Genomic DNA, 1127059 nt, shown 5'->3' on the forward strand with positions numbered 1-1127059 from the left:
GGTGTGTCTGTCAATTCTCCAGCGGGGTTTTATAGGCGTCTCTGTCGATTCCCCAGGGTGGGGAGTTTATAGGTGAGTCTGTCAGTTCCCAAGGGGGGAGTATACAGGTGGGTCTGTCAGTTCCCCAAGGGGAATTTATAGGTAGGTCTGTCAGTTCTCCAGGGGGGGGGTTTATAGGTGGGTCTGTCAGTTCCCCAGGGGGAGTTTATAGGCGGGTCTGTCAGTTCTCCAGGGGGGGGAGTTTATAGGTGGGTCTGTCATTTCCCCAGGGGGGAGTTTAAGGCGGGTCTGTCAGTTCCCCAGGGGGAGTTTATAGTTGGGTCTGTCAGTTCCCCAGGGGGGGGAGTTTATAGGTGGGTCTGTCAGTTCCCCCGGGGGGAGTTTACAGGTGGTTCTGTCAGCTCCCCATGGGGCAGTTTACAGGTGGGTCTTCAGTTCCCCAGGGGGAGTTTACAGGAGGGTCTGTCAGTTCTCCGGGGGGGGGGGGGGGGGTTTACAGTTGGGTCTGTCAGATCTCCAGGCGGAGTTTACAGGTGGGTCTGTCTGCTCCCCAGTGGGGGATATTACAGGTGTGTCTGTCAGTGCTCCAGGTGGGAGTTATAGGAGGGTCTGTCATTTCCCCAGGGTGGGGTTTATAGGCGGGTCTGTCCATTCCCTAGGGGGGGAGTTTACAGGTGGGTCTGTCACATCCCCAGAGGCGGAGTTTACAGGTGGGTCTGTCTGTTCTCCCGGGGGGGGGGGAGTTTATAGGAGGGTCTGTCAGTTTCCAAGGGGGGAGTTTATAGGTGTCTGTCAGTTCTCCAGGGGGGAGTTTACAGGTGGGTCTGTCAATTCCCCAGGGGTGGCAGTTTATAGGTGCATCTTTCAGTTCTCCAGGGGGGAGTTTACGGGTGGGTCAGTCAGTTCCCCAGGAGGTAGTTTACAGGTGTTTCTGTCAGCTCCCCATGAAGCAGTTTTCAGGTGGGTCTGTGTATGCCCAAGGTGGAGATTATAGGTGGGTCTGTCTGTTCCCCAGGTGGAGTTTACAGGTGGGTCTGTCAGTTCCCCAGGGGGGAGTTTATAGGTGGGTCAGTCAGTTCCTCAGGGGGAGTATATAGGAGGGTCTGTCGGTTCCCCGGGGGGAGTTATAGATGGGTCTCTCAGTTCCCAAGGGGGGAGTTTACAGGTGGGTCTGTCAGATCCCCAGGGGGAGTTTATAGGTGGGTCTGTGAGTTCTCCACGGGGAGTTTACAGGTGGGTCTGTCAGTTCCCACGGGGGAGTATACAGGTGGGACTGTCAGTTCTCCATGGGGGAGTTTATAGGTTGGTCTGTCATTTCTGCAGCTGAGGGTTTCTAAGCGGGTCTGTCAGTTCCACAGGGTGGAGTTTATTGGTGGGTCTGTCGGTTCCCAAGGGGTGATTTTTTAGGAGGCTCTGTCAGCTCCCCAAGTGGGAGTTTATAGGTGGGTCTGTCAGTTCTCCAGGGGGGTTTATAGGCGGGTCTGTCAGTTCCCCAGGGGGGGGAGTTTACAGGTGGGTCTGTCAGTTCTCCATGGGGGGTTTATAGGTGGTTCTGTCAATTCTCCAGCGGGGTTTTATAGGCGGCTCTGTTGATTCCCCAGGGTGGGGAGTTTATAGGTGAGTCTGTCAGTTCCCAAGGGGGGAGTATACAGGTGGGTCTGTCAGTTCCCCAGGGGGAGTTTATAGGTAGGTCTGTCAGTTCTCCAGGGGGAAGTTTATAGGTGGGTCTGTCAGTTCCCCAGGGGGAGTTTATCGGTGGGTCCGTGGGTTCCCCAGGGGGGAGTTTATAGGTGGGTCTGTCAGCTCTCCAGGGGGGGTTTATAGGTGGGTCTGTCAGTTCCCCAGGGGGAGTTTATAGGCGGGTCTGTCAGTTCTCCAGGGGGGGGAGTTTATAGGTGGGTCTTTCATTTTCCCAGGGGGGAGTTTAAGACGGGTCTGTCAGTTCCCCGGGGGGGGGGGAGTTTACAGGTGGGTCTGTCAGTTCTCCACGGGGAGTTTACAGGTGGGTCTGTCAGTTCTCCAGGGGGGGTTTATAGGCGGGTCTGTCAGTTCCCCAGGGGGGGCAGTTTACTGGTGGGTCTGTCAGTTCACCACGGGGAGTTTACAGGTGGGTCTGTCAGTTCCCACGGGGGAGTATACAGGTGGGACTGTCAATTCCCCAGGGGGAGTTTATAGGTGGGTCTGTAAGTGCTACAGTGGCGGAGTTTATAGGTGGGTCTGTCAGTTCCCCAGGGGGGGTTTATAGGTGCATCTGTCAGTTCCCCAGGGGTGAGTTAATAGGTGGGTCTGTAAGTGCTACAGTGGCGGAGTTTATAGGAGGGTCTGTCAGTTCTCCAGGGGGTAGTTTACAGGTGGATCTGTCAGTTTCCCAGGGGTAGATTATAGGTGGCTATGTCAGTTCTATATAGGGAGTTTACAGGTGGTTCTGTCAGCTCCCCTTGGGGCAGTTTACAGGTGGGTCTGTCTGTTCCCCAGGTGGAGTTTATAGGTGGGTCTGTCTGTTCCCCAGGTGGAGTTTACAGGTGCGTCTGTCAGTTCCCCAGGGGGGGTTTATAGGTGGGTCTGTCAGTTCTCCAGGGGGGGTTTATAGGTGGGTCTGTCAGTTCTCCAGGGTGGGGAGTTCATAGGTGGGTCTGTCAGTTCTCCAGGGGGGGGAGTTTATAGGTGGGTTTGTCAGATCTCCAGGCGGAGTTTACAGGTGGGTCTGTCAGCTCCCTTGTGGGGGAGTTTACAGGTGAGTCTGTCAGTGCTCCAGGTGGGAGTTATAGGTGGGTCTGACATTTCCCCAGGGCGGGGTTTATAGGCTGGTCTGTGGATTCCCCAGGGGGGAGTTTATAGGTAGGTCTGTCAGTTCTCCAGGGGGGAGTTTATAGGAGGGTTTGTCAGTTCCCCAGGGGGGGTTATAGGTGGGTCTGTCAGTTCCCCAGGGGGGGTTTATAGATGGGTCTGTAGGTTCCCCAGGGGGGGAGTCTATTGGAGGGTCTGTCAGTTCCCCAGGGGGAAGTTTATAGGTGGGTTTGTCAGTTCCCCAGGGGGAGTTTATAGGTGGATCTGTCAGTTCCCCAGGGGGGATTTTATAGGTGGTTATGTCAGTTCTACTTTGGGAGGTTACAGGTGGGTCTGTCAGCTCCCCAGGGGGGTAGTTTACAGGTGGGTCTGTCAGTTCCCCAGGTGGGGGAGTTTATAGGTAGGTCTGTCAGTTCTCCATGGGGGAGTTTACAGGTGGGTCTGTCAGTTCCCCAGGGGGGAGTTTATATGTGGGTCTGCAGATTCCCCAGGGGGGAGTTTATAGGTGGGTCTGTCATTTCCCCAGGGGGGAGTTTATATGTGGCTATGTCAGTTCTCTATGGGGAGTTTACACGTGGGTCTGTCAGTTCCCCAGGGGTAGTTTATAGTTGGGTCTGTCAGTTCCCCAGGGGTAGTTTATAGTTGGGTATGTCAGTTCTCCAGTGGGAGTTTATAGGTGGTTCTGTCAGTTCCCCAGGGGGGAGTTTACAGGTGGGTCTGTCAGTTCTCCAGGGTGGGGAGTTCATAGGTGGGTCTGTCAGTTCTCCAGGGGGGGGAGTTTATAGGTGGGTTTGTCAGATCTCCAGGCGGAGTTTACAGGTGGGTCTGTCAGCTCCCTTGTGGGGGAGTTTACAGGTGAGTCTGTCAGTGCTCCAGGTGGGAGTTATAGGTGGGTCTGACATTTCCCCAGGGCGGGGTTTATAGGCTGGTCTGTGGATTCCCCAGGGGGGAGTTTATAGGTAGGTCTGTCAGTTCTCCAGGGGGGAGTTTATAGGAGGGTTTGTCAGTTCCCCAGGGGGGGTTATAGGTGGGTCTGTCAGTTCCCCAGGGGGGGTTTATAGATGGGTCTGTAGGTTCCCCAGGGGGGGAGTCTATTGGAGGGTCTGTCAGTTCCCCAGGGGGAAGTTTATAGGTGGGTTTGTCAGTTCCCCAGGGGAGTTTATAGGTGGATCTGTCAGTTCCCCAGGGGGGATTTTATAGGTGGTTATGTCAGTTCTACTTTGGGAGGTTACAGGTGGGTCTGTCATCTCCTCAGGGGGGGAGTTTATAGGTGGGTCCGTCAGTTCCCCAGGGGGGGGAGTTTACAGGTGGGTCTGTCAGTTCTCTACGGGGAGTTTACAGGTGGGTCTGTCAGTCCTCCAGGGGGGGTTTATAGGCGGGTCTGTCAGTTCTCCAGGGGGCGGAGTTTACTGGTGGGTCTGTCAGTTCTCCACGGGGAGTTTACAGGTGGGTCTGTCAGTTCCCACGGGGGAGTATACAGGTGGGACTGTCAATTCCCCAGGGGAAGTTTATAGGCGGGTCTGTCAGTTCCCCAGGGGGGGAGTTTATAGGTGGGTCTGTCAGTTCCCCAGGGGGGGTTTATAGGTGCGTCTGTCAGTTCCCCAGGGGTGAGTTAATAGGTGGGTCTGTAAGTGCTACAGTGGCGGAGTTTTTAGGAGGGTCTGTCAGTTCTCCAGGGGGTAGTTTACAGGTGGATCTGTCAGTTTCCCAGGGGTAGATTATAGGTGGCTATGTCAGTTCTATATAGGGAGTTTACAGGTGGTTCTGTCAGCTCCCCTTGGGGCAGTTTACAGGTGGGTCTGTCTGTTCCCCAGGTGGAGTTTATAGGTGGGTCTGTCTGTTCCCCAGGTGGAGTTTACAGGTGCGTCTGTCAGTTCCCCAGGGGGAGTTTATAGGTGGGTCTGTCAGTTCTCCAGGGGGGGTTTATAGGTGGGTCTGTCAGTTCTCCAGGGTGGGGAGTTCATAGGTGGGTCTGTCAGTTCTCCAGGGGGGGGAGTTTATAGGTGGGTTTGTCAGATCTCCAGGCGGAGTTTACAGGTGGGTCTGTCAGCTCCCTTGTGGGGGAGTTTACAGGTGAGTCTGTCAGTGCTCCAGGTGGGAGTTATAGGTGGGTCTGACATTTCCCCAGGGCGGGGTTTATAGGCTGGTCTGTGGATTCCCCAGGGGGGAGTTTATAGGTAGGTCTGTCAGTTCTCCAGGGGGGAGTTTATAGGAGGGTTTGTCAGTTCCCCAGGGGGGGTTATAGGTGGGTCTGTCAGTTCCCCAGGGGGGGTTTATAGATGGGTCTGTAGGTTCCCCAGGGGGGGAGTCTATTGGAGGGTCTGTCAGTTCCCCAGGGGGAAGTTTATAGGTGGGTTTGTCAGTTCCCCAGGGGAGTTTATAGGTGGATCTGTCAGTTCCCCAGGGGGGATTTTATAGGTGGTTATGTCAGTTCTACTTTGGGAGGTTACAGGTGGGTCTGTCAGCTCCTCAGGGGGGGAGTTTACAGGTGGGTCTGTCAGTTCCCCAGGGGGGGGAGTTTATAGGTAGGTCTGTCAGTTCTCCATGGGGGAGTTTACAGGTGGGTCTGTCAGTTCCCCAGGGGGGAGTTTATATGTGGGTCTGCAGATTCCCCAGGGGGAGTTTATAGGTGGGTCTGTCATTTCCCCAGGGCGGAGTTTATAGGTGGCTATGTCAGTTCTCTATGGGGAGTTTACACGTGGGTCTGTCAGTTCCCCAGGGGTAGTTTATAGTTGGGTATGTCAGTTCTCCAGGGGGAGTTTATAGGTGGGTCTGTCAGTTCTCCAGGGGGGAGTTTATAGGTGGGTCTGTCAGTTCCTCAGGGGGGGGAGTTAATACGTGCGTCTGTCAGTTCCCCAGGGGGGAGTTTACAGGTGGGTCTGTCAGTTCCCCAGGGGGGCAGTTTATATGTGGGTCTGTCAGTTCCCCAGGGGGGAGTTTACAGGTGATTCTGTCAGTTCTCCATGGGGGAGTTTATAGGTAGGTCTGTCAGTTCTCCAGGGGGGAGTTTATAGGAGGGTTTGTCAGTTCCCCAGGGGGGGTTATAGGTGGGTCTGTCAGTTCCCCTGGGGGGGTTTATAGATGGGTCTGTAGGTTCCCCAGGGGGGGAGTCTATTGGAGGGTCTGTCAGTTCCCCAGGGGGAAGTTTATAGGTGTGTTTGTCAGTTCCCCAGGGGAGTTTATAGGTGGATCTGTCAGTTCCCCAGGGGGGATTTTATAGGTGGTTATGTCAGTTCTACTTTGGGAGGTTACAGGTGGGTCTGTCAGCTCCTCAGGGGGGGAGTTTACAGGTGGGTCTGTCAGTTCCCCAGGTGGGGGAGTTTATAGGTAGGTCTGTCAGTTCTCCATGGGGGAGTTTACAGGTGGGTCTGTCAGTTCCCCAGGGGGGAGTTTATATGTGGGTCTGCAGATTCCCCAGGGGGAGTTTATAGGTGGGTCTGTCATTTCCCCAGGGGGGAGTTTATAGGTGGCTATGTCAGTTCTCTATGGGGAGTTTACACGTGGGTCTGTCAGTTCCCCAGGGGTAGTTTATAGTTGGGTATGTCAGTTCTCCAGGGGGAGTTTATAGGTGGGTCTGTCAGTTCTCCAGGGGGGAGTTTATAGGTGGGCCTGTCAGTTCCTCAGGGGGGGAGTTAATACGTGCGTCTGTCAGTTCCCCAGGGGGGAGTTTACAGGTGGGTCTGTCAGTTCCCCAGGGGGGCAGTTTATAGGTGGGTCTGTCAGTTCCCCAGGGGGGAGTTTACAGGTGATTCTGTCAGTTCTCCATGGGGGAGTTTATAGGTTGGTCTGTCATTTCTGCAGCTGGGGGTTTCTAAGCGGGTCTGTCAGTTCCACAGGGTGGAGTTTATTGGTGGGTCTGTCAGTTCCCCAGGGGGGAGTTTACAGGTGGGTCTGTCAGTTCTCCAGGGGGGGGTTTATAGGTGGGTCTGTCAGTTCCCCAGGGAGATTTTACAGGTGGGTCTGTCAGTTCTCCAGGGGGAGTTTATAGGTGGGTCTGTCAGTTCCCCAGGGGGGAGTTGATTGTTGGGTCTGTCAGTTCCTCAGGGGCAAGTTTACAGGTGGGTCTGTCTGTTCTCCAGGGGGGTGTTTACAGGTGGGTCTGTCGGTTCTCCAGGGGGGGTTTATATGTTGGTCTGTCAGTTCCCCGGGGTGGGGGGTTATAGGTGGGTGTGTCAGTTCCCCAGGGGGGAGTTTATAGGTGGGTCTGTCGGTTCTCCAGGGGGAGTTTATAGGTGGGTCTGTCGGTTCCCCAGGGGGAGTTTATAGGTGGGTCAGTTCTCCAGCCTTCCCTGGACACACATCCGATATCCACTACTGCTGGGGCTGTGCTCCAGAACTGATTGGTACCGGGGAGGGCTTGCTGACCTTTAGGGGAGGCGTGTGTACAGATCCAACAAGAAACATTGGGATTGAAGATGAGAGGAGGCATTGATGAGATATGTGTGAGGTGGATGAGTGGGAATCTAATTAACAGGTAGCCAGGTGGAAGCCAGGAGCGTCTTCCAGGTCTCCCATGTGGGTGCATGGGCTGGAGCACTTGGTCCATCCTCTACTGCTTTCCCAGGTGCATTAGCAGGGAGCTGGATCAGAAGTGGAGCAGCCAGGACTCAAACTGGCACCCACATGGGATGCCTGTGCTGCAGGTCACAGCTTAGCCACTGTGTCACAGCACTGGCCCCAGGGTCAGCGGCTGAGTGACTCTGATTATGGCTGGCATTACCAAGTACTTTCCAGTTTTAACCTTTTCATTTCATTTCACTGCCGCATGTATGTCCCTATTTCTCCACAGCCTCAATACTCCACACAGTGTGTCAAAGTACTGGGGTTTTCAGTGAACGGTAAGAAACGATGTGTTTTGTGTTTCAGTATTACTCTTCTGAACAAGAGGACTGTCCTTCCATTTCTTTGTCCATGAACTTCTGTTCCCTGGTACAGTCTTCTCACAGTGCATTGTTTTTGGTTATGGTGGCGGTTTTCTTACCACATAAACACTTATTGTATGTAGTTAAAACTGATCACCATTTAATACTACTCCCGAACTTAAGTCACAGTATAGCCACCTCCCCCCTTAAGTTATAATGGAGATCCATCCCTTTCTGTCCCTGTGTGCTTTTACATCGAGATCTTTACGTATCCATATGGCTATTTATAGGTATCAATGTCATTAAAAACCCTTCTTTCCTCAAGTGTTTTGAAACGCTGCCAAAGCTTCTGTATCCTAAGTGCCCACTGTTTTCCACTGGTCTGGTTTTCCTGTGCCAACGTCAATAAGCCATTTCTGCATATTTACTCTAAATCCCACCACTTCTACAGCTCCTATTCATGTTAGATTTTTCCTCTTTGTGTCTAATTGCATCTTCAACACTACACTGGCTAATACATCCAGGACAATACAGTAATGCAGATCACAGGCACTTGGCCCTGGCTCCTTACTTTTGGGGTAAATAAAACAATCCTCCCCTAAAACTCTGGCTTCTCTGACATACTCCCAGACAAACAGATAGTAAAACTATTCTGTTACATAAAAATCTACCTTTATTGAACACAGGAATAGATGGAATTTTGCTAGAACTATACAGAGATGCTTGTGTTTTCTTGTTTATGAACAAATCTATATTCATACACAAATATATCTGAACCCAGATGGGAACATTTGTGACAGGTCTGTTAGTACATGGCAGTAATGTACAACAAATGCACTGAAGATGGAGGCAGGGATCAGCCACTGGACAGCAACTCTGAAGCACAGCAAGCGGCTTCTATGCAGAAATTCAGGTTTTACTCTTGGGCATTTTCTTACACTGATGGGAGCTGATGTCAGTAAAGACAAGCAAATCTGTGCTCTACCTCATGACAACAACACAATGTAGCATTCTCCTTAGGCTTTTTATAACCCTTCCTGAACCCGAAAGACCACAGAACGGAATGAAACCATCTTCAGAGGAAGCGTTTAATAAGCACGTTTTATTTAAATAAATCCTCCAGCAGGAAACGGAGAATTCATTGCCTTTCCTTAAAGGGTATGTGAGTATTATCTGTCAAGTGACATATGCAGCTCAGCAACACTCCCTCGTTGGAAAGGTCAGCACGTGCGCAGCACAGTTCCAACAGCGCTCCGGTCTCAAAACTCCGTGTCTCCTTTGGCCTGCTTCTCTCTCGACTCCACCCAGGCTTTATTGATAGTTCGCTTCATGTCGTCGTCTCCATCTTCATAAATCTTCTTCAGCACGTTCATCAGGCCTTCACTAGGGTCTGCTTCTGTGTCGTAGGAGGGCTTTCTATTAGGAGAGAAGAGGAACGGAGACATCAGAGCGCGAGAAGGCACAGCGAGGTTGTGAGAATCGGTAGGAAGTAGGGGAGGAGAGGGTAAGCTATCCAAATTAACAGACCCACCAGAGAGGCTCACACTTAATTCGTGAAGCAGCAGTCATCAAAATAAGGTCTTGAGACGTGGGATTTCAGGTGATAAAATAAGCATTTACCTGTTTTAATTTTTAAAAGCTAGTTCCTCACAATTTGGGAAAAACACAAACATACTAGACAGAGGTGCATAATGAAGTTCACACTTTCCAATTGGAGAAGCTGTCTTTCAGGGCTGGGTATCAGGCCTAATGGTTAACATGCTGCTTGGACAGCTGCAGCCCACATCAGACTGCCTGGGCTGACGTGCCAAGTCTGCCCCAATGGTGCTGGGCCCAGGGACCTAGAGTAAGGTCCCAGCTTTGGCCTGGCCATTGTAGGCACTGGTGGAATGAACCAGTGGATAGGAGCCTTCGTAAGCCTGAATCCATGGTTTTGGGCATGGTGACCAGAATGGTCTTAATGTATGTAGTAGTACTTTTAAATGTTCAAACTAGGCCAATTAACCTTTTATTACATTAAAAATTTATTAGAAAGCCCATCTACTGGTTCATGAGCTGGGAACTGAATCTGAGGCTCCCACATGAATTCATCTTATTAGTGCCAGAGTCTGCACTGGGCACCGCAGACAGTAGGACAACAGCTAGCCACAGTAGGATTCCAGCTAGCCACATCCCAAATGCATGCTGGCTTACATAAGCAGGACTGACTCCAGGAATTATAGGGTACTCAAGAGGTACAACTGGGCTAGGATGTTTGGAAGTCAGAGTGACAAATCTTCCATATACTGGTTTACTCTCCAGGTGACTACAATGACCAGGCGCTTCTTCCAGGTCTCCAATGTGGGTGGCAGGGGTCCAACCACTTAAGCCATCTTCTTTTCTCAGGCCTTTGAGTGGAACAACTGGGACATGAACCAGGGCCCATATGGGATGCCAGCATTGCAGGTGGCAATTTTACCTATGTCACACTGTTGTAAAGCTGTCTTTAGCCTAGTGAGCTGCGGTGCCGGCCTAATCCTCCTCCTGTGGTGCTGGCACCCTGGGTTCTAGTCTCGGTCGGGGCGCCAGTTTCCGTCCCAGTTGCCCCTCTTTCAGTCCAGCTCTGTGCTGTGGCCCGGGAAGGTAGGATGGCCCAGTGCTTGGGCCCTGCACCCGTGTGGGATTCCAGGAGGAAGCTCCTGGCTCCTGGCTTTGGATTGGTACAGTGCGCCAGCCGTAGTGGCCACTGGGGGGGTGAACCAACGGAAAGGAAGACCTTTCTCTCTGTCTACTCCGCCTGTCAAAAAAAAAAAAAAAAAAAAAAAGCTGTCTTTATTAGGAAAGGTAATATTCCTGCCACCCACTTGGGAGAGCCCCACGAAGCTCCTGGCTTTAGCTGCTGTGGCCATTCTGGGAGTGAACCAGTGGATGGAAGCGCTCCAACTGTACCTTTCAAATAATAAAGAAACATGCTGCCTACTTGACACATGCGCTCTTTAAGGACAGAGTGTAGGTCGTGGCCTTATCACTGACTACCTAGCTCTCCTCTGTAAGAACGCTGTCCATGTGAACTCACTCTTTTTCTTTGCATTCTTTTTCAACCTGAGTCAGGTAGTCCCATCGGGTGTTCTCTGCTTTTTTTCTACATAAGATAAGAACTGTGTCCGTCTTGACCTGGAAGAAAAGCAGGTACAGCTCAGAACACGTGCAGACAGGCATGAACATCAGCAGACAGTCACTCAATCTCCCTGGGTTTGCACGAGTGCTAGCAGTGCCTTTTCAGTTAGTGAAGTAAAACCTGAGTTCCTCCCAACAATAACAAGTGCTAGGAAGACAGAGGAATCCAAGATCCGTGGGAAGGGCGTTCTGGGCGGGTGGAGCAGCCTAGCAGAACGGCTCGTTGAAGGGAAGAGCACGATAGGAAAAGGGGTGAGGCACAGGCAGGTAACAGGTGACGGGAGGAGGTGAGAAAGAGAAGAGAGCAACAAATCTTTCCACAATCATCAATTTAAGTCCTAGGAGCCGTCTGAGTACCCCTTCAAACGTGGAGTTAGCGGACGGAGAAGGCTGCAGGGAGACACACACACGACTTTTAACCTGCTGCATAACGATGCAGAGAATGCCGTGTCTCACCACCCACAGTAAGCCTCATTTATTCAAGTCAGAAGAGAGGTACGGTCTGAATGAGTGCAAAGCATGCACAGTCCTTAGAAAGGCAGCTTCGTTATTTTAACAGATTCTAGCAGCTCCAATTAGGCTAAGCACTTAGTACTGCCTTTTATATAAAAATCTTATCCACAGTGTGCCTATTAATAGCTACTGTTAACGTAAGCACTTTCATGTCAGTGTGTGTCATTCGACCTTTGTGAAATTGTTACCAATGTGCAAAAGGGAAAACTGAGGCACAGAGAAAGTAAACTGCCAACGCTTGAACAACGTGTAAATAATAAAGTGGTATAAAACTCAAGTCTCATCCTTAAGCACTTCCTGGCTGCAATATTCTTACAATCAGTTGACAAACAATTTTCTGTAATATTTAAGGTTTCATAGGCTACAACTACTCAGTACAACTCATAACCAAGTAAGCAGGGCTATGTCATTGCTGGTCCCTGTTAAAGCAAAGTTAACCCTAGTTCATTTCAATTGTAAAGCATCCAGATTACATAATACTATGACCAAAAAAGGAGAGAAGAAACTCACTTTTTTTGAACTGCCTTCCACAGAGATAGGTTTCAACAGATTGTTCACAATCATGGAGTAATTCTTGCCATTTAAGTTCTTTACCAAAAGATCAAATGACCTGTAACACAATCACGAATACATCATCTTTCTGGTTTCTTGTGAAAACACCTACCAGCTTTAATTTCAGGGTCCACAATTCTAAGTCCCTCCTGATGACCCCCATCTTCCCACCACAATGACTCACCGCTCTGTGAAATGCACCTGCACGTTCTCCGTGGGAACGTGATGAACTCCAGTTAGAGTAATGTAGATTTTCACAAACTTATCTGACTGATCCCATCCTAAGGAAAGAAGGGACACAGTCAGACCTCCTCTATTATAACAGCAGATGCACACCACTCATCAGAAAACTCAGGGTTTTTTTTGTTTTGTTTTTTTTTTTTTTTTTTTTTTTTTTTTGACAGAGTGGACAGAGAGACAGACACAGAGAAAGGTCTTCCTTTTTGCCATTGGTTCACCCTCCAATGGCCGCTGCGGCCGGTGCATCTCGCTGATCTGAAGCCAGGAGCCAGGTGCTTCTCCTGGTCTCCCATGCGGGTGCAGGGCCCAAGGACCTGGGCCATAGCAGAGAGCTGGCCTGGAAGAGGGGCAACCGGGATAGAATCCGGCGCTCCAACCGGGACCTGAACCCAGTGTGCCGGTGCCGCAGGCAGAGGATTAGCCTGTTAAGCCACGGCGCTGGCCAAAACTCAGTTTTTATGTTTGTTACTGGCTTCTCATTTTTATTTCACTAAGAAAATTTTCTAGCTATAGAAACTGAACTCAAAGCAGTGAAGTACTCTCCCCAAAGTTAGGTATCTACTAAGTGGTAAAACTTAGCCTTCGTGTTCATTAACCTGAATTTGAATCTATGTTCTTTTTATTCTTTGGAATACACGGTCTTTAAGATGAGCTTATTTACCTTTTTTATGGAGCTACTTTTGTCCTACACCTATATATTAATTCTTCACTAAGCTAGGAGGCTGCTGCTGCTGACCAATCAATTCTACTTCCCAGCACAAGGTAGAATATAAATTTAACAACACTTCTGTTCTGCAGTCAGGCTTCTTAATTTGACTAACACAGTAAATGCCATTGCAGTAGACGCTATCAAACTCTAAGTCTCTGTCACAATAAATATTTACCAACTTCATTTAAGAAGCATACTCCATGAAGAATACATACGTACAAGTATCTCCATATCCCTGTTGCCCAGTCCTCCAGGATAATCAGAAAAGATGCCTGATAGAGTTCTGCACAACTCCATCTAACTTCTCACCACTGATTCAGTCCAACGTCTACACTGACAACAGTTTCTCCCATACATGCCATAATCCTAGGGGTTGGCGTCGGGGCTACGTGGGCAAAGCCGCTGCCTGTGATGCTGGCATCCCATGTGGTGCCAGTTTGTGTCCCAAATGCTCCACTTCCAATCCAAAGCAGCAGCAAATGACCCAAGTGTCTGGGCCCCTGCCATCCATGTGGGAGATCTGGATGAAGCGCCTGAACCAGCTGTTGCAGTCTCTGGGGAATAAACCAGCGATGGAAGGCTTCTCTACAACTGTTTCAAATAAATAAAACCCCGATCCTCCTAGCTCCTCCAGACAGGTCCCTAGAGCCATGAGTGTGCTGTGTGTCTCACAGCACCATGCTGCGCCTCCTGAGCGTGACACACACACTGCCTTCGCTGTGCCTTTCAAGTTGCTGCTCACGTCTCTGCTCACACTGTTCCCCTCCTTGGCCACTTGCTAAAACAGCCTGAAACGTCAATGTCTCCTCCAATTCTATTTATCTCCAGAATTATTTCTTCAGCTACATTCCCATAATATATTAAAATCTCTACTGAAGGGCTGGTGTTGGTGGCGCAACAATTAAAGCTGCCACCTGCAGTGCTGGCAACCCATATGGGCACTGGTTCGAGTCCCAGCTGCTCCACTTCTGATCCAGCTCCCTGCTGTGGCCTGAGAGACCAGTGAAGGACAGCCCAAGTCCTTGGGCCCCTGCGCCTGTGTGGGAGACCTGGAAGAAGCTCCTGGCTCCGGACTGGCTCAGCTCTGGCTTTTGCAGCCATCCGAGGAGTGAACTGGCAGATGGAAGACCTCTCTCTCTGCTTCTATATCTCAAATAACAAAATCTTTAAAAAAATCTCTACTGAACTTGGTTAAGCAAATACCATGAAGCAGCTACTATGTGATGGGTCTATGGCTGCCCCTTACAAGAAAGTTCATGGCTCAGATGCAAGCTGCACAACTTCCAAACACAAAATTCACATTCCATCAAGAAAAAAGTGTGCCTACGTTATTACAGTGTTAGTTGTACACTTACGTCCTAATCACACACTAAGCAGGAACTGGCTTTTAGTCACTATTGTGTATCCATATATTTAAGCACAATAATGGCTCAAAAATATTTCTTTTCCTTTTCTCAGTTAATTTGATGAAATGTACAAAATGACTTAAAATAGCCGTGTTCCACACATAGTGTATTTCAGAATAGTCTGTTGTTCTTGCTAGTCATCATCGTTGTGTTAAATCACCTTATTCTCTTTAGTAATCTAGAGTGTATCCTTTCCTTTTTATCTAATAAAAATACAAAGCACCTTATTCAAGAGAAACTGATGAGTGTTCTAAGATACCAAAACATTCAAAATATTTTAAAAAATAAGTTTGTCGGGGCCGGCGCTGTGGCACAGCAGATTAACGCCTTGGCCTGAAGCACCGGCATCCCATATGGGTGCCGGTTCTAGTCCTGGCTGCCCCTCTTCCGATCCAGCTCTCTGCTGTGGCCTGGGATAGCATTAAAGATGGCCCAGGTCCTTGGGCCCCTGCACCCGCGTGGGAGACCTGGAAGAAGCTCCTGGCTTCAGATCGGCGCAGCTCTGGCCGTTGCGGCCATTTGGGGAGTGAACCAGTGGATGGAAGACTTCTCTCTCTCTCTGTGCAACTCTGACTTTCATAATAAATAAATAAAAATAAATAGAAATAAATAAATAAAATAAAAAAATAAAAATCTTTAAAGAAATCAGTTTGTCAATGGATCACTACTGAGGCATAAATTGCTTACAGACAGAAATCACCAAAGGCACGGGACAAGTCATACCGTAATTGCTGATCTTCACTGTATAGCCCGTTGTGATGGGAGCAACCACAGCAGCCGGCTTCTCACTGTCGAGCTCTGCTTTGCTCTGTGACTTCTGCTGCACCTTGTTCCTCATCTCTGTCTCAATCTTGGACTTCTCTGCTGTAAGGGCATCACGGACTCTTTTCCTGGTAGCCTTTTCTAGCAACGCCTTTACCTCTTCTAGATCCTTCTGTAGCTGTATTAAAATAAAAGGTGAGCCAGTGATGATAAATAAGGCATATCATTTCAAATTACTAGAATAATAGCTAAAAATTCAGAGATTCACCTAAATTTTCTGGGATTGAGCTACAACTTTACCTGCTCTACTGTAAGTAACTCAAGCTGCTGTTTTTTAAACATTTAGTGTCCTTTCAAGATGGTTTTATTCATTAATTTGTCTTTAAGGCAGAGTGACAGAGAGATTCTTCCACCTGCTGGTTCACTCCCCAAAAGGTGGCAACATCTTTCATCCATCCACTGTCCTAGCCCCGGTGACTGCAACAGCCATGGCTGGACCAGGCCCAGGAAGCTGGAATGGAAGCAGAGGAGCTGGGACTCAAACCAGGCATTTTCATATGGCATTCAGGTCCCCAAGTTAGGCTGCTGCACAACACCCACTCTGGAGATTTTAATAAAAGTAATTCAGAGGCTGGTGCTGGGCATAGCGAGTAAAAGCTGCTGCCGCCTGCAGTGCCGGCATCCTACATGGATGCCAGTTTGAGTCCAAGCTGAACCACTTCCGATCCAGCTCTCCGCTATGGCCTGGGAAAGCAGTAGAAGATGGCCCAAGTCCTTGGGCCCCTGCACCAGCATGGGAGACCCAAAGAAGCTCCTGGCTCCGAGCTTCAGATATCAGCTCAGCTCTGGCTGTCGCAGCCATTCTGGGAGTGAACCAGCAAGATGGAAGACCGACCTCTCTCTCTGCCTCTCTGTAACTCCTTTACAAATAAATCAATCTTCAAAAAAAAATGTAATTCAGGAGCTGGTGCTATGGTATAGCAGTTAAAGCTGCTACATGCAATGCCAGCATCCCATATGGGCGCCAGTTCCAGTCCTGGCTGCTCCTCTTCTGATCTAGCTCCCTGCTATGGCCTGGGAAAGCAGTGAAAGATGGCCCAAGTCCCTGGGCCCCTGCACCCACGTGGGAGACCTGGAGGAAGCTCCTGGCTTTGGGGGAGTGAACCAGCAGATAGAAGACACCCCCACCCCATCCCCCACCCCCACCTCTGTGTAACTCTTTCAAGTATATAAATAAAATCTTTTTTTAAAAAAAGTAATTCAGGGGCGCTGTGGTGTAGCAGGTAAAGCTGCTGCCTGCAGTGCCCGCATCCCATATGGGCGCAGGCTGCTCCACTTCCACTTCTCTGCCGTGGCCTGGGAAAGCAGTAGAAGATGGCACAAGTCCTTGGGCCCCTGCACACACGTGGGAGACCTAGAGGAAGTTCCTGGCTTCAGATCCACACAGCTCAGGCTGGGAACTGAACCAGCGGAACAACACCCCCCCCCCCCCCCCCCGCCGCCTCTAACTCTGCCTTCAAATAAATCTTAAAGAAACAACAACAACAACAACAATGTAATTCAGACATTTCCCTATAACATCAGTTTTAGAGTCATCAGATGTTAGAATTTCTTAAGAGATGATAGAATCCACACTGACATAACCCCACCATGGTCAATGATCAGTCTTCACTGATCCTCCTACCCCAAATAAAAAGCTGGTATTTTAAAGACAAAAATAATTAAAAACAAACAACAAAAAACCCTCTGGGCAGGCACCATTGTTACAGGGAGTTACGCTGCTGCTTTTGAGGACGGCATTGCCTATCAGAGTTCAAGTCCTGGCCGCTCTGCTTCCAATCCAGCTTCCTGCTAATGCATCCTGGGAGGTAGCAGGTGACGGCCCAGTACCTCTGTGGGAGAGCTGGCTAGAGCTCCAGGCTCCTGGCTTGGGTCTAGCCCAGCCATGGCTGCTCCAGCCATTTGAGTAGTGAAACAGTAGGGGGAAGATCCCTCCTTCTGCTTTCAAGTAAATAAAAATAAATACTTAAAGTCAACACATCACCTACTGAAATAACTGTACTCTCTATAGAGATTCTGCAAAGATTTTATGAAGTTGCTTAGTTGAAGACACTGTTAGAAAATTAATGAACTGGGGCCAGTTCAAGTCCTGGCTGCTCCACTTCCAATCCAGCTCCCTGCTAATGTGCCTGGGAAAGCAGTGGAGGATGGTCCTGGTGCCTGGGCCCCTGGGCCATCTGGGGAATGAACCAACGGATGGAAGATCCTACCCTCCACCCCTGTCTCTCCCCATCTCTCTGTAATTCTGGCATAAATAAATAAACCTTTAATGAACCTGAGGGCGAGTGTTTGGCCTACAGGATAAGATGCCCCCACGATTCTTCAGAGTGACTGGGTTGGATGCATGGCTCCAGGTTTTGACTCTGGCTTCCTGATAGTACAGAACCTGGGAGCCAGCAGTGATGACGTGACTGGGGTCCTGTCATTCATGCAGAAGATCTGGGCTACTGCAGTTCCAGAGAGGAAACTCTTGTGGTTATTTGGAGAATGAACCAGCATATGGGAGATCTCTTTACCTCTCAAATATGTGAAAGGCAGAATTACAAAGAGAAGGAGAGAGAAGGAGAGGCAGAGAGAGAGAGAGAGAGAAATCCCATCCGCTGGCTCACCCCAGAGTTGGCTGCAACGGCCAGAGCTGTGCTGATCCAAGAGCCTGGAGCTTCTTCCCGGTCTCCCATGTAGGTACAGTGGCCCAAGGACTTGGGCCATTTTCCTCTACTTTCCCAGGCCACAGCAGAGAGCTGGATCTGAAGAGGAGCTGCTGGGTCTCGAACTGGCGCCCTTATGGGATGCCGGTGCTTCAGGTCAGGGCTTTAACCCGCTGCGCCACAGCGCTGGCCCTTAAACCACTCCTCTTAAAATGACTTTATATTCTGGCTTAATACCTGCAACCTAACCAGGGAAATCTTAATTTTTTTGTTTGAAATTATACAAAAAGCTGAATATAATTCAGCATACAGTCCTACAGACTTACTTTTAAGGGTACAGGTTAAAAACTTCTCATGGGACTCCAATGCCATTAAAATTGGTGGTAAAAATGCCATCTTAATTGTTAAAGTGGCCCTATTAAGTGTTAACGTGAACATCTGGATAGGATTAAGTGTTAAAGAGATCATATAAATAACATCAAGTACCTGGTAATAATAATAGAATTAAAAAGGAGGAAATGTCCAACATGGGAAGCAGTCCACACAGCAGACTGTAACACTCTGACCTGAGAATCAACCCTTAAGGCTTCCTGGTCTGGCTGAACGGCCTATGAAAGTGTTTCAGACGTGGAAAGCCAAGACACCGTGGCACAAAATATCCTACATAAAGGATCTCTGTGAGTGAGACCCCAGTGGAAAGAAGGGGCTATCAAAGAAAGATGTACTTTTCTCTAAAGGGAGGAGAACTTCCACTTTGATTTTGGCCTTGTCTAAATACTGACAGAGTTTGTGGTCACAAAAGGCTTCCATAGCCTTGGCAGCTCATGGCAAGAGCCTCGAATGATCACTGATGGCATAAATAAGAGTGTCAGTTGTTAAATGAACAACAGACATCACTGTGCACCTGCTCCCCATGTAAGACCTCTGTCCTTAATGAGTTGTACTATGAGAATCAACTGCAAAACTTATCCTCAAACTGTACTTTATATGTTGTACATGTGTGGATGCAAACTGTTGAAATCAGTGCTTAACATAGAGTTGGTCCTCTTTATATAAACTAAAAATGAACCATAATGAAGAATGGGATGGGAGAAGGAATAGGAGATGGGATGGGAGTGGGAGTGGGAGGGTGGGTATGGGGTAAAGAACCACTATATTCCTAAAGTTGTACCTATGAAATATGCATTCATTAAATAAAAGCTTTAAAAAAGTCTTATATTGTCAGATAACTCAGCATATTATCCAAAGTACAACAGAACTTGCAAGCCTTTGTTTCTTAAGTCTTATAAAGTGCAGTAACCTAACTAGTCCTTCTACCCCAAGTCTTTTATCACCTCATTAACTCAGAATGAGTTAATGTTTTGCCTAATCTGTTCAACAGGTGTGCATACCCTGCCCGCCCGCCCCAAAAAACCTCATATACTAAAACTAAAATAAATTACATCTTTTGAATGGAGATTGAAGACGTTTTAGTTCAAAACAGTTTGTTCATATAATGGTTTCAAAAATTCACATTGATTCTAGTATCAACATAATGAAATATGCTGAAGTGTAAAATGAGCAATTTTTCCAAGTAGGAATTTAGTTATCAAAAATAGAGGAAACAGATCAAATCTAAACAGCAAATTGTTCTGAAAGGGGTAGGAATCCTTTTCATAGTAGACTCAGAAAGGAACTCAGAATTAATGCAGCAAGTACTTCCCAGCTTCTGTCTTCTCAGGCCCCATTTTTTGCCAGTTTTGGCTCTAAAATTCATTTGCAAAAAATAAGCACCACAGCAACTTGCAGCAGGCCTGTTCCGGGGTGTTTTCTCAGTGCTGTTGCTCTCAGCCTGACAACTAGCGACAGTGGTTTCCTGGGTGCTTTTTCTGCACACACTTTAGATGTCCTGATTTACCTTATGTTTCCTGGCTCTACTGGCATGCTTGTTTTCTCACTGCAGAAACTGTACTTCATCTTTATCCTGTACCATAAACACACTTCAGCTTTATTTCCCAATTGATTTCCTACACCTTCACTAGCATACATTAAAACCAAACTACCTAAAAAATGGGCAAAGGACTTAAGTAGACATCTCTCCAAAGAACACAAGCGGCCACCAAGCACTTGAAAAGATGGTGAACACCTTTAGTCATCAGGGAAATGTCTATTGAACTTATGCCGTATCACTTCATTCTCACTGGGGTGGTATCATAAAAACAAACAAAACCCCAGAAACTAACAAATGGTGATGAGGACATGGGAGAAACTAGAACCTTCTTCCTTTTCTGTGGAAATATAAGAAGGTGCAGCCAGTTCAGAAACAGACCTCAGAGTTAGGATCTGACCTCGTGATTCCACTCCTGGGTATGTAACATCTGAAAACGTGTGCACACAAAAACCTGCACACAAGTATTCCATGACCGCATGATTCCTAAGTCGATGCTGAGGTCTGGATACAGCTGGAATCCATCTGCCAAGGTTTCATGTGTTACATACATACTTAGTCCCCAATGTGGTATTATCAAGATGGAACTTTTAAAAGATAGAGCTTAGAGGGACAGCATTGTGGTACAGCAGGTTAAGCAGCCATCTGCAGCGCCACCATCCCATACGGGTGCCAGTTTGAGTCCCGGCTGCTCCACTTCTAATCCAGCTCCCTGCTAATGCGCCTGGAAGCAGAAGACGGCCCAAGTGCTTGGGGCCCTGCACCCCGAGTGGGAGACCCACAAGAAGCTCCAGGCTTCAGCCTCGAACAACCCCAGCCGCTGCAGCCATTTGGGGAGTGAACCAACAGATGGAAGCTCACTCTCTCTACAACTCCCACCCTCCCTCTGTAACTCTGCCCTTCAAATAAATAAAAACCTTAAAAGCTTAGTGAGAGGTGTTAAGTAATGGGGGGTGGGGTGCTGCCTTGAGAAGAGAGTATGGTAGTTCCGTGGCACCCCGGTGGGCTCCTGTGACAATGCATTGTTAGCAAAGCGTGAGCCTGCCCCTCTCCTGCCACGTGAGCGCTCACTCAGGCATATCCACCACGTGGTGGTGCAGCCAGGAGGGGCCTCCCCAGCCTTCACAACTGGGATCTAAGCAGACCTGTTATTTATTAAGTACCAGCCGCGGGTACGTTGTTCCTGCGGGGGGGAAAAAAGGACTGAGACACTCAACACATGGGAACAATTTCAACGTCCAACAGCTGGTGACCGAATGAACAGAACGCGCAGTATCTACACAATGGAGTAGTATTCAACCATAAAAAGGAATGGCTGACTGACACACGGCACCCCATGGACGAACCTGAGCACACGAAGGGAGCCAAAAACCAAAGGGCACATGTAATACCCTACTTCTACAATGCGCAGTACAGGCAAACCCACGGAGACGGAAAGTGGACGCGTGAGGCGGCCAGGGAGCGGCGAGGGGCTGGGGGGCCATGTTGCGAGGGGCGAGGGAACCGTCTGCAGCCAGGCAGCGGCCGGCGATGGCTGCACGACCCGTGACAAGTCGCCGAAGGTGCACTTGAACACGGTTTAAAAGCTGTGCTCCACCTCCACAATGAAGCGCTCGTTGTTTACACGTGCGTTTCTCGGTGTCCGACACGGGGACAGCCCCCAACTCGGAGGGGTCAACGCGAGCTCGCACAGGCGGGACCGCAGCTCCCCCGCGACGCGGACCGCCCTCAGGGCACAGGACACTCAGCTCAATGTGGACACCCGCGGCAGGGCGGCCGGGCTAACACGGCGCTCGGCCCAGGACCTCCCACAGCATCTGTCTACACAGCGCTAGGCCCAGGAGACTTCTCTCTCACAGCATGTCTACACAGCGCTCGGCCCAGGATCCCCCACATCTGTCTACACGGCACTCGGCCCAGGATCTCCCACAGCATCTGTCTACACAGCGCTCGGCCCAGGATCTCCCACAGCATCTGTCTACACGGCGCTCGGCCCAGGAGACTTCTCTCTCACAGCATGTCTACACAGCGCTCGGCCCAGGAGACTTCTCTCTCACAGCATGTCTACACGGCGCTCGGCCCAGGATCCCCCACATCTGTCTACACGGCGCCCGGCCCAGGATCCCCCACATCTGTCTACACGGCACTTGGCCCAGGATCTCCCACAGCATCTGTCTACACGGCGCTCGGCCCAGGATCTCCCACAGCATCTGTCTACACGGCGCTCGGCCCAGGAGACTTCTCTCTCACAGCATGTCTACACAGCGCTCGGCCCAGGATCCCCCACATCTGTCTACACGGCGCTCGGCCCAGGATCCCCCACATCTGTCTACATGGCACTCGGCCCAGGATCTCCCACAGCATCTGTCTACACAGCGCTAGGCCCAGGAGACTTCTCTCTCACAGCATGTCTACACAGCGCTCGGCCCAGGATCCCCCACATCTGTCTACACAGCACACATATCACGATTTCCCACAGCATCTGTCTACACAGCGCTCGGCCCAGGATCCCCCACATCTGTCTACATGGCGCTCGGCCCAGGACCTCCCACAGCATCTGTCTACACAGCACACATATCACGATTTCTCACAGCATGTCTACACGGCGCTCGGCCCAGGATCTCCCACATCTGTCTACACAGCGCTCGGCCCAGATCCCCCACATCTGTCTACACAGAACACATATCATGATTTCCCACATCGGTCTACACAGCGCTCGGCCCAGGATCCCCACACCGGTCTACACGGCGCTCGGCCCAGGATCCCCCACATCTGTCTACACAGCACACATATCACGATTTCTCACAGCATGTCTACACGGCGCTCGGCCCAGGATCTCCCACAGCATCCGTCTACACAGCACACATATCACGATTTCCCACATCTGTCTACACGGCACTCGGCCCAGGATACCCCACATCTGTCTACACAGCGCTCGGCCCAGGACCTCCCACAGCATCTGTCTACACAGCACACACATCACGATTTCCCACATCCGTCTACACGACGCTCCGCCCAGGATCCCCACACCGGTCTACACGGCGCTCGGCCCAGGATCCCCCGCATCTGTCTACACGGCACTCGGCCCAGGATCCCCCACATCTGTCTACACAGCGCTCGGCCCAGAACCTCCCACAACATCTGTCTACACAGCACACATATCACGATTTCCCACAGCATGTCTACACGGCGCTCGGCCCAGGATCCCCCACATCCGTCTACACAGCACACATATCACGATTTCCCACATCGGTCTACACGGCGCTCGGCCCAGGACCCCCCACATCGGTCTACACGGCGCTCGGCCCAGATCCCCCACATCGGTCTACACAGCACACATATCACGATTTCCCACATCGGTCTACACGGCGCTCGGCCCAGCTCCCCCTCAGCAGCTTCCTGACGCAGACGCGGGGAGGGTGGGGAGCCCGAAAGGCGGGAGCGGCGTTGTCTCCACAGCCACACCGACACGGCCGACAGCCGGGACCAGGGGAAGGCCCGGCCGAGCCACCCGGGCCTGGGGCCGCGGGGCGCCAGCATCCGCACCTGCCGGGCCTCGCCGCGCACGCCCGCCGCAGGGCGTCGGGGCCTCGGAACTCGGGCCGCCGCCTGTCCAGTCAGCGCCCAGCGCCGCCCACGGCCCACGGGGCCCGCCCGCCGCCGCCGCCGCGCGCCGCCCGGCCCCGACCCACGCGGACCCCGGGGCGCCCGGCAGGCGGAGGCCGACGAGGCCGGCTCCCTCACCTCTTCCAAAGCCGACGCCATGGTCTGAGCTGCAGCAGCGCGAGCGACGGGAACAGGAAACGCCGCCCCGAGCGCGCTCCGCTCGCGCACCGGCCCGCGACCCGCGCGTGCACCCGACCGTGCGCGGCCCGCCTCCCGCACGCGGAGCCTCTGGAACCTTCGCGAGCCCGCCCGCCGCGGAACGCTCAGATCTCGCGAGCGAACCTGTCAGCCGAGGAGAGCCACGCCCCTTCCCCCCGCCCGGGGAACTGATGCTGTAACCGCGTTGGCCACGGCTGCGCAGTCGCAGATCGGACCAGCTGCCTTAACGCAGCCCCGGAAATAACGCAGAGAGCTTCCGGCACGGAGCGGAAGTCGGCTAGAGAGTCGACTGCGTGCGTCCGCTCTAGGACGCCGGGCTAGTGAGGCGGCCATATTAGCTTAGGCTTGGTTGAGCCTCCGGGAGGAGAGAGAGGCGAAGGCGCAGAAGAAACGTGATAATCATGGAGCATGACCGAAGGGAGGGGTTTGATGTTCAGCGGGTTTGGCGCCGGGAGACGTCACGGCGATCTGGCGTCTAGGCGCTGTGACGTCATCGCGGGGTCCAGGCTGGAGGCGGAGCCGTGTGGACCCCGCGGTGGGCGCGGACCGGCGGGGTTCAGGGATGCTGACAGAGTGCTGTGCTGTGGGCGTCAGGGCCGATGAGGTCGAGCTCCAGAGGAGCCCAGGTTCTGATGTTTATTTATTTATTTATTTATTTTTGACAGGCAGAGTGGATAGTGAGAGAGAGAGAGAGAGAAAGGTCTTCCTTTGCCGTTGGTTCATCCCCCAGTGGCCGCTGCGGCCGGCGCACCGCGCTGATCTGATGGCAGGAGCCAGGTGCTTCTCCTGGTCTCCCATGGGGTGCAGGGCCCAAGCACTTGGGCCATCCTCCACTGCACTCCCGGGCCACAGCAGAGAGCTGGACTGGAAGAGGAGCAACCGGGATAGAATCCAGAGCCCCAACCGGGACTAGAACCTGGTGTGCCGGCGCCGCAAGGCAGAGGATTAGCCTAGTGAGCCGCGGCGCCTGCACGTTTTGATGTTCATGACGTCTGCGGCTCCGCTGAGGACCACCCAACCCCCTGCGAGGTCCGCTAGCCCGCGCCGAGCTCTGGGGGTCCGGGGTCTCGGTGAGGACTCGGACGTGCAGTGCCGTGGGAACACACGCGAGTGCGACACACACTGACACCTGCAGGGAGATGACCTGGAAGGAGGCAGCCTGCGGGGTTGGCGTCGCTGGGCTCCGTGGGGATGACGCCCGGGCCTGCTTAGTCTGTGACAGAGGGGCCGCCGGGGCCTCTTCCGGCAGAGCGGTATTCGGTTTCTGGCTTTGCATGTGGCTGGAGATGTTTGCACTTTGTGGAAACCCCACACACTGTCAACTGTGTAGGTGACGCTGCTTTGCAGGCTGTCCTTCGGGCCAGGCTAGTTTTCCAAGGCGGTAGATGTCGGAGTTCACGGGGCGGGCCAGGAGCCCTACGTTAGATTAGCTGCACCTGTTTTTACAGTGTCTGATAGCCTAGCATTCTCAAGTGCTTAACAAGAGGGAACAAACAGCCGTCACGGTGAATCGTGAGCTAGTGTCGTGGCCACCTCGTTCTAACTGCCCAGACCGTGGCGTCAGGCCTACGTCTTCAGTCTCAGGCCTGCAGCCGGTCTGGTGCTGAGTCTTCAAACTACGTAGACACTCAGACCACTTCCCACGCCTTCACTGCTGCCAGCGGGTGGGGCCGACATCCCAAAATATGGCAGTTGGGCCAACTGAGAGAGTTTGCAGGGCTGTCTCTGACTTTCCCCCTCACTCCCCCCGGAAGCGGTCTAAAACCCTCCCTGGAGAGGTGCCCTTACCACGCCTGGAGGAGAGGAACACCCTTATCTCCAAACCGCAGGGACACAGCAACGGGAACAAACCTTGCTAAGTCCCCCCCGGGTTACTACCCTTAGAGCACACTGTGTTTTCTACAACTCCCCATTCTTCATCAAACCTACTATTAAAAGAAATAGCGCTGGGTCCAGTGGCACACCTGGTTAAGCCATGACCTGCAGCGCCGGGTTCCTGTCCAGTTGCTCCACTTCCAATCCAGCTCCCTGCTATGGCCTGAGAAGCACCAGAGGGTGGCCCAAGTGCTTGGGCCCCTGTACCCACATAGGAGTCCTGGCTCCTGTCATGGGACTAGCCCCAGGCTGATGGGGCTATTTGGGGAATGAACCAGCAGATGGAAAATTGATCTGCGTCTCCCCCTCTCTGTAACTCTGCCTTTCAAATAAAAATCTAAACAATAACCACCATCACCAAGTTTTAACTATTTCTTCAGGTCTTTGTTTCCTTATGAAGGATCTTGTGTAAAACTTACACAAATTTATATGTTTTTCTTGCGTTAATCTGTCTTGTTAGAGGTGCCCCAGACAATGGACCTGAGATGGGCAGACAGAAAAATACATTTTCCTGTCCTACATACTTAAGACCAATCTGTCACTCATGATTTTGTCTGGATTTTTACCTTTTATTGTTTTTTCTCCCTCCCCATTAAGCCTTTACAGTTCATTTTTCCCAGAGTGGAATCATCCTTTGGAACCATCCTATCCCTTTGCTCAGAAGGCCCTGACAACTCTTCTGTTAGGCTTAGAGGAGAGCTTGCCACAGAACACACTTGAAGCTCCTGGCCTCGCTCTAGGATGCTCGGCACGGGCTTCCCTTGTGAGCCTCCTGTCTTCTTTCACAGAACCCCTTGCTCATCGCTCTCTTCTCCTCTCCCAGCTTTCAACACTGCCATTTTTTAGGTTCCTCGAACAGACTGGATTTGCTCTCTGTAACGCTGTTCCCACTGCCTGAAATACTCTCCCCAGATCAACACAGAGCTCATTTCTCAAGTAACACCAGGGAGGCTCCTCCAGACTGCTCCAGTCAGAGCAGCAGTCAGTGGGAGATAGGTGCGATCATCAGCCATCCCCCGTCCACACGCAGAGAGGTTCTGCTTTGGTCAGCTGAGAGTCTGCATGTTTGTTCTTAACGGAGAGGCAGTGCCCATCTGCTGGTTCACTCCCCAAATGCCTGAATCAGCCCTAGGTTGGGCGAGGGCCAGAGCTGGGAGGCAGGAACTCAACCCAGATCGCCTATGTGAGTGGCTGGAACCCAAGTACTTGCACCACCACCCCAGTAGGAAGCTGGAATCAGGAAGTGCAGGTGACCGTTGGACACAGGCCCTCCATTATGGGACACGGGCATATTCAACACCGTCAACTGCTAGGCCAAAGACCCTCTGTCAACTTACGTAGGTGGCGCTGCTTTTGTAGGCTGTCCTTCGGGCCCAGGATAGTTTTCCAAGGCGATAGATGTCAGAGTTCACGGGGCAGGCCAGGAGCCCCGTGAATCCAGTCTGAGAGAGTCCATTACTTGTAACCAAGGAGTCTCCATAGAAAGGGAAGAGGGCAGTGTTGCTGCACAGGGCACCACGCTGCAGGTGTAGTCTGTGTGTTTCCTTTCTCAGTTGCCTGGAATTTAGTGCCAGGTGAGAAGTGTTACAGAAACACTGGGTTCAAGTGATTCAGAGTGAAGTCAACCAGAAAAAAAATCAGGAGGACATGTATGGACTTCGGAACAAATGTTTATTACTATTTCTTGGGGCCCACAGGGCGACACAAGGCCTCGAGAACACCACTGACTCACAAACACAGTCACCTTGTTACTTTCTGGGTTGCATTTGTTTATTTCACAAGGCTTCATTCACACATGAAAATAAGGTACTAATCCAATTCAAGTTCATTACAATTATAAAAGTAAACATTTGTTGGGACAATGTTCAATAAATTGCACTTTTCTTGACAAGCATTACATTTGCATTTACAGAGTGTACTCTACATATACATGGCGTTATGGAAACATCTAACTGGTCAGTGTTCACTGAGGAAGAGGCTGTTCACTGTCTGCTTCTCTTGTGGTCAGCACGGTTCGGACTAGTCAACTCTTTCATCCTCTAGAACTTTCCATTAGAGATGTCGGCAAAATCATAGAGTTCATAAAAACCGGCAGGATAGAATTTCTTCTACCTCCTCAGCAAGGGAAAAGTAGGAGTTGGAGAGGAAGTAAACGGGAGCTGAGAAACGTTCCCTCGTCTGAGCTAGTCCCCACGCATCACACAAAGTGCCCACGGCAGAGGAACTAACCCAAGGCTGTTGGGACACCTCAGATGCCGGGACAGTCTCCAGCTTTGTTCTTGTGCTTTGAGGACACCAGGGCCTTGATGCATTTATGGTCTCACAAACCAGTCTCCTATACTTTATATTTGATAGTTACTAAATGTTACACTTTACTGGAAAAGATTTTACCTGTTAACTAATTGCCAACAAAAAAGCAGAGTGACTTAGAATGTTCATTTTTGACTCAATGAGTCTTTTTTTCTTACTTTTCAGGACGATAAGGCCAGGGTGCAGGCAGGGAGAACGGGACACACTCATGAAGTGTACCAGGAGCATAGTAGGTGTTGGCAGCAGGTAGCAAATTCATGTGGCGCTCGTAAGGCTGACATGTGTGCCTTCCTTTAGATGGGAACTGAGGAGGGAGCACCAGCCAGCTGACCACGAACGCCCAGGAACATCCACTTTACTCACTGCAACCAAGATCAGCATGTCCCGCTGAGGTGCGGTCCCCACTGAAGCCCTCACTGGGGGAGCTTTTACAAGACAGTTGCTAAGGTAGAGTCTTACCTGCACCAGAGGGAGCTGCTAGGAGAGAGGAAACAGGTTTAGTGAGAACATCAGTATGGCGACTAGGCAGAGTGTGTGTCTGGTAGTGGGAAGCACAGGCCATTCAGCTGTTGTCTGGTCTTCCAGCTTTTGATCACTGTGACTGAAATCTCAGTGTACACTTGGGTGCAGGGGTACCTTTAAAATTCCTCGCTCGCTCACTCATTCACTCACACACACACACACACACACACACACCTCGCCCCTCAACGTTGGTCAAACAAAACAGACTTTGCTCATTCTTTCATTTACCTATACTAGAAGCAAGAGAATGAGAGGTATTTTAGAGTTTTTAAGGGTAGATTACAAAATAAGATCATCTTGCTAAATAATTAAGAAAAGATAAAGCAAACAAGATATATTATTTAGAAGTTCATTTTTTGCCCTAATGGGGTCCTAAAACCAGACCACCGCCTTTGGTTTGATGCACAGAATTGATGGGACAGTTAGTAGATCAATTTCAGCTAAAGAAAAGCTCAGTCCCACATGATGGTTACATATGTGACTCTCACGCTAGGTGACTGACTCCCACATCATGGTTACATATGTGACTCACACTAGGTGACTGACTCCCACATCATGGTTACATATGTGACTCTCACGCTAGGTGACTGACTCCCACATCATGGTTACATATGTGACTCACGCTAGGTGACTGACTCCCACATCATGGTTACATATGTGACTCTCATGCTAGGTGACTGACTCCCACATCATGGTTACATATGTGACTCACGCTAGGTGACTCCCACATCATGGTTACATATGTGACTCTCACGCTAGGTGACTGACTCCCACATGATGGTTACATATGTGACTCTCACGCTAGGTGACTGACTCCCACATCATGGTTACATATGTGACTCACACTAGGTGACTGACTCCCACATGATGGTTACATATGTGACTCTCACGCTAGGTGACTGACTCCCACATCATGGTTACATATGTGACTCACACTAGGTGACTGACTCCCACATGATGGTTACATATGTGACTCACGCTAGGTGACTGACTCCCACATCATGGTTACATATGTGACTCTCACGCTAGGTGACTGACTCCCATATGATGGTTACATATGTGACTCTCACGCTAGGTGACTGACTCCCACATGATGGTTACATATGTGACTCTCACGCTAGGTGACTGACTCCCACATCATGGTTACATATGTGACTCTCACGCTAGGTGACTGACTCCCACATCATGGTTACATATGTGACTCTCATGCTAGGTGACTGACTCCCACATCATGGTTACATATGTGACTCACGCTAGGTGACTCCCACATCATGGTTACATATGTGACTCTCACGCTAGGTGACTGACTCCCACATCATGGTTACATATGTGACTCTCACGCTAGGTGACTGACTCCCACATCATGGTTACATATGTGACTCTCACGCTAGGTGACTGACTCCCACATCATGGTTACATATGTGACTCTCATGCTAGGTGACTGACTCCCACATGATGGTTACATATGTGACTCTCATGCTAGGTGACTGACTCCTGCAAGATTCTAGTTCTGTTATCTCCTGTGCTTTCATTTCTGAATTTTCTTAGTTTTCTCACTTAAGTTGGAAAATGTTTGAAGAAAGTGGAGCAGGGGGTAAAGTAAAATCAATATACAGAGAAATATTGTTTAATGAAGCAAGATGAATACTATTAAATATCCCAACCTAGGTATAAAAGTTGCTTTTCTACTTTCCCAGGGAAATTTCAGCCAATAAAGAAGAAATTATTTAATAGCTGGAAGAGGTGAAGAGAGATACTGGTTATATGGAAAGGTAGGTTTTAGGCCTATATGGCATTCCTATTAGTGTTTCTGATTAGCACTCATAATACAGGACAGAAGGTAAGTGGGAATTTCTTTGCATTAAATTACATGTAACTAAATATAACCAAATTGTGACACAGCCCAGGATGTGGGAAGCTAGCAAACATATGCACTGCAAAACTCAGCTTGGTTTCTTTCAGCTTCAAAGAATGTGTTAAACAAGATTCTCAAGATATAAAAACTACTGAACTGGATTATTGACTTGAATTTCATTCACCTAGTTTATTCTATAGAATTTAATGAAAAGAGAAATGGTAATTCTTAGATGTTGCAAATACTGTATTTTGGGAAGATTGTTTTACATACTGTGTACATACTAGGAAAAGATGGAAAAACACCAAGATGTTTGAAAATTCCCAGAATATGTGGCTGGTCAATTTCTTTATAAAAGAAATTTACGAGAACAGTTGCAATTCTCACCAATATCCCAAAATAAGTGAAATTAAAACTAGTAGTTACCTCACGCTGAGAGGCTTGAGTTTTCAAACAACAGAGAATGAAGGCCCTGTGGTCTGGAACATTACTATCACAGCACTGTGTGCAGGACCACATCACATCCCAGATTCTCCACTTTCTTCCCAGCCTTACTTTGGCTACTAACTAAAAGATACTGCAGTAAGGGACATGTAGACTATGGTATCTCTAAACATACTCAAGTATAGAAAGCGGCTGGAGAAAGGGGAAAAATCCGTATATTTCATAATCACTTCAAAGAGTAAAAGAGAACTCAGCAGACAGACCTCATTCTTTTGGAATGGATGAACCTACTGATTTTGCTTAAAGGAAAAAAGTACAGGGACTCTGCAGCTGCACCTCGGGACTGGACCTAGAGCCACTCTGTCTTCTTCCTCGTAGGGAGAATCATGCACCGGAGGCCTGCTGTGGAGTGTGCTGCGCTCGGTGTGGACTGTGAAGGTCACAGCACAAGGGGACGTTTTACATTTAGCTGGCTATCGGATAAGGCGACTTGCACAGGGCTTCTTGGAATCAAAGCACACAGCACCACTAAAGCTAACAGACCATACTAAGTGATTTACAAAAACAACTGAACAGACCATACTAAGTGATTTACAAAAACAACTGCCAAGATATAACTTTCTAGCCATTTTATTTTACAAGAAAAAATATATTAGCTTATCTAAATCGCCAAGTAGGGAATGTAGAGTCCATGGAGACACTTGGAATGCTGGGTCACTTTCTGGGTTGGCAAAAAGAAATGAGTTTTCTGATGCAAGATGAGAGAAGAAGAAGGAAAGGAGAGATTTCTGTAAGAACAGAGCTATCTGATGGACGGTGAAGCAGCTAACAGATAACCCGGCCACTTTTACGAGCTGTGCATGGTATGGGCCAGATGAAGGGGATTTCACTTTGGAAACAGCACATGAGAGGAGAGGGTCTGGCCTGAGCAGGCTGCAGGACCTCCCCCGGGGTTGAGAGGGCCCCTATCGGGTGCATTCCTTACAACGGCAACATATGGCACACGGGAGAAGCACTCTGGCACTAGGTTGGTAAGATCTTTTGCAAACAATTACGTTCAACAGTGAAGCCAAGAATGAGCATCAATACGTGTTACTGTACACAGCTGACAGTTGTCTGATTGGTGTGAAAGGACCAGAGGCCTCCAAAGCAGCTCAGAAAAATGGGAACTTCAGTTTTGTCCTTACCAAAGACCTTCCTGCAAGCAGGAGTCGTACAGGATGTTAAATATAACTGAAAAAAAATATTTCTAACCATTTTTAAGCAACAGCTTCATCTTTCCATGAGGTAAGTATTTCTATAAACATCTTCAATCAAAAATGTCACAAATGCATTTGAATCTTCATCTCCATGGACCTGGAGCACGTTTTTAGGGAGCCACAGAAGTCAGGAAGAGTTGCCTAACGTTACAGTAGGATGACGCGAAGCTGACCTCACCTTCCCATCTTAAAACTACGTCCTTGAACAAAGTCCCAGTACGTGAGTGCCCTTAGCTCAAGTGCAGCCAGCACTCTGTCGCTCTGTCAGTGGCCCCCTAAGCACAGCTGGAGCTCACCCTCTGGTCTCCCCCTAAGCACAGCTGGAGCCCACCCTCTGGTCCCCCCCCCGAGCACAGCTGGAGCTCGGCCTCTGGTCCCCCTGAGCACAGCTGGAGCTCACCCTCTGGTCCCCCTGAGCACAGCTGGAGCTCACCCTCTGGTCCCCCTAAGCACAGCTGGAGCTCACCCTCTGGTCCCCCTGAGCACAGCTCACCCTCTGATCCCCCTGAGCACAGCTGGAGCTCAGCCTCTGGTCCCCCTGAGCACAGCTGGAGCTCACCCTCTGGTCTCCCCCTGAGCACAGCTGGAGCTCACCCTCTGGTCCCCCTGAGCACAGCTGGAGCTCACCCTCTGGTCCCCCTGAGCACAGCTGGAGCTCACCCTCTGGTCTCCCCCTGAGCACAGCTGGAGCTCACCCTCTGGTCCCCCCCTGAGCACAGCTGGAGCTCACCCTCTGGTCTCCCCCTGAGCACAGCTGGAGCTCACCCTCTGTCCCCCTGAGCACAGCTGGAGCTCACCCTCTGGTCCCCCCTGAGCACAGCTGGAGCTCACCCTCTGGTCTCCCCCGAGCACAGCTGGAGCTCACCCTCTGGTCCCCCCCTGAGCACAGCTGGAGCTCACCCTCTGGTCCCCCCTGAGCACAGCGGGAGCTCACCCTCTGGTCCCCCTGAGCACAGCTGGAGCTCACCCTCTGGTCCCCCCGAGCACAGCTGGAGCTCACCCTCTGGTCCCCCCTGAGCACAGCGGGAGCTCACCCTCTGGTCCCCCCCTAAGCACAGCTGGAGCTCACCTTCTGGTCCCCCCCTGAGCACAGCTGGAGCTCACCCTCTGGTCCCCCCTAAGCACAGCGGGAGCTCACCCTCTGGTCCCCCTGAGCACAGCTGGAGCTCACCCTCTGGTCCCCCTGAGCACAGCTGGAGCTCACCCTCTGGTCCCCCTGAGCACAGCTGGAGCTCACCCTCTGGTCCCCCTGAGCACAGCTGGAGCTCACCCTCTGGTCTCCCCCTGAGCACAGCTGGAGCTCACCCTCTGGTCCCCCTGAGCACAGCTGGAGCTCACCCTCTGGTCCCCCTGAGCACAGCTGGAGCTCACCCTCTGGTCCCCCCTGAGCACAGCTGGAGCTCACCCTCTGGTCCCCCCCTGAGCACAGCTGGAGCTCACCCTCTGGTCCCCCTGAGCACAGCTGGAGCTCACCCTCTGGTCCCCCTGAGCACAGCTGGAGCTCACCCTCTGGTCCCCCCCTGAGCACAGCTGGAGCTCACCCTCTGGTCCCCCCCTGAGCACAGCTGGAGCTCACCCTCTGGTCCCCCTGAGCACAGCTGGAGCTCACCCTCTGGTCCCCCTGAGCACAGCTGGAGCTCACCCTCTGGTCCCCCCCTGAGCACAGCTGGAGCTCACCCTCTGGTCCCCCTGAGCACAGCTGGAGCTCACCCTCTGGTCCCCCTGAGCACAGCTGGAGCTCACCCTCTGGTCCCCCTGAGCACAGCTGGAGCTCACCCTCTGGTTCCCCCCCCCCCTGAGCACAGCGGGAGCTCACCCTCTGGTCCCCCTAAGCACAGCTGGAGCTCACCCTCTGGTCCCCCTGAGCACAGCTGGAGCTCACCCTATGGTCCCCCCCTGAGCACAGCGGGAGCTCACCCTCTGGTCCCCCCCTGAGCACAGCTGGAGCTCACCCTCTGGTCCCCCCCTGAGCACAGCGGGAGCTCACCCTCTGGTCCCCCTGAGCACAGCTGGAGCCCACCCTCTGGTCCCCCTGAGCACAGCGGGAGCTCACCCTCTGGTCCCCCCTGAGCACAGCGGGAGCCCACCCTCTGGTCCCCCTGAGCACAGCGGGAGCTCACCCTCTGGTCCCCCCTGAGCACAGCTCACCCTCTGGTCCCCCTGAGCACAGCTGGAGCTCACCCTCTGGTCCCCCCCTGAGCACAGCTGGAGCTCACCCTCTGGTCCCCCCCTGAGCACAGCTGGAGCTCACCCTCTGGTTCCCCTGAGCACAGCTGGAGCTCGGCCTCTGGTCCCCCTAAGCACACTGGAGCTCACCCTCTGGTCTCCCCCTGAGCACAGCGGGAGCTCGGCCTCTGGTCCCCCTAAGCACAGCTGGAGCCCACCCTCTGGTCTCCCCCTGAGCACAGCGGGAGCTCGCCCTCTGCAGGCCTCTCTGGGGAAAGCCCTGTAAGTCTGCAACTCAGCAATGGCCACCTTGGCCTTCACATTGGCTGCAGACACAGCTGTTCAGTACTCAGGAAGCTGCAAGCCCAGGTGGGTTCTTCAAAGGAGCCGTTGGAACACCAGAGCCAAGAACATCCACCATCACCAGAACCTCAGCCCCTTTCCCTGCTCGTGTGTTCCAACAGCCGGCGTGCTACAATAGCCGGTCCCTTCCACAGTTCTTGGCACTTCACTCCCAGATGTACCCACAGAAAGCAAAGATAACCCCAGTATCTCTGGGGACGCTTCAATCTCCGGTCTGTTCTTTCCTTTGGACAGATCACCATCACCCTGGGAATCACTCTCGGGAGGAAACCTGAGGTCACGGCTGGCCCCACAGTGTGCTTTAGCTGACTGATTCTGAAAGGGTAAGAGCTGCAGGTTTCAACTTTTGCGGGTTTGTTTGTTTTGTTTTTTTGCTGTGGCAAAGATCTTCCTACCACTTCAACCTTGGAATAACAGATGTCTCCATTCTTAAGATAAAAATAATTATGAATAATTAGTTGTAAATACAAAGCATTTAGTTCTGAATTACTTATTTCCCACTAAACGTCAGGCATACAAAATAACGTGGAATACTATGACCCATCTGAACACAGCCTTCCACTAAGAAGCTGGAAAACAGGTATTCAGCATTCTGAAGCGGGCTGGTTCTAGCATCCCTTTGAAAAGTGTCGTGTAAGAAAGAGCGAGCGCTACTCGGAGATTCTGGCTTGCTTTCCGGCCTCCTTGACTCCCCTTCCGAGGGACCAGGCAGAGCCCTCCTGGGTGTCCGCTGCTTTGATCCTTGTGCTCTTGGGCTGGGGGGAGGTGGGAACTATGTGCTCTCCTTGGCTGGCTGGCTGGCCTGTGGCGGCTGCAGAGGCTGCGTGCCTGTGGCCGTTTTGATGGAGTTCAGGGTTTTGCTAAACCAAGAGTTTTTTGCAGCTTGGATTTCATTCATAAGGGCTCCTCTCTGATGTTCAAGTTCCTAATTAAAGAAAGAAAATCATTTAAGTTACATAAATGTTTTCTCTACCAGCAGGGGGTAAAAATAAAAGAGGAGCACAGTGTTGTGGACTCCCCAGGTCTACGCAGCCGCAGGTTTCCTCCCACAAAACCCAGGAGAGATTTAATTGGCTTCGTAATGCAAGGAAAAAGCTGGCGCTGAAGGAGTTACCACTAACACCTGAGCCCGAGCTTTCTCGGAACAGTAAAATAAAACCTCATTTTATTCCTTTTTTTCCCCCCTCTGCAATGTAGGCTGCAAGTTGAGATATTATGTTTAAAGCCACAAAAATAAAGTTACGGCCAGATCGAATTGTTACTGTTGGAGAAAGCATGAATGGTTCCAGCTCCACAGGCGAACGCCTTCGCCCTTTAGAACATACGAGGTCTGCAGCCACACATGGCTGGGCCCGCCAGCTCAGCGAAGCCTGGTACCGGCTGCTCGAGGCGGTGGGTCAGAACCTCTGGTATGCAGGAAATGGGCACAGTACATAAGAAGCCGGGCGGTTTTTCTAGTTATGGTATCCTCCAATGTGAGGAGAGAGACTGAAGCAAAGGATCTGGCAAAACCTGCGAAGATTAAAAAAAAAAATCTCGGGGCAAACTAAAAAAGCACATGCTTAAGGTCTCGCGAGGTGTAACTGTCATTACTAGAACTGCATTTAAACTGATGCGTTTGTTTCTATACGAGTGCTCGCCGTAAGGTGCACACGAGTGGACAGCCACGTGTACTCATTTATCCCAGCAGCTCTGGTTCTGACCCACACAGATGTATTCCAAGGTTCTACAGCTCCGGGCCAGTACCGTTCCCTCTCCGTCTTCCGAGCCACCGACCTGGATCTTACACTTGGCCTCCACCAGCTGCAGCTTGGTTTGCGCCAGCTCCAGCTCCATCTCCCTCAGCTGCTTCTTGAGCGCGTCCTTCTCCTCGTCGGGCTCCGCCCCCTGGGCCTCTCTGCTCGGGGCTGCTACTCGCAAGGCGTCCTCCTTGCTGAAAACCTCACTGCAGTGCTGGCACGCCATCATTCTGCCCTGAGAGCCGAGAGAGACAACATCAACGACGCTGTGGGCTAGCTCCCCGCTCACACGGGATGATCTGATCTTTCAGACATTGTTATTGTCCTCAAAGGCAGGTGGCTGTGTGTGTGTGCGTGTGTGTGTGTGTGTGAGAGAGAGAGAGAGAGAGACAGAGAGTACAGTCAACACAAGGCCCAACTATGCAATACAGGGGCTCTTTTTTCTTGAAGTACTTCTACAAAGTCCTTAGCGGTAGAAAATATGCTTTATGGGGCCAGTGCTGTGGCACAGTGAGCTAAATCCCTGGCCTGCAGTGCCGGCACCCCATATGGGCGCTGGTTCGAGTCCCAGCTGCTTCACTTCCGCTCCAGCTCTCTGCTGTGGCCTGGGAAAGCAGTAGAGGACAGCCCAAGTCCTTGGGCCCGTGCACGTGTGTGGGAGACCTGGAGGAGGCTCCTGGTTCCTGGCTTCGGATCAGCGCAGCTCTGGCCACTGCAGCCATCTGGGGAGTGAACCAGCAGATGGAAGACTTCTCTCTCTCTTTCTCTGGCTCTACCTCTCTCTGTAACTCTTTCAAATAAATAAAAAATAAATCTTAAAAAAAAAGAAAATACACTTTATTTATCTGAAACCTGTCCTAGAAATTTTGTGCTACCCCCTGCTCTCACTAGATGCCAAGTCCCACCCCATATGCTCTACCTGTAGTATTTCACTTCATCCTAAAGCAACCATAAAGAGCGGGCACTGTTATCCCCATTTTATGATGTAGAAACTCGAGCATTTAAGTAACCGACTGTAATACATGAAGGAAGGTCATCCTGACTCACTTCAACCGCAGCTTGCGAGAAGGCACAGGTTCTGCTGTCTACGGGAGTAACAGAACTGCCTCCGCCTGGGCTGCCAATCAGACACATGGCAATGGGCTCTCCTTCAGGGGGCAGTGCTATGGTTTTCCCACGGTATCTTTAAATAGAATTTAGAGACAAAGTCCACACTCTCTATATTCTGTGACCTCCTGTTACAACAAGTTACATGCGTGCATTCCCATACCCACGCTCCTTGCACATGTGGCAAAACTCCATCCACTTCTACACCACCGGGCACATGTGACATCACCAGGCAGCCCTGAGGACTCCACCATCATCAACATCTTCCTCTGATGTGTCCAAGCCCTGTGCGCCTCAGGCCTCGATCCCTGTCACTATCCCAGTCTCCACTGCCTTCTCTTCCCACCCATAATGCCGTGTTCATTCCCCTACCTGGTTAATAGTCAACAGACTCATTAAAAAACACTTATCACTCTCTTAAAAACATTCCAGAATATTAACCCAGTACTGGCACAAAAGAGCTATCTGAAAACATGTTGACTACATAACGTTGTGTCTTTTTATTAAATGTTCACCAAGCCTGGTACACAATCTTATTAGGCTGAGCCGTATGTAGCAATGCACCAATCTCGCCAGAGGTGTGATGACCTTTAAGCCAACAGAAACCCATGCGCAGAGACAGCACTTCAGAGGGCGTCAAGGAATTGGAAATGGCTCCAGTAGACAGGGAGCGACACCAGAGTGAGAGAGAAGTGGGCCCAGCGCTCTCCGAGGCCAGGCTGCGAGGCTCATTAAATACCGTGCCACCAGATCCTGACCCTGTCTTAGAGACGATGTGCTCATTCACTTCACCAAGCCCTAAGCTCCATGGAGGCGCAGGGGGCAGCTGTGCTTCGTGTGGGGGTGCTGCCGATCCCCACCCAGCATCCCACTGCGCCTTCTGCCTCAGTAGCAGGCCCCTGGCTCTATGGGAGCTGGCGACGTGCCCAGACCAAGGGTGACATTTTGCAGATTCCCTTGAAGCAGAGTGTGGTCATAAAACTGAGTTCTGAGATAGAAACAGAGTGTGAGGAGGGACTTCTAAGAAGGTTGCTAAGCACAAACTCACTGAGCTGGAACGAAGCCCTTGTATCTTTGCATCTCTTCGTGGCCTGGCATTCTGCTGTGGAGTGTGGGTGGGATGCTGGAAGCCTAGCTGACGGGTCTGGCTGTGAGCTGACCTTGAGGATGGAAGCCCGCTGACGGGTCTGACTGTGAGCTGACCTTGAGGATGGAAGCCCGCTGACGGGTCTGGCTGTAAGCTGACCTTGAGGATGGAAGCCCGCTGACGGGTCTGACTGTGAGCTGACCTTGAGGATGGAAGCCCGCTGACGGGTCTGACTGTGAGCTGACCTTGAGGATGGAAGCCCACTGACAGGTCTGACTGTGAGCTGACCTTGAGGATGGAAGCCCGCTGACGGGTCTGACTGTGAGCTGACCTTGAGGATGGAAGCCCGCTGACGGGTCTGGCTGTGAGCTGACCTTGAGGATGGAAGCCCGCTGATGGGTCTGGCTGTGAGCTGACCTTGAGGATGGAAGCCAACTGACGGGTCTGACTGTGAGGTGACCTTGAGGATGGAAGCCCACTGATGGGTCTGACTGTGAGCTGACCTTGAGGATGGAAGCCCACTGCTGGGTCTGGCTGTGAGGTGACCTTGAGGATGGAAGCCTAGCTGACGGGTCTGGCTGTGAGGTGACCTTGAGGATGGAAGCCCGCTGATGGGTCTGACTGTGAGCTGACCTTGAGGATGGAGGCCCACTGACAGGTCTGGCTGTGAGGTGACCTTGAGGATGGAAGCCTAGCTGACGGGTCTGGCTGTGAGGTGACCTTGAGGATGGAAGCCCGCTGATGGGTCTGACTGTGAGCTGACCTTGAGGATGGAGGCCCACTGACAGGTCTGGCTGTGAGGTGACCTTGACAATGGAAGCCCACTGATGGGTCTGACTGTGAGCTGACCTTGAGGATGGAAGCCCGCTGACGGGTCTGACTGTGAGCTGACCTTGAGGCTGGAAGCCTGCTGATGGGTCTGACTGTGAGGTGACCTTGAGGATCGAAGCCCACTGATGGGTCTGACTGTGAGCTGACCTTGAGGATGGAAGCCCACTGATGGGACTGTGAGGTGACCTTGAGGATGGAAGCCCACTGACGGGTCTGACTGTGAGGTGACCTTGAGGATCGAAGCCCACTGACGGGTCTGACTGTGAGCTGACCTTGAGGATGGAAGTCCACTGATGGGACTGTGAGCTGACCTTGAGGATAGAAGCCCGTGCTGAAGATGTGTGGTCTCAACTGGGAAGTGGGGGCCACTGGTGATGCCGGAGTTGTACCTTTCAGTCCTAGATTGCTTCTCCATGGGATAATTTACACCTCTGAGGTTTCAGCCAGTGCTATCTGGGGCTTCGCATATGTGGCTGTTCTAATCTAAACTGATACGTGGAGGTACACAGTCCAATTCAGACTGGCGGAGGCTGGCAGCAGCGAAGGTGCCATTTGGGATGCCCGTACCAGAGTGCCTCGGCTCCTCTGTTTCCAGTCTAGCTTCCTGCTGACGCACACCCCGGAAGGCAGCAGGTCATGGCTCAAGTGCTTGGGTCCCTGCTGCCCATGTGGGAGACCTGGATGGAGCTCCACGCTCCTGGCTTCTGCCTGGCCCAGCCCTGGCTGCTATGGGCATCTGGGGGAGTGAACCAGTGGATGGAAGGTCTCTGTCTCTCTCTTGCTGTCTCTTTGCCTTGCAAATAAAATTAAAATGAATTTTTAAAAAAGTATTATTTGAGGATGTTCATTCTGATCGTGGTAAAGAGGATGAATGGAGGTGAGTTGATGAAGAACTGGGAAAGCCCGAAGCTTCCACAGCTAACGCGAGGAGGAGAGCACAGCACTGGAGAAAGGGGACGTAGGGAAATCACTACAGCTATGGACTTTAGAGTCTGACTCCCTGGGTTCAAATCCTGGGTCTACCAACTACCAGCAGCGTGGCCTCAGCTAAAGGAATCGCCTGTTTGGGGTCTTATGATCAATACAAGACGACAGAATGATGTCCATGTGCTACGGCAGTTACAAGGTTAAATAGGTAACACATGCAACGTGTTAAAACCGTACACGGGGAGTGTTTAGTAAGCGTTAGCTGCTCTTTATTCTAGCAAAAACAAATCCACGCCCTTTCTCGGATGGCCGGCCCTTCATCACACAGTCTGACCTATCACCCAGTATTCCCTCTAGTTCCTCAGCACGTATTCCGGCCACACCAGTCTCCTTCACCAGACTCTGAAATGCCTCTTTCTTTCTTTCTTCCTTTCTCCCTTTCTTCCTTTCTTTCTTTCTTTCAGATTTATTTAAAATGTAGAGAGAGAGAGAGAGAGAGAGAGAGAGAGAGAATCTTCCATCTGCTGGTTCACTCCCCACCCGCAATAGTGGGAGTTGCACTGATCCGAAGCCAGGAGCTTCCTCTGGGTCTCCTGCCCGGGTGCAGGGGCCCAAGGACTTGGACCATCTTCTAGTGCTTTCCCAGGCCACAGCAGAGAGCTGGATTGGAAGTGGAGCAGCCGGGACTCAAACCAGCGCCCATATGGGATGCTGGCACTGCAGACGGGGGCTTTACCCGCTGCGCCGCAGCGCAGGCCCCTGAAACGCCCATTCTACGTCTGTGTCTTCATCAGCACCACCTCCTCCCCCATGGCCTTTCTAGCCTTTCCGTCCGAGTGGACGCTCCTCGCCCTGCTTCAGGCCAGCCCTCCGCAGCCTTCCTCACTCTGCGGTTCTCCTGACACACCCACTCTACAAGGGCTCGTCCATGCTCTGCACTGGGGAACTCATTCCTAAACGCGTCCAGGACATTTGTAACTTCTGTCACAGGAAAATTCGGAGCCTGTGGTTTTTGTTACAGAACGGCAGCCTCACAGCTGAGCCTCAACAGAGCAGGGTCGGTGTAAATCCCATTTCATTCTTATTTCCATCAACATTTCAGTTCTGGATAGCTAATCCTCTCATGACGAGAAAGTTCACCAGTGGCCCCACTACGTACAAACGCGCTCGACGCTAAGGAGGAAGAAGTGCACATGTTGACCAGAAAGAGAAGAACGATGTCGAAACTGCAGCCGGTTCAGAGCGGGAGATACCAGCTCCACGCTCACCAAAGATCTCGGACTGCGGTCCTGGAACACGAATCAAGAAAGATCCCCCACATTTTGAACAGAGGGTCAGAGCAAAGTTCACGTGTTCAGGTTATAACACAGAAGTGTGTATCTGTTGGAAGTCTAAGCCCTTTCGTACACCATCTTGTTTAGCCTACAAACAGGTTCTGAGCCGGGCAACGTCTTCTCTGTTCCAGAAGGCAAAGCAAAGCTGAGAACGGCTCCGACAACTTCTCCAAGTTGTTGAATTCACCCAGGTAGCTCAACTGCCCAGAACACATTTATTTACTAGTATGAAGCCGGGACACATGCAAACAGGACGACGGCAGGCTTCTGTGACACTGCTCCCAAGAGCTGTGCCAACAGGTGCTCCTGAAGAATACCAGCCTATTTGGCTTGGGGTTGTTTCTACAGCGTTAAGCAATCTTTTCCTCAACTAGCAAATCTGACTCAAAGCGGCAACATAGTGAGTTCCACCACCAGGGGGCAGCATATAAACAAATGCTGTAGGGTTTTTTTCTTTTCCCCCCACAAACCAACCTCTAAAAAAATGTGGTGGAAGAATCGGTCAGCTACCCAACTTGGATTTTTCCAGGCAAGTTCTACATTGCCTACGGAGTTGACTCTCCAGGAGCGTGACAGGACAGTCCTGCCCAGTCACATCAATGCAGGCACAGACGTGGGCAGCTGAGGAGCTGCACGCTGGCCCTCACGGGAGGGATGCACAACCTCTGAGCTGGTAGGGAAGGTGGCCATACCCCCTGCAGGAGACAGGTAAGCCATTCGCTGTAACTTCTAAGTCCTTTCATTCAAAATGGGGCAGGAGGGTCCTTTCAGGTACGTATAAAACTGTACGTCACAGGGCTGGCTCAGTCCTTACCTTTACCACTTCCAGCTCCTCCTTGCTGGCTGCTTGCTGTTTCTCGAGCCTGGTGCTTAACTGGGAACAGATCTAAGGAAAAGAAAAGAGGTGATTTATCACAAAGAGGAATGACCTGGTACATGTGCACCGAACTGTTGATCAAGTCACATATTACTCCAGCATTTGGATCCTAGAAGAGGTTTTCAAATGATAGCCCTGCAAATGCCAGTCATTTTTTTTTTTTTAAAAAAGATTTAGTTATTTATTGAAAGGCAGAGTTACAGAGAGGCAGTGGCAGAGAGAGAGAAGGAATGGAGGGAGGAAGGGAGGGAGAGGGAGAGGGAGCAGAGCAGTCCTCCATCCACTGGTTCACTCCCCAAATACCTGCAGTGGCCAGAGCTGGGCTGATCCAAAGCTGGGAACCAGGATATTCTCCCAGGTCTCCCACATGGGTGCAGGGGCCCAAGCACTTGGGCCTGGGCCCTCTTCCACTGCTTTCCCAGGCCATCGCAGTCAGATGGATTGGAAGAGGAGCAGCTAGGACATGAACTGGTACCCATATGGGATGCTGGCACTGCAGGGGGAGGCTTAGCCTACTACATCACAGCACAGGCACCAATAAATAATCTTAAAGATAAAAGTAGCCGAATGAATAAAACAAAATAACCAGAAAGCAATATGCACTAAAACTGTCATCCAGGGGTTTGTCGACACAGTGTAGAAATTAAAAGGTTGGGAGTGGCACTGTGGTGTAGTGGGTTAAGCCGTAATCTGCTAGGGGCACTGGTTCGAGTACTGGCTGTTCTATTTCTGACCCAGCTCTCTGCTAATGAGCCTGGGAAAGCAGCAAAAAATGACCCAAGTGCTTGGGCCTCTGCGCCCAAATGGTAGACCCGGATGAAGCTCCTGGCTTTGGCTTGGCTCAGCCCTGGCCATTTGGGAAGTGAACCATCAGTTGGAAGATCTCTTTCTCTGTAATTCTTTCAAAGAAATAAATCTTTAAAAAAACGAAAAGAAAATTAAAAACTTGGGTGCTGGAGTCAAATGTGAGTTTTAATGTGGCTCCAGCCCTACTACTTTATAGCTCTGTGACTTGGGGCAAATTCACTAATCTTTCTGTTTCTGCATGACTGAAAAGTGCTGTACAGTGATAACCAAGTGGAAAAATAAATGTAAAGAGTTTAGACAGCACTGGCCAAGTGCTCAATAAATATGATCTATTAGCAGTAGTAGACTTGACCCTGAGATATGGTAAAAAGAAGCACTAGGATCTAGTGGAAATAAGTGTCTTCAAAGGACAAAAACTCTGTTTAAAAATACTGGATATTCAAACCCACTGGAATAAAACAAAAATCTTTTATTTTAGAAAAAGCGATGAAAGCCAGGTGATGTCAAGTTTAAGCACGGTTTGGGCTGGAAACACATACGGTCTCTGCTGTTATCAAAACAGACATGAAAATAGCTTGAGGCCAGAGCTTGCTTGTTGAGATCAGTTTCCAATTTCTCCTGATCCAAACCTGAGGAACAATCAGTAGGAGTATATGGACTGATACCAAAAACAAAGGATTGGGGCTGGCGCTGTGGTGCACCAGGTTAAGGACCTGACCTGAAATGCCAGCATTCCATATGGGCACCAGTCCCGGCTGCTTCACTTCTGATCCAGCTCTCTGCTGTGGCCTGGGAAAGCAGTAGAAGATGGCCCAAGTCCTTGGGCCCCTGCACCCATGTGGGAGACCTGGAAGAGGCTCCTGGCTCTTGGCTTCGGATCGGCACAGCTCCAGTCCAGCCATTGTGGCCAACTGGGGAGTGAACCAGTGGACCAGTGGATGGAAGACCTCTCTCTCTCTCTGTCTCTCTCTCTCTCTCTGTGTAACTCTGACTTTCAAACAAATAAATAAATCGTTAAAAGAAAATTAAAAAAAGACAAAGGATCACCCTGATAATTTCTGAAAGTCAGGTAACCTTTAAAATAAACCAGAACGTTCTGAAATAGAGCCAATGACAGCCACTTCCAACGCAGCAACTACAGAATGCATCTAGGTTACGTTTTCTATCCCAAGTGTCTTCAACCAGATGGCTCTGTTGCCTTTCCATACTGTTTGCCAGGTAATAGTCAAGAATAGCCCTAAGGATTGCTATGTGAAGAGTTATATGCACATGGTGGCCACACATGGCATGACACGGCAATGAAGAACATGTACCTGCAGGGGTGGCTAGTGTTGTAGCACTAGCCTTTTCTTCCTTTTTAAACTTTTCACATTTTTTAAAAATTTACTTGACAGGTAGAGTTATAGACAGTGAGAGAGAAAGACAGAAAGGTCTTCCTTCCGTTGGTTCATTCCCCAAATGGCCACCATGGCCGGCACTGCGCCGATCCAAAGCCAGTAGCCAGGTGCCTCCTCCTGGTCTCCCATGCGGGTGCAGGGGCCCAAGCACTTGGGCCATCCTCCACTGCCTTCCTGGGCCACAGCAGAGAGATGGACTGGAAGAGGAGCAACCGGGACAGAATTCGGTGCCCTGACCAGGACTAGAACCCCGGTGTGCCGGTGCCGCAGGTGGAGGATTAGCCTATTGAACCGTGGCGCCGGCCCCCTCAAATTTTTTAAAAATTTATTTGAAAGGTAGAGGGACAGATAACAGAGAGAGAGAGAGAGAGAGAGAGAGAGAGAGAGAGAGACATGTAAAAGGGAGATCTGCCATCTACTAGTTCACTCCCCAAAGGCACACAACAGCTGGGCTGGGTTGCTGCAAAGTCAGGAAGCTGGAACTGTACCCAGATCTCCCATGTGGGTGGCAGAGACCCAAGTACTTGCCCCATCACCTGCTGCCCCCAGGGCGCACAGTCCTGGGAAGCTGGAATTGGATGTGGCTTGAAGCCACCCACCCTAATAGGGGATGCAGGCATCCCAAGAGGCGAGTGAGCTGCTGTGCCAAAGGCCCCGCCCAGCACATGGTCTTCAATGTTCCTTGTATTAGTTAATGTCCAACCATCCCTGCTCCTAGTCGCCCACATTTAAAGTCTCTAGATCACCGGCAGTGTGCTCCTTTGTCTACCAAAAGCGTACTGCCTCTTGTGTGTCTGTGTTCTCCCTTTCATAGTTTTCTCACTTGGACTCCGGTATTATTTCCTCGCTGCTCTGTGTTCTTGATCTCTTCAGTTGGTTCCACTTTCCTCACGGGGACAGATCAGCACCAACATTTTGTCCCTGCCCAAAATTCCTACTGTGAACAAAATAAAATCCAAGCAACTCAGTTTAGACGCCAAGACTCTCCTTGACCTGGGCCCCAAAGTTCCTTTGCGTCTTCTCTGAGCTTAAACCTCTTCCACATGCAGTTTCTGCTCGACCTCCATGTCTGTGCGTGCTGCTCCCGCCTCTCTCCAGTCCTCTGCTCTCCCTCTCCGTGTCTCCACGCAGCCAAGTCTCACCCAGCCCCAGGAGTGCATCTTAGATGAGCCCATCTCCGCGAAGGGCTTCCTCAGCTCCCACATGTAGCAGTTCCCTTTTTGCTTATTAATGCATACGTGTTATCTCCCTACTAAAGAGGAGCTTTCAGAGGACAGAAATTGAATTAATTCATCTTTCTCTCCCCTGAAGAATTAATCCTCCTGTGTAGTAGGCATATGTTGATTATCATAAAAGGGAGTACGATAGCTTGGAAATCTTATTTTAAGAAATTTTCCATGAATATGAGAAATCCTTATGAAGAGATGTTCATAATGTATGAAGTGAACTAGAGCTAGTTCTAAAAATAATAGGAAGAATGGTATAATGCTTCCTATTTCTATAATTATAAATTTATTTATGCAACACTTACTTACACAGCAACAATGCCTATTCCGTGTATTTCAGAGATTATCCTTAGCTGGCAAGATTAAGGGAGATCTCTCATCTTTGTGCCTTCCCCACATTTTCCTAATTTTCCATAGGTTATAAATTTTATTTATAAGCAGCAAAACACAATGGAGAGAAAACAAACAAAAGAACAGTCAGCACCGGTCTTCAGAGGAGTGACTGGGTCAGAAAGTGAATGAATGAAGGAATGAATGAATGACGGAAACCAGGAAGCTGAGCAGTCCACTCAGGGCCTCTTGGCAAGGAAGGGGTCCTTGCCCTGTCCAGCCTTGCACAGGTCAGCAAACCTCCTCCAAGACACAACACCGGAGGACAGCGCCCTGCCGACATTGGCGTCAGGGTGGGGCCACCTCGCCACGTAGGAAGAGTGCCCATCTTCCGTACTGACAGCGAAGGACACCCTGAGCCCGTGGCCGCTGTCCACCAGAGCTATCAGCAAATTTCCCAGAGGCCAGCATTCCCAGCCAGATCTCCTGGGAATCAGCTTCTGAGTTAGGCAGAGACTGGGTCCGAGAGGTAATAAATAATACGCGTCCCATCTCTCTGAATCTCCCAAGCCCTGTGAACAAGATTGCTTTAGGTCAGTTAGTTAGACCCCGGAGGTACCCGCAGCGGGGAGAGTGAGTCACTGAATTCAATAAACCTGAAACCTGTTCTGGAAACTCCAGAAACAGGTCTTTCTTCCCCAAGGAAAAACAAACCAACACAAATCACTTTTATGGCAACAGAAGCCACGATGGCCATTACCTGTTTATACTCAGCAATGATGGCCGTGGTCTTCTTGATTTCATACTCTGCCTTCTCTAGCTGTTTCCTGAAGACTTCTTTCAGCTAAAAAGGAATGCAAATGAGAAACATTGGGGTCCAGCCACAATCTCAATACCTTTCCACAAACACCGTAGTTAGTCCCGTGTGCCGGATTCACTGTCAATGACAAAGGTAACGACTCCAGCAACAGGAATTTGCCTCACTGAAGTTGCATTTAAAAACATTTTGTTACAATTTATTTATCTGAGAGATGGAGACAGAGAGCTGTGTCCACTGGTTGGCTCCCCAAACGCCTACAGCGGCTGGGGATGGGCTGAGGCTGAAGCCAAGGTGGACTCAACCCAGGTCTCCCATTTGAGTGGCAGGGGCCCAGTGACCTGAGCTATTGCCTACTGGGAAACCAGCATGAGGAACTGGGGCCAGGAATCAAACCCCGGTGCCCCGAAGTGGGACCCAGGCCCCCTAACGCATGTCTTACCCGCGAGGCTGACACCCAGCCTGCATCTCGGCACTGGCAAGCCCTATCCTACCCAGAGATGTGGAATTCCTACAAAGCGTAACGAGCAGCCCTATTCTAAAACTGCCTGTGCTCACTGCTTCATAAAAACACTGCTACATAAGTGACGCTCAGAAGCTCTCTTGCCCGTATGAGTCTAAGAAACAACCAGGCCACAGTGCAGGCTAAATCCGTTACTCTCAATAACATAAATTATTGAAAATATATTTTAGGACTTCCTATTCCTAGTGCCCGTCAGCCACTCCTGTTACCTCTGAAAGCAGGAACAAGAGGCTTGAAATCTGAGAAAGGTGGATGAACCTAAGAGTTCTTGAGAAAGACAGGTGATGGAGGGACTGAAACGGTGACTCCACAGGACCAGAGTGCCCCACATGCAGGTGCTTTGAGCAAGCGGCACTGAGTTCCACCAGCCAGTCTCCTCATCTAACAATGAGGACAAGACAGCCCCTATCTCGTAGGTGGACCATAGTGCATACAATGGGTTACAAACATGCACATGGGTTCAGTTCCCCTGGTCTAGGATTCACCCGTGGAAGCAGGGGCAGGCGGCCATGGGTTCAGTTCCCCCTCTCTAGGTCACACCCGTGGAAGCAGGGGCAGGCGGCCATGGGTTCAGTTCCCCCTCTAGGACACACCCGTGGAAGCAGGGGCAGGCGGCCATGGGTTCAGTTCCCCCTGGTCTAGGATTCACCCGTGGAAGCAGGGGCAGGCGGCCATGGGTTCAGTTCCCCTGGTCTAGGATTCACCCGTGGAAGCAGGACAGGCGGCCATGGGTTCAGTTCCCCTGGTCTAGGACACACCCGTGGAAGCAGGGACAGGCGGCCATGGGTTCAGTTCCCCCTCTCTAGGACACACCCGTGGAAGCAGGGGCAGGCGGCCATGGGTTCAGTTCCCCTGGTCTAGGATTCACCCGTGGAAGCAGGACAGGCGGCCATGGGTTCAGTTCCCCCTCTCTAGGACACACCCGTGGAAGCAGGGGCAGGCGGCCATGGGTTCAGTTTCCCTGGTCTAGGATTCACCCGTGGAAGCAGGGGCAGGCGGCCATGGGTTCAGTTTCCCTGGTCTAGGATTCACCTGTGGAAGCAGGGGCAGGCGGCCATGGGTTCAGTTCCCTGGTCTAGGATTCACCTGTGGAAGCAGGGGCAGGCGGCCATGGGTTCAGTTCCCCCTGGTCTAGGATTCACCTGTGGAAGCAGGGGCAGGCGGCCATGGGTTCAGTTTCCCTGGTCTAGGACACACCCGTGGAAGCAGGGGCAGGCGGCCATGGGTTCAGTTCCCCTGGTCTAGGACACACCCGTGGAAGCAGGGGCAGGCGGCCATGGGTTCAGTTCCCCCTGGTCTAGGATTCACCCGTGGAAGCAGGGGCAGGCGGCCATGGGTTCAGTTCCCCTGGTCTAGGATTCACCTGTGGAAGCAGGGGCAGGCGGCCATGGGTTCAGTTTCCCTGGTCTAGGATTCACCTGTGGAAGCAGGGGCAGGCGGCCATGGGTTCAGTTCCCCTGGTCTAGGATTCACCCGTGGAAGCAGGGGCAGGCGGCCATGGGTTCAGTTCCCCTGGTCTAGGATTCACCTGTGGAAGCAGGGGCAGGCGGCCATGGGTTCAGTTCCCTGGTCTAGGACACACCCGTGGAAGCAGGGGCAGGCGGCCATGGGTTCAGTTTCCCTGGTCTAGGACACACCCGTGGAAGCAGGGGCAGGCGGCCATGGGTTCAGTTCCCCTGGTCTAGGATTCACCCGTGGAAGCAGGGGCAGGCGGCCATGGGTTCAGTTCCCCCTCTCTAGGACACACCCGTGGAAGCAGGGGCAGGCGGCCATGGGTTCAGTTCCCCTGGTCTAGGATTCACCTGTGGAAGCAGGGGCAGGTGGCCATGGGTTCAGTTCCCTGGCCAACAGTTCACTCTTGACTGTAAGCGCTGAAGCTGTCCGAACAGGGGCAGAGGTAAAGCGAAGCACAACCTCCACGAGAGGTCTGGATCACTCCAGCAGTGCCCGGGCTGGAGTCTACGTAGTCAACCCAGGAAAAATTTCGGATGGGTTAAAAAAAATCTTGGACCATGGTACGTGCCCAACACTCATTTTTATCATAGTCTAATGGCAGAAAAAACCTCACAGAACACTTTCTCTAAGGTGCCAAGTGGGTAACCTCACGGGCACCTTTTCCATGGCTCAGAGGAGGTCTTTGCAACGCTTTATGTTCTGCTTTGTACTTAGTGCGACTGACGTCCCAGAGTGAAACACCCAAACAAGCCGCTCACCATCTAAGACATCGCCTCGCTTCCTAAGCCATTCTGTCGGTCAAGTTCAGACAAGGTCCGGGCAGTGGTCAACCTGGCCTGCACGCCAGTCTGTGAGCAGCCTGTGCTTCCCACGGGAGGCACAGGACACACGGCCCCGCCATCCCTTTCCTGTCCCGGCTGCAGGGGCGCCGTCTTCACAGACCCGCGTGAAGAGTACGGGGCGCGCTCCAAGGCTAATTCCCACAGGGGCTCCTTATGTGCCCCGGGGAACAGGTCTGCGCGCTCTGCCAGGGACACCGAGCTCCCTCCTCCGGGGCCTGACTCAGGCATGCTGGAGGCGGGGCTGCGGCAGGCTTCCACGCAGCCGTGCTCACAAACTGCCGTAGAGAAGGCAGTGATCATGGAGCTACCACACGCAATCTGCAGAGCTCTCGGATCCCAATTCCGAGTTACTAAACTGAGAAAAGTCAACACCCTTGCTAGACGTCTCCGCAAAGGCAAATGCCTCAAGCTGTTCAAGGGCAGAAATGCTGCTTCCTCCTCCTCCTCCTTCGAGAGAAATGTCACGGCTCGGCTCCTTCCACGGACTGCTCCGGCATCGCCTTGCCTTGGAATAGCGGCTCATTGCCCTCTTCCGCGCGGAACCAAGCCTCTCCCTGCCAGGCCCGTGCAGGGCGAAGGCCCGGCTGCCTCTTACCTGGGCGGTCTCTTCCTCTTGCTTCCTCTTCTCCTCTTCGGTCTCCACCAGCCTCTGTTTGGTCAGCAGGAGCTCCTTATTCAACACGTCGGCCTTGTCCTCTGCCTGCGGATCAGGGCACGCCACAGTCACGACAAAGGGGAAGAGAGCACGCGCTTCCCTTCTCCAGGCCCAACCTGCAGGGCCTGTGCCAAAATGCTGCAGGCCCTTCTTCCCGGCCCCTGGCTCACCCAGGGGTGGCTCTGCTCACGGCACGCCAACTGTGTGCCGGGCACTTGGCACCCGTTATTTCTAACCCTCACAATAACAACACTTCTTACGAGTAATGGTAACGTGGTTTGGAGACGTAACTATCTGGAATCACACATCCATCAGAGTTGTGAGCTGAGTTTAGATTTGAATGACATCAAAGTTCGTGTTCTTTCTAAATGCTTCGTACCCATTGTCAGATGTCACACACTCTGCATGGAGGAGTCTGATAAAGCGACAGTCTTACACAGAAGCTTCCAGCTGGCCGTGCAATGGGCTGGAATCAGACAGGATGTGTGGACGGGCCGATCTGCGAACAAGTTAGGCCCACTCAAAGGCCAGCAGATGTAAATTGGCCCACACAGGCACCCGGGCAGGTGAACAAGTACAGTAAGGAGACCAGAAATTCCTAACAGGGAGCCCTGGGGAAAACTGAGGGTTGGGCCAAGGATCCGGGCAGCACGGACTGTATTTCCAGAATGGCCAGGAAAAGCTGGAGACAGTGCTCTAGTTCTTCCTTGGACACCGGGCCAAAATGAGCCTCGAAAGCACCGTGTATGTTACTTGGCTGACAGTACCCGTTTCCTATTCCAGGGCCGTGTGCTCATCTTTCAGGTCTCCGCTTCGAGCTCACAGCGCAGTGAGGCGTGACCCGAGTTCTGCCTCACTAGTCCCATCGAAATCAGCTCCCCTGTGTTCACTCTCACGCCTTCCTGATGCCATCCTAATGACGGATGACAGGTGTGGTCTGTCTTGCCCACGGCACTGTGGGTCCCGGGAGGCAAAAACCTTACCTCTTCCGCTCATCACTGTATCCCTAGCACCAAGCCTGTGTCATGCCCAGAGTAGGCACTCCCTAAGCACCTGGTGGGTGGATGCACGTGGCTCTCTGAACTGCTGTGGGAGCAGGCTGTATGGACCAGAGCGGCAGAGGGCCGCGGGATGAGTGCCCAGCATTGAAAACGCGGATCCAGAGGAGAGGCAGCTATGTGAAGACATCCCTGTTCACAGCATCCAGCCTCATCCACGTGATCCTGCAAACTGGCCGGCGGGCTCTGTGTTTCACCATGCCTCCCACACGGTCAGGTGGCCCGGCCAGCACAGGCTGCTGGACACTGGCAGAGAACTGCAGTCCGCGTCTCTGTTCTCGCTGTGTTTTATCCCCTGATGCCCCCGAGCTCAGCGGCCGGACCTCTGCTTTCAGGTCATTTGGGACTGCGAGGTAGTTAAGTGGGAAAAGTCCCTCAAAACTCACGAAAACTCTAAACCTGCTCCAATGCCTTAGATTGAAGGGGGGGAGATCTACATGGCAAACGAACAGACTAACAAGGAGAGGCGGATTTCAAAAAATGCAGTAAGAATGTCGCAAGTGTTGATAAGTGTAAGATAGCTGGTGCAGACTGTAGAAGCTCAAATACTGGAGCCCCGGTCCCCACCCCGGCTCTTGACAGGTGGACGTGGAGCGAGGGCCCTATCGTGGCAGCCGTGCTGCGGGTCACTTGGATGTTCTTAACGATCTAACCAAACCTGTCTCCCCGTGACTCAGCCTGCTGGATCAGGTTCTACCTGGAATGTCAGAGCTTCCCGAGTGAAGACGGCCACGACAGACCCCCTCCCGTAGAGAATTCTTTTATGGCCTACATCCTGGCACTCTGAGATGAGGCTTTTCTAGGTGTGGTCTCCTGCAGAGGATTCCTCAAAACTGTGCATTGTGTGAGCCCTGAGCAGCCAATGCCGTATGGATAGCATTAGTCGCACAGCTTATCCTACCAGTTCAGTTTTGGAAACCTCTGGGGTTTATTTATTTCTTTATTTTTTTGGTAAAGAACAGCTCCCCGAGGAATTAAAAAAAAATCACTATGTTGAGTAGGTTGAGAGGTTCTAATTCTTTCTTTTTTTTAAAGATTTATTTACTTTATTTGAAAGGCAGAGTTACAGAGAGAGAAAGACAGCTAGGGGGTCTTCCCTCTGCTGGTTCACTCCCCAGATGGCCTCAATGGCCAGGGCTGGGCCAGGCTAAAGCCAGGAGCTTCTTCCAGGTCTCCCAGGTGGACTTGGGCCACCTCTGCTGCTTTCCCAAGTGCATTAGCAGGTAGCTGGATTGGGAGTGGAGCAGCTGAGACAACCTGGCACCCATAAGGGATGCTGGAGCCACAGGCCCGTTGTGCCACGGCGCCGGCCCCTGCAGGACTGTCATTTACCCATTTTCTGTTGAACGGTCTTCCTTAGGGCAGGATATTCTGGGTCAGATACTGGTTCAGGCGCTCCCTAAAGGTCCCTGTGGAAGTGGCCTGGTTGGTGCTCAGGGGGTGCCATTTGGAGGTGGGGCCTAACGGCAGTGCCCTTAAAAAGAATTCCTTTAAGAGGGCCCGGCCTCTCCCTCTGCTCCCTGGTGACCGCTGCCTCCCAGAGGCCAAACCACTGGGGAGCCCTGATCCTGGACTTGAACCTCCACAGCCGAGTGTCAATCGGCTCCTTTACTCCATCACGTTGCCTGCCTCGGGCATTTCATTACAGCGAGGAGGCTGCCTGACGCACTGGACGCGTGAACATCTGTAGCCGCGGCCCTGGCTCCAACGTGGGAGGGGTCTCAGGGTCTCAGGTCTCTACAACGAATGGTGAAGCGAGAACAAGCCCTGACCTCATCCCAAGAGGCCTGGTCAGCAACACCTTCTCTGTGCAGCCCACAGCGATGCCTCACGCAAGGAAAAAACATCTTTGGCGTTCACAAACACAATATTAAAGAGATGGATACTCCAATTCTATCTTTGGATGCAAACTGCACCAGGATTTGACGTGAGGGCTGAGTAGACACTGTTAAGTCTCCTAACAGTTTCCCGTCTTACAATGTCTGATTGAAAGGTCTCAGCACGATCTACGGCTTCGGTGACAACTGAGGGGACTTCGCAAAGCCAGGGGAAAATGGAGTTAAAAGGTAAGTTTATTTTGGTACACATTTGAAAAAATAATTATGTATTTGTTTTTGTCTGCTTTTCGAGAGGAAATCTCGAGAGAGAGAAAAATGTCTACCATTCTGGTACACTACCCAAATGCCCACAACAGCCAGGGCTGGCCAGGTCAAACCCAGGAGCCTGAACTCCACCCAGGTCTCGCACATGCGTGGCAGGAGCCACGGGCCGTCACCCACTGCCTTTCAGTGTTAGTAGGAAGTTAGATTGGAAGCTGAGCATCCAGGACTCAAATCAGCACTGATACAGGATACAGCATCACACGCAGCAGCCTTAGCCTTTCACAGCTGCTCCGGAATAACCACCACCGCCCCCGATTGTTTACTTTTAGGGTTTTAGAAGATGTATTTACTTATTTGAAAGGCAGAGTGACAGAGAGACAGAAAGGAAGATTTTCCACTTGTTGGTTCACTCCCCGATGGCTACGACAGCCAGAGCAGGGCCAGGCTGAAGCCGAAGCCAGGAACTCCAGTGGGGTCTCCCGTGCTGGTGGCAGGGACCCCAGTCCTTCAGTCATCATCCGCTGCTTCCCAGGACACTGGCAGGAAGCAGAGCAGCTGGGCCTCAAAGTATCACCCAGTACAGGATGTGGGCATCCAAGCGGCAGCATAACCTACTGTACCACAATGCAGGCCTCCAACCCCCACTCCCCATCCCCAATTCTTGAAATCCATGAATAGCTTTTGACAGTATACATTTCCTGTGAACTTTCTGAAAATCCCTCATGTGCATGGATTTCAAGGCTTTTTTACACTCAAACTTATCTTTCAGTTTCATTTTCCCACAGACTTTTTGAGGTTCCCGCATGCATGCGTGAGCAAGAAGCAGGCACCGTAACAAGTGCCTTACTCCCTACAACGGTAACCTGGTCCAAAGGCTTCGCGCTTTCCAGAGATGGAAAGCCAGGCGCTCTAACTTGGAACAAAACAACAGGTTCTGCCGTCTGTGACACACAGCTCCCGGTCTAACGCATCACTTGGGGCTGCAGTGAGAGGTGCCGAGGTGCCGTGTGTCCAGTGGCCAAGAACTCGCTGTGATCCCCGAGAACAGAGAAGGCCAGATGCACCTGAAAGCAGGCAGCCACCGGAACCCAAGTGGAGAGGGGCTCCCCAGTTCACCGCCAGGCCCCAGACGTGCTCACTCAAGGCTGAGAGCGCAAGTCCGCACAGGAGCAGGCTTCCAGAGAGCAGCTCTCGAGAGCCCCGCAGGCCCTGGGAGCCAGCGCCACCACAAGGGTAAGGAATGACTTATTCTTGAAAAGGTCCTCACTACCGTCTACTTTACAGCATCGTCTCCAGGATGCTCTCACCTTTGCCCACGTTTTCCGAAGTTCTGCTATTTTAATCAAGAGAGATTATTTGATAAGTGGGAATGGAAAATTACTGGGAAAGCTGGGCGAAGGCCACAGAGCAGGTGCTGTCAGTCTCAGGATCATGCCCTTCCTTGAAGACCCAAAGGGCGGCACACCAAGCCGAGGGACAGCCGGCTCGTGACAGGCAGGCAAACCCCACTGCCGAGCAAGTCAGGAGAAAGGCTTCCTTCTGTCACCGTAGACAATAAGCCCAGAAGGCAGGTCCGTGTCTTATTTACTTCTTTGTAAGAGAGGAAAAGTTACGCAGGAAGGAAGGGAGAGAAGAAATGAAGGAATGGTGGGTTCCTTTCTTTATTTTTTTTAAAAGATTTTATTTATTTATTTGAAAGTCAGAGTCACAGAGAGAGGAGAGGCAGAGAGAGAGAGAGAGAGGTCTTCCCTCCACTGGTTCACTCCCCAGAAGGCTGCACTGGTTGGAGCTGCGCCGATCTGAAGCCAGGAACCAGGAGCTTCCTCTGGGTCTCCCATGTGGGTGCAGGGCCCAAGGACTTGGGCCATCTTCTACTGCCCTCCCAGGCCATAGCAGAGAGCTGGATCGGAAGTGGAGCAGCCAGGACTCGAACCGGTGCCCATATGGGATGCCGGCACTGCATGCAGCAGCTTTACCTGCTACGCCACAGCGCCGGCCCCAGATTCTTTAAGAATCTACCTGAAGCTGGCGCCGCAGCTCACTAGGCTAATCCTCCACCTGCGGCGCCGGCACCCTGGGTTCTAGTCCCGGTTGGGGCGCCAGATTCTGTCCCAGTTGCTCTTCTTCCAGTCCAGCTCTCTGCTGTGGCCCAGGAGTGCAGTGGAGGATGGCCAGTCCTTGGGTCCTGCACCCGCATGGGAGACCAGGAGAAGCACCTGGCTCCTGGCTTTGGATCGGTGCAGCGTCGACCGTAGTGGCCGCTTGGGGGGTGAACCAACAGAAAAAGGAAGACCTTTCTCTCTGTCTCTAACTCAGCTTGTCCAAAAAAAAAAAGAGAGAGAGAGAATCCATGTGGTACATGGTACATGCATGAGGTACTTAGGTACTTAATAACCAATTATTCTACACAGAACCACAAAAAGGATTCTTTTTTGGTGGTGAAACAATTTTTAAAATAATATTTTTTTCTGATTATAAAACTTATGCAGGGCCAGTTATTGTGTTGTAGCACATAAAGTCACCGTCAGTGATGCTGGCATCCCAAGTGGGTGCTGGTTCACGTCCCGGACACTCCACTTCTGATCCAGCTCTCATAGCCTGGGAAAAGCAGTGGAAGATGGCCCAAATACTTGGGCCCCTGCACCAGGTGGAGACTTGCAGGAAGCTCCTGGCTTCAGCCGGGCTCAGCCTTGGCCGTTGCAGCCACTTGGGGAGTAAACCAGCAAATGAAGACCTGTTTCTCTCTCTTTCTCTAATTCTGCTTTTCAACTAGACAAATGTTTTAAAAACCTAAAAAATAAAAATAAAGGTATGTGTATTATTATATTCTCATATAAAACATATGCATGCAATAATGTACACTAAAGATATAATGTTCATCATTTAGTAACCAAGGGTGGTGAAATAATTTAAGGTTCTTCTAGGACTTATAAGTTGAAAATAAAAGTAAAAGGTGAATTAAAAAAATCAGACTTGATCTTCTCCTCCTGGTAGTAACATTCTGCTGTATTTTCTTGGGGCTCTTTTCCTACCTAGGTATATTCTGGCTCCTTTCTCTATAGTATGATCCAAAACCAGCTAACAGTCTTTGTAATTCAGATGCAAATATTACAAATGTTTACTGTCTTGCCAGCAAATGCAGTGCTGATAAAAGTACTTTGATATCATTATCTTCCCTGGCCGGCGCCGCGGCTCACTAGGCTAATCCTCTGGCCTTGTGGCGCCGGCACACCGGGTTCTAGTCCCGGTCGGGGCGCCGGATTCTATCCCGGTTGCTCTTCTTCCGGTCCAGCTCTCTGCTGTGGCCCGGGAGTGCAGTGGAGGATGGCCCAGGTCCTTGGGCCCTGCACCTGCATGGGAGACCAGGAGAAGCACCTGGCTCCTGGCTTCGGATCAGCGCGGTGCGCCGGCCGCAACGGCCATTGGAGGGTGAACCAATGGCAAAAGGAAGACCTTTCTCTCTGTCTCTCTCTCTCACTGTCCACTCTGCCTGTCAAAAAAAAAATTATCTTCCCTGATGTCTTAGAGAATTATTACTAAAAGACATTTCATAAATAAACTATCATTCTCTGCTATTGTGGTTCATATACATTCTTTCTTTTATTCTTGTAAGTAATACTGCAGTAAACAACCCAGAGTATATTTTTTTTGACCATTTCGATCTCTCCTTTTTCAAGGTGGCTTTTCAAGTCTCTCTCTGTGTATGTAAAGATATTTGCTTTCTAGTGGAAGATGGGCCCCTGCACCAGCGAGGGAGACCCAGAAGAAGCTCCTGGCTTTGGATCGGCACAGCTCCATCGTGGCCATTTAGGGAGTGAACCAGCGGATGGAAGATCTTTCTCTCTCTGTAACTCTACCTCTCAAATGAATGAATAAAATCTTTAAAAAAATATTTATTTTCTCATTGTAAAATGAGGGGTTTAAATAATACCTGCTTCATGGAGTCATTAAAAAGATTAATGAGATAATACTTATAAATTGCTATATACAGAACTTGGGACACAGTAGGTACTCAGCAAAAATGTTACTTGCTAAAATCTTCCAATGACTTACTATATACTTCCAATACATTTCCTAAACAACTTCCAACCTCTAACTCATTTCAGCTGTATCCTGAGTAATTTTTATAATTTTTTAATTAGTTATTCATCTTAAGAAAAAAATTAATGGATGAAATTTTTACATGGCCAAATCAATTGAGTCAAGACCATTTGGAAAGCCAATCTGAAACAGGGTTTGTGATTAAAAGGTCTGATTTTTTTTTTTTTTTTTGTAAGATTGATTTGTTTGAAGGGCAGAGGTTCAGAGAGAAGGACAGAGAGAGGTCTTCCATCTGCTGGTTCACTCCCCAAATGACAGCAACGGCCAGAGCTGGGCCGATCTGAAGCCAGGAGCCAGGAGCTTCTGGGTCTCCCATGGAGGTGCAGGCACTCGAGCACTGGGCCATCCTCCGCTGTTTTCCCAGGCACAGTAGCAGGGAGCTAGATCAGAAGTGGAACAGCTGAGACTTGACCGGTGTCCATATGGGATACCAGCATGGCAGATGGTGGCTTAGTCCATTACGCCACACCGCTGGCCCTGGGGGCCAAGTGTTTTTGTAAGAATCATTTTCTGGACTGCTCTCTCTGCCTTCCGCATGCCGTGTTTCTGTTCCAAACTCAGTTAGCGCCAATGCCCTCGGCTTCCTCTCCCCCAGTTCGCACTGTTTTCCTTAGTGGTGCTCTTTCTGCCATTCTACCGTACTTCTCGGCTACAAGATCAGCTGTCCGTAAGGGAAAAAGAAGCTGTGGCAGGGGAATTTTTAGCTGTCTTTCGATTTTACACGTTTAAGCCAATTTATGCTGTTAATGGATCTGCAGTTAGTTAAGCACAAGTAACGACTCTTCGTTACAGACTCACGCAGTCTCGGTCTCCATTTTTCTGACCCTGTTCCTGCACCATCTGTTGGGAGTATTTACATTTTAGAAGTCAGGAAATAGAGTGATAATTTTAAGTCTGCACAAGACTGTTTCCATATTGCCAATCCTTTCTGGAAGCACCAGCAACAGAACACAGGAGTCCTAAGGCTGTCCGCACTGTCGGAAGTTACACAGTTTCAGGTCTGCCTAGCACCAGCGGACACTGACTGAACACATTCTATTGATGTGCTTTACCTATTCCATTTTTTAAAAAAAGATTTATTCATTTATTTAAAAGGCAGAGTTGCAGAGAGAGAAGCGCGTGCACACACACACGAGAGAGAGAGAGAGTGTGTGTGTGTGTATGTGTGTGTGTGAGTCTTCTACCCACTGATTCACTCCCCAAATGGCCACAACAGCTGGGGCTGGGCCAGGGAAAGTCAGGAGCTTCATCTGAGTCTCCACGTGGGTGCAGGGGCCCAAGCATTTGGGTCATCTTCCACTGCCTTCCCAGGCACATTGGCGGGGAGCTGGATAGAAAGTGGAGCAGTTGGGACTTGAGCCATGCCCAAATGGGATGCAGGTGTCGCAGGCAGTGGGTTTGCCCTCAGCCACGACAGCATGAGGCTGGCTCCACCTATCTCCTTCTTCTCTCACCTCTATGAAGCAGATACTTCTATACCGACAGACAGGTTAAGAACTGCCCTGGGGAACATGGTTGCCAGGAATCACATCTGGGCAAAGACATTTGACAATCCAACTTGTGTTTTTGTTTTGAGATTTATTTATTAATTTGAAAGGGCAGAGTTACAGAGAGAGAGAGAGAGAGAAAGAAAGATCTTTCATCTGCTGGTTTATTCCCCAAATGGCCACAATGACCAAGGCAGGACCAGACTGAAACCAAGAGCCAGGAGCTTCTTAGCGGCTCCCATGTGGGCACCAGGGGCCCGTGCACTTGGGCCATCTTCCATCGCTTTTCCCAGGCTATCAGCAGGGAGCTGGATTGAAAGTGGAGCAGCTGGGAGATGACCCAGCACCCACATGGGATGCCGGCACTGCAGGAGGCAGCTTTGCCTGCTATGACACAACGGTGGCCCTGGCGATTCCACTCTTAATGTGCATGTTTCACATAAAACGTCACACTTCTTACAGGTGAGGCTTCTTACTGGAACAGAAAGCAAGCTGCCTGCCAGTGTCACAGGGGCATTAGTACGCACTCGGTGCCTAGCGTGCTCAGCCTGTTTTATTTAAACATGTGCGAGGGAAGAAGGCAGAGAGAGGGGGAGAGAGCAAGAAAGCACTCCTATCTCTGGCTCACCCCCGAATGCCCGCAATGGCTGGGGCCGAGGCCAACAGCAGAAGCCGGGAATGGACTCCAGGCCTCCCACGTGGGTGCCAGGAATGCAGTCACTTGTGTCACCACCACAACTCCCAGGGAGGAAGCTGGACATGAAACCCAGGTGCACCGTCAACCGCTAGCTAGGCTCGACACTTGCCTCTGCGGTCCGTTCTGATGCTCAGTGCATTCTAGCTCTAACATGCACGTTCCGTGGGCAGCCCCTGTCAGCTTATAACAAACAGAAAAGACCCCAGGGACGTGCAGGGGTATAACAAGTCAGTCACGGGCTGTTTGGAAATGACTCAACCCTTTCTCTAGGGCTTGCACCGCCAGCTCCTGCCCCCGCCCACCCACTCACCAGTCCCACGGCTCACGGGCCCTTCGGTGACAGCCACGTGGAGGTAGTCGGCACGGCTCACCTCTACCTAGCCAACAAGCTTACCTGATCCAGGTCGTTCCGCAGGGCGATCTTGCTGGTGACTAGCTCGTGGGCGAGGTCGTCATTCTCCTGTTCCAGCCTCATGCTGGCTTCTTGCAATCGCCGGTTCTCCCTCTGCAGAAAAGGGCGACAGCGGGAAGCAGGCGTTAGAGCCGGGCATGCGGGCAGACACACGTGCACGTGGCCAGGAAGAACAAGCAACAGCGACAACGGGAACTTTTTGCAGGTGTAAGAAGAAGGCGCAAGTGGTACAGGAAGGCAGTGCTGCTGTCCGGGGAACAGCAGTGAGGAGCCAGCGTGGTGGAGGCAGCTGTCTGCCGGTGACACAACTGTCCCTGAAGCCCTCCCGGGGGAGCTGCGTGATGCACAACACGCCACACACAGCAACATCTCCACACACAGTGCCAGCTCCTGTGAGGTTCTCATCTATACCTGGAACGCAGACACAAGCGGTTCTTTGAAGCACGCACAGCAGAGCCACCCTTGACCCCACGGTAGGGACGGAAGGCGGGAACACCACTAGATGCTTTGTCAAGAGCACGGTCGCAAATCACTGAGTATGGGCAGGCGCTCCAGAGGCAAGAATGAGTACCCATGGGCCCGGGACTTGCTGCCACCTGACATTCCTTGAGTTAAAATAGAAACCTTCCTGATCACCTGTTTTTGTGTTAGTGAGAGAAATGTTTGCTTTTTTAAAAAACATTTCAGATTGAAATTTTCTGGATAAAGTAAATTACTGAACTTTTTTCTCCCTCCCACCACCCCCTACTCCCCTGCCCCACACCCGCCCCTCCAACTCCCAGGGAAAATCAGAAGCAGAGTTATATGATGAAAGAATCAGGCCATGAATCTGTATGGAGCCATTACGGACTTGTATATTCACAACTGTTTCCAGAATAGCAATTGAAGTGTTTCCCATCCCACAGTACGGAAAATGCTGTCTCTGCTAATGCTAGCAGTTACTATGAGATTCAAAGGCGAGCTGACAGGAAAGACTTCAATGTGCTGCGACCTTCCTGTTTTTCAGATCACACTCCTCACTGCGTTCTGCAAGGGTGGCAAAAACTCAGACACAGCAGAAGACAAATGCGTGTTTTGGAAGACAGCGCATCACCACACACGGGGTGGGGTGGAGTTCCTTTATCTTCTGTGGAACAACCCGCCATTTGTTATACAGAAAGAAGAAAACCTAATCTCTTTGTTGTTTGTTTGTTTATATATTTATTTAAAAAGAGCTAAAAAATAGATGGTCAGGGCAAAGCCTGAGACTTCCGGGGAGGCAGAGAGAGGGTCCATGAACAGGGAAGGCCAGCTGAGAAATTTAAGGATGCCCCGCACTTCGGCCGTAAGCAGCTATTGTGCCCGTCTGAAATAGCAGACTGAGACAGACGGGGGGAAGGTCCAAACAGCCTTCCAAAGACGATGCACTACAAAATGTGAAAACCAGCCCAAATCACTTACATTTTCCGTTTTTCATTTGACAGGCCGACAGATGGAGATAGAGCTCCCACCTGTTGGGTCACTCCCCAAATGCCCGCAACAGCCAGGCTGAAGCCGGGAGCTAGGAACTCAATCCAGGTCTCCCAGATGCGTGGCAGTGACCCAAACCCTCTGAGCCACCAGCTGCAGCCCCGAGGGTCTGGAATCAGCAGCTGGGGTCAGAATTGAGCCCTGGCACTTGCAACATGGGACATGAATGTCTTAACTGCTAGGTCAACATTTATGCTCACTTAAATACATTTTGAAATAAATACTTGAAATCAACTCATGACAGAGCTTCAGACAGCATTAAGATATCGGAGTAAAATAATAATAGAGGAAATGCTTATTTTACCTTCTAGAAAAAAAGATGAAAAACTGAAAAATCCCATTTTTATAACAATATAAGCAACAGATATTATCTAGGGGTAGCAGATTCTTTTTATTGCTGTCTTTGTGCTTTGAACAGGTTCCCAAGTTTTGTGCAACTGAACACAGAATAAATTTGTAACAGTGTTGCTTAAATAGTCTGCACATTTATCATGCTTGTAGAGATGGCGGGAACAGGCAGAGTTTGCTGAGTACAAGTTGTGACTACAAATAGCTCCACTTTCTTCTCAGGAATACCTGGGCAAGGGGTCCTGGAAGACAGCAGTGTTGAGGGGTTACACTGTCCTGTATCCTGGATTCAGTATGGTGTTGAGTGGAATATGAACTTCTAACAGAAGTGAACTTATAATCCTTTTTCTCATTTTGGCATTATATCACTTCCAGTGGAAATGAAATTCTTTTAGCAAACTTGGTAACAAAACTATTACATTTAGTCATTTACAAAACTTGGAAATATTTTTAAAAGACAACAATAAATAGATAGCAACACTGTGTATCATCTATCTATGTGTCTCTCTATCATCTCTCTATCTGCCAGGGCTTCTGCAGCTGAACCTTTCCATCTTTGCCAAAGGAACCCAATCTCTATAGGAGCTAGAAAGTTAGTCTATTCCCGACAGATCTATTACTTCTTTCTTGTAGAAACAACTTATATACTTGTAGAAAACTTAGATTTAAAAGCAAAAATGGTTTCAAAAACTTCTTCAGCGAGTTTCCTCCTTCTCAGGAAAGAGCAGCCCCTCCCAGCAGTTTTAACACAACATGTTTCACAACGCAGACTGCTCGGGACAAGAGATTTTTCTCATTTCTCGACAGATCTCAAGATAAGACGGCTTCAACATCCATTCCCGAGCTAAGTGTCCAATGCCAGCTGAAAGCCCCCCTGTAGAACTCCGAGGGACAAGGGCTCCTTCAGCCATCATTTATATCACATTCATTGGGCACAAGCGAGAACGTTGCAGCTCCCGGTTTTTCAGGTTACAGGCAGCACGGGCTGAGAACCGTGTCGAAACAACTTGCAGGTAAAGTCACACGCCTCTCACGGAAAAGTACTTTCGTTAAGTATTTGTATAAGTTCCAGGTAGCTACTTCACTGCTTCTCAGAGCCAAACAGCTGGTGGATTACAACATAATACAAGAAAGAAATGGAAGCCCAGCTGAGATTCTGAACGCTAACCTCTCATCACAGCGACCGCTGCAATCCACCCCTCCTTAAGACACAGGGCTAAAGGGGTAGAGACAAGATGGGGGAAAGACTGGATGGGCAATCTTGTGTCTAAGGGGCCTTACAAAGCAGCATCGCCTGGCGGGGAGGGGGGTTGGGGTTGGGGGCGGGGGCACCTGCTGGCTCTCCCTCGAGCAAGAAGCTAAAGTTCAGTGTCTGCAAAGCAAGCAGCACAGTGGAGCGACTCCTGCTCTGCACTCACAGACGGGGAGCAAGCCATCGGCCAGAAATGCAGTATCCTCCGCAGCCCGAGTTGAGGGGCAGGAGGCAGCCCCTGGGAGGCCTCCGGCGCCAGGGAGCGCTGCCGGGAGACACTGCTGCTGAGATGGTCCTGCCCACACTCAGCAAGGGTGACACAGTCGAAGCCACGTGGCTGTTCTCTCTGACCCTTCCCAAGGAGCCAGACCTGTTCTCAGAACTGACCAGTGCAAGAAGTTTGCTTTTCTACTAAAACGGAGAAGCAAAGCTGGTTGTGGTGGGCTTGGGAAAGGTGCTCTATCCTTGCCTGGGTCATCTGGAGACGCTGGCAGAGTCAGCCCCGCTGGCCTGAGACACTCGCATGTGGTGAAGTTTGCACGGGCAGATGTGCTGAGTGCTCAGAGCCTGTAAAAGAAACAGGCAAACTGCTTCCCAGGCCTTCAGAAAGAAGACACGAGACGCTGCCCCCCACCCTCCTGAAGCTCCCATCGCGGGGCCTGCAAGGGACTCCACCTCACACCTGGACAGCGTCTGAACAAAAAGCAGACAGCCACTTTCTCTGTCAGCTCCCTCTCTCCTCTGGCATGGCCGGTGCACAGCTGAGAAAGTTTGGTTAGTAACTTTTGGGAGGAGGATACTGCATTTTTCAAAGAGACAGACACTGACGTTACAGACATACACAGATTTAAAAAAAAAAAAAAACAACTTACCTCCTCAAAAGTCAAAGACCAACTACCGTTTTCAATCATAGGTACAAAGACAATTGAAAAAAAAAAAAAGGAATATCCAATGAAATTGCACACCTACTGATGTACTGAGGAGATGGCAATGACAAACACAGGTATCTGTGAATGCTATTTGGTTTTCCTTAGAGTGTCCTATACTCTAAGTTCCCTCTGGGACTGCGAACTTTGAGCGGAACAAAGTGTACTTGAGCAGCCAGTGGGCAAGTCTCAACTCAGGAAGACTCGCGACACTCAAACTCCGCCCCCCACACCGCTATTCGCAGCGTGCATGACGTTGAAATACTGCACGCAGGACTGGAAGCAACTCCAGTGTGAGTTGTTGACACGGTGGTTATTAAAGGTGGGTGGAAGGCACTTCCTCATATGACAAGTTCGAAACTTGCCAAACAGTTCGTCTTCAGGCAAAGGAATGAAATCGCTGGGCAGAGAAATGCAAAAGAAAAACTGATCCCTGGTCTCACTGGATTCTGGGAGTTGAAGCCGGGGTGAAGCAGTCCAAGGGTTGGTGGGTGGATGTCATTAATTCCAAGACGAGAAACCAGAGAAATGTGAACTGGCAGTGGAGAGAAAATACATGCAGCTCTAAAGGAAAAAGTGACGGGATAGGAGGTGGCTTTATAAACCCTGGCTCAGTGTTTTGGGTGTGTTTTCTGCTGCTAGGATGAATTCTTGGCACATGTTTTTAAAGACGTTTAAGAGTCAGGAAAAAATATTTTTCCTAAAAGAGACAGTGCAATTTTGCTAGCAACAACACACTCAACGCTCCCTTATTTTCTTTGAGATACCTCTTTTAAAAGAGTTAATAATCATCGTTTTTAAATTTTCAGCAGTTTTTTTTTTTTTGACATACAAAGACAAATGCCTACTGGTGAAATGTTCAAATGTGTATTTCCTCTTTAAATGAAGATTTGAGAAACAAACCTGGGTATCTGAAACTATCTTATGCTCTACTCCTTCACCCATTATATCCAATTTTATCTTTCTGGTAGAAACTTTAAACTTTTTAAATGTCAAACTAGAAACAAAATCTTGCAAGTAATAACTGACAGCTGGCAAACCAGACCGCATTCCTTTTAGCATTTAAGAAAACAACCTGAGATCACGCTCTAAGCACAGGGCCAGCAAACCTGAAATGCAAACAGGCTGACAGTGAACATTTTACGCTTTGCAGGTCACACAGCTCATGAAGAAATGACTCCACTGGGCCGCCACCGTGCAGAAGCAGCCACAGACACTTCGTACACAGAGAGGTGCAGCTGCGGTTCACGACAATCTCCTTTACAGAACCCGGCAGTGCCCCACCACTGCAGACTCTGGCTCTACTTTCACACACAAATACAATGTGCAGCCAGCAAAATGGTGATCGATGCTCTAGAAACCTGTTTGGATCGTGTATCATTTTCTCAGTAATACTTTAACAGGAAATGAAGCTTTGCAAACACGTTAACTGTTCTTGAGAATTCTGAAGATCATGAAATAAACGCACCTAGTGATGCACACTGTGCTCTACACTGACAGCTTCAAATTTCTTCACTTGTCAGGTTAAAAATTAATTATTGTATTGATTATTGTTCTAAATCATTTCAGTAGGTATATACGGTTGGCACAATACAAGTACAATGAAGCTTCACTTCTGATATTGTTTGTATTATTTACCAAACATAATTAAGTAGCTTCATTTTAAACTTTATATAAGAACAACCGCTCTAATAAAATTTCTATGCACAAGAAAAAGTGTATACTTAGAGAAATCATTTTTTTCTATTTACATTCCATTCTTCTAAAAAAAAAAATCACAGTCACCAATCTCACAAAAGAAGTTAAACATCCTAAACGTAATTATACTGAACATGGATAAGTTACTTCAATCAGGACTTATGTATTTATAATACCATCTATGTTCCAAATCCGAGAGTTTAAGTATTTCCAAGTCTTCCTAGGATTCTCCGTCCAGACAGGTAACCTTACGCTTTGGGAGATTCACTGCATTTAATTATAATTAGTTGGCTGTGTTTTTTTAAGGCTTAACCTACATTTTGAAATCAGTTCTTTAATTAAGAGAAAGGTGTGCTACTCTCCAAAGGTAGGTGAAGGCTGCCGTTCTCTAAAAAAGTCCCATCGAGGGCTGCATCACTAGAGAACCTGCCCACGATGAGAGCAATCCACCTCCTTGGGATGGAAAACAACGCTACCGGCTCACCAGGGACTTGCTTCCCACTTTTTAAACTGTACTAACACGGCTCCACGTACCCGGTACAGTGGAACCTCTAGGGACTTGCACGAAGATGTACTTCATGTAATTCTGCAGTCAAATCTTCACCCGCCCAGTTCAGCTCATCTGGAATCCGTGAATAAATTAACAAACCAAATATCAGAGTTGACAAAGGGTATTAAACAAATCTGGCTAGGTCCAAGTTAAGAAAGATGGTCGAAGAGATTTAGAAGAAATGTTCCACCTTCTTCTTACAATAAAGTTTGCTTTCTGGTTCTTCGGATGTAATCAGGAAGATAAAGGAGCACCCCAGAGGCTACCGGAGGTAGGTGGGGAACCTTTTCCCAGTCAAAGGCCCTCTGCAGGCCACACAGATTATCCACTTCAAAATTAGCCTGCTACAGGCGCACTGAACTTCAAGTTCTGTCTGCTGCTGCCGTGGCAGGGCCACACCAGATGATTTCGTGGCCCTTTGTACAGGCTGGACATTCCTCATCCTTCAGCAGTCATTATGGGGTTCGCCGAGTTTCAAACGCAAACAAATGCCAATACCAGTAACATGGGCAGTGTGCATCGATGTATTACCTAGTTACATCCATACATGGGTGTGCATGCGTGTGAGTGTGTGCATCATGCGTATGTCCAACATGTATTCTATCTGGACATCAAGAGGCATCACTAAGACTGAGCATACTAGGGCTGGCCTTTGGGTACGGACAGGATCAGCTGTCAATCATTAGCTCCATGGGGCAGGCGGTCCCTGTCCTTCAAGCACGGCTTCCACACAGGTATCTCTGGTTTGGCTGGGAGTTCACGAAAGGGAGATGATTAGCCAGATGCCAGTCCTCCTGGGACATTCCGCTTGTGTTTGTTTTTATTTCATTTTGTTTCTGTGGGGTGGGGGAGGGGGTACGATGGATATACTATGGAAATCCACGCTTCTGAAATGCACACGTCAGTGGTTTTGGTATATATACAACGCTGTGCAGCGATCACTACCACTTGACTCCAGGAACACTGTCAGCATGCTTAGGGTTTAAACATATACATGCATACCAACAGCACTGCATCTCTTTCTTGAAATTCGTTGAAATTTAAGAATTGGGAGAAAGTAAGGACAGTGCTAGGAGTGCATCCGGAGAACACAGATACATGCCATAAAGGCAGACACACACAGGTTCAGGTGGGTACACAAGAAGCCTGAGTGCTGAGAGCCAGCTGGGTCTTCAGTGTCACCTCTGGTTTTCGAATGCCACTATGCTCAAAGAGAGAGAATCACGCTGAAAGCTCTCCTAGAGCCTCTTACTGTATGGTGTTTCTGGGCTTTTGCTTTGTTAATTCTCACAACCTTTTTAAGTGTCTTGCCATTTGGACAGCTACAATGTAGACTTGACATTTTAAGATTTTTTTACTTGAGGCCGGCACCGTGGCTCAACAGGCTAATCCTCCACCTAGCGGCGCTGGCACACCGGGTTCTAGTCCCGGTTGGAGCGCCGGATTCTGTTCCGGTTGCCCCTCTTCCAGTCCAGCTCTCTGCTATGGCCCGGGAGTGCAGTGGAGGATGGCCCAAGTGCTTGGGCCCTGCACCCATGGGAGACCAGGAGAAGCACCTGGCTCCTGGCTTCGGATCAGCACGGTGCACCGGCCACGGCGGCCATTGGAGGGTGAACCAACGGCAAAAAGGAAGACCTTTCTCTGTCTCTCTCTCTCACTGTCCACTCTGCCTGTCAAAAATAAAAAATAAAAAATAAAAGATTTTTTTACTTGAAAGGCAGAGTTACAGAGGGGGAGGGGGAGGGGAGAGGGAGGAGACAAGCAAGGTAGAAGGGGAGAGGAAGAGGGAGAGAGAGAATCCTCCATCCATTGGTTCATTCCCCAAATGGCCAAGCTGAAGCCAGGAGCTTCATTCGGGTCTCCCACATGGGTGCAGGAGCCCAGGCACCTGGGTCATCCTCCACTGCTTCCCCAGGCACAGCAGCAGGGAGCTGGGTCAGAAGTGGAGCAGCTGGGACATGAACCAAACTGGCACCCATATGGTTGCTGGCGTTGCAGGCGATGGCTTCACCCACTGTGCCGCAGTGCCGGCCCCTAGAATCGGCATTTTAAACAGTGTGGATTCTAAAGGCTGAGGAGGGGTTTTTACTGAAATGGTGCAAGTTTTCATGGAATGCCCTCAGATATCTTCCTGAGTGACTCACAAGAGTCTATGTGAACTGGGCTCCCAAGTCAAGATCTATGAATTGTAACATGCTCACTCCCAGCAGACATCTTATTCTTGACAGGATTAAAGTTAGAAACTGTTACAAGGTATTTTCTGAGGCACTTTGCTACATTAATTAAGCTAACTACAGTTAGCCTCTTAAACTAGATATTGATCTCATCTGAAAGATCAAATGTGTGGATGGCTGGAAACTATGTTGTCAATAGCCACTTTGAAAATGTAATTCTAATTAGAGGACAATCATTTTGCCAAGACTATCACCGGGACAAATGCCTAGACAGTATTTCCAGAGAATATAAACACTAGTTAGACATTGTAGGAACAAGCTATGATAATCATCCCAAAGAAACAGAAATAAAGGGCGTCTGGTTTGTACGTGCAGGAGGGAACAGCCTCAAAAGTAGCATCTGTTTTCAAAGGAAAGCCCAAAATAGCTTTATTTCTACTTTGCTCCCTCAGTAAAATTATGCACACTAATAACCGTACATGTTGGAAGTGCGCTGAGAATCACACACACATTACCATTTATATATTACCATCTACACTTACCTGCTTTGACAAGGGGTCTGAGCACAGCAGCGAGCGCAGCGGCACCTGACTTTAACCGCACAAGTTTGACCTCTCAGTTCCCTCTTTCTAACGGGAAGCCATTCTTCACAGATTTTACTCACGGCGGCGGCGGCAGCAGGAAAAAAATCAGAACGATAAAGCGGGAGGAGGGCCTCACCTTGGCTCCGTGATAACCTTTATGACGGCTGCCCCTCATGTCTGCAGCAGCGCACTACATGACTTACATTACAACTGGTCCCACTGAGGCACAGTGCTGGTGGGAGTGAGCCTCACCCGTATCAGTGAGCACACTTTCTGTTGCAGGTGTGATTACCCACCACAGTAGTGCGGGAATTCTGGCGCCGGCTCTTCAGCCAGTTCTCTGCATCCGGGGACAAACATAATGATGGTGGATTACTGAGCTGCCGTACCCGGGAGACGTAGGAGGAGGACCAGTGCAGGCCGCAGGGGCAGAGCCACAGACACTGAAACGAGTCCGGCCATTCTTGGGGAATTCTTAATGGTGTGCGCATGAGACCAGTCACACCTGTGTAATGAACACCAGCTATGGGCCGAGTCTTCGCATCCAACAACCCTCACCCTCGCGGGACCCCATCAAGGAACTGCGCATACCACGTGCTGTGAAGAGGAGTAAGCGGCTCCATAACTAGACCGAGACGCTGACAGTGGCAAAGGTGTTCCGAATCCCGGGCTCTTTCCTATAGAGAGCCCACATTTGAACTCAGGTGTGTCTGATGGCAAAAACCCATACACTCCTCCCACCATGCTCCTCTGTATGCAACCCAGGCCATTCGATCCAGCAGCAAGGATGTACAGCGTGACTGTGCCACCCACATCCGGCTTTCTGACCTCGTAAAGATGGCTGCAGTTACAGGAGTGCAGTCAGCCCCCGAGGGGGACTTCATGAACAACGCCACCACTGCACTTTCTCAGTCAGCACTCTGGCCCTGGTTCCTAGTGCTGAAACACAGTGTCCTCTTGTCTTAGGGTGCTGGCTGCAGACAGGGAACCGCCGCGCACCTGCTGAGTCTGAGGAGTTAAAACAGGCTGCAGAGAGCATAACATCACACTTGGGAAAAAGAAGTTGGGAATCAGTGTTTCCTGGCACCGAATCCTGGGCACGGTGCTGCTCCTTAGCACTCCAGAGATCTATCTCCATGAATGGCCCCATCAAAAAAAAAATGCCACAATTAAATAAGACATTACACTGAAATCACACTGATTCTGAAACCACATCCTATAGCCAAATGCTGCTGTCATTCATGAATTTGTGGAAATACGAGCTGCAATAAACACCATTACTGTGCTTGATATACCTTGGTGATTTTTATTTTTACTTCCAAGTACGTAAGCTTGTATTAACAGTTGCAACAGACATAGGTAAGTGTGAAACATCCTTGTGCCAGTCTTGCAATAGTTCACCTTCTAAAAGTCTCTGTGGATGGGATCATGCACAGCTAAAACAGTACTTTGCCATTTTTCTCTTTTTCTTATTTTTGAAAGTAGAAAGCCACTTTCTTTGCTTTTCCCTCTCCTTCTCTCAGCTTCTTATGAAGATTCTCAGTACAAATGCAACAGCTGGAGTTACCTACAAATATACAAACTGAAAGAAAAGAAATATTACGGTTGGCTACTTGGGAGGATCCTAAGATGAAAGCACACCTGGACAGTTAGCGTAACCTGAGCCAATCAGGAGCAGAGGCAACGGGGCTCGCCAGAGCCGCTGCTTCAGGGTGCAAACAAAGGAGCGCTCGGGCCGGTGCGCGGCGTCTCCCATACCTTGTATCTGTCCATCGGGTCTTCCTGCTGCAGCTGGCTCTCTCGCATGGTCTGATACTCCTTCTCATATTTCTTCAGCTTCTTGGTTGGGACCTGCAGAGACAAGAGGGAAAGCGTATGAGATAAGAACATCATGTAGGCAGACACTTTCTAGTGTATTTCCCAGTGAAGTTTCTGGCATTCTAGGAGAGATGAGCCCCCTAATCTAGAACAGGGGCGGGCAACTTCCTGTACAGGTGTGGACGGTCTACACCTGGGTTTTGTGGGTGACACAGTCTAGGAAGCAACCTTTCAGTCCTGTTATTCGGCACAGAAGTCGTCGCGGTGCTAAGCACGTCGGTGCAGCTGCGCTCCAACAAGGACTTATCCATAAGCGCAGGCTACAGTTTGTCCATCTCTGTTCTGTGATGCGGCTGATACTGTAACTTTTTTCAGGTTAACAATTTAACGCTGCTAGCAATTTTAACTACCTGTGCTTCACAATAAATCATAGTTTTCCACATTGAAAATGAAAGTTATTATTTTATAGAAATAAAACCGTGCAACAAGAAAATTTTAAAAATGCAATTAAGGTACCAAAAATAAAAACCTAAAATTTGACACCAAAAAAAAATACAAGTTCATTCTGCAACATGGGATAATAAAAGAAAAAAAATCACCTGAACAACTCATCTATTCTTGCTAAAACTATCATCCTCAAAAGACAATAGTTAACCTTTTTTGAAAGTAGACTAGCATATTGGAAATTCAGAGATTTCTGAACGTAACTGAGGGCAGCATGGCGTAATGGGCAGAGAACTTGGCACTAGGCAGACCGCGGTCTGAACACCCAGCACTTGTTTTTTAATCATGTAATCCCTCAGCGAACAGGGACTCTTCTTAGTGTCGGTTTCTTTCTTTGTAAAATAGCAGGTAAATAAATGTTTACCTCATAATGGCTGTCAGTAGAATTACAGGTTTAACGTGGGCGAAGGATCTAATTCCCTCAGGGCTGGCCGTGTGGTGTACTGGTGTAACTGCCTACCCTACAGTCATCTCGTGTTGGAACACCAGTTTGAATCCCAGCTGCTCTGCTTCTGATCCAGCTCCCTGCTAATAAGCAGCAGGGGATGGTCCAAGCGCTTGGGCCCCTGTCGCCCACATGGGAGACCTGGATGGAGTTCCTGGCTCCTGGCTGCAGCCTGGCCCAGCCCTGACCTTTGTGGCCATCTGGAGAGTGAACCAGCAGATGGAAGGTCTCTCTCCCTCTGTCTCTCTCCCTCTCTGTCATTCTGCCTTTCAAATAAATAAATAATTAAAAAAAAATACAATGCCTGATTCTTGGAAGTTTTTTTAAATTGTATTTTTAAGTATTCAACTGAAATTGATTTTTTTTTTTTTTTTTTTTTTGGACAGGCAGAGTTAGTGAGAGAGAGACAGAGAGAAAGGTCTTCCTCCCGTTGGTTCACCCCCCAAATGGCTGCTACGGCAGGCACTGTGCCGATCTGAAGCCAGGAGCCAGGTGCTTCTCCTGGTCTCCAACGCGGGTGCAGGGCCCAAGCACTTGGGCCATCCTCCACTGCCTTCCCAGGACATAGCAGAGAGCTGGACTGGAGGAGAAGCAACCGGGACTAGAACCAGCACCCATATGGGATGCCGGCACCGCAGGTGGAAGATTAGCCTCCTGCGCCACGGCACCGGCCGGTTTGAATATTTTTTTATAGACTGATTTTATTTCTTCGAAAGGCATAGTGACAGAGAGGGAAACACAGAGAGAGAAAGAGTTTTCCATGCACTGGTTCCCTCCCTGAATGGCTGCAACAGGCAGGACAAAGGCAAGAACCTGAAACTCCTTCCAGGTCTCCCCCATGGATGGCAGGGGCTCAAAACCAGGGTCGTCCTCAGCTGTTTACGGAGGTGCATTAGCAGGGAGCCAGATCAGAAGCGGAGCAACGGGAACTTAAACCAAGGCCCCGATATGGGTTGTCAGTGCCGTAGGCAGAGGCTTAACTGGCTGCGTGACAATGCCAGCCCCAGACTGTTTCTTCTTGAGCTAAAAATATGGTATTTAGAAAAGATGTATATGTGTGTTAGAGACAGCAAGACAGACGGATAGCACCCAGTGTGAATATAAAATTGTCGTACAGTGTTCTGCAATTAGAATAATTTCAAATCTCTAACCAGTTTGTTAAATGAAAAAAAATAAATAAATAAAGACACCAGGTGTCATTCTCTAGTTTATTCTCATTACTCTGCTGTTACCATCCAAGATCACTCTGAAGTACTGTAATTATCTACTTCTAACCACAAATGGGAAGCTTCATGAATTCAGTATACAAACCACTGGACGAGCACATTAGGAGAATATTCATTTGGCTGAAGGGGAAATGTCTCCCCAGTTAAACAAACAGTGAGGACATTTTCCAGGGTGGAACTGAATTGCAAAATACTGCTGAATATTGCCATGAGAGATGCTACTCCTCACCACCGGATCCCCAGAGACCTTCCAGAGTACACAGAGAAAGGGAAGCACCACCCACCTACAGAGAGAAAGGGAAGCACCACCCACCTACAGATCAGCAAATGAGGGAAGCGCACATGATCACGTGGTAACAAAACAACAATGTAATTTTTCTTGATTGTGATAGCACCCTTAACTTCCTACAGCTTTCTTTTCTCTATATGCAGTAATCATATACCCAGAAAAGCAAAAATAGATTCTCAAGATGAATGGTGAATCACTAGCACTGAAATAGCCCTGGATGTAGCAGGGTTTTAAGCCGTGATGAGGTGTTTCAAATGTCTCCTTAGGAGCAGGACGGGGCAGCTAAAGGTACTGTGAATCCAGAGTCTACTCTAGTGCCTTTAGCGCAGATTGTTGAGTTTTTACATATTTTTTTTTCAACTGGAATACCACACCACTAGGTACCAGGCTGAAAACAGCCCAGTGTTGAAGTATTTTCAACATGGTTCTAAAACGGATCGGGTCATCAATGATGGAATTACATATTGCAAGCTTGAGAGAGAGAGAGAATTCTTCTAAAACCATATTTTTAAATTCAAACTATGTTACTAAGACTTTTTTTTTTGCATGTAAAAGAATGCCCCTTTAAAAGTCAATGTTGCTACTTAAGAAGTTCATTTCAAAGTGAGATTCTTATAAAAAAAAAAAAAAACGAATTCAACACTCTCAATAAGCTAATCCTTTCCCATCTGGCTGGGATTCCAGGATGTTCGGCTTCATCTTGTTGAGGCAAACAGAGCAGGTTCCCAGAACAATACGTTGCTAGGAAACCTTCCAAGCTTATTTATCTTGTGCTTGTGCTGTGGGGTGATCCTGAGCATCCACCTGTGATTGGCACAACGAGAACGCAGGGGGAAGAGGGTGGAGGAGGAACAGACAGGAGAGTTGAAACGAAACTCTTACAAAATAAAGGAAACGGACTTTCAGCTTTTAACATTATTTCAGGACAGAATTCATTTTATTTTATTTTAGGACTGGAATACTGAAACTTAAAATTTTCTTATTGGAGAAAGGAATAAAAATATCTCTTGACCATGTAGTTTTAATTAAAAGAATGAAAGTCACTAAGAATTATTAGAATTGAAATAATCTATACCTCTGGAGACATGTAGGAATTTCTCCCTTTAAGTCAAATTGATTTAATTTAAGGGTAGATGTGAAGATGTGTTAAGAATCACCGATACCTGTAAATGTCTAGGTAATTTTGGGGTCCTGTTCTACCAACTGCCCGCCTTCCACCTTCCCAGCACTTCCTAATTTCTTAAGTTCAGGAAATGTCCTTAAAGAATCCAAAATTGTTTGATAAGTGCAGCTGATGAGCCCTCACTTTGAAATGCCGATTATCACAATCAAACAAACAGAAAGCAGGACAGCCAGCCCTGGCAGGACACCCCCTCATGAGAATGACAGCAATCCTCGACATTCCGGAGCATTCTAAGACAGAACCAGTGCTGCCACCTTTTGAACCATTCCCTGTGTTCAGAGTTCTTTCAGGTCCTGCCTGGTCCTAACACTTGCCTTCATAATGTGAACATCCATTTGCACAGAACTAGCAAACCAGAGGGACCTCGGGAGGCTTTCTTCAGGATGAGGGAACGGAACCAGCATGGCAGCGCCTTGGCTGGCGCCCGCGGGCTGAGGGCTGCAGCAGAGCAACCTGGAGTCTGCAGTACGCCGCCACCAGGACAGGGCCGCCTCTCGGGGGCCGTGCTCTCCAAACTGAACTCATCTGAAGGCTGTTTCCATGATTTTGCCACATCCCTACTCTGTATAGTTAGGATTTTTCCTTGAAATAAACTATGTTTTATCAGAAAACAATCAATTTGGAAACAGCAGTTAAACCAGACACCTGCAGGCGTGACAGCAGCCTTCCAGCGCCGTCGGCGTTCTGTGAATATTTTACCTAACATGGCAGAGTGCATTTGGCAGGTGTAACTGAGGATAAGGATCTTAAAATGGGAAGATCATTTTCGATGACCTGAGTGGGCCCAGAAGAACGACCTGACTCACTTGGAGAAAACGGGGGTGGGTGTTGTGGACACCACACTAAGCATCAGGGTACCAGAGGAAGTCCTAGCTACCCTGTGTCTGATGCAGCTTCTTGCTAACGCACATGAAGGCCCAAATCCTTGGATCCTGGCTACACATGTGGGAAACCCAGACGGAGCTCCAGCTTCCTGGCGCCAGCCTGGCCCAGCCCCTGCTGTTGCAGGCATGTGGGGAGTGAACCAACACGTATCTCTCTGTCACTCTGTGTTTCAAATAAACAAAGCAATAAACAAACAAATAAATAAATAAACCTTTAAAAAGAAAAAATAGAGAGGAGAGCCTTTGTGTGGATTCAGAGGGAGATGTGACTAATGCAGAAACATCGAAGAAATTCAGTGTTGGTGGCTTGGACGCTGGGGACGAGGCCCCTGAGAGGAGGTGGGCAGCCTCTAGAAACTGGGGAAGGCCAGGAAATGGATTCTCTCCAGGGACCTGCAGGAGGGCACACAGCCCTGCCACACCACCGTCCCGGCCCACCTGCAGGAGGGAACCCAGCCCTGCCACACCACCGTCCAGCCCACCTGCAGGAGGGCACACAGCCCTGCCACACCACCGTCCAGCCCACCTGCAGGAGGGTACACAGCCCTGCCACACCACCGTCCAGCCCACCTGCAGGAGGGCACACAGCCCTGCCACACCACCGTCCAGCCCACCTGCAGGAGGGACACAGCCCTGCCACACCACCGTCCAGCCCACCTGCAGGAGGGCACACAGCCCTGCCACACCACCGTCCAGCCCACCTGCAGGAGGGTACACAGCCCTGCCACACCACCGTCCCGGCCCACCTGCAGGAGGGCACACAGCCCTGCCACACCACCATCCAGCCCACCTGCAGGAGGGCACACAGCCCTGCCACACCACCGTCCCGGCCCACCTGCAGGAGGGCACACAGCCCTGCCACACCACCATCCAGCCCACCTGCAGGAGGGCACACAGCCCTGCCACACCACCGTCCCGGCCCACCTGCAGGAGGGAACCCAGCCCTGCCACACCACCGTCCAGCCCACCTGCAGGAGGGAACCCAGCCCTGCCACACCACCGTCCAGCCCACCTGCAGGAGGGCACACAGCCCTGCCACACCACCGTCCAGCCCACCTGCAGGAGGGACACAGCCCTGCCACACCACCGTCCAGCCCACCTGCAGGAGGGCACACAGCCCTGCCACACCACCGTCCCGGCCCACCTGCAGGAGGGACACAGCCCTGCCACACCACCGTCCAGTCCACCTGCAGGAGGGCACACGGCCCTGCCACACCACCGTCCTGGGCCCACCTGCAGGAGGGCACACAGCCCTGCCACACCACCGTCCAGCCCACCTGCAGGAGGGCACACAGCCCTGCCACACCACCGTCCAGCCCACCTGCAGGAGGGACACAGCCCTGCCACACCACCGTCCCGGCCCACCTGCAGGAGGGCACACAGCCCTGTCACACCACCGTCCCGGCCCACCTGCAGGAGGGCACACAGCCCTGCCACACCACCGTCCAGTCCACCTGCAGGAGGGCACACAGCCCTGCCACACCACCGTCCAGTCCACCTGCAGGAGGGCACACGGCCCTGCCACACCACCGTCCTGGGCCCACCTGCAGGAGGGCACACAGCCCTGCCACACCACCGTCCAGCCCACCTGCAGGAGGGCACACAGCCCTGCCACACCACCGTCCAGCCCACCTGCAGGAGGGACACAGCCCTGCCACACCACCGTCCCGGCCCACCTGCAGGAGGGCACACAGCCCTGTCACACCACCGTCCCGGCCCACCTGCAGGAGGGCACACAGCCCTGCCACACCACCGTCCAGCCCACCTGCAGGAGGGCACACAGCCCTGCCACACCACCGTCCAGTCCACCTGCAGGAGGGACACAGCCCTGCCACACCACCGTCCAGTCCACCTGCAGGAGGGCACACGGCCCTGCCACACCACCGTCCAGCCCACCTGCAGGAGGGCACACAGCCCTGCCACACCACCGTCCAGTCCACCTGCAGGAGGGACACAGCCCTGCCACACCACCGTCCAGTCCACCTGCAGGAGGGCACACGGCCCTGCCACACCACCGTCCAGCCCACCTGCAGGAGGGCACACAGCCCTGCCACACCACCGTCCCGGCCCACCTGCAGGAGGGCACACAGCCCTGCCACACCACCGTCCAGCCCACCTGCAGGAGGGCACACAGCCCTGCCACACCACCGTCCAGCCCACCTGCAGGAGGGCACGCGGCCCTGCCACACCACCGTCCCGGGCCCACCTGCAGGAGGGCACACAGCCCTGCCACACCACCTTCCCAGCCCAGTCTAACCTCCACAACTGTAAAATCATATAAGTGCGCTAAGCCACTGCGCTACCTGCCATGGTAACTACAGGAAACTAAAAAATAGAAATTATCACTACGGCTGAATACCGAATGTTTACAAATGAAACAATCAGAAGTCATAAACTTCTGCTGAAAGCAAGATAAAAACTCCCTGGCCCTTCAGTTTATAACCAACTGTTAATTACGTCAAGACAAAACGTACTGTAAATCGTTAACCCTTATGTTATTAATAGCAGAATATCAAGCGAGACAGCACCAAGCCAACACTACAAACGGCCATGGCCAATGTGCAGATCCACTTGGTCCCTTCCTGCTTTTTCTCACGGCACTAACGGCAACTGGTTGTAGTGTATGTTAAGCTGGACTCTGATATTTTCATGGTATTTTACTGTATTCCATTTTTTTTTAATTTTTATTTATTTATTTATTTATTTTTTAATTAAACTTTTATTTAATGAATATAAATTTCCAAAGTACAGCTTATGGGTTACAATGGCTTCCCCCTCCCAAAACTTTCCTCCCACCCACAACCCTCCCCCCTCCTGCTCCCTCTCCCCTTCCTATCACATCATGATTCATTTTCAATTCTCTTTGTATACAAAAGATCAGTTTAGTATATATTAGGTAACGATTTCAACAGTTTGCCCCCATATAGCAACACAAAGTGAAAAGAAAAGAAAAAAAAATACTGTTGGAGTACTAGTTATAGCATTAAATAAGGGTGTACAGCACATTAAAGACAGAGATCCTACATAATATATTTTTTTTAAATTAATTAATTTTCTATGCCATTTCCAATTTAACACCAGGTTTTTTTTTTTTTCATTTCCAATTATCTTTATATACAGAAGATCGATTCAGTATGTAATTAGTAAAGATCTCATCAGTTTGTACCCATGCAGAAACACAAAGTGTAAAAATACTGTTTCAGTTCTAGTTATAGCATCACTGCACATTAGACAACACATTAAGGACAGATCCCACATGTGTCCTAAACAACACTCCGGCCTCAGAATCAGCCCTTAAGGCATTTGGATCTGGCTGAAGAGCCCATGAGAGTATTGTAGGCATGGAAAGCCAAGATACCATGGAAAAGAAAAAAAGAAGAAGACCTAAATGAAAGATCTCTGTGAGTGAGATCCCAGTGGAAAGAACGGGGCCATCAAAGAAGGAGGTACCTTTCTCTGAAGGGAGGAGAGAACTTCCACTTTGACTGTGACCCTATCGGAACAAGATCAAAGTCAGCGAACTCTAAAGGCTTCCATAGCCCTGGCAACTCATGACTAGAGCCTAGGGAGATTACTGATGCCATGAACAGGAGTGTCAAATTGTTAAGTCAGCAACAGGAGTCACTGTGTATTCCATTTTTAAAATGCCTCGTCGCCACCTATAGAAGGATTTCATGGCCAGCGGTTTGAAGGGCGCTGCACTACATCCGATGGGCTTTGGCGGGTTCCCCTGATGATGCTACTTGTTGGCTACAATGCTCGATCACTGGGGAGGCTTTGTTAACCCCACTCCTGGTCACCAACACCTCCGCTTGCCATGTACCCACCAGAGTGGGTCCTCTTCTGTTAGCAGGAAACACAAAGAAGAAGAGCTGAGCAAGTGGAAGGCAGAGCCGTGGTGGAGGCAGGGAGAGGGAGTGTTAACCAGTGACCTGCAGTGACAGGCAAGGAGAGACGGTAATCACTCATTTGGCTTTCTCTCCCTCACTCAGAGGGATGGAGGCGGAGACTGCAAAGAAACACACAAACACCCCAACATTCTTCACTGCCCACGTTCTCTCTTCACATTTCCAGTCTGTGCTTCTGCTTTTTATATAGATCCAGTCCAGGAGACTGGATAGACGTTAATGCTGTCATATATCAACTAATTTCAGATGAACCTGCCTCAAGAATCTTTATCCCACTAATCATATCTACCAGGGTTACTGCCCCATTTTGTATTTCTATTTTCAGTATTTTTTTAAAGAATTATTTATGTATTTGAGAGGAAGAGTTACAGAGAGGCAGAGGCCGAGAGAGAGAGGTCTTCCATCCGCTGGTTCACTCCCCATATGGCCACAACGGTAGAAGCTGGGCCAATCCTAAGCCAGGAGCCTGGAGCTTCTTTCAGGTCTACCACATGGGTGCAGGGGCCAAAGGGCTTTGGCCATCTTCCGGTGCTTTCCCAGGCCATAGCAGAGAGCTGGTTCAGAAGTGGAGCAGCTGGGACTTGAACTGGTGCCCATATGGGATACCGGCACTGTAGGCGGCAGTTTTACCCACTCTGCCACAACGCTGGCCCCTATTTTGAGTACTTTTAGTATTTACTATTTGAATTTCACATGTATTAACTGTTTCCTTTGTTGGGAAATTTTCATTTTTTTAAATTTCCATAACTTATTTGAAAGGTAGACAGAGATCTCCCATCTGCTGGGATACTCTCCAAAGGCCTGCAGTATTGGGGTTGGCCAGGCCAGAGGAGTCCTGGTCTCCTACATGGGTGGCAGAGACTGAATGACTTGAGCCATCACCTGCTGCCCCCTCGAGTCTGTATTAGCAAGGAGCTAGAATAAGGGACACAGCTGGGTCTTCAAGGCAGGCACTCTGATATGGGATGTGGGTACCCAAGAGGTGTCTTAACCACTGCCCCAAACACCTGCCCCGAATTCATTACTTCTAATAAAAAATTTAAAATCCAAGCAGAGTTCTTTTAAAATGTGCATTTTTCATGGAAGAGAGAAATGACATATTTCATTTCTCTCTAATGTAGCAGAATACACATGGGGGATTTTTCAAACTGGTATATGCTCCGCAAAGATCAAATGATCTTTGACATCAACTTATTTTTTAAAAACTTTGTATTTTATCTTAGGAGTTGGTGTTCTGGTGCAGTGGTTTAAGCCCCAACCAGTGATGCCAGCATTCTATAAGAGTGCCGATTCAAGTCCCAGCTGCTCCACTTCCAATCCAGCTCCTTGATAATGCACCTGGGCAAGCAGTGAAAGACGGCCCAAAGACGTGGGCCACTGCCACCCATGTGGGAGACCCAGATGGAGGTCCAGGCTCCTGGCTTAGCTTAGCCCAGCGCCAGCCATTGTGGCCGTATGGGGAGTGAACCAGTGGATGGAAGCTCTCTCTCTGTCACCTTTTCTCTCTCTTTGTCTCTGTCTCCCTCTGTGTGTGTAACTCTTTCAAATAAATAACAAAAAAAAACCAAAAAACAAAAAAAAGATCAAAACAATCTGGGGAGGGGGTAGGAGAGGAGGAGTACCTCGCTATACCGATCTGTTTCACCCTTCCTGCCCAGCTAAAGAGTGCAGCGTTTCCCCTGTGCTCAGTTTGAACACTGAGTTAAGAGCCGCCTGTAAGAGCTCTCACTCGGGGCTTGGTGAATCTTTTCTGTTTAACAAATAAAAGATACAAGAAAACTGATGAATGCAAGTGCTAGGGAAGCCAATTACTATCCAACCAGGATGACAACGAAAGGTTGACATGACCCAGGTTAATATTTTCCAAAGTAAGATTCTTGATGGTAACAGTTCACATGCAAAAAAAAAAAAAAAAAAAAGGTACAATAGGCCAAAGGTACTAGCCACTGAACTGTTCTTGGCCACTTCAGGTAATTTCTTGGGATGAATATAAATTATTCCATCAAATATATTAGTCCTTGGGGAGAGAAAAATAAGATAAGAGGTACAGCATTACATTCCCTGGCAACCTGAGCGTTCCCAAGTCAGAGTTACTATCAGTTCTGCAAGGACTTAACAACGTCCAGACAGGGAGCAGATTACTGGGAACCAAAGGTCCAGCCATCAGTTTGCAACCTGGGAAGCAGCAGAAGGGACGGATTCCAGAGACGACATGAAAGGAGAACGCCCGTGTTCTATGCACTCCAGTTATTCCTCCTCAGAGAGGCCTGCAAAGAAATCACTTTGACTCTTCTGAGCTTTTACCACTGAAGGGGGGGGGGGGGGATACAATGCAGTGATATTTTATTCCATGGGGCTAGGAAAAACATTTCCAAGGACATATGAGCCAACACACGATAGTATTTAAGAACGCTGTGGTTTGGGCGTGGTGGGGACAAGGAAAGCCCTCCTCGCGTGTTGCAGTTCTACCCTAACTCCCAAGGCTCACGGACATCACAGTCCCAGCGCTCCCCTGGTTTCATGTGCACACAACCTATGGCGCTCCACCTGCTGTCATTTCATCTGCTCCGTGCAGTGCGCCCAGTCACTCAGGCCATCTGTACACAGGCCAGGGACAGGCTCCCAGCTTCATTCATGAATAACGTTATGAGGGGACCCACTCCTCAAAATGTCCATGAACTCTTCTAAATAATTGATTTCAACTTTCTAAAGACCATGTTCTAATACAGACGGTCCAGTCCCAATATTGTAACACTGTTAGGAGACTCTTGCATTTTGCAGAATCTGCTTATTTTTTCATTTCTAATTCTTCACCCAAGTCCTGCAAACTTACTCCTATGTACCATTTTTGTAGAACTCCTTGGCACGTCTTCTCTGAAATTTGCCTATCAATAGTAATATCTGAAGTAGAGGGAATTCTGTACTATGTGTTGACAACTCCCAAATTTATAGATCCCAGGACATAACTTCCACTGAGCTTAACCTATATATACAACTGCTAACTTTATATTATATTATAATTTGGATGATTCACATTTGAGACATTTTAAACTGGACTCGGGGCCAGCACTATGATGTAGTAGGTTGCGCCTCCATCTGCGGCGTCAGCATCCCATATGGGCACCAGCTGGAGTCCTGCCTGCTCTACTTCCAACCCAGCTCCCTGCTGATGGCCTGGGAAAGCAGTAGATGGCCCAAGCACCTGGGCCCCTGCACTAGTGTGTGAGACCAGGAGGAAGCTCCTGGTTCCAGATTGGGCCAGCTCTGGCCATGGCGGCCATTCAGGGAGTGAATCAGCAGATGAAAGACTTTTCTCTCTCTTTCTCAAACTCTGCATCTCAAGTAAATAAATAAATCTTTAGAAAAAATTAAACTGGACTCAAGCCCCACCCCTGACTGTTCTTTCATAGTTCATCTTCCATCCAGAAGCTCAAGCCATTCACTCAGAAGTCACCTCCAATCTTTCCCTCTACCAATGCTTACACAGCTGATCACTCAACTCTATAGAACATGCTTCCAAAAGACCTATTCTGTCACTTCTTTCGAGCCTTTCTAACAATGCGTGGTTCAAGCCATCATCACCTCTCATCAGGACTACTGAAATAACCTTCAAATAGGTCTATGTTCAGGCTTGCTCTATTCCAAATCTGTTCACCACAAGGCAGTTATAATGTTCTTTTCCAGGGTGTGAGTCTGCTATCATTCCCCTTCCTGAAGTTTTTAGTTGTTTCCACTGCACTTAGAACAAAAAGAGAAGCACCTGCTGTGGCTCTGCTGGTGACAGAGCACCTGGTCTCATCCATCTCACCCCCTCGCCCCGACACGTCCACGGATCTTACCGAAAGCAAAAAGTGAGAACTTCATGTTCTATTTATTTTTACCTCATCTCTTAAAGATATCTATGTTTGTGCCTGCATTATTTTAGCACAGGTACATAATTTATTACAAAAATGAATACACACAAACAATGGAACTTCAAAATATTTTTGATGGAAATTGAAAGATAAAAATTAAAAAACGGTGACTCAACATAAGCCCTATCAGTTTATGGCACTTTTATCAGTGAGCACATTAGCCATTTAGCCCGCCTCTTGAGAAATGAGGACCCTGGGAACTCAACTACATCAACAGAATCTTGTATTATTAATGACCAAAGAAAAAGGAGAGCACTTCAAAGATTCTTTTTGCGCTTAGGAAACAAAAAAGTCAGAAGGGTGCCGGTTCTCATCTTGGCTGCTCCACTTCCAATGCAGTTCCCTGCTAATGGATGGGGAAAAGCAGCCGAAGATGGCCCAAGTGGTTGGGCCCCTGCCGCCCATGTAGGAGACCTGAAAGAAGCTCCTGGATCCTGGCTTCAGCTTGGCCCAACGCTGGTTGTTGTGGCCATCTGGGGAGTGACCAGTGGATGGAAATCTCCTCCCCCACTTCCTACCCCCATCCTTCTGTCACTGTGACTTTCAAATAAATAAATAAATAAATAAATAAATGTTCTGTTGAGGGGCTGCTTGGTGCAGGGGTTAAAACTGCAATGCTGGCATCCCATACTGGAGCACAGGTTTGAGTCCTGACCGCTCTGCTTCCGATACAGCTCCCTGCTAATGTGCCAGGGAACCAACAGAAAATGGCCACTGCCACGCATATGGGAGACCCAGATGAAATTCTGGGCTCCTAGCTTTGGCCTGGCCCAACCCCAGTCATTGCAGCCATTCTGGAAGAACACCAGCAGACTGAAGACCTCTCTTGGTCTCTATATATCCGCCCCTTCTCTCTGTTATATCTTTCAAAAAAATTCTGTTGAGAAGTGACTGTTAGGTGCAGCACTGGGATCACTGCTTAGGATGCTCATGTCCTGTGTTGGTGTGCCTGGTTCTGGTCTGAGTTGGCGGTCAGCTCCTCTGCTTCTGATACAGCTTCCTGCGGGTGAGTACCCTGGGAGGCAGCAGATGACGACTCGAGTGCTTGTGTGCCTGCCACCCACTTGTAGACTCAGGCTGGGCTCCAGGCTCCTGGCTTCAGCCTGGCCCAACCCTGGCTGTGGTGGGCCTTCAGAGAGTGATCCGATGAATCGAAGATCTCTAAGCCAACACAGGGTGCAAATAAATCAATCAAAATCAAAAACAAAAACGTCCATTGGAAGCTCTGCTCTTGTCTTTAGGTAATCTAGGTACAACAGTTTTGAACACTGACCCTAGCGCATATTTCACGTAATTTTTCAGTGAGAACTGTGTAAGCTGAGCTGAGATGTCTACGTTGTTGGTTATTGTTTCTGCTGTTACATATTACTCCCCCTCAATCAGGGTTCTAAACAAGATGGATTTTTTTGCTGCTGTGGGCTTCATCTTCAATTTTGTTCTCCCTTATGCATTTGTAACTCGCTGACTTCTTGGGGCATAAGCTCTTCATAAAGCCCTGGTGGCTCCACTGTTCTGTGCAGCTTCACCAACTCTCTGATGTTGGTTCTTGCTTCCATGTTGCTCTGACAGAGGTTCTTTACAAACGGATGCCTTGTCCTTCTCAGTGCCTCAATCTGGATCGCAGTCAGACATGTTATAACAAGTTCGTCCGAGTCTATTTTGGTGCAAAAAATTTTTGAAATCCATTCATAGTCTTTTCTTCACAAAATGCATTTTGAATGAAACTTTAATTATTATTATTTGAAAGAGTTACAGAAAGAGATGGAGAGACAGAGTGCTCTGGCATCTGCTGGTTCACTCTTGAAACGGATGCAATTGCCTGACTGAGCCAGGCTAAAATCAGCAGCCAGGAGCTTCATCCGGGTCTTCACGAGGGTGGCAGGGGTCCAAACACTTGCACCATTTTCTGCTGCTTTTCCTAGGCTATTAGCAGGGAGCTGGATCAAAAGCAGAGCTGCCCGGACATGAAGCTATGGGATGCCAGCATCGGAGGGTGATGCCTTTACTCATAATGCCACAGCGCCGGCCCCTGCATGAACTTCTTGAAGATCCCTCGTGTCAGAGCTATGGGATCAGATGACTTTGACTAACAGGGATACACAGTCCAGACAGCTTAGAGACAACCGGTCTCCTCTTCAGCCACACTGGGCTGCCTCGCCCCAGGATTCTGCCAGGACGGACCCAGCACATTCAGCCTTGGGTTGAAAAGCTCTAAGGTGTGGTCGGGCACCTGTACTGAGCTTCTCAGGAAATTCTGCTAAACTGTGAATTTGGAAATCATGGCGTTAAGACATTAAGTGCTAGAAAAGGAGGAGTAAGATACAGACTTGAGAGGCTTGTATGAATTGGCTTGAGAATACACAACCACTAGTTTCTCAGGGGCTATCCATTTTGAGTTTCAAACAAACCAATTTCTCAATATACTTTAGGAAAGGGTAAATCTGTAAGATCAGGAAGGACTATTTTTTTTAAAGATCTATTTATTTATTTGAAAGTCAGAGCTACACAGAGAGAGGAGAGGCAGAGAGAGAGAGAGAGAGAGAGAGAGAGAGAGAGAGAGGTCTTCCATCCACTGGTTCACTCCCCAGTTGGCAGCAACGGCCGGAGCTGCACTGATCCAAAGCCAGGAGCCTCTTCCGGGTCTCCCATGTGGGTGCAGGGGCCCAAGGACTTGGCCATCTTCCACTGCTTTCCCAGGCCACAACAGGGAGCTGGTTAGGAAGTGGAGCAGCCAGGTCTTGAATCGGTGCCATATGGGATGCCAGCGCTTCACGCCAGGGTGTTAACCCGCTGTGCCACAGTGCTGGCCCCAGGAAGGACTATTTTTAATGTCCTAAAATATATCTAGAGTTCTGTTATCTAGGTAGCTAGTATTTAAGGACAAAATCAAGTTATTTTTTTAAATTGGTGAAAATTACTTCCTTTTAAAAAATGCTTATTTATTTTAATCTACTTGAAAGGCAGAGAGACAGAGAGGGAGAGGAAGAAAGAAGCTCAGAACTCATCTGGGCCTCCCCTATTGGTAGCAGGGGCCTAGGCACTCAGTCACCACCCACTGCCTCCCAGGATGCTGGAGCAAGAAGCTGGCTCAGAAGTGCAGTAGCTGGGACCTGAACTGGTGCTCCACTGTGGGATGCAGGTATCCCAGGCATCAGCGTAACTCACTGTGCCACAATGTCTGTCCCACAGAATCAAGTTTCAGAGAATGGACTAAGAACAATTATTTGGACTAAGAACAATCCTCTGAGCAACACTGGCTCTTTCTCCCATGCTCTATGAAGGGTGGTTTAGGAGTTAAACAAGCTTGCATTTGAAATCTTGTTCCACTAAACATTAGCTGTAGAATTTATAAGCAATTCATTTATACTTCTTACTCAGAATCTTAATTTTTTTATATATATATTGTAATGAGGTAGCATAAACAACACCTACTATAACCGTCTCCTCCTATTGAGCATATACTGTATGCTACAGCACTGAGCCACAAGTCACAGCATGGAAGCCTCACAAGGCTGAGCTAGGTGTTACTATCCTCGTTTTATAAACTAATAAACTGAGAAAGACTAAATAACGTGAACAGGTACCAATCATAACAATGCCAGACTTAGCAAGCCTGTTTGACAACCCAGGCTGAAGCCTGGACTGCGGCGTGTTACGTGACAACCACCTTTATCACCTGCCATCTAGCTAGCACCACGCCTCAACCCAGGAGCTTCCATAAGCCTGCGGCAACCAACGGAGCGCATCAGTTCCAGGGCAGAGACACTGCAATTTTGACATCTAACTGGAAGATAACGGATCTAACACATCTGTCTGGCTTACAGGCGGACCTTCACCCTGATCTTCCTAAGCAAGCTGGAAAGCAAGGGAAGGTCAGACAGCCCTCGGGGGAGTGGATCAGGACTTAACTCTCAGAGAGGCCTGTGGGATTGCAAAGTCTTCAGGGGGACAGATCACAAGGATACATTTTGTTGTTCTAGTCGATGTGGCCTTCTGAGGAAAAAAAAAAAGGCATGGAGGTGTAACTACCCAGGAGATTTATAGCCTAAAGCAAATCACCTTAGGTACTGGAATCGGCACTCAGGTGGGACATTTTTTGAGACCTCTCTCTTCATACCCATCTTCTCTATTACTCCTCCATGCCTTTATTTCTTGCTGATTTGTTTGATTCTTTGTACTCAAAGAAGAGGAGAAAAATTCAGTCTGTTTTTCTTCTAAGCAGTAATAATTCTTTTCTCATTATATTGGTTATTCTCAATTTGGTGCTAAATTAGGGAAACGCTGAACCTTTTGTTCTTTGCAAAAATTAAGAAGCAACAGATCTTATGTTAGAGCACCTCCCTGGACATTTATCTTCCCCCTGGGGGCAGCGAGGCATGCTAAAAGCTACTGTAATATCTCAATTCTATTTCCTAATGAGATGTGGATTAGAAATGTATCACCTCAAATTTTTAGGATAATATGTGGAGAGTAGTAGAACGGTTATCAAGGGCTAAAATTCAAGAGTGTAATATGTAAGCAATACATTCCATCTGGCTACACATTGAAGATACTGCTCTGTTTCCAGGGAGCAGATTAGCTAGATGTAGTTCCAAAACTGGGCCACAGAAAGCTGGCCCAGCTGCACATTCACAGTGAGCTAATTAAGCTTCTTTATAACCAGACAGTGAGACAAGAGAATGACTGGGGAGCCAAGTTGGACAGGGATCTCCATTGCCATCAAATGCCACGTTCATCACAATGGTGCTTTTCTCCCACTGAACACGAGCAATCGGAAGCAGCCTTCTGTCAGTTGTCACTGGCAATTGATCTAAGGTAAATAGGTGTCTCTTGCTAAAATACAGTGGGCTGAAGGCTGTAGGTATGCATACTAGAAGAAGTTTAATTCAAGACGCATGTACAAGACAACCTGAATCAATTAGAGAGATTCAACTTTACTATGCCAAACTGTGAGAAACAACAGGAAGAAAGAAACGAGGAGACTTCTATGTGCTCATCTGCCATTAAAAGTCACCAGTAGTAGGACTAAAGTGCATGATGACTGTCTTGCCATTTTAATGCATTTTTTAAGATTTATTTTATTATTTGAAAGGTAGAGTTAAAGAGAGGGAGGGAGGGAGGGAGAGAGAGAGAGAGAGAGAGAGAGAGAGAGAGAGATCTTCCATCCCTTCACTTCCCAAATGGCCACAATGGCCAGAGCTGGGCTGATCTGAAGCCAGGAGCCAGGAGCTTCTTCTGGGTCTCCCATGTGGGTGCAGGAGCCCAAGGACTTGGGCCATCTTCTACTGCTTTCCCAGGCCATAGCACAGAGCTGGATCAGAACTGGAGGAGCTGAGGCTTGAACTGGTGCTCTATGGGATACTGGCACTGCAGGCAGTGTAGTGGGCTAAGCCTCCACCTGCAGCATCGTCGTCATCCTATTTGGGTGCTCGTGGTTCGAGTCCCGGCTGCTCCTCTTCCGATCCAGCTCTCTGCTATGGCCTGGGAAAGCAGTGGAAGATGGCCCAAGTGCTTGGGCCCCTGTACCTTTGTAGGAGACCAAGAAGCAGCTCTGGCCATTGTGGTCATTTTGGGGAGTGAACCAGCAGATGGAAAGACCATTCTCTCTGTCTCTGTAACTCTGTCTCTCAAACAAATGAATAAATAAAGTCTTAAAAAAAGAAAATAATAGTCTATTTCCTCACTCATTCAACAAGTATTTATTGCCTATTTATTGTGTAGCAGACATAGCCATCTAGGAACAAATACAGTGTGTACCCTCAAGAAATCTGCCATTTGGTGGGGAGAAAGTCTGTTAAAGTTAAATAGACACTGGACTTACAACGTAAGGTAAGCGCGTTAAAGGAGAAGCAAAGCTGGAGGTACAACAGCACATGACTCTAAGACTGATTGATTGCTTCTCTGAGGAGTGACGAAAACAAGCCCTGAAAACGATCAGAATAGGAGAAAAGGGGGAGAAAGTGCGCCAGGCACAGGGCCCAGGGAGCACAGGGGAAGGAGAAGGGAGACAGGCTATCCAACTTGCAGGCTCAGTGCAGAGTGAGCATCGAGGTCCTTGTTCAAAATGTAAGGACGTCACGATGGTGATAGAGCATTAACCAAGCGTGGGGACTTAAGCAACCGCACAAGTTACACAGCCACAGCGCGGCTCCGGGCGAGACGCTGTGTTTGAGGGTGGGGGGCAGGTGCTGGAGCGTACTGAGGGGAGGACTTGCTCGCTGAGGAGGAAGAGGGAAGAGAGGGAACACAGCGCCAGCCCGGGGTGCGGGCCTCCAGGACCAGCCTCACAGCGCCTCCTACTTCCAGTCTCCTTCACCGCCCTCCACGCGTCAGCAAGGAGCCACTGTGCACGCAAGGCTGCTGTGTGATGACTCCACCGAGCGTGGAGAGCAAGACAAAGACGAAAACCTCTGCTCCCGAGGAGCGCGCAAGGAATTCTGCTCTTCAGGGTGGGAAGGGTGGAATGTGCAAGTTCGACAAGGGAGGGAGAAACACCAGTGCCCAGGGATTCATGGCACAAAGGTACCTCGCCTCTGGCTGAAAACTGCCCAATACAGACAGAGCTGCCAGCGACTGAAGCGAGCGTCTCTGACGGGAGCCCTGCCGGGACAGCAAGCTCATCCAACACCTCTGTGGGCCAGACGGAGAGTCCGCCTCTCCTGGGCTCCCTCCTGGAGCCCCCCTGTGAGTGCACGCCATCACCCTCCATTACAGACGAGGAAACAGTGGGGAAGACCGAACAATCTACCCAGAGTCACACAGCAAGCAAGGTGGTGACTCATTCCAGCCAGGCCTCGCTCTGGACTACTAGGCTGGCTCTACCACTGTTTCACTAACATCAGTGCCCTTCTTCCCTCCTTCCCTCCCTCCCTCCCTATCTCTCTCTCTGATAAATCTGCATGCTACAATTGTGCCTCTTTTTTCTCCTGGCCGTCTCTTATCGCTTAAACCTTTTCTCATCTACTCAGTTATATGACCGTCCTAAAGACTCATCCGACTTCATTGTCTAGAGCCTCAGTTGCAGGAAAAGCAGTCTGGAGTGCTTAGGCACGTACTTCTGGAAGAAGACAGCATCGACAGTGCCGCTGATGACGGCTCCCACGTATGCTGAGCTACCAGAGGGCCTGCATCACGGGCAGTTATCACCGACTCCCAGAGATCTGCAAACACGGAATTAACACAGTTCTGGGAACTCACACAGTGGCTGCCAATTTCTCTACTACCCGATACTGGATTGGTTCCTTAAAGCACAAGGAAGCATATGTATGAGCTCGTTAATTCCGCAAGTATCTGTAGTGTGCAAGGATACAAGGATGGCTATGATACAATTGCTGCATCGAGAAATTTACCATAAACTTCGAAACTTTTACTAATGCTGTGACATAAATATAAGCATTGGGCTATTGGAGCTTTTGGGAGAATGATTTTACAAATCCATTAGGAAATTCAGGTCAGATTTTAAGGGAAGAACTAGCATATACGCATTATCCTAGAGGAGGTCTTGCTATTAACCATTCAGAAGTATCAGCGGGGGTTTGTTCAACTCAGTAGCATCCAGGGACTGCCATCCTGCAGGTGTTAGGCTGCCTGGCTTGCCAGAATTTTGCAAGCAATTCATTAAGGGCCAGAGGAGCTCATATAGTATTTCTAGCCAATCAGTTTAAAATTTTCTGACATCCTTTATTTATACTAATTAGGAAATCCTTTGGTGTAGGTATAAATATGTTGGTTACACTTACAGTAGTTATGTCTTGATTAGCGTCTTTTCAGTCCCAGCCGACTCTCCCTATACTGTGTAAGCCCCTCTCACTATGCCTCATATGTTAATAATGTCCAAGGTATAGAATGGCCAACCAACCACACGGGCCATGTAGAAGCATTTTAATATAATTTAAAGATGGCATTATAGTAGAGCAGTGAGAAGGGTGAGACAGTCCATATGAAGAGATCAACCCATTATTGCTTAATTCTTTGTCCATTCGATAAAGCAAACAGGAGAAAATTTCTGAGGGCAAAGGCAAGGAGCTAAACAATACGAGCCTAGTAACCAGGTGAGGAGTTAGTCAGATGTATGGGCGAGGAGCTGGGTGCCTGGGTGAGGAGTTAGATGTCTGGGCAAGGAGTCAGGTGGTCTGGGCGAGGTGTTAGGTGTCTGGGCGAGGAGTTAGGTGTCTGGGCGAGGAGTTAAGTGTCTGGGAGAGGAGTCAGGTGGTCTGGGCGAGGAGTCAGGTGGTCTGGGCAAGGAGTTGGGTGGTCTGGGCGAGGAGTTAGGTGTCTGGGTGAGGAGCTGGGTGTCTGGGTGAGGAGTCAGGTGGTCTGGGTGAGGAGTCAGGTGGTCTGGGCGAGGAGTCAGGTGGTCTGGGCGAGGAGTTGGGTATCTGGGTGAGGAGTTGGGTGGTCTGGCAGGAGCCTGCAGAGAACAATGGACTGAACACACTGGACCAGAGCACAGACATGGTGCCGGACAGCAACAGTCTAGGTTGCTGCCAACTGATGAAGGCCTGACCCCAGTATGGGAGCTGCTAGCTCGGTGACCATACTTTCTGAAATAGCGATCAGACTTTGGTCTTACCAGATGCTTACGCCCACCGCGGACATAAGCAGCACTTTGTGAGATCAAAGAACCTGCTATCGGGGTGCCCTTTACCGGGTCTCCGTCGACACCCAAATGTAAACCCTTGTTGTGTTTCCCCGTTCTTTCCTTGCAGGTTCCCAGTTTCATGCCCTAATGATGGGTCTGATCACATGTTCTTTCCTTGCAGGTTCCCAGTTTCATGCCCTAATGATGGGTCTGATCACGTCTTTCCGTCCCTGCAGAGACCCAGGCAGAGACCTGCCTGTCACACAGCCTGGCCACGCTGGCCCGACTCTCAGCCTCTCCAGTCGACACTGCCTCGCCAGGCATCCCTGCACACCAGCCTTCCCCACCCCAGTTGGGACAGCACCATGTGAGACATTTATTCTGCTTCATACTTGCAAGGGATAATAACAAAGCCATTTTTCTCAAAAGACTGGCTTCACAGAGCATGACTGGGCGACAGGCAGGGAACCTATAACAATTATGAAATATTAATTTGCTTTGGTAGCTTGTAGGGCTTTTGAGGTACAATATTTACTATCCAAAACTCTTTTAAAACATAATCTTTGGGCCAGTGTTGTGGCGCAGCAGGTTAAAGCACCACCTATGATGCTGGCATCCCATATTGAAGTACCAGTTCAAGTATCAGCCACTCTGCTTCTGATCCAGCTCCCTGCTAATATGCATGGGAAAGCAGTGGAAGATGGCCCAGGTGCGTGGGCCCCTGCACCCACATGGGATACAAGGATGGAATTCCTGGCTTCCTGGTTGCTAGGCTGCTAGACATTTAGAGAGTGAACCAGTGGATGGAAGATCTTTCTCTGTGTGTGTGTCTATCTGTCTCTCTCTCAGTCTGCTCCCCAAATAAACAAGCAAATCTTAAGAAAAAAAGACAATATTGTTACATCACTGAGGTTTTAAATGGGGCATGTTAATGTGGGGTCACTGGTGCTGTGGCACAGTGGGTTAAGCTGTCATCTGCAATGCTGACATCCCATATGAGCACCAGTTTGAGTCCCGGCTGCTCTGCTTCCGATCCAGCTCCCTGCTGATACACCTGGGAAAGCAGGGGAGGATGGTTCTCCAAGTCCGTGGGCCCCTGCACTGAGACGGGAGGCCTGGAAGAAGCTCCTGACTTCGGCCCAGCCCAGCCTTAGCCATTGCAGCCACTTGGGGAGTGAACCAGTAGATGGAAGATCTTTTCTCTCCTCTCCCTCTGTAACTCTGACTTTCAAAAAAAAAAATTAAAAAAAAAAATTGTTGGGGCCGGCATTGTGACTCACTTGGTTAATCCTCTGCCTGCAGCGCCGACATCCCATATGGGCACCGGTTCTAGTCCCGGCTGATCTTCTTCCAGTCCAGCTCTCTGCTGTAGCCTGGGAATGCAGTGGAGAATGGCCCAATGGCTTGGGCTCCTGCACCCACATGGGAGACCAGGAGGAAGCACCTGGATCCTGGCTTCGGTGTAGCTCTGGCAGTAGTGGCCATTTGGGGGGTGAACCAACGGAAGAAAGACCTTTCTCTCTGTCTCTCTCTCTCTCTCACTGTCTAACTCTATCGTCAAATAAAAAAAAAAAAAATGTAATCTGTGGGCTGGTGCTGTAAGCCAACACCTGTGTTGCCAGAAACCCATATGGAGGCCAACTGAGTTCCAGCTGCTCTACTTCCAACCCAGCTCCCTGCAGACGCACCTGGCAAAGCAGCAAAAGACGGCCCAAGCCCTTGAGCCCTTGCACCCATGTGGAATTTCTGGAAGAAGCTCCTGGGTCCTGGCTTTGGATCAATCCAGTTTTGGCCATTACAGCCTTTTTGGGAGTGAACCAGCACATGGAAGATTTCTCTGTTTTTCTGTGTGTGTGTGTGTTTACATGCACACACACATGCAACTCTGCCTTTCAAATAATAAATAAATAAATCTTAAGAAAGAAATGTTAATCTGAGGGTAGGCATTTGGCCTATCCATTAAGATGCTGGGTTGGGCCCACATCCCATACATAAATGCCTGGGTTCAAGTCATGGCCCTGCTCCTAATCCCAGCTTTCTGCTCATGTCCATTTAGGGAGGCAGCAAGTGATAGCTCAAGTAATTTGGGTCTCTGTCACCCGCGTGGGAGACATGGACTGGGTTCTAGGCTCCCATGTTTAGTCTAGCCTGGCCCAGGCAGCTGTGGGAATTTGGAGAGTGAACCAGAGGATGGGAGAGTTCTCTCACTACCACTCGAAAAAAGACTGAAATGAACAATTGCTCTCTAGCTAGACTTGAAGTCATTTTTGTAAAAAGAATGTTAGGAGCCAGCGTTGTGGTGCAGTGCTGTGACGTCGGAATCCCATATCAGAGTGCCGGTTAAGAGTATGGCTAATCCGGGTCCCATCCAGTTTCCAGCTACTGCACCTGGGAAGGCAGCAGATGACGACCTAAGCACTTGGATCCCTGCACCCACGTGGGAGACCCAGATGGAGTTCCTGGTTCCTGGCTTTGGCCTGGCCCAGTCTTTGCTGTTGTGACCATTAGAGAAGTGAACCAACAGGTAGAAGATCTCTCTCTCTCTCTCTCTCTCTGTTGCTCTGCCTTTCAAATAAATAAACAAACAAACATTTTTAAAAAGAAAAGGAAAAAAGTAACAACAAAAAGAACATTGAGGACATCATGAAAATAGATCAGGAAAAAGGGTCTTTGTTAAGAAAGTGACAGTAGAAGGGCAAGGAAACCAGTAAGACAGAGGTCTTTCAAGCAAGTCTTCCCAGGTCATTTCAGTTAGGCCAAGTGTCCCTCTCCTTCTTGAAATAATTTATAATTAGTTGATACCATTCATTTAATAATCACATATGGCTATGATGAGTTTTTCCTGGGATAGGAAGTTTTCTAACTGCATTAAGATGCCTTTTTTAATATAGATTTTTATTTATTTGAAAGGCAGAGTTGAGAGAGAGAGAGAGAGAGAGAGAGAGAGAGAGAGAGAATATCCATCTTCCATTTGCTAGTTCGCTCCCTAGATGGCTACAATGGCCAGGACTTGACAAGCCCAAAGCCAGGAGCAGGAATTCCATCCAAGTCTCCCATGTGGGTTGCAAGAGCCCAGAGATTTGTGCCATCTTCCGCTGCTTTCCCAGGTGCATCAGCAGGGAGCTGGACTGGAAGTAGAACAGTTGGGACTGGAACAGACGCCCATATGGGATGCCAGCACTGCAGGTGGTGGCTTAACCTGCTGCCGCCCCCTAAGACGCTTTAAAGTAAAAAAAATTATCCTGCTTAAACATGGTATCTACTTCAACCTAACACAACGCTGATTACTTAGGAGAAGCCTAAAGCAGATTTATTCAGTAAGTATACTGTCAGCGTCTCAGGGTGCAAATGGAATGTGTGATCCGGAGTACTGGGGTAGAGACCGAGGAAGACTGTGCCTGTGTATTCTCCTGGAGCATGGGTACTCAGGAGCTCTGTGATGACAGACAGCTGATAAGTGCAACGACATAGACATCTTTTTGCCATAAGATATTTTTGTTACCTAATTGAGAAAATTGCGATAACCAATTAAAATGGCAGTTTTCCTGATATGTTTGACAGAGCCAACAATTACATGTGTTCTAGGGGTAATTTCTAAAATACTGTGTAAGGATGAAACTATTTGAGGAGCCTTCAGGCTATACAATTGGCGCAGTCCCTATCTTCAATCTCGGAAGGAGCAAACATGAAGAAGAAAGTACGATCTCCATGCTTCTTACACATAAGGACAGACATGCACCTAACACCAACAGCAGTACGCTGAAGAGAATTCTCATTCTGGAAAAAAGGTACTACCCAGTTTTTTCTTGAGAGCAATATGGAATCACTATTAGGTAACTAGGTCAAATGAAAATATATCTGCGCACAGGCAAAGCCAAGGCCACAGGCTGGTTTGGTCTATGTGTCTCTCTCAGGTCCAGAGACTGCAGCTTACATACGCATGATAACTCTCCAAAGTGGGGGTGGGGTGGCATTTATGTTCTCATTTCTATGGAGACTGTGGGAGGCACGAGAAATAGGTGCCTTCACCCCTCACTTCCCTCCATCCACCCAGCCCTCGCATTTCCATGGGAACAGGGCCGATGGACCTCCCTGGAGCTCAAAGTAAAAGCTCACTCACACACTGCAGCTGTTGAATGTCAGCTGAGAGCTGCAAATGACAGTTTATAGCAGCTGCTAAAATGTTTCAATGATGTTTTCCCTAATAAATCCCCCACTGTAATAACTTACAAGCGGGACACTGACTATATAACGAGTGCGAGGAAGAACATCCAGAAGGGATCTTCTGAGGCCTGGGCTGTTGCTGTCTTCCATAATCTCATTATCATCTATCATTTGAAGAAGAAGGACTGCAACAGAAAATGCAGTCAATGAACACACTCATCCAATCACTCTGACGTCACGAACTTCCTGTGAATGGTGGATGTGGAACACTAATTCAACTGAGGGTAGATGGAGAGAGAGAGGGAAGGTGGAGGGACCTTATTTAATATTTAAATACTATTTAATTACATTTATTTTAAGAAGCTGGGTGAAAACGTGGACCACGGAGCACCCAGGACTTTCTGAAGGATCTGGAGTTCAGCTTTTGGAGTGAATTCCATCAACACACACATGCTGCTATTCGCCTGGGTTCCTCTCCTGAGTTTGAGTAGTGCGGTGTGCATAGACTGCCTTAGCTGCTGTAACTGAAGAGAACAGGCCAGAGCTTCCTAAGGATCACCCATGTAGGTGTTCTGAAAGATGCATGCGAAATGATTTGGGGTGGAGAGCTGTCTTACAAGGTTCCAGCTCAAGGGGAGATATCGTCACGGATGACCTGAAATGAATGGCATCCTAGGAAACATGTGAAGGCTGAAACAGAAAAGCAAAAGCCTTCTTTGTGTCACAGGCCACAGCGGGACGGTCTCTGAGGTACCTTTCTGGAGAGGCTGCTGTACCAGATTGCTCACTTCCACTTGGCTTTTGCTCACACGTGCCTCAGGCAAATACCAAACTGGAGCATTTTTTTTTTTTTTTTTTTTTGACAGGCAGAGTGGACAGTGAGAGAGAGAGACAGAGAGAAAGGTCTTCCTTTTTTGCCGTTGGTTCACCCTCCAATGGCTGCCGCGGCCGGCACATCGCGCTGATCCGATGGCAGGAGCCAGGTGCTTCTCCTGGTCTCCCATGGGGTGCAGGGCCCAAGCACTTGAGCCATCCTCCACTGCACTCCCTGGCCACAGCAGAGAGCTGGCCTGGAAGAGGGGCAACCGGGATAGAATCCGGCACCCAACCGGAGCATCTTTTATTACGATTCAAAAGAACAGCGTCTAGAGCGCCAGCCACAAGGACGCAGAGGAAGTATTCTAACAGAACTCTGGGGCCTAAACGGGCTCCTCACTGGAGCCACTCAAGGTGATATTTCCAGGACAAGAATTCAACTTAATCAAGAGTTCAATTTAATCCAAAGTGCTCTCTTCTTTCTAAAAACCAGTCTTTCTTTGGACTTCCTATTTTCATCAATTCTACCAACGTGACTCATGATTGGCTTTCTTTTTGACGGCATTTGCCACCAGAAACAACATTAAATTTAAATGTCGATGCTGCAAAGATAACTGGTCTCATCTGGACTCACGTCTTACTCAGCCTCAGAGTATTATACAGATAGCAGGAACTTCCACAATATTACAAAATGTGACAGTTCCATGGCTCTTAAGGAAATCCCACAAAAACTTTGAAAACAACAAATGACAAACTCATCATTAAACAAATAACGAGGTGAGGACAGTTGGGGCAGAGGGCTGAGCCGCCACATGGGACGCCAGCCTCTGGTAACAGAAGTGCCCATCTGAGTCCCTGCTAATGAGCCTGGGAGGCAGCCGGTGATGGCACGAGTGCTTGGGTTCCTGCCACCCAAGCGGAAGGAGACTCAGATGAAGTTCCTGGTTCCTGACCTCAGCTTGGCCCAGCCTTGACTATTGTGGGCATTTGGGGCGTGAACCAGTGGATGAAAGCTCTCTTTTTCTGTCACTCTGCCTTTCAAATAAATCTTTTTTAAAAAATGATAGTACAAGACACAACACTGGATAAGACAGAAAACCAGGGTCTATGTAGATATAAATGAAATAACTGCTTTTGACTAGGAATGGAATACAAGTAGTTAGTTGTATAATTTCAAAGATCTCCTTGACAAAATTCATCTTAATCATAAAGGGGAAGAGAGCAACTTTATCTGCAGAACGCAGCAGGAACCAAGGACTCGAACGATCAGCGGGAGCATCACCAGTGAAGGAGGAGCCACAATTATGCTCCATCTGATTGCATAGATGCAGGGAGGAAAACACAGCACAGCCTCTATGATATTCTAGCTCAACACCGATACCCTAAATCAACCAGGAGGAACCATCAGACAAGCTCAACCTGCGTGACATTCTACTACTTAAGTAGCTGTGATCTTCAAAAGTACCAACACTAAAGGGAGGGCATTGTGGCTCAACAGATGGAGCCAGCACTGGGACCCCCTCCTCCACACTGGAGTGCCTAGGATTCAGTCCTGCATCGACTTCCGACCCAGTTCCTGCTAATAGGCCTAGAAGGCAGCAGGAGATGGCCATCACTTGGGTTCCTGCCATTAACGTGGGAGACCGGGATGGAGTTCTTGGCTTTGGGTTCCAGCCTGACCCAGCCCTAGTTGTTGTAAAGTGAGCCAGCAGATGAAGATCAATCTCTCCAATTAATAAGTAAATAAATAAAACTTTAAAAAAAAAACAATGAGAGAGACCAGCATTGCAGTGCACTGGGTTAAAGCCCTGGCTTGCGGTACCAGCATCCCATATGGGCACTGGTTCAAATCCCAGCTGCTCTACTTCTGATCCAGCTCCCTGCTAATATGCCTGGGAAAGCAATGGAGGATTTCCCGAGTGCCTGGGCCCCTGCACTAAGGTACTGAGAAGAAGCTCGGCTTCTGGCTTTGGTCTGGCCTAGTCTCAGCTGTTGCAGCCATCTGGGGAGTGAACCAGCAGATGGAAGACCTTTCTCTCTCTCTCTCTCTCTGTTAACTGTCTTTTAAATAAATAAAATCAATTTAAAAAAAAAAAAAAAAGAATGAGAAACTTCCAAACTGAGGGTGGCTAAAAAGAGAACTGAGCACAACACCAGGCTCGGAAAAGTTCTTTTACAAATTCTATTACATACGTGAATGAATACCGCCCTTTGAAAACTTGAAAGACAAGGCCTGGCTTTCTGAGTGGTGTTGGTATAATCAAAGAAAGAAAAGTACCAGCTGATTTCTCTAGGTCCTCCCTAGTTTACCAATTCTACTCAGCTCACTACAGCTGTAACTTCTTCTCTATGAGCTACAGCTACATGGATAGCTCAGAACTTCACTGGACAATCAATCACAATGCCAAAACAACAAGATCAGCCTAAGGAAATCCATTTTATCATATAAATGTTATTTTAATGGTAAGAAGGTTAGTCTCAAAAAAAAAATCTATGGCGAGACATAAAATAGGAGGCAGACAATGTTTTCAACCAGTGAGACCACAATAATCCTTCACGTGGTATTTCTGCATATTGATTGTAGGCTCCACCAGGAAGTAATAAAAAGGCATATATTTAAATGCTTTCTGAAGTTCAATATTGACAAAGGCTTCTGGAATAACTATAGCAGAGGTCTCCATTTTCCCTTCTCACAGCCTAGGAGACTAGCAGCAAATGGTAAACGCACCTCTAAAACACCATCCGTGTATCATATAACTGAACTTGCGATGGTCACAGTTCACCAATTAATCAATTAAAACCTTCAGCCCAATCGCAGAATAAAGCTATCCCTGCCTTCCTTACTCCATAAATACTCCAACTGGCTAAGGTGACTAATCCTGAGTTAGTACAACCTAATAAAACACATGATAATAACTGTCACTTCCCTAATCTCTTTTGTAAGAAGCCTAGAAGTATTGCCAGAGACAAGTAAGCGTTGATTTGGCTCAAGGGTACTGGCTTCTATTATGCTTCACAAAGAAAACGCCTGAAAGAGATCTGTGAACAAAAAACACTGTTAGAAGTTACAAGGATTGACCTCCCTTAGGCAAGCACGCAAAGCTAGGCTTAGAAGCACAGTGTAAGAATATAATCTCACCACTAGCAGCAGGAATTCTGAATCTTAGAATACCATACAAAAGACATTCATTAGCTTTCTCTTTTAAAAGAAATGTGAGGTTTCCATCATGTGCGAGAGACCAAGTTCCGCTGGACACACACCTGTATATCCATTCCCGCTGCCTACAGCCTGGCCTGGGGGACGTACTGAATGTTGTGAGGTACCCTGAGAATAAATCAATCTGTTAAGAGCATCCAGAGTGCCTACTTTGCTAATCTATTTTAAAAGAGGGGACAATGATGATTTTTAAATATTTCTGGTTAAAATCAGAACAGCAACCAAGAAAACTCCACTAAACTTGGAGGTTAAAAAAACAAAACAAAACACAAAAACAAAAACAAGCCAGGATGGGCATTGGTCTGGTGTTAAAAGGCCTGCCTTTCATATCAAAGTGCCCGGGTTTGATACCTGGCTCCAGCATTTCTGCTAATGCAAACCCTGACAGGCATCAGCGACGGCTCAAGGGACTGGGTTCCTGCCACCCACACGGGAGACCTCGATTAAGATCCTGGCTCCCAACCCAACCATTGTAGGCATCTGGAAAGTGAATCAGTGGATGACAACTCTTGTCTGTCTCTCTTTCTGCTTCACCAATAAATAAATTTAATTCAAAAAACCACTATCCCCCACTTGATAAATTGGAACCTAATAAATTCCTTTACTTGGATCATGGTTGCTTCATATTAATTTGAATTTCAAAAATGCACTCAGTTTTAGATTATTAATTGTAGCAGGTATTACATTGATATTATGGTTATAACTTCAAGGTCCTTATCTGTTTATAGACACACACACACACTGAAGTATTTATGAGTAAAATGAGTCTGGAATTTTTACATGTTACTCCTGTAAAAAACGTGCAGGAGAGACGAAACAAGAAAAGCAAGGAACTGAAGGTCACTGAAGCTGGACAACAGGCCCAGGAACATGCGTGCCCCTGTTCTCTCTACTTTCGTGCGTATTTGAAAAAAAAAAAAAATTTTTTAAACACTTCCTTATTTTTCCAAAAGGCAGAGCTACAGAGAGGCAGAGGCAGATAGAGAGAGAGACCTCTACCCACTGGTTCACTCCTCAAATGGCTACAATGGCCAGATCTGGGCTGATCAGGAGCCAGGAGCTTCCCCTGGGTCTCCCACGTGGGTGCAGGGGCCCAAGGACTCGGGCCATCCGCTACTGCTTTCCCAGACCATAGCAGAGAGCTGGATGGGAAGTGGGACACCAACACCCCAGGCAGAGACTCCACTTACCATGCCACAGTGCTGGCACAAGTTGGTGTGGATTTAAATTCTTCCCCTTTAAAACACTAATTTAGAAATGTAACTACTGTTGATGTTCTCAACCACCTAATACTATAATTAGAGGTTCATAATAGTTCCTGTCAGGCCTCAGATATAACATAACTGACTTTCATTCATTCACAGTTAGATATACTGTGGATCAAATTACAGTTGGCAAAAGTTAGACATAAAGTGTATATAGTAAATTGGCCCTAAATCCCAAGTCCATGTTGAGTACAATTCTGTTATAAATTAATTCCATCATATTTCACTTCATGGATCACAGTACATTTTTTCTTATCTGCTTCTGAACATAGAGCTGAAGAAAACAAGTGACAACTAAATCGTGACTCAACAATGACAAAAGCAAATTAACTGAATTTTGCTTTAAAATCCCCAGGGATTGGCATACTTCCTAAATTTCTAATTATTTCAGTGATTTTCGTTTTTGGCAGCAAACAGGCTGGCGAAGTTCAGTGAAGAGAAATAATGAAGAGTGGACCCCTGACAGACCAGGCTGCATCTCAGCAAAGCACCAAGAGCCCGTGGTGGTCACCAGTCTGAGGACAGCACCCTGCTTCACGGAGGGGTGAGGAACGGAGGGCAGTGACACACGAGAGTGGCCCCCCCAACTCCTTCTTCCCAGCAGCTGCCGTCAATTCTAGCTATGCTCCTGTTCAACAAGCACAACTACTACAACTCCAGGAAACCGCAGTCTGCCGGGGGCAGGGCTGGAGAGCGTTCACAGCGGAAGAAGACAAGAGAATCAGGATACAACAAAGCACCGTTGGGGCGAGCATTAATGTTCATGTTCCACATCAACTCCCGGCTCCAGCTCTTAACTTCAGCTTCTTGCTAACGCAGATCATGGGAGACAGCAGTGAAGGCTCAGATAACTGGGTTCTGCCACCCATGTGGGAGACGTGGATTGTGTTCCCAGATCCCAAATTTGGTTCTGGCCCAGCCCCATAGCTGTGGGCATCTGGGGAGTAACTAACCAATGACAGCTGTGTGCGCTGTTTCCGAGAACATGTCTCTTGGCAGTCAGATATCCTCCAGGGAAGGCACAGGCTCCAGTTCCTGGCACTAGCCTTGACCCCATCACAGAGTAGGGAACTCAGCAAATATTCACTGACTGAACGTATGCACGAGTTGAAAACAACTAAAACCCCCCAAAGAAAGGGGGAAAATACGAAAATCTTCAGTATAGTGAGAAAGAAAAAAAAATCACAAATTCACAAAATAGTGCAGGTCAGAGGATCTACTTCAATCAATTACTAAAAACATGTCTGAAGTCCCCAAGGCTGCATCTGGGGCTCAAGGCAGATACTGAAATTAACAGCCACAGGCAGATCTTTATAGCCATTTTGCTTATATTATTATTTTCCTTCTAGAATAACCCCCTTTTATCTCAATCATTGCCTGTCTACTTACTCGTTTGTTTATCCATTTATTCCTTATTTACACACTAAATACTTTCACTGGACTAGGATACAATGATTAATAAAATAGTTACCCCATTTAAAAAAAAAGATTTATTTGTTTATTTGAAAGGCAGGGTTAGAGAGAGCCAGAGGCAGAGAGAGAGAGAGAGGTCTTCCATCTGCTGGTTCACTCCCCAAATGTCCACAATGGCCCTGAGCTGGGCTGATCTGAAGTCAGGAGCCTGGAGCTTCTTCCAGGTACAGGGGACTAAGGGCTTGGGCCATCTTCCACTGCTTTCCCAGGCACATTAGCAGGGAAATGGATCGGAAGTGGGGCAGCTGGGACTTGAACCAGCACTCACATGGGATGCTGGCATTGCAGGCAGTGGCTTTACCTGCGACGCCACAGCACCCACTCCTACTCATTTCTTTGAAGATACTTAGTCTAGTGGAGAAGCTGAATACATAAATCAAGGAAGATTAAAGACTGTCAAAAGATGAACCCAGGTCTGTAGAGAATCTCTGTAGAATGGGTTACAAGAAGTCAAGGGCTGCACTACCTGGGAGTCAGGACATGTACGAGGGCACAACAAGTTCACGTGAAAGTACAATTATGGGCTGGCGCTGTGGCACAGCAGGTAAAGCTGCCACCTGCGATGCAAGCATCCCATCTGGGTGCTGATTCTTGTCCTGGCTGCTCTATTTCTGATCCAGCTCCCTGCTAATGGCCTGGGAAAAGCAGAAGATGGCCTATATGGTTGGACCCCTGCACCCAGGTGGGAGACCTGAGTGAAGCTCCTGGCTTCAGCCTGGCTCAGCTCTGGCCATTGAGGCCACCTGGGGAGTGAACCAGCAAGATGGAAGATCTCTCTTTTCTCTATGTCTCCCTTTTTCTTTGTAACTCTGACTTTTAAATAAATAAATAAATAATATTAAACAAAGTGAAATTAAAAGATAAGTTTATTTTGGTGCAAAACATTGAAATCCATGCCTAATTTTTCACAGTATGCATTTTCCATGAACTTTCTGAAGATCTCTTATATTAGAGGGGAGAATGATAAGAGAACCAGGGAAGAACACAGAGGCGAGGACAAATGGTGATGATGACAGCACTGGGTCTGTAGTCAAAGCCCCTGATGGTCCAATCTCAGAAGCTAAGCAGAACTGGTCCTGGTTAGTAGCCGGATGGAAACAGGACAGCACCTCTTTGCTAAGTAGATGCGGGCCTACACTGCCTAGATCAGCTGCTCACCTCTTGTCAGAGTGGCACCACTCTTTGAAATAGAGAAGGGAGGAGAAAGAGTAAGTTTGGAGGATAAGTTCATTTTTAAAATTTTGGAGTCTGAACCACATACTTCTATTTATTTATTTATCTATTTTTAAAGATTTTATTTATTTATTTGAAAGGTGGAGTCACAGACAATGAGAGGGAAAGACAGAAAGAAAGGTCTTCCTTCTGTTGGTTCACTCTCCACCAGAGCTGAGTCAGGTGCTTCCTCCTGGTCTCCTATGCGGGTGCAGGGCCCAAGCACTTGGGCCATCCTCCACTGCCCTCCCGGGCCACAGCAGAGAGCTAGACAGGAAGAGAAGCAGCTGAGACTAGAACTGGTGCCCATATGGGATGTCGGTGCTGCAGGCGGAGGATTAAGCTACTGAGCCACAGCGCCGGCCACCACATACTTTTATTAATTACATAAAATATCATTTAAGCCCTTTGCGTCAAGATGGCATCAAAGGCAAAGAAAGGGGGCCGGTGCTGTGATGCAGAGAATTAAGCCACCACTTGCAACACCGGGATCCCATATCCGGGTTCAAGTCTTGGCTGCTTTGCTTCCCTTTAGTTCTCTGCTAATATACGTGGAAAGGCAGGGGAAGACTCTTCGGCCCCAGTACCTGGGACCCTGCCACCCATGTGGGAGACCCAGACGGAGTTCCAGGCTCCTGGAGTCAGCCTGGCCCAGACCTGGCTGTTGCAGCCATTTGGGGAGTGAACCAGCAGATAGGAGATTCTCTCTCTCTTTCTGTCACTTTGTTTTCAAGTAAATCAATCGTTAAAAAATTCTTTTCATTCCACTGAAAATTTTTAATTATCTCATAAGATAAAAACTCCCCCATGGAGAGTTTCATCTCTTGGAGCCCTGATGTGGGGAACTCAGGTACCCCGCTTTGAGGAAGTCCAAGTTAAATGAAAAAGTCAGAGCAGGTATTCAAGTCCCCAGTCTCCAGCGAGACACTCACTCTAGTGCCTGACCCAACAGTCGCCAGATGATTCGGGGCCCTCATCTTTCAAGCCACCTCCAGCTGTTCGCGTCTTCTGAACTAAGCCCTCAGACACGACAGAGAAGAACCATGGCATGTCTGATACGCCCTGTCTGAATTCTTGAGTCACAGGATCTCCGAGCATAACTACCATCATTCCACAGCTCTGTTTTGGGTAGTCTTCAGTACAGACTGTAGGATTCCAGATAATAGACAAAGATAAAGAATCACTGGAATGTATGGTTACCAATAATATATAGCATTAAATACATAACACATATAATACAACTGCTCCTTAACATAGGATGGAGTTATGTCCTAATAAACCCATCATAAGTTTGAAAACAGCACAAATCAAAACGTATTTAATATACTTAGGCCGGCGCCGCGGCTCACTAGGCTAATCCTCCGCCTAGCGGCGCCGGCACACCGGGTTCTAGTCCCGGTCAGGGCACCGATCCTGTCCCGGTTGTCCCTCTTCCAGGCCAGCTCTCTGCTGTGGCCAGGGAGTGCAGTGGAGGATGGCCCAAGTCCTTGGGCCATGCACCCCATGGGAGACCAGGAGAAGCACCTGGCTCCTGCCATCGGATCAGCGCGGTGCGCCGGCCGCAGCGTGCCTACTGCGGCGGCCATTGGAGGGTGAACCAACGGCAAAAGGAAGACCTTTCTCTCTGTCTCTCTCACTGTCCACTCTGCCTGTCAAAAATAAAAAATATATATATATATATATATATAATCTCTCAAGCATCACAATTCAAGCCTTCCTTACTTTAAATATGCTCAGAACATTTACATTAGCCTATGCTGGACAGAATCATCCAACACAAATCCCACTTCTTTACAAATAATCAAATAACTCATGAAATTCATTAATAGAATAAAAATTCAGGCCGGCGCTGTGGCTCAACAGGCTAATCCTCCGCCTAGCGGAGCTGGCACACCGGGTTCTAGTCCTGGTTGGGGTGCCGGATTCTATCCCGGTTGCCCCTCTTCCAGGCCAGCTCTCTGCTGTGGCCCGGGAGTGCAGTGGAGGATGGCCCAAGTCCTTGGGCCCTGCACCCCATGGGAGACCAGGAAAAGCACCTGGCTCCTGCCTTCGGATCAGCGCGGTGCGCCGGCCGCGGCGGCCATTGGAGGGTGAACCAACGGCAAAGGAAGATCTTTCTCTCTGTCTCTCTCACTGTCCACTCTGCCTGTCAAAAAAAAAAAAAAAGAATAAAAATTCAGAATTTAAAGTATGATTTCTTCTAAAACCATACCATAACGTTGAAAACTCATTATATCAAACCATGGTAAGTTGGGGAAGACCTGTATATATACATTATGGATAACTACAGCTATAGAGTCACAGAAACAAATGAGACTACGGAAAGCATACAGTCAACCTTACTTAAAAAAATGTGTTTATTTATTTGAAAGTCAGAGTTACATAAAGAGGGGAGGCGCAGAGCAAGAGGTCTTCCATCTGCTGATTCATTCCCCAATTGGCTGCAATGGGTGGAGCTGCGCCGATCCAAAGCCAGGAGCCAGGAGCTTCCTACAGGTCTCCCATGTGGGTGCAGGGGCCCAAGAACTTGGGCCATCTTCCATTGCTTTCCCAGGCCATAGCAGAGTTGGATGGCAAGTGGAGCAGCTGGGACTCAAACCGGTGCCCATAGAGGACAATGGTACTGTAGGCGGTGGTTTTACCCGCTACACTGCAGCGCCAGCCCCAGTCAACCTCATTTTAAAGTCAAAACTGGACCAGCATTGTGGTGTAGGATGTTAAGCTGCTGCCTACAACACCAGCATCCCATATGGAAACCAGTTTGAATCCCAGTTTTCCACCTTTATTGCCGAAAAATATTTTTTAAGAAAGATTTATTTAATGAATACAAATTTCATAGGCAAAGCTTTAGGAATATAGCGGTTCTTCTCCCATACACACCCTCCCACCCCACCTCCTATTCCCTCTCCCATCCCATTCTTCATTAAGATTCCTTTTTAATTAACTTTATATACTGAAGACCAACTCTATGCTAAGTAAAGATTTCCATAATTTGCATCCATACCAACACACAAAGTATAAAGAACTGTTTGAAGACTAGTTTTACTGTTAATTTTCATATACAACTCATTAAGGACAAAGGTCCTACATGGGAAATAAGTGTACAGTGACTCTTGTTGTTGATTTAACAATTGACATTTTTATTTACAACATCAGTGATCACCCAAGGCTCTTGACATGAACTGCCAAGGCTTTTGAGTCCACAAATTCCACCAGTATTTAGAAAGGGCCATTAGCAAACTGGAAGTTCTCTCCTCCTTCAGTGAAAAATACATTCTTCTTTGAGGGCCCCTTCTTTCCACTGGGGTCTCAGAGAGATCCTTCATGTTGGTCATTTTTTTGGCTACAGTGTCTTGGCTTTCCATGCCTGCAATGCTCTCAGGGGCTTTTCAGCCAGACAAGAATGCCTTAAGGGCTGAACATGAGGCCAGAGTGCAGTTTAGGGCAATGTCATTCTATGAGTCTGCAGCATGGACAGCTTCCCATGTTGGAGCATTCTCTCCTTTTTAATTCTATTATTATTACCAGACACTTGGTCTTATTTTTGTGATCCTTTGGACACTTAATCCTATCTATATGATCAATTACATACTTAATATGATCACTTTTGAACACGTAAGATGGCATTAGTACCACCCAGCTTAACGGGATTTGGAGCCCCATGGCAAGTTTTCAGCTTTACCCTTAGGGGTAAGTCAGTCCATGGGAATGTGTGCTGAACTGTACTGCTCCTCCCTCTCTTATTCTCACTCTTATTTTTTACTAGTTGGAGGCACTGCTGAAGAACCCCCAAACTGGGTCTACTTGCCAGACGCACAGAAAGCCAATCCCTGGTACTGAGGTGGTGGGAGAAAGTAGGTATTTTTTGTAAAGTGAGTTAGGAGTTAGGGTTGAAGGTTCCTTCAGATTGGAATTCGGGCTGAGAGGTGCGTGATTGGCTTGTGTCCTAGTTCCTGGTTGGCTGTGGAGCTCATGACCTTCCTTTGATTGCTCAATGATGCTGTGATCTTTAGGGAACTTACATGGCCAGGTGGGCTCCACTTGGTCTGGGGTTACACGAAGGTGGCAGCTACATTCTGTCCAGACCTGGAATTTCCCAAAACAAACCAGCCCAGGACAATACTGGCCATCAAGTTTCCTACCTACTGCAGAAGCAAAGGACACCTGGAGTTTGGTGATTAGAACCTCACAAGGCCAGCTACATCACTTCCTTAAGTCGGTTAATTCCTTTTCTTAAAGGGCAGGAAAAGACACCTTAGGCTAAGGGAGACAGAAGAGAGGCTGGTCCTGCTTTTATATTATGGGGGTTCGGTTTCACTTCCAATCCAGCTCCCTGCTAATATGCCCAGGAAAGCAAAGGAGGATGGCCCAAGTGCCTGGGCCCCTGCAACCCATGTGGGAGACCTGGATGGAGTTCCAGGTTCCTGGCTTCAGCATGGCCCAGCCCTGGCTACTGCAGGCATGTGGAGAGTGAACCAGCAGATGGACTCCCTCTCCCTCTCCCTCTCCGTCACTCTGCCTTTCAAATCAATAAATAAATATTTTAAAAAAGGCCAAAACTGAGGCCAGCCCACTCTTTTCTGGTGAGTGATAGTCTCTTTTGCTTCCAATTTTGGGATCTTTCCAAAACACAATTATCTCATAATACAGTTCTAAATTATAAAGGTCTCTATTATTATTCAAACTGCAATATTTCAGAATAAGACTCTGATTCCTATTCAAAAGCAAACATAATTGTATTTCTGGATACAAGTTACTAGTATTTCTGGCACATGACAGGAACTCAATAAACACTTTTTGAAATGAAGAATTACCAAATCAAGGCAGCTCAAAAAAAATGTAAATGGTGTAGCTTGGATCTGTAGTGATTGCATTTGAAAAAACGGAAACAGAATTTTCAGTTTTGGAATAAAAACTGTAAGTAGTTACACTATTTCTATCACCAATTATCAGGCTCTTGAACTCTCGCAGAGAGGAATATTTGCAATCCCCACAACAGTGCCTTAAACGTAAAGCTCCAGTGCTTTCCTTCTGATGTATATGTAAATATATATTTATCCATGCAGATTTATAAATACAGTCATGTGTTGCTTAATTACAGTTGTGAGAGATGCCTCATTAAGTGATTTTGTCATTATGCAAACCAAAAGTGTACTCATCCAACCAACAAGGCTACAGTCTTACTCATGGTATCTTCCAGGACCATTTCCATATATAAGGCCCATTACTGACTGAAATGTCCCACGGCTATGTAACTGGACATGGTATGATTGGAGGGGTCATCCGCTAATTGCCTCGAAACACGAATTCTTCCTGATACGTCCTGGATGAACGGTCTCCCCTCAACCTGAGGTGCTGAAGGCCTAACCATCACCATGGCGGTATTCAGAGGTGGGCTCACGTCCTTATCAACAAAGAGGAAAACAGGTCAGAACTCTTCCTCTCCTCACGTGAGAACACAGTGGGAAGGCAGTCATTGCAAGCCAGGCCGAGGACCCTCACCAGGAACCCAACCTGCTGGAACCATGATCCTGCACTTCCCAACGTCCACAACGGTGGGGAGAAAAAGTCCATTGCTTAAGCCATCCCAGACTACGTTGTTTTGTTACGGCAGCCTGACTTGAACTTGTTCCTTACCATGCTGAGTGCTAGTTGGGCACATGACCTTCAGCTAAAGATTGTGTATCCAAAGGCTCTTTGTATCTAGAGCGGCCAGTGACAACTTTTCATCAATGGAATGATTGCAACTGACACGAGAAACTCTCTCCAAAGGAACAGGCATGCCCTTTCTTCTCCATTTCTCCCACAATCTGCAAGTGGAATATGGACTTGAAAAAGAGTGGTGGGGGACATAATCTGACCATGAACTTGAGGGCAATACCCTGTAAGAGGAGTCTGAGTTTTTTACCTCAAGGTAGCCACCATGCTACCTTGTTACATTCAAATTGTTACTTGCTACACTCAAATTGTTACTCAATTATGGATGGATCCAAGTGACTGTCCAAATGTCTTGATAAACAGTATTCTAATACAATAATTCTTCATTTTTGTGATATATTTTCCCCCAGTTTTGGCCTTTTTGCTCTCTAGACTGGCATGTTTCCTGTCTTCTATTTATTTATCTGACCTGTTAATATAAAACTTTATTCAGCTCCCACATCATTCTCTTCAGGGATGTTTAACCGGTCTCAGGTCACTTCAGGTCCCAGCACTGACAGGACTATATGAGAAAACATGATGGTTCAGATCTATTACTGTGATAGTCTTGGAAATCTAACCCGGTGAGGACACACATCTAGATGAACGGAGTAGAACTCAGTTCAGAATTAAACCCTTACATTTATGGTCAACTGATTTTTGACAAAGATTCCAAGGAAATCCAATGGTAAAAAAATAGTCTTTTCGACAAATGATACTGGGACAACTGGATATTCCTATGTGCACGCGGGCACACACACACACACACAAAGTAGGTAAACTTTCATGTTATACTTACCAAGACAGAGTGAAGCAAAATGCATCATATACTTAAATGTTAAAAGCAACTATAAAACTTTTAGAGAAAACTTTGAATTAGGCAAAGATTTTCAGATATGATAGCAAAAGGATAGTACACAAAAGAAAAAAAATCATTTTGCTCTTAAAAAGACACCATTAATAACAAGCACAGCTAGAGATGGGGAAAAATTTAGAAAGTCACATATCTGATAAAGTGCTCGATCCAGAACACTGTAAATAAGTAACTCATGTGACTTCATAGCAATACAAATACCTAATTTAAAAATGGGCAAAAGCTTTCAACAGAAATTTTACCAAAGAGACTACTAGCAAGTACATAAACAGATATTTAACATCATTAAAAATATAAGGGAGGCTAGTGATGTCGTGTAGCGGGTAAAATTGCCGCCTGCAGTGCTGGCATCCCATGTGGGTGCTGGTTCGAGTCCCAGCTGCTCCACTTCTGATCCAGCTCTCTGTCATGGCCTGGGAAAGTGGCAGATGGTCCAAGTCCTTGGAACCCTGCACCTGCATGGGAGACTCAGAAGAAGTTCTTGGCTCCTGGCTTGGGGTCAGCCCAGCTCTAGCCATTGCAGGCACTGGGGAGGGAACCAGTGGATGGAAGATTCTCTCTGTCTTTCTCTCTGCCTCTCTGTGGCTCTGCCTTTCAAATAAATAAATATATCTTTAAAAAATATATATATAGGTAAAAACTTTCTATGGGATACTACTATATACCCACTAGAATGACCACAATGAAAAAGACTGAAATCATTAAGTGTTGTTGAGGATATGGAGGAATAAGAATCCTTACAGACTATGATAGGAATAGAAAATGTTATAGAACTTTGGAAAATAGTTTGGCAACTATACAAAGGTACCATACAACTCAGCAATTTTACTCCTTTTACCCAAGAGAAATGAAAACATGTTCACGCAGAAATTTGTGTGGGAAAAGTTTATGCGACCCAAACATCAGAACTAAGTAAGAAGTCTAACAACTGGTAAATGAATAAATAAACTGTGGGATACCCATATGGTAGAATACTATTATCCAATTAAAAGGAACAAACTACTGATAAAACATATGAGGGATGAACCTCAAATTTATCATCTATGTGAAAGAAGCGAAGCGGCACGGCACAGTAAGACACTGCTTATGTGGACGGCGTTCCATATTGGGATTCAGGTGGGATCCCTGCTGCTCCACTTCCCATGCAGCTCCCTGCTGAAGAGCCTGGGAAAGCAGCAGAGGATGGTCCACGTGCGTGGCCATTTGGGAAGTGAACCAGCAGATGAAGATTTCTCTCTCCCCATCTGCTATGCTGCCTTTCAAATAAATTTTTTTTTAAAAAAAGGGTAACTTGAATGATAATACCCCCTAAAAAATAAAATCCAGGTACAAAGACTATGCATTGTATAATTCCATTTATATGAAATTTCCAGAGAAGGCAACTGCATAGATACAGAAAGTAGAGGTGAGTGGGTGGGATGAAGAGGGACTGCCAATGAGCATGAGGGAATTTTTGGGAGAGAGAGAAATGTTCCAAGACTGAATGATGGATGCCCAAATAAACTTACTGAGCATCACTGAAGAGTCCATGCAGGTGAATTTCATGCTATATAAACTGAAAGTTGCTTTAAGAAGTCAGAAAGGAAATCTCGGCAGACCCTTCCCGCAAGCAGCAAGAAGGGAAAGGATGCTACAATACACTCACAGGAGTCCCACCAGTCCTTCCCAGTCCCAGTTAGAATCTGGGCCCACAGATTCATCTCTGAGTGGTCGGGCTGTTACCATGGCGGAGACTACTAAAGCCGTCACCCAGCATCCACTCTCTACTCAGTTAGTAGGACTCCTTCCTGAGTTTCAACTGGGCTCTTGCTTGTACATCTGAAGATGAGCTTTCCCAGCCACCTCCCTAGTGTGGCATGGCCACTGATGCCATACGGCTGTAACAAAGGAGACATGAGCCAGCTGAGACATGGGTCACTAAAAGGGCGGCTGCTGGCAGGGAGATGGCATGAGCTCCAACAGCTCTGTGACCGCTCCAGGAGCAGCTGGGAAGGATAGCACGGTGCCTTCCCAGCCTTGGGCCTCTCCATCTTGGAATATACACGAGAAAAATGATTAGATTCTAGGCTAACACAACTACACTTGAGAAAATGAAGAACAGAGTTCATCTTTTAACATCTGTCAACCTAGACAGCAGGTATCTTTATGAATGTTTGCACACCAACAATAAGAATGGTAACTAATCACAGAAAAAAATACACGACAACTTCTGTTAGTTCTCAATATTTAAGATCTATTGTAGGTAAATGTGCTGGGAAAAATATCCTGGACACTAGCATGTATCCAAAGTGCATGTACTTGAAGAACATTCCAGAAAGCCACCGAAGCTTTACAATTTGGGTGCCAAAAGCTATTTTATAAAACAACAAATTGCCATTCTCTTTCATTTCAAACACTGGCATTAAAACATCACTCTGTAAAAGCTTGTTCCTTTTCTTTTTCCCATGGCTAACTCCAGTGAAACTTTTAAGGTAGTCTCACACATGAAAAAAAAAGTTGGCAGGTAGCTCATTTATCAAATAATCCAAATACTTACGTGCCACCAGACCTAAAGTACAACCAATGGCAATCAATCAAGAAAAGAGCTTAGAAGTCCGAAGGCAGTCAGTCCCCTTTTCCCCACTAAAGAAGAAATAGGGTTAAGCCTCGTCAAGTTCCCACAGTGAGGCTTGCTCTACATATTTACCTTATCAGGAAGATGCTTATCTCAAGACAAAAAAATCTGTAGTTCTGCAGGCAGGACAAGACCAACTGCCTGTCCAGACTCACAGCCGACAGGACAAACTTTCCTCTGAAACCTTTAGGAACACTACGTTTTAGTGCTGCTGCCTTATTCACATACAAGTTAAAACCTCTAGGGGAAACAATCAAGTTCGTTACGGTTGCAATATTCTCTTACATAGCCATTATAAATAAGCGTGTGGAGTGGACTCTAGTAGACACTACTACTTAGACCCAAGGGTACAGTATGTGTCAGATATAATAAAGAGTGATAAGCTTTCACACAGAGCAAGGCAATGATTAAACTCTGAATACTGACGCTGCTTAATGAGGGGCATATCAAATCATCAAGGAAATGAAAGCACTCAGTAGCTGGTGCCATTAAAATGTCATGTATCTATCTCAATTACCTTCAAGATAAAAGAAGAAAGACAAAAGCAAGAACTAGGGGCCAGCAATGTGGCACGGCAGGGTAAGCTGTGCACTAGTTCAGGTCCTGGCTGCTAGACTTCCAATCCAACTTCCTGCTCATGTGCCTGGCAAGGCAGAAGAAGACGGTCCACGAGCTTGGGTCCCTGCCACCCACCTGGGAAACCCAGATGCAGTTCCAGGCTTCGGCCTCACCCAGCCCTGACCATTGAGACCATTTGGGGAGTAAACCAGGACATGGAAGACCCCTCCCTCCTCTCCGTCCCCTCCCTGGTAACTCTGCCTTTCAAATAAATATATTTTTAAAAACACTTTTTTTGTCTTTAAATCACTGTCTCTACAGTCATCTTTACTCTGTACCCTCAAGGTAAGCACAGCCTGAGCTCTCGAAACTACAAGCAGCCCTCACTGCCGAATCCTAGCTCAGCAGCTTAGAAGAATCACTGGGTCAGCAAAGGGAGCTCTGCTTTTTATAAGAATAAATGATGGGGGGAGGTGGGAACAGAGCCGTGGCATAGCGGGTAAAGACACTGCCTGCAATACTGGCATCCGGTATGGGTGCTGGTTCGAGTCCTGGCTGCTCCAATTCCGATCCACCTCTCTGCTATGGCCTGCCAGAAGACGGCCCAAATCCTTGGGCCCCTGCACAATGTTGGGGGCTGGGAGGAAGCTCTTGGCTCCTGGCTTCAGAATGGCCCAGCTCCAGCCACTGTGGCCACCTGGGGAGTGAACCAGTAGATTGAAGATCTCTCTCTGCCTCTGCTTCTCTGTAACTCTGCCTTTCAGACAAATAAATAAATCTTTAAAAAAAAATAAATGATTCAGTTACATAACATGCATTCATATTTGAAAATAAATCCTAGAAAAGTAGAGATTTGTGAAAATTAAAAAGCTTTGTGCTAAAACATTACCAAAAAAGTAAAAAGATATCCTACAGAATAGGAGAAAACAGTGATAAATTTTCCAGCTGGTAAGGATTTGCTATCCAGAATGTACACTATGGGCTGGGTGTTCAGCCTAGCAGTTAAAGATGCTGGTTAAAACATCTGTGTCCCGTGTCACAGAACCTGGGCTCAGGTCCCATCTCCAGCTCCTGACTCTAATGCAGACCCTAGGAGGCAGCAGTGATGCCTCAGGTAATTGGGCTCCTGCCACCACGTGGGAGACACAGGTTGAGTGGCCAGCACCCAACTCCTAACCTCAGGCTCATCCTGTCCCTAACAATTGCAGGCTGGAGAGTGAACTCTCTGCCAAGTAAATAAATAAATAAGTAGTTTTAAAACCTATGACCGAAAGAATAGATAAATAACTCTCACACGCAACAAAAAGACAAATGGCTCAATTAAGAAAGGGCAAAAGATACGAACAATTTCTTTAAGAAAAGATAAATTACTAAGAAGTACATGAAAATATATTCGACATAATTAGTCATTAAGGAAACGCAAATCAGCATCACAATGAGCTACAACTTCACATCCACTTAGGATGGTCAGAATAAAAAACGGAAAGTAACAAGTACTGGTAAAAGAGTAGACAGATTAGAACCTTCATACATTGCTGGTGGGGATGTAAAATGATTCAGTCGCTGTGGAAACAGGGTAGTGTTTCATCAGAAAGCTAAATATAGAATTACTATCTGAGCAAGCAATTCTATGCCTAGGTACATACCCCAAGGAATTGAAAACAGGGACTTAAATAGTTCTTGTTCGCTCACGTTCATTATTCACAACAGCCGAATGCAGAAAATCACCCACGTGACCAACAACAGATGACTGGCTACACAAAACTTGGTCAATGCCTGAAACAGAACGGTGTTCAAGATCACCAAAGAATGAAGTACGGACACATGCTCTGGCACTGATGAACTGTGAAAACATATGAAGCAAAATAAGCCCAACATGCAAGGAAAAAGATCTTCAAACACTTCTATGAAATACCTAGAACAGGCAAATGGACAGAAACAAATTAGATTAGAGGTTTCCAGGGGTTAGGGCACAGCCCGAAAATGCTTGTGGATATAGTGTTTCTGTCTTGAGGGGTATGCACAAAACGGAAACAGTGACATTAGCATAACACCATGAGTATAATTAATGTCACAGAATTGCATACTTAAGGATGGTGTAAAAGGAAAATTTGATTCTCTATATATTTTATCACAGAATAAAAAGCTTTTAAAAAAAAACCCAGAGGCATCACTTGACACTGACAAGGAGGGTGCAAACTGGAACCCTCCTACGCTGCTGGTGGGAACGTAAAATGGCTCAGCCTCTGTGAAAGTGGCGTAGCGTCTAAACGTTTGTGTCCCTCCAGAACGAGCGAGTTGAGATCTAATCCCAAGGTGATGGCAGTAGGAGGCGGGGCCTCTGGGGGGTAGTCGGCTCATGAGGGATTGGTGCCCCTGTGAGAGAGACAGAGAAGGCTGCCCTCCTCTTCCCCCAGATGCAACACAGCAAGAGGCGTGGCCATCTCTGCAGCAGAGTGAGCCTTCACCCGGCAGCAAATCTGCCGGCACAGACCCTGGATCCCCAGCCTCCAGGACACAAGCTACAATCTCTGTTCTTCAGAGGGTACTCGACCTGTGGTGTTATTTGATAGCAGTTTGAATGGGCTAACACAGTGGTTCCTCAAAAAGCTAAACACGGGACTGCCAAATGACCCCGCAAGTCCACTCCTAGGTATACACCTCAAAGAACAGATGAACACTGACAGGCAACTCTCCACGTGTATGTACAGGCACGCCCACAACAACACTATTCACCACAGCCAAAACAGAAGCAGCTCAAGTACCTAGCAACAGAAGAGTGGGAAACCAAAATTTGCTTTATAAATACAATGGAATAGTATTTAGCAATAAAAAGGAATGATGCACTGACTCATGCTACAACATCAAAAACATCAAACACATTCTGCTATGTCAAATAAGCAGAACAGAAGTGGTCACATCCACTACGACTGCGTCTATGTGAAATCCCCAGAAGACAGAAATCCACAGAGGCTGTAGACAGACGGCTGCTGGAACCTAAGGAAGGGGGGATGGGAAGAAACCTCCTGATGGGTGAGGGATTTTGCCTGGGAGTGACAGCAACGTTTTGGAACCAAAACGGAGGCCACAGTGGTACCATACTGTGAATGTGCTAGATATGACTGGATTTTTCATTTTAAAGCTGTGTATTTTATGTTATGTGAATTTCACTTCAACCAAGTATTAGGAAAAGAACATCTCTCAAGGATCTAGTAACTGAACAAACCGGAAACTATACAGAGAACTTAAAAAGAAGGATCAGTAAGCAGAATCCACTGGTATGATGCTCACAATTCCAATTATGTAGAGTTCTGGATTAAAAAAATAATGGCTCGGACAGGTGTTTAGCCCACCAGTAAAGATGGCTTGGGGCCAGCGCCGTGGCTCACTAGGCTAATCCTCCGCCTGCGGTGCCAACACACCGGGTTCTAGTCCCGGTCGGGGTGCCAGATTCTGTCCCGGTTGCCCCTCTTCCAGGCCAGCTCTCTGCTGTGGCCCGGGAGGGCAGTGGAGATGGCATGGGAGACCAGGAGGGACACCTGGCTCCTGGCTTCGGATCAGTGCAGTGCGCTGGCTGCAGCAGCCATTGGAGGGTGAACCAACGGTAAAGGAAGACCTTTCTCTCTGTCTCTCTCTCTCACTGTGCACTCTGCCTGTCAAAAAAAAAAAAAAAAAAAAAAAAAAAAAGATGGCTTGGACAGGTGTTCAGCCCACCAGTTAAGATGGCTTGGACAGGTGTTCAGCCCACCAGTTAAGATGCCCACATCCCTTACTGGGCCACCTGAGCTCAAGGCTCGGTTCTGCGTTGTGACTCCAGCTTCCTGAAATGTGCACCCAGGAGGCAGCAGTGATGGCTCCAGTAATGGGTTCCGGCCACCAACACAGGAGGCCTGGGTTGAATTCCCAGACTGTCTTTGGTCCCCACTTAGCCTTAGTCACCACTATTGCAAGCATCTGGGGAGTGAACCAGCAAATAGGGACATTCTTTCCATCATGCACTCTTCCTTTCAAAGAAATTAATGAAAAATAAAATGCAGGGGCTGGTGTTGTGGCACAGCAGGTTAAGCCACCGCCTGCAGCACCAGCGTCCCATATTGGAGTGCCAGTTCAAGCCCTGGCCACTCTGCTGATCCTGCTTCCTGCTAATAACCTGGGTAGGCAAAGGAAGATGATTCAAGTACTTAGGCCCCTGTCCCTGGTGTGAAACCAGGATGGATCCCTGGCTCCTGGCTTTGGTCTGGCTGTTGCAGACATTTGGGAAGTGAACTAGTGGAAGGAAGATCTCTCTCTCTCTCTCTCTCTCTCTGCCATGATGCCTTTCAAATAAATAAATCTACTTAAAAACAGAGCTGGGAGTCAAACCAGGCACTTCGATATGCGATGTGGGCATCCCAAGTGGGGACTCAACCACTGCTCCAAATGCCTGTCTACTTTTTACACCTTAAAATTTTTCAGTTACCTCTGTGTTTTATTCCTCGTCTTATGGCCCTAAAATTTCCTTTTACTTTGTTGCACAAGTGATAAGATCTGGTGGCTTGTCTACCTAGTTCTTACATACACATCCTGTCATCTGATACGTTTAATTTTTTAATTATTTGAGAAGCGGGGGGGTGGGGGGAGAAGAGGGGTGGGATGGAGGAGAGGGAGAGGCCGAGGGGGAGGGAGAGAGGGGGAGGGGGAGGGGAGGGGAGGGGAGAAGGAGAAGGAGAGGGATAAAACACACCCATCTGCTGGTTTACTCTTCCAAAGTCAACAATTGCCAGGACTGGGCTAGGCCAAAACCAGAAGCCAAGAACTCAATCCAGGTTTCCCACGTGTGTGGCAGGAACCCAACGACTTGAGCCATCGCGTGCTGTCTCCCCGAATGTGCATTAGCAGGAAGACAGAATCAGGAAGCAGAGCATGGGATCTGAACCCAGGCACTCCAATACCGGATGTGGACATCTGAACCACCAGGCAAACACCTGCCCCATGTATGCTTTTAATGCTATCACTTACGTCTGATAATTCCACTTGCTGGAAGTACTCCCTCTCTTCACAAATCACATACTCTTTCGTTGCTGAGGTATTTGTTAATACCTGCCTTGCCTGCTAGGTTGCAAACCCTGTAAAGGCAACAACTATATTCACTTTGCTTTTTCTTTAGTCTTAACACTAACACATTCCTGGGCACAAAGTAAATAATAAACATTGCATGTTTTAAAATCTTAAACTTGTTTACAATTATTAAAAATATCTATTAAAATAGTATTAACATGCTATACTATACAGTCACTCTATGTATGCTTGCTTTATATAAAACAAGGCTCCTTTTCCGTGTACCAAGCCAAACGCAGCATTTTTGGAATTTAGACAAGCATGGTTACTTTACTATCCAAATACCTCAAAGAAAGCATGCAAAAATCTGGTAACACTGCCAATCATTGTTAAAGGCATCATTCACCTTTAAGATTTATGCTTCCAACATTAAGAAAACTCTAATCACAGTTTTGATGTCTAACTTATCACCTTCCTGAGAAACTGTTCAAGCAGCGAGCCTTGGCTGCTCGACTTCTGATCCAGCTCCTTGCTAATGCATACAGGAAAGAAGCAGAGGGGAGAGGCACCAAGATGGCAAAACAGGGAGGGAGCTTAATGCTCCAGTCCAAGGGAAGATAGTTAAAAAAAAAAAAAAAAAGTGGAGAGAGTGTAATCTCAGGGAAGAGTTAGGGAGAAAATGGGAGAAGAAACTCCAGGCAAACAAGCAGGACCCTGTGGATCTATGTGGAGGGTGTGGGTGCACACAACTCAGGACCCCAGCAGCTGAGAGCCTCGGGACCAGCTTTGGAGAGTGACGTGAGATCAGACGGCAGCAGCCCAGGCACTGGCAGGAAGAGCCTGGCATGACTCTGGCTTGGTGCCCTGTTGGGGAGAGAATACCTGACAACCTAGAAGGAAAAAGGGGGCACGTTTCTCCCTCCCCAACCATCCAGCACCAGTGTCCTGTAACTAGCCAAGAATGGGCGGGCGCCGTTTTGGACATTTATAACAGCTGCACTCAGCAACCAGTGGAGAGGAGACATCTGACTCTGGCTAGGAGAACTGGCAGGGGGCTGGGAGCTCGTGACTGTGGGAGCCGTGTATGCTGGGACTGTGTAAACACTGTGCCTGCATGTGAGGGCGCAGGGTGTGGCTGGGTCTTCTAGCAGTCACTGTGGGTGGCTCCACATGCTTAGGGCTACCTGATTCCCAGGTAAGGGTTTTTGCTGTGGGATTTGTGCTCACACTGAGGACTACACAGATCCTTAGTGTGGTTCTTGTGGCAGTGTTGATGAATATTGTACCCACAGGGGCTAGTGCCCAGGCATTGGTCTCCTTGGAGGTGAGGGTGAGACTATGCCAACAGAGCTGAACAAACCTCCCCTCTGATTTAAAAAAAAATAAAAAAAGATTTACCACGCCCAATCTGGGTGTCACCCTGGACACTCCCCTTGGAGCACTGAACAAGCTCCCAGGACACATCCAGCACACCCCTCTGGGTATTCACTGAAAGAGCAGACACTCCACTAAGCCACAGAGGAAAAGATAAAGGCTATCACAGGGAAGAAAAAAAAAAATAAACCAACAAATATCTCCACAAATGCCTAAAAATAAATGCAAGTCAAGAAACGAGAATAAGGAAAATATCATGATGTCCTCAAAGGAATACAACAATACTTCAATATTAGAATGCAAAAATGAAGATTCAAGAAATGCAGAAATTGAACTCAAAAAAATAATTGTAGGATTACTTAGAAGTAATCAGAAGCAAATCCACAAACTAAAGAAGTCCATCCATGACACGAAAGAAAATTTTTTCTCATAAAATTCAGACTTTAAAGAGAAAAAAAAATGAAACATTGGAAATGAAGAATTCAATAGATCAAATAAAAAATGTGGTGGAAAGCCTTAACAACAGAATCAGTTAGGTAGAAGAAAGAAATAATCAAGTTACAGTCAGACCAAAAAAAAGAAGAAGAAATTAGAAAACTAAACAACGGTGTTGGAGATCTATGGGATATTGTCAAACAACCCAACATAGGGGTCTTAGGAATTCCTGAAAGGTGTGGAAAGAGCAAATGGATTAGAAGAACTTTTTAGTGAAATAATTAATTCTCATACCGTGCTTAGGAAGTAGAAATTTCTAATCAGATTTTACTGCAGTTTTTCCATTAGAGGATGTCACTTTCTGTTGACAAAACTGTAGATGTATATACATATAAATTATGTTTATATTTTCTGCTGTTGAGAAACAGTTTATGTATTTGCTATAGCTAACCTAATCATAATGATCACACAAAAGGTCCATGATTATATGTATATGGTAGATTACTGTTCAGCAAATATGCACTGCCCCCCTAGTTCCAATCTCTGTGGTGGGCATACATTTCAGCCCCACTATGTTGAAACTGGCCTTTAATTTGCTTGGTAAACAGGACACAGACAAAAATCAAAGGGTGCTACATCCAGGCCTAGGCATTTAAGAGGCATCAGATGTTTCCAGTGATCCCTCTGGGAACTTCCGAACGCTGCCAGGAGAAGAATCTGCCCCAGGTAGCCCACGGATCATGGAAGAATGCGCACACCTACCAGAATCCATGGCCTGCAGTGAAACTCAACTCAGCTATGCTCAGTAAGCCCAGTCCAGACCGGCCAACCTCTAGTGACTCAAAGGTTCACAAGGGAAAGATAAATGCTTCCTGTTAGACACCACTGAGATTCGTGGTTGTTTGCTGTGCACCAATGTGTAACAAAAAATACGCTACACGTAATCTTTTAAAAATCTTGCTTGATTATGTAATGATTTCCTCCGTTGCCTCCACAGAAATAGGATTCCCTGGGCATGCTTAAACTCCTGTGGCTGCTGGTCTGTTCCCACAACCGAGCTTAAGTTTTCAAAGAGTTGACTGCATTTGTTCTCAAACCTGTTGATGTTCAACATAAAATAATGGAAAGACGGCTGAATTGCTGTTTCTATAAACACTAAACTGAGTGGTTTGGAATGACTGAACAGAGGTGAGGGATTAAATGCAAAACTAGGAGTCACCTTAAATGGTGGTAATGCTACTACTGAAAGTGTAAAAATGAAAAAAGAAAAATCCCAGTAAATTTTGCCTGTAGAGTGCTTTACAAGTTTATTAATTTATTCCCCCTTCTTTATAAAACAGAAAACGCAAAGCACATGGATTTCAGAATTCCTATGCAAAAAAAGGACATAAAGGCCCAGAAAGAAAATTGACAATGAATAATAAAAGTTAAAATAAAAGTTTTTAATTGCTTCTTGGCCTTTTGGCTAAGCTCAAGTATAAAATAAAAGTTTAAGACAGTATACATGATTTTTTATGCTTTTTCTCTTGAACTCTTTTTTTTTTTTTTTTTAATCAACCAACTACAGTTCTGACTATGAGACAAAAGGGCTTCTATGACTTCAGCCTACTAGAAATCCTAGTGGAAGTATTATAATCATAAAGGCTGCAATGTTTGTTGTAGTTGAGAATCCTATTTATAAAAGACCTTAGAGTCCTTGCATTGAGTTTGAATGCTACAGTTTTAGGGCATGGTGAGTTTCAGTGCTGCTCTGAGTATTTGCCGTCAGACTGGCCGAATAATTTAAGCACCATTTTAAACTATTAACCTCACCTCCAGACTAATTCATTAGACTCTTACAGTATAACGGCTTCATCTAAGCAGTACATCGATAACAACTTGGCTTGACCTACAGAGCTCTGCATCGTAACCTGGTCTCCAACTTCGTCCCCAAACTCTCCTGCCAGGCTCCCCTGTCTCGAGGCGCTCAGACTGCACTGACGGCTGTTTTGGGAGGGTCTCGAGCTGCTGGCCACTTCAGAGTCTCTTCTCCAGAGCTTTCCTCGGCCTGAAAGTTCTCTTTCTCCTCAACAGATACCATTTTATGCAATGGATTTGTAAAATCATATTTCTTATCAACTGTTTCTGTAACATCGTTTGTAAAAAGGCATTTGAAATGACTGGTAACTCAATCCTAGCCCTAGCAGAAAAATCATTTCTCAACATCTGAAATAAGCTTAAGTGCAAAAAAAGTTATAATTATTCTAACAGAAGCTGGTTTAATGATTTCATACCTGATAGTACAATGAGCCAAGTCGTTTTTGGATGGTGAGTTAGTTTATACCATCGTGCTCAAAGTTCACCTCCTTTTACATCAAGGTTTTGAAAAGAAAAAAAAATCAGCTGGGAATAATACTAAACATATGCTTATTATGTGCTAGGTGTTTTTGAAATACTTTTTTTTTATATAGTAACTAACTTAATTCTCAAAAAAATCCTATACAGCAGGTGCTTACTAATGTGATTCCAATTTTATAGAGGAGAAAAATGAAGCATGGAGTGGGGGTTAAGTAACCCCTGAAGTCAGCCCTAAGCAGGGGTGCGGTGGGGTGTGGCGGCAGGGTGTGCTCAGGGCTCTGGCTCTATACGATCTCATCTCACCCAATGCTGTTCAGCTAAGGAATCCTGAGTTGTGACTCAGGATGGCAACCTAACTCCACATATGGCAGAACTGGAAATCTGTATGCTGCATGGCAGCAAGATTCCACCATGGAAATAAAGAAGCCAAGAACGTGGGGACAGAGAGATAAATAAAGGAGACGCAAGACAGAAGTTAATTAGATGGCAAGAGAAAGGGAGAACGCCTGCCAGCAGGAGTCCAGCACCAGCTCGGTGCCCAGCTGAACACTGCCCTTGCACTTAAAGGAACACACCCTTAATTATGGTGTCCACATGACAAATTCTTTCATTTGAGATTGCACAGCATTTTATTACCTCCAGCTGTAGGAACCATAACTAATCAGAACTGATAATCCACATGAGGGAAGGTTTGGCTCCTTGGATTAAATTGAAATTGATAAAATAGTGCAAAAATATGCACATGCAAACAGCAATGAGGATTTTTTAAAATGTTCAGGTCGGTTTTTTAATTATGGAAAAATCTTAATTGGTTTATAATGCTTTATTCTGATCAATATGTGAAATGTATATCCAGCAATGATTTATAAATAACTATTGATTTATTGTTTTACCCATTTCTGGCATATGAAATTCTTCTGAATTTTTTGTTTGGCTGGCTTGATGAAATCTATGTGCCAACCCGATAAGGAGGAAGTAATTACAGAATGCTTACCCTCATCTCCCATTTATAGAACAGAAAAACTGTAGCTCCCAGAAAGAGTTCCCTCCCTTCGCGGGCATACTGCTATTTTGGTACTTGTCGGTTAAGAACGCCTACCAATCGCCAATACAGAACAGCGCTGTGTGAGTTCAGCTAGGCAGCTTCGCTGAGAGCCAGGGTTCCACCTTCTGAACAATCAATTCTTCTACAGGGATATATTATGGCATGGGATTTCCAGATGAGGAACAGGATAAAGGCAAAAATGGGTCATCCTTCCTCCCCTGTATTCCCGACACCTAACTGTCCCATTCAAGTGGACACAACCATGTTCCCAGTTTTATAAGGCAGGAAGCTTCGGGAATGTTCAACTTAATCATTTACTTGTGTAGACCAGCTGCTGCTTATTAAGTAACATCACCGTCTCTATCCACACTGCAAGGGCCAACCAGTATGTGTAGAGTAACGTCTTTGTCCACGCTGCCACTGCCAAGTGTCTAAGCACAGACGCTTGGCAACCCGTTCTGCCTGCATTGTCCTAATGCCTTTACATTCTTTCCTCTGTGCAGTGTGGCCCGTGCTGGCCTCTCGCTGCCAGTTTCTGCAATTAGCAGTTCCCTCTGCTTAGCAGCTACTCTGGCCTATACACAATCCCTCCAGCCGGTTGGTTCTACATTGCAGTTTCACCTTCCTGAGCTCACACTGAAGATCTTCTGCACCATCTTCAGGGCAGAACGTTTCAAGTTTCCTGTAGGGCTGATTAGGATTCTCTAATCAAGCAAAGTAACTTGCCAGGGTAGCCCAACTAGTCCATTTTCTCCACTGCTCCTTCCTCTTTCTTTGAGTATAATCCCATGGCGCCTTATCTACGCCTCGCACTCCTTCCTCAGACCTTCCGCAAGGGTTGGCACAGCTCTTCCCTTCTCACAAGGGTGAGAACCTGCACCATGCTGAGCACAAGTGTTCTCATTAACCATGGTAATCCATGGAGGCGGGCCTTGCACGTCCTCCATTTTTCAGATGACGAAACTGAGGCTTAAAGAAATTAAGGAATTTAATGGCAGACAGCGGATCTAAAAATTGAACTCAGGACTGTGTATCTTAATTGTTTTTTTTTTTTTTGGCATGTTTATTTACCAACTGTTATTTGAAAGCAGGGAAAAAGAGAGAGATCGATTTTCCATCTGTTGGTTTACTCCCCAAATGCCCACGATAGCCAGGGCTAGGCCAGAATGAAGTCAGGGTTCTGTAACTTAATGGGTGTGGGTGGCAGGGACTCACGTACCTGAGCTCTCTGCTGCCTCCCAGGCACATTACCTGGAAGCTGAATCGGACTGCATGGACAACCAATCCTAGGCACTGCGACATGGAAGGCAGGCATCTCAAGTGCATCTTAACGCCTCTACCAAATGTCACCACCCACCCCCACCCCCGTCCTTTTTTCTTATCTGGGATTTACATAAAGGAATTTGTGATTTTCTTGAATAATTTTTAACATTTTTTTATTTACTTGAGACACGGAGATACAGAAAGACACACACACACACACACACACGAGAGATCTCCAATCTGCTGCATCATTCATTTTTAAGGGATTAATAGTATATAGCTATATATTTTTTAAAGTTTTATTTATTCATTTGAAAGGCAGAGAGAGAGAGAGAGAGAGCAAGCGAGGGAGCTTCCATCTACTGGTTTACTCTCCAAATGCTGCAACAGTTGGGGTTGGGCTAGGTAGAGTTAGAAGTCAGGAACTCCATCCTAGACTCCCACTTGGGTGACAAGAACCCAAGTACTTGGGCCATCACCTGCGGCCTCCAGGCAGTTAGCAGGAAGCTGGACTGGAAGCGATGGCAGGGTTCAATCCCAGGCACTCTGATAAAGGAGAAAGGTATAGCAAGCAGCAGCTTAAACCCACAGCACCATAATGCTTGCCCCAGCCATATTTTTTAAAATGTAGATCAAGAGATTTCTGAAATCAATTTAACGTCTCCTAACTAGCCTTTAAAGAGTTAAGCAGAACACAAATTTCATATACCCATATAGCAACAGTAGTTTTGGGTTAGTCAAATTTTCTTTGTGTATGCAAAGGTTTGCCATGTATTTTTTTTTCCCAAGGGTTTCTATCGGAAACAATAGAAAGCCTCAGGGCTATGTATGAAAAAGACACGATCCTGTTTCTACCCCTGAGAACCACTGTACTTAATAAGATTCTTATTGCTGAAGGAATCTACAATATCTTCCATTATGAAACAAAGTATAATTACAGAAAGATACTTAATTAATTCTGTATAAGAAGACTTCTAGATGCCCTAATAGTCAACCGAAACCCAAAGAGGATTTTATAAGATAGCAACAGTATAATTTGCTTTGCAGTGCAGTAATAAATCAGATTGAGAAGAAATTTATTTTATACTACAGAAAATCTGAGTACGTTTCTCATATGATTTAAAGGGCTCATTTCAGAGCAAACATTCAACATGGAATTCAGTATGGAATCTAAAGCAAGTGATATTATTTAGAACTATTTTAACTTTTCCAGATGAATCAAAAGCAAATATTACTTCCAAAAGACTATTTTAAATTTCAAATCTGATAACCAAAACTGTCTTTTAAAAACTGTGTGACTTAACACCCAACATTTAATTATTTAAAAGTGTAAAACAGAACAATAGTTTGTGTCTCTTTTATAACTCCAAGGTTCTCCCTATTAGTGACCAAATCCAGTACCAAATAAGCTTCAGGTGGAGCTGGGGTTGCATCAAGCCATGTAGGCGTGTGCACACGTGTGTGTGTGCGCACGTGTTTCCTGGGAAGCACAGTAATATTCATTCATTCATTCTTCTCTCTCTCCCCAGTCTCCTACATGTGTGCATGTGCACATACATACCCCCAGGGACACAAAATGTCCTCTATGTATTGAGTGGATGTTGACCACTTCAACCCCCTCTATATCCAGCCACTTCACAGATCTCTGTTTTGTTTCTTCTCTACACTGGTCTGGAAAAAGTTCAGATCCTATAAGGGGACCTTGACAGGGCCACCAAATAGAAATGACACAGAATTTGAAACTCTTTGGGTAAGTTTTCACGATGGAATGTTGTCATGGCGGAATATGGTCAAGCTGAAACTGACACGGTGTCCATAATGTTCACACTTGGTGCATGCACTGTGGGGAACTAGGTGTGGGCTGGCAATAATTCTCACATTATGTTATCAAAAAAACAAAAATTGTGTTGGTGCTGGAGTTGTGGAGAGGGGGTAAAGCTGCCGCCTGCGATGCTGGCATCCCATATGGCTGCTGGTTCGTGTTCCAGCTGCTCCACTTTCCATCCAGCACCCTTCTAATGTGCCTGGAAAAAGCAGTGCAAGATGGCCCAAAAGGCTGGGGCCCTGTGGGAGACCTGGAGAAGTGAAGCTCCTGGCTCCTGGCCTTGGCTTGGCCCAGCACCAGCCATTGCAGCCATCTGGGGAGTGAACTGGAGAATGGAAGATCGCTCTCTCTCTGTCACTTGGACTTTCAAACAAATAAATAAATACATTTTTAAAAAACAGAAACTGTATATATTAAATAAGCAAACAACAGATCCAATGTTTCTGCACTAGGCAACACTCCAGAAGCATATGGTGGCTTTGTATTTATTTCGGTTTGGTTTTGTTTCTCCAGGTGATTCGTTTAAACCGCATCTAGAAAACATCTACAAATGTGGACACGGTATATTGAATTCCTCTGTGCCTACTGCCGCGTTTCAACAATTACCAACACATGTTCGCCTGGTGCCACCCACATCGTCCATCAAATACTGGGTCATTTTGATCTTTGGCAAACACTTCATCTGTAACTACGCAATATGGACCCCTAAACCAACATTTCAAAAAACAATCATGATATCACTGCTGGACAAGAATAATAAGTAATTCTCTGAACATCATTAAATATCTAATCAGTTCTCAAGTTTCCTCCAATTACCTTACAGATTTTTAACATGTTTTAACAGTTTAGCAAATTTGCATCTGGTTGATATAGCCCTCAGGTGTTTTAAAATCAATTTATAGGTGTCCCTTTTTTGTTATTGTTCTAATTTATAATTAAAAAAATTGCCACATTGTGGTTTTAAGTTAGGGTTTCACACTTTCATTCTGTGCCTTCTGACGAGTGCCGTCCAAGTGCAGGTGGGAAAGTTTGCTTACACGGCTTGTCCCCTCACCTCCACAGCTGGTTTAATGATATCCACAGAGCAGGAACAACCCTTGTAAGAAATTCCTTCTTCCATTATGCCAGGGCATATATGCTAACACTTTTAGAAAATGGTAAAAAAATACAAATAAGGTATCTATAATAAAAGCTCTTCTCGGTCATAATTTAAGGCCCTGAAAGTTATTTGATTTTTTAGACAGTTCGATTCTTAATCTCTGCCCACTGAGAGAAATGTTCCACTTCAGACGGAATTGTATGTACACAAATGTTAACAGGGCTCACTCAATAATCATATATATATGTACAGACAAGAAACACACAGTACTAAGAGATATTTGGCCCTATATACTGAACCTCACTACATGTGACAGTAGTAACTCAATATTTAAATGTCCTAGTGATGTGTGACTGTGTTTCAAAATGTAAATAATCACGGAAATTTTGGGAGCCTGTCGCAGCATGTGACCCAAAGCCAACAGCACACTTCACTTTAATTCCCAGGAAGCCATGCCTTAATTGCTACAGGAGTACAGCCACCATGAAAAGAAACGCAAAACAGCTCCGGGGCGGCGTGCGAGGCAGACCTACCATAGACCTGGGCTTGCTGATGGCCACCAGACCAGTGAGGAAGTCTTCATCATGCAGCTGGCTGAAAACATGCGCGTCGTACGCGACCATAATGGACACCTCTTCCATCATCTTGCCAGCTGGCCTGTCCACAGCAGCAGCTGCTGCCCGGGCTCCAGACCAGACTATCCGAGGAAAAAGCCGGCTGCCGTTCGGTGCCAATGCACACACCCACCTGAGTTGGAGGGGGCTGAATGTCAAAAATCCAGAAAGAAAAGACAGACAACGGGAGGGAAAGAAAAAAAGGAGGCAGCTACTATCCCAGGCTTGTCTAGCAACTCACCCCCAGTGGCAAACTAAATGAGGTCTCTTATCTATGCAGGAAGTATACACTATAAACACCTTCTGCATTCTTAACCCAGCAGATGGAAAATTCAGTTTTCATATAGCTTCTTTAAACTTCAAAAAAAAAAAAAACCAGATAAAAGTTTCTTAACTAGAAATTTCCTATTTCAAAACACAAAAACAAATATTGGCTTATGTTCTTGGTTTAAAAAATTAATAGTTCATCTTCTTCAGTTTTATTTACATGAAGATTCTTCTTGGAGAAGTAATTTTCTTAATGCTCTTAGAGTTTATGTTTTCGTGTTCTTAAAAAATAAACAGATGACAACCATTTTAATTTCGCAAAATTTAGAGAATTCTTGGTAGTTAAAAATTGTTTCCTGAAGTTAATAAGGATTCTTTTTCCCCTCTGAGATTTCTGTTAAAAAAAGAAGTACCAAAAGATAAAAATGAAATAATTTTCAAAATCAATAATAATTTCCCCTTTACCCACTAAAAAATAAGTATTTTAAACAGAATTTTGTTTTCTATTATCCAAAAAACACTACAAGGGTCTCAGTTATAAACTGTTTTTCTCCCATAGATGAATATTCTCTTCACCTTTTATTTTTAAGGTTACCAAATCAGCAGATAGCCATGAACTGATGGCATCTTAGCCATCAAAAGTATTTTTTGAAATCCAGCTGGATTTTTTGAAATCCAACCTCCATGTCTCAGGATGAAAAATTTGAAAGCTACCCACGGTGGTCATTGCAAGGCTGCCCCAGGTACCAGGAAACATAAAGTATGCTAACTCCCTGAAAAAACGATTACAAAGAATTAAATAAAACAGGGGGCGAGGGGGCCGGATAACGCTCCTCTAAAAGCTGTTTTCCAATGTTCCTAATTCAACGAGCCATGTCTGCCTTCCAGAGGTGACACTGCCACGGTATGAGGAGCGGTATTTGCTTGAACTAGAAATCAATTTGGCCACGTTCGTCTAAAATCAAAGGAAATACAGCCCCTGGATGGAGTTCTTTCATCTCCATTGCCATAGCAGGATCATGCTGCCTACATTTATTTGCTTTTCAGAAAACAAACACAACTCACAATGACATCTATAGTGTCTATTTCCACATGTTTTCCTAAAGAATCTTCATGTAGATTAACATGATTACTTAATTAGTATCCTGTTCCATCTAAACGTGATTAGGAGTTCTGTAACTGCTATAGCATTCTAAATTAAAAGCTGACGCACGTGGAAGGAGAAAAAACACCTTATTGCTAGGAAACAAGCAAGTCTAATAGGCTTATTCAGGCAAAAATGCAATATTTAAATAAATCCTCAAGATGAAAACCGCTTCAAACTGTTTGACCCTTGTTGGAGCCAGTAAAGCACTTTTACTCATTATTTGTTTTCCACAAGGCAGCTTTGTCTTCTAAGCGTTATTTTCGTTAACTATTTTTTTCCAGCACATTTATCTTAATGCTGACTAGCTGGGCAAAAATTAAAGGGTAATCAGGAGACAAGGCATTATAAAGTGTCCAGGCAGTTCGTACCTTGTAAATTCCTGTTTCCTCTGTATCTTTTCCGAAGGATTTTAAAACCCACTGTGAAAGTCTGCATGCATTCACTGGCACCGGCAGATTTCAGATTTAGCTCGCAGCACCGTTTTCTAGTTGTGAACGCAGCCCCTCTTGCTTTCATATTTTTCTTTGCTACAGTGACTCAGGGCTTCCACGCACTGATATCTGAATAAGGTGCGCGGACAAAGACACCTGTTGTGGAAAGTAAAGAGACGACTTCCCATAATGCCTTACTCCCTGCTGGCAACCGCCCAGGGGCAAACAGGAATTATAACCACATGTGAGAGGCTTCGTATGCACCCTAGGAGAGCACATTCAGTGTTAACAACAGGTGATCATCTTGGTTATGATGTACACTCATAATCCAAGAAAAAGGGAGGAAGCAAACAGTACCAAACAGCCTCGGGAGAGGCAGTGTAGTAAAATGAGAAAACTTTTAAGGCATCGGGCTGCAACAGGGCCAACACATTTTTATAAACATCGGAGGCTGTAAAGTTTTAGTTTTACTTACACGGGAGCTAACAACTTCAAATAACTCGGGCCTTTTAGAATTCTACAGAGGTTCTTACGTAAGCCAATATTTTTTAAAAGTCCTTATTGTCTTCAAAAGATTGCTCTAATTAGCCACTGTGACTAGAATTACCATAACATTTCGTAACAAAATTCAAGAGGTGCATAGATTTTCTTGAGCAGTGACTCTTCTAAGTTTGGTTTACAACCTTCCTTTTTTTTGTCTCCCTAAAATATGCTTTACTTTCAGAGTCCGAAAAGAAAAAAAAATCCAACTGTTGTTTTTTTTTTTTCTGTTTGTTTGTTTCCACAATTAAATGCACAGTTGTGGTTCCAACAAAATTTAAGCTCTTTGAATATTGATCATCTATTAGAAAATTGGCTGAACTGACTTTGCCCCTTTTCCTAAGACATTCTCTTTGGTCTTAGGACTACAGCCACATCAACACCGATCCCCCCACCCTCTCCAAACTTCAGCAGCTCGTGTACACAGTCATGTTTACCTAGGGTCCTTGGCTCCCTTGCAAGACATTCTTGCGCCCCCCCACCCACGCTCTGCCATGGAGACCCAGGGTCTCCCAGGACTGTTTATACCTGAGCTTCGGCAGTAAATTTCCCTCACACCAGACAATTGCATTAAGGGGGAAAAAAGGCAGAGGGGTGGAGAATCACCCGAGATCAAGGGACGCGCTACAGACAACACCATTTGTTGCTAAAGGTTACCTGGAGAGGACTGTGTGTCAAACAGGCAGCAGAAACCAAGGCATTCAAAGGGAACCAGACGGTCCCCGTTCAAACAGGAACCAGCCAGCTGTCCTCGGAGGGCAAGTCAGTTAACTTCCCCTAGGTTTCCATTTCCTCATGGTCATGTAAATGCAGAGGGATGGACTAGATCAGTGGCTTTCACGTGTGTGCAAACGCACGAAACAGGGTTAGCGGGGATTTGAAGGTGGGAATGCCTTTTTAATCTCTCTCAGATAAAATCAAAGGGTAACACTAAACCGAGATACTGGGACAGGGTCCCCAGGGTTGCCACAATAGATCTCAGCAAATGTGTTCTACTGGGTACTAGTTTGGATTTTCTAATGGCAATTCTTTTGCCTAAAAACAAGGATTTAATGATAGTAGCTATACTTTTAGTTAGTTACAATATTTTTTTCTTCTTTCTATTCAGAAGCCAAGCAGGCTATAAAATAACTTTCCAAAGCTTTTCCGGATCTTATTAAGAAAAACCTAACAACTATCTTCACTGACTTCTACATGCTGTTTTAAGTTTGTACACTGAAGGAGCAGCCCACTTCGGTGCCCCGTTTTGTCTCAACGGTCGTCCTACTAGGACTGGACTTTTCAGCAAAAAATATACCTGGATTGTACTGAATGAATGTGAGTCGAATAACCCCTATCCTGGTCTTCAGAGAATGCTCATTCTCAGGTGTCAAATTCAGGGATGCCCAAAGCAAAAATCAAGAACAGCCTCAAGCAGCAAGACAAACAAGCTTCATTCTGGATTTAGTATTTTGTTACCCACCAGTCCAAGCAGCAACTATATTAAAAAACGATCACTCCTCATACAAATCATCTCACCTCACCGCAGTGTATATCAGGATCCTTTCCCCAAGTCTCTGCTTCTCCTTGTTGAACATTCGCATCACAACAGCCATAAAACCAAGATCAGATGGAAAGGAAGACAGAACCACCATGACAGAAGTATGGCTCAGAGGGCCAGGTCGCCTGAGCCTCCTGCTTATGTAACCTGAGCCCTGGAGGAAGCCCACTCCTCCCGCCCAGCGGCCCCTAGTCTGAGCACTCAGGAACCAAAGATGTTCCAAAATACCTCAATATACACATTCATGAAGCACACACAGCTCGAGGTTAACAGATCTCGAAAATCACACAATGTTCCTAGTGCTGACACAGAGATAGGGAAGCCTAAGAAAAACAAAATTCTGCGAGTCCTTTATTACAGAAAACCAATATTCCAAGCAAGTTTCTATCTACCCTGAATAGAGTGTGCACACTATAAAAACCCAAGTGCTCTAAATGGGAGAGCAAAAGATAGAACAAGCTGTGAATGAGAAACCATAGAAGCAGCCATAGAGGAGAGCTTTTCAGAATATTTTGGACTTTGGAATGGTCTGGTAACACCTACTGAATTTTTACAACGGTAAAAGAACAACAAGCAAAAAGATAAGCGAACTCTCAGCTCTCTAAATTATGCAAAGGTAAATAAAGAAAACCATTATTCTTAGGTCGAGTTCTAGCCATTCAGCTCATTATCTTTCCTATCTTTCCTAGCAACTAGTAGGCAAATTCAAAACCGGAGAAAACGCAGATTCTTTAAAAAAAAAAAATCCCCAGAGTTAAACTAAGAAAAAAACCCAAATCAGTGGGGCACAAATACTTGCTTACCAGGTATCCTGGGTATCTGGCTGCCTCATTTGCATCTCTCTACAAAGAATGAGAGTGAGGTAGATTCCAGACTATGAAAGAGTAGCTGCAACTCTAACAATTCAGCTTTTCACCTCATTTCCAACTCCAAAATCCACAATTAGCACATGAACATTAAACCTTGCCTAACCAGAAATAAGTGTTTCAAGTGGCCCCTAAGCCCAGAGTGAAGGTAGTTTTAGGGCTAAAAACCATGGCTAACACTTCACCTTGTCTCACTATGAGCAGAGTATTCAACTGAATTCTAACGACAAATAATTTTCATATCTAAAATACTTAATAATTACGTTTACCAGCTTTACTAACATCCAAATCAAACCATTCCCCTGATGTCTTGTATTCATTTTTTCATAACACCAGAAGCTAGGATTAGGCAGTACAATAGGGTTTCATTTAAGGGCTCCCTGTGTCTCAAATTCTTCCTTCAGCTTGGCTAGCTCCTTTTCCAGGGGAGCCTCAGCTCTCTGCATTAGGTTACACATCGGCAGCTTCTAACAGAGGGCTCTGCTAGAATTCTGCAGTGAAAATTTCATAGATTTCATGACATGTGAACTACGAGTGTATCTTAAAGCATGAGAGGGATTGCGGAATTTGTAATATATAACACATACAAATCTAGTTATAATAATGAATATTTACAACAATTTTATAATGGTAATTAGCAGCTGACATGTAATAAATACGCATCAGGTCTTAGACACAGACTCTTCTTTAGTCTTCACAACAAGTCAATGAGCTAGGAACTACAATTATGCCTGTTTTTAAGATGAGAGAGTAAAAGGATGGAAAACTTGAGTGATTAGACTCACAGCTAGCAGCAGAGTTGACAGGATTGAAAACGAGGTGTGTCTCTTTCCAATACACATGCCCCTCGCCACTAAAGAGGACTGGGTAAGTAAAGCCAACGCAGCAGAATGCTTCCTTCCCACAGACACACAGGCTACCCAGAGCTGACCGTGCCCAGCAGATGACAACACAAGTGATGTAGGTCTGTGAGAGGAGAGGTTGCGGTGCAGGCTGGGAAGCTTGGTCAGGGGCGGGGGTGGGGGTGGGGATAGAAGTGGGCCTGAGTAGAGTGGTGAACTCCTGTTGCACACAGCAGGAGGGAAAGTTTCAAAGGCAAAGGTGAATTGGCCATGGTAGGTTTCAACTGAAAAGCCCCAAAATGTGGCCTATATTTGGCATGCAGAGCAAGGGCAGTCACTGAAGACTACCCAACACCTTCCTAGTCTCCATGTCTGCCCACAGGAGAGTAACACGTGGGCTCCAGGGTGGAGAAGTGCCTGGTGGGACACCTGGCCCTGCTACTCACTGGCTGTGTGACTGCTCTGAATACCAGACTGTGTGACTCACAAGCAACAGAAACGAATCGCTCAGAGTTCTGGAGTCTGGGAAATCCAGCGCGGAAGTTCCGGCAGACTCTGTCTGGTGGGGGCCTCCCTTCCAGTTCAGGCAGCTGGCTTGCCGCGGCCTCAGAGCTGCGAGGGGAGGAGCTCGGGCCTCCTTCCTAAGGGCACTAATCCGCCAGCCTAAGCGTCTTCCCAAAGCAGCTCCATCTTCCTGGTTGCTGTACTGGAGAGCAGCCCGGTAATTTACATGGGTCCTCTGTCAACAATGACTGAGAAGAGAGAGAGGAGGCGAAAGCTTGATTGGGGCTGGGGGTGGGGTGGGGGGTGAGCAATCTCTAATTATTTGCTGCCAGGCTTCGGTTTCCTGACTACAATGCTGACCGAATTGAATCAATTACCTCTTATCAAATTGAGCAACTGTGACAAGAACAAGGAACAAAGAGAGCACTTGCTGCACAATGATATTCATCTGTTGTGACCTGATGAACCAAACATCCTTACTAGGGGCTACCATGTGGAAATAAATAACCCTTTTTTCTAATTGTATTATAACAAGGTTTTCCACTGCTCATTTGTAGCTGAGGGCAGGAGGAATATCCTGTGCAATAGCTTACAGGAGTGATTTATCCTGAAGCTTAGAACTGACCAGAAAACACGGTGACCCACTCCATTGCAAAGGAGCACCTGAGTTTGAATTAGGACTGAAGGAGGAAACAGAACAAAAGAAATCCATATTTGACACCTACCATCCTGGGGTGAGCTTTTTTTTTTTTTTTTTTAGATTTATTTATTTTACTTGAAAGTCAGAGTTACACAGAGAGAGAAGGAGAGGCACACAGAGAGAGTGGTCTTCTATCCACTGACTGACTCCCCCAGTTGGCCGCAATGGCCGGAGCTGCCCCGATCCGAAGCCAGGAGCCAGGAGCTTCTTCTGGGTCCCCCGTGTGGTGCAGGGGCCCAAGGACTTGGGCCATCTTCTACTGCTTTCCCAGGCCAGAGCAGAGAGCTGGATCAGAAGTGGAGCAGCCAGGACTCGAACCGGTACCCATATGGGATGCCAGCACTGCAGGTGATGCCTTTACCCGCTATGAGACAGCACAAGGCCCTGGGGTGAGCTTTAACTGCATTAGCTATCTTATCTCTATTAGATCTTACACAGGCTAAGTGGCCGCTTTTATTACCCTTATTTTACAGAAAAGGATACCTGTCATAAGAGTTTAAGTCGCATCACTGGTAAATCCCAGCTACACCTACGGGGCCAAAGTCGTGGCACAGAGGCAGTAACCTGTGACACGGGCATCCTATACGAGCACTGGGTCGTGTTCCAGCTGCTTCATTTCTGATCCAGCTCCCAGCAACTGCGCCTGGGAAAGCAGCGGAAAGTGAACTGAGTGCTTGGGCCCCTGCCACCCATGTGGGAGACCCCACTGAAGTTCCAGGCTTCTGGCCCAGCCATTGTGGCCATTTGGGGAGTAAACCAGCAGGTGGAAGATTCTCTCTCCCTCCTCCCTCCAGCTGGTGCAGCTATTTGGGGAGTGAATGAGAGGATGGAGGTTCTCTCCTCTCTGTAACTCTGCCATTCAAGTAAATAAATAAATTAAAAACAAAAACAAAAACAAAAAGAGCTATGATTAAATCTGAAATACCTGATTACAAGGCTCAGGGTTTTTCTCCTCATGAGTGCAAGAGGAAAGAAAGGAAATTCAATTTACTTATGAATAGTCCATGTCCTGAAATCACAGTTTTTACATTTCCAAAGCTGGACTCTATTTTTCTGACTTAGTATTTTGTCCTTAATGTTAATCATTGTATACTGAAAACCAAATTGAAAATTTACAGTGTATCTACTATTTAAATTTAAATCATCTGCAAATGCAATAGAACTTCGAAAAGATCACGGAAAACGGGCCGGTGTTGTGGTGTGAGGAGTCAGACGAGTTAACAGGCAGCCAGGTGGTCCCCAGTGGAAATCAAGGGTGCAGAATGCTTGCCTTCCCCGAACGTCATCTTCAGCAAGATCAAAGTGCTGAATCCCATTGCACGTTTCTCCCCAAAATCTGCCTGTAGCAGAACAAAAGTGCCTGCCCACTCCTCAGGAGCTTCCAGTTTTGTCATGAGCATAGCAAGGGAGTGGCGTCCTAACTTCTGAGCTCTCCGTTTACTGCAAAAACAAGAACCTCTCCCCTCCTTTGTTCTATCATGAGCAGGCCAGACAGAGCCAGTACGATTGCAAACCAGGTTTCCTGATGGGTTTTGTCTTTGCCTTGTAACTGATCACTAGGTTTTTGTCCAAAATTGTGCCCCTTTGGGTTTTGCCTCTCTTGGAGGCCCCCTCCAAGCCACTTGCTTTTCTCTCTCTGCCTTGTCTTCATGGAAATTCTTCTTCCACGTGAGACAAAGGACCGAAGTAATCTTTTCTCTGCCACCTTGTAGCCCATGGCACGGTGGGATTAGCTGCCAGTTGGGACGCCAACATCCCAATAAGGCACCAGCTGGAGTCCTGGCTACCTCACTTCTGATGTAGCACTGCTGATGTACCTGGGAGAGCAGAGGAACATGGCCACGTACTCGGGCCCCTGCACCCATGTGGGAGGCCTGGATGGAGTTCCAGGCTGCTGGGTTAGGCCAGTTGTTGCAGCCATTTGGAGAGTGAACTGGCAGATGGATGATCTCTGTTTCCCCCTCTCATTCTGTAACACTGCCCTTCAAATAAATAAATAAATCTTAAAAATAAAAAGGTCGCCGGCACCGTGGCTCAATAGGCTAATCCTCTGCCTTGCGGCGCTGGCACACCGGGTTCTAGTCCCGGCTGCCCCTCTTCCAGGCCAGCTCTCTGCTGTGGCCCGGGAGTGCAATGGAGGATGGCCCAAGTGCTTGGGCCCTGCACCCGCATGGGAGACCAGGAGAAGCACCTGGCTCCTGCCTTCGGATCAGCGCGGTGCGCCGGCTGCAGTGCGCTGGCCGCAGCGGTCATTGGAGGGTGAACCAACGGCAAAAGGAAGACCTTTCTCTCTGTCTCTCTCTCTCTGTCCATTCTGCCTGTCAAAAAAATAAAATAAAATAAAAAATAAAAAGGTCACGGAAGAATGGAATTGAAAGATAAGGTTAGGCGCAGTGTTGAATCCCCCTCTTGGGACACACACACCCCATACTAGAGTGCTGGGATTTGAGGACCAACTCCACTCCTGATTCAACCTTCTCGCTGATGCACATCCTGGCAGGGAGCAGGTGATGATGCAACCAGCGGAGTTCCTGTCACCCACGTGGGAGTCCTGCACTCAGTCCTCTTCTGGGCATTTTGGGGATGTACCAGCAGATGATGACACTGAACCCCTACACAAATATCCCTAAAGTAGACAAGATATCACGAGGATCCAGCCTCTGGTCTATTTCCCTTAGGCCAAGGTGTCCTGGCCTGTCTTTCAGAAAGAATTCTCTGGATTGTTGGAGTGGTATAGCTGGCCCTACAAGATGCTAATCATTTGATTTGAGGAATCACTTGCTTCTCCAATAGATAATACCCTGGTGGCCAGTCCTGGTTTGTTTAGGGAGGTTACAGGTCCAGGGTGGAATCTAACTCCCCAGACCAAATGAAGCACCCACCTGGCCATCACTACCACTGCCTGAAGAACACAACACGGCTGACCACGCAAAGGCAAGGCCGTGAGCATCAGTCACCAATGAGGAACTTGGACGTGAGCTGAAGATACACCTCTCGGTCCCAGCTTCAAACCATAAGAACCATCACCCCAACACCTTGGGGAGCCGGGAAATCAAGTGACAGCTGCCCAGCTCCTCGCTCTGTGCTTTGCAAAGAAATGCAATATTTACTTTCTTCCACCAGTGGTTAGATTTCTGCACATTCACTGAGCCAGCCAAGTGATGGGGGGTCTCCAGCAGCTCCTCCAACTAGTTTAGGGGGGGTTGTTCTACAACAACAGGAGATGCCTGTCTGCTCTGTCTTGCTCACTCTCTGCCTTTCAAATAAATTGACTAGTATTTTTATACGAAGAATTTTTGAAATACATGCAGTTTTTTATGACATGCATTTTCCATAGACTTTTTGGAAATACATCATGTAAAGAAAAAGAAGACTGACGGCAGCTCTCACTTTTTCTCAAGTTACTGATAAGTTCTTTGCCCCTAATAACAGTCTGCTACAACAGAAAACACCATCCGGACTGAGGCAGCTGGTGCTGGCTTGCATGTTCAAAATGGGCTTCCAGTTGGCTGCAAAAGTGTCAGTGAACTGCTGACTGGCTAATGATAAAATAGTCAAAAGCCCTTTATTTCTAAACACTGGTCATAGCAGCAGTAGTGGCAATGCTTAGAACATTCCCATCTCATTCATTTGAATGGCAGTTTATTTTCTGAATTTATTTTCTACAGATAGAGTTGAGGGAAGGCTAAAGAGAAGGCAAAAAAGACACTTTTATGGTTGAGGTTTAAACTTCTTGAACATTAAGATGCCGGCCTCTCTATCGTCTTTCCCCTCCCTAACAGGTATGTCTCTTAAAAGGTTGTTTTTGTTGTAAACTATGTTGTGACACACTGCACTTGTATAGCTGACTGGGTATTCATCTTCACACCTGACCTCACTTACACAAGGGCTGACAACATAAATGAAGTGAGAAGACAGTGTACAGTCATCCAGTCTTGCAGATCTTAGCTCATAAATGAGCCCTGCATTAGCCAGCTGTGGATGAACTGTTTTATTATTTATAGTGACCACGGCTGCCAGTAACTCATATTGCTTAAATAAAAAAACAACACTGTATTTTATGTTAGGGTAATATCATTCTGAAGATCTTCCATTTAAAAAAAAAAAAACAAACTATCTCTGATATGCATGGGGGTGCTTATTCATTACGCAAAGTCACATCTTAGGAGTTCTTGCCTATGAGAGAAAACTCATTTGTGCAAAGCCTTCCTGCAAGACACCATTCTAAAGTGGCTGCTGTGCAAGGAGCTCCATTCTAAGAAAAAAGTTCTCTTTGAAAACACACAGAGTTTCTCTCTTAAAAAATTAAAAAGAATTTATTTATTTGAAAGGCAGAGGGAGAGGGAGACAGGGTGAGAGAGAAAGAGAAAAGAGAGGGAGAGCTTCCATCTGCTGGTTTATTCCCCAAATGGCTGCAAAGGCCAGGGCTGGGCCATGTGGACGCTGGCAGACACGAACTCCACCCGGGTCTCCCATGTGGGTGGCAGGAACCCAAGCACTTGGGCCACCTCCTGCCGCTTTCCCAGGTACGGTAGCACCAGCTGGGACTCAAACAGGACATCTGACACGGGATGCTGCTGCCCCAGGGATTTTCTTCACTCAGACTTCCTTAGCACTAGTCACGTAAGTGCACGTACACTTTCTACTGCTTATAGTTTTGCATAAATGGTCTTTAATTTTTCAACACCACAACACACAAAGGGAGTGATCAGCTAAAGAGTAACAGAGTGAAGAAAACTGGTCCGAAATTTGGAAAGTAAGAAAGCATTGTATGCTATAGTAGGAAGAAGCCCAAGGCCAAGTGGGTTCTGATGAGGCACTGCAATGGCGTAGCACCACTCCCCATCCCGAGCTTTGGAATACCCTTCATTAAGTGGTGTTCTCAGACACTTCTGGATCAAATAACCAAAGCTAAACCACTGAGGGTAGTATCAACCTCTTCAACTTAATCTCTAAGCAAGTCCCTCTCCTAAAATCTTAATATATTTCTTCTGAAAATTTCAGGTTGGCCACAATATTGTACAGTCCTGTATTCAACCCATTAACAATGATTCTTTACTCAGCACATTGTCATTGTTGGATATTTTGTTAGAAAAAATGAAGAAAATGATGAACACGGCAATGCTACTAGGAATCGAAGAGAGAAGATGCTCATGTGATATACTGTGTGTTTTTGTTGTTGCTACAAAGAACTCATACATAAAGTAACCATAAAAATGTAGAAACTGAAATGAAAAATGATGGAACTGAAAGGGAAACAACTTCTTCTTAGTTTTGATGGTCAACACACAAATATATAAACATAAAATAAAAAAGTCCTTCAAGCCTTTACTAGGTATAGGTTTGCTAGTCATTTAGGCGGTTGCTAAGCAACACTCTCCTGTAAGGCTAAAGTGCATGAAATTAGCAGGTTTTCAGGAAAAGATAAATTGAATGAAAAATTAGGGAAGAGCAGAGAGGAGAAAGCATTAACTTGCTAATTAGGCTGAAAGAGAGGTTTAGAGACTTTAGCAACAGTGCTTAAGCGTTTTCTTTCCTACCAGTACCAAATGAGACTTCAACACACCAATATTTTCATTTTATTGAAACAGTAGTCATTACACTCACCTGTACATTCAGAGCCTAATTATTCTGAACAGCTCAAATCAGGTCGGGTACTCCAATTACTGCCACTACCAGTGATCACCAGGGATCTTTGCCATTTATGTTTCTCAAATCCTCAGTTTCAGGGCATGTCACAATCTTAGTTTATGTTTTAAAACTTATATTTTTGGGGCTGGTATTGTGGTGTAGTGGGTAAAGCCACCGCCTGCAGCACCGGCATCCCATATGGGTACTGGTTCAAGTCCTGGCTGTTCTACTTCTGATCCAGCTCCCTGCTAATGGCTTGAGAAAGCAGCACAAGGTAGCTCAAGTGCTTGTGCCCCTGCACCCATGTGGGACACCCTAATAAAGCTCCTTGCTCCTGGCTTCAGATGGGCCTAGCTCCAGCCATTGCGGAGTGAGCCAGGGGATGAGAGATGTCTGTCTGTCTGTCTCTCTCTCTGTCAACTCTGCGCTTCAAATCAATCAATCTTTTAAAAAAATTTGTTTTTGTTTTTGTTTTTTTGACAGGCAGAGTGGACAGTGAGAGAGAGAGAGAGAGAGAGAGAGAGAAAGGTCTTCCTTTTTGCCGTTGGTTCACCCTCCAATGGCCACTGTGGCCAGTGCATCTCGCTGATCCGAAGCCAGGAGCCAGGTGCTTCTCCTGGTCTCCCATGGGGTGCAGGGCCCAAACACTTGGGCCATCCTCCACTGCACTCCCTGGCCACAGCAGAGAGCTGGTCTGGAAGAGGGGCAACTGGGATAGAATCTGGCGCCCCGACCGGGACTAGAACCCGGTGTGCCGGCGCCGCAAGGCGGAGGATTAGCCTGTTAAGCCACGGTGCCGGCCTAAAATTTGTTTGTGAAAAATGAAACTGGTAAAGCTACAGCTTCATGATGCTGCCTTGCAACCACTAGATGGCCAGACGTCTCTAATGAGGGCCCCAAAAATACACAGGGGAAAGGACAGTTGCTCCAATAAATGGTGCTATGAAAACTGGACTTCCACACAGCGAAGAACAGAATCGGACTCTTGTTATATCACAATAAAAATTAAACGTAAGGCCAGAATTCACAAAACTCCTAGAAAAATACACGAAAGGAAAGTTTGTTACACTGGTTTTTTGTTTTGATATGACATCACAAGCACAGGCAATAAAGGCAACAATGAACAAGTAGAATGACATCAAGCTTTTAAGCTTCTGCACAGCAAAGAAAATAATTGACAAAATGAAAAGGCAACCCATGGAATGGGAGAAATATTTGCAAACCATATATAGAATGAGAGGCTAGTATAAAAATATATAAGAAATTCACATAACTCAATAGCAAAAACAAACAAATCCATCAAATAACCTGATTTAGAAATGTATAAAGGGCATAAATAGATATTTTTCCAAAGACAATGTACAAATGGCCAACAGATATATGAAAAGATATTCAAAATTATTAATCACTGTGGAAATGCAAATCAAAATCATACCTCATACCTGTTAGGATAGCTATAATCGAAAGTCCAAGAGAGAGGCTGGTGCTGTGGCATAGTGGATAAAGCCATCGCCTACAGTGCCACATCCCATATGGGTGCCAGTTCAAGTCCCAGCTGTTCCACTTCCGATCCACCCCTCTGCTAAGGCCTGAGAAAGCAGAAGATGGCTCAAGTCCTTGGGCCCCTGCACCCACATGGGAAACCAAGAAGAAGCTCCTGGCTCCTGGATTTGGATCGGCCCAGACCCAGCCATTGTGGCCATTTGGGGAGTGAACCAGCAGACGGAAGACCTCTCTCTCTCTCTCTTTCTCTTTCTCCTCTGTCTCTCTACAACTCTCTCTTTCAAATAAACAAATACATCTTTTAAAAAAAAAAGTCCAAGAGATAATAAGAGTTGGCAAGGATGTGGATAAAAGGAAACATTTGGACATGGTTGGTGGGAATGTCAATCGGCCTAGCCACTATGAAAAACAATATGGTGGTTCCTCAAACAATTAAAATTTGAAATTCTACATGATCCAGCAATTCCACTTCTGGATATATACCCAAAGGAGATGAAATCAGCATCTTGAGGAAATACTGGGATTCCCATTTGCATCACAGTATTATTCAAAATAGCCAAGACACAGAAACAACCTAAGTGTGTGTTAATGGATGAACAGATACAGAAAATGTGATACATGGGCCAGAGCTATGTATGGCACAATGGGTTAAGATGCTTCCTGCAGCACCAGCATCCCACATGGATTGAATCCTGCCTGTTCCACTTCTGATCTAGCTCCCTGCTAATGCACCTGGGAAAGCAACAGAGGATGGCCCAAATGCTTGGGCCCCTGTCACCCACATGGGAGACCTGGTTAAAGCTCCTGGCTCCTAGCTTCATCCTGGCCCAGCCCTGGCTGTTATGGCCACCTGGGGAGTGAACCAGCAGATGGAAGAAATCTCTCTCTCTCTCTCCATGACTTCCAAAACAATATATAAATAAATCTTTAACAAATTTGGTTCTTCAATATCAGCATAGAATAACTTTTTACAGATCTCACTACACTAAGAGTTTTTTGAAGTACTCATGGAAAACGCATATTGTGAAAAAAAGTATGCATGGATTTCAAAATTTTTGCACCAAAACAAACTTACTTCTTAATTCCATCTTTCCACAATTATTTAAAGTATCTTTTTACCAACTCAATGAACAAAGAAGAATGTTGTTTAATCTACTGAGTATAACAATGTAAACTCATTAAAAAGGAAATAGGCAAATAACTGAAGGGAAAATTACTGTAGAATTACAACTACGGTAAGAAGAAGGGATAGGAAGTGGAATATCATTTTGAGAATTGAATGGAAAATTTCCCACCTTCTCCCTCTACCGCGCTTTCTCAGTTTTTAGTATTATGCTGCAAGTAGGATAAAAGGTATTATGGTGCAATTGCCAATCTCTTTATTCATTAAACCACTTCCCTCCCACATTATGTATTTATTTACTTACTTGAAAGGCAGGGGGAGAGAGAGAGAGAGAGAGAGAAAGAGAGAAAGAGAGAGAGAGAGAGAGAGAGAGAGAGAGAGAAATATTTCCCATCCCTGGTTCACTCTCCAAATGCCTATTTAACATCTGTGTCTGGGCTAGTTCATAGCCAGAAGCCAAGAACTCAATCCAAGTCCCAGTGGGGTGGCAGGGACCCAAGTATTTGAGCCATCACCTGCTGACTCCTGGAATGCACATGAGCAGGAGGCTGGAATTGGGAGTGGAACAGGAATTTAAGCCCAGGAACTCTGGTATGGGATGTGGGCACCCCAAGTAGCCTCTTAACCGCTATGACAGATGTCTGCCACTCAGCATTTTCTAAATGCCATTTTAAGCAAACCTTGATGCAAAAGCTACTGAGACTATCCTTATCAAATGTGCCCGTGAAAAGAATCTATATTTGTGATGCCTAGTTTCATGGGGAAGAAAATACCTTGTGTTTGGGTTGTAATTATGCCTTGTATTAGTTCTGCAACCAAAATATCATGTATGTTTAGATAGGCAGCTTACTTTATTTTTTTTTAAAGATTTTATTTATTTATTTGAGAGGTAAAGTTACAGACAGAGAGAGGGAGAGACAGAAAAATCTTCCATCCAATGGTTCACTCTCTAAATGGCTGCAATGGCTGGAGCTGAGCCGATCCAAAGCCAGGATCCAAAGCCAGAACCCAAAAGCTTCTTCCAGGTCTCCCACGCAGGTGCAGGGCCCCAAGGACTTGGGCCATCTTCCACTGCTTTCCCAGGCCATAGCAGAGAGCTGGATCAGAAGAGGAGCAGCCAGGACTCAAAATGGCACCCATTAGGGATGCCAGCACTGCAGACAGAGACTTTACCTGGTACGCCACAGTGCCGGCCCCCTAGCTTATTTTATTTTAATTGGACTGGATGGCTGGTCAAGTCTACTGTAACAGTTTATGACTGCATTTTGAAGCATCTTGCTATATAAGAATTATTAGTTGTGAAAGAATTGCTTGAGCTTTAAACCTGATCCAATGGTATAATTACACTGTCCCATAGAGTAGGATCTTTTGAGTACTCTATTTTTGTTTTCCGGAGTAACAACAATGTCTCAGACCAAATTCAAGAATCCATGGTAAAGGGCTAACTGTCCAGGTAAGAGTCAAATGCTAAGAGACAGCAAGCAGTACCTAATGATAAGCATAACTGAGCTATGAAGTTTTTATGACCTTTCATTTTATTTTTATAACCTACCAGAGTATCAATAGGCTGCAGGAATAAGATGACATTTCTACACAGAATAGAAATGAATGTGTTAACTGAACATTGCCCACAAAACCCCAAATACCTTTAAATCTCAGTTCATTTGAAAATGTCTTTGATTTCAGCCTTTCTTTTTAAAAAACATCATGGCTTTTAACAGTCTCTCTTTCTGAAGAGTTTTTAGTCTTTGCTTAACAGGTACAAAAAAGAGAGTACTACAGACAGAAGTGAAATGCTTACTTCAAGATTCTAGAAAACCATAGGTGAAATTTAGATTCATGAGATGTAAGAGTTAAGGGCTTGCACCGTGGCACAGTAGGTTAATCCTCTGCCTGCGGCATCAGCATCCCATATGGCCACCAGTTCCAGTCCCAGCTGCCTCTCTTCCCATCCAGCTCTCTGCTGTGGCCTGGGAAAAGCAGTCGAAGATGGCTCAAGAAAAATAGGTTTGGGAAATAATTGGACAATTTCTGCTTCAGTGTCTTTCTCAGAATTCACCCAGATCTTGTATCCTAGGATTGAGAATTTAAACACATGGTGGAGGGGCCGGCGCCATGGCTCACTTGATCCTCCGCCTGCGGTACTGGCATCTCAGACAGGTGCTGGGTTCTAGTTCCGGTTGCTCCTCTTCCAGTCCAGCTCTCTGCTGTGGCCCGGAAGGGCAGTGGGGGATGGGCCAAGTGCTTGGGCGCCTGCACCCTCATGGGAGACCCGGAGGAAGCTCCTGGCTCCTGGCTTTGGACTGGCTCAGCTCTGGCTGTTGAGGCCATTTGGGGAGTGAACCAATGGAAGGAAGACCTTTCTCTCTGTCTCTCCTTCTTACTGTCTATAAAACTCTACCTCTCAAATAAATAAATAAAATATTTTTAAAAAGAGTTAAACAGCCCCCTACCCCTCTATCCTACCCTCTGGGGACCCTCTAAGTCAACCACTTATGTCAGAGGTTCCAAGACACAGAGAGGTTTAGTGGCAAAATCAAGATGAGAACCTGCACTCCCAACTCTCAAGCAAGGACCCTAACGGAAGCTAAAAGCATGCTTTATCTTAGGATACAGTTATTCCTGGTTTTCCAAAGAGCACAAACTCTTAGTGCTATATAAGGTGTCCTTATCTTTTTTTATTTAATTACTTTGAAAGTCAGAGTGGTGGGGGCTCGGGGAAGATCCTCCAGCCGCTGGTTCATTCCCCAAATGCACACAACAGACAGGCCTAGGCCAGGTCTCAGCCAGGAGCCACGAGCTCCCCCCGGGTCTTCCACATGAATGGCAGAAACCCAAGCACTACAGCCATTATCCACTGCCTGCCAGGCGCAGTAGCAGGAAGCAGGGTCAGGAGTGCAGAGTAGCCAGGACTTGGACCAAGTACTCCAACACAATCCTTGGGATGCAGGCATTCCAAGCGACAGCCTGGCTTGCTGCGCCACAACGCCTACCCTTTCAGTACCTTTTAGACTGAAGAAGCTGTGGGCCTGAGAGGGGCCCACGTGACTGCCCTGGTTCAGATTTGCTCCAGATTCCAGAAGGAGGCCAGAAACAGGTGATTTCTGCTACCTGATCGTACCAGTAGGCTTGAAGTTGAGCCCTCACACAGTGCCTCTGTCTCTGCTGTTGGATACCGTCAGCTAATGAACCTCTCACTAAATTCAGGGAGTAGCACAGATGGCGCCGCAGAGTTCCTGATCCGAGACTCAGGAAGTCACTTAGCTCCCCTACGGACAATATCTCGATGTTTGGTCTTGTCTTGAAGTGTTCTACAGCAACCCCGGGCCCTGAGCAAGAAGCAACTTCCACTGGACTCACTGGAGCCCGCCTTGCGATCATCAGAAATCCCAAACGCACACATTGTCACTTGGATCAACCGAAGGAGGGCCGTGAGCACTGGGGACGAAAGGGACACTTGGACACTAGCTGAACATCCACACCCCTTAACTCAGCTGCAGTCTGAACGAATCTGTACCCCTAACCCTTCAGAGAGCCCGGCAACTAGGCAACAGCAGCTGGGCTCCTTGCCTGCACTGGGCAAGAAATCCCCACTTTCTTCTACCAACTGATGTCAGCGATTGGCAGACTCAGGTTTTAGGGCTTCCACAATAGACTCACGTAACACGAAGCGAAGCATCCCTTCAAGATACAATTTTGGGCAATTTATTCTCTTTATTGAGAATACCATAGAGAAAACATAAAAAGGTGTTGGGACAGAAAAAAGAAGAGGGACTATTTAAAAAAAAACATTAAAGAAAAAAATGAGGCATTTACATGAGTCTATTGCAGTCATAATTTTTAAAAGGCAAGAAGTTTTATTTCAAATTCACTGGTGGAATCTATAAATATATCACTCGTTTCCTGGTTGCTTAGGCCATTAAGGGTCTAATCTATTTCCTGAGCTGAAACTAGCTAATGGAAAAATATTTAGAACAGTAATCATCCAGTGAGATGAACATTTGGCATCTACTCACCCAAAACATATCCCTGTTCAAAATTCTCTTCCGTAATTTATATGGAAGAATCTCGCTTTTCACAATGAAAAGACTTTGCTTTTAAAAAAAAACATGGTAAGGCTCCCTTCCCCGCAGTGTTTGATGAGCAAGGCTAGTCCTCTGTGACATTCTTTAGTCTCAACCCATGTGTAGTAAGAGACCTGGAAGTGTAGTATTTGTTTTCCTGCAAAGCAAGTGACCCATGAAATCAACGAAGAGGAGATAAAAACAAAATATGAGGCCAATGTTATTATGACAATAAAAATAAAATTCCTATATAGAATGGAGATCTGTTAAAGGAGTTTACTGTTCCACTGATTTGCAGTACAAACACCAAATCGCAGAAGGCCACAATCGGAGCAAGCAGACTTTGGTGGACTAACGGATGCTGCATTTGCCATGTGAAGCCCATGAAATAACAGGCACCACTCTTCTCAAGTCCCATTCCCACAAGTTTTTTCTCTTTTGTGGACTGCACATCTCACTGTTGGATCCACTCAGACAACCAGCTAACACTGTGAGAAGCATTACCCGGAAGATAAACATGCCAGAGCAAAGCTTCATTCGGAAGAGAGAGGCAAGCACGGCTTTGGGGTGATGTGTATCACTCATTCTTCTTCCGTAGTCTGCCAGAGCCATGTCTGGCCCTCAGAGGGACTACACATGACAGCTCCCAAGGCACTTCCTCCACACAGCTCATTCAGGATTATGCATAACTCTGAAATCTCAGCCCACCAGTATCTGTAAAAGATGGCTTATACAGACGCTGAAGCTCAGTGTAAGGTGTACTTTGACTAAATAAAAGGTTATCAGACTTCAAAAAAAAAGTCTTGCTTTCTTTCAAACAGCATTCTGATCATATTTTACAAGTTATTCCCTTTTTATGATTGAGACACCAATCAATGATAAGCCATTTTATATTTTTTGGCACAATGCATTCATCTAATTCTTGCCACTCCAAATGCTTCAATCCACAATAGAATTGCAACACTTATAAACAGCTCATGAAAAAGAAAACAAAGGTAAACACTTAATTTCATGGTCAAAAGAAAAATAACAAAATTCTGCTAAATCTGTTCAGTATTTTCTTTATAGAAACTTGATTATCCAAATAGAATAGGTACCATTTCGATCTGCTAGTCACATTCCTACACAGCCATTAAAATCGGTTGTCTAAGTTTTTTATTTATGGGTTTCACATTTATCATGGATAAATGTTTTTATAATACACTACATGATGGTATTATACACAAGTTAGAAGCACTCCCTGGAAAGAATTAACAGGCTTGTGATAACTAGGAAAGGAAAACTGGACCATGGACCTTACTAGCAAAAAGGACAGATTTCAACACTCAGTCTCAGAGACTCACTCAGACAGCAATGACACAGCTGTGACAATGCTACAAAGCTGGGTGAGTGACACTGTCAGACAGCAATGACGCACCTGTGACAATGCTACAAAGCTGGGTGAGTGACGCTGTCAGACAGCAATGACGCACCTGTGACAATGCTACAAAGCTGGGTGAGTGACACTGACAGACAGCAATGACGCACCTGTGACAATGCTACAAAGCTGGGTGAGTGACGCTGTCAGATAGCAATGACGCACCTGTGACAATGCTACAAACTGGGTGAGTGACACTGTCAGACAGCAATGACGCACCTGTGACAATGCTACAAAGCTGGGTGAGTGACGCTGTCAGACAGCAATGACGCACCTGTGACAATGCTACAAACTGGGTGAGTGACACTGTCAGACAGCAATGACACAGCTGTGACAATGCTACAAAGCTGGGTGAGTGACACTGTCAGACAGCAATGACGCACCTGTGACAATGCTACAAAGCTGGGTGAGTGACACTGTCAGACAGCAATGACACAGCTGTGACAATGCTACAAAGCTGGGTGACACTGTCAGACAGCAATGACACAGCTGTGACAATGCTACAAAGCTGGGTGACACTGTCGGATAGCAATGACACACCTGTGACAATGCTACAAAGCTGGGTGAGTGACGCTGTCAGATAGCAATGACGCACCTGTGACAATACTACAAAGCTGGGTGAGTGACGCTGTCAGACAGCAATGACGCACCTGTGACAATGCTACAAAGCTGGGTGAGTGACGCTGTCAGACAGCAATGACGCGGCTGTGACAATGCTACAAAGCCGGGTGAGTGACACTGTCAGACAGCAATGACACGGCTGTGACAATGCTACAAAGCTGGGTGAGTGACACTGTCAGACAGCAATGACACAGCTGTGACAATGCTACAAAGCTGGGTGAGTGATGCTGTCAGACAGCAATGACACAGCTGTGACAATGCTACAAAGCCTGGTGAATGACACTGTCAGACAGCAATGACGCACCTGTGACAATGCTACAAAGCTGGGTGAGTGACGCTGTCAGACAGCAATGATGCACCTGTGACAATGCTACAAAGCCTGGTGAATGACACTGTCAGACAGCAATGACGCACCTGTGACAATGCTACAAAGCCGGGTGAGTGATGCTGTCAGACAGCAATGACACAGCTGTGACAATGCTACAAAGCTGGGTGAGTGACGCTGTCAGACAGCAATGACGCACCTGTGACAATGCTACAAAGCTGGGTGAGTGACGCTGTCAGACAGCAATGACGCACCTGTGACAATGCTACAAAGCCTGGTGAATGACACTGTCAGACAGCAATGACGCACCTGTGACAATGCTACAAAGCCGGGTGAGTGACGCTGTCAGACAGCAATGACGCACCTGTGACAATGCTACAAAGCCGGGTGAGTGACACTGTCAGACAGCAATGACACAGCTGTGACAATGCTACAAAGCTGGGTGAGTGACACTGTCAGATAGCAATGATGCACCTACAACAATGCTACAAAGCTGGGAGGGTGACAATGTCAGATTCACCTGTGACAATGCTACAAAGCTGGGTGAGTGACACTGTCAGGAATGACACACCTATGACAATACTACAAAGCTGGGTGACACTGTCAGAGAGCAATGACACACCTATGACAATTCTACAAAGCTGGGTGACACTGTCGGATAGCAATGACACACCTGTGACAATACTACAAAGCTGGGTGACACTGTCAGAGAGCAATGACACACCTGTGACAGTGCTACAAAGCTGGGTGACACTGTCGGATAGCAATGACACACCTGTGACAATGCTACAAAGCTGGGTGACACTGTCGGATAGCAATGACACACCTGTGACAAAGCTACAAAGCTGGGTGACACTGTCGGATAGCAATGACACACCTGTGACAATGCTACAAAGCTGGGTGAGTGTCCCTGTCAGGAATGACGCACCTATGACAATGCTCAAAGCCGGGTGATGACATTGACTTGCCATGCTGCTTTTTGCTGCTTTTTACGCAGAATTCAGACTGAAGGTAACTACAAAATAATTCCCTACATTCTTGAATTCTACACTTCTCCAAGACCTGACAGGTTTTCCTTCTCTGTGGTTCTCAGAGTTAATATTTTCAGGTGAAAGTTTGCAGAAATACAATCAATTGATAAAAAGGAAATACATGTAGGCCAACGCTGTGATGTGGAGGGTAAAGTTGTTGCCTTTGGTGCCGGCATCCCATATGGGCGCCGGTTCCAGTCCCGGCAGCTCCACTTCCCATCCAGCTCTCTGCTGTGGCCTGGGAAAGCAGTAGAAGATGGCCCAAGTCCTTGGGCCCCTGCACCTGTGTGGAAGACCCAGGAGAAGCTCCTGGCTCCTGGCTTCAGATCGGAGTGGCTCCAGCTATTGAGGCCATTTGGGGAGAGAGCCAGCAGATGGAAGACCTCCCTCCCTCCATCCCTCTCTCTCTCTCTCTCTGTGCCTCTGCCTCTCTGGACCTCTGCCTTTCAAATAAATGAATAAAGTGTAAAAAAAAAAGTAAATGTTTTCCACCCCATTTAACCAAAATACATAATTAACTGAAAGATAAGTTCCAGTGTATGATAATTTGAAATGCTGAACTGTCTTTATTCACTCTTAGGTAAGACTGCTACTGTAACAAAACTGGATTAGCTCAAAATTTCAGAAAGGCAGAGAGAGAGAGAGAGAGAGAGAGGGAGAGGGAGAGGGAGAGGGAGAGGGAGAGGGAGAGGGAGAGGGAGAGGGAGAGAGAGAGAGAGAGAGGGAGAGGGAGAGAGAGAGAGAGAAGTCCTCCATCTGTAGTTCACTTCCCAAACAGCTGCAATGGCCAGGGCTGGAACAGGACGAAGCCAAGAGCCAGGAGCTTCACCCAGGTATCCCACATGGGTGCAGGGGCTCAGCTCAAGTGTTTGGGCCTTTTTCCAACGCTTTAGCAGGGAGCTGGATCGGAAGTGGAGCAGCTGGTATTTGAACCGGTGCCTACAAGGGATGCCGACAGTGCTGACATCCTTTTATCTAATTCATTAACTTTCATCTTTATTCTTACTTGCTTTTTTAGGCTATTTTACTGTTAATTTTTTCAACTTTTAAAAAAAATTTCATAATACACATTTTCCATGAAATTATTTTAACTTTGTAAGTTAAATATTTAATTCAGTTATTCTTTTCTTTTTCTTCATCAAGATAGGTGTTTTCTGAGCTCTTTTTCAGCTATATCCCATTGGCTGCTACACACAGGGTTTTCATTAAGCCTTTTTCCTTGCTTTTTTTTTTTTTTTGACAGGCAGAGTGGATAGTGAGAGAAAGAGACAGAGAGAAAGGTCTTCCTTTTTGCCGTTGGTTCACTCTCCAATGGCCGCTGCGGCCGGCGCGTCGCGCTGATCCGAAGGCAGGAGCCAGGTGTTTCTCCTGGTCTCCCATGCGGGTGCAGGGCCCAAAGACGTGGGCCATCCTCCACTGCACTCCCGGGCCACAGCAGAGAGCTGGACTGGAAGAGGGGCAACCGGGATAGAATCCAGCACCCCGACCGGGACTAGAACCCGGTGTGCCGGCGCTGCAAGGCGGAGGATCAGCCTGTTAAGCCACGGCGCCGGCCATTTCCTTGCTTTTTGATAATCTGTTTTGTTTCCTCTGTGATCTGGGAATTGTTCAAGACGACATGTTTAAATGTCCAGGTGACGTGATTTTTTTGGTTCTAACTATTCCTAAATCCTAGTTTTACTGCCATGAGCTCAGAGAATGCTGTATGCATTCCTTTTGCCTGCAGGAGTTCACGGACATCTTCCTTCTGGTCTATTTTTGAGAATGCTTTGTTTGACACTTAAGAAGGTCTATTCTTAATTTTCAAAAGTTGACAAATAGCAAATAATCCCCTTATTCATTATCTTTTATTTGGGTTTTGTGTTCTTTCTTGTCCCCTGGGATTTTTCTTTTTTGTCCACTTGGTCTCTTCTGAACTAAAGGAAGTGGATTAATGTTTCCTGTCAGTATTAAGCCACGAGTTTTCTCACCTTTCATGGAGTTCCTTGCTTTGTGGATGACAATGCTACCCTGCAGCCTTGGATTATCTCTTTGTCTTAAAGCTTTTTCCTCTAAATTCAATTCTGTCTGATATTAAAGATACGGTTTCTCTACTTTTTTTGTTCATGTTCTTTTTTTTTTTTTTTTTAATCTTACCTGTTTGATTCTTAACTCAGCCCATTACTTGGGCCATCTTCTGCTGCTTTCCCAGGCCACAGCAGAGAGCTGGATTGGAAGAGGAGCAGCCGGGACTAGAACCAGCACCCATATGTTCTGCCAGCGCTTCAGGCCAGGGCTTTAACCCACTGCTGCTTTATGCCTGTTCAGGGCCAAGGAGGCACTCCGACTGTCCGGCTCCAAATCTCCTCCCAAATTCTCCACAGGGATTGCTGGGACTCCCCGCCAGGGCTTCCTGCAAGCTTTGGCCTTCCTTCAGCTGCAGCTCTCATTCTCATGGAACGCAAATCCACTGAGTTCTCTGAAGACAGGCTTAGTTTCTCTTCTTATTCTTACTTTTTTGGTTCTTCCAGTGCAATTGGATGATTTGTAAGGGAGAAGGAGAATAATGTGGTGATTTCTGCTTTGCCATTTTAAAATTAGAATCTAGAATTTTGTCTCATTCGTTACGTCATGCGCTCCAGCCAAAGGCTAGGCTATCCCCGGCGCTCTGCCGATGTTCTTGATAAGTTGTTCTGTTTCTCAGCCCCTAAATGAGGAAGGCAGTTTCTTATCTGCTTCCTGAAAATCCCTTTCATGGTTTCTGGGCTGTTCCACACTTTCCATCTTAATTCTCCCAGAACTTTCTGGAAACTCTATTCTTATTTTTGACTTGTGTGCCTCTCTGTAGTTTGGTATAGTCTGCCTGAAAAAATATTTTTAACAGCCCATTAAAAGATGAACTTTAAAACTTAAGCTAATAGAGGGGCCAGTGCTGTGGCATAGTGGGTTAAAGCTGTGGCCTGAAGCACTGGCATCCCATATGGGCGCCGGTTCTAGTATCGGCTGGCCCTCTTCCGATCCAGCTCTCTGCTATGGCCTGGGAAAGCAGTAGAAGACGGTCCAAGTGCTTGGGCCCCCGCACCTGCGTGGGAGACCCAGAAGAAGCTCTTGGCTCCTGGCTGGGGATCAGCACAGCTCCGGCAGTTGCGGCCATCTAGGGAGTGAACCAGTGGATGGAAGCCCTCTCTCTCCATCTCTACCTCTCTCTGTAACTCTTTCAAATAAATAAAATAATAAAATCTAAAAACAATAACCTTAAGCTAATATAAAGATTAAAGCTGAACTTTAAAATGTAAGCTACCTTCAAGACTGACGTTTAAGCTAAAACAACAGCTAAGCTACCTGTGTGCTCAGTAACGTTTCACCTACTAAGCGCTACGTCCCTTCCTGGGCATTGGTGGGGCACAGCAAGGCGAATGTTCAGGAACTTGTAAGGGAAATGAAGAAACACTGTTCTCAAGCTTTTGGCTACGCCTGCATATTTCCATGCAGTCTCCTCAGTGAAAAGCTGTGTTAGTAATCACCCATCTTCCTCTCTTACCACATAACTTCTCTTAAACTATGACATATTTACTGTGTGTGCGTGTGTGTCCAAAGTCTCTTTTTCATGAGCACAAAAACTGCAATTGTTCATCAGTCCTTGACTTTCAGAGCTAAAACAATTAAAGTTGAGCTCTTACAGCAGCTGGGGAAATTAGGATCCTTTGTCTACAAAGAAGACACTTTCACTCCAGATAGCTTAAGTACCTGGTCTTGTGTGAGTGTGTGTGTGCGTGTGTGCATGTGTGTGTGTTTGTGCGTGCATGTGTGAGTGTGTACGTGTGCGCGCGCGTGTGCGTGTGTGTGTGTGCGTGATGGTAACAGCAGGTGCAATCACTGTGAGGTTTATCATAAAAATGGGAAAGGTATGGCACGCACGTGGACAGGGCCGCGGGGGCAGTGGAAAGCAGCTTAACCAGGCCGCGTGAGAAGTGCAACACAGATGGAGAAATTCAAGTTGCAACTTCAAACTGGCCAGGATCAGACAGATAAGCAACGACATGGCTACCTCCCTATCTCTTCAGCAGCAATCATTTGTTGATCATCCTCCTCCCCTACGGAGGCAGCTGAAATCTTAGTATCACCCTCTCCGCCAACACACGGAACTTTAACAGTTCCATGGCTTAGTCCTGCTTGCTCATGCATTCTACTGAAACATGTCATTTTTTAAAATATGTCATCATTCATTCATTCATTCATTCAAGAGATACATAGAGAGGAAGAGCGCTCGTCCGTTGGTTCATTCCCCCCAAATGCCCACAATGGCTGGGACAGGGCTGGCTGAAGCTGGGAGCTGAGGATTTAATCCAGGTCTCCCATGCGGGTGGCAGGGATCCAAATATCTGAGCTGTCACTGCTGCCTCCCAGGCTGTGCAGCAGCAGGAAGCTGGAGTCAGAAGCTGAAAGCAGGCCCCACACTCAGGTACTCTGGTACGGAATGTGCGCCCCTTAATCTCCAGGCAAATGTTTGCACCTCATGTCATCTTTCTTTACCTTTTTCCCCTGGTTAAAATCTTGCTTTCAAATAATTCTCTCTACCTCCAATTTAAAATTTCCTAAGACAGAACATCCGATCCATCAACCACAACACCATCACAGTTAGATGAAGCACTTCTACCAGTTTATCCAATGGGTCAGCCTCCAAGCAGCCTTAATACTGCAGGTCAAATGTTCTCCTGGGAAATGGTCAGGATGGAAAGGGCAAGCAAAATAGAAAACGGTCACTTAAATGCATTTGCTGGAGCTGACGTCCAGTGAGGAACTACGGTAGGACCACTGACAAGAGGAGTGTGCAAACACCTAACACAGCAGTTACGGTATCCTTGGCTCTGACGTCCAACACCGTGCATTTACCCTGTGGGCTCCGAGGTGACCGGGCAGCATTAGCTGTATGGAACAGATCTGCACACTGTTTGACTGTTAGTGTTTCTCCTCTACTCAGATATAACCACTGTCAAATAAACATTATCTAGTTTACCATCAAAGTCCTAGAAATTTAGCCAGGCCTGCTAGAATGTCTTGAAAAGAGTTCTATCAAATAGCTCCTACTGCTGGTTTTCCACGAGGTTCAAGTAATTACTAGATCTGCTGCTGGAGTAGTTTAGCCCGGCTGTGAGAACACCAGGTAAGAGGCTTGCATCCCACGTCACAGCCCTTGGGCTGATTCCAGCTTTGCCTCCAGTTTCCTGTAATGTAGACCCCGGGAGACAGTGGTGATGATTCTTGTTGTAAGAGTTTTTGGCGGGGTTGGTGCTGTGGAGTACTGGGTTAGGCCTCCACCTGCAGTGCAGAGTCCTGGCTGCTCCACTGCCGATCCAGCTCCCTGCTGGTGGCCTGGGAAAGCAGGACAAGATGGCCTGAGTGCTTGGGCCCCTGCACCCACGTGGGAGACATGGAGAATGCTCCTGGCTCCTGGCTTCAGACTGGCCCAGCTCCAGTCTGGGCCATTTCGGGAGCGAACCAGTGGATGGAAGACCCCTCTCTCTGTTTCTCACTCTCTGTAAATATGCCTCTCAAATAAATAAATAAATCTTAAAAAAAAAAGAGTTCCTGGCACCCCTGTGGGAGACCCTGGATTGAGTGTCTGGCACCCAGCTTGGGCCTGGCATATCCCCCTCTGCTGTGGGCATTTGGTAAATGAAACAGCAGACAGGAGATTTCTCATGGGACTCTTTGCCTCTCAGCAATTTGTCTTCCATTTTGTTTTTCTTTAAAAAGAGGGTGGGCCTTTGCTCTAGTGGGTGACACCTTTTGGGATGCCCGCCTCCCGTATCAGAGGTCGAGCTCTGGCTCCACTTCCAATTCCAGCTGCCTGCTAGTGCACACACTGGCAGACAACAGCTGACAGCCCAAGTAGTTCAAGCTCAGCTACTTGATAGCTCAGTAGTTCCGTTCCTGCCACCCAAGTGGAAGCCTGGAAGGTGTGTCTGGCTCCTGGCTCTGCCTGCTCCAGCCTGCTGTGGACATCAGGGGAACGCACCTGTAGATAGGAGTTCTCTGTTTCCCAAATAAAAATTATTTTTAAAATAAAAACCTCTCTCAAGGCCGGTGTTGTGGTGTCTGGCTTTGGCCTGGCCTGGCCTAGCCTCAGCCATTGCAGCCATTTGGGCAGTAAATCAGCGAATGGAAGATCTCTCTCTCTCTCTCTCTCACTCACTCTCTCTCTGAGTCTCCCTTTCTCACTGCTTTTCAAATAAAATAAATCTTTTAAAATAATAAATAAAGCCTCTCAAATTAAAAAAGAAAAAAAAAAAACCTGTGTGTGTGTGTGTGTGTGTGTACAGAGACCACTCATTCACTGGGGTCAGATACAGTGGTGCCTACAAGAAACCAGGACTGACTTATAATTTTATTTCTGCCACCTAAAGCCACACAGAGAAAAACTGCTTTAGTTCAGCTCAGAGCTGAATTTAGGTTTGCTCATGACAATCCCTATGGGAACAGGCTTTACTATTAACTTCATAGACTTGCAGAGGGAAAATCACCTCAGAAGCCAACGGTGCCGTCATTCTAGACGCGTGGTACGCTGATTCGGAGAGTAAACTCCGACTGCTTTAGCTGGAACCTTCGGCCTGGACTAGGACCTGAACTGAGACAAAAAAGCCTTATTTGGTGCAACATCCGTTTGCCTCAACCTAGCCATATGCCACTGGAATTCAAGAGGAGGCAAATCCCCCAGGACCAGAACTGTTTCTTTAAAACTACTGAAGGGACATACATGCACCTGTCCCTCTGTGTAAGATGTGTTTAATTATTGTAAACGCATAAACTCTGCCGACCGGAAAAAAATCTGACGGTCTTTTTCACACTACACATTCAAGACACATTCATCAAACAAAAGGGATATAAATTTAGGTGAGATCCTTACATAATAAACATTACCATAGTTAAAAATTTCCATAAAATACATCTTTAAATTTTAATTTATTTACTTGGGAGGGAAGGAGAAGGAGAGGCAGAGGGAAAGAGAACACACACATCTGCTGGTTCCATCCCCAAATGCTTGAAATTCCAAATGCCTGGGACTGGGCAGGGTGAAAGCTGTTAGCCAGGAACTCAATTTAGTTCTCCCATGTGGGTGCATCTTAACCGCTAGACCAAGTGGGATTTTTTTTTTAATTGCAGCCATTTGGGGAGTGAACCAGTGGATGGAAGATCGATCTCTCTCTCTCTCTCTCTCTCTCTCTCTCTCTCTCCCCCTCTCTCTCAGTAACTCTTTTAATTAAATAAATAAATCTTAAAAAAAAAAAAAAAGAAAGAAAAATAGGCTTGGGAAACAATTGGACAACTTCTGCTTCAGTGTCTTTCTTAGAATTCACCCAGATCTTGTATCCTAGGATTGAGAATTTAAACACATGGTGGATTCATTGTAATGCAAGTCTATCACTTAACAAATTTTCCCCTCAATGAGATCTACTATAAATTGAATTGCCTGTAAAATGGAAATCTTCATTATTACTACACAATTGGCTTAATCAATTATCAGTTCAACTACACAAAATATTTTTCAAAACATTTTTGTATTTGAATATTTGAAAGGCAGAGTGACAGAGAGTAAGAGAGACAGAGACAGAGAGACAGACCCACCTTCTGTCCACTGGTTCCCTTTCCAAATGGCCACAGCAGCCAGGGCCAGACCAGGCCAAAGTCAGGAGTCTGGAACCCCATCTGGCCTCCCCAGGGGTGCAGGGGTCCAAGTGCATGGGCCATTACCTGCTGCCTCTCCGCACATTAGCAGGGATATGGATAAGAAGCAAATAGTTGGGATCTAAAGCGATTCAGCACGTGAGCATCACAAGCGCTGGTTTAACCCAGTGTGCTACAACACCAACCCCCATAAAAATATTTTAAAAGTTTTTAGTCTTACTGTATCAAATAATGAGACTCTCTCCATTTGCGTTTCCTACTCATTAAACTTAATATTTATAAAACGCAACATTTCAAAAACTGCACTGTTAATCCTCTCTATAGCTCCTCCTGACCCCTGGAGCTCAGGAGACCGCTGGACGACTGGTTATTCAAGTCCTAAGCCTAGGAATAACGCTCTGTGTGCTCACTCTGAAGCTTGCCAGTCTCAAGCAGGTTCGATATGAGAGTACTTCACAAAGTTCATGAAAATGCAACTAAGAGATGAAAAGCTTATTTTGGTTTAAAAAATTTCAAATCCATATCTTTTTCACAATATGCACTTTTCATGGATATCTGTTGGATCCCTCAAATGTTTTACTTTCAAAGTGTATGTTGGGAGCAGTCACTTAGCCTAGAGTTCCAGATGCCCACATCCCACATCAGAGTGCACGGGTCCCAGGCCCAGCTCCGGCCTCCAGCTTCCTGCCAGTGCACAGCATGGGAGGCAGCAGAGACGGCTCAACCAGCTGGGTTCCTCCACTGACATGTAACCTGCACCGAGTTCCTGGCTCCCAGCTTCCGCCCCGGCCACTGCAGGTCTTTGTCTCTGTCTCTCTTTTATAAGAAAAAAAGAGGTTTTGAAGTTAAAAAAAAAATAAAGATTCATTTATTTATTCTAAGGGAGGAGAGAAGGTGTGTGTGTGTGTGTGTGTGTGGAAGAGAGGAGGAGGGAAAATCTTCTATTTGCTGATTCACTCCCCAAATGGCCAGGACAGGTCCAAGTTGAAGACAGGAACCTGGAGTTCCTTCTGGGTGTCCCACATGGGTAGCAGAGGCCTAAGTACTTAGGACACTGGCAGCTGCTTTCCCAAGTGCCTTAGCTGGGAGTTAGACCAGAGGCAGAGCAACCAGGATTGCTGGCCCTGTAGGAGGCAGCTTAGTTTGCTCTGCTTCAACGCCAGTCTCCCCCCAAATTAAAAAAAAATCTTGAATTTATTTATTTCAATTTCCCCTAATCCAAGACAAATCTACCCCTCATCTGGGTTACTCTACACTTGCCTCTGTACTTTTACGTTCACAGTGGCTTATACTATTTGCACATTCTCTCAACCTGCTCTTTCTCACGAAAGTCAGACAATTTTTAAAATCCTTCAAAAGAGTTGCATTGTGCTTAGGATAAAAATCCAAGATCCTAACCACAGCCTCTGAGGCCCTGCAAGAATCTGGGCCCAGGCTTCATCTCCAACCTTACTCTCTGGCCCTTTGTTCCTTCCTTAACGACCTTTGAATTCCTTGAAAAAGGCCACATTTCTGATGGGGGGGGGGGGGCTTTGCTACAGAGTATTTCCTGTGTTGAATGGCTTAATACCGTCCTACCATGAAATATATTTTCATATAAAAATCTAATGGATATATAAGACTCCCAACCACTCAGGCACTAAGGGAAGATGGGCGATTATTCCGCTTGTATCCCTCTGGGAACAAGAGGGAGATGGAAGGAAGGGAGAGACTTGACTTCACCAGTTAACAGGGATGTCGTGTAGGGGCCTGGCTTTGTCTTTGTTTCCTGCATGAATCTACTGACATACGAGGTCACTGCCAGGGACTGTGACACACGCTCAGAGGATAAAACACTTCCATCTCAGGATTTGGGTTTTCTCAAATCGTCTGGCTAACTAACTCAGCTAAACATTTTTAAAACACTTTAAAAAATTATTTTTTGCAGAACTTAGAGTGGCTATCCAGGTCAGTATTTTGCCAAACAAAGTTCCTCTAAGCACACCTAAGCACTCCTCTTCATCTTGTAGGCCTCAGCTTCCCATGCTGCTGCCCCCCAAAAGTTTTCCTTGGTTCTCATTCTCCAATTTCAATCAGCGTCAAGCTGCTTTCTCTCTCGTGGTAACGTTCTCTTTCCGTATGTAACTGCTACTGCAGCTTGTAATCACACATTATTTTTGTTATCTGTCCCATCGACTATCCTGCATGCTTCGGGACGACGGGCATTTTCTTCTGTGTGATTATTCCTGAATAGAACGCCAACGACAGCACTAAGACGTGGCCGCTGCAGGGCAAATGCTAAGTGCTTATTAGGTTGAATGAATGAATGCAACTTAATATGATCACACTGCATTAGAAAATAATCCTGTAGATGCTGGCAATATTAAACAACTTTACATTCTGACTGCCTCCAGAAACCCTACAGTACAGAGTAAGACTAATACAACTACTAACAGTGAGTCCAAGAGAGGCAGTACACCAGAGGCTCTGAACCACACCGCTTTGGATTCAAATTTAGTTCAGTCACTTCGCACTCCGCGTGTTTTCTCATCTATAAAATGGGGCCAATGACAGTATTTATTGCATAGTGTTATTGTGACGATGGAATGATAATCGTGCTGGACTTCCAAGGACGTGGGATATAACGGCTATGACACTTGTCACCATTACAAAGCCAATGGTAACCACTGCGGTACCTTCACACAAAAAGGGCAAGTTGTACAGCATCATCGGGGAAAACCGGCAGACATGGCAAGCTGTAGAGGGGTAACTGGGGTGGCAAGAGGCAGGAACATGGAGAGACCGTGAGGAGGGGGAGGGGCACCCAGGGCCAGCACGTGGGTGTGATGGACAGAGAAAGGCCGCTGAGGAGCTGTGATCTCCTTTTGCGAACACGCTCACAGCGCTTAGTTCATCTGGTCCATCAGCAGCTCTCTGGGGAAAGGCTGCCTCTGGGTCTGTTCTGAGGCTCAGTGCTATCCGGTATGGCCCAGAGCCTGCCAAGAGGCAAGATGAAGCTGTGCACCTTTGACAGCAACAAGAGTCACCGTGCACGAAAGCAAAGTTTGAATGCAGCAGTTTTCCTGACGAATGCAATGCTCACTGTCCTCATGGATCTTATCTTCCCAAAGGCAGAACACGAGGTCTTCCCCATTTTTCATTTGCCTTCTTTTTTCAACTGCGTTTTTCTCCAAATATTGAAAACATATAATCTCTGCTTGTGCATCTATACCACTCCACTCTTGGGTCTTTAATCCAACTAAAATAAAGTCACTAGAGCTTGGGTTATGTGACATTTCACTAATCATGAGCCTGATTATTTTATAAGGAGCCAAGGGTTAGCCTTTTATTCACACAGGAAGCTAGTGCTTTTTTGGTCACCGAAGACCATCTACCCGTGGCCCTTTGTGAAAAATTTACATTAAGATGAGTTTAAATACGGCCCCCATGGAAGAGTCTGAAGTTACACCTGTTGAGATAAAAATGATGGAAGCTGGGCCCTGAGATGAGCTGTAACAAGTACAGATTAACTAGAGCCCATGACAGAGCCTACCTCCGGCAAAAAACTGAGCAGCTAGGTTGATACCATGGGGGAAGCTTTCGTTTAGTTCTACCATATTCTAAATCAATTAGTATCAGAGAAAGAATATCAGGTTGTCCTTTCTTTAAAGCCAACTGACAAAAACAAAAATAACCAATTGAGTTAAGAGATGGGCAAAGGACTTCAACAGACAGTTCTCAAAAGAAGTACAAATAGACAACAAATATACAAAAAGATGCTCAATTTCATTAGCCATCAGGCAAATGCAAACTAAAACCACAATAAGAGAGGCCAGCACTGTGGTGTGGTGGGAAAAGCCACCACCTGCAATGCCAGCATCCCATATGGGTGCCAGTCCATGCCCCGGCTGCACCACTTCCAATCCGGCACCTTGCTAATGGCCTGGGAAAAGCAGCAGAAGATGGCCCATGTGTTTGGGCCCCTGCCACCCACGCAGGAGACCTGGAGGAAGCTCTTGGCTCCTGGCTTCAGCCTGGCCCAGTGCTGACTGTTGCAGCCATCTGGGAAGTGAACCAGTGGATAGAAGATTTCCCTGTCTCTGTCTCTTCTTCTCTCTAACTCTGACTTTCAAATAAATAAAGAAATCTTAAAAAAACTGCTGCATTCAAACTTTGCTTTCGTGCACGGTGACTCTTGTTGCTGTCAAAGGTGCACAGCTTCATCTTGCCTCTTGGCAGGCTCTGGGCCGTACCGGATAGCACTGAGCCTCAGAACAGACCCAGAGGCAGCCTTTCCCCAGAGAGCTGCTGATGGACCAGATGAACTAAGCGCTGTGAGCGTGTTCGCAAAAGGAGATCACAGCTCCTCAGCGGCCTTTCTCTGTCCATCACACCCACGTGCTGGCCCTGGGTGCCCCTCCCCCTCCTCACGGTCTCTCCATGTTCCTGCCTCTTGCCACCCCAGTTACCCCTCTACAGCTTGCCAGACACACACACACACACACACAGAGTAAGATATCACTCCCATCAGAATGGCTGTTATCCAAAAGACAGTAACAAATGCTGGGGAGGATGTGGAGAAAGGGGAACACTTACACACTGTTGGTGGGAATGTAAATCAGTGCAGCCCCTGTGGGAAACAGTATGGAGATTTAAAAAACTAGAAACAGACTTGCCATATGGCCAGCGATCCCACTACTGGGCATACACCCAAATGACATGAACGCATTGTATCCAAGAGACACCTGTGCCTCCATGTTCTTAGCAGCACTGCTCACAATAGCCAAACACAGACTCAGCTCAGATGTCCATCATCAGATGAATGGATAAAGAAGACGTGGCGTATCTGCACGACGGAATATCATTCAGCTATGCACAAGAATAAAATTCTCCCCTTTGCAGCAGAATGGATGCCACAGGAGGACATGATGCTGGGTGAAACGAGCTGGACACAGAAAGACAAATCCCACATGTTCTCCCTTAGAAGTGGGAGCTAAAATTAAACAGAAAAAAATAATAAAGAATAAAAAGCAAAAACAAAATGCCTGTATAAGTACTGCTCCAAATACATTTTTGTCAAACTTTGCTTCAAAATTCATTAAAAAGAGGAAACAATGTGATTTCACCCTTATCCTCAGAAAAAATTGGGGACACCTTTCTTGTTTTGAAGAAATTAATTAATTTAACAAACAGAATGACATGAACTCATCCTTTTCCTCAGAAAAAATTTGGGACCCTTCTCTGAAATGTCTTGTGATATTCAACCTTAAATTCCTATTGGAATCAGAACATGTAAATTTCAAGGTCAGCTGCAACTCTGTCTTAATTAAGCAAGTAGCTGTCTGGGGGCCGGTGCCATGGAATAGTAGGCTGAGCCTTGGCCTGTGGCACTGGCATCCCATATGGGTGCCGATTCGCATCCCGGCTGCTCCTCTCCCAGTCCAGCACTCAGCTGTGGCCTGGGAAAGCAGTGGAAGATGTTCCAAGTGCTTAGGCCCCTGCACTCATGTGGGAGACCTGGGGGAAGCTCCTAGCTCCTGGCTTCAGATCGGATCAGCTTCAGCCATTGTGGCCATTTGGGGAGTGAACCAGCAGATAGAAGACCTTTCTGTCTGTCTGCCTGTCTATCTCTCCGTAACTCTGCCTCTCAAATAAATAAAATCTTAAAAAAAGAAAGTAGATGTTTGAGGAGGTCCAGCTTAGTCTCTAAATCTCATTGCCACGTTCTCATGTGCTACTGACTGAGCCTCATTGTGACAAATGTATTCTTCGCTTCCCCAACTGACTTTGCTGTCTAAACTGTTCTTTCAGAGTGAGCATTGCTCAACAGATTGTCCACCACACAACTGAAAGATACCAAAATCCTGTGAGACTAAAATCAAGTTACATAAATACTTAATTTGGATTTTTCCTCAAAGCCTCTATAAATTCACATAACTGCAAGGTTGAAGACTTTAAAATTTTTGATCCTCCTCTGAACTCTGGAAACCCAAGTTTCTGAGGCATGAAAAATTCAGTATCATAGGTAAGACATTCCTTGTGATCAGAGGATCTCCACTCTAGTCTTATCAACAATTCTGCTATCAGGGAACCTAAATGGATACTGGGTTCACTCTGATATATTTAGAGAAGGGTTTTATTTTATTTTTTAATTTAACAGTAATAGCACAGTGAAAAAAACATTCAAATTGCACAAAAAGATATTAAAAAGTATAAGTACATGGATGAGTGTTGTGGCACAGCAGGTTCAGCCACCACGTGGCATGCCTAAAGCCAGTGCATCAGTTCAAGTCCTGGCTACTCTTCTTCTGATCTGGCTCTCTGCCAATGCACCTTGGAGGCAGCAGGTGAGGGCTCACTTGAGTTCCTGCACCCACGTGGGAGACCAGGATGGAGTTCCTGGCTCCTGCCTTCAGCCTCGCCAAGCCCCAGCTACTGCAGTCACTTGGGGAGTAAAACAGAAAATGGAACATTTCTCTCTCTCTATCTCTCTCTATCTGTCTCTCTCTCTCTCTGCCTTTCAAATAAGTATATTTTTTAAAAGTATTAGAAAATAAAAGCAAATTGTATTAAATGACAAGGAAATTTGCCTTCCACATCAGACTACTCCTCAGAAGCTAAGTCAGTGATTTTTTGATGCACTGAAACATAAATTTGCTATACACGTACGTGGTAGATTATTGTAGGAAATGCCTTTCAATCAAGCCCGCTGCACTCATTTTCTTTGTATGCTGTGTTCTTACATTGACTCATAGCCATGTGATTTGCTCTGGACAATGGGACACTGACAATGTGATGAATATTTGCGCACTGGGTCTTGCCGGCTGAAAACCTGAAACCATCACACTGTGAAGAAGCTGACCATGAAAAAGCAAATGGAGAGAGAGGCCCTGCTCTGCGCCATCCCATTGCTGTATCTGCCACATGAGGGAGTCAAGGAGATGCGAGCAGAAGAGCTAATGGTGATGTCCCAAATAGCTGGGTTCTTGCCATCCACCTGGGAGATCTGAGTTGAATTCCCCACCCCACCCCCAGCTTTAGCCTGTTGTAGGCATTTGCAGAGTGACCACACATGAGAGATTTTTATTATCTGTCTCTCTTTCAAATAAAATAAAATAAATAAATAAATAGAGGGGCCGGTGTTGTAAGCACAGTAGATTAAGCCACCACCTGTGACGCTGGTATAAACATATGGGCGCCAGTTGGGGTCCTGGCTGCTCCCCTTCTGATCCAACTCCCTGCTAATGGCCTGGGAAGAGCAGCAGTAGATGACCCAAGTGCTTGGGTCCCTGCATCCACATGGGAGATCTGAATGAAGCTCCTGGCTCCTGGTTTTGGCCTGGCCCAGCCCCAGTTACTGTGGCTAGCTGGGGAGTGAACCATGGATAGAAGACCCCCCCCCCCCGCCCTGCCCTGCTTCCTCTCTAACTCTTCCAAACAAACACCTTTCTTTGAAGGGAGAGAGGGAGAAAGAAAACAAGCTCATTCATTTCTCAAATGGCTGTAACTTCTGAGACTGGAGTAGGCCAAAGCCGGGACCCCAGAACTCGATCCGGGTCTCCCATGGAGGAGGTAGGAACTTAACACACTTGAGCCGTCACTCGCTGCTTCTCAGGCACATTAGTAGAGCGCTTGATTGGAAGTGGAGTAGCCAGGACTCGAAACAGCACTCACAGGGCTGTAAGCATAGTAGATAAAGCACAGTCCCAAGGAGCAGCCTAACCCACTGCACAAGGTCAGCCCCTAGACACCACTCCAGGAGTAGAATTCAAACCGATTTCGCTCTTCATTAGGAAACAACCCGGAATACCATTCAGTCTGACAAAGAAGGATTTTTCCACTTACTTCTGAAAGTATTTGGAGGCAGAACTTAAAGCCCAATGTTTATTTTTTATGGGTGGGATTTGTTAACTGAATACATGCAGAGTAGATGGACTTATTGTTGACTCTGTGCACCTTGGTGCGTGGACGCCATCTAGAGAAGACCTGGGTGGAGTCACTCCCCTTGGAAACTGACAGCAAGAGAACCCGACTCTGCGGCAGGGCTCTGGTTCCCTTCCCATCCAGCTCTCTGCTGCGGCCTGGAAAAGCAGTGGAAGACGGCTCAGGTGCTTGGATCCCTGCCTCCACGTGGGAGACCAGGAAGAAGTCCTGGCTCCTGGCTTCGGATCAGCTCAGCTCTGGCCACTGCAGCCATCTGGGGCGTGAACCAGCAGATGGAAGACCTCTTCTGTCTCTCTCTCTGTCTCTCACTCTGTAACTCTGTCTCTTGAGTAAATAAACATAACTCTGTCTCTCGAGTAAATAAATATTTTTAAAAAATGACTACAGAGGCAATGCTAACATTTGTTTTACACGAAGTATTTCACTGTGCTGAGTTCCTCACCCATATTTCACTATTCAGTCCTCACAGCAAGTCTACATCACGGATGGCATTATCTCCTTTCTACAGAAGAGTTGAAGGAAGCCAAGACAGTGTAAGTAAGTAACTCGCCAGAGGCCACACAGCTATTACGTGCAGCAGCCAAACGCTGAGTCCCAACACGACTTCAGAACGCCGCGTTCTTAAACCCTGGCCGTGCTGCTCTGGGGGAGGAACTGCCAGGCCAGACAAACAGCAGCAAAGGTCCACAGAGGGGCTGATGCGGGCCTGAGCCTAGGGGTGCATACGAGTTTGCTTGGGCACAGAGCCACAACTAGGGGTTGATCAATAATTCAGTGCTTCCCACGGGAGGATGTGTGTAGTTTAATTCATCCTTACAACACATACCCTGAGCACTCCGTGTCAGCCTTGTCTCATGACAAGGAGGCCCATGCTCAGAGAGATGAGGTACCGCCCTCAGAAGAGCTGGTCAGTAGGGGCCACAGGCAGAATTCAAGCGCAGACGTGTCTGCCCCCAGAGCCCTTGCCCTCGCCCTTGCCAGGCCACACGGAGGGAAGCAATCCCAGCAGAAGAGCCAGGCTGCGACAAGCACACAGCACCTTGGTGTGAAATACAGGAAGCGTGCCATGCTGAGGGGGGTGGGGTGACCCTGCAGGTGCAGGGAGCCCCAGCCTTCTCTCAGCCGAGGTGTGAGAGGGTAAGGTTGCTTTGTGCGAGCAGGAGCTTAAAGAGGACAGACAGTGGGGCTGGGGTTGTGGCACAGCAGGTTAAACTGCCACAGGTTAAGCCACTGCTTGCGATGCTACCCACAGGGGAGACCAGGATGGAGTTCCTGGCTCCTGGTTTTGGCCTGGTCCAGATCTGGCTGCTGCAGTCATTTGAGGAGTGAACCAGCAGATGGAAGATCTCTCTCTGTCTCTTCCTCTGCCTTTCAAATAAAGAAAGAAATCTGAAAAGGGGGAGGGGGCAGAAAACAGAAGCAGAGAGAGCATCTATGATGTAGCTACAGCAGTTCAGACAAGCAACAAGGGCCCGAAGCCATGAATTCGGGAGGTCAGAGAAGATCCCACTAAGTCAGACTTCAACATAACCTTCTCCTTCCCGGGGACAATGTCTGCCTCCGCTTCCCAGACAAGCACCGCCCTTCAATGCGGTGAGATACTTTAGGGTGAAAGGTTTGATGTAAATAATGCTAGATAACGAGTCCCTGTGTCTGACGCAGTGTTCCAACGGTGTTGTTCGAAATCCCCAGACTATATTACTACAGTATAGACTTGTTTCACCGCTAGACGCTGTGCTAGGACACGACTCACTCGCACAAACTCACTCTTTCAGGACAGGAGGGGAAGGCAGGAGGTTGCAGTGTGTGTAAGATTCGCCAGAAGCCAGAAGTAGGACCACCGAGAAGTTAGCGCGGCAGGCACACGCAGAACAGGGCATATGAGGTAAATTAGAACTTTTAACAGACTACCATGCGCGCCGAGGGAAATTCCTTGCCAACAGAGTGGGCTGAGGGAAGTGGAGGATGGAGCTGTGAAAAAAACAAAATCTTTTGGATAATCTGAGAGTTTAGGAGAAAACGGGAAAGTTCGGGTATGCTGACAAAAATAGGAGACGGCCATGTGTTATCAGATGTTGGAGGTTCAGCTCAGAGCTGCCAAGCAAGAGTCGTGTGCAGGAGAGAATGTTTTCAGGGAAATTGAGGAGAAAACTGCATGTGGTTGATTATAAGAAGAACGCCGCAATGGGCTGAATGGTGCCCCTCGCCCCACACCCAGAGTCACATGTTGAAATCCTGCACCCTAGTAACTCGGACGTGACCGTATTGGAGATGGGGTCATCAGAGAAGCAATTAAGTTAAAATGGGGTGGTCAGGTTGGACTCAAGCCAACACGGCTGGTACTCCTTTGGAAAGAAACTGGGACACAGCACAGTCGGAGGAGCAGCTGTGTGGGGTCACGGTGAGATGACTGACGATAAGCCAAGGCGAGAGGGCATCAGAAGAAACCAACCCTGCAACACCTTGACCTTGGCCTCCCCCTCTCCAGAAACACGAGGACGTTAATTTCTGTTGGTTAAGTCTCCCAGTCTGGGGCATTTTGCTGTGGCAGCCCTGGCAAAAACTACAGACACAGAACTGGGAGCAGACAGATGTGAGAAGAATCTCACAGCGTCTACTCTTCAGAAACCAACTTAGTGAGAAACGCCAGTCTAACACAGGAAATGGGGCAGCGCTGCAGGGCGGGGAGCCACCGAGAATAACCAGTGTCTCCAAAGAGGATGAAGCCCATGAGCGCATGACAAACGTGGCAGCTGCGCCAAAGCAGTGCCGAAGCGTCCCCCTGGGATGCGCCCCTTACCACCTCTTCCAATGTTCCCTCGCGTGGCAACAATCTTAAACAAACAAACAACAACAACAACAACAAAAACAAGCACTGGAAAGAACTCAGGTAGGAAGCGCTTCAGGCAAAGAGAAGAGGCAAAGGCAAAGGCTAGGCATGATAGACGAGAAAGGTATCTCCCTCCTTCCGTGGGTGGCAGCAATGGAAAGTTCCCAGCCTGAGGACTTGGCAATGAGAAAAAAAATTCCCTATTTGATCACAAGTGTTAACTACAGCAAGGAATAAAACTTTCCCCTCGCTGGTCTGTTGCCTCTGAGTGGAGCTTCAGAGGGCCTGACATCAAGAGTTAGGGATGTGTTAACACTATCTTCTTGGGTTGTTCTGGTCATTTATATGTTGTAACATTTTCACATGGGGGTATGGAAGGCAGGAGGAGAGAAAACTCACAATAGTAAAATAACCATCTTCGCCAGAGTATTGAGTATTGCATTCCGTCATTGCCAGCCAAATGCTAAATGGATCCAAGAGTTGGAAAAATGCGAATATGAATAATGCCTCAGTAAATATCAATTAAAGAGATCAACACATTTTGGCTGATTAAGAACAGCCACAAAAACTGGGTTTTGGTGCCAGAATCTTGACACAGCAGGTTACCAGTGTCCCATATGGGTGCTGGTTCAAGTCCTGGCTGCTCCACTTCTGATCCGCTCTCTGCTGTGGCCTGGGAAGGCAGTGGAGGATGGCCCAGGTCCTTGGGTCCCTGCACCCGTGTGGGAGACCCGGAGAAGCTCCTGGCTTTGGCCTGGCCCAGTCCTGGCTGCTGGTATCATTTCCGGAGTGAACCAGCAGATGGAAGAGCTCTCTCGCTTGCGTGCTCGCTCGCTCTCTCTCTGCCTCTCCCCCTCTCCCTCTTGCTCTCCCTCTTGCTCTGTAACTCTGCCTTCCAAATCAATTAATCTTAAAATAAAAAGGGCTGAATTTTGAGACCTTAAAGCAAGTATCCCGCTAGTGGTGGTCACTGTAAGGAAGACCACAGGAGAGGAAGCTGCGGTGTGGCTCCACCCATCACAAGCCCTCGCAGGGGTGTGTACAATGAGCATATGCTTTCATTTTCTTTCTTTCTTTATCTGAAAGGCAGACAGAGACATACATACACACACGCAGACAGACAGTAATCTTCCATGTGCTAACTCACTCCCCAAAGGCCAGGTGGAAGCCAGAAACTCCATGTGGGTGTCCCACGTAGCCGGCAGGAACCCCAGTACCTGAGCCATCACCTGCTGCCTCCCAGGTGTGCATTAGCAGGAAGCTGGATCGGAAGTGCACAGTAGCCAGGACTTAATCCTAGTGCTGATATGGGATGCAGGTGATCCAGTGGCGATGTAACTGCTGGGCCACTCATTTTAGACCCTGGATGCAGCAAAAGCTTCTGTGTGGACTTATTGCTAATTCAGAGGCCTCCAGGAAAGCGCAGTCTCGTCACGGCAACAACAGCCAGCAGTAAACAGCAAACACGAAGGCATGAGAGGTGAACTGCCTTCATTTATTTATTTTTTAAGATTTGAGGCCAGCACTGTCATGTAGCAGGTAAAGCCACCACCTGCAGTGTCAGCATCCCGTACGGGTGCTGGTTCAAGTCCTGGCTGCTCCACTTCCCATCCAGCTCCCTAATTCACCTGCACCCATGGGGGAGACCCAGATAAAGCTCCTGGCTCCTGGCTCTGGCCTGGCCCAGCCCTGGCCATTGCAGCCATCTGGGGAGTGAACCAGTGGATCTAAGACCTCTCTCTCTCTCTCTCTCTGCTTCACCCTTTCTGTAACTCTTTCAAATAAATAAATAAAAAAATTTTAAAAGATTTATTTTAATTTATTTGAAAGTCAGAATTACAGAGAAAGGGGGGAGACGGGGAGGGGAGAGGGAGGGGGGGAGGGGGAGGGGGAGGAAGATCTTCCATCTGCTGGTTCTCTTCCCAGATGAGTGGAATGGCCGTTAACAGAAAGTGGGTTGGAAGTGGAGCAACTGCATACAGCAGCTTAACCCACTACGCCATAGCTCCGGCCCAGAGATAAACTACTTTTAACATAAATGTTCTTTAAAGTTTTACATTAGTGTGAAAGTGATTTTCAAATTGAAATCCACAACTATAGAGGTGTGGAAAAATATTAAACACTAAGAATTTATCACTCTTCCAGTAAAAACACGATGTGTGAGGTGGAAACTGCCCAGCACAATAATAGGTAACTGAGTAGAATCAGCACTGAAGAATCTGCTGAGGCAAAGCCGCCGCTCACTGGCAGCCCCCTCTCACTGGTAGCCCCCTCTCACTGTAGCCCCCTCTCACTGGTAGCCGCCGCTCACTGGCAGCCCCCTCTCACTGGTAGCCACCGCTCACTGGTATCCCCCGCTCATGGTAGCCCCCGCTCACTGGTGGCTGCCGCTCACTGGTAGCCCCCTCTCACTGTAGCCCCCTCTCACTGGTAGCCCCCGCTCACTGGTAGACCCCACTCACTGGTAGCCCCCGCTCACTGGTAGCCCCCTCTCACTGGTAGCCCCCTCTCACTGGTAGCTGCCGCTCACTGGTAGCCGCCGCTCACTGGTAGCCCCCTCTCACTGGTAGCCCCCGCTCACTGGTAGCCCCCTCTCACTGGTAGCCACCGCTCACTGGTAGCCCCCTCTCACTGGTCGCTCACTCTCACTGGTAGCCCCCTCTCATTGGTAGCCGCCTCTCACTGGTAGCCCCCTCTCACTGGTGGCCGCCGCTCACTGGCAGCCACCACTCACTGGCAGCCCCCTCTCACTGGTAGCTCCCTCTCACTGGTAGCCCCCTCTCATTGGTAGTCCCCTCTCACTGGTAGCTCCCTCTCACTGGTAGCCACCACTCACTGGCAGCCCCCTCTCACTGGCAGCCCCCGCTCACTGGTAGCCCCCGCTCACTGGTAGCCACCACTCACTGGTAGCCCCCTCTCACTGGTAGCCCCCTCTCGCTGGTAGCCCCCTCTCAGTCGTAGCCACCGCTAACATGGTGTGTGGGAGAAAAATGCCGAATCAGAATTCCACCTTGAGCCTCCAGGGCGCCTCTCACGCCCCAGCTCTCACTGCCTCTGCCACCTTTGTTTGTTCCTCCCACAGTGCATTTCGAGCTTTTGACCATGGGATCCGAGTAAAATGGTAGTGGTGGTGGCACTGTTACCAGGACAAAGAGAAGCAAACCACAGAGGCCAAAAGAGCAGTTTATATGACTCTGCTGCTGCTGCTAACTGAAAGCTGTGAGCACAGGTCAGCATTACCTTCTAACGTTAGAAAGCTGCATTTAAAAAATAACAAATCAAGGGGCATCCCATATGCGCGCAGGTTTGCATCCTGGCTGCTCCACTTCCGATCCAGCTCTGCTATGGCCTGGGAAAGCAGGAGAAGATGGCCCAATCCTTGGGCCCCTGCATCTACATCCACTTCCACGTGGAAGACTCAAAGCAGCGCCTGGCTCCTGGCTTCGGATCGGCGCAGCTCCAGCTGGTGCAGCAATCTGGGGAGTGAGCCAGCGGATGGGCAACCTCTCTTTCTCCATCTGCCTCTGCCTCTCCGTTTCAGATAAATAAAACTGCCTTTCAGATAAATAAATATTTTTTTGACAGGCAGAGTTAGACAGTGAGAGAGAGAGAGAGACAGAAAGAAAGGTCTTCCTTCTGCTGGTTCACTCCCCAAATGGCCACTACAGCTGGCACTGTGTCCATCCGAAGCCAGGAGCTAGGCGCTTCCTCCTGGTCTCCCACGCAGGTGCAGGGCCCAAGCACTTGGGCCATCTTCCACTGCCATCCTGGGCCACAGCAGAGAGCTGGACTGGAAGAGGGGCAACCGGGACAGAATCCAGAATCTTTTAAAAAAATAAATAGTGAATACACATTTGGTGTACTGGTTGGAACACTCACTGGGACACCTACATCCCACGTCAGTTCTGTTCTTGACTCCAGCTGGGACACCTGGGAAGGCAGCAGGGGATACTTGGATCCCTGCCACGCACAGGGATTCCTGGATTGAGTTCCTGGCTACTGGCTTTGGCCTGGTCCAGCCATGACTGGAATGGGCATTTGAGGTGTGAACAAGCAGATGGAAACTCCATCCTTCTCTCTTTCTCTCTCTCAAAGAAATGATGTGTGTGTGCGTATTTTAAAGAAAAGAGTTTTGAAGAAAAGATGTTTTTTCCTTGGGTAACAACCAATAATTTCTTTAATCTTCTCTTCCACAATTATTCTTGCTGATGGAGTTCAACAACTTTGTTCCCCTCTCTCAACTCCTTTTATTTCAGTCTCTCAGTCCCCGTTTTCCCTTTCTTTCTTAGCAGTTAGACTCTGTTATCCATCATGTCAGCCACTCTCCTGCTAGAGACCCATCTCCCTGACTCAGTGGTACATGGGAGCTGGCAATTACCTGCCTGGGAGAAGTGACTGTGGGGCTGGCACTGTGGCGTAGCGGGTAAAGCTGATGCCTGCAGTGCTGGCATCCCACATGGGTGCTGCTTCAAGCCCTGGTTGCTCCACTTCTGATCCAGCTCTCTGCTATGGTCTGGGAATTTGGCAGAATTTGGCCCAAGTCTTTGGGCTCCTGCACCCTCATGGGAAACCTGGAGGAAGCTCCTGGCTCCTGGCTTTGGTTCAGCACAGCTCCGGCAGTTGTGGCCATTAGGGGAGTGAACCTCTCTTTCTTTCTCTGCCTCTGCCACTCTGCCTTTAAAATAAATAAACACATCTTTTGAAAGAAAGAGAAAGAGGAAGAAAGAGGAAGGGAAGGAGGGAGGGAGGGAGGGAGGGAGGGAGGGAGGGAGGGAGGGAGGGAGGAAGGAAGGAAGGAAGGAAGGAAGGAAGGAAGGAAGGAAGGAAGGAAGGAAGGAAGGAAAGAAACTGCAAGGCAATAGCTTGAAACAGCTTGACACTGGCCCAGGCGAGAGTACCTATGTTATAGAAATCAGCCCAAACTACCAATCAGAGAGAGGTGTCTCTTTCCTTTCCTCCCTCTGTGCCCTCCCCCCAGGATAGCGCTGCTCCACACAACACCACCCTCCCTACTGTCCTTTTTTTCATTCACAGTGACAAACCTCAGGGAGGGTTAAAATAAGGTAACTGCCTGCTTTCTTCATTCATTCATTCATTCATACACATGGTACCTACATATGTGTACAGAACATGCTTGTATATACATAAACATCTATGTGTGTATCTAGGCTGCTGAATGCTTTTAATGAAATTCGCAAGGGGCCGGCACCGTGGCTCACTTGGTTGATCCTTCCCCTACGGTGCCGGCATCCCATATGAGTGCCGGGTTCTAGTCTCAGTTGCTCCTCTTCCAGGCCAGCTCTCTGCTGTGGCCAGGGAGTGCAGTGGAGGATGGCCCAAGTGCTTGGGCCCTGCACTCGCATGGGAGACCAGGAGAAGCTCCTGGCTCCTGGCTTCGGATTGGTGCAGCGCCGGCCGTAGCAGCCATTTGGGGGGTGAACCAACGGCAAAGGAAGACCTTTCTTTCTGTCTCTCTCTCTCTCTCTCACTGTCTAACTCTGCCTGTCAAATAATTTTTTTTTTTTTAGGATTTTTAACATTTTTATTTATTTTTTTGACAGGCAGAGTGGACAGTGAGAGAGAGAGAGAGAGAGAGAGAAAGGTCTTCCTTTTTCTGTTGGTTCACCCTCCAATGGCCACTGTGGCCGGCGCACTGTGCTGATCCGAAGCCAGGAGCCAGGTGCTTCTCCTGGTCTCCCATGGGGTGCAGGGCCCAAGCACTTGGGCCATCCTCCACTGCACTCCCGGGCCACAGCAGAGAGCTGGCCTGGAAGAGGGGCAACCGGGACAGAATCCGGCGCCCCAACCGGGACTAGAACCTGGTGTGTTCTAGGTTTTTTTTTAGGATTTTTATTTTTATTTATTTTTTTGACAGGCAGAGTGGACGGAGAGAGAGACAGAGAGAACTAGCCACTAGAACTAGGCTAATCCTCCGCCTGCGGCGCCAGCCTGTCAAATAAATTTTTAAAAATTAAAAAAAAAAAAAATTCACAAAACACTGCCGGTTTTTGCCACTAGGAATTCACTGACTTCAACAAGAACAGCTCAGCACTTCTTTTGTGTTTTTCTACTAAATTCTTTCCTTCAAAAGCTTCACGTGTTTTTCAAACTTGTCACTCTACTACCCTGCCCTTCTTTTAGATCCCGGTGAACAGAAATAACAGAAAATTCGACTGGAATATCCTCAACTTGCATCTCACCACACGGCACGCCACCCTCATTCGCGTCCACCCTCGTTCTTCTGCCTGCTGCCTGGAGGCAGAGCCGCTCTGTACGCCGAATCCCTTAGCGCTGGCGGCGCCTGTTCAAACAGCCCCTTTCTCCAGCGAGTGTTTAATTTTCCTCTTATTGTGAGCCTTTCCTTCTGGTCGGCAGCTGGCATGGGCCGGCTCCCGGATATCAGTCCTGGCCACTCCCTCAACTTGAGTCACTCTGTGTTGTCCCAGTTCTAAAACTCCCCACTTTCCCGTCTTCACACGCTGCACAGCCTCCTTCTTCAGTCGGAAATGCTCTATAACCCCAGCTCCAGAGAGCGCTCCCTAGACCACGGAGTCCAAGGCTGTTCCTCTGCTCCTGGCTCTTGCATTCCCTCTGGGCACCCATCTCACTGTGTAAGTACGGGTTTATGAAGGTGGTTACCAAACTAGCCTTCTCCTCACAGAACTGAGAATTCCACGAGATCAGAGAGCGTGTCGGCGTTTGCTCAACCCTGTGTTACTTGTATCTAGCACAGTTTCCAGCATACAGTAGACAGTCAATAATGAAATTAAGATTAATGAATATTTTTGCTAGTATTAAGGGCTCATCTTTCCTACCTTCCAGAAGTCCCACTGCAGCCTCATGTCCCCTTAACCTCTCTCTCCTACTTCTCCCCTGCCTGCTGCGCTCTCTTGCATTTCCCATCCTCTCCCCCTTGTCATTTTTCACCTCATCTTCACTTCTCCACGTACTCATTTCCTTTTTATTCCTTGAATGACTGGCTTGCACAGCTCATCACTCCACTGAACCCTCGCACTAATGTCGTCAAGAATCACTTGATCATTAATAGTGCACAAAGACCACTCTGCACTCCTCGGTACCTAACGTGGCCCCTTGAAAGCAAACTCCTGTTCCCTTAGTGTTCACATTTCACCCTCTTCTGGGTTTCGTCCTGCCTGCTCAGTCTCACCAGCTGCTGTTACTCATCGCATTTTTCTATGTTATTGAACCTATCATTAGCCCTTCTCTCTACTCATTTGCTTTACTCCTCTAAGAAACTCATCAACTCCCATGGGTTTCAAGGCTGACGACTTCCAAATGTCTACTTTTCACCCAGATGGCGCCTCAGTATCTACCTGCCTTGGGCCAGCACCATGGCGTAGTGGGTAAAGCCGCCACCTGCAGTGCCAGCATCCCATGTGGGCATGTCCCAGCTGTTCCACTTGTGATCCAGCTCCCTGGTGATGAGACTGGGGAAGCAGTGGAAGATGGCCCAAGTCCCTGGGCCCCCTGGGCACTTGGCACTGGGGGACCTGGAAGAAATTCCTGGCTCCAGGCTTCAGACTGGTCCAGCTCCAGCCGTCACGGCCACTTGGGGAGTGAATTGGCGGATGGAAGTCCTCTCCGTCTCTCCTTCTCTGTAAATTGGCCTTTCAAGTAAAATAAATAAATCTTTTCAAAAAAATTACATACCTGCCTATTGGATACTTCTCCTTACTCGAGTATGAATTCGTGGCTATGCACCACAAACTTGAAATACCAAAACTTAACTCATTTTCTTCCATCCTTACCTGTTCTCCTGTGTTTTCTTTCTCACTGTGATTTACAGCAAGTTGCCTAGGTGAGAATGCTGAGTGTTATCACTGGCTCTCTTCCTGTGCTCCAATGCTCATATTAAAGCCCTAAGATCTGGTAATTCCATCTCCTGCATGTCTCTGGAATCCATCCGTATCTCTCCAGCCCACATCAATTACTCTGGTTACTCATCTAGACTACGGTGAAAGCCCCTTCAATCACCTGCCATCAGTATCTAATCTTTTATCTTTCTCTCCACATCAAAGCCACAATGAGTTTCCTAAAGCATAAATTTGGCCATTTCTGTCTCTTATTTGAAAGCCCCAAGTGCCTACCACTGCCCTCAGGATCAAATGCAAACTGCTTACCACTGCTTGTATGGCTCTCCACAAGCTGTCTGGCTCCTGCTCATGTCCCCGGTTCCCACTGTTTCTACTGGCCTCACTCCCTCTCCCTCTGTACACCCTACAATTAGGTCCGCCATAATTTCTTTTTTTTTTTTAAGATTTTATTTATTTATTTAGAGGTAGAGTTACAAGCAGCGAGAGGAAGAGACAGAGAGAAAGGTCTTCCTTCCGTTGGTTCACTCCCCAACTTGCTGCTGGAGCTGTGCCAATCTGAAGCTAGGAGCCAGGAGCCAGGAGCTTCTTCTTGGTCTCCCATGTGGGTGCAGGGGTCCAAGCACTTGGGCCATCTTCTTCTGCTATCCAAGAACATAGCAGGGAGCTGGACTGGAAGAAGAACAGCCAAGACTAGAACTGGTGCCCATACGGGAAGCTGGCGCTGCAGGTGGAGGATTAAACCTACTGCACCATGGCGCTGGCCCCCATAATTTCTTGTCTATCGGCCTTTGCATATTCTCTGCCTGGAACATCCTTTCTCCTTAATGCTTGGTAATTATTCAGGTTTCATTTTGGTTCTTACTTCCTCTGGTGGGTCTTCTTGTATATACTAGTATATACCAGTCATTCAATAAATGATCTCACTTTTCTAAATCCCTTCTTTTAGGTTACTGGTAGACTTTGCTCAAATTATTTTACTAATAAAACACAAATGAAATAAGTTATTTATATCTAAAAATACTTGATTATGAAGATACACCAACAGAATATTTGGGATTATGTGCTTATGAACTTTGCTACTAATTAAGTCTATCATAAATGTGACACTTGTAACATTATTCCAAATAAAAATCAACTTCAAAAAATAGACTTGGGGGCTGCTGCTGGGGCATAGTAGGCTAAGCTTCAGCCTGTGGTGCCAGCATCCCATATGGATGCCAGTTTGTGTCCCGGCTGCTCCACTTCCCATCCAGCTCCCTGCTAATGGCCTGAGAAAGCAGCAGAAGTCGGCCCAAGTGCTTGGCCTCCTGCACCCACGTGGGAGAACCAGAAGAAGCTCCTGGCTTTGGATCGGCCCAGTTCTGGCCGTTGCAGCAATTTGGGGAATGAACCAGAGGATGGAAGACCTCTCTCTCTGTCTCTCCCTCTCTCTGTAACTCTACCTATCAAATAAATAAGTAAAATCCTATAAAAATAGACTTGTTCTCTAGTCTTTGGAGTGTAATTCTTAGGAAATTGCATGGCCTCAGAACAAGGTAAATAGATAATAATCAATAAAATAGATGCTTCATTCTTTCAGTTCACTTTTCTTATTTTTATCAGAGCAATGTCAGCTAAACGAATTCTATCTGTCTGAAACTTTGAATGTTTGAAATTCATCATCTACATATTACCTACTTAAGTGATAAAGAAGCATAAAATATGAATTAAATCATATACAACATCTAACGCCTGAAAGTTGTTGATCAACCAGAGTGGTAATTTCATCAGTGTAGCCTAACACAATGTGAATGATATCAAATAAAACCGTATAGAAAAACAGATAATTAGAACAAGTTATAAAGTTTGTATGCATAGGCATTTGAATATGAGGTATCCCATTTTTAACTTCTAATGTTCTATAGAAATATCAATTTGTTTAACAAATTTAAGACTGTCCCATAGTCTGAGGCTAACTTTTTTGAGTCACTGAATGGATGGGTGGGCATTCAGCCAAGTGGTTAGGACACTGGTTAAAATGTCTGCATTCAACCACAGAGTATCTGTGTTTGCTACGCAGTTCCAGCTCTTGACTCCAGCCTCCTGCTAATGTTGATCCTGGGAGGCAGTGGTAATGACTTAACTAACTGGATTCTTCATGCCTGTGTCTGGCTTCAGCCCTGACACAGCCTTGACTGTCATGAGCATTTGAGGGATGAACCAACAGATGGGAGCATGTGCTCTCTCTCTCTCACTTTGTCTCTCTCAAAAAAAAAAAAAAAAAAAAAACCAGAAATCCAATGGAAGCTACGTACTGTCTTAATAGGAAAAAAAAATGATCACTGCAAATACAAACACATTCAAGTTTCTGGTGACTCAGGGTCTCTGTAGTCAAACTCCAAATTTAAAAAGTTCTGTAATAGCAAAATTCTTAACTGTAAGGTAAAAACCAGATAGTGACACTCTATAAAAGCTGACTCCCTGGATAAGTACAGGATAGTTAAAACATGTACTTTAAGTTTCTTTTATTTAAGTATTAATTTCAATGTTAAATAATCAGATGACTACTCAAAGTCAAGTCTAATGGATCAGCTTATTTTCTGATTTTAGCCTGGTTTTAAACCATAGGAGCATGGCGCCGGTGCTGTGGCATAGCAGGTAAAGCTGCTGCCTGCAGTGCCAGCATCCCATATGGGTACCGGTTCAACTCCCGGCTGCTCCAATTCCGAGCGAGCTCTCTGCTATGGTCTGGGAAATCAGGAGATGGCCCAAGTTGTTGGGCCCCTGCACCCACGTGGGAGACCCAGAAGAAGTCCCTGGCTCCTGGCTTTGGATCGACATTGCTCTGGCTGTTGTGGCCAATTGGGGAGTGAACCAGCGGGTGGAAGACCTCTCTCTCTGCCTTTTCTTCTCCGTGTAACTCTGATTTTCAAATAAATCAATCAATCATAAAAAAGAAACTATATATATATATATATATATATATATATATATGCATGCCATGGCAAGAAAAATCAGAACCCTGAAATTCAAAAATACACAAAAATAAACCATAGGAGCAGAAAGATATAAAAATAACGTAAAATCACATGAACTAAATGAGCAGTATAGGGCCACCCAACGATATGTCACACAGGTTTGAGAAGAATAAAACTATCTGATCTAATGGGCTTTATTCCTAAATCTCATTGGTACACTCACAGAAATAGACCACACACGGAGCTAACAAGTTGTTGTTCACCTGCAGCTGCTGCATCTGTTTTGAAACCAGTCAGTGCTCTGGAATCACACGTCACTCAGTTCCTTAAAGTTACAGGAAAACGATTCACGTGTTGGGTGATTAAATGTGAACACATCTATTCAGAGAAGATATAACTATAGACAACACCAACTGTGGCAGATAATTAAACATCTTTCAAATGTTCGTTAAAATGTTTAAATGTTTATTCGAGCCTTAAGCTTAAACAAGCTATAGATGAAGAAATTCTGAGTTCAATTTTTCTGCCTCCTGCAGGCCTGCAGTCCACCTCTGTCCACCACACAGCCTCGGTCTGTAGGTCCACCGCCTCCTCCACTGTCCACGTGCGGCCCAGCCCACTGTGACCACGGGAGACGACTCACACTCCACGCACAGTCAGTATTCCCTGCCACACCTCGTTCTCCACAGCCGCTCCCTGGCTGCCCTGGGTCTCAGTGAGGAAGGGGAGCTGGCAGGACAATGGAACAGGATGCAGTGTTTTACCAAAATCGCAAGCCACTGTGAAATTGGGCTAGCGGGTTGTAATCAGCTTTTTGCTTTTTTTTTTTTTTTTTTTTTTTTTTTTTAATTTTCTTGGGGAGAGGAGTTTAAAATAAAACAGAATGCAACGGAGGAGAAGAGAAAACAGAGTGCCTCATACATCACAGGGTTATGTCTTCTGACACATACGTATGTAGCTCCGGCCTAAGGTCTTGACACAAAAGCAACGCCAACGCGGAGGTCTCAGGGTGAGCCTCCAGCACAGCAGGTAAGAATGGCTTAGGACACCTGCCTCCCCCATGGGAGTGTCCAGGTGCCTGCTAAGGACATCACGGGGAACGGCAGGTGATGGTTCAAGTACTTGGGTTCCTGCCACCTACATGGGAGGCCTGGAGGAAGTCCCCGACTCCTGGCTTCAGCTTGCCCCAGCCCCAACTGTTGCAGGTGTTTGGGGAGTAAGCCCACTGCATGGAAGATCTCTTTCCATCTGTCTGTCTCTATTTTTCAAATAAATACACAAAATTTTTTAAAAATATAGGTCCCTATTTAAAAACAATGTTAAACTTTTGGGATGGAGTCCCACATTCTAGCCTCAGCACATTCCCTGAATACTCTACATACTGTTTGTCTTCCTTCTTCTTAAACCAGTCATGTGTTTTAAGTCAAAATGGTATCCCTTGGGCACTGTTTTAAATATCTAAGAAGAAGGCTCTTGTGGTCTGGTGCTGTGGGTAGAGCTGACGACGCCTGTAGTGCCAGCATCCCATATGGGTGCTGGTTCAAGTCCCAGCTGCTTCACTTCTAATCCAACTAGCTCCCTGCTAATGGCCTAGGAAACGCAGCAGAGGACGGCTCAAGTGCTTGGGCCTGCCACCACGCAGAAAACTCAGAAGAAGCTCCTGGCTCCTGGCTTCATGCTGGCCCAGCCTTGACCATTATGGCCATCTGGGAAGTCAACCAGCAGATGGAAGATCTCTCTCTCTCTCTCTCTCTCTAACTCTTTCAGATAAATAAATATTTTTTAAAAAATAAAGAGAAAGGCCGGCGCCGCAGCTCACTAGGCTAATCCTCCACCTTGCGGCGCCCGCACACCGGGTTCTAGTCCCGGTCGGAGCGCCGGATTCTGTCCTGGTTGCCCCTCTTCCAGGCCAGCTCTCTGCTGTGGCCAGGGAGTGCAGTGGAGGATGGCCCAAGTCCTTGGGCCCTGCACCCCATGGGAGACCAGGAGAAGCACCTGGCTCCTGCCATCGGATCAGCGCGGTGCGCCGGCCACAGCGGCCATTGGAGGGTGAACCAACGGCAAAGAAAGACTTTTCTCTCTGTCTCTCTCTCTCTCACTGTCCACTCTGCCTGACAAAAAAATAAAAAAATAAAAAAAAAAAAAAAGAGAAAGGCAGTCTTTTTTTTTTTTTAAGAAAATATTTATTTATTTATTTGAAAGGCAGAGTTACACACATACACACACACAGAGAGAGAGAGAGAGAGAGAGAGTCTTTCATCCACTGGTTCACTCCCCAGATGGCTGCAATGGCCGGAGCTGTGCTGATCCCCACCAGGAGCCAGGAGCTTCTTCCTGGTCTCCCATGTGGGTGCAGGGGCCCAAGGACTTGGGCCATCTTCCACTGCTTTCCCAGGCCATAGCAGAGAGCTGGATAGGAAGTGGAGCTGCTGGGACTCAAACCAGCGCCCATATGGGATGCCGGCGTTGCAGGCAGCAGCTTTACCCACTACACCACAAGGCACTCTTCTTAGATAATGCAAAAATCCCCTCAAAAAGCTGTTACTATTAAAATTATTGAAAATTTTAAATGATTGGAACTTTACTAAAACTTTAAAAAATGTTCAAAGCTACCTGTTTAAGTCCAAATAAGTCACTGTGGATACACATAACACTTCCTTTACATGAACAGTCTATTTGATCACATGTGGCCTGTTTTGCACCATCAATGTTTCTGTATCCCTCAGAGCCCATATTACTCGGTTGACAATTATTAGCTCCTTCATCCTCTGAGGCAAATTACATTCGCAAATTACCTTTCTCTAAAAGTTCCATATTTTTGGATTGTTTTTCCAAGTAATTTGTTTAGTGTTTTGCCAATGATATCCAATACCCTTGAAAACACTGACTGTGAAACTTACCTGTATCTCTTGAGTTTTTACCCTTTTATTTTTAGAAATGATGTTTTATTCTACACATTCCTGGAGCATTTCCTTGGTTTCTGTACTTCTCTCTGCGTTTCAGAACAAATCAGCCGGCTGAAGCCTCCTTTCAAACCCACCTTCCACAAAAGTCGATCAAAGATACCACGCTTGCTGGAGTACACTTTGAAAGGCCACCAAAACGTGGCTCAGGCTTAGTCGTTTTGCCCAGCCAAATAAGACAGCCAGTCTTGAAGGCCTTAACGAGTGTGCATTTTTGATGAAGACATCAAAAGTCTATCTTTCTCGGTAACCGTGGAAAATGATCTCTCTGAGTACAGAGTTCAGTTGAAACACAGTATTTCTTTTTCTGCTCAGTTACTTGCTTTCAGTGTTGAGTTACACCTTTCAACATTTGTAATTTACTTAAAAGAGGACACAATTCAAGACAAATGCATTGCACCAAGAGTGGTACAAAGGGGAAGGGACTGTCAGAAGTCTGTGGATTACTCCCTGAGCCACCACTTGACAGTAAGTGTGCGGCAACTCTGATCATCTAGCTGTTCCATTAACAATTGTAGAACCACCCTGGCTCTTTTTTTTTTCCCCCCACTCACATTCAACACATCATGGAATCTTATTGGTTCTCTTTTAAAATACACCCAGGTTCTAAGCATTTCCGCCTCTACACCATCTCTATCTCCACTGATACCGCCCTGTGTTCAGCCCACCACTGTCTCACAATGGGTGCACCACAAAGCCTCCCGTCTGCTCTCTCTGATACCACCCTGTGCTAAGTCCACCACTGCCTCACAATGGGTGCACCACAAAGCCCGTCTGCTCTCTCTGTTTCTCCTATCTTCTTAGGTATCACTTCCTCACAACCCTGCAAGGGCTCCCCACCTCACCCGAGGTGAAGCCTCAGCGCTTACCGCTTACCGGGGCCTGCCTTCTCTGCCTCTGTGTGCCGTTCTAACTTCCCCTCCTACTGCTCCATTTTGCACTTCACTCCAGCACACCGGCCTTCTCGCTGTTCCTCAAAACCTCTAGTGTGAGCCGGTCTGAAGTCTTTGAACTGGCTGCCGCCTGTGTCTGCAATGTGCTTCCTCCAGACATCTCCGCGGCTAACCCTCTGTCCCCTGCATCCTCCTAGTGAGGTCCACCCCAGCTACTTAAGAGCAATCACAACATTTCTTCCTCCACCAATCTAATGTCCCTGACTTCCCCTACTACTGATCACCTTCTGACTTATGGAAGGAATTCCTCATTTACGTTGCTAGGTTATTGTCTGATTCAGGTAAGTACACAAGCCCTGTTTATCTGTTTATTTAGGAGACAAATGTAACCTTCTATCATGGTTAGGTGAGAAGATTCTCTAGTATGTAGAAGAATTGAAATCAGTAAATAGGTTCTAAATCTTCTAAAAGAGTTCTCCTGCACCACAATGCCACAAGTTTCTAGACTGAATTTTCAATCTTGAATTTAAAAAATTCATATAATTTAATCAGATATATGACATGGACCAAAGTATTCAGAAATATTTGGAGGGAATGGGTGGCAAATCAAGACTCAACAAGTTCCTTAGAGAAATCAAACTGCTGTCTAAGCAGGTTTTTCCTGCTTTGTTCTAAATAATCGTAAAACAGATGACCAAAGTTAAATACTAAATTTGCTGTCATGGTGACCACTATCACAGCAGCCCACGCCCCACCCAGAAGACAAAATGTCCACCTATGGTTACAATCTAAACCTGACAACTTTCTCTCTACGTTCTACTAGAAACTATGGAGATTATACGCACAGTATATTGACAAAAAAGTCTGCCAGAATGGGACAGACCAGTTCAGATACAATATTACCTTAAACATAGTCAAAACCTGCAACATACGGAAAAAGAACTTCACATAGCTTGCCAACTTACTCTGCATTCAAATTCCACCTCTATATTATATAAATCGTGTGTCTTACTTTAATATTGCAAGCTTGTTCCATCAATCTTCTCGCATTTTCCTCTGCCCTGTATCTCTTTGGAAGCTGAACTCTGAAGAACTTCAAAGCACCTTCAAAATCAGCCTGCAAGAGGTCTTCCTTTGAGGTCTGCAAAACAATCACCAAGAACCATCGTTACATTTTCGCCTGCACTCAGAACAAACATATTAGAAAAAGAATTTCCATTTTCCTAAAAATATTTCCAAAGTAAGATCTAAGTTAGTTCCAGAAAGTTCTAGATGATATTAGTGACATTTTATACGTAGAAATAAATTACCATAAAATAGAAGCAGTTTAAGAATTAATTAGCAAACCAACATGTTTAATTAATTTTACCTGAAGATTGGAATAGTACCAAGAATAGCTACAGTTCTGAGAAAAGAATGACACCAAAAAAAGGAGAAAAAAAATTAAGTTCTGGGACTAGACTAATCTGTGACTTTCATTTGAGTCTTTCAAGATGGATTTTGAACTAGCAACAGATCAAGTGAAGAAAATAGGAAACTGATCTGACACCTTAAAATGCTGTGAAAAGTGAAGAGCTAACTACTGAATTCTTATGAAAAGTATCGCTTGCAAAATTTACTTCTTTAAAAAATGAACCAGTAGATGGAAGAGCTCTTATTCTGTGTCTCTCCCTCTCTCTGTAACTCCGCCTTGGGTATAAATAAATAAATCTATTAAAAAAATAATAACCACTTGGAAACAAATATATGCACAGAAAAAAGCCTAAAAGGAAACAAAATGTTTATCTGGATAATGGGACACGGTTTTTTTTCTTTATAGTTTGTTATATTTTCTTCAGTAACATCTTTCTTTTTAAAAGATGTATTCATTGATTTATTTGAAAGGCAGAGTTACAGAGAAGTGCATGTGTGTGGGAAAAGAGAGAGGAACAAGCAAGTATCTCAGTACACTGGTTTACTCCCCAAATGGCTGCAATGGCTGGGGACAGGTGAGGGCAAATCCAAGAACCAGGAACTCCATCTGGGTCTCCCACGTGGGTGCAGGGGTCCCAGTACTTGAGCCATCTCCCACTGCCTTCCCAGGCCATTAGCAGGGAGCTGGGTCAGTACCCAGACTAGCACCCCATGGGATGCCAGCCTCACAGACAGCAGCTTTCCCTGCCGAGCCCCTCAGGAATGCCTTTGTAATAAGACAAAAATATTTTAATAAACAAGCTTCGGTAAGCACCAGCATAAGTATCTAGATTTAGGTAGAACCAGTAAGCAGAAGTAAGCAAAAAAGAAATAGAGTTCTGGAGTCATTATTCATTATTCAATTATCAAAAAGTTCAGTCATTTAAAAAAATGGCTCATAAAACTATACCCATGGGGCTGGCGCTGTGGCACAGCAGGTTAATGCCCTGGCCTGAAGCGCTGGCATCCCATAAAGATGCCGGTTCGAGACCTGGCTGCTCTACTTCAGATCCAGCTCTCTGGTCTGGCCTGGGAAAGCAGTAGAAGATGGCCCAAGTCCTTGGGCCCCTGCACCTGCAAGGGAGACCCAGAGGAGGCCCCTGGCTCCTGGCTTTGGATCAGCGCAGCTCCGGCTGTTGCAGCCAGTTGGGGAGTGAACCACTGGATGGAAGACCTCTCTCTCTGCCTCTCCTCTCTCTGTGTAACTCTGACTTTCAAATAAATACATAAATATTTTTAAAAAGTATACCCTAGTTCAAGATATTACTTCAGGGCGGGCATCTGGCACATGGCTAAGATGCAGCTTGGAACGCCAGCACCCGCTTCTGGTTCTGTCTTCTTGCTAATGTTAATGCATACTCTGGAAGGCAGCAGGTGATGTTCAAGTGTGTGTCCCTGCTACCCACATGGGAGACCTGTATTGAGTTCCCAACTCCGGGCCTAGCCCTGGCTGCTGTGTGCATCTGAAGAGTGAACCAGCAGATGGTAGACCTGTCTGTCCCTCTGCCTTTCAAGTAAGTACAAAACGAATAAATAAAAATCAAATTAAAAAACCCCAAATGTTACTTCAGTTTAATTCAGATGTGACGCTGGTTAACACTAAAGACTGTGGGGGTTGATGTGGTCAAGCTGCTGCCTGCAACGCTGGCATCCCATACCGGAGAGCTGGCTGCTCTGCTTCCGACCCAGCTCCCTGCCAACGTGCCGAGAGTGGACCAAGTCCTTGGGCCCCTGCCCCCCACATGGGAAACTCCAATGGAGTTCCAGGCTCCTGGCTCCAGCTTAGCTTAGCCCCTGCTGTTGGGGCCATCTGGGGACCAAACCTGTGGAAGGAAGATCTCTTCCTCTGTCTCTCCCTTCATCATTGCTGCCTCTGAAGTCAATAAATAAACCTTTACACAGAAACACACAGATACACACACACACACACAGGCTGTATTGAGAAACCACATAGGAAGTCAGAGAAATCCCTGCTCACGACAGGGCCTGACTCCCTGTCATCACCCTGCGGCTGAGCCACTGCAGCAACCTCCTAATTGGTCTCCCTTTTTCCATCCTTGCTCCCCACAACCTGCTGTCCTTAAAGCCAGATGATATTCTTTTTTTTTTAAGGCCTCCAAGCATTCTCACTATGACCAGAATAAAACCCCAAATCCTTCCCAGTGCCCACGAGGCCTTCCGGATCTGAAGTCCCTGCCTCCCGTGACCTCGCCTTTACCACCGTTCCGAAGGTTCCAGGCACACAGGCTCCTTCACGGCTTTTGTGCACATCAAGCGCAATCCTAACAGGAAAGCTTTTGCCCTTACTGTTTCCTTGGCCTAGAATGTTCTTCCCCTGAATCTTCATAAGGCTATCAACTTTTTGTCACCTATACTTTAGCTCAAATTGAAGATCTGAGTGCTTAAACGCTTCCCCCCGAAGCCCATGTCCCATGTCCCACCACATCACTCTCCAGTTTTCTACCCATTCCTCTGCTCCTCCTGTTAGGGGAACTTCCCATTCCCTTCCTTGCCTGCCTTATCCACTGTTGTGTGCACCACAAGAACAACGTCCCGAAGATCAGGAGGTACTCGCTTAGACCTGCTACAGAGTGAATGAATGAAATCTACTTTTATCCCCGTTTTGCCATATGTATGATTTTCTCTGCTCTTTAAACAGAAAACTGTACAATAAAAGAATACATTAATTAACGTAACAGGCAGCTTCTCAACGGTCTAGGCTGGCCCAGCTTTAGGTCTGCAAACTAATAAGCAGAACATAAAGGTAGGCTAACACTGGCAATGAAAAAAAAATCACAAAAAAATGTCAGTACATCTTAGAATTATTTCCCCCTCTTTAAATACTGAGATGTGGTGGCAGTAGGCGGCGGAGAGAGTGTTTAGTTTGCTATCAATCCACCTTAGCTGGAGAAGGCAGTTACGAGAAATAACTTCAGACCAAAAGAGACCCTCTTCAACTAACCTATCACCTGCTGAACTGCTGGGAAAGCAGCCAGCCGCCGCTAGACCAGACACACCATGTCCTAGTCTTCCTTTTCACACGTGCAGTTGGAGGATCAGCTCTCGGGTAATGGTTTAGAAAACCCAAGACAGGCTTTTACCGGAGTTTGTAAGAGAAGAGAATTAGTCCCTTCTTCACCACTGAAAGGTCGCTGGCGGTACCTCTTCTATTTTCAGTGCAACGAACTCTTGTTGCCTGGAAACAGAGGCTCACGTCTGGTGGGGGACAATCCCTGGTCTGCAGGCAGCAGCCTGGCCCCCTGCTTTTCTCATACTGCTCCAGGCCTGATTTCAAGCCTAGTGTGTGAGCTCACACAGAAGTAGAAAGACTGAGACCAAGAATGAGAAACCCGACATCCTCACACACTCTGGTCAGGGAGGCGTGGCTGGACGGGCAGAGGTGCCCTCTGAGGATGCTACAGTCCCGGAGGTGCAGCAAGGGGCCCCTCCATCAGGGTGTGGCGTAAGCCAATCAGGTTGAGTTCCCGCACACAGAGGTCAGAGTACCTTGTGGCCACCCTTTGGAGATCACATGGTGTGTCCAACTCAGTCAAGTGCAAGAAGAAGGGAGCTCTGATAACAATGGGACAGTGAGGCTCAGATACATAAGATTTGGGAATGACACACGGCCTCGACCTCAGGGCAGAACCTGGCACATTCAAGGTATTCAGACAAGGTTGCAAAAAATTGGAGCCAACTCATTCTCATTCCAGCTCTAGCTAACGCATGGTGCTGCATGGTCCTCTCCATTTTAAACGGGAATGTCTTCAATCGGAAGTGTCTGAAAACGAAGTAAGTTAAGGCATACGGGTACATTTCACAAACTCCAAAACAAATAAATATAAGGGTCGACAGTTTGGTAAGTTGTCTCTGTATTACTCAACTATGCTCAGACGCTGATATTTCAGTGAATAAAAATAGCGCCTTGTTCTCACTGACATTTTTAGTTCTCTAAAGCAGTCTAAGATGTAAGAATGTATACTCTTCCCACGGATTGGAATATAGCTAACGTCATGGTGAATGAAAAAAATGCTAGTCAGTAAACAGCACGTAAACAAAAGCCCTGTTGGCCAGGATTCCAGAAGGCGACCTGCAGCCCTGCTTTGATTCTCCCGGGATGTTCTCTCCAATTTCCCATCTCTACGAGACCTCCACAGTCATTATCACCTCAAATGCCTTCCTAATGCCATAAGCAGATTATGAGCTTATGAGGCTAACTCTCCATTTTCTGACAAACGTATCTAAGAGGTTTTCCCCCTCTACAATCAAGGTACAGACACTTCTTGTCCATGGAGATTTGAGTATCTCACTAAGAGCTTCTCAGAATGGCATTCAGCTTTTTTAAAATAATATTTTATTTTTCAATCACAATTTGTATATGCATGTGTTTGTGTATCTATATTGCAAGGTCACAGTCCCAAAACAGGAAAATACATATATTGTCTAAAGATTCATTTATTTTGGGGCAGGTACTGTAGTGGGGCAGGTAAAGCCATTGCCTTTGGCACCAGCATCCCTTTTGGGTGCCAGTTCAAAGTCCCAGTTGTTCCACTTCTGTTCCAGCTCCCTGCTAATGCACCTGGGAAAGCAGCAGAGGATGGCCCAAATGCTTGGCCCTTGCCTCTATGTGGGAGACCCAGAGGAAGCCCTTGGCTCCTGGCTTTGGACTGGCTCAGCTCCTGCTGTTGTGGCCACTTGCAGAGTGGACCAGTGGATTGAAAATCCATCTCTCTCTCTCTCTCTCTCTCTCTCTCTCTCTCTCTCAAAGTCTGCCTTTCAGATAAATAAATAGTTTTTAAAGATTTATTTTATTTTCAATTGAAAGTCAGAGTTACATATAGAGAGAAGGAGAGGCAGAGAGAGAGAGAGGGAGGCCTTCCATCCACTGGTTCACTCCTCAATTGCCTGCGACAGCCGGAGCTGGGCTGATCTGAAGCCAGGAGCTTCTTCCGGGTCTCCCATGCGGGTGCAGGGGCTCAAAGACTTGGGCCATCTTCTATTGCTTTCTCAGGCCATAGCAGAGAGCTGGATCGGAAGTGGAGCAGCCAGGACTTGAACCAGTGCCCATATGGGATGCCAGCACTGCAGGTGGCGGCTTTACCCACTACACCACAGTGCGGGCCCCAAATCTTTTTTTTTTTTTAAAAGATTTATTTATTTATTTGTAAAGCAGAGTGACACAGAGAGAGATCTTCTATCTGCTGGTTCACTCATCAAATGCACACAGCAGCCAGGGTTGGGCCAGGCCAAAGCCAGGAGCCTGGAACTCCATCTGGGTCTCCCATATCAGTGGCAGCAACCCAGGTACTTGGGTCATCATCTGCAAAGCCTTCCAAGGGCACAAGAAGGAAGTTGAACTGGAAGTGCATAGTAGCCAGGATATGGGCATCCCAAGTGGTACCTTAACACACTGTGCCAAGACACCTGCTCCATGGAAAGTATTTTTTTAAAAAGCCTAAAATACGAGCCGGCTCTGTGGTATAAGTGGGCTAAGCCTCCACCTGCAGCGCCGGCTCCCTAGGGGCACTGGTTCTAGTCCTGGCTGCTCCTCCTCCAATCCAGCTCTCTGCTATAGCCTGGGAAAGCAGTGGCTTGGGCCCCTGCACTGGCCTAGGAAACCCCTAGGAAACTCCTGGCTCCTGGCTTCAGATGGGCCCAGCTCCGGCAGTTGCAGCCATTTGGGGAGAGAACCAGAGGACAGAACAACTCTCTCTCTGTCCCTCCCTCCCTCTGTCTGTAACTCTGCCTCTCAAACAAATAAGTAGAATCTTTAAAATAAAACAAAAAGCCTACTATATAAGGTCTTGATATCCAAATATAAACATGATTAATATTTTGTAACATTGTCTATTTTCCTGATCCTTCCACATACATCTTATATACATCTAACAAAATGTGAAGCATCCTAGGCCTATTTTGTTAATTATGAATGCTTCACAAATGCCAAGTATTAATAAATATATTTATTAAAATTTAAGTGCTGCTTTCTATGAAAATAAAAACATGACTTCAATCAAGAAGTCCAGAAATCAAGAAAACAGTTCTCACAAGTACTAATTATTATGGCGATAACTTAATTAATGGTTATAATTTAGCTTATGATTGTGTGAATACTAATCCTCTACCTAGACAATGAAGAGAAGCTTAACCCACGACCTTGTAATGGTAAGACTCAAGCTTTAAAAATGTACCCGAGGGAAGAAGGTGCTTAGCCTTAGCAGTTAAAACGCTGGTCTCCCACGTCAGAGAACCAGGGTTCAAGTCCCTGCTCCGGCTCGTGGCTCCTGTTTCCATCTAATGCATACCCCAGGAGGCAGCAGCTGATTCCTGGCTCAGTGCAGGCATTTGAGGGAGTGTACCAGTCGGTACCTTCCTCTGTGTGTGTGTGTGTCTGTTCTTCTTCTTCCCAAATTAAAAATAAAAATAAAATATACCCCTAAAAGGCAGACTAACTTTTCAAGAACCAAACCAAATACTCACAGAGGTTATGCTGGCTTCTGGGTTATTATTACACACCTGTGCTCACTGCACAGGATCCCGTCACACCCAGGGAACTGATTTAAATCGGGGAACTCTTAGGTTTTTGTTTTTTTTAAACATTGCCTTTAGAACAAAAGCAAAGGAAGACAAAAGTAATGAAAATACAGCTACTTTCCACACATTATTTAAATAATGGTATCCAAAAGGTAACATAGATAAGAATTATGGACATCTGAATAAGCAAAGATATCTTTTCTTCCCTTATTCAAATAAAGGAAAGAATTCTGCCAGTTTTTAAATAATAAATAAAGGATAACTTTTGAAAATCAGTGGCTCTACTTACATCTACCTTTGGCTCCCCAAACATTGTGACAAATCATTTTATTAAAACAAATTTTTAATAGACTTCATTTATTTTATTTTTTTTGCAAGCTATCACAAATTTCTTCTGTAAACAAAAATGCAAATTGGTTTTATATCCTACAACTCAATTTATCAAACTTTTTCAGAATAATTTTCATTTAATTATATATACACACCAGGACATAAAAGTTTTCCACAAACACTCTCAAGGCTTACAATTATCAAGAAAATGACTCAAGTAAAGACAGGGGGGAATATTAAACAGATAGCATGGATGACAATTTCTATTTCTGTTCTCAGAAAGTTAAAAAAAAAAAAAAGGTCACCGTATAATTAAGTACAAAAACCTGCACCGCATGACAACTGCTGGTAGATTTACTTGATCAGAAATGAAGAAAAAAATACAACAGAGCCCTGTGATACGTGTGAGGAGCACTCCCCCGTGTGTGCACGCACGTGCTGGTAACACTTCTGGAGTATTAGCTTGCAGCAATACAGGAGGCCTTGGTTATCTGCGTTACAGGGAACACTGTCTAACGAAATGCACCCACAATTCAGTTTCACTTACAAATTGCAAAGTAAAATTATTTCTTCAGAAGAATCTCTGTTTGGCATCTTCTGGCCCTGCTCCATCGAGCTACATGGGCATGTTAATTTGCTCCCATTAAACACCTCATTCACTCCATTTGTCTGTTTCATTCTTCATCAGCAAGCAACAGATGCCATTCCACCCATGAAACTGGTCTGTGGTCATATTATATCAAGAGATTCCCTGGATTCAATGTTAAACGGTAGGTTTCACTCATTTTTTAAATTTATTTTTATTTATTCATAAGACAGAGAGAGAGAGTGCTCCCATCTGTTGGTTCACTCCCCAAATACCCCTAAGGGCTGAGAATGGGCTGAACCACAGCTAGGATCCAGGAACTCAATCCAGGATTCCCACAGGGGTGGCAGGAACCCAGTTACCTGATCATCACCTCTCATTTCCCAAGTCTGTATTGACAGGAAGCTGGAGTCAGGAGCTGGAGCCAGGCATCAGACCCAGGAACTCTGATGTGAGATCCAGGCATTCCACCCAGCCAGATGTCCAACCTGACCAGTCCTTTCCAATGATGATGTGAAACATGCTAACCAAGTACATCTTTAACGGTCTTTCTTCATTTCAGCAGAACCGCTGTATATAAAAAGACTACCTGCACAATTAAAGACATTTAAACAAGTCCTACTTGTATTTCCTTCGGAGTAGGTAGGAAGGAAGATCAGGGAAAAGGTAAGTAGGCTGTTAATGTCAGCATGCATTGCACTCACCCCAGTAAAATGAAGTAAGCAAACCGGGTTGGCATCCCAAGAGATGTCCACGTAAATTCACAAGAATTCACAAGAATTCATAAAGGTTTGACTTCAAACATATCTCATATGTAAAAAGTCAAAAACATTTTTAAAGATGCCTTTCTTTCTTTTTTTTGAAAGGCAGGGCTATAGAGATAGGAAGACAGATCCCTGGTTCACTCCCTAAATGGCAATAGCTGGGGCTGGGACAGGCTGAAACCAGGACCCGAGGATGCTACCTGGGTCTCCCACATGGGTAGCTGGGCCCCAGGGACTTGGGCCATCTTCTGCTACCTTCGCAGGCACATTAGCAGGGAGCTGGACTGGAAGTAGAACAGCTAGAACTCAACTGGCCCTCGGATATGGGTTGCTGGTGTCGCAAGTGGTGGCTGAACCTGCTGTGCCACAATCCTGGTCCCTCCAAAGAATAAAAATTTATACAGTGGAAATTATGGAGTAGATTTAGGACTTATTTTGACATAAAAACCGATTTTCAGATTTTGAGGGGCATCAGAAATATACGTACAACTTCTCAATTTTGAGTCTTAACTTCTTTTAGAGGTTGTAATCTCTTCAATAACCAATCTCTGCAGCTACTAGCAATAGTGATAGCCATGGGAGACATACTCTCTCCTCTCTTCTTTCAACACTGCTAAAATTAGTGTTTTAAGAAAGACCACACAGGGGCCTATGCTATGGTGTAACAGGTGAAGCCGCCACCTGCAGAGTCAGCATCCTATATGGGTGCCGGTTAGAGTCCTGGCTGCTCCACTTCCGATCCAGCTCTCTGCTATGGCCTAGGAAAGCAGTAGAAGACGGCCCAAGTCCTTGGGCCCCTGCACCCACGTGGAAGACCCGGAAAAAGCTCCTGGCTGCTGGCTTCGGATCAGCACGGCTCCGAATGTTGTGGCCAACTGGGATGTGAACCAGTGGATGGAAGACCTCTCTCTGCCTCTCCTTCTCGCTCTGTGTAACTCTAACTTTCAAATAAATATATAAATCTTCAAAAATAAACAAAGACCACAAATTAGCAACACAAACCAAACTAAACCAAGCTGGGATGCAATCTGACAGTGTAAGAAATCTCATTACAATGAAAACCTAAAATGGCTATCAAAGTGATAGCTAGAGTATTTCCCTGGATAACCTCCGGGGCTGGGGGTCCACAGTGAAAGTGCCAGCATATCAGCACTGAACTGTGGCCAACGGTAATTTTAATACAGTAATGACACGATAATAACTTCTTATTCATATGGTAGCAAAAGGAAAAAAAATCCAGAGCGGAAAAGGGAGATTTTGAACATGAGCAGAATAAAAGTTTTTCCACTTTATCCACATTTTGTACAGAGCATGGACTGTGGCCATGTGCTCCTGCTGATACCATTTTGAATGTGTTTTTCCCACTGAAAAATTCAGTGCAAGAGTGTCACATTTTAAAGTGATGTTTTTCTTAAGGATGCAGGGTGGGTGGAAATAGCTCTAACATCTCAGTGTTAGCTCCAGATGCTTCTATTCCAAACTCCTCACTATTCTTAGATGATAAATCATTTTTAAGGGTCTCTAATAAGCAGAAAATTCTAGGGCTTATTCTTTTGGGAGGTAATTTGGGGGAAAAAATCTAAGACTGGTCCTTTCTTCCACTTTTATTATTTTGTTTTTTTTTTCTCCTTTTCCAACATGATTTCTGTTCAGACAAAAAATAGTTTAGAAAGCTTGAGAATCATTTGGAAGCTCAAGCTTTCAGAGAGGAGCTGTTATTTAGCTGGTGCTTAGGATATTCCTATCCCCTCCTTGGGGTAGTGTCTCAAATGAAGTACTTGTACCTGATGTATTAGAGGAAAATTGTTCTTTACCCAGTGTACTTTTAAAGGGTGATAAGCAAAAATTCCAAATGTGCTTCCTCTATTCAGTCAATGGCCTCTTTCCACCCAAGAGTTATAGGAGCCTCGTGTTTGAGTAGTTTGATGGCCCTTCTGTGAATCAGGGAACAATCAATAAGGCCCAGGATCCAAATCTGTATGTTGTCTTGGTATATCTCCAATTACTTTTGTTTCTTTAAAATAACTTGTCTTCTAGTGGTGAACATTTCGATCTTTACATAAGAGAGCTGTACATGTTTACATCACATGCAATCATGTTTAAAATGTGACTAAAAAGGCATAGGCACATCTTAAACTTCAGTGCTCGCCCTCTGGACTGGAAATGGAAAGATTATAACACAACATGTGGCGGGATTCCTCTTGGACGGCCCTGTGCAGGTAGCCATCGATCCCACATCATTAGCCAGTCCAATAACACGAGGCTGGAACAACCATTCTCCCTACTGGCACTCACACAACATGTTGAGCAGTGACTCCTCGGACAGCAGATCCCTAGTCATATTCACATTTACATTGCTAATAATTAACAGGTATGTCACTGCCTAAAATGTGGCTCATCCTGGTTCTACCAACAATCTTACAAGTGTCACGGTGGGTAACAGGCAGAGATTTTAAATGGCCCCACAGACAGCTCAGCATATGCTTTTCACAGGTGATTCAGGTGGCACTGTCACCTACGTTCTGAATACTAAGAGCCCATGCGACCTGAGAGATGCTCTGTCCTCAGATACACAACTTGGTAAACAAACTGTATGCAAATGCAATATACAGATGAATATAATGGCCTTCCAAAGGCCTCAGGCTTGAGAACTCAACCCCTCGTGAATCTTACTGGTGTTTTTTTTTTTTTTTAAAGTAGTTTCAATTCATCTCTAAAGCAGATTTCAGTATGAGAGATATTTTCAGTTATCAGCTTATGTTTTCCTTCAATACACTGAAACCATAACTGCCAGAGAGAGGCAGCACCAGGTGACTGGCCAGTTACCTGGAGTCACAAAGGTGTGTGGTCTTTTAAGATATGGACTATATCAGACCAAGTTTGATCCCTCAGAGAGGCAGAAAATTCACTGAAATGCATTTCCTTGTCTCACTTTTTAACAAACAAAACTCCTCTCTAATGGAATCTCCTTGATTAAAAAGGGGATTCGGGAAAACCAGAACCTCATCTGGGCATGGAAACAATTCTACTGGGCTCTTCTGCTTTCTTCCTTTACTGGGAAAGGACCCCGGGTCTCTAAACACCGCCCCCACCCCCCGGGGGACTGCACTGCACCTAACTTCCTCTTGCAATGAAAAACAGACTTTCTTCAGGGTGGGAGATTCCTCATGTACACGGCCACCTAACGTGTCTGTTATTACACAGAAGAGATTGCATCTGCTTGTGAATTTGCACACAAAGAGGAGATTAATAACTGTAAATATAAATAAAGATGAAACACATTGGAGTGAGACATGTGAGGGAACACAGTTAAATTCAGCCAAATAAATATTGTACTCTAAAGATTAGAGAACTGTAACAGGCAAACAGTCTGGAATGATTAAATTGCATTCTGCAGAAGACACCCAGCTTAATTCTTCTTCTTTTATTACCAAATAATGGTATAGGATTCCTGCAGACCAATTATATCACAGAGCAGTTGCTAGGTACAGTCCTCAAACCACTAAAAAGAACCCCTGCAACAGTGATTGTGGGTATTTAATGTTAACCCTTGGTAGGCAATGAAGAAGGATGATTTTTTTTTTCTCGTTCAGGAAATCAAATAACAAGCAAGCCAGGCTTTCCAGCCTCATGACACAGAACCGGCAGCTTTAAGCTTTAAGCTGTTTCAGTTCAATCATGCTGGGAGAAAAACCCAAATTTCCTACCCCGAAGATTTTTAGGTGGCCAAATTCCCTAGCAAAAAAGAAAAAAAAAATCAAATTGGCAATCAAATGGGGGAGGTTAGAAAGCAAACCACACATGTCTAGATAAGTAGCTATGTCTGTTGTAAAATTTAACCCTTCGGAGATAAAATAACAGAATTCCTAAACCAAGAACTTAGGTATTCCGCTTTGCTGCTGAGCCTGGCCAGCCAGAAAACCATGTTTTTCCTGCCACAGAGATAACGCCACAAACGGAACCCTGGACTCCAGGAAAAGAGCCATGATCTTCTCTAGCCAATTAAGGAGTGGCGTGGACCAGGCTCCGAACGAGCTGCGCAGTGCTGGCTGCTCGGCCCTTCCTTCTCAGCAGAACCGGGAGAAGGAGAAGCCAACGGGAGACCACAGCCTCCTCCAGGGATCCAGGGATTCTCACAGAGGGTAGCAGCCTCCCACAAATGAAGTTCAATGAAAAACAGTCTCACCGCGAGAAGTCGAGGCACGAACAGACGATGCCCCATCCCCAGAAGTTCCAGCACCCGACATGCATACTCATTCACCAGCTTGCTTCTCTCGTCGCGCATGTCCTGGGACTTTCTGACAGGAGGTGTGAGCTTAGCAGCTGGGGCTGGGCAGGGCACCCCTTCTTCCATGAGCAGTAAGGAGGTATCCAGAATGAGAAAGCTGGATCTCTCATCCACACTGTTAGGGACTGCGGTGGGAGAGGAGCCAGGCTGAGGTCTCCCCAGGAGGACGCACAAGCCAGTCTGTACAGGGGACTGTCAGCTAACGTCTCCTCCAGAAAAACATTCTGGCTACATTCTCCACTGTTCCAAGAGCCCCAAAGTAGCCTGCAGGATGAAGAGGAGATCAAAAGCTGATGGCAAATAAAAAGCAGCAAAAGCAGTCACATGCAAGAAAATGGCCCAGAGTGATGCAGGAGAGTTCTCAGACATGTGTGGGCACGGACGAGCTGCTCAGGAGGGTCTAGCATGTGAGAGTGTGTGCGTGTGCATGTGTGTGAGAGAGAATGTGTGCGTGTAGCTGTGGCTGAGCAGGTGGCGGCGGCGGCGGCGGCAGCCAGGAAGCCGGGGCAGTTGCGATTCTGCAAGGAGAAAAGGATGAGCTCATTGCAATCCTTGATTCGTGACGAGCAGCGCTGTTGCTGCTGCTGCTACTGCTACTGCCGCCGCCGCCGCCTCTCGCTGTGAATCAGTAATGAAGGGGTAAGAAAGGAAGGGGAGGGAAGAGAGGGAGCTCGGTGAATGAGCAGGCCGAGTGCGTCTCGGGGGAGAATGCCGTAATAAGAAGCCAATGGCGAGCCGGAGGACAGCTGCGCTGCCTCCTCCCAGTCCACCTTCAATCAGTGTTAGTCTGACAGCTTCTGCTGTCGAATCCTAAACCCACAGACAGATGAACTAGCTTCTCCTAACATCTGATGCTCGCAGAAAAACCAGCCAGCCAGCCAGCCAGCCATCTAACAGGCTGACCTGCATTCACTCCAGCTTTCTAATAACGAGAACCCTGAAAGGTCTGATCTTATCCTGGGAGATGCACACCAATCCTTTCAGATCCCAGAAGGAAGGTGCTGGCGTAAAATGCTGACAGTATGGACCAAAGAGCAAGGGCTGAGCACTGGAAAACGACACGCCCTCCAGCTGAAGTGTTTATGCAGTAATGACTTCCCAACGTCAGGATGTGCGGGAGCATTTCAGTACCTGGGGAGAGCCGGCTACAATTAAGTGGGTTTTTAGAAACACGTAATATGACAAAACAATTACCTACAGTGTAATGTTGAGAATATACATTGAGATTCTCAAAGTCAAACTAACTTTCTTATGCCATAGGCCTTCATAAACACTCTAATAGCTCCAAGCACCGATTTGACAATTTCTAGTCAAATAAAATCCTCCCTATTAAAGATATAACCAAGAATCAGTACAGCTGAGAACGGTGCGGCCTCTGTGCTCCAGAGCTACGTTCACTTCTTGGATGTGAATAATTTAGTTGAAGGCAAAAGGAGAAAGTCATCTTTAGCAACAGCCTCTTCCTGTCAGCCCGACAACCTGCAGTTCTGTAGCCGGTCTCAGAGACACCTCAGGTTCTCCAGATTGACCTGTAACATGGCACAGTAGGGCCGGGAGGGGAGCACGGTTTTTTTTTTTCTATTTTTTTTTTTTTAGAAAGGGAATTTTTTTTTTAAGATTTATTTATTTATTCGAAAGGCAGAGTTACAGAGAGGCAGAGGCAGAGAGAAAGAAAGAGAGAGAGAGAGAGAGAGGTCTTGCATCTGCTGGTTCACTTCCCAAATAGCTCCAACGGCCAGAGCTGAGCCTATCTGAAGCCAGGAGCCAGGAGCTTCTTCCAGGTTTCCCATGCGGATGCAGGGGCCTAAGCATGTAGGCCATCCTCTACTGCTTTCCCAGGCCACAGAAGAGAGCTGGAACAGAAGAGGAGCATCCGGGACACAAATCGGTGCCCATATGTAATGCCAGCACTGTAGGTGGCAGCTTTACGCCCTATGCCACAGCACTGGCCCCAAGTATTTTTTTCTAAACCTTAGTTTCCTACATAACAAATAAGAGGCAATTTATTAACATGTCTTTGTAATCTTGGTTAAAGAAAACTTACAGAACTGAGGTTACTGTGAAATAAATAAAAAGATATTGTTTTCTTTAACAAAATATTGTTTGGTTTCTTTTTCTAAATCTCAGGAGGAATGTTTTTAAATTAAATCTTTAACAAAATGTCTTAGATATGACATTTACATATTGTTGTCAAGCCTTTTATTTCTTGCAAAAAAAGATTTCTTTGAAAACTATTCAAAAGTAAATATTTTAAACAAAATACTCAAATGCATTATAATATTACATATACAGAAAAAGAAATTTCAGGTCTCCAAGGTTTTATAGGAAATGTTTGATGGGCTGCCTAGGGTGAGGGCAGGTTCACCTGGAAAGATGAAATCATAAGGAAGACAGAAGGGGCCCTGGGCCTTTCATATTTTACCCCTAAACACGCACAGAGAATCACGCCATTTTTCCCTTGCTTACAAACTGGTGTTCTGCGTGAAATTTTGCTTGTGCTACTGCTACACAGGTAAAAAGCATTGCTATGGACACTTCATATGTAAGGACAAGGGAGCATTTTGACTTATAAAAGGATTTCATTTTTTTTATACTTATTTGACAGGTAGAGTTATAGACAGTGAGAGAGAGACAGAGAGAAAGGTCTTCCTTTCGTTGGTTCACTCCCCAAGTGGCCACTATGGCCGGCGCTGCGCTGATCCAAAGTCAGGAGCCAGGTGCTTCCTCCTGGTCTCCCATGCGGGTGCAGGTGCCCAAGCACTTGGGCCATCCTCCACTGCCTTCCCAGGCCACAGTAGAAAGCTGGACTGGAAGAGGAGCAACCGGGACTAGAACCCGGCCCCTCTATGGGATGCCAGCGCCACAGGCGGAGGATTAACCAAGTGAGCCACGGCGCCGGCCCCAGGATTTAATTTTTTAAAAGCTTTATTTACTTATTTTGAAAGGCAGAATTGGGGGCGGGGGAGAAGAGAGAGAGAGAGAGAGAGGGAGAGAGAGAGAGAGAGAGAGAGAAGGAATCTTCCATCCTCTGGTTAGCTCCCCAGAGGGGCATAACTGTCCAACTGGCTAGACTGGTTCAGGAGCCAGGAGCTTCATCCAGGCCTCCCATGTGGGTGCAGGGGTCCAAGCACGTGGGGCCATCTTCTGCCCATTAGCAGAGAGCTAGATCAGAAGTGGAGCAGCTGGGACTCTAACCGGTGCCCATATGGGATGCCGCCGTCACAGCAGTGACTTTACCTGCTATGCCACAGTGCTGGCCCCAAGATTTATTTTTATTGATTGATTTTTCACTTCTTCCTTTCATTTTATTTGAAAGGCACAGAGTGAGGGAGTGCTATCATCCATCCATCTACTGGTTCACTCCTGAAATGCCTCAAATAGCCAAGACTAGTTCCGGAAGACTGAACTCCGGCGGGTCTCCCACAGGGATCCCCAGAACACAAGTCCCTGAGCCATCGCCGGCTGCCTCCCTGGTGTGTGCCAGCAGGAAGCTGGCTTGCAAGCCGAGGAGCTGGAACTCAAATCAGGCACTTGGATATGGAAAACGGGTATCTCAAGTGGTGATGTAACTACTGTGCCAAATGCCTGCACGAGCAAAGAATTCACCTAAAAAGATTGCAATAAAAAGATGTAAAATTTAACTAAATGATTTTGCAACTGTATGGCTTGGCTATAACGATCATAATAATGTACTGGGGTGGGCACTTGATCAAGGAAGTAAGACACTGCTTAAAATGCCTGTTTCCCATATTCGAGTCCCTGGATTCAAAATCCAGCTCTAGTTCCTTATTCCAGCTTCCCCGAGTTCCTACCACCCACATGGGAGACCTGGATTGAGTTCCTGGTTTCTCTCTGGCCCAGCCTGGGCAGTTCCTCAAAATGCCTATTTGAGGAATGAGCCAGCAGGTGGGGAAGAGTTTGTGTGTGTGTATCCCTCACTCTGTCTCTCAAATAAAAACAAATTTAAATATACTATATTCAATGTAATAATTAAAATACAATATCTTAACTTGAAAACCAAGTCATACTTAAAATATTTAAGTGCATTTAACAAAATGGTACATAAAAGGAGCTGTAACAAGTGGTCATGCATTTTAGTTTCCCCAATGTCTCTATTGTGATTTCCTTAAAAATCCTTCATGTTTCCTTACAACATTTTTATAATTCTTCAGTCCCGGTTTTATTTTCAGATTGTCCTTTCTCATTATTAGGTAAAATATAACTAGACTATCATTCATTGAAATGGAAGAATAGGTTCTAGTATCTCCATAAGTATCTTTTCCTCTTCCTCCCCAACCCCCAAATTTTTTTATTGCTAATGGGATTCGGTAGCAAATACAGTGCAGTTTTTCGAAAAAAATTTTGAGGGGCCGGCACTGTGGCGCAGCGGGCTAACGCCCTGGCCTGAAGTGCCGGCAACCCGTATGGGCACCGGTTGGAGACCCGGATGCTCCACTTTCGATCCAGCTCTCTGCTGTGGCCTGGGAAAACAGAAGATAGCCCAAGTCCTTGGGTCCCTGCACCCACATGGGAGACCTGGAAGAAGCTCCTGGCTCCTGGCTCCAGATGGGCGCAGCTCTGGCCACTGCAGCCAACTGGTGAGTGAACCAGCGGATGGAAGATCTCGATCTCGATCTCTCTCTCTTTCTCTCTCTCTCTCTCTCTCTCTCTCCGCCTCTCCTCTCTCTGTGTAGCTCTGACTTTCAAATAAATAAATAAATCTTTGCTCTGCTCTCCTCTCCTCTCCCCTTCTCATCTCTCTTCTCTCTGCTCTTTCTTCTCTCCTTGCTAGCTCCTCTCCTCTCTGTATCTCTCTCTCTCTCTTATACTCTCCTTTTCTCTCTTTTTCCTTCTTCAACCCTTCCCTCCGGTCTGTTGGGTTTTCTCCAATAAACACTTTCCCTTAAAAAAAATCTTTAAAAAATTTTTTTGAGTTATAAAGTAGTGCAAAAAAATGAATTAACCAGCTAGTAACATGTGATTTCTCAAACTTCCTATACTATCACAAAAGAGATTTTTTTAAAAAAAATTCTGAAAAGTAAGTTCCGCAGCAAGTTAAAGGGAGTGTGGGGAATCTGGATAAGGTCCATACAGGAGAGGGAAAACTTTTCCTCTCTGTCTTCCTAGGTCCTCTGCCTTGGGTGCTGCAAATAAGCCTGATCAAAGGCAGATCAGCAAGAGAAAAGCAAACAGGGGCTTAACACAGGCATTGTGCATACACATGGGAGTAACTCAGGAATGAATAACTCAAAGGAGCGTCTAGAACGTGGGGCTTACATAGCATTCAAACAAAGAACAATAACTTTGTACAGAAGTACCAAGACAAAGGAAAAGGACTTTGAGCTGCTATATGTGGAAGGCAAATATGACGACAGGGAAAACTCATGGTGGCTAAGGGAAAGTTGTAAGGTTTGTTTATTATTACTCTATGTATAGGTTCCTTCCTGATACCATCTCATGTCTGGAGATAAGGCTGTGGCCCCCTTCCTGGTATAGAAATGATAGGAGAGGAGAATGTATTTTCCACTTTCAGGCTTCTGAGAGATAGCTTTTTCTCAATCACCTTTAGCTCAATTAAACTTTATGCCAGAGTGATATACTGGAATGTATTACATTCTATATTAACAATATGGCCAGGTGGCATGCTCTGAACCCCTTTGTGTCCAGGGAGAGAGTAAGGGAGTCAGATAGACAGGCAGTACTCCCAAAGCCTTGGTCTGATGACCACAACGTCGCCCCTGGAGTGCTGGCAGCAGCAGGTGCAGGCGGAGCAGTCTCGGTTAGAGCCTGGCACTACAGTGCTCTTCTTGAGCCCCTCCAGGTATCACGCTTGCCAGACACGTTCAGGACATAAATAGATTTCCACTGAAAAACGCAAAGCATATTTGTCTTAATTCATGGACCTCTAATTAAGAATGATGAGTACAAAAATGCAATTCTGTGTGGTTCGGTAGCTACCAAGAGAAAAATGGAAACACTTGCCAACATAGGGGAGCTTCAGATCAGGGCGGTATCCAAACACCAAGGTAAAGCATGGTGTAACCGATGCTAGGAGGGAGGAATGCACGCTGTGTGTTATAATGGAAGCATGACTCTGTTGTCCACAGTAGACACACACAGAATTGGGCTTACATGAGGGAGACTGGTCTGGATACAAATTCAGCAGTAATGACAACTAACATTTCTTTAAGAACAAAACAGGGGGCTGGGCTGTGGCTCAGCAGGTTAAAGCCCTGGCCTGCAGCGCCAGCATCCCTTACGGCACCAGTTTGATTCCTGGATGCTCCACTTCCAATCCAGCTCCCTGCTAACGTGCCTGAGAAACAAACAGAAGATGGCACAAGTCCTTGGGTCCTTGCACTGACATGGGAGACCTGTAAGAAGCTCCTGGCTCCTGGCTTTGGATTGGCTTAGCCTTGGTTGCTACAGTCATTTGGGGAGTGAACCAGCAGATTGAAGACCTCTTTACCTCTCTCTGTAACTCTTTCAAATAAATAAAATAAATCTTTAAAAAAAAAAAGAGTGAAACAGGGCATTGTTTATTACATCACCTTATAATCACATTTACTAGCTGCATGATATGGCTAAGTTACTGACACTAAGTGACAATATCTCTTACCTGGTCAAACTGCTCTGAAAATTTAACAAGTTAACAAAGAATTCTCTCATAGGGTCTAGCACATGGTGGGTACAGATAGCTAACAGTTTTCTTCATTCTTTCCAAGAAGTCATGTAGAAGAGGGCATTTATAAAAGCCATTGTGAGTGCTGGTGCTGCCCGCAGCACCAGCATCCCATATGGGAGCCAGTTTGAGCCTGGCTGCCCAGTTCTAATCCAGCTCCCTGATAACACACCTGGGAAAGCAGCAGAAGATGGCCCAAGTGTTTGGGCCCCTGCACTTGTGTGGGAGACCCAGAAGAAGCTCCTGGCTCCTGGCTTCAGATCAGCCCAGCTCTGGCCCTTGCAATCATTTGAGGAGTGAGCCAGAGGATGGAAGATTTCTCTCCCTCCCTCTCTCTCTCTCTCTGCCTCTCTCACTTGCACACACACATTCTCTCTCTAACTTACCTTTCAAATAAACAAATCTTTAAAATAGAACTTTTCCCCGGTTGCCCCTCTTCCAGGCCAGCTCTCTGCTGTGGCCAGGGAGTGCAGTGGAGGATGGCCCAAGTGCTTGGGCCCTGCACCCCATGGGAGACCAGGATAAACACCTGGCTCCTGCCATCGGATCAGCGCGGTGCGCCGGCCGCAGCACGCCTACCGCGGCAGCCATTGGAGGGTGAACCAACGGCAAAAGGAAGACCTTTCTCTCTGTCTCTTTCTCACTGTCCACTCTGCCTGTCAAAAAAAAAAAAAAAAAAGAAAAGAAAAAGAAAAAGAACTTTTCCCTACCAAAATAAATTCACAAATATTCCAGGTAGTCTTGGCGACATAACTAGTAGCGTAGCACCTATCCTGTGACCAGATCTGTAATGCTTTGAATAACGCAACAACTTCTTCCATAGCATCTCCGGGACTGTTCACTGTGTCTCCGCTTCCACATCTTCACTGACAGGTACCTCAAGGGGCTGCCTATTTCCTCACTGGACATTTCTATTTGTTAGAAAAGGATTTCATGACAGCAAGCCAGAAATCTGCGATTTCAACTCACTGGACTCAGTCACATATAAATATTTTAACTGCTTCACTGAGGTATAATTGACATAACAACAGCTGTAGATATTTAATGTATATCACATGACGTATATGTGGGTATAATTATATGCCCATGAAACTATTATTACTGCAAATGCCAGGAACTCACCCATCATCTCGAAAAATGTCTTTCTGTTTCCTTTGTATTTTGGGCTTGTGTGTGTGTGTAGTTAGAGCACTGTAGGTAAGAGCCAGCTCAATTAAAAAGGCTACTTTTTTTTTCTGTGGCATTAATTAAAATATTTAAGATGGTCTTAATTTTCTTTTCTCCATTTTTTTTTTTTAAACAGGCAGAGTGGACAGTGAGAGAGACAGAGAGAAAGGTCTTCCTTTTCCATTGGTTCATCCCCCAATGACCACTGTGGCTGGCGCACCACGCTGATCCGAAGCCAGGAGCCAGGTGCTTCCTCCTGGTCTCCCACGCAGGTGCAGGGACCAAGGACCTGGGCCATCCTCCACTGCACTCCCGGGCCACAGCAGAGAGCTGGCCTGGAAGAGGGGCAACCGGGACAGAATCTGGCGCCCCAACCGGGACTAGAACCCGGGGTGCCGGCGCCGCAGGTGGAGGATTAGCCTAGTGAGCTGCGGTGCCGGTCCTTTTCTCCATCTTAATCATTCGTGTTGCTGTGTCTTCTACGAGCTGATTTTTTACCAGTTTAGACTGTTTATAATCCTGCCAGCCTCTTTGAATGGTCTCTCTCAATATCTGTTTCCCACCCTGAAAAACACGGTCTGGAGATAACAGAATCGTAAGATAATGGGGTCTTGTTAGCGCCTAGAGAATACCAAGTCGATCACATTTCTACTCTTAATGAAAACATGGAGGCAGCAGGCAAGTGACCGCCCGCAGTCTTAACCTTGTCAGAGGCAGCTCCAGGCAGATCCCAGAGTGCAGAGGTGCGGCAGGTACCCGGCACAGCCTGCACTGTCGCTGGCCAACTTTCAATCAACACAGCCCATGAAGACCTCTTACTAGAAGACGACACTTCACCCTTGTGTTCCACAGGGAACTGGCCCAGGTCCTGTGCCTGCCATCTGCCGTGAAAGAATCTAAGGTGTTAAAATTTGAGTTGCAAGGGGGCTGTCCACAATTCGGTCCAGAGAACAGTCACTTCTAAACACAGACTTGTGGGGCTAAAGCGTACCTGTCTTCTCAATTTTTAATGGGAATCACACTCTCAGTGAGTTCAAGGAACTCAGGCACAGTGTCTACGGTGGCGGTGGAGTTAAAAAGTTCATGGGAACGTACATCATCTTTTAACTCCAGCGTTAGGGATATTTTGAGTTAGAACGGCTTCCTAAAGCCATGTTAGCGACACAGGCTGGCAAACAGAAGGTGTCTCAGCCCTTCACTCCTGCCCCTGCGCAGGGCTGTACGGCGCTCACACTGATTTCCAGGCTGAAGCAGACAGCCTAAGTATTAGCAGATGCCTGTTTGTAATTTGAAACTGATCAATGTAGAATTCTGACTAGTCCCTAAAGCCAGACCTGCTTCCATTTTTTTCTTTATGTCTCTGTGTGTATTTTGTCGTTGCTGTTAATAAAATTAATGAGGTGTTATACCCATCTTGGTAAGCTGTGAACTGTCTTTACCTTCTTCCTACCATAGCCTCCAATTCACTGTCAAATTTGTATCTCTAGCATTTATATATAACAGCATTCTAGGCACTGTTTAACAGCTGTCACTGTGAAAAAAATCGTATTTTCATTTTTATATGGGTCAACCCATCATTAGCAAGTGAATTTGTTTCTGAAAAATGAGTATGGCAAGACAGGAACATTTATTTATTTAATGGACATCTGTGTTCTGAAATAAAGGTGATAACTGACTGCAAATCCCCCTCCCGTGCCTCACCCCCACCCCCACACACACAGCCGTGGCTTCAATTGGATTCAGCTGAAGTTCAGAGGTGGCTAAATCTTAAGTCATGATGGTTTTTCTTCTTCTTTTACTGGAGGTAATCTGCTTCCCCTCCATTTCTCTTATGAGCTCAACACTTGTCCACAAGCAGTTCTGCCATAGGCTGTCTTACATGATGACACTGAGCAAGACAAGTGTATATGGGTTGTGATGCTTGATGGGTTCCTTTATTTATCTCATGTGTAACAAGGTAACTTGCATATCACAGATTCTTGATAAACACAAAGTTACTAAAAGTATGGATAATAGGCCAGCGCTGCAGCTCACTAGGCTAATCCTCCGCCTGCAGTGCCGGTACCCTGGGTTCTAGTCCTGGTCAAGGCACCGGATTCTGTCCCAGTTGCTCCTCTTCCAGTCCAGCATTCTGCTGTGGCCCAGGAAGGCAGTGGAGGATGGCCCAAGTGCTTGGGCCCTGCACCCGCATGGGAGATCAGGAGGAAGCACCTGGCTTTGGATCAGCGCAGCGTCAGCTGTAGCGGCCATTTAGGGAGTGAACCAGCGGAAGAAAGACCTTTCTCTCTGTCTCTCTCTCTCTCTCTCTCTCACTGTCTAACTCTGCCTGTCAAAAAAAAAAGTATGGATAATAGCTACCTTTTTTTCAGAGTTCATAAGGCCCATGAACTATATTAAGCCCTTACTATATGTTATTGCATTTGATTAGAACAACCAACTATATCCATTTTACATAGGAGACACCTGAGCTTGGAGAAGTTCAGTGCCTGCCTAAGGTCATATAGTTGGTGATAGAGTTCAAGACATAATACCCCAAAATATGGTATTTTAGCATATTGATTTGTTTTTTATAAACTACAGGAATTTGAGGAACACTGGGAAGGACCTTTCTCCACCCTACTGCCCTGAAGCAGGTCATAAGACCCTCATGTAGCAGGTGTCTTCCCCATACCTGAAGAAGACCAAGGGATCACAAGGAGAAACTGAATGAATACATTTTTTTTTTTTTTGACAGGCAGAGTGGATAGTGAGAGAGAGACAGAGAGAAAGATCTTCCTTTTGCCGTTGGTTCACCCTCCAATGGCCGCTGCGGCTGGCTCATCCCGCTGATCCGAAGCCACGAGCCAGGTGCTTCTCCTGGTCTCCCATGCGGGTGTAGGGCCCAAGGACTTGGGCCATCCTCCACTGCCTTCCCGGGCTACAGCAGAGAGCTGGCCTGGAAGAGGGGCAACTGGGATAGAATCCGGTGCCCCAACTGGGACTAGAACCCGGTGTGCCAGCGCTGCAAGGCAGAGGATTAGCCTGTTAAGCCACGGCGCTACATCTTGATAAATATCTGCCCAATTTACTATTTTTAGACCATAGTTCTTGCCTGATTACATTTTCAAAGTCTAGTATTAAAATACTAAGATTTAACCATTTCTTAGATATTCATTTTCTTTTGAAGTTTTTTGCATTACATAAACTTATATCAATAAATCTGTATATTTCTCTTATTAATCTATAAATCTGTCTTTTGTTACAGGGGACTCAAGCAAAAACTTGGAAAGGTGGAAGGAAACATACTTTTCTTTTTCTACACTAGAAAGTGGTAACTGCAACTATACTTTTTGGATAACCATACTTTTTTTTTTAAATAAAAGATTTATTTATTTATTTATTTGAAAGGCAGAGTGACACAGAGTTAGGAGGTATCTTTGATCTGTTGGTTACTCCCAAATGCCTGCAACAGCCAAGGCTCTGGCCCAGGCTGAAGCCAGGATCCAGGAACTCCATCTTGATCTCCCACGTGGGTAGTGAGAACCGAAGTACTTGGGGGAATCATTGGATGTCTCTCAGGCACATTAGCAGGAAGCTGGATCAGAAGTGCTTATTGGGGCTGGTGCTGTGGCGCAGAGGGTTAAAGCCCTGGCCTGAAGTGCTGGCATCCCATATGGGCGCTGGTTCTAGTCCCGCTGCTCTCTTCCAATCCAGCTCTCTGCTATGGCCTGGGAAAGCAGCAGAAGATGGCCCAAGTGCTTGGGCCCCTCCACCTGCATGGGAGACCCAGAAGAAGCTCCTGGCTCCTGGCTTCAGATCGGTGCAGCTCCGGCCGTTGCAGCCAATTGGAGAGTGAACCAGCGGATGGAAGACCTCTCTCTCTGTCTCTACCTCTCTCTGTAACTGTAACTCTGTTTTTCAAATAAATAAATCTTAAAAAAAAAAAGTGTTTATTGGCTCAGACTCAAACCAGGCACTCTGATATGGGATACAGGCATTCCAAGTATCTGCTTAATATGCTATACTACAATGTCCACCCTAGACACATCTTTTTTTTTTCTTTTGAAAGACAGGCATAGACGATGTCTTCTATCCACTGGTTCACACTCCAAAAGCCTACAACAGCCTGGGTCTTCTACATGGATGGTAGGGACCCACCTACTTGATCTATCACCTACTGCCTCCCAGTGTGCAAAGGCACAGGCCAAAAAAAAAAAAAAAAGACAAAATAGACAAAAAGAATTATATCCAACTAAGAAGTTTTTGCACAGAAAAGGAAACTATCAACAAAGTGAAGACACAATCAACAGAATAGAAGAAAACATTTGGAAATCATTAACCTGACAAAGTATAAATATCTAGAATATACAAGGAACTAAAAAATGCAACAACAAAATAACAATTCAGTTAAGAAATGGGTAAGGGATTGGAACAGACATTTCCCAAAAGAGAAATACAAGTGGCCAACAAACACACGCAAAAATGCTCAATATCGCTGACAGGAGGGAACTGCAAATCAGAGCCACGATTAGGTATCATCTCACTTGAGTAAGAATATCTAATAACAAATGCTTGTGACACTGTGGAAAAAGGGACCCTTTCACACTGTTGGTAGGAATGCAAATTAGTATAGCCATTGCGGAGAAGAGTACGGAGGTTCCTCAAAAAAACTAAAAGTAGTCTAGCATTGTCACCCAGCTAACCCTCTTCTGTATATATATCATAAGGAAATAAGATGAACATACGAAAGGGCCACTTATACTCCCACATTGATTGTAGCACTATTTACTCACAAGCCCAACAACATGGAATCAAGCTCCATGTCCATCAACGGATGCAGGGCAAAGGAAATGTGGTACATCTACACAATGGAACATTATTCAGCCATAAAACCCTAATGTTTACAGCAAAATGGATAGAATTGAAGATCATTATGTTAAGACAAATAGAAAGACAAATACCATGTGTTTATTCTTATAAGCAGAAGTTAAAATAATAATATTGGTGATAATAATTATATGTATATATGTTAAGTATATATATTTGATCTGAGTTTAAAAATAAAATAGTGATAAGCAGTCTAGGAAAGGTGGAGGAGGCAATGAGGGAGGCTGGATAATGGGTACCAACACACAACAGCAGTAGGATGAATGTAATGGGTTCCAATATTTTGCAGCCCAGTGGGGCAACTACAGCTCATAATGATGTATGATATTCTATAAAAAGAACTAGAACAGAGGAGCAGGTAGACTCTAAACGAAAAGAGAACACGAGGAACTGGAAAGGCTGGTTGCCTGGTATGGGCATTCTATGCTGTGTGTTTTGACACGTTGCACCGTAACCTTGAAATATGGGCAAGTGTTATGTATTAATACAAAATGGAAAATAAAATCCGTGTCCTTTTGAAATGTGTGTTTTAATCAGAGAAGAAAGAAAGTAAGCATAAAAAACATTTAGAGAAGAGAAAATATAGGCACAATAGAGCATTTAGAATACAAAAGAAAAAAATGTGCTTGCTTTTCTTTTGCTAATTCATCTTGGGCTACAAATGGTCTCAGCTAAGAACTCAAGCTTTCTAGAGCAAACATTATTGTCTCCTCCTCCACAGTAGGCCATTGCGTTCACCTCACTCACCAGGATGTTCCCAGCGCCCAGCTCAGTGACTGTGTATAAGGAATTCAGGAAACAGTTACTGAGTTGATGAGTTCCTGTATCTGATGTAACAGTCACCAGTGGGCTTTCTACTCATCTGCTTTAAATTTAGTGACCTAAGTAAGTAGTAAAGAGAGGACATACAATCACTTCTAAAAATAAACATTTATTTTATTATTTTAAAAACTATGTATCTCCGTTTTATTTAAAGGAGAGACAGAGAGAGAGAGACAGAGATCCTCTAACTGCTGGTTCACTTTCCAAATGCCTGCAGCAGCAGGGCTGGGTCAGGCTGCAGTCAGGAACCGGAGCTCCACCAGCTCTCCCACGTAGGCAGCCTGGATCCAACTACTTGAGTGGCCATTTGCTGCCCCGCAGGGGACAGGCTAGCAGGAAGCTGGGAACAGCAGTGGAGCCCAGACTTGAACCCAGGCCCTCTTGAATGAGATGTGGGTGTCTCCGACGGTGTCTTAACACTTTCCAAACGTCTTCCCAGAACACAAATTTCTAATGAAAATGTATGAAGCGGGCAGTATGAATCAAAGGATCTCAGAAGTGCCTGCTGTGGGTCAGGCCCTGTGCCAATAACTCCCATGCATGATCTCGTTTCTTATAACGTATAAAAATCATGGCTTAAGCAAGCAAGCAAGTTGCTCATCATTTGCAAAATCAGTTTGCCCTGTTCCCCCCCCCCCCCTTTTTTTTTTAAGATTTACTTACTGGCCGGTGCCACGGCTCACTAGGTTAATCCTCTGCCTGCGGCGCTGGTAGTCCGGGTTCTAGTCCCGGTTGGGGCGCCGGTTCTGTCCTGGTTGCCCCTCTTCCAGTCCAGCTCTCTGCTGTGGCCTGGGAGGGCAGTGGAAGATGACCCACATGGGCAATCAGGAGGAGACACCTGGCTCCTGGCTTCCACGCCAGCCATAGCAGCCATTTGGGGGGTGAACCAACGGAAGGAAGACCTTTCTGTTTCTCTCTCTCAAAAAAAAAAAAAAAAAGATTTACTTATTTATTTGAAAGTCAGAGTTACACAGAGAGAGAAGAGGCAGAGAGAGGTCTTCCATCCAATAGTTCACTCCTCAATTGGCTGCAACGGCCGGAGCTGTGCTGATCCGAAGTCAGGAGCTTCTTCTGGGTCTCCCATGCAGGTGCAGGGGCCCAAAGACTTGGGCCATCTACTACTGCTTTCCCAGGCCATAGCAGAGAGCTTGCTCGGAAGAGGAGCAGCCAGGACTGGAACCACCACCCACATGGGATGCCGGCACTTCAGCACAGGGCTTTAACCTGCTGCGCCACAGCGCCGGCCCCTGCCCCGTTTCTATAACACCCATGATTTCTCACTTTTCCTCAACCCTCCAATCCAAATTCTGGATGAATCCTTCTGAATTTATTTATGAATCCTCTCACTGCTGTCTTCAAAATCCATAGTAAATGTGTCCTCCTTTTCAAAGTCTACTGGTACTACTTTGGCAATGCTACCATCATTTCCTACTTGGTCAACTGATACAGCTTCCATGTTTCCATTGCCGCTCCTTTTCAATTCTACATACCAGAATTCCTGAACCAAAATGATGCTGTAAGTCGATAAATCAGTTAAAATTTCCCTTGCTTAAAACTTATCACGAGGGCTGATGCTGTGGCGTAGTAGGTTAAGCATCCGCCTGTGGCACCAGCATCCCATAAGGGTGCCGGTTTGAGTCCTGGCTGCTCCACTTCCGATCCAGCTCTCTGCTACAACCTCAGCAAGCAGCAGAAGATGGCCCAAGTGCTTGGGCCCCTGCACCCGTGTGGGAGACCAGCAAGAAGCTCTTGGCTTCAGCCTGGCTCAGCCCTGGCCATTGTGGCCATTTGGGCAGGGAACCAGTGGATGGAGACCCTCTCTCTCTCTCTCCCTCTGTCTGTAACTCTGCCTCTCAAGTAAATAAATTACTCTTTAAAAAAATAAAACTTAACATGGTAACCATTATGCATTGTAGTGGAAAACTTACGCATTGTTCCCAAATGCAAAAACTACACTGCTGCTTTTATGTCTACTGATCTGGCCCCCGCCCAGCTCTCAGACCACATTTTCTGTATTTCACCCACTCACGCATTCACCATGCTTCAGTCACCCTGGCATTCTTTCAGTTTTGAACACATAAAGCTTAGCCTGCCTCATGGCCTTTGTACTTGCCATTTCATATGCTTGGCTTTCTGCATCGTTCAACTCTACAGTCATTTTGCTCACAGGGGCCGCCTTCTCCCACTGTTTCTGACAGAAGGCAGTGATACAGTGGATTCTCTTGTTTGCTTTCTGTCATGACATTGATCGCTACTTGATATTGTTTACTTTCTTATGATTTATTACCTCTCTGTCCAACTAGAAAATATCAGGGAAAATTCATTACGAAAAAGAGAAAGAGCTCTGAAAAATCTTTACTGACAAGGGTGTTAAAGAAAAAGAAACACAAACCAAGATTCTTAGCTCAGCTTGTTCCATTCATTCATTCATTTTTACGTTGAAAAAGACATGGCCTTTGAACCTCTCTTTCCTTTAGCAACAAACAGGCAACTAAAGTGTCCCCTTGACATTTATAGATTTAATATTTATTGCTTCTGTTCTCGCCGGGAGAGCCCACAGGGCCACAACACAGCAACTTGTGGGTTGGCTGAGGTATGAATTGAGTTAGTGCCATGTAGCAAACAGTGAGTAAGCCTCACTCTTCTCAGCTATTATACGTCCTTATGACGAAGCAGTTATTTCTCTGAATTTAAAAAATGAAGGCTCTGGGGCCACCACTGTAACACAGCAGGTTAAGCTTCTGCTAGCTACACCAGCATCCCATATTGGAGTGCTGGCTTGAGTCCCAGCTGCTCTGCCTCCAATCCAGTTTCCTGCTAATGTGCCCCAGGGAAAGCGGGGGGAAGATGGCCCCTGCCATCCATGTGGGAGACTTGGATGAAGTTCCTGGCTATGGCCTGACTCAGACCCAGCCATTGTAGCCATTTGCGGAGTGAACCAGTAGATGAAGATCTATGTGTATGTGTGTTTGTGTCTTCTTCTCTCACTTTCTGCTTGAGAGAGCGAAAAAGAGAGAGACGGAGAGAATGCAGAGGGAGGAGGGAAGTTGGTTGGTTGGTTTAAAAAATGAAGCAGCTTAGGGGCTGGTACTGTGGCACAATGGATTAAAGCCCCAGCCTGCAGCACTGGCATCCCATATGGGTGCCTCTTTCAAATAAATAAAATAAATCTTTAAATGAAGAAGCTGAGCAAAAAAAAAATTGGTATTTAAAATTAGGAAATGTAAGAGTATCTTAGAATAAATCCTTCATGAATGTTGTTTTACTTCCCTTGAACCCATGCTTATACACTAAAGAAAGAGGACCACAGTCCAACTTCTTATTTTCTCCTTTTTTATTTTCACAGGCACTAAATTGGGCTACCAGGTTAGCCGAAGTGATTCCTTAAGAATGTCATGATTAACACCAAATGTTGTAATTCCAAAAAGGCTAATATTGATCCACAGCCATCATAAAAACTGGCCACAGAAAAATGCAGAAACCACTGTAGACATGTTAAGTAGCTGAGTCACTGTGGTTTTGGTTAAAGAGGAAAGGTTTTTATATTTAAAAATAAAGATATCCTCTTATCAGTGTTTAAAGCGTCCTGTGAGCTTTGGATAATACATGCTGTGTCACTGTCAGCTCCTTTAGGAAGGAGAAGGAAGTTAAGAAACCAAAACAACTGGAAACCCAGTACAGACAGAAGGGAATAGATGAATCCACGGACAAGGAGTAGAAGGAGAAATCTTCCATACTTCACATCCATACCATGAGCTGGAACTGTGCTCAGTGCTAGGTAGGATACAAAGCCAGCACACGATGTGTTCTCTGCCTGCAATGGCACTGTGGGACACAACAGAGGATACAGAGTGGGACAACTGGGACACTTTCAGGTGCTAATGTGCCCAGGAAGTAGATCTGAAGCCAGGCTACAAAGGTACATCCAAGGCTAGATTATGATGAAAATGGAATGCCAGAACGATGGCCCTTACCGTGTAACGCTATGGAGATAATTTAGAGGGGCATTAACCCGGTATCAGAGAGCACGATAACTCAAGAGAAGAGGAGACACTGACAAGCCGGAAAGCTCCTGCAGTAATCCAAATGTGAGAAAATAAGAACCTGCCTAGTGCGGTGGCCACAGAGTGAGAGGCACGCCTGAATCTGAGAAGCACCATAGAGGGAAACAGCTCCTCAGTGTTTCTGTGTGACTGTCCAACGTGCACATGGCTTAGTACACCTTTGTATATAGCTCATCGATACAACACAGCCAGAAAGATGCACTCTTTACCCAGCCAAGGGGCTGGATTGTCACAGAGGAAGGGAGCCCCCTGCTGAGTGAACACGAGGGTCTCTCAAAGTTCCTGACTTGAGGCACACAGTTGGTTTTAAAAATCACTTGATTCGGTCATTTCCCTGTAAGTCTAATTATTAGTAGAGATCAAGCCATACCACACCAAATCAGAGCAAGCAGAAGCTGATCTTGGATCACTATTCAATTACCTAGGGATACTCTGGTTATCAGTCCATGAGCCGTAAGTGAGAATAGCTAAGGTCTGGTAAGCTGCCTTCTCTACAAAGAACACTTTACAGCAACTTTCTTCCTTACAACTGAAGAAAGAACATGCATGGAGGGAGAGGAGACAGGAGGGGAAGGGAGGGGAGAGAAGGGAAGGAGGGAGGGAGGACAGGAGGGAGGGAGGGAGGAGTGAGGGAGGGAGGGAGGAGACAGAAAGACAGGCCCAGTCCACACATCCAACTGTTCCCCAGTACACAGCAGTACACAGGAAACACTGCTCAGTTTATCCTCCTCCATCCCTACTGTGCAGCCTTAATTAAAGAAGCCATCATCACAAGGCAGTTATAATCAAAACAGCCCAATACTGGTACAAAAACAGATGCTTAGACCAATGGAACAGAACAGAAATGCCAGAAATCAATCCAAGCATCTACAACCAACTTATCTTTGACAAAGGAGCTAAAACCAATCCCTGGAGCAAGGACAGTCTCTTCAACAAATGGTGCTGGGAAAACTGTATCTCCACATGCAGGAGTATGAAACAGGACCCCTCCTTACACCTTACATGAAAATCCACTCAAAATGGATTAAAGACCTAAACCTATGACCTGATACCATCAAATTACTAGAAAACACTGGGGAAACCCTGCAAGACATTGGCACAGGAAAAGTTCTTGGAAAAGACCCCAGAGGCACAGGCAATCAAAGCCGAAATCAACAAATGGGATTACATCAAATTGAGAAGCTTCTGTACTGCAAAAGAAACACTTAGGAAAGTGAAAAGGCAACTGACAGAATGGGAGAAATTATTTGCAAACAATGCAATTGATAAAGGATTAATATCTAGAATGTGTAGGCCGGTGCCGTGGCTTAACAGGCTAATCCTCCGCCTTGCGACGCCGGCACACCGGGTTCTAGTCCTGGTTGGGGTGCCGGATTCTATCCCGGTTGCCCCTCTTCCAGGCCAGCTCTCTGCTATGGCCCGGGAAGGCAGTGGAGGATGGCCCAAGTACTTGGGCCCTGCACCCACATGGGAGACCAGGAGAAGCACCTGGCTCCTGGCTTCGGATCAGCGAGATGAGCTGGCCACAGCGGCCATTGGAGGGTGAACCAACGGCAAAAAGGAAGACCTTTCTCTCTGTCTCTCTCTCTCACTATCCACTCTGCCTGTCAAAAAAAATTAATTAAAAAAAAGAAAGAAAAAATATCTAGAATGTGTAAAGAGGTTAAAAAACAACAACAACAACAACAACAACAACAAAACAAAAAAAACCTCCGCAACATCAAAACAACCAACCCAGTGACGAAAGTAGCCAAGGACATTTTTCAAAAGAGGAAAATCCAAAAACCTACCAATACATGAAAAAATGCTCAGGATCACTAGTCATCAGGGAAATGCAAATCAAAACTACAATGAGGTTTCACCTCATCCCAGTTAGAATGACTCTGTTACAGAAATCTATAAACAAATGCTACCCTAATCCACTGTTGGTGAGAATGTAAACTGGTAAAACCACTATGCAAGTCAGCTTGGGGATACCCCAGAAATCTGAATATAGACCTACCATATGACCCAGGCATCCCACTCCTGGGAATTTACCCAAGGGAAGTAAAATCAGCAAATAAAAGAATTATCTGCAGCTCCATATTTATTGCAGCTCAATTCACAATAATCAAGATGTGGAATCAACCTAAATGCCCATCAACTGAAGACTAGATAATGAAATTATGGGATATGTACTCTATGGAATACTACACAGTGGTAAAAAAAAGAAAAGAAATCCAGTCATTTGCAACAAAATGGATGAATCTGGAAAACATCATATACTTAGTGAAATAAGCCAGTCCCAAAGGGACAAATACCATATGTTCCCCTGCTGTGATAACTAAGAGAGCACCTAAAAGGTAATCTATAGAAGTGAAACTGACACTTTGAGAAGCAATGACTTGAACAGCCCTTTTCTTGACTGTTGAGGAATATTTTTTTCTTTTCTTTTTAATTAATGGAGAATGGGACTGGGAATGGGAGAGGGAGGAGGTTGTGAGGTGGGAGTGGGGGTGGAGGTGAGAGGGCAGGTATGATGGGAAGAATCACTATATTCCTAAAGTTGTACTTCTGAAATTTGTACTCATTAAATCAGTGGTTTCTTTGGGGGAAAAAAACAAAGAAACCATCATCATTTCTCCCTGGACTATTCTAATAAGCTAACTGGTCTTCCTACTGATTACCAGACTCTCTTAATTTCATTCTCACAGTCTCTAGAGCTATATCCCTGAGATACAATATCCGATCATGTAATTGAAGGCATCCACTGGGCCACACCCTAGAGAGCTCAAATGGTCCTGTTGCTGCTTTTAAATTTCATGTTGATTTACTTGAAAGTCAGAGAGAGAGAGAGAGAGAGAGAACTGAGCTTTCATACACTGATTCATTCCCCAAATGCCCACAGTAGCCAGGGCTGGGCCAGGTCAAAGCCAGGAAGCTGGGAACTCAATCTGAGTGTCCCACATGGGTGGCAGGGACCCAGCTTCCAGCCATCACGTTTTGGCTTCTAGGGTATGCATTAGCAAGAGGCTGACACCAGAAGCAGAGCTGGGACTGGACCCCAGATACTGTAATGTGGGTTCTCAAGTGATAGGGTCTTAACTGCTGCACCCGGTAACCGCCAAGTGTTTCTAAGGGAGCCTTCACTGCTTTAGCTCTCCAAGTACCAGGGTTAGCTCTGTCATTTTGCTCAGAAGTGAAAACACATTATTTTGTTTAAAGAATTCTTCAGCAGCAAGTGTGCTCAGCAAGAACTCTTGATTTCTTCTCCCTCTCCTAAAATTGCCTAAACATAGCATAAAACACCAAAACAACTATGATTACAATTATATATATACACACACACGGGTGTATGTGTGTGTGTGTGTGTGCGCACGAGAAAGATTTCTTTGTTTATCTGAAAGAATGAGTAGGAGTGTGAGAAGGAGAGAACGGAGATCTTCTATCTTATGGATCATCCCCGAATGCTCACACAGGTTAAATCTAGGAGCCAGGAGTTCCATCCAGGTCTTCCATGCAGGACCCAAGCACTTGGGCCCTCTTCTGATGCCTCCAGAGTGCATTAGCAGGAAGCTGGATCAGAAGCAGAGGAGCCAGGGTGCCATCTCAGGCACTCCCATATAAGATGCAATCAACCCAAGCATTAGCTTAACCTTTATACCACAACACTTGCCCCTACTACTATATTTATAGTTCCATTACTACTTATTTTACTAAAGGAATAGCTTTATGATATACTAACCTTAATATAAGAGCAAGACCTAATTCTCTATTTGAAAATCATTTAATGAAAATCCTGTATTTTGAAATACGGTAGTATATTCTTACCAAAAGAGGCACAGAAAGAAAAGAAATGCTACCAAGGACACAATGTCCTATCTGAAATATACTACCTTCCATTACTTTATAATTAAGGGCTCACTTAGACTTCAACGATTAAGAAGAAAAAGAACCGTGGCCTCCCTCCCAGGGTGGATGTGGAGATGCCCCAAGCAGGAGAGCACGCAGAACGTGTGAAGGCCCAGGAAGGAAGCAGCAGCTCCCACCCCCCGCCCCCCCCCGCCCCAGCCTCATCTCCAGTCTGCCCTCCCTTATGCCACTACGATTTGCTTTCCTGGCAGTCCAGTCTATCCTTGGCTCTGTACTCAGGCTCCTGATAGGCACCTTAGGCCAGCCTTGCTCAATGGTCCATGCTTGTTGTGGTTGCCTCCTTCAGTTCTGCTTCACTTTCAACCTTTCAACTACCTCGGGTAGATGTTCCCGTTAGCAGACCAGGACCTGCTGGGTCAGGCTTTCCTATTCCTCCCACAACAGGGGAGGGATTCAGACTGCTACGACATAAAGGAAAGGAATCTGAGAGATGATAACTATAATAAATTGACAACAGAATTCTGGAGAAGGGAAAAAGAGATGAAAGTAGTCAACTTCACAGTTATTCACATAAGAGGGGAAAATAGCAAAGATTATAAAAAAGACATTCAGTCATATCTCATTTATCAACAAAGAACTAATTTCAAGCTAAGGATTAACAGAGACTTGAATATGCTGTTGTAATTCTACTTTAGTATCTCATATATTAGGAATGAATTTAAATAATGAAGTCATTCGGTGAGGAACTGCCTCAGGAAGACCTAGGAATATATTTATAGTCCTTCTCTGGTACTCCCTCAAACCCACATCCCAGTCCACTGTACCCACAAGAAGGCTAATGTCTCCCATGATGCCAAATGCTACCCACACAGAAACGAAAAGCTGCCCCCAGACGAGAGAAATAAATGAAGAAGCTACTGCCACGGGGTTTCCTCCAAATTCCTTGAACAGCACTAAAGTAAAGCAGGCATTTAAAGGCCCTTACTTGAGAGGTGGGGGGCGAAGATGCTCCTTGGGACACCTGCATCCCACTTGGGAGTGTCTGGGTTTCAGTCCCAGTTCTGCTCCCAACTCTAGCTTCCTACCAATGTGCACCAGCAGGTGTTAGTTCAAGTAACTGAGTCCCTGCCATTCACATGAGAGACCTGGATTGAGTTCCTGGCTCCTGGCTCCAACCTCGTCCAGCCTGGGGCCCAGCTCTGGCCCAGCCCTGGCTTTTGCCAGCATTTGGTGCGTGAACCAGTGAACAGTACTCCCTGACAGCTAGCACTGTTTAGGATAACAATGTAACGCAATAACGTACACCAGAGAAAGGTAAGTGATGATAGAGGTGAGATGTGAGCTAACTTTGGAAAACTTCTCTAAAGGCGGTGTGCATGCAATGTCAACTGGAAGTGGAGCTCAAGGCCCACAGACTGACCTACTGGTGAAAGCTAAGGAAAGAACTCCTCCAAAGGGACCTAAAGAAGACAGGACTGTAGACGAGCAGAATCCTTCACCCCGTGGGTCATTAGGACTGCAGGTTATAAGTAGGCGGGAGCAGATCATGAAAGCTTCTTCTGTCCATCTCACCTCATTCTGCTTTCCTCAGCTACTGGAGTTTAGGACTCACGGGACTATGTTGCCATTGCCTCTAGCTACTAAAATGTTCAGGTCTCAAAATAAATGTATTGTAAAAACAATATTTTAATTTACATAGGGATAATTGGGTAAACTCTTTAAAAATTTTATTATTTATTTATTTGAAAGAGTTACACAGAGAAGAGAGGTAGAGAGAGAGAGAGAGAGAAAGGTCTTCCATCCAATGGTTCACTCCCCAATCAGCCGCAACGGCTGGAGCTGGGCTGATCTGAAGCCAGGAGCCAGGTACTTCTTCCTGGTCTCCCATGTAGGTGCAGGGGCCCAAGCACTTGGGCCATCTTCTACTGCTTTCCCAGGCCACAGAAGAGAGCTGGACTGGAAGAGGAGCAGCCAGGACTAGAACTGGTGCACATATGGGATGCTGGTGCTGCAGGGGGAGGATTAACCTACTGAGCATGGTGCCACCCCCTTGTATAGTATTAGTACCTTCCATGGAATCTTTCCATTTTTTTTCTCATGGCTTTTATTTTGTTATTTTCACACATCGCAGTATATATAAGGTGGCTTTAAAAATTCATGAAAAGGGGGCCAGCGTTGTGGCATAGCAGGTAAAGCCTCCACCTGCCGTGCCAGCATCCCAAATGGACACCGGTTCAAGTCCCAACTGCTCCATTTCTGATCCAGCTATCTGCTATGGCCTGAGAAAGCAGTAGAAGATGGCCCAAGTCCTTGGGTCCCTACACCTGCATGGAAGACCCAGAAGAAACTCCTGGCTCCCTGGCTTCAGATCAGCTCAGCTCTGGCCGCTGCAGCCATCTGAGGAGTGGAGAGGATAGAAGACCTCTCTCTCTCTCTCTCTGCCTCTCTCTCTCTGCCTCTCTTCTCTGTGTAACTCTTTCAAATAAATAAATAAATATTTAAAAAATTCATTAAAAATGTGTATTATGAAAAATACTATACATGGACTTCAAAAACGTTTTGCACCAAAAATAAACATCTTTTAATTTCATTTTACACCAATATTTTGTTATAAATCCCAAAACACATTGCTTTTTTTAAATAGAAAATTATATATTTAAATATTTAAATAATGAAAAATTAAAATCTTTTTAAAAAAAGAATTGTAGAGTTATAGGGAGAGAGGCAGAGACAGGGAAATTTTACATCCTGTGATTCACTGCCCAAATGGCTGCAATGGCCAGGAACAGCCAGGCCAAAGCCAGGAGCCTGGGACTCCATCCAGGTCTCCAAGGTGGGCTTCAGGGGCCCAAGCACTTGTGCCATCATCTGCTGCCTTCCCAGGTGCATTAGCAGGAACCTGGATTAGAAGTGGAGCAGCCAGGACTTGAACCAGGGGATGCCGATGTCACAAGCAGTGGCTTAACACCACAACATTGGCCCCAAATAAATAATTTTTTTTTAAAAGCCAAGATGACTTAATAATTATGCCTACAAGATATCTCTGGATCTCTGTTCTCAGAAGGAATTGATTGGAAGCAAAAAGACCCAAAGCCAACAAAATATTTTCCAAAATAAATCAAAGGCTAGCCTGGAAAATAAAAGCTTTCTTTAATCACCAAACAACCCTCAGGCTTCTAAATCTCCCTAGGTAGCAAGTACTGAAAACTGCAGCTTCCAATGACGTGTCTATCTAACATCAACCCTAGATATGACCACAGAGGACAAAGGACAATGTTGTAACTTCCAGCGACTAGAGCCAGTGGGCACCCAGATGGGCCAAGCAGGAAACCGCTGCTGTTACAGTAGGGAATCCGGAAACCCCCAGGATCGACTGACTGGGATTTCTTTCCCTCAGTTCCCTTTTCCGAAGGATGGCTTTGGTCGCTGTTCTACCTTTGTCCCACTTTTCTGCAGAGAACATGTCATCCAAGCCCTGAAAACAGGAAAGGGCATCATGCAAAATCCCTTGGCTGTGAGCAGAAGCAACTGAGCAGAGCCTTGCAGGGTTTCCCTTAGTGGGGAGTATCTGTGCGTGTGAATAAAAGCGATCCCAGCTGCTGCACGGCAGTAGGGCAACCACGACAGACCACGGCCTGTTCTCGTAAAAGACCTGCTGCTCCTTTCAGAGGTGTGAGACTTAGTACCAGAACCCAAGGCTCCTGAGCTATTTGCAACGGCTATATCCTGTATTTTCTTGTTCCCTTGCAGCTAAGTATGACCACAGACAAAATTTTTGTCAATGGAATGTGAATTAAAGTGATAATATGCAGCATTTTTGCGAAGGTGATTTCTTGTCTTCCACATTTGCTTGAGATTTTCCTGTTCCTGTAATGTAACTCAGATGAGGAACTCATCTAGTGGTAGCCATGTACATGAGAACAATATCTAGGGATGGTGGGACACACACATATATATAGAATTTGAGTCTCTGAGTGATCTCACGCAGCTGAGCTACGTGCCTTTCTGGGCCAATCCTTTTTTCTTTTTCTTTTCTTTCTTTCTTTCTTTATTTGACAGGTAGAGTTACAGACAGTAAGAAAGAGAGAGAGAGAAAGGTCTTCCTTCAGTTGGTTCACCCCCCAAGTGGCCACTACAGCTGATCTGAAGCCAGGAGCCAGGTGCTTCTCCTGGTCTCCCATGCGGGTGCAGGGGCCCAAGCACTTGGGCCATCCTCCACTGCTCTCCTGGGCCACAGCAGAGAGCTGGACTGGAAGAGGAGCAGCTGGGACTAGAACCCGGCGCCCATATGGGATGCCGGCACTGCAGGCGGAGGATTAACCAAGTGAGCCACGGCGCCAGCCCCCAGCCAATCCTCTTTTCCAAAGCCCGAGATCTGTAAAAATAAACTTTCTTCTTTAGACCACTGTGCTTTTTCACAGGTGCTCCTTTCTTGGTCCTTCTAAATTGAAATTTTAAAAAAATGTATTAATCAAGGTTACAAATGTCACAAGTAAATGATTTTGTTCTAAATTCATTTAGCTTTATCAAAACCAAATTCCCCTAGTCAATGGAAAGAATAAAGGAGAAAAAAGAGCAAGTCTATTAAAGTTTTGGGTTGTACTTCTAGAAAAAGTATATTTCAGCCTTTTCTCACTCTGCATAGACAAAACATCAAATAAATTTCTCTACGTTTCAGCTGAATTTCCCCTTACTGGTTATACTATTGTGATAATATCAATCCCATAGTGAGTCAAACTACCAACACTTAATTTAATGAACAAAATTAGTCTATTTCATGCTAAAAGCAATATTAGCAGCTCTTACAGCAGGAATCATAAAAGCTTATTGAGCGTTGACATTCGCTGACAAAAAGTCTCTTGATAATATCTTCATATGATCAGCACACACAAAGTGACTGGTCAAAGTAAACCGACGTTTGACTAAAGCATTGAACACCGTTCAGGGGTGATGCCAAGCAGACAGCCAGAACACAGAAATCAAACAATATTCCAGCCAGTCGAGAGCAGACAGTGAGTTCATTTTCATTAGCCTAAATTCAATCATTCGTTGACATTACAATGGCTTCGCTGCTCAGATCTGCTTCTGTCCTATTCAACTGGTGACATTTTTAATTGCGGAAACTGTCTTTGAACATGCCGCCTTCAGGCAACCTGAACAAAAGCCTTTCTTTTCTTCAGAGTACAATGTTGATGTAGATTTATGAAATGGAGGCTGACTTCACCACAAGTTAAGGATCTCCTGTTGTACAGTGTGAAAAAGCACAGGATTCTGAGTGACAGCAACGAGGTTTGAGTATCACAAGGGATAATAGTCTCTTCATTACAGAGTAACTGTAAGGTTTAGAACACACACACACACGCACAACTTACAGGTTAAGAACACTGGCTATGCAGTAAGACTGGCCATGATGATTTTGGTGTGTGATTTGCGTAACTGAATGACTTTAGTCAACTTTTCAAATTTCTCTAAGCCTTTGTCTCCTAATCTGTAAAATGGAGACATTGACCCATACCACCATATTAATACACTACTAACATAATACAATTATTATTAAAATTAGAGGTCACACATTATGCTACGTGAAATAAGCTAGCCACAAAAGGACAAATACTATATGAGTCTACTTACATGTGATAACTAGAGTGGTGAAATTCATAGAGATAGCAAGCAGCATGGTAGCTAAAAGGGGTTGGAAGGAGAAGGAGAATGGGACATAATGGCTTAATGGTACACTTTTAGTTTGGGAAGATGAAAAAGTTATGGAGACAGGTGCTAGTTGTAGTTGTACAACAATGTCAATGGATTAACATCAGTACACTATATACTTAAAATGGTTAAAATTAAATTTTACATATACTTTATTACAATAAAAATTAAAAAATTAAAGATCATGAATATTACGTTAAAAGTGCTTGGCACAGTGCCAGTTGCATTTTTTTAAAAAAATTTTCCAAACTATATATGCAGCAAGACTGACACAGGTATTTCTTACCTTTTTTAAAAATTTTTTTCCCTTAATTTTAGTTCCCACATACAGGGAGAATATGTAGTATTTGTCTTTCTTTGTATGGCTTATTTCACTCAACACAATGCTCTCCAATTGCATCCATTTTTTAATGCAAATGGTAGAATTTCGTTCTTTTTATAGCTGAATAATATTCATTATGTATACATAACACATTTTCTTTATCCATTTATCTGATGATAAACACCTTGATTAATTATAAGATTTGGCTACTGTGAACAGTGCTGCTATAAACATGGCAGTGCAGACACCAGGTACATTTGAAGTGCTAACTTATGATACATATTGTTCATTTGATTAAAGACTTAACATGAATTTGAGACTGCTATACAATTACCTATTATTGTCATGTTTTTACATAGATCCAACATATTACTTGCGTATCTAGAAACACCTGATGGAATGATCACTCTGCAGAGGTGTGAGCGCGGGGTACACATCCTCATGAAGGCCCCGAACACCAAGGATGACGTCAGAACTCGCACACGATCACATATAGCCAACTCAGAGCTGATGAGGAGTTCACAGCCAGGCTCTGTTCTAACGCGGCCTTTCAATCAGACTGGAAACAACTTCCTGCTATTCTTTTTTTCAATTATTGATTTACTTACTTGAGAGAGAGAGGCAGAGAGGAAACATTCTATCTTCTAGTTAACTCCCCAAGTGGCCCACGGCCAGGGCTCGGCCAGGTTTCTCAGAGGGGCTCGACCACTGGAGCCGTCACTGCAGCCTCTCAGGGTCTGCATTAGTAGGAAGCTGGAGTCCGGCCCCAGCGCCCAGGATCAAACCCAGGCACTCCGATACAGGACATGGGCATCGCCACCAACATTTTAACCCCCAGATAGTCCCACTTGTTCTTACTTTTAAATGACAGAATGTACTTTTGCTCCTAATTTTACTATATTACTCTGGAAACTCACAGAGATGATTCAGCAAAGTACTTAAGCAATGTGCTGGGGCTGGCACTGTGACGCAACGTGTTAAGCTGCGGCTTACAACTGGTATCCCGTGTCAAACACCAGTTCCAGTCTCAGCTGCTCTGCTTCAAATCCAGCTCAGTGCTATGTGCCTAGAAAGCAGGGGAGGCTGGCACAAGTACTTGGGGAGACTCCCACGGAGTTCTAGGCTTGTGGCTTCAGCCTGGCCCAGCTCCAGCCACTGCAGCCACGTGGCGAGTGAACCAGCAGATGGAAGACTTCTCTCACTCTTTCTTTCCCTCTGTGGCTTTGCCTTTTAAAGAAACAAATAAATCCCTTTATAAAACAAAAGCACAAATATGTTATCGTGAGACTTATCCAGTGCATAAAGCCCACAGGAGTTGTTTAAGACGTAAACACAAGAGAACCTCAAAAAGCTCATGGACAAATGGAATTAAAAGATGATGCAGGGACCACATTGTGGCACAGCAGGTTAAGCTGCTGCTTGGGACACCTGCATTCCAGGCTGAAGGTCCTGGGTTCAAGTCCCACCTCCCTTTCTGATCCAGCTTCCTGCTAATGCACACGCTGGAAGGCAGCAGATGATGGCACAAGTGCTGGGTCCCTGTCACCTAACTGGGAGACCCAGACAGAGTTCCTGGCTCCTGCTTTTGGCCTGGCCCAGCCTGACTGTTGTAGACATTTGGGGAGTGAACCACCACTAGCTGACATTCTCTCTCTCTCTCTCTTTCTCTCTTTCAAACAATAAAAAATAAAGATAACACAAGCAGGCATTAGACTCGTGGCTGAAACACCTGGGTTTGACTCCTGGCTCCAGCTCCTGATTCTAGCTGCCCACCAGTGCAGATCTGGGAGGCACCAGGTGATGGCTCAAGAAGCTGGGTTCCTGCTACCCACCTGGAAGAACTGGAATGAGTTCCCCTGGATCCTGGCTCTGGCTCTGGGTCCAGCCTGGCTATTGTGGGCATTTGGGGAAAGAACCAGAGAATAGGAACTCTGTGTTTTCTCTCTGCCTCTTGAATACATTTTTTTTACATTGAATACATTTTTTATATTGAATACATTTTAAAAAAGATAATTCAACAGTCTCATGAACTTCTTGAAGCCCCCTCATGTACACATATTTTCTCACAATACATACATGTACATATAGCAGAGATGAACTCAGTCCACATGACAAAAACTGAGAGATTTGGGGGCCGATGTTGTGGTATAGCAGGTAAAGTTGCCGCCTTCAATGCTGGTATCCCACATGGGCACTGGTTCTTCTGCGGGCTGCTCAACTACCTATCCCATTCTCTGCTGATGGCCTGAAAGAAGCTCCTGGCTCCTGGCTTTGTCCTGGCTCAGCCCTGGCCATTACTGCCACGTGGGGAGTGAATCAGCAGATGGAAGGCATCTCTCTCGCTCTTTCTCCTCTCTGACTTTCAAATAAATAAGTAAATTTTTCTAAGAAATTATTTTCTTTTTCTTAAGATTATTTATTTATTTGAAAGTCAGAGTTACACAGAGATAGAGAGAGAGGAAGAGAAAGAGAAAGAGGTCTTCCATCCGCTGGTTGACTCCCCAGTTGGCCCCAATGGCTGGAGCTGTTCCGATCCAAAGCCAGGAGCCGGGAGCTTCTTCCGGGTCTCCCACGTGGAGTGCAGGAGCCCAAACACTTGGGCCATCCTCTACTGCTTTCCTAGGGCATAGCAGAGAGCTGGATGGCAAGTGGAGCAGCCAGGACTAGAGCCAGTGCCCACATGGGATGCCGCCACTGCAAATGGCAGTTTTATCCTCCAAGCCACAGCTCCAGCCCCCAAGAAATTATTTTATTATCTCATTATTTTGTAAATGAGCAAATTAAATGTTAGGATGTTTAGGTGATTTGATTAAAATTTCACAATAGAGGTAGGCATTGTGGCAAAGAGGGTTAAGCTGCCTCCTGCAACACTGCCGTCCCATGTGGGCACTGGTTCAGGTCTTGGCTGCTTCTCTTCTAATCCAGCTCCCTGATAGTGCACCTGAGAAAGCAGTGGAAGACGGCCCAGGTCTTTGGCCCCTACACCCATGTGGGAGACCAGATGAGGCTTCTGGCTTTGGCCTGGCCCAGCCCCAACTGTTGCAGCCATTTGGAGAGTGAACCACAGGATGGAAGATTCTCTCTCTCTCTCTCTCTTTCTCTGTGGGTTTTCTTCTTTCTACACGTATCTCTGCCTTTCAGAAAAATAAGTCTTTTAAAACATTTTCACAGAAACTTAATGCCAGAAGTGTACTTAAAGCCCTTCAGACCCTCATCCTTTGCATCCTCCTTTGATGCACAACAGCAAAGACCTTGTCTCGCCCATTCTTCCTGTGCCTCTTTCCATGCTGCTCACCCTGTTAAAGTGCCCATTCTCTATTTAGCTGTCACCTTTGCAGAATCTCCCCTGGCCCCGTCCTGTCAGAGTAAGTGAGGCACCCTCCCTCTGACTCCCTAAGCTCCCCCGTCTACACATGCGCCTCTGCCCCTTAGCCTCAAGACAACTTGATGATGCATAATGGTATCTCTATATCCCCCCAACACACGCCCCCAGTCTGTCACATGAGTGACCTAACCAACCACCACAGGCTTCTCCAAAGAAAGATGGAGCAAAGACTTGGGGGGGGGAGGGGAGTTAGCCTTGGACATAAATACAGAATATACCTTCATTAAAGACAAGAGCAAAACAAAGGCTAAGATGGAGAGGTTTTCACAGAGAAACACTAAGTGTCAGAATTTGCCCATGACCATAGCTTTCTAGCTCACCCTGATGATATTCAAAGAAATCTTCAAAAATTGGTGATTGACTGACGTCGTAAAGGCTGCCTCCATGGTCTGCTTTATTAGAGACCAGGAGAAAGGAGGAGCAAGCTAGGCAAAAGGAACAACGTAAGGACAGGCAGAAGGCCAGTTAACGGCTGCTTTACATAGTGATGTCCATCAAGGAGACCCAACAAGGCCAGCCCACCCCAAATGGCACCTGTTTTCCATGTGAGGAGTCAGGACACTGGGCAAGCAGCTGTCATGACAGAACCAGCCTCTGTCAGCTCTGCCAAGAGCAAGGCCACTGGAAATGGAAGTGCCCTGGGGTTCGAAGGGCCCCTGGGTCGGAACTGCAGGCCCTGTTGGTCCAAAGCTAAACAACCCTTAGCTCTGCCCAGCTTCCAACTCTAATCATTGCTATGGAAGGGATGGCCTAGGGTCAGTGAACACCATAAATTTCCATGTAGAGACACTGCCTGTTCTGTACTAGCCTCCTGTTTAGACCAGTTCTCCTCCTAGTCCAGCCACGTAATGAGAGTCAACAGGGTGCCTTCCTTAAGGGGATTCACACCTCTCTTGTAACCTCTCTTCCAATACTCCACGGATAGGTCTGGGCCTCACACATACCTGGCCAGGCCCAAAAGCCTATCCAAATACTATTTAGTCTAAAAAGGCCCTCCTGTCAGTTCCTAAAGAGGAACAGCTAACTTAGATAGTCCTGCACCTATCTGGACAGGCCCTCACAGAGGACTTAAAGGACCTATCTCCTGAGGGAGGTGCAAAACAATCCAGAATGTAGATGACCCATTAGTCCATTTCTTTCCCCAACCTGAGATTCTGGTCTTGTGCATTAGCTAACACCCTTAATGTCCCAGCGGAATGCAGCTACCAGGCACCCAGGGGAAATCGTAGCTAATCTGCCAGAAAGTTAATTATTTAACCCTTACCCTCACCCATGGGGAGAGAAGACCAGCCCCAGAGAGGATACAGGCCTTGCAGCAAATTCCTATTTCTGCAACCTTAAGACAGTCCCGGCATTTCCCTAACAGGTTACAAATTCCTAGATACAAGGAAATAGCAAACTCCCTAAATCAGACTCTCAACAGTGAGCCAAAACAAGTTCCCTCCTGTGGAAAAACGAACAAGCAAACAAAGCACATCCCTTGAAAGACTGCTATGACTAGGGCGCCCATGACATAACTGCTAAAGCCAGTCCTTCAATACAGGCAGGCCCTAGACCTGCTACCTGCTGCCCAAGAATGTGCCCCACACTAGGGTCAAACTAGAAGGGTATGCATCATGTTCATGCTTTCCTGGACACAGCCAGACAACTCCAGGAAGGACCAGGTCAGACAAGGGTCGTGGAAATTCTGGCCACTGCCTCTCCTTGGCGACACAGCGTCCACAATCTTCCTGCTTCTCTGTGGACTACTATGTTTGAGTATCCTTGTTTGTTTTGTCTCTAACAGAAGACAAGCCACCCAGCTCCAGGTGCTTCCGAGATGGGGCTTCCAGCCCACCCCATAGGACAACATGCCCAGTCCTCTACACCGAGCAGGACCATGTTCTCCGAGGCCACCCTCCAACACCACAGGGCACACAGCAAGAGAACACCCATACCCAGCTCTGCGCCTGTTTGTCAGCTCCGAAGAAACTACAGAAGACGGATCTTCATCCATTTATCCCCACAAGATTATGGATGTTCTCTCTAGGGGAGAATGCTGGGTAGGAAGCTAGAAATTAGCTTGTGTGTGAGGGCCTGGGGAGGACGGCACCTGCAGACGCTCCCCTTGGAAGCAGCCCAGGATTTCACTGCAAAGCCCTGCCCAGACCCTGACACCTCTGCAGGTGGTCTCAGCCCTTCCCCCAAGGAGGGCTCCCAGGACAGTCCTCTCTCCTCAGCACAGGTGGGTGACCTGGCCTGCTAACAAGGAGCAGTACAGCCTTCACAGCCTCCTCCGAGGCAGGCACCCTGGGGGAGTCTCTGCCCAGTGCCAGGTGGGCTTCCAGTCTGACAGCACTGAGTAGTAAACCCTTGGGAGGAATTTTCTTTGTCCTGGAGGGGAAAGAGAAACCGCGGGAAGAACTGAACCCACCCCCTTAAAGCTGCAGTGTGCAGACAGACGGCATACTCTCAGCTCTCTGCTGAGCCGCCTGCCTGGCCTGCGACGTGCATTCTCTCCATTTAACTGTGTAACCTTGCTTCCCCCAGTCTGAGTGACTGGGCACTCTCTCTCTGACTCTGAGCCATCCATTCTGATGATGCCCTACCCTAATAAACATTGCCAGCCTGCTTATCACTGAGGAAAAAAAAAAAAAGAGGGAGAGAGTTTTAGGAAAAAAGGATAAAAGTTTGAATGCATTTATGTTGAGTACTTATTTTGCTCTCAAAAACAGGCCAAGAAGGAACTGGATTTTATTGTTCTCTCTCTGTCAAGTCACCTCTTATTGCTTAGAGTACATTAAGTTCAAATTAATTAATGGCTGCTTGGAACACGGTGTGTTGATTCAACTATCCCTTCCTTCCCGGTACTTCAGTCTGTCTCATGAGAAATGAATGATGAGAAATCGCTTCGACACATTCAGGTGCTACATAATACCCGGCACATGATGATAAACATTTTTTCTGATGTACATCCAATTCATAAAACATTATTTCTGAAACCTTAAAACTGAAATTTCTTGAATACCCTACGCTAGTTAGAAGAAAAGTATCTGTTTGGATTGTACCTTAAAACTAACCTTTCATCAAATGAACAATACTCTAGAGAACAATTAAAAACAAACAAATGAAATATTCAGACAACAAACGGTGTTGGAGGAAGAAATCGAAATAAAGGAACAGTTGCAGCCAGTGTTGTGGCCTAGTAGGTAAAGCTGGTGCCTGCAGCGCCGGCATCCCATATGAGTCCCTGTTCAAGTCCCGGCTGCTCCACTTCTGATCCCACTCCCTGCTGATGTGCCTGGGAAAGCAGCAGAAAACAGCCAAGACACTGGGCCTCTGCACTCACATGGGAGACTGGATGGGGCTCAGGGGTCCTAACTTCAGCCTGGCCCAGGCCCTGCCGCTTTGGCCATTTGGGGAGTGAACTAGCAAATGGAACATCTTTCTCTCCACCTCCCTCTAACTCCACCTTTCAAATAAATAAATCTTAAATAAAATAAAATAAAAAATACAATACCACAGAATTCAAAGTGCTACGTTAGTATAAACTACTTCCATAGCAAGAAATAGTGAATTACTGCCACCAAGAGGACAAAGGCATTCCTTCATGCACGTTACCAAACTAAATGAATGTGCAAAAATCACTGCAAGTCCCAAAGAACAAGTTTCCATTTTTTTAAATTTTAAGATTCCTAATTTTATAAGCCAAATGCTCACTGCAGAAATGTCACTCCTGACTTCAGTCCTTCCTTATGTCACCCTCTTTAAGCACAGCATCAGACACTTTGAACCCAAGCAGGTGCATCCAGACTAGGTAGGACAGAAATTCACTTTTTAATTTCAAGGCTTATTGTTCTTTACTTCTCTACCTGTAATGCTGCATGAGGTACAAAGAAGGCCTTGCTGAGAGCAGCAGGTAGAATGCTTAGGGCATGAGTTGGCTCCTCTTTCCAGTGACAGCAGAAGAGAGAAAGAGAATTATACTTTGCAATGCCAGAGGAATACTCATCTACCACCACGCTACTAAATAGCTGGTTTTTCACCCCTCAAATCAACCAGCTTTAACTCTGGAATTTGTTGTTGCTGTTGTTGATCTCTATTAAGTCCTTTTCTCCCTCCAGTGCCCTTCTGCTCATTTGAAGGTCCTCACCACGAATGAGGTGTGCCTCATAAATTTAAGTTTCGCAGTTCCAGCCACCCTAGTAATCCAATATGAATGAGCTGAACACAATGCACAGCCCATCCCAGGTGTCTTCCTTATCGCCCTTTTCAAAGAGCTCCTTGCTATGCCCAGGAACCCAGCAATAGTTCTCACCGGCCCCACTGAGCAGCTGCCACAATCCTACACAAGGAGCGTGGAGCTGCAGGAGCACCGAGCCAAAACAGACAAGTCAGTAATTGCCAGCAATGAAAATGACGGCTATCCGTTTTGTAAGCGTGACTGCGAAGCTTGCTCTAACTACGCATGTGTTTTCTTCCCCTTCTACTGCTCTCACTCCACTGTTTGGATAATTTAATTCTGAATGTTTGATCGCAATGTACAAGGTGCTTAGCTGCCTACAGGGATTACTTGGGAATTTAAAAAAATATTGATGCTTGTGTCCCACCATCCAGGAATCAGAAAATTTTAAAAGCTAATTCTAATGTTCTACGTGATTGCAATACAGTTAAGAGCTGTGTATCACACACAAGTGTACCCAACCTTCTGTTCTGGAACTGCTTGTGTCAGAATCCGATGTTGGGGGAAGGACCAGGAAGCACTCGGCAATGTCCACCGTAAAGAAGCTCCTTGGGATCTAGAGGACTCTGAAGTACACTAAGAGTTAAGAAACAGGGCTGCGGAACTGTAACACTGTAACGTTAGTGTGTGAGATTGCTCTTGTTCTTGTAGGTCAGTGGACATTTTTGCTGTTTTTGAGGGAGAGACAGGGAAGTGAAGACCCCTCACATACATAAATATTAATATACAAAGCGCTTCTCTCGTCCCAGGAGTCCTGAGCAGGGACTGGCAGGTGAGCTGGTCGATAACAGCAGAAGATCATAAAGTGCTGGAGTTATTAAATGTCTTGGAAAGGAATGACGGGACGTGACTTCAGCTGTAGCGAGGGCCCTGATCACACGAGCAGGAGCAGCGCGGCTCGTGAGAAAGCGGCCAGCCCAGCGGCAGCACGTCGAGCTGGAAGGATCTGACAAGGCCCCAGTGGTGAACATGAAAGACCATTTCTCCTATGGAATTTCAGACCAACTGCTGGAAGGAAGGTTCAGTGACACAGAAGCCAGGCCTACAGCAGCAAGCCACAGATACAAGAAAGAGATAATACAGTTAAGTATTTATATTCCATCTGACATACAAGTCAGAGGCACACAGCAACATGAAAAAAAAAAAACAATCAATACATTAGTATGGTAATGGAAAGTACCTAGTAGTTCCTACTTCTCATGTAATGTGAGATTCTTTGTTTCTAAGAGCAGAACACTAAAGGAATCAGGAACACATGAATAACCCCTCAGAAAACAATTTAAAAATTAAACAAGTAGATTACATAAACTCAAATGCACACAAAGATTCTTCTTTGAAAAATAATGTAGAACTAGAATTTCCTGCAGTTTCCTGTAGATTCCTAGTCTGAGCCACAGGGGTGACAGGTTAAAAATCAGATGCCAGAACATGGCAGAAGTCTTCCCAGAGTAAGGGAAAGGACTTCCTCACTCCATGTGCACAGCAACCTTGATGCTTGGTGAACACAATCCATTTCTATTACCAAATGAGGCGACAAGACAGCCATGGGTATGGGGGTGGGAGTGGTCACTGGGTATTGGAGCGAGCACTCAGGGGCAAAACTTGTCTGCAAGAAGGTAAATGAGATCAGAACACAACAGGGCTGCTTGTTCCTCTCCCTTTTATTCAACACTGCACTGGGGGTTCTACTCATGGTAACTGGGCATGAAGAAGAAATAAAAGGAGTTTAGAGGAGGAAGGAAGAAGTGAATCTCCACAGGATGACATGTATTGCATATAGAAAATCCTAGTAAATCCATACACACATGCACACACACGCTGGAACTGAAGATGAACTGGGCAAGACTGAAAGGTGTAAGATCATTACAGAAAAATCAATTGTATGTTAGATAACAGCAATGGCAACTGCAAATGAAATTAAGACAACAATTCCATCTACAATAGTGTCAAACAGAAAAAAATACATATGAATTTAACAAAAGAAGTACAGGCTTTCTAAACACTGAAAACTACAAAGCAGAATTGAAAGAAATTAAGGAACTAAATAAATGTAAAAACATCCTGTATTCATGGACTGGAAGACTACTGTTACTCTCCATTTGATATAAATATTCAATGCAAATGCTATTAAAATTCCACTGTCCCACTTGCAGAAATTGGCAAATTGATTCTAAAATCCACATGAAAATGCATGTGGGATCAAAACAACTTGAAAAAGAAGAGGGGTTGGGGCCAGCACTGTGGCACAGTGGGTTAATGCCCTGGCCTGAAGCGCCGGCAGCCCATATGGGCGCTGGTTCTAGTCCCAGCTGCTCCTCTTCTGATGCATCTCTCTGCTATGGCCTGGGAAAGCAGTAAAAGATGACCCAAGTCCTTGGGCCCCTGCACCCATGTGGGAGACCTGGAAGAAGTTCCTGGCTCCTGGCTTTGGATCAGAATAGCTCTGGCCATTGCGGCCATCTGGGGAGTGAACCAGCAGATGGAAGACCTCTCTCTCTGTCTCTACCTCTCTCTAACTCTGTCTTTCAAATAAATAAAAATTAATTTAAAAAAAGAAGAAAAAGGAAAAGAAGAGGGGTTAAGCTGTCGCCTCCAACACGGTTCACGTCCTGGCTCCACTTCAGATCCAGCTCTCTGCTGTGGCCTGGGAAAGCAGAGGAAGATGGCCCAAGTCCTTAGGCCCCTGACAGCCACGTGGGAGACCCAGAAGTGGTTCCTGGCATGGGCTTTGACCTGGCCCAGCCCTGGCTGTTGTGGCCAACTGGAGAATAAACCAGCCTTTGGAAGACCTTTCTGCCTTTCTCTGTAACTCTTTGAAATAAAATAAACAAATCTTAAAAAAAAAAAAAAAAAACAAAGTTGGAGGACTCCTCTGTTCTGACTACAAACTTACTAATCAAGATGGTATGGTGTAGATAGTAAGGACAGACACATGTATCAACGGAAATAAAACCATGTGTTTATTGCCAACTGATATTTGATGAGAATGCCCAGCCATTCACTGGGGAAAGAACAGTCTTTTCAGGGAAGACTAACCCACGGGCTGAAGAACGATGTGGCATTATTGGTTTATTAGGGATGCCTTAAAAAACAACCATGGCCGGCGCCGCGGCTCACTAGGCTAATCCTCCGCCTTGCGGCGCCGGCACACCGGGTTCTAGTCCCAGTCGGGGCACCGATCCTGTCCCGGTTGCCCCTCTTCCAGGCCAGCTCTCTGCTGTGGCCAGGGAGTGCAGTGGAGGATGGCCCAAGTCCTTGGGCCCTGCACCCCATGGGAGACCAGGAGAAGCACCTGGCTCCTGCCATCGGAACAGCGCGGTGCGCTGGCCACAGCGCGCCTACCGTGGCGGCCATTGGAGGGTGAACCAACGGCAAAAAGGAAGACCTTTCTCTCTGTCTCCCTTTACTGTCCACTCTGCCTGTCAAAAAAAAAAACAAAAAACAAAAAACAAAAAACAAAACAAAAAAAAAAAAAACCATGGACTGGGAGACTTAAACAACAGCAGTAGACGTCTGATATTAAAGCGTCAGTGAGGCTGGCTTCTTCCTGAGGCTCACTACCTTGCTTTTAAAGTCTACCTACTTAGTTCTCATTGAAAAGCAGACTGACAGAAAGAGACAGATAGAAAGAGATCTTTCATCCTCTGGTTTACACCTCAAGCGCCTCCAACAGCTAGGGCTGAGCCAGTTCCAAGCCAGAAGCTAGGAATTTCTTCCATCTGCTGGTTCACTCCCCAGTTGGCTGCAATGGCCAGAGCTGCGCTGATCCAAAGCCAGGAGCCAGGAGCTTCTTCTGGGTTTCCCAGGTGGGTCAGGGGCCCAAAGGCTTGGGCCATCTCCTACTGCTTTCCCAGGGCATAGCAGAGAGCTGGATCGGAAGTGGAGTAGCTGGGACTCGAACTGGCACCCATGTGGGATGCCAGCACTGCAGGCGGCAGCTCTACCTGCGACGCCACAGCGCTGCCCTAGTCCCAGTTATTTAGTATTGCTAAAGCTGCCTGTGCTTGGAGGGGGTCTTGTCCAAGGAGCTGTCACATACACCAACGTTTGGAGTGTTTCTGCTACATTTTCTTCCAGCAACTTTATAATCTCAGGTGTCAAATTTGGATCTTTGAGCCAACTTGAGTGGATTTTTGTATTTGGTGAGCTATGGATCTACTTTCATTCTTCCACATGTATAAATCCAATTTTGCCAGCACCATTTGTTGAAGAGACTACCTATACTCCATACTATGGTCTGAGCACTTTTGTCAAAAATCAGCTGGCTGTACGTATGTGATTAATCTCCGGGCTCTGTATTCTGTTCCATCCATCCATGTATCAGCTGTCAGTACCCTGCTATTTTCATTAGTATGGCATTGTACTATACTTTGAAGTCAGGTGTTGTGACTTTCCAGATTTATTTTTCTTGTTCAAGGTCACTTTGGCTATTCTGGGGTTTTTGTGATTCCATATGAATTTTAGGGTTGCTTTTTCTAGTTCTGTAAAGAATGGCATTGGTATTTTGATAGGGATTGCACTGAATCTGTAGATTGCTTTAGGTAGTATAATCATTTTTTAAAAAAGATTTATTTTTTTATTTGAAAGTCAGAGTTACGCAGAGAGAGAGAGAGAGAGGGAGGGAGAGAGAGAGAGAGAGAGAGGTCATCCATCCGCTGGTTGACTCCTCAATTGGTCGCAATGGCTGGAGCTGCGCCAATCTGAAGCCAGGAGCCAGCAGCTTCTCCTGGGTCTCCCATGCGGGTGCAGGGGCCCAAGCACTTGAGCCATCCTCTACTGCTTTTCCAGGCCATAGCAGAGAGCTGGATCGGAAGAGGAGGAGCCGGGACTCAAACCAGTGCCTATTTGGGATGCCGGCGCTTCAGGGCAGGGCGTTAACCCACTGTGCCACAGCGCCGGCCCCAGGTAGTATAAACATTTTAATGATACTGATTCTTCCAACCCTTGAGCAAGGAATATCTTTCCATTTTTTTTTTGAGATCTTGATGATTTGTTTCATCAATGTTTGATAGTTTTCACTGTAGAGATCTTTTACTTCTTTGGTTAAATTTATTCCTAAATATTTAAATTTTTTTGTGGCTACTGTGAATGGAATTTCTTTCTTGATTTCAATTTCTGTGAGTTCATCATTAGCAAACAAAAAAGCTAACCTGCAACTTTACTGGATTTGCTTATCAATTCTAACAGCTTCCTGGTGGGGTGTTAAGGGTTTTCCATGTACAACATCATCTGCAAACATGGATAAGCTGACTTCCTGTTTTCCAATTTTGATTCCTGTTATTTCTTTCTTTTCCCTAATTGCTTCCAGTACTTCCAGTATTATATTGACAAAGAGTGACAAAGGCGGACATTAAATTGCATTTTAATAAAAATAAAATAAAAACACTGTGGACAAGAGCAATTAATTTCAAAGGTTTTATAAAGCAAGGGAAGGCCAGGTATGTGGTACAATGGTTAAGTTGCTGCTTAAGATGTTCTATCACATATCAGAACGCTTGGCTGAAGTCCCACCTCCTCCACTTCTGATCCAGGTTTCTATCAATGTATACCTTGCAGGGCAGCAAGTGATGACTCAAGAATTTGGGAAACCTGGCCCAGCTCTGGCTGTTATAGGCATTTGGGGAGTAAACCCATGGATGGAAGAGTATTTCTCTCTCTCTCTCTCTCTCTCTCTCTCTCTCTCTCTCTCTCTTTCTACCTGCCTTTTAAATATAATGAAAATTATTTTGTAAAAAAGCAAGAGTTTTGAATTGAAAATAAGCTTCTATCCTTACAAGATTCTTATTCACATACATATATTAAGAAATGAGGGCAGGGGCTGGCTCTGTGGCACAGTGGGAAAAGCTACCACCAGCAATGCTGGTATCCCATATGGGCGCTGGTTTGAGCCCAGATGCTTTACTTCTGACCCAGCTCCCTGCTAATGTTCCTGGGAAAGCAGGAGAAGATGGCCCAAGTATTTGGGCCCCTGCACCCACATGGGAGATCCAGAAGAAGCTCCTGGCTCCTTCGGCGTTGCCCAACCCAGGCTGTCTCTCGCTGTCTCTCCATCTCTCTCTCTGTAACTCTGTCTTTCAAAAAAAAAGTGTTTTCAAAAAGAAGGGAAAATGGAGCTTGTGTATTCTTATTTTGATTGTCAAGCAAAGTCAGTTATTCAATAAGTGTTTATTAAGCACCTACTCTGTCACATACTCGACTATTTGGGCATAACCACGCACAGGTTAACTACAAACATCAGCCCCCAGCCATTTAATCATGAATGAATCCCAGGTGAAGCCAGGGCTGCCAAGCAGATGTACTGTGCACAAGGGAAGCCTGCAGGTTTGCTGTGCTATGTAAGTCTGAGGGAAGTGGGGAGGTACAGAGGTCCTTCCAAGGCAGGGATGCTAAAGCTGAATTAGAAATCAGCCCACTGATGAGAGGGAGAAAGAACATCCACGGTGGAGAAAAGCAGCACAGGTGAAGGCTGTGGTGGAAGAGAGACTGGCATGCTGGGAAAACCGGAAACAGTTTCATACGGCTTGACTGAGTGTGCAAGTGAGCGGGAGGCAGGGAGTGTTGAGAATGAGAGGTAAGCCGGGGAAGAGCATGAACACGTGGACTATCTCAGAAACCTAGCGCTTTATCCTGAGGGCAACGGGAGGCCACTGCAGGACTGGACGAGTGGGGCAAGTTTCTCTCGCGCCATGCCTGCGGCTCTTCCTTACCCACTGCTGGTTTCAGGGGCTTCTTGTTCGTCCACATCCAGGCACACTCTCTGCAGAGCGCTCCATTACCGCCTTCCAGTCTTCGGCCAGCTCTCACCCTCTGAGTGGGGCCTATCTTTTTGTTTGCTTGATTTTGGTTTTGATTTTAAAGATTTTTTTTTTATTGGAAGGCAGAGTGACAAAGGTAGGAAAGGGGGGGAGAGAGAGAGAGAGAGACAGACAGACAGACACCTTCCATCCGCTGGTTCACTCCTGAAGGCCGGGACTTGCACTGCTGCTCTGATGTGGGATGCAGCATCTCAAACAGTGGCTTAACCCACTGCACCACAGCCCAGCCCAGCGGAGGGCTGTATGGAATACTCTATTTAGTAGTGCGACCCACCCCTAACCAGCGGAGGGCTGTATGGAATACTCTATTTAGTAGCGCGACCCACCCCTAGCCAGCGGAGGGCCGTGTGGAGTACTCTGTTTAGTAGCGCGACCCACCCCTAGCCAGCGGAGGGCCGTGTGGAGTACTCTGTTTAGTTGCGCGACCCACCCCTAGCCAGCGGAGGGCCGTGTGGAATACTCTGTTTAGTAGCGCGACCCACCCCTAGCCAGCGGAGGGCCGTGTGGAGTACTCTGTTTAGTAGCGCGACCCACCCCTAGCCAGCGGAGGGCCGTGTGGAGTACTCCGTTTAGTAGTGCGACCCACCCCTAGCCAGCGGAGGGCTGTGTGGAATACTCTAGTAGTGCGACCCACCCCTAGCCAGCGGAGGGCTGTGTGGAATACTCTAGTAGTGCGACCCACCCCTAGCCAGCGGAGGGCTGTGTGGAATACTCTATTTAGTAGCGCGACCCACCCCTAGCCAGCGGAGGGCCGTGTGGAATACTCTATTTAGTAGCGCGACCCACCCCTAGCCAGCGGAGGGCCGTGTGGAATACTCTATTTAGTAGCGCGACCCACCCCTAACCAGCGGAGGGCCGTGTGGAATACTCTATTTAGTAGCGCGACCCACCCCTAGCCAGCGGAGGGCCGTGTGGAGTACTCCGTTTAGTAGCGCGACCCACCCCTAGCCCCTTTATTCCACTGAGTTTTCTTTCTTCCCTGTATTTAACTTCTAATAAACTATATTGACATATTTCATATGCCTTTTTAAAACTGTCTTCTGTATGCTCCATGGAGGCAAGTATCTTTGTTAACTCAGTTCACTGATACATTCAACACATAGAATGCATTGGTCCCTGAATAGGTACTTGGCAAATGTTGTTGAATGATGAATAATACAATCTGTTTTAAAAAGATTATGCTGTTGGCACTATGGGAATGGCCTAGAAAATGGTCAAAAGCACATGGAAGGAAGACATCAGCCACTTCTCTCCGATCTACTGGTAACATTCAAACCCAAGTCACCATTTTCTTTCATCTATCACACCGGAGACACTGGCCTTGTCTTTGTAAGCAATACAAGCTCTCCAGGCCTTTACAGGAGTTTCTTCTTCATAGGAAGCTCATTCCCCAGATATTGTCAGAACTGGCTCCTTCTTTTCTTTCTTTCTTCCTTCCTTTTTTTTTTTTAAATTTATTTGACAGGTAGAATTTAGGTAGAGTTATAGACAGTGAGAGACAGAGAGAAAGGTCTTCCTTCCATTGGTTCACTCCCCAAATGGCCGCTAATGGCTGGCGCTGAGCTGATCCGAAGCCAGGAGCCAGGTGCTTCTTCCTGGTCTCCCATGCAGGTGCAGGGGCCCAAGCACTTGGGCCATCCTCCACTGCCTTCCCAGACCACAGCAGAGAGCTGGACTGGAAGAGGGGCAACTGGGACTAGAACCGGCGCCCATATGGGATGCCGGTGCTGCAGGCGGAGGATTAACTAAGTGAGCCACGGCGCTGGCCCATCCTTCTTTTCTTTCAGTTTTCAGCTCCAGTAATCACCCCACAGAGCACTTTCACTCACATTCAATCCACCAAAGGGAATCCCCTTCTCCACTCTGCCTCAAATCATTCTCTTTCAAAAACTACAGAAAGTTCTAAAACCATATTCTTGTATTTGTTTAATTACTATCCTTCTTTCATTAGAATGTAAGCTTCAAGGCAGCAGGGTCTTTCCTGACCACTGCTTCATCTCCAGTGCCGACAATGGTGTCTGGCACTGGGCAGGTGTTCAAAGTTGGTACGGAAAGAGGTCACCGCGACAGTCCAGATCAGAGAGTCAGCAGCCTGATCTACCCAAGTGGGAGTGGGAGAAAAAGGGGAGGAGTCAAAAAGTCCCTAGCAGAGTAGTGCATGGACTGTGGCTGCTGAGGGGAATTAAGAGGAGAGGAGAGTTGAGGATGGCTCCTAAAGTTCTGGTCTGAGCAGTGCCTTATGAAGGAGTCCAGCGCATTTGGGAGAGCGTTCGTTCATGTTCACTTTTGGATTTGATGTGCCTGTGATGCATCCACGCAGACAAGCAAGTGTCTTATCCAAAGTGCTTGGGAGGAGAAGTGTTTCATCTTTTGGGTTTTTGTAGTGCTATACAACATTTTAATGCTGCCTCTGACCTGTCATATGAGGTCAGGCGGGAAACTTTCCACTTGTGGTGTCATGCCAAAGATTTCTGGATTTTGCAGCATTTCTGACTCAACCTGTATTTGGGTCTGGGCTAAATATAAAGGTGTGAGTGTTAGCATTTACTGATGAAAAGATGGGAATGAAGAGGATCAGGAAGGGAGAAGCTGCAATGGAGTACCCAGGAGTTGGAGTTTTGTGGAACTCCAAAATAATGGCTAGGAAAAAAGGGGTGGGCAAAGGAAAATAAGGGGCGGCAGAAAGGGAGATAGAAGACAAAAGCCAAGGGGCCGGCACTGCGGAACAGAGGGTTAAGCCATCACCTGTGACCCCAGCATCCCATGTGGGTGTCTGTTCGAGTCCTGGCTGCTCTACTTCTGATCTAGCTCCCTGCTAATGAGCCTGGGAAAGCATCGGAAGATGGCCAAGTGTTTGGGCGCCAGTCACCCACACGGAATTGCTGAATGAGGTCATTGGCTCTTGACTTTGGCCTGGCCCAACCCTGGCTATTGAAGCCATCTGGGGAGTGAACCAATGGATGGAATATTTCTCTGTCTCTCCCTCTCTAATAGTTCTGTATTTCAAGTAAATAAATGAACCTCAAAAAGAATCCAAGAGAAGTTGCTTCAAAAACAGAATAAAGGAAATGTTACATCATTAATGGAAAGATGTCCATAAGATTTTATCAGAGATTTACCAAAACCATTTCAATGGATTGGTGAGTAAAAAGCTGTACTAGAGAGAAATGAAAAGCCAAAACCACCAAAGACACACTTCAGAGCTTGTAGATGATACAGACCACCACCCTCCCCCAAGCTAAGAGAAGGCTCATTTTTCCAAAATAAAGACAGGATCGGCCGGCGCCGCGGCTCACTAGGCCAATCCTCCGCCTTGCGGCGCCGGCACACCGGGTTCTAGTCCCGGTCGGGGCACCGATCCTGTCCTGGTTGCCCCTCTTCCAGGCCAGCTTTCTGCTGTGGCCAGGGAGTGCAGTGGAGGATGGCCCAAGTCCTTGGGCCCTGCACCCCATGGGAGACCAGGAGAAGCACCTGGCTCCTGCCATCGGATCAGTGCGGTGCGGCGGCCATTGGAGGGTGAACCAACGGCAAAAGGAAGACCTTTCTCTCTATCTCCCTCTACTGTCCACTCTGCCTGTAAAAAAAAAAAAAAAAACCAACCAACCAACCAAACAAAAAAAGACAGGATCCACTGGCTTTGCTTAAAAAACAAAAGCTGGCCGTTTCTAAACAAAAGAATTCTGCAGTTTAAAACCGTCTGATGAGGCACTGGGCACTGCAGGACAGCAGGATTTATTGCTGCGAAGGATACCCCACAGCCTGCACTGGAGCGCCGCTTTGAGTCCTGACTACTTGGCATCTGATCCAGCTCCTGCTCATGTGCCTGGAAGACAGCAGATGATAGCCAAGTACTTGGGTTTCTGCCACTGCATGGGAAGTGAAGCAGTGGATGGGAGATCTCTCTCTCTCTGCCTCTCTTTATCACTCTGCATTTCAAATAAACCAATCATTAAAAAAAAAAAAACCTGTCTGAAGAGTTTTATCTTAGCAATGAAACAAACATATAATATTAATTTTAAATGAAATTTATTTATTTATTTACTGGCAGAGCAAGAGAAGAGAGAGACAGAGAAAGAGAGAAATATTCCATGCAATGGTTCACTCCCCAAAGGGCTGCGACTACCAGGGCTAACCCAGGCAGAATCGTAACCCAGAATCCAGGAACTCCATCCTCATTTCCCACATGGGTGCAGGGGCCCAAGGAGTTGTGCTAATGTCCCAGGCACATTAGCAGGAAGGTTGATTGGAAGCAGAGCCGCCAGACTCACACAGCACTCCTGTATGGGATACTGGTGTTGTAAGCATCGGGTCAACATGCTATGCCACATTGCTGGCCCCAATAATTCCTTTTAAAACTGCTTAGCAATACAATTTTCTTCAATGTTCATAAGAGTGCTTATTTAGAGATTCTGCTGTTTTCAAGATTATGGAGGAAATGCACTTTGATATCGCTGGTAAAGAGCTATTTTATAACAGATATAAAAAACTGAAATGTAATTACATTTCAACCCAGCAATTCCCTTTCTGGAAATTTACTTAAGTAAGTATGCAATGATGAAAGTCCAAGGATGTTTGTTACAGCCTAGTTTAATATGAAAATATGGAAACTAACACTACATAAAAATTAAATTGGTTAAATAAATTATGGTACATACAACAGGATCACAAAGTCATTAAAAAGGATATGAGAATTCTGTGAATAGTAATAGTACCTGGACCTACTATAGCACTTACTGAGTTCAAGGCCCCAATCACGAATTGGCTCATTAAGTCAACAATCCTATGACAGGGCCATCACTAATATCCCTGATTTTAAAAATGGGAAGACTATAATTTATTAAAATCATTAGCTAAATGGCTCAAAACAGGGTTTGTTGATTTTTTTCAAGTAATTTATATATTAAAATAGATTCTCAGGGTCACAGCAAATGCATAATACTTACTACAACACAATTCTCATGTTAATGTGATATTAATACAAAGAACAGATTTAATGTGGTTCACGGATAGGGAAGGCATTCTGGGAAGGCTGTAATTTTGCATCTGAGAATTTAGAAAATTGAATATGATAGGAAAATATCAGAACGTTGTTGGACTTCCTTACATTCACATTGTGGTCTGGTACTGTTCTTTATCTGATTATGTAATACTCTCTTCATTTAGCCATTCTGAAAGTTGCATTCCAGCCCTACTGAGAGGGCATACATATTGAGATGTTTTTTATTTTTATTATGAAAGAAAAAAATAAAAGATCAGATTCATCATGTCATTAAATGATATAAACATAAACAAACATGTTACTTCATTTTAAATACTTTCCTAACTTCCAAAATAACTTTTGGCATAAGAACTGTTCAGTTATAAACACAAAATGATTTAATGAATAAAATGCATTTTATAAATATAATGAAAAGTAAATGCTAACTAGAATGAAAGATGAGGCACCTCACCCACTTTTTTTTTTTTCCTCACCCACTTCTAGGCTTGCAGTGGGTCCATGCTATTCTATGCATTTGCTTAGAATCAAGGAATGTTAATGGTTAAGTTTTACACTTCGTGTTTCTGTGTGGGTGCAAACTGATGAAATCTTTACCTAGTATATACTGAATCGATCTTCTGTATATAAAAATAGAAAATGAAAAAAAAAACTTGGTGTTAAATTGGAAATTGCATAGAAAATTAATCAATTCTTAAAAAAATATCATGTAGGAGCTCTGTCCTTAATGTGCTGTACATTGTGATTTAATGCTATAACTAGTACTCCATCAGTATTTTTCACTTGGTGTTGCTATGTGAGTGCAAATGTTGAAATCTTTACTTAATATATACTAAACTGATCTTCTGTATATAAAGAGAATTGAAAATGAATCTTGATGTGAATGGAAGGGGAGAGGGAGTGGGAAAGGGGAAGGTTGCGAGTGGGAGGGAAGTTATGGGAGGGGGAAGCCATTGTAATCCATAAGCTGTACTTTGGAAATTTATATTCATTAAATAAAAGTTAAAAAAAAAAGAATCAAGACTGCAAATACACCAAGAGGCCCTGCCCAGCTATCTAGACATTATCTTTGGAGGTCTGAAGAATGCTAGGGGGCCTGGAACACCCTCTGAGTTACCTTGCAAATAACAATAGCAACCATAATAATGACAGAAATATTCATTAGGCAGCAAAATTTTCTAGTCACTATTCTAAGTGCTTTTATATATAGTCTTATTTAATTCATATAATAATTCCACAAATTAATTTTTATCCTCTTAAGACCCAAGCTCTGAGCACATAAGAGTATCTTGCCAAAGGCCACAAAGCAGAGCTAAAATGGAACCCAGTCTGTCTGAGTCTTGCGTCTAACTTTCAGCACTACGTTCCAGTGGGGAACAGTAAGCCTGGCCTTTTTTAAACAAGGCAATTATCCCCTCCAATAACACAATGCCTTTTTTGACTGAAAAGCAAAAGCCAACTGGGTTTTTTCACCAACTCTGCAGAAAATGTCTTGCTGTTACCACACTGGTAAAGCTATAGTGATATGTTGATATACAATCCAACACAGTAATTATAATTGAATTCTAAAGTGTCTCATAAATTTCCAGCTATCGGTGAAAGAACTGCAAATTAAAAATAGAGCAGTTTCTTTTTAGTCAGTACATTACACTACCTTTTCGATAATTCAATTACATGTTTAGGTACTTCTGGAGATGTTATTATGATGAGAAGTATCTGAAGAAAAATGCAGGCATCACTTTGACAGAAAACAGGTTTTAACTTTTTCTCATTTTATCCAACTTGTATGAATGAACATACCTGTTATGATACTGAAAGAAGTGCTGTGACAGCAAGTTTAAATGGATTTTAAGAAAAACAAATTGCAAATACAGAACACAAGAGGAGAAAGGAGGGAGGGAACCACGAGTTTCTCAGAGCAGTTGTCCTCTCTGTGTTCACGAACTAGAATCACAACGGGCTGCAAGTGATCCCTCCAGCCCCAAGAGCAGAGGTAAGAACGTCTGGTGACTTAAGGCAAAAACAGACCTACCTTTAGGAGAGCCAGGGCTACATGAAAGATGATGTTCAAACCCTGAAACAGAGAAAGAGTGCAAAAATCAGCATTGCCACATGTCCCTATTTTATCAAGGACTTTCCCAAAATCTTTAACATAGCTCCGAGTTGCTCTCATCTTCATGTACAAGAATTAGGCCACGAACCTGCTTTTAAAAAAGGTAATCTCCTTCTCTGAGAGGTTTTTATAAATTTTCAAAGTTTAAATTCTGATTATTAATTCACATGAAGTTATTGTTTTTACAAGAAAAAAATTTTATTCAATGCATTTCTGGATTATTTACATGCATAAGTCTTGTGAAGTTCCAACTCCTTGCTCAAGATGGTTGAATGATGCAGAAGGCTAATTAGGGACTGGAGATCAGAGGTTGAAACACCAGCTGAGTAGCCACGTCCTATACAGAGCATCACGTCCCCTATCAGAGCGCCACGTCCCCTATCAGAGCGCCACGTCCCCTATCAGAGCGCCACGTCCCGTATCAGAGCGCCACGTCCCCTATCAGAGCGCCACGTCCCGTATCAGAGCGCCACGTCCCCTATCAGAGCGCCACGTCCCATATCAGAGCGCCACGTCCCGTATCAGAGCGCCACGTCCCGTATCAGAGCGCCACGTCCCCTATCAGAGCGCCACGTCCTCTATCAGAGCACCACGTCCCCTATCAGAGCGCCACGTCTCGTATCAGACCGCCATGTCCCCTATCAGAGCACCACGTCCCCTATCAGAGCGCCACGTCCTCTATCAGAGCACCACATCCCCTATCAGAGCACCACGTCTCGTATCAGAGCACCACGTCCTCTATCAGAGTGCCACGTCCCCTATCAGAGCACCACGTCCTCTATCAGAGCGCCACGTCCCCTATCAGAGCGCCACGTCCCGTATCAGAGCGCCACGTCCCCTATCAGAGCGCCACGTCTCGTATCAGACCGCCATGTCCCCTATCAGAGCACCACGTCCCCTATCAGAGCGCCACGTCCTCTATCAGAGCACCACATCCCCTGTCAGAGCACCACGTCTCGTATCAGAGCACCACGTCCTCTATCAGAGCGCCACGTCCCCTATCAGAGCACCACGTCCTCTATCAGAGCGCCACGTCCCCTATCAGAGCGCCACGTCCCGTATCAGAGCGCCACGTCCCGTATCAGAGCGCCACGTCCCCTATCAGAGCGCCACGTCCTCTATCAGAGCACCACGTCCCCTATCAGAGCGCCACGTCTCGTATCAGACCGCCATGTCCCCTATCAGAGCACCACGTCCCCTATCAGAGCGCCACATCCTCTATCAGAGCGCCACATCCTCTATCAGAGCGCCACGTCCTCTATCAGAGCACCACGTCTCGTATCAGAGCACCACGTCCTCTATCAGAGCACCATGTCCCGTATCAGAGCGCCACGTCCCCTATCAGAGCGCCACGTCCTCTATCAGAGCACCACGTCCCCTATCAGAGCGCCACGTCTCGTATCAGACCGCCATGTCCCCTATCAGAGCACCACGTCCCCTATCAGAGCGCCACGTCCTCTATCAGAGCGCCACGTCCTCTATCAGAGCACCATGTCCCCTATCAGAGCGCCACGTCCTCTATCAGAGCACCATGTCTCGTATCAGAGCGCCACGTCCCCTATCAGAGCGCCGCGTCCCCTATCAGAGCGCCACGTCCCCTATCAGAGCACCTACGTTTGATACCTGGCTCTGGCTCCTGCCTTCCTTGTCCTGCTAGGGCAGACTCTGTGAGGCAGAGGACACCGTCTATGTAATTGAACTCCTGTCACCTCCATGGGAGACCTGGACTGAGTTCCTGCACCCCCAGCCCCCCGTTGCGGACATCTGGGGAATGAAGCAGAGTGTGGGAGCATGCTCTGTCTCTCTGTGCCTGTCATAAGTAAATATTTTAAAAATTACTGACTGAAATTCTTGATCTTAGTCCAGATATCTGGTTGATGCTATTTGATTGCCAGGGGGAGAAACGAGGACACAAAACAAAACAAGACCACATGGGTTCCTGATGAGTGGGACAGACTATATAAGGGCCTTGCAAGTATCACGCTGGATTTATACTACAACTGTTTTAGTGTTTTACTGCTTGCTTTCAAGTATTAGTTACACAATGAGAGGTGGGCTCTAGGGGCTATCTGTCAGACTTCTTTTTCCTTGTTTCCTAAAAATCAGAGCAATATTTCTTTAGGAAAAACAAACAGCTTTTTAACAAGCCATATTGGAGCTGAATTTTAGACTCCTCGTTCAGCTCAATGAGTCTGGAGAGACACAGGGAATCTTTTATGTTCAAGAAAATAGGAACAGAAATAAGCTAGCATGGAATTTGCAGTTTTCTTGCCATGCAAGTCATTATACTAAGAGCCTTAGAAAGTATGAGTTGACACCTTCTGTTTGTCTAAGGTTCTATTCAATGGGTCTTCTTCATCTTGGTCACAATCATAATCTATTAGCTTTTTTAATATGGAACTATACCAAACATATTATACAAAGAACTTTTTTAGACTTATTTATTTGAAAGTCAGACTTGCAGAGAGAGAGAGAGAGAGAGAGAGAGAGAGAGAATATTCCATTCAGTGATTCACTCCCCAAATTGCTGCAATGGCCAGAGCTGGGCCAGGCTGAAGCCAGGAGCTAGGAGCTACATCTGGGGCTACCACATGGTTGGTCAGGGGCCCAAACACTTGGGCCATCTTCCACTGCCTTTCCCAGGCCATTAGCAGGGAGCTGGTTCAAAAGTGAACCAGCCAGGGCATGAACTGTCATCTGTATGGGATGCCGGTGGTGTGGGTGGTGGCTTTACCCTCTATACCACAACACAAGTTCCACAAAGAACTTCTCTCTCTCTCTCTCTCTCTCTCTCTTTTTAGTTTTTACTTAATGGATGTATTTTTTCATAGATACAACTTTAGGAATATAGTGGTTATTTCCCTCATGCTTCCCCCTACTTCTCCCCTGCTAGCTGTCATTCCACCTCCTTCTCCCTCTCCCATCTCCTTCTTCATTATGGTTCACTTCTAGTTTGATTTTACATACAGAGGACCAACTCCATGTTAAGCATAGATTTCAACAGTTTGCATCCACACACACACACACACACACAACATACAGAGTACAGTTTGGGAACAAAATTTGCAGTCGATTCTCATAGTACAACTCATTAGGGATGGAGGTCCTACATGGGGAGTAAGTGCACAGTGACTTATGCTGTTCCTTTAACAACTAACACTCTTATTTGTGACGTCAGTGGTCACCTGAGGCTCTTGCCATGGGCTGCCAAGGCTATGGAAGCCTTCTGTGACCACAGACTCCATCGGTATTTGGACACAGCCATAAGCAAAGTGGATGTTCTCTTCTCCCTTCAGAGAAGAGTGTCTCCTTCCACAAAGAACTTCTAATAGAAGATTTTTCTGCTTCCAAAATCAGAAATGGTAATTAGAGTACATTTGTGCTATGATTTGCTAATGTAATCTTTCATACTTAGCTACAAAAAATATGACATAATGGTGGAAAGAATTAATGATAAATCCCAAATCATTTTTTTTTAACTGTTTGGTTCTGAAAAACCCGAGGGACCCTTACTCTGGTGTTTGGTGTGCTTTATGGCGAGTGTGGCTAAGAGCTAATTGCAGATCTCTTGCTTCTGTACACATCAGCTTTGCTTGCTAACACTTGGGGGTAAGAATGTTGCCAACTAAAAACAAGGAACTGGGCCTGAGAACAACAAAACCGGGCCTGATCTCAGGCAGGTTTCACAGACGCCCTTCCCAGATGTTCCACCGAGATTAACGGGCATTCCGAGAAAACAGCCCCTTACCCCCGCCCGGGGCAGCCACTCCCCATCTAAAAGGACCCAATGAGTACCCATGGTAACCTTTAAACTAGCCAATCAAGCCAAACCCCGCAAAATATGTTAATCCTGTGGTTTTTGCCTTTAAAAAAATGCTTGTAACTGCTGCTCGGGGCTTCTCTTCACCTCTGGTGACAGGATGCCCATTTGCGCAAACGCCTAATAAAAATCCTCTTGCTTTTGCATCTACCGTCTGGAGTTTGGGTCTTTGGGCGACTACCCGAGCGCATTGGATTCCCAAACTTGGGGTCCTTCAGTTCTGAGCAAACCAAGACAGGCAATGACTCATTTTTTAGGATTTATTTTTTATTTATTTGAAAGGCAGCATTACAGAAAGAGGAGGAGAGAGAAAGAAAGGCTGGTTCACTCTTCAAATGGCCGCAATGCCTGGGGCTAGGCCAGGCTGGAGCCTGGAGCCTGGAGCTTCTTCTGGGTCTCCCATGTGGGTTAGGGGTCCAAGCACTTGGGCTATCTTCTGTTTCTTTCCCAGGAACATTAGCAAGGAGCCGGATCAGAAGTAGAGCAGCTGAGACTTGAATTGGCATCCATATGGGATGCTGGTATTGCAGGTGAAGGCATAATCTACAATGTCGCAACACCAGCCCCACCCCTAATCTTTGGCTGGCTAAAATATAAAACCCAATGTTTTTGGTTTTGGGGTTTATTCAGTTAATTCTTTTAGAAACCAAAATTAGGGGCAGGTGTTTGGTGTAGAGTGTAAGATGCTGGCTAAGATGCCCACATCTCACTTGGGAGTTCCGGGTTCAAGGGCGAGATTCCAGCTTCCTGCTAATGTGGACGCTGGGAAGCAGCAAGCTATGGCTCAAGTCACTGGGTTCCTGCCACCCACGAAGGAGACCTATATTGATTTCCTGGCTCCTTGCTTCAGCCTATAACTATGACTAAAGTGAACACATTTTCTTTGCTCTATGTATTCTCTTTAACAAAAGTTACTTGTGACTAATCAACAGATACACAATGCTTGTGTAAGAATTCCAGAGAGCAACTTCTGGGAAACGGCTAGAGTTTTTTGAGACTTCAAATAAGGAAGGAATTTGCAACCCCCAAGCCCAATGCCAAAGGGCCCACCACCTGCTCAAGAATTTACAACTATCACCTGTGACCAGCCGAGCCTTAGACCCAAGGGACACCAATCAGCTCCCCAATCTTCCAAGCTCCTCCATCCATTTCCTCCTCTAAAAAGTTCTCCTAATATGAGCAGGTAGCTAGTAAGGACAGAGCTGAGGTCGCCAGCCCTCCCTATAACCCTGCCTACTTCTCACAACCACCCTCATTTCGCACTTCAGAAAACTGCTATTTCTACAAAAGCACTAACCAGAATGGGTGCTAGCTGAAAATACCCAACAAGGCTACTGACCATGTACCCATGGCAGCCCATAGCCAATTATAACAACATTATAAAAAATTACCCAGGAGGACACTCTCATTCCCATCATGCACCTGATGTCATGATCTTTTTTAAAAAGATTTACTTTTTTATTTATTTGAAAGACAGAGTTACACAAAGAGCAGAGAGAGAGAGAGAGAGAGAGAGAGAGAGATCTTCCATCTGCTGGTTCACTCCCCAAATGGCTAGACCAGCCCAAAGCCAGTAACCAGGAGCTTCCTTTGGGTCTCCCATGTGGGTGCAGGGGCCCAAGGACTTAGGCCATCTCCCACTGCTGTCCCAGGCACATTAGCAGGGAGCTGGACTGGAAGTGGAGCAGCCGGTCTTGAACTGGCTCCCATATGGAATGCTGGTATAGCAGGCCCCTGAGTGGGGAGCTGGGTTGGAAGTAGAGCAGCCAGGTTGGGAACTGGTGCCCATACGTGACGCCGGTGTCACAGGGAGAGGCTTAGCCTGCCATGACACAATGCTGACACACTTCTGAGACTTCCAAATAGGTAAGGAAGAGGGCAGCAAACACGGACCCAAACATCACCCCTCCAGATATGTAAGCCATGCACCAAACACCATCTCCTACAAATATTTAATTCCTCTAGATTTTAGAAAGGGATAACCTTGAACCTCACTGGGCACAGCTCACTCTCAAGCATGCCTGCACTCCCTCACCAGTGTGTACTTTCACTTTACAAATAAGTCCCGTTCCTCTGCTATACCTTCTTTGAGTTTCATCCTTGTATCCCTTCCTGCAGAGACAAGAATCCGGACACAGTCACTTAAACAACACTTTCTGAGACTGAAGTGTCTGTCTGTCTTCCAAGACTGGATCTTGGATATAAACCTGATACTCCTTGCATCAACTCCTGTCTGGTAAATAATCCTTCAGATCTGGGATAAAGCAAGCAATTAGCTAGATTAGGGCCACCAGCTAGAAGCCACACCTTCCCCAACCTATGTAATCCTGTCAGTCCAATGACTCCTTCCCCAGGATATAGCTCCCCTCACCTGGGACCTGGGGGTGGCACCAAGTAACCACGCCCCTTTCCAACCTCCTAAGAGGCTGGCAATGGAGAGGGGTTCTCTCTTCCCAAGGACTCAGAGGAGCAAGGTAGTGGAACGTTCTCTGTCTCTGTCTCTCATCTCTTCTCTTCCAGGCCCACTCTATTGGTGAACAATGCCCAGGTGTGTGTGGGATTCCCTTTGGATGCTGTGCTTGTGCCTGGAATAGGGACTTTAGACCTCACTCCGCCCACAACACTTCCCCTGAGGAGCAGGCCCTGGTTCTCTGGCTTTAAGCCAGACACAGGCCCAGCCATTGTGGATATTAAGGTAGCTGGGCAGATGTTAGCTTATGCATGTAAGATGGGCTGAAGAAAATGAGAAGCTTTAATGAAAAATAAATTTATGTGCAATGGGATGAGGAAACAAGTCTTCAAAGCAGGACCCAGCCTCTGGTCCGAGTCCTCTAGCCCAAGGTGTCCTTGGGAATGACAGCTGGCCGGACAAGGTTCTCATCACTAGATTGAAGGGGTCATTTGGTTCTCCAACAGATAACAACCCTAATAGCCAGTATGGTCTACAGGGGTTTGTTTAGGGGAATTCCACACCCAAGCATCCCCACCCACACTTTCCCAGAAGAGTGAGGAGGGGAGAAGAAGGGGGGTGCCCATACTCCTGTCCGGGAAATCCTTAGTCTGAGAACAGCCTGGGCTCTCAGTGTAAGTTTGGTCCCAATGGAAATTTAGTGTGCAAAATACTTTCTTCCCCCAAAAGTTATCTTTAGCAGGATCAAAAGTGCCAGCCCTACTTCCTTAGGAATCTCCGATCTGAGAATAGCAAGGGAGTGGTGACTCCACCCTCTGAACTCCCCATTCACTGTGAAACACATTAGGTGCCCTACCTTGTGATGGCTCTTTTGTCTTGCACTGAGCAAGCCAGACAGGGTGAACAGGTTGCAAATCAGGTCACTTGATGGGCTTCTGTCCTTGCCTTGTAACTGAACACAACCTGATTGTCAAGTTGTTTTTTTCTCCAAAACTGTGCTTAGAAACCCCACTACACCCAGCCCCTTTGGGTTCTGCCTCTCTTGGAGGCCCCCTCCACCCCTCTCTGACTGGTGGTCTCTGACTCTCATAAATCTCACTTTTAATCTTTGCTTTGTCCACTTGGAAATTCTTCCACGTGAGATAAAGAACTGGGGTAATATTTTCTCCGCCACTGTTTCACCTGTAACATTAACCCTTCACTGAGACGCCAGCCGGGTCTGTCAGGTAAAGCAATTTCTGCCTCTTCACTTACATGGGCATTTGGGGCAGGGGTGAACCAGAGATGGGGGCTCTCATGCTCTCTCTCACTCTCTGCCTTGCAAATAAAAATATGTAAAATAAACTTTTTTTTTTTTTTTTTGTAAATAGAAAAAACCAAAAGCAGTAGGAAGTAAAAGTAATCAGGCCAGGAGACAAAAGCAGATTGATACAGTTCATCGCCACACCAATTAATGATCTTCAACTAGTTGTAATCACACTTGCTAACTAGAAAAATCAAAGATTATATTTTAAAGACTTATTTATTTATTTGAGAGGTAGAGTTACAGACAAAGAGACGGAGAGACATAAGGGATTATTCTATACTTAAAACGTAGGTTAGAATTAAACCAAAATTTGCTTTCCTAATATAAATTCCACTAGCTATGGCCCACCTCCCAAAACTTGCAGGCCAAGACCAAACAGACCTGATACTCTGCCCCTCTCTCATTCTGTCCACCTCCACAACACCACTGCTAGTTGACAATGGATTCTCACAGCCTGAACACTTAGTCCCTGCCCACAGGACTGAATCCCATGTGTCTTCAATCACTGCTCAAAATGTAGGTCCCTCGTCTCCCGTTCTCAAATCTTCATAATGCTTTGGGGCTTTCTTCCAAGCCAGTTTCCCACGCTTCTCCCCAAGACTTTTCACATTATTCCTTGAACTCCACCCCATGTACAACCAACACTGCTGTTTGCTCGGAACCCGTTGTCAAACATTCCCCCACTCTCCTTGCTTCCACAGGAAGAATGACATCTCATGGATTCTCCTAAATGCTATTTCAGAATATGAATGTGACTAGTTTTGGGTTACATCTGTACAGATGTATTAGCAGGCTAGGATAACACTTCCAGCCTCCTGGTGTCTAGCTGAATGACATTTTCACCAAATAGCGCTAGATCAATGTAGTAGGTGCTTATTTGATAATTGAATGCTTGAACTATACTATACTAGCTGTCCCAAATATCGAGGGGTTCCTTATCTCCCCTCTAGTCCCGACTAGATCAACTGACAGAATCATCATCAACTTACAGTAAGAACTCTTTCCTTAATTATCTCAAGGTCAAACTATTAGACAACTGAGTTATGAAAAACACAAGAACTCACATTTTTAAAAGTACTGATTTCTAAATAGCCAGAATAGCTCCCACAAACATCATGAAAAAGATTGCAGTTCATCTTTTTATTTTATATTTTTATTTTCTACTTCTAAATGATTTGGTGATATGATTTTTACGAGTTTATAGACAGAAGTAGTAACTTACAAAGTATGTGCCAATGGATTTAATAACAATTGTCAGAAGTAAAATATTAAATCTGACAGAAATAGAAGATTTTATATATAATTTATTATATATATTTATATATTTTATATATATATATATGACTCATTTATTTGACAGGCAGAGGGTGACAGGGAGTCAGAGGGAGACTTTCCATCCACTGCTTTACTCCCCAAATGGCCACAATGGTTGGGACTGGGCCAGGCTGAAGCGAGGACCCCAGAACTCCATCTGGATCTCCTACATAGGTGGCAGGGGCCGAAGCACGTGGATCATCTTCTGCTGCTTTTCCTGGCGCACTGGCAGGGAGCTTGATGGGAAATGTGGCAGCCAGGCCTTTGTCAAACCCAGGCACTCAATATTAAACACCAGTGTTGCAAGAACTGACTTAATGCTGGTCCCAGAAGATAAATATTTTCTAAAAACTACAAAATGCCACTTGGGGGAGCCAATAGCTTTACAATAATTATCAACAAGCTACTAATGGCATTAATAATATTGTCGTTATCAATAATGATAATCCAGTTGAATTAATTAATATTTATATTAGTTAAAATGATATGCTTAATAAGAGAGAACATGGGGCCTGCCCTGTGGTGTAGAGTGTAAAGCCGCTGTCTACAGTGCCGGCATCCCTTATGGGCACCAGTTTGAGTCCTGGCTGCTCCTCTTCCAATCCAGCTGTCTGCCATGGCCTGGGATAGCAGTAGAAGATGGCTCAAGTCCTTGGGCCCCTGCACCCGCATGGGAGACCCGGAAGAAGCTTCTGGCTCCTGGCTTCAGATTGACGCAGCTCCGGCCGTTGAGGTCAACTGGGGAGCGAACCACCATATGGAAGAGCTCTCTTGCGCTCTCTCGCGCTCTCTCTCTCTCTCTCTCCCCGCCTCTGCCTCTACCTCTCCGTAACTCTTTCAAATAAATAAACAAATCATTAAAAAATAAAAAGAAGAGAGAATAATGTATGTCTTAAATAAAAAGCAGATAATCTGGGCTGGTGCTGTGGTTTAGGAGATTAATCTGCCACCTACAGGGCCAGCATCCCACAGAGGTGCCACTTCCTGTCCCAACTGTGTCACTTCCCATCCAGCTCCCTGCCATGGCCTGGGAAAGCAGCGGAAGATGGCTCAAGTCCTTGGGCTCCTGTCATCCATATGAGAGACCCGAAAGAAACTCCTGCCTCCTGGCTTCTATCTGGCCCAGCCCCAGCCATTGAGGCCATTTGGGAGGTGAACCAGTGGATGGAAGATCTCTTTCTCTCTCTCTCTCTCTCTCTCTCTTTCTGTGTATCTCTTTCAAATAATTCTTACAAAAAAGCAGATTTTTTTTTTACATTTGAAAACTAAAGAATGTAACTTTCAACTACTAGAAAAATTTATATTTCTGAATTCTTTAAATGAATTCCAAGTAATAATGTATTATTGTTTCTGCTTATATGGAGTTCAAGACATTATAAAAATCAGGAAAAGGAGACTTCACAAGCTTCAAACTAAAGTAGAACAGAGTGACAGGCTACGGAAATAATGGGATACTTTCAGACCTCTTAGTTTTTGGAAATCAGGAGAAATCTTTTTCTATCAAGTTCTTTCTTTCACTACAAAATGTATCCTAATTAATTAACAGGATAATAAAGAAGCAATTTTAGTTTGCTGTTTATTAGTCTGCTTTGAAAGGCGACAAAGCAACAGAGATGGAAAGGCAAAGATCTCCTTTCCACTGGTTCACTTCTCAAGTGCCTGCAACGGCTGGAGCTGGGCTAGGCTGAAGCCAGGAGGCAGGAACTCCTAAATTCCATTGTACACACAAAGAAATCAAAATTTCAAGAAATCAAAGTAAATTTCCTAAGGCTACACAGTAAATGCAGATCTAGGACTTTAACATAAATAAGTCATACTCCAAACCAGGAAGTTCAAGAAGATAGCGCAATATGTTTCTGTTTCTCTTCCCATCACATAAGCCTTTTAGAGAAGATGGTTCAGTGAAATAGCAAATGAGTGAATAAATCCTTTATCTTGGACATTATTTAATGTGTCCTCCAATTCCTAAACAATTAAAGCAATTCCTTCCACTTAACAGCAAAAACACTTTGTGAGCAGAGAGCAGAAAAAGAACAAATAGGTGACTTCTTCCAAAACCAAGTTCTGTGATTTGTCTTCGTAAGAAAACACCTGCAAAAAAGGAGCTGCCCAGCTTGCAGGATATGAGGCAACAACCAGGCAGCTCGCTGTGGAAAGGAAGGGTCACCACTCTGCTCCAGTGACAACAGAGATCACCTCTGTGCGCGTGCAGAAGTGACTCCCTAACTGATTTGGAATCCAGTCACCGTTCGGCAGCAGCTCTGCTGTAAAGAACACCTACAAGTAATTGCCCCGAACTGAACAATCGCTCCCCAGGGCAGATGGAGGTGTTCCTGGGTGGGTCAACAGCTGAGCACCCACAATCTTGCATAAAGCAAAGGCTGACAGTACAGCACTCCCTGCAACAAAGGCACGAAACACTTTGGCTCTGATGAGCAGGCAACCGTGGGTTCAGAGGGAGCTGACAGATTGCATGAGAAATTGTCAGAAGCGACGGTGACAGCGCTGAGAACAAAGGCTGACATGGTAGTGTCAGAAAGTGCCAAATGTGCACCAGAAGCTGGTCCTCGGGGACCGAAAGAAAAGGGAACTGAACAGTACACGGACAGGGAAATCCTGCCAGCCAGCGCGAGAAGCTATCAAAGCCACAGGCGCCGAGGGGAATGGAGCCAGCCCAGGGACAAGCTAGAGGAAGTGGGGTGCTGCTGACTCTGACCTGTCCAGGATGGGCAGACCACCCCAGCACGAGTGCAGAACCAAACGAGACAGCACGGAAACAGCCCCTTAAAGCAACTGAGCATTTGAGATGCATGTGATAAATGCCAGCCGTGATGCTAGGTTCAACATCACATATGTATTTATGTTTTATATGTTATACACATGTATTACACTTTGTCTTTTCAGCAGCTTCATGGCTACCGTTTTAGAGATGAGGAAATGGAGGCTGAGACACCACATTATTAGTCAGTGGTAAAGCCAAGACAAGAGCTAGGCCTGCCAGGTTAAAAAAAGCCACGCTTTCTAATTCCCTTTGAACTGTTTATCCAGGGAGACCGTGGCTGATGGGTTAAAGACGGACACAATTTTTGAGACCTCTCCCATTGAGAGATGGGGTCTACGTCCTCCCCTCTGTATCTGGGCAGACGATGCTACAGCTTTGACCTTAGGATACCGTGGAAGTGACACCGGGCCTCCTTCTGTGTGTCTCGGCCGTAAGAGACTGACAGCCCCCATGGTCCATCCCTTGCAGCGTTCACTCTTCCAAGGGAGGTGACACACAAGAACAATTACACTTAGACCCAGATACTCTGAGAAGCCAGGCCCCAACAAGAGGGGTTCCAAGACCAGATACCATCAGTAAGGAAGAAGGACCAACAAGCCCCAGGGTGCTGGATCTGTGAGAGAAGTCAGCCTGGGAGCGAATCTGGTGGTCCAGCTGATGCCGCACGGATCGACAATGACCTAAGTACAGTTGGATCCTTCCAAACTCCTGACTTGTGAGACTGTGAACAAAATAAATGGCTATTTTTAAAGACAATTTTTATTCATTTTGAAATAATTTCAGGCTTAGGAAACCTTGCAAAAACAGTAGCAAGAATTCCTGCATATCCTTCACTCGGTTTCAGCAACTGCTGACATCCTGTATAATCAAAACCCAGACATCAGTATGAAAACTGCGCCCAAGCCTCATGGATGTTCCTGTCGGGCCCAGGATGCAGTCCTGGGTCCTGCACTAAGTTTGGCCATCTGCTCTGTCTTCTTCCACCTGCGACAGTTTTCAGTCTTTATCTTCCAGGGCCCTTGACCTTTTGGAAAGAGCTGGCCAGTCATTTTATAGAATGTCCCTCAACGTGATTTGTCTTGTGCTAACTTGTGCTGAAATTCAGACTACACACTTCTGACAGAACCACCACAGAAGTGATGCTGTGCCCTCTACCTTCCTACCTACCTACCTACATACATACATACATCCTATCAGGAGGCTGTGCTACACCTGTATATCTCACGAAAACCAGAAAACCATTGCCGTAACCCTACCTAGTTTTGGTGTAGCTCTTTATGCATAACAAGTTATCAGGTAACAAGGAGAGAATTGCTTTGGCTTCTCTTTGGTAAATTTCTTACTTCTCTGATCTGTAAATTACTTTTTTTTTCAAAGAAGGAAGGTGAAAGTGGGTATTACTGGGTAAATTCAAAGGAGCAAATGCTAGCTGCTTATAGTGAAAGATTCTAAAGTACGAATATGGTAACATTTGAGTCCCAAAGCCTTTCGCTTCACTATGCTTCTCCCATTTTAAGCTCTTGCTAAAAGTTCTATCTTTTAGGATGGCTACATAGTGGAGGTTCATGGAGTAAGGAGGACAAGCTTGGGTATTTAGTTTTTGTTTCTGAATGGCCACTAGGGGTCAGGATTGCAGCACTGAAAAACCAAGCAACAGCTTCCAAGAAAAAAGGGTTTCACTAACCTTCACAGTAAGTAGCCTTGCATACAAATTCATTTAGTCATGCTGTTTTAAAACCCTCAGGGCTCAGCCCTGTCCATGTCCACCACTAATGTAGGAACATAATCCAAAATACACATAAAAACTGAATGATCCCACCCTCCTTTCCCTCGAGTTTTATTAGATATCTTCCAGTCTTATTAGTGATTCTTTATTATACATTTTTTCATTATAATGGGTATTGATCTAGAAGTTCAAAAATGAGAAATTTAACATATAAACACATTTTCCTAGCCACAAGTAGTTTTTATCTGTGCCTTGTTTGCAGCAGTTTCAACAAAGAGCTAAATAAATATCTGCAGAGTTGGAGGGTTGTTGACTATGGGTGACTTTGGGATGAATTCTTAAAAGTTGGTGACATCAGAATTAGATAAAACTTCCAGAAGCAAGGCAGGTAAAACTGAAGAAATACATCACATTGGAGGTTCTGACTTATATTCATCAAATCTGTTAGGCATTTTGGGGACTGCTTAGTGTGTGTGTGTGTGTGTGCGCGCACGCGTGCGTGTGTCTGTATAGCATTTGCACACTCACAGGATGGATAAGTCATTCCTACACTAAAGGGACTTACAGACCAGGGTTGGGGATAAAACAATAAACAGATCACACACCACTGCCAGGGGACAAAGGAGGGGATGACCCGGCAACTGGGGTGCTGGGTCAGCACTGTCAGCCCCTGGAAAGACGCCCTACTGGCGCTGGACACTGACAACCACCTTTCTGCTTTCCTCAAATCCCCCCAAGCCATGGTGCACCTTGGCCAATGTTGTCTTCTAGCAACACTTATTAGCCATCTGTCCCCAGCAGAAGGGATGATTTTGATATGTTTCCTGATGACAATGAACTTCCACCAGTCACCACCTACCAGCTCATCTTGTGTTTTGTGATTTTTTTTCCATGTTTATTTTCATCCACTTGAAAGGCAGAAGGTAGACAGAGAACCCCTGGATGGCACTATGAAGATTCCCTTCCGTCTCACTTTGCTGCCCTCCTCCTCCGGGTCTGGGCTTATGCTCGTTCCTCTTGCCGGGATAGGAACTTCCCACTTGAGTCCTGAATCAGCGGCTCTCATCCCATAGCTGTCGCTGCTCACGGTCCCTGGTTCCCTGTAAGTCACCTGAGGGAGAACCTGCTCTGTGTGCTCGGTGCTGCCCAGGCTCAGGCACTACTCGAGCAGAGCAGGAGCTCCACATCAGCTGCATGAGTGTACAGATCAATACACTGTTCACATCAAGGCAAGAGCCCCTTCGTGGGGATTTAAAATCATGACACTAAGGTAACGTCTTCCTATAATTTACTGAATTTGGAGTCGTCGCTGCATGCTTCCTCTCGGGTGCTGAGCCTCCTTCCCAGGTGACGTGCTAACACATCTCACCTTCAATGTTGTTGCTATAATGCCGAGCTCCTAGACAGGAGCACTGGAACTCAGGTATCTTACCTCACATCTTTCTCTCCTTCCCTCTGAAAGCTAGGGTTTAGTGCATCCTGCTGATTTGCTCAGGAAAACAGACTGATCACATATGAATCATGGTCTTCGGAGACAAACAAGAGCTGCTGTTTTTAAGATGCACTCCCAGAACAGAATCAAGCGATACAAAATGCTCTGCAAAGTACAGTTCATATACAGTTGGGAGGCTTTAAAACCCTCAGGAAGTGATAGTAATTCTGCCTGGAAACACGGATGAAGCCAGCAGGAGGCTGTCCCGAGGCTCCCCTGCAGGGAACGCAGCGGACAGCTAATGCTCATCCCTCCCAGCTTTGTGTCACATTGTGAAACTAGTAATGAGGGTATTAATCTTAGGGACCCTTTCTTTTCTCTCCCAGCATTTGGGTAAATGTTAGTTAAGTATAAACACTGGGGACAGCAGGGACAAAAGTGATATAAGAAAAAAAACCCTGAAAAAGAGTGGATAGGATGGGAGTGTGAAAGATTTTGAAAAATTAAACCATGCACATGGCTCCACTGTGGCCCATCCTGCCTCTGTGAAGGTACACGGAAGATTTTACTCATGCCACCTGGGACAGTTCCACTTTTCCTCTACCTTCTGCCCTCTGCAACTTGGAGCCACTAAAAGCTTGTCCACACAAGATGCAAGGCAGACTTTCAGAATTACAGTGAGGTAGCCAGAGGACAGCCAAGGAGCCCAGGTCTCTTTCTGCCACAGACACCTAGTATCCTTCTGCCCCAAAGCTGGCCACACAGTGCCAAATTAAACATACCACTTTACAGTAGCTGTCACATGGTTAAGTCCCAATTACAAAGAACTTCTGGGTATACTGTTTCCTTCAACCATCACAATGTCTGTTAGGTGTAGAAGCCATTATTAATGCCTCTATGCTATAAAGGAAACTCAAATATGCCAGGGAACTGACCTGAGTTCACCTACATGGGACCAGAATGCCAGGTTTCTTGATTCTAGGTGCTCTTTCCATTTGACCAGTGGTTTGCAATGATGGTTGCTTATTTAAAGTACTAGGGGAGCTCTTAGCACACACTGATGCTGGAGAGCCACCTCTGATCAAACAAGTACAAATTTCTCATGAGTTGAATGGGGCCACTCATTTTTAAGAACTTCTCAGGGGTTGCTAACATGAATCCAGCCTTAGAACTGAACATTACCAAGAGATCCCAATTCAGCAGTATACAAGCATCACCCAGGACACTTTACTAGCACCCCAAGGTCTAATTGAATGGGTCTGGGTGTGCCCAAGCTCGCCAGGTGATTCTTAAATACAGCCAAGCATGGGAAGCACTGCACAGTACTCCTAAAAAGCTTTTTGTAAAATTCTTTGTCTCCCCACAGTTATTTTTTAATATTTAAAATGCTTTTGGAGGTCACTTCTGCAAAATTCCCAAGGTCAAACATCAAAATGAAATATCACAGAGCCAGCACTATGGTGTAGAGGGTAAAGCCACGGCCGCCAGTGCCAGCATCCCACATGGGTTGGTGTGAGTCCTGGCTGATCCACTTCCAACCCAGCACTCTGCTGAGGCCTGGGAAAGCAGCAGAGGATGGCCTGAGTCCTTGGCCCCCTGTACTCACATGGGAGACCCAGAAGAAGTTCCTGGCTCCTGGCTTCAAATATGGCCAATTAGGGAGTGAACCAGTGGATGGAAGATCTCTCTCTCTCTCTCTGCCTCTCTCTCTTTGTAACTCTTTCAAATAAATAAATAAATCTCTTAAAAAAAAAGAGAGATATCACTAAAAATGTAGAATTGTAGGTTCATTAATTAAGAGATTTAGAATCTAGGTGAAAATACTAATGATGATAAATAGCAGAAGCAACCACTATATTTTTAAAAACAAGACTGATATTTATCTGTTTTCAGAAAAATTTTTTCTTAGAAATTAAGGTAGGACAAATGAAGATGTTAAATAATCTCCTTGTAACCTGTTACTGCTGATCATATAACATTATAAGAATGTAATATTTGGGGCCAGCACTGTAGCAAGGTAAGCCAAGCCTTCGCCTGTGGCACCAGCATTCCATATGGGTGCTTTGTGTCCCAGCTGCTCCTATTCTGATCCAGCTCTCTGCTGTGGCCTGGGAAAGCAGTAGAAGATGGCCCAAGTGCTTGGGCCCCTGTACCCGCGTGGGAGACCTGGAAGAATCTGGGCTCTGGGTCAGCCCAGTTCGGTCCGCTGTGGCCATCTGGGGAGTGAACCAGCAATGGAAGACTTTCTCTGTCTTTCCCTGTCTCTGTAACTCTATTTCTCAAATTAAAAAAAAAAAAGAATGTTATATTTTCAATTTCCTAAATACTCCTGTCAAGCATATTCACATACACAAAGGGTAGCTGATGTTTCTTACAGTGAGGCAATCAGTATAACAGATTTTATTTATTTATATAAAATATTACAAAGGTACTTAAACTATCAAGATAACATTACATTTTATGCACTTAAAAGTGAGCAGAGATGGGCATTTGGCGTACAGGTGACGATGCCATGGGGGACACCCACGTTCTGTATCAGAGTCCCTGAATCAGCAGTCCTGCCTCCACTCTTCCATTCCAGCTGCCTGCTAATGCACTCTCTGGAAGGTGGCAGGTGATGCCACCCACAAGGGGGAACCTGGATTGAGTTCTGTGCTCCTGGCTTTGCACTGTTTCAGCCCCAGTAGGCATTTGGGGAGTGAACCAGCATACAGGAGATCTCTCTCTCTTTCTCATCCATCTTTCAAATAAATAGTTAATTAATTTAAAAAATGAGGGGCCGGCATTGTGGCATCGAGGGCTACACTGGCATTGATTGCAGTGTCGGCATCCTATATCAGAATGATGGTTCTAGTCTCCGCTATTCTGCTTCCAATGCAGCTTCCTGCGAATGTGCCTGGGAAGGCCGTGGAAGATGGACCAAGTGCTTGGGCCCCTGCCATCCGCCTTGGAGGCCTGGATGAAGTCCCTGGCTCCTGGCTTCAGTCTGGCACAGCACTGGCTGTTGTGGCTATTTAGGGAATGAACTTGCAGCTGGAAAATCTCACTTCCTCCCTTCTTCCTCTCCTCCTCTCTGTTGGTTTGCCTTTCAGATCAATCTTTTTTTAAAAAAATTAAACTCTAAATGAACAAATATTATGCTATCAGATAAAATAATCATGAGAGTTGGGACACAATGCAGGCTAGTCTTTATATATCCAATAGATCATTTGTCAGCAGCAAAAAACAAAAACAAAAAACGCTGAGTCATCACTTGGGAGATTGCTGAAAACAGGCTACTTCTGTCAAATTTCACAACTGTCTTCAATGATTTGTATCTTTGTGCACGCAAGGGTACTTCAAAAGATTTATATAAAAAGTGAAATAAAAGTTTCTTTTGATGTCAAAAATGTGAAATCCAAGGACAGTGTTTTCAGAATATACATTTGGCATGAACTTCCTGGAGGCCCCTGTATGTGTATGTATTTGTATACAACCGGGATTCTATTTTAATAGGAAGCTATACACAATAAAATGAGTTAAGCTCAGTAAAAATATTTGAATGTTATAAAATTGAGAGATTAACAGTAAGAAAAGAACAGCATAAGAGAAAAGCTAATCCACAAAATTTCAGTTCAGATTAATTTTATGAAATCAGAGAAAACAAGCTGTCAATATTATTTCCATTAAAAATTCTATTGAAAATAGGAGCTGGCGCTGTGGTGTAGTGGGTAAAGCTGCCGCTTGCAGTGCCGGCATCCCACAGGGGCACCGGTTCAAGCCCAGGCTGCTCCACTTCCGATCCAGCTCTCTGCTATAGCCTGGGGAAGCAGTAGAAGACAGTCCAAGTCCTTGGGCCTCTGCACCCATGTGGGAGACCGGGAAGGAACCCCTGGCTCCTGGCTTCAGATTGGCACAGCTCCGGCCCTCATGGCCAATTGAGTTTACCAGCAGTTGGAAGGCCTCTCTCTCTCTGTGTGTGTCTCTCTCTCTGCCTCTCCTCTCTCTGTAACTCTTTCTAATATATAAATAAACCTTAAAAATTTTTTATTGAAAATATAATGTGCTCATCAATTACAAAGTGCCCCAAATATTCACGAATATGCATAATTCTTGGCTGCCCAGAAACCACACCCTAACTGGGGAGTGAACAATACACATGCTTTGGGATGCAGCACTAACTTTTTACTTCAATGTGAAAATTTAATCAAACTAGAAACATTTATAAAACACAGCAGAAATGAGACAAAGTCTCAAATGTAACAACATTTTCTTATGAATAACTGATTTTCCTCAAATACTAATGATGTAGATTAGCAAAGCTCCTATTTCTATAGCTTTATATTTATATTCAGGCAAAATGACAATTATTTATAAAGTTACTTTATCTATTTCCACTTATCCACTCATACATCAGGAACATATAAAATCCTTTTGACCACTGAGTCTTAGCAATTACGGGGTTGGCACTGTGGTAAAGCAGGTAGAGCTGCCCCCTGCAGTGCTGGCATCCCATATGGGCGCCCATTGGAGTCCCGGCTGCTCCACTTCTGATCCAGCTCTCTGCTATGGCCTGGGAAAGCACTAGAAGATGGTCCAAGTGCTTGGGCCCCTGAACCCATGTGGGAGACCTGGAAGAAGCTCCTGGTTCCTGGCTTTGGATCGGCGCAGCTCCGGCCGTTGCAGCCATCTGGGGAGTGAACTGGCAGATGGAAGACCTCTCTTCCTCTCTCTGCCTCTGCCTCTTTGTAACTCTGCCTTTCAAATAAAATAAATAAACCTTTTAAAAAAAACAATTATCTACTTTTCCAGATAGTGAAAAGTAAAAGAGCTTCCAGTATATTTTAAATTAAGTACTAGTACTGCAATTGATGCAGCAAACCACTCTCTGTTAGTAAGTAGCTATCAAGGAAAGACATATCCATGACTTCAGTACCCTGAATTTATTTAGTCTTTTGCTTCAGGCTACAATTCAGTTTATTCAGAATTAGGTTAAGCTGAGAAATCGAAGAGAGAACTAGAGAGAACTTGTTTTTTTTTTATTAGGAGCTAAAGAAGCAGGTAACTAAAGCACTCATTCTGAAAGTTCTTTTCCAAGAAATTCTGCTCGCAAATCAAGAAATTCTGCTGGAAATCACAAGTCTGTCTACCACAATGAGAAAGAGATGTCCTCATTTAAGAAAAGATGGAGGAATTAGTTCAGCTAATTGGTCTGAGAACGGCTAAATGACAAAACACACACACACACACACAAGATCAAAGTGAGAGCTGCAACAAAGCTGCCAGTTCTTTACTAAAGGATACCATAGCAATAGTAACACAGTGTCATCACAAAAAATTCTGTACTTGCAGGGAGAGGCGTGGAGTCCTATGAAGGAGTCAGTGGCACTGTGGTGTAGCGGGTTAAGCCACCACCAGCAGCGCCACCAGCCATCCCATATGGGCACCGGTTTGAGTCCCAGCTGCTCCACTTCTGATCCAGCTCCCTGCCAATGGCCTGGGAAAGCAGCAGAGGACAGCCTAAGTACTTGGGCTCCTACCTGGGAGACCCAGAAGAAGCTCTTGGTTCCTAGCTCCTGGCCCAGACCCAGTCACTGTGGCCATTTGGGGAGTAAACCAACAGATAGAAGACCTTTCCATCTCTCTCTCTCTCTCCCTCCCTCCCTCCTTCCTTCTCTCTCTTAAACTCTGCTTTTCAAATAAATAAATCTTCAAAAAAATTCTATGAAATTTCTTCCCATTTAAACATAGTAAATTAAGCCCAATATTAAATAGTCTGAAAGTCTACTGTAGAAATTTTTAAAAGATTTATTTGAAAGGCAGAATGAGAGAGAGAGAGAGAGAGAGAGAGAGAGAGAGAGAGAGAGAGAGAGAGAGAAAGAGATCTTTCATGTGGAAAGAAGTGATCATCAAAGAAGGAGGTACCTTTTCTCTGAAGGGAGGAAAGAACTTCCACTTTGCTAACGGCCTTGTCTAAATACTGATGGAGTTTATGGACTCAAAAGGCTTCCACAGCCTTGGCGGCTCATAACAAGAGCCTCGGGTAATCACTGACATCATAAATCAGAGTGTCAATTGTTAAAACAACAACAGGAGTCACTGTGCACTTGCTCCCCATGTAAGATCCATGCCCTTAATGAGTTGTACTATGAGAATTAATGGTAAAACTTGTCTTCAAACAGTACTTACCACTATATTTCAAAAAGCTGTACCTATTAATTTATATTTATCAAATAAAAGCTTTCAAAAAAGAGCTCAGATTCTTGGATCGCTGCCTGGAAGATTCCGATTCAGGGAGTCCTAGACAGGTATGAATATCTACTATACATTTGTGTCTTCCACCTCTTTCTGCAGATACTAAAAATAAGTTAGCTCTAGTAACCACTGGTTCATGTGTTTTTTAAGTTTTAGGAGAAGTTAAAGAACAAATTACAGATGTGAGTACTGGTATGTGTCAAACGGAAGAGGGCTTTATCCAACCCTTGACTAAGTGTGGGTTCTGCTTCCTTATTCCACAGCCACCATTCTGTCTGCTTCTGTTTTACTTCTGCCCATGCAACTCGCCCCACTGAAGTGACTGAGGTGAAAGTGCAATGTCTTTCTGATTATTTGCTGGATTTCTTAAATCATTTTTAATTCTTAGGTATTTTTATTTACTTGAAAGGCAGACCGAAGCAGAGAGATTCTATTCACTGGTTCACTCCCCACATACCTGTAACAGACAGGGCCAGGCTGCAACTCCATCTGGGTCTCTGACATTAGTGGCAGGTGCCCACAGACTTGAGCCATCACCTGCTGCCTCCCAGGGTATACATTAGCAGCAAGGCAGACTTGGGGCAGAGCGAGGTCTCAACCCAGGTACTCTGATATGGGATGCAGGAATCCCACTGTGCCAAATGCCTGTCCTTTCCCTAATTCTCTAACTGGGACCTCATTTGCCAGGCTCCTTATAGCAGGGACCGGATTTTCTTACCAGAGATGGCAAGTCAGGACAGACGCTAGCTCAAGGTATTTACTTTATATATACATATACATACACATACATATATACATATACATCCATATACATATAATACATATACACATATACATACATATACATACACAGACACATATCTATACATATACATATATACATATACACATATATATACATGATTTATTTATTTATTTGAAAGAGGCAATATACCATATCTTTTTAATATATTTTAAAAAATTATTTTTTTGAAAGGCAAAGTTAGAGTGATAGGGAGAGATGGAGAGATAGAGAGAGAGAGAAAGAGAGGGAGGGAGGTCTTCCACCTGCTGGTTCACTCCCCAGATGGCTGCAATGGCCGGATTTGGGCCAGAATGAAGCCTGGAGTCTGGAATTCCACCCAGATCTTCCACACGGGTGACAGGGCCCAAGTACTTGGGCCATTTTCCACTGCTTTTCCAGGATCATTAGCAGGGAGCTGGATGAGAAATGGAGTAGCTGGGACTCCAACTCAGATTTGTTAATGTCGGCTTGTGTTCTCACCATTCCTGCCCATGCATCTTCTATTAGGGTTATTGCTATATTTACTTCATGTCATGTAGTTTTTTACAAATGTCCATTTCTCCCAAAACTGGAGAAGCCTTTTAAGCCAAGGATCGTATTTTCACTATTCTTGATCACCTCGGATCAATCCAGGCTGGGCATATCAGTGGCCAGTAATTTTCACTTATTTTGTTTTTAAAATGACGTTAATTGAGTTGATCCTATTATTCAGATGACTGGAAACTGGGAAGCTTTCTATTCAAGGAAGAACAACCCAGGCTTTAAGCGTTTTAATGAGATGAAAATGAGTAATAAAATAATAAAACATTGCTTTCCAAAACGAAGTGAGCTTTCTTTCTTCCCAGATTTTAAAAAATAAGGTTAATCAGACACATGTAATCCAAAACAATCTAAAGAATTAGTACAAAAGACACATGAACTTTGGGGCCGGCTTTATGGCACAGCAGGTAAAGGTGCTTGCAACACTGCATCCCACATGGGTGCCTGTTTGGGTCCTGGCTGCTCCATTTCCCATCTAGCTCCCTGCTCATGAACTGGGAAAAGCAGAGGAAGATGGTTTAACTGTTTGGGAGCCTGCCAACCTTGTGGGAGACCTGCACGATGAAGCTCCTGGCTCCTGGCTTCAGCCTGGCCCAGCCCTGGCCATTGTGGCCATCTGGGGAATGAACCAGTGGTTGGAAGCTCTTTTGCTCTCTCTCTTTCTTTCAAATAAATAAATAAATAAATATTAAAAAATAAAATATACACAAACTTTAAGTATATAAATGAGGCAAAGATATTTTGAATGACTTATTTTTTTAAACAGTACGAACAAAGATCAACTCCTGATCTGCCTCTAGCTCTGGCTGACCCATGGTACAGAGAGGTCTTGAAGAATGTACCCAGTTGGAAAGAAAGCAAGGAGTTCTTTAATCCAATATTCAAGAGGCTAACTATCAGGATAGGTTTGATGATATTCCGTCTCTAATCTTGTGCCTTATTTATAATAAATGACTTCTGCCTTCTGTAAGACCAAGTTTGTCTCTCCTAGCTGAGTTCTGGTTCTGAACTGTTACCTCTGTTGAGCTGCTATCCTGAGAAACTGCTCGACTGCAGGCCTGTTTAGGATGGGGACTTCACTTGACTCTTGCCAGCCCCTTGCTTAGAGATGACCTCCTGGTGTTGGAATTGTGGCACAGAAGTCTAAGCCATCACCTGCAGTGCCGGCATCCCACATGAGCACCGGTGGAGTCCCGGCTACTCCACTTCTCATCTGGCTCCCTGCTAATGATCCTGGAAAAGCAGTGGAAGATGGCTGCAGTACTTGGGCACCTGTCACCCACAGGGAAACCTGGATGGAATTCCAGGCTCCTTGTCTGGGTTCATCCCAGATCCAGCCATTGCAGCCATCTGGAAAATGAACCAGCAGATGGAAGATCTTTCTCTCTCTGTCTCTATCTCTCCTTCTCACTCTGTAACTATGCCTTTCAGATAGATAAAACTTTAAAATATATACTATATATATATACATATATATATATGCATACACAGACACACACAAAATGGCATCTTGCTTCTAAATACTATCCTTCTGGAGAGCTCTTGAGGTAGATGAATGCTAAAGATGTTGATTTGGGGGCTGGCGCTGTGGTGTAGCGGGTTAAGCAGTCGCCTGCAGTGCAGGTGTCTCATATGGGTGCTGGTTTGCATCCTGGTTGCTCCACTTCCTGTCCAGCTCTCTGTTATGGTCTGAGAAAGCAGTAGAAGACAGCCCAAATCCTTGGGCCAGGGGCTGGTGCTGTGGCACAGCAGGTTAAAGCCCTGGCCTGAAGCTCCAGCATCCCAAATGGGCACTGGTTCGAGACCCGGCTGCTCCACTTCCTATCCAGCTCTCTGATGTGGCCTGGGAAAGCAGTAGAGGATGACCCAGGTCCTTGGGCCCCTGCACTCACGTGGGAGATCCAGAAATTCCTGTCTCTTGGCTTTGGATCAGCACAGCTCCAGCAATTGCGGCCATCTGGGGAGTGAACTAGCAGATGGAAGACCTCTCTCTCTCTGTGACTCTGCCTTTCAAATAAATAAAAATAAAAACAAAAACCAAGTCTTTGGGCCCCTGCACCCATGTGAGAGATCCAGAAGAAGCTCCCAGCTCCTGGCTTTGGATCAGCACAGCTCCGGCCATTGTGGCCAGTTGGGGAGTGACCAGTGGATGGAAGACCTCTCCTTCTCTCTCTGTGTAACTCTGCCTTTCAAATAAATAAATAAATCTTTTAAAAAATACCTGGAAGTGGGCAAGTACATGGGAAATTTGACAGGAAGCTGAGCGCTCAGAACAGACCTCCTACAGAAAGCATCCTCACTAACAGGCTGTCTAGGATAGAGACCAGAGGAAGCTAACAAGCGCGGTTCTCTCAGTGAGGTTAATGAAAATCCCTACAACGGCAGTACACTTCCAGCAGACACCACAACAAAGCACCGGCAAATGCTGAAAGCTAAAAAATAGATATTATTTTCAACAGTATTTCATTTTCTACTGGAAAAGTCTTTAAATTACACTAAATAAGTATCCTCCTTCCCCCCACCGAAGAAACCGTCTAGCTTTTATGACGATGCCTATCCACAGCAGGTGAGGGCAGGCAGCCCAGGACAGGAACTGCACAGCGCAATGATTGCTATCCGAGAATGCAGCCGAGCGCCGAAGTTGTCCCCTGTGCCCTACCTGGCTGTACACAGCAGCATGGTTGAAGTAACCGAGCAGGGGGACACATTCGCCACTTCCACTTGAGTGATGAAAGCAGGGTTATGAGGGTAGATCAGTCCAACAAAGCAGGTGCCACCACCAGGACAAGGCAGACACTAACGCTCCCCTATCCCTATGCTGCGAGACTGTTGACCTGTATCGCCCCAGTGCAAACAGAACGCGTGACAGAAAGTGCTGACACCAGAGTGACACTGGGAAAGAAGGCGGCTCATCAGGGAACACTCCAGGTTGCCTTCTTCCCGGTGGCGTCAGTTGGCTGATGACACTTACTTTCAAACAAGTACCAAAAGAATGGAAACGCAAATTTTTTAAATCCAATGACCCATACTCAAGAAATAAAGTTAACTGTAAATAGACACCTGCCTTTTTCCATTCTAAACGTTGGTTCCACCTGTGTACAAGAAGGTAGACCTGGCTCCAGCCCCACAGTAATCTTTAAAATAATTTTTAAAAAATCTTAAGTTTTCTGAGTTGCTACATAGGATTGTGAAGGCATTGACCATATCCCTACAGCAGCGTTTTAAAAGCTCAAATCAAGCATACAATCCTACTAATATCTGCTTTCACACTGTTAGACGCAGTAACAGTAACACACACACTGCTTTCTGTAGTGCATGAGCAAGCAAGAGCGGACCTGCACATTTGCTGCTTAACTTCTTCAAAAAATACTCTTTCCCAACTTGATCATACCAATAACTCAGTACTGAAAGGAAAGGCTTAGGTTACCAGGAAATTGGAAGTAGCTAGTATCTTAGGAGAAACAAATCAGAGGATTAATATATTTTTTAAATGGACAGCCAGGAGCTGGCTATAGTTGTTGCCCCAGGAAAATCATAGATGCTGACTGCAGGCTTTTGGCACTCCTTCCTTAACTGCTGCCGGGGGTTAAGAATGACTTCAGTAAAACACAGGTCTGCTCTCCTGACGACCCAGGAAGCCCGGCACTGACAGGTGGCTAACGGTCTCTATCAGATCCTGCAAGACCACTGAGCCGCACAGGGACTCAGACCTGTGGATGCCAATCAACCACAGGAAACAGATACTGAGAATAAGCAGAGAATCTGAGGAAGACAACCAGGAAGCCAAGTATCCCTCCTGTTCCACTGTTTATTGGCCTCTCAGTGTGGATCTGCCTTGCATCTGACTGCTCTCACTCTAGTGTCAACCTGCTTCCTTTTGTTCTGTCCTCAGAGGAGGGAGAGAGCATCTGTCACAACGTGTCATGTCACTGAGGATGCTTTTGGAGGTATCCCTTGAGTTTAAATACTCCTAATACCTTTAACCTGTCCTCATAGGCACTAACGTTACAGTTTTTGGTTGTTTACCTATGAATTCTCTTCCAGATCCGTATAAGTCTCCCAATAAAAATCAGAACTAGATCTAATATGGTAGAACAGGATCCAACAGAACAGACTACTATAAAACAATTACCTCCAAAATTCAGAGTATTCACTTGAAGCCCTAACACTAACCTGCCTACTCCTGCCTTGAGCTTGAGATCAGCCAGTCCTTAAATCTTTATTGCCACACTTAGATGAGCCCTCTTCTTCTAAATAAGAGTTATGGACTAAAACCACCTATAAGAAATCTGAGATTAAAAAAATCCATAATAGGCTGGCACCGCAGCTCAATAGGCTAATCCTTCTCCTTGCGGCGCCGGCACACTGTGTTATAATCCCGATCAGGGTGCCGGATTCTGTCCCGGTTGCCCCTCTTCCAGGCCAGCTCTCTGCTATGGCCCGGGAGTGCAGTGGAGAATGGCCCAGGTCCTTGGGCCCTGCACCCCATGGGAGACAGGGAGAAGCACCTGGCTCCTGGCTTCGAATCAGCGCAATGCACCGGCTGCAGCGGCCATTGGAGGGTGAACCAACGGCAAAAGGAAGACCTTTCTCTATGTCTCTCTCTCTCACTTTCCACTCTGCCTGTCCAAAAAAAAAAAAAAATCCATGATGCCTTATGATTTGAATATAGTAGAAACATAGGTCCTTGGTTCTCTTATTTGAAAATAAGAAAAGATTGACTAGATCTACACAGCTGTGGCAGTGTAAGCTCTAGTGGCCAGAGAAGCTGCAACCAAGACTCGCTTCTAGAATAAGCCCAAAGTGCCTTTTAAATGGGGGGACCGTCCAAGCACCTACAAACTCACACAGAGGGTGAGTCTATGAGTAAGAGTGAAGCCAGCCACATGGAAAGGAAAATTCTCAGGCTGGAGATTAGGGTGTGAATTTTTTTTTGTTGTTGTTGTTTATTTGGTGTTGCTTCCTGGCTTCAGCATAAGGAAAAAAAGACACATAATAACAAATATTGTAAGGGTGGGTGTTGGTTGGCACAGCAGGTAAACAGCCACCTGGAATACCTGCATCCCATGTAGAGGGCCTAGGTCAAACCTTGACTTCATGCCTGATTTCGGCATCCCACTAATGCATCCCTTGTAAGGCACCAAGTGATGATTTAAGGACTTGGGTCCCTGTCATCCACATAGGAGACCTGGCCTGAGTTCTCACCTCCTGGTTTAGGTCTGGCATAGTCTTGGTTGTTGTGGGAATTTGGGGAGTGAACCAGGGGAACAGGAGACCTCTCTCTCTCTTTCACATAAACTTTTAAAATTGTATTTAAAAAAGCATTTTGGCACTGTGGCATAGCATGTTAAGTCTCCACTTTTAATGCCTCATCCCCTATCAGAGTGCCAATTTGAGTCCTGGCTACTCCGCTTCCAATCTAGCTTCTTGCTAATGTGCCTGGGAGGCAGTGGATGTTGGCTCAAGTAGTTGAGAGTCCCTGCCATCCACATGAGAGACGCACATTGGACTCCTGGTAACTGGAAGTCTGGCCCAGCCCTGACTACTTGTGGCCACCTGAGAAGTGAGCCAGCCAATGGAATCTAAGTCATAATTTTTAACTTGTTAACTAATTCATATGTTGCTATGAATATAAGTTAATATATATTTTGTTCTCACTTTAATTTCTTTTATGGTTATGAATTTATTTGACTAGGCTGATGACTACTTAGGCATGAATAACTCTATGACTTCATGGCTAAAACTAAAGGATTCCTTCTTTATTTTATTTATTTGACAGGTAGAGTTACAGACAGAGAGAAAAGTCTTCCTTCCGTTGGTTCACCCCACGAATGGCCACTACGGCCAGCACTGCGCTGATCCGAAGCCAGGAGCCAGGCACTTCCTCCTGGTCTCCCATGGGGTGCAGGGCCAAAGGACTTGGGCCATCCTCCACTGCACTCCCGGGCCACAGCAGAGAGCTGGACTGGAAGAGGAGCAACTGGGACTAGAACCCGGTGTGGATGCCAGCACCGCAGGTGGAGGATTAGCCTAGTGAGCCATGGTGCCAGGCCCACTTCTTTCTTTTTTTTTTTTTTTTCAAAGATTTATTTTATTTATTCGAAAGACAGAGTTACAGAGAGAGGCAGAGACAGAGAGAGGTCTTCCATCCACTGGTTCACTTCTCAGAAATGTGAATATGTGGGTTTAAGTAAAATTAACCATTGTGGAAGAAAATCCAAATATCAACAGAGGGCATTGTATATTCAACTATTCCAACTCTGAAAAAGTTTATTTCAGCCAAGCAACTGATTGAGAATTTGTATTGAGTTACTGGTACTAATTTGCTTTGAGTGATTGACTTGATTTAACTTGAAAGAGAGAAGGAGAGGGAGAGGGAGAGGGAGAGGGAGAGGGAGAGGGAGAGGGAGAGGGAGAGGGAGAGGGAGAGGGAGAGGGAGAAGGAGAGGGTGGGGAGGGGAGGGAGAGGGGAGGGGAGGGGGAGAAGGAAAAGGAGGAGGAGGGGAGGGGAGGAGAGGAGAGAGCGGCAGAGGGAGAGAGAGGGAGAGAGAGGGAGAGAGAGGAAGAGAGAGAGAAGGAGGGAGAGAGAGGGAGGGAGGGGGAGAGAGAGAGAGGGAGAGAGAGGGAGGGAGAGAGAGGGAGGGAGGGGGAGGGAGAGGGGGGGAGAGGGAGAGGGAGGGAGGGAGAGGGAGGGAGAGATCCTCCACCTGCTGGTTCACTCCACAAATGCCACCTGTGGAGACAGAGTCAGACTACAGCCAGGAGCCAAGAATTTCATCCAGGTCTCCCAGGTGGGTGGCAGGGACTTAGGCCATCCATCACCTGCTGCCTCCTAGGCCTATTAGCAGGAAGTTGGACGTTGGCACAGAGGAACCTGAACTTGAACCAAGCACTCCAATACAAAATGTGGGTGCTCCAGACAGTGGCTTACCCAGCTGGATCACAAGGCTCACCCCAGCTTTTCATTTTTTCCACACTGAAAAAATTTAAAGATCCTATAAAAAGTCCTGGGTAACAAATTACAAAGATATAAAAAACATTAGTTGATTCTGAATTGAATTTATTTTTCCAATGAAATATTTGGGGCTCATAGTGTTAGCTTTGGCAACAAATAATTGGGTCTTAAATAAATTCTACTAAATCATTTCTCTGAACAATGTTACAACCAATTAGCATTATTACAAATGACAAAATGTTACTGCTAAGTAACAAGATTTAGTGGGGAGACAAAAGAACAAGAAATTAATCCAGAACGTGTTCTGGAGAGAGACTCCAGCCAGAAATGCAGCTCCGGTGATTGGCACATGAGATTAACTGTGTGAGAAAGAAAACTGGGATTTCGAGGAGGTGTTGTTGTTGTTGTTGTTGTTTTGTAAAGCCTTGCATTCTAAGGAATCGGTACCACACTGCCTGAGTGTTAAGTGGGAGGTGCAGCCTCTCAGGTTATACATTCCAGAATCACCAAGCAGAGTCTGAGATGGCATTTCTACAGAACTGCCCGGCAATAGGAATGCATATTAAAATGTGAGCCCCACCTGCTAAAGGTCTTTCTAGAGCCAAGAATATATGAACCTGGAACAGTAAATTGGATTTTTCGTGAAAGGGTCATTGAAATAAAGCAAAAGGGAAACTCAACGAATCCTACAATAACATTTTAGTGAAGGAAAGGCTTGTGCTGGGCATTCAACAGCGTTATCTCATCTAATCCTCAACACAGCCCCAGGAGATTAATAGCATCGTTCTCTTCTCTTCGGGAGCTGGAGAGAGGTGCTGGGAAGTGAAACGATGTGCCCCGAGGCAGCATAGTCCGCACACAGCTGCTTACAGAGAAGTGCCTGTGCAGCCACACAGACATAAACCCAGTCAGACTCAACTCAACAAACAAGTGTTTGCTGACTCTGACTCAGTGCTAAGCAGTGCTGTGCTGAGAAGAAAGTGAGATGAGCAAGAGACAAAACGAAGGCAGCATATCATGAGTGAAACAGCTCATAATTCATAGTTACCAGAAATAACTGGAGCTTTCAAATGACTTTACATTTTACAGAAAGCAAATACATGAACTACAGTTTCACCAGGTCTCACTTCTGCTTTTTTTCCCTTTCAATTAGCTTTGCATTTTTCTTTTAGATTTATTCATTTATTTGAAAAGCAGAGTTATAGAAGGGGGGAGGGAGGGAGGGAGGGGGAGAAAGAGAGAAAGAGAGAGAAAGAGAGAAAGAGAGAAAGAGAGAAAGAGAGAGAGAGAGAGAGAGAGAGAGAGAGAGAGAGAGGTCTTCATTCGCTGGTTCACTCCTCAAATTGCTACGCAACCAGTGCTGGGCAAGGCCAAAGCCAGGAGCCAGAAGCTTCTTCTGGGTCTCTGATGTGGGTGCAGGAGCCCAAGGACTCCATTGCTTTCCCAGGTGCATTAGCAGGGAGCTGGATCAAAAGTGGAGCAGGTGGGATTCCAACCAGCACCCAAATGGGATGCCGGTACTGCAGGCCGTGGCTTAACCTGCTGGGCCACAGCACCACCCCGCAGTTTTCTTTTCTGATACTATACTATCTGTTCCTACCTATTCTACCTACTGGTTCCAAATATAATCTGCTTCTGACAAACAGCAGATGGCACCCTGTATCAGTGGAGGAATGACAAAAAATCATAAAAATTAAGCTGTCAAAAGTTTCACCTTCTAGAAAATGACTCAAATTATCCAACTAGCTTTAATATGACAGATAATTTAAAAGACCTGATTTTGATAATACAGTAAAAACAAAGTTACTTTTGAGTCAGCACTGATGATCAAAATTTATGTGAAGAAATAAAAGAGGAAAGAGGCATCATAAATCAAAAACTCTGCTGAAAATCAGTTTATAGGTAGAGTTTTGGGGGGTATTGCCCAAAAATCCTTATATGAAAACCACTCCAGCAAAGACTTCTGGAAGAAGAAAAATTCAAAGTGCTAAATTATTAAGGAAACACACAGATTTAATATACACTAAGGATCATAAAATAAATCATTATAGCCTCAAAATGAATTTCTTCCCCATCACTAATCATCAGGGAAATGCAAATCCAAACCACAATGAGACAGCACTTCACTCCAGTTAGATTGACGAGTATCAAAAAGATGAAAGTTAATAAGTGCACATGAAGATGTGCAGAAAAGGGACTCTGCACTCAAGGCTGCACCGATGGCCTGGGCACAGGGCAGCAGCCACGGAGCTCAAGCCTCGTGGGCGTCCTGAGGCCTGGCCTCTGTCCCTGGGTCCCAGCACCCCTTCAGGGGTGGGTGCTGACCTCACACCAGCCTTTATGATGGTGACATATTTCCTGGACCAGAGCATACTCCGATATTCTCGGGACCAAGTGCTCATTGCCTTCTGTGTATCTGAATCCCTACAGCTAACACGTCTTGACAAAGACACAGTATAGCAGGAGCAATCTCCTGACCAAGAAAACAGGATGCTCCACTAGCTTACGTGCCTATTTCCTGCCAATGTTGCCCACTCACTGTACATCCTGTAGGTCTCTTCTGTGGACCCAGGACTCACATCATGGAACGAGTTCACAGCAAATGTCAATCACGCCTAGTTGATAGCAGTGGAAGAAGCAAGTGTTTATTGTGTGAAATCCCACAGAAGACCCAGAAGCCTGGGTCTTCTTTAGCTCATTTGACATCTCCAGAATCGCCCAGGAATTTGGCTCTACTCAGTTCAAAAGCAATGTGTGCAACACTATGAAGCATTCTGAGTAGATCTTGACCCAGCTACAAGGTGAGGGAGGCACTGGCAGCTTCAGCGGTGGCCTCGGATCTGACCAACAAGGCAGTCACCGCGGTCACACTGTCGGCCTGGTGGTGCTGTGGCCTGGGCCCTCCAACCACCAACACCACAGCACTTTAGACAGCATGCGCAGCCCCCTCTGCCTTTTCACTGTACTTTATTTCCAAAAATAAACTTCTAAAAGAAAAAGGAAAGGAAACCCTTTCATTCTGTTAGTGAGAATATAAATTAGTACAGCCATTGTGGAAAACAGTATGAGATCGCTCGAAACAACAAAAATAGAACTACCATGTGAATCCAGCAATCCCACTACTCAGTATATATTCAAGAGAAATGAAATGTCTTTGTTGGAGAGACATCTGCACTCCCTTGTTTGTTGCAGCCAAGAAATGGAAACAACCTAAGTGCTTTTTACTGATGAATGGATAAAGAAAATGTGGTACATATAATACGATGGGATACTCTTTAGTTATAAAAAGAAATCCTGTCATTTGCAACATCAAGGATAGAACTCTGATGTCATTAAGACACAGAACAGAGAGAACGGCTAATATTAAAAGACTGACAGGGGCCAGCACTGAAGTGTGGTAGGTTAAGCCTCTGCCTGCAGGGCTGGCACCCCATACGACGCCAGTTCAAGACTCAGTTGCTCCACTTCCTATCCATCTCTCTGCTATAGCCTGGGAAAGCAGTAGAAGATGGTCCAAGTCCTTGGGCCCCTGCACCCGTGTGGGAAACCTGGAAGAAGCTCCTGGCTCCTGGCTTTGGATAGGCACAGCTCCAGCCACTGCGCCCAGTTAGGGAGTGAACCAGCAGACGGAAGACCTCTCTCCACCTCTGCCTCTCCTTCTCTCTCTGTGTAACTCTTTCAAATAAATAAATTAAATTAAAAAAAAAAAAAAGCACAGTAAAAACCTAAGAAGCAGGCTAAAGCAAAACACTGTTAGAGTATAATGGAGCCCTCCTTTCTTTGACCTAGCAAGGCAGCAGGCAAATACACATTTACTTCAAGGCTATTAGGAAAAGAGATTCCACAGATAAATTTCTATATAAGTCATGGGAAGAAAGAAGAAAGGGTTACACACAAAAGTGAAAAGTAAAATGAGGCAAAAATTGTTGATGTTTAGAACTTATAAGTCTAAATTTCACAAATCTCTTCCCAAACAGAAAACTTGGTAGGGGAGAGAACTGGAAATCATGTTTCCAAAGTAAACAGGGAAAAACAATCTTAGCAAAGTTTGTTTCCCACAATAAATTCTTCAGACTACGTAGAGTCCCGGGGGCAGTGTTTTCCATTACCCTGCCATTAGGTATTTTACCTAGGTGAAACAGCAAGAGTACTTCTTTTTTAAAATATTTTATTTATTTGAAAGGCAGAGTTATGTGGGGCAAGGGGTGATGAGAGACAGAAAGAGAGAGAGAGGTCTTCCATGCACTGGTTCACTCTCCAAAAGGCCGCAATGGCCAGAGCTGGGCCAGTCCGACGCCAGGAGCCAGGAGCTTCTTCTGGGTTTCGGGCCATCTTTTGCTGCTTTCCCAGGCACATTAGGAGGGAGCTGGATCAGGAGTGGAGCAGCCGGGACTTGAACATACGGCTGCTGGCACTGCAGGTGCATCTTTACCCACTGTGCCATAGTGCCGGCCTCCAAGAATGTTTAAACATTTAGTTTACAGTTAGCATTGACCCTACTGGCATTAGTTCATCACAGACACTTGCAAATAACCATCACCAGCTCTCATGGAGCAGCCGCTGGTCTCCTTATCTCCTCCAAGGCATTCCTAACAGCTACAGTCCTCTCTGAGACACCTAAACCAGGCCATGCAAGTCCACCTTAAAGATCTTCAGCAGCTTCTCTCAGAGTCAGGAGGAAATCCTGTGTCTTCCTAAATCCAGCCCCCAGGCTCTGGGATAATGTGGGTCCTACCCGCGGGCTGGTCAACCTCCCTCTAGGTTCTAGAAGCTCCAGCTTTCTTTTCGGTCCTCCTGCACCAGAGCGTCACACGTGCCTCTTTCAGCACCCATCTCTCAGATCCCAGCTTTACCTGTCACTCACAGAGCCCTTTCTTGAAATCCTACACTGAGACAGGTTTCCTTGTCACAGGATCCATAGGCAACCTGTAGTTTCCCTTCATAGCAATGACTGAAGTGTAAAACAATTCCGATGTTTGTATTTATTACCTGTCTGCCTGTTATTCCATTAGCCCTGCTGGCTATCAGGACTAGTTAAGTGTCTGTTAGATGTCCATTACTTCCTAAATAAAAGTGACTAAGGAGAAATTCCTTATTTAGATACCTCTGGTTCCCTAGATGGATGAACTATGAGCTATTTTTCTAGAGACAAAGACAAAGCCTCATTTCAAAACTATCTGGGGGGCCGGCACTGGGGGGTAGTGGGCTGCAGAGCCGGCATCCCATATGGGTGCCGGTTCGAGTCCCAGCTGCTCCTCTTCTGATCTAGCTCTCTGCTGTGGCCTGGGAAAGCAGTAGAAGATGGCCCATGTCCTTGGGCCCCTGCACCCACATGGGAGACCCAAAGGAAGTTCCTGGCTCCTGGCTTCACATGAGATCAGCTCTAGCTGATGTGGCCAACGGGGGAATGAACCAGTGAGTGGATGACCTTTCTCTGTCTCTCACTCCCTCTGACTCTAACTCTACCTCTCAAATAAATAAGTAAAATCTTTAAAAAAAATCTATTTGGAAGCATATGCTGCTCTTTTCTTTCTTTCTTTCTTTTTTGCTTTACTGGCATTCTCCTAAATGCTACAAGTATTAATCTGTCTCCTATTCATGTCTCAAAATAAATAGCCATCCACATTTTCACTCCTTTCAATGCCTTTAAATTACTCATGAGTCCTTTTTGATTCCTACATAAACCTTCAATAATCTAACGTTTAAAAATCTAGCTACACTGCTGACATAATGCAACATGCTAATGTAGGCTATGATTTTTTTTCCTCCAAAATAAGAAACCACATCAGAGAAGTGGCTGTCAAGCAAAATCTAGTCAAAAGCTTTTGCATACATTGTATACTATGTACACAAACCGTGGTACTCTTAGACAGTTTATTTGGTGTTATACCACATTCTCTTAAACATGTGCTTAATGCAAAAGATAAAAGGCACAAGTGCTAAAGAATACTTTTATAAAATCAACAAACAATCTGCAACTTCATTCTTCAATGCTTTATTTTTAATGCATGCACGTAATACTATTAGACACCTGTTTGGGCTGGCGATGGGCCTGGAATGGTGGGTTAGGCTGCCACCTCCCAATGGTAGAGTGCCAGTTTGAGGCTTACTGTTTCAGTAAAGGGTCATTTGACAAGCAAAAATAAATGAATAAAAAAGTAAGCAGTGTCCACCCTGACCCACCAATGGTTGGGACTCAACAGTGGACATTCCCCGAGTTTGCATTAGGTATTACTTTCTTATGACCTTACAGAAAACACAGCACTCTTCTCAGTGTAATGTTAGGTTTCTTGGCAGGAAACTGCTAATACTGAATCATTTTTGGTGCATTAGCAGGGAGCCGGATCAGAAGTGGAGCAGCCAGGACTCAAACCGGTACCTATATGGGATACTGGCATGGCAGGCAGTAGCTTAACCCATTATACCACAGCACTGGCCCCACAAGGAGTGTCTTAACTACTAGGCAAAACACCTGCTCCTCTCAAAGAATGCCGAGTCTAAGATGGGCCTACAGAATTTTTATGTTTTACAGGCACCCCCAGTGAACTCAACCCAATTTATTTATGTTTTATAGGCACCCCAAGTGAACCCCACCCAATTTATTTTTTAATTGAGATACAATTGAAATATCATAAAAGCTGACCTTTAACAGTGTACATTTAGTAGTTTTTAGTATATTCGCTAGGTTGTACAACCATCAGCACCATCTAATTCCAAAATATTATCTCACTCCCCAAAGAAACCTCAGTTCACTATCTAATCCCTAGTCCCTCCAGTTCCTGCAAATGAATCTACTTCCTGTGTGTATGAATTTCCCTATGCACGTCATATATATATATATATATATATATACATATATATATATATATATATATATATATATTTTACAGGCAGAGTGGATAGTGAGAGAGAGACAGAGAGAAAGGTCTTCCTTTGCCGTTGGTTCACCCTCCAATGGTCGCTTCCGCCGGCGCATCACGCTGATCCGAAGGCAGGAGCCAGGTGCTTCTCCTGGTCTCCCATGGGGTGCAGGGCCCAAGCACTTGGGCCATCCTCCACTGCACTCCCAGGCCACAGCAGAGAGCTGGCCTGGAAGAGGGGCAACCAGGACAGAATCCAGCGCCCCGACCGGGACTCGAACCCGGTATGCTGGCGCCGCAGGCGGAGTAGATTAGCCTATTGAGCCACAGCGCCGGCAGTCCGTGACTTTTTTGTCTGCCTTCTTCCCGGCAGCATGTTTTCAGGTTCATACATGTGTATCATGTATCAGTACACTGTTCCTCCTTACAACTGAATCATATGTATTATGGGATATATCACTTTTTTGTTCATTTATACTTGATGAGCATGTGGGTTTCTTCCTTTTGTCAGATGTTCTAACTAATGCTGGCATGAATATTCATAGGCATTTTTGGTATGTGAACATACTTTTAGTTCTCTTGGGTATGTATTTGGAGCCAGTTGGTACGTTTAACCTTTAAGGACCTTTCAAACTGTTTTCCAAAGTGGTTGCACTTCTTTGTATTCCCATCAGCAATTTATGAAAGTTTCCATTTGTATATCTTTGGAGAAATGTCTACTAAGATCTTTTGCCCATTTTTTACATTGGCTTATTTGTGTTTTTTTCTTGGTGCAATGTAAGAATTTCAAATATTCAAGATACAAAGTCCTTTTCAGATAAATGATTTGCAAAATTTAACTTCTCCCATCCTACAGGTTGTTTTTTTTTTTTTTGACATTTGAAATACAAGTTTTATTATTTTTTAATAACTATTTATTTGAGAGGTAGAGAGAAGGAAAAAGAGAGAGAAGTCTTCCATGTGCTGGCTCACTCCCCAAATGGGCACCATGGCTGGAGCTGGGCCGATCCGAAGCCAGGAGCCAGAATTTCCTCTGGGTCTCCTACACAGGTGCAAGGGTCCAAGTACCTAGGTCATCCTCTACTGCCTTCCTGGCCACAGCAGAGACTGGATCAGAAGTGGAGCAGCCAGGACTTGAACCAGAGCCCGAATGGGATGCCGGTGCTGCAGGTGGAAGCTGAGCCTACTATGCTACAGTGCCATCCCTGAAACACAAGTTTTAATTTTTACAAAGTCTGATTTATCCACTTTGTTTTTTCTTGATGTGTATGCCCTAGGTGTCATATATAAGAGGCTAATCCAAGGTCGTAAAGATTTACACTTAGGTTTTCTTCTAAGAGTTTTATAGTTTTTGCTCATATGTTTAGGCCCCTGATCCATTTTCAGTTTCAGGTAGAGGTACAATTTTATTAATTTATATGCAAATATCTAGTTATCCAGAAACATTGTTGGGAAGATTATTCTTCCCTTATCAAATTGTCTGGGCAGCTCTGTCAAACCAGTGCCCAGAAATATCTCCTCAATTCCATCCCATTAATCTATAGATACACACATATGCCACAACTACACAGCATTGATTACTACAGCTTTCTAGTAAGTTTTGAAATTGTTCCTGCTCCCAATTATTTTGATAAAAACTGTCTATGGAGCTCACTTTGAGAAACAGTCTTATACCTTCAAGCAGAATTATACTGTTTCATCAACTGTTTTATTTCTATGATCACTTCTCATTTTTTCAATATGTACTTCTAAAATATACTCATTTATCATGATGTAGAGTTACTCCTACCACCTCAAATTTCCCCTCAGAAAGAATGTTTTACCTTGTTATCCAAATCAGAAGTCCAAACGGCAGCTTTTGGCTAAATTTGGACTGGCGCTACATTCTATTTAGTCACACAGTATTTTCACAAATGTTGGATTGGAGCTCACTTACGTGAGGGACACACTTTACAATGCATCTCAGTCCTGGCTTCTCTGTCCTGGGATCTACCTAGCCCACTTCACCCTTGTTGTGCATCTGAGTTTGCTGTAACTAACCTAAGTAAATCCTAAAAATAGCCTCGCTAAGGAACAGTGGGAAGAATGCCGATTTCTTTTTATTTTGTTATAAAAAGCACCCAATTTTTTTCAAGAGCTTTATCCAATGTTTGATTAAATCTGAGGGTCTTTTATTGAACTCAGGGTGATTTTAACAGATACTTACCGACTGGAAGCATTTCTGTGATTTGAAAGATTAAGGAAAGGGAATAAAGCTCCACTGGGTCAAAGCACTTTTTGATATCAAGTCTAGGTACAAGATCTAAAGCTGAAAGTAGTGCATCTAATAGGCAAAATGTAATTCAGGTTTATCAAATAAAAGCCAAAAAAAAATTTTTTTTTTGACAGGCAGAGTGGACAGTGAGAAAGACAGACAGAGAGAAAGGTCTTCCTTTTACTGTTGGTTCACCCTCCAATGGCCGCTTCGGCCGGCGCACTGTGGCCGGCGCACCGTGCTGATCCGAAGCCAGGAGCCAGGTGCTTCTCCTGGTCTCCCATGGGGTGCAGGGCCCAAGCACTTGGGCCATCCTCCACTGCCCTCCCGGGCCACAGCAGAGAGCTGGACTGGAAGAGGAGCAACTGGGACAGAATCCGCTGCCCCGGCCGAGACTAGAACCCCGTGTGCTGGCGCCACAGGCGGAGAATTAGCCTATTGAGCCACGGCGCCGGCCGCCAAATTTATCTTTAATTAGTAAAGATGTTTAAAAACTAGCTCTTAATTCTTGGAGAAAAATACAGAGATAAACAATGTTGGCTGGCACAACTTTTAAAAGTCATTTTAAAGATGGAGCTAAAGAAGATCTCAGGAAACCTATGCCGCTGTAGGGGAGACACCACGTCTCTGTCCGAGGGAACTCGAGTGCTTCAGGCCACCGCTCTGGGGGTGGCTGTACCTTCACCATGGCTTTCTTTCCCGGCCTGGCCTACCACAGAAGGTTCCATGTACACTGCTGTGGGTCTCCTCCACCCTCACATGGCCAGAGAACGCTTTATTGTACATGATGACATACGGTAGCGAGGGCCTCAACACGGGATGGGTTTATCAAACAAGCAGAGCTCAGTAGAACCCAACTGAGACATTAGAAAAGCCAGGACAAGATCTTCCTTCCTATCATCCCCTTCTTGGGGCACAGCACACCCCCTCTTTGCCTGTTGGGACCAGGCACTTCCTGATCTAGGACAACAGGTACCACAAAACAGAGAAATGAGGTCGAGAGTCTCAGGAGCAAAGCTGACAAGAGGCAGCTGTTCTATCAGAGGGCGATGTCTGTTTGCCATATACACTGTGGATCTGCGGGCCAGCCAAGTGGCTGAGCTTCACTCCCTTCTTCAACCTGGCTGGATCCGAAATATTACCCAGGATAACATTATTTGAAATTGAAAAACTGAAATCCAGGCCAAAAAGCTAAGACGAGGAAGCAAAACACAGCACACGAGTACAAGCAGAAGACAAAAGATGAAGAGAAGAGAGAAGCCTTCACAGACAGCTTCCCTGTGGTCCAGGGTCGGGGGTGTTACCTTGGGAAGCAGGTAGGACAGACAGACACACAGAAGAAGCCCATCCTGCCTGGTTCCTGATGCAAGATGAACGGGAATGGAAGTAGGGTTTGGAGAAATAATTATTCTATACATGCTTCAAGACTCTTTGTTATGACTGATCAACTAACAGGGGGGCTTTTTTTCACTTAGTATTGAACTGTATCTTCCTGGTGTCCTGACATTAAGGAGATGCTCACATCATAAGGAATATTTGTAAAGCTTGCATGTGGTCCACTATTAGATACAAACAAAAAGCAACTACACTGATTTTTGCAAAAAAAAAAAAAAATGCATGACAAGAATTAGATCTAGGACAAGCATTAGATCATGTGTCTAGATAAGTGAATAAGCAAAATAGTATCTGACTTCTAAAACTGCCCTGTTTCTCAGAAGCCTTGGAGCTTAGTGGGTTTCAAGGTTGATCATATTATATTAAATATGCGCAGCACTGTCAGCTTCAACTCACTCTCACTTATTTTAATCTGTTTATTTTCAAGTTGAGAGCTTATTAATTACTAGATAAAATGTGCTTTGATTCTAATTTGTCCTATTTATTGGGGAAAAATAGTACATTTAAACTAGAGGTATTATCTATACTATTAGATATCTATTTTTCATCCTTCCCAAAGAATCGTACATTAATATTTTATTTATTTATTTATTTATTTATTTATTTATTTTTGACAGGCAGAGTGGACAGTGAGAGAGAGACAGAGAGAAAGGTCTTCCTTTTACCGTTGGTTCACCCTCCAATGGCCGCTGCGGTAGGCGCGCTGCGGCCGGCACACCGCGCTGATCTGATGGCAGGAGCCAGGTGCTTCTCCTGGTCTCCCATGGGGTGCAGGGCCCAAGCACTTGGGCCATCCTCCACTGCACTCCCAGGCCACAGCAGAGAGCTGGCCTGGAAGAGGGGCAACCAGGACAGGATTGGTGCCCCTACTGGGACTAGAACCCGGTGTGCCAGCGCTGCAAGGCGGAGGATTAGCCTAGTGAGCCGCGGTGCCGGCAGAATCATACATTAATATTTTAAATAAGATTTATTTATTTGAAAGTAAGAGTTACAGAGAGAGAAGGAAGGAGAGAGAGAGAGAGAGATCTTCCACCTGCTGGCTCACTCTCCACATAGCTGCAACAGCCAGGGCTGGGCCAGGCCAAAGCCTGGAGCTCCATTCATGACTCCCATGTCAGTGGCAGGGGCCCAAACACTTGCACCATTTCTGCTGCTTTTCCTAGGCCAGTAGCAGGGAGCTGGACTGGAAGTGGAACAGCCAGAACACAAACTGGTGTCCATAAAGGATACTGGCATTGCGGGCGGCAGTTTTACCTGCTATACCACAACACCAGCCTCCAGACTTTAACTGCACAGTTAAAAGAACACTAAGAATGAACCTTTTTTTTTGTCTGCTCTAAGGACCGCCATGGACAAAGTGGACTGCTACCTGACAACAATCAAGAGGATGAGTCTGAAGTAGTACGTACCTACTTCACTGGGATATTAAAAGAAGAATGAGACCATTCCTTAACAAAAGCACGATACCAGACGCTTTAAGTGCCTTAAATAAGAGACAGCTAAATGCTTTAAGTAAGCAACTAGTACTGAACTGCGATGTGGCCCAAGCTGCAATCCGCCAGCTGTCAATGAGCCAGTGCACCAACTGGAAACCCTTCTCGTCAATTCTGGGAGATGTCTGGCAGCATTCCTCAGAAAAGTAGAGTGGATCGGGCTGTATATAGTCTTAAGACACGGACAAAGGGCACGAGGCGAAGTGGATCTTTCAAAACTAAGAGCTTCTGAATGCCCTGGTCAGACAACTGAAAAGTAGGAGGCCACACTTGTTTTTAACCACCACAAGCAGCAGTTCTAGCGCAGGTAACTGGTACTGCATGTCTAGGTGCAAGTAAGGGGCCTGGGTAAGCGACAAAAAGGTCAAACCACTGCTCGGTGAAGAATGCCCAACAATGGACAACAATGATAAAGCACACGCAAAGGGCAGCTGGAGAAAAAAATACTAGAACAGCAGGGTGAATAATTCAACACGGAGAAAACCTACTAGACCATGGGAGGAGCACTGTTATCAACAGTCTTGGATGGAGAGACCCAAACTGATGAAACTTTCACCTCAAAATCAGAGCAGAAAGAGGACTTCTTCAGAGACCATCGGTTTACTTGCTTACAGCTATGACGGACCAGAATAATAGACTTTCTACACACGTGAAGTAAAAACTGATTTTGAAACCGGACAGTTACGTGAGGGACGTGACCGGCAGAACTTTGTGTGAAGACAAGAACAAGTGGGGCAAGGTATGTAAAGATGTTAGTGCGGTGCGCGGCCCAAAAGCACTCTCTTCTAAAGAAAGCTTGCTGATATCCTGCTGTCGAATGTCTAAGAAATACAGCAGGACGCCGGAGTCCTCAACTTGGGTATCTCTAAAACAGGATGGCAAGGCAACTAACCATTCTTCGACAGAGGTCTCGTTTTCAATCTACTTCTAGCTGATGCCATATAATAGAGCTCCTTCTCTATGGTACAATATCATTTATAAATTAAAGAGTATTATTACTACTACTTTCAATGGAGGTCTTATTAGTTGTATGATTTTTCTAAGATTTTTATTTACTTGAAAGGCAGAGTTAGAGAGAGTTAGAGAGAGAGAGAGAGAGAGAAGGAGAAGGAGAGATACTAAGACAGAGATCTTCCATCTGATGGTTCACTCTCCAAATGGCTGCAATGACCAGGGCTGGGCCAGGCTGAAGTCAAGAGCCCAGCGCTTCTTCCAGGTCTCCTACCTGGGTGCAGGAGCCCAGGAACGTGGACCATCCTCCGCTGCTTTCAAAGGCAGACTAGCAAGGGAGTGGGATCAGAAATGGAGCAGCTGGGACTCGAACTGCTGCTCATACAGGACACAGACATTACAGGCAGCAGCTTAACCCACATTGCCACAACACTGGCCCCCCAGTACTTTCACAATTTCCAGCCATTGGGAAAGGCTCAAATATTTCATGAGAGAACTTAAAAATGGTGTTGTGAAGACAGAATTAAAAGATAAGTTTCTTTTGGTGCACAAAGTTAAAGACTTGCTGATTTGATGGTTAGGATGGAATATGCTGGCTTCAGAATCATTGTGTTCCTATTGTTGGGGTCAACAGAGATCCCGTGCATATTACACACACAACATATTTTAGATGAATTTTCTGAATTACCCTCAGATCATTTTATTAGATTATCATTAAGATAATCTATATAGTTCAAAATTGCATGCTTGCTTTGCTCAAAACTCTGTCTTCAAAAAGTATATATCATGAAATGATTTGGAATACAGCTTCAACATCACCAATGAGGACAAATTATAATTTCAGAGATTATACTCTATATTAAAGCTACGCGATTGCCCAATCTAACTAACGAAATACCTGTGACCGTGTAACATATAGCATGTTTTTATTTGAATTCCGTATTTCTCAAATGCCTTATTTCAACGCAGTCAACTCTAACAATTTCAGTCCATGAGCTATAGGCACACTAGACATATTCTGAGCCAGATCCAGCAGTGGGCCTCTCAGTCAACCCATCTCCCTGTCATTCTCTGCTGAGTGGGCTGTAAGGTGACTCAGACCATGCCCATCCATTGCCACAGCAACCGGGCAAGAGGACAAACGGGTGAAGGCAACCCTGCCTGTCATCGGTGATTATGCAGACGTATTTAAAAATATGTGCAGGACCCATCAGGCTTTCCTTCAGAAATCAGACAGAGATTGTCAAGAGCCACCTGCATTAGGGTTGAAAGGCCATACAGAACTTTCTGAGATATTTGGGGCTCTGTATAAAACAAACCTGAAAGAAGCAAGAATCTAACAGGGAAAATGAGCTTTGGAAGTAAATGAATAAGTAACTACTAGCCTCAGGCTACTCTCATAGAAAGTAAAAGGATAGCACTACTTAAGAAAGGGACGAGTGAGTGTTTGGCTTAGGGGGCCAGCCCCGTACTGAGATGCCCCCAGCCCACGCCAGAGTACCTGGTTGAGTTCTGGGTCCACTCTCAATGCCAGTGTCCTGTTCATTCACAGCCTGGGAGGCAGCTCATCACGGCTCAAGGAGTTGAGTCCCTGATACTCACTTGGAGACCTGGACTGAACTGCTTGCTCCCAGCTTCAGACCCACCCGGCCCTGGCAATTGGAAGGTCAGTCTCACAGCACAATGGAAGAAACAGGAAGACTGAATGTAGGCAGCACCGAGGGAGAAGTAAGGTCAAGGCCAACAACATGAGTTCTGCGTAGGGAGAAACCACTGACTGTGTACAACAGTGACTTGGCCTGACAGGTGTTCAATAAAATTCTGTTGGGATGCCATGGAGAATAATGGGATAAAAAGGACAGGAGAAGTAGACAGATGGTTTAGGAGAGTGCAGGATAGAAAAGGACGCTGACTTGAAGAAAAGTTGAAGACCTATTTCGGAGATAAAATTGATAAACTAATAATATACTGTTTTCTAAAAACACTCAAACTATAAATTGTTCAGAAATAAATGCATATGTCATAAAAATGTAGTCATGTATGGGGATGATAAATACTGAATTCTGGATAATGGTTTTCTGAGGGAGGCTAAAGGGGGTGTGGTCAGGAAATACATACAAAGTTTCTAAACTCCTTGGTATTTTTTAAATTTCTTTTTAGTATAATTTTTATTCATATATTTTCATTTTATTAGAGAGAAACTGAGAGAATTATTGCATTTGTTGGTTTATTTCCCAGATGCCCACAACAGCAAGGGCTGGGCCAGGTAGAGGCCAGGAACCAGGAGCTCCTGCCTCCCATATGGGTGGCAGGAGCACATGGACTTGAGCCATCATCAATGCTTCCCAGTTTGGGCATTACCAGGAAACTAAATCAGAAGCAGACAAGGCACTTCAATATGGGAGGCAGGCATCCTAAAATGCAACTCACTCGCTCCAACAAATGCTTGCCTCAGTATTCTTTTATTAATTTTTAAAAATTATTATTGGGCTGGTGCCACAGCTCAATTGGCTAATCCTCTGCCCACGGCGCCAGCACCCCGGGTTCTAGTCCCGGTTGGGGTGCCGGATTCTGTCCCAGTTGCTCCTCTTCCAGTCCAGCTCTCTGCTGTGGCCCGGGAGTGCAGTGGAGGATGGCCCAAGTGTTTGGGCCCTGCACCCGCATGGGAGACCAGGAGGAAGTACCTGGCTCCTGGCTTCGGATCAGCGCAGCGCCGGCCATAGCGGCCATTTGGAGGGTGAACCAATGGGAAAAAAAGGAAGACCTTTCTCTCTGTCTCTCTCTCACTGTCTAACTCTGCCTGTCAAAAAAAAAATTTAAAAATTATTGTTTATTTATTTAAGACGCAGAGTTAGAGAGAGAGAGAGAGAGAGAGAGAGAGAGAATCGATCTTCCATTCACTGGTTTACTCCCCAAATGGCTGCAACAGCTGGGGCTGGGCCAGGCAGAAGCCAGGATCCCTGAGCTTCTTCGGGTCTCCCAAGTGGGTGCAGGGGCCCAGGCACTAGGACCATCCTCCGCTGCTTTCCCAGGCACATTAGCAGGGAGCTGGATTGGAAGTAGAGCAGCCACATCTAAAACAGGCACCCACATGAGATGCTGGTGCTACCAGCAGTGACCTAACCCGCTATGACACAATGCTGGTCCATTTTATTTCTTAACCAAAGTAGCAGACACATAGGAGCTAAACATATGGCTTAATTTTTTTAATGTTTTAAATATTTAATCATTAATTTTAGTCTAATTTTTATTTTATGGATTTTTCTGCAATAAAAAATACTATGCAGTATCTTTAGCTATTCCAATTCATTAAGAACAAGATCAATTTGATTAGGAAAACAATGTCACCTTATAAGTTTAAGTCGGTAATCTTTCCTCTGAACACAACAACTAAACATCATGGGTGATTTAACAGGTCAGAGACATCCTCTTTTTGAGTCTTCAAGGTAATGCAAGTCTGATTTTAATGAAACAATATATCACTCCTATTTTTAACAATAAACATGTACCATTATTTAAAAGTAATACACTTATTCTTCTGTTTTTCATCTTTCATCATTATTCTACTCTATTTTTATTTAAAGAGGAACCAGTATTGACCTTAAATGTTTCTGAGTACCAAAACCTGCTTCTAAAATAAACATTGCAGAAAAATGGTACTCTGGGTTATGCTTGAACAATGCACATAACAGTGACATTGTCCAAACATTCTGTAACAACATCATCTGTTTCCAAGATACCTCTGAAAGCACAGAAACTGAAAAACCCGACATTCTTTCACTACCACATTAAATCACAACATGTCATCAATAAAACATACCCCACGCTGGTCCAGCAGCACATGTTGCCTTCACCTTAAAACCTATCCAGACTTCAATCCCTACTCACCAAGGCTGTCATTGTCTTGGCCAAGCAAACATCACATCCCACCCTGCGGATGCCTAACTGGTCCACTCATTTCTGTCTTGAACTCCTGACACTTTTGTCAAACGGCAATCTGAATGGTCAGGAAGCACTGTGCATCTGTGCAGGTCCTACACCCAAAACCCTCCAGTGGTTTTCCATTTCAAACCAGTGAAACCGAATGCTTTTACATCGTTAAAAGACCTATCATGATGGGCTAAAGTTTCCTTCCTTCATTTTTTTCTCCATAGCACTACTTACCCTGCTTAGTCATTTGTCTGTTTGCCTCTTTATGAGATCAACAATTTTATCTGCTTTTTCTTTATCATTGGTTGTACTCTTAAACTGGAAGGGTGGCATGCATTTAGAAGTAAATTAATTTAGTTCAATAAATGTTTATTTAATGAGTGAATGTTCCTCTAAATGTCGTAAGAAGCACAATGATTTTGCCATTTTCATTTGAGAATTCTGCCTCCCCCGTCACATGAGAAGTAATGACAGCACAGAAAGAGTGCTGAGTCAGCTCATGTGAGAACCATAAAGAACTGGTGGGAAAGAGTCAGGACCCAGGAATGAGATCGTACAGGAACTGAGTTTTTCTGGTCCAGAAATTTTCTATTGCTAGGTAAAACCATGAAGCAGTCTACATAGTTTTTAGTCTACATACTAACTTGGTTAGCCAAGGCATTTTTTTTCTCTATTCTTGGTCAATTACTATTCATATGAGTTTCCAGAAACACTTATGTCTATTCAAAGGTATTGCTATACCTTCCATCATCAGCACATTCTGCTAAGTGTCTCTGGGTGGGAGGACTGAGGGTAAAGAGGGAGACTATTACGTACTGAACTGACTTCAGATAACTTCAGAACAGTGCTTTGGAAAGCAGATTCTACCAGGTGGCATTTCATCAGATAATACGCTGCTGTCGTCATCATCCTAGGAAGAAGGAAGACACCAGAGGGAAACTCTGACTTGAAGGGTCAACGGTTTCCTCAAATTTCATGAAATACCAAGGTATTATATAAAGCAGAATATATTTGGCACTCTAAAAACTGAACTGAGAAGAGTCACTTTCAAACACCAGCTGTCAGTTATCCTGAAAAATACTGTTTTTCCTTAAGTCTTTTGAAAGAAGGTGTAGGAAAAGAAAGAAAACAAAACACCACTTTTGGAGAGCTACTTCAATGGCTCCTGGGAAAGAAAACAGAATGAAACTTCCATTAACATCACTGGGAAAATGTTTGCAAAGAAGTGTCCCAGCTGTGGGAGGGATGAGATTAGAAGGCTAGTTAATTAAAGAAACTTAGAAACAACTAAACAGACGATGGAGCAGAAGGCAGGGAACAATTACTAACTGAGTATTTCTCTTGTAGCAGGCACAGGGCTAAGCACTTTATATCACAATCTCATTTAATCCTTAAACTATACCTGAGAGATAAGTATGGCTAGCCTCCTGTTACAAACGAAGGTATTGAGATTTGCATGGCTCTCATAACTGGAATGAGCTGATCCAGAAAGGGCTAAAATGTCAGGATCTTAATCCAATGTTGCACTGCCTTTGTAAGGATTCTTCTAAACTGAGTGCTGTGCTAAACTTTCTCTATGGTGGTAGCTTCTCTCCTGTCAGAACCAAAGTGATTCATTCACCTCTTAGTTCCAGCCTAGAGTCCTCATCTGTGCACAACTTTGGAGACCAAATGAATCACTTCCATCACCAACTGAGTTTCTTTTTGTTACATATTCATGAACTACAATCTGACCCAGGACCTGTCTTCAAACAAAACAAAAACCTGTTCTTCAATCGAAGGGAAGACACTGAATTCAAAGCAATTCCAAGGTGGGATGCTCAGACTGCTTTGTAAAGTTGCTTGGCAGCATCTACTCAAGTCAAATATATGCACACCTTACCCCAGTCATCCCACTCCTAGGTGTGTACCGCTGGAAGTGTACTGCTATGTCTGCCAAAGACAAGATCAAGAATGGGAATAGCAGCATTGTTCGTAACAGCTTCAAGCTGGAAACAACTCAATCACTATCAACAACGGAATGGAAGGGTGGAGAAACTGTAGCACATTGACATAATGGAACTACACCTAGGTTCAATGATGTGGATGAATATCACAATCATAGTGAGGAATGAAACCCTTAGACAAAAGCAGTCATTAGATTCTGTTCACATCAAGTTCAAAAACATACAAAACGAATCTGTGGTATTAAAGGTCGGGATACGGCTTACTCTACAGGGGTCATTACTAAAAAGGGGTGGTGAATGGGAGGAAGGTTTCCGAGATAATGCTCTGCTTTTTTGATCAGGGTGCTGATTACTTTAGTATATTCACTTTGAGAAAATCCATCAAGGTTTATACAAATTTTTGCACACTTTCTTCTACTCAGTTATACTTCAGTAGAAAGAGCTGGGGACAGACATCTGGCACAGTGATTAACGCACTACCTGGATGCCTTCACCCCGTATCTGGTGCTTGGTGCAAGTCCCGCCTACTTTGCTTCTGATCCAGCTTTTTGCTCATGAACACCCTAGGAGGTGGCACATGGTGGCTTAAGTACTTTGGTTCCTGCCTATCCTGTGACAGAGATGATGGAGTTCCAAGCTCCTGGCTTCAGCCCGGCTCAGACCTTGCAGATGGAAGATCTCTTTCTGTTTCTGTCTTTCTCTCTGCCTTTCAAATAAACAAAAATTCTAAAGTGTAATGTTATATGCTTAGTGGAATACTGGTACAATATTTACACTATAAGTGTTAATTTATTTGGCCCTTATGTCTTCAAATAGAGGCAGATTAAAAAAAACCCAGACTTTTCAAAAATGACTTTCATTTTATTTATTGGCTAAAAGACAACCTGCACAGAGTTCCACTCATCTTCATAGAAAAGAAAACCCATTTTTGAACTGTGGTTTCAAATATGCAGCCCTCCATCTTCAATTAAACGAAGGAACTACCTGTGCTCACCACAAGCTTGTATTCGACTTTAAGAAACCAATTTAATGGAACTGTTCATACACTAGGAGTTTTGGACTCAGACTACACTGTTCATGGCTACATTCTCCCCTTTTCTCTACATTCACTTCATACTCGTAAACTCCGGCGGAATGAAGAAGCCCTTACAAGCGTGTGGCTTGGAAAGGCCTTTTCACTCTGCCACAGGATCTTCGAGTGGAAACCTTGCAGACAATTGTTTTTCATCAGAGTGAAAACTTTCTCAGTTTTCCATCTGAGGATTCCCTTCCATTTGTAGCTCCACATGAATTCTTAGCCTTCAACATCTGAATTGTTTTTGTTAAAAAGGGAGGATAAGACAAAAACAAGCACTTATGGGTGATCTATTTAAGGCTACGTTGCCATTCCTTCTCTTAGACTATTTCATCACATATGAAAGAATAGTTTTTGATATAAATATTTTATTAACTACAAGAAGGAAAGGGGGCAGGAAGTAAAAGTTTATTCAAAAGTTTCCTTTGTAAAATATTCCTTGACAAAGATGAGTTAGTGGAAAGAACAAATATCCTGAAGCACACTACAATACTGTTTGCAGCAAAATTTATTTCAAAAGTCACTTTACTCTGTTAAGGGATGGTATCATTTATTTCCCTGGATAATAGGAGGCTAGGATTGGAATCCACTGCATATTTTGGAAAGTTATGGAACTTCCTTAAATCGTTACAAAGTAAAGGTTTAAGGAGGAGAGAAAGTAACATCTATGATGATTTTTTAATTTTAATGAACACTACCTCTCTCATAGACTGTAACTATAAAGCACAGTTGACAAGTGGTAGGAAGGCCTACAAATGTTCTTTTCTATATCATACATTGTTTTCTTTCTTTTTTTTTAACCATCTGACATTAGAAATTGAAGTCTCTTCAAGATGGACTCTCCTAGAAGTTAATTTGAATGTAGTTCCAGATGACCCATGCAGTAGGGCCGACTGCCAGCTGCGCCATTATTCAAGCAGAGATAATTTTCAAATATCAGTATTCCAGTGAACACTAGGACAATGTCCCCACTCTACTCAAAGTGATTGAGAAATCCCATTTAGATGGTATGATTGACCATATTAAATTCCTTACCTTTTCTATAATGAACACTATAGAACCAATCTAGTATGACATTAGATAATCTCTTTGAGCAAAATATGTGAAGCTGTGATATTTGCATGCTCACACTGTAGATAATGCAAAAACTGTTTAAATGTCAATCCCCCACTTGTCTATTTTTATTAATTACTACAAAATACTAAAACCAGCTAAGTACATAATACATAAAGCCTGTGGATATTTGTTTATTAAAACTGATTATTAGCTTGTTTTAAGATTATGGGTCAGAGATGTAGATTTGGTTTTTACTTCAAAGAGTGTTAAATAGAAGAGTGAGAACTGTTCACCACGCTTCTTTGGATCATCAGGCAAGGCAGGCTTTTTAGTACAAAAAACTAATTGAGGAGAATTAACGTCAATCAGATTGTGTAGCTGTTATACACTCAGGATTCAGGAGCTGATTCTGTGAGCCCAGCAAGTCACCAAAACGTGGTTCTTTTTAATTGAAGTACATTACAAATGATTAAAAATCTTATAGACATTCGCAAAATCTCTGCGACCTTCAGGTGCTACGCAGCTGCTAACAAGAGCCGCTGAAGAGCAAAAGCCCAGGGATGACTGTACGTAAGACGGTCACAGGAGACGCATGACTACACTGCTGTGTTTTATATAGCTTATACATTTTATCGCTTTAAACCTTAACACTTAAACTTGTAGCTCCTGGAGTGACAGGGTGGTTAAAATAGACTTTTCTTTTGAGAAAGAGAAATCTACCTAAAAACAAAGTCTGGTACAACGAAACTATGTAGATTGTATTAAGCTTATAATTTTGATTATTCTATCTTTTTAGAACAGTTTATATTTTATGTACATTTATAATCCCATTTAAAAATACATATTTCTCAGCCAGTAACTTTCCTATAACTGCTAAAACTGCACGTGTGATGTATAATGTATTATGCATTACATGTTACAGTATGTATTAAGTTAAAAGAGTAAAATAAATAAATAGAGCACTTAAGGGATTAAAAACAATAAATATAAGCACCTAAGAAATTGTACGCACCAATCTCTGAAATATTCCATTGTCTAAAAATATTTATATGACACAGGCATCATGTACCATTTGCTCCTCACCTGGCAGAAGCCTCCCATGTCACATACAGAGATACCTTATGAGTGGAGGGGACAGTTACCACACAAGTCTCACTATGTTCACTCTTGGAGAAGAAGTCCATTCATATTACAAAGACCACATTCAAAAAGCATTCACATTCACATTGTAATAAGTTCCTGCACAGATACAGGCTCATTATGAATTTAATTATACAAAGTTGCCACCTCATTTTCCTTTGAAGGAATGACATAAGTCTGAATATTTTCATCCCTCACAAATAATAAAATCCCAATTTGAATTGTCATTACTAAAAATTCAACTAGAACTTTTCATCAGTGAGTATCTAAGACATGTCACAAGAAAAAATAAGATGAAGAAAACTGCAACCATTTTAAGTAGAAACTTTTCTATTTTAGCTTAGATATGAAAGACGGGAGTCACTCTACCTCACAGAGCAGCAGGTCAATGATGTGGAACACCATGCAGAGCGGGAACTTGGCCGTGAAAAGGGTGAGAAACCACTGGGATGCATACATATGAGCTTCCAGGTTCAGCTCACAAAAATGGCTGTGCAGGTCTGGTAGCTGCTCCTAAAGTCAAAGTGAAAAATTTAAGGCAAGAAACATGGCCGAAGCTTTGTTTCCCTGCCACAACCATGATTTATGAAAGTTTTCTATGATCACTTCATTTTAGCATTGGTTGTAATTTATGTAATTACACAGAAATAATGACAGGGCACAGCAGCTGAGTACGAAACAGATAATTGAGAAAAATAAAGACAGACTTGTTATAAACAAGCGGCAGGCCCCCCTTTTGCTCCCTTGACTGCTTTCGTTTTTTGGGAAACGTTTGTTCTGACAGAACACCTGCAGCCAGTGATTATCTTGACTCCAGTCCAGTCACAGCATACCCACCCAGGGTCACACTCAGATCACGAGCAAAGAAATGCATCTTCTTCAGATTCCATGTAACTCCAACATCACTCGCGACGAGGATATCATTTCAGTATATTTTTGAGCACTTGCAAAACCCCACGGCATAACCAAACATTTCCAAGCTGTATCTTCAACATACTAAAATTTGCAAAGTAAAGGAACTGTGCAAAGCTATGAAGTATGAAACTGAGTGTCCCCTAAAAAATGTCTTTAAATAAGAAAATACTTTTGAAAAGTATTGAAGAGAAAGTATACTAAAAACGTGTGTAAGAATATTTTTAAAAGTCAAATGGCTACATAATTATATGAAGACCAATGTAGATTTTGGCCAGAAACCAAGTCTATTTACATTTATATGTTATTGGTTTTCAGCTCTATTAGGTTTTTTTCTGTAACTCGACATATCCCCTAGTGATAAAAGTTCCTAATTTTTATTTACCTGCATTAGTCTCTCCAACTGATAGAATTTGCAGTGAAGATCTTCAAAGTTGTTTTTGTAGAGGTCTCGCAAACGATAGTCATACATGATTTTCACCAAAACACAGAAGGCTTGTTCCTCCGGCATCTACAGGAAAACACACACAGAGAACATGACTCATGGCATTTCATGAGAACGCCTTCAAGCCCCTCCATGCTGTCAGTCTTTTGCAGGAATGGTTGAAGGCCTACAGCGCACGAAGCCCTTCAGAGCAAGCTGTATGCAGAGTGACATCAGTAAAATTTGTGTTCAAAGCTTCTAGCCTCCTCACTGGAGATGAGTTACCCTCTTTTGTTAATTTTAACCACGTTGTCAATCATCTGTCAGGCAGTCTCAAATAATCAGGAGAATGGGCATTTAGCCTGGCAGTTAAGATGCTGGTTAAGAGACTCATGTCCCACATCAGAGACCTTGGCTTCAACGCCCAGCTTCTGGCCCCTAACTCCAGCTCCCTGCTAATACAGATCCTAGAAGGCTCAACTGATCGGGTTCCTGCCACCCACATGGGAGACCCGAATGGGGATCCTGACTCCTGGTCCGGTCCCAGCATAGCTGGCTGATAAAGGCATTTGCAGAGTGAACCAGTGGGTAAGAGTTCTGTCTGTTTCTCAAATAAACAACTAAGAAAAAGTTAGCTAATATGAGCAAAAAATTAAAAAATCAAAACAATATAGAAAAATAAAGATCAAGTCTCACTCTTCCCTGTCCTTGCATACAACTAGTCCCTAGTACCTCCCTCCCTTACCTCTTCTGCATGACCTAACTACTCTTAATTTCTCCTAAATCCTGCCAATATTTTTGAATTTCTATTGCTCACTTTCTTACACAAAAGGTAACATTCTACACTCTTCATTGTGCATCTTGCCTTTTTCCCCTTACCCATGTAAGCTGGAACTACTTTCACTTCAGTATATAAAGCACTGTGCTTGTTTCTAAACAGCCACACAGCACTCCAGCCTGTGGATATACCACAGTTAATCTAAACATTCTCCTGTTGGTGGATGCTTTGGCTGTTCCTGAGCTTTTGTCACCCAGAGCTACAATAAACAATCGTGTATATGCATCATTGATCTACATATGCAGGGCAGGGCCCATTCCCCAAAAAGGGCCCCCTGGGTCGAAGGACAGGGCATTTTTAATTCTGACAGATAGTATACCATGCTCCCAGAGTTCTCACGACATCGCTATTTTTTTTTCTGTAAAAAACAGTTTTTAGGAAAGGATCTTAGGAGCTTCTACTACTAAGATTTAAATGACCAATAACATCTAATATATTAACCCTCTTAAAAGTATTTTTTTATCTGAACAGGAAGTAAAATCTAAAGTCCAAGGAACAAATTTCTGAATTGCAATACAGTAAGCTGAAAGAATATGGACAGGCACATGGCCAATATTCTGAAATTCAATCAGGCAGACAGAAAACTCTGACGTTCTTTGTTTTGACAGGCAGAGTGGACAGTGAGAGAGAGAGACAGAGAGAAAGGTCTTCCTTTTTGCCGTTGGTTCACCCTCCAATGGCTGCTGTGGCCGGACCACTGCGCTGATCCGAAGCCAGGAGCCAGGTGCTTCTCCTGATCTCCCATGGGGTGCAGGGCCCAAGGACTTGGGCCATCCTCCACTGCCTTCCCGGGCCATAGCAGAGAGCTGGCCTGGAAGAGGGGCAACCGGGATAGAATCCAGCACCCTGACTGGGACTAGAACCTGGTGTGCCGACGCCGCAAGGCGGAGGATTAGCCTGTTAAGCCACGGCACTGGCCTTCTCTGACGTTCTTACAGTGTCCTAGGATTAACGTTAAGTAAACATTCACACCAACTGTCACTTCCCTGAACATCTGAATCGGGCTGGGTCTGCTGTTTCACACCTTTGCTAGAGTTCCTTCGGGCCTCAGTGGCTGAGTCGAGCAGCCTCATTTACCCATTGAGAAGTGTAACTGTTTCTTAAAGTCCCTACACAAATTAGCCACAACCAGAAAAACACCAAAATTAAAGAAAAACCTCCTGAGGTTAAATAAGTACATTATCTATTGTCAGTTTATTTCTATGGGTATTTGATTTTTCCTTTTTTAATCTATGAGTTGTTTGAGGCCTTCTCAAAGTTTTTGGTTTTTGACCTCTGCTGTCCACGTCAGTAAATATTTTTTGGTTTCTGTCATTTAGAACAAGTATACCGTATTTTGTATTCTTCATGCCCTTACAATTCTTTTTTTTTAAGATTTTATTTATGTATTTGAGAGGTAGTTACAGACAGAGAGGGAGAGCCAGAGAGAAAGTCTTCCATCTGTTGGTTCACTCCCCAAATGGCTCCACTGGCCAGAGGTGGGCTGATCCGAAGCCAGAAGCCAGGAGCCTCTTCAGGGTGTCCAACATGGGTGCAGGGTCATCTTCCACTGCTTTCCCAAGCCATAAGCAGAAAGCTAGATCGAACGTGGAGCAGCCGGGACTCGAACCAGCACCCATAAGGGATACCAGCGCAGCAGGTGGAGGCTCAGCTACTCTGCCACAGCACTGGCCCACGCTTTCATTACTGTGTCACTGATGCCTCAAGTGACATTCACTTGTACATACATGACCTGCAGAACTTCTCTACCACCAGATTCTACATTTCTTCATCTTCCTCTTCGATCTCTTCCCATGCAAATGCTATACAAAAAGCTGCATGCGAGAAATCTGCAGCCAGCCCTAGAGCAACTGAGTCACTTCAAGTCTCTCTGAATGAACTCAACTGGCTGAACAGTTTACCATCTGGTATCTTACACAGGGGATAAACCATTACTGCCTTGAAGGTGGTAAGAATCACAGCAGTAAATAAAAGGGCTAAGTGCTCTTCGGCACTCCTACACAGTCACCAGGGAGATGACGTGGGCAGCGCGCAGGCTCTGGGCCTAGCGCAATGAAGGAACAGTGACTTCCCAAAGGATGTATCAACTGTCACCTCCACTTGGGTTTTACAAGGACATAGAGGTCGTGGGAGGCCAGCGCCGTGGCTCACTAGGCTAATCCTCCAACTGTGGCGCTGGCACACCGGGTCCTAGTCCTACTCGGGGCACCGGATTCTGTCCCGGTTGCCCCTCTTCCAGGCCGGCTCTCTGCTGTGGCCCGGGAATGCAGTGGAGGATGGCCCAAGTGCTTGGGTCCTGCACCCTATGGGAGACCAGGAGAAGCACCTGGCTCCTACCATCGGATCAGCATGGTGTGCCGGCTGCAGCATGCCAGCCGCAGCGGCCATTGGAGGGTGAACCAATGGTAAAGGAAGATCTTTCTCTCTGTCTCTCTCTCACTGTCCACTCTGCCTGTCGAAAAATAAAAAAAAATAAAAAAATTGAAAAAAAGAAGTCATGGGGTGCAACAGGTTGTATGTGTGGATAAGAAGGCAGAACTCACGACAGACAGGCCAAGCAGAAGGACGGCTGAACACAGGCCAGACCAGGACACATGGTTCGAGACAACGATAGGGTCCTAGCAAATGGACAGAAACGTCTGCTCCTTCCAAGATACGGAGCTTACACACCCTCATCTCTCTCCTCTCTCTCCTCCTCTACCTTTCTCTTCCTCAGAAGTAGAAAACAATACATTTAACAGATGCTCTTTGGAAACAATCAATTTTAAAGGTTCTGAACAGATTTATCTCTGAAAAACGATTTATGATTATTAACTGACAATCCCAGCCCATCTTTATTTCTTAAAGTGACATGCACATTCTGGGAAGTTGGCAGCCGTCATGTCTGACCTTGGCGACGTTAGCTCTGTTGTGCAGCTCTATGCTGCGTGAACACAACAGACTAGTACAATCCACACTGACTACTACCTGTGAAGATCAGGGTTACATACACCAAGCTGCTGCAGGCTCTCAAATACTATCTCATCATAAAACTGACTCAAGTGGACTCTTGTAAAGATAGCAAAAAAAAAAAAAAAAAAAAAAAAAAAGTCTGGTGCTGGCATTGGGCCATAATGGGTAAAGCCAATGCCTGCAATGTTGGCACTCTGCATGTGCACCGATTCATGTGCCGGCTGTTCCACTTCCCGTCGAGCTCCCTGCAGATAGCCTGGGAAAAGCAGCAGAAGATGGCCCAAGTACCTGGGCCCCTGCTACCCATATGGGAGACCCAGATGAAGCTCCTGGCTTCTGGCTTCGACATGGGCCAGCCCTGGCCATTGCAGTCATCTGGGGTGTGAACAGCATGTAGAAGACTTTCTCTCTCCCTCTCTCCATTTCTCTCTAAGTCTTTAAAATAAGTAAATAAATAATTTTTTCTTAAAAAAAAACTAACCAAATTTCTAACAAAATGAATGAGAAACTAATGGGAAATACATATAATCTCTGGAAAAGTAGAAATACAAAGTTTTCTTTCCAGTTTAAAGATTAACAGTATCAGGTGAACGTGCCTACTTAAGCTTCCCTTGGTATTTATTTTTCTTCAATTAACGTGTTCATTATCACAGTATCAATCAGGGAAGGCAAACAAAATCTAGCCAAAACGTCAAATATTTTACAAATAAAAACAAGTGTCTAGAGATGTATGAAATACAGCTAACCAGCAAATACTGATTGATATTCACACTGGCAAAGAACAAAGGAAAAGTGCTGATCTGCCGTAGTATTCTGCTGTAGAAGTTGCGATAATCCACGTTGAAGACGACGTTGCCTATCGGTGCAGTGGCAACACGAGGGAGCGAAGGCTCAGCTTCATTTTGTGGTGCTGGGTAACACACGACAGATGACATGGAGACATGGTTTGCAAGTTTTAAATAATATTTACCTTTCAGTAGCTACTAATGACTCCACTGATAGCTCTGTCAATATAAATAAACAGAATACTTCACTAATAATTGCACTAACAAGTAGCATTAGCCTTGGTAGGCCACTATCCAAGCGCACAGAACACTGGAAAATAAATGGCCTGGAGATGAGAAGGGACGCACAGGTGGTACTGGAGCACGTCACTACCATCCATGTCTATCATGCAGATAAAATAGACAACATAGTTCACTCCCCAAATGGCTGCAATGGCTGGAGCTCGGCTGATCCGAAGCCAGAAGGCAAGAGCCAGGAGCTTCTTCTGGGTCTCCCACATGAGTGCAGGGTCCCAAACACTTGGGCCATCTTCTACTGCTTTCCCAGGCCATCAACGGGAAGCTGGATTGGAAGTGGAGCAGTGGGACTCGAACTGACGCCCATATGGGATGCTGGAGCCGCAGACAGATGCTTAACCTATTATGCAACAGCGCCAGCCCCTGCTTTTTGGTTTTAATGCAAGTTTATGTGGCTGAATTTTTAACAATGGCAATGTTTAACAACTGGTTCACAAAATTCCCTAAAATTCAACACTGGCTCTCATGAGCTGCTATGATCTCAATCTAGCACAGCACTGATAGACTATAATGAAGAGTTAGAGCTGTATTCAAAGTACAGCAGGAATCACTTCATTTATTTTCATTTATTTACTTATTTATTTTCAAGGCAATATGACATAGAAAGCAACAGACATAAAGAGAGAATTTCCTTCTGCTATTTTATTCTCAACTGCCTGCAAAAGCCAGGGTTGGATCAAGCCTGGTATAAGACACACAGTCCAGGTCTCCCACATGAACGGCAGGCTTCCCATTACTCGAGCTCTCACCACTGCCTCCCAAGGCTGTGTTAGCAGGACACTGAAGTCAGGAACTGAGCCAGGAACTGAACCTAGGAACTCTGATGAGGGAGGCAGGAGTCTGAATGGGTCGGCTACACACTGACTTCCAATCACTGCAGAGACGTCAGCGGGGAATCTAGTTTTTGATTTTTAGCAAGGTCACTTAGTGGCTCCATGCAGCACAGATTGACGGGAAAGATGGATTATACATAAGTTGATTTAGTAAGCATCTATCACTCTTCTTTAGTACGAACGTATCATCCATGAGAACTGTATTCAACCACTGTCCTTAAGAGGTTGTCCCAAATTAGGTGGCAAATGAGGAAAAGGTGTTACAGTAGAAACACATTATTTTGGAATTATACCAATAGATGTGAATTGCCAGATAAGCTTTTAGTTACAAGCTGGGTGACTGTGAGCAGGAAATCTCCCAATGCCTGAGTGATTTTTGTCCTAAAACATTAGAAAAAATAGTATCTGGGGGCTGGCATTGTGGCATAGTAGGCTAAACCTCTGCCTGCGGTGTCAGCATCCCATATCAGTGCCAGTTTGTGTCCTGCCTGCTCCTCTTCTGATCCAGCTCTCTGCTTATGGCCTAGGAAAGCAGTAGAGGTAGCCCAAGTGTTGGGCTCCTGCACCCAGGTGGAAGACCCAGAAGAAGCTCCTGGCTCCTGGCTTCAGATCGGCCCAGCTCTGGCCATTGTGGTCATTTGGGGAGTGAACCAGCAGATGGAAGACCTCTCTCTGCCTCTCCCTCTCTGTAACTCTGCCACTCAAATAAATAAATAAAATCTTAAAAAGAGAAAATACTATGTCATAAGGATACTGAAAAGGTTAAATAAAATATATGTATGCAACAATATATACATATTATCAGGGTCAATAAACATAAGTCCCCTGCTTGAAGATAGAGTCTATCGGGGCCAGTGTTGTGTCGTAGCAGGTAAAGCTGCTGCCTGCAATGCTGGCATCCCATATGAGCACCAGTTCGAGTCTTGATTGCTCCACTTCCAATCCAGCTCCTTGCTAAGGTGCCTGGGAAAGCAGCAAAGGATGGCCCAAGTACCTGGGCCCCTGCCACTCAAGTGGGAGACCTAGAAGAAGCTCCTAGCTCTTGGCTTTCTTCTGGCCATTTGGGGAATGAACCAACAGATGGAAGATCTCTCTGTCTCTCTTTAACTCTGCTTTTCAAATAAATAAATGAGTTTTCTACTATTAAGATGTTTTATTAGACTCTACATTAACAGAAAGTGGCAAATGTGCTGCTTTTCATACAAAGACAGCATTTCTTGTGAATGGAAAAATGTCCTTTTCCTCTCCACCCTTTTGATAGCTCACACAGTGACAAGCTGCAGGTTGTCCTTGTAGCTAGGCATACCTGCTCAGGGGAGATCTCTGGCTTGGGGCTACACAATATGGCACAGCTCTGCCTTTGAAATCCTAAGTGTGATCATAAACGCACTTAGATCATGAAAGCTCTATTTCCTTTAACGTGATGGTTGGTTGTTTTCTCTGAATCTCCAAATGCGATGCTGCAGGCATCAGTCATTCATGCGCCCCTAACCCCTGTACTCTGTACCCACACTCCCAGCTCTTACATGAAGCCCTTCATCAATATCCAGTATTAATTATTTGTTGAAGATAACTAGCAAAACGCTGATATGTTTGCCTTTGTCAGTGAAGGCACACCACGTAAACAGGGCCATCTGGCGGTTATCCCCAGCACAAGAGCCAACAAAAAGGAGCACTGCGGGGAAGCTGGAGGTGATGGGAAGCCAATGGAAGCAGATTCACACTTGGGTTCTCTTAACATTATTAAACACGCTAAATACTAGAAGCTGGTCTATTATTTACACTGGCTATAAAGCTGGTCCCTCAATCAGCATACATAAAACGAATCAATATCTGCCCAACTCCTGACTGTACCAGCAGATCTCACTTTCAGACACCCTGTTCACCCCAGAGGCCAGAGCCGAGGCCGGAGGAGTGGGCGGGGCGGCTGCCTGGACAGGACCGTTTGTTCCCTCCTCGTGTGGCCGTCCCTTCCACCAGCTGCCACGAGCAAGTGCCTGGGCTCCAGGTGAAGGAGAAGGAATGGCAACGGAGAGGAGAATCACCTGTCCCCTCAGACCACAAGGAGTAGCAGAAACCCTGTCTTCCAGGATTCCTGGGACACAGAGACAGCCCCTGTGACGACAAAACAGTAAAGAAAACAGCCTAAGAGGGAACAAAGCATCTTCCAGGATTCCTGGGACACACAGACGGCCCCTGTGACGACAAAACAGTAAAGAAAACAGCCTAAGAGGAGACAAAGCACTCGCATGCCTTCTAGCAGTGGCAGCAGCAACAGCAGCCTTCACAGCTCAGACAGAGCCAGGGGTCTGAGAGCAGCACCCAGCCCACGCCTGCGCGGTCTGCCCTGTGCCCCGGCCCTCACGTCCACATCAGCCAGACCCGGAAGGGGGCCCCTTGCACAGCCCACTGCACCAAGGACAGCCTCCAACACGATGTGCCACAGCTTCGTGCCTTCTGTGAAGGGGCAGTGCTGTGCAGATTTTTCAGCTTACAATTTGTTTTTAAAAATTGCACACACAGGGCTGGAGCTGTGGGATAGTGGGTAAAGCCGCAGCCTGCAGTGTCGGCATCCCATGTGGGCACCGGTTCGAGTCCCAGCTATTCCACTTCTGATCCCGCTCTCTGCTATGGCCTGGGGAAGTAGCAGAAGATGGTGCAAGTCCTTGGGCCCCTGCGCCCATGTAGGAGGCCCAGAGGAAGCTCCTGGAGGCTCTGGCCACTAACAGGTTAACAGGCAGTTGTTTACTTGTGGTTTTGCTGCACTACTGCAATTTCAAAGGGGCTTTGAGGTAAGTTTTTGTAAGATTCTTCTGAGGGAGGAATCAGGTCCATTCCAGGCAGTGGTATAAGGAAATCTCATCTGCGTGTTGAATGCACAGTATGTCCAATTCAGACTGAGTTCCAGAACTGTCAAGTAGAATTCTACTTTATGTAAAAAGGCCTTTCAATAATGAGGGATCTTCCATTTTTAACTCAATGTACTAGAGTATCCAGTCTACATGAACAAACATACTTTTTCCCCCAATACAGGGGGTCTGATTCAGTCTTGCACTGGAATGAACTGCCACATCATGTCCTGGTATGCAGATGTTCTATTACAAGGACTCTTCCTTAGAGGAGAACAACCTGGCTCAGTAGAGACCATGCCTGAGTCGCCCTCCCCGGGAACGGTCCCATCTCTGCTATGTATTTGGATCAGTCTCCGGGGCACCCTGATCACTTCCGGGTCAGCGCTCTCCCTGTCTGTGCCGCAGACGTTAGCAGGTAACACTGCACGGCTCCAAATGCTGAGAAATGCATGATGATGTCTGTGGCTCCAAACCTGTTCTATCAGCAGCCTGTGTGATCTCCTGGAGAAGTCCACCTCAAGAGCCGACAGGCACGACACGGATGCCGCTGCCGAGACACATGCGCCATCTGAACTGATGCATAACTTAACAAGACAGGAAACCTTGGACAGGGATTCACTTCGTGCTGAAGGGAACCCTGAACAGGAATTAGGGGGCCACACGCCATCCTTGAAACTGGAAAGGCCGGTGTGGCTAGAAACAAAATGAGCAGAGGCCTCTGTTTTATTATTATTTTTTAAAGATTTATTTATTTATTTGAAAGGCAGAGTTGCAGAGAAGCAGAGGCAGAGAGAGAGAAAGAGAGAGAATCTCCCATCTGCTGGTTCACTGCCCAGATGGCCGCAATGGGCTGCATCTGGAGCTGCGCCGACCCAAAGCTAGGATGCAAGAGCTTCTGAATCTTCTACGTGGGTGCAGGGCCCAAAGGCTTGGGCCATCTTGTACTGCTATCCCAGGCCATAGCAGGGAGATGGATTAGAAGTGGACCAGCCGGGGCTCGAACCGGCACCCATATGGGATGCCAGCACCAGAGGCAGCGGCTTTACCCACCATGCCACAGTGCCGCCCGTATCATTCTGTATCTCTGCCATGGCCTGGGAAAACAGTAGAAGATGGTCCAGGTCCTTGGGCCACTGCACCCATGTGGGAGCCCCGGAAGAAGCTCCTGGATCTTGGCATCGGATTGGTGCAGCTCTGGCCGATGCAGCCATCTGGGGAGTGAACCAGTGGATGGAAGACCTCTCTCTCTCTCTCTCTCTCTACCTCCATCTCTCAGGGACTCTGCCTTTCAAGTGAATGCATAAATCTTAAAAAAAAAAGAGAAGTGATGCAGTAGTATTCGTTTAGAGGCAGATATACTCCCCTGCTACTCAGTCATATTGGACAGCCAGCCAGGCTTGAACAATGAAGGTGCAGACATGTCGTCTTCCTCGCCCACAAGCTGTCTTATCAAGGAGCCAGCATGCACCGTGGAGTCCTCTGCTCCGGGGAGAGCTGGGGGGTCACCCTGCTATTGGATGGAGAGGAAAGTGCCTTAACATCTACCCCAAGCCTCCGGCCGCCTCACCCTCCCCTCCACGTGGAGGCCACACAGTGCGCACAGGGGAGAGCTCCAGCCAAGACTTTGCTGTGTGCCAAGATGTGAAGAGGACTTGGGGAACAGCGTGAGATTGGAAAAGAAGGATTGTCCTAGGAAAAGAGTAAACACGGGCACCTCCTTTCCACCTACTCCTCTAGCAGGGAGAAAACCGACGGCCGGCTGCCTGAGGTGGAGGTGTGGCTGGAGGGGAAGTCACAGCCCCATGCTTATCCAGGGTCTCAGCAAGCATTTTTTCCCACTACCATCCCCCCACTTCTGAAACCAGATGTCTGGTGAGAATTCTTAAAGGTCTGACGGCAGGGAACATGGAAGGGCCACACTGCTGATATTTTGTCTAACAGGGCAGCCAACAACAACTAAACGTGTGCGAACGGAGAACCTAACACTCCAGGAAGCATGCTTTCATCTCCCACCCGAGGGAAAGCTACGGAAGATGCTACTCTCACCAGCAGAACCAAGTTTGTCCGAGTAGAGCAATGCCGCCGCAGCGCTGGCAGTTCATGTGTGCACCCCACTAAATAATCTAAGAAACAGTCTCCTCCTGTCCTGCACATTCCTAGGTAGCATTTCTATCACCAGGCCACCTGGTAGCGTCAGTGGGCATCTGTTAAAACTCCTATTAGCTCAAGCTAGTGAAGCCTAGTACTTCTCTGTCACGTCGCCATTAAAAGCAGCATTACATTTAAAAAAAAAATCCTGTTCCTCAATGAGGTGGTATTGTGGTATCAGCACACTTTTAAAAATAAACATTAAGGGGCCGGTGCTATGGCACAGTAGGCTAAACCTCTGCCTGTGGCGCCGGCATCCCATGTGGGTTCCGGTTTGAGAGCTAGTAGCCCCTCTGCCAATCAAGCTCTCTGCCAGTGGCCTGGGAAAGCAGGGAAAGATGGCCTGCACCCACATGGGAGACCCAGAAGAAGCTCCTGGCTCCTGGCTTCAGATGGGCTCAGCTCCAGCCGTTGTGGCCATTTGGGGGGTGAACCAGAGGATGGAAGACCTCTCTCTCTGTCTCTACTTATCTCTCTCTGTAACTCTCCCTCTCAAATAAATAAACCTCTTAAGGAAAACCTTAAAATGATTATGTAAACTATTATAATAATTAGTTTCATTGAACAAACAATTCAACTTATCCCTGGCTTACAATTGATCTAAAGTATAATAAAAATAAAAAACTGATCAATGTTTATATAAAATATAAAGGTGTTAGAATACCCATTTTTGTCGTATGCAGAACTCTGTCATGGGATCCGTGCTGTTTAACTGGGAAAGGGGAAGACAAACATTAAAATCTGCTCATTTAAGACACCAACATATCATCCAGGGCATTATGCAATACCAGCCAAATGCCTGCTTCATGAGCATAATCTGAAAGCCAAACATGATATAATCGCTGTGTGGGAATAATCGCTGCTGTGCTCGGCCATCTGCACTGACAGGGACAGTCCCCAGGCTCCCACTGCTTCTGTCCACAAAGAACCCTACAACAGAGCAGCTTCAAGTACTTCAAAACGTCTTTCAGATTCAACTGAAATAATATATATCAAGATAGTTTGGGGGGGCGGCATTGTGGTGTAGCAGGTAAAGCCAGCGCCTGCAGTGCCGGCATCCCATATGGGCGCTGGTTCGAGTCCCAGCTGCTCCACTTCTGATCCAGCTCTCTGCTATGGCCTGGGAAAGCAGCACAAGATGGCCCAAGTCCTTGGGCCCCTGCACCCATGAGAGAGACATGGAGGAAGCTCCTGATTGTTAGCTTTGGATCAGCGCAGCTCTGGCCGTTGCAACCATATGGGGAGTGGACCAGCGGATGGAAGACCTCTCTCTGTCTCTCTGCCTCTCCTCCTTTCTGTATGTAACTCTGACTTTCAAATAAATAAATAAATCTTTTAAAAAAGATATTTTTTGAAATAAGATCATATTTTGATGATTTTAAAAAATCCGCATTTTTAGGTTGGATAAAACTAGTTTTCCCATGTCACACAATTGTGTTTCACATCTTTTGGAATGATCCACCTTTTTCTATTGAAGCTAATAAATACTCCACTGATTTTCTAAATTTTCAACTGAGACGGATGCTAGTGACTAATCTGAAAATCATAAGCTCATGAGTCTTCATTTTCTGTTTACACACTGAAAAGCAAATAGAATCAAATCTTACAGCCATTTGTTTATGTAAAAATACACCTAACTTTGGGGCTGGCACTGTAGCACAGCGGGGTAAAGCCCTGGCCTGCAGGACCAGCATCCCATATGCGTGCCAGTTCAAGTCCTGGCTGCTCCACTTCCGATCCAGCTCTCTGCTATGGCCTGGGAAAGCAGCACAAGATGGCCCAAGTCCTTGGGCCCCTGCACCCACGAGGGAGACACGGAGGAAGCCCCTGGCTCTTGGCTTCGGATCAGCTCAGATTTGGCCACTGCAGCCATCTGGGGAGTGAACCAGCTGAAGAAAGACCTCTCTCCCTCTCTGGCTCTACCTCTCTCTGTAACTCTTTCAAATAAATAAAATAAATTATTTTTTTAAACACACCTAAATTGAATACCTATTTATAAGCTACAAAACACAGTCATTGTACAATATATTTGTTTCCTACATTTAATCAATTTCCATTAGTGGGATCGGGAACAAAAAAAAAATTGAGTAGGCAATTATTAATTTCAGAAATAAATAGTGCCAGTTACCATAATTAGGGACATTCATTCATGACTCCATTTGATCCTCAAAAAATTCTGCCAGGAAGGTATTTTCTATTTTAAATATAGGACTAGTGAAGATTAGAGAAGTCCCATCATTTGCCAATAACTGCGAATCTATTAAAGAAAGTCCTGATTTAATACCATGACTGCACTTGGTTTGTGCCAGGTACCAAATAAGAAACACTCTGGACACCAATAACTTAAGGACTCAATACTCAGAAAAAAACTAGGAGGATGACGACATTCCTTCCATTTTATAAATGAAGAAACTAAAACTCAGCTTAGGAAACCTGCCCAAGGTCATGTAACTTAAAAAGTATTAAACCACAAGTCAAATTTATAATTGTGCTTTTTACTATTCTTTGAAGGAGTTCAGCTTTGAAAGAGCAGAGAAACATAAGGTAGTAGTTAAACATGAGGATTGGGGCCAGCGCCATGGCTCACTTGGTTAAATCCTCCATATGTAGCGCCAGCATCTCATATGGGCACCGGGTTCTAGTCCCGGTTGCTCCTCTTCCAGGCCAGCTCTCTGCTGTGGCCCGGGAAGGCAGTGGAGGATGGCCCAAGTGCTTGGGCCCTGTACCTGCATGGGAGACTAGGAGGAAGCGCCTGGCTCCTTGCTTCGGATTGGTGCAGCGCCGGCTGTAACAGCCATTTAGGGGGGGTGAACCAACAGAAGGACGACCTTTCTCTCTGTCTCTCTCACTATCTAATTCTGCCTGTCAAATAAAAAAAAATGAGGATTAAGAGAGGATTCTTTTTGGGGCCAGCTTTGTGGCATTGTGGGCAAAGCTACCACCTGTGACACTGGCATCCAATAGGGGTGCCAGCTTTTGTCCTGGCTGCTCCTCTCTGAGCCAGCTCTCTGCTAATGGCCTGGGAAAAGCAGCAGAACATAGCCCACGTACTTGGCCCCCTGCCACCCACATGGGAGAACTGATGAAGCTCCTGGCTTAGACCTGGCCCAACACTGGCAGTTCCAGCCATCTGCGGAGCGAACCAACGGATGGAAGATTCTCTCTCTTTTTCTCCCCCACTTCCCTGTAACTGATTTTCAAAGCATTAAATAAATAAATATTTTTCAAGGAGAGATAGAGAAGGAGAGAGAGCGAGAAAGAGAAAGAGAGAGAGAGTATTCTTTTTTGAAGGTAAAATGTCTTGAGTGTATTACAGGACTCAAGGAAAAAGACACTGGTAAATAAATAGCTCAAAAGCACAAGGTACCAGAATTAACTCAAAATAGGAAAATGAATGCTTCTTTCTCTTTGATTATGAGGAAAAGTGATTTGCAACAGAAGGAGTTATTTAAAAAATATACTAAAACTCTTGTTGAAAAGACACCCTCCTATACCTTTCTCTGAAGGGAGGAGAGAACTTCCACTTTGACTATGACCTTGTCTAAATAAGATCGGAGTTGGCAAACTCAAAAGGCCTCCATAGCCTTGGCAACTCATGACAAGAGCCTAGGGTGATTACGGACGCCATAAAAAAGAGTGTCAATTTGGGCCGGCGCCGTGGCTCAACAGGCTAATCCTCCGCCTTGCGGCACCGGCACACCGGGTTCTAGTCCCGGTCGGGGCACCGATCCTGTCCCGGTTGCCCCTCTTCCAGGCCAGCTCTCTGCTGTGGCCAGGGAGTGCAGTGGAGGATGGCCCAAGTGCTTGGGCTCTGCACCCCATGGGAGACCAGGATAAGCACCTGGCTCCTGCCATCGGATCAGCGCGGTGCGCCGGCCGCAGCGCGCTACCGCGGCGGCCATTGGAGGGTGAACCAACGGCAAAGGAAGACCTTTCTCTCTGTCTCTCTCTCTCACTGTCCACTCTGCCTGTCAAAAAAAAAAAAAAAAAAGTGTCAATTTGTTAAGTCAACAACAGGAGTCACTGCGCACTTACTCCTCATGTAGGATCTCTGTCCTAAATGTGCTGTATATTGTGATTTAATGCTATTACTAGTACTCAAACAGTATTTTACACTTTGTATTTCTGTGTGGGTACAAACTGTTGAAATCTTTGCTTAATATATACTAAATTGATCTGTATATAAAGAGAATTGAAAATGAATCTTGATGTGAATGGAATGGGAGAGGGCGCGGGAGAAGGGAGGGTTGCGGGTGGGAGGGAAGTTATGGGGGGGGAGAGCCATTGTAATCCATAAGCTGTACTTTGGAAATTTATGTTCATTAAATAAAAGTTAAAAAAAGAGAGAGAGAGAGAAAAGACACCCTCCTAAGATCATGTGATATATCTGCCAATCACCTATCTCATCATTTAACAACAGGATCTCTATTCCTATAGGCAAATCATTCCTTTGTCCAAGGAGTGCTGCTCCCAGTTCACTGTCAGCACTGAGGTGTACCGAAGACTGGGCAAGTCAGAATGTCCTGCAGCCCTGGGCTTACATAATGATGCAGGAATTCTCAAACCAGGCCAACTGGAGTCCCACAGGGAGAAAGAGAAAGTTTGCTTGCTTCAGGAGCTACAGTAAATATGGTTCATTTTAAATGAAGTTGCAAAATGAAAGGATATGAAGCCAAGACAACCAATATACATTGTCGCCCCTCTTATGCTCCATATATATGTAATAAAGGTTGGGGCCGGCGCCATCGCTCACTTGGTTAATCCTCCGCCTGCCTGTGGCACCGGCATCCCATATGGGTACCAGTTCTAGTCCCAGTTGCTCCTCTTCCAGGCCAGCTCTCTGCTATGGCCCAGGAAGGCAGTGGAGGATGGCCCAAGTGCTTGGGCCCTGCACCCGCATGAGAGACCATGAGGAAGCACCTGGCTCCTGGCTTCGGATCGGCATAGCTCCAGTCGTAGCAGCCATTTGGGGGTGAACCAATGGAGGGAAGACTTTTCTCTGTCTCTCTCTCATACTATCTAACTCTGTCAAATAAATAAATTAAATAAAGGCAAGAAAATTCAAGAAAAACAGAGAATCCTGAAGAAAAAAATATGAACTCTAGAATCTAACCACATAAATATCACCTATGTCCTGGTTGAATGAATTAAACAATTTCCTTTAACATTTGAACTAATTTGAGTTAATGTTCTGTCTTGTGTAGCAGAAAGTCTCTTCAATGATATAATGTTGGGGCCTGGCACTGTGGCGTAACGGGTAAAGCCGCTGCCTGCAGTGCCAGCATCCCATAAGGGTGCTGGTTCCAGTCCCGGCTGCTCCACTTCTGATCCAGCTCTCTGCTGTGGCCTGAGAAAGTAGTAGAAGATGGCCCAAGTCCTTGGGCCCCAGCATCCGCATGGGAGACCTGGAAGAAGCTCCTGGTTCCTGGCTTCGGATCGGCACAACTCTAGCCACTGCGGCCAACTGGGGGGTGAACCAGCAGACGGAAGACCTCTCTCTCGCTCTCTCTCGCTCTCTCTCTGCCTCTCCTTCTCTCTCTGTGTAACTCTTTCAAATAAATTAAACAAATCTTTACCAAAAATAATGTCACAGATAATTTTATTTATATATACAAATGAAGACATTTGGCAGCCTCAATCTTGTTACCATGGGTTCCATGAAATCTTTATTTGCTGGAAAACCTGTAAGTAGTTCTGTTTCTTATTTCTTACTCCCATTTGAAAGAGGTACTAAAGGAGTTAAAAATTTTTTAAACTTCTATAAATTTTTTTTTGACAGGCAGAGTGGACAGTGAGAGAGAGAAAAAGGTCTTCCTTTTCCGTTGGTTCACCCTCTAATGGCCGCTGCGGCCAGCGCACCGCACTGATCCAAAGCCAGGAGCCAGGTGCTTGTCCTGGTCTCCCATGCGGGTGCAGGGCCCAAGCACTTGGGCCATCCTCCACTGCCCTCCCAGGCCACAACAGAGAGCTAGACTGGAAGAGGGGCAACCGGGACAGAATCCGGCACCCCGACCGGGACTAGAACCCGGGGTGCCGGCGCCACAGGTGGAGGATAGCCTATTGAGCCGCGGCGCCGGCCTAAATTTTTAAAATCTATTGAATTTATTTATTCTATTTCCATGTCAGAGAGACAGAGACCTCCTATTCACTGTTTCACTGCCAAATGCTCTCAACAGCTGGGGCTGGCGACGCTGGAGGTACCACCTGCCACCTCCAGGCTGTGCACCGAGGGAAGCTGGGACTGGGAGCAGAGCTGAGACTCAAACCCAGGGCCTCCCACGTGGGATGCAGGCTTCCCAAAATAGCCAAATGCCTGTCCCGGAAGTTAACAATTTTTAATACCATTTTATTCTGAAATGCAACATACAGAAAAATACATAAAAGTTAAATGTAGAAGGGCACTGGAAAAAGAGCATGAAAGAATGGAATTAAAAGCTACGTTTAGTTGGTACAAAAACTTTTCTAATCCATGCATAAGAGGGGCTTTCAAAAAGTTCATGAAAAAATATGTATCATGAATTTCAAAAATTTTCAAACAAAATAAGTTCTTTTTATTCCAATTTCCACATACGTTAATGAATACATGATTACAAAGTAAAAATAAACAACTATAAAGGACTTACGTGTCTACCATCAAGTTAATAAAGATATACTGTCAAAATTTCACAAGGACGTTCATTTTCTCATCAGAGAATTCACTGTCTTGATGTTAACAGTGAATCAAGTGGATTAACTGGTCTTCCTCACAGTTTTTACACCTCTTTAGCCTCCTAAAAGTGGTTTACTTTTGCCTGTCTTGAGCTTGATATGAATTGGGTTCATAATAAACACAATCTCGTACTTGGCTTTTTCACTGAACTTTCGAAGCTTAATTTGTGTTAATCAGTGTAAACATCAATTTCTCTGCTACACAGCATTCTACTGCACTGTAATATCTAATTACAACCCTGATGCTGGACGTGCACATGGTGGAGAGCTGTGCTGTTCCAATGTCTTCAGTGTTACAAACACTGTTCTTCGGACAATTCGAACACATGGATTTTGGTGTGTGTGAGTCAATCTGATTCACAGGTAGAATTACTGAGGATGCATATCTTCATAGATAAAGCCCAGCTGATGTTCGATGAAGTGTGTCTAGTCACACTTTTTAAAACAATTCTATATCTTCAAATAGTAATTAATATTAAATAAATGAAACATTTCATTATCCATTTTACCTCTACTGAAGCAAAGACTAATACAATGATGATACACAGATTATTACTGCATTTTAATTTCAAAGGTAGATGCACGTTACTACGGCTGCAAGCAATCTGTGGTACACATTATTCTCCAACTGTATATGATGAACTTTTCCTAACTCCACAAATGGATATAATAGCTTCTACGCTGATTAAAGTTCAATTCTTCCAGTGCTTAGACACGGAAAAACTTAAAAACTCAATATTTTGTTTTTGAGCATACTTTCCTCTCTGGTCTTTCTTTCCTCTTAGGTAATGAATGTGAAACAGAAATGACCATGGGCGAGGGCACGACGCAGCCCAGAGAGCAGCGGCTCTGCTAACGACTTACACGGCGCTCCCGAAGGAAGGCTGGCAGCCAGAGGGGGCAACAGCTTACTAACTGATAAACATCAGTCAGCAAGAACCCAGGCACACCTCCACGGAAGTGAGATGGTGTATCTGATGAATTGCGTAAGGCAACCTGTATTCTTTTACCTGTTCTTCTCACCAGAGGCAAAAAGATGAGGAAGAAAAATACAGTTCACTTATCCAAAGTGGTTGATGGATAGTTGGGTCTTTTAATGGAATATATTCACAAAATTATCAAACACAATGCCAGTTACAGTTAGAACACATTGTTTTCATTAACAAAGTTCTCAGTATCACTGGATCTTCCTTTAAGAATTTTGAAAGCATCCTATATTTCAAGAAATGTCCGCAATGGCTGGAGTTGGGCCAATCCAAAGCCAGGAGACAGGAGCTTCTTCTGGGTCTTCCACATGGGTGCAGGGGCCTGACCGCTTGGGTTGTCCTCTGCTGCCTTCCCAGGCCATCAGCAGGGAGCGGGATATGAAATGGAGGATCCGGAACTTGAACCGGCACCCATATGGGATGCTGGTGCCACAGGCAGCACCTTTAGCTATTATGCCACAGTGCCAGCCCCATCACTGAATTTTAATCAATACATATGATAGGACGACAGGTCAAAAATGCTAAACATTCAAAGATTAATCTGTTTAAAACAAAGCTTCAAGAAAAACTTCTCATCAGAATGATTATAAAGAAGACACATGGATCTGAACCTTGAAGATCATCCTCATGTTTCTGCTTACAGTCTCCAGTCTCCTGAGCTGAATGTTCTAGATCCAAGGCAGAGCTTCAGCAGTGGAAGAAGGGCCCTGGGGATCTGTAACTCTGAAGTGCTTGATCATCACAGCACCCCAAGAAGATGGGTGTGGAGATAAGAGAAAAAGGACAGCAGGGGCTGGGCACCCACGTATGACTGTGTGGAGTCCCCAGCTTCCCAACACACTACAGGCTCTGGGCTCAGGCTGCTACACAGAGCACACACAGGCAGCTGGCTCTGGGGACGTCTCTGCCGCTCTGTGGATGGGGCAGACTAGTATGGTGAGAAGGTCCTTGGCACCCCAGGACTGTGGCAGCCCTGTGTGCCGAGGCTGTGGGAACACTGTGACTGCGACAGAGAGTGCAGGGCGCAGCTAGGTCTGGGCAATCCCTGTGAGCAGTCCCACATGCTCAGGGCTCCCTGAGGTGAGCCACTGCAGCAGGATCTGCGCCCACTCTGAGGACTGCACAGGTTCCTCTGTGGTTCCTAGGGCAGCACGGATGGGTATTGCACCCACTGTGGGCTAACACCAGTGCACTGATCACCTTGGAAGAGAGGAGGTGACGGCGTGCCAAAAGGACTGAACAAACCCTCCCTTCCGATAAAAAAAGGAGATCTACCATATCCAGCTTGGGTGTCCCCCTGGAAACTCATCCCTGCGTGGAGCTCTGACCAGAGAGCTCCCTGGCCACACCCAGCACATACCTCTGGGTATTCACTGAAAAGAGCAGACATCCACTAAGCCACAGAGGCATGGTCCAAAGATAAAAGCCATCTGTACAAAAAAGTCAGTAAGTGTCTTCACAATGCCTAAAAATAAGCACAGAAATTTAAGGAACAAGAATAAGGAAGACAACATGACGCCCCCAAAGGAACACAACAACATTTCAATACTAGAATTCGAAGATGAAGAGATGGATGAAATGCTGGAAAGGGAATTCTACAGATTAATCATAGGATTACTCAGAAGCAAATCCACGAATTAAATAAATCCATACTGACATGAATGAAAATTTTTCCCATAAAATTGAGATCTGAAAGATAAATCAATGCAATATTAGAAATGAAGAATTCAATAGATCAAATAAAAATGTGGAGGTAAGTCTTAACAAAGAATTGGTGAGGCAGAATAAAGAGTATCCGAGCTAGAAGACGAATCTTTGGAAATCTCAGAGTCAGACCAAAAGAAGAAGAAATTAAGAACAAAAAAAAAGAAGAGATGTATGGATACTATCAAACAAGCTCCTGAAGGTATGGGAAGAGAAAATGGACTAGGAGGCCCTTTTACAGAAATAATTACAGAAAACTTCCACAATTTGGAGAAAGAAATGGATGTGTAAGTACTAGAAGCACATAGAACCCCTAACAGATAAGACAAGATCTTCACCACAACACACTGTAGTCAAACTCTCCACAGTAAAACATGAAAGAAAGATTCTAAAATGTGCATGAGAGAAGCGCCAGATTACTTTCAGAGGATCTTCAATTAGACTTCTCATCAGAAACCCTACAGGCTAGGAGAGAATGGTGAGGCATAGTCCAAGTCTTGAGAATGTCAACCCAGGCAATGAGGGTTTCAAGATGGCGGAATAGTGACAGGGTGGTCTGATTCTGCAGGACGAAATTAATATCAAAAAAGTGGAGAGGGGCCGGTGCTGTACGTAATGGGTTACATTGTCGCCTGCAGTGCCAGCATCACACATGGGCGCCGGTTGGAGACCTGGCTGCTCCACTTCTGATCCAGCTCCCTGCTATGGCCTGGGAAAGCAGCAGAAGATGGCCCAAGTCCTTGGGCCCCTGCACCCACGTGGGAAACACGGAGGAAGCTCCTGGCTCCTGGCTTCAGATCAGCGCAGCTCCGGCAGTTGCAGCCAATTGGGGAATGAATGAGTGGATGCAAGACCTCTCTCTCTCTGTGTAATTCTGACTTTCAAATAAATAAATAAATCTTTAAAAAAAAAAAAAAAGTGGAGCGAGTGACTCTCAGAGTAAAGCCACAGTGGGAACTACAGTGGGACTCCCAATGGGAGCAGTAGGAATGGCCTGAGTCTGTGCAGAAGTTGCAGACCTGCAGCAAGGTCCAGTGAGGCGACAGAGGACACAGCAGAGGACACAGGGAGGGGGTGCCTGCCTGCCTGCCTGCCCTGGCAAACCAGGTGAGATGGGAATCCAGGGCTAAAGTCCATACGGAGACACAGGAGATCTCAACTTGCTAAAGCAATCTTATACAACAAAAACAAAGCCGAAGGCATCACAATACTAGATTTCAAGGCATACTACAGGGCAGTTATAAACAAAACTGTCTTTTGCTGGCAAAAAAAAACCAGACTTGTAGACCAATGGAACAGAATAGAAATGCCAGAAATCAATCCAGTCATCTACAACCAACTTATGTTTTCCAAAGAAGCTCAAATCAAGCTCTAGAGTAAGGATGGTCTCTTCAACAAATGGTGCTGGGAAAACTGGATGTCCACGTGCAGAGGTACACATTATACAGAAATCCACTCAAAATGGATCAAAGACCCAAATCAACAACTCAATACCATCAAATTACCAGATAACATTGGGGAAACTCTGCAAGACACTGGCATAGGAAAAGAGTTCTTGGAAAAGACCCCAGAAGCACAGGCAAACAAAGCCAACATTGACTAATGGGATTACATCAAGTTGAATAGCTTTTGTACTGTAAAAGAAAAACTCAGCAAAGTGAAGAGGCAACTGACAGAACAGGAGAAAATATTTGCAAACTATGTAACTGATAAAGGGTTATCATCCAGAACCTTATAGACCTCAAGAAACTGAACCATAACAAAACAAACAATCATTAAGAAATGGGCAAAGGACATGGACAGGCATTTTTCAAGAAAGGAAATTTAAATAGCCAACAGACACTTGAAAAATGCTCTGGATCACTAGCCATCAGGGAAATGCAAATCAAAACCACGGTGAAGTTTCACCTCACTCCTGTTAGAATGGCTCACCTACAGAAGTAAACAAACAAAAAATGCTGGCAACGATGTGGGGGAAATGTAATCTAATCCACTGTTGGTGGGAATGTGAACTGGAGCAGCCACTGTGGAAGACAGTATAGAGGTACCTCAGAAATCTGAATATAGACCTACCATATGATTCAGCCATCCCACTCCTGAGATTTTACCCATTCAAAAAGAAATTAGCATCTGAAAGTTATCTGTATCCCCATGTTCATGGCAGCACGTTTCACACTAGCTAAGATGTGGAATCAACCCAGATGTCCATCAACTGTTGGTTGGATAAAGCAATTACGGTGTATATGTATCTCACCATGGAGAACTATTCAGCTGCCAAAAGAAAAAAGAAAAAAGAAACCCTGCCTTTTGCAACAAGATAGACGAAACTGGAAACCATTATACTTAGTAAAATAAGCTAGTCCCCAAAAGACAGACCTCATATGATCCAAGGTAACTAATAGAGTACTTAAAATGTAATGTAATGGGTGGATTGGACATTTTCAGACGATTATTTACAGCCCTTGTCTCTTCCATCAAGGAACAGTGTTTTTTTTTTTTTTTCTCTCTCTTCATACTATTTGTTAAACTTTTAGTTAGTGTAGGACTAATCTTGTGAGTATAAAGTTAAATGAAAATAGATCTTTGTAAAAAATAAGAATGGGATTAGGAGAAGGAAGAAGGGTGGCAGTGTGGGAGAGAGGGAGGTATAGTGAGAAGAATCACTGTGTTCCTAAATTTGTATGTATGAAATGCATGAAGTTTGTATACCTTAAATAAAAGGTTTCTAGTTTTTTAAAAAAAAAAAGTGTTCAGTGTTCCTGGGCTTTACTCTGTTCTTACTCAATTTCATAGATGATCTGATCTACTCTCATGGGGTCAGCTTCAGATTTCCACTATCAGTTACCAATATCCAACTGATTGACAGTTCCAATTAGATGTCCCAGAAATGTCCCAAACTCCAAAACAAAATTCACTACCAGCTCCTAAACCCTTTTCCCTATTCAATTTCAATGGATGTTATTTCCTACCTCAGCTCAAAGTACCCACCTACCCAGTCACCAAAGCCGGAAACCTAGACATGTCACCTCTGACAGTGCCTGTGCCAGTCCAGCCACAAAACTTAGGAATTCTACCCCTAGCATGTTTCTTAATTCTGCAGTTTCTCCCTCTGGGCTTCAATGTTGCTCATTTCGATGGATGTTTTCTAACCGGTCTCTTGGTGGCTGTTTGTTGCCTGCAAGTCCCCCTCTACACAGCTATGACAAGAATTTATCTGAAATGAACATTGGATTTGTTATTCCCTTGCTTCAGACTGATCCAGGGCTCGTCATCAGGGTTAGACCAAAACCCTCATTGGTGACATGATTATACAGTCTTCATAATTTGTTCCCTGTCCATCTCATCATTTCCCCCTCAGGCCATTCCCCCTGCACAGTCCCTAAAGTCCAGTGTGATTTCATGCTGTCTTCCATATGCTACGCCTCTCTGTTCCTTTTTTTCTAGAATTCTCTACTCTGTCCTTTTCCCCTCCTGCCTTTCCTAACCTCGATTACGTATGCCTTGGCGAAGCTGTCACCTCGGCCAGAATGCTTTTTCCTGCCAGTTCTGGCAGAGCTAGGTTGGGTAATTCTCTCTTCTCTCACCCTGTGCATCGCTTTCATTTAGTACACTGTAAGTTCTTTAATGAACATGCACTATTTTTGTCATCAGAAAAATTAATAATGACGCATAAAAGAATAAAACTAAGGTCTCTGTCTCTGAGAACACAGATTGTAATTGATTCATTTTTCTGTAATCCCACTTCCTAGCCCAATACCTGACAACTTATGCTCAGTAGTGTTTGTTAAAGGAAGGTAAGAAAATGAGAGCCTACAGAAATAAACCAGAGAAGGTAAGACTTCCTTACCACAGTAAAGAGGTCTGTAGGGTGCAAGTCCTGATACTGTGGCAGTTACATACACCGATATCTATAATTCTAGAAGATTCTAGTCAAAAATAACTCCAAATTTATTCCCTTCTGGCCAGCAAAATCAATTCTATTGTGAAACTGTCCTGTTCTTTACAGCAGATCTCTTATTGTATTACCTAAGGTACATTTAAAAAAAAAAAAAAGATATGCCATATGTAATCTCCATCAGGAAAATGGGATACGAGGAGGAAGAACAAGACCAAGTGTAAAATAAAATAAACTTGGCAGCACTGTGCTATCTAACACATGGAAGATTACTTACATGTAACAGCAAGACGGCAGCGAGAAATGACTGTCCTTGACAGTACCCAATGTCTTCATCATACACAGAGTACGCCTAGGGAAAAGGAGAAGAGAAAAAATACTGTAAACATACACAGATTTTAAGTGTTAGCTCAGACCGGGCTGCCACTGTTCCTGTCCCTGAGCCCCCCCCCCCCCCCCTCCCCCGGCAATCTCCCTGCACGTGTGTGCCATTAACACAGCGGGATCTCCCGCAGAGCCTGTGTGCTTCCTAAAGCAGTTCCAGATGTCCCACTGGCCCGGGTTCCTCTTTAGAATTTGGAAACAAAGAGATGCTTAAAGCACCTAATTTTAAACGTCCTATTATGGTTTGAGGTCAGGTGGGTAAATGGGAACATGGCAGGCAGCAGCAGAGGACAGGAACAAAGGTTTTAAGGCTGATGTGGGAGTCCACTATTCTTCAAGGGGGAAATCTTGACGTTGCGGACAATGTAGTACAGACCTGCCATTCTGATAACTGTTGCCCTCTAGACGCTCTAGAAGTTCTCAGAGACCTTCTAAACGACCCTCCCACTTCCCAGAATGGCTCCTCTCCTTTGTATCACTGGGGCAAACCGGAAATACAGAATAGCCTTGCTGTGTGTCTTCCCAGAATGGCTGCGCCCCACCCCACACACACTTGCACCACTGAAGGTGCTCTGGCCATCCCCTGTCTTTCCCATCACTCCAATCAGGCCGGCTGGAACACAGCCAAAGAGGGGCATTCATAGGAAATACAGCACTCCTCGGGCTGCAGCTATCACACCACTCACCTCTTTGTCTTTAGATTAACGGGAATAAGGTTGCACGTTTAATATATACTAACTTGAACTTCAAACACCTGGCATGTGTCTAGTTAATTTATTTATTTACTTATTTGAAAGGCAGAGTTACAGAGACTGAGGGAAAGACAGAAACAGAGATTTTCCATCCACTGGTTCGCTCCCCCAGTTGCTGCAATGGCAGGCTGGACCAGGAGCCTGTAACTCCATCTGGGTCTCCCACATGGGTAGTAGGGGCCAAAGCACTTGACCCGGCTTTTTTTTTTTTTTTTTTTTTTTTTGGACAGGCAGAGTGGACAGTGAGAGAGAGACAGAGAGAAAGGTCTTCCTTTTGCCGTTGGTTCACCCTCCAATGGCCGCCGCGGTAGGCGCGCTGCAGCCGGCGCACCGCGCTGTTCCGATGGCAGGAGCCAGGTGCTTCTCCTGGTCTCCCATGGGGTGCAGGGCCCAAGGACTTGGGCCATCCTCCACTGCACTCCCTGGCCACAGCAGAGAGCTGGCCTGGAAGAGGGGCAACCGGGACAGGATCGGTGCCCCGACCGGGACTAGAACCCGGTGTGCCGGCGCCGCAAGGCGGAGGATTAGCCTATTGAGCCACGGCGCCGGCCTTGACCCGGCTTTGGCTGCTTTCCCAGGCAGGGAGCTGGATCACAAGTGGGACCGCTGGAACTTGAGCCTGTGTTTACAGGGGATATGGGTGTCACAGGTGGCAGCTGAATTTGCTGTGCCACACGCCAGGCCAGGATTATATATTTTTAAGAAACACAACTTGCACTAATTTTTAGGAAGGCGAGTCAGTTAGAATAGGTAGAATGTGCTGGCCAAATAAGAATGATAGTGAGAATGCTCTTTCTGTGTAAGTCCAGATAGCAGGTATTTTAGGCTTTCGAGGATAATTAATATACATTATTTTTGTTTGACAGCCTCTGAAAATGTAAAAATCACTCTTAGATAAAAGGCAATAAAAATAGGCTTCATGGAACATGGGTCACTGACCTCTGGTTCAGAATTTGAAAAAAAAAATCAGGTGCTGCTACAGTTATTTTTAAGAGACAAGCACCTCGACAGTGCAGCTGGAATTCTGGATCTCCATCCCACTCCATGAACGCTATCCATGGGTTATGTTTCATTTTAATGAGGGAGTCCCATTCCCATTTAATTTGTTCAAGACAATGCATTCTGATTTGGCGAGCATAGAACTGCCTCCTTCCAGGGGAATGGTTATCAAAGACAACGAGGACAGGTTATGACACTGGGAGGGCAAGTGTATCTTCCATCCGCCAAAGGACTCAGGGCGCAGGGTCTAGAACTCTTTTTTAACTTAAAAAAAAAACTTACTAAAGCATGGCTTATATTTAATCCAGTACATACATTTTTAATTGCATAATTCCACGATCTGGGGCATTTACATAGTCTAACCTTCAGAGTATTCTCATCCCTCCAGAATATTCTCTTACATCTCTTTGTAGTCAAACACCTCTACCCTAGGCAACCAACCACTAGTCTGATTTTTATCACCATACGCTACTTTTGAATTATTTATCATCTCCTGTCAATGGAATCATCTAACACACGTGCTCATCTGTGACTGGCTTTTTTCCTGAGCAGGCTTCCGAAATGCTCCCGTGTTGTATGCATCCGCGTTCACTCCTCTTCGCTGTAGAGCAGTGCCCTCCGTATGAATAGAGCACAACTTGCTTCTCCATTCTCCTGTTTCCAGTTTTCGGCTAGAATGAACACAGCTGCTGCATGAGGGCACTTTAATTAAGCCGTCACTTGGGGTGTCCGTATCCCCTACCAGAGAACCTGGGATTGAGTCCCAGCGACTCCATGCTTCTGACCCAGCTCCCCGCTAAATACACCTTGGGAGGCAGCCAATGACGGCTCAGTTAGCTGGGTCCCTGCCACCTACGTGGGATTTTTCCAGTATCTAGTTATCAGATTTTTTTAATTCAGACACCTGTTAAAATTATGAAAGGGAGAAAAAGGAAAGAGAAACATTCAATTTTTTGTAACATACAAATAAAAGAAAACCGAGTTATTAATGATTACCTTATAAGCCAACGACACAAACTATATAATGACAAAGCTGACAATCAAAGCAGATGTCAGATACTGTTGCCCATGCCATCAAATCTCTACAAGCAATTAACAAAATGTAAACCTTCATTGACAAATAGGTAAATTTCTATATTCACACATATGCTTCTAAAATAATCTCTGTATATTTTTAAAAACTAGAGAGCTTTTCATCTAGAAGTTAAGCTGGAAACTTGAAAATATTACATCTGCTGCTTCAACTCCAGATGAACTTTTGTCTGTTTTGGTTTTGCTCTGTCACTAAAAATTATTAGAAATATTTATGGAACTTCATATTAGAAGCCAAAACCAAGTATCTTACTGTCTCTACAGTGATAGTCATATCTGACTTTTCACTACCAAAAGAAGCCTATTTGCAACTAGGATGATAAAAGGAAGGATTCTCTCTCTTTTTTTTTTTTTAAGATTCATTTGTTTATTTGAGAGTTACAGAGACAAAGGGAGGGACAGAGAGATCTTATATGAAGCCAGGAACAAGAAGCTTCTTCTGAGTCTCCCACAAGGGTAGTATGGGCCCAAGAACTTAGGCCATCTTCTACTGCTTTCCCAGGCACATTAGCAAGGAGCTGGATCAAAAGTGGAGCAGCCGGGACATGAACCACCGCCATATGGGATGCTGGTGCTGCAGGTGGTAGCTTTCCTTGCTACGGCACAATGCTGGACCAAGAATTCCCAAATATTCAAAAGCGCCTCAGTAAATCTACTCAAAAGTCTTCTTAGGGAAACACACTGTCGTCTCAACAATATCCAGTTCCATACAAGCATCTGTCCTGGAAGTTAAAATTTCAATCTTCATAGGATAACTAAAATTATTTTAGAGATAAAGTTATTAATTAGTATCCAATGCCCTTAGTAAATTTTCAGTCTGCAATCACTTCTTCCAGGCCATACAATAAAGAAATTGGATATCTCAAGGTAGTATTTGTGTAAGTAATTGATAATGACTTAAAGCTTTTTTTTTTTTTTAACTAAAACAGTGTTGGTTTTACCTGTAAGAACCTCTGTTATCTGTGATTGTGTTAACCAGTGTTGACCTTCACATGTAGATGAGCACTCAAATCTGGTTCTTATCATTTTCACAAAATGACTACATGCTTCCTGCAAGTCTCTCTGTTTAGCCAGAAGCATGCACTGGTAGAATAATGAGAGCTCCAGGAGCTTATAAACATTCCTGTGTCTTGGCTGTAGCCCAGCGCCCAGGACATGTGACATCTAAGAACAGAGGCTTGCTGAAGCAGCTTTTCAGCCGCTCAAAACTCTGACCACTTCTTACAACTGACTCAGCTTTCTGCCTTTTATTTACAAACGTTTACTGAGGTATGGTTTATATATAGTAAGATTCATTCTTTCTCCATTTTTCTGTTTTTGGAGAAAGACATACCACTGGCTATGTCAATAACATGTCTAGATTCTGATCAGAAAACAAAGTATCTTACTCCACAGAACTACCTTTATTAAGTTGATAGCTGACATTTCATATTTAGCCCTAAGACTTCAACACACCCCACTCTAGAATGTGGGTCCATATCAAAACCATCCATTCAGGCAGCATTTACACATTTTATGTAGAGATACTCTAAAGTCAGTGTCTACCATATTACCCCAAAATTCCCACACCCAGGATAATCACATCCCAGGAAAATCACTAGTGACATTGCCTTCACTTTCAAAAGTTTCCTAATTAGTATGGTAAATAATAGAGCTATCCAATCTACACAAATTTCTCTAATTCTGCACCTTAAAAATTTAGACCTTTATTTTTAAGTAGATGCTAATAAGGTAATAAATATCAGATACTTCAGCTCTTTTAGTTATAAGTGCTGATTCAGCACTTTTAGCTATAAGTGCCAGAAATTAATAACCAAAAGGATTATTCCATTTTTTTTTTAAAAAAAAGCAGTTCACTTCTGGCACCTGATACTATCCACTCCTCTTTGCTACTGTATCTGTTTTACACTCATTTTAATTTTACAAATTCTTTCAGGCTTTTCAATAAATAGAACGGCAATCACTCAACCAAGAAAATTATATTTTGGTAACGTTGTTCTCTTTTCATCTTTTTCTGCTAATGATGATATCATCACATTTTCCTCTAATAAGAGAAAAAGAGGTCCTTGGAATCATCACCTAACAGATCTGAAAAGCCTCTTCAACTTCCAGAGCTCGGCCTCATTTTAAAGATTGAAAAATCAATTAGTATAGTTCACTTAATTTTCTTTGACTTATGCAGCTGTATTTCTAACTGCTTAAATTATACTTTTATCTGGAGCTCCTGTGGGTGTGCACGGGTACGCATGCCCGTGCACGTGTGTCTGCATGGATGTGTACTGGGGGTTGGAAGTAGGATACAAAGAGGATGTGGAAGGGGAAAAAAGGGAAGGTGTAGAGAGGAAAGTTCTGATCTTACTTATCCCTAGCTGGAGCGTTCCTGATTACAGGGTCTGTCACATCCTTTACCATTAATTGGGAACTCGGAGACTTACTGATGAGAGAATGTGTTACATGAGTGATAAATACACATGTTCTCAAAGTTTCCCCTCGTCCATGAAAGATGTCTACACCGAGGACTCCTTAAAACTAGGTTTCCTGGGGCTGGTGCTGTGGCATAGCAATAAAGCCGCTGCCTGCAGTGCTGGCATCCCACATGGGTGCCAGTTCGAGTCCTAGCTGCTCCACTTCTGATCAGGCTCTCTGCTAAGGCCTGGGAAAGCAGCAGAAGATGGCCCAAGTCCTTGGGCCCCTGCAAGTGGGAGACCTGGAAGAAGCTCCTGGCTGCTTGCTTTGGATTGGCTCAGCTCTGGCCGTTGCAGTCAACTGGGAAGTGAAAAGTGAACCAGCAGATGGCAGACTTTCTCTCTCTCTCTCTCTCTCTCTCTCTCTCTCTCTCTCTCTCTCTTCCTCCCTCCCCCCATCCCTCTCTGTAACTCTCTTGAATAAATAAATAAGTCTTTTGGGGAAAAAAAAACCCGAGTCTTCAAAAATCAACCAGACTTCATCAACTTTGGCATCACTAAAAAACATTTTTGAATGTATTTATTGAGAGGCAGAGAAAAATAAAGAGATAGAGACAAGGAGCTTCCATTGCTGGTTCAATCCCTAAAGGCCTGCAAAATCCTGTGCTGGGCAAAGGTCAAAGCCACGAGCTGAGAACTCATAGCGGGACCCCGTTAAGTCAACATTAGCAGTATTAGCTGCTGCCTCCCAGGGTCTACGTTAGCAGGAAGCTGGAGGCAGGAGCCAGAGCTGGGTATCAAACCCAGGTACTATGGAATGAGATGCAGGCACCTTAACCACTAGGCCAATGCCTGCCTCCTCTAACACATCTCTGTGGTCCATGTTTGCTCTCTTGTTATACAAAATTGTGCTATTTATATTTTAAGAAAAGCCCAAGTGAAAACAAAGGCTCAGACCTTATCAGATAAAGACAACAGGTTCATTGGCTCTACAGTGTATGCTCTAACTAGAAACTTCAGGATAAACATGAAAATCAGGAATGTGAACTTATTTTCTGCTTGTTTTGGGGTTGGGTTGGCGACCAAAATGATTTTTAGAAACTATCTATTACACTGATTCTACAGCCCAGTAATGGATCTGGATGCAGTTTGAAAACACAGTGTTGTATTCTTTCCTTTGGAATTCTTCAAAGCATGAGTCTACTTGGTCAGAGAAATCTCTAACTGCATTGAACACAGTCCTCTTGAGCTGTTCAAAGCTTGCTTTCCCTTCTTACCTCTCCCCACTCCCCACCATAACTGCTTCTCTGGCTAGCAGGCTACTTAGCCTGGCTTTGAAAAAACATCTGGGTATTACTTCTGATAAAGGAGTAGTAGCTCCTTTTAGATGAACCTTAACCCTGCTGGCCAATTTAAAGTGCATCAGGACAAATATATATATACACACACACATACACACACACACACACACACTACTTTAAAGGACTGAAGTGCTGAACAAAAGCAAGCAAAAATTGCCAAGGACTATAGAATCGGAAGAAGTGAATGACAGTGGATAAAACTTCAAATCTTTATGGCATTTGCGAGAAGACAGGATCTGGTAGCACCACACTGGAGAGTGGCTACAACTTGGACATGAAACTGTAGTTTTAGGGAAGTGTAGAACCAGAGAACATACTGGAGGGACCATAGAAACAGGGTGGAAATGCTAGAATCAACAGCAACACAATGGGGCAGGCGGGCTGGGAAGATGAATCCATCTATGATTCTACACATAAAAACTTCTGTAACAAGTCAGACTAATGTTCAGTAGAAATAAAATCGAAACAGATTCTTCCAGATGAAAAGCCAGGGATCAACTAGAAATACATAAGGGGACTTTTATGCCTTGGATTACATAAATATATGCATTTGTTACAATTAAAGTAACAGCACACTTCACATTCGTGCATTTCACTGAAAGTTTCCTCCACACACAAAAAAGTAACTATTAACGAATACTGAACTCCAGTTACTAACATACATGTTGCAGTATCAGGCATGGCTATGGTGCTACTCTTGCAACTTTTCTGTGTATCTGATCATGGTTGGGGGCAGGCAGAATCTACAGCCAAACCACGTCCCTCCTTTCTGCTCTGGACTACAGGATGCTTGTCTGGCTGGTTCCCAGGCACACCTCATGTCTTCATTCACCAAGCGAGTACGTGCTGAGCACCTGTGATGTGTCAAACATGGTGCTGAGAAAGGCAGACACGGGGATGAAAAGAGTTATTCCCTGCTCTCAGCTCGCAACCTGACAGAAACGATCAGTGTGCACCATGACAAACACACAGTAAGAGAACTACTGATGGACATCTGGAGCTCAGAGGGAAAACACGGTAACCACGGCACAGCACAGGGAGTAAAGGCAAGCAAGGCATCACAGACAGGTCATGTCCTCTCAGTCTTCAAGAAGAGAGTGACCAGAATCGCCACAGAGTTGGACTCCTGTTTGCAGTGGCAGAATATAAAGGTTGTTTGCCCACGCTGAAGGGGAAGGACAAGGACAAAGGCACAAGACAGCTGGGACATTTGTTATGTGCAGACTCTGGGCTAAATGCTTCTCCATGTTCTTCTTTATTCCTTACACTGGCCTAAGAAATGAGAAAAATGAGATTTAGAGAGTAGCTAACTAAACTCGGGAAGTGGTTTAGCCAGGATTCAAAGCCACATGTGCTGAAAAAAAGAGTCTACACCATTAATACCTTTATTATAAAACTTAAGAATCTCTTCATGGAGACTTGTTCTTAAAGAGTTACACGGCTGTATCCACAGAAGATGGGGGGGCCTCTAGGTTCAATAGAGATGGAAAAAAGGCTCCCATATGCTCACAGAGAAATGGCAATCTAACCAAAGGCAGCTTAATTCTTTTCATTCCATGTCTTCTGGGTTTCAGAAAGGAGGGCTTTTAATTTCCTTATGTAATATATGTATTACCGTGCTGACCACAGGCTAAAATTTAGGCATGAAAACACAGACAGTTGGTTAGGTTTAATGTTGCCGGTGCTAACATTTATACAAAATGTACCTTCTCCTTAATAAAATAGAAAAGACACTTGACTTCTGAGCCTCGTGAGAAACTGTCACCCAGTGATAGGAATGCTGATTTTGAAATAAATGTCCACAGAAGAGTGGGACTATATTTGCCAACTGAAAACACACAGCAACATCTACTGCTTTTGGATTAACTTAAAATCACAAAAGAACCTCTTTATTCTTACAGTTCCATTATTCCTACAGATTTCTTTTTCTCCCAAACACTCCCCACACACGCATGCCTTCACTCGGTTAGGACTGAACGGCGTTTCTCTTTTGCCCCAGGAACAGAAGCACGCGGGGATATTTTTATCACACAAGCACGCTGAGAGGGAAAGACGAGGCGAGCTCGCCTCACGGGAAAAATGAAAGGGAAATCAAATACATTCTCTAACAAGATGGACAAGGCGCTACGTGGGCACGGGAGAAGGGGCTGAGCCTCTTCTTGTCTCAAACAGATGCCCATTCAGCTTCCTGGCAAGTGCTCCGGTAACTGACATGTCTGCTAATTTGTCCACTATTGATACACAGGGCTTCGGGTTACCAGTTTTAGCTCTTTGCTATTGCACCTCGTTCTTTTTCCAAATCCTAACCGAAATGTTGGGCTGTCATGATTTTCACGGTGCAGATCTAAGAACAGTGAGGAGAACAGGCAATAGTAACGCAGATGTCCTTCTCACACTAGTAGGAGTTTGTTGTTTATGGAAAGCAATTTGCCACTTATTAGACAAACTATTTAATCTATCTCCAACAGTAAGTTTTTCCCAATACAAGGTCAAAACAAACAAAGAGTCAGCCTTTGGATTGTTGTTCCTGGCACGATTAATCCCTAATGAAGATATAAATGAAACAATCAAGAATAACTTTATTTACAAACTAAACTGTTCTCATACAACCTGGGAGACAAAAAGAGATACTAGGATAGACTTTTGAAGTAATGCCACAATTAGCTAAGTAAAAGGAGTCACAGAGTGACAAGAACCTTAAAACATTGTGTAAAAGAAATCAGACATTTATAGAAATGTAGTATTTAAGAATAAAATTGGCTTTTCACAGAATACTTTAGCATTAATTTGTCTACCTATTAAATAACCATTAACATTCATTTAATAATTGCTACTGCCCAGGAGGACACTGTGGTATACTGAGATAAGATGCTACTTGGGATGCCTGCATGGTCCAGTTTCCTGTTACTGCATCTAGGAGGCAGCAGATGATGGCCCAAGTTCTTGGGTTTCTGCTCCATGAATGGAGTCCTGACTCTTGGCTTCAGCCTGCCCCGGCCCAGCTGGTGAGTGAACCAACAGATGGGGGATCGCTCTCTCTCTGTATCCCCACCCCACCTTGTCTTTCTCTTCACTTTGTCTTTCGCATAAACAAATCTTTTTTAAAATCATCCAGTAAGTCTTACCCTCTGCCCCAAGTATTTACATATATCAAAGAGGTCTTCGAAAAGTTCATGGAAAACAGCTTATGAAAAAACATGCATGGACTTACAAAATTTTGTACCAAAATAAACGCATCTTTTAATCCAATTTTCCATGAACTTTTAAAAGTATCTGCATACTAACTTGTATAATCCTAATAACAAACCCTAGAATAAGTCCTGTCTTTAGCCTCACTTTATGGATGAAGAAACTCAAGCACAAAGAGATTAAACAACTTGTTCAGGTAACTCAGGCAGTGCAGCTCCAGAGCCCAGGCTCTTCTCCACTGTCCATCTGGTCTTTGGAATGTTTCTTTTTTTGTCTTCTCTTTTTATATGAGAGACAGGCAGAGAGAGACATACACACTCAGCATGCACTCTTCTCTATTAGTTCACTCTTCACATTACCACAACAGCTGGTGGAAGCAGGCAAAGCCGAGAGCCAGGAACTCACTCCAGGTCACTCCCATATGAGTGGCAGGGACCCAAGTACTTGCACCATCATCTACTGCCTCACAGTAGGCAGAAGCTAGAATCAGGAACTGGAGATGGGAATTGGAAGTCAAGTCCAGGCACTGAGATATGGGACATAAGTACCCTAACTGGTACGTTACACATCATACTAGACAGACACTTTTTGTCTCTGGATTTTTAATTCATTGACATGTACTGCCAAGTATAAGCAATGACCATCAAGCCTAGCAATAAAACACAAATTTTCATTTTGTTATGTACTCCAATGATTTTCATTAACTAACCAAAGAGATGACGTTAGAGAACATGATAAGCACAAAATTCAAGAGAGTACTTGGCACAGATGACCCCTGTCCGGAGAAGTTGTGTTCTATAAGCTGTCCCAGAGCTGAATTAACCACAACTGAATTACTGCCCCTTGGCTATACATAGGGTTAGACTCCTTCAAACCTCTACTCACAGAGATAGGTCTTCAATGATTTAGATATAAATCAAGTCTTACCTTAGTTTTAAGTGTGTTTGCAGACACCTTCCATACCATATACTGTTGACTCATTAATACTGAACTTACAACCAAAAGTATGAAATCATATCTATGTATCACTCACATCTCCATGAGGCTTATCGAGCACATGTATTTTCTGTGCAAGGCACATCACAGCCTCCTGGTGCTTAGCAACACTAGACAGCACTTCAGCACTCTAACTGGGGTCCATTTTAAACAACAAAATCAACAACGTAAGCATACCATAAAACTGGCTTACAGTATGCGAGCTGAAGCAAGAAAGCAGAGCATGGCGTTTTTTGCACCAGCTCTTTCAATGTGTGCATCTGGTGACTCAAATTTTTTGATACTGCTTATTCATGTGTCAGTGAATGACCAAGAATCACTGCAAGTGTTGGTTTTTGAGGCTGCAAATAAATTTTAGTGAGTGGCAAATCTGCAAGTAGGGAATCTATGAATAATGAAGATGTATATATATGTATATGTATATGTATATGTATGAGTATGTGCATGTGTGTGAGTGGATGCATATTATTGTATACACACATACATACCTATGTATATTCACACATCATATCCATATCCAGAAATAAGTCAGAATAGTTTATTTCTATATTATCATACAAAAATAAATTAAAGAGCTTTTAATTAATAAAACCAGAATTGTTATTGATTAGAGTCATGACTTAACAGTTTCAGGAAAGATCATAATTATTGGAAAAATCAAGTAAGTAAAATATTAATGCAGATGTATTCCAAGACTATAATTTTGAATTTTCAAACTTGGTTATAAATGAATATTTTTATGAAAAGTTTTCAGTACCCAATATTTCTCATCATATTATTTTTCCATCAAGTCTTTACAATCATGGCCAACTACATGTTCATTTCTTTTAGTATTCAGTACAGGTAGTCTTCAGTGATGAACAGAACATTTTCTAAAAGATCATTTACAAGGTTTTTTTTTTTTTTTTTTTGTAAGTTTTATTTTATTTATTTGAAACAGTTACAGAGAGAGAGAGAGAGGGAGAACCAGAGAGAGAAACCTTCCATCCACTGGTTCATTCCCCAAATGGACGCAACAGTCAGGGCTGGGCCAGGCCGAAGCCAGGAGCCAGGAGCTTCTTCCGGGTCTCCCACATGGGTGCAGGGGCCCAAGCACTTGGGCCGTCCTCCACTGCTTTCCCAGGCCATAGCAGGGAGCTGGGTAGAAGTGGAGGAGTCAGGACTTGAATCGGTGCAATATGGGATGCCAGCACTGTAGACGGCAGCTTAACCTGCTACGCCACAAAGCTGAACCCTACAAGTTTTTTTTTTTTTTTACCTCAGCATGTTTTCTAACTAAAAAATATGGGTATGAAGTTACCAGATCAGTGTAGGTCACGAAATCTGCCCCTGATTATAGTACCTTCTTAACAGTACCCTAAAAAATCATTCTTTGTTAGAAATTTTATTTAGACATTTTCTACTGATGGCTCATGAATGCCAAACATCTTAAAATACAGCTATGTCACCCGAACTACTTAATTTCCCTAGGCTTTGATTTCTTTCGCTGAGGCAATAATGTTTATTGTCTACTATATGGAAGGTGGTCAAAGCAGTCAACAAAATGGACAAAGAACCTTTGCTCTCATACAGCTAATATTCCACTGAAAGAAGACAGATAATAACAGTGGTAATTAAATAATTTACATGTAATGGTGAGAAATAAAGTGGAGAAAGGGCTTAGGAGTGCTGGCTAAGAACAGATAGTAATTTTCGGGCAGGTAAAATAGTCCACCTGAGAAAGTTAACAATGGAGCTGAAAGAGGTTAAAGAGCAAGCCAGGTACAGGTATTCCAGGCAGAGAGAACGGCCAGTGATGTGTGAGCTGGCCTGGAAGATGTGGTGAAAACGATAAGCACACACACAGGGCCGTCTTCAGCCCGGCATTTCATGTAAGAACAGGGTTCTGCAGCGAATGATACAGAAAGCCACTGGAAGCCAGAAAACCTGGTAAGCAGTGATACTAGTTTAGATCAGGATAGCTACAGGGTATAGGCAGCTGGCTGCTATCTTCATTCCCAAAGGAAGACGAAATGAGGGCATTTGCTGCGAAACAAGAAGAGTGCCAGCACAGACCATCTCCCTGTGATGGCCGCAGCAGCAGAACCGCGGGCCAGGAGAGACTACTGCTCCCCTGACAATGACCTTGCTCTGCTGCTTCTCTGTGAGTGGAAGCTGCTGCTCCACCCAGTGGCTGTCAGCCACGGCTCTTGTGGCAACCCCGACACCTGAAAACCATGCAGAGCCTGACACCTGGGGCTGCTGTCTGCGGACAGGCAGCGTGTACACTTGCTCCATAGCTGATGTTCAAAGAACGTAGCCAAGGATGATCTGATGTTGTGGAGTGAGCACGTGGAAGAATGTAGTCACTAGTAGCTGAGATGAAAGAGACTATAGAGTAGGAGGTTTTGTGAGGAAGAGCAAAGGTTCGCTCTTATAAAGGGTGTGTCTGACGACTCTGTTAGACCTCCAGAGGAAAAATCAAGTAGGCAGTTGAATCTATAAGCTTAAAGTCCAAGGAAGAAAGATAAAATTGGCAATTATTGGTGCTTGTATGGAATCTACAGCTATGGGATTGGATTGAACTATTAACACGGTAAGTGCAGATTACAAAAAATTCAGGGGCGTGGCACTGGGATGCAACGGTTAAGCAGCTACTTAAGATGCCCACGTCCCACATCAGAGTGCTGCTTCAAGCCCTGGCTGCTCCCATTCTGATCCAGCTTCCTGCTAACGCACCTGGGAAACAGCACATGATGGCTCACGTACTACAGTCTGTCACCCACGTGGTAGACCCCGATAGACTTCTGCTTCAGCTGCACAGCCATTAAAAAAAAAAAAAAAAACAGTAGATGGAAAGATATCCACGCCCCTCAGCCTTTTAAAGAAATCAGTACAGAAATCTTACAAAATTTCAAAAACTAAAATTGGTCATGAAAAAAAGAATGAGCAAAAGAGCCAGGAAAGAAAGAAGGATGGGAGGGAGGGAGGGAGGGAGGAGGAGGGAGGAGGGAGAGAGGGAGGGAGGGAGAGAGGGAGGAAGGAAGGAAGGAAGGAAGGAGGGAGAGATGGAGGGAGGGAGGAAGCGGGGAGGGACAGAGTGAAGAAAGTGCTAGAAGAAAGCTGTGCACCTTGTCAGATGCTGACGTGTCAAGAGGGTTCTGACCAGCACACTGCTGCAGGAGAAATGCTGATGGAAGAGTTTAAGGAAGAGGAGAGGAACTGGTACAGGAAGCAGAGATACATGTTTTGAGGACTGTTTTCTGGTAAAAGGAAACAGACATGTTTTAACACAAATATGATAACAATAGCCACCTTGTAACCTTGAGAACCGACAGCCGGCATCTGCAGTGACAATGAACAGCCGAGCAGCCTTCAGAGGCAGCACAGGGTAAGCGCTCCTGTAAAGACTCCTGCCTAGAGAATTCCCGTTACCTGACTGGTCGTTCCCTGAACACTAACTCAACACGAAAACACTGCTCCCCGTGGACATTTGTCAAAAACAATTACAAGAAAAATTTTAATCTTGTGGCTGTCCAAGGCAATGGATAAAAACTGGGGCAAACAACATACGAATCAAGAGCTTCGAAAAGGAAAACTGGGGAGTAAGACGTGCACAAGCATGCTGAAGGACTCCATATAATCCTGATACTCCGAGTTGCCATGCTCACGTGAGTTTGTGCTCATGGCCAGGTCTCTGTGCACATTCAGGGAAGACCGGAGAGGAACCTACGAGCTCCCACTTGGAGCTGAACGTGAAGTTCCGCACAGCAGGAAGTGAAGGAAGGTAATTTTCAATTGGCTAGTTGAGCAGTGAGAAGGCCTGCGAGTGTGTGTGTGTGTGTACACACACCCCTGCTGTGGCAGGAGACTTATGGGTTCCAGAAGTTTAGTCAATGTCCTGTCAATCATTAACCGACCACCAAGCAGCCACACGTAACAAAGAATACGCACTTTACAGAATCAGGTCACTAACCAAACAGACACGTCTCTACAACAAATGACAACAAGAGGGAAATGGAATATAGATTACTGATTGTTAGAGGCTGAAGGTAGCAGTGATAGGGAGTGACTTCTAGTGTGGAAGAGGGTCCTTTGCAGATCGATGGAAATGATCTAGAATTAAACAGCAGTGATAGTTGTACCACTCTGTGAATATATGAAAACCCATTGAATTGTGCAGTTGAAAGGAATGAATTTTATGGTATGTGACTGTCACAATTAAAAAATATGGATACAGGGGCTGGCGCTGTGGTGTAGTGGGTAAAGCTGCTGCCAGCATCCTATATGGGTGCTGGTTCAAGTCCAGGCTACTCCACTTCTGATCCAGCTCTCTGCTATGGCCTGGGAAAGCAGTAGAAGATGGCCCAAGTGCTTGGACCCCTGCACCCACGTGGGGAGACCTGGAAGAAGCTCCTGGCTCCTGGCTCCTGGCTCCTGGCTCCTGGCTTCGGATCAGCATAGCTCTGGCAGTTGTGGCCATTTAGAGAGTGAACCAGTAGATGGAAGATCTCTCTTTCTCTCTGCCTCTCCTTCTCTATCTGTGTAACCCTGGCTTTCAAATAAATAAATAAATCTTAATAAAAATTTTAAAAATATGGATGTAAACATTTATTTTTGTGCAAACACATGTATATAAACCTATGCATGAACGTATATTCCTAAGCTCTGTGCAATGAGATAACTCACAAGCAATGATATCCCCAAAACAACAAAAATACTCAGCATCAGGACCACAGTTTCCTGGCATTTTAATGAAAGGCAACAGAGCTCTGTGGGGACGAAATCTAGAGCTGAGGTACAAAAATCAGCCTGGAATATCTTTGTGAGCCTTAACAAGGCTCAAAGAACGCCAGCGTATGGTCAAAAGGACATCGAAGTGAGCTTAAAAGCTTCCTACCGGCCGATATGGGGGCAATTCCAGAACTAAAGTGAATAATGGTAGTGAGTGCATATAATCCACTGAATAAAATGAGAATTCCTGAGTTCATATGGATATCATACGTAAATGAAAGACTGATAGGAATGAAACATTTACACAGTTACAAAGTATCCCCCCCCACAATACCTACTAATTCTACAAGACAAGAGTAACTTCGGAGTGCTCAAGCTTGGTAGACAAACCCTTAACTTTTGTGATCAAAGCGATCATCATTAATAATGTGAAAAATTCAAAGTACCCAAGAAGAAGAAATAAGAACAGATTATCCCTTTGTGTTACTCCTGCCAAACAGTACAAGCTGAGTCTACCCATGACAAACTGAAATTGAGGGATATTCTAAAAATGGCTGGCCTATAAGCTGCAAAAGAAGCAAGATCAATAAAATGAAAGAAAAGAGTAAGAAACCATTCCAGATCAAAGAAAATCAAAGGGACAGGACAACTAGAGGAAGTGGCGCCTCTGAACTAGATCCTTTCTCTAACAAGGACATCATTTGGACAATTAGTGAAACCCAAAACATGTCTAAGGCTTAGGTAGTGGCAATCCATCAATGCTAGTTTATTGATTTGGATGTCATATTATGCCTATAACGGAGACTATCCTCGCTTCTGAGAAAAACACCCTAACGTATCCAGGGTGATGAGTCATGATGCTGGCAAATCACTCTCAAATAATCTAGGAAAACAAAATGCCTCCCCTGCAACTTTCCTGGGTGAGAATGCTAAAAAAATGGAAATATATGTTTCCTATGTATAAATTTGACAGTATCATTTTGTGTTGAACCTAACAAAGAAATCGAACTTTAAGAAAAAAGGTTAGTAAGTTTGTCCTATATGCTGGTAAGAAGGAGTCTATCAATAAAAGCTCTAAAAATAGATTCACTGATATGAAATAATCTAAACACTGGAGATGATAAATGTAGACGGCTAGATGTACTCACAAATATTCACTCACAAAGCAATTTTCTTATCTAACATAGCTGGCAAAATTCCTAGATGTAAGTTTCCTTTTATATAACACTAAAAAAAAAAGGCCTTTGGCAACAATTTAGAAGTGAACATATTCTTTAAAAAAAGAAAATATAAAATAACTAGACTGTCAAATCCTTAAAAATATTTAATGCCCCATTACAAACAATCTACTGTTTGATTATGGTACATTATTCAAAGTTTTCAATTTACATTATTAAAAAGAGGAGGGAGATGGTAAGAGAAGACACCACCACTCAGGAATTTTATAAAATAAAGCAATAACCCTGCTCTTAGGGAGCTTAGCCTAAAAACTCAGAAAAAAAAAAAAAAAAAAAACCACTTCATAGAAGAAGGAAATGGTAGGAATAGAGAACTCTCTTAGAGTTTAAATATATTAAATTCTCATCAAAAGTATCACTAAGCTGGCCATGAAGATACAACTCAAGGCCAGAGTTGTAGTTAAGGTATATGGATGCTGGCTTCCCGTAGGAACATCAGATGGAGTCCTGGTTGTTCCACTTCCAATCCAGCTCCCTGCTAATGCACCTGGGAAAGCAGTGAATGATGGCCCAAGTCCTTGGGATCCTGCCATCTATACGTGTGACCTGCATGAAATTCTGGGACCTTGGCTTCAGCCTGGCCCAGTCCTGGCTGTTTTGGCTATTTAGGGGCGTGAAGGAAAAGCTCTCTCTCTCTCTCTCTGTCTCTCTGTCTCTGTCTATCCATCTCTAACTATTCCTCTCCATGTGTAACTCTGCCTTTCAAATTAATAATAAATCTTTAAAAGAAAGAAAGAGGGGCCAGTGCTGTGGCATAGTAGGCTAAACCTCTGACTGCAATGCCAGCATCCCACATGGGTGCCGGTTCACTGCTCCTCTTGTGATCCAGCTCTCTGCTATGGCCTGGGATAGCAGTAGAAGATGGCCCAAGTCCTTGGGCCCCTGCACCACACGGGGGACCCAGAAGAAGATTCTGGCTCCTGGCTTCGGATCAGCCCAGTGCTGTCCATTGTGATCATTTGGGGAGTGAACCAGCAGATGGACGACCTCTTTCTCTGTCTCTTCCTCTCTCTGTAACTCTGCCGCTCAAGTAAACAGAGAGAGAGAGAGAGAGAGAGAGAGATTGAGAGAGATTGAAAGAGAGAGAGAAGGGGAGGCAGGTGGGGGGAAGAAAGACAGAAGGAAGGAAAAAGAATCGAAGAGAGGGAAGGAAGGAGGAAGGACAGAAGTGAGGAAGGAAGGAAGGAGGGAGGGAGGAAGGAAGCAGAGAGGGAAGGAAGAAGGAAGGAAGGAAGGAAGGAGGGAAGGAGGGAAGGAGGGAAGGAAGGAAGGAAGGAATAAAGGGGAAAGGGAGGGAGGGAAGGGAGGAAGGAGGGAAGGAGGGAGGGGGGAGGGAAGGGAGGAAAGAAACGCACCTTAAAACTGACGCAGTCTTAGCCAGGTGGCCGCATGGCCCAGCTACCTGAGCCAGGCTCCACCCCCATCCTAATGGGATTCCCTGCTCCTGCTTCCCTGCCCGCCCTCAGGCAAAGTTTTAAAAGGGCCTGTTCCTGTACACGTGCTCTCTTGGCTCTGCTCCCTGCTCTCTTGGCTTCTCTCCTCCTCTGTCTCTCTCTCTTACAGTCTCCTTCTCTTTTTCCTTCGCTGCCCCTTCACTGCGGTCTGTAGGGTGTTCCCCAATAAACCCTTTTCCTTAAAAAAAAGAAAAAGAAAGAAAGAAAGAAACGCAGCCAGGAACATAATCAACACAAGCCCAGCTGCTCTCCTCTGAAATCCGTTTGTGCGGTTGCATAAAGAGGCTGCTCCCAGCCTATGACCGAGCATATAGGAATATTCAGGAAGGCCAGCTTTGGAAAGAAGTGGGACCTCCAAGTTAACACTGGCTGAGGACTGGCCCTGTGAAAGCTCCCCTAGAACACGGCAGTCGAGGACAGTCCTCTGAGCTCCTTCCTTCCTCCTGTAGTCTAGGACAGTCCTCTGAGCTCCTTCCTTCCTTCCTTCTCTTGGGGTCAAAACTGGACCAGGATCCAAAGGCTCCCCCAGCCTCTCCCCACTCCTGGCTGAATTTCTGTTGCAAGCATTTGCTAACACATCAACTATATATTTACTTCTGACTTGGTGACAGGCTTCCTAGAGCATCCAAATTAACACAGTGTCACCAGATCAAGGCTACAGAGCTGATTATACAGACAGTTACCAGTACTACCCGGGGCTCTCTGAGACAAAGAAAAAGACAATGTCAGAGACAGCTTCTTCCCACAATGACGGAGCGCAATGCAGAAAAGACTTCAATGAAACAAATCAGCTATGTTCAAAATACTGCCATCATAATAAAGTGTAGAGTCTTCTGAAAGTCCATTTTAATATGTTCTAAGATATACACAGAGAATAAAACAGCTGCTACAGTGAAGCATGGTTAGTTTTGTGCTGGTGTCAAGAGTAACTAACATCCAGTTTTTAAACAAAAATTCCTAACACGGTATTATTTCAGTAACTACAGTCCCCATGTCCTACGCTGGATCTCAAGAGTTGTTTTTGTCTTTAAATCATGATAGGTAGAATGAGTAAGAAAAGCTTCGTAAGGCAGATGGGCTACTAAGATGAGGGCAGACAGGAAAGACCAGGGGGGCAACTCAGATTCACCTTCTTCCTAAGTGGTTACCAAGGAAGATTCAAAGTTACGCAGATGGTATCAACTGCATATCAATCAGTAAACAGGAGACAAATCCCCAGCATTCTGTAACAAATAATCAATTCAGGAATAACAGAGTTTACTGTCTAGGGTGTTTAAGGCATTTGATTCTAGTATGAGAACAAATCTCATGGCAGGTGTTTGATGTAGCAGATAAAATGTCAACTGGGATACCTACATCCCACATCACAGTGCCTGGGTTCAAATCCTGGCTCCACTTCTGATGTTAGCTTCCTGCAAGTTTAGTGGCTCACGTAGTTCAGTCCCTGCCACGCACATGGGAGACCTGGATTGAGTTCCTGGCTCCTGGCTTTACCCACTCCCAGCTGTTGGAGGTATTTGAGGAACAAGCTAGCAGATGAGAGATCTTTCCCTTCCTGCCTTTCAAATAAATAAAATAAATAAAAATTTAACAAAGGATCTCACTTATAAAAAATTAATTTAGGATATCTTATATATTACTTTCTATTTGAAGATCCCTTCTATTTTTGTCTTTGCAAGTTTTTTTTTTTTTTCTTTTCTGTTTTGGAAAGTAATCTTACTTTTATTCTCTTCTTCAAAGAGCAATGTTGGGTTCTAAATAGAGTGAGTATAATCAAACCCTTAGGATCCACACTAATCCTTTTATTCTAATTTTATCTATTTTTTATCATCCTCATAATCCCACCTGTTCTTTTCTATATCCCAGTAGTAGTGTGATGGCTTCAATTTCCCTTTAAGTTGAAAGACTACAGGCTGCCCAGAAACTACAAAGCTATTTCAAGAAAGTCTCTTATGTGACCAAGCACACGAAGAAATTTTAACAATCTCTTCAGGCATCCTCAAGAGCATTACAAATCTCTCATTCTCTCTGGAGGACTCCAGCCTCACAAACCTCATGTTTTGATTGTCATGGTCTCAGAAGAAAAATTCATATTTTAAAATCACATGTTATCTCTTCAACTAATATACATGTTAAAGAAGACAAAAACATCCCTCTTAAAGGAGTATAGTGATACTACCAAATATAATACACCATTTTAAAGTTTAAAGCAAGGGCTCAGTATGAATTAATGCCCAAACCCACACACACACACGTTGCATTTTTCAACTTTGATTTACTGAGTTCTTTACAGTATGTGTTTATATGTATGTGCATATATACGTATTTTATATGTATATATAAAATATAGAGAGTTCTTTATAGTATGTGTTTATAAAAGTGTGCATAGGCACAACTATATATATATAATACTTTACAGTATGTTTATATGTTGTTAATAGTTACAAACATAATTGTTCTTAGAAACGGAGCAAAATTAGAAAATTCATTTAAAATGGATAATATAAAATGATGTAAAGGGGAAACAAAGCCCTAAATACAACTCTTACTTTAAGAAGTCAAGGTTTATCAGAATGAAAATCTGGAACCATTTCTATTCTACTATAAACCAGAAGATCAATGAAAACTTTCTCTCTCCTCCAGAAAATCTGAAACTATTAGCCATCAATTTATCTATTAAAAGTATGAGGAGAACACTGTGAAAATGATCTCTCAGATTTCCTCATTGGAGCTAAATGATATCTCACAGAAAAAAATTTTGGATAAGCTGACCTAACACAGTGTTAAAGATAATCAAAAGTTATTGAAAATTAATCATCTTAATGTCAGAGTTACAGAGAGAAACCGAGAGAACAAGACAGAGAGAGAGTTCTTCCATTCTCTGGTTCACTCCCCAGATGGCCCCAACAGTCAGAGCTGGGTCAGGCTGAAGCCAGAAGGCAGGAGCATCTTCCAGATTTCCCATGTGGGTGGCAGGTGTCCAAGCACTTGGGACTTGAACCAGTGCCCATATGGGATGCCAGTATCACAAGTGGTGCCTCTACCCACTATGTCATAACAACACCAGCCCTACACTTCACATTTTATTACATTTATTTTTTAAGGAATACAAATTTCATAAGTACAACTTTAGCAATATAGTTATTCTTCCCTCCATACCTGCCCTCTCACCCACACTCCCACCCCTGCTCCTCCTCCTTTCCCCTTCCCAGCCCCATTCTCCATTAAGACTCATTTTCAATTAACTTTGTACACAGAAGACCAACTTTATACTAAGATATCAACAATTTGCACACAAACACACACACACAAACTGTTTGAGAACTAGTTTTATCGTTAACTCCCATAATACAACTCATTGAGGACAGAGGTCCTGTATGGAGAGTTGGTGCACAGTGACCAACTAGTTAGTTTAACAATTAACACTCTTATGTATGATGTCAGTGATCACCAGGGGATCTTGACATGAGCTCCCTAAGCTATGGAAGCTTTTTGAGTCCACAAACTCTGTCAGTATTTAGACAAGGTCATAAGCAAAGTGGAAGTTCTACAGTCTTCTTTGATGGTCACTTCTTTACACTGGGGTCTCACTCACAGAGATCCTTCATGTAGAACATTTTTTGCCACAGTGTCTTGGCTTTCCATGCCTTGAAATGCTCTCATGGGCTTTTCAGCCAGACCAGGAAGCCTCAAGGGCTGATTCTGAGGTCAGAGTGTTATTTAAAGTGATTTTCATTCTGAGTCTTCTGTGTGGACTGCTTCCCATATTGGAACATTCTCTCCTTTTTAATTCTATTTAATTAATATCAGATGATTGATCCTATTTATACGATCAATTTAACACTTAATCCTATCTATATCGTCACTTTAATTCTTAATATGATCACTTTAACAATTAAGATGGCATTTTTACCACCAAGCTTAATGGGATTTGGAGTCCCATGACAAGTTTTAAACTCTACCCTTAGAAGCAAGTCTGCAGGAATGTATGCAGAACTATACAGCTTTACAGTTACAAACTTCCTCCTCCTCCTTTTTTTTAAAATTTTTAAAGTTTTTTTGTAGTTATTGAGCCTGTCATAGCATTATTTATATATTTAATACATAAATTTTTTAAAGATTTATTTATTTATTTGAAAGTCAAAGTTACACAGAGAGAGGAGAGGCAGAGAGAGAGAGAGAGAGAGAGAGAGAGAGAGAGAGAGGTCTTCCATCCAATGGTTCTCTCCCCAATTGGCCGTAACAGCTGGAGCTGCACCAATACAAAGCCAGAAGTCAGGAGCTTCTTCTGGGTCTCCCACGTGGGTGCAGGAGCCCAAGCACTTGGGCCATCTTGTACTTCCTTCCGTTAGTTCACTCCCCAAATGGCCTCAACAGCCAGAGCTGCGCTGATCTGAAACCAGGAGTTTCTTCTGGATCTCCTACGTGGGTGCAGGAGTCCAAGTACTTGGGCCATCCTTCACTGCCTTCCTGGGCCACAGCAAAGAGCTGGACTGGAAGAGGAGCAACCGGGGCTAGAACCGGTGCCTATATGGGATGCCGGTGCCGCAAGCAGAGGATTAACCAAGTAAGCCACGGCGCTGGCACCTCTAGTGCAGTTTTTTTTTTTTTTTTGACAGGTAGAGTTATAGACAGTGAGAGAGAGAGAGACAGAGAGAAAGGTCTTCCTTCTGTTGGTTCACTCCCCAAATGGCCACTACGGCCGGAGCTGCGCCAATCCGAAGCCAGGAGTTTCTTCTGGGTCTCCCATGTGCATGCAGGGGCCCAAGCACTTGGGCCATCCTCCACTGCCTTCCCGGGCCACAGCAGAGAGCTGAACTGGAAGAGGAGCAACCAGGACTAGAACCCGGCACCCATATGTGATGCTGGTGCCTCAGGCAGACGATTAACCAAGTAAGCCACGCCGCTGGCCCTCTAATGCAGTTTTAAGAACAATTTGTAGCCTCTTATCTTATGTATCTATTAGAACAGGAGAAAGGCTAAAAAATCATTGATTTAAGCATTCATCTTAAAAAAACAAACAAAAAGAACTGCCAAGTAAACTCAAAGTAGAAGAAATGAAATAATGAAAATCAAGGGTAGATACAACTGTATCAATGAAATAGAAAGCAAATATGCAACATATAGAATCAACAATGCTCAAGTAGACTCTTGGTAAACTGACAAGCTCCTCCTGAAATAAGGAAATAAAAGGGTAAAGAGAGCAAAGACAAGTTAGAAGCAGAACAAAGTTGGAGGCCTAACATGACCAGATACTCAGACATACCATCTCTAGTAGCTGATACACAGCTACTATAATTGTATTAGAGTGCTGTTAGTACAGAGATAGACACATAAATCAATGGAATAGAATGGTTCAGAAATAACCACACACACATGGACCCGACTCATGACAACGATGCTGCAGCAAAACAGTGGGGAAGGAGAGAGCGGCAAGATGGTGGAATAGGAAGGGAGCACACTATTAGTCCGGGGGAGAGACAGGTTAATAAAAGTGGAGATACTGCAGGGTCAAGGAAGAGCAGGGGAAGAAACAGCAGAGGAAACTCTTCCGGAACTAGTGATTCACAGTGGACCTGCCTGGAGAGCGCGGGAGCCCAAGTTTGGGACACCAGCGGCAGACTCAACACACCAGTGCTGGAACGCGAGGTGAGCCGAACCTCAATAGCCCAAGACACCAGCGGGCAAGTGGAAAGAGGAGGCTAGAGGGAACGAGGCTTGAAACTCCGTGGGGAAAAGTTCACCAGGCTAACTAGAAGAGAGAGAGGAAAAAAAAAAAGTGACCGATACGGACACGAGTTTCTCTCTCTCCGCTCACCCCTCAAAGGCGAGCAAGACAAAGAGCAGGCGCCATTTTGGACATACGTCATAAGCAGGGCGACCTCAGGTCTGCACCGGCCCAGAGCCTAGCAGAAAAACCTGACTCTGGGGGGAGGGGTGAAATAACAGGAGATTAGCATCTAACTTGGCAACCCAGTGGGAGACTGCAGGAGAATTGGAGCCCACACTGAGGGCAGCAGAGATTCCCTGTGTGGTCTTTGGGAAAGAGCTTCCAATCTCTAGCTCCTGTGGGTATATCATTTGCCTGCTAACTACCTCCAATTACGTTCAGCTGTGCGGAATTACTTCCCTTTTGAATCAAAAAAAGAAAGAGAGAAAGAGAGATTTACCACACCTAACCTGGGAGTGTCATCTTTGACACACCCTCAACCCTGAGGAACCAAACACAGCTCTCAGTCCACACTCATCTCAAGCCTCTAAGGCTCCACTGAAAGCAGACAGTCCACTTAATATAGAGCCATAGTGTAACAAGAAAAAACACCACAGTGAAGAAACCAAATATCTCCAACATGCCAAACAACAAACGCAAAAACCGAGGTAACAAGAACAAGGAAGACACTATGACACCACCAAATGAAAAAGACACCCCAATTCAAGATTATGAAGATGATGAGATAGAAGAAATGCAAGAAGCAGATCTCAAAAAATTGATAAGAACATTAAGAAGTTCTCAAAAACAAATTCTTGAACTACAGAAATCCTTAATGGACAAGATAGAAAATCTCTCTCGTGAAAATGAAATATTAAGGAGGAATCAAAATGAAATGAAACAACTAGTAGAACAAGAAACTGTGATAGTGATGAGAAACCATAATGAAATGAAGAATTCAATAGATCAAAAGACAAACACATTAGAGAGCCTTAAAAACAGAATGGGCTAAGCAGAAGAGAGAATATCAGACTTAGAAGACAGAGAACAGGAAAGGAAACAGGCAAACCAAAGAAAAGAAGAAGAAATTAGAAATCTAAAAAGTATTGTCGGGAATCTACAGGATACTATTAAAAAACCTAACATTCGGGTTCTAGGAGTTCCTGAAGGCATGGAGAGGGAGAAAGGATTAGAAGGCATTTTCAGTGAGATACTAGCAGAAAATTTCCCAGGTTTGGAGAAGGACAGAGGCACCTTAGTACAGGAAGCTTATAGAACCCCTAATAAATACGACCAAAAGAGATCCTCACCACGACATGCTGTAATCAAACTCACCACAGTGAAACATAAAGAAAAGATCCTAAAATGTGCAAGAGAGAAACGCCAGATTACTCTCAGAGGATCTCCAATTAGACTCACAGCTGACTTCTCTTCAGAAACCCTACAAGCTAGAAGGGAATGGTGAGACATAGCCCAGGTACTAAGAGAGAAAAACTGCCAGCCCAGAATATTATATCCTGCAAAGCTCTCATTTGTGAGTGAAGGTGAAATTAAGACTTTTCATAGAAAACAGAAACTGAAAGAATTTGTTGCCACTCATCCTGCCCTGCAAAAGATGCTTAAAGATGTGTTACACACAAAAACACAGAAACATGGTCACCAATATGAAAGAAGGTAAAGGAAGGAAACCTCACAGCAAAAGATCACAGGAAGCTCGATTTCTCTTTGACATAGAATTAAACTCTGATGCTCTGTTAAAGCAATGTGTTAAAGTAATCTATTATGTTCTCTTGATGTCTGTTAAATTCTAATTGTTCAAAAACAGCTGAATTTTTATTAAGAGCTAAGGGTTATTTAAATATGTGCTTATTTTCAAAGATTTGAATAATCACCTTGTAACAATGATCAAATTTGGTCTATGTTATGTCATGATTTTAAGGAATCTTATTTCAACCAGATATTTTGGATTTTGAGCCTTCTTGGCATTCTTGAAAGGCATTTAAAAAATCAAAGTTTCAAACAATCTGGTCTCTAAAATTTCCAGTAAATCCTGAACTTTGGTTTTTCCAGTTTGGACCCAACTGAAAAAATCGAAGGACCTATGTCTCTCATCTTATAGAGACACCAACCAATCAGGCTATTTGGATATTAGAAGTACTGTCAAGATGTGATGTGGTACCAAACTTCAAATTTCTATAATGGAAAATGCTATTAATACAAATGTTTGAGAATTAAAAAGTCTAATGATCTTGTGTTACTAGACATGATAGTTACCTTAATGAGAAAGCCTCAGAGGCCTAAAGGGTTAAATACTTGTAAAATCCTACAGGTGCTTTCAAAAATACTGTGAAGTAAGCAAGTGCCTCTTGTTGGTCGATGAGTTTATAATTTTAAACATGGCGACTTAAAGTCTTTTGTCATCCACAGTTATATATGATTTGCTGCTCATAAAACTAAAGCATTGTTGGTTCTGTGTTTAGCTATCCTCCTGTAGGTTCCTATGGACTTTTTCCAGCCACTTCTATTGTATTCAGTACTTTGGGATGTCTCTGTAAACACATGAAGCCAATAATGTATTAACAGTACCAACTGAGAGAAAGTATTGTTAACTGAGGTTACTAAAAACAAAAAGCAATTCAAATTAATTGGCAATCTACAAAAAGAGTTACAGATTTTAAAAGCTATTATTAAAATTGCTATATTGGCCTACTATGCTATGTTATATGCGTGTACATATTGTATGTCCACATGGGGAAATTTTATTAAGAGTTTTATTTTAAATCGCTTATAGATAAGATTCTCCATAAATTTAAGCTGCTAAAATCAATCAAAGATACATTTTAATTTGTGGGACCTGAATCTGTGTATCATATGTTTTAAACTTGTTGGTAGAAAGAAACTAAAAACATTTTAGATGGTTGTGCTTAAGTTTACTGGCTAAACAAACTACACCATGTTAGATATTTAAGAGGTGTTTTCAAATACATGATTCTTAAAATTTATAGAAGGCATTGGACCTTCTGGTAAATGTTTTCTTAAGTTGTTATCTAATGGTTGAAACGGTTTGCTAAGTATTCATGTGATATTGCTATTGTCAGCAAGCGAACTAGGACTTGCTCCCTCATTTCTCTATTCTAAGCCCAACTTGTTCTTTCATTTCTCTATTCTCTTCAAGGTAGGAAACTAATTCTATTATAAAGGAATCTGTAGGACGCACAATTTAATCTTTAGACCTTATAAAAGAGATGGCTAACATTTTTCTGTAATAGCATAGCCAAAATAAGAACTTAAATAATAATCTTATAGCTAGATTCACTTCGCCATCAGTGAAGTATACAGTAAGTAGAAAAAACCTCCCTTTCAGACCAAAGGGAAAGAAAGTTTTAAAGTGAGAATATAATTTTCCTCATGGGCATTGTCTACCTTAGAAAAACTACTACAGAACATGCCTGTGACTATAGACTTGTAGTTCAGGCCACCGAAGATTAGAGATGGGACATGGGCACTCCCTTGACTTGCATCCTCTGGTCTGCTTGAACACAAACCAGGAGGAAAAGAAAGCTAGGCATCAGAAGCAATGGGTGGCAGGCCTATTAATGGCTGATCTGTACAGTGATCTGCCCGCAAGGAGACCCAACAGGCCAGTCCACTGCAGTGGCTTTCAAAGTGGTAAGCCTGGGCTTCAGCCGAAGTCAGCTTGTGAAGAGCCCTGGCAGCTCTGCCAAGAGTTGGATCACTGGAAATGGACTTGCTCTGGAGTCGAAGGATGCCCAGGTCAGAGCCACAGATCTTATTGGCTCTAAGCTGAAAAGCCCTTCACTCAGCCCAACTTCCAAAGTGACCACTGCAGCTGAGGGGATCGTCAAGTAGGGTCAGCAACATTGCAGGCAGAACTGGAAATTTCTTGTTAGAGATGCCACCTGCCTTTACCTGGCCAGCTCTCCTCCCAGCCCAGCCAAGTAATGAAAGTCAACAGAGTGCCTTCCCCTAGGAGGTTCACACCTCCCTTAGGATATACCCCATGTGAAGAGATAGATAGGTCTGGGCCTCTGAATTTACAAGGCCTAAAGCCCACCAGATTATTATCAAGCCCCTTCTATCAGGTTCTATTTGCCTCTCAATCAGAAAAATTACTTGTAGCTTAGACAGCACCTTTCTTAGCTCCTCTAATAATGACTCTGTCCTTTGTTCTCGACCCTGTCTAGCGTACTTGGGCCTCATTCCTTTGTAATCACAACCTCTACTCTACCACCAATGGCTCTACTCCCAACCTGTGTGTACTGATGGTCCTCTTCCCCACTTAATGCTGTATAATTGTTCAAACCTGGTAAATGCCACTCTTAGGATCATTGGTTACTATCCTCACCCTGTCTTTTATGACCTTGTCTAAATATGATCAGAGTCGGCAATCTTGGAAGGCTTCCATAGCCTTGGCAACTCATGACGACAGCCTAGGGTGGTTACTTCGCCATAAACTAGAGTGTCAATTTGTTGGGTCAACAACAGGAGCCACTGTGCACTTGCTCCTCATGTGGGATCTCTGTCCTTAATGTGCTGTACATTGTGATTTAATGCTATAACTAGTACTCAAACAGTATGTTTCACTTTGTGTTTCTATGTGGGTGCAAACTGTTGAAATCTTTATACTAAATTGATCTTCTGTATATAAAGAGAATTGAAAATGAATCTTGATGCAAATGGAAGGGGAGAGGGAGCGGGAGAGGGGAGGGTTGCGGGTGGGAGGGAAGTTATGGGAGGGGGAAGCCATTGTAATCCATAAGCTGTACACTGGAAATTTATATTCATTAAATAAAAGTTAAAAAAAAAAAACAGTGGGGATTCTGTGGTTGTTTTAAACCAAAGCTGGATAAACTGGTGATATATATGGGACAACATGTGTTGCCATTGATTTCTCAACAATGTTGCAGTGGATTCGTTTCTGAGAGGAGAAGCATGGTGGGGGCAAGAGGCGCGGAGTCACCACACAGACCCCGGGAGTCGAGTGAAAGTGGGCTTGAGGCGAGCAGCCAGCAGACTCATTTATTTCAGTTAGTACAACAGCTTATATAGCCAAGACCAGCCAATCCAGTTAAGGAGCGGTCTATGCCCCAACCAATCACAGCCTGTTGCCACGCAGTTTCCAAAGCCATCCAATCACAGCCTGTTGCCAGTTAGGCTCTTGTTGCCAGGCAGTTTCTGAAACCATCCAATCATGACCTGCTGTCAGTCAGGCTCTATTGTCACATGGTTTCCTCTGTTGTCATGTGGTTTCCAAAGCCATCCAATCACGGCCTGTTGCCAGGTAGTTTCTGTTGTCAGCGGCCATCTTGGCATGACCTTTGATTACATCAGGGAACATTTTCCTGGCTCTAGGTTAAGCAAATATTTCTTAAGCAAGACACAAAAAAATACTAATCATGAAAAGAAAAGATTAATAAAATGGATCCCCTTAAAATTACTAACTTCTGTCCATCAAAAGACCACTGAGAGTGAAAATGCAAGCCATGGAGAAATATTTGCAATATACATGAATATATCTGAAAAATAACTCGTATCCAGGACACAGAGAAAAATTCCTACAGCGCAGGAGAAAAGCCAACTGTAAAACTGAGTAGACAACAGTCTTGTCATGAAAGAGAATACCCAACTGGCCACCAAGCATGTGCAAAGATACTTATTCTCAGAAATGCATTTGAAACCACAATGAGAAACCACTGCACATCCTCCAAAATGGTTAACATTTGAAAGTTCACCAAGTGCAGCAAACGGAATTCTTACACTCTGCTGATCGAATGCAAATGGCAGAGCTTAAATTTACAATGCACAAAACAATGTATACATATGAGTACCAGAGCATTAAGTATACAAAAATGTACGTAGAAACATTATTTATAATAGCTAACAACAGAAACAATCCAAGTAAGAACAGAAAGATACTACATTGTGGAATCTTAATTATACAACAATGGAAGTAAAAACTACTGCTATATGCCACAAAATGGATAAATCCATCGTCAACATGGATGACTTTTAGTCAGTGCAATAACGTGACTGATATCCTGAAGGACCCTTATGGGGGAGAGGGACAAGAAACTAGGCCTGGGCAAATATCAGGGGCTTCTTAAGAGGTTAGATGTTCCCCAGAGTCTAGCGGGCAGGACATTCTCTGGGAAGGAAAAGTCAATCCCCTTCAGAGAACCTCTAGGCACGCCCAGAGCAGAACTGCCCCTCCCCTCCGGGAAACCTCTGGGCGCGCCCAGAGCAGAGCTGCCCCTCCCCTTCGGAGAGTCTCTAGGCGCGCACTTATGATGTCACTGCGACCGGCCAATCCTGTAACACCTCAGCACTCTCCCTCAGCATTCTCTGGTATGCTAATTGTCCCTCCGAACCAGCCAATCCCGTGCCACCTCTGCATTTTCCACCAGCACTCTCCACCAGCATTCTTCGCCAGCATTCTCCCATATGCTAATGGTCCCTCTGAACTGACCAATCCTATGCATGCGCATTAGGAATATGCTAATTCGTTGCCTATATAAACCTGTGTGAAACTGCCGCTCAGGGCTCCTCACCGCCTGAGGTGGGGGCCCGTTTGCCCAAACGTACAATAAAAACCTTGTGCTTTTTGCATCAACTGGTCTGGAGTCTGGATCTTTGGGCGTCCTCCCGAGCAAGTGGGCATCTCTGCAACTGAGAGGTCCAACAATCCTAGATGAATCTCAGTCTCATAGGAAAAAGAATTTAGAGACAAAAAGGTCTATATGCGTGACTATTTTCTTTATAGCATACAAGGAGGCAACACAAATGAACACGGGTATCAGAATAGTAGTTACCTTTCGGGGAAGCAGTAACTGTCAGGGAAATAAAGGAGATTTCTGGGAGCTAGTAAAAGTCTTTACCTTTATCCTGCAGCGAACACAGTGCGCTCACTTGGTAAAACTCACTGAGTTACGTCCTTAATCTGTGCACTTCACTACAGCTACTGTGTGCATTAGATCTAATTTAATTTTTTTGGATGGTGACAGTGAGATCTAAATGACCTTAAAAAACTATTTTAAATGAAGATAAGAGTTTTAATTAAAAAAAAAAAAAGATGCTGCCTACTCACAGTTTGGCTACAAAAAAGGACAAGGTATGTAAATATGATACCCATTTTCCATATATTATTATAAGTCTCAAGGGTCTTATAAAAACCTTTAAAGGCCCTAAGCATTAAAGGGATAATGGTAACAATCCCCTAAATGTAGTTCAAATAACCTTCTAAAACAAGAATAATAAATACATGTTGAAATTAAATAACTTCTTAAGAATTTTAGATTCTAAGATTTTAGATTAAGTCATCAAAGATGAACTCATTTTTATTTTGGATCACCTGTAAATATGCCCTTGGTCTGTCTTCTGAGCAGTCTTCTACTGGCTGTCCCAGAAAAAAATTAAGTGAAGTATGGATCTTGTCTAGGAGCCTGATTAGATCCCACTGCTGGGGCCAGAGCTGTGGTGTAGCGGGTTAACGCCCTGGACTGAAGTGTTAGCCTCCCATATGGGCACCAGTTCAGTCCCAGCTGCTGCACTTCCAATCTACCTCTCTGCTATGGCCTAGGAAAGCAGTGGAAGATGGCCCAAGTCCTTGGGCCCCTGCACCCACGTGGGAGAACTGGAAGAAGCTCCTGGCTCCTGGCTTCGGATTGGTTCAGCTCCAGCCAGTGTGGCCATTTGGGGAGCGAACCAGCAGGTGGAAGAGCGCTCTTTCTCTCTCTCTCTGCCTCTGTAACTCTGACTTAAGTTTTTAAAAAATCCCACTGGTGACCCTGATCTTCTATTTATTATCATAAAATTTTGCTTATTTATTTGAGCATTAGAGAGACAAAGAAAGAACAAAACAGACTCAGAAAGTCCTATGTGCTAGTTCACTCCCCAAATGACAGTGATGGCTCGGGCTCAACTAAGGCCCAAGCCAGGCACTGGTAACTCAATCCCTCTCCCACGTGGGCTGCAGGAACCCTGCTACACTGTCTCCCTGGGTCCGAATTAGCAGAAAGCTGGAGTCAAGAGATGGAAGCAGCTATTCAACCTAGACTCTCAATGTGAGAAACGGTGTCTTAACTACTAGGCCAAATGCCCATCTATATCATTATTTTTGGTAAGATTTTATATAAATAGGGTCTTTTTTTTACATTTTAATATGTAGCTTAACAAAAATATATTTTCTAGCTCTCCATATTTCATTTATGATAATGTTAAGAACGGTAGCACAGCAGGTTAAGCTACCACCTGCAAAGTCAGCATCCCACATAACCTCTGGTTCAAGTCCTGGCTGCTCCCACTTCTGATCCAGCTCCCCATTAATGTATCTGGGGAAGCAGCAGGATGATGGCCCAAGTGTCTGGGCCCCTGCTACCCATGTGGGAGACCTGGATGGAGTTCCAGGCTCCTGGCTTTATCCTGGCCCAGTGCCAACCATTGCAATCATTTGGGGAGTGAATCAACAGACAGAAGATCGATCTCTCTCTCTTCTATCTCCCTCTAACTCTACCTTTCAGATAAATAAATCAATAAATCTTTCAAAAAAAAAAGACTAAATAATACGATGTGTGTAAAAGTATCTGGTAAGGTGACTGGATTCACAGGAAGTATTTGATGAATCATAATTTTACATTACACTTGTACACTCCCTGTAGAAATACTTAGAATTTGATCTAAAAATATGGGTTCAACTTAGCCTTTGTCATTCAATGACTATGTAATTTTAGACCAATATCTTAATTTCTCGGGATTTCATCTATAAAATGTGGGCAATTCTATGCTCCCTTCAGAGTTACTATACGAATCAAACAATGTGTACAAAAGTGCTTCCTAAACCAGGGCTTCACAAGCACCTGCTACCACTTTTGTGATTATATCAATCACATTAGGAAGGGTCTCCAATAATAAGAAGTAAGTGTCAGAACTCATTTTTCTGGAAGGAAGCTAATTTTCATTGAAAACATGCCACTGCTCCCTGAGGTCTGCTGAAACCGCTTCCTTGCCCTTCACTAGAATCTGTGGCCTCAGGAGTTTACCGGGTTCCTCGGCAGCCCCTGTTTGGATCCACTTTAGAAGCTTTCAGAATTCAAAGCCCACCAGAAACTCTAGGGGGAATTAGAAGTCACACAGAGAATAGGAAAACCTGCAGATTTTCCAAGGGCTCCCCGGGTCCCCCAAGGTACTGCTTGCTCCTAACTAAATTCTTGTGGGCCCACTTTGATCCAAGAAGACCCATAATTTCCCATCACAGAGTCTTTACTCTGAGTCAGTCAGATTTCAAAGATATAAATAGGAGTTTCCCACAGGTTGCTGTCAGGAAACTGGGCTATGTACAGTAAAACGGGGTCCACAATTTGTTCAGTAAGTGCTCTCATTGCAACTGGGGCTCGTATAATTACTTCAAGGAAGAGAGATGAATTACAAATAGTCAAAGAGCTTGAAAATTGCATTGAAAAACCTGTCAACTCAGTGGAAATTAACTCCCCATATAGCTACAGAAACCTCCTAGGTTTAGAAAATAATACAATGTACAATTGTATCTTATTTTGATCATTTCCATTCTTCAGAATTACACTGCAAATTACTCATAAGTATCAAAATAATCCCTGAAATGCTCTAGTTTTTGTTAAAAAATCCAATTTTTCTTTGACAAAAAATAATTGATAAGACATGTGCTAAGTTTATTTTGTCCACCCACAAATCACTATGCTATCAAATTATTAACTCAGATGAACCAGGTATCCCTCTTTCTGTAACACAGTCAACCTCTCCTATTAAATTCATAGTAGTAGTCTCTTTTGTAGAAAGCAGGTGCTCTAATCAGAAAATTAGGTAAAGTGATATGCACAAATTAAATTAGACACCAAAAGTCATTCCAGTCTAACATGTCGTAATCAACAATTTAACTGCTATCACTGGTCTTAAGTCTTACTAAATGCTCTGTTTGATGTGAGCAGACCCAAAAACAGTAACAGAAAGGCAGGTAAAGTCTTCAAGTCAAAGCAGACACTTCTGACATTGAGAGAGCTAATACCTGACATAGTTAAATTCGCCAACTATGTGTTATATTTTAGGGGGAAAAGTTTAAACAACACTTAGAGAATTATAGTAAATTGGAACCTGAAAATTATCTTGGACTCCATATCCCTTTCTCAGGAGGAAATCCAAAAAGTCACTTTCCCAGTATTAGATCTGCTTAGTGAACCAGAGACAGAGCCTGATCTGTATGTCCAGTCCTTGAAACTGTAACAACCTATTTCCTAACTTAAAATGGGTTTTACATCATGTGGGGATTAGAAAAAGGCTGAACTAGCCAGTCATACAGTAGACCTATTTTCAGATTTCTGAGGAAACTCCACAATGGTTGTACAACGTTACATCCCCACAATTTATCCAGAGGAAATCAGTGTATGGAAGAGGTAAGTGTACCCCCATGTTTAAAGCAGCTCAACTCACAGTAGCTAAAATGTGGAATCAACACAGATGCCCATCAACTGATGACTGCAGCAAGAAACTGTGGTATATATTCACAGTGGAACACTACTCAGCTTTAAAAAACAAAAAATAAAAAAAGAATGAAATTCTTTCGCAACAAAATGGATGCAATTGAAGGCCATTACACTTACTGAAATAAGCCAGTCCCTAAAAGACAGATAAGTGTTCCCTGATTTGTGGTAACTAATATACAGAGTACAAAGAAACATAATGTATGTGAGTGAAACTGACATTTTGAGATTTGATTGTTGTTTATAGCCCTTGTCTCTAACTCCTGAGGAACAGTAGTTTTTCTACTTACTACTTGTTTATTTATTTATCTTTATTTATTGGAGGGTTGATCTAGTGATTACAAGGAAAATTCAAAGTATGTCATTGTGAAAATCATAAGAAAAATAAGAAAAGAGGGCGGAGCCAAGATGGCGGATAGTGAGGACGTGCACCTTAATTTGGGAAAATAAAGTTTCATAAAAGTGGAATTACTGTAGCCTCAGGAAAAGACTCAAGAAAAAAACTACAGAGGAAACGCTTCCGGATCTTGTGGATGTGACACAGAGGACTTACAGGGAGCCCACCGCGTGGAAAACCAACCGAGACGAGCCGAGCGGCGGGAGATGAGCCAGAGCCACAGAATCTCGCCAGCGTGGGAACCGAGGAGGGTAAGACAAAGACCTCAGAAACCCGAGACACTGGGGGGTGGGGGGGACAGAGGCCTCTCCCTTCACTCACCAAGCAAAACAAAGAGCACCACGATTTTACATATGTAAAGCGCAGCCAAACTCAGTAACTTTAGCGAAACTGGAGAACACATTGAGGGCTGCATAAACTCTGTGTGTGGTCCCAGGGGTAGATCAAACGAATACTCACAGAGGACAGATTTCAACTACCCTCAACTCCACTCCCAACTGAGTCAAAAAAAAAAAAAAAAAAAAAAAAAGAGAAAGCGAGCCAGCAAGGAGCAAGGGAGTGAGCAATCTGGGACGCTCTTTGCACAGCCTTAAACCTGAAGAGTTTACCTGAAGCATAGCTCTCTGGCCACACCCATCACAGCCCCTAAGGATCCAACAAAGCAGACAGCTCACTTAGAGGAATAGTATAACGAGAAAAAAAACACCACAGCAAAAAAAAAAAAAAAAAAAAAAAAAAAAAAAAAAAAAACCACACCATAAATTATCTCCAACATGCCAAACAACAAACATAGAAGCCGAGGTAACAAGAACAAGGAAGACACTATGATGCCCCCAAGTGAACAAGACACGCCAATGCAAGATTATGAAGATGAAGAGATAGAAGAAATGCAAGAAGCAGATCTCAAAAAATTGATAAGAACATTAAGAAGTTCTCAAAAACAAATTCTTGAACTACAGAAATCCTTAATGGACAAGATAGAAAATCTCTCCCGTGAAAATGAAATATTAAGGAGGAATCAAAATGAAATGAAACAACTAGTAGAACAGGAAACTGAGATAGTGACAAAAAACCACAATGAAATGAAGAACTCAATAGATCAAATGGCAAACACATTAGAGAGCTTAAAAACAGAATGGGTGAAGCAGAAGAGAGAATATCGGAATTAGAAGACAGAGAACAGGAAAGGAAACAGTCAAATCAAAGAAAAGAAGAAGAAATCAGAAATCTAAAAAATACTGTCAGGAATCTACAGGATACTATTAAAAAACCCAACATTCGGGTTCTAAGAGTTCCTGAAGGCATGGAGAGGGAGAAAGGATTAGAAGGCCTTTTTAGTGAGATACTAGCAGAAAATTTCCCAGGTTTGGAGAAGGACAGAGGCATCCTAGTACAGGAAGCTCATAGAACCCCTAATAAACATGATCAAAAGAGATCCTCACCACGTCACGTCATAATCAAATTCACCACAGTGAAACACAAAGAAAAGATCCTAAAATGTGCAAGAGAGAAACGCCAGATTACTCTCAGAGGATCTCCAATTAGACTTACAGCTGACTTCTCATCAGAAACCCTACAAGCCAGGAGAGAATGGCGAGACATAGCCCAGGTACTAAGAGTGAAAAACTGCCAGCCCAGAATATTATATCCTGCAAAGCTCTCATTTGTGAATGAAGGCGAAATAAAGACCTTTCACAGCAAACAGAAATTGAAAGAATTTGTCGCCACTCGTCCAGCCCTGCAAAAGATGCTTAAAGATGTTTTACATACAGAAACACAGAAACACGGTCACCAATATGAAAGAAGGTAAAGGAAGGAAACCTCACAGCAAAAGATCACAGGAATCTCAAACCAGATATTAGAAAATATCTTTGGCAAATGGCAGGGCAAAGTTACTCCTTCTCAATAGTCACATTGAATGTTAATGGCTTGAACTGTCCAGTTAAAAGACACCGATTGGCTGATTGGGTTAAGGAACAAAACCCATCTTTTTGCTGCTTACAAGAAACTCATCTTTCCAACAATGATCCATACAGACTGAAAGTGAAAGGCTGGAAAAAGATATACCATGCCAACAGAAATGAAAAAAGAGCGGGCGTAGCCATCTTAATATCGGACAACATAAACTTTACCACAAAAACTGTTAGGAGAGACAAAGAGGGGCACTATTTAATGATTAAGGGATCCATTCAACAGGAAGATATAACGATTATCAATGTATATGCACCTAATCACAGGGCACCAGCTTATTTAAAAGACTTGTTAAGGGACTTAAAGGGAGACTTAGACCCCAATACAATAGTACTGGGGGACTTCAATACTCCACTCTCAGAGATAGACAGATCAACAGGACAGAAGATCAACAAGGAGACAGCAGATTTAAATGACACTATAGCCCAAATGGATCTAACAGATATCTACAGAACATTTCATCCTACATCTAAGGACTTTACATTCTTCTCAGCAGTACATGGAACCTTCTCTAGGATTGACCACATACTAGGCCATAAAGCAAGTCTCAGCAAATTCAAGAGAATTAGAATCATACCATGCAACTTCTCAGACCACAAAGGAATGAAATTGGAAATTAGCAACCCGGGAATCCCCAGAGCACGTGCAAACACAATGGAGATTGAACAACATGCTCCTGAATGAACAATGGGTCATAGAAGAAATTAAAAGAGAAATCAAAAATTTTCTGGAAGTAAATGAGGATAACAGCACAACATACCAAAACCTATGGGATACAACAAAAGCAGTGTTAAGAGGAAAGTTTATATCAATAGGTGCCTACATCAAGAAATTGGAGAGGCACCAAATAAATGAGCTTTCAAGTCATCTCAAGGATCTAGAAAATCTGCAGCAAACCAAACCCAAACCCAGTAGAAGAAGGGAAATAATTAAAATCAAAGAAGAAATCAACAGGATTGAATCCAAAAAAAACATTACAAAAAATCAGCCAAACGAGGAGCTGGTTTTTTGAAAAAATAAACAAAATTGACACCCCATTGGCCCAACTAACTAAAAAAAAGAAGAGAAAAGACCCAAATCAATAGGATCAGAGATGAAAAAGGAAACATAACAACAGACACCACAGAAATAAAAAGAATCATCAGAAATTACTACAAGGACTTGTATGCCAGCAAACAGGGAAATCTATCAGAAATGGACAGATTCGGCCGGCGCCGCGGCTCACTAGGCTAATCCTCCGCCTTGCGGCGCCGGCACACCGGGTTCTAGTCCCGGTCGGGGCACCGATCCTGTCCCGGTTGCCCCTCTTCCAGGCCAGCTCTCTGCTGTGGCCAGGGAGTGCAGTGGAGGATGGCCCAAGTCCTTGGGTCCTGCACCCCATGGGAGACCAGGAGAAGCACCTGGCTCCTGCCATCGGAACAGCGCGGTGCGCCGGCCGCAGCGCGCTACCGCGGCGGCCATTGGAGGGTGAACCAACGGCAAAAGGAAGACCTTTCTCTCTGTCTCTCTCTCTCACTGTCCACTCTGCCTGTCAAAAAAAAAAAAAAAAAAAAAAAAAAAAAAGAAATGGACAGATTCTTGGACACATACAACCTACCTAAATTGAGCCAGGAAGACATAGAAAACCTAAACAGACCCATAACTGACACAGAAATTGAAACAGTAATAAAGGCCCTCCCAACAAAGAAAAGCCAAGGACCAGATGGATTCACTGCTGAGTTCTACCAGACATTTAGAGAAGAACTAACTCCAATTCTTCTCAAACTATTCAGAACAATTGAAAAAGAGGGAATCCTCCCAAATTCTTTCTATGAAGCCAGCATCACCTTAATTCCTAAGCCAGAGAAAGATGCAGCATTGAGAGAGAATTACAGACCAATATCCCTGATGAACATAGGTACAAAAATCCTCAATAAAATTCTGGCCAATAGAATGCAACAACACATCAGAAAGATCATCCACCCAGACCAAGTGGGATTTATCCCTGGTATGCAGGGATGGTTCAACGTCCACAAAACAATCAACGTAATACACTACATTAACAGACTGCAGAAGAAAAACCATATGATTCTCTCAATAGACGCAGAGAAAGCATTTGATAAAATACAACACCCTTTCATGATGAAAACTCTAAGCAAACTGGGTATGGAAGGAACATTCCTCAATACAATCAAAGCAATATATGAAAAACCCACGGCCAACATCCTATTGAATGGGGAAAAGTTGGAAGCATTTCCACTGAGATCTGGTACCAGACAGGGATGCCCACTCTCACCACTGCTATTCAATGTAGTTCTGGAAGTTTTGGCCAGAGTTATTAGGCAAGAAAAAGAAATTAAAGGGATACAAATCGGGAAGGAAGAACTCAAACTATCCCTCTTTGCAGATGCTATGATTCTTTATTTAGGGGACCCAAAGAACTCTACTAAGAGACTACTGGAACTCATCGAAGAGTTTGGCAAAGTAGCAGGATATAAAATCAATCTACAAAAATCAAGAGCAATCAATCAGGCAATGCCACGGCTGAGGAAGAACTTCTAAGATCAATCCCATTCACAATAGCTACAAAAAAATCAAATACCTTGGAATAAACTTAACCAAGGACGTTAAAGATCTCTACGATGAAAATTACAAAACCTTACAGAAAGAAATAGAAGAGGATACCAAAAAATGGAGAAATCTTCCATGCTCATGGATCGGAAGAATCAATATCATCAAAATGTCTATTCTCCCAAAAGCAATTTATACATTCAATGCAATACCAATCAAGATACCGAAGACATTCTTCTCAGATCTGGAAAAAATAATGCTGAAATTCATATGGAGACACAGAAGACCTCGAATAGCCAAAGCAATCTTGTACAACAAAAACAAAGCCGGAGGCATCACAATCCCAGATTTCAGGGCATACTACAGGGCAGTTGTCATCAAAACAGCATGGTACTGGTACAGAAACAGATGGATAGACCAATGGAACAGAATAGAAACACCAGAAATCAATCCAAACATCTACAGCCAACTTATATTTGATCAAAGATCCAAAACTAATCCCTGGAATAAGGACAGCCTATTCAATAAATGGTGCTGGGAAAATTGGATTTCCATGTGCAGAAGCTTAAAGCAAGACCCATACCTTTCACCTTACACAAAAATTCACTCAACGTGGATTAAAGACTATTATGCTATATTATATGTGTGTACATATTGTATGTCCACATGGGGAAATTTTATTAAGAGTTTTATTTTAAATGGCTTATAGATAAGATTGTCCATAAATTTAAGCTGCTAAAATCAATCAAAGATACATTTTAATTTGTGGGACCTGAATCTGTGTATATTTTTTAGACTTGTTGGTAGAAAGAAACTAAAAACATTTTAGATGGTTGTGCTTAAGTTTACTGGCTAAACAAACTACACCATGTTAGATATTTAAGAGGTGTTTTCAAATACATGATTCTTAAAATTTATAGAAGGCATTGGACCTTCTGGTAAATGTTTTCTTAAGTTGTTATCTAATGGTTGAAACGGTTTGCTAAGTATTCATGTGATATTGCTATTGTCAGCAAGTGAACTAGGACTTGCTCCCTCATTTCTCTATTCTAAGCCCAACTTGTTCTTTCATTTCTCTATTCTCTTCAAGGTAGGAAACTAATTCTATTATGAAGGAATCTGTAGGATGCACAATTTAATCTTTAGACCTTATAAAAGAGATGGCTAACATTTTTCTGCAATAGCATAGCCAAAATAAGAACTTAACTAATAATCTCATAGCTAGATTCACTTCGCCATCAGCGAAGTATACAGTAAGTAGAAAAAACCTCCCTTTCAGACCAAAGGGAAAGAAAGTTTTAAAGTGAGAATATAATTTTCCTCATGGGCATTGTCTACCTTAGAAAAACTACTACAGAACATGCCTGTGACTATAGACTTGTAGTTCAGGCCACCGAAGATTAGAGATGGGACTTGGGCACTCCCTTGACTTGCATCCTCTGGTCTGCTTGAACACAAACCAGGAGGAAAAGAAAGCTCGGCATCAGAAGCAATGGGTGGCAGGCCTATTAATGGCTGATCTGTACAGTGATCTGCCCGCAAGGAGACCCAACAGGCCAGTCCACTGCAGTGGCTTTCAATGTGGTAAGCCTGGGCTTCAGCAGAAGTCAGCTTGTGAAGAGCCCTGGCAGCTCTGCCAAGAGTTGGATCACTGGAAATGGACCTGCCCTGGAGTCGAAGGATGCCCAGGTCAGAGCCACAGATCTTATTGGCTCTAAGCTGAAAAGCCCTTCACTCAGCCCAACTTCCAAAGGGACCACTGCAGCTGAGGGGATCGTCAAGTAGGGTCAGCAACATTGCAGGCAGAACTGTAAATTTCTTGTTAGAGGTGCCCCCTGCCTTTACCTGGCCAGCTCTCCTCCCAGCCCAGCCAAGTAATGAAAGTCAACAGAGTGCCTTCCCCTAGGAGATTCACACCTCCCTTAGGATGTACCCCATGTGAAGAGATAGATAGGTCTGGGCCTCTGAATTTACAAGGCCTAAAGCCCACCAGATTATTATCAAGCCCCTTCTATCAGGTTCTATTTGCCTCTCAATCAGAAAACTTAATTGTAGCTTAGACAGCACCTTTCTTAGCTCCTCTAATAATGACTCTGTCCTTTGTTCTCGACCCTGTCTAGCGTACTTGGGCCTCATTCCTTTGTAATCATAACCTCTACTCTACCTCCAATGGCTCTACTCCCAACCTGTGTGTACTGATGGTCCTCTTCCCCACTTAATGCTGTATAATTGTTCAAACCTGGTAAATGCCACTCTTAGGATCATTGGTTACTATCCTCACCCTGTCTTTTATGACCTTGTCTAAATATGATCAGAGTCGGCAAACTTGGAAGGCTTCCATAGCCTTGGCAACTCATGACGACAGCCTAGGATGGTTACTGGCGCCATAAACTAGAGTGTCAATTTGTTGGGTCAACAACAGGAGCCACTGTGCACTTGCTCCTCATGTGGGATCTCTGTCCTTAATGTGCTGTACATTGTGATTTAATGCTATAACTAGTACTCAAACAGTATATTTCACTTTGTGTTTCTATGTGGGTGCAAACTGTTGAAATCTTTATACTAAATTGATCTTCTGTATATAAAGAGAATTGAAAATGAATCTTGATGCAAATGGAAGGGGAGAGGGAGCGGGAGAGGGGAGGGTTGCGGGTGGGAGGGAAGTTATGGGGGGGGGAAGCCATTGTAATCCATAAGCTGTACACTGGAAATTTATATTCATTAAATAAAAGTTTAAAAAAAAAAAAGACTTAAATCTACGACCCGAAACCATCAAATTATTAGAGAGCATTGGAGAAACCCTGCAAGATATAGGTATAGGCAAAGACTTCTTGGAAAAGACCCCAGGAGCACAGGCAGTCAAAACCAAAATTAACATTTGGGATTGCATCAAATTGAGAAGTTTCTGTACTTCAAAAGAAACAGTCAGGAAAGTGAAGAGGCAACCGACAGAATGGGAAAAAATATTTGCAAACTATACTACAGATAAAGGGTTGATAACCAGAATCTACAAAGAAATCAAGAAAATCCACAACAACAGAACAAACAACCCACTGAAGAGATGGGCTAAGGACCTCAACAGTCATTTTTCAAAAGAGGAAATCCAAATGGCCAACAGACACATGAAAAAATGTTCAAGATCACTAGCAATCAGAGAAATGCAAATCAAAACCACAATGAGGTTTCACCTCACCCCAGTTAGAATGGCTCACATTCAGAAATCTACCAACAATAGATGCTGGAGAGGATGTGGGGAAAAAGGGACACTAACCCACTGTTGGTGGGAATGCAAACTGGTTAAGCCACTATGGAAGTCAGTCTGGAGATTCCTCAGAAACCTGAACATAACCCTACCATACAACCCAGCCATCCCACTCCTTGGAATTTACCCAAAGGAAATTAATTTGGCTAATAAAAAAGCCATCTGCACATTAATGTTTATTGCAGCCCAATTCACAATAGCTAAGACCTGGAACCAACCCAAATGCCCATCAACAGTAGACTGGATAAAGAAATTATGGGACATGTACTCCATAGAATACTATACAGCAGTAAGGAACAATGAAACCCAGTCATTTGCAACAAGTTGGAGGGATCTGGAAAACATCATGCTGAGTGAATTAAGCCAGTCCCAAAGAGACAAATATCATTTGTTTTCCCTGATCGGCGACAACTGAGCACCAAAGGTGAAACCTGTTGAAGTGAAATGGACACTATAAGAAACAATGACCTGATCAGCTTTTGTCCTGACTCTAGATGTACAATGTAATACTTTATCCTTTTTAGTATTTGTTGTTGTTGTTGTTGTTGTTCTAGTACTAGTGGTTGAACTCTGTAATTAACACACAATTATTCTTAGGTGTTTAAATTTTAACTGAAAAGTGATCCCTGTTAAATTTCAGAGTGGAAAAAGAGAGGGAGGAGATGCACAATTTGGGACATGCACAATCAGTCTTGCCCCAAATGATGGAGTTAGTAATGTGCCAGGGGATTCCAATACAATCCCATCAAGGTGGCATGTACCAATGCCATCTCACTAGTCCAAGTGATCAATTTCTGTTCACATTCGATGGCTTGGATAGGTCTAAGAAACAAAGGGATCACACAAACAAGACAAGTGTCTGCTAATACTAACTGATAGAATCAAAAAGGGAGAGAAAGATCCAGCATGGGAAGTGGGATACACAGCAGACTCATAGAATGGCAGATGTCCTAAACAACACTCTGGCCTCAGAATCAGCCCTTAAGGTATTCGGATCTGGCTGAAGAGCCCATGAGAGCATTGTAGGCATGGAAAGCCAAGATACCATGGAAAAGAAAAAAAGAAGAAGACCTAAATGAAAGATCTCTGTTAGTGAGATCCCAGTGGAAAGAACGGGGCCATCAAAGAAGGAGGTACCTTTCTCTGAAGGGAGGAGAGAACTTCCACTTTGACTGTGACCCTATCGGAATAAGATCAAAGTCAGCGAACCCTAAAGGCTTCCATAGCCCTGGCAACTCATGACTAGAGCCTAGGGAGATTACTGACGCCATGAACAGGAGTGTCAAATTGTTAAGTCAGCAACAGGAGTCACTGTGTACTTCATCCCATGTGGGATCTGTCCTTAATGTGTTGTCTAATGTGCAGTGATGCTATAACTAGTACTGAAACAGTATTTTTACACTTTGTGTTTCTGCGTGGGTACAAACTGATGAGATCTTTACTAATTATATACTGAATCGATCTCCTGTATATAAAGATAATTGGAAATGAAAAAAAAAAAACAAAAACAAAAACCTGGTGTTAAATTGGAAATGGCATAGAAAATTAATTAATTTTTAAAAAAATATTATGTAGGATCTCTGCCTTTAATGTGCTGTACACTCTTATTTAATGCTATAACTAGTACTCCAACAGTATTTTTTTTTCACTTTGTGTTGCTATATGGGGGCAAACTGTTGAAATCGTTACCTAATTTATACTAAACTGATCTTTTGTATATAAAGAGAATTGAAAATGAATCATGATGTGATTGGAAGGGGAGAGGGAGCGGGAAAGGGGAGGGTTGTGGGTGGGAGGGAAGGTTTGGGAGGGGGAAGCCATTGTAACCCATGAGCTGTACTTTGGAAATTTATATTCATTAAATAAAAGTTTAATAAAAAAAAAGAAAAAGAAGAAAAGAGGGAAGATGGAAGGTGGGAGGGAAGGTACATTGGAAAGTATCACTATACACTTAAAACTGTATATATGAAGTACAGGAAACTCGTTCCCTTTATGAATAAATTTTAAAAAAGAAAAGGGCTAAAGAGACTTCATGTAACGTTATATTCTTCCTTCCTCTCAAGGACATTCCTTGAAAATATAATATTTCTTTAACAGGAAAGCAGGCAGGGAAGAAGGGAAAGATCAAACATTTTCTCTTGCACAGATATGAGTGTGCAAACCTTCTTGACTGCGAAACCTATAAATTCCACTGTTACACTTTTGGCTCAACTTCCCCATTTAAACTTAGGACAAGAAACGAAACTTCAAAGCATTTCAATTTCCTCCTACTCTAAAAAAGATATTAAGAGTTGAAATTGGAATTGACAGGGCCATTAAAACATGACAGTAAGTTTTTCACAGTCCTCCCTCTAATCTGACAGTTCAGATCATTTCTCATTTCTCCAATGCCAGAGAGAACTTTCCAGTTACAAAGTCAGACTGCTGTACCCTTGAAGCTAGAGCTGGCTTCTCAGCTTACTGTAACTGAGACTTCTACCTAATTTTTGCTCCATTTTAGAGCATAGCATATTGCATCTTTAGTACAGGATTAGCAATGAGGAACTGTCAGAAATAAATGAGGTAATATAAGTAATAGTATTCTCAAATATGAAATTATTAAAACACACAGGAGGCACTATTTTTTTAAAAAGGTCTGTGATTGTGTTACCGGTGTAAGATCCACTACCCTCAGTGGTGAATCATTCAGTGTGTTTTCTCTAAGATCAGGAGCAAGACAAGGATGTCTATTTCTTCACTTCATTTTAACCCTATATTGGAGGATAGTCAATGCAATAAGACAAGAAAAAATATAAAAAGAATTACGAGAAAGCAAACCTATCTGTATTTATAGAACAAAGTAACCGTCACAAGATCAAGATTTAATAATGCTTGCTCAGTTCTACACAGGGTATCCAAATTGGCAATGCCAAGACACACTGCTGAGTGTGAAATATCATGCAGGAAGACCAGCACAGGTGGACTAAAGTCAGTGTCCTTAAAAAGTCACAAGTAAATAGTTTTGTGTTTTTTTTTTTTTTTTTTGACAGGCAGAGTGGACAGTGAGAGAGAGAGAGAGACAGAGAGAAAGGTCTTCCTTTGCCGTTGGTTCACCCTCTAATGGCCGCCGCGGTAGCGTGCTGCGGCCGGCGCACCGCGCTGTTCCGATGGCAGGAGCCAGGTGCTTCTCCTGGTCTCCCATGGGGTGCAGAGCCCAAACACTTGGGCCATCCTCCACTGCACTCCCTGGCCACAGCAGAGAGCTGGCCTGGAAGAGGGGCAACCGGGACAGGATCGGTGCCCCGACAAGTAAATAGTTTTAAGGGGTATTGAAAGGGAGGTATGAAATGAAAGATTTTGACTCAAATTGGAGAAGAAAAGCAAAGCAAAACCGGGAGCAGAAGCTTTAGAAGAATATTCAATTCTGAATTATTCACAAGTATATTATCCTATTTGTGAGTTGTTGCTACCTCCTAAGGTTTCCTGGCAGGAGCACTGGACAATGAAATAACTGTAGACCAGGAAGGGAAGGAATCAGGTCAAGCACAAATCAAGTGATCCAAATAGTAGGACCTCAGAAAAATTTGATCTAACATTTGCTGATATGAGAGGATTTCAAACAGTTCAAGTAAAATGGAATTAAAATATATACTTTATTTCTCAATATAACCTCCATCAAGTTCAACAGTTTCTATAAGTAATGATGCCAGCCATATAATCTATGTTAATGCAGCCTTTTTTTTTTTTTTTTTTTTTTTTTGACAGGCAGAGTGGACAGTGAGAGAGAGACAGAGAGAAAAGTCTTCCTTTGCCATTGGTTCATCCCCCAGTGGCCGCTGCGGCCGGCGCACCGCGCTGATCTGAAGCCAGGAGCCAGGTGCTTCTCCTGGTCTCCCATGCGGGTGCAGGGCCCAAGCACTTGGGCCATCCTCCACTGCACTCCCGGGCCACAGCAGAGAGCTGGACTGGAAGAGGAGCAACTGGGACAGAATCCGGCGCCCCTACCGGGACTAGAACCCTGGGTGCCGGTGCCACAGGCGGAGGATTAGCCTAGTGAGCCGCGGCGCCAGCTAATGCAGCCTTTTTATTTTTAACATGAATTACTGAAGAAAAAGCATTAAGAATTTCTAAGATTAGGAAACAGAGAAATCAGAATGAGCAAATCAGCACTGTAAGATGGAAACCCAATTATTTCCCATCAAAGCTCTTACAAAGGAAGCAGGCATTTGATGCAGCAGTTAGACTCCCGTGTCTCATACTAGAATACTCAGGTTCAAGTTGACCTTCAGCTCCTGACTCCAGCTTTCTGCTAATGAAGACCCAGGGAGGCAGCAGCGATGGCTCAAGTAACCAGGTTCCTGCCACGCACATGGGAGCCCTGGATACAGCCGCCAGCTCCCACTGTCGGCCCAGTACTGCTCACTGTGAACATTAGGGACTGAACCAGTGGATTGGAGCTTTCTTTTCTATATCTTCCTCTGTCATATAAATAAATAAATGAATACGTAGATGGTTTTTTGGGGGAGGTGGAGAATGTTTGGCCCAGTGGTTAAGCCACCACTTAGGATGTCTGTACCCCATATTTGAGTGCCTGGGTTCCAGTCTCAGCTCTGCTCCTGATTTCAACTTCCTGTTAATGCACACCTGAGAGACAGCAGGTGATGGCTCAATTTTGTGTCCCTGTCACCCACGTGGGAAACTGAGATTGAATTCTTGGCTTCCGGCTTTGGCCTACAACTGCCCACAGTGTTTTGGGTGTTTAGGAAATGAGCCATCAATTTGGAGACCTCTGCTTCTCTCTCTCTCTCTCTGTTCTATTACTGGTTCACTCCTTAAATACCCAAAGGCTGAGACAGGCCAAAACCAAGAGCCAGGAGCTCCATCATGGTCTACGACATCTGTGCCAGGGGCTCAAGCACTCGCGCCATGACCTGCTGTCTCCCAGAGTACGCACTGGCAGGAAGCTGGATAGGAAGCCTAGCAAGACAGAATCCCTGGCACTCTGATACGGGCTGATGGCATCCCAAGTGGAATCTCAACCCACTGTACACAGTGCCTGCCCCTTATCCCTTCTTAAAATGAGTCACCCATTTGTAAATGGTGATTCCTTTTGGGCATTCTCCCAATAAGCTTTTGTAAAGCATCAATGGTTTCACCATTTTTCCACCCAGGTTTCATTGTCAATTTGATGTTTGTTCTTCCTCCAATTTCAGAAGAATTCATGTTGTTTTGATAGGGGCTCCTTTTCACACTGACATTTCATCTTTCGTAGTGACTCAAATTAGATTTTGTTCAGATATGTTATGACAAGTTAGTACAAATTTATTTTGGTGTACAAACAATTTGAAAGTCATGCACAAGCTTTTCATAGTTCAGACTTTCTATTAACTTTTTGAAGACCCCTTGTACCTCAACTCACCTCCATTATCAAAGACCATTGTGAAATTATTACGTATACCTATTTGAGTACAGTATTAAAAGCTGTATAACTTCTATTTCCTATCTGGAATATTATTTTGTTTTTCCTATCTTCACAAAATTTAGCAAAATTTAAGCTAAATACTTGTCAATGATAAAGTACCTGAAATCTACATTTTCATGTTCATCACTGAGAGCTTTAAAACCATCTAATCATTGTAAAATGTACACTTACAATCCAAAATGGCTATAAAAACTGTGTGAATGTACTGATGAGCATTTTTGAATAAACTCATGGTTGATCATTATCGACAAAGTCTAAGCAAAAGGTATGTACTATTTGAAGGTGTTAAACATTTTATCTTTGTATTTAGCAATGTTTTAGATATTTCCTCTCTCGATATTATATAATGAGTCAAAAACTATTTTTACTACAATGGAGCAAAATTGTAAGTCAGAGGCAACAAGCACATAGAACCATCTGTTTCAGTTCTGTGAAGAAAATAGCTAGCATCAATCAGAGACGATCTAAGGGGAAAGTCACTGACAGGCTGAAAAAAATGCTAAGAAAAAAACAATGTTATAAAATATGCCGTAAGTCAAATTTCTCTAAATAAGTTTAGAAACTATACACATTTTGCCATATTCTTTAAGCCAGAAGCTAATAAGCCTCTAGTAGAAAAAAAAACCTAATAATTACTTTTGCCTTTTACAAGCATATAATGAATATATTATACATTTTCTATTATGTCCAAGGCATGTTTTTTAGTATTTTTTGAAAACCAGTTGATCACTTTCCAGAGATCAGTATATTCTCAGATTTAAAGCTATTTCTGTACTTTTAGCTCTGAATGACACATCCACAGAAAATTAGATGCCTGATCAGTGTATATTTATAATCCTCTAAGATGTTCAGGTCAAAAACAATGAGAGAGATTGAGAGAGGAAGCAAAAAAAAAAAAAAAATCACAGGAGTGGGAAGATGGCTAAACCAGCAACATGCAAGGAAGATTTTAATGAAAGCTATGCCATTTGCAGAAATAAACACCATCCTACTTGGTTGGTACATGTAGGCGAGAGCTTTTATACGTTTTTTTTTTTTTTTAAAGCGTAAATATAAAATGAAATAGATTTGTGAGTATATCTCCAACTCCTACTAGGTAATTTTTCCTGCTCATTAAAAAGGCTACTTTGACTACTCAGGACTGATTACATAATTTACAAATGAGTCATGGTATGTGCTATTTCTCTATATCATTACAGGATCTTTGTGTGGTTCAGTATTCACTAACAATCTCCACTGGAATGCTACATAAGGATGATGTGAGTCTCTCTTATTAGTCTGCATTTCTGATATAACCTTGAGAATGGGATAATTTGTAGGCTCTTCTTCGCTGACACAGAATCTTTTGTATCCAAGCAAAGCACACTGATTGAGTATCACGGAACAGCTCCTTTCCAGACGCACTAATAATGAGGAAGAAAGATACAGAATGGGACATAAAGGCTACACAAAGATGTATGATGCAGCCTAAGTCAGAGAATATCAACGTCAGAGACCTCGTCAGATTCAGCAACCGGCCCCACACCACTTATTACACTTGCCTCGTGTCAAAAACTTGAGACAAGCGACACGTCACCTTGGTAGAAGGGCAGACGCATCTGGAACCCCTGTAAGTTTTTTAGCACAGCTGAAGAGAACCCTCGATTCTTTTCCCATGATCAGGGGTGGCTGAAGCCTCACTGTGCCTCCCGCCTCACAAACAAGCAGGGATACACAGCCAGTACATCATCCTGCAGCCTCAGTACCGAGGATCTTTGGAAAGCGTATGAGTGACCCAGAGAACACAGGATAGCACAAGTAAGAAATAAAGACAGAAAAAAAAAAATCTAACAATCTGCAAGGTGAGCTTCTAGAACACAGTCCTGTAAAATAAGCTAGAAAAAGTAAGGCAGAGGCCTCTACCTTGCAGATTTTGTACAGCGATTCCTGACCGTCTCCTCCAGTATCTTTAAAGTAATCATGTGCAGGAAACGTACGGTGGATGTCTCGAGTGATGACGCTCTCCTGGGCTGAGTCCTAAAGGGGGAAAAGACTTGGTGATTAGTGTACAATTTCTCTTCTATGAAGAAAAAAGAGCACACAGTAAAAAAAATAAAATAAAATAATACAGAAAAAATAACTCAAAAGAAACGCGCCTTCTATCCTGTACCCATATTCCCACCTCCCAGAGAGGTTTACCAGTGGTCTCTTTGTTGCCTTCACCCATCTATCTCCGGGTGGATGGGTGAGCACGAGTGTTCATATGGGGGCGGGGCAGAGAGGAAGGGAACCTCACACACACATCTCCACAGAACCAAGCAGTCTGTTCCTGTCACTAACGCAATAAAGTATAGAGCATTCCTCATCAAGACATGCAAATGCGCCTCTTTCTCTTTGAGCAGTTGCTAAAAAGAACGAAGACTGTCTGGCTATAAATATATCAAAAACTTATTTAACATCCTCCTAGTAATGACCTTTTTGCATGTTTTCCTATTTGTATAACAAACAGCACCAGAGGAAACTTTTCCATACATAAACCCTGCATATAATGTTCAAGGACAGATTCCTAGAGAAGGAACCAGTACAAAGGACACGTGTTCCTGATTCTGATTCTAGGGCTCCCACTACTAATACGGACTCGAAACAACAGCAGAGTGCGTGCTTCTCCACACCTGCCCAATACGGCACGTCACCTAATTACTATCTTTGGCTATCTGATACATAAAAACTCAGGCCACAGTCACATAAAAAGGAGAATACTATCATTGCTTCAGCCCTGCTAGGTCAAATGCTCAAAATATTCCACAAAATTTTAAAAACAAACGAACAAAAAATCCCTACAGGCCACTCTGCTAAGATAACATATGCCTTAAGACAAACCTCAAGATTTTTTTTAATGACAGATTCTGGAACCAGAAGCTCAAAACTGAGTAAAATTCCAAGCTTTATAAAAACTATTAGTCATCCACTGGATTTCACTTTATTCTTGGAAATTTTGTTTATCTGTTTAAATGTCAAGAAAATAGGATGGGTCTTTCAGCAACCCTTATGATGAAAATATTTTACACAATTCAAAGAAGCATCAAAGACTACTAATTGCAAATTAAAACTATTATTTAACATCTTGCCTCCATAAAGATTTGAACAAATCTGCTCTTTCACTCTCAAAGAAAGAAAGAAATATTCAGTCTATGAGTTTCTTTAATGAATGTTATTTCCCTTTCTCTTCATAGCTGGGAAGTGTAGAAGAAGAATGGGGCAGTTGATGAACTAAGCGAAGGCAGTACCTTCTCTTGCTGGCCTTTTTCGCTTCAGTGGCTATTTCATGCTGGGTGGTAATTAGATCTTATGTCATGTAGAGAAAGAAAGGAAGTGAGTGGAAAAGTTCCAAAGTTGCCCGTGAACATCAAACATATTACATATCAGTCCAGAGTACGAGAGTTTACACTTGTAATAAAATGCTAAAGGTGAATAAAAATGGAATTTTTTTAAAAAATTACCATATTTAAATAAAAGGACACCAGAAAGTTTAAATTTGCTAAGGTAAAAGACAAAGAATACTGGGGGTAGGGTGGCGAACGAGGGAGACTGCGGAACATTTCTTTAATCTGACCTGGAGTCTAAATATGAAAATCTGGTAACCAGGTGGACCAAAATTTCACTGGCTAGGCTTTTTTTCCAATAGAAGAATTCTTTTCCAAACACAAATTGGCTGCTAACTAATTACTAGCTTCTTGAAAAGATGATCAATGACAGAGTTACTACTGCCATTACTAACTGTTTCAGGGAACACGTCCAGTGGCTCACAATATATTTTGTGTTTTTCTGAATGTTAACAGAAAAGTCCTTAGCCTATATTCTCAAGAAATCACTTACATATTTAGCTGATGTTGTGTCTAAATAGTACCAACGGTGTCAATCGGAGATTGATAAAATTTTAAAAATTCTAGAAAGTAAATTAGTCTATTTGCAGAATCAGGAGTAATTGTTTTCCTGTGTATACTGCATCTTCCTGGTTTGAGACACAGGGCTGGGGGACATTACGCAACAACAGTTAAGTCTCTAATTTCAACACCTGCGTTCCATACTGGAGAACCAGGCTTTGTGTTTCAGCACTACTTTCAATTCAGTTTCCTGACAATGCATCCTGGGAGGCAGTAGATGATGTCTCAAGTACTTGGGCCCCAGCCACCCATGTGGGAGACAGCAATGGAGTTCTGCACTCTTAGCTTTTTCTGACCCAGCCCTGGAAGTTGCACGCCTTTGGGGAGTGAACCAGCACATGGAAAATTTCTATCCCTTGTTTGTCTGTCGGCCTGCTGTCGCGCACTCTCTCTTTCGCTCTCTCTTTATCGATCTTGCTCTTGCTCTTTCAATTAGATAGAAAAAAATTAAAATTAAAAAAGGAAGAAAACAAATGAAAATAAAATCAAAAATTTCTCTTCCTGAAATTTTCTTTCCTACGATTACTTCTAAACGCTTTCTCACTTGTGTGTTTCTAGAGTCTTCTTAGATATGTTGCTTTCAGTTGGCTAAGGGAGTGATTTCTGAAACTTCACTTTATGACTAATTAATCAACTTTGCCACAGTGTTCACTCATCCCTCTCACACAAATGAAGGCTGAGAGTTATAATAAGCAGAGTCATAGGAATAACGTTGTGGGTTAGAGTAGTGAATACTCTAAGGAACAACCATGCTCCAAGTCAAAGCTGAAGTTAACCTACCGAGTTTCCAAACACTTGAGAGTAGAACCAGTGTATCAGGAAATCACATCTAATCCTCCAAAGTCACTCTCTCCCACTCATTCAACAGTTATTTGAGTCAGGGAGGGATAAAGCCTAACCCTACATTGATATTTTTTCTTTTTTAGATTTATTCCACTTGTACTAGCTAATTTTAACCAGAAATAAAAGTAAGAGAGGAAGGACCCAAAAAAAAAAAGGCCAAAAAATTCATCATTTCAATGTACCAAGTTAAAAGATTTCATGTGGAAGTATTCTATTTCTGTATGGCTACAACCAACACTGAAATGAGGTCATTTTTTTGGAAGGCTCCCATCAGCAGGAGCTCCTTAGGCCTTGCCAATCGACTCCAAAACGAGACAAGGGAAGAGCCACCCCTCCCTGAGCAGCTCCCTCACCACTGCCACGACTCACAACTGGACCCACAATTCACTTCTCAGTAGATGCAGTTCCCACCGTGCTCCACAGAACCCAAAACAGTGGCTCGGCGACTTTGGAGCCAACTCATTGACGATCTTCCCTTTCCTTGCTTAATACCTATGGCATCTCAGACAAGCGACTTAATATTGCTAAACTTGTTTCCTCACCTATAACGTGGGATGATAATAGGAAAAGTATGCTTCATTTAAGGTAAACAAGTATGTAAGGTGCTTAAAATGCTGCCTAATCTAAGTACTATGAAATATTATTATTCACAATTATTACTAACTTTATTATTCCCCTTCCTTTAAAAATCATTATTTGACTAAATTATTTGGTGCACATATACTTTAGACATCCTTCTGTATTTGTACACTTCAAGTAATATACAATTATTTTTCTTTGGCTATCATAATCACTGTACTTACGAAACCAGTTCTAAAGATTTTCAGCATGATGATAAATACTGGCACACCTTGTTTTTAATTTTCTATTATGTATCTTATGTATTTCAAATTATTCTTGTTTCTATTAATCCATTTGTTAAAGCACAAGTGAACAGTTATATCAATACAATACCATTCCGAGTAACTGATACTGTGACCCAAGCTGTACGCAGAGCCCACACAACAGAGTAAGGCATATGCAAAGATACCCCAAAGGAGAAAGGAAAGGGGAGAGTAGGACAAAACCTATATTTGCCAGAGCAGTCGCCAATTCCATCATTACTTTAGAATTCAGCTTTTAAGTAACAGAGAAGGGTTGGAGTCATGGTTATTAAGAGGACAAAGGCCACTGTCACAGCGACAAGCCTCCTTCTGAACCATCACCACTAAGAAAGTAACTTGCAGGCCAAGTCCTTGACACCATCCTTCCTCCCGCCTTAGGCAGCTGGGGCCATGCATGAAGCTGACTCAGACCACAGGACAGGGAGAGGTCTGCAGTAGGGTTTGAAAAGCTTTTACCCCCCAAACTCTGCACCTCCGAAACACCACCACGCAGAAACTAAACTACCTTTCACGGATTCTCTCGAATCTTCAAACCATTACATCATGAGTCTAAACTTGTCCTCAAAGAAGATCGTAGTCTCTTCCAGATAAAATCCATGGTCTAACACAAGATATAATTGAATTTGTGGAAGATCAGTATAAAACCAACTGTAAGAGGTACTGATAAGCCGCTTGATTAACTTGTGATCATTCTAAAAGCAGCTCAGTGTAGAGGCTGCTATCCAGAGTGCTGCAGGAGCCGTCTTCCCAGTACCATTTATGCACCCTGACACGTTTGTAATTCTTTTACTCCTATGTGAAGACCGGCATCACCTACTTGCTTATGAGAACGACATACAGGCAGCATTCCAGTGCCAACAAGTATTAGGAAGACAAATGTGGATGACCACAACCGTTACTTCTTTGTGAAATAACTTCTGGGCTGTCAAGAATGAGGTAGGTATTTTAGTGAAGATGACTACATCAAAGTCATACAAAAGTAATATTCTGACAAGTGTGCACCTTCTCTGTACCTTGATTTGCCCGATTTAAAAAACTATGAGTGCATCTTTTCTCACTAAACTTCATGGTCAAACTCAAAGTAAAAGCTGCAGCTTTACTTTACGTGGAGCACAAAATTATTTTAGCTTTATAAGCCCTATGCCAATCTGTCGGTGCCATTAAAAATATGAACACAGAACGTTCCTAGTCATGACCAGTCAGCAGGTAAATGACTGAGCTTGAACAGTCTGGCCTTAACAACATGCCCACAGGGGGCCCCCTTCAGTTCTATGTCTGTCCCAAACTGCTCCGCTCACAGGTTCCTGAAAGCCGATGCGTCTGCAGTGGTAGGTCTCATGTATGCACCTTACTGTTTGCCCAAATGCAAAGATGAAGAATGAAAGGAGAAAATAGCAAAGAATACTCTAGTTTCAAAGGCACTACTGCAATCATAAGCTGGAAACAGTAACACGAAAGAGCGGATCCCTGCCAGCTTCGAAACTTGAAAATGGGGGGAGCACATTTAACGTAGGTGTGCTAAGATCGAAGCAAAGAAATAAACCTCCGCTAAGTCATATTGTGAGCAAGCTGCTGCCCAGGCAGTGCACGCCCAAGCTGCCAAATGCGTCCGAATCAAAGCCAGAGACAAAGGTCAAGAGTACAAGCCAACCCCGTCTTCGTGCAGAAAGAAATCCCTGAGGAAAGCAGCATCACGGCAAACCACCGGCAGGTGAGAGCGGGAGGAGGAAGGTATTTATAGACCAGTCCATACTCATGATGGTACCTCGACCTGAAGGGGGTTCTAGCACAGAAGGGGAAGGTAGCTGAACAAAACAGAACATTCCCTTGGGACCAGCAGACTAGAGACACTGCAGCCCGTGGGCACAGCCTGGGTTTCGGAGAGATCCTACAGCATCTAGGTCAGAGTCAGGAATAACTCTCCAATGGATATCTGGGGTCACTTTGAGACTCCCAACACCTACGAAGCATGCTATGCCATAATTGGATACGCTTTAATTCTCAGGGCTGCTGACGCTCATCAGATTGGAGCACTCGACAGTTTTGGAACGCATAGCAATAGGCAACAATAAACCTTTCAGTTTGGTAGAATGAGCACGTTAACTAAACTCCATACTGCGATTTCCCAAAGTCAGATGCTTCTAACTTTCCATTTTTTAAAAACAAGTAATTAGTTTGTATCAAAAAAAAAAAAATTTTTTTTTGACAGGCAGAGTGGATAGTGAGAGAGAGAGACAGAGAGAAAGGTCTTCCTTTTTGCCGTTGGTTCACCCTCCAATGGCCGCTGCGGCCGGCACATCTCGCTGATCCAAAGCCAGCAGCCAGGTGCTTCTCCTGGTCTCCCATGCAGGTGCAGGGCCCAAGGACTTGGGCCATCCTCCACTGCCTTCCCTGGGCCATAGCAGAGAGCTGGCCTGGAAGAGGGGCAACCGGGATAGAATCCGGCACCCCGAACCGGGACTAGAACCCGGTGTACCGGCGCCGCAAGGCAGAGGATTAGCCTGTTAAGCCACGGCGCCGGCCTCAAAATATTTTTTTTAAGATTTTATTTATTTATTTGACAGGCAGAATTACAGACAGTGAGAGAGAGATAGAGAGAAAGGTCTTCCTTCCATTGGTTTACTCCCCAAATGGCCGCAACGTCCGGAGCGGCACTGATCCGAAGCCAGGAGCCAGGAGCTTCTTCCTGGTCTCCCACGTGGTTGCAGGGTCCCAAGCACTTAGGCCATCTTCCACTGCTTTCCCATACTACAGCAGAGAGCTGGATAGGAAGAGGAGCAACTGGGACTAGAACCAGCGCCCATATGGGATGCCAGCGCCGCTGCTGTGATCATCTGGGGAGTGAACCAGTGGATGGAAGACCTTTCTCTGTGTCTCTCCCTCTCTTTGTCTGTAATTCTACCTCTCATATAAATAAATAACACCTTTAAAAAACTATTTTGAGGGGCCAGCGCTGTGGCGCACTAGGCTAATCCTCGGCCTTAAATTCACGCCAATAGCAGGGAGTGGGGTCAGAAGTGGAGCAGCCAGAACACAGATGAGTGTCTATATGGGAAGCTGGCAACGGTAGGGGGTGGCTATGCCACAATACCAACCCCTATACATTTGTTTTTTTAAAAAAGCTCTATATTTATTGCACATCTTGTAAAATAATTCATTTAGTTTTCTTAAAAACTTTAAGGAATGCCACTGCTACAATCAGTGGGTGATAACAATCCCTATTTTAACATGATCATTATCTCCTATATTTTTATTAATATATGAACATACCCAGTAACTTTTTGTAAACTAAGTTTTTAGTAATTTTAAAAAACATTCTAATACTCAATCACCTTAGATGCTCTTTTTTAAGATTTATTTTATTTATTTGAAGGGCAGACTTATAGAGAGAAGGGGGGAGACAGAAGGAGAGGGAGAGACACAGAGGGAAAGGCAGCTGGTTCACTCCCCAAATGGCCACGATGGCAGGGTTGGGCTGGACTGAAGCCAGGAGCCAGGAGCTTCTTCCCAGTCTCCCACATGTGCGGCAGGGACCCAAGGACTTGGGCCATCTTCTGTAGCTTTCCAGGCACATTAGCCAGGAGATGGACTGGAAGTGGAGTAGGGGAACTCGAAACAGTGCCCACATGGGATGCTGACACTGCAGGTGGCAGATTAACCCAGTATGCCATAAAGCCACCCTCAATGCTCCAGTTTTAAATGTTTAAAGTTCAACAACATCTTCTTAAACTGAATGACATAAAAATAAAATATACATTTGAAAATTAAGCTATTTGCTGTACAGTATGAATTCATTTACATATTCAAGAAATACTTTTCTGGGTAGGCACCAAGAAGCAGACATTATCCTAGATGTAGGATTCACTGTTAGCAAGACAAAGGCTCCGCCCCTGAGGCATGTATCTCTAGCTGTAGGGGAGAAAAACATTAAATAAAGAAGGATATAAGTTAGTTGGCTTAAAAAGTACTATGAAAAAATACAAAAAGATAAAGACACAGTGAAGAGAGGGTAATATTTTAGAAAAGATGACTGAACCTGTCTGAGTGAGAGCACAAGTATTTGAAGCCTATGACAGTCAGAGGTCAAAGCCAAAGCCCTGACGGGGGAGCCGAATGCAAGACTTCTGACATTTTCCGGCACAGTGCTGACCTTTACATACGTAGGTATCTGCTGAGCCCTGCAAAAATGACCCAAACCTTCCCGGAGATGTGCTACCTATAGAATTAGTATTATTTAGATTATTTTTAATAAAATCAAATACCTAATATATCTGAATAATACACTGATGGTTGTATATGTCAACATAAAAGCTTCCCATTCAAACATTCATTTACTATTTCTTATTTGCGTGACTTGTGAAAGGATTTGGAGGACCAAAAGGTATAAGAAGGGCCGGTGCTGTGGCGTGGTGGGTTAAGCAAGTCACCTCCTGAAATACCAGCATCCCATATGTGTGCTGGTTCAAGTCCCAGCTGCTCCACTTCTGATCTGGCTCCCTGCTAATGTACCTGGGAAAGCAGCAGATGATGGTCCATGTGCTTGAGCCCCTGCACCCATGTGGGAGACTAGGGTAAAGCTCTGGCCTCCAGGATCCTGACTTCAGCCTGGCCCAGCCCTGGTTGTTACAGTGAATCAGTGAATGGAAGATTGATCTCTCTATTGATTTCTCTCTCTCTCTCTCTCTCTCTCTCTCTCTCTCTCTGAGTCTCTCCCTTTCTCTCTGTAACTCTGCCTTTCAAATAAATGAATGAATCTTTAAAAAAAAAAAGGGGTGGGGAGGTCTAAGATAGTCTATAATGTCCTTAAGTTACAAGTTAAAATCTTGTAAAGACAAGACATAGATATAAATACCAGTGGAAGGAAACATACATTAACATGACATGGACAACATTAGCTATAGAAATTCACTGGAATTCAGTGGAGAAGGAGATCACAAAAAGGTTCAGGTGGCAACTGTGGCCTTTCACAGGAGATGGGTACCAGAATGGTACAAAATCAAAAGGTTGGGAGAAAATACATTGGCAGCTAATACTATGTGAACAGAGGTTCCAAAGACGGGGAGAGATGACCTCAGAATGGAATTCATAATGAGACAAGATGGCTGGGATTCAGAATATGGAAAGGTGCTCTTGAATTAAAAATTATTTTAACATAATCCTGTGGGCAATAAGGAGCCATTTATGTGGCAATGGGTGCATAGTCTCAGTTTTGTGAGGCTTTGTTCAGTTTGGTCTCATCTGCTTGTATCTTCTGAAACAGGTGGTGTGTAGCCAGGAAGGAACCTTACCCAAAGACAGACCTGGCCTTAGGAGGTAATCTCTGCCCATGAACGTCATGCCCAGTGGGAGGTCTTTGTTTGCCACTAAACAGTCTAACAACATGACTTAGGATGGAGGCTTTGGACCACGCAGTGTTAGCTCAATGGAGGCGAAAGGTCAACCATACAAGCCTTCCATGGCTGAGGACAAAGCAAGCTCCAAGACTGATCTGTCTGCACCTTCCCTTGGCTGGCTCCAATCTGCATTCTCTAGCTGGAGTTCACCGTCACTGTGGGAAACAGCTTTGAGAGTTCCCCGAGTTGACAGCTGGTGTCCAAAGTGAGGACAGCCTTGCAGGGAGTACGCTCCCTCTAACACGTTGACTCTGCAAGTTGGCTATGAACAATGGAAAGCGCTCTCTGTGGGCTGTTCTTATCAGAACACTTTCTCTACTCAAATATATCGCTGCCTGTACTTTCTTCTGTCTTCGACAAAAGATTACAATGCAAGAGTTCTGCAGGACTGTTTCAATTTACATGACTTCTTGAGTTTAAAAACTTACTCTCATTTTACTTGAAAGTTAGAGAAAGGGAGACAGAGAGCTGCTCTCCCATCTTTTGATTCAATTTCCTGTTTTAATTAATGGCATTTCTGTCTGTGTACCTCACCCACTTGATTGCCATCTTGAGGTGGATCAAGATCAGTTTTTATTTACCTGTGTTTCCCTGGCGCCTGAGTCTTCGTAGGCACTTAGGAAACGAATGCTGAGTAAATCAGAATAATAGAAGCAAGCAGGATAACATTTACGCCCCATGATGGAGAGACTGAAGTTTTCTAACTTCTGCTTGCAATTTTAAATTATTTTCCAACATCATTTAGTCAAAAGCAGCAGCAAAACCAAATAATTTGCTCCAAACCAAAGATGAAAGACACATAGGTTTCTGATGCAAAAGTTCATAGCTAATTACATAACAAAAGGCCTTATCTATAACACCAAATATGAAGGCAATTACAAATACGATATAAATTGCAGGAAAAACAAAAAAACTAGATCTCCATCTTTAAACAGATTTGTTAGAAATCCTACCACTATAGTATTCATCCAAAATAACCAAAAAACTATTTAAGGTGTTCTCACTGAGTTTCACATTATTTTACATGAAAAGCAATAAAAAGTGACAGATAGGAAGAAACTTCAAAAAGCTTATGGAAAGCGGAGCTAAGAGAGAGGCTGGGGCAGGTGTCTGGTCTGGCAGGTAGTATACCACTGGAACGTCCACGTTCCCAATCGGCGTGCTTGGTTCAGGCCTGGATCTGCTCCTGACTGCAGCTGCCTACTAATGCCAACTGTGGAGGCAGCACGGTGCCTGCCACCCCCGGGAGAAATGATCTGAGTTTCTTTTCCTTGCTTCAGCTTGGTTTGGCTCAGCCCTAGCCATTGTGAGCATTTGGAGAGCAAACCAGGAAGCTCTCTTTATCTTCCCCTAACCCCAAACAAAGATTATTTTGGAGTAAAAGTTTCTTGAAATCTATGCATAGGTTTTTCATCAATTTTTTTTTTTTTTTAATTTGAGGTAGGGGAGAGTGCTCCCTCCATCCACTGATTCATGCCCCAAACTCCCTGGCTGGGAGCAAAGCCAATAGAGGGAAAATCAGTGCAAGTTTCCCCCAGGGTGGCAAGAAAACAATCAGTCGTGACCGCTGTCTCCCAGGGTCTGGAGTACCAGGAAGCTGGAGCCGGGAGCTGAACAGTGTACCAAACCCAGGGCTGCAGTCTCCTAACAGGCAACTTAACGACTAGGCCAAAGCCCTTTTGTGAACTTTTGAAGACCTCTTACATTCAAAAAGGGGTTGTACATTCAAATGCTGCACTATTTTAAAATCAATCTTATTAAAGTGACAAGATGAATCACATAATTAATATGTTCAAAAACCTGCTGGAAGCAAATTATATCAAATATGATATTTTAGACATCTCAGGTATTCGTCTTAGTTTACATGTTAACTTTTTCCTCACTCAAAAGGCTTGAAGAAGTAGACTGATCTCAGGGTTAGGCAAGAATCAGGAAGCTCCTATCCACTGTACCTCTGCACCATGACACTTACTAGGCTGAAGTTCTTCGCTGCTCTTAATATCAGAGGTCTAAACAGTTTGTGGTTGAACTCTTTCTTGCTTTTGAAAAACCAATATATTTGCTCTTCATTTACATGTCAACTGAGTCACAGGTTTTTATGTAATTTTTTCCTAATATACTCAAGGAGTTAAGAGAGGATTTCTCAAGTCTAAATTTTTTTTTTTTTTTTTTGACAGGCAGAGTGGACAGTGAGAGAGAGAGAGACAGAGAGAAAGGTCTTCCTTTTTGCCGTTGGTTCACCCTCCAATGGCCGCCGCGGTAGGTGCGCTGCGGCCAGTGCACCGCGCTGATCCGATGGCAGGAGCCAGGTGCTTCTCCTGGTCTCCCATGGGGTGCAGGGCCCAAGGACTTGGGCCATCCTCCACTGCACTCCCTGGCCACAGCAGAGAGCTGGCCTGGAAGAGGGGCAACCGGGACAGGATCGGTGCCCCGACCGGGACTAGAACCCGGTGTGCCGGCACCGCAAGGCGGAGGATTAACCTAGTGAGCCACGGCACCAGCTTCAAGTCTAAATTTCTAACGAAGGGAAAGAAAATACAATATCTATAAAAACTAAGAAATTGTAAAAGTAACTCCATTTCTACCTCCTACATCATGTTGCCATTTGCAGAAGGGACTTTAACTCAATTTGTTGGTCATTGGGAATGACAGGTGGGTTCGTTCCAGGAATTTATTTGGCTCTCTTATTTACTTAGGCTCTAGAAACAAAAGCTCTTTCATTTTTCCAACGTTTCAAGTGCTTGATACCAAAGTACATTTTTTAAATCGTCCTTACATTGCACGGTAATTAGGCGTAAGTGTTAAATAGTTCATAATTTGAGTAAGCTAGAACATAAGACCTTTTCAGGCACCCCACCTTGTTCAGGATATTACCGCTTTATGACTAGACTATTTCAATAGGCTATAAATCATCACATTCTCAAGTGTTCCCTCCTTCAGTAAGTATTACTATTTCCACAAAGCACTATTTTTGTTGCCCTGTAGCTTTACAAATCCATTTTCAAAATGATTCTGTTACCTTCAGATCGCAGCAAAAGCACTATTCCTCCCATGTGACTCAGATCCATTCTGCAAAGCTGCACTGCTCTTCTAAACTTTAAAGCTTCTGTTCATTTGCCCCTAACTCGACGGTCCTACTTTTCCTAATTTTTTCCTAACGAGATCTTGTTCATTTATAAAAGCTCATCATATTTCTTCCCTAGTGCTTTCCTAAAGATCCCAAGTAAAAATATCTTCCTCCTTTATGTTTTTTATACAAATTTATTTATTTGAAAGGCAGACTTTACAGAGAGAGAGAGAGAGAGAGAGAGAGAGAGAGAGAGAATGAATCTTCCATCCTCTGGTTCACTCCCCAAATGGCTGCAAAGGCCAGAGCTGGGCTTGTCAAAAGCCAGAAGCCAAGAGCTTCTTCTGGGTCTCCCACACAGGTGCAGGGGCCCGAGCACCTGGGCCATCTTCTGCTGCTTTCCCAGGTGCATTAGCAGGGAGCTGGATCAGAAGTGGAGCAGCCGGGTTTCGAACTGGTGTTCATACAGAATGCTGGTGTTGCAGACAGCAGTTTTACCCACTAAACAACAATGCCAGCCCCAATCTTCCTCCTTTATGTTCTTATAATACCAATGGTAGATACTTCTATAAAACTTACTGCCTAACTAAAAGGTAAGTTTCTAACCACTAACGATGGTACCTTGTAGTAACACATCTTGCACTTTATATAGCAGGGGCTGAAAAAATAGCTCCCAAATAAATGACTCCATCAGAGCAGAAAACGGGCTGGTGCCGCGGCTCACTAGGCTAATCCTCCGCCTGCAGCGCCGGCACACCGGGTTCTAGTCCCGGTCAGGGCGCCGGATTCTGTCCCGGTTGCCACTCTTCCAGTCCAGCTCTCTGCTGTGGCCCAGGAAGGCAGTGGAGGATGGCCCAAGTGCTTGGGCCCTGCACCCGCATGGGAGACCAGGAGAAGCACCTGGCTCCTGGCTTTGGATCAGCGCGGTGCGCTGGCCATAGCGGTCATTTGGGGGGAGTGAACCAATGGAAGGAAGACCTTTCTCTCTGACTCTCTCTCTCTCACTGTCTAACTCTGCCTGTCAAAAAAAAAAAAAAAAAAAAAAACAGCAGAAAACGGTGACCCAAGTAAGAACAGCAGAAGAACAATGAAAGGCTTCCTGGAGGGTGGGTCATGCCTCACCCTGAGCCACACTGAAAGCCAGGCTGGGCAAATTCTCCTTGCTGGGCAGTCACACCTGCCCTTGGAAATGCTCTGAGCTGACTCCCTGCGAGGAAGATGATTAAAGTCATCATAAAGTGGAATGTTATCACCTGCTCAGCCAGTGCTGTGATTCACAATATTCCCATCAGACGAAAAAGGGGCTCGGTTTTTGAAACCCTACTTTGCCAAGGGCTAGCTGGAGGTAACTATCAAGCAAATTACCACATCAGTTCACGATGCTACATTCTTATATAGGAACCAAGGATCAACAAAGCCTTTTCACAGATTTATAAAGCACATATTTTGTCTGATTTCATTTAATATACATTCAACCTAGCCTAGGCTAGAATGCCTTACGAAGACAGTGTAATGCTACAATTGCCTAGGTGGCTACTGAGAAGTCTCCCAAGTTAGAATTTCTTGCTGATGATGGTTGTGATACTGAGTTCCAGGATGCAGGCCTGAAACAAACCTGGAATGGTAGGAAACACAAAACCTTTCACAAACACAGCAAACGTGAGAGCTCAGGGAGAAGAAAGGCAGTGTAGAATGGCTTTGATTGGTTAAACAAAATGATGCAGCATGAAGATCCCAAGTGTGAACGAAGAGGACACTAGTTCAGCCATCAGAGGAGAATCTGCAACCCAAGACAATTAGGGAGTGATGTGGAGGGGAGGGCATGTGAGGCCCCTGAGGACAGGACTGCAACCCCATTGGACAGCTGCCCATAAAAAGAATCAAGAACATTTTGTCCAACTGTCATGGGAAACAGGATGACGCGACAAGCGGGGACAAGAGCATTGCATGAGGCCGGCGCCGTGGCTTAACAGGCTAATCCTCCGCCTTGCAGCGCCGGCACACCGGGTTCTAGTCCCGGTTAGGGCGCCGGATTCTATCCCGGTTGCCCCTCTTCCAGGCCAGCTCTCTACTATGGCCCGGGAAGGCAGTGGAGGATGGCCCAAATGCTTGGGCCCTGTACCCACAAGGGAGACCAGGAGAAGCACCTGGCTCCTGGCTTCGGAACAGCACGATGCGCTGGCCGCAGCAGCCATTGGAGGGTGAACCAATGGCAAAAAGGAAGACTTTCTCTCTGTCTCTCTCTCTTTCTCACTATCCACTCTGCCTATCAAAAAAAAAAAAAAAAAAAAAGTATTGCATGAACAGAAGCAATCTTGACTTGTTAGCTTTTTGTTTGTATTTTACTGGATTTCAGTAGGGTAACTACTAAAATAATCAGTGTCCTGTGAAGAAAAGGTATTTAATTCAATAGACTCAACTGTAATGTGGACTTTAATTATCTTACAGTTTTATAATTCTATAAGGGTTAACAGCTAGTCTGTTTTTGCCCAGTTTTGAGGTTGCAAGATAAAATACAGGATGCCCAGTTGAACTATATGGGATTTAATATTGCATGAGACATACGTATATTTAAAAAACTGTGTTGATAATCCGAGATGAAAATTTGAGAGGATGTCTGATATTTCTCTCAGCTAAATGTGGTGTTCTTATTCAGATGATTAATATCGCAGCTGGGAAAAGCAATTCCTCAGCATCTTCATCTAAGATTTTGTTTTTGTTTATACTTAAGTATTTTGTTTTGAAATTTACCATAGCCAGCATCAAGTGGTCTCATTTGACTTCTCAAGCAAGCTGTGTTCAATTTACTTAATAAAAATGAGCAGACACTAGTTAAAAGTTACAGATAATGCCATGGATCGGATCAGAAAGATTTGATCTGAACCATAAAAGACTAAGAGGCAAATGAGGACATCCAGATAACAGTGGACAGACATCATCATTAGCGAGAACGCCAAGGCTAGGAGACACAGGAGGACTGAATCCGTGACCTGGAAAACCGGATCACAGTCAGATAGAGCACACTGGGCTGAGGTCCCCAAAGACAGAAAGACAGGGACAGATAAAGGTTCCTCCTGGTGAACAAATGACAAAGAGGCTGAGAATGTTGACTCTGTCAATACAGTCTCTCTGATCATATGTCAAATAAAGATCAATCAATTAACATTTGGAAAATGTTTCTGGTCACAGAAGAAAGAAGTTTCAAAATTAGCATAGGGACATAAGTCTACAGCTGAAATGTTAGCACAATGTGACGCCTTACTAAAGGACAATTTATTTCTCTGGTATTGACATTGCAAATATTGAGATGAAGAAGGATCAGGGCACCACCTGAAAGACTTAGTGGCTATGGCAGCTGGGGACAAATAACCTTTTTTTATACCAGCCACTTAGGAATAATGAAAATTCATGGGTTATATGATTTAAACAAATTAGATTTTTAATTTAAAAAATTTAATAATTATAGTATCTACACTTAAATGTTATCATTTTTCTAAAAGGTTTTAAATCTTTTTTAACTAATTAACCAGCAGGCATTATAATATTTGATTATAATGGTATACATGTGAACAAATTATGTGTCCTTGTTTGAACTGCAAATGAAAATTGTGAAGAGGCCAGTGCTGTGGCATAGCAGGCTATGCCTCTGCCTGTGGTGCCAGCGTCCCATATGGATACATGTTCATGTCCCAGCTGCTCGTCTTCCAGCTCTCTGCTTATGGCCTGGCAGGGGAGTGGAAGATGGCCCAAGTGCTTGGCCCCTGCACCTATGTGGGGGACCCAAAGGAAGCTCCTGGCTCCTGGATTTGGATCAGCTCAACTCTGGCCATTGTGGCCATTTGAGGAGTGAACCAGCAGATGGAGTATCTCTCTGTGTGTCTGCAACTCTGTCTCTCAAATAAATAAATCAATCTTAAAAAAAAAAAGTTAAAGAAAGTTGTGAGGTTTTTTTGGTCATATCATATATTCTTTAAAACAGAATTTAAACAATTAATTCCTTTACATTTGAAAGGCAGGGAGACAGAGACAGAGATCTTCCACCTGCTGATTCATTTTCCAGAGAGCCAGAGCTGATGCAGCTGGGCCAGGCCAAAACCTGGAGCCAGGAGCTCAGAGCGGGTCTGCCCTGTAGGCGGCAGAGACTCGAGCGTGGAGCCATCACCTGCTGCTGCAGGGTGTGCGTCCTCAGGAGTCTGCAATGGAGAGCAGGACAGGGACTCCAACTCAGCTGCTGTCATGCTGGATGCTAGCATCCCAGGCAGCATCTTAGTGCACCCAATACCCGCCCACAAGGAGAGACAAGTACAAGCAAGTAGAGCAGAAATGTGGTTAACACACATGCATGCGTACACACAGGCACATCCATGACAGCCCACGTCCTCTGAAGTAATTGTCATCGCAACCTTTAGCTTTTCCTGCCACAACCAAGCAGAGTCGGAGTTCAGCTCGCAAGGCTCCGGATTACCTATCCATCTTCCTACCACTCAGTGCTGGGCTCAACAAGGCTTTGGTGGCCTCAGCAAATCAACTGCACAGAGTGCAACCAAGCATGTGCTTTAGGGGGCACTGAAAAGTAAGGAGCAAAACTAGGGTGAGCTTGCTATTTCAAACAATAACACAACTTGCTGTAATCCACGTGGGAAATGGGGAGCTCTGCTAGAACCTCCTTGAACTTGCTTCTTGCTTCACGGAGTATCCTCAGCAAACTCACGACCACGGGGCTCTACCAGCCTAGTGGCCCCATCTCATCCAAGGACACATATTCTCGCCTCCAGGTGGGAAAAACTTCATTTTTCAAATATGCTCTATCTGTCCAGTAAAGCACCAACTACTCCTTTAACATGGGGTAGAAGGATGGGAACAAGATTCAGAGGAAAAGGCTGGGCAAAATCTAGTCCTCTCTGGGTGAGTGGAGGCTCCTAAATTTAGAGGCTGAGTCGGGGGTGGGGCTGTAGTACTGATCTAGAATCAATACTGTTCAAAAGAAATTCAATACAGGCCATAAATATAGATGGCCACATTAAAAAAGTAAAAAGAAACTGTAAAAAATTATTTTCAATGACATTTCATTTTATACAATGTAACTGAAATATTAACATCTCAACATAAAATCAATATCAAAAACTATTAATAAAATACTTTATATTCTCTTTTTCATACTAGGTCTTTCAAATCTGGTGTGAAATTTCTTATACTGACAGTACTTGTTAATTCTGACTTGTAACTTTCAACTGCCTAACATACATGTGGCTAGTGGTTTATATATACATACACACACACACATATACCTATATATGTATGTATATATATACAACACTAGCCACGTGTGTGTATCAAGATTTATTTATTTATTTGAAAGGCAGAGCTACAAAGAGAGAAAGAATAAGTTACAGAGACAGAGAGAGAGTGACAGAGAGATCTTCCATCTGCTGGTTCACTCCCCAGATGGCGGCAATGACCAGGCTGGGCCAGGCCAAAGCCCTCCTCTGGGTCTTCTACATGGGTGTAGGGGTCCAAGCACTTGGGCCTTCCTCCACTGCTTTTCCAGGAGCTTTAAGAGGGAGCTGGATCGGAAGTGGAGTAGCCAGGACTGGAACTGGCACCCACAGGATGCTGGCTTCTGCAGGCTGGGGCTTTAACCCACTGCACCACAGCCCCGGCCCCTAGTGGCTTCTATAATAAATAATGCACATCTAGATTCTAAGGCAGAAACCACATTCTCTAGGTAAGGAACAGAAAAAAAGTCCTTGGATTTGGGAAATAAAAATGGGGAAGAGGAGAACAAAATGGAAATGAAGTTCCTACGCCTCCCTCCAGGAGTGTCAGTTCATTAGCCCCATGTCTAAACCTCTCAGGGCAGAACTGCTTATGCTCTGATTCCCTCCTCCAGCCCTCTGAGATGGCAAAGTGTCTTACAAAGTGGCTAAGCTCATTACCAAGAATGAATTTCTTAGCTACACTCTCATACATGTTATAATTAAGACAGATTTATCCTATTACCCTGGGGGGACAGAGAAACGCCAGTCAAAAGCACAAACAGGGCATGGTCTTAAACATCTTCTACAGACTTTGGCTTCAAGGATCTCCACATACGATCGTGCAGACCTCAGAGAGAAGTTGCTCCAGGGATTGACAAAATCATGGGAGCAATTTTACTTAACCCTGTACTGGGAGGGCAGTGACCTGATCTCATCACTACTGCTGTGAGTTCTCCATTTAGTGGTGAGAATGCTTGAAGGGGAGGATCTCCAAGTCTTGTCTGTTCTCCCCCCAGGTTGTTCAATCATCTTCAGAGAACTAAAGATGACCCATCACAAGGGAAGGCCCTTTTCCTTGTGTGATAGTGGAAAAAAAAAAAAACACACTTGAGTTTTACAGTCACATATAGGCAAGTCACTGAATAAGCTTTGTTTTCTACATTCCTTCTGCTACTCCACCAAAATGATGATGCTAATTCTAATTTTCAAAATTAAGATGAGATATTATAGGGCTGGCACTGTGGCATAGCAGGTAACGCCATCACCTATAATGCCAGAAAGTACTTGGGAAAGTAGTGGAGGATGGCCCAAGTCCTTGGGCCCCTGCACCCACAAAGGAGATGTCGAAGAAGCTCCTGGCTCTGGTCTGGCCCAGCCTTGGCCAATACAGCCATGTGGGCAGTGGATGAATGGATGGAAGAGTTTACTCTCTCTCTCTCTCTCTTACTCTCAATCTCAATCTCACTCTGCCTTTCAAATAAATAAAATAAACCTTTTTTTTAAAAAATTAGATATTATTAGGCCAATCATAGTACCTGAAACATGCTAAGTACTGGACTCATGGTGGGTAACGTTAAGCCTAGGATTCTTTTGCTTTCTCTCAATAGCATGAAGGCAGTGATCCTAGCAGCTGGAAGTTGGGCAACTTCTGGAGCAAGATGGGGTCACAGTGACCAGACTGAGGATTAGCAAATATACGGCCACATAATCTTCTCTGTGGGCTATGGGAACTTTAAATCTCCATTAGTGAGACATGTCTTTGCCCTATTACTCAGCATAGTAGCTCATGATCATAACTGAAAGAAAATAAGAATTAGCTAATAACACACTACATCCCATCCAACAGTATCTTGAAAACCTCTGCTTCTGGCTGACAGGCAAACCTACATGTATGTATGAGAATGGTCAAAAATGTGTGAATACCACTGCCTTAGAACACTCGCATTGCAAGGAGTTCTGAAATTCCTCAATTTCTAGGAGATGCAGATAAGCAAGACAGAAGACAGTATCCGGCATCCTTAGAAAAGATTTTTGGGGAATCATGACACAAATTTGTTACAGATGGGTTCTGGAATACATACATGGGATAAGAATACAATGAGTCTAACTTTGATCAATATGGTTAAGTCTAAAGACTCACAAATGACTACAAGACAAAGGATAACTGGTACCAGAGGACAGGATGTCTTCATTGAGTACAACACAATTCTTTTGCCCTTCATGATGATTCTTTATAAAAGCCCTTAGGAGATACAAGAGTTAAGGTTCTGGTGAAAAGAATTTTCTGACTTTATAAATAGAATATGATACAAATCCTTTTTGTGCATGGAATTAGAGATTTACATAAATTCAGAATCCTAATAATGCATATAATAAAATGCTACAGCTTGAATTACTATTTTTGGTTATGAAAGGAAAAAAAACTGGATTAAAGCACACGTGATTTTTACACAATGAAGCACTACGGACTGGAAATGTTTAAAGAAAAAAATATCCTAGCATTAAGGCATAAAAGAATTAGAGAAAATAAGTTTGTCCTTGATAAAGCTAACTTTATTCCTTTGAACCCCTCCTATTCTAGCTCCAACACTGCATTGCTCATTAAAGTTACAGTGACTTTTGAAAGACCCAGCACAAAGGATACTTTTCAGTGTTCATATTGTATGAAACAGTGTTTACCAAAGCTGGTCATTCCCTCTATCCTGACCGGCCTTCCACACGAGCTCCTAAATACATTTGCCCCACGTTCCTCTCTCCTCTTTGCAGCTTCTTGGTTTGCTCTGTCATCAACTCACCTGCAAAATTCGTAATGTATTCTCGGCTCCCCCTTTCCTTCTTCACCAACATCCTTCTTGCATGATTTTGTGCACATGCAGTGCCTCAACTATAAAGCATTCACTAGATTTGCAAATCTCCAGGTGTCAGGTCTACTTTTTTTTAATTTTTTTTTAAATTTATTTGACAGAGTTAGATAGTGAGAGAGAGAAAGAGACAGAGAAAAAGGTCCTCCTTCCGTTGGTTCACTCCCAAAATGGCCACTATGGTTGGAGCTATGCCGATCCAAAGCCAGGAGCCAGGTGCTTCCTCATGGTCTCCCACACAGGTCAGGAGCCCAAACACTTGGGCCATCCTCCACTGTCCTCCTGGGCCACAGCAGAGAGCTGGACTGGAAGAGGAGCAACCGAGACTAGAACCCAGCACCCATATGGGATGCCAGCACTGCAAGGTGGAGGATTAACCAAGTGAGCCACGGTGCCAGCTCTGTCAGGTCTACATTTTAAATTGCTTGCTAAGAGGCAACAAGAGTTGTGACACAACAGTTTAATGTGGCCACATAGGGCAACTCTATCTCACATCACAGTGCTGATTTGAGTACTAACTGCTCCGTTTTGGATCCAGTTTCCTGCTAATGCAATCTGGGAGGCATTAGTACTGATGGCTCAGTAATTAGGTTCCTGCCACCCACGTGGGACATGTGGAACATTTGGGGGGGTGAATTAGAGAATGAAAGATCTCTCTTCTCTCCCTCTCTCTCTTTTACTCTGCCTTCAAGAATATAAAAAATAAACATGTTTAAACTCATTTTATTTATTTCTTTGAAAGGCAGAGCAACAGAGAAAGAGAAAGAGGCAGAAAGAAACAAATCTTCTATCTGCTGGTTCGCTCCTTAAATGGCCGCAACGGCAAGATCAAAATCAAGTGACAGGATCTCCCATGTGGGTGGCAGGGGCCCAGGTACTTGGGTCATTTTCTGCTGCTTTCCCAGATGTATCAGCAGGGAGCTGGGTTTGAAGCAGAATGGCCAGGGCTCAACTGGCACTCCTATATGGGATGCTGACACGCAGGAGGCTTAACACACTGAGCCACAATGCCAGCCCCTAAATAAATGCTCTTTAAAAAACTGCCTAATGGTCATCTAGAGCTGGTTGTCCCTTTAGTACATGGAAATCTGCATACTAAACAAACTCATTATCTTTTCTCCAAAGCATTCTTTGCATCTCATATTCTGGCCCTATTATGGGGGATGGCACCACTCTCTTTTTAGTCCTGCAAGCCAGGTATCTGGAGTTCCCATACACACACCCTCTTTCCTGACTATCAGTATAAATTACAAAGCCCTAGATACTCTTTCTCATTATTAACCCTCAAATCCATCACCACCTCTATTGCCCTGCCTTACCTCAGGACCTGAGCTCCTTCTCCCTAGAATACTATACTAATAGGTCTGGAAAATCAATTTTCTGGAGTGCCAGTTAGAGAATCAGCTGCTCCACTTCTGATCCAGCTTCCTGCTACTGTGTCTGGGAAGAAAGCAGAAGTCAGTGCTTGTGGCTGTGCTACCCAGGTGGGAGACCAGGATGAGTTCCTGGCTCCTAACGTTGCCCTGGTCCAGACCTAACTACTGTGGCAACTTGAGGAGTGAATCACTTAGTGGAAGATTCCTCACTCTGCCACTCCACCTTTCAAATGAATAAATAAACAGGGGCCGGCGCTGTGGCGCAGTGGGTTAACGCCCTGGCCTGAAGCATCAGCATCCCAAATGGGCGCTGGTTCTAGTCCCAGCTGCTCCTCTTCTGATCCAGCTCTCTGCTATGGCCTGGGAAAGCAGTACAAGATGGCCCAAGTCCTTGGGCCCCTGTACCCATGTGGGAGACCTGGAAGAAGCTCCTGGCTCCTGGCTTTGGATCAGCGCAGCTCCGGCCGTTGCAGCCATTTGGGGAGTGAACCAGTGGATGGAAGACCTCTCTCTCTCGCTGCCTCTCCTCTCTCTGTGTAACTCTAACTTTCAAATAAATAAATAAATCTTAAATAATCTTTTAAAAAAAGGTTATTTACTTTAAGAAAAGTAAATACATTTAAAATGTACATGGATAGCTTTTGACAGAGTTGTACATTTTTTTTACCACAAATGTAGGTTAGGACATTTCATAGTCCAAAAAATAAACTTCATATTCTTTAGTCAACATCCCCAATACTCCCATTCCTTCTAGCTTGTTAGTCTATTATTTTATGACCCTGTTAATCTGCATATTTTCAATAACTCACAAAAACCAAAACATAGCATATGTAAAATGTAATCTTTTGTGACTGATTGCTTTCATGAAGCATAATGTTTTCAAGGTTCATCCATGTTGTAGCATGTGTTAGTACTCCACTCCTTTTTAGAGCTCAAGGACACTCACTGTATGGACAAAAGCACATTTGTTATACACACATCACTTAATGGGCATCTCAATTACTTACAGTTTTTGGCTATGATGTACAATGTTGCCATGAGCCCTAGTGTATAAATAATTGTGTCACAGGCTTCAAATTCTCTTGAATCTGTTTCTAACAGGGAAATTGTTGGGCCACATGGAAACTGTGTTTAATTTTTTTATTTCTTGAGAGTCACAAAGATAGGGACAGACAGGAGAGAGCTGCCATCCAGTGACTAACTCCTGAAAAGCATGAAGAGCCAGAATCCAGGACTCCAATGTGAATGGTGTGAACCCAACTGCTTGGTCACCAGCATACCCTCTCAGGGTCTGCATTAGCAACAAACTGGAATCAGAAGCCGGGGCTGGGAATTGAGCCCAGGCACCCTGATGGGAGACTGTGCTCTACTAACTGCCCTCTAAACCACAAGGCCAAATGCCTGCCCTAGTCCAACTTCCTGATGAAATGTCAGAAGTCCAGCAGGTGCAGCTTTTACACCCCAATCATGGGTGTGTGAGGGTGTCACTCTCTCCACATGCTCACCTATATCTGACTCTGACTACAGTCATGGTAGTGAGTGTGAACTGAGATTTCATCGTGGTGTTGATTAGCATTTTTTCTGATGCCTATTAATGTGAAGTATATTTCATGTGTATATATCCTCTTTGGAGAAATATCTATTCCCACTTTATTCAGTTGAGTTGTCTTTGTTTTTATTGAGAGATAAGAGTTCATTATATATTTTGGATACCAGACCTTTTTATCAGATACATAATTAACCTTCTCCCATCCTCTGGGTTGTCTTCTCACTTTCCTGAGTGTCTTTCTTGATATGACAGTTTTAAATTCTTATGTAGTATAATTTATGTTTATCTTTGCTGTTGTTCCTTACATTTTCTGCTTCCCATTTAACAGACGACTGTCAAGTCTAAGGTAATGAATAGTGAGGCCAGTGTTGTGGAGAAGAGGCTATGCTGCTACCTGCAACACTGGCCTCCCATTTGGGCACCAGTTTGAGTCTCAACTGCTCTACTTTGGATCCAGTTTACTGCTAAGGCTCCTGGGAAAGCAGTCCTTGGGCCCCGATCGCACATGGGAGATATGGTTAAGAGTTCCAGGCTAGCAGAGTTCCAAGTTAAGAGTTATTATTATTATTATTATTATTATTCTAATAATATTATTATTATTCCAGGTTAAGAGTTCCTGGCCATTGTGACCATTTGGTCACTGCAGCTTCCTCCTGCTCTCTTCTTAACTATGCCTTTCAAATAAACCAATCTTAAATGAACAAATGAATAAAGGAATGAATATTTACTCCTATATGTTCTAAGAATTTTATACTTTTGACTCTAAGATTTAGGCCTTTGGTTCATTTTAACTTTATTTTTTAATATGATATGAGATAGGGGTCCTGTAAGAAATAATTATTTAATAATTTGTCTAGTGAGGGGGCGCCGCAAGGATTTCCGGGAAGCCTTCCAATCATATTCCCAACGCGAACTCCATGGCGGCATTTTCGACTTAATAAATTGCCCGCAACCCCGCCCTGCCGTTCCAGAGTTTCGTGCGAGAAGTCCCATGGAGAAAGCAACCGTGGCAGTTCAACTGTCGCAGCTGCGGTTGTCTGAGGGAAACTTCTGGTGGTGGTCGACCTGATGAGCGGACGGCAAAGAACTCTTTTCCAGACGTGGGGCTCGAGCGTTTCCCGATCCGCCGGGGCTCCGGGTTGCAGCTCCGGAACCGAGCGGCCTCAGAGCCCCGGCAGCTCCGAGACGCCTCTGCCTGCAGCGGCGGAAGCTCAGCCTGATTCCGACGATGATGTGTTGCTGGTTGCAGCGTACGAGGCTGAGCGACAGCTGAGCCTAGAGAATGGCGGGTTTTGCTACTCGGCGGGGGCCCTGTGGATTTACCCTACCAATTGCCCCGTGCGGGACTACCAGCTGCACATTTCCCGGACTGCTCTGTTCTGCAACACGCTGGTGTGTCTGCCTACTGGGCTGGGAAAGACCTTTATTGCCGCCGTGGTCATGTACAATTTCTACCGCTGGTTCCCCTCCGGCAAGGTGGTTTTCATGGCTCCCACAAAACCGCTGGTGACACAGCAGATCGAGGCTTGCTACCAGGTGATGGGCATCCCGCAGTCACACATGGCCGAAATGACAGGGTCCACTCAAGTTTTCACCAGGAAAGAAGTGTGGTGCAGTAAGAGAGTCCTTTTTCTTACACCTCAAGTCATGGTAAATGACCTTTCTAGAGGAACTTGTCCTGCTGCTGAGATAAAGTGTATAGTGATCGATGAAGCTCATAAAGCTCTTGGAAACTATGCGTATTGCCAGGTTGTAAGGGAACTAGTCAGATATACAAATCACTTCAGAATCTTGGCTCTTAGTGCTACACCAGGTAGTGATATAAAGGCTGTACAACAGGTTATTACTAACCTGCTGATTGGGCAGATCGAGCTTCGTTCTGAAGATTCTCCAGATATTTTGCCATACTCTCATGAAAGACGAGTTGAAAAGCTTGTTGTTCCCCTTGGAGAAGAACTTGCAGCCATCCAAAAGACATATATTCAGATTTTGGAAGCTTTTGCCAGTTCTTTGATTCAGAGAAGTGTTTTGATGAGAAGGGATATCCCCAATCTAACAAAATACCAGATAATTCTGGCAAGAGATCAATTTAGGAAAAATCCATCTCCAAATATTGTGGGAATACAACAAGGCATAATTGAGGGAGAGTTTGCTATTTGTATAAGTTTATATCATGGTTATGAATTATTGCAGCAAATGGGAATGAAAAAAAAATAATTTGTCTAGTGAGCTCTGGTTTTGCTCCCAACATCTTTCTTTATAAGCCAACACACAATGATTTCCATTCTATCATCAAATAATTAGAATATCTACATAGCTCTATCATTTCCACTGTACTTTCTCTTAACTTTGGTGAGATTAGAGAATCTGGAAAAACTATGAATTTGTTTCTCATGTGGGTACCAGTTTCTGTCCCAGCTGCTCCACTTCTGATCCAGCTCCCTGCTAATGGGCCTGAGAAGGCAGTGAAGATGGTGAAAGTGCTGGAGCCCCTGCTACCCATGCGGGAGACCCAGATGAAGCTCCCGGCTCCTGGTTTTGGAGTAACCCAGTCCTGGCCATTGCAGCCATCTGGGGAGTGATATATTGGATGGAAGATCTATTTCTCTCTAACTCTTTCAAATAAATTAATCCTTAAAACAAAAAAACTTGCTGATACAGTCTACAGTGTTTGCCCCATTATGATGATTTGTCTGTACATATATGCAATTCTTTCTGCCTGAAACATTTTCCCGAGCTCAAAATGCTGTGCTAAATAATAAATAACTATGCAAATATGTAATGGCATATAGAAGGTATAATGTTTGCTGAATGTGAAAAAAGATTTTATGAATATATTTGAAGCATCAGGGCTCAAAATTATATTTCTATAAATCTGGTCATTGAAATGACTGTTTTATCTGTGTTTTATTAGGAAGATAGCTAAGAGAGCAAAGGCATACATGCTCCCATTCAGTGGTTCACTCCCCAAATGCCTGGCACAGCTGGGGCTGAGCCCTGGCTATGCCAGGAGCCAGGAATGCAATCCAGGTCTCCCACTACCTTCACTCCCTCCCGGAGTCTGCATTAGCAGGAATCCGGGTTCAGAAGCCACAGCCAGGTATCCAACACAGGCACTCTGACACGGGACACAGCATCTGAAACACGCACCAAGTGTTGATCCAATCCATATGTTTTATTCAATAGTTAAGACTGGAAAACCTCATTCTGTATATGTATCAAAACTATACAGTATAAGCAAAATAAACAATTTTAAAGTAATAAGTCTTAGGGAAAGTAAACTGATCACAAAGCCACCTCACATTTATTGAGTCCTTCTTATAAATTCTTTTAGATTACATTGGCTATGTTAGTCACTGCAAGAAGTTAATGACATACAACAGAAGAATTTACTTCAGAAAGTGTAAGAGTATGTCCAATTAAAGGGTTACCAAATATTTACTGTATATTGTCATTCCATAACCTCAATGATCCTGTCTAGATATCACTTTACAGTGGATAAATTAATTGATATTTTCTTACACTTAGCTTCTCTTCAAATGTAATGCCTTAATTTGCGACCTTCTATGTAAAAGAAAATTAAGTGGTATTTCAAAAGTCACAGTGTAAACAGTGTTCATTACAGCCACAAAATCTCCTACATTTCTTATACTTACTTCTGATTTTAAAAAATTCCTGCCTTTATAATGTGACTTTTTTATAATGTAATTATTTTTAAAGGACAATGACCAGATTTCAAGACATGCTACAGGGAGGTTATAATCAAAACAGCCTGGTGTTGCCACAAAAATAGACATGTAGATCAATGGAACAGAACTGAAACTCTAGAAATCAATCCACACAGCTATAACCAACTAATCTTTGACAAATAAGCTAATACACAAATAAGCTATATATACTATGGAATACTAGTCAACCATAAAAAAGAATGAAATCCTATTGCAATAAAATGGATGCAATTAGAAACCATTATACTTAATGAAATAGGCCAGTTCCAAAAAGACAAAAATACCATATGTTTTCCCTGTTCTATGCTAACTAACAGAATACCAAAAATGTAACGTACACACATGAAATAGACATTTTGAGCTTTGCAGAGTGTTCACAAACCTTGTCCCTACCAAGGTAGAGCAGTGGTTTTTTCTTCTTACTACTTGTTCAAGTCTTCCCTTAGTGTAGGGCTCTTATGGTATCTTATGAGTATAAAATAAAAAGTAAGAGAGGGAACAGGAGAGGAAGGAGGAGGAAGGGTGGAAGTTTGGGGGATGAAATTTGTATACCTTAAATAAAATTGTTCTAAAAAGTGCAATGGGCAATACAAAATATTCAAACAGGCAAATACAAACAGCTTCTAAAATTTCTAGTTTTCATTTTTACAAATGTATTTATTTCAAAATATAAAATAATGGTGTTCCTATTATTTAAACTGTTTTCAATGAGACAGCATTTACTTTGGCATTTACTCAAGTATTGGCAATTGAAGGAAGAGAAGATCAGTATGATTGGTTAATTAAGATTTCAAAGAAATGGCGACTCCCTAGAGGGGAGGCTAATTTCTCATTTATAAGCCCATTTATAACTCTAGCCTTGAGAAATGGTCCTAATAAAATTCACAGTTAAGTAGGCCTTCAAACACATACCAGCCATTAACATTTGGGCTGCCTGCTGTTAGAAAAATATTAATATTTGATGCCATGGCATTTTTATTTTACAAATCTGTTTCAGAGTCTTATGAACAGCTTTCTTTATGTGTTAAGCAGATTAAACTCAGGTTGTAATGATTATTTCTAGAGTAACTTCAGCATAATTTAAAGCTTCTAGGAAACTATGTTTTCTAATTAGATCAGTATACTCTCTCCAGGATTTAGGGGAGGATATACTACTTATGGACAAAGATAACTTATCTCAGCATCAGGTGCTGAACCCAGTGTTGACGGTGGTAACATTAACACTCAACACACATTTCACAGGTTGCCAGACACTAATAATTATCTTTGTGTTGTTCTCTTTGTATATTAATGACATCTTTATTGAAGGTTATGAAAATATGGAAACTGCACCACACAGTTGATACTCTGGGAGGGAAACAAGTTCATTTCATAGATGGCAACAAGAAAAAAAAAGGCCAGCACTGCAGCTCACTAGGCTAATCCTCCGCCTGTGGTGCCGGCACCCCGGGTTCTAGTCCCGGCTGGGGCGCCAGATTCTGTCTCGGTCGCTCCTCTTCCAGTCCAGCTCTCTGCTGTGGCCCGGGAGTGCAGTGGAGGATGGCCCAAGTGCTTGGGCCCTGCACCTGCATGGGAGACCAGGAGAAGCACCTGGCTCCTGGCTTTGGATCAGCGCGATGCGCTGGCCGCAGTGGTCATTGGGGAGTGAACGAATGGAAAAAGGAAGACCTTTCTCTCTGTCTCTCTCACTGTCCACTCTGCCTGTCACAAAAAATAAAAAAAAAAAATTTTTTTAAAATTTGTCTCATGCTACAATAAATGCATTTGCCAAAAGAAAAGCATCGGCTGCTAACACAAAATAATCATTTGTCTTTCAATAAAACTGGTTAAAGCACTGGTACACAATATTAAAGTACATATGGTATTACAGTCAAGATGGTCTTGATTTTGTCTGATTAGGATGCACGTATTTCTGTTGGGATAATCAGATACCAAAGTCTCATGAAATGTTCATTCATGTAGAGTATGCACAGAACATGAGAAAGCAGTGAACAGCAATCCCTGGCTATTCACATGGTTTGGATATTAAACCACCTTCCTTCTGCTCACAAATTCCTTCCTAAAGATAATTAGTTCACTATTAAAAATTTTTGATTACCATGAAATACCTGTACATTTTTACAGAGTACAGTGAAATGCTTCAACACATGTATACAACATAAACCAATCAAACCAGGCCTTGCCTTCTGTTTATATTGCTTTATTTTATTACTTTCAATAATCCTGTGAAGCATGTACTTGGGGACCACCAATGTATATAAGCCTTGTATTGTAGTATTTTTTAACCGGTTTTTATTCCTGGAGATAGTTCTGCTATTTGCCAACTAGACTTTTCTACATAACCCATGAGGAGGCATGTATCTTCCACACTAACAGAATTAATTCAGTAGTCAGTGAATCATAAAATTTTAACTCTAGAGAAGGTTTTAGAGCTCTAATTCAATCCTAATACAGAGCGATCTGTCAGGTGAGCTCTCAGAGAACCATAATGAAATATAAACAGCAGAAACAAATAGGCAGAGAAGTTATAAATGTAGTAAATCATTTACGAGCACTAAAGTGCTCATATAAAATGGCTTTTTAATATCGACTTCTCTATCGATCACAAATAAATGAACAAAACAATTGTGACCCTTGGCTGTAAACAACACAAATAATGTAAGAGATCTCTGTTGCATTTTCTCTGACAAAATTTTCCCATAAAACTGAACACAAAATCTTGTTTAAAATTTCTAGAAGGCATAACTGACTGTGGCTCTCTAAGATACACAGATTTAGTGACGGAATGAAGTGTCCTCGCTTACTTGGACTTAACTTCCTGCCTTTCAAGAATTGGCAACTGCATGGATGTACCTAGTAAGTAATTATCTAGGTCAGAACAAAGATTGAAATGTCTTGAGTACTTTGGAAAACTGGAAATTTTTTAGAAAAATGTACAACTGTACTGACATCTGTAACTTACTTTGAATTGCATCAAAATACAAAGTGGATTGATAGAGGAACAGAATATGACAAAACAAATATAGTAAAATATTAACAAAAGAATCTAATGGTGAATATATGAATGTTGACAAAAATCCTTTCAATATTTTGCATGCATGAAAATTCCTATGATAAAAATGGGTTATACAAATATAAAGGTAAAATCTACATTAAACATAATATATTCCATTCAGATATTTATCCAAAAGAAAAATATACTTACATCCACAAAAGGTCTATATAAGAATATGTGTAGCAGCTGTGCTCATATTAGAAACAAACCAAGGATCCTTCACCAGGAAAACTGACAGAGAAATAATAGGATATCCTTATGAGAGAATACCATTTAGCCACAATCTGGTAAAAACCATGAGTATAAAGAGGGTATCTATGTGTGGGGCAGACAAGCAGTGATGCACAGAAGATAAGTCCAGGCAGAAAAGCCAACATGCATAAAGGCATGGAACTGCTGCCGGGCCCTTTTGCTTCCGTAGACAATAATCTATTGGAGATTACTGAAATTACTGGGTCTCCTGTTCACCACTTAAATCCCCAGGAACTGGCAAAGACCATCATAAATCTCTGTGGCACAGATGACTGAGAAAGAGAACAGAAACTAAGAGAGAACGACCATGAGTACTTCAAAGGAGACCAGAGTGTCAAGGAACAGTATCAATACACAGACAAGGCGAAACCAGAATCGCAATAGCCCCTGTGGACAAAACAAGGAGACTGGAGACTACTCAAGAGGAAGAGGGAGTACAATATCTAGTGGAGGGATGAGGGAAGAGGCAAAGGCTGTGAGTCAATATTTGCAACTTTTTTTTTTTTTTTTTGACAGGCAGAGTGGACAGTGAGAGAGAGAGAGAAAGGTCTTCCTTTGCCATTGGTTCACCCCTCAATGGCCGCTGCAGTCAGCATGCTGCGGTCGGCATGCTACGGCCAGCACACCGTGCTGATCCAAAGCCAGGAGCCAGGCGCTTCTCCTGGTCTCCCATGCGGGTGCAGGGCCCAAGCACTTGGGCCATCCTCCACTGGACTGGACAGAGAGCTGGACTGGAAGAGGGGCAACTGGGACAGAATCCGGCACCCCGACTGGGACTAGAACCCGGGGTGCCGGCGCCGCAGGCGGAGGATTAGCCTAGTGAGCTACGGTGGCACCGGCCAATATTTGCAACTTAAATTTTTATGTCTCCCTGGCTGAAGGCTAAAGAGTTAGAAAATAATTGTTCTGGGCACAACAGGGATCAAAGCCATATTCCTATAAGGTCTGGAAAAAGACAAAGAGTGAAAGAAGGTACTAAATATATTATCCAGACAGAAGGTTATTCCATCCAGAAAAGAAAGAGGTATAATAGACCATCTGATTGACAGTTTAACTGATTTCATAGGTACCACACTTCTGCTTGTGCTACTCAGATAGTCAGAAAAATTAGACATGACCAAAAATAAAATGATACAACCACCAATCAGTTATTTGGTAATGATACCTAAGATGAATAGCTCAACAGCCACAATGATGATAACTACAAAATAAGTCCTTTGCTAAGTAATAGTAATACTATGCCATTTTAATGTCTGGTTGTTCTACTGATGGAAAAACATAACTGGCACAATTAGATACAGGCTATATTCTTTGCAAACTCAAACTACTAATATCTCCTTTCTTTATAAGGCTTCAATCTGCCTGTCAATAGGAGAAACAAATTTTTTCTTATTATTTGTTACATCAAAGAATAAAAACATTAGTTCTGAAATCTACGAAGGTTGTTAACTTTCATTAATTTGAGAACAAAATCAATATGAGCCTTCAGGCAAATCAATAAAAAAAAAAGAAGATATTTTCAACTTTCCCATAAAAGTGAGATGGAAAAATTAGGAAGAATGATGCTTTCTAACAAACTTAATCGCCATCTTAATTTCTCGTGCATCCATGTCGATTTTGTACTATGAGTCAGGAACACAGGCTTATTTGCTTAAAGTCAACTGTTCACTCAGGGCAATGCCATGAGAAAATGATTTAAATTTGTTAAATTTCTAATTACAGAATAATTGTAAAGAAAAGCGAATGTATTATTTCCAGGTCTATCTAGTCAGACAGGTCCCAGGAGGCCTGCTGTAATGACCAGATAAGGCTGTCTGTAATTAGCATGCCTCTTATGCATACGTTAATCAGTAGGAACCACTGTAGGCTTGGTGCTCAGAGACATTTTGTTCCTTGAACCAACACTCCCTTTCTAATCTTGCTCACAATATTATTTTGTAAAGGCAATGAAAATGAATCCTGAATGCAAAAATAAATTTCAGTTTAAGCACTGTTCACAATCCTTACTTAACAGAGTTTTAATTAAAGAAGTTGATTTGGTTTTACCTTTTTCTAACCATTTCTCTGAAAAGTACTTGTAACTCTTGGCAACCTTTTGCATGTGATAGTTGCTTATGATAACAGAAGATAAAAGAAGTTTGAGACCAAACAGTGATCATTTCTTATTATTTCTACGCTTATATTCTGTAATTCAGAAGAAGAAAATGTATCACAATAATTATGAAGCAAAAGCATACAGTTACACAGTCAGATAATGAATCAAATCTCTCAAAGATAAGCATTTTAAAAGATCTCAGTACAGGGGTTAGCATTTTGGCATAGACAGTAAAGTCAAAACCTGCAACTTTGGCATCCCATATGGGCACTGGTTTGTGTTCTGGCTGCTCCACTTCCGATCCAGCTCCCTGCTAATGAGCCTGGGAAAGCTGGAAAAGATAACCCAATTATCTGGGGTCCTGCCACCCACATAGAAGACCAGGATGAAGCTCCTGGCTCCTGGTTTTGGCCTGGGCCATCTGGGAAGTGAACCAGCAGATCGAAGATGGAGCTCTCTCTCCTTCTTTCTCTCTCCCTCTCTGTGACTTTCAAAATAATTTAAAAAAAACTTTTAGAAGACATCCCAGGACCTTCAAAAATGGCCAATATAAAAATTAGTATTGAGTATTTTTTTAAAAAAATTTAGCTTTTTTATTTGAAAGACTCAGTGATGGAGAAAGAGAGAGAGTGGGGGTGGGGTGGGGGGAAGAGCGCGCACGAGAGAGCATCCGCCATCCACAGGTCCACTCTGCCAATGGCCACAACAGCCCTGGCCAAAGACAGGCACCCAAACTCCACCTGAGCATCCCATGTGTGCAGGGGCTCAAGGCTTGGGGCATCTTCCTATGCTTTCGCAGGCACAGTTTTTTTATATTAACATCGATGATTTTAAAAAATCGTAGCAAACTGAAATGGGAGCTCACTGAAGATTCAAAAGGTTCTGCCTTTTCTGCTGTTAGCTAGGTAAGAGAACTCCAAGAAAGACGACTAATCTGTGGATCTCTGCACTTGATCACAAAATGGAAGAAACGTCTTACCCACCCAAGTCTCTCCCAGTTCAACCCTCCTATGATACTCGTTATGTAAGAGCCACAGAAAGAAGAAAACTACTGTCGGACTTTGAGCTCAGCAGCAGAGGATCTTTAACTTGTTTTTCTACCTTACACTTCACTGCCATAGCAGGACAGCAAGCTTTGACAGTGTATTCACGCTCTTCGGAGTCTAATGTCTGACCTCAAAAATGAAGTCTTTCAAAGCTCTGACTTCAAAAGAGAAATTTAACATGTGACATGAAAACAGGCCAAATAAAATAATACCTAAGATTTTTTTTCCTTAAGAGAGTTTCAAAACATATTATCACATTTAATCTGACCAACAAAAAGTAGAACTGCTAGATTTCCCATTTTACGACAGTCAAGTTCCGAGACAGCACTAGGACCTGTCTTATTTCCTCCAGAGTCCATGTGTGTCTTCCTACTTGACAGTCCCTGCTGGGTGTTACCACCATCCAGATCTGATTTAGCAAAAAATCTTTCACTGTGAGCTGTCCAAGTCCTATTAGATAAGGAAAGCAGAGCAACACCTTGTCCACAGTACCAAAACTCATGAGTTTTTCCTAGGTAAAGATTCAGGATAAATTAAATATCAGTCCTAACAGGAAAGACAAGTAATTCTGTTTGGAGCTAAAATGGAGGCCCCATATTGAATCAATGTAAATAGAGTTCATAATTCACTTGGTTCCCCCATCAGAAATTACATAATTCTTAATTAATTTAGAGCTAATTGTTATTTCCAAATTGTATTGTTGCACTGCAGTGCAACGAGTTAAGTGACCTCTTGGGATGCCAGCATCCCATACACGAGCGCCTTGAACAAAATCTTGCCTGGGTCTGCTTCAGATCCAGCTGCCTTCCTGGGAAGCAGCAGTTCAAGCACTTGGGTCCCTGACACCCACGAAGCAGAGCTGGATGGAGCTCCTGGCTTCTGGCTTTGTCCTGACCACTGCTGGTTGCTGCAGCGTCTGCAGAGTGAATCAGCAGGTGGAAGCTCGCTCGCTCTCTCTCTCTCTCTCTCTTTCTCTGTTGCTCTGCCTTTCAAATAAATTTCTAAAAAGTAAACTTGAAAATAATTATACAATCCTTTCGATTTCTACACAATTTAGGTTGTATGAGAAGCTCTTGCTTGAAGGGCTTTGGTATAGAATATTACTCAAAAAGATCATATGGTCTTGGAATCTTCTAGGAGCAAGCATTTAAATGGCATACACACGCACTGATTATTAAACACACATCTTACGCGCTAGTCACTGATCTACGTAGCCCTGTGCTTCTTCAACCTGTCCAGCATAGAAGCATAATAAAACCTAGCTTACTGATAACCAGCCCAAAGCCATTCACCCTCCTCAGTGTGATACTGCCATATGTAATGATGATGACAAACTTGTTTGTTTTAGAAAGGATTTCAAGTTGAGGATTTTTATGAATACACAACACTGGTAACCACTACACAATGCATCAGGATTGCCTGTGAGCAACCAATCAACGGATGTAATTCCAACATCTTTTAGTAAGTGCTCAAAATAAAAATCATAGAATAGCTCTGGCAGCACCCAAAAGCACGTTTAATACTATATAGGGACTTAGCTTAAAGGCAGGTATTATTTTCCCAAAAATCCATTTAAATATCCCTGCTTTTGACAACAAAAACAAACCACCTTTCAACTTGTTTCCTTAGTGGCAATGTGACTCTTATCAGGATTAGGAACATCTGTGCAAAGAAAAAAGCAACCTTATACAGCTAGAGATAGAGCCTTCAAGCCACTCAGCTTAGTCTATTTTTACCCAAAAAAGTCCGGAAAATACATCCCTGGATGCAGGAGTCCATTTCTGGCCACAGGTCTAACCTCAGTAAATATGGCTGACAACACCTGGGTATGTTCCTGATGAAAACTGGTGGGCATCTGAGAGTTGCCGAGGCAGAGAGAACAGAGGCAGGACACACAGTGGCTACCACAGGCTCCAGAGGCAGGGTGCCCACCACTCTTCAAGCTGGATGAAAACATAAAGACGAAACCTCAACGAGAACTTGATCTTCCTCTGTGATATAAATGCCCAGAGGCTTGCAGGCCAGGGGTGCTGCAGAGGCTCTGCTCCCCAAAGCCCCAGGGGAGCTAGCTCCTTCCTACTGCATGGTCTGCCATTCCTAGGACGCACTTCTGGTCTCCAAGGTCCATGCTCAGCTCCGACTCCGATATGTTTACAGTGGGAGACGGGGGAAACGAGAAGGGGAGCAGAAGAGGTGGAGGCTACAAGCCAACTCTGTCTTCAGAGTGCTTCCAAACTGCGCTCCCTCTCTCCTTCTCTGAAGGAAAACTTCCGTGTCACCCCTCTGCTTAAACTCCAGTGTAAATCCCTACAGGTATGCCATAGCCATGCAGCTCCTCTTCACTTCCTTAATATCTTTCCAGAGTTCTCTCCTGTGATCCAGTGTGGATAACACTAACCATAACAATCACAAATTAGTGGTAATTAATTAACAGCAACTATCATTGTTAGAATTCTTACTGTTGTTGCTGCAAGGTAATACGTCAAGTGTCTTACAGTAGATCTTGCCTTTTCACCTTCATAATCATCTGTGAGATTATCACCATTATTATCCCCAACAGGTCAGGTTACAACTAGAGTTCAGGAAGGTCACGCTCGAAGTCACACACTGAGGACATGGTAGGTTTGTGATTCGCACAGGGGTCTGTTAGATGCCAAAGCTGTGTTAGTAACCATGTGACAGCCGCTCGCCTGCACAAATGTGACATGTGAATTCTCTGTGCATTCACCTTGGTCATCTCGGAATTCTTTTTCTAGTTAAATTCTGCAGAGCTTCATTAAGGGCTCACTTCCTAACTCTGCTACGGAGCCGTCATCACTATAACAAGAGTGACAGCCAACAGTGCTTGTATGGTTATAACAGCACATTGATCTAGGCACGATACGGAGATGTCACTAATCCTCCCAAAGAGCACTATCAACTAGCACACCATTATCTCCATTTTATAACAAGGCAAATGAGCTCTAGAGAGGCTAAGTCACTTGCTCAAGTTTATAGTTAGTAAATGTTGGATTCAGGATTCACATCCAGCTAGCCTGGAATTAGAGTTCACATTTTTCTTAACTTTTATTTAATAAATATAAATTTCCAAAGTACAGCTTTTGGATTACAGTGGCTTTCCCCCTTATAACTTCCTTCCCATTCGCAACCCTCCCATCTCCTGCTCCCTCTCCCCTTCCATTCACATCAAGATTCATTTTCAATTCTCTTTATATACAGAAGATCAATTTAGTATATATTAAGTAAAAATTTCAATAGTTTGCACCCACACAGAAACACAAAGTATAAAATACTGTTTGAGTACTAGTTATAGCATTAATTCACACTGAACAACACATTAAGGACAGAGATCCTACATGGGGAGTGAGTGCACAGTGACTCCTGTTGTTGACTTAACGACTGACACCCTGTTTATGGCATCAGTAATCACCCTAGGCTCTTGTCATGAGTTGCCAAGGCTATGGAAGCCTTTTGAGTTTGCCAACTCCGATCTTATTTAGACAAGGCCATAGTCAAAGTGGAAGTTCTCTCCTCCCTTCAGAGAAAGGTACCTCCTTCTTTGATGGCCCATTCTTTCCACTGGGATCTCACTCACAGAGATCTTTCATTTAGGTCTTTTTTTTTTATTTTTTTGCCAGAGTGTCTTGGCTTTCCATGCCTAAAATATAGAGTTCATATTTTTAACCAGTAAACCATATTGCTATTAATTTATCTTCAATAATTCATCCCCTCTTTAACAAAATACAGTATACTTTATTTAGACATTAGATCACAGTTGGTGTTATATAGCCATTTCAAACATGAAAATATCAGGCACAAGATAAATAAATCAACACAATGTGATATACATATACAGTGGAGTAATTTTGATATATGCTATAACATGCATGGACCTTGCGAACATTATACAAAAAGAAATCAAATAGTAAAGGATAAATATTGAACAATTCCACTTATTTGCAGTATTGAAAATAATAAGGTTCATAGAAAGCAGGAGATAGGTGAGTAGAGGTTTGAGGAAAGGAAGAAGAGAGCATTACCTTTAATGGGCACAGAGATTTTTCTGGATGCTGGTAAAGTTTTAGGTGAGGCTACACAATATTGTGAATGTACTTAATAACACTAAATTGTACAATTATAAATGGTTAACATGATAAATAATGTTATATTTTAGTATAATTAAAAGTGAATGTACTTAACATTAGGTTGTATATTTAAATGGCCAACATGATAAATACCACATTATATATTAGTACAATAAAGAAGTGGGTATTCTATGTTAGAGTCACATAACCCTTCTGGGACCAGGGGAAGATAGGAAATGTTCTATTTCATTGGTTTCTATGCTTTTCAAAGCAATGGTAGACAGCACATGAAAACTACCATTTCTTCTAAATACATAAATTAATCCATAACCACATATTCCCTTTCCAAAATGATTAATAGTATATTCAAGAAAAGGTTTGGCCAGCACCATGGCTCACTAGACTAATCCTCCTCCTGTGGCACTGCCACTCAGGGTTCAAGTCCTTGTTGGCGTGCCAGATTCTGTCCCGGTTGCTCCTCTTCCAGTCCAGCTCTTTGCTGTGGCCTGGGAAGGCAGTGGAGGATGGCCCAAGTGCTTGGGCCCTGCACCCGCATGGGAGACCAGGAGGAAGCACCTGGCTCCTGGCTTCGGATCGGCGCAGCACACTGGCCGTAGCAGCCATTTGGGGGCTGAACCAATGGAAGGAAGACCTTTCTCTCTCTCTTTCTCTCATTGTCTAACTCTGCCTGTCAATCAATCAGTCAATCAATCAATCAAGAAAGAAAGAAAAGGTTTAATGCACACATAAAAGATTTTCAAGGGGCCAGCACTGTGGCACAGTAGGTTAAAGCCCAGGCCTGAAGCACAGGCATCCCATATGGGCGCCGGTTCAAGACCCGGCTGCTCCACTTCCAATCCAGCTCTCTGCTATGGCCTGGGAAAGCAGTGGAAACGGCCCAAGTCCTTGGGCCCCTGCACCCACGTGGGAGACCTGGAAGAAGCTCCTGGCTCCTGGCTTCGGATCGGCGCAGCTCCAGCTGTTGTGGCCATCTGGGAAGTGAACCAGCAGATGGAAGACCTCTCTCTCTCTCTCTCTCTCTCTCTCTCTCTCTCTGTCTCTACATCTCTCTGTAACTCTTTCAAATAAATAAATCTTTAAAAAGATTTTCAAAAAAATTTTAATTAAACTCAACAAAGTCTCACAAAGACACAAATACAAAGGTAATCATTAGAATTACTAAGAGATATTCAAGGATAAGTCTATAATTGCATTTTATTTACTTTAAATATTTTTGATTGATTTATTTGAGAAGAAGAGCTGCACAGAGAGAGAGAAGGACAGAAGGGGAAGAGAGAGAGAGAGAGAGAAGCCAAGGGTGCTTGTGCCTATATGGTGGCCAAGGCTGGGCTGGAGCCAGGACTGGAGCCCGGACCAGAGCCGGGAGCCAGCAAAGCAATCCAGGCCTCCTACATGAGTGGCAGGAACCAAATACTTGACCACTGCCATTGCCTACCAGTGCCTGCACTGGTGGGGAGCTGGAGCTAGGAGCTGCAGCTGGGTATGCAGCCCAGGCACTCTGAGGGGGGGTGGACGACATCTTATCCACTAGGCTGAATGCCCACTCCCTCTTCATTAAAAAAAATGAAGAATATAAGTCACAGAGAGAATTAGTGATGCTGTTTGAACTTCTCCGTAAATGTGACTAGCATCTGGTTAGCATGCTGGGTTACAGTCTTGAAAAATATCACAAAACATCAAACCTGGTACATTACGAAGAGTCCGAAGCAGAGCAAGGGAACACTGATGACCAACACCGACTCTCGGCCACTACCCTGCCTTCCTGCAGGATCTAGCAGGTGCTCCAAGTTAAAGGGGAGGATTTAAAGAACATAATTCAGGGGCCGATTTTTGGCTTCTCTTCCAATCCCAGCTTCCCTTTAATGCACACCCTAGGAGACAGCATGTGATGGCTCAAGTACTTGGGTCCCTGCCACCCATGTACGAGACCAAGACTGGGTCCCTGACTTCTGGCTTTGGGCTTGCCCAGAGCCACTTGTTGCAGGAATTTGGGGAGTGAATTAGTAGATGAAATATCTCTCTCAATCTCTGTCTCTCTGCCTTTCAAATAAATAGAAATTAACAAACAAAAATTTAAGAACCTAGCTCAGAAGAGGTAATCAACTAACACCACTGGAGTGACTAGGATTGAGAAATAAACGAAGAGGGTATCTGTAGTTTAAGGAAGTGATTCTAACCCTTGCCTACTGAAAAAGCTCCAAAGCCTCATCATCAGCTAGATCATTCTCTGTCCATCCCTCTGCTGTTAAAAAGCAGCATTAAATGGGACGTCTCTGCTTGTTCTGTGCTTGGCCTCGTCTGGAGATGCAAACTGCTGAAATCCACTTGTCTGACACAAGGATGGCTACACCAGATCTTTCCTGCCTTCTGTAAGTGGGGAATGTCTTTTTCCATCCTTTCACTCTCAGCCTGCGTATATCTTTGTTGGTGAGTTGTGTTTCTTGTAGACAGCAAACAGACAGGTCTTATTTTTTAATTCATTCAGTCAGTCTGTATCTTTTAGCTTCAGAGATGAGGCCATTTACATTCAAGGTGATTATTGATACGTAATAACTCATCTCTGACATTTTTCCATAAATAGTCCTATTGTTCACTTAGGATTTCTTCTGTATTTTTACAGGGGGATGTTCTGCCTTCACATTCTTTTATAATGAAGGCTACCTTTCTGTGTTTCTTTAAACATCTTTTAAAAGGCTGAACAAGGGGCTGGCTCTGTGGCACGTTGGGTTAATCCTCCACCTTCAGCGCCAGCATCCCATATGGGGCCATTTCTAGTCTCAGCTGCCCCTCTTCCAATCCAGCTCTCTGCTATGGTCTGGGAAAGCAGTAGAAGATGGCCCAAGTCCTTGGGCCCCTGTACCCATGTGGGAGACCCGGAAGAAGCTCCTGGCTCCTGGCTTCGGATCGGCGCAGCTCCAGCTGTTGCGGCCATCTGGGGAGTGAACCAGCGGAAGGACGATCTTTCTCTCTCTCTCTCCCTCTCACTGTCTGTAACTCTACCTCTCAAATAAATAATTTTTTTTTTAAAACAAAGGCTGGACAAGTGATGAAAAATTCTTTCAACTTCTTGTAGGATTTCTGGTGTGGTCTTTGCTCCCCTGAGAGTGCACTTCCTACACTTTTTTTTTAACTGATTATTCCTAGCCTAGCATAGTATGTCATTTCCCTAATCCACCATCCTGGAACATTCCCAAACTGCTAACATGAAGGAATTACCAACAGTACGACACCAAAGAATAAAGATGTAATAAAAAGTAAAACATTAAGCAAATTGTATATTTAATAACTGGATATATCAATGAGTTATCTTTATATTTTGGATAAATAATTCTGAAGGGATTTAAGATCCTAAGTAGGAATGAGGGATTCTTTATGAAGTGTTATGTTTCATTAACACTTACCCAATTGAAAAGCAAATTATGATTTTACATTTATTATACAACCAAAGAAAACTAGATCTTTATATATATATATATATATATATATATATATATATATATGGAATAGGATCCACTCAAAAGCAAACGGATTTAGGAGAGCGTCAAGATGGCGGAATAGGCAGGGAGCACACTATTAGTCCGGGGAAGAGACAGGTTAATATAAATGGAGATACTGTGGGACAAGGAACAGTAGGGGATGAAACAGCAGAGGAAACTCTTCCGGAACTAGTGATTCACAGTGGACCTGCCTGGAAAGCGCGGGAGCTCAAGTTCGGGACACCAGTGGCAGACTCAACACACCAGCGCTGGAACGTGAGGTGAGCTGAACCTCAATAGCCCGAAACACCAGTGGGCAAGCGGAAAGAGGAGACTAGAGGGAATGAGGCTTGAAACTCCATGGGGGAAAGTTCACCAGGCTAACTAGAAGAGAGAGAGGAAAAAAAAAAAAGTGACCGATACGGACACGAGTTTCTCTCTCTCCGCTCACCCCTCAAAGGCGAGCAAGACAAAGAGCAGGCGCCATTTTGGACATACGTCATAAGCAAGGCGACCTCAGGTCTGCACCGGCCCTGAGCCTAGCAGAAAAACCTGACTCTGGGGGGGAGGGGTGAAATAACAGGAGATTAGCATCTAACTTGGCAACCCAATGGGAGACTGCAGGAGAATTGGAGCCCACACTGAGGGCAGCAGAGATTCCCTGTGTGGTCCTTGGGAAAGAGCTTCCAATCTCTAGCTCCTGTGGGTATATCATTTGCCTGCTAACTACCTCCAATTACGTTCAGCTGTGCGGAATTACTTCCCTTTTTGAATCAAAAAAAAGAAAGAAAGAAAGAGAGATTTACCACACCTAACCTGGGAGTGTCATCTTTGACACACCCTCAACCCTGAGGAACCAAACACAGCTCTCAGTCCACACTCATCTCAAGCCTCTAAGGCTCCACTGAAAGCAGACAGTCCACTTAATATAGAGCCATAGTGTAACAAGAAAAAACACCACAGTGAAGAAACCAAATATCTCCAACATGCCAAACAACAAACGCAAAAACCGAGGTAACAAGAACAAGGAAGACACTATGACGCCCCCAAATGAAAAAGACACCCCAATTCAAGATTATGAAGATGATGAGATCGAAGAAATGCAAGAAGCGGATCTCAAAAAATTGATAAGAACATTAAGAAGTTCTCAAAAACAAATTCTTGAACTACAGAAATCCCTAATGGACAAGATAGAAAATCTCTCTCATGAAAATGAAATATTAAGGAGGAATCAAAATGAAATGAAACAACTAGTAGAACAAGAAACTGTGATAGTGACGAGAAATCATAATGAAATGAAGAATTCAATAGATCAAATGACAAACACATTAGAGAGCCTTAAAAACAGAATGGGCGAAGCAGAAGAGAGAATATCAGACTTAGAAGACAGAGAACAGGAAAGGAAACAGGCAAACCTAAGAAAAGAAGAAGAAATTAGAAATCTAAAAAATATTGTCGGGAATCTACAGGATACTATTAAAAAACCCAACATCCGGGTTCTAGGAGTTCCTGAAGGCATGGAGAGGGAGAAAGGATTAGAAGGCATTTTCAGTGAGATACTAGCAGAAAATTTCCCAGGTTTGGAGAAGGACAGAGGCATCTTAGTACAGGAAGCTTATAGAACCCCTAATAAACACGACCAAAAGAGATCCTCACCACGACATGTTGTAATCAAACTCACCACAGTGAAACATAAAGAAAAGATCCTAAAATGTGCAAGAGAGAAACGTCAGATTACTCTTAGAGGATCTCCAATTAGACTCACAGCAGACTTCTCATCAGAAACCCTACAAGCTAGAAGGGAATGGCGAGACATAGCCCAGGTACTAAGAGAGAAAAACTGCCAGCCCAGAATATTATATCCGGCAAAGCTCTCATTTGTGAATGAAGGTGAAATTAAGACTTTTCATAGCAAACAGAAACTGAAAGAATTTGTTGCCACTCATCCTGCCCTGCAAAAGATGCTTAAAGATGTGTTACACACAGAAACACAGAAACATGGTCACCAATATGAAAGAAGGTAAAGGAAGGAAACCTCACAGCAAAAGATCACAGGAAGCTCAATTTCTCTTTGACATAGAATTAAACTCTGATGCTCTGTTAAAGCAATGTGTTAAAGTAATCTATTATGTTCTCTTGATGTCTGTTAAATTCTAATTGTTCAAAAACAGCTGAATTTTTATTAAGAGCTAAGGGTTATTTAAATATGTGCTTTTTTCAAAGATTTGAATAATCACCTGTAACAATGATCAAATTTGGTCTATATTATGTCATGATTTTAAGGAATCTTATTCCAACCAGATATTTTGGATTTTGAGCCTTCTTGGCATTCTTGACAAGCATTCAAAAAATCAAAGTTTCAAACAATCTGGTCTCTAAAATTTCCAGTAAATCCTGGACTTTGGTTTTTCCAGTTTGGGCCCAACTGAAAAAATCGAAAGACCTATGTCTCTCATCTTATAGAGACACCAACTAATCAGTCTATTTGGATTATATTAGAAGTACTGTCAAGATGTGATGTGGTACCAAACTTTAAGTTTCTATAATGGAAAATGCTACTAATACAAATGTTTGAGAATTAAAAAGTCTAATGATCTCGTGTTACTAGACATGATAGTTATCTTAATGAGAAAGTCCCAGAGGCCTAAAGGGTTAAATAATTGTAAAATCCTACAGGTACTTTCAAAAATACTGTGAAGTAAGCAAGTGCCCCTTGTTGGTTGATGGGTTTATAATTTTAAACATGGCGACTTAAAGTCTTTTGTCATCCACAGTTATATATGATGTGCTGCTCATAAAACTAAAGCATTGTTGGTTCTGTGTTTAGCTGTCCTCCTATAGGTTCCTATGGACTTTTTCCAGCCACTTCTATTGTAGTCAGTACTTTGGGATGGCTCTGTAAACAGATGAAGCCAATAATGTATTGACAGTACCAACTGAGAGAAAGTATGGTTAACTGAGGTTACTAAAAACAAAAAGCAATTCAAATCAATTGGCAATCTACAAAAAGAGTTAAAGATTTTAAAAGCTATTATTAAAATTGCCATATTGGTCTACTATGCTATGTTATATGTGTGTACATATTGTATGTCCACATGGGGAAATTTTACTAAGAGTTTTATTTTAAATGGCTTATAGATAAGATTATCCATAAATTTAAGCTGCTAAAATCAATCAAAGATACATTTTAATTTGTGGGACCTGAATCTGTGTATCATATGTTTTAAATGTGTTGGTAGAAAGAAACTAAAAACATTTTAGATGGTCGTGCTTAAGTTCACTGGTTAAACAAAGTACACCATGTTAGATATTTAAGAGGTGTTTTCAAATACATGATTCTTAAAATTTATAGAAGGCATTGGACTTTCTGGTAAATGTTTTCTTAAGTTGTTATCTAATGGTTGAAACTGTTTGCTAAGTATTCATGTGATATTGCTATTGTCAGCAAGCGATCTAGGACTTGCTCCCTCATTTCTCTATTCTAAGCCCAACTTGTTCTTTCATTTCTCTATTCTCTTCAAGGTAGGAAACTAATTCTATTATGAAGGAATCTGTAGGACACACAATTTAATCTTTAGACCTTATAAAAGAGATGGCTAACATTTTTCTGTAATAGCATAGCCAAAATAAGAACTTAAATAATAATCTCATAGCTAGATTCACTTCGCCATCAGCGAAGTATACAGTAAGTAGAAAAAACCTCCCTTTCAGACCAAAGGGAAAGAAAGTTTTAAAGTGAGAATATAATTTTCCTCATGGGCATTGTCTACCTTAGAAAAACTACTACAGAACATGCCTGTGACTACAGACTTGTAGTTCAGGCCACCGAAGATTAGAGATGGGACATGGGCACTCCCTTGACTTGCATCCTCTGGTCTGCTTTAACACAAACCAGGAGGAAAAGAAAGCTCGGCATCAGAAGCAATGGGTGGCAGGCCTATTAATGGCTGATCTGTACAGTGATCTGCCCGCAAGGAGACCCAACAGGCCAGTCCACTGCAGTGGCTTTCAATGTGGTAAGCCTGGGCTTCAGCAGAAGTCAGCTTGTGAAGAGCCCTGGCAGCTCTGCCAAGAGTTGGATCACTGGAAATGGACCTGCCCTGGAGTCGAAGGATGCCCAGGTCAGAGCCACAGATCTTATTGGCTCTAAGCTGAAAAGCCCTTCACTCAGCCCAACTTCCAAAGTGACCACTGCAGCTGAGGGTATGGTCAAGTAGGGTCAGCAACATTGCAGGCAGAACTGTCAATTTCTTGTTAGAGATGCCACCTGCCTTTACCTGGCCAGCTCTCCTCCTAGGCCAGCCAAGTATGAAAGTCAACAGAGTGCCTTCCCCTAGGAGGTTCACACCTCCCTTAGGATGTACCCCACGTGAAGAGATAGATAGGTCTGGGCCTCTTAACTTACAAGGCCTAAAGCCCAACAGATTATTATCAAGCCCCTTCTGTCAGGTTCTATTTGCCTCTCAATCAGAAAACTTAATTGTAGCTTAGACAGCACCTTTCTTAGCTCCTCTAATAATGACTCTGTCCTTTGTTCTCGACCCTGTCTAGCGTACTTGGGCCTCATTCCTTTGTAATCATAACCTCTACTCTACCACCAATGGCTCTACTCCCAACCTGTGTGTACCGATGGTCCTCTTCCCCACTTAATGCTGTATAATTGTTTAAACCTGGTAAATGCCACTCTTAGGATCATTGGTTACTATCCTCACTCTGTCTTTTATGACCTTGTCTAAATATGATCAGAGTCGGCAAACTTGGAAGGCTTCCATAGCCTTGGCAACTCATGAAGACAGCCTAGGATGGTTACTGGCGCCATAAACTAGAGTGTCAATTTGTTGGGTCAACAACAGGAGCCACTGTGCACTTGCTCCTCATGTGGGATCTCTGTCCTTAATGTGCTGTACATTGTGATTTAATGCTATAACTAGTACTCAAACAGTATGTTTCACTTTGTGTTTCTATGTGGGTGCAAACTGTTGAAATCTTTATACTAAATTGATCTTCTGTATATAAAGAGAATTGAAAATGAATCTTGATGCAAATGGAAGGGGAGAGGGAGCGGGAGAGGGGAGGGTTGCGGGTGGGAGGGAAGTTATGGGAGGGGGAAGCCACTGTAATCCATAAGCTGTACACTGGAAATTTATATTCATTAAATAAAAGTTAAAAAAAAAGTAAAAAAAAAAAAAAAAGCAAACGGATTTAATCATGTTCCTGAAGGATCTACTTCCCGCGTTTTGTTTTGGCCCCCAAATGTAGCCCCTTTTTGCCTCATTAAACCAACTGCAAATGCCCCCAAAACAAAGCAACTGGGACGTAGGGAAAGAACTTTGAGTAGAATATATTCAGTCTGAGACCACAGCTAAAGCTACATTGCAGCACAGTTTTGTTTGGTATTAGAAATTTAACTTCAGATGTGCCAGGAAAATTGCAAACTGTGTCAAGTCCAGACAACGAATCCCTTATAAATATTATGACAATCAGTTTGATATAAATATACACAAAGGAATTCAGGAGAGAACGGAAGAGAAAGGGGAAAGCAAGAGAAGCTAAAGAAGTCATACGGGAAGGAGACAAATAAAGTCAAAAAATAGAAGAGAGGGTCATTAACTGGAAACCAAGAAAGCAGAGAGTCCGTAATGAGGCTGTGGTAATTAAAATCTAAGGAAGTAGAAGACGCAGTATGTCAACACACAGCTGGACACAGTCATTAAGAAGGCGGATGGGGGAAAAGCCTTGTGTCATTGTGTGTGTCCCCAAGAGTGGAAGATACCTGCTGGATTAGGGAAAAAGCTCATCCTGCTGCCTGCACTGGCCTCAGAGTTCAGGTGACTCAGCAAGCGCCCAACCTGCTTCTAGTAACCACCGCTACTCATGGATTAAACCAGTAATTCCCAACAAAATGTAACCTCTCTTTTCAAAACACACAGCCTACATACTGTACGGTACACGGCTCTGTGCTTTCAAACAGAAATCATTAAAGTTATGGCAAGCACTTGGTATTCTGGGCAGAGATTACAGCAGTGCTCCAGAGCATACAGAATAGGGTGTTCAAATCATTTTTTGAGGAAAACTGTTTTGTGGAAACTATAAGGTAGTTAATCCCTGGCATATGTCCAAGGTAGCCCATTTTATTGCTTTTTAAACACTCCGTAGAATCTAGAGAGCTCTAAACTTACTAAATACGATGCTTTTCTTCCGTAATTTCACATATTTTTAACCCTTCTGCAGTGGACATTTACAACACGGCAAAAACATTTCCAAGGCACGTGAGCTGCCGCAATCTAGCCAGCACCCTTCACCACATGCGTGTGCCCTGTTCAGGGCTGTCAGGCATTTCAATGAAGCCAAGAGTGAAAGGCGGCAGAAGAGAGGAGCTGTTACAAATACTACATTCAGACACAGCTGGGTTTAACTCCAGACAGCTAGTTTGCCAGACGTGGGCTCCAGGTGAGCTACTCGTTTTCTCAACCCTTCCTTGTCCTCAGCTGCAAAACAATTATGACAATGGTAGAGTCCCAGGGGTTGCCATGAGGATGAGACAAATCAAGACACGCAAAGCACCCAGTAAAGAGGCCGAAGTATTCTAAATGGTCAATAAAACATGAACTGTATACAGAAGAAAGTTCAAGAATCACTTGTTAGCTAATCATTTGTAATGTATATGGCTTCCCCAACCAGCCAGGATATCCCAGAGGTGTAGGAAGGAAGCGGGAATATAAATTTCATTGTGGCATGCACTTGCCTGTTTTCAGTTTTTTAAAAGGAAAAGTAAGAACACTGTAACTGTTAAATATTATTAAAAAATTAAAGGATCATCTGTAATCATCTTTGTGCTTTTGAGCAAAATGATACTCCATAAATAGAAAATTATATTAATTCTATTAAAATTCGTATTCCTAGGGCGTGAGGAGATGCTTGTGCCTGGACTGGCTAATATCTGGTGATAGCCCTCATTACCCTAAGCACAGCTTCCCACAAGTGGGATTAACTCTCTGGGTGAAGGGACTGAAGAGGATACACAGTTTAAAACCCCACACTGCTTTTTTAGAGGTAATTTATTTTCAACGAATGGCAAGACCTGGGGTGACAACATTTTTTGTGACTGAAAACTAATCTCCAGCTAGCATTAAATGAGCAGGCTGGCGGAATGCCAATGGAACAACATTCCCTCATCACCCATTTCTGTACAGTTTTGCAGACTAGAACAGAAAAGCTATGTGCTGTGCCTATGAGGTTGCTGGCATCGGAGAAAGAAACCAATAAAGTAAAGTTATTGGCTTGTATTGTACTGCGCAAACAACTATCACATATTCACATCTTTGTAGTATACTGCTACATAATGAATTACAGAGGCAAATGCCAATTGAGTTGACTTCTTGAACTCTTCAGTTACCACAGTAATAACCGCAGTGCTGGCTAAACGTCAAACACTGCTCCACATGCTTTGCAGACGCTGATTTACTTGGTTCTCAATGATATTATCTGCACTAGGCAGATGAGGAAACCTAGACACAAAGACGCTATGTGACTTGCCACAGATCACAGAAGCAGCTCTGAGACAAAGCAGGCTGGCTCCAAAGTTCTGCTCTTTTCATTAATGTGCACGTCCATATGGCAGCCAGCACAGGCATATGCAATAACTGCTTGAGAAATTTAATTTCATAGCTAATTTGCATAGTTGTACAAACTGATTTTTTTCACAAAAACATTCTTTTTAAGGTTTAGCACTCTCTATAGCTCGTAATTGAGTGCAAGGCAGAGGATATTCTCTCAAACATTCTAAGAACATTCTAACATACCGGAAACTTTCTTGGTAAGATGCCAGGTGGTAAGCATTGCAGGTTTGTGACTACACAGTCTCTGCAATGGCCGTGTGCCACTCAGGCATGGGTTCCTGCCCCAGCTGCTCCACTTCTGATCCAACCCCCACCAACGGCCTGTGAAAAGTGCCGAAGATGCCCTAGGTGTCTGGGACCCTGCTGTGTTGGAGGCACAGGGGAAGCTCCTGGCTTCAGCCTGGCGCAGCCTGGCTTTTGCGGCCATCTGGGGAGTGAGCCAGCAGATGGAAAATTGATCAATCTCTCTCTCTCTCTCCCTCTCTCTCTCTCTCTCTGTGTGTGTGTGTGTGTGTGTTTGTCTCCTGCTCTCTCTGTAACTCTTTCAGTAAATAAATAAATCTTTAAAAAGAAAAAAAGAAATAGCAGGAACTGTAAACAGCACAGGGAGTACAAAAGCAGGCAGAGAGGACAGAGCCCGCGGCAGCTCCTACCCTGGCTCTCAGGCCAGCGGGCCTCCGACTCGCTATGACAAGGCAAGCAGAAGGCTCCCATTACCCCAGCACCTAGACCAGCGCCCAGCTACAGGAAAATCCCCTAGTCCTTGCCGGGTATACATCCACTCTAGAAAGCTGATGGGGATCAAGTGGCTTCTTTGCTCCAAAAAAAGAACCCATAATGCCTCTGACTACCCCAAAGCCCCAGTCACAAGCTAAACTGTAGTACAGCTACTGCTAAACTCCATTCTGCCTTAGGGGACAGGAAGCAGCTCCATCGCGACCAGAAGCTGCCACAGCCAGAGCCAGGACACTTCACAAGGCAGAAAGCAGGCCCCTCTCTGTCCCACAGCTAAAGGACTGCTGGGCACAAACCCAGAGCCGCGCTCACTTGCTCTAGGTGGTCCAGGGAAGTGCTCCTCTTATTTCCTGGGCCTGTGCACCACCAGCAGCCAATCCACAAGCTGAGAGGACCAAGTCTAAGAAGTCACTTCTACATCAAATTAGCACAGGGTGCTGGGTAAGCAGGGCACAAACCCCAGTGTCACCCACGCATGCCAGGTGGGAACAGGGGGCAATCCTTCTGTGTCCTGAGGCTCTGGGACTGTGGCGATTGATGCTGAACTCCCTGGAGTAACTCACTCCCCATGAGACCAGGAGGCCCTATTTGCATTCCTTTGGTTCAGGCTGGTGGCTGCCACCCACAATTCTCAACAAAACCAGCAACTGATCTGTGAGACCTGGGTAAGGACCACACTGCATCCTACTCTGAAACTGTGACTCTGGCGGGACATCTGCACTCCCCTGTCGGGCATGCAGAAGGTCCTAGTCCAGTCCCTTGCTCCAGGCCTGCTACTAGTGCACAGTCCCCAGTAAAACGTGTGATCACGATGCGGACCCGGGGAAGGTACCTGCCGAGTCCTGCAGCTCTGGGACTGGGGCTGTGGGAGCCGTATTTCACAGCTGCCCGAGTTCATCCCGAGGAACCTGGGCAAGCAGTACACTGAATTCTGCAGCTCTGGGTCTCTCACTCTTTGTTCAGTAAGTCCCAGGGACACCTGTGCTTGCCTGTGGGGCTAGGGAAGGCTCTTTGCATCATGAGGATCCAGGCTCGCACAACCTCCTGCATAACCTGTAGGATGCTGGCAAGGTGCTTCTGAGTCCTGCGACTCTGAGACTACACCTGTGGGAGCTACACTCCACAGTTCCCTGTGGCACCTGGGAAGGCCCTGTCTGTATTCAAGTGCTCCACGCCCTTGGCTGCCAGTGAAAATCCCCAGCATGACTGGAGCATGAAACCTGAGACCTGGGGAAGGTTTCCACAGCATCCTGCAGCTGCAGAGCTGGGACTGCACGTCCTGTAAAAAACCCATTTCACAGGTAAAGACACAAAGACCGAAAGAAAAGGGTTGGAAAAAGATATGCCATGCAAATGGAAAACCAAAATGAGATGGACTCGCCAGACTCGTATCAGATAAAACAGATGTTAATTCAGAATGTGTAGGAAAAAAGACTAAGGAGGACATTATATATTATTGATAACTGGATCAATTCAGAAGCAAAGTATAACAATCACAAATATATATGTACCCAAAATAAGACCACCCACATAGCACATATTATTAGAACTAAAGGGAGAGATATACTCTGACACAAGAGAGTCAAACCATACTACCGAACAAATGAACTTAGCAGCCATGACAGAACGTTTCAATCAAGAGCTACAAATGCAAAATCCTCTCACAACCACATGGAAAATTTTCTAGGCTACACCACATATTTGGCCTCAAATTGAGTTTCAATAAATTTTTAAAAATTGGAATGGTATCATGTGTCTTTTCAGAAAGGAGTAAAACTAGACATCAACAACAAGAACAACAGAAACTTCACAAAATAAATGGAAACTGAACAGGATGCTCCTGAACGAGCAGTGGATCACTGAGAAATTTGAAAAGAAATTTAAAACGGTCTTGAAACAAATTAAAATGGAAACACAACACTCAAATCTCTGGGATACAGCAAAAGCAGTATTACGAAGGAGGCTTATAGCAGTAAGTGCATGACGGAAACCAGATCTCCAGCAACTTAATAATGCATCTCAAAGACTTGTAACAGCAACAACAAACTAAACCAAACATTAGCCAAGAAATAATAAGGATCAAAGTAGAAACAAATGAAATTGAAACAAAAAATACAAAAGATGGGCTAAATAAAAAAATTGGCTTTTGGGGGGCCAGCACCGTGGCACAGCGGGTTAAAGCTCTGGCCTGAGCGCGGGCATCCTATAGGGGCATTGTTTCTAGTACTAGCTGCTCCTCTTCTGATCCATCTCTCTTACATGGCCTGGGAAAACAGTAGAAGATGGCCCAAGTCCTTGGGCTCCTGCACCTACGTGGGAGAGCTGGAAGAAGCTCCTGGCTCCGGCCTTCGGATCGGCGCAGCTCTGGCCATTGCAGCTGTCTGGGGAGTGAACCAGTGGACGGAAGACCTCTCTCTCTCTCTCTCTCTCTCTATTTCTACCTCTCTCTGTAACTCTGTATTTCCAATAAATAAAATAAATCTTTTAAAAAGTAGGCTTTTTGAAAATATAAACAAAATAGATAAACTTTTAGCTAGACTAACAAAGAAAAAAACAAAAATTCAAGTAAATAAAATTATAGATGAAAAAGGAGACATTACAACTGATACCACAGAAATACAAAACTATGAACAACTAACCATATGGTAATAAATCAAAAAATATTGAAGAAATGGATAAATTCCTGGATACAAACAACCTACCAATTACATCAAAATGATACAGTAAATCTAAATGGACCCATAAATAGCAATAAGCAATAAGATGGAAGCAATAATTAAAAGACTCATATCAGAGAAAAGCCCAGGACCTGATGGTTTTATAATGGAATTCAATAAAACATTTAAACAGGAACTAACTCCAGTGCTCCAGTGCTTCTCAAACTATTTCAAAATGTAAAAAAATGAATAAATAAATAAATGGAGTCCAGCACTACTCTGATACCAAACCAAAGACACAACACAAAAAGAAAACTATAACCATTATCCTTAATGAACACACACGAAAAATGCTCAAGCAAACATTAGCAACTCAAACCCAATACTATACTAAGAAGGTCATACATCACAATCAAGTGGGCTCTATCCCAGAGACACAAGAGCGCCCAGTATTCACCAGTCAGTGAATATCATCAATCACACTAACAGAATACAGAGCAGGAGGCCTGGTGTTGTGGCAGAGCAGGTAAAGCTGCTACCTGCAGTGTGGCTTCAGATCATTTTTACCAATGAACTCTGCACTCAAACGCACTGGTCTATTCACGTACTCTTCTGTAACTTTCCTCTTCTCGACAGCAATGTAGTCCCTAAGTCCTTCCCTTATCCAAATCATCTTCACCCTTACAGATTTTTATCATCTGTGATACTATTTACATCTACTGTAAGGCCAAAGTAATCTTTTTTCCCTGCTTAAGAACAAATTGAGATTCAATAATGATAATTTCTGTCATGGATTATAAGCTGTTTTTCATTTTGTTTTGTATACCTATAAATTTTCAATCAGATTAAACATCAAAGGAAAAGGACATATCTAATATTCTTCCTGGCACAAAACAGTTGTTCAACAAATGTTTGCTGGAGGAATCCCTAAATATACTGACCATACATTTCATAGAATGAAAGCAGGTGTTTAATTTGGTATACACGTGTTAACGAAATCCTAGTAGGAACCTCTGTTACAAAGCTAATGTAGGGTATTCGTCTATTTTATAAACACATTAAGGAATGATTTAAAGCTTAAAGAATGTTGAGTTAAGCAGTAATGGATAACAGATGAAATTGAGTATGAAAGATAATTTATACCTCAGTGTATATGTTCTCCCTTTTAAGGGAATCTAAACATAAAATCCAATTATTTAATGTGTATTTTATTATTTTTCAACACTTACACAGAAGATATAATTGTGACATAACGCTCGCTCTTTTCTTCCTTTACTTGAACACGAACAACGGAAGTCTCCTATCAGGACACACTGCAATGCCATACGCCAGGCACCCTCTTGCTCATTCTAGCTGCTGGAGACCTCATTAAGGAGCAATAAACAGCTCTCTGTGCATGCTGGCCTTGGAAACCCCAAGTGTGAATTACAGCACAGCAATGCAAGCGGGGCTATGCAACTATCACTACTTATTATTACCCCAAGAGTCAGAAAGCAGCAAAAAGGCAAACACGACTTCCATCACCAACTAAATTTAAAGAAGACTTTCATTTTCTTCCTTTAAAACAAACCTGATCTGTGCTAAGATCCCCACTCACACATACCACTGCACGGATTTTAGTTTATCATCCCTTTGATTTAGAGGGAAGGTGTCGATTTTAAACTCTGAGGAACGCACATTGGCTGAAAGTGAAAGGAATCATTTCAAACAAACAACGGTGTCCTTTTAAAGAAAGGAACACGACATGAAGTTATCCTGTGTAAAGGAAAAAAAATAGACATTTCAATTATGCCGTATTTTACTTTGAAACAAAAAGTACTGAATTTTGCAAGCCTAATACCAAATTTCAAGTCAGGCGATTGTGAATGCCAGGGGTGTAGATACAGATGTGGTAGGTTACTTTCAACTCATTCTGATTTCAGCTTTACAGCCACCAAATTATAAAGAGGAAAATTTAGCCTATAAACACATTTCAATAAACATTTTTAGATAGCTCTTTTCAAAGGGAGGTGAACTTCAGATTAAGTAGGTTCTGTACTTTAAAAAAAAAAAACAGAAAATTGGAGTCTTTTTACTTGGCAAACTGTTTAGTGGAGCATTAAGCATTTGACTATAATGTAAATTAAAAATTTTATCTCAAAAATTAAAAGGAAGGAAGGAGAGGGAAGGAGCAAAGAAAGGAGGGAGAGGTAATATCACGTACCTAGAATTCTATCTACCAACTACCTGAATCTAATCTCTGTCTTAAGACACAGTATCAGATGGTACCAATAAATTAAATAAATACAAGGTACATGACCTTCCTCAAAAGAAGGCAACTGTGAGAACGTACAATTTTTAAAATTATACCAAGGACTGGCCCAACTTGTGAAAGTAATTATCTTATATTTGAAAAATACATGTGATGACACAAATGAAGATTAAAATGAAACTATAAAAATTCCCTGAATTTGACTTAAATCAACTCATTTTTGAAGTAACTAAAAGAGCACTGAAATGACAAAGCTATTAAAGTGACAGGATCTTTTTCTTTCTTCTTCTTTTTTTCAAAGAGGCAGAAAGAGAGACAGAAAGAGGAAGCTCTCTTTTGCTGATCTACTTTCCGAATGCCCATGACAGCTGGGCGAGATCAAGGCTGAAGTGGGTGCCAAGAATCTAATCCAGGCCTCCCATGGTATTAGACCACACACTCCTGTGTGGGATGAGGGCATATTAACTGCTAGGCCAAATCTCATCTCCAAGTGGCAGCTTCATTTATTAATTTCAAAGAGATGAGTATTGACTGCAATTCTTTCCATAACCATGATTCTTGCTGAAGACTTCCGCATGAGAAATAACAATCTACAGTTTTCTTTTCCCATCCTAAGTTTCAAGGTAGTAACATGAACTTACAGTCAGGAAGTACGTCCTCTTGTTTTCTGGAAAAGAATGCATACAACTGGGACTGAATTCTCTTCAAACTTTGCTTAAAAATCTCCAGAGAAAATTAATTAATTTTTATAAAAATATTATGTAGGATCTCTGTCTTTAATGTGCTGTACACTGTTATTTAATGCTATAACTAGTACTCCAACAGTTTTTTTTTCACTTTGTGTTGCTATATGGGGGCAAACATATACTAAACTGATCTTCTGTATATAAAGAGAATTGAAAATGAATCTTGATGTGAATGGAAGGGGAGAGGGAGCGGGAAAGGGGAGGGTTGCGGGTGGGAGGGAAGTTATGGGAGGGGGGAAGCCATTGTAATCCATAAGCTGTACACTGGAAATTTATATTCATTAAATAAAAGTTTAATAAATGAAAAAAAAATCTCCAGAGAAATATCTTTTTTTAAAATTTATTTGACAGGTAGAGTTATAGACAGTGAGAGAGAGAGAGAGAAAGAGAGAGAGAGAGAAAGAGAGAGAGAGAAAGGTCTTCCTTCCATTGGTTCACCCCACAAATGGCCGCCACGGTTCGAACTATGCCGATCTGAAGCCAGGAGCCAGGTGCTTCTTCCTGGTCTCCCATGCGGGTGCAGGCACCCAAGCACTTGGGCATCCTCCACTGCCCTCCAGGGCCACAGCAGAGGGCTGGAGCGGAAGAGCAGCAATCAGGATAGAACCTGGCACCCATATAGGATGCCAGCGCCGCAGGCAGAGGATTAACCAAGTGAGACACGGCACTGGCCAGAGAAACATCTCGACATGGAGATTTCTTTTGTAGGAGCTTCTAAATTAATGGCTAAGTAGCTACCAAGATATTTCATCTTGGTTGAATTTTGCTAGTTTGAAGTTTTTAAGGAAATGATTCTTTTTTTAAAATTATCCATGTATGAGTGTAAAGCTGTTTACTTTTCAGTGGTCCCAGGATGTGTACTGATAAGCCCACTGATTCCTACTACTGCTGATTGTGGGTCTACTTCTCCCTCCCCTTTACCACTTTTATTCAAGAACCAACTTTAAGTTTCCTTGATTTAACTACTGCTTTCTTATTCAAATTCCTCAATTTATTATCTTTATCACTTCCTTCCATCTGCTTGGTTTGACTTTACTTTTCTCTTTTTCTGTTCTTGAGGCCAGAAATTAGGTTCCTTGTAGTCGGAACTGACCTTATTGACTGGGGAGCTTTTCAATTTTCTTTTTTTTGTTGTTGTTTTTTAACCTTTTTATTACCATAAAGAGAAAAGGTTCCTCCTATTCTAAGAAGATAACTGTACTCCCCTCCCTGCCCTGTCCTTCCCTCAGCCTCCTCCTTACTTCCAAATCTCTAACATCAGCATTTAGTGCTACACATTTTCCTGCCAGCACTGCTTTAGCTGCTTGCCCCATATTTCACCAAGTTACATTGTTTTTTTCTTATTTCCAATCCATTGTATTTTTTCTTATTTCCTCTGAGACTTCCTTTTTGATTCATGGATTATAACACTTCTCCCCAGTAGTCTTTGTGTACTCATTGTTACTCTGAATCCAACATGGTGAGAGAACATACACTGTGAGGTTTGTTTTATAGCCTAGGGTGGGGTCCATCTTGCAAATGCTCCATTTACATTCTGATCTTGTTGGGAAATGTCTTATGTATGCCTATTCGATTCTGTTAGTCAATTGTAGTCTTCAAATCTTTCATATCTTTGCTATTTTCTGGATGGGCGTTTAAGATGAATATTCTTATATTTTAAAATAGGCACTGTAGTGCTCACATCAGACTTACTTTGTTCCATTATCCACTGAATATTAATTAACAAATGATGAGCTGATATAGTGAATATATTCAGGGGAAATGTGCATTATGAAAAATGAAGCTTGATATAAAAATTGTTTGTCCTAAAGTAAAGTCATACTACCTTGTTAGGATGTATCTGAACAGGATGTAGTTTAAGGCACTAAGCTGGATAATATTTCAATTTGCAAAGAGCCCCTACCACAGTGACATGAATTCTGAAACAAAAACAAACATAAAACTGATGGTAAATCTTGGGTGAAATAAACTGATGCTTTATGAAAAGTTTATGAGTCTAACGTCCCAAAGAAATCACCAGTTCACAAATGGATAACATGTTTGAAAAAGAGATGAGATGATGTTGAAGATTAAGCCCTCAGCGGCAGACTACCTACAACAACTGGCAAGGAAAAATTCATCTTATTTGTGCACTAACTGGACAGGACCGATAATTAACCGCAGAAATGATAACCAACATCAGAGACACCTCCATCTGCACAATCCTGATCGAAAATTTAAAACGGAGTGAACTTCTGCTCAATGGATGCCAAACTGTTGTGCAAAGATCAGCTACAGGCAAGAGCATAAAAATTGTAAACAAATAAGAACAAGATTGTAACACATTTCTTTAAGGAAACTGGAAAAGGAAATGAAACATGTTTTTACCAGTATGATCCTGAAGACAAAACACAATGAAAGAAATGGCTGTGAAGAGGTGGAAGTGGCCCAGTCACAGTGTAGACCATAACAACAGCTTTATGGGATGATCAAAGGTATTGTGTTCATTGACTTTGCAGAGGGCCAAACACCCATAACATCTGCTTCTTAGGACAGTATTTTAAGAAAGTTAGCCAAGCTTCAGCAGAAAAATACTTGGGAGAGCTTCACCAAAGAGTTCTTCCGCACTATACCTATGTTCCTGCTCATTCCACTCATGAAAAAGGGCAATTTTCAACAGTGATGATGGAAAATCACTATGATCCACCTTAAAAATGCAATTGGCTTCTTCTGATTTCTTTTTGTTTTCTAATCTTAACAAATACTTACAGGGCACTCTTTTTTTTTTTTTTCAGTTAATTATGTAAAAAGGACAACATTGGCATGACTGAATTCCTAGGATACCAGTTCCTTCCTTCCTTCCTTCATTCAAAGTTAGAGTTAGAAAGGGAGAGGGAGAGATAGGTAGATGAGAGAGAGAGAGAGAGAGAATGAACGAACGAACCCATCCATCCTCCATCCAGTGGTTCACTCCCCAAATGGCCAGAGCAGCCAGGGCTGGGCCAGGCTAAAGCCAAGAGCCAGGAACTCAATCCAGGTCTCTTATGCATGGCAGGAGCCCAATTACTTATGCTCCTTCTAGCATCTGCATTAGCAGTAAACTGGAGTCAGGACCCAGAGACATGGGTATTGAACACATAGACTCTGATAAGAAATATAGTCATCTTAACCCTAAATTCCCACTCCAACTCTAGACATTCAATGCAACCTAACGAAGTTACTAGAGGACAAAGAACAAAATCATCAAGTGCAGGATGACTGGCGACTCTAATTGTGAGGGAATTGTCTCAATAAAGACATCAGACTTTACACAATAAGAACCATGGATAGTTTTTGAAACAGGAGGAAAATATGATTAGTTTAATATTTTAGAAAGGGGGGAGTATTGGAGAGGTATGGATTAAGAAAGATCAGTTTTGTATAATAGTCATCTAGGAAAAACATAAAAATAAAATTCCCCAATTATCATTATAAGCAATGTCCATAAAATAAGGGATGAATTTGAAGGAAGGGATTAAAAACTTAAATAGTGCTAGGGCTTCAGCTGGTTTTAATCTCGATGATTTCAGACTGTATAGTGCTCAACTCCTCTTTAAAGATGAAGCTAATCCTGCTATACTATTTATAGGAAAAACCCTAAGCTTCTGAAATTACTCTTAGTTTAAGGATTCAGGAACAAGTGGCTTGGCTTTTCAATAGTTTTACTTCTTAGGCTTTTTCCATTTCTTGAGATCTCAAGAGCTATTACTGAAAGTCTAAGGCTTTCACTTTATGTCTGCATACTTCTAAACTTTAGCCTGGACGGGCAACCAACTTTGTATGGGCTTTTCTATTCACCAGAATTCTAGCTAATAGGAGTGCATCTCAATATTTAAAATCCAATATCCTCTGTTAATGCCTGTCTATCTTTTAAGTACCTACAACAACCACCTTCCCCCACCCTTCATAAGCCAAGACAATTTTATTGAGTTTTACTTTCTAAAATTTTCAACATGAAGAAATAGAAATACACAGATAAAAGAATTCTTCAATAAATTCATGGAAAGTGCATATTAAGACAAAATTATCTAAGAATTTTAAAGTTACACTAAAATAACTTATCTTTTCATTCTATATTTCATTAACAGTTTTTAAATTTATTTGAGAGGCAGAGAGAGACAGAGACAAATACAGAGAGAGTTTTCATCTGCTGGTTCACTCCCCAAATGTCCACAATGGACCAGGGCTAGGCCAGGGCCAAAGACACAAGATGAAAACTTCATCCGCGTCTCCCCTGTGGGTGGTAGGAGTCTAAACACCTGAGCCATCACCACTGTCTTCCGGGTCTGCAACGGCAGGAAGTTAGATTTAGGAGGCAGAGTTGTGACTCAAAGCCAGGCATTCCAATGTGAGATGCAAATGCCTTCATTGCTAGACTACACACTCGACCCTCCATGAACTTTACACATCACTGCAGCGAAATCGACCAGCCTCTTCTACACACAGTGGGATTTGAGAGAAACAAACTAGTTTTCAATGTTCTACTTCTCTGTTCACTTGGAATCCAAAGAAGGGGGATCAACTACACTAACAAAGTGATCTAAGCCATACTGTACAACATCTGCCTATAGTATTTGCAGTACTAGTCACTGAATTTCAAAATCTTCATGAGATAAGCCCAATAGTAAGAAATTATTATAGTCATGAGATATTAATTCTCTATTTAAACCAATGCTATATTGCTTAAACCCTTTTTGGCACTTGTAACTAAACTTGTAAAATACTAACTGGAAATTCAGTATGCTTTTAGTGTTATTTTAAACATAGGCAGCTCAACTAACAAGTAGTTACTGAATGTTAAACTTAAAAATCAGAATCATGGTAGAATCTTAAGCTTGTAAAGTAGCTAAGTTTCTATCCAACATGCATTTGTTAAGCAAAATGAAGGGAACCCAGTCAAGTACTGGAATACTGGAAGATGGGTGGCAGAGAGAACCTTCTGCAAATACTGGAAACAGACTGGGGGGGCAAGATGGTGGAACAGTGACTGAGGTCTGCTCTAGGCTCTGCCCACTTAGCAGCAAAAAAAGGAAGAGAGGGTGCACTCTCAGGGAAAACTGCAGCGGGCGGTCTTGCGAAAGCAGTGGGAAGTCTGCACCTGAGTGGAAGACGCACATGCGCAGCAGCGAGCACAAAGCACGGAGCAGGAACACAAAGAACCAGCAGCCCACGCTGGCTGGCCAGGTGGGATCCGACTGCACCAGCCCGTGCCGTTACTGACACAGCTGGAAGCCTAGTAGACTGCACAGTGTTTGAGTCTGGCCCGAACCCTCAGGGGAGCTGGGCGACTGCTCCCCCAGAGTGGGGGACAAAAAGCAGCGTGTCTCTCCACTTCTTCCCCTCCACACCAGCGCCCTGCAGAGGGCTGTGAGAACGCAGGCGCCGTTTTGGACAGAAACAGAACAGGTGCTCCAGCTCTTCTGGCACACACAGCAGCTACAGGGCTCTGCAGGCAGCGGAACCGCAGCGGTTCCAGACAACTGGCGGGCCTGTCCCCACGCTGTCATCAGGGCAGCACTGCGCCCACCCAGTAACAGGGAGGGAGGGGAGCCATCCCCACCCAAGGAAGTGCTGCCCGTCCGTGGGGACTCTTGCACCTGCCCGCACAACTGTGAAAGGAGCAGGGCTGTGGCTGGCGGGTGCTGTGCATGATTATGGTCCAGGGACTTTACCAGGAGGAAAAATCTATGTTCCCCACGGACTCTGAGTCTAGAGTGGGGATCGGACTAGATCAGCCTGGGCAGAACACACTGCTGCTCTGGGGAACTCCATCTCTCGGTGGACAGGGCAGGCTTGGGGGCAGAGTGGACTCTCTTCCACTCTGACTGCGGGAACCTTGGGTGTTGAGACTGGGAAAACACTGTGCCTACTCTAGATGGGCAGGGTGTAGCTGGGGTCCGGGCCAAGCTCTGGGAGCAGAGCCTCCCGCTCAGAACTCCTTGGTTGCCAGAGCAGCTGGAACGAGCTCAAAGGGAGGACTATGTGATCATTTGTGCACGTGAGTTGTGAACACAGTGGGGACTAACACCCAGGCATTGCTCAACTTGAAAAGCAGGGAAACACCACCAGACATGACCCTCCCTCCCCCTTCTGCCAGTAAGAGGAGAGCCACCACTCCAGCTTGGTGTTACCCTGGGCACTCGCTCCACTCTAAAACACTGACCAGAGCTCCCTGGACACCAACCACACAACTCGAGGTACTCACTAAAGCACAGATACTCCACTTAGCCACAGAGGCACAGCTCAAAGATAAAGCCACCAGAGGAAAAAAAAACAAAAGTCCACACCACAAATGTCTGAAAACAAACACAGAAATTCAAGAAACAAGAGTAAGGAAGATACCATGACTCCTCCAAAGGACACAGCAACATTTCAATTCTAGAAAGTGAAGATGAAGAGGTTGAGGAAATGCTGGAAATGGAATTCAAAAAATTAATCACAGGATTATTCAAAACCAATCAGAAGCAAATGCACGAACTAAAGAAAACCTTATTTGACATGAATAAAAATGTATTCCATGAAACTGAGATTTGAAAGAGAAATCAAAATGAAATATTAGAAATGAAGAATTCGATAGATCAAATAAAATTGCGACAGAAAATCTTGATAGCAGACTTTGCGAGGCAGAAGAAAGACAATCGGAATTAGAAGACAAATCTTTGGAAATCCTATAGCCACCAAAAAACACAAGAACAAAACAAAAACTTACAATCAGTGTTGGATATTTATGGGATTATATCAAACAACCCAACATACAGGTATCAGGAGTTCTTGAAAGTGTGGAAAGAGAGAATGGACAAAAGGCCTATATAGTGAAATAATTACAGGAAACATCCTCAATTTGGAGAAAGAAAGGGATGTCCAAGTACAGGAAGCACACAGAACTCCTAGCAGACATGATCAGAAAAGATGTTCACTTTAGAACCTAGTTATTCATCAGGTTCTAAAATGAAGATATGCCAACATTAGCCTTGGAACTGAGCCACTAAAGTTGTTTCTAAACTAAAAACCTCTTGCAGAGAGAGCAAAGACTCATGCCAAGCTGCCAGGAGCACTGACAAATTTAAAAGGCATTAAACCTCCTAATAGATTTTACGGCAGTTTGTACAGTTAAGGTTCATGAAAGCAACTAGAATAAAGTGTAAGAAATTAGAACATTTGAGGTCAGCACCATGGCACAGTGGGTTAAGCGCCGGCATCCCACATGGCAGCAGTACAAGCCCCAGCTGCTCCACTTCTGATGCAGCTCCCTGCTTGGACCCTGGCAACCTCATGGCAGACTGAAATGAACCCCTGGCTCCTGGCTTCAGTCTGACCCAGTCCTGGCTGTTGCATCCATCCGAGGTATAAACTGGAGGACAGAAAATCTCTCTCTGTCTCTCTCTCTCTCTGTAAGTCTGCCTTTTAAATACATAAATAAATCAGAAAAAAAAAAATAAAAGAAATTAGGACATTGGGGAGAAGCATTTGGCCCAGCAGTTACAACACCAAGCAGGATACCTGAATATCCCCTCAGAGTGCCTAGAATCTTAATTCCACTTTCCTGCTAATATCGAGCCTGGAATTCAACAAGCGGGTGAGGTCTGAAGTGACTGGGTCCCACCTACCTACAAGGAAGATCTGAATTGAGTTTCTGGCTCCTGGCTGAGGCCTGGCCCAGTGCAGGCCACTGTGGACATTTTGGGAATGAGCCAGTGGAAGGGAAAGCTCTAATAAGTCTATAAATAAAAGAAATTAGAACATCTAACCTGATGTAAATTATAGTTGAAGAGACAGTAACACAGAGACCTTCATAAAACCCCAATGATATATCATCCAAAAATCAAAAATAATAAATGCTAGTGAGGACATGGCAAAAATGTACACTGTGGGTGGAAATGTAACCAGTACAGCCATTATGGAATACCTCAGAAATCTAAAAACAGATCTACCATATGACCCAGCAATCCCACTGCTGGAATTTACCCAAACAAAATGAAATCAGCATAACAGAGTTATCTGGACTCCCATGTTTATAGCAACTCAATTCACTATAGCTAAGATGGGGAATCAACCCAGATGTCCAACAACTGATGACTGAATAAAAAAGACGTGGTATAGATTCACAATCGAATACCACTCAGCCATAAAAAAGAATGAAATACTTTTACAATAAAATGGATGTAACTGGACACGATTATGCTTACTGAAATCAGCCAGTCTCAAAAAGACAAATATCATGTTTTCTCTGATGTTAGTTAATATATTATACAAAAAAACCCACAATGTATAAGAATTAAACTGATATCTTATGACCTGATAATTGTTTATAACCCTTATCTGTACATCTGTAGAACCTTGGTCTTTCTACTCTACTTTTTTACCTGTTGTACATCATGGTTAGTGGCATTAAACCTGTGATTATAAAGTAAATTCAAAGTATATTATCGGGGGCAGTATCATGGCATAGCGGATAAAGCCACTGCCTGCAATGTTGGTGTCCCACATGGGTGCTGGTACAACTCCCAACTGTCCAACTTCCAATCCAGCTCCCTGCTAATGCAGCTGGGAAAAGAGCAGAGAATGGCCCAAGTGCTTGAGACCAAGATGAAGTTCCTGGTTCCTGACTTCAGCCTGGCCAGCACTAGCCATTGCAGCCATTTGGGGTGTGAACCAGTGAATGAAGATCTCTCTCTTTGTCTCTCCCTCTCGCTGAAACTGTGCCTTTCAAATGAATAAATCTTTAAAAAGTATGTTATTGCAAAAATTAAAGGAATAAAAAGAAAGGAAGGGGGGAGAGAAATTCTTCTTAGCACTCTCTCTATGAAATACATGAAATCTGTTCTCTTTATATTAATAAAATTTAAAAAAAGAAATACAGAGGAAAAAAATCTTCTTTGACTAGGTAGTCTGCCTCGATGTGAGAAAAATTTAACCTTACTAAACGATCTTTCCAAATATAATGCAGCAGATTATACATTGATATCTCTAAGGTCAGTCAACAAAATACTAGTTCTGCATATCCAAACTCTAAAAGAGCTAAGGGTTATTCTCAATGTATGTTCTTTTAATCTAAGTCCAGATCTACAGTATAAGAAAAACTTGCTTTTCTCATGTATCAACCATTTTGAGAATAATCAACATTAACATTCACTAAGAGCTTCTTGGTGAAATGCCAGCAGGAGGACGCTACTATTATTACCCCATTTTTTACACATAAAGAAGCATCACCACTAGCCAGATCTACACTCAAGATTTGAATCCAGGTCTGTCTAATTAAACACCATCACCTCAACTCTCAATTTTACAAAATGCACTTAATGAAATCTCTACTGGTTTTGTTATAATTTGACTTCTTTATCTTACTCCAAAGAATGCCATTTAAGAAAAATACATCAATAAGAAATTTGGCTAATTCTTTTCCTCTATTTTTGTAAAGCAACTCTAGTATTTCTAACTCCCCAACCTCACTATGACTGAACAAGTCATCTTTAAAAGAGCCTTCTATGGGGCCGGCGCTGTGATGTAGTGGCTAAAGCCACCGCTTGCAGTGCTGGCATCCCATATGGGCACTGGTTCTAGTCCCGGCTGCTCCACTTCCGATCCAGCTCTCTGCTGTGGCCTGAAAAAGCAGTAGAAGATGGTCCAAGTCCTTGTGCCCCTGCACCCACGTGGGAAACCTGGAAGAAGCTCCTAGCTCCTGGCTCCGGATTGGCACAGCTCCGGTTGTTGTGGCCAACTGGGGAGTGAACGAGCGGATGGAAGACCTCTTTCTCTGATTCTGAAAAAAAGCTCCTATTCCCTTTATCACATATAGCACACTACAAGGAAGCAAGGATCTGATCAATTTAGATAACTGAGTAATATTTGAATCATGTCATCAGCAAAAAAAAACTTTTATACTAGAATTTTGGCTTCAGATAGCCATATTCAAGAGAAGCAGTCTACTGTGTGTGTGTGTGTGTGTGTATTTGTATACATTTTAAATGTGAGTGCCTATCTCAGGCCCAGCACTGTGGCTCACTTGGCTAATCCTCCGCCTGCGGCACCAGCAATCCATATAGGCGCCGGGTTCTATAGGTCCCGGTTGCTCCTCTTCCAGTCCAGCTCTCTGCTGTGGCCCGGGAAGGCAGTGGAGGATGGCCCAAGTGCTTGGGCCCTGCACCCGCATAGGAGACCAGAAGGAAGCACCTGGCTCCTGGCTTTGGATCGGCACAGCGCTGGCTGTAGCAGCCATTTGGGGGGTGAACCAACAGAAGGAAGACCTTTTCTCTCTCTCTCTCTCTAACTCTGTCAAATAAATAAATAAATAAATAAATAAATAAATAAATAAAGTGAGTCCCTATCTCAACATATTTATGCTTGATAAGTAAGCTATTTGTACTAGTGTCAACCTGTATGTTAAATACTTTGAGGTAGAATAAATGTAACTGGAGGCCGGCGCCATGGCTTAACAGGCTAATCCTCCACCTTGTTGCACCGGCACACCGGGTTCTAGTCCCGGTTGGGGCGCCAGATTCTATCCCGGTTGCCCCTCTTCCAGGCCAGCTCTCTGCTATGGCCAGGGAGTGGAGTGGAGGATGGCCCAAGTCCTTGGGCCCTGCACCTGCATGGGAGACCAGAAGAAGCACCTGGCTCCTGGCTTCGGATCAGCACAATGCGCCGGCCGCAGCGGCCATTGGAGGGTGAACCAACAGTAAAGAGGAAGACCTTTCTCTCTCTCTCTCACTATCCAACTCTGCCTGTAAAAAAAAAAAAAAAAGAATAAATGTAACTGGACAGTCTAATCTGTCTCCTCACCCAGCGAGTTACAGTACACTCCTTACTTTGGAGACCATGGAAGGACATGAATGTACAGGGTACAGTTTCTCAGGAGTGTCTCCTGAAGCAACTCAGTACAACTTGAAGGACCTTTGCCAACTTCTGGAATAACCAGTGGAATAGGCAATCTGATTGTTTACAAACATTTTCAGGACAGCCATGAAAAAAGCACTATTTTCTTTAAATATATACACAGGTCTATTCTTCATAATTTTTTGTATTTATGATAGAATTCCTCTTAAAAACTTTCTATTTTAATGCTAAAATAAGTACCACAAAGAACTGAAGCAGCCTGTATGAAGACAGATGCAATTTATGAAAAACAAATCACTAAGCAGTACAATTTAATAATCACTAATTTTTATTAAATAATGTCATACTCCAAGCAAGATGTTAAGCATTAGACATGTACGATGTCATTCCACCCGCAAAAAACCCGAAGAAGGTTTAGAAGTAATTAGTTAAAGCTCCACAAAATTATACATGCAGCAACAGGAAAAGTGAAAATTAAAACCCAGATTTATCTGCTGATACGTTCTCAACAACAAAGGTTAATGTCCAACAAAGCCCAATTGTGTATGAATTCCCTGGGAAAAAGTTATGATATCACGTATTTACTATGTGTCAATTTTAATTAATCTGTTCTCCTAAAGCTCTTGGAATAGAGTTCCTATTATTCTAACTTTTTTAAAAAGATTTATTTATTTATTTGAAAGTCAGAGTTACACAGAGAGAGGAGAGGCAGAGAGAGGAGAGGCAGAGAGAGGTCTTCCATCCCTGACTGGCCGCAACTGTTGGAACTGTGCCAGTCTGAAGCCAGGAGCTTCTTCCGGTCTCCCACGCGGGTGCAGGGGCCCAAGGACTTGGGCCATCTTCTACTGCTTTCCCAGGCCACAGCAGAGAGCTGGATCAGAAGTGGAGCAGCCGGGACTAGAACCAGTGCCCACATGGGATGCTGGCGCTTCAGGCAAGGGCGTTAACCCACTGTGCCACAGCACCAGCCCCTCTGACTAACTTTTTATAAAAAGTTTTATTTATATATTTAAGAGGCAGAGAGAGACAGACAGAGAGAAGCAAAGGGAGAGAGACAGAGCAAGCATTTTCCTGCCAGTTCATTTCTCAAGTGCCCAGAGACAAGGACTGAAGCCAGGAGATGGGCCTGAATCCAGGGCTCCTCCGTGGATAGCAAGAACCCAATTAACTGAGCCATCACCCCTACCTCCAGGGGGCTGTATTAGCAAGAACAGGGTATTGAATTAGGAAATCCAATATGGGACATGGGCATCTTAACCCATGTTTAAAACACTTGGCCAAACATCCATCCTCATTAGTATTCTGATTTATAAATGAAGATATCAAAATATTGAAGAGTTAAAGAACTTGCCCAAGGTTACACCAAAAAAAAAAAAAAAAAAAAACCCACAAAATTGTTTGAATATAGGCAATCTATCTTCAGAGCCCACTCTCTCAAAAACTGTGTTTCTCCATTATAATTTTAACCTCCTAAAAATGTATTAGGCAAATTTAGCATGGCCTAGTATCACATTACAAAATGAGGTTATAAACACACACACACACGTATTACTGGCGGTCACAGTCTCAGATTATTTTATATTTAAATAAATTATCTTTAATTGTGTTCCAAACATTTAAATTTCAGAGGCAAAACACTATGTTTCCCATAAATTTGATAATTTTCTTCCCAGGAAGTTACAAGTAGTTCTTTGATTAAAAACAATAACAATTGCCGGCGCCGTGGCTTAACAGGCTAATCCTCCGCCTTGCGGCGCCGGCACACCGGGCCCTAGTCCTGGTCAGGGCGCCGGATTCTATCCCGGTTGCCCCTCTTCCAGGCCAGCTCTCTGCTGTGGCCCGGGAGTGCAGTGGAGGATGGCCCAAGTCCTTGGGCCCTGCACCCACATGGGAGACCAGGAGAAGCACCTGGCTCCTGACTTCAGATCAGCGAGATGTGCCAGCCGCAGCGGCCATTGGAGGGTGAACCAACGGCAAAAAGGAAGACCTTCCTCTCTCTCTCTCTCTCTCTGTCTCTCACTATCCACTCTGCCTGTCAAAAACAAAACAAAACAAACAAACAAAAAAAAAAAAACAAAAAAAAATAACAATTTTATAATGCAGAGTGAAATGTCATTACATTCACTTTATGGATAAAAAAAAAAAAATCTAAGTCATTTCACTAAGAAAAATTAAATGCCAAGATGCCATTCAAAGAGTAGATGGTAGCACTGGGAATAGGATCTAAATGTCCCTAGATTAGTGACACGTCTATAAGGCTATACTTCAAAGGTTAAGTTCAATTCAGGGGACAGATAATTTTAGGTTTAGAAAAATATAAACTATCATTGTTAAGTCGTTTATAATCTGGCAGAAAAAAAAAAAAAGACAGATGTATGAGAAAACACAGGGAAAGATGAGGTAAATAAAAGCTAGAAGAAATGTACCAAGAAACCAAAGGAGCATAATAACTCAGGTTGAAAGACAGTAGAGAGCCTCACCTTAGGACTACAACGACACATGGACTAACAATGGAGACATGCTCTGAGCAATGTGCCGTTAGCTGATTTTGACACTGGGTGAGGATGGCAGAGTGGACTTAAATAACTAAGACGGCTACAGCATCAGCAAACGCTCCAGCCCGCTGCCATCTGCTGTACCTGTGCTCTTCTGTTGACCACAACACCAGCACGCAGCACAGGGCTAGCTCAAGTGCTCACAAGCACAGGTCCGGCCATGTGAATTTCAAATAGAAGCACCACATAAGCAAGAGATGGTTTTGCTAAGAATAGCACAGAGCTCATGGCGTCACCTGGGGAAGGCAATGAGGGCTGCACTTGGAAAGGCAGGACAGAGGCAGCCGGCAGGGAGCAGGTCCTCAGTGAACAGGGGTTTAGAACTGTATTTGGAAAACAAAGGAGCTACAGAATAGAATGTGAGCTCCACGGAGACTGCTCTAACGACATTTTTAGAATGCTGGCTAAGGTAGAGAGTGACTATTAAATGACACATAGGATCACTGGGAACTCAAGGAAAATCTTCCTTGAAAGTCAGTTTTTTTAGAAAAGATTTATTTATTTGAAAGACAGGCAGAGGGGGAGGGGGGAGAGGAGAGAGGGAGAGGAAACAAAGAGAGGAAGGAAGAAGGAAGGGAGGGAAACTTGTATCTACTGTTCTTTCTCCAAATTCCTGCCACAGCCAGAGCAGGGCCAGGCCACAGCCAGGAGCCAAAAGCCAGAATTTGCTCTCTTCCCAGGTGCATTAGCAGGTAACTACATTGTACGTTTTGTAGCCAGGACTCAAAACAGTTCTTGAACATGGGATGCCTGCTGAAAGTGGCAGCTTAACCTGTGGTACCACACAATGACAGTCCCATAAAACTTGATTTTATGCAAAGATTTAGGGAGTTGAAAAGAATTACAAACGTTGCATTCTTTAAAAGGTCCTGACACATGTATGAGAACCATACTTTTCCACAATGAAACTATAAACAAGTAGAAAATAGTTTGGAAAACTCAACTGATGGCAGAGTATTAGGGTTGCGCCCTGAGGCAACACCATTCTCTCTCTCCCTTCTCAGTAACTCCTCCTCCTCCTTTGCTGGCTGCTCAGAGCTCTAAGGTGGGAGGAATTGCTTGAGAAGCACTGCAAAAGGTTATAGTAAGGTAAGTGGGAAGGTCTGAAATATTCAGATAAAATGAAAGAGGAGGGCGGGCTGGGACAGGTGTTTGGGATAAAGCAATCGTAACTACCCCTTCCTCTTCCTTCTGAGAAGAGTGGGGAACATCCCCATCCCACAGACTCTCATAGGACGTGGCACAGTACTGACTCAGCACTTATCAACTTGTATCACAGCCGCCTGCTTGTGTACAACTCACCTCAACTCCAACCGTCTCAGGGGCTGTCTTGGGTTATACAGTCATACTCCTAGCACTTTGCACAGTTTGGTTATCTGGTAAATGTAATCTAGTAAATGTCCAAGAGATAAATGATTATGCAGCAAACAGATGAAATGGCATCAAAATTTCACTACCAAGGACAAGAACTAGTTTGCCCATTCCACTTGAAGATCTCACTACTTTGTCAAGGAATTAATCAGATCAAAAGTGAGAATGTTCTCAGAGCCATGGTGAGATGTGCGGGGGCTAGACTACAGCCCCACGCATGAACATTTCAAAAGGACACTCAGCAGTGGTGTCCTGGTGTCCCTCTGGTATCTCTTACTGCCTCTCTAAACACTACTGGATCGGGGCGCAGTGCCCGGAGACCGGCAGAGCTGCCCTGGGTAAAGCAATGGAGGAACACCAAAGGCAAACCCTTGCTGTGGGAATGAGACTTGCTCTGGACTGAGTCAAGAAATAATGTTGTTTTGCTTGCGTGTGAATGTAAGTCTAATATTTATGTGACGATGTTTAAAACATCACCACGGGTTCCGAAGCCAGAGTCACGCCAGGCTCTTCCCACAGCTGTATCGCTAGTGGCCTTGGGCTACTGCAGACTGCTGTCACCTCACCCTCCAACACTGGTGCTGAGGCGGTGGCTGCTGAGGTCCTCAGGTGTTCATGTCCACACCCTTCACGCAGGTCCTCAGTGTCCCTCTAACATGCATGGAGTTTCCTCTGCCGTTTTCTCCCTAACCCTTCCCTGAGATTGCACTCTCTCCACGGATATTTTTTTACTACCTTCCCCTGGACTTCAGCAGTCAGCTCCCTCCCTGTTCCACCATCTTGGTCCTCAGAAAACACAAACAATAACGTTTTCTTTGTGTGTCTTTGTAAAAACCCAGTATAAAGTACTTTAAAGGTAAAAAAGAATAATTTGTGGATATTTTATGGTGAAATATTAAAAATTCCATCAGGAAATTCCTGGAAACAAGAAATGCTCAAATACACAGTAGCCCTGCAGTAAAATTTATGCAGACATTATTTTATCAAGTACTTTAGTAGCACGGAGAAAAATGTTCCCAGCTATTTGCTAGGTGAAATTACAATACAGGTTACAAGCACAGCATAGAATATACAAAATATACACAACTGATTAGAGAAAATGGTACCCTTACTTTCCCATAAAGAATCACAAGTCTTTCCCGAGAGTTAGGAAAAATGAAGAGAGATTTCTATTTCCTACGTGAAATCTGTGGCTCTACAACTCTGGCTCTGCAAATCATCATTCTGAATAATGAACACGATGCCAGCAGGAGAATGAAACTTCCATTTCACATATGCAGAGTTTCTGGAAATGTGAAAAATAAACTCAATACATGCGTGTTTTTTCCAATATCTGAGTTCTCATTATCCAAATGAATTTCATTAGCTGTCTCCTAATAAAATCCCCTGATAAAAGCTGTCATCTTTTCTCCTTTGATTATCCTCTCCCCATTTTAGTTGCTAGCATTCTGCAAACGGAAACCTTTTCTTAAAACATAGGGCAGTTAAAATGCTGTCTTCTGCCTCCCTGTCCCACAGTAAAGTTTAATGTCCAAGGGTGCATTTATAACAAACTAGTAGAACTACCTGGTCTATACAAAGATGTACTTTGTTCCAAACTTACACTGAGAAATAGAACATAGAAATGACAGAATCATATTAAGAAAACTCCATAAAGGGAGGACAATTCTAAATTTTCTTTCACACGCAGGAGGTACAAGGACTGAATGATGGCATGCAGCATTTGCTAAACACCTCTTCTGAGAACTGGCTGTACACAGCTGCATAAGCAGAGACAGACGTGGTTTTCCTAAGATCCTTCGCCCATACATAGAAATGGGAAGCGCTGTTCTGCAGTGAGATCGGGCCTGCAGGCTGCACTGATTCCTCAGTAAGAACCTGACCTCTGGAGAGACAGCAGCAGACTCCCTCCTGGGCATCCCAGCTTCACAAAGGGTACCCATCAGGACTGATGCAGTTCTGTGTTTCACATACTCTCATTAAGCTACTCTGCACTTAGTTCAAACTCATAAAATGAACTGTCACAGCAGCTCATTTAACTGTCACCCACATATCAGTTTATGGCCTATTTTTAATTGAAATTTCATGTAAGTCACAGAAAAACTGGCAAAATACGAAAGTTCATCAGGAAAGACATTTATGAAATTAACTTTATGGTTTGGAAATGGAAAGAAGAAAGGCAACTCACTATTTTAAAGAAACCAGTAAGTGAAATCATTGGCCTTTTAGTCAAAGAATCAACTTCAGATAATATAAAAATTTCCTTGATTTTAGACCTGTCTCTGTGTTAGCAAAGAAAATTGATTTTAAATGTAAACCAAATATCCAATACCTAAATATGCCCCTTTCTCGATTAAAGAGAAACAATAAACTATTTAAGCGGTCAAGGAGAAAACCATTTTAGATAATAATACAGATATTCTACCTTCCAGTGAAAAGAAATGATATTTCTTTTAAGCCTTATGAAATTAGCTTAAGGTGATTACTAAATCTTTTACTTTAACATGATATACAACATTTTCCAAAAAAAAAAATTTCCCCTTTAATCAATGACCTAGGCTATTATCTAAAAGCAACTGTCACATGATCTAACAGTCACTATTTGTTAACCCTGTTACTACTTGATTTTATGAAAACTACTTTTCCAAATGAAAAAAGAAAACTATCCATAGGAAAGAAAATGTTTATTTTACACACACACACAAAATTAAAATTATTGCTTTGGAGTTTTTCATTCTCAAATTGCTCCTTTAAGGAACATGATAGAAACACTAGGGAAGAAAAAGGTCATACATTAAACTTCCATTAAGTTTTTACCCCTGTCACTGGAACTACTCATTTGAATAAATGATCTGAGTGAGCTCACATAAATAATTAAAACACTGATGAAAGAATATCCGCAAAGAGGAAAAAATTTTATGTTTCAAAACCTGAGGTAAAATAAGCACAGGCATGGCTACACGAACACAACTCTAAATCATGTTACCATCTGTGAATTTTATTTCCATGATGCTATCACATTCACGTGGTAAGCATTCACTATACCTACCATGTGCACATAGCACCACAAGATGTCAAGATCAAACATTTTTGATTCTTATGAAATTATATACTTCCAGACTGTTTTTCAAATATGCTCCATTTTCTACTCATACAGAAATTTCTAGGTTTTCTATTTCAATGAAAAATTCAGAAGCAATTCCCAAGATGAGAACCTGCTCTCTGAGAATTTTTCATAAGCACAATGACTTTCTCCCATTTGAAATTAATACTTAGTGTTGTAGGAATTGCAAACTAATTATTTACCCTAAACTATGAAAACATGAATTTCAGAAAGGAGAAAGGGTGAAGAAATTAGAGAGGAGAAAGAAATAATGGATGAAGTCAAAATATCCATGTTTGCAGATGACATGATGTTGTATACAGCAAAACTTACAAGCTCCATAAAAAACTGTTGTGACTGATAAACCAATTCAGCAAATTTGCAGGTTATAAAATAAAAATTACAAAAAAGTCATTTTATATGCTAATTATGACCTAACTAAAAAAGACAGAAATCTCATTGACAATAGCTACCCTAAAAATGAAACATTTAGGAGTGAATCTCTACAATGAAAACTTTAAAACAGTGATGAAAGGAATCATCGAGGATACATACAAAAAGAAGATACTCCGTGCTCAAAACTGAAAGAATCAACATTATTAAAACGGCTCTAATTCCTAAGGCAATCTACAGATTCAGTATAATCCCTATCAAAATCAATAATACTCCACAGAGAATTAGAAAAAAATCCTAAAATTCATACGAAATCAGAACAGACCCAGAATGGCCAAAGCAACCAAGAACAAAAGAAACCAAGCTGGAAGCATCACAATACCTAATTTCAAAACATGAAACAAAGGTACAGAATTTAACACAGCATGGTGCTGGCATAGAAGCCAACACACTGACCAACAGAACGGAACAGAATCCAGAAATTAATCTATTGCACACAGCTAACTGATCTCTCACAAAACTGCTCAGACCATAATTGGAGAAAAGAAAATCTCTCAATAAACGGTGCTGGGAAAGCTGGATGTGTACATTTAAAAGAATGAAATTAGGGCCGGCGCCGTGGCTCAACAGGCTAATCCTCCGCCTTGCGGCGCCGGCACACCGGGTTCTAGTCCCGGTCGGGGCACCGATCCTGTCCCGGTTGCCCCTCTTCCAGGCCAGCTCTCTGCTGTGGCCAGGGAGTGCAGTGGAGGATGGCCCAAGTGTTTGGGCTCTGCACCCCATGGGAGACCAGAATAAGCACCTGGCTCCTGCCATCGGAACAGCGCGGTGTGCCGGCCACAGCGCGCTACCGCGGCGGCCATTGGAGGGTGAACCAACGGCAAAAGGAAGACCTTTCTCTCTGTCTCTCTCTCACTGTCCACTCTGCCTGTCAAAAATAAAAAAAAAAAAAACAAATAAAAGAATGAAATTAGAATCCTCTCTCTCATCATACAAAAATCAACTCAACATGGATCAAAGATGTAAATTTAAGACCTGAGACTAAGTAGTTGCTAGAAGAAAATGTAGGGGAAACACTTCAAAACACTGGTGTAGGTGATGACTTCTTGGGTAAGACCCCCAAAGCACAGGCAACAAAAGCCAAACGAGATCATCTCAAACTCAGACACTTCTGCACAGCAAAGAAAACAAACAATAAAGAGACACCAACAGAATGGGAAAAAATCTTCGCAAGCTATCAACCGAACAAAGGATTAACATCCAGCACATATCTGCAACTCAAAAACTAAACAACCCAACCAATCCAGTTAAGAGATGGGCAAAGGATGTCGACAGACAATTCCCAACGGAAGAAACACGTAACAGGCAACAAGCATAAGGAAAAACTCGCAAGCTCAACATCACTAGCCATTAGGCCGACGCAAATCAAAACCACAATGAGATGTCACTTCACCCCTGTCAGACAGCCATCATTCAGAAGACAGAGAGTAACAAGTGCCAGCACAAATATGGAGAAAGGCGAACACTTATACACTGTGGGTGAGAAAGTGATTAGTGAAGCCATTGTGGAAGACAGCATGAAAATCTCACACAATACTAGAAATAGACCTGCCATAGGATCCAGTAATCCCACTATGAGGTTTATACACAAAAAACAGGGACACATTGTATCAGATACCTGACCACCAAGTTCATAGGAGCACTGTTCAAAATAGCCAAAATATGGAATCAACCAAGTTGTCCATCATCAGGTAAATGAATAAATAATTTTTGTGATAGACACACACACACACACACACACACATATATAGACACAATGGTATATATTTAGCTATAAAAAGAATGAAATTCTGCGATTTTGCATCAAAATGGATACAACTGGAGGACATCATGTTGAGTGAAATAAGCCAGAAACAAAAGAACAAATACAACATTTTCTAACTTCTATGTGGCAGCTAATATTTTAAAAAGAGAAAATATCAAAAATCAAAAAAGAAAAGGAAATGCCTGTGTGCATCAATACTGTCACAAATTTAGTTTTGCCAAACTTTGTTTTATATCTTTGCAAAACCAATGGTTAGGAATGATATACTACTACAATTTTAAAGATCTGTGATTATTTTAAAATTTACTGCATATTAGTGACATGACATCTTCCCACTTGATGATTGTTTATTCTCCTGTTCTATATTCCTGCTGAACTATGGTCTTTCTACTTGTTGGAATCTTTATTTAGTAGAGCACTAAGCCTTGTACTATAATCTAAATTTAAAATATTATCTCAAAAAATAAGAAAGGAAGGGAGGAAGGAAAGAGGAAATGAAGGGGGAGGAGGAAGAGAGGGAGGCAAAGAGAATGTAGACACATTTCTTTGTGCTTGTGTATATCCATTTCTTGTCACATTGTAAACAATTTCATCTTCAATGAAGCCCAACTAGGCAAGGCTTAAATTCAAGTGAAAAGGAAAATAAAAGCTTTTTAGAAAAAAATTCACATACATTAAAAAATAAATACACTAACAAGTGTAAAATATGAGTACAACCATAAAGCTAATTATTATTCTGCTTAAAATGACTAATTTTGGACCCATGCTTCGTCTGTTTCCACATTATCGCAAATGTAGTATAAGCATTTTGATTTCCCCCTTGAAATTATATTAATACATACCTATCTTTAAAATTTTTTGTGTCTATTTTTATTTATTGGAAAAGCAGAGAGAGAGATACAGAGACTTTTTTTAAAAAAAGATTTATTTGAAAGGCAGAGCAACAAAGGGGGGGGTGGAGAGAGAGAGAGGAGAGAGAGGAAGAGGGAGAGGGAGAGAAGGGGAGGGAGAGAGATGGAGAGACAGAGAGAGAGAGAGAGATTGATTTCTCCATCTGCTTCCTCACACCCCAAATGGCCACAACAGCCATATGTGGGCCAGGCTGAAGCCAGAAGCCAAGTACTCATCCTAGTCTCTCTTTTTTTTTTTTTTTTGACAAGCAGAGTGGACAGTGAAAGAGAGAGGCAGAGAGAAAGGTCTTTCTTTACCGTTGGTTCACCCTCCAATGGCCGCCGCGGCCAGCACACCGCACTGATCCGAAGGCAGGAGCCAGGTGCTTCTCCTGGTCTCCCATGCGGGTGCAGGGCCCAAGCACTTGGGCTATCCTCCACTGCACTTCCGGGCCACAGCAGAGAGCTGGCCTGGAAGAGGGGCAACCGGGACAGAATCCGGTGCCCCGACCAGGACTAGAACCCAGTGTGCCGGCACCACAAGGCGGAGGATTAGCTCATTGAGCCACGGCACCGGCCAATTCTAGTCTCTTACATGGGTGGCAGGGACCCAAGTACTTGGGACATCATCCATTGCTGTCCCCAGGAGCATCAGCAACAGACAGGCCAGAACTCAAACTGGCCCTCCAGTACAGGATGCTGGTATAGCAGACAGTGGCTTACACCTGCTATACCATATTCTATCTGGTGGTTCACTCCCCAAAAGCCCACAACTATGGCTGGGCCAGGCCAAAACCAGGCCCCAGAACTTAATCCAGGTCTCCCACGTTGGTAGCAGGGACCCAAATGCAACAAATACTGCTTTCCAGAGTGCACTTCAGCAGGAAGCTGGAATCGGAGGAGCCAGGATTCCGACCAAGGCTCCTTGGGCCTCCCAAGCACCACCTAAACTGCTGCATCAAATGCCTGTCCCCTTTTCTCTATGGTAACAACATTCTGCACTGCTGTTGCATTCTGGTCACAAGTCCCAAATATAATTTGATAAGTTATGGAGAGGGGCTGGGCACCGGTTCATATCCCAGCTGCTCCTCTTCTGATGCAGCTCTCTGCTGTGGCCTGGGAAAGCAAAAGATGGCCCAAGTCCTTGGGCCCCTGCACCCACGTGAAAGACCTGGAAAGAAACTTCTGGATCCTGGCTTCAGATCAGCGCAGCTCTGGTGGTCGCAGCCATTTGCAGAGTGAACCAGCAGATAGAAGACTTTCTATCTCCCCCTCCATCTGTAACTCTACTTCTCAAATAAATAAATAAAATTAAAAAATCATTTATAAAAATGAAGTTACAGAGATAATGAATTTTTGTGTATTATCAGTTTTTGGCTTGAAGCCATTTACTTTTATTTTTCTTGAGACTCGTAAGATCATAAGGTAATCTTTCAATTTCCTACTTAAACCAATCAGTGGCCAATTATTTTTCTCTCATCCCCAAATGACTCCATGAATTCAGGAAAGTTTGCTATGAAATATTTAAATAACCAATTCATTCTTGTTTGTTTCTGATATGTGATACCAAACCATTAAAAACAACCAAGGCAGAAGATTCAGGAATTAGAACACAGTGGCAGATTTTGTTAACCCCGAAGGTTAGAGAAACAACTGGGTTGTAATAAAGACAAGTTGGGTGGGGAGTGGGGATGTGTGTGGAAATGATGGTTTACAAAATAGGTGGCTTACAGAAAGCCTAAGCCAGAACGGAGTAAAACCTTTTCTACCCTCAGTAAAATCCAGTAAGGAATGGAATCCTGTCTTTAATTTTATTTATTTGCGTTTACTTGAAAGGCCGGGGTGGGGAGTGGTGTAAGTGGCTGGGTCCGGGCCACAAACTACACTAGAGTCTGCCACATGATGGCAGGAGCACAAACACTTGAGCCATCATCTGCTGTCTCCCAGACACATCAGTAGGTCTAGAAGCTGAATCAGAACAGAGGTGCTGGGACTCAAACCAGCATTCCAACATGAGATGCAGACATCTCGAGCAACGATTTGAACTGCTGTGTCATAATGCTGATTCCCAGAATCCTTCTGTAACCATTCCAGATGGACTAGTTTTTTTTAAAGCACATATATGTATGTATAATATATATACATTATGTATACAGGTATTCCAGCCTTATTCATATATATCCCCATATATTAAGAAGTGCTTATATGTAATATATAAAGAATATATTCATATGTATGTTTTTTTTTTTTTTTTAATTTTTGACAGGCAGAGTGGACAGTGAGAGAGAGACAGAGAGAAAGGTCTTCCTTTTGCCATGGGTTCACCCTCCAATGGCCGCCGCGGTAGGCGCACTGGGGCCGGCGCACCGCGCTGATCCGATGGCAGGAGCCAGGTGCTTCTCCTGGTCTCCCATGGGGTGCAGGGCCCAAGGACTTGGGCCATCCTCCACTGCACTCCCGGGCTACAGCAGAGAGCTGGCCTGGAAGAGGGGCAACTGGGACAGGATCGGTGCCCCGACTGGGACTAGAACCCGGTGTGCCGGCGCCGCAAGGCGGAGGATTAGCCTAGTGAGCCGCGGCGCCGGCCATATGCATGTTATTTAAAAATACACACACATACATATAAAGAATTCTAGTTAATAAAGAGGAGATGGAGGAAAGATAATATTATGGATCAAAAACGCAGACAGGGACGCACCTGTTCAATGCTGAAGTACAACAGTGTTTTCTGATGCTGATGGACCCCCTCTGAACTTCCCCAAAGGTCACTTGAGGCCGCCATTTGGATTAGAGTTGGCAAATTTAGCAAATCAAAATACAGAATATACATATAAATTTGAATTCCAAATACACCATGAATAATTTTAGTAGATGTAAGTTCCATGCAATATTTGGGATATAAGTCTACTAAAAAGTATTTAACTGAAATTCAATTTAAACAATTTTCTCTTTTATCTATTTTTGATGCTTGGTGTTTGTCACTCTTGGTATCCAGCTCCTTCTGAGCAAATGACAACAATGGTATGAGAATTTGAAATTACAGGAGCCCAACTCCAAGCCAGCTAACAGTTTCCCAGTTTCTACAAACTACAGATGCCAAATACCTCGCATACTTAGTTCAGCAGATTTCATTTTCAATCGTATCATCAGTGTGAGAACCCGAGCAGGCCACTTAGCTTCTCTCTGAGCCTAATTTTTCCTATACTACTGGAACTTTTTGTAAAACAAGGCTACTGGCCGGCGCCGTGGCTCAACAGGCTAATCCTCCGCCTGTGGCGCCAGTACACCGGGTTCTAGTCCCGGTTGGGGCGCTGGATTCTGTCCCGGCTGCCCCTCTTCCAGGCGAGCTCTCTGCTATGGCCCGGGAAGGCAATGGAGGATGGCCCAAGTGCTTGGGCCCTGTACCCGCATGGGAGACCAGGAGAAGCACCTGGCTCCTGGCTTCAGGTCAGCACGGTACACTGGCCGCGGCAGCCATTGGAGGGTGAACCAACGGCAAAGGAAGACCTTTCTCTCTGTCTCTCTCTCTCACTGTCCACTCTGCCTGTCAAAAAAAAAAAAAAAAGGCTACTAGAAGAACTAAAGGTAATGTATGTAAATTACCTTATATCACTCTTACAAGAAATACTGAAATTATCTAAGTACATTCTTGCAATAAACAGTGGACATGAATGTGGCATTGTCAATGAAATTGGTTTTTCTACTTAAACACTTTCATATAGCTCCTGGGGTCACACAGAGAATAACAACAAGGTTCACAGACCTCTGAAGAAAAGTTACATGAGTTAAGTTATCATGATTACAAATTAGGGATAATGATAAATGCAATAACCAAAATCAGCCTGTTCTGCTGAGCAAAATTTCTTTTGCCTAAGTGATTTAATAATTCTATTTCTAAGATAATTAAATTGGGTTGTCTTTAGCTTTCGAAATTATCAAAGCTTTAGCATTAAAATTATTACACAAGAATCTTTTCTTTGATCTCTTTTATTTTTAGCTATGAATTTAGTTAAATTTGCTAATGTGTTTATTATAAAACCCTACTACAACAATTACAAGTAAGTCAGGCAAATGTTTTAAAGTGGATTATATTCTTGGCATTGCTTCAGTACGTGGTTGACAAGTGAGTCCATCAACCAATGGTTAATGCCAAACGTGACAGTCACTCCTACATTCCACCCAGTACTCTGTTTACCTAAAACTTCTGTTCAAGCCCCCAGTTCACTTAAGTGTAAATAGTTTAGTATTATGTTTGCTCTGGGTAAAACGTAAATAAAAAATCCTCCACTTGCTGCTTTGCATTCGTTTAAATGCAGCAAGGAGTTCTTTTTGCAGGAAAAAAGAATCTGTAGGAACAAGTTTATGGCATATAAAAACAGGAAATTCATCAGTTCCCTGTTTCAGAAATAAATTTCCTAAAAAAAAAATCCATATTGACAAAAATGCAAATTGACAAGAAAATACCAAAAATAAATTTGAAAGACAAATAAATATGGGATATGTACACTTTCATCAGCTAATGAATTAATGTGTCCATTCTAGCACTCACTGTGCTTTTAAAAAATGCTGAGTCCCAGGCTAAATCAGATACATTTAATTGACTTATTAAAAAAAAAAAACCACTTAAATATGTATTGGGTACAACTAGACAAAGGAAAGCACATGAGAAGATTCTAGTAAACTGCCTGCCAGAAGCACTTGGTAAATATTAGCTGCAGCACTCACTTCTTGCCTAACTCCACTCATTTATTGTAAAGAATTCATGTTCACAAACCAAGTTCAGTGGAACTCAAAAGGCATAGAAAATCATATTCATTTGGAGGTGAGGTATCTGAAGTAGTTTTTAAAACAGAAGCAATATTTTCACAGAGAAAGGAGAGGTAACTTCAGTAAGAAGGCAACAGCACAAAATCAGTGACGCACAGGGGAGGTTTCCAATAGTCCACGTAGGCTAGGGAAGGGGTCTGCAAAGCTCTTCTGAAATGAGCTAAAGGGTATGTAATTTGGTCTTTGTACCCCAAAAATATGTACAATTATAGTTTGTCAATAACTGCCAAAAATAGAGATGAGAAAAAAGAATTACATCTATGAATTACTACTGAATCCATTCTCTTTGTACTAATATGATGTTAACTTGAAACAATAAGTATCAAAAAGTAAATTTCACAATAAAATATACTTTTCTATAAAAATACATTTATATAAAAAATCCAATTTACTAAATATTGGTTAGGGACACAAATATATTATTTAGATCAGAATGATAAAAAAGGACTTCAAAATAGTGGTTACCTCCAGGCAAAGAGTAAGAAGACACAGAAAAAAAAGAACACATAAGGAGACTGTATTACATGTGTAATGTTTACTTGTTAAGCTCAGTTGTGGATTTATGGATATTCACAACACTATATATTATCTACAGTTTTTATGAGATTTTAGAAAAACAACATTTGACATAAATGCTATTAAGTGGCATGTATTCCGCAACTTGCCTTTCTCACTCTACATTTTGCTTTTGATATCCACGTTAAGGGGTATATTTGTGATATAATCCTTTTTACTGCCTTCTTATATTCTGCTGCATGTATGCAATACCTCATCTGGATGGGGCACTCCATGGTTGGAGTTATGTAGTTACACACACTATCCAAAGCTGAACCATGAAATATACTATTATCTTCCTTTTTCCTTGCCCACGTAGCTTCCTCCAAACCCAGAGTTCACAGCTTTATTCCTTCTTGGTGTGCTTCGTTTTCTATGTGCCCCAAACTCTCCAGTTGTGTAAATCTTTTCTCAATAAACTGAAATACTCTGAATATTCTATCAGTTTCATCTGCTGTAAAAAATGTCCCCATATCCTTCTGAAATCTCTAAGTCTTTCTTGGACTTTTTAAAATTGCTAATTCCAATTTCCTGCCTCAATGATATATACCTGATTATCAATATGTTGAGGGCTAAGTGAAGACTGGAAGTCTCAACAATTAATATACAAAATTTCACTTACTTTCTCTGAGTGTGATCGAGTATCCACCTGCTCTTCTGACTTCTACTGTTTTCAGAGTCCATAGTCCTGGCACCCTTGTTTCACCCTTTATAGCATAAATATGTGTATATGCATTTAGTCTTCTAGTCTACTACCAAACACAGCTACAGGGTAAGCAGGATGGTGGGAACCAAGTGCTTCTTACATAGGTTTTAACATAAATGCTGGGGACTGCAACTGTGGTGCAGCAGGTAAAGCCGCCACCTGCAGTGCCAGAATCCTATATGGGCACAGGTTCAAGTTCTAGCTGCTCCACTTCCAATCCAACTCTCTGCTATGGCCTGGGAAAGCAGAAGATGGCCCAAGTCCTTGGGCTCTTGTACCCATGAGGGAGACCCAGAAGAAGCTCCTGGCTTTGGATCGGCACAACTCTGGCTGTTACAGCCATCTGGGGAGTCAACCAACAGATAGAAGACCTCTGCCTCTCTGTAACTCTGCCTTTCAAATAATAAATAAATCTTTAAAAATTAATTAATTTCTGGTTGCAATCCTACGTTAACTCCTACTTTCAGAAGACTCAGTGTTTCCGATGTCTGTGCACTATGGCATAATGGTGTATGAAACAGGGCTTTGTCACTTTTCTCCAAGACAAGCTTTTAATTGAACTTTCTCAGGTCTAAGCACCTATCCATCTGCCTACCAACTTCCAAATTTTATAGCTATCACCTCTCCATTTTCTTTGCTCCTGTTGAGGTTTTTTTTAACTTAACAATCTCTTTACTTTTCCTTTCAAAGAGCATTTGGAATAATCTGAGCTATCTGTGTGTTATGAATTTGCTGTCTAATCAGAAGTCTTTATTGCTTTTTTGCTATATTTCAAAAATGAATATAAATTTCACAAAGCAAGAATATAATTTCTAAATTTAGATGGTAGCTGTCCCTTTCCAAATGTAGTTTTCTAAAAGCTCCTTCTAAGTATGAGCCATAGAAAAGTAAAAAATTTAAATCAACTGAATATTTCATCTAAATAAAACCAATAAATTCATATGAGAGATTTGATCTAAAGTTCTGTGATCTAAAGTGAACAAATGTTTTGGCATAAGGTAAAATATAACTGAATAACCTATTAAGTGTCAATACATAGAATCGAAATGTTTTTTCTTTCATTACTATGAAAAAAACTCAAACTAGCTTCCTCAGCTTACAATATACAATTGTTTATTTTCCATGCAATATGAATTTTGTAGCCACTACCATAATGTGCTGACTTGTTTCAGATTACTTGGGACCACTCAAATTCTTTAACAGGGCATTTTAGTTATCAATTTATTATGTTCTCAAAAATAAAACATATTTTAAATCAGATGCCTAGCAGCAAGTATTATGGCGCAGCGGGTTAAGTCTCCAGTTGGGATTGCCAATGGGTACAGCCACCTCCCACCTCAGAGTGCCAGTTCAAATCCCAGCTACTCAGCTTCCCATCCAGCTTTCTGCTAATACATCCTGGGAGGCAGCAGGTAATGGCTCAAATGCTTGGGTCTCTGCTGCCCACAGTGAAGACCTGGATGTAATTCTGGGCTCCTGGCTTCTACTTTGCCCAGTTTTAGCTACTGAGTCCATTTGGGAAGTAAATCAGCAGACAGAAGATCTCTGTCTCTCTGTCTCTCTCTCTCTCTCTCTCTGTGTGTGTGTCGCTCTTTCAAGAAAATGAAAACAATTAAAAAAAAAAACACATTAAAGTTGATGCCAAAAGGATAAAAAAATCCTAGATAATTCACACGACTGTTAATTTTCAATACAAAGTTTATATTCAATCTTCTAATTGATATTATAAAATATTTATCAGGGTTCTGAATAATGAAGTTTTAAAAACAATATATAGAATCAGATATGAAGCAGTTATTTTGTGTTCTTTCTATGACAGTCAAGAAATGATGTGAAAAAATAAAACTACCCATAGTTTAAATAATATAATTGATACTATTAAATAATTAGCTTTTATCATAAGCCTATTTTATTCCTAATAATTAAAATCGACTTCTCATCAGTTGCTATGGCAGCACAATTTCATTGAACAAGAAATTCCTCTAATTCTGCCATGAAGTGTCCTGTCAGCCTGAAGTATTATTTGGAGAATCAAGAAAAAATACATATACAATTTCCCAGCTCACAAAGGCCTCATCAATACTTAGACTTGTTTTGCAATCTATAGCAGGAGTTTTTCTGCCAGAGCCCTGGGGACTTGGGCTTTTTACTTGACTTTCATTTCCTTATCCTTTTAATAAATGAAAACATTCTTGATAAGAGCCATTCCAGCAGGGCTCACCTCAGGCAGCTTGGCTGCGACTATAAATAGCAAGATCTGCCATCTGCCTTTCTATTCTTGTGCTGAAAGCAGTGCTGGCATTGTGTTCACACTTCACTGGTGCCAGGCCTGATGCTGTATAGCCAGCAGCAACAGAAAATAATAGTGCAAGACAGAGATAATGAGGTGAAGAACAGAAATGGTCCTACTATAATTAACTGCTGTTTTGATATTCACCACAATAAAGCATACACAGTGGTGCTGAGAGCCTAAAGTCACATTTTTTCCTTAGCCTCATAAATGGGTTTGAGTTTAAAGTATTGTTAAAGACCAGTGATTTTTTTAACATCACAGAAGATTAATTAAAATGTAAAGCACCTAAGCACAGCTAGCAATATATGTTTGTCATGTTAGCAAGAGACTCAACAGATATAACACATATTCTTTATTCTAATGGTATTTAATGAGGCATTGCTTTCTATAATCGTATTTTTCCTGTTCTGTTGCAGAGAGATAAGCTTGCCATAACATTTCCATAATCAGCAATGATTAAAATGCTCTTTTGCTATACCAGACACCCCCCACTCTCTTAGATTTGAATCCCCAAGCAAATTTTAATTTCTTAAATGGCTCTCATTATTCCTCTTGGGATCTTCTGAATCCTCAGCTACTATAAAACACATTTTTTCCCCAGTATCCCTGTTACATACATCTGACCTATTTAAAAAAGACAGTGACTGTCAAGGGACTCATTTGTATTTTGGAACTGAAGACAAATGTATAGAAGGCTACTGTCATATTATACAGTCTAATATTAGTAATTCTGTTATTCCTATGTCACTAATTGCTAAAGCTATCAGTTTTGTATATATATAATATATATGTTATATATTTTATATATATACGTATATATATAAAATCAACTGTCAAACTCCAGAAGCCACTATCCACTCCTAGAGAAGTATCACTCAAATAGAATGTAATATGAATGGGGGTCTCCTCCAGTTGTACAACATGGAGGTACTAAATGTATAGCTGATTATCTACATTGTTGATAATTATCTATATTGTTTACAACTGTTCTTATTTGGAAGCTATTTTCTGGGAACTACTATTCCTACTACTTTAATTAACAAAGATTCAGCAAGCATCCAAGAACTGTCTCTGATATAAACAACAAAAATCATTTTAGAACCCATACTCACGACACAGCTACCAGCATTACATTTCTTTCCAAAATGATTTCTAGAGTCACGCCTTTAATGCTATTCTGTTAACAATAAAGACTTTTCTGTTTCTAATGATATTTATTTAAGTGTATGTCAGTGCATATGAACACAGCATAATATAACGAGTCATGATGGGTTACTACACAGTTAAAAACACCATCAATGTTCTTAAAGAACTTACTATACAGAAAAAAAATACTATCTCTGTTCCTAAGGCCCTGGCAATTCCATCAAAAATATGTAAGTACGTTTGCGATAACAAATGTATAAAAAGTAACTAAGAACAGGTATATGGATTAAGGGCTTTAGGCACAAAATGACCACTTTGCAAAGGAAAAAAAAATTAGTCTTTCTACCGCAATAAGATGTCTCCAAACTATTAGGCTTATTGTCACAAACTACAGATAAGCAGGAAGTAGCACTCTGTCCAATGGGAAGAATCTCTGTGGGAGGGCTTTCTGCTGAATAAATTGCACATACATTTTCAAAGGTGAAATAGCTCAAGCACCTTCCAATTGATTTCAAAATTTTATCTAACTTTATTACAGGAGGACACAGGCTACTTTGCAAAGGTGGTGGGTATTTTGGATACATGTGATTTGTTCCTAATACTTGTCCATCCCTCTAATTGTCTACAGCTACAGCAATTCCTTCAAGGGATTATTTTGAAAAATAAATGAAATCATCCTTGTTGAGTTTTAGCACAATGCCTAGCACTAGTAAGTCCTCATAACTCATTGGTGATCTTCCTTTCACTGTTCAGTAACACGTGAGTGCTAGCAGCTTTGGGGAATGACTCCATACTCATGGCCCTACTAGTCCATGAAGTGCTTTTGTGCACACCGGAAGCAGCACCCTTGGACTGATGGGCATAAAGCCAAGTGGAAGCATACTTCTTTGGGAGACGGGATGCAGCCAGAACCCTCCTTCACGGTATCAGCCCTGCTTAGAATGCCCGCAGATGGTGGGTGGGACATTCTTATTGAAATGGAAATGAGGAAAGGAACATGAGAAAACATGACAGGAACATGAGGAAACATGACAGGAACATGAGAAAACATATGATAGGAACATGAGGAAACAGATCAAAGACATTTACCTGAAACTGAGGGATGGCATTTGTGAATGCTGAAAAATAATCTATTCAATGAACAAGATTACTTTACTTGAGGTTGAACTGCTGTGAGCTAGTCCTTTCTACTACTATACTTCAGAATTTAACAAACACTTGTAGTGGTGGGTCAGTTCTCAGAAAGGCAACACCTAAAAACTAGCTAACGGGAGCAGTACAACAGCTGATCTCTACACAGACAGGCTCAGAACTTCTGAGGGCAGATTTGCAAATGTTCTTTCTAGAAAATTCATTCTGTATCTGGAAAACTGGGACTACTTAGTTTCGCAACTGTTTCTAACAACAGAAGCCCTACTTGGTCAAATCTCCTAAGGATCATTAGCAAAGTTTACTATCATTTCTTTCCTTTTTTTTTTTCAAGCATACTTTTTCTTAAAAAAAATTATTTTATTTATTTGAAAGGCAGAGTTACAGAGAGGCAGAGGCAAAGAGAGAGAGAGATTGTCCATCCTACTGGTTCACGCCCCAGATGGCCACCAACAGTCAGAGTTGTGTAGATCCGAAGCCAGGAGCTTCTTCTAGGTCTCCCATACAGGTGCAGAGCCATCCTCTGCTGCCTTTCCAGGCACACAAGCAGGGAGCTGGATTGGAAGTGGAGCAGCCAGGATTCGAACTGGTGCCCATATGGGATGCAGACACTGCAGGCAGCAGCCTTACCCACCAAGCCACAGCCCTGGCATCTCCTCTTTGTTATTTATATTCATCATCCTCATTACTCTGTGGCTTAATGTGTATCACTGTCCATGCCTACTCTATCCCAAGCCAGTTCACTGTATTATTCTGATGGCCCCTTTCACTGGGCCTCGGGAATAGTAAGTTAACTCTCCCACACTCACCAATCCCTTGTTGGTGGCTCCTTTATCTCTTCACCTTAACTGGAACCTGGATTTTTCTCTCAACCACTCCAGTGGAAGTTATTTCTTGTGTCACAACTCATTCCTCAGCTCCTCTTCGGCAGTTAGACTGCTGCTGCACCATCTTACGCCTTTTCAAGTCCTAGCCAGACGTTTCTATCCATCTACTTACTGGCACTCTCATAACCCTCCCCTATAAAGAGTTTCCCCTTTACAGAGTGCTTTAGGGGTAAGCCTCCATATTCCTTTTCCTTAAAGGTGACCTGAAGAGCCACACTAACCACCTGTACCTCATGAACATCAGTGGTCTTCCTTCCTAACCACTCCACCCACGTACCATCAGCACCATGCGCTAACTGATCGGATTCACATCCCAGATGCAGAACACAATGAACTCCCAGCTCCCGTCCTCTGATTCCTCACTCTAGTAAATACTTCTCCCAATCTCCCATTAAGTCATCAAACCCACTGGTTTTCTCTTGCTTTTCCATGCAGCTCCATTTGCAACCACATGGTATGTCAGTAACAAGACATTAGACCGGCACTCAAGTCCTCTCCTTTTCAAACTCTGCTATATAAAACCTGCTCATTTCTGACCCTAGATTTTTGTAGGCTACTTTCTATCTCAGTTTCTTAACTCTCATTCCAGGATGCTAAACACTGCTAAAGAAAACAGAGAACATGGTTTTTGGACCTAAAAATCATTCTGTATCTAACTGCAGCAAGGCCTTTTCTACTGCTGAGCGATCTACATAGTCATTTCTTTGATCCTCCTGATGAAGTCACATTTGCACAACAGTCATTTTAGATTCTTCCTATTCTCTTATTTTTTTAAGAAAACTTTTATTTAATAAATATAAATTTTGAAAGTACAACTTTTGGATTATAGCTCTTTTTCCCCCCATAACCACCCTTCCATCCACAAACCATCCCATCTCCCACTCCCTCTCCCATCCATTCTTCATTAAGATTCGTTTTTAATTATCTTTGTATACAGAAGACCAACCTAGTATATACTAAGTAAAGATTTCAATCCAGTCTCCATCTACTCTTAGACTTTACTGAGAAGCTGACTCTCTCTCAAGGTCCCTCTCACTCCACACCTCCTTTACAAGGTCACACAGGCTTTCTTGGCTGGTAGCTGTATAGAAACTGCCCTTCCCACGTTTCAGTGTGAATCCCAGTGTCCACCTTCTACCACAGAGGTTATGGGGACAATCTCCTGCATCTCTGGTTCCCTCTGTTGATTCTTTCTCCAACAAGCACACAAGCAAGAAAACAGACAAAATAACCTCCCTTACCACTGGAGAGCTCCCCTCGCCTCCTCTCCACACACTACCTCCCTTAACAATGGAGAGCTCCCCTCGCCTCCTCTCCACGCACTACCTCCCTCACCGCTGGAGAGCTCCCCTCACCTCCTCTCCACACACTACCTCCCTTAACGCTGGAGAGCTCCCCTCGCCTCCTCTCCACGCACTACCTCCCTTAACAATGGAGAGCTCCCCTCGCCTCCTCTCTACACACTCCCTCCTCACTTCTCTCTTTGTGGTTTCATCCACAACTGAGTACCCTGAGAGGAAAAGGCAACTGGGGGTGTGTGCCCAGACTTTCTAACATTTAATTTAGTCTACTCTTATTTTTATTTTTATACATTTTATAACATGAGTGAAATAGCATATGTAACTCAGGGAAATATACATGAAGATATTTCAAAAACTTCACAGAAAAATGAGTTTAAAAGGTAAGTTTATTCTTATGCAAAAAAGCTTAAAATTCATGCATGCAGGGAACTTGAAGAAGATAATGGAAAAACTATGTGTTACCAAAAAACTATACTTGGAATTCAAAATTTCCTGTACCAAAATAAACTCACCTTCTAATTCCATTTTCCACGAACTATCCGAAGTACCCTTTTTATATGTGTGTATACATACATACATATATATATATACGCACATAATAAATATACAAAAATTGAAGATGAGTGCTCCATAATATTTTGCCAACAGCATACACATTCAAAAAAGTTTGGAGAACACGCAACTATAGCTCAGAGCTGAGGCAAGTGCCTTGGGCTCCACTGTCACCCACTGTAGGATTTAATGCCTCCAGTTTGCTAAATGAACATAGATTTGACAGCAGACATGCAATGCTGCTGAATTTGAACTTCCTTTTACAAAAGAACAAATGAAAATAAAAATGGAAAAAACCTTAGTCGTGTAACTGAAAAACGAAGCACAGCAGTCATGGGTTTCCCAGCACTGCAGCCCGGCTACGATGTAAGTGTCTGTGTACTCTCGAAATGCATACGCTGAAATCTAACCTTGATGGCATTCAGAAGGGAGATCTTTGGGAAGTAATAAGATCAAGAAGACAGTCTTCACAATCCCTTTCTTCTTCTTCTTCTTCTTTTTTTTTGACAGGCAGAGTGGACAGTGAGATAGAGACAGAGAGAAAGGTCTTCCTTTTGCCGTTGGTTCACCCTCTGATGGCCACTGCGGCCGGCGGATCACACTGATCCGAAGGCAGGAGCCAGGTGCTTCTCCTGGTCTCCCATAGGGTGCAGGGCCCAAGCACTTGGGCCATCCTCCACTGCACTCCCGGGCCACAGCAGAGAGCTGGCCTGGAAGAGAGGCAACTGGGACAGAATCCGGCACCCGGACTGGGATTAGAACCCGGTGTGCCGGCGCCGCAGGCGGAGGATTAGCCTAGTGAACCATGGCGCTGGCCCACAATGCCTTTCAACATGAAGGGACAGAGCAAGAAAGCACAATAAATCAATCAAGAAACAGGACAGGGGTAGGTGTTTGGATCAGTGGTTAAGCTAATGCTTGTGCCACCCACACCCCATATCAGACAGAGTGCCTGAGTTCAAGTCCCAGCTCCACTTACAATTACAACTGCTTTTCCAATGCATATCCTGGGAAGCAACAAGTGATTCCAGGACTTGGGTTGCCTCCCACTCATGTGGGAGACCCAAACTGAGTTCTATGATCCTGAAGTCAGCCTGCCTAAGCCCTGGTTGTTAGTAGGCATTTGTGGAGTGAACCAATAGATGGAAGATTGACCTATGTCTGTCTCGCTTCATTCTCAAATTAAAAATAAATTAAAATTTAAAAAAAGAAACAACCCCTCACTAGACACCAAATCTGCCATTAACTTGATCTTGAATTTCCCAGCCTCTAGAACTATAAAAAAGTAACTTTCTATTATTTATAAGCTACCCACTTAAAGGTGGTGGTGGTGGTGGTGTGTGTGTGTGTATGTGTGTGTGTGTGTGTGTGTTTTAACAGATAGACAGACAGTGAGAGAGAGACAGAGAGAAAGATCTTCCTTCTGTTGGTTCACTCCCCAAATGGCCACTATGGCTGGCACTATGCCGATCCAAAGCCAGGAGCCAGGTGCTTCTTCCTGGTCTCCCACATGGGTGCAGGTGCCCAAGCACTTGGGCCATCCTCCACTGCCTTCCCGGGCCACAGCAGAGAGCTGGCCTGGAAGAGGAGCAACTGGGACTAGAACCTGCACCCATATGGGATGCCGGCACCGCAGGCGGAGGATTAGCCAACTGAGCCATGGCGCCAGCCCCAAATGTGTTTTTTAATAGCAGTACTAATTAAGAAAAGCAGAATAGGTTGGTGCACACGTACACACTTATTAGATGGTTGCTAAACAGGGCAACAAATAGCCTTGCGATACAATATGGGGGCCTCAGGATTCTTTCAGAGGGCATCCTCAAGGTCAAAACTATTTTGTTGCTAAAACTAAGATGTTACGTGCCCTTTTCACCCTTTCTCTCTTAAGTGGATAGTAGAGTTTTCCAAAGACCACATGACGTGATAATAGAGTGAATGCAGAAGCAGATTTAAGCCAGATAGCAACCTTACATGTCATCTATTGGAAACTGACCCAACAATCCAATTACTGAGCACAAATATCCGAAGGAAATGAAAACAGCATGTGAGTATGTCAGAGAGACAGCTGCACTCACAGGTTCTCTGCAGAATTATTCACAAGACACACAATCAATCTAAGTGTCCAAGAGAGAATGAAGAAACTGCTGCATCTAAACAAAGTGGAATGCTACTGAGCCATTAGAAAGAAGGGAATTCTGTCATTTGTAACGTGGATGAACCAGAGAACATTATGTCACTTGAAATAAGCCAGACACATAAAGACAAATATAGCGTGATCTCACTTGTATGTGAAACACAAAATAGTTGAACTTATACAAGTAGAGAGCAAAATGGTAGATTATCAGGGATAGTGGGTGGGGGTTGGGAACAAGTTGGTCAAAGGATAAAAATTTCAGCTAGATAGGAGAAATAAATTCAAAAGATATTTGAAACATGATGAGTAAAGTTAAAAACATGTGCCATATTCCTGAAAATTGCTAAGAGAATGAAAATAAAAAGATCTACAAAAATAGATAATAGTCTTATTATTCTCACTAAATTATTAGAAAATAGCTATTTTTCATAAAATATCATGTTAACACACAATGGGCTTAATAAAGTCATTTTAAGGGAACTAAAAATATTAAAATTTCTTGTCTCAGTTTTTATTTCTAATATGGAAATTATCAATAAATAAAAACTCTTTGGGGTCCTCCATAATTCTTGAGAGTATAAAACAGTTCCGAGACTAACATGTTTCAGGACTGTTGCAAAAGACACTTAAATTAGATTTTCAGAGCCCTGGATTGCGAATTTGGATCCAATCAAAAACCTGTCAGAACGAATTGTGATTAAAAAGACTGTGCTGCAATTGGAAACGCCTTATGAAAGCGGGAAAAAAAAAAAAAAGAATCTTGCTCTAGGAACCAAGGTTAGCTAATAAAACAGGGCCAGGAAAAGCAAAAGTTTTCGGGGGGGGGGGGGGGGGGGCGGCACGCGGAGAAAAAGATCCGCACAGTGAAACCCTAAGCCTTCTGGGACCTAGGATTCTGCCTTCCTCTCCTTATGCACAGAATGTGGTCATTTATGCTTCTACGTAAAGGGTGACTGCCGCGGTAATGTTCAAACACCTAAGTGTGTTTAATTCAAAATAAAAATCAGAAAACTAAGTTTTGCTACATTGCCCTCTTCCACCTCATGATCTCTTACTACCACAACACTTTCAGAATCAAATTCCTGAAAGAGCGGTCTGTGATTGCAGTCTCCTTCCTCTCCACGTCCATCTCCATAATGTCCGGTTTCTGCCCCAACCTCCGTGCTCAGCCGTGGAAAGGTGGCAGGTGCATCCCCTCCACACAAAGCTGCCTTCCTTGCTTTTTCTGGCTTAAATATATTTAAAAAAACAGCACAATCACCCTGTGACTCCACTTCTTGCTCATTCTTCTTCTCAGAAGCAACTGTTTTTCCTAAGGATAATTACTATCATCATCCCTAAATACCCAGATGCTCATATTGCTATTTCTTCCTTTATTCAGTTTGGATTTTCCTATAGGTTCCTCTAATAACATCTGAAACCTCATCTTAAAAGGAAGAGCAGCATTCACTGCTGCCCCTTCTTGGCTGTCGAGGTCCTCTCCTCTGACTTCCCTGATACCCAGACATCATCCAAAATCAACTAGAAACTCAAAAAAAGTATACAACTTATTTTGTCAGTTTTGCTTCCTAATTTTTCACATGCAAGGTGATCCAAATGTAATATACCTTTGTTACAGATGTATAAATATCTGTTAATGGCACTATATATTTTAGATAAATAAGCTGATTCAAATAAATAAAATAATTTTAGATAATTTCTCCCTATGTAAGTAGGAGAATTTCTTTCTTTTCTTTTTGACAGGCAGAGTTAGACAGTGAGAGAGAGACAGAGAGAAAAGTCTTCCTTCCATTGGTTCACCTGCCACGGCGAAGCCAGGAGCCAGGTGCTTCCTCCTGGTCTCCCATGCGAGTGCAGAGCCCAAGCACTTGGGCCATCCTCCACTGCCTTCCCGGGCCACAGCAGAGAGCTGGCCTGGAAGAGGGGCAACGGGGACAGAATCCGGGGCCCAGACCGGGACTAGAACCCTGGGTGCCAGCGCTGCAAGCAGAGGATTAGCCAAGTGAGCCACAGCGCTGGCCAGGATAATTTCTACAACAAAACATAAAAGCTGTGAAGAAATCTTTATGCTACATTAGTCAAAATAAAAGTAATATGGTTTAGCCTATAATAAATGTGTCCTAAAGTGAGAGTTGACAAGAGTTACCAGGTTCAAAGCTCATTTCTTTAGTTAATGATTTATCACTGAATGAAAGACAATATATTTCAAGGATAATAAAAGTAAATAATGATAAAAGTATATTTTAAGGGGCTGGTGCTGTGGCACGGCTGGTAGGGCAGCTGCCTGCAGTGCCAGCATCCCATATAGGCGCCAATTCAGGTCTCAACTGCTCCACTACTGATCCAGCTCTCTGCTGTGGCCTGGGAAAGCAGTGGAAGATGGCCCAGGTCCACATGGGAGATGGCCCTTGCATCCACGTGGGAGACCTGCAGGAAGCTCCTGGCACCTGGATTTGGTTCACCACAGCCCCAAACATTGTGGCCATCTGGGAAGTGAATCAACAGATGGAAGACACCCCCACACACACAGCTGCCTCTACCTCTCTGTAACTCTGCCTTTCAAATAAATGGATAAATCTTTTTTTAAAAAGTATATTTTAAAATATTATTGGAGGATGGTACAGAATCAAGTGTAATTAATAGACTTAAAGGGAAAAAAATGAAAGGTCTTAATGGGCACTGAGAGTCTGGGTCTACATGAAAGGTTAAGGTTGGAATAAAAGCACAGTTTGGTGGTAACAGTAACAATTACCGTGCAGTCTCTCGTTAATGCACATGTATGATAACTGGCGTGACGGTGCTAAGATAAAATTATTTTCAGGGAGAACACAGGCTACCGGAGAGGGCTGCCTCCAGCGGATTAAAACAGTAGGGCACTAAAGATGAAGAATTCCTGTAGGAGGAAGACGGTGGAATGCAGAGGCAGCTTACTGCTCTAGTCTAGGGGAAGAGAGTTTTTAAAAAGTGGAGAGAGTGGAAGAGTTAGAGGGAAAAGGGCAGAGAAAACTCAACACAAATTAGAGGGACACGTCGCCTACGTGGAGGGTGTGGACACACACAACTCAAAACCCAGCAGACGAGATCCTCAGCGTCAGCTCTGGGGAGTGAGGTGAGACCAGAGTGCAGCAGCCAGGCCACTGGTGATAAAGCTGTGGGAATATCCCAGTGCGAGTCTGGCTTAGAGCCCTCTGGGGGACAGTGTACCTGCCAAAAAGAGGAGCAAACAGGGTGCACGTTTGTCTCTCCTGAACCACCCTAAACCAGCGACCTGTAACAAGCCAAGAGAGGGCAGGCGCCAATTTGGACATATGTAACAGCTGTGCCCCTCGTGTCCGTGCCCAGCAGCCAGCCCAGTGGAGATGTCTCAGTCTGGCCGCGAGGACTGATGGGAGCTCAGTGCACCTGATGGTGGGCGGCTCGTGTGCCAGCACTGTGAAAACACAGTGTGCGGGTGCAGGGTGTGGCTGGGACCTAGGGCAGTCACTGTGGGCGGCTCCTCACCCTCGGCTCCCCAAATCCCTGCTGAGGGTCCCTGCTTCGGGATCCACGCTTACACCGAGGCCTGCTCACACCATTTGTGTGGCTCTTGGGGCACTGGGGCTAGCGCCAAAGGCACTGGTCTCCTTTGAGGTGAAGAGACGAGTGTGAAAGTACAATACAAAGAACAAACCTTCCTTCTGATTAAAAAAAAAAGATGTACCACACACAACCTGGGTGTCACCTTGAACACTCCCTGCAGCCTGGAGCACAGACCAGAGCTCCCTGGCCACACCCACCACACGCCTCAGGTTATTCACTGAAGCAGCAACTCCACTGAGGCATACTGGAAACACAAAAGCCATCACAGGACACAACAAAACAAAAAACGAAATCAGCAAGTAGCTCCACAAATGCCAAATAACAAACACAGCAGTTCAAGAAACAAGAGTAAGGAAGAAAACACGACCCACCCAAAAGAATACAACATTTCAACACCAGAGTGTGAAGATGAAGAGACTACAGAAATGCCAGAAACTGAATTCAAACACTGATCAAAAGACTGCTTAGAAGTAATCAGAAACAAACCAGGAACTAATGAAATCCACAGACAAAATGAATGAACATTTCTCCCATGAAAATGCTATCTTACAGAAAAGTAAGAATGAAATCCTGGAAATGAAGAATTCAATAGAACAAATAAAAAATGTGGTGGAAAGACTTAACAGCAAACTTGGTGAAGTAAAAGAAAGAATATCTGAGTTAGAAGATAAACGGCTAGAAATTTTATAGTCAGACCGAAAAAAAAAAAAAAAAAAACTAGAAAACTAAACACAGTGATGGAGATCAACGGGATACTATCAAATGACCCAATATACGTGTCTTAGGAGTTCCTGAAGGAGGGGAAAGAATGAATGGATTACAAGGCCTTTTAGTGAAATAATTACAGAAAACTTCCTTAATTTAGAGAAAGAAAGAGACAGCCCTGGTCACGACTATTGAGGAACAGATTTTTTTTTTTTTAATACAATTTCTTGAACTCTTAACATCGTTAATCATAAGTGTATAAAGTTAGTTGAAAATAGATCTTAGTAAAAAATAAGAATGGGAATAGGAGAGAGAGGAGGACGAGGGATGGGAGAGTGGTGGGAGGGCTGGTATGGTAGGAACAATCACCATGTTCCTGAAGCTGTAATTGTGAACAAAAATGAAGAATTCCAGCAGGATCTAGCAAACTAGTGTATACAATTCTGTATTTACAACATAACCATCCTGAGTGACATACACTTGGTATATGTATGTGTTTAAATACTCTTCTTTGAGCAGAACAATCTAAACTAAAGTAGCACCACCAGCATTTTTGGCTCTAGAAAGAGCACATTTTAATAGCACTGTCATACAGTACACTTCTTCCCTCCCCTACTCCCCAATTAACCAAGTGTTTCATCTATCAAAGAACTAAAATTCTGATTTACCTAGCTAACCCATTTTGAATTCGTGGCCTAAGACCCATATGAAGATTAAAAGATCGAAGAGCGAGGCTTACAGGACAGTAGTCATTCAGCATGCTCTGAAAACCTGGTCATTTTCCTACCATGGCAAATGAGGAATTCCAGCTGTCTCACGTACTGCAAAGAAGGCGATATGCTAGAGTGTAACATAACAAATCTACTATGGTCTGCAGCACAGACTTCTTATATAGCATGTATTCTCCTTATGTCCCTACCTTAGTGTAAAACTGGTTAAAACACCTGTGACCAAGCATTTCAGAAATCATGAGAAGTGTTAGTCACAAAATACGTAACAAGAAGACGTTTGCTGGGAGTCTGCGACTGGAGCAGAAAGCTACAGAAATGCTAACAGTGCCACTTTCACTATCTCTGAGAATAATGTCAGCTACTAGCTGTCACCAGGAACAGAATACTAGGCCAGAAATGTGTCCCAAGTGGTAAATCTTATCTACTAATGGAGCATACTTGTCCTGTGAACAATTTATAACGGAGACATTCTTTGTTTTTCCTAATTAAAATTAAGATAGGCTTACTCTTCTTTAAAAATCATCCAAAACACCTGACAACATGATTAGTTATATAAAGGAGTCACATAATATTGAGAAGCCCACTAGGAGATAAATTAACCAAGGGACTTGAAGAGAGCTGGAAAATCAAGTCAAATAGAAAAAAAAGCATGTTTGGTATGCCTACAATTACTCTAGTAAGTTGTGAAAAAAAAAGGCATGAAATTTTAATTTTTCTTAGGTGGAAATTATGGCTTAATTTATTTTAGTTCCAGTTTTCTAAATCGGTGCTTTTCAGAACAGGCTTACTTAATTGTCAACATTTAGCATCACATATGAGTCTCTGAGGTCTTTTATATCCAAGGAAAATCGCATATTTGTCAGTTCTTAGTTTTCACTGAAAACATACATCTCATTTAGGTGTTGTAGCTCAGCAGGTTAAGCCGCCGCAAGTTTAAGTCCTGTCATCTCTCCTCCAACCAGCTTCCTGCTGAGGCACGTGGGAGCAGCAAGGATGGCAAGGACGTGAGTTTCCACCAGCCACCTGGGAAACCCAGAGAGCACTCCTGCCTCCTAGCTTTAACTCGGTCCAGTCCCAGCTGTTGCAGTCATTTGAGTGAACCAGCAGATGGAAGATTCTCTCTCTCTCTCTCTCCTTTCCTCCCTCCCTCTCTCTCTCTAATACATGAACCTTTAAAAAATAAGTCTGCCTAAGTATTTTTTTGGTAAAGAAAAACAAATCCCTTGGGACAGCACTGTGGTGTAGTGGGCTAAGCCTTGCCTGCGGCACCGGCATCCCATATAGGTGTCAGTTCAAGTCCTGGCTGCTCCACTTCCGATCCAGCTCCCTGCTAATGGCCTGGGAAAGCAGTAGAAGATGGCCCAAGTGCTGGGCCCCTGCACCCACATGGAAGACCTGGAGGAAGCTCTATGGCTCCTGGCTTCAGATCAGCACAGCTCCAGCCGTTGGTCATTTAAGGAGAGAACCAGTATCCACTTTTCTGTCTCCCCCTCTCTATGTCTGTAAATCTACCTCTCAAATAAACAAATAAAATATTTTTTTAAAAATCCCATCCTCCATAACTTGTAGTCATATATACCTTATACATGTATTTATTTCTTCATTTTATGCTTAAAACCTAAGCTGCCATTTGTCTACCACATTTGTCTATATAACTGAAGTCATTTGCTGGCTTTTAGTGGTATACTAAGCAATTAATTTAAAAAAGAAATGCTTTATTAGATTAGGAATCTAGAGTCCCATGTCAGGTACTCATTTATTCTTCTTTTTCTTTTCTTTAAAGATTGATTTTACTTTTTTGAAAGGTCAAGTTAAAGAGAGAGAGAGGGAGGGATAGATATATCTTTCCATCCACTGGTTCAATCCTCAAATGGCCACAGCAACCATGGTTGGGTCCAGCTGAAGCCAGGAACCAGAAGCTTATTCCTTGTCTCCCAAGGAGGCGCAGGGGTCCAAGGACTTGGGTCATCTTCCACTGCTTTCCCAGGCATGCTAGCAAGGAGCTGGATTGGAAGTAGAGCACTCAGGAATTGAGGGATTTGAACAGCATCCAAGTGGGATGCCAGCGTTGTGGGTGGCAGCCTAGCCCATGACATCACAATGTTGGCCCTAGGCCTTCATTTCATGAGAAACATGATTTCCAGAATCCGTATCCTTTAATTTGGAGGGGGAAAATTTGTGATTGAATTTATATTTAGGTACATTATGATGTAAAGGAAATACGGCTGCAACCAGAGACAAAGAAAGAAAAGCTGACCCCCTCCTCCCCACACAGACCTTGAAAAGTGGCTGCTAGCAATTCACTAGTGAAGCAGCTGCCCCCTGTCATCTTGTCCAGGGAGGGCAGACGTCCCAAGTTCTGCTTCTGTAACTCCAGTCATAAATCTGTCCTAATAATTCTGCCCCGGTATCTCTTTTACAAACATACCGGGCCCACCGACCACTGGAAGTGTGGTCCTAGGTCACGTAGACTGCAATTTAAACCCACCAATGCTGTAACACTAAGGTGTGATGCTGATGAACCTATAAATACTGTAAGAAACTTGGGACTGTCACTCAGTTCTCAGGAAATTATTTCAGCTAACCCACTGGTGTAATAAACTGCTTCGATCCTCCACTGGTTCTGGTGCCTGTTTGAACAAAGGGAGTCTTCCCACCTTGGATTTCTGTAACAACTAAAGACATGAAAAAGACTGAGAAAATAAATAGCCATCTTTGAATACAGCAAGAAATAGATGAGCAAAGGAAAAATAAAGGATATTTCAATTTTCTAACTACTTTTACAATGTTATGTATTTACCCAAACTTTTGACTTTTTTGATCAAAGAAAGTCATCATTAATGGAGCTTCATTGTTTTTTTAAGGTTTATTTACTCGAGATTCCAAGATGGCAGACTAGGGAACCATATACTGTACTAGGTTAGGGATAAGCAGTTAAAAAAAAAATGCAATAAGTGCACCCCCAAAAGTGGCGAGAACACTGCCCGGGACACCGTACAGGAGGAGCAGGAATGCCATGGGCCTGTGTGCACTGCAGCACGAGCACGAACACAAACACCAGCACCACTGCAGCAGCTCGGAGGCAGGGGTGGGACCCCACTGCAGCAAACTGCGGTCATACAGCCGGGGGGACAGCATGGCCTGGGTCCAAACTGGAGCCTGGGGCTAGCGGTTATGGTCCCAGTGGAAGTAGAGGGACACACTGACCTCACCCCAAGCTCCCCATAACAGCGCCCACTGCCCAGCTGAGAAAGAGCAACCATCATTCTGTGTTTGGGCAGGAGCTCCAGAAAAGGCTGTGTGCATGCACGGCAACTGGGTGAGGCAGGGTGCTATCTGCGTGGCAGTACTGGCAACAGTGGCAGGGAGAGAGCAAGGTTTGATCGGTGGCCCTGTGCACGCAGAGAGAACAATCGCAGTCCCCAGTGCCTTTGAGCGCAGCCGGCAGTGGCTGGGAAACCACAGAGGACGGTAAGGTGCCCGTAGCCTCCCAGGATAAAGACGCCTAGGCAGAGCTGGCTCAGAGAACAGCTGCCTCTGCTGACTGGACAGAGAAACCTCTGTCCCCAGCACTGCCCAGAGCTCAGTGGCCACGCCCACTACACACCTCTTAGTAGTCACTGGAAGTGTAGACACACAACTAAGCCACAGAGCATAGCTCAAAGATAAACGCCATCAGAAGGAAAAAACAAAAATCAACTCCACAAATGCCTAAAAACAAACGCAGAAATTCAAGAAAAAGAGTAAATCACCATAAACCCCTGCCCAAAGCTACAGAACAGCATTTCAATATAAGAATGTCAAGATGAAGAGATTGAGGATATGCTGGAAACAGAACTCAAACTCCTAGGATTACTCAAGTGCAATTAGAAGCAAATCCATGAACTAAAGAAAGTCCTACATGACATGAATGCAAATTTCCATGAAATTTAGATTTTGAAGGGAAATCAAAATGAAATATTAAAAATGAAGAATTCAATAGGTCAAATGAAAAACGAGGTGGAAAGCCTCAGGAGCAGTAAAAAATGTGGCTGGAAGTCTTTACAGCAGACTTCAGGAGGCAGGAGAAAGAACACCTGAACTAGAAGACAAATCTGGAAATCTTACAGTAAGACCAAACAAAAAAAGAGGAGAAAACAGAAATTTAAAAAGTGTTGGAGATTTATGGGATGCTACCAAATGATCCAACATACAGGTCTCAGGAGTTCCTGCAGGTGTGGAAAGAGAGAATGGACCAGAAGGTCTACTTAGTGAAGTAATTACAGAAAATTTCCCCAATTTGGAGAAAGGACATCCAGGTACAGGAAGCACATAGAACTCATAACAGACTGACCAGAAAAGATCTACACCACGACACACTGTAGTCCAACTCAACACAGTAAAGCATAAAGATTCTAAAATGTGCATGAGAGAAACACCAGATTACTTTCAGAAGATGTCCAATTAGACTGTCAGCTGACATCTCATCAGAAACCCTGCAGGCTACAAGGGAATGGCAAGATATATTCCAAGTCTTAAGAGGAAAAAAACTGTCAACTCAGAAAACTGTACCCTGCAAAGCTCTCATTACTGAATGAAGGTAAAATAAAGACCTTCCATAACAGAGATAGAATTTGTCACCACTTGTCCAGCCTTACAAAAGATGCTTAAAGATGTGCTACACATAGAAACACAGAAACATGGTCATCACTGTGAAATAAGGTGAAGGCAGAAAACCCCCAGTAGATGTACAAACTAAATCCAAAGTAAACAATAGGTATATTTATTGAAAAATGGCAGGGCCATGTCGTTACTTATCATCAGCCACCTTGAAGGTAAATAGCCTCAACTCTTCAGTTAAAAGATATCAACTGGCTAAATGATTAAAAACATCTCTTTGCTGTCTACTAGAAATACATCTCACAAAGATACACACAGACTGAAAGCGAAAGGATGAAAAAGACATTCCATGTTAATGGAAAGCAAAAAGGGCAGGTGTTGCCATCCTAACATCAGACAAAACAGACTTTACCCATGGGAAAAGAAATAAGGATATAAAGTTATCTGTACCCACGTTCATTGCAGCACAATTCACGATAGCTAAGATTTGGAATCAACCCAAATATCCAACTGTTGACTGGATAAAGAAATGCATACACACACACACACACACACACTATAGAGCACTATTCAGCTGTGAAAAAAAAATGAAATCCTATCTTCTGCAACAAGATGGATGCAACTGGAAACTATCACATTTAGTGAATAAATCCGTCTCAAAAAGACAGACATATAATTTTTGCCCTGATCTGACATTACTGAGATGTAATATAGTGGAGTGAAATAGACACTTTGAGATCTGATGTCTGTTTACAGCCCCTGTCTCTTCCACTGAGGAGCAGTGCTTTTTTTCTCTTCATACTATTTGTTGAACTCCTTTACTGAGCGTAGGGGTAACTATACAACCATTAAGTAAACTGAAAACAGATCTTTGTAAAAATCAATAGTAGGAAAGTGAGAGAGAAGAGAAGGGTTAGAGCCTGGGCAGGAGGGAGGATGGGAGGTAGTGTCAATATGTTCCTAAATCTGTATATATGAATTACATGAAACTTGTATAACTTAAATACAATTTTAAAAATATTTATTTATTTATTTATTTATTTGAGGGTCAGTTATAGACAGAGAGAGGGAGAGAAAAAGAGATAGGTCTTTCACCCTCTGGTTCATGCACCACATGGCTGTAACAGCCATGACTGGGCCAGGCCAAAGCCAGGGGCTAGGAAGTAATTCTGGGCCTCCCACATGGGTAGGGGCCCAAGGACCTGGGCCATCATCCATTGCTTTCCTAGAAGTATTAGCAGGAAGCTAAATTGGAAGTGGAGCAACTGGGACACAAACCAGTGCCCATATGGGATGGCAGCACCACAGGCAAAAGATTAACTTAGTATACCACAGCAATGACCCCTGGAGCTTGATTTATAAAACACACATTTTGGGGGTTAATTCTCAAACTTGAAAAAGCTACATCCTATGGAAATGTTGCATTATATTTCTATAGGATTTTATGTTATGCCAAGCAAAATAATGTGAATTCTTATAAACAATATAATGTGCAAAAATTCCACTCAACTATCTCAAGGAGAAAAATATATCTTTAAACTCAATCCAAGCCTACATTTGTTTATGTGGGACTGGTTTTTCTCCATAGTAATTTGATTTTTGTCACAAATTTTGACCTATCAGTAAAGGCATGTAAACACGTTAATTTTTATTTAAGATATGGGTTCTAAATATAATTTAATATTTTGGAAATAGGTTTAGCATAGTACAATAATTGGAATAGTTTTATGATTCCATACATCTAGAAAAATTTGTTACACATTGGAACTCAAATCTAGCATGTGTTAATAGACCTTTGAGATGTATATAAAATGGTACAGGTTATTAAATCATTGATTAAAAGAGATGTCTTTGACATAACGACTTTATGGCAAAAATTAACCTCCTTTAGAAGTGGAAAGTGCACTTCCATAACTCAGGGTACCAACAGTTCTGCTGACCCATGTTTAGATATGCTGCTTATGTCTGCCGCTGTACTTCTAAGGATTTCCACATGACTTTTCAGGTGGATGTATAAAATAGTTTTATTAAAAACTAACCCCTTCTTCCAAAAAAAAAAAAAAAAAGAAAAAGAAACATGAATACTAGTCAAAACTTCAAAGATTTCACATATTATCTTCATGATTTTGTTTTTTCTTCTTAAAGTTTTGTTCATTTATTAAGAAAATGGATGTAGTATATAGGGGATATTTTTATTGTGACTTGTTAATCAAGCAAATCAGTGTACCTTGACAATCAACTAATTAGTGTACTGAATTAGTATAACTAAGCTAAATCTGCTTAGCTGTAATAAGCCTTATAATTTATATATGGCTCTCATTACATTTATTTTTTGCATGCAGTCAGAAAATGATATTATCAAGTCATGGAGATACCCTGCATTCATTTAATGAGATCAGAATGTTCCCACATTTGCCACATAGTTGGAGGTGGAACCACTTGCACTGGAGTAGGGTTTTCTTTGCTTACACGGGCGCTTTGTGAATGACAAGGCAAAGCTGAAAGGAGCTACAAGAAACTCCCCTCAAGATGAAACAGGTCTCTAAAACCAAGCCTCTTTTTCCAAACAGCCATCAGCACTTTCCTGTGCTGTCTCGGTCCAGGATCGTTTGAGGAGAAGGAACGGAATCCACTGAAGTTACCAGAAGGAAGGAAGTTTACTGAGAACAGACATAGCTCTTGCTCAGAGCCTCGGATCCAGAAACAATAGCTGAGTTCCCTGCCAGATATCTTCCAACTCCTTCTCTTATTAATGTACTTATCTATTCATTCAACAAATAGTTACGGAATATCTGCTATGTACCACACATTGCTTTTAATTGTGAGGGACAGAACCGTGAACAAAAGAGATTGAGAAAGCCAGTGCCTCCATGAAGCTTACGTATTAATGTGAAAAGTTCATGTATAGAAAAATTATATTTGGGGCCAGCGCTGTGGCACAGCGGGTTAACGCCCTGGCCTGAAGTGCTGGCATCCTATATGGGCGCCGGTTCAAGACCCGGCTGCTCCAGTTTCGATCCAGCTCTCTGCTATGGCCTGGAAAAGCAGTGCAAGATGGCCCTAGTCCTTGGGCCCCTGCACTCGCATGATAGACCTGGAAGAAGCTCCTGGCTCCTGGCTTCAGATCGGCGCAGCTCTGGCCATTGCGGCCAACTGGGGAGTGAACCAGCGGATGGAAGACCTCTCTCTCTGTCTCTCCTTCTTTCTCTGTGTAACTCTTTCAAGTAAATAAATAAATCTTTCAAAAAACAGGAAAAAAAAAAGAAAAATTATATTTCAGGGGAAAAAAGCCATTCCATTTGCTTTGGTTTGTTTGCGCCCAGTCCTGTGCCCTCCAAGCTTCACCGTCAGGGACTTTCAGCCCCCAGAGTGCAGTGTTGGGAGATGACGGGACACTGAAAAGGCGGAGACTTAGGGAAACCAAGAAAATTTCCTAGGAAGGAATTAAGGTATTCTTGTGGGACCTTGGCTACTTTCCATGAGAAGACTACTGCAGAAGCCTGAGTCTGGCCCCACCCACCCCTACACCTGTCTATTTTTCAAGATAAAATCTTTTGCTCTCCACACAGTCCCACCACCTGCCATTGGGTCCTCATGAAAGCCTTCAGTATGCAAGACGAATTTTCCAAAACCATGAGCTACATAAGCTTCTTTATCTTCATACATTGATTGCCTCAAGTACTTCATCCCAGTGACAAAAAACTGACCAAAACACCATTTGTCAGGATAACACACGGGTAACAGGCAGTTCCAGAGCTCGATGAAGACACGCCTTCCTTGAAAACGGGGCAGAAAATGGTGGTGTGAGGTTACGAGGCAGTGAGGATCGCATGAAGTTCTCAATAGAATAATGCTGTCATCAGTCCAGGCCATCATCAGTCCACGCCCACAAACTGCTGGTGGAGTGGACATAAAGACCAGCAGCAGTAACGGCTACTTTCCTGTTGGCAGGAGTGTGGGCCTGACCCTTAGCATGAGCATGGAAAGTGGAATGGAGAAGATAAACTTCACAATGTTATATAAGTAGAATGTACGTGACCCTGTTTGGATATGTAAAACTTCAAAGTTATCAAAAGTGACTGGTGGTGCCATCAACTCAGATAGTGGAGGCTGTGCGTAGGGGAAGTGGGAGTGCTACAGAGAATAGAAAATGACTCTTGACTTTGAAGTCACTTAGCTTAAAATGTCACTACACCTCAAATACAGAATTCCAGGCAACAGTTTGGAAATGCAACTGGAGTCCAAAAGGCTGTAAGACCAGAAATATATGTACTACTAGAAACAAAGAATTTTCAAGGCATACATAAGAGTGGGAACAAAGAGACAAAAATTAAAGAATTCCTAAATGTAAGGTTTGGGAAAAAGAAACCATAAATGATTTGTCAGAGAATTCAGAACAGCATTTAAAAAAAAAAAGAAAACCAGCAATCTCAGCTTAGGTTAACATAATGCATTCTTGTACATTACCTGAGAAACAGGGAAGAGAAGGAGGTAAAGGTTAGGATAGTATGTTTGTAAATATAAGTAAGGTTTTGATAAGACAAAAGAGGAATTGGTAATGTTTTAAATTTATAAAATGTTCTATTACTAGGCCATATGCATCTTTTTGTCTTCAGCAAGGATATGCAATAAAGTACTCAAATTTTATCATACTTCAGTATTCACTGGACTAGTCACATTACATAGAGATTTTGAAACCAGGGTTCACTACGTTGAATATAAAGCACTGAACCTAAAATACAGAAAAAGCATCTGACCAAAAGGTTTTCATCATTATCCTTCAGGCCTTAATTACCTTACTCCAACACTATCTCAGACTATCTATTTTTATTCACAGATCTTTTAGCCAAAGATGCTCTAATTACCTTGCCCTGAATAGATTCTGCTCATCTCTATTTATATAGTGCTCTGAACATTTAAAATTTGCCAGCGGTTTTAAAAGCTGGTATAATACTACATCACTCCAACTTAATTAAATGCAAAATACAAATATGCTTTTCTCATTTTTCACAAAATGAATACAACTAAATAACTTTGATATTAAAGAATAAAAAAGCATTATTTATATATCTGAGCCACAGTTCATTAGAGTCACAGAATACATTTAATATCATTATTTCCAGGATGAGAAGAAAATAAGATTTCAAGTAAAAACAAGTGGCATTTGTTCAGTGAGGACAAACATTGCCATGAGATCTCTGTGGTCTAGATGTGTCTCACAGATACATGACTATGGACACCTTTTCTGAGGAACAATGCTTTAACTATTTCTCTAGAACTCCCAGAAGACAATCTCTCAATAACAAAACTGCATAGAATGCACAATTGCAAATAACATGCTAATTTACCAAATGTCATGTGATCCTAACCACTTTTTCTCTGGCTGCAGTACCATTTAGCAAAAAACAAGATGCTTCCAAGGAGAACATGGCATAAATGATGAAAAACAGTCTTAATAAGCAAGAAAGTAACTCTGATATTCAATAGCAGAGTGAACTGCCTAACTGTATTGGTTCAGAGAAAAAGCAAGAGTGGGAAACAAGAGCACTTAACAGATTTACTACATACACATCCAAGATGTATTGAAAACCTACTGAATAAAGCCACATTCGCGGGGCTAGCATTGTGGCATGGCAGGTTAAGCCTCCACCTGCAACACCAGCATCCCATAGGGGCACTGGTTAGAGGCTAAGCTGCTCCGCTTCCAATCCAGCTTCCTGCTATTGCGTCAAGGAAAGCAGCAGAAGATGGCTCAAGTGCTTAAGCCCCTGCACCCACTTGAGAGACCCAGAAGAGACTCCAGGCTTCTGGCTTCAGACTGCCCCAACCCCAGCCAATGCAGGAATTTGGAGAGTGAATCGGTGGACAGTGGATGGAAGATCTGTCTCTCTCCCCCACCCTGTCTGTCTGCCTCTCCTCTCTTACAATGCTGCCTTTCAAATAAATAAACCTTAAGAAAATATTAAGATGTTCTCTCTGCCATAGTGGTAGAATTTATGGGGAAGAGCAGGTCAGGGTTCTCAGGCCTTGTTTTACAGCAATATTGTAGCGGTGTGTGGGGAAGATAACGGTTCTCCTTCAGAAGAGTGGAAACCACTTACTCTTCCATCAGGTGGGCGTGGTTGCATTTCTGTTCTTGTATGCGTGGGCAGATGTGTATATACACACACACACATTTCTATTCCTAACCTCAGAACAGGATATCACCAATGTGGTCAACATTCAGCATTTTCATTAAGGTTACACATCTATTATTCACAAATAAACTGTGAAGTAGTATGTAATCGTAGAATTACAGAATTCAAGCTTTGCTTTTGCTAGAGTTAATAACAGTGCCATTTTTACATTGAACAGTTTCATTAATAAATCTCCATTCTGCTGCAAAGAACTGAAAACCTCCTCTGGAGGATTCTGATTTCACATACAAGTTCCATTTTCTTCTTGGGACCCTCTGTTTGCCTATGCAGATTTCCAGCGGTCATTTCTGAATCTTACATACAGTGCCACCCGGCAAGTGTTTCTAGCAGTACCTGTGCTAGCTACTCATTTCCTGAAGTCTTACAGCGAATATGCTCTACTAGCTTCTTCAGAAAGAGCACACAAGAATTAAGAAGGATTTTAGACCCTGTACATTTGAAAATATATTTACTATTCTATCCTTATCCTTGATCATTTATGAGTGAAGAATTTCAGGTTAGAATTATTTAACTTAAAGTTAGTGCCCCATTTTCTTCTGTCCATGCTGAGAAGTATGGCAACATCCTAATTCCTAAACCTTCCTACTTGAATAAATTTTTTTTCCAGGAAATTCTAGGATCTTTTCTTAATTCTTGTAGTTCTTGAACTTTCATGATGAGTTATCTTGATATACAATTTTTCATTTGGGGCACTACATGGTGAGATGTTTCAATTTGAGACTAATGATTTTTGTTTCTAGGAAATTTTGCTGTATTGTTCAATAATTTTTTTTCCTCTTCTTTGTTTCCCCTATCTTTTCTTTGTGGAATAGCTATTTCTCAGAATGATTTTCTAATTTTAATTTTTTTCTTCCACTATCTTTTAATCCTTCTGGGAAATCATTGAATTTTAATCCTCTAAACAATTTTAAATTTCTGCAATTATACCTTTAATTTCTAAGAACTGTTTGTTCATTTCTTTCCTCTCTCTTTAAAGACATATTTATCATAGTATTTATGTGTATTTTTGAGTATTTTCTTCTGCAGTTCACACCATGAGATCTTCTCTGTTTTTTGTTCTTTTGTCCTCATTTTTTAATAAAAGCATTCCTTGAAAATTTGGTGATTCTAGATTTTTAACATTAGGAAACCAAAAATCTGATTGGAAACTCAGTAACTTGATAGGGTGATGGAGCAATGATCCAGTCAGTTCTTCGGGAGTTTTTTTTCTTAAAGGTATGTCAGTTTCTCCAGAAAAGAATCTTCAATTTATTATTTTTTTTATTTGACAGGTAGAGTTATACACAGTGAGAGAGAGAGAGAGAGAGAGAGAGAGAGGTCTTCCTTCCGTTGGTTCACCCCCCAAATGGATGCTACGACTGGCGCGCTGTGCCTATCCGAAGCCAGGAGCCAGGAGCTTCCTCCTGGTCTTCCATGCGGGTGAAGGGGCCCAAACAATTGGGCCAGCCTCCACTGCCCTCCCAGGCCACAGCAGAGAGCTGGACTGGAAGAGGAGTAGCCAGGACTAGAACCCAGCGCCCACATGGGTTGCTGGCGCCATAGGCGGAGGATTAACCAAGTGTGCCACGGCACTGGCCCCAGAATCTTCAATTTCTGACTTTTCTGCATATATTGGCTTACTAATATTCTGCCTGGTGTTCTAACTGCTTATATTAATTACATGAACTACTGTGTCTACTTGTTCGCTATAAAAAGTTCACTATGCAAGGAAATTTATTTATATATACAGTAATTATAAAGAGCAGAAAGGTATAATGCATGTTTATTAACATATCAACAAATTATTTATATAATTTTCTACTTACCATTTTCATGGTTTCTCCATATATTTTATATTATTTATTTGACAGGTAGAGTTATAGACAGTGAGAGAGAGAGAGACAGAGAGAAAGGTCTTCCTTCTGTTGGTTCACTCCCCAAATGGCCACTACGGCCAGCGCTGTGCCTATCCAAAGCCAGGAGCCAGGTGCCTCCTCCTGGTTTCCCATGTGGGTACAGGGGCCCAACCACTTGGGCCATCCTCCACTGCCCTCCCAGGCCACAGCAGAGAGTTGGACTGGAAGAGGAGCAACTGGGACTAGAACCCGGCACCCATACGGGATGCTGGCGCCACAGGTGAAGGATTAACCAAGTGAGCCACAGGGCTGGCCCTCTCCCAATATATTTTACAAATCTTTTGTTTCCAAAGGTCATAAGTAGGTGTAGTAACAGCAGAATTTAATAGGAAAGAAATCTTTTATACCTTCTAGTATATGAAAGAGTTATCTGTATCCCCATGTTTATTGCAGCTTAATTCACAATACTAAGATATGGAATCAACCCAAATGTGTGTCAATTGAAGACTGGATAAAGAAAGTACGGATATACACACCATGGAATACTACATAGCGGTAAAAAAAAAAAAAAGAAAGAAAGAAAAAACCCAAAAAATCCTGTTGTTTGCAACAAAATAGATGAAGCTGGAAATCATCATACTTGGTGAAATGATTCAGTCCTAAAATGACAAATACCGCATGTTCTCCCTGACCTGTGGTAACTAATAAAGCACATAAAATTTAACAGAGAAGATAAATGGACACTTTGAGATGTTATGACTTTGAACAGCCCTTGTCTCAACTGTTGAACAGGATTTTTTTTTCCCCTACTATTTGTTAAATCTTTTATTTGTTATAGACTTAATTTTATGTGTATAAAGTTAATGGAAAATAGAACTTAGTAAAAAACTAGAACGGGCAACTCATGACGACAGCCTAGGGTGGTTACTGGCACCATAAACTAGAGTGTCAATTTGTTGGGTCAACAACAGTAGCCACTGTGCACTTGCTCCTCATGTGGGATCTCTGTCCTTAATGTGCTGTACATTGTGATTTAATGCTATAACTAGTACTCCAACAGTATGTTTCACTTTGTGTTTCTATGTGGGTGCAAACTGTTGAAATCTTTATACTAAATTGATCTTCTGTATATAAAGAGAATTGAAAATGAATCTTGATGCAAATGGAAGGGGAGAGGGAGCGGGAGAGGGGAGGGTTGCGGGTGGGAGGGAAGTTATGGGGGGGAAGCCATTGTAATCCATAAGCTGTACACTAGAAATTTATATTCATTAAATAAAAGTTTAAAAAAAAAAAAACTAGAACGGAATAGGAGAGGGAGGTGAAAGAGGAGTGGGAATATGGGTGGAAGGGAAGGGAAGGTGAGAAGAATCACTATAATCTTTTTTTAAAAAAAGATTTATTTATTTGAGTTACACAGAGAGAGGAGAGGCAGAGAGAGAGGTCTTCTGTCTGATGGTTCACTCCCAAGATGGCTGCAACGGCCGGAGCTATGCCAATCCGAAGCCAGGAGCCTCTTCTGGGTCTCCCACGTGGGTGCAGGGGCCCAAGGAGTCGGGCTGTCTTCTACTGCTTTCCCAGGCCAGACCAGAGAGCTGGACTGGAAGTGGAGCAGTCGGGACCAGAACCGGCACCCATATGGGATGCCGGTGCTTCAGGCCAGGGCATTAACCCGCTACACCACAGCGCCGGCCCCAGAATCACTATATTCTAAAGTTGTATTTATGAAATGTCTGAAGTTTGTATACCTTAAATGAAAGGTTTCGGGGGAAAAATTTTTTTGTGGCAGGTTGTGGGACTTATTATGCCATCTTTTTTTTTTTTTTTTTTTTTTTTGGACAGGCAGAGTGGACAGTGAGAGAGAAAGACAAGAGATAAAGGTCTTCCTTTTCCGTTGGTTCACCCTCCAATGGCCACTGCGGCCAGTGCGCTGTGGCTGGCACACCGTGCTGATCCGAAGCCAGGAGCCAGGTGCTTCTCCTGGTCTCCCATGGGGTGCAGGGCCCAAGGACTTCCACTGCACTCCCGGGCCATAGCAGAGAGCTAGCCTGGAAGAGGGGCAACCGGGATAGAATCCAGTGCCCCAACCGGGACTAGAACCCGGTGTGCCAGCGCTGCAAGGCAGAGGATTAGCCTATTGAGCCACGGTGCCGGCCTTATTATGCCATCTTACACATTTTGAGCTTTGTTTCTGTATATGTATTTTATACTACAGTACTAATTTATTAATACATTAGATTCTCAGGCTCACAGTTCTCATCAATTTTCCCATTGATGTGATACTAATATAAACAGATTCAATGTAGTTCCTAGATATAATTCTAAGAATATAATGCTACGTCCCAGAGACACAATGACTTCAAACAGCCCTTGTTGTTTTAGGACAGATTTCTTTTCTTCATATTATTTGCTGAACTGTTTACTTAGTGTAGGGTTAATCTTATGTGTATAAATTTAATTGAAAATAGATCTTATTAAAAAATAATAATGGGAATAGGAGAGGGAGGAGGAAGAAGGGTGGGAGTGCGGGAGGGAGGGAGAGCAGAGTGGGAAGAATCACTATGTTCCTAAATCTGTGGTATGAAATGTGTGAAGTCTGTAGAGCTTAAATAAAAGGTTTCTAGGAAAAAAAATAATAACGAATCTTCCCTCCCTCCCTCACTCTTCCCTCTATCCATCTTTCTTCTTTCATTCTCTTTTATCTTCAAAGCTTACAGGATATAGCAAAGCAATGTTAAGAGGAAAGTTTATAGCAATAACCGCCTACATCAAAAAATTGGAAAAGTACCAAATAAATGATCTAACAATGCATCTCAAAGACCTCGAAAAAACTGATAAACCATTGGTTGAAATACCCAAAAAGAAAACTGTTAGAGAATAACCAAGCTGACAAAATCAAAGATGATAAAGGAGATGTTTCAACTGATACCACCAAAGTATAAACAGGAATTACTACAAGCAGCATAATACTAACACTCCGGAAAATCTGTTAGGTAGCAAGTCAGAAATGAGCTTATGTGTGTGTGACAAAGGCCTAAGGAGTTGACACCTAGGTCCAGCATCCGCATCTCAAAATCATCCCGATAACCTTCCAGGTGCAGCCCAGTATCTGCCCATCCTTCCTCTGATACCCATCCTTCCTCTAACCCGGGGCAGTGCCAGCCAGGCTTCCCCCTGTCTGCAGGGGGGGAACTCAGAAAGGAATTTTTCGTATTTACATCCAAAAAGTCCTTTGTTCCAGGAGGAGAAGAGGTGGGAGGCAAGACACGTCCCCTTAAAAATCCCCGGCTCAACCAGACTGCGCGCTCAGCCCTCTGCTGAGCCGCCCGCCTGGCCTGCCAGGTGTATTCTCTCCACTCAACCATGTCACCTCGCTCTCCCCCAGTCTGAGCGACTGGGCGCTCTCTCTCAGGTCCTGTCTGGAGAGGTGCCCGTCCGTTCTTACGGATGTCCCCACCCTAATACACCTAATACACCTGCTATTTTACCTCCCACTACTCTCTGTCTCACGCTTGAATTCTTTCTTGTGCGAAGACAAGAACCCTTGCTTTCTCCGGTAACAAATCTAGAAGAAATGAACAGATTTCTGGCCACATATAACTTACCAACACTGAGGCACAGGCAGATTAAAACTCAGTGGAACAATAACCAAGGCAGATTGAATCAGTAATACAGCCTCCAAATAAAGATAATAATTTATTTTTAAAAACAGCAAAAAAGTAAACCCTGAGAGCTGAGCAGTGATGCCTATATGAGGCTGCATCTACCATTATCCTGAAAGCATGAATATCAGCGATTCCAAGACGGATAAGGGGAAGCCTTGCAGCAAAAGGGAGAAGGAAATATTCATCAAAAGAATATTGTTCTAATATTCCTCAAAGATTACCTACATCACCAAAGAAACTATGCAAGGTTTTACAAATTTGAGAGGCTGGAAGAAAGTGACCTGAAATTATGAGGTTTAATGGTGGACAGCTCTCAAAGGGACGTGGTTTCCGCTAGATATTCCAAGAGTGGAAAGGCTCCAAGGACTAAACACTTGGCAAAAACCTTACAACACAAGCTAATGGTCCATCATGCTTCAGGCCAGTCGGAAGCTTCAGGCATTCAATACTTGTAACAGCAGGACATGGGTACAGATGCAGACAAACGCTAGCAGCTAGGCGATTTCCTTACCAAAGGTGTTTTCCCTGCAGAGTCAGGCATTCCTCAGACGGCAGGACTTGGCAAAAACCTGCCACACTGGACTCACTCAAGTCTCCCCCACTCTGACTTAGTATACACACCAAACCTTCTCCCCTTTGACTATAGAACAATGGGTGAGGGAAGCAGGTAACCAATGTATCCAGGTAAATGTAACATGGAGTGCACGCAAACAGGTAGAAGAAGAAAAGCAGGAGTAAAATCATTTACATGGACATTACAAACGCTGAAGAGTGTGGCTGCTAGCAATTCTTTCTACTGGTCAACTAAAAATTTCACATTAATAATAAAAGCAGAGGACATAAACTAGCTTTATTGATGTTAATCATCTAAATGGGAAGCAGAACAATCTAGTAATTAATAAAACCAAGGGGGCCTGCGCTGTGGTGCAGTGAGTTAACGCCCTGGCCTGAGGCGCCAGCTTCCCATATGGGCGCCAGTTCTAGTCCCAGCTGCTCCTCTTCTGATCCAGCTCTCTGCTATGGCCTGGGAAGGCAGTGGAAGATGGCCCAAGTCCTTGGGCTCCTGAACCCATGTGGGAGACCAGGAAGAAGCTTCTGTCTCCTGGCTTCACATCGGCGCAGCTCCGGCCGTTGCGGTCAATTGGGGAGTAAACCATCAATGGAGGACCTCTCTCTCTCTCTCTCTCTCTCTCTCTCTCTCTGCCTCTCCTCTCTGTGTAACTCTGACTTTCAAATAAATAAACAGATCTTTTAAAAAAAATTCTGACACCAAATATTAATAGGTTGAAATCATCAGACAATCATTTCATTGCACATAGACAATCATGACACCTCTTGCAAATTATAACTATTCTGTAACAATTTTCCCAGAGGAATTTTTTCCTCTAATGAAGCAACAGCAATAATCCAATCGAGGATGAGAAGAACAGTGTTGACGTCTACCAATCAGTGCTGCAGCGCTTTAAATAGCAGCAAAACAGAACAAATTTCCTTCCCTACCATGTTTTTATCTTACATGAAACAGCATATATCGGTCCAAGGGAAAAACGGGACCTCAACACAAAAGCAGCCTGGATGAAGCTGGTGGTGGCTTTACCTGCAGGAGTCCATCAACAGATGTGAGCCCACTTATTCTACACAAATCTTTCCAAACCACCAACAGAGTACTATTTTCAAAAGGCAAGAAATGGGATCCATGCCATTTCTCTCTTTAAAAAAAATTATACACAATGTTCTAAATATATTCTCTCACAAATACTAGACCCCAATGAACAAAAGTCACAGCAAAAGAAAGTCATTTTCCTGAAAAATAATATCGACTGTGAAATGGCACTATCAAGAAGTATTTCAGATCAGGGGCTGGAGTTGTGGCATGGCAGGTTAAGCCACCGCCTGCAAGGCTGACATACCATCTGAGCACAGCTTTATGTCTGGGCTGCTCCATGTTCCAATTCACCTCCCTGCTAATGCTCCTGGGAAAGCAGCAGAAGATTGTGCAAGTGTTTGGGTCCCTGCACCCATGTGGGAGACAAGAATGAAGCTCCAGGCTCTTAACTTCCCTGGGCTCAGCCCTGGCCATTGTGACCATCTGGGGAGTAAACCAGTGGATGGAAGACTCTCTATTATTAATTTTAATATTGTGTATGATTAGGAATTCAACATATAAGCAAATAAAGACCTGAAAATACAATTTTTATTTATTTTTTATTTGAGAAGACGACACAGAGGGCACCCATTTGCTGGTTCCCTCCCCAGATGCCAGTGACAGTCAGGGGGCTGATGCTGAAGCCAGGAACTCAATCCAGGTCTCCAGTGTGGGTGGCAGGAAGTAGTCATTTGAGCCGCATCACCACTATCTCATGGAAGCAGGAGCAGGAGTTGGGAATTGAACCTGGATACTCTGATGTGGCACAAAGGCATCCTAACTGGCCAAATGCCTAACTGAATATACATTTTTGACATACTTGAGATTACTACTAAGTTTACAAATGTCACTCGGTAAGTATGTATTAAATACACATTATGCTACAAAAGAAGACACAGTCCCTGAACTCATGCAGCTTACATTCTAATGAAAAAGACATCTAAATGGGCAATAACTGTTCAGCGTAATAGGGTAAAGATGAAAGCATAAGGCATTATAGACTCCAAGCAGGTGTACGTGACCAACAAGGAGGAGGGAAAGGTGGGTGGTAAGGAGTGAAGAAGAAACCCTTCACAAAAGGACTAACACTGAAACCAAGAGTTCCAGGATCACTAGATTTATTGAAAGGAAGGAAGAAGAAGATTCCAAGGAAAGCAAGTATTATTTGTGTGAGGGTGGGGGTAGGAAGGCTGTGATAAGGTCGGTGAGGACAAAAACACAGTACAATAATTAAAAACCATTCAGTTCTTAGGAGAATGAAAAAAATATCAGCTCTCGCTCACCTCCCTTTGTTCAACAACGGAGGTATCTTTACTTTGTTCTAATCATGAAATTTAAATAAGGGGAAATCAATACATCCTGTGAAATCTGTCCTCATTCAGGATAACCATGTTAAAAAAATTCCTCTGTAAAATCACCATTTAAAAAAGTGTAAAAATGGATACATTCTCACTGGAAGGAATTAAGGCAATTTTGAATAATCAGTTTATCTCCTTATTTATTTTCCTATTTTTGTTATCGCACTGCCCCTAAATTTTCAGAATATGACCATTCTGGCATCGAATAGGTCTGCAGTCTGACCTGGGTCTAAAATTAAGGTGTCAGCAAGGCTGTGTTCTTTCAGGAGGCCATGGGGGAAACTCTGGTTTTTTTGTTTGTTTGTTTTTTTAACTTTTTCTAGCTTTTAAGGGCTGCCCACATTCCTTCCCCCACCTTTAAAGCAAGGTTTAATTGGGCCCCTCTCACAGAGCATCAGTCTCTCTTCTGCCTCCCTCTCCCATCGTTAAGGACCCAGTAATCCCAAAGGAACCCACCAGTATAATCCAGGATCATCTCCATATTTTAAGGTCACCTGAGTAGCAACCTTAATTCCATTTGCAGCCTTAATTTCCCTTTGCCATGTAATGTAACAGACTCAGAGGGCCCAGGAATTAGAATATCTTGGGGGAGCCATTATTCTTCTCACCAGAGTACATTAAACAAATACTTAATTACTGACTACTACAACCTAGAGGAAGCTACAGTGATCGCCTGTGATTTGTACCTGCTAGGGTAGATAAGAGATGGTGCAAAATCACACTATCAAGGGGAAAAAAATGCGCCCTAACAATACTCCAACAGGAATCAGAAGACGACTTCAGAAAGGAGGGAACAATTTTAGCACAAAGGCTCAGAGGGAACGGACTGAAGAAGCACAGGTGGGATTTTCACAGGCTGAGGCGAGTTTATGGTGCTATGTTGCATGGGGGCTTCCTGTGACTAAATGCAGAGAACATAGAAAAGGAAAACACACTTAACGAGCACTGTTCAAGCAAGCAAAGAATTCAACAGAAGCAGCGGAAACTGAGAATTTCAAGCAGAAAATGATCAACAATTCAGCTGTGGCAGAAATGAAAGACCACAATGATGGACAAAGAGGGCACTGTGACTTTAATTCTTGGATCACTGGTGATCTTCAGTAAGTACTCCCAGGAAACTGCCGGTGGCAGAAGCCAGACTGCAATCCTTGCAGAATGGGCTGCCAGCAAGTACAAATTACTCTGTTGAAAGGGTGTAAAGAAAGCAAAACGCAAAGACTTTCAAGAGGATAGTTTTAAGGTTTGGTAGTATACAGATGAAACCAGATAAAGAAAGAGCGAAAAATCAGAGTGAGGACTCAGGTTGCAACACTCAAGTCAACACCCAGGCACAAAGAACAAGCTAATCAAACTGAGGCGGCGGCAGATTCACATTGTAACTGCATTTTACAAACTGACTAGTGGGCTATGTCCATAGAAAACACTATCTGTCTGGAATTCAACAAACACAACTAGAAAGGCCTTCAGTCAAAATAATAATTCCTGGGTCCCGCGCTGTAGCGCAGTGGGTTAACGCCTGAAGCACCAGCATCCCATATGGGCACCTGTTCAAGACCCGGCTGCTCCACTTCCAATCCAGCTCTCTGCTGTGGCCTGGGAGAGCAGTGGAAGATGGCCCAAGTCCTTGGGCCCCTGCACTCGCGTGATAGACCTGGAAGAAGCTCCTGGCTCCTGGCTTCAGATCGGCGCAGATCCAGCCGTTGCGGCCAATTGGTAGTGAACCATTGGATAGAAGATCTCTCTCTCTGCCTCTCCTCTCTCCATGTAACTCTTTCAAATAAATAAATAAATCTTTTAAAAAATAATAATTCCTAAAGAAATCCTTTTTCAGTAGGGAGTACCACCCAGCATTTAAAAGATAAGCTCAAAAAGGCTCAGGGAAAAATTGCAGAGGAAACTCTCCAGGGTCTAGTGGATGTGACACGGAGGACCTAAGGGGAGAGCAAGGTCGCCCACCGCGTGGAAGCCCAGCCCCACCGAGCCGCCGCGGGAGCCCAGCCGCCGCGGGGAACCCAGCCGCGGGAGCCCAGCCGCAGAGTCAGAAGCCCAGCCACAGAATCCATGCGCCAGCACTGAAAGGGGAGCTCTGGAAACCGAGATCCAGAAAAAATAAATAAATAAATAAAAGATAAGCTCAACTTGTCCTACAGTTTTCCTGATGTATAGGTCCCCATACAAGAAGGAAAACTACATTAATTATTTGGAACCTTAGATTCCTTTAAATTCAGGACACGTTAATTCTGTACCTCTGTTTTCTCCTTTCTGATACCACACTTTTAGAAAACAAAGATTTATTGGGGCCAGCGCCATGGCGTAGCAGGTGAAGCTGCTGCCTGCAGTGTCAGCATCCCATATGGGCGCAGGTTTGTGCCCCAGCTGCTTCACCTCCAATCCAGCTCTCTGCTGTGGCCTGGAGTAGAAGATGGCCAAGAAAAGGGCTTGGGCCCCTGCACCTGCATGGAAGACCTGGAAGAAGCTCCTGGCTCCTGGCTTCAAATGAGCTTAGCTCTGGCCACGCAGCCATCTGAGGAGTGAACCAGCGGATGGAAGATGCCTCTCTCTGTCTCTCTCTCTCTCTCTCTCTGCCTCTCCTTCTCTCTCTGTGCAACTCTCAAATAAATCAATAAATCGTTAAAAAAAAAAAAAAAAGAGAGAGAGATTGATTTATTTGAAAGGCAGAGTGACAAAGAAAGAGAGAGAGGCACCCACTGGCTTACTCCCCAAATGATCACAAGAGCCAGGCTTGGGCTAAGCTGAAGTCAGAAGCCAGGAACTCCATCTGGGTCTCCCACATGGGTGGCAGGGGCTCAAGCACTTGGGCCATCCTCTACTGCCCTTCCAGGCACATTAGCAGGAAGCTGGATTAGCTTAGCTCTGGTTCCAAGACTACTTGGCTCATGTTCCAAGACCACCCTGTCTGTTGTACATCTCTTCTGAGAAACGTCTGCCATGCAACGCCAGGCGCCTGGAAAGCAGCATGGCTGCTAAACATGGTCCTCCACCAGAGTATTTTCTCAATCTTTTTCCTGAATGTGCAGACATTTTAAAAATTAATCAAAGAGGCATCCACTGTGGTGCAGCAGGCTAAACCATAGCTTGGGACACGTGGATCCCATAACAGAGTGCCTTGGTTTAAGTTCCATATTCACTTTCTTTCTTTCTTTTTTTTTTTTTTTAAAGATTTATTTATTTGGCAGGCACCGCGGCTCAATAGGCTAATCCTCCGCCTAGCGGCGCCGGCACACCGGGTTCTAGTCCCGGTTGTCCCGGTTGCCCCTCTTCCAGGCCAGCTCTCTGCTGTGGCCTGGAAGTGCAGTGGAGGATGGCCCAAGTGCTTGGGCCCTGCACCCGCATGGGAGACCAGGAGAAGCACCTGGCTCCTGGCTTTGGAACAGCGCGGTGCGCCAGCCGCAGCGGCCATTGAGGGGTGAACCAATAACAAAGGAAGACCTTTCTCTCTGTCTCTCTCTCTCACTGTCCACTCTGCCTGTCCAAAAAAAAAAAAGATTTATTTATTTATTTGACAGGTAGAGTTACAGACAGTGAGAGAGAGAAAAGGTCTTCCATTAGTTGGTTCACTCTCCAATTTGAAATAGATTTTTCAATTATATCTCATTTCAATGAACTTAAATAGGGCCGTTGCTGTGGCACAGGGGGTTAACACCCTGGCCTGAAGCGCCTGTTCAAGTCCCAGCTGCTCCACTTCCTATCTGGCTCTCTGCTGTGGCCTGGGAGGGCAGTAGAGGATGGCCCAAGTCCTTGGACCCTTGCACCCATGTGGGAGACTCAGAGGAGGCTCTTGGCTCCTGGCTTCGGACCACGCAGCTCTGGCCATTGCAGCCAATTGGGAGTGAACCATCAGATGGAAGACCTCTCTCTCTCTCTCTCTCTCTCTGCCTCTCCTCTCTCGTGTAACTCTGACTTTCAAATAAATAAATAAATCTTTTAAAAAATCAATTAACATAAATAGTTACATATGGCTACTGGCTATTCCCATTGGTCATCAAAGGGCAACAAAGGGGCATCAAAATTGTATCTGAGTTAGTTTAGGATGATATAAAATTCCTTCCCTATTTATTTATGATAAAAAGTAAAACTCCAAAAAATATTCTCACTTATAGGTATACTTACACTTTCCCAAAGTAATTTTCTTAAAAATATATCTCAAGGCAAATCTGTATAAACTCAGAAAATGTTAGCTGTCACTTGTGACAATAAAGATAACCTCACAGTGGATCCATAACACAGACTTCCAATTTTGGCACAAACAACTATGATTTTTCTTAAGTAGAGACCCATGACTCTTAAAAATGTAACATGATTTAAATATATTTTACATTTCTTTTCCATTCATGTGCTGTCCTAAAACAGCTGGGATATTTAAAGAAGTACCTTTTTAATTTATAAATAGTTAACATACTTTATGCTTGATGAGATGAAAGTAAAATCACACACAAAGTGTTCAGGTCTAAATTAAAAATTAGTACAGACCCTTCTCCTCTCCAATCCTAACCAGTCTTACGTTAAAATGTATGAAAAGTGTGGATTGTGGGGTCAGCGTTGTGGTTAGCTGGTATTGCAGGTTTGCCAGCTGCCTGTGACAAGGGCATCCGACATGGGTGCCAGTTTGAGACCCAGCTGCTCCACTTCTGATCTAGCTTCCTGCTAATGGCCCAGGAAAAGAGCAGGAGATGGCACAAGTGTTTGGATCCTGCCTCTCACAATGACAGACCGGGATGAAGCTCCTGGTCCCCGGCCTTGGCCTAGCCCAACCCTGGCTGTTGTGGCCATCTATGGAGTGAACCAGCAGATAGAAGATTCTCTCTCTCTCTCTCTCTCTCTCTCTCTCTCTCTCTCTCTCTCTCAGACTCTCCTTTTCTCTAACGCTTTCAAATAAATAAATATTTTCCAAAAATATGGATTGTGAAGCACAATTACTAGGCTTTTAACAAACCAGAAAAGTCACAACAAAAGGCCTCTCAAAAAGGCCATTTGGCCAATGTCCTCCCCCATGACTATATGTTCATCAATTGTCTCTAAGACTGTTCATTAACTTCTCTCCTTTCTCTTCAGACAGAACTACTCCCGCTGTGAACAGAAAGCATTTGTTGTGGTAGAGACACCCTCACTAAGTGCTGACAATCCTTGGTCAGAAGGACCTTCAAAACCGGAGCTGCTGTTGGTTCTGAAGCTGTCAAGATCAAGGGAGATCTCACAGTGGCCCAAAGCAAGGGAACAAAACCAGCCAGAGGTGCACAAAGGAACCAGCCTACAGTGGCAAAAAAGCAGAAGAGGAATGATGACATCACGGCCATGCTGCCACCCGGCTGCCCAGAGCTGCTGTTGGGCACTCAGAGTCAGCTTTAACTCGGTTCACTCTGTAACCCATCTGGGAGTATTCCACTGTGTCCTCAGAAGTTTTGAATTGCAAAAATCTATGCAAATTAGTGAATAAATCAGATAATACATTTAAGCAGATGACGGCTTCATCCTAAATAAAGCTGTTAAATGACTTTGGCTGACATTACTCAGTTTGCTGAACCAAGTATTCTAAATGACACTCACTGATTCAGGTAAGATTATCTAATAACTGCGACCTCCATGTAACCTTTTTATTTTAAATAATTTATATAGAATCAATTAGGCATTACATAAATACCACCCACATCCTTAAAACAGAAGGAGACATGAATAGACGAAGAATCAATCTTCAAGTTATAAAAAGGTGCAATTTTTTAAGTTCACTTTGAATGGCATACTTTTAGACTATAACTGCTGTCTTAAACTGAAATGATAACTGAACTATTTTTTAAATATGAGAATCAATTCTGTATTTTTATATATAGAAGAAACCAGTTCTGTGACAGTTGGTACACAAAATAGCAAGTAATGTAAGCGATGTAGATCTTCATGAAGAAGAGTAAATATGCTGGTCAGAAAAAAAAAAAAAAATATATATATATATATATACTGGTCAGAATATCCAAGAGAAGAATGGATACTGATTATCTTTCCAGCAACATTAAGACACCTACTCATCTATCAACCAATTACCCCTTTAGTATTAATTAGACAGTGAATGACACTGTGGTTTTCACCACTGTGATGTTACAACAAAGCACGCACCTCTATCTAAGGCCAAGTGATAAAGAAGAAGAATATGCAAAATCGTAACACCATTTCTCCACTAATTAAATACACTCACATTCAAAAGCAACTGCCTTTCAGATGGGCTTTCCAGGGTACCCTTGGATTTATTTATTTTTTTATTTATTTCATTTTATTGGAAAGGCAGAGAAAGAGGGAGAAAGAGCAAGCTTCTATCCACTGGTTCATTCTCTAAATGCCTACAACAGCCAGGGCTGGGCCAGGCAAAGCCAGCAGCCAAGAACTTAATCTAGGTCTCCCACATGGCCAGCCAGGGACCCACATGCTCGGCTCATCACCTGCTGCCCCCCAGGACACATTAGCAGGAAACGAGATCAGGCAAGGGGAAGCTAGGATTCAAACCACGAACTCCAAAATGGGATGTGGGTGTCCCAAGCAGCAACTGAATCCCTGCACCACGCACCTGCCTGTGCCTTTGGTTTTATAAAGGTGCCTTTCCAGAAAGAACTATGAATTTCCATGGGAATTGCAGGCTTGAAAGTGCAGTTTCTCCAAGTGTGGTGTTAGCCAGCCTGCCCCCAAATGTGAAAACTTTTGAAAAAAGAAAATTGCAGATTCCTCTGTTCCAAAGCCCCACCAAAACAGACTCAAAGGAATGGATCCCAGGTCTGCGTGTTTTCAACAAACACGTTCCAGTTTGATTGTGCTGAGTGATCACGTTTGAGTACCACTGCCTAAGGACCCAAGGACAAGCTCAATCAGTAACACTTGGTAACACATTAAGGAGCGCCAGACACACAGTACAGGTGAAACCTGTATTTTCTACTCCAGGTATGGTCCCTCAGCCAGAAGCAGTGACATCACAAGGGAGCCTGTTAAGAAACACAGACTCTCAGGCCCATTGCAAGATGCTTGATCAAAACTTGCATTCTATCAAGATGCTCAAGTGATAGAACATGTTTGCACTACAGCCCCTGCACACCCGGGTAGAAAGCTGCTATTCTTTGCTACAGGTTCTCCTGGAGTATCATCTTGCGTCGGTGAAAGAACAAAGTTTATTAGGAACACTGCACCAAACATCTTAAATATATTTTATAGTAAAACAGGCTATCAAACTCAAGGCTCTGTTGTGATGCAGAGGGAAGAATCTGAGTGTCTTGTGGTCAATTTAAAAACATTAATTGTGGGGAAGGCATAGGCATCCAGATCCCATGTTAGAGTACTGGGGTTCAAGGGCCAGCTCCACAACCAATTCCAGCTTCCAGCTAATGTGGGGCAACCGGTGATGACTCAGGTCACCGCATCGCTGCCACCAACAGAGCAGACTCAGACTGAGTTCCTGGCTCTCGGTTTTGGCCTGACCCAGCCCCAGAAGTTGAGGGTATTTGGAGAGTGAACCAGTGGGTAGGACATCAATGTCTCTATCTCTGACTATCAAATAAATTTTATAAAAGATTAATGGTAATGTAATTTCCATTCTACTTTACTAAATATTGCACTAGTGATAGAAGTTTTTCAAAATTGAGGACAAAAGTTGAAAAAGAAATTTCATGAGCAACAATGGTTTGTGAGTTTCTTTGTCCCCTACTTTGTCTCAATTAAGATATAAATAACAGGGGCGCCAGTGCTGGGGCATAGTAGGCTAAGCCTCTGCCTGTGATGCCAGTATCCTGTATGGGCGCCAGCTTGTGTCCCAGCTGCTCCTCTTCCCATCCAGCTCCCTGCTATGGCCTGGGAAAGTAGCAAAAGATGGCCCTTCCAGGTCTACCCACATGGGAGACCTGGAAGAAGCTCTTGGCCCCTGGCTTCAGATCAGTCCAGCTCTGGCCATTTCAGCCATCTGGGGAATGAACCAGCAGATGGAAAATCTTTCTCTCTCTCTTTCTGTCTCTAACTCTTTAAAATAAATAAATAAATATTTTTAAAGATAGATATAAATAACCAGGACTTCATTTATTAATTCAGTGCACTCTAAAAATTATATTTCCTATATATGAATGCCTGCATCTTTGAGATAAACTTCCATATTTAATTAAAAGACCTGGGGCCAGCGATGTGGTGCAGAAGGGTAAGCCTTGGCCTGCAATACCAGCATCGCATATGGACGCCAGTTCCAGTCCCAGCGCTCCACTTCTGATCCATTTCCCTGCTAATATGCCTGGGAAAGCCACGGAAGACGGTCCAAGTGCTTGGGCCCCTGCTACCCATGTAGGAGTCCTGCAAGAAGCTCTTGGCTCATGGCTTCAGCCTGGCCCGGCCCCAGCCACTTTGGCCATCTAGGGAGTGAACCCCAGTAGACAGAAGATCTCTCCCTCACTCTCCTTTTCTCTCTGTATCTCTGCCTTTCAAATAAATACATAAATTTTAAAATAAAAAATAATAAAAATTAAAAGACTTGCTAAACACAATCAAAAACCATGGGGGGAGCATTTGCACTAGCAGTGAGGCTCCTGGTTGGGACGCCTGCATCCCACACTGGAGTGCCTGCATCTGAGAGTCCCTGCTCCACCCTCAACTCCAGCTTTCTGATAATGTGCACCGTGGGAGGCAGCAGCTGATGGCTCAAGTAGCTGGGTCCCAGCCACCCAGGTGGGAGACCTGCACTGCTTTGCCAGCATCTAGCTTTGGCCTGGCTCGAAGCTCAAGCGCAGCTATCATGGGCATTTGGGGAGTGAACCAGGAGATAGAAGTGAGTGTGTGTGTGTGTGTGTGTGGGTGTGAGTGGGTGTGAGTGTGAGTGTGAATGTGTGTGAGTGTCTTTCAAGAAAAAAGAAAGAAAGGTGAATGTTATAGCATAGCAGATCCCATAAGGGCACCTGTTCAACTCCTTGCTGCTCCACTTCCAGTCTGGCTCCCTGCTAATGAACTGAGAAAAGCATCAGAGGATGGCCCAGGTGTTTAGTCCCCTGCCATTCCTGTGAGAGACCCAGATGAAGCTCTTGGGTCCTGGCTTTGGCACAGCCTGAAGCTATCTGAAGTTCATCTGGGCAGTGAACCAACAGACGGAAGATCTCTCTGTCACTCCCTCTAATACTGACTTTCAAAATAAATAAATAAAGCTTTTTTAAAATGCAGGAAATAAAAGTTAAGAGACAATCTTCTTTAACTTTTTAAAACAATATTTATTTATTTGAAAGGCAGAGTGAGAGAGAGAGAGAGAGAGTGAGAGAGAGAGTGAGAGAGAGTGAGAGAGAGAGACAGAGAGGTCTTCCATTCACTGGGGCTAGGACAGGCCAAAGCCAGGAGCCAGGAAGTCCAACCTGGAGACCAAGTTCCTGGGCCACCTTCCGCTGCTTTCCTAGTGCATCAGTGAGGAGCTAGATAGGAAGCAGAGCAGCTGGGACACAACTCGTCCCTCCAATATGGGAGGCCAGCATCACAGGTGGTGGGTTAGCCTGCTGAGCCATGATACCAGCCCCTCGAATTTTTCTAAATAAGGTGGGAAAAAATCACTCATAGAGGGAATTAAAAATAAAAAACATGTACTTTAAATCTAGAGAACCAAAATGAGAGGTATTAATGTATTCTATATAAAACATTTGTTGCCTGATGAAGTACTATACTGCTCCATAAATATTACTTTACATAAAAGTGACACTTATTTTCTTACATAGGAAATATTAAATTAGTTTTAAATTTACCAGTTGATGACATTATTACCACTTAGATATAGGAACGTGATATATATATGCAAGCTGTTTGTAAAATACATGAGGCTTTTATATAAATACTTGAAAGACTCTCATCAGAGATCAGTTTTTAATCACTCATTTAAGCACTAGCAGATCTAAGTATTTTAATCTAGAAATCTTATTAACATAATGCAGTAGGAATGAATTTTACATTCAGCCATGTATAAAATAAATGTCAATATCCTTCTGAACAGAACTTATTTTTTCAAACATTATCTCTAAGCATCCCTGTTATGTACTACAATACTACCTGTCACAGCTTATGACAACACTGGCAGGGAAAAAAATTATACAGATACCCCAGTCCCCCTCCCTCAAATCAAGACTTTAAGAACAGAGTTTGAAAACAATGTTGAGGGAAATAAACACCAGAAAACCATGTAAAACAGCTGTCACCCATTTGATGCCTTTGTATCGACAGTAAACTCTTACTTGTTTTTCTGCTTTCCATGTCGGAAATGAGATAGATACACAAGGCTTACTTCATAGCTCTGAAGTCCTAAATGGTAGACACTGATGATCACTATATGTACACAGGACAACAGTGGCTGCAGCCAGAAACGAGTAACTCCAAAATGCCCAGACGCCCAGTGAAGGTTATCCGCTTACCCACACACCACTGTAGCTTGCAAGGCTGTTTGTTCATATGCTTTAATACACTGGCTGCCATTCAAACACATAGATTAGCCACAGAGAACTGTGAGAGCAGTCTACCCAATAATAGCTTTTGTCATTTTAGCTGGTATCCAAATACTACTTTAATTATAAAAATCAGGCTGAGACTGTACGTCTGACCTTGACATCTCAGATACCCAGTGCTGCCGCTGCAGTCACGGCCCTCAGGCAGCGCCACCCTTAGGGCCACTGCTGCAGACTGTTCCACAGTAACACCGACGCGCGTGAGTGAAGAACACTCGGACGCCTTCTGCCCTGGGACTTGGCCCTGACACTGCCAGCGTGGCCCGTACCCTCCATCTGCTTTCAGAAACAACACTTTGCAAGCCCTGAGGGAACGGTTCTCCTCGCCACGTGCCCTCGGTCCTCACAACAGAAGGGGATCTTGTGCCAGAATGCTCGGCAGGTGCACAGGATGTGCTGCTGTTGCTGAAGACAGAGACAGATACTGCTTTAGAGCTTTGGGTGATGAAAGCACTTAGATAAGAGAAAAGACAGATTAATTAACTTGTCAAATCCTTCCTCTCAGGTATCATGAGCACAACAAATCCCTGCGTACCCAAGGATCATTTCCCTGTAGTGCCAAGGGTCTATTTTCTTGCTTCAGGTTTTCATTTGCAGTCCTGGAAGTACTCACAAATGCACACGGTATCAGCAAGACTCCCACATAGTGCTGAGGAATATTTTAAAATATTCAGAAATTTATAAATCTCTTAGATATCTTGTCCTTTATTTCAATGGATAATTTTGCATACGCTAGAAGGAAAATAACCCAAAGTAGTTTAAAACGCTTAGAATTCTTTGAATTTTTAGTCTTAGAAAATATATTTAAACTTTGATGAAATGTGAGATATTCAATAAAGTGTTCCACAACTTGTCACTAAAGTTTCATTAACAAAAATGAATACAATTAAAATTAAAATAATATAGGCATAATTAATTTTTAAAGTATGTAATAGTTTTAATTTAAACTCAGAATATTGAAGATTAAGAAATTATTATAGGAAATATATTATCTTACATAGGAGACTGAGAACTTTATTGAAAACTTTTTATAAAGTGTCAAAATACATGAGGAAGTAAGAATTAACTTGCCTTTCAAAGCAGAATAAGATGGCTAAAGACTTGATCTGCATTAATGTGCCGTAAGTACTTGCCTGGCATCCTCTCAGATTCAATAAACCCATAAACCCCGCAAAGCAGACAGGGTCACGCTTAGCGTGCTCGCTCCTAATTGTTTGACACACAACACTGTGAGATATACAAACAAGCATATTGGTGCCTTGGCAGCATAACAGAAAAGAGGTTTTCAAAACAAAGCAACGTGCAAGTCCAAAATGCTATTGTTAACTGCCTTAAAGAGATAGGGGGCCGGCGCCATGGCTCACTAGGTTAATTCTCCACCTGTGGCACCGGCATCCCACATGGGTGCCGGGTTCTAGTCCCAGTTGCTCCTCTTCCAGTCCAGATTTCTGCTATGGCCTGGGAGGGCAGTGGAGGATGGACCAATTGCTTGGGCCCATGTACCCGCATGGGAGACCAGGAAGAAGCTCCTGGCTCCTGGCTTCGGATCGGCACAGCGCGGGCTGTAGCGGCCATTTGGGGAGTGAACCAACAGAAGGAAGACCTTTCTCTCTGTCTGTCTCTCACTGTCTATAACTCTACCTGCCAAATAAAAAAAGAGAGAGAGAGAGAGAGAGAGAGAGAGAGAGAAATAGTCGGAATGTCTGAGAACACACAGAAGAATACAATCCAGCCAATCATTCAACACAGGCAAAAATTTACAAACATACGGGAATCTGTCGCGCCCGCCACCGCCACCAGTTCATCTGAAAGGCAGAGATGCCATCCCTCAGTTCACTCACCAAATGGCCACAGTAGCTGGGACTGGGCCAGGCAGAAGCCAGGGGCTTGGGAGCTCAATCTGGACCCCCATGTGGTGCACCCAGGCGCACGTTAGGAGGAAGCAGGCATGGGAGTCTTGAACACTCGGTGCCTGCTACTCAACGTGTGGCCTCAGGACCACAGCGCCGGCATCACCTAAGAATAAGATGATAGCTACCAGTAAGGGCTCCATGTTGGAGCTCCTGACCGACCTCAGGATTCTGTCACGTCTACTCTCTCTGTTATTCTAATGCACAAACTCAGAGGCATGCTCCCCGGTATGCAGAAATGAGTAAATAAATACAACTGAAACTCAAAAAAAAAAAAAAAAAAGAAAAAGAAATTAAGAATCTCAAACTCCATCTTAAACCTATTAAATCTGAACCTACAATATTATAAAATCCTCAGGTTCACTGTATTCCATCTTAACTTCTAAGCAAAGTGTTGAGCAAATTTATTCATGTTTATGTTGGGAACCACATTTTAGTCATGCCTATTTTTTTAGGAAGAAAGCAAAAACTGAACCTCATGGTAAGCTAGAATTCTTTTAGAAAGCAAATATAAATTTTAAATCCTTTGTATACATAACATTCTTATGGGAAGTGGGAAGTGGGCAGTGGGAAGAGGGGAGGGGAGACAGAAGGTAATAATATACTATAAAAGGGGGAAAAAAGCTAATAATTCTCCTGCAAGTCTGCAATAAAGAAAAATCTAGAGTGGGCGCTGTTCTAGGGTGGGCACTGTTGCATAGCGGGTAAAGCCACAGCCTGCAACGCCAGATTCCCCATACGATGCCCATTCGAGCCCTGGCTGCTTCACTTCTGATTCAGCTTCCTGCTAATGTGCCTGGGAAAGCAGAAGATGGCCCACTTACTTGAGGCCAGTTAGGGAGTGAACCAGCAGATGAAGATCTTTTCTCTCGGCCTCTCCCTCCCTCTCTGTAACTCTGCCTTTCAAATCAACAAATACATCTTTTTTAAAGGTGTTGTCAACCACCAAGCCACATGGACTTTCTTTCCTTTCCTCCCATAACCACCCACGTGCCTTCCCTCCTGCTGCCACTCCCATAATCGCTTCAAGTTTCCATTCTGACAATGTTCTCTGTCTCAATCAGTCGTGGCTGGGAGGCTTCAGCCACAGCATTCTATGTCTCACGTTCCAGAGGCCAGGATGTCCAAGGTCACAGTGCTGACTGACTCTGGCCATGGTGAGGGCTCTCTTCCTGGCTTGCAGATGGCTGTCTTCTCAATGCATCCCCAACGTGGTGAAGAAGGCACTCTAGTGTGTCATCCTCTTAAAGGGAAAGGGCCCAGGGACGGGGGCCTATCCCTGTGATCACACTTGAGCTCTGTGTCTTGTACCCCATCATTGAATAGAGTCATCATTTAAGCAGTCAATCTATGAATTGTGGGGATACACACATTCGACCTGTAACCGTCTCCTATCTGGTCTCTCTGCCTCTTATAATGAATTCTGCACCCTGCAGACAGGTTTTCCTAATGGTATCTCATTTTGAATCTGCACTGCTCACAGTCCACCAAGGAGGCGTCTACAACACCCATGGTATTCAGAAAAACTACTTAACCTGCTTAACACTGAGCCAATATCTACTAACTGAATAGGGTTTTTTGGAGCTCACAAATTAGAGCTGTTTATGTCAATGTTTAGTGCTGATTTAGAAAGGTTCAAGTTCTTATAAAAACATAATTACCTAGAACTATAGTCCAATAAATATCTACTTTCCTGGGATTTTTGTCTACTTCAGCAAAATTTCTAACACATGAAGACATTATCGACTGCCTAAACAAATTACTTCCTAACAGGTACACTGGTATTAGAAGGCAAGTTGAATGGTTTTACTTTTCCTACATAGGGGGTGATGAACATTGTCTTAACATCACCCTATCCTCAGCTTCAGTGCCATCACTGGCGTGTAGTAGCTTTCTGATCTAAAACTAGGAAGGAACACTAATTCATCACCAATGCAATAATCACATCCAATTAAAAAGGGGCTGCGCAAGACCACAGATAAGCACTAAGCACAACTGAATGAAAACAGAAACAGCACACAACAGAATGAATAAAAATCCCAGTAAAACTCTCCCAGGGAAATTCACACACAGGAGCTGAAATGCCCTTGCACTGAAACACAGTCAGTATCAGTAAATCAAAACTTTTGCCCTAAATGCATGTCATGTATAAATCAACATGCTAATTAAAATAATTCCTCCAGGAGATTAAAAAAACTTAATCCATAATGTTAGTATTCTTAAGTCTTGACTAGGAAAATAAAACAGGATACAGAGGCAAAATACAACCTGTGAGGCTGGGTACAATGCCAGTGAAGCCACAGATTTAAGCTATATGTAAGTTAATTGGTATGCTTTGCTCCATATCTGAACACCACACTCAAGAATGTCCCTGAATTCAAGGAGGGCCAGCCATTACAACACGGAAAATCAGTGAAAACTCACTTCTGCTGGAAAACTCAGTCAGCATCCCCATCTTCATAAATTACCATTTAATTCTCGAATACAAATGCATAAAGAATGCATACATAGAAAATTGTATTTTCTTCCATGCTGACTTTCGAGGGATTAAGAGAGTGTCTGATATAAGTCCTGAAGATCAGAATCAGTTTCTACTTGACAGAGAAGTGAGAACATGGGGCAGTCGATGAAATGCTATCTACTCCAGGAGATGGGGACATGTGGACAGGGACCAACCAAAGGGGATATGGTGGAGGAGTCCGCTCAGGTTCACGAGCTGGAGGCCACTCCCACCCTTGTACCCACATAGTCTCACCCAGATCCACCCACCTGTCAATCAGACTATGTAACCACTCCCCTTGTGGAAGTGAATAAGAGGCCTGGAGAGTGCTGGGCCGCTCTCTCTCTTGCCTGCCCCACTCTCTCCTCCATGTGCCCCTCCACTTGCAGCCTCTGACCTGCTCCCCTCTCTCCTCTTGGACCTCCGGGAACCACTGGTATGGAACTCCCTGTTCACCACTCTCCCTTAACAAAGCCCTCAAGTTCCTGTGTATTCTCACTCTAAATCCATTCTAAACCCTACCATGCTGCATGTCTTGTTTGGGCCTGTGTTTAGAATTCTTTTCTAAGTAAAAGGCAAGAATCCAAAATATTAATTTTGGCTTCACTCGGCTAAGGCCCACAACAAAAGCAGTAGTGGTCCTGTTCAAATGGTGAAAGAACAAAGGTGGACCATGACGGCAGCAGACAGGACTGGATCACATAGCAGGGGGGTCAGGACAGGATCACAAAGACAGGGCACACTTAAGCTGAAATGCTCACAGCACCAGAGAATGCGCTGATGATGTAGACTCAGAACAAGCAGAGCTTTTGCACCCACTGGGCAGCTCAGTTCCACAGTTCTCTCTGTAAGATCTGCTTATCAGGGCTGGCATGGCGGTGTAGCAGGTAAAGTCGCCTCCAGTGGCACCGGCATCACATATGGTTCGGATACTTGACTTTTTTTTTTAAAGATTTATTTTTTATTTATTTGAAAGAGCGTTACAGAGAAAGGTAGAGACAGAGAGGTCTTCCATCCACTGGTTCATTCCCCAGATGGCCGCTACGGCTGGAGCTGCGCCGATCCGAAGCCAGGAGCTTCTGGGTCTCCCACATGGGTGCAGGGGCCCAAGGACTTGGGCCATTTTCCACTGCTTTCCCAGGCCATAGCAGAGAGCTGGATCAGAAGAGGAGCAGCCAGGACTAGAACCAGCACCCATATGGGATACTGGTGCTTCAGGCCAGGGATTTAACCCCCTGCCCCACAGCACCAGCCCCCAGATACTTGACTTCTGATGCAGCTCTTTGCTATGGCCTGGGAAAGCAGCAGGGGATGGTCCAAGTCCTTGGGCCCCTGCACCCACATGGGAGAGCTGGAAGAAGCTCCTGGCCCCTGGCTTTGGATCGGCCCAGCTCTGGCCATTGCAGCCATCTGGGGGAGTGAACCAGCACATGGAAGACCTCTCTCTGTGTGCCTCAGTCTGTAACTTTGCCTCTCAAATAAATAAATAAATCTAAAAAATTTTTCAGATTTCAGAAATCAACCTCCATCCCACATTCAGGGAGTCTAAGACAACTGTTAGCAATCTGCAATTCTAATGAGTGAATCTGATGTACACCAACTCAACTCATTACCTTGAGAAATGATGGATTAGTGGTTTAAGGATTAATTCACATCAGAAAAAAGACCTGATTTACCAGAAAGTAGTAACTTTGTTACTAGCAAGATACAGGCAATAACATGACACTTTCTGATATTTGATAGCCAAAATAACTTCCCTTATCACAAGTATATTTATATAAAACTGTATATAAACACAAATGTTTTGACCTATTTTCTAGGATAATAAATCAAAGTAACACCTACCTGACACTTGGCAATTTATGAAAGGTTGCTATATAGCCACAGCTGTATTATGCTAACATTAGATAAAAATACATGAACATAAGGGCTGGCACTGTGGTGTAGCAGGTAAAGCCGTGTCCCAGAGTGCCAGCATCCCACATGGGTGCTAGTTCAAGTCCCAGCTACTCCACTTCCAATCCAGCTCTCTCCTATGGCCTAGGAAAGCAGTAGAAGATGGCCCAAGTGCTTGGGCCCCTGCACCCATGTGGGAGACCCGGAAGAAGCTTCTGGATCCTGGCTTTGGATCAACGGACCTCCTGCTGTTGCAGCCATCTGGGGAATGAACCAGCGGACAGAAGATTCGCCTCTGCCCCTGCCTCTCTGTGACTCTGCCAGAGTTGAAGCCCAGACTCTATCTGGGACTCCCAGGTGGGTGGCAGAGACCCAAGTACTAGAACCATCCCCTGTTGCTCCCTCACCTGGTTCACATCAGCAGGAAGCTGGATCAGAAGCAGGGCCACACCTCAACAGCAGGCACTCCAACATGAGACACTGGCCTTCTAACAAGGACTTCTGTTTACCTCTACGTGAGTTTAGACCCTACGAGAAGAAGACTTTACCATCCCCTATCACCATAGTCCAAGTGCCTCAAACAGTAACTTGCACCTGAAAGGTGCTCCGCAAATACTGGTTGAATGAATGAGCAAAGCGTTAAGAAACAAAGATGTTCAACAGGGGAAGAGCAGGAGTTTGTAACAGTGACTTTCATATACCAGAAGAGCTGTATCAAAATGGAAGATGTTTCTGATTCTTTGGGCAATCAACACAGGGTCAACTAGTGGCTATGATAAAGAAGAAAATTTTAGAGTATATTCTAAGTGCTGCAGCTGACAGTGGAAGAGGCTACTTGCACTAGCTGTGAAAGCATTGAGGGTAGAAGGCTATAGCCACAAGTTATCAGGCAACCTAAAAGCTCCTATGATGCAAATAAAGAAAGCAGGAAAACACTTGAACACCAAAAGCAACCAGAGATTCTTCAACAGAAGAAAAGTCATCTGAATGGTTATTCAGAGAAGATGCCTTAAAAGACTGTGAAGGAGAACTGTACCAAATTAGAGTCAGAATCAAATGGAGAATAGGGGCCAGCGCTGTGGCTCAGTGGGTTAAAGCCCTGGCCTGAAGCACTGGCATCCCATATGGACACTGGTTGGAGTCCCAGTTGCTCCTCTTCTCATCCAGCTCTCTGCTGTGCCCTGGGATAGCAGCAGAAGACGGCCCAAGTCCTTAGGCCCCTGCACCCACGTGGGAGATCCAGAAGAAGCTCCTGGTTCCTGGCTTCGGATCAGCACATCTCTGGCTGTTGCAGCCAATTGGGGAGTGAACCATCGGATGGAAGATCTTTTTCTGACTCTCCTCTCTCTGTGTGTAATTCTGACTTTCAAATAAATAAATAAATCTTAAAAAAAAAAAAAAAAGAAATGGAGAATAAGGGAAAAGGAAAAAAAAAAAGGCTTCCTCATCTTTTTTCAATGAACATTCATTAAGCAAATGAGGTTCTAAGTTCTAAGTTGGAAATCTAGGAAAATATTGGTATCAATGATATTAACAAGAAAATACAACACAAAGCAAAGAATAAAGTTGGTAGTAATGATTCCCCCTTTGTAGTGCTCGAATTTCAGCAGACACAAGAAAAGGTGCAAGGCCAGACTGGGAGAGCCCTGTTTTGCAATGCTTGGCAAAAGTGTGGTAGCTCCGGACCTCAGAGCACATGTGCTTTCTGTATAAACATTTAAAGGGAGCAGTGAACTAGGGATGGAGAGAGCACCACAGATTCTAACTCTGTAAGGGTTACCTTGAAAAGCCATCTATTCACTCATTTGTCCTTGGGCAGAACTGCACTTAAATAAAAACCCCAAAGTCATTATCTTTCATCTTAAAAATCTCCACTAAAACGTGCTCCCAAAAATCTCTGCAAAGTATGTTCGAAATACTAATCTATATAAAAATCTTTTAATATAAATTTTATATCTTTCAACTTTCAACATTTTAATGATAGTTATGGAATACAAATGACAAAATTTCTTGTAGTAAATAAATGCTACCAAACAATTATGTATTAAATTATACTGTGATTTGTTACATGGATGAAAAAGGAACTTAATAATCTGTCTCTTGGTCTTTTAAAACTTTATAATTCAAAACATAGTACAAGCTTAAAGTCATCTATAACCCTCTCATGAATCCAAAATAAAAATGTTAGAGGGAATCTAGGTTCTATAAATTTTTGTAGAGCATCTTTGTAATTTAGTCACTGCTAAGTCTGAAACCTGGAAAATGAATGATTTTATAGTCAGTGATCAGGAGGAGAAAAGAGAAGCAAATGTTAAACATTCTTTACCAAAAGTACATAGGAGGAATCAATAGAAATGGTAAGGCAAGGAGTATTACAAAGAAAGGTTTACTGCTGTACAAATAACAGGTCTAATCTCATCAAAAAGGCCTTCACACAAAATCGCTTCTATGAACATAAAGAGAACTGAAAGACTCCCCTAGGTTGGTACTATAGGAATAGTAAACTGTATCCCACCGATATCCTAAAAACACTTCGAATATATACATGTTAACATGACACAATGGATAAAAAGTTAAAACAGCAGGCTAGAGGCTGTCTATCCTTAAAATAGCCCACTGAAAAGGCTGGCCTGTGACTAGCTTCTAAGAACTTAGCCAATAATGTTTCCTACACTGCTAGAAAATTTCACCTAAAAAAAGAGGGACTTTCTGTGCCCAGACTGTGCAAACAAGATGATATACGCCACATAGATGCTTTCCTTTTGAAACCAGGGATTTTGGTAGGTACCAGGCAGAAGATATCTATGAGACTAACTCTCAACAAAAATCTCACTGCTGAGTCCAAAGAGCTTCACTGGTACCCAACACTTTGCACATGTTGTCACAACTCACTGCTGGAGGAATTAAGTGTGTTCTATGAGACTCCACTAGGAGAGAACACTTAAAAGATCCCGCCTGGTTTCCTTTGCTAATTTTGCTGTACATTCTTTTGCTACAATGAGTATTATCCATGAGTTTAACTATATGCCAAATCTTATGAGTCCTTTTAACAAATCTCTGAATTTGTGAGTAGTCTTGGGGGTCCCTTGAAAAAGATAAGGTTTCAGGGCTGTGCTGTGGCATAGCAGGTAAAGCCACTACTGTGGTGCCAGCATCTCATGTGGGTGCCAGTTCAAGTCCCGGCTGCTCCTCTTCCCATCCAGCTCTCTGCTACGGCCTGGGAAAGCAGTAGAAGATGGCCCAAGTGCTTAGGGCCCTGCATCCCCATGGGAGACCCAGAAGATGCTCCAGGCTCCCGGCTCCAGGTCAGCCCAGCTCCGGCTGTTGCAGCCATCTGGGGAGTGAACAAGCAGATGGAAGATCTCTTTCTCTCTGCCTGTGCCTCTCTGTAACTCTGCCTTTGAAATAAATGAATAAATCTTTAAAGAAAAAGAAGGTTTCAGATTACCTATTTTTAAAAAATATCATCTGGGTGTATACATTAAAGATATGTTTATCACATTTTCAGAGAGAAAAATTTAATGAAGATATTAGAAGACAGAACAAAGTTTCACAAGATGAAGTCTAAGGAAGGTAACAATGCAAAATTAAGGTTCCTGGGCAAAACAGAGTTTTCATTTTTTCTATATAATCCTAATGGGAAAAAGAAAAAATACTCATTTCAGCTGAATATAAATAAAAAATTATCTCAAAGGCAGAGCTAACCCAAACTGTATTCATCCTCTCTTTAAGACACATATACAACACCAAGGGCTGGCATTGTGACGTAGTGGGTAAAGCTGCAGCCTGCAACACTGGCATCCCATATGGGCGCCAGTTCAAGTCTCAGCTGCTCCACTTCTGATCCAGCTCCCTTCTAATGGTCTGGGAAAGCAGCAGGAAGATGACCCAACTGCTTGGGTCCCTGCTACTCCTTGGGAGACCTGGAAGAAGTCCCTGGCTCCTGGCTCCTGGCTTCAGCCTGGCCCAGCCCTGGCCATTGTGGCCATCTGGGAAAGTGAGCCAGCATATGGAAGATCCCTCTCTGTCCCTTTCTCTCTCTCTCTGTAACTCTTTCAAATAAATAAACCTTAAAAAAAAAAAAAGCCTACAATTCCACTGAATGTAGATTTTAAGTGAAAGTGGACAGCTATATGAAATGATAGCTACATTAAGTAATCTTTCAACTCTCCTGAAACAGTCTACTCCACAGCTTCCCTATTTATTTAGTTAGAGAGGCAGAAGGAGAAAGGATCTTGAAGTAATCTTCAGTTCACCCACACCCTGAACTGAGCTGGAGGAAAAGGACTGCTGGGAAGAGACAAAAGAAACGCTGTGAATCCTGACAATTAAACAGAACTCTGCTGAACAAATACATGGCTTACCATAGAACACTGTGCACGCAGCTCAGTACTAGCTGAGTAACCATTATACATGAAGCACTCTGAGGAACCAGACAGACGCAAATGACCTAACAAGGAGATAAAGATGCAGACAGGCACATACACCTGCTCCTCACACATACAATCCAGGTGTGCCTTCTCCTCAGCGCTGACCACTCACTCGTTTACCACGGCTCTGGGCTCGACTGTGGAAACCACGTCCATGCTCCAGCAGCACAGGATTGCTTTACACCCTTTTGCTATCACAAATCTTAACTAAATTAAATAATTCATCTTAAATAAAACCAGGCCTGGGGCCCTCAGCACGTAACAGCTAAAATCCTCACGTCCGTGAACTCTCCAAGGACAGGGGCCTCAACATTTCTGGCTTAGGAAAAGACCCTCGCTCACCCTGAAAGTGCAGTAAGGATGCCACTGCCACAGCAGAGTGTGGAGAGCACCATGGGAAACTTCTAAGCCTCTCTCAAACCCCAGTGAAAAGACAGCTGTGTGGCTCACACAAGATACGGTGAAACACACAGGGCTGAAGATGACACTTATAAAAGGAGAGCAGCACCGACAATTCAGCATGCGGCCTACATAACAGAGTAGTAACACAGGTTAAACGGTAAGCCTATAAAAGTAACAAGACCACCTAAGCTCAAGACATCTGAAGTCAAGAATCTGGGGGCAGCTCTAAGAGGCTCAGCAGATCATCCTAGTTAGTATATCTTCAACTTTTTTAAGCATATAAAGGAAAACAAACATAAAGAAATCTCTTCTAGGGGCTGGGAGGAGATACAGTGAAAAGTCAAATTCCTTTCATGTTAACGTAGAACTGCTGCAGGTTTGTGGTAAAACGTCACAGTTTGATAATTACTATTAATGTGAAGATAAACTGGCTCACTCTTCTTGGAAAGCAATTTGGCAATGTGAGTTTGACCCAGTATTTCTCTTTCTTTAAAACTCTAAGAAAAAATAAAACTATGCATAAAGCTTTATCCATAAAGAAGTTCATAAAGAATATGCAATAAATAAGAAAGTGTTTAAGATTTGCATAGCTATAATTAAAAATAAGAATTAAAAACATAGAAAAATCCCTAATACACAAATGGGAGAAATGGAAGAAAAGAAAACCAAACTCAAAAGGTTTTATCACACCTAATCCTAGCTGGGTAAAGACTGATGCCTGTGCCTAGAACTTCATAGTGATCCACCATATTTTGACCAGGTTTGGAACAAACCAGGTTTGGAACCAGATTTGGAACAAATCCTAGTTCTCACTGCTTCACTGGCACAACAGTGAAAATCTACTTTGCTTTTTCTACCACCTGTAACAAGGGCCTCTGGGTCCCACAAGCAAGTTGTCTTTTCCAACTTTAGGGAGCAATTCCTGGCAGGAAAATGTGTATTCTCTATATCATAATTCAGTGTGTGCTAAGGCAGTTTTCATTAAACATTTACAGTTAAAAAAAAAAAAAAAAGAAAGACGCATGGATTTTTCTCTTGTTTATCCATTTGCTAAATTTCCTTCAAGAGCAGTATTTCTTTAAAAATGAAAAATAAAGGAGCTGGCGCTGTGGTGTAGTGGACTATGCCCCCGCCTGCAATGCCAGCATCCTATGTGGACGCTAGTTCATGTCCCGGCTGCTCCTCTTGCAATCCAGCTCTCCGGTATGGCCTAGGAAAGCAACAGAACATGGCCCAAGAGCTTGGGCCTCTGCACCCAGGTGGGAGACCTAGAAGAAGCTCTTGGCTCCTAGCTTCGATTGGCTCAGCCAACCCTGGTTATTGCAGTCATTTGGGGAGTGAACCAGAGGATAGAATACCCTTATGTCTCTCCCTCTGTCTGTAACTCTACCTCTCAAATAAATAAATAAAATAAAATAGAAAAATGACCAGAGTAGGCATTTGGCGCAATGGTTAAGACGCTGCCTGGAATGCCTGAATCCCATACTGCAGTGCCTGGGTTCGAGTCCTGGTTCTGCTGCCGAGTCCAGTTTTCTGCTAAAGCCCAGCATGGGAGGCAGCAGTATGGCTCAAGTAGGTGCATCCCTGTGCTCACATGAGACCCGCAGATTGAGTTCTAGGCTCCTGATTTGGGCCTAGCCCAGCTCCGACTGTTGGGAATTAAGGAGTGAACTGGTGAATGGAAGATCCCCTCCTACCTTTCAAGTAAATGAAAATTAAAATAAATAAATAAAAATAAAATTAATTATTGACTGAAGAGCTAAAAGGAAATTAGTTATGTGCAGGAGAAGAGAATTTAAAAAGTAGAATTTAGAGGAGCGGCGGGAGCCAGCCGGGCGGCGGAAGCGGAGCCGTGAGCGGCGGGAGCCAGCCGGGCGGCGGAAGCGGAGCCGTGAGCGGCGGGAGCCAGCCGGGCGGCGGAAGCGGAGCCGTGAGCGGCGGGAGCCAGCCGGGCGGCGGAAGCGGAGCCGTGAGCGGCGGGAGCCAGCCGGGCGGCGGAAGCGGAGCCGTGAGCGGCGGGAGCCAGCCGGGCGGCGGAAGCGGAGCCGTGAGCGGCGGGAGCCAGCCGGGCGGCGGAAGCGGTGAGCGGCGGGAGCCGTGAGCGGCGGGAGCCGTGCCACAGAACCTCGCCAGCGCGGGAACCAACGGAAGAGGGTAAGACCTCAGAAATCCAAGACATTGAGGGGGGAGGGAAACAGAGGCCTCACCCTTCACTCAACAAGCAAAACAAAGAGCACTGCGATTTTACATATCTAAAGCCCAGCCAAACTCAATAACTTTAGCAAAACTGGAGAACACAATGAGGGCTGAATAAACTCTTGGTGTGGTCCTAGAGGTAGATCAAACGAATACTCACAGAGGCCAGATTTCAACTACCCTCAACTCCACTCCCAACTGAGTCAAAAAAAAAAAAAAAAAACCATAAATTATCTCCAACATGCCAAACAATAAACATAGAAGCCGAGGTAACAAAAGCAAGGAAGACACTATGACGCCCCCAAAAGAGAAAGACACGCCAAAGCAAGATTATGAAGATGAAGAGATAGAGGAAATACAAGAAGCAGATCTCAAAAAAGTGATAGGAACATTAAGAAATTCTCAAAAACAAATTCTTGAACTACAGAAATCCTTAATGGACAAGGTAGAAAATCTCTCCCGTGAAAATGAAATATTAAGGAGAAATCAAAATGAAATGAAAAAACTAGTAGAACATAAAATTGAGATAGTGACAAAAAACCTCAATGAAATGAAGAACTCAATAGATCAAATGGCAAACACACTAGAGAGCCTTAAAAACAGAATGGGTGAAGCAGAAGAGAGAATATCGGAATTAGAAGACAGAGAACAGGAAAGGCAACAGTCAAATCAAAGAAAAGAAGAAGAAATCAGAAATCTAAAAAACACTGTCAGGAATCTACAGGATACTATTAAAAAACCCAACATTCGGGTTCTAGGAGTTCCTGAAGGCATGGAAAGGGAGAAAGGATTAGAAGGCCTTTTTAGTGAGATACTAGCAGAAAATTTCCCAGATTTGGAGAAAGACAGAGGCATCCTAGTACAGGAAGCTCATAGAACCCCTAATAAACATGACCAAAAGAGAACCTCACCACGTCACGTCATAATCAAATTCACCACAGTGAAACACAAAGAAAAGATCCTAAAATGTGCAAGAGAGAAACGCCAGATTACTCTCAGAGGATCTCCAATTAGACTTACAGCTGACTTCTCATCAGAAACCTTACAAGCCAGGAGAGAATGGCAAGATATAGCCCAGGTACTAAGAGAGAAAAACTGCCAGCCCAGAATATTATATCCTGCAAAGCTCTCATTTGTGAATGAAGGTGAAATAAAGACCTTTCACAGCAAACAGAAACTGAAAGAATTTGTCGCCACTCGTCCAGCCCTGCAAAAGATGCTTAAAGATGTATTACATACAGAAACACAGAAACACGGTAGCCAATATGAAGGAAGGTAAGGGAAGGAAACCTCACAATAAAAGAACACAGGAATCTCAAACCAGATATCAGAAAATATCTTTGGCAAATGGCAGGGCAAAGTTACTCCTTCTCAATAGTAACATTGAATGTTAATGGCTTGAACTGTCCAGTTAAAAGACACCGATTGGCTGATTGGGTTAAGGAACAAAACCCATCTTTTTGCTGCTTACAAGAAACTCATCTTTCCAACAATGATCCATACAGACTGAAAGTGAAAGGCTGGAAAAAGATATACCATGCCAACAGAAATGAAAAAAGAGCAGGCGTAGCCATCTTAATATCGGACAACATAAACTTTACCATAAAAACTGTCAGGAGAGACAAAGAGGGACACTATTTAATGATTAAGGGATCCATTCAACAGGAAGATATAACAATTATCAATGTATATGCACCGAATCACAGGGCACCAGCTTATTTAAAAGACTTGTTAAGGGACTTAAAGGGAGACTTAGACCCCAATACAATAGTACTGGGGGACTTCAATACTCCACTCTCAGAGATAGACAGATCATCAGGACAGAAGATCAACAAGGAGACAGCAGATTTAAATGACACTATAGCTCAAATGGATCTAACAGATATCTACAGAACATTTCATCCTACATCTAAGGACTTTACATTCTTCTCAGCAGTATATGGAACCTTCTCTAGGATTGACCACATACTAGGCCATAAAGCAAGTCTCAGCAAATTCAAAAGAATTAGAATCATACCATGCAGCTTCTCAGACCACAAAGGAATCAAATTGGAAATTAGCAACTCGGGAATCCCCAGAGCACGTGCAAACACATGGAGATTGAACAACATGCTCCTGAATGAACAATGGGTCATAGAAGAAATTAAAAGAGAAATCAAAAATTTTCTGGAAGTAAATGAGGATAACAGCACAACATACCAAAACCTATGGGATACAACAAAAGCAGTGCTAAGAGGAAAGTTTATATCAATAGGAGCCTACATCAAGAAATTGGAGAGGCACCAAATAGATGAGCTTTCAAGTCATCTCAAGGATCTAGAAAACCTGCAGCAAACCAAACCCAAACCCAGTAGAAGAAGGGAAATAATTAAAATCAAAGAAGAAATCAACAGGATTGAATCCAAAAAAACATTACAAAAAATCAGCCAAACGAGGAGCTGGTTTTTTGAAAAAATTAACAAAATTGACACCCCATTGGCCCAACTCACTAAAAAAAGAAGAGAAAAGACCCAAATCAATAGGATCAGAGATGAAAAAGGAAACATAACAACTGACACCACAGAAATAAAAAGAATCATCAGAAATTACTACAAGGACTTGTATGCCAGCAAACAGGGAAATCTATCAGAAATGGACAGATTCTTGGACACATACAACCTACCTAAATTGAGCCAGGAAGACATAGGAAACCTAAACAGACCCATAACTGACACAGAAATTGAAACAGTAATAAAGGCCCTCCCAACAAAGAAAAGCCCAGGACCAGATGGATTCACCGCTGAGTTCTACCAGACATTTAGAGAAGAACTAACTCCAATTCTTCTCAAACTATTCAGAGCAATCGAAAAAGAAGGAACTCTCCCAAATTCTTTCTATGAAACCACAATCACCTTAATTCCTAAGCCAGAAAAAGATGCAGCATTGAAAGAGAATTACAGACCAATATCCCTGATGAACATAGATGCAAAAATCCTCAATAAAATTCTGGCCAATAGAATGCAACAACACATCAGAAAGATCATCCACCCAGACCAAGTGGGATTTATCCCTGGTATGCAAGGATGGTTCAACGTCCGCAAAACAATCAACGTAATACACCACATTAACAGGCTGAAGAAGAAAAACCATATGATTCTCTCAATAGACGCAGAGAAAGCATTTGATAAAATACAACACCCTTTCATGATGAAAACTCTAAGCAAACTGGGTATGGAAGGAACATTCCTCAATACAATCAAAGCAATATATGAAAAACCCACGGCCAACATCCTATTGAATGGGGAAAAGTTGGAAGCATTTCCGCTGAGATCTGGCACCAGACAGGGATGCCCACTCTCACCACTGCTATTCAATATAGTTCTGGAAGTTTTAGCTAGAGCTATTAGGCAAGAAAAAGAAATTAAAGGGATACAAATCGGGAAGGAAGAAGTCAAACTATCCCTCTTTGCAGATGATATGATTCTTTATTTAGGGGACCCAAAGAACTCTACTAAGAGACTATTGGAACTCATCGAAGAGTTTGGCAAAGTAGCAGGATATAAAATCAATCCACAAAAATCAACAGCCTTTGTATACACAGGCAATGCCACGGCCGAGGAAGAACTTCTAAAATCAATCCCATTCACAATAGCCACAAAAACAATCAAATACCTTGGAATAAACTTAACCAAGGACGTTAAAGAACTCTATGATGAAAACTACAAAACCTTAAAGAAAGAAATAGAAGAGGATACCAAAAAATGGAGAAATCTTCCATGCTCATGGATTGGAAGAATCAATATCATCAAAATGTCTATTCTCCCAAAAGCAATTTATACATTCAATGCAATACCAATCAAGATACCAAAGACATTCTTCTCAGATCTGGAAAAAATGATACTGAAATTCATATGGAGACACAGAAGACCTCGAATAGCCAAAGCTATCTTGTACAACAAAAACAAAGCCGGAGGCATCACAATCCCAGATTTCAGGGCATACTACAGGGCAGTTGTTATCAAAACAGCATGGTACTGGTACAGAAACAGATGGATAGACCAATGGAACAGAATAGAAACACCAGAAACCAACCCAAACATCTACAGCCAACTTATATTTGATCAAAGACCCAAAACTAATCCCTGGAATAAGGACAGTCTATTCAATAAATGGTGCTGGGAAAACTGGATTTCCACGTGCAGAAGCTTGAAGCAAGACCCATACCTTTCACCTTACACAAAAATTCACTCAACGTGGATTAAAGACTTAAATCTACGGCCCGAAACCATCAAATTATTAGAGAGCATTGGAGAAACCCTGCAAGATATAGGTACAGGCAAAGACTTTTTGGAAAAGACCCCAGGAGCACAGGCAGTCAAAACCAAAATTAACATTTGGGACTGCATCAAATTGAGAAGTTTCTGTACTTCGAAAGAAACAGTCAGGAAAGTGAAGAGGCAACCGACAGAATGGGAGAAAATATTTGCACATTATGCTACAGATAAAGGGTTGATAACCAGAATCTACAAAGAAATCAAGAAAATCCACAACAACAGAAGAAACAACCCACTGAAGAGATGGGCCAAGGACCTCAATAGACACTTTTCAAAAGAAGAAATCCAAATGGCCAACAGACACATGAAAAAATGTTCAAGATCACTAGCAATCAGAGAAATGCAAATCAAAACCACAATGAGGTTTCACCTCACCCCGGTGAGAATGGCTCACATCCAGAAATCTACCAACAATAGATGCTGGAGAGGATGTGGGGAAAAAGGGACACTAACCCACTGTTGGTGGGAATGCAAACTGGTTAAGCCATTATGGAAGTCAGTCTGGAGATTCCTCAGAAACCTGAACATAACCCTACCATACAACCCAGCCATCCCACTCCTTGGAATTTACCCAAAGGAAATTAATTTGGCTAATAAAAAAGCCATCTGCACATTAATGTTTATTGCAGCTCAATTCACAATAGCTAAGACCTGGAACCAACCCAAATGCCCATCAACAGTAGACTGGATAAAGAAATTATGGGACATGTACTCCATAGAATACTATACAGCAGTAAGGAACAATGAAACCCAGTCATTTGAAACAAGATGGAGGGATCTGGAAAACATCATGCTGAGTGAACTAAGCCAGTCCCAAAGAGACAAATATCATTTGTTTTCCCTGATCGGCGACAACTAACTGAGCACCAATGGGGAAACCTGCTGAAATGAAATGGACACTATAAGAAACAATGACCTGATCAGCTTAGGTCCTGACTCTAGATATAGAATGTAATACTTTATCCTTATACTTTGCATTTCTGTGTGGGCACAAACTGATGAGCTCTATACTAATGATATACTGAAGTGATCTTCTGTATATAAAGAGAATTGGAAATGAAAAAAAAAAATAACAACCTGGTATTGAAGGGGAAATGGCATAGAAAGTTAATTAATTTGAAAAAAAAAAATCATGTGGGTTCTCTGTCTTTAATGTGCTGTACATTGTTATTTGATGCTATAATTAGTAATCCAATGGTAGTTTTTTCACTTTGTATTGCTATATGGGCAAAATGTTGAAAACTTTACCTAATATACACTAAGCTGATCTTCTGTGTACAAAGAGAATTGAAAATGAATCCTTACATGAATGGAAGGGGAAAGGGAGCGGGAGAGGGGAGGGTTGCGGGCGGGAGGGAAGTTACGGGAGGGGGGAAGCCATCGTAACCCATAAGCTGTACTTTGGAAATTCATATTCATTAAATAAAAGTTAAAAAAAAAAAAAAAAGTAGAATTTAGAAACTTACAGTGATTAGCTTTTTACAGAGTGTCCAGAAATGAAAAGATATGAACTGTGGAAAAGCAAGTTGCTAAGTCTAAGAAGTCGAGACGATCACTTGCCATTCAAATTATCTCTATGAAAACGCCATAGGCTGGCACCGTGGCTTAACAGGCTAATCCTCCGCCTTGCAGCACCGGCACACCGGGTTCTAGTCCCGGTCAGGGTGCCGGATTCTATCCCAGTTGCCCCTCTTCCAGGCCAGCTCTCTGCTATGGCCCAGGAAGGCAGTGGAGGATGGCCCAAGTCCTTGGGCCCTGCACCCGCATGGGAGACCACGAGAAGCACCTGGCTCCTGGCTTTGGATCAGCGAGATGCGCCAGCTGCGGCGGCCATTGAAGGGTGAACCAACGGCAAAAAGGAAGACCTTTCTCTCTGTCTCTCTCTCTCACTATCCACTTTGCCTGTCAAAAAAATAAAAATTAAAAAGAAAAAAAAGAAAACGCCATTAGGTCTTCTCAAAGACCGTCCAGTCCACTGACTGTTCTGCAAGAGGCCAAAGGTCCCAAGGACTCTTTGAAATCTTCCATTTAGAATCAAATGAGGGGTGGGCCTTCAGCCTGGCAGTCACCACGTCCACCTGGGTTCAGGCCTCAGTTCTGCTCTCCTTCCCAGCTTCCTTGATCAAGTGCAGGAGGCAGCGAGTGAGGTCAAGTACCTAAGAGTCCTGTCACTCAAGTGGGAGACCGGGTCTATGCTCCTGCCTTCTGGTTTCAGTCTCAGCCCAGCCCTGGCCGCTGTGGGCGTTTGGGGAGTGAACCAGCAGTTGGGAGAGCTTGCTCCCCTCCCCCAGTAATAATAAATGAAATATTATAATCAACAAGAAATGAATAATTATAGGCTTTAAAAGATAATAAAACTAATGAAAACTTGGCATTCCCCCCCCCACAGTATATTATATTTATTCTTAAAGGGCTAAATACCACTGCTTTAATCATCTCTAAGCATCTTAAACATATCCAACATATCTCCCATTCCAAAATGCATTTCAGGCAGTACATCTAAGCTCGAGCAGATGGATTTCAGGGCAAGTAATTACGAGCTGCAACATAATTTCCTTCAAAACACACATACTAGTTAAATACTTACTTGTGTTACAGAGTGGGTAAAGTTACTACAAAAATAGTAGCACACCATATAATAGTACTGTATGCCATACTTCACCTTCGCTGTGCCTGAAGTGCTGTCTCTTGTTCCAGACTTAATATTTAGTAACTAACAGTTTAATGTACGAATCTCCAGCTTAAGCAACAGAATAATCAGAAGCGGCAAATCCCCCTTTAATACATGAAAAATGTAACAGACCATGCAAAATTCATAAGGATTATGCAGAAGAGGGAATTGACGTTTGGACATGGAAAATGTACAGCGATCTTCAAATATCTTAGACAGTGAGCAGTGAGAACCTGGCGGCTATGCAGAAAGGTAATAGAGGATCATAAGCAAAAATGCAGTTTTCTTTTTTTTTTCAATTTGAAGGATGTTGGTCTTTCACACAAAAAGATTTATTTTGTGTTTTAAAATTATTCTTTTTTTGTTTTATAACAATTCTTTGCTTACATATAGTTTTACATAGAATTATCCTATTCACTTTTTAAGGGAAAACATACGATATGATAAACAAATTACTAAGGTGTTCACCAGACTAAACAGGTTCAAATGATTACCCCCCTGAATTGCATATCTAATGCATAAAAGCACACAAAAACCATGTTTTTGTTCATATGGAACAAATGAATTGTATTGTCAAGATAAATATAATTATCATTTGTTCTTTTTCTCACCTGTTTATCAACCTTGAAGAAAATAAAAACTTTCTGATGGATTAGTTTAAAACACTAGTACTGACAAAGGCAAAAATTTATACACAATGTGTCAAATACCTGTGGGTTAACTGAAGCACCAAGATTTTTTCAGCTAATTTTGTGTAAATATAAATTGTGCTTCAGTTAAAATTGCTTAATATTCTCAACTATTAGGTCACAACGTCAAAAGCCATAAAATTCCCAGTGTTAATAACTCTTAGCCGTGGGTAGGACTACATTCACGTATTTTCTAACTTACAAGTCACCAAGAGCTCACTAATAATGTCATCCATCAGTGCTGAATTACAAACTCTTACAAGTCATATGTATTTTAGAATTGTCTACAAGTTCGGCTCTCGAACAGATCTCTGTTTTTACTTTTGTTTTACTGCTTACTGGATTAATACAAAAAAAGGCTTGTTTATTCAAAGTATGAGATTATAATTTATTGATGACAAGCTGAACAAATGTTTCTGATACTTAAAGATTACATTCAATGTTAATTATGACTCCATACTTAAAATAATATATAATTATCCTGCATTGTTAGTAAAATAAAGAAACTACGATGTTTGGTGTTTTTTTAAAAAATTATTTACTTGAAATGCAGAGTGACAGAGAGAAACAGAGATCTTCCACTCGCTGATTCACTCCCCACAAACGCCTGCAAAAGCTGGGGCTGGGCCAGAAGCATGAACTCCATCCAGGTCTCCCACGTGGTGGCAGAGCGCCACGTACTTGGGCTTCCTGTGCTGCCAAGGCACTTTAACAGTGATGCTGGGTCAGAAGCGTGGAGCAGTCAGGACTCAAACCAGGAGCTCCGATATGGAATGCAGGCGTCTGAGGCAGCATCACAACACCCAGCCCAGAAGCGTGAAGTGCAAACATCCTTACCCAAATAGGAAAAGCACCCTAAATCTAAGTATTAATGTAATACTTAGATACTATATGATACTTAGATACTATATACTATATATAATATATATCTATATATTAATATGTATATTAATATAATACTTAGATACTATAATATAATAATTAATTCCAAATAGGAAAAGCACCCTAAATCTAAGTCCATTAACTATAAAGGTGAGAACTAATAAGAAAGAGTACATCTGTTTTGTTTAGTGTGAGATACTCAGTTGACAAGCCATAGGAATCATAGAAGAATTAGTATCTAGGTTTTTACCCCATACCAGAAGCTATGAAAGCACATTTTAATATTGTGAGTACCATATAAAGGTCATTCTATTATTTTGTCAACAAATTTTTACTATAAAGGGCCAGATCCATCACAAGTACTTAACACTGCCACATGGCAGGAAGGCAGCCTTGGGCAATACATAACTCAATGGTGCAGCTGAGTTCCATTAAAACTTTGTGTATGATAGACAGTAATCTGTCAACTCCCAATTTATACTGTAATTATCAGTATACAGTCTCTATAACTTCAAGTAGCCTATATACTCTTAGAGAACTGCAAAACTGTTTAACCAAAAAAAAAAAAAATCTATTATCTTGTAGCCAGTGTTGGAGATTCAGCAGGTTATGTCGCAGCTAGAATCACGAGCATCCTACATCAGAGCTGCAGCTTGCATCACGGCCATCCTACATCAGAGAGTCGCAGCTTGCATAATGGAAATCCTGTATCAGAGCTACAGCTTGCATCACGGGCATCCTGTATCAAGTCCCCTGCTGCTCCACTTCCTATCAGGATCCCTGCTAATGTGCCTGGCAAAGCAACGGAATGACAGCCCAAGTGCTTGGACCACTGCCACCAGGTGGGAGTCCCAAATGGAGTTGCTGGCTTCCGCCTGGTCCAGCCCCAGCCATTGCAGCCATTTGGGAAGCGAACCAATAGATGGAAAATCTCTTCCTCTGTCTCTCTCCCTCTCATTCCCTTTCTCTCAAACACTCTGCCTCCCAAATAAAAACTAACTAAAAAATTCATTATCTTACATAGAATTTAGTATAATTCCCTGACACACTATAGCAACTTGATAAGTATTTTAAAAACGATTGAATGAATTTGAATGATTCCATTGATAAAAAATGATCAAATCCAATATTACTAACTTGACTGATTTGCCGACAAGTTAAAACCTGCCTATCATACAAATAGCCTTCATGTAGTGATATACACCTACTCTCAGGAGATAAGTGTTATGAAAAGTAACTCTAAGAAGTGGTCTAGGAAGATGCTTGAGTTTTTTAGAATGTGTCCCCTGTACAGTACCTCAAGCTACTTCTGCCCATATTAATGATTTTCCCCCACTCTCGATTTTCCCCCACAATTTTGGGATGTTGTATACCTAAGGTGATGATTTCACACTAATCAGAATTAATTCACATGAAGATTTTCATTTTCCAATACCACATCCCAAAATTGTTGTCTATTTCTTCCCACAACATTTTCATGTGAAGGTAAACATTTCCTCTCTTTTCACTTTAATAAATTTTCAAATATCCCAAGGTATCCTCCAGAGCCCCTGCACCCACAAAGATGGCTAAATATTTGGGTCAATTAACTTTTAAATGGACCAATGTCTCTAACCATTCACTCTACTGAATGGTTCCAAGAGCTTTCTGCAGCCTTTCCCCCAATTGTAAAACAGAATAATCTGTCCCCTTATAGGTTTCCCACAAATCAGTAAGTTCTTCTTGTAGTTGAAGAGTCCAGGAGAATTACAAAACCTCAATTTATCTCCGACATATAAAACACAACCAACAAATTTTTATTGTCCTAATTTTTGATTAAGAATATAAAACATCTGGTTATTCAGATTTTAATAATTGGAATATTGTAATAATTCATTTTGTGAACTCTTTAAATGAGTGGCATAAATTAAGCATTAATAAAATCATCATGGGAATTTTAAACATTTAATATTATAAAATTTCCAATCAACTCAGTGGAATTTATCTCTATTCATCTGAGGCACACACTAGAAACGATGAAAAGAAAGTTTCAACTAAAGACATTTATAAGGCAATACTATCACTGTGAGTTCTTTTCATTTTTATGTAACTGTATTATTTCATTGAGATAAAACTAAATTATGTAGTGAAAAGGCTTTACTTAAAACCTCAATAAGTCACATTGATCCCCAACTCCTTGAGAAATATTTTAAAGACAGACTGTACACAAACATGTGTAAAGCACTGTAGTCAGAAAAAGCAAAACCTTTTCCCTCACAGTTCTGGAGAAAAATCCAACCTATGATGGATTCAAAAACACTGCAAATCCAAATTTCAGAACATTAGTCAATGACTATAACATGACTATATTTCAAAAATAGTTATATGAGGGGCTGGTGCTGTGGCACAGTGGGTTAAAGCCCTGGCCTGAAGCGCCAGTATCCCATATGGGCACCGGTTCTAGTCCCGGCTGCTCCTCTTCTGATCCAGCTTTCTGCCGTGGCCTGGGAAAGCAGAAGCAGATGGCCCAAGTCCTTGGGCTCCTGCACCCACGTGGGAGACCCCAAAGAAGATCCTAGCTCCTGACTTCGGGCATTGCAGCCATCTGGGAGTGAACCAGAGGATGGAAGAACTCTCTCTGTCTCTACCTCTCTTTGTAACTTTGTCTTTCATATAAATAAAACAAATCTTAAAAAAATTTAAAAAGTAGTTACATGAATACAGTATGATTTTGACAATTCTTCATCACTATGGTTATAGTGTTTTAGATACACAGCAAATATTGCTCAGTTGATAATTTCCTAATATAATCAGCAGGTGATTCTCATGTTTTCATAAGAAATTTCATGAGAAATTTTAAAACACTGTTCAGGGCTAAAGTACATCTCATTAAAACTGTCCATGAGCTCAAAATCTCACCTTCAGCATACAGTTAATTTAAAAATAATCCTGCAGCTGGAACTGTGGCATAGTGGGTTAAGCCACTGCCTGCGATGCCAGCATCCTCTATGGCCATCTATTCCTGTCCCAGCCACTCCACTTGCAATGTAGCTCCCTGCTAATAGCAGATCTCTCTAACTCTTTCAAATAAAATAAATAAATTCTCAAAAAAAATAAAATAAAAAATAAACATAACCTTTCTTGCCTCGTAAGTTAAAGATAAAATTTCACATGCAATTTCTCATGTGTCAACTAGGTCGCCATTTTCTACTCACGAAAGAAGCATCAGGTCACTCTGTCACCAAGCATCCACAAAAAGTGATTCAAGAATCTTATCACGGGCAACACTGCTGCTAGACAAAACACCTAGTCTGTAGTATCTCTAAGTGATGCTGTTAGTGTAACTTAAAAAATTTTATCTCAGGGGGCCGCCCTTGTGGCCTAGTGGGTTAAGCCACTGTCTGCAATGCTGGCATCCCATACGGGCGCCGGTTCATGTCCTGGGTGCTCCACTTCTGATGCAGCTCCCTGCTAATGGACTGGGAAAGCAGCAGAGGATGGCCCAAGTGTTTGGGTCCCTGACATTCACATGTGAAGCCTGGATGGAGTTCCAGGCTCCTGGCTAGTCCAGCCCTAGCTGTTGCGACCATCTGGGGAGCGAACCAGCAGATGGAAGATCTCTGTCCCTCCCTCTCTCTCTGTAGCTCTGGCTTTCAAATAAATAAATAAATCTTTTTAAAAAAATCTTACCTCAGCTTTCTGTATGTGAAATGATGGTGTTTACTCACAGAAGCTACATCTAATTCAAAATGTCAAGTGCATTATACATAATAAAAAGCATTTTCAGCTTTTGCAAATGGCAATTTGCATCATTGTCCAATAATTTCTGAATCGTCACATTTGATGAGAAGAGCAGGATCCATCTCCATATTCCTTGCCTGAATACATCTCCCGTTACTACTGCAAGATGGAAGATCTCTGTCTCTCCCTCTCTCTCTGTAGCTTTATCATGGGTAATTGCATCCAACAATGTTATCTTAGATCTTCAAGTTTTCTATAAAAATGTCTATCTTCAGCCCCAGTGGAAGTAATTAAACACCCTACGAAGTTTGCAAATCACGAATGCGAGGTTGCCCTAGAGTTTATATCTTATACAGAGTGAAGCAGTAAAACACATACATACATGCCCTGAACCACCCCCTCCACACACACATGCTTAGCTGCTACTGTACTGTCACCAGGTGTCCTGAACTTCAAAATATGTAATAGTAAATCAAATAAAGCCCTCTAGTAAACCTTAATAACTCGCTAAATTAAAAGAGGTACGTTACAGTTAGAAAGCAGAACTGATATATGAAGTTCGTCAAAACAGAAGTCATCACAGGAACTTATTTAGTAACATTAACTCCAAAGAGGAACTCTCAAAATGCACTTTTTCAAGTTTATTTCCAAATAAGTGAGTATCTAGTAAAGTTTGAAGATCTTGGCTCTGTCCTAAGTCTAAAAACAAAAATTTCCTTGGGATAATCAAAATAGGAAGATAAAACTAATTTTTCAGATACCAAGTTTTGCCTCAACATTCATTCTAAAAAACTAAAACCCTGAGTGCATATTTACCTTCACAATCCCCATGGAATGCTCAGTTCAGGCTGCAGCTCTGCCCCCTTCTCCCAGCTTCCTGTTAAGGTGTACCCCAGGAAGCAGCAGGAGAGGCTCTGCCGCTCATGTGGGAGGCCTGGATTGAGTTTCCAGCTCCTGGCTTCAGCACGCCCAGCCCTGCCGTTGCAGGCATTTGGAGATTAAATCACTGCATAGAAGATCTCTATCTGTCAGTGTCTGTCTCTTTCTGCCTTTCAAATAAAATACTGAACACTTTTAGCAACACATGCAAATGTTTTTAAATGCATTTTTCCATAAAGTATAGATACATATACATGAACACAACTTTGTTTCTAACATATTACTCATGTCTTGCTACATTCTGCATTTCATTCAAAGATACTGACAGATGAAAACAGAAATTATGATATTTACACAATCAAGTATCAGCTACAAAAAAGGAATGCAATTCTATCGTCTGCAGCAACATGGGTGGAACTGGAGAACACTATGTTATGTAAAGTCGGGCACAGAAAGATACACACTGTACATTCTTACTTCAACGTGGAAGCTCAAAGTGTTGAGCATGAGGCTGAGTTTGGCCAAGTGGTTGAAACCCTCACATCTCGTATGGGAGTGCCTGAGCTCCATATCCACCCCAAGATCTCGAGTCCACCTTCTGGATAAAGCCAAATGAGGGAGGCAGTAACTGACCTCCTGCCCTCCACGTGGGAGACCTGGACTGAGTTCCTGGCTCACAACTTTGGTCTTTGCCCAGACCAGACCATCATGGGCAGCTGGAAATTGAACCAGGCGATAGCAACTCTGCCTCTCTGTCAAATAAGTAAATACATAAATTCTGCTGTTTAAACTTGATTTTAGCATATGTGCTGCCGAAGCGAGCACTGTTTAAACTTGATTTTAATAGAAGAGTGATCACCAGAGGCTGTGAAGGAGGGAGGAGAGAGAGCCAGGAGGGTTAGTAGGGGGCTACAGCTCAGGGGCACAGCATTTGACTGCAGACCAAGAGAGCCAGGAGGGTTAATGGTACAAGAGTACACATGGATAGGCAGAATAACTTCCAATGCTCTATAGTAGGGTAACTGTGGTTGAAAATACTTAACTGTATACTGCAAAACAGCTGGTAGTAATGGATACAACAACAGAAGTTACAGACAATTATCCTGATCTGATCATCACACAGTGAATACAGGTATTGAAAGAATACATTGTACTCCATTAAAATGTATAATTATTCTGTGGCAATATATTTTTCATTTAGAAAAAAGCTACTTTTTGAATTTTAAAAAACAGAGTATACAACTCTGTACTTTATTTTTGTGTGCATTGCAATTAAGATAATTCAAACTCCTTGAATTTAGAGTGCATGTGAGCATTTTTAATTGGCATCAACCTTAGTTGCACTTGCTTAAGCATAAAATAGAGTAAAACTGGGTTCAAATTTCCAAAGGTAAAGCTAATATTATTTTGCTGGGATAAATATCATCTTTGGAAGTTCTAGAATTTTAGCAAATATTTCCATTTAAGGAATTCTACTCTATCACAACATACTTACCACCTAAAAATTTTAGCATTTGGACCGCCTAAGTCATTTTATTCCCATTTACTATGGTAAAGGTACTAATAACATGTATGCCTTTCCATGCTAAACATTTATCAGACAGGAGCCAGCACTATGGAGTAGAGGGGAAAGGTGCCATCTGTGATGCCAGCATCCCACACAGGCACCAGTTTGTGTCCCAGCTGCTCCTCTTCTGATCCAGCTCCCTGCTAATGGCCTGGGGAAGCAGTAGATGATGATCTAAGCGCTTGGGACCTTGCCCTATACATGAGAAACTTCAATGAAGCCCTTTGCTCCTGGCTTTGGTCTTGGGGCATGAAGCAGCAGATAGAAGACTGATCTCTCTCTGTCTCTCCCTCTCTCTAACTCTTTCAAATAAATAAATAAAACTTGAAAAAAATTTTCAGACAAAAACAAACCCCTGGTGCATTTATTACTGTGGTTGTCTTCACTTTCATAGGAAATCATCTATAAAAATGTAAGAGAAGTTACCATGAGAAAGTTAAGGATATGGATGTGAATATGGATATGATCTTCAGAGATGGGGGACTACGTCTAGGAAACGGAGTTAATATACCAGCTGGACCCAATTTCCCTAATGCAGGCCATCCTTTTGTTGTTTAATGATATGAAATTTGCTGAACGGTACCATCAATGGTGCACTAAAGAATCTTACAGTGACTGAAATCCATTTCGGACTCGGCAAATAACACATCAAACTGTTTATGTTAATGTGAAAATACATCAAGGACATCCAATATTTCAAGTAGATGGTCATCAAATTTCTCTGAAAATCCAACTGAAACAACAAACAGAAGTCAGAAAACTATATAAACTATCTTCTCAAGAAGATTGCAGTAGCATTGGGTATGTTACCTGTAGTTTTAATACAAGGTATTTTGTCAAATATCAAAACATTGTTAGAAAAGAACATTCAGCACTCGGGTGGATATTACAGCACCGCAGGTCAAGCCACTGCTTGGGATACCTGCAGCTCCACATTTGAAATGGAGTGCCTGATTCAATCCTGACTGCTCTGCACTTCCAAGCCAGCTTCCTGCGAATGCACCTGAGAGGCAGAAGATGCTGGCCCCAAGACTTGGCTTCCTGCCATCCTCAAGGGAGACCCAGACAAAGCTCCCAGCTATTGGCTTCTACCTGGCCGAGCCCTGGCTGTGGCAGGCATTTGGGATCTGAAGATATTTCTTTCTCTGACTTTTCTTCAAATAAATAAAGCATTTAAAAATTTTCAGCATTCATTTTAATAAAATATTTTCTTTTCCTAATTATAAAAGAAACGTTCACTATAAGAACTTTCAAAATGCACAGTAGAAAAAAAATCATGATTGTTACTTTTTTTTATTTTTTATTTATTTATTTGACAGGTAGAGTTTTAGACAGTAAGAGAGAGAGACAGAGAGAAAGGTCTTCCTTCCCTTGGTTCACTCCCAAAATGGACGCCACGGCTGGCGCTGTGCCGATCCGAAGCCAGGAGCCAGGTGCCTCCTCCTGGTCTCCCGTGCCGGTGCAGGGCCCAAGCACTTGGGCCATCCTCCACTGCCCTCCCGGGACACAGCAAAGAGCTGGACTGGAAGAGGAGCAGCTGGGACTAGAACCCGGCGCCCATATGGGATGCTGGCGCCGCAGGCAGAGGATTAACCAAGTGAGCCGCAGTGCCGGCCTACTGTTACTTTTGATATGTTAAAGATGAATGTTCTTATTATAGTTTTAAAAGTTAGGAATAGAGGCCGGTGCCGCGGCTCAATAGGCTAATCCTCCGCCTGCGGCGCCGGCACACCAGGTTCTAGTCCCAGTCGGGGCGCCGGATTCTGCCCCAGTTGCTCCTCTTCCAGTCTCCCGCATGGGAGACCAGGATAAGCACCTGGCTCCTGCCTTCGGATCAGCACAGTGCACCGGCCGCAGCAGCCATTGGGGGGTGAACCAACGGAAAAGGAATACCTTTCTCTGTCTACTCTGCCTGTCCAAAAAAAAAAAAAAAAAAAAAGTTATGAATAGCTTAAATTACAGGGCAAAATTAGCACTGAATAAAATTTCATTTCTTGGAAATATTATAAATAAAATTTGTATTTTTTCTAGATATTGTTTTCCTCAATATAATGGTCCACTTTGTATACATTCTTTCAAATCCTAGGGTCGAGTTAAAATTTGCTCAGGAAAAAGAGAATCTGGCTGGGACCTCCATGTAGAATATGATGGAACTGGGGCTGGCACCGTGGCATAGCAAGTAAAGCCACCACCTGCAGTGCTGGCATCCCATATGGGCACCATTTCTAGTCTCGGCTGCTCCTCTTCCGATTCAGCTCTCTGCTATGGTCTGGGAAGGCAGCAGAAGATGGCTCAAGCCCTTGGGACCCTGCACTTGCATGGGAGACCTGGAAGCAGCTCCTGGATCCTGGCTCCTGGCTTCGGATCAGCACAACTCCAGCCGTTGCGCCAACTGGGGAGTGAATCATCAGATGGAAGATCTCTCTCTCTCTCTCTCTCTCTTTCTCTGCCTCACCTTTTCTGTTTAACTCTGAATTTCAAGTAAAATAAATAAATCTTTCAAAAAAAAAAAATATGATGGCATTGATCCAGCCACGCAGAGTGTGTATGCACGATGTTGGTCCTACCTAAAACTCTGCGATGCTTGTGTTATACCAGTAGATTCTCCACATCTTGATCTTTTTTGTCTGCTTATTACACAGTCATTTAGCTTTTAACATCCAATGATTAGTACCCAGGATAGGAAAGGACAGAGGGAAGTCCTTTAAGGCAACAACTTCATTTATTTTTAAATTCATATAATTCATTTTATCTGTCAGCAAACCAGTTTATTAATTATTGTTACTTCTAGGTAACATGCATATGACAAAATATCTTAAATTCCATTCTAGTAAATGAAGAAAATTAAAATGTGAAGGTGAATGTTACGGCATTCATGGACAATCCTTTCCTCCTACTGCCCCTTAATGAGCAAATTCCAAAAACTGCATAAGCGTATTTAACAGTGAAAGTAAGGAGGCAGGTGAATCGCAGAACCACACTGTCTCGTCTCAACATCTGCTTTCTGGGTGTCTGCAACCTCAAGCGATGTCTTGATGGATAGTGATTCCTGGAAAATGAACTTTCAGAAAACACGGAACTTTTCTATATTTCAAAATACTCGAGTTTAACCACAAATGTGTTACATCAGAAAACTACTATCTTAGGATACCCTAATGCTCAATAGATGACTTTGGTTTAAATTTCCATTGATCATCTTTAAGTTGTGATGATAAGAAACAGAATACCCACAAAGACAGCAGCTAACACATTGGTATGTGCCAGGGGTCACGGCGAGCACTCAGACTACAAACTCTTACTTAGTCCTCAAATCCCGCTGAACAAGGAGGTACAGCGTCAATGACAAAACTAAAGCATTTCGAACATTCAGTATCTCATCTAAGGCAAAATGGCCTATGAGGGCCATGATTTCAGCCCAGTATCATATACTAATAGGGTTATTAAGACTTTCACTACTGTACAATTTTAGAAACAACTACATAAGAATCTTCAGATACAGAATAGATCATTATTTTCAGGCATACCATTTATTTATTTATTTTTCTTTCTTTCTTTCTTTTTTTTTTTTTTTTTTTTTTTTTGACAGGCAGAGTGGACAGTGAGAGAGAGAGGCAGAGAGAAAGGTCTTCCTTTTTGCCATTGGTTCACCCTGCAATGGCCGCTGCGGCCGGCGCATCATGCTGATCCGAAGCCAGGTGCTTCTCCTGGTCTCCTATGCGGGTGCAGGTCCCAAGGACTTGGGCCATCCTCCACTGCCTTCCTGGGCCATAGCAGAGAGCTGGCCTGGAAGAGGGGCAACTGGGATAGAATCCGGCGCCCCGACCGGGACTAGAACCCGGTGTGCCGGTGCCGCAAGGTGGAGGATTAGCCTGTTAAGCCACAGCGCCGGCCCAGGCATACCATTTATAAACAACCTGGATAATCAGCACAATATGATGATGGGGAAAATGGTTATTTTTCCTGTTCTTAAGTTACTCTAAGAAAGACATATTTTGAAAGTGCTATGTTTGCATAGAAATGCGTATTAAAATGTCAAAAGGATATGGCTTCCCTTACACATGAAACATTATAGTAAATGAAGAACATAAATCTGCAACTAGCCTCTTTTAGTCCACGATAAAGCATTTCCTTTATATTCTGCCTCTTTGCAAATCATTTTTAAAAAGAAATTCATTGACATTTGAAAATTATTCAGGAAACCTTAACAAACAGTGAACAAAACTATATCAAGGCTGGGGGCCAGTGCTGTGGTGCAGAGGGTTAAAGCCCTGGCCTGAAGTGCTGGCATCCCATATAGGTACCGGTTCTAGTCCTGGCTGCTCCTTTTCCAATCCAGCTCTCTGCTATTGCCTGGGATAGCAGTAGAAGATGGCCCAAGTCCTTGGGCTCCTGCACCCATGTGGGAGACGTGGAAGAAGCTCCTGGCTTGTGGCTTCGGATCGGCGTAGCTCCAGCCGTTGCAGCCATCTGGGGAGTGAACCAGCAGATAGAAGACCTCTCTCTGTCTCTACCTCTCTCTGTAACTCTTTCAAATAAATACAAAAATAAATCTTAGGCCAGCGCCGCGGCTCACTTGGCTAATCCTCTGCCTGCGGCGCCGGCACCCCGGGTTCTAGCCCCGGTTGGGGCGCCGGATTCTGTCCCGGTTGCTCTTCTTCCAGGCCAGCTCTCTGCTGTGGCCCGGGAAGGCAGTGGAGGGATGGCCCAAGTCCTTGGGCCCTGCACCCGCATGGGAGACCAGGAGGAAGCACCTGGCTCCTGGCTTCGGATCGGCACAGTGCACCAGCCGCACCACACTGGCTGTAGTGGCCATTTAGAGGGGGAACCAAGGGAAGGAAGACCTTTCTCTCTCTTTCTCTCTCTCTCTCTCTCTCTGTAAAAAAAAATAATAATAAATAAATCTTAAAGAAAAATATATCAAGGAGATGCCATGCCAGATTTTCAGTTTGTTTACATTCCAAATTCCTAAGTTTGGGGTTTTCTGATTGCTATTTTAATAAAGAAATGTAAGCAAAGAACCTAAACAAATGACTTAAGATAGAGAGAAAAAATTTAAAAAATAATAAAAACTCAGAGAAGTTGTACAGGGAAAAGGTACAGAGAGAGGTCCAAGGGCTTGTGGGCTTTTGAAAAGAAAGCAGCAGGGTGTGGTGGGGAAGTGAAAGGGCTGCGGCCAGGCCGACAGGGTGTGCTGGCAGTTCCTACACCAAGCTCTGCAGTGACCTTAGACATCATTGTCTTCGGTTTCCTCCTCTCTCAAGGGAGAATACTAACAGTGTTACCTCAAAGGGCTGGAGTAAGGATTAAATCTTGGCATGTGTGCAAAACTTAACAGGGCGCCTGTGCACAGGCCGTTGTTAGTTGTTTGGAGGAAAAGTCAGCAGAGAAAATGCCAAGCACAGCCTTAACCTTTCAGAACAGAGCTTCCACTTTTTTTTAAAGCTACTCCAAACTAAAGCCCAATCTGATTCCCAAGTAATACATACAATTCTGAACGTTTTATTTGTAAGACTTGAAAAGTTAGCAGGTCTGTGTTTCCTTGAACCTTGTTTTCCTTGCACAGGTCTAAATTTAAAAGCAACAATTCGACTCACCCAAGATGGTACAGGCAAACAAAGGAGAAGAAGCAATACAAACCCACACTACAGAACTCTAAGACAAGTAGATTTTAATTCCCAAACAAGTAAAGTCTTGTTCTAAACAAGCATTTAATTAAACAAAAGCAAAGCCTGATTTTGATATTTAGAATACTAGTTTACTCTTTATTTAAACCTTTCTTACATGTTGAAAATAGCCAGAGGTTCAGAACAACAGTATTTTCACAAAAGGGTCTCCAAAATCGAACCACCAATGTGCAAACAGAGCTCCCTGCGAACTTGAGGTCATAGGCACGTTTCATATAATGCACTTCATACAACAAGGAAATCAGAAAATGCTGAGAAGAAAAATACTCAGTATTTTGATAGAAATTTTAAAATATCTTCAGGCAGGAAACTCATGGTAAAAATAAAAAAAGATTTAGATATTTTACTGTTCATACCTGCTTCACAACTAATTCTCCAAATGCCTTCTCGCCTCACCTAAACCCCTAACAATATATTACACCATCCCATATAGCACACTAAAAAATAAGTTAATCTCTGCATCTGAAAACAGATCGTTACAAAAGAAAATACTGACAGCTCTTACCTGTATGTAATAACTAAGTACATTATAATCTCAGCAGCACTAAGGATGCAGCTTTGTCTACTATAAATATCTAAATAATATCTACACAAAAGTATTTTTCTCTTAAAATAAGTTTTTGTATATATTTTTCCCAATGTTGACAACTGAAGCAACATTGATCTATATATTGTGCTAAGAAAACATTAGGCACAGATCACATAATATATTTTATATTTTCTTTGTTGTAAAAAATATAGTATGTGCAAACTCCTATCACATAAAGGACTAGGGGATATAACAGGAAGTTATTGGAGACCTAACACAGAAAGGTTAACATTTTACTTTTTACTTTTTTTTTTTTTAAGAACATTCCAAGTGACATTAAGAGTGACAACTTACTGCTGGGTGAACACCCAGACTCTGTATTAAAATCACTGGTGGGCTTTTTTTAAAGAAAAACCAAGGTTTATCACAGCAAAATGACACTGCATTAGACACATGAACTAATTTAAAAGGAATCACATAAAAATGTTTCCAAAGCCAATTAAAATATATAACATAATCTCTCAACAGACTACTACTAGATTGCTTCATTGAAAGGAATAAATTATTTCACATTATGATTGTTTTATGCAGTAGCTTCCTTTATTAGCTAAGCCAGTTCCGGAAGTAAATTATAAAAAGGATGCAGATCAAGAAAAATGGAGAGAGGAAAAAAAAAAAAAAAAAGCAGGTTGTTAAGGCGGGGGGGGGAGCAAATGCCACTTTACCTAGAAGAAACTAAAGTACTGTTTGCTTTTGTTTGTAGCAGGAAATTTCTGCAGCAAAGATTACAAAAACATAAACTAAAGGGTCCTGTGGCAAGCAATAAAAAACACTTACTGCAGATCCTCCAAGAAGAGACCACTTAGGGATTATAATTAGTGTGCTTAAAAATACACTTTGATGCAAAGGTTATACTTTGCCACATATATAATATGTAGCATTTTTCTATAAGGGGCAATTTAGCTAAGTGACAACTTTTACAAACACAGAGAGTGAGAGAAATGGAGAGGCACAAAATCAGAGACAGACAGACAGGCAGAGAATACAAACAGGGAGACAGAGACATCCAGGGGGCTTGCTCCTGTCCTAGACAAGAACTGAGACACCTTTTTCATCCTCAGTGCTTAATTTTCCTTAATACTGTACATTTATACTCACACACTATAATTATCTCTTTAAGTTACCATCTATACATCTTTCCTTTAGTTTTTTTCATGAAGGGGGGGGGGGGACCTTTAGTTTCATCCTTCATTTCACAGTCAACTATTCAAGTAAGTGTTTCTCTGGTGGCAATTTCCAGATGAATCAAGAATACAATCCAGAATCACTGTCAGGTTGCATGTGATTGTCTGTGTGGCTCTCCTCAAATGGAGCAGGAATTAGCCCGTTTCCTAGGCTTGGGGTCTCGTGCATCCTGATCGTCCACACACATACAAGACGTGCACATTGTCTGGGACAGTCTGCGGAGGCCAAGCCGGAAAACGCTGTTGGAGAGGCTATAGATCACACAGTTACAGAAACTGTTACTTATAGCCAGCCAGGTCGTTAAGAATGACAATGTCGGATTGTCCAAGACTCGGGAGCTTTCCAGAAGAAAGTAAATGATATAAGGGAGCCACAGCATGTAAAACACACTGGTTATCCTAAACAAAACCATGGCGTAGCGGCGGTCAGGGCTATGTCCAGTCTCTCTAGAGGCGTCTACCTCATGGCTAGGGAACCGGGCTCTTCGGTCACTGATCTCTTTGGTGTGCTGCCGGCAGATTTTGAAAATGTGGAAGTAAGTGAAGCAGACAACAAAGGCAGCAGGAGCATAAAGTAAACAAACAATAAAGCCAGTGAAATAGGCACTCGTGAGCCAAGAGGTGGCACACCACTCAAAAATGTCACCGTGGTAACCAGGTTTCCCCCAGCCGAAGAAGGAAGGCAAGAAGACCAGGCAGGAGTAGAGCCAGATCAAAATAATGCAAATTCTCAGGCGACAAGGAGTGACCAGCTGATTGTAGGACAGAGGCTTGGTTATTGCAAGATAGCGATCCACACTGATGCAAGCCAGACAGGCCATGGAAACACTTTTCAGAACGGAAATGATATATCCAAAAATCTGGCAAGTCAACGACTCGTGGACACCTGTGGAGTAGTGGAGAAGTGAGAGAGTGGGAACCAGGCAGCTAACTCCAACGAAAAGATCAGCGTACGCCATTGTTTGAATGAAATAGCTGGTAGTATAGTGGTGTAGGAGTGGAGCACAGTGAAAGACAAAGATGACTGTGAGATTTCCAGCAATGATTAGAAATGTCAGCAAGACAATCACGGCTGTCTCAAAGATGCAGACATCCACCGCGCTGTAGTGGCCAAATCCAAGTGGGCAGGAGTGACGCTCGGACACGTTCACAATGCCACTGCTCATGTTCACGATCCTCCATTCAGTCCACTTAGAATCATTCATGGCTTGAAATCAGGGGAACCTGCAGTCTTGGCTGTGACAAGCAAGTGCCCTGCCCAGCATCTGTTCAACTCTGCACACAAGTGGCTCAGAACCTGCGGCAGGAGACAGTGTCAGAGCTTCTGGCACAGCTGAGTGTCCCAAAGAGTCTCCTCCTCAGCCTCAGGTCAGCAGTGACACACCTCGGCTTTGGGGGCAGAGGAGGAGGGGAGTTAGCTAGAAAGGAGGTGAAAACAGGTCACCGATTAGCTCCTTCCAGTGCTCGCAAACAACTTTGTGCAGATACAAGGCACGCCTAGAGAAAAGCATTTCTTCCTACCCTGCACTGTGAGAAATGACATCTGTAAAAAGAAGGCAAGCACGCACAGGGAGAAAGAGCTTCTGTGGTCCTTCGTCCTCCTGAAAGAGGTACTGTCTTAGAGATCGACTAGGAAGAATGAGAAAAGAAGGTCTTAAATTGTCTCAGGCTTCCTGCTTCACTTAGGAAAAACCCATTCAAATTTTAGAATTTAAATAATTAAGAGCTCACATTTGGTTGGGAGGAAAAGAAAAAGTTCGTTGTGGCAAAGAGTATCTTTGGGTTCAGTTCAGGATTTGTTGCTGGTAGGTCCACGTTTCTCTCATTTTTTAAAAAGAGATTAAGAAAACACATTATGGTCAATTTCAAAGATTTATCTTTCTGTGGGCACAAAGAGCAGAATAGGTTTCACAAACAGACTCCAGACTGCCCTATAACTTTTGTGAGAAAAAAAAGTGTGTTTTCAAAAGGGAAGAAAATATACAACAATTAACAAATGACAAATTATGAACTTCTAAAGTTGTAATTCTGCATACTTTTTTTAAGCATTTACATACAAACAATTTCAGCCCATTATAGTTACCGGTGCTCCTACCACCAATGTAATTTATACCTCTTCCCTTTGAAAATAAAAATAAATACTTTTGCCATCAATTCCGACAGTGACAAATATAACTGAAAATAACTTGCATTAATTGGTATTCCTCTTTCCATTCAGTGGAACATAGTAAAACAGATAGCTCAGTTAATTTTCACCTTTGCAAGCATACCTGTACCTCACATGTATGTAAACATTTATGAAATTTAGACAGTAGCACACACTTTCCTATGTACTCTGAGCTTAGATTAGAAATAACGTCATTATTAATGACAGGTATGTCTAGTAGGCTTCATACTCTATTTTGCTATACCTTTTCAATTGTCATTAGATGATTAACACTAAATCATTTCTTCAGCAAGATCTTCTGAAAGTGGAAAACAACCATATTTACTATATTTGCAGTTATGAAGCAGCCATATGCTAAGAAAATGTCTCTTCTATTTCTGTGTTCTATTTTGAGCAAATGCTCAATTGATATAGGGGCCATTAGGTATGAAGCTATAATAGAGTCTTGTATTAAAATACCCCCAATGCATCAAGATGAGTTTATATCCTAATGTTTGAAATACGGAAAGACTGGCAGGATAAAATCCATCCAAAAAGGCTTCCAAGGTCATTCTGGTATCAGGTTAACATTTGCCAAGTCTTTTAAAGTGCGGGCATTTCAGAGAGCATCTTGTCAATCTTTGTTGCCGTACCTTTTGAAGAGACAGCATGCACTGGAAATAAAAACAGTTCCTTCAGGAGCAATGCAGCAGCTTAACACAAAGCATTCTTCTCAAAGTTATTTTCTGGTGCAACACCAAGTCATTCAGTGAGGTCCTTCTTCTTCTAAAACAGCCACAGGATATTCTTCCTGCAAATTCCTAATTTCACTTATCACAAAAGAGTCCTCTTGTTACCGGAATAAGGTAATCTTCTCACCTACATGCACTCTTATCAGCTGCTAGGCTGGGCTGCTTGGTTCAGAAGTCCGATTTACTGGGATGCAGCTAGCAGGATGCTGTCGGCATATTCTTCAGTCTCTCAGTATCACTGTCTCCACCTGAGCCCGGCCCCTGCTGCTCCTTCCCATCCTGAGCTGATGCAGAACTCACCATGAGAAAGGTGACTCGGTCCTACTGCCCCAATCAACAGCACAGCCAATGGCTACTGCAGCTGAAACTGTCACTAGGTAACAGTTGCCAGGCACATGCAGGCTCACAGACTTACTCTGCGAGCTCCGATCAAGACTGACAAAAGAAGACAATAGAACTGACCGATCCCTACAATATATTCACGGCATCGGAGAACTTCCAGAGGTTTTCTCCTTACCTCGTGTGAAAGGATTATTTCCTAAGGACAGGACAGACTGAAAACCTGGTATACACCTTTAAACCCCGTGAAGAAAGGACCTCAAGGTACTATGACACCAAAAAGTCAGCAGTAATCTAGCACTCACTGGCAGAAAAAACTTATTAATTATTAAAAATCAGCCCACTCTCCACAAACTCAAGTGATATGGCTACCAGCTTTGCTTTCTAAATTAGATGGCTATATTTTGATTGGTCCAGGATAAAATTCCTTTACTAACCTCTCCAATCCCTGCCACACCTACACAAAATTGCTGAGCTCAGTGGTATCGAGCTATATCAACAAAGTACTGGAATCAACACCACTACATTCGAATCTCTCCAGGGAAATACTGAAGTTCCAATATGATCTAAGAAGACTATCGGTATTAGAATCAATAGAAAGATGGTTTAGTTCACGTTTTGTCCCAATGTGGGAAAAAAATAAGGTCAAAGAAATTTGTCCTAGAGTGATTGAGCTACATATACCAAAGTTAGAAGAAAGCTTAAATAATGTGGCTTACTGTAGAAAACTATTAAGTACTTTTAACGTATTTCTTACAGAATAAGTACTTTTTTTAAAAGTAACTTAGGACAAATTTAAAATTAATTCAGAATTAAATTGGGGAAATTACGATGCAAACTGAAGATAGCATTCATTGTGTGCATGCATTATGCTATGAGCTTTATCTACATAGTTTTTCTCTATGAAAACCTTACATCCAGATCAAGTAGGTACCAGCAACATCTTTTTCCAAATGAAGAAAGTAGGTACTACCAGAGTCGGTAAGTACAACTTCCCTACTGTTACCAAGTGTGAAGCTGCAAATTAAAACAGGTCAAAACTGTCATTTCTAACAATGCATGATAAAACCCACCCCCCTCTCCTTTCTCTTGATGGCTGCCAGTAAGGTAACATCTTAGAAGAATTACTTCAGATTTCATAAAAATAATTTTTAAAAACTATAAATCTCAATTCTTTCTTTTATGTTACACTGCCTTTTAAGATGAGGTCATTGCTAAAATTTTTGGAGGCTTAGATGAAATATATAATAGCAAGTACATTTCTCGTTATCAGATATAAGCTAGAATAACAGTTTTCAAAGAATACCATGGTTATATTTAAAAGAAAAATATTTTTAACACAAAAGAACCTAGAAAGTCCTATTTCACTGGAAGCATTTTGACATTTTTAAGAAAAGATGTATTCATGTATTTATTTAAAGGCACAGCGAGAGAGCGCGAGCGCGCTGTCTTCCATCCACTGGCTCACTCCCCAAACGGCAAAGCCAGGCGCCCAGAACTCCATCCTGGACTCCTCTGTGGGTGGCAGGCACTCTGGCCCTTGGGCTCAGCAGAAAGCTGGATCAGCAGCAGGGCAGCCGACTCAGATATGGGATGCTGGCATCACAAGTGGCGGCTTGATGCACCGCGCCACAATGTCAGTATTGCATTTCTACTTTCAGAGATACCTAAAAGCATGTACATCAAATAAGACTGCATCAAACATTCTCTAGTACAGTAATAAATATTGAAAATAAATTTATACTTTATATTCATAAATGTAGACAGTTTCTATATTCCATTTAAAGTCAAGTAAATATTACACTTTACCATGAAAACATTGAAAAACTAAAGTATATCAACTACTATAGCCACCTCAAGTTGCCAAAATATAAACAAATCATTTTAAAAGTATAGTCTTAGAGGCTGGCACTGTGGTGTAGTGAGCTAAGCCTCCACCTGCAGTGCCAGCATACCATATGGGCACCAGTTCCTGTCTCAGCTGCTCCTCTTCTAATCCAGCTCTCTGCTATGGCCTGGGAAAGCAATGCAAGATGGCCCAAGTCCTTGGGTCCCTGCATCCACATCCACATGGGAGACCTACTGCTAGCCATTGAGGCCACTGGGGGAGTGAACCAATAGACAGAACTTTCTCTCTGTCTCTCCAACTCTCTGTAACTCTCTGCCTCTCAAATCGTCTTTAAAAAATGCATAGTCTTTACATACTTCTAACATTTATTTAATTATTTTTTACTTATGGAAAGAGAATGAGAGAGATCCTCCTCGCTTCCTCTGGTTCACTCCCTCCCCAGATGCTGGCAACTTCCAGGTCTGGGCCAGGATGAAGCCAGAAGCCAGGAACTCCATCTAGTTCTCTCACATGGCTGCAGGGGCCCGAGCACTTAAAGCTGTTAGCTGCTGCCTCCCAGGGTGCATCAGCAGGAAGCCGGATCAGAAGCAGAGTAGCCAGGATGGCTCCCCAAGCAGCACTTAACCTGCTGCGCCTCATCTGACCCTTCATGTGCTTTTATTTTATTTTTATTTTTTTGACAGGCAGAGTTCAACAGTGAGAGAGAGAGAGAAAGGACTTCCTTCCGTTGGTTCACCCCCCAAAATGGCTGCTACGGCTGGCACTGTGCCGGTCCGAAGCCAGGAGCCAGGTGCAGGGGCCCAGGTGAGCCATGGCGCCGGCCCTTCCCTTCATGTGCTTTTAAAACAGTTCTGAAGCCCATTATTTCCAGATTACTGATCCAATCCAAAAAAAAAAAAAAAAAAAATCTCATTTAAGGAAATTCAAATATTGGATTGTTTGAGCTGGCCATGCTTATTTCCAAAAGTAATCCCTGGCAAGGACGGGAAACTAAAAGCACTGTGAATAATCCACAATGACACATGCTTCTACAGGGTTATGCCAACACGAGACAAGTCTGAGAAGCAGTGCCTGTGACCCACTGAGTCTCCTTCAGCTTCAGGAGGTCTGGCAAGGTCATTTTCTTCTCAGCAACTGACTCTCCTAGCCTCTTGAGTGCTTTTCTATCCTTTCTCTCTGTGCTGACTCCAATCAGAACTAATTTATAATGTGAGGATCTAGTAACAAAGAGGCACTAATATCATGTTGACTTAGCTTATTATATAAAGCATTCTTTGCTTTTATAATAGGCATCATTCTCTTCATTTTAGGGGTCATCGGCTGTTTTATTACTGCCATTCTTTTTATAATCATCATTGACTATCGCTCCTTTCAACTGATGAATTCTAATTGTGAAATATCTAAGAGTAATTATTTGGAATTATTTCACAATTACTTCTAACAACTAAAACTGTGTAACTTTATTAGGTGATAAATCACAGGCATCTGATTTTTTTATTTATACCTTAGATGAGGAGTTTTATATATTCTTTCATATGTGTCAGTTACTTCAGTATTAAAAAATATCCAGCCAATTCAAATTACTTAATAGACCTAACAGCAAAGCAAGCCGGACAACAGGCATCAATAGAGAAACAGGACAACAGGCACTTGGGGTCAGCATTGTAGCACAGTGGGTTAAGCCACTGCCTGCAATGCCAGCATCCCATATGGACACTGGCTCAGGTTCCCGGGCTGTTTCATTGGTGATACAATTCCCTGAAAATGGCACCTTGGAAAGCAGTGGAAAATGGCCCAAATACTTGGGCCCCTGCCAGCCACATGGAAGACCTGGATGAAGCTCACGGCTCCTGGCTTTGACCCAGCCTAGCCCAGCCCTGGTCATTGTAGCCATTTGGGGAATGAACCAGCAGATGGAATACCTATGACTCTGTCTTTCCATTCCTCCCTCCCCCTCTCTCTGTAACTCTGCCTTTCAAATAAAAAAAATCTTTAAAAAAATGAATATTTAAAATAGGATAAATTAGTAGGCAATGACCATCAAAATGAACTATATAAGTAAATACAAGAGCACTTCAAAAAGTTTTTAAGAAGCTGGAATTGAAAGTTTATTTTCGGCCGGCGTCGTGGCTCAATAGGCTAATCCCTCCGCCTGCGGCGTCGGCACACTGGGTTCTAGTCCCGGTCGGGGCGCCGGATTCTGTCCCAGTTGCCCCTCTTCCAGGCCAGCTCTCTGCTGTGGCCCGGGAATGCGGTGGAGGATGGCCCAAGTGCCAGGAGGAGCACCTGGCTCCTGCCTTCAGATCAGCGCAATGCGTTGGCTGCAGGGTGAACCAATGGCAAAAGGAAGACCTTTCTCTCTGTCTCTCTCTCGCACTGTCCACTCTGCTTGTCAAAAAAAAAAAAAAAAAAAAAAAAAAAAAGTTTATTTTCAGGGCAGGCACCGTAGCCCTGAAATCCTCCACCTGAGTTACTGGCATCCCATATGGGCACCAGGTTCTAGTCCCATCTGCTCCTCTTCCAGTCCAGCTCTCTGCTGTGGCCTGGGAAGGCAGTGGAGGATGGCCCAAGTGCTTGGGTCCCTGCGCCTGTGTGGGAGACCAGGAAGAGGCACCTGGCTCCTGGGTTTGGATTGGCGTAGCTCCAGCCATAGCGGCCATTTGGGGAGTGAACCAATGGATGGAAGACCTTTCTCTCTGTCTTTCTCTCTCATTGTCTATAACTCTACCTGTCAAATAAATAAATTAAAAATCTTTAAAAAAGTTCATTTTCATGCAATAAATTCTGAAATCTGTGCAGTTTTTTCCATAACATGCATTTTCCACAAGCTTTTTGAAAATCATTCCCACTGTCACAAAAAGTAACAGGATAGAGGCTAATATAAAAGCTGTGTCTTTTTTTTTTTTTTTTTTTTTTTTTTGACAGGCAGAGTGGACAGTGAGAGAGAGACAGAGAGAGAGAAAGGTCTTCCTTTTGCCATGGGTTCACCCTCCAATGGCTGCCGCGGTAGCGCGCTGCGGCCGGCGCACCGCGCTGATCCGATGGCAGGAGCCAGGTGCTTCTCCTGGTCTCCCATGCGGGTGCAGGGCCCAAGCACTTGGGCCATCCTCCACTGCACTCCCTGGTCACAGCAGAGAGCTGGCCTGGAAGAGGGGCAACCGGGACAGGATCGGTGCCCCGAATGGGACTAGAACCTGGTGTGCCGGCGCCACAAGGCGGAGGACTAGCCTAGTGAGCCGTGGCGCCGGCCTTAAGATACTTTTGAAAGGTACCAAAAGGTGCATGCATTCAGAATGTATCTATCAGGCCGATGCTGTGGCTTAACAGGCTAATCCTCCGCCTTGCAGCGCCGGCACACCGGGTTCTAGTCCCGGTCGGGGCGCTGGATTCTATCCCGGTTGCCCCTCTTCCAGGCCAGCTCTCTGCTATGGCCCGGGAAGGCAGTGGAGGATGGCCCAAGTCCTTGGGCCCTGCACCCACATGGGAGACCAGGAGAAGCACCTGGCTTCGGATCAGCATGATGCGCCGGCCGCAGCGGCCATTGGAGGGTGAACCAGCGGCAAAAAGGAAGACCTTTCTTTCTGTCTCTCTCTCTCTCTCACTATCCACTCTGCCTGTCAAAAAAAAAAAAAAAAAAAAAAAAAAAAAAGTATCTATCTCCTCAACTTCTCTCTCTCCTCCACTAACTTTTCTCCATCTCCACCGTCATCACCAAGGCAAGCCAGCATCATCTTGTGCTGTAGTGGCTTTCCAATCTGTTCCTTCTTCAGTTGCTGCTGGCCTCTCTCAATCCATTACCACAAAAAACAGCCTTTCCAAAGTGCAAATGAGACCAACTACTTCCCTCGTCAAAATGTTTACATGCTTTTATCCTTACGATACAGTCTGTAAGGCCCTGTAAAAGCTGGTCTCCATGTATCTCCCCAGCCATTTCCAGTCTACGTATTTAGGACTATGAACCACTTCACCTCTCCCCACCTCATTTCCCTCAATTCCTAGTCGCACACATACCGGTTATGGTCCTTACTGCCTCGGGATACTTGTATGTCTGCTTACTACATGTCTCAGCTGCTTCACTTTACGTGTGTCTGCTTACTATGCCATCACACTTGTTTTATCTAATTCAGATGCAATCTTAAGTCTGGGTTCAAATACCACTTCCTGTGCGAAACCTCCCCTGAGTTCCCATAGGGAACCGAACCAGATCCCACAGGCATTAGAGCTTATAGTTACTCATTTCAGTCTGTCTTCATAACTAGACTGCAAGTCCCCTGAGAGAAACAACATCTGTTTTGTTTACCATTACATGTCAAGCTGCCTATTCTACAGTGGTGGGCACAGACAGAGGGGTCAAGTAAGTGTTTAACATAACTTTAATGTACAGCATATAAAACAGCTTATACGATAAATGAGAGGAAAGAGCCACTTTTTGTGAAGCACGGAATACACAAAGCTATCTGCAATCCCTTGGATGACATACAAGCTTCCTAAGAACAAGCTAGAAAACACATAATCAAGTTGTATGTGTCCAGGGGAAGGGAGGATCAACCTGCTAATATATTTGAAGTAGGAGCAGTATCATATATAACATCAATTCAATATGAATACTTGGTTAGTGCTTTGAAAAAATATATATAACAACTGGTGGTGATTATTTAATTACTTAAAGACTGCCAAAAGAAGTACGAATGCATTTCCAAAGACTACGGAAAGTATTCTTTCCTGGTGTAAGTACTGGGAGACAAATAACCCTCTGAAATGACATATATCACAATCTACTAACTTGTTGATTTCTCAAGGACAGAAAAAAAGTTTATGCTGTTCACTTCAAATTGCTTAAATTATTAACTATTCGGAAGAATTAACAAAAGGTAAGTTAAAGGCACTCCAGAAGAAAACTTCTCCAGCCAGGTAAAGACACTCTGTGAGAAAAACTACGTCTAGTGGAATATTTAATGGAGAAAGAGTAAATGCTTTCTCCCTAAGACTGAGTACAAGACAAGGAAGTCTATTCTTATCACTTCTAAGTACCCTGTACTGCAATTCACAACCAGTGTAAGAGGCAACAAAGAGAAATCAATCCATATATGAAAAGGAAGACATGACTATATACCTGGTACTTAAACAAGAGCCTATTAAAACTGCTAAGCAGGGACCAGCGCTGTGGCATAGAATGGTAGGCCTCTGCGTGAGCACCAGCATCCCATATGGGTGCTGGTTTGGGTCTCAGCTGCTTCACTTCCAATCCAGCTCCCTACTAGTGTGCCTAGAATGGCAGAGGAGGATGGCCCAAGTGCTTGGGCCCCTGCACCCAAGTGAGAGACCCAGATGAAGCTCCTGGTTCCTGGCTTCAGCCTGGCCCAGCCCCAGCCATCGCAGCCACTGTGGGAATGAACCAGCAGATGGAAGATCGATCTCTCTCTTTCTCTCTCTCTAACTCTGCCTTTCAAATAAATAAATCTTAAAAAAACTGATAAATATTTTCAGAATATAATGTCAATATGCAAATATCATTGCTATATATTTGCAACAATTCATAGGAAATGAATTCTTAAAATAGTAAACCATTTACTATAACCTTTAAAAACAAGAAAACAAGGTTACACTTAATTAGACATGTGTTAGACCTCTATACTAACAAATGATAAAATGTTATTGAGAAAAATTAAAATGTTCTTAGACAATGGAGAAATATACCACAGTTATAGAATAGCAACATTAAAATCCAGGCAGATGTTTGTAGAACAAGTTGCTGATCTGGGAGTCTGTATGTAAAGACAAAAGATTGAGGATAGCTAAAACAATCCTTTCAAAAGAAAAAATAGAAGTTGGAAGACTGTCACAACATGATTTAAAGACTCAAAGTTGGCAAAAAGCTAGACAAATAGATGAGTGAAAAGAATAGAGTCACAACATAAACCTACACTTATGTAGTCAATTGAGTTTCGGCAAAAACTCTCAAAACAAGTCAACAGGAATGGGAAACCTTCTTAGTAAATGACCCCCAAAAGCTATGAATATCTACCTGGAAAAAAATGAGCTTATAACTTCCTTCTCCAATACACAAAAACTTAGTTGAGATGGATCATAAAAGTAAAGTTAAAAATTACAACTATAAATATATAATTTTTAAAAGAAAACATTCTAGACTAAGAATATCCTCATGACATAAGACAGACAAATATTTCTTAGGATAACAGAAGCAGTAACTGTAAAAGAAAATTTTAATAAATCATACTAAAAATAAAAATTCTGCTCATCATTCCCTGCACAAGGAAGATACACACACAGCTATCAAGAAAACTAAAAAGTCCTCGGCAGCAGCGATCATCAGGAAAAGCTCACAACGAGATACCAACATGAAGGCACTTCAAAAAGTCTTAGTGGGACAGACATTTGGCCTATAGGTTTAGACGCTGGTTAAGACTCACATCCCACATGGAAATACTTGAGGTTCAATATTCAGCTCCTGATCCAAGTAACTGGATCCCAGTCACCCATGTAGACCACCCGGATTGCATTCCTAGGTCTTATTTTCAGCCCTGGCCCAGTGCCAGTTGTGGGAAGTCTTTAGGGACTGAATCAGCAGATGAGAGCTCTATCTCAATGTTTCCCTGCATTTCTTTTAATAAAACCACTGTCTGAACATGATCAAGAAAATCCTGTGATGAGCAACATATAATATATATATAAATAAGCCTCAGTAACATGAACCCTACATCTCAGAGATCAAGGGATTTTTTACAATTTTGTTTTACTCTAACAAATTTCACATCTAAATCTTTAAATGTTGCACCTCTGCCTTCCTCATGTTTTTAGATTTAATATTTAATTATTTGAAAAGCAGAATTATGGAGAGACAGACAGGCAATCAGAGAGACTGATCTTCCATTTACTGGTTCATTTCCCAAATGGCTGCAGCGGCAGGAGCTGGGCCAGCCTGAAGTCAAGAGCCAGGAACTTCATCCAGGTCTCCTGCATGGGTGGCAGGGGCCCAAGTTCTTGGACCATCTTCTGCCTTGCCAGGCATATCAGCAGGGAGCTGGATCTGAAGCGAAGCAGCCAAGACTCACACCAACACTCCAATATGGGGTGCTGGTCTCCCAAGCTGTGGTTTAACCCACTGAGCCACAATGCTGGTCCCCTTTTACCATCTTAAGCCAAGAATTCTGAACATAATTTAAAATTTTCTTGGTAGGCTGGTAACATCACAGTTAATGACAATTCAAACATTATCTTTTTTTTTTTTTATTTGACAGATAGAGTTATAGACAGTGAGAGAGAGAGAGAGAAAGGTTTTCCTTCCATTGGTTCACCCCTCAAATGACCACTATGGCCGGAGCTACACCAATCCGAAGCCAGGAGCCAGGTGCTTCCTCCTGGTCTCCCACATGGGTGCAGAGGCCCAAGCACTTGGGCCATCCTCCACTGCCTTCCCAGGCCAAAGCAGAGAGCTGGACTGGAAGAGGAGCAACCGGGACTAGAACCCAGTGCCCATTAAACATTATCTTCTGAAACAATCACCTTTGCAGCTGTTACATTTAATATACATGCATCAGGGTTCTTCAAAACGTTCACAGAAAATGTGTAGTAAGAAAAAACTATGCATGGAGTTCAGAATTTTTTGCACCAATATCAATTTATCTTCTAATTCCATTTTGCATGATGTTTCTTAAAATACCTTTGCATACACAGATATATAAATTTAAGTCCACAAGTAACCAAGCACCTAAAATATATGTGTGTGTGTGCGCGCGCGCATAAGTCCTTATATTTTATGACTCAATTTGCACAACAAAGACAGCAGTATCCCTCCTTCCTCTTCTTATTTTCTATCTTTAATTTCCTAGAGGCTTAGGTATCAGACACTAAGCTTAGAATAATTTTTTTCTCAAGCAGTAAGTAAAAGCACTGCTCTGTAAGTACAGGGCACAGCTCAGACTAGGCTGCCAGTGATCTCTAGGTAGGTGAACTGGTAGCTGTTTCAGTAGAGCAGATGTGAAAGTGCACTTAAAAATAACTCAGAAGCGGAAATTCCAGGCGCTCTCACATCTCCCTGGCTAAGGCTGTCCATCACTCATGATCCTCACTCACTGTACAGAATAACGAATCTGGATATAAAAGTATTGAATAAAAATTCTGATTTAATGAAGTATCAAAAACTACTATCTCATAAAAGGGTTCAAAACAGCCAAATCTCTTCAATTTTTGTACAGTAAAAATAGAGAAAAGTTAAATCTTAACATACACAAAAATCTGTTCAAGTTGTACAAAAACAGAAAAGCATGATCACATTATAAATAATGAGCTCACATTACAGAAAAGAAATTGATGACATAACTTGTTTTAATTGAAAGGAATTTTTCCTTTATAAAAGAAAACAGCTTTTTTTTAAGATATCTTATTGTTATGGCAACTGAAGGACTAAAAATAATAAAGAAATATCAAAGTTGTTATAGCAACTAGAATTTTAAAAAGCTATGAAGTGTAGAATAATCAAACCTTTACTTGGCTTGAAATGCAACATCTATGACTCAGTCTTCAAAAAAAAACCTTGAAGTACTCATGCTCATGTCTTCATGAGTATTTGGAGCCCAAATTAAAAACAAAAACTTCAGTATAAATATATTTCTAATATTAGTTATATCTCTCACCATTCTGTAAAACAATGTGATTTTGACAACCCTATATATCATTGCACTCCATGAATAGTGGAAATGTTGACCCCTCAATACACACCCACTGAACCGAACTCAACTATTCGTGGTATAAACTCTGGAATTTCCAGCCTTCTGACTTGCTTCTGATCCACAGTCTTCACCATTCCGCCCAGAACACACAGGTAGATGAGATCTACTCATTGCCAAAGTACCATGTTCAAATTCATCCAATTGGAGTTCAATTAAATTAAAAAGTAACTGAAGGTCTATTAATGGCTAAGGGTTATACAAGGTTCTTGGAAACTATTCTCAGATAGAAGAAAATTCATGAAAAGTTCTGTAAGTTGTGATAAGACCTTTGCACAATTTAAACAGGGAAGTGAAATAAGAAATTTTAAATTTATACTCTCTCCATCTGAATATGAAGAAAAGTCTCTAATTTATTGCTTGCTAGTAACTAATGACCGAGGTCCCACGACAAATACACTAACATACGTTGTTAACATACCACATTTCCTCAGCGTCCATAGACGGAAGAGAATTAGCTGGAAACAGACCCCAATGTATGTCTACTCTTAACTTTCTGCTTTACTTAATCCCTGTCTCTGTCTGCTTTTCAGTTCTTTTTTTACCTGAAATCACTGATTTATCTTTTGGACTAGTAAAGGACACTTGAAATAGACTGGGCTTGGTAGAAAAGAGTGTCATGTTTTTTCTTAGACCTAAAAAAAGGGAGCTGCAGCACTTGTTAGATAAAGCCTCCTATCCTACGTACCATAGATGCTATTAACTCTGCAGAAAGCAAATGCCTTAAAAAACAGATTCCCAGTTCTTATCTACTTTACCCATAAAAAAGATCACTGGTGATAACCAATACAATTATATTGCCTTTCATTAAAACACAATAATTATTACTGAACTTTGGATGAACAATTTACAATACTTTGCTTTACTCTTAATCCATACTTAGCAGCAACATCCAACAAAATCTTATCTTTACTTTTTTTTTTTTTTTTTTTGACAGGCAGAGTGGACAGTGAGAGAGACAGAGAGAAAGATCTTCCTTTACCGTTGGTTCACCCTCCAATGGCCACTGTGGCCGGCGCACTGCGGCCAGCGCCCTGTGCTGATCCGAAGGCAGGAGCCAGGTGCTTCTGGTCTCCCATGGGGTGCAGGGCCCAAGCACTTGGGCCTCCACTGCCTTCCCGGGGCACAGCAGAGAGCTGGCCTGTAAGAGGGGCGACCGGGACAGAATCCGGCTCAGAAACACTAGAAAAAGAACCTAATATAATTATACACAGTTGTGTTAAATGCTTAGAATGTACCATCAAAATAAAACTGAATTATTCAATACTTAATTTGATCACTATATTAAGCTATATATGTAATTTTTATCCACATGAGCTTCTATGATTAATTTTATTATAGCTGATTTCTACTTGACTATGCCACACATATACAGTGCCTATGTACACATATATTTCATAACATTTCTCAAACTGGAATCTAAGAAGTCTTTGGGATGATTCTCTTTAGCTATCCAAAGCTAATTTTTAATTTTGTATTTTTATTTCTACACAAGTTCAAAAGTTTTACTAGAAGTAAATCTGACAATCCGGCTTCTACTTCACAACAAAGTGTTATTCTGCAACATTGGTTTCAATATTTGGTGAAGCATTTACCATCCTGTTAGGGCAAAGCAGTTCCTAATCTGTTGCAGGCTAAGAAAATAGACTATAAACAGATTTAAGATGCAAATGATGTATCAAGTAAAGGTCATATGACCTACCAGCACACCACACAGTGAGATTTTCCATTGGGTTGGAAAAGGGTGTTGGACAAAATGGAGTCATCCAAAGATACATGGTCTCACAAATGTGCCAAGCTCAAACAAAAACACAAAAGCGCATCATGCTGTCCAGTGTCAGGTTCAATTTCAGCAGTAGCAGCAGCAGCTTCGTTTCAGGAAGACAATATCATCCACAACATTCAATGAATATAGTAAACACACATTGTAACTGATTTCATAGTTTGCCTCAGTTTTATACTTCCTCATATTTAGATGACAGTGAAATTATACATACATCTAATTTGTTCAACACTGGGGAAAGAGGACACTGAAGGACTTTTTCCCCCTTGAAGTGGTTCCACAAACCCAAAGCTGAAAATCCTACACATACAGCTGACGCTCAGAAACTGTCTCCTGGGAAGGGTGTTTGATGCAGCGACTGCGCCCCAGCCTGGGGAGCCTGGACCCTACATTAGGGTGCAGGGTTCAATTCCTGGCTCCTCTCTCCATTCCAGCTCCGTGTTAAATGCATACCACAGGAGGCAGCCATGATGGTCCAAGTGGGTGGGTGCCTACTACCCACCCACACAGGACGCTTGGATTGAGCTCCAGATGACTGGCTTCCGCCTGCACCAGCCCCACCTGCTGTGGGCATTTGGGGAGTGAATTGGCATATGGGAGATCTCAGTCTGCTTGTCAAATAAAATAAATAAAAATGTGAAGCAAAGGATTCTGAAAGTCGTTTGATAACGGTGATTAAGTACTCTGGCAATACAAGTGATGGGGGAAACACAGCTAAAGAACATTATTTAACTAAAGTGATAAAATACTAACTTCAGGGGCAGGCACCATGGTGCAGTAGATAAATCCTCTGCCTGCAGCGCCGGCATCCCACATGGTTGCCAGTTCTAGTCCCGGCTGCCCCTCTTCCAGGCCAGCTCTCTGCTGTGGCCCGGGAAGGCAGTGGAGGATGGCCCAAGTCCTTGGGCCCTGCACCCTCATGGGAGACCAGGAAGAAGCACCTGACTCCTGGCTTCGGATGGATGGGCGCAGCTCAGGCCGTTGCGGCCATTTGGGGAATGAACTAATGGAAGACCTTTCTCTCTATCTCTCCCTCTCACTGTCTGTAACTCTTTTTTTTGGCCAGGCAGAGTTAGACAGTGAGAGAGACAGAGACAGAGAGAAAGGTCTTCCTTCCATTGGTTCACCCTCCAAATGGCCGCTACAGCCAGCACGCTGCACAGAACTGAAGCCAGGAGCCAGGTGCTTCTCCTGGTCTCCCATGGGGTGCAGGGCCCAAGCACTTGGGCCATCCTCCACTGCATTCCAGGGCCACAGCAGAGAGCTGGACTGGAAGAGAGGCAACCAGGACAGAATCCGGTGCCCCAACCTGGACTAGAACCCGGGATGCCGGCACCACAGGCAGAGGATTAGCCTAGTGAGCCGTGGTGCCAGTCATAAAATAAAATCTTTTAAAAAAAATCCTAACTTCATTTTTCAGTTCACGGTGTCCATTAAGTTCACAGAAAATATCCAATTAGAAAGCGTCATGAACAGATAGAAAAATGTTGTAAGATAATATAGTTCATAATCCTAAGATGTTAATTTAAACACACATTTGCTCCTTCACAAAAGGGGGGGGAGGAGAGAGAGAGAGAAGCAAACATTCTGATTGATGCCCTCTCCGTCACAAACTCCCACCAGGTGTCATTTCCACACTGTACTGTCAGCTGCTAGACCTGGACAGTTGGCTCACTTAACCTTTGTGTCACTGCTGGCATCTAACACATAGCGCCTCACTCATGGATACATACTACTACATTCATTTGACACAGTACCTTTTCTTTGTATGTTGACAAAGGGCTCTTTACTCAAAGATCTTATGACACTTTATAAACAGACAGTACTGATTTTATAATTGTGTTATATGGCTTACTAAACATCGTATTAAATATATAATGGAAGGTGAAATGTCAACAGAAAGGAATGACATGAAGACCTAACCTTCAGGCAACAGATAGATTAAGCAGAACATCATTAAGAGCTTGGTGCAGGGGCCTAAAACAACTCACTCTGCAGTTTAATTCACCAACCGACAGAGGTATGAAGGATGGAACATCGCCTTTACTGAGAATACCTCTCACAACTGTTATCCTTAGTGGGAAACACAGGGCCCAGCACACAGAAGGTAATATTTGCTAAATAAACCAGGAGCACTGCGGCGTGTGCCTTTCCTGCTGTCTATCAGCACAAGTGATTATTTCATGAAGCTGGAGCTCATCTAGAATAAACAGCAAGATTCTCTTAAAATATCAGAAATGGGGGTGGCTTAAATGTATGCAGAACCTAGAGGTTTTCTTTTTTTTTAAAAAAAGACATTCTTGGGCCCTGTAATAGGAGCATGAAGGAAAGGACAAATCAAGTGAATTCACCTACATGCACAAGTAAAACTTTCTTTTTACCCAGACAGCCTTCAAGTCAAGTGACTGACGTGAAGGGGCAGCATGGAGGACAGCTCCAAACACTGACCTTTTTGACAGAGATCACTTTTAAGGGACAGAAACTGTGAAAGAATAAATTTATGATGCTATTTTCAAGACAACTCTAAAAGAGAAATGAATGCTACTGGCAGAACCCAGTAAGAAAACAATCTATTGAGAAGGATTTGTAATCAGAGGAGAAAATGAGATTAAAAACTGAATGAAGGGGCTAGCGCTGTGGAGTAGTGAGTTAAGCCGCGGCCTGTGGTACCAGCAACCCCTGTGGATACTGGTTTGAGTCCCAGTTGCTTCACTTCTGATCCAGCTCCCTGCTAACATGCCTGGGAAAGCAGCAGAATATGTCCCAAGTCCTTGGACCCCTGCATCCATGTGGGAGAACCAAAAGAAGCTCCTGGCTCCTGGCTTCAGATTTGGCCCATCTCTGGCCATTGCAGCCATTTGGGAAGTAAACCAGCAGATGGAATCTCTCTCTCTCGTTCTCTCTCTCTCTCTCTCTCTCTCTCTCTCTCTCCCTGCCTTTCAAATAAATAAATATTGACTTAAAAAATATCTGAATTAGAAGGTTAAAGAAGGGGTCACCAACCATCTTGGATAATTTTTGGCCCACTAAACAATATAACACAACAGTGTTTACCATCTACTGTGCTAGGGGATAGAACGTTAAGTAAAATGAATATTCACACACATACACCTCTTCACAGATGAAACATTTTAACACAGACACCTCACAATGGCAGCTTCAACTCAGTAGCAATGACCAGCAGTGACCATAATCCAGGTTAAAGCCTGATGGGTGCTTCTGCAGCAGGGACTCACACTGCAAAAGGGTGCAATTTCCTCTTCTTCCCACTCGCTCTCTCTTACCTTTCCCTACCTATTTTGTTGCTGAAATAACCTGCAGTATGAAACAGAAGATGATACATAGCAATACAGTCATTAATTATTAAGATTTTTCCAAAAAATATAATTTTGTTTAAAAAAATTAGCTTTAAGTAGATTCTCAGCTGGATAGTTAAAAATCAGATTACTAACATGTAGCTTATAATCAAAACTGACACATGGAAAAAGGTGCTCATAAAACTCTATTCAAGGCCGGCGCCACGGCTCACTAGGCTAATCCTCTGCCTGTGGCGCCCGCACACCGGGTTCTAGTCCCGGTTGGGGCGCCGGATTCTGTTCCGGTTGCCCCTCTTCCAGTCCAGCTCTCTGCTGTGGCCCGGGAGTGCAGTGGAGGATGGCCCAACTGCTTGGGCCCTGTACCCCATGGGAGACCAGGAGAAGCACCTGGCTCCTGGCTTCAGATCAGCGCGGTGCGCCAGCCGCAGCAGCCATTGGAGGGTGAACCAACAGCAAAGGAAGACCTTTCTCTCTCTCTCTCTCTCTCACTGTCCACTCTGCCTGTTAAAAAAAAAAAAAAAAAAAAACAACAACAAAAAAACCCCTCTATTCAATATTCAATATTTTGAAGTTGATTAAGAGATAGATGAACTTCTGCATCACTTCTTTTATTATATATGAACTATTCTAGTGCTATGCCTTCTGAATAGTATCAGTACCTTACTGTTGTTAAATCAAATATACAGGAGGCCATTGGTTTGGACTGAGCTACTGCACCAGGCCCAACAGACCAAAACAAAACAGAGTCACTTATACTGAGGTTCCACATAACTAACCCAAAACTAAGCTGTTTATTTTATCTTCTTGGAAATGGGGGTCGGGGAGAATGGCCAAATCCCTAATGTCTAACGTGGCTAAAACAGGTCTGCTTGAGTCAGCACGATGAAGAAGTCCCCTCTGCTCTCAGCCTTACAAGTTAGCCCATCTGCTGCTGCCTCCCTGCTTCTGCCTTCCTCACAGCCCTTTCCTGTCCAGAAATCCAATCTCCTCTGCTCAGACCACTGGAGACCCATGATGCTTTATAGAATAAGATGCTGCCATACTCCGGAGTCACAAATAAAAGCCAATTAAGGTCTTTAAACTAAACTTGGTGCAATCTGACAGTCTTAATTCTCAGGGTTTTCAACACTTTTCCCAGGCCAAAGATAAATACTAAGATGTACTAGTGATGGAAGAGTTTCAGAAAATTTTAGGAAACCATTTATTTAAAATTTCTTTATGTCTTTATACTTGTGACTCTCATAACTCTAATTGTTTAAATGCTTACATATGTAAATAATATCTGGGTACCAAAAATGGCTGCAGAAATGTGTGGAAATCTAGTTATAGTAATGGGTTGGAATGACATTTTCCTTAATAACTCCCTTTATAAATGTACCGCCCAAGCTGAATGTCATTATGGGACTATTTATAATTTAGAGCTTTCTGTCAAGATGATTTTATGCCCTGTCATGGCACTGAGTGGGCTGGGAACAGCTGTATGCCCCAAAGGGAAATGAAATTACTGGTGTTGTTCAAGAGCAGAAGTATTAAACAGGCTGTACTTCTTACAGAACCTCAGGAGCATGGCGATGGCTAACTGATTCTAACACGCAATAAAGCCATGCCACCCAGACAATAACAATTATAATAATAAATGTGATTTAGCCAATGCTCCTTTCCTCTAAGTAGATGAACCACGCCTATGAGTATAGCTCTAATCCTTAGAACTTCTAATAACCTACAGGTATGTTAGTATTACAGTTAAGATTTTGTCTGTATACAAAATTGCTACTAGAAAATTTTCAGAAAAAAAATTAATCCAATATCCCCAGAATGTCTTTTTATCTGTAAGTTTTAATGTTGAACAAAATAGGTTTAACCAACATGAATAGAGTCAAAAGAAAATGACAGCTTTTGGCAACACGAACATGTACTGTATTTGTAGAAAACACTGGTCTATAATCCAATCAGGAATACACAATGCACACAAGACAATAAGACTGAAGTATTCACTTTTGTCTTGCTTTATTTATTCAGTTCCAAATGAATCTATTAGAATAAAACTATTAGGTTAGATCTAATTTGTTCCTTAAATTTGGGGGGATTTTCACGAGAATCCAAGTTTGTAGAGAATTCCTTTTTCTTTTCTTTAAAGATTTACTTATTTGAAAGGCAGAATTTACAAACAGATAAGGAGACACAGATCAATTGATCTTCCATTCCTTGGTCCACTCCCCAAATGGCCTCAGTGACCGTGCTGGGCCTGCCAGAAGTCAGGAGCTTCTTCCAGGTCTCCCAAGTGGGTGCAAGGGCCCAAGCATTTAGATCATAATTTTGATGCTTTCCCAAGCACATTAGCAGGCACCTGGATCCCAAGTGGAACAGTTGGGACATGAACCGGCGTCGATATGGAATGCCAGTGTAGGCGGTTTTACCCGTTGCACAACAATATTGGGCCCTGTAGAGAATTCTGAATACATTTATTCCAAATATCCTTCAGGTCTTAGGTAAATATTACTGGAAATAAGAAAGTTCTAGTCTGTTTATTCATTGGATGACAGGGAGAGCAGGTCACAACTCCCAGTCCTAAGTGCCTATCTATCTCATTTCATAAATGAGATGTTTACCATCTATAGCTGGGATGCCACACCTAGATTCCTTTTGAAGTGGAAAGCCTAGAAAACTTTGCATTACTAAGGGTGAATATTTCCAAGTATGAATACTATAAATACAGGCTGGCACACAGTCTATAGATAAAATAATTGGAAAAACCTAAGAGAGATTAAGATACACTTTGGTATCTGTTCACTTTTCAGGTTAAATCCCATTTACCACAAATGTCATTAGCAAACTGCAGCAAAAAAGCACAGCATGACAAAAATATCCCAAAGCTGTGATTTATGACCTCAAATAATACTCAGTATAGGCGGGCGCCGCGGCTCAACAGGCTAATCCTCCGCTTGCGGCACTGGCACACCGGGTTCTAGTCCCGGTCGGGGCGCCGGGTTCTGTTCCGGTTGCCCCTCTTCCAGTCCAGCTCTCTGCTGTGGCCCAGGAGTGCAGTGGAGGATGGCCCAAGTGCTTGGGCCCTGCACCCGCATGGGAGACCATGAGAAGCACCTGGCTCCTGCCATCGGATCAGCGCGGTGCGCCGGCCACAGCGGCCATTAGGGGTGAACCAACGGTAAAGAAAGACCTTTTTCTCTCTCTCTCTCACTGTCCACTCTGCCTGTCAAAAAAAATATATATATTCAGTATAAAACAGTGTCCCATACCAACTAAAATTAGCAACAGAAAGATGGTAGGAAATCCTATTATTTGCTTATTCTAGTCAACAACGACAACTAGATCTTTGTTTTAAATGTCTAATGATAATCCTGTTGTTGGCTTATTTTCATTCCACAAAAATTTGGATTCCAATTCATACTACAATTTCATAACAATGATAGGGGCTAGTATTGTGATATAGCTGTTCGTGTCCTGGCTTGTTCCATTTCTGGTCCATCTCCCTGCTACTGGATTGAGAAAAGCAGCAGAAGATGGTACAACTGTTTGGACCACTGCAAACCACATGGGATACAAAGATCAAACTCCTCGCCCCTGCCTTTGGCCTGGCCCAAACCTGGCTGCTGTGGCCATCAGAGAAGTGAACCAGCAGATGGATGATCTTTGTCTCTGTCTCTCTCTCTGTGACTATTTCAGAAAATTGATAAATAAATCTTAAAAAAATAATGCCAATAAAGTATTGATCATTTTTCACAAATGGAACATAAGTACATGCTATGAATGATATTATATACCAGGCAATAAAATATATCAAAGACTGGAATTTATTTCTTTTTTCATGGACCCAATAAGACACTTCAGGAAACAGCCTGATTTCAAGGTGATTATTGTGCTGCATAGGGTTAAAATCACTCAGCACCTTCTTCTAGCACCTGCTCATCTTCTATAAAGGCAACAAAAATCCCATGACCACACAATTTGGACTTAAAATATGGTTATGGGGGCCAGCATTGTGGCACAGTAGGTTAATCATCCACCTGCCGGACCAGCATCCCATATGGGTGCTGGTTCTAGTCTCAGCTGCTCCTCTTCCAATCCAGCTCTTTGCTTTGGCCTGGGAAAGCAATGGAAGACTGCCCAAGTGCATGGGCCCCTACACTTGTGTGGAAGACCTGGAACAATCTCCTGGCTCCTGGCTTGGGATCAGCCCAGCTCCGGCTGTTATGGCCATCTGGGGACTGAACCAGCGGATCGAAGATCTCTCTGTCTCTCCCTCTAAGTCTGTAACTCTACCTCTCAAATAAATAAATAATCTTTAAAAACACATAAAATATGGTTACCGTTAGAGTACACAAAGTTAAGCGACCATACATCAAAGTATGAAAAGTATATGATGACGGCCCGGTGCCATGGCATAGGGAGCTCAGCCTCTACCTGTGGTGCCTGTATCCCATACAAGCACCAGTTCTATTCCCGGTGGCTCCTATTCCAATCCAGCTCTCTTCTATGGCCTGGGAAAGTAGCCGAAGCCGACCCAGGTGCCTAGGTCCCTGCACTCACATGGGAGACCTGGAAGAAGCTCCAGGCTCCTGGCTTCGGATAGGTCATTGTGGCCATTTAGGGGGTGAACCAACAGATGGAAAACCTTTCTCTCTGTCTCTTTCTTTCTGTATCTGTAACTCTACCTCCTCAAGTAAGTAAATTTAAAAATCTTATAAAAATGGATATGATGGAAATGTTCCTAGGGTGGGTATTTGCCTTTAGTGATATGATGCCAGGTAAGACCCTACATCCCACAATGGTGTACGTGGATTCACTTCCCTGCTCTAACTCCTGTTTCCTGTTAGTGTAGACCCTGGGGGTAGACCTGATGGCTTAAATTACTGAATTCTTGCTGCCTATGTGGGAGACATTACTGAGTTCCTGGATTCCAGATGTGGCCCTGGCCCAGCTCTGGATATTGTGGGCATTTGGGAGTAAACCAGTGGAAGGGGGCTCTCTCATTCTTGCTCTTTTCCTCACTCTCTCTTTGCCTCTAAAATTAATTTTCAAATTCTCCTAAAAGTCAACAATAAGTGTATTTTTACAATATAATCAACAGTATTTAATAACTAAAGAAATGCACAATGATTTACATTCAAGTGAAGAAATGAAGTTTTTCATTTCACTAATTTTAAGTGCCACATAGAAATTAGAAAAGCACCAAGACTTAAAGCCATGAGCCAGTGTCTCTGCTTATCTTAAAAGGCACAAAATCTGACAGTAAGGTCCCTAAAGGTGAGCAATCTCACACCGTAACACCATAGTAAGTCTTGTTCTAGGCTATGCTACAAAAACAGCAATTTTAGAACTCTTCTTTGGTAATGAGTCAGAAAAAAGAGGATATATTCTGTATTCTTGGTAGAAACACTGATACACATTTTCCTTGAACATTCACCTAAGCCTTTCATTGAAAGTCTACCAGGGCCGGTGCCGTGGCTCAACAGGCTAATCCTCCGCCTAGCGGCGCCGGCACACTGGGTTCTAGTCCCGGTCAGGGCACCGGATTCTGTCCCGGTTGCCCCTCTTCCAGGCCAGCTCTCTGCTATGGCCCGGGAGTGCAGTGGAGGATGGCCCAAGTGCTTGGGCCCTGCACCCCATGGGAGACCAGGAGAAGCATCTGGCTCCTGGCTTCGGATCAGCGAGATGCGCCAGCTGCAGCGGCCATTGGAGGGTGAACCAACGGCAAAAGGAAGACTCTTCTCTCTCTCTCTCTCTCTCTCTCACTGTCCACTCTGCCCGTCAAAAAAAAAAAAAAAGTCTACCAGATGCTGTAAGTTCTTTCTGAAATCCTTCCGTCTTGGTCAAATGTACTCTTTTGTTCTAAACTATAACCTCTCTTTTAGAAAAAAGGGAACTTATTTCTCACATTATGTGCCTTTAGCCTATAAGTATTCCAAAATGTATGTTTTTCTATTTTTGAAGAGAAACTTTTGTTCCAAACAGATGCCATACATAAATCAAAAGTTAAATGAATACATGATCCACCTATTTAAATTACCCACAGAAATTGTTCCAAAACCAGATTTGAGGATTTAGCAAAAGATGGACCGCAGCTATTAGAGAACAGAATTCTACACCAGAAAGGCAGGAGTGGAGGAGGGAAGAGAAAGAGAGGCAGGAAGGAGAAAACAAACAAAGCAACTCTAAAAAACTTCTGAGCAGACACATACAAAAATTATTAAATATTAATATTTATAGATTTTCATCCCAAGGAATTAGCACCTAAATAGCCTTTTTGATTCAAGATTCTTTTTTTTTTATGTGCTCTTTTTTTTTTAACTTTTATTTAATGAATATAAATTTCCAGTGTACAGCTTATGGATTACAATGGCTTCCCCCTCCCATAACTTCCCTCCCACCCACAACCCTCCCCTCTCCCGCCCCCTCTCCCCTTCCATTCACATCAAGATTCATTTTCAATTCTCTTTATATACAGAAGATCAATTTAGTATAAAGATTTCAACAGTTTGCACCCACATAGAAACACAAAGTGAAACATACTGTTTGAGTACTAGTTATAGCATTAAATCACAATGTACAGCACATTAAGGACAGAGATCCCACATGAAGAGCAAGTGCACAGTGACTCCTGTTGTTGACCCAACAAATTGACACTCTAGTTTATGGCGCCAGTAACCACCCTAGGCTCTCGTCATGAGTTGCCAAGGCTATGGAAGCCTTCCAAGTTTGCCGACTCTGATCATATTTAGACAAGGTCATAAAAGACAGAGTGAGGATAGTAACCAAGGATCCTAAGAGTGGCATTTACCAGGTTTGAACAATTATACAGCATTAAGTGGGGAAGAGGACCATCAGTACACACAGGTTGGGAGTAGAGCCATTGGTGGTAGAGTAGAGGTTATGATTACAAAGGAATGAGGCCCAAGTGCACTAGACAGGGTCTAGAACAAAAGACAGAGTCATTATTAGATGTGCTAAGAAAGGTGCTGTCTAAGCTACAATTAAGTTTTCTGATTGAGAGGCAAGTAGAACCTGATAGAAGGGGCTTGATAATAATCTGGTGGGCTTTAGGCCTTGTAAGTTAAGAGACTCAGACCTATCTATCTCTTCACATGGGGTACATCCTAAGGGAGGTGTGAACCTCCTAGGGGAAGGCACTCTGTTGACTTTCATTACTTGGCTGGGCTGGGAGGAGAGATGGCCAGGTAAAGGCAGGTGGCATCTCTAACAAGAAATTGACAGTTCTGCCTGCAATGTTGCTGACCCTACTTGACCATCCCCTCAGCTGCAGTGGTCACTTTGGAAGTTGGGCTGAGTGAAGGGCTTTTCAGCTTAGAGCCAATAAGATCTGTGGCTCTGACCTGGACATCCTTCGACTCCAGGGCAGGTCCATTTCCAGTGATCCAACTCTTGGCAGAGCTGCCAGGGCTCTTCACAAGCTGACTTCTGCTGAAGCCCAGGCTTACCACATTGAAAGCCACTGCAGTGGACTGGCCTGTTGGGTCTCCTTGAGGGCTGATCACTGTACAGATCAGCCAGTAATAGGCCTGCCACCCATTGCTTCTGATGCCTAGCTTTCTTTTCCTCCTGGTTTGTGTTAAAGCAGACCAGAGGATGCAAGTCAAGGGAGTGCCCAAGTCCCAACTCTAATCTTCGGTGGCCTGAACTACAAGTCTATAGTCACAGGCATGTTCTGTAGTAGTTTTTCTAAGGTAGACAATGCCCATGAGGAAAATTATATTCTCACTTTAAAACTTTCTTTCCCTTTGGTCTGAAAGGGAGGTTTTTTCTACTTACTGTATACTTCGCTGATGGCGAAGTGTGATTCAAGACTCTTAAAACTTGTTTTTCATTTAACTTCATTTTTAACTGACATATCAAATATTACGCATTTTTATGGGCTACCATGGTGATGTTTCTATACATGTAGACACCGCGTAATATCCAATTAGGAAAAACATACCCGACGCCTCAAACACTTAACATTTCTTTACGGTAAAAGCAGATTTATTAGTTGATTCATAATCCAAAGAACGGGTACATGTCGCTTTGGAAACATTATGCAATTTATTTTGAGGTTAAGAAAAGTTTTAACCTTGGACATTTTTTAGAAAACAGTAAAGAAGAAAAAACTCCAAAGCACATCAAGAGATGTAGCCAAAATAATCATTTACAAACATGTGGCAGGCCAATTAATGGCTGCCTAACACAGTCATATGCCAATGAGGAGACAACAGACCTATCCATCACAAATGGTATTGGTTTTTGATATGAAAAGCCAGGGCTTCACATGGACACAGAAGTCAGCTTTTGGAGATCCTGGCAGCTCTGTCTGACAAGAACTGGGTCACTGGAAATGGAACTGCCCTAGGCATTCAAGGACTCCTGGGTCACAACCACAGACCCTGTTGGCTCTAAGCTGAAAAAAGCCCTCCGCTCAGTGTAGCTTCCAAAGCAACCACCCCTGTTGAGGAGCAGGCAGAACTGGAAGTTTCCTTTTGGAGATGCCACCTGCCTTCTATTCAGGCCAGGCCTTAGCCCACCTAACTGTTTCCAGGTCCCTCCTGTCAGCTTCTCTTTGCCTCTCAGTGGAAAAACGCTCATGGTTTAGACAGTTCCTTTCTTAGCTCCTCTACTAATGACTCTGTCCTTCCGTTTTAGACCTTGGAAGTTTAATCTGCTTGTTAGATTCTTCTTCTCCAGACTTGAAACAGTGAGATTCTAAATGGCCATGCACATGAAACCTTGGGTGGAAGCAGTTTCTGCAAGCAGGCACTGCATCCCCCCTCAAGAGGCCACCTCCTGCTGGAACTCTGTCTTCACTGCCGGTCTCCACCCCACCCCTACTCAGCTTGACGAAGGCTGAGGCTCCCACATCTCTTACAGAAGTTAGGGTCCATTCTTCTGGGGGAGAGAATATGAGGAGGCAGACACGTTAGTGGGCAGTCAGGGTGGTCCCAGTGGAAGCTTAGCGTGCAAAATGCTTGCTTTGTCTGGAGGGTGTCTTTAGCAAGGTCAAAAGTACCTTCCTGCCCACTCCTAGAAAGTGTCCAATCTTATCATGAGAATTTCAAGGCAGTAAAAGATTGCAAATCAGGTCTTTTGTCCCCACCTCATAACTGAATGTCAAGCTGTTAAGATTTTTTTCTTCCTCAAAATTGTTCCACTGGCCCCTTTGGGTTTTGCTTCTCTTGGAGGCCCCACTCCATGCCACTGGCGGGAGGTCTTTGACTCTAATAAATCTTGCTTTTAAATCTCAAAAAAATAAAATATCATTTACATTAATTATTTGTTGATTCAGTAGAGTACTGAGTGTTACATACACCATCAGATGTAATCGAAACACATGATGGCAAAATATTGGTGAGACAATGAGAAATATTTATATTGCATACTTTAATATTCACCTATGAAAAAGATAGTACAGTACAGAAAAATGGACGTAGAACTTTGTATTAGAGATTTCATCTATAGCTTCAGATCCTATAATTATTTATTCAACCTATACAAGTAGATCTTTGTATGTTGAATTTTTTTCATTTGAAAAAAGAGTAATACATGAATTATTTATCTCAGATGGTTATATTGAGCTTGAGCCATGGAAGATTAAATTAATGAAAAAACTTGCAAAATTATAAAGAATACTGAAAATGTTACTATTTTTGCCAACAATCAATGAAAATATCTTAATGCAAATTTTAACTGGAGAACAGTTAACTGACTTATATTTCATAGAACTTCCCCGTGGGTCTTTATTTTGCACATTAACAAAGGGGCGTATACTTATAGGTGGCCTAAATCACAGGGCTCTCATAGGATAAAATTAAAGTTTATGGAAAAACCTTATAAACTATGAAGTGTTATGAAATATAAATGACTATACTAATTAATATGATTTTATTTTCTATTCTTAAAAATTTTCTTGGAGGTTGGTCAACTGTTCAAAAAAATTTACTTAAAACTTGAAGATCCTTATTAATTTGCCACAAAAAGCTTAGACACAAGACAATTTCAACCAATAGGCAGAGAGGAAATTCTGGCTTGTTAACATTTATAACAAACAAGTCTCCAAATTAGAAGCAAGCACAGAATCAGTGCAGAAGAAAACAATGGACCCCTTTTTTAAAAACCTGCTAAAATTTTCAAGACAGGCATAACAGAACACTCAAACAGGCACAACAGCATTGTAAGCGTGTGGCTCTATGCAACTACCCAAGTCACATGTCTATGAAACCCAACCTTGGAATAATGATGTTCTTTGATCAGGAATTAGGAAAGCCAGAGGCAGTGGAAAACACCAAAATGCTGAAAGCACAAACCATCAACCCAGTGGTCTACAGCCAGTGAAAATACCCTTCAAAAACAAAGGCAAAATAGACACTGTCAAATACAGGAAAACTAATAGAAGCTTTCACCAACATAGCTGAACCATCAGAAGTATTAAACAAATTGGTGTAACCTCAATGATAATGAAATGATAGCATAGAAAAACTGAGACCATTAGGAATGAATGAAGAACACTGAAAATAGTAAAAAAAAAAAAAAAATCTGGATTTATTCTTTATTCTAAATATCTCAATGGAAGGAGAGTTCTCTGGTTACAGTGAGAGCAGGTCCACATTGAAAGGGGTGCATGTGAAAAGAACGAAGTGTGAAGATTTTTAGAAAGCTGTTGTTGTACCTAGGATTCTAGTACTAGCAAAGAAAGAAAGGGAGAAAAATGGAGTTGGAATCCTAGCTGTAACATCAGATCTGTGCTTTTTCCAAATATACTGGGCTATAATCTTCATCTGTTCTGGAAGTGTCCTTAGAAACATGTTCACGTCATTGCATACCTTTGTAAAATTTGAACACAAACCCAAAAAAGATATTTCTCCTTAAGTTTCAGGTCTCTACAAACCCTGAATCCATACTGGATACTCAAAACTAAGTAGTATAAAAGGCCCACAAGAAACAAAAACGTAAAAGCTCATTTATAAATTCAGTTGAACACTTACAACAAATAATAGAGATTATTTAAAAGACGGGTGTGATTTGAAAAGCCCCCTCATAAATTAAATTAGTAAAGTTCAACTGAATGTATTCTAAATCAACAACATGGATCAGTATGTATTATGTTCAAGATCATATTATATCTGTTTCAGGAACAACAACTTCATGTACAACAAATAAACTCACTTGAGTCACTTAGAGGGCTATTTGTCAACAATACCTTTCTCAAATTAAAAAACAAAACAAAAAACAGCCCTCCAACAACCTTAAACTCTGCAATAAACTACTGTCTCCATTTCAGAATATTTTAAATAAATATGGTTGGCTTTTTCACTAAAGCCCTCTTTCCTCAATAGAACCTGTCAGAAGGAATGGGAAGCAGACATATCTTCCTGGGAGTAAAATGTATTCTTGTTTTAAATGTGATGGGTTGAAGGAGCATAAGAATGAAGACTAATGGAAGCAAAATTTAATTCCCGTTCCTTGGAATCAAATGGAAAACCTAAAAGCCTCTACACATTTTGAGAGTTAAAAAGGAAGCCTGAACCAAAAATGAAAGTGGACAGCCAAAACCCAAGAGAGAAAACTTGTTCAGAAGAATCATCTTCTACTCCTTTGAATTTTACTTTCTTTCCTAGTTTTTCAGCAAGTGAAAGCCAAGTATCAGATGATTAAGATATTACATAAAGCACACATTTAAAAATAACTTAAACCTTATAAGGCTACAATCTTTAACCCAGTATCAGGGTTATCAGCTTACACTTATTTACATAATATTCTTTTCATAAGGAATTATTACCATTTTACTTTTAAACTATATTGTCTCATCTGTCCATCTTTTAACAATTTAGCAAACTATTCTATGAACACTTTATTCTTTTTTTTTTTTTAACTTTTTAACTTTTATTTAATGAATATAAATTTCCAGTGTACAGCTTATGAATTACAATGGCTTCCCCCCCCAATAACTTCCCTCCCACCCGCAACCCTCCCCCCTCCCGCTCCCTCTCCCCTTCCATTTGCATCAAGATTCATTTTCAATTCTCTTTATATACAGAAGATCAATTTAGTATAAAGATTTCAACAGTTTGCACCCACATAGAAACACAAAGTGAAACATACTGTTTGAGTACTAGTTATAGCATTAAATCACAATGTACAGTACATTAAGGACAGAGATCCCACATCAGGAGCAAGTGCACAGTGGCTCCTGTTGTTGACCCAACAAATTGACACTCTAGTTTATGGCGCCAGTAACCATCCTAGGCTGTCGTCATGAGTTGCCAAGGCTATGGAAGCCTTCCAAGTTCACCGACTCTGATCATATTTAGACAAGGTCATAAAAGACAGAGTGAGGATAGTAACCAATGATCCTAAGAGTGGCCTTAACCAGGTCTGAACAATTATACAGCATTAAGTGGGGAAGAGGACCATCAGTACACACAGGTTGGGAGTAGAGCCATTGGTGGTAGAGTAGAGGTTATGATTACAAAGGAATGAGGCTCAAGTGCACTAGACAGGGTCTAGAACAAAGGACAGAGTCATTATTAGAGGAGCTAAGAAAGGTGTTGTCTAAGCTACAATTAAGTTTTCTGATTGAGAGGCAAGTAGAACCTGATAGAAGGGGCTTGATAATAATCTGGTGGGCTTTAGGCCTTGTAAATTCAGAGGCCCAGACCTATCTATCTCTTCACATGGGGTATATCCTAAGGGAGGTGTGAACCTCCTAGGGGAAGGCACTCTGTTGACTTTCATTACTTGGCTGGCCTGGGAGGAGAGCTGGCCAGGTAAATGCAGGGGGCATCTCTAACAAGAAATTTACAGTTCTGCCTGCAATGTTGCTGACCCTACTTGACCATCCCCTCAGCTGCAGTGGTCACTTTGGAAGTTGGGCTGAGTGAAGGGCTTTTCAGCTTAGAGCCAATAAGATCTGTGGCTCTGACCTGGGCATCCTTCGACTCCAGGGCAGGTCCATTTCCAGTGATCCAACTCTTGGCTGAGCTGCCAGGGCTCTTCACAAGCTGACTTCTGCTGAAGCCCAGGCTTACCACATTGAAAGCCACTGCAGTGGACTGGCCTGTTGGGTCTCCTTGAGGGCAGATCACTGTACAGATCAGCCATTAATAGGCCTGCCACCCATTGCTTCTGATGCCGAGCTTTCTTTTCCTCCTGGTTTGTGTTAAAGCAGACCAGAGGATGCAAGTCAAGGGAGTGCCCGTTTCCCATCTCTAATCTTCGGTGGCCTGAACTACAAGTCTATAGTCACAGGCATGTTCTGTAGTAGTTTTTCTAAGGTAGACAATGCCCATGAGGAAAATTATATTCTCACTTGAAAACTTTCTTTCCCTTTGGTCTGAAAGGGAGGTTTTTTCTACTTACTGTATACTTCGCTGATGGCGAAGTGAGTCTAGCTATGAGATTATTATTTGAGTTCTTATTTTGGCTATGCTATTGCAGAAAAATGTTAGCCATCTCTTTTATAAGGTCTAAAGATTAAATTGTGCATCCTACAGATTCCTTCATAATAGAATTAGTTTCCTACCTTGAAGAGAATAGAGAAATGAAAGAACAAGTTGGGCTTAGAATAGAGAAATGAGGGAGCAAGTCCTAGATCGCTTGCTGACAATAGCAATATCACATGAATACTTAGCAAACCGTTTCAACCATTAGATAACAACTTAAGAAAACATTTACCAGAAGGTCCAATGCCTTCTATAAATTTTAAGAATCATGTATTTGAAAACACCTCTGAAATATCTAACATGATGTAGTTTGTTTAGCCAGTAAACTTAAGCACAACCATCTAAAATGTTTCTAGTTTCTTTCTACCAACAAGTCTAAAACATATGATACACAGATTCAGGTCCCACAAATTAAAATGTATCTTTGATTGATTTTAGCAGCTTAAATTTATGGACAATCTTATCTATAAGCCATTTAAAATAAAACTCTTAATAAAATTTCCCCATGTGGACATACAATATGTACACACATATAATATAGCATAATAGACCAATATAGCAATTTTAATAATAGCTTTTAAAATCTTTAACTCTTTTTGTAGATTGCCAATTGATTTGAATTGCTTTTTCTTTTTAGTAACCTCAGTTAACCATACTTTCTCTCAGTTGGTACTGTTAATACATTATTGGCTTCATCTGTTTACAGAGCCATCCCAAAGTACTGAATACAATAAAAGTGGCTGGAAAAAGTCCATAGGAACCTATAGGAGGACAGCTAAACACAGAACCAACAACGCTTTAGTTTTATGAGCAGCAGATATTCAAATTTTTGAAAAAAGCACATATTTAAATAACCCATAGCTCTTAATAAAAATTCAGCTGTTTTTGAACAATTAGAATTTAACAGACATCAAGAGAACATAATAGATTACTTTAACACATTGCTTTAACAGAGCATCAGAGTTTAATTCTATGTCAAAGAGAAATTGAGCTTCCTGTGATCTTTTGCTGTGAGGTTTCCTTCCTTTACCTTCTTTCATATTGGTGACCATGTTTCTGTGTTTCTGTGTGTAAGACATCTTTAAGCATCTTTTGCAGGGCAGGATGAGTGGCAACAAATTCTTTCAGTTTCTGTTTGCTGTGAACACTTTATTCTTATAAAAGCAAACCACAGTTACAAAAAATGTGAACTGTCCTACAGTGAATATTAAGCTACATTATGACTTTTTAAAAGCACATTTATCTTTCTTAAAACTAAAGTAAGCTAAAAATAACTGTATTATTCACTGATCTAATAATCATAAAAATATTTCAGGAACAATTTAGAGTTTAGGGACTAGGACCTAGACCTTTGTGTCAAAGTATCTTCCATGGTCTACGAGAAGTGTTGATATCATATGATTGCTTGGAGAAAAGAGAATCCCGCACTGTTTGACAGACCTACTGAATCTACGTGTGTTTTGTTGTTGTTGTTTTAAGATTTATTTATTAGAAAGTCCAAGTTACAGAGAGAGGGGGAGAGATACACACAGAAAGAGAGATCTTCCATCCACTGGTTCACTCCCCAGGTGGCCAAAGCTGAAGCCAGAACCCAAGAGCTTCTCCTGGGTCTCCCATGTGGGTGCAGGGGCCCAAACACTTGGGCCATCTTCCACTGCTTTCTCCAAGCCAGTAGCAGGGACCTGGATCGGCAGTAGAGTAGCTAGGACATGAACGAGTGCCCATGCAGGATGCCAGCATTGCAGGGAGCAGCTTTCCCCGCTAGGCCACAACGCTGGTCCCTGAATCTGCATGTAAACATGATCCAGAGAGGCAGTTTAAGTGAACATTAAATTTAAATTTTTATATCTGGCCCAGATAATATTTCTGACAAAAGACCATGTGAAATTAAAATTTAATATAATAAACAAACTAAGAACATATTATAAAGAATCAGCTAAGCACTTTAACAATTAAAAGAAGATTTGAAGACAAATATAGAATCAGTTCCTTAGACTGTATTCTATGTTTAAGTGCTACATAGAAACAAAATGACATAATGTTGGCACATGGCTTTACCGTCATGTTTTTATGGACTAAGGACTCCTTGGAGTGGCCCTGAAGCACCAGAGAATCCTTAAGAATGCCAAAACAAGACAAAGGTTTTTCTGAGTTTCCAAGGATGCTCCACAGCTGGAGACTAAAAATAGACAGCATCTCTATCTTGAGAATAAAAAGAAACAGTCAGAATTTAACTGGAACCATTTTCTCAAAAACCCTGATGTGCTACCAGAGGACCCGTATAATCAAGAATTATCCGGCAACCTAAGACATCATTGAACCTGGCCCAAACTGAATAGAATTTAGCACAAGAGGATTTTCCCACTTATATGGCAAGAAATTCATTCTATCCAGAATCATGTATATGTTATCAGTGGAAATAATATCTAACACTTTGTTGAATCTGAATCTGAATATGAAATGTTACCTTAGAAAAAGAAATGTCTCGAGGGTCAAATTTGAATTTGTCAGCATCACTTTGGAGTGACAGCTCTCATCCACTGCCACTTGTGCACCAGCAGGGTAGCTCCAAAGCAGGGTGAGTGACCCAAACAGCGAGGAAGACAAGTTGCACATCTGTGCTGTCATGCCACAGCACTCGAAAGGTCACCCACGGAAAACCAGGAAGTCGCCTCTCAGTGTTTAGCCTCTGGAGGTACTATTATTGATGGAAACTTTCGAAGCACTGCCTACTTTATCAAAATAAAGACAAAATATTCTCAGTGGCTTTATGCTCCAAGCAACATTCAAAGGAAAGCATTTTAAAAAGAAAGCTAAAGGGGCTTTCACTGTGGCGCAGCGGGTTAAAGCCCTGGCCTGAAAGTGCCGGTATCCCATATGAGCGCCGGTTCTAGTCCCGGCTGCTCCTCTTCCGATCCAGCTCTCTGCTATGGCCTGGGAAAGCAGAAGATGGCCCAAGTCCTTGGGCCCCTGCACCCACACAGGAGAACCTAGAAGAAGCTCCTAGCTCCTGGCTTCGGATCAGCGCAGCTCTGGCTGTTGTGACCATCTGGGAAGTGAACCTGTGGATGGAAGACCTCTCTCTCTGTCTCACCTCTCTCTGTAACTGACTTTCAAATAAATAAAATAAATCTTAAAAAAAAAAAAGAAAGAAAGAAAGAAAAGAAAGCTAGAAATCATGGATAAACTACCAGTAACTTAGGTTTCTATTTCTGGTTCTAACATACATCTTCCACTTGACCTTGGGCTGAGTACTTAAACTTTTAGGCTTCTATGCTAATTATACTATTATTTTAAATCAATATAAAAGATAGAGGAGTCACAAAAATAAATAAGTGATTTAAAATCAAGTCTTTAAATTAATAGGTTAAATAAACATTTCAAATAAGTGAACATTTAAGGGATTACACAAATCAACAACAATTTATGTACACAAAGTTCAAAGGAACCCTGAAACAAAAATAAGCCAAGAGATAGAAAGCACGCCTGAAAGTTAAGGCTCCAGGCTTCTTTTTTTTTTTTTAAGATTTTACTTATTTATTTATTCGAGAGATAGAGTTACAGAGAGAGGGAGAGACAGAGAGAAAGGTCATCTACCTGCTGGTTCACTCCTTAAATGGTCACCATGGCCGGAGCTGGGCCAATCCAAAACCAGGGACCAGGAGCTTCTTCCATTTTCCTACTCTGGTGCAGGGCTCCAAGCATTTGAGCCATCCTCTACTGCTTTCCCAGGCCACAGCAGAGAGCTGGATCAGAAGTGGAGCAGCTGGGACACAAACAGGCATCCATATGGGATGCAGGCAGCACAGGTAGAGGCTTAGCCTACTATGCCCCAGCACCGACCTCCATCACATACATTATTTAATTTTTTCCCTTTGTTTAATCAAACTTCAAGTGTAATAGAATTCAGTCCACCCGTTAAAAAGTAATTACCCCTCACTCACAAGACTCCCCTGGCTGAGTGTGCCAGGAAGTTTATAAACTTTAGTCTGTGTTGCAGCCCTGATCATCTGCCCAAGGCTTTCCATCTTTATTTGAAGTACTAGCACAGAATACACGGAGCCTCAAAAAGTCAAATTCGTGGCTTCCTGAAAGTACGCTCCGCACGCTCCGTCAAGGGTGAGGAGACAAGAGCCGGGTACATTCCCAACCCCTACTAAGGGCAGCTTCCTACTTTCTACTTTCCCCTTGTCCATTTTAGAAACTGATCAACCTCTGCAGAAATACTATGACAAATGTCAAAAGAAGTAAAATTAACATAAGTGACAGCAAGAGCAATTATAAAATTCTCATTGGTACTTCATAATCAATTATATTAGCAAATCATGAAAAACCTGATATGCCAGATAGAATCATCATCAAATAGCCTAGGAAACAACACATAGAATACCTACGTAATAGCACACTCTTATGAAATTAAAATGCTCTCTCTTATATGATAATCTTGTAAGGCTTCAGTTAAGACAAATGATGAAAGTATCAGAAATGCCAATATGTTTAAATAAATAAAGTCACTAATAGTTTTTGGATTTTTTACCTTGACCTTGCATTACAAATAGATAAAGTTTATTTACATATATTCACACCCATACTCCAAGGTTATCCACTAGGATTATTTCTAAGTGGCACGATTTACTCTAGAATTTTAAAAAACATAGTAAGATTAGAAGTGAAGGAGCGGGCCGGCACCATGGCGCAGTAGGTTAATCCTCTGCCTGAGGTGCCCACATCCCATATTAGAAGCACCTGGCTCCTGACTTCAGCTCGGCGCAGCTCCAGCCGTTGCAGCCATTTGGGGAGTGAACCAACGGAAGGAAGACCTTTCTCTCTGTCTCTCCCTCTCACTGTCTGTAACTCTACCTCTCAGATAAATAAATAAAATCTTTAAAAAAAAAAAAAAAAGGAGTGAAGGAGCAGGTTTTAGGCCTACTAGTCAAGACAGCGTTTAAGATGCCCATGTCCCGTTTCAGAGTGCCGAGTTTAATACCTGGTTCCAGCTCCTTATTCCAGCTTCCTGGATATGCAGACCCTAGGCGGGCAGTAGCCATGGCTCAAGCATTCCTGCCACACATCTGGGAGACCTGGCTTGAGTTCCTGGCTCCCAGCTTCAGGCCTGGCCTAACAGCTACTGCGAGCATTTGAATAAAGAACAAGTGGAAGGAAGTGGCTGTCCCTCCTTCCCCTCCCCCTCTCCCTCTCCAATAAAAAGTTTAAAAGCCTCACAGAGATAACAAAATAGTCTAACTCCAAAATCATTTCTTGTATGTAAATTTGCATGTAAAAAGAAGCCCATTAAACATAAAATTTATCACCACAAAATACAGTCTGCTGAGAACCCTGAAATTACCTGCATCCAAGACTGCTGCGGGAACCTGGCATGCAGGCAGCCTCAACAGGCAGCTGATGAGCAGTCCCTTGTTCATTAGAGTCCTTTCCTGTTTAATTAGTCCCAGAACACGTACCGCAAGACTACTCTGTACCACTGGGACAAACAATTCACCTCATGGTAATTGAAAAGCATCATCTTTCCCTGGGATTAAGCTCAATCTCTCTTTTTTTTTTAAGCTTTTATTTATTTATTTGAAGGAATTATAGATAGAGGGAGAGAGAGAGAGGGTCTCCCATCCGCTGGTTCACTCCCCAAATGGGCCGAAGCTGGGCCCGTCCAAAACCAGGAGCTTCTTCCGGGTCTCCCATGAAGGTGTAGGGGCCCAAGCACTTAGGCCATCTCCCACTGCTTTCCCAAGCCATAAGCAGAGAGTGGATAGGAAGAGGAGCAGCCAGGACACAAACCAGAGTCTATACAGGATCCTGGCACCACAGGCAGAGGCTTCACCTACTATGCACAGCACTGACCCCTCAATCTCTTTGTTGATTCAAATGGGAAAGGTCTTTTTAGGATACAAGTTAGTTGGAATAACTGTAGTTCAAATTCAAGAGGTACCTGCATCAGCCACAACAGGAAAACAGAGGGTGTATATTATCTAGGGAAACAGCATGTAATATGAAAGATCAGATTTAAAGAACCAAATGAGATAGACATTTCATAAACATAACACAAATCATTCCTCTAAATACTTGAGCTTTTTTTTTTTTTTTAAATTTATTTGACAGATAGAGTTAGACAGTGAGAGAGAGATACAGAGAGAAAGGTCCTCCTTCCGTTGGTTCACCCCCAAAATGGCCACTACAGCCGGAGCTACAACGATCCCAAGCCAGGATCCAGGTGCCTCTTCCTGGTCTCCCATGTGGGTGCAGGGCCCAAGGACTTGGGCCATCCTCCACTGCCTTCCCGGGCCACAGCAGAGAGCTGGACTGGAAGAGGAGCAGCCGGGACTAGAACCTGGCGCCCATATGGGATGCCAGCGCCACAGGTGGACTAACCAAGTGAGCAGTGGCACCAGCCCCCAATACTTGAGCTTTGAAACCCCTCAAAGTGAGGAAGATCCAAGGTCCCTGGCAAGTACAGTAAGAAAGTATAGCAACTTCGAAGCAAGAATTTCTCTGAAGAAATGGAATCTTTCGCAGAGTACTGTAATACCAACTAGATAGGAAAAAATGAAGATAAGCTTTTAATCCAAAATTGCCTTTCTAGTTTTTCACACAAGAACTGAAGATTTAAATTGCTCCTTTTCACATCATTTTTTGCTGGTATCAAGGTGAAAGTTTCATGATGCTGTCTTCAAAAAATCAGTCATCTATTAAAAGATTAAGCAGTTTTCATAAACATGTCAGAGATCAACTTCTCAAAGGGTAAAAGTGACAGAATTATTCTGACATTAATAACAATTAAATCTCTCAAAGAAAAAAGTATGCTTGCCTATCATTTTAAAAAGTTCTGAGCAACTTTTACCTAATCTATTAATCATCACTCTTAGGAACAGAAAGGTTTGTATGTAAAAAATTAAAGTCTATTGGTGCTCAACGGAAACATTATTGGTCAAACAAACTGCAAGTCTAAAAAAAGACTTAATATAGGAACAAAATAGAGAATCCTAAATCCAAGTTGGTATGGTATGATTATTCTTGTAAAACTGCAACATACTGAATAGATTATAATACTTAGTTTGAACCCATCTAATGAATAAAGCTAAAAGAGCAGTATGTTAATTCAGTCAAAAGTTACATTATGGAATAAAATTTAAAGTATGAAAAAATCTGCAACACCAATAATATCACCAACACGGTATTCATAATGCATTTTTTTTAAAAAAAGATGTATTTATTTATTGAAAGACAGAGTTAAGGAGGGAGAAAGGCAGAGGCAGAGAGAGAGAAGTCTTCCATCTGCTGGTTCACTCCCCAAATGGTCAGGGCTGGGCCAGGCTGAAGCCAGAAGCCAGCACCAGAAGCTTCACTGGGGTCTCCCAGTGGGTCTGAGCACTTGGGCCATCTTCTGCTGCTTTCCTAAGCATATTAGCAGGGAGCTGGATGGAAAGTGAAGCAGCCAGGACTCCAACTGGCGTCCATTCAGATGCCTGAACAGCAGGCCATGGCTTAACCTGCTACACCACAGCACCAGTCCTCATACGGTATGTGTTTGAAGAAACTCAAGAAATTTCACAGAGGAACTGCAGTTCTGTAAGATCTACAACAAACTCACAATTTACTCAGCAACATCTTAGCTTTTCAGTTTTTTTCCTTCTTGATAGAAAAGAGAAGCCGGGTCTAGGAAATGAGTTTGCAGCAGAGAACGTAACAGATTATATTGCTGCATGCATTTGTGTTTGCATATTAATAACTATACACCTATTCCATGAGTAACCACTAAAATGAAGTAATTATCATTGTGAAAAGAACTGAATAATAAAAAGCTTCTCAGTGACTAGCTCTGTGTTTAATCCCTATAAGCTATCCACTAAACATGATATAAAAAGTCAGACTTCAATTCATCAGCTCTGGTCCATAACTCGAAGCTTTCTATAAAATAATCCAAAATTTGTAACTGCTAATCACATTTTTCAACTACAATGCCATTTGCCAATTTACTCCTTCTTTGTTAATTAACTCCTTCAGTGCATGGAGCACTGATCTGTAGAATTCAATTCACTTAGTCATTCAGTACATGTTCCTTCAGGTCTCTAGGGGTACAACAAACCACCTAATTTCCCCATGACAGGATCCACACCTTGTCAGTTTAAAAATCAATGAAAAGCCATACAGCTAAAAAGTAGCTTCATCTCAGAAATGCACAGTGCGTATGAAATCCAGCAAATGTGAAAACAACAAATAAATGCAACCACTTTCCAGAACTACATTGTGGATAGTTAAGAAAGGGAGGCAGGTCATAAACAGAATGGAAGATACAAGGAGAGATCGGTAAACTGCAAAGAGGAACACAATGACAAAGACAAGACACTGGGAAAGAAATTCACAAAGCAGTCAAACCAGAAGCTGAAAAACAGAACTGTGACCAAAACACAAGCAGAAATGTGTAATATGCTAGAGGCAGATTTGGGAGGGAGATTTCGGCTAACTCCCTCTTAGATATCTGCCGCCTATTGCTTTTTGCACCTTGATGCTAATTAATAGTAAGCACATCTAAACATAAATTTAAATGAAAAAGTACATCAAAGTTAAAACAAAAGCCCAGCAGAAAAACAGCATATCATATTATCCAATAAAACATAAATATGTTCTAGACGTGCTAAGGCCAATCAAGTTACGAAATTGAGAACCAATAGTATAATCTTAGGCTCTTGAAAATTTGTGAGATTTAAGAAAAATATCAGAGCTGGTATTGTAGTGTAATGACTTAAGCATCCACCTGTGAAACCGCCATCCCTTACCAAAGCACTAACTCAAGTCTTGGCTGCTCTGCTTCCACTCCAGCTCCCTGGTCATGTACCTGGGAAGACAGAGCAAGATGTCCCAAGCACTTGAGTCTCTGCCACCGAGGGGCAAATGGATGGAACTCCAGGCTCCTGGCTTCAGCTCGGCCCAGCCACAGCCACTGAGGCTATTTGGGGAATCAACCAGTGGATGGAAGGTATTTCTCTTTCTCTTTCTCTTTCTCTTTCTCTTTCTCTCTCTCTCTCTCTCTCTCTCCCTCCCTTTCTCCCTTTCTCCCTTTCTCTCCCTCTCCCTCCCTCTCTCTCTCTCTCCCCTCCCCACTATAACACTACTTTTTAAATAAATAAATCTTTAAAATAAAAAAAATCAATGCTCTCCTCCTCTTCATAATTCTATAGTTGTAAATACAGCTTCAGTTATAAAACAATGCAAATTTTGCTACACCATGGAATCATCTATGCTCAACAATAACCTCAAAAGTCTTCCTATAAAACAGTATACACCTACTCAAATTCCATAACGTGAAACAGAAAGTAACATTAGAAAATTATCTTTTCCTCATTACCTCTAAACCATTAAGTATGTTTAAAGGACTGCAAAAACTATATTTGTTACTAGTAACCACACATATCACTAAACTATGAAAAAAACTGAGTATATTTTTAGATTTTTATATAAATGCCAGTGTTGAGATGCTGACAAAAAAAAACTAGATTCACTTTTTTATAATAATTTATTTATTTATTTGAGTGGTAGAGTTACAGACAGAAAGAGTGAGAGACAGAAAAAGGTCTACCATCCACTGGTTCACTCTTCCATTCGAAGCCAGGAGCCAGGAACTTCTTCTGGGTCTCCCACGTGGGTGCAGGGGCTCAAGGACTTGGGCCATCCTCTGCTTTCCCAGGCCACAGAGAGCTGGATTGGAAGTGGAGCACCCAGGACTTGAACCAGCACCCATATGGGATGCTGGCACTGCACACAGAGGCTTAGCCTACTGTAACATAGTGCCAGCAACTATAATTCTTTATACTTGCCTCTAATACTATAGATTTGTTGGATAATGAAAGATCTCAGAGGATAAGGACCAAGAAAATTTGATAAAAATTACACTGTGAAAAAATACGTAAAGGTATAATTATGCAATAAGAAACCACTACCTTTATAGTACATAAAAAATAAGATATATTTATTATATGTTTATATTTATTTTATTTATATATTTATATTTATTATATATATTTAGGACTTATTTATTTATTATTTGAAAGTCAGAGTTACAGGAACCAGGGATGGGCCAGGCCAAAATTAGCAGTCAAAAGCTTCTTCCGGGTTTCCCATGTGGGTGCAGGGGCCAGAACAACTGGGCCATCCTTTGCTGCTTTCCCAGGTGTATTAGCAGGGAGCTGGTTCAAAAGTAGAGCAGCAGGGACTTGAACAAGCACCCATATGGAAGGCCGGCTCTGCAGACGCTTAACCAGCTGTGCCACAGCATCAGCAAGAGGTAATTTCTCTTAAAGAATCTCTTTCATCAATTCTTAGTTTCCTTTAATAAAACTCTTCCAGAAGCTACAAGTTCAAGGTATCTACAACACAATGAATTGAATACTCTTTGCTTTTGCCCACCTTCCTCTTTTGAAAAAACTACACACACACACACATATATACACACACAAGTAAATATATATGATAGGAAGCATAACAGAGAGAGAGAGAGAGAGAGAGAGAGAGAGGCAGAGACAGGGATATCTTCCATCTGCTGGTTCACTCCCCAAATGGCCCTAACAGCTAGGTCTGGCAGGTTCACCCTGGTCTTCCACATGGGAGGCAGGGGCCCTCGTTCTTGGCCGTCGTCCACTGCTCCCAGGCATATCTGGAGGAAGCTGGATGACAGTGGCAGGGCCTTGAGTCGGTGGGATGCCAGTGTCACAAGCAGTGGCTAAATGCGCTGTCACAGCTCCCCAAGCACCACCCCCTTTCCCCTTGGTGACTTAAGTTTTAAAGAATTATATGTTTCCTGAAAAGAGATTTTTACAAAGTTTATGGCTTTATCAGTAATGCACCAGCACAAAGCATCATGGTTGTGATAAACACCAAGAGCACAGACCCAGCTGGAGCAACCTCATTCTATCAAAAAGCTCATTTCCTAGAACCAGACGAGGTGATGACAGAGAGCAGAGCAGCCGTGTAATTAAGCAATGCTGTGACTCTCAATGCCATCTAGTGTTGACTGCTATTTGGCTAACAAATGGCATGGAATTTTTTAAAATAAACCATGTAAAGAAAAAGCAAATATTTACTGGTTAAATGACATGTAGAATTTAATTTAGTTGTGAATGCTTACCGAATACAAAACTAGATAACTGAAACCATAATTTGACTTTTCAGTTAAATATCCACTGATTGTTATTCAATCATAAGAAAAACACCAACCTAAATATTTGCTCTTGAGAATATACAGCATTATAATTATAGGACATTCCACTAAACTAGAGTAAAAAAATTTGTTTAGCTCGATATTTTATTAAAAGCCATCTGCTACAATAATACACTGGAGAACAAAGATAAGACGGACTTTATTCGGAGCAGCACCAGTAATCTGACAGGAATAAACACAATGACCCTTCATCTGCCCATACAATGCGCAAGAAAGCAAAGAACTGGCAGAATCTTAAAACAGGCCACTCTGAGGGTTGTTTTTTATTTATTATTCCAAAAAGGATTTTGGGCAGCAGTTACCGAAGTATCAGGTGAGTATCCATTTTGCTCTCTGACATAAGTTTAATGAATACTCTCTGTAGTTTATAAAATCAGGCTACTTCTTTGCAGGTTTATACCCTGTTATTTTAGTCAATCAATGCTTTTTTTTAGTTAACTGATTTTAAAAAATTAATATATACTATCAACCTAAAAAAGCACCTGGCACTAGGTTTTCAAACATTTATTGAATAAACTTTAAAATATTGGTTCAGAATCCATCACATCAACCCTAGATGACCAGCTTAACATCATTTCAATGATATATATTTTGAGGTCTTTCATTATTTATTCTTGTTATAACAGGAGTAAGATTATATTAAGTTCTCCCTAATTCTTTTTCTTTTAAATTTTTTTTTTTTTTTATTTGAGAGGTAGAGTTACAGACGCCAGAGGGAGAGATAGAAAGGTCTTCCTTCCATTGGTTCACTCCCCCGATGGCCGAAATGGCAGGAGTAGTGCCGATCTGAAGCCAGAGCCAGGTGCTTCTTCATGGTCTCCCATTAGGGTGCAGGGGCCCAAGCACTTGGACCATCTTCTACTGCTTTCCCAGGCCGCAGCAGAGAGCTGGATTCGAAGAGGGGCAGCTAGGACTAGAACCAGCGCCCATATAAGATGCTGGCACCGCAGGCAGTGGATTAACCTATGTGCCACGGCACCAGCCTATTCTCCCTATTTCACAAGAGAATAAGCATTGATCTTTTTTTTTTTTTTTTTTTGATAGGCAGAGTAGATAGTGAGAGAGAGAGAGACAGAGAGAAAGGTCTTCCTTTTTGCCGTTGGTTCACCCTCCAATGGCCGCTGCAGCTGGCGCATCTCGCTGATCCGAAGCCAGGAGCCAGGTGCTTCTCATGGTCTCCCACGCGGGTGCAGGGCCCAAGGACTTGGGCCATCCTCCACTGCACTCCCGGGCCACAGCAGAAAGCTGGCCTGGAAGAGGGGCAACCGGGATAGAATCCGGCGCCCCGACTGGGACTAGAACCCGGTGTGCCGGTGCCACAAGGCGGAGGATTAGCCTGTTAAGCCACGGCGCCAGCCCCAGCATTGATCCTTGAATAGTGGATATGGCTGGCCAACAGGGTGGGAGGCAAGGGAAGGAACAAGCACACTGATTTCACTCTCAAGGCTCCCTGGACAATTCAGGCTAAGTCACTGATAGCTGAATTACTACATAAGCCACTCCTCATAATAAAGCCCCTTTCCTATCTTGTTCAAACATATTCTTCAAGTCTCCCCTCAGATATTGTCTCCCCACATATCTTTCCTGGCACAGCAAAGTACAGCTGTCACTGTCTCTTCTGGATTCCACTTACCAGATTAAGACATTTATTAGACCTTGTACTGTAAGATACTTTATCTCTATGCAAAGGCCTGGCTTTTCCTAAACCATACTCCTCAAGGGTACAAACCTTTTGTACCTACATAGCCCTAGAAAGCATACAGTCTGGCTTGTAAAAGATGCTCCAGAGTGAGTGATTGAGGGGTGGCACTGTGGCGTAGCAGGTAAAGCCACCGCCGGCATCCAATATGGGCGCCGGTTCGAGCCCCAACTGCTCCACTTCCAATCCAGCTCTCTGCTATGGCCTGGCAAAACAGTGGAAGACGGTCCAAGTCCTTGGGCCCCTGTACCCACATGGCAGACCTGGAAGAAGCTCCTGGGTCCTGGTTTCAGATCAGTGCAGCTCCAGCCGTTGCAGCCAATTGGGAAGTGAACCAGCAGATGGAACAACTCTCTGTCTCTGCCTCTCCTTCTCTCTCTGTGTAACTCTGACTTTCCAGTAAATAAATCTTTAAAAAAAAAAAAAGAGTGACTAACTGAAAGAGTAAATTCATAAGAGAATGAGATTAATATCTGCTCTGGACTTGCTGTCTTAATTTTATCAGAGTGTCTTTATGAGTAGTTTTTAGAGACTCGTTTGACTTCAATATTATAATTTTCATAATCACCAATACAATAATTCATATGATCACTACAAAGTCAAGTTTATAATTCACATGCTCCATGATATTCACCAGCCAGAAAAGTAACCAAAAACCAAGACAAATCTGATACCTCCTACTTCAGTTCTATCAACTGTTACACACAAATATCATGTGCCCTTGTGCAAATTACGTGACCAGAAGTTGTCTAACAAACATATTAAAGCAAAACTATACATGGACATCAATATCCATGATTACTCTATCATGGTTATCACTATTATCGTTGCCATGACATAATACCATATTGATAAAGATAGTAGATGGTGGATAGAGAGAGTAGAAGGTGATGCTGAGTGCTCACTGGGTGCCAAGCATTTCATCGTTTTGTATAATTCAAACAACAACCCCAGGGAACACTACAATTATGCCTGCTTTTATAAACGCCTGCCTAATAAAAGCTCAGGTAATATTCAAATATCACAAATGGATACACAAGAGAAGTGAAATTTAAATCCAAGTCCTCAAACACTAAAATCTAAATCCTTTAAAAAGAAATGCTATAGTCATATATAAGCACATAAAAGTATAGATGTACATATATATATATATGTAGTTTTTGAAGAGAAGTCTAGGGAAAAACACAAAATTCACATGATAGGAGAAAATACAAGGTCATTATTTCTGAAAGTTGATCAGTTAAAAAGACTGTTTTGATTTTAAACAACATATAAGGTACAAATGTTACAAATTACGTAACTTCTACAAAAAAGCAGGGAACTATAATATAATATTTGCTGGGCAATCAGCAGACTTCATAGATAAACTACCACACATGCCAAGTAATTACTGAAATTACACGTAATTCTGTTACACTACATAAAATCCAAGTTGCCCTAAAACATACACAACCTCCCCATGTCAAATGGTTCAGATTATGTGCAAACATGATCACTATCCAGTGGCTCTTCAAGCCAGCAAGTAAGATTTAATCCTTCTTTCATAACCTCTAAAATCTGTTTGCTTGTTTTGTTTCTACAGGAGGAACAGAATCACAATCCATCTACTGCCCTGTCAGATCACCTCAAAAATTACAAATGCTGGTTTCACAGGAATCACAGGAGATCTCAGTGATGAGCAAGAAAGGATTTAAGGTTTCGGGAAACAGGTGGTGAAGAGTCCTCAAGTCAATCGCCCGCAGTGTGTTGCCTTCAGCCTCCCTGTTATAAACCACACAGTGGTTGAAGCCTCAGCACCACTTTGGGTTAGATATTGCTAATACCTGACTGGTTTGTAAAACAGATGGCATGTCTCCCACAGATCCATTATTTGAAAGCTTGGTCCCCCAAGTATTCTGTTAATGGTTAACGGACTAGCGTTAATGGTTGACAGATCAAGGATGGACCCTCGATCTAATTTTATGGCATCTGTGTGGCAGGTCTGTATGTCACTGGAGATTACCCTCCAAAGAGGTTGTTTACATAAGCAGAGCACATGACCTCTCTGCTCCCAGAATCACCACGTGATCTTGCCTCGTGTGTTCTGCCCTCATCAGACACTACACTAATGGTGCTGCCTGATCTTGGACTGTGAACCTTCTAAACTGTCAGTGAAACAAATCTTCCTTCCTAAGAAGCTCCTCTTAGGCATTTTGGTTGTAGCAATGAAAAGCTGACAGATAAAATGCCCATCTTAAAAGGGACAGCTTGAAGTTAGACACTGGAGAACTTTTTTGTTATTGATTCACTAGGAAAGTTTATACATGTTCCATGATATAAAAAGATTAGGGCCAGCGCCGCGGCTCACTAGGCTAATCCTCCGCCTTGCGGCGCCAGCACACCGGGTTCTAGTCCCGGTCGGGGCACCGATCCTGTCCCGGTTGCCCCTCTTCCAGGCCAGCTCTCTGCTGTGGCTAGGGAGTGCAGTGGAGGATGGCCCAAGTCCTTGGGTCCTGCACCCCATGGGAGACCAGGAGAAGCACCTGGCTCCTGCCATCGGAACAGCGCGGTGCGCCGGCCGCAGCGCGCTACCGCGGCGGCCATTGGAGGGTGAACCAACGGCAAAAAGGAAGACCTTTCTCTCTGTCTCTCTCTCTCACTGTCCACTCTGCCTGTCAAAAAATAAAAAAATAAAAAATAAATAAAAAAAAAAAACTCTAAAAAAAAAAAAAAAAAAACCAAAAAAGATTAGTTTCTGGGGCCAGCATTCTGGTGCAGCAGCTTAAACCACCATCTGGCATCCCATATGGGTGCTGGTTTGAGTCCTGGCTGCTCCACTTCCTATCTAGCTCTCCGCTAATGCACCCGGGAAAGCAGACAGTCCAAGTCTATGGGCCCCTGTACCCATGCTGGAGACCCGAACAGAGTTCTAGGATCCTGGTTACAGCCTGGTTCAGCCCTAGCCACTGTGGTCATTTGGGAAGTGAACCAGCATATGGAAGATCTCTCTCTCTCTGTGACTGTGTGTGTGTGTGTCTATGTATAACTCTGCCTTTCAAATATAAATAAATCTTGTTTTAAAAAGTATAGTTTCTAAGGTATATTATGTGTTTTCATTTCCTTACAATGAATAATATCAAGAAGAGATAACACTTGCCTTTATTTCTTCAATCTTTTATTTATCATCCTTAATGGTTAATAATCAGAAAAATACATAGAAAAAATATTTTTTCTAAAGGACCTTTAAAAAGACATAAAGGGGGTGCACATTTGGTCTATTAATTAACATGCTACTGAGGACTCATAGTTCCCTGGGTCAATGTCAGGCTCCAGTGTCTGATTCTAGCTTCCTGCTAGCTCAGACTCTCTGAGGTCACGGTGATGGCTCAAGCAGCAGGTTCCTGCCACCCAAGCAGGAGACTGTAATTGAGTTCCCAGCTCTGGCTTTGGCCTTTGGCCCAGCCCCAGTCATTGCAGGCATTTAAGGAGTAACCCAGGCCGGCACCGCGGCTCAATAGGCTAATCCTCCGCCTTGTGGCGCCAGCACACCGGGTTCTAGTCCCGGTCGGGGTGCCAGATTCTGTCCCGTTGCCCCTCTTCCAGGCCAGCTCTCTGCTATGGCCCGGGAGTGCAGTGGAGGATGGCCCAAGTCCTTGGGCCCTGCACCCCATGGGAGACCATGAGAAGCACCTGGCTCCTGACTTCGGATCAGTACGATGCGCCAGCCACAGCGCGCTGGCCACGGCGGCCATTGGAGGGTGAACCAATGGCAAAAGGAAGACCCCCCCCCCCCACTGTCCACTCTGCCTGTCAAAAAAAAAAAAAAAAAAAAAAAAAGGAGTAACCCAGCAGATGGCAGCTCTGTAATTCTGACTCTCTCTCTCTCTCTCAAATGAAAACAAAATAATAATAAGTACTAAAAGTAGGAGTGATCTATTCCTCTCATTTCAGGTTTAGTGTATTTCATGGGTTCAACTATCAATTCATTTATTTAGTAACTATGTATCTCAATCTTTCTGTACCTCCTGTTTTATCTATGGTAAAAATGATAACCCTTTCACTTAAACTGGGGGGTTTATGCGGAGGGCCTAAGAAGTCACTAAATACCCACCCCCATTCCCCATCTATTCCCTCACGAAGCGTTTATCCAGCATGGACAGTCCGAGTGCTGAGTGTTAAGGTTACAGCAGTGAGCAAAAGACAGACAACACCCTTGTTCACTCACACTTTCCGAGCTAAGGTATCCCAGTGGGTCACATGAACTTCCCACAGCCACCAATCACAGCGGAACCACTCACAATCCTGCATCTTTGTACATGGCATTGCCTCAGCTGAAGCACAACTTACTCTGGGGCTGGGCAGAGCTGACTACTCTGATCTGTGCTCCCTGTCACTGGGTTAATACGTTGGTCACAGCACTGGACCATGTAACTACCACGTAAGTCTCTCTCTCTTGACTTCCTTTCCCTCTGAACTGTAAAATCCTCGAGGGACAGGGTTTAAATATTGCTCTTCTTTGTGCCTCTGGTGCTTAGCACAGTCTGACACAAAGGAGATGCTTACTATTTACTCAAGAATGAAAGCGGCAAGGAGACAGCAGGGTGTTAGGCAAAGCTTGTTTTCTCTCTTCTTCCTCATTTTTCAGATGGATGTCCTGAAACCTCGAGAGCCCACTGTAATCTCCATGCACTCCAAGTATACTACAATTCTTTTCTGTGCCATTTATTTAACATTGAAACAGACACTTTGGTATAATTTTCCTTATTATCTGTCACTGGTTAGTGCTTACTATATATTGGAAATGCACTGACTGATTTAAATGAATTATCTTCTGGAATCTTTAAATAACTCTGGAAGATGCATGCTATTATACCTATCTAACAAAGAGAGCATCAAGATTGAAGATAGTCAAGGAACTTGCCCCACAGCACAAGTTAGTAAGCAGCAAGTTTGATACTCAAATCAAGGGTCTCCCTCCATAGTGAGCACTAGCATTTCCACCTGTAGTGGAGCTTCCACGGTCACCGCAGCAAGCTGTATCTGAACACTCCTTCTGATGCTGCCAGCAGACTCAACATAATTATCCATGGGTTTAGATTATCATAGCTCTTCTGACTAGTCCTGGTAGGTCCTTGGCTCCAGATTGAAAATATCAGGTCGTCTACTGTTCCTGACCTCATTCATCTTCAGCCAAATCTAGCCAGATGTTTTCATCCTTTTTAAAACTCTGGTCCCTATAGCCACCTTCTATCAATCAAAACCATGTACAGCTGTACTTCCAATAAATTATGTTATAAAACCAACAAGACCAGAAGGTTTGATTGTTCCATACTGTAATCAGAGTCCCTTTCCTGTCCAATAACTCTCTGGCCTTGAGCTAACACGATTCAGCTGACTTAATCTACATGTCCCACTATGATTACAAAACTCTCTAGGCCAGTGGTTAGTGGCTCCTACCTACTCCCTGACAAGACAACTATGACTGGTATACTGGAACTGCTGCTCATATTAAGTCATTACTTGTAGTTCTCCCAACAACAGACACATTTGCTGGGGTAAAAAAAAATGTATAGACACAAACTTTACCCTATACCTAACAAAAGGTAGTCTATGGAAATGGGAAAAAAAGAATAAATAAGTGATTATATGGTAGGTAAGGGAGCTATTGACCTGGTTCCCTCTTGACAGACAGAAAAGCAAATTTTATTTATCCTCCAGAATAAGCAAGGCCCTATGCCAGGCACAAGGAATCAAAGGGCAAAAGGTTGTGGGCACTGTTTCTTGCAATTTCAGCATCTTCTGGTAAAGGAGAAAGTAAACAATTAAAAGAATTCTATGTGATAGCTCCCTCCTTGGAGGCCATGGCTGACATGATGATATGATGGAGTAACAAAATCAATGGATTTGAGGACCAGATAGGTATTAAAATATATAAAGGACTGACACCAAGGAATATAGCAGTGGTAAGCCTATGCAAAATAAAGAATACTAATGTGACCCAAAGGAATACACTAATTCTTTGAGACACTGACTGTTCCACAAAGCACATTTGCAGCCTAGATCCAGCCTACTGGCTGTAAGTTCACCACCACTGAAACGAATGCCTCAGAAAGTGATCTGTAGCTTCAGATTCTAAACCAGCACACTCCTAGAATTAAATAACTGATTAGTTCCTAGAAACCAAATCTTAAGTTTCCTGTATGTCCTTCACAGTCTTACTTTGCTGTATAACTTTGTGGTCTCTGGTAGGGTATCTATAAAATTATTTGCTCAAGCTGAGCCATTTCATTAACTGACCTTGAAATTATGCCATTCTCTTAGTAAGACAGAAAGGAAGATTAACCGGACCAAAAAAAACGACTATCAGCTGCTGAATCATGACCAACAAGGGCCAATTACGCAGACATTTCTCACTGCAATTCTTGGGTTTTCATGTTCTTCCCATTGCTAGTAAGCAGATGTATTTGCTACCAAAGCACACACATACACACACGCACGCACACACACACATACACTCCTGGCTACAAGTACTTGCCATCTCATTTCTCCTTCTAAGCAAAAACAATGAAAAAAATGGTTTTCAGAAATAATGAAATTATGTGTCTCACTATATGTGGTATGATGCAAGGAAGACAATGAAGTTAAGTATACCATTGTACTTCCTGTCATAGAAATGTTACAACTCGAGAGCTTAAATAAAGGCAAATGAACAGAGCCACGTTTCTAGAGTGTTTGTAAGGAAATGTTGGTTTTGATCAATTGTACAGCTAACAACAGAAATGACATTAAAAATTTTATGCTGTCACAGATTTATAAACTACTGTGGAAATATTATACTATCTTAATTATATGCTGCTAGTCAAATTTAAGTAGCAACTAGTAAACATTCACCACTCAAAAATAAACCTAGGTTTATATGTATTTTTAGGATAAATTATTCCTTAACAACCTCAGCTATGGACATTAAGAGGCAGCTTTGGGAGAGAAGGGTATCTGTCCACTGAATTTCTATTCTCTTCTGACTTTATCAACAAACCTACATTTGAGAAGTACAGGAGAGTACTTGAAAACAGTATTTCCCAAAAATCCTTCCACCAGTGCAAACGACTCTTTGCCTACCACTTTGGACTTCCAACCTCACTTTGGTTCAAAATGGATCCCAACTGCTCCTGCACCATCAGAGGCTCCTAGACCTGTACCTCCTCCTGCAAAAGCACAGTGAAAATCATGATTGGGATTCCAAGATGGCGGACTAGGAACCACATACTGTGCTAGGCTAGAGGAAAAGGGGAAAGAAAGGCAGCAAGTGCACTCTCCGAGGAGAACTGCAAAGAAAACTGCACTGGAAACCCTATAAGAGGAGGAGGAATACCGTGGACTTGTGTGGAGGGTGGGGACACGCAGCATGGACATGAATAAATGCAGCAGCTGAGAGCCAGAGTGGGAGGTGGCTTGGAGAGGGAGGTGAGACTGGACTGTAGCCAGAGGGGGAGCATGGCTTCAGTCTGTACTGGAGCCCTGGGGGATAGGGGTTGCTAGCTGTGGGCCCAATGGAAGTAAAGGGGACACGTTTATCTCACCCCAACTTCTGTACAACAGCACCCACTGGCGGGCTGAGAAAGGGCAGGCACCACTTTCGATTTGGGCAGCAGCTGCAGAAGCTCTTGCGCATGCACAGAGCAACTGGCTGGGACAGGACGCCTTCTCAGGGGCAGAAAGAACATCATTTGCCCAATGGCTCTTGTGTCCGTGTGTGATCCAGAGAATAATCCACAGTTCCCACTGACTTTGAGCCTGGCTGGGAGGTGGCTGGGCACCCACATGGAACTGTAAGGTGCTCCCAGCCTCCAAGGATCAAGATGCCTAGGCAGAGCTGGCTTGGAGAACATCTGCCTCTCTGTCAACAAGACAGACCGACAGGGCAGAGCCAAACCTCTGCACACAGCAATTGCACAAGCCTATAGCATCAAATTACTAGAGAACATTGGGGAAACTGCAAGACACTGGCATAGGCAGACTTCTTGGAAAAGACCCCAGAAGCACAGGCAATCAAAGCCAAAATTGACATATAGGATTACACCAAGAAACGCTTCTGCACTTCAAAAGGAACACTAAGCAAATTAATGAGAAAACCAACAGAATGAGTGAAAATATTTGCAAACTATGTCATTGATAAAGGGTTAGCACCCAGAATATATAAAGAGCTCAAGAAACTCAACAACAACAAAATGAACTTAAAAAAAATCATCCCTTGATATCAATTCAGAACTGGTTCCAGGACATCTTCTACCCAAGGATACCAAAATCTGCCGATGCTCAAGTCTTTCAGATAAAATAAAACAGCATTTTCATGTAACCTATACACACCTTCCACATACTTTTAAATCATCTCTATATTACTTATAATACCTAATACAATGCAAAAGCTTTGACAGCGATTAGACAGTATTGTTTAGGGAATAACAAGAGAAAGTCTATACACATTCAGCACAGACATAATTTTTTCCCAAATATCTTTTATCTGTGATTGGCTGAACCAACAGATGTGAAATCCTGTAAAGAGAGGGCCAACTATATACTCTAATTGGGTAAATAGTTATTATAAAGTCACTTGAATAAAAAAATGAAAAGCAGGGCACAAATGTTCACAGATGACGACATGTATCGTTTACCGGCATTCCACAAGTACTCAGAACAAAAGGCACAGTGTTAACCACACCACACCAAATTATTTTTAAAGAAGTTAAAAGCTTATGATTTATGAGAACTATAGAAAACAAAATGTATTCAACATGCTGTCCCATGAAAGTAATATGAAGAGTTTCCTACCTTTGTGATGAGAATTCGGTATTTATCTAGCATTTCCTGGTTGTCATGACAGCCAGCTAATAACTGCCACACCTCTGCCCTTAACGCTTCGGGAACACCACTCTTCACCAGAGTAGGCAGGCCTTTTGGCCGTGCACCAAGGTTATTGTGCCTGAGAAAACAAGAAAATAAACCGTTCACACTCCTTTTACGACTCCAGGACTGCTGCTGCTACAAACATATCGTGGTTAGCTTATTATATGAAAGTGGTACGCCTGGGCCCAGGTAAAACGGTGGACAACATGAAACAACAGTAATACTTCTGCTCAGGGACACTTTGCTTTTCTTGACCCTATCTATCTTCCTTCTCAGTGAGTCACGTCATTTCATCTTTAGGGAATAGATTTTCTTCCTCTTATTTTTAAAAAAACATTCTTTTGAACTTACTCGTAATAATGAATGTGTTGGTTACCTATTTTTAGGCGGGATTCAAGGCAATAAAAAGAACCATCTGAATTCTTTGAGACAAATGTATGGCAAGGATGTCCAGTAGTGTGCAGGCATGGATGGGGTTCAGCAAGTGTTCCAAGTGGATTCTAGGCTCATCGCCCCTTACCTGAGATCAGACTAAGTGGGGCCAGCTCCACAAGCGGGCGTTACAGTGGAGGGTGCACTAAGTCTGTACATTTCAGTCTTGTGCAGCAGCCACATCCTGAGACAGAGCTTCCCCAGGAAGCCCTATCTTTTGATGACCTAACCTACAATTCTTTATTCCAGTGTAAACTTAAATACCAAGGATTTTTCACATAAAAACTATGTAATATAAAATTTTTAATGAGAAGAGTTTGTTTTGAGAGCCAGCACTGTACAGCGACACTGCCTGTCACACTAGCATCACATATAGGTGCTGGTTCGATTCCCAGCTGCTCCACTTCCAATTCAGCTCTCCACTAATCTGCCTGGGAAAGTGGGAAAGCAGAAGATGGCCCAAGTGCTCAGGCCCCTTGTGGGAAACTTAGAAGGAGTTCCATGCTCCTGGCTTCAGCCTGGCCCAGCACCAGCTATTGTGGAGGACATTTTGGGAGTGAACCAATTGATTTAAGACTGACCTCTCCCCATCCCTGGTCTTTGAAATACATAAATTAATCTTTAAAACACATTTTTAAAAAGAGTTCATTATTGTTTGTGCTTCTGGATTTATCTCCCCGACTTCTTACAAATCCAAGTACTCCCTAAAAGAAAAGATCTAACCAGAACCTTATACAAATCCACCCTACTGTTAATGTAACATACTTCTCAACCTGACCCATTCCCAAGAGTGTTTAGAATCAGAACAAAGGTGAACATCACTCACCCTAAAGTCAGTAGTCACAGAGCAGAAGTGCCACTATGATGATGGGCCCACCTGACTAAAAACATGAATTATAGTTCCCAGTCTAGTCAATGTAATTCCATTCTCAACTTTTTTCAGGAGGCTTCCCTTGGCCACAGAGCTACGATTCTATGCATTTATTATCAGAAATTATCTCTACTTGGTGTTCCCTTTGGATCTCGTGGAGCTGACCGTGGTACACTCATCTGGATTCCAAACTTTAATGCTGTCCTCTGGGTTGACTTGATACTCCAGCACCTGGGATCCATTTGTAAGTGTGAAAAGTCATAGAATCCCCTTGGCGCTTTACTGAGATTCATCACCCACCTACTTCCCTAGATTCTGCATGCTCTTCCACCCCAGCCCGGACCCTCGTCTGGCAAGCCCTTCCTCGAAAATATTCCAACGTGCTTTCCCCATGCTGCCTTAATTTGGCTATTTCAGAAAAACTGAGTAACTTCCACAACTCAAACAACTTCTGAGTAAACTCATCCCATTAACAATTTTAACAAACAATTAGATTTATACTCACTCTATTCTAACAAAAATTTTATGCCATTCTATGTGAGAATTCAAGCAAAATAAAGTTGAATGAAGCAGAACTTATATGATCTATCACGCTATCAAACATTAAAGAACATAATTAGGGGCCAGCACTGGAGTAAAGTAGGTTAAGCCTCTGCCTGCAGGACAGGCATCTTATATGGGTGCCGGTTCGAGTCCTGGCTTCTCCTCTTCTGATCCAGCTGCCTGCTAATGGCCTGGGAAAGCAGCAGAAGATGGCCCAAGTGCTTGGGCCCCTGCACCCATGTGGGAGACCCAGAAAAAGCTCCTGACTCCTGGTTTCATATTGGCCCAACTCCGGCCATTGCAGCCATTTAGGGAGTGACCCAGTGGATGGAAGACCTCTCTCTCTCTCTGCCTCTCAAGTAAATAAATAGATCTTAAAAAAAAAAAAAGAATATAATTATGCTAAGTAACAAAAGTAGTTTTCAAAATGGTAGGTAGCTACTATAATCACATATACACACATAATTTTGAAACCTATTAAACATTTAAAGGAAATATAAAAGAATATTATTCAGCTACCAAAAAGAATGAAATTTTATCATTTGCATCAAAATGGTTGCAACTGGGGAAAATCACATTGAGTAAATAAGCTGGACACAGAAGACAAATTCTGCATGTTCTCCCTTATATTTGGAGCTAAAATTTAAAAAGTACAAACAACAATAAATGCCTATGTATATAAATTTTGCTGCGAACATGTTTTGTCAGACTTTGTTTTGGATCTTTGTCAGGCAAATTATTAGGAGTTATATACTGCTACCCTTTGGATGATCTGTGACTATCTTGAAATTTACTATGTATTTGTGACATTGATATCTTTTCAGTTGATTGCTGTTTATGGCCCTTGCCTGAGTTCCTTCTGAACTCTGGTCTTTTTGTTTGTTTGTTGAAGTCTTTATTTAGTGGAGCATCAAGCCTTTGACTTAATGCAAATTGAAAATATTAAATAGAAAAAAATTAATTACTCTTGAAATCACTCCTACCTAAGTGAAATCTGGGGTATCTGGAACTTCCTTCCAGGTTCCTCGTCCTTATCCAGCTGAGTATGAGATCACCAGAGAATCTTACACTCAAGAGAGCCAGAATCAGTCATGAATGGATCCTTCTCAATTTAATTCCTCACACCTAATCATACTTCTGAATAGGAAAAATATATTTAGTTTGAGAGTAGATGGATTTCTGTATTCTTTGTATAGAAAACTGAGTTACTTAAAAGAGTGTAGAAATGGCTAAACTCATATCCCACAAAATTAAATGCAAAGTACTCTGGATCATGGATCTCATAATGTATAATATCATACAAGGGGAACTCAGAATAACCAAATGTAGTATATACTACAAGTTATCTAATGATCAGTGAGGCATCACTGTACATCTACACTCATTCGAACTCCAACAGATACCTTTATGCAAGAGAAATCTCTACTCAATCCCACTGAATTCCCTGTCATACATCTCCTGACCTGCACATCAAATTTCTCAAAACAGTTACTGGATACTCACAATTTCTATTTCTCCTCTTCTCACTCATTCCTCAACACAGTTCAACATGGCTTCTCTATTTTCTCTCGGGAACCTTTCACTCCAGTAATTTATGATCTCTTCTACATGCCAGTAAATTAAAGGGACATTTTTCAGTCCTTTCACTGTTACCACTGCAGTTCCCTTGGCTCCAGTGAGAAAGGGTCCCTCTTTCTCCCCCTTCACAAACCCCACTGTTCCTCTTCCTCCTGCCCTCAAGTTCCAAGTCCTCTGTCTCTCCAGGCCTCCCCTTAGTGATCTCCTTCTCTCATCATCTCAGCTATGGGCAGCATTACCACACTGATATACTGTGAGCTCTAAGGGCTCAGAGGCACCTCAAAACCAACACGTCCAAATCGGAACGCATTCTTCTCCCTAAACCTAAGTGTTTCCCAGGGTACCATTCTCAGTAATTCGTACCGCCATCTGTCCAAACTAGAAACTTAGGAGTTACTACTGCTGGCATTGTTTTCTGCCCCCTTACCATAACTAATTCATCACCAACACTAATGGATACTTCCCAAACCTCCTCACAATCCATGCATTTCTATCTCAACTGTCACCAATTTTATCTGCCCAAGACTTCTGTAGAAGCCTCCTAACATCGTCTCATCCTTCCACTGCCATCATCACAGGTAGAATGAAAAAGCAAACAGCTTAACTATTTTGTTGGCTCAGACTATTTTGTAAAATGATCTACTGAAGATTTAGAAGTTTTACTGTCTCTTCCTATACATTCATACATGCATACATATATGTGCATAAACACATCCCTTTAAGATGAATAGTGAACACTTCAATAACATCACTCAGCTCAATGAACTGTCAGCCCAGACATTGTTTGGTCAGGCATAATAAAAATGTTTTTTCTCCCTCTCTTAGAAACCTATGCACTACTTATCTTTACAGAATGGCATTTAAGAATATTTAGGTCATTTATAACATTGTTTCATTAACATCCTTTTTTTTTTAAAGGCCCCTGGTGGCACTGTTTTGTTGTGGTGGTTGTTGTTGTTGTTGTTTGTTTTGTTTTGTTTTTTGAAGATTTATTCATTTATTTGAAAGAGTTACACAAAGAGAGAAGGAGAGGAGAAGAGGAGAAGAGAAGGAAGAGAGAGAGAGGTCTTCCACCCGATGGTTCACTTCCCAAATGGCCGCAATGGCCTGGGCTGTGCCAATCTGAAGCCAGGAGCTAGGAACTTCTTCCGAGTCTCCCATGTGGGTGCAGGGGCCCAAGGACTTGGGCCATTTTCTACTGCTTTCCCGGGCCATAGCAGAGAGCTGGACAGGAAGTGGAGCACCCGGGTCTTGAACTGGCGCCCATATGGGATGCCAGTGCTTCAGGGCAAGGCATTAGCCCACTGTGCCACAGCGTGGCCCCTCATTAACATCTTTTACTGGTTATCTCAGTAACAATACAGTAATTATGCCATATATGTCTTCCTTCTACTTAAGAAGTACTAGTGGCTATCAGGACAAATACTGCCATACTACATACCTATGATAAGGGAATATTCTAATAAAAAAGAGTAATTCATAAAAATAATCACTGCTTTCAATATTTCAAATAAAAATATAATTACATATGTCCATGCTTTGACCCAATATTAGTTGCAGCTATCAGCAACTTGGAAATAGGCAACTAGTTACAACATGTGTTGAACTCCCACTCCCCTAGAAGCGAGATAGATATCTAATACAATTACTTATAAAGCCACACATACACCAGGTACTCACTAGCCATACTATGTGATTGACTGATTTTTAATGTATGAATATAAACTCCCAAAACAAGAATCCTTGCCTTCTTATGTGTCTATCAGAAGCACCTAGAATAGTGTCTGGCATACAGAAGACATTCAAAAGACATTCAGGAGGCCGGCGCCGCAGCTCAACAGGCTAATACTCCACCTTGCGGCGCCGGCACCCCGGGTTCTAGTCCCGGTCGGGGCACCAGATTCTGTCCCGGTTGCTCCTCTTCCAGGCCAGCTCTCTGCTATGGCCCAGGAAGGCAGTGGAGGATGGCCCAAGTCCTTGGGCCCTGCACCCGCATGACAGACCAGGAGAAGCACCTGGCTCCTGGCTTCGGATCAGCGCGGTGCCACTGGAGGGTGAACCAACGGCAAAAAGGAAGACCTTTCTCTCTGTCTCTCTCTCTCACTATCCACTCTGCCTGTCAAAAATAAATAAATAAATAAATAAAATAAAAAGAAGACATTCAATACTTTCTTTAGTTAAGCAAATTTATCTTTTAATCTCATCTTTTTCTAAAAACGTTTTTTTTAAAAAAAATTTATATGTGAGGCAAAGAGGCAGGCAGTTCTTTTCTCTAAAAGAGCTCCCATTCAGGCCGGCGCCGTGGCTCAATAGGCTAATCCTCCACCTGCGGCGCCGGCACACCGGGTTCTAGTCCCAGTCGGGGCGCCGGATTCTGTCCCGGTTGCCCCTCTTCCAGGCCAGCTCTCTGCTGTGGCCAGGGAGTGCAGTGGAGGATGGCCCAAGTGCTTGGGCCCTGCACCCGCATGGGAGACCAGGATAAAGCACCTGGCTCCTGCCATCGGATCAGCGTGGTGCGCCGGCCGCAGCGCGCCAGCCACAGTGGCCATTGGAGGGTGAACCAACAGAAGAAGGAAGACCTTTCTCCCTGTCTCTCTCTCTCTCACTGTCCACTCTGCCTGTCAAAAAAAAAAAAAGCTCCCATCCACTTGTTCACTCCCCAAGTGCCCCCAACGCCTTGCACTGAGTGGGTAACAATGCTGGGAGCTGTGAAGACAATCAGGTCTCCCACATGGGTAGCTGCAACCCAAGACCCATCATCGCTGCCTCTCAGAGTCAGCTAGAGCTAGGAACCAGAGCTAGGAATTCAACCTATATTCTGATATGAAATACAGTCTCCTAACCATTAGAACTAAATGCCCATTTATTTTCAATAAATGAATATATCTATGCAATAAAAATAACATGGCAAATTAATAAAGATAGATACACACACAAACTTTTTTAAAAGCAAGAATTCTTGTTGACTAGAACAGATTCAAAATGCTGTAATCTACTTATCTAGCCGATTTCCCTTGCCTTTAAAGAAGATTTTCTGAAAACCATCTAGGCATCTAAGAACTGTTTCTATTTTTAAGCTGTCCATTGGAGAAGAGAATTTCAAAGAGAAGGATCATTGCAAAGAAAAACAGCTGGCAAGTCAAGAGATGAGAAGAGAAGGTGTTAAATGTGACCACTGAGAGGTCACCAATGGAATGAGGGCAATTTTGACAAAAGAGAAATAGAGTAGGTGGCTAAAAGATAGAGAGACTCAAGGCAGCAGTCTGACCCATTTGAAAAAGTTCCCTCATAAAAGACAAGGACTAGAACTGCAATTACAGGACAGGATGGCATCAAGTCAGGCTGCGGATTTCTCCTTCCCTTAAAAATGAGACCTAGATTTACAGAAACTATGAAGTTAAGGATTGAGTAGGGTTTCTCGCCACAAAACTCATGCAGATGTTTAAACTCTGATGTCTTTTTTTGTTTAAGACAGGTAGAGTTTACAGAGAGAGAGAGAGAGAGAGAGAGAGGGAGGGAGGGAGGGAGGGGTCTTCCTTCCATTGGTTCACTCTCCAAATGGCCCCAATGGCTGGAGCTACGCTGTTCCAAAGCCAGGAGCCAGGAGTTCCTTCCTGATCTCCCATGTGGATGCAGGGGTCCAAGGACTTGGGCCATCCTACACTGCTATCCCAGGCCACAGCAGAGAGCTAGACTGGAAGAGGAGCAGCCGGTACTAGAATCCGGCGCCCAAATGGGATGCCGGCACTGCAGGCAGAGGATTAACCTAGTGCGCCATGGAAACCGGCTCCTACACTCTGATGTCTTAATATTAATTACTGATGGACTAAGGGTGTAGACTTCATCTAATTATGGCCTCAGTTGGGTTGGTGAGAGGTGGCTGGGTCAAGGTGGAGTACCCTACCCCTGGAGGCTGGTGTTAGTAAAGGTTTAATTATCTGAGTTCGTGCTCAGCCTAGCAGTTCTCTCTTGGCTTCCTAGATTACCACACGATCATTACTGCACACCACACATGAACAGCCTCCATAGACTCCGGACTATGAGGCTGCCTGATCCTGATCTGACCACCAAACTCGAAGCTCAGATAAGCCTTTTCTACCCCAAGAAGTTCCTCTAGGGTATTTCAGTTACAGAAAAGAAAAGCAGACTAATACAACAACCTACATTAAGAAAGTTTCAAGATAAAGAACAGGTTAAATGTCATTATGAAAACAGGGGCCAGCACTGGTGCAGTGGGTTAAGCTGTGGTCTACAGTGGACAATCAAAATGTCCATGCAATATGTATCAATTTTCTGATATTCTAATCCCCATAAAGGAGAATAAGTAACTTGAAAATGGTTCCAGTCCTGGGTGCTCCACTTCTAATCCAGCTCCCTGCTAATGTGCCTGGGGAAGCAGTGGAGGATGACCCAAGTGCTTGGGGCCCCTGCACCCTCATGGGAGACCCAGAAGAAGCTCCTGGCTCCTGGCTTCAGCCTGACCCAGCCCTAGCTGTTGGGGCCACTTGGGAAGGAGTCAATCAGCAGATGAAAGACACCTCTCTCTTTCTCTCTCTCTCTGATTCTAACTCTGCTTTTCAAATAAGTTAAAAAAAAATTTATATTGTTTGTGTTTGTACTCTAAATTTTTAAAATGTAACACAATATTAATATGAAAAGGAAGGAAAATTTTTATGTTCATGTTCACTGATTTTAATCTTCAAGTTTCCTCAGATCTTAAATTTTGTTCCTGAAAATTTGCTGATGCTCAGGTAGGATGAGACCTTTTAAGATTTATTTATTTTTACTTGAAAAGCAGAGTTACAGAAAGAGAGACAGAAACACAGAGAATCAATTGTTCATCCACTGGTTCACTCCCCAGTGGCCACAATGATGATAAGTATAGCAATGAAGAATACAATCAAAATGTCCATGAAATACGTAACAGTTTTCTGTTACGTATGAGTATTCTAATACTCATAAAGGAAAATAAGTAACTTGAAAATGATTTTACTTAAAATAAGAAATGAATACCCATTTTCCTACTCAAATGTCCACTTACTATCTTTGGTTAGAAAGTCTCCCAGCTATAAAAGCTGAATTTCACATGTTCACAGCCTTTAAAATTCTTAGCAGTGGTCTGTACATTTACTAAACCAGAGGCAGTTATCCCCAAATTATCTGCCAGTTCCTTAAATAACTCAGTATTTAAGTCATCAGCATTACTATCATTATTATGAATACACTCAACATATAAAAGAAGTCTTACTGCCACTATGTTTGGTTGTTCTCCTCTCCCTTTTCTCTGCTCTTTGTCTCTCCCCACTTCCTTTTATTTATGTAATTATTCTTCAAAATACTTTAACGCCAATCTTATGTGAAGATCTACCTTACTGAACTTTTCATAGTCAGCTCTTAACTTCCTTTCTTATTCTATCCTTATTGTTCAACTGCAAATTAGCATTAAATATTTTTCCTTTACATCATTCTGATAGCTTTTTAATTATGTGAATTCTGATTTTATCCATAAAGGCTGGGCTTTAATAGACTGATCTAGGCTGAAAATAAGTTCAAAATACACTTATTATATTTAAAAATTCACTGAGAATACAAACTGTATCATCACTTAAAATAAAAATTACCAAAGGACAAAAGATACTACATAACAGGTACTTACATAAATAAATTACAAAAATATCTTCATGTAAATGCCTGTCAATTACTCTTGAAACAGAAAGTTGCAAACTTTTCTAGATTAGGCACACCTCTCCTCATGGCAATAATGACACAAATTTTTTAAAAAATTGAACGGTAAAAGATTCAGTGAGTTCTGTTTTGTTTTGTTTTGTTTTGTTTGATGGGCAGAGTTAGTGAGAGGGAGTGTCTTCTAAAGACACAAGGAATCGTTAGCAACCTTGGCTTTACAGTGTCTGTTGCACACTGCCTTTATATAAACAACTACTCAGGTTAAGTGGTGGGTACATGAGGCTTTACTGTATTTTTTTCTTTTGTGTATATTCAAAAATTTCCATCAGACCTATAATACAGAAGCATTTATAAATTATATCTTAATTACCTGTTTAAATATTTACATGCTTCGTTAACAATAAACCTTGAAGGTAAACTGTTACTTATCTTTACATCAACAGAATCTATTATAATTCTTAAGAGAACTTATGATTAAAATGGAAAAGATGGGCCAGCACCATAGCTCAACAGGCTAATCCTCCGCCTTACGGCGCCAGCACACCAGATTCTAGTCCCGGTCTGGGAGCCGGATTCTGTCCCGGTTGCCCCTCTTCCAGTCCATCTCTCTGCTGTGGCCCAGGAGTGCAGTGGAGGATGGCCCAAGTGCTTGGGCCCTGCACCCTATGGGAGACCAGGAGAAGCACCTGGCTTCTGGCTTCGAATCAGCGCGGTGCGCCGGCCGCAGCGGCCATTGGAGGGTGAACCAACAGCAAAAAGGAAGACCTTTCTCTCTGTCTCTCTCTCTGTCCACTCTGTCTGTCAAAAAAAAAAAAAATTATCATTATATGAATAGATAGGAGACCTCCATTTGGCTGTTATCAACACTTTTAAAAATATTTATTTATTTGAAATGGAGAGGAAAGAGACAAGAGGGGAATGGAGAGGGAGACTTTTCCATCGGCTGGTTGGTTTGCTCCTCAAATAGAAGCAACATTCAGATCTGGGCCAGGCCAAAGCTGGGAGCCAAGAACTCTATCCTGGTCTCCCATGAGGGTGACAAAGGTGCAAGTATTTGTGCCATTTTCCCCTGCTTCCCCAGGAGCATTAGCAATAAGCTGGATCAGAAACAGAGCAGCCAGGACTCAGTGACGCAAGCAGGGCTTAGCCTGCGACACCACCACACTGGCCCAGAAACACTTTGTTTTTCTATCTACCACACTGCCATTCTCACAATCTCTCTTTAAACTCATGACTATTAACCTCAAGGACTGCCTAGGCACCAGCATTAATGTCCCTACCCCAAAAACCAATCCAACCACCTAGCTCTACTTAGAGCAAAATGGCAGTTTAGCTGCTTGGTTTTTAAAAAAAAAAAAAAAAAAAAAGTTGTAACTCTGGAACCAGAGATTGTCTAGTTTTAAGTACTAACTCTGCTATTTACCTGCTAGGTGATCATTGTTGGCCATGAGGCCTTGAGAAACTTACCTTTTGCTGCCACTGTTTGCTGTACATTTTCACACTCGCTATCTAACATGGCTGTGCTTTAGTTTTCTCATCTCCAAAATTAACAGGACCACTCAGAGGGCTTTTGTGATGAGTAAATCCACTAACAACCGTAAAGCACTTGAAACAGCAGGGGACACACAGTACGTACATGCACTTACATGTCGGTTTCTACTTTGGGTAATCATGCCTCGCTTTTCCTCCTGCTATAATGACTATCTGTGCTCTCCTAAGTACAATCCTTCCAGTAGTCAACCATCTCTTCCTGCCTACTCATCAGCTTCTCTTGCAACTGTGTCCTCTCCCTCTGACATTATCAAAATTTCTATCAGATGGATAATTTCTAATAACATACAAACATTCTACAGTGACTATCTTAGTTTTTACTGAAACCACCCCCCCCCCAAATCAAATCTACTTCCAAACTGCCCCTATTTCTTACCATTTGTTTATAGCAAAACTACTCTTCAGAACTATCTCGCCCACTGATTTCTCTGTCTTTTAGGCATGGTCTGCAAGGGCTTCTATTCTTACCTCTCCATCCAAACTGCTCTCTTTAAAGTCACTAGAGACACCCAAAATTCTGAACCCAAAGGAGTCCTCAAGGCTTCATCTAACTGGACTTACCAGCACTTATTTCCTTCTTAACAGACTTAGTCTGCTTGACTCCTATCTTAGTTCTCCTCCGACAGTGCTCCAAGAACAAGCCCCTGTGTAACTTCTTTATCTATACTGATAGCCTAAGCAATCTCACTCACTCCATTCTAACAGCTTTAAAACCTGTCCATACACTAATGACTCCCAACCTCATTATTTCTTTACCTATCTTTCCCTTGAGTTCAATCTCAGATGTAACTGAGTAACGGATATAGTCACTTGATGTCTAAAAGGCATCTCAATATCCCCCAAACCTTGATCTTATCCCAAAAACCTGTTCTTACTCCTCCGTCATTCGTATTTGAGTAAATGGCAAGTTGTTTTGTAGTTCAAGCCAAAAACTTCAAGATAGCTAGTCAATTATTTCTTTTTGTCAGGCAATACTAGAAACATGAGCAAATTCTATCAGCTTATATCTCTCAAATTATACACAGCCCCCATCACACTTCACTCTCTGTTATTAGCCTACTGAAAGAGGCCGTGATATCTCCTCCTGATTACCTGCAATAATAACCATTCTGCTGAAAAGGCACTTCGCTGTGACATGACATGAATAAGCCACAAAGCAGTCGAGTAACTTTCCTAGAGTTCAAGATGGTGCCAGGTACAAGAAATGGAACACGGTTATCCCATGGTACATGTGGGGCCTTAGTTCCTGGACTCCCAGTGACATTCTCCCACATACTTTAAGTTATCTCTAGATTATGTATAAAACCTAATACAATGGAAAAGCTATGTACATAGTTGTTGCCCTGTATTGTTAAGATGAAAACAACAAGGAAAAAAATCTGTATATGTTCAGCACACAAATTTTTTTTGAATATCATCAATCATGGTTGGTTGGAGCTGATGCAGAACCCACGGATATGGAGGGCTGACTGTACTTAATAGGGGATACAATAACATATTTATTTTTTAAAGTTATGTAAGACAAAGAAAATCAAGTACCAAAATGTTGATGCATAAAATGTTCACAGAATTGGATAGACAGAAATCTCTAATGGTCAGGAATACTTTAGTCATAAATGTAGTCAGTAAATATTTAATGAGTACCTACTATACTGTAACTATGTAACAGGTATCTGTAAAGCCACAGTAATGTACATATGCCATAACTTCAATGATACAGAATAAAAAATTAGCTGACACACAATCTCCTACAATAAATACTACAAATCAAAGAAAGTGTGCAAGGGATAATGTAGGAACTATCCTGAGAGAAAACAACATACTTCAAGTAGAAAATCTATTTGTAAGTCACAATTTCATTCTTGTTTTTTCTTCTTTGTTTTGATATGGTGGTAATATTCAGGGCCTTTGCATATAAGGCCCAGTTAATATTCGGGGCATCTCACTGCTCTTACTATTATGCCCTTTCTTGGCCATTTATTTAAGGCACACTTTGTAGAACAAAAGTCACCTTTTTATCATATGGTTTTATGAGTTTTAGCAAATGCATATAGCTGTATGACCACCATGATAACCAAGATATAGACATAAACACATCCCCACAAATCTCCCATGCACACTAATAATACATACCACCTCAACAATCCTAGTCATTGGTAAACATCTCTATGTTTTCCATTATGACAGTTTTGGCTTTTCTAAAACTTATTATAAATGGGATAATACATTATTAGGCTACTTGAATCTGGCCATTTTCATTTAACATTATACATTTGAAACCATATTGTTGAGTGTGTAACACTTGTTCATTCTTTTGGCTACTTATTGAAGGGCATCTGGGTTGTTTCCAGTCTTGGGCAATTATAAACAAAGTTGCCATTAATATTCATTTGCAGGTTTTAATTTCACTTGGATAAATATGGAGAGGTAGAACTGAAACTACGGAGTCATATGAGAAGTCTATACATTCAACTTTTTAAAAGAATATGATCTATTTTCCAAAATTGCACCATTCAGCATTGCCAGCAACTATGAGAACTGTAGCTGCTAAGCTTATCCAATTTCTTCACATTCTTGCCAGCATTTGCTGTTACCTGTCTCTTCAGTCACGGTCATTTTAGTGGGCACGCATGGGTATCTCACATTAGTTTTTACATCCATTTCTCTAATGGCTAATGAGACTGAGTATCCTTTAATGTGTCAACTGGCCATCCTTGTATCTTCTTTGAAAAAGTTTAAATTGTGGACCTGTATTTCTCTCTTTTTTAAGATTTATTTATTTATTTGAAAGTCAGAGCTACACAGAGGAGATGCAGAGAGAGAAAGAGAGAGAGAGAGAGATGTCTTCCATCCAATGGTTCACTCCACAATTGGTCGCCAACAGCCGGAGCTGCACCGATCTGAAGCCAGGAGCCAGGAGCTTCTTCTGTGTCTCCTATGCGGGTGCAGGCGCCCAAGGACCTGGCCATCTTCTACTGCTTTCCCAGGCCACAGCAAAGAGCTGGATTAGAAGTGGAGCAGCCAGGTCTCAAACCAGCACCCACATGGGATGCCAGTGCTTCAAGCCAGGGTGTTAACCCGCTGTGCCACAGCACTGGCCTGACCTGTATTTCTAAACTCTCTATTCTGTGCCACTGATCTATTATCTATCCTTATCATATCTCTTTTCTAATACTTTTGTCATAGGTTTTTTAAAAACCCTGCAATCAAGTACTATATCTTCCAACTTTGTTCTTCATTTTCAAAATTCTGTTAGATATTCTAACTGCTCTATGCAAATTTTAGAATGAGCTTGTTGGCTGCTATAAAATACTCCGCGGGGCTGACATTCCAGCAGAGCAGACTCAGCTGCCATCTGCCACACCAGCACTCTCACTCCATAGCAGAGCACCGGTTAAAGTCCCAGCTGCCTCACTTCCAATTCAGCTTCCTCCTGGTGCACCTAGGAAGGAAGCAGCTACTTGGGAGAACCAAATGGAGTTCCTGGCTCCTGATTTGGGCCTGGCCAAGTCCTAGCTGTTGTAGACATTCGGGAAGTGAACCAGTGGATGGAAGTTCTCTCTTTTCGCTCTCTTTCAGATAGATGGATGGATGGATGGATGGATGGATGGATAGATAGATAGATAGATAGATAGGGCCTGGCCAAGTCCTAGCTGTTGTGGACATTCAGGAAGTGAACCAGTGGATGGAAGTTCTCTCTTCTCGCTCTCTCTCTTTCAGATAGATAGATAGATAGATAATTCTTTTTTTTTTTTTTTTTTTTTTTTTTTAACAGGCAGAGTGGACAGTGAGAGAGAGAGGCAGAGAGAAAGGTCTTCCTTTTTGCTGTTGGTTCACCCTCCAATCGCCGCTGCGGCCGGCGCATCTTGCTGATCCGAAGCCAGGAGCCAGGTGCTTCTCTTGGTCTCCCATGCGGGTGCAGGGCCCAAAGACTTGGGCCATCCTCCACTGCCTTCCCGGGCCATAGCAGAGAGCTGGCCTGGAAGAGGGGCAACCGGGACAGAATCCGGTGCCCCAACAGCGCCGGCCGATAAACCTATTCCTTAAATTCTGCTTTAATTTTCTTTGAAATTACATAGGTCAGGAAGAAATGAAATCTTAACATTAAGTCTTAAATCACGATTACAGACTATTTCTCCATTATTTAGGTCTCTTGATTTCACTCATTACTGTTTCATAACATTTTAAAAGTACAGCTTCAGCACACAATTGGTTATATTTCCACTTAAGTACTTGATATTACTTCCATGATGCTTCTCTATGTTTTAAAAATTTTATTCCATTTTGCATCAGTAGCATTTAGAGTAAGATTAGCATTCACATATTCACCTTGTAACCTATAACCTTATAGAACCCACTTGTAGGTTCTAGAAGAGTTTTTGCTTGTTTTGCAGATTCCTTGAGATTTTCTACATATGATCACATTTCTGCAAACCAGAAAGCTTTATAGTTTACTTTTCAATTTTTTTTTAAATGTATTTATTTATTTTGAAAGTCAGAGTTACAGAGTGAGAAAGGGAGACAGAGAAAGAGCAAGTGAGAATCTTCCATCTACTGGTTCACTCCCCAGATGGCCTCAATGGCCAGGACTGGGCCATGCTGAAGCCTGAAGCTTCATTCAGGTCTCCCACTTAGGTGCAGGGGGCCCAAACACTTGGGCCATCTTCTGCTGCTTTTTCCAAGCCATTAGTTGGGACTGGATTAGAAGTGGAGCAGTTAGGACTTGAACTGGCACCCATATGAGATGCTGTCTTTGCACGTGGCAGCTTTACCAACTATACCACAATGCCAGCTCCTATTGTTCAACCTTGTTTGCTTTTTATTTCTTTTTCTTGCTTTACAGTCCTGGACAGGCCCATTCTGCCTTAGTCCCAATTTTAGGCCTTTCAATCTTTTGTAAGATGTTGGTTATAGCTTTTCCATGGGTGCTTTTTACCAGGTTGAGAGTGCTCCCTTGTATTCCTAGCTTACTGAGAGAATTCACCATGAGCGAATACTGCCCAATGCTTTTTCTGCTTCTACTGAGATGACTACATGGTTTTTCTTTTAACCTGCAGACATACTGAATTGCACAGACACAATGCTGAACTAGCCTTGCAACTGAATGAATGGGAGAAATTATTTGCAAACTATGCAACTGATAAAGGATTAATAAGCAGAATATATAAAGAGATCAAGAAACTCCACAACAATAAAACAATCTAGTTAAGAAAAGGCAAGGGACTTACCCAGGCATTTTTCAAAAGAGAGAATCCAAATGGACAAGACCCATGAAAAAATGCTCAAGATCACTAGCTGTCAGGGAAATGCAAATCAAAACCACAATGAGGTTTCACTTCACCCCCCCTTAGAATGGCTTTCATATAAAAATTAACAAACAACAAATGCTGTTGAGGATATGGGGGAAAAGGTACCTTAATTCACTTTTGGTGGGAATGTAAACAGGCAAAGCCACTATGTATGACAGTATGGAGATACCTGAGAAATCTGAGTATAGAACTACCACATGACCCAGCCACATCACTCCTGGGAATTTACACAAGAGAAATGAAAACAGCATCTGAACGAGTGGTCTGCACCCCCATGGTTAGTGCAGCTCAATTCACAATAGCTAAGATATGGAATCAACCCAGATGCCCGTCAACTGAAGAATGGATAAAGAAATTATGAGATATGTACACCATGGAATAGTGGTATTTAAAAAAAAAAGAAAGAAAAAGAAATCCAGTTGTTTGCAACTAAATGGATAAAGCTGGAAGCCGGCACCACGGCTCACTAGGCTAATCCTCCACCTGCGGCGCCGGCACACCGGGTTCTAGTCCCGGTCGGGGCACCGATCCTGTCCCGGTTGCCCCTCTTCCAGGCCAGCTCTCTGCTGTGGCCAGGGAGTGCAGTGGAGGATGGCCCAAGTCCTTGGGCCCTGCACCCCAAGGGAGACCAGGATGGCTCCTGGCTTTGGATCAGCGCGGTGCGCCGGCCGCAGCGCGCCAGCCGCGGCGGCCATTGGAGGGTGAACCAATGACAAAGGAAGACCTTTCTCTCTGTCTCTCTCTCTCATCGTCTACTCTGCCTGTCAAAAACAACAACAACAACAAAAAATAAATAAAATAAAATAAGATAAAGCTGGAAAACATCACACTTAGTGAAATAAGCCAGTCCCAAAAGGACAAATGCAGTATGTTCTCCCTGATCTGTGGTTACTACAGAAGTCAAACTGACACTTTGAGAATCTATGACTTTGAAGAGCCCTCCCTCTCAACTCTTGAGGAACAGTTTTTTTTTGTTTGTTTGTTTCATACTATTTGATGAACTCTTTACTTAACAGAGTTAATCATATGTGTATAATGTTAATTGAAAATAGATCTTAGCAAAAAATAAGAATGGGAACAGGACAGGGAAGAGGAAGAGGGGCGGGAGAGTGGGTGGGAGGGGATAAGGCAGGAAGAATCACCGTGTTCCTAAAGTTGTAATTATGAAATATATGAAGCAAGTATTCCTTACATAAAAGTTTTCTGGGGAAAAAATATTTACGAGACCCAGTGTTGTGGCATAGCGAATTAAGTAGCCACACAGTCCCAGCTGCTCCACTTCCAATCCAGCTTCCTGCTAATGTGCCTGGGAAAGCAGTGGGAAGATGGACCAAGTATTTCAGTCCTGCTACCACATGGGAGACCACGATGGAGTTTCAGACTTCTGGCTTTGACATGGACTAGCCCAAGCCATTGCAGCCATTTTGGAAGTGAACCTGTGATGGAAGAGCTCTCCCACCCTCTACCCTTTCCCTCCCTCTATGTAACTATGCCTTTCAAATAATAAATATGCATATCCTTTAAAAAACATTATGATAAATATGAGGGTACTCAAAACATTCATAGAAAAGGGAGTTGAAGATAAATTTAGGGGTGGCCAGAGTGCCAGTTCAAGTCCCAGCTTTAACACTTCCAATCCAGCTTCCTGTTAATTCAATCTGGGAGGCAGCACAGGATGGCTCCAGCACTTGGACCCTTGCCCCTCACATCACAGACCCAGATGGAGTTTTGGGCTGCTGCCCTTGGCCTGGGCCAGCCTGGCTATTGTGGGCAGTGAACCAGCAGACAAAGATATCTCTGTGTGCGTGTGTGTGTGTGTGTGTCTGTCTGTCTGCCTTCTTGTCTCTGTTACTCTGCCTTCCAAGTATACAAAAATAAATAGTAAAATATATCTATATGTTAATGTTGGTACAAAAAATTTTGATATCTATGTATAGCTTTTCTAAAAAACACATTGTCCGTGAACATTCTGAATGCCCCTCATACAAAGAGACAGTATTATAATACACAAACTATCCTTTTTGGTAGTTAATATAATGTAATAGTTTTAGTCAGAAAGAACAAGACAGGCAATTCGGAGTTTACAATTAGTGGTGAGGCAATTCTAAATTCTACAATCCCTTTTAGTGGTAATAGACTTAATAAAGGAAATATAATCCTTTAACAATATATATTTAGACATGTAGGCAATGTAGTATAAAACTGGCAACTCTAAACAATGTTATGACAGAGTAGAATAATAAGGTAACCATATCTTCTAGAATTGACTTAAATAAGGGGACTGGGGGGAGGGAAAGGAGTTAGACTCAGCCAAACAGAAAACATATCTATGAATTATATTTGATTTTTATGTTTAAAGTCCATTAAGATATTAAGACACATTTTTAATATTTGTCCTCTAAAGTCTATGTTAAAAAAATAAAGACTATGTTAACACAAACATTTTAATACCAACAAATTAACATCAACTATGCAAACATAAAAATTCTAATTAAAAATTAGATTTTTACCATCTTCCTAGCAATTCTCCCCAAGAATACAGGATCTTCTCAGGACAATCCTTAGACACATCACCTGTTCCACTTGAGAGTTCATTATCACTCTCTGCAGAAGAAACATAGAAACCAAACACATTATATATTATAATGGATATTTACGTACTATAAGAAATACGATGGTGTGTCTAATAAAAAAATTAAGCAATACTTCTCCTTATATTATTAAAACTATTGTAAAAATAACGAAACTTTATTATTATAATCTATACTTGTCTAAATACTTTCAAATAAGCATTTTACAAAACTTCACATCCATAATTTACATGGTATGAAGCTGGAACTACCTAATAAAATTCACAAACTGTACCACATTAATATTTTCAAATATTAATATTTTATTAGTGAGTCCAAGAAATGCAAAACCTTAGTGATAAAACACATACATGAACATAGGAAATGAGAAACATATACTCTATATTATGATACAAACAGTCTGTGGTGAAAATGACTAATTCTATAAACCTTCTAATCAGTAATAGAGGAGCTAAGAAAGGAAACGTGATAGACACAATTCATCTACGTAATAAAAAGGCCTCTGACACAGTACTACATAGGAAAAGGCTGGTACTCTCTGAATGAAATAAGCAAGCTTGAAATCTTTCTGGCACACAGCAAGTCCCGAGGTTTTATCCATGCTGGGACAGTAAAATAGAGATTGACATGAAGTCACTCCCAAAGAACCTGTGTTAAGAACAGTATTACTTGGCATACTGCAAAATCTAATGATCCAAATAAAACTAATTCACATCTGGTTATCTATACATCATCTAAAAATATTCATGTAATAAATAAAGGTTTATCTGGTCAGGTGGAAAGATTTGATCATATCCATACAAAAAGATTTTATTACATTTAGTAAAATATAACCAAAACCACATATGCACACACACAAACAAGTGCTTCATCTTCAGGAAAACCAGTTAAACAAGAATTATGAGATAATTTGTTTAAAAAAGTGAACATCTGGAAATCAGAATGAAGACAGAGAAGATACATATTAGCATGACTGCCCTGGAAACATCTCACACAAGCAAATCAATGAAGCTTGCTAGAATAAAAAATGGGGGCCAGTGCTGTGGCACAGTAATAAGTTAAGCCTCCACCTGTGGCGCCCACATCCCATATGGATGCCAGTTCAAGTCCCGGCTGCTTCACTTCCAATCCAGCTCTCTGCTAATGGCCTGGAAAGCAGTAGAAGATGGCTCAGTATTTCAGCCTCCACACCCAAGAGTGAGACTCGAAGAAGCTTCTGTCTCCTGGCTTCGACTGGCCCAGCTCTTGCCATTATGGCCATTTGGGGCGTGAACTAGCAGATGGAAAACCTCTCTCTCTCTCTCTCTCTCTCTCTCAATCTGTCTCTCAAATAAATCTTTTTTTAAAAAATTGAAATGTGGGGCCAGTGCTGTGGCGCAGCAGGTTAATGCCCTGGCCTGAAGCGCTGGCATCCCATATGGGTGCCGGTTGGAGACCCAGATGCTCTACTTCCTATCCAGCTCTCTGCTATGGCCTGGGAAAGCAGAAGATGGCCCAAGTCCTTGAGCCCTTGCACCCGCATGACAGACCCAGAGGAAACTCCTGGCTCCTGGCTTCAGATTGGCACACCTCCAGCCATTGTGGCCAGTTGGGAAGTGAACCACTGGATGGAAGACCTCTCTCTCTCTCTCTCTCTCTCTCTCTCTCTCTTTCTCCCTCTCTCTCTCCCTCTCCTCTATCTGTGTAACTCTGACTTTCAAATAAATAAATAAATCTTTTAAAAAAAAAGAAATGAGAGATCTCTAAAGAACTAATAAAAGCAAGTCAAATATTACTATGTATTGGAGGAATAAAATAAACGCAAACTACCAAAGCTTTAATGTTACAATATCCTAAAAAACTATTCCATGTAAACAACTACCCCTTTAAGCTCATAATTTTTCATCTAATCTGAGACACTTTTGAAAGCAAAAGAGGACTATTAAAATTACATTGGAAAACAGGTTAAACTTAGGACAAGCTCAAACAGAGACTAACAGTTACCCTAACTTAAAAATTGTTACCCAAAAAAGTACTTATAAATCAGTATTTAAACATGCAGGATCCAAGATGGTCCTACCTAATACTCTATTCCGCTCCACAGTAAATAATAATTTGCCAAGGTTCAAAACTGTTTGATGCAGCACTTTATACTCTGTGTCTGTGTGGGTGCAAACTGTTTAAATCTTTACTTAGTATAGAGTTAATATTCTGTATATAAAGATAAATTAGAAATGAATCTTAATGAACAATGAGATGGGAGAGGGAATAGGAGGTGGGAGGAGAATGGAGATGGGAGGGCAGGTCGGGGAGGAGGAGGAGAAGAACCTCTATATTCCTAAAGCTGTACCTACGAAATTAATATTTATTAAATAAAAGCTTCCCAAAAAATGTTTGATGAAGTTGTACATACTATACTGGACACCAAATCCTAGGAACACAATGAAAAGGGAAAAGGGAGAAAATGAAATAAACATTCATAGACATCATAAATCTTGATTACAATAAAAATCAAAACCACTACTGACAACAGAGAATTTTTCAGACTCTTAATCTTGTTGGGAAAGGAATCCCTAAGCATGAGACAAAATCAAAATGCCATGACAAAGATTAAGAAACCAACTTTATAAATTTAAAACTCTCATGGAGTCAGGTAAAGAGCACTGAGGAAAAGCTAAGGAGTGGGCATTCGCCATAGCAGCCAAGGTGCCACCTGGGACACCTGCGTCCCCCATCAGAGTGCGCAGATCGAGTCCTGGCTCTGCTCAACCCCAGCTTTCTGCTGACACTGCGAGGCGGAAGGCAGCAGGCGATGGCTCCAGGAGCTGGGTCCTTGCCACCCGTGGGGGAGACCCAGACTGAGTCCCTGGGTCCTGACTTTGACTTGGCCTAGCCTCAGCTATTGCGAGCGTTTCTGGAGTGAACGAGCGCATGGGAGATTTTCTCATTCTCATTCTCTCTTTCTCTCGTTCCTTCAAACAGATAAAATTAAAAAGTACAAATTCAAAAACAAATTTTAAAAAAACTAAAAATATTTCCAACCTATGAAACAAGGCAATTTTCAATAATAGAAACACAATTTTACTAATATCAATGAAACAAAATATAAAACATAACTACCGATAAAGAAAGTCTCACTTCATTAATAATGTGAAATGAAAATTAGTATTCAGAGTTAAATTAGCAGAGTTGGAATGTTGATAATATCTATAGTTTTCATAAAAGTATAGGCAAATCCACAAAAAGGTTATCATTTAATAGCAGCCTTTTTTAATTTATTAAGATTATAAATTCGGCTGGTGCCGTGGCTTAACAGGCTAATCCTCCGCCTTGCGGTGCCAGCACACCAGGTTCTAGTCCCGGTCGGGGCGCCAGATTCTATCCCGGTTGCCCCTCTTCCAGGCCAGCTCTCTGCTATGGCCCGGGAAGGCAGTGGAGGATGGCCCAAGTGCTTGGGCCCTGCACTCCGTGGGAGACCATGAGAAGCACCTGGCTCCTGGCTTCGGATCAGCGAGATGAGCCGGCCGCAGCGGCCATTGGAGGGTGAACCAACGGCAAAAAGGAAGACCTTTCTCTCTGTCTCTCTCTCTCACTATCCACTCTGCCTGTCAAAAAAAAAAAAAAAAGATTATAAATTCATATGTACCATGTATCCCAGCAACTCCACGTCTAGAAATTTACCCTCCAGAAACATATACACCAAACAGATATAAAGATGTGCCTCAACTTACAATGGGGTTATATCCATGTAAACCCATCATAAGTTGAAAAATTCAAATAAACACATCACAAAGTTGAAAAATTCAAAGATGAACTATCATTAAGTCCAGATGCTCCTTGACTTACTATACAGTTATACCCACATAAATCCATCTTAAACTCAACAAAATTCTAAGTCATGGGGCAGGCGTCTGGCCTACCAGTAAGAGGCCTGAGTTCCACCTGGAGTATTCAGGTTGAATACTTGCTTCCAGCTTCCTACGTTCTCTGGGAGGTAGCAGTAGCCTCAAACAGTTTGGTTTCTTAAGACACACACCATCATAAATCAAGGACTGTAGCTAAAGGCGTTTTCACTATATCCTTGCTTGTAATAAGTCACTAAAGAGTATCAGGAATATACCAGTTAAGGTTAATTCACTAAATTATGGTATATCCATTCAAGGGAATACTATTAAGTCATTTAAACAATCAGTCTGTACAGATGGTCCCCAATTTAACAATGGTCCTACTTTTAATTTTTCTACTTTACACTGATACAAAACTGTACACATACAACCTTTCTGTTTTTCACTTTGACTATCACAAATTACATGAGATAATCCATACTATATTATCAAATACACTTTCTGTTAGATGATTTTGACCAACTGTAGGCTAATGTAAGTGAACTGAGAATATTTACAGTAGGTTATGCTAAGGAATCATAACTGATAGTTAAGTGTGTTAAATGCATTTTTGACTTACAATATATTCAACTTAACAAGGGGTTTATTGAGATATAACCCTATCACAAGGAGCATCTGTATATGCAATGTGAAAACCATTCAAAATATATTATTTATGAGATTACACAGAACTTTAAAAAAATTTGAAGAATGCATATTAAACTATTAACAGCATTAAGTTTCTGCATATAACAATACCTTATCACATTTTTCACTTTTGAGTTTTAAAATTTCTAAAATATTCTAATGCTTCACAATGCACATGTATGATGATGATAATACACATGAGAAAATGATTTTTATCTTCTGAATAATGCCCATGGCTACATGAAACAAAAACCTATTTTATTACTATAAACCCCTACTAATGAGGCATCACATTGTCACTGATAACAGTATATTGTCTTTCCAAAGTTGTTATCCACCACCTAAAGAGTTATCAGCAGCGTAAAAATCTAGATTAGCAGAGAAGGGAAGAAAATGAACATAATTTGAAGCAGAAACAGATTCCTGATGAAACAAACAGGAAATGATAGTAAGTCAGGCCCAAATACTCAGATGGGAAAACAGGACTCAGCTAAGGAAGATAAAATTACTGGCTCCTACCAAGTATCTTTCTGCGTTTTCATCTATATTCTGGGCACTGCTCTGGTCTGACAGACTTAATGCATCAAATGCTCTAAATCACATGACGTGGCAGTCTGCCCACACCAGCAAGGAGAAAACTGAGGCTCAGAGTAACCTTTCCAAGGTCACCTACTAATACTCACAAGTGACGACAGAATAGAACTCAACATGTTTAAATCTAAAATCAAATCCTCTTACCCTTACACTTCTTTCCCTACCACCTTCTTCAGAAGAGGCTGCACTTGGCAGTTAGCAGATACTGGTCTGTGTTCAGCACCAACATGTAGCAAATACTGGCAGCAGAAGCCCCAAGTGGTAAACTTGGGCACATTTAAAGCAGTATGTCCAAAACACACTGAACTGGGGGCAACAGATTTATCTGAGAGCTTCAAGAGGTGAAATTCCCACTAATGAGCAGGAAGTACAAAATGAAACTGAGATCACAGGAACCTCCAGAGTGTTGGCTAGATCTGTCTATCTTGCTGCAGAAACACAATATCATGAGTACAGTAGATACTTAGCGAACAATCTCCTGGAGAAGAATAAAGGGGGCTAAAGGAAAGTAAATTAAAGTTCCTACTGAATTAGACAGAGTTCCTGGATAAAAGAAGTAAGCTAAGAAGGAAATAATAAAGACAATGGAGGACAAAGTACAGTACACACACACACACACACACGGTGAGACTGACCATGACTAAGATGAAAAGAGAAGAAATGATGAAACCATGCAGAACAATCTGTAGGTTTTGAAAAGGTAACTGTATTCTATCATATAGGGTGAGAGTGAGAACAAACATAAACTACAGCAGTGGAGGATTCCTACAGAGAGGCTTCACTAACTTCAACTTTTCCATCAACATCCATGTTAGTCCCCTTCTCCCAGCAAGGCTAAGTCCTCACCCTCTGAACCCACCCCATCACAGCACTACGTCTATTATAGTTACATGTTTTCCTCTACATCTTCTCCCATCAGATTATGAGTTTCTTGGTCACAGAAATAATTTTTGTCTCTATGGTCCCAGCTCCCAGATCACCATTAGCATAATTCAAAGTTTCCAGGCTGAGTGAGGGAAAGTGAAGAGGGAAAATCCATTTAAACTAGAAAAAAAAAAATGCATGCCTTATAAATTAGAGACCTTTAAGATTTAAGCATCTCTGTGCAGACATGGGTAAAGAGAACTTGGTTCACTCAGTTATTCATCATGCATGACTGCTGAAGCCAAACTGGATTTCAAACCCAGTCCTATCACTTACTGAGCTGTGAGCCTGGTCAAACCTTACTAAAGCTCTCTGTCCTTCAGTTGCCACTCTTTTAAAATGGGAATAATAATAGTATCTGCTTGCCCCAGGAGTTGTAAGACACGAGAAAGTTATTTTAAGCAGGACGCACATTACAAAGTCTGGCAAAGGAGCTAGATAAATGTTAGCTATCGCAAGTCATTTTACGTCAACAAATATGAATACCTATAATGTAGAATATGGGGGTGGAAGCTACAGTAAAGGGTTTGAGGAACTGAAAGGAAGTGGAGATGGTAAATAAACATTTTTCCTTACTCAAATTCATGCAATATGGGGAAGCAGAGGGAGGAAACATAGCTAAAGGAACTATAGGGTCCAATTAAGCATTTGTATTTCCACCATCAATTCCTACTCCCAGAAAATTTGCCCTTCCTTGCTCTTTTGTTCCTATATAGACTTCTACCATAGTACTTAGAAGACTTTCAGGGAGGGTATTTGGCACAGTGGTTAAAAATGCACTTGGGACGCCCACATCCCAGATCAGAGTACCTGATCCAAGTCCTGGCTCCACTTCTCATTCTGCTACTAAGCACCGTGGAGGACAGCCGGTGACAGTTCAAGGACTGGGGTCTCTGCCACCCTTCAGCCTGGCCCATCTCCGGGCTTTCAGGGAGGGAACAAATGGAATATTTCCCATCCACTTCAACTCTCTGCCTCCCAAATAAAATGAAAAATTATAAAAAGAGGGGAAAAAAGTGTAAGCCTTTCATGAAAACATAGCTTTTTCCCATTATTTACCCACATACTTAATATCTACAACATTCATGACTTTACAGGTCAGACTCTCTTTCTTGGAATCCACATTCACTGAGTGCTGAGACCATGTCTTACTCGTCTTCACACCTTAGCCTTCAGCACAGAACAACACTCAAATGTGGAAGAAATGGAAGTATCTCCTTAGTACTGCTCTATTCTGGGAAGATGGAGGCAGGGGGATGTGGAAACACTGGCCAAAGACAAATCTGGTAAATTCCCCGAGGACAGACAGTGCACAGTTTTCCGGATGGTGACTGATCAAGAGGGCATTTCACCTTTTGACTGACTATGAGGCGTTAGGAAAGTTTGAAGATAGTGAATAGGGAAGAGGATTTGGCGATGCCTTCTCTAATTTGCCTAATTTTCAATTCCTTTTCAGGAACATTTTCCATACTCTGTTTTAGTCTCTCTGCGGTTACTGGGCTCCTTCAAAAGCAACACAGTTGTCCAGAGTATTCCACATGTCATCAGATTCATGTTTTAGAACTACTGCTTTCTTTGGTCTAAAAATACATGAAATAGAAATAACAGTCTCAATCACACAGTACTGTAAGAATTCAGTGAAAACAGATTTAATATTAAACTTGCTGCTTGGAGCACATTAGTAGTCAGAGATTAACTATCTTTTTTATTATTATTTTTGTTGCCGAGTCCACAGTTTTCCATCACTTCAAAGCAACCAGAAAGGCAATCCAGGTTTGTTTTATCTCTTCTCATCTCAGCCAATGATTTTTTAACATGCAGAGAGCACTAGTCAACTGTAGAACTCAAAAAGAAGAGACATTAGATACAAGTTTTTAGATCAAACAGAACAAACATACATGATGCTTCAATCAAACTAATTTAAGGGCTCTTAACTTTGGACACTCATTGCTTTACAAAAAAAAAGAAAAAGAAAGAGAAAAAAAAAAGATTCTGTTTCTATTAGCAATGTTTTTCATCCTAATCATGAAAGGAAAAGTTCAGAACTAGTACAAATTGACATTATAAAAGGAATGCATACACACACACACACACACAAACCCTTTTCAATAAAGTTTTAAATAAATTATACAATCAGGAGTAAATAAGCACAAAAATCTCATTTTTATTAAAAAAATTTTAAAAGCTTTTTTAATTTATTTATTGAAAAGTATAGGGGAGGGGAGAAAAGAATGAAAAAAAGACAGCGTCCCCCTCCTGAAAACTGGATGACTCCCCAAATGCCCACAGTGGTCAAACGGGAGCTGAAGTAAAGCCAGGAGCCCAGAACTCAGTCCAGGTCTCCCACAGGTGGCCAGAACTCAGCTGAGTCATTATCACTGCCTCACAAAGTCCACCTTGGCAGGAAGCTGGGGTCACGAATCAGAGGGAGACACTGACCTCAGACACTCCAGTTAGGGACTAGGGCATCTTGTCCAGCATCTGAACCATGAGGCCAAATGCTCACCACTCTTTTTTTAACTGAAGGATAACTCATACAATGAAAAGGAATAAAGTAAACAAAATGCTACCATTAAGGGTTTTCAAAGATTTTTCTCTTAATTTTATCCTTTTTAGTAAATACTACTTGCACAGGTCACAATACAGTGCTATAAATTCTCATCTAACCACTCAGGGAGAAATAAAAACCTCAAACCTTATTATTCATGCACAACCTGTAGGTGCACAAGTTCACAAAGGTAATAATGACACCTGTCAATCTAGATTAGTATAAAAGCAATTTGTTTTGACTACCTCAAGGTAAATAATGTAACACAGACAGCCAAAAACTAAAACTACATCTGTATAACCTTGACTATAATATAATTTCTCATTTCTTGCAAGACAGGGTCAGAATATAATTGTTCTACAAGGAAACTGATATACATGTCAATCATTAAAATTAACACAAAAGATCATCATCAATTCCAGAAATGTTACAACATTCCCCACCATCAAAAGCAAGGTGATTTATTACTAACAGTAGAGACCACAGATCAATGATCTCTTTCCCAACTAAAGTATCATCACTGTCAATCTGAATTTAATTACAGCTTTCTAATTCCTCCTGTACTTCCTAAACACAAAATATTAATAAAAATGCATCATTAATCACTGAAATCTGTCGATGAAGCTCAAGAGAACTAGGGCAGCCTGAAGGGCAATTAGCAATATTAAGCAAACTATTTTCTTAACATGAGGTTATTATAGTATCATAAAAAACCTGAGAAATATTCATTTAAATTTATTATCAATGACTCTCTTTCAAAGTCAGTGATGCCATAGTGAAGAAGGAGAGGAGAATGTGGCAGACGCTGAGAAAAAATACACATACATAGTTACACAAAAAGATTATCTTTATGCTTATCATTCAAGAAATGACTGCTTTAAAGGCAGCAAATCAATTAGAAAAACATAAGCAAGGATCGGAGGTAATTAGAGGCAAAGAGGTGAAAGAGAAGAAACACTCTGTTAGGATAGCTCAAATTCCACTAATGGATAGAAAGAGTTTGCTAGCCAACACTTCCCATGTCAGATTAAGTCCTCTGGGGGCCAGCACTGTGGCACAGGTTAAGCTGTCATTTGCAATGGCAGCATCTCATAGTGCAGTGTCACGTGAGGACCTAGCTGTGTGGCCATCTGGGGTGTGAGCCAGCAGAAGGAAAGTCAGTGTCTGTGTGACTGACTCTGCCTTTCAAATAAACAAACCTTGGTAAAAAATAAACTGGCCCTGTGGGCACCAAGGGAAGCCTCCACCTGTAGCACCAGCATCCCTTACCGGCAGCAGTTAGTCCCGTCTCCTCCACTTCTGATCCAGCTCCCTATTAACGTGCCTGAGAAAGCAGCGGAAGATGGCCTAAGTGCTTGGGCTCCTGCACCCAGGGGAGACCCGGATGAAACTCCTGGCTCCTCGTTTCAGCCTGGGCAGCTGTGGTTGTTGCAGTCATTTAAGGAATGAACCATCAGATGGAAGATAAACCGATCGATCTCTCTCTCTCTTCCCCTGCCCTTTCTCTGTAACTCTTTCAAATAAGTGGGTTTTTTTTTTTTTTAAAGATGTATTTTATTTATTTGAAAGACAGAGTTACAGAGAGAGGTAGAGACAGAGAGAGAGGGGTCTTCCATCTGCTGGCTCACTCCCCAGATGGCTGCAATGGCTGGAGCTGTGCCGATCCAAAGCCAGGAGCTTCCTCTGGGTCTCCCATGTGGATGTAGCGGCCCAAGGACTTGAGCCATCTTCTACTGCTATCCCAGCCATAGCAGAGAGCTGGATTGGAAGAAGAACAGCTGGGACTAGAATCGGCACCCATCAAATATATCTTAAAAAAATACATTAAGGGGTGCGGGTGGGAGGGAAGTTATGGGGGGAAAAAGCCATTGTAATCCATAAACTGTACTTTGGAAAATTATATTTACTAAATAAAAGTTTAAAAAAATACATTAAGAAAGTGCAATTTTAAAAAGGGTCTTCTTTTTTTTTTTTTTTTTTTTGACAGGCAGAGTGGACAGTGAGAGTGAGAGTGAGAGAGTGAGAGAGAGAGAGAGAGAGAAAGGTCTTCCTTTTGCCGTTGGTTCACCCTCCAATGGCCGCTGTGGCCAGCGCGCTGCGGCCGGCGCACCGCGCTGATCCGATGGCAGGAGCCAGGTGCTTCTCCTGGTCTCCCATGCGGGTGCAGGGCCCAAGCACTTGGGCCATCCTCCACTGCACTCCCTGGCCACAGCAGAGAGCTGGCCTGGAAGAGGGGAAACCGGGACAGAATCCGGTGCCCCGACCGGGACTAGAACCCGGTGTGCCGGCGCCGCAAGGCAGAGGATTAGCCTGTTGAGCCACGGCACCAGCCAAAAAAGGGTCTTCTAACTGGCCTGATTGCTGCCTTCAACCAGCATGTAACTCTGAAAGGGAAAATATTACAAAAGACTATCAGAGGGGGACAACCATAACACTAGCAAAAGCAGCCACATGACATCAAGCAGGCAAGGAATAACAGTGAGATTGGGTTCATAGCTGCATTCAGATTTTTGTATACTCCTGTCCTGAAGTCTGCTGAATAGTAACCAAGGCACAGAACAGATCAGAAAACAGACGTTGTAAAGGCAGAATATCTATCCATTCATGTGTGTTTGTGTTAGTGTGTGTGTGTGAGTGTGGGTGTGAGTGTGGGCGAGTGGATAGGTGTGTAGGGAAAGTTAGAGGGAGGTAGAAAGAGAAACGGCCAAACATTTCTGAATATTGGAAATGGAGATGCAGACTCTGGAAGAAAAGGATTCTACTTAAGAGGAAGAGGACACAGTCAAAATAAACCGCACTTAGTCTTTAAACACTTTTTATGTATTTATTTTAGAGGCAGAGAGATTCACAGACAGAAAGAGTGAATGCCCATCCACTGGCTTAGCTGAGAACTCCCAGGTCTCCCACATGGACAGCAGGAACTCCGTCCTGAGCCATCACCACTGCCTCCCATGGTCTTCACTGGCAGGAAGCCGGAGTCAGCAATCAAAGGGAAGAATCCGACCCAGGCACTTTGAAACGGGATGCGGGCATATTAACTGCGAAGCCATACGCCCGTCCCAGGTCAGACTTTAATACAGATTGACTCTGACACAGAAGGACTTCAATATTCACAAGTGTGCAAAAAAGCAGAACTGAGGAAATAATGGCTTTTAGAGTAAAACATGAGGTTTCAAAATAGCAGTGCCACTTTGATGGACCTGCTAAGCTTGCTCTGCTTCACCCGAGGGTAACACTGTTCTCTCCAGTGGACTGAGTACCTGCCTGCCTCCCTTTGCAAATCATGTTATGTATTACATTACCTGCTTTAGAGACTGTATCTGGGGCCAGTGCCTCTGCCTGCGGTGCCAGCAACCCATATGGGCACTGGTTCATGTCCCAGCTGCTCCTCTCCTGATCCAGCTCTCTGCTTATGGCCTGGGAAAGTGCAAGATAGTCCAAGTGTTTGGGCCCCTGCAGCCATGTGGGAGACTCAGAAGAAGCTCCTGGCTCCTGATTTCAGGTCAGCCGAGCTCTGGCTGTTGCAGCCATCTGGGGAGTAAACCAGTGAATGGAAGACGTTCTGTCTGTCTGTCTCTAACTCTACCTCTCAAATAAATAAATAAATAAATAACATCTTATAAAAAAAAAAGTATATCAACTGCCTACCTAACATTTCTACTTAAATATATAGTAACATTTCAAAGAAAAATGTCTCATGCCTTTATTTGCCTGATTTCCCCCCTTCCATTTTCACAAATTACAGCTCTAAACTAAAATTCTACAAGCTATTGTTGAAAACTTTTGCCCTCAGCACCTACATTCAGTTCCCAAACCCCGATCATAAATCAGATCTATCTAGTTTTCTCCCCTTCAAACTAGAAGCCTAGTGCAAGCCTCCAACATCACTGGCAGACGCAACTGAGAACACCCAAGATGGTCTCCCTGCTTTCCACCCCTGCGCCACTGAAATCCATTCCAATGTGCAGCTGGGAGGTGTTCTGAAACTAGCAATCATAGCTTTCTCTCTCCAGTTTAAATTCCTTCAAAGATTTCACAATACATTTGAAAACAAAACCAAACAAACTCTCCCCACTGTGGCTTACAGGACCTTCCACGAATTCCACCCCCTACGTGTCCACACCTATCTTACACCCCTCTCCTGCTCGTCCCCTCCTGTCCTCCTTTCTCAACACACCAAGCACAGTTTCACCCTTGAGCTCCTATGCTAACTGTTCCCTCTCCTGAAATTCTCTTCCCCCGTCCTCCAAAGGCTGGCTTCAACTTGTCACTCAGATCTTAATTGAAACGCAACCTCCTCCAGTGAGAGAAATTTTGTTGAAAAGCCAGTACAAAGTAGTTCTCTAGATACACTAGCAACCAACTAAATTGAATTACCTGTATGGAGTATTAGCTCTTGATATTTTGCTTGCTCATTTATTATTTGTCAACTCTCCCTTAATTAAAAGTATAAAGAATCTACCTGTCTTATCACGTCAGGGGTCTTCCAGATCACCCCTAAGATTTAACGATTCACCAGGGGGACTCACAGGATTCGCCCATGGTCCTACTCACGGCTAAGATTCATTATAATGAAAGGATACAAGGCGAAATCATCATCAAAGGGATATCAGAACAGGCCACCACAAAAATACACGTAGTGACATATGTAGAGGTGCCTGCTTAGGGGGACCACAGAGACGGGAACAGCCCTGAAAGCTGACCTTTGTGGTGGAGAGAAAAAAGGGAGGATTTCTATCTACAGCAGGGAACAGCTGACGCAAGCAGGCGTTCGCTCATACTCTTCTTTAACTGCCTTATCTGGATCTTCCCAGAGATCCCCGTGAGAGGTCACATTGTCTTCTAAAGGCTATTACCACTAAGACTTCACGTGAATATTAAGATAAACATGGTGCATTTTCCTCTCCTGACCCCTCCCTAACCTGTGTTGTCACCTCCTCCCCCAACCAAGCAGTCCCGACCTTCTTCTGCAGCTCAAAGTTCTATTTCAGAGTCAACCATTTAGCATTTCCTTTGAGTCTCACACTCTGTGTGTGACTCCTGTGCTACTGTACATTAATAAGTTTATATGGTCTTTTCCTAACGATCTATCATCAATTTATGTCAGCGACTAAAATGATCAAACATTCAGAGGAAAAAGAAAATTTTAAGTGTCCCTGACCACCAGAGATGAAGTCCAGAAGAAATGAGACACAAACCTACAACAATTCTCTCCCAATAGGATCACGTCGGACACATTTCATTTCTCCAACATCAAACTGTCATGATACATATAAAATGTTGCTTGCAGGAAAGGTAATAAGCAGAGAGAATCAGTGCCTGAGGCTTCTGTTGGTGTTGGTCCTACAAGCACCAGGCTTATGGAAAAAAAAAATTCCAGACTCTGAGAAGCTAAGCAAGTGTTTCTCAGAAGTCATACCTCTGGCAGTTTTAAGGACAGGGGCTCATTCTTATCAGTTAGGAACCCTCTCAAAATCTAAATGCTCTAACACCAGCCCAGGGCTAACTTCAGCTTTGCAAGCAGTCTTCTCTAGGGAAAGCAGTCTGAAGCATGCTATGTTGACTTATTTCTTATCACTTCTGTATCACTTGTTTTAATTTCTATTAGCAAATCTGAAAAACAAAAATACTCTGTTCCATGAATGAACCATTTCAAAGACATTTTCATTCATTAAATACTCACTTAACACCTGCCACACACTAGGCAGTGGGAACTCAAAAAGAACACCATCTGCCCCTTGGCAACTAATACACTAGTAGGTAAGAGAGATGAATAAAGAATGTAATACAATAGTCTAAAAATTATTATAATGGTCTGTTCAAAGAACTCTCACTAGAGTAAAACAGTAGAATGACTAACACTATACCTCGGTGTGTAAAAGAAGTGTTTCCTGGGAAAAAATAAACAAACGTGAGCAGGAAAAGCCTATCTCAGCTAACAATGCTCAAAGATGACTATAAAGAGTAAAAACTGGGTGCAGTAAAGCCACTGCCTGCAGTGCCGGCATCCCATATGGGTGCCAGTTCCAGACCCAGCTGCTCCACCTCTGATCCAGCTCTCTGCTGTGGCCTGGGAAAGCAGTAGATGATGGCCCAAGTCCTTGGGCCCCTGCACCCACGTGGGAGACCTGGAGGAAGCTCCTGGCTCCTGGCTTCAGATCAGCCCAGCTCTGGCCATTACGGCCATTTGCAGAGTGACCAGAGGATGGAAAACTCTTTCTCTGCCTCTGCCTCTCTGTAATGCTGCCTTTCAAATAAGTAAATAAATCTTTAAAAAAATAAAGAGTACCAACTGGGCTAGCGGTCAGATGGAAATGATGAGAAAAAGGTAGCTAGGAAAAGCTCTGATGACAGTACATTCTGAACAAGAACACCCACCACACAGTGCTGAGAAGCAGTGATGGAAGGGAGAGCCCCAGTGCCCAGCATACAGTAGGCATCAATACATAGCTTCTATTACAACATATGCTTTGTTTTTTATTTATTTTTTTGACAGGTAGAGTTAATGAAAGAGAGAGAGACAGAGAGAAAGGTCTTCCTTCTGTTGGTTCATCCCCCAAAGGCTGCTACAGCCGGCGCTGCGCCGATCGGGAGCCAGGAGCCAGGTGCTTCTTTCCAGTCTCTCATGTGGGTGCAGGGGCCCAAGCACTTGGGCCTTCCTCCACTGCCTTCCCAGGCCGTAGCAGAGAGCTGGACTGGAAGAGGGGCAATTGGGACTAGAACCGGCACCCACATGGGATGCCAGCGCTGCAGGTGGAGAATTAACCTACTGTGCCACGGAGTTGGTCCCTCAACTCTTTTTTCTTTTCTTTTCTTTTTTTTTTTTTTTGGACAGGCAGAGTTAGACAGTGAGAGAGACAGAGAGAAAGGTCTTCCTTTCTGTTGGTTCACCCCCCAAATGGCTGCCACGGCCAGCGAGCTGCGCCGATCCAAAGCCAGCAGCCAGGTGCTTCCTCCTGGTCTCCCATGCGGGTGCAGGGCCCAAGCACTTGGACCATCCTCCACTGCCTTCCCGGGGCCACAGCAGAGAGCTGGACTGGAAAAGGAGCAACCAGGACTAGAACCTGGTGCCCATATGGGATGCCACAGGCAGAGGATTAACCAAGTGAGACAGGGCCAGCGCTGTGGCTCAGCGGGTTAAAGCCCTGGCCTGAAGCATCGGCTTCCCATATGGGAGCCAGTTCTAGTCCTGGTTGCTCCTCTTCCAGTCCAGCTCTCTGCTATGGCCTGGGAAAGCAGTAGAAGATGGCCCAGGTCCTTGGGCCCCCACACCCACATGGGAAACCTGGAAGAAGCTCCTGGCTCCTGGCTTTGGATTGGCCCAGCTCCGGCCATTGCAGCCATCTGGGGAGTGAACCAGCGGATGGAAGAACTCTCTCTGTCTCTACCTCTCTGTAACTCTGCCTTTCAAATAAAATAAATTTTTTAAAAATAAAGAAGGGGACAATTTGAAGCCAGCAGGCTGAGCCTCCCCCTGTGACACCGGTATCCCACGTGAGTGCCAGTTCCAGTCCTGGGTGCTCCACTTTCAATCCAGCTCCCAGTTAATGGTCTGGAAAAAGCAGCAGAGGATGGCTCAAGTGCTTCAACCTCTGCACCCACATGGGAGACCTGGAATAAGCAAATGGCTCCTAGCTTCCGCCTGGCTCCGTTCTGGCCATTACAGGCATCTAGGAAGTAAACTAGCTGATGGAAGATCTCTCTGTGTTTCTCTGCTTCTCTCTAACTTTGACTTTCAAATAAGTAAAAAATAAATCTTTTTTTAAAAAAGGGACAATTTAATAAATTTAATATATAAAGCCCATACTGCTAATATAATTGTATCTTATTTATATCTACCCTTTCCATTCATAAAGAGAATTTGAGTCTGGAGCTAAAAACAGGACGAAGTAAAATAAAGCCAAAAATCAATTATCTCAGTAGCATTCATTCATTCATATATTGACTTAGGAGTCATAACCAGGCCAGGTTTAAAAGGTGAAACAGACATGTTTCCTGACCTCGAGGAGCTTACCTTCTAGTTTACGGGAGTTGGGGAAGGAAGTGGACGTGGATTCAAAATGGCAGAGCAGTATATATACATTACAATGGAAATAGGAGCAGAAAAGTAAACGGTTATATGGGATAGCAAAAAAAAGATGTCTTAATCAGAACACTTAGGCTAACACAACATGCAACAGGGCAATGAAAAGCAAGGTTTTAAACATCTCCAAAAATAAAGTCAAGAAGGAAAAAAAGAGAAAGGTTAAGTGCACAATTTTGATAAAAGGTTAAAAATAAAATACTTTCTTTTTTTAAATACGATTTATTTTTTTGAAACAGAATTGTAGAGAGAGAGGAGAGAGATCTTCCATCCCCTGGTGTACTCCCCAGATAGCCTCATGGAGCAGAGCTGAGTTGATATGAAGCCAGGAGCCAGGAGAGGAGCTTCCACTGGGCCTCCAACGTGGGTGCAGGGGTCCAAGGATTTGGGCCTTCTTCCACTGCCTTCCCTGGCACATCAGCAGGGAGCTGGATTGGAAGTGGAGCAGCTGGGATTTGAACAAACACTTATAAGGAATGCCTGCACCACAGGCAGCAGCTTTACCCACTACACCATGATGCTTGCCCCTAAAAGCAACTTCATTAAGAGAGATACCTGTTTCCAAGCCATGCAAGCAATTGATCTCCTAAGTCTATACAAAACACCCAAAACACCTCACAGACACTTTTAGCACATCTGTGGAGGTGTTTCTTATACCAACCCATGGATAAAGTAGACCATGTAGCATTAGTGAGACACAATGTCCTCCAGCACCTACCCTCTGCACTCCAATCTGGCCTCCTGTTCTCTCCACCCTTGCAAGGAAACCATCTGGGTTTTACTGCACACACAGGCCATTTCCCATCACCCAAAGTTTCCCTCTGCCAGAACGCCTCCCTTACCACAGCATCCAAATACTTGTGGTTAAATAATATGCATTAACCTGGACTGAATACAGAGACATGACTTCCAAGAAATCTTCCTTGAATTTCTGGGTTCAACTAGATTCCTTTTAGTCAGTTCTCATGACACCTGTTTATATCTTATCACTACACTTACTGTATTTTGTTAAAATATCTACTTATGAGGCCGGCGCCGTGGCTCAACAGGCTAATCCTCCGCCTTGCGGCGCCGGCACCCTGGGTTCTAGTCCCGGTCGGGGCACCGATCCTGTCCCGGTTGCCCCTCTTCCAGGCCAGCTCTCTGCTGTGGCCAGGGAGTGCAGTGGAGGATGGCCCAAGTGCTTGGGCTCTGCACCCCATGGGAGACCAGGATAAGCACCTGGCTCCTGCCATCGGAACAGTGCGGTGCGCCGGCCGCAGCGCACTACCGCGGCGGCCATTGGAGGGTGAACCAACGGCAAAAGGAAGACCTTTCTCTCTGTCTCTCTCTCACTGTCCACTCTGCCTGTCAAAAATAAAAAAAAAAAAATATCTACTTATGAGTTTGTTTCTATTGAGTCATGTCTTACCTAACTTTATGTGTGTAACAATTGGCAGAACAGTAGGTGCCTACTAAAAATTATTAAAATTTTCTAAGTTTGATATAACTTACTGAATAACAAACTTGTGTCATAAAGAGCTTTCTAATCATCTTAATCTTTTCAGAGTGATCAGGAATCACTCTGAAAAACTATGAAGAATGCATCCTTAATGCTTTTTTTTTTTTTTTTTTAGTATTTATTTATTTATTTGAAAGTCAGAGTTACAGAGAGAGAGAGAGAGAGAAGGGTCTTCCATCGGATGGTTCACTCATCAACTGGCCACAATGGCCAGAGCTGCGCCAATCTGAAGCCAGGAGCTTCTTCCAGGTTTCCCACACGGGCGCAGGGACCCAGGGACTTGGGCCATCTTCTACTGCTTTCCAAGGCCATAGCAGAGAGCTGGATCAGAAGTTGAGAAGCCAGGTCCGAACCGGCCCCCATATGGGATGCCCGCGCTTCAAGCCAGGGTGTTAACACACTGCGCCATAGTGTGGGCCCCCCTTAACGCTGTCTTTAAAGGGGCTGTCCGGTTATCAATTGTCTTCATCTCAGTAGATATAGGGCAGATTCTTCAAAACAGGAGTCATTAGCAAGTGCGGAAGTGTACTTGCAGCCAGCACTCTGAGTAAGAGAGGCATCTGCTTTGTGACACTTGCCAAATGCATGGGTAGCAAATGAAACGGCATTAAAAAGCCTTTCACATATTCACACTGGAATGAGCGCCACTGAATTCACCCACCCACAGTGGATCCGTAATCAGGGATTCTCAGCTTTCCCTCCTCTGCATTTTTCACCCTTGTAGCTCATTCTCATGAGGGATATTTTTCAGTAAACACAGTGAATACTCAACTTGGGAGAAAGTACAGTTCTACATATATTACTTCAATTCAAAAATATCACATAGGATCTGATAAATTAATTATTTTACGATTGTTTTTACAACGTGTATTTTCTTTCCTTAAAAAATTCGCTTACGGGCCGGCGCCGTGGCTTAACAGGCTAATCCTCCACCTTGCGGCGCCGGCACACCGGGTTCTAGTCCCGGTCGGGGCGCCGGATTCTGTCCCGGTTGCCCCTCTTCCAGGCCAGCTCTCTGCTGTGGCCCGGGAGGGCAGTGGAGGATGGCCTAAGTCCTTGGGCCCTGCACCCCATGGGAGACCAGGAGAAGCACCTGGCTCCTGGCTTCGGATCAGCGAGATGCGCCGGCCGCAGCGGCCATTGGAGGGTGAACCAACAGCAAAAAGGAAGACCTTTCTCTCTGTCTCTCTCTCTCTCACTATCCACTCCGCCTGTCAAACAAAACAAAACAAAACAAAACAAAAAATTCGCTTACGTTAAAGGCTAGCATACAAAGTATGACTTACAAGAAGATCACACGCTCCATTAAAGTCAAGCCACAATTCACACTTCTGCTCCTCTGCCTCGAGGTCTTGTTGCTAGTCAGAGTTAAAGGAATGGGAATCTGCTGTGTCACTTTATGACTAAGGCTTATTATTCCACTCACGAAAAATGTCATTCTCCTTCCAAGAAAAGGAGTGAAAGGGGAATTCCTAATCCCTTAAACCTGAAAGTTTAAATCCATCAGCTGGATAAAATGACATTATAAATATTCAACAGGAATCTTACACTGCGGGAACAATGACAGGTGTATAAACTTCAGGAGATACCCAGATTCTCGCCACTAGAATTCAACTCCTTTCTCCGAGTAGTTGGCTCAGGCCCCACAATGATATTTGCATGGCCCCGCAGGTTGTCCAAAAACATCTCTTGAAATCTAGGTAGAGGTCTCCATGCTTCCACAGCTCTGTCCTTCTCTGCCCCCATGGCTGCACCTTTCTGAGTCTGGCCCAATTTGTTACTTGCAATTTTCCTTGGCAAGAATCTCACATTGCTGCTACCTCTACCTTCTTGGGGTCTTCACTCTCACAATCCCAGGAGGCACTGTACCATCAGGGGCACCACTCAGGAGACTCAAACCCTGGTGCACAACACAGCCTGGTCTCACGGGCTTGCCTTTGAAAACCACCGTGACCCTAACTCTTGCATTCTGCACACCTGCAAAGCCAGAGCATGGGGATGAGGCCAAGGTTTGCCACCAGCACAAGCCATGCCAGGACCCACTTGAACCATTGCTGCAGCCACCCCAGAGCTGGCCCCTGGGTTTCACAAAATACTTCTGTCCGTCCAAGTCTTCGGGCCTGTGACAGGACAAGAAGCCTTAATGATAGAGGAAATAGTTCAGGGGGCTGGCGCTGCGATGTAGCAGGTAAAGCCGCTGCCTGCAGTGCCGGCATCCCATATTGGCGTCAGTTCAAGGCCCAGCTGCTCCACCTCTGATCCAGCTCTCTGCTATGGCCTGGGAAAGCAGAAGATGGCCCAAGTCCTTGAGCCCCTGCATCCACGTGGGAGACCCAGAAGAAGCTCCTTGCTCCTGGCTTTGAATCAGCGCAGCTCCGACCATTGCAGTCAATCAAATGGGGAGTGAACCAGCTAATGAAAGACCTCTCTCTCTGCCTCTCCTTCTCTCCCTGTGTAACTCTCTCAAATAAATAAGTAAATCTTTAAAAAAAAAATAGTTTAGTATCTTTGATTCACTGCTTAGCCTGTGAGCACACGGCTTCCTTTTATTCATTCTAATCTCTTTAGCAAGTGGTTTCTCAACCTCTCTCCTGTTCAGAACAAGGTTTTTCTACCTGCCGTCTCTGCACAAGCTGTAAATTTCCCAAGTCCTTCAGCTCTGCTCCTGTTGCTCCTCATAATCACTATAAAACTGACAGCAAACAGTAACACCACGCTCCAGCACGAGCGCTCTCTGCCTTAAGATGCCCTCTTCTGGGGCAGGCACTGTGGAGCAGTGCGCTAAGCCGCAGCCTGCGGTGCCTGCATCCCATAGGGACACCGGTTCAAGTCCCAGCTATTCCACTTCCAATCCAGCTCCCTGCTAATGTGCCTGAGAAAGCAGAGGAGGATGGCCCAAGTACTTGAGCCTCTGTACCCTTGTGGGAGACCCAGATGAAGCTCCTGGCTCCTGGCTTTGGCCTGGCCCTGCCTTGGTCATTGCACCATTTGGGGAGGGAACCAGTGGATTGTAGATCTCTCTCTGCTGTCTTTACCTCTCTCACCATAATTCTTTAAAATAAAACTAATAAAAAAGAAAAAAGAAAAAAAAAGTTGGGGCTGGTGCTGTGGTGATGTGGGTTAAGCCTCCACCTTTGGCGCCGGAATCCTACATGGGTGCCAGTTCAAGTCTAGGCTGCTCCACTTCCGATCTAGCTCCCTGCTGATGGCCTGAGAAGGCAGTGGAAAATGGCTCAAGCACTTGGGCCCCTGTACCCATGTGTGAGACCCGGAAGAAGCTCCTGGCTCCTGGCTTCGGATTGGCCCAGCTCCAGCCATTGCAGCCACCTGGGGAGTGAACCAGCAGATGGATGACCTCTCTCAGTATCTTCCTGTCTCTAACTCTGTCTCTCAAATAAATAAGTGTATCTTAAAAAAAAATGTGCCTGGGATAGCAGCAGAAGATGCCCCAAGTACATGGAGCCCTGTCACCTACATGGGAAACCCAGACTGAGTTCCAGGCTCTTGGTTTCAGCCTGTCCCAGCACCAGCTGTTACAGCCATTTGGTGACTACACCAGCAGACAGAAGATTGCTCTCTTACTCACATGCACACACTCTTTCTTTCTGTTATTCTGCCTTTCAAATAAATAAAGAAGGGAGCCCAGTGCTGTGGCATAGCAGGTAAAGCGGGCATCCCAAATGGGTGTCGGTTTGAAACCTAGCTGCTCTGCTTCTGATCCAGCTCTCTGCTGTGGCCTGGAAAAGCAGTAGAAATCGGCCCAAACGCTTGGGCCCCTACACTCTTGTGGGAAACCTGGAAGAAGCTCCTGGCTCCTGGTTTTGGAATGGTCCAGCTCCAGCCGTTGCAGCCATTTGGAGAGTGAACCAAGGGATGAAAGATATCTCTCTCTCTCTCTCTCTCCCCTTTCTTTAACTCTGTCTTTCAAATAATAAATAAATATTTAAAAAAACAAATAAATAAACAAAGCTTTTAAAAAATGTCTTCTGCCAGACAAAATGACCCACCATCTTGAATTTCAGCTTCTCACAAAGTAACACGACAGGAGCACAATACAGCCAGCTTGGTTGCCATGGCATAACAAGGAGCCTTTAGCCTAATTCTTAATAGAATCCTTATTTGCATCGGAAATCTCATCAACACCTTCACCTTCCACTCTTCTCCTAGCCTCTGGCTGTACATCAGAATCACCCATAAAGCTCTCAGATTATAGCATTTTTTAAAGATATTTTTATTATTTATTTTGAAGTCAGAGTCACACAGAAGGAGAGGCAGAGAGAGAGAGACAGAGAGAGAGAGATCTTCTATCCACTGGTTCACTCCCCAGTTGGCTGCAATGGCTGGAGCTGTGTCAATCAGAAGACAGAAGCCAGGAGCTTCCTCTAGGTCTCACACGTGGGTGCAGGAGCCCAAGGACTTGAGCCATATTCTGCTGTTTTCCCAGGCCATAGCAGAGAGCTGGATCAGAAGCAGAGCAGCCAGGACTTGATCCGGCGCCCATATGGGAGGTCAGCACTACAGGCAGTGGCTTTACCTGCTACGCTACAGCGCCTGCCCCAGTTTATAGCATTCTAACAGGCTTACTCCAAACTCTTCTAACCTTTTTAGTAAACAAATTTCAATGGCTTGTCCACATCTTCAGGTATAATTAACAGTAATGACCTTGTTCCTCGTACCAACTATCTGTGATAGACAGCTTTTCGTCATCACTAAATACCTAACACAAGCAACTTGAGGAGGAGGAACTCTGGTTTTGGCTCATGGTCTTGGCAGTTCTAAAGTCCAAGATCAAGCAGCCCTACTGGCCTGGCATCTGATGAAGATGGAAAGTAGCAGACCAGCTGCAGAGGAGGTATCACATGTTGAGCCAAACAGCAGAGAGACAGGGAACTTACTTATTGCTACACAGAGTCCCTATCACGTAACAGCTAGTGGAGTTTGCAGAGACGAACATGTTTCTCAAATAAAGAGGAAAAAAAAGAAAAAGAACTGGTCTCGGCCGGCGCTGTGGCTTAACAGGCTAATCCTCCGCCTTGCGGCGCTGGCACACCGGGTTCTAGTTCCGGTTGGGGCGCCGGATTCTATCCTGGTTGCCCCTCTTCCAGGCCAGCTCTCTGCTGTGGCCAGGGAGTGCAGTGGAGGATGGCCCAAGTGCTTGGGCCCTGCACCCGCATGGGAGACCAGGAAGAAGCACCTGGCTCCTGGCTTCGGATCAGCATGATGCGCCGGCCGCGGCAGCCATTGGAAGGTGAACCAACGGCAAAAGGAAGACCTTTCTCTCTCTCTCTCTCACGATCCACTCTGCCTGTCAAAAAAAAAAAAAGGAGAATCATAAAGGTGACGGAGAGAGAAGTGGCGCTTACCAAGACTATTAAGCCGATTATAATCAGGCAGCTCTAAAGAGACACAGAAATCCAAAGCTGTTAACTCTCTGATGTAAAATTTGTTGGTGCTTTTTGTTGGAACAGAGAAAGGGCAAATTGAAGCTCTAATTATCGGGATTCAAAATTTAGTATTATTGCTAAAATACCACTCAAAAAATGATAATATATTCAAATTGTTACTGCTTAGAATTTTAATTGAATAGTTTGGCAGACTCGACTCTGATCACTGTCATGAAAATACTAACAGTGCTCAATTTTGTGGCCCTTCTGCCAACAGGCATTTTACAAATATTTACTCTGGTCTCAATAATAAAGCCAGTATTATATTTTTAGCACGAATTTCTCGGCTTTCTTCCTGCAGTTATAAGAGATCTGAGTCACTCAACTCCAAATGCCATATTCAAATTATTAGAACACTACATCTCCAGGGTGTTACAAGAGCTATACTGTACCCAACTAAACAATTTACCTCCTTCCTCCTAGATAGCTACTGTTGCTAAGGGGAGAATACACAAACTGCCTTATGAATCTTTCTGCAAACAGTCAATGAGCTCAACTCTGATCCAGGTAAAACAGTTAACTGGTTGTAGAACACATCATAAAGTCATCAGCAGCCAGATTCTGGCTCTGATATTCACTTAACCTCAGCATCTTAGTTTCCAGAACAACAAATTAGCCAGCAGGAGGCTCAGTGAGTTCAAGCCCTGGCCTGCAATGCTGGCATCCCATACGGGCATCAGTTCAAGTCCCAACTGCTGCACTTCCAATCCTCCTCCCTGGTAATGTGCCTGGGAAAGCAGCAGAGGATAGCTCAAGTGCTTGGGCCCCTGCACCCACCTGGGAGACCTGGAAGAAGCTCCTGGCTCCTGGATTTGGTGTGGCCCAGCACTGGCCATTGCAACCACTTGAAGAGTGAACCAACAAATAGAAGATTTCCATCTCTCCCTCTCTCTGTAACTCTTTCAATTAAAATATATCTTAAAAGAAATGAATAATTAAAAAGTTTCATATATATTTTCCATCACTATTAACAACTTTAAAAATAGAATCAACTGCTTTGTCGATCAGTCACTTACTCTGTTTCCACAGTGGCCAGTCCACTCATTAGGCACTAGGGGGATTCTACTTCTGGAGAAGGTAAGCAGCAGCTAATCCCATATCTTCTAACTTAAAGAGAGCCCCAATATAACTGTATCCTTGTCACCACACAGAGTGAGTGATCACACCAAGGAAATCAGTGCAGGCCTTCCATCTACCAGTCAACTTCCAGCAGAAGAGATTAAGACTCACAAGCACACCTACACACCAGGCCTCTGGAGCTGGGGTCTCTGCACACACACACATGTACACCTGGACACCAGGGCTCTGGAGAAGGGGTCTCTGTACACACACACACACATGTACACCTGGACACCAGGGCTCTGGAGAAGGGGTCTCTGCACACACACACACATGGACACCTGGACACCAGGGCTCTGGAGAAGGGGTCTCTGCACACACACACATGTACACCTACACACCAGGGCTCTGGAGAAGGGGTCTCTGCACACACACACATGTACACCTGGACACCAGGGCTCTGGAGAAGGGGTCTCTGCACACACACACATGTACACCTGGACACCAGGGCTCTGGAGAAGGGGTCTCTGTACACACACACATGTACACCTGGACACCCGGGCTCTGGAGAAGGGGTCTCTGCACACACATGTACACCTGCACACCAGGGCTCTGGAGAAGGGGTCTCTGCACACACTTGTACACCTGGACACCAGGGCTCTGGAGAAGGGGTCTCTGCACACACAGACACACACCTGCACACCAGGGCTCTGGAGAAGGGGTCTCTGCACACACACACATGTACACCTGGACACCAGGGCTCTGGAGAAGTGGTCTCTGCACACACTTGTACACCTGTACACCAGGGCTCTGGAGAAGGGGTCTCTGCACACACAGACACGTACACCTGTACACCAGGGCTCTGGAGAAGGGTCTCTGCACACACAGCTGCAGACTTTCTACTTCCATGCTAGGGAATCAATGTCAAGATTGACACTGAGACAGACATAGCTTATTTCATGCTACAAAAATTAAATAAAAACACCAGGCATGTAGAAACGGTCAATAACTGGTAACTCCTATGTGGCCAATACCATCACACATCAGTCTCCCGTCAGTCACGCTTTTATGACCACCATAAAAGTAAGTTCCATGTTTAATATGCTTTTAGGTGCCCTCCATACCTTAATGTTGTGGCAAACTGAAGAATCTCCAACTTTCTCTAGAGATCATTCACCAGGACATTCAAAACTCTTAGGTCAGTTGGAACATGACTTAGATGTCTTAATCTACTGAAAACCAATTGTTTTATTTGACTTACTGCCAACACTTAAAGCTGGCCCCTGTGAAGAATGGAACAGGCCTAGGAGACCAGCAGCCGCTGTGCTGGCGGATCAGGCTCTCAGTAAACATCAGGGAGAAAAGCAGAGACTTCTAGGGGAAGGCAAGAATCCCCTCCTCTCAGAGAGGCTGGATGATCATCTCTGGGCTTCTCCGCAGTGTTCATCTGTACAACCATGGCATGCTGAAATCCCAAGATAATACATTCTATCAGATAAAAGTCCAACAAGAGGGGCTGGCATTGTGGCATAGTGGGTAAAGCTGCTGCCTGCTAGTGCCAGCACCCTGTTAGAGTCCCGGCTGCTCCTCTTCCAGTCCAGCTCTCTGCTGTGGCCTGGGAAGGCAGTATAAGATGGCCCAAGTCCTTGGGTCCCTGCACCCATGTGGGAGACATGGAAGATGCTCCTAGCTTCACATGGGCCCAGCTCCAGCCACTGTGGCCATCTGGGAAGTGAACTGCAAGTGGAAAATCTCTCTCTCCCTCTCTGCCTCTCTGTAACTCTGCCTTTCAAATAAATAAATAATCTTTTAAGTAAAAATCCAACAGGCATATGAAGAGAGAGGAGGAAAGAGTTTTCACGGTTCTTCCACTGTAATACTAAAAAAAAAAAAAAAAATTGCTCACTTTCTTTTCCTGACTTCCCTTCAGAATAATATGCTGATAGATTTATTCTATAGGTATTGTTAAACATTAAACCGCTGATACAAAGAGCAGGCCTTATGAGGGTTAAAAAATCATACAGCCTACCAAAAAATTGCATCTCTTATCCCAGTATAACAGAAATGCAAACAAAATGAGGTGCTACATAGAGCAAATGAGAATGTTAAAAACTGAAAAGATTGGGCCAGAGCTCTGGCGTAGCGGATAATGCTGTCGCCTGCAGTCCTGGCATCTCATATGGGCACCGGTTCGAGTCCCGGCTGCTCCCCTTTAAATCCAGCTCCCTGCTATGGCCTGGGAAAGCAGCGGAAGATGACCCAAGTCCTTGGGCCCCTGCACCCACCTGGAAGACCTGGAGAAAGCTCCTAGCTCCTGGCTTCAGATCAGCACAGCATCAGCTGTTGGGGAGTGAACCAGTGGACGGAAGATCTCCCTCTCCCTCTCTCTCTCCCTCTCTCTCTCTCTCTCTCTCTCTCTCTGCCGCTCCTTCTCTCTCTGTGTAACTTGACTTTCCAATAAATAAATAAATCTTTCAAAAAAAAGACATAACTACTGTGTGTAAGGAAAAGGGCACTCAGATACACTAATGGAAGAGGCATATATCTGCAGCTTTTCTGGAGAGAAATTTAATAGTCTCTATGATAAACCGGACTGTGCCCAACATAGCAATTCCATCTCTCAAGATCTGTGTATGTGCTTCCCAGGACACACGCCGGGAAGACCACTCTGTACAATAATATCTGTATAACTGTAATGGCAAAAGAGAAAAGCGCAAATTTCATGAAAGACCCTCAACAGATCAATGGAGAAATAAACTGTGCTATATTCATGTCACAGAAAACTACACAATTACAAAGATTCAAAAATAATTTAATGTAGTATTCATAATAATTGTTGTGTGAGAAAACTAAGTTGCCAAAAGGGATGTACCCAGAAAATTTCTTTCGGAAAAAGATACGTGAACTGTTAAAAAAAGTTCTGAAAACTAGAATTGGTAGCGGGACAGTCCATTTCATGTTTGTTAGTTAGATGTTTACAACAATTTGGAAAGAGAAAAAATTCCATATTATCTTTGGGGCTTTTTCCTAAGTAATATAAATTTACTTATCTTGCCATATCACACCTAAATCAGTGACTAACTTTACAAATCCAATTTGCAGAGAAGTTCTTTAAATCTCTCAAAGATTTTGATTGAGACATGATTTTCTCAGTCAAAAACGAACAGTTCAGAGAACCACTTTCGTTGACTCACTCATTTGGAAAATGGCAATGACACACACCAACCGTATCCACTAGGGACAAACAGAATGTACCACTGTTAGTTTACGTCAGAGGACGTCGGCAGTAGCAATAATTTTTAGGAACTCCAGCGTGTTTCTGACCAATTCATTCTCATTATTAAGTTACCATTCTAAAATGCTATACAACTTTGCAACTGTGAATAAATATCATTCTTATCTCCCTGTTTTAGCATGCTGGATCTGGTCAGCCCTTACACACAGATACACACACGAAACCACCTAGAAAAATATACACAGAAAACTAATAACTAACGGGGAAAGCTGCTGTCTGTCTGTCTCTCTCTCTCTCTTTCTCTCTCTCTCTCTCTCTTTCTCTCTCTCTCTCCTCCCTCTCTCCCCCTCTCTCTCCTCTCCCTTTCTCCTCCTCTTCTCCTCCCACCTCTCTCTGATGAAGACCAGGATGAAGTTCCTGGCTCTGGCCCTGCCCAGCCCTAGTCACTGTGTCCATCTGGGGAATGAACCAGTGGATAGAACATCTCTCTGTCTTTCCCTCTCTCTGAAACTCTGCCTTTCAAATAAATAAATAAATGTTTAACACACACACACACACACACACCACCAACTGTCAAAGCAGGCAGGCTTTTGGCCCAGCAGTGAAGTCATGGCTTGGGATGCCCACAGTGTCTGCCTTCTGGTCCTGGCTTTGCCTTTGCTCCAGCGGCCTTCCACTGTGCACCCTGGGAGGCCACAGGTGATGAGGCAAGTTGAGGTGATGAGGCAAGTTGAGACCCATCTGGGAGCTAAACGAGCAGATCGAAGATGTCTCTTTTTCTGTTTCTCTCTCCTTGCCTCTGTTATCTGTCTTTTTAATAAACAAATTTTAAAAAAGTAGCATTTAGCCAGTTTTATCGGTTGCACTGACCTTTGAAGCACAAAGTTCAGTTATCCATGTTTCCAAGACTGACAGCACTATCAACACACACATTTATAGGATTACATGAAGTACTCCAGTCTCTAAATAGCTACCAGCACATAATTTTATTTTCAATCTGATTGCTACTCATGTAAATAGGTCAGATTTCTGTCCATTTGGAGCACATTTCTCTTAAAAAAACAAAAGTCATGAAATAATCATTTTCCTTGAAAAAGAAATCAGAGAGGAAGTTAATTAATACTAACTTAGAATGTTAAAAACCAACAATTTTCCCCTAATTCTCAACTATTCCATGAATTAAATTAAGAGAAGGATATTTTAATATAGAGAAAAATGTCTTTTAAACTTCAGGGATTCCAAATAAAACATCTTTGTATGTCTTGTGAACTCTTAATAATGTCAACATGAAACATGAGTTAGGGCCAAGCTACGTGGACAGGTTAAGGCGCCACTCTCGTGATGCCTCCTGTACTAGAGTGCCAGTTCGAGTCCCAGATGCTTCACTTCTAATCCAGCTTCTTGCTAATATGCCTGGGAAGGCCGCAGAGGATGGCCCGAGTACTTGGGCCCCTACCACCCATACTGGGAGACTAGAATGAAGTTCCTGGCTCCTGGCTTCAGCTGCCTCAGCCCTGGCTGTGGTGACCATTTAGGGAGATTTAAGATCTTTCACTGTCTCTTCCTCTTTATCACTGCCATCCAAATAGATCAATAAAATAAGTAAATGGAATAAAGTATATAAAGAATAAGTGGCCAGGGGCCGGCACTGTGGCTCACTTGGTTAATCCTCTGCCTGCGGCACCAGCATCCCATATGGATGCCGGGTTCTAGTCCCAGTTGCTCCTCTTCCAGTCCAGCTCTCTGCTGTGGCCCGGGAGGGCAGTGGAGGATGGCCTAAGTGCTTGGGCCCTGCATCCGCATGGGAGACCAGGAAGAAGCACCTGGCTCCTGGCTTCGGATTGGCGCAGCGCTGGCTGTAGCAGCCATTGGGAGGGTGAACCAATGGAAGGAAGACCTTTCTCTCTCTCTATCTAACTCTATCTGTCAAATAAAATTTTTTAAAAAAGGTTTATTTAAGAATAAATGGTCAGCCGGCGCTGTGGCTCAATAGGCTAATCCTCCGCCTGCGGCGCCGGCACACTGGGTTCTAGTCCCGGTCGGGGCGCCGGATTCTGTCCCAGTTGCTCCTCTTCCAGGCCAGCTCTCTGCTGAAGCCCGGGAGTGCAGTGGAGGATGGCCCAAGTCCTTGGGCCCTGCACCCGCATGGGAGACCAGGAAAAGCACCTGGCTCCCGGCTTCGGATCCGTGCGGTGCGCCGGTCACAGCGCGCTGGCCACAGCAGCCGTTGGAGGGTGAACCAATGGTAAAGAAAGACCTTTCTTTCTCTCTCTCTCTCTCTGTCCACTCTGGCTGTCAAAAATAAATAAATAAATAAATGGTCAAATTTCCATTCAAGCTTGATACACTACCAGCCTGAGTGTTATTACACCTAACAATTTGCCTAAACAAATATTATTAAAATCAGTCCCCTTCTTATTCCTAATTGTCTTGTAGTCAATTTCCATCCTATTCTGAAATGAGTTGCTGATAATGAAATCATAAAGCCAGTACTGTGACAATTTCGCCAACATAAATTATAAATTAATTTTAATTTCCATCTTTCAAAAAATTTTGAGACCTGAAGCTAAGCAAAGAAGTGTCACATTAATAGGTATTCAGGAGAATTTGGGGAACTGGAAAGTGAGGCATTTATCACACTTAAGTTAGAAAAATGAAGGAAAGCTGAATGTATACTGCCATGACATGAAATTAGCACTAAGAAAATTCACTGGGGCTAGTGCTGTGGCACAGTGGGTTAACACCCTGGCCTGAAATGGCAGCATCCCATATGCGCACAGGTTCGAGTCCCGGCTGCTCCACTTCTGATCCAGCTCTTTGCTGTGGCCTGGGACAGCAGTGGAAGATGGCCCAGGTTCTTGGGCCCTTGCACCCACATGGGAGACCTGGAAGAAGCTCCTGGCTCCTGGCTTTGGATCAGCACAGCACCGGCTGCTGTGGCCAATTGGGGAGTGAATCATTGCATGGAAGACCTCTCTCTCTCTCTCTCTCTCTCTCTCTCTCTCTCTCTGCCTCTCCTTCCTCTGTGTAACTCTTTCAAATAAATAAATAAATCTTAAAAAAAAAGAAAAATTACTAATTATTTTCTGTAGGGTACTGGTTAGTTCAAGACTAATTTCCTAACTTCAGAATGAATATTTTAAACAAAAAGAAATATACAAAAAGAAAACATGTTCATTTAATTCTTGACAATGTCTCTTTATATTAATGAAGTTCCAGATAATGTAAATAATGTATCTACAAAGTGCTAAACCAACCAAATTTGACACCAGCATGAAAACGAATACACCAAAAAATAAATAAATAAAAAGAACACTAAGAAAATCAAAACCTAAAAGTTTAATAGCCAAAAGGGAGCCAATATTGTGGCATAGCAGTTAAAGCCTCTGCCTGTGAAACCAGCATCCCATACAGGTGCCGGTTTGAGTCCTGGCTGCTCCAATTCCAATCCAGCTCCCTGGTAATGTGCCTGGGAAAGCAGTGGAAGATGGACCAAATGCTGGGGCCCTTGCACCCATGTGGGAGACCCTGAGGAAGTGGGGAGTGAACTAGTGGATGGAAGACCTCTTTCTCTCTTCTCTCTCCCTCTCTGTCTCCTTCTCTCACTGTAAACTCTGCCGTTATTCAAGTAAATAAATATTTAAAAAAAAAAATAACCAAATAGGAGCATTTAAAACAAACACTATTGGAGCTGGCGTTGTGGCATAGTGGGATAACTTGGGACTTGCAACACCTACATCCCATATGGGCACCAGTTCGTGTCCTTGCTGCTCCACATCCAGTCCAGCACCAGGGAAAGCAGGGGAGGACAGCTCAAGTGCACACATTTGGGAGACCTGGAAGAAGCTCCTGAGGCCTGTGTTCAGCCTGGCCCAGCCCTGGCCATTGCGGCCATTTGGGGAGTAAACCAACAGACAAAAGATCTCCACCTCCCCTTCTCTCTCTGTATTTATGCCTTACAAATGAATAAACACATCTTTTAAAAAATTAAGTGCCCAATGACATTTTCTACAGGAACAATTTCATTAAAAGTCAAATTATAGCATTATAAAATAGCAGAATATATATTTTACAATTTAAATGCAAATTATTCTAACACTTTTTTTTTTTTTTTTTTTTTTTCAGAGAGAGGAGAGGCAGAGAGAGAGAGAGGCCTTCCATCTGATGGTTCACTTCCCAACTGGCCACAACAGCCGGAGCTGTGCCGATCTGAAGCCAGGAGCCTCTTCCGGGTCTCCCATACAGGTGTAGGGGCCCAAGGAGTTGGGTCATCCTCTACTATTTTCCCAGGCCACTGCAGAGAGCTGGATCAGAGGTGGAGCAGTCGGGTCTCGAAGTGGCGCCCACATAGGATGTGGGCGCCTCAGACCAGGGCGTTAACCCACTACGCCACAGCGCCAGCCCCTCTAACACACATTAAATACATTGCATTCAACTCTGGATTTACCAAATTTATGAATCTTATCAGTTAAATAAAATGGTAGATTCCAATAAGTTCTTCATCAGTTAAAGACAGGATAATAAACCCTCCAGGCACAAAAATATTATTGTAGGAACTGATTAAAATATATTATTTGTCAAACTGAAAAGGCAATTACTCCTTAAGACTACATGAGGGGGCCAGGGCTCTGGCAATGGTTAAGCCTTCGCCTGTGGCATCAGCATTTCACATGGGAGCCTTCATATCCCAGCTGCTCCTCTTCCAATTCAGCTCTCTGTTTATAGCCTGGGTAAGCAGCAGAAGATGCTACCCAAGTAGTTGGGTCCTTACACTCATGTGGGAGACCTGCAAGAAGCTCCTGGCTCCTGGCTACAGATCAGCTCAGCTCCGGCCACTGCAGCCATTTAGGGAGTGAACCAGTGGATGGAAGACCTCTCTCTCTGTCTCTCCCTGTCTGTCTATAACTCCACCTTTCAAATAAATTTTTTAAAATCTTAAAAAAAAATACATGAGGATTTTTATTGATATAAGAACTACAACTGGCACCAGCATTGTGACACAGCAGGTTAAGCTGTTACCTGCAATGCCAGTACCACAGGTCACAGGTGCCGTTTCAAGTCCTGGATACTCTGACACAGCTCCCTGTGCCTGGGAAAGCAGCGTAAGACGGCTCAGGTGCTTGGGCACCTGCCATCCACATGTGAGATCAGATGCAGCACCTGAATCCTGGTTTCAGCTTGACCGAGCAATAGTCACTACAGTAATCTAAGGTATGAAATAGTGGATGGGAGGTCTCTCTCTCTCTCTCTCCCCTCCCTCCCCACCTCCCCTTTACTTTCTGCTATCCTGCCTTTCAAATAAAATAAATCTTTTTTTTTAAAAAAAAAAAAAAAAAAGCCTACAACCTCAAAACTTAAGAATTTAACATACGCTCTTTGAATGCTGCTGATTTTCACAATTTGGAAGGTGTTGTATTGGAAAAAAATACATGTAATGATTGGGGCCAGCGCTATGGCACAGCGGGTAAAGCCGCCACCTCCAGCACCAGCATCCCATACAGGCGCCAGTTTGAGTCCTGGGTGCTCCACTTCCAAACCAGCTCCCTTTAATGCTCCTGGGAAAGCAGCAGACGATGGCCCAAGTGCTTAGGCCCCTGCACCCATGTGGGAGACCCAGAAGAAGCTCCTGGCTCCTGGCTTCGGCCTGACCCAGCCCTGGCCACTGCGGCCATCTGGGGAGTGAACCAGCAAATGGAAGACCTCTCTCTCTCTCCCTTTGCCTCTTCTGTAACTGCTTTTCAAATAAATAAATCTTTTAAATATATATACATATATATATAGGTATGTATATATACATATGCAAAGATTATAACTGAGAATGGAATAAAACTAAACCTTAACATACTGAACTCATGAATTTAAATTTTCTGTTTTCTATTTTGAACTTTAAATACAAAATCACAGGGTGGGCCGGCGCTGCAGCTCACTAGGCTAATCCTCCACCTGCGGCGCCAGCATCCCGGGTTCTAGTCCCAGTCAGGGCACCGGATTCTATCCCGGTTGCCCCTCTTCCAGGCCAGCTCTCTGCTGTGCCCCGGGAGTGCAGTGGAGGATGGCCCGAGTCATTGGGCCCTGCACCGGCATGGGAGACCAGGAGAAGCACCTGGCTCCTGGCTTCGGATCAGTGCGATGCGCTGGCCGCAGCACGCTGGCTGCAGCAGCCATTGGCGGGTGAACCAACGGAAAAGGAAGACCTTTCTCTCTGTCTCTCTCTCTCACTGTGCACTCTGCCTGTCCAAAAAAAAAAAAAAAAAAAAAAAAAAAAAAAAAAATTCACAGGGCAGGAAATCAGTGAATTAATCTCAAATGCATGCTGTCAGTTAACAAGGGACCAATTCAGAGCACCCAATGATTAAATCGGCTCTGCTCTGTCTGGCTTTTAAGACCCCACTGGTTATCTACAGGGAAAGGTTAGGAGCCTAAGTGACATTCTTAATGAGTCTCCCAGCACTTAAGGTCTGAACCACACATTTGGAACCAGTAGCTTTTGGGTCAAGTTCAATACACATGGTGATGTCTGATAGTACTCCTTAATTTCTAAAGTGCTTTAAAATGTTTACTCCGACCTAAAAACAATCTTAAAGGAATTTTCTCTCACCTCTCAGAATCCAGCATAGTCCTAAAAATATAGGTACACAAACATTTGCTAAATGAATTAATTTAATTAATATGGAAACAATACTCTTCCAAGGCAAGTTAACCCAGCACTGGGGCCGGCGCCGTGGCTCAACAGGCTAGTCCTCTGCCTGCAGTGCCAGCACCCCTGGTTCTAGTCCCAGTCGGGGTGCCAGATTCTGTCCCGGTTGCCCCTCTTCCAGGCCAGCTCTCTGCTATGGCTCAGGAGTGCAGTGGAGGATGGCCCAAGTGCTTGGGCCCTGCACCCCATGGGAGACCAGGAGGAAGCACCTTGCTCCCAGCTTCGGATGAGAGCAATGCGCCAGCCGCGGCGGCCATTGGAGGGTGAACCAACGGCAAAAGGAAGAGCTTTCTCTCTGTCTCTCTCACTGTCCACTCTGCCAGTCAAAAGATAAAAATTAATTAATTAATTAAATAAATAAAATGACCCAGCACTGGGCTTTTGAAAATGGGAATTAAAAATAGGTATGACTCAGTCACCTTTTCCTGTCAATTATTTTTTTAAATTGGTCATTTTCTATTTCCAAAGCCAACACCCTAATGAAGCCCTTACCTCCTCCAATTCCAGTTGGATGTTATACGTTCACTGTTCTACACTGCACGGGGCGTAGCTTCCTTTCAGCTTAATCTTCCTAACTGAAACCTTTGCGCATGCCATGCCCTAGCTGAAAGCCTTCAACACGTGGCTCAGTGTTTCCACTGATGCTTTCCACAGCCTGCTCACGACCTGCCTCTCCAACCTCAGATGCTGACAGCCAACCTTCACACTCTGCATCCTTCTACAATCCTGCTTCCACACGTGTCCAAATGCTACCTCTCTTTCTCTGAGACCTCCTGGTGACCCCAAAGAAACAAGTCACCAGGAATTCTAAAGCTTCAAGGAAACAGATCTGTCGAAACGATGGGAACTTTGACTAGGGCCCCAACGCTAAGAAGAAATCACAGACCTGACCAAAACTTCTGCCTGCAGCCTCACGAGATCCAATGGAGAAGGCCCAGCTAAGCCATGCCCAGACTCTTTTTTTTTTTTTTTTTTTTTTGACAGGCACAGTGGACAGTGAGAGAGAGAGAGAGAGAGAGAGCAAAAGGTCTTCCTTTTCCTTTGGTTCACCCTCCAATGGCCACTGCAGACGGCGCACCGTGCTGATCCGAAGCCAGGAGCCAGGTGCTTCTCCTGGTCTCCCATGCGGGTGCAGGGCCCAAGGACTTGGGCCATCCTCCACTGCACTCCCAGGCCACAGCAGAGAGCTGGCCTGGAAGAGGGGCAACCAGGACAGAATCTGGCACTCCGACCAGGACTAGAACCCGCAGCTCCAGCAATGCCCAGACTCTTGACCATTTGAAACTGTGAGATAATGATATGTGCTGTTCTAAGACACTAAATATTTTTGGTAACTTGTTACATAGTAATGGAAAAGGAACACACTCTCTCCTCCCATTTTTTTGCTCTAAATCATCTTAATTTGCTGGAACAAATAATGTAAAAATGTCAGAGTAAAACATTTTAAAGTCCTTTCCTTTTTCTATTCTTCCTCACTTCCCTGTTCTCTTTCTCTCTTCCTCTAACATACATACAAATTTATAAACATAGAACGTATCTGATTGGTAAAGAAACAGCATTTATCATGACAAGACTATTTTATCGAAATATATTTCCTCATCTGTAAAACAGTAGCACCGGCCTTACAGGAATGGGGGATTAAATGAGTTCACATAGGTAGGCAACTTAAGCCCTTGCTCCTCGAAGTATGGTATAACCAAGAGCAGTAGCATCAGATAAGCTTTTTAGAAATGCTTATCAGGGTCAGCGCTGTGGAGCAGTGGTGAAAGCCTGGGTCTGCAGTGCCAGCATCCTATATGGGTGCTGGTTCGTGTTCTGGCTGCTCCATTTCCAATCCAGCTCTCTGTTATGGTCTGGGAATGCAGGAGAAAGTGGCCCAAGTCCTTGGGCCCCTGCACCCGTGTGGGAGACCTGAAAGAAGCTCTTGGCTCCTGGCTCCTGGCTTTGGATCAGCACAGCTCTGGCCAATGCAGCCACTAAGGGAGTGAACCAGTGGATGGAAGACCTCTGTCTCTGTCTACCTCTCTCTGTAACTGTCTTTCGAATAAAACAAATCTTTAAAAAAAAAGAAAGAAAGAAAGAAATGCTAATCAAGCCCCAGGACAGACCTAAAAATTAAGTCTTCATTTTAACAAGATCTCCACATATCCATGGGCATGTTTAAAGTGTGAGAAGCACTTCTGTAACCAACACCTGCCACAATTAGTGCCATATGGTTATCTGTTCTAAAACAGCTAATTTCTTTTAACATCATCTATCATCTTTTCATTTGAATATCAAGAATTTTCATTTTTTTTAACTTTTATTTAGTAAATATAAATTTCCAAAGTACAACTTTTGCATTACAGTGGCTTTTCCCCTCATAACTTCCCTCCCACCTACAACCCTCCCCTCTCCCGCTCCCTCTCCCTTCCATTCACATCAAGATTCATTTTCAATTCTCTTTATATACAGAAGATCAATTTAGTATATATTAAGTAAAGAGTTCATCAGTTTGCACCCACACAGAACATAAAGTGTAAAATACTGGTTTGAGTACTAGTTATAGCATTAATTCACATTGAACAACACATTAAGGACAGAGATCCTACATGAGGAGTAAGTGCACAGTGACTCCTGTTGTTGACTTAACAATTTGACACTCTTGTTTATGGTGTCAGTAATCTCCCTAGGCTCTTGTCATGAGTTGCCAAGGCTATGGAAGCCTCTTGAGTTCGCTGACTTCGATCTTATTTAGACAAGGTCATAGTCAAAGTGGAAGTTCTCTCCTCCCTTCAGAGAAAGGTACCTCCTCCTTTGATGGCCTGTTCTTTCTACTGGGATCTCACTCACAGAGATCTTTCATTTAGGTGTTTGTTTTTTTTTTTTTGTTTTGTTTTGTTTTGTTTTGCCAGAGTGTCTTGGCTTTCCGTGCATAAAACACTCTCATGGGCTCTTCAGCCAGATCCGAATGCCTTAAGGGCTGATTCTGAGGCCAGAGTGCTGTTTAGGACATCTAAACTTTTTTCTATAGTCAAAGTTCTTTGTGATTGCCTCTTCCCTAATCAGATCATGAATTCAGCAATTAAAAGAAAGTAAACTGCTGAATTTGAGTCTATTTTGCTCCTTAGTTATGAATTAGAAGCAGTATTAGATAGCTAACAGTCATTAAAATCAGGGAGAAATTTTTCTTTAAAGACTTATTTATGTAGCCAGCGCCACGGCTCACTAGGCTAATCCTCTGCTTTGCGGCGCCGGCACACCAGGTTCTAGTCCCGGTCGGGGCACCGGATTCTGTCCCGGTTGCCCCTCTTCCAGGCCAGCTCTCTGCTGTGGCCTGGGAGTGCAGTGGAGGATGGCCCAAGTCCTTGGGCCCTGCACCCCATGGGAGACCAGGAGAAGCACCTGGCTCCTGCCATCGGATCAGCACGGTGCACCGGCCGCAGCGTGCCAGCCGCGGCAGCCATTGGAGGGTGAACCAATGGCAAAAGGAAGACCTTTCTCTCTGTCTCTCTCTCTCACTGTCCACTCTGCCTGTCAAAAAAAAAAAAAAAAAAAAAAGACTTACTTATTTAAAAGACAGAGTTAAGAGACAGACAGAGAGAGAGCCAGACAGAGAAATCATCTACCTCCTAGTTCTCTCCCAAAATGGCCACAACAGCCGCAGCCAGGTAGCTCCAAAGCTAGGAGCTTGGAACTTCATTCAGGTCTCCCACATGTGTGCAAGGGCCCATGTACTTGGGCCATCTTCTGCTGCTGTCCCAGGTGCATCAATAGTGACTGAGCTCAGAAGTAGAGCAGCTGGGACTCGAACCAGTACCCATATGGGATGCTGGTGGCAAAGACAGTGGTTTTACCCACTAGGACACAAGGCTGGCCCTGGGATAAATTGTTTTAAGCTAGCACTTTAGCTGATTCAAGTACCAAAAAAAGTGTATTATGCTAAAGCTTAAAAATACAATCATTTGTTAAACTGACCTAATGTTGCTGTGAAGCAGCACTTTTGCAGTCACTTGGGCATGGGTCTTAAATGACAGCACACTGTTTTGCTATTTGTTGCCACAAGTATCTCATTCTTGCAGCTTACAGTCCACAGCACACACAGTCAATGCATGTATGAGGTCAGCAAACAGAAAGCCTGTTTGAAGTTCACATGAAGAAGTACAAAGTGTACCTCGAGTTTCAATAGCAGAACAATTTAGAACATTTGAGAATGCATAAACGTGACAAGGTAATTTAAAAAGAATACCTATAAGGCTGCGTTGGTAAACTTAACTTTCTGCTAAGATTCCTTACATTCAAATTAATACCCTTTAACACAGTTCATTTTTTGAACACCACTTGAAAAAATATGCAGATACTTTTAATTCATTTTACTTTAGATCTTTCCCAGAAAATTAAGAGTAATTTTAGTCATTTTAAGTCTGTATCCATTTTTTAGTTAAATTATAGGCTAAGGCAAGACAATTTAGAATGACTTGAACTTCCACTTTTGCTTTGACAGGCAAATTGTTGAAAATAATTAAATAAAAGAATACTCCAATTCCCCTCAGCAGGAAAACATTTCTATGCCACCTCCACTTCTAACTTTTGATGTCTGCGTTGACAAAAATGTCAATTACAGAACTAATAATAAAATATGTTGAATATGAAATGCCTATATATAAAAGAAAAGAAACTATTACTTCCTACTCTGTGATTTTTGTTACTTTTTTTATGTAGGTGATGGCTAATAGATTTTCAAAAGACAAGGTGACATCTCCAATAGTGAAGAATTGTTAAGAACAGAAAAGAAATGTCAAAAACAGAAATTTGACAACTTGCCCTGTTCAACATATATATGAGAAACTGTGATTTTTATATGTTTTTTATACTTTCAACTACAATCCTAGAAATGTTAGTTTTTCTAGTCGCTCTCAGTGTTGAATGTTGTTGAGTCATTATAAAAGGAAAGTATCCATTCTGATTCATTATTATTCATTCACTGATTCAGTATTACCAATACCAGGTACTGAACAGGCAAGAGCTCGTCCAGAAGGGGCCATTCACAGAAAGGGTGGAGAAGGAGGGGAGGGTGAGAACCATGTGGCTATCTGGGGGAAGGAAGAGTTCCATGTGTTTGAAGAACAGCGAACAGACAAGTAAGAGACAAGGCAGAGAGCAGCAGGAGGTAAGTCAGAAAAGTAAATCAAGGCAGCAAGCTTGTACCTGCCTCAGGGAACTATGGGACAAGAACGCTGGCTAAATACAATGAGAAGCCACCAAAGACTTTCAAGACAATGAATCATGTGATATGACACATTTCAAAAGGATGACTGTGGATGGTGAGTGCCTCCAGGGGAGGAGCCAACGGTGGAAAACAGGATACTGCCGTGGACATATCAAAACAATGCAGCGCAGGAATGATATGGCCAGGCAGAGGTTAGAGTCCAGATTTCCTGTATCTGGAGCCTGGAAGCTGCGGCCTGCCTACTAGGGAAGCCTGAAGACTGGCTGGAGAGAGAATCGCCTTCATCTCCTTCACAAGGAACACACACTGTCTCCATACAAAGGCAAGCAACTACTTAGAGTGGAGCTCTGAAATACTTCTCCATCGTACATCTACACGGCCTTCTGTCCAGAACAAACGCAGGAACGAGACGCACTGCAGTGCTCTGTGGTCTCTCCCGAGTGTGTGCGGAGTCTTGGATCTATGGACAGCCTTCGAAACCACCAGAAATACACAGAATCTCCTAACGCCCACTCATCCTTCAGCGCTCGTTAATCCTGGCCAATCTGTACTTTCCCCAACCAGGATAGAACCTCATGCTACTTGCAATACTGGCTTTCCCACTGTTCACCACAAAAATTAACAACACTTAGCAAACATGCGTTTTCCCATGCCCTTTCCCAAATCAAGTAAGCCCCCTCCACTAGGGAAAACCAAGCTGCTGTCTCCTGCTTGCTCTACTGTAACAGAAGTACCTCAACAATAAATCAGTGGTAGGAAGAAGCAGAGGCCAAACACCGCCGATTCCCAGATTCTTACGTGCGGTTCGGTTAACTTGTCTTGAAGAAATATATCTTAATTTGTTGTGTGATTTTTGTCACACTCCGAAGTCCTGAAGTGGTTGTTTTTAACAAGTTTATCCACTCTTATCAGTACTTTTGTGATAACCTGGATTTGCCATGCTCTTCACTCAGCCACTCTGCATCAAATACACTTCAAATGTAATGTTCCTGAGTAACCTACTAAAAAATGTTCAGAGAAAATATTTTGAAACATTTCTAAGTATAGAATCTGCCATTATGCTAAAATCACTATTTTCTTTTGACTTAAGATGCCTTTGTTGAAATGCTTACTCAGGTGGACTTAAATGGCAAAAGCCCTTGAAGCACAGTAAACAGTCTTTGCAAAGACACAAAAGCATATCAGGGCACTGCATGGTGGGTGAGTGAACTCCTATTTTTAGCTCTAACTACAAATAAGCTCATTTCTCACACCCTAAAAATGCCCTCTCTTGTCCAAGAATAATCCAGTATTTTCAGTCCACTCTTTCCTTTTCTTCCCATCAAATTTCTTGAAAGATTAATCCAAATACTGTTTTCCCCTTCTTCACCTCTAGTCAATCCTCAATTCATTATTCTTTGAGGCTTCTCTCTCAGCTTTAGCTCAATCACCTTCATAGGAGGTCAGTGACCTCCCGAACTAGCCAAACCCAAAGAACAGCTTATCTCACTGAAGCTCGCTGCTCATCTGCCAGCACAGCAGATCACTCTTTCCTGGACAATGCCCACTCCTGAGTCTTGGCTCCTCGCATCCCGAGATCCTTCTCCTGATCATTTTTCTGCACATCTTTTACCTGCAGTTTTCTCTTCCTGAACCTACGCCCTTAACGTTAGGGATCTCCTAACACCTGCTTTAACTCATCTCCCCTGTATTGTTCCCTAAGATAATCTCAACCACTCTCATTGCTTCAAGCTGACAACTCTCAAACTTTTATCTCTCGCTCTAAGATTTCTCTGACAGTTACAGATGATTTCAAATAACTGAAAAATAGTTCCACTTTAACAGTCCACATGAACTCAAACTCATCAATGCCCAAAACTGCATGAATCTTACCCTCACCTCCAAACCAACTTTTCTTCTTCCTATGTTCCATATCTCATTCATTGGCAGCAAGAAAAATGACTTGAGGTGGAATCCTTTTCTCACCCCTTCTATCCTGTTGCTGACAACAACCAATCCCTTAATGAGCCTCACTAATCTTACCTCCAGAATATTCCCACATCTGGCTTTGCTCTCCCTCATTTCTTGTGTTTCATGACAGACATGTAGACACAACTCTGTCAAGACAAGGCCATCAGAATGGCTATGTCAAAAGTTAGCCTGGTGCTCTCTGGTCAGACTAAAACAAAGCAAGGACTTTTCAAATGTTTACCTACACCATTTTAAGATCTTGGCAGTTGGTGTGTCTGGATATTTTACTGATTAACAAGTCAATACTGTGGCGGTTTTCTGCTTAACATTACATGTAAAGGTATCCATTTCCTAGCAATGTTGTTTTTCCTAAATAAACTTTCAAATCTTATGGCCCCTAAAGTACCATCACCAGATCTTAAAATATCTTTCCAAGCCTTGAATGACACTGGTAAGTTATCATACAAAATGTATGGGAAATTCATCGAAGGTTTTGGAGAGAACGTTTCGGTTTCCAGAGGATTTTTCGACCACTGCTCCTTTACAGGAGTATGTATGGCTAACTTAACTCAAATACCCTACACTTACAGTTTATCTGTATGCCCAAAACCATCCTCTGAAAATGCCTAACAGCAGCAGTGGTAACATTTACATACAGGATATTGTAGATCTTTAAGTCTTTAGAATACTTATCATACTCTAGATACTCTGGATCTACGACTGAAGACTTGGGATAAAAGGATACAACATAATACAATATGAAAAAGGTAACATTAAGCTCTATCTTCTAAACAGCATGGCTTGGGGCTGGCACCGTGGCACAGTGCATTAACAACCTGGCCTAAAGCACCAGCATCCCATATGGGCACCGGTTCGAGACCGGCTGCTCCACTTCCAATCCAGCTCTCTGCCATGGCCTTCGAAAGCAGCAGAAGATGGCCCAAGTGCTTGGGCCCCTACATCTGCGTGGGAGACCTGGAAGAAGCTCCTGGCTCCTGGTTTTGGATCAGCGCAACTCTAGTCACTGTGGCCAATTGGGGAGTGAACCATCGGATGAAAGATCTCTCTCTCTCTCTGTCTCTCTCTCTCTCTCCCCGCCTCTCTTCTCTCTGTGTAACTCTTTCAAATAAACAGATAAATCTAATAAAATTAAATTAAAAAATAAAATAAAAAACAGCATGGTTTGTGGAGTTATGTGGCCTTGGATGATTCACTTACATTTTTAACTATTTCTTCACATGCAGTATAAGGATAGTAATAGTTATTTTTCAGGGCTAATATGAATAAAATATGAAAGTAGGTCTATTAAATACCTAATACATTACATGCTACCAAAAAGACCCTTAACTCATGCTATTACTTATGTATTTGAAAGGTAGAATTATACAGAGACAGGGAAGAGAGGGAGTGACAGAGAAAAAGAGAGAGAAATCTTCCATCTGTTCACTTCCCAAATAGTCACAATGACAGGATCTAGGCCATGCCAAAGCCAAGAGCCTAAAACTCCATCCAAGTCTGCCACATGGATTTATAGGGGCCCAAGCACTGTGTGCATTAGCAGGAGTTGGACTGGAAGTGGAGAAGCCAGGCCTCAATTCATCACTCATATGAGATATAGACAGTGACTTAACCCCAGTGCACCACAACACCAACGCCTCATGTTTTCCTTTTTCTTTTTCTTTTTTCTTTTTTTTTTTTTTTTTTTGAGAGGCAGAGTGGACAGTGAGAGAGAGAGAGAGAGAGAGAGAGACAGAGAGAAAGGTCTTCCTTTGCTGTTGGTTCACCCTCCAATGGCCGCTGAGGCCGGTGAACCGCGCTGATCCGAAGGCAGGAGCCAGGTGCTTCTCCTGGTCTCCCATGGGGTGCAGGGCCCAAGTACTTGGGCCATCCTCCACTGCCCTCCCGGGCCACAGCAGAGAGCTGGCCTGGAAGAGGGGCAACCGGGACAGAATCCGGTGCCCCGAACGGGACTAGAACCTGGTGTGCCGGTGCCACAAGGCAGAGGATTAGCCTAGTGAGCCGCGGCGCCGGCCCATGTTTTCCTTTTTCAAACTTAGTAGAAGTGAAGAATTACTTTACTGAATTGAAGCTAAAGAAAGAATTATGTGATACTAAATTATATAATATATTCTTCATGAATAGCATCTCCAATTCTATTAATTTTGCTCTTTCTCAATTCTAGTGTTGTATCTTTCATATTTAAAGAAAGGGTATTTTTGTATGGCATTACATGAAGTTTTGTGTTCAAATGTCTTTGTGGAAGATATTTGTCACACTTATGTATTCTTCTTCCCGAGCACACAGCTCGATTAATTTACCCATACATCTCTGTTTTGCAGGAAGTAATGTGCAGAGTTTGTAGGTACGACTCAAAACACCTACACTCTCTTCCCATCTGTACTAGCTGGGATGCAGATGAGCCCAACGGCATTCTTGGAAGTCTTGTATAAAACAAAGTGAAATCACACAACAGAAATAATGGGAACATTTGGCGGGGAACCAACTGAAGGAAGACCTTTCTCTCTGTCTCTCTCTCACTGTCCACTCTGCCTGTCAAAAAAAAGACAGAAAGACAGACAGACAGACAGAGAGAAAGAAACAAAGAAAGAAAGAAATAATGGGAAACAGGCCTTACGACTCCAAGGCTAAGAAACGTAAGGCATAGTGGCTTCCAACCTGGTCTCTTAAGCCATACGTCTGGCAGAAGCTAGTCGTTATAACTTAAGAACACACAAATAGATCTACAGGGAAGCTTGCCTGGAAAGGAACTTTTTTTAGTATTATTATTATTCAACAACTAACCCTTATTTTGGTAACTCTATAAGTGAGGGTCTGGGAGGTTCTCAAAGTTTTCAGCACCACCCAATCAAATTTTCAGATGACTACATTCCATAACAATATTTGACTTTTCTTTTTTTTTTTTTAAAGATTTATTTATTTGACAGGTAGAGTTACAGACAGTGAGAGGGAGAGACAGAGAGAAAGGTCTTCCTTCCGTTGGTTCACCCCACAAATGGCCGCTATGGCCGGAGCTATGCTGATCTGAAGCCAGGAGCCAGGTGCTTCCTGCTGGTCTCCCATGGGGTGCAGGGCCCAAGCACCTGGGCCATCCTCCACTGCACTCCCGGGCCACAGCAGAGAGCTGGCCTGGAAGAGGGGCAACCGGGACAGAATCCGGCGCCCCGACCGGGACTAGAACCCGGTGTGCTGGCGCCGCAAGGCGGAGGATTAGCCTAGTGAGCAGCGGCGCCGGCTCCGACAATATTTGACTTTTCAAGAGAAACTCTAAGTCAGAATTCCCCATACAAGCCTCTCCCTAACTCCGAGCTCCCAGAAGCTACACCAGATCATCAATGCTGTCTGCCATTAAGTCCTGTCCCCACCAAAAAAGAAAAGCAGCGAAGAAACAAAATGAAATAAAACTTGGATCTCCATCTAATAACCATCTATAAAAATTCAAATAGATCATAAACCAAACCATAAAATTTAACTAAAACTTCTAGACAAACATGGGAAAAAGAATGTTCTAGTTAGACAAAGATTAGACAGAAAACAAAAGAGCACAAATCATAAACAAAAAAATCAGCTTTATAAAAATTAAACTTTATATTTAAAAGACATTGTTTAAAAATCAAAAAGCAGACTAGAATAGGGGAAATATTTCCAAAACATTTGGTAAGGAACACTTTCCATAATATATATAAAGAACTCTTAAAATCAGTAAGATAGAGGCCGGCGCTGTGGCACAGCAGTTTAATGCCCTGGCCTGAAGCGCCAGCATCCCATATGGGCACCGGTTCTAGTCCCAGCTGCTCCTCTTCTGATCCAGCTCTCTGCTATGGCCTTCGAAAGCAGTAGAAGATGGCCCAAGTGCTTGGGCCCCTGTACCTGCATGGGAGACCTGGAAGAAGCTCCTGGCTCCTGGCTTCTTATTGACGCAGCTCTGGCCGTTGCGGCCATCTGGGGAGTGAACCAGTGGATGGAAGACCTTTCTCTCTCTCTACCTTTCTCTGTAACTCTGTCTTTCAAATAAATAAAATAAATCTTAAAAAAAAAAAGTCAGTAAGATAAATAACCCAATATTTAAAATGAGCAACATATTTAAAGAGTCACAAGAGCAAGAAGATATATGAATCTCAAATAAATAATCACATGAAAAGACACAAAACAACACTAATCATTAGGAAAAATGTAAATTATCTGACAAGCTCTACCACAACACACTCACCAAGATAATTACAATTTTTTAAACTGATTATGATGACCATTGACAGTCATATGGAGCAACTGACTATGTTGCAGGTAGGAACAGAAAATGGCACAGCTACTTTGAAAACTAGTTTGGTAGTTATAAATACATACTTATCCTAAGACCCAGTCAATACAGTCTTAGGTATTTACCCAAGTGAAATGAAAACATATGTTCATCAAGGAATTATGTTCAAATATTCACAGCAGCATTATTCATAATAGTCAACAGCTGGCTCATTAACTGATGACTGAACAAATCATGCCACATTTGTACAACAGATTACCTCAACAAAATGAAATCAACTACTGATGCAACAGAGAGAAATCTCAGAAGCATTACGCTATATGAAGTCAGATACAAGACTACACATTAACTGATTCTTTTTTTTTTTTTTTTGACAGAGTGGTCAGTGAGAGAGAGAGACAGAGAGAAAGGTCTTCCTTTTTGCCGTTGGTTCACCCTCCAATGGCCGCCACGGCTAGCGCACCACGCTGATCCGAAGCCAGGAGCCAAGTGCCTCTCCTGTCTGCCATGCGGGTGCAGGGCCCAAGCACTTGGGCCATCCTCCACTGCACTCCCGGGCCATAGCAGAGAGCTGGCCTGGAAGAGGGGCAACCAGGACAGAATCCGGCGCCCCGACCGGGACTAGAACCCGGTGTGCCGGCGCCGCAAGGTGGAGGATTAGCCTGTTGAGCCATGGCGCCGGCCCACATTAACTGATTTTACCTACATGAAATTGTAGAAAAGGCCAAATTATGAAGAAAGAAAACAAATTAGTGGTCGCCCGGAATCACAGGTGAGATGGAAAGGACGGACTATTAAAAAAAAAATCACAAGGTTAAGTTTTCTGAGGTAATGGAAACATTATGTTGTAATTCCAGTGGAGTTTACATTTTCCAAAACCCCATTAACTATATGCTTCAAAATAAAATTATGCCTTCACAAAGTTTATTTTAATGGCTCTTCTGTATAAAAACACCAACAAAATTATTAGACAAAAACCAGTCAAATGCACTGTTTTTCAGAGTGAGAAGTATGAAAGAAGAGACTACAACTGGTGACTCACATACTACAGCAGACAGACACACTCTTAGAGTGACCGAGACTTGCTTAATCACAGTAGAAAGGCAGGAGAGTGCTGAGTAGGGGAATAAATTTTAGCGACCTACTAGACATTGTGATGACTAAGGTTCATAATAATGCAGTGTATTTTTTGAAACAGCCAAAAACAAAGAATTTAAATGTTTTCACCACAAAGAAAGGACAAGTACATAAGGTGACAGATGTTAGTATGATTTAATCATACCAAAAAGTACCTATTGAAATATCACCATGTATTGAATACACCATATGTAATGAAATCATATATCATATATACTATTTGCAGACTAAAATAAAAATAAATTTTAAAACAAAAAACAAAGATGGGACCAATCACCTCTGCTAAAGAGGATGTGCAGAAGACAAACAAACATGAAAATGTCCGTCATGTGTCAGTAGGGAATTACAGACTCAATGAACTATGAAGTATCACTATACACCTACCACGGACATATGGCTGGAAGCGAAAAGAAAGACAACATCACAAACACTGACAGGATGCGAGAGAGAGAGCCATCGGAGCTCCCGTTCACGGGCAGCAGGAGTGCCAAATGGCACTGCCACAGCGGAAGAGAGTCTGGCTTCTAACAACCACACTCCTAAGGATTTACTTAGATTAGTATGATACACACACAAAATTCCATGAGAGAATGTTTATAGAAGCTTCATTTTATTGCCCAAAACTGGAAGGAATTAAAATAGCCTTCAATAGACAAACAACAACAACAAAAAAAAAAACCCTATTACATCCATAGAATAGAGTATTACATAGCAATAAAAAGACAATCGGTATCAAGCCACAGAAAGACAAATTTTTTAGGACAATGAGGCATTGTGATAACTTGGTAATGGCGAGTATACTGCAAAGATTTGTCACATCTCAGAGCTATACAAACACAAAGACTGAAACCTCATAGGAATTGTGTACTGTTTTTAATAACCTATCAATATTGGTTCATCAGTTATAACAAATGAACAATAACAGCACAAAATGTTAACAAGGGAAACTGAAAGAGGGAAAGAGATAACAAGGACTTTGTATTTTCTGCTCAATTTCCTTTAAACCCAAGACCATTCTAAAAAATGACATCAATTTTTTTTTATAAAAATTAGAATACCCACTTTAATATAGTTTGGCAAAATTTCATGTAAATGCTCTGTTTTGAAGAATTAGAAAGCTGAAAGATAATACTGCAATCGGTGGCTACTATGTGGGGTACTTCCAAAGTTCATGGGAAAACAGATTCAAAGAATTTTGAAATGCTCTTTTCAAAGATGGCATAAATTCAGACATTTTCTCTTAAAAAGTCTGAGCCTAGAACAGACATTATAAGAGCTTCTCAAAGTAAAGATCTATTCCTTAGCTCCTGTTTCTATGAAAAGAGTACTGACCACAGAGCCAAGTGACATGTGGCTCCCAGGGGCTGGATCAGCATCTCTCAGTAGCATCCATGCAGTAAGCAGGGCAGACACCACGCTACTTTTAGAAAGTGAGTGGTGGATCACAAAGCACACAGCAGCAATAAAAATTCAGAAAAGACCAATGTTAAATGAGAAGAGAAATATCACATTTCATGGAAATGTGGGGGGAAAAAAAAAAAAAAACAGGAAGGTGGCCAGCACTGTGGTGTAGCAGGTGATGTCGCCACCTGCAGTGCTAGCACCCCATGTGGGCGCTGGTTCAAGTTTGGGCTACTCCACTTCTGATCCAGCTCTCTGCTGTGGCCTGGGGAAGCAGCAGAGGATGGCCCAAGTGCTTGGGCCCCTGCACCTGCGTGGGAGACCCGGAAGAAGCTCCTGGCTTCGGACTGGCGCAGCTCCAGCCATTGCGGCCATTTGGGGAGTGAACCAGCAGATGGAAGACCTCCCTCTCTCTCTCTCTCTCCTGCCTCTCTGTAATGCTGGCTTCAAATAAATAAATAAATCTTGGGGCTGGCACTGTGGCATAGTGGGTAAAACCACCGTCTGTGGTGCCAGCATCCCATATGGGCACCGGTTCAAGTCCCATCTGCTCCGCTTCCGATCCAGCTCTCTGCTGTGGCCTGGGAAAGCAGTGGAAGATGGCCCAAGTGCTTGGGCCCCTGCACCCACATGGGAGACCCTGAGTAGGCTCCTGGATCCTGGCTTAGGATTGGCCCAGCTCTGATCATTGTGGACATATGGCAAGTGAACCAGCGGATAGAAGACATCTCTTTCTCTCTCTCTTTCTCTCTCTGTCTCTGTCTCTCTGCAACACTTACAAATAAATAAATAAATGCTTAAAACATAAAAAATAAAGCAGGAAGAAAAAGACAGCAAAATGATGTTGTCAATTTTAAGTCAGCAGATAAAATGACACTGTAGACGGCACAACCAGACAACCAACTGAATCAAATTCTCTCCAGCAGAAAGCAAAGTCTAGCCTGAGAGTGGCACAGACTGGGAATAAGTACCATCCTTCCTTTTCCTGTGCACATACACATATACACCTTAAAGATGGTTACTGGCCATGTAAATACAGGGCAAGTTCAAGCTCAACTTCTTACCCTCGTCCGCCTCATCCTCCTGGGGTGACATTGGTGCCCCTGCACTAGTAGGAGTGACTGGTTCCTCCTTGTCAGACTCGCGCTGTAGACTCACCACCTCATATATGGCATCTCCAGCACTGGTGTGGCCTTTCCCTTCAGACTGAGAAAGATAAAACACGTATTTAAATGTTAAAAACCTGAAGGAAACACAGAGGGATAGTATCTCAGTGACTCACTAAAAAAGAGTTAAAATGAAGAGCAGCAGATCATGTTGGATCTTCAGTAGGTTTGAGGTTAACACATCTTTTTAGGGTGCATTATTACTCACGTGACATTCAAAACATAAACAAACACATGGTTCCTCAAGCATTAGGTCAACAGATACAATAAAACCTACTAGCTATTCTGAGAGAAGCCAGCTTCAATCAGAAAAATCTGAGACACCACAGGTACTGGGATAGACAGAGAAGCCATTGATGCTAGACTTTTTCTTAAGATTTATTTATTTGAAAGGCAGAGTTATAGAAAGGCAGAGGGAGGGAGGGAGGGAGGTCTTCCATCCACTGGTTCACCCCCCAAATGGCCACAATAGCCAGAGCTGGGCGGATCTGAAGCCAGGAACCAAGAGCTTCTTCCGGGTCTCCCACACAGGTGCAGGGGCCTAAGCACTTGGGCCATCTTCTACAGCATTCCCAGGCCATACCGGAAAGCTAGTTAGGAAGTGGAGCAGCCAGGACTTAAAGAGGTACCCATATGGGATGCCGGCACTGAAGGTGGTGGCTTCACCCATGATGCCACAGCAATGGCCCCAATGCTAGATTTTTAGGACTGACTACCTCATATTGCTGCAGAGATAAATCAGCACACCCATCAACTAATTCATGAAGTAGCCAGTTTTTACCTTATAAATTGCCTGGATCCTATGGATGGGTATAGAGTTTAATATTAAGATGGCTGCATCCCATATTAGAGTGCCTAGGTTAAATCCCCCAGTCCAAACTTACTGCTAATATAATCTAAGAGGCAGCAAGTGATGGCTTGAATAGTTGAGTCCCTGCCACACACATGGGACACCTGGATTGGGTTACTAGCTTCTAGCTTCAGCCTAAGCCACAGTGGGCATTTGGGGGCTGGGCCAGCAAATGGCAGCTCTGTGTGCCTGTGTGTGTGCCTGTGTGTGTGTGCGTGTATGAAAGTGTGTGTGTGTGTGTATGCATATATACATATGCATATGGCTCTGCTTCTCAAACTAGAAATCAACAACAGAAGCATATCTGAAAAATTACTAAATATTTGGAAATAAAATAACATTCTTTTAAATAATAAATGGATTAAAGCCAAAGTGGGATGCTAAAATTATACATTTTTAACTAAACAAAAATGAAAATACAATAAAAATTGGTGTGATACATCCAAGTAGTATCTGTATGAAGATTTTGACTCATAGGAGCCTAGAAGAAAAACATTCAAAAATCAGTAATCTCACCTTCCCCCTTAAGAAACTAGGGGAAAAATATAAAGTAACCCAAAGCAAGAAGAAAAAACAAAAATTATAGCAAAATAAATAAACTGAGGAAAGAAATGTTTTCAAATAAATGAAACAAAAGGTAGTTTTTGGAAAAGATAAATAAACTGATAAACCTCCAGCAAAACTGACAAAGAGAAAGACGGCCCAAAGTACCAGTTTTAGGAAGGAGAGAGTACACATCAGGGCTGGAGCTGTGGCGCAGCCAGTAAAGCTGCCACCTGCCGTGCCGGCATCCCATATGGGCACCGGTTCAAGTCCCAGCTGCTCCACTTCCTTTCCAGCTCTCTGCCTTGGCCTGGGAAAGCAGTGGAAGATGGCCCAAGTCCTTGGGTCCCTGCACCCTTGTGGGAGACCTGGAAGAAGCTCCTGGCTCCTGGCCTCGGCCATCTGAGGAGTGAACCAATGGATGGAAGACTTCTCTCTCTTTTTGCCTCTCCTTCTCTCTGCGTATAACTTTGATTTTCAAGTAAATAAATAAATCTTTTAAAAAAAGTGAGAATACATATCATTACAGATCCCATGAGAATCAAAAGGATAATAAAGGAATGCTGCCAACCACCATCTGCACATTAATTTACAATTTACATTAAATGAACCAGTTTCTTAAAAACCACTACCATCCACACAAAGAACAAACAGATAACCGGAAGAAAATCCTGCAGCTACTAAACTTTTGTTACATCTGAAAACAAAAACTTCAGACACAATGATTTCAATGACAAATTCTACCAAATATATCAAAAAATAACAGTAATACTTCAAAAAAACCTTCTAAGAAATTAAAGAAAATTTCACAACTCACTGCACAAAGTCACCATTTCTAACACAAAGACTAAAGAAGTCATTACAAGAAAAATACATACCAATATCCCTCAATCTTCAAGTATGAATATAGTTATATTTTATATATACATATTTGTACTAGTAATTCAACCCAACTATATATAAACACATCAGAGTACTTCAAAAAGTTTATAAAAAACTAAATGAAGAGATAAATTTTGATGCAAAAAATTTTGAGATCCATGTGTAATTTTTTCAGTTTTCCATGAACTTTTTGAAAACCTACTGTAATAGCAAATCAAATTCAGCTATTTATATGTATATACATATATTTTAAATCAAGTATATTTCTTTAAAGATTTATTTATTTATTTATTTATTTGAAGGGCAGAGCATCAGAGAGAGGAGAACCAGAGGGATCTTCCATCTACTGGTTCACTCCCAAAATGCAACAGCCAGGTCTGAATCAAGCTGAAGCCACAAGCCAGGAGCTCCATCCCCAGGGTGGTCTCCCACATGGGTGACAGGGGCTCATGTACTTGTGCCAACTTCTGCTATCTTCCCAGGTGCATTAGCAGGAACCTGGATCGGAAGCGAAGTAGCCAGAACTTGAACCAGCACTCCTATATGGGATGCTGTCTCAACTGGCAGCTTAACCTGCTGTGCAACAACACCAGGCCCTTAAATATATTTCAAGCCAAATATACATAAAACAATTACAAATTACAAACACACACACACACACACATGAATGTATAAATAAAATAATGCATTGTAAGCAGTGTGGTTTATCCAGGGAATACAAAGCTAGTTCATAGTGGAAAAAAATCAATTAGCATAATCCAGGATATTAACAAGAAGGAAGACCACAAGATCATATCCATAGATGGCAGAAAAGGTATTTGAAAAACACTCAGCATTCTCTCGTGTTAAAAAGAATAAACTAGGGGAGCTGGCGCTGTGGCGATCAGGTGAAGCCTCTGCCTGCGCTGCCAGCATCCCATATGGGTGCTGGTTCGAGTCCCAGCTGCTCTGCTTCCGATCCAGCTCTCTGCTATGGCCTGGGAAAGCAGCAGAGGATGGCACAAATTCTTGGGCCCCTACACCCGCATAGGAGATCAGGAAGCAGCTTTTGGCTCCTGGCTTCAGAACAGTGCAGCTCCGGGCTTTGCAGCCAACTGGGGAGTGAACCAGTGGATGGAAGACCTCTCTCTGCCTCTCCTTCTCTGTGTAACTCTTTCAAATAAATGAATGTCTTATTAAAACAAACAAACAAAAAAAGGTGGAGTACATTAAAGAAATAATAATAAAGTAGGAATTCAATTCTCAATCTGACTCAGAATAGCTATGAAAAACCTACAACATTACATGTAATGGTTACAGACGGTCATCAGTCCTATCCAACATCCTTTGTTGGACTTGGTCTGAGCCATATGCTCCCAGTTGCAACTCCTCAACTCTGCTATTGTGGCACAAACATGTTACAACAGTGACAAAGTGTTTCATCCTCACTTAGTTTCCTATGTAAGCAGAATCTCCAAGGCTCTGATCTCATGTAGAACCTAATCAAACCTGAGTGTTTTTAATTCAAATACTTTTATTTCCAAAGTCACATAAAAATCAGTCTGTATTTTTAAAATAAAACAAATTGTCGGGTTTATATTAGAATTCATTACAGTTTAGCAGCATACAAATACATACAAATAAGAGTTCAATAAATGTGGGTGACAATGTTATATTACAAAGATTCCTCATACTCAGGTAAATAAATTCTGAAAATTTTTCCATCTGGCTTAATGTCATCAAACAGGAAGTATAATATGCTGATGATATCAGAATACGGGGCATCATGTGATAACTCTGTGTGCTTATTAGTAGATTTCCAATATTAATAAGCCTGTGTGGGTTCTTGCCTAATATTCAGAGAATTCTGAATACTGGTATAAATGAATGAGGCAGCGTAAGTTTTTAAGCTTTTTATTCAGTGGGAGAAATGCATAGGACATTGAGGGCCCTAAGAGAGAGGGAATCTGGGTTCACTCCGAGCACCAGAAGCCAGCCCTGTGGAGAGCATGCAGACCAGGAAGCAGGGCCCAAGGCCGCGTTCCCTGGAGGCACAGGGCCAAGAGCACCCACAATGGCAAAACGCCAAAAAAAAAAAAAAAAAAAAAAAGTGTCCCAGGCCTTTAAGCCATTTCCAAAGGGGAGTGGTTAATTAGCTTGATTGGCCAGTGGGCACACAGGTGGCCAGATAGGAGCATGAGGTCACACAGGGGCGTGGTGAAGGCACGGTCTTACAGCTCACAAACCTAATCAATTTTATTCTATCTGCCTGCCTACAACACTGATATCTCCATTTATAAATCCTCTGAAGCCCTTGGCCTCAACAGTGGTTATAAATGAGGAAACCAGACCTGAGGCTGCTCATATGTTTTTTAAAAGATTATTATTTATTTGAAAGGCAGAGTTACAGAGAGAGAGGGAAAGAGAGGCAGAGCGAGAGCTTCTCTCCGCGGGTTCTCTCCCCACATGACTACGGCACAGCAGAGATTAGTCCTGGAAGTCAGGAGGCAGGAACTCCATCCTGGTCTCCCACTGGTGTGGCAGGGATTCCAGTGATACAGCCATTGTCTGCTGCTTCCCACTTGCATTAGCAGGGAGTGAAGACTGGAAATTCGGTAGCCAATTCTTGAAACTCTGGGAGGTGATGCCAACAATGCAAGCGGTGGCTTAGCCCACTGTGCCACAGTGCCTACTCCGACACAGTTTAAACACGAATACCTAGCAGTCAGAATCTTTAGGGTGAGATCTAGGAACATGTATTTATTTTCTTAAAGCCACAAGTGAGTCTTGACACAAAGCTAAATTGAGAACTGTTGACTTCAACACCTCTTGGGATTTTATTTTTAGTGTTTATTTATTTGAAAAGCAGAAAGAAAGAGACGGATCTCTCCCATCTGATGGTTCACTCCCCAGATGCCCCCAACAGCCAGGAATGTGTCACACCAATGTCAGAAGACTGGAATTCAGTCTGGGTCTCCCACGCAGGTGGCAGGGACTGGAATATCTGAGTCAGCGCCTGCTGTCTCCCAAGGTGCACATTAGCAGGAGGCTGCAACTGGGAGCAAGAGCTGGGCTCTCAACCCAGGCCTGGGATGTGGGAGGCAGGCAGCCCAAGCAGTGTGCTAACCACTATGCCACACTGCTGAAGTAGGCAGGCATATAGGTTAAAATTGTTTAGGTTTGTGAGCTGGAAGACCATGCCTTCACCATGCCCCTGTGTGACCTCATGCCCCTACCTAACTGCACCTGGGTGTCCACCAGCCAATCAGGTTAATTAACCACTCCCCTTTGGAAGCGGGTTAAAAGCCTGAGACAGGGCATGCCCTGGCCCTTCCCCCTCTCTTCTGTTTCCTGGCCTCCTGCCAATATCATATGGCACCCACGAAGGGGCCTGGCTGTAGCCCTGCACCTCCAGGGCAAGTGGCCTTCGGTCCACCCATCCTAGGCTTCCTGGCCTAGATGCTCCTCCACAGGGCTGGTTCCTGGTGCTCGGTATGAACTCAGATTTACCTCTCTTGGATAAAGCTCTCACTCTCCTTGATTTCTCTCACTGAATAAAAGCCTACAATGTATTATGCTGTCTCGCTTGTTGATGCCAGTATTTAGAATTCTTCTCTAAATATTAGGCAAGAACCCTCTTGTGCTTATTAATATTGGGGATTTATTAATAAGCATATGGTGATATCACATGGCACCCCAAATTCCAGTAACATATGTGGCATCCCAGATGGCACTTATGGGGAAATGTAAGGCCACATTTTCATGTATATTTTAGGGGGTCATCTCCAATATCATATGGCAACCACGAAGGGATATAAAATGTGAAATTTTTACGAAGGGATTTAAAATTTTTACAAAAGGATTTATAACATTTAAAATTTTTACAAAGGGATTTTTAACATGTAAAATTTTAAGAAGGGACTGATTAAGAAATTTTAAAACTAGGCTGCATGGTAGGAGTGGATTTCCTGTGGCTCTGACCCTATCTCTCTGCCTACACCCTTTCCCTCCTCCATCTAGGTTGGTGTGTGAGACCTGAGCCTGAATCAAGGTGTAACTATTTTAAATTAGGCCTCTATCTTGTAACTTGGGCCTGACCAGGCCCTGAACCCTAAGCCAGAAGTAAATAAAGAACTCCCCTTGCAATAAACTCTCCTAGCAACAGGATGCACTAATCAATTCTAGGAGATGTCCTTTGAATTTCCCGTGGAATGAGATGATTTGCTAAATGGTACCATGATGTATAGAATGTCTCTGAAAACCCTATAAAAACCCTGTTAACTGAAGGGTCGGTGTTGATTGAGAGACCAGGCCGGACCTGTAATAAAACTCTCGTGTGCTTTACAGCGGTATTGGCTCCTTGGTGGTCTTTGGGGACGACTGAACTGGGCCTAACAGTGCTTTTCCTGTATGCCCAGCCAAGGGGACACAGGGTTCCAAAGCGCCCGGCCTGGTGGGGATGCGTGCACGGACTCTGCGGGGGAAGGGTGCTTCACTCTCTTCGGCCCTGGTGCTGGTCGCAAGTCCCAGTTTCAGGTCCACCGTAGGGTGACACACAGGGAGCTGCACTTCCACCTGTGTCTAGAGCTAGACCTACTCTGCACAATTGCATGGCAGCCCACCTCAGCGGCCAGTGAACACGCTCAAAGCAAGCTGAGATCGGTTCGGGAAGAGGAGCCTAGTGCAGTAGTCGACCACATGGAGTGAAGCTAGAGCCACCCCACCCTGAGGGGAGAAGATAGCTCGCTCATGCAAGAGACAAGCAAGATTTTATTCTTCTCTTTCTCTTTTGTTTTGCTGTTAGCTTTCAAAAATGAAGGCATAGATTGGTTTTGTTTCATGGTCTCTGGCTTCAAGGACTTTGGTGTTGTTGCTAGTGCAATGTAATAAGAGAGATAAAACAGATTTACACTGAGGAAAAACCCCTAAGGATTCTAGATTGGTGGTAGTATGTTTCAAAGACAATTTACGTGCTTTTCTAAGGTCAAGTTTTTAATTAGTATCAGCAGCTAAAAAAGTTCTAAAACATTTCTCCTTGTCCCTGCTCCTTATTGTACAAGCTTTCAATTGCTAAGTTTGAGTTGGAGAACTGGTCTGGTTGCTTAGAGACGTGTTACCATCAGGGAGGAGGAGCTTTAAACATGGAGGACGCTCTACTTCCTGTTGTGGAGGGTGGAACTTCCGCCCTCACAGGAAAATGGGCAACAGATTCCGCCCCAAGATGGCGGCTCCCATGAACCACCACATGCTACATAGCTGGTTAATAGAGCAATGTATATTAAATCATGTTCTTAATTTATTATTTTCACTTCTGAAGCGAGATTTTAACAGTCTGGAATGGTGTTTCTCAGACTGGGTGGTTTATATTTGGTTTGTTTCACCTCCAAGCGGGATTCTAAAAGTCTGGAATGGTTTTTCTCAGACCAAGATATAGCTCCAGGATGTTAGATTACCGGTTAGGGTAGATGATCAGAGATATAACTGGGCCAAAGCTTAGCCCTATATACCTCCTGTCTCCCTAGGTTACAAGGTGATTTAACCTTGAGTAGTTCTACATCTACTCCTTTGGAGACTCCCTGAAAGATCTACACTTGAGAACTGAGAGTCCCTTCGACTAGATGGGATTAAGGAATCATAGCTAATACAATGTATCTATGTGAAATGCTTAAGGATAACTAAGCTCACAAAGAGCGGTGTCTGTTTTTATTTTCTCAGGTCCTACAGAGAGACTGTAAAGCTGTATAGCTCTACATGCATTCTTATGGACTTACTTCTAAGAGCACAGTTTAAAATTTGCTATGGGATCACAAATCCCCTTGGGCTAGATGGTAATAACATCTTAAGTTTTAAAGTGATCATATAGGTGCGATTAAGTGCTAAAGTGATCATGTCAATAGGATCAAGTGTTAACTACTAATAGTAAATAAAGTTAAAGAGGAGTAAATGCTCCAACAAGGGAAGGAGTCTGTACAGCAGACTCATAGAGTGGCAATTGCCTTAAATAGCACTCAGTGCCCTCAAAATCAGCCCTAAAGGCATTCTGGTCTGGCTAAAAAGGCCCACAAGAGCATTTCAGGTGTGGAAAGCCAGGACACTTGTGCAAAAAGTGTCCTTATGTGGAGAACCTCCCTTGGAGACCCCAGTGGAGAATGGCCATCAAAGCAGGATGGACTTTTCTCCGGAGGGGGAGAGAACTTCCACTTTGCTTATGGCCTTGTCTGAATACTGATGGAGTTTGTGAAACTCAGAAGACTTCCATAGCCTAGGCAGCTCATGTCAAGAGCCTTAGGTGATCACTGATGTCACACAAAAGAGTGTTGTTAAATTAAAAACAGGAATCACTGCGTACTAACTTCCCATGTAGGACCTCTGTTCACAAAAGAACTACAGTATTAACTTTAAGGGCAAAACTTAATCCCGAAGATTTACTTTGTTCAATTGTGATATTATGCATCGTAAGTTCTAGTTATATCTAAGTGTCAAGCTCCATTGCCTGTATTCTTATGTATTTCTTTAAGAGCTCTTGGTTTTTTTTTTTTTAATGAAAATGCCTACAAACACCATGTAACAGAATCATATATTTTCACTAAGCTACAGATATATACCATCACATGAAAAAAAAAGTATTTCCAAGCAGCTTCTATTTGCTGCTGCACAGGTGAAAGTCAAGCCAACACGGAAGAGACCTGTTTAGAAAAAAAACAAAAACCCTGCTTTTCAAGGCTTTTTATTTCCCTATTACCTTATAAATACTCCACAGCCTTGTTAATCTTCATCTTTCAGCAATTAGAACAGCTACTTTCATTACTCACTTACTTTTGGTTTTTACTATTTAATTTCTATTTAAATAGATTTAAATCAACATTTCTCTTCAAAAACAAATTTTTGCTTTTATGCTTTTTAAAGTTTAAATACTTGAAGAAAGTCTTTGTTTCCAACTTACAAGAATATCAAGATACACAAAAACAAAATGATGATTTGGAGAGGACAAGAAAACTTTTGATAACAACATTAAACCCCACTTAGCACGGAGCCCAAAGCAAATCTTTAAGAAGCTTGTGGCCAGAAAAAGGACTAAGAACAGGCAGCTAACGTCTACCTCCAGCCTGGTCACAATATCCTGGAGGAGACTAAAAAAGCTCACTTGTCCTTACGCAGAGGAACTTCTGAGAATAATTAAGACTATCAGGATTCCCCACCCCTCACCTCCTCCCGGCGGGATACCAGGAGTCCTTTTCATACAGGCCAGCCTCCTGCCTATAAGCTAACCCAAAACAAAAGATAGGAAGCTGCCTTGTAGAGATCAGAGTTACCAAGATAAAGGTCTCACCCCACCCCCACTTAATGCTTCAACTTCATTTGCAGTTTTACTCTGTAACTTTTAATTCATTCCCACTTTTCCCCCACTCTCTTGAGAATGTTCTCTTTTCTGAATCTCAATTTGATTCCTAGTAGATACAAGAGGTGTTAGGAAACTGGCGCAGTTTTAGCCAGGTGGCTGCACAGCCCAGCTACCTGAGCCAGGCTCCACCCCTATCCTAATGGGATTCGATGCTCCAGCTTCCCTGCCCGCCCTCAGGCAAAGTTTAAAAGGGTCTGTTCCTGAACACGTGCTCTCTTGGCTCTGCTCCCTGCTCTCTGGGCCTCTCTTGGCTTCTCTCCTCCTCTCGTCTCTCTTCTCCCTCTGTCTCTCTCTCTTATAGTCTCTTTCTCTTTTTCCTTCGCCGCCCCGCCCCTTCACTCCGGTCTGTAGGGTGTTCCCCAATAAACCTTTTCCCTTACTCCAGTGACCGGGGTGCTTTGCGACGGCTAACGTTAAGATATAACATTGGTGCCATGACTCGGATAAACTTATATTGGTAATCCAGTGTCCTCCAGTGCTCTGGGGTCCTGGATTTTTGCTGGTCGCGAAGCACACCTCCGGAACTCTTTCCAAGCCACCGAATGCTCTGGGATCTCCATCCACACATCGGCCTTCCAAATTTTGAGGTAAGACGCGGAGCGAAAATCCCTCACGGCGACTGCTATTTGAGTGGTGGTCTACTGTCGGATACTCGCCTGACTACTCTCGTAAAGGTCGTAGCACTGGACTCTAGCCACCACTCCTACTTCTACTTAAGGCCTTTAGCCTCTACGGACACTGTGCCCAGGCAACAGTGGGGTGTGAGTGATGACTCCATCTCTGTTCGCCTCTTTACAGGCGAGGCCCTGGGCTCTAGCGGGCACTTGGGTGACGACCCCGCCTTCTCCCATTCCTCTCCTAGTCAGATGGCCAGGACTTCAAGGACGCTTGCTGTCCACCGATCTGACCTACTGAGTCGCCATGGGAAATTCTTCCTGTGTTCCATCTGATTCTCCTCCTGGTTGCCTTTTAAGTAATATGGTCCCTCTCAAATTGGCCCCAGCCCTCAAAAAGTGGCCCCTCCATGGTGGCGCATTTGGCCCTGAGGGATCAGAAGTTGGAGTAGTTTGACCCTGATAACATCTTTATCTCTTCCGTGAGCATTCGGGAAAATGGAAGGAGATTCCATACGTTCAAGCCTTTTCCTATCTTCGAACTAAACCTTCCCTGTGTACTTCTTGCTGTCCCACTTAAGTCCTTCTGATCTCCAAGATTCGCACGAGGGGTCAGAAGCCTGAGCAAAAAATCCTTTCTTCTGCCCCGATCCTGTTCCCGCCACTACCACAACCTCCTTTAATCCTGCAGATGAACCTCCCCCTTACCGCTCCAATCTACAGGCACCAGCTCAGCCGCCTCCTGAGGCCTCAGCAGCTGAAGTTCCAGCGCCATTATCTACCACGCAGCAGCTCCCGCCCTAGCTGTGTCCTCCCCCCTCTCCATCGAATTCCAGGGGGCGGGGTCAACCTCTACTCCCACCTCCACTGCAATCTCTTCCATCTTATCTCAAGCCCCTTGCTCATCTATTCCTCAGAGCTATTCCCCGCCTGTGTGTACTTCCTCCCTAGCTCCTACCCCCACTCTCACAGTATCTCCCCCTCCCACCTAGAAATTTGGACTTTATCTTAAAACCAGTCCTGGCCCAAAGTCTACTATCTCTGTCTTATCTGTTTGGGGTCTCCAACTGGTCTTTTGTCCCTCTCTTGTCCCAGTCTTACCATAAGAATAGCAAGGGAATGGTAGTCCCATCCTTTTGGGCTCCCTGCTTATTGAGAAACAAATTAGGTATCCCACCCTTCTGATGGCTCTTTGTTTTATCATGAGCTAGCCAGACTGGAGAATCAGGTTTCCTGCATGGATCTGGCTCACTGTAACTAATTTTTCTTTAAATTTAGGAATACCACTATCTTTGAAACTATTGCCTTAGAAAATGCTGAACTTATTTTGCAATTTATTTTAACAGGTTTCCAGGTAATCAGTACTTAGATGAACGCAATTTTAATTTAATTCAGATAAAAATATATCAGCATCCTAAGTCATTTAGGTGTAACTGCTAATTTAAATTGGGTAAAACTTTTGTATACTCAACATGTTTTATTCTATAAAAATAGTTCAACACTGTTTAAAGTAACTCGCACTAAAATTTGATGTTACCTTAATCTTATTCTGGAAATTTTAAGCAGATTATTTCAAAATGTAAATCAAGGACATTGGCAAATGGAAAACGTCACAAGTATACTAATCTATTCCTCTGGCCAGCGCCATGGCTCAACAGGCTAATCCTCCGCCTTGCGGCGCCAGCACACCGGGTTCTAGTCCCGGTCGGGGCACCGGATTCTGTCCCAGTTGCCCCTCTTCCAGGCCAGCTCTCTGCTGTATCCAGGGAGTGCAGTGGAGGATGGCCCAAGTGTTTGGGCTCTGCACCCCATGGGAGACCAGGATAAGCACCTGGCTCCTGCCATCAGAACAGCGCTGTGCGCAGGCCACAGCGCGCTACCGCGGCGGCCATTGGAGGGTGAACCAACGGCAAAAGGAAGACCTTTCTCTCTGTCTCTCACTGTCCACTCTGCCTGTCAAAAATAAAAAAAAAAAAATTAAAATCTGATTCTCTGTTAAAGCAATGTGTTAAAGTAATCTATTACGTTCTCTTGATGTCTCTGTTAAATTCTAATTGTTTAAAAACAGCTAAATTTTTATTAAGAGCTATGGGTTATTTAAATATGAGCTTATTTTCAAATATTTAAATAATCACCTTGTGACAGTGATCAAATTTGGTCTATATTATGTCATAATTTTAAGGAATCTTATTTCAACCAGATATTTTAAATTTTGAGCCTTCTTGACATTCTTGACAGGCATTCAAAAAATCAAAGTTTCAAAGAATTTGGACTCTAAAATTTCCAGTAAATTTTGGACTTCAGTTTTTGCAGTTCGGGCCCAACCAAAAAAATCGAAGGACCTATGTCTCTCATCTTGTAGAGACACCAGCTAATCAGGCTATTTGGATTCTATTAGAAGTACTGTCAAGATGTGAAGTGGTGCTAAATTTTAAGTTTCTATAATATAAAATGCTTTTAATACAAATGTCTAAAAATTAAAAAGTCTTATGATCTTGTGTTTCTAGACATGATAGTTGTCTTAATGAGAAAGCCCCAGAGGCCTAAAGGGTTAAATGCTTTTTAAAATCCTACAGGTGCTTTCAAAAATACTGTGAAGTAAGCAAGTGCCTCTTGTTGGTTAATAAGTTTATAATTTTAAATGTGGCAACTTAAAGTCTTGTCATCCACAGTTTTATTTATCAGATTTGCTGCTCATAAAACTAAACTGTTGTTGGTTCTGTGTTTAGCTGTCCTCCTATAGGTTCTGATGGAATTTTTCCAGCCACATGTATTGTATTCAGTACTTTGGGATGACTCTAAACAGATGAAGCCAATAATATACTAAAGGTACCAACTGTAAAAAAGTATGGTTAGCTGAAGTTACTAAAACAAAAAGTAATTCAAATCAATTGGTAATTTATAAACAGGAGTTAGATTCTCTTTTAAAAAGCTATTAAAACTGCTATATTGGTCTATTATTTTATGTTATATGTGTATACATATTGTATGTCTACATGGAAAAATTTATTAAGAGTTTTTTTAATTGGCTTATAGATAAAAGATTGTCCATAAATTTAAACAGCTAAAATTAATCAAAGCTATATTTTAATTCGTGTGACCTAAATCTCTGTATCATGTTTTAAACTTGTTGGTAGAAAGAAACTAAAAACATTTTATATGTTTGTGCTTAAATTTGCTGGTTAAACAAGCTACATCATGTCAGATATTTAAGAGATGTTTCCAAATATGTATTTTTAATATTTATGGAAGGCATTGGATCTTCTGGTAAATGTTTTCTTAAGTTGTTATCTAATGGGTAAAACTGCTTTCTAAGTTTTCATGTGATATTGCTATTGTCAGTAAGCGATCTGGGACTTGCTCCCTCATTTCTCTATTCTTTTTTTTTTTTTTTTTTGACAGGCAGAGTGGACAGTGAGAGAGAGAGACAGAGAGAAAGGTCTTCCTTTTTGCCATTGGTTCACCCTCCAATGGCCGCTTCGGCTGGTGCACTGCGCTGATCCGAAGCCAGGAGCCAGGTGCTTCTCCTGGTCTCCCATGCGGGTGCAGGGCCCAAGGACTTGGGCCATTCTCCACTGCCTTCCCGGCCCATAGCAGAGAGCTGGCCTGGAAGAGGGGCAACCAGGATAGAATCCGGCGTCCCAACTGGGACTAGAACCCAGTGTGCCGGTGCCGCAAGGCGGAGGATTAGCCTGTTAAGCCACGGCGCCGACCCTTATTTCTCTATTCTAAGCCCAACTTGTTCTCTCTCTATACTCTTCAAGGTCGGGAACTAATTCTATTATGAAGGACTCTCCAAGATGCAAAATTTGATTTTAGATGTTATAAAAGAGATGGCTAACATTTTTCTGTAATAGCATAGCCAAAATAAGAGCTTAAATTATAATTTCTTAGCTAGATTTACTTCGCCACCAGTGAGGTAAACAGGAAAGAAAAGACCTCCCTTTCAGACCAAAGGGAAAGAAAGTTTTAAAGTGAAAATATAGTTTTTCTCATGAGCATTGTCTACCTTAGAAAAACTACTACAGAACATGCCTGTGACTATAGACTTGTAGTTTAGGCCACCAAGGATTAGAGATGGGACACGGGCACTCCCTTGACTTGCATCCTCTGGTCTGCTTTAACACAAACCAGGAGGAAAAGAAAGCTAGGCATCAGAAATGTAGAGATAGGTGGCAGGCCTTTTAAAGGCTACTCTGCACAGTGATCGGCCCTCAAGGAGACCCAACAGGCCAGTCCACTGCAGTGGCTTTCAATGTGGCAAGCCTGGGCTTCAGCAGAAGTCAGCTTGTGAAGAGCCCTGGCAGCTCTGCCAGCCAAGAGTTGGATCACTGGAAATGGACCTGCCCTGGAATCGAAGGACACCCAGGTCAGAGCCACAGATCTTATTGGCTCTAAGCTGTAAAGCCCTTCACTCAGCCCAGCTTCCAAAGTGACCACTGCAGCTGAGGAAATGGCCAAGTAGGTTCAGCAACACTGCAGGCAGAGCTGTAAATTTCCTGTTAGAGATGCCACCTGCCTTTACCTGGCCAGCTCTTCTCCCAGGCCAGCTAGGTAATGGAAGTCAACAGGGTGCCTTCCCCCAGGAAGTTCACACCTCCCTTAGGATGTAGGCTATATGAAGAAATAGATGAGTCTGGGCCTCATAATTTACAAGGCCTCAAAGCCCACCTGACTATTATCAAGCCCCTTCTGTCAGGTTCTATTTGCCTCTCAATCAGAAAACTTAGTTGTAGCTTAGATAGCATCTTTCTTGGGTTCTCTAACAACTCTGTCCTCTGTATCTAGCCCACTTGGGCCTCATTCCTTTGTAACCATAACCTCTACTCTACCACAAATGGCTCTACTCCCAACCTGTGTGTACTTATGGTCCTCTTCCCACTTAATGTTGTATTATTGTTCAGAATTTCTCTACAGACAAACCCCTCTACCTGCAAAAGTTGAGTGGCTTTTCTCCCAGTCTTGGCTGGAACCAGCTTTAAGCCAAATCCATCAAACTGTTCCCCACAAGGGTCCAGAGACACCCCCCCCCCCCATTTCCTCTCCTCTATGAAATGGTGAATGCTGCTCTTGGGATCATTGGTTACTATTCTCAACCCTGTATTTTTCACTACAGTATGTAAGTGTTTACAGCAAGTTATAATGGAACAAACAAAGGCATTCAACAACCAGGCAGTCAACCAAATGCTGCTACAGGAATATACTCGGCTCCCCACCCAGGAGACAGCAGCCAGTCTCCTTCTCTTTTACCTTCGCTGCCCCTTCACTCTGGTCTGTGGGGTGTTCCCCAATAAACCCTTCCCCTTACTCTGGTGTCCGGTGTGCTTTGTGATGGCTAACGTTAATATCTAACAAGAGGCAAATCAAGGACTTAGAATAACGTTCTGCACACAGAAAACACTAGACAAGTCCTACTTGTCACTACTGTTTTGTGCTGTAGTTGATAACACTACTTTGGGAATGAGACAGTCTCACCTGTGGTAGAATATACAAGTAACACACAAAAAAGTGAAAAGCCAAAGTGGGTTTCCACATCATATTCTAGTGCCACTCTAGAAATCTTCCTAAACAAATATTACATTGGTGATCATGGATCATAGCAAGCATTCAGCCCAAAATATCCCAAGTTTATCCATGGTTTTAGCCTTCGTTATCACAGAAAATAGCTGAAATAAGCGGATTGAAGGGAAAAAAAGGCTTATTGAGGCTGGCGCCAGGGCTCACTTGGCTAATCCTCCACCTGCGGTGCAGGCACCCCGGGTTCTAGCCCCGCCTGGGACGCTGGATTCTGTACCAGTCGCTCCTCTTCCAGGCCAGCTCTCTGCTGTGGCCCAGGAAGGCAGTGGAGGATGGCCCAAGTGCTTAGGCCCTGTACCTGCATGGGAGACCAGGAGGAAGCTCCTGGCTTCGGATCGGCGCAGCACGCCGGCCATAGCTGCCATTTGTGGGGTGAACCAACGGAAAAGGAAGACCTTTCTCTCTCCCTCTCTGTCTATAACTCTACCTGTAAAGAAGAAAAAGCCTTCTTGAGTTCACAGTTCTGGAGGTTCAGGTCCAAGGTCAGGTTGTTCCATGGGCCTCTGAACCTCCCTCCCAAAGCCTCACCTCCTAAATGCCCCGCTGTCTCCCAGCAGCACTACATCGGGCACCACGCCTTGGACACATGGGCCTTTGGGGTCACCCAACTACCAAGCCACAGCACCTGCATGTGAGGATGCTTGCTTTAACTGTTCCCTGGATCTTCACACAGCAGGTTCCTTCTTGTCACAGAGACTTCAGGCATTGCATGTCTCTTCCTCAGGCCTTCCTTAACTGCCCATCTAAAAGTTCCACCCTTTCACTGTAGCAGTCGTTACCGCCTGCTAATTTTGCTGTTTGTTTGCCTTTTGTTAGAGAACAAGGCAGAGACCTCCAAGGTCTATCAAAGCAATGCTTACTGAAGGAATAAGTGAACGAGTGAACAACTCTATGTGTAGACGCTATCCTCACAGAAGCTTGAGGCTCACGGATACAACTACCAAATGCCAGAAGGGGAAACTAGCATTTGAATCAAATCATCTGGGGTCGGTGTTTGCCTAGCAGTTAAGGAGCTGGTTGGGACTGAATTTTCTCAGCTTTTGCCACAGTCCAGCTCCAACCATTATGGCATCTGGGGAATGAACCAGCAGATGGGAACTCTCCCTCTCTGGTTATCTTTCAAGAACTCAACCAGGTCACTCACATAGGTGGCAGGGACCCTCATACTTGAGTCATCATTACTGCCTCCGAGGGTCTGCACTGCTGGAAAGCTGGAGTCAGAAGCCAGAAGCAGGTACTGAACTCAGGCACTCTAATATGGGGTGAGAGCATTTTAACCACAAGGCCAAACACCCACACCAGGATGGACTTGTTTTAACAACACCTGGGTCATTCTAGCTACTCTAAACCAATTTAGCACTGTGCATATTTTTATTTGGTATTTAGTATACTGATGACTGTTTCCTTATTAAAATGAGGTAACACAGAGATTCTTTGATGGTAAGGCTAGTTTAAACATCATAGCCTCAGTGTGGCCACCACCATATTGCAGACACTAGAAACAAGACTGGACTCATATTGAGAACCAGTTTAATCTGGAATGCTAATTTTATATACAAATTAAAAGCATGTATTTCATGTACTAAATCCAAAATATATGCTATTCACTACACATAGAAGTAGGAGTAGGTAATTCCTTTGCAATCAGATGTAAAATTCAGTATATCTTTCAAGACAGAGGCTTAAACAACTTATTTTTAATATGAGTTGAAACTTATCCATAATAAGCAACAATACATTATTCAGAAAACATATCCATCACAATAATCACATGTCCACACAGGAATTGTTTCAATTATTTAAACTCTGCTCATAATACAGCATGTGCTTTCCCATGGTACGCAACTTAAACAACCCTATTTAAGACTACCTTTAAAATGAATATTATAAAAGGATTTCTGCCTTCATAACTTTGGTTTTTTTCTGCTTCAAACCGCTCTGGATAGTTTACCACCACATATTCCCAGAATAAGCAAGAATTCAAAAATCACTTCCCGTATATTTTCACTGCTACTGACTCAATTGAGAGCTCTTGAGAATTGAACTGTTTTACATCAATTTCATCTGATCATCCAAATCTGCTATTTTTCGATATTCTCTATTCTCCAAGATGTTTAATTATGAAAATAGAGTATCACTGAGCTCACTAAACAAAAACATTTTCCAAGCTCCATCTCCATATGCTCACTCTTAATCCTAATAATTAGAACTTTACTATCATCAAGTGTTACTACCTTTTGGCACTAGCACAAAGTAAAAACATTTTTATGAAAAACATATTTAATAAACAACAGATTTCTAAATGTTGAACAACAACTGTTTTATTGGCAATGCCTTAGTCTTAAAAATATTCTCTGGACTTAAAGTTTGCCTGACTATGGAATAAGCAAAATTTCATCATTAAATATCGGTTATGTTGTGCTCTCTCCCATTATACTCAAACAGACTTTGTCACATACTCTTCAGGTGGTAATAAACCTATTTCTTTAAAGATACCTTTCAGTGCCTGCCCTGGCACATTATTTTTTAAATGCATGGCAAAGCAACATAGATATGTGTGTGTATATATATATATACACACACACACACACACACACACACACATATATATATAACCCTAACTCTAGTCCTATGTAAGGATTTTGTCCTTTCTGCTTTATAATTTCAAATTTTTAAAAGATAATTTTGGGGCTGGCGCTGTGGCATGGTGGGTTAAAGCCCTGGCCTATAGCACCAGCATCCCATATGGATGCCGGTTCAAGTCCCTGATGCTTCACTTCCAATCCAACTCTCTGCTAAGGCCTGGGAAAGCAGTATAGGATGGCCCAAGTCATTGGGCCCCTGCACCCACATGGGAGACCCAGAAGAAGCTCTTGGCTCCTGGCTTCAGATCAGCCCAGCTCCGGCTGTTGTGGCTACTTAGGGACCTCTCTCTCTCTCTCTCAACTCTTTCAAATAAATAAAATAAATCTTTAAAAAATAAAATTGAACATATGATAATTTTTTCAGAAACAATCCTATTCATACCTAACAACTCCACACATTTCTGATGAAGTCCTGTAGTAAACTAGCTACACTCACTTCAGAACCTGAAGGAGATACTGCCTGCATTGTTTCACTTCCTCTGCTGTGGGATCCTGATAAATCTGGAGTCTTCATCCCACAATACAGCACCTGGCATTTCAGAAAACAGCACAAGCAGATGGGTCACTCTTCCGTCCCTCTCCCTCCCTCTGAAACAGGCCATCCAGTTCCAGCCTATCCTCTCCAGAAGTAGGTCAAGACTTTTACCCCAGAGGCACCCTCCCAGGAGAGAGAAACATCCTTATTCCTGAAGACACATAGACACCAAGAGGATCTAGGCCTAGCTACATTCTCCCCAATTTATTACCATTAGCTAATACTCCCATTTGTCCAGTCATACTTGTGGATGACTATCCAGTCATCAAACCTAAGCATAAAGATATAAAAGTACATCAAAAATTTCACAATTATTTCATAATTACTTTTGTGCAAAGTTTGAAATCCATGCAGAGTTTTTTTTTTCTCCCAGAAAGCTTTTATCTAAGGAATACAAATTTCATGCATTTCATAAATACAACTTTAGGAACACAGTGATTCTTTCCACCATACCTGCTCTCCCACCACTCCTCCTCCCTCTGCTAGTCCCATTGTCATGCTTTACTAAGATCTATTTTCGATTAACTTTACACACATAAGATTAACTCTATACTAAATAGACCAACAAATAGTATGAAAAAAAAAAAAAATATTGGCCGGCGCCGCGGCTCACTAGGCTAATCCTCCGCCTTGCGGCGCCGGCACACCGGGTTCTAGTCCCGGTCAGGGCACCGATCCTGTCCCGGTTGCCCCTCTTCCAGGCCAGCTCTCTGCTGTGGCCAGGGAGTGCAGTGGAGGATGGCCCAGGTGCTTGGGCCCTGCACCCCAGGGGAGACCAGGAGAAGCACCTGGCTCCTGCCATCTGATCAGCGCGGTGCGCCGGCCGCAGCGCGCTACCGCGGCGGCCATTGGAGGGTGAACCAACGGCAAAAGGAAGACCTTTCTCTCTGTCTCTCTCTCACTATCCACTCTGCCTGTCAAAAATTAAAAAAAAAAAAAAAAAAAAAAATACTGTTCCTCACAGTCAAGAAAAGGGCTGATCAAAGACACTGCATCTCAAAGTGTCAAGTTCACTTCTACAGATTACCTTTCAGGTCATGCACAGTTTTAGTAGTGTGCATTTAGGGGGGTCAGTATTGTGGTGTAGCAGGTTGAGCCACTGCTCGCCTCCTAGCATTCTAAATCTGAGTGGCAGCTCTGGTCCTAGCTCCTCCACTTCCAACCCAGCTTCCTGCTAATTCACCTGGAAAGCCTGGGGCACTTCCACCCATGGAGGAGAGCCAGATGGAGTCCTCAGAAGAAAGTACTGGCTCCTGGCTTCAGATCAGCCCAGCTCCTGCTGTTGTGGCCATTTGAGGGGTGAGCCAACAAATGGAAGTCATCTCTCTCACTCGCTCTGTCTCTCTGCCTTCCAAACAAATAAACAAATCTTCAAAAAAAATCTTAAAAATACTATAGATCTGAAAGACAATAATGTACTGGTTTGAGCAATAAACTTAGATAAAATAAAAAATCCTTGGAAGACACCAATTACTAATAGTGACTTTAAAAAAATAAAAATAGAATAACAATATCTACTAAAGATACTAAAATCATAATTAAAGCTATTGCATAAAGTAAACTATAGGCACAAATGTTTTCACTGGATGAATTCTATCCAACATTTAAGGATAAAAATAATACAAAGTTACATAAATTCTTCCAGCCAATAGAAGAAGAAACATTTTCCAATTCACTTTTTGGGGACAAAACATTAACACAAAAACCAAAGACATTTCAAGAAAACTACAAAAATAGCATTCTTGAAAATAGACATAAAAATCATTAACAAAAATATTACAAAGACAGATAAAGCTAGTATATAAAAAAAGTCATCACAATATACATTAAAATAATATAATGAGGGGCCAGCATTGTGGTATAGCAGGTAAAGCCGCCACCTTCAGTGCCAGCATCCCACATGGGCACTGTTTTGAGTCCCAGCTGCTCCACTTCCCATCCAGTTCTCTGCTACGGCCTGGGAAAGTAGTGGAAGATGGCCCAAGTCCTTGGGTCCCTGTACCCATGTGGGAGACCCGGAAGAAGCTCCTGGCTTCGGATTGGCGCAGCTCTGGCAGTTGCGGCCAATTGAGGAGTGAACCAGCGGATGGAAGACCCCTCTCTCTGCCTCTGTCTCTCCTTCTCTCTCCGTGTAATTCTGACTTTCAAGTAAATAAATAAATCTTTAAAAAATATATAGGCCGGCACCGTGGCTCAACAGGCTAATCCTCCGCCTTGTGGCGCTGGCACACCGGGTTCTAGTCGCAGTCGGGGCGCCGGATTCTGTCCCGGTTGCCCCTCTTCCAGGCCAGCTCTCTGCTGTGGCCCGGGAAGGCAGTGGAGGATGGCCCAAGTGCTTGGGCCCTGCACCCGCATGGGAGACCAGGAGAAGCACCTGGCTCCTGGCTTCGGATCAGCGAGATGCGCCCGGCCACAGCGGCCATTGGAAGGTGAACCAGCGGCAAAAAGGAAGACCTTTCTCTCTGTCTCTCTCTCTATCCACTCTGCCTGTCAAAAAAAAAAAAAAAAAAAGAAAAGAAAAAGAAAGAAAGATAGATATAATATAATATAATGATCAGGGGCACTTATCTCAAAGAATGCATGCTTGGCTTCATATTTGAAAAATTGCTCAATGTTATTTATTGTATTAAAGGGAAAAAACAAAAGATGCAGAAAAAAATCATTTACCAAAATCCCAATACTATCCATGGGGAAAAAACTCAGCAAAGCAAGAAAATTAAGTACAGGCATTGAGGCTGGAAACAAGGCTATAAAACTATCTTTTCTCTCTTTCTCTGTAACTCTGCTTTCCAAACAAACCAGTTCATCTTTAAAAAGCTTTAATGGCAAGACTACATGATCACATACATAGAAATCTTAAGGGATCTAGAAAAGCTACAAAAACTAATAAGTAAATTTATCAAGGCTGCACGAAATAAAGTTAATATATAAGAATCGATTATCTTTCTATATTCCAGAAATGAACAGTAAAATTTGATAGAAAAATACAACACACAGTCATATCAAAACCATGTGAATACTGGGGACATAGCAAAATGGGGGAAAAGGGAGTCTCCAGCTTTATTCCTCCTCAAAGAAATACCAACTATCCACAGACCACAACACCTTTAGAAAAATCCCAGAACCTGTAGGTGGGGCTGACACGTCTCCTGAAAGCACAAATCTGAGAAAAGTCACCCTATAAAGACAAGACGAGGAGTTTTACTTTGTACTGTTTCTCCCCTGGACTAACAAAAACCACACTGAGAAGGATACCCTGGGCCCATCCTTTCTCTACTGGGAAAAACAAAGCCTAAGATGGACATGCAGCTTCTCTAGCATTCTGAGCAGTTCCTAGGAAAGCTACTTCCATGGGCCCATGGAAGGAACTGGCTAGGTTGCATACGGTCAGCTATCGACATGTCTCAAAACAACCAACACACGAATTAGGGAGTGGCATCACTTCCCTGCTAGCAGCTTCACCTGACCAAGGAATCCGGCCAGCAGTCAGAGCTACCGGCCAGACCCTACAGAGTTCGATGTGGTCACAGGCTGAGCATCCTGGCTGTGTGGAGTCCTTCCTCCCACCTGCAGAGTGGAGCTGGCACTCCATGTAACCAGGGAGCAGTCATCAATTTGCCTGGCTAAGCTATCCAACAAGTGATCTGATCCGACCCAGCTACAGAGCAGAGCCTACAGCCCCACCCTACTAGGGAGCCTAGTTAATGACCATGCCCAACTCTGGGGCACAGTCTGCAGTCCTACCCAAATACGAGCACAGCCAGCAGCCTGTCTGATTGCAGGGCAATACGGATGGGCCTGTCCAATTGCAGAGTGCAGCCCAGGGACCCTACCCAACCGTGAGGCACAGCCTGTAGCCCAATCCAAACACAAGCAAAGCAGAGCCCAGCCAATAGCTCCATCTGATCTCACATCTTAAACAGTGGCCGAACTTCACCAAGGAGCCCAGTCAGTGGTCCTGCCTGATCACAGAGCCCAGCCAGAGGATTCATATGACCATAAAGCCTGTCAGCAGCCTCACTCAACCAGAGCCCCCAGGAACAAGCCTCACCTGCCTGTAGATGTTACCTGCTACCCCACCGTGCAGGCCAGCATCTTTCCCTGCCATTGTAAATGTGTAACAGCTTGAAGAGGTGACCACTTTCACAGTACTATAGACACCATGGAACCAGTGATCACAAGGACAGGAAACTAATAAAGCTGTAATAAGTGACCATTAAAAAATGGAAATCTAGGGAGCTGGCATTAAGGCATCGCCTGCAATACTGACATCCCACATGGATGCCAGCTGGAGTCCCAGCTGCTCCACTTCCAATCCAGCTGCCTGCTAATGATCTGGGCCTGTGCTTGGGCCTGTGCTACCCACATGGGAGACCTGGAAGAAGCTCCTGGCTTCGGCCTGGCCCAGCCCACGCCGTTGTGGCCATCTAGCAAGTGAACTAGTAGATGAAGATCTCTCTCTCCCTATCTCTCCCTCTCTGACTTTAAAATAAATAAATCCTTTAAAAAATGGAAAAGCTATCCAGTAAATGAAGAAGCATTTGAAGTTCAGTGGACTACAAGAAAACATGGATAGACAGCTAATTAGCAAAATAAGCACACAAATGAGTTTAGCAAAGCCATGGAAATCATTTTTAAAAATCCTAGCACGGAAGACTGAATTGAAAAATCCAAAACAGAGATTCTACAGCAGATACAATCAAACAAAAAAGTCACTGAACTCAACTACAAGGCATTAAAGAAAATACATGACTGCATCTTCACACTCTGAGGCAGGCCAAGTTCTCTCCGGTGTGATACAAGAGCACAAATAATAAAGTACTGTTAAATATGACTTCACCAAAATTTAAAACGTCCAGGCTGGTGTTGTGGCATAGCAGGTAAAGCTGCAGCCTGTGATGCTGGCATCCCATACCGGCACCAGTTTCTGACTCAGCTTCATACTAATGGCCTGGGAAAAGCAGTAAAAGGTAGCCCAAGTGTTTGGGCCCCTGTGGAGAACCAGATGAAGCTCCTGGCTCCTGGCTTCAGACTGACTCAGCCCTGGCTGTTGCCACCATCTGGGGAATGAACCGCAGACAGAAGATCTAGCTCTCTCTCTGCAACTCTTTCAAATAAATAAATCTCTAAAAAAAAGTGTTAAAAAAATTTTTAATTAAAATCAACTCTTCAAAAGATATTGCTGGGGCCAGTGCTGTGGTGCAACAGGTTAATCCTCTGCCTGCGGTGCCAGCATCCCATATGGACGCCGGTTCTAGTCCTGGTTGCTCCTCTTCCAGTCCAGCTCTCTGCTATGGCCTGGGAAAGCAGTGAAAGATGGCCCAAGTGCTTGGGCCCTGCACCCATGTGGGAGACCAGGAAGAAGCAGCTGGCTCCTGGCTTCGGATGGGCACAGCTCCAGCCGTTGCAGCCATTTGGGGATTGAACCAGCAGAAGGAAGACCTTTCTCTCTGTATCTCTCTCTCTCACTGTCTGTAACTCTGTCAAATAAATAAAATAAAATCTTAAAAAAAGAAGATATTGCTAAGAAAATAAAGAGGCAAGCTATTGTCAGTATTATGTATATATAAAATATCTGACAAAATGCATATTCATAATACATAAACAACTCAGTAAGAAGACAAATATAATTATTAAGAAGTGGGCAAGGCTGGTGCCGTGGCTCAACAGGCTAATCCTCCGCCTAGCGGCGCCAGAACACCAGGTTCTAGTCCTGGTCGGGGCGCCGGATTTTGTCCGGGTTGCCCCTCTTCCAGGCCAGCTCTCTGCCACGGCCCAGGAGTACAGTGGAGGATGGCCCAAGTGCTTGGGCCCTGCACCCCATGGGAGACCAGGAGAATCACCTGGCTCCTGCCTTCGGATAAGCGCGGTGCGCCGGCCGCAGCGTGCCGGCCACGGCGGCCATTGGAGGGTGAACCAACGGCAAAGGAAGACCTTTCTCTCTGTCTCTCTCTCTCACTGTCCACTCTGCCTGTCAAAAAAAAAAAAAAAAGTGGGTAAAAATATCTGGAAAAATATTTTATAATGAAAACATGAATGACCCATAAGCACAAGAAAAGATGCTCAGAATCATTACTCTATCTGAAATGCTAATTAATGCTGTAATCAGGGATGTCTACATACTTATAAGAACAGTAAAAAGTGAAAGGCAACAATATTAAGTGTTGGTAAAAATGAAGAGAAATTGGAATACACACACACATGCATTAGTGGAGGGAAAATGAAATGGCCAAGCACTCTGGAGGATGGTTTGGAAGTTTCCTCTGAAGCATACTGTTGTATCACACAACAATCCCACCAGTCAGCACCTACCCAAGAGAAATGAAAACCTATGTTCCCCACGAAGGTACACATATAGCAGCTTCAACCGTACTAGACAAAAACTCAGATTTCCAACACGCGAACGGATAAACAAGTTGTGGTACATTCGTGCAAAGGAGTAAAAAGAATGAACTCTGGCACATAACATGAACGATTCTCACAAACAATGTTACACCTAAGAAGTCTTACACAAAAGAGTAGATGGTATATGAATGCAGCTATATACCATCGAAAACTCTCGAAAAGACAAATACAATGTCTAATGACAGAAAGCAGATGAGGGGTTCCCTGAGGTTGAGGCTGGGGAGAAGTGGCTGGAACAGGTACAATGGAATCTTTGGTTTTCACTTGAGAGTAAAGGAGAGAGGGGGTGAGGCAGGAGAGAGGGGGTGAGGCAGGGGAGAGGGGAGAGAGGAGAGGGCAAACACTCCCATTCACTGGTTCACTCCTCAGATGCCTTCAACGGCCAGGCTGAGCTGCACCAAATCCGTCGTCAGAACACAATTCCGGTTTCCTAGGTGGGTGGCAAAGGCCCAACTACTTCACGGCATCATCGGGAAGCCAGAATCCTAAATCAAACCCAGTCACTCCAATGTGGGCTCCAGGCCTCCCAAATGGCAGCCTAACCACGAGGCCAAACGCCTGCTCCAGCACAGTGGAAGCTCTGAGTGATGGAAACGTGTATCTTAATTTTGGTGGCAGTTTTTCAGATGTACAAATGTGTCAAAATTCACCAAGTGTACAATCAACACAGACACATTTTACTGTGTACAAAGCACACCTCAATAAGGAAAGAACCCTAATGGGAAGGGCAGAGTCTCCCATGATCAGGAACCTAGCTCCCTCTCGTCAGACTACTGTGTTCTCCTGCTCTGTGGGCACTGCCACATGCTACTCTGACCCAACTGCCTTCTGCTCCTATGTTGGCTCTCAGGTCAAAAGACTCTCAGGAAGTTTCCCCAGCTCCCTTCTCCTTCCTACATGTTCTCCTTGCTACCTGTAAGCGCAGAAGGAATGAAATGAAAATGCCATTTGGCCTTCAGTGGACACTACTTAGGAACAGGCGAGGACTTTATCTTTGACAGATAAAGTTCTCAACATTTCAGCGTAAAAAGCAGCCAAGCCAAAATAACCTGGGATAGGACATCCCGTGCTTTGATGCTGCCCCCAGGAGTCAGGCCTAGTCCTGATGGGACACGGGAATGCTTCTGAGTTCATTCAGTGTGTGCAACACTCTCAGAAAGAAACACTTCCTGGAGTCTAAGAATAAATCACTGAGAACTGAAACCAACTCATCCTCCCATGGATTCTTTAAAAATAGTAACGCCCTGGACCAGCATTTTCCAACGCAATCCTAAAGAGCATCGGATGCTCACATAATTCCTTCTTTCAACCAACGTTATCTAGTCTAGTATCTCCAGATGACTCTTAACAGCTACAAACCAATCCAGCCTCTGGAATTACAGGATCAAACTAGTCTTCCCTTACGGAAGCACAGTCTGGGTTAAGGTAAGAAACTGTCACCTCAGCTCTTACAATAATTACACGTATACATTTTAGTAACTGAATTTCGCTAGATCTCAGCATTTTCATTTTCATTCTTTCTGCTCAAGATGGGTATGTTTTCCTAAGTGAGTGAGTCAGACAACAATCTATTTTCCATATCTTTCCACACTTTTACCTTAATACAGATTACAGCAGTAAAGAAACCATCTTCTTCATAGTTAAAATTAATTTAAATCAGTCTCATATTTAATAGCGCTAAATAGTGCAAGTGAATTCAATTTAAACTCATTAATTCACATGAAATGGCCCCATGTAGCAATTTTATGTTTATTACTAAAAGCATTCTTATGATACTTATTAAAGTCATTCACCACTAGCAGTTTCAAAAGTATGAAAATAACATTTAATAATAAAAATCCAAACTATATTTTATAATTATAAGTATATACACAGATCAGAACTGGGAAAAATTTTAAATTTTTCACAGGTGTCCGAAAGGTAGAATATCTCATCATAACTTAGTGTCGTTAAAGCGAAGGATAGGAGGAAGGACTGGAGAGAGCCGGGAGGCGGGGTGGAATCCTCATAACAAAATATTAAACAGTGCTCATGAGAATGAAGTTTTCAGTACTGCTCATACAATCTCATTAGCACAGGCTGCAAAAAATAGTCCATCAGTAATAAAACTGAGTCAAACCACAGTTATAAAAATTTTATGAAACACACAAAACACAATTATTTCAAACCATCTACTATAGGAAGGCTAATTGGGCCACAACAAGCTGTTTGTTTTTTTTCCCCATTTTTTAATGAAAATGGCTAAGTAGCTCCTATGCTCCTATCACTACTGATGCTTACTTCAGTACATTTCACATATTACAATACATGAAGCAGCAAGCATTTTAAAACTCGGCAGAACAGGAGTACAGACAAAAACAGCGTAGAGAGGATTCCCATTATTGGAACAGAGAATTTTACACAGAGTTTATGAAACTGACAGCATTAGAATTCCAATTATTTTGGCCGGCGCCGCAGCTCAATAGGCTAATCCTCCGCCTAGCGGCGCCGGCACACCAGGTTCTAGTCCCGGTCGGGGCACCGGATTCTGTCCCGGTTGCCCCTCTTCCAGTCCAGCTCTCTGCTGTGGCCCGGGAAGGCAGTGGAGGATGGCCCAAGTGCTTGGGCCCTGCACCCGCATGGGAGACCAGGAGAAGCACCTGGCTCCTGCCATCGGATCAGCGCGGTGCGGCCATTGGAAGGTGAACCAACGGCAAAGGAAGACCTTTCTCTCTGTCTCTCTCTCTCTCTCTCTCACTGTCCACTCTGCCTGTCAAAAAATAAATAAATAAAAATAAATAAATAAATAAATAAGAAGTCCAATTAATTTACTGTTACCTTCCTCCTTCATTATGAAACAAAAATTAAATATTTACCTAATACTACCTAATTTAAGGATGACATACCCTAGATTTGTTAACTTGATGTTAAAATAATTTTATTAGCTTACTGATAAGCTGAATAAGATGTTCTTATAATGTAGACTTCCTAACATTACAGGCAGAAATAACTATGGCAATTTCTTAGGAATGTTTTCATTAAAATGTTATAAGCATATGATATTTCTGTGTCCTGTCAGTTTGGTTTCAAATATTTATATATAAAAGGAAGAAAAGTGGTTTTATACATCATCAGGATTTCTAATAAGTATGCTCATAATTTACAGGTACACATTACAAGCTTCTGGGGAAAAAGCAGGTAATTATTATACCAGTTGTTTTTATTTTTTAAGCTTAAGTTACCCAGATGCAGATTTTTCAAACACTCTCTGGGTTAACATAAAATATTTTATTTTTGTAAGAATTTTATTGTTTTTGATGGCAACTTAAGCAATCACCTTGGCATGAAAAAATGATAGATAGAAAGAAAACTATGTTACACTATGAAGAGAACAAAAAGGTCCCACCTGTTTCAACCTCATGAAGAAAGTCTCTGTGAAAGTCTTGCGGCTGAAATACCAGAATCGCTCGTTTGCAGGGTACACACGGACCACGGTCTCCAGGAGAAAACGGACAGGCTCCACCACCTCCGTGACTACCATGTCCACTGCCACAGTCATGTACACCCGCTTATCTGTGGCAGAAATCGTCTGGGTTTATACCTCCTTGATTAAGAAAACAAAGGTTCCTCACTTCTGAAACTACTGAGCTTCTTCATAGTAATAGGACCTGCTATACATTTATTCTGTAATAGTTCAGTACCAATCTGATTCAGTAGTTAACCAAGTGCTCAAAGTATGTTTATCCGCCACCAAGGACCCTATCTGAATCAAGTGTCCAAATCTCCTGACACTCTTTTTTTCATTCCTCACGTTAGACCCCTATTATATAAAATAAGCAAAATAAAATTTTCACTGTCACTCTATCACATTTCCCAAAGAACCTCTGGAAAACCACAGAGATCTCTCCTTTCCTCTTATAAAAAGATACACTAGCAATTATTGGCTCTCTTTGATTAACTGCATGGGAAGAACAGTAAAATCCAAAAAAATTGCTCAGCATTCTCTATTTTAAACATGTATACATCAAATATTATTAATACAAGTATGTCCACATTGTATGTCTTAAACGAAGTCTCTGGAAATTTGTCAGTACCCTCATTGTTCATAACATATATCTACCCTTAGGAAAACCATTAATCAAGGTGCTAATAAAACAGTTCTGTGAAGTTTTCATATACACATATGTGTGCATGTGTGTACATTCATGTATGCTTATACACACACACAAGGAAATACATATATAAGTATATGTCAAAAATTTGTGGAAAGATGGAATTAAAAGATAAGTTCATCTTGGTGTTAAAAAATTTTCAAATCCATGCATATAAGGGCTCTTCAAAAAGTTCATTAATGGGCTGGTACTGTGGTTAATGGGTTAAGATGCTACCTGCAGTGCCAGCATCCCATATGGGCACCATTTCTAAACCCTGCTGCTCCACTTCCAAGCCAGTTCTCTGCTATTGCACCTAGGAAAACAGCAGAAGATAACTCAAATGCTTTGGCCCCTGTACTGTAAAAGTTCAAACACTTCCTGTAAAGGTTTAAACAGGAGTCACTGACAATATATTCATCAAGAAAAATCACATGAGGGAGACCAGATGAAGCTCCTGGTTTCCCATACAGCCCAGCCCTGACCGGCCGTTGCAGCCATCTGGGGAATGAAACAGTGGGTGGTGCATGCGTTCTGTTTCTCTCTCTCTCTCTCTCTCTCTCTCTCTCTCTCTTTCTATATATATTTCTCCAACCCCTCTCTGTAACTCTGCCTTTCAAATAAAACAAATAAATCAAAAAATAATTTAAAAGTTCACAAAAAGTTTGTGCTGTAGAAAAAAAAAAAACTATGCATGCTCTCTTTGAAAAATACAAACTTTGAAGTCAATGCAGATACTGACAGTAAACTTCCACTGAGCACATTTGCAACATTCATTAAACTTCTGTGATGTTAGTAAAACGATGGCTATTTGCTTAGGGTTCATTGTTTTCTATGATCTCACTGAACTCTTTCTAGGAGGGATCAATACAGGCCACTTAGCCTAAGGGCTATTGTGAGCTAAAAGCAGCTGCAATTCAGCAGGCACGGGCAGAGTTCCACCCGCCCCAAAGGAAGGTGTGTATTGTCCTTTGAAGAAGCTGTCCCCTTTACCAGGAAAGTGCTCCCGCCATCAATGAAGACTGACAGCACTAAGATGAGCATGCAAACACAGACCCCGATTAAAACAGCCCTGATCTCCCATTACTTCACCCAGATCTTTCTATACTTAGTAATCAGTCACTTGAAGTCTCTTAAAAAAAATAAATGAAAGCAGACCCAACCCCATCTCATATCAGAGTGCCAGGGGTCAAGTCCCGGCTCCACTTCTGACTCCAGCTTCCTGCTGCTTTGCATCCTGGGAAAGGCAGGTACTGGCACAGGTGGTTGGGTCCCTGTCACCCACAAGGGAACTGAGAGTCTGGCTCCTGATTCTGGCTTGATCCAGCCCCTGCTGTAGGCATTTAGGAAGTGAAGCAGCGGATGAGCAGAGGATGAGAAATTCTTTGCCTTTAATTTTTCTTAATGTTTTAATTACCAAAAAAACAGTTTATAAAGTTCTTTGTTTAGAATCATTTTAAAGTTAACTTTTTTTTTTTTTTTTTTTCATGTTAACAGAGGGAACTTCCTCATGCTGACCCTGGTTAAAGGCCCCTCTGGTTAACTAACGTCAATCTCTTTTTTTTTAAACGGGCCCATTTTTTTCATTCCTATATTACTCCATCCTGGCTTAGTCAGTCCAAATGATAGCTTCCCATGGACATTGTTTAACAATCCCAAACCTTTTTCAATTGTTCATTTCATTAGAGGGTAAATGAGTCCTTGAGGATAACCTTCAATTCTAATCAACATTTTCTATGACTGTCAATGAATATAAATATTAATAAAAGTTATGTCTCTCTCTCTCACTGTCCACTCTGCCTGTAAAAAAAAATAATAATAAAAGTTATGTGGTTAAAAAAAACTATGGGTCGATTTCAGATTTCTTTGCACCATGATAAACTTATCCTTTAATAGTATTTTTCCATTAACTATCTGAAGTACCCTCACATGTATAAAACTGGAATCATGACAAGTGCTATAGACAAAAACAGTGTAGTGTTATCAGCCAAAATTCTAGTTGTCATTTAAAATGTTTATTTTATCATAAACTTCATTTAACTGTAATCTAGAATCTTCTAGGCAATTAACAGTATCTGGATAAAGCAGGAATAAAAAGCATAATGGGAAAAATGATAAATGTGACATTATTGCTAATCTAATTCTAGACATGTAAAATAAAAATATAAACAACTAGAGAAAACAAAAGTTTGCCACAAATGAAAGCCTTATTATTATATAGTGCTAAGATTCTGAAGGACAAGAACATGACCAATAATTAATAAAAAAGTAAGCAATCCATAATATAAAAAAGGTTAAAAGTATAAATAAAAACATTCAACATTCCAGACCTTGTTTGCTTTCATCATTATCTTTCATAATCTTCCAATACTGCCACCCAATAAAACTCTACAGTGATGGATTAAGTGCAAAGCCCAAATGATTTTGACATTTATAATTTAATAAAATTAATTCACCTATTTTTTTGGGGAGAATAATGGAGTTTTCTTCACAGAAGCAAATGTCAAGGAACTTCAAATTCTAAAAGAATATCTCCATTTTAAATGAGTACCACAATTCTTTAAAAATATAACAAAATGACATTATTTATGATGTAAAATTTAAAGCAAATAATAAGCGATCTTTAAGAAGAGTCACCTTTTGGTGTTTCTTCATTAAGTGCCAGAAATATTGGTGCATTGGGGTTCCACATGCCCGTAATAACATAGGCTCTCCCATCATAGCTCTTCCCCATGGATTCCTGTAAAAGTTCAAACAGGAGTCATTGATACTATATTCATTAAGAAAAATTGATGTTTTAAACTATCTTATTTTAAGCAATCCATTTTATTAAAATTTGGATTTACCATCAAATGGGGGTTTTACTTTCATTGTAAAGTTTTTCACCCTATGGAAGTATTTCTTGGGGTCGGTGCTATGGTATAGTAGTTTAAGCTCCTGCCTACAGCACCAGCATTCCATATGGACACTGGTTCAAGTCTTGACTCCTCCACTTCTTTTCTTTGACAGGCAGAGTGGACAGTGAGACAGAGACAGAGACAGAGAGAAAGGTCTTCCTTTTGCTGTTGGTTCACCCTCCAATGGCCACCGCGGCCAGCGCACTGCGGCCGGCGCATCGCGCTGATCCAAAGCCAGAAGCCAGGTGCTTCTCCTGGTCTCCCATGAGGGTGCAGGGCCCAAGGACTTGGGCCATCCTCCACTGCCTTCCTGGGCCACAGCAGAGAGCTGGACTGGAAGAGGGGCAACCGGGACAGACTCCGGCGCCCAGATCAGGACTAGAACCCGCCACAGGCGGAGGATTAGCCTATTGAGCCCTGGTGCCAGCCTTGACTCCACTTCTGATCCTGCTCTCTGCTAATGGCCTGGAAGAGCAGTTGAAGATGCCCCAAGTGCTTAGGCCACTTGAAACCACATGGGAGACCTGGCTCCTGGCTTCGGACTGGCCCAGACCTGGCCATGGTGGCCATTTGGGGAGTAAACTAGTGGATGGAAGATCTCTCTTTGTCTCTCCCTCTCTTTCTCTAACTCTGCCTCTCAAATAATCTTTAAAAGAATAGAAAGTATTTCTTTAAATACTAAATTCTCCTACAGCTTTCTTCAGAGTTTCTACATAGAGATAGCACCTCTTAGATAAAAGGAAGCATATTCTTCCATGCTGAATCACAAAATATAATATTGGTAAGAGGTTATATTTAACTTTATGCTGGTTGTCAAAATCTTATACACCTACACATAAGGATGTACATAGTTTCTATTAAAAATACAATATAAGATGCTCACCATTTGCCAAACGTAGGTCAAAATGGAGTAAAGACCTAAATGTGAAACCTGAAATTTTGAAACTATTAGAATAAAACATAGGCAAAACACTTCAGGACATTAGAATGGGCAAGAATTTTCTGGATCAGCCTCCAGAAGCGCAGGAAATAAAAGTGAAAACAGACAAATGGGATTTCATCAAACTAAAGAAAAGCTTCTACACAGCAAAAGAAACAATAAAGTAGGGGAAAATATGAAAAGAGCAGAATATTGAGAAACTGATATGAAGAAAGAGAACAATGGAGAAAATATTAAGAAAACTTAAAACTGCAAATCATTCAGACAAAACACAAAGGCAGATGCTGGGAAGACTGAAGGATGGAGAAGGAGAGAAAGTGAGATCAGAGACAAAAGGAGAGAGGGAGCAAGCAGAAGAGAAAATAAGAGCTCACCACACATGTAAGGCTTAATTACTGCTTCCTAAAAATTCTTTCATTTATGTTTTTATTTATTCATTCATTCATTCACTTATTTAAAAGGCCGAATGAAAGAGAGAGGGGTAAAGTGAGCGTTAGCGTCCATCTGCTGGTTCATGCCCCAAATGGCCCCGATAGCCACAAACTAGGAGCTCCATCTGGATCTCCCATGTGGATGGCAGGGACTCAAGCACGGACCTTCCAGCTTTTGCTTCCCAGGTGCATTAGCCGGGAGCTTATCAACAGGCACCCAGACATCAGATGCAGGCGTTCCTGGCTGCAGCTTAACTAACTGCTTCATCGCAACACCCACCCCTCCTTCAACTTCTAACACACACACACACACACACACAGCCACCCCTCCTTCAACTTCTTACACACACACACACAGCACCCACCCCTCCTTCAACTTCTTACACACACAAACACCCACCCCTCCTTCAACTTCTAACACACACACAGCACCCACCCGCCTTCAACTTCTTACACACACACACACACACAGCCACCCCTCCTTCAACTTCTTACACACACACACAAACACACACCCCTCCTTCAACTTCTTACACACACACACACACCACCCACCTTCAACTACTTACACACACACACACTCCTCCTTCAAACTCTTACACACACACCCCTCCAACTTCTTACACACACACACAGCACCCACCCCTCCTTCAACTTCTAACACACACAAACACCCACCCCTCCTTCAACTTCTTACACACACACACAGCCACCCCTCCTTCAACTTCTTACACACACACACACACATACCACCCACCTTCAACTACTTACACACACACACACTCCTCCTTCAAACTCTTACACACACACCCCTCCAACTTCTTACACACACACACAGCACCCACCCCTCCTTCAACTTCTTACACACACACAGCACCCACCCCTCCTTCAACTTCTTACACACACACAGCACCCACCCCTCCTTCAACTTCTAACACACACAACACCCACCCCTCCTTCAACTTCTAACACACACACAGCACCCACCCGCCTTCAACTTCTTACACACACACAGCACCCACCCCTCCTTCAACTTCTAACACACACACAGCACCCACCCGCCTTCAACTTCTTACACACACACACAGCACCCACCCCTCCTTCAACTTCTTACACACACACACAGCACCCACCCCTCCTTCAACTTCTTACACACACACAGCACCCACCCGCCTTCAACTTCTTACACACACACACACACCTACAACTTCTTACACACCCACGCCTCCTTCAACTTCTTACACAAATACACTAGATTATAAGATCAAATATATTTCTAAGTATGGGTCTAGCCATTGGTCTAGTATAAATAAACAGCTGTAAAGATGTACAAACTTTCTGAACCATCTCTAGGACTTTCATTTTAAATTTTATTTTCAGTTCCAAGAAACTTGGCTCCACAGTTCTGAGTTTTCTACTTCATACCGTGCTGTTGGGCTTTTTCTAGGTATCAATAGCTATAGATCATAAAAAATTTATTTTCTTATTCCTATACTACAAGAACCATTACCAAAAATATTCCCATTGTTGAAATAAAATGGGGAGGCCAGCACCATGGCTCACTAGGCTAATCCTCCGCCTGCAGTGCCAGCACACTGGGTTCTAGTCCTAGTCGGGGCGCCGGATTCTGTCCCGGTTGCCCCTCTTCCAGGCCAGCTCTCTGCTGTGGCCAGGGAGTGCAGTGGAGGATGGCCCAGGTCCTTGGGCCCTGCACCCACATGGGAGACCGGGAGAGGCACCTGGCTCCTGGCTTCGGATTGGCACAGTGCGCCGGCCGCAGCACACCACCCACAGTGGCCATTGGGGGGTGAACCAATGGAAAAGGAAGACCTTTCTCTGTCTCTCTCTCACTGTCCACTCTGCCTATGAAAAAAAAAATAAAAGAAATAAAATGGAGGACCAGCACTGTGGCATAGCAGGTCAAGCTGACATCTGCAGTGCTGGCATCCCATATGGGGCTGGTTTGAGTCCTGGCTGCTCCACTTCCGATCCAGCTCTCTGCTGTAGCCTGGGAAAGCAGTATAAGATAGCCCAAGTCCTTGGACATGTGGACATGCACCCATGGGAAGATCCAGAGGAAGCTCCTGGCTCCTGGCTTCAGCTTGGCACAGTTCCAGCAGTTGTAGCCAACTGGGGATTGAACCAGTGGATGGAAGACCTCTCTCTCTCTCTCTCTGCCTCCCCTTCTCTGTAACTCTTTCATATAAACAAATAAATCTTTTAAAAATAAATAAATAAATACAACCATATACTTTTTCAAAGTTTTTTAGAATACCTAAAGTATAAGTACAATTTGTTTTCAGTGTTTATACCAAATTTAGGTGTGCTGAGACACAGAGGTAGAGGAAGCAGTCGAGAAACTTGGATATAACAGTTACCATTATCTAAAGGCCTACAGGATACGGGTTTGGTTCCCCTAGCTCTGAAGATAAACAGCCCCTCAGTCTGAACCAGGCTCATAAGTTAGGAAGCCAAGGCTACCTGGATTAACCTACAGCTAGCCACAGTTCTATGGTTCATTGTAATAATTCCCATGCTAAATGATACTCCAATCAGCTGCTTTAATATGAAAAATGGACCACATAAGAAGTGAAAACGGGCTACTGCAGGTTGGGGCAGGGCAGGCAAGAGTTCTGCAACTACTTTCCCTGAAATTCATGAATATTCCTCTCCTTTACGAGAATGTACTTCCCTTTCATTGGACAACCACGTAACGTTAAGCACAGTTCAGAGACACCTTCCTCTAAACAGGAGGAAAGTTTTTATGATCACCTGAAGCCATGTTCCTTGTAACCTTGCCTAAACAGTCTCAGTTTTGCCCTCACAAGAAGATATTAATATACTGGTGCTGGACAGTGAGGGCTGCCCGGTACCTAGGTCTGTGATTTTGTTTCAAGAAGGAATTCAGGAGTGAGTCAGAGAATAATGAACAGTAAGCATCAGGCATTTGATTAAGCGAGCAAAAAATAGGGTGCTGGCAGCATTAATACTTTTTAACAACTAGAACTGTCCCTTAGACTTAAAACAAGTTTATCTGGCCAAGGCTCAATGACAACATAATAAAATACAGTGAAGACTAACAAAACTGGGTTATAAGAACAACTGTTTATAACTGCAAATACAAACTATCCATTTCTCTTTTCCAGAGGGCAAATGCTGGACTTCTAAGTGGAAGACTATTCTACAAGGCAGACCAACATGACAAAGGGGCTTCTGTTCTATAATTGTATAATCTGAACTTGGGCTTTTATGGACAAATCCTTGCACCTGATTCATCTTCATCTTCCGAACTCTGATGGACTGATTTAATGAGGACCCAGGAGCTCAAAAGTTTTAATGCTTCAGTGCTTCCGAACTACCTCCCTATGCAGCGTTCAGGGCTCCAAGAGACTATGGCTTGCCTAGGAAAACGACCTTTATTACTAGTGTGTTCTAGATGGAAGCAAGATGGATCAACCATAAACTTAGGTTTTCACATCCAATGTAACTGGTTATCCTTACCTGGTCAGGGTAGTGCTTCCTCTGTATTTCCATGGTTCACTGTACCATTAGAGAGAGTATTTTATCAACTGCTACACTGACACACTTAAAAGGTCTGTTTCCATAGCAAGAATATGAATCAACAGGTAGTAAAAGCCATATTTGGCTCAGAGCCTAACCCCAGCACTTGGCACACAACACCTGGGCACACAAACAGGTGACCAGAAGCCTGAAACGAAGCACTCCAGTACTGCCAGAAAAATCAGCATTTATGTCACCATGAAATTATTTGTTTACGTTATTATAACTAGCGACACTTAACTGACATTTGCAAAACACAGCTGAAAGGAAGAAAACATGTAGTGCTTGTAATCACTACGTATAAACATCTCAGTTCAGGACAACTATTTCCTACACCATTTTTAAATCACAAAGTAAATGCGTTAATTAGCTTCAACATTAGAAGGTATTTCTGTGTAAAAGTTAAGATGCATTGCTACATCACACCAAATACCTACTTGTGAATATGCATTAACCTTAAATACCATTCTTTAAATACCATGTTCACAGTAAGCATACTCTGCTAAAGACAGGTAATCAAGGAGAAATTCACATAGAGAAATGCTTTAAGGAAAACAAAAGCATATCACAATATTCAAATTAATGACAGTGCATTAAAATAAATAAAGAAGCCACATTCATTATGGAAATGCTTGTTATAATCATGTATAGTTATTTTGGGCTCAAAGAAAATACTTCTTCCTAAGGAGCCAAATAGATGCATAAATGATATTGTCACAACACTATGCTTTTACTTGCTTTCAACTTGTGTATGATTTTTTTGATGGAAATTTTTGTAAATCCCTTGCTCACAAGTAACTTTAACTTTGGGTTTAGAAATTTAATGATGAGGGGTGGCGCCATGCTCACTTGGCTAATCCTCCGCCTGCAGTGCCGGCATCCCATGGGGCGCCGGGCTCTAGTCCCAACTGCTCCTCTTCCAGTCCAGCTCTCTGCTGTAGCCCAGGAAGGCAGTGGAGGATGGCCCAAGTCCTTGGGCCCTGCACCCGCATGGGAGACCAGGAGGAAGCACCTGGCTCCTCACTTCGGATCGGCCATTTGGGGAATAAACCAACGGAAGGAAGACCTTTCTCTCTGTTTCTCTCTCACTGTCTATAACTCTACCTGTCAAATAAATAAATATTTTTTAAAAAAAAAAATTTCATGATGAATATCAGACAGCTAAAATTAACAATTCAGACAATGTAACAAAATTTAAAAGTAGAAAGTAATTTAAAAATATAAAATAACTATTATCTATATTTGGTTAAGTTGCTTAAAATTATCATTACCATATCCAGTAAATGCATATCACTGTTCTTCACATTTCGACCTGGGCTTAATAGCATTCCAAAACATCTGAAAATATTAGGGGAAGAAAAGGAAACAAGGTTAGCAAAAATACATGAAAACCCAGTGAGCAAAAACAGTACTTCTATAAAAACTATACAATCTGAACTCTGTGCTTATAAAGAGCTTGAGTCTTTCCCCTGGAAACACCAGAAATTAGAATTCACAGAGATCATAATGAAATCACCATTCATTAATTAATCCAAATTCCCACGTCTTAATTTTGCTTGTAAAAGATTACCAATGATCAGAAACTGCCATCAAAAGGTCCACAAACTGCTGACTGGCAGAAGACACCACGGCAAGACATGAACTAACTTCCAGGGAGATAGAGATTTTATTTGCCTCAGGATTACTCCACACATGTAGCTTAAGATCAGTTAATACAATTAAATCAAAAAGGAGATTCTTGAAAATAAGAATAAGACACTGTGTTCTCTATTTAACAGAACACAGAGAAACAGGAAACAAACCAGATTAACAGAAAAATTACTACCCTGATTCTGAACAGTCATGTTCACGAGTAGCATCAATATTATATCTTGAGTTTAAAACAAAAGTGTTAACAACTGTCTCACCACACAGGCTATCACACTGGTGAAAACATCATCCAACAGACTATTAATGTACTATTAACTACTATTGACTATGTGCTTCCTGGTACTATAGCAAACCTTGAGGAAACCCACCAACACTGCCACTTTATTTGTAAAGGATTTTCATAAGCTCTAAAATTCAGCTAAATCTAAGATTTTTACATTTGTTAGGCTGCTATTAATTCCACTTTACCTGTAAGCAAAATTAAGTCCAAAGAAATTAAACAATTTACTCAAATTCATATTGCTACTAATTGGACCTTATAACTGCCCACAGCATCCCTCCGCCAACCTCACATACCCACACTTACGTGTTTTCACTGTAGCATCCCACTATAGAGCATTTTACAGAAGGGGTAAAGAATGTAACTAAATTAATAACCATTTTTTTAAGTTTCCAAACAGAGGCAGCTGACCAGTCAACACTCAATCTGATCCTTGCTGTTTCCCAAGGTTTGCTTTCTAAGTAGCATGGTCTCTTCTTCAGTGATTGGGCTATTAACATATGAGCTTATAAAGTAGTAAATACTCCTGCTCCCTGTGAGTACTTAAGAACACTTCCTTTTTGGTATCCAAATCTGATCAAGTACACAGCAAAGATAAAGTCAGTAAGCTCTAAGGACAACTTTCCAAACATTTTTCTGTACCAATGAATAGAATATAATCTACACAAAGGAATAGCTATTTGAATGTTCAAATTTTTAATATGATTACTATATACTGCTACAATCACTCTCCTATGAACTCCTATAATAAACAGTAATTACAAAATAAATGGTAACTAATCAAGCAAATTACTGTGTTATTTCCTAAAAACTCAGGTCAATGGAGACAGACTTGTCACAATTGTCAAACCTTCCTATATAATTTTGCTTCATTTTGCATCTCTTATTATTTTAAGAGACAATTTTCTATACTGCAGGGCTTTTACATTATAAAACTACTGTATATTAATTATTAGTTAAAATTATCAAAGATTATAAGGAAAAAATACTTTCTCCCCCCCACCCCCCCCCCCAGCTCCTTAGGGAACTAGTGCTTAAAGTTGACGATACATCCTCTCTTTCTTCTGAAGTTTTTTTTTTTTTTTTCCAGAGAAACATTTTATTTATTTATTTATTTGAAAGAGGAGAGGCAGAGAGAGAGGTCTTCCATCCGATGGTTCATTCTCCAATTGGCCGTAATGGCCGGCACAGTGCCAATCCGAAGACAAGAGCTTCCTCTGGGTCTCCCACGAGGGTGCAAGGGCTCAAGGACTTGGGCTATCTTCTACTGCTTTCTCAGGCCATAGCAGAGAGCTTGATTGGAAGTGGAGCAACTGGGTCCCGAACTAGCACCCATATGGGATGCCGGCGCTTCAGGCCAGGGTGTTAACCCACTGCGCCACAGCGCAGGCCCCTCTGTTAAAGTTTTACAGCATCTTGTTTCTGGTACAATTTAATAATGTCTTACCATAACATTCCTATAATTAAACTCTACCACAAAAGGAGCTTTAGAGGTTTAGATTTTCCTAAATGGAAATATTTGTAACATTTATTATCATGATCTTTGATGTACTGTTCTTTAACAGGCTTATAAATAAAAAATCCTGCCCAACCAGCAGGGTACCCTTACAGAAAAGCACCTAGCCCACGTGCCCCTTTGCTGCCTCTTTAGAAAATGGAATCAGTATAAAACATGGATGTTAAGGGTTCCTCCAACACTAAAATGACAGAATATCAAGCTGTATTAGTCACTTCCAAAATTAAACTTCATTAAGCATACGAAGCTTCCTATGAAGACCAATGAGACCCATTAGGAATAATATACCAGTAATTAGATAGATACTATTAGTAACAAACACCTAATGTAAACACTGTCTCACTGGGGAATTCAAGGCACTCAACTTTCTCTTATTAACTGCATAAATAAGGTAAGAAAGCAAATTCCTATGCCACCTATTTTCTCAAACAGCTCATGGTCCAGTATGGGAGGAAAATGAGTAAGCAGGTAATTATAACATAATAGGGTAAGTTCCATGATACCAGTAAGCCCAGAAAGGTAATAAAGCAGAGACGTGACACAGCCAACATTATGGATGACCTGACCCAGAACTTGAATTCAAAACATAGAATGAGATGACATTACCACTTTAACAATATTACACTGACAACTACATGAAGCTTATTAAATGTCTTTAATACCAGATACTTCCTGTTACTACACTTAAATTTAAAACAACTCTCATATAAGAAGTGTAAAACTCATTTTTCGGAAAGTAAAAATAACGTGCGAAAGCCAGACAGCTATTAAGTTATAGGATTGGATTCAAACCCATGTCTATCACTACAAAACTGTTTGGGTTTTTTTTTGTATTTCTGTTTTTACAAAACAGCCTGCTGGGGCTGGCACCTGTGGCACAGTGGATAAAGACACCGCCTGCAGTGCCAGCATCCCATTTGGGCGCCAGTTCGAGTCCCGGCTGCTATTCTTCTGATCTAGCTCTCTGCTATGTCCTGGGAAAGCAGTAGAAGATGGCCCAAGTCCTTGGGCCCCTGCACCATGTGGGAGACACAGAAGAAGCTCCTGGCTCCTGGCATCAGATGGGCACAGCACCAGCCGTGTGGCCAACTGGGGAGTGAACCAGCAGATGAAAGACCTCTCTCTCTCTTTCTCTCTGCCTCTCCTCTGCGTAACTCTGACTTTCAAATAAATAAATAAATCTTTTTTTAAAAAACAGCCTGCCATCTCTCCAGATTATCAGCAGAAAAAGACCATAAATTCATCATGTGAAACTGGACAAGTTACAAAGTTCAAAGTCTTACTTTCCATATTTCTGAAATACAATTACCTGCTTACATGTATACTATGTTAGTGTAAAGTTGAACTGAAAAAGTCATGGTGAAAATGAACTGTATACTATAAAGGAGTTGCAAATTATAAAGTATTAGTAGCACTATCATTGAGAAGACAAAGTTTGGCCTTCCATAATATTTAATGAGCTTCTATGCAAAACAAAGCTTCAAGTTCCCTTTAACACAAACCTAGCATCTATAGCAAATACTAAAACTTCAGTAAGAATTTATTACTTTAGACTTAATTGTAGTAAACAGTGAGGAAAAGAGATGTTTGGCAATATGAATGTTTAATTTACTTTTGCTTTTAGTCTATCAAAGCATTATGAATTCTATATACCTCCCTAAGGATGAAGGGAGAGAGTGGGGGAGTACACTAGGGGTGCTCTGACCAACCATCAGTTAAAAAGCACAGTGTCATACTAGACTGAAGCTTTGTTATTAAAAATGAAAAAGTGAGCGCATCACCAAAGGGGGTAAAGCGAACTGCAAAACAGAATAATGTAATCAATATTTCAGAGGGATACGTACAACAGTAAGACTAAATGACTTCATAAAAACTGGAGGCCCAATCTTACCTTTGCTACAAGTCTTTCTTCCACACTGTCCTTTTACCAAAGGGATCAAATAGGGAAAGATAATACAAGCTCTGTTTACTATAGGCACTAAAGTGTGGAACTATAAAAATAACCAACCACGCAAGGTAAAACTTCAAAGTAGTCATTTAATCAACAGAAATAATTATAATTGTTCTGTGACCTTTAAAATTCTTTCTCAAAACTAAAAACAAGCCTACTCTGAACAATGCCTGCTGCCTTCTCATATAATTCATCAAACAGAGCAAGTATTTTTTTTCTATGCCTTGGCAAGCTATATTATTCCTTTCTAAGGTTGGATCAGCTTCCAATATTTTCTCCTTTGCATTTTCAATGTTGTGAAATGTCTCCAGGAGTTCCTTTAATGTGACGTTTTTGCCAGAGTCACTTCCTCTGGGACTTTAATCTTTTCTCATCACAACCACTTTCCCTATTAATGTAAGTTCATCTTCAAATTATATTACAACTGATCACAACAATCATTAATTAAATTTCAAAATTTAACATGCACTAATCTCCGCTAAAAAAAAAAAAACTAAATTATTTTGCTTTCCCAACCAATTAAGAGTAATACAGGAAATTTAGATAGTGATACATTGTGAGACCGAATCCCTCTATGACTGTTCCTAATGTACAGGCAAGATATTCTCAGGACCCAGCCTCTTGTCTATCTCCCTTAACCCAAGGTATTCTTGCTCATCTGTTGGGATTAACCACTTATCAAAAGCAACTCACTAAATTAATGGAGTGGTACAGCTGGTCCCGTAAGGTTTTATGTCATTTGCTTCTCCAATAGACAAAAACTTGATGGTCAGTATTATCCACAGGAGTTTTGTGCAGAGAGATTCCAGGTCTGAGGCAGACCATAACTACCACCTGCATGTAAACCCCTGGACCAACTAAAGTCCACCTGGCTTTTGCAGTCATTTGGGGAAATCAATTGATCAATTTCTCTCTCTCCTCCCCTCCCCTTTGCCCCCAACCCTAGGTCACTCTGCCTTTCAAAAAGTCTTTTTTAAAAATAATATTTTAGGGGCCGGTGCCGCAGCTCACTAGGTTAATCCTCCACCTGCGGCGCTGGCACACGGGGTTCTAGTCCCAGTTGGGGCGCCAGATTCTGTCCCGGTTGCCCCTCTTCCAGTCCATCTCTCTGCTGTGGCCCGGGAGTGCAGTGGAGGATGGCCCAAGTCCTTGAGTCCTGCACCCGCATGGGAGACCAGGAGGAAGCACCTGGCCCCTGGCTTTGGATCAGTGCGCCAGCCCTAGCAGCCATTTGGGGGGTGAACCAATGGAAGGAAGACCTTTCTCTCTGTCTCTCTCTCTCATTGTCCACTCTGCCTGTCAAAAAAAAAAAAGGGGGGGGACTAAAAAAAAAAAGACAAAAAATAACATTTTAGGTCTTGTTCCTTCTTCCTTTCAAAATGATCCAAAGATTTTTCAAAGCAATTTTTACAACTACACTGCCAATATAAATAAGGACAAGGTACTGGTAGTTAAGCAGTATTTACCAGTGACATGAAACAATTATATCCCATCTGTAAGTATGTAATATTCCCCTCCTTTTTTCCCCAACTCCCAAGGCTTTAGGAAGAACAGCATGATGCCCTAGATTCAATTTTATATATTACCTCTTCTTAGCAGTATTTCTTACCAAGGCAAAAAACATGCTTTGGCTGCTTCTCCTCAAATGTAAATAAAAGATTACCTACTTTTCAGGATTTCTTCCTTTAGTTCGAAAAATTAGCCTAGGTATTAAATATTTGAGAATAAACATATGATAGGAATCATTAAATAGCAATTCTCCCTGCTATAATTGGGACAATGAGAACACTATCTAAAACAACTGGTTGCTTTTTGTTTTTAAAAAAACTTTATGTGAGAGTTAGAGTTACAGACAGTGAGAGGGAGAGACAGAGAGAAAGGTTTCCTGCAGGGAGCAAGTATTCTTCTCTACTGGAGTCCTCACAAGCTGTAAAACCAGGGGCTCAGACTTCTCGTCTCAGATCTGGGAGTCTTGGTCTGGTCCAAAGCAGCTTTCTTTTGCGGGGATCAGCCTGAGGGCCCGATAGGCTGTCGGCAGAAAACTACATTCTGTTCTTCCTTCTCGGAGATTAATGTGTTGGTGAGACCAGGCACAGCTTAGAGTGAGGCCATGGGTTCCAGGCTCCAGGCCTCAGAGAGTTTTTCCTGTACCCCAGATCCCAACAAATCTCCACTTCTCCGCCCCTCTAAATGCTTTCCAGACCTCGCCAGGTCTCCTCCGTTCCTACAAACTCGATTTCCTGCCCCTTTAGCAGCTATTTCCCAGATACTTTCTTTGTTAGTTTTATGTTAAAGTCTAATTATCCCACTTGCAGAATATCAGCATCTTCAGTCATCTAGGAGTAACTGCTAAATGTAAATTGGGTAGGACGGGCACTGTGGCATAGTGGGTAAAGCCACCACCTGCAGTGCCAGCATCCCATATGGGCACTGGTTCTAGTCCCGGCTGCTCCACTTCCCATCCAGCTCTCTGCTATGGCCTGGGAAAGCAGTGGAAGAAGGCCCAAGTCCTTGTGCCCCTGCACCTACATAGGAGACCCAGAGGAAGCTCGTGACTCCTGGCTTCATTCGGATCAGCACAGCTCCGGCCATTGCAGCCAACTGGGGAGTGAACCAGTGGATCAAAAACCACCCCCCTCTCTGCCTCTCCTTCGCTCTCTGTGTAACTCTGACTTTCAAATAAATAAATAAATCTTTTAAAAATGTAAATTGGGTAAAGGCAAATGAGATAAACGTATCTAAATGCAAACTTCGCTATTCTTAGCACTTTATATTCTATGGGAAAAATATTTGGATTTGCTAACATGTTTTTATAAACTGTCCATATGAAAATAGTTCAACATCACTTGAAAGTAACAGGTCGAAATTTATCTTATTTAGAAAATGTTGTCTTATTTTTGACACAGAACTGGAATCTGATCCTCTGTTAAATAAATGAGGTTTTGCAATACATGTTAGTAAATATTTTGAAATATTCTTAAAAATCTGTTTAAAAACTGCAGCATCTTTTTTTTTTTTGACAGGCAGAGTGGATAGTGAGAGAGAGAGACAGAGAGAAAGGTCTTCCTTTTTGCCGTTGGTTCACCCTCCAATGGCCGCTGCGGCCAGCGTTTCGTGCTGATCCGAAGCCAGGAGCCAGGTGCTTCTCCTGGTCTCCCATGCGGGTGCAGGGCCCAAGCACTTGGGCCATCCTCCACTGCCTTCCCGGGCCATAGCAGAGAGCTGGCCTGGAAGAGGGGCAACCGGGATAGAACCCGGCGCCCAGACTGGGACTAGAACCCGGCGTGCCGGCGCCGCAAGGCAGAGGATTAGCCTGTTAAGCCACGGCGCCGGCGAAGCAGCATCTCCTTTTAATAGTTTTTATTCAACTGGTGACTCTCAGCTTTCTAGCCAGCTCCAGTAAGCTATTTTCTCTTCTTTCTCTTCCTCTTTAACAATCTTGTTAAAATTGTTCCAAGTTATGAGATGATTCCAGTGCTAACTCTTATACTTGAGGTTTTATTCCCATTCTTTATGACCACAGAGACCGATTTTGTGTTCTGCTGAAGAAATCTACTGCATTCTCTTAATGTCTCTGTTAAGTTCTGATTGTCTAAAAACAGCTGAGTTTTAAGAGTTATGGCTGGTTTAAATATATACTTATTCTAAAGCATTTGGTGATTGCTTTGTAACAGTGATCAAATCTGGTCTATATTATGTCATGATGTTAAGGGATTCTTTTTCTACCAGATATTTTAAGCCTTCTTGGCATCTTTGACAGGCATTCAAAAATTCAAAAGTTCCAAATTCTTTGGACTTTGATATTTTCAGTTGAGCCCCTGGAAATGTCAAAGGATATGTCTCATCTTGCAGAGATACCAACTAATAAAGCTACCTGGATTACATTAAAGGTACTGTCAAGACGTGAGGTGGTACCAAATTTTAAGTGGTGATAATGTAAAATGCTACGGATACACATGTCCAAAAGTTACAAAAGTCTAATGATCTTGTGTTTTCAGACATGATGGTTATCTTAATGAGAAAGGCCCAGAGGCCTAAAAAGGCAAATGTTTTATAAAATCTTGCAGGTACTTTCAAAATACTGCGTGGAGTAAGCAAGTGCAGCCTCTTGTTGGTTAAAGAGTTTATAGTTTTAAACATGGTTATTTAAAGTCTTTTGTCATCCACAGTTTTGTATTCTCCAAAGACTAAAAATGAGATTCACTGCTCATGAAGTTAAAACATTGTTGGCTCTATATTTAAATGTGTCCTTTTATTTATTTATTTATTTTTAGATTTCATTTATTTTATTTGAGAGAGTTACAGTGAGAGGGAGAGACAGAGAGAAAGGTCTTCCTTCCATTGGTTCACTCTCCAAATGGCCTCAACGGCCGGAGCTGCACTGATCCAAAGCCAGGAGCCAGGAGCTTCTTCCTGGTCTCCCATGCGGGTACAGGGCCCAAGGACTTGAGCCATCTTCTACTGCTTTCCCAGGCCATAGCAGAGAGCTGGATTAGAAGCAGAGTAGCCAGGACTAGAACTGGAGCCCATATGATATGCCAGCGCTGCTGCTGCACCACAGCACCAGCCCAAATGTGTCCTTTTAGGTTCCAAAGGATTTCTTTTTCCCTGACCTCTCTATTGTATTCAATTCTTTGGGACACTTCTATAAGCTGATAAAGCCAATAATGTACTATAGTTTCCAACTTAGAATAACTATGGGTAATTCAGATTATAACAGCAAGAATCGATTGACGATAATTAAAAAAAAAGCTAAGATTTTAAGAAGCTATTACTGAAACTGCTTTATTGTTCTACCTTGTATGTTATGTTATACATATGTACATATTGTATGTCTACATGGGAAAATTGAGAGCTCTGTTTTAATCGGCTTGTAGATAAAAGATTGCTCATAAATTTAAACTGCCAAATGAATCCAAGATATCTTTTTGGTTCATGTGACCTAAATAAATCTCTGTATCAGATGTTTTATTTTTAAATTTATAGAAAGCATTGAACCTTTGGGTAAATATTTCTCTAAGTTACCTAACAGTTAAAATAGCTTGCTAAGTTTTCATTTGATACTAAGTTGTTGACAGTAAGCGATCTGGGAAAACTGACTTGTTCCCCCATTTCTCTATTCTCTTCAAGACGGAAAACAGTCTGTACTGAAGAACTCTCTGATCATATAAAAGGGATGGCTAACATTTTCTCTAATAATAGCATAGCCAAAATGAGAACTTAAATTATGATTTCACAGCTATATGTCCTTTGCCATAGGCACAGTAAACGGGCAAAACCTCCCTTTTCTTTTTCTTTTTTTGACAGATAGTGAGAGAGAGAGAGAGAGAGAGAGAGAGAGAGAGAGAAAAGGTCTTCCTTTTTGCCGTTGGTTCACCCTCCAATGGCTACTGTGGCCAGCGTACCGCGTTGATCCGAAGGCAGGAGCCAGGTGCTTATCCTGGCCTCCCACGTGGGTGCAGGGCCCAAGGACTTGGGCCATCCTCCACTGCACTCCCGGGCCAAAGCAGAGAGCTGGCCTGGAAGAGGGGCAACTGGGACAGAATCCGGCACCCCGACCAGGTCTAGAACCCGGTGTGCCAGCGCTGCAAGGTGGAGGATTAGCCTAGTGAGCCGTGGTGCCGGCCAAAACCTCCCTTTTCAAACCAAATAAAGGGAGATAAAGTTTTATTAATAACTTCATATTTTATAGATAAGGTGGTCATCACGTTTGATGTTAAAGTGAGGACACAGCTTTCCTCAGGGGCATGTCTACCTCCCAGAAAGTCCACTACCAGAACATGCCTGTGACTATAGATCTCTAGCTCAGGCCACCAAGGATCAGGAATGGGACTGAGCATCCCCTTGACTTGCATCCTCTTAAAGGCGCCTCCGTGGTCTCCTTTACCAGAAACCAGGAGGAAGAGGAGCAGGCCAGGCAGCGGCAACAATGGAAAGACAGGTAGGTGGCAGGCCAACACTGGCTGCTTTACACAGTGATCTGCCATCAAGGAGACCCAACAGGCCCGACCACTGCAAATGGCATTGGTTTTCAATGTGGAAAGCCAGGGCTTCAGACGTACACAGAAGTCAGCTTATGAAGAGCTCTGGCAGCCAAGAGCTGGGTCACTGGAAATGGAAGTGCCCTGGGGGTTGAAGGACTCCAGGGTCACAGCCACAAACCCTATTAGCTCTAAGCTGAGAAAAAAAGCCATTCACTCAGTCCAGCTACCAAAGTAACCACCACTGTTGAGGGGATGGCCAAGTGGGATCAGTAACATTGCAGGCAGAACTGTAAATTTCCTACTAGAGATGCCACCTGCCTTCCATTCAGGCCAGCTCTCCTCCCAGTCCAGCAAGGTAATGGAAGTCAACAGGGTGCCTTCGTTAAGGAGGTTCACACCTCTCTTATGATGTCTCTTCCAGTACCGCACATGAAGAGACAGCTCTGGACCTCATATATACCTGGCCAGGCCTCAGCTCACCTGATTGTTACCAGGTCCCTCCTGTCGATTTCTATTTGTCTCTCAATAGAAAAACTTCCCCATGGTTTAGACAGCTCCTTTCTCAGGTCCTCTAATAATGACTCTGTCCTTTGTTTTAGACCTTGGGAGTTTTATCTGCTTATCAGATTTGTTTTCTCCAGACTTGAAACAGTGAAATTCTAGGTGGCCACGTACATGAAGAAACCTGGGACGGGAGCGGTTGCTGCAAGTCGGCCTACGCCCCCTCTGCTGCTGGAACCCTGCCTTGACTGCCTCTCTGCCCTCCTCAGCCAGAATAAGCCAGGGCAGTCATCATCCCACACCTCTCACGGGAGTTAGGGTCCATCTTCTGGGGGAGGGGATGTCATCATCCCACACCTCTCACGGGAGTTAGGGTCCATCTTCTGGGGGAGGGGATGTCATCATCCCACACCTCTCACGGGAGTTAGGGTCCATCTTCTGGGGGAGGGGATGTCATCATCCCACACCTCTCATGGGAGTTAGGGTCCATCTTCTGGGGGAGGGGATGTGATCATCCCACACCTCTCACGGGAGTTAGGGTCCATTCTTCTGGGGGAGGGGATGTCATCATCCCACACCTCTCACGGGAGTTAGGGTCCATCTTCTGGGGGAGGGGATGTCATCATCCCACACCTGTCACGGGAGTTAGGGTCCATCTTCTGGGGGAGGGGATGTCATCATCCCACACCTCTCACGGGAGTTAGGGTCCATTCTTCTGGGGGAGGGGATGTCATCATCCCACACCTCTCACGGGAGTTAGGGTCCATTCTTCTGGGGGAGGGGTTGTGGGGAGTCAGACGGGTTAGTGGGCAGTCAGGGTGGTCCCGGTGGAAGCTGAGTGTGCAAAATGCTTGCTTTCACCAGAGGTTGTCTTTAGCAAGGTCAAAAGTGCCTGCCTGCCCACTCCTTGAAAGCTTGCAATCTTCTAAGAGCAGCAAGGCAGTGGCCACTCCTTCAGAGCCACTACTTTACTGTAAAGCAAACTAGGCATCCCACCCTTCTGAGGCTCTTATTGTTTGGTCATGAACAAGCCAGACACAGATAACAGATTGCAAATTAAGTCTTCCCATGGGTTTTGTGCATGCCTTGTAACTCAATGTCAAGTGTTTTTTCTTCCCCAAAATTGTGCTTAAAAACCCCAGTATCACCAGCCCCCTCCATGCTACTCTGGCTGGAAGTCTCTGACTCTAATAAATCTTGCTTTTAAACCTTAAAAAGGCCGGCGCCGCGGCTCAATAGGCTAATCCTCCACCTTGTGGCGCCGGCACACGGGGTTCTAGTCCCAGTTGGGGCCCCGGATTCTGTCTCGGTTGCCCTTCTTCCAGGCCAGCTCTCTGCTATGGCCCGGGAGTGCAGTGGAGGATGGCCCAAGTGCTTGGGCCCTGCACCCCATGGGAGACCAGCAGAAGCACCTGGCTCCTGCCATCGGATCAGCGCGGTACACCGGCCGCAGCGTGCCAGCCGCGGCGGCCATTGGAGGGTGAACCAACGGCAAAAAGGAAGACCTTTCTCTCTTCTCTCTCTCTCTCACTCACTGTCCACTCTGCCTGTCCAAAAGAAAAAAAAAAAACTTAAAAAAAGAGAGATAATTATTAACTTTAACAGAAGAGAATTAGAGGGTGTCTATGCAGAATTCTAACCATGAGGCTGAAGGAGAGTATCTCAAGGAAGAATAAACTTGGGAGGGGCCAGTGCTGTGGTGCAGCGGGTTAAAGTCTTGGCCTACATATCCCACATGGGCACCAGTTTGAGTCCTAGCTGCTCCACTTCCTATTTAGCTCCCTGCAAATGCGCCTGGCAAGGCAGTAAAAGATGGTCCAAGTGCTTGGGCTCCTGCATCCACATGGGAAATCCAGAAGCAGTCTCCGACTCCTGGCTTCAGATCAGCTCAGCTCTAGCTGTTGTAGCCATTTGGGGAATGAACCATCAGATGGAAGACCTCTCCCCCCACCTCTGTCTTTAAAATAAATAAATCTAAAGGAAAAAAAAATAATAATAAACCCTAAAGCTGGTATTCGGACCTCACTGGAGAAGGAATAATTGCAACTCAATGGATAGCAAAGAAGTTTGTCAGACTGCTCAGGCAAAGCTGGACCACAAGGCAAGCAGCAAACAACCCTCTGGCAGGCAAGCAGCCAGCCCAGCAAGGCAATCAGACTCCTCAAGCCAGTTCAGCAGCAGGGTGGTGTGAAGCCTAGGGCACAGAGTATGTGCGTCAGATTCCCAGTAAGGTCTCAGTAAGCCAGAACCAGAGCAATGAGCCCATGGAGGCAGTGCACACAGCGCGAGGATACAGCATCAGTGGATGTCCACAGACCTCGTGACAAGAGCAGAAAATAATCTCGGCTCTCAGAAACCAGGAAGAAAAGCCCTTCTTCCTGCAGTATCACTCCAGCACCCTCTACTGGCACAATACTCTCCTTGCCACACAGCGATGTTTTCAACTACCATTAATGCACATCAGGAAAGAGCCAAGAGGCAATAAACTGATACAGAATATAGTCTACAACGTCCACCTCTTCTCATTATTTAGCATCTAGGTTACAAATACAAATTTCTTAAACCAGTAAATTAAGAAATAATTATAAAAGAATACTTCAAAAAGTTCATGGAAGGGGCCAGCATTGTGGCGTAGCAGGTAAAGCCACTGCCTGCAATGCAGGCATGCAATATGGCTGCTGGTTCAAGTCCCCACTGCCCCACTTCTGATCCAACTTCCTGCTAATGTGCCTGGGAAAGCAGAGGAAGATGGCCCAAGTAATTGAGCCCCTGCATCCATGTGGGAGACCTGGATGAAGCTCCTGGCTTCCACCTGGGTATTGCAGCTATTTGGGGACACAGCATTAAGACCATTTGGGGAGTGAACCAGCAAATGGAAGACAGCGCACACATGCTTGCTCGCTCTCGCTCACTCGCTCTCTCTCTCTCTCCCCTTCTCTATGTAACTCTGGCTTTCAAATAAATAATCTTTTATATAAAAAAAAAAGTAATGTGGCTGGAACTATATTTAAAATTTTTTTTTAAAGTTCATTGAAAATGGAATTAAAAGATGACAAAAAAAGAAGTTTCAAATCCAGGTATAAGAGTATCATAGAAGTACACTATATTCACAAGACTCAGTAAGGCTCCAATAGAAATCTGTATGTTGTGCACAGACCCTGTTGGCTGGAAGCTGAAAAACCGTTCACTCTGCCCAGCTTCCAGAGCAAGCACCACTGCTGAGGAGGGCCTAGGCTCAGTAACACTGCAGGCAGAACTGTAAATTTCCTGTTAGAAAAGCCACCTGCCTTCTACTCAGGCAGCTCTCCTCCCAGGCCAGCTGGGCGATGAAGTCAACAGGGTGCCTTCCCAAGGAGGCTCACGCCTCCCTCATGCGAGGAGTCAGTTAATAGGCAGTCCAGTTGGTCGCAGCAGAAATTTAGGGTGCAAAATGCTTTTTTTCCCCAAAAGTTGTCTTTACCAAAATCTTTCCACTCCTTGGAAGCTGCAAATCTTACCCTGAGGACAGCAAGGCAGTGGCAACTCTGCCCTCCTGAGCTCCCAGCTGACTGTAAGGTACGTTGGGTATCCCACCCTTCTGATGGCCCTTTTGTTTTATCATGAGCAAGCTAGACAGGGTAAAAAGATTATGAAACAGGTCTTTTCATGGGTTTGTCCTTGCCTTGTATTGATTGAGTTTTTTCTTCCCCAAAATTGTGCCTAAAAATCCCATACCAGGGCCAGCGCTGTGGCATGGCAGGTAAAGCCGCCACCTGCAGTGCCAGCATCCCATATGGGCGCCGGTTCTGATCCAGCTCTCTGCTATGGCCTGGGAAAGCAGAAGATGGTCCAAGTCCTTTGGCCCCTGAATCCACATGGGAGACCCTTTAGAAGCTCCTGGCTCCTGGCTTTGGATCGGCACAGCTCCGGCCATTATGGCCATCTGGGGAGTGAACCAGTGGATGGAAGACCTCTCTATCTCTGTCTCTCCTCCTCTGTGTAACTCTGACTTTCAAATAAGTAAATAAATCTTTAAAAGAAAAAAAAAAAACTCACTACCACCAGTCCCTTCGGGTTTTCCTCTCTTGAAAGCCCCCTCCAGGCCACTCTGGCTGGAGGTCTTGGGGTTAAATAAATCCTCCTTTTAAATACAAAAAAAAAAAAAAAAAAAAAACCCTACACATTGTATCAATGTCAAGTTCTTTTAAAAAGAATATCTATGTATTTACCGACTGACTGATTTGAAAGGCACAGTGACAGACACAGAACAAGCTCTTCCATCCCCTGCTTCATTCCCCAGATGGCTGCAGTGGCTGAGCTAGCATGAAGAAATGAGCCCAGAACTCCATCCAGGTCTTCCACGTGGGGAGCAGGGATCCAAGCACCTCGGCCACCTTCTGCTGCTTTCTCAGGCACATGAGCAGGGAGCTGGATCAGGCAGGACTCAAATCGGGGCTCCAACAGGGGATGCTGGAGTCACAGGCAGCAGCCTAACCTACTACACCCAAAGACCAGTCCTTCAAGGTCAGTTTCTGAACTCTGATACTGGACCATAGCTGGGTAAAATGTTACCCACTGCTACAGGAAGCTGGGCAAACTGTACGTGCAGCTTCTCAGGAGCAGCGCTGCAATTCCCTGTGAATCTTTAATTATTTCGAGCTAAAAAGGTTTTTAAAATGAGCTCCTAGAACTAATCAACTTATAAAAACACACTACAGAAAACAATGTACGTTTTCATTCATCATATACAGGCAGAACTATTACATACACCTCCCTCCACTGGATGCCAGCAGAAGCCAGCAATGGAAGATGCTGAAAATTCTGTCCTGACGACAAGTACCAGTCCAGTAGCTGAGACACAGACAGAAGCTTCCAATCATCCATTTTCCAAAGCATCTCATAATGCCAAGAGAGTTCTACCAACTGCCACTTGAAGTCACTATCAGAGAACAATGAAAGGATTTTTCTATAAGTAATGCCCTGTGTTCCTAAGGAAGGGGGGGGGAGGTCATTTTTCTCCTGGCAACAAGAGAATAAGCTCACAGGGCAGATTTTAAAACACTATGTTAAAAAAAAATAAAAATAAAAAAACACTATGTAACACTCAGGTCACCCCACTAATTTTTCTCATTTTCAGAAACGAAAAGAATGAATGTCCTCTAAGATTATCAGAACATATAAAACTCGACTTTTCTAAAAGAGTTCATATACACATCAATTTATATAAGAAAATAAAACATGCAAGTCGGCCTAACATCTAGGCAACTTCAAGTCAGGGATGAGCTTCTGTCTAAATGAAACCATAACAACTTGCCAGGGTAAAGGCAGAACTAAGTACTGGGTATTCAACAAAAGATTCTCAGAGAAGTCTAACACCAAATTAGATAAGCTGAATAATAATTCAAATTCTGCTATTGATGAACTTCATTGATGTCAAATCGTACTATGAAACTGTTTGTCCTGTAGGAAGAAATGAGCCTCACCTGGGTTGTTTTTTTTTCCCTAGTACTCCTTGCTAGAAACTTCTGCACTCAAGAAAATATCCAAGGAATGGTACTTGGAAATCACTCATGCTTTTGAAAAGTTTGGTGCTGATCACTTAATTTCTCATTATACTGGTTTTGCTGCAAGCCAGCAACTATAAACTAAGAGCTACAGCAGAATTTGCTACTGAGACAGGCACATCTCTGAATTACTCTGCAAATTATTAGACTGCATAGGTTTTAAATCTACTGTTGCATATGATCACTGCCTTCTAGTAATGTGTTGTATTTTTTCCTATGGATATGGAACAACTGTTATTCACCCAAATGAGGGTAAAAGTGACTTCATGGAAACCCTTCCTTTCTACCAGTGTTGACCCACATCACTCATACAAGTCAAATCTAATCCTTACTCACGATTTCTCAAATCTAACCACTGTCCTCAGCTTGCTGTATCATTACTTAATTCTGGCAAACAGTGCAAGTACAAAAGGAGATCCCTGGGAACAGAGTGGTATGACAACATAAAACCCCAAAGCCCAAAAATCTCTTCCGAATTACCCCTCCACAAAACCTTAGATTACCATCATTTGAACATGTCTTCTTGTTAAGGAATTATAAAGCCATCTATTTTCTAATTATATATAGTATTATTTGTGCTGAGTCACTTTATTACAAAAGACACAGTAATAAGGGCAAAAAAATCAGTTAGAAAATTAATAAGATACAACCTGAAAACTCTCCCCCTTCTTCACTTTTTGGGTATCAAGCATAATTAATAATCCACACAAAGCATTCAAGTGAGTGCTGGGTAATAGTGATAGTAATTGAGTATTTACACTAGATAAGACCTTAAAAATCCATATCAACTCAGTATTCTGCAAAAAATCTTGTACAATATTTCTGCTGGTACTGACAAAAAACTCTTGGAAAGGTCAGCTGGTCAGAGAGAATTAATCACCATTTCTGCTTTCAAAACACTGCAGGGGCCTGCCCTGATCAGATCTGCATGACTCTAACATTTCAGCTGGAGTCACCCAAAAAATCAGGCTTGGACCTCCCCCTCTTCACGCATTTCAGATTACAAACATCTTGCTTTCTTCCCCTAGTGTTAAAGTCAGTTTTCTCTTCCACACGCCAATCAACTCCTTACCTAGGTCACGCTAGGTTTTAAATCCCTGAGCCATCACTTGGATGCCCCAACACCTATGTTCTTACTTTAAAATTCGGCTAAAAAGACCCCAAAGAATACCAAATCATTTATCTTCTTGATTAATGTTAAATCCAGTATGTAAGAAAGATTTAAACAGGTTCATTCTTTAACAGTACCCACTCAAGTATCAGTCAGGCATTGGTTTAAACCTTGGCTCTACCAGTTTCTGGAAGTTATCTAACTTCATGACACCTGTATTTTGTCATCTGCCAAAGTGGGGCATTAATGTTAGAACCTTCCTTACATTTAAGACAATTAAACTGTTCACCAGCCACCAAAAAGAATTGCTCATAAATGCTGGCTATCATTCTTTTCTGTCTTATGTCCACTTCTTAAAGCTTAATATTTACTAACATCCAAAAGGGTAATTGTGAGAAAGAAAATTAGAAGCCATTAAGACATAAGAACAGCTTTCGCAAACCTCTTAAAAAGTAGGATTTTATCAAGTGCAATGTTAAATTACTCAGCCCATATTACAATGAATTTAGCATTTTATATATTTTTATTCAGTTATCCAAGTTTTTAAAAAAGGTTATAGGAACAGTTATGTGGACTTGATTCAAGAATAATTGAATGACCTTGAGTAAATTATTTAACCTCTATTCCTCAGTGTCCTCAATTTTAGAATGAAAAAGAAAAGTTCCTACACTTCGCAGGTGAAACCTGGAACTGTGCCCAGCATAGACAAAGCGCTAAGTGAGGATCATGTACCTAACTATAAAGCTGTACTATGACAGATGCTAGAGATTCTGGAGATAAACAACATGGAACTTGCCTTAAGAAGGGGTACAGATAATTCCAGTATAGTTTATTAAATATCTAAATAAGAGGAACTCAGGATGTACAGAGAAAGGGCTTAGTTGACAGGAAAAATTACTTCTAAAAAATACAGTATTAATTAGCATCCTGGGTAGGAGATGGTGTGCTGGGGTTTCAATATTCAAAAATATTGCATAATGAAAAGTTTTTAATAACGTTAAGTTTTATTGCCTCCTTTAGAAGACAACATTATGGAGTTTAAAGGGTTTTCTTCAAACCAAGGTTTTATACTACAATTCACTGTCAGCAGCAATGTTAACGATTCAGAGGTGTTAAGAATTATCTTGGTAAGACTGCCACCTACCGGCTCACCTTGAAGTTCACCATTTATACTTAGTGATTTAAACATCTGCCAGATCACAGGAAATTCTGTTAGCTGAATAATGTGTTGTTTGGGGACGGCTCATTAGCCTAAAGCAAGCTCAATTTTCATTTGGATGTTTACAGAGGTCATTTGATAGGATGAGTGAAAAAGGAAGAAGTTTAACATAGATTTAGTCATTATTAGGCCGGCACCGTGGCTTAACAGGCTAATCCTCTGCCTTGCAGCGCCAGCACACCAGGTTCTAGTCCTGGTTGGGGCCCCGGATTCTATCCTGGTTACCCCTCTTCCAGGCCAGCTCTCTGCTATGGCCCGGGAAGGCAGTGGAGGATGGCCCAAGTGCTTGGGCCCTGCACCCCATGGGAGACCAGGAGAAGCACCTGGCTCCTGCCTTCGGATCAGCGAGATGCGCCTACCGCGGCGGCCATTGGAGGGTGAACCAACGGCAAAAAGGAAGACCTTTCTCTCTGTCTCTCTCTCTCACTATCCACTCTGCCTGTCAAAAAAAAAAAAAAAAAAAGATTTAGTCATTATTAGGGGATGTATGAACCCACACTGCAAGTGTTGGATATTATCATCAACAAAATAGTTACATTTTTAGATATCATCATCAACATGGCGGTAAGAGCGATATAAGTAAGCTATTCCACAACATATACATATCTCAAAACATGTTATACGCAGCAAATATATACAATCCTTGTCAACTAAAAATCCATTTAGAGGGCAAAGTGAGATGAAGGCTGAGATCCTCCAGTGATCAGCTGTCCACAGAGATCCTAATTTGAAGAGTTATTCACAAGTTATTCACTTGGTGCAGCCAAGTGAGAACCCACAAAGCTTGGTTTCCTCATACTAGTAAGAGGCACTGAAGGAGGCAGAAAAGGAAGAGTTGCCTGCCCCAGCCTTGCCCCAGTTCCAAGAGCAGCAGTGTGGAGAACACCTCCAACTTGGGAGAGGGAATGAGAACAGGTCCACGCCTTCACAGCAGGCTCTGTGCTAGGCGGAGTCCCACAGCCTCTGTCTCCAAGAAGAACCTGCAGATGGAGCCTCTGCACTGCACTAGCCAGGCAGCCATGGGACCGCACCAGCACCGCTCCTTCAAACTCAGGCAGCACAGCACAGAGGAAGACCACACCCACTGGGGAGTGGGGCAGGAAAGCAAGCACAGGACTAACTAAACTTTGCAGAACAAAAAGACAACAGCCTTACACACAGGGAACGAAGCACACAGCATCTGCCATTCCATCTCTCAAGATCAATCCTGAGCCAAGAGGGACTTCATTCTGTGGGGAAAGTCCAAGCAGGAGTTTCTCGCCAATCCCCTCACATCAGATCCCAAGGCATTTACCACTGGACGACTCTTGGGCCCTCCCAGGCCCTAAGCCCAATCTAGGGAGATGCTGGGTTACCATGCAACTGCACTGCTCCCCAAAAGAAGAGCCCAGCCCACACTGCACCCTTCTCCACCCAGTCTCTTGGTGCACACAGCCATCTTGAGATCTCTCCCACCTGTGGTCTTATGAAGCAGCTGCTCCTAGTAGCTCCAAAGACCCAGCCCTGTGAAGGCCAGAGGCGCCACCTGCCCTCCTATCACCCTAGGAGAACTTAGTACATCATGAGGGACTTGGCCTGCAGAGGCACCCAGAAAAGTGGGTGCATCACCAGAATAAAATTTTCCACTATAAAACTATCCTATTAGGGCCAGCGCCGTGGCTTAACAGGCTAATCCTCTGCCTTGCGGCGCCGGCACACCAGGTTCTAGGCCCGGTTGGGGCGCCGGATTCTATCCCGGTTGCCCCTCTTCCAGGCCAGCTCTCTGCTATGGCCCGGGAAGGCAGTGGAGGATGGCCCAAGTGCTTGGGCTCTGCACCCCATGGGAGACCAGGAGAAGCACCTGGCTCCTGGCTTCGGATCAGCACGATGCGCCGGCCGCAGTGGCCATTGGAGAATGAACCAACGGCAAAAAGGAAGACCTTTTTCTCTGTGTCTCTCTCACACTATCCACTCTGCCTGTAAAAAAAAAAAAAAAAAAACTATCCTATTAGGCCGGCGCCGCGGCTCAATAGGCTAATCTTCCACCTGCGGCACTGGCACACCGGATTCTAGTCCTGGTTGGGGCGCCAGATTCTGTCCCGGTTGCCCCTCTTCCAGTCCAGCTCTCTGCTGTGGCCCAGGAAGGCAGTAGAGGATGGCCCAAGTGCTTGGGCCCTGCACCCCATGGGAGACCAGGAGAAGCTCCTGGCTTCTGGCTACGGATCAGCGCGATGCACCGGCCGCAACGCACCAGCCACAGCAGCCATTGGAGGGTGAACCAACGGCAAAAAGGAAGACTTTCTCTCTGTCTCTCTCACTGTCCACTCTGCCTGTTAAAAACAAAACAAAACTAAACTAAAACTACCCTATTAAAATGATAAACGCAACTGACCCATCAGATGCACAAAAACCAATATAAGTGCACAAGCATGAAGAACCAAAGTAACAGGATGCCTCCGAAAGAACACAGCATCTCTAGCAACAGCACACAAAGACATGGAAATGGACGCACCACCTGAGGTAAGAAAACCTTCCAAGGGAATGCAGATAAACAAACCAATACTCTAGGAAGACAATTCATCATACGAATGAGAAAGTCATCATAAAGAACCTAAAAATGAATCACTGAGAAATCTTGTAGCTAAAAAACTCAATAAATGAAATCACTGTTGAGAATCTCAGCAATAAATTAAGTAAGCATTCACATTATGGGTGTTCTAGAAAGAGAAGAAAAGGGAAAAGACATAGAAAAACCTATGTCGCTGACATAATTGCTGAAAACATTCCAGTCTTCAGAAAGACAGAGACATCTAGGTCCAGAAAGCCGAAAGAACCCTGAACAAATTGGACCAAAAATGATCCTCCCAAAAGCATGTTATAATCAAATTAAAATTTTTAAAAAAATTTTTAAAGTTCTAAAAACACCAACAGAAAAGCATCAAATTACTTATAAGGAACTCCATTAGATTAACACTGAGACTTTAAAAATAGGAGAGATGGTACAAAATATTTAAAGTTCCAAAAGTGGGGCCAGCATTCTGGCACAGGCTCCCATATGAGTGCTGGTTCAAATCCCGGCTACTCCACTTTAGATCCACCTTCCTGCTAATGCCCTTGGGAAAGCAGCAGACGACAGCCCAAGTGCTTGGGCCCCTGAGACCGACAGGAAGACTGGGATGAAGCTCCTGGCTTCCAGCCCTGGCTATTGTGGCTATTTGGGGAATGAACCAGCAGATGGAAGCTCTCTCTCTCTCTCTCTCCCCCTCTCTGTAACCCTTTCAAATAAATAAATAAATCTTTTAAAAAATTAAAAGTTCTGAAAGAAAAAATTGCCAGACACAAATATTATACCCAGCAAGGGTATTCAGAAATGAAGGAGAACAAAGACTTTCCATGACAAGCGAAAATGGAAGGAATTCATCTCTACCAGATTGGCCCATCAGAAAATGCTGAAGGGAGTCCTACATAAGAAATGAAAAGGTAGGGGCCGGCGCTGTGGGGCAGCAGGTTAACGCCCTGGCCTGAAGCACTGGCATCCCGTATCAGCGCCAGTTCTAGTCCTGGCTGCTCCAATTCCAATCCAGCTCTCTGCCATGGCCTGGGAAAGCAGTAGAAGATGGCCCAAGTCCTTGGGCCCCTGCACCTGCGTGGGAGACCTGGAAAAAGCTTCTGGCTCCTGGCTTTGGATCAGCGCAGCTCTGGCCGATGCAGCCATCTGGGGAGTGAACCAGCGGATGGAAGACCTCTCTCCATAACTTTGTCTTTCAAATAAATAAAATATATCTTAAAAAAAAAAAAAAAAAATGGGCCGGCGCCGTGGCTCAACAGGCTAATCCTCCGCCTGGCGGCACCGGCACACCGGGTTCTAGTCCCGGTCGGGGCACCAGATTCTGTCCCGGTTGCCCCTCTTCCAGGCCAGCTCTCTGCTGTGGCCAGGGAGTGCAGTGGAGGATGGCCCAAGTGCTTGGGCCCTGCACCCCATGGGAGACCAGGATAAGTGCCTGGCTCCTGCCATCGGAACAGCGCAGTGCGCAGGCCGCAGCGCGCCAGCCGTGGCGGCCATTGGAGGGTGAACCAACGGCAAAAGGAAGACCTTTCTCTCTCTCTCTCTCACTGTCCACTCTGCCTGTCAAAAAAAGTAAAAAAAAAAAAAAAAAGTTAAAAAAAAGAAATGAAAAGGTGGTAACCACCATCATGAAAACATGGGAAAAGTATAAATCTCAACAACAGAGCAGACATACAAAAGAAAGAGGGGAAAAAAATCTAATGTTATATATTTTATCTTTAATCCCTCGATTTGATTTGCTGTATATTCAGATAAGGGGTTTTTCACGTAGGTTAATTAGAACTACAAATCCATGGCTTTTCTTGTACTCACTAGGTCTGATTACCTAGGTTATGTTGATTTTCTTAAAATGAGCAGGAAAGAGGCTGGCGCCATGGCTCAACAGGCTAATCCTCTGCCTTGCGGCGCCGGCACACCAGGTTCTAGTCCCGGTTGGGGCACCGATCTTGTCCCAGTTGCCCCTCTTCCAGGCCAGCTCTCTGCTGTGGCCAGGGAGTGCAGTGGAGGATGGCCCAAGTGCTTGGGCCCTGCACCCCATGGGAGACCAGGAGAAGCACCTGGCTCCTGCCATCAGATCAGCGCAGTGCGCCGGCCGCAGCGCGCCTACCGCGGCGGCCATTGGAGGGTGAACCAACGGCAAAAAGGAAGACCTTTCTCTCTGTCTCCCTCTACTGTCCACTCTGCCTGTCAAAAAAAAAGAAAAAAGAAAAAAAAAAAAAAGAAAGAAAAATGAGCTGGAAAGTACTTGATTCTTCTCTATTTTCTGAAACAACATATTATTGTGTTATTACTTCTTTAAAAGTTCAGTAGAATTCACCAGTGACACTATTCATGCCTTTAGCTATCTCCTGCAAAAACAATTTAAGATTTTACTTATTGGGGCCAGTGCTGTGGCGTAGCAGGTAAAGCCACCACCTGCAGTGCTGGCATCCCAAATGGGCACCGATTTGAGTCCTAACTGCTCCACTCCGTATCCAGCTCCCTGCTAATGTGCCTGGGAAAGCAGCAGAAGATGGCCCAAGTCTTTGGGACCCTGCAACCACATGGCAGATCTGGAAGTAGCTCCTGGGTCCTGGCTTTGGATAGGCGCAGCTCCGGACACTGCAGCCAATTGGGGGGCGAACCAGTGGATGAAAGATCTCGATCTCTTTCTCTCTCTCTCTCTCTTTCTCTGCCTCTCCTTCTCTCTCTGTAACTCTAGACCTTCAAATAAATAACTAGATCTTTTTTTTAGAAAAAAGAAAGATTTAGCCGGCGCCGCAGCTCAATAGGCTAATCCTCCGCCTTGCAGCGCCGGCACACCGGGTTCTAGTCCCAGTCGGGGCACCGATCCTGTCCCGGTTATCCCTCTTCCAGGCCAGCTCTCTGCTGTGGCCAGGGAGTGCAGTGGAGGATGGCCCAAGTCCTTGGGCCCTGCAGCCCATGGGACACCAGGATAAGTGCCTGGCTCCTGCCATCGGATCAGCGCAGTGTGCAGGCCGCAGCGCGCCAACCGCGGCGGCCATTGGAGGATGAACCAACAGCAAAAGGAAGACCTTTCTCTCTGTCTCTCTCACTGTCCACTCTGCCTGTCAAAAAATAAATAAATAAAAATAAATTAAAAAAAAAGAAAAAAGAAAGATTTTACTTATTTATTTATTTATCTGAAAGGCACAATTACAGAGAGAGAGGGACAGACAGAGAGAGGTCTTCCATCAGCTGGTTCACTCCCCAAATGGCCATCAACCACTGGAGCAGGGCCAATCTGAAGCCAGGAGCCAGGAGCTTCTTTTGGGTCTCCAATGTGAGAGCAGGGGCCCAAGCACTTGGGCCGTCTTCTACTGCTTTCCCACGCCATTGGCAGGGAGCTGGATCGGAAGAGGAGCAGCTGGGACCCATACAGGATGCCAGCACCACAGGGGGAGGCTTAGCCTACCAGGCTACAATGCCAGCCCTGGGGAGAATATTTTGTAAATGAATTTAATTTCTTAAACACATACAGAGCTATTCAAATATTCTTTTTTCCATGTCAAGTTTTCTCAATGTGCGTTTTCAGAGAAACACCCATTTCAAATAAGTCGCAACACTGTAGGTGTCAAATTGTTAAACGTTCTTAATATAACAGAACTGCCTTATTATATTCCAGCATTTCCACTGCTGTGTATCTCTGTGAAATCTCTCTGTCAGAGACACCTGTCCTCCCATGCTTTACGGCAGCACTCTTCACAACAGACAAACCTGGAATCAACTTCAGTATCTATCAGTAGATGACTAGATGCAAGAAAAGAGGTACATTTACATAATGGAAGACTACTCAGAAAAAGCTGAAATCCTGTTATCTGTGAAGACGTGAATGAACTGGTACATGAAACAAGCCAGGCACAGAAAGACAAATACTGCATGATCTCACTCATACGTGGGACCCTAAACATTGTAATATCTCATGGAAGCTAAGAGCGGGACCGTTGTTCCCAGGGGGTGGAGAGGGGGTTAGACAGAAAGCTGAGAGGTTAGTTGGTGGGTACAGTGTTACAGCTAGATACAAGAAGCAAACTCCTGTGTTCTATTGCATAGTACGCTGACCACAGTTAACAATGACATACTGTTCACTACAGATAGGAGAGCACAGTTAAAGTTTTCACAACAAAGTAATGATAAATGTTTGAGGTGAAGACTATGCCAATTACTGTAATTTAATCTTCACACAATGTATAGATGTACTGAAAAATCACCTGTACCCTGTAAAAACATATGCATAAAGATGTGTCATTAACAGCCTAGGGTGGTTACTGGTGCCATAAACTAGAGTGTCAATTTGTTGGGTCAACAACAGGAGTCACTGTGCACGTGTTCCTCATGTGGGATCTCTGTCCTTAATGTGCTGTACATTTTGATTTAATGCTATAACTAGTACTCAAACAGTATGTTTCACTTTGTGTTTCTATGTGTGTGCAAACTGTTGAAATCTTTATACTAAATTGATCTTCTGTATATAAAGAGAATTGAAAATGAATCTTGATGCAAATGGAAGGGGAGAGGGAGTGGGAGAGGGGAGGGTTGCGGGTGGGAGGGAAGTTATGGGAGGGGGAAGCCATTGTAATCCATAAGCTGTACATTGGAAATTTATATTCATTAAATAAAAGTTAAAAAAAAAAGATGTGTCATCAAAAATAAATTTTTTAAGATAAAAGACAACTTTAAAAAGAAAAAAAAAGCACTAGAGTAAGTGGCTCTGTATGAAATTATTTTTAAAACAACTTTTCTAATGTATAAAAATAAGCACCTGTGTCTTAGGTAAAATTTCTATTGATAGTAACATACTGATTCAAAAGGCATTTTCTCTCAAAAAACGCTCTGGAACAAGTGCCTTAAAATTATTCAACAAGTAGTTTAACTGATAATGAAGACAATGATATTAAAGATTATTGGGGAGAATCTGAAAAAATGTTTTATGAATATAAAGTGGACAAAAGTAACATTTCTAAATTAGTATTTTTTATATATTTTGAATACATATGTAAATGTTTTAGCAACTTAACAATAGAAACATAATTAGGCATTCAACTATTTCACTTATACTCATACAGGTTGTTATATTCAAGTTGACCAAGCTAGAGCTTCTCATTGGGAAAAGTAGGATAGCCTTATAGTTAGACATAATTTAGGCATAATAAACTATTTAATCATACAACTCCAAGATTCTAAAATATTTATTTAGAATTATATTACCAGTTCAGGTGACCACTAGGGATACCCACAGTCCACATCAAAGTGCCTGGGTTCAAGTCCTAGCTCTGCTCTTGATTATGGCTTCCTTGGAGAGAGGACAAGATGACTCAAGGCATTGTGTCCCTGCCATCACACGGGTGAGCTGGATGGAACTCCAAGCTCCTGGCTTTGGGCTGGCCCAGCCCTGGTGGTTGTGTATATTTGGGTAGTGAGTCAGCAGATGGAAAACCTCTCTCTCCATCTCTCTCTCTCATTTCCTTTCTCTCCACCCTCCTTCTCCCCTTCAAGGTCTCAATAACCTTTCAAATAAATAAAAATTAAAAACAAAACATAGATCTATATATCACATTACAAAGGTGTTAAACAGAACTTTGTTACTGAACACTGGTTGCTATGTCCAAAGACAGAAACAAAGTAGAAATAAACACCCCAGCTTCTAGAGAAAACTGCAGATGATTGAAGACTAAGTATCTCCAAGATTTTTTTTTTTGGGGGGGGGGACAGGCAGAGAGTGAGAGTGAGAGTGAGAGAGAGAGAGAGAGAGAGAGGGAGGGAGGGAGGGAGGTCTACCTTCCATTGGTTCACCCCCTAAATGGTTGCTACGGCCAGTGCACTGCGCCGATCTGAAGCCAGGAGCTTCCTCCTGGTCTCCCATGCGGGTGCAGGGTCCAAGCACTTGGGCCATCCTCCACTTGGGCCACAGCAGAGAGCTGGCCTGGAAGAGGAGCAACCAGGACAGAATCCGGCGCCCCGACCAGGACTAGAACCTGGTGTACCGGTGCTGCAGGCGGAGGATTAGCCAAGTGAGCCGCGGCGCCGGCCAAGGTATCTCCAAGATTTAAGAGGAACAGGAGTAGTCATGGATGCCAACAGCAGCTCAAGTGCCCCCACCCTCATCCCAGTCTAGAGAATGTGGAGGACAGAGAGAATAATTACAATATACAGAAGTCCTGATGAAGAGGTTTTTACAAATTTTCCCCACTCCTTAAAGTAAAGTGAACAGGCATTTATAATTGCAGCTTTTTTCCACTACAAAGCAACGCCTTTATTAACAAGCATCCTCTAAAATACGTCCTTAAATAGTGGCACTTTAATTTCCAACAGCATAGATTCCCTAAGAATGAGACTGTCATGTCCAAATACAGGTATTTTTTTATCTTTACAGATATTGCCAGAATGATTTGCAACTTTACATTTCCATTAACAATAGGAGAATACTCTTTTCCCCATATCCCATCTTCACAACATACTTTTGCAATGTTGTCCTAGAATAAATTTGCATTTTTTCCTATCTATATGTGAATCAGGTCTTTTTTTTTTTTTTTTCAAGATTTATTTACGTATTTGAAAGGCAGAGTTAGAAAAAACAGACAGACAAAGAGAAATCTCCCATCAACAGTTCAGTCCCCAAATGGCCACAACAGCCAGAGCTGGGCGGGTCCGAAGCCAGGAGCTAGGAGCCTCCTTTGGGTCTCCCACATGGGTGCAGGGGCCCAAGGCCTTGGGCCATCTTCCACTGCTTTCCCAGGCACACTAGCAGGGAGCTGGATCAGAAGAGAAGCAACTGGGGGGTTGAGGAGGGGGTGGAACTGCGCCTTGGCTCACTTGGTTAATCCTCCACCTGCGGCGCCGGTATCCCATATGGACGCCAGGTTCTAGTCCCGGTTGCTCCTCTTCCAGTCCAGCTCTCTGCTGGGGCCCAGGAGGGCAGTTGAGGATGGCCCAGGTCCTTGGGCCCCTATATCCACATGGGAGACCAGGAGGAAACACCTGGCTCCTGGATTTGGATAGGTGCAGCGCCAGCGGTGGCAGCCATTTGGGGAGTGAACAATGGAAGGAAGACCTGTCTGTCTATAACTCTACCTGTCAAATAAAAAAAAAAAAAAAAAAAGTACAGCAACTGGCACCCATATGGGATGCGAGAGTCATAGGAGGCAGCTTAACCTGCTAAGCCACAGTGCTGGCCCCTAATCAAGTGTTCTTTACATATATTTGTTACACATTCAGACAGGCTTACAGTGGTTTATCTACACAACCGTTTGCCCATTTTTCTCCTTTGTTTTCTACAAGTTATCAAGAAACTTATGTACAAGAGTACTTCAAAAAGTTTGTGAAAACTGGAATTGAAAGAAAATTTTATTTTGATGCAAAAAAATTTTAAAGTCCATAAATAGTAACTGATTCTCAAAAAGTTAATGGAAAATCCGTATTTTCAAAAAACCACAGAAGCAGGCATCTGACAAGCAGTTAAGACTCTGCACAGGATTTCCACATCCCATATAGAATGTGTAGGTTCCGTTTCCTCCTCCACACCTGCTGCTTTCAATTCAGCTTCCTGATAATGTACACCCTGGGTAGCAGCAGCTGATGGCACAAGTTCTTGGGTCCCTCTCACTCATGTGGGAGACCTGGACTGAGTTCTAGGTTCCTGGCTTCAGGTTGGCCCAGCCCTAGCTATGGTAGGCATTTGGGGAGTTAATTAGTGGGTGGAAGTTCTCCCTCTCTGCCTTTCAAATAAATAAAAACCAAATTTTTAAAATTTATTGAAAAGAAAAAACTTTATAGTTTTTTTTAAAGATTATTTATTTGAAAGAGAGTTACAGAGAAAGGTAGAGCCAGAGAAAGAGGTCTTCCTTCCGCTGGTTCACTCCCCAAATGACTGCAAAGGCCAGAGCTGAGCTGATCCGAAGGCAGGAGCCAGGAGCTTCTTTCGGGTCTCCTATGTGGATTCAGGAGCCCAAGGATTTGCGCCATCTTCTCCTGCTTTCCAGGCCATAGCAGAGGGCTGGACTGGAAGTGGAGCAGCCGGGATTCAAACCAGTGCCTATATGGGATGCGGGCACTGCAGGCCATGGTTTTACCCACCATGCCACAGTACTGGCCCGAAATAAACTTTTCCTAAAAAACTGGTTCAAGATGGAGACACAGAGACAACTCCTATCTTCTGGTTCAATGGCTGGGCTGAGCGGAAGCCAGAGACCAGAATTCAATTCAAGTCTCCCACATGTACTTAAGTACTTAAGCCAAGTACTTAAGCCATCACCTCCTACTTCCCAGTACTCAACAGGAAACTGGAGTCGGGAGCAGACGCGGGGCATCACACAAAGGCACTCCACTATGGGACATGAGTATCTCAACCACTAGGCCAAATGCTCATCCCTAAACTGACCTCTTAGTTCCATTTTCTACAAACCTTTGCATAGCCTCACATATTAGACTGTAACCTTTCAGTTTTCATCTACATTACAAATATCATTTGTAACTGACTTTATAGTATCTTTTATCCTTAAAATGGAGACAGTAATATTATTCTCATCTTACTTTTAATTGGAGAAACTGAAGCATATGGAGAAGCAACAGTGAGTAACACAGCAAGCTGCTGAGATTCAGCAGGTTCTGGAAACACATTTGTAATGTTAGCCCGAGGTTTCAGTAGTGTTTAGGAGCAAGATGCTTACCTTTCGATAGCTAATTCTTTGTTAGAAAGTTGCTGCACGGTAATCACAACCTTCTTCTCTATTCCTTGCTTTAATTTGAAATAAAACTTATCTCTATCCTTAGGCACAGGACTGAAATATTCAAAAAGAATAGGAATTACCAATAATTCAATAAAATGATCACATAACCTATTCTGATGTTAAAATAAGAAAAGAAGGTATTTAACTGACAACATTCTCATTCTTGAGATGTACTAAGTTCTCACCTTGCCACAAGTAGCAAACCACACATTTTATAGTCAATAATACAGTTTTTATGAATTTTTAAGCTCAATTTACAAATCTCTCAACCGAGGTTAAACCCAAGATGGTAAAAATTACAACGTTTTCAAATTTTAGTTTTTAAATTTAACAAATTTAGGAATGTGGTTTAAATTTTTTAAAATACATTTCTGGTCTCACTGGTTGAAGGGTCCTGGGTGCATGTAATATAGTAAAACCTAAAGCACAGACAGTGAGAACTTATTTTCAGATACCTACAATTTGAGGAGACTATAACATATAAAAGATACGCAAGAAGATATAGAATAAAGAATAGGGCAACTCAGTCAGGCTCTAGCCTGGCTGCTATTCTTATGAATTAATTCATTAAAATAATACATTTTTAAAGTATAGATTGTCTAATCTGAAAAAGAAAAATACCTTGAACAACTTATTCCACCTGAGGTTCAATTTCTCTATCTGTAAAATACAGGTAAAGTACCTACATAGTAATCATTGCTAGAATTAAAGGCACAATAAGGTAAACAGGCAATCATTAAATAATATAACTGCCCTAATAACTACCTCTTTTTGAACTGGAGAAAAAAATTCAAACCATACAACAGAATAGAATAGTAAATTACCTGATGGTCAATCAATCTGTATAAGTACTACCAGAGAACATCAAAAGTGATTCTATGTACATTTTAATGGAAAAAAAAAAACATAAAACATGAAGAAAAAAAAGCACATACACCAAACTTTAAAAGTTTCATGAAACAAAAGAAATAACGTTTTACTCTTATTAATTTACTAAATTCTCAATTAAATATCAATATTTTTAAGCCACTAGATTATTTAAATATCAGGTAAGCGTGAAAACAGTGAAACATATGTATTCACGGACCAAATAGTTCTTCATCCGTTTAAAGCTTTATGCCAATACTGTATAGTTTCTGGAAACTATAGGAGCCGGTTTTGCATTTCAGGACAACACTAAGTTTTATTCTTTCCAAATAGCCTCACCTAAAGTTTCCTTTTCCATCATCTTCTTTTACCTCCAAGGAGACACTGAAGGTGAACACATCACTGTCAGGAGTAGGGACAATTGAGTCTTTAACATCAGATACTTGTCTGGAAGAACGTTTGAATGCTGTACAGAAACTATACAAAATTCTGCTTACCTAAAAGAATGAAAATAGAGATACCATTAGGCAAAGGATTTGCATTCTGATACTCTTCTCTCCTAATTCTTGCATCTAAACTTTCCATGACTACAATTTTAAGAAAAATCATTTATTTATTTGAAAGGCAGAGTTGAGAGAGAGAGAGAGAACCTTCCACCCACTGGTTCACTCTCCAGATGGCCAAAATAGCCAGAGCTGAGCCCAAGCACTTGGATCATTTTCTACTGCTTTCCCGGGCCATCAGCAGAGAGATGGATCAGAAGTGAAGCAGCCAAGACTTGAACCGGTGTGCATATGGGATGCCAGCACTGCAGGCTGCAGCTTTATCTGCTACACCATGGCGCCGGCCCGACACAATTTTAACAGATAAAATATATATAGTCTACACATCTATCAGTTGCTTAGATGTTATGACAAATTTTTTTATCACTTACGCATTAAAGAGGGGTGGGTACAAAACTATGTATGTTAAATGTAGACCATCCCAACTCTAAATTGTTACAGCCTAAAAACTCTCTGTGAATGAAGCCCAAGGAGGGAAACATCACCAAACTATGCCTCAGAATGTAAATTCAGTTCACAAAATGTTCAAGTTTATGAAACTAGGGTCAGCGCTGTGGCGCAGTGGGTTAAAGCCCAAGCCTGAAATGCCAGTGTCCCATATGGTTGACAGTTCAAGTCCCAGAAGCTCCCCTTCTGATCCAGATCCCTGCTAATGTGCCTGGGAAAGCAGTGGAAGATGGCCCAAGTCTTTCAGCTCCTGCAGCCATTTGGGAGACCCAGAAGCAGCTCCTGGCCCCTGGCTTCAGATCAGCTCAGCCCTTTGGGGAGTGAACCAGTTGATGGAAGACCTCTCTCTCTCTCTTTCTCTGTCTCTACCTCTCTCTGTAACTCTTTCAAATAAAAATAAATAAATCTTTTTAAAAAGTTTATGAAACTAATATAGGACATCATCTCACAGAAACTTAAGTTCAAACATGAGGTGTGTTTTCAAACTCACATAGATATAGTTCCACAGTAAGTAATCACCACTATAATACCAATGACCAGAAGAGAACTAAGATTTAGGTGCTGTAATTTAGAAGGAAATAAGATAAAGGGATTTGGACATCCTGAAAATGAAGAAACATAGGAGGATGAAGACCACTTGGGAGAGAGAGTAAACTGACAACATTAACCAATTCATATTCTCCCCCATAAAAACACACCAGAGGACTGGCCAGAAGATAACCTTGTCAGTACAAGAGAAAACTTTTCAGTATCTCAGAAAAATTGAAGAGAGTCTCAAATAATATTTAATGCAAAGGCAAGATTGTCTTAAAAGAAATTGCCTTTTAAGCTAATTAGGTTTGGGTATTTATATAGCATGCACATCATTTATCAAGAAAAAGTTGAGGGTTCGCCAGTGAGGCGTACTGGGCTAAGCCTCCGCCTGCAGTGCTGGCATCCATTGGGTGCTAGTTCTAGTCCCGGTGGCTTCTCTTCCAATCCAACTCTGCTGTGGCCTGGGAAAGTAGCAGAGGGTGGCCCCTGCACCTGGAGGCAGCTCCTGGTTCCTGGCTTTGGATTGGCCCAGCTCTGGTCACTGCGGCTATTTTGGGAATGAACCAGCAGCGGATCAAAGACCTTTCGCTCTCCCTCTGTCTGTGGCCGTGCTCTCAAATAACAACAAATGGCAGCATGATTAAGAATTCTTTCCTGGGGCTGGCACTGTGGCATAGGGGACTAAGCCTCCGCCTGCGGCACCAGCATCCCCTATGGGTACCACTTCATGTCCCAGCTACTCCTCTTCCAATCCAGCTTTCTTGGGAAATCAGTAAAAGATGGCCCAAATGCTTGAGCCCCTGCACCCATGTTGGGAAACCCACATGGGAAGCTCCTGGCTCCTGGCTTCAGATCAGCCCAGCTCCAGTTGTTGTGGCCATCTGGGGAGGGAACCAGTGGATGGTTTCTTTGTCTCTCCCTCTCTCTGTCTGTAACTCTACATCTCAAATAAATAAATAAAATCTTTTTTAAAGATTCTTTCATTTTACTTTAAAAAGTCAGTTTTAAATTTTCTTGCTTTGCTTCTTTAACCTGTGACACTTAAAAGCAGTTATAAAGATGCTGACCTAATTAAAGTTCACAAAAGAAACTATTTTTAGATGTCTCTAGGCTTCAAAACATACTCCGACAATATCTCAATGGATGGATCCTAAGATAATTGCTAAAATGATGCTGCCGTCTATGTCTTCCCAGTGAACACTCACAAACAAGACTTTAGCAAGTCCTTGGTTTTTCTCTTCATTTCTCCCAGCTTCAGAGGGCTAGACAGCAAGCCACATAATAGAGCAAACAGTGGTCTTAGCAACAAGCATATAGGGTAACATGATTTAAAGAGCTTCTAGTGTTTTTACTCAATGTCATCATGGTATTAAAATGCTAAAGGAGTCCCAGAATGGGATGCCAAAAACATCTTATTTATTCTATTAGTATAAGGCTACTATAGTGATTACTTTAAAGATATAGACATATACAAATGCACATATAAAAATAATGGCCTAAACTCTTCCCCTGAAGTGGAGAAGTACTCTAAATCTCTCACTTCTCTATAGGTTATTCTCTTCCTTGGGTTCCAAAGAAAGTATCATACCTCCTCAAGTTGGTGAGCCTAAAGCACTAAAGACACTCCAAATGTCTCAGCTCACCCACCGGCTGAAGAATGAATGAGAGGAAACATACAACAAAGGTTATAATTTCAATACCTCACACTGGGAGGTACAAGTAAGAAGACTGCTATAAATATTAGCAAACCCTTAACCTCAGATGAAATGAATTCAAATGAGCATGGGATTCTATTAGTCAAGGAATATACTATCTTGTAAAATGCTTAAAATAAGAATACTCCTTTCAACAGGCCATTCTAATTTTTCTACTTTTCTTTTAACATTATATTCTACCATGAATCTTTTCTTGTCTATTGCATTCAAAAATAAGTGGTCCTCATACTTCTTTCCAATAGCCACACTTACATCTCTAACAATGATTGCCAAATAGTTTCCTAAATTAGCTGATTAACACTTTTAATAACCGTGAAGACAGTGTGCCAGTCTAAGTGTAACTCCTGCAAGAGCCCCAGCTTGTGTTACAACATTTATCAACTGTTATCCCATTATAATCTTACATAAATGTAAAAAAACAAAAGTAGTGAAGCACTGATATCAATAAGAACTTTAGGTCTCAAATCTCATATAATTAAGACAATAACAAATTCACTCATTCATTCAACTAATATTTCTTGAGTGCATTCTGTGTACTAAGTACCATTCCAGGTGCTGGAGGGAGAGAAAAGAAAGAGTTTCCATTCCATCAAATGCAGTTGCATGTCAGCCAATTGCAGATGTGTTTAGCTTAAGTTATTATTACTTGGTATTACTTATTAGACTTAGCACAATAATTTATGTGTTGGGGAGGAAAGCAAAGATAAAGAACATGCTAGAAATATGCCACTGAAGAGTATACCTACAAGGTAAGGGTAGAATTATGGATATTAAGCAACTTTTATTTCTTTGGGTACCCCTTACTTCTTACCCTCAAATAAAATTTGAAGTCTACTGCCTACCTTCTATACATTCAACTTCAGTGTATTTTTAGGATGCACTATAAGTAAAAATAAAGATCACCTCTACATCATTTTATATGAATTAGTACCAAACCCCAATCATATTTTTTTCCTTTTTTTCTCCTTTCCCATCTCTTTCTTTAGTCAGAGATACTTGCTAGCTTGCCACATCAGAAAACCACATCAAAAAAGTCAAAGAACTTGGTAAATTCTGTAATAAATAGCAAGGCTTCAGGAATTTCTTTATAACATTAAGTATATGCAGCAGAGCCACAGGAGTAGAGAATGGTAGGGAAAAAGTCAAATTCTAGCTTTCTCTCTTCTGGAGAAAGGAAATAACAGAACATTCATTTTATTTTCAGCAACCAAATTCATTTAATACTAATTATATCTTACAAGTGGCTGTTTACACCAAAAAGGTTTTCATTTGTGAATTCTGAAATCTGTGAATAAGCTGAAATGAGAACCCAAAGAACAGTAAATTTCAGAAACAATGATTCCCAATGTCTGTTGCTGAAATAAACTGGACAACCAATTACATCAAGGAAAAATTAAAAACATATACCATGATAGCCACTATAATACATGTCACATTATTAAAGCAAATATACATGGAAATAACCTAGGACGGCCATTTCCTCTACAGAACGCAAAGATTTATTGACAAATAATATGGTATAATTTTTTCCTCAGATAACAATACTTGTAAGAGTACTAATCAAACAAAAAAAAGCTGTGTATCTGGCTCGATTTGTTGTTATCGCTGTTGTTGAATTAGTAAGGATGGGGTACACGCATCTATCTGGAATGCAGACACGACAAAATATTAAATGCAATGGATTTTTGAGCGCTTTTAATTTTCTTCTTTATTTCAGTATTTTCCAAATTCTCAAATGGGTATTACATGTTAAAAGTCCAAATAAAGTTACTAAATAACAAAGGTATTTACATAAACATCATAGCTAATTTTTTCAAAGATAAGCCTCTTCATTAATATTAGTATGAGATAACTCCTTCTTTTAGAGATTTATTTCAAGAAAGTATTCACTCAAGAAATAAATGTAAAAAAAAAAATCACTATTTAAAAGATACCGTGAAAGGCAGTTGGTAAAATTTTAAAGCAACTTGCTCAGATAAACCACCTGTTGAAAATAAGTTAACAGGCATGTTTTTCAAGACTTATCATAAATAAATTTACTTACGGAAAAGTAACCACTTCTGCTTTCAAAATAAGGCATTTAGCTAAAATACCACCTCAGTAAATATCTGCATAGAAACAGTATCTTTCCATGCAGAGCTCAATGATAGTCTCGATGTTTATCATGAAATATCTATACAGGCCTGCAATGCCAGATGAGAAAAATGCAAATAATATCATAAAAATCCACTGACAAAAATGGTCACACCGGCTAAAATAAAGTTGGATAATCAACCAAGTGTTTTAGAGTATCTTTTTAAGCTCTTACATAACCATACAAATCCAAAAAAAAAAAAAAAAAGAAAGAAAAACTCAGGTGCCTCTTGACTCTTGGTGTTCTCCCCTGTCAGCAGCTTCTCAGCGGAAGACTAACACATCACTTCTCCTACTTGTGGCTGGGCTGCCCAGTTCTGGGGCCGCTGATGACGGAGATCCTTTCCAGCAGAGGCCTGAAGAATAATCTCCAGGGTAACAGGTCAAACGTGTCCTAACCCTGCTGCGGGAAGCCCTAACTCTTTCGTCACACGTGTCCAAGGCAGCCATTCTCTTCACTGGGCTTCCCTTCTACCACTGGTGCTGCCTGCCGCTTCAGGGACTCCACAGGGAAGTAAGAGCAGCACGGCGAAGGTGGAAGGCGCGGTGACGGCGGGTGGTGGCAGGCAGGCCGCTCCTCTCTAGAAGGTGTCTTCTTGCTTTTAACTGATCCAGGGACTCTGCAAAACAAAAAACGGAAAACAATGGAATTACTGGCGTTGCTACACAAATACTTAAGTGATAAGATTATCTATCAGCGGGCTTCTGAGCTATCTGTGCCAACTGCTTCTGCCATCAACAGGGATCCAAACACTGAGAACTAAATGCGTCCCTTTACCACAGAGCAGGAAACAGGTAACCAACCACACGGCCAGGACTTCAGAGGAATTAAAGGCATAATCATGCTCGGAGGGAGACAGTAGGATATTCTGCGAGGGCCTCGGGTAGAACACAAAGGTGGCTGGAATATAAGCTATGTGGCTGATCAATCAGATTAATGAACACAATAGAAAGACAAAAAGAATCAACACTTGTGTTTATGGTATTTAAACAGCAGGAAAGTTTTACTGAAACTATATGGCTCTTCAGAGCCAAAGACTTGGATTTGAACCTCAGTTCTCCCACCTCTACTGCTGGCCTGAGGATAAACAAAGGGCAATCACAGAACATCACTGAAACCAGAACACTCTTGAAAATAAAGAGGAGGTGCTAATAAGAAGCCTGGAAACCAGGCATAGAAAAGGACTTCTCCAGGCAAAGAGAAAAATATGATCCCATGGATAAACAAATGCTGTCTGTCTTGGGATGAGTATGAAACAAATGCTCAGCACGGTCACTGGCATAAGCCCTCTATTATACACTCAGTGTTATTCTTCACTTAGAAACAATGCCCCAGGGCTGGTGCCGAGGCCTGGCAGGTAAAGCCGCCGCTTATTGCACCACTATCCCATATGGGCATCAGTTGGAGTCCTGGCTGTTCCACTTCCAATCCAGCTCCCTGCTAATGGTCTGGGAAAGCAGTGGATGATGGCTCAAGTCCTTGGATCCCTGAATCCACATGGGAGACCCAGAAGAAACTCCTGGCTCCAGACAGGCCCAGCTCTGGCCATCTGGGGAGTAAACCAGCAGATGGAAGATTCTCTCTCTCTCTCTCTCTGCCCTTCAAATAAATAATCTTTAAAAAGAAAGAAACAAACAAAAGGATGCCTCATAATAGGCTTAATGATCACTACAGTGTTTTTCCTTTAAACACATATTTTTTTTTTAATTTGAGAGGAACAGGGAAAACAAGCAAACGACCCCCCGCCCCGCCCCATTTCCTGATTCAATCTTCAAATGCCCACAACGCCAAGTGCTGAATCAGGCTGAAGTCGGGAGCTGGTAATTAATCCAGGTCTCCCACACGTGAGGTAGGAACTCAACTACTTGAGCCAACACCACTGCCTCCCAGCATGTATGTTAACAGGAAACTGGAATTGGGAGCCATAGCTGAGAACTGAACTCAAGCAACAGGATGCGGATGTTTTAACTGATTTGTTTACTGCTAGGAAAAATGCCCACATCCAAACAATGTATTTTTACCACTAACGCCTCACAATGTAACACTTTCAAAAATGAACTCTAAAAAAATGAAGTAATATATCAAAACCACTTTCTCCCAACTTGCATTGTACCAATATGCTCCCTAAACATGTCATCCATGTCATTTATACTTTAACCAAAATGATCAAGTCAAGAATTTCCCACAGTTTTTCTTACTGTTAAAGCTCTCACAGCCGGCGCCGCGGCTCAATAGGCTAATCCTCCACCTTGCGGTGCTGGCATACTGGGTTCTAGTCCCAGTCGGGGCACCGGATTCTGTCCCGGTTGCCCCTCTTCCAGGCCAGCTCTCTGCTGTGGCCCGGGAGTGAAGTGGAGGATGGCCCAAGTGCTTGGGCCCTGCACCCCATGGGAGACCAGGAGGAAGCACCTGGCTCCTGGTTTTGGATCAGCGCGGTGCGCCGGCCGCAGCGGCCATTGGAGGGTGAACCAACGGCAAAGGAAGACCTTTCTCTCTCTGTCTCTCTCTCTCACTGTCCACTCTGCCTGTCCAAAAAAAAAAAAAAAAAAAAAAAAAAAAAAAAAAAAAAAGCTCTCACAATAACAAACATTGCCTCCACTCATACACAAGAGGATGCTGTAATCCAAGAGAGTTTCATACCATCACAACTAAGAAGAACGCTTGCAGGAAGGTCCCTTTCAATTTCCTTTCACAGGGGTGTTTTCATCTCCCCAGCAGCAGGTTCTCCAGTTCTTCCAAGTTCATTTCCTGGCTCTCTTGCTCCAGTGATCCAGAAACCACACGCTGGGGTTAAATGACAGCTGCCAACACGAAATGCCAGGGCTCTACCATCTGCTTCCCCACCTCTGCAGTGGAGTTGCTAAGGATCAGAAACAGCCCCCCTCATTCACAAACACACACGTATTATTTCAACATATTCAATGCGTGAGTTCTATGTGCCAGGCACACTAGCAGCACACTTGTACCTGTTCACATTTTTAGCAAGAGGTCACTATATGCAAAGCTATGTAGGTGTTGGGTGAAATAAAGTCTGCCTTAGAAAACGAAATAGAAAATTTGAACCTGTTTACAAAAGGCGTATTTTCTAGCAGAGAACTTCTATGGTTACAATCCAAATTGTGTATGTTTGTACATGTCCATGTTAGTGTAAAAGTGATCACCAAGGTATTCGAAATAATATCTGGAATGCTCAGAATCGAACTCAGAAAATCTACGTTTCTATGAATTTTCATTCTGTGGACAGAAATAAACTTTCAACACTGCTGTTAACACATTGGGTTATTCATGTTTCACTGTAAACAGAGATTAGAATAACTGGTGCTTTCAGTATATTCTCTTTACAATTTGTATTTCTAAAAGCAAATGCACTGGAGACTGTCCTTCCACATCCATTTATTAATGCCTTTGAAGTGATTACATGTACCAAAATCCTTAGTTTTATTTTGGGGAGAATTCAATAGATACAAAAAAAAAGAAGGCTTCTCTACTTATTTAAGAGCCATTTTATTCTGAACTATTTATCCAGTATAATAATAAACCACTAGTTAATAACTGCTACCATCAGTAAATAACCCTGCTCTGCGTGAGCATTTGTATTTTTAATTGGTCCAGTTCTCCAGAACAAAATCCAGCCTGCAATTCAGGAGTGGAGAACCATTTTTCTGCCAAGGGCCATGTGGATATTTATAACATCATTCACAGGCCATACATAATTATCAACTTAAAAATTAGCCTGTTATAGACTTACTGAATTTTGAGTCGCATCTGCAGTTGCCTTGGCAGGGCCAGACCAAATGATGTTGCAGGCCGTATACAGCCCATGGGCTGCACGTCCCCCACCCTGCTCTAAGTGAATGCACATGACAATCACATGAAAATCAGAGAAACCTATGAAATAATCCTAGTGCAATATCTAAATGAAAGCAATATGCAACCATCAAACCCAGCAGAGAAGTAGGTACTGTTATAAGCACTTTTTAAAAATCACACAGACCACTCTACTTGGGCAAAATAAAAGATTCAGAAACATTCATCCTTTCTAAGCAGAAGCAATTACTACCATGTTGAGGCAGGAGGGGAGCTCAGGAAGTGGTATTTTGCTATTACACGTGCTAAGCTGTGAGAGTGCCCTATTTCCAACATCATTTTAGGAAACAAAAATACCAGACTTAGTTTTCCATATTCAGTTTCTGCTATTACAAATACTAATTATGCCTTTAAAACATATTCCCAATTTACGACAGGCATTTACATAACAGTGAGAGTAGAGTTCAGAAAGATTCCCCTAACTCAATTGCTACACTATATTATACTTACTGCCTCTTTAATTTCACAGGAGAAAACATGTATCTGAAATTCTTCTGCACCATGGGAGCTCTCTGTAAATGCAAAGCAGTCACTCTCTGCTGTCCCATCATGTCCACGTGCACAGAACAACACTTTATAGATCGGAAAAGACGCTATCTCAACATTGCTGGACTGGTCTATGATTCTGCAGAACAGTGATGAGAATGAGAAAAAATGTCAAGGCATAAAGACACACAGTTTCACTATGCCAAATACACACATAATGTAGCAGATAGACACAACTATCTAGAAACTGCAAAAGTAAACTAGTACTAACACAAGAAATTATCTTCATATTCCTGCAAATCTTACACAAATACACACATAAATCTTCATCCTTTTTTGACAATTTCTTCATTCTTGCATTCTCTCTTTTTTTTTTTTTTTTTTTTAAGATTTATTTCTTTCAAAGAGTTACATCAGAGAGGGAGAAAGAGAGAAAAGTCTTTCATTTGCTGGTTCACTCCCCAAGTGGCTGCAATAGCCAGGACTGAGCCAAGCCCAAGTCAGGAGCAAAGAGTTTTATCTGGGTCTCATGTGGATGGCAGGAGCCCAAGCACTTGAGCCATTTTCTGTTGCTTTTCTCAGGCCATTAGCAGGGAGCTGGATCAGAAATAGAGTAGCCAGGACACAAATCGGTACCCATATGGAATTTCAGCATCACAGTTGGTGGCTTTACCCCCTAAGCCACAACACCAGCCCCCATTTCCTTATTTTCTATGATCTAATTGACACACTCCAAAGCCAAGTATACAGGGACTGGTAAAACTTGTATCTCTCATCCCTCAAGTCTAGTCTTGGTCTATTGTGGCACAAGAAAAGTAGGTACAGAACAGCACAAACCATTCCTGGAGAGTCCATTTCTATTTAAAATAGCACCTGTAATCCTAGGTAGGCCCCACGTCTTTGTTCAACTAAGACCCCTTTTAATCATCCAAAAAGTCGGATGATTCTAACAATGGACTCAAAATCAGAATATGAGGTCAGAAAGGGGTTTGTATGAATTAGAAGCAATAATTTCTGTGAATTTCCCATAACAAACCACATGTCCTGGCCCGACCTAAACATCTGAGAACCCCTCAAGAATTCAAAGTAAAAAACAGAGGAGTAGAGGTTGGTAAGGGGCAACCAACAGGAATAGAGAGGAAAGTCAAAACATGAAATTCTGATCAAGATGGGTTTGGCAAAACAAGTAACAAAAAGATTTATTTTTAGGAGATAACATAAACAATATATTTATAAAACCCTTTTCTAAAAATTCAAAGTATTTTTTACCAAAACCTTGTAAATTTACAGTGCTATTATTTTGGTACTTAGGATGTAGCTGAAGTTTTCCCACATTCTATTACTGAGAGAATGCAGCAAATTGGAATGTGAAAAAAAAAATTTAAACCTGGTGGGCATTGTAGCACAATGGGTTAAGCTGCTGCCTGGGACACCCGCATCCCCATATTGGAGCATCAGGTCCTAGCTACACTGCACTTCTGGTTAGCCTCCTGCTAACATATCTGGGAGGTTAGAGGATGATAGTCCAAGTACTTGGGCCTCTGCCCCGATCTGGGGAGATCCCAGTGGAGCTCCTGGCACCTGGCTTCAGGTTGGCCTAACCCTGGCTGCTGCAGGCATTCAGGAAATAAGTCAGTGGATGGAAGATATTTCTCTTTCATGTCTGTCTCTCTGTCATTCTGCTTTTCAGATAAAAAAAGAAATGTTGGGGGAGGTTGAGAGATTAAACCAACATTTAGACAATTCCAAGTTCAGGACTAATTCAACATATCCTGAAGCTGGTCTACTAATCTGTTTATTTTCAAAAATCTTGCAATGGACCAGATACTCCTGTAGGCACTGAAGCTAGAGGAGAGAAAAGTACGAAGAACCAGCTCTTACGGAGCTTATTGTCTAGTGAGGAAGACAGACCATGCATAAATAATATAAACATAAATATAATATTAAGTCCAAGGAAAATTCTATTAAGAAAAATATGGGGCTGGTGCTGAGTAGCAGGTTAAACTGCTGCCTTCTGTGCCAGAATCTTATATGGGTGCCAGTTCAAGTCTGGGCTGCTCCACTTTCAATCCAGCTCCCTGCGATGCACCTGGGAAGCAGCGGAAGGTGGTCCAAGTGCTTGGGCCCCTGCACCCCACGTGGGAGGTCTGAAAGAAGCTCTGGGCTCAGCTCCAGCTGCTGTGGCCATTTAGGGAGTGAACCAATGGATGGAAGACCTCTCCCTCTCTGCCTCTGCCACTTCCTTTCTGTAACTCCATCTTTCAAATAAATAAATCTTTAAAAGAAAGAGAGGGAGGGAGGGGGGAGAGGAAGGTAGGAAGGAAGGAAGGAAAAGGAAAAGGAAAAGGAAAAAAGGAAAGAAAATGTTGTAGAGGGAAACAGAGATATGATGATGTGATCATGGAAGGCTTCTTCAACAAAATGTGTCTTAAAGTTAAATTAGAAAAGAAACAACTATTGAAAGACCAAGTAGAGTATTTAGGTAGAATAAAGAAAATATGCAAAGGCCCTGAGCCAAGATCATGACTGATAAGTCTGAGAAAGAACAAGGAGGCTAGGATGATGCGATGCTGTAAGAGAGGGAGAGTGAGGCTGCTGGCACTACAAATGCAGGAAAACAAATTATCTTCCTATTCCTGCAAATCTCACACACACACACACACACACACACACCATGTTCATTCTTTATCTTCTTTTGACGATGGAAAGGGAGAAGAGTGGAGTGAGATTAGAGTCCTCATGAATGGATTAGTCCCTCATAAAAGGAGCCCAGAGAACTCTCTCATCCCCTTCTACTAACTAGGATACCTTCCATCATGTAAGGACATAGGAGCCAGGAAGCAGGCCCTCACTGGAAACCTGAAGTTAGGCTAAAGCTTGGATCTAGAAATTTCCCTCTTCTAGAACTGTGCAAAATTAATTTCTGTTGTTTCTTTTTTTCAACAGGCAGAGTGGACAGTGAGAGAGACAGAGAGAAAGGTCTTCCTTTGCCGTTGGTTCACCCTCCAATGGCCACCGTGGCCAGCACGCTGTGGCTGGCATACCACACTGATCCGAAGGCAGGAGCCAGGTGCTTCCTCCTGGTCTCCCATGCGGGTGCAGGGCTCAAGCACTTGGGCCATCCTCCACTGCACTCCCTGGCCACAGCAGAGAGCTGACCTGGAAAAGGGGCAACTGGGACAGAATCCAGCACCCCAACCGGGATAGAACCCGGTGTGCTGGCACCGCATGGAGGAGGATTAGCCTATTGAGCCACGGCGCCGGCCCATTTCTGTTGTTTCTAAGCCACCTGGTCTAGGGCAGTTTATAACAGCAGCCCAGAGGAACTACGACAGGGGAAGGTGGGAGGAAGAAGGACAGAAGATCAACTCAGAGCAGTAAGTCATCAGAGGCCAGGCAGATTGAGGAGATCAAATGCAAGGAAAGTGTGATCGGAAGCCACCAGAGGACTGAGTGCAGGAAAAGTTACCTCATTTACATCTGAGGAAATTCATGGTTCAGATGACACTACATGTTAACCTAATTAGGCATAACTGCTTGCTTCTTCCTCATCTAATATACATAAATAGCTTAAAGGCTAAGGCTCACTCTAGTTTTCTGAGCCACTGTTACATCATATGATGAGAGGTTTTTAATACTACTTCAGAATGGAGAAATACAAATTATCATTATTCTTAGTTTTACTTCTAAGTCTGTAAGTGCTCCTTGCAAATAAACACCACACAGTCTAAGCCTAAACATAACATTTACTTTAAATGTCTAAGTGAATTCACTGTGCGGCCTTCACCTGACTTCTGAAAGGGAATCCTCACCATCATTCTAAAGACTCAGCACATGTCTACAGAAAAAGGAAATCGGAACTTACCTCACAGAACCTTCGGGAACATTTGGCACATACAGAGTAACAGGAAAAGGGTACTGGCTAGAAGACTTCATGGTGGCCATTGCCCGCAAAGCCTCCACTTCATTTCGTGGGGAAGAAACTTTCATACATCCTAAGTAGGTCAGTTTGTTAAATAAAACACTATCTTCTTCAGGTAGTCTACTTGGAGAAGATGGTCTGGGTGTAGAAATTTCTGCAGAACAACAACAACATCAATAAACACTAAAAAGTCAAAGCAAAATTCTACAAATGCCCAAAAAGAAGCAAAGCATTACAAAAAAAAATTTAAGTCTCTGCTATCATGTCTTTTATTGTTAATCCTAAATGCTAACTCAGAGTTCTAGAATTAGCCATTTTGTACCTACAAATCTCGAAAAATAATTTTCTTGGCTATAACTTCTTCAGAGGAAACAAACTAAGCTCTACTTTTAAAAAAGTGAAGTTTTTAATTTTTTAATTATTTATTTAAATGGCAGAATGTCAGTGAGACAGAGAGATAGAGAGATCTCCTATCGGTTGGTTCACTCCCAAACATAGCGAGAGCTGGGCTAGGCCAAAGCCAGAGGCCCAGAACTCAAGTGTGTTGCCCACTTGTGTGGCAGAGACCCAAATATCTGAGACATCATTTGCTGCCTCCCAGGGTGTACCTTAGCAGTAAGTTAGAATCAGGACTACAACAGCGACTCCAACCAGGCAGTCTGAAAATGAGATGTGGGTATTACAAGCCACAGCTTCAACACCTGCCTCAAAAATGTTCAGTTTAAATGATACAGAACAATAACAAGAAACCTATATTAAAAGTAGTATGAATTGGTACATGCCACCTTGATGGGATTGTATTGGAATCCCCTGGCACATTTCTAACTCCATCATTTGGGGCAAGTCTGATTGAGCATGTCCCAAATTGTACATCTCCTCCCTCTCTTTTTCCACTCTTAAATTTAACAGGGATCACTTTTCAGTTAAAATTTAAACACCCAAGAATAATGGTATGCCAATTACAGAGTTCAACCACTAGTACTAGAACAACAACAACAACAAATACTAAAAAGGAATTAGCCTATAAACAATGGATTCTTTAACTCTCAAATAAATATTTTAAAAAGAATATTAAGGCCGGCGCCATGGCTTAGCAGGCTAATCCTCCACCTTGCGGCGCCGGCACACCGGGAACTAGTCCTATCCACTCTGCCTGTCCAAAAAAAAAAGAATATTAAACATAAAATGTGTTAAAGATTCTTCATGTAAGAACACCTGAAGAACTTAGTGAAAATTTGTATTGCAAATAAGTTAACTAGGCAGGCACTTGGTGCAGTGGTTAAGACACACTTGCCAGGCCGGCTCTGTGGCATAGTATGTCACGCCTCTGCCTGCAGCGCCGCCATATCATATTCAGATTCATGTACAGATTCATGTACCACCTGCTCCACTTCCAATCCAGCTCACTGCTAACGGCCTGGGAAAGCTGTGGAAGATGGCCCAAGTTCTTGGGCCCCTACACCCCTGTGGGAGACCAGGAAGAAGCTCCTGGCTTCAGATCAGCCCAGCTCTGGCCATTGCAGCCATTTGAGAAGTAAACCAGCAGATGGAAGAACTCTCCCTGTCTCTCCCTCTTGGTCTGTAATTTTGCCTCTCAAATACGTAAATAAAGACACACTTGCAATGCCCACACCCCGTATCAGAGTGCCTGTGTTTCAGTGCTGGCTTTGCTTCCAATTCCAGTCTCCTGCTAACGTACAACTAGAGATGTCTCAAGTAGTTGGGCTCCTGCCACCCACGTGGGTGACTGGATGGAGTTCAGGCTCCAGGATTTGACCTGGTCCAATCACAAATGTTGCAGGTAGTTGGAGTGTGAAACAAAGGATGAACTATCTTTTTCTATGTCTGCCAAATAAAATGAAAATAAATTTTTCAAATTTCATAAAGGTAAGTTTATTTTGGTGAAAAAAAATCTGAAATCCATGCAAACAAGGGGTCTTCAAAAATTCATGAAAAATGTGTATCATGAGAAAACTGCATGAATTTCAATTTTTTTTCATAAAATGAACTTATCTTTTAATTCCTTTTCCCCCAGGAACTTCTGTAAAGCCACATTTATTAAATAGCCTAATTGTCCAAGGAAAAGTAAACATGTTAAAAATGTCACACCACGTAACAATAACAACGTAAGTTCCTTTATTTTGCCCTTCCTGGCTTCTATGAACTATGTAAGTTTTCTAATGGAATTTTTTTTCCTCAAAACAGTTATTTGTGATACATTAGTCTATGATTGCTCCAATCAATTCCACTCCAACCTTGATGAATCTCTTAATAAAATGTCCACTTTAATTCTAACCACATCACAGAGCAGTTAGGAAGCATCTACTTGCAAGTGTCAGGTAGCACAGTATTCTCCTTTCTGTCTCTACTAAAGCACACACTCAGCTCGTCTCCAACTCTTTCCCTCTTCTCTTTACCCATACCCATGCTGCCCAAAATTAAGCAAACCCATCTCACTTGAACTAGGTCCTTGCATCATGTTCAAATTCTCAATATCAGATTCCTCTTAAAGGATTTTAATAAATAATTCGGGGCCAGCACTGTGGCTCACTTGATTAATCCTCCGCCTGCGGCACTGGCATCCCATATGGGGGCCAGGTTCTAGTCCCGGCTGCCCCTCTTCCAGGCCAGCTCTCTGCTGTGGCCCGGGAGGGTGGTGGAGGATGGCCCAAGTGCTTGGGCACCTGCACCCGCATGGGAGACCAGAAAGAAGCACCTGGCTCCTGGCTTCGGATTGGCACAGTGCCAGCTGTAGCGGCCATTTGGGGAGTGAACCAATGGAAGGAATACCTTTCTCTCTGTCTCTCTCTCACTGTCTATAACTCTACCTGTCAAATAAAAAAAAAAAAAAAGAAGAAAGAAAAAGAAAAGGATTTTAATAAATAATTCACCAAAGTCATTAAAAACCTCCCTACTCTAGTTCATAAATACTAGTCTAAAATATGCATCCTCACTATGAACTTTTTTCCATTGATACTAAAGCCATTCAAAATTAACTATTTCTCCACCATGTTCTTCAGTCACTGAAACACAGCTTCCTTCCTTTTGTATTTGCTCAATATACTATATTTCAAAGGTGATAAATTTTAAATGACAAATACATTTTAAGGCTGAATATTAACAGGTTTTTACTGCTTGTTGTATATTGTTATTTGCATGTATCATTTACATATGCAACAAGCACTGTAATGCAGTAACAATTAATTGCAAGTCCAGTGGTAAAGCCATGCTTCAGTGATTGATAAGCATGGTAGATGAAGTAGTTCAAATGGTCTGACATATGTAACTGAAGTCCTAAAAAAGAAAGGGGGGAGGGGGGCTGAAGACTTAAATATTTTACCAATTTGTATAACCCAAGATTAGTAACTCTATGGACCCAATAAACAAAATAGTACAGAAATGGATCCCAAAATGACAGATGATAAAGTTGGCAGTCCAGCTTTTTAAAAAGTTATTACAAGGCCGGCGCCATGGCTTAACAGGCTAGTCCTCCGCCTTGCGGCACCGGCACACCGGGTTCTAGTCCCGGTTGGGGCGCCGGATTCTATCCCGGTTGCCCCTCTTCCAGGCCAGCTCTCTGCTATGGCCCGGGGAAGGCAGTGGAGGATGGCCCAAGTGCTTGGGCCCTGCACCCGCATGGGAGACCAGCAGAAGCACCTGGCTCCTGCCATCGGATCAGCGCGGTACACCGGCTGCGGCGGCCATTGGAGGGTGAACCAACGGCAAAAAGGAAGACCTTTCTGTCTCTCTCTCTCTCTCACTGTCCACTCTGCCTGTCAAAAAAAAAAAAGTTATTACACATGAACAAGCCTGCAGGTGCCCAGCCTAATTGTTAAGACATCACTTGCAACTCCTGCATCCCACATCAGAGTGCGTGGGTTCAAGCACAGCTCCGGAAGTCAACATTCCTGCTCATGTACATTCTGGGATCAGAGGTCATGGCTCGAGTAATTGGGTCCCTGTCATTCACACTGGAGACCTGGGTCGAGTTTTCAGCACCTGGTACCAGCCTGGCCCAGCCTGGGATGATACCAACATTTGAGGAGTGAACGAACAGATAGGGACACATTCTCTCACACTCACCTGCCCTCTCCTCCTTTCAAAGAAGTAAAGTAAATAAAATTATTTAAATGTGATCAGAATTTGAAGAAAAACAAAGAACCAAAAAACAGGCTAGAAATGTAGTCAAATATTCCCTCAATTGATGTAATAGTAGATTCTAAATTGCAGGAGAATGTTAAAAGTTTCTTAGGCTAAAGGAAAATAACACTAGAGGGAACTAAAGAGCATCCAGTTATAAATATGAGGAAAAAGACTTTTTTCCATGCTCTGTAAATTTTTTCCAAATACAATAGGAGGAGGCATTTAGCCTATTAAGATGCCCCTGTCCCACACTGGAGTGCCTAGATTCAATGCAGACCCTGGGAGGCTGTGGCAATGGCTCAAGAGACCAGTTTCCTGCCACCTCCATAGAAGACATGGATTGCTATGCCAGTTCCTGACTCCAACCCTACTAGGGGTATCTAGGGAGTGAATCAGTGAATGAAATGCACAACGCGCTCGCTCGCTCTCTCTCTCTCAGTTCCCCTCATCTGTCTCTGAATAAAATAATTTTAAATTATAAAAATATATATAATGGAGTAGGTTAAGCCCTAAAATAACTCTACTTTGCAGAGTCTGTAACACATGTATATAAGCAAAATGAATGGTAATAAAAGCACAAAGTCTGCAAGGGAAGAGATGAAAGAATTTACAGTGTACATGAAATGCTTTATTATTAAAATCAATATATATATGTATATATATATATATATATATTAAAACCTCAAGCTATAAACCTCAGAGTAATCACTAAAATCATAACACAAAATTTCATAGCTGTGCCAGGAGTTTGGCAGAGCAGTTAAGACACAGCTTGGGACACACGTATCCCATACTGGAGTGCCTGGGTTCAATTTTCAGCTCTGCTCTGATTCCAGCTTCCTGGTAACGCTCACCATGGATGGCATCTCAAGTACTCGGATCCTTGCACCCTATGTGGGAGATCCAGATTGAGTTCTCAGAACCCTATATATGAGCCCAGGCCATCCCAGTTGTTGCATACATTTGGGGAATGAAGCATTGGCTAGGAATCAATCAATCTCTACCCCTAAACCTCAATTCTCTCTGCTTTCCAAATAAATAATACATATTTTTTGATTATATAGCTAAGATGCCACCTGCAAAGTTAAAATGGAACATTAAAAAATACTCAATAAAGAGGCCAGCGCCGTGGTATAGATTAAGCACCTGCCTGCAGTGCCAGCATCCCATAGGGCAAGCTGAGTCCCAGCTGGTCCGCTTCCAATCTAGCTCCCTGTTGATGGCCTGGGAAAGCAACGGAAGATGGCCCAAGTGCTTGGGCCCCTGCACCAGCGTAGGAGACCCGGAAGAAGCTGCTGACTCCTGGTTTCAGATCAGCTAAGTTCCAGCAGCTGTGGCCATTTGCAGAGTGAAGCAGCAGATGGAAGACCACTCTGTCTCTCTGTCTCTCTGTACATCTGCCTCTCAAGTTACTAAATATATCTTTAAAAAAAAATGCTCAAAAATTAAGAAAAAAAAATACTCAATGCAAAAGAAGGCAGGGGGCCAGCGCTGTGGCTTAGCTGGTAAAGCCGCCACTTGCAGTGCCAACATTCCATATGGGCGCCAGTTCGAGTCCCGGCTGCTCCACTTCCGATCCGTCTCTCTGTTATGGCCTGGGAAAGCAGAAGACGGCCCAAGTCCTTGGGCCCCTGCACCCACGTGGGAGACCCGGAAGAATCTCCTGGCTTCAGATTGGCACAGTTCCAGCCACTGTGGTCAACTGGGAAGTGTACCAGTGGATGGAAGACCTCTCTCTCTCTCTCTCGCTCTGCCTCTCCTTCTAACTCAGACTTCAAATAAATAAATAAATCTTTAAAAAAAAAAAAAAAAAAAGGCAGGAAAAGAGGGGGGAAATGAAACAGAGAAAACGGGGGGGGGGGAGGTACATTTATATGCAAATATATATGTATTTTTAAAAGATTTATTTACTTGAAAGGAAGAGTTACAGAGAGGGAGAGGCAGAGGAATAGAGAAATATTCTGTCCTCTGGCTCATTCCCCAAATGGCCTCAATGGCCAGGCAGAAGCCAGGAGCTTCATCAGGGTCTCCCACATGGGTAACAGAGGTCCAAGTTCTTGGGCCATCTTCCAGTGCTTTTCCAAAACACATTAGTAGAGAGCCGGATCAGAAGTGGAGTAGGCAGGTGCTGGTACTGCAGACAGCAGCTTAACCTGCTGTGCTATAGCATGGGCCCAAATATATATATATTATATATATTATATAACTAATATATATTATATATATATAAATGATGGGATTTGATTTTTTTGTTTGTTTTGTTTTGTTTTAAAGACTTATGTATAGAGGCCAGCACAGCAGGTTAACAACCTGGCCTGAAGCGCCGACAACCCACATGGGCACTGGTTCGAGACCCGGCTGCTCCACTTCTGATTCAGCTCTCTGTTATGGCCTGGGATAGCAGAAGAGAATGGCCCAAGTGCTTGGGCCCATGCACCCATGAGGGAGACCTGGAAGAAGCTCCTGGCTCCCGGCTTTGGATCGGCGCTGCTCCGGCGGTTGCAGCCAACTGGGGAATAAACCATTGAACGAAAGACTTCACTCTCTCTCTCTGCCTCTCCTCTCTGTTTAGCTCTGACTTTCAAATAAATATATATATAAATCTCTTTTTTAAAGATTTGTTTATTTGAAAGGCAGAGTTACAGAGAGAGAGGAAGAGAAACAGAGAAGTCTTCCATCTACTGGTTAACTCCTGAAATGGCTGTGAAAGCCAGGGCTGAGCTAGACTGAAGCCAAGAGCTTCCTCCAGGTCTCCCACGTGGGTGCAGGAGCCCAAAGACTTGGGCCACCTTCTGCTGCTTTCACAGATGCATTAGCAGGCAGCTGGATCAGAAGTGGAGCAGCAGGGTGCTGGCATTGCAGGTGGAGTCTCAGCCTGCTATACCACAATGCTGGTACCCTCCAAACCATATTTTTTTAAAACTTTAAATTAAATAGTCAAAAGATGAATCCTCAGGGTTTTCTCTTTTTTCCAAGATTTACTTATCCACTTGAAAGGCAGAGGTGCAAAGAGACAGAGACAGAAATTGTCCCTCTGCCAGTTCATTCCCCAAATGGCCACAACGATCAGGGATGGGGCATGCCAAAGCCAGGAGCCTGGAACTCTACCTGGCTCTTCCATGTAGATGCAGAGACCAAAGTACCTGGGCCACAGTCCACTGCCCTCATAGGCTCATCAGCAAGGAGCTGGATCGGAAGTGGAGCAGCGTCTACACGGGATGCTGGCACTGCAGAGGCAGTTCAATCTCAGCACCACAACGCAGGCCCCCTAAGCTGCTTCTGTAAAAGGCCATATATACATAATAAGTATTTGAGGTTTTTTGGGCCAAGAAACAAGACCTAGAATATTATGCAGGTGTTTATATAACAAGAATAAAAACAATCTTCCAGAAATCTCTCTTTGACAAAATTTAACTTAATTCCTGCAGCACCAAAGCACAAGTTTGTGCATAACTGAAGCCACCTGCCGTTCATGAGCAGCCCGTTAAACCTCCAGCAACACAACGACCTGGGCTGCAATAGGAGGATGTCCTTACCCAAAGGGGTCACGGGGTGGGGGGTGGGGCACAACTGTAGGCTCTGCCCTTAGGGAGGGCATCACATGTCACGTGCACCCCAGTGCGTTCCTCCATGCGCTTGTCTGGGAACACTAACCTAACACTAAGTCCAGAGCTGAGCCTTTGAGAGCAGAGACATGCAGACTCCATTTAATGCCATGCAATGGCGGCTACAGGGAGGGAATGAAAACTTGCTTTGCCTTGAGCAATGCTAAAGGCCTCGGTGTCCTTGAACTGGCTTCGGCCAGATCGTGAGAAGTTTTAGCTCCCGACGAAAGTGTAGTCATGACCTACTTATAAGTAATATCACCCAGGGAAACTGCTTATTTGAAGGCTGACAATCATGAGAGGCAAGCTTTGGTAAACTAATAAGTCCCAGTTATGTAAACAGCTCACAACTACAGGCTGTGTAGGTGGAACAACCTAAGTAGAAGCGGTGGGTTGGGAGTTCTCCCACCTGAGTTCATGTGACTGTACAAGGTAGCAGTGTGGAAGGGCAAGGGTATACAAGTAAGGGGGTCTTAACTGAGTGGGGGGTCAAAACTAAAGGAACCCCACGTTAATGCCATCATAAGGCAGCTGAGCTCCTGCACTAGGCCCCCAACACACCAGACAGAACCGAGAGTTATTTGCACTAAATATTTGCACATAAACTACAGCTTTAGGGAAGCTGATTCTGAAACACCAGTTTTTCCTGAAAAACAGATTTGCAATCTAATAATGTTTGTTTTTATTCTGTCCTCATTTCCCCTTTAAAACGCTGTTCTGCTTATTAGCCCCTGGAAGCTCTCATTCTGTTTAGTAAATGGTCACTCTTGCGATTCCTAAATCTTAAATAAAAGCTAATCAGAAAAAGGCAGAGTTACAGAGAGGCAGAGGCAGAGGCAGACAGAGAGGTCTTCCATCTGTTGGTTCACTCCTCAAATGGCCACTACACTGGAGCGGGGACGATCCGAAGCCAGGAGCCAAGAGCTTCTTCCAGGTCTCCCACGCGGGTGCAGGGGCCCAAGGACTTGGGTCCTCTTCCACTGCTTTCCCAGGCCACAGCAGAGAGCTGGATAGGAAGTGCTGCCGCCAGGACTTGAAGTGGCACCCACATGGAATGCCAGCACTGCAGGTGGAGGCTTTATCTGCTATGCCACATCATCATCCTCCTAACCCCCCCCCACAAAAAAAAACTTAATTCACAGATGCTCAAACTTGTGTTTCATATGTCCAAGTTGGTGTTGTGGCATAGTAGGTGAAGACACAAGATGCAATGGCGGCATGCCATGTGGGCACCAGATCATGTGCTGGCTGCTCACTTTCAATCCACTCCCTGATGATGGCCTGGGAAAGCAGCAGAACATGGCCAAAGTCCTGGGGCTCCTGCCACCCATGTGAGAGAGTCAGATGAAGCTCTTGTCTCCTGGCTTTCGCCTGGGCCAGCCCTGGCCATTGCAGCCATTCATGGAGTGAACCAGCCACTGGAAGAACTCTGACTCACTCTCTTACTCTCTCACTCTCTCACTCTCTCTCTCTCTCTCTCTCTCCACTTTCTCTCTATAACTCTGCCTTACAAATAAACAAACCTTGTGTGTGTGTGTGTGTGTGTGCGCGCGCACGCAAACAATAGCAATTTACATTGGTTCTTTTTAAGTTTTCCGTTTTTTGCATTAAGAACTTTGATATTTTCATTCATTTCAAATGTACTGACTTTCATATGTTGTGTGAGTCCCTCTCCCTCTGTTGCTGTACATTTCAAATAAATACATCTTTTAAAAATAAGTAAAAGAAATGCTACATGAAGTTCTTCAGACCAAAGAAAAAGTAAGACGATAGGGCAATCTGGAACTTCAAGAGCAAAAGAAGTAACAAATACAACCCATTCATTTTTCTCCTCACAAATTCTTTAAAACATGTAGACCACTGAAAGTATCACACTGTCTCATGTGTTTTTCAATGCACATAACTGTATTACATGTCAATAGAATAAAAAGGGCAGAATAAAACGCCATATATGGTTATAATGGCTGCCCACTGTATTGGAAGTGACTATTTTTAAAGTAAACCTGTATCTAAGTAGACTGTGAACATTGGGGTGTATATACTATAACTCAAAGCAAACACTAAAAACAATGCCACTAAATAAATTAAAACACTTAGAAATGTTCAATAATTCAACAGGAGGAAGAACAGAGAAACCAAAAGCAGAGGAGGAAATGCAAAAACAGCAGCTACAAAGCCAGCTGTGTCAAGTGTCACACAGAAAGAGCAGACAGTAGCTGAGTGAGATGTGCCATAATTATCTCCCCACTGAAACTCCAACTGAAGTAGCTATTCCAATACCAAGTCACCTCCACGAGCCAAGAAAGTCAGGTGAGAGAACACAGTGCCTACTTTCAGTATGATAATACAAAAAGACACATTAAAGGAGGCCAGAAAGAAAGAACTGGCCACATAACCCTCCCCCAGTTCCAAGTGGCATACCCTGGGAAGAAACCCAGTATCTTTGACTCAGGAGAGGAAGAGACCATCAAGTGCAGACCTGAGATTTGAAACCCAGTACCAAGTTCCCCAATTTAAAACCCGGTGCCAGACAGGACACAAGGCCCCTTTCCCCCAGGCTACTATCTACAGACAAGCCAAGGGATTGTCCTCACTACTCTTCCTACAACCTCCAGTAGACAGCAGAACAAGACTCTAGCTTGGGAAGCAGGGAAGGAAATTCAGTATGTGAATTTCAGTATGTGCGCCTTGAAGCGCAGGGCTAGGCCTGCTATATTAAGACCCAAAGGTCCCTCTCCCCAGGCTAGTATTTGCAGATAGAGGCTCTAGACTTGTCCCAGCATTGAACAGAACCCTGTTCTGATGTAAGATGGACTCATTTCCAACCTGTATAACCACCAGCATACACAGGCCTGGAGACTGCACAGGGCCCTGTGGCTGCTAGAGTGACCTAGCTTAGTGTCAGTGGGGTGAACAGCCAAAGGACTGCCTTCACCCTCCCTCCCTAAACCTCAGGCATCCCTCCCTAAACAACAAAGAGCAACACTCCAGCAACTACGGAACAGGGCACACAGGACTGTATCTTGAAACATACCGCCGGGCTGATGAAACCTAACACTGGTCAGATCCTATTGGTCCAGGTCCCTAGGCCAGGGCCTGTGGACAAGCCTCTGGACCTACCCTGGTGCCAAGGTACCACCTGGAAACCCATGGCTCCACCCCAGCCAGTAAGACCTGTATCTGACCACAGTAGCCTCAGGCCACGAATTCACCTCAGCAGCAGGCAGTCCTACTTCCATGCTGTACTAAACTTGATGGGCGGTGGGCTGTGGGCTCAGGGTTTGACTTGGTATCGTGCCACTGGTTAAGCATAGGTCTACCCGACCTACTCCTCCCCTAACCCAAGGCAGTACGAGAGAGAGAGAGTAACTGTCCTTCCGAGAGAACAGGTAAGACACTGCATCAGAATCTGGGGCTAGTCCCTCCACAGTGAGGCCCAGGGCTAGGCAGAATCCCATGGTACCTAACTACAAGCCAGTTACTATAAATCATCTCTCTGGGCCTACCCTGGCCTCAAGAAGAGGTTTGTAGAGAGGAGCTACACTTTTTAGACACTTCCAGTTCATTCTGACACAACATACTAACTTCAGTTTTAGGACAGACCTAGGAGAGGAACGCCTTCTAGTGCTACAACAGCAACAATACACCAATAACAGGCTTCCAGCAAACCTCAACTTAGGGTGTCATATAATGTTCAAACAGCAGAAGTGTACACAAGCTCAGAAACAATAAGCAGACTGCTCAGAATCTGGAAGGCAGGCACAAACAGGGTCAGATTACAAAGAATGGGGGAAGTCCTAATCCTTCAGTGCACAAAGGACACGGTATACCAACTAGCATGAAGAGCTTCCAGGAACAACGACCTCAATGAATGAGCAAAATAGGATGTCAGGAACTGGAAACTTATGTACGGAAATTCTCAGATGCAGAATTTAGAATATCTGTTTTAAGGAAACATGAGCTTCAGGAAAACAGAGAAACTTAACAGAGAAATAGACTAACTTTTAAAAATCAAACAGAAACCCTTGAGTGAAAAGCACACTATGCAAATTTTAAAATGTGATAGAAGGCATCAATAGAGGAATTGATCAAACAGAAGAAACAATCAGTGAGACTGAAGACAGGTTATTTAAAAATAGACAAAGGAAGGAAAAGTCAGAAAAGAATGAAGATCAATGAAGGAACTTGCAGAAATTTTGGGACAATATTAAAAGAACAAATACTGAGTTGCTAGGATTCACAAGGGACTTCAGAGAAGTAGAAAGCATATTCAAAAAGATAAAAAACAAACAAACAAAAACCCAGCCTACAGAAAGACAAAACTATCCAGATATAGGAAGGTCAGAGGTCACCAGTTAGATTTAACTCAAGTCTACAACAAGACATATTATAATTAAGTTCTCCAAGATTAAAGATAAAGAGAAGATTCTTAAAGCTGCAAGAGAGGAGAAAAAAAGTTAACACTGAAGCATGTCCTAGTTTCCCAGACTAAAGACTTCTTCACAGAAGCCTAAAAGGCTGAAGACAGTAGAATTAGACACTCAGAGTACTGAAAGAAAAAATTGCCAACCAAGAACACAGCAAACTGTACCCAGAAAGCTATTTTTTAGATAAGAAGAAGAAACAAAGGCATTCTCAAACAAAAGCCAAGAGAGTTTATTACCACCAAACTTGCCCTACAAGATATGCCAAGGGGGTTTTTCAAACCCAAAGATGGATGCTAACAAGTAAAAACAAAATATTGGAAGGTAGAAAACTCACTGGCTACAGAAAGCCTAGAAGTAAACCCATGTATCCACAGCCAAGTGGTTCTTGACAAAGGTGCCAGGAACATATATGTGAGAAAAGAGTTTCTTCAATAATTAAGACTGGGAAAATCAAGTACTCACATAGAGAATGAAACCAAATCACTGTCTTTCACTGTTAGAAGAAAACATAGAAGAAACATTTTAGAATGGATAAGGATTTTATGGATAAGACTCCAAATACACAAGAAACAAAAGCAAAAGTAGACATGTGGGATTTCATTACACTAAAAAGCTTATAGCACATCAAAGGAAATAATCAACAAAGTGAAGAGACAACCTTCCGAATGAGAGAAAACATTAGCAAACTAGGTATCTGACAGGGAGGTTAATAACTAGAATATCCTATACATAAGGCATCAATAGCACCAAAACAAATAATCCAATTTAAAAATGGGCAGGAGAGAGTCATTTGGTGTAGCAGTGAAGACACTGCTTGGGATGCCCCCATACCACGCTGGAGCGCCTGGCTAGCATCCTGGCTACTCCACTTCCAATCCAGCTACCTGGTAAGGCACACCCTGGGAGGCAGAGTTTAGTGGTTCTAGTACTAGGGTCCCTGCCCACCCACAACGGAGACCTAGATTGAATTCTGGGCTCCTGACTGTAGCCTGGCCCAGCTCTGGCTGTTAGAGGCAGTGAATAGAAGAGCTCTCTCCTTATTTCTCTTTCAAATAAAATTAAATAAACATTTTAAAAATACATAAAAATGGGCAACAGATCTGAACATTTTTTCAAAGGAGGACATACAAATGGCCAACAGGCACATAAACAAATGTCCAACATCATTAATCATCAGAGAAATGCAAATCAAAACAAGATACTACTTCACTCTAGTTAGAATGATTACTATTAAAAAAGTAGCAAAAGGGGCCAGCACAGTGGGTTAACGCCCTGGCCTGTGGCGCCTGCATCCCACACGGGCACAGGTTCTAGTCCCGGCTGCTCCTCTTCCAATCCAGCTCTCTGCTGTGGCCTGGGAAAGCAGTGGAAGATGGCCCAAGTCCTTGGGCCCCTGCACCCATGTGGGAGTCCCAGAAGAAGCTCTTGGCTCCTGGCTTCAGATCGGCACAGCTCCGGCCATTGCAGCCATCTGAGGAGTGAACCATTGGATGGAAGACCTCTCTCTCTGCCTCTCCTCTCTCTGTGTGACTCTGATTTTCAAATACATAAATAAATCTTAAAAAAAAAAAAAAGCAAAAGAGAACACGCTGACAAGGATGGAGAGGGAGAGAGACCCTTTGCACACTGTTGAAGAGAAAGTAATAGAGCTTTTGTGGAAGACAGTATGGATGGTACTAAAAAAATTAAAAACAGAACTACCATTTGATCCAGCAACCCCACTGGTAAGTCTGCATCCAAATAAAATATCTGTCAGAGACATTTACACTCCCACATCTACTGTAACACATTTACAACTGCAAACACACGTCTATCCTACGGTGCCCAACCTCATGTCCATCCACTGATAAACAGATAAAGTGGAATTATATTAGCCCATAAAAAGGATGAAATCCTTTCATTTGCAACAGGCATGGCAAGTGATTAGGTTAAAAAAAAAAAAAAAAAAAAGGACAAGTACTCCAAGTCCTCACTCATACGTGGAATCTAAAAAATTGACCTCATAGAAGTGGAGAATAGAATGATGGTGACCAGAGGCTAGGGCGAGGGTGGGGGAGAGGAGACTAGGAGGCGGTTAGTTAACAGGTACTAAGTTACAGTATACAGGGAAAGAAGTTCTGGTGCTCTGCTGCACTGTAGGGTGATTACAAATGACAATAATGAATTGTATCTGTATATATACTTGTTCAAATTGGATTTTTTAAAAGATTGATTTATTTGAGAGGCAGAGAGAGGGAGCAACAGAGAGAACGGTCTTCCATTCACTGGTTCACTCCCCAGATGGCCACAACAGTCGAAGCTTGGCCAGTCTGAAGCCAGGAGCCAGGAGCTTCTTCCAGGTCTCCCACATGGGAGCAGGGGCCAAAGCATGGGCCATCTTCTACTGCTTTCCCAGACCACAGCAAAGAGCTGGATTGGAAGAGGAGCAGCTGGGACACAAACTGGCGCCCAAATGGGATGCCAGCACTGCAGATGGAGGATTAACCTACTACACCACAGCACCGGCCCCTAAACTAGAAGATTTGAATGTTTTCACCATGAGATGATAATTATCTGAGGAGATAGTTATGATTACCCTGAACTTAATATTGCACAATCACATGTACTGACATATCACATGGTTCCCATTAATATGTGAAATATTTGTTACAAATAGTAACAATTTCATTAAATATATATAGTCTAAACATACCAATTAAAAGAGATTGACAAGGCCGGCGCTGTGGCTTAACAGGCTAATCCTCCGCCTTACGGCGCTGGCACACAGGGTACTAGTCCCGGTCGGGGCGCCAGATTCTATCCCGGTTGCCCTTCTTCCAGGCCAGCTCTCTGTTATGGCCCAGGAAGGCAGTGGAGGATGGCCCAAGTCCTTGGGCCCTGCACCCCATGGGAGACCAGGAGAAGCACCTGGCTCCTGCCTTCGGATCAGTGCGATGCGCTGGCCGCAGCGGCCATTGGAGGGTGAACCAACGGCAAAAAGGAAGACCTTTCTCTCTGTCTCTCTCTCTCACTATCCACTCTGCCTGTCAAAAAAAAAAAAAAGATTGACAAATCATACCCCAAAAAACAAAGATGGAACCATGTGCTATCTACAAGAAATCTATTTTAAATATAAAGGCACAAATAAATCACAAAAAAAGGAAAATATATAACATGCAAATCCTAACTGAAAGAAAGATGCAATGACTTTATTAATAGAAAAGAAACAGGCATTAGAATACGCAAAATGACAAGGGAAAAGCAACTTACATAATAACTGATAAATTAATTCACTTATAAGACATAAAAATGAGTCCACAACTAGAATACAGCTTCAAAATACATGAAGTAGGGGCTGGTACTGTGGCGCAGAAGACTAAGACTCCTCTTGCGGCACCAGCATCCCATATGGGCACTGGTTCCACTGCGGACTGCTCCACTTCTTTTTTTTTTTTTTTTTTTTTTAATTATTAACAGGCAGAGTGGACGGTGAGAGAGAGAGACAGAGAGAAAGGTCTTCCTTTGCCGTTGGTTCTCCCTCCAATGGCCGCTGCGGCCGGTGCATCGTGCTGATCAGGAGCCAGGTGCTTCTCCTGGTCTCCCATGCGGGTGCAGGGCCCAAGCACTTGGGCCATCCTCCACTGCCTTCCCGGGCCGTAGCAGAGAGCTGGCCTGGAAGAGGGGCAACCGGGATAGAATCCGGCACCCCAACCGAGACTAGAACCTGGTGTGCCAGAGCCGCAAGGCAGAGGATTAGCCTGTTAAGCCACAGCGCCGGCCACTGCTCCACTTCTGATTCTGCTCTCTGATATGGCCAGGCAAAGCAACAGAAGATGGCCCAAGTCCTTGGGCCCCTGTACCCACGTCAGAGACCCGGAAGAAGCACCTGGCTCCTGGGTCCAGACTGGCCAAGCTCCGGCTGTTGTGGCCATCTGGGGAGTGAACTGGTGGATGGAAGACCTTTCTCTCTGTCTTTCCCACTCTAGCTCTCTCTCTCAAATAAATAAATTAATTTAAAAAAATACATGAATACATGAAGTAAACACTGGTAAAAGTTAAATGAAGAAACAGATAAGTCTGTAATCACATGTAAGAAATTCAAAATTACTTTTTCAGGCATGCACAGAACAAGTAAACAGACAATCAACAAGGATACACAAGACTTAAATAACACTAACAACCAATTTTCAACAGCAGAAGACACACTCCTTTCAAATGTACATGGCATATTCACCAGGATTGATCATTTCCTTAGTAATAAAATTTTAAAATTTTAACACATGTAAGAGAATTGGAGTCACATCCTGCAGACATTAAAATGATAACATAAGAACACACAAGCAACTTCACTCCCATACTTGCTGAGACAGGCCAATTCCTTGAAAGATAAAGCCACCAAAATTCACTCAAGAACAAATAACTGAATAGTCTTACATTTATCAAATAAATGAATACTTAAACTCTTCCAACAAAGAAAACTCCAGGTTCAGGTGGATTCATTATTGAATTCTATCAAATATTTAAAGGAGAAAAAATATCAATTCTACAATTCTTCCTGGAAATATTTTATAAATGATTTTATGAAGCCAGCATTACTCTGATACCAAACCAAGATAAAGATAGTACAAGAAAAAAAAAAAAAAAGATAGACCACTACCCACTGTGAACATAAAAGTTAAAACCATCAGCAAAATATGAGTCAACTGAATCTAACAACCTATGAAAAGAATAATACTTCACAAGAAAGTGGGTTTATCTGGAAATAAAAGGCTGGTTCAACAGCCAATGTAACTAATGACACTGTCATTACCAGTCTAAAGAAGGAAAAAGTTACATAACTATAACCACTGACAAAGAAAAGGTACTTCCCAAAATTCAACGTCCTTTCAAATAGCAACTTTAAAAAGTAGGAATAGAAAATAACTTCCAGGGCCTGGTGTGTCACAACAATTTAGGTTGCTGTCTACAATGCCAGCATCCCATATGGGCACAGGTTCAAGTCCCAGATGCCCCACTTCCAATCTGGCTCCCTATTAATGCCCCTAAGAAAGCAGCAGAAGATGGTCCAAGTCTGAGGGCTCCTGTATCCACGTAGGAGACCTGAAGAAGCTCCTGGCTCCTGGCTTCAGCCTGGCCCAGGCCCAGCCCCAGCCATTGTGGCCATATGGGAGATGAACCAGCAGATGGAAGACTCACTCTCTTTCCCTATCTCTCTCTCTCTCTCTCTGCAACTCTACCTTTCAAATAAATAAATCTTTTTAAAAAAGAAAAAAACTTCCTTAACTTGACAGAGAAAATTTACAAAAAAAAAAAAAAAGAGATAATTTCATAACCAAAAAACAAAGCAAGGAAGTCTGCTCTCATTCCTTCTATTCAACATCACCTTGAAATTCTCAGCCGGGGAAATAAGGCAAGAAAAAGAAAAGGCACACAAGATGGGAAAGAGAGAGATACAGCTGTTCTTATAGGCAGACAATGCAACTGTCTATTGTAGAACATAACAAGGAATCAGCAAAAAAGGGCCTAGAACCAGGAAGAGTTTCGAATGGTCACTGCAACCAAGATTAATACGCAAAAACAAATTATATTTCTATGCACTAAAAATGAACAATGAAAACTCCAAATTTAAAAAACAGTACTATTTATCAGGCCATCTAAAATATACATCTAGGTATAAATATATGTGTAGAAACTATAGGAAGAATACTACAAATCACTGACAAAAGAAATCTAAAAATACTTTAAAAACATCAAGGAATATGTTATAGTCCCAGGATTGAAAGATTCAGCATTACGATGTTAGTTCCCCCAAAAATTATCCACACTAACAATCCCAGTATAATTCCAGAAAGAATTTATGACCAACCAATTGATTTTATAAAGACATAGAAGAGTCAAAATCATCTTGAAAAACAAAGAAAACACACACTCCATGATTCTCAGAACTAATTCATGAGAATACAAACTGGTACAACCATTATGGAAAATAGTATGGGGATTACTCAGAAAACTAAAAATAGATCTACCCTGTAACTCAGCTATCCCACAAGACAGTATGGTATTGACAGAAGGATAGGTATATAGTGCAATGAAAATAAAAAATCATTTAATAGCCCCCATACATACAAGGGAGCTTCCAAAAGTTCACAGAATAACACAATTAAAAGATAATGCAATGTGTGCCAACACTGTGGTGTAGTAGATTAAGCCTCTGCCTGCATTGCCAGCATCCCATATACCCACCAGTTTGTGTCCTAGCTGCTCCTCTTCTGATCCAGCTTTCTGCTTGTGGCCACGGACAGCAAAAGAAGATGGCCCAAGTGCTTCAGTCCCTGCACCTGCATGGGAGACCGGAAGAAGCTCCTGGCTCCCAGCTTTGGATCAGCTTGGCTTTGGATTGGCCCAGCTACAGCCGTTGCGGTCATTTGGGGATCAATCAGCAGATGGAAGATCTTTCTGTATCTCCCTGTCTGTAACTCTACCTCTCAAATAAAAAAATAAAATCTTTCAAAGAAAATAATGCAATGGTGGGTATTTGATGCAGCACCTAAGACATAACTGGGATGGTGGCCCACATCCTATATCAGAGTCCCTAGGTTCAAGTCCTGGCTACTCTGCTTCTGAGCCAGCTACCTGCTAACACATACCCTGGCACCCTGAGAAACAGCAAGTGATAGCTCTAGTACTTGGATCCTTGCCATCCACCTGGGAGACCCAAAGTGATTTCCTGGCTTCCAGTTTTGGCCTGGCCCAGCCCTGGTTGTTGGAAACCATTTGGGCAGTACACCAGCAGATTGAAAATCTCTTTTCTCTCATATCATCTCATCTCTCTAGCCCTACCAACCCAAATAAATAAATCTTCTCAATGTTTAAACAAAATTTCTCATCTACCTCATTTTACAATTACCAAATAACATATCAATGTTTACTTTATACAACTTCAATCTCTAGTTTCAAAACAGTCTCTTACCACTAAAGTTATCTGTGTTTTTTTCTTTTTAATATTTATTCATTTATTTGAAAGGCAGAAAGCAAGAGAAAAAAAAGAAGTTATCTTTCATCTACGGGTTCACTCCCCAAATGGCCATAACAGCCAGCGCTGTCCCAGGCAGAAGCCAGGATCCTGAGGCTCCATCCAGGCCTCCCACACGGGTGGCAGAGGTCCAACTCCTGCGGCTTTCCTAGGTGCATCAGCAGGGTACTGGATCAGAAGCACAGAGGCAGAGACTCGAACCTGTTTCTGATATGGAATGCCAGCAGGTCTAAGTTTAGCTCACTGTATCACAGCTGGCCCCTAAAGTTATCTGACATTTTAAACCAACCACAATTTGATTAGCAAAAACTGTGTTAATTGCAGAAGAAAAAAAAAAAAAGGCAACAGAAATGCCCATTTAGTGAACATGAAATCTAAAAATATACAACCAGGAAAAAAATAAAATTTCTCATAAGGCAAATTCTTCTTACCCATGGAAATAGTCAGTGAAACATATGTTTTTTTTTAAATGTATTTAGTATAATGAGTGCTAAGATCATAAAAAGGATACAATATATAATTCCTACAGAATATCATCATACATCATATTAGCTTAAGCCACTGTTACATTACAAGTCAAAGGAATTCCTTCCTTTCAATTGACTTATTAACCATAATCACTTAACCATAGGAATGCAGATAACAGGTACGCTTATGGTTTTTCATAAGTGGCAAAATTTAATAAAATTCAAGGATAAAGCAAAGCATAATGAATAATATAATCTCATATGTATCCTCAAATTAGAATAGCAGATTTTGTAATATTTGTCCCCAATCTTATATTTTTTATTAAAAGCATATATATAAGAAATATATATTTATAATCATGAAAGAGCTTCAAAAAGTTTGTAGAAAACGGAATTAAAAGATAACATACATTTTTGACAACCCCTTGTGGCAGGGCGGGGGGAGGGGGGTCACTTAAGTGCCCTTGTATTTAAATCTAGCCATGAGTACAACTATACTTGCTCAGATCTGTGATTCTTTCTTGGTAATCATTATAATAGGAGGTAAGTCTTAGAGACACCTCTCCCTTCCAGCAACATACTGCAAGTATCTTCTACCTGCCTCCAACCGCAAAAATATTCTCTAATATTTTCTCAATGACTTATTTTCCACCTTTAAATATCTGATTAACTAGGAATAATCCTTGTGTATAGTAGGAACCTAATTTTCTTTCATTTCATTCAAAGTAGCAATTGCTCCAATACTACTTATTGAATATCCATCATGGAGCTAATTCTGTCACATACCAAATTCCCTTATATACCTAGGTCTGTTCCTGTATCCTGTTCTAGTGACTCAGTTCTATTACAAATCAATATATTATTTTAATCACTGTAATTCCATATTATATCATAATATCCAATGTTCTTTTTTAAACTATTCTAGCTATCCACATACTTCTGATTGTCCAAATGTATTTTTTTAACTTTTATGTAATAAATATAAATTTCCAAAGTACAGTTTATGGATTAAAATGGCTTTTTCCCCCCATAACTTCCCTCCCACCTACAACCTTCCCCTCTCCTGCTCCCTCTCCCCTTCCATTCACATCAAGATTCATTTTCAATTCTCTTTATACACAGAAGATCAATTTAGCATATATTAAGTGAAGATTTCAACAGTCTGCACCCACACAGAAACACAAAGTATAAAGTACTGTTTGAGTACTAGTTATAGCATTAATTCACATCATACAACACATTAAGGACAGAGATCCTACATGAGGAGTAAGTGCACAGTGACTCCTGTTGTTAACAAATTGAAACTCTTGTTTATGGCGCCAGTAATCACCCTAGGCTCTTGTCATGAGTTGCCAAGGCTATGGAAGCCTTTTAAGTTCCCTGACTCCGATCTTATTTAGACAAGGTCATAGTCAAAGTGGAAGTGCTCTCCTCCCTTCAGAGAAAGGTATCTCCTTCTCTGATGGCCCGTTCTTTCCACTGGGATCTCACTCGCAGAGATCTTTCATTTAGGTCCTCTTTTTTTTTTTTTTTTTTTTTTTGGCCAGAGTGTCTTGGCTTTCCATGCCTACAATACTCTCATGGGCTCTTCAGCCAGATCCAAATGCCTTAAATGTATTTTATAATCAGTTTATAAGAATAATTCGAAATTTGGAACTACCACTCAAATTACAGACTAATTCAGAGATAAATGACAAGCTGTTCAAGGTTGACTCCACCCTCCAGAAATCAATATGGCACCACTCCCATTGACTCAGGTGTGTGTTTCCTTCAATGACATTCCCCAACTTCCCTTATTACGCTTCACATGCAATTTTCAGTTTCTTGCTTGACATTAATTATCTTTGTTGGTATTTTGCATGGAATTTATATCTTCTATTATCACTGTTAACATTCCTGAAAGTCTAAATCTAGTAACTTCCTCACGCGCTTAACAATGTCACAGGTGCTAGAGCTGTGGTATAACGTGCCAAGCTGCCACCTGCAATGCCAGGAACTCATATGGGTGCCAGCTGAGTCCAGGCTGCTCTACTTCTTTTTTTTTTTTTTTAACTGTTTAAACTTTTACTCTTTTTTTATTATTTCTTAATTTGAAAGGCAAAGTTAGAGACAGGCAGAGGCAGACAGAAAGAGAGATCTTCCATCCACTGGTTCACTCCCCAGATGGCCACAACAGCTGGAGCTGTGCCAATCCGAAGCCAGGAACCTGGAGCTTCTTCCAGGTCTGCCACGAGGGCGCAGGGGCCCAAGGACTTGGGCCATCTTCTACTGCTTTTCCAGGACACAGGCTGCTCCACTTCTAATCCAGTTCATTGCTGCTGCACCTGGGAAAACAGAAGATGGCCCAAGTACTTGGGCACCTACACCCACATGGGAAACACAGAAGCTCCTGGCTCCTGACTTCGGCATGGCTGACGGTTGCGACCATCTGGGGAGTAAACCAGGGAATGGAAGATCTCTCTCCTTCTGTCACTCCCTCTCTCTGTAACTCTGCCTTTCAAATAAATAAATAAGTCTTTAAAAAATAACAACTTTACAAACTGTGACACTATTTTCTCTTTCTAATTATCATACCTCATTTCCTTCTCCTGTCATCTTATATTAGCTGGATTCTCCAGCAGAATGTCAAACAGCCACGATGACAGCTGTCATGTCCTAACTGTTCCTGTTCAGACGTATCTTAAGGATACTGCACCTAAGATTTTGGTAGATATCATTATCTGATTAAGTAAATTTCCTTTTATTTTCATTTCTTCAAGGACTTTACATGTGTATACATAAAATAGATCCATTGTTCTGTATTTGATTCATTTCTCTTTTTTGTCTTATATGATAAATCATATTGACAGATGTCTTACTCCTGAATCATCCTTGCCATGGCAAGCATTGTGATTAAATTCCCTATATACATTCCATCACTGTTCAGCATTTTGGCCTATACCTCTATTTACCCTATGCCAAGATGCAGAAACGGATTATGAATATCCTAAATTAAACAGGATAATCCCACAGGCCAGAGTGACTCATGAAGGAGTTTGAATGTAACCCAATCCTATCACCTATCAATTCATGTCATCTCCCTAACCAATAAAAACTGGTTCAGTTGGTTGTATCAAAGTGAAACTCAGAAGTTTTGTGCAGCTGGTAAATGAATGAAGCCTTTCTCTTTGCCACCAGGCATGAAACAGATCAGCCAACCTTATCTATAAATTTCTGCTGGTAGCTACTTTGTGACTATGATGGAAACCAGCTAAGGAGATAGGAGAAAAGCAGAAAATCAAAGCTGAGTAGATCACAAAGAAACACCACCAGAGAGCCCAGATAAAACCACACCTCTAGTATTGAAGCCAGCTGAAGTTGGAGTTTGCTTTAGATTGTGTTTGTTTTTCTTGAATCTAAAAGCACCTTGACTTCAAAGTTACTGATCAGAATATATATCTATACCCTCATGGGTGTATTTATTATTCAATATAAATAAAGGCACTGCTATGCTATTAGAATTTTTACCAATTAAAATTGCAAATAAGTCAAGCTGAGTAAAAATGCACATCATATGAAAGATTATATCCATCATACTATTCTCTGATGCCCAAGAATTTACTCATTTGTTATTATTTACGGAGGACCTACCATGGTGTCAAGCATTAGAGATTAAATGCAAACCCAGATATAATCCCTGTTCTCAAAGAACGCTGAGATCTGATTTTACAAGCAGAAACATAAGAAACAAAATGGAAACTCTCCATCAGAACCGAAAGCTTCGTGGCCATGAACTCATAAAAGAAAATCCAATAGCATGTTCTAATTTTCATCTTAAATACTTCATTATCACTTTATAACATTTCCCTTATAATTTCCAAAAGTTCAATACAGTACCTGTGTTAGACGGATCCAAAATTAACTGAAGAGATGACTTATTTGTTTGACTGGCTGGACTATCTCCGAATGAATGGTCTGAAATCTCACTGGAACTCTGACCTTCAACAAGATGTCTCTGCCCTTTCTCAGAATCTCTCAAAATCTCTTCCATGGCTTTTTCCAATTGTTCATCATCATCATCAGAAACTATCTAGAGACAGAGAAAGAAAATTTCAATTCCATCATGGCTATGGAGTTTAATTTTAGAAAAGCATTTCCTTTTTTATTAGATGTACTTATTTATTTTAAAGCTAGAGTTAGAGAGAGAAAAGGGGAGAGAGGGAGAGGAGAAAAAGAAAGGTATCTTCCATCTGCCGGTTCACTCCCCAACTGGCCACAACAGTCAGGGCTGGGGCAGGCCAAAGCCAGGAACTTCATCCCAGTATCCTACACGGGTAGCAAGGGCTCAAGCACTTGGGCCATCTTCTGCTGCTTTCCAAGGCACATTAACAGGGAGCTGGATGGGACATGGATCAGTTGAGACAGGAACCATCACCCATACGGAATGCCAGCATCACAGACAGCAGCGCAACTCACTGTACCACAATGCCAGCCACAGAAAATATTTTAAGAAGAAATTAAAATAATATAAATAAATAATTAACTCATACTAAAAATTTGCAGTTACACAATGTCACATAATACCTTAAAATCCTAAATTATAAAACCAATTAAAATGCAGAAAAGTATTTATCTTCACAAAAGGATCCTTCTTAAACATTTTCAATTTCACAACTTATTTGATGTAAAACTTGATTTACATGTTTTTTTTTTATTTTTTCTCTTTCACTTTTTAGGCAAACAATCTAAATATTGGATAAACTTAAGTTTATAATTTTTTTTGGTTTTGTTTTTGTTTTTGTTTTTGTTTTTTGACAGGCAGAGTGGACAGTGAGAGAGAGAGACAGAGAGAAAGGTCTTCCTTTTGCCATTGGTTCATCCTCCAATGCCTGCCGCGGCCGGTGCACCGTGCTGATCTGAAGCCAGGAGACAGGTGCTTCTCCTGGTCTCCCATGTGGGTGCAGAGCCCAAGAACCTGGGCCATCTTCCACTGCACTCCCAGGCCCCAGCAGAGAGCTGGCCTGGAAGAGGGGCAACCGGGACAGAATCCAGCGCCCCAACTGGGACTAGAACCCGGGGTGCCGGTGCCGCAGGCAGAGGATTAGCCTATTGAGCCGCGTCACCGGCCAAGTTTATATGTTTTAAAGGGAGGAAAATGGGTAAGTTTAAATGGATAGGGTCTACTGAGAATATCAGTTCAAAGTCCGTCTTATTATCACAACAAAAATATATTTCTGCTTTCTTAACCAACTGTTGGCTGCTGAGAAAAGAAGTGCCGATACCCTTAGATTTTAGCTGACTCATCTGTCCCTGAAAAGGGGAGACACAAACCCTACAAGAATAGATGATGCCTTAAGTTAAACACAATAATGCTTACAAAATTGACATCTTGAATTTTGATTATTGTTTATAGCCCTTGTCTGTACTCTTGAGGAACAGTGGTTTTTCTACTTACTACTTGTAGAATTTCGTATTTAGTGGAGGGTTAAGCTTGTAATTATAGAGAAAATTAAAAGTACGTCATTGTAGAAATGAAAAGAAAAATAAATGGAGGGAGGCTAGAAGGGAGGCAGCATAGGGTAGGAAGTATCATTATACTCTTAAAACTGTATATATGAAATACATAAGGTTTGTCCCATTTTCATAAATAATTTTTAAAAACACAGTAATGCTAAAAATATGGAAATCTAAAAATAAAGCCATTGTTTTTAATAAAATTATATATGTTCAACATGTGTGATATTTTTATTTATTAGACTGATATCCTAATACATCTTTGATGCCATAGTTAATACTAAATAAAGTCATGTATAATAAGTAGTACTGTTGACCCATTTTTCTACTTCTGTTTCTAGAATATGGTTTTAACATTCCATGAGTTTGCCTGCTTCATTTTCTTTGACTTAGGAAAGGCAGCATATAAACAAAAAGGCAAAAGGATTACACCCAGATAAGATATATGCTTTTAAATATGTAAGACATATACTTTTAAAATAATACAGATACATAAACTAGGGCCGGCACTGTGGCTCACTAGATTAATCCTCCACCTGCGGCGCTGGCATCCCATATGGGGGCCAGGTTCTAGTCCCGGCTACTCCTCTTCCAGTCCAGCTCTCTGCTGTGGCCCAGGAGGGCAGTGGAGGATGGCCCAAGTGTTTGGGCACCTGTACCCGCAAGGGAGACCAGGAGGAAGCACCTGCCTCCTGGCTTCGGATCAGTGTAGCTCTGGCTGTGGTGGCCATTTGGGGGGTGATCCAACGGAAGGAAGACCTTTCTGTCTCTCACCGTCTAACTCTGTCAAACAAATAAAAATAAATATAGGTACGTAAACTGTTAAATCAGAGGAATGTTAATACCTGCTTTAGAACACACCAAAAAAATGGGAAAAAATCTCTAAACTGGAAGCAAAACATAATGATATATATAATTGACTTCTAAAACTCAGCAGTAAGAGAAATAAAAATATCCTGATAAATAAATGTAATAGTTAAGCATTAAGTTTAACTCACCAATTATCTTTTCTATTTTTTCCTTCTATGCGTTGCTGTTAAAATTTAGTTCAAAAGTAAATAACCAAAAGCAAAAAAACCCTAAAAATACACAAACCAAACAGCCTCTAGATAAATCACTGATTTTATTCTCAGGGTCAGTACTTGCAAAAAAATCTTTGCAATTTATACATCTCTTAAGATAAGCTTAAAGAAAGTTTGAAAAATAATTAAAAATAGTACCATAATAGAAAATTAAATACCTTCAGTTGAGGTTTTTCATCATCCTTTGTAGAAGTACCATCTGCATGCTGAGAAACCAAAACAAATTCTTCACCGTTCAGTGTGGCCACAGAATCAGATGACCCACTAACCTTCTGTAATGAAGCTCCGACCTCCATTTCAGTTCTGCAAACTTCTCCGCCCACATCCACCTGGCAAAATTACAGAGATTTAAGAAGGGAAAAAAGAAAACCTACTGACTAAAACTATGAACTAATGAAGCTTTTAAAATGTTTCATGTGAAGAAGAATCCTGTTGGCTAAATAATTATCCCAGAATTAGGAAAGCTACCTTCTTGGACTGGACCACATAATGGAAAGGTACTCGCTTCAATTGGAGTTTTCAGACTAAAAGAATCAACTTGTTCCCTGAAAAAATAACCCAAGCCAGCCTATATATCAACTCAACAGACTGAGTGCTTTTTATTTTACTTTCTCTCTTATTTTCTCCTAGAAGTGCTGGTTTTAATCGTTTTAATAAGAGGATTAAACACAAAATTGGAAATAACTATACACACACACAAAATTAGTGTATTAATTAAGCCTACATACGTCCCTAAAATCAATTTACTCAAGACCAAATATTGTCCCATAAAATATTTTTTCTGGGTTATTGAGGCTGATTGAGTCATACTGAATTCAATACCGGAAGCCATGGATCTTTTCTTTTGCAGACAAATTAATCCTTTTTGCATGTACACACACGCACGCACCCACACTCACACAACATTTATAAAAAGGCATTTATGTAGTAAATGTTTCTGTAATCAAAGGCAGTGCAATTCTGTTTTCTGAATAGATCTCTACACCACAGAAACTCAACACCATCATTTCCAGAAGTTCATGTATTAACAATCCATTTTAACTGAAGATATATACTCCATAACACTGTATTCAAGCCAAGATCAGTGGAGGGACACCCATGTGAGGAAACAAGCCAACAAACAAGGAAATTTTAAGCAAGGTGATGGGCAAAAAAAAAACTCTGAGAGAGAAATACATGAGCAGAAACCTGAAGGACAAAAAAGAACCCTACATCAAACACTCTGTTCGTGACACACAAGCAGCATACAGAGGGGCAGGGCAGGGAGCCCGGGGCTGAAGCCCACAGGGCCTTATAAACTGCGCTAAGTCTACTAACAATCTATGCCTAAAATTGCCCCATAAATGTTTTGCTCTGAGTTTTGTTTCTTTCTCTTTCAGGTTATTTTTTTCACTGCCACACAGAAACATGGATGCAATATTCCATTCTGCCGTTAGATGGCACTAACACCACTGCTCCTGCAAAAAATAAGATTTACCTTCAAATTACACTTGAAAAAATTAAAATCAGTTTCTAAGAATATAAAAATAAAAAAATAACACTCCTGGGTTACAATAATTAGCTAGGCATCATTTATTTTTTTTACACTGGTTAATATTCTTTAAAAAAAAAAAAAAAAAAAGCTTTCAGGAGCCAGCACCGTGGCTCACTTGGTTAATCCTCCGCCTTGCGGCGCCAGCATCCCATATGGGCGCCGGGTTCTAGTCCCGGTTGCTCCTCTTCCAGTCCAGCTCTCTGCTGTGGCCCGGGAAGGCAGTGGAGGATGGCCCAAGTGCTTGGGCCCTGCACCCGCATGGGAGACCGGGAGGAAGCACCTGGTTCCTGGTTTCGGAATGGCGCAGCACCGGCCATAGCGGCCATTTTGGGGGTGAACCAAGTGAAGGAAGACCTTTCTCTCTGTCTCTCTCTAACTCTGTCAAATAGAAAAAATAAAATAAAACTTTCAACCCCATTCATCTCCTCTAAAGGTTTTCTTCACGTTGTATATATGTTTCTGAAAACACAGTATGTGTTAACAAGCTACATCTCTACTCCTCTAGGCTGCACTGTCAGTCCCTGATTGCCAAGATACCACACACTGCATGTGTCTTTTTATGGTCATGCTTCTCCAGTCCTTCTCAGATTGCTAGTCTTCTGCCTGACTGCCTCTTCTTTTTTAAGATTTATTTATTTTATTTGAAAGGCAGAGTTACAGAGAGAGGAGAGACAGAGACACATCTTCCATCTGCTGATTCATTCCCAAATAGCCTCAACGGCTGGAGCTGAGCAGATCCAAAGCCAGGAGCCAGGAGCTTTACCCAAATCTTCCACATGGGTACAAGGGCCCAAGCAACTGGGCCATCTTCCACTGCTTTCCCCAGGCACGCCAGCAGGGAACTGGATTGGAAGTACAACAGCCAGGACTCAAACCAGCACTCATATAGGATGCCAGTGCAGGGCAGGCAGTGGATCTACCCACTATGCCGCAGTGCCAGTCCCCCACCCGACTTCTCAATGTTAGAAATTCTCTGCCTTCAAGTTTTTAGCCCCTTTCTCTTGCCACACAATCTACATGGTATTTCTCATTGTTATAGATTAAAATATCATCTAAGTATATATATAATATATATATATATATATATATATATATATATATTTCAACACAAATGTCTCCTCTAAATTCCTTATCTGGAATTTAACTCTCTACTTAAATGTGGAAAAAATGAAATTCCTATTATATCCTTCAAATTTGTTTCTCATCCAGGTATCTGATTATCAGTAAATAACATCACCTTCTTCCAAGCTACTCAAATAAGAAACCTAGCTATTATCCCTAATTCACTTCCACTTCACTCCTTATAGCTGAATTTTTTTAAGGGTCCCACCTATGAAATAATCCCTGTATCTATCCAATTTCTTTTTTTTAGCCTACTGCTACCACCCAAGTTAGACTTTTATCTACTACAAAAGTCTCCTACCCATCTTGTATCTCAATCACAGAGCTGCTAAATAAAGTTTTTGGGGGGCCACCACCTGCGGTGTCGGCTTCCCATATGGGCACTGGTTCAGGACCTGGCTGCTCCACTTCTGATCTGGTTCTCTGCTGTGGTGTATGGCCAAGACCTTGGGCCCCTATACCCACGTGGGAGACCAGAAGAAGCTCCTAGTTCCTGGTTTTAGATCAGCACAGCTCCAGCCATTGTGGCCATTTGGAGGGTGAACCAGCAGACTGCCTCTGCCTCTCTTTAATTCTGCCTTTCAGATAAATAAATAAATCTTAAAAAAAAAAAAAAAAAGCACTGGAAAGTAAATCAGGTTATGTTAAAACTCCAAACTAGGCCGGCGCCACGGCTCACTAGGCTAATCCTCTGCCTTGCGGCGCCGGCACACCGGGTTCTAGTCCCGGTTGGGGCACCGATCCTGTCCCAGTTGCCCCTCTTCCAGGCCAGCTCTCTGCTGTGGCCAGGGAGTGCAGTGGAGGATGGCCCAAGTACTTGGGCCCTGCACCCCATGGGAGACCAGGAGAAGCACCTGGCTGCTGCCTTCGGATCAGCGCGGTGCGCCAGCAACAACGCGCCTACCGCGGCAGCCATTGGAGGGTGAACCAACGGCAAAAGGAAGACCTTTCTCTCTCTCTCTCACTGTCCACTCTGCCTGTCAAAAAAAAAAAAAAAAAAAAAAAAAAAACAACTCCAAACTAAAACTTTTCCAATACAATTCAAATAAAATGCAAACTGCTTGCCAGGACTTAAGGCCCAACGTAAGCCCCTGCTACTTTCTCCTAGCTCACTAATCACAGCAACTTCTCTCTCATGTTTGGGTCTTAGCTCACACCTTGTACTTCCACATGGCTGACCCCTTCAGCTATCGGTTTTTATTCATGCATTCTACACACACTTAGTGAGACACTACTACACTCTTAGTGAGTCTCTACTACCGGAAACTGTACTGGTAACTAAGAGCACTGCAGTCCCTGTCTTCTAGAGCTAATATTCTCATGCAAGAGAAAGACAAACAAGAGGAAAATCAATCAATATCACAACTTGCAATGAATACGACAAAAGATAATAAAAAGGCAGGAGGCAGGCGATATTGGCCTGGCTGTTACTTGGCTTAAATAATGAGTCAGCCATGGAAAGACTCAGGAAGAAAGAACTTCAGAATAAATGGCAAAGCCAAGATGTGAGAAAGGACTTGCTGGGGAACAGAAAGACGGTGGTGACTAGATCAGAGTGTGTGGGTGAGAGTAATATGAGATCACCCATGGACAGAAGACAAGGGCCACTCCCAATGCTAAGGCTATCTAAATGAGCCCCCAGGTCAATCTCAAAACTCTGCTTTGTTCACCAGAGAATACCCCATGCCTAGTGCAGCGCCTGTGGGTTGAACAAACTGTTAAAATTACCAATCAGGTCAAAGTTCTCAGAAACAGCAAATGTGGAGTCAGGATTCAAACCAGCAGTCTGGCTTCAGAGCACATGCTCTGAACCCTTACATTATACTGTCTCTTAATGGCTCCTCACCTGTCCCTTGAAACCTAGGTTTGCTAACTGCCTCAAAATAGTATCACTAGGGGACTGGTGCTGTGGCGCAGTGGGTAAAGCCACCGCCTGCAGTGCCGGCATCCCACATGGGAGCCAGTTGGAGTTCCAGCTGCTCCTCTTCCAAACCAGCTCTCTGCTATGGCCTGGGAAAGCAGTAGAAAATGACCCAAGTTCTTGAGCCCCGCATGGGAGACCTGGAAGAAGCTCCTGGCTCCTGGCTCCAGATGGGCCATTATGGCCATTTGGGGAGTGAACTAGCGGATGGAAGACTTTTCTCTCTGTCTCTCCCTCTCACTGTCTGTAACTCTACCTCTCAAACAAATAAATAAAATCTTTAAAACCTGTCTGTCTCTTCCCCCACAATATTCTTCTTAGATGAGTGATATAAAGGTAACATGACAGGTAATTCTGAATGTGTATGTTCATTAATATTAACAACAGTTGTTTAATTCAAATAAGACATAAATTGTAAAGAGGTTTTCTTTTACCCAAGGAAAAGTCAGGTATTTTCTCAGGCTAATAGCCGACCAGGTGTAATTTTCTAGTTCCATTACAAGCATAAAGCACTGCCTCAAAGGACAAAGGAGGGGCCGGCATTCTGGCCAAGCAGGTAAAGCCGCTGCCAGCAATGCTGGCATCCTATATGGGTGCCAGTTTGAGTCCTGACTGCACCCATGTGGGAGATTCAGATGAAGCTCCTGACTCCTGCCTTCCGCCTGGCCCCGCCCCGGCCATTGAGATTACTTGTGGAATGAATCAAGAGATAGAAAATCTCTCTCCCTCTTTTCTCTCTCTGTAACTCTGCTCTCCAAATAAATAAATATACCTTTAAAAAAGGACAAAGAATACTTTGAAAGTATGCCTAACATAACTGTATTCAAACACTTATTTGAACCTAACTACAAGGATGGCATGCTTATCAAATTTGCATCCAAACACAAAAATTTGAGAATGGCAAGGTCAAAACTATTTCAACAGATAAGAACAGTCAAAAGCAGAAAAGAACAATCGTTTCAATAACTAGCCCCTGAACAATTGGCTACCAATATACAAAAGGAAGTGGACCCATAATCTCACACCATACACAAAACTTAATTCAAAATGGGTCATGGACCTAAATGCCAGAGCTAAAGCTACAAAACTTTTAGAAGCAAGTGTAAGGGTCAATCTCTGGAGTGGGTTTTGTGGTACAGGGGTTAAGTCACTTCGTGGGATGTCTGCATCCCACATTGCAGTGTTGGTTTGGTCCCAGCTAACACATCCTGGAGGACAGCAGATGGTGGCTCAAGTGCCTGGGCCTCTGCCACCCACGAGGGAGACCTGGATGGGGATTCTGACCCCTGGCTTTAAAGTGGCCCAGCCCTAGCTGTTTAGGGAAACCTGAGGACAAGAAGATGGACAATCTCTCTCTCTCTCTCTCTCTCTCTCTCTCACACACACACACACACACACACACACACACACATTCTGTCACTCTTTCAAGGATGTGAGAATAAATGTTTTTTAAAAATAAATCTTCATGTTCTTGGGTTAAGTATTGGTTTTGAAGTATGACACCTAAAGCACAAGTGACAACCAAAAAGATAAATTAGACTGTGTCAAAATGAAAAACATCTGTGCTGAAAAACGATACCATTAGGGAAATAAGGCAATCACAGGAGTATACTGCATGGTTCCACATAAACGAGGCATCTAAAACAGCCAAGCTCACAGAAGCACAAAACAGCATAGTAGTTGCTGGAGACTGTGGAGAAGGGAAAATGAGGCACTGCAGCTGTCCAACAGGATAAACTCTCAGGTGTACAAAATGAGTAATTTCTAAAGCTCTGCTGCACAGCACTGTTGTCGTAGTTAATAATACGACATAAAATAGGTCATATGCTGCTACCTATTCTTACCACAGAAAAGGACGCTGCCACAACAGAATTCAAGTATCATATTTTGCACAGAACAAAATGAGCAGTAAGTATCTATCAACCATGTTTGCATGCCTGTTTCTATATATTACATAAACATGCTATCAATATTTAAAAAATAAGAATGAAGCTGATAGGACCTTAATATACCTAACTCTCTATCTTCCTAGATGTCTCAAGAAACTCGAAAAGTACAATTACAAAAACAAGAGGAAAAAATATATATACAGCGGGAATCACTAATTTTGCCATTCTCGGATAGATAACATAAAAGACTTAGACTCCGGCCAGCGCTGTGGGACAGTGGGTTAAGCTTCCGCTTGCAACGCCAACATCCCATATTGTTCGCTGCTCTGAGTACCAGCTGCTCTGCTTCCAAATGCAGCTTCTGGCCAATGCACCCAGGAAAGCAGCACTGGCGGCCACAGTGCTTGGGCCCCTTTCACCCATGTGGGAGACCAGATGGAGTTCTGGGCTCCTGGCTGCAACCTGGCACCGTCCTGGCCATTGTGGCCATTTAGGGAGTGAATCAGCAGTTGGAAGGTATCCATCCTTCTCTCTCTCAACTCCCTCCTCTGCCCCACCTCACTCTGCCTTTCAAATAAATAAAATAAATCTTATCAAAAAAAAAAAAAAAAAGCTGAGACTCTGTGAAAACATTTTGAAGCTCAGAATGATGCACCAGTAAGCGAAGTGGTAGACTTTCTTTGTCGAGTTCATGAAAAGGAATAATTCAGGACCTGGACAGCAGATGGAGCCAGGTTAACAGCTACAGGACACATTTTACCAGTACGTGTTTCTTTGTTTTATAGGACAAGTTTTATTCAGAAGAGAGAAGAGAGCATGTCCTTACTTGAAAAGTTGTATCAAGAATTTAAGAGGGCCAGGGGTCAGCACCGTGGCTCACTTGGTTAATCTTCCACCTATGGTGCCGGCATCCCCCATATGGGCACTGGGTTCTAGTCCCAGCTGCTCCTCTTCCAGTCCAGCTCTCTGCTGGGGCCCAGGAAGGCAGTGGAGGATGGCCCAAGTGTTTGGGCCCCTGCACCCACATGGGAGACCAGGAGGAAGCTCCTGGCTCTTGGCTTCAGATCAGCGCAGCGCCGGCTGTGGCGACCATTTGGGGAGTGAACCAATGGAAGGAAGACCTTTCTCTCTCTCTGTCTATAACTCTATAGAAATAAAAAAAAAAAAAGAAAGAAAAAAAAATAGAATTTAAGGGGGCCAGTGCTGTGGCGCAGCAGGTTAAATCGCCGCCTGCAGTGCCAGCATCCAGCATCCCATATGGGTGCTGGTTTGAGTCCCGGCAGTTTCCCTTCCAATCCAGCTCTCTGCTATAGCCTGGGAAAGCAGAAGATGACCCAAGTCCTTGGGTCCCTGCACACATGTGGAAGACCTGGAAGAAGCCCTGGTTCCCAGCTTCAGACTGGCCCAGCTCCAGCCATCACACCCATTTGTGGTGTGAACCACAGAATGGAAAATCCCCCCGCCCCCCACCTCTCCTTCTCTGGAACTCCACCTTTCAAATAAAAAAAAAAAATCTTTTTTAAAAACTGCTTTAAAAATTTAGGTGTCCAAGAGGAGAGTAGGTTGTGAAAGAGTGATTTGAAATGTTTCGCAATACCAAGCTTGTGCTTAATAAGTACTAAAGAAATTTCTGGGGCTGGCACTATGGCGTAGAAGGTTAAGCCTCTGCTGTGGCAGCATTCCACAGAGGCATCAGTTCAAGTCCCAGCTGCTCCATTTCTGATCCAGCTACCTGCTAATGTATTTGGGATAGCAGTGGAAGATGGCCTAAGTGCCTGGACGCCCGCACCCATGTGGGAGATCCAGATGAAGTTCCTTGTTCCTGGCTTTGGCCTGGCCTGGCCCAGCCCCGGCCATTGCAGCCACTTGGGGAGTGAACGAGCACACAGAATATTGGTCTCTCTCTCTCTCCCTCTCCCTCTTTCTCTGTAATTCTGCCCTTCAAATAAATCTTATTTAAAAAAATTTTCTAACAAAGTAAAAAAAAAATGGTGAAATAGCTACATTGATTTTAGACAAAATAGATTTCACATTTTGGTAGATTATCAGAGACATTATATATTTAAAGGCATTATACACTATTAAAAGAGTTAATTCTACAAGAAGACATAACTCAAATAGCACTATCAATCAACTTGTTCTGACATTTATGTTTTTTGCTTTTTAGGTTTTTTTTTTTTTTTGGACAGGCAGAATGGACAGTGAGAGAGAGAGACAGAGACAAAGGTCTTCCTTCTTCCATTGGTTCACCCCGCAATGGCCTCTGCGGCCGGTGCACCGCGCTGATCCGAAGCCAGGAGACAGGTGCTTCTCCTGATCTCCCATGCGTGTGCAGGGCCCAAGCACTTGGGCCATCTTCCACTGCACTCCCACAGCAGTGAGCTGGACAGGAAGAGCAGCAACCGGGACAGAATCCGACGCCCCAACCTGGACTAGAACCCAGTGTGCCAGCACCACAAGCGGAGGATTAGCCTATTGAGCCGCAGCACCGGCCCTGACATTTATGTTCTTAAAACTGGATATATGAGATAAATGAAATCTATCCCCTTTAAGTAAATAACTAAGATTAAAATAAATAAAAGCCATCATCTGAAATCTACCACCCCACCAAAAAAAGCTCCTTGCTGGCAGGGGGTAGGGGGCATTGTGGTGCACATAGTGCATTAAGCCATGGCCTAATATCCCACATCAAAGTGCCAGGTTCAAGTCCCGGCTACTCCACACCTCTGATCCAGCTTCCTGCTGATGTACACTCTGGGAGGCAGCAGGTGATGGCTCAAGTGGCTGAGTCACCACCAACCACATGGGAAGACCAAGATGGAGTTCCAGGCTCCTGGCTTTGACCTGGCCCAGTGCCAGCTGTCGCAGTCATTTGGGGAGTGAGCCAGGGAATGGAAGATCTCTGCCTCACTTCTCTTTCTCACTTTCATTCTTTCTATTAAGTAAAAATAAGTAAATGAAATAAAATGTTCCATCCAACTAAAGCAAAATATATACTTTGTTCTAAAGTTCACAGCGAACATTCACAAAGTTAGACCAAATTCTAAACCATAAAACACCTAAATCAATATAAAAGTAAAATCATACTATATGCCAGCGCCGCGGCTCAATAGGCTAATCCTCCGCCTTGTGGCGCCAGCACAACTGGTTCTAGTCCCGGTCAGGGCACCGGATTCTGTCCCAGTTGCCCCTCTTCCAGGCCAGCTCTCTGCTGTGGCCAGGGAGTGCAGTGGAGGATGGCCCAAGTACTTGGGCCCTGCACCCCACGGGAAACCAGGATAAGCTTCTGGCTCCTGCCATCGGATCAGCGCGGTATGCCGCAGCAGCCATTAAAGGGTGAACCAACGGCAAAAGAAAGACCTTTCTCTCTCTCTCTCACTGTCCACTCTGCCTGTCAAAAATAAATTTTAAAAAAAATCATATTATAAGCTCTTCAATCACAATAGAATTAAACTAGAAATCAGTAGCAGAAAAATAACTGGAAAGTTCTCACATACAAGAAACTAAAAATTAACTCTAAATAAACCATGAGTCAAAATGAGACAAGAGAATTTTTAAACATTTCAAATGAAATGAATAGAATTTATCAAAACTTGTGATGTGCAGTGAAAGCAGGGGGAAATTTAGAGATTAAGTGAATATACTAAAAAAAGAAAAAATACCTAAAATCTTTTAATACAGATATCCTTACTTACTTAGGAAATCCAGAAAAAGGAGAGTAGATAAAAGGAAACAACAACAACAACAAAAAACCACAGAAATTAATGCAACTGAAAACAGGAAATTAACACAGAAAAATTTTTTAAAAGCTCATTCATTGAAATGATTTATAAATTATCAACCTCTAACCAAGCTAAGCAAGAAAAAGAAGAAACACACATTACCAATATCACAAATGAAAGAAAGGTCATCATTACCAATAGCTGGACACTAAAAGAATGATAATGGAATACTATCAAAAAACTCTATATCCACAAATTTGGTAGCTTAGCTGAAATGGACCAGTTCTTTGAAAGATAAAAAGTGCCAACACTCACCCCAGGAGACATGGATAATCTGAATAGTGCTCTCTCATGCTCTCTCTCTCTCTCTCTCTCTCTATATATATATATATGTACACACACAAACACCTTTTTGAAATTTTTATTTATTTATGTGAAAGGCAGAGAGATAGTAAAAGCTCTCATCCATTTGTTCACATCTCAAACGACTACAATAGTCCAGGGGTGGAGAAGGCAGTGGGGCCCAGGAACTCAATGCCAGGTCTCCCACATGGTTGGCAAGAACCCAATTACATGGGTCAATCACTGCTGCCTGAAGGTTCTACATTAGCATAAAGCTGAAGCTAGGAACCAGAGCCAGGCATGGAATCCAGGCATTCCAATGTGGATCACAGACTTTTTTTAGAGAGAGAGTTACAGAGGGAGAGACAGAGCAAGGTCTTCCATCCACTGGTTCACTCTCCTAAATGGCTGCAACAGCCGGAGCTGAGCTGATCTGTAGCCAGAAGCTTTCTCCAGGTCCCCCACATGGGTACAAGTGCCCAAGCACTTGGGCCACCTTCCACGGCTTTCCCAGGCCATTAGCAGGGAGCTGGATTGGATGTGGAGCAGCCGGGACTCAAACCAGTGCCCATATAGGATACCAGCAAAGCAGGAAGAGACTTAAGACTACTATGCCATGGCACCAGCCCCAAGGGTCAGAGTAGACTAAATGCTTGCCCCAGGAATATATTTTTATAGAAATTGAATCAACAATAATTTTCCAAAAAAAAGGAAGCACCAAATATGATGGCTTCACTGGTGAATTCTACCAAACCCTGAAGGAGGAAATGCAATCAATTTCCCATAACCTCTTCAAAACATTAGAATGCAAAGGAATACTTCCGAACCCCCTTCTGTGAAATGAGCATCACCTAATACTAAAACCAGACTATAAGAAAACTACAGATCACTATTTCTACTGACAGAAGAAAATACTACCAAATAATATCCAGCAATGTATTAAAAGAATTATTTACTAGGTATTTAAGACTATCTCAACACTCAAAAAATAACCAATGTAACCAAACAAGTCAACAGACTTAAAAAATCATGATCATATTAATATAAAAATACATTTTGATGAAATCCAATACCTACTTATGATTTTAAAAAAACTCAGCAAACTTACAATTGAGGGGAACTTCCTCAACTTGACATAGGCAATCTACCCAAAAACAAAAAACAAAACAAAACAAAAAAACACCTACAGCTATCATCATATTTCACTATGAGACACTGGACTCTTTGCCCCTAATGCTGAAACAAGGCAAAGATGTCCTCTCTCATCACAGTGATCCATTCAGCATTATAAGAAATAAAATATAGATTGGGAAGGATTAAATCAAACTGCTTTTATCCATAGATTAGATGGTTGTTTATGTAAAAATCCTCAATGAACCTACCAAAAAAAAAGTTTAAAAAGAAAAACCCCCCTAAAACTAATAAGTAAACATAGTAAGGCATCAGGATACAAAGTCAATATACAAAAGTCAATGTCTTCTCTACACATAATAAACAATTCTAAGTTGAATTTATTTTTTTAAAAAGTGTTATTTACAATAGAGGGAAAATGAAATAAATAGGTACACATGCATATTTCAAAAGTTCATTGGAAAGGAAAGTTTATTCTGGTGCACAAAAATATGGGATGGAGCAGGAGTTGTGACAACAGGTTAAGCCAACATTTGTATTGCTTGCATCCCCACCACACTGCATCCCCACCACACTGCATCCCCACCACACTGCGTCCCCACCACACTGCATCCCCACATCACACTGCGTCCCCACAGCACACTGCGTCCCCACATCACACTGCGACCCCACATCACACTGTGACCCCACATCACACTGCATCCCCCCATCACACTGCATCCCCACCACACTGCATCCCCCATCACACTGCGTCCCCATCACACTGCGTCCCCCCACACTGCATCCCCACCACACTGCATCACATCACACTGCATCCCCCACCACACTGCATCCCCATCACACTGCGTCCCCACCACACTGCGTCCCCACCACACTGCGTCCCCACCACACTGCGTCCCCCACCACACTGCATACCCACCACACTGCGTCCCCATCACACTGCATCCCTGCATCTCTCCTCTATTTCTCTCTCTCCCCTCCCCCACACCCCCCTCTCTCTCTCCTCCCTCCCCCCTCTTTCCCTGTTGCTCTGCCTTTCAAATAAATCTTTTAAAAGCTGACAATTCTCAGAAGTCCTTTAAATAAAATTGAGCTCACTGTTCTGTGAACCCTGAACCAATACATCCATTTTAACCCAGTATATACAACAGAGCAATGCAGGGGGGGAAAAAAAAAACTGTTTTTGAAGACTGCCCTGCTAATACAAAAGTCAGACCATAAACTCTGACAAAGAATTTTTTATTTCTCTTCAATTGCAAATAAAAATCAACATTAGGCTCCTTAGTCTAGGCATAAAGTCTTCATTTGGGGGACATTTTAAAGGGATATGAGGCTAACAGAAAACAGATTTCCAAAAAGTCAGACACGTGTAGCTGTGTTTCATCTAACCATCCTATTCTCCACTGCTTTGAACCCAAACACACTTAATATTTTTTCACTGAATTCACTCACTAGTAACAGACTTATCCTCCACAACTGTAGCAATTCTTCCAATTCCACCAAGTGAACAGCCTTTAACTCCTACTTTAATGTCACATCATTTCTGTTAAATGAGCAATGGTGATATCTCAATTAACACCTCAACCTCACTTGGATGTCTGAAACTACAATTTCCACATATGTACTAGAAAAAATCTAACAACACTCAGCAAAGTCTAACTGGAAGCTATGTTGTTCCCAAAATAACATACTCGAAAGTACAAAATTGTAGTCCGTGTGATCTAATTTCATTCTGTACCAAATGTGGTTAGCTTGCTTCTTGTTTTTAGATTATGTGTGTGTACCTATTCACGTTCAAGTGGCTCTTGAACTAAAATAGAACTTAAAAACATGAGCATGAGTCAAAAGTGGCTAAGTTAGGAGGACTATAAGGCATGAGAGTTAGAATGGTCACAGAAGACACATTACAAAGGTAGAAAAGGAGAAACTCTTAATTTACAGTAAGAAAATAGACATGAATAATGTAGAACAACATTTGCCAACCAAAATTCTTCCATATTAAACTCAGCCAGTCCAGAAAAACCCTATTCTGACTTCTGTTTTCTAAGCATCCATCCACTGTTCTAGTTCCCACGTGAGAGTCACAACATTATGCATGAAAGTAAGTCTCTGGTCCTGAAAAGGGCATAGAAGAACTTTCATTACTCACATTATTCTAGTGAACATCTATGTATTTTCATTTGTCCAGCAATAATTCCAGAACCTTTTTTAGGTTTTGGGGAATAAGCCTTCTCTCTATTCAAATAACACGGATTTTTACAGAACCCTCAAGCTCCATAGAGAAACAGATTAAAAGGTGGATACTAAATGCAAGCTAGATCAATTAAACTCAATTCCTAAGATTTCTGGACTGTTGAGATGGTGAGTTCATTACTCTCTTACGGTAGAAACTTTTAAGATGGAAACTGAGAATTGTTGGTGGGCCTGTTCTTCCTCCTATGAAGAAAGCCAATCTGCAGTTAATAGAGAAAACTAAATCTCAGAGACTAGTGTTTTAACCAAATCCTATCCCTTTGGGGCCGGTGCTGTGGCGCAGCTGGTTAAAGCCCTGGCCTGAAGCGCCAGCATCCCATATGGGCGCTGGTTCTAGTCCCGGCTGCTCCTCTTCCAATCCATCTCTCTGCTGTGCCCTGGGAAAGCAGCAGAAGATGGCCAAAGTCCTTGGGCCCCTGCACCCAAGTGGGAGACGCAGAAGAAGCACCTGGCTCCTGACTTTGGATTGGTGCAGCTCCAGCCATTGTGGCCATCTTGGGAGTGAAGCAGCAAATGGAAGACCTCTGCCTCTCTGCCTCTACCTTTCTCTGTAACTCTTTCAAATAAATAAAATAAATCTTAAAAAAAAAAAAAATCCTACCCTTTTGAATCATTCCTGAAGTCTAACTCCGTCTGCTCCCATTATCAGCCTTGATAAATCCACTGTTTCTTTAATTCCATGAACTATCCCCCCAATAATAAACTAGTTCAATCTGAGTTTGTCACACGAATAAAATCACATGCTAGCAACAGGACACACAAGATACACTTAAAAAGATCGCAGATGGCTATATGCTTCCATATATAGGTAATGAGAACAGAAAATTAGGTGAGGCAAGAGAAAAGAATCAGAAAAGCTGACAATAATTTCCCAGATACATAGTAGAGTGAAAGGGATGAAAGAAGGGAAGAGAGTGGAGAAAAGACTTAAATTCTACACATCAATTACTTATCTTCAGAATATATCAGAACATGAAGAAGATACATAACACAGATGAAGAAGTTGAAGCACATAGAAATTCATTTCTTTTAAAAGTTACAGAGCCAGAAGTAGAATCTACAAATCCTAGAATTCACTACCATATTACCATTCCAAGGACTGGTAATTATTACATTGATTATTTCAGACATTTTGACTCCAACTCACTATCTCTTTTATCATTACATAGCATACTATATATAAGTATATCAAATATACAGAATAATATACAGGATATCAAATAAACAGAAATAAGGAATTGGAGGTAGTTAATGTTTATTGTGCATACCTTACATAATTAGCACTAAATTCAACAGAAAAAACATTACCCAATATGTTGGATGCAGCAAAGACAGACTCAAGGCAGAACTTAAAAGTCATGAACCTGGAAGTCACACATGGTTTCCACATCTAAGGAAAAGATAAAAGAGCCCCCTGTTTATCCACTTCCACTACTTCATCCAAACAAGTTCGCCAGTCAGGTGAGCGAGGGTCATTCTCTAAGAAGACAGAGATCAACACAATGAAGGAAGAGAAGCCAAATCACTTTTTAAACTGTTTTTCTTTCCCACTAAAGCCTACAAGCAAAGACTTGATTTCTGTCTTTGATGCACAGACCCCTGGATCTCGTAGAACATTCAGTGTATTTCTGAGATATACCATCAGAAACAGAAACTCAAGCATGGGTTGAATGAGTATCCTGTATCTGAATGCCTAAAACCAGAAATGTTTTGGATTTCAGATAGTTTTAGATTTTGAAATATCCGCATGTATGACAGTTCTTCAAAAGGTTCACAGAAAATGAAATTAAAAGATGTTCATCTCAGTACAAAAAATTTTTGAAATCTACGTACCTAGAGCATCTTCAAAAAGTTCAAGAAATAGCTTTATTATGAAAAAAAAATACATGGATTCCAAAATTTTTAATAACAAAATTAATTCATCTTTTAATTCTATTTTCTGTGGATTTTTTTAAGTATCCTTGTATATAATAATGTAGTTTGGGGATTGGACTCAAGTCCACACAAAATTCACTGCTGTATCATATATATTTTATACACGTAGATTTGGAGGTAACTTTTCATATTTTTAATGCACCTGCATTTTGACTACAGCCTGTCACAGAAGGTAAGTTGCGGAATTTTCCTCTTGTGGGGTCAAGTCAGCACTCCAAAACTTTCAGATTGTGGAGCATTTGGAACTTCTGATATTCAAATTAGGGATGCTCAACCTGTACACAGCACCCCAAGTCTTCTGGGCAAATAGCGTGTATTTGGGTACATATGTTTGTACCTGTGTATACATTTGTACCTGCCTTGTTCTACACAGAATCTGTGATAATCTGAAAATATAGAAATCCATATAAAAGATAATTCATGAAAAATCTTCAAGAGATTAGATTTTAAGAGCAAATATTTTCCCTTGATATGGTACAATTTATAACAAGATATATTTTATATTTGCAACTAACTCCTAATATTTTCAGTAAAATAGTTCAGCAGATGCTAATGAAGAAACAGAAAATTTGGAAGAAAACCTGTGAAATCCAGGATAAGCATTTGGCTTAGTGAGTCAGTCATCCTTTGAGATCCCCGAATCTCATTTTGAAGAGCCTGGTTTGAGTTCCAGCTTTGCTTCCAATCCACCTTCCTGGTAATACACACCCTGGAAGGCAGCAGTTGATGCCTCAAATACTTAGGTACCTCTCACCCACGTGAGAGACCAGGAGGGAGTACTGATTTTAGCCTGGCCCAGTCCTGGCTGTTGCTGCCACCTGGGAAGTGAATCTGCATATGGAAGATATCTCCATCTGTCCCTCTGTCTTGCCTTCTCTGCCTTTTAGGAAACAAGGAAGGAAGGAAGGAACAGGTTTTCTAAGTTTTGAAATTCTAAAATAAGGATTTTCAAACTCTACAATGCAAGGCACTGCTGACTAAGCCACAGTGATCAATGATCACTTAAAGCAAAAATAAAAATGAGATCACCCAGAAGAAAGATCTAAAGAATCTAATATTTAGATAATATTATTATGACATACCAAAAATTAGAAGTAGCTTCTATTAACTCATATACTGACTGCAATGTATATACAAAAGCAAAGAAGAGGCAGGTCTTGCTGAATGCAAACTGTAAACATTATTCAATAGGAAATAATTCAAAGTTAAAAAAAAGTTCTAGTATTGGATTTTTCTACCCTATGTTACAATTTTTTTATTCCCACAAGGCAAATGAAAACCAAAACCATGTAATTAGAAGAGAAAATTATTCACACTTTCAATAAAATGTACTGGCTTCTCCAACACTTTTATTGAATACACCAGCCAGAGGATATTTTTTGTGGTTTAAAAAAGAAAAGCATAATAAAATATAATCAGGAACCCATTATTGGACAGTTACTCATTTATTAACTCCGCATGGTTGCATTCTATCTAGACGTTGTTCAAGCCATAAAAGAACATACCGTCACACTGAGGGCAGAGATTGATATATTTCAGTCACAGGATCTCTAATGCCTCTAACACAGAATCCAGTTAATTCATTCTTTTATTATTCTTCTTCAAGCAGCATAGACAAAGACAGAGAGGCCATTCATCTACTAGCTCACTCCCTAAATATCTGTCATGGCTGGAGCTGGGCCAGGCCTAAACTGGGAGCTCAGAAATCAATCGAGGTCTCCAACATAGGTGGAAGGAACCCAATTACTTAAGTTATCACTGCTGCCTTCCAAGGTCTATATTAGCAGGAAGCCAGAATTGGGAGCCAAGACTCAACCACAGGCACTCCAATACGGGACACAGCGTCTTAACTGCCAGACCAAATGCTTGCCCCTAATTTCTTCTTTTGACAATCACTGTTGTTGTTGTCATTTAACACTTATTACTTGACAGGCATAGTTATAAAGTATCTTCTCTAGTTAGATATCTAAGAGATATTTCAAACTAACGTATTCAAAAACCAAACTTCCTATCTTTCCCAATCTACCCTGATCTATCACCCTCCTGCACACTTACTCAACTCAGCTGATAGCATCTGTCTTCTTCCTCAAACACACTTAGACATATGCACACAAACACATTAAATCAGAAAACTCCTTTGGCTCTACCTTCAAATTATAGCCAGAAATCATCTATTTCTCACCACCTCCACTGCCATGACCCAGTCCCAGTCATTATATTATCTTACCTAGACTATTTATAAAGCCTCCTAACTAGTCTTTCAGTTTCTTCACTTGCTCCCCTGCCATGGTATACTAAAAAATAAAATAACAAGAATGATCCTCTTAATTTAGTTCCCCAAATCCTCCAATGCCCCCCCCCCCATTTCGCTGCAGATCAGACCCAAGTGACTTCAAAGGCATTATGTGCCTGGTGCTACAAACCATCACTCCTCACACTTCCACTACCCACTCTGCCTCACCTTTGAATCCTTATCTGCTTACAATGATCTCCCCTGCTTAACTCAACCTCAGCTGCAATGTACTTCTTCTTCTCCCTCAGATAAGCCCGGCACACTTTTCTCTGGCTCTTCCATCACAATGAATCCCCTTCCCAGGGAGCTGCCTGGCTACCATCTTTACTCCCTCATTCAGATCTTTCCTCAAACCTCAACCTGTCAAGAGATCTACCCTGATTATGTTAATTTTTTTAAGATTTATTTATTTATTTGAAAGACAGAGCTACATAGAGAGAGAGAGAGACAGGTCTTCCATCTGCTGATTCATTCCCCAAATGGCCGCAACGGCTGGAGCTGTACCAATCCAAAGCCAGGAGCTTCTTCTGGGTCTCTCACGAGGGTGCAGGAGCCCAAGGACTTGGGCCATCCTGTACTGCTTTCCCAGGCCATAGCATAGAGCTGGATCGGCAGAGGAGCAGCCAGGACTAGAACCGGTGCCCATATGGGATGCTGGCACTGTAGATGGTGGCTTTACCCACTATGCCACAGTGCCAACCCTGATCATCTTATTTAATATTGCTTCCCATCACCACAAAATCTGAATTCCCCTCTCTCTTATTCTACTTAGTTCTTTTCCAGAGCACTATTTTCTAATTAATAACTGTTAATATTGTTTGTACTGTATTTTCTGTTTATTGTCTGCTCCCCCACTAGAAAATAAAACTGTCGAAGCCAAGAATCTTTGTCGTATGCATTGATATAACCCAAGCACCTAGAAGAGTATCTGTCACATAGCTGTACCATTAAATATTAGCTGTATAGATTAAGAGATGAACATTCAAGATGACTAAAGTGTTTTAGGGCCGGCGCCATGGCTCACTTGGTTAATCCTCCGCCTGCGGTGCCGGCATCCATATGGACACTGGGTTCTAGTCCCGGTTGCTCCTCTTCCAGTCCAGCTCTCTGCTGGGGCCCGGGAAGGCAGTGGAAGATGGCCCAAGTGCTTGGGCCCCTGCACCCACATGGGAGACCAGGAAGAAGTACCTGGCTCCTGGCTTCGGATTGGCTGTAGCAGCCATTTGAGGAGTGAACCAGTGGAAGGAAGACCTCTCTCTCACTCACTCACTGTCTATTACTCTGTCAAATAAAAAAAATTTTTTTCTTTTTTTAAATAAAAAATAAAGTGTCTTAAACTCCAGAAGCCAACCAGGTCTCTAGGTGACAGCCTGATCAGGAATGGTACCATTAAAGGAATATGACAACAGTACCGGTGGTTTCTTTCGCTGGGTAATTAACGAGCATGCTCTTGAATTCATAAAGATTTTTGATATAAAGGACACCAAGAGATCATTTTAAAAGGTAAATTAAAATGTTAGACCTTATTCCAAATTTCCATTTACACCAGAAACTGATAACATGGACTATGAGATTACATAATGTTTTTAGGAATTATTGTTGATATTTTTTGAGTGTGAGGATGACAGTATGATTATGAAGAACTCCTTGTCTTTTAAAAATACATACTCAAATATTTACAGATTAAATTACATGATTATCAGAGATTTGCTTCATATAATTTTGAGTGGAATGAAGGAGTAAGGCATAGAAAAAACAAAATTGCTGTTTGATAACTTCTGAACCTGATAGAGTCAGAAGAGTATTTATATTATTCTCCTTAACCTTGTATATGCTTCAAATTTGCCAAAGTAAAAAAAAAGTTGGGGCATACATTCGACCCAGTGGTTGAGACACCAACTGGGATGCCCATGTTCCATACTGGAGTACATGGGTTTGGTTCCCTGCTCTGGCTCTTTATTCCTGCCTCCTTTCAGGGTAGACCCAGGAAGGCAGCAGGTGATAGGTCAAGTGGTTTTTGGGTCCCTTATACCCATATGCCAGACCTGGATTAAGTTCCGTTACAGGCATGTGGGGAATGAGCCAGCAGAAGGGAGCTCTCTGTCTCTCCATCTCAAAAAAAAAAAGTAGGAACCCAGAAAATAAGTTAAACAAACCAACCATAAAAACATAAGCCAAGAATATACTGCCTTTATCACCTAGCACATTATAGGACACCTAAAAGCAAATATTTAGAGAATAAAGCATATGTCACAACTAAAGAATAGATTTTATAGATTACCATAATGATGGGAACAGATTAAAACAAAAAATGACCAAAATGGGCATTCCTTTGAGTCAAAGAAAAATGACAGGTAAATGGATAGCCCTGATAGCTGCTACTACAAAGACAACAGAACTAACTTGTCCAAACAAGCAAAGTCACAAGACTTCAGCTTTGGTCATCTGGAACATTATGGGATGCACTGAAGAAACTTTCATCTTTCTTCAAGGTAAAAGGCACTGTACGTTATTCAATAAAGGTCATACACATAAATGCAAAATATAGTCAACACGGACAAGAGAGCATTGCTGAAACGGTATGTACTAAACAACATTGTAACATAATTATTAGAAATACACAGATCAGTTTGACTAGCAAACAAATGTTTATAAATAGTGACTTTAGTAATTATTTTACAATCAAAAAAAAGGAAAAAACAAACGTTACCATCTCAACCCCAGGGAGATCAGGTAAATAAAAAAAATTTTTGAAGTATTATAAAAATTTGTAGGGGGCCCATGTTGTGGCATAGCAGGCAAAACTACCGCCTGCAGTGCCAGCATCTCACTTGGGCAATGGTTCGAGTCCCAGCTGCCCCACTTCTGATCCAACTCTCTGCTGTGGTCTGGGAAAGCAGTAGAAGATGGCCCAAGTCCTTGGGCCCCTGCACCCACGTGGGAGACCCACAAAAATCTCCTGGTTCCTGGCTTTGGATCAGCACAGCTCTGGCCATTACAGCCATCTGGGGAGTGAACTGACGGATGGAAGACCTCTGTCCCTCTCTGCTTCTGCCTCTCTCTGTAACTCCGCCTTTCAAAGAAATAAATATATTTTTAAAAATTTATACCTTAGGAGTACTAAAGGAGCATAAAATAGGTGTTAACAAAATTTTTATCTTTCAACATTAATCTACATAATATCTGGAGGCAATTTATGTCTTATAGTATTTATTTGAAAGGCAGCATGAGAGACACTGAATCTTCCACCCACTGGCTCACTCCCCAAATGGCCACAACAGCCACTGGGACCAGGCCAAATCTAGGCGCAAGGAATTCCTTCCGCGTTCTCACACATGGGTGGTAGGAACTCAAATACTTGAGCCATCCTCTGCTGCCTTCCCAGGCACATTAGCAAAGAGCTGGATCAGAAGCAGAGTAGCAAAGTCTCAAACTGGAACTACATATGGGATGCAAGCATCTCAAATAGCAGCTTAACCTGCCATGCCACAACGCCCACCCCAAAAGCAATTTCAACAATATCCCAAAGTAATGAAATAACATACTCAAATAAAATTATATTATCATACGGGTTTCTGCTCTTTTAAGATTATCTGAAAGGCAAAGAGGCAGAGAGAGAGAGGGACAGACAGGCAAAGACTGAGATCTTCCATTCACTGGTTCACCCCCCAAATAGTCACACAGCTAGGTCTAGGGCCAGGCCAAAGTGGTCCAAAGCCAGGAGCTTGGAACTCCATCCTGCTGCTTTCCCAGGCACATCAACAGGGAGCTGGAATGGAAGTGGAGCAGCCAGAACTCTATCCAGTGCTAATATAGGATGCTGACATCACAGAAGGTGGCTTAAAACCCTGCACCAAACTGTTGAAGTATTTATACTAAATTGACCTTCTGTATATAAATAGAATTGAAAATGAATCTTGATGTGAATGGAAGGGGAGAGGGAGCGGGAGAGGGGAGGGTTGCGGGTGGGAGGGAAGTTATGGGAAGGGGAAGCCATTGTAATCCATAAGCTGTATACTGGAAATTTATATTCATTAAATAAAAGTTAAAAAAAAAAAAAAAACCCTGCACCAAGGGGCCAGTGCTGTGGCCCAGAGGGGTAAAGTTGCTGCCTGAAGTGCCAGCATCCTATATAGGAGCGGTTTCTTCTTCCACCTACTCCACTTCTCGTCCAGCTCCCTACTAACACGCCTGGGAAAGCAGCCAAAGATGGCCTTGAACGTGGGAGACTTGGAAGAAGCTCCTGGCTCCTGATCGGCCAAACCCCAGCTGTTGAAATCATTTAGGGGGTGAACTAGTGGATGGAAGATCTCTTTCTCTCACTCTGTCTCTCTCTCTGTAACTCTGCCTTTCAAATAAATAAATATTTTTTTTTAAAAAACTGCACCACAATGTCAGTCCTAGTTTATGATCTTAAAATTTTTTTCTTGAGTCACCCATCTAGCTTACAGATTTTTTATATTTATCTTACATTCAGATAACTGAAGAGAACAATCTAATAAACTAAATCAAGTACAAAAAGATAGAAAATTTTCCTTTCAGAAATAGACTATCATGCCAACTTATTTTACCAACTTACCAGAGCAAGATATATATGCTTCACATACTAGGTTAGTTACCACTACACATGAACTTATATAAAAACATTTCAAATATCTATTTTAGCTTATTTTTTACTTCTTATTCTTAATTTCCACAAAAATCTCAGAATCTTAATGAAAACAATCAATATACAACTACCTCAATTAACACTCATTTTTCTCTTCAGATAAAGAAATTTCTGGGGGGCTGGCTTCGTGGCATAGTGAGTAAAGCGGCCGCCTGTGGTGCTGGCATCCCAGATGGGGGTGCCAGTTGAAGTCCCAGCTGCTCCAGTTTCAACCTAGCTCCCTGATAATGCACCTGGGGAAGCAGTGAATGATAGACCAAATCCTTGGTCCCCTGCACCTAAGTGAGAGACCCAGAGGAAGCTCCTGCTCCTGGCTTCAGCCTGGATCAGCCCTGGTTGTTGGAGTCATCTGGGGAATAAACCAGTTAGATGAAGGATTTCTTTCTCTCTTCCTCTAACTCTGCCTTTCAAATAAATAAATAAAAATCTAAAAAAAAAAAAAAAAAAAAAAAAGGTATTTTGGTTCTTTGTTAAGTGGCTGTAAGGAGTGAGGGGGATATGACTAGTTCTTTTTTTTTTCTTTAAGATTTATGTATTTACTTGAAAGAATTGCACAGAGAGAGAAGGAGAGGCAGAGAGGCAGAGAGAGAGAGAGGGAGAGAGGGAAAGAGGGAGACAGGGAGAGAGGGAAAGAAGGAGAGAGGGAGAGAGAGGTCTTCCATCCGCTGGTTTGCTCCCCAGACAGCCCCAATGGCCGGAGCTGCGCTGATCCGAAGCCAGGAGCCAGGAGCCTATTCAAGGTGTCCCACGCGGGTGCAGGGGCTCAAGCACTTGGGCCATCTTCTATTGCTTTCCCAGGCCATAGCAGAGAGCTGGATCTGAAGTGGAGCAGCCAGAACTCGAACCGGCACCCCTATGGGATGCTGGCACTGCAGGCGGCAGCTTTACCCGCTACAGCACAGCGCTGGCCCAGAATATATAATTAGTTCTAATATCAACATGGAGAAAAACTAAACATAATATAAAAAAGAAACCATAAAGACTGACAAATTAGGGGCTGGCACCGTGGCTCACTTGGTTGATTCTCCGCCTGTGGCGCCGGCATCCCATGTGGGTGCCGGGTTCTCATCCTGATTGCTCCTCTTCCAGTCCAGCTCTCTGCTGTGGCCCGGGAGGGCAGTGGAGGATGGCCCAAGTGCTTGGGCCCCAGCACCCGCGTGAGAGACCAGGAGGAAGCCCCTGGCTCCTGGCTTTGGATCGGCGTAGCTCCAGCTGTAGCAACCATTTGGGGGGTGAACCAACGGAAGGAAGACCTTTGTCTCTCTCCCTCACTGTCTAACTCTATCTTTCAAATAAATAAATAAAAAAAAAAGACTGACAAATTTAACTTCATAAAATGTAATATTTGTGTATATCAAATGATAACATGAGCAACATTCAAAGGCAAAACCCTGAAACATGGCAAAATATGACAAAATGGGATCCTTTTTGTACAAGCTATTAGAAATAAATAAGAGCCGGCACCGCGGCTCAATAGGCTAATCCTCCGCCTGCGGCGCCGGCGCCCCGGGTTCTAGTCCAGGTTGGGGCGCCGGATTCTATCCCGGTTGCCCCTCTTCCAGGCCAGCTCTCTGCTGTGGCCCGAGAAGGCAGGGGAGGATGGCCCAAGTGCTTGGGCCCTGCACCCGCGTGGGAGACCAGGAGAAGCACCTGGCTCTGGGCTTCGGATCAGCACGGTGCGCCATGGGGGGTGAACCAATGGAAAAAGAAGACCTTTCTCTCTGTCTCTCTCACTGTCCTCTCTGCCTGTCAAAATAAATAAATAAATAAAAAGATGAACAGCCCAACGGAAAACAAAATAAAGGACACGAAGAGACAAAGGACCAATCAACATACTGTCTTCTGACATCCATTCCTCCCCTCCCTCAACTGTTGCAGCTCTAGTCCCTAGCTTCAGGGCCAGTGGCAGAAGAGAGCTCTCCAACTGAACTCGAACTCAATTAACCTAATGGCTTTTACTTTATCTTAACCAATTTATATGGCATTTTCTTGGCAGGACTTCAGCAAAGAATTCGTGGCTGGGCCAGGCTGAAGCTAGGAGCTCTATCTAGATCTCCCACAGGAGTGCAGGGGCCTAAGGGTTTGGGCCATCTGCTGCTGCTTTCCCAAGCGCATTAGCAGGGAGTTGAATGACTAAGTGGAACAGCTCACACCAAACTGACCCTCATATGGGATGCTGGCATCCCGGCGGCAGCTTAACCTGCTGCACCACAGCACCAGCCCCAATTCTACATGTTTTTAAACTTTTCTTTATTTGAGAAACAGAAAGACAAAGAGAGAAACAGAGCTCTTATCTGCTGGTTCACTCTGCAACTGCAGGCAATGGGCAGTGCTGGGTCGGGGCTGCAATCAGGAGTCAGGAACTCAACCCAAGTCTCCCTTAAAGGTTCTAGGACCCAACTACTTAAGCCATGGCCTATTTCCTCCAAGGATCTGCATTGGCAGGAAGCTGGAATCAGGAGCCAGAGGAATAAAACAGAGGCACTCCAACACAGGAGCCAGACATCTTAACCACTAGGGTCAAAAGCCTGCTCTCCAACTATACATTTTTAAAGGGTGAATTTTATGGGTGTTTAGCCATCATATACCTGCTGCCGTGACACTTCCAAGATTCCCAAAAAAAGGACAAGGAAAACTCTTCCCCCTTTGAATATTCAGTAAAACTCCATCCCATATGCCTCCAGATCATATAAAGGGATGTACCTTAACCTTGTTGAGTGCAGCTCTCTTTTGGGCATGCCCGCACTCCTACCTAAGTGTGCACTTTCACTCTGCGTGTAAATAAATCTTGTTTCTCCACTGACTTTTATCTAAATTTCATCCTCAAACTCTGTTCTTGCACTGGAAACTAGAACCTGGACCCAGCCATCCCTCAACAACATGAACACCTGTAATAATTAGTATTTACTAAGTATCTACGTATTTATAATATGCCACAAAACCCTACAAAGTAGCTATTATCCTCATTTTATAGCCATGAAAAACAGGAAGGGAACAGTTAAGTAATTTGCTGAAGGTCAAAGTGCTATTAGACAGCTAAGACAAGACTCACAACTGATGCGGTGGACTCCAGATGCTGCTTTGTTGACTAAGCAGTGCTGTCTCTCAAAAACAAAGTAAACAATAATATTATCTAACATTTACTGAGTGCTCATTTTTTCCTAGGAATTTCATATTCCATTTCCTTTACACATTATAATACGAAGCAGGGCTAATAATAGCTCATTTTATTAATGAAAAACAATAAAATGCTAAATAAACATAGTCAAAACTTGGAAGCTGTTATTATGAGCAGTTGTCATTTTACTATTAGTCAGCTTATCTGTCAGGAGCTCATACTCAGTAGTTAATTTGACTGTTAAGTGGGACTAAAGAGAAGTTAAGTAACTCACTAAACAGCCACACAGTCAGTAAGTAACGGAGATGAGATGCAAACCCTGCGAATGTGTGGAATTTATTTATTACAAGACAAAAAAGGGGACAGAACACAGTTGTATTTAATTAAGCACAGGAATAATCTAGGAAACCAGAAACCAGCCACTTCACAGTTTAAAAAGTGGGGGGGTGGGATGGCATAAGAGCAGGAAACACTGGATCAAAACTAAAAAGTTCTATAAACTGCTAGTCCAACCTTGAGAAAAAGAGCAATTACGATGTTTCATAATTTCTAAAGATGACCCCAATAATGAAAGAAAAATAAATACATACTTAACCAAGAGATGCAAAAGCTTCTTTAATGTGTACGGCATGGGGTCATTCTCACTTACTGCAACTCTACCCACTACTTCACACTATAAGCTGAGCATTTAGAGACGAATCAAACCTATAGACTCTTCAGGCCCTAATTCCTAAAACAACCCAGAAGATCCCTGTAGCTTCTCAAATCACCACATTGACCATGTGTGCTATTTGAGCCCTTTAAAAATAAAAAAATAAAAATTTCAGCACTCCCAACAATTCTCCCTAATTTTTCAAATTACTGTCTGACCTCTTGGAAGCTAACCTGTTACTGAACTTGAAAACAAAATAAAAATGAGAATATACCAAAACATAAGAATTAAAGGAACTGGGTGGGTAGTTAGGCTCACAATTAATAAGCCCATATCTCACAAAGGAATGCCTGAGTATTCCAGATTCTAGCTCCAGCTCCTAGATTCCAGCTTCCTGCCAACATGTACCCTGGGCAGGAGTGGATGATGGCTCCAAAGGTTGGGTCCCTGCCACCCATGTGGGAGACCTGCACTGAGTTCCCAGCTCCTGGCTATAGTCCGGCCCAGACCTGGACAGAGCGGGCATTTGGGGAGTGGACTAACAGATGTACATGCACTCTGGTGCTTCCCTTCTCTCTCTCCATACCTTCATCCCCTCCCCTGCCACAGGTCCACAAATAAAAGCATCCATATAGAGGAGGCTGAAACAGAAGCAGTGGGGCTAGGGATGTGGTACAGCAGACTAAGCAACACTGGCATCCCATAGGGGCACCATATGAATCACGCCTGGGAAGGCAGTAGATGATGGACCCTGCCACCGACATAGGAGACCAGGATGGAGTTCCAGGCTCCTGGATTCAGCCTAGCCCAGCCCCAGGCACTAAGGCCATTTAGGGAGTGAATAAGCAGATAGAAGATGTCTCTGTTTCTTTCTTTGTCTCTCTGTATGGCTTTGCCTTTCAAATAAACAAATCTATCTTTTCTTAAAAAAAAAAAAAAAAAAAAAAAAGAGGGCCAGTGCCGTGGCATACTAGGTTAATCCTCCGCCTGCAGCACCAGCATCTCATATGGGCGCTGGCTCTAGGTTCTAGTCCCAGTTGCTCCTCTTCCAGTCCAGCTCTCTGCTGTGGCCTGAAAGAGCAGCAGAGGATGGCCCAACTTGGGCCCCTACACCTGCATGGGAGACCAGGAAGAACTCCTAACTCCTGGCTTCAGATCAGCGCAGCTCTGGCCGTTGCGGCCATCTGGAGAGTGAACCAACGGAAGGAAGAGCTTTCTCTCTCACACTCTCTCACTGTGTGTAACTCTACCTGTCAAATAAATAAATAAAATCTTAAAAAAAAAAAAAAGAAATGAATAAACAACAGAATTCTAAATGTCACACCCAACACCACACGGCTAGGAAGAACTTATTACCAACAGGTTCCTTAAATTGCACTGCAAGTCCAAAGTCTATATAAACTTAATATAAGCACAACATAGAAACAAAAAAGAAAAAGAAGTTAACAATTGAGAATCGCTGATTATTTAAATGAGAAGTTTATTTTTAATTTTCACCTACCAATTCAGTCAACACGTACTTTCTCTTAGGAAAGATTCTTCATAGAATGATGCTTTTAAGGAGGGAAAAAAGAAAACAGAAACCTCTCCCCCAATTAACTACCACTAAAATTAGTCTGATCTGAATTCAAATACTCAAGGCCTTCACAATTTTAATCATTAGGATAACAATTTTCAACTCTGTATGTTCATGGTTGCTATGAACACACACTGGAAGACATACAAGTCCTGTATTTTTATCTTGAAATCAAACCCCACTAAGACAGAAAACATGTTAGAGGTAAGTAAAGTGATAGCTGATGTCCAGATCTATTACATGTTTTTAAAGATTTACTTATTTGAAAGACAGAGTTATATAGAGGAGCAGAGGCAGAGAGAGAGATCTTCCATCCACTGATTCACTCCCCAAATAGCCGCAACAGCCACAGCTGCGCCGATCTGAAGCCAGGAGCTTCTTCCGGGTCTCCCACACAGGTGCAGGGGCCTAAGGACTTGAGCCATCTTCTACTGCTTTCTCAGATGTGGAGCAGCCGGGATTGAACTGGCGCCCATATGGAATGCTGGCACTGCAGGCAGCGGCTTTACCCACTATGCCACGGCGCTAGTTCCTATCATTACATTTTAAAGCCACAATCCAAAACCTAACATATAAAAAAGTATTGAGGGGACCAGTGTTGTGCATAGCAGGTTAAGTCACTGCCTAAAATCCTGGCATCCCATCTGGGTGCCTGTTCAAGTTCTGGCTGTGCCACTTCTGATTCCTGCTCCCTGCTGCAGAGGATGGCCCAAGTGTTTGGTCCCTGTACCCATGTGCGAGACCCAGAAGAAGTTCCTGGCTTTAGCCTGGCCCAACCCTGTCCATTGCAGCCATTTGGGGAGTGAATCAACGAATGGAAGGTTTCTAACTCTGCCTTTCAAATCATAAAATGAATCTTAAACAAACAAACAAACAAAAAGTAGCTGAATACTCTAAAAGCTTCAAGCAAATACAAATACACAAAGTACTCATTATTACTCTTATCAATTACTAAGTTTAAAGTTGGAGTAGCTTCTTTCACATGAAAGCTGCAAGCATTCAGTTAAGCTAGGAAGACGAATTCTGGTTTTTCCCAAGCCATTTTCCTATTACTGCACAATTATTGACAGAAGATTTGAAATTCAGTTTAACTGCATGCATTTTCTTTTAATCTAATTATGGCTCAGATAATTATTTTTGCCATAAAAAAATTAAAATAGGTTATAAATGCAAAAAAAAATCTGACTGTTCCTAGTAGGTTTGAATAGGCCCAGACAGTAAACATATGCAGACATAAACATAATGCTGCTTTATACAAGCAATTCTTTGATTCCCAACGACTATACATAATAATTCTACAATGGTGGCTGGTCCTAGTGCAACAGGTTAAGCCACTACTAGCAATGCCAGCATCCCATATCAGCGCCAGTTCAAGTCCAGCTATTCCACTTCAAACCCAGATCTCACTAATGTTCCTAGAAAAGCAATGGAGGACTTGGGTCCCTGTATCCAATGAGAGGCCTGGATGCAGGGCCTGGCTCCTGGCTTCAGCCTGATCCAGCCCTGGCTGCTGCAGCCATTTGAGGAATGAACCAGAGGATGCAAGATCTGTTTCTGTCTGTCTTGCCCTAACTCTTTCAAATAAATAAATAAATGTTTAAAAAAAAAAAAAAAGAATTCTACAATGGTCAACACCCAAGCACAAAGTGACAAAGAAGTTATTCTTTTGGGGCTAGTGCTGTTGCATAGCGGATAAAGCTGCTGCCTGCAGCCAGGATCCCATGTAGGTGCCAGTTTTAGTCCCGGCTGCTCCACTTCCGATCCAGCTCTCTGCTATGGCCTGGGCAAGCAGTAGAACACAGCCCGAGTACTCAGGCTCCTGCACCCATGTGGGAGACCCAGAAGAAGCTCCTGGATTCTGGCTTCAGATTGGTCCAGCTCCACGGGTTGCAGGGTAAGGCCTTTCACAACTTATAATCTTGGGGAAAAAAAAAGGTAAAACTCGTATATGCCAAAAAACATATTTCAGTTTGCTCCATCATGAGAATGATGAAAATAAACAGTTGGAGGTTTGATATAGAAAAACTTAGGAAACTAGACAAACCCATACATTAAAAGCATTCTTCAGTACATTTTTAAGAGCCAAATCAGTAAATCCTAACTGCTCTAAGAGCTCCATAATCCTTTCCCAAATAAACAAAATATTTTAGTACTAAAAACTCATCACCTTGTTAAACCCTCTAGCATCAAAAAAGTCAGAACACAACTACTCATGTGCTTTGATTTTCAAAGAACCACCACCTTAGGAGCTCCATTACTATAACTGACACCCACATGGGATGCCAGCACTGCAGATGGTGCTTTACCCATTACGCCACAGCGCTGGCCCCAAATATATACTTTTTTTTTTTTTTAAAAAAGCTCCTATTTGAAATGACATCTAAGAAAAACAGGTCAGCACTAAGACATGATTAACCCATATATCCTCTTTCGAAAATATATGGAGAATAGTTTTGAGATTTCAATCTGACAAGAAAATCAAAGCCTATGTCTGCCATTCTGTGTAATTTTTATATATATGGCCAAGTCTGCAGTGTCAGCAGAAAGACAAGTGTAGGCTTTCACTTTTATGAAATGAGTAAGTCAAACACGCAACAGACATGCTTTCTATTTTTAATAGTACAACTTGGGAATTTAACAACTATTACAACTATGTATTCAAGGTGGTAGTTTTAACTATTTTTATTTTTATTTTGACAGGCAGAGTGGATAGTGAGAGAGAGAAGCCGGCGCCATGGCTCAATAGGCTAATCCTCTGCCTTGCGGCGCCGGCACACCAGGTTCTAGTCCCGGTCAGGGCACCGATTCTGTCCCGGTTGCCCCTCTTCCAGGCCAGCTCTCTGCTGTGGCCAGGGAGTGCAGTAGAGAATGGCCCAAGTACTTGGGCCCTGCACCCCATGGGAGACCAGGAGAAGCACCTGGCTCCTGCCATTGGATCAGCGCGGTGTGGCGGCCACTGGAGGGTGAACCAACAGCAAAAGGAAGACCTTTCTCTCTGTCTCTCTCTCTCACTGTCCACTCTGCCTGTCCAAAAAAAAAAAAAAAAAAGAAAAAGAAAAGAGAGAGAGAGAGAAAGGTCTTCCTTTTCTGTTGGTTCACCCCCAATGGCCATTGTGGCCAGTGCACTGCGGTCGGCGCACCACTGATCCCAAGCCAGGAGCCAGGTGCTTATCCTGGTCTCCCACACGGGTGCAAGACCCAAGCACTTGGGCCATCCTTCACTGCACTCCCGGGCCATAGCAGAGAGCTGGACAGGAAGAGGAGCGGTGCCGGCCAACAAACTAGATCTTGAATGTTTAATTATTTTAAAAGTTAAAACTGGTCTGCGCCGCGACTCAATAGGCTAATCCTCTGCCTGCAGCGCCGGCACACCGCACACCGGGTTCTAGTCCCGGTCTCCCCTCTTCCAGGCCAGCTCTCTGTAGGCCAGGGAGTGCAGTGGAGGATGGCCCAAGTGCTTGGGCCCTGCACCCACATGGGAGACCAGGAGAAGCACCTGGCTCCTGGCTTTGGATCAGCGTGGTGCACCGGCCGCAGTGGCCATTGGGGGGTGAACCAACGGCAAAGGAAGACCTTTCTCTCTGTCTCTCTCTCTCTCTCACTGTCCACTCTGCCTGTCAAAAAAAAAAATCTAGTTTGTTGATACTAAATTGTTATAACCCAAAAATGATCATTTTATGACTATTATTTACTAAATGCTTGCTGGGAATCAAACAATATTGGGCAATTTTATTATCTTACTGCTTATGTTCTCAACAATCACTCAACTAATTGTACTCCTACTTTATAAATGAAAGACTATTATTTGGGGCCAGCGCTGTGGCATAGACAGTCAAACCACCACCTGCAGTGCTGGCATCCTATGTGGGCACTGGTTCTAGTCCTGGCTGCTCTATTTCCAATCCAGCTCTCTGCTATGATCTGGGAAAGCAGTTGTAGATGACCCAAGTCCTTGGGCCCCTGAACCTGCGTGAAAAGACCCAGAGGAAGTTCCTAACTTCAGATTGGCGCAGCTCCGACCATTGTGGCCAACTGGGGAGTGAACCAGAGGATGGAAGACCTCTCTCTGTCTCTGTCTCTGCCTGTAACTCTGCCTTTCAAATAAGTAATCTTTAAAAAAAAGACTATTATTCAAAAGATTAAATAATGTGTTGTACCTAACGTAGCTAATTAAAGAGGGAGTCCAGATTTAAGGCAACCAAATCAATTTTACCATACGGTAGCCTGTCTCCAGCAGTAATGACTGCCCACTGGTCAGATACACATCTCAAGACCAGCTGCAGTGGGGCCAGGGACTCAGTTAAGCGATTTAAAACAAGGCTGCCTAGTTCGCTGCCTAAAGTTTCCATGTAAAGGGACTGTGGCAGTGACAGATGTCATTACTCACCACACTGAAAAGAAAACCCTATTCCTGGATTCAATTTCTATATGAGGGCTTTCACTTCTTACTATTTGAAAGGCAGAGTTCAACACTGGAATCCTCACCAGATTTTCCAAACCACCTTCACCAGAAATAAAGTTCATTATTTTTAAGATTTTTTTTTAAAGATTTATTTACTTATTTATGAGAAAGGCAGAATTACAAACAGACTAGGAGAGACAGAGAGAGAGATCTGCCATCCACTGGTTCACTCCCCAAGTATCTGCAACAGCGAGGGCTGGGCCAGGCTAAAGCCAGGAGCCTAGAACTCTATCAAAGTATCCCAAGTGGGTGGCAGGGGCTCAAGCATGCTTTCCCAGGCACATTAGCAGGGAGCTAGATTGAAGTGGAGCAGCCAGGACACGAACTGGCACTCAAACGGATGCCAGTGTCACGGGTGGTAGCTTAACCTGCTGTACCACAAGCTGGCCCCTAGGTCTCTTAATTCACTCTCTTTACAAATTAACAGCCAAGCAGGAGAAGCTATTTAAAAAAAAAAAAAATTATTTAAAATCTTTACAGAAAGAGGTAGAGCCAGGGGGAGAGGAGTCTTCCATTCGCTGGTTCACTCCCCAAATGACCGCACCACCAGAGCTGAGCTGATCCAAAGCCAGGAGCCAGGAGCTCCTTCCAGGTCTCCCACAAGGGTGCAGGGACCCAAGGAGTTGGGCCATCTTCTACTGCTTTCCCAGGCCATAGCAGAGAGCTGGATCAGAAGTGGAGCAGCCAAGACTCAAACCGACGACCATGTGGGATGCCAGCACTGCAGGCCGCAGCTTTAACCTGCTGTGCCACAGTGCCAACCCCAAGAGATTCTTTTTGATTTTTTTTTTTTTTTTTTTTGGTAGTAACTAGAACATCTCTGTATTCATATAAGCACTATACAATTAAATGCAAATTTCACATGAATTTTTAAAATGAAAAATAGAGTTTAAGAAATTTTCAAGCTGTTCTAAGGTATGTCCCAAACTCGCAAAAAATACCAAAAGGTACACTTACTCTCCCCTTCCAGTGGTAGTTTCAAAAAGTCAGTTTTCCACATACTGGGGAAAAGAGGGCTAAATCTCAACAATTGAGTCTGTCTGGATTAACTAATCTAGAAACGTCCAACTCTCCCAGAACAAAAGCCAACCATTCTCTACACAGTGCTTATACAAAAAGTTCATGAAAATGAAATTAAAAATTATTTATTTGGGTACAAAAAGCTTTGAACTCTATGCATATGAGTAGAACACTTTACATAGTTTACAATCCTGCTCCAGTGTTTGCCATGTCAAATTTGGTGCACCTCATCAATTACAATTATTTCCTCCGGAACAACCAAGCTTTTTTTCATCTTTGCATTCTCAGCTCCCTGCCAAGTATAAGAAATACCACTTGGTAATACTGAATGAATGGGTTGAATTTATACATCTCAAAGACTGTAATAATTTCTCTCTAGTAAGATCATCCCAGCATAGAGAGTTTTAAAAGATCTGAGTTGGATGAGACAACCCGTCCAAGTACCAAATTAAATCCACTTTACTGGAGTGAGCATCTGGTTTAGTAGTTAAGATGCCCGCTAAGACAACCTATGTAGACCTTCAATTCCCAGCTCCACCTCTTGATTCCAGCTTCCTGACAGTGTAGACCCTAGGAGGCAGCCGTGATGGCTTAGGAAATTGTGTGCTGTCACTTATATGTGGCTGGCTCCTAGGTTCAGCCTAGCCTGGCAGACAACTGGGGAGTAAAGCAGCAGGTGGGAGCAGTGCTGGCATTCCATACAGGCGCGGGTTCAAGTCCTGGCTGCTCCCTTCCGATCCAGCTCTCTGCTATGGCCAGCAAAAGCAGCAGAAGATGGCCCAAGTCCTTGGGTCCCTCCACCGCATGGGAGAACCAGAAGAAGCTCCTGGCTCAAGATCAGCACAGTATGGCCACTGCAGCCATCTGGGGAGTGAACCATAGGATGGAGGACCTCTCTCCCTCTCTCCCAAGCCCTCCCTCTCTCTTTCTCCTCCCTCCAAGACCTCCACCTTGCTCCCTCCATCAAGTAAATAAATTCAACTAAATTCAATTTAAAAACAAGTCCACTCTACAGCTGGATGGGGTTTAAAAGACTAATGTCTTTACCCAGAGTCAAGAAACCACATCCCATAGACTTAATACAAAGACAAGCACTAAGCACTTAGTTTTTAAAAAAGATTTATTTATTTATTTGAAGTCAGAGTTACACAGAGAGAGAAGGAGAGGCAGAGAGAGAGAGAGAGATCTTCAATCCACTGATTCACTCCCCAATTGGCTGCAAGGGCTGGAACTGCACCGATCCAAAGCCAGGAGCCAGGAGCTTCTTCTGGTTCTCCCACGCGGCTGCAGGGGCCCAAGGACTTGGGCCATCTTCTACTGCTTTCCCAGGCCACAGCAAAGAGCAGAATCGGAAGTGGAGCAGCCGGGACTCGAACTGGCACCCACATGGGATGCCGGCACTGCAGGCGACGGCTTTACCCCCTACACCACGGTGCCAGCCCCAGCACTAAACACTTATAACACACTTTCTTTACAATAAAGTATACCTTGCCAAATCAGAAAGGTATGGTCATATGAAAACAAAACTGATTAAACAAGCAAAGCTTCACAAATGATGTCTTCCATTCTGTTTATCCCAGTTTATCTCATTAAGGACAACAGATTTTAAGACATAACAAGTCAGAATTGCAGCATATTCATTAGCTTTAATTACCTTTGCCCCAGTTCTAGTTCCATACTTCAAGGCTATGTGGTTCTCCAGAGAGCAACTATCATTATATTATATAGAGTCACAAGGAAAACTTTAATTACTTTAGGAAAGAAATTCTACAATTATTAATAGTGCTTGTGACCTTCCTAGCTTTTCGAAGTGTCCCACAAGATGGTAAGAATTCTCAAGATAGTCTAAATGAAAAGTGTATGACGATTTCTAAAAGAATAAGCAATATTTTCTCACGTGTCTTTAAAAGGCTTCTATTTAGTATTAACTTGCACATTCTCTCCAATATTAACATCTGAAAATTTTGGATATGTCCCATATTTTGTTAAATATAATATATACTTGCCTATATATATTTCCATCTTAAAACACATGACAGGTTGGGGCCGGCGCTGTGGCGCTGCAGTTAAAGCCACTGCCTGCAGCACCAGTATCCCATATGGGAGTCAGTTTGAGTCCCAGCTACTCAACTTCTAATCCAGCTCTCTGTTATGGCTTGGGAAAGCATGAGAGGATGGCCCAGGTCCTTGGGCCCCTGCACCCATGTGGAAGACCCAGAGGAAGCTCCTGGCTTCACACGGGTCCAGCTCCAGCTGTTTCGGCCATTTGGGGAGTGAACCAGTAGATGGAAGACCGCTCTCTCTCTCTGCCTCTGCGACTCCACCTTTCAAATAAATAAATAAATCTTAAAAAAAAAAAAAAATAGGCTCACCAATAAGGTGACTGTGTGGCATTTTATTAATGCTCTCCACAACCCCTGACACATTACATGAAATAAATAAATATATAATTAAGTCTAAATACTTAAGGTCTTTAGCATATGCTAGATGCTGTTCTAAGTGCAGGCTATAACACCATGGCAAACCCAAATATATGGTCCATGCCTTCATGGAGACTTCAGTCTTATGAAAAAAGCAGACACTGAACAGAATACCCCACAAAGATATTCTTATTGAATGTGACAAGTTAGAAAAAAGGAAAAGAACAGGGTGGTATTAGTGGGGTTCAGAGGGCTGGAGTTACCCTATTTTATACTGGAATATTATCTAATATTAAAGATGTCTGAGAACAGGACATTTTAGAGGAGACATGGAAAAAAATCAAGCCAGGCAAAGATTTAAAAAAACGACATTTTCAGATTATTGGAGCAATAGAAAGGCCCTGAGACAGATTTCAGAAATCGAATAGTCAGTATAACTTGATCACAGGAAACCAGAGAGGTTTCAAAGAAACTGAGAAAGAGACAAAACGTACAGTCTTTTACCACATTTAAGAATTTAAAGTTTTATTCTAGGTGCACTGAAAAAAAGAAAATGAAGCATTACTTGCAAGTATCTATTAAGTAAGATCAAGATACAGGATGGGGGCTGGCACTGTGGTGTGGTTAAAACCCTGGCTTGAAGCGCCCGCCAGTCCAAGTCCCGGCTGCTCCTCTTCCGATCCAGCTCTCTGCTGTGGCCCGGGAAAGCAGTAGAAGATGGCCCAAGTCCTTGGGCCCCTGCAGCCGCGTGTGAGACCTTGAGGAAGCTCCTGGCTCCTGGCTTCAGATCAGCACAGCTCCAGCCATTGTGGCCATCTGGGGATTGAGCCAGCAGAAGGAAGACCTCTCTGTCTCTACCTCTCTAACTCTTTCAAATAAATAAAAAATAAATCTTTAAAAAAAGGAGGGTGGGCTGGCGCCGCGGCTCACTAGGCTAATCCTCCGCCTGCGGCGCGAGCACCCCGGGTTCTAGTCCCGGTTGAGGCGCCGGATTCTGTTCTGGTTCCTCTCTTCCAGTCCAGCTCTCTGCTGTGGCCCGGGAAGGCAGGGGAGGATGGCCCAGGTCCTTGGGCCCTGCACCCCATGGGAGACCAGGAGAAGCACCTGGCTCCTGGCTTCGGATCAGCGCGGTGCGCCGGCCGCAGCGCGCCAGCCACAGCGGCCATTGGAGGGAGAACCAACGGCAAAAGGAAGACCTTTCTCTCTGTCTCTCTCTCTCTCTGTGCACTCTGCCTGTCCAAAAAAAAGAGAAAATATGCTGTTCACTATGAGTTCATTTCCTTTTTACTTGTACTCTTCTTTTAAATATGTTACAATTTTCAAATACTACCCAGGACTTTAAAGGCAGAAAAACAATTTTAAATAATCATTTGAATGTATAAGTTTATACTTACTTATATAAAACAAAAAAATTCAACAGTTAATCTCGAAAAAAATTAAAATTTAAACTTACTCTTCAATGTACTCTGGTTCTCAAGACAAACTGCTTACAATTCTCTCCATTTCAACTGGTACATTTACAAACTGAACAGGTCTAATGAATTAATGTTCAAGTTAGATCTACACAACTACAAGGCTCTCCAAATACAGTCACCTCCTAGCAGATACAAAGCCTGCATCCCACATCAGAGCAGCAAAGTTCCATCTCCGGTTTCACTACTGACCCCAGTTCCCTGTGACTGTGGATCCTGAAAAGCAATGGTGATGGCTCAACTAACTGGGTTCCTGCCACTCACACAAGAAACCTGGACTGAGATCCTGCTTCTGGGCTTTGGCCCTTGCTAGGGGCACTTGAGGGCATTTGGGAAATGAACAGATTAGAGTACACGCACTATCACATTCATTCCTTCTCATTCTATCCCTCTGAGTCACACACACATACACACACACACATAAATAATTCTTTAAGATTTATTTATTTATCTGTCAGAGAGAGAGAGAGAGAGAGAAAGGTCTTCCATCCATTGGTTGACTCTCCAAATGGCTAAGGCTGGGCCATCCCAAAGCTAGGAGCCTGGAACTCCATCCAGATCTCCCACATGGCAGGGGCCCAAGTACTTGGGACAACATCTGCTGCTTTCCCAGGTGCATTAGCAGGGAGCTGGATTGGAAGTGGAGAAGCAGGGACTTCAATTAGCATTTAAATGGGATGCTGGCTTCAGAGGTGGCAGCTTAACCCACTGTGCCACAATGCTGGCCCAATAAACAAACACATTTTTAAAAATAAAATTTCTCAGATACACTATCATCAAAAACAACAGAATGGCTCAGAACACTGAGAGATCCCTCCCAGATTTCCCCGATCCTTAGAAACATACTTTAATGGAGTCTGTGAGCCCAAAGAGGTCAAGAAGCATTGCCCCATGCAGCAAACAAGTGGGGCACAACTCCAGCCCAACCTAACTGACCTGTGCAATCACTGCCCACATTGTTTAGGTCAACCATTTCTTAAATAAAGGAGACAATTCCATTGTAGAGATGCCAAAATTACAAACTACTTCTGTTCACATCAGCCACCACAAATTGAAGAAGCAAATGAAGAGAACCAGATCTTAGTCTGAGAGTCTGGACTACTAAATCCTGAGAAGCATTCAAGAGATCAACACTGCTGAGTTTCCCAAAACTTCTCTATGCAGAGAGACTCTAGACAGAAACAGTTGCCAGAAGACAAAAAAAAAGAACATTTCAGGCCAATCTGCCAAGCTTCAGCTTATTTGGGTTTATTTAAAAGACCTCTGGAGAACAATTTCCTAAGCTTACAGGTAACATATTTAATTCTGAACATTTTAAACTTAATTTGAAAATAATGACCCTGCTATCACTAAAGATGTGCAAAGGTCTTCAATAAAGCAATCCTTTAAAAAATTTTACACATGGGGCCAGTATTGTGGTGCAGGGGGTTCAACAGTCGCCTGCAATGCTGGTGTCCCATGTTCAAGTCCTGGCTGCTCCACTTCCAACTGGGCTCCCTGCAGATGCACCTGAGGGGTGCCCAAGTACTTGTTCCCCTCTCACACACATTGGAGACCCGGATGAAGCTCCTGGCTCTGGCTGCAGCCTGGTCAAGCCTCAGCTGTTACATCCACCTGGGAAGTATATCAGCATATGGAGGTGCTCTCTGACTCTAGTCTTTCTGTGGCTCTGCCTTTCAAATAAATAAATAGTAATTTAAATATCATATATATTGTTTATGTAAAGGACATATAGCATGAGATGCACTATCTTTATATTTTATAATATAGTACAGTATTTGATATATGTTATAGTATATAGCATATTAAATATGTGATTAATTTATATATTAGATATATTACTGCAGCATAAATATTGATTCATTTTAGTAAGGTTTCATTGGGTTAAAGTAACTTTGTGTTACATTATATTCATATGTAATCCAACTCTCTAATTATTTTATTAAAAATACTAACTCAGTTGTAAAATCTTACTTCCAAATTCCAATCCATAGTGTATCCGTAAGCAAAATTTTCAATTCCATACAGGTCAATTTCTCCATCTCCTGAGACTATCTTGTACACATTTAAAAAGGTGATGATAAAAGCAAAATAACTCCCGCATGGGAGACCAGGAGGAAGCACCTGGCTCCTGACTTCGGATCGGTGTAGCGCTGGCAGTAGCGGTCTTTTGGGGAGTAAACCAACGGACGGAAGACCTTTCTCTCTGTCTCTCTCTCTCATTGTCTAACTCTGTCAAATAAATAAAAAATTTAAAAAAATAAATTAAAAAAGCAAAATAACTAATCTCCTAAGTGCACAGGTTTTCAGAATACTGAGAAGATATTGAAGTTTTCTGTTTTTCTTTTTTGACAGGCAGAGTTAGATAATGAGAGAGACAGAAAGAAAGGCCTTCCTTCCGTTGGTTCACCCCCTCAAATGGCTGCTACGGCCGGCGCTGCACCAATCCGAAGCCAGGAGTCAGGTGCTTCCTCCTGTTCTCCCAGGCAGGTGCAGGGCCCAAGCACCTGGGCCATCCTCCACTGCACTCCCGGGCCACAGCAGAGAGCTGGACTGGAAAAGGAGCAACCGGAACAGAATCTGGCACCCTGACCAGGACTAGAACCTGGGTGCCAGTGCCGCAGGTGGAGGATTAGCCAAGTGAGCCGTGGTGCCGGCCAATACTGGAGTTTAAAATAAATATTTCTTAGAAAAAATTAGTACCTTAAGCTCTAAAACTCAAGTCCTAATTTTTTCAAATTTATTTATGTATTTGAAAGGCAGAGTGTTCTAATTTTTAAGTGGATATTGTTATTAACATTAAAACCACCTCGTTATTAAATATTGGCAAGGATACAGAGCAACTAGAACCCTCCCAAACTGCTGGAGAAGTATAACTCAGAAACCCTCACTCTGAAAACTTGGTTGACGGTGTCTACTGAACACACAGGTAATTTTAAAAGCTGTCCATAAATTCCCTGATGAACTTCTCTTCAAAGAGTGCTGCAATGTCCCTCCCTCTGAGTGTGGGTTAGTTCAGTGACTCACCTCTAACAGAATGTAAAGAAGATGCTCTGTCACTTGGAAGACTTGGTTTTAAAAGGCATTGTATCATCCCTCCTGCTTTCTCCTCTGGATCACCTGCTCTGGGCGAAGCCAGCTGCCAGGGCCGGGGCTCAGTCCAGCAGCATGAGGGAGAAGTTCTCATGGTGAGGAACTGAGGTCTCCTGCCAACAAACGTGCCTGCCTGCCAGGCTTCTGAGGGAGTTACCTGGTGGTGGATCCTCCAGTCAAGCCTTCAGATGACTCCAACACTGGCCAACATCTTGACAACAACCCCATGAGAGACTCTGAGCCAGAACTACCCAGAAAAGCTACTCTAAGTTCCCAACCCACAGAAACCATGAGAAAATATTTATTGATGTGTCACTAAATTACAGAGTAACTTGTTATGCAGCAATAACCAATGCGCATACTCTCTGACCTAGTAATTCTATTCCTGGGTATATAGTCAAAAGAACTGTACATAATGCAGTCAGAAAAACAAGTGTGCAAGAATATTCACAGCAGCACTAATCGTAACTGCAGAAAAACTGAAAATAACCCATATGTCTATCCATTAACAGAATGGATAAATTTGGTTGATTCATATAATGCAATACAGTTTAACAAAAATTTACAATGAGGCCAGTGCCGTGGCACAGTGGGTTAAGCCACTGCCTGCAACGCCAGTATCCAAGGAGTGCCGGCTGGAGTACTAGCTGCTCCACTTCTGATCCAGCTCCCAGCAAATGGCCTGAGAAATGCAGCAAAAGATGCGCCAAGTGTTTGGGCCCCTGTCCCCTATGTGGTAGATCCAGAAGAAGCTCCTGGCTTCGGATCGGCGCAGCTCCGGCCATTGCAGCCAACCGGGGAGCGAACCAGTGGATGGAAGACCTCTCCCTCTCTCCCTCTCTCCCTCCCTCCCTCCCTCCCTCTCTCTCTATATATAAAACTCTTTCAAATAAATATTTTAAAAAATAAAAAGAATTAACAAACTTGGGTATAACAGTATTGAAAATTTCACAATGTTGAGTGAAAGAAGCCAAGCACAAAAGTATAACCATCAAATAATCCTACTCTAATCACTAATTAGCACACAGAAAGCACTCAATAAATAGCTATTCTTATTCCTCAGCATTATTAGCAAACTACTCATCCCACGGTCTTCATATCATATTCTAGACTTTAAGAAACAGTTGAGGGGCCGGCACTGTGGTGCCACAGGCTAAAGCCCTGACCTGAAGTGCCAGCATCCCATATGGGCACCGGTTCAAGTCCTGGCTGCTCCTCTTCCAATCCAGCTCTCTGCTATGGCCTGGGATGGCAGTGGAGGATGGCCCAAGTCCTTGGGCCCCTGCACCCACGTGGGAGACCTAGAGGAGGCTCCTGGCTTCGGATCGGCACAGCTCTGGCCATTGCGGCCATCTGGGGAGTGAACCAGCAGATGGAGGACCTCTTTCTCTGTCTACCTCTGTAACTCAAACAGTTCAGATCCCAGTCTAAAGTGGTTATTTTTGTTTTGTTTTGCCCTTTCAGTTCATGGTAATGGTTAAGTTTCTGACCTTGAGACTACATAATTTTCTCTACTTACCTAATGCTTACAAGCTTCTCTACAGGGGCCAGCATTGTCGCACAGCAGGTCAAGCAGCTGCCAGCATCTCTTGTGACCATCAATTCCAGTCCTGTCCCAGTCCCAGCTGCTGCACTTTCAACCTAGTTCCCTGCCAATGTGCCTGGGAAAGCAGTGGAAGAGGGCTCAATTTCCTGGGCTCCTGACACCAACATGGGAGACCCTGATGGAGTTTCAGGATCCTGGCTTCGACCTGGCTCAGCCCTGACCACTGCAGCCATTTGGGGAGTGAGCCCGCAGATGGAAGATTTTTTTTATCTCTCTCTCTTGTTCTCTCCCTTTCAAATAAACAAACAAATCTTTAAAAAAAAAAAAAAAAAAAAAAAAAAAACAAGAATATCCAAATTCCTCCCACAAAATCTCCATTTTTTATTTAATTCTGGATAAATAGTATGCATTAGAATAGCCCACAAATACCGATAATATCAGTGGGAGTTTTTCCCCAAAGAAGGAAGAATTTGTTTTTTTAAGATGTATTTTATTTATTTGAAATACAGAGTTACAGAGAGAGGTGGAGACAGAGAGAGAGGTATTCGATCCGCTGGTTCACTCCCCAGATGGCCGCAACGGCCAGAGCTGCACCAATCCGGAGCCAGGAGCCAGGCGCTTCTTCTGGATCTCCCACATGGGTACAGGGACCCAAGGACTTGAGCCATCCTCTACTGCTATCTAGCAGAGAGCTAGATCGGAAGAGGAGCAGCCAGGACTAGAACCAGCACCCATATGGGATGCCGGCGCTTCAGGCCAGGGCATTAACCACTGCGCCACAGCGCCGGCCCCCAAGAAAGGATTTATTATCCACTGAATTTTCATTCTGTACAATTTTCCAGCCTGGCAGTAGGGCAACTAATAAAGGAGGGGATCCTTTAAGAAAATAATTCTAGATACAAGAAAAAAAGAAATATGGTCACAGATGCCACTGATAAAAAAATGATAACTCTCAGGATCACTCCTGGGAACTTTTAAAATAAAAATTTTCATTTTTTTAATAAAGATTTATTTATTTGAAAGGCAGAGTTACAAAGAGGCAGAAACAGAGAGAGAGAGAGAGAGATACAGAGACAGAGAGAGAGAGAGAGGTCCTCCATCTGCTGGTTTACTCTCAAAACGACCACAATGGCCAGAGCTGGGCCCATCCAAAGCCAAGAGCTTCTTCCAGGTCTCCCACAAGGGTGCAGGGGCCCAAGGACTTGGGCCATCTTCCACTGCTTTCCCAGGCACATTAGCAGCGTGCTGGATTGGAAGTGGAACATCCGGGACTCCAATGGGCACCTACAAGGTATGCTGGCACTGCAGGCAGTGGCTTTACCCACTACGCCACAGCACCAGCCCCCAAAATTTTCATCTGAAAACATGTTTTTGCTTAGTGCTTTTTGGCTTCTTGGCTATTTCATTTTCTTCCTTATTTTGTTAAAATTGATGCCATACAAAAACAGATAAACTATTCAACTCAAAAGACCTCAAAGGAATATTATGAAAAATAAAATTAGGAAAATGATGTAGCAAGTAGCAACATAGGAAATACTGGTAAGTTATCAAAAAATATACACTGTAACTATGACTCCCAGCCCTACATATATTTCAGAGAGTTTCAAAGATTAGCACAATATAATATGAATTTAAAAGTATCACAGTCTAATAGGAAAGTGACAATTATTATTATACACATGGTGATGTAAGTACAAAGTCACATAATTCTAACACAAACACACACACACACACACACACAAATGATTTAGAAAAATATACAAGAAGTTTGGGGCCTGCATTGTGAACAGCTGGTTAAGCCACTGCCTGTGACACCAGCATCCACTATGGAGACTGGTTCAAGTTCCAGCTGCTCCTCTTCTGACCCAGCTCCTTGCTAATGTACCTGGGGAAGCAGCAGAATATGGCCCAAGTGCTTGGGCCCCTGCACCCACATAGGAGACCAGATGAAGGTCCTGACTCCTGGCTTCGGCCTGGCCCAGCCCTGGCCTGTAAGACTACTTGGAGAGTGAATCTGCAGATGGAACTCTCTGTAGTTCAACCTTTCAAATAAATAAACCTTTAAAAATATCTTTTTAAAAATAAAAAAAAAAGTTCACAGAAGAATAAGTTCACAGAAGTTGGTTTTCTACAATAAATATAGGTAACTTCCGTCAGAACACCACCACCAAAAAAAAAAAAAAAAAAAAAAAAAAAAAACCTTAAGAAACTGATTTAAAGAAAAACATGAAAGGCAAGATGAGAAAATCAAAATAGTAATACTTGTTAAGAGTTTACATATTGGCTTTTCTAACTTTTTAAATCTCACATTTTTGTGGAGTTGTTTATGCAAAAAATTAAAACGCAAGTGGAACAGGCATTTGTCACAGCTGCTAAGACCCCACCTGGGATACTTGCATCCCATATCACAGCGGCTGGGTTCAAGTTCTGGCCCCAATACCAATCCTAGCTTCTTGCTAATGCACACCCCTGGAGGCAGCAGGTGAGGGCTCAAGTACTTGGGTCCCTGTCATCCACATGGGAGACGCAGATTGAGTTCCCAGCTCCTGGCTTCAGCCTGGCCCAGCCCCAGCAGTTGTGGGCATCTGGGGAATAAATCAGCAGACAGAAGATCTCTCTGTTTGTCTCTGTCTCTCCACCCTTCAAATGAATAGAAAGCAAAGTAATTAAAATCTTGGGTGAGCATTGTGGCACAGCAGATTAAGCAACCACTTGGGAAACCCACATCTCATATCACAGTCCTGTTTTCTGCCCAGCTTATTGCTAATGCCTGGGAGGTAACACATCATGGCTCAAGTGCCCCTGCCACCCATGTGGGAGACCCAGAAGAAGTTCCTAGATTCTGGCTTCATCCTGGCACAGACATGGCTTTTGTAAGAATCTGGAGAGTGAACAGAGAATGGACGATCTCCCTAACAAATTTGAAATATTTTAAAAACACACAAAACTGACCTAAATGCTACCAAAGTAGGGAGAGACAGGACCTTTAAGAACTTGACTATGGGAATATTCAGAGCAGAATTACCTCCTATCTCCAACAGCTTTACAAAACTACTAACTGCTTAAGCTGTAATGTATGATTTATCAGTCTAGCATTTTCACTTCATCTTCAGATTAAAACAGACAGCTGGCCCTTTTCCCCTGAGATTCAGTGTTTAAGAACCTTTACAGTCAGGAAGCTTTTCTTTATCTAACCAAAACATTTTATTATAATCTCAATTTCTTTTATAGAAGTAAGAGGGAAGGGATGAGAACTATTTGTACTGAAAGCATGTTTTACAAGCCTAAAAACCACTATTGAGGTCATTTATTAACTTTCTTTTTACAAACATAAGAAATTCTAGGGGCCAGCGCTGTGGTACAGTGGGTTAAGCTGCCGTCTGAAGTGTCAGCATCCCCTATCGGCGCTGGTTCAAGTCCCAGCTCCTCTGCTTCCAGTCTAGCTCCCTGCTGATGCACCTGGGAAAGCAGTGGAAGATGGCTCAAATGCTTGGCCTCCTGCACCTGTGTGGGAGACTCAGAGGAAGCTCCTGACTCCTGACTTCAGAAAGGCCCAGCTCAGGCCATTGTGGCCATTTGAGGAGTTAACCAGCAGACAGAAGACCTCCCCCACCATCTCTTCTCTGTAACTCTGCCTTTCAAATAAATGAATAATCCTTAAAAAAAAAAAAAAAAAGTAATTCTACCAACTCTGATAATGAACTTACAGAGTAAGTTCTAGTCCATGGACAACACAGTTATAATTTATCCCAGTACAAATTCATTCCAAATTTGCTTTTTTTTTTAGCATGATGTATATTACTCACTTACCCATCTGCATGAGAAATCGTACTGATCACTGTCACTGTCTCTACAGGTAGTATTTTTTCCTACCCTGAAATGTACTCCACTTACATGTTTCCCTCATCTGTACTGTCCTTAAATTAGGAAGGAGTCACAGTATAGTGATAGTAAGTGTCAGAAAGCCACAAAAGAGCACTCTGTTCCCCGGGTCATAGTCGCTCCCACTCACCTCCCTTCTTTTGGCAGAGCCCTGAATTTGTTTAGGTGGTTGCTCTCACGGCCCTGTGCTCAGGAATGGTGACCTCTTTTCACAGTCCCAGCTAATCATAATGACTACATGACCCTTGCCAGTACTGAGTGGTCCAGTGATAGGCAATGATTCAAAGCCAGTCAAAGCAACCTAAGGTAAAATTCACTGTGGGACTTCTAGCAAAGGTTTTCCCATGTAATAAAGAGATGGATGGGGAAATAGGCGCCCCTTTTTTTGGCTGACATCCCAGTGTCTACAAATACTAGAATTGCTGCAGCATTCCTTAACAATGAGGGGAGACACCACATACTGAGAATCACCATTCAAAACGACAGAAGGAATCTAAGAACTTGATTCTGTTTTTGAGCTGCTCTACTAACCAAACTGGCAAGGATGTGGAGAAAGGGGAACTCTTACACACTGTCAGTGAAATGTAAATTAGTGCAGCCACTGTGGAAAACAATATGGAGATTTCACTAAAAACTAAAAATAGTACTGCACTATGAGCCAGCAATCCCACCACTGGGTATATACACCAAAAACATGAAATCATTTCATCAACGAGATAACTGTTCTACCATGTTTATCACAGCACTGTTCACAATAGCCAAAATATGAAATCAACCAATGTATCCATCATCAGATGAATGGATAAGGAAAATGTGGTATATATACACAATGGAATACTATGCAGTCATAAAAAATGAACCACTGTCTTTTGCAACAAAGTGGATGAAACCAGATGGCAGCATGCTGCGTCCTAGGAGGTTGAGAGGAATAGAAGGTGCTGGATTTAAAAATTAGGGAAAGTGGGTGCAGTTCACTAATTGTGACAAATATACTAATATGTTAATAGGAGGATCACCTTGTATTACTACTTCACAATTTTTGTTTTGTAAATTGAAAACAAATCTAAAGGGCTGGCACTGTGGCATAGCAAGTAAAGCTGCCACCTGCAATGCCGGCATCCCATATGGGATCCAATTCAAGTCCCGACTGCTCCACTTCCTATCCAGCTCTCTGCTATGGCCTGGGAAAGAAGAGGAGGATGGCCCAAGTCCTTAGGCTCCTGCACCCACATGGGAAACCCAGAAGAAACTCCTGGCTTCGGCCATTTGGGGAGTGAACCAGTGGATGGAAGACCTCTCTCTCTGCCTCTGCCCTCTCTGTAATTCTGCCTTTCAAATAATAAATAAACCTTTAAAAAAATCAGACAAACTGAAAACATGGAACATTTTACAAGACAAGTGGCAAGGTACCTAGACAGCCATGAAAATATAAAAGAAAAACACAGGGAGAATCATTACAGATTTAAAACAGACACAGAAATTTACAACTAAATGCAACTACATAATCCTTGATTATCTTTATTTAAACAAACCTGCAATAGAAGATATTATGGACTCAATTACACGCTCCCCAAAACTCACATTTAAGTTCCAACTTCAGTACATGACTGTCCCTGGAGATGGACCCTTTAGAAATATGTTGAAGATCAGTTCTGGCATTGTGGCACAGCAGGTGAGGTTTCTACCTACAACACCTGGGCACTGGTTCATGTGCTGGCTGCTCCACTTCCAATCCATGTCCCTGCTAATGGTCTGGGAAATGCAGTGAAAGATGGCCCAAGTTCTTGGAACCCTGCTACCCATGTGAGAGACCCAGATGAAGCTCCTTGCCCCTGGCTTCAGCCTGCCCCAGCTCCAGCCATTGCAGCCATCTGAGGAATGAACAAACAGACGGAAGATCTCTCTCTCTCCATCTGTAACTCTTTCAAATAAATAAATGATTCTTTTAAAAAAGAAAGAAAGAGCCAGCACCATGGCTCACTTGGCTAATCCTCCGCCACCTGTGGCGCCAGCACCCTGGGTTCTAGTCCCTCTTGGGGCGCCAGATTCTGTCCCGCTTGCTCCTCTTCCAGTCCAGCTCTCTGCTGTGGCCCGGGAGTACAGTGGAGGATGGCCCAGGTCCTTGGGCCCTGCACCCACATGGGAGATCAGGAGGAAGTACCTGGCTCCTGGCTTTGGATCGGTGCCGGCCGTGGCAGCCATTTGGGGAGTGAACAAACGGAAAAGGAAAACCTTTCTCTGTCTCTAACTCTGCCTGTCAAAAAAAAAGAAAGAAAGAAAGAAAGAAAGAAAGAAAGAAAGAAAGAAAGAAAGAAAGAAAGAAAGAAAGAAAGAAAGAAAGAAAGAAAGAAAGAAAAGAAATGTGATGAAGATAAAATGAGGCTCTTGGAATGGGTGCTGATCAGATCTGACTGGTGTTCTTACAAAGAGAGATTATTTGGACACACAGATGTATACAAGAGATGTATACACATAGAGGAACGACCACATGGGAATACAGTGAGATGGTGGTCATTTCCAAGCCAAGGGCAGAGTTCTGAGAAGAAACCAAACCCACTTGTAATTTGATCCAAGTGAAAAATGTCAGAAAGTAGCAAATCCAGGGAAAAAATAAATTTTTTCCACTCACTTTAAATCTCTTGGCAATACATTTCACTGATATTATCTTCAAGATGTTTATTCCCTCTGCCATTATAACAATTAGAAGTTTGACAAAGGAGCCAGCAATGTGTTGCAGCAGGTAAAGCCACCGCCTACAGTGCTGGAATCCCACATGGTGCCGGTTTGAGTCCCGGATGCTCCACTTCTAATCCAGCTCTCTGCTATGCGCCAGGAAAGCAGCAGCAAATGGCCCGAGTCCTTGGGCCCCTGTACCCACCTGGGAGACCCTGAAAAAGCTCCTGGCTCCTTCCTTTGGATTGGCCCAGCTCTGGTTACTTGGGGAGTGAACCTGCAGATAAAGACCTCTTTCTCTCTCTCTCTCTCTCTCTGTTCCTCTGCCTCTCTGTAACTCTGCCTTTCAAATAAATCTTTAAAAAAAAAAAAAAGTTTGACAAAGACCTAAAAAATATTCAGGCTGCTAATCTAAATAATGTGCTACTATCTAGCTCAGACTATTATCAAATAATAGTTAGTATTTATTAAGAAAAATGTTCACTTAATAAGGTTAATAATTGATATAGATACATAGATAGATCCAATTCAGTTCTAACACAACTTATGCACTCACTTAACAAAAGTTAGTCAAACTTTACTAAGTGGCATATACAACTGGAAAGCAAAAGAGGAAACATTTATGAAAATTTTAATTATGTGCCAAGAATTATGTTAAACCTCCTCTACTACATTCAATAACTTATTGAGGAGAAATAAACCCATGCAGTTGGTGCTGTTATCTCCATTTTACAGATAAGACCCAAATACAGATCAATATCAATGCCCTAAATCTAGGGCAAACATTAGAGCAGCAAAGGAAATGTTTGCTCTTGAAAAGTCTAATACAAAAAAAAAAAGCAAGTTCTGATACAGTGTTATTAGAAACACAACAGGAAGCAAAACAGGACTCCCTGAAAGCACATATGAGAGATTTCTAACAGAGTCCACCAGCCTAGGCAAGGCTCTGAAGATGATATCCGTAGTGAGACCACAGCTACCACGCGCCATCCAGAACAGAGAGAGAACCTGGTTCATGCTCTCTCCAAGTATCTGTAGCCGGACGGTCAAGAATCAGGGCTCTGCGGAGGGCACTGTGGCACAGCGAGTTAAGCCGCCTCTTGTGAAGCCCACATCCCATACTCAAGTACCGATTTCAGTCTTGGCTATTCCACTTCCAGTACAGCTCCCTGCTAAGGCTCCTGGAAAGTGGCAAATGGCTCGAACACTTGAGTCCCCACCATCCACATGGGAAACCCAGATGGAGTTCCTGCTCCTGGCTTTGGCCTGGCCTAGCCTAGCCCCAGCTGTCGTAGCCACTGTGGGAGTGAACCAGGGGATGGAAGATCTCTCTTTCTCTGGTATTTAAAAAAAAAAAAAAAATCTGACATTCTGATTTAAAAATAACATAATCACAATTATATAATACACTACTGAATTACATAGCATTCCATAAAACCTACATCTCTGTATGTACATATATAAGCAAATTAAATCCAAAGTTAGTCAAAACCCTTTGGAAATCAATCATTAACAATAAATATTTGACAACTGAACTCTGTTTACTCTGATTTTCATCCTATTTTATATAATCTTTCTAATATAAATACTTTAACTCTTTCACAAATATACTATTACAATTACTTTTAGGTGTCAACTCCAGTGAATTAAGGTCTGGCCAGATAACTAGTATAGCACTGTCTGGGTATGTCTGTGAGGATATATCCAAAAGAGACTGGACTTGCAGGATTTTTTTGGTTTTCAAGATTTATTTATTTGAAAGGAGGAGTTAGAGACAGAGATTCCCCTCCACTGGCTCACTCCCCACAACTCTGCAACAATGGCCAGCACTGGACCAGAGCAAAGCCAACCTGGAACTCCATCAGGGTCTCCCACATGTGTGGCAGGGGCCCAAGTACTTGGGCCATCTTCCATTGCCTTTCCAGGCGCATTAGCAGGGGACTGGATGGGAAACTGAGCAGCCAGAACTTAACCACGGACTCTTCTGGGATGCTAGTGTCACAGAAGGCAGTTTAACCCACTGTGCCACAAGAGCAGCCCACAAGAGCCTGGATTTGAATCACTGGATTGAGCAAAGAAGATCTGAGCTCATACAATCTGAGCGAGCACCATCCGATTTGCTGGGGTCCAGATAAAACAAAAAGGCAGAGGAAACATGAATTTACCCTCCTGTTCTGGATCTGGGACCTGCCTGCCACCTTCTCCGGTCCTTGGATATCAGAACTCCAGATTCTCTGGCCTTTGGACTCCAGGACTGAGCCTGGCTACTGAATTGCCTGGTTCTCCAGCTTTCAGGTGGCCTGCCACAGGACTTCACCATCTCCATAATCATATGAGCCAATTCCCAAAACAAATCCCCTCTCATATATCTATATCCATGCATCTCCCTACCTTACTGATTTTATTTCTCTGCAGAACCCTAATACATATACTACACAGACCATATATTTAACCTTTTCTTGCTAAGAGAAAGCATGACAACCTTTCATGACTATTCTGAAGTATTTAAATAGAGTTGTCACCTTTAAAGCTAATTAGGCTGTCCAAGGATGTTTTCCTCATACTATCTGTCACATATACAAACATGCAAAGATACTTCAAAAAATTCATGGAAAGGGGCTGGCGCTGTGGCATAGTAGGTAAAGCCGCCACCTGCAGTGGCATCCCATATGGGGTCCGGTTTGAGTCCCGGCTGCTCCACTTCCAATCTGGCTCTCTGCTATGGCCTGGGAAAGCATTAGAAGATGTCTCAAGTCCTTGGGCCCCTGCACCCATGTGGGGGACCCGGAAGAAGCTCCTGGTCCCTGGCTTCAGATCGGCACAGCTCCAGCCTTTGCAGCCTTTTGGGGAGTGAGCCAGTGGATGGAAGATCTCTCTCTCTGCCTCTGCCCCTCTGTAACTCTGACTTTCAAATAAATAAATAAGTCTTAAAAGAAATTCATGGAAAATGGAAGTAAACAATTAGTGTATTTTGGTGCAAAAGAATTTTAAAATCCATGCGTAGGAGTAATCTTTGCAAGGTTCATGAAAATGTGTATTATGAAGAAACTAGGCATAAATTTCATTTTTTGCTCTAAAATAAATTTCTTTTAATTCCATTTTCCATTAAATTTTTGGAGTACTCTTCTTTTCCAATTTCTTCATTGTTATCATGATATCAGCAATCTCACTGTCCTATGATCAGTATGTATGCTTTTAGCACCATCTCAGTGCTTCTGAATTATTCCTATTTTTAATCTACCACAACCTTAGAAACAACAAGCAACATATATAAAATAATAAGTGCTCAGTAACAGTTTGAAAAATTTTATTGCTAAGGAATTTATTAAAATGACATCTATCTTGGAGCTTTTGCAATATCCCAAAGAGATAAGGAGATACTACTGGGTCTAGACATACGATATACTATTTCAAATTTTCCTACCTATACCTAAAATATTCCTCCTGCTTTCTCTAAACTCAGCTCAGATATTCAGACGGCCTAATCTGACTCCCAGACAAGCTACAGATCTCTTACTGTAAGAGATGGGCACACACTGTGCTGCTCAGCCTTTCCATACTCCACTCTATCCATTTCCCCAACATGACTGTCAGCTTTTGTTACCAATCTCCCATCTCTACTTATCTAGCAGAATCCCTATACTCTGCCTTATAAATAAAAGCGTATTGATGAGGACCAGTGCTGTTGTGTAGCGGGTAAAGGCCTGCCTGCAGTGCCAGCAATCCCATATAGGTGATGGTCTGAGTCCAGCTGCCCCACTTCTGATCCAGCTCTCTGCTATGGCCTGGGAAAGCACTAGAAGATGGCTCAACTCTTTGGGATCCTGCACCCGCATGGGAGACATGGATGAAGTCCCTGGCTCCTGGCTTTGGATCGACGCAGCTCAGGACAGCGAAACCACCTGGGAAGTGAACCAGTGGATGGAAGACCTCTCTCTCTTCCTCTGCCTCTCTCTCTGTAACTCTTTCAAATCAATAAATAAATCTTTAAAAAAAAAAAGTTTATTGAATAAAACAATTACACAGAATAAAACCAACTGTACACCCATGAAATTAAAACATCCTATTAAATAAAAAATACTTTTCATATTCATATTAACTTTCTTCTGAAAATGTACACTCAAGAAATTCAAATGTATAGATAACACATAAGAAATGTGTGAGTATCAAGTACCAATCACAGGACAACAAACCAGCAAGGTCTTTCACCCACATCCCCTTAATTTTTTTTTTTTTAATTTGGGGGCAGGGGATACGTAAAAATAAAATAACTACTTTATTCAGGCAACTATGAACTTCTGTTCAACCTAAGTGCAAAAAGTTGATACACTTAAGGAATGGTGATTGCTAAAAAGGATCAGATAACTAAACTTAAGGGCTAAAACCATAAAACTCCTAGAAGAAAACAGAGGAAAAGCTCCTTGCCTTAACAATGACATTGGTATCATAATGAAAGTTCCAATGACAAAAGCAAAAACAAACAAGTAGGACCATATCAAACCAAAAAGTTTCTGCACAACAAAAGAAACCATCAACAAAACAAAATGGCAGACTATGGATTAGAGCATGTGCAAAACAAGTATCTGAGATATATATATATATATATATATATACTATATATATGTATATATAAACTCATACAACTCAATAGCCAATAAAAGAAAAGAAAAAATGGACAAAGAACCTAAACAGCATTTTTCCCCAAAAGACAAATGGCCAATAGGTATATGAAAAGGTATCCAATATCACTAATCATCAGAAAAAGGCAAGCCAAAACCACAATGAAACATCACCTAACACCTATTAGGATCTCTAAGTGTTGGTGAAGGTGTGGAGAAAAAAAGAAGCCTGAATACTGTTGGAAGAAATATCAACTGATACAGACACTATGGAAAATAGTATGGAGGTTCCTTCAAATATTAAAAAATAGAACTACACTGTAATCCAGGACTCCATCTGCTGGGTACATACCCAAAGGAAATGAGGTTAGAACCTCAACGAGATACCTGCATTCATATGTTCTCTGCAGCATTACCCACCACACCTAGACACGGAAACAACCCAAGTGTCTATTGACAAAAAATGGATAACAGAATTGATACACACACACACTAACACACACACACACGACAAACTGGAAGTCATTATGCTAAATTAAATTTGCCAGACACACAAAGAGAAGTATTACATGATCTCCCTTACATGAGAAATCTAAAAAAGTCCGATACAGACCAGGCATGGCACAGAGGGTTAAGCAGCTGCTTGGGTCACCCGCATCCCTACAGCAGTGCCAGTTCCAGTCCTGGCTACTCTGTCCTTCTGATCCAGTTTCCTGCTAGTACAGCCGGCAGGCAGCAGATAATAGTCCAAGTACTTGCGTTTCTGTCACCCACGTGGAGACCTAGGTGAAGCTCCTGGCTCCTGACTTCAGCACCAGGCTCCTGATTCCAGCTTCCTGCTAATGCAAAGCAGGAAGAGAGTGGCAATGACTCAAGCAGCTGGGTTCCTGCCACCCATGGGGGGAGACCTGAACTGAGCCCCCAGCTGCCAGCTCCAGCCAGTTCACACACTTAGACACTAAGTCTACTGATAGGAACTCCCTCTCTCGCGCTCACTCTCTCTCCTTCTGCCTCTCAAATTCAATAAATAAACTTCCATAAAAGTCAATAAACATTAGCTTTTACTTGAAAAAAGGTAAAGATATGGATAGGTTAATTTGCTTCACAATAGTAATTATTTTATTCGTACATGTACATCAACACATCAGGTTATACACCTGATACAAACACAATTAAAAGAAGAAAAAAGTTATGGTGATCACTGGTGAGCTAAGCTAAAATAAAAAAGCTATTCTGGGAGGGGAGCACACAGTCTAGTGATGAAGATGCCTACATCTCACAATATACTTCCTGCTAGTGCAGACCCTGGGAGGCAACAAAGATGGCTCAAGTCATCGGGTTCCTGACACCCACGGTGGAGCCCTGCCCTGAGATCTCAGACCCCAGCTGTATCCCCACCTGGAGCTGTTTATAGGTACTTGAGGAATCAGTCAACAGATGGGTGCATGCTTGTGCTCTCTGCCTCTCTCCCTCTAAAAGAAATAATTTTTAAAATTATATTTCAAAAGCTATTCTGGACATATCTAGCTACTTTGAGAATATGAGAATGGAAGAAAAGCACCCAGTGGCCAGTGTTGTGGCACAGTGGGTTAAGCTGCTGACTGTGACACCAGCATCCCATATGAGTGCCAGTTCAAGTCCCAGCTGCTCCACTTCCACTTCAGATCAAGGTCCCTGCTATGTGCCTGGGAAAGCAGAGGAAGATGGCCCAAGTACCTGGGCTCCTGTCACCCATATGCGAGACTCACATGGAGCACTAGGCTCCCAGATTAGGCCTGGCCCAGCCCTGGCTGTTGCAGCTTTTGGGGAGTGAACCAGCAGATGGAAAAAAATCTCTCCTCTCTCTCCCTCCGTCTTTCCCTCTTTCTCTCTATAACTACCTTTCAAGGAAAGAAGGAAGGGAGGGAGGGAGGTGAAAGAAAGCACCCATTACTGAAAGAGAGGGAGGGAGGAAGGGAGGAAAAAGAAAAGTACCCATTACAGAGACTCATAGATTCTTGATGCTGGAATGATCTTACACATTGCCTAATGTTATTTACACGTACTCCTCCTTACTGCACAAAGAATTCAGGCTGCTAGAGATCATCCAATCTACTTTTTATTCAGCACATCCTTACGTTTCTGCCTTCCCCCGATTTTCACTCATCCTCTGTCCCCAGGCAAAATACATCTTCTACTTTCCAAAAAACTTTTCAAATACTCATTGGTTCAACTTAGTTTACAGTATTACTGATAACTGATTTTTTAATTTACGAGATTTCAAAGATTTCTTTGGGTTCTCAATTAGTATCCAACAAAATGAACACACTATGATATTGTATAATGCTTAACTTTTTGGTTCTCACAACCACTCTATGAAATAAGGCAAGTTTTATCCCCATTTAAAGATCATCAATATAATATAGATCATAGTAAAAAATAAGACAAGGAATAGAAGAGGAAGGAAGGGGAGAATGTGGGTGGGAAGAATTACTATGTTTCTAAAGTTGTAATTATGAAATGCATGCAAATAAATAAATAAAACCAAAGAAATAAAGATCATCAATAAAGAGTACACGTTGAGGCCAGCGCCGTGGCTTAACAGGCTAATCCTCCACCTTGCGGCGCCGGCACACCGGGTTCTAATCACGGTCGGGGCACCAGATTCTATCCCGGTTGCCCCTCTTCCAGGCCAGCTCTCTGCTATGGCCCGGGAAGGCAGTGGAGGATGGCCCAAGTGCTTGGGCCCTGCACCCGCATGGGAAACCAGGAGAAGCACCTGGATCCTGGCTTTGGATCAGCGCGGTGCCCCGGCCGCAGCGGCCATTGGAGGGTAAACCAACGGCAAAAGGGAAGACCTTTCTCTCTGTCTCTATCTACTCTGCCTGTCAAAAAAAAAAAAAAAAAAAAAAAGAGAACACGTTGAGAGTTACTGTAAGACAGATTTAGGGGGGCCGGAGCTGTGGTGTAACGAGTAAAGCCGCTGCCTGCAGTGTCGGCATCCCATATGGGCACCAGTGCGAGTCCCGGCTGCTCCACTTCCCATTCAGCTCTCTGCTATGGCCTGGGAAAGCAGTGGAAGATGGCTCAAGGCCTTGGGCCCCTGTACCCATGCAGGACACCCGGAAGAAGCTCCTGGCTTCAGATCAATGCAGCTCTGGCCGTTGCGGCCAATTGAGGAGTGAACCAGTGGATGGTAGACCTCTTTGTCTCTCTCTCACTCTCCCTCTCAATCTCTCTCCCTCTGTGCAACTCCAACTTTCAAATAAATAAAAATCTTAAAAAAAAAAAAAAAAAGATTTAGGAACTAGAGAGACCTGCCTTTTTAAGAGCTATGTAATCTCAGGCAAGTAGCTGAACGCCTCTGAGCCTAATTCTTCAACAGCAAACTGGGAACAACACTGTACTAGCCCCTACCTCATAGTTACTGTAAAGATTAACTAGGTAATACATGCTATCATGTAATAACCCACAGAAATGCTCAGTGTTAGTTTATTACTGCTATACAAAAAGGAAGAAAAAAAACTGGTCAAATCATTCTCACAGCATCATCAGATGAAGATTAAGGTCCTGGGGAGCATTTGGCCTAGCAGTTAAGGTGTATGTCAGCTGCCTCCCCTCCACATCACAGTGTCCGGGTGTGACTCTAAGCTCCGGCCCTGATTCCAGCACCAGCTACTGACCCTAGCCTCCCGTTAACGCAGGCTTGGAGAGGGAGCAGTGATGACTCAAGGACCTGGATTCCCGCCACCCACGCGGGAAAACCTGGCCTGAGGGCCGGCTCCTGGCTTCACCTCTGGCCCAGCCCCAGCAACTCTGGGCATTGAGGAGTGAACCAACAGATGGGAGCACCACGTGTACCTGTGTGTCACTCCACCAGGGTCTCTGCAACTCCCAAAGAAACAAGAAAAAACTAAGGCCCTGTGTTCTATCTACACTGTCTTTCACAAAACCAAAAGTTGTTATTTACATGCATCTTTATTTTTTAACATGTAATACTTATACATTTTTATGCATAATGGCATACAGCCTAAACTGATCAAATGAAGTAATTAGCATTACCATTTCTCATATTTTTTTAAAGATTTATTTTATTTATTTGAAAGACAAAGAGTTACAGAGAGAGGTAGAGACAAAGAGAGAGGTCTTCCATCGGCTGGTTCACTCCCTAATTGGCCGCAACGCCCAGAGCTGTGCCAATCCAAAGCCAGGAGGAGCTTCTTCCAGGTCTCCCACGTGGGTGCAGGGGCCCAAGGACCCGGGCCATCTTCTACTGCTTTCCCAGGTCATAGCAGAGAGCTGGATCAGAAGAGGAGCAGCCAGGAGTAGAACCGGCGCCCATGTGGGATGCTGGCGCTTCAGGCCAGGGCTTTAAACTGCTGCTCCACAGTGCCAGCCCCATTTTTCATCTTTTTTAAGGCATCTTTTAGTTTTCAGACAGTATACAATGCATTATTTTAAACTATAGTCATCCCACTGTGTTGTGGAATACCAGAACTTATTCTATCTATGTTTTAGTACCCATTATCCAACTTCCCACTAGTTACCTCCCCCAACCCCCTTCCAAGCCTCAAGTAATCAATATTCTAAGTCCAGATCAAGTTTTTTTATTTTTCTAACTTCCACGTATGAAAGAGAACATGCGGTCAGCGCCGCGGCTCACTAGGCTAATCCTCCGCCTTGCGGCGCCGGCACACCAGGTTCTAGTCCCGGTTGGGGCACCGGATTCTGTCCCGGTTGCCCCTCTTCCAGGCCAGCTCTCTCCTGTGGCCTGGGAGTGCAGTGGAGGATGGCCCAAGTGCTTGGGCCCTGCACCCCATGGGAGACCAGGAGAAGCACCTGGCTCCTGCCATCGGATCAGCACGGTGCGCCGGCCACAGCGCGCCAGCCGCGGCAGCCATTGGAGGGTGAACCAACGGCAAAGGAAGACCTTTCTCTCTCTCTCTCTCTCTCTCTCTCTCACTGTCCACTCTGCCTGTCAAAAAATTAAAAAAAAAAAAAAGAGAGAGAACATGCAGTATTTTGTCCTTCTATGGGTGGATTATTTCACTTAACATAATGACCTCCAGCTCCAATCATTTTGCTGCTAACATCAAGATTTTGTTCTTTTCATGGCTGAATAATATTCCACTTCTCTTTAACCATCACCCATCAATAGGTATCTATGTAGATTCCATACCTTGGTTATTGTGAATAGCACTGCAATGAACATGAAAGTACAAGTATCTCTTTCATATGCTGATTTCACTTCCTTCAGATACACATCCATAAGTGGGATAGCTGGGTCACACAGTAAACCATGTTTTCAGTTTAAGAAACCTCCACACTGTTCTCCATAATAACTATTTCCAATCTATATTAATGACTACTTTTTTCTCACTTGAGCAACAAATAAATATTTCTATTTATTAGAGAGATCCTCCATCCACTGATTCACTCCCCATATGACCACAACAGCTGGAGCTGGGCCAGGCTGCAGCCAGAGGCTTCATCTGGGTCTCCCATGTGGGTGGCAGAGGCTCCAGCACTTGGGCCATCCTCTACTGCTTTTCCCAGGCCATTAGCAGGGAGCCGGCCAAGACTCAAACTAAAACTCATATGAGATGCTGGCATGATTGTAGGTGGTGCCTTTACCAACCATGCCACAACACCAGCCCCACATTTCTTTTAAAAAAAAAAAAAAAAAAAGATTGATTGATTGAATGAATGGCAGAGTTAGAAAAGGAAGGAAAAACAGACTGTCCATCCACTGGTTCACTCTTCAAATGTCCAGGAATAGGCCAGGCTGAAGCCAGGACCTTTATCTGGGTCTCCCACATGGGTGACAGGGGCTCAAGCACTTGGGTCATCTTCTACTGCTTTTCCAAGCACATCAGCAGGGAGCTGGATCAGAAGTGGAGCAGCCAGGACTTGAATGGGTGCCCATATGGATGCCAGTGTCACAGGATGCAGCTTAACGTGCTGTACCACAATGCTGGCCCCCAAGCAATAAACTTTTCTAAAAGCTACTATCACCATTGTCTTCAAAGTAAAATTCTCAAAAGTTGAAAAACTGCACAAGTTCTTTCTTTAGAAAAATTCTCAGTGCAATATGATAATAGCATGCAAACACAAAAATTATATTACAAATGGGAAGTATCAGATTAACTGATAACTGATTAATCTACTATTATTAGATTACCTTTAAAAAACTTTGTGATATCTTCAACAGAATGGATGGCTAACATGTTTGTGATACCAAATAGAACAGAAGAAATATGCTTCATCTATGAAACGGTTGACAGTGTTGGTAGGAAATATAAAAATTTATGTCAGAACAAAAAAAAAAGAAGTCTACACTTAGAGAAAAGTTAAGCTGTACAGTCATGCAAAAAATCTTTGTAGGTTCATTAGTAGTGGCAAATAGGCAGTGCTAGGATTTGAATAATAACATCTAATTTCATTTTCTCATTAACTTTCCAAGAAGCCTGAGTTAGTATTAAAGGTGAATTCTAGGGGCCGGCGCTATGGCGCAGCGAGTTAACACCCTGGCCTGAAGCGCCAGCATCCCATATGGGCACCAGTTTGAGACTCAGCTGCTCCACTTCCAATCTAGCTCTCTGCTATGGCCTAGGAAAACAGTAGAAGATGGCCCAAGTCCTTGGGCCCCTGCACCTACTTGGGAGACCCAGAAGAAGCTCCTGGCTCCTGGCTTCAGATCAGCACAGCTCCGGCCGTTGCAGCCAACTGGGGAGTGGACCATCAGATGGAAAACCTCCCTCCTTCCCTCCCTCCGTCTCTCTCTGCCTCTCCTCTCTCTGTGTAACTCTGATTTTCAAATAAATAAAAAAAAAATCTTTAAAAAAAAAAAAAAAAGGTGAATTCTAAAATACATGAGAAGAAAGCAGACATGGGGGTGTGAAGGGGAGAAAACACTCAGTACGACCTTGATAATACAACTTGGTAAATAGACATTTACACAGAAAGTCTGCGACAAAAAAAATGACTACTGACAGCAGGCCAAATACAAGGCAAAGATTTAAAGTGAAAGAATATAGTTCATGAGAGAAAAGCTTTGGGAAAATACAATTAAAATGATTAGGCTCTACTAGCAAATAGCTGCTGAATAACAAAACCACTCAAAAGCCACCTGGGAAACCATGTCACCTGCTACTATGTGCACAGGCTCTCTTCAGAGGCAGACTTGCAGTAACAGCTACACTCCTCCCAAAGTGTTAGATCAAGACAAACTTACTACAGACTAGTTAAAGGAGCACCTAGTAAGTATTCTAACTCTTTGCACTTATAGAATGCTCTTTACAGAGAGCCTCAAGATGACAAAAAGACAGTATCTTCAGGTACAGAATAAAACTAGCGTTGTATGTCTCTTAAACCTGCAAAACTAAAAACCACAGGTTAGCGTTTTTTCTAAAAATAGTGTTTGTTATTTGCATCCGGTGTAGGAGTCTGATTTTAAAGCCCTGTAATTATGCTTACTGTTGATAATGAAGACAGAACACGGGTGTAGATGTGGGGTAGCAAAGAGGTTGAGAAATTCCTCACTATGTTTAAAATGTGTTCCTTTCCCAGAAATGTGGCCCACAAAAATTCCCTCTGGTTATGTATTACAGTAGTTTCACATTTGTGAATATTTCACAAGACAGTCTTCAAAGAGCCAGACCACTTGTCTTCAGTTCTCTGCCAGGTGGGCTATATGTTTACCACAAACTCCAACTACATATATATATATATATATATATATATATATATGATATATATATTCATATACTCACAACAATGTATGCACAGCTTTAGAAATGTTCATATCATTTAAATTAAGAACACCAACCTCACACTTTGTACCACAAAAAATAGTGGCCAGAAATTTGGAGGTTATTCAAGCTCAATTTGTGAAACCTATCATGATTCAAAGAGGGGAAAAATCCAAAAACAAAACAATAATAAAAAAAAAAACTACTGACATGATTATCTACTTCATTCAACTGGTGTGAGGTATCTAGAGCATGTTGCCTCTAAACTCTTATCATGTATTTGGGGTGTGTGATCTTATGGGCAGTACATATGAAACCGCTGAAACCTTTCAAAATAACAGGAAATAACAGGACAATATAGATTACCTGTCTGGAGTTTCAATAAATGAAGGAAAGAATACAGCAACGACACAATGTATATTTATGTTAGACCCATTTCCAAAACCTTCAAAGATCCAGAAGTAGCCCCGCTTGTTACCAACCAAATAGTACAGCAACTTCATTACCAAGATTTCCAAAATTTTCCACACACTTCAGCGATGAGCTATGAAACAGTGTCTGTGTGTGTTGTTACCTGGGCAACACTCTGAGAGGGTTTTTGCCTTTACAGAACTGGTGGGTCAACGAGAACCAAGCTTCCTCACACCCACTGCGCCATTTTCATTAGAAGCAGCGTGTGTGAAAGCAGCAGCAGACACAGAAGCTAGAGAACTGCCGCCACCAGTGCTTCAACTTGACAAAATAACTTACTGCCGTGTGTCATTTAACAAATAGCTTACTGTCCTCTATCTGCATTTCCAGCCACCAAATTCCCCTGTAAAACAAAGCAGGCTCCACCCAGGACTTCAAAACATCCTTGACACACTGGCTGTCAAACAAACGCGTGTTGAAATCCAAGGAAGTTCTTGGAATTAAGAACCTCTGAGTCTCAGAACTGCCTTGCTGCCCTAAATTCTGAGAGCTATTCCACTCAGCTGAGGAGCTGCATAGACTACCCTCTGATGAACTGAAGTGGCTTCTGAGAATTAGGAGCCAGTCACAGAAATCACATTTTACCAAGTCCTTTGAAAAGACTCAGAACTGCTTCCGGTTCTGCCTCAGCCAATTTGGTGCTGTCTACTGAGCAAAGGAACGAACACTACTTATTTCCTTACAAAGGAAATATTTTCCCTTCCCAAAAGTTTTAGGATGGGTAAACTCAAGGGTGTTTCTCTAATACCAATCATTTTTCCCTTGAGATTTTACTCTAAGGTAAAAGGGCTTGCTTGGTCGTATTTTAACCAGGAGCACAACGTATTTATTTAAGTACCAGATGATTCCAAATATAAAAATGAAAGACAAGCCAGAAAACAGAAAGGAAAACTGGCATTCTAGTCTCTTAAACCATCTCTGTTAACTGACTACCGCCTAACTCTCACTACTCAATTTTCCACGTCCCTTCCTCTACGCAATATAACATCCTGATCCAAAAAGACCTTTCTCTCCATACTAGTTATTCTATTTCCACATGTCCAAATTCTACCCAGTCTTCAAAGCACAGTTAAAATGTCACTTCTGGGGCCAGCACTGTGGCGTAGTGGTTTCAAGCCCCAGCCTGCAATGCCAGTATCCCATATGGGCACTGCTTCAAGTCCTGGCTTCTCCACTTCTGATCCAGCTCTCTGCTGTGGCCAGGGAAAGAAGCAGAAGATAGCCCAAGTGCTTGGTCCCCTGCACCCACATGGGAGACCCGGAGGAAGCTCCTAGCTTCAGATCAGCTCAGCTCTAGCCACTGCGGTCATCTGGGAAGTGAACCAGCGGATGGAAGACCTCCTCTCTCTCTGGCTCTACCTCTCTCTGTAACTCTTTCAAATAAATAAAATAAATCTTTAAAAACAAAAAAAAGTCACTTCTTCCACTATCCTTACAGTAATCTCTCCCTCCCCTCTAAACTCTTACAGCACTTTGTTTCTTTGTCACCATTAGTTTCTGCATTATCTTTGTGTCCATATTTAATCTCACATATAAGCATAAAGTCCTCAGGGCCAAGGTCTGGGCCTTGCACATAATAAGCACTCCAATTGATAAATGAATGGGTCAGACAAGGGCAGAAGCCCAGTAGAAGCAGCTCTAGATTAGCAATGCAGAGTCCTGGCTTTGCTAGTAACTAGCAATATGACTTGGACCTTGTGCTTTTACTAAATTCACCGGCAAAATTAGAAGGGTGGGCTAAACCAGTTTTTCTCAACTATAGGCTGTTATCCAAAAGGAAATAAAATATAGGAGTATTAATGTGCACCATAGGCAGCAGTGTACTATAAACAACCAGCTATTTGTACAATTTGCTAATTTCACTGAGATAAATATTCTCACTATGGCCAATTTCCAGTTACCAACATGGTATCAGTGAACATGGAGCTGAGTGGAGAGAGGCCTAACTGCTCTTGCAAGCCAGTATCGGCCAAGACAGCACGGCCCTGAAAAGATAAGTATTATTTCACCAGACTTCTTTGAACTTTGTGTGTGTGTGTGTACACAGGCATGCATATGCACTACATCATAACATCAAATCTATTTCTTACTGTGGATCAAGTCAAAGCAGTTTAATGAATGTTCAGCTAAACAATCTCCCACCTCCTTCATGCGTGCTACACAATTCAGTAATTCTTACTCTTAGTCACAGACTCAACCTCTTCACTACCACAATTTGTAGTTCTCTTCAAAAATGAGAGAAGCCAACGTCTCCTGCTAGCAGCTGAAGCCAAATAAAAGAATTAGAAATTTGGTTGAAGAATTATCAGCCAGGGTCCAGTGCCGTGGCTCACTAGGTTAATCCTCCACCTGCGGCACCGGCATCCCATATGGGCACCGGTTCTAGTCCCGGTTGCTCCTCTTCCAGTCCAGCTCTCTGCTGTAGCCTGGGAAAGCAGAGGAAGATGGCCCAAGTCCTTGGGCCCCTGCACCCGCTTGAGAGACCAGGATCCTGGCTTCGGATCGGCGCAGCACCAGCCATTGCAGCCATTTGGGGAGTGAACCAACGGAAGAAGACCCTTCTCTCTGTCCCTCCCTCTCACTGTCTGTAACTCTACCTGTCAAATAAACAAATAAAATCTTTAAAAAGAAAAAAAGAATTATCAGCCAGGGTTGGTGTTGTGGCGAAGTGGATGAAGCCTCCGCCCACAATGCCAGCATCCCAAAGAGGTGACAGTTCACGTCCCAGTTGCTCTGCTTCCAATCCAGCTCCCTGCGAATGGCCTGGGTAAAGCAGCAGAACTGGTTCAAGTACTTGGGCCCCTGCGAACCATGTGGAAGAGCCAGATGAAGTTCCTGGTTCCTGGCTTCAGCCTGGCCCAGCGCTGGCTGTTGCAGCCAAATGGGGTGTGAACCAGCAGATGGAACTGGGATCTCTATCTCTCCCTCTCTATCTCTGTAACTCTTTCAAATAAATAAATGTTTAAAAGAAAAAAAACAATTATCAGCCAAGGGTCAAGGTTCTACACCTCTGTTCAGCCCTACACACCTGAAGGACACAACATACTCCTATTAATAACAAAGGCTCGGCCGGCGCCGTGGCTCACTAGGCTAATCCTCCGCCTTGTGGCGCCAGCACACCGGGTTCTAGTCCCGGTCAGGGCACCGGATTCTGTCCTGGTTGCCCCTCTTCCAGGCCAGCTCTCTGCTGTGGCCAGGGAGTGCAGTGGAGAATGGCCCAAGTGCTTGGGCCCTGCACCCGCATGGGAGACCAGGAGAAGCACCTGGCTCCTGCCATCGAAACAGCGCGGTGCGCCGGCCGCAGTGCGCCTACCGCGGCGGCCATTGGAGGGTGAACCAACGGCAAAAAGGAAGACCTTTCTCTCTGTCTCTCTCTCACTGTCCACTCTGCCTGTCAAAAATAAAAAAAAATAAAATAAAAAATAAAAATAAATAACAAAGGCTCATCTAGCAAAGGGTTGAGAAGTAAGGGAAGGAGGTGAGAAATCTATAGCATGAAAAAAGTCCAAGTAATTCTGGTTTGTATCTATTCTCAGAACCTGGCCACAGAGAAAACTGACACGGTAAAATGGCAGATTTTCCAGATCTCATTTCCCAAACTTCCCAGCCCATGTTTGCAGCCCTCAATGGGATCTTCATTTCCAAGACTCCCCACTAGGATTAAGTCTCTGTTACAGACTAGCACTTGTTGGATTTAGACTAGTCAAGAGAAAAGACAGCACAGCAAAGAGTTGTTGGACTTGATATACTAAGAAAATCGGGATTTTACTGGAAAAAAAAAACTTTATTTTCTTCTTGTTTAAGCTTAGAAAATTGGGTGAGAAGTTTCTTGAATATATTTTTGGCTGTACTATGTCTATCACAACAACATAGCCTATAACCAGATTCTTCATGAGTATTTATGAAGAATTGTGTTTTCTATTTTTAAGACTAGAAAACAAGAAGGCTTGGAACTTCAAATATAGCAATAATCTTAGCTCAAACCTAACTCTAAATCAACCAAATACATGCTGAGGAACTTCCCAAGAAAATCCCCAAGTATTTCACCAAAAAACACCAATAGATGACTAAAAAAAGAGTTCCTATGGAGATAAATTTTCGATATTCAAATAATTATGGCAGCCTATCTGTTGAATCAGAGCAGTACACAGAGTAAATGAAGCATAAATAGGAAAATGTTGAGAACTGAATTCTGAGTCCCGTTAATTTTTTTTTTTAAGATTTATGTATTTATTTGAAAGTCAGAGTTATAGAGTGACAGAGGCAGAGAGACAGAGGTCTTCCATCCGCTGGCTCACTCCCCAGATGGCCACAGCAGCCAGAGCTGCGCTGATATGAAGCCAGGAGCCTCTTCTGGGTCTCCCGCGCGGGTGCAGGGGCCCAAACATTTGAGACATTTTCTGCTGCTTTCTCAGGCCATAGCAGAGTTGGATCAGAGGTGGAGCAGCCAGGGCCCATATGGGATGCCAGCACTGCAGGAGGTGGCTTTATGCACTACACCACAGTGCCAGCCCCTTTGTTCTTTATGAAGGTATGCTGATGTTCACACACTTACACTCAATGTAAATACTGACTATAAAGTCAAAATTATTCCTATTCTGAAAAGCCACGAATCAAATGAAGCAATGTGTTTCTCAATAATTTCAACATTAAAACTCTCCTTAAAAATTGAGTGTTTTTACCATAGCTCAGGTTCAAGTCTGTATATCCTCTACCTCCACTGTTAGTCGTGACAAACGTTCATAAGTCCATCTTCAAAAAAAATACCTGAGCTGTCCTTTAAGCAACAATGGTTGGAATGGCCTTGGGCTGCTGGTCTTCAGACCCCATGGCTTGGACTGTTCATCTAAGACAAAATGTATAAACCTAGAGGAATTGATCAAAACTTGTGAGACACCTGCAAAAACAGGTCTATGCCTAGGAATCCCATAGGCTACACTACCAACTTCATTCTCCAAACACCCTTTATCCAGCCATATTTATCCCTGTACCACTTCCAGGTAACAGTAGGCTGAAATTCAGTCCCAACTCTACACCTCCAGAACATTAAAGTTTTGCTACTTGGCTAATAGTCTCGTCAAAGTCCGTATGTAGTAGGCTGGCTGTCTCCCACAAAATATTGTCACCTGATACAACAGGGTTCTTCCTTTACACTATGCCAAAAGAATGGATAAAATGAATTCTACCTTTAATACTCTCTCATTTGACAATTCCAATAAAATACAGTAACTGAACAATTTCAAGCCCAGCTTAAAGCAAAAAAAAAAAAAAAATTATCACAAGTTTATTACAAAGTCACAAACACAGAACTGGCAAGCTGACAAATATGAAAACTCTTGTGTCACATACCTAACAAAATTCTGTCATTCAAAGAATAAAACATTATACGTGTTACAGTGAAAAAAAAAAATGACTTGAATCATGAACAGTTACGGAAGAAACAAAAGCCCTCAGACTATTACAACTCTGATACGTACAAGTTCCCATCAAGTAACTACGGTCAAACGATAAAAAAGGAAAAACATACTTACAGTCACATCTTTTTAGGTTGGTTTATGTTCTCTACACACAATGATACGGGCCTCTTTCCAGCTTTCCAGTGTACAGTGGGAGCTATACAAAGCATTCACACCTAAGTCCACCCTACTAACGTCTCTCCTTCTCCCCACATGACTTCAGCACATAGCATCAGAGCACAGCTGAACTGATTTAGTGTACGTATCAGCCCGACTCAAAGCCTTGGCAAACTCCTGAAGCAGGTGAGCAGTTAGTACTACTTGATGATAATGTAAATTCATCTAGTCTTTCTCCTTTGCAGTCTCCTTGTCAGTTTCACATAGGCTGCTCTGTTGAAATAATGAGCCACAAGCCAATTCTCTAGAACCAGCAGCCTGTAGACCAGCTATTTTTCCACGGGCAAAAACCACTTCCAGTGTGACCACAAGCAATCTGCACGTCCCAGTGTTCTGACAGAGTCACTACTAGATATTCTACAGAAGTGCAGCAGGGGCTAACCATAAACAAGCGCTACCATGAGAAACTGCGACAGTACTTCCTGAAATGGGATGTTCAGAACTTAACGAGCAGCCACCGACCTACCTCCTACCATCCCACCACGCACAAGGACACTTCAACGCGCGAGTATCAAAACTCCCTAGATCTTAACAGGGCCAAACACGCCAAGCCCGGACATCCCTTTCGGAACAGCGCTGAAATCGACCAAGCACGCCAAGTGCTCCGGTTGAGTGCAGGGAGGTCGGCGTTTCAATTCGCGTGCGCGAAACCATCCCTCTAAATTCTGCTGCGTCTTCTAAAGCCTTCCCTGCTGAGAAGTGCAAGGAGAACACCGCACCCCGGGATCGGGAGCGAAGCCTGTCAGCCCGGCCACCTCCCGCGGGCCGGTGGCCCCTTTCCACATGCTGACGCACCGCCCAGCTCTGCACCGTTGGCGACCGGAGCAAAGTGCCAGCCCAGTCTCAGAAACTTTGCCTCAGTTTTCGGGACAGCGAGCACCCGCACCCCGGGCTGGGGGCTGGCACTTGTCTGTCAGGGACCAGGGGGTCCGCTCCGGGGCAGGGCACTGCTGGCAGGTGGGGATCGGCCCCGGACGCAGCCCACCCCAGACCGCACAACCACGAGCATCGCCGGCCGGAGCCGGGGGAGGGCGAGGGCGAGGCAGCCGCCCGCCTCAAGAAAACCGCCTACCCACACGCCCCCCCCGGGCGCGGGCTGCCGGGGCGGCCGGCGGAGGCGGCGCGAAGTCCAGGGCACCGCCGGCGTCCGCGGCCGCCCGCCTCGCCCGGCCCGGCCGCCCCGCGCGCCCCCTCCCGCGGTCCGCCCGCATCCCCGTGCCGGGCCGCCGTCCCGACCCTCCTCAGGCTCCGCCGCGGCGCCGACAGCCACCCCCGGGCCGAGCCCGCGGCGGCCCCCCGCGCCTCACCTCCTCACGCCCCCGCGCTCGCCGCCGGAACAACAACTCCGCCAGGCGCCCGCGGCCGGGCCCCGTCCCGTTCACGCCGCCGCCGCCGCCGCCGGAGCCGCGGGAGGGCGGAGGGAGCGGCGAGGGGAGCGCGCAGGGGCCGCCCGGCAGGAAGAGGCGCGGGAGGGGGCGGGCTGAGGCGGGAGCGCGCGCGTCCGGGCCCCTCGGCGCGGCGTGCGCGCTCCCGACGGCGGAGGCGGCCGGCGCGGCGCGCGCGCGCGGACTGGCGTGGCCCGGGGGGCCCGGACGGGGACCGGGTAGGGGCCGGGACGCGCCGCGGGGGGCGGGCGGCCCGGAACCTCCCGGACGCAGGCGCCGAGCGGTCACCGAGTTCTGATGTCATCCGGTTCGCGGGAATTCTCCTGGCGCCGAGAGACCTGCGGTGTAGACGCTCGTTCGCAAAGCCGTTCCCTGAAGAGCACCAGCTTGCTCGCCGGCTGCTGCTCCCTGGCTGAGCGGCTCCGGGGAGGCGAGGACGCGCGGGAGAGCGCTGCTTGGCGGACACGTGAGGAACACGGCCCCCGTCTGCACCTCTTCATCTTGAGGAGGAGCCGAATCGGCCGAACCCGCTCTTTCTCGCTGCAGATGCTGGGCTGGTCTAAGCCGGACACGGCCTGTCAGCTTCCCGGAGTCTCCTCAGGGCGCTGGGGTTTGCGGCACCTGACGTGTTCCACCTGGCCTGGGATCGTCTGGGCGGTAGTTAGCCCCTGAGAACGCTCGAGGACGTGTTTCACTCGCGTTTGTTTCTTGCACACTGCGTGGTGCCTGACTCAGAAGTACTGGATGAATTTCACTGCGTGGAGTAAATTGACATGGTACCACAAGAGGGTACGTGTGTGTCCAGTGGCTTGAGCCCAAGAATGACTAATTTGGTATAGAATTCCAACTCCAGTTCTCCCCCGACCCAGATGCAAAAGCTACTCTGAGAAATGTGACATTTGTCCAAAGGGCCCTGCCTCTTGAATTCCATTTTTTCTCTTTTCCTAAGTTAACGTGTATAAACGGTGGGGCATATCCATGTTATTTTTTAAAGTTTGTTTGTTTTGAAAGGCAGAGAGACAGCCCATAGAGATCTTCGATCTGATGGTTTGCTTCCCAAAGGCCCGCAACAACAAGTGCTGAGCAAAGCCAAAGGCGAGAACCTGGAATTCAATCCAGGTCTCCAGTTCCTGGCAAGCACTCAGGCACTTGAACTATCACCTGCTGCCTCCCAGGGTGAACATTAACAAAGCTGGAGCAAACACACTGCAGCAGAGGCCAGCGTCACGAAGAACCAGGTTAACCTACTGTTGCTGCAGTGCCAGAAGATTCGAGTTCCAGCAGCTCCTCTTCCAATCCAGCTCCCTGCTAATGCACCTGGAAAAGCGGAGGAAGACACCCCGAGGGCCTGGGCCCCTGCCACCCACATGGGAGACCTGGATGAAGTTCCAGGTTCCTGTCTTTGGCCTGGCTATTTCAGCCATTTGGGGAGTGAACCAACAGATGGAAGGTATCTCTCCCCAAATCCGCCTCCCAACACCCTCCCCATTCTGCCTTTCAAATAAAAAGCGGGGGGGACTCCCACTCAGGCACTGTAATGTGATATTAGCATCTTAGCTGCTGCACCAAGTGGCAGCCCTCAACTCTGTCCTTCCCGATTCCCCCATGTGCTGACGGTTCAAGCATGTCTTTTGAAGACGGCCCTTTAATAACCTCTGTATCCCAAGAGTCTGCCTAGAAGCCCTGGGCCTGCCTCGCTTCACCTGGAAGTTTTGCTAACACTTAATCAAATTAGTATTAGAATAAAATCAGCTGTTGATTTGCTGAAGCATACACAATCTATTAATAAATATGCCAACAACTAGGTACTGAGCCTGTACTAAATAAAGTAGTAATAAAATTACACTAGGCACCCTAAAGGAGCCATACTTGAAAAACTCAGTTTCTCCCTTCTGATAGTTTCCAATTGGAGAAAAGCTTGTTGGCATAAAAGGCTAACACTGTGGTTATTATTGGCATTCAGTTATAAACTTAGCCAAAAAAGAAAATAAATTTTTAAATAATGAGTCCAAAGAAATGTAGTGTTTCCTAAATTCAATTCCATGTGCCTTTGAAAGCAACACTAGTGGCCGCCATTGGCAGATGTCAGTTCCTCTATTTAAGGGGAGCTTTGACAACTAAATTGCTATAGGAGGGTCAATCTGTGCCATTTTGCCACAGTGAAAAGAAAAGTTCTGTCCCTTGGCCATGTGTCACACCTCTACTCCCCAGGAGTCATTCTGTGACGCTGAACTTTTCATGGAAGCAGGATCTTGATAAGGGACAAGTCACAACAGAACCTTGGTAAGACAGGTGTAAACTCATCTCCACCACCCAAAAAACAGTTCTAAGCATGTTTTGTTTGGCCAGCACAGTGCTTCAGAAAGAAAATGGGCCAAAATTTAAGTTAAAAACCCGATTTCACAAGCATTCCAGCCTTCTCCTTTAAAAAGTGGGTTTCTGTTGTCACAGGACACAAATCAGCTGCAGGACACACCAAGGTCTCTGTTCCTTATTGAACCTTGCACTGTCTTTCCCTCATTTAGGTCTGTACCTCCCTGTTCAATATCAAAAAAAAAAAAAAAAAAAACTGGAAACAAACATTAAGCAATAACAGAAGAGTTTGAACTGTGGTGTTTAACGGTATGGAATACTGTATTCCTTTTGTGAAAGGTGGCACTGGTTGGTTCCCCAACAGACATTTCCACCCAACTGCAGTTGTGAGGCAGCCAAGGATGTGAGTGGGAATAGGCTGGGTTCTAGCTCCACGTGTGAACCCTGGTGGATGTTGGATAACCAGCCCAATCCTGTTTCCCCCTGACTGTCAGGGCTCCTCGCTAGGCACTGACGAAGGTCTAGATTGGGCCCATCACGTGAAAGGACAGATCTTGTTCGTCTTGGGAAATGCAAAGCGCCCTCTGCGTCCCTCTGGCTAGTGTGATGGGGGTTGTGAATCCATGGATACTGCAGCCACTTGGCTACCATGAGGGAAAGCAGCCTTAGACACGTGATGAAAAAGCTCAAGCGGGGCATGAAGCCTGCTTCTTCCTCAGGGTTTAGTAACTTCTCTGAGCCAAAACATTTTCTTAGTTGTTTAAGAAAGTTTGCATTTGGCCTTTTGTTGCTTGCAGCCAAAGCTAAATTTCTCCATGCCCGTTACAAAAGAAAGTTATCACTGCATTAGTGACTCTACCAAGGACACATTTCCCAAGGGTTGGATAAGCAACAACATATTTAGAAAAGCTGTAGGGCCGGCGCCACGGCTCAATAGGTTAATCCTCTGCCTGCGGCGCCAGCACACCGGGTTCTAGTCCCAGTTGGGGCGCCAGATTCTGTCCCGGTTGCTCCTCTTCCAGTCCAGCTCTCTGCTGTGGCCCAGGAAGGCAGTGGAGGATGGCCCAAGTCCTTGGGCCCTGCACCCGCATGGGAGACCGAGATAAGCACCTGGCTTCTGGCTTCAGATCAGCGCGGTGCGCCGGCCGCAGCGACCATTGGAGGGTAAACCAACGGAAAAAAGGAAGACCTTTCTCTCTGTCTCTCTCTCTCTCATTGTCCACTCTGCCTGTCAAAAAAAAAGCTGTAGGGGGTCTTTAAAAAATATATTGTTTTATCTATTTGAAAGTCAGAGTGGCAGAGAGGGAGAGAGAGAAAGAGATCTTCCATCTGCTGGTTCACTCTTCCCCAAATAGCTGCAACAACCTGGCCCAGCCCCAGGTCTCCCACGTGTGTGGCAGGGACGCAAGTACTTGGGCCATCTCCCACTGCTTTCCCCAACACATTAGCAGGAATGCTGGATTGGAAGCAGTGTGGCAGGAGTAGCAGAGACTTGAATCAGTGCTTGGATATGGGATGCTGGTGTCACAGGCGTTATCTTTTTTTCTTTTTTTTTAGATTTATTTGAAAGACATAGTTACACAGGGCAGAGGCAGAGAGAGAGAGAGAGAGAGAGAGACTTCCATCCGCTGGTTCACTCCCCAGATGGACACAATGGCAGGAGCCCAAACTTGGGCCATCTTCTGCTTTCCCAGGCCATAGCAGAGAGCTGAATGGGAAGTGGAGCAGCCGGGACTAGAACCAGCGCCCATATGTGGTGCTGGCACTGCAGGTAGCAGCTTTACCCACTACATTACAGCACCGGCCCCACAGGCGATGTCTTAATCCACTGAGCCACTATGCTGGCTCCTGTAGAGGGTCTTGAAAGGAACTTGACCACCCTCCAAAAACCTTCCCTAACTAGATTACCTGGTTCCTGAGAATCCATGGCTATATTTTATTACTTTGAGTAATAATATGTAATACTTTGACTATTACTTTATTACTTTGACCTGCTTAAATCAATGTTCCCTGAAAACAGCACTTTGTAACTCTGGTGGAGCAGGGGTGGGCAAGCCATATTAGGCTCTGCCAAGGCAAACACAGGTGGGACTCGAAATTCAATAAATCTAAAGCAGGCTAATTTTTAGGTTGATAATCTTGTATGGCTCGTGAACGATCTTACAAATACCCAAATAACCCTTGGCAGAAAAAAGCTTCACTACCCCTGCATCTAATTAGTAATTTACATAAATGAATTTATCAAGTGGCTTTTGGGTAATGAATGCATTTGTTTTATTTATTTGAAAGACAGGCAAACAGATCTATTCACTGGTTCATTGAGTGATCTTTCTGATAGAAGATTGGAAAAAAGAAAAACCACAGCGGCTACTTGAAGAAGGGGGAGCCACAGAGGGAGCAGGAGATGCCATGGAGGTGAGCCTGCAGATACAGAAGAAAAATATGCACATTTCAGTCCACAGAGGCCTGGAATCCAGGGTAACCTCCACAACTCATGCCAAGCCTGTCTGATTAGCCAAGCCTATGTTGCCATCACCCTTTTAAAACTGAACAGAAGTGTAAACAATAAGTATATGCAGATCAGAAAATGTCCTCGGTAGTGGAAGAGGCAGGCAGAGCTATCAAGATTTCTTGACAAATAGTTAACCCACTAATTTTATAGTCTGATAAAAAATTAGAAGGACAGCTATGAACAACTGGCTCCCACACCCTGAGGTAGCTGTCCAAAACGAAACCATCTCACCATCAGAGTTCTTAGTGAGTAACATCATCAGCTTGAGAGATTCTGTACCTTTGGAATGGGACTAGGACTTGGTAGGACTTGCTGTTTTGTTTTGTTTGTTTGTTTGATTTGTTTTTGGAAGGCAGAGCAAGAGAAAGAAAGATAAAGGAAGATCTATCTTCCAGCCACCGCTTCTTTCCCCAAATGCCTGGAACAGTCAGGAAGCTGGAACTCCATCTGGGTCTCCCACATGGGTGGCAGGGTGGCTGGATTGGTAGTGGAGGAGCTGGGACTCCAATGAGGGTCTCCAATATGGGGTGCAGGCATTCCAAGCAGAGCTTTAACCACTGTACCACAGCACTCATTTAAACTTTTCATTATGAAAAATGTTTTAGCACATAAAATGTAGTGTAATCTGCCCACATGTGGCACTCACCCAGCTTGAACAATTAACAACATATGGCAAATTTCCTCTTTCCTACCCTCACTTGAATTTTATCCATAAATACTTCATTATATAGCTCTGAAACATCAGGATTCTTTTTTTTTCTTTTGCAATCTATAAAATCCAGAATGTAGGAAATTCTACAGTACAGACTATCAAGTTCCTTCAACAAATAAATTGCAGAAATGTAAGGGGGAAGGAGGATGGGTTGAAATTGTTTGGATGTGAATTCTGTTTGTTTCTTCTTTTTTTAACTTTTATTTAATAAATATAAATTGCCAAAGTACAGCTTTTGGATTACAGTGGCTTTTCCCCCCATAACTTCCCTCCCACCTACAACCCTCCCCTCTCCCGCTCCCTCTCCCATTCCATTCACATCAAGATTCATTTTCAATTATCTTTATATACAGAAGATCAATTTAGTATATGTTAAGTAAAGATTTCAATAGTTTGCACTCACACAGAAACACAAAGTGTAAAGTACTGTTTGAGTACTAGTTATAGCATTAATTCACATTGTACAACACATTAAGGATAGAGATCCTACATGAGGAGTAAGTGCACAGTGACTCCTGTTGTTGACTTAACAAATTGACACTCTTGTTTATGGCTGAGGCTCTTGTCATGAGTTGCCAAGGCTATGGAAGCCTTTTGAGTTCCCTGACTCCGATCTTATTCAGACAAGGTCATAGTCAAAGTGGAAGTTCTCTCCTTCCTTCAGAGAAAGGTACCTCCTTCTTTGATGGCCCGTTCTTTCCACTGGGATCTCACTCACAGAGATCTTTCATTTAGATCTTTTTGTTTGTTTGTTTGTTTCTTCTTAACAGCTTCATAAGGTATCATTGACATACTACACAGCATGTGTGTAAAATGTGCACTTTAACAAGTTTCCACATGGGTATACACCTGGAAACCATCACTGCACACAAGAGAGTGGACACAGTCATCATCCCATCCATTTCCTGTTCCTTTTTTTTTTTTTAAGATTTATTTATTTATTTGAAAGTCAGAGTCACACAGAGAGAGGAGAGGCAGAGAGAGATCTTCCATCTACTAGTTCATTCCCTAATTGGCCACAATGGCCAGAACCTCACCAAAAGGAAGCCAGGAGCCTGGCGCTTCTTCCGGGTCTCCCACACGGGTGCAGGGGCCCAAGCACTTGGGCCATCTTCTACCGTTTCCCAGGCCATAGCAGAGAGCGGGATTGGAAGTGGAGCAGCCGGGACTCCCGTATGGGATGCAGCACTGCAGGGGCGGCTTTACCCGCTACACCACAGCCCCCGCCCCTCCTGTTCCTTTGTGACTGCCCGTCCTACTCTGGCTCATCTCCTGCATCCTCAAGCAGACACTGATCCAACCCCATGGATAAGTTTGCATTTTCTAGAGCTTTCTATAAATGGAATCATACAATATGTGTTCCATTAGTGTTGTTTTTATCACTCAGAATAAGTATTTTGAGATTCAGCCACATTGTTGTATGTGTCAATAGTCTATTATTTTTTAGTCATTCAGTCACAGAACATATATCCAAGTTCCACTACCCATGTGAACCACTGGGCTTCAGTATCTTCTTGCCTTCAGCTCCCTCTAATGCAGTTTTTCTATTTTCCTTTTTCTAGAATCTAGGAATTCCCCTTTCATGTTTTCAAGCTTGCCAACTCTTTTTTTTTTTTAAGCTATTATTCAGCATTTTTATATTTTTAGAAAGGTAGGGGAGGCCGGCGCTATGAGGTAGCGGGTGAAGCCACCACCTGCAATGCCGGCCTCCGATATGGGTGCCAGTTCGAGTCCCAGCTGCTCTACTTCCGATCCAGCTCTCTGCTGTGGCCTGGGAAAGCAGTAGAAGATGGCCCAGGTCCTTGGGCCCCTGCACCCACGTGGGAGACTGGGAGGAAGCTCCTGGCTCCTGGCTTCGGATTGGTACAGCTCCAGCCATTGTGGCCAATTGGGGAGTGGACCAGCAAATGGAAGACCTCTCTCTCTTTCTCTCTTTCCTTCTCTCTCTGTGTAACTCTGACTTTCAAATAAATAAATAAATAAATCTTTAAAAAAGAAAGAAAGGTAGGGAGTCTCCTTGCCTGCCTAGTTTGTTATATTAAGCTTGATTAGATTTGCTGAACAATTAGCACACACTGTAGAATCGAAGGGCTTCCAGAGAACGCTGATTTAGTCCAAAGGAGCCTGCCCCAGTGTCGTCAACCACTTGAGCAGTCTTCCCCCACCCAGTCTTTCCAAACACAGCCTTAGCAGTAAACCCCAAGTTCCCTTGAAGTACTTGCCACAAACCTAGTAAATTCTAGGTTTTGGACGTATAAGAAATGTTCCTTAAATACATATGTTCTACAGAAAAGCAACTTCAAAAGTTACAAAATACTTTCATGGTAAAAGGAAGAAAATTACCACTTTCCTCTTCTGAGTCAAGGGAAATCCACACCCACTGCCCCTCTTTCCAAGACTTTTTTTGGTTCCTTTTCCCTTTGCCATGTAAAAAATATGCTGCAAATTTTAAAAATATGTATGTTCAAATTCATTGAGAATATATTGAATATAAAAGTAAAGGAAAATTAGTAAATGACAGCTACTGTTACTTTAGAATGTATTAAAAGATTCCGAATACTTTGTCCAGCTTTTCTTCAATTCTAGGGAGATTCTTAGCTACTTTGGTTTTTTTTTAAGGAATAGAGAAATAGTTCATCTGCCTGTCTACTCCCTACATGTTCACCAGTAGGTTTGGTCCAGACTGAAGCCAGGAGGCAGGAACTCAATCCAGGTTTCCCACATGGGTGGAAGAGACCTCAGTCCTTGAACCATTACCTGCCACCTCCCAGGGTGCACATCAGCAGAAACCTGGAATCTGAAGCACAGCTAGGACTCAAACTCATCCACCCAGATATGGGATGCGGGTGTTCCAAGCGGAGCCTTAGCCACTATTCCAAATTTTACCTGCCTCCCATTTTAATTTTTTGATTTGGTTACAGCAACAACCTCTTGATGGAAAATCATTAGTTTATGACATTCATTCCTTCATAATATCATTACTAATAATTTCAAACATCATGCCAAAATCTAGACTTCAGGATATTTTAAATCAGAAGACCAACCTGTAGTTATATTCAAACTATCTTATTTCATACAGTAGATAGTAAATAAATGTATTATTGTGTTATGCTCTGTATCTTTTTGTATATTTTTAAATCGTGTAATTATAAAATTGTATAACCACAACATCTGGTATATACTTTTTTACATCACTTAAAACACTTTCTTAAATTTAAAAGATTTTATGGCTATCTTTCTCCACTAGACTACGAGAACTTGGAAGACAACAATCATGCTTTCTCATTTCTAGTACCCAGCCATTCAGTAAATGTTTATGGATGAAAGAATGAATGTAATGAATGTATACATTTTTGAATTTGTGCTAGAAATTGTTGATATACCTCTCTGTGAAACAAAGTTTAAATAATCTAACAACTTGCTGAGTTTCTTGATAATTGACCTTGAATTGGTCTTTCTGTGGTTGCAAGTAACAGAAATGGTCTCTTCATAAGCATGCATTTAAAGAAAATTAAATCTCCAGTACAATTAAGGGTCTTTACCTGTAATTCTAACTTAGCAATCAATGTTAGACCTAACTATTTTACCAGAAACAATATATTTAAGCCTTTTTACTAAAGACTCCTAAGTGCTTGCCTCAACATCCATGTTCTCTTTTTACCTTAGTAACAGAACCTTAAATTTATTCAGGATTAAAATGTATACAGATGACAGACAATAATTTCTAACCTACTTTATAGCACATATTCTAGCAAATAAGGAAGTTGTCTGCAAAGACACTTGGGCTCTTCTCCCTTTCTTCTCTCCTGATGCCTGGAACATGGATGTAATCATTGAGTCCAGCAATCATCTTGAGCCAAAAGACAAGGACCACCCTAGAAATTGTGGAGCGATAAAGTGGAAGGAGTTTAGGCCCCTGCTGACTTTGTGGACCCTATCCCACCTGAGATGCCAGCTTACAAAGTCCTTTTATAGGGAATAAAGACCTATGTACCTAATCTAATATATGTATTATCTTTGGTCTTACTCATTGTAAACTTAATTCTAACCACTCCTCTTATTGTTAAATCTCATTTTAGGATCATGTTTCTTCTTCATTGATTCACATGATTTTAGGAGAGAGTTAAAATAGTTTCATAATGATATAATTCCTTTAAAACTGAAATCCTTTATTTGGGCCCACCATGTACAGGATAGCTGATAAAGTTTTAATAAGGATTTCAGTAACAACTCTACCTTAATAACCGTGGCTGGACAGGTGTTTGAGAGATTAGACACTGCTTCGGACATCTGCATCCCATATCAGAATGCCTGGATTTGAGTCCCAGCTCACTTCCATTTCCACTCTCTTGCTAATATACAACCTGGGAAGAAGCAGATGATAGCCCAAGTACGTTGGTCCCTAGCAGTCAAGTGCAAGATCTGGACTGAGTTCCCATATCCTGGCTTCAGCCTGGATATGGGTATTTGGGGAGTGAATCAATGGGTGGAAGATCTCTCTCTCTCCCCCTTTCAAATAAATAAGAAATAAATAAAAATCTCTAGAAAGAAATATACCATATGATGATAATAAATATATGGCAATTATATCGTATGTGAAAATACATACCAGATGGCTGCAATGGCCAGGCTGAAGCCAGGAGCCAGGAGCTTCTTCCACATGGGTATAGGAGGAGTCCAAGCACTTGTCCATCTTCTGCTGCTTTTCCCAGGCTGTTAGCAGGGAGCTGGATCAGCAGTGGAGCAGCTGAGACATGAACCAGCACCCACATGGGATGCGGGCTTTGCAGGTGCCCGCTTTATCTGCTACATGACAATGCCAGACCCATAAATGTTTTTTAAAAGTCTATTTTGGTTTGGTTATCTCTTTATTGAAAGTACCCTGTATTTTTCCCCATGTTAGGAAAACTAAATTTTTTAAAAGATTCATTTGAAAAGCAGAGTGACAGAGAGAGGAGGAGAGACAGATATCTTCCATCCCTGGTTCACCCCCTAAGTAGCTGCAACAGTCACATCTGGGCCAGGCTGAAGCCGAGAACCAGGTGCTCCATCCTGGTCTCACACATGGGTTGCAGGGGCCATCCTCTGCTGCTTTCCTAGGCACATTAGCAGGAAGCCAGATCAGAAGTGGAGCAGCTGGGATATGAACCAATAGTCTGGTATGTGGTTTAAGCCACTGTGCCCCATGTTGGCCCCCCAAATTGAATTTTTTAATTCAGATTTTTAATTTATTTCTTCCAGAAAGTGTCAATGTTCTACATTTTATTCATTTTAGGATTCTAGTGTAGTAGTGGGTGAATGAAATAAAGAATTGCAAAATTTTTAGTTTATAAATGAGCTTGCAATGCCTTTTTTCCTCTAAAGACTTGTACCTACAAGTTCCAAAAGGTTTGCTCAACTGCTAAGTGGAAAATCTGTGTGTACACTGCCCTGAGCTAGCATACATATAAGATATAGTCAAAACATAACTGCACTTTTGAAATTAACTCAGTGGGGCGAGGTTTTTCCCCTGCCACTAAGAGGAAAATTCCTGCAAGTCTCATGACTTTCCTGTTCTTCTGAAGAAAACAAAAGCCTTACATTGTCAAATCACAAAATTTCGCCTCACTTCGATCTTTAGCAAGAAAAGCTTTAGAGAAGTGGAATGCAGTCAGCGTCGCTCTCTTCCCTGCGCTCACTCTCCACTCTTCAGTGGCTGCCGTTACTGACTCTGTGGGTTGAAGTGCAAGGAGGGAGGAGCGGGAAAGGGAGCAGTGGTGAACTTGCTTTGTACTCTCTGGGACTCGCAGGTGTGTAGAGCTGACGGTGGGAGCAGACGTTTGGCCTGGCGGCCAAGATGCTCACCCCCACAGTGGAGAGCAGACGTTTGGCCTGGCGGCTAAGATGCTCATCCCCACAGTGGAGTATCCAGGTTTGACTCCCACCCCGGCTCCTGACTCCGGCTTCCCACCAGAGTACTTGGGTTCCTGCCACTGTGGTGGGAGACCTGGATTAAGTTCCTGGCTCCCTGGCTCCTCGCTCTGGCCCAGCCCCAGGTGTCGTGGGCATTTCAGAAGTGAGATAGCAGTTGGGAGCTCTCACAACCTTGCAAAGAAAGAATAATTCAAAATATATAAATATATATATATATGTGTGTGCGTGTGTGTGTGTATATATATATATATATATATATATATATATATGAAGGACCCCTGCACCCACATGGGAGACCTGGAAGAAGCTCCTGGCTCCTGGCTTTAGATCAGCACAGCTCCAGCCATTGCAGCCAACTGCAGAGTGAACCAGTGGATGGAAGTTTCTCTCCCTCTCTCTCTCTCTCTCTCTCTCTCTCTGCCTCGCCTCTCTCTGTGTAACTCTGACTTTCAAATAAATAAATCTTCAAAGTATACATATATATGTATGTAGATATATGAACCGTTTGAAAACGCTGGCTCTTTCTGTTGTGGGCATCTTGGCGAGTTTCTCAGAGGCTCACATGCTTTGCCACTCAATCTACAGCTCCTCCAATACCTTCTATGATACGCGCATGTATTCTATTTCTCTTGCTGCCACTTCTCCATTAGCCTCACTTGGAAAGCCACACCATATTGTTCTGTTAAAGATCAGTTGACATCAGAGGCATTTTCTTGGACAGGAGTCAAAAAGGGCTCTCGACAGGCTCTTCCTCCCACGTGTGGCCCATATCTGATCCATGGGCTGTACTATGCATGCTTCTCTTGACAAAGTGAGAGCTGGCCGGTCTGAAGCAACCAAGTACATCCTTGCTACTAACAAGTAGACTGCCAGCCATTCTCTTCCTAACCTTCTAGATTTTCCTGGAGGGAGTTAAGTAGTCCTCTCAACGGTTCTGTGAGAGTAAGCATCCTCTTAACGGTTCTAAGTAGGCTTGAGATAAAAGGGCAGCGCCTTTCTCTCCCTCACCCTAGGGAGAAGGGTACAGTACCTAACATGACTAAAGAGCACGTCTTCACAAGAGCAGTCTCAGTTTCTGCCATCTGACCTTTATGGGTTTTAACAATCACCAACCACCGGAAACTTGTTTTTGAAGTTTCTCCTTGGTGGTCTGGTACTTCACTCTGAAAAACACATGTGTTCCATTAGCGTACTTAGATCAAAATTTTCTATGCCATCTTCTGTTACAGCTCCAGGATTCAAATAGTCAGACTTCTCAGACATGTGTTTAACCAGGAGAAGATTTGCACAGTTTCCCAATAAATTGTGTTTTTATCATTGGGGCCCTTTGTTAGAACGGTAGGAATGCAAACTGATTTGACTGCCCACTTTGAAATAAAGCACCTCTTTAGAAGTCAGATGACGCGGGGCTAGGCCTGGTGTAGTAGGCTAAGCCTCTGCCTGTGACCCTAGCATCTCAAGTGAGTGCAGGTGTCAGCTCCCTGCTAATGCGCCTCGGAAAGCAGTGGGGGAAATGGCCCAAGTGCATGGCCCACGGCCACCCTCGAGGGAGATCTGGATGGAGTTCCAGGCTCCTGGCTTCTGCCGACCCAGCCCAGCCAATGTGGCCATTTGGGGAGTGACTCAGCAGGCAGATCTTTCTCTCTCTGCCCCTACCCCACTCTGTAACTCTGCCTTTCAAATAACTAAATAAATCTGTAAAACATCAAATGACCAGCGTTTGGTACAGTGGTTAAATCCCTACTGGAGCCACCTGCAGCCCCTATCAGGATGCCAAGTTCAAGTCCTGCTCCTCCTGCTAATACACAGCCTGGGAGGCGGCAGATGATGGCTCAGGTATGTGTGACCCTGCCACACATATGGGAGACCTGGGCTGAGGTCCTGGCCCCCAGCTGCGGCCTAACCCAGCCCTAGCTGTTGAGGCATTTGGGGCATGGACTAGTGGGTGGACAGCCTCTCTGTCTCTATGCCTGTCAAATAAAGTGAAAATTAATAAATAAAATCAAATTTTTAAAAATCAAATGACCTTCTGGTTACATGTGTAGTTGTATCAATGTGTCGGTGATTGTACTGAGTGATTCTTTTACACACCATGCTACTCGGCTAATTCTCTGTACACTTTAACCTTCTTTTCACCGGAAACCTTCCTTTCCTTGTGCGTGGGTAAGTACAAAGAAGAAAGGGTACTGTAGGCACATGATAAACTTGTGTCCTGATATTATTCATTTCTCACTCCCTTCCTATCATGATAACTTATAAAAATCTTTACCTGTACTGATCCCTCCCTCCCAAATCCTACCTTTTTTATATTTTTTAAATGTAGATTTATATGCATATATACGTGTTATTACTCTAGCATGGGTTCTGAAGAAAAATGCTTATTTCCCTGTGCTGCATCTAACTTCAGGTCACATAACATAGTATTATTCAAATTCTACCTTTTTTTTTTTTTTTTTTTTTTTTTGACAGGCAGAGTGGATAGTGAGAGAGAGAGAGAGAGAGAGAAAGGTCTTCCTTTTTGCCGTTGGCTTACCCTCCAACGACTGCTGCGGCCGGCGCATCTCACTGATCCGAAGGCAGGAGCCAGGTGCTTCTCCTGGTCTCCCATGGGGTGCAGGGCCCAAGCACTTGGGCCATCCTCCACTGCCTTCCCGGGCCATAGCAGAGAGCTGGCCTGGAAGAGGGGCAACCAGGATAGAATCCGGTGCCCCGACCGGGACTAGAACCCGGTGTGCCGGCACCACAAGGCGGAGGATTAGCCTGTTAAGCCACGGCGCCGGCCCAAATTCTACCTTTTGAGAGCTATTACTTCAAAGTCCTCCCATTTTCTTGGTCAAAATTTACTGTATAATTTTCACTTGGTCATTGGATTAATAGTAACCATTCCCACACATTCATTCCATTCACTGAATAGTTTTTTAAAGATTGATTTCTTTATTTGAAAGAGTTACACAGAGAGAGAAGGAGAGGAATAGAGAGAGAGAGGTCTTCCATCTGCTGGTTCACTCCCAAATTGGCTGCAATGTGCCAATCCAAAGCCAGGAGCCAGGAGCTTCTTCCGGGTCTCCTAAGTGGGGGCAGGGGCCCAAGGAGTTGGGCCATCTTGTACTGCTTTCCCAGGCCATAGCAGAGAGCTGGGTGGGAAGTAGAGCAGCCAGGACATGAACCGGTGCCCATATGGGATGCCGGCACCACAGGCAATGGCTTTACGTGCTACACCACAGCGCCAGCCCCTGAATAAAGATTAAAAGAGTACTTGTGCTATGGTTTGAATAAAATTTGACCTCCCAACATTATGCAGATATCTACATCCCAAATCATATATTAATGGTTAATGGGTTAATGCTTGACCAATGAGGGTGGAGGTTTGATCCAATCATGGTGTCTGAAGGTGGGACCCCTGGGAAGTGGTTGGATTAGATCAAAGGTAGCATCATGATGGCCGTCTAAGGAGAGATCACACAGAAGGCACATGGGAGTGTGCTCCGTGTCTCTGCTTCCTGGCTGCCCGTGTGATTGCCCTCCGGCGTCCGGCAGCTTCAGCAGAAGCCGGAACCTCTGGGACCGCGGACCTCCAAACTGTGAGCAGACAGACCTCCCTCCCTAAGAGGCTCCTGCCCCGCGTCTGAGTTGAAGTTACAAAAAGCTGAGCTACAGGGCGCCATCTCAGATAGTAGAGAAATAGACGTAACCATGACAGGAGTTCAGACCCTCATGGACTCTCATGGAAAACACCAGGAGTAAACAAGTAAATGACTAGACATTACAATATAGTGTCAGGCAGTGACAAATGCCACCAGGAAAAACAAGGCAGCATAAAGACATAGAAATCGTCATTGTAGGCCAGCGCCGCGGCTCACTAGGCTAATCCTCCACCTGCAGTACCAGCACCCCGGGTTCTAGTCCTGGTTGGGGTGCCGGATTCTGTTCCGGTTGCTCCTCTTCCAGTCCAGCTCTCTGCTGTGGCCTGCAAGTGCAGTGGAGGATGGCCCAGGTCCTTGGGCCCTGCATCTGCTTGAGAGACCAGGAGGAAGCACCTGGCTCCTGGCTTCGGACCAGTGCAGTGCGCTGGCCACAATGTGCAGGCCGTAGCAGCCACTTTGGGGGTGAACCAACGGAAAAAGGAAGACCTTTCTCTCTCTCTCACTGTCTAACTCTGCCCTTCAAAAAAAAAAAAAGAAAGAAAAGAAAAGAAAGGAAGAAAGAAATCGTCATTGTAGAGAGGGTGGTCAGGGCAAGCCTCCCTAGGGAAGGATGTTTGAGCAGAAATCTCATGAAGTGAGCTTGGGTTAGCACTGAGATTACAGTCCTTGCGTGGGGTGCTCTCACACCAGCACGGAAGCCAGTACAGTAGGGCCCAGCGACTCAAAGTCGGTAGGAGATGAGTTTAAGGAATAGCTAACGGCAAAGATGATGGACAGCTTAACAGACCACAGAAAGAACTTGGAGTTTGTTCCAAGTTAATGGAAAGCCATTTTGAGCAGAGGAGTGACACAGTCAGTTCCAGGCTTTAAAAAGGCCATTCTGTCTCCAGCGTTGAGAAGTAAGTATAGGAAGTGAGAATAGAAATTAGAAAACTAATTTAGGGGCTGGCACAGCAGGCAAATCCACCACCTGCAGTGCGACATCCCATGTGGGTGCTGATTGGAGTCCCAGCTGCTCCACTTCCCATCCAGCTCTCTGCTATGGCCTGGGAAAGCAGTGGAAGATGGCCCAAGTTCTTGGGCCCCTGCACCTGCGTGGAGACCCAGAAGAAGTTCCTGGCTCCTGGCTTTGGATTGGTCCAGCTCCAGCCATTGCAGCCATTTGAGGAGTAAACCAGCAGGTGGAAGACACCTCTCTCTCTCTCTCTCTCTCTCTCTCTCTGCCTCTGCCTCTCTGTAAACTCTGCCTTTCAAATAAAAAATAAATAAATAAATAAAGTAACAATGCCTTTGGCACTGTGGTGCAGTGGGTTAAGCCGCCACTTGTGACACTAGCATCCTGAGGCCGGCCAGGGGACTGGAGTCTGAGGGCCCCTTCAGACATTGTTAGAATGTTCTTCACAAGCAGGCTGCCAGCTGTGGCTGGAAAGCCTGTCTCCAGACCAACTGGCATCTCCCCCACTAACAGCTTCTTGTGCTGCATGTGTGACCTTGCAGCCTTCCATCACACCTTCAGGGTGGGTGCAAACTTGCACTGAGAGCTGGCAGGGGAAGGGGCTGAACACCTGGGGGAGTTGGACCTGCTCCAAGAGACCCTTGTGTGTGACCTTGCGGTTTTAAACCACGCCTTCAAGTTAGTTGCAATCTCCCACCCAGAGCTACCAGAGGAAGGGGTTGAGCCCCTAAGGAAACATAGTCTCCAGAGACCCTTGCTATCTCCTTGAGCCTCAAGCCAATCAACATAGCTATGTGAAACTCCCATCCAATGGGCACCCCTACAGAATGGCCCAGTGGAAAAAAAGCAGTAATGCCTTAAAAACCTGGGACACTCCCGCTCGGGCATTCCCCCTGGCTTCCTCTTGGACCAGACGCTTTCTCTGTCGTTTGCCATTGAATAAGTTTCTGCCTCTTTGCAAATTGTTTCCCAGCTTTTTCTTTCTATACTAAGCTGAGGAAAAGAACCCACATGACTCACTCCGGCAACCGCCCTCCCCTCCGTGACCAGTAACACATCCCATATCAGAGTACTAGTTCAAGACCCCATTGCTCAGCTTCTGATCCAGCTCCCTACTAATGCACCTGGGAAAGCAGTGGATGATGGCCCAAGTCTTTGGGCCCCTGCCACCCAGAAGGGAGACAAGAATGGCACTCTGGCTCCTGGCTCCTGGCTTTGGATCAGCCCAGCTCCAGCCATTGCGGCCATTTGAGGAGTGAACCAACAGATGGAAGACCTTTCTCTCTGTCTCTCCCTCTCTGTCTATAACTCCACCTCTCAAATAAATAAATAAGTAAATCTTAAAATTTTAGCAAGACTGGATTCAGTTTATGCATCTTTATTGGGAAGATCACAAAAGCAATCCTGGACTATTCTTACTACAGACTGTCATTTGAATCACTCAGTCCAAGTAGTATCTTACAAGCTTCTCTATTTTATTTTTACTTTTTTTTTTTTAATTTAATTTTATTTATTTGAAAGTCAGAGTTACACAGGGAGAGGAGAGGCAGAGAGAGGAGAGAGAGAGAGAGAGAGGTGTTCCATCCATTGATTCATTCTCTAGAAGGCCGCAACGGACAGAGCTGCGCTGATCTGAAGCCAGGAGCCAGGAGCTTCTTTCAGATCTCCCACGCGAGTGCAGGGGCCCAAGGACTTGGGCCATCTTCTACTGCTATCCCAGGCCATAGCAGAGAGCTGGATAGGAAGAGGAGCAACCGGGACTAGAACCAGCGCCCATATGGCTTTAGCCCACTGTGCCACAGCACCAGCCCCTATTTTTACTTTTTGAAGATTTGTTTGTTTGTTTGTTTATATGGCAGATAGACATTCAGGCAGAGAGATTTTTCCGTCTGCTGTTTCACTTCCCAAATGGGTCAGAATTGGAGGAGCAGGGACTCGAGCCGGCAATCTGATATGGGATGCTGGCATCCCACTGTGCACATTGCCAGTCCCACAAGCTTCTCTATTTTACAGTTCTTTTGAGGCAGGCATTTGACCTGACAGGTAAGATACTAGTTGGCACATCCACGTTCCATATCAAAGCGCCCGGGTTTGAACCCCAGCTTTACTCCCAATTCCACTTTCCTTCTTTTTTTAAAAAATATTTATTTATTTATTTATTTGAAAGTCAGAGTTACACAGAGAGAATGAGAGGCAGAGAGAAAGAGAGAGGTCCTCCATCTGCTGTTCACTCCCCAGATGGCTGCAATGGCTGGAGCTGGACCAATCCAAAGCCAGGAGCTTCCGGGTCTCCCACACGGGTACAGGGGCCCAAGGACCTGGGCCATCTTCTACTGCTTTCCCAAGCCACAGCAGAGAGCTGGATCAGAAGTGGAGCAGCCGGGACTCAAATCAGCGCCCATATGAGATGCCAGCACTGCACGTGGCGGCTTTACCTGCTACACCACAGTGCCGGCCCTCTAGTTTCCTTGTAATTCATACTGTGAGAGGAAGTAGGTGATGACTAAAGCAGCTTGGTCCCCTCCACCCTCTTGGGAGACCTGGATTGAGCTCCTGGAACCCTGACTTTAGCCTGTCTCAGCCCCACCCATTGTGGGACTTTGGAGGGTGACCCAATGGATAGAAGATCTCTCTCTCTCTCTCTCTCTCTGCCTGTCTCTCTCTCTCCTGCTTTGTGTGTGTGAGTCTTTCTCTCTGTCTCTCAAATACATAAATTAAATTTCTTTTTTCTTAATTAAAATTCACATTTGGAAATTTGTCCAATCTAAATAAATTTTCCAATGCTAAATAAATTTAGGATTTGGTATCAACATCATCATCAATAATGTCACTGTATAATGATGTGTTCAGTAATAAATGGCTTTTGTTCCTTGGCTCTAAACTGAATGCAGTTTAAGAAATATTGGGCTCAATTTTTCCATTTGCATTCTAGGGGACTGTTAACTTGAATTTTTCAACCCACTTCACCTCTCTGTTCTGTCCTGGGGCATCAACAGCTTAAATAGTTATTAGTTAAGTAATTTTATTAACTCATTCCAAGATAAAAAAAAAAACTAAGCCAATAGGGAAACACATCCATACTTACTATGCAAGAACAGCTATGTGGGTATCACAGATGGCTCCGCTTTGACAACCAGATGTTCCCTAGGCCTCAACTCCTATTGGAGTTGGGTAAGCCAAGGCCTCCTGTTCTTCATTCATTCACTCACAATTATTTGAAAATGACCATACATTGCCTCTGTAAGGGACATAAAAGTCTTCTGTTATGCTTTCTAGCTCAAGAGGTTTATATAACAATAAGCCAAATGAGATAAACACACAAGTAATTCTCTGAAGCATTATATGGTAAGTGTTCCTTTGTTGATACAAACTGAATACTAGAGTGAAACAGAGCGATTGTGCATTCCAAGGCAAATGACAAAGAAGGCATCAGGAAAGACATAGTTAACAGAATTAACAGAATTTGAAGGAGGGCAGAATTTAAAAGACAGAGTAAAGAAGCTCTCAAGGCAGAAGGAACAGTGTGAGCAAAAACACTGGTGGTAAGGAGGGGAAAATGAGTGAAAAGAGTAGCATGTTTTAGAAATCACTGGCCAGCAATAGCAAAAATCCACTCAATCAAGTTTTCTCACATTTAGATAAGAATTTCTCACAGGTTCAAGCGTACCTGGGCTCCACAGATGTGAGGAACCAGGAACTGGAAAGGTAGGAACCAAGGTTAATCTTCCCTCTTTCTGTAGACATATTATCTCTCATTTCTACTTTTCATTGTCTTTCCTCTCCTCTTCTCTCCTCTCTCTCTTTCCTCCCCCAACCCTATCCTTGTATATCCGTTCAGTCTTCTAAGAAGTGAACACCAGCACATGCACATCAGAGAAAAAACGACCCTATCCCTTGGCATTAGTTTCCAAGAAACTGTCAGAGTCTCTGTGACAAGCTACCGAAAGGGATAATTTGATAGGCCCAGTTTGGCCCAAATGTCCACACTCGGTCAAATCAGCTGTTTCCATGGGGTATGAGCTGATATGAGCTGATATGGGATCTGGATAAGAGATGTGGACAGTAATATGCCACTATTAGGAAGGAGGTAGGCAGAGAGGGTTATAAAACAGCATCTGCAATAATGATAGAATTAAAAAGGAGAGAATATTCCAACATGGGAAGCAGTCTACACAGCAGACTCATAGAATAACAATTGCTCTAAATAGCACTCTGACCTCAGAATCAGCATTTAAGGCTTCCTGGTCTGGCTGCAAAGCCCATGAGAGCATTGCAGGCATGAGAAGCCAGGACACTGGCAAAAAATATTCCTACATGAGGATCTCTGCGGGTGAGATCCCAGTGGAAAGAAGTGGTCATCAGAGAAGGATGTACTTTTCTCTGAAGGGAGAAGAGAACTTCCACTTTGTGTATGGCCCTGTCTAAATACTAACGGAGATTTGTGGATTCAAAAGGCTTCCATAGCCATGGCAGCTCATGTCAAGAGCCTCGGGTGATCACTGATGTCATACATAAGAGCATTAATTGTTAAATTAACAACAGGAGTCACTGTGCACTTATTTTCCATGCAGGACCACTGTCCTCAATGATTTGTGTTGTGAGAATTAACTGTAAAACTTGTTCTCAAACAATTGTGTGTGCATGTGTGTGTGTACAAATTGCTGAAATCTCTATTTAGTATAGAGTTGCTCTTCTGTGTATAAAGTTAATTGAAAATGAATTTTAATGGAGAATCAGACTGGGAATTGGAGAGGGAGGAGGTGATGGGATGGAAGTGGGGGTAGGAGGGCGGGTATGGTGGGAAGAATCACTATATTCCTAAAGTAATACTTATGAAATTTACACTCCTTAAATAAAGATTTCTTTAAGGAAAAAAAAGGTAATAATCTGATGTGGTGGACTCACCATCTGTAGAAGCTGTGTTTTAACTGTTTTCTCCAAAAGTGAATATAAATTTGAGTGGGGCAAAAAAAAAGAGTGGAGCCAAGAAGCCCTGGAGTTGCATCTCAGCTCTCCCTTGCGTTGCCTCTGTGATCTTCCTGGGTGACACTCTTTGAATAGGTTGTCGCCCAGCTAAGCTGTTAAAAGCGTCAGCAACTGGGGTCAGCACTGTGGTGCTGCATGTGATGATGGCATCCCATACAAGGCTGGCTCCAGTCTCAGCTGCTCCTCTTCTTTTTTCTTGTTTTTGTTTTTCTTTCTGTTCCTTCAGCTGCTCTACTTCTGATCCAGCTCCAGCTAGTGTGCCTGGGAAAGCAGTGGAAGATGGCCCAAGTGCTTGGACCCTCTGTACCCACATGGGAGACCAGGAAGAAGCCCCTGATTCCTGGCTTCGGCCTGGCTCAGCCCCTGCCCTTGCGGCCATTTGGGAAGTGAACCAGTGGATGGAAGACCTTTCTCTCTTTGTCTCTTCCTCTCTCTAACTCTGCCTTACAAATAAATAAAATAAATTATTTTTAAAAAATAAACAAAAAAGAAAAGCATGGGTAATAATATTTTTATGGCCACCATAATTAAGCAATGTAGTCATCATAGACCCATTGAAATTTACAAAGTAAAGAGAGAACGGTACAAATTTGATAAACCAGCTTGGTTTTGTTTTGTGTTAGTAGAATGCATGCTATATTAAAGCAAAGAACATGCTGTCAGAAAGGCCTGGAAGGCTGCTCCATGAATTTTCAGTCTGTGAGGACGTGGTACCAAATCAGCTCATAGCAGGGTTAAGTGGCAGTGGAGGCAAAAGTACAACAGTACTAGCAGTAATAGGATCAGGATAGAACAGTATTAGAATTAGGGAAGAAAGTAGATGTGAAGGCATTTTGAAGCTCTGTGCAGGATGAGCCATCCCATGCAAATTCAATCTTCTTTTCGGTAATCCTCCAGTCTCTGGATTAATCTATAAAAACAAGAGGAGACTATATATACTTCATGCAAGAATACCCTTCCAGAAAGAAACCTGGGCTCTTTGATTATAAAACTTCTCTGAAGGAAAGAAGAGAGAAAAATGTTAAGATAGTACTGTGAAACCAAAATTAGCCTACAGGTAGGGGGAGAATCTGTTGTAGGAAACACAGTGTATGGAATATATAATATAATATTTTTGATTGGCACCAAAAGATTATCTTGCCCAACAATATATTCTTCCCCCAGTCATGCCATACTGGCTAATATTTACTGTTTTAAACTTTTAAATACTAAAGGCTTCTGGTAAAATGTGCATATTATTTTGAAATAATTTAGTAAGGAAAAGGAGCTTATTATAAGATGACAAGAGAGCCCACTAGTGGAAAATAAGCTTTCACGACATTTTAAATGGATATGTAATAATTATACATATTTGTGGGGGAAATGGAACTTTCTAAGGACACAAAGCTTGTTTTAAAGGTATCACTCTAGGGGCTGGCACTGTGACACAGCAAGTTAAGCCACTACCTGCAGAGCTGGCATCCCATATGGTCACCAGTTCAAGTCCCAGCTGCTCCTTTCTAACCCAGCTCCCTGCCAATGTACGTGGGAAAGCAGCAGCAGATGATCCAGATCCTTGGGCCCCTACCATCTACATAAGAGACCTGGAAGTCCTAGTTTCAGTTTGGCACAGCCCCAGCTATTGTGGCCATTTGGGGAGTAAACCAGAGGATGAAAGATCTCTCTCTGTCTCTCCTTCTCTGTCTTTGTAACTCTGTTTTGCAAATAAATAAATACCTAAAACTAATCAGTGTGTCATATTATCTATCTTGTCACCCAACTGACCAGAAAGAAGAGCAATTTGAAGCAGGGGACTTCTGCAGAAGACACAGGAAACCACTGGTGCTTACAAGTTAGGATTGACAACTTCTGTTGTATTATCACAGTCCATCTTCCACCTTTCACTCTGGTTATTATGAGAAATATCCCAGGACACTTGCTCCCTAATGTTTAGGTTCTTCAAACAGTGGAGACAACTAGATAGACGGAATAGTCTATATTGAAGTGGGGAAATTTTCAGGAGAAACAGGTGTGAGGTGGGAGAGAGCAGAATCAGGAGGTAAGTTTTGGATGTGCACTGTCTTACATGCCTATCAAATATCCTAATGGAGGCATCAAGTAGGCAGTTGGATGTATGAAGTTGATTAATGATACTGGAGTTGAGGAGTGAGGGCCAAATCAAAGATATACATCGGGATTGCCATTTTGTGTGTGTGTGTATGTAGGTATATATATATATATATGTGTGTGTGTGTGTGTGTATGTAGGTATATATATATGTATATATATATACACATATATTCCATATATACATATATATGGAAGGTATTTAAAGCCATGAGACTAAATGAGCTCACTAAGGGAGATAAAGCAAATGGAGAAGAGAAAAGGGCCCAGGGCTGAGCCCCAGATCACCTTAATATTTAGAGGCTGAGGAGAGGAGATGAACTTTCAAAGGAGACTGAGTACAAGTGACTGGTGAACAGGGAAATCTGCAAAGCACGCTACACAGGGAGCCGCAGGATGACTGTGTTTCAAGGAGGAAAGAATGATCTGTTGGTACTGAACCGTCAAAAAGTGAGAATTTCAGTTTCAGTCCTGAGTTACAAGATAACAAAGATCTCCTGTTTGCTTCTTACCTGTTAAAATGTATCATCAGCAAGTTGATGATTTCCTATTGCCTTTAAGGTCAATATATGGTACTGTCTTCAGACTACTCACGGAGGTCACTTCAGATCCCAAAACAGTCACATTTGCTGAATCCCTTTTATGAATGAGACCTTGTGCTAATTGTTGGGGAAACAAAGATGAATAACATATGGGCCTGATTCAAAAACAATCCTTGCTTCCATATTCTGAATATATGCTTTGTGCCTAACATGGCGCTAGGCACCTGGTAAATATTGCCTGATTTGATACTAAAAGTGACCCTCTATTACAAGTACTTTTATAATCATTGGAAAGATGAGGAACCTGACATATCAACAGGCTGAAAAAGTTGACTAAGTCAGTTGAGTACTAGTAATAAGAGGAGCTGAGTGTATATAGGTGTGTGAAGGAGACTTAACCATTTATGTAACTCACAGTTTCAGAAGCAGTTATTTGGACTGCACTTACATGAGCAGCTCTTCTGGTCTCATTTGGATCCCTTCACGCATCCAGAGTCAGTTTCTGGGAAGCCAGGAAGTTCTGCTTTTGGAGTTTAGTGAGTTGTCTGTTGGGCTGATGGGGATGAATGCATCATATTGTCGCACCCTCCAGCAGGCTGGCCTTGGCTTGTTCACATGGATTGGCAGGTTCCTAGCATGGTAATGGAAGCACGCAAGATCTCTTAAGGTCTAGACGCAGAACTGGCATACAGTACTACACTACACGGTAGTGGCGAAGGAAGTCACACGAACTACATTTATGATATGAGGAAATCCCTCAGTAAATACGCCCTCAACACCTTGCACCTAATAGGTACTCAGTAAATGCTTATCAAATAAATGATAAGAAGGCTTTCCAATCTAATTCAATACAGATTCCATTCAATGCAATCACTTGGCAAATTTTATCCCTTACCGGCTGGGAGCTAGAAACCTCAAACTATCCTTTTTTTTTTTTTTTTTTTTTTAATTTTTGACAGGCAGAGTGGACAGTGAGAGAGAGAGAGACAGAGAGAAAGGTCTTCCTTTGCCGTTGGTTCACCCTCCAATGGCAGCCGCGGCCGGCGTGCTGCGGCCAGTGCACCGCGCTGATCCGAAGGCAGGAGCCAGGTGCTTCTCCTGCACTTGGGCCATCCTCCACTGCACTCCTGGGCCACAGCAGAGAGCTGGCCTGGAAGAGGGGCAACCGGGACAGAATCCGGCGCCCCGACCGGGACTAGAACCCAGTGTGCCAGCGCCGCAAGGTGGAGGATTAGCCTGTTGAGCCGCGGCGCCGGCCAAGTATCCCTTCCACACTTTGGTTTCAGTAAGTGATGGGCTTAAGAAGATGGGGCGAGAGCAACTCTGGTGAAGGTCACAGTGAAGAAACTCAGCTGCCCCCAAAATTCTCCTCTAAAAAGACCCAGAGCATCGTCAGAAGCATGGGCCAAGCACTGGGCCAAGCCTGGCACCATGCTCTTCACCATGGGTAGAAAAGGCCGCCTGGGCCTCTGTCTGCACAGAAAGCCCATCTTCACTGATTCTCCCCCACTCCCCAATTCAGTACTTCAATAAGATATGAATAAGACACAATAACGTGCACATATTTAAAATGTACAGTCTGACACACCTCTTAATGCATGTACCGTGAAACGATCACCACAATCAAAATAACGAACATATCTAACACCCAAATGTTCTCATTCCCCTACGTAATCCTTCCCCCTTTGCTCCCGGTAATAGACCAGAAAATACTGACTTTCTTTGTCGTAATAGATTCATTTTCTAGAATTTTATTTAAATAAAATTCCACATTCTCTTCTTTCTGGTTTCTTTCATCAAATGTAATTATTTTGACATTCATCCATGTTTTTATATGTACCAATACTTTTTTTTTGGATGAGTTATCAGATGTTGTACGGATATTCCACAATGTATCCACGTAGCTGTTCATGGACTTTTGGGGTTGTGGTAGCTAAATTTTGAAATCTGGTTCTGTTTTACTAAAATGTCCATGATTTCTTTCTTTTCTTTTCTTTTTTTTTTTTTTTATGAGAGGTAGAGTTACAGAGGGAGAGACAGAGAGAAAGAGAAAGGTCTTTCATTTGCTGGTTCACTCCCCAAATGGCCACAATGGCCAGAGCTGAGCTGGTCTGAAGCCAGGAGCCAGGAGTTTCTTCTGGGTCTCCCACATGAGTGCAGGGGCCCAAGCACTTGGGCCATCTTCCACTGCTTTCCCAGGCCACAGCAGAGAGCTGGATCAGAAGAGGAGCAGCCAGGACACACACAAACCGGCGCCCATCTGGGATGCTGGAGCCGCAGGCAGAGTCTACTACGCCGCAGCACCAGCGCCAGTATCATGATTTTACCTACCACTGAACATACTTTGTCATGGACAGAATTGTGTCCTTCCAAAACTTACACGTTGACTAAGAGAGAGAAAGTCCTTAAGAAGGTAAAGTTAAATCACGTCGTAGCCCTAATCCCTTAGGACTAGTTTCCTTTTAAGAAAAGCAGCATAGGCCGGTGCCGTGGCTTAACAGGCTAATCCTCCACCTTGCGGCGCCGGCACACCGGGTTCTAGTCCCGGTTGGGGCGCCGGATTCTGTCCCGGTTGCCCCTCTTCCAGGCCAGCTCTCTGCTATGGCCCGGGAAGGCAGTGGAGGATGGCCCAAGTGCTTGGGCCCTGCACCTGCATGGGAGACCAGGAGAAGCACCTGGCTCCTGCCTTCGGATCAGCGCAATGCTCCAGCCGCAGCGGCCATTGGAGGGTGAACCAACGGCAAAAAAAGGAAGACCTTTCTCTCTGTCTCTCTCTCTCTCACTATCCACTCTGCCTGTCAAAAAAAAAAACAAAAAAAAAAAACAAAACAAAACAGCATCTTTTGTGCTCTGTCCACTCACACCAACAAGGCCATGTGAAGATTCACAAAAAGGTGGCCATCTGTGACCCAGGAATAGAGACCACACCAGAACTAACCCTGCTGGCAGCTCCATCTTGGACTGAATCACCCAGTCTGTGGTATTGTATCATGGCAACTTAAGCAGTCTAATATATACTTCGATTGAAGATATGAATGACCTAGCATATTCAACATGTGCAAAACGAACCCAGAAACCTGTCCTCCAAAACTTGATTTCTCTGAATAATTCCACCATTTTATGTGCTACGGGAGCCCAACGCTCACACATATTCTTGGCATCTTCCTCTGTTCTCCCATTTCCCAGCTCGTGGCTTAGTCCATCAGCTCACTCCTGGACTATTAACCCAGCCACTTTTCCTGCACTGTCGTAACTCTTCTTCAGATCGCCATCTTCTCTTACCTAATGTCAGAGTGTCCTAACTGGCCTCTCCTCATATCTCCATGCATGAGGAGAAGAGACTTACGAATCAGCCCACTATCTTATTTCTGGTTGTCCTGCAGTTCTCTATTTAAGAGGGGCAGGTGGACGTTGTGGTAGAGCAGGTTAGTCCGCTGCGTGGAAAGCTTGCATCCCATAGCAGAGTGCTAGTTTTGAGCCCCAGCTGCTCTGCTACTCTGCTTCTGGCCCGGCTTCCTGCTGGGAGGCAGCAAATGGTGGCTAACTTGCATGGGCCCCTGATACCACTTGGGATGGCCAGATGGGGTTCTGGGCTCTGGGATTTGGCTGGCCCAGTCCCAGCTATCGCAGGCATTTGGGGAGTGAACAAGTTGATGGAAGATCTCTCTCGCCCTCTCTGTCACTCTGCCCTTCAAATAAACAATAAATCCTTTTTACTTTTTATTTTGTGACAGTGAGCAAAGTAAAATTTATTTAAGTGAGAAAGCCTCTTGCTACAGTAGTCAGCAAAGGGTCTCTAAGGGTAGAGTTGCTCAATAAATCTTTTTTTTAAAAAAAAGTATAAAAGAAAAAATGAATGAAAGACATAATTCTGTTCTGTATGATAATATGAGATTCTAACTCCATTGTATGCCAGGTCTGTGTTATATGGAATACTCAGAAAAACAGTTCTTCATCTCCTCATTGATACTGAGACCAAAGCCCTATTGTAAAAGCAGGACTGGGCCAGCTCTCCTCCCAGGCCAGCCAAGTAATGAAAGTCAACAGAGTGCCTTCCCCTAGGAGGTTCACACCTCCCTTAGGATATACCCCATGTGAAGAGATAGATAGGTCTGGGCCTCTTAACTTACAAGGCCTAAAACCCAACAGATTATTATCAAGCCCCTTCTATCAGGTTCTATTTGCCTCTCAATCAGAAAAATTACTTGTAGCTTAGACAGCACCTTTCTTAGCTCCTCTAATAATGACTCTGTCCTTTGTTCTAGACCCTGTCTAGTGCACTTGGGCCTCATTCCTTTGTAATCATAACCTCTACTCTACCACCAATGGCTCTACTCCCAACCTGTGTGTACTGATGGTCCTCTTCCCCACTTAATGCTGTATAATTGTTCAGACCTGGTTAAGGCCACTCTTAGGATCATTGGTTACTATCCTCAACCTGTCTTTTATGACCTTGTCTAAATATGATCAGAGTCGGGGAACTTGGAAGGCTTCCATAGCCTTGGCAACTCATGACGACAGCCTAGGGTGGTTACTGGCGCCATAAACTAGAGTGTCACTTTGTTGGGTCAACAACAGGAGCCACTGTGCGCTTGCTCCTGATGTGGGATCTCTGTCCTTGATGTACTGTACATTTTGATTTAATGCTATAACTAGTACTCAAACAGTATGTTTCACTTTGTGTTTCTATGTGGGTGCAAACTGTTGAAGTATTTATACTAAATTGATCTTCTGTATATAAATAGAATTGAAAATGAATCTTGATGTGAATGGAAGGGGAGAGGGAACGGGAGAGGGGAGGGTTGCGGGTGGGAGGGAAGTTATGGGAAGGGGAAGCCATTGTAATCCATAAGCTGTATACTGGAAATTTATATTCATTAAATAAAAGTTAAAAAAAAAAAAAAAGCAGGACTGGGGCTGGCGCTATGGTGTAGTGGGTAGAGCTGCTGGGTGCAGTGCCAGCACCCCATATGGGTGCTGGTTCGAGTCCCAGCTGCTCTTCTTCTGATCCAGCTCTCTCCTATGGCCTGGGAAAGCAGTGGAGTATGGCCCAAGTCCTTAGGCCCCTGCACCTGCATGAGAGATCCAGAAGAAGCTCTTGGCTCCTGGCTTCAGATGAGCCCAGCTCTAGCCATTGTGGCCATTTGGGGAGGGAACCAGCTGATGGAAGACCTCTCTCTTTCTATAACTCTGCCTTTCAAATAAATAAATAAATCTTTAAAAATAAATAAATAAACAGGACCAGCACCTTGTCTATCTCCCTTAGCCCAAGGTGTCCTCTACCAAAAGGAATTCACTGAGCTGAGAGAGTGGCACAGCTGGTCCAACAAGGCTCTAATCACCTGGCTCAGGAAGTCATCTGCTTCTGCAGTAGATAAGACCCTGCTGGCCCACAGTGTCCAGAGGAGTTCCTGTGAGGGACTTTCAGGTCTTGGGCAGAAGGAACTCCCACTTACATGTAGTCCCTCTCAGACCAGCTGAAGCCCACCTGGCCACCATAACAATCCCCTCAAGAGCAGAGCATCACTGACCAATCAAAGAAGGCCATGAGCATCACTGGACGTCACTTGGACATGAGCTACACATGCACCTCTCAGCCCGTTTCAGTCTATAAAAACCCTCACCCCTAACTCCTCTGAAAGCACAGGAATTAAGCAATGGATGCCCAGCTCCTTGCTCTCCACTTTGCAATAAATATCTACTTTCTTCCACCACCCTGATGTGGGGACTTTCTGGGTGAGTGGACCAACTTGGGATTGCTTAACAAACAAATCCAACTAGTCTGGGAGTTGTTTTGCAATAGAATGGTGTAGCCCCATGAGGGACTAAATTCCAAGTAGGCATCTTGCCTGTGGCATGCTGGCCGCTGACTCACAGTCACCTTGGTGTGTTTGTCTCACAGCTTTCTTGGACACTTGTTCGTATCAGAGAGGGCCTGAGGGGCCAGCGCTGTGGCTCAGCACGTTAAAGCCCCAGCCTGCAGCACTGACATCCCCTGTGGGTGCCAGTGGAGTCCTGGCTGCTCTACTTCTGATCCAGTCCCCTCTTAATGCACCTGGGAGTGCAGTGGAGGATGGCCCAGGTGCTTGGATCCCTGCACTCATGTGGGAGACCGGGAAGAAGCTTTTGGATCCTGGCCTCAGTCTGTCCTAGCTGTAGACATTGTGGCTATTTGGCGAGTGAGCCAGAGGATGGAAGATTTCTCTCTGCCTCTCCTTCTCTCTGTTACTCTGCCTTTCAAAGGAATGAAAGAAATCTTAAAAAAAAAAAAAAAAAAAAGGGAGGGCTTATGCTGTGGCAAGTGCCGGCACCCCATATGGGTGGCGGTTCTAGTCCTGGTTGTTCCACTTCTGATCCAGCTCACTGCTATGGCCTGGGAAAGCAGATGGCCCAAGTCCTTGGGCCCTTACACCTATGTGGGAGACCCAGAGGAGGCTCCTGGCTCCTGGCTTCGGATCAGTGCAACGCTAGCTGTTGTGGCCATTTAGGGAGTGAACCAGCAGATGGAAGACCTCTCTCTCTCTCTCTCTCTTTCTCAGCCTCTGCCTCTCTGTAACTCTGCCTTTCAAATAAATAAATAAATCTTTTGAAAAAAGAAAAAGATCCTAAAAAAAATGCTGTGCCTGACCAAACACTAAGTGTCTATCAATAGTTCTAGTTCGGGACTAAAAGTTGCCTGGTAAAAAACTAATTCCTCTGGCTTCCATGGCTGTAAACTGGTCGTACGTCTACAAGATATGGATGTACAGTGACTGGCTGGGTGAAACTCGATCATGATACACAGGATCTCTACAGTTAAAGCCGGGACCAAAAAGTTTCTTTTAAAGAATGCTTTCAAGTTCCCCTCCAATCCTGCAAACAACCCGCTTCTCTTCATAAACAGCATGAAACAGAGCAGTCTTTGTCAGTATTCCCTTAGGACTGGGAGCAGCAAGAACCAGGGGAAACTGAGACCAAACCCCTGTTGTAAAAGCAGGATCAGCCTCTTGTCTGTCTCCCTTAACCCAGGATGTCCTTGCCTGTCCTTTGCCGAAAGGAATTCACTGAGCTGAGAGAGTGGCACAGCTGGTCCAACAAGGCTCTAATCACCTGGCTCAGGAAGTCATCTGCTTCTGCAGTAGATAAGACCCTGCCGGCCCACAGTGTCCAGAGGAGTTCCTGTGAGGGACTTTCAGGTCTTGGGCAGAAGGAACTCCCACTTACATGTAGTCCCTCTCAGACCAGCTGAAGCCCACCTGGCCACCATAACAATCCCCTCAAGAGCAGAGCATCACTGACCAATCAAAGAAGGCCATGAGCATCACTGACCAACCACGAACTTGGACATGCACCTCTCAGCCCCAGTTTCAGTCTATAAAAACCCTCACCTCTAATTCCTTGGAGAGTCTTGGAATTAAGTAATAACTTCCCTGTACCTTTTCTCCACTTTGCAATAAATATCTACTTTTTTCCACCACCATGGTGTCAGTGATTGGTTTTCTCTGTGTAGGACCAGTGGACCCAGGTTTGAGGGTGCTATAGCAACACCTCCAGCTAGTTTAGAGGACTGTTTCTACAGCAATACTGCTCTGAAATTTGATGTCTGTTTTTGGGAGATTGACGTATTTTTCCATGGTTGGAAGTGGTTTGAGAGTGTCCTCAAAATGTTCATACACTGGGAGTTTGGTTCTCAGTATAGGGGTGGTGAGCTGGTAGAACCTGGAAGAGGTGAAGTCTGGTGGGACATAATTGTCATAGGAGACAGCATCATTGGAAGGGATTCATGTAGTCCTTTCAGGAATGAGTTAGTTCTCATGGAAGTGGTTGTTATAAAGCAAGGGTGGGGAATTCTGACCTGTAGGCCTTAAAATCATCTGGTCTGGCCCTACCAAGGGAGCCATAGGTGGGACTTGAAATTCAATAAATCAGCCAGCACCATGGCTTACTTGGTTAATCCTCCACCTATGGTGCCGGCATCCCATATGGGCACCAGTTCTAGTCCTGGTTGCTCCTCTTCCAGTCCAGCTCTCTGCTGTGGCCTGGGAGGGCAGTGGAGGATGGCCCTTGGGCCCCTGCACCCGCGTGGGTGACCAGGAGGAAGCACCTGGCTCCTGGCTTCGGATTGGCGCAGCGCCGGCCATGGCGGCCATTTGGGGGGTGAACCAACGGAAGGAAGACCTTTCTCTCTGTCTCTCTCTCTCATTGTCTATAACTCTACCTGTCAAATAAATTTAAAAAAAAGAAATTCAGTAAATCTATGAGGTTTTTTTTTAAATAGCAACAAATACTACCCAACTGGCTGTTTTTATTCATGGGATTACTGCAGAGTTTGACACTCAAGAGAAACTGCGGCTCACTAGGCTAATCCTCCGCCTTGCGGCGCCGGCACACCGGGTTCTAGTCCCGGTCGGGGCACCGATCCTGTCCCGGTTGCCCCTCTTCCAGGCCAGCTCTCTGCTGTGGCTAGGGAGTGCAGTGGAGGATGGCCCAAGTCCTTGGGTCCTGCACCCCATGGGAGACCAGGAGAAGCACCCATCGGATCAGCGTGGTGCGCCGGCCGCAGCGCGCTACCGCGGCGGCCATTGGAGGGTGAACCAACGGCAAAAGGAAGACCTTTCTCTCTGTCTCTCTCTCTCACTGTCCACTCTGCCTGTCAAAAAAAAAAAAAAAAGAGAGAGAAACTGCTCTCAGTAGAATCCATGTATGGCACTACAAGAGGTGAGGACTTGTTTGAGAGACTTCTTCTATCAATGAAAAAACTTGAGCTAACATTTGAAGAGTTAAGTGACCTTGAAACTCCAGCGATGGTTGGCTTGCAAAAAAGGGTTCATTGGCTGGCGCTGTGGCTCACTAGGCTAATCCTCCACCTGCGGCGCTGGCACCCCGGGTTCTAGTCCCTGTCGGGGCACCGATACTGTCCCGGTTGCCCCTCTTCCAGGCCAGCTCTCTGCTGTGGCCCGGGAGTGCAGTGGAGGATGGCCCAAGTGCTTGGGCCCTGCACCCCATGGGAGACCAGGAGAAGCACCTGGCTCCTGGCTTCAGATCAGCGTGATGTGCTGGCTGCTTACGCCGGCCATGACAGCCATTAGAGGGTGAACCAATGGAAAAAGGAAGAATTTTCTCTCTGTCTCTCTCTCTCCCACTGTCCACTCTGCCTGTCAAAAAAAGGGGGGTTCATTGCATTTGTCAAGAAAGAACTGCATCATCTGTCTTGAACCAAGCGATTGCATTGTGTGCCACTGCATCACACACCCAGAAGGTCTCTATGCACGGTCACTGTGGCTCAGTCATCTTATGTCAGCAGTAGTGTCATGTGTCTATTTTATCCAAAGCAGAGAATGTAACAGCTGCCAGTTTGAAGAGTTACTGAATCTGACTCTGTGCAGGGATCTTATTTGTTGCTGTGAGGTGTGGTGGCTGAGCCACAGGAATATGCTTAGGAGGTTTTTATTTATTTATTTTTTTGACAGGCAGAGTGGACAGTGAGAGAGAGAGACAGAGAGAAAGGTCTTCCTTTGCTGTTGGTTCACCCTCCAATGGCCGCTGAGGCCAGTGCACCGCGCTGATCCGAAGCCAGGAGCCAGGTGCTTCTCCTGGTCTCCCATGGGGTGCAGGGCCCAAGCACTTGGGCCATCCTCCACTGCCTTCCCGGGCCACAGCAGAGAGCTGGCCTGGAAGAGGGGCAACCGGGATAGAATCCAGCACCCCGACCGGGACTAGAACCCGGTGTGCCGGCGCCGCAAGGTGGAGGATTAGCCTGTTAAGCCATGGCGCCGGCCTTTATGAGGTTTTATGAACTGCAGGAAGAAGTCAGTTCGTGAAGATGAAGGGAAAACCTGTTAGGGCACTCCACAACGAGTAGCTGTGTGAGCTAGTGTTCATGGTGGTCATTACCAAGTACCCCTCACAGCTAAACATCAAGTTACAGAGCCCCATCGAGCTTCTCTGCTCCCTACTTTCAAACGTGAAATCATCTGAAGCTAAATGAAGGCTGTGGAACGAGCAACTGGAAAGGAATAACAACTGTCTATCTCCCCACGCTGAAGGTCAAAAGCCTTCTAACATTTGAATATGCTAGTGAATGGGGGAGGCCAACTGAGGCATTTAATGAAAGGTCCAAGGATTGAAAAATGGAATCAAACATCTTTGCTACATCATTCAAGGTGGAACCCACTGATTGCACCTGATCATCTCCAACAAGACTTCATTCACCTGCACAGTGAACGCAAAGCTAGGGAAACCCTCCCCCACTGCCCGAGCTCTATGAATGTTGTATAAGCAGTGCTGAATTTCCCACTTCAAGGAGACATGCATTGAAATATGCATCTGTGCTACATACAACTTTTTACTACAAGGAGTTCTTTTTCAAAACTTGCCCTCACAAAGAGTCAACTGTATTTCAGACTGATCCATGCAAATCTAGGAAAACAGTTGTGAGTAACATTCTGGATGTCAGCTAACGTCACACACTTCACCAAGCAGAAACAATTCCAGCTATCACATTAGGGGTGAATTTATTAAAGTCTGACCAAACACAGCAGGCTAATTTTTAAGTTGATAATTTCATATGGTTTGTGAATTATATTTTCTTTAAATTTATTTTTTATTTTTTGACAGGCAGAGTGGACAGTAGAGGGAGACAGAGAGAAAGGTCTTCCTTTTGCCGTTGGTTCACCCTCCAATGGCCGCCGCGGTAGCGCGCTGCGGCCGGCACACTGCGCTGATCCGATGGCAGGAGCCAGGTGCTTCTCCTGGTCTCCCATGGGGTGCAGGGCCCAAGCACTTGGGCCATCCTCCACTGCCCTCCCGGGCCACAGCAGAGAGCTGGCCTGGAAGAGGAGCAACTGGGACAGTATCGGTGCCCCGACAGGGACTAGAACCCGGTGTGCCGGCGCCGCAAGGTGGAGGATTAGCCTACTGAGCCGCGGCGCCGGCCACGGTTTGTGAATGATATTATAAATATCCACGTGGTCCTTGGCAGAATACAAGTTCCCCATCCCTGTTATAAAGTTAGGCCACCCTCTGTACTGGGCTCCCTTCTGCACATAGGCAATTCCCTTTCTGTTTATTTTGTCGTGTTGTGACCTAGCCAGCCAAGGCAAACCTCTCCAGCAACTGAACAGATGGAGGCTACCTAATTTTGGGTTTTCAGCTTCCAAAACTACAACTAAATAAATTTTTCCTTTCTTTTCTTTCATTTAAGAGGCAGAGAGAAAGATATAGATAGAGACATCTCCCATCTGCTGGTTCACTCCCCAAATGCCCACCATAACCAGGCCTGAGCCCAAAGCCAGGAACTCAGTCCATGTTGGTGGCAGGAATCCAGCGACCTGAGCCATCATCACGGCCTTGCTGGGCCTGCACCAGCAGCAAGCTGGAATCAAATCCAAGTACTCAACGTGGGGTGTCAGCATCTAAACTGGTATTTTTTTTTTTAAGATTTACTTATTTAAATGCAAAATTACAGAGAGGCAGAGGCAGAGAGAGAGAAAAAGAAAGAGAAAAATCTTCCATCTACTGGATCACTCTCCAAATAGCAGCAACGGCCAGAGCTAGGCTGATCCGAAGCCAGGAGCCAGGAGCTTCCTCTGGGTCTCCCACGCAGGTGCAGGGGCCCAAGGACCTGGGCCATCTTCTACTGCTTTCCCTGACCATGCCAGAGAGCTGAATCAGAAGTGGAGCAGCTGGGACTAGAACCGGCGCCATATGGAATACTGGCACTGCAGGCGGTGGCTTTACCCACTACACCACAGTGCCAGCCCCAACTGGTATCTTAACTACTAGGCTAAATGCCCACCCTATAAATCTCTTTTCTTTGTAAATACTCAGCTACAAGTATTTTGTTAAAGCAATGTAAAATGGATTAAGAGTGTGCGTATGTGCCTGATGCAAGGATTGTCTCCTATATCCTCAGAACACCAAAACTCTCCCCATGCTCAAACCTATGCTGACGGGCGTGGAGTGGAAAGCCCACCTGGAACTCACATCCATTCCCTGTGGCATTATTCTGGATTGAAAAATGCAAAGAGGAGAAATGTGCGTCTGGGTATACTTAGATCTCTAGAAGAACAGAAGTGGGAAGAAGAATATGGCCTAGGGTACATGACGCAAACCATTAGCAGCAGGAAAATGAAAGTGTCCTCTCATTGGCTAGTGACTTCCCGAGCAGAGTGCAGGTGGGCCAACCCATAAACCCCTCTCACCTTTCGCTATTCCCAAATAGACCACGGGGAAAATCCTAATGGTTGGAAATGGATTTAAGGGAGGACGATTGTGCAGGAAAGCTTCCCAGAGGAGAAGAAGTCTGAGATGCATTTTCGATAAAGAAAATTTTCATAAACTGTCTGCCAAAACCAATAGAAATCTTGATGTGCAAGAGTTTAGAGAATGAAAGCATAGGTAAGTGGATATATTTCCCCAAAGAAAATATGAAGCATATGGTCTGGCATCTGATTTGGCAACAGGACAAAATATCTGAAATTTGGACTCCAGAAAAATAGAGAACATATGGCCTCTTGGCCCGTGAGGTGCGGCTTAGGAGAAGGTTCTATGGTGGGAGAGGAATGAGCCAAGGAAAGCGTGACTGGGTACCCTGCGATGGAGCAAATGTCTAATGTCATCCACACTGCAGAATTAAAAATAGAGCTGCAATCCAGTCGCCCGCAAGAAGCCCTGGAGAGCTCTCTCTCGAGTCGGGTGTGGCTGACACTAACAGCCTCTGGCAACGCCTCGTAAGCAGGATTTAGAAGTGGGTGATGGTAGATGTGGAGGTAATGCTGGACACAGGGGTCAGCAAAAAAAACAAACAAAATAGCTAGGAAATAGCAAATACTGCTGTAGAGATACTGATTACACCCCCTTGAAACTCCCACCTTGTGATAAATGCTGGCTAGTATAACTATTTTATCTAAAGATTTTTTTTATTTGAAACGCAGAGTTACAGAGAGAGAGAGAGACATCTTACATTCATTCCCCAAATGGCCCCAGTGATCAGAGCTGGGCCAGCCCAAAGCCAGGAGCCTGGAATTCCATTCAGGTCTCACACAGGCGGCAGGGCCCAAGTACTTGGGCCATCTTCTGCTGCTTTTCCCAGGCACAACAGCAGGAAATGGAGCAGCTGGGACTGGGACCCGTGCTCAGACAGGATGCTGGCATTACATGTGGAGGCTTCACCTGCCGCACTACAGGCTCCTGGTCGTAACTATTGTATTTAGTAGTTTATGTATTTTAAGTAGAAGAAAAAAACCAAAAGCTATAATTTCTCCCCATTCAAAAGGGAGATAATATTTTCAACCTGAAGAAAAAACTGACTAGTTTAATTACATTTTTTTAAATATTTATTTTATTTATTTGAAAGACAGAATTACACAAAACGCGAAGGAGAGGCAGGGAGAGAGAGAGGGGTCTTCCATCCGCTGGTTCACTCCCCAAAATGGCCACAACAGCCAGAGCTGTGCCTATCTAAAGCCAGGAGCCAGGAGCTTCTTCCAGGTGTCCCACGTGGGTGCAGGGGCCCAAGGACTTGGGCCATCCTCTACTGCTTTCCCAGGCCATAGCAGAGAGCTGGATGGGAAGTGGAGCAGCCTGGACTTGAACTGGCACCCATATGGGATGCCAGCACTGCAGGAGGCAGCTTTACCTGTCGCGTCACAGCACCAGCCCCGTTTAATTACTTTTTTTTTTTTTTTTTTTTTGGACAGGCAGAGTGATCAGTGAGAGAGAGACAGAGAGAAAGGTCTTCCTTTTGCCGTTGGTTCACCCTCCAATGGCCGCCGCGGTAGGCGCGCTGCGGCCGGCGCACCGCGCTGTTTCGATGGCAGGAGCCAGGTGCTTCTCCTGATCTCCCATGGGGTGCAGGGCCCAAGCACTTGGGCCATCCTCCACTGCCCTGAGAGCTGGCCTGGAAGAGGGGCAACCGGGACAGGATCGGTGCCCCGACCGGGACTAGAACCCGGTATGCTGGCGCCGCAAAGTGGAGGATTAGCCTAGTGAGCTGCGGCGCCGGCCTCCATTTAATTACATTTTGATACTGCCTGCTTGATTCCTTCCAATGCAAGGGATAAATTCCCAAACACCCACTCTTTAAATAAATAGTACAATCTGAGTATGGTACCTCTTGAGACAAAAGAAAATGAATTTAGAAAATCTAAGGATTTCTTGAGAAGCAAATGAAAGAGTGAGAGTTGGGGCCTTGGTGGTTGAGAAGCTGGGTAAGGCCATATATCCCAGGGGCTGGCGCTGTGGCACAGCGGGTTAACGCCCTGGCCTGAAGCGCCGGCATCCCATATGGGCGCCGGTTCAAGACACGGCAGCTCCACTTCCAATCCAGCTCTCTGCTGTGGCTTCGGAAAGCAGTGGAGGATGGCCCAAGTGCTTGGGCCCTGCACCCACATGGGAGACCTGGAAGGAGCTCCTGGCTCCTGGCTTCAGATCGTCATAGCTCCAGCTGTTGTGCCCATTTGGGGAGTGAACCATCGGATGGAAGTCCTCTCTCTGTCTCTACTTCTTTCTGTAACTGCTTTTCAAATAAATAAAATAAATCTTTAAACAAAAAAGTCAATTGTACCCCATATTGGAGAACCTGGGTTAGGCATCCCGCTCTGCTCCTGACTCCTTCTTGCTAACGTGGACCGTAAGGCTCAAGTACCTGGGTTCCCACCACCCAGGCGGGAGATGTGGGTGGAGTTTCCGGCTGCAGCTCTAGCCCGGCTCAGTCCATCGCAAGCATCTGGAGTGTAAAGCAGCAGATGGGAGTTCTCTCTCTCTCTCTGCACCCCTGCCCCATAGCTAAATACATATTTAAAGAGAGTGAAAATCAGCTATATTTTTAGAGAGGAAATAAGTAATATAATCCAAATAGTTAGGTGATGATAACAAACTAGTGCTACTTCTTTGAGGGACTCTTAATTACTTCCAGTATCTGGTTTGCTGTTCTGAATTTCAAGACAGAACTAAGTGGGTAAATTCACATCTCCACAGTGAAGAACACTGGGCCCATGGCATGAACAAGTAATTCACAAAAGAAGCAATGTAAGACCAAAAAGATATTTTAAACTATTAGCCTCATTAATAATCAAGAAAGCAGGGCCGGTGCTGGGGCATAGCGGGTAAAGCCGCCGCCTGCAGTGCTGGCATCCCATGTGGGTGCCAGTTTGAGACCGGGCTGCCCACCATCAGGGAGCCCACTATCTGGCTCACAGACAGCACCCTCCTACTGCACCCTCACATGGTGGAAGGGATGACGGAGCTTTCTTGGTCTCTTTTGAGAGGTCATGAGGCCAGCGCTGCAGTCCCAGTATCCCATATGGGCGCCGGCTGGAGACCTGGCTGCTCCATTTCTGATCCAGCTCCCTGCTGATGTACCTGGGAAAGCAGTAGAAGATGGCCCAAGTGCTTGGACCCCTGCACTGCTGTGGGGGACCCGGAAGAAGCTCCTGGCTCCTGGCTTCAGGTTGGCCCAGTTCTGGCCATTGCGGACATTTAGGGAGTGAACCAGCTTATGAAGACCTCTCTTTCTGCTTCTTCCTCTGCCTCTCTGTAACTCTGCCTTTCATCAATCAATCAATCAATCAATCAAAAAGGTTGTGAGGACTCTTCCTTCACGACCTAATCATTTTCCAAAGCCCTATCTCCTACCACCACTATACTGATGGTTAGTTTATTTTTTTTTTAAGATTTATTTATTTATTTGAAAGTCAGAGTTACAGAGAGAGGAGAAGCAGAGAGAGAGAGAGAGAGAGAGAGAGAGAGAGAGAGAGAAAGGTCTTCCATCCAATAGTTCACTCCCTAATTGGCCACAAGGACCGGAGATATGCCAATCCAAAGCCAGGACCCAGAAGCTTCTTCTGGGTCTCCCACATGGGTGCAGGGGCCCAAGGACTTGGGCCATCTTCTTACTGCTATCCCAGGCCATAGCAGAGAGCTGGATAAGAAGTGCAGCCCATACAGCTCGAACTGGCGCCCATACAGGATGCCAGCGCTTCAGGCCAGGGTGTTAACCCGCTGCACCACAGCGCCAGCCCCTGATGGTTAGTTTTTTAAGACTTTATTTGTTTACTTGAAAGGCAGAGAGAGAGATTTTTCATCTGCTGGTTCACTCCCCAAATAGCTACAATGACCAGGGCTATGCCAAGCAAACCTTAGGAGCCAGGAATTCCATGCTGGTCTCCCATGTATTTGGGCCATCTTCTGATGTTCTCCCAGGCCCATTAGCAGGGAGCTGGATCACAAGTGGAACAGCCGGGACTCAAACCCGCACTCTCATGTGGGATGCTGGCATCACAGTGGTGGCCTAACCAGCTGTGCCACCGTGCAGGCCCCAGAGATTCATTTTCAACACAAGAACTGAAGGAGGAGGCAAACACACAGACCGTAGCAGATACTGAGTTTTACTTCCATAAAAAAGAAAAAGTAAAGACACTGGGTAGCTCACAGAATTGATGAGAAGGCTGAGAAACCAGAGTGGAAGCTAAGCCACCCACAGATCCAGTCTGAGGAGGAGGCTGGCAGGAGCGAACAGCTGCCCAGGTCAACCCTGTTCCTGGGACTGAGTGGTTTCCAGGGAATTGGAATCCTTCCATGCCAAAGCCTGGAAAGTGTTGGGCAAAGTATGACTGACAAAGTAGTCACCTCACAGCTGGCGCCACAGACGTCAATCGCCAAACACAGCTGGCCTTTTGGCCTCTCCTACTCTGGGAACCCAAGCTAGTAGTAACCCCTACTGCCACTGGGTGGGCAATGAGGGCAGGAAGAAATGCTTTTGCCTGTCCCTTCAGCTTGGAGTCAAAAGTTTGGCATAGACATTTGGTGGAAAAGCCTAGGTCGTGTGCCTGCACCCTCACTGCAAGGGAGGCAGAACAGGAGGGAAGGTAACAAATCTACTTCTGTCTGTTACGGGAGACAGCCTGCTCGCCCCCAAGATTCACACGGTGAGGAACACTCCACTTACGCCAACTATCAGGGGGCTTCAGTAATACCCAATCTCCATATAGCATCCAAATTATGCTTATGTGTCTTAACATTTCTAAATTCTTATTTGTTTTCATTTTATTTGAAAAGCAGAGAAAGAGAGAGAGAGGGAGAGAGAGAGATCTGCTATTCGCTGACTTACTCCCCAAATGCCTACAACAGCTTGGCCTTGGCTAGACCAAAGCTGGGAGCTGGGAACTCAGTCTGGGACTCCCAGATGGGTGACAGAGACTCACTTACTTGAGCCAGCACCTGCAGGTTCCCAACACCTGCTGCCCCCCAGTATCAGGAAACAGGAATGGAGAACAAAGCTGGGACTTGAACCCAAGCACTCCAATACAGGATGCAGATATATCAACCAGGCTCAGCCAAATGCCAGCCCCTCAAATTACATTTTTTGTTAAGGTTTATTTATTTATTTGAAAGGCAGAGTTAGATAGAGAAGGAGAGACACAGCAGAGTGATCTTCCACCTGCTGGCTCAGTCTCCAGTTGGCCACAACGGCCAGGCCTGGGCCAGGAGCCAGGAGATTCATCCAGGTCTCCCACCCATGTACCTGGACCATCTTCCACTGTTTTTGTAGCTGCATTAGCAGGGAGCTGGATCTGAAGTAGAACAGCTGGGACTCGAACCAGCGCCCATATGGGATGCTGGCCTTGCAGGCAGCAGCTTAACCTGCTACACCACAATGCCAGCCCCTCAGTTTATTTTTAATTCTCTAATATTATTTGTTTAAGAATACCACTCATCTGGCATATAAATTATTTCTTTAAATAATTTCTAAGATTCAGATTAACAGAACTTTACAATTATATAGCTACATTTAGCTAAATTATGTATTTAGCTATACACACACTGCCATGTAGCTACATGACAGAAATAAGCCTGTACGTAAGTCGTAAAAAATATAATACTTTTGACCTCTGTTCTTCATTAAGGATTTCTTTATTTCTATTATTTATTTGGAAATTTTTTTCTCTCATTTGTTTTTAATCTTTCTTGAGAAGAAGAGTAGTTATACAAAGGCTACAGTGTTTGCCAACAATAAATGGATTTTAATGGAAACCTTTTATCTGGGACAAACCTTAAGGAGAGCAATAATGAACAATACGTTCTGCACAACTCGTTAGCTTTCACTCTCACATTTATTGTGGTCAAATGATTTGTGCAAAGGACTGCAAGGCAGGGTCTCTGTATATGTTTCTAAGCTGTTTATTTCTTTTGCAGATTGACCTTGAATGAACCCACTAATATTTTTTGTTTTGCCTTCACATACTGAACTGTAAGGCAGGAATTCTTATAACAAATCAAAGATAATATTTTTACTGAGAGATGATAAAGAACAAAACACTAGAACAAGAATCCTGGTTCTGGTTTTCACAATACAATTTGAGGCATCAACCATATCACTTAAATTCTCATGTGTCAGTTTTCTCAGTCTATCAAAAATAATAACACCTGTACTATCTATCTCAAATTATGCATGTGGAAACAGTTTAAAAAGTATAAAACTGGGGCCAGCACTGTGGCATAGCGGGTAAAGCCACCACCTGCAGTGCCAGCATCCCAGAGGGACACTGGTTCAAGTCCCAGCTGCTCCACTTCCAATCCAAGTCTCTGCTATGGCTGAAGAAAGCAGTAGAAGAAGATGGCCCAAGTCCTTGGGCCCCTGCACACATGTGGGAGACCGAGATGAAACTCCCGGCTCCTGGCTTCAGATCAGCTCAGCTCTGGCCGTTGTGGTCATTTGGAGAGTGAACCAGCGGAATGGAAGACCTCTCTCTCTCTGGCTCTACCTCTCTCTATAACTGTCTTTCAAATACATAAAATAATTCTTTTTATAAGAGAGAGAGAGAGAGAGAGAGAGAGATTGTCTTGACAAATGTGCTATATCTACTCTGTGAAATAACCAAGTGCCAAAGGACTAGAAAAGTACTCAAACACCCCCTGTGAAGAGGCTTCTTTGTTTCTTTGATCACTGGCCCTTTAAATAGGGTCTGAAGTATCTCATATTAACTCTCTGGAGCTGTGAATTTATAGATTAAAAACTGCTGATGCACGACAGCCATGTGATTAATCAAAACACCAGAAACACTGGCAGACGGCAAGATGCTTATTTGGGCAGCTCCGTAATTCGGGCTCTTCAGTCGGAAAAAATATCTCAAGCCTCCTCCTTTACAGAAGTTCTTTCTGTTTCTCAACTTTCAGTGTCTGACCCTAAATAGAATTCCTTTCTATTTTTAAGCCCCTTTCAACAAAGCGAGAGCTGGATTTCCACCCCAGTTTTTGTCTTTTATCCATCAACACTGCAGTTGAAGACAAACTACAGTTCCCGTTAATCTCAAGTGGGATAAACGCTCTGACTTGTTCTCACACCTCCTCGGCATCTGGTTAGCACACAAGTTTGGTGCAGGCCAATGCTCTGAGGAGGGGGTGTGGCCTGCGTCTCTGGGTGACCTTGACCATCTCCCAAATTCTTTGCCTAGAGAATGCGATATAGTTCATCAGTATAGGAATGTTGTTATTAAAGAGCTATATGTACCATAGTTAGTAGAAAACTAACGATCTGTCTTAACCCAAAGAAGGTCCGCCACATTTTTTGGTTTGTTTGTCTGTCTTAGTCTGCTTATGCTACTACAACAGATTATCACAGACTGAGTAACTTATAAACAAGAGAAATGTATTTTTTCATAATTCTGGAGGCCAGAAATTTCCATATCAAAGCACCAGCAGGTTCATCCTTAGGTCAATCTGTGCTTCCAAGATGGCGCATTGAGTACTGCATCCTCCGAAGGAGAGTGCGCCCTCACATGGCAGAGGGGGGAAGTGCTCGAGAGGTGAACTCCCTCTGCTAAGTTCATGGTTCAGCGACCTCACACAGGCCCCACGTCCCAACATGATCCTGTTGGAAGGGACATGTTCAGACCACACGGTTCTTGATTGGGAGGCAAGCTTTGATTCATGGCATTGAAAAGAGCAGATTTATTTCTAAAGTGAAATATGCCACTCCATGGGGCTGGTGCTGTGGCATAGCAGGTAGAGCTGCACCTGCAGTGCCAGGCATTCCATATGGGCGCTGGTTTGAGTCCCGGCTGCTCCACTTCTAATCCTGCTCTCTGCTATGGCCTGGGAGAGCATAAGAGGATGGCCCAAGTCCTTGAGCCCCTACACCCATGTGGGAGACCCGGAAGAAGCTCCTGGCTCCTGGCTTTGTATTGGTGCAGCTCCGGCCATTGCAGCCAATTGGGGTGTGAACCAGTGGATGGAAGACCTTTCTCTCTCTCTCTCTCTCTCTCTCTCTCTCTCTCTCTGGCTCTTCTCTCTCTGTGTAACTCTGACTTTCAAATAAATATATAAATCTTTTCAAAATAATAATAATAATCCCTGAGGGCAAGGATTTTACAGAATGCCTTGCTTCTTCTGATACATTTTAAAGGACCAGATTAAAAGAAAGCCAAGATTGCTAGCCATGTACACAGCATGATTTTTTAAAATCACAAAAATTGCAGTGTCTTTAACAGTGTCTCTGAAATACTGCGATTATCAATTAACTTTTTGTTTTAATTTTTTAGAAGATGTATTTATTTGAAAGGCAGAGTTAGAATCAGACTGAGAGACAGAGAGATAGCAAGAGCTTCCATCTGCCAGTTCACTTCCCGAATGGCCACAGCAGCAGGAGCTGACCTGATCCGAAGCCAGAGTTAAGAGCCTCTTCCAGGTCTCCCACGTGGGTGCAGGGGCCCAAGCACTCGGGCCATCTTCTGCTTTCCCAGGCCATCAGCAGGAAGCAGGATCAGAAGTGGAGCAACCGGGAAATGAACTGGTGCCCATATGGGATGTCGGCACTGCAGGCGGATGCTTAACCCACTATGCCACAGTGCCGCCCCCCTCTGTTTTCATTTTTTAAAAGTCAACAACTGGGGCTGGTGCTGTGGCTCAGCAGGTTAAAGCCCTGGCCTGAAATGCCGGCATCCCATATGGGTGCCGGTTCTAGTCCCGGCTGCTCCTCTTCCGATCCAGCTCTCTGCTATGGCCTGGGATGGCAGTAAGAAGATGGCCCAAGTCCTTAGGCCCCTGCACCCACATGGGAGACCTGGAAGAAGCTCCTGGCTCCTGGCTTCAGATCGGCTCAGCTGTGGTCATTGTGGCCTTCTGGGGAGTGAACCAGCAGATGGAAGACCTCTTTCTCTGTCTCTACCTCTCTTTCTAACTCTGTTTTTCAAATAAATAAAATAAATCTTTTTAAAGAAAAAGTCTGGGCCGGTGCTGCGGCTCACTAGGCTAATCCTCTGCCTTGCGGCGCCGGCACACCGGGTTCTAGTCCCGGTCGGGGCACCAGATTCTGTCCTGGTCGCTCCTCTTCCAGGCCAGCTCTCTGCTGTGGCCAGGGAGTGCAGTGGAGGATGGCCCAAGTGCTTGGGTCCTGCACCCGCATGGGAGACCAGGAGAAGCACCTGGCTCCTGGCTTCGGATCAGCGAGATGCACCTTCTACAGTGGCCATTGGAGGGTAAACCAATGGCAAAGGAAGACCTTTCTCTCTGTCTCTCTCTCTCACTGTCCACTCTGCCTGTCAAAAAAAAAAAAAAAAGAAAGAAAGAAAGAAAGAAAGAAAAAGTCAACAACTTTTATGAGCTACGTTAAAATGAGGAACATTCCGCAGTCCTTCTAATGAAAGGCAGCTGCTTTCAACTCCCAGTGCTTCGTCTCATGCTCTACTGCTTGCAGTGCTATTTCATCTTTCAGTTGTGTTCACCGCCATCTTTCCTTCCCCAGCCCCTCCCCTGCCCTGCAATTACACATGCGCATACACAAGTAGCTATGATTCTTTTTTTTTTTTTTTTTTTTTTTACAGCCAGAGTGGACAGAGAGAGAGAGAGAGAGAGAGAGAGAGAGAAAGGTCTTCCTTTTCCGTTGGTTCACCCTCCAATGGCCGCTGCGGACAGCACACTGCGCTGATCCGATGGCAGGAGCCAGGTGCTTATTCTGGTCTCCCATGTAGGTGCAGGACCCAAGCACTTGGGCCATCCTCCACTGTACTCCCGGGCCACAGCAGAGAGCTGGCCTGGAAGAGGGGCAACCGGGACAGAATCCGGTGCCCCGACCAGGACTAGAACCCGGTGTGCCGGCGCCGCAGGCGGAGGATTAGCCTATTGAGCTGCAGCGCTGGCCAGCTATGATTCTTATCATCACAATATGGAGATAAAACTTGGGTGAGCTAAATATATAGTGTTTATATTATCATAACTATATCTACTTTCAGAAGAGTGATGTAGTCAGCTATGATAATTTTCCTCTCCTACAAAATGTTTGCTTCCCCTAGAATTAATAATTTGTGGGGCCGGCGCTGTGGTGCAGCAGGTTAAAGCCCTGGCCTGCAGTGCCAGCATCCCATTTGGGAGCCAGTTCTAGTCTCAGCTGTTCCACTTCCAATCCAGCTCTGTGCCATGGCCTGGGAAAGCAGTGGAAGACTGCCCAAGCCCTTGTGCCCCTGGATCCACATGGGAGATCCAGAAGAAGCTTCTGGCTCCTGGCTTTGGATCAGCGCAACTCCAGCTGTTGCAGCCAATTGGGGAGTGAACCAGTGGATGGAAGACCTCTCTCCCTCTCCTCTCTCTGTGTACTCTGACTTTCAAATAAATAAATCTTAAAAAAAATTATGTGTAATTTTCTAATCTCTATTTGGGTTGAACTCTCTGCCATTGTTTAAATTCACATAAAATACTGCATCAATTTCATCATTCCGAATATTTCTGTAGTAGGACCTCTCGCTTACTCAAACTTTGACTTGTTGCAGGGGTAGCATCCTGGGAGTCCCCTCGACAAGCATTTTGGAGGATCCTTTCACATCTCTCCCAAGGTAGATCTTAGTTTATTTTGACAGCACACAATCTTCGGAAACTTCTTCAGAAAACATACGTGAGGGGCTGGCACTGTGGTGTAGAAGGAGAAGCGTGTACCTGCAGAGACAGCATCCCACATGGGCACCAGTTCTAGTCCTGTCTGCTCCACTTCTGATCTAGTGCCCTGTTAATGCGCCTTGGAAAGCAGTGGAAGATGACCCAAGTACTAGGACCTCTGCACCCATATGGAAGCTCAGAAGCTGGCTCCTGGCTTTGGCCTGGCCCAGCCTGGCCGCTGTGGCCATTTGGGGAGTGGAACAGCGAGTGGAGGACCTCTCTCTCTCTCTCTCTACTTTTCAAATAAATAATTAACAAAAAAAAAAAAAAAGAAAGAAAATCTACATGAGAAATAAGTTGTTTGAGATGTTACATGTGTGAAACTCTTCCCTTTATACATGCATACTCGGTATGGATTTCTGGGTTGGGTATAAATTTCCTTCAGAATTTTGAGACCATCTATCCATTGCTTTCTGCCTTCTAACACTGCTGTTGAAAGTCCAATGTCATTCTGATTTTTTAGAAAAGATTCATTTATTTATTTGAGAGTCAGTTACTGAGAAAGATTGATTGATTGGTTGATTGGTTCATTTTTCCATCCCCTGGTTCACTCCCCAGATGGCCACAACAGCCAGGGCTGGGCCAGGCTGAAGCCAGGAGTCAGGAGCTTCCTCTGGATCTCCCATGTGGGTTCAGGGGCCCAAACGCTTGGGCCATCTTCTGCTGTTTTTCCCAGGCCCTGGAAAATGGCGTAGCTGGGACTCTACTCAGCACCCACATGGGATGCCAGCAGCATTGCAGGAGGCAGTTTTACCCACTATGCCACAACACCAGCCTCCCGTTCTGATTCTTGATCCTTTGTGTTAGACCTCAGTTCTTCTTTCTGGAAGTTAGTAGGATCTTCTTGTTGTCTCCAGTGTTCTGAAATTGCATGGTGAAGTGCCAGGGTCAGAATCTATTTGTATCTTGTGTGCTATATGCTCAGTGAGAACTTTCAATCTGAAAACTCATGGACTTTCAATTTGGGGAAATTTTCTTAAGCTATCTTGTTCATAGCTTCTAACAATATTCTTATTTCCCTCTGTCTGGGTCTCCTATTATTTAATGCTCAACCTCTTGACCTGGTTCTCTGGGTTTCTCTTTATCCCTCTCATTTTCCAGCTGTGGTCTTGTATTTTTTTTTCTTTAGATTTATTTATTTATTTATTTGAAAGTCAGAATCAGAGAGAGAGGTCTTCCATCAGCTGGTTCACTCCTCATGTGGCTGTAATGGTCAGGGCTGGGCCGGGCTGAAGCCAGGAGCCAGGAGCTTCATCTGGGTCTTCCTCCTTGGGTGGCAGATGCCCAAGCACTTGGGCCATCCTCCACTGCTTTTCCCAGTACATTAGCAGAGAGCTGGATCAGAAGTGGAGCAGCTGGGACATGAACTGGCTCCCACATGGGATGCTTGTCGCAGGCGACAGCTTTACCCACTACACCACAGTGCCAGCCCCAGCTGTGGCCTTTTTTGCTCTACTGTCTGGAAGATATCCTCTGCTCGATCTGTCAGCTCCTCTGTTAAGTGCTTCATTTACATAGCATCATGTTAATTCTAAGAATGTTTTTTGATATCTGAATGTTAACCATATGTAGCATCTCTTTCACAAATGTGATGCCTTCTCCCTTGAGTTTTTCCTCCTTGTCTGGTTGCCATCTCCAGCTTCTCTCTTGTGCTTACGCATTTTGGTTTTAATTTTTTGTGTAGGATTTCTTCTATTTCTCAATTGCTTGTTGCTCGTGTTTAAGAGTAGGGCACCGAAACTGACTGAAAGCTTTGAGAATGTGTCTTAGTCTATTCAGGTTGCTGTAACAAAACCCAGAGGCCCCACAGTAGGGGGGATCCTCCCCCACGGGATCCCCACACATACAGTCACGAATCCTTTAATGACTGGGACACATGCTGAGAAATGTGTCATTTGGTCACATCATCATTCTGCAAACAGATGGCTACAGGTTCATCAAGTTCATGGCTACAAGGTGATTTAATCTTAAATATGCTGTCCATTGTTAACTGGACCAAAATCGAGTCCCTTATATCAAATGGCTCTCCAGATCCATGATCTCCACATCCAAGCATTCAGCCAGTGGCAGATTGAAAATACTCACAAAAAATATTGTGTCTATCCTAAATGTGTACTCTTCTTTCCTTGTCATTACTCCCTCAACAATATGAGGGCACTTCAGAAGTTTATTTTCATGCCAAAAAAAATTTGGGAATCCTTGCATAGTTTTTCATAATTTTGTGTGAATTTCCAAAATGCGATGGATCTTCAAAAAGTTCATGGATGCACACATTATAACAAAACTATTCATTGCCGGCGCCACGGCTCACTAGGCTAATCCTCCGCCTGCTGCGCCAGTACTCCAGGTTCTAGTCCCGGTTGGAGCCAGTTCTGTCTCGGTTGCTCCTCTTCCAGTCCAGCTCTCTGCTGTGGCCCGGAAGTGCAGTGGAGGATGGCCCAAGTCCTTGGGCCCTGCACCGGCATGGGAGACCAGGAAGAAGCACCTGGCTCCTGGCTTTGGATCAGCACGGTGCACCAGCCATAGCGGCCATTGGGGGATGAACCAACTGAAGGAAGACCTCGTTCTCTCTCTGTGTCTCTCTCTCACTGTCAAACTCTGCCTGTCAAAAAAAAAAAAAAAAAAAGAAGAAGAAAAGAAAACTATGCATGGATTTCAATTTTGCACCAAAATAAACATTTTTTTTAGAAAATCTACCTTTGGTGCTGACTCTATTTTTTATTAGTTTTTTTTTTTTTTTTACTTTTTTGTTGTTGTTGTTTTACTCATTTATTTGAAAGTCAGAGTTACACAGAGAGAGAAGGAGAGGCAGAGAGAAAGAGAGAGAGAGAGAGAGAGAGAGGTCTTCCATCTGCTGGTTCACTCCCCAATTGGGGGCAAAGGCCAGAACTGTGCTGATCCAAAGCTAGGAGCCAGGAGCTTCCTCCACATCTCCCATGTGGGTGCAGGGTTCAAGGACTTGGGCCATCTTCTATTGCTTTCCCAGGCCATAGCAGAGAGCTGGATCGGAAGTGAAGCAACCAGCACTCAAACCGGTGCCCATATGGGATGCTGGCACAGCAGGCGGCAGCTTTACCTGCTATGCCAGAGTGCCGGCCTCAAAATAAACAACTTTTAATTCCATTTTCCCACAAAATTTTTGAAGTACCATCACGTCACTTAACAACTATTTTCACAGCATCTGCATTGATTAGGTATTATAAGTAATCTAGAAATTATTTAAAATGCATGGGAAGAGTCTGGCATTGTGCCACTTGCAATGCTGGGATCCCATATCAGAGGGAATGCCGAGTCCCAGCTACTCTGCTTCTGACCCAGCTCCTGCTAATGCTCCTGGAAAAGCAGCAAAAGATGGTGTAAGTGCTTGGGACCTTGCTACCATTGCAGCCATTTGGGGACTCAATCAGCAAATAGAAGATCTTTTTCTATCTCCCCATCCCCCATTCTGTCATTCTGCCTTTCAAATAAATAAATAAATCTTTGAAATCATCCTTAAATGCACATGATTGTTTAAAAAAAATAAAGTAGGCCGGCGCCGTGGCTTAACAGGCTAATCCTCCGCCTTGCGGCGCCAACACACCGGGTTCCAGTCCCGGTTGGGGCACCGGATTCTATCTCAGTTGCCCCTCTTCAGGGCCAGCTCTCTGCTATGGCCCGGGAGTGCAGTGGAGAATGGCCCAAGTCCTTGGGCTCTGCACCCGCATGGGAGACCAGGAGAAGCACCTGGCTCCTGGCTTTGGATCAGCGAGATGCGCCGGCCACAGCGGCCATTGGAGGGTGAACCAACGGCAAAAAGGAAGACCTTTCTCTCTGTCTCTCTCTCTCACTATCCACTCTGCCTGTCAAAAAATAAATAAATAAAAATAAAAATAAAAAAAATAAAGAATACTTGGTGCTGCAGTGTATCTGGGTGCCGGTTCAAGTCCTGGCTGCTCCACTTCCAAGCTCGCTCTCTGCTGTGGCCTGGGGAAGCAGTAGAAGATGGCCCAAGTCCTTGGGCCCCTGCACCTGCGTGGAAGGCTGGGCAGAAACTCCTGGCTCCCGGCTCAGCCTGGCCCAGCTCTGGCCATTGTGGCCATTTGGGGAGTGAGCCAGCAGATGGAAGACTTTTCTGTCTCTCCCTCTCTCTCTGCCTCTGCCTCTCTGTAATTCTGCCTTTCAAATAAATATTAAAATCTTTTTTTAAAGGCACATACCATGCTATTTTATATAAGAGACTTGAGTATCTGCCAATTTTGCTCTCTGCAGGGTGTAGGGAGGTTCTGGAACCAACAATCCACTGCAGATACAAAGGAACGTGTGTGTGCATGCATAGCGCAACTGAAAGAGAAATAAAGCAAATGTAATAAGATATTAGCAAGTAGTGAATCCAGGTAAAGGACATAGGAATACTCTTTGTATTTGTTTTAAAATTTTCTATAGGTTTGGAAATTTTCAAAACAGGAAGTTGGGAGAGGGAGAAAAAAAAAACACCTATTGATCATTTAATGTTTCCAGCTCTCTTTTAGCATTAAACAAAACAGACAATAAATGCCTGCTTTCTTGGCAGGCAGCAGGAGCAGACAATACAATAAATAAAACATATATTCTAAGTGTTATGGAGCAAAACAGAGACAGGGGATAGGGAATGCCAAGGGAGAAATGGTTACAATATTGAATACAGTCTTGGGTAAGGCCTTGCTAGGAAGGTAACACTTCTGTGAAGACCTTACGGAAATAAAGAACAAAATACAGTGCTAACGGGGGGCAGGGCTGGGCGAGGGGTGAAGTATAAAGAACAGACTGCTGGTGGACAAGAACAAGAAAAGCGTCAGCAGGGGCCAGCGCTGTGGCGCAGCAGTTTAAGCCACCTCCTGCAGTGCCAGCATCCTATATAGGTGCTGGTTCGAGTCCCAGCTGTTCTACTTCCAATCCAGCTCCCTGCTCATGTGCCTGGGAAAGTAGCAGAAGACAGCAGTTCCTCGCTCCTGGTTTTAGCCCGGCCCAGCCCTGGCTATTGTGACCATTTTGGGGAATGAACCAGCAGATGGAAGATCTCTCTCCCTCTCTCTCTCTCTCTCTTTGTAATTCTTCCTTTCAAATAAATGGATCTCCTTTGAGTCTCTGCCACCCACATGAGAAACCCATATTGAATTCCAGGTTCCTGGCTTCAGCCTGGCCCAGCCCAAACTGTTACACATATCTAGAGGATGTGAACCTGCAGATAAAAATCAATCTCTCTCTCTCCCGCTCTCACTCTCTCCTCCCTTTCCTCCCTCCCTCCCCATCTCTCTGCCTTTAGGGTACCTCTGTTTTCACTCTCTTACTAGAACTTGCCTTCATCTCTATAACAGCTTCTGGATCTGCCTTGACCATATAGAGAAAATGCTTTTAAGCTCTAGAGTCCTCTCAAAGCTGAGAACTTTTTGTGTTAACCTGAAGACAGATCAGAGTAACATTCTCAAATGTGCATATGCAGGCTTCAAAAGCCAACAGAGTTCACAAACCACTTTCCTAATGATAGGTAAAATAGCAACATGAACTTCATTTTAGAGGGAATATCCCAATTTACACAGACTGAAGTGCGTACAACAGCCAGGGCTGGGCCACTGCACAAAATGCCTCCCTGGCCAGTTTTCAGTAGCCATGACACTGTTCTGTAAGATCAGCATCAAACACTCTGGCCAAGCGGGAGCAAGCTAAGACCTGGAAATTCAATGAGTGTCAGACTACAGACTCCCAGAATTCTTTTGTTTGAAATAATAGTGCATGGAAAATTCCTATCAAATAGGATGTTTTCTGAATGTCACAGACGTACACTTAGGGCAAAAGCTGCCATATTATGCAAAGCTTTGTTCCATAAGCTTTGCTATTTTTTTTCCTCCCCAGGCAAATGATCATGAGGACGTACCCCCGAGACCACAGGCGTGGGATCTGAGATTCAGCAGTGAAATCAGAAGAGGCAAGCTGACCGCGCGGGCTGCCTGCAAGTGCAACTGTCTTGGGAACTTGGATCTGCTTGGGTCTGGTCCTGTTCACCTTGTTTCTACTTGGTGATGGTGTACAGGATGCTTGAGTTGATGGCTAGTGACTGTCAAGTTCATGATGGATACTTGATCTCTCAGGAACATGCATTTGGTATCCATCAGGGATCAATAGCAATCTACAGAAAAAAAATTTAACTATATGCATACATAATTTTTACTATACATTTTATGAGAGTGTATTTTTATGCAAAGATTTACTTATTTGAAAAGCAGAGGGAGGACAGAGAGAGACAGAGAATCTTCCATCTGCTGATTCACTCCCCAAATGGCCTCAGCAGCCTGAAGCCAGGTGCCTGGAACTCCGGTTGGTTCTCTCACGTGGATGGTGAGGGCTTAAGCTCTTGAGCTGCTTTCCCAGGTGGATTACCAGGGGGCTGGATCAGAAGCAGAGCAGCCAGGATTTAAATCATCACTCACAGGAAATGCCAGCCTCGCAGCCAGCAGCTTAATCTGCTGTGCCACAATGCCAACTCCAGGTGAGCTTATCTTCTATTGTATAAGAGAGTATATTTGTTTGACTTCCAAGGTCTGCTTGGGATTCTCCTCACAAGACTGGACACAGTCTCTGTATGGAACACTTGGCTGGATTTGGGCTGCATTGGCTGAGAACTGGCACTTCAGTCTGCACACGCTGAGCTGCTCCCTCTGCAATGAAGATCATGCTTCTGTTCTCCCCACCTCTGAGAAAGAGATGGGGCGTTTGGAACTTTGTTGGACCTCAGAGGCAGTACATGCCATATTGAAGTATGCTATTGCAGGTGTTTGGAGAGTGAACCACCAGACAGAAGACCTGTCTGTCTCTCTGCCTTTCAAATAAAATGAAAACAAACAAACATATAAATAGTTCAAAAAAGCAAAGAAAACTTGGTTATATTGCCAGCTGGGGGATGCTGCTACCTTGGGTGTGAACAGAGGGTGTGGCCTTGGAGATGAGGTAAGTGAACCTTTGACTAATGTGTAGGGTACTGTCTCCTCCCTAGGAACCAAGAGAGTATAAATGAAGTTGTACCTCGGAAAGTTTCACCTGCTGGCCTGCAAAGAATCTTTATTTTCTGTTCCATGGCTTTAGTCTCTGCTACTTTCAAGTTTTAATAACCAAAGTAGGAATATATCCAGCAGGGAGTGGGATTTTTGTGGCAGAAACCGTCGAACTCTTTTAGGTGTAAAATAAAGGTCTCAGCTGACGGGTGCCTGTGAGGGGAAGAGCAGGTCCGTCTGCAGAAGCAGCGTGCAGGCTGCGCGGTCAGCCAGAGCCTGCGCCCCGGGAAACCCCAGAGCGAGAGGCTGCAGACAGGAGAGCGGGTTGACCGCAACCACACTAAAGCTCAGTAAGGCGTTTCCAGCTTTAAACTGAGCTTGGCCAGCAGCCTGCTTCAGCTGCTGCCTAAAACACATACAAAGATAAAGAAAAATGCAAAAAGGCTCGCCAGTGAGGAGCAGGAAGGTTGACAGGCCGGCATCGCCAGGAGGAGTCAGCTGATCTATGAGACTAACAGAGTTTGGATTCAGAAAAACAGCTGGTGGCTGTCACCCTCCGCTCCCTAACAGTGCAGACTCACTCGGGCAGAAGCGGGGGTGGCGTCTGAGCACCCCTTCCCTCTCTGCTCGCGCTCCGAGAGCGTGTCCCCACAGACGGGGCAGCTGGTCCCCCACGATCAGTAGAGGACCTTTAGAGACCATCACCGTTTTGCATAGATCTGGAGCCTGCAACCTTCAAACCTCGGGGAGGGAGGATGCGATGGACGGGAAAGCGGCCACTGTCCCTTTGCCCTGGCAGAGTCACCCCAGGAACGGTCCGTGGGCAGAGTGTTTCTGCTCACAGCGCTTGCTGGGATGGTAGCACCTCGTGAGCTCCATTGCTTTATTAGCGCCCATCCCCCAAGTAGTCACGTAAGACCGCAATGTCCTGTTGTAGTATAGCAGAACCACGTGAGAAAAGACACTTCGGGGGTGGGGTGGGGGGGGAGAGGGAGGAGGAGGAGAGGCAGTGCTGTGGCGTAGCCACTACTGTGATGCCGGCATCCCATATGGGCACCAGTTCACTTTGTTTTTTTGTTTGTTTGTTTTTTGTTTGTTTGTTTTTTGTTTTTTGTTTGTGACAGGCAGAGTGGACAGTGAGAGAGAGAGACAGAGAGAAAGGTCTTCCTTTGCCGTTGGTTCACCCTCCAATGGCCGCCGCGGCTGGCATGCTGCGGCCGGTGCACCGTGCTGATCCGATGGCAGGAGCCAGGTGCTTCTCCTGGTCTCCCATGGGGTGCAGGGCCCAAGCACTTGGGCCATCCTCCACTGCACTCCCTGGCCACAGCAGAGAGCTGGCCTGGAAGAGGGGCAACTGGGACAGAATCCTGCGCCCCAACCAGGACTAGAACCCGGTGTGCCGGCGCCGCAAGGCGGAGGATTAGCCTAGTGAGCCGCGGCACCGGCCACACCAGTTCACTTTGTGTCCTGGCTGTTCCACTTCTGATCCAGCTCCTTGCTAAGGCTCCTGGGAAAGCAGTAGAAGATGGCCCAAGTGTTTGGGCCCCTGCACCCACATGGGAGACCTGGAGGAAGCTCCTGGGTCCTGGCTTCAGATCGGTGCAGCTCCAGCCGTTGTGGCCACTTGGGGAGTGAACCAGCAGATGGAAGACCTCTCTATGCCTCTGCCTCTCTTGAACTCCACCTTTCAAATGAATAAATAAATAAATCTTTAAAAATGAAAAAGACACTGGGAATTACTCTGACACCGGGTATATCAATCGGGCCTCCAGTTAGGGATCAGAGTACAGACAAAAGAAGTCCTTATTTCTGTCTGGATACATGATGGATACACTGAATACATGTGAGGAAATAAAGGGGAAAGCTTTCCAAACTGACCAAGGTCTTCATTTCCCAAACGTTAAGCACTATTAAAAATGGTGATAAGCTCTTTTTATCATAAGTAAGTTTTATTTCCTCAGATTAACATTCTATATCCAGATATATTCTATATCAACACAACACTCTATATCCAGAGTCTACTAGCAAAGATCAGTCTTTGCTGACCACCTTTGAAAAGATCCAGTTCCCCAAAGATTTCAGTCTCAGATCATTGTTTTCTTCTCAGGGCTGCTTGGCAAGGCTCTTAGACTTTAACTCCCCTTTGCTCCCTGTCCATAGCTGAAGGTCAGCCCTGCTTATTTGCATGTAAACTGCTTCAAATCCTTGGAACCCTGGTCCATAGCCCCAGCTCTCTTCTTGTCCAAAGAGAATGATTTAAAAGTTATATAGCAGGCCGGTGCTGTGATGCAGCAGGTGAAGCTGCATCCCATGTGAACGCCAGTTCAAGTCCTGGCTACTCTACTTCAGATCCAGTTTCCTGCCAATGTGCCTGGGAAAGCAGCAGAAGATGGCCCAAGTCCTAGGACCTTTGTCACCCCCATAGGAGACTCAGATGAAATTCCAGTCTCCTGGCTTTGGCCTGGCTCAGCCTGACCATCAAGGCCATTTGGGGAGTGAACCAGTGAACCACTGGCGGAAGACTCTCTCTCTCTCTCTCTCTCTCTCTCTCTCTCTCTCTCTCTCTCTCTCTCTCCCCTCCCCCGCTCCTAACTCTGCCTTCAAATAAATAAATAAATCTTTAAAAAATAAAAACTGAAAAATAATCATAGAAAAGGGGAGTGGAACACAACCAGAAGACTCAGAAGATACGCTTATCTCTGAAAGTGATTTCCAAAGGAAAAAAACAACTCTTTAGAAAATGATACTCTCGATAAGAAAGCAGGAGGTCATGTCCTATACAGAACGGAAGTGGGAGGATGAAAGAGAAGATGAGATAAACCTCAGACAGGGGTTATGATTAGGTCTGATGGATAATCTAGAAGAACTTGGACAGAAGTAATGGAAAAGCAGATAAAATGAATAAAAAAACAAGTCTGGACATAAAAGAGCCAATTTGAAATAGAAGAAAATGTGATATGGACTAAAAGAGGAAAAAAATTCCCATCTAAACATATCCTGGAAGGAAAAATGGAAAAAACAAGATTTTTTTTTTTTTTTTTTTTTTGGAAAGGCAGAGTTAGACAGTGAGAGAGAGACAGAGAGAAAGGTCCTCCCTCCATTGGTTCACCCCCAAAACGGCTGCTACGCCAGGTGCTGCCTCCTGGTCTCCCATGCGGGTGCAGGGCCCAAGCACTTGGGCCATCCTCCACTGCCCTCCCGGGCCACAGCAGAGAGCTGGCCTGGAAAAGGAGCAACTGGGACAGAATCCGGCGCCCCAACTGGGACTAGAACCCGGGGTGCCGGCACTGCAGGCTGAGGATTAGCCTAGTGAGCTGTGGCGCCGGCCAAAAACAAGAATTTTTTAAGAATTCAGGCAAACTAAAGCAGATTACCTAAATTACCAAAAATCAAGTAGGCTTCATTTAGAGCTTCCATTGTGATAGAGTTGTTAAAATTTAGATAGATAGAGCCAGCGCTGTGGCACAGAAGGTTAAAGCCCTGGCCTGAAGCGCCCGCATCCCATATGGGTGCTGGTGCTGATGGCAAGAAAAAACATAAGTTTCAGAATAAAAAAATCACCCTCATTCCTTGAAAAAAATCTTAGGGCTGGCATTGTGGCATAGTGGGTAAAGCTGACACCAGCAGCCCACATGGGTGCCACTTCAAGTCTTGGCTGCTTCACTTCTGGTCCAGCTCCCTGCTGATGGTCTGGGGAAAGCAGCAGAAGATGGCCCAAGTATTTGGGCCCCTACTACCACATGGGGGACTTGGACGAAATTCCTGGCTCCTGCTTGAGCCTGGCCCAGCCCTGGCCATGTGGCCATCAGGGGAGTGAACTAGCAGTTGGAAGATATGTCTCTTCTTCTCTCTCACTGTAACTGCCTTTCAAAATAAATAAATAAATCTTACAAAAAAATCTTGAGTGTATGCATATTCAACTAAGACATCAGAATAAGAGTTCTAAATGAGAAGGTTGTACTATAATGGACAGAGGACATAAAAGGCCACTAAACAACATGAATTTATTCAATTAAGATATTTAGGATTTTAAGCACTGGAAATACAGCAACGAAAGGCACTACTTTCCAACACAGTGGGAAATAGAGATTCAACATTGTTTATAATGAAGCAGGGGCAACTGGCCTTTTTAGCTGTCAGAAAGGGCAGCAGAGAATGATCTTATTTCAAAGTCAGAGTTACAGAGAGAAGGGGAGAGAGAGAAATCTTCCATCCGCTGGTTCACTCTCCAGATTGCCGCAAGAGCCGCAGCAGGACCAGGCTGAAGCCAGGAGCCAGAAGTTTCATGTGGATCTCCCATGCGGGTGGCAGAGGCCCAAACACTTGAGCCATCTTCTACTGCTCTCTCAGGTACATTAACAGGGAGTTGGATTGGAAATGGAGCAGCTGGGACTCGAACCGGCGCCCATATGCTGATGTCACTGGAGGCAGCTTTACTCACTACACCACAATGCCTGCCCGAGAATATAAAATGTTAGCTGAGACCTGAAAGAATGTTAGTAATTAGTTGGGCAAGGGGCTGGTGCTGTGGCATAGCAGTTTAAGCCACCACCTGCAGTGCCGGCATCCTATATGGGTGCTGGTTCAAGTTCCAGCTGCTCATCTGCTGATCCATCTCCCTGTTAATACACCTGGGAAAGCAGAGGAATATGACCCAAGTGCTTGGCTTCTGCCACGCAGGTGGGAGACTCGCATATAATTGCAGGTTCCTGGCTTCGGCTTGGCACAGAACTGGTTTTGCAGCCATTTGGGGAGTGAACCAGGGGATGGCTCACTCCCCAAATGGCAGCAATGGCCAGGGATGGGCCAAGCTAGAGCCAGGAGCCAGGAGCCAGGAGCTTTCTCCAGGTCTCCCACTTGGGTGCAGAGGCCCAAGCACCTGGGCCTTCCTCTGCTGCTTTCCCAGATGCATTAGCAGGCAGCTGGATCAGAAGTGAAGCAGCTGAGACTCAAGCCTAACCTACTACACCACGGCACTGGCCCCATAAATAAGTCTGGTTTTTTTTTTTTAAAGATTTATTTATTTATTTATTTGAAAGAGTTACACAGAGAGAGCAGAGGGGAAGAGAGAGCGAGCGAGTGAGTGAGAGAGCCAGAGTGAGAGAGAGAGAGGTCTTCCATCTGCTAGTTCACTCTCCAAATGGCTGCAACCACCAGAGCAGCGCCAATCCAAAGCCAGGAGCCAGGAGCTTCTTCCAGGTCTCCCACATGGGTGCAGGGGCCCAAGGACTTGGGCCATCTTCTACTGCTTTCCCAGGCCACAGCAGAGAGCTGCATCGGAAGTGGAGCAGCCAGAACTCGTCTCAAACTGGTGCCCATATGGGATGCCAGCACTTCAGGCCAGGGGGTTAACTCACTGTGCCACAGCGCCGCTCCCCCCCCCCCACAAATATCTTAAAATCCCACAAAATCCCCAACCTCAACAATAGTTAAACCCCAGGGTAGGGTAGCTCAGAGGGAAAATTGAAATGTCTGTTGAAACAGAAGAAATGTGGGTCTGGCACTGTGGCGTAGCGGGCAAAGCGATCGCCTGAAGTGCTGCCATCCCCTATGGGTGCCAGTTCGTGTCCCAGCTGCTCCACTTCCGATCCAGCTCTCTGCTATGGCCTGGGAAAGCAGTAGAAGATGGCCCAAGTGCTTGGACCCCTGCACCGGCGTGGGAGACCTGGAAGAAGCTCCTGGCTCTTAGCTTCGGACTGGCGCAGCTCCAGCCGTTGCGGCCAATTGGGAGTGAACCACCAGAAGGAAGACCAATCTCTCTGCCTCTCCTTTCTCTGTGTAACTCTGACTTTCAAATGAATAAATAAATCCTTTTTTAAAAAATGTGAAGTTTTAAGAAGCATGTTGAAGTCCCTGGTGTGACTCTTAACAGTTTTCTCGCTTGGTTATTGGTCCTCACTTCAGTAGGGTCTGTAGGGAAAGAAACCGAGATGCCACAGCTCCTTTGGTGTGCCTTAGAAATGAAACCCAAGGCTTCGAGGCCCGGGTGTATCTGAGCAAGCACACAGTCACACACCAGCCGCGCCTCCTGAGAACCCAGACCACACTCCCTTCACCAAGTCATTACCAAGTCAACAAACAGAAAAAAATGAATCAGTTAATAGATACCAGTTACTGCGTTGCCCAGTCTCCCTGAAGAGCTCAGGGCCGGAGATCCTCTGCAGATTAGCCATGACAGCAGGCAAGCTTCCACAATCGGAACCCTGATTTCAGTAGATCGTAGGCTAGGGGGGAGGCCAGGTGGCAGCACTTAATCATTAGAGACGAGGGCATGCAGTACCACGGTAAGCTGCAGGGAACACGTGTTAAGTGTTTTACAGAAGAGCTCTGAGGCAATAATTAACAATGACAAGGTCCGTGGAAATGAGATAGATGGGCAGCTGATCAAAGTTTAGTTTTAGAAAAATCCTAAGTCTTAAGAGAATGCAGCTTTTGCAATCACTTAAAAATACATGTTCATGTGGGAGACCCAGATGGAAGCTTCTGGCTCCTGGCTCAGCTCGGCACAGCTCTGGCCGTCGTGGCCTTTTGGGGAGTGAACTACCAGATGGAAGATCTCTATCTTTCCCTTTGTCTGTCTGTGACTCTGCCTCTGAAATAAATAAATAAAATCTTTTTTTTTTTTTTAATTTGAAAAGCAGAGTCACAGACAGAGAGAGGGAGAGACAGAGAGTGGTCTTCCAACTGCTGGTTCACTCCCCAAAAGGCCACAACGGCCAGATCTGGGCCGATCCAAAGCCAGGAACCAGTAGTTTCCTCCAGTTCCCCAATGTGAGCGTGGGAGCCCAAGCTTTTGGGTCTTCTTTCACTGCTTTCCCAGGCCATAAGCAAATAGCTGGATCAGAAGAGGAGCAGCCGGGACATGAACTGGCAACCATATGGGATGCCTGCGTTGTAGGCGGAGGCTTAACCCACTACACCACAGCACCAACCCCACCATTTGGCTTTTTAAATATTGATGTGGGGGTGGTGCTGTGGCATAGCAGGTAAAACTGCTGTCTGCAGTGCCGGCATCCCATATAGGCACCAGTTTAAGTCACGGTTGCTCCACTTCCAATCCAGCTCTCTGCTATGGCCTGGGAAAGCGGTAGAAGATGGCCCAAGTCCTTGGGCCCCTGCACCCACATGGGAGACCAGGAAGAAGCTCCTGGCTCCTGGCTTCGTATCAGCACTGCTCTGGTCCTTGTGGCCATCTGGAGAGTGAACCAGCAGATGGAGGACCTCTCTCTCTCTCCCTCCCTTCCTGTCTCTCTCTAACTCTGCTTTTCAAATAAATAAATAAATCTTTAAAAGATAAATAAGTAAATATTAAGAAAAAAAGGGAGAAAAGAAAAAAATAGTCTCTGTGCCTTACTGTGATAAAAATCTAAACACACAAATAAGACTTTTGTAGTTTAAATTAAAATCAAATATAGCCAGCTCTTTATACCGCGAGAGTGAAATGAAACCTTGTTTCTTCCCCTCTTGTTCTAGTTGTTTGGTTCCAAGTCTCTTCTTCTCTTTGCTCAAGGTCTCTCATATTTTCATAGCAGAAGATCATTTTACCATCTTCACAAGAAATGAGGAAAAAACTAATAAAAATGGTAAGTATAAAAGATTGAAATAATGAGGAATCTAGGACACATCTTCTAGATGAAAAATAACTCTAAAATGTGGTGGTTTTCTCCAGAAATCTCCTTCCCTGAGACAGATTTTTTATTAAAAAAAAAAACAAAAACAAAAACACACACATTCTGCAAATGCTGTCAAGGATAGCGGCGACCAGAAGGGCTCTCCAAAGCATTCACTCGGCCCAGAAAGCCAGTCTTCAAGACAAAATCTGTTTAAACTAAACCATGACAAAACAATATTAAAGCAATAATAAAAGCCAACAACCATGGAGCAGTTGCTAGGTGACAAGCACTGTGCTGAGCCCTCATTTGCACTATTTGTTCAAATCCTCACAACGAGCCCGGAGTGAGAGCTCACCGTGTTCCCCCTTCTGCGGTTAGAGAAGCCTGCAGAGGGTGAGCAGTAACCTGTCTGAGGAAGTGGCGCACTGGGTTTCAACTCAGATCTATTTTACTCTAAAGTCCAAGCTCTCAAACTTTCAGTGCATTCGGAGCAAAACTAATCATAATAATAATATTATACGGGGAAATATTAGAAATGACTATGGCTGCCCAGTCTCAGAGCAGGGTTATAGGGGAAGAGAATACTTTTCATATGATTTTTATTTTTTACTCTTTATAATGATACTTTTTTTAGAAGATTGATTTACTTAATTTAGAGGCAGAGTTATAATAAGAGAGAGGGAGAGACAGAGAGAGAGAAGTCTTCCATCTGCTGGTTCACTCCCCAAATGGCTGCAACGGCCAGAGGGCCAATCCGAAGCCAGGAGCCAGGAGCTTATTCCAGGTCTCCCACGTGGGTGCTCTTGGGCCATCTTCTACTCCTGTCCCAGGCCATTAGCAGGGAGCTGGGTCAGAAGTAGAGGATCCCGAATGCAAACTGGCGCGCATGTGGGATGCCGGTGCCGTGGGCAGAGGTTTAACCTACTCTGCCACAGTGCCAGCTCCGAGAAGAGAATATTAATGAGGTCCAATTGAAACTACAAAAGACTGATACTACTTCCCAAAAGTGTGCTCCTGTGGACTGTTGCACAAACATTCTTAGAACAAAGCAGTCACGTAAGTGAATTCACCCAACGTTTATTGAAAGCCCTCTGAGCTGGCACTGAGTTAGGTACTAGTAACATACATCTTTAGTTTATATAATACAATACACTCAGAAAAGGGGAAATTATTGGAGAATTACTACAAAACCGGGGGCTCTTCTCTTCTATCAACGATCAGTTCCTCTGAGAATGAATTCCTCTAGTATTAGTTTGTTATACTATAACTTCTTCAGCAGAGGGCGTTAGGTGACCAAGACACTTTAGTACTTCAGGCGCAAAAATAGGTAACAGTTCTCTCTCAACTACCTAATCAGGATTTTAAAAAGCATATCAAATATTTCAAACTGGAAAAAGCCACGAACCGAAGAAAAGAGATTTCAAATATTAATGCTGTCCATATCACTTAGGTCAATATTCTAGATGCTTACAGGATTATAGATTTTTTGAGTGATTCCATTTATAAAATTATTCATGGACTAGCGTTATGGCACAGCGTGTTAAGCCACCGCCTGCTTTGTCAGCATCCCACGTGGGCACTGGTTCGAGACTGCTACCTCCACTTCGAATTCAACTCCCTGCTAATTCTCCTGGGAAAGTAGCAGAAGATGACCCAAGCGCTTGAACCCCTGCTACCCACATAGGAGATCTGGATGGAGTTCCAGTCTCCTGGCTTCAGCCTGGCCCAGCCCTGGCTGTTGCAGCCAACAGGGGAGTGAACCAGTGAATGGAAGACCTCTCTCTCTCTCTGCCTCTCTCTCTCTTATTCTACATTTCAAATAAATAAATCTTTAAATAAAACAAAATAATTACCTTTATTTGCAAGCCTCTATTAAAATCAACAGAAAATATCAATTTATGAATGTGAAAATGGATTGGAAAGTGTTGTAAGATGCGTAACGTATTATTAAAGTATTTAAAAAACTATATTAAAAAAAGCCAAACTGTCAAAAAAAGAAATTCTAGGAACAAAATGCAATCCAATCCTTTAGAATCCAGGCCTATGGAGACTGGCTTTGGAATCTCCAAGCGACAGTGTGTAACTAACTAGTTCACAGACATAGAAAGCAGAAAGCTGTAGTTACAACTTCAAGATACTTTTCCAACCTCTTCTTAGGATTTTTCAAGTCTCTTTTCAACACTGAAGAAGATATATAAATTAATTCACGAAGATTTGTTGAAAAGTCTTTTGCTAAAATTAATTAATTTAATTTTATTTATTTAAGAGGCAGAAAGACCGCTCAGCTGAGTCACTCCCCGAATGTGTGTAACAGCTGGGCTGACCCAGCCTGGAGCTGAGCGCTGGGTACTCAGCCCTGGTCTCCCACGTGGGGTGGAAGGGACCCAACTTCTGGAGCCACGACTCGCGGCCACCCAAGGTGTGCGTTTACAGGATGTGGAATGTGGGCATCGCAAGACGTGTCTGAAGTGCCTGCCTCCACCAAGAGGTCTTTTTATTACGTAATTGTCTGCTGTCCCCCACTCTTCTCGGTTTGCCTAGAGAAATCTTCCCAGTCTTCAGGGAGAAGACGCAGCCAGCTGGTATGTTTCTCATTTTCTTAAACACTCTCGCACATTCACCATTTGCATGTCTGATTAGCAGCGCCATCACTCATCACTTCGAAATTGCCTTTATGAGTAATGTTTCTATAAACAGATTAATAGGGTATGATTATATTTTATGTATGTGTGGGAAAACTAAAGTACAAAAAGATCAAGTGATTTGCTTAAAATGAAATGCGTCAACCATGGAAGTTCGCCTGCTAATCATAGAAACACTGGAAACTACCAGGAAATCAGCATTCTGCCCTTTTGTTCGTGAAATCAATCAATTTCAATATTTTGAACAGTTACTATACATCTGTGAGAGCTGCTACAGACACAGGAGGAAAACCAATAAAACAAAGCCAACACAATCCCTACATACTCGTGGAGTTTATATTGAGGTTGGGAGTGGGGCAACAGAAAAAAAAAATTGTGAAAAAAAAAATACCTGTGAGTTGTGAATTTTTTTTTTTTTTTGACAGGCAGAGTGGACAGTAGAGAGAGACAGAGAAAAAGGTCTTCCTTTTGCCGTTGGTTCACCCTCCAATGGCCGCCGCAGTAGGCGCGCTGTGGCCGGTGCACCGCGCTGATCCGATGGCAGGAGCCAGGTGCTTCTCCTGATCTCCCATGGGGTGCAGGGCCCAAGCACTTGGGCCATCCTCCACTGCACTCCCTGGCCACAGCAGAGAGCTGGCCTGGAAGAGGGGCAACCGGGACAGGATCGGTGCCCCGACCGGGACTAGAACCCGGTGTGCCGGCACCGCAAGGCGGAGGATTAGCCTAGTGAGCCGCAGCGCCGGCCCGAGTTGTGAATATTTTATGAAGAAAATAAACATGAGGTTAAAATAGTAAAGGACAGAGGGAAATGATCTTAGGGTGTTCGGGGAAAATCAGGTCAAGAAAAAACCCAGGTATTTCTGCTGAGACGTGAGCACAGGCAACGTTTCAGGAGCTGTGACTCTCCTGACAGAAGCAATAAACTGCACCTGCAAAGATCCTGGTGAAAGACCTGGTACTGCAGAGGGACTGAGAGAAGATCAATCAGTGAGAAAGAGATCAACACAGTGAGAAAGAGCAGAGGGACTCCAGAAGTGACGCTAAGCTCACAGCAACCAAGTTCTGTAGGCTGTGCTAAGAGTTTGACTTTTACTCTGAGTAAAATGTGAAGGCCTTGGAAGATTTTAAGCAGAGAAATGAGAAATTTGTCTTCTATTTTTAAAAAGATTTTTTATTTGAAAGGCAGTGAGACAGAGAGAGGGGGAGAAGACACACAGAGAGATCTTGCATTGGCTCACTCACTTCCCAAATGCCCACAACAGATAGGGCTGGGCCAAGCTGAAGCCAGGAGCCTGGAACTCCATTCAGGTCTCCCATGTGGGTGGCAGGGACTCAAATATGCGGGCCATCATCTGCTGTAGCGCAAGACACGTTAGCCGGAAGCTGGATCATAAGAGGAGCAACCAGGACTCAAACTGACACTTTGACATGGCATGAGGGCATCTCAAATGGCAATGCAACCTGCTGTGCCTTAACACCAGCCAATGCATTTGTAGTTTGTTTATTTATATGAGAAGCAAAGAGAAAGAGATAGGAAGTTCCCACCTGCTGGTTCACTACCCAAATATCCACAGTGCTAGGGTTGGGTTGAGTGGGATGAAGGGATAGCCAGGAATTGCATCCAGGTTTCCTATGTCGGTGGCAGGTACCTAATTTCCTGAGCCATCACCTCCTAGGGTCTGCATCAACAGGAAGCTGGAGTCAGGAGCTGGAGCCAGGACTGAACCAAGGCACTATTATGGGATGTAGGTCTCTTAACCAGCATTTTGACTACTAGGCTGAATGCCCACCTGTGGAACTGTATTTTAAGATTTTTATTTTGTTTTATTTTTTCTTGCTACTGTGAGATGAGAAGGGTTGAAAAGGAACAATAACGGGGGGGTGGGGGTGGGGGACACTGTGGTGTAGTGGGTTAAGCCACCATCTGCAGCGCCAGCATCGTATATGGTTGTTGGTTGAGTCCTGGCTGCTCCACTTCTGATCCAGCTAGTTGTCTGGGAAAGCAGTGGAGTGTGGCCCAAGTCCTTGGGCCCTTGAACCCCTGGGGGAGATCCAGAAGAAGCTCCTGGCTTCTCCAGTTCCGGCTGTTACAGCCACATGAGAAGTGAACCAGCAGATGGAAGATTTCTCTCTCTGTCTCTCTCTCTCTCTCTCTAACTCTGCCTTTCAAGTAAATAAAATACATCTTAAAAGAAGAGAAAGCAAATATGCCTTATCCAAACTCAATAAAAATAAGAGCGAGCACCATGAACAGACACACTACAGATCATTCTGCACATGGAACACTGAGTAGGGATAAAAAGTGTAAGGCAACACAGCTTCTTCAATCAGCACACATTAGTGGAGTATGATAACCAGCCTCCAAGAAAGAACAGCAACACCCACAGACGTGACGTCAGCAACCCTTCAAGCAGAGACAGGAAAGAGGGTCATGGGGCAGGCACTGGCACTCCCAGGCAAGTGGATTTCTGGGGCTTAACTTGACAATATCTATCAAGGCTAAATTAAATGGATGTAATTCTTTCCGCCAGCAAGGATTTATCAAGTCCTCTGTATCAGACATTGTTTGAGGCACTGGAAATAAAATACTAAACAAGAATGGTAAATTGCCATATGTAACTTACATTCTTGGGGAGGAGGGTGTTAAGGAAGAAATAATAAAAAAATTAATGAGATTTTTCTATTTATTTATTTGAAAGGCGAAAGAGAGAATGAGAAGGAGAGAGAGAGAGAGAGAGTGAGAGAAAGATCTTCCACCTCCTGATTCATCTCCAAATGGCTGCAACAGCCAGTGCTGGGCCAGAAGGAAGCCATGAGTGAGGAGCTTCATCTAGATCTCCCGCATGGGTGGTAGGGGCCGAAGCATTTAACCGCTGCTTGCCCAGGCCATTAGCAGGGAGCTGGATAGGAAGTAGAGCAGCCGGGACTCGAAATGGTGCCCATATGGGATACCAGTGTTGCAGGCAGTGGCTTTACCCACTATGTCACAGCGCTGGCCCCTAAATCTCCTTGTTTAAAATATTTGTTTATTTATTTATTTGAAAGGCAGAGCTATAGAGAGGAGAGAGAGAGAGAGAGAGAGAAAGAGAGAGAGAGAGAGAAAGGTCTTTGATATGCTAGTTCATTCCCCGGATGGCTGCAATGGCCAGGGCTGGACCAGACTGAGTCCAGGAGCCAGGAACTCCATCCACATGGGTGGCTGGGGCCAAAGCACTTGGGCATCTTCCTCTGCTTTCCCAGACACATTAGCAGAGAGCTGGACCAGAAATAGTCATATGGGGTGTTAGCATTGCAAGTGGTGGTTTGACTCGGTTCACCAAGATGCCAGCCCAAGTAAATCTTTTTTTTAAAGATTTTATTTTATTTATTTGAAAGATAGAGTTACAGAGAGGTAGAGACAGAGAGAGAGGTCTTCCATTCACTGGTTCACTCGCCAGATGGCCACAATGGGCCGAGCTGTGCTAATCCGAAGGCAGGAACCAGGAGCTTCTTCCGGATCTCCCACGCAGGTGCAAGGGCCCAAGGACTTGGGCCATCTTCCACTGCTTTCCCAGGCCATAGCAGAGAGCTGGATCGGAAGAGGAGCAGCCAGGACTCAAACTAGCACCCATAAGGGATGCTGGTGCTTCAGGCAAGGGCTTTAACCCGCTGCGCCATAGCCCCGGCCCCCCATAAACCTTTTTAAAATAAGTAAATGAATAAATACTGGGTTTCTGTTACAATTTAAAATATTTTACATTAGTAATAGTTAATGTTCCTTTTCTGCTTCCTATGTGCAAAGTATTATTCCAAGTGTGGTAACTCTCTTAATTAATATAAAAATCCTGAGATATTTTACTATAATCTCCACTGTATGGATAAGGAAGATATGGCATATAAAGGTTAACTCACCCAAAATCATACAGCGTAGAAGTGGAAGAGGTGAATTTTTTTTTTTTTTTTTTTTTTTTTTTTTTGACAGGCAGAGTGGATAGTGAGAAAGACACAGAGAGAAAGGTCTTCCTTTTTGCCATTGGTTCACCCTCCAATGGCCGCTGCGGCCGGCGCATTGTGCTGATCCGAAGCCAGGAGCCAGGTGCTTCTCCTGGTCTCCCAAGCGGGTACAGGGCCCAAGGACTTGGGCCATCCTCCACTGCCTTCCCGGGCCACAGCAGAGAGCTGGACTGGAAGAGGGGCAACCAGGACAGAATCCAGCGCCCTGACCGGGTCTAGAACCCGGTGTGCCAGCGCTGCAGGCGGAGGATAAGCCTGTTAAGCCACGGCACCGGCCAAGAGGTGAAATTTGAACCCAGACAACTGTGTGACTTCAGAGGCTGTGGTCTCAACTTTACCATCTCCCGAAAAACATCCCAATATGAAAAATAACCATAATGTAATTTTAAGTAAAATATGCGAGATATTGATCTAATTTCATGCATAATTTTAAAGATCAAATCATATATTTGTTTGTGTCCAGGAAAAGAATTAGAAGGAGATATTCCGGGGCCGGTGTTGTGGCGCAGTGAGTTAAAGCCCTGGCCTGAGGCGCTGGCATCCCATATGGGTGCCGGTTGTAGTCCCAGCTGCTCCACTTCTGATCCAGCTCTCTGCTATGGCCTGGGAAAGCAGTGGGGGATGGCCCAAGTGCTTGGGCCCCTGCACCCACGTGGGAGACCCAGAGAAGGCTCCTGGCTTCGGATTGGCACAGCTCTGCCCATTGTGGCCATCTGGCGAGTGAACCAGCGGATGGAAGACCTCTCTCTTTGTCTCTACCTCTCTTTGTAACTCTGTCTTTCAAATAAATAAAATAAATCTAAAAAAAAAAAAAAGAAGGAGATATTCCGAAGTATTAGTATGTTATTATCTGAATCGAATTGCAAGTTTTAATTTTTTTCTTTATCTGTTTTATATTTCCCAAGCTGTTTTATATTTAACACAGATTATTTGGCAATGGCAGTAAAATGTGTGCTGAGTCTTGAGGGATAAAGAGGAATGAAGGAAGAATTAAGGAAATGGGAAGAGGCCTCAAGTTTGCTGCCATAATCCCTATGGTAAATCAGAAAGCAGTGGAAATAGAGCTGCCAGAAATTGCTTCTTCCAAGTTGTTTTTTTAATATATATTTATTTATTATTTGAAAGGCAGAGTTACAGAGAGGCAGAGGCAGAGAGAGGGAGAGAAGTCTTCCATCCACTGGTTCACTCCCCAGATGGCCTCAACAGCAGGAGCTGCTCCGATCCGAAGCCAGGAGCCAGGAGCTTCTCTGGGGTCCCCCACGCAGGTGCAGGGGCCCAAAAACTTGGGCCATAGCAGAGAGCTGGATCGGAAGTGGAGTAGCCGGGACTCAAACCAGTGTCCACAGGGGACACTGGCACTGCAGGCGGCGGCTTTACCTGCCAGCCCACAATGCCAGCCCCTCCAAGATGCTTTGAAAAAGAAATTTGGTGATTTACATTTAGGGTACTTTGTCATTCTTACAAAATGAAACTGACACCAAGGGAAGAAATGTGACATAGTCTTGAAAACTAAAAGGAAACTGGAAAGAGAAAAAAAAAAAATTCTGATACTCCAGTTGCCCAATGCTGAAAAAAAAGGTTTCTATGATGCAAAATGAATTTTTGGGGAAAGTTTCTTTGTGGAAGAAAAGCATTAGGATACTCAGCTCGAATTACAGATGGAATGCAGCATGAATGAGAGCGACTAGACATCTCATCTGCATTGCCAACCACTCATAAAGCAGCTTTTAGTGACTAGCATCAAATTATTTGAGAATTGGTAACGTCAGAGAAAGTCCCAGACAATAATTTGGCAACGGTTTAGGAAAGAAATTGGAAAAATATCTTAATGTCTGTGTGTTTGACATTTTTACTATTCTGTATGACAGTGTCTTTTCTTTCTTTCTTTCTTTTTTTTTTTTTTTATGGTGTGTTTACTGCAAAGCAGAACAACAGAGGAAAGGAGGGAAGGAGTGAGAGAAAGAGAGATATCTTCCATCCGTCGAGTCACTCCCCAAGCGGCCACGACATTCAGGACCAGGCTAGGCTGAAGCAAGGAGCCAGGAACTCCACTCCACATGGCTGACAGGGACCCAAGCACCTGAGCCATCTTCCACTGCCTTCCCACGTGCAGTAGCGGGAAACTAGATCAAAAGCAGAACAACCAGGACTCAGATCCACACTGATATTGGATGCCGGCATTGCAAACTGCAGCTTAACCTGCGGCACCGCAGCACTGGCCTGTGTGGGAGTTTCGTGATACAAGATGGTGAGCCATTATGTTTTTCTCTCTCCTGTATATTTACAATCACGGAAACGTAATTTTCTGAAAGAAATTTCTAAAACCAAAGGAATAAGATTGAAAATATCTTTCCAGGGGACGTTGTTAAAATGTGGTAGGTCAAGGGCCGGCACCGTGCCTTAACAGGCTAATCCTCCACCTTGCGGCACCGGCACACCGGGTTCTAGTCCCGGTTGGGGTGCTGGATTCTGTCCCGGTTGCCCCTCTTCCAGGCCAGCTCTCTGCTATGGCCCGGGAAGGCAGTGGAGGATGGCCCAAGTCCTTGGGCCCTGCACCCGCATGGGAGACCAGGAGAAGCACCTGGCTCCTGGCTTCGGATCAGTGCAATGCCCCGGCCGCAGCGGCCATTGGAGGGTGAACCAACGGCGAAAAGGAAGACCTTCCTCTCTGTCTCTCTCTCTCACTATCCACTCTGCCTGTCAAAAAAAAAAAAAAAAAAATGTGGTAGGTCAAGTCACCACCTGTGATGCTGGCATCCCACATGGGCTGGTTCCAGTTCGGGATGCTCCACTTCCAATCCAGCTCCCTGCTAATGTACCTGAGAAAGCAGCAGAAGGTGACCCAAGTCCCTGGGCCCATACCACCCATGTGGGAGACCCAGATGAAGCTCCTGGCTCCTGGTTTCAGCCTTGCAGCTATTTGGAGAGAGAACAAGCTCTCGCTCTCTCTCTCTCTCTCTCTCTTTTAAATATTTTTTTTTTTTATTTGAAAGGCAAAGTTATAGAGAGGCAGAGGCAGAGAGAGAGAGAGAGAGAGAGAGAGAGAGAGGTTCTTCATCCACTGGTTCACTCCCCAGATGGCTGCAACGGCCAGAGCTGGGCTGATCAGAGGCCAGGAGCTTCTTCCGAGTCTCCCACGCAGGTGCAGGGGCCCAAGCATTTGGGCCATCTTCTAATGCTATCCCAGGCCATTCCAGAGAGATGGATCAGAAGTGGAGAAGCTGGGATGCGAACCGCGCCCATAGGGATGCTGGAACTGCAGGCAGCAGCTTTACCTGCTACGCTACAGCACCGGCCCCAAGCTCTCTTTCACTCTCTCTTTCTCTCTGTAACTCTGCCTTTCCAACAAATAAATAAATCTTTCAAAAAATGAAATTATATTTCCAGAAAAGTAAAAGAATCAATAGAGATATGTCTCAACAAATAATCAGATAATCTTTGTAATCACTGAGTGGTCTGACATTCATTCAACAGACATTTGCTAAAAGCCCACAAGGGCAAGACATTATGTTGGGAAACTCCATTTTATAGACATAATTGCAGCACTCAAAGAGCTTGCCCCTAGTAAAAAGATAAATAAGCAATTATGTATAATTTAAGATATGTGTGATTAAAGTGCGTGAGTGGTATGAACCATACTGTAAATAATTACAAAGGTGGGAAGGATGTTTCTAGGCAGGTCAATTGAACTTAGCTATGAATAATGGGAAAAATTCAACAAAGAGACAAGAGTATGCTAAGTATTCCACCAAGAGTGGAGGAAGAAAACCACAGCATGTATTAACGTTGATGCCACAGCATAAAAGATTTTGAGTTCCAGACACACTGCCAACAACACACACCTTCAGTTCTAGTCGCCTGTTCAGCTCCAAGGCCAACGACATCCAGGCAAGGGATTTGAGAGCCTTTGAGACGACTTTTCAGGACTATCTGAGTTATGCAGGAGGAAAGAACACACCAGCATTTCCTCCTCTTTCCCAAAGGCACAGACACCAACATACTAGAATATGTGGTTCCTTAACATAGTGGGCAAAGCAGCTCCCTCCACCATGAATTTCATGGTCGACAAACCATGCTCATGGAATCGGAGTTTCCAATCAGTTTTTTTAATGATTTGAAACAGATAAGCAGAGGTCACAGCCATCTGAGGAAAATTTGTAACAAATACGTAAAAATAAATCGGAAGGGAAAAAAAGACTATGGAGCAACGAATATTGCAAAAAGAAAACCCTCATTAATATCTTCAAAGAAACAGGAGGAAACACTGCGTCCATAAAACAAGAGCATGACTCCACACAATGTGAACATTCAAACTACAAATAAACAGAGCAAAACAAAGAAATTCAGCTCTCATAAATTAACACTATGAGAACCTAAATTAAAAATTTAGTATCTGCCGTTTCAGGCTACCTTGGGGTAACTAGAAGAATCCAACAACACTTCTTTACCTGATGGCCAAAGAGCAGTAACTAGACGGCTATGGACCCACCACAAATGCGAAATCCACCTTGGCCCCAGAATCTTTTTCGATGTCCATGGGAGAAAATTCTGAGGATTCAGAAATGTTCACAAACAACCTTAGGAAGCTGATGTTCAGCCCTACTACCAAATGCCTTCCCCTGCACCAGAAGATCCACCTCGACAGTCTGACAGAGGAGCGAAGGTGATTTTCCAGAGGCCCGGAAGGAGGAGAGGGGTAAGGACGTTGTCATCTGAGTGGAGAGAGAGAGACTGGCCAAGCAGAGATATCTGTTGTGTGCTCAGCTTAAAAGACAGTGCAGAGATGGCGGTCTTTTTTTTTTTTTTTTTTTTTTTAAGGTCTTCCTTCCGTTGGTTCACCCCTCAAGTGGCCGCTACGGCTGGCGCTGCGCCGGTCCAAAGCCAGGAGCCAGGTGCTTCCTCCTGGTCTCCCATGGGGTGCAGGGCCCAAGCACTTGGGCCATCCTCCACTGCCTTCCCGGGCCACAGCAGAGAGCTAGACTGGAAGAGGAGCAACCGGGACCAGAACCTGGCGCCCATAGGGATGCCGGCGCCGCAGGTGGAGGATTAACCAAGTGAGCCATGGCGCCGGCCCCCATGAGATGGCGGTCTTAACAGAGTTCAGAGTGGATCCACAGTGAGCCATCCGGATGTTGCTCAGTTACTGCCTGTGTCATGACTGGGATCCTTCAGAGAATGCTGGAATAGGAATGGATTATGACAAAAACTCAGGTTAGGCATAATCCTTATGTTACTGTTCTTGCTAATGATTTTACATAGTGGACAGAGAAGACTGTCCTAGGCTAAAAGAGCTTTGCATACCAATAATTCTGATAACCTATGATCTTAGTTGTGATGTCTTTCTCTTCCTACCTTGATACCAGTAACTCACATAGACCTGTAGTTTGGATGTATTTGTATGATATCCAATATACTTCAGTTCTTTTTATTTTTTAGGTTTGGCCCAGAGAAGCACCAACAAGCTTAGGTATTCCCATGTGGTATACAAGACTAAAGTCAGTGAGATGAAACCTAGCATCAAGAACTGTGCAGAGAGGCCGGTGCTGTGGTGTAGCGGGTAAATCCGCCGCATGCAGTGCCATCATCCTGTATGGGCACCGATTCAAGTCCCGGCTGCTCCACTTCCTATCTAGCTCTCTGCTATGGCCTGGGAAAGAAGTAGAAGAAGGTCCAAGCCCTTGGGCCCCGGCACCACGTGGGAGACCTGGAAGAAGCTCCTGGCTCCTGGTTTGGGATCCGTTCAGCTCCAGCCATTGCGGCCAACTGGGGAGTGAACCAGCGGATGGGAGATTCTCTCTCTCTCTCTCTGTAACTCTGATTTTCAAATCAATCAATAAATTTGTAAAAGATTCCTTTTTAATTAACTTTATATACAGAAGACCAACTCTATACTAAGTAAAGACTTCAACAGTTTGCACCCACACCCAGTACTGTAGGGTTAAGAGGCGGAGCTTGCAGGGCATGATTAGGTCAGGAGGGCTCCTTCCTTGGAGATGAGAGTGAGGCCTTTATAAAACAGCTTCCCACGGGGCCTGACCCCTTTTACCCTTCCACCTCTGCCACGCGAGGACACTGCAAGAGATCCCTTATCAGATGCTGAATTCCACGGCCTTGATCTTGGACCTGCTTATAAATTACCCAGGCTGATACTGTATTACAGCAGCACAAGTGGACTAGGACCTAATTGTTCAAATATATATATATATATATTTTTTTTGACAGGCAGAGTAGATAGTGAGAGAGAGAGACAGAGAAGGGTCTTCCTTTTTGCCGTTGGTTCACCCTCCAATGGCCACTGCGGCCTGCGCATCTCACTGATCCGAAGCCAGGAGCCAGGTGCTTCTCCTGGTCTCCCATGCAGGTGCAGGGCCCAAGCACTTGGGCCATCCTCCACTGCCTTCCCGGGACATAGCAGAGAGCTGGCCCGGAAGAGGGGCAACTGGGATAGAATCCAGCGCCCCAACCGGGACTAGAACCCGGTGTGCCGGCACCGCAAGGCAGAGGATTAGCCTGTTAAGCCACAGCGCCGGCCCAAATATATTTTTCTGGGGCTGGTGTTGAGGAGTAGTAGGTAAAGCTGTTTCCTGTGACACCAGCATACCATATGGCCACTGGGTTGTGTCCTGGCTGCTCCTTTTCTTTTCTTTTTTTTTCCTTTCTTTTTTTTCCTTTCTTTTCTGTTCTTTTTTTTTTTTTTTTTTTTAAGATTTATTTACTTATTTGAAAGGCAGAGTAACAGAGAGGCAGAGGAGATTTTTCATCTGCTGGTTCACTCCCTAAATGGCCGCTATGGCCGGAGCTGGGCAGATCTGAAGCCTGGAGCCAGCAGCTTCCTCCAGCTCTCCCACACGGGTGCAGGGGCCCAAGGACTTGGGCCATCTTCTACTACTATCCCAGGCCATAGCAGAGAGCTGGATCAGAAGTAGAGCAGCCAGGTCTCAAACTGGTGCCCATATGGGATGCCAGCACTTCAGACAGTGGCTTTACCTGCTACGCCACAGTGCTGACCCCAGCTGCTCCATTTCTGATCCAGCTCCCTGCTAAGGGCCTGAGAGAAGCACTGCAGAAGATGGCCCAAGTGCTCGGGCCCCTGCACCCACATGGGAGACCCGAATGAGGCTCCTGGCTCCTGGCTTCAGCCTGGCCCAGCCCTGGCCATTGGGCCATCTGGGTAGAGAACCAGTGGATAGAAGAATTCTCTTTCTGTTATTTTGACTTTTAAAATAAATGAATCTTTAAAAAATAAAATAAATTTTTAAAAACTACTCAAGAGTTGCCGAAAGAAGATATCTAATCATAGGGCAGCTTGAAGCACCGGAGTGGACAATATTTACATAGACATAATATAAACACGGTGATTAATTCCACTAAAAATTGTCATATAGCCACGTGTCACTTAATGACAGGGGTGCATTCTGAGAAATGCATCCCTAGGTGTTTCTGTCATTGTGTGGACATCATGCAGTGTACTTACACAAACCCAGACCGTATAGCCCAGTGTACACTTGAGCTATAAGCTCTCCATACACTCTAGCCTATTGCTCCAAGGCCATAAGGAGCAAAACAACACAAGATTAAGGAAATGATGCATTCAAAAAATGTGGCAGACATGAGAGGCCAGAGGCTGCTTCTGGTGCAACACGGCAAATTGCTCTATTATAAGTAGACGCACACTCTAATGAAAAAAGTATAGTAAATGCATAAACCAGTAATAGTCATTTACTATCACTAACAAGTATTATATGCTTTACATAATTGTATGCGCTGTACTTTCATAGGACTAACAGCACAGTAAGTCTGTTTGTACCAGATCACTACAAACATATCAGCAACGCGTTACACTATGACGTTCAGATGACAAGTACCACATCAGGAGGAGACTGGAATTTTTCAGCCCCATTATAATCCCACAGGATCAACACTGCAGATGCAGCCCATCATTGCATAAAATGCATGACTGTAGAATCACACTAGACATTTGAGGGAGGGGTTAATGCACTTGAGTGTGAGTTCCAGAGAAACACAGATTTGTCTGTTTTGCTCCCTAAACTGCCCCAGAATTCAGAGCAGGGGCTGACATATACTAGTTAACTCTCAACCAGTGCAAAAACCTTTCAAAAACTAACAGAAAAATTGAATTAAAATATAGCTTAGCTTGGTGCAAAAGCTTTTGAAATCCATATGTAGTGTTTTTGGTTTTTTTGTTTTTTTTAATTTAGCTGAATTGGGAGTGGAGCAACTGGGACTCGATTCGGGCTGCTGGCATTGCAGACGGTGGCTTTACCTGCTATGTCACAGCACCAGCCCCTCCCATAGTCTTTTTAATAATATGTATTTTCCATGAACTTTTTGAAACCCCTTGTATTTGTTGGGCAAATAAACCCCTTTTCCCAGACCAGGTGGTGTTTAAAACTGACAAATCACAAGGCAGCTCAACAAAGATGTCATCTAAGACTATGAACCTAAATACACACAAAAATAGGTAAAATGGTTTTTAAGAAGTAATTTTCTTTCTGGAACAAACACTGGAAAGTAATTAGGAGAGGCAGAATAGAAACTACCGCCTAGGAGCTTACGTTGTGGTACAGTGGGGTCAGCCATCACCAGTGACACTGTCATCTCTTATCAGAGCACAGGTTCAGGTTCCAGATGTCTGGCTTCCAATCCAGCTCCTTGCTGATACACCTGGGGAAGCAGCAGAAGATGGCCCAAGTACTTGGGACCCTGCCATCCAAGTGGGAGATTCCGATGGAGTTCTGAGTTCCTGGTTTCAATCTGGCCCAGCCGTGGCTGTTGTAGCCATTTGGGAAATGAACCATGAAATGGAAGATCTCTCTCTCTCTCTCTGTCACTTTGCCTTTTAAATAAATAAACTTAATCTTAATTTTTTTTTAAAAAAAGTACCTTCTGTCTTAGTAACTTCTTACTTGCTGCTATTTGATTTTTAAAAGAAATCTTTATGTTTATGTGATACTTTTACAGTCTTAAAGTAAAATAGATAAATTTTAAAACAATTTAATGAACCACTTTAAAAGAAACAATAGAATAATAGAAGCCAAGTAAAAGGCAGTTTGCTTTAAGAAAAATATGTCAAAGAAAATCCCACTTGCTTTAGGGGGTGCTACTGGCCTGGTGCTTAAGACATCAGCCGAGGTGCCTGCATCCCGCCTTGGTGTACCAGGTTGGATACTTGACTCCAGACTCTAGGTCCCTGCTAACACACATGCTGTGGGGGCAGCAGGTGATGGTTCCAGTGCTTGGATCCTTGGCACCCATGTGGGAGATCCAGAATGAGTTCTAGCTTCTGCATTCAGTGTGGCCCAGCGCTGCCTGTCACAGTCAGCTGAGGAGTGAGCTAATGGACGGGAGGTCTCTGTCTCTCTGATTCTGTTTCTCTGTGTCTCGGTCTCCTTCTCAAGTAAATAAATAAACAAAAATTTAAATCCCACATGCTTTTTTGGCACCTTGACAATGTGTCAGAAAAGATAAGGATGACTGAGCCAATAGAATTCAGGTTTTAATGCACTGCACTGGAAAGGCATTGGCTTATAATGGATTTAGGCAATGCCTTAATGGTGATCTGTTTTGCATGACTTTTTATTTAAACTAACATTATGAAGTAGGGAAGTTTAAATTATACTGTAGTATGCAATTATTTCTATTTAAATTATTATGTTGCTGAGCAATCTATTCATTTGATGTTAAGAAATATAGAGTTCTTTTAGATTCAGGGACTTGAGCAACTCACGTGCTTCAACTTTGGTGCTAAAGCTTTAATAATTTTTTAGTTTATTTTCCAAAATTAAATCGAGTGTTTACAATTTTTTCCCCTCCTGTCAATGGTAACATGTCTTTTGGATTGAGTTCTGGAAGGTCCTTTGACTAAGGCTTGTAAAAGAGAGCGTGGACTTTGGAATCAGGAATGTTAGTTGTAAATTCTGTCCCTTATCAGCTGTGTGATCCAAGCTTCAGTTTCCTCATATTTGAAACAGGAATATTGGGGCAGGCATTGGGCCTAGCAGTTAGCACACCAGTTAGGACACCCAGGTCCCAGCAGGAGTACCTGGCTCCAGCTCCCGATTCTAGCTTCCTGCCAACACAGACCCTGGGAGGTAGTGGTGATGGCTCAAATAGTTGGGTTCCTGCACCAATACAGGGGACCTGGACTGAGTTTCCAGTTCCCAGCTTCAGCTCTCCAGCCATTGCAGGCATTTGGGGAACAAATCAACAGTTCTCTCTGTCTCTCTTTCTTTCCTTCCCACCCCCTCAAATAAATAAGTTTTTAGAAAATTTCAGAGGGATATTAACACTTACCATGTTATATTGTTGAAAACAATAAAACGTCATGCATGCATTTGGCACAGTGGTTCACTCTGACTGGGACATCCACTCCCCTTATCCGAGTACTCTGATCCGCTTCTGATCCACTTCCTGCTACTGCACAGCCTGGGGGACAGTAGGTGCCACCCATGTGGAAAATCTGGATGGAGTTTCAATATCCTGGCTGAGGCCTGGCTATTGGGGGCATTTGGGGAGTGAACCAGCAGATGGAAGATCTGTGTGTGTGTGTGTGTCTGCCTTTCAAATAACTAAATTTAAATACTGATCACACAAAAATTTATTTTAAAAAATTAAACAAGAGCTTGGTATGAGCGGTAATGTCTAGTACTATCTGTCACTTGACTTAATAAATGGTAGGTAATATTATTACTCATTTTCTATGATTTTGTGACAGATTTTTCCCTGCCTTATGACATGGTATTTATTTATATGTGTATATTTTTTTAAAGATTTATTTATTTGAAAGGGAGAGTTACAAAGAGGCAGAGGCAGAGAGAGAGAAAGAGAGAGGTAGAGACAGAGACAAAGGTCTTCCATCTGCTGGCTCACTCCCCCAAATGGCTGCAATGGCCAGAACTGGGCTGATTTGAAGCCAGGAGCCAGGAGCTTCTTCCGGGTCTCCCATGCAGGTGCAGGGGCCCAAGGACTTGGGCCATCTTCTACTGCTATCACAGGCCATAGCAGAGAGCTGGATGGGAAGTGGAGCACCCGGGACTCAAATCGGCGCCTATATGGGATGCCGGCACTGCACACGACGGCTTTACCCCTTACACCACAACACAGGTCCCTTATGTATTTATTTTATAAGCTGAATTAAAATTCAGCTTTCAGGATTCCATGAGACCCTTTGGACTGGGGCTGAGCCAGGCCAAAGCCAAGAGCCAGGAGCATCTTCCCACAAGAGCGCAGGGGCCCAAGGACTTGGGCCATCCTCTGCTCCTTTCCCAGCCACATTACCAGGGAGCTGGACGGGAAGTGGAGCATCCAGAACTCAAACCATTGCCCATGTGGGCTGCCAGGGCTGCAGGCCTTGGCTTAACTCGCTGCAGCACGGTGCCAGTGCCATCCATGAGACCCTTTGAGACAGCTGTGCTGCACATTTCTGCCAAGTGTTCACAGTGATGTTTGAGCAGAAGCCGAGGATATTAGTGTTAGAATTCAGTGATGGTGGCTGGCGCTGTGGCTTAACAGGCTAATCCTCCGCCTTGCGGCACCAGCACACCGGGTTCTAGTCCTGGTTGGGGCGCCGGATTCTATCACGGTTGCCCCTCTCCCAGGCCAGCTCTCTGCTATGGCCCGGGAAAGCAGTGGAGGATGGCCCAAGTCCTTGGGCCCTGCACCCCATGGGAGACCAGGAGAAGCACCTGGCTCCTGGCTTTGGATCAGCGAGATGCGCCGGCCACAGCGGCCATTGGAGGGTGAACCAACGGCAAAAAGGAAGACCTTTCTCTCTGTCTCTCTCTCTCACTATCCACTCTGCCTGTCAAAAAAAAAAAAAAAAAAAAAAAAAAAAAAGAATTCAGTGATGGTACAAAATTAAAAAACAAAAAAGAAATTAAAAAATAAGACGAAAAAAGAAGCGATGGAGTCTTCATTATATTCTTCTATGTACTTTGCGTATATTTGAAAATTTCTAACTAAAAACTCAGAATAAAGAGGAGCTCTGAAAGAAGGCGAAGGTGTTAAATCAGTTTCCCTGAGCAAAGCATTTGTGAGGATATATCTAGCCTTGACTGGTGAGTCAACTTGGAACAGAAAGAGCATTTTCTTGCAAATATTTTCTTTTATGAATTCTGGTCTTGCTTTCATTAAGTAGAACAGCCTAAAAAACAATAATAAAGATTTAATCTCTCTTAGCATAATTAGGCCTTGGCCTGCTATACACGCGCATGAGAGGCACTCCAGGGAAATCTAAGTAGAAAGCAAAGTGTTGATGAGTCAGCTCATGGCACACTTTCCTTGCAATGATACTAAATCAAAGCTTCAGCTAATAACTAGGCCTGCTTTGTTGCTGAAGCTGTTGTCTTGGGAGTGACAATGCGATGGAAGGTGTAGCTATTAATAGACTTTAACACCTCCTTCTTGTTCTGGTACTGTTTGTTGCAAAAGTCCAAATGTTGCTTGTGCAAACCTAAATAAGTCATTCGTTCGATAATTATTTTCTTACTGAAATTCTACTGCTGGTTTTAGCCAAATAAAAGATGCTTCTTTCCTGCCATAAACTATTTGATGGAGTTGTTTATGCTTTAAGTTGTTCCAAGCCTTCTCTTCCTCACAAAGGCTGTGTTTTGCTGGTCATTCACATGACTCATCCACTGCATACGCATAAAGATTACAGTTCACGAGGTGGTTGCAAGAATTAATTAATGTTTGCTGTGCACTTGTGATCCTCAGATGAAAGGCTCTGAGGAAGTGCAGTGTGTCTACACAACAACAACAGCACACATCACAAAGGATGCGGGGTCTTCCTGCACGGAAGGTGGAGTATTAACTGCAAGTTCTCTGTAGAAGCCTCAAACAGCACGTGGAGGAACACAATAAAACTCCAGAGACTTTCAGGTGAGCATGCAATTGACAAAGGAAGCATTGTAGACTAAAAGAAACACAGGCTTTTTGCTTTGGGATGCCTAAACATCAAAAAGAAGAAGCAGAATGAAAAGGCAAAGGAGCAGGTGCTCCGTGTGCAGCGAAGGCCGTCTACACACAAGGAAGATCCTTGGTGCATGAGAGTCTCTCCCCATTGAGAGAAACATTGACAAACTGGCCAAAAGAGCTTATTAGAAACACTGGACCTAATTTTACTTCCCATCATTTCCCATGGGGTGGGGAAAGACAGTACGAAGGAAGAGAAGGGTGGGCAGGGGGGACTTGAGCAAACACAGCATCGCCAAGCACAGGAGACGCCTGAACCCGGGCATTTTGAACTCAGTCTTCTATTTTACTCTTCCCAGTAAGAGTTCCTTCCGATATCAGCCCTCTTGTGCATTCCCATCTGCCTGACCCGGTTGGGTCCCGCAGGAGGCCCCTGGCTGCCCTCCCTGAACACACTGTCCCTGCGGGTACCACACCTGTCTCTGCATTTGAACACCCTTCGTGCCTCTGAAGGTTTCCAGGCATCAGGCCCCTCTCCTCTTCCCTGCAGCAACTCTGAGATCGGTTGTGTCCTGCTCTGTGGAAGCATATCCTCTTCCATAATGTTTTAAGCTTATTTCCTTATTTGAAAGCCGGGGTGAGAGGTGAGAGAGAGAGAGAGAGAGAGAGAGAGCAAGAGCAAGTGAGAGAGAAAGACCTTCCATTTGCTAGTTCACTCCCCAAATGGCCATGAGGGCTGGGGCTGGGCCAGGCTGAAACCAGGAACCAAGAGCCAAGAATTCCATCAAGGTGTCCCACATGGGTAGGATAGAGCCAATTACTTTCCCAGGCACATTTGCAAGGAATTGTATTGAAAGTGGAGCAGCTGGGACTGGAACTGGCCCTCTGATGTGGGATGGGGCAGCTAGCCCCTCTCTCATGATATTTATAGCACTGGTATGCCCTGTCCTTCCCTCTACCAATGTAAATTTAACCCACTCTAGGGGCAGGCATTGTGGTGCAACGGGTTAAGCTGGTGCTTGTGACACTCGCATCCCACATCAAAGTTCTTGGCTGAGTCCTAGCTACTCTTCTCCTGATCCAAGTTCCTGCTGATGCATCCTGGGACACAGCTATGGTATAGTGGGTCAAGCCACTGCCTTCAGGGCCAGTGTCCCATATGGGCACCAGTTTGAGTGCGGCTGCTCCACTTCCAATCCAGCTCTTTGCTATGGCCTGGGAAAGCAGTTGAAGATGGCCCAAGTCTTTGGGCCCCTGCGCCCACATGGGAGACTCAGAAGAAGCCCCTGGCTCCTGGCTTCAGATTGGCCCAGCTCTGCCATTGCGACCATTTAGGGAGTGAACTAGTGGACGGACAACCTCTTTCTCTCTCTCTCTCTCTCTCTGCCTCTGCAACCCCACCCTTCAAATAAATACATTAAAAAAAAAAAAAGACTTTCTTGTTATTTTTTCTATACAATGAGACTATAACCTATTTGAGGGCAAGGACCACTTAATCCACTATACCACAACGCCAGCCCAAATAACTGTTCTTTGTTTGTTTGTTTGTTTTCTTCTTAATACTATTGATTGACCTCTTTACTTAACATAGAGTTAATCATATATGTATAAAGTCAGTTGAAAATAGATCCCAGTAAAAAATAAGAGTGGGAATAAGAGAAGAAGGAGGAAGTTTGTAACTATAAAGCTGTGTAGTTCTGCATACATTCCGATGGACCTACTTTTTTTTAAAGATTTTATTTATTTATTTATTTATTTGAGAGGTAGACAGTGAGAGGGAGGGAGAGACAGGTCTTCTGTCCATTGGTTCACTCCCCAAATGACCACAACAGCCAGAGCTGCGCTGGTCCTGAAGCCAGGAGCCGGGAGCTTCTTCCGGGTTTCCCATGTAGGTGCAGGGGCCCAAGGACTTGGGTCATCTTCCACGGCTTTCCCAGGCCATAGCAGAGAAATGGATGGGAAATGGAGCAGCTGGGACTGGAACCAGTGCACATGTGGGATGCTGATGCTGCAGGCGGGTGATTAACATACTTTGCCACAGTGCCGGCTCCCCGGCGGACTTACTTCTAAGGGAATAGTTTAAAAATTTGCCATGGGACCCCAAATCCCATTAAGCTGGGTGGTAAAAATGCCATCTTAAATGTTAAAGTGGTCATATAGATAGAATTAAGTGTTAAATGGATCATATAGATAAGATCAAGCGTCTGGTAATAATAATAGATAAAATTAAAAAGAAGAGAATGCTCCAACATGGGAAGCAGTCCACGCCGCAGACTCATAGAATGACATTGCTCTAAACAGCACTCGGACCTCAGATTCAGCCCTTAAGCCATTTGGATCTGGCTGAAAAGCCCATGAGAGCATTTCAGGCATGGAAAGCCAAGACACTGTGGCAAAAAAGTGATCTACATGAAGGCTCTCTGTGAGTGAGACCCCAGTGGAAACAAGGGGCCATCAAAGAAGGAGGCACCTTTCTCTGAAGGGAGGAGAGAATTTTTGCTTCGCTTATGGCCTTGTCTAAATACTGACAGAGATTGTGGGCTCAGAAGGCTTCCATAGTCTAACTAGTGCATGTCAAGAGCCTCAGGTGATCACTGATGTCATACACAAGAGCATTAATTGTTAAATTAACAACAGGAGTCACTGTGCACTTATTTATCATGCAGGAACTCTGTCCTCAATGAGTTGTATTATGAGAATTAACTGTAAAACTTGTTCTCAAACAGTTTTTATATTTTGTGTGTATGTGTGCAAATTGTTGAAATCTTTACTTAGTATTGAGTTAGTCTTCTGTGTATAAAAAAATGAGAATGAATCCATATGGAGAATGGGACGGGAATGGGAGAGGGAGGAGGAGGTGGGGTAGTAATGGGTGTGGAAGGGTGGGTATGGTGAGAAGAATCACTATATTCCTAAAAGTTGTACTTACGAAATTTGTACTCAGGGCTAGTGCTGTGTTGTAGTGGGTAAAGCCGCCGCCTGCAGTGCCAGCATCCCATATGGGCACTGGATCAAGTCCCGGCTGCTCTACTTCCCATCTTGCTCTCTGCTATGGCCTGGGAAAACAGTAGAAGATGGCCCAATCTTTGTGCCCCTGCACCCATGTGAGAGACCCAGAGGAAGCTCCTGGCTTCAGATCGCTGCAACTCTAGCCATTGCCACCAATTGGGGAGTGAACCAGCAGATGGAAGACCTCTCTCTCTCTCTCTCTCTCTGCCTCTCCTTCTCTCTGTGTGTAACTTTGACTTTCAAGTAAATAAATCTTTTTTTAAAAATGTAGCCCACAGACTTTTAAACAAACGAACAAAAAATTTGTACTCATTTGGGGCCAGCGCTGTGGCATAGTGGGTAAAGCCGCTGCCTGCAGTGCCAGCATCCCATATTGGCACCAGTTCAAGTCCTGGCTGCTCCACTTCCAATCCAGCTTTCTGCTATGTCCTGGAAAAGCAGTAGAAGATGGCCCAAGTTCTTGCACCCTTGCACCTGTGTGGGAGACCCAGAAGAGGCTCCCGGCTCCTGGCTTTGGTTTTGGCGAAGCTCCAGCTGTTGTGGCTAGTTGGGGAGTGAACCAGCAGATGGAAGATTTCTCTCTTTCTCTGCCTCTCCTTGTGTCTCTATGTAACTTTGACTTTCAAGTAAATAAATAAATCTTTTAAAAAATTTGAACTCATTAAATAAAAGTTTTTTGGGGAGAAAAAAAAAAGAACTGTTCTTTATACACATTTGCATCTCACAGAATGGTTACTTACAGAACTCCATGAACATGGGTAAGATTTTTATTTTTGACATCCAGAGAGCTATGGAGACAAGCACTGGACATTTCCATGTTGCCCCTTACGGGGGAGGAAAGACATTAATCTGGGTTCAAGGTCATCACATTGTGACCGCTGGTACAGAAGAAATATTTCATTAGCCATGCCTAAAGCCTAAAGGAAATACCACTCTCTCAAGATCCCACTTCCCTTGGTAAATTTTACCCTCACTAATGAACTCCTTGTTTTCCAGGTGCCCTGATGGCAGGAAGAAAGAATACCAGAGACAGGGTAGCATGTTCCAGACACTGGAGAACAGGCCTCATGGCATGATGGCTGTTACCTCAGGGTCCTACGAGTCTGGCTGAAGTGAATCGCCTTCCACACACCCATCATCTATGGGTAATGGAGAAAATCCAGGTTATGAATTTCTACACCTGAAGAGCAGCCACCAGGCAACGATGATCTTGTCAAACACCCTGCTCTCTGGAGTCTGTCAGAGTAGAAAGCCCGCATGCCGTCTTCCGCTCGGTCCTCCGAGCCAGGACCTGATCCTGGCTGCTAAGAGGGCAGACTTTGGAGCCCGGCAGCCTGGCGAGTCGTGGCTCTGGTTTACCAGATCAGCTTGGGCGAGCTGCCAAGCTTCCGCGCTTGTTTCCGCATACGACGGAGGATGCGAACCACACCGATGTCACAAGGTTGTCATGAGGGGCAGGAAAGTGTGGCATGATTCACGTTGCTCAGGCTGCAAGCGCTCGATAAATAAATAGTAATTATGCAAAAGCAAATTCCAGGTAGGACTCCGATAAAACAACTTTAGCCTCAGCCTACTGACTCATATTGGTAAAATATGAGGAATTACTGGTAGAGCGTGTTGAAATTCTGTGAATATTTGTCACTTCCCCATTTTTGTCCATCTCTTTGGACTCCAGATTCATTTACCTCCAACAGTTAACTTCTCCTTAAAGCGACTAAGAGCCTCTGGGCTTTTTTCTGAGGTCAGCAAGGATGGGTAGAGAAGGCTGAAGAGTTTCTCAGCCAGGCTTGTAAGGAGAAACACAGACAGCGTGGTGGCGGCTGCGAACAGAGAGCAATGCGAGACAAATTGCACTGATCCGAGGCAAGAAAGCAGCGTCCAGCCTTGCTGCTGGATCTCGAGGAATTCTTCATTATCTGCCGACAGTGCGAACGTCTGACCTGCCTGAAGGGCAGCCCCAGGCTTCCCCTCCACTCTGTAAGGAAACAGTCCCTAACCCCGCAGTAGATGAAGTCGTTTCTAAGTGAGCTCTTCACGGGCTTGACATGGTGGCGCGGCCTGCAACACAGCCGTCCCATGGCGTCCCCCAGTGCCGCTCTACTCTCAGTCCAACTCCCTGTTACTACCATCGGGACAGCGGTGCTCGTGCCCCTCCCACCCACGTGGGAGACCTGGGTAGAGTGCTAGGCTCCTGACCTCGCCCGGCCTAGCCCAGCCGTGGTGGCCCTTTGGGAAGTGAACTAGCAGGTTGAAGACCTCTCTCCCTATGTCTCTCCCTCTTTTTTCTTTCCCTCTCTCTTTGTAACTCTGCCTTTACAGAAAATAAAGTAAATCTTGAAAAAAAATAAATAAAATATAGGTAAGCTCTTGGTTAATATCCATGAATGTATGTTTTTGTGACCATTTCCCCAGGGTCTTTTTTTAAAAAAGATTTATTTATTTATTTATATGAAAGTCAGGGTTACACAGAGAGAGGAGAGTCAGAGAGAGAAAGAGAGAGAGAGAGAGAGAGAGAGAGAGAGAGGTCTTCCATCTGCTTGTTCACTCCCCGATTAGCCACAATAGCCGGAGCTGCGCCTATCCAAAGCCAGGAGCCAGGAGCGTCTTCCGGGTCTCCCATGTGGGTGCAGGGACCCAAGGACTTGGGCCATCTTCTACTGCTCTCCCAGGTCATAGCAGAGAGCTGGATCAGAGGTAGAGCAGCCAGGACTTGAACTGGCGCCCATAAGGGATGACGGCACTGTAGGCAGTGGCTTTACCCGCTATACCACAGTGCCGGCCCCTCCCCAGGGTCTTGAAAGACATTGTATACAATATACTCCTTGAGTGATTGAGAACACTAATGAACTTTTTAAAAAGATTTATTTATTTGAAAGGCTGAGTTACGAGGAGAGGGAGAGACAATTTGTAATATGTATTTTCCATTAGGTTTTTGAAGAATAAGAAATTTTACTTGGTGATTTTTTTTTACACTAAACTGATCTCTTAATTCCGTTTTCCATAAATGTTTTGAAGTACCCTTATATTCAAAAATTTTTTAATATAATCTAGGTCATCAAATTTATTACACGTAGTTATTTAAAAACCTTGTAAATTTTAAAAATGTATTTAAGGGGCTGGTGCTGTGGCGCAGCGGGTTAATGCCCTGGCCTGTAGCACCGGCGTCCCTTATGGGTGCCAGTTCTAGTCCCAGCTGCTATACTTCCAATCCAGCTCTCTGCTATGGCCTGGGAAAGCAGTAGAAGATGGCCCAAGTCCTTGGGCCCCTGCACCAGCTTGGGAGACCTGGAAGAAGCTCCTGGCCCCCGGCTTCAGATTGGCGCAATTCTGGCCGTTGTGGCCAACTGGGGAGTGAATCATCAGATGGAAGACCTCTCTCTCTCTCTCTCTCTCTCTCTCTCTCTCTCTCTGCCTCTCCTCTCTCTGTGTAACTCTGACTTGCAAATAAATAAAATAAATATTTTTTAAAAAATGTATTTAAACGAGCAGCAGCCACAGAAAGAGAGGAAGAGAGAGAGATTCCATCCACTGGTTCCGTCTCTAAATGCACACAACAGCCAGGGCTGGGCCAGGCTGCAGCTTAAAGGCAGAAACTTCATCCAGGTCCCTCATGGGTGACAGGGACCGAAGTACTTGAACCATCACCCAGTGCCTTTCAGGGTATGCAACATTAGGGAGGCAGAGCTGGGCCTCCAGCCCAGGCACTCTAGTGTGGGACATGGGCACCTCAAATATCACCTTAATTGCTGGGCCAAGTGCCCGCCCCAAATGTTGTGATTCTTCACTGCTTCAAAGCTCTCTCATGTCGTCAGGATTTTAAAAGTGCTTTCACCATCTTTTCTAGTTTTTTGTTTTGTTTGCTTGTTTTTTTGTTTTATTTTGTTTTTTTGACATGCAGAGTTAGAGAGAGAGAGAGAGAGAGAGAGAGAGAGAGAGGCAGAGAGAAAGGTCTTCCTTTTCTGTTGGTTCACCCTCCAGGGTCTGCTGAGGCCAGCGCGAGCGGCCTGAGCACCGTGCTGATCCGAAGACAGGAGCCAGGTGCTTCTCCTGGTCTCCCATGCGGGTGCAGGGCCCAAGCACTTGGGCCATCCTCCACTGCACTCCCGGGCCACAGCAGAGAGCTGGCCTGGAAGAGGGGCAACCGGGACAGGATCGGTGCCCCGACTGGGACTAGAACCCGGTGTGCTGGCACCGCAGGTGGAAGATTAGCCTATTGAGCCGCGGCGCCGGCCTCTAGTTGTTTTTAAAAGAAAATTGGTTTGAATTCCATGATCCATCAATATTAGAAATAGATGTTTGGACTCTTTTTAAATATATTTGTCTTTTTTTCAAAAGATGTATTATTTGAAAGACAGAGGTACAGAGAGACAGAGAGGTCTTCCATCTGCTGGTTCACTCTGGAAATGGCTGCAAAGGCCAGAACTGGGCTTATCTGAAGCCAGGAGAAAGGAGCTTCTTCCGGGTTTCCCACGAGGGTGCAGGGGCCCAAGCACTTGGGCCATCCTCCACTGCCTTCCCAGGCCACAGCAGAGAGCTGGCCTGGAAGAAGAGAAACAGGGACAGAATCCGGCGCCCCGACTGGGACTAGAACCCAGTGTGCCGGCGCCGCAGGTGGAAGATTAGCCTATTGAGCCGCGGCGCCGGCCTCTAGTTGTTTTTAAAAGAAAATTGGTTTGAATTCCATGATCCATCAATATTAGAAATAGATGTTTGGACTCTTTTTAAATATATTTGTCTTTTTTTCAAAAGATGTATTATTTGAAAGACAGAGGTACAGAGAGACAGAGAGGTCTTCCATCTGCTGGTTCACTCTGGAAATGGCTGCAAAGGCCAGAACTGGGCTTATCTGAAGCCAGGAGAAAGGAGCTTCTTCCGGGTTTCCCACGAGGGTGCAGGGGCACAAGGACTTGGGCCATCTTCTGATGCTTTCCCAAGCAAATTAGCTGGGAGCTAGATCAGAAGTGGAGCAGCCGAGACTCGAACCCAAGCTCATATGGAATGCTGGCGTAACAGGCAGCGGCTTTACCTACTACGCCACAATGCTGGTTCCCGAAAAAATTTTTTCCCTTAGGATTTATATATTTATTTGAAAGACAGAGTTAGAGGGAGATCTTCCATCTACTGGTTCACTCCCCGAGTAACACCCACTGACTGAGGCCGGCTGAAGTCAAAAATGCCTAACTCCATCCAGGCCTACCTAACACTTGGGCCATCCTCTACTTTCCCAGATAGCAGGGAACTGGATCAGAAGTGAAGCAGCCTGGACTTGAACTGGCACCCAAATGGGATTTCAGCTTCATAGGCAATGGCTTAACCCACAATTCTGACCGCTAAAACTGAAAATCTTAACTCTTTGCCTCTTTCCCTAGAACTTCCCTCCCCTCCTCTCCCCTCCCCTCCCCTCCCCTTTCTTTTCTTTTCTTTCTTTTCCTAATGCTGGTCCCTCACCCAAGTCTTTGCAACCACAGTTCTACCTTCTGTTTCTACAGGGTTGAGTAATTTAGATACCTCATGTTACGTGGAATCATACAGCATTTGTCTTTTTGTGACATGCTTATTTTGCTTATTGTAGTACCTTCAAGGTCCCTCCATATGGTAGCATGTGACAGAGTTTCCTTCTTGTTTTTAATAATAGGCCACCATGAGCTGGCTTTGTGGCACAGTGGGTAAAGCCGCCACCTGCCAGGAGGAAGATTCTGGCTCTTGGCGTCAGCCTGGCTCAGCCCGGGCTGTTGTGGCCATCTGGGGAGTGAACCAGTGGAGGGAAGATGGCTCTCTGTCTTTCCCTCTCTCTCTCAGTGACTGTGCCTTCAAATAAATGAAACAAATCTTTTTTTTTTTAAGTCCATTTTAAGTATTTGTGGCATCTTCTTTATCCATCCATCCCTCAACAGATGTGTTTTGTTTTTATAACGAACCGATAGACCTCTTTTTAAAGCATTTCACACACCCACTAATAACATACAGGAGAACTGGTTGCTCCAAATCCTTAAACTGCATGTGTGGCCAGTCTTAGAACACCAACATTCAAGTGTCTGATGAAAGAGGTGGATCCATTAAAGACTGAGAAGTAGTGAGCTGCAAGAAGACCCAGATGTGGTTTCATATATCAAAGGAAGAGAAGGTTTCAGGAAAGAGGGGCTGACCAAGATCTCAAGCACTTTTGTTTGCCTGCGGTACATTTTCCACTGTATAATTATAGAGTTTCTTCTTTAACAGGGAAATTTTGTCATGGCCCTCCTCAGCCCGTCATACTTCACACTGCACTAAAAGAGGAGCTCCTAGGGCCAGCACTGTGGCGTAGCAGGTAAAGCCTCCTCTTGTAGCTCAGGCATCCCATATGAGCACCGGTTCAAGTCCTGAGTGCTCCGCTTCTCATCCAGCTCCCTCCTAATGTGCCTGGGAAAGCAGAAGATGGCCCAGGTCCTTGGGCCCCTGCTCCCACATGAGAGACCTGGAAGAAGCTCCTGGCTCCCAGCTTCTGATCGGCCCAGCTCCATCACAGCCGTTCGGGGAGTGAACTAGCAAATGGAAGACCTCCCTCTGTCTCTCCCTCTCTTTATCTGTAAATCTGCCTCTCAAAAAAAATAAATAAATGTTAAAAAAAAACTTAAAAAAAAAAAGGTTGGGTTTAGAGGTGCCTTGGAGGTAATCTAGTCCAACCACCTCATTTAAAAAAAGAATACAGGTGATTCTGTTAGATTTGAATTTCATATAAATAATGGATAATTTTTTGGCAATGTTTGGGATATATTTATACTAAATATTATTTGAAAGTAAATTTCAGATATATATTTGAAATGTAAAGGTTTTTTTTTTACATTCTGTACATTATCTGTGAAATTTCTATTTTGTCTTCTGTTATAGTTTGGATAATAATTTGAGTATCCCCCAAAAACCCATGGGCTAAAGGCTGTATCCCCAGAGTCATATGTGACTGGATTAAGCACAGAACTTAATCCAGAATAGGGTTTGAAGGTGGGGCCTTGGAAAAGGATTAGATTGGACCCGGCTGTTAAGGTGGAGCCCCTGTTATCCAATCAGGGTGGCTTTATGAAAAACAAGCGTGCTCCTGTCTCTCTCTGCTTCCTGGCTCACCATGTTATTCTGCCACCCCACATGTTCTGCCATCCACTGCTCTCATCAGACCCCAGACCAATAGGACCACTGGATCCCAGACAGCAGATCTCCAAAACTGAGATCTGGAATACAGCTCCCTGCATGAGTATTTTCTCTCAAGTATTGTAGGTGTCACAAATTAGCTAACACAGCTCCCAAGTCCACCTGCCTGCTTCGGCAGCTTCTTTGCTGGACCCCTCAGAATCTCTACTTTTTCCAGTTAGTTCCCTGACCATATTCTCCTTCTTTCTCCCCTGAGAATTGGCACATGCTGCCCCCTACCTGACCCATTGTGTCTCCTCCCCTTGCCTGGTGAGTTTCTACTCTCCCTTTGTCTTCAGGTTAAATGTTACTTTCCTGAGGAAACTTCTCTTCATCTCAGAGGAAATCAGTCCTCACTGTTAAATATCTCCTGGACTTTGGCCTTCAGGGCACTTAACAAGCCAGTGGTTATTAAATTATTTATAAGTGTTTTAACTTCCGTGATAAATTATGAGCCATTGAGGGCAGTGTGTCGGTGGTGTTAAGTGGCCCAAAGAGGTTATCAAATGTTTGTTGTGATTGTTTATGATCAAGTGAATGCAAATTAATTTTGTTTTGTAACTTTTATATCCTCATTTGAGCACACTGGTGACTCAATTAGTTGTTGCAGAAGCAAAATTAAGATGCTCTGTAGAAAAGAACTGTAAATAAATGTTTTGATTGTGGGAGTTCAAACAGTTTTGTAAAAATTTTTAAAAGAACTTTTTCATGTAATTTTAGCAAGGATGGTTTTGAGTGCCCCAGATGAAATGCTTGATTAGGAAAATTCTTTTTAGCAAAAAAAAAAAAAAAAGTCAAGAAAAAAATCAAAAGAACTGTGAGTTTGTAATAATTCTTAGCTAAGAGAAGACTTATATGGAGCCTTTTTTTTTTTTTATCTTGGCAGATAAAAAGACAATTCAAACCCAAAACTGGAGTGGAATGCATACTGTTTAGGAATAAGCAATGCGCTGACTTAACAGAAGGAAACAGGTAATTTAGGATATCTTCGCTTCAGTTAGAGTCAAATGGATACACTATACCCCAAAGTGCTGAGACTCTGATGACTAGGGTCTCAAAAATCAGAGCATAGAGAAAGAAAATACACAAGTGATTCCTTTAAAATAAGTGACGATTTGAGAAATGGGAACCCCTTGACCTCTGCACCCTTCCCTTGGAAACGCTGAGCTCTCCCAGTGGAGAGCTGAAGCAGAAAAGGTCTTTTCTGGGGTAAAATTGAGCAGCGCACAGTTGTGAAGGTCAGGGGTTGAGGGAACCTAGACAGACAGCCAGGAGCACGGTGAGCGTCAGCTTTGGCGTGACCCGGTGCGGCTGCCAGTGCCAGAACACCAGCCCAGGGATTGCTGCCACCGGATGGATTCCGCAGCTACCGGGGGGATGAATTCTGCCCACTTCTCTGTCAATCACTGTAGACTCAGAGTCCCGTGGAAGAGTTTATAGTTAGCGTGGTGTTTACTTTTCGGTTAAGATGCAGGTTAGGCCACCTGGATGGCACAGCCGGGTGCCTGGGTTTGGCACCAGGGATGACTGACGGGAGAGTCCTGGATGGAGCTGCAGGCTCCCATCTTGGCTCCTGGCTGCTATAGACATCCGGGGAGTGAACCAGCAGATGGGAGCTCTCTCCTTGTCCGTCTCTGCCTGTCAACCAAAGAATTAAGTGATTTTGTAAGGGCATGTAATTGGCCACGCTTACATCACTTCCAATACACACGCTGGGCACGTACTGAGTATTGATCAGGGAGAGGGGATGTGGTTAGGCAAGTCTCTGGACTTCATGGCTTCTATGGTGGGAGGAGACACCTGCTGCCCACTGAAACTCCCAAATAGAGGACTCTCAAACCGTAGGAGGAGGACAGGGTCAGAATCTGGGCAGCCAAAAAATTACTGCTGTTGACAACACTCGTCTATCTTTTAGGGACACATGAGAACTCTGCCCTTTCCAACAGCTACTCTTGCTTCATATCTATAATTATAGTAAGTTACCAAATTACCAATCAGGGTGAGTATCAGTGGTTAAGACGCCGGCTTAGACACTCATCTCCCATATCACAGTACCTTGGGTTCAAGTCTGTTTCCCAATTCCAGCTTCCTCTTAATGCAGACCCTGGAGGCAGCAAGGGATGGCTCAAGTAGGTCCCTGCTACCTGGGTGTTGGACCAGGGTTGCACTCTAGCCCTGGCCCAGCCCCTGCCCTAGCCACTGAGGACATTTGGGGAATGAACCAGCAGGTGGGAGCACCTTGTCTGTCTCTCAAATATTAAAAAAGAAGTAATCCATGACTTGATTTAATCATGCCTGTATTTCCATGCAACACATAGCCACATAAGCTGACTCACTGACTTTTCTTCTAAGCTTACTATTCTATTTGAAAAAAGGAGCTATTTTTCTTTGTTCCAGGTTAAAGGAGGTGTTCATAGGTATCGTTAATTTGCAATCTTTTTTTTTTATTTGACAAGTAGAGTTATAGACAGTGAGAGAGAGACAGGTCTTTCTTCCGTTGGTTCATCCCCCAAATGGCCACTACAACCGGCGCTGCGCTGATCCGAAGCCAGGAGCCAGGTGCTTCTTCTTGGTCTCCCATACAGGTGCAGGGGCCCAAGCACTTGGGCCATCCTCCACTACCCTCTCGGGCCACAGCAGAGAGCTGGACTGGAAGAGGAGCAACTGGGACTAGAATCGGCTCCCATATGAGATACTGGCGCTGCAGGCGGAGGATTAACCAAGTGAGCCACGGTGCCAGCCCCAATCTGCAATCTTAACACAGCCCCTACACTCAGAGGATAAGTCAAGTCTGACAATAATGTATTTTGATTAAGAAATCAGAATTGAAAGCAAGCAAATTTGGCTATGTGGAGAGCCACAAAGCTCTATTTATTTATTTATTTATTTATTGACAGGCAGAGTGGACAGTGAGAGAGAGAGACAGAGAGAAAGGTCTTCCTTTGCCGTTGGTTCACCCTCCAATGGCCGCTGCGGCCGGCACACCACGCTGATCAGAAGCCAGGAGCCAGGTGCTTCTCCTGGTCTCCCATGCGGGTGCAGGGCACAAGCACTTGGGCCATCCTCCACTGCCTTCCCCAGGCCACAGCAGAGAGCTGGACTGGAAGAGGAGCAACCGAGACAGAACTGGCGCCCCAACTGGGACTAGAACCCCGTGTGCTGGCGCTGCAGGCAGAGGATTAGCCTATTGAGCTGTGGCGCTGGCCACAAAGCTCTATTTAAAGGAGCCCTTATTAAAGGAGCCTCTTTCTGGAAAGAGGGAACTCCTCGGTCCTATCGCTCTCCTCTTTACATTGTTTCCCGAATGGGCCTTTATTCTCCCTCTACCTGATACTTACAAAACAAGAACATTAAGGAGCTCTGCCCACCCCCAAACTCATATTCACACTAGTCTTGTATAGTCATCTGTTTATGTGGTAATCACTTACCCAGGATTACTTGTAAATATCATGCATGCTGTTGTTGTTTTTAGGTTACTACTCCCCTGGAAGGCAAGAGCCTTATCCATTTCATTAACTGTATAGCACCAAACATTGGTCACTATATGTAAGGCTTTTAATGCTGCCATGGAATATGCTAATACGTTTTCCTAGACTATAGCAAATATAATCTCTCTTCACATGAAATGGAATTTGCAAATAATAGTCTAGGGGTCAAATGTGGCTCAGCACCTCTTCTTGTCTGCTTTTATAAATAAAGTTTTATTGGAACACAGTAATTTGCATTTGTGTGCATAGTATCTGGAGCTGCTTCCACACCGAATGTCAGAGGTGAGTCATTGTGACAGAGACTATGTGGCCTGGAAGCCTAAATGTTGACTATTCTGGCCATTTACTGAACAGGCGTGCTGACATTCGACCCCACGTTAGTCATTCTTGATCTGAGATGACAGGATGGAAAACCATCCATAAAATCCCCAATAGGTAAAGTACCTGGCCCAACACCCCAAATTAAAATCCCTAGGTCAGAGGTGGAAATATGAAGATTTTAAAAGCTCACAGCAAAATTGAGAACCATCAGCCTAATGAAACACAGAACCTACTAAGTTTTAATAAATCTAACTCACCAACTGCCAAATAGACATCAGGCGTTATATTACATGTTCTGTTTTCTCATTTAATCTCCACAAAATATATTATATTTACTTCTATTTCAAATAAATAAATCTTTTTAAAACAGAAAGAAAATGTATATTAAAAGAAAACTACGTGTGGATTTGAAATTATTTTCACCAGAATAAACTTATCTTTTAATTCTATTTCCCATTAAACTTTTGAAGTCCCCTCCTACATTATAAAACAAAGATTCATTCCCTTCACTTTCAGTCTATGAGTATCTTTTAAAAACAAATAATTTCATATATAGAGAGATCTTCCATCTACGCTCTCTCCCTATATGGCCACAGCAGGACCTTCTTCCAGGTCTCCCAGGTGGGTGGCAGGGCCTAAACACTTGGGTCATCTTCTACTGCTTTTCCCAGGCCATTAACAAGGAGTGGGCTGGGGCCAGTGCTGTGGCACAGTGGGTTAACACCCTGGCCTGAAGCGCTGGCATCCCATATGGGCACCGGTTCGAGTCCCAGCTGCTCCACTTCCAATCCAGCTCTCTGCTATGGCCTGGGAATGCAGGCCCCTGCACCCATGTGAGATACCCGGAAGAAGCTCCTGGCTCCTGGCTTCGGATCAGCGCTGTGCCGCAGCGCGCTACCGCGGCGGCCATTGGAGGGTGAACCAACGGCAAAGGAAGACCTTTCTCTCTGTCTCTCTCTCTCTCACTGTCCACTCTGCCTGTCAAAAACAAAAACAAAAAACAAAACAAAACAAAAGAAGTGGAGCAGCCAGGACATGAACTGGTGCCCGAATGGGATGTTGACACAGCAGGCTTTATCTACTATGCCACAACTCTGGCCCCTCTATGAACACCTTTTGTAGGTAAATTGAGTGTCTTGTTGGCAGCACATTTGGGTAGTTGGGCCTTGTTTTGTTCTTTAAGATTTATTTGAAAGGCAAAGTGACAGAGATAGGGAGACAGAAACAGAGAACTAGCCCAAGAATGGGAGCCCAGACCGCATCCGAGTCTCCCACGTGCGTGCAGGACCCAAGCACTTGGGCCATCTTCTGCTGCCTTCTCAGACACATCAACAGGGAGCTGTCAGAGGAGGAGCAGCTGGGACTCAAGCAGCTCTCCTATATGGGATGCAGGTGCTGAGAGCAGTGTCTTTAGCTGCTGGGCCACAAAACTGGCTCTGGGTCTTGTTTTTTGTCCAGTCTATGTCTTCTTTGGTTGGAGAATTTAATCCATTTACATTCAAAGTAATTATTGATAGATAATCATTTACAAGTTGCCATATTTGATTTTTTTTGTATTCTTTGTTTCTTTCTTTCATCCTTTGTGGTACAATGGTTCTGTGGGGTAGGCTTTGAAGTTTTCTTTTTATCTGTTTATTTGTTATAGGCTTTAGCTTTATGAGGCTTGAATAAAACCACCTTGTACTTACCCATTTAAGCTGATAACAACTTTAATCACATATATAAACTCTATACTTTTACTCCTTCCTTCTCATGTTTTCTGTTTTTCCTTTTAAATATTTCCTTATTTTAATTGAAAGGCAGAGTTACAATGGGAGAGGGATAGATCTATATCTACATACCTATATATATATGTGTGTGTGTGTATATATATATATATATATATAGAAAGAGAGAGAGAGAGAGAGAGAGAGAGAGAGAGAGAGAGAGAATCTTCCATCTGCTAGTTCACTCCCCAAATGGCCACAATGGATAGGGCTGGGCCAGGCTGAAACCACAAGCCTGGAACTCCATCCAGGTCTCCCTGGAACAATCAAGGGCTGGAACCAGCGTGCATGTGAGATGTGGGATGTGGGATGTGGGATGTGGGATGTGGGATGTGGGCTGCTAGTGCCACAGGTGGTGGATTAACACCCTGCACCACAATCCTGATCCTGTGCTTTATGTTTTTGATTAAAGAATTATGTTTTTATATTAATCCTGGTATCTGCTCTCTTATGATTGTGCTTTTATTTTTTAATAAAAGATTTATTTATTTGAAAGGTAGAGTTACTGTAGGAGAGAGAGAGGCAGAGACAGAGAAAAAGAAATAGAGAGATCTTCCATCTGATGGTTCACTTCCCAAAATGGCCATAACAGCTGGAGCTGGCCTGATTCAAAGTCTTCCATCCATTGGTTCACCCCCCAAATGGCCACAACAGCCAGAGCTGAGCTGATCTGAAGCCAGGAGCTTCATCCAGGTCTCCCTCCTAGGTACAGGGACCTAGATACTTGGGCCATCTTCTGCTGCTTTCCCAGGTGCATTAGCATGCAGCTGGATGGGAAGTAGAGCAGCTGGGACTTGAACTAGTGCCTATATGGGATGTTGGTACTGCAGGCAGCGGCTTTACCCACTATGCCACGGCACTGAACCCTGTCTGATAACTTTCACTGTGGTGTGACTCAGATAATTTTTGTAGTCAATTTTTTTAATTCTCGTATCCTATTTGTTGTTGCTAATTTATACCAAATAAAAATGGATATTTTATGATGCAAAGAAAAAAATCTTCAGGTTTAAGTGAGTAGATTTAAAATAGCACCCTCACAAAGGTGCCTTTTATTCATAAGTATGATATCCTTAAAGTGGGCATTTATAATTGTTATATGCTGACTTGTGTTTCCACCCCCTGCGGCAGTCCTAATGCCTAGTACCTCAGATACTGATTGTATTTGGAAATAGAACCATTAAAGAGGTAGTTAAGGAAAGGTCTGTGGGTGAACCTTAATCCAATCTGATTGTTGACCTTATAAGAAAAGATTAAGGGCTGGCTCTGTGGAGTAGCAGCTAGATTCCTGCAATGCCGGCATCACATCTGGACTCGGTTTGAGTCCTGGCCGCTCCACTTCCTTTCCAGCTCTCTGCTGTGGCCTGGGAAAGCAGTAGAAGATGCCCCAAATGCTTGGGCCCCTGCACCCATGTGGGAGACCCGGAAGAAGCTCCTGCCTTCAGATCAGCTCAGCTCTGGCTGTTATGGCCATTTGGGGGGTGAACCAATGGATGGAAGACTTTTCTCACCTCTGCCTCTCTCTAGTCTGCCTTTCAAATAAATAATATGTCTTTAAAAAGAAAGAAAGAGAGAAAGAAAGAGAGAAAGAAAGAAAAGAAAAAAACGAAAGGAGGAAGGAAAGAAGGAAGGAAGGAAGGAAGGAAGGAAGGAAGGAAGGAAGGAAGGAAGGAAGGAAAGGAGATTAAGACAGACGAGGGAATGACCATGTGAATGAGGACAGAAGGTGTAGATGACCAGACACAAACCAAGAAGAAAAGTGGCTAAAGAAATCAAACCCGCCTTCAGCTTGGACTGGGACTTTTACCCCCAAGCTGCCAGAAAATAAGTTCCTGTCGTTTCAGTCATCCAGTCTGTGGTATGTGGTATGGCAGCACCAGAAAACGAATACAATAATGAAAAACAATACTTGGGTATTTTTGCATGTGGAAAACTGGAGCTGCTTTGTGTTCATCTGAAGCTGTTTAAAGCAGTGCCTAGGGGGCCGGCACTGTGGCTTAGCGGGTAAAGCCGCCGCCTGCAGTGCCGGCACCCCATATGGACACCAATTTGTGTCCCGGCTGCTCCACTTCTGATCCGGCTCTCTGCTATGGCCTGGGAAAACAGTAGAAGATAGCCCAAGTGCTTGGGTCCCTGCACCCGCGTGGGAGACCCGAAAGAAGCTCCTGGCTCCTGGCTTCGGATTGGCACAGCTCTGGCCTTTGCAGCTAATTGGGGAGTGAATCAGTGGATGGAAGACCTCTCCTGCCTCTCCTCTGTGTAACTCTTTCAAGTAAATAAATAAATCTTTAAAAAAGGAAAAGAAAAGAAACAATCTCACACGGGGCTCAGAAACCTTTCATGTAGCTCTTTTGGAATCAAGTCTACAGAATCCTAACTCTAAAAATCCCTGACTTGACTTGGGCTACAGCATCAATCGAATGGCTGTTACTCTGACTCAAGGCAACTGTGTAGGCCTAATTTGTAGATGATGATTTGTGCTTGGTTTGGGACTGGACGATAAAGGTTACGGTTGGGTGAGACACTATTAGTTTCCTCCTATTTCTTTAGTATAATTTCTCAGGACATCTTCCTTTGCTTATTTATTTTCTAGAGTTTTAATGAGCACTGGTAAGAGGAAGGGTGTAATGTTGTGGATTAAGGGAAGGAGTTGGAGGTCGTGGAGAATCTGTGTATAAGGGGAAGGGTAGGGTGGGAAGAGAGCGCTCAGCTGGCTTCCCACCCTTTACCTAAAGCAGTTTGGAAAATCCTATGACTCAGCTCCAGGAGTCCTTATTTGGTCCCTGTGTGTGTTTCAAGATGTCATTACCTCTTGTCATATAAATTATTTACAACGGGGAAGTCTCAGTTCCCAGCTGTACTTTAATCAGGTTTTTTAGGTAACCCAGTTTTAATTCTCATACTGTTCAGTTCCTCACCCCTTACCCTCTTCATCCCCCTGGTGCCTCAAACTGCTGATTGTGTCAGATAACACACCACCTTTCATTTCATGGACCAAGAAGTTAAAGACTATAATGACATACATAGGGGCCGGCATTGTGGCGTAGTGGATAAAAGCTGCCACCTGCAGTGCCGGCGTCCCACATGGGCACTGGTTTGAGTCCAGGTTGCTCCACTCCCAATCCAGCTCTCTGCTATGGCCTGGGAAAGCAGTAGAAGATGGCCCAAGTCTTTGGGCCCCTGCACCCACGTGGGAGACCTGGAAGGAAGCTCCTGGCTCCTGGTTTCAGATCAGGGCAACTCTGGCAGTTGCGGCCAATTGGGGAGTTAACCCATGGATGGAAGACCTCTCTGCCTCTCTTTCTCTCTCTCTCTGTGTAACTATGACTTTGAAGTAAAAATAAATAAATCTTTTTTTAAAATGACATACATATAATATGCATTTTAAAATTTTTATTGAAGACTTATTATGTGCCCTGTGCACTAAGTGCTTTATATGAAATAGCTCATTTAATTTTCATAGTGTATTAGTGGTGGAGGCTAGGGTCAAGTCTACATTTCTGGGCATCCATATCAGAATTATATATGAAAACATCAACTATATCTAAATTGTTTACACTATCTTGAAGTTACAAAATAATTACTTCTAAGTGCAATGACTATAAGTATTTAAGCTATTTATCATAAGCAAAACATTCTTTTAAAAAAATTTACTTATTTGAAAGGCAGAGATACAAAGAGAGAAGGAGACAGGTTGGGAGGAGAGAAAGATCTTCCATCTGCTGGCTCACTGTCCAAACAGCCGCAATGGCTGGAGCTGGGACAGGCCGAAGCTGGGAGAGGAGCTTCTTCCAGGTGTCCCACGTGGGTGAAGGACCCATGGACGTGGGCCATCTTCCACTGCTTTCTCAGGCACATTAGCAGGGAGCTGCACCAGAAGGGGAATAGTAGGGATTCGAACCATTGCCCATATGGGATGCCAGCAACTGTAGGCTTAACCTTCTACACCGCAGTGCCGGCCCTCAGGCTACATTTCAAACACTCCAATTCAGTGCATTAAAACAGATCTCCCTGCACTAAACAAATTTATTATACAACTCCAAAGAGCTTCAAAGTATAACTACGTATGGCTTAAATTTCAACATAATGCCTCATTTTCTCTCATTTGTATTAATCCACAACAAATCTCAATACTCTGGTAGAAGTAAAAAAATTTCAGCAGCAAAATCAGGAAAAAAGAGTTTAATTCATTCACTAAAATTTTTTGAATAGTTGCTAATTTGGGAATAAAACCCAGAATATCTTTTTGCCTCGCTGAATAGCTATATTATCTATCATCTAAATAGACTCAGTCTCAAGGGACAAATTACCCTCTGTGTCCCAAACTTCTCGTGTAACTGGGGAATTCAAAACACAAAAATGACTTCTCACAGATTAGTTTTTATCATGAACACTTAAGTGTTTTCATCAAAGCGCCTCTTTTCCTTTCTCTGTCAAATGTTTCCGTGTATGATATTAAAAAAGAGTTTTGGAAAGTTCTTTTTTAGAATTTATTTTTAATTGACATCTTGGTAAATTTAGCTTAAAATACTATTTTATAAGGGATCTTTGCAGGGGCTTTACCAACTGAGGTAAAGCCATTACGCTATCTGAGTCGCTTGTCACGGGAAGCTGGGAGCTTGCTTTACCTAAACAGGGAAGTCGGCGTGTTGTGGAGCACGGAGGAGGGGGAGGCGCAGGAGGAACGGATTAATCTGTTTTTCCTTGCGGGAGACAGAGGCCTGGTTGTTTGAGGAGCAAAAAGGCTATCAACCCTTAGGTCAGCCGCCCCTGAGAAGGCTAGAAATTTGCTCTTTGTAGGACTGGGGTGGTTGCTACAGCAGCCCCTCCTTCTCAGCAGGGTGTATGTTTATAAACACACTATGCTTTTTCCTATCCGCTCATACCTACCATAAAGTTTAATTCCTAAATTAGGCACAGTGAGAGAGTAACAAGAATGAACAATTATAACAGTATGTTGCAGCAAAATCTATTTACAATTTATCTTTGGAATTTTCCATTTAGTATTTCCGGACCACAGTTGACTGGGTAGCTGAACTCTGAAAGCGAAGTCCCAAACGAGGGCGCACCGGGATTCTCCTGGTAGGTTAAGCAGGTTCCAGAGCTCGCTCCCTTCGAAGGCAGGAAATCCCAATCAGTAGAGACTCAGAAGCTAAAAGCGGCAGCAGCAGGAGGGCATTGCCAACTACCCAGAACTCGGGTTAAGGCGTGTGGACTGCTTTACAGACGGTGCGAACACAGCCACAGCCACTCGGTTCATCGCGTTCAAGGCAGGGCGTCCCCAAACGTTAGACTCTTCCCGCTACTGAGCGCCGCGAGGAAGGGCCAGGACCGGGAGGTAAGAGCTGGGCTCCCCGGCTTCGCACGCCTCCCAGGCCGCCGCCGCCCCTTCTCGAAGGCAGCGGCGGGACTCAGGCTCTCCCAGCCGCCCGGCCGCAGCAGCGTCCTCCCTACAAACAGCAGAGCTGCGGCTGTCCTCACGGTCCACGGAGGCCCGGGAGGCTCGGGAGCGCTCGGCGCCCGGCCACCCCGGGAGGGCCAAGCCGGGGAGCTGCAGGCCCCGCGTACAGCCACCGCGGCAAACGGGGGCTGGGGCAGAGGTGACACAGAGAGGGCAGGCGCTGCGAGCCGCGGAGCCTGCAGGGAGAGCGAGTGCGCACTCCAAGGAGACCGCCTAGGCCCCCGGCTCCCGCTCACCGCTGGCCACCTGCCCGCCCCGCGCCGCGGTCCGGGGCGTCGGCGCCGGTGACTCAGAGCGCCCCGCCCCGCCCCGCCCGCTCGCCCCGCCCCGCCCGCTCGCCCCGCCCCGGGGGAGGGGCCTCGCCCTGGTCTCCGCCCCGCCCCGCGGCCCCGGGCGTTGGCGGCGGAGACTGAGCGCCCCGCCCCGCCCGCTCGCCCCGCCCAGGGGGAGGGGCCTCGCCCTGGTCTCCGCCCCGCCCCGCGGCCCCGGGCGTTGGCGGCGGTGACTCAGAGCGCCCCGCCCCGCCCGCTCGCCCCGCCCCGGGGGAGGGGCCTCGCCCTGGTCTCCGCCCCAGGCTCGGGGCGGGCCGGAGTCTGAGGAAGAGGAAGGGGACGAGGACAACGAGCGACGGGGCGGCGGAGGACGAGGAGGAGGAGGAAGCGGAGGCAGACCAACAAGATGGCCCCTGCTGCAGGAGCAGCCTCAGCAGCAGCAGGTGGGAGACCGGAGGCGGCGCTGGCGGCGGCGGCGGCGGCCGTGGCCCGGAGGCCTGGGACGGAATCAGAGTCGACGGTGGTGGCGGCGGCGGCGGCGGCTGCCGCGGCGGTGGCGGCGGCCGCTGGGACTCGGAGCTGAGAGGAGCTGCGGCTCGGACCGGCGCGGTGAGAGCGGCGGGCGGGCGGGCGGGAACAATAGGCGGCGGCGGCGGGGAGGGCGCTGTGCGCGCCGGCCTCAGGCCGCAGGCCTCGGCGTGGCGCGGGGCGGTAGGCCGGGGAGGCCGTGAGGGAGCCCGTGAGGGGAGGCCCCGGCGCGCAGGCGGCGCTTTCCGGACGGCCCGGCCGGGGTGGGGGAGGGCGAGGCGGCCGCCAACAGCCCCGAGCGCCCGGCCCGCCCGGGGGCTCCTGGGGTCGAGCCCGCTCGCCTGTCTGCCGGTTGGCGGCGGGGAAGCGAGGTGTGCAGGTGTCTCTAAAGGAAAAATAAAACGGCGAGTGCGGCGGCCGCAGGCGCGCAGCGTGGCCGTCGATAGGGGTGGAGACGAGGCTCGTCCCCGTCGGCGTCCCGCAGAGCCCTCTCTGAACACCGGTTAGGACCGAGTGCCCCAGGGTGCTGTGGGCGCAGTAATAATACAGCTCCTGACATCCCAGAGTAGCCCGAGACTGGACACAGAGCGGCTTACTGGCAGCACGGAGACAGACTGTAACGTTCAGTGGAACTTTTTTGTTTTTTCAGTCGCGCCGTGTTGAATTATTACCGTGTAGCCTAAAACCCAACAGCATTAACTAGTCTAAAAATCTCCAAGCTGTAGGACTCTCTTGTCCTGTCCCATGTTCTAACTTGGCCTTTCAGTATTTTGTCCTAAAATTACTCCACATCAATCTTTGCCTGAGCCTCAAATTTGATTTCCTAAGCATATTTTAGAAGATTTCAAAAACCTTCAACAATAATTTTCAAAACCTAGAGACGACTGCGGTTCTGTTTTGAATGTTTCGACTTAGCAGGAGACATGGAGACAGCTCTTAGAACTGAGTACTTACATGCAGTTGTGCCTGGAACTTGAGATAGCTAACTGCAATATTTGCCCTGAACTTAATGTTTCAAGGGATCTGCCACAGTCAGTCTCTTCCCGCAGGTGCGGAAAATTACACTGGAGTTGCTTGGATGCGTCCAAAAGATTGCTTCTCCTTGTTTAACATTCAGTTGCATGGTCCACCTTAGGCATTTCGTTTGAGATTTTAGGAGGAGGATTGACCTGTGCAGAGAAGATCCCAGGGTAAATTTCTGATTAGAATTGGTCCATGTCTGTGGTAATTCAAAGCATTTTTAGATTCCCTGAGTAACATTAGTTCCCAGTTTTCCCACAGGAATTGATGGTCATAGACTAGCAGTTGAGTAAACATGGACTCCTACAGGTTTTGAAGCATAGTAGATGAATATCAATAATGATATTAATCTTATGCCTTGCATAAATAATGTTGTAGATGTTTTAATTTTTTGCCCAGTGGAGAAAGAATAACTTCATATGACTCCTGTTGATGTGATTTTCTTTTTTTTGGAATTAAGGGATTTAGAAAGACAACTTTTTTTAAAGTGCTCAATTGTGTGAATTTTTGTGTGTATGTGTTCTTTTAGGAGGTCTGTATGGAGTCCAAACCAAGCCAGTATTGTAATAAATCTTAAATTTACCTGTGGTCCTCAGTCTATTAAAATAATTGCAGTTCTTTATGAATTTGTGAATTTTAAGTAGCTAATGTACCTAGTTAAGATTTTATAAAAGTCATGTTGTATCAGGGATTAATTTACCTAGTATTTATCACTCTTGAAAACAAAGATAATTAAATAGTAATCTTTTATATTAAAATTTGATCCTGACTCAACAATTGTTGGGCTGAGTTTGGGTCCCTGTTTCTGTTTAATATAAAAAAAAAACCTCACAGAGCCTGGTTTTCATTTTGTGTCAGAACTGTTATGATTCCTCACTTATATCTCCAGTATCAGTATTTATTCGATTATTTCAGTTCAGATTTTCTCAAGCAATATTTAAAACAGTTTCTACTACGGGGTTTTGGGACTATAGCTTAAGAGTTAGATTTGCATTTTATTGGTAATATTGAAAGTTAAAATATGTATTTTTTTCATTTTAAGAGATTGGAAAGGGAATTATATGTATAAAAATTAGTTTTCAGAACTTGCTTGTTGAATGACTAAAAACATCTCCTTTAATCCCAGTTATGTTGCAATGTTGGAAATGCTTTTAATTTACCTATGAAGAATCTGAGGCTATGAGAAGCTAGATAGCTAACAAAAATTCACATAATTAATAGATAAATGAGTTTATGCAAACCCAGGTTGTGACACAAATTAGGTGTTGTATTTGTGCCCTGGCAAATACCCATTTACAGGACCAAGAAAACATTCATGTGAATCAAAAAACAAAACTTACATTTGTTTTTAGCAAGTCTGAACGCCACAAAATATAGAAACTCATAACATTTACTTAGAACAGATTTGTGGTATCGACATCATTGTTTCATGACTTTAGCTTGTTATATAAGCAATTAATAAATTGTACTTTTGATATGGTTTATGAAAATTGCAAAACAATTTTAATAATATTCAGTGATGTTAAAGTTTTCATTTATAATTTTTTTCCCTTAGATCCATAGATCATTTAGAATTCTGCAGTATTTTTCATCTCTAAAAGAGTTTGAAATGGAATTTGATGGGGTCTCAGTCAACTCTTGTAATTATCTTGAAAATGGTCGGTATCCAACAAAGTGAAGGATACACTTGACAAATGATTCCTATTCGGTGAACGCCTCAGATCAAGATGTTCCCTGGCAGGCTCTTCTGACCTGGTTTAGCTTTGGCCCTGTCTGTGCTTTGGGGTTTGGATATTCTTCAGGACTGGCTTCAGAGGGACTGATAATCCCACAGGCTTGTAACAAGACAGTCAATGCTTTCAAAATCATCCCGTTTTCTTTGGATCTTTTATTTATTTATTTACCTGTTTATCTGCGAGGCGGTAAAACAAGGAAAAGAGAGCTCCCACTTGCTGGTTCACTTCCCAGAAGCCCAGGATGCCTGGGGCCAGACTGGGGCTGAAGCTAGGAAGGGTCTCAGTTCAGGTCTCCCATGTGGGTGGCAGAAACCCGTCTACTAGAGCCATCCACACTGCCTCCCAGACTTTGCTTTAGGAGGAAGTAGTCAGGAGCACCCAGGCACTCTGATATCAGCCATGGGCATCTTAACTGGCATCCAGACTAAATACCTGCCCGGGATCCTCATCGCAGTCTCCTTTTGTGTTAATCCTGGAGTCCAGGTTGGATTTGGACTAGCCTTGAGAGTTGTGCTACAAGATGAATTTTGTCAGACATTTCTACCAAGAAAATTTTCTTAACTTCAAAGTTTCTTTACCATTCCTTATATTTGTGCCTTCAAGTGTGAAATTTACCAGTCTGAAGTCATGTTGCCCTATATCTACAAAGCAGTTAGCTTTAGTATTTTTACTTCTATCCACTATTGATCAGATTCGTGCCTTTAACTTCTTATATAACATTTAGTTTGTTTTTTATATATTAGAATAGTGATTTCTTCTCAGTTTATAATGTTTTTTTGATTGCTTTCCCATAATTTGTATTTGCCTTCCATTCAGGTTTAGTTATTTATGTTTTTTAAGATTCTATTTATTTGAAAGGCAGAGTTACAGAGAAACAGAGGCAAAGAGAAAGAGAGGTCTTCCATCCGCTGGTTCACTCCCCAAGTGGCCTTAATGTCCAGAGCTTCCCCGATCCGAAGCCAGGAGCCAAGAGCTTCTTCTGGGTCTCCCACGCCAGTGCAGGGGCCCAAGGACTTGGGCCATCTTCTACTGCTTTCCCAGGCCACAGCAGAGAGCTGGATTGGGAGTGGAGTAGCTAGGACCTGAACCGCCCCATGGGATGCTGGCACTGCGGGTGGTGCCTTTACCCACTACACCACAGTGCTGGCTTCTCTATTCAGTTTTGAGCTCCCGAAATCAATTCTATCATAGAGGAATAAATATTTTTATTTATTTATTTATTTATTTTTTGGTCAGGCAGAGTGGACAGTGAGAGAGAGAGAGAGAGAGAGAGAAAGGTCTTCCTTTGCCGTTGGTTCACCCTCCAATGGCCGGCGTGGCTGGCACGCTGTGGCTGGCGCACGGTGCTGATCCGAAGGCAGGAGCCATATACTTTTTTTTTGTTTGTTTACTGACGTTTGTAATATATTAACAATGTTGGAAACCATCACCTTAATTTCTAAACATTGTCATTACCCCAAAAGGAAACATTGTACCCATTAAGATAATACTCCTTTATCTTCCTCACCCTTATCCCTGGCAGTCACCATCTCTTTTCCATCTATGTGGATTTAAATGAAATTATTTTGAGCCACGATTGAGAGTAGTATGTACAATTGAAATTGCATAAAAAACTTGTCATAGCAAGGAATCAAATACCACCTCATTCTTCACAATATTTCTTTTTATTTATTTATTTATTTATTTATTGTTTATTTTAAAGACAGATTTACAGAGAGAGAGAGAGAGAGAGAAAGGTTTTCCGTCCACTGGTTTACTCTCCAAATGACCACAGCAGCTAGAGCTGAGTTGATCCAAATCTGGGTCTCCCACGTGGGTGCAGGGGCCCAAGGACTTAGGCCATCCTCCACTGCTTTCCCAGGCCATAGTAGAGAGCTGGATCCGAGGAGGAGCAGCTGGGATTCCAACTGGCGCCCATATGGGATGCTGGTACCGCAGGCCAGGATGTTATCCCACTGCGCCACAGTGCCAGACCCTCACAGTACTTCTTTTAGTAGATCTGTTGTTAGGAACTCTATGGAAGACCAGTCAAGGGTCACAGCAGTGTACAGTTTTAAGATTTGATCACTCCGAAGACTTAGACCAAAACTCTCAGATTCATTTGTACTTCTTCACTGGGTTGTGAAAATTTACTAAATTTTTTTTTTTTTTTTTGCCCTTTGGGTTTTCTTAATGTATAGAAGAAAATTGGGATATTAACAAGATTTCTTTGCGGTTACATTGAGAAATTATATTTAGAATTATATTGGAACTCTGATCTCTGAGTTGACTTTATGACTTAGCTAATTTTAAATAAAAAAAAAAAATTTTTTTTGACAGGCAGAGTTAGACAGTGAGAGAGAGAGACAGAGAGAAAGGTCTTCCTTTTCCGTTGGTTCACCCCCCAAGTGGCCGCTACGGCCAGCGTGCTGCACTGATCTGAAGCCAGGAGCCAGGAGCTTCCTCCTGGTCTCCCATGAGGGTGCAGGGCCCAAGCACTTGGGCCATCCTCCACTGCCTTCTTGGGCCACAGCAGAGAGCTGGACTGGAAGAGGAGCATCTGGGACAGAATCTGGTGCCCCGACCGGGACTAGAACCCGGGGTGCGGGCGCCACAGGCGGAGGATTAGCGTAGTGAGCCACGGCACCAGCCAACTTAGCTAATTTTTAAAGCTTTTATATATTTCTAGGTTTTTTTTTTTTTTTTAAAGATTTATTTATTTATTTATTTATTAGGAAGGCAGTGTTAGAGGGAGAGACAGAGAGAGAATCTTCCATCTGCTGGTTCACTCCTTAAATGTCTGTAATGGCTGGAGTTGGGCCAGACCAAAGCCAGGAGCCTGGAATGCCATCTGGGTTTCCTGTATGGGTGCAGCAACCCAAGCACTTGGGTCATCTTGCACTGCTTTCCCAGGCACATTAGCAGGGAGCTGGATCAGAAGTGGAGCAGCCAAATCTTGAACCAGCACCAGTGTGGGATGCCCGTGTTGCAGGCAGCGGCTTTACCTGCTGCGCCACAGTGTTGGCCCCTTCTTCCTTTTTTTTTTTTTTTTTTTTAAGATTTATTTATTTAAAAGTCAGAGTTACATAGAGAGAAGGAGAGGCAGAGAGAGAAAGAGAGGTCTTCCATCCACTGGTTCATTCCTCAAATAGCCCCAACAGCCAGAGCTGTGCTGACCTGAAGCCACGTGCCAGGAGATTCTTCTGAGTCTCCCATGCAGGTGCAGGAGCCCAAGGACTTGGACCATCTTGTACTGCTTTCCCAGGCCAGAGCAGACCGGTCTCAAACTGGCGCCCATATAGGATGTCGGCACTGCAGGTGGCAGCTTGACCTGCTATGCCACAGTGATGGCCCCAGCCCCCTCTTTTTACTTACCTGAAAGGCAGAAGAGGGAGAGAGAGAGATCTTCCACCCACTGGTTACTCCCTAAGTGTTTTGAACTACCGAGGTTTGGCCAGACAGAATTCAGGAGGCTGGAACTCATTCTGAATTTCCTATGTGGGTTGCAGGGACCTAGATTCTTGAGCCATCATCTGCTGCTTCCCAAGATGCACATTAGTAGGAAGCTAAGGGGAAAAATATGAAAACATTTACTGGAAAGCTAATGTACTAAATTTGCAAATTTAAAACATTTAAGGGGCTGGCACTATGGCGTAGTGGGTAAAGCCGCCACCTGCTGTGCCGGCATCCCATATGGATTCAAGTCCCAGCTGCTCCACTTCTGGTGCAGCTCTCTGTTATAGCCTAGGAAAGCAGTGGAGTATAGATCAAGTCCTTGGGTCCCTGCACACGTGGGAGACCCAGAAGAAACACCTGGCTCCTAGCTTCGGACTGACACAGCTCTGGCCGTTGTGGCCATATGGGTAGTAAACCAACGGATGGAAGACCTCTCTCTCTCTCTCTCTCTCTCTCTCTCTCTCTGTGCCTCTACCTCTCTGTAACCCTGCCTTTCAAATAAATTAATTAATCTTTAAAAAGATTTTAAAATATTTAAATGAGTTGATAGAGATACATACCTAAAATTACTGTTAGTGGAAAATTTATGAATGAAATAGAATTGTTAGATTCTTAGCTTTATTATAAAACAAAATTTCATTTCTCTTGTCTCCAGTTTAGACTTGGAAGTGGGCAAAATGGTCTTTAATTGTCACAAAATAAATTAGTTAAATCATATATACTTGACACTAAGCTTTATAATTCCTCATTCTCTAAAGGATATTGTTGGGGGGCAGTAAGACGGGTCAGCTTCCACTTGTAACTCTGGCATCCCATACTGGAGTGCCAGTTTGAGTCCTTGTTCAAGTTCTTTTTTTTTTTATTTTTTGACAGGCAAAATGGACAGTGAGTGAGAGACAGAAAGGTCTTCCTTTGCCGTTGGTTCACCCTCCAATGGCCGCCACGGCTGGTGCGCTGTGGCCAGCACACCGCGCTGACCCGATGGCAGGAGCCAGGTGCTTCTCCTGGTCTCCCATGGGGTGCAGGGCCCAAGGACTTGGGCCATCCTCCACTGCACTCCCTGGCCACACCCTAGCCACAGCAGAGAGCTGGCCTGGAAGCGGGGCAACCAGGATAGATCCGGCGCCCCGACCGGGACTAGAACCCGGTGTGCCGGCGCCACAAGGCAGAGGATTAGCCTAGTGAGCCATGGCACAGGCCTCTTATTCAAGTTCTGGTTGTACAAGCAGGTGGAAGATCTGTTTCTCCTCCTCTGTCGCTCTGCCTTTCAAATAAATAATTAAATCTTTAAAAAATAATAAAAGGTATGTTGTATAATTTATTTATTTATTTATTTTTGACAGGCAGAGTTAGACAGAGAAAGGTCCTCCCTCAGCTGGTTCACCTCCCCCCAAATGGCCGCTACGGCCGCAGCCAGCCAGCCCACGCGCCAATCCGAAGCCAGGAGCCAGGTGCTTCCTCCTGGTCTCCCACGTGGGTGCAGGGCCCAAGCACTTGGGCCATCCTCCACTGCCTTCCTGGGCCCTAGCAGAGAGCTGGCCTGGAAGAGGAGCATCCGGGACAGAATCCAGTGCCCCAAGTGGGATTAGAACCCGGGGCGCCGGCGCCACAGGCGGAGGATCAGCCTAATGAGCAGAGGCGCCGGCCAGTATGTTGTATAATTTAAATGATGATACCTGACTCCTAGTACCCTTTCAATAAATATTTTCCTGCTTAATTCACTGATTCACTTCCCAAATGGCTGCAACAGCCAGGACTGAGCCAGGCTGAAACCAGGAGCCAGGAGCTTCAACCAGGTCTCCCACATGGGTGGCAGGGGCACAAACACTTGGACCATTTTGTGCAGTTTTTCCCGGACCATTAGCAGGGAGCTGAACTGGAAATGGAGTAGCCAGAACAGTGCCAGTGGGATGCTGGCATTATAGGTGGTGGCTTTACCCACTACACCATTGTACCACAATGCTGGCCCCTCTTTTTTTTTTTTATTTGAAAAGCAGAGTTACAGAGAAGGATCTTCCATCCACCAGTTCCAAATGGTTGCTACAACTGGGGCTGGGCCAGGCAGAAGCCAGGAGCTTGGAACTCTATCCAGTTTTCCACATGGGTGTCAGGAAGCCAAGCCGTGGGGCCATCTGTTGCTCATAGGGGATTCTGGCATCACTGGCAGTAGCTTACCCTGATAACCAATGCTGATACATTATTACTACTGAAGCTTACAGTGAACATTACAGTTTGTTCTTTGTATTGTGTGAAAATATTTCTTTTTTTTTTTTTGTTTTAAAATTTATATGTTTAAAAGAGTTACACATAGAGGGGGAGAGAGATATCGTCCATCTACTAGTTCACTCCCCAGATGGCTACAATGGCCAGGGCTGGGCCAGGTTGAAGCCAGGAGCTTCATCCAGGTCCACATGAGTGTAGGAGCCCAAGGATGTGGGCCATCTTCCGCTGCTTTCCCAGGTGGCATTAGCAGAGATCTGGATGGGAAGTGGGGCAGCTGGGACTTGAACCAGCACCCATATAGGATGACGGTGCTGCAGTCAGTGGCTTTACCCACTGTACCACAATGCTGGCCCTGTAATGAAAGGATTTAGAAAAGGTTGTGCAAAATGGAATTAAAAGGTAAATTTATTTTCGTTCAAAAAATTTAAATCCATGCATAGTTTTTTCATAACATTTTCCATGAATTTTTCGAAGATCCATGGTATACATGAATTTCAAGATTTTTTTTTTTTTTTTTTTTTTTGACAGGCAGAGTGGACAGTGAGAGAGAGACAGAGAGAAAGGTCTTCCTTTTGCCGTTGGTTCACTCTCCAGTGGCCACCGCGGTAGGCGCGCTGCGGCCGGTGCACCGCGCTGATCCGATGGCAGGAGCCAGGTGCTTCTCCTGGTCTCCCATGGGGTGCAGGGCCCAAGCACTTGGGCCATCCTCCACTGCACTCCCTGGCCACAGCAGAGAGCTGGCCTGGAAGAGGGGCAGCCGGGACAGGATCGGTGCCCCGACTGGGACTAGAACCCGGTGTGCTGGCGCCGCAAGGCGGAGGATTAGCCTAGTGAGCCGCGACGCCGGCTGAATTTCAAGATTTTTTACACCAAAATAAACTTACCTGATTCTATTTTCGATGAACTTTTTGAAGTATTGTCATGTAGTTCTATGGATTTTTCCAAAAACTGGTGTACGTATCTGTTATATTATAGAATCATGAAAAATAGTTTCACTGACCTAAAAATGCCTTGTGTTCTTTGTGCATCCCCCTTGAGCTTCTGGAAGCCTCTGATCTTTTTATTGTTTCCACGGTTTTGCTTTTTCCAGAATGTCGTATGGTTGGAGTCATACAGTATGTAGCTTTTTTAGATTGGCTGCTTTACTTAGTAATAAGCATTTAAGTTTCCTCCATTTGGTTTCTGCTAAAAATACTCTAATGTATGGATTAGTTTTAATTAAACTTTTTAAAAGGTTTATTTTTTTTATTTGAAAGGCAGAGTGAGAAAGAGATCCATCTACAAATGGCTTCAGTTGCTGGGGCTGGGCCAGGCTGAAGCTGGGAGCCTAGAACTCCATCTGGGTCTCCCAAGTACTTGGGCCATCTTCCACTGGCACATTAGAAGGGAGCTGGATCAGAAGCAGAGTGGCCAGGACTTAAACTAGCACTCCAGTATGGGATGATGGTAACACAGGCTGCAGCTTACCCTGCTGTACCACAACGCTGGTCCCTCAGTAAAATTTATAATTTAGTTTTTCTGCACCTTTGAAGGACTGAATTAGCTACATTTGGCTAGTGGTTACCATAATGGAAGGAACTTAGATAAACTATTTTCCCAAGCTTCACTTTTCTGCTTATATTCACTTTCCCAGAGAATTTATCTGTTTATGTCAATATGTCCTTAAACTTGTATTTTCAGTGCTTTATTTTTCCTGTTGCCTGTGCTGTCAGCAATCTTAAATTGCATAATTAAAAAATCTTTACTCCCACAGAGAACCACTTTTTCTAACCATAATAGTATGATTTCCCATAATGACATAATCTTTTACTCTACTCTTCTTTATCCCTAAAATCTAGAGTCATCTTTTTCTTCTTTATCTCTTTAAACCTGTTGAATATTTAGCAAACATATACAGATTTCAGAGCTAATAAATTAAGAAGTAGAATTAGAATTGGATCTCCTTATTCTTGTTCTTGGGATCATCATAGGTGGAGCTGCTTTTATAAATTACAGTTACTTTCAAAGAGATTATTGAAGATTGTTTCTTGTATACTGTGTAATTTAAAATATTATCCTTGTAAACAAATTGTAAGTACCATAGCTATAGATTTAATAAATATAATTTTTAAATGACTAGAATCTGAAGTTCAGATTTATCCTATTTTGCTGATTTCTCTATGACGTTATGATGGGCAAAAAATTTTCCCTCCATGTGTGAGCCACTTTAGATAATGAAAAATTGCAACTTTTTTTTTGTTTTGGACAGGCAGAGTGGACAGTGAGAGAGAGACAGAGAGAAAGGTCTTCCTTTGCCGTTGGTTCACCCTCCAATGGCCGCCGCGGTAGGCGCACTGCGGCCGGCGCACCGTGCTGATCCGAAGGCAGGAGCCAGGTGCTTCTCCTGGTCTCCCATGGGGTGCAGGGCCCAAGGACTTGGGCCATCCTCCACTGCACTCCCTGGCCACAGCAGAGAGCTGGCCTGGAAGAGGGGCAACCGGGACAGGATCGGTGCCCCGACCGGGACTAGAACCCGGTGTGCCGGCGCCGCAAGGCGGAGGATTAGCCTAGTGAGCCGCGGTGCCGGCCGAGATAATGAAAAATTGAATTGAACATTATTGGCATCTAAACTCTTATCGGTTATCACATGAACTTGTGTCTTCCCCCAAACTCATCACGTTAAGGTTTCCACAGCTTAAAAAATGGAGGGTCTCATATCACTCCTTTTTTTTTCTTGTACATTTATTTATTTGAGGGGCCAAGGGAGACAGACAAATCAAGAGAGCTCCAATCCTCTGATTTACACCCCAGATCCCTACAGTGGCGACGGCTGGGCTGGGCCAAAGCCAAGAGCCAAGAGTTCAATCCAGGTCCCCTATGTGGGTGGCAGGGACCCAGTGACCTGTGCTGCCACCATTGCCTCCCACAGTCTGCAGTAGCAAGAAGCTGAAGGCAGGTATCAAACCCAGGCACTCCAGTATGGGACACAGACATCTCAGTCACCCAGCCAAACGGCCACTCCTCAGATCAATCTCTTGCTTCTCTTTTGAGGTAAACTCTTCATCTGTGTTCCTTCTTTTTTTTTTTTCTAAGGTTGTTTTGTGTGTTTTTTTTTTTTTTTTTTTTTTGACAGGTAGAGTTATAGACAGTGAGAGACAGAGACAAAGGTCTTCCTTCCATTGGTTCACTCCCCAAATGGCCGCTACAGCTGGCGCTGTGCCAATCCAAAGCCAGGAGCCAGGTGCTTCCTCCCGGTCTCCCACGCAGGTGCAGGGATGCAAGCACTTGGGCCATCCTCCACTGCCTTCCTGGGCCACAGCAGAGAGCTGGACTGTCTTCTGCAGAGAAGTGTTCTGATTATACTTCCTCAAAAGTCCACATTTAAGTATTGTACTTGCAAAGTAACTTGGATTGTCATCTTTTTTTTTTTTTTTTTTTTTTAAGTTTTGTTTATTTGTTTGAGAGGCAGAGTAACAGAGGGAGAGACAGATAGAGGGGTCCTCCATCCACTGGTTCACTCTCCAAACGGTCTCAACAGCCAGGACTGGGCCAAGCCGAAGCCAGGATACAGGAGCTGCTTCCAGATCTCCCATGGGTACAGGGGCCCAAGCACTTGGACCATCTTCTGCTGCTTTCCCAGGCCATAGCAGAGAGCTGGATCAGAAGAGGAGAGCCAGGACCCAAACCGGCGCCCATATGGGATGCCGGCACAGGGTGGGGCTTAACCTACTGTGTCATGGTGTTGGTCCCTGTATTTTATTTTATTTATTTATTTATTTTGACAGGCAGAGTGGACAGTGAGAGAGAGACAGACAGAGAGAAAGGTCTTCCTTTTGCCGTTGGTTCACCCTCCAATGGCCCCCGCTACCAGCGCGCTGTGGCCGGTACACCGCGCTGATCCCAAGGCAGGAGCCAGGTGCCTAACCTGGTCTCCCATGGGGTGCAGGGCCCAAGGACTTGGGCCATCCTCCACTGCCTTCCCGGGCCACAGCAGAGAGCTGGCCTGGAAGAGGAGCAACCGGGACAGAATCCGGCGCCCCAACCAGGACTAGAACCCGGTGTGCCGGCGCCGCAAGGCGGAGGATTAGCCTAGTGAGCCGTGGTGCTGGCTGGTCCCTGTATTTTAATCTTTGAAATAGTGACTGATTTTAAAATTCATATGTCTATTTTTACATTAATTTTCCCATGGATAGAAGTTCTTGAACTATTTTGATTAAATCATTTGATTGATCGTTTTGCTTGAATCTTCCCTCCAACTAAATGTACTAAGCCTTTTTTTTTTTTTTTAGGGACTGGCACTGTGGCGCAGTGGGTTAAGCCGCTGTCTGCAGTGCTGGCATCCCATAGGGATGCCGGTTCAAGTCCCAGCTGTTCTACTTCCAGTCCAGCTTCCTGCTAATGTACCTGGAAAGGCAGTGGAATATGGCGCGAGTGTTTGGGCCCTGCACACACGGAGACCCAGATGAATCTCCTGTCTCATGGCTTTGGCCTGCCCAGCCCTGATTGTTGAGACGAGCAGGTTTAAACAATTTTTTTTTTTTTTTTTTTTGACAGAGTGGACAGTGAGAGAGAGAGACAGAGAGAAAGGTCTTCCTTTTGCCGTTGGTTCACCCTCCAATGGCCACCGTGGTAGGCGCCCTGCGGCCGGCACACCGCGCTGATCCGAAGGCAGGAGCCAGGTGCTTCTCCTGGTCTCCTATGGGGTGCAGGGCCCAGGGACTTGGGCCATCCTCCACTGCACTCCCTGGCCACAGCAGAGAGCTGGCCTGGAAGAGGGGCAACCGGGACAGGATCGGTGCCCCGACCGGGACTAGAACCCGGTGTGCCGGCGCCGCAGGTGGAGGATTAGCCTAGTGAGCCGCGGCGCCGGCCTAAACAAATTTTTAATAGGTGTCAGCATTTAATGCAGTGGTTAAGCTGCCACTTGTCATGCCTGCATCCCATATCAGAGTTCCTAGTTTAAGTCCTGGCTCCTCTCTTTCTGTTCCTGCTCATACGCACCCTTGGAGGCAGCAGGTGATGGCTCAAGTACTTGTGTTCTGCCACCCAGTGTGGGAGACTCACATTGATTTCCAGCCTTCTGACTTTAGCCTGGACCAGCTCTGGCTGTTGCAGGCATGTAGAGTGAACCAGTGGATGGAAGTGAGATAATGCATGTAAAACATGGAGAATGATGCCTGATAAATAAAAATATACAGAAGCGACTAGAGGAAAAACATACAAATCCATTTTTAATAAAAAAATTATTATAAAATATTTTTATAAAAATAAAAAATAGAGCTTATGTTTTAGTAGTGAGTGTACACTGTAATAATAAATAAAAATAGAATTTTGGATGATGAGAAAGATGGTGGAGAAAGGTTAATTGGAAAAAGGTGGGAAGTATGCAGTTTGTGTGTTGTGGGGTAATGGGAGCAGTTGAAGGGTTGGGTGCAAGTTTTAAGTAAGATGATAAGGGAGGGCTTCCTCAGAAGGAATTTATATTAAGTCCTATAAAAAATGGAGAAAAGATTCTGGGTTGGAGGAAGAATGGGACAAAACGTAATTTGATTTTATTGTATTTGAAAGAGAGGGAGAGACACAGATCTGTCTGCTGGCTCTTGCCCCAGTTGGCGTCAAAGGCCTGGGAAGCCAGAAGCTTCATCTCCATTTTCCAATTACTTGGGCCATCTTTCACTGGGTTGAAGTTCTTGCTGCTCCACTTCCCATTCAGCTCTCTGCCCAAGTCCTTGGGCCCCTGTACCCAAATGGGAGACCTGTAAGAAGCTCCTGACACCTGGCTTTCAATCAGTGCAGCTCCGCCTGTTGCAGCCAATTGGGGAGTGAACCAGTGGATGAAGACCTCTCTCTTGCTCTCTCTCTGCCTCTCTTCTCTCTGTGTAACTCTGACTTTCAAACAGATAAATAAATCTTATTTATTTATTTATTTTTTGACAGGCAGAGTAGATAGAGAGAGAGAGAGAAAGATCTTCCTTTGCCGTTGGTTCACCCTCCAATGGCCGCCGCGGCCGGCGCATCGCGCTGATCCGAAGGCAGGAGCCAGGTGCTTCTCCTAGTCTCCCATGGGGTGCAGGGCCCAAGGACTTGGGCCATCCTCCACTGTCTTCCCGGGCCATAGTAGAGAGCTGGCCTGGAAGAGGGGCAACCAGGATAGAACCCAGCACCCCAACCGGGACTAGAACCCGGTGTGCTGGCACCGCAAGGCGGAGGATTAGCCTGTTAAGCCACGGCGCCAGCCCATTTTTTATTTTTTGACAGGCAGAGTTAGGCAGTGAGAGAGAGAGAAAGGTCTTTTTAAAAAAAAATTTATTTACTTGAGAGACAGGGACAGGGACATCTCTTATGATTCACTCCCTAAATGCCTATGAAAGCGATAGTTGGCCAGGTCAAAGCCAGGAGCCAGAAGCTCAATCCAGGTCTCCCATGTGAGTGGTAGGAACCCAAGTACTTGGGCCATCACCACTATGTTCCATCATCCACCTTAACAGGAAGCTGGGATCAGAAGCTAATTAACACAATAAATTATTTGTGCCTAAGATACTGTGTCTACTGGGGTTATGATTTAGTCTGTGTATTTTGGGAAAGGTTTTTATGATCAGAATTGGGTCTTCACAATGTATTACTGCTAGCAGAACCTGCAGCTTTCCTCATTTAGGCTGTTTTTCCTTTATAGATTGATGTCCTGCTGAGAATTATAACTCTAAATGTTTTAACGAGCTTTCATCTGTTTTTCTTGTCTATTTAGCTTCATTTTTCAGGATAGCTAAAATTTTTCTTTTCTCTGATGTGGCCCTGCATGTTGGTTGCTATGGAAATGTTCCAAAGAAAGTGGAAATTAAGTTAAGGTCAAGGATAGTGAGTTAAAAAAAAAAAACTCATCTCATGGGGGTGAATTTGGAAGAGATCCAAGATTTCCCTCTTACTTTGAGGCTTTATTTGTTATAATGTATATTGCAGAAACTTCTACATACCTAAGACCTAGGTTTTAATCTTAACAGTTTATTAGCTTTGGGCTAATAATGCTGCCAGACCTCAAGAGTTATCATTTGTAAAATGGACATAATTATGCCTCAAAGGAGTAGATACTTGATGAATACCAGTTTCCATTTTTACCTCTCTGAATCAAGGAGTCTTTTTTTTTTTTTTTTTTTTTTAAGGATTTATTTATTTATTTGAAAGGCAGAGTTACAGAGAGGCAGGGATAGAGAGAGAAAGGTCTTCCATCCGCTGTTTCACTCCCCAGATGGCCCGAGCTAAGCCAATTGAATGCCAGGAACTTCTTTCAGGTCTCCCACGCAGATGCAGACTTGGGCCATCTTCCACTGCTTTCCCAGGCCATGGCAGAGAGCTGGATTGGAAATGAAGCAGCCAGGACTCAAACCAGTACCCATATGGGATGCCGGCACTGCAGGCGGCAGCTTTCTTTACCCGCTACAACACAGCTCTGGCCCCTAGATACTGTATTTCATTTTTATCATCCAGATGACAGTTTTAAATATGAAGTAGTAATAATATAATATAAGCCTGAACTCATTATCAAAGTACCTGGGCTTGACGTTTGGCTCTAGCTCCTGAATTCTGCTAACAAAGACCATGGAAGGCTCAAGTATCGGGGCTGGGGAAGTTCCTTCTGCCTACATGGGAGACCTGAATTGAATTTCCAACTCCAAAAAAATAAAAAATAAAAAAGATTCCCAACTCCCAGTTGGGAGTTAATATTGTAGTATATATGTATACTTAGGTATTTATTAATATTTAATATACATCTAGACATAGCTAGTGCTGGAGCTTAGTGGGTAAAGCTGGCACTGCACACATGGGCATCAGCTCAAGTGCAGGCTGCTCTACTTCCAGTCCAGCGCCCTGCTTAATGTGCCCAGGAAAGCAATGGAAAATGGCCCATGTGCTTGGGCCCCTACATCTGGATGAAGCTCCTGGATTCTGGCTTTGGCCTGACCCATCCCTGAGTGTTGTGGCCTTTTGGGAAGTGAACCAGTGGAAGGAGGGCAGGCTTGCTCGCGCTTGCTCGCTTGCTCTCTCTCTGTCTCTGCCTCTCCCTTTGTGATTTTCAAATAAATGAATAAAATCGTTAATATATGTGTGTGTGTTTGTGTTGAACTCTTTACTTAGTATAGAGTTATTCTTCTATGTATGAAGTTAATCGAAAATGGATCTTAGTGGAGATTGGGACTGGAAATGGGAGAGGGGAGGAGGAGAAGGGGTGGGAGGTCAGGTATGGTGGGAAGAATCACTATATTCCTAAAGTTGTACTTAAGAAATGCATGAAGTTTATATTCCTTAAATAAAAGGTTTCTTTGGCAGGGGTGGGGGGAGGGGGAGGAGATATATATATGTATGTATAAACCTGCTTGTTGATACACATTCGTAGATGCTTATTAAAAGCACTATTAATGTTTTACTTTAGCAATCAAAATGTGGGCAGTCTCATAATTTGCTTTTATTTTTGTTATGGCAAGAACTGTTTGAACACACAGCTTGAATATGAGGTTAATTCAGGAACTTTCTACTGAAGCATTACATTTCTTGTTTATTTTCATTTCAACATTCATTCACTATCTAGTAGTATACTTTGCAAAAACTCAAATTTGAGTTTCAATAGCCTTAGCTACATGAATGGCGATGCTGTGACTGCTGTTTCACAACTGCCTCCACAATTCAGAATCTGTCACAAAATAGTGCTTGTAAATATTTGTTGAATGAATGGGTGGTTTTTGCTCACTTAATGAACGCTTTTTTCTGTCAGTGATGGGCTTGTATTTAAGGTTCAGAATGAATTAAATTTAATGCCTGAAGAGTAAGATGTATAGGTACATAATTTACTTTTCTATTTCATTATATCTTAAATAAGAATTTTTTAATTTGGAGGCAGAGAGCTCCTTCCTGCTGATTCATTCTCAAATGCCCATAGTGATTGGGGCTGGACTAGTACTGGGCTGAAGCCAGGAACTGGGAACTCAGTCCAGGTCTCCAGTGGTGGTGATTATGTGAGCCATCACCAGCTCCCTCACAGGGCTCACACTAGGAAGAAGCTGACATTGGGAGTTGGCCCAATACTGAAATCCTGGCACCCCAACATGGATGTGGGTGCCCCAAGCAGCTGTTTAAACACTAGGTCAAATGCCTGCTCCAAGATTTTTTTTCTGATTTATTTATTTAATTACTTGCTTATTTATTATGGGGAGAGAGGGAGAGTAAACTGTATCTTTCATCTGCTGGTTCACTCTCCAAATGCCTGCAACATTTGGATCTGGGCCAGGCTAAAGTCAAGATCCAGGAACTGCATCTGGATCTCCCACAGGGGTGACAGGGACTCAAGTAATTGAACCATCTTCCACTGCCTCCTAGGGTGTGCATTAACAGGAAGCTAGATCAGAAGCAGAGGTACCACTCAGTCCCAGACACTCTGATACATCTCTCTCAAACAGTGGCTTAACCTGGTGCACCACAATGCCCACCCCCTTCAAGAAGCTTTGTCATCTTTAAAAAAAAAAAAAAAAAAAAAAAAGATTGATTTCTTTATTTGGAAGTCAGGGTTACAGAGAGGGGGAGAGAGAGACAGAGACAGACAGACATTAACTTTTCCATCCAATTTACTCCACAATTGGCCGCAACAGCCAGGTCATGCTGAAGCCAGGAGCCCAGAACTTCTTTCAGGTCTCCCATGTGGGTGGCAGGGGTGCAAGGACTTGGCCCATCGTCTGTTGCTTTCCCAGGCACATTAGCAGGGAGCTGGGTCAGAAGTGGAGTAGCTGGGACTAAAACCAATGTTCCTAGGGGAAGCCAGTGTTGCAGGTGGTGGCTTAGTCTGCTGCATACAATGCCAGCCCCTCTGTTTCATCTTCGTAAGGTGACTACTGAGCATCATCAAATCTTCAACAACTTGTAGTACTGTACTCGTGCTTTATTATTCTGGGCATCAATTATTTAAGGAAAACCTGTGATAGATGTATGTCTCCCACCAAAAACAGGATAGACAGTGACCTATGATTGTATATGGGTTCTGGTGACTGTAATTATTCTGTTTCTTAAATTGGGATTTATTCTTTTGAAGTAAGTATTGTAAGTATGTTTTACATGGTAAACAAAGTATAGGCTCTATAAGGAGCCTTAAAGAGATTCCTGTTAGTATATAAAACTTTAGCGGGGCAGATGTTGGTACACTGGTTAATTCTGGTTGAGATGCTGGCATCCCACATTGCGGTGTCAGGCTTTGGGTCTCAGCTGTAGCTTTCTGTTGCTCAAACTCTGGGAGGCAGCACTGATGGCTGAAGTGGTTGGGTCTCTGTCACTCACCCTGCATGTGGGAGACTTGGAACGAGTTCGCAGATCCCAGCTTTGGCCTGGCCTACCCCTGGCTTTGGGAACATTTGTGGAGTGAACCAGAAGATGGTAGTGCTCTCTGTCTCTGTCTGATACCCTTTCTCTATTTCTGCCGCCTTCTCTGTCTCAAATAAACATATTCAAATAAAAAAGGTGGTAGGGTGAGACCAGACTTGTGGTTCCTCTTCAGCAGTTTATAGCTTAGTTAAAAAGGGTGGCACACTTCGCTTTGTCTCTCTCTCTGCCTCTGTATAATTCTAACTTTCAAATAAATAAATAAATCTTAAAAAAGGTGGCACTCATTTTTTTCCATTTTCTTTGTCTTCCAGGTTATATTTCACACTATGTGCTGACTGTATCTACAGAAGATATTTAAAAAAAAAGAGAGATAAACTTTTTTCAAAAATTTTGATTCCAGTGGAATCTTTGCTTTAGATTTGTGTGTGTTAGTAAATTGCAACTGCAGAAGCAATGCCTGTGCAAGCTCCACAATGGACGGATTTCCTCTCCTGCCCAATCTGCACTCAGACTTTCGACGAGACGATCCGAAAGCCCATCAGCTTGGGCTGTGGCCATACTGTCTGCAAGATGTGCCTCAATAAACTCCATCGCAAGGCTTGTCCATTTGACCAGACCACTATCAATACAGACATTGAGCTCCTCCCCGTGAACTCAGCATTGCTGCAGCTAGTGGGTGCTCAGGTAAGATGCATGACTTAATACCTGTAATCTCTCTGTGTGTGTTTTCCTCCTCGGGGAAACCTGTTGAATTGAATTTAGGTAATATTGCCTTCTGTTTAATTAGATTTTATTCTGTACGGTGCAAATCTGTTATTTTAGTATGTTAAGAAATTTATTAATTGTCTTCCTGTGTTTCTCACTTTATATAGTACAGTTACATCCATTTAATGTTGTGGTCAGATTTTTAACAGTCCTATTATATTTGTTCTGATTACCAGAGAAATTTATTTTTTTAAGATTTATTTTTTTATTTATTTGGAAGGCAGAGTTAGAGAAACAGAGAGGTCTTCCTGGTTCACTCCCCAATGATTGCAACAGCCAGGGCTGTGCCAGGCTGAAGCCAGGAGTCGCCTGTGGGTCTCCCACGTAGATACAGGGGCCCAAGGACATATGCCATCTTCTGCTACTTTCCGTGGCACATTAGCAGGGAGCTGGATCAGAAGGTGGAGCAGCTGGGATCTGAACGGGTGCCGATGGGATACTGGCATTGTAGGCAGTGACTTCACCTGTGATATCATAGCACTGGCCCCAAGAGAAATTTAAGCAGTAAGTCAGAAGAATCTTTTAATTGAGGAAAATATGAAGCCATTGTACTTCTCCTGGTATGAAAGGTGAAGCTACTTAAAAAAGTTTTATTTAATTAGGTACTAACTCAAATGTAAAATGAGAAAGGTGACAAAAATTATAAGCCACAACTTTGGGGAACCATTTATTTAGGGTACCAAATATTCCTAGGTACCTAAATATGAAAGTTAGTCTGATAATTTAGAAGGTAATACTTGAAAGTTTATGTTAGTATTTTCAGTTTAAAGATGAATGTCCAGGCCGGCGCCGCGGCTCAATAGGCTAATCCTCCGCCTGCGACGCCGGCACCCCAGGTTCTAGTCCTGGTCAGAACGCCGGATTCTGTCCCGGTTGCTCCTCTTCCAGGCCAGCTCTCTGCTGTGGCCCGGGAGTGCAGTGGAGGATGGCCCAAGTGCTTGGGCCCTGCACCTGCATGGGAGACCAGGAGAAGCACCTGGCTCCTGGCTTCGGATCGGCGAGGTGTGCCGGCCGTAGCGGCCATTGGAGGGTGAACCAACGGAAGGAAGACCTTTCTCTCTGTCTCTCTCTCTCACTATCCACTCTGCCTGTCAAAAAAAAAAAAGAAAAAAAGAAAAGAAAAAGATGAGTGTCCAGATTTTATAAAGCCAAAAGAGGTAGTTTTTTTTTTTTATCACTAGATAACAGTTTATTTGGATATTCCTTCACTATTAAGTTGCATAATGCCATTCTAAAGTTCTATAAATTTGCCATAAATTATTTTCTGAATATGTATGTTTGGATGCAGCCTTACTAATATTTAATCTTACTATAGATTGCTAAAACCTAAGTTTTTTTTAGCTATGTTGATATCTAATAAAATACTAGATATTCTAGAATAGCTTATTCAAAACAAAAACTTTATTTGCAACCATATCTTGATGTCATCAGAAACATTACTAGGTGCTGGTGCTATAGCATAGTGGATTAAAGCCCTGGCCTGCAGCACCAGCATCCCATATGGTTGCCAGTTCGATTCCAAGTCCCAGCTGCTCCACTTCTGATCCAGCTTCCTGCTAATTTGCCTGGGAAAGCAGCGGAGGATGGCCCAAGTCCTTGCCACCCACATGGGAGACCTGGAAGAAGGTCCTGGCTCCTGGCTTTGGATTAGCTCAGCTCCGGCCATTGTGGCCATTTGGGACGTGAACCAGCAGATAGAAGACCTCTCTCTGTCTCTCTCTCTAACTCTTTCAAATAAAATTAATAAATGTTTGTCAGAAGGAAAAATGCAGTTGATTATTTTTTCCTATACTGAAGTTTTCATTTTACAGAGATTTTTAATCTTGAAAATTCCAGTATGAATGTTGGTAATATTTTAGAAAAAGGTTCATTGAGGATGACGATTTTAGAATTACAGCATTTTAATAATAAACAACCAAGGCTTGTTTTTTTTCCTCATAAAGTTGTCTAATTTTTCTGCAAAATGAGAACTTTTTTATTTTAACTGAACAATTCATGTTTATGAAATTTGAAGATTGTGCTTTTTTTTTTTTTTTTTGACAGGCAGAGTGGACAGTGAGAGAGAGACAGAGAGAAAGGTCTTCCTTTGCCGTTGGTTCACCCTCCAATGGCCGCCGCGGTAGTGCGCTGCAGCCGGCGCACCGCGCTGATCTGATGGCAGGAGCCAGGTGCCTCTCCTGGTCTCCCATGGGGTGCAGGGCCCAAGCACTTGGGCCATCCTCCACTGCCCTCCCTGGCCACAGCAGAGAGCTGGTCTGGAAGAGGGCCAACCGGGACAGGATCGGTGCCCCGACCGGGACTAGAACCCGGTGTGCCGGCGCCGCAAGGCGGAGGATTAGCCTAGTGAGCCGCGGCGCCGGCCACGATTGTGCATTTTAATATGTGTTCTAGTCCCGGTTGGGGCACCGGATTCTATCCCGGTTGCCCCTCTTCCAGGCCAGCTCTCTGCTATGGCCCGGGAAGGCAGTGGAGGATGGCCCAAGTCCTTGGGCCCTGCACCCGCATGGGAGACCAGGAGAAGCACCTGGCTCCTGGCTTCGGATCAGCATGATGCACTGGCTGCAGCGGCCATTGGAGGGTGAACCAACGGCAAAAAGGAAGACCTTTCTCTCTGTCTCTCTCTCTCTCACTATCCACTCTACCTGTCCAAAAAAAAAAAAGAAGAAGAAAAAGGAAGCAAGGTTCCTTGGAGAAAAGGATGATTCTAGAACTGAGACAATTCCAAAGTGTAGAGTCTATATAGTATAGGAGTCTATATAGAAAAAGACAAATGGTTGCCTGAATAAATGGAGGAAGGAGACAGATCTCCCCACCTGGGAGATTACAAATAGATTGTATAGGTACTCTGTCCTCACGGAGGCAGGATATGAGTATGGTTATGCATTGTGATATCTTCCAGAAAGTACAGTATGGAAGGCAAGAGATTGAATGACTTTGTACTGGAGAAATTTAGTAACTACTGTCTCAGCCAGCTGATCAAAGTTAATATCAACAATAAGTCATGTTGACAGTACGTATCCTGAATATGATGTAATGAAAACAGCACTTTTCCTCTGTGGTAAGAAGATACACAAATGATCAGTAACCACATGAAAGGATGGTCAGTATCCTTAGCCATCAGAGAAATACAAATCAAAATCACAGCGCAACAAAGAGATGCAAAAAGATAGTATTGATCAAATTGTGCATAGTTTCAGGTAGACAAAAGACAGTGATTATATAGAATAGCAGCTGTAATTAATACATTCTGTATTTCAAAATTGCTATAAGAGTATATTTTAAATCTTTTCACTGATAATTACATGAGATGACAGATCTGCCAGCCAGCCTGATTTAATCATTTCACATGGACATGTCAAACCATTACATTGTACTCCATAAGTATATATATATAATAGTTTTAAATAGTTATAATATAATAATAACATATTATTATATATTGTATTATATACTATATATGATATATATTATATATTATGTGTTATATATTGTAATATATAATAAATAATTATAAAATAATTATTTTATTTCACTTGAAAATGAAATTTTTGAAATCCATGAACGAAAGGTGAAGCATTCCATACAGCTTCTACATGCATCTACCTTCTTGCTAATGTGCCCTCTAGAAGGCAACAAATGATGGCTTCAGTAGTTGGGTCCCTACCACCCATGACATAAATTCAGATGGAGTTCTTGGCTCCTGGTTTCTGCCTGTTGCGGGCATTTGGGGAATAATCAAGCAGATGGAAGATTTCTCTCTTTGTCCCTACATGTGTAAGTGTGTGAAGGAATTGGAATGTTGTACACTCCTGCTAGGTATGTAAAGTGAATAGTTTTGGAAAATAGTCTGGTGGTTTTTCAAGTGTAGACAGAGCTCCCACTCCTTGGTATACTTATAAATGCAAGAGAAAAATCTACACAAATGTTCATAACAGTTATTCATAATAAAAAAAAGTCAAAACAAGCCCCAAATGTCAGTCAGTGGATGGTTATTTAAATAAAATGTGATATGTCTTTTCAGTGGAGTGTTATTCAGCTGTGAAAAGAGGAACTGGTACATGTTACAACTTTGGTGATGCTTGAAAACATGCTAAGTGGAAGAAGTCACTAGAGACCACATATATAAATAAAAGACCACAGATTGTGTGGTTCTGTGATTTTGTTTATATGAAATGTCTAGAATAGGCAAATCCATAGATCCGGTAGAAAATAGAGTCATGTTTCCTAAGGCTGGTAGGAGGTTGGGAAGAAATGAAGGGATGACTGTTAAAAAGAGTATATATGAGTGGAGTGGGAGGACTGGAATTGGGGGGGAAGAAATACTATATTCCTAAAAGCTGTACATACGAAATTTATATTCATTAAAAACCTAAAAAAAGTAAACTGTAAGCATATAAATGAATGGATATGTGATCCAAGACTAATAAAATGGGCATTGATATATGTACCCGTTGATTACATAAGGGACCTTAATGAATTAATCAACGCTCATCTAGTTTTATGGTGTATAACAATTACAGCAGCTTTACAAAGTCATACTTCTGGTATAAAATAAATACACTATGCAGATCAATTGATAAACAAATTTTTGTAAATTTTTACTCAAAAAAGTACATGCGGTTTATTTGTGGAATATGGACAATGTTGTAAGTTCACTGTGGGGCTGGTTGCACAACTGTGAATATATTAAAAACTATTGATTTGTATACATTAAAGTATTCAATTATATGGAATGTAAATTACATTTCTGTAAAGCTGTTACAGTGCAGTAGATTCATGTGTATATAGGAAAAGTCTTGTGAAAGAATTCAGTAAATTTAGTGATTGTTTTGATGTTGCCAGTATTACAGTTAATCAGCACATAAAACATAATAAACATTTGTTTAATTAATTAATGAGCACTCAGACATTTTCTTTTGGTTTTCAGGTCCCTGAGCAACAGCCTATTACTTTATGTAGTGGGGTTGAAGATACAAAGCATTATGAAGAAGCCAAGAAATGTGTAGAAGAATTAGCATTGTACCTGAAACCACTCAGCAGTGCTAGAGGTAAATCTGATGAGAATATCCATTCTAAGCAGATATCTATCAATGATACTTATGTTAGCATTGAAATTGTGGGTAAAGCCACCACGTACAGCACTGGCATCCCGTAATGGTTCCGATTTGAGTCCTGGCTACTCCACTTCTGATCCAGCTACCTGCTAATGTACCTGGGAAGGCAGGCAGGATGACCCAAGTACTTGGGCTCCTGCACCCATGTGGGAGACCTGAATGCAGCTCCTGACTCCTGGCTGTTGTGCTCTCCAACTCTACCTTTCAAATAAATAAATAAACCTTTAAAAAAAATCAGACTTAAAAAATGTAAGAAATTGTCAAGTTAAAAATATTTTTTAAGGCCGGCGCCGCGGCTCACTAGGCTAATCCTCCACCTTGCGGCGCTGGCACACTGGGTTCTAGTCCCGGTCGGGGCACCGATCCTGTCCCGGTTGCCCCTCTTCCAGGCCAGCTCTCTGCTATGGCCAGGGAGTGCAGTGGAGGATGGCCCAAGTGCTTGGGCCCTGCACCCCATGGGAGACCAGGATAAGCACCTGGCTCCTGCCATCGGATCAGCGCGGTGCGGCGGCCATTGGAGGGTAAACCAACGGCAAAAAGGAAGACCTTTCTCTCTGTCTCTCTCTCACTATCCACTCTGCCTGTCAAAAAAAAAAATATATATATATATATATATTTTTTTTAAAACCATTAAAATTGTGAGTTTTCAGTGATTATTAATGAAAATCATGTATTTAAATCAAACCCATTTCATGCTAAATAATACCACCAGAATTCACATCTGGGGCTGTTATTGTCGTATAGTAGGTTAAGCCACCACCTGCAAGGACAGCATTCCATATGAGCACCAGTTCAAGCCCCAGGTGCTCCACTTCCATTCCAGCTCCCTGCTAATGTGCCTGGGGAAGCAGCGGAAGATGGCCCAACTACATGGGTCTCTGCCACCCATGTGGGAGACCCAGATGAATCTCTTGGCTCCTGTCTGGCCCAGCCCCGGCCGTTGCGGCCGTTTGCAGAATGAATTATTGGATGGAAGAACTCTGTGTAACTCTGCCATTCAACTAAATAGATGATTTTTTTTTTTTTTTTTTTTTTTTTTTTTTTAAGATTTAAATAGAGGCAGAGTTACAATCAGAGAGTGAGGTCTTACATCCACTGGTTTACTCCCTAAATGGCTGCAATGACGGAGCTGGGCCGATCTGGAGCCAGAAGCCAGGAGCTTCTTCTGGGTCTCCCACATGGGTGCAAGGGCCCAAGCACTTGGGCCATCTCCTACTGCCTTCACAAGCCATTAGTAGGGAGGGAGCTAGATCGGAAGTAGAGCAGCTGGGACTTGAACTAATGCCCATATGGGATACCAATGCTGCAGGAAAGGGCTTAACTACTATGCCACAGTGCCAGCCGATAAATAAATCTTTTAAAAAATCACATCTAATAAAGCAGTGACTTGAGAGCTTAAATGATTTTAAACATTATTTAAATGATTCCAAAAGTATAAATACATTAGTGATTAGGAGATCTTTCTATCATTTGACGACTGTGAATAGTGTTTCTTCTGTTTAGTTTTTCGTTCTGTGCTATAGGGAATGTAATAAAAATAAAAGTTGCTATTACTGCCCAGAAAGGGCTTTATATTATGAAAAGAGAGTGAAATTAAGTAATATGAAACAGTGTGCCAGCACTGTTGAGTACCTTAGGATTGGGATCTTAATCTAATTATTGTTGTCTGGCCTTTTTTTCTTCCATGATTATAATGAATAATGATAGAATTGATACCCTGATGAATAATAACTTTATATGAGGTAACTCACATATACCTTTGTATACTTTAAAAATGATAATTAGGCTTCACTCAGTGTTGCTTCATTGTTAGCTTTTGTTCTTTTTCGAAGGAGTGGGTTTGAATAGCACGACTCAGAGTGTTCTGAGTCGCCCGATGCAGAGGAAGCTTGTGACTCTGGTCCACTGCCAACTAGTGGAAGAAGAAGGCAGGATCCGTGCCATGAGAGCAGCTCGATCTTTAGGGGAACGAACAGTGACAGAGCTCATTCTCCAGCACCAGAATCCGCAGCAACTCTCTTCTAATCTTTGGGCAGCAGTTAGGGCCAGAGGCTGCCAGTTCCTTGGACCAGGTATATAATTAAAGCTTTGCATTTATTCTCAATACATGCTGTAGGAACTGTAAGTGATGCACAAAGGCTCATTTTTTTGCAATATTCTGTTATCAAGAAATGTCCCACTTGATAGTCATGGCTGAAGTTAATTCCATATGAGTTAGTTTTTCAAAGAACTTAAAATTTTTCTTTTATTACTGAATATTTATTTTGATAGAAATTTTTTCTAGTTGTATCAATCATGTGTCTGCTTTCATAATAAAATACAGAAACCACATGACAACAGAGCCTGCCTAACAACAGGCTGTGATTTGATGGCTTCAGAAACCACATGGCAACAGAGCCTGTCTGGCAACAGGCTGTGATTGGTTAGGGCATAAACCGCCCCTTGACTGGATTGGCTGCCTTGGCTATATAAGCTGCTGTACCAACTGAAATAAAAATGTCTGTGGGCTACTCGACTCTGGCCTGCTTTCACCCGATTCCCGGGGTCTGTGTTGGTGACTCCATGCCTCTTGCCCCCACCACGCTCCTCCTCTCAGAATGAATCCACAGCAACATACATAGAATATAAACTGCCCACAAAAATGGTTTAATAGTAAAGCTGTGGAGTTGATGTTGGGGCTAAATGGGTTAAGCCACTGCCTGCAAGGTTGGCATACCACATGGGCACTGGTTCCAATCCAGCTCCCTGCTAGTGCACCTGGGGAAGCAGCAGAAGATGGCCCAAGTGCTTGGTTCCCTATCCCCATATGGTATACCCGGAAGAAGCTCCTGGCTCCTGGCTCCTGGCTCCTTGCTTCAGCCTGGCCCAGCCGTGGCCACTTGGGGAATGAACCAACAGATGGAAGATATCTATCTATCTATCTCTGTCTCTCTCTAACTCTGCTTTTAAAAAACAAAAGCTGTGGCTATTATTGTATTACAAATTAATTGAGTAGTACCCGTAGAAATTTTTTACTATTTCTCTTTTAATAAGTGAATTTATCTTATCTCTACACATGATAAACTGGTTTCTCCCAACTTTTCCTAGCAATGCAGGAGGAAGCTCTAAAACTGGTTCTACTGGCCTTGGAAGATGGTTCTGCTTTGTCAAGAAAAGTATTGGTTCTCTTTGTGGTGCAAAGGTTGGAACCACGGTTTCCTCAAGCTTCTAAAACTAGCATTGGACATGTTGTTCAGCTCCTTTATAGAGCCTCCTGCTTCAAGGTACGAATCTGTATTCAAGTTCATCACATCCTTTCCCTCAAACTTTAGTAAAACTGGATTTAGTAAAGCTGCTTGTATCTTTTCAGAAAGTTCCAGCAATTTTTCTTTCTTTTAAAGAATACAGGTAGTGTTCTATTATAGTTAAAAACTATTGTATAGGAGGCCGGCGACGCAACTCACTAGGCTAATCCTCTGCCTTGCAGCGGCGGCACACCGGGTTCTAGTCCCGGTCGGGGCGCTGGATTCTGTCCCAGTTGCTCCTCTTCCATTTGACAGGTAGAGTTATAGACAGTGAGAGAGAGAAAGAGACAGGTAAAAAGGTCTTCCTTCCGTTGGTTCACTCCCCAAATGTCAGCTACGGCCGGCGCTGTGCCAATCCGAAGCCAGGAGCCAGGTGCTTCTTCATGGTCTCCCATGCAGGAGAAGGGGCCCAAGCACTTGGGCCATCCTCCATTGCCCTCCCAGGCCACAGCAGAGAGCTGGACTGGAAGAGGAGCAACCGGGACTAGAACCTGGTGCCATATGGGATGTGGGCGCCACAGGCAGAGGATTAACCAAGTGAGCGATGGCACCGGCCCCCCTACTCCTTGATTTTTATCTATTTAGTCTTTCTATGAACTTACCTTAACAGTGTTAAGTTAAATCTCCTTTATTGTAGTAAAGATGGAACACATTTAAAAATTTATATCATTGGGGCCAGCACTGTGGCTCAGCGGGTTAAAGCCCTGGCCCATGTGGGTGCCAGTTTGAATCCTGGCTACTCTACTCTGATCCAGCTCTCTGCTCTGGCCTGAGAAAGCAGTGGAGGATGGCCCAAATCCTTGAGCCCCTGCACCCGCATGGGAGGCCTGGAGGGGACTTCTTGCTCCTGGGTTTGGATTGGTTTAGCTCCGGCTGTTGTGGCCATCTGGGGAATGAACCAGCAGATGGAAGACCTTTCTCTCTGTCTCTGCCTCTGCCTTTCAAATAAATGAATACATCTTTTAAAAAAATCTATATCATTGTGATGTTGAAGTCCTTACTATAATGTTCTGTAGTTTATTTGCTAGGAGGAAGAAAATAGAAATTTCTAATAGAAGAATATGAGTCTGTCTTGAAATAAAAGCTTTACAAGGCAAAATATGTTCTAATATATGTTGGGAATGGATGGTCCTAGACTACAATTACTTTATTTTGATTTGTTAAGCCTTTATCCTATATCCAACTTAACTTAGAATGTGAGTTATTGTAATGCTAACAATAGTATCTATCTCAGCAAGTTGAGAGAATTAAGTTAATACAGTAGTGATAGTTAATATGTACTGACTGGCATTTATTAACTGGTAGCTATTTTTATTATCATTATAATTAATCCAGTCCAGCATCTCAGACTCTACTCTTTCTGTCTGTGGTTCATTTCACAAAACTCCTTGGATAAGTAAACCAGATAGAAATGGTAGTCATATTTAGAATCACACCAGAATCTGAAGCTTTTCAGTTTATCAGTTTCAGCTAGCTCAGTACTAGGCAAGCCCAAGAATCATGACCCACGTTGATGTAGAAGAAATGTACATTTTTCTTAAACTAACTGTATTCATATCGTTTCTTTTCAAAAATGTACATGCATACAAACACGCTTGAAACTGCATGTATATTTTAAGATCTCAATTTTCTTAAAATGTTTATTTTCATTTACTTGATGTCTATTTATTTTTATTATTATTTATTTATTTATTTTTTGACAGGCAGAGTTAGACAGTGAAAGAGAGAGAGACAGAGAGAAAGGTCTTCCTTCCGTTGGTTCACCCCCCCAAATGGCCACTGCGGCCGGCGCGCTGCGCCAATCCGAAGCCAGGAGCCAGGTGCTTCCTCCTGGTCTCCCACGTGGGTGCAGGGTCCAAGCACTTGGGCTACAGCAGAGAGCTGGACTGGAAGAGGAGCAACCAAGACAGAATCTGGCACCCCAACCAGGACTAGAACCATGGGGTGCCGGCGCCGGCCAGTGTCTGTTTATTTTCATCTACTTGAAAGAGTGACAGAGAGAAAGAGAGACAGAAATCTCCCATCTGCTGATTCCAAATGCCCTCAATCGCCAGGCTAAAGTCAGGAGCCTGAAACTCCAGCTGTGTCTCCCTGGTTGGCGGGAGGGGCCAAGCACTTCAGTCATTGTCTGCTGCCTCCCAAGTGTGCTTTAGCAGGAAGCTGGATCAGACTTGACCCGGTGCTCCTGTATGAGATGTGGGTGTCCCAGGTGGCAGCTTAGTCTGCTGCACCACGGCACTCACCCCATCCAGTCTTTGAATTTCATTCCAGCACATATTCATTCTCTCTGTAAGATCTGTCCAGAAGATTTGGCATCCAAAAAGGGCGGAATGTTTTGCAAGCCAAACATTTAAATCTTGCTGCTTTTGCTAAAATAAATTTGTTTTTAAGATTTATTTTATTTATTTGAAAGGCAGAGTTACAGAGAGGAAGAGACAGGGAACTGAATTGTAGTGGAGTAGCTGGGACTCAAACCAGCACCCATATGGGATGCCAGCATTGCAGACTGGAGCTTTATCCACTAAGCCACAATACCAGCCCCAAGAAATGTTTCTTACAGTAAAATTATGTTATCTATGTGTGTTAATATGTATAAACTCATTTTTTTACTTCATTATGAGAGTACTTGTGTCTTACTAGGTCACGAAACGTGATGAAGATTCTTCCTTGATGCAGCTGAAAGAAGAATTTAGAACTTATGAAGCTCTTCGGCGAGAACATGACTCCCAAATAGTGCAGATTGCTATGGAAGCAGGCTTACGTATTGCACCAGACCAGTGGTCCTCTTTGCTTTATGGAGACCAATCTCACAAGTCTCATATGCAGTCCATTATTGATAAGGTAGCCTTTCTTGTTCCTTGGTTCTTTTTTTTTTTTTTTGAAAGTTAGAATGACAAGGAGAAAGATATCTTGCACCTGCTGGTTCATGCCCCCAAATGCCTGAGCCAGGTCGAAGGCAGAAGCCAGGAACTTCATCGAGTCTCTCATGTGTGTGGCAGGAACCCAAGTAATTGGGCCATCTGCTTTATCCCTGGGTCGTTAACAGGAAACTGGATCAGAAGTGCAGAGTAGCTGGAACCCAAAGCAGGCACTCTAATATGGGATGTAGGACTTCCAAGCAGCAGCCCAATTCCCTGGGCTACAGTGACCATCCCAGTTCCTTACTTCTTCTTCTTTTTTTTTTTTTTTTTGACAGGCAGAGTGGATAGTGAGAGAGAGAGAGACCGAAAGAAAGGTCTTCCTTTTCCGTTGGTTCACCTCCCAATGGCCGCTGAGGCAGGTGGGCTGTGGTCGGCGCACCGCACTGATCCAAAGCCAGGAGCCAGGTGCTTCTGGTTTCCCATGCGGGTGCAGGGCCCAAGCACTTGGGCCATCCTCCACTGCACTCCCAGGCCACAGCAGAGAGCTGGCCTGGAAGAGGGGCAACTGGGACAGAATCCAGTGCCCCAACCGGGACTAGAACCCTGTGTGCTGGCGCCGCAAGCGGAGGATTAGCCTATTGAGCGCGGCGCCAGCCAGTCCTGATCGTTTTAAAAAGGATGCATAACGTTTCCATAAAATGTATGCTGTTTGCTTTGTCTTCTAAGTTTTCCTAGGTTTAGACAGGAACTTATATCTAAAATTATGCAACCAACTGATTATAACTTACAAAGATTACAGAAAATCATGAGAAAATGTATATTATGAAATGTAATGATGGGGCGGGCGTTGTGACCTAGCGGGTAAAGCCACTGCCTGCAGTACCAGCATCCCATATGGGCACCAGTTTGTGTCCCAGCTGCTCCACTTCCCATCCAGCTTTCTGCTAATGGCCTGGGAAAAACAGAGGATGACCCAGATGCTTGGGCCCCTGCACCCACATGAGAGACCTAGAGGAAGCTCCTGGCTCCTGGCTTCAGCTGGCCCAGTCCTAGCCATTGTGGCCATCTAGGAAGTGAACAGCAAATGGAAGCTCTCTCTCTGTCTCTCCCTTTTTCTCTATAACTCTGACTTCCAAGTAAATACATAAATCTTTTTTTAAAAAAAATGGAAAAAAGAAAAGGAATGTGGATTTCACGATTTTTGGTACCAAAATAAACTTATCTTTGGATTCTGTTTTTGCTCATATTTTTGAAGTTCTCTTGTATTGAAATCTTAGTAAACTTTTGTAAAGATCTCTTAAAACAGTAGCTTTTTACCTCTGAAGAGAAGCTTGGCTTGTATAAAGAAATTGTATAAAGATTGTATAAAGAAATCAACCTGAATTGAACTATAGAACTAGTTGTTTATCCTATGGTAATTTCTTTTATTAAGTGCTATGCTTTGAACTTATGTCTGGCGTCCTTTGTACAAGAAACTGGTGGATTTATACTGTATGTGACATTTTGTTATGAAGAGGAATAGAACTTTCTGTATTCATAGAATGTTAGTTTGGAACTGATGAACTGAAATTTTTATTTTAGCACTCTAAAGTAGCCACATGTTGATATTGAACAGTGGAAATAGAGAACTTCCTGAAAGTGGTAAGAGAGACTTCTAGTAAATTAATGGAAAGAGAAGCATAAATTTGCAGTTCATAAAGAGGATAGATGAACACATCTAATGATAAGATAGAATTCAGCCCCAATAATAGTAATTAAAATAATACACATTTATTTTATTTATTTTTAAATTTTTAAAAGACTTAGTTATTTGAAAGGCAGAGTTAGAGAAACAATGTTACTGGAATGTTATTAAGTTTTATAGATTCACAGGTATTGCTATTATATCTGACAGATACTTTTGTTTGAAATACTTCATGGTAAAAACAGGAGTATAAAAATGCTTTTGATACAATGTTAATGAAAACCAAACTATTAAGTCTATAAATGGCTGATTATACAGCTTTTAAAAGTTACAAAGAGGGGTTAGTGCTGTGGCATAGCCAGTTAAGCTGCAACCTGCAATGCCCACATCTCATATGGGTGCCAGTTGGAGTCCCAGCTGCCCTACTTCCAGTCCACCTCCCTGCTTGATGGGCCTGGGGAAGCATGGAAGATGGCCCAAGTCTTTGGGCCCCTGCCACCCATGTGAGAGACCCAGAAGAGGCTCCTGGCTGCTGGCTTTGGCCTGGCCCAGCTGTAGCCATTTTGGGAGTGAACCAGCAGATGGGAGATCTTTCTGTCTCCCTCCTTCCCTCCCTCCCTGTCCCTCTCACCTTCTCTCTGTAATTCTGCCTTTCAAATAAATAAATAATTCCACAAAGAAAGAAAGTTGTAAAGGTAAAAACATTAAAGACATGCCAACATTATTATTTGTGTTATTTTCTATTTTTTAAAGTATGCTTCTCTTAAAAAATATCTTTTTATAGAGTGACCTTTTGAAGGAGGGAAATTATCTCTGTATTTATATGCATAAAGCGGGCCAGCACCTCGGCTCACTAGGCTAATCCTCCTCTTGCAGTGCCAGCACCCCGGGTTCTAGTGCCCGTCGGGGCACCGGATTCTGTCCCGGTTGCTCCTCTTCCAGTCCAGCTCTCTGCTGTGGCCCAGAAAGGCAATGGAGGATGGCCCAAGTGCTTGGGTCCCTGCACCTGCATGGGAGACCAGGAGGAAGCACCTGTCTCCTGGCTTCGGATCAGTGCAGTGCGCCGGCCGTAGCGGCCACTGGGGGGTGAACCAATGGAAGGAAGACCTTTCTCTCTGTCTCTCTCGCTGTCCACTCTGCCTGTCAAAAATTAAAATTAAAAAAAAAAAGCATCAATCACTAAATGTTTTCAATTAAGAAACTTCAGTTACTATCATAGAATTAACCTTTTGTCCAATCAAAGGTCATGTATAGCCAGCTGAAGACAGTTAATATGAGAGTGTATATCATTAAGACGTAGGGAAATATGCAACCTAAAGCTTCCAATAATCCCAAACTAATGAGATTTTCTTGAGCTGGAAGAGTCTTTTGAAATTATTTAATCCACTTACCAGGTAGACTTCAGATTTGAGTTTATAAATGTTTGTATCCAGTGTCATGATCTTCGCTTCTAACCAAAGTTAACCTCAAACTAAGTTTAATGGAATTCAGTGTCATTGTTGCTTTTGTATAGCATTATCTGTAGACTGTATTCCAAAATATTATTGCACGGAAGACCTCTAGTTCCAAACTAAAACAGTGCTGTAGAACATAGGGTAGAAAGTACTTCTAGATTGAGGAGTTGAGAAAGTTCTCACATTTGAAAAATGATAATAGAGGGAACAAACCTTCATGGAATGCACCAAGCTGTGGATGCAGAAAAATGTAGTTTGTCCAGGTAGTAGGTAATCCAGTTTGACCAAGAGCATTGGTGTGTGGAAGGATAAAAATTAAAGAGTTGCAAAAATGTGATGTTGTAAATAACCTTATTTTTAAAAGGTTGGCTTGTGTGAAAGTTAATATTTATCTTTTTTTAAGTTGCAGACCCCAGCCTCTTTTGCACAGAGTGTTCAGGAACTAACAATTGCTCTGCAGCGGACTGGAGACCCAGCAAACTTGAACCGACTAAGACCCCATTTGGAGCTGTTGGCAAACATTGACCCTAGTCCAGGTAAACCCAAGGGAAATTAGAGTATGTCATTATGCTCTCAGTTCTGCTCAGTGATTTTTTTTTTTTTTGGACAGGCAGAGTTAGACAGTGAGAGAGAGAGAGACAGAGAGAAAGGTCTTCCTTTTTTTTGGTTCACCCCCCAAATGGCTGCTACCGCCAGCACACCAAGCCGATCCGAAGCCAGGAGCCAGGTGCTTCCTCCTGGTCTCCCATGCGGGTGCCGGGCCCAAGCACTTGGGCCATCCTCCACTGCCTTCCCGGGCCACAGCAGAGAGCTGACCTGGAAGAGGGGCAACTGGGACAGAATTCGGCGCCCCGACCGGGACTAGAACCTGGGGTGCTGGCGCTGCAGGTGGAGGATTAGCCAAGTGAGCTTGGCACTGTCCTGCTCAGTGATTCTTGAATTGTCTTTTGTTGTATTCTTTAGAATTCCCAGACTAGTTATTCCAGAATATTTCTACAGTATTTAGTTTCTGTCCCTAATCTTGTCCTCTTTTTTTTCCAGGTTAGCTCACTTTAATTAATACTTAATTTGTACTTGCTGACTTTACCAGGAAAATACATCTCCAGTGTCCTTTATATTTATACTTCATCTTATCACAAATTTTGTTAGATTATCCCATTCTCACCTCTTTACCCACATTCAAGTCTATCAGTGTCCCCACGTTTATTCCTACTACTCACCTGACACTTTCTTAGTATTCACTAGTAGCTTACCAATTTCTAATTCCAGAGATGACTTCTCAGTCCTTAAATTATTTTATTTGCTTTAGCATTTGATAATTTTTAAAAAGATTTATTTTATCTATTTGAAAAGCAGAATTAGAGAGTGAGGGGGGTGTGTCTTCCATCTGCTGGTTTACTCTCCAGATGGCTGCAACGATCTAGAGCCGGGAGCTTCTTCCAGTTCTCCCATGTGGGTGCAGAGACCCAAACTCTTGGGGCCATCTTTCCACTGCTTTCCCAGGCACATTAACAAGGAATGAATCAGAAGTGGAACTGCTGAGTGTCAAACTGGCCCCAGCATTTGATTACGTTGTTGGCCACTTTAATTTAGAAACTCTCCTGGCACCTTATCTCCCCGTAATCCCATGATTTTCCTCTGAACTGAATGCTGCTTGTATCTTATTTCTATCATTGTTTCCCCTCCTACCCACTAGGTACGAGGCAGGATATCATGCTCCTGGGACTTTGTTCTCTCTGCTTTCACTGTTGCAGTGGTTATCCTTAGCCTCAGGTGTTACCTCTGTATGGAAATCTCGAAGCTTGGATTTGTCTGGGAAACACTGATGTTTGGATGTTTGCATGACCGTAACCTACTAACCATACGCATCAGATGAAAGATGTGCTCTCCAGTCCTACACCTTTCCATCACTCTTATGTTCTCTTCAACACTTCAAGGGTCTGAAGACAACTGACCATTATTGTCTGGTCTACCTCAATTCTTTATGTCACCTTCCTTTTCCTTGTGATTATTTTAGTTTGCCACCTCAGCTTTAAAAGAATCTTATCTATTCCTTTAAAATGATGGCTAGGCAAATAAGCTATTATCTGAAAACTGCATGAAGCTTACCCTGATTTCACTGAGGTTCTGACACTGACTCCTTTATTTACTTTATACTTATACTTAAGTTTTTTTTTTTTTTTTTTCCTTTTAATTTAATGTATAGATGCTCCTCCTCCTACTTGGGAACAGCTAGAAAATGGGTTGGTTGCTGTACGTACAGTGGTACATGGGCTGGTTGATTATATTCAGAACCATAGCAAAAAAGGAGCAGACCAACAACAGGTAAGGAAGAAGTATGAAACTTAGAGGTAAGCCATTGTGGGTATATCTTGAAACCACCTACAAGTCATTGTGGGTATGCTACAAATGAAGAGCCAAAAAGATAACGTGAATATTTTGAGACTTTACTTATACAAATGTAAACTACCTTGGCATGGTTAGCAACAAGTTTACCATATTAGCATAGTAATTTAATCTGACAACATTAAAATTAACTAATCTGTTGGTTCCTTGTTGTACTAGGGTCATTTTTCACATCGGATATAGCAGCATTTGATTACAACAGTGGATTTGTGTTCAGGTTTATTCTACTTAAATAACATTACTTCTTTATTTTGCATTACATTTCAGTTTGATAATAGGTCACTCTTTAATGCTAATGCTGTATCTCCCCAATACTATTGACATTTTCCTTGAAAATTTTTCTATATTAGTATTTTAAGGTTTTTCAGTCATAATAGCTCTTGAGCCAGTAGACCAAGTTTTCCTCAATTTTTTCAAAATGAAATATATGACAGTAAAATATAGTGCCTTAGGTTGTGGCTAGTTTTAAGTTTTACTAGCAATTTTATTTCTTCCTTTGGATTTAGGTTCATTAGATCTTTTATTTTGCATTAGTGTGCCTGAGGAATAAAACTCTTATTAATTTATCTGGCTCAAGTAAATATTAGCAATAAAGTATCTTGCTTATCTGAATATTCTAAATATGATTTTCTTAATTTAAATAAAGTCAGAGCTTTATGACAAAGAAAAAATGGAGAGCAGGAGTTTAGCACTTCACATCTTTGTACCTGAGTTTGATTCCCAACTCTGGCTCCTGACTCCGGCTTCCTGCTCAAGCAGACCCGGGGAGGCAGCAGTGACGGCTCAGTAATTGGGTTCCCAGCTCCTGGCTTTGGGGCTCGCCAACCCCCATCATTTGGGGAATGAACCAGCAGATGGGAGCTCTGCCTGTCTCTCAAATAAACAAAAGAATATAGGGAAAGCCTAGAATTTTTAACTCCTTATTCCACTGAATATCATGAAGAATATAATAAATAATTAGATTATCCTTTAAGGTCTTCCATGGATGTTAAAATACACTGAATTTGCTTCAATTTAGTGTTGTGTTTGATATCTCATTTATATGCTTTCAAATCTATCCTCAAGTCTTTTCCTCATATTGTAAATAATATGTTTGATTTGTACCTTTTAAAATACTTTATTTGGTGTAGTCTTCTGTCTACCAGTAACAACTGGTTATAGAATATTTTTTAGTTCTGGGACCTTTTGTACATTTTGTGGTGTGTTATAAGGAAGCATATCTATTATTATACTGAACACTGCAAAACAAATATTAGAATAGAGTTTATACCTTTGAAACCACTCTAGTTGTTTGTTTATACATTGTAATACTTGAAATTTATATGATGTTTCACATTTAGAATTAATACCTACATGTCAGAAAAATCAGGATTACTTTCTTACTCACTTGTTTATATTTGGACTGAGGCTTCAGATAGAATAACTTTCTAACATTTTTGCTCTTGGTACTTTAGAAAAACATGGATTAATATGAATTATTCATCTAGATCATCAAGATTCCAAACTGGCAACACAAGATTCACATTGTTTATGTATAATGTTTTAACTCTGGTCTTAGCCTCCACAGCATAGCAAGTATAAAACATACATGTGTCGGGATATGAAGCAGAGAGGCGGATGCCCTCGTGGGGCCAGCTGTACATTTGCACACTCACAGGAGGAACTGGAAAAGTAAGTGTGAAATTCGAGGGACTGAGTCTTTGGAATAAAGTATAAGTAGAATAATTTTCTAACATTGAAACATACAAAAAAGAAATTAGATTCTCTTTAATGATTATGAAGTTTGTATTAATGTAAAATATAATTTTGAAAAGCAACTTTTTTCAGTTTTCATTATATTGTGCCTATAGATAAGAAACTGTTAACTACAAAATGAACCATTTTTACTATGAAAAATTTAAGTTCATCAGTTTTATCTGATTTTAACTGATCACATAATTATTTTCCAGTGAGGACATTTGCCCTTGGTTCAGTTTCACATTTTCTGACAAACTTCAGTGATAATTCTGATTATGTTAGATTTCCCAGCACACTGAAGAAAGAAAACCTCTTAATTTTTTATAAAGCCAATATGACACTAATAACAAATTTGAGAACATAACACAGTGGAGCATCTGGGACTCAAACCAGCACCCATATGCAGTGCTGGCACTGCAGGCGGCCGCTTTACCCACAGCACCATAGTGCTGGTCCCCATAACTACTACTTTTATAAACTGAAATTGGCCGGCACCGCGGCTCACTAGGCTAAGCCACCGCCTGCGGCACCGGCACCCCAGGTTCTAGTCCCAGCTGCTCCTCTTCCAGTCCAGCTCTCTGCTGTGGCCCGGGAGTGCAGCGGAGGATGGCCCAAGTGCTTGGGCCCTGTACCTGCATGGGAGACCAGGAGGAGGCATCTGGCCCCTGGCTTCGGATCGGCATAGCGCGCAGGCCGTGGCAGCCATTTGGGGAGTGAACCAGTGGAGAGAGGACCTTTCTCTCTCTCTGTCTCTCTCTCACTGTCCACTCTGCTTGTCAAAAAAAAAAAAAAAAAAAAAAAAGCTGAAATTAAAAGTCTTTCTCACATTAGGCACAACAAAAAAAAGATAAATATACAAAACAATAAACTTATAAAAAATACTTGTGCTTAGGACCTGTATGAAGTGAATTAGCAAGCTGCCTGGAAATTTAAGTGAAGAAGTGAATGAATGAAGAAGCATACTGTGTTTTGGATAAAGCTTGGCATTATAAAAGTTTTATTTTCTCTTAAATTCCAATTAAAATTTCAACACTGTTAAAGGCTTAACAAAATCATTTATTTGTAAGAATCAATACTTGTAAATAGCTAGGAGAATTCTGAAAAATAAGTCTTCGGTAGAGTCTAGACTCATAGTTATTAACCTGATTTATCAACTAGAATAAATAGACTGTGGTATTGCATAGGAATATACGCATCAGTGGAATGCAATGGAGAATCAAGAAAGAGTTCAGGATCCATACAGGAACTTAAGCGTGTGTGCTAAAGGCAGCGTTTTTTAGCAGTGTCAAAAAAGAAGACGGTGAGAAAACTGAAGCCTATGAAAAATCAGCAGACTTGGATTCTTACCTCAGTCTTCACCCCACAATGAATTATATAGATGGATCAAAGATTTTATTTTATTTATTTATTTTGACAGGCAAAGTTGGACAGTGAGAGACAGACAGAGAGAAAGGTCTTCCTTCCATTGGTTCACCCCCCAAGTGGCTGCTACGGCCAGCACGCTGCGCCGATCCAAAGCATTTTATTTTTAAAGATGTATTTATTTTGAAAGTCAGAGTTGCAGAGAGAGAGGGAGAAACAGATTGAGAAATCTTCTGTCTGTTGGTTCACTCCCTGGATGTCTACAACTGCCAGCACTGGGCCAGGCCAAAACCAGGAGTTTCTTTTGGGTTTCTCATATGTGTGACAAGGGTCCAAGTCTTGGACTGTCTTCTACTACTTCCCCAGACCATAAGCAAGGAGCTGGATTGAAAGTGGAGTAGAAGCCGGCACTGTGGTGCCATGGGTAAAGCCGCCGCCTGAGGTGCCAGCATCCCATATAGACGCCAGTTTGAGTCCCAGCTGCTCCACTTCTGATCCAGCTCTCTGCTGTGGCCTGGGAAGGCAATAGAGGATGGCTCAAGTCCTGGCTTCGGATGCGGCCATTTGGAGTGTGAACCAGCAGATGGAAAAGCTCTCTCTCTGCCTCTGCCTCTCTGTAAATCTGCCTTCCAAATCAATCAATCAATCAATCTTTTTTTTTTTTTTTTTTTTTTGATGGGCAGAGTGGATAGTGAGAGAGACAGAGAGAAAGGTCTTCCTTTTCCGTTGGTTCACCTCCCAATGGCCACTGCGGCCGGTGCACCACGCTGATCCGATGGCAGGAGCCAGGTGCTTCTCCTGGTCTCCCATGCGGGTGCAGGGCCCAAGGACTTGGGCCATCCTCCACTGTACTCCCTGGCCACAGCAGAGAGCTGGCCTGGAAGAGGGGCAACCAGGACAGAATCCGGCGCCCCGACCGGGACTAGAACCCGGTGTGCCGGCACCGCAAGGTGGAGGATTAGCTAAATAAATCTTTTTTAAAAAGTGGAATAGCCGAGACTTGAACCAGTGCCCACATTTGATGCCAGCATTGCAGGAGGCAGCTTTACCCGCTATGCCACAACACCAGCCCCATGAGATTTTTTCAGTAGCATAATTTATATTGTAAATATTACACATGTTCATTAGGAATTTTATACTTAACGTGTTTTACTGCTTAAGATTTTATAGAAAATAAACACAGAATTCTCAAGTTGAAAGAGTAAATATTTCATCATGAGAGTTTCTTCTATAAAATAATGTTCCTAAATATATTTTACTTCTTAACTACTTTTATATTTTGGGAGTTTTATCTGTTTGTTAAGTGTGTGCCTTTGCTTTTTACATAGATTTCGAAAAATGAACAAACGCCTGGTTCCCCGAAGACCGCTGAGTGCCTCCTTGGGTCAGCTTAATGAGGTGGGCCTGCCTTCAGCGGCTCTCCTTCCAGATGAAGCTGCAGTGGATCTGCCCAGCAGGAAACCTCCTGCTCTGCCAAACGGAGTTGGACCAGCAGGGAACGCAGTGACACAGCTGATTCCACGGGGCACAGAGCCCAGCTACGACTCCAGTCTGAAACCGGGGAAGATGGATCATCTGAGCAGCAGTGCTCCAGGATCCCCTCCTGACCTGTATGTCATCTCTCCTGACTCTCACTTGAAATGTCTTCTTTAGAGACATAAAGTAGAAGGAATAATTTTTTTAATGAAACTATTTTTTGTTTTTTACTTGTTCCCTGTATTTATGATTTTTAAGAAACAAGTGTAGATGAAATAAAAAAGGACTTTTAGGGTAAACCAGTTTCCCAGGTTGTTTAACACGGGACAATATATACACATTGGAATTATTTTAGAGTTCTTAAACTCCATTTTCCTAATCTTATTCCTTTAGGCTAGAACCTGTCCCTAAGAGTATTTCTGCCTTACCTGTGAATCCACATCCTGTACCTCCAAGGGGGCCAGCGGATCTGCCTCCTATGCCTGTCACCAAACCTCTCCAGATGGTACCGCGAGGTTCTCAGTTGTATCCAGCACAGCAGGCAGATGTTTATTACCAGGACCCTCGAGGAGCTGCTCCACCATTTGAACCAGCACCTTACCAGCATGGTAATCTTTAACTTATGTTGTTCACTTTTCCTAGGAGTTACAAGAACTTCTCAGGCACAAGCTTTCGTTTACACAATAAAGCTCCTTAAAATAATAAATAAATGAGTTTTTTAATACTCTAGAAAAATTTAGTATTTTTCTTTTTTTTTTTTTTTTTAAGATTTATTTATTTATTTGAAAGGCAGAGTTACAGAGAGAGGTTTTCCATCTGCTGGTTCATTCCCCAGATGGCCACAACAGCCAGAGCTGTGTAGATCTGAAACAAGGAGCCAGGAGCTTCCTCTGAGTCTCCCAAGCCGTTGCAGGGACCCAAGGACTTGGGTCATCTTCCACTGCTTTCCCAGGCCATAGCAGAGAGCTGGATTAGAAATGGAGCAGCCAGGACTCAAATCGGTGCCCATATCAGATGTCAGCACTGAAGGTGGCGGCTTTACCCACCATGCCACAGTACCAGCCCTGAGTTTTTCTTTCTTTCTTTCTTTTTTTTTTTTTTTTTTTTTTTTTTTTTTTGACAGGCAGAGTGGATAGTGAGAGAGAGAGACAGAGAGAAAGGTCTTCCTTTTGCCATTGGTTCACCCTCCAATGGCCACCGTGGCCGGCGCGCTGCAGCCAGCACACCGCGCTGATCCGAAGCCAGGAGCCAGGTGCTTCTCCTGGTCTCCCATGCGGGTGCAGGGCCCAAGGACTTGGGCCATCCTCCACTGCCTTCCCGGGCCACAGCAGAGAGCTGGCCTGGAAGAGGGGCAACCGGGATAGAATCCGGCGCCCCAACCGGGACTAGAACCCGGTGTGCCAGCGCCACAAGGCAGAGGATTAGCCTGTTAAGCCACGGCACCAGCCGAGTTTTTCTTTCAAGACATACTTATTTATTTGAAAGATAGAGTGGCAGAGAGAAGGAGAGACAGAGATTTTCATCTTTTGGATCGCTCCTCAAATGACCAAAAACAGCTAGAACTGGGCCAGGTCAAACTAGAAGCTAGGCACTCCATCGTGATCTCCCATGTCAGTGGCAGGGGCCCACTTACTTAAGCTTGCTGTCCTAAGCACCTTAGCAGATGGCTGTATCGGAAACAGAGTAGCCAGGACTCAAACCAGTGCTCCAGGATGGGATGCTGGCTTTGCAAGTGGCACCTTAACCCACTGCACCATAAGGCTGGCCCGGAAAAACAGAAATTTTATGATTAACTAAATAGTATGAAATAAATGAAGCAAAACCATAAGCATCAAACTGTTTTTTACTAAAAACAATTGTATAAAATATATTGATATGTTTATGGAAGTAGCATATCACCCAGGTAAACAATGGAAATACGTGGGTATAGGGGCCCAAGCGCTTGGGCCATCTTCCACTGCTTTCCTAAATGTGTTATCAGGGAGCTGGATCAGAAGTGAAGCACCCAAGACTCAAACCAGCGCCCATATGGGATGCCAACATCTTAAAGACTTGAGCTGCCGGCCCAGGGAGAACTTCTAAAGAAATAAGTGGATTATTAATGTGTGTGTTTTGTTCTTTTAAAAGAAAAAGTTTTCTATAAAATTGAATTGACTCATTGTTGCCTTTGGTTGGTTCCTCCTTTGTTCTGTACAGGTATGTACTATACTCCGCCTCCACAGTGTGTGTCCCGCTTTGTCCGACCTCCACCATCTGCTCCTGAACCTGGTCCTCCGTACTTGGATCATTATCCGCCCTACCTCCAAGATCGTGTAGTAAACTCTCAGTATGGCACGCAGCCGCAACAGTACCCACCTGTGTACCCACCTCACTATGACGGCCGTCGAGTTTACCCCGCTCAGACTTACACAAGAGAAGAGATTTTCCGAGAAAGCCCTATACCCATTGAGATTCCACCTGCAGCAGTACCATCCTATGTACCAGAATCCAGAGAAAGATATCAACAGATGGAGGGTTACTATCCAGTGACTCCTCATCCAACTCAGATCAGAGCTTCGTACCCTAGAGTATGCTGTGATTTTTTTTCCTATTGCCTAGACTTAATTTGATTTTTGCTTATAGTGATTCCTTACTCTTTTATTTATTTATTTTTTGGCCATAGTAACCCTTTGACCAATTCTCTTTTTTAGAAGGAAGTTTTTTTTCCTTTTTTCATAATTTGGGTAGGTTTTAAAAAACTATTATTGGAGGCCGGCGCCGTGGCTTAACAGGCTAATCCTCCGCCTTGCGGCGCCGGCACACCGGGTTGTAGTCCCGGTTGGGGCGCCGGATTCTATCCCGGTTGCCCCTCTTCCAGGCCAGCTCTCTGCTATGGCCCGGGAAGGCAGTGGAGGATGGCCCAAGTCCTTGGGCTCTGCACCCGCATGGGAGACCAGGAGAAGCACCTGGCTCCTGGCTTCGGATCAGCACGATGTGCCGGCCGCAGCGGCCATTGGAGGGTGAACCAACGGCAAAAGGAAGACCTTTCTCTCTGTCTCTCTCTCTCTCACTATCCACTCTGCCTGTCAAAAAAAAACTATTATTGGGAAAAATTCATTGCCCCCCCCTTCCCTGCCAACTAATCAGCAGATAGTTTTTTTAATAATTCTAGATCTATTAGGAAATTATGATCTCTACCAAGAAAAAGAGACCTAAATTTAGCTCTTTGGGAGCTGCTGAGAGGTGGTGGGGGGGGGTGTTTGTTTTGCTTTCTTCTATTAAGCTTTGGTTTTTCCAAATATTGGGATGATATATAAGCTACTTCTAGTTTAAAATATATTCTAAGTGAATTCATGTATTTTGAATTTTGTTTTTCAATTTTAACTGACTTTTCCATTTTCAGGAGCCTCCTTACAGCCGGCTTCCTCCCCCTCCACAGCCCCATCCTAGTCTAGATGAGCTACATCGCCGCCGAAAGGAAATAATGGCCCAGTTAGAGGAAAGAAAGGTTATATCTCCACCTCCTTTCGCACCTTCACCAACACTGCCTCCTACCTTCCATCAAGAGGAAGTGAGCACAATTTTACTATTATTTAACAACCTTTCCTTTAAGAGTTTTTGTTTGCTTGCTTTTGAAATCCTGTTTAATCTTTGCCTATTCCCAAGGTTATGAATATATTTTCCTGTTTTCTTTCTTATAACATAGGTTTATTATTTTATTTCACATTTAAATCTACAATCCATCTAGAATTTATTTTTGTATATAAATGTTAGAGGTCTAGATCTAATTATATCTCATTGACCGATTTATAATTGACCCATTTATAATTTGCCAATTATGTCTCATTAAGTATCACTTAATAAAATGAGCATCATATCCTCAGTGAAGTCTTGATTTGTGGTGTTGTGTTTTCTAGTATCATTATTCGATAATCAGCATATTTGGGATGGATAGTTCGCCCAGTGGTTAAGATGCTGGTTGGGATACCTACATGCCATATCAGAATACTTGGTTTTCTTTTCTTTTTTTTTTTTTTAAAGATTTATTTATTTGAAAGGCAGAGTTACAGAGAGGTAGAGACAGAGAGAGAGAGAAGTATCTTCCATCTGCTGGTTCACTCCCAAGAACTTGGCCAAGAACTTGAACACCTGCTGTCTCTCAGAGTGTGCATTAGCAGGAAACTTGAATCGGAAGCAGAGCTGGGCCTCAAACCCAGGCATTTCGGCAAGGGATGCCAACATCCTGTGCGATGTTGACCACCACGCCAAATGCCTACCCCTGTTTGTTTGTTTTGCTTAAGATTTATTTATGTATTTGAAAGAGTACAGAGGGAGAGACAGACCATGCACTGTTTCACACCCCGAATGGCTGCAATGCTGAGAGCTGGCCCAGTCTGAAGCTGGGAGCCTCTGCTGGGTCTCCTCTGTGGGTGCAGCCGGAACTTTAATGCCCATAAGGGATGCTGGCATTGCAGGCTGCAGCTTAACCTGCTACACCACAGTGCCAGCCATCTAATCTTAAAGTTCTAAATTCAGCACTGCCCTATACTGGTTTAGCCTGAAGTCAAGTCACCTGTGTTGTCTATCATAGATGTAAGGAGCATATAAAATAATACTTCATAATACTTTATACTTTATAATATACTTTATAATATTACTTTGTAATACTTTATAAAGCATCTGTAACCATTTTGAAAAAAAGTACAGGGGCTAACACTGTGGCCTAGTGGGTAAAGCTAACACCTGCAATGCCAGCATCCCATATGGGTGCCAGTTCAAGTCCTGGCTTCTCTACTTCAGATCCAGCTCTCTGCTTTGGCCTGGGAAAGCAGCAGATGGCCCAAGTTCTTTGGCCTCTGCACCCACATGGGAGACCCAGAAGAAGCTCCTGGCTCCTAGCTTCAGATAGGCGCAGCTCCGGCCAATTGGGGAGTTAATCAGCAGATGGAAGACCTCTCTCTCTCTCTCTCTCTCTATCTCTGCCTTTCCTTCTCTGTGTAACTCTGACTTTCAAATAAAGAAATAAATCTTTGAAAAAAAATTTTTAAAAATTAAAATTAAAAAAAAGCACATGAAAGAGCTTTGAAAATATAAAATTACTTAATTTGAATATTGAGATTTTCATAAAACCATAGTAGTCTTCGGGCCAGCACTGTGGCGTAGTAGGCTAAGCCTCTGCCTGTAGCACAGGCATCCCATACAGGCACCGTTTCTAATCCCAGCTGCTCCTCTTCTGATCCAGCTCTCTGCTTATGGCCTGGGAAATCAGTGGAAGATGGCCCAGGTGCTTGGGCACATGTGAGAAACCCAGAAGAAGCTCATAGCTCCTGGCTTCAGATCAGCCCAGCTCTAGCCGTTGGGGCCATTTGGGGAGTGTACCAGCGGATTGAAGACTTTTCTCTGTCTATAACCCAGCTTCCACATTGGTCTCTTAAAAAAAAAAAAAACACACACACACACACACACACACATTGGTCTCTCTTTTTTTTTTGGACAGGCAGAGTTGACAGTGAGAGAGAGAGACAGAGAGAAAGGTCTTCCTTTTTCCATTGGTTCACCCCCCAATGGCTGCTGCAGCCAGTGCACCGCGCTGATCCGAAGCCAGGAGCCAGGTGCTTCCTCCTGGTCTCCCATGTGGGTGCAGGGCCCAAGGACTTGAGCCATCCTCCACTGCACTCCCGGGCCACAGCAGAGAGCTGGCCTGGAAGAGGGGCAAACCGGGACAGAATCCGGCACCCCGACCGGGACTAGAACCTGGTGTGCCGGTGCCGCAGGTGGAGGATTAGCCTGTTGAGCCGCAGCGCCAGCCAGCACATTGGTCTCTTAATAGCTGTTCTGTTAATAGGTAATTATAGGACTTAAGAAAGTAAAAGTGGGCCGGCGCCTTGGCTCAATAGGCTAATCCTCCGCCTTGCGGCGCCGGCACACCAGGTTCTAGTCCCAATCGAGGCGCCGGATTCTGTCCCGGTTGCCCCTCTTCCAGGCCAGCTCTCTGCTGTGGCCAGGGAGTGCAGTGGAGGATGGCCCAAGTGCTTGGGCCCTGCACCCACATGGGAGACCAGGAGAAGCACCCGGCTCCTGGCTTTGGATCAGCGTGGTGCGCCAGCTGCAGTGCGCCAGCCGCGACAGCCGCGACAGCCATTGGAGGGTGAACCAACGGCAAAGGAAGACCTTTCTCTCTGTCTCTCTCTCTCACTGTCCACTCTGCCTATCAAAAAAAAAAGAAACGAAACATTAAGGGGGATCTAGCTGAACTATGGCTTGGTGCTTACTTGCTTAACTGTTCACTTCATTGCTGAAGAACAGGCTGAGCAAAGTCCTCTAAAATCCTAGCATGACTTCTTGGAAATATATATTATTTCTTTTTACCTTCTGATAAAAAAAGTATCTCTGGACTTCCTTTGTATTTTGTGTACTCTTCAGAAATCTTCTGTTAGGACACTTACAAACCTGATAGGTCCTATTATGTTACATGAGGTTTCTTTCCCTGTATTGTTACTCATAGACCTATTTCCCTATGTTATTTCCCTTTTTTTCCCTTCCATTTATAGTTTTTGGATGAAGACTTGAAGGTGGCTGGGAAATATAAAGGAAATGATTATAGCCAATATTCTCCCTGGTCATGTGATACCATCGGCTCCTACATCGGAACCAAAGATGCCAAACCCAAAGATGTTGTGGCAGCAGGGAGTGTGGAAGTGATGGTATGTATGATAGCCCAGCCATAATTTAACACCCATGCAGACAGAGCAAATCTAGTTGTACTTTAGGCACAAATAATTGAGAACCTTGCTTAAGAGTTTCAGACCAAATTCTATATTCTGCAGTTGAATTATATGGAAATTCTATGGGTTTTTTAATACTTGACAGAGGAGAACATTTTGTTATGTTTCTGTGAAGGTCACAATTTCCCAACAATTGTTTAAAACTCAGACTAAAATATTTTATATAATTAACCAAGATCTTGAATTCCACATCAAATAAGTTAATGCCTTTTTTACAGTTCTGAACTTTGAACAACAAAATTAAATCTGGCAGACAAGAATAGATGCCCAGTTTCAAGGGAGTTGAGAGATGCTAAAATATGTCAGTATTTTATCTAAATTGCTTTATGTTTTGGAAGTATAAAGCTTTCTGAAGTAATTAAAATCCTTATATACCTCCTTAATCTCATTTTTCTGTCTCCTTTCTGTCATTGACCTCTTTCCTCATTAGTGTGTATCATTTTTATGAGTAATAGTATGTTGTTCCTAAATATTGTTATTTGCATGGTTTTGTTTGGTTGGTTGTTTGGTTTACAGATTTTTTTTTTTTTAATGAGTTACAGAGAGAGGTAGAGAGATCTTTAATCTGCTGTTTGACTCCCTAGGTTGCTGCAACAGCCAGGGCTGGGCCAGGCTGAAGCCAGGAACCAAGAGCTTCATCAGGGTCTCCCACATGGGTGGCAGGGGCCCAAGCACTTGAGCCATCCATTTTTTTTTTTTTTTTAAAGAATATGCACAGTGCCGGCCCCTGTTTGCATGTTTTTAAGATGCATTGTTTTAAGATTGCACTTAAGATTTAAATAGGTCAGGTTCATTCATTTTATATGCTTTTTTTTAGATATTAAAAGCTAACTGGTATACTATATTGTTGTTAAAGTCTCCTTGTGCACAAAAGTTAGACTTACACATGGTGTTGCTGGGTTGAAGGTGTGGCTTGACTGTTGTTCTTAATCCAGTTGCCTTTATTAACTCTAAGAAAGGCTCCCTGGTTACATAAATTTTCATAGATTAATACTTATCTACCCGGTTAAGAAAAGACAAATTCTTGATAATAGAAAAAGAATTGAATTGTGGTACCACTACAAAACGTGAAGGTCTCTGTATAGCAATAAATATAATTAGAGCCCTGCCGAAGAAAAAAGAGAAAGGCATATAGAGAAGGAAAAAGCAAACCAACACTTCTGCTTTTCTGTAGCAGGACTAGGAAAATACTGTGCTTGGGCCTTAGGAAGCTTCTCACTGGAAGGACAAGAGGAAGTAGAGTTAGATGGGCACCCTTCCTTCCTGGCTTCCAGAACAGGTTATTATATTATAACCTTATTTTTTTTATTTTATTTATTTATTTTTTTTTTGACAGGCAGAGTGGATAGTGAGAGAGAGAGAGAGAAAGGTCTTCCTTTTTGCCGTTGGCTTACCCTCCAACGACTGCTGCGGCTGGCGCGTCTCGCTGATCCGAAGGCAGGAGCCAGGTGCTTCTCCTGGTCTCCCATGGGGTGCAGGGCCCAAGCACTTGGGCCATCCTCCACTGCACTCTCTGGCCATAGCAGAGAGCTGGACTGGAAGAGGGGCAACCGGGACAGAATCCGGCACCCCGACCGGGACTAGAACCCGGTGTGCCGGCGCCGCAAGGTGGAGGATTAGCCTAGTGAGCCGCGGCGCCTGCTTATATTATAACCTTATAATAATACACTATTTCAAACCTCTCAATTAGGTAAAAGAAGTCTAACCCAATGCTTCTTAGATGTTATTGTGTGGACAAATGACCTAGGGATGTATGTATATATAAAATATTACATATAAAGCATATATGGTATAGAGGTAAATACATATTTTTTGTATATATAGGTTCTGGGGTCATGGTAATATAAAATATATTTTTTACTTTAAGGAATAATCAGTTAATAAAAATATCTTGTATGACAGCCAAATCTTAATGATTTAAGTCTTTCTAGTAGAGCACTAAACTGTTATTTAGCCTTACATTAGAAATCTACGTGTGAGGTAGACTTCTCATTTTGCATTTTTATCAGAATGTGGAAAGTAAAGGAATGAGAGATCAGCGATTAGATCTTCAGAGAAGAACAGCAGAAACCAGTGATGACGACCTTATTCCATTTGGAGACCGACCAACAGTATCTCGGTTTGGTGCCATCTCTCGAACTTCTAAAACAATTTATCAAGGTGCTGGCCCAGTGCAGGCTATGGCACCTCAAGGAGCTCCCACAAAATCTGTTAACATTTCAGGTAGGACTGCCGGAGGTAAGCTCATCTAGGGTATTCGTACCCATGATTCTCAGCGTCACCCCCTCATCCCCGTTTGTTTTTACTGCTTTTAGTAACCTTCCAAGGCAGTGATTTTCAAACTTTCCCATGAAATTTTCCTATAGGAAAGTTACTTATAACCCGTGTGGGGCTTAGGGGAATAAACCAAAATACCCATCAAGATTGCTTCTATTTCTTTTTTTTAAATGACTTCATTGTTTATGTTAAAATAATGTATTCTTATTATAAACCACTTCAAACCGTAGGAAAAAATACAAATACTGAAGGTTCAGTGGGGAAGAAACAAATAGCAACACCTTGTGATTCTGTTATTTTGCTAAATATATTGCATGCAGCTGTGTACACATTATACCTATGCCTTGTAGATTATGGGTGTCTTAAAAGAACTAAATCTATGAATTCCATCATACTACAATAAGTTACTCTCTCACAGATTATAATCCGTATGGAACCCACGGTGGCTGGGGAGGTTCTCCATATTCACCTCATCAAAACGTACCTTCTCAGGGACACTTCAGTGAGAGGTATGAGTCATTGTTTTCCCTTTTCCAAACTTTTAAAATTACATAGCCTTTCTTATTTTGCTTTTCTAGTCAATAGCATTTTAACAAAATAAAACTTTAAAATTTGCTCCATGCTGTCTTTTCTTATCAAAGGGAAAGAATGCCCGTGTCGGAAGTAGCCAGTCATGGAAAAGCCCTTCCATCTGCAGATCGAGAACAGCTACGACTGGAATTGCAGCAACTGAATCATCAGATTAACCAGCAGACCCAGCTGCGTGGACTAGAGGTGCCAGCCTGTAGATACTTTTTCATCACAGTTTTTAAAGGGCTCTTAGGGATATTAAATGGAGGAATTTTTGAGGTACTATGAACATACAATTCTAGCTCTGTCTCTCAAGAGTTAGTATACATTTTTTTGTTTTGTTTTTTAAAGATTTATTTATTTGGAAAAAAAAAAAAAGATTTATTTATTTGAAAGAGTTACAGAGAGAGGTAGAGACAGAGAGAGAGGTCTTCCATCCGATGGTTCACTCCCCAGATGGCCACAATGGCCGGAGCTGCACCGATCCAAAGCCAGGAGCCAAGAGCTTCTTCCGGGTCTCCCATGCAGGTTCAGAGGCCCAAGCAGTTGGGCCATCTTCTACTGCTTTCCCAGGCCACAGCAGAGAGCTGGATCGGAAGTGGAGCAGCCGGGACTTGAACCGGCCCCCATGTGTGATGCCGGAGCTTTAGGCCAGGGTGTTAACCCACTGTGCCACAGCGCCAGCCCCAGTATACATGTTTATTCTTCAAAGAATTCAGTACTAGTTTTAGTTCTTGGACAATAGGAAATTCAGAATTGTTCCTATGTGAGAGTGGATTATGTAAAATTTCCAAGAAGGAGATTGTCTTCCAAGATGCACAGTTAAGTTTAAGGTAAATAGTGTTTTAGGCCGGCGCCGTGGCTTAACAGGCTAATCCTCAGCCTTGCGGTGCCGGCACACTGGGTTCTAGTCCTGGTCGGGGCGCTGGATTCTATCCCGGTTGCCCCTTTTCCAGGCCAGCTCTCTGCTGTGGCCCGGGAAGGCAGTGGAGGATGGCCCAAGTGCTTGGGTCCTGCACCCGCATGGGAGACCAGGAGAAGCACCTGGCTCCTGGCTTCGGATCAGCGAGATGCGCCGGCCGCAGTGGCCGTTGGAGGGTGAGCCAACGGCAAAAAGGAAGACCTTTCTCTCTGTCTCTCTCTCTCACTATCCACTCTGCCTGTCAAAAAAAAAAAAAAAAAGGTAAATAGTGTTTTATCAACAAATGCTTTTAGCTTTAGAATTTTTTAATTTACTCTTTATTTCCTTTAATCTTAGAAATCTTTAAAAAGTAGACACTTTGAAATTTGACTTAAAATCAAAATATAACCCCTGTGTAATAATAACCTTTCATTTACATAGTTCTTTATAGCTTATAAATTATCACATCTTGACCTTGGACAGAAGATTATTTTTAGAACATATCTGGTGCCATAAGTAAGCATTAAGAAACGTTTAAAAATCTATATAGTACTCATATTTTGTCTTCTTTTACCATTGCTTTGTTTCCATTGGTCTAAAACTTCCTGCTGATTCCTGCTATAAAAATAGAATGCTGTTTGCTTTTGTTGACCTTTAGTTCCTTAATTTTATTAAGATTCAGACTTTCAACCCCAGTAAGGCATTACTCATCACCAAATTCTTGCCTTTCTGTCTTATTTGAAGTTTCTAGATGCATTTTCTGTCTCAAAAGAATACCAGTATTATTTGGGAAGCTTGCCATATACTGTGTTACTTTGGTTAGTAGTCCTTTCTACTGGGGCCGGCGCTGTAGCCCAGCTGGTTAAAGCCTTGGCCTGTAGTACCATCATCCCATTTGGATGCCAGCTTGAGTCCTGCTGCTCCACTTCCTATCTAGCTCCCTGCTGATGTGTCTGGGAGACCCAAGTCCTTGGGCCCCTGTACCCACGTGGGAGACCTGGAAGAAGCTCCTGGCTTCAGATTGGTTCAGCTCTGGCCATTGTGGCCATTTGGGGAGTGAAGCAGTAGATGGAAGACCTCTCTCTCTCTGTCTCTACCTCTCTCTGTAACTCTGTCTTTCAAATAAAAATAACTCTTTAAAAAAAAAAAGTCCTTTCTATTACTGAAATTGCACTGAATTAAATACAGGGTTTGCTTCAGAGAGAAAATTAACTATTAAAAAAGGCAGGGAGGGCATGGGCATGGACATGCACATAGGTATTTTTCTTTCAAGTAAGACAACTAAAAGGGCAATTTATATCTAAGGTGAAATTATTCACGACATTTAAATCCTCTATTTTTTCCTTTTTAATTCAGTGGCAATCAAAGAAATAGTGCCTTATAGTTGCATCACTGTTATTGCAAAAACCTGGGTGATAAGTCACTTAAGATTGGACTGGAATTGGGCGTGGTTATTCCGTGCATGATGTGAATGTGTGTTGAGTTGTGTATATGCTTGGCTTTATGCACTAGGCTGTTAGTAACAGGCTGCTGTTGCAGAGGGAGGCGAACACCCTGGCAGGCCAGCCACAGCCCCCACCGCCACCTCCAAAATGGCCTGGAATGATCTCAAGTGAGCAGCTGAGCCTGGAACTACACCAAGTGGAAAGGGAAATAGGGAAGAGAACCCGGGAACTGAGTATGGTAAGTGTTATAAGAAAAGAGAGGAAGAGTAAATGAAATCTTGCATGATTGTATCACAAAACTCTTAGAACTCTAGACTTCTTTAGACCTATAGAGTCTCACTCCAGGTTACTCTGACGGATGATTTTGAGTAATTCTCATGAAGATGGAATACCTCCCTATTTTATCATTATTCTCATTTCTCTTTTTTTTATATTTATTTATTTGAAAGAGTTACACAGAGAGAAGAGAGAGGTCTTCCATGCAGTGGTTCACTCCCCAGTTAGCTGCAACCACCAGAGCTGCACTGATCCAAAGCCAGGAGCCAGGAGCTTCTTCTGGGTCTCCCATCAGGGTGCAGGGGCCCAACGACTTGGGCCATGGGAGACCCAGATTGAGCTCTGGATACCTGGCTTCAGCTTTGTCCCAATCCTAGCTGTTATAGACATTTGGGGAGTGAACCAGAAGAATGATCTCTTGAACTTTCAAATAAAATAAAAAGATGTGTTTACCATATAAAATTCAAGGTTTCATAGCCTTTAAATTGTTGATGACTTATTTTTTGTTATGAGATGCAGTCTACACATTCCTTCCTATGGAGTTTTGCCGTGCCAGCGCCTGAGCTTATTTATCCTAAGTCATTCTTTTTTCCTGTGAGATTTTTCATGTTAGCTTGAGGCCTTGTCCTTCCCTGCATGTTTCTTTGGGCATTTCTGGACCCTCATTTTGTTTGTATCATTTTTATTTGGTCTGTCCCATTAATGCTGTTACATAGAAGATAACTGATTTCTTTTCTGTTTTCAAAGGAAAACCAGTGTTCCCTGGACATGAAAAGCAAATTGAACACAAGTAAGCAAGCAGAAAATGGACAACCAGAACCACAAACCAAGGTTCCAGCTGAGGACCTCACATTGACATTCAGGTACAGAACTGCACATACAAGAGAAAAAATTATATTATTTAGTCATATCACAAGTACCCTCATAAATATGTTTTGCTCTCTAAAATGCCATTGGGTAAGAATATTTTTGCATTAATTTAGGAGTTACAAAACTTAGATCCAACATTGAATTATCTGTTAATACCTAACAAATCACATTTTCTGGTTGTATTTCTTTCTTCTCATTTTAAAATTTTATTTTAAATATAACATTATGTTTCAAGTTATGAAACTAATATATGCTTGGTGTTAAAAGTACATGAAGAAAATTTTAGAACAGAAAATACTCGCTCCCTTATTTTAAATATGAAATCTGTGCATGGTCCTAGGTTCAAAATAATTTCTTATACTAGTGAACCTACTAAATCAAAGGTTAATACTTTTTCTTTAGGGGTAGGTAGTCAATATTTTAAGATACAGGCCTGGGGCCGGCGCTGTGGCGCAGTGGGTTAACGCCCTGGCCTGAAGCACCGGCATCCCATATGGGCGCTGGTTCCAGTCCCGGCAGTTCCACTTCCCATTCAGCTCTCTGCTGTGGCCTGAGAAAGCAGTGGAAGATGACCCAAATCCTTGGGCCTCTGCACCCATGTGGGAGACCTGGAAGGAGCTCCTGGCTCCTGGCTCCTGGCTTTGGATCGGCGCAGCTCCAGCCGTTGCGGCCACCTGGGGAGTGAACCATCGGATGGAAGACCTACCTCCCTCTCCCCCTCTCTCTCTCTCTCTCTCTCTCTCTCTCTCTCTCTCTCTCTGCCTCTCCTCTCTCTGTGTAACTCTGACTTTCAAATAAATAATAAATCTTTAAAAAAAAAAAAAAGATACAGGCCTTACAGGCTTCAGTACATCTCTCAACTCTGCAGTGTGAAATCAGCAGCAGATATATAACAAATGGACAGGCTGTGTGCCAGTAAAACTTTTTTTAGGAAACAGGCTGTTGGCTGGGTTTAATTTGCTAACTCTGTGCTAACATGGATGAGAAACTATAATTTAAAATTGGGAAGTCATTTATGTGTTTCTCCATAGTGCTAAATGATAGGCCTTCCTTGTTTATTTTATTCCACTAAATAATTATTTTTCTCCTTCCTTTTTTAAAATTCCAAACAGTGATGTTCCAAATGGATCAGCCTTGACTCAAGAGAATATCAGCCTCCTATCAAACAAGACCAGCTCTCTGAACCTGTCAGAGGACCCTGAGGGAGGAGGGGACAACAATGACTCCCAGAGATCAGGAGTTCCACCCAGTTCTGCTCCCTGACACATGAGGAGTTCTCTGTTTATCTTCTGCAAGTGGTCAGAGAAATCCAGGAAACGTACCGGAGGCAATGTGCACAAATACCACTACGAAAACAACCCTGCACATAGTCCACATAAATGCATTTTTTAATTTAAAGAAAAAGAAAATTAGCAGTATCTGCAAGCAATTCAGATTAAATTTGTTTTTGTTCTGTGAATGAACTTTATTTTAATAACTTTGGACGCCTTGGATCCAGGGCTTTAAAAAAAAAGAAGATATTATATATACACTCTGTTTGATTAATTGTATGATCTTAATGAAGTAGGTTTTTCTTGTATTTTGGTATTATTACATACCCAGTGTATAATTCCTTGCCCCCAACCCTTTCCAACTCTCATCATCCCATAAACTGAAGTAGACAAAAAGCACTGGTCTTTCTGAGAATTCTGTGGTGCTTGTGAAACAAAGAGACAGTGATAGACTGAGTTATTAGAAAATGTGCAGCAAACCAACTTTTCTCAAAGCTCTTATTTCAAATTCCCCTTCCTGGATCACTAGCTTCATGAATATTTCTCTTATGATACTGAAAATTTTGAGTTTGGGAACATTTTATTTCTTGTTTTATTTATCAGATACTTAATAATTATCAGGTCCTTGATTTCCATACTGAAGATCCTTTGCATTAATGTAATAGCCAATTGAGTGTTTGGATTGTTTGGTTAGATTTAAGCAGAAATTGCTTCAAGGATGAACTAATTTACTAGCAGCAAAAATACACAGTTAGTGCATTGTCTTCATTGAGCTCATGGTTGGAAATTTGGAGCTGTGCTTTCTAAATTAAACTTAGGTTGAAATCATAGAATGTTCAAAAACCAGAATAGTCATCCATATTTTAAAATTGTAACACTTGATTTGAATTTAAAATACACAGAGGCACATTATTTCAGTGGATGTTTCTCTTCACTCTCAAAACGTAGAAATATAAAATAAAAATCTCTACACAGTGGAGCCTGTCGGGCCTTCAAAGAGATTGGGCAGACATGAGCTGCCTGAGTCTCACAATGAGATGTTATGAATTAATCATCAGTTGCTCGTTGCTGCTCAGAATCATTAGCATAAATGGGTAGTAAATACCTTGAAGTCTGTTTTCATAAACTTGGCTTTTCAGTATTGAGAAAGTTTCTTCATGAAAATGTTAAAAAGAGTAAGGAAGGAAGTTTTTATTATTTAATTCTGCTGCACATATTCTGATGCCAGGAGTCTATACTTAACTAAGCCCCTATGAAACATGTTTAGTGGGGGATTGTTTCATATTGTCACCCTCTCCATCCTTGTGTTTGCCTAGTTTTTTCAGTTTCCTTTTCTGGATTATACTACTAAATCAGAAAGCACTGGTTATGTAATAAGTTACTGCATTGCTTTGGTTGGGTAAAAGCAGAAGTTTATATTTTTTTGTTTCTTATTTTCTTAACCCTTAACTCCTGCTGAGGTCATAACAGCCTCAGTCTAAGCTCTCTGTCCATCATACTGTTAACTGAAACAAATAGGGGGTGGGGAGGGTAATACAGTCCTGCCATTGCCTACCAGTAGGAGAGTCCAAACAGAACACTCTTTTGAGTAGCGATTATTTAATTTGCCCAGTCAAGGCACCGTGTTAATATACTATTTCACATTGAATTTGATTATGCCCTACAGACCTGGCTGGTCAAGGATTTGATATACACATATTGGCTTGGGATTCGAGCTTTCTTTTTTATTTAAATAAAATTTTATATATATTATATATATACATATATACATAGCTATATCTGTATATATATTAGGTATGTTTTAAGGATTTCTTCGCATGAGCGCAGCTGTTGCGATAAAATGACTGATTGGGAGGTAGAAGCACTGAATGAAGGTGAGGCATTTTTTCAGTTGATATGTCCATTTTCTTTTTAATGTACATTTGCCCTTTTTTTGTCTTTTTTGATTTTTACTTAAAACCCTCCTGTATTTACACTTTAAATTCTTATTATTTATTGGGAGAAGGAAAGGAACTTTTGTGTGTCTCACAGAGTCCCAAGATTTTTCATTTCTCAGCATAAAAAGTCACATTCGTGGCCTCCCAGCTTCTGTAGGCATGCTTAGGCAGACCTCACTTCTCCAGTGCCCATGGAGATAATTCCTACATTTTAGAAGGAATTGGTCCTTTTTGGAATTCAGAATGATTCTGGCTTTGGAAGATAATTTATGGCTATTAATGTTGAAGTCCAGAATAAAAATAAATCCCTACTGGGGTGTCTGTTGACAGCCCCAGTGACTCAGTCTGTTATTTGTGTTCTTCCTTCCTCAGACGCACGTCCTGCTTTTGCCATTTTGTTTTTGTTGGCCATGGAGACACAGAGATGGATTTACAGATTATTCCTATTCTGATTAAAACCAGAAAAACGAATGTTCAGATTTGATTTAAAGTAGGTGTCTTTCTCATTTTCATGTGTTTTCATTTGCTTTTTTCATTTTTAAAGTCTCCTAAATTGTAGCCTGTTACGGTTCTGTTCTCCTGATGTAGTCTGCCTGGGCAGAAAGGCGGACAGATGGTGTGCTGTCCTCCTGTGTCTGTCATTTGTACTTGACACTGGTCATTCTGCCTAGCCTAATAGAATTTCTTGAAACTTTCCTAATGACCTCCAGCAGGTTTAATAATTCACTAAAGCCCCCAAAGTGTGGGTTTTCCATTTTCCTTTTCTCTGTGATATACTTTGTATATGATGAGCCTATGTGAATAAATGGCCTGATCAGGCATAACTGTTTGACTCTTTAACTGCTTTTTTTTTTTTTAATCAAAATCTGAAAGGCATTAATTTTCTGACTTTTTAATTTTATTTTTTCTTTATGGAACAGTTTAAGAAATGAAGCCAGTCAGATAGGAAGTACAGTTTTTATACTTTCTACTTATTAAAATATTAGTTTCTTCTGAAGATGACTTTGCTTTTCACTGAATTCAAAAGCAAGATTTAAGACATTTTAAATGAACAGTTTTCAAAGGGTTAAGGTAGGAGTAATAAGCATTGTATTCACTCTTATTTAGATAACAAAACCAAATTATTAGAGTGAGGGAATACAAAGCACTTAGACATTCTTTTCAAGAAGTCTCTGAAAGGGATAGAAAATTGAAGATAAGACTTCTAGATTCAACTTCCTGGCATATTAAAAAAAAAAAAAAACTCTGATTAAAATAAAATATCCTTACTTGGATAATTTACAGAAGCTGAAGGGACCAAAGATACATTCTTTACTACTTTTCTATTTAAAAGTTAATTTAGCATAGGCTTCTAGTAATCATTCAGATTGTAAGACACTGTTCCTAATGCCAACCACAGATGTTCAGCTATTCAGAACGTATAAAACAGTTGTTTGGTACAGGAGTGATACAGGTGATTCCCTTCTCCCATCTCACCTCACTTTCCCTCTCCTGTTCTTTCCATTTATTTATTCTTTTGCCTGAAAGATAAAATCGGTATGATTCTCTCTTGCTGCTTTGACTCTGTAACTCCATTAGACTTTCTATTGGTCTTAGGGTTGGAGGTCAGAGTTTAAGTTTTTCTGTGAGTTGTCTTCTGTTTTCCTGTCTCTTTCCATTCTGCAATTTCCCCTTGACTTACCCACTATCCTCCCCAATCTGCAACAGTGACAGTTTGCTGCCTCAAAACAGAGCATTCAAATGAATTCGCTTAGCCAATAACTTCTATGAAGTTGCCTTTTCTAATGGTGTTATTACTCAGTGATGCACAAATGTGGTATTTGCCCTACTGGTAGGCAAACAAAGGTCTGGTTAAGATTGGTAACCTGCTGTTTTCTGTAAAGGAGAGCCAAAGACTTGTGCTTTACTCTGTTTTGGTTTTGGGGAAAGTAGTAGCCATTTTGATTTTGAAGCCTTTTAGTATTTGTGAGTTGATTGTATTGTTTAAGTAGATTTATCCAAAGTTAACTGTTAAAGTTAGCTGACCTTATTAAATATAAAAGTAATGAAAATTCATCAGTTTCTCTTAAAAGTGAATGTCATCTTTTATAATATTGTAAGCATCTCCCCCATGCAGCCTTTGAGATTATCTTGTTCGGAACAGCATCTTCAGTGTTTTCACTTGTACCCAAAGTATAATCCACCGTCACCGTGGTCAAGTCATGTGTCTGGGTGTAAGAATTCTTGAGCATGTGCCTGGTGAGAAATAATTAATTGTAGTAAGTACATGTTTGAATTATATTCACATTCAGAGGAAAATACATTCTTTTCACTAAAAATTATCATTCAGTTTCTCTTACATACAAATGGTGATGGACAAAGGTCTTATTATCATTTTTCCACTTTGTTTTTACTCATTTAAAGAGTTAAGTAAAGGTTTCATGTACAAAATGTATCTGCAAAAATCACTTGTCATGATATATATTTCATTAAAAGGAAATGTTCTTGTCACTATTTAGGGGAAATTCATAACTTCTCTGGAAGTCAGCTACAGTTTGCTTAGACTTTACCATAAAAAGTTTTCTTCTTCTGAGAAAAATATACCTGTTCTTTTAAGTGAAAATCAAAGCTACTTCACTAAGAACAAATTTTACTTTCAGCCTTAGGGACTGAACAAGCACGCAGTGTGCTGCTGTCATCCTTTTACCCGCGTGCCCATTTTGCCAGTCCGCATTTATGCTGTTCTTCCTTGGACAGCGATGACTTTTATATTTATTTGTTGCTTCACCTCAGCCTTGTGAAGTTGTCCTGCTGAAATGACTTGCTGGGGGTTGTAGGTGGGTTGGAGTTAACGTGAAAATTTTTCTCCATTCAGCTATTCTGAGCTACTTCAAAAAGAGCTATTTTTGCAAAAAAAAAAAAAAAAAAAAAAAAGTACTATTAACTTTAGTAAACAGTTTAAGATCTGGATCTTTAACATTTATTTCTGTGATTGTTAAAGATTTTTCACATATCATAGATTCTAATTGATAATATTAGCTATAATGTTAATAAAAAGAAACCGTTACCATCAGGAATAGGAGAGATTTTTTAATACTGAGTGTTCCCAATAAATAGGTTCTCAGTGCTGCACTGAATGAGTGGGTAAAGTGCCACTGAAATCCTGTTGTGATAAAGGGGCTTACCTCACTGCTAGAATCTCTGGACTTAGCCGAACACTGAGTTTCCCCTAAACTTTATCCCTGAGCAAAAACATCCCTAGAGTAATAACCCTTATTTTCATAAGGCACAATAGTTGAAAAGGAAGAACTTAAACCTCAAGACTATATTGTGTCCAAAATGTATACTTAGAAACTCAATCCTGTGGAATTTGTCATCCTCATGTATACTAGATAAGGTGACTTATTTTCTTATATTGAGGTCTCCCTGTTTCTGGTTGGGTTTTATTGGCTTTGCCTTTGGCTTAGGGTTTTTGTTTTTAACTCTAAGCAGAGCTCACAAGTCTTTGGCATCCATTGTAGGTTGTATGCTCAGAGTCGTCTTATAACTGGAAACTGTCAGGTGGTCCCCCTCCCCCACCTCAGTGACTACATGAAAAAGTTGGAAAGAAACTGCTTTGTGGATAATAAGTTGCCTGTTTTGTTTTGGTTTTGCTGGATTTTTAAAAACCACCATTTTTCAGTGTAATCTCACTCCATTAATTGGCTGCCATTCTCACAATTATAGTTGAACCACCTTATAAAAAAATCCCTCAGATTTAAAGGCATTTGAAGTGTTTATGATTTTTACATGCTCTGTTCACCTAAGACACTGTCCTGAGAGCTGTTTTTTCTGTGTATTTTGTTGCCTAAATTTTCATACGTAGCCCTTCTTTATCCTTTTCCTCTTCCCATCTCTGGGAATAAAAAGAAATTTGAAAAAAAATTGTCCCCCCATTTAATTCATTGCTCCATGGTCTCATTATCTTACTTTATTATGGATCTGTGATTCAGGGGAACATGAGCAATGGAAAAATGAACTGAAGTAATGAATTAAACCTTTTACCCACTCAAACATTTTCCAGTTGTGAGATTCCTCTTTGTGTGTGTGGTCTCTCCCTTGTCACCCCCACCCCAGTACCCTTTTCCATGTCTGTGGTCAATTTGGTCTTTCAGGCTCATACCAGTCTCCCCGAGACATTCTGCAGTCATTATCACCTTTTTGGGTGGATTTTATTTTTGTTTTATTTTGTGGGTTTTTTAAAGTAATTTTTTAATATTGATGCATATTTGCTTGAGATAGAGCTTGTGTAATTTACCAATCGTATTGATTGTATGTGATTGTGCCCTGCAGAGGTATATTTAACAAGATAAAAATAATCTAGATTAAAAGAGGAGCCCATGAGATTGGAGTCAGCTTATAAGTGACTTTATGAAAACACAGAATTAATATCGCCTGTTCTTATGAATCAATGCTAGACAGAATAACATTTTTTGAAAGTTTTCCTGCATTTCTGTTTTTCTTATTGCCTCACCTTCCTATTCTTTCTTGCCTGTCTGTATCTACTCATTCAGAAATTTAAAAATATTGAGCCTTAAAGTTACAGCTTATTTTTAAATTGCTGAATTTTGTGTGAAAGCTTGCATTTTTCAAATGCTTCCAACTATTTAAAAGGTGAGGACAGGAAATGGGTTGGAATTTCACGAGCTGTGAATAATTCCTTAGCATCTGGTGAACTGTGAAATCTTATTTGAAGGCTTTTTCTCTGAAAAGTTCTTCTGGAATCAAAAAAAAGAACCTTGTTTAAAAGAATGAACCACTTTCCTCTCAAAATCTTTAATATTTCCAATGTGATGCAATCTTCAAAAAAGTAAAGTCGGGGGTAAAGAAATAGTAGTTGGAAGATGTTTAGGGCAACAGAATTCTGGGTTGAATAAAATAGAAGTTCTACTTGTTGCAGATTTTTGAGAGGGCTAGGGCCATCTTTTTCAATTTTGTAGTATTTGTGTGCATGTTATTTATAGCAGGATGCCACATTTTGTTTAAAATGCTGTCTCCTTTCTTCGTTACCTTGGAAACTGACTCAGCCTCACTTGCTCCTAATTAGCGTCTCAGGCTCCCTGAGTTGCAGATAAAAGGGTTTACTTTAACAAGTAGAAGGAGGTGATTCACCTTTTGGAGTGTATATATATATATATGGTATATATATGGAAGTGTCTGCAAGGTCTTTATCTGCTTTCTGTCAGCATTTATATTAAATGATAAATTAATGAGGAGAATTGTGTAGTCTCGTTTTGTAAATGTGTGTGTGCCATCTTACTCTAATCTGGGGATTATTTTGTTACACCTTTTATGGAGTTTTTTCTGCACAAGCAAATACATACTTAAAGTAACCAAATTTGTGTGGAGAACATGGGAATTAGTATAATCTTAAATACAGTGCAAATTCTTTCATTTTTTATATCATGACTGCACATTAGGAATGAAGATGGTGGCTCTGAGATACTGAGGGTCAGTATTTAGTGACATTCCAAGGCTAACATCCAGTGTCTTGGTTTTTGTGATTTCTCTTAAAAAGTCAGAACCATCTTCATGCTTAAACAAAACAGTCTTGCTCTGAATCTCTTCCTGGTGTAAAAATATTTTTAAAACAATGTATTGTTTGAGAGGCAGAGTGTCACAGAGGGGAAGAGATCTTCCATCTGCTGGTTCGCTCCCCAAATGCCCCTAGAGCCAAGGCTGTGCCAGCCTGAAGCCTGGAGCCGGGAACTCCGTTTGAGTCTCCCGTGTGGGTGGCAGGAACCCAAGGTCATAGGCCATTCTGCTGCTGCCTTCCCAGATGCAATGGCAGGAAGTTGGATCAGAAGCAGAGTAGCCAGCATGGGCGTGCCGTTATGGGATGGGGGTGGTTTGACCTGTTCATTTTTTGGCTTTCCATTCTCACTGATTTTTAATTGTCCTGAAACCCTCAACCGCTAGTCATTCCTGGCATAAATATTAAATCCGTGGCCTTTTAGAGATTGTAGATTAGCCAACAGTTCCATTATGTGATAAGAAGGAGAGGAAGGGAAGAGACACATCTGGATGAAAAGAAAATTAAGAATGGGCAAATATTAGAGTGCAGCATGTGGACTTGTTGGATCCTGATTCCAACAAATCAGACTTTTTTTGGTACAGAGAAACTTGATTAAGCACTGGGTAGTGCATAGTCAATACTAATATTCAGTGCTTAATCACCAAGGAATGATGTTTTTGTTGTGTGATAATAGCAACATCCATAGTTTTTAAAGATGCTCACAATGACTGGAATTTTCTTCATGACTGAAATATTTTAGAAGAAAGTAATACACGTTGTTGATGAAAGTTACCTATTCCTAACACAATTAGTAATTAGGTGTCCCTTGTTACTGTATCTGACCTTGAGAGAAGGGGCCCTGGTAAAGAAGGTGGTGGAGACGGGAGAGGTAGTGTCTTTGGGAAGCGGTTTAAGCCGCTGCCTGTGATGCCAGTTTTGATTCCCAGCTGCTCCACTTCCCATCCAGCTCCCTGCTAATGGACTGGGAAAGCAGCAGAAGATGGCCCAAGTGTTTTGACCCCAGCCGCCCATGTGGGAGACCTGGAAGAAGCTGGCTTGTAGCTTGTGACTTCTGCCTGGCCCAACCCTGGCCATTGCAGTCATCTGGAGAGTGACCCAGTGAATGAAGATCCCTCCCTCTCCCTCTCTCTCTAACTCTGACTTTCGAATACAAACAAATTTTTAAAAAGGTTCAGAGGATATGAACTGCTATAGCCATTCCTGAATAATTATAAAATCTAAAGTAGGATTTCCAGAAACAGACCTGTTTTACTATCACCTGGGCCCAGTGCTTCCCCCAAATAGGGTTTGCCTAAACTTGCATAAACTAATGAATCTGGTTTTTGTGTGCATTAGTGCTTCAACCCCAGTAACCCAACAATCTTCAGTGACCAGTTGGTAAATCCGTTTGCTTTCCAACATGGTGTCTCATTCAGTGAATGGCTGCCACCATTGGAACACCTAGGATATAAAAAGTGAGCTTAACTGATACTGAACAGCCACTATGGTATTTTACGGAAGTAACTTGAATAGGGACACAAAGAAATACTGATTACCCTCAAGGAGCTCATGACAGGTTTTTTTTTTTTTTTTTTAAAGAATTATTTATTTGAAAAGCAGAGTGGCAGAGAGAGATCTTCCATCCGCTGGTTCACTCCTCAATGGCTGCAACGGCCAGAGCTGGGCAGATCTGAAGCCAAGAGCTTCCAGGTCTCCCATGTGGGTACAGGGGCCCAAGGACTTGGGCCATCTTCTGTTGCTTTCCCAGGCCATAGCAGAGAGTTGGATTGGAAGTGGAGCAGCCAGGACTAGAACTGGCACCCATATGAGATGCCAGCGCTGCAGGTGACATCTTTACCTGCTATGCCACAGTGCTGGCCACAGAACTTTACAGTTTTAAAAGCAGTCAATAATAAATGACAAAACACTAAATAGAATTCCCAAAGTATGACTCAACTATGTTGCACTCAGAAGAACAAGAAGCTGTGAGACTACACAAGAAAGACTTAATGTGCTTGGCTGCTCATGTTTTCCTGCGGAAGTGTTGAAGGTAAGACGAGAATTGTGGGGCTGGCGCTGTAGCGTAGCGGGTAAAGCCGCCACCTGTAGTGCCAGCATTCCATATTGACACTGGTTCGAGTCCCAGCTGCATCCAGCTCTATCCAGCTCTCTGCTATGGCCGGGGAAGGCAGCAGAAGATGGCCCAAGCCCTTGGACCCCTACACATGCATGGAGACCCAGAAGTTTGTGGCTCCTGGCTTTGGATCGGCACAGCTCCAACCATTGCAGCCATGTGGGGAGTGAACCAGTGGATGGAAGACCTCTCTCTCTCTCTCCCTCTCCTTCTGTGTAACTCTTTCAAGTAAATAAATACATTTTTTAAAAAGAAAGAATTGTGAGAGAGGGAGGAGAGATGGGATGCTGGGAGACAAGAGCCTGCTGGTCTCAGAGGAAGAGGATGTGTGAACTCTTGGGGAAGGAAACCTGAGCTGTGGAAATTGGGTGGGCACTGAACCTAGAGCAGAGGGAGTGAGATGAAGCACAGCAGGTCCTGGAGGCCTGTGGACAGTGCTAAAGTGTTTGGGAATACAAGGAGCCAAACCTATGTCTCTATTCAATTTCTTTGATAGCTTCCAAGTCAGTACTTCTCAGAATTTGATATGCATCAATTTACCTGAGACTACCTTTTTTCCCAAATTTATTTATTTTCACTTTATTTGAAAGGTGTAGACAAAGAGATTGCCATAGATGGGTTCACTCCCAAAATGCCCACAATAGCCAGGGCCAGGCCGAAGCCAGGAGGCCACAATTAAGTCTGAGCTGCCCCACAATAGCCAGGGCCAGGCCGAAGCCAGGAGGCCACAATTAAGTCTGAGCTGCCCCTGTGGTGGCAGGGACCCAAGTGAAGTGGGGCAGGTGGGGATTAATTTTATTCCAGGTCCTTTGCACTCTTAGAGAAGCTTTCTCGGTACAGACACATAAACGGTGCACAAGGTGATAAAGTTTATTTAAAAGATGAGAAAGCAAACACACATGGAGTGGGGTGGGCCGGAGGGTGGCACCTCAGCACCTCCCTTGGTCTTGGTCTTAGAGGCAGGGTACTCACCTGGCAGTTTTATGACACCTCCACGTGGAACTTAACACACACATTTGCATGGTGACTCTTGCCCAGGTCTGGGATGAAACGAGGCATCCTGCGAAAGGGGGTGCTTGTCATTTGGGACGTCCAGTGCTGTTGGCCTCAGCTAGCTTACCCCACATCACAGGTGCTTCAGCAGCATCTACTGCCCACAGGGTGCGCATTTAGCAGGAAGCTGGGTAACAAGAGCAGCGTAGCCACTGTGCCAAATGCCTGCCCCCCACTTAGTGCTCTTATTAAAGTGCAGCTACTGTTTCAGCGGGGGGGGGGGGGTGTGTGGGGGGGTGGGGTGTGCGCAAGGCTATGTAAGGTGGCCAGTGCTGTTTGACCAAAGGGCACACTTGGAATTAGTAGGTTCTATGGGATAGGCAGTTTCAAAAGTGAGAAAGATCCTGTTTCTGCTTTTAGTGAAGTGAATGAGATATTAAGAAATAATTAGCACTAGGTGGAGACTTGAAAAATATAAGGCTGAGGAGCAAGGTAACCCAGGAAGTTTTTATATCAAGAGTTGAGCTTGTTTAATCATGTAATAAACTCACCAGTAGCAAACCAGAAAAAAAAAAAAAAAGTAAAAAATTTAAAAAAAAAAAGAAAAAAAAAGAGTTGAGCTTGAAAGGTTCACGTGATAAAGCGAGGGATGGAAGGTTCAGAAGACCATGCGAGATGCACATGCAGTCATGGAAGAACTTGACTCTGGAACCAGCATTGTAGCAAAGAGAGTTAAGCTGCTGCCTTCAAAGCTGACATCCCATATGGAAGCCAGTTCAGGTCCCAGCTGCTCCATTTCCAATCCAGCTCCCTGCTAATGCACCTGGGAAAGCAACAAAAGATGGCCTTACTTGGGCCATCTGCCCCCAACATGGGAGACCCAGATGGAGTTCTAGGCTCCTGGCTTCAGCTTGGCCTAGTCCTGGATGTTGGGACTATTTGGGGAGTGAACCAGCAGATGGAAGATCTCTCGTGCTCTCTAACTCTCCCTTTCAAATACAATATTTTTTTTTTTTAAAGGAAAGAATGTGACCCTTCTATTCAACTTGAAGCAGTTGAGTATAGCTTCAAAAGTTAAGAAGCCTGATGGCCATACTGCATTATTTAGATTTCATCCTTTAGCAGCTAGAAACAGTAAAGATCTGAAGTCAGGGAGTGATGTGACTATCCTGGTTTGAAGTGGCTTAGGGCCTGATGAAGAAAGCCCAGTTAAGTGTGTCACAGTAGACTTATTAAGGGCCCAAACCAGGAGGACCATGGGGATGAAGAAGGGGAGAAGAATTTCTGAGACTGGTGAGTTTAGGGTTAACTTAAGAACAGATGGTACAAGCATGATTACCAACATCCACATCAAAGTGAGCTTCACCACAGTCTGCTCCTTGGATCCTTTGACCATTATGTCTGTTCCTGTATCGCCCTCATCCTCTCAAGTCCAAAAAATGCTAATTATGGTAGCAAAGGTGCCCTCTAATTTAGTCGCTTACCTGACAGCAGGGTAGGGAGCCTGATGAACACCCAGACCTAGGGCATGGCATGGCCTGCTTCCCTGGAATGTGCCATCTGCTTCTCCACCCTTTGAGCAGCTCAAGGGTCTTGTCAGCTCCCTTCCTGGTTAGCTCGACTGCCACAGTCGCTCAGGATTCCAGCCCTGAAGCTAGCCTCTGTTTGAAGTTAGAACAACTTGTCCCCAAGCATCCTGTGCTGATTTTCAGCCTTGGTCATGCAGCAAGGACCTCAGACCAGCTGTACGCCCCCGGTGGAGTAGCCGCCCTGGTCATGCAGCAAGGACCTCAGACCAGCTGTACGCCCCCGGTGGAGTAGCCGCCCTGGTCATGCAGCAAGGACCTCAGACCAGCTGTACGCCCCCGGTGGAGTAGCCGCCCTGGTCATGCAGCAAGGACCTCAGACCAGCTGTACGCCCCCGGTGGAGTAGCCGCCCTGGTCATGCAGCAAGGACCTCAGACCAGCTGTACGCCCCCGGTGGAGTAGCCGCCCTGGTCATGCAGCAAGGACCTCAGACCAGCTGTACGCCCCCGGTGGAGTAGCCGCCCTGGTCATGCAGCAAGGACCTCAGACCAGCTGTACGCCCCCGGTGGAGTAGCCGCCCTGGTCATGCAGCAAGGACCTCAGACCAGCTGTACGCCCCCGGTGGAGTAGCCGCCCTGGTCATGCAGCAAGGACCTCAGACCAGCTGTACGCCCCCGGTGGAGTAGCCGCCCTGGTCATGCAGCAAGGACCTCAGACCAGCTGTACGCCCCCGGTGGAGTAGCCGCCCTGGTCATGCAGCAAGGACCTCAGACCAGCTGTACGCCCCCGGTGGAGTAGCCGCCCTGCTGCATTCATTCCTGGACCCTTACTGCCGCCTCACTCCTCAAGTGGACTTGCTACGAGTCTGCTAGGCAGCCCTTGGGAAACATGGGTAAAGAAGCACCAGTCACATAACTGATCTGGACATGTCAAAAACACACTCTTGGCTATATCTTTACCAAGAGTTTCTTACTATTGCTTTTGGATTGGTCCATACCATCCCCTGTTTCACCAGGGAAATTTCTCCCACTACTTCTGCCTCTGTTCTCTGTCTTCTACTTTTTTTTTTTTTTTTTTTTTTTTACCACCTACACCTTCCTGCAGCATGTAGAAGCAATGAGCTTTAACCCCTTGTGGCCCTGTCTTGCTCAACCCCCAGAAACATCCTTGCACAGTGTTTCTGTCCACATGAGGTGTCTATTCCCATTAGGTAAGTGAGCATTACTGTACTTGATGTCCAACTTTCCATTTGGGAGGGATCTAGAGGATTTCCTGTTACTAACTCAGCAACCCCACTTAGGCTCTGGCTTTCTTCAAACACAAATGTTTACGGAGTACCTGGTACATCAAGGCCAGTGCTGTGTGCTTTGAACATGTTCAATAAATATTTGCTATTTTGATGTGGTTTCCCTGAAACCAAAACTGAACTTTCTGGCAGTTTTGAGGATTTAGACAAATTGCAATGAGAAACTTTGAGAGTCTCAGCTAAAAGCTGCCAAATAATAACGCAGGATTTTATTTTTATAAACTTCATTTCACCTTAATTTAATTGTCATAACCGCTGGAAACAGGAGATTGGAGGCTGTTTTTGTGCTTGATGGTTTGCCAAATTTCCACAGAAGGTTAAGCCTTGAGTTACTCAGTAACCGCAGCAGGAGCTGGGCCCCGCTGTTTGTCCCTTGCCAAGGTCTTCCTCTTGGGTCCAAAGGAAAGAAGAGCCCAGGACAACAGGGATTGGGAAGGGCCAGCTAAATTACCTGCTCGTGGGAGTTACTACTGAGACTAGGACAAGCTTCTGGAAGGAGGAGCTTGAAGGAAGTACTACGGATGAGGGTGACCAAACGCCCCATTATTTCCAGAGCTCCTCATAACCTACCTACTCTCATACAGCAAAGCTCAGTGAGACTACGAACGCCTTCCAAGCTTGTTTTCATGCAGAAGGGGGGAAAAAATGCCACAGAAAAAACTAATGTTTACCTGATAGAATTTCTTAAGAAATCTGCCTCTAGTTCCAGAAATGATTCCACGAAGAACTCAGAGCAATAGAGAGACACACACAATCACTCAAACACCCCCAGAAGCACACTGATGGTGCCAACATTGTGCAGCAGCGAAAGCCCTGCCTGTGACATCAGCTTTCCTTATGGGTGCCAGTTGGAGTCCTGGCTGCCCCAAATCCCATCCACCTTCCTGCTAGTGTGCCTGTGAAGACAGCAGGGGACGGCTCAGAGCTGCTGACACCTACGTGGGACGCCAGGATGGAGCTCCTGGCTCCTGGCTCCTCACTTTGGCATGGCCCAACACTGGCCATTGCAGCCATTTGGGGAGTTCCCCAGGGGATGGAAAATCTCTGTTTCTCCCTCTCTTTGTAACTCTGCCTTTCAAATAAATATTTTAAAAAATAGCATGTGTGTGTGTGTGTGTGTATACAGTCACAAATTAATTTGCCCAACACAGATTCTTTTCCTAATCCAATCAAATATGAACCAAGGGGGCCCGGCGCTGTCACATAGCGGGTAAAGTCCCCTCCGATGGCAACAGCATCCCATATGAGCACTGATTCAAGTCCCAGCTGCTCTACTTCTGGTGCAGCTCCCTACTAATGCTCCTGGGAGAGCAGCAAAGGACCTGGAAAAGCTCCTGGCTCCTGGCTCCTGGCTGCAGCCTGGCCCCGCCCCAGCTGTTGCAAGCATTTGGGAAGTAAACCAGCGGATGGAAGATCTTTCTCCCTGTAACTGTGACTTTCAAATAAATAAATATTTAAAAATTTTTTTTTTGTTTTTGTTATAAATCAGTGGCTCCCAAAGTATCTGCCAGGGACCCTGGGAGAGCTCAAGAAATTTTCAGTAAAAGCATGAAGTCAAAACTATTTTTGAAGAGCTGGCATTGGGGCTATCATTGTGGCACAGCCGTTAGGCCTCTACCTGAGACACCAGCAGCCCATGTGAGTGCCATTTTGAGTCCCTGCTAACGTGCCTGGGAAAGCAGTGGAAGATGGCTCCAGTGCTTGGATGGAGTTCCTGGCTCCTGTGTCCAGCTTGGCCCAGCCCCACCTGCTGAGAGCATCTGGGGAATGAACCAGTAGATGAAAGATCTCCATCCCTGTAACTGCCTTTCAAGTAAATAAATACATCTTTTTAAAAAAAGAAATTAATGGGCTGGTGTTTAGCCTAGTGGTTAAGACTCCCCAATTTGTAGCACATTTGGAGCACCTGGGTTTGGTTCCCAGCTCTTCTTCCTGACTCCAACTTCCTGATATCAGAGACATTTGGAGAGGGAAGAGGAGAGCAGTGGTGATGGCTCAAGTATTTGGGTTCCTGCCATCCATGTGGGAGATCCAGACTGAGTCACTGGCTCCTGGCTTTGGTCCATTTGGAAAGTGAACCAGTGGATGGAGCTTGCTCTCTCACATTTTTTCAAAATCTTTCATTTTAATTCTTTATTTTTAAGATTTACGATTTACTCGTTCATTCTGCAAATGGCTGCAACAGCCAAGAGCCTGGAACTCCATCCAAGCACGTAAGCCATCTTCCCAGGAATAGTAGCAGGGAGCTGGATCAGAGTGGAGCAACTAGGACTCTAACTGGCACTAATATGTCTTTTTTTTTTAATTTTTTTTGACAGGCAGAGTGGACAGTAGAGGGAGACAGAGAGAAAGGTCTTCCTTTTTGCCGTTGGTTCACCCTCCAATGGCCGCCATGGTAGGCGCCCTGCGGCCGGCAGGTGCTTCTCCTGGTCTCCCATGGGGTGCAGGGCCCAAGGACTTGGGCCATCCTCCACTGCACTCCCTGGCCACAGCAGAGAGCTGGCCTGGAAGAGGGGCAATCGGGACAGGATCGGTGCCCCGACCGGGACTGGTGCCGCAAGGCGGAGGATTAGCCTACTGAGCCGTGGCGCCGGCCTAGCACTAATATGTCACAAGTGGTGGCTTAACCTGCTATACCACAATGGCAGTCCCAAAACTATTTTAATTTTACTAATGATATTTAAATGTTATTTGACAAGACTATATAAATGGATTTTTTTTTTTGACAGGCAGAGTGGATAGTGAGAGAGAGAGACAGAGAGAAAGGTCTTCCTTTTTGCCGTTGGTTCACCCTCCAATGGCCACTGCGGCCGGCACATCTCGCTGATCTGAAGCCAGGAGCCAGGTGTTTCTCCTGGTCTCCCATGCGGGTGCAGGGCCCAAGGACCTGGGCCATCCTCCACTGCCTTCCCGGGCCATAGAGAGCTGGCCTGGAAGAGGGGCCACTGGGATAGAATCCGGCGCCCCAACCGGGACTAGAACCCAGTGTGCCGGCGCCGCAAGGCGGAGGATTAGCCTGTTAAGCCACGGCGCCGGCCTATAAATGGATTTTGATACCAAAAGTTTGAAACTACAGCTATAAAAACAAAGGGATGATTGGGAAAATTAGAATACGGTTCTTAGATTTGAAAATAGTACTATACTTTAAAACAATGTCAATGTCAATTTCCATTCTTTGATCACTGTGCTGGAACCATACAAGGGACTGTTTTTGTTTTTAACTTAACATTATATAGGGATAAAGGGGCATTATCTTTGCAACTTATTTTCAAACAGTGCAGAACAACAACTGTATTTGTATATATACAAAAATTCCATGGAAAATTAAATTAAAAGATAAGTTTATTTTGGTTAAAATTTTGGAGCATCACTCCTCTGTAGAAATATTCTTGGCCCGCACCTTGGGGCCTTTGTTCTTGGGTCTGCCTCCCATCACTTCAGGGCTGGATGGGGAATGGGGCCATCTGTGAGCCACAGGTGTAACCGTGGTGGCTGTTGGTCTGGTCTAGGGACACCTTGGCTCTCAGAACCTGAAGGTAGCAGCTTGTTCCTCTTTTTCCCCTTTGGTTAGATATGATGGTCTCAGCACCTCTTCTCTCCTCTCTCACTCGCTCACTCTTTCCATAAGGAAAACTAAAACTGGGGCAGGTGCTTTGCCTAGCAGTTGGATGCTGGGTACAATGACTACATCCCACATCAGTGTACCTAGGTCTGGCTCCCGGCTCTACCTTTCTGCTAATGCTGACCCTGGGAGGCAGCAGCGATTGGGCTCAGCTGCCTACGTGGGAGACCTAGATAGTGTTCTCAATTCTCAGTTTTGGCCATGGATTTTGTGGGCATTTGAGAAATGAAAGAGTGGATAGGATCTCGCTCTCTCTGCCTCTCAAATCAATACAATTAAGAAAAATGTATTTATTTGAAAGAGTTACACAGGCGGGGGTGGATGTCTCCCATCTGCTGGTTCACTACCCAGATTCAGAGCTGAGCTCAAGCCAGGAGCCAGGAGCCAGTAGTAGCCTCCCACACAGGTGCATGAGCCCAACACTTGGGCCATCTTCTGCTCCTTTCCCAGGCCATGGCAGAGAGCGGGATGGGAAGAGGAGCAGCCGGGTCTCAAGGGCGCCCATGTGGGATGCCGGCACTGCAGGCTGCGGCTTTACCTGCTATGCCACAGCACCAGCGCCATCAATACAATATTCAAATGGTCTGGCTATATTTACCTATTTCTACCTTCTGATTTGTTTACTCGGAAACATAGCCCCGCGGTCAAACTTCTCCACAGCCGGGTATTTTCTAACCAAGCGTCAATTCACGAAGATGTTCTCCGTCTCCTTGTCTGCAAAGGCGGGAGGAGAGCGGGCTGGCGGGCGGAGAGGGGCCCTACGTCCGCTGGGCCCGGCCTACCCGAACTTCTCCGCTAGGTAAACAGCACTGGGCGCTGCACTTTGCTTAACCCTGGGACCTGGTCATCAGCCTTTGACCTCAGCCCTCCCCTCGCGGCCTCTGGAACCTCGGGGAGATTTAGAGCCAAGAACCAGTTCTCAGAGATAGCCTCAGACGACACTGTGTCCACCTGCGCACCCCGGGACGCTCAGCGACCATGTATCCCAGCGGGCTAGGAGCCCGAGCGGCGGCGGTGCGGTAAGAGGGGGCGCCTTCCCTGGGCCTGCGGGACTCTCAGGGAGGCCGAGCGGGCACTGTCCTGGGCTCGCCCTCCACGACCGGGCGGCCCCTCCCCCAGCCACACCCTAGGCTTGAGGGCCTCTTCCTTCCCTGAAGATGCTGCGCAGAGCACGCCTGGTCCGCCCCGGGGTCCCAGGGCCTGCCTGCCCACAGGAGGGCGGCGAGGGCGAGCGGAACCCGCGAGGGTCTCCTAACCCCCTTTGCGCCTCCTTCCGCCTGGTTGCCCCCTGCCCAAGATCCCGGCGACCTTCGACAAAAGGGCCAAGCCGGTGCCCTTTCCGCCGTCTTGGTCTGGTTTCCTGAGACGCTGAAGTGAAACGTCAGCTCAAGCAGCTTGGTTTTTCTTGGTCTTTAACAGAGCTCCCAGGTGCCCCCCCGCCCCCATTTCTATTGTAGCTTAAGACAAAACGAGAAACAAAACACACTCGGGGAGGGAGGGAAGGGTCCTCCCACTCTCTCACTGCTTCCTGCCGCCTTCCCCCCTGCACCTGCACCTGCTTTGAGGCGCGCGGGGCTGGCCTCAGACCCTGCCAGGAGGAAGCCCCCCTGAGTGCACCCAGGCTCCAGGTGGCCCCACGCCCGCCCAGGAGACGCTTCAGTGAGTCCTGTCTGCGCTGCGTGCCTTTTTCTTGTGTTTATTTGCTTGTCTGAAAGGCAGAGAGATTTCCCAGATTCAGCCCTCTACTGCCCCAGGGACCCACACGAGCTGGAGGAAGCTCCCAGCCCACGTGTTTTCTACAAGAGACTGTCTCTCGGTGTGCTTTACTGAGTCCTGGTTCTTAACGGCTAGTCTCACTAGCTCATTTTTTACAAGATGAGATTCATATCTCTAGTAAATCCATGTGGGAAGCTATTGAAAATTCCAGAAAACAAAAAAAGGACGAGGTTCTGAACTACGGTAGTGGCAGCAACTGGGAAACAGCAAGCATGCAGTGAGTGGCATCTGCGGTCAAATCAAATGAGAAGGCCAGGGTCCAGGAGGGTCCCCGCCTGAGCTGGAGTGTGTGGAGGGAGAAGCAGGTGGGTGCCAGGAAACACGCCTTCTTCCTTCTCAGGAAGCCTGCAGGGCCCCAGGGCAAATCTCTAGCAACTGGTCGGGAGCTCTGTGGGAGGATTAGGGCTGCAGCTAGAGATTGGGTGCCTTCAACACACAGATGCTCCTTGGCCCCTTTCCTTCTTTCTTACCCCTCTTGGCTGCTTCAATCAAATTTCTTCCTGTCTTTTAAGATCCAGCTAAATTCCATTAGTGATGAGTGGGGCCTTCCCTATACAGCTTCTGTAAGTGGCTCCCCCTACTGCCCTAACTTTTTTTTTTTTGGACAGGCAGAGTGGACAGTGAGAGAGAGACAGAGAGAAAGGTCTTCCTTTGCCGTTGCTTCACCCCACAATGGCCGCTGTGGCCGGCGCACCGCACTGATCTGAAGCCAGGAGCCAGGTGCTTTTCCTGGTCTCCCATGGGGCGCAGGGCCCAAGCACTTGGGCCATCCTCCACTGCACTCCCTGGCCACAACAGAGAGCTGGCCTGGAAGAGGGGCAACCGGGATAGAATTCAGCGCCCCGACCGGGACTAGAACCCGGTGTGCCGGTGCTGCAGGTGGAGGATTAGCCTAGTGAGCTGCGGCGCCGGCCACCCCTAACTCTTCATTAAGCACTGAAGTTCGCAGCCTATTTTTTCCTGTGTGTTCCCTGTCATCAATGGAAAGCTTTGCATTCTTTTTTTTTTTTTTTTTTTTTTTTTTTTTTTTTTTTTTTTTAAGATTTACTTATTTATTTGAAAGGCAGAGTTACAGAGAGACAGGAGGACAGAGAGGGGCTGGCACTGTGGTATAGCAGATAAAGCCGCCACCTACTGTGCCGGCATCCTATATGGGTGCCATCAAGTACTGGCTGCTCCTCTTCCTGTCCAGCTCTCTGCTATGGCCTGGGAAAGCAGTAGAAGATGGCCCAAGTGCTTGGGCTCCTGTACCCACGTGGGAGACCTGGAAGAAGCTCCTGGCTCCTGGCTTTAGATTGGTACAGCTCCGACCATTGCGGCCATCTGCGGAGTGAACCAGCAGATGGAAGAACTCTCTCTCTCTCTGCCTCTGCCTCTCTGTAAATCTTTCAAGTAAACAAATAAAATATTTAAAAAAGAAGAAGGCCATAGAGTGAGTGAGAGATCTTCCATCCACAGGTTCACTTTCCAAATGGCCACGATGACCGGCCAAAGCCGGAGCCAGGAGCTTCTTCTGGGTCTCCCACGTGGGTGCAGAGGCCCAAGGACCTGCACCATCTTCCGCTGCTTCCCCAGGCTCATTAGCAGGGAACTGGATAGGAAGTAGAGTAGCCAGGACTTGAACTGTTGCCCAAAAGGGACATCGGAGCTGCGGGCAATGGCTCAACCTGCTGTGCTGCAGTGTCGCTGGCCCCAAGCTTCACATTCTGAATTTCTCCCAGTGTGAGGCAGTTAGCAGAATACTTCCAAATAAGCATCAGTTGATTAAGCTGGGATTCTATTTCCAACCTGAGTCTATCCAGGCAAGTAAGACTACCCATTTGCAAAGAGTTGTCCTGGCCTCTTTTACTTGGTTCTGTCTGAGGCGTTGACCTTCCTCCTGGTCACATCACATGGGCTGGGACCGTGTGCTTTACTGAGGCAAGCCTGTAGCTGACCATTAGATCGGGGGTCCCCCAGCCTAGCCTAATTCAGTGTTCTGTCTCCTTGTAGGAAGGTATGTCTTCTCTCCTTGCTGCTCGTTGGCCTCTGGGGCCGTGCGGCTTGTCACGAGAGCCCCGTGGAGGACATCTGCACGGCCAAGCCCCGGGACTTCCCTCTGAACCCCATGTGCATTTACCGTTCCCCAGAGAAGAAGGCAATGGAGGATGAGGGGTCAGAACCGAAGATCCCCGAGGCCACCAATCGTCGGGTCTGGGAACTGTCCAAGGCCAATTCCCGCTTCGCCACCATCTTCTATAAGCACCTGGCAGCCGCCAAGAAGGACACTGACAACATTTTCCTGTCACCCCTGAGCATCTCCACGGCTTTTGCGATGACCAAGCTAGGTGCCTGTAACGATACCCTCAAGCAGCTGATGGAGGTATCTCCCAAAGCCCTCAGCCGCCTCCTTGCTGGGAGCATTTTGGGCTCCCATAGGTCAATGACTACTGAACCAGCTGGAGCTCAGTATGGGCTGTGGCTTCCTTTGAATCATCACTTCAAATGATTTCCTTTGAAAAAAAAATTTTTTTTAATTAGGCAAGGAATTACTACTCGGATGTCTCTTTGTAAATCTGAGTTTCCTCTTTTGGGCTATTTTCAAATGGGGGGAGGCCTGTGTCTCTTAAAGTTTTTTTTCTTTTTTTTCTTTGTTTTGGGACAGGCAGAGTTAGAGAGAGACAGAGAGAAAGGTCTTCCTTCCGTTGGTTCACCCCCCAAATGGCCGCTGTGGCCGGTGCACTGCGCCGATCCGAAGCCAGGAGCCAGGTGCTTCTCCTGGTCTCCCATGCAGGTGCAGGGCCCAAGCATCTGGGCCACAGCAGAGAGCTGGACTGGAAGAGGAGCAACCGGGACAGAATTTGGTGCCCCAACCTGGTCTAGGACCCGGGGTACCGGCGCCGCAGGCGGAGGATTAGCCAAGTGAGCTGTGGCGCCGGCTTTCTTAAACTTTCTTAATCATTCTTTCATTTCTATGTTTGTTTATTTGATCATGTATATGTTTGTATGCAGCAATCCTCTGTGCCAGGCACAGAGCTCGCAGTTGCTAGTTTACTCCTTCCATGCCCACCGTAGCCAGGGAGGGCAGGCAAAGCCAGGAGCTGGGAACCCGACTCAGGTTGTCACGTGGGTGGCAGAAACTCCACTGCTTGGGCCACCACTGCCACCTCCCAGGTCTGCATTAGCAGGAAGGTGGATTCCAGAGTGGCCCATCCCCCCCCCCCCCAGGATGTTTAAAGCTGTGGTTTCTTTTGTTGTGTGAAAGCTAGAGTTAACTCATTACATGAGGATAATGAGGATAATGAAGTTCACTGGCAATTGGCCACCAGAGGAGGGGTAAGCACTCCTAAGAGCACAGACTTTAGTGTCTTCTATAAGCACTGTGTCTCATGCTGAAGATTCTTGTTCCTTCTGACTTAGGGGTGGGCATTTGGGGTAGTGGTTCAGACACTGTTCTGGATGCCGCCTCTTTCACTGGAGTGCTTGGGTTCGAGTCCTGGCTCCACTCCAATCCTAGCTTCCTGCTGATGTGTACCCTAGGAGACTTCAAGACAGAAAATAAGTTACTTGGGTCCCTGCCACTCACATCAGAGACCGAGACTGACTTCCCAGCTCCTGCTTCTGCCCGGCCCAGGCCAAGCTGTTGTGGGCATTTGGGGGTGAACCAGCCTATGGAAAAGCTCTCTTTCTGCCTCTGTCTCTCTTTCTTTGCCTTTCAAATAAATAAACATTTAAAGAGTCTACAGACACATAAAACAGCCTTTTCTGGGCACTTTCATGATCTATGAATATATCAGTATTGAGTCTCTGAGCATTTTCATATCGCCTCCATGGCTCTTTCCCTTTCTAGGAGGAGAATAGAAAGAGAACAGTTTCTGAAGTCAGCATGTCCTCCTAACACGAGGTGCCATGTGTTGGAAAAGTGGGGTAGGACTGGATCTCTCTGATGAAAGAGAAACTTAGCACCAAGCTTTTGGTCAAAAACGGGATTAAGCCGGCGCCGCGGCTCACTAGGCTAATCCTCCGCCTTGCGGCGCCGGCACACCGGGTTCTAGTCCCGGTCGGGGCACCGATCCTGTCCCGATTGCCCCTCTTCCAGGCCAGCTCTCTGCTGTGGCCAGGGAGTGCAGTGGAGGATGGCCCAGGTCCTTGGGCCCTGCACCCCATGGGAGACCAGGAGAAGCACCTGGCTCCTGCCATCGGAACAGCGCGGTGCGCTGGCCGCAGCGTGCCTACCGCGACAGCCATTGGAGGGTGAACCAACGGCAAAAGGAAGACCTTTCTCTCTGTCTCTTTCTCACTGTCCACTCTGTCAAAAAAAAAAAAAAAAAAAAAGGGATTAAAAACAAACAAACAAATATGTGCTAGAACAAAAGCAGGAAAACCAAAGGCAGAGAGCAAAACCAAAAGGCCTATTGTAACTTTAGGAGAGAGCAGGGTGGAGATGGGACGAACAGCCTCACCCATTTTGCCCTATCGGTAGTGACAATGGGTAAGGTAGGAGGCATTTCAGCTTCTGTGGCTCTGACTATTCCAGATGACCTGTAAGTCCTTTTCAACCTTGAGATTCTTTGATGCTGGGCCTGTTTAACCCCTTGCTGATGGAATCACTGTTTATGTTTCTCACTCCCATCACCACCAATATCCCAGAACCCCCAAGAGTAGCTGAACCCAGTAGTGTTTGTTTCAAGGAGGAACACGTTGGTTCTCCCTCTGTCCAGCAAACGAACGTCTCCCATTCCAGTAAGAAGACAAGTAGGTGTTGGTCTAGAGCTTTCCAGAGACTTGGGTGGCATCCTGATCTCGCTCTTTCTCCCCTATATCTCTCCTACCCTTTATTCTTCTTTTATCCTCTTATTCATTTAAGAAACATGAAGGGTGGACATCTGGCACCTGGGATGAGTTCCAGCTTTCTGCTAACATGCGCCCGGACTGCTGTGGGAGCCTGTGCGCCTGGGTCTGGGCTCCTGCCACCAGATGGAGTTCTGGGCTCCTGCCTTCGGCCTGGTCCAGCTCTAGCTGGTGTAGGTATTTGGGAAAGTCAGTCAGTGGATAAAACCTCTCTCTCTCTCTCTCCTCCTTTGCTTTCCCAAAATAAATAAATAAATAAATAATAAAAGGGAAAAAAAAAAACATATGAGCTTAGCATTTATGCTGTGCAGACACTAGGCTTTATGGAGCTCACAACTGCTGAGGCTATCGGTGAGGGGCTGACCAGCCCTAGCCTACCACCCATGAGGCTACCCTAAACATCTACCACCATTTTGTTTTGTCTTCTGTAGGTTTTTAAGTTTGATACCATCTCCGAGAAAACATCTGATCAGGTTCACTTTTTCTTTGCCAAACTGAACTGCCGACTCTATCGAAAAGCCAACAAATCCTCCAAGTTGGTATCAGCCAATCGCCTTTTTGGAGACAAATCCCTTACCTTCAATGAGACCTATCAGGACATCAGTGAGGTGGTCTATGGAGCCAGGCTGCAGCCCCTGGACTTCAAGGTGAGCTGCCACTGTCATCCTTAACTTTAGCGTTCTTCCCCTCCATTCAGCGACAGAAGAGGTGGAGATGCAGGGTCCAGGTTAGCACTGCTAAGGTACCTGAAACCGGATGGAGAGCTGGCTACAACTTGGAAGCCTAAAAGAATACTTATTCTTACTTGAAACCTCAGAAATCAATGGTATCTATGGCTTTGACTATAGTGGCTGCTCCGAAAAAGTCATGTAAATAATCAATCCTCTGTTTCACCCACCTACTTCAAATACATACCACAGGCTACTGAGATGACTGTCCTGAGATGCATGATTTAATTTACATAGTCACCACGGTCAAATACAACTGGTACGTGATGCACATTATCATCTCCTCTTGGAGATTCAGGAAGAAGGCAAGACTGTTAAGCTTTGGAACCAAGAAAAGGAATTTATTCAGTCAGCATTTCTCAAATTTACTGACCACAATGAATCCTCTTCCCACTTGCCCCTCAACCCACACCATCACATATTGTTCCACAGAACCTGCTGTGGAAACTACTTTTGAGGTTCAAGTTTTCCAAAGTTAGGATAATATTTTGTATTCTTTTTCTCAGACTACTTTCTCCTCTTTTCTATCTCTTTATTTTTCCTGTTTCTTTTTTTTTGTTGTTGTTGGTCTTTTCCTTATGATAATATTTATTACTAACTGTGCAAAAGCTTCACGGCACTGGATAGGTATGTGCCCAGTTTGGGTTAGAGTGATAGCTTCTGAGCCAAATGGTGCAAAATGGCAGAGCGAGAGGATGAGCGAAACAGAGCCTATGAGGAAAGGCACTGCTGGCCGAGGGGCACAAGGCTGAGGTTTGTCTCCTGTCCTCCTCAGGGAAACGCAAAGCTGTCCAGAGCAATCATCAACGACTGGATCTCCAACAAGACCGAGGGCCACATCACGGACGTTCTTCCTGAAGACGCCATTGATGAGCTCACTGTCCTGGTGCTGGTTAACACCATTTACTTCAAGGTAATGGACAGGGCCTGGAGACTCCCCAGGGACTTCCTCTTGCTGTTTGGATCGCCCTGTCTCACACCAGTGAGCATCTGGAGCCGTTCTGAGAGCTCAGAGCCTTTCAGGCCCTCGCGGCTGGGCTGAGGTCCAGACCTGGGGCGGAGTATGCCCCCTTCCACACCCAACCTGCCCACCTGCAGGGTACGCCTGGTGATAGATGCTCACTGGTATGTGACAGTTGCTGCTGCCTGGTTAACTCTAGCTTGAAATCCTGAGCAGTCCAGTCTATTGACAATCCTCACTGCTGAGATTCCCCCCACATTCTGGGGCAGCTTCTACACTGACTCCAGGTTTGTCCTGCCTGAAGCTTCCCAGACTCCCTGGCTCAGCTTGGGCTTAGCTGAGACCTTGTTATTTGACCCTGCAGATGGCCTTATCTTACTCCAACAGTCAAGAAGTCTAAAGATAAATACATTTAAAAAATGAAAACAGAGTTGTGAAGATGGTTCCAACTAATTACATTTGGCAAGGAGAAGGGAGAGGGCCGTGGGATGAACAGGCCACTGATGCCCAGGAGGAGCCAGTGCACGGCAGGTGGGATGGTGGCATGTTCTGCCCGTCCTGGGACATGCTCCATATGCATTGTTTCCTCCCACAGGCCCAGGAGTGCAGCCAGTCCCGCTGTTGTCAATGACTCTGTGTCTTGGGGTTTTCTTCTTGCCAAGAGAAGAGAGTAGGTTGTGTTCCCCTTTACACTTCATGGAACAATTAAGTGCTCTGGAGCCTCACAAGATCATGAAAGAGGCTTGGACCACTCAGATTCCTTAGGGCTTTTTTTTTTTTTTAATTATTTATTTGAAAGGCAAAGTACAGAAAGAGAGAGTGAGAGAAATCCAGAGAGATCTTCTAGTTGTGGTTCACTCCCCAGATGGCTGCAATGCCTGGGACTGGGCCAGGCCAAACCCAGGAGCCAGGAGCTACATCCAAATCTCCCATGCGAGTGCAGGGGCTCAAGTACTTGAGCCATCTTTTGCTGCTTTTCCCAGGGGCATTAGTAGGGAGCTGGATCAGAAGTGGAACAGCCAGCACTCTGTGGTGCCCTCAGGGTGCCAGCATGTGGGCAGTGGCTTTACCCGCTAGGCCACAACACGGGCCTCAGATTCCTTACTTTTAAATCCTGACTCTGCCATTTCTGAATGTGTGAATGCTGGTGAGTTACCTGTGGTCTTTCTATGTCCCAGTTTCAGCATCTGTTAAGATGGTAGTAACTGATATACCATCTACAGAGTGAATGAGGGGATTGGGTAAGTTAATGCTGGCGAAGTGCTTACAGCCACGCCTAACACACAATAAGCATGCTATAAATACTGGCCATGACCAGCTGTTAGTTTTACAGATGAGCAACCACCCTTGGAAGAGTTAAATGACACAGCATCAAAGGGCTGGAGAGACACGGAATGATGGTATAGGGACTCGGGCAGGATTCACTTCCAGACCAAGCCCCGGCTTTGTTATTCCTGTCTGGCTTTTACTCATCAGGGGCAGAGCCTGGAACTTTGGAACTTGGTCCTTGAAAAAGAGATTGGTGGGGGCTGACACTGCGACGACGCCAGCAGGCAACCTATCTGGGTGCCAATCTTGTCCTGGCTGCTCTACTTCTGATCCAGCTCCCTGCTAATGGCTTCCTGGGAGAGCAGTAGAAAACGGTCCACACGCTTGGGTCCCTGCACCACATGGGAGACTTGAATCTGGGGAGTGAACCAGTGGATGGAAGACCACTCTCTCTCCCCTTCTGTCTCTTCCTCTCTCTGCGTAACTGACTTTCAAATAAATAATTTTTTTTAAATAAATAAGTAAAAAGAAGTTGGCAGGAGACAGACAGTAAAAGGCAATTAAAAAGTCAAGAAGAGACTTGCAAAGATGCTTATAGGTTGTCCTTGATGTTAACTTTTATGTTTCTGATTGTAAAAGCAATAGTCACGGCCGGCGCTGTAGCTCAACAGGCTAATCCTCTGCCTAGCGGCGCAGGCACACCGGGTTCTAGTCCCGGTTGGGGCGCCGGATTCTGTCCCGGTCGCTCCTCTTCCAGTCCAGCTCTCTGCTGTGGCCTGGGAAGGCAGTGGAGGATGGCCCAAGTGCTTGGGCCCTGCACCCGCATGGGAGACCAGGAGAAGCACCTGGCTCCTGGCTTTGGATCAGCGCGGTGCGCTGGCCGCGGCGGCCATTGGAGGGTGAACCAATGGCAAAGGAAAACCTTTCTCTCTGTCTCTCTCTCTCACTGTCCACTCTGTCAAAAATTAAAAAAAAAAAAAATCCACTCATAATTCCATCACTCTGGGACAGTCATGATTAACCCTTCTGTGGCTATCCTTCCAGTCTTTTCTCTTAATAATTGTATCTTAACATAATGATGATGTGACTGTGTCCTGTGTCAGCAAATCCTTTTGTTCTTGTTCTGTGATTCTCCCATCCGCGTCTTCCAAAAAGGGCCTGTGGAAGTCCAAGTTCAGCCCTGAGAACACAAGGGACGACGTATTCAACAAGGCCAACAAGGAGTCCTGTTTGGTGCCTATGATGTACCAGGAAAGCAAGTTCCGCTATCGGCAGGTGGAAGAAGGCACCCAGGTGCTGGAGCTGCCCTTCAAGGGTGACGACATCACCATGGTGCTCATCCTACCCAAGCCTGAGAAGAGCTTGGCCAAGGTGGAGCAGGAGCTCACGCCGGAGGTGCTGCAGGAGTGGCTGGATAAGCTGGAGGAAACCATGCTGGTGGTCTACTTGCCCCACTTCCGCATCGAGGACAGTTTCAGCCTGAAGGAGAAGCTGCAAGACATGGGCCTTGTTGATCTGTTCAGCCCTGGCAAGTCCAAACTCCCAGGTTGGTGTGTGAAGGAATGGCTTCTCCTCTGTCCCCAAGGGGGTCTGGCCGAATTCGAGAGTGTGAAAACAGAGATGAACAGTAAGGCAGCCACCTGGATTGTGACCAGTTCTGCTAACTTGTGGAAACGTCTTTCCTGAGCCCTTGCTTTCCTCTTCTGTGACAGGGGCGTTTGCTCTTGTATTGGCACGGGCACAGTTGGCACTGACACTGCAAGATTCTGTATCTGATAAAGGAGAGGATGGTATCAGAAATTGGGCCCCTAAAATTACATCAAAATGTGGCCCTTGGGGCCGGCGCCCTGGCTCACTTGGTTGATCCTCCGCCTCCAGCGCCGGCGTCCCATATGGGCGCCGGGTTCCAGTCCCGGTTGCTCCTCTTCCAGTCCAGCTCTCTGCTATGGCCCGGGAAGGCAGTGGAGGATGGCCCAAGTGCTTGGGCCCTGCACCCGCAGGGGAGACCAGGAGGAAGCACCTGGCTCCTGGCTTTGGACCGGTGCAGCGCCGGCCGTTGCAGCCATTTGGGGAGTGAACCAATGGGAGGAAGACCTTTCTGTCGTCTCTCTCTCTCACTGTCTGTAGTTCTGTCAAATTAAAAAAAAATGTGGCCCTTAAAGTTCCCCAGAAGTCCCATCTGGGATGTTACCAGAATTTGGGGTGCCATACGATATCACCATATGCTTATTAATAAATCCCCAATATTAATAAGCCCAAGAGGTTTCTTGCCTAATATTTAGAGAATAATTCTAAATACCGGCATAGATGAGGGAACAGCATGGTACATTTTTAGCTTTTATTTAGTGAGAAAGATGCATAGGAGAGTGAGAGCTTTATCTAAGAGAGAGAGGGGTAAATCTGGGTTCATACTGAGCACCAGGGTGGCCTGAAGGCCATGTGCCCTGGAGGCACAGGGCTACAGCCAGCCCCCTCCTGGCAAGAAGCCAGGGAAAATAAGCGAACAGACACACTGCGTCCCAGGCTTTTAACCCACTTCCAGAGGGGAGTGGTTAATTAACCTGACTGGCTGGTGGGCACTCAGATGTGGCCAGTAGGGGCATGAGGTCACACAAGGGCGTGGCAATGGTGTGATTTTCCAGCTCACAAACCTAATCGATTTTAACCTGTATTCCTGCCTTACTTCAAGGAGACCAGAATTGGAAAGACATTGGAGTTTAGAGCAAAGAGCCAGGTGTTAAGATATTAAGAGACACCTAGGTCCCTCAAAACAGGCCTTGCTGAAATTTAGCAGTTTTTGCCAGGCATCCCATATCCTCTCCTTACGACCATGTCACTTGGGCAGATGCAGCTGGCCTTTTCCCTCTTGTGGTACTTGGGTAATGGTGTTCAGCTGGTGCAGCTCCTTCAGTCCACCATCTTGTAAAGTCAGGCATTAAAATATCTTTCTGGCCGGCGCCGCGGCTCACTAGGCTAATCCTCTGCCTGCGGCGCCGGCACACCGGGTTCTAGTCCCAGTCGGGGCGCTGAATTCTATCCCGGTTGCCCCTCTTCCAGGCCAGCTCTCTGTTGTGGCCAGGGAGTGCAGTGGAGGATGGCCCAGGTCCTTGGGCCCTGCACCCCATGGGAGACCAGGAGAAGCACCTGGCTCCTGCCATCGGATCAGCGCGGTGGCCATTGGAAGGTGAAGCAACGGCAAAGGAAGACCTTTCTCTCTGTCTCTCTCTCTCACTGTCCCCTCTGCCTGTCAAAAAAAAAAAAAAAAAAAAAATCTTTCTAAAATTTAAGTTTACAATGTCTGGCAACTGCATTTATCTTCACTGGGATGCCTTTAACTAAACTACCTCTCAATTTAACAAAATGTTGCCAAACCAGAAAGATACTACTACTACCTTGTGGAGTAAGTTTTTCTTTAAGAGTCCCGCCCTTTCTCCTCCTGCAAAGAGCTGAAGCATGAGATTAAATACACAAGACAAAGTCAGGATGAACAGCCCAAAGTACTTTATTATTATTATTATAGATTTTATTTATTTGAGTGGCAGAGTTACAGAGAGAGAAATAAAGGTCTTCCATCCGCTGGTTCACTGCCCAAATGGCTGCAATGGCCAGAGCTAAGCTGATCTGAAGCCAGGAGCCAGGAGCTTCTTCTGGGTCTCCCATTCAGGTGCAGGGCCCAAGGATGTGGACCATCTTCCATTGCTTTCCCAGTCCATAGCAGAGAGCTGGATTGGAAGAGGAGCAGCTGGGACTTGAACTGGCGCCCATTTGGGATGCAGGCACCTCAAGCAGAGACTTACCCCACTAAGCTACAGCGCTGCCCTCTTTATTATTTTTGAAAAGACCCCAAAGGCCTCTTAATTCAGGCTCAGGTCCTGCCTATGGCTTGAAGTCCACTTTCTCCCATTTCAGAGCCTTCTCTGTCTTCCTTCCAGGCATTGTTGCAGACAGCAGGGATGACCTCTATGTGTCTGATGCGTTCCATAAGGCGTTTCTTGAGGTGCGTATGAGTACACTGCCTTCCTGCCGCTCTGCTTTTCCATACATCAGTACTTCATGTGTTCACTACTTTGGGGAAATTATTATTACCTTGGTTCTTTGTCTCACATGGAAGAATTTCCAAGCAGAGAGATTTAAAAAGCAAGATTATTAGAGTCAAAGACCTCCAGCCAGAGTGGTCTGGAGGGGTGTTTCCAAGAGAAAAAATCCCAAAGTGGCTGAGTTTTTAAGCATAATTTTGACTGACATTCAGTTACTAGACAGGGACAAAACCCATCAAAAGACCTGGTTTACAATTCTTTATCCTAACTGGGCTTGCTCAAGAGTGTAAAACAAAAAGCCATGAGGAGGGTGGGACAGGTAACTTGTTTTCACAATAAACTGTGAGCTCAGGAGGATGGAATCACCATTCCCTTGCTATTCATGGTAAATTTGGAGATTCCTATGGAAAGAGGGCGGACATTTTGTTCTTGCTAAAGATAACCTTTTGGGGGAAGCAGGCATTCTACACCCGAATTCCACTGGGACCACCATGATTGCCTATTAACCCATATGATTGCTTAGAGTTCCATGCATTTAAGTCAGAACACAATTGTGGAAACGCGTGTACCAACGTCCCTCAGACCCAGCATCTGCAGGCCTCTTCTCCAAGGGGCCAGCTAGCAGACAGCTTCCCCTGAAACCCTCGTGGTCCAGTGGTACTGCAGTCAGGTTGGGACACAAACACTCAGGGTGGGGTGACACAGGAAAGGAAGCCAGTAGAGGCCACTGAGAAGGAATTCAGATAAGGAGACCAAGGAGATTATTGGGGTCATGGACGCTCACAGGAGTTTTAATAAAATGGAGAGCACCTAGGAAGAAGAGAGTGACCACGGTTTACTTTTTGGGGAATTTGGACAATGGGAGCACAGGCATAATCACAGCGGTTGAAAAGCAAATGGAAGGGGGAACTACTGGGTGTGGGTCAGTGTTCGAGAGTGTGTTCCAGAGAACTACAGCACAAGACTACACTTGAGGATACAAAACATTAAGTACTTAAACCAAATGTGTATCTCCTTCTTGAGCGAGTGACACTACACATTGGTATGCTGAGGTCTGAGAATCCCCAGTGAAAACTACAGCTGAATATTGCTTAACCTAGTGTTCCCTCAACTGAGGTGGGCCTGCAGCCCTGTGTTAGAGTAAATCCAGAGGAGCTTGTTAGGAAGAGGTGCAGAATAGACAGGAGGCAGTGTACGATCAAATTTATTCAGAGAAGATAAATTTGTAGAGGTAGCTGACCAACTGCGGGCGTGCACACGATAGTGTGCTCAGATAGTACACATGGCACAAAGTGTCGACCCCCAGGGGCTGGGCCTTTTTATATTTTAGGAGGGCTAGCTCTGGGGGTGGCATGGGGCAGCAGGCAGAAGTGAATTCCTGGAACTGTCTTTCAGGTGGCCATGGAGGGTGGAGGGTAGGGTATGAAGACAATAGGATTTGAGACCCAGCTGAGATTCAAGGGCAAGGAATAAATTCCAGTATTTATGTATCTTTTGGGCAATGAGCAAGAATGGCTGAGGCTTATGTCTTTGTTCCTTCAGAGCTGTGTACAGCCTAAGGAACTTCTGGTCCCCAGACCAGTGGTAAAACTATGGATCCATAGCATTAGGAATCTGGGGCACTTCAACCTTGGAATTTGAGATGCAGCCTGAGTCTGTTTATTTACAAAGCACCTCAAGGGATTTTGATGTACAATCGGAATTGGGAACCTGATGGAGACTGTCTTTTGGGCAGCCAGCCTGTGAGGGAAAGGTCAGTGTTAACAAAGTTCAAAGATTGTGGTCAAAGAAGAAAGTTTGAGAGCAAGAACTAGTAAATACAGTAACAGGGTCCATGCTAAGTGATTTCTGTTTGGTTCTGAGGAGAGTGGAGGGATTAAATGATAAGAGGGAATCAGTTAGACTGAGGGATCCTGGTCTTGCCAGTGCTCCAGTCTGCTCATAAATTTAGTCTTAGAGAGCCTGAGATGGATAATATGGGGAGATGGGGGACAGGAAGAAGACCGAGAGAGGGAGGGAATAAAACAGAATTAACTAGTTCCACCAAGCTCAGGGATCTGAAGTGTTTGCATTAGGAGGCAGGTACAGTTTTAGTGATATTCTGGGTTCCCAGGCAAAATTTTCTGGGGTGAAGTCTTCCCTCTAGACCTATGCCATGTCTGCTCGTCAGCCAAGTTCCATCTGTTACCCCAGGAAAACCTCATCCATTCCAGCCAGAGGATTCTGCTCTTTTCATAAGCTTTATGATCCAAGTGGAGTAGTTACATCTGAGATTTTGATACTCCAAGAATGAACCCATTTCAACTGTAGAGCTCTGAGCTTCAGTCGGAATCTTTGTCAGTAGCTGGTACAGAATGATCCTTTTTTTCTTTTTAAAATTTTATTACTTATTTGAGAGAGAGAGAGAGAGAGAGAGAGAGAGAGAGAGAGAGAGAGAGAGAGATATATGGAGCATGCTCTCTGAATACCCACAACAGCTGGGGCTGGGCCAGGCTGAAGCCAGGAGCTGGGAATCCATTAAGGGTCTTCCATGTGGGAAGGATCCAACTTCCTGAGCCATCACCTGCTGCCCCCTAGGGTGTATCTTAGAAAGCCAGAGTCAAGTACAGAGCTGGGAATCCGCACTCTGATACGAGGTGCAGGTGTCTTAAGGAAACTGCCCCCAAAATAATCCTCTGTAACATCATGAACAATGCTTGTCAGCCAGTAATGTGGCAACCTCATGTACATCCTAGTTCAGGGGTTACATGAAGGAACTATCTTGCTATTAGTACCTAGCACCAGGCTTGGACATGTTGTGTTCCAGATGCCCAGATAGAAAGAACCAGCGAGACTCACCGAAATGCAGAGAACAAAGGGACTCTATTTGTAGGTCCAGCATGCTGGGGCCCTGGCCTCCTGTGCAACGCAGTGCTGGGAGACCAAGACCCCCTTCTCTTTGTTCCCAGGATTTTTATAGTCCCTGGGCAAACAAGTATTACGTCCGCATTCCTTCTTTCCCTTGGCCCTGCCGGGCAAGGACGGCCCAAGGACGGCCCACCTTACTGGTTGCCCCCACCTGGTCCTGCCAGACCAAGGACTGCCCGGTGTCAGGCCTAGCCAGTTCCTTCGTCTTGTGAGAAGCCTGTCATGGCGTGGCTCTGGCCTCTCACAGGACAAACACAAGTGCCTTACATTCACCAGACAAAAGAATGAGCAAAAGTAGAGTTCTGGAGGGAACACAACCTGGCTCAGGTGTACTGGCTACTGAGAAGTAAGTAACCTGTGAGTGACTCATCTGCTCTACTGAGCTGCAGAGTAGCTAACGGAGCAGTTTTGTTTCCTGTGTGACCTGCAGGTCAACGAGGAAGGCAGTGAAGCAGCAGCAAGCACTGTCATCGGGATTGCTGGCCGTTCGCTGAACCTTAACAGGGTGACCTTCCGGGCCAACAGGCCCTTCCTCGTTCTCATAAGGGAAGTGGCTCTGAACACTATTATCTTCATGGGCAGAGTAGCCAACCCGTGTACTACCTGAAGCATTCTTATTCTTTGCACCTCTTCTATTTTGGTTTGTGAGTAGAACTAAAAATAAACACGACTGCTCCCATCTCACAATTGGGAATGGATTTTGCAACCTAAAATGAAGACAAAGAAAGGAGAAACAGAGATGCTATTGGGTATTGGTAAAAACGTTTTCTTCATTTTATCTAAACAGTGACCACATCTGGGTTGGGAAAACCAAAGGAGATAACTCACTGCTTCAGCTGGAAATAGTAGGCACCCTGAAAGGGCAGGGAAGCTAGACTTTTCAGTATGCCCATCACACTAAAAAATCCCAAAACATTTAAACAAATTAATCTCTACATACAGGAAAGACAAGGGACTCAAAATTGAGTATTAAATCATTTAATTCTCAAAACCACTCACATGCATAATGTTCTTTTACACAGTGTTAAAATAAAGAGAAAAATGCATTTTTATACAAACAGAATTTCAAGTATACATTAATAGACTTTACTAACCAAGTTGCTAAGATTTCATTCACATTGTTCTTAAAGCTGTTCAACGAGAAAGCTTTTGCTAAACTGCCTTAAATATGTTTATATAAACCCCTATCTTCACTCTCTTTGACTCTCCCTCCCCCAACCCTCATCTCTGCCCACCCTCCTGCCCTCCCTCCCCCACACAACAGGGCTCCCGGGGCCCTAGGAGACATGCTACCCCACCAACTATTGGCTTGTCATCCGGGAAGGACAGAAAACAGGAGGAGAGACTGAGAATGCCTTTCAAATCAAGGGAGACAAATCTGATACTCAGAAATGACACAAATCAGGATCCTATTTTAAAGCCTTTGTGTTTTTCACCTGACTTAAAAAAAACAAAAAAACAAAAAACAAACCTCAGCATCCCACAAAACAAATACGTTTCCGAAAATTTGGTAGCTGAGGAAATCATACTATTTTTTTTTCCATTAGTGAAACATTTTGAATTATTTTCCAATCTGGTTGTTCTTTTTCCCTTTGTCAGGGAGCAGGGGGCAGCTTGAAAATGGGTATTATCTGTGTGTTCACGTGAACAGATGTGGTTCGTCTCCCAGGATCTGGCAGAGTTCTCCTAAAGTAGCCTGGCTTCAGGGCCAGGAACAGCCTCTCTCCTTAGGAATTAAAGTGCATTCCGTTTCCAGGAAAAGGGGAGGGGAGAGGTGGTCACACTTAAATGATAATGATTAAAGGAGGGTAGGGTGGAAGAACACCCTATTCCTATATAAGTATTTATAATTAAGGACATAATAAAAAACCAGGTATTCTGAGGAAATAAGATGCACAGAGCCAGTCCAGCACCCTCTGTGGTGCAAGGGGGCCATCCTGGCTCAGGGACTTTTCTGAGGCATCTCTACTACATGAATGGAGTAACTGCTTCATAAGAGACACAAATCTCAAATGAGTTTTTTCAAAGGGAAAAAACAGATTGGCAGTTTCTTAAAAATAATACTCTATCCCATTCCCTTTCAGGGATAACAACATTTTAGAAATTGATTGTCTGTTTTTAATATGAATCCTTGATTAGCAAGTTGCAAAAAACATTTAGTTAAGTTTGTTACTTATAAATATTATGGTAGCCTTTAAAAACTCAGGCAGAGGCAGGCATAGTTGACTTTTGTGTCAGTCAGCATCAGCTGAGGGGAAGTGGAATTTTTCCTATGATATCTTTATTTGATAGCTGCCAGCATAATCTTATTTTCTATATTCCTATAAATGCTTTACTATTTCTTGGGGGTGGGGGGAAATCCCAAGAGTTTCCCAAGGAGAAGTAAATGCTACATTATCAGCTGTACGAAGAAGTGATAGGGCTCAAGATGAGAAGGGGAACTTGTCCTGGATTCTGGCCTCTGAGTCCAGTGTGATCTGCTTTTCACAGTGACCAGTGGGAAGGCACAGTGCCAGGGACATGTAGATGGGAGGCAGCTGCCACCCATCACATCAGCACCATAGAGTACAGTTGAACAGATTTCTTTCAGACTATGTCCATCTGAAGGAAATCAAGTTTCTGCTACATTGACTTTTCCACCTTTGAACCCTCAGCCTTCTCTCTCCTTTCAGAGGCAGAGCATGAGTGGGTCCCAGCCTGAAGTAACTGAAGAGCCAAACAATTTAAGTATTCTTCCAAAACACTTCAACTGACATGCCAAAAACTGAGTGTTCTGGTTTTCAGATTTTTTTAAAAGGGGAAAGAAGCCACTGGTTCCCGATTTAAGTGGTAGATCTCTGTAGCTCTGCCACCAGATCACAGGAGAATGCAATGGGCTCAGGTACACAGACCACAGCATTTGCAAAGCTAATGCACTGAGATAGAACACATTTCTTTTGCCTGTGGTTTGGAGGTAGGGGGATAGGGCAAGCTGTGAAATCAGTCAGACAGTGTTTGTTTGGCTAGTTCAGAAAAGACTGTCTAGGGGTTTAAGAGGAATCAGCAAGCCAACTAATTAGGGCAGAAGAACTTGACCAAATTTCACAGTCCTGATAGGGAATTTCTGTTAAGAAATTTCTTCCATTCTTTGCTTCAAATACGGTACAAGTTTATATATTTATCTTTTACCATTACTTCCCCAGCCCTTCCCTCTACTGTTCCCCTCAAAAATCTTAAAATCCAGTGTGGTATAATTTGCATAAAGTACAGCAACACTCACAGTACTCACAGCATTCTTCAGTACAAAGATCCTAAGGGGTTACTCTCTTTAGGGTCGCAAAGGCTACTGCTTTCCTATTCCAACCAACAGGGAGCCTTCAGCACAGTTCCTAAGGCATAGGAGGCATCTTCTCTGACACTGCGGTATTCACATGGTAAGCAGAAGCCGAGGCCTTGAGATTTCATAGTCTGGTGCTAATTCATTCCTTTACACCAACCAACTTTTCTCTTGGCCTACTGTTTCTCCTTGCACACAGCACCTATTTGAAGTTCAAATTCCTGATTGTTTTTAGACGATATGTGAATTAGATTTCATATGGTGTCCAAATACTCTCAGTAAAGAGACTGTTACTTTTGAATTTGCCCTTTAAAACAAATTCCTTCTATGAGTTAGAAGTCAGTTGATAACCTAGTTTCAACAGCAGTTCTCATTTTTAATGGGTAATGAAATAATTCTTCCCTATTACCATGTGCCATGTATGAGGAGGTCGCCACGGGTAGGTAACAAACTGTGACAGAGTTTAAAATATCTTCACTATCTGGAGTGAGAAGAATGGAAGCTATGGAACCTCATTTGGAAATTAATGGTTTCCATTTTTTGACATCCCGGAATAAAGATGTTGAAATGACCCCTTTCACATGTAATAAAATATTTAGGAATATTTAAGCCTTAGCTAGTTCAACTCATTCACAAAGAATCAAGCAAAATGAAAGTCACTTGGCACTGAGATTCCACTTAGAAGCCAAGACTAAGAGTCATAATCAGGTATCTCACTACCATCCCAGACAGGATTCTTCTCCTCTCCATTAACTGAATGCTACTTGTTTATTTTACAAAGAGAAATCACCCTAGGCAGCTTGCATTTGGCTCTTTTAATAAATTCAAGTGCTCTGTTTCAGCTAGCAGAGTTCAGCTATCTCCACTGAAATCACATGTGCAAAGGAAAGAGGATTCTAGGGCAAACACTTAACTTATGTATGCATACTTTATATTTGGTATAGTTAAGTGGATGAATAGCAAGCTCTCCTCTTGAATTACTCTGAGGACAAGTGGATGATCCACTTTACCATCTGTCCCTTGTCAAGTTTTAAATTGAGAGTCATGCCTGGGCAACAATAAGGATCTCTTATGTCACAGACTACTAGATTGAGCTTATCTTGCCAAGGACCAATAAGGATTACCTAGGCAGCAATTCTTAACTGTGGCTGCCCATAAGACTCATCTAGGAGCTTTTAAAGCCCAGACTGCGTAACAGGCCAATTAAATGTCAATTCTAGACGGGATCCCAGGCCAATTCTACTCTGAAGCCTTAAATGGGTGACTACTGGCCTAGGTTAACTGGTTCTGTAATAAAAAGCTTAAGTCCAGTGTTCACCCAACTCAGAGGCAAGAAAGTTAAGAATCCATGGTTTACTTCCGGATTCATGGATTTAAAATGCCTCAGTGAAATCATCTAGGCATTTCTACTTATCTGCTTTTACATAAATCACTTTGGTTGTAATTGGCAGTAATATCAACAGTACAATAATAATTTAGGGAAGATTGCACCTTAAGTATGTGTTACAGCAAAACATCAGGGGACAGGCCTAGGGCAAGACTCTGGGTACAAACAATAAGCCAGAGAAAAAATTTTCTTAAGAAGCAATTAATTCCTTAGTCTAGGATATTAGCATGGCTTATATGCTGAGAACTATTCTACCTTTAACACCCTCCTGGGCGGAGGGGAACCCAGCTGTGAATAGATTCGTATGATTTTTCTCAACCTCATATCCCTGTAAGATTCATATTATATTTGGTCAGAGATTATTACATCAGTTATCACTTGTGAGTAATGCTTGTCTCATTATTTGAAATTTCACATTCTCTTTATCACCACTGCCCTATCTAAAGTTACCAGAAAGTAAATACTTATTATTACCTAAAACACAGATGCCAACCTCTAAACACCTGAAAACGGTCTCTTCCTTTTTCACTCCTAAGCAAAGAACCCTGATCTAGACATTACAACCAGTCAGCACATTAGAATGAGAAGGTGGGAAGGATTGTAGGGTAACTGTCAAATGGCCAACAGTTCCTCCTCAGCTGTTAACAAATGTTTCAAAGGTAAGTAAAGCTGACCTGGTTTAGTGTATAGTGCCTCAAATGGTAAATCAGTTGAGTGCTACAATTGCATTTACAGATTATTAGGTGGTCTGCCTAATGGCATTTTATAACTGAAGCTATCTTGACTATTAAAAATGATACTGGCATAAAAGAAAGAATATCTCTCTTTGGAGTGACTAAAAGCAAAACAGGTCATTCAAAAACCCATGTCATGCATATCTTTATGTCAGATATTGGCAGAAGGCTCATTATCAGGAAAATATGATTTAAAATCCAGTCCCCCCAAAATGGACTGCAAAATGATAATTACAAAAGAAATTAGGGATTCAAACAAATGTTTCACATTTGAGTTGAGTGCATTTTAAAAGACCAACAGAAATACTCCACCTTCCCTGGGTACTCTTGCCAAATAGAAGCCAGTGGATAAACACACCAAACCCAAGTATTCTGACACTGCTTGATTTGGGCAATAAAATCAAACACTAACATCAAATCGTGACAAGAATTTCATGTTGTGGACTCCCTGTTTTAGGTTCTGGCTTTCCTTTCTTGTTATAAAAAGCTACACTCTTGCTTCAGCCAAATGTTCAGAGGTAGAGCTGAAGTGAGTATACAAAAGAATCGGGGTGGACAATGCCCAAGAGCTACAGGGCAATCTTGAATGCTCAGTCAGTAGTGGGAGGTAGAATTTTTACATTGACTTTTCTGCCTTCATTAAACTTCTTTTCTCATATACATACAAACTCTCATACATGTAGCTGGCGACTCACAGCAATATTGCAACTCACAACAGCACACAGCCATGTTCAACTAAGTTTGTATTAAATTGCAACCCTTCTCAGGTAGATGAAAGCCAAGATACTTTTTTTTTTTTTGAGGTCCCTCCTTTTGCCAGGTTTTAACACCTTAACACCTACCATTCTTTATCGCTAAATACAAAAGCTACACTACATGGGTGCATTGTGTTACAACAGCTTTATAAATAGAAAGTGCAAGAAATAAATTTTTTAGCTAAAATACAAAGTAACAAAAAGCTCTCATGGCCTACTATGCCAAGAGTTTTCATTTTTAGAATCAGTGATACAGCTAATAAAATGCTTCTATGCTACCAGTCACGGTGAATGAGTAAATACATTTCTAAACATATATTTATAAAAAAAAGATATTAAGAAAATAGCCAAACTTCCCACAAAAAGTTATCTGCATGAACTCTTTAGTATACTACTTTATGTTCAATGCACATGCATATATAATTGAATTATATTAGTGTTATTTTTGTTGGGCCAGTTTTCAAGAAAAGAAAACAGGCTCAAAAAAATTCAAGTTACATATTTAAAGTTATTTTTGTAAAAATATTAGATATATCATATAAATTCTAAATATTTCTGCTATCTGATAGCCATTCTACAGGTGGATCTAAGTCACATTTCAGTGACCTGTCTGACCATCATGGCTTCCAGAAGAAACACATTTAAGCTTTGTTCCCTGCATAGCAATTTTGTTTTGTCCATGCTTCCTAACCACTATAGTTGAGAGTCTATTACTTTATAGGAAACTCAGTAGATCATCTTCAAATGTGTCATAACCATCTGCTTCTAGATGTGGCTGGAAGGAGCAACCTAAACCTTAAGGAATTTCTACTCACTCAGGTGGTTTTGACTGGGTTGAATCAGTTTATAGGTCTTTGATGTGAAAATATTCTGTCATTCTATAAAAGGTTCCCTTTTATCTGACTTTGTCCTTTTTTGCAATTCAGGGCCACAGAAGCTTATTTTCTGTGCAACCACAAAATGACTTCAAACTTCAGATTCACAGGGAATCTAAAGAAGGGCCTAAAGAGCTCTAATTCAAAATGAGAGACAGCTCCATACATTATCAGACCATTTTTCATTCTCTGGAACTAGTTTCAAAGGCCTTCTCTGTCACAAAGGGTAGACTTGGAGGCAAGTAGCTTATACCAGAGTGAAAGTTAGCATAAAAAAGAGAGCTTTAAGGCTTTTATTTCGTTCATTAACATTTGCCCCAAACATCATATGATAAAACCTAGTTAACTTCATGCTTTAGCCTCAAACAATCCATCTCCGGTCTCCCAACTACAAATGCCAAATTCTTCTTTTTCCCTTCCTAGCATTTTGTAGTGTTCTACATTAAGTCTTTGGCCCAGAGTACCCCTTTTATTTCCTGTATTTGCAATTCCTGAGGTCTGATCGAGGAACAGCTCTCTTTACTATATCTGGGGATGACTAGCAAGAAGCCCTCACAGCTGATTCTCCAGGAATCCACTGCACATGGAATGGGTCATTTCAAACCTTTCTTCCAAAGTGTACAGATTTGGAGAGATCATTTGTAGAGAAGTCAACTGTCATTTCATCTTAAGGCAGGAATAGTCCAATTATTGTTAAGTTTGTAGGAGTTTTAAATAAAGCACCCCCAAATTGACAGATCTAGTTAAAAATAAAAAATTAAATGATTTGGTTTTAAAATGGGAGGCTGCTAGCAATTGCTAATTTTAAAAGATAAACAACATATAAATCTAGGCAATGGACTTTTCTGTACGAAAGACATTAAGAACAAGAGGAAGCACTTTATCTTCTAGTTATAAATTATAAAATAGGAGGTAGAGATGGGAATAGATAAAACTTCTGCTATTTCAAGAATATGCTCCATCCAGCCATCTGATATCAACTCCTGTTGAAAGAGATTTAGTAGCCATATAATTTTTCTATACCACAGGAATTTTTACCTATTTGTAAACTTAAAATATAGCTGACATATTTAAAAAATCAAATCCTAAAATAGTATTTTTACTCCCTTTGGAGTATTTATGGCTCAGGATGTACATTTATTGTGGCTTCACAGTAAATACAGGCAAATGATCACAACTTAGAACACAGTACAAAATGGAAAAAATGCCAAGTTTTGCAAAATATAGATGAATCTTGGGAGGAGGGAATACTAATGAAAATATGCACTTAGTATTTGTTTCATTCTCCTTCTAGCTCCTTTATCATAATAAATGGTTTATATGGTACCAACAAATGATGTAAGGAACACAGAAGAATCAGTACCAATAAAAAAAATCTAATGTTATTTTTAACTGATTCAAGACAGCTCCAAATTCTTGGTGTGTCCTCAAAATAGCATGGTATTTCCTCTTCCCTTACATCGAGGCTGACCATTAACTTCTTTGACCAACAGTACGGTGGTGACTCTGACTCTGTAATAGTTTGGGACCTGGCCTTTCAGAGGACTGGCACCTTCTGCCCACCATCTTGAAGGCCTGAGCAGCCATATAATAAATCTGATTATCTTGATGGAGAGAACACATGGCGAGTCTCCAAGATTTCATGGAGAGAAGAGCCCTCCCTACTGAGGTGTTAGGCACGTGAGAAAATCTTGGATCCTCCAAACCAGTTCAAACCACCCACTGAATACCACCAGCTGACATCACCACAGGGAGCAGTACTGCCCTGATGAGTCCTTGCTGGTAAAATGATTGTTGTCTTAGGTCACCAAGGTTTACAGTAGTTTGTTACATAGCAATAGGCTAACTGGAGCACTACTTTTCAATTCTTTCCTCATTGACTCACTCTTATCAGACCTACCCAATGAGTGACTCCTCTCAATCAGCAGGCAACATCCCCAGAAAAGTCACGATTCAGATCTGCTCAAAGATCAACTGTACCATCCTTTGAAGAAGTTTCCCAATCATTTACTTTTTTTTTTTTTTTTTTTTGGACAGGCAGAGTGGACAGTGAGAGAGAGACAGAGAGAAAGGTCTTCCTTTTACCGTTGGTTCACCCTTCAATGGCCGCTGCGGCCGGTGCACCGCGCTGATCCGAAGCCAGGAGCCAAGTGCCTCTCCTGTCTGCCATGCGGGTGCAGGGCCCAAGCACTTGGGCCATCCTCCACTGCACTCCCGGGCCACAGCAGAGAGCTGGCCTGGAAGAGGGGCAACCGGGACAGAATCTGGCGCCCAGACCAAGACTAGAACCTGGTGTGCCGGCGCCGCAGGCGGAGGATTAGCCTATTGAGCCGCGGCACCGGCCCCAGTCATTTACTCTTGAAATACAAACAAGTTCATTTAAAAGCAGTAATTGTTACTAGCTACTGTATATTCCAATTCACCCCAACTCTTCCAGAGTGAATAGAGTCAATGTGATATAGTGAAGACAGTCTGGACTTTTGGAATCAGATTAGTAAATACTGGTTCTGCTATTTACTAGCTGTGCAATCTTGGGATCATCTGTTTGCCCACTTAAAAAAATGTGGTATAATTACACTTAAATAGAAAGACCATGGTCTATTAGAAGCGTCAATTCTACTGTTAGGCTGCCTGAGCCAAGCTGTGTCTGTTTCTTCTCCTAAACTCTAACATGATGATAACTATCTAACCTCATGGGATTGTCATAAGGGTTTGATGAGTTAAGCTAAGTGAAGCACATACAACTGTGCCTGGCACACTAGTCAGCAGAGTTGGCTACTTTTAGTACTACTATTATAGAGGACTAACTAAGGTGATGCTGGAAAGCACTTAAAAATAGAGAATTCTGTTATCTTCTCTTTGATCTTTGTCTCTATGATAAAAAGTGCAGGCTTCTAAAATGCATACATCGCAGACTACAGCCAAGTTCATCTGGGACTCTCAAGTATAGAAAGCCATATCTAAACCGTGTCTAAAACCAGTTTTGTCATAAAGTTCCAAGCCCATTATTTGGTACCAGAAAGTATTAAATATTTACTTGTTAGAATAGATTATCATATATATTACTTATCATTGATGATAAGTGATTTCATATAATACAAAATAAGCTCTCATGAGTAACTTTAACTTCCGGCATTATGAATTCACTCAAATCCTAGGATTCACAGTATACTAAATTGTGGTCCAGGACAAGATACTAAACAGAACAGTCTGAACTCGATGGTGAATTCTAGCTTCCTCAAAAGTGCTTACTGAACAGATAGGAAAGGAGCAAGCATTAGAGATTTCTTTTAAAGTTAAATGATCTGCCTTTATAACTTAGCTTTGCTATTTAAAGCTTCCACTATTTGAGCCACTGGGCACGTTTTAACTGTGTTAAAATGGGAGGTATTTCTGATACAAAGATAATGGGAAAGATGAGAGAGAAGAAATTTATTTATATATGCACCCTATAAAGAAAATGTGGATTTCAAGTAATATTCGTCTTCTGAAGTCATTGCTGTGTGTCACAGTTGAGGGAAAAGGTAGTCTAATACAAAAAGACTGGACCATCTGTACAGACATCTTTCAAATTGTGATATCTCTCTTCCTATCCTATGGAATGTAACTATCCAGATGTTTTAAGGTACTAATGATATCTAACTCTGGTTTGTCCTGAGCAAGAAAGCCTACTTACTTTGTAAGTAAAAACACTGGCCATGGGAAAAGCACCATTTAAGAATAAGAAGATTAAAGACAAAGAGAGAGAGATGGGAAAGCAAACAAGAAATAAGGCAGGAAATGATCAAAGAAGTCAGAACGCTTGACAAATGACACTGCTTCCAAGGGATTCATACTGACATGGTATCTATTCTCAGGACTTCAAAGAGGGTGGGATAAAATGACTCACTGGGCTATCCAAATCCAATTTCTTCTAAGTCCCATATCCCAGATTAATTAGAACCCCAGGTTAATCAGAAAATACTCCAAAATCTCAAGAACTTACTGTTACTATGGGTCTAAGTGCTCCAAGACAAGGCGGATCTCATCTAGGGCAAACACTCTGAACTTCATAAGGGAAGATTATCTATTACTCAGAGAGTATATCAAAAAATATAGTAACATCCAATCAGAAGAAGGCAACTTTAAGGATGAAGAGGTGCCCTCCAGGAGGCTACTATTCACCTGAACGTTTGTCAATGTTGGCAGAGCTCACAACAAAGAATCAAACTCATTTTGTACCCTATGAGTACAGCTTAGAAAACTCTGTTGAGGTAAATACATTTAACTCAGCAGTCTATTTACTCTTCCCAAGTAGAGAACGGTTCTATTTTTTCTCTTGCAAGGATTTCTATTTTGACACCCTAACATTTCCCATTTTTCCCGTATCTGGTAGAAGTAAGAAGAATGAACACTTTCACAAATACATAATGCTCCAATATATATTTAGAAAAATTAAAGACAGTAACAAAGATACAAAGATAGATCTAAGAAGAATTTGACATCCTCAACGTTTCATCCAGAGATAAGAGGAGGAAGACTTCACTTTTTACTGTTCTACATGGTAACAGAGTGAATTTACTTGAAGAAGTTAAAACGAAGATTTATACTACAGGGAAGGGGTAGAGGCCTGTAATCTAGAAAAACAGTACTTTGGATATGAATCAAAACACTCAACAGAAATTATTTTTTATCTTAGTGGGAATAAATTCATTATTGCCACATTATGCAAATCAGTTCAGGTTAACTCAAGGAATGGCAAAGCTTACTTAAAAATTTTAACAGTATTTTTGGTAGACATGGTACTCATTTAGTCCGACATTAGGATGCATAAATTATTTTTCAGATTATCATGTTATAACTACTATCTTAAACTTGGATTTACCTGTACCTTTATGGGAAGGCCAAGGATAGGCCCTTCCTAAGTGCCCTTAAGGCAGTGAGAATTAGGAAGAAGCACAAAGAGGATTATGAGAGGAGACTTACAAAAGCTGGCAACCTCTTTGACAGAGATGGATGCTGTGTGACAGCACCAATTTAAGCCTCAGCAGAACTACTGTAAAGGCAAAATAGTAGGAATGACAAAATGGTGGGGGTTGTGCTTCCAAATCTAACAGAATTTCTGTCCATTCCAGACAGTAAAGATTTCCGAACTCTGTAGGCTGTGTATTCAACTTTGCCACTGTAGAATACACAATGAACTGGTATGGCCCTGTTACAATACCTTTTTTTTTTTTTTAAACACAAGCAGGTAGTCTCAGGATTTGGTTTAGGTTGCTGAACACTGATCTAATGGTTCTAAGGATATACTTTGCTAAGGGACATATTCTCATACTTAGGATGTAACTGACAACTGCTTATTGCTTCTAAATCTGAAGGGCAAAAATAGTTCAGGGGCCAGTGCTGTGGCACAGCGGGTTAACCCCCTGGCCTGAAGTGCTGGCATCCCATATGGGTGCCAGTTCAAGACCCGGCTGCTCCACTTCCTATCCAGCTCTCTGCTATAGCCTGGGAAAGCAGCAGAAGATGACCCAAGTCCTTGGGCCCCTGTGCACCCGTGTCAGGTACCCAGAGGACGCTCCTGGCTCCCGGCTTCGGAACAGCGCAGCTTCAGCTATTGCAGCCACTTGGGGAGTGAACCGTTGGATGGGAAAACACCTCTCTCTCTCTCTCTCTGCCTCTCCTCTCTCTGTGTAACTCTGACTTTCAAGTAAAGTAAAAAAAATCTTTGGAAAAAAAAAATAGTTCAATATTTTAAACTCTTTCCCATAAGGCCTAAGTAAAGAGTTTCAATAAAGACTCATCTGTTATTCCTTGAACAAGTACACGGACTAGGGGAAGGGCATTTGAGAAAAAGAAATTTTGTCTTGCCATATCTGAAAAAAAGGAAAAACTTCCAGAATTCCAATCCTTTCTAATTCATTACCTCCCCATTATTGCTCAGAAGGGCTTTGCCTTTGTTCAACTTCCTTCCATTATTTACTGGTTTAATTTCTTTAAATTAGATTTTCTAGTGAAACAAAATACAGCTTTTGCCAGTAAAAAGAAACAGTGTCAAATAACAGCTAAAACTTTGTAAAACTTGTTTCTTGGCCACAGATTATTCAGCTGTAAGAGTGAAGGTCCCTATTTTATTCTTCTACCAGCCCATTTCCATCCAAAGCCAGAAAGTCAACAATGAGGTTGAGTGAAAACAGACTACTTCTATCATCACACTATCTTTGGAAGAATGTTTCACTTATGTAGAGGAAGTTGGAAAAACTTAAAAAATGCCCAAAAAAAAAAAAAAAAAAAAAAAAAAGAAAGAAAGAAAAAGAAAAAAACCCCAGGAAAATGTTCCTTAACTACTCTCTACTTTTCCAATCTTGAGCCTTTACAATCTAATTCACTTTACATACTAAAGCTTAGATTTAACCCTCTATTATAACAAAATTGTGTGTGGGGGGTAGTTCGTAACTTACATAAAATAAAGTTCAACCTAGTTCAGAGGTAAATGTGGTTCTGAGTAAAAAGAGAACAAGTCATTAGAAAGAGCCTTCCTGCCTAAGTACAGTGTTACTGTTCATGCCAATCTATACTTTATACTTGGATCAGACTTCAGAGAGAATAAATGTACATCTTAGAAAGAAAGTAGATTAATATATTGCCATCTCTCATCTTTTGCTGAGAATACTGAATAGCTCCTTTGCTACTAAATGACACTTAGTAAAATTAAAATTATGGTCCCAATGTTTGCAATTTCATGGCATTAAAGTACTTGATGATTTTAGCTCTCATTGCTAATGCAGTTCCCTTAATAAGGTGACATGTGCAAGTTAAGATTTGGTAATGAGTTTTTAGCATCACCCACAGTCCATTTAGTATATCCTCCATGCACACCCGAAACAAGTATTCATTAGTGTAAATAGAACATTACTAATTCTACAGAGATGTTAGCTAAGAATGAGGACAATGTCACAGTGTGCCTGGATAAGAATCCTGGACAGATATTTAGAATAGTAGTATCTCTACTAACTAAAACGGGGGGATTGCTTTCAATGCTTTAGTCTGTTTAAAGGCTACCCTGTCCTGAAGTTTCTTCAGTTTCTTGGTTCTGGTTATGCCAAGAGGAGAACAATCACATATGATTGTGTTGGTGTGGTCTGAGGCTACGAGGAAGCTCTCTACTCACAGTATCAGTACAGGGAAGACCTGTTAGAAGTAAATGAAAAGGGAAGAACATTGTACCAGTTCTACATAAATTAAGACAGTCTCTACTTCATTTAAAATGTTTGTTGCTAATCCTGGAGGCAGCATTGATGCATAATGCAAAGCTCCTGTTTACAGATATTACTGCACTTCACCATTACAATTTGGTAATAGTTTACAAAGCTCTATTTTCTCACATATAATCTAAGAAGTGAAAAAAGCAATGCAATAAAGAACTTTCTAGCATACTACTTATCAAAAGTAAGATGGACTTGAAATTTTTTTGGTAGGCTAGAAGCAGCATATTCTGTACTTCTCATGAGACCTCTTCTAGTTATTAGTGGCAAAAATCTGTTTATCGAAATCCTTGATTTCCATCTGAAACTCAAAGGATTTCAATCTAATTTTAACTCTACCTTTTCCATGCCACAGGGCAGAGCCAGTCCCTAAGACGGATCTTGGAGACAGGTTTTACCCTATCATGTTGTTGCCAAACTAAAGAGAAGGATGCCCCAGTTTATGCCTCCTAAAGATAAAAGCAGCTTCAATGAAGCCTTTAAGGGTAAGCTCTTATCAAATGATAGTATCTTCATATTCCTATAAAAGATTCATTTCTATGCTTTTCCAGAAGAGAATAATCTTTCTCTAAATATGGGATGCAGGTGAATGTACATGTACAATTCTCAGATTGCTTAAGAGCTACCTTTTGCATTCTAATTTTCTATCATCAAAGAAATGCCATTCTTTTCTACCCATCTTTCCACATACCACAAAGCATTCTCAGAAAAGGACCACATAATTAACCTTCTCAGAAATGGCTCACCACTGCTGGTGGTAATGACCAGCCTTTCTCCCAAATCTCTTTTACAATCATCTATGTCTTTGCATCAAAACAACTTCTTAAACCATTACATAAATACTTAAAACAAAAGATCAATCATGAGAAGCTAGAGATTTTCTCTTTTCTATTTGCACTGTAAGTTATAAGCATCTACTTGCCTGCATCCTTTGCTATTCCTCCTCCTCGCTCTGTATGCAAGACAGGGCAACTAAAGCTCCATGTTAAGTTCTCTCTTTGTGCTAACTTATGAATCTCAGAAATATCCAGAATTACTAAAAAGGTCCCTTGAAGTTTTAAAAAATCTTAGGAATGATTTAAGTAACCAAACCTGATCGAAACTGATCCCTTGATCATTTATTGCAACATGATTGTGCATGATGTTTTCTGTTAAGTGCCCTGTAGTGTATTATTACAAATCAAAGCTCTTGGAGTCACCAGCAAGTTGCTGATGGTTGGTTTATGAATTTCCAGGTTTGCAGACCCGAGACATAGATTTAAGTGAGGTTCTTCTATTGGAATGAAAATATAAAGTCTTACATATGTAGAAGGAAATGTAATTGTGATTGCAAGAAGAACCATAATGTTGAATTTCTTCAACCACAATATTGCAAGAAAATGTGTTTAAAACTTCATATAAAAGTTATCAAATATGGAGACCTGTGGATTTAAAAATACAATCCAGGCTCATTTCACTGGAAAATGACATTTTTTTGAAGTACAATATTGCTGTTATATGATAGCAGGAGCCAAGGAGACTAGATGGAACTTTGGTAGTCAGCTTAACGCATTAATTAATTTGAACCAGAGCCATGTCCCAATACCTGAGAATGGAACATTATGGTTTACAAATATGAATCAGGAAGCTTCAATATGGCTCTGCGCTGTCTGACATTTGCCAAACACAAACACTTTCTTCCCTGCTCCTCCTTTCCTGAACCCAACATTCAAGCCTCCAAATGTAGCAGTACCTACTGCAAACGCTTTGCGGCTCACTTCACTTCCTTTTAAAGTGCTTTAGGTGTTGCTGCCCACTAGAATACTGCTCCAAGAGGGCTGATTTCATGCAACGCTCAGACCAAGGACGACATGCCTAGTCAGGGCAAAGACAAAGTCAAACCTTTGAAAACAACAGAACCATCGGTATTCATTGGGTTTTTCTTCAGATGTGAAAATGCATGTTCAGGCAGGGAAGGAAGACGACCAACTCCCCTCACACCATCGTGACTACCTCATTCTCTCTGGTGTTGGCTGCTCCTGACGGCCAAGGCTCCTGCTGCATTGTTTAGACCTGGGCAATTACAGCCACTAAGATGATATGGACCAAAGTACAGTGTTCAACGTGACTGGCGGATACATGACTATTTATCACTGTTTCATTAAAAAATTTTTTCTTACAAAGTTAACAAACCAAGGCTGTTGATCCCTGAATTAAAAGTTTGATTTGCTTGATTACTTTCCAAAATGTGAGGTGGAAAGAGGAGGGGAAGAGCCTTTAGTGCTTCTATGGATGTTGCTGATCGTCTAGTTTGGCAACATCTTGGGAGCATCTTCTGGTCTAGTGATGTGGCATTTTGTGAATCTAAGTACCAGCCCACAGCCTGGATGCAGGCTGCTTACGGCCCAAAGGGGAAGAGGATCTGCCCCCTTCCCCTCACTATTTCAGTCAGGCCCCGTGGTGGACACAGAGCCCTGCGCAGTTTCCCCAGAAGCAACTGTCTCTTCCTGTGACGGTGACGCTTCCTCAGCTTGCCCCCGCGATGTGACAGTTGTTTCAGGAGAGATGCTGTGAGGCCCCTCCAAGGGTATACAGCCAGGGTGGTTTTTGCGAAAGTGCTGATTTAAGATAGCCTGGAAGGGAAAACTTTTGCCACAAACATGACAGTGAAAGGGCTTGTTGCCTGTGTGCTTGCGGATATGATACTCCAGCTGATCTTTCCGGGTATACTTCTTGCCACACATGCGGCAGACAAATGGTGTAATCCCCATGTGCAGGCGCATGTGGCGGTCTAGGCTCCCCTTTTGGTTGAAAGATTTGGCGCAGTAGATGCAAGTGAGACGGGGGTTATACCGGAACCACCGCTCAGATACTTCCTGTTCTCGGAGATACTCCACATAGCCACTTACCCCCATCATTGCTGACTCTTCTACCTGTACCAGGTGAGCAAAATAAGCAACAAAGAATACATATCATTAAGCACACATATGTATTAAAGGCGAAGAAATTTATTTTCACCTGTTACAAAGATATATGCTTGGTTTTTTTAAGTACATTCTTCTTTTTTTTTTTTTTTTTAAGATTTATTTATTTATTTGAAAGTCAGAGTTAGAAAGAGAAGGAGAGGCAGAGAGAGAGAGAGGTCTTCCATCTGCTGGTTCACTCCCCAACTGGCTGCAATGGCCGGAGTTGTGCCAATCTGAAGCCAGGAGCCAGGAGTTTCTTCCAGGTCTCCCATGCAGGTGCAGGGGCCCAAGGACTTGTGCCATTTTCTACTGCTTTCCCAGGCCATAGTAGAGAGCTAGATTAGAAGTGGAGCAGCCAGGACTTGAACCAGCACCCACATGAGATGCCAGCACTGCAGGCAGTGGCCCTTACCTGCTACACTACAGTGCCGGCTCCCACCCCTGCTTGTTTTTAATCAGGAACCAAACAGGAAATTAATTACCTCCAAAAAGTAGAGATATTAACATAACTTTTAAAAAATCTGAGGGCAGGCCGGCGCCATGGCTCAACAGGCTAATCCTCCGCCTTACGGCGCTGGCACACCGAGTTCTAGTCCCGGTTGGGGCACCGGATTCTATCCCGGTTGCCCCTCTTCCAGGCCAGCTCTCTGCTATGGCCCGGGAAGGCAGTGGAGGATGGCCCAAGTCCTTGGGCCCTTATCTGCATGGGAGACCAGGAGAAGCACCTGGCTCCTGGCTTCGGATCAGCGTGATACGCCGGCCGCAGGGGCCATTGGAGGGTGAACCAACGGCAAAAAGGAAGACCTTCCTCTCTGTCTCTCTCTCACTATCCACTCTGCCTGTCAAAAAAAAAAAAAAAAAAAAAAAAAAAAAAATCTGAGGGAAGTAAGGCATTATGGCATAGTGGGTAAAGCTGCCATCTGTAATGCCAGCATCCAATATGGGCTCTCCATTTCCAACATTGCTCCCTGCTAACGTGCCTGGGAAAGCAGCAGAAGGTGGCCCAAGTACTTGGGCCTTGCATCCACATGGTAGACCTGGAAGAAGCTTCTGACTCCTGGTTTCGACCTGGCCCAGCCCCAGCCTTTGTGGCCATCTGGGGAGTGAACCAGTGGATGGATGGAAGATCTCTCTCTCTCTCTTCCCCTCTCTGTAAGGATTTATTTATTTGAGAGGTAGAGTTACAGACAGCAAGAGAGAGAAAGAGAGAGAAAGGTCTTCCTTCTGTTGGTTCACCCCACAAATGGCTGCAATGGCCGGAACTACGCCGATCCAAAGCCAGGAGCCAGGTGCTTCCTCCCGGTCTCCCGTGCAGGTGCAGGGCCCAAGCACTTGGGCCATCCTCCACTGCCCTCCTGGGCCACTGCAGAGAGCAGTGCAGCACCAGACGTAGCAGCCATTTGGGGAGTGAACCAATGGAAGGAAGACTTTTCTCTGTCTCTCCTTCTCACTGTCTATAACTCTACCTGTCAAAATAAAAAAAACAAGTAACATTTCCTGCACGCTGTACCTGAGAAAAAAATTAAAAATATAGAAAAAACTGAGGACACTATATCCCATTACCATAAACAAGCAACACAGACAAGTTACTAACAGCTGACAAAATACAAGCAGGGCCTGCTGACTATGACACCAGCATTCCATATGGGCACTAGCTTGAATGCCAGCTGCTCCACTTCCAATCCAGCTCCCTGCTAATGGCCTGTGGAAGAGACAGAAGATGGCCCCAAGTTTGGGCCCCTGCACCCATGTGGGAGACCTGAATGAAGCTCCTAGCTCCAGCCTGGTCCAGCTCTGGCCACTGTGGCCATTTGTGGAGTGAACCAGCAGATGGAAGAAATTTCTGTGTCTCTCCTTCTCTCTAGGTAATTCTTTCAAATAAATAAATAATTTTTTTTTTTTTAAAAGCATAGCAGCCTATGCTGAAGTCCTATTTTACAAGGTTAAGAGATTCAGTGCCTATTTATGCCACCTCTTGGATCCTGATCTTGCAAATATAGTCTAGGAATCAGGTATGTAAGCAGTGCTGGTCATAAAAACTTTCTGTGATGATGGGAATTCTCTATAATCTGTACCATCTGATAAAGAAACCACCTGCCATCTGTGGCTACTGAGCATTTATAATACGGATGTTGAGACTGAGGAAGTAAACTTTTAATTATTTTCAATTAATTAAAATTTAAGAACCCACATGTGACATGTGGCTAATGGTTACTGTATCAGATGGTCTGGAATACATATTGACAAACAATATAAATTGTATTTATGACCTCATTATTAATACCATATTTTCAGAAGTAGCTAACTGTATAAAAACACATACAACTGGTAAGTAATAGTATTCCTTTTTATCAAAAAGTATTTTGGTACCACACTAGCATATTATCTTCATTCTAAAAACTACTCAAAGTTTGACCTCAGAGTAAACTGGCTGAAGACATGGGTTCTACGTATAAGGCAGGCAGGAGCGTTTAGGAATATGAGGGGCTTCAAAAAGTCTGTAGAAAATTCCCTTTAATTCCACTTTCCACGAAATTTTTGAAGCTCCTACTTATTTTCCTTTCAACAAATAATTAAAAAATCTTTGATAAAAATTTTTTGGATAAAATTCCATATCAAGATATCAACATTCATAAATCATTTGATTTTTTTAGCCTAATTTTTTTAAAAAAATCTATTTATTGGCACTGTGGCATAGTAGGTTAAGCCTTCCATATGGATGCTCTGCTATGGCCTGGGAAAGCTGTAGAAGGTGGCCCAAGTACTTGGGCCCCTGCACCCGCATGGGAGACCCAGAAGAAGCTCCTGGATCCTGGCTTCAGATCAGCACAGCTCTGGCCATTGCAGCCATTTGGGGAGTGAACCAGAGGATGGAAGACCTCTTTCTCTCTGCCTCTCCCTCTGTCTGTAACTCTGCCTCTCATAAATTTATCTTTTTTAAAGAAATAAATATATCAGGGCTGGCGCCATGGCTCACTTGGTTAATCCTCCGCCTGTGGTGCCGGCATCCCATATGGGCACTGGGTTCTAGTCCCAGGTGCTCCTCTTCCAGTCTAGCTCTCTGCAGTGGCCCGGGAGGGTAGTGGAGGATGGCCCAAGTGCTTGGGCTCCTGCATCCGCATGGGAGACCAAGAAGAAGCACCTGGCTCCTGGCTTCGGATTGGTGCAGCACCAGCCATAGTGACCATTTGGGGAGTGAACTAATGGAAGGAAGACCTTTCTCTCTCTCTCTCTCTCTCACTGTCTAACTCTAGCTATACAATATATATATATATATATTTTTTTTTAAAGGAAATATTTATTTATTGAAAGTAAAGAGTTACAGAGAGCAGAAAGACAGAGATCTCCCATCCTCTGGTCCATTCCCCTGATGGCTACAACAGCCAGGGCTGGGCTAGCCAGGAGCCAGGAGCCTCATCTGGATCTCCCACGTGGGTAGCAGGGGCCCAAATGCTTGGACCATCTTCCACTGCTTTTCCCAGGCTATCAGCAGGGAGCTGGACCAGAAGTGGAGCAAGCAGACCAGTAACCGGAACCCATATGGGATGTTGGCATTATAGGAGGCATCACCTGCTAGGCCACAATGTTGGTCCTATTCTGCATAATTCTAAAACCATTTTACCTATATATATTTTTGTATGTATATATATGTGTGTTTGTGTGTGTGTAAATATATATGGGTTTATTAATTTATTTGAAAGGCAGAGCTATAGAGAGGGAGAGAGATATGCTGCAATGGACAGAGCTGGGCCAGACCAAAGCCAAGAGCTTCATCTGAGTCTCCCATGTGGGTGGCAGGGGCCCATGAACTTGGGACATCTGCTGCTGCTTTCCCAAGCACACTAGCAAGAAGTTGGATGGAAGTGGAGCAGCTGAGACTCCAATCAGTGCTCACAGGGGATGCTGGTGTTGCAGACAGCAACTTCACCCACTGTGCCACTATATTTTTAAAAAGCTCTTTAAATCTGTAGGAATAGGGCTGGGTAGTTGGAGCAGCAGTTTAGATGTCTGTTAGGACACTGCTTGGGATACTCACATCCCAGACTGGAGTGCCTGGTTGGAGTCCCAGCTCTGTTTCCAGTTCTGGCTTCCTACTAATGTATACCATAGGCGGTCAGGAGATGATGGCTCAGCTACTTGGGGTCCTTGATCACCCACATGGGAGACTTAAATTGAGTTCTGGGATTCTGGTTTCCAGCCCAGCTGTTGTGGGCATTTGGGAAATGAACCAGCAGATAGGAGATCTTTGTTCTTGTCTTTCAAATGAAAATAATAAAAATTTATTAATAAATTATATAGGAAGGAGTTATATGTTTAGCAGAATCTAAAGTACAATGCAAAGTGGATAAAATGTCAAAGCTGAGTTTGGATTAACAACAAAAGAGTCATCTAAATTAGCAATTAGGGGCAGGCTTTATAGTACAGGTTAAGTTGCCTCATGCAATGATGGCATCCCATATAGTAGTGGTTACTCCACCAATCCAACTTCCTGTTCATGTGACTGGAAATCTGTCTAAGATGGTCCTAGCACATGGGCTCCTAACAGTCATGTGGGAGACCTGTGGAGTGTTTCAGGCTCCTGACTTCTGTCTAGCCCAGCCCTGGCGGTTGTAGCCATTTGGGGAGTGAATCAGTAAATGGATGATCTCTGTTACTCTGCCCTTCAAATAAATAAAATAAAACTTTAAAAATAAAGCCATTAACTCTCATTAAAAAAATAAATAAATCAGCAATTAATCTTGCACCATTCAGATTTCCAACGTGTTCTGTCCCCTTTCTCATATGCAACTTAGCATTTCCAGCAGAGGCAATTCTTTTTTTCTTTTTTTTTTTTGACAGGCAGAGTAGACAGTGAGAGAGAGAGACAGAGAGAAAGGTCTTCCTTTGCCGTTGGTTCACCCTCCAATGGCCGCCACGGTTTGTGTGCTGCGGCCGCGCACCGCGCTGATCCGATGGCAGGAGCCAGGTGCTTCTCCTGTTCTCCCATGGGGTGCAGGGCCCAAGCACTTGGGCCATCCTCCACTGCACTCCCTGGCCACAGCAGAGAGCTGGCCTGGAAGAGGGGCAACCGGGACAGAATCCGGTGCACCGACTGGGACTAGAACCCGGTGTGCCAGCGCCGCTAGGCGGAGGATTAGCCTAGTGAGCCAGGGCGCCGGCCTCTTTTTTTTTTTTTTTTTTGACAGGCAGAGTGGATAGTGAGAGAGAGACAGAGAGAAAGGTCTTCCTTTTGCCGTTGGTTCACCCTCCAATGGCCGCCGCAGTAGGCACGCTGCGGCCGGCGCACCGCGCTGATCAAAGCCAGGAGCCAGGTGCTTCTCCTGGCCTCCCATGGGGTGCAGGGCCCAAGCACTTGGGCCATCCTCCACTGCACTCCCTGGCCACAGCAGAGAGCTGGCCTGGAAGAGGGGCAGCCGGGACAGGATCGGTGCCCCGACCGGGACTAGAACCCGGTGTGCCGGCGCGGCAAGGCGGAGGATTAGCCTAGTGAGCCGCGGTGCCGGCCCAGAGGCAATTCTTAACAGTTGTGGGAAACACTGTGTGAAGTCAAGGACTGCATTGCAAGATGGATGTCTCAGATTATTTCTGATTTATTGTGTGACCTTGATCAAGTTATTTAACCATTCTATTCCTCAGTTCATAATCTGTAAAATGAATATAATATAATAGCAACATCTCCCTTACAAACTGTTTTGAACACCGAATGAGTTACTATACTGGAGTGCTTAATGGGGGCAAGTGTTGTGGCACAGCAGGTTAAATCATCATTCAGGATGTCCACATCCCATATCAGATTCTTGGCTTCTAATCTAGCTCCCTGCTAACGAGCCGGGAAGCAGCGGGTGATGGTCCAAGCGCTTCGGCCATCTTCTACTGCTTTCCCAGGCCATAGCAGAGAGCTGGATCGGAAGAAGAATGGCTAGGACTCAAACCAGTGCCCACTGTCAGTGCTAAAGGCAGAGAATTAACCTACTGCGCCGCCTGAGTTCCTGCCATTCATATGGGAGACCTGGATGGAGTTCCTGGCTTGTTGCTTCAGCCTGGCCCAGACCTGGCTGTTGCAGTCATTTGAGAAATGAAATGGTGGAGGGACGATTTCACTCTTTGTCACTCTGCTTTTCGAATAACTAAATTAATTTAAAAACAAACCAACCCTGAAAGTGTTTAATATACTCAATGTTACCTATTATTAAGTACTACAAATGCATATTATTTATAATCTTGAGCTAACAACTCCCTAAAAAACCTGCCCAACTTAAAAACTGTTGTATCAGGCTGGTGTGCTACAGCGAGTAGCCACTTGTAACACTGGAATCCCATCGAAGCACTGGCCACTTAAGGAAAAAATCAGTGGACAGAAGATAATCTCTGTCTCTCCTCCTCTCTCACTGTAACTCTGCCTTCCAAATAAATCTTTTTCTTTCTTTTTTTTTTTTTATTTTTTGACAGGCAGAGTGGATAGTGAGAGAGAGAGACAGAGAGAAAGGTCTTCCTTTTTGCCGTTGGTTCACCCTCCAATGGCCGCCGCGGTAGGCGCGCTGCGGCCGGCGCACCGCGCTGTTCCGATGGCAGGAGCCAGGTGCTTCTCCTGGTCTCCCATGGGGTGCAGGGCCCAAGCACTTGGGCCATCCTCCACTGCCTTCCCGGGCCACAGCAGAGAGCTGGCCTGGAAGAGGGGCAACCGGGACAGGATCGGTGCCCCGACCGGGACTAGAACCCGGTGTGCCGGCGCCGCAAGGCGGAGGATTAGCCTACTGAGCCGCGGCGCCGGCTCTTTTTTTTTTTTTTTGATAGGCAGAGTGGACAGTGAGAGAGAGAGAGACAGAGAGAAAGGTCTTCCTTTGCCGTTACTTCACCCTCCAATGGCCGCTGTGGCCAGCGCGCTGCAGCCAGCGCACCGCGCTGATCAAAGCCAGGAGCCAGGTGCTTCTCCTGGTCTCCCATGTGGGTGCAGGGCCCAAGGACTTGGGCCATAGCAGAGAGCTGGCCTGGAAGAGGGGCAACCGGGATAGAATCCGGCGCCCCATCTGGGACTAGAACCCATGTGCCGGTGCCGCAAGGCGGAGGATTAGCCTGTTAAGCCACGGCGCCGGCCGTCTCTTAAGATTTATTTGGGGCCGGTGCCACGGCTCAATAGGCTAATCCTCCGCCTGCGGCACCGGCACATGGGTTCTAGTCCCAGATGGGGTGCCGGATTCTATCCCGGTTGCCCCTCTTCCAGGCCAGCTCTCTGCTGTGGCCAGGGAGTGCAGTGGAGGATGACCCAAGTCCTTGGGCCCTGCACCCGCATGGGAGACCAGGAGACGCACCTGGCTCCTGGCTTCGGATCAGCGCGGTGTGCTGGCTGCAGCACGCTGGCCACTGCGGCCATTGGAGGGTGAACCAATGGCAAAAGGAAGACCTTTCTCTCTGTCTCTCTCTCTCACTATCCACTCTATCAAAAAAAAAAAAAAAAAAATCTTAAGAGAAAGGAGTGTCATTCTAGTATTAGCCACATGCACAAGGTAACCCATTTTAGTAAGCAGTGAACTTTTATTACAGAAATAACACATTATAACTCTCAACTGAAAAATTATTGTAGTAAAGTTGCAATAGAAGCAAAGAAATGAACATAAATTGCAGATTAGGTCCTTGTTGACAGCAGCAATTTATCTTTGGTAGTTTTACTGTTCTGAACTTTATTTATTCTTATTTATTTATATATTTTTAAAATTTATTTGACAGATAGTTAGACAGTGAGGGAGAGAGATAGAGAGAAAGGTCTTCTTTCCGTTGGTTCACCCCCCAAATGGCTGCTACGGCCGGTGCTGCGCCGATCCGAAGTCAGGAAGGAGCCGGGTGCTTCTTCCGGGTCTCCCATGCAGGTGCAGGCGCCCAAACACTTGGGCCACAGCAGAGAGCTGGACTGGAAGGGGAGCAACCAGGACTAGTACCCGGTGCCCATATGGGATGCCAGCGCCGCAGGCGGAGGATTAACCAAGTAAGCCATGGTGCCGGCCCCACTGTTCTGAACTTTAAAACAAAGGGCCAACATGGCTGCTTCCCCATTCTCTGTTGCTAACAGGTGGATTATTTCATTCCTTTGTCTTGGCAATTTACTAGCAGACTGTAAACACAGGGGCATTCTGTGTAGCCAAACAGTAAGGAACTGTTTAGTGAGTGCCTGGTTCTTTCTTTTTTCTCTTAATTAAAACATATTTTAAAATAATTTTTGCTTATTTAGCCAGGAATTGAGGACTCACTCCAAGTTTCCAGTGTGGATAGCAAAACTCAATCTCCTGGGGCATCACTGCTGCCTCCTGGGGTCTGTGTTATCGAAAACTGGAGTCAAGAGTGGAGCTGGGGGGCTGGGGCTGTGGCGTAGTGGGTAAAGCCTGGTCCTACAGTGCCGGCATCCCATATGGGCGCTGGTTTGAATCCCGACTGCCCCACTTCCAATCCAGCTCTCTGCTATGGCCTGGGAAAGCAGCAGAAGATGGCCCAAGTGCTTGGGCCTCTGCATGGGAGACGTGGAAGGAGCTCCTGACTCCTGGCTTCGGATTGGCACAGCTCCAGCCGCTGCGGCCAACTGGGGCACAAACCATTGGCTGGAAGACCTCTCTCTATGCCTCTCCTTCTCTCTGTGTGTAACTCCTTCAAATAAATAAATAAATTAAAAAAAAAAAAAAAGAGTGGAGCTGGGTATTGAAACTAGGCACTCTAATGTGGGATACAAGGAACCTTAACCAGTAACTTAACAGTTCGCCAAATGTATGCTTCTCAATCAGATTATATATATATATATATATATATATATACATATATATATAATATATATTATGTATATATATATTTAAATATTTACTTATTTTTGGGGGCCGGTGTTATGGCACAGCAGGTCAAACTATTGCCTGTGATACCAACATTCCCTATCAGCAGCAGTTCAAGTCTTGGCTGCTACACTTTTTGTTTTGTTTTTTTTTTGACAGGCAAAGTGGATAGTGAGAGAGAAACAGAGAGAAAGGTCTTCCTTTTACTATTGGTTCACCCACCAATGGCCGCTGTGGCCGACGCACCGTGCTGATCCGAATCCAGGAGCCAGGTGCTTCCTCCTGGTCTCCCATGTGGGGGCAGGGCCCAAGCACTTGGGCCATCCTCCACTGCACTCCCGAGCCACAGCAGAGAGCTGGACTGGAAGAGGAGCAACTGGGACAGAATCCGGCACCCCGACCGGGACTAGAACCTGGGGTGCCGGCGCTGCAGGCAGAGGATTAGCCTATTGAGCCGCAGCGCCAGCCTTTTTGCTTTTTTTTTTTTTTTTAAGATTTTATTTATTTAGAGAGGTAGAATTACAGACAGTGAGAAAGAGAGACAGAAAGGTCTTCCTTCTGTTGGTTCACTCCCCAGATGGCCGCAATGGCTGGAGCTGCACTGATCTGAAGCCAGGAGCCAGAAGCTTCTTCTGGGTCTCCTGCATGGGTGTGGGGGCCCAAGCACATGGGCCATCTTCTACTGCTTTCCCAGGCCATAGCAGAGAGCTGGATTGGAAGAGGAGCAGCTGAGACTTGAACCAATGCCCATATAGGATGCTGCTGCCACAAGCAGAGGATTAATCTATTGCCACAGTGCAGGTCCCGGCTGTTCCACTTCTTATCCAGTTCCTTGCTAATGCACCTGGGAAAGCAGCATAAGATGGCCCAAGTTCTTGGGTCCCTGCACACATATGGGAGACCCAGAAGAATCTCCTGGCTCCTGGTTTCAGTCCTGGCCCAGGTCTAGTTGTTACAGTCATCTGGGGAGTGAATTCTAGGATGGAAGAGCTCTCTGTCTCTCCTTCTCTCTGTAACTCTTTCAGAAAAGAAAAGAAAAGAAAAGTTTAGTTTTAAAAAGAAAAGAATTGGGCTGGCGCCGCGGCTCAATAGGCTAATCCTCCGCCTGTGGCGCCGGCACACCGGGTTCTAGTCCTGGTCAGGGCACCGGATTCTGTCCCGGTTGTCCCTCTTCCAGGCCAGCTCTCTGCTGTGCCAGGGAGTGCAGTGGAGGATGGCCCAAGTGCTTGGGCCCTGCACCCGCATGGGAGACTGGGAGAAGCACCTGGCTCCTGCCTTCGGATCAGCGTGGTGCGCTGGTTGCAGCGCGCCGGCCGCGGCAGCCATTGGAGGGTGAACCAACGGCAAAGGAAGACCTTTCTCTCTGACTCTCTCTCTCTCACTGTCTACTCTGCCTGTCAAAAAATAAAAAGATAAAAATTAAAAATTAAAAAAAAAAAGAAAGGAATAAGGGGGTGTCAAAAATCCTTGGTGTATTAGTGCTAAAGATCTTATTGGGTCCTTAATAAATAACTACAGTAACTTAGAATTAAAGTCACATGCTCCATAACATTTTCGTCAATGATGGACTGCATATACAATGGTGGTCCTGTAAGATCTTATCGCCTGATGATGTTGTAGTCATCTGTTTGACTAAGTACATTCTCTGATGTTCACACGATGAAATTACCTAATGACACATTTCTCCAAACAGTGAAGCATGACTGTGGTTATGGGTAAAACTCATACTGAGCATCTGATAAGACGGTGTAAGAGATTACAAAACTTGCCCTCATGGAGATTTCAATTTCATTGGAGACACAAAATTACTGCACATAAAAAAGGCTCACCTTATGAGTCAGCAGAAAATTAGGAAAATTACATTGTACCTCTGTAAATACATAGAGGTTTAAGAAGAACACTGGGCTAGGGTGAGTGTCTGGTACAGTGTACCCCTGAATCCCACACTGAGTGCCTGGGCTGAGTCCAGGCTGCTCTGCTGCTCATCATTTCCTACTAACGTGCACCCGGGGGAGGGCAGCAGATGATGGCTCAAGCACGTGGTTCCCTGCCATGCATGTGGGAGACTTGGTCTGAGTTCTGGGCTTGACCTGGCTTAACCCTGGCTCCTGCTGGTATTTGTGGAGTGATCCAGCAGACAGAAGATGTTTTTTTCTGCTTTTCAAATACTATGGAAAAAAGAAATTACTGGGGTTAGAGCAGAAGGAACAAGAATTTAGGACTTGAATGGATCCAGGCAACTGGGAATGAGAGGGAACTCAGATTCAAGGCACACAGAGAGGATTAAGTTTGTCGTGGTTCTGACACGGAGAAAGACCACTTATTTGAGACAGACAGTAAATGCTAATGAGAGGTGGGAAAAGTCAGGTTAGAGTATAAACTGCTTAGAAAATTAGACCAAGCATTTTAACCTTCACTTGGTAGAAACCAGAAAAAGCTTCAGAGTTACTTCTGAGTACAGGAGTGACTTTAGTAGTCTGTTCCAGCTTACAAGTCTGTTTATCAAAAGTTATTCTTACTGTAATGTAAGTCCTTGCCATGTTTTGGCTCTCTGTGGCAGAAAAAAAATAATTGGTGAGCAGACTCACCAGAATGAACTTTCACTTATGTTAAGGTTTTCTCATGCTCAGTACCATCCCCAGACAACATTATCTCTTTTGTCTACATGCTGTTTTAGCCAAATAAGCACTCTCACTGAATTCTAATTAAAAAAAAAAAAAAAAACTTTTAGGGCTGGTGCTGTGGCATAGCAGGTTAAGCTGCAGTTGCAGTGCCAGCAACCCATATGGATGACGGCTCAAGTCCTAGCTGCACCACTTCTGTTCCAGCTCCCTGCTCATGTGCCTGGGAAAGCAGTGGAAGACAGTCCAAGTGCTTGGGCCTCACGCACCCATATGGAAGACCCAGAAAACTCTCCTGGATCCTGGCTTCGGATCAGCTCAGCTCCGGCCGTTGTAGCCATTTGGGGAGTGAATCAGCCTCTCTCTGGGGCTGGCGCCATGGCACACTAGGGTGCGTGTTCTACTCCCAGTTGCTCTTCTTCCAGTCCAGCTCACTGCTCTGTGGCCTGGGATGGTAGTGGAGGATGGCCCAAGTGCTTGGGCCCCTGCATCTGCATGGGAGACCCAGAAGAAGCTCCTGGGTCCTGGCTTCGGATTGGTGCTACTCCAACCATTGTGGCCATTTGGAGAGTGAGCCAATGGAGGGAAGACCTTTCTCTCTCTCTATCTATAACTCTACTTGTCAAATAAATTAAAAAAAAAAAAAAAAAAAGAAGAAGACCTCTGTCTCTCCCTTTGCAACTGCCACTCAAATAAATAAATAAATAAATAAACATATCTTAAAAACAAAACACCCGGCCGGCGCCGTGGCTCAACAGGCTAATCCTCCGCCTTGCGGCGCCGGCACACCGGGTTCTAGTCCCGGTCGGGGCGCCGGATTCTGTCCCGGTTGCCCCTCTTCCAGGCCAGCTCTCTGCTGTGGCCAGGGAGTGCAGTGGAGGATGGCCCAAGTGCTTGGGCCCTGCACCCCATGGGAGGCCAGGAGAAGCACCTGGCTCCTGCCATTGGATCAGCGTGGTGCGCCGGCCGCAGCGCATGGGCCGCGGCAGCCATTGGAGGGTGAACCAACGGCAAAAGGAAGACCTTTCTCTCTGTCTCTCTCTCTCTCACTGTCCACTCTGCCTGTCAAAAATTTAAAAAAAAAACCAAAAACAAAAAACAAACAAACACCCAAAATGAAGAATTTGGGTGGCTGCTGTGGCACAAGGTGTTAAGCTGCAGCTCAAGACACCTACATCCCATATAGGCCAGCTACTTGATTCTGATCCATCTTTCTGTTAATGTGCTTTGGAGGCAAGGAATCACTTGGGTTCTGCCACCCATGTGGGAGACCTAGATGGAGTTCCTGGCCCCGCTCTGGTTGTCATGAGCATTTGGGGAATTAAACAATGAATGGGAAATCTCTCTGTGTCATTCTGCCAATAAAAACATTTTTTTTATTTGACAGAGTTATAGACAGTGACAGAGAGAGACAGAGAGAAAAGGTCTTCCTTCCATTGGTTCACTTCCCAAATGGTCACTACGGCTGGTGCTGCGCCGATCCGAAGCCAGGAGCCAGGTGCTTTTTCCTGGTCTCCCATGCAGATGCAGGGGCCCAAACACTTGGGCCATCCTCCACTGCCTTCCCGGGCCACAGCAGAGAGCTGGACTGGAAGAGGAGCAACTGGGACCAGAACTGGCATCCATATGGGATGCCAGCACCACAGGCAGAGGATTAACCAAGTGAGCCATGGCGCTGGCCCCAAATAAACACATCTTTAAAAAAAGCACTAAAAAATAGTTTATAGCAACATCTTGCTATTACTATTCCATGTACATAACAAACTTTCAATGGTTTAGATACCAATGACACTATCAGTACAGTACACCAACTGAACAAATATGCAATCTTAATCCACAAGTATTTCCTTGCAGAAGTGTTTATTCTGATTTTTGAAAGTTAGGAGTAACAGTAAATGCTGTGGTACAGCTGGTTAAGCTATTGCTTAGGATGTCTGCATCCCATACTGGAATGCCTGGGGTTAAGTTACACCTACACTTCCAATTTAGCTTTCTTTCTTTTAAAGATTTATTTATTTATTTGAGACAGAGATAGAGAGAGAGAAAGAGATCTTCCATCTTCTGGCTCACTCCCCAAATGGCTTCAATAGCCAGGCCTGGGCCACGCTGAAGCCAGGAACCAGGAGCTTCTTCTGGGTCTCCTATGTAGGTACGGGGGCCCAAGCACTTGGGATATCTCCCACTGCCTTCCCAGGCCATTAGCAGGAAGCTGGGTATAATTGGAGCAACTGGGACTTGAACCGGTGCCCATATGGGGTGCCCATATGGATGTAGCTTTATCTGCTGTGCCACAGCACTGCTGCGCTCCCCTCCCCCCATCTAGCTTTCTAATGTACCTGGGAAGCAGCAAGATGATGTCTCAAGTACTTAGATTCCTGCCACCCACGTGAGAGACCCAGATGGAGTTCCTGACCCAGACTTTAGTCTGGCCCAGTCCTGGTTGTTGGGGAGTAAATCAGCAAATTGAAGATCTCTCTTTCTCTGCCTTTGTCACTCCCTCTCTCTGTCACTCTGACTTTCAAGTAAATAAATGAATCTTGGCTAAGTTTTTAATTTGTTGTTTACTTGGTGAGTTCATCTTTAAAAAACAAAATCAATCTTCAGTGAAATAGACCAGTGAGAACAAACAAAAAACATCAGCTATCTACTTATACTAATTTGTAAGGAAGAGTTGCAAAGAAAATAGAAGACATCAGGATGGCATTCCAAGCCTTCCTAAGACATTGTAGTCTAACAAGATGCAGGATGCAGAAAGCACATAAATGAAGGGGACTGTGTTGTGGCACAGTGAGTTCAGGCACCACCTGCAGTGCCAGAATCCCATATCAGTGCTGGTTTGAGTCCTGACTGCTCTGCTGCTGATCCAGCTCACTGCTAATGTGCCTGGGACAGTAGCAGAGGATGCTCACAGACTTGGGCCCCTGTCACATATGTGGGAGACCTGGATGGAGTTCTGTGCTCCTGGCTTCAGCCAGACCAACCCTGGCCATGTGGCCAGCTGGGGAGTGAACGAGTAGATGCAGAATATCTCTCTGTCACTCTGTCAAATAAGTAAATCTTAAAAAAAAAAAAAAAAAAAAGGAAAATATACAAGCATATAAAATAGAAAATATATATACATTCAATGCATAAGCAATCTGTGTACAAAGATATATTATAAAAATTAGTTATAAATGTGCACATATATTATATCCACACACATATAAAATCAGAGTCTCTGTTCTAGGTCCTAAATTCCTACATATAGCTTTCAGGGATTAATTTTATCACTACAGGCCTACAGACTGTTCCCTGTAATCAGGAAAGAATTTCATAATCTTGTTATCTTTTTCTATCTTCCAAACCCTGCAGATAGCAAATGTATATTCCCTGTATACTTACAAGCAAGAATAAAGAAAGAAGTAATCAAATACAGCGTTCTTTAACAGTCACTGTTATTTATTCTACATTTTTCATTTCTGATTATGTTTTGTTCAGACACAGTGGCAATTCTTCTGACTACCACAGCAATCCTAAATCTGTAAGTACATACCTGGGAGCTGAGTTGCTTAGGCTCATCCATTCTCCCAGGAGATTCACTGCGGGCTCTGTGTCTCTCTGTCAAGGGAACAACGCTGCCAGAGGGGCTAAATCTGTTGGAAGAAGAACATAAAGGGATTAATAGGAAAGCAGTTTCAAAGACCTTAGCAGATGGTGACATCTCCCCCTCTTTATCATAGTTGAAGCAGCAGGAACAAACCAAACCAAATCAATATACACTTTGCCTTGAAATAAGGCAAGAAAGGCTTGCGCTAGGGTTGGCACTACAGAGCAGTGGGTTGAAGCCCCAGCCTGGCATCCCATGTGGGCATGGTTTGAGTCCCATCTGTTCCTCTTCTGATCCAGCTCTCTGCTTTGGCCTGGGAAAGCAGCGGAAGATGACCTGAGCGCTTGGGCCCCTGTATCCATGTGAGACTCGGAAGAGGCTCGTTGTTAGGAAAATGGCCCAGTTTTATCTATGGCGTGATTTACATCCTATGCCCTGGCTCCCACCGCCATTGCTGAAAGCCAGGTAGCCACGTGTTCCAAGCTCCACCCCCATCCTAATGGGATTCACTGCTCCTGATTCCCTGCCCGCCCTTGGGCAAAGTTTTAAAAGGACTTGTTCCTGAACACGTGGCTCTCTCTCTAGCCTCCTCTCCTCTCTCCTCTTTCTCTGTTACACTCCTTTTCCCTCTTCACCCCTTCCCTCCGGTCTGCTGGGTTTTCCCCAATAAACCCTTTCCCTTACTCCGGTGTTTGGTGTGTTTTGTGAAGGCCTAACACTCCTGGCTCCTGGCTGGCTTTGGATTAGCTCAGCTCTGGCTGTTGTGGTCATTTGGGGAGTGAACCAGCGGAATGGAGGACTTCTCTCTGGCTCTACCTCTCTCTGTAACTCTTTCAAATAAATAAAATAATTCTAAAAAAAAAAAAGGAAAGGTTTGCCCTAGTAAATTTAAGAAACACAAAATGCCACAGCAGACATACCATATGAGCTGTGAAGCTAAAGCTAAATATGCATTTTCCACCTTCACGAAAGTACTGGGACACCTTAAAAGAATAAATTAACACTGGGTTTACAACTGTTTCTAGGTAATAATTAAGTATTTGGATGTTCTTCCTTCCAAGTGAAATTGAAAAAGACCCCCTAAAATTTTACACTAAAATGTGGTCCCTTAAAGTTCCCCAGCAGTGGTATCTGGGGTGCCACATGTACTACCGGAATTTGGGGTGCCATACGATCTCACCACAGGCTTATCACTAAATCCCCAATATTAATAATCCCAAGAGGGTTCTTGCCTAATATTCAGAGAATTCTAAATACCGGCACAAATAAACGAGGCAGCATGGTACTTTTAAGCTTTTATTTAGTGAGAAAGATGCATAGGAGAGTGAGAGCTCCATTTGAGAGAGAGAGGTGAACGGGGGTTCACACCAAGCACCAGGAACCAGCCACGTGGAGAACATCTAGGCCTGTGTCTGGGCCAGGGAGCCTAGAGCCCATGGCCCAAAGGCCAGGCGCCCTGGAGGCGCGGGGCTACAGCAAGCCCCCTTCCTAGCAAGAGGCCAGGGAAAAAGAGCCCGCGGGCAACACCACCTCCCGGCTTTTAACCCACTTCCAAAGGGGAGTGGTTAATTAACCTGACTGGCTGGTGGGCACCCAGGTGTGGCCAGGTAGGGGAATGAGGTCACACAGGGGCGTGGCGAAGGCGTGGTCTTAACCTAAATGCCTGCCTACTTCACAGGCACCAGGATAACCTGTTAGATATTTCAGACTGTTGGTATACGGCATGGAGTGGAGAATCTTTGCAATTTAAGATGATATTAATTCTGTTACGGTTCTAACATAGGAGTTCTAACATAGGAGTGCTGTATCCAACAGTACTCTAACTATTAAGGACATAAGGAAACTCAAATCCAGATCACCAAAGTGGCTGTGACACATCTGTCAAGACCCGCTGTAAACCAAAGTTGTAGCTTCTTTAGTTGTCACTAGAACTTTAATTTTCACACAACTTTAATTTTCAAGAAGGTAAAGTAATAAATACCAGTCTCAATTTGTAAAATTTGTTTCAATCGAGATTTTCTTTCAATTTAGAGTAAAACCAGTGCTTGGGGCCAGCGTTGTGGTACAGTGGGTAAAGCAACCTGCAACACCTGCACCCTATATGGGTGCTGGTTCAAGTCCTGGCTGCTCCACTTCTGATCCAGCTCCCTAACAATGTGCCTGGGAAAGCAGCAGAAGATAACCCACCCTGCACCCTCTTTCTGTAACTGTGCCTTTCAAATAAATAAATCTTAAAAAACAAAACACAAACCACTGCTATTTCCACCAAAAAGCAATGTTCTAGCAAATCCATTCATCAGAAAGAGAAAAGTGAGGCACAGGGCATAGCAGCACTGGTGGGGGGAGATAACAGACAGACTCTTCAGGCCTGTGGTGACAGCAGTAATCGGCGAAACAAAGAAAAATATCATTAAATGACAAGTGAAAAAAAGAATGAAAAACATTCAAAAAGCTTTATTTGGAATGCTTGTGTTCATGCTAATTTGAAAAGAACAATCACTTCTGGTGTCACACTTCTCTAATCTGGTAGATGAAGACAAAGAGAAATAAACAGTGCTACAAAGGAAATCCCCAAGGCCATTACCCATGTGTTAATCTACCAATGAAAGGCCAGGCTGCTAGGCCCCCAGCTGAGGATCAGTTCCCTGCCTGGAACCCTGAGGAAGCCCTGGCTATCGCGGACTCTTGGCAATGTCTACCTTTACAACATTTCTTACAACGTCTTCAACACTCCAGGACTGAGCACTTCCTGCTTTAAAAAAAGACCAGGATACCAATCTTCTGGCACGTCGTCAGTTTTCCCAGCATCACTTGCTTCCTGTACCAGAGAGCCCACTTCAGGGGCATCTGCGCAACAGCCACTCGATGGGAAAACAAGACTTACCTGTCAACTTCACTGCTGGTTGGACGTGCTACTTTGGCTCCTGAAGATCCTAACGAGTAAGTTTCTTGTCCTACAGAACCGTGGCCTGTGGTGTCAATCACCATGGCTGTGACTTCCTCTGCACTACTTCCATCTTCTCCAGAAGGCTGATTTTCAGGCCCCAGCCACTCCTCCAGATTTTCAGTTTTGATGTGTACTGCTCCAAGGACCCTCACTTCATCATCACTCCGGCCGCCCCGGTCTGCTACCCCTGTCTCCACATACCACTGGCCTGCGCGGTTGATCCGAAGAATGGGCTCCCGGCTCTCTACGTCAGAACTCTGTTCAATTATCTGAGGACTGGTGGACTCCCCAGGGGGACTCAGCTCTCTGACATCCAGCACGGCACTGACCTGGCCTCGCCGGCTTCCCTTTGGGGTATTATGTCTGGGGCTAATGGAGCGGTTCAGATTCGGTGTGACCCTGTGAGACTCAGGAGGTCTCTCTTGATGCTTTGTCCTTGTCTGACTTAATTCTGCTTCAACCTCAGCCACGTTGATTTTGAAGTGAATGCCCTCCAGGATCTGCGTGCATTTGTCTATAATATGCTGCATCTGCAGGAAGCTGGCAGCAGTCAGGTAGCTGATGATGTCCGCCAACTGCAGGCATATCCGCCCGGTGTAACAGAACGAAAGGAGCTGCTCAAAAACAGTAGGGTTCTTGATGACCGAGATGGAGACAGTACTCATTTCATTCAAGGACATGTGATCCCGGAAATAGGGGGAGCTGGCAGCCAGGACTACTTTGTGAGCCCGAAAGGCTTGTCCTTGCACATTGACCACGATGTCACAGAGCCGGCCCTGCATGCGCAGCTGGTTTAGATGGCTCAAGACAGAGTTGCTGAAGTCAGGGATCTCCAGTTGTATGTTCCCTCCTTTCTCCATGGTCGTGCCTGAAGGTGAAGGCAGGCATTCAACCCTGCTGAGAGAGGAAACCACATTTTCATTAACAATTACACTTTTACTGCCTCTATGCTTTTCCAATTCAAATATACTCACAACACTATTTGGTAAAATTTCAAACTCTCCAAATAAAAACAAGTATCTTCCTGATGCTTAAATGTGGAAGTAGAATTCCCAACAGCTTTTAAAGTCTGCATTTCATACCAAGATCGTTAAAGCCAAAAAATGATAGATTCCTAAAAATTCATGCAATAACCACACTTTCTTAATAAAAGGTATACAACATCAAAATGCAAGTTCAGCAGGACAAGGTGGGGGAAGCACCGTTGACAGGTTTCGCTTGTTTGTTTTAAAGCATTAATCATAAGATATTTGCGGACTGAACATAAGTCCCATGACAACTTTACAAATTTTCTTTGGAGGAGAAAAGAAATAAGCCCTTGGAATAAATGCAGTTATACACTGACGGGTTCATTAGGTTTCTCTTGCTATTTTACTAGGTGCTGCATTAGTCATGCATATTATTTTATAAAGTAATGAATATAGGTCAGTATTTCTCCTCTTCTGAGTCACAGCACCCACAAAAACGCTTTATGACTGTGCAGCAAACTCTAGGTTAGGACACACTCCACAGGACTGTCAGGACTCGACCAAGATGCAGAAAATACAGCAGTTCAGTTCTCAGGATTAGGAAAAGGCAGGTGAATCTGGGCCTGTTGAGACAAACCCATACTTTCAGGGTAGTGATACTTTGATCCTGAAATTTAGCTCACCAGAACAGCAAAAATAGAGCATTTCCCAAGTGTGTGGCCAACATTTTTACTTTAAAATTTTCGGTTTTTTATTAAAAACCAGATGAAACATTAAGGCTGCACCTCCAGCCAACAGTCTTCCACAGCTGAGAGGGGCCCGTTTGAATCTCAACAGGAAGACGGCGACTTCCGTCCAGTGGGCACTGACTGATCTGCCACTTGGTGAGGGCTCACGGGAAGCGCGGAAACTTCAGGTACGCAGGCTGACAGGTCAGCACCGCCCCGCATCCACGGCACTGACCAGTACACGGGGAAGTTGCTTTCAGGAACCGACTTCAGCCAACCTGACCTTTTTCCAAAGCGTTACAGTTTGTTTTGAAACTTTGAATCCAGTAAGAGCCTCTGTCGATGCCATCAGGAACGCAGGTGTTTCTTTTGGAGCCGACACCAGCGCCTTTCCCCAGGAGGAGGGTCTCTCTACGGTCCGCGCCGGAGGACTGGGAGCTGCAAGAGGGAGAACGGGGAAGGGCGTGGGGTGGGCCACTCCGCACTCGAGCGGCGCTCGTCCGCGGGCGGCGGCGTGGGGCGAGGTGGCCCCGAGGACCCCGGGACCGGTGCGGGCGGCGGCGTGGGGCGAGGTGGCCCCGAGGACCCCGGCCCCGGTGCGGGCGGCGGCGGCGTGGGGCGAGGTGGGCGGCCCCGGGCACGGAGCGGGCGGCGGCGTGGGGCGAGGTGGCCCCGAGGACCCCGGGCGCGGAGGGGGCGGCGGCGTGGGGCGAGGTGGGCAGCCTCGGGCCCGGTGCGGGCGGCGGCGTGGGGCGAGGTGGGCAGCCCCGGGCCCGGTGCGGGCGGCGGCGTGGGGCGAGGTGGCCCCGAGGACCCCGGGCGCGGAGGGGGCGGCGCCCCGGTGCGGGCGGCGGCGGCGGCGGCGAGGGGAGAGGTGGGCAGCCCCGGTGCGGGCGGCGGCGTGGGGCGAGGTGGCCCCGAGGACCCCGGGCGCGGAGGGGGCGGCGGCGTGGGGCGAGGTGGCCCCGAGGACCCCGGGCGCGGAGCCGTCGGCGGGAGGCGGCGTGGGGCGAGGTGGGCAGCCCCGGGCCCGGTGCGGGCGGCGGCGTGGGGCGAGGTGGCCCCGAGGACCCCGGGCGCGGAGGGGGCGGCGCCCCGGTGCGGGCGGCGGCGGCGTGGGGAGAGGTGGGTGGCCCCGGTGGCGGCGCGGGGAGAGGTGGGCAGCCCCGGTGCGGGCGGCGGCGCGGGGCGAGGAGGGCGGCCCCGGCCCCGGTGCGGGCGGCCCGGTGCGGTGGGTGTGTGCCGCGGGTGTGTCCCGGCGCCGCGGGGGAGGGGGCCGCCCACCCCGGGGTCCTGAGGGAGGGGCGCCGGCAGGGGGCGGGTCCGGCCGCCCGGCCCGGGGCCGCAGGGCAGGGGTCGGCCGCGCCTGAGGAGAGGGCCGGCGGCGGAGGGCCCCGGCGGCGCTCCGCGGCGCGGGCGGGACCGGGCGGCCCCGGGGCCGGCGGCGGGGCCTGAGCCCCGTCGAGGACCAGCACCTACCTCCGGGGGTGGAAGTGGGCCGGAGTGGGCCGGAACACCGTCCCGGAAGTGAAACCCCCCGCCCCCTCCCCGGAGCGGGCGACGTGCCGGAAGGAAATCGCTCGCCCTTCCACCGCCCCCGCCCGGCGCCCGCCGTCCCTCGCGCCCCCTCCCCTCTCGGCGCTCCCTCCGGCGGGAGGGGGGGCGCCCTGCTCCGCGGGCGGGGTCCCCGCCCTCGACGGCGGGGTTGGGCGGGGCCGGGGAGGCGGGCAGGAGGCGGGGCCGGAGGAGGCGGGGCCGGAGGGAGGGCCCGAGCCGACGCAGGATGGGAGCGTGCGTCGTGACGTCACCGAAAGGAACCCTTATATACGGGCGGCCGGGCGCCATCTCAGTCTTTCCAGCTGGGGGTCGGCTTCCGCTCGGCGGCTCGGTGAGTGCGGCCTTCAAGCGGGTGTTGGCTGGGGTCCGTCGGCTCCAGCTCTCGGTGACTGGAGTCGCCACCAACTGGCCAGTACTTGCGTGCTCGTCGCGTGCCTTCGTACGCCTCAGCGATGAGGATGCGGGCGGATTGCGCGGCGGCGCGCGCTGCTCTGCCTCGGAGGGCCCTCGGCTGCCGTGCCTGCCTCTGATGAAGTCTGTGTTGGTAGGGACATCTGAGAGCGCTGATGAATGCCAACGGCTCTGATGGCGGCGCGTGCGAGCCAGCCGAGGGGCCGACCGCTCGCCGAGGCCGGCGGTGCAGCCCACGTGACCCCTTGAGAGCCCGCACTGCGCCATCGCCGGCGGCCCTGGCTCCTGGGGTGCAGCCTCCGCTGCCGCGGGGGAGCTCGGGCAGTAGGGGTGCAGCCTCCGCTAAGGTGGGGGAGCTCGGGCAGTGAGGGGTGCAGCCTGCGCTATGGTGGGGGAGCTCGGGCAGTAGGGGTGCAGCCTGCGCTATGGTGGGGGAGCTCGGGCAGTGAGGGGTGCAGCGTCCGCTGCCGCGGGGGAGCTCGGGCAGTAGGGGTGCAGCCTCCGCTGCCGCGGGGGAGCTCGGGCAGTAGGGGTGCAGCCTCCGCTATGGTGGGGGAGCTCGGGCAGTAGGGGTGCAGCCTCCGCTGCCGCGGGGGAGCTCGAGCAGTGAGGGGTGCGATCAGCAGCGTGGGGGAGCGCGGGCAGTGAAGGGTGCAGCCTCCGCTACCGCGGGGGAGCGCGGGCAGTGAGGGGTGCGGTCAGCAGCGTGCAGGCTTGGAGTGGACGAGTTCTGAACACGTGCCCATTCTCTCCTCAGGCAGGCTGCTACATATGGATGCGGTGTGGCACTTGATGGCCTCTGACGCACGAGGTGAGAATTGGGGAATTTTCCGTGTTTTTTGTGAATAAAGCCTGTGATGGTTTAAGAGTAGTGGACAGAAGGGATTTCTGAAAATGACATTCTGAGGCTGGTTCAAACAGTCTGGTGTTCGTACGGGTTATAAGGAGGTTTCTCATCGTCTTGTATCCGTCTTTTTGTCCTAGTTCCGTGCCAGAGAGGAAGGAGTACGGAGGTAAGCTAACAGAAATTGCCCCAGAGCTTAGCAGGGAGTGTGCCACAATGATGACGGTTTATTTGCTACTCTTGACTGTCGGCATGACGAGAGTCTTAAACCACCATTACCTTAACTGAGGCACACAGAATAGTGGTTTGGGAAATGCGGAGAGTGGCCAACGTTAATGAGGCTGTTTTCTTCCAGGTTTTAAAGAGCAAGTCTCAGTCTACCAGAGGTCACACAGGTGAGAAACCTTACGTGGTCTAAATCCATACTGTCTGGACCGTGTTTTACTGGATTAGGTTGCCAGGCTACATAGATGCCTGTGCACGAGGGGTGCTCACCCTGGTAATGCTCAGTGGCAGGGAGCAGAGGGTGGAACAGATACTGTGATGGTTGCATAGTTCATCAGATTGCATTCTGAAGAGATGTATCATTGGTCTGATGTATCTGGAGATGTTGGTGTCTGCTAATAGCATACACAACTTACCACTAATCTAAGTTTAAAATCTGTTTACAATCTTTTGCAGGCACTATAAAGGAAGCTGGAAGTTGAAAATGGTAAGTGGAAGTAGAACCCAAGTAGGAACAGGTAACTGGACAAAATAAAGCCACATTGGCTTTTGAAGGGCGTACTTACGTACAGGAAGCACTTAGCATGGGCAGTAGATGGAGTAATGTTAGATTCTTGTCCAGTTACCGTTAGTGAGGTTGTCCTTTGTAAATGCAGCCTGGATGACGATAAGCAAATACTGACTGAATGTGAGGGTCTTAATTAGCTCTAACTGACTTGGCATTTGTCCGCTTCAGGGTGAGAAATATTTAGCTCTGACTGCACTAAAAATCACCCTTAACTTCTTAGGTGGGGACCTCAACTCTTCTGCTTTTAATTTTTAGGTGAGTATTAAATGAAAAACTCCAGTAGATTGTGGGCTGTTACTGCTGAAGTGATCATGCATAAGTACTGGGCTGCCAGCTTGGGAACGTTTATTTGGGCATGCCCTGAGCCAGGGTTTTTGTAATGATGCTGATCAAATGTCTGATCTGAAGTGAGCATGTGGACAAATTTGTACTGAAGAACCCTGTAACAGATAAGCCTGAGAAGAATTTAAGGAGACTTAGCATTTTAATGAAAGTTATGTTTCTGTTCTAGGAACTGGTTACCTGTTAACTGTCCATGGATGCCTGGGTAAGGAATGCTCTTAGCTTATCTGAGAAATTTTAAGGATTTTAAATTTTGAGAAGCAGAGTCAGCAGAAAGGGAGAGTCCGCTCTTCTACCCACCAATAAACACCCCAGATTCCTGCAACAGCCATGGCTGTACCAGTCTGGAGTCAGGAGCTTGTGGGTCTCCTGTATGGACACAGGGGCCCAAGCCCTGGGGCCATCTTTGCTTGCTTTCCCAGGCACATTAGCCAGGGAGCTGGATCAGAAGAGGAGCACCCATATGAGATGTGCCATAGGCAGAGGCTTTACCTGCTGTGCCACAGCGCTGGCCCCAAAATGTAGTGTTAAATTCAGTGAGTGTGGCCTTGTTTAATCCTGGGAACTGAAGCTTTTGGGAAACAGCATTAAATACTGTAATCAACATAACTGAATTCAGCCATTAGGAAATGATGTCTAAAGAAATGACTTATTTTCAGGTGGAGATTTTGGAGACCTTTTGCTTAAAGGTATGCATTTTATTTCTGTTAAATTTTCTTTGAGCGAGATGCTGTTAGTGATGACTTTAAGTTAAAACAGATGGGAATCTCTCTGAAAGAGACTGAAGACTAATCTTAAACTGAAACAGTAGCAGAAACCTTCCAGATAGCTGTCAGTTACTGCCCACTGCTAACTGACTGCATGTCTGCAGGTATGAAGTGTCAGCGCGGCTCCAGTCTGGAGGAAGAAGTCCTGATAACAAAGGTATGCATCCTTCCAGTTCCGCCGAGCAGTCTCAGAGCCGGTACGATGATGACAACATAGTTCAGCAGACTGTCACTGATGAGCAGTATGTCTTTCGCTCCTATCTGATGTATCCGGCTGCCAGTATGAAACATGAATTTAGCCATTACTAAACCATAGGGTTTGTGTCATTGTAGTGGGTTGGTTGAATGTCTTATTTTACTGTCAGGATTAAGAATTGACATTTGGCACAGGTTAGTTGAAATTTGAAGGATTTTTGGGTGGAATATACACAAAATGATCAGCAAATTGTGCCATATGGAATGATCTAGCTGTTGTCAGGTTAAAATGTGACCTTTTAGGAAAAATGAGTAAGGTAAACTTTTATTTTGAAACAGATGCTGAAACTTGTGCTCTAACCATGGAAATGAGGGTAAGTCAGTTCTAACAGTTTGAATGGTAACTTGAAGTGTAACCAATGATGTAATGATTCTGCCAAATGAAGAAGAATGATATCACTTGAAAACCGTTCCATTTTGTTCTGAGGTTGCTGTACAAACAAGAATCATGCACAAAGCTTTTTTTTATCTCTATTAATACATTAATATTTGTTTGCTTTTAGGGCTCTGACTGCAGTGACATGCCACCTCTTGAAGGTGAGGATTAGAAATATCAGCGCCATTCTTCATACCAGAATACATGATGATCTCACCCCAACTTGAACTCTCTCACTGATTACCTGCTGAAAATAACAGATCTGATATTCTGTTTGTCATGTCAGTAGTCATTTAATCTGAAATCTTGTAATGTGGCTAAAAGTGCTATCTTTGTTGCAGGCAGCTGGTTGGGTGCTCATGGGATAGAAGAGGAAACATCTCTGAAATATCAATAAATTTCTACAAACCATCTGGAGTAATGTGTTTGATTAGGGTAGGGGGAGCAAAGTTTTATCTGTCATGTGTTGATCTCAATGTGGGTCTCAAATGAGAGGTAGAGGGACCAAGGTGCTTCAGCCCAGAGACTGTTAGCCTCTATGGATAGGAATTGAGAGCCAGACACTTGGTTTGGGATATACAGAACCTGAACCAGCATCTCCTATGCTGTCCAAAAACACTCTGGCGCCTCCTTGAGTTACTTATTAAGGTGACAGCTATGTCATTTTTGTTACTTGGGGACAAGAGTGGGAGAGAATCTGTCTCCCACTGTGGGTGCACTGCTTTCACGGAGGAAAGAGGAGCAGACAGAGGCTTAGCTTGCAGTGTGCTACAGCTGCTAGAAGGCAAGAGGTCAAGGTGTGAGGTTGCTGGCTGCTGATTTCAGCCAGGCTTATCCTGGCTGTTGACTTTTGGGTAGTGAACTAACTTGGGACTTTATCCCTCAAACTACCTTCCAGGTAAATCAGTAAATTAATCATTTAAAATGGTAGAGAAGTGGAGTTAAAAGCATGAGTCTGCTAAGTTTTGGGAATTCCACATAACTAGAGTTTATATAGTTAGATATTCCTAAGTGGTTCTTTGAATTTATCACAGCAGCCTTTGCATGAGTTAGGCATGAATGGCAAAGAAGTTCAGAGGGGAATTCATAGCATAAAGCATTTGGCACATCTTCCAAGCTAAACGTTGACAATGGAAAATCTAGGTTGCTGCTTCAGGTGCGCTAGCAGGAAGCAGGATGGGATGCCAGGCAGCTCCAATGTGGACGCAGGAGTTGAAGTGGCCAATTCACCTGGGCTGCAGTACAAATCTCTAGGTGAAAAGCGGAGGGGTTGGCTGGCGCCACAGCTCACTAAGCTAAGCATCCTGGGTTCTAGTCCCGGTTGCTCCTTTTCCAGGCCAGCTCTGCTGTGGCCTGGGAAGGCAGAGGAGGATGGCCCAGGTCCTTGGGCCCTGCACCCGCATGGGAGACCAGGAGGAAGCACCTGGCTCCTGATCTGTGTGGCGTGCTGGCCACGGTAGCCATTTTTTGGGGGGGGGGGTGAACCAACGGAACTAACTGCCTAAGTCGTCAGGACTAGGCCTTGCGGTCATCCCAGATTTCACTGTTCACCAATGTAGGTGGTAACTGCTTCCACCGACTGCATTAGCACTTAGCTGGAATGAGGGCTTCAACCCAAGCAGCAGCTTCACTACTGTGCCAAATGTCTGCTGTGGCCAATCTGTTGAAGCTGTAATGATCTGCTGGTGGCTGGCAAATGCTTATTTTGTTTTTGAAACTTGCAGCATAGAAAAAACGGGGAGCATGCTTCCATTGGTTCACTCCTGTTGGGAGTGAACGGAGCAGAAACAGGACTATCTGTGTATCCCACCTCTGGCAGAAGCCAACTGACCAATCATTGCTACTGCCTCCCAGGATTTGTTAGTAGGGAGCTGGTATCAGGAGCCACAACCCCAAATCAAACCCAGCTACTCCAGTGAGGGACACAGGTGTCCTAGCCAGCTGCTTAAACTGCTGGGCCAGATGCCTATCCTGAATAAGTCCCAGGGACTGGGGAGACTGGAATGAGCCCCGTTTCCAGAGTAGGAGGTTTGTGCATGGTAAAAAACCTGGTTATGTCATCACCTTTATTGCTAAAGTTTGATTTTAAGGTCACCCCACCTTGCTGGTCTTGAATAGTGACATTTCCATATATGGCAGAATAAGTTTTTCTTGACTGGTCTGAAGACAGGCTGAATAATGGCTGAAGTGACTGGGTCTCTGGACTCCTGGGTACCTACAGCCTTTGGTATTTGTAAATTACAAAATGAAGATTCCAGGATAAAAAGTATTTTGGTCACAGACTCTAAACAGTCAACTATATAGTATTTAGAAAGTGGCTAATAGCCATGTGGCATAGACAGAAAATTTGTTTTCCTACCCAGTATAGGGCATGTCTAGAAATTCTGTAGTTAGCCTTTATCCCCACAGGAACCTGCCAGCAGACTTTGGCTCCAGAGTGCACTCAGGGAATTTGTAAGAGGATGGAGTTAGAGGAGCTCCACCCAATGCAAACCAGCTTCTGGCAGGGTAGGGCATACTGTGGAGCCTATAAAGTATCAGAAATTAAACCTGGAGGTGAGCTGTTTTTAGTATCAGAAATAGTATATTGAGGTGAACCAGGGATATGAAGGTGTTTTTAAAAAGTTCACAGAAAATGGAGTGTTTACTTTGGTGGCAACAAAATTTTGAAGTTGCAATGTGCATTTTCTAGAATGTTTTGAAGATTTTTTGTATAAAACTGGTATTTTTTGTTTATAAATCAAAGGAATGTCAAGGCAAAAGTAAAGGTCAGGAAAACTTTCAAACTCATCAATCAAGGCCTTTTTCCTCGTTTTAATTATTACAGTCTTAAGTGTTTCCTTAATATATTTGAGGTTAGTTGAAGGTAAATTAGTATTTTCAATTACAATTCAGAAAAAAATATTACTCAGGGATTAATGCTTATGAAAAAGAATACTTATTCATATAACTTTATAGATTTGTTTCATCTTTATAAAACATACCTGCATTTGTTTGTGGATGGATAGTATCTTACATAGTTTTTTCAAAGCATTTTCACTCACATTTTGTACATACGTTATCTCCCCTGATTCTGGCAACAAAATCCCTGTGAGGTGGCCAGGGCAAGTATTCAGTGCCTGTCACAAAAGCAGGAAGGGAGGCTGGGGGAGGTTTGTGTAACATGATCAAGGTGAAACAAGATTTTCTCGCAATTCAGTGATAGGTTTTGTATTGTGCTGCTTTTAAATATATTAAGTTGATACTTGAACTGTCACTATTTATATGATTATATTGATGTGGGTGAACTGAACCCTCCATCAACTGACTAGTTGATGTCTTAAGTGAATAATATACCTGGGTATGAAAAACATAATTAGAAAATGCTAAGCCATTATATTTCCCAAACCAAGAAACATCTTTCCCAACTCTCCAAGTAAAATGGAACTTTGATGAAGTCCCTACCAAAAAATTAAAGGTACTGATGCATGTTGTCAGGTCAAAATTAGACATCTTCTGTTTCTTCAATGTGAAGAATTGTCTGGATTCCTTCCACCTCAAGACCTGACTCCAATCTCTGGGAGACCTCTGGATCTCATTTTAATCTTGGGGAAGTAAAGAGGACAAAATGCAAAGCTCAGCTTTCTTTTTTTTTTGGACAGGCAGAGTGGATGGTGAGAGAGACAGAGAGAAAGGTCTTTTTGCAGTTGGTTCACCCTCCAATGGCCGCTGCGGCCGGCGCATCGCGCTGATCCGATGGCAGGAGCCAGGTGCTTCTCCTGGTCTCCCATACGGGTGCAGGGCCCAAGGACTTGGGCTATCCTCCACTGCCTTCCCGGGCCATAGCAGAGAGCTGGCCTGGAAGAGGGGCAACCGGGACAGAATCCGGCGCCCCAGCCGGCGCCACAAGGCAGAGGATTAGCCTGTTGAGCCACGGCGCCGGCCAAGCTCAACTTTCTTGATGGTGATTCAATGGATTCTTGTCTGTTTCTGAGTCGGCTGGCCAGGAGACTTGGATATGGTAGGGCTTCAGGTCCTCGGGAGGGACACAGTCTGGAGCACTGCTCATGAGGTCATGTCCTCGAAAGGATTTTGGGAAGGCTATGACATCTCTGATACTTGGAGATCCAGTGACAAGGCACATCAGTCTGTCTAACCCTGTGAGTAAAAAATACAACAGATAACAGATGAGAAATGGAATTTAATGTTGCGAATGACTGGTTTTCTATAAAATTACAGAGAACTTTAAAACAAATTTTTTGGTTGTATTTGAGATGCAGAGAGAAAGCACTCCCATCTGATGGTCCATTCCTCAAATACCAGTAATGGCCCTGGGCCTGGCTGGCAGCCAAGGAACTCAACCTGGGTTTCTGATGTGGGTGGCAGGAGCCTTATTACTTGAGCCATTACTACTGCCCCCAAGGTCTGCATCAGCAGGAAGATGGAGTCAGGAGCCGGGGCTAGGAATCAAATCCACGTCCTACCTGCTAGGCCAAGCACCTGCCCCATTCAAAAAAAAAAAAAAAAAAAAAAAAAAAAAAAAAAAAAAAAAAGGAATCTTTAACAGGCTATAGCCAAACTCAGTTCTCTGTCTTTTTAGAGAATTTTGTTTGATTCTTTTCTGTCTCATTCTGGAAGAGTGCTCAGGACTAATGTTCACATGTTATTGTGACTGACTGCCACAGTAATTAGTCCTTAGCAAGGGCTTACTAAAGGCCCTACCACAGACTGAACAAGATAGGAACTCCAAAGACACAGAAGGAAGTCCTTGTTGGGGGCTACAATCTAGGTGAGCGTCCTAGAACTCATTCTTCCTGCTTGATAAAAGCAGCCAAGAGTAACCACAGTAATGTGAAGAGATGGTTATATTGTTCCTCTTTTCATACACCAGACTCCAATGAATGTCTATGATGCTTCCAAATATCTGAGCAATACTGACTTAAAGACTCTGAAGCTTTATTCTATTGAAAGAAATCTTTCAAATGTGAACTGTCATTTTTGTTTTTATAAGAGGTGAGGTATGTGTGTGTGTATATATATAAATATATATTTAAAAATATTACTGAAATTGAAACCGAAACTTAAGTTTTCACAGTATCCTTGGACTCACCCCTTTCTACCACTACAAATTTGAGACATAGTGCTATGTAATACAATTTAGTTTACAAAAAGGACAAGTTGTTTACCTAAGGCAATTCCTCCATGAGGGGGTGCCCCATAATCTAAAGCCTGGAGTAGATGGGAGAGCAATTTCACATCTTCCTGAAATTCAAAAGACAATTCAATTTAAATATACATTGAAGGTGACTAAGTGCCGTACACTAGTCTTAAGTACTAAAGAAAAACAAAGTTGAATTGGAAAAAAAAAAGAATCTCAACATGACTTAATAGTGCACTGGGAAAATTTTAAAAAGTAGCTCAAGAAGTATACAGTTTGGCACAGAATAAGACAAGTCACAGATGATTAATAACGTAGAAAAATTCTTGGTGCTTAGTACATGCAGCAATTACTGCGGTGATAATGCGAACTTAGAGAAAGACCAATCAAGGAGGTGAAGATTATGGGCTCAGAAAGGCAAGATGAAAAGCAGAATGTCCTATTACAGGGACCAGGGGCAACAGGGCCAAATAAATACTGCTGGGAGGTAGGAGAGCGAGTGCCAAGAACAGGCAGTGGAGTTGGTATCTAACTGGTGGGGCAGCTAGTTTGCAGATGTTGAAAATCTGTCTGGAAATGGTTCTCCAACCAGGCTACAAATCAGGAGCAGGATGGCAGCTTCAAGGAAACATGCCAATGCCTCACACTTTAAGGTTTGTATAGTAGTCTGGTGTGGGATCAAGGCATCACTGTGCTGTCTGAATGCCTTCTAGGTTACTGTATTCCAGTGTGCACTGGGGCAGAGCGCGCCACCAGTGAGTAGGGAAAAAGCGGGAGACTTCTGACTGTTCTGGGAGGTCTGACAAATGAGAGGCTAGAAGCCCCTGACTGGAGGCTCTGGTACAGCAGAAGACAAGTTAACAAATCACAGTGCCACTAAAGCTAAAGGAGGAGCCTAATGTTTTGAGTTCTCTGGTACCACACACATACAAGGTTGTCCCATCCTACCTCACACACGTTAGTTAATCCCACACAATGACCTTTTCTGGAGCCAACCCTAGCTTTCTAGACAAACACCAACAAACTACACACTGGCGGGTCTGCATCTCTGGGGGCTCTTCTCTTTCTTTGTAACATCCCAGTTACCCCACTTTCTATCACTAAAACACACCATGAAGACAGCAAATGCAGTAATCTACAAAGCGATACCAAATCCTTTTAAATCGCACATCTTCAGTTTCTGAGAGCAACTTCCTGAGAAGGGCAGAGGTCAGTGGCTGGGGCTGGCCTGATTCTGCCTCTGCTCGCTTAGCTGTGTGACTCTGGGCAAGCTGACTGGTCTGCCTCAGGTTCTCATCTTTAAAATGAGCAGAATCTGTCTCCTAAATCAATTGTGAGGACTGACTGTCAATGCATATAAGGTACTTAGAGAGAGGCATACAGCAAGCACTGACTGCCATGCCTATCAGCTACTTCTCCAAGTCCTACAGAGAGAGAAGCTGACCCTGAAGAATTCTCCATTCATAACAAGTGTTTAGCAAAACCGACAAAATACTCTGGAAAGACGATGAGGCCAGGTTTCATGTCTGTTACCTTTAGCAGCGTTGCCAAGACGTAATGCTGCAGCTCTGCATTGTGAATTCGGATAGAACCACCTCCTATTTCATTGCCATTTAAAACCAAGTCATAGTGCTGGCTCCGGACCTAGAAAATTCAGTCTTCATGTTAGAGAAGATTTCCGGTTTCTATTCTAAAGCTTGAAGACCCTGTAGCCTACACGGAGACCATGCATGAACTTCTGCCTTACAGTTCCTCTTGGGGCTTCCAGAACTGAGGCCCAACTCTCAAGACTGTGAAATCTCAAGTTCTTCGCCTTTACTCGTATTTACACCTTCCTTTTATTCAGAAGTACAGAGTGGTACCTTTGCGGGCTCAGTGTGGAGGAGGTGGATGTCACTGGGGTGAGGAGCCGTAAATGGGTGGTGGGCTGACTCCAGCTCTCTGGGATTGTCCTCCTTGGGAAGGAAGAGTGGGAAATCCACCACCCACAGGAAAGAGAACAGAGCCGGGTCACGGAGTGCCACTCCTTTTGTTTCTAGAAGGTCAGCACATTCCAGTCGCAGTTTTCCCAACAAAGAACACTGCAGACAGAAGACAGAAATGTTGGGTTAGCCTCTTGATGGAGTAGGCAGTGAATGCCACAACCTGGATTCTGAGGCCAGGCCGTTCTCTGATAAAGGATTAGCCAGTTAATAGGTGAGACACTGCCTATCTGAGGATGACAGCCTCCTGGGTGAGTGCCTGGCAACGGTCAGTGTTAACAGCACAGGTACTGGAGCAGCACAGACCTGAGTCCAACTCTCAGCTTAGCCCCTTAGTAACTTCTCTCTACCCTCTTCCGTAACATGGGGACTAACGTGGGAGAGGCATGGCACACGAGGGGCAGCATCAGACAAAGTATGCAAGTGGCAGTTGTCATTGTTTGCTCACTGCTCTTGAAGGCTTGGGTGAGATCTGATGACTGCCTGACACATCGTGACTGTGAAGCAAACACTGGTGGTTTTTTAGGGGTGACCTGGACTAGAAGTTAATTTAAGACTATGGATTTTGGAACCTGACTTCATGGGCTAGAAACCTGGCTCCTTGGGGCGGGTGCTGTGGTACAGTGGTTGAGCTACCACCTGGGGTGTGCACGTCACACTGGAGTGTGAGTCCCCGCTCTCTTGCTTCCCTTCCAGCTCCCTGCTAATGTGTCTGGGAGGCAGCAGGTGATGGCTCAGGCCCCGGCACCCCCACCACCCCCACGGGAGATCTGGATGGAGCTCCAGGCTCCTGGCTTTGGTCTGGCCTTGCTCCAGATGTTGTGGGCATCTGGGGAGTTAAGAAATGGATGGAAGATCGATCTCTCTCTTTGTCCCTTTCTCTGTCCCTTTCACACTGCCTTTAAAAAAAAAAGAAAAGAAATCTGGATTCTTTAATTCCTGTAAAGTTTTAATCTCTGTGTTTCTGTGTTTTTTTTTTTTTTTTTAAGATTTATTTATTTATTTAAAAGAGTTAGGGAGGGAGGGAGAGAGAGAGAGAGAGAGACAAAGAGAGAGAGTGTCTCTGTTCACTGGCTGGGTCAGGCAGAAGCCAGAAGCTAGGACTTCATCTGGGCTTCCCACATGGGAGGCAGAGGCCAAGACACTTGGGCCATTTCCCACTGCTTTTCCCAGGCCATGAGCAGGGAGCTAGATTGGAAGCGGAGCAGCTGGGACATGAACTGATGCCCACATGGGATGCTGGCATTGCAGGCAGTGGCTTAACGTGCTAAGCTACAATGCTGGCCCCGAGTTTTCTTATCTATCTTTGAAATTATTTTTATTTATTTATTTGAAAGACAGAGGAAGGAAGAGATCTTCCATCTACTGGTTCACTCCCAAATGCCTGCAACCCCTGAGACTGGGCCAGGCTGAAGCCTGGGGCCGGAAACTCATTCTGAGTTTCCCACGTGTGTGGCAGAGACCCAAGTACTTGAGCCATCACCTGCTGCCTCCCAGAGTGTAAATGAGCAGGAAGCTGGATTGAAGTAGGGCTGGCACTGGAACCCAGGCACTCCAATAAGACATGCAGCTGTCCAAAACAGCAGCGTATCTCTTGAAGGGTTGGTATGAGGATTAAATGAATTAATATACAAAGTGCTGAGAACAGTAATGACAAATAAGAAGAGTTCAGTAAGTGCTAACTAAAGTGCAATACAGGACAGGGTTTCCCTGAGAAAAGACAGAGCAGTGACACACGCCTAGAGACATGCGCAGGGTGTCACCCTGTGGCTCACTCCAACTGACATTTAAATGTCCACATAGGGTACCCTCACTGTGACATTTTCAGAGTAGGAATGTTACTCTCCATAGATTTGGTTTTTAGCTTTCTTCCAAGAAGATTTAATAGGAATTATAGCTGTATCTCCTTGATAAAAGAACACCAGCGTGTGTGGTTCATACCAAGAAAAGGTTTAACTGCCAAATTAATTTGTAGCAGGATATTATAGAATACAAACTCCCAAGTTCTTTTCTAAGAAATAATAATAAAATTGGTAATTAAAGAGCTTTCTTCACGCTACTACTGCAGGGGAAGGGAAAGACAGTGGACTCCATTTAGCTTTGAAGCTGAACTCTGAATCTTTTCCTTTAGAAGAAATTATCAAAAGTACAAATATAAACTGGAAGCATGAACTTCATAAAGTACTCATTACTACTATCACTCCAAAGAAACTGTACACCACAATGAAAGAATGGGTGTGTATAAAGTGTGGCCTTCACACGCTTGTATATTTTAAAGATCCTTCAGGCTAAGTCACGTGTGCCCTGAGGATGTGACTCAGCCAGTGCCTCGCAGTGCCCACACTACGGCTGCTGCTCCCAGAAACACGACGTGGCTTGACCAGGCTGGTGCGGGGAGTCTGCCCTCTCTGCGGCCCCCTAATCTTTCCCTCCAGTTTCAGGAATACATAATGGACAAAAATTCGACATCTTCTTCATCTTTAAAACACAGAAAATGAAAATATTTTTTAAAAGATTCATTTTTTATTTATTTGAAAGGTAGAGTTACAGAGAGAGACAGAGAGAGAGAGAGAGAGAGAGGTTTCCTCTGATGTTTCACTCCCCAAATGGCTGTAATGGCCGGGGCTGCGTCAGGCTGAAGCCAGGAGCTTCTTTTGGGTCTCCCACATGGGCACAGGGGACCAAGCACCTAGGCCATCTTCCATTGCTTTCCCAGGCCATTAGCAGGGAGCTAGATCAGAAGTGGAGCAGCTAAGACTTGAACTGGTGCCCATATAGGATGCTAGCATCACAGGTGGAGACTTAACATGCTTACGCCACAGTGCTGGACCTGACAGTATTTTTTCATGGTTGTACAATTCAAACCAACGGGCCAGCGCTGTGGTGCAGCAGGTTAAAGCCCTGGCCTGCAGTGCCAGCATCCCATATGGGCGCGCTGGTTCAAGTCCCAGCTGCTACACTTCCAATCTAGCTCTCTGCTATGGCCTAGGAAAGCAGTAGAAGATGGCCCACATCCTTGGCCCTCTCTGCATCTGCATGGGAAACCTGGAAGAAGCTCCTGGCTCCTGGCTTTGGATCAGCTCAGCTCTGGCCATTTGGGGAGTGAACCAGTAGATGGAAGACTTCTCTATCTCTTTTTCTGTCTGTGTCTCACCTCTTTCTGCAACTCTTTCAAATAAATACATAAAAAAAAAAAAAAGAAAAAGAAAAAAAAAGCCAATTCATACCAACAGCCTAAGTGGCTGCTCTAATCAGTCAGATCTAATCAGAATCTAATCTGAGTGAATAATGCCAATAGAAGTAAGAAATTAACAAGAAAAAATTTCAGGGGCTGGTGCTGTGGCAGAGCAGGGAAAGCCACTGCCTGCAGTGACAGTATCCCATATGGGTGCTGATTTGAATCCCAGCTGCTCCACTTCCGATCCAGCTCTCTGCCACGGCCTGGGAAGGCAGTAGAAGATGGCCCAAGTCCTTGGGCCTTTGTACCACATGAGAGACCTGGAAGAAGCTCCTGGCTTCGGATCAGTGCAGCTCCAGCTGTTGCAGCCATCTGGGGAGTGAATCAGCGGATGGAAGACTCTCTCTCTCTCTCTCTCTCTCAGTGCCTCTGCCTCTCTGTAACTCTGCCTTTCAAATAAATAAATAAATCTTTAAAAAAAAGACTTCATTATAAAGTACTGAAAGATATTTGCTAATATAACAACTTATGCACAGCAGCTCCATTTTACTAAACAGTTTCAAACACACGTATACTCATGGGAAAAGAGACATCATTCAACATCAGGAGCACAAATGTTTACGGGGTAATTTTCCTTACCGCTTTCTGATGCTCTCCAGCAGTTAGGAGGATCACATCATCCTCTTGGACTTGCATTAGTCTGATTAATTCCAATCTTTGATCCTCCATTATCAGTTCAGCTACTGGAGAATTCCAGTTTATATTGGTTTTCAGAAATACAGGTAAGACTTCCTGTGATCAAGAAAAAAGACTTATTCACATTTTTCTAAGAAGTAGAATTAGGAGTGTGTGTTTGACCAACCAATTACATCTGCACCCCACACTGGAGTGCCTGGGTTTGAGTCCTGTCTGCTTCCAAATCTAGCTTTCCAGCTGACATGTACCCCAGGAGCAGCAAGTGATCGCTAAGGTACTTGGGACCCTGCCACCTACACGAGAGACCCGGACTGAATTACTGTCTCCTGGCTCTGGTCTGGCCCCACTCCGGCTGTTGTAGGTGTTTGAGAATCAGTGGTTGGGAGATTTCTCTGCCTCTCTAAGTTAAACAAACAAACAAAAGGAGCTGATTTTACCCTGCAGAGCCCTGGAGAGGCTTAGCACACTTAGGCTTTGAGTTATGAGTGTGGCAGTGACAGCCAGAAGCCTTTCTGTGCACCTGAAATTAACCTAACCATTTATAAAGGCCTTCCAAGGATCCTGTGCTGCCAACCAGCTTTGAAAATGCCTTTTTAAGTATGTGCGGAAAACAAAAAATTACCAAACACTGAAGAAACTCTGCAGCATTAAAAACAAAACAAACAAAGGGGCCATATTGTGGTGCAGAGGGTTAAGCCATCAGTTGCAATGCCAGCATCCCATCTGGAGTGCAGGTTTGAGTCCTGTATGCTCTGCTTTCTATCCAGCTTCCTGCTAATGGCCAAAGGACTTGGGCTCCTGCCATTCACACGGAAGACCCAGAGGGAGTTCCAGGCTCCTGGCTTTGGCCTGTATCAGCCCTGGTCATTGTGGTCATTTGGGGAGTGAACAAGTGGATGGAAGATCTCTTTCCCTGTCTCTCCCTTTCAAATAAATAAATCTATCTTAAGAAAAATAAGTCTAAGATAAACATTAAATAAATAAATCTTTAAAAAAAAAAAAAAGGGAGAGGGAGAGAGTAGGAGAGTGGGGGGGGGGAAGAGAGAGAGAGAGAGAGAGAGAGAGAGAGAGAGAGAGAATGTTCCATTTGCTGGTTCATTCTATAAAGGCCCATAACATCTAGGGCCAGGCTAAAGCCAGGAGCTTGGAACACAATCTTAGTCTCCCAGATGGATGGCTTAAGCCATCATCTGCTGACTCTTGGCGTGCACCTTAGCAAGAAGCTGGAACTGGAAACTGGGTTGAGTCTTGAACCCAGGCACTCAATATGGGATACAGGCATCTCATAGTGTCACAGCCATTATGCCAAATGCCTGGTCTCACATTCTGAGTAATGGTGAGTTAGACCATTTAAGTTGAAGTCTGAAGACTTATACTCAGAAGTAAGATTAACTTTAAAAATGAGTAGAAGAAAAATATAAGAATGATTTAAAATAACAAAGGTCTCAAAACAGAGCCAGTGTTGTGGTATAGCGGGTTAAGTCAGTGCTTGCGATGCCCCCATCTCCTTGACGTCTACATCTCCTATCAGAGTGCTGATTCAAACACTGGCTGCTCCACTTTTTTTTTTTTTTTTTTTTAAGATTTATTTATTTATTTATTTGAAAGAGTTACACAGAGAGAGGAGAGGCAGAGAGAAAGAGAGGTCTTCCATCCACTGGTTCACTCCCCAAATGGCTGCACCAGCTGGAGCTGCACCGATCCTAAGCCAGGAGCCAGGAGCTTCATCCAGGTTTCCCACATGGGTGCAGGTGCCCAAGGATTTGGGCATTCTGCTGCTGCTTTCCCAGGCCATAGAAGAGAGCTGGATCAGGAAGTGGAGCAGCCAGGACTTGAACCGGTGCCCAGATGAGATGCCAGCCCTGCAGGTAGAGGCTTTACCAGCTATGCCATAGCACCAGCCCCTGTTCCACTTTTGATCCAACTCCCTGCTAATGTGCCTGGGTAGGTAGTGGAAGACAATCTAAGTGCTTGGGCCCCTGACACGCATGTGGGAAACTAGGATGGAGTTCCTGGCTTCCAGTTTTCGCTTGGCCCACACCTTGCTGTTGGTGGCCATTTGGGGAGTCAATCATCAGGTGGAAGATTTCTATTTCTCCGTTGCTCTTTCAAAAACATAAATAATAATAACACACACACAAATGCATACACACAAACAATGGTAGCTTGAGAGCCCATGTAATTATCAAAAATCTTGAATACCCAAAAGGAAACTCTGCTCTAATAAACTCCTTACCTGATTAAAATGGTCAGCTGCAAATTTTCTAATGGATTCAATGTCTTTTCTTTTTAAGTATTTCTGATGAAAGAAAAAGTAAACTCATCAGTAGGGCACCTAGCTTCCTAAATGTTTAGGATACCAAATGGGACACAAATATATTTTGTGGGATTTCATAAAAATTTAATGTCAGCTGCCAGATGACAAATTTTTAAAGCTTCTTATGGGACTTACTATTTCCCAGTTATACAGATCTCATGGGAAACAGCTGTGATTGAATTCCACACAAGAATACGGAGGTAAGTGTGCAAAACAAGTCTACAAATGAATTGAGAAAGACAAAAACAACTTTCGGGTCAATCACATTCAGATTCTGATTATTTCAAGTTTCTTAAAATTCTTGAATCTTACTTTTTCTAAACTATCTCAATGTCTTTCTAAGTGAGACACTATAGTTATCATAGTGACTGTACTAATGAGGCATTTAACAATGTATGAGGGGTACAAAAAGGTGAAATTGATTCACACTCCTGCAGTTCTGTTGACCTGGGTGGAGAAGAGGGGTAAACAGAAATTAGCAGTATGTTGTACCGTGCTTACCCCCACACATCTGTTATATCTACACCAGAGTAGGGACACCAGATTACTTTCCATGGAACACACACGTGGAGCAAAGGTCATGAGTTGCATGCCTACTCCCATTCTGGATGAAGCAGTGTGCGTATGTACCCAAATGAGTATAGTAATCTTACTCAAAATGGCACCGGCACACTTCTGATTAAATTGTTTTCAAAGCAGGCATAGTAGCTGCAAAAAACAGACATGTCCCATTACTTCGGATCTAGGCTTTCTCTCTTTCCCTCTCCTATCACCCCGTTCCTTTTCTCCCCCTGTTGTTGATGCAATTAAGATCAGAACTCTCAGAAAACCAAGAATCAACATGCAAGGGCTATGCTGATAAGGGACTCAAAGCCTTTGGATAAACTGCGGCTGGAAAGAGAACACTGAATACTATTTTATGTTCAATATATTACCAAACAACATATCCCACACGAAGTATGTACTACTTTGTAGCATTACTTAAAGAGAGAAAAGTTTTTGACTTTGAAAGAAAACTAACATTAATAAGGTTTGACTGTTTTCACATTATAGTTTTAGAGGCACTGTTACACTTCACACAAAAACACAAAGGGACTGTTCTTCCCGAAGCCTAAATGTGTCAGTGCTGAATACATTTACTTCCAAAATATCCATTTCAGAGAAAACAGAACTGTGCTTCACTTACTGCTCCTTCGGGGACACAGATGGCTTTGACAGCTCCTTGGGGCTTCCTCAGTGCATCTTGAAGAAACCCAATCTCTGTGTTTCTAAACACATTACTGATGTCTATAATCTGGAAGATGGATGACAAAAAGGGGTAACTAAGCCCGAAGTCATTTTTATATTAAAACATTTTACAAATAAGAGTTTAAAAGAAGAGAATAGGGGCTATTGTTGTGGTATAGTGCCACCACCTGCAATGCTGGCATCCCATAGGAACGCTGGTTCAAGTCCCTGCTGCTCCACTTCCTGTCCAGCTCCCTGTTAATGTCTGGGAAAGCAGTAGAGCATGGCCCAAGTACTCGAGCCTCTGCCACCCATGTGGGAGACCTGGATGAAATTCTAGGTTCCTGGCTTTGGTCTGGTCAAACCCCATCCACCGTGGCCATTTGGGGTGGGCCCTGCCACTAACTCACATGGGAGAGCTGAATGGAGTTCCAGGCTCCTGGCTTCAGCCTGGCCCAGCCCTGGCCTTTGTGGCTGTTTGGGGAGTGAACCAGCAGATGGAAGACCTCTCCCTGTCTCTCCCTCTGTTTCCGTAACTCTGCCTTTCAAATAAATAAATGTATCTTAAAAAAAATGAATTTACTGCAATCAGTCTGACCTAAGAACAACTATTCAATATTATAAAGAAACAGAGTAAAGGTAGTAGCTATATGTAAGTAGGTAATGACTTTGTATACATTACATATTTTTCATTTTAAAATTGAGTACCGATTATTCATAGACGAGGCAGAATTCAATTTATAAGGAATTTGTACTAAGAAATGAGATACAGGACCAGCGCCGTGGCTCACTAGGCTAATCCTCTGCCTACGGCGCTGGCACCCCGGGTTCTAGTCCCGGTTGGGGCGCCGGATTCTGTCCTGGCTGCTCCTCTTCCAGTCCAGCTCTCTGCTGTGGCCCGGGAGGGCAGTGGAGGATGGCCCAAGTCATTGGGCCCTGCACCCGCATAGGAGACCAGGAGAAGCACCTGGCTCCTGGCTTTGGATCAGCGCGGTGTGCTGGCTGCAGCGCACCGGCGGCGGTGGCCATTGTGGGGTGAACCAACGGCAAAGGAAGACCTTTCTCTCTGTCTCTCTCTCTCTCACTATCCACTCTGCCTGTTAAAAAATAAATAAATACATAAATAAATAAAAATTAAAAAAAAGAAATGAGATACAGAAATGTCATTATAGAGCTCAAGGGATACTGTTCTGAAGGAACATTGGGATTCCTGGTAATGAAACTACTCCACCTTCACCCTTAAATATTGATACTGATAGATATTAATAATTTGAATAGAGAGTGGGCATTTACTCTAGTGCTTAAGGAACAAAGTGCCCAGGTTCAAGTGCTGACTGATTTCCCAGTAACACAGGCCTGGGGAGACAGCAGTGATAGCCAAGCGCTTGGGTTTCTCTTCCCACAGGAGACCTGGGTCCATCCCCAACTTCCAGCTTGGGCCTGGCCCAACCCCCGCCATTGCAGGCATTCGAGGAGCAAACAGCGGATCAGAGATTTGTCTGTCTGTCTGCCTCTCAAGTAAATAAAAACTGAATAAATATTCTCACGTTTGAGCTCTTTAAACATTAGGGAAAAGAAAACTCTTAATCCCTTGCCTTCCCAGCATCATTTTAGTGAAAAAAATAAAAAAAAAAAAACCAAAACAAAAAACAAAACTTTGAAAGGGAAAGAATAGCTTTAACAGTTTGTTAGTACTATAATAAAACTTTGGCTTTCAAAAATAGCAGATAGAAAAAAGCATTATAATGCTAAAGCACTGTTATTCTCTTTTCTTTCTTTATTTTTTAAAGATCTTTTTATTTATTTGGAAGTCAGAGTTATACAGAGAGAGGAGAGGCAGAAAGAGACAGAGACAGAGAGAGAGAGAGAGGGCCTCCAACCAATGGTTCACTCCCCAATTGGCCACAATGGCTGGCTGTGCTGATCCGAAGCCAGGAGCCAGGAGCCAGGAGCCAGGAGCTTCTTCTGGGTCTCCTACACGGGTACAGGGGCTCAAGGGCTTGGGCCATCTTCCACCGCTTTCCCAGGCCACAGCAGAGAGCTGGATTGGAAGTGGAGCAGCTGGGAGTAGAACCGGCGCCCATATGGGATGCCGGTGCTTCAGGCCAGGGTGTTAACCTACTGTGCCACAGCGCTAGCCCCTATTTTTTTTTTTTTAAGATGTATTTATTTATTTGAAAGGCAGAGTTACAGAGATAGAAGGAGAGATAGAAAGAGGTCTTCCATTCACTGGTTCACTCCCCAAATGGCCTCAATGGCTGGAGCTGAGCCTATCCAAAGCCAGGAGTCAGAAGCTTCTTCCAGGTCCCCCTATGCAGGTGCAGGGGCCCAAGCATTTGCGTCATTTTCCACTGCTTTCCCAGGCCATTAGCAGAGAGCTGGATCAGAAGAGGAGAAGCTGGGACAAGAACCGGTGTCCATAGGCCTGTGCTGCAGGCGGTGGCTTAGCCTACTACGCCACAGCGCCCGCTTCTATTCTCTCTTGTTATAGCAACAACAAAGGTAACAGCAAGAATAGGATGCAACACATTGTAACACTTGTAAATTTTAAAATGCTTTAAAAGGTTGCAGCACTATTTGGGGCAGAGCCCTAGAGAGGTGACGTACCTTCATTCCAAAGCGAGTGTCAGGTTTATCAGTTCCATATGTGGCCAATGCTTCGGCAAAAGTCATAGAAGGAAAGGGAACCGCCACTGCACCTTTGTCACTGGGCCAGGAATACTGGAGCAAACCCTCAATTAACCGCTGGATCCCGGTCTGGTCTACAAAAGACATCTCTATGTCAATCTGAAACCAAAATAATACATGGGAATGAACTTGAACAGCCACAATGTATACATTTCTCTGCTTTCAGGTTCTATGGGATTCTGCACACACTGAATACATGGACAGCACATTTTACTGTACATCTGTTTCATGTCAGGCACTGCGCTAACACCTTATACTTGTTTAGTTTCTATAACTTATGGCTCACTCACAGAGGCGAAATATTTCCTTGTGTATGTACACTTAGTAAGTAGTGAATGCACATTCGACCTCAGGTGTGTCTAACTACGACTTTTGTACTTCATTACACTGAATAATATACTTTCATACAGAAACCAAACCTTAATAGCTTTAATAAATCCATAGATTAGATAGTTAAATAGCAATACACAGAATTATTGGTTCTTAATATTCAACACATTTAAGAACTTTATCATTTCATGAACATTAACATTACAGGAGGCAGCTCACTCTGGAGCAGGCTTGCATTCTCTCTTTAGTTTTATCCCCTTTTCTTTTGGTAATAAATCATATTCTTTGCTAATCTGCAAAAATAAATTTAAAAGGGGCTGGCGTGGCATAGCAGATTAAGCCACTATCTGCGATGCTGGCATCCCATATGGGCACTGGTTCAAGTCCAAGCTGCTCCACTTCTGATCCAGCTCCCTGCTAATGTACCTGGGAAAGCAGTAAAGGATGGCCCAAATACTCGGGCCCCTGCACCCATGTGGGTGATCCAGAAGAAGCTCCTGGTTCATGGGTTCAGCCTGGCCTAGCCCAATCCTGGCTGTTACAGTCATTTGGGGAGTGAACCAGTAAACGGAAGAGAGAGGAAGATCTCTCTCTGTCTGACTCTCCCTCTCTCTAACTCTGCCTTTCAAATAAATAAATAAATACTAAAAACAAACAAACAAACAAACAAAAAACAGCAAAACCCAGCACAAATTAAAAGTAAATAAACAAATAAATTAATAAAACCAAACAAAACTGTAGGAATCTGTAACATTCTTCAGTGGATAACCATAGCAGGTTACTTTTAATTGAGTATCCGATGGATAAAATGCAATGGGAAATAAAGTACAGAAACCACTGTCCTGATCTTGACAGTACTTAGCTGTAGTAAGCCTGCATTTGCAAAACACCAGTGACTCTAACTTAGTACCTGAGTAAACTCGGGCTGTCTATCTGGTCTTGAACCTTCATCTCGGTAACATCGAGCAACTTGAAAATACCTACAATTGAAATAATGTTGAGTTAGGATTCTAGGAAGGTATATGCACTTTTCTCCAAAGATTATGGCAGTGTAAGATATGAAATAAACTGATAATGATTCTGAAAAGACAAGAAAATTTACAGTTCCTTATGATGCTTTACTCTAACTAGATATGCAGCTGACCCACGAGGCTCACTATCACATATACTTATTTCAAAATATACACTGGTATCTAAGGATATTCATACAACGTAGTTCGCACACCTGTCCATGTTTCTTCATATATATTCTGCTTCAGCCAAACTGAAATACTTACTGCTCTGAGTACCCCCGCGCCTTCCTGTGCTCTGCCATTCCAACCCTCCTTTACCTGCTGCAATGTAGCTCTGTCCCTGAAGGTCTAGCTCACAATGCTTTCTGTACTCTTTTTCCAAGTGAGATAATTTCAAATCTCTTAATATCTAGTTTGCGAATCTCAATGCATCTAAAATATGCTCAATTTCACAGTTTTTTTTAATTCATTACTCCCTTCTGCCTTACGAGTCTGACTGCTCACGCGAAGGACCTGTTAGTTTCTAAGGGCCCTGGCTACATCTTCCAGCATAGAGCTTTCTGCACATGGTGGCACCACAACAATCTTCCCTAAAGATCACTGCAAATGTTCAGAGTATTTTATAAGTATTCTCTGAACTTACTAATTTTCTCACCTCTTGAGAGATCATATAATTTCATGTTTCCTTTTCCTTTTTCTGACAACTACTAGTGTAAAAAAAAGCTCACCTGTCGAAGCCGCCAATCATCAGAAGCTGCTTAAACTGTTGAGGACTCTGAGGGAGGGAATAAAACTTTCCAGGCTCCCTGGATGGCACTAAAAACTCTTTGGCACCCTTTCAAAGAGAGACAGGAGAGGAGAGACATTATTAAAACAAAACAAAACAAAACAAAAACAAGGTATAATTGTCTAAGAGAAGTTAACACTCCAGTTCATCAATGAACTTAACTGAAGAGCACAGTTCCTATGGCAGAGATAATTTGTAGCTCTGCAGTCAGTCCCTAGTCCCTAAGCACTTGCAGACCTGCATATAACAGACTTTAAATAACTGCTTGTAGAAGTAGATACTGGGCCGGCGCCGCGGCTCACTAGGCTAATCCTCCGCCTTGTGTCGCCGGCACACCGGGTTCTAGTCCCGGTCAGGGCACCAGATTCTGTCCCGGTTGCCCCTCTTCCAGGCCAGCTCTCTGCTGTGGCCAGGGAGTGCAGTGGAAGATGGCCCAAGTGCTTGGGCCCTGCACCCCATGGGAGACCAGGAGAAGCACCTGGCTCCTGCCTTCGGATCAGCGTGGTGCGCCGGCGGCAGCGCACCAGCTGCAGCGCACCAGCCGCGGCGGCCATTGGAGGGTGAACCAACGGCAAAAGGAAGACCTTTCTCTCTGTCTCTCTCTCTCACTGTCCACTCTGCCTGTCAAAAAAAAAAAAAAAAAAAAAAGAAGTAGATACTAAAAGTATGCCTGTTGAACCGAATTCCCAATTTTATTATTGGCTCAACTTTGTGTATCATTTCCTATTCAAATAATCCCTAACTGCTTTTCCTATCAAGCAGTACTTTTATGAGTCCATAGTTTGGTTAAACATTGCTCAGAAATGTCAATTGTTAAGGAACAATGGATCTGTTTTTAAGAAGCCAATTAATTAATGATTCATATTGCTAGACAACAAGGGAAAGAAAACTCATGTGAGATAAAGGATTCTGACTAAAATACTGAAACATAATTTTCTCTTTTTAAAGAAACCTAGTTATTTTGATATGATGAAGCAATAAATAAAAAAAGTGTACTAACTGAATATAAAAGCAAAATGGCCCAGTTTCTTAACTACCAAGACATTATTAGTAGACCAATTTAAGGGATATACATACCCCTGGTGTCTTCTTAAATAGTGTTGGGGTTTCTATATCTATAAATCCTAGAAAACAGAGAATCATCAGATTTTGATAGGAATTTGGAATTATAGGCCAACAAATGGGGCTCCTCTTTACTTAGGAATTTTAGCTGAAATAAGCTACTAACCCTACAGATGTTAGTTTCTACAAATCTAAGAAGGTAGCTAAAAGCTCATGAAATCTTATTCTGTTCATAAATTTGATACTTTTGAAATGAAATCCTTCTAAATATTTGATGGGTTATCTACTGAACTATTCTGGTTTCCTATATCCTCTGCTAGTGTAGCAAAAATAACATAAATAAAGCAGAAAGAAAAAATCCAGGACTGATTGAGGTGTTTAGTTTAATTCACAGGACATTTCCAAGCTTGCCACAAATGAGGTACAAGCATAATAAAGAACTAAGAAAACTTGTATTGTAGGCCGGCGCTGTGGCTTAACAGGCTAATCCTCCACCTTGCGGCGCCGGCACACCGGGTTCTAGTCCCGGTTGGGGCACCGGATTCTATCCCGGTTGCCCCTCTTCCAGGCCAGCTCTCTGCTATGGCCCGGGAAGGCAGTGGAGGATGGCCCAAGTGCTTGGGCCCTGCACCTGCATGGGAGACCAGGAGAAGCACCTGGCTCCTGGCTTCGGATCAGCGAGATGCGCCGGCCGCAGCGGCCATTGGAGGGTGAACCAACGGCAAAAAGGAAGACCTTTTTCTCTGTCTCTCTCTTTCTCACTATCCACTCTGCCTGTAAAAATAAATAAATAAATAAATCAAAAAAAAAAGAAAACTTGTATTGTAGAAACAAACCTAGGGCTACTATGCCTTCAAAAGTGACAGGAAATACACCCAACAGGGTCCCAGGCACTAACATGTTTAAAAGGATGTATTTGTGACCCAACAGGGAACAAGTTACTAAACTATGGTCTAGGACTGATCATCAATCTCTCTTCAAATACTGCTCTAAACACTGAGTGAATGCCAGATACAGTATCTGAAGGACAGGATACAATAAAATCACTAACAAAAGAGAGGAGATGCCAGCGTTCTGGGGAACATCGAGGCTCTTCCCTTACCGTGCAGATTACAGAGATACTCCCGCATTCTCATGACCATCTGGGACCTCAGCCGCAGGTTATACTGCATTTGGAAACTGCGCAAGTCTAAGTAGCGATACTGCAAACGCAGAGCTTCTGTTTTCTAGACAAAGTGAAATATATTCATATTCAAATTTTTTGAATATTAGAAAAATATTATCTTTAAAATTAGTGTTTGAATTTTCAAAAACTTCAACTCTGTCTTTTAGCTTCTATCTTAAGGAACCCAATGGAATGCCACTGCCATTTGTATATACACTACATACGGCCATCCTAAGCTTGCAATTACTACAGATTTTACACTTTTTTATTATTCATTATTATTAGCATCACCTTTCACTGATTGAAATTTATCTACTTTACTAAACGGTTTTCCATTCATTTAAGCCCATAGTTGAATCTTGAAAAAAAGTTATGGATTCCAAAGATCTGTTAAAAGATGCGTCAACGGGCTGGTGCTGTGGCACAGTAGGTTAATCCTCTGCCTGCAGTGGAAGATGGCCTGAGTGGTTGGGCCACCTGCCACCCAGGTGGGAGACCTGGAAGACGCCCCTGGCTTTGGCCTGGCCCATCCCTGGCTGTTGCAGCCATTTAGGAGGTGAATCAGCAGATGGAAGCCTTCTGTCTCTCCTTCTCTGTAACTATGTCTTTCAACCAAAATAAATAATTTTTTAAAAGAATATCCTAAATACTTGGGAAGTCAAGAGTTGCTCTAAGGAAATATTTATCACTGCCAGAGGCTTAATAGGCTCCATTATGCCATTTAGTTATTTCTAAGCTAGATAAAAATTTTATTTTAAAACATAAAATAGCAGCCAAAAAACTCAAATAAGGTAATAGTTCAAGTCTTAGTTAAACACAGAATCAAGTTTCAACCTGTCTGAAAAAACAGTCTAGGTATGGAAAGTGTTTGGCACAGCAGTTAAGATGCCGCTTGGCGGGCTGGTGCTGTAGCGTATCAGGTAAAGCCACTGCCTACAGTATCGGCATTCCATATGGTGTCAGTTCGAGTCCGGGTTGCTCCACTTCTGATCCAGCTCCCTGCTAATGTACCTGGGAAAGCAGCAGAAGATGGCTCAAGTCCTTGGACCCCTGTACCCATGTGGGAGACCTGGAAGAAACTCCTGGCTCCTGGCTTCAGATCAGCCCAGCTCCAGCTATTGTGGTCATTTGGAGAGTGAACCAGCTGATGGAAGATCAGTTTCTCTCTCTCTGCCTCTCAGTAACTCCATCTTTCAAATAAATAAATAAATAAGTCTTTAAAAGAAAAAAAAGAAGGTGCCACTTGGGATGCCTGCATACCATAGTAGAATGTGTGGGTTCTAGCCTGGACTCCAGCCCCTGCTAATGTGCACCCTGGGAGGCAGCAGGTGACGGCTTAGCCGGTCCCTGCCACCTCCATAGGAGACCTGGATTGAGTTCCCAGCTCCTGGGTTTGACCAGGCCCAACCTGGGTGTCGTAGGCATTTGAAGAATGAGCCACTGGATGGGAGATCTGTGTTTCCAACTAAAAAACAAAGCAAGAGACTGCAACAGCTTAATGAACTGTAAGTATATAAGAACAGCACAGCAAGGGGCAGATGCTGGTGCAATGGTTAAGTGGCCATTTGGGACACCTGCATCCCGTACTGGAGTGTCTGGGTATGAATCCCAGCTCTGCCTCCAAACCAGTTTCTTCTAATGTGCACCCTGGGTGGCAGCAGGTCATGGCTCAAGTTCTTTGGTCCCTGCCACTCATTTGGGAGACTTGGGTTGAGTTCTAGCCTCCTGGCTTCAGACTGGCTCAGCCCTGGCTGTTGTGGGCATTTGGGGAGTCAACCAGTGGATGGAAGCTCTCTGTCCCTGTTTCTGCCTCTCTCTAGTTGCTTCACCTTTTAAATAAGTAAATCATTTAAAAATATTATAGAACTAGCCCAGGAGTGCAGTGGAGGATGGCCCAAGTGCTTGGGCCCTGCACCCCATGGGAGACCAGGAGAAGCACCTGGCTCCTGCCTTCGGATCAGCGCGGTGTGCCGGCTGCAGCGCGCTGCCCGCGGCAGCCATTGGAGGGTGAACCAACGGCAAAAGGAAGACCTTTCTCTCTGTCTCTCTCTCTCACTATCCACTCTGCCTGTCAAAAAAAAAAAAAAAATTGTAGAACTAGTACTAGCATTGTGGCATAGCAGGTAGAGCTGCCACTTGTGATGCTGGCATCCCATCTGGGCATCAGTTCTTGTCCCAGCTGTTCCATGTCTGATCCAGCTCCTCGCTAATGGCTTGGGAAAAGCAGTAGAAGATGGCCCAAGTGCTTGAGTCCCTGCCACCCACGTGGGAAACCCAGATGAAGCTCCTGGCTTCAGCTTGGCTCAGCCCAGGCCATTGTGGCCATCTGGGGAGTGAACCAGAGGATGGAAGAGCTTTCTCTCTCTACCTCCCTCTTGATCTGTAACTCTTTCAAGTAAATATCTTTTTTAAATTGTAGAACAGAATAATTCATGATACAGCTATAAGAAAAGGCTTAATTTTGTAGAAGTTAGACTTTTAAGAAACTCTGAAAATACTTTACTGGTCATCAACATTTTCTAGATACCCTATTTAATTAAAGACAGAGGATGGCACCTTCACAAAGTCCTTAATTTCAAAGGGTAGTTTCTTGCAGGAATTCAGAAGCTCAGCCGTTTTAACTCTGATTTCAATCTCACCTGTTGGCATTTTCTTAAAGAGAGAAGAGAGAAAAGACATATTTTAAAAATCATTTTATCAGTAATGTACATCAGTACATAAAGACAATTTTTTTTATAAGAGACATGATTTACATAAATGTGCAAGGTTGCCTCCTAACCCTGTCCTCATAAACTGTTCAGGTTGTTACAGTGTATCACCTAAAGCACAGTGTCTGTAAGCGATTTTGACACTCTTATGCATATCTATTACTGATATGCTGAGATACCACCAAACCTCTTGGCACGCATTTATGCAGGTTTGTGTTTGTACTGAAGATTCTGGAATCTGTGGGTTTGTTTGTAGTGAGGGGACGTGTACACCTAGTGTCTGACAGGTTCTCAGTCAGTGCAGCCTGAATGTCCACTCAAATACGAAGATGCACACAGACAAAACGGAGGGAGCAGTTCCTCATATACTAACGGGATTCTCTTGTCCTGGAGGTCGAGCAACAACTGTCCCAGACACCTGCACCACAGACTCCACAGGGGCTTCACACAAAATCTTCTTCACAGAGGCAGCCGACTACACAACGAGAAGGGAAAGAGTTCAGAGAAACCGATGAACTCGCAGGGATCTTCACCAACTGCCATTGATAGTCACAACTTAATGAATACTCGATTGCCCTTAAAGACTGTATCTCCTTTGCTCCAAATAATATAACAAGTAGAACTACTAGGCAGAAGTTTTACAGAAACTGGTCTAAAAGAAAAATAAGGAGAACTATTAGCAACGCAAAAAAAAGTCCACATATTTTAAAGGCAACTGTCTCCAGTATTAGTCTTTGGGGCAGTTAAATCTAATAGCAATACGAATCCAAAGTAAAAGTTCTCCAAGATGAGCTATGCTCATCTCTGAATCCTGATCCCTGAATGACAGTTCATTGTTTTTTCTTTATTTCAAACAGTTATCAACTGAGTATGTCATATTTTTCTTAGGCATATAACCATTTGTAAGAATTATCACAACAGGAGCCAGCACTGTGGTGTAATGGGTAGGGCCACCACCTGCAGTGCTGGCATCCATATGGGCAACTGTTCATATCCCAGCTGCTCCTCTTCTGATCCAGCTCTCTGCTATGGCCTTGGAAAGCTGTAGAAGATGGCCCAAGTCCTTGGGCCCCTGCACCCGCATGGGAGATCTGGAAGAAGCTCCTGGCTCCTGGCTTTGGATGGGCCCAGCTCGGGTCGTTGTGGCCAACTGGGGAGTGAACCAGTGGATGGAAGACCTCTCTCTCTCTCTCTCTCTCTCTCTGTCTGTCTCTCCTTCTCTTTCTGTGTAACTCTGACTTTCAAATAAATAAATCTTTACCAAAAAAAGTACAAAAAAGATAAAGTGAAGTTTTCCTCCTTTTTTAAAAATTTATTTATTTGAGAGGCAGACAGAAAGGTTTTCTATCCACTGGTCCATTCCCCAATAGCTGCAACAGCTGGAGCCGGTCAGATCCGAAGCCAGGAGCTTCTTCCAGTTCGTCTACACTAGTGCAGGGGCCCAAAAACTGGGGCTATCTTCTATTGCCTTCCCAGGGCATCAGTAGGGAGCTGGATCAGAAGAGGAGCAGCTGCGACTCAAACTGGTGCCCATTTGGGATGCCGGCACTGCAGGCACAGGCTTAACCTACTGTGCCACAGTGCTGGCCCCATTTTTCCTCCTATCCTCGTCCTCAAGGCCCTTGGTTCCCCCTTCCCTGGAAGCAGTGTTAGCAGATGCTTATGTATTCTCTCGGCGACATTGCATGATATATACAAGCACCTATACCACACACACAGGGTGACTACAGATTCCATCTCCTTGCCCTTTCTTACACAGATAACACTCAACACACGCCTCCGTACTCTGCTTTTTTTCACTTAGGAGACACGGTTTTTCCTCCCTCTATTAGTCAAGGGCTATGTTTCTATGGTTGAGCACAACATCCCACTGTGAGGATGTATATTATTTTCTAAATGAGTTTCTTATTGAATGACATCTAATCTACTAATCTAGGTTGTTACTATTTTTGTTGTTAAGATTTATTTATTTATTTGAAAGGAAGAGTGACAGAGAGAGAAATGGAAGAGATATCTTCCATCTGCTGGTTCACTCACCAAATGCCCACAATAGCTGGGGCTGGACCAGGCTGAAGCCAGAAGCCAGAAAGTCCATCCAGGTCTCTCATATGCGAAGAAGGAACCCAGGTACAAGGGCCATCAGATACCCAGGAAAATTGGCAGGAAGCTGGATCGGAAGTGTGGAGTAGCAAGAACTCAATCCAGTAGTCTGATATGGGCACCCCAAGTGGCAGCTTAACCTACTATGCCACAATACCTACTCCCCCAACTATTTTCTATAAAAATAATCCTGAGTTAAATATCCATGCATATATGTCACTTGCATCCATGTAAGTCTAGGTGTTCGACAATTTACTGGAAGCAGAACTAATGGTTTAAATGATATATGCATTTATAATTTTGCTATTGCAAAATTGCTCTCCATATAGTTGGTGTCAGTTTGTACTCCCTCCAGGAATGCATAAACATTTGCTTTCCCAAACAGTGTGCTAAAAAGAACAATTCTGGGCCGGTGCCGCGGCTCACTAGGTTAATCCTCTGCCTGTGGCACCAGCATCCCAGGTTCTAGTACCGGTCGGGGTGCTGGATTTTGTCCCGGTTGCCCCTCTTCCAGGCCAGCTCTCTGCTGTGGCCCGGGAGTGCAGTGGAGGATGGCCCAGGTCCTTGGGCCCTGCACCCGCATGGGAGACCAGGAGAAGCACCTGGCTCCTGGCTTCAGATTGGCACAGTGCGCCGGCTGAAACATGCTGGCTGTAGCGGCCACTTTGGGGGTGAACCAACGGAAAAAGGAAGACCTTTCTCTCTGTCTCTCTCTCTCCAACTCTGGCTGTCAAAAAAAAAAAAAAAAAAAAAAAAGACAATTCTGGGGTGGGCGTTTGGCCTAGCATTTATTGCAGTGCCTGGATTCAAGACCTGGCTCCAGTTTCCAGTTCCCTACTAACACCTTTGGAAGCAGGCAATGATAAGTCGAATAACTGGGCTCCTGTACACATGTGGGAGGCCTGAATTGTGTTCCCAGCTCTAGCTCTTGCAGGCATTTAAGGGGTGAACCAGCAGATGAGAGCTCTGACTGGCAAATAATTAACAATTTAAGAAAAAAAATAAAAAAAAAACCTCTAACAATTCTATGTATTTTTTAGTCACATTTTTCTAACTATAAGTACTCCTGGGCATACTTCCATGTCTACAGTCCACTTACATTCTGTTTTCTATAAATTTTATGTCCAAATTCTGGGTTCATAATTCTACTGGGTCATTGATCTTTTTTCTTTATTTGTAACATTCTTTTTAATATTAGAGAGATTTGTCCTTTATCTGTGATATGAGTTATATGTATGTTTTTCCAAGTTCATATTGCTTATGGTTGTTTTCAGTTTTTAAAAATAAACTTCTAAATTTAAAACCTTAAACACACTTATCAAACTACTTAGCTAACCTTACTCATAACATCAAAGATAATTTTAGATGACAGTAACATGCTTTTTATTACCTCATCCTGGGGAATGACAACTTGTACAAGCCCGTGGAAATCTCTTAGGACCAGGAAGATGTTTTGTCTGATTAATGGGAAAAAAAAAAAAAAAAAAAAGAAAGAAAGAAAGAAAAAGAAACATTTAAGGATAAAATCTCGAGACCCAGGAAAGCAGTCAGCCTAGCAGTGAGGTGTCTGCACCCCACACTGGAGTACCTGGGTTCAATTCCCTGCTCTGGCTCCTGACTCCAGCTGCCCACCAGTGCAGACCGTGGGAGGGTCTGGTGGTGGCTCAAGTGACTGGGCTCTTGCTTCCTACATGAGAGTTGGATTGTACTCCTGCCTCTGGTCCTGGACAGCCTTAACCATCGTGGGCATTTGGGGAATGAACCAGCATATGGAGTGCTTTCTCTGTCCCCCAAATAAATAAAAATAAATCTGACATGCCAAATTTGAGCAGGGAAAGCAAAAAAGAACAAACAAATACCCATTCAATTGCTCATGTTTCTTTCATTTACTTACTTATTTATTTTTATTTGACAGGTAGAGTTATAGACAGTGAGAGAGACACAGAGAGAAAGGTCTTCCTTTCGTTGGTTCACTCCCCAAATGGCTGCTACGGCCGGCGCTGTGCCGATCTGAAGCCAGGAGCCAGGTGCTTCTTCCTGGTCTCCCATGCAGGTGCAGGGGCCCAAGCACTTGGGCCATCTTCCACTGCCTTCCCAGGCCACAGCAGAGAGCTGGACTGGAAGAGGAGCACCTGGGACTAGAACCCGGCGCCCATATGGGATGCCGGCACCGCAGGCGGAGGATTAACCAAGTGAGCCACGGTGCTGGCCCTACTTATTTGTCTAAAAGGCAGAGTGACAGAGGAAGAGAGGGAGAGTGAAGAGAGACAGTGATCTTCCATCCACTGTTTCAATTTCAAATGCTCACAACAAATAAAGCTGGGCCAAGCCAGCACCAGGAACCTGGAACTCCAGGGCTGGAGCCAAGGGCTGGGATGAAATCCATGTCTCTCTCCCAAGCGGCAAGAACCCAACTACCTGAGCCATCACTGCTGCTCCCAGGTTCTGCACTGACCGGAAGCTGGAGACAGAAGCCAGAGACAGGAGTAGATCCCAGGCACTCTGCCATGGTAGTGGTAGGTAAGCATCTTAACTGCTACATGTCCTCTCCCTCAATTTTGACTGGCTATTTATACAGCTTATTGATGTTAAGCAGCTTAATGAAAAAGCAAACTAAAAATTAAAAGATATTTTTAATGGCTCAAGACTTTACAAGAAAATTTGATTAGGGACTGGCACTGTGGCACAGTGGGTTAAGCTAATGCTTGTGACACAAGCATCCAGTGTCAAAATGTGGGTTCAAGTCCCAGCTGTCTGCTTCAGAGCCAGCATTCCTGCTTATGTGCCTGGGAAAACAGCAGGAGATGACCCAAGTATTTGGGCTCCTGCCCCCCATGTGGGAGACCTGGAGGGAGTGCCAGACTCCTGGCTTTGCCTGGTCCAGTTTGGGCCATTGCAGCCATCTGGGGAGTGAACCAGTGGATGGAAGATCTTTCTCTCTCTGTCTCTCCATCTTTCTGTCTGCTTTTCAAGTAAATAAGATAAAATGAGTCTTAAAAATGAATTCTTCAGAAAGTTCATAGAAAATCTGTTTTATGAAAAAAACTGCATAGACTTAAACAAATTTACACTAAAATAAGCTTATCTTTTAACTCCATTTTCCAGGCAGTTTTTAAAGTACCCTTATAGAGCAATGTAAGTTTTTTTTCTTTCTAATATTCCAGGCCCCAGCACTGTATGTAGTGGGTAAAACTACCACCTGTGATGCTAGCATCCATATGGGCACCATATGGGTTTGTGTCCCAGCTGTTCCACTTCTGATCCTATTAATGGACTGGGAAAAGCACTAGAAGACGGCCCAAATGCTTGGGCCCCTGCCACCTACATGGGAGACCTGGATGAAACTCCGGGCTCCTGGCTTCAGCCTGGCCCAGGCCTGGTCATTGTGGGGAGTGAACCAGCAGATGGAAGACTTCTCACTCCCTCTCTGTAACTCTAGCCTTCAAATAAATATATCTTTAAAAATGTATTACAGAAGAGTTTCAAGTACTAATTTAACACTTCCACATGAAACCATCAAAGGGTCCCAGAAATCCCAACATTTTAGCATTTAATTCACATTTCTTTAACTGTCCTCAGTATCAGGAAAGAAGTACAGAAAGCCTCCTACCACTCTGGGTTCAGAAAACAAAGTCACCAAATTTATGGGGCAAACAGCCACCTACGTGGACAAATCCTTTAGGAAGGTCCCAGACTCCAGGTATTCTGAATCTCCTCAATTAGCATTAACATATTATTCAGGTATGTCTGGAATATAGAGGTGAACCACATCAAACCAGTGGGCTCTGATCTTAAAAAACCAGTCTGCATTTGCAGGCCTCTTCTCTGTCTGTATTTAGAATAAAATCAGCTTCTTCCCTCTATGATAGTAGAACTGAGGAGCCAGTTTATAGGAGGCTGGTGCATCCCCAATTACTGGTTACAGGAACTCTTCATGGTTAGTAAGCTCAGGCTCATTTCAGTCCAGTGGTGGATCAAGCTTCATCAGTACATCCTGCAAGAGACGTTACTGGTATTTTCTGAGAATGACACTACTTGGGTCTTTCAAAACAAACACCGAAAATTCGGTGAATCCTGATAATCCTGCAGGATTTGCAAAGCTTATTCTTTTGAATTGTTGAAAGTTAGTAGTTTGGAACAGCCTTGGAAAAACACTACTGTCCACTCTTAAACCACGTGCCTCAACTTACCTTCTGTACTGAATCCATCCACACAAGGTGACTTCTTGGCCTAAGTGAGAAGAACGCAACTCTCCACATGTGTTGGTCCGGGCAACAAAACTACTGAATTCTTAGAGAGAGAGAAAATGTTTAAAAGCAATATTAAAAATATAACATTTTCATTTCCAGATTGCTTAAAAGTACATTCTCAAATCACATCTTAGGGAAATACTTACCTCAATGGAGAAAATTTATAGAGTATGTAGTTTGACCCACCCCCTACTAAATTTACCTGCAAACGTGTCATAAGCCAAGTGAACAATAATCTGAATGTACACTTTAGCCTTGTGTTAGGGAATCCAAAGTTTTGGATTATCTAGCATTTGTACCGACCTAAATCCTAATAGCCCAGTGTTTAATGTTGCACAGTTCTTCCCGAGTGAAATATGGGTTTAGGAATCACAGAAGCTTGTTGGAGTAGTCACTAGCTTTAGAACGAACCTCGTGCAGACCAGAGAGCACTGTGAAAAGTGTGGAAGGACTTTTTGGTAGGCTTCCTTTTAGCACCAACCACAAGCAGAACAGCCTGTGTGTGCGTGATGCTGGTCGCGTTTGTGCAGTCTTTTTACAAACCTGACGAACTTTGCATTTTAAGGAATGAAGACAGAGAAGCGAATGATGTGCCTCTACGCAGCACTGGGTTAAAACGGAAGCAGCGGAGAGCCCCGCGCCGTTTTCACCTGGAAGTCTCCTGTGCGAGCTCAGCCCCAGGCTCCTGCACGGGGAGCCCCAGGCCGGCTGCGCCGTCCACCCGACGGGTCCGGAGAAACCCCTGCACAGCTGACGCATCCACGACGGGAAGTGCATGGTGGCACCGCTCGCGGCCGGCCACCCGAGTCCTCGCTGCCGGTGTCGCCCGGCGGTCGGGGGTCAGCCTGCAAACACGCCAATTCCTAGCGATTCCCACGGCTTCCTCCTACATTTAAGGCCTGCTCCGCACACCGCGCGGGCACGAGTGTCCAGAAACCAACCCACAAGGTGAGAGCAGGCTCCCACGCAGCGGCGCCAGGCGCGACCTCAGTCCACGGAAGGACGGGGCCGACCTCGGGTCTTCTCAGGCTGAGCAACCCCAAAGTCTCTCAGCATCCGAACGCACACCCCACGGACCGCGGACACCCGCCAGCGCCCGTCCACCCGTGCGGCCAGCGCCCGAGATAGACGACGAGAGCATTCAGCCAATCAGAACGGAGGAGGCGAAGCCACGCGCAGTGCGGGCGGAAGTTGGAGAGGACAGCTTCGCGCCGGGAGAAAGCGGAAGACCCGCCCCCGCACGCGGTAAGAAATGGCGGCGCCTTGCCCTCAGTTAAAATGGCGACTCCAGCAGTTTCATTGAAATGGACTCGGCGGGCGGCCAGGGAGGCTTCCTGCGTCGGACCGCAGAGCGAGTCGGGAAACGATTTTAAACTTCGTGGGCGGCTGAGCGCCGATTTGCCGCTTTCCGAAGGCGGGATTTCAGAGCTGGCCCTCAGCGCTCGGGTGGAGAGGGGCGAGCTGGCACCCGCTGCGCTCGGCCCTTCCCTCTCCGCGGACGGGAGCCGGCTCCGCTGGAGTGCGGGTCGCCGAGCTGCGTGGCTTGTCCAGGTCACAGACCTCCCCAGCGTGGAGTCGCCTGGCCGAGGTCTTCCTGGGCGCCACGCAGTGTCGGAGCTGGTGTGCAAGAATGACTCGAGAATCCGGAATGGGTGACAGCGTGGACGCAGCACTTTGTTGGTAAGATGCTCCGGGGCCGGTGTGAACCCTGCCGTTCTTCCTGGCAGGGTCACTGTCTTCCAGTACTGTGTGTTTAGGTGTGCCTAGCGCTCAGCTGAGGCCGGGGGTTGCCGTCGGAGCGGTACCTCAGCGGCAGTGCGGACGGTGAGTCAGTATGGGCTGTTCCCTTCCCCCGCGGCCTAGCCACAGAGAACAGGTGCGTCTCACTTCTGTGTCATGAACGGCAAGTGCAAGAGGAGTGGGCAGGACAGCCGGCTCGCTCTGTGGACTCTGGAGAGCTGCGCTTGAGCAGGGGCAGCCCGCGAATGGGGAAGAGATGGCGAGCCCCGCGGGAGTGGAGAACTCCCGGGCCGCGATGCAGGTGTCCAGGTCGAAAGTAGAGATTTGGCAGCCACCTGTGGACTGAAGGATTCAGAGTCCGGGGGAGCACCCGCTCTGGGGGCGTGGAGAAGAAAAGGCAGCGGCCGGAACCGTGTGGAAGGAGGAAGGAGGAGATGCAGTGTCAGAGGAAACCAGGCAGCGGCAGGTGCCTTAGGGGAGGAGCCACGAACAAAGAGAAGGTGTGGAGGAGTCGCCGAGCAGACCTGGTGACCCACGCGTTTGGCCGTGGCTTTGGCAAAATGTCGGTTATCTCCAAGAGTACAGTTTCCTTACAGTCATAACTGAGGGCTCGCTGAAGACTTCTGATAACACACTTCTCAGGGGAAGCAGTGCGGGTACACCCGTTTGCAGGAGCTTGGTCCCAGAAAGAAGGACGTGAATTGGATTGAAAGAAACATTTTCTAGTGTTAGGAATACGAGGGTATGTTTGGCAGCGGGAAAACAGGATCCTTCGGAGGAGAGATTAGAGATGGCAGAAATTCTAAATTAACGTAGGAGTGGTTCCAGTCCGGGGGAGATGTCCACTGGTTGGAGATGCAGAATGTTGATACACGCAGTAGCTTTAGAAAGCAGTGGGAGAGTCTCCTTCCTCACGGTTGGAAGGAGGAACATTGGGGCAGTAATGTCTTGGGTCAGGATATATTTGTAACCTCTCTTTTTCTGAGCTAAGCAGAGTTACACATTCGTGAGTGTGAAGTGAGAAGCTGAAATTGCTATATATCATTTGTTCATCTTTAATGCATGGATTGGGCTGTTTCACATTACCTTGAGTCAAGTTTTGTTTTTTTTTTCTTTTTTAAAGATTCATTCATTTATTTGAAAGGCAGAGTTACAGAGAGGCAGAGGCAGAGGCAGGAGAGAGAGAGAGAGGTCTTCCATCCACTGGCTCACTCCCCAGATGGAGCTGGGCCAATCTGAAGCCAGGAACCTGGAGCTTCCTGCAGGTCTCCCACGCAGGTACAGGGGGCTCAAGGACTCAGGCCATCCTCCACTGCCTCCCCAGGCCTTAGCAGAGAGCTGGACCAGAGGTGGAGCAGCCGGCACTGGAACGGGATGTCGGCACTGTAGGTGGCGGCTTTGCCACTATGTCACAGTACCAGCCCTCAAGGTATGAAGTTTAGCAGGGCTTATTTTGCCTTGATGTTGATCCGCATTTGAAATGTAGTGTGAAAGAAGCAGATAAGAGCACTCTTTCCAGATCCAGACTTCCTGGGTTGACATTCTCACTCTTTGGCTGTCTTACTGTTTGACTTTGGCAAGTTATTCAGCTTTTCTGTCACCTGGGAACACAGTAATCCACTAATGGAGTTGAGGATTAAGAGTCCTGGAACATGATAAATGCTCCGTAAATGTTAGTTATTATTGCCCATTATTGAAAGAAGCATTGTCTGTAAATGGGACTGATTGAGATTCCCTTTCAAATAGATAATTCAGTGCACATTTAAAGCTAGACTGCTTTAGAGTAGCCACTTTTTAAATTATTGGTATAAGGTGGACAGTGTGTGGGGGTGGGAGTGGGGTTTAAGCCACAACTTGTGACTTGTTTACTTTCTTCTCCTCTTCCTCTTTTCCTCCTCCCTCCCCCCTCCCCTTCCACCTTTCCCTCTTCCTCCTCCTCCACCCTCCTCCTCCTCCCCCTTTATTTGAAAGGCAGAGTTACAGAGAGAGAGGGAGCTACAGAGAGACATCTTCCATCTTTTCGTTCAGTGTCCAAATGACTACAGCAGCTGAACTTCATCTGGGTCTCCCATGTGGGTGCAGGGGCCCAGGTTCTTGGGTCATCGTCCACTGCTTTTCCAGGTGCATTAGCAGGAAGCTGGATCAGAAGTGGAGCAGCTGGGAGCCAGTGCTCATATGGGTTACCAACAACACAGGTGGCTCCCTAACCCACTGTGCCACAATGCTGGCCCCTGCTCTGCTTCTGATCCAGCTTCCTGCGAATGCTTCCTGGGAGGCAGCAGATGATGGTGCAAGTGCCTGGGCTCCTGCCACCCATCTGGGAGACCCAGATTGAGGTCTGGATTCCTGGCTTTGGCTTGGCCCAGTCCTAGCTGTTTTGGACCTTTGACTGGAGGATAGACAGTCTCTCTCCTTCCCTCTTTCTGTGCCTCCCGCACCCCTAATCCCAGCTTTGCCTTTCAAGTAAATGAAAATAAATAAACAGGCCGGCACCGCGGCTCACTAGGCTAATCCTCCGCCTTGCGGCGCCGGCACACCGGGTTCTAGTCCTGGTCAGGGCACCGGATTCTGTCCCGGTTGCCCCTCTTCCAGGCCAGCTCTCTGCTATAGCCCAGGAGTGCAGTGGAGGATGGCCCAAGTTCTTGGGCCCTGCACCCCATGGGAGACCAGGATAAGCCCCTGGCTCCTGCCATCAGATCAGCGCGGTGCGCCGGCCGCAGCGCGCCAACCGCGGCGGCCATTGGAGGGTGAACCAACGGCAAAAGGAAGACCTTTCTCTCTGTCTCTCTCTCTCACTGTCCACTCTGCCTGTCAAAAAAAAAAAAAAAAAGAAAGAAAAGAAAAGAAATAAACAAACATTTAAATTATGTTATATATGATCCTGCTGTGGGTATTATCTGAGCTCTGAGGACTATGTATTTTTTTTTTTTTTAAGATTTATTTATTTATTTGAAAGAGTTACAGAGAGAGAGAAGGAGAGGCAGTGAGAGAGAGAGAGGTCCTCCATCTGCTGCTTTACTCCCCAATCGGCTACAAAGGCTGGAGCTGCGCCGATCCAAAGCCAGGAGCCAGGAGCTTCCTCTGAGTCTCCCAAGCTGGTGCAGGGACCCAAGGACTTGGGCCATCTTCCACTGTTTTCCCAGGCCACAGTAGAGAGCTGGATTGGAAGTGGAGCAGCCGGGACTCAAACCGGAACCCAAATGGGATGCCGGCACTGTGGGCGGTGGCTTTACTCTCTATGCCACAGTGCCAGCCCTGAGGACTATGTGTTTAATTTATGGAGTTCAGTGCACGCTGTAAAGGGAATCCTAGTGTCACATATTGAAATTTAAAATGGTATTTGAATAGTATCCCATAAATATACACAGTTTTTATATGCCTATTAGAATTGTTTTTTTAAAGATTTATTTATTTATTTGAAAGTCAGAGTTACACAGAGAGAGGAGAGGCAGAGAGAGAGAGAGAGAGGTCTTCCATCCGATGGTTCACTCCCCAGTTGACCGCAACAGCCAGAGCTGGGCTGATTCGAAGCCAGGAGCCAGGAGCTTCCTCCAGGTCTCCCACACAGGTGCAGGGACGCAAGCACTTGGGCCATCTTCTACTGCTTCCCCAGGCCATAGCAGAGAGCTGGATTGGAAGTGGAGCAGCCAGGACTAGAACCGGTGCCCATATGGGTTGTTGGCGCTTCAGGCCAGGGTGTTAACACACTGCGCCACAGCACCAGTCCCTTGCCTATTAAAATTAAAAAACTCAACTGGGGAGGGGGATGCTACTTAAATATAGTAACAAAAGTAACTTTTTGGAAAGAGTTAGAGAGGGATATGGAGACATACACACACACACATACACACACACAATCTTCCATCTGCTGGTTTACTTCCCAGATGTCTGCAATGGCCAACACTGGGCCAGGCTGAAGCCAGGAGTCAGGAGCTTTATTCTGGTCTCTCATGTGTGTGACAGAGGCCCAAACACCTGGGCCATATTTTCCTGCTTTTCCCAGGATGTTAGTAGGATTGGAAGCTGAGCAGCTGGGATGTGAACCAGAGACCATATGGGATGCCAGCGTCGCAGGTGATGGTTTTACCTGTTATGCCACAATGCCAGCCCCACAAAGTAACTTTTGCTTAGGAGCTTTTTTAAAAAAAAGTACCTGCAGAGTAGTGGAATAACTATTATAATTTTTAAAATAATTCCTTTTGATGAAAACTGTGTTTTAATTTTGGAGCTCTATGAAATGCTTCATCTCGTTGAGCTAATAGTTGTTTAACAAGTAAAGGACACTCATCACTGGGTTAGGTAATGATAGGAGAAACGCAAACATGGATTCAGTCAGAGAAGCTTGGTCTTGTAGGGGAGACAAGAACAACACACCAAAAAGTGGTACAGTGAAGTATGTGAACAGGGGCAAAATGAGTGTTACAGACAGGGACTGCGGAGGGCCCTGTGTGCTGGCCTATCTCCAGAGCTCTTGGAGAACATTGCTGGGGGTTTTGTTAGACTCCCCGAGAGATGAGGTCTCATTGTGCACACACGTATTCACACTGCTTCCAGGAAGGAGCCACCGATCCAGGGAGAAGTGTGTTACATAGGTGTTCCATGGAAGAGGGTTATCATCCCCCACTTGTTTGAAAAGAGATGAAATTCTAACACGATCTTGAGGTCACTTCCATTAGGGAATATGGTGGACAACCAAAACATGAGGACAAGCCTGAGATTATGTCCTTGCGTGGGAGTGGACCCAGGAGGGTGAGGAGACGCGGAGCTATAAAGACCTTGAGTACCGAACAGAAGAGTCTAGGACTTACCTGGTCACTGAGCCATAAAGACCTAGAGTACCGAACAGAAGAGTCTAGGATTTACCTGGTCACTGAGCTATAAAGACCTAGAGTACCGAACAGAAGAGTCTAGGACTTACCTGGTCACTGAGCCATAAAGACCTAGAGTACCGAACAGAAGAGGTTAGGACTGACCTGGTCACTGAGCTATAAAGACCTTGAGTACCGAACAGAAGAGTCTAGGAATACCTTGTCACTGAGCTATAAAGACCTTGAGTACCGAACAGAAGAGTCTAGGATTTACCTGGTCACTGAGCTATAAAGACCTTGAGTACCGAGCAGAAGAGGTTAGGACTGACCTGGTCACTGAGCTATAAAGACCTAGAGTACCGAACAGAAGAGGTTAGGACTTACCTGGTCACTGAGCTATAAAGACCTAGAGTACCGAACAGAAGAGTCTAGGACTTACCTGGTCACTGAGCCATAAAGACCTAGAGTACCGAACAGAAGAGTCTAGGATTTACCTGGTCACTGAGCTATAAAGACCTTGAGTACCGAACAGAAGAGTCTAGGATTTACCTGGTCACTGAGCTATAAAGACCTTGAGTACCGAACAGAAGAGTTGGGACTTACCTGGTCACTGAGCCATAAAGACCTTGAGTACTGAACAGAAGAGGTTAGGACTTACCTGGTCACTGCACAGATTTTTGCACAGGTAACTTCATAAAGTTAGTTTGGAGCTTTTTTTGGAAGAATGAATTATTCTTTGATGTGGAGAACTTTTGGTTGTAGTAATAACATGGCTAAGGAAGAAGCTTTGGGAATAGATGGTGTTATTGGGAAAAATCGAATGTGCGTTATGATGAATGTTAAAGAATGGCAACGGGGGACCACTAAATGAGTTTAAGTGAACTTAGAAAATTGACAGGAATTTGAAAATGGACCAGGTAGCTTTTGGAAGGAAGAGTGAAGGATGAAATTGAATTTGGTTCTGAATGTACTAATGTAGCCAAGATACTCACAAAAAGCAAAGAGAAATACAGTTGGCTGAAAAGTCCAAACTGGGGACAAGGTGGGGGAGAGAAGTAAAGAGAGGAAGAACTCTTTAGTAGTGGGGAGAGGAATCTGTGATGTTGTCAGCATGAGTTAACTTCTCAGTGTTTTATTTTTTTCTCTTAATGTAGACCATGGAGCCTTATGATGCACCAGAATCCACTCCGAGGCAGCACCCATCCTGCAGTCTTAAAGATTACTTTCTAGGAGCCACCCCGCTGCAGAGACGGCTGGAGTCGGTCAGGAAGCAGGCCACTTCATTTGTCCCAACTCCGCCCCGAAGGAAAATTCCCCAGTGCTCACAACTGCAGGTATGCTTTTGTGTTTTCCTTTGTCAGTCAATGCTGTGAAGTAACAGTTTCAATTTTTTTTATTTTTTTTGGACAGGCAGAGTGGATAGTGAGAGAGAGAGAGAGAGAAAGGTCTTCCTTTTTGCCGTTGGTTCACCCTACAATGGCCGCTGCGGCCTGGTGCATCGCGCTGATCCGAAGCCAGGAGCCAGGTGCTTCTCCTGGTCTCCCATGCGGGTGCAGGGCCCAAGCACTTGGGCCATCCTCCACTGCCTTCCTGGGCCATAGCAGAGAGCTGGCCTGGAAGAGGGGCAACCAGGATAGAATCTGGCGCCCCAACCGGGACTAGAACCTGGTGTGCCGGCGCTGCAAGGCGGAGGATTAGCCTGTTAAGCCATGGCGCCGGCCAACAGTTTCAATTTTTGTTACTATTTATAGTATTTTTAAATTTTCTTAACTTCAGCCAGCGCCGCGGCTCACTAGGCTAATCCTCCGCCTTGTGGCGCCGGCACACCGGGTTCTAGTCCCGGTCGGGGCGCCGGTTCTGTCCCGGTTGCCCCTCTTCCAGGCCAGCTCTCTGCTGTGGCCAGGGAGTGCAGTGGAGGATGGTCCAAGTGCTTGGGCCCTGCACCCGCATGGGAGACCAGGAGAAGCACCTGGCTCCTGGCTTCGGATCAGCGCGGTGGCCATTGGAGGGTGAACCAACGGCAAAGGAAGACCTTTCTCTCTGTCTCTCTCTCTCTCACTGTCCACTCTGCCTGTCAAAAAATTTAAAAAAAAAAATAATTTTTTTTCTTAACTTCTTGGCTCCTAAAATGAGAAACAATTTAAAAAAATTTCACACTACACCACTACCTTTTTTGTTATTTAACATCCTTTAATCGAGGAGATTTTCCTTCCATGTCTTATATTTTACAACCTTGACATTGTTGAAGAATATAATCCTTCTCTTCCTGCTTTTTTTTTAAAGATCTATTTATTTTCCTGCCCCCTTCCCTTTATTTTAAGAAAGCTTTTATTTAATGAATATAAATTTCATAGGTACAGCTTTAGGAATATAGCAGTTCTTCCCCTCATACACACCCTCCCACCCCCACTCCTGTCCCATCTCCTACTCCCTCTCCCATCCCATTCTACATTAAGATTCGTTTTTAATTAGCTTTATATACAGAAGACTAACTCTAACCTAAGTAAAGATTTCCAGTTTACACCCACACAGACACACAAAGTATGAAGGACAGAGGTCCTACATGAGGAGCAACTGCCAGTGGCTCCTGTTGTTGATTTAACAATTGACACTCTTATTTAAGATGTCAGTAATCACCCGAGGCTCTTGACATGAGCTGGCAAGGCTACGGAAGCCTCTTGAGTTCACAAACTCTGACCTTATTTAGACAGGGCCATAAGAAAACGAAGTTCTCTCCTCCCTTCAGAGAAATGTACATCCTTCTTTGATGGCCCCTTATTTCCACTGGGGTCTCCCACATGGTTGTAGGGGCCCAAGTACCTTGGTCATCTGCTGCTGCTTTCCTAGGTGTATTATTAGGGAGCTGGATCAGAAGTGGAGCAGCTGGAACATGAACCCGTGCCCATATGGGATGCTGGCACTGCAGGCAGTGGCTTTTCCACCATGCCGCAGCACTGCCCCCTACAGGTCATTTTGACTATACCTAATCACATGAGGTCAGGCATTAAATTTTCCACTTGTGATACCATGTCAAAAAATTTCAGATTTTGGATTTTCAGATTAGGGGTGATCAACTTTATTTTTTTAAAAGATTTATTTATTTATTTTGAAAGTCAGAGTTACAGTGAGAGAGAGAGAGAGAGAGAGAGAGATCTTTCATCTACTGGTTTGTCCCCAGATGGCTGCAAAGACCAGGGCTGGGCCAGGCTGAAACCAGGAGTCGGGAGCTTCATCTGGGTGTCCTAGATGGATAGCAGGGGCCCAAACACCTTGTCCATCTTCTGCAGCTTTTTTCAGGCCATTAGCAGGGAGCTGGATTGGAAGTGGAGCAGCTGGGACATGAACTGGTGCTTACATAGAACACCAGCGTCCCAGGTGGTGGCTTTACTTATACCACAATGCCAACCCTTCGACTTGTATTTATGAAATTTATAACTTGAAATTTCTTTTTTTTTTTAAGATTTATTTATTTATTTTAAAGTCAGAGTTACACAGAGAGAAGGAGAGGCAGAGAGAGAGAGAGAGAGAGAGAGAGAGAGAGAGAGAGAGAGAGGTCTTCCATCTACTGGTTCACTCCCCAGTTGACCTCAACAGCTGGAGCTGTGCTGATCCATAGCCAGGAGCCAGGAGCCTCTTCCAGGTCTCCCACGTGGGTGTAGGGGCCCAAGCACTTGGGCCATCTTCTACTGCTTTCCCAGGCCATAGCAGAGAGCTGGATCGGAAGTGGAGCAGCCAGGACTTGCACTGGTGCCCATGTGGGATGCTGGCACTGCAGGCAGCAGCTTTACCCGCTATGCCACAATGCCTGCCCCTCTCCCTCTCTCTCTAACTATGACTTTTAAGCCGATAAATAAATATTCAAAAAAAAAAAAAAAACACCACACATTATGAAGAAAAATAGGGTAGGAGAGATTAAGAGTGAAAAGTTGGAGTGGGTGCAGGTGCTACTTTAAATCAGGTAACCTCTTGGGTGACATTGGGGCAGACATGCGTGGAGTGTAGGAACATGCCATGGGAGCTCCTGGGGAAGAGTGTTACACAGGGAAGGGACAACAAATGCCAAGGGCTGTTCAAGGACCTGCAAAATGCCCTGTAAGCTCCAGTTTGGCTGGAGTGCAAAGATCAGGTCCTTGGGTCGGCGTGGTAGCAGAGTGGGCTACGCCTCCATCTGCAGCACCAGCATCCCATATGGGCACCAGTTGGAGTCCCAGGTGCTCCTTTTCCATTCCAGCTCTCTGCTATGGCCTGGGAAAGCAGTGGAAGATGGCCCAAGTGCTTGCGTCCCTGCACCCACATGGGAGGCCTGGAAGAAGCTATTGGCTTTGAATCGGTCCATCTCTGGCCGTTGTGGCCATTCGGGGAGTGAACCAGCAGATGGAATTTGTAGCTTTCTCTGTCACTCTGCCTTTCAAAGAAATAAGTAAATTAAAACAAAAAAAATCAGGTCTTCAGTAATAGATTTGTGTTAGACACACAAAATACTATAATGGAACTCTTACTAATATTTCCTAATTGTTAAACTTCTTTTGTCTTGATTTTTTTTAGGAAGATGTTGATCCTCGAAAGGTTGCATTCCTTCTGCATAAACAGTGGACTTTATATAGTTTAACTCCCCTATACAAATTTTCCTATGCTAATCTCAAGGAGTATTCTAGACTTCTGAGTGCATTTATTACTGCTGAAAAGCAAAAAGGACTTGCTGTGGAAGTAGGAGAAGACTTCAACATCAAAGTGGTTTTCTCTGCTCTCCTAGGAATGAAAGGAACGCAAAGGGACCCGGAAGCAGTTCTTGTCCAGGTATAGTATATAAGCAATAATTTGCGTCCTTGGGGAAAAGAAGCTGCAGTTTCATGGTTTGGAAATTGTTGTGGTATTTTCTTACTTTTTTTAAATTCCCAAGTCGTTATTGTAACCTGTTCTATGTTATGTTTAACTAAATTTTGATATAGCCAACCTAAAGATTTTTTTCCTATATGTCTAGGAAATGTGTGAGTCTGTGTCTAAAATTTTGTTTATTTTAGGAAACTTAGAAAATACACAAAAGTACAAAGAAAGTTAAAAAAATCACAGTTTTAACATGTTAATGCACATCTATGTATCTATACAGTCTTTTTTTTTTTTTTTTTAAGATTTATTTACTTATTTGAAAGAGTTACACATAGAGAGAAGGAGAGGCACAGAGACAGAGAGAGAGGTCTTCCATCTGCTGGTTCACTCCCCAGATGGCCGCAATGGCCAGAGCTGTGCCTATCTGAAGCCAGGAGCCAGGAGCTTCCTCCGGGTCTCCCACGTGGGTGTAGGGGCCCAAGGACTTGAGCCATCTTCTACTGCCTTCCCAGGCCATATGAGAGAGGTGGATTGGAAGTGGAGCAGCTGGAACTGGAACCGGTGCCCATATGGGATGCTGGCACTGCAGGAGGTGGCTTCACCTGCTACACCATAGCGCTGGCCCCATCTAGATAGTGTTAAAATAGTGCTTATACTGCTCATTATTTTCACATTATGGCATTTTCACTAATTAATATTTGTAGGTGATTACTCATGCCATTAGAAATTAAACATTTTTGAAGATGCATCTGTATAATTCTATGGTTTTTATTAGAATTAAATTCCTAAAAGTATAATTGTAGTAAAAAAACACATATCTTTAGTTATTTTAATGTATTATGCCAAGTGACTCTCAGAAATGTAGTAATGTTTACATTCTTTCTCATAAGTAGTGTATAAAGGTAATATGACTATCTTTCAATTGATTAGGAAAGTGGATTTATTTTATATGGTACTCATGCCTGTTGCTTCTGTTTCTTCTCATTAACTAACCTTAGTCATTGATAAGGAAGGTAAAGTCTCATGCAGCTGAAAAAGCCTATTTTTTGCTTGTTTATATAGATCAGAGACTGGTAAACTGTGGCTTATAAGGCCAGATGCTGCCTGCTGTTTTTTCTTGTAAATAAGGGATAATTGGAACATAACCCTTTACATCTACTTTTGTGTTGTTTGTGTCTGTTCTGGGCTACAACAGCAGCGTTGAGTAGTTGGGACAAAGATGCTATGACCAGCAAAGCCTAAAATAGGTACTGTCCAGCCCTTGAAAGAAACCCTTGCTGACCGCTGGTGCAGGCCGTGGATTGGCGATCTTACAGTGTGCTGGGATGAGGTGCAGCCTTAGGACAGGAGGTGGGGGTTTATTAGTCAACAAAAAAGAAAAAAAATGAGGTAAGCCGTTCAAGGCTGGTATGGTGCTTGATGACGTAAATCACTGACAACTAGGCTTCCTCTGCCTTTCTTCTCTGTCGTGGCTGAGAGCATGGCTTCACCCGTACAGCCGCCGTATGTAGAAGATGGGCTCGGGGCTGTAAACAGGATGCTCAGCTCCAGGCAGGAAGGACAACAGGCTATCTGACGCAGACTGAATATTGCTGAGACCCAGCACCTGTTTGCATCCTGCGTGGAAGGGAGCCTAGACAAATCTGTTTTTTGGGGCTGATGCTGTGGTGTATGTAGTAGGCTAAGCCTCTGCCTGTGGTGCTGGCATCCCATATGGGCACCAGTTTGTGTCCTGGCTGCTCCTCTTCTGGTTCAGCTCTCTGCTAATGGCCTAGGAAAGCAGTTGAAGATGGTCCAAGTGCTTGGGCCTCTGCACCCATGTGGGGAGACATGGAAGAAGCTCCTGACTCCTGGCTTCAATCTGGCCCAGACTTCGTCTGTTGCGGCTACTGGGGGAGTGAACCAGTGGATGGAGGACCCCTCTCTCTGTCTCTCTGTAACTCTGCGTTTCAAATAAATAAATCTTTAAAAAAAATTTTTTTTAGTGGGTACTTTGCTACTTCAAGTAAAGGGACTGTTTTATAGCAGACAGAAAAGTGGATACTGGGGAGATAATTGGTAATGTTTGTCAGGGGAAGCAGCTGATGCTCACAGAGGTTGTGATAGTTGCATGTCTTCAGTTATGCAGATGTTCTTGTGAGGATTGGAAATGACCTCTTGAATTCCTAGTGCAGTATTCCAGTAGTTTTCAAAGTAAACCTCATGTTTGGTCAGAGTTACAGGACTCATAGGTGACAAAAGTATGATAAACATAATACATCTGGGCTTCAAGATATTGAGAGTCTTTTATAATCTGTTAAGCAAAAAGGGGAAATCTAAGTAACCGTGTGAATGCTCGTCACTAAAGGGAAATGATACAGGATTGTGATCGTAACCTCAGCCTTGTCAATACTTTAACAAAACGTCTCATGAATATCTGGAAGGTATGTTTGTCATTAGACTTTCAGATTTGAAATTTGAAGACTTAGTCAAGTAGAAATAAAATTAAGATCCTAAACAATCTTTTTTTTTTAAAAGATTTATTTTATTTATTTGAAAGAGTTACAGAGAGAGGGAGAGACAGAGAGAGAGGTCTTCCATCCATTGGTTCACTCCCCAAATGGCCGCAACAATAGCTGAGCTGATCTGAAGCCAGAGCCAGGAGCTTCTTCCAGGTTTCCCACATAGGTGCAGGGTCCCAAGCACTTGAGGTGCATCAACCGGGAGTTGGATAGGAGGTGGAGCAGCCAGGACTAGAACTGGCACCCATATGGAATGCCGGTGCTGCAGGCAGGGTCTTTAACCTGCTGTACCAGTGTTGGCCCCATCCTAAACAGTCTGAATGGAATGGCTTAATGGGCCAAATTGAAAGAAATTTAAATTTTATTATTATTATTTTTTTAAAGATTGATTTATTTGAAAGGCAGAATTAGAGAGAGAGAGAGAGAGAGGCTTATTCCCCAGATGGCTGCAACAGCTGAGGCTGGGCCAGGTCAAAGCCATGAGCCTAGAGCTTCTTCTGGGTCTCCCACATATGTGGCAGGGCCTAAAACACTTGATCCATCTTCTACTGCCTTCCCAGGTACAGTAGCAAGGAGCTGGATGGAAGTGGAGCAGCCAGGACGCACACTGGTGCTCATGTGGGATGCCAGCACTGCCGGTGTCATCTTAACCCCCTGCACCACAGTGAGGACCCCAGAAATTGAAATATAAGTAGGAGTCAGTTTACTACTTAATATAAGTTGAGGGAGATTTGCCTATTAAAAGCAAAAATGAATATGGGGAGCTAATTTCTATAAAGCTATTAACCCAGAAAACTATAATCTGGGATTACATTCATAGACGTATAGCCTAGGTCAAGGATAGTGATAATTTTTTCAAAGATTATTTATTTTATTTGAAAGAATTACAGAGAAAGAGAGAGAGAGAGAGAGAGAGGCTAAAGATTGATCTTCCATCCGCTGGTTTACTCCCCAAATAGCCGCAATGGCCGGAGCTAGGACAGACTGAAGCCAGGAGTCAGGAGCTTCTTCCAGGTCTCTGATGTGGATGTGGGGGCTGAAGGACTTGAGCCACCTTTCACTGCTTTTCCAGGCATGCTAGCAGGGAGCTGGATCAGAAGTGGAGCTGCCAGGAATTAAACTAGCGCCCATTTGGGATGCTGGTCTGCAGGAAGTGACTTAACCCACTATACCACTGTGCCAGCCCCAAATAGCGATAATCTCACAATTAAATCTTTTTGAAGTAATTATGTTCACTTATAAATTATTCTTATGCAGAGGAATTTGAGAGAAGAGTGACTAGGATAGTTAGGGAGCATGGATATATGTCACAGGACAAATGATTGAAAAAATTGGAGATGTTGAACTTCATAATATGTATGAGACCATCAAATATTTTAGCAACTTTTCCTGTAGAAGAGAGATTAGGTTTGATTTGTTTTATGTAAAGAATAAAACAGAACAGGAGATTGGAAAGAATAGGCCTAACATTTGAAAAATAATTTTAAGTTGCCAGGAAGAACTGTCTTCCTCAATAGAAGATTCAAGTACATTGGATTTGGTGACCTTTTGTAGTCCCTTATGAAGCTGAAATTTTCTTTTTTCAGAATACAGCACCTGATTATGCCATAGTGGCATCTCATTTTTTGACAAGATTTATTTATTTGTTTGAAAGACAGAATGACAGAAAGAGAGGGAGGGAGGGAAGAGATATCTTCCATCTGCTGGTTCTCTCCCCAGATAGGCTGCAACTGCCAGGGGTTGAGCCAGGCTGAAGCCAGTAGCCTGGAACTCCTTCCAGATCTCCCATGTGGGTAGCATAGACCCAAGCACTCTTGCCATCCTCCACTGCCTTTCCTGATAAATTAGCAGGGAGCTGGATTGGAAACCGAGCAGCTGAGACTCGAGCCGGTGTTTCAGTGTGGGCTGTCAGCATTGCAAAAGACAACTTAATTCGCTGTACTGCATCACGCGCCTTGGCATCTCTTATTTTGTATTTTGGTTGCACCAAAATGTTGCCATATACCACATCTTCAGGTTACTGGCAGTAGGGGTTGGCATTGTGGTGTGTTGGGTTAAACTGCTGCCTGCAACACTGGCATCCCATATGGGTGTTGGTTTGAGTCCTGGCTGTCCTATTTCCTACCCAGCTCCCTACTTGTGTGCCTGGGAAGGCAGCTGGAGATGGTCCAAATCCTTGGGCCCCCACCACCCGTGTGGGAGACCAGCCAGGAGTTCCAGGCTCCTTGCTTCAGCCTGGCCCAGGGCCGGCTCTTGCTGCTAAATCTGGGGAGTGAGCCAGTGGACTATCTCTCTAACTCTGCCTTTCAAGTAAATAAATCAATCTTGAAAACAAAATGTTGGCAGTAAGCGCAATTATTCTGATAAATGCTAATAATGATTAGGGAACCTATTCCTTTTGTGCTTGTTGGCAAGCTAATACATTAGATTTTCTTATTTTTAATGTACTAATTTTGAGAAGATGTAAGATTATATGTAGTCCTAACGAATCAGCTTTACTTTTCTTTGCAGATTCTGTCAAAACCTCAGTGGCCATCTGAGGACAGAGAAGGGAAGGTGTTGTGGACCGGTTGGTTCTGCTGTGTGTTTGGAGATAGTCTTCTGGAAACAGTTTCGGAAGATTTCACCTGTTTACCCTTATTCCTTGCAAATGGAGCGGAGTCTAACACAGCCATAATCGGAACTTGGTTTCAGAAAACCTTTGACTGTTACTTCAGTCCTTTAGCGATCAATGCATTTAATCTTTCCTGGATGGCTGCTATGTGGACTGCATGCAAAATGGACCGTTATGTGGCTACTACTGAGTTTCTGTGGTCTGTACCCTGTAGCCCACAAAGCCTGGACATTTCTTACGCGATACATCCAGAGGATGCAAAAGCTTTGTGGGACAGTGTCCACAAAACACCTGGGGAGGTTACCCAGGAGGAAGTTGACTTATTCATGGACTGTCTTTATTCCCATTTTTATAGACATTTCAGAATTCACTTATCAGCCACAAGATTGGTTCGTGTGTCAACATCTGTAGCTTCAGCACATACTGATGGAAAGATAAAGGTTGGTTTGAACAAATCTAAGTAATTTTTCCTTATTATGGGGTTTTCAGAATGAATGGTGATTGTGTTTTCCATATAGAAGAGATGCATTTGAATGTATGCCAATTTAAGGCAGTAGAGTCTTTTTTTAAAAGATTTATTTATTTATTTGAGAGGCAGAGTTACAGACAGGGAGAGACAAAGAAGCCTTCCATCCACGGGTTCACTCCCCAAATGGCTGCATTGGCCAGGCCTGGGCCAGACCGAGCCAGCAGCCAGGAGCTTCTTCTGGGTCCCCTATATGGGCACAGGGACCCAAGCACCAGGGCCATCTTCCACCACCTTCCCAGGGCATCAGCAGGGAGCTGGAGCCAGGAGCCTCTTCTGGGTCTCCCATGCGGGTTCAGGGGCCCAAGGACTTCTATTGCTTTCCCAGGCCATAGCAGAGAGCTGGATCAGAAGTGGAGCAGCTGGGACTAGAACTGGTGCCCATATGGGATGCCAGCGCTGCAGGCAGAGGCTTAACCCACCAAGCCACAGCACCAGCCCCTGTAGAGAGACTTTATTTTGTGCTTTATAACTAAATTACCAAAGTTTGATTGCAGCTTTATAATGGGAGGGCACTATATACCATGTGCTATAAACTTTGGTAATATGCATTATTTTATAACTTTGAAACTTTCCAAATTATTTCCTGCCAAATGTTGAAATAATTATCAGAGTAATAGAGGATTTTATATGTTAGATAAGAAGATTATAGTCAGAAACATAGAACACGATGATGTCATCTTTATATTCTAGAATTTTCTATCCCCATTGGGAAAGAAGTAATACAGACATTGTTTTACTCTCCTGAACTGTTTATTACAAGAAATAGCAAATAAACAGAGTGTATACACAGCCACAGTGTGAAAGCTTCCTGTGGTCTTGCCAGTATGTTGGGAAATTAACAGACCTAATTGTAGTCTTTACTTAGCTGTTTTTCATCTCATTTTATCTTAAAGAAACTGATGCCATGATAGTTTTTTTTTTTTTTTTTAAGATTAATTTTTTATTTATTTGAAAGCTAGAGTAACAGAGAGAGGAGAAGGAGGGGATAGAGAAAGATAGAGGTAGAGAGCGAGAGACATTGTCTGGTTCATTGGTTCACTCCCCACTTGTTCATTCCCCACGTGGCCTTAACAGCTGGGGCTGGGCTAGGCTGAAACCAGGAGCCTGGAGCTTCTTCTGAGTCTCCCACATGGGTTTCTGCTGTTTTCCCAGGTGCATTAGCAGGGAGCTGGATGGAAAGTGTAGCAGCTGGGACTTGAATTGGCACCCATATGGGATGCTAGCATTGCAGGTGGAGGCTTAACCCACTATGCCACAATGCCAGCCCCAGTTCATATTATTTATTTATTTCTTTAAAGATTTATTTGTTTATTTGAAAGTTGGAGTTACACAGAGAGAGAAGGAGAGGCAGAGAGAGAGAGCGAGAGAGAGAGGTCTTGCATCCGCTGGTTTGCTCCCCAATTGGCTGCAATGGCCAGAGCTGTGCTGATCCAAAGCCAGGAGCCAGGAGCTTCTTCCAGGTCTCCCACATGGGTGCAGGGGCCCAAGAACTTGGGCCATCTTCTGCTTTCCCAGGCCATAGCAGAGAGCTGGATTGGAAGTGGAGCAGCCAGGACTCGAACTGGCACCCATATGGGATGCCTGCACTGCAGGCGGTGACTTTACCCGCTATCCCACAGCGCCAGCCCCCATATTATTTTTTTAAAGATGTATTTATTGGGGCCCATGTTGTGGCATAGTGAGTTAAGCCTCCACCTACCATACCGGCCCCTATGATGGTTTTAAGTGACATGTGTAAGATAGCTTGGAAAGAGGAGTCAAGATTTGAACTCATCTCCTAGGTTTCAAGATATTGATCATCTTTAAGCACTGTACTCATGCTTTCCAAACCAGAGGCCATAATAGGAGATAATTTTGGTGAGAAGAGACCAGTACTGCAGAACCAAATAGGAAGACTACAGAAGATACAAAAGAAGTATATTGCATGGGCTTAATGACCTAAATCCAGAAATTAGACCACTGTGACATTTATCATTCCATTATCCAACTGCGTTGTTATTATAATGCTGTTCTTTTTATAAAGGTTTATTTTATTTGTAATGCTATTATAATTTTAAATGTCTTTTTTTTTTTCTCCACAGATTATTTGTCATAAATACCTTATTGGTGTGTTGGCATATTTGACAGAACTGGCAATTTTTCAGATTGAGTGAGGTCTTCTATGGACTGTAAGATGTGGATTACGTACCCTTTTCTAATTGACTACTTGCCTAGCTGCTAAGCTGAGAGGGATGCAGGAGAAATGGTATCTGTTTCTATGTTTTCCTCACAGTGCTTTGGAGTTGCCCAGATGGAAGCCAAGAAGAATCTAGAACAAAGAACATCATGGCTGAGCCACAGCCATGTGCTCATGTGTGGATCATGAACTGGGGTGCCAGTCTATAGGGAAATGCTGAGTTGTGCAATTCTGTCATCTTTTTAAAAAATGTTTATGATGTCAAACTTCGGGATTCAAGTGAGGTATATCTGATATTGGGTATCTCTGATTTGGGCCTTCAAAACCTCTAATACATTTTAGACATTTTAGACTTGCATTCACAGAGAATTTGTGTCTTCTAAAGACATTTTCCTAGCAGGCGTTTGACCATAGAGAGAAATGGCAATGAAAATCCCCTCAAAAGGAAACTAAAAAGTAATATACATCTCTCTAGCCACTACTGTGCTTCTGTTTTTAATACTGTTCAATTCCTACTGCAATGTTAAATTAAATATTCTCTTTTAAAATGAAGCAGTGTGTTTATCAGCGTCTTAATGACACCTTTTAATTAATATCTCAGTTGTGGGAAGTGGTAGGCCTTTCTCTAGTACAAAGAGTCCAAACCAATAGTTATATAGAATCTCACACATTGTGGAGTTGAAAGGCATCTGCCCCTTTTTGAGGGCAGACGTTATCTTGCTTAACCTTCATGTCCCTACTTTTGTAGAGTATTTGGTAAATATCTGTAAATGAATTTTAAACAGTTCTTCGATTTTACATATAAAAACTGAGGTGAAGCAACTTAAGAGACTTATTTGTAATGTTGTACTTAAATTCCTTCTTTTTCATTTTTAAAGATTTATTTATTTATTTGAAAGTCAGAGTTACACAGAGAGAGGAGAGGCGGGGGGGTGGGTCTTCCATCCGCTTGTTCACTCCCCAGTTGGCCATAACGGCCAGAGCTGTGCCAATCAGGATCCAGGAGCCTCCTCCGGGTCTCCCATGCGGATGCAGGGGCCCAAGGACTTGGGCTATCTTCTACTGCTTTCCCAGGCCATAGCGGAGAGCTGGATGAGAAGTGGAGCAGCCAAGACTAGAACCGGCGCCCATATGGGATGCCAGCACTTCAGGCCAGGGCTTTAACCCACTGCACCACAGTGTCGGCCTCAGATTTCTTCTTCTTTTTTTTTTTTTTAAAAAAGATTTCTTTATTTATTTGAAAGTCAGAGTAACACAGAGAGAGGAGAGGCAGAGAGAGAGAGAGAGAGAAAGAGAGAGGTCTTCCATAGTTCACTCCCTAATTGGCCGCAACAGCTGGAGCTGCGCCGATCCGAAGCCAGGAGCCAGGCGCTTCCTCCTGGTCTCCCATGTGGGTGCAGGGGCCCAAGGACTTGAGCTATCTTCTACTGCTTTCCCAGGCCATAGCAGGGAGCTGGATGGGAAGAGGAACAGCCAGGTTTTGAACTGGCGCTCATATGGGATGCTGGCGTTTCAGGCCAGGGTGTTAACCCGTTGCACCACAGGCCCGCCCCCCCCCCCCCCCCGCCCCCCCGATTTCTTCTTACTGTAAGATTTTAGTTTAGTTTAGAAACAATTTTTAGAAAAATCTTGTTTGAAAGAAAGTAACATTCATAGACTCCTTCTAAAACGCAGGGTAACTTCTGGAACGGGGTCTTATTTGATACACTAGAAGCAGCACAGGCCGCGGGAAAGGCTTCTGTCAGACATTTGTTTGTATACTTGACACTGGGCTCCTGCAGTGTCCTCAGAACTGCATGGGTAATAGGAGGATAGCAACAAAGAAGACAAAAGACTTCCTTTGCTATAGAAATTATACCCTAGTGAAGGGAGGGCAAGAGATATTTCCAAAGAGACAAATGTGTGCAGAATAAAGCATTGGGATCTGAAAAGGGAGTGCTGGGGCGGGGCCTACTCTACACTGTAGTCAGAGAGGGGCTGAGCTGAGGCCTGAATGATGAGGGGACTAGCCAGGTGAGGATCTGGGGAAGCTGTGCTGAGCAGGGGAAACAGGAACAGAGGCCTCCCTTCTTTTCTTTAAAGTTTTGTTTATTTGAAAGACAGAGAAGGGGAGAGAGAGATCTTCTATCTTCTGATTCACTCTCCAGATGGCTGCACCAGCCAGGGCTGGGCCAGCCTGCAGCCAGGAGCCAGGAACTTCATTAGGGTCTCTCACATGGGGGCAGGGGCCCAAGCACTTGGGCCATCTTCTGTTGCTTTTACCGGGCCATGAGCAGGGAGCTGGATTGGAAAAGGAGCAGCTGGGACACGAACTGGCGCCCATATGGGATGCTGACATTGCAGATGTTGGCTTTACCTGCTATGCCACAAAGGCCTTGAGATAGGTAAGAATTTGGCTTATTTGTAGAACAAAGGAAGGCTGTGGTTGGAGTATAGTGAATGAGGGTGCACGGACTAATACAGATGACATTGGGAGGTTGTGCAGTAGAGACTTCTCCCCTTGCATTGTTATCTCCCAGTTTTTGGCCGGGGGGCACCTAGCTGTCCAGAATAAGGATGATATTTTCCAGCCTTTCTTGTGGGTAGGTAGAGTCCTATGAATACGTTCTGACCCTTGGGATAAACATGAAAGTATCAGAGAGAGCTTCTAGGCGTGTATGCCCTGTGCCTTCTATTCCCTCTTCCCAGTTTGCTGCCTGAAACATTGATGTAATGATTGGTACTCTAGCTGCTCTCTTAGGTCACGTGGGTGAGGGTCAGGGCCTAGGGATCACAGAGCGTGTGCCCTGAGGACTTAAAGCGAATGCCAGCGCGAGCCTGGGATGGCCTCCAGACTGGTTTGTCTGAGAGGTAAACTCTCTAGTTTAGGCTATTATTATTTTGGGTCTCTGTTGCTCAGATCTAACTTTAACTTGCTACAGAGGCAGCAGTCATTTAAGTTGTCACAGGTTCTATGAAGAGACTGGATTTTATTCTAAATGCAATAGGAAGCCACTGCAGGATTAAACAGAATAATACGACTCCTTTTATAAGACAGGGAGAATGAATTGTAGGTGGACAAGAATGGAAGAGACAAGTTAGTGAAAAGGTACAAATGATGCAATGCCTGTGGAGAAGTGAGCAATATTTAGCAAAATGATGTGTGTATTTACCCTTTGATCAGCAGTCCCACTTCTAGGATTCTATCCTGAGAAATCATCGGCAAAAATAGAAAAGTACACAGAAGGTTACTTATTACAGCAGTGCTTATAATGGCAAAACTAAAAACAATTCAAATGCCCGTCAGAGGGGCCTGGTTGCATAAACTATGGTATACCTGCAAAATGGATTACTGTTACTGCAGCTATAAAAACAGAGAAAGATCTATATACGCCCCTGGAGTAATCTCCAGGGTATACTCTTACATGAAAGAGCAAGGTGTGGACAGGGTGCCTGTTGTACTACTGGTAATGTAGGGAATGAAGGAAATTATGTGTGTGCCTATATTTCCTTATGCTTTCAAAAAGCAATGGAAAGAAACTCCCAAAAGTAATGTTTGTTTACTTTTGGGGGGAAATACTAATTGGATAGAGAGGTTAGGAATAGAAGTTCAGAATTACCCAAGTGTTCCTTGTTTATAATTTAGAATTGTGTTTTATATAATTGAAATAAAAGATCAAAAGGGAAAAATGGGTGTGTTTTGGTGGAATGGGTTAAGCTGCCCCCATCTACACCGGAGTGCTGATTCAAGTTTTGGCTTCTCCGCTTCTGATCCAGCACCCTTCTAGTGTGCCTGGGAAACAGCAGAGGGTGACTGAAATAACAGCCCCTGCCACACCAGTGTGGGAGACCTGGATGAGGTTCATGTCTCTTAGCTTCAGTCTGGTTCACCCTGGGCTGTTGTGGCCATTTGGGATGGAAGAGCTCTCTCTCTGTCTGATTGTCTCTGTCTTTCAAACAAATGAACTGATTTTTTTTTTTTTAAAGGAAAAAGCAAAGCAATACTTAAACATTAAAAATAAATGAACCTATGTTCATGGGACAACCACAGAGAAATCTGTTTTCAATATCTTTAAATCATGTATTATAAATTTTTTTTTTTTTTTTTTTTTTGACAGGCAGAGTGGACAGTGAGAGAGAGAGAGAGACAGAGAGAAAGGTCTTCCTTTTTGCCGTTGGTTCACCCTCCAATGGCCACTGCGGCCGGCGCATTGTGCTGATCCGAAGCCAGGAGCCAGGTGCTTCTCCTGGTCTCCCATGCAGCTGCAGGGCCCAAGCACTTGGGCCATCTTCCACTGGCTTCCCGGGCCATAGCAGAGAGCTGGCCTGGAAGAGGGGTAACCGGGATAGCATCCGGCGCCCCAACCGGGACTAGAACCTGGTGTGCCGGCGCCGCAAGGTAGAGGATTAGCCTGGTAAGCCACGGCGCTGGCCTATAAAAATTTTTTAAAATTCATTTTTTATTCAGAGAAAGGCAGATTTAGAGACCCCTCTACTGGCTTACTCTACAGTGCCTGCAGTGGCCAGCACTGGGCTGAGCCTGAGCCAGGAGTTGAGAACTTAATCTGGATCTTCCAGGCAGGGACCCAACTGTGAGAGCCACTGCCTGCTGTCTTCCAGACTCTGCAGTGGTAGGAGGCTGGAATTGGGAGCTGTACCTGGGAGCTGAACCCAGGCCCTCTCACAGGGAATGCAGGCATCTTAACTGACAGCCACAAGGCCAAATTCCCACCCCTAAATCGTATTTTGATTGTACATCCTAATGGTCTCTATACCAAAAACGGAGAAGCAGGAAAGAAAAAGTCACATGAAGTCATTTTGTTATTCATTATATTGGTTTTGGTATTTTGCCACTATTTATAAGATAAAACACATGTACTTATGTCAATGATAGGAACCAAGATTTTTAGTGTAAAACAGATATAAAATTGAGTAACTAAGGACTTGGTAGTATTAAATTTTAATTGGAAATAGAATGAATTATTTTTTTTTCAACGATTGGCTGTTCTGGGTATATTGCATTTTCATCAGAATTTTAGGATTAGCTTGTCAGAAAAATGAGCTGAGATTTTGATGGTGATTGTGTTGAATTTGTAGACCAGTTTGGGGAGTGTTATGATAATGACATTGAGTCTTCCAATCTCTGATCATGGGTGTCTTTCCATTAATGTAAATCTTTGAATAGTATTTTACAGATTTTAGTGTACAAGCTCTACTTTTTTGTTAAATTTATTTCTAAGTATTTTTTATTCTTGATGCTATTGAGAACAGAATTGTTTTCTTAATTTCATTTTCAGATTGATGCTAGTTTATAGAAATACAATTGATTCTGCATACTGCTCTTGTATCCTGCTTCCTTGCAGAATGTGTCTGTTTTAGCAATTTTTCACAGAATTCCTTAGGAATTTCTATATATAATATTCATATCATTGGTAAATAAAGACAGTTTTATTTCTTGATTTTCAATCTTTTATTTGTTTTTGTTGTCAAATTGGCTAGAGTTGCAGGTGCAACACTGAACAGAAATGATGAGAGTGTATATTTATTTTCTTTGTTCCTGATTTCACTGGGAAAGCCTTGAATCTATTTTTCATTAAGTGTGATGTTAGCTGTAGTTTTTTTTTTTTTTTAAGTTTCATTTATTTGAGAGGCAGAGTTACGGAAAGAGGAAGAGCTTGAGAGAGAGCTGTTCCATCATTGGTTCACTCTCTAAATGGCCACAATGGCCACAACTGGGCCGATCTGAGGCTGGGATTTCTTCTGGGTCTCCCACGCGGGTGCAGGGGCCCAAGGACTTAGGACATCTTCCACTGCTTTCCCAGGCCAGAGCAGAGCGCTGGATTGGAAGTGGAGCAGCCAGGACTTGAACTGGCACTCTTATGGGATGCCAGCATTGCAGGAGGTGGCTTTACCTGATAAGCCACAGCGCTGGACCCTGGCTGTGGATTTTTTCAGATAGTTTTTTTTTTTTTTTTTAAATCAGGTAAAGGAAGTTCTCTTACTAGTTGGTTGAGTTTTTATTTTTTTAATTACAAATAGATATTGGATTTTATCAAATTTTTTCTGCATTTATTGATGATTTATGATTTCTTATTCTAAAAACCACATATTTCTAGCTTTGTCTACTGAGAGGACTATAAGCAGTGAAAACCCATTAGCAATGAGCATTTCTGACTCTGGTCTCTTTCTACTAAGAGGAGCTAGGACTTCTTGAAGAAAGCTTGATTTCAAGTTTGGGACAAGAGGGTAAGAAGAGGGGGCTGCATTGGCATGTAGTAGGTTCAGCTACTGTCTGCAGTGCCAGCATTCCTTATGGGTGCTGGTTCAAGTCCTTGCTGCTCTACTTCTGATCCAACTTCCTGCTAATAGTCTTGGGAAAGCAGCGGAAGATGGGCCAAGTCCTTGGGTCCCTGTCCCATGTGGGAGACCTAGATGAAGCTCCTGCCTTCTGCCTGGTCTAGCCCTGGCCGATATGGCCATCTTGGGGAGTGAACTAGCAGATGGAAGATCTCTCTGTCTCTCCCTCTCTCTCGCTAACTGTGCCTTTCAAATGAGTAAATAAATTAAAAAAAAAATTTTTTTAAGAACATCTTTCAAGTATCAGAAAACAGGATAGGATCACAAATTGTGTCAAAAAGAGTCACCATGGGGTGACCATGGGGTATTTGGCAAAGGTCAGATCATATGAATGTCAAAAGCAAAAATTACAATTGAGTGAATATATAAGAATTTAAGAGCTCATACTATTACTGAAGATTGATTGGGTTTTTTGGTTTAGACATTTTAGAAACTCATAGGTTGCCTTGGAGAAAGGAAGGAGGTTCA

The 1127059-nt window shown here is 44.0% G+C and overlaps 9 protein-coding genes and 10 non-coding genes across 32 annotated transcripts; 14 read left to right on the forward strand and 5 right to left on the reverse strand.

The window, feature by feature from the left end:
• Positions 1-8731: 8731 nt before the first annotated feature.
• CACYBP (calcyclin binding protein) lies at positions 8732-23503 on the reverse strand. The gene is made up of 6 exons (XM_062192985.1): positions 23367-23503; positions 14949-15165; positions 12055-12151; positions 11829-11928; positions 10705-10802; positions 8732-9065 (listed from the first exon to the last, which is right to left on the reverse strand). Exons 1-6 carry the CDS (start codon positions 23385-23387, stop codon positions 8909-8911), a joined length of 690 nt encoding a protein of 229 aa, XP_062048969.1. The 5' UTR covers positions 23388-23503; the 3' UTR covers positions 8732-8908.
• Positions 23504-33908: 10405 nt separating this feature from the next.
• On the reverse strand, positions 33909-836927 carry RABGAP1L (RAB GTPase activating protein 1 like). 7 transcript variants are annotated; one of them, XM_062192987.1, is made up of 26 exons: positions 836843-836927; positions 768150-768320; positions 765293-765485; positions 741706-741916; positions 737805-737979; positions 728434-728591; positions 727168-727278; positions 697473-697539; positions 691010-691112; positions 687628-687794; positions 658709-658850; positions 608995-609088; positions 590441-590591; positions 374451-374564; positions 324366-324440; positions 300052-300177; positions 299124-299267; positions 247271-247312; positions 185395-185523; positions 70852-70944; positions 60035-60145; positions 50136-50240; positions 46664-46747; positions 42081-42152; positions 36018-36215; positions 33923-35166 (listed from the first exon to the last, which is right to left on the reverse strand). In XM_062192987.1, exons 2-26 carry the CDS (start codon positions 768285-768287, stop codon positions 35014-35016), a joined length of 3156 nt encoding a protein of 1051 aa, XP_062048971.1. In that variant the 5' UTR covers positions 768288-768320; positions 836843-836927; the 3' UTR covers positions 33923-35013. The 7 variants fall into 7 exon arrangements, with proteins under 7 accessions (XP_062048978.1, XP_062048977.1, XP_062048973.1 ...); XM_062192988.1 differs by lacking the exon at positions 836843-836927 and adding an exon at positions 836477-836570 and having other exon boundaries at positions 768261-768320; XM_062192986.1 differs by lacking the exon at positions 836843-836927 and adding an exon at positions 836477-836570.
• LOC133760526 (Fanconi anemia group M protein-like) lies at positions 398611-399919 on the forward strand. The gene has a single exon (XM_062193047.1). It carries the CDS (start codon positions 398771-398773, stop codon positions 399917-399919), a length of 1149 nt encoding a protein of 382 aa, XP_062049031.1. The 5' UTR covers positions 398611-398770.
• Positions 536448-537533, reverse strand: GPR52 (G protein-coupled receptor 52). The gene has a single exon (XM_062193840.1). It carries the CDS (start codon positions 537531-537533, stop codon positions 536448-536450), a length of 1086 nt encoding a protein of 361 aa, XP_062049824.1.
• A 102225-nt stretch (positions 836928-939152) lies between the features above and the next one.
• Positions 939153-1001765, forward strand: RC3H1 (ring finger and CCCH-type domains 1). 2 transcript variants are annotated; one of them, XM_062192995.1, is made up of 20 exons: positions 939153-939411; positions 958394-958766; positions 963775-963895; positions 965794-966033; positions 967049-967224; positions 969886-970086; positions 973648-973780; positions 975451-975569; positions 977209-977321; positions 980078-980359; positions 980619-980833; positions 982422-982792; positions 983608-983775; positions 986756-986908; positions 988999-989212; positions 989685-989775; positions 989908-990040; positions 992250-992420; positions 993206-993321; positions 994441-1001765. In XM_062192995.1, the coding sequence occupies exons 2-20, from the start codon at positions 958536-958538 to the stop codon at positions 994589-994591; spliced, it is 3399 nt and encodes a 1132-aa protein (XP_062048979.1). In that variant the 5' UTR covers positions 939153-939411; positions 958394-958535; the 3' UTR covers positions 994592-1001765. The 2 variants fall into 2 exon arrangements, with proteins under 2 accessions (XP_062048979.1, XP_062048980.1); XM_062192996.1 differs by having other exon boundaries at positions 992277-992420.
• A 10778-nt stretch (positions 1001766-1012543) lies between these two features.
• On the forward strand, positions 1012544-1028846 carry SERPINC1 (serpin family C member 1). The gene is made up of 7 exons (XM_062193008.1): positions 1012544-1012670; positions 1015420-1015789; positions 1018689-1018904; positions 1019761-1019898; positions 1022371-1022761; positions 1025148-1025212; positions 1028590-1028846. The coding sequence occupies exons 1-7, from the start codon at positions 1012630-1012632 to the stop codon at positions 1028764-1028766; spliced, it is 1398 nt and encodes a 465-aa protein (XP_062048992.1). The 5' UTR covers positions 1012544-1012629; the 3' UTR covers positions 1028767-1028846.
• Positions 1028847-1032897: 4051 nt separating this feature from the next.
• Positions 1032898-1066638, reverse strand: ZBTB37 (zinc finger and BTB domain containing 37). Of its 4 annotated transcripts, none has more exons than XM_062193004.1 (5): positions 1066555-1066638; positions 1065359-1065513; positions 1063317-1064273; positions 1060379-1060478; positions 1032898-1045382 (listed from the first exon to the last, which is right to left on the reverse strand). In XM_062193004.1, exons 3-5 carry the CDS (start codon positions 1064237-1064239, stop codon positions 1044894-1044896), a joined length of 1512 nt encoding a protein of 503 aa, XP_062048988.1. In that variant the 5' UTR covers positions 1064240-1064273; positions 1065359-1065513; positions 1066555-1066638; the 3' UTR covers positions 1032898-1044893. The 4 variants fall into 4 exon arrangements, with proteins under 4 accessions (XP_062048988.1, XP_062048990.1, XP_062048991.1 ...); XM_062193006.1 differs by having other exon boundaries at positions 1063317-1064276; XM_062193007.1 differs by lacking the exons at positions 1065359-1065513; positions 1066555-1066638 and adding an exon at positions 1065133-1065352 and having other exon boundaries at positions 1063317-1064276.
• Positions 1066639-1067148: 510 nt separating this feature from the next.
• On the forward strand, positions 1067149-1067227 carry LOC133761320 (small nucleolar RNA SNORD74). Its single transcript, XR_009866122.1, has one exon. It is a non-coding gene; the product is annotated as a small nucleolar RNA SNORD74 (small nucleolar RNA).
• Positions 1067228-1067892: 665 nt separating this feature from the next.
• LOC133761356 (small nucleolar RNA SNORD75) lies at positions 1067893-1067953 on the forward strand. Its single transcript, XR_009866154.1, has one exon. It is a non-coding gene; the product is annotated as a small nucleolar RNA SNORD75 (small nucleolar RNA).
• Positions 1067954-1068096: 143 nt separating this feature from the next.
• Positions 1068097-1068179, forward strand: LOC133761293 (small nucleolar RNA SNORD24). The gene has a single exon (XR_009866096.1). It is a non-coding gene; the product is annotated as a small nucleolar RNA SNORD24 (small nucleolar RNA).
• A 243-nt stretch (positions 1068180-1068422) lies between these two features.
• LOC133761350 (small nucleolar RNA SNORD77) lies at positions 1068423-1068490 on the forward strand. The gene has a single exon (XR_009866148.1). It is a non-coding gene; the product is annotated as a small nucleolar RNA SNORD77 (small nucleolar RNA).
• Positions 1068491-1068768: 278 nt separating this feature from the next.
• On the forward strand, positions 1068769-1068829 carry LOC133761321 (small nucleolar RNA SNORD44). The gene has a single exon (XR_009866123.1). It is a non-coding gene; the product is annotated as a small nucleolar RNA SNORD44 (small nucleolar RNA).
• A 225-nt stretch (positions 1068830-1069054) lies between these two features.
• LOC133761352 (small nucleolar RNA SNORD78) lies at positions 1069055-1069118 on the forward strand. Its single transcript, XR_009866150.1, has one exon. It is a non-coding gene; the product is annotated as a small nucleolar RNA SNORD78 (small nucleolar RNA).
• A 632-nt stretch (positions 1069119-1069750) lies between these two features.
• On the forward strand, positions 1069751-1069832 carry LOC133761299 (small nucleolar RNA SNORD79). The gene has a single exon (XR_009866103.1). It is a non-coding gene; the product is annotated as a small nucleolar RNA SNORD79 (small nucleolar RNA).
• A 151-nt stretch (positions 1069833-1069983) lies between these two features.
• On the forward strand, positions 1069984-1070062 carry LOC133761322 (small nucleolar RNA snR60/Z15/Z230/Z193/J17). Its single transcript, XR_009866124.1, has one exon. It is a non-coding gene; the product is annotated as a small nucleolar RNA snR60/Z15/Z230/Z193/J17 (small nucleolar RNA).
• A 336-nt stretch (positions 1070063-1070398) lies between these two features.
• LOC133761318 (small nucleolar RNA SNORD47) lies at positions 1070399-1070474 on the forward strand. Its single transcript, XR_009866121.1, has one exon. It is a non-coding gene; the product is annotated as a small nucleolar RNA SNORD47 (small nucleolar RNA).
• A 142-nt stretch (positions 1070475-1070616) lies between these two features.
• On the forward strand, positions 1070617-1070693 carry LOC133761298 (small nucleolar RNA SNORD81). Its single transcript, XR_009866102.1, has one exon. It is a non-coding gene; the product is annotated as a small nucleolar RNA SNORD81 (small nucleolar RNA).
• Positions 1070694-1073214: 2521 nt separating this feature from the next.
• DARS2 (aspartyl-tRNA synthetase 2, mitochondrial) lies at positions 1073215-1102181 on the reverse strand. Of its 3 annotated transcripts, none has more exons than XM_062192997.1 (17): positions 1101711-1102181; positions 1101001-1101100; positions 1098201-1098267; positions 1095084-1095185; positions 1094559-1094654; positions 1091940-1092063; positions 1090853-1090899; positions 1089717-1089823; positions 1088886-1088955; positions 1087565-1087744; positions 1084917-1085024; positions 1083650-1083712; positions 1081357-1081509; positions 1077420-1077638; positions 1077091-1077201; positions 1075586-1075661; positions 1073215-1074557 (listed from the first exon to the last, which is right to left on the reverse strand). In XM_062192997.1, exons 1-17 carry the CDS (start codon positions 1101835-1101837, stop codon positions 1074349-1074351), a joined length of 1959 nt encoding a protein of 652 aa, XP_062048981.1. In that variant the 5' UTR covers positions 1101838-1102181; the 3' UTR covers positions 1073215-1074348. The 3 variants fall into 3 exon arrangements, with proteins under 3 accessions (XP_062048981.1, XP_062048982.1, XP_062048983.1); XM_062192998.1 differs by lacking the exon at positions 1101711-1102181 and adding an exon at positions 1101604-1101688; XM_062192999.1 differs by lacking the exons at positions 1098201-1098267; positions 1101711-1102181 and adding an exon at positions 1101207-1101594.
• A 367-nt stretch (positions 1102182-1102548) lies between these two features.
• On the forward strand, positions 1102549-1121755 carry CENPL (centromere protein L). Of its 2 annotated transcripts, none has more exons than XM_062193000.1 (5): positions 1102549-1102740; positions 1108763-1108942; positions 1112154-1112405; positions 1117448-1117990; positions 1120161-1121755. In XM_062193000.1, exons 2-5 carry the CDS (start codon positions 1108766-1108768, stop codon positions 1120230-1120232), a joined length of 1044 nt encoding a protein of 347 aa, XP_062048984.1. In that variant the 5' UTR covers positions 1102549-1102740; positions 1108763-1108765; the 3' UTR covers positions 1120233-1121755. The 2 variants fall into 2 exon arrangements, with proteins under 2 accessions (XP_062048984.1, XP_062048985.1); XM_062193001.1 differs by lacking the exon at positions 1102549-1102740 and adding an exon at positions 1103134-1103362.
• The last annotated feature ends 5304 nt before the right edge of the window (positions 1121756-1127059 follow it).

This window comes from Lepus europaeus, chromosome 5 (assembly GCF_033115175.1).
Source record: "Lepus europaeus isolate LE1 chromosome 5, mLepTim1.pri, whole genome shotgun sequence".
In the NCBI taxonomy this organism is placed as follows: Eukaryota; Metazoa; Chordata; class Mammalia; order Lagomorpha; family Leporidae; genus Lepus; species Lepus europaeus.

Bases quoted from the DNA above. Each gene is read 5' to 3' on its own strand.
- SERPINC1 (XM_062193008.1), top strand. From the start codon at position 1,012,630: ATGTATCCCAGCGGGCTAGGAGCCCGAGCGGCGGCGGTGCG. The intron at 1,018,905-1,019,760 runs GTGAGCTGCCAC...TGTCCTCCTCAG, and splicing joins TGCAGCCCCTGGACTTCAAG to GGAAACGCAAAGCTGTCCAG. The intron at 1,022,762-1,025,147 runs GTTGGTGTGTGA...TCTTCCTTCCAG, and splicing joins TGGCAAGTCCAAACTCCCAG to GCATTGTTGCAGACAGCAGG.
- GPR52 (XM_062193840.1), bottom strand. From the start codon at position 537,533: ATGAATGATTCTAAGTGGACTGAATGGAGGATCGTGAACATGAGCAGT.
- CENPL (XM_062193000.1), top strand. From the start codon at position 1,108,766: ATGGAGCCTTATGATGCACCAGAATCCACTCCGAGGCAGCACCCATCC. The intron at 1,108,943-1,112,153 runs GTATGCTTTTGT...GATTTTTTTTAG, and splicing joins CCCAGTGCTCACAACTGCAG to GAAGATGTTGATCCTCGAAA. The intron at 1,112,406-1,117,447 runs GTATAGTATATA...TTTTCTTTGCAG, and splicing joins CGGAAGCAGTTCTTGTCCAG to ATTCTGTCAAAACCTCAGTG.
- RC3H1 (XM_062192995.1), top strand. From the start codon at position 958,536: ATGCCTGTGCAAGCTCCACAATGGACGGATTTCCTCTCCTGCCCAATC. The intron at 963,896-965,793 runs GTAAATCTGATG...TCTTTTTCGAAG, and splicing joins ACCACTCAGCAGTGCTAGAG to GAGTGGGTTTGAATAGCACG. The intron at 973,781-975,450 runs GTAAACCCAAGG...TTTAATGTATAG, and splicing joins AAACATTGACCCTAGTCCAG to ATGCTCCTCCTCCTACTTGG.
- CACYBP (XM_062192985.1), bottom strand. From the start codon at position 23,387: ATGGCGTCGGCTTTGGAAGAG. The intron at 15,166-23,366 runs GTGAGGGAGCCG...ATTTTAATACAG, and splicing joins TGGCGTCGGCTTTGGAAGAG to CTACAGAAGGATCTAGAAGA. The intron at 10,803-11,828 runs GTGAGTTTCTTC...CTTTTCTTCCAG, and splicing joins TGGAAGGCAGTTCAAAAAAA to GTCAAGACGGACACAGTTCT.
- LOC133760526 (XM_062193047.1), top strand. From the start codon at position 398,771: ATGAGCGGACGGCAAAGAACTCTTTTCCAGACGTGGGGCTCGAGCGTT.
- RABGAP1L (XM_062192987.1), bottom strand. From the start codon at position 768,287: ATGGAGGTCGGAGCTTCATTACAGAAGGTTAGTGGGTCATCTGATTCT. The intron at 658,851-687,627 runs GTGGGACCTTTT...TATCTTTCTCAG, and splicing joins TCTTCATGAGGTTGAAACAG to TCTGAAGGGAAAGGCCACAC. The intron at 590,592-608,994 runs GTAAAAATCTAA...TTGTTTTCTCAG, and splicing joins GGAGAATTGCTAGGAAGATG to GCACAATAACCTTGGTGCAC.
- DARS2 (XM_062192997.1), bottom strand. From the start codon at position 1,101,837: ATGCACTTCCCGTCGTGGATGCGTCAGCTGTGCAGGGGTTTCTCCGGA. The intron at 1,075,662-1,077,090 runs GTAACAGACATG...TTTGAATTTCAG, and splicing joins TCTTGGCAACGCTGCTAAAG to GAAGATGTGAAATTGCTCTC. The intron at 1,074,558-1,075,585 runs GTAAACAACTTG...TTTTACTCACAG, and splicing joins TCATGGAGGAATTGCCTTAG to GGTTAGACAGACTGATGTGC.
- ZBTB37 (XM_062193003.1), bottom strand. From the start codon at position 1,065,074: ATGTTGGCCACACACTTGGGAAATGCTCTATTTTTGCTGTTCTG. The intron at 1,064,277-1,065,030 runs GTGAGCTAAATT...TTCCTCTCTCAG, and splicing joins GCTCTATTTTTGCTGTTCTG to CAGGGTTGAATGCCTGCCTT. The intron at 1,060,479-1,063,316 runs GTAAGTCTTGTT...TTCTTCCAACAG, and splicing joins ACCAGCAGTGAAGTTGACAG to ATTTAGCCCCTCTGGCAGCG.